The 1,153,433-nt window shown below is 44.2% G+C and overlaps 7 protein-coding genes and 1 long non-coding RNA gene across 23 annotated transcripts; 2 read left to right on the top strand and 6 right to left on the bottom strand.

Moving 5' to 3' along the window:
- Positions 1 to 28,507: 28,507 nt before the first annotated feature.
- Positions 28,508 to 41,899, bottom strand: LOC141095561 (uncharacterized). The gene is made up of 2 exons (XR_012233422.1): positions 41,639 to 41,899; positions 28,508 to 29,401 (listed from the first exon to the last, which is right to left on the bottom strand). It is a non-coding gene; the product is annotated as an uncharacterized lncRNA (long non-coding RNA).
- Positions 41,900 to 42,012: 113 nt separating this feature from the next.
- On the top strand, positions 42,013 to 124,468 carry ZMYND11 (zinc finger MYND-type containing 11). 5 transcript variants are annotated; one of them, XM_073581619.1, is made up of 16 exons: positions 42,013 to 42,215; positions 56,187 to 56,327; positions 67,959 to 68,118; positions 78,075 to 78,128; positions 80,687 to 80,848; positions 83,243 to 83,320; positions 93,341 to 93,433; positions 101,306 to 101,393; positions 101,935 to 101,990; positions 103,180 to 103,257; positions 104,092 to 104,210; positions 107,764 to 107,971; positions 109,579 to 109,644; positions 118,127 to 118,405; positions 118,968 to 119,153; positions 120,684 to 124,468. In XM_073581619.1, exons 2-16 carry the CDS (start codon positions 56,212 to 56,214, stop codon positions 120,804 to 120,806), a joined length of 1,866 nt encoding a protein of 621 aa, XP_073437720.1. In that variant the 5' UTR covers positions 42,013 to 42,215; positions 56,187 to 56,211; the 3' UTR covers positions 120,807 to 124,468. The 5 variants fall into 5 exon arrangements, with proteins under 5 accessions (XP_073437720.1, XP_073437719.1, XP_073437721.1 ...); XM_073581618.1 differs by lacking the exons at positions 118,127 to 118,405; positions 118,968 to 119,153; positions 120,684 to 124,468 and adding exons at positions 112,361 to 112,499; positions 112,586 to 112,751; positions 112,833 to 113,655 and having other exon boundaries at positions 42,070 to 42,215; XM_073581616.1 differs by lacking the exons at positions 118,127 to 118,405; positions 118,968 to 119,153; positions 120,684 to 124,468 and adding exons at positions 112,361 to 112,499; positions 112,586 to 112,751; positions 112,833 to 113,655 and having other exon boundaries at positions 42,091 to 42,215; positions 56,190 to 56,327.
- Positions 124,469 to 142,655: 18,187 nt separating this feature from the next.
- DIP2C (disco interacting protein 2 homolog C) lies at positions 142,656 to 678,425 on the bottom strand. 8 transcript variants are annotated; one of them, XM_073581622.1, is made up of 41 exons: positions 677,875 to 678,425; positions 447,078 to 447,146; positions 412,575 to 412,646; positions 396,530 to 396,640; positions 395,305 to 395,430; positions 393,166 to 393,375; positions 389,887 to 389,916; positions 388,791 to 388,928; positions 381,466 to 381,597; positions 377,356 to 377,475; positions 371,330 to 371,527; positions 358,771 to 358,862; positions 349,091 to 349,201; positions 344,721 to 344,844; positions 343,735 to 343,844; positions 342,836 to 342,938; positions 340,818 to 340,882; positions 327,045 to 327,138; positions 321,619 to 321,738; positions 311,105 to 311,219; positions 293,734 to 293,873; positions 290,650 to 290,786; positions 287,952 to 288,160; positions 275,507 to 275,621; positions 266,300 to 266,501; positions 265,564 to 265,673; positions 252,444 to 252,524; positions 249,548 to 249,671; positions 241,627 to 241,748; positions 232,332 to 232,443; positions 228,107 to 228,216; positions 225,615 to 225,745; positions 222,732 to 222,900; positions 185,895 to 186,065; positions 180,107 to 180,136; positions 168,532 to 168,593; positions 159,168 to 159,225; positions 158,940 to 159,014; positions 146,880 to 147,054; positions 146,361 to 146,484; positions 142,656 to 145,283 (listed from the first exon to the last, which is right to left on the bottom strand). In XM_073581622.1, exons 1-41 carry the CDS (start codon positions 677,957 to 677,959, stop codon positions 145,031 to 145,033), a joined length of 4,935 nt encoding a protein of 1,644 aa, XP_073437723.1. In that variant the 5' UTR covers positions 677,960 to 678,425; the 3' UTR covers positions 142,656 to 145,030. The 8 variants fall into 8 exon arrangements, with proteins under 8 accessions (XP_073437723.1, XP_073437725.1, XP_073437726.1 ...); XM_073581624.1 differs by lacking the exon at positions 447,078 to 447,146; XM_073581625.1 differs by lacking the exon at positions 412,575 to 412,646.
- LOC141095562 (uncharacterized) lies at positions 508,805 to 519,878 on the bottom strand. The gene has a single exon (XM_073581621.1). The coding sequence runs from the start codon at positions 509,757 to 509,759 to the stop codon at positions 508,812 to 508,814; it is 948 nt and encodes a 315-aa protein (XP_073437722.1). The 5' UTR covers positions 509,760 to 519,878; the 3' UTR covers positions 508,805 to 508,811.
- Positions 678,426 to 824,560: 146,135 nt separating the features above from the next.
- On the bottom strand, positions 824,561 to 912,437 carry LARP4B (La ribonucleoprotein 4B). 4 transcript variants are annotated; one of them, XM_073581632.1, is made up of 18 exons: positions 912,062 to 912,437; positions 894,325 to 894,445; positions 870,533 to 870,662; positions 859,530 to 859,677; positions 856,546 to 856,698; positions 853,292 to 853,373; positions 852,475 to 852,611; positions 852,016 to 852,119; positions 850,270 to 850,380; positions 846,472 to 846,525; positions 845,704 to 845,913; positions 845,468 to 845,574; positions 838,714 to 838,965; positions 838,502 to 838,547; positions 837,692 to 837,856; positions 828,953 to 829,077; positions 828,180 to 828,288; positions 824,561 to 828,046 (listed from the first exon to the last, which is right to left on the bottom strand). In XM_073581632.1, the coding sequence occupies exons 3-18, from the start codon at positions 870,611 to 870,613 to the stop codon at positions 827,756 to 827,758; spliced, it is 2,175 nt and encodes a 724-aa protein (XP_073437733.1). In that variant the 5' UTR covers positions 870,614 to 870,662; positions 894,325 to 894,445; positions 912,062 to 912,437; the 3' UTR covers positions 824,561 to 827,755. The 4 variants fall into 4 exon arrangements, with proteins under 4 accessions (XP_073437733.1, XP_073437734.1, XP_073437736.1 ...); XM_073581633.1 differs by lacking the exon at positions 912,062 to 912,437 and adding an exon at positions 906,136 to 906,154; XM_073581635.1 differs by lacking the exon at positions 838,714 to 838,965.
- Positions 912,438 to 964,797: 52,360 nt separating this feature from the next.
- GTPBP4 (GTP binding protein 4) lies at positions 964,798 to 985,782 on the top strand. Its single transcript, XM_073581636.1, has 17 exons — positions 964,798 to 964,956; positions 966,297 to 966,467; positions 968,250 to 968,353; positions 968,431 to 968,567; positions 968,682 to 968,782; positions 969,580 to 969,672; positions 970,500 to 970,691; positions 970,771 to 970,836; positions 971,924 to 972,013; positions 972,099 to 972,209; positions 976,410 to 976,487; positions 977,553 to 977,604; positions 977,729 to 977,829; positions 978,816 to 979,013; positions 979,157 to 979,222; positions 979,688 to 979,828; positions 985,282 to 985,782. Exons 1-17 carry the CDS (start codon positions 964,909 to 964,911, stop codon positions 985,432 to 985,434), a joined length of 1,902 nt encoding a protein of 633 aa, XP_073437737.1. The 5' UTR covers positions 964,798 to 964,908; the 3' UTR covers positions 985,435 to 985,782.
- A 19,083-nt stretch (positions 985,783 to 1,004,865) lies between these two features.
- Positions 1,004,866 to 1,041,043, bottom strand: LOC141095567 (isopentenyl-diphosphate Delta-isomerase 1-like). Of its 2 annotated transcripts, none has more exons than XM_073581638.1 (5): positions 1,040,698 to 1,041,043; positions 1,035,254 to 1,035,411; positions 1,024,960 to 1,025,052; positions 1,024,319 to 1,024,449; positions 1,004,866 to 1,005,439 (listed from the first exon to the last, which is right to left on the bottom strand). In XM_073581638.1, exons 1-5 carry the CDS (start codon positions 1,040,808 to 1,040,810, stop codon positions 1,005,122 to 1,005,124), a joined length of 813 nt encoding a protein of 270 aa, XP_073437739.1. In that variant the 5' UTR covers positions 1,040,811 to 1,041,043; the 3' UTR covers positions 1,004,866 to 1,005,121. The 2 variants fall into 2 exon arrangements, with proteins under 2 accessions (XP_073437739.1, XP_073437738.1); XM_073581637.1 differs by having other exon boundaries at positions 1,035,254 to 1,035,414.
- Positions 1,041,044 to 1,138,463: 97,420 nt separating this feature from the next.
- Positions 1,138,464 to 1,146,376, bottom strand: LOC141095875 (microtubule-associated serine/threonine-protein kinase 3-like). Its single transcript, XM_073582252.1, has 11 exons — positions 1,146,038 to 1,146,376; positions 1,145,805 to 1,145,937; positions 1,145,492 to 1,145,657; positions 1,145,260 to 1,145,361; positions 1,140,958 to 1,141,080; positions 1,140,700 to 1,140,809; positions 1,140,518 to 1,140,609; positions 1,140,081 to 1,140,166; positions 1,138,957 to 1,139,037; positions 1,138,733 to 1,138,813; positions 1,138,464 to 1,138,576 (listed from the first exon to the last, which is right to left on the bottom strand). The coding sequence occupies exons 1-11, from the start codon at positions 1,146,262 to 1,146,264 to the stop codon at positions 1,138,464 to 1,138,466; spliced, it is 1,314 nt and encodes a 437-aa protein (XP_073438353.1). The 5' UTR covers positions 1,146,265 to 1,146,376.
- Positions 1,146,377 to 1,153,433: the final 7,057 nt, after the last annotated feature.

Raw genomic sequence — 1,153,433 nt, forward strand, 5'->3', positions numbered from 1 at the left:
TAAATATACCCGGCCATACAACCAACTATAGACAGATAAATAAATATACCCGGCCATACAACCAACTGTAGACAGATAAATAAATATACCCGGCCATACAACCAACTATAGACAGATAAATAAATATACCCGGCCATACAACCAACTATAGACAGATAAATAAATATACCCGGCCATACAACCAACTATAGACAGATAAATAAATATACCCGGCCATACAACCAACTGTAGACAGATAAATAAATATACCCGGCCATACAACCAACTATAGACAGATAAATAAATATACCCGGCCATACAACCAACTATAGATAGATAAATAAATATACCCGGCCATACAACCAACTATAGATAGATAAATAAATATACCCGGCCATACAACCAGCTATAGATAGATAAATAAATATACCCAGCCATACAACCAACTATAGATAGATAAATAAATATACCCGGCCATACAACCAACTATAGATAGATAAATAAATATACCCGGCCATACAACCAACTATAGATAGATAAATAAATATACCCGGCCATACAACCAACTATAGATAGATAAATAAATATACCCAGCCATACAACCAACTATAGATAGATAAATAAATATACCCGGCCATACAACCAGCTATAGATAGATAAATAAATATACCCGGCCATACAACCAACTATAGATAGATAAATAAATATACCCGGCCATACAACCAACTATAGATAGATAAATAAATATACCCGGCCATACAACCAACTATAGATAGATAAATAAATATACCCGGCCATACAACCAACTATAGATAGATAAATAAATATACCCGGCCATACAACCAACTATAGATAGATAAATAAATATACCCGGCCATACAACCAACTATAGATAGATAAATAAATATACCCGGCCATACAACCAGCTATAGATAGATAAATAAATATACCCGGCCATACAACCAACTATAGATAGATAAATAAATATACCCGGCCATACAACCAACTATAGATAGATAAATAAATATACCCGGCCATACAACCAACTATAGATAGATAAATAAATATACCCGGCCATACAACCAACTATAGATAGATAAATAAATATACCCGGCCATACAACCAGCTATAGATAGATAAATAAATATACCCGGCCATACAACCAACTATAGATAGATAAATAAATATACCCGGCCATACAACCAACTATAGATAGATAAATAAATATACCCGGCCATACAACCAGCTATAGATAGATAAATAAATATACCCGGCCATACAACCAACTATAGATAGATAAATAAATATACCCGGCCATACAACCAACTATAGATAGATAAATAAATATACCCGGCCATACAACCAACTATAGATAGATAAATAAATATACCCGGCCATACAACCAACTATAGATAGATAAATAAATATACCCGGCCATACAACCAACTATAGATAGATAAATAAATATACCCGGCCATACAACCAACTATAGATAGATAAATAAATATACCCGGCCATACAACCAACTATAGATAGATAAATAAATATACCCGGCCATACAACCAGCTATAGATAGATAAATAAATATACCCGGCCATACAACCAACTATAGATAGATAAATAAATATACCCGGCCATACAACCAACTATAGATAGATAAATAAATATACCCGGCCATACAATTAACTAAAGATAGAGTTGCAGACTCCGATCATGCTTTGATCAAAGTGGTATAATTTTGTCTCAGAGGTGGAGAGGTGGAAAAAAAGTTTCTCCATTTTGTCAGTCTATGAAAATCGGAGAGCATGTATATGAGTGAATATATATGTGTAAATACATCTGTATTTATTTATAAATATTTAATTTATTTCTATATATAGTATGTATACATAGCGCTGTGGAATTAATGGCGCTATTTAAATGAGTAAAGTAAATGAGTTTGCAATCTGTGGTTTTGACGGATAACATTCATACCTATGATATTCTATGGGGCTGTGCAAATGGCAGATTTTTTTGCTCGGACCCAGTGCTCCATGGAAAAAAAATTGGAGAAAAGTCTGATTTTTGACCCCAGGGTCAGATCAAAATTGGCAATGCAAGTCTATAGGCCCATGAAAAATTGGACCCCACTTGGATGACATCTAAGTGTGTCTGATTTTCACACACTGACCTAATGCAGAAGGTGGAGAAACCTTTTTTGCCCCCTTTCCATGCCTGAAGAAAACTGATGCAACTCTAATCTGTGCCTGATCGGAGTCTGCAACTCTATTACCGCAGCTGCCGTTAACTCAATTCTACTCATGATATCCTGTGGTTCCAGTTGTGGTCCTCCTGGTTCCGTCGTGCTTCTACGTTCTCTGTTGTTTCTTCTCAGCCTTCTTGCTGCGCCGCCATCATCTGTCCTGTTCTTCATTACAGCAGATCATCTGAACTAGATGAGACATCACATCTATCAATACAAAAAAGAGGGTTCAATTCTATTTAAGAAATCATTCTAATACACAAGAGAGAGATGTTTTAGGGGTAAATGGTGCATTTCTAAACTTCACCACAAACACCCCACTGCTACACAATGTGTGAATGGGGTCTTACCGTTAATTGAGTAGCTACCTATTTGGACTTGTCTTCCTCAAGATGCTTCCTCTGGGAACACACAGTGGTTCAGGATAATATCTTCATACATTCTGTACCAATTGTGATGTGCAGGATGTGATGTGCCCTGTGATGTCATGTGATATCTATGGTGTCATCTGCCCTGTGATGTTTTGTGATATCTATGATGTCATGTGCCCTGTGACATCATGTGTCCTGTCGTAATAACTGCCACTGTTGTGTTATGTATCAAGTTTCCAACATCAAGAGTAGAATTAATAAAACAAAATCACAGGCCGCAAATACCCACCAGCCTCAGTTTTTATTGAGTGAAGACACATATTAAAACCTAAGCATTTGCACCTTTTTGTTCTAATCTGTATCACCTACTTTTCAATGCACTAAAGGAAAACAGAGGATGCCATACTGCAATTCCTGATTACGATAAACCATCACTTCCCGGTCACCCTTGATCCAACAGGACCAAGAGAGCTGACAATGGAGAACTGTAGCAGTCTGGAATTAAATTCGTTATGATAACGTTTTCACATTCATGGCAAAACTGCCCTAAAATGGAACCCAGTGGAGTTGTCTCACTGGCCCACCCCTTTCTATATGTTTTTATTAGAGCACCTGGGTGTCATAGAGGGCAAAACCAGCCGAATGCTGAAGGTCTTCAAGACCAGTGACAATCATGAGTTGATTGCCACCAAGTCCTCATTTAGGGAAGAGGTGGCCCAGATTGGTAACTCCTGTTAAGCTGGGCTCACACTGGCTTAATAAAGAACCCAAATGTGCAGATTTTCCTTAGAATCTGGTCAATGCAATAAGTGAAAGGATATAGGGTGCACCAAAATGTCAAAATGTCAATTTCCAATATAAACGTATAAAAGGGTGCAAAAACGTTGCATGGAATAATCCATGAAAATCGGGAGAGAACAGACCAAGCAGAAAATGGCATGCACACCAAATAAGTCTATGAGAAATCAATATACACTGTGTGCAGAAGTATTAGGCAAATGAGTATTTTGATCACATCATCCTTTTTACACATGTTGTCCTACTTAGCAAGCTGTATAGGCTTAAAAGTCAACTGCCAATTATGTAAATCAGGTGATTTGCATCTCTGTAATGAGGAGGGATGTGGTCTAATGACATCAACACCCTATATAAGGTGTGCTTAATTATTAGGCAACTTCCTTTCCTTTGGCAAAATGGGTCAGAAGAGAGATTTGATGGACTTTGAAAAGTCAAAAATTGTGAGATGTCTTGCAGAGTGATGCAGCAGTCTTGAAATAGCCAAACTTTTGAAGCACGATCACCAAACAGTCAAGCGTTTCATGGCAAATAGTCAACAGGGTCGCAAGAAGCGTGTTGATAAAAAAGGCGCAAAATAACTGCCCATGAATTGAGGAAAATCAAGCTTCAAGATGCCATTTGCCACCAGTTTTGCCATATTTCAGAGCTGCAATATTACTGGAGTATCAAAAAGCACAAGGTGTGCCATACTCAGGGACATGGCCAAGGTAAGGAAGGCTGAAAAATGACCACCTTTGAACAAGAAACATAAGATAAAACGTCAAGACTGGGCCAAGAAATATCTTAAGACTGATTTTTCTAAGGTTTTATGAACTGATGAAATGAGAGTGACTCTTGATGGGCCAGATGGACGGGCCCGAGGCTGGATCAGTAAAGGGCAGAGAGCTCCACTCTGACTCAGATGCCTGCAAGGTGGAGGTGGGGTACTGGTAAGGGCTGGTATCATCAAAGATGAACTTGTGGGACCTTTTCGGGTTGAGGATGGAGTGAAGCTCAACTCCCAGACCTACTGCTAGTTTCTGGAAGACACCTTCTTCAAGCAGTGGTACAGGAAGAAGTCGGTATCGTTCAAGAAAAACATGATTTTCATGCAGGCCAATGCTCCATTACATGCATCCAAATACTCCACAGCGTGGCTGCCCAGTAAAGGTCTAAAAGAAGAAAAAATAATGATGTGGCCGCCTTGTTCACCTGATCTGAACCCCATAGAGAACCTGTGGTCCCTCATAAAATGTGAGATCTACAAGGAGGGAAAACATTACACCTCTCGAAACATTGTCTGGGAGGCTGTGGTGGCTGCAGCACGCAATGTTGATCGCAAACAGATCAAGCAACTGACAGAATCTATGCATGGAAGGCTTTTGAGTGTCATCGTAAAGAAAGGTCACTGATTTTTTTTTTTTTGTTTTTGAATGTCAGAAATGTTTATTTCTAAATTTTGTGTTGTTATATTGGTTTACCTGGTGAAAATAAACAAGCGAGATGGGTATATATTTGGTTTTTATTAAGTTGCCTAATAATTCTGCACAGAGATAGTTACCTGAAAAAACAGATATCCTCCTAAGATAGCCAAATCTAAAAAAAACCACTCCAACTTCCAAAAATATTAAGCTTTGATATTTATGAGTCTTTTGGGTTGATTGAGAACATAGTTGTTGTTCAATAATAAAAAGAATCCTCTCAAATACAACTTGCCTAATAATTCTGCACGCAGTGTATGAAAGAATACTTTATTTGGAAATAGGACACACAGTTAAAACCAATTAAAAAGGACAAAAAATGTCCCAATAACACCCCAGCATGTAAATACCACATATAACCTAAATAGGTATAGGGGGCTTTTAAATCAGTTTAGGTTATATGTGGTATTTACATGCGGGGGTGTTATTGGGACATTTTTTGTCCTTTTTAATTGGCGTTAATTGTGTGTCCTGTTTTTCCAAATAAAGTATTCTTTCATATATTGATTTCTCATAGACTTATTTGGTGTGCATGCCATTTTCTGCTTGGTCTGTTTTCTCCCGATTTTCATAGAATCTGATCAATACCTTTTTTAATCATAGAATCATTATAACAATCACAGGACATAGGATATAGCACTTTTTGATAAGATGTTCAGGTGAATGATGCAGTTCTGAATCCCACTTCTAACCCCCCATCTATACAATTTGTGAGTGAGGTCATAAGTGAAGAGTTCCCTACCTGGACTTGTTTCCTTCAAGCTGTCAGACTCTAATGAAACAAGATGGCTCATGTGTTGCACTTTGCTCATTCTATTCCAATTGTGATGTCATATGATGTCTATGATGTTTATGTGCTTTGTGATGTCATCAGAACTGACTGTTTAACCCTTGCCCATCCAATGACATACTTTGATATTGTGAACAGGTTATTTGGATGCAACGGCGCAGACAATGAAGGGACAATGGTAATCATCCAAAACTATTTATCTTTCTACCATAGAAAGGGATTCTAACTATAGGGACACACATATACTGTATGTATGAAACCAGAAGTTTACATACACTATTTAAAATTACATCTACAGTCATCCCAAGACCTTCTTCTCTCCTCCACACTTATTCGCTCCTCACCCAACCGCCTCCAAGACTTCTCCCGAATAGCCCCTATCCTCTGGAATTCTATGCCCCAACATGTCCGACTATCAACCACATTCGGATCCTTCAGACGGAACCTGAAAAACCCACCTCTTCAAGAAAGCCTACAGCCTGCAATGACACCGCTACCTCCTCACCACTACCGGAAATTTCACCTCAACCAACACTGGAACTGCTGCAACCCACCAACCTACTGTCTCCTTCCCCACCATCCTGTAGCATGTAAGCCCGAAAGGGCAGGGTCCTCTCCCCTCTGTATCAGTCTGTCATTGTTAGTTTGTTTACTGTAAGTGATCTCTGTAATTTGTATGTAACCCCTTCTCATGTGCAGCACCATGGAATCAATGGTGCTATATAAATAAATAATAATAATAATATGCATGTTTTTCTCAAAATCTGACATGAAATCAGAATAAACTTTTCCTGTTTTAGGTCAATTAGGATTAGCACAATTATTTCCCAAATGAGAGAGAGAATGTTTTAAGGCATTTATCTAGTTTCAACTGTAGTATAATACACCCCCCATAGGCAGACTCTGTATGGAATAATGCAGCCCCATAGGCAGACTATATGGAATAATGCAGCCCCACAGGCAGACTCTGTATGGAATAATGCACCCCCATAGGCAGACTCTGTATGGAATAATGCACCCCCATAGGCAGACTCTGTATGGAATAATGCACCCCCATAGGCAGACTGCATGGAATAATGCAGCCCCACAGGCTGACTCTGTATGGAATAATGCACTCCCCATAGGCAGACTCTGTATTGAATAATGCACCCCCACAGGCAGACTCTACACTGTATAATGCACCCCCATAGGCAGATTCTATATAGTATAATGCACCCCACATAGGCAGATGCCATATTGTATAATGCACCACCCATAAGCAGTCTCTATATTGTATAATGCACTCCCCATAGGCAGACTCTATATACTGTAATGCACTCCCTATAGGCCTCTATAGGCAGATTATATATTGTATAAAGCAGCCCCCATAAGCACACTCTATAGTAATAATAATAAATAATAATAATCTTTATTTATATAGCGCCAACATATTCCGCAGCGCTTTACAGTTTAACAGTTTCAAAACACAAGTCATAAGTAACAACGCTAACAATACAATAATTAAAGCAAAATAAGACAAAATAAGACGACCCTGCTCGTGAGAGCGTACAATCTACAATGAGGTGAGGGAGATACAGAGTACAGGTGTGTATTTACAATGGTGTATTTACAATGAAGGTCCAGCCATCTTGCAGGAGTGAAGGATGGATGGAGATAGTGAATGGGCTACGCACGCACACTTACACAGAGAATGACTTTGATTAGTGAATGTGATAGGCCGCTCTGAACAGGTGTGTTTTGAGGGAGCGCCTAAAACTATGCAAATTGTGGATAGTCCTGATTTCTTGGGGTAGAGCATTCCAGAGGATAGGAGCAGCACGGGAGAAGTCTTGGAGTCAGGAGTGGGAGGTACGGATTAGTGCAGAGGTTAGTCGAAAGTCGTTTGCAGAGCGCAGCGATCGGCTAGGCCGATAGACAGAAATGAGAGAAGAGATGTAAGGGGGTGCCGCACTGTGGAGAGCTTTGTGGGTGAGAACAAGTACTTTGAATTGGATCCTATAATGAATGGGCAGCCAATGTAAGGACTGGCGAAGAGCGGACGTGTCCGAGTACCGATTACCCAGATGGACGATCCTGGCTGCTGCATTGAGTATGGACTGGAGAGGGGATAGTCGAGTGACGGGGAGGCCAATTAATAGAGCGTTGCAGTAATCCAGGCGAGAGTGGATCAATGCAACAGTGAGGGTTTTTGTTGTTTCCATAGTGAGAAAAGGGCGGATTCTAGAGATGTTCTTTAGGTGTAAGCGGCAAGAGCGGGCAAGGGATTGTATATGGGATGTAAAGGAGAGATTGGTGTCAAACATAACACCCAGACAGCGCACCTGCTGCCGGGGCGTTATTGTGGTACCACCCACGGAGAAGGAAATGTCAGATTTAGGGAGGTTAGTAGACGGCGGGAGCAGAAGAAGTTCAGTTTTGGAGAGGTTGAGTTTCAGATAGAGAGCGGACATGATATTGGAGACTGCGGACAGACAGTCACTGGCGTTCTGTAGTACAGCGGGGGTAAGGTCGGGGGAAGACGTGTATAGTTGTGTGTCATCAGCATAAAGATGGTACTGAAAGCCAAATCTGCTGATGGTCTGTCCAATTGGGGCCGTGTAGAGAGAGAAAAGAAGGGGGCCAAGGACTGAGCCCTGAGGTACCCCGACAGCAAGAGGAAGAGGAGATGACGTGGAGCCAGAGAACAAAACACTGAAGGAGCGGTCAGAGAGATAGGAAGAGAACCAGGAGAGTGCAGTGTCCTTAATGCCTAGTGACTGGAGCCTAGAGAGTAGGAGATGGTGGTCAACAGTATCGAAAGCTGCAGATAGGTCAAGAAGAATGAGCAGAGAGTGGTCACCGTTACGTTTTGCTGTCAGAAGGTCATTGGTCACTTTGATGAGTGCAGTTTCAGTCGAATGTAGGGGGTGGAAGCCGGACTGTGAAGGGTCTAGAAGGGAGTGAATGGAGAGGTAACGGGTAAGGCAGGAGTAAACTAGGCGTTCCAAAAGTTTAGAGATGAAGGGGAGATTGGAGACTGGTCTGTAGTTGTTTGTGCAGGATGGGTCGAGAGCAGGTTTCTTTAGTAGTGGAGTAACGATGGCGTGTTTGAAGGAGGATGGGAAAATGCCCGAGGAGAGGGAGAGATTAAAGATTGTAGTTAGGTGGGTTGTGACGACTGGAGAGAGAGACTGGAGGAGATGTGAGGGAATGGGGTCGGTAGTGCATGTAGTCGGACGAGAAGAAGAGAGGAGTCTGGAGACTTCTTCTTCTGTTATGGGATCAAATGTGGAGAGTGAGCCAGTGGAGATGTAGGAAGGGATGGGAGTCACAGCACTTGGTGGTTGGGAGCAGATTTCTTGACGGATATTATCTATTTCTTCTGTAAAGTGGGAGGCCAGGTCATCAGCACAAATGTCTGTGATAGGGGCTTGTGCTTTTGGCCTGAGGAGGGAGTGAAAAGTGTCAAAAAGTTTCTTGGGGTTGTTGGCTAGTGAGGAGATCATGGTGGTGAAGTAGGTCTGTTTGGCAAGGTGAAGGGCAGCGTTATAGGTTCTTAACATCAATTTGAAGTGGATGAAGTCTTCTGGTGTGCGGGTTTTTCTCCATAGGCGTTCAGCACTCCTGGAGCATCGCTGGAGAAGTTGAGTTTGCGATGTGAGCCAGGGCTCTTTTACTCTGTGTTTGGAGGTTCTGAGGGTGAGGGGAGCTACTTGGTCAAGGGTGCTTCTAAGAGTGTCATTGTAGTGATGAACAGCCAGATTAGGACAGGAAAGAGAGGAGATTGGGGACAGAGATGAGTGTAGGGAACCTGAAAGTGTCTGAGAGTTAATAGCTTGTAGATTTCTGACTGTGTGGTAGGTAGGAATGAGCTGGGGTGGGCGAGGATTTGTGAGCGTGAAGGAGAGAATGTTGTGGTCAGAGAGTGGAAGCGGTGAGTTGTTTAGGTGGGAGATTGAACAGAGCCGGCAGAAGACCAGATCAAGGGTGTTACCGTCCTTATGTGTCTCAGAGGTTGAAAGCTGTGAGAGGCCTAGAGAGGTGGTTAGTGATAGAAGCTGGGATGCAGATGTGGAATTAGGGCTGTTAATGGGGATGTTGAAGTCTCCCAGGATGAGGGTTGGTAGTTCTGAGGACATGAAGTGTGGCAGCCAGGCTGAAAAGTGGTCAAGGAAGAGGGTGGGTGAGCCTGGGGGCCGGTATATGACCACTACCCTGAGGGAGAGGGGACGGAAGAGCCTGATGGTGTGGACCTCAAAAGAAGGGAATAAGAGTGATGGGACTGGGGGGATGACCTGGAAAGTGCATTGTGGGGACAGGAGTATGCCAACTCCACCACCAGGTCTGTTTGTGGGTCTCGGGGAGTGAGAGAATTGTAAGCCACCGTAGGAAATGGCAGCAGGAGAGACAGTGTCAGAATCCTGAATCCAGGTTTCAGTGAGGGCCAACAGATTAAGAGAGTTGTTCAGAAAGTAGTTGTGTAGGAAAGGAAGCTTGTTACAAGCAGACCGTGGATTCCAGAGGGCACAATTAAAAGATTGAGATGAGGGAGTGCAAGTAATGTTAATCAGATTATTGTGGTTTCGATATGAGGTAGGGTAGGGGTCGAGGTTGGGGGATGGTGGACCAGGGTTGGGGGAGATGTCCCCTGAAATCAGTAGGAGAAGGAAGATAAAGAGCCAATAGTTGTTGGAATTGTAAGTAGTTTTTTTCTGCGATGTGTTTGGGCAAGATGGGCTGAGGTTTCTCAGGAAGGTGAGGAGTGTGTGGGAGCTGTACATGGGAGAGGGAAGTATAGAGGGGCTGATGTGTATGAGTCGTGATGGAGGGGGGATAGGGTGATGAATGTGGATGGCAAGGGAACACAGGAGGATAAAAATAAAGCACATGGTTAAAGGGGAAGGCAAGGTGTGGGTTACCTGACTCCTGCCCTGACTAACTGCCATGTATAACTGCCGTTTTGCTGGATGCTTATCTTCTGTGATGCTTTGCTTATGGGATGCTTGCGTGCTGTACCCCACACTGCGTGCTTCCCCTTAGCAACTACTACATATATAGGCCACACTACAGGGTCAGGAGAGAGGGATTGTGGGAGATGGTTGGGTATAATTTGGCAGCTGGGGCCAGCACACCAGGGGATGGTTAGATGATCAAAGGCACTAGACCAAGATGTGGCAAAATGCTATAGCACCTTCCACCTGATAAGATCTAGAAAGGCCCCAGTCACAGATCTAAAGCAGTAAGTATTACATACAGTGCAACAAATGAATTATACCAAAGCTTTAGCAAGCACATTTAAATATGCAGCAAAATGGTCAAGCAGCAGAAGTATGGAGTTGTACCATTTGGATATATTACAGCAGAGAAATAGAGGCAGCAGAGGTGGGAAGTTGTATCATTCAGGCTGCTTGCTGGCAGTGAATGGAGTAAATACATGCAGGGTGGCTCAGTTGATTACCATTTGGATATATTACAGCAGAGAAATAGAGGCAGCAGAGGTGGGAAGTTGTATCATTCAGGCTGCTTGCTGGCAGTGAATGGAGTAAATACATGCAGGGTGGCTCAGTTGATTACCATTTGGATATATTACAGCAGAGAAATAGAGGCAGCAGAGGTGGGAAGTTGTATCATTCAGGCTGCTTGCTGGCAGTGAATGGAGTAAATACATGCAGGGTGGCTCAGTTGATTACCATTTGGATATATTACAGCAGAGAAATAGAGGCAGCAGAGGTGGGAAGTTGTATCATTCAGGCTGCTTGCTGGCAGTGAATGGAGTAAATACATGCAGGGTGGCTCAGTTGATTACCATTTGGATATATTACAGCAGAGAAATAGAGGCAGCAGAGGTGGGAAGTTGTATCATTCAGGCTGCTTGCTGGCAGTGAATGGAGTAAATACATGCAGGGTGGCTCAGTTGATTACCTGTGTGAGGAGAGAAGATGAATGTTAATTCCATGCCATGTATAACTGCCGTTTTGCTGGATGCTTATCTTCTGTGATGCTTTGCTTATGGGATGCTTGCGTGCTGTACCCCACACTGCGTGGGGTACAAATAGTATAATACAAATAGTATAATGCAACCCCATAGGCAGACTCTATATTGCACAATGCATGCCCCATAGGCAGACTCTATATGGTTAATAAGCACCAGAAGACATTTATCATTGAGTTTGTATCAAAATGTGGGTGCCAATCCCTACTATATTATTAAGAAGTGTACTACCTTATATTATACCCTGATATTAGCGTGTATAACAGTACAATTGGTGGTATTGTATTTATTTCTATGTAGCTACAAAGTGGGCCCCAAGAATGATTTTCTTTGGTAGGCCCAGGGTACTCCAGTCCGATGCTTGCTGGAAGTGTAGGAAGATAGAGAAAATTTCACATGGAGGGCAGGTAAAGAGTTAAAACCCACACTACATATAGAGGGCAGGTAGAGAGTGAGAGACAGACCTGGCACTACTCAGAGGGCAGGTAGAGAGTGAGAGAACCCCGCAGTACACATGGAGGGTCAGGTAAGGACTGACAGATCCCACACTATACATGGAGGGCAGGTAGATAGTGACAGACCCCTGCACTACACATGGAAGGCAGAAAGGGAATGGCAGACCCCATAATACACATTAACGGCAGGTAGGGAGTGACAGACCCCAACCTACACTTGGAGGGCAGGTAGGGAGTGACAGACCACCGCATTATACATGGAGGGCAGGTAGGGAGTGACAGACCCCCGCACTACACATGGAGGGCAGGTAGAAAGTAACAGACCGCCGCAGTACACATAGCGGGCAGGTAGAGAGTGACAAACCGCTGCACTACACAAGGAGGGCAGGTAGAAAGTGACAGACCCCACACTATACATGGAGGGCAGGTAGATAGTGACAGACTCCTGCACTACACGTGGAAGGCAAAAAGGGAGTGACAGACCCCACAATACACATTAATGGCAGGTAGGGAGTGACAGACCCCAAACTACACTTGGAGGGCAGGTAGGGAGTGACAGACCATCGCGTCATACATGGAGGGCAGGTAGGGAGTGACAGACCACCGCATTATACATGGAGGGGAGGTAGGGAGTGACAGAACCCCACAGTACACATAGAGGTCAGGTAGGGAGTGACAGACCGCCGCACTACACATTGAGGGCAGGTAGGAAGTAACAGACTGCCGCACTACACATAGCAGGCAGGTAGAGAGTGACAGACAGCTGCACTACACAAGAAGGGCAGGTAGAGAGTGACAGAGCCCCACAGTACACATAGAGTGCAGGTAGAGAGTGACAGACCCCACACTACACATAGCGGGCAGGTAGAGAGTGACAGACCGCTGCACTACACAAGGAAGGCAGGTAGAAAGTGAAAAACCCTGCACTACACATGGAGGGTAGGTAGAGAGTGACAGATCCCGCACTACACATGGAGGGCAGGTAGGGAGTGACAGACTGCACAGTACACAGAGGGCAGGTTGAGAGTGACAGACCCCGCACTACACATGGAGGGCAGATAGAGAGTGCCAGACTCCGAACTACATATGGAGGAAAGGTAGTTACAGATCCCGCACTACAAATGGAAGGCAGGTAGAGAGTGACAGACCTCTCCAATACAGATGCAGGGCATGTAGATAGTGACAGACCCCTGCATTACACATGGAGGGCAGGTAGGGAGTGACAGAATCCTGCACTATACACAGTGGGCAGGTAGATAGTGACAGACTCCACACAGATGGCAGGTAGAGCATGACATAACCCACATGTCATGATCCAGGTTGGATTATGACGGATTTTGCACAAGTAACCTTTTTTTTCCTTTAAGCTGTTTGCTTAAAGTTAGTTTTGCCCCCGGTGGCCATTAGGGTCATTACACTGTGGTTGTTTTAGTTCTAGTTTTGCCCCCGGTGGCCGTTAGGGTCATTGCACTCTGGTTACTTTAGTTTAGTTGCCCCCCGGTGGCCGCTAGTGTTATTGCACGTTATTATGAAGCAGGTGTGATTCCCTACCTATAAAGGAGTAGCAGGCGGTCTCACTCACTGTTGGTGATATTGCTCATTTCCAACCAAGTTTGGTGAAGGAAGGAACTATAGAGAGGAGCTCCTGGCGGAAGCTGAATTCAGGTGTCGAGCTTCAGGGGTGAAGCTAAACTTTGGTGTTGTACTCTGTTGCTGGGAGCAATAGTAACAGAGCTAAGCTAAGTGGTGTTTTTCCCTGTTTATTACTTTCCTTGTGTGTGTATTAGTTCAGTGGTGGGATTAGTTTCTGCACTGTCCAATTCACTAGAAAGGGATAGGTGCAGGGCGAGCTAGGGATTTGAGGTATCCAGCTCGTCGCCAGGTGCGGAACCTGTCTAGGGATCGTTAGGAGTGTAGGGACACTGACTCAGGGGAGTGCAGGAGGTCTCCACGTCCCCTTCCCTATTGCAAGGCCTTCCATTGTAACAGCTTCCCCAGTGTTTCCCTTAACTCTGTTTAAATTCGCCCTGCTGGAGGCGGTGTATCCAGGTTCATGGGTGTTATAGAAATTCGCCCTGCTGGAGGCGGTGTATCCAGTCACACGTGACATTACACCACACTTGGTTAGGATGAGTGGTAGGGATGGTAAGCACCGGCCTAGAGTGCTTCCTCCTGCCTACCCAAGGGGTGTGCAGGCATGGAGGTGAGCGATGTCAGCCACTGACACCACTCACCCCTCTCTCTGTCCCGTGCATCGACCGCCGCTCCCTCCATGCGCTGTGTGTGCCGCATGGGACACGAGCAGAGGAACTGTCATCTCTCCTGCTCCACCAGGATCTCCAGCAAGACACAGGCCACATTTGGACTGTTCTTTGTTGGAGAAGATGCACACGCAGAGGACTCTGGATGGCGCGGCGCAGTGTCATTGCGCCATCCAATGTTCACTGCTGCATGGAGGAGACGATAGACTGGGAGCCTGGATTCTGTGAGTATGAGCTTTTTTTTAATTTTTATATCACTGTGCAGAAGGGCATAAAATGGAGGGAGGTGCTGTGCAGATGGGGGTAAAATTAGTGGAGGGGCTGTGCTGATGGGGGTGCAATAAAATGAGGTGAGGGCTGTGCTGATGTGGAAATAAAATTAGGTGAGTGGCTGTACCAATGGGGGAAATAAAATGAGGTGAGGGGCTGTGCTAATGGGGGAGAATAAAATGAGGTGAGGAGCTGTGCAGATGGGGGAATAAACTGACGGTCTGTGCAGATAAGGGAATAAAATTAGGTGCTGTGCAGATGGGAGAATCAGCTGAGGGACTGTGAAGAGGGGGTAAAACGAGGATCTGTGCAGATGGGAAAAATAAAAAGAGTGGCTATGCAGATGGGGGAAAAATGGGCTGTGCAGATGGGGCAATAAACTGAGGGGTTGTGCAGATGGGATGAATAATATGAGGCGCTGTGCAGGGATCAAGAAATGAAACATCACAAAACAGGCAGAGATGCTTATATGTTTAGGACTCAAGTCAAATGTACTAACACGATGCAGCAGACCCAAATATAGATGGTGGCTACACAGGTGCAGTAAGGCCTATGTGCACACGATGCAGATATGCAGCGTTTCCGCAGCGGATTTTACCACGCAGAAACGTTGCATATCCGCATTGTGATGTACAGTACCTTTAAAATGAATGGAAAAAAAAAAACGCTGTGCAGACGCTGCGGATTTTTCCGCGCGGTTTTCCTGCGGTACAAAATCCGCAGCATGTTACTTCTTTTGTGCGGTTTTCTATCTCCCCTGTCTCCAAATCCGCAGGGGGAAAACCGCAATGGAAAACCGCACAAAAACCGCATGAAAACCGCGTGAAAAATGGAAGAAATCCGCAGGAAAAATGCAGGTCATTTGACCTGCGGTTTTCTTCCATTCTGCACGGAAAAATCCGCAGGGCTCAAAACTCCGTCTGCACTCAGCCTTATACCGATAAGACAGCCATCCTACAATCAGGGATTGGCCATTTGGTACACCAGTGCAAACAAATATAATCTGTATGCGGCACTGTTCACACACAAAGGAGGCAGAGCATCTGGCTTACAGCCTATTAATGACGCCCTATGGCGGGCTGCCCAGTGCTAACTAAAATGCATCCTATGTGAACAGAGGCCACAGTTTACAGAGCTATCTGGGCCCAACTGCACCCCGAAAAATATAAAAAGTGCAAAAAACATATACTGTAAATACTTGTGAGCTGTGCAGGGGTGCATGAAATGAGAGGCAGTGCGGGGGCAATAAAATGAGGGGATGTCCATTTGGGTCATGAAATGAGGGGCTGTGAATGTGGGACAGCGAAGTATATATGAGTACCTGTGGAGAACATACTGTCTATGGGGCTGTGGAGGTCATCATACTGGGGGTTGTGGGGACCATACTGGATAGGGGGATGTGGGGAATATCATACTGTTTGGGGTGTTGTTTATATGCCATTATAATGTATGGTGTGTTGTGGGGATCATCTTAGTATACATGAGAGCTGTTTAGAACATCATACTATTTATGGGGGTCGGTGGTGAACATCATAGTGTATATGGGGGCAGGGGTGGTGACTGGTGATGAGCGAACGTGCTCGCCACTACTCGTTACTCGCCCAAGTATCACAGTATGGAAGTTAGGGAAATTCCAATAAGGGTTCTGGTTCTGACTCCAGGCCTCTCTTTAGCATTTAGTGAACATGGTAAAAAATGTTTTTGCAATTTCCACGCTTTTGGAATTTTGTTACCGGTTTCCAGTACATTATCTGGTAAAACCAATAGTGTTATTCAAAAGTACAACTTGTGCCACAAAAAACAAGCCCTCTTACAGTCATATTGCTGGAACAATAATAAAAAAAGTGATGGCTCGGAAGAAGGCGAGCAAAAAAGAAAACGCAAAACCGGAAAATCCCAAGGAGGTGAAGGGGTTAAATCTTAGTAATTTCAAATGACAAGTAGCTATTGGTGTGCTGCCTGTATAGGTTGTAGGCTTCTCTTGATTTTTTATCATTTATGTCCTGCACAGTAGCACTAAATCAATGGAGTTACATCACCATCTAGTGGAACAACAATGGAAAGCTAAGCACATGTTTGTGTACAAATAGACTGATAAATATTTAGGCTATGTGCCCACGTTGCGTGTTAAAACGCACAGTGAAAACCGGACTCCTTCCCAGAAATCGCGCGTTTTTTTCACTGCGATTTTGCCGCGATTTCTCAAGCACTTTCCAAGGGATTTGAAGCATCGCTTGGAAAGTGATTCACAGGTTGGTCACACTCGTCAAACATAGTGTTTGACAAGTGTGAGCAGCTTTTTACTATTGAAGCTGTCTATGCTGCATCAATAGTAAAAGATAGAATGTTAAAAATGATAAAAAAAATAAAAAATCGGGGTATATTTACCTTCCGACGTCCCGCGCTGCCATCCCGGGCATCAGCGTTCCCAGCGATGCCTTGCGAGACCTGTGATGACGTTGGTCTCGCGTTACTATAGCGATCTCGGGAGACTACGTCATCACAGGGCCTTGCCGCAAGGCATTACTGGGAACGCTTAGGCCGGGAATGCAGCGCGGGACGCCGGAAGGTAAATATACCCCGATTTTTTATTTTTTATTCTTTTTTTTACAGGGGTATGGTACCCAGGGCCTGGAGGACAGTCTCCTCTCCTCCACACCATGGGTACCAACCGCACATGAGACGCTTAACTTCCCGCATGGTGAGCATAGCCACATGCGGGAAGTAAGCGATTCTCATGCATTCCTATGGGTGCGGGATCGCGGCAATTCTTTGCGATTCCGCACAAAAGAATGATCATGCTGCGATTTTTTCCGCGATGCGATTCCACCGCGGAAAAAAGCGCAGCATTAGCATAGCATGTGCGGAATCCCATAGGAATGCATGGGGGGCGTCATGTACAAGATTTTTAAACGTTTTCGCCCCAAAAATCGCGGCAAAAACGCTTAAAAATCGCATCGTGGGCACATAGCCTCAGTCAGCCAGTATCATGACTCTTCTTAACTAATAATAAATAGATAGCACATTATACATAAACTCAAAATGTGGAGATTTTACAAGTACGGTATCTTATATCTGGTATCCATCCGAAACACTGCTTGTATTTACATACAGGAAGGATATATATCTTTTTGTTCCATGTTAGCCAGTAGATACAAAAATATTCAGAATTGAGCATCCTCAGTGGTTGATACCTTTTAATGGCTACTTGAAAAGATGGTAACACATTGCAAGCTTTCGAGACTAATCAGGCATTGACTAATACAAAATCCGATGAATCACATATTTATGCACAACACAACACAACACAGAAAGAAAGAATGCAATAGATAAGAGAAGTGACATGAAGCAGAAATTTATCATTATGGGAGAGTAATAAACAGTTGTGGCCACAAATATTGGAACAGTTAATAGATAAGGAGTGTGAATGCTTTATAGTCTGGTTCTGTGTTGCGATGCCCCCATAAGGTCTGAAGAATGGGGACATTCTACATGCTTCCCAAAATCCACAAATCTGGAAATCCAGGGAGGCCAATGATTTCATGTGTGGGCACCCTTACTGAGCAGGTATCTGGATGGGTAGAGGGTGTTCTTAAATCCCTGGTAAAGGATACACCCAGCTTCATTCAGGACACAACTGACCTATTGACTAAACTAGCAGCAATAGGTCCTCTTCCAGAAGGAACCATCCTGGCCACCATGGATGTGGAATCTTTGTACTCTAATATCCCACACCAGGATGGATTAATTGCCTCCAAAGTCTTCATGGAAAACACCAAGAATGATGCTGATTCTGTGGAGAAACTCACAAAATTCATCCTCACCAACAATTACCGTACTTAGAATTTGACAACAAGATATATCTACAGGAGACTGGCACAGCTATGGGAAGGAAAATGGCTCCACAGTATGCAAATCTTTTCATGGACAAGCTTGAAAGTGACTTTTTGTCCTCACGCCCCATCAGGCCTCTGGCCTACTACCGCTACCTTGATGATATTGTAATCATCTGGACGGAGTCTGAGCCACAGCTAAAGACGTTCCGCGAACAGTTTAATCAATTTCATCCCACCATCAACTTAACACTCAACTACTCCAGCACAGAAATTATCTTTTTGGACACCATCATTAAGCTCAACAACAATGAAATAGAGACATCCCTGTATCAGAAAGCCAATTGACCTTACAACATACCTTAAATGGGACAATTTCCATCCAAAACACATAAACTTCATTGTCTACAGCCAAGCCATCAGATACAATCATATATGTTCCACCCCCATGGATAGAGACAAACACCTTGGTCGCCTCAGAAAGACCTTTTTGAATCAGGGCTAACACCCAAGAACAATTGAAAACCAAATTACAAGAGCCACCAGAATATCAAGGAATCACCTCCTATATTACAAAGCTAAAGATGAAAATAACCGGGTGCCTCTAGTGGTCACCTACAATCCAAATCTGGAGGTGCTAAGGGGAGCTGCATGGAAATTACAAGCTTTACTACAAAAAGATGCCCGATTACAATCCGTTTTTCCAGAGTTCCCACTACTGTGTTTTAGGCAGTCCCCAAATTTAAGAAGCATCATTGTCAGAAGCTTCCTGTCCTCCCCAACAGCTGCAGGAACCTTTCCTTGCAACCAGAAAAAATGTAAAACCTGTTCATTTATAATGACCACGGACAAGATAAAGATCCCCAACTCAGATCAGGACTACGAGATCCCAGGTACTTTCAGCTGCATTACATCTAAGGTGGTGTACTTAATTATTTGTACTAAATGTCCAACTGGAGGTCTGTATGTGGGGGAGACAGGGCAAAAGCTTAGAACAAGGATGAATTCTCATCGTCACACGATAAGAGAAAAAAGAATGGATCTACTCGTGGCAAAACATTTTTGTATCCCCGGTCATAGCATGATGGACATTAAATTGTTAATTTATTAATTTCAAATCTCAGAATGACAGAAGGGTCTGGGAGTACAAACTCATGACGACCTTTGACACACTCAGTGCAGGAATGAATGTGTCGCATGGATATATGTATTTTTATATCAATTAAGGAATTGCCCCTCAGACCTTATGGGGGAATCACAACACATTACCAGACTATAAAACATTCACACTCCTTATCTATAAACTGTTCCAATATTTATAGCCACAACTGTTTAGCACTTGTTTTATTTATTGCATTCTTTCTTTCTGTGCTGTGCATAAATATGTAATTCTTCAGATTTTCCTTTATTCTATGCCTGATGAAGAGACCTGAGTAGTCTCGAAAGCTTGCAATGTGTTACCATCTTTTCAGATAGCCATTGAAAGGTATCAACCACTGAGGACTCTCAATTCTAAATATTTTGCTTGTATTTAGACACTTCTCCAAAGAGTAATTATTGAAAAAATCTCCATTTTTTATTTATTGCAATTTTTAGACTACTCCAAAAAGAAAATCATTTAAAATGGAAATTCATCAAAATTATAAAGTGTAAAAATGAAGAAAAAATGCTTTACTCCTGTGAGTCTAAAGCAACTTTCCCAGAATGTATGGCAACTTATTGAGAATAAAAAAATATATATATATTTCAACGGTGTTCCTTTCCATGCTGACAAAAAGTGGTCTTCACAGAAGAATTGTATCCAAGAAACATACGATACTTTCAACATAGATATAAGGCTAAGTGACTCAACTGCGCACAAGAATAGGAACTGGGGTGCAGAAAAAAGAGCAGCAGGTGCTCTGGACGGATAAGTGAAAGTTTGATCGCTGAAGGGCTGAAGAGCGGTAGAATAATGAGGGTCTGCAGGCTATAGTGGAGCACAGTGAAGGGTCCTTGCAAGTATGAAGCTTCATTTCATTAAATGGAGTAGGGAATTTTATCAGGATTAAGGGTATCCTCAATGCTGAGACATGAAGACAGAGCCTTATCCATCTTGTAATACAATCAGGGAGGTGTCCGATTGGCTCTAAACTTATTTAGTAGCCGGACAAGACCCTAAACAGGTAGACAATGCCATTAAGAACTATCTTCAGTGTAAAGAAGAACAAGGAGTCCTAGAAGTGATGATATGGTCCCCACAGAATCCCGATCTCAACATCATCGAGTCTGTCCGTAACTACATAAAAAAATTTGAGAAAACCTACATACAGTGGGTATGGAAAGTATTCAGAGCCCTTTACATTTTTCACTATTTGTTTCATTGCAGCCATATGGTAAATTCAAAAAAGATTATTTTTTTCTCATTAATGGACACTCTGCACCCCATATTGACTGAAAAAAACAGAAATGTAGACATTTTTGCAAATGTATTAAAAAAGAAAAACTGAAACATCACATGGTCATAAGTATTCAGACCCTTTGCTCAGACACTCATATTTAAGTCACATGCTGCCCATTTCCTTGTGATCCTCCTTGAGATGGTTCTACTCCTTCATTAGAGTCCAGGTGTGTTTAATTAAACTGATAGGGCTTGATTTGTAAAGGCACACACCTGTCTGCATAAGACAGTGCATGTCAGACCAAATGAGAATCATGAGGTCAAAGGAACTGGCCAAGGAGCTCAGAGACAGAATTGTTGCAAGGCACACATCTGGCCAAGGTTACAAAAGAATTTCTGCAGTACTCAAGGTTCCTAAGAGCACAGTGGCCTCCATAATCCCTAAATGGAAGTTTGGGACCACCAGAAGTCTTCCTAGACCTGGCTGTCCAGCCAAACTGAGCTTCACATACTGTAACCCATTTTCATTACCTTTGGAACCTTTTAAAATTGAGTTGGATATTTGTTAAAATTAATAGATGTTACGATAAGATAGACTTTATTGATCGCAATGGAAATCATGGTACAAAGAGTACTATGTACAGGAGTGTATATTGGAGCCAGTGACGTAACTAGAGTCCGATGGGCCACGGTGTGAAATTTGTACTACTCCCCTCTGCATGTGGTCAGATGTATGGGCCCTAGTAGTGTGTTAGATCCTATAAAGGACATATGTGTTCGCCCCCTCCTTCATTATGTAGTAATGTCCCCCCATGTTGATCCCCTTCCTGGAATATGTCTCCGATCCTGGTATACTATTTCTCCATCCAGGGCCCCTTCCTGGTGTGTATATATTACCCATTCTGGACCCCTTGCTGGTATATAAAGAGGGTGAATTAAGTATTAAACACGTCACCAATTACCTAAGTAAATATATTTTGAAAGGTGCTATTGCCACGAAACTCTCACCAGATCTCAGTATCTAGCCATCCAATCCTCACAGGCAAAGAAATGAAACCATAAATTCTGTGTAATAATGAGAAAAGACACTGTGAAAAAGTATCCTTCATATGATTGAAGGATAAATGGACAAATGTACCGAGACGTTCTTGATATAAATCTGCTGCCATCTACCAGAATGATGATAAAACGAGGGTGGACATTTCAGCAAGACAATGATCCCAAAAACACAGCCAAGAAAACTTTGAATTGGTTTCAGATAAAGAAAATAAAGCTGCTAGAATTGCCCTGACCTGAATTCAATAGAAAATTTTGTGGAAACAACTAAAATTCACAGATCATAGAAGGAGCCAACAGAACCTTAAGGGTGTCGAGTGTTTGTGTGAAAGATTGGGCCAAATCACACCTGAGCAATGCCTGCGACTAGTTTCTCCATGCAGTAGGCATCTTGAAGCTGTCATCACCAACAAAGGCTTATATACAAAGTATTAAATTTCAGTACGTGTGTTCAATACTTTTTCCTTGTGTCATTTCTAATTACACTTAAGTTATGGACATCTATGCTTTGATTTGCCTGTGTGGATTGGATGGGTTGTTAGTGATAAGGGTCCTTTAATGGTATATATGACCCCCATCTTGGTATACATGTCACCCTGGGCCCCTTCGTGGTACATATGTCCCCCATCTTAGGCCCCTTTTTGGCATATTTGACCCCCAACCTGGTAGACACGTCCCCCATCCTGGGCTCCTTCCTGGTATACATATTCGCATTCTGCCTCCGCATAGAAAATAAATTCACACCTTACTCCAAACACAAAATGTACTGTATCCTTTTGTAGCCAGCGGAGAGGCCAGCAGCAAACATCGGCGTGCCTTCTATGGCGTTGCATGACATCACTGCCATGTGACACCAATGCCTGGTACGTAGTCTGCCTCCAATTGGCTTGCAGTGTGTATTGCAGAGCAGTGAACCGCAAGGTCTGTGCGCTGCAATACACTTCAGCTGGATGTGCATGTTCAAAGTACATCCAGCTGAAATAGGTACTGGGGTCGGCTCCCCCCACTTCTGTATGGGCCTGGTCACACCCTATGCAACCGCAGTGCCCCTGATCGGGGAGTTAGGCAGTGCATTTTCCCCAGGTGTAGCCAGTAGGGGTGCAGTTGGGTCACTTGACATGGCAGTCCATGGCGTCTGTCTGGCGGCTGGATTTTGCTGCCCTACGAAGTGGGATTCTGTTGTTCCCTGAGGTGGCTGACATGCCAGCTTCCACCATTCAATTGTTCTTGTGTCTTTCAGATGCGTGGAAAACATCCGACTACACTCTAATGACATCTGAGTAGTCCAATTTCCACGGACCCAGAATGCAGAAATTTTCTTCTACGGCTTCTCTTCAGAGTGTGCTCCGACGCGGTCATCATAGAGAATCAATCTCACTACGTTGACACTCTGATCAAACTTGGAGCAATGTTTTATCAGAGTGTCAATAGCATAACCGACCCGATTCTTTCAGATACGAGACTCTAGTCAGGAGACCCTGCCCTTAGGACGTCACCTCAAACAAAACCCTGCAACCTAAAAGTCCTATTATGCTTCTGCAGCTGAGCTGTCGATAAAGGCTGTCGATAAAGGTTGTCGAGCTGTCGATAAAGGCCGTCTGCCAGCTGCATCTTTCCGCTCTAGCCGAGTTGATTTTTTTAGTAGAAATACAAAGAAGAGCGAATGAACACACAGAATTGCAGTTTTCTCAAAATGACCCAGAAATATTATCTAATCATTCTTTATTCAACATCAATGGTCAACTGTGTATAACTACAACATAAACCACAACTTTATTTTTTTAATTTTGTTTGCTAGAGGATAATTTTTTTTTTTTAAATCTTGAAAATAAAATTATGTATACCCAACAAAAATATCATGATTACATGAAAAAAATATATAATTACATAATTCACGCGTTTTCCAGTCTTCTCTTATCAAATTTTCCTGTAAACAAAAATATTTTATTTTCTTCTTTCGTTCTTGTAAAGAGGATGCATAAAAAAAATTTCCATTCCTGTATACATTGTTGCAACAGTGCTCAAACCAAAACAAAAAGGATGCCATCAATTTTTGTTATTTTGCAGTCAAGGTACGAGGACCCTTCCTTAGGTCACGTTCACACGCTCAGTATTTGTAAGACAATATCATGTTGGAGCAATCAGAGGAAAAGTATAATAGAAACACGTCACCACTTCTGCATTCTTCACCCACTCCCAGTTTTTGTCATCCAAATACTGATGTAAAATACTGAACGTGTCCTTACTACTCTGCTACTTTGCTTCCTATCACTGTGTACACTTTTAAATCAATTGATTAAAAAAAAATTGGACAGAACATTAAGCCCTCCACACTGTCATGGCCAAAAGTGTTGGCACCCTTCAAATTGCTTCAGAAAATGAAGCATTTCTCCCAGAAAATTTTTGGAATTACACATGTTTTGATATAGACTTATTTCCTTTGTGAGTATTGGTACACAAAAAAAAGGCAAACTGGACATAATTTCACAAAAAACTCCCAAAAATGGGACAAGAAAATTTTTACCACTCCAAAATTGTGTGTAAACAACTTTATTTCAAGCATGTGATGTTGGTTCAAACTCACCTATGGCAAGTAACAAGCGTGGGCAATATGAAAATGACACCTAAAACCAGATAAAAGGGGAGACATTGACTCAATCTTTTGCATTGTGTGCGCCACACTAAGCCTGGAGAACAGAAAGAAGAGTCTGAGGACTTGAGAGCCAAAATTGTTGAAAAATATCAACATTCTCAAGGTTACAAGTCCATCTCCAGAGATCTTGATGTTCCTCTGTCCACAGTACACAACATAATCAGGATGTTTACAACCCGTGGCACTATAGCGAATCGTAGTGAACAGCAGAGAAAAATTGAAGAAAAGTTGCAATGCAGGATAGTCCAGATGGTGGATAAGCAGCCCCAATCAAGTTCCAAAGAAACTCAAGCAGTCTTGAAGGCTCAAGGTGCAATGTCAGTGCAAACAGTCAACAGTTGAATGAAATGCTATGGCAGGAGACCCAAGATGACTTACTGCTGACAGAGACATAAAAAGGCAAGATGGCAGTTTGCCAAAATGTACGAGCGTAAGCCAAAATCCTTTTGGAAAAGCATATTGTGAATAGATGAGACCAAGAGGGTTATATGGTAAAACACATCATGGTACTGTTTACCATAATTGTAATGATGCCTTAAAAAAAAAACAAAAAAAAAAAAACAGTACCCACAGTCAAATATGGTGGCGGTTCAAAGATGTGTTGGGATTGTTTTGCTGTCTTTGGCACTGGATGCCTTGACTGTGTGCAAGGCATCAAGAAATTTAAAGATTAAAAGATTTTAGGATGCAATGTAGTACCCAGTGCCAAACAGCTGCAATAATTTTGGCAGAGAAATATTCAATTTTTTGGAACAATTTCAAGGATGCCAACACTTTCGTCCACGTTTGTGGACCAAATGATCCTTCGATTGACAGCCATCTTTCCCAACCCTCCCACCCCCCCCGTGCAGAGCACTCCTGTGTTCTCTATAAAAAATGTGGCTGCCAGACTCCTCTGTCAGTGGCTTGTGTAAAAAAAAAAAAAAAACCATTAGGCCGGATCCTTTAAAACCATTTGTCGGGGCAGAGACGTGAGGAGCCCACATACGTTATGCTAGTTTCACATTAGCGCTTCATTGACCTGCGTCAGTCTGTGCACGGCCGCCGCTAAGCTCCGCCCCCGGACACGCCTCCTCCCAGCCACTCCGCCTATGGGCACATGACGCTGCATGCGACCTGCGTACCCTATCTTTAGCATTGGGTACGAAGGCCGTGCGCAGGTATGCTTTTGCCGGCACGCAGACCTGCACCAAAAGGACGCATGCGCCGGCAAACGCATACCTGCGCACGGCCTGCATACCCAATGCTAAAGATAGGTACGCAGGTCGCATGCAGCATCATGCGCCCATTGGAGGGTGGAGCTTAGCGGCGGACATGCGCAGACAGACGCAGGTCAGTGAAACGCTAGTGTGAAACTAGACTTAGACAATCTGCAGGTTTAGCTGAATCTTCATGAATAAATGATTACAACGGCTATGTGTAGGGATGAGCGAGTACTGTAGTATTCGGACTCGCTGTACTCGTTACAAGTACCTCCTCGTAACGAGTCCAATGTAAGTCTATGGGAAATGCGATTAATGGGCGGGGACTGATGGACTGGGCGGGGACTGTGCCAGGCTATGCGGGACTGTTCCAGCCTGTGCCGGGCTTTGCAGGTACTGTGGCGGACTGTGCAGGGCTTTGCAGGTACTGTGCGGGACTGTACTGGGCTGTGTGGGACTGTGCCGTGCTGTTGAGAATATTGCGAGGCGAGTAGTGAAATATTCGCGAGGATTCGAGTACCGCATTAATCGGCGAGTACCGAATCCTCACGAGTATGCTCACTCATCCCTAGCTATGAGCACAAGTCATAATAGCACTCTGGAAATTAAACAATACCAGTTTCAAAATCTTGTTCATAAACTAAACGGAGCATTTCATCAATCATGTCCATTATAAATTAAATACTTTTAACGGTTGTTAGCCAAAATACTTTGACCCATCAAGGTTCAACTCCCTCTACCGCTGATGAAGCAGGAGCTGTGGTGAAACGTGGCAGGGGATCCTAGGCTGTGCTTTACCATTTTAATTACTGTCAGCCAGTTGCAATAAAACAGTGAACTTTTAATCCCCATATTTCTGTACCGATTCCTAATAAAATATGATTATTTCACAAACCCAAAGTAATAACCCAGACATACACTGGTAATCTGTTTTATGAGCACAAAGTGCAGATAAAAAAGTGAACCTATGCATGAATCACTTCTCTAACAGCAAATTGGCAGAAATTCCCTTCCACTAGTAGAGGAGAATGGAAATGCGAGTGTCGACCATAAAATATATGCACAAAAAGCCTGGATACTGAAATGGTTTTTGTAAGAAAGGTACATGGGTACTCGACCCTCCCTCCAATCATTTAGGTTTCGTCATGTCAGCCAAATGTGCACACTTGCAGAGCGAAACTGCAAAGGTCCATCAACTGTATAGGTGCTATTATGCATTTATATAGCGCCATTTATTCCATGGCGCTTTACATGTGAAAAGGGGAAATATAGACAAGTATAATAAACATGTGAAAGACAAGGGACACACAAGTACAGAAGGAGAGAGGACCCTGATGATCTGCAGTAGTTGTCTACATAAGCTGGTTAAGCTGTGTAGCTCTGCTACACAATTGAACGCATATGGCCGGCAACAAGATAAAGCTGATCAGCGAGGGTGCCAGGTGTCTCCCCAGCCATCTGATATTGATGACCTATCCTATAGATAGGCCTTCAATATGAAGTATTGAAAAACCCCTTTAAACTTCAGCTAGGCAAATACATTGTGCCCAGGCTCAAGTTTGGTAGAAACAGCTTGATGCTCCACATTGTTTTATAGACTGAGGACATAAAGCACAACCAGACAACTATGCATGGATGAAAAAGAAGAGGGCAAATTCTTTTAAGGCTATTTTTGCGGACTCAGAACCTGGATGTAATACAATAATTGAGGGAACTTCAAAAGGTATTAAAATACTTTACAGGAGTATATAAGGTCAGGAGGCCATGGCAACAATGTACACGAGTAAATTAACTGAATTATAGTTTTAAAAAAAGATTGAAGATTTGTCTTTTGGAAACATCAAGGCAGAGTCCTGTCCGGAGCCCTCTTCAGAAGCATGGCATGATCTGTAAAGGGTTGTGCACACAAGGAATATTGATGGGCTGAAATACAATTGTAGGGAGTAATGGTTCTCATGCTTTTTTTCTGTGCTGTGGATGTTTACCAAGTGTGTTCAACTAAAAGTTAATAAATCTACATACTGTATTTTTCGGACTATAAGGCGCACCCCAACTTTTTAGAAGGAAAATAGGGGGGAAAAAAAAATAGTGTCAAATGGGGGTCCATTTTACAGTCCTAATTCAGTTTACCAGGGAAGGGATCGGTACAGGTGGAGGAGTGGTCGCAGGGGTCGTTCCGTGGTCCAGGCTGGTGCAGTGGCCTCCGGGAAATCTCATCCCAAGCTGGTGCGGTGGCAGTGGTTCTCTGTGCTCCATGGGGAACATCGCTGCTGGGCCGGTGCATGCTCAGATTCAAATCTCAGAAAAGAGATCTGAAATCTGAGCATGTGCTGCCTCCGGCCCAGGGGCCATCTTCCCGCAGGCTATCGCAACATGGCAGCAACGGATGTGCGGGGGCCTCTGGGCTTTGACGAAATGCCGGCGGAGCCCCCCACGGAGCACAGAGAGCCGCTGCCACTGCCCCAAAGCACAGCCCGCTACCACCACACCACAGAGCCCCACCACACCAGCCTGGGAAGGGAGGCTGCATCAGGACCGCCGCCACAGGATTTTTAAGTATATTGTGACCATAAGACACACCCCCGTTTTCCCTCAAAGTTTTTTGGGGAAAAAGTGCATCTTATGGTCCGAAAAATACGGTACTTATTGACACACTCCGATCACATTTTATTAGTAATCAACTCGGAAATTCCAAGAGAGTTCATTTTCTCTTGCAGCTGTAGAAGGTAATGTGCAAATTATTAGTCCCCGATAGAAGCACCATGTACAAACGGCAAATACATAAATAAAACCCCAAATGTGACATTTTTAATGTCTATTAAAACACTTAGCACTTTTGAATCAATTCCTTTTTAAGGCAGCAGCTTTTCTCCATTACGTGTATCGCAAGATGCTTCAACTAACAAAGCTTTGTCATATCCGATGGATTAGAACTATTAGAATGATTGCGACGCAATATTTCTGAAAACGGACCCGGCAAATCAAGTGGCGACAATTGGGCTAGGTTGCTACAATGCAGGTAAAACAGGTAGGGTCGACCATTATATGCTCGTTACGTGTACCATACAGATGATGGAATGGTTCAGAAATTTCTTTTGTCGATTTTTAGGATCTTTTTGAGCTTGGTGAAGTCTTAGTTAATCACAACGTAATTTCATCAGATTACTCAATTGTCACAGTAAAGTATTCTTCCACTACTGTCTGTATGTGTCCTTCAGAAGCTATATCCGGTTCTATATTTATAGTAATAGGCTCTGATGTTACCGCGTAGCTGTGTTCAATGAAAGATGATGGTTTCCGTTTTTTAAGTCCGTTACTTTGGTCGGAATCATCTAATTCAGGTTGATCTTCACTTTCCTTACATGGCGGCAGCGGAAAAATTGTGGGAAGGGCTCCTTTTTTCAATCTACGAGAGCTATTTGTAGCATAATAGCAGTCCACGGTAAAATGTTTGGTACATATCCGATACACCCCCTGCTTACTGGACAGTATGCGTTCCAGAGTCTGGTCAATATTTAGGTTTTTGTTTGGAAGGCGACTAAGCCATTCCCTTAGTAAACGTCTGTTCCGTGGAAAGGAATGCATCATGCTGTAGGGATCGTTAGGCTTCCAACAAGTTTTACAATGTTCAACGTAACAGACTGGCATTTTTAATTTGTGAAAGAAAAAGCTCACAGCATCTGTAAAAAACAATAAAAATAAATGTTAGTTAATCTATCCAGTGACTTTTTATTGCTCATAGGAAGTGATCATTTTTAGTTACACAAAGCAGGGCTGAAGTCCTCCTATTAGTGGCACAGGCGATAGGATGATCACAGCTTCCAATCTCCCATGGAAAAAATTGAAGCTAGTCAGAAGTAGAAAAAAAAAAAAAAAATGTTTTTAAAAATATTAAAAACCATTAAAAAAAAAAAAAAAGTTTAGTCACCCCAGTTCGCCACAATCAAAATAAAACAAAAAAAAAAACAAACACACTGAGAATTGCCCGATCAATATATAATAATCCAATCGGTAAACAGTCTAACGAGAAAAGTCAAAATGCCAGAATTGTGTTTTTTTTAGCTGCGACAACATTGGCAATCAAAACATCGTATTTACACCAAAATAGTATCAATACAAATGTCAGCTCGGCGTGCAAAAAATAAGTTCTCACCCAATCCCAGATCCTGAAAAGTCCAGACGATAAGAGTCTCAGAAAATTATGCAATTTTTTAAATTTATTTTTAAAAAAAAAACAAAAACTTTTTTTCACCACTTAACCTCTTTACCCCCAGGGTGGTTTGCACATTAATGACCAGGCCAATTTGTACAATTCTGACCACTGTCCCTTTATGAGGAAATAACTCTGGAACGCTTCCATGTATCCCGGTGATTCTGACATTGTACTTCATGTTAGTGGTAAAATTTCTTTGATATGACTTGCGTTTATTTGCGGAAAAAAAACAACGGAAATTTGGCGGATGTTTTTAAAATTTCGCAGTTTTCCAAATTTGAATTTTCATGTCTTTAAACCGAGAAATATGTCACACAAAATACATAAGTAACATTTCCCACATGTCTACTTTACATCAGCACAATTTTGGAACCAACATTTTTTTATTTAGGAAGTTAAAAGTTGAACAACGATTTCTTATTTTTTACAAAACCATTTTTTTTTTTAGAGACCACATCACATTTGAAGTGAGTTTGAGGGGTCTGAATGATTGAAAATACCCAAGTGACACCATTCTAAAAAGTACACCCCTCAAGGTGCTCAAAACCACATTCAAGAAGTTTATTAACCCTTCAGGTGCTTCACATGAATTTTTGGAATGATTAAAAAAAAATAACTTTTTTTCACCAAAAAATTACTTCAGATCCAATTTGTTTTATTTTACCAAGGATAACAGGAGAAATTGGACTGCAAAAGTTGTTGCACAATTCTTCCTGAGCATGCAGGTAAACCACTGTTTGGGCGCATGGCATAGCTCAGAAGAGAAGGAGCGCTGTTTGACTTTTCAATGCAAGATTGGCTGGAATTGAGATCAGACGCCATGTCGTGTTTGGAGAGCCCCTGATGTACCTAAACAGTGGAAACCCCCCACAAGTGACACCATTTTGGAAAGTAAACCCCCTAAGAAACTTATCTAGATGTGTAGTGAGTAGAGTTGAGCGATACCGTCCGATACTTCAAAGTATCGTATCGGATGGTATCGGCCGATCTTTAAAAAAGTATCGGTATCGCCGATTCCGATACCGGAAGTCCCATTCAAGTCTATGGGACTTCCGGTATCGGAATAAGAAAAACCCTTTCCTGCCCTTGTACAGCCTCTCTGGGGTCTGTACGGGCCTTTCGGGGGGCTGTGCCGGCCTGCCAGGGGGTCTGTGCAGGCTCCGGTGGTCTGTGCCGGCCTGCCGGTGGTCTGTGCAGGCTCCGGGGGGCTGTGCCGGCCTGCCGGGGGGCTGTGTAGGCCTGCCGGGGGGCTGTGCAGGCCTGCCGGGGGGCTGTGCCGGCCTGCCGGGGGGCTGTGCAGGCCTGCCGGGGGGCTGTGCCGGCCTGCCGGGGGGCTGTGCCGGCCTGCCGGGGGGCTGTGCCGGCCTGCCGGGGGGCTGTGCCGGCCTGCCGGGGGGCTGTGCAGGCATCGTCCGATGGGACTGCAAGTCCCATCGGGCGATGCCTGCTACCATGACAGTGATTGACACATTAGCCAATGATGGGACAGTAGTAGTCCCATCATCCGGCTAATGTGTTAAATGTAAAAAAAAAAAAAAAAAAAAAAAAAAATTACATGCTACATACATACAACATGCATACTACATACATGCTACATTCATACTACATAAATACTACATGCAACATACATACTACATGCATGCTACATACATACTGCATGCTACATACATACCACATACATACTACATACATAACACATATATACTACATGCATGCTACATACATACTACATGCTACATATATACTACATGCATGCTACATACTACATGCTACATACATACTACATATATACTACATGCATGCTACATACATACTGCATGCTACATGCATGCTACATACATACTACATACATGCTACATACATACCACATACATAACACATATATACTACATGCATGCTACATACATACTACATGCTACATACATACCATATACATACTACATGCATGCTACATACATACTACATGCATGCTACATACATACTACATGCATGCTACATACATACTACATGCATGCTACATACATACTACATGCATGCTACATACTACATGCATGCTACATACATACTACATGCTACATACATACTACATGCTACATACATACTACATATATACTACATGCATGCTACATACATACTACATGCTACATACATACTACATATATACTACATACTACATGCTACATACATACTACATATATACTACATGCATGCTACATACATACTACATGCTACATACATACCACATACATACTACATATATACTACATGCATGCTACATACATACTACATATATACCACATACATGCTACATACATACTACATGCATGCTACATACATACTACATGCATGCTACATACATACTACATGCATGCTACATACATACTACATATATACTACATGCATGCTACATACATACTGCATGCTACATGCATGCTACATACATACTACATACATACTACATGCTACATACATACCACATATATACTACATACATACAATACATTCATACAATACATACATAGACATACAGTACATATAACATAGAGTAACATACTTACCAATACTTGTCACATTGTTCCCCGAAGCCATTGTCGTCTACGGAATAAATATTAACATAACAAACCACAAAAATACTCACCCACGATCCGAAGCAGTCCACGAGTGTGTCCCACGACGATCTTGGGTAGAGAACTGCAGCATCAGCTGTTGCTGCCGTTCTCTACGGGCTGCAGGAATCCAATGACGGAAGGTAGGTATCCTTCCGCACTGTATTCCTCCGCCACTTAAAAAAAAAAAGTCCCTAGTCTCACTTTATGCCATTGCTGTGTGGGAAATTCCCACGCAGCAATGGCATAAAGTGAGACTAGGGACTTTTTTTTTTTTTAAGTGGCGGAGGAATACAGTGCGGAAGGATACCTACCTTCCGTCATTGGATTCCTGCAGCCCGTAGAGAACGGCAGCATCATCTGATGCTGCAGTTCTCTACCCAAGATCGTCGTGGGACACACTCGTGGACTGCTTCGGATCGTGGGTGAGTATTTTTGTGGTTTGTTATGTTAATATTTATTCCGTAGACGACAATGGCTTCGGGGAACAATGTGACAAGTATTGGTAAGTATGTTACTCTATGTTATATGTACTGTATGTCTATGTATGTATTGTATGAATGTATTGTATGTATGTAGTATATATGTGGTATGTATGTAGCATGTAGTATGTATGTAGTATGTATGTAGCATGCATGTAGCATGTAGTATGTAGCATGCATGTAGCATATATGTAGTATGTATGTAGCATGTAGTATGTATGTAGTATGTATGTAGTATGTATGTAGTATGTATGTAGTATGTATGTGGTATGTATGTAGCATGTATGTATGTAGCATGCATGTAGTATATATGTAGTATGTATGTAGCATGTAGTATGTATGTAGTATGTATGTAGTATGTATGTAGTATGTATTGTATGTATGTAGTATATATGTGGTATGTATGTAGCATGTAGTATGTATGTAGCATGCATGTAGTATATATGTAGCATGTAGTATGTATGTAGCATGCATGTAGTATGTATGTAGTATGTAGTATGTATGTAGCATGCATGTAGTATGTATGTAGTATGTATGTAGTATGTATGTAGTATGTATGTAGTATGTATGTAGTATGTATGTAGTATGTATGTAGCATGCATGTAGTATGTATGTAGCATGTATGTAGCATGTATGTAGCATGTATGTAGCATGTATGTAGCATGTATGTAGCATGCATGTAGCATGCATGTAGCATGCATGTAGCATGCATGTAGCATGCATGTAGCATGTATGTAGCATGTATGTAGCATGCAGTATGTATGTAGCATGCAGTATGTATGTAGCATGCAGTATGTATGTAGCATGCAGTATGTATGTAGCATGCAGTATGTATGTAGCATGCAGTATGTATGTAGCATGCAGTATGTATGTAGCATGCAGTATGTATGTAGCATGCAGTATGTATGTAGCATGCAGTATGTATGTAGCATGCAGTATGTATGTAGCATGCAGTATGTATGTAGCATGCAGTATGTATGTAGCATGCATGTAGTATATATGTAGTATGTATGTAGCATGCATGTAGTATGTATGTAGCATGTATGTAGCATGTATGTAGCATGTATGTAGTATATATGTAGTATATATGTAGTATGTATGTAGCATGCATGTAGTATGTATGTAGTATTTTTTTTTTTTAACATTTAACACATTAGCCGGATGATGGGACTACTACTGTCCCATCATTGGCTAATGTGTCAATCACTGTCATGGTAGCAGGCATCGCCAGATGGGACTTGTAGTCCCATCGGACGATGCTTGCACAGACCCCCGGACATCAGCACAGCCCCCCGGCAGGCCGGCACAGCCCCCCGGCAGGCCGGTACAGACCCCCACAGGGTGCACAGACCACCGGCAGGCCGGCACAGCCCCCCCGGCAGGCCGGTACAGACCCCGGGCAGTCCACACAGCCCCCCGGCAGGCCGGCACAGCCCCCCGGCAGGCCCGAAATGACGGCGCATCATGATGCGCACACACCGCGCATCATGATGACGTCAGGCCGTCAATCAACTGAACTTCCGATTCCGATGCCGAATTCCGATATTGAAAAAATATCGGAAGTCGGTATCGGAATTCCGATACAGCAAGTATCGGCCGATACCCGATACTTGCGGTATCGGAATGCTCAACACTAGTAGTGAGCACTTTGAACCCCCAAGTGCTTCACAGAAGTTTATAATGTAGCACCGTAAAAATAAACACTTTTTCACAAAAATGATATTTTCGCCCCCAATTTTTTTTATTTTCCCAAGGGTAACAGGAGAAATTGGACCCCAAAAGTTGTTGTGCAATTTGTCCTGAGTACGCTGATACCCCATATGTGAGAGCAAACCACTGTTTGGGTGCATGGCAGAGCTCAGAAGGGAAGGAGCACCATTTGACTTTTTCAATGCAGAAGTGGCTGGAATTGAGATCAGACACATGGAAACCTCCCATTTCTATCTCCAACCCCAAAACATCCCTAACCCTTATCCCAACAGTATCCATAACACTAACCTAACCCTAACTTTAGCCCCAATACTAACCATAACTATAGCCCTAACCCCAACTATAGGGTAACTATAGCCCTAACCCTAACTACAGTTGTGGCCAAAAGTATTGACACCTCTGCAATTCTGTCAGATAATACTCAGTTTCTTCCTGAAAATGATTGCAAACACAAATTCTTTGTTATTATCTTCATTTGTCTTAAATGAAAAAACACAAAGAATTGTCCTAAAGCCAAATTGGATATAATTCTACACCACACATAAAAAAGAGGGTGGACAAAAGCATTGGCACTGTTCAAAAAATCATGTGATGCTTCACTAATTTGTGTAATTAACAGCACCTGTAACTTACCTGTGGCACCTAACAGGTCTTGGCAATAACTAAATCACACTTGCAGCCAGTTGACATGGATTAAAGTTGACTCAACCTCTGTCCTGTGTCCTTGTGTGTACCACATTGAGCACGGAGAAAGAAAGAAGACCAAAGAACTGTCTGAGGACTTGGGAAACCAAATTGTGAGGAAGCATGAGCAATCTCAAGGCTACAAGTCCATCTCCAAAGACCTGAATGTTCCTGTGTCTACCGTGCGCAGTGTCATCAAGAAGTTTAAAGCCCATGGCACTGTGGCTAACCTCCTTAGATGTGGACGGAAAAGAAAAATTGACAAGAGATTTCAGCGCAAGATTGTGCGGATGTTGGATAAGGAACCTCGACTAACATTCAAGCAAGTTCAAGCTGCCCTGCAGTCCGAGGGTACAACAGTGTCAACCCGTACTATCCGTCGGCGTCCGAATGAAAAGGGACTGTATGGTAGGAGACCCAGGAAGACCCCACTTCTTACCCCGAGACATAAAAAAGCCAGGCTGGAGTTTGCCAAAACTTACCTGAAAAAGCCTAAAACATTTTGGAAGAATGTTCTCTGGTCAGATGAGACAAAAGTAGAGCTTTTTGGGCAAAGGCATCAACATAGAGTTTACAGGAGAAAAAAAGAGGTATTCAAAGAAAAGAACACGGTCCCTACAGTCAAACATGGTGGAAGTTCCCTGATGTTTTGGGGTTGCTTTGCTGCCTCTGGCACTGGACTGCTTGACCGTGTGCATGGCATTATGAAGTCTGAAGACTGCCAACAAATTTTGCAGCATAATGTAGGGCCCAGTGTGAGAAAGCTGGGTCTCCCTCAGAGGTCATGGGTCTTCCAGCAGGACAATGACCCAAAACACACTTCAAAAAGCACTAGAAAATGGTTTGAGAGAAAGAACTGGAGACTTCTAAGGTGGCCACCAATGAGTCCAGACCTGAATCCCATAGAACACCTGTGGAGAGATCTAAAAATGGCAGTTTGGAGAAGGTACCCTTCAAATATCAGGGACCTGGAGCAGTTTGCCAAAGAAGAATGGTCTAAAATTCCAGCAGAGCATTGTAAGAAACTCATTGATGGTTACCGGAAGCGTTTGGTCGCAGTTATTTTGGCTAAAGGTTGTGCAACCAAGTATTAGGGTGCCAATACTTTTGTCTGGCCCATTTTTGGAGTTGTGTATGAAATGACCAATGTTTTGCTTCATTCTCTTTTGTGTTTTTTCATTTAAGATAAAGTAAATGAAGATAATAATACCAAAGAATTTGTGTTTGCAATCATTTTCAGGAAGAAACTGAGTATTATCTGACAGAATTGCAGGGGTGTCAATACTTTTGGCCACAACTGTCTACCCTAACGGGAAAAGGTATATACACTTTTTTATTGCATTATTTTTCCCCTAGGTGATAAAGGAGGGTTTGATTTTCTAATTATAGCTGGTTTTTTTGTCTGGCAGCTGTCACACACTAAAAGATGTTTTTTATTGCAAAAAATAGTTTATTTGCATCACCACATTTTTCATATTTCGGCCCACAGTCATGTGAGGTCTTGTTTTTTGCAGGACGAGTTGACGTTTTTATCGGTACCATTTTCGGGCACATGACATTTTTTGATCGCTTTTTATTCCAATTTTTGGGAGGCAGAATGGACAAAACACAATTTTTATACCATTCTGCGTGTGGTAAAATTGATAAAGCAGTTTTATTCTTCGGGTCAGTACGATTACAGTGATACCTCATTTATTTTTTTTCATGTTTTGACACAATAAAAACAATTTTATATAAAAAATAATTATGTTTGCATCGCTTTATTCTGAGAGCTATAACTTTTATTTTTCTGGTGATGAGCCGCCATATAGCTCCGTTTTTTGCGGTACCACGTTTATTTATATCAGTCTTTTTGATCACGGGTTATTCCACTTTTTATACGGCCATATGATGATAAAGCAAATGCTTTTTTTTTGCCTTTAATGGTGTTCACTAAAGGGGTTAACTAGTGGGACAGTTTTATAGGTCAGGTCGTTATGGACGTGGCGATACTAAATATGTGTACTTTAAATTGTTTAGATTTTTTTTAATGCAAATATTGATTTAATGATGGAATAAATATTGATTCTTTTATTATATTTTATTTTTTTAAATATTTTTACAATTATTTAATTTTTTTTTATTTCATTCTTACTTTTACACTTTGTCCCACTATGGGACACTCATTTTGTGCAGGCTGATCGCTTATATGCCATGCAGATCTGCATGCTATAGAAGCTGTCAGCGCTGCACTCTGTGCACACTGACCTCAGAGACTTCCCGATATGCACTGTGCATGACAGGAAGTCTCTGAGCTCTGGTAACCCGGATGTCATCATGACGACATCAGGTTACCATGGGAGCGATCGGGACCCCGCGTCGTGCAGCGGGGTCTCCGATCCAAAGCAGACAGCCCCTCTGCCTGCTACTGGAATGCTGATATGTTTGATCGCAGTGTTCCAGGGTTTAAAGTGCCGGAAGGTCGGAACCAAATGTGATTGGATGGAATTAAAATCACAGCATGGTGAAGGGTGGAGTGCTCAGTCAGAAAGCTAACATACAAATTACAGAAAACTGACGGCACATCTAGAATTCCATCCAATCACAATTGGTTCCGACCTTCCTATAAATACACGCTTTACCAAGTTATTAGCCAGAGGTAAGTGTTCACACTAGGCAGTTAGGTCAGGGACCCATTCAATGAGATCACCTTGACGTTGGTGAATGTGCTCATGTTTTTTGGCCAAATTTTGTGCTAAGCATCTCATGTGTTTTTCCTAAATTTCAAAAGCCATTACGCTATTCACACTTCTTGTATTTCACATTGATATGCCTTAATGCAATTGAGTGACACCATTTCCTAATTTTGATATTAAATCAGTATGACAGCGCCATTTCTTTACATCTTCTCTGGGCTCTATGAAGAAACAGGAAGTTATGAAGAAATAGGAAGTCTCTTGTCCTTGCATGAATCATTCCCCTCTTCAACTCCTGTCCCCAGCTGCTCCCCCTGGCAGGGTGTGCCAGCAGCGTCAGAATGGAGCACCTTGGGCCCACCAGAGAAAATCACTCTCTGGGCACACAATGTAGCTACATAGAAATAAATACAAGACTACCAATTGTGTGGTAAAACACACTAATATCAGGGTATAACATAAGGTAGTACGTGTCTTAATGATATAGCAGGGGTTGGGGTAGCCCACCTCATAGAATATACTGTAGCCCCTTCATAGAATATAATGCAACCCCCATAGAATATAATGCAGTCCACCTCATAGAATATGATGCAGCCCTTATATAGTATAATGCAGTCCACCTCATAGAATATGATGCAGCCCTTATATAGTATAATGCAGCCATCTCATAGAATATGATGCAGCCCTTATATAGTATAATGCAGCCATCTCATAGAATATGATGCAGCCCTTATATAGTATAATGCAGCCATCTCATAGAATATGATGCAGCCCTTATATAGTATAATGCAGCCATCTCATAGAATATGATGCAGCCCTTATATAGTATAATGCAGCCCACCTCATAGAATATGATGCAGCCCTTATATAGTATAATGCAGCCATCTCATAGAATATGATGCAGCCCTTATATAGTATAATGCAGCCATCTCATAGAATATGATGCAGCCCTTATATAGTATACTGCAGCCATCTCATAGGCTCCCCTCAGACTATAATTCAGTCCTACAGTAGTACAGCCACCACGTTGTGGATGGGGCATGTTAAGGGGACTAGTGTGATAAATTTGTATGTTCTATTCTGCCAAATATGTGTTAGTATCCTGGGGTGTTACCCATTAAGCATAAGAAATCGAGCACTTTAGTGGCAACAAATTTAGGTAGACCCTAAAGCAATTTTTAACATTAATATAATAAAATTTAAATTTTAGGGCATGAGTGTGAGCGTTTATTGGGGGTTCTCCCCAGTTTGTTAATAATTAATGCATCCTTCCAAAGCCTTTTTCTATCCTCAAATGTGGAGTTTGTCATCTAAAAAAAAAAAATCAACATGTCTCCGTGAATTCTACACAGACACACCGTCTGTGAAAATCAGAGGCATGTGAACAGCCCCATAGGCTATAATGGATTTAAAAAAAAAATGGGGACGTGTTGTACGTGCAATATGGATGTCTGTATGAGGTCTAAACACTGACACTGCAGTTCATCAAATATGCCCCCTGTGTCTGATGCCAACACAACTAAAGGAGCTGTCTGGTCAAAACACAGGGATGAGCTCTAGTCATGGGATAAGTCATCAATATTAGATTGTTGGGGGTCGGGTTCCCATGCCGACCAGCTGTTTGCAGCAATATGTAAACACTGTCCATAGAGCGGCACAGTGCGGGAGCTGCAGGCGCTGCCGGGTACTGCAGAATGGCTGCAGCTGTAATAGAGACGGCCTGCAGTACCTGCTACACATTCAATGGTACTACCACAGCAGCTACATTCATCATTATATCTGACCCAAATAACAGATCAGTTGTGTGGGGGCTGGATATGGACCCCAACAATCTCATATTGATTACTTAACCTGTGGATAGGTTATCAATCAAGTTCTGACTGTCCAACACCAATAGATTAAACAATTTCTCACATAAAAGTGAGACAGTGACACTGACACAAACATACTTTCCATTGAATCCATTGTAGTTCTGCTGTTCTGACTATAATATGGTCTGGGAGGACGGGACAAGGTTTCTTGGCCACATGTTATCTGAGGGAGGTGAAGGATTCATGGCTCCCTCCCCTCAGTCTGAGCATAGCTCTCCTCAGGGCACTGCAGTGTAGTGAGGCGCTGCCAGACACAGGAGGGGACAGGAATATACAAGGTCTCCCTATAGCAGGTCAGTGGGGAGCAGATCTGTCCGCTCTCCTACTGCTAGTGAGGCTAGTAATGGCCGCACAGGCATGGGGCTGATCTCCAGCAGTAACAGACGTCATGAAGTGAATCAGCCCATTACCACTGACCGGCAGCCTCCCTGCCTGTGCGGCCGTTAGGAGGACTCGCTAAGAAAGCAGTGGCTATAGTAGCACAAACATTTTCCTCACCGCTCCTTGGTCTGCGGCTCCCAGTTACTGCGCTGCTGGCATGATAGTGATCCTGACGTCTCCCGCACGCTCCTCTCGTGCCAGCAGTGTGAGAGAGGCCTGTCTTCAGTAGACATTTAAAGGTGCAGCATGTCTAAAGAATGAGGCAGCCCAAAAGTGCCTCTAAGAGACCGGCCCGAGAGGCAGCAAATATTCTTCCTCTTTACAGCTCGTTGCTAAAGAGAAATTAATGCTTACTAATCTCCAAACCTCTGGGGGCGTGGAGAGCAGTGAATATTCATTTCTCTTTAGCAGCGGACACAGGGGTTAGCCTCAGCAGCTGCCTCTTGTGACTTGCTGCCCCCCCCACTGGCTGTGTAGTGTGCCGCTGGGGTCCTAGGCAGCTGCCAGCCCTGTGGGCCAGTACGACCCTGGGTGCAAGGGACTTTTGCAGTGATGACTCATGCAGGGAAAATTGACCTCCTGTTTCTACATAGCGCTTAAACATGCAATGTGATAGACCTAATCGGAAAGAGAAGAATTAACTGGGTAGAAAGACAAAATGAGCAACTGTAAGTACAGAGTGCTATATAATATGAGGATCTGAATACATTAGGAGGATAAAGACTCGCGAGTGAGGGGGCACACGCCGGCCCCACAGCGCCCCGAGGGAGGGGGCGCACGCCGGCCCCACAGCGCCCCGAGGGAGGGGGCGCACGCCGGCCCCACAGCGCCCCGAGGGAGGGGGCGCACGCCGGCCCCACAGCGCCCCGAGGGAGGGGGCGCACGCCGGCCCCACAGCGCCCCGAGGGAGGGGGCGCACGCCGGCCCCACAGCGCCCCGAGGGAGGGGGCACACGCCGGCCCCACAGCGCCCCGAGGGAGGGGGCACACGCCGGCCCCACAGCGCCCCGAGGGAGGGGGCACACGCCGGCCCCACAGCGCCCCGAGGGAGGGGGCACACGCCGGCCCCACAGCGCCCCGAGGGAGGGGGCACACGCCGGCCCCACAGCGCCCCGAGGGAGGGGGCACACGCCGGCCCCACAGCGCCCCGAGGGAGGGGGCACACGCCGGCCCCACAGCGCCCCGAGGGAGGGGGCACACGCCGGCCCCACAGTGCCCCGAGGGAGGGGGCACACGCCGACCCCACAGTCTGGGGAGGAGTGAGCAGACCGACCCCACAGGACTCCAAGCACTTACAGGAAAGTCGCAGTCTCGGAGCAGGTGCCCAGCAGCCGGGATACCGCAGCTCTAGGCCATGCCCATCCGTACGTCGCACACAATTCGCCCCTTGTACACGAGGAGAAGGTGCGACATTCTGGTGAAGAGAAAAAATAAGGAACAAGCAGAGATCCGAGCTGCGTGCAGCATCTGCGACAGCGAAGAGAAAACTACAAATCCCACAATCCCTCCTGGCAAGGCATGCTGGGACAAGTAGTCCCACAACCTCCGAAGAGCCACCGTTACCTCTCCGCTACGTCTCGTCACTCAGGTGTTTCTCCACAACCGTCGCTGCTCAGAATAATTCAGCTGGTAATGGGCGTCACCCGGCTAACGACAAGCCAGCCAAACTCTCCGCCCCTCGCCGTAATGGCGACCGGCTGGAGGACGGCGCAGATTTTGCGGCCTGGCGCTGTACTGCGCAGGCGCGACACGTCATACCAGACGTCTGCGATCCACCAACCAGTGAGCGGCCAATCAGCGGGCGCCTATGGAGCAGGATTGAGCGCTCCTATTGGTGGGAGACGAGGGCCAGTCATCATCCGATCCAGCCCAGGTAAGAGAGCGGACCGGCGCTGCGTCGTTTCGGCCCCGTTTCCCTCCCTCCTTCCCCCCTCCGGTGGCTCCAACCCCCCATTATGTTGGGTGGGCCCCTATGTGGACCCACCCGTGACTACGCCCCAGACAGTGCCGTCCGTGTTTGTGTCCTGGTTATGCGAGGCTGGTTCCTGGAGTGCTGTATTGTTGTGGACACTTGTGCTGCAGGAGGATGTGCTGTGTGTGTGTCTGTGCTGCAGGAGTATATGCTGTGTATATGTGTCTGTACATGAGGATTTGCTGTATATATGTGTCTGTGCTGCAGGAGGATGTGCTGTGTGTGTGTCTGTGCTGCAGTCTGTGCAGGAGTATATGCTGTGTATGTGTCTGTACAGGAGGATGTGCTGTGTACAGGAGAAAGTGCTCTGTGTATATATGTACAGGCTGTGCAGGAGAATACATATATACAAGAGAAAGTGCTGTATGTGTGTACAGGGGAATGTTCTATGTGTATATGTACAGGCTGTGCTGGAGAATGTTCTGTGTCTGCTCTGTGTGCAGGGTGTGAGTGCTGCAGGCTGTGCAGGAGAATGTATTGTGTGTGTATGTGCAGGATGTGTTGTGTACAGGCTGTGCTGTGTGTACCAGCTGCTGGATGTGATGGGTAGTGTGCGGGCCGTGCCGTGCAGGATGGGTAGTGTGTGGGCTGTGCAGGATGGGTAGTGTGCGGGCTGTGCTGTGCAGGATGGGTAGTGTGGGGGCTGTGCCGTGCAGGATGGGTAGTGTGGGGGCTGTGCTGTGCAGGATAGGTAGTGTGCGGGCCGTGCCGTGCAGGATGGGTAGTGTGCGGGCTGTGCTGTGCAGGATGGGTAGTGTGGGGGCTGTGCTGTGCAGGATAGGTAGTGTGCGGGCCGTGCCGTGCAGGATGGGTAGTGTGCGGGCCGTGCCGTGCAGGATGGGTAGTGTGCGGGCCGTGCCGTGCAGGATGGGTAGTGTGCGGGCCGTGCCGTGCAGGATGGGTAGTGTGCGGGCCGTGCCGTGCAGGATGGGTAGTGTGCGGGCCGTGCCGTGCAGGATGGGTAGTGTGCGGGCTGTGCTGTGCAGGATGGGTAGTGTGGGGGCTCTGCCGTGCAGGATGTGTAGTGTGCCGGCCGTGCATCTGGAGTGAGCGTGGCAGCACTGTGCAGTGAGGGTACGTGTACAATATCGGCACCCATAGGATTATAGTGAGACGTACTGACACACCTGATTGTAAAGGTGCAGCTAAATACGACTGTTGTTGCCATGTACAGGCACTCGGTGCTTCACTCTGGCCCCAATCATTTATCACCTTCCCACCCATTTGTTTTCCCTGAACTCCCCCCCCGAGGCACATGACAGGAGAAAGCTTAAAGGGAATCTTTCGCCCCATTTTTGGACTATCAGCTGCCGGCACCGCCATTAGGGGCTTATCTACAGCATTCTGTAAAAGAAGAAAAATGAGTTATATTATACTCACCGGGGGGGCAATCCGGTCTTGGTCCGATGGGTGTCGCGGCCCGGCGTCTCCCATCTTGTAGCAGTGATGTCCTCTTCTTTGCTTCCCGTAGCGGCTCCGGCACAGGCATACTGCTCTGCCCTGTTGAGGGCAGAGTAAAGTACTGCAATGTGCAGGCGCTGGACCTCTCTGACCTGGTCCGGCCCCTACGCACTGCAGGACTCTGCTCTGCCCTCAACAGGGCAGAGCAGAGTGCACCTGTGCAGAAGCCATGACGGGAAGCAAAGAAGAGGACGTCACCGTTAGAAGATGGGAGGCGCCGGATCGCTACACCCATCGGACCAAAACCGGACCCGGACCGCCCCTGGGTGAGTATAATATAACTCATTTTTCTTATCTTTCAGGTTACATCGGGGGCTTATCTACTGCATTACAGAATGCTGTAGATAAGCCCCTGATGGCGGTGCCGGCAGCTGATAGTCGAAAAATGGGGTGAGAGATTCCCTTTAAAGGGGTCATTCAGGACTTAAAGATATTGATGACCCATGCTTAAAATAGGTCATCAATATCTGATCAGTGGGGTCCTATACCCCCAGCGATCAGCTGTTATGACAGCGGCTGGCCATGACCTGTATACAGCTGGAGCACACTGTCCTGAGCTATTCTTGGGTACTGCATCCCAGCTCCTATTGAAGTGAATGGAAGCTCAGCTGAAGCGAGAGTGGCCATTAATCAGTGGCTGTCAGGTTCCTCCAGACTGTGCCCTTTATATCGCAGGACTAGTGATGAGCGAGTATACTTGTTGCTCGGGTGATCTCCGAGTATTTTGGCGTGCTCAGAGATTTAGTGTTTGAGGAATGCCTATTTGTTAGGGAATCCCCACATGGATTCAGGCTGTCTAGCAGCCACAAATCATGCAGCTGCGGGGACTAGAACTAGATCTCCAAGCTCATCCAAATACTCGGAGGACACCCGAGCAACGAGTATACTCGCTCATCATTACGCTGGACTTCCAAGCAGCCGATCGCTGGAGTGGCCCATTATCCTGCTATCCGGATACTGATGACATCGCAGCTCTGGACAACTCCTTTAATTTTGACAGACTACTGCTGTGCATCTCTGAACCTTATTATTAGAGTTGAGGAAATGGATTTGCGGGGACCCTGTCAGTATTCTGTGGCCCTCAAAAAGGAGCCCTGAGATCCACCTCCCACCTAATGGCATCCCCAGCTGTTCTCATGATTAGCCGGCCTGGTACGATGACACTCGTGTGACGTTGCCCAAGGCCGGCAGATGAGAAGATCCACATCTCTTAGGGCTCTCATCCAGCGGCCACATGTTACTGACTTGGCCGCGTTCTGTAGATTGATTCCCATCAACTCTACTTACTGTAGTCCATAGGGGATCAGATTTACTATTGGTTTGGCTCCGAAATGTTGGTGCATATTAGACAAATTTAGTAATAACTTGTGTCAGAAATAACAGATGTTTGCAGAAAGGTGGATGTATAAAAGAGGGAACCGCATTGGTGACCCGTAGACTGGGCCACGTTTGTGACGGCATGCACGTGTTTTGGTACAAGATACTGGCAAAAAGTCAAAAAGGAACCAGTCTAATCTGTACAGAAGACATGCAATTCTGTATCCAGCAGCTCGCCACTGTGATTGTTCTGTTGCACTTACTGCCTCAGCTCCATTCATCACAGCTGGAGTCAATTGGCCCCATTGTGTTTGACTACAACAGCAGGTTAACAGCAGGTTGTGCCAAGATTTCGGTTAATAGGGTATTGTAATTTTCACAATTTATTTTTTGCCTGATCACTGACTTTCCACTGCATCTGTACTCCACTCTATGTGCCGCTCAGGCAGGAGCTGGGCGTTCCTGTATCCCTGAGCTGTGCGCTCCTTGTGTCCTGAGCTGTGCGCTCCTTGTGTCCTGAGCTGTGCGCTCCTTGTGTTCTGAGCCGTGCGCTCCTTGTGTCCTGAGCCGTGCGCTCCTTGTGTCCTGAGCCGTGCGCTCCTTGTGTCCTGAGCCGTGCGCTCCTTGTGTCCTGAGCCGTGCGCTCCTTGTGTCCTGAGCCGTGCGCTCCTTGTGTCCGGAGCCGTGCGCTCCTTGTGTCCGGAGCCGTGCGCTCCTTGTGTCCGGAGCCGTGCGCTCCTTGTGTCCGGAGCCGAGCGCTCTTGGGTCCTGAGCCGTGCGTGCGCTCTTGGGTCCTGAGCCGTGCGTGCGCTCTTGGGTCCTGAGCCGTGCGTGCGCTCTTGGGTCCTGAGCCGTGCGTGCGCTCTTGGGTCCTGAGCCGTGCGTGCGCTCTTGGGTCCTGAGCCGTGCGTGCGCTCTTGGGTCCTGAGCCGTGCGTGCGCTCTTGGGTCCTGAGCCGTGCGTGCGCTCTTGGGTCCTGAGCCGTGCGTTCCTGTATCCCTGAGCTGGAAAAACATCACGATTTCAGTGTCCCAGCTCCCTGGTTCTGCACACGCGGCTCACTGGCTTGTTGCTCCATCTTCTCCCAGATCTCCCTGTACACACAGTCAGGGCTTCCCTGCATCTCCCATTACATCAGCTGTCAACAGAGGTCCCTTGTTATGTCGGATCCGGTCACTGCTTCCAGTCACTGTGTCACGTGGAAAGGCCAGACAGATCCGTCTCTGAATTAATACCCTTCTAGTTTACCATGGGGAAACTTCCCAGTCCATGTATTGCAGACTAGATTGTAACACTGAGGTTTTTGTGGTTATATTGATGCTTTAAAAAAAGAAAATTTGCATTTCTTAAATTAATTCTTTTATTAGTCCTCTTAAGCCCCCCATACACTTTTTCCCATCATTTGTATATGGAAATGTATTGGATTATTAATGCAACTTCTGTCTGCGGTGCTAATAGTTGTGAGTCAAAGTATGTTGCCTAATGACAAAAAAAAAAACTAGGGGGCAGAGCCCCACTATAAGCAGCCCCTCTCCAGCAGTCTCAATAAAACTTAATTAATTTTATGAAGTTCTAATTAAAAGTTATTTTTTGAGTTACTATTTATAAAGATTATCCTTGATTTGCCTTAATTATATAGGGTAAATCAAGGATGATTTTTTTAAATAATACCCCACAAAATAATTGATTTTTAAGTACCGTAGTTCTAATTAAAAGTTATAGGGGTATTCCCATCTCCAAGATCTTATCCCAATATGTAGTAGGTGTAAGAATAATAACATTAGCAAATACCTCCAATTAGGAATGTAGTAAAATTCTTCTGATAACTTATGTTGCTTACCCCATGTGCAGGGCGTTGGAGTAGTTTAGGGATAGTGAATTAGTTAGTTGTTAGTGGTCGTAACCATGGATACCTAAGCTACTGCAATGCCCTGCACATGGGGCAAGCTACATAAGTTATCAGAAGAACTATACTACATTTCTAATTGGACGTATTTGCTAATGTTAGTATTAGACTTACTACATATTGGGTTAGGATCTTGGAGATGGGAATACCCCTATAGGTTTTATTGACCTGTTATAGAGGGGCTGCTGCTAGTGGGGCTCTGCCACCTCGTTCTCTCTTCATGGTACTAATCAGGGCTGTGGAGTCGGTAAGCCAAACCTGCAACTCCGACTCCTCAATTTCCCTTACACCGACTCCACTACTCCAACTCCCACACATACTGCTTATATCTAAGTGAAAAATTTATTGTAGTACAATGTGAACATCAGACATTTAATCATTTTTATGATCAATAATCAAGATATTTAGATAGAACATAATATATATTTATTGGAATACAACTTTAGAACACAAAAAACTTTAATAAATTGTAAATATGTAATACACTGTGTAATATGGATTACATATATACAGTACAGACCAAAAGTTTGGACACACCTTCTCATTCAAAGAGTTTTCTTATATTTCATGACTATGAAAATTGTAGATTCATTCTGAAGGCATCAAAACTATGAATTAACACATGTGGAATTATATAATTAACAACAAAAAAGTGTGAAACAACTGAAAATATGTCTTATATTCTAGGTTCTTCAAAGTAGCCACCTTTTGCTTTGATTACTGCTTTGCACACTCTTGGCATTCTCTTGATGAGCTTCAAGTGGTGGTCACCGGAAATGGTCTTCCCACAGTCTTGAAGGAGTTCCCAGAGATGCTTAGCACTTGTTGGCACTTTTGCCTTCACTCTGCGGTCCAGCTCACCCCAAACCATCTCGATAGGGTTCAGGTCTGGTGACTGTGGAGGCCAGGTCATCTGGCGTAGCACCCCATCACTCTCCTTCTTGGTCAAATAGCCCTTACACAGCCTGGTGGTGTGTTTGGGGTCATTATCCTGTTGAAAAATAAATGATGGTCCAACTAAACGCAAACCGGATGGAATAGCATGCCGCTGCAAGATGCTGTCTCAAATTTGGACTCATCAGACCAAAGCACAGATTTCCACTGGTCTAATGTCCATTCCTTGTGTTCTTTAGCCCAAACAAGTCTCTTCTGCTTGTTGCCTGTCCTTAGCAGTGGTTTCCTAGCAGAAATTTTACCATGAAGGCCTGCTGCACAAAGTCTCCTCTTAACAGTTGTTGTAGAGATGTGTCTGCTGCTAGAACTCTGTGTGGCATTGACCTGGTCTCTAATCTGAGCTGCTGTTAACCTGTGATTTCTGAGGCTGGTGACTCAGATGAACTTATCCTCCGCAGCAGAGGTGACTCTTGGTCCTTTCCTGAGGCGGTCCTCATGTGAGCCAGTTTCTTTGTAGCGCTTGATGGTTTTTGCCACTGCACTTGGGGACACTTTCAAAGTTTTCCCAATTTTTCGGACTGACTGACCTTCATTTCTTAAAGTAATGATGGCCACTCGTTTTTCTTTGCTTAGCTGCTTTTTTCTTACCATGATACAAATTCTAACAGTCTATTCAGTAGGACTATCAGCTGTGTATCCACCAGACTTCTGCACAACACAACTGATGGTCCCAACCTCATTTATAAGGCAAGAAATCTCACTTATTAAACCTGACAGGGCACACCTGTGAAGTGAAAACTATTTCCGGTGACTACCTCTTGAAGCTCATCAAGAGAATGCCAAGAGTGTGCAAAGCAGAAATCAAAGCAAAAGGTGGCTACTTTGAAGAACCTAGAATATAAGACATACAGTATTTTCAGTTGTTTCACACTTTTTTTGTTAACTATATAATTTCACATGTGTTAATTCATAGTTTTGATGACTTCAGAGTGAATCTACAATTTCCATAGTAATGAAAATAAAGAAAACTCTTTGAATGAGGTGTGTCCAAACTTTTGGTTTGTACTGTGTGTGTATATAATATATATATATATATAATATAACACTATGACTTATCTCAGCTAAGACAAAGCCTAGATCCTCAGGCTACATTCACACCATGGGCGTAGCCAGGATCAAATCTGGGGGGGGCAGAACCTCATACTGTTCCGCAGAACCTCATACTGCACACCTCAGCTGCTGCAGAACCTCATACTGCACACCCCTACACTTGAAAATAAAGCCTGCACCTTAAGAAGATGTGGTGATGAATGCAGTCTATTCCAACTATCAATTGATGTTGATGTGTTACTGAAGACTAGCAATGCCTTTCCTGGGCGTCCTTTTGGGCAGCTATGAGGTGTACCTGACTGGTGCTAAAAAAAAAAAAAGGAGTGTTAGTCTGTGTACTACCCGGTTTTCATTCTTTTTGGTACAGATACGATATGGATAGACAGATATGGATAAATGGATAGAGCAGATTTCTTATCTGCTTTTGCTATTGAAAACATTATCTATGAGCTCAAAAACCTTTCAGGTGATGCAGTTTTATAAAAAGCTGATCTGCTTTTACAGCTGAAAAACGTATCCTCAAAAAAACGCAGGAAAAACGCTGTGTGTGAATGTGGCCTTAGATCAGGAATAGAACAGCCATTTATAGGACATTTCATAACTTTCCCAAATTCCTATGAAAAAATATTCAGCACATTCTGCATTGAATTACTGTACCCAATTTATTATATATTTTAGGAGTCGGTCCATTTTATACCGACTCCAACTCCGACTCCACCAAAATGAGCACCGACTCCGACTCCACAGCCCTGGTACTAATAACAGTTCATTCTGATGAAAAGATTTCTGCTTTGTGGTCAGGAACATTAAAGGGGCAAAATTCTTATAAAGCGAGTGTTCCCAGGAACGCTTGCTCCGCAAACATCTCGCAGTCTGAACAAGTTGTCTACCGACGAACGAGCAAGACGCAAGTTCTCTATTGTGCTGCTCAAAAGTCCTTAGTTCTCGGCAGCACATAGTCCTGTGTAAATAGGAGTTGCGATACCAGGGACAATGGCAGCGTCTGCGCATTACGTGATCTATTGGATAGAAATTGGAAGCAGGGTGGGCCTGTGTAAACAGGTCATTAGGCGACCATGGATCGGCAAGCATGTTACCTGTCGGCGATGTTTCATCACTCATATTGCACAAGCCTTTACCACGTTCACATCAAAAGTAAAGTGGACCCAGTGGCCACGTTGGTACTCTATCAGCCAGATGGTAGCCGCATGGACTTCCTACTACCTCCTTCTGATTAGACGCCCCCCCCCGCTTTGTACATCATAGGCAAGCCATTACCTGGGCCAACTGACCAGGAGGGTGACGCCTAGGAGCAGTTCCTAGAGCTTTGGCCGGCTGTCGCTAAACTGGACCTGGATCCCGCAAATTGTTTTGCGCAACTTTTAGTTAAAATATTTCCCGGTGATTAGCAGTAACCACTACGACCCTAGTGGAGCGGTCATCGAGGAGAGGTGCATGGACCACAACGCCAATATACCATTCTTCACGACTAATTATTTGTCATATGATTATCTGTAGTGTAAGGAATATTTTGTGTAGCCCCTTCCTAATAAGTATTTTGCTTTTAAAAAAAAAAAATCTTTAAAGTGTACGGTAATTGTTATTTTATAAAAGTTTTTCTATATTATAGGCATTGAGTGCTCATCGGTGGTAGTCAGGTACTGAAACCCCAAACGATAACTCCAAACAGTACTCGGAAGAGCAGAGCGCGAGGTCAATAGTAAGCTTTGTGGGAATTAATGAACAGACCCATAAACTTACTATGGACCCCGTACACTGCTCTGTGCGCAGCTCGTACAGGAGCAATCGGTGGGGGTCTCAGAACTCGCTGACCACTGTAGTCTTGTGTTCGGGCCCTGTGCACACAGCTCTGTTGGTAGAAATGGGACCGTGCCATTGGGATGCCAAGTAGACCTGCACACCAAATTATGTTACCTTCTAAAAGGGTTTTTACCAAGTTTTTAAGCTGTCTCCTAATGATAGAATAAGGTCTAACTTTTAACTGAGGGTCTGGGTGCTGGGAACCCCCTAGCATTCTCTAGAACAGGGCTCTGCGATGTGGCGGTACAATGTGGCACAAAGTACAACCAATGCACTACTGTTACCACATTTTTTAGGGTGTAACGTCTTGACACCATCTTTTTAGAATTGTATCTGACCAGAAGTAAAATCCGAACCCCCGTCATGCACGGTATCAGGTGGTCCGTCCACGGAAGGTCCTCTTTTAAGTTTGTCCTTTTTAGATATCCTTACTTTATCCCTAGTTGAAGCATCTGAACCTCAGAAAATATGGTTCGCAGTTTGGGTCCCCTTCAATTAACCAAAGTAGAGAGCAATTGCTGAGGGTGGCACTAAACCTAATGGAACGGCATCAAGGGTGCATCAATGCCCAGGCGTCCAGGGAGCTGCCAGCCATAAGGTTCTGTGCACATGTTGGGTATTTGCAGATTAGACAGATGTTTTACAGCAGGACTTCCATTTCTATGTTAGTGAAAAGGGCACTGCCTCCACTCGCCACCGGACTAGTTGAACGGGTATCGGGTCCTCCATTCCTCATAGGGTGATGTACGAGTCCCTGTGTACACTGGTGGACTTTAGGTATCTCCCCTCAATTTCACAGGAAACAAAAAAATCTCTCTGCTCTCATTGTGGTCTGCGGACATGAATGCCTATTATATACCCACCCCAGTGTTAAGGACAGAGGTCTCCTGGCCCGCCAGCCATTGTTTCCATTAGGGCAGGGCTAAGCAGCGATCTGTGTCGCCCAACAGCTATTCTGAGAAAAGTAGGGTGACGCACATCCGCGCAGCTCGGCAGCCAACGCACGACTGTTTTAGAGCTCCGATTTTGCTGTAAAATGAAACGGCCGAGTTACAACCTGTCACACGTCACTTTCAACTTACATTGAAGTCTATGGCAAGTACGTTGTCTGGGACAGAAAATCCAACTCGCCTGAAAACATTTGCAGCTCTGTAATGCAGTTGCGGGTCACAGTGTAACACCGTAGGAAACCACTATTAAATGTGACGTCACATGGTGACACTGAAAGTGTAATGTCACCCAACAAATGTACAGCGGATCGCCTGTTTCTCACACTTGTATGGCCACTTCTCCTTTCATCCATCAGGATGCAGTGACCCCATTTGGATCGGAACGACCCCTATCAGACTTGCAGAAAAGCTCCCGTATTACCCTCATGTGAAACAGGCCTCCTTTTGTTGGGTTAAATGTCTCCCAGGTGATACTGTCTTGTGTTTTTCTAAAGTAGTTGTCAGGGGAGTAAATCCCAGTCGTTTTTGAACAGCTGTTACCATTCGAGTTTTTTTTTTTTTTTTTTTTTTGTGCATTCACAACATCTGAGGCTTCTTTCCTTCCTTCTTTGTGTTACTCTTGTACATTGTTTTCCATGATTCAGTATCTGATAGCAATGAGCTGCTAATGACCGGCTAGAGTCCAGATCTTGTGTCCTGGTAGGTAGCCCAGAGAGCCAGTGCATTGTGTCCTGGTAGGTAGCCCACAAAGCCAGTGCATTGTGTCCTGGTAGGTAGCCCACAGAACCGGTGCATTGTGTCCTGATACGTAGCCCACAGAGCCAGTGCATTGTGTCCTGGTAGGTAGCCCACAGAACCGGTGCATTGTGTCCTGATACGTAGCCCACAGAGCCAGTGTATTGTGTCCTGGTAGGTAGCCCACAGAGCCAGTACATTGTTTCCTGGTTGGTAGCCCACAGAGCCACTGCATTGTGTCCTGCTAGGTAGCCCTCAGAGCCGGTGCATTGTGTCCTGCTAGGTAGCCCTCAGAGCCGGTGCATTGTGTCCTGCTAGGTAGCCCACAGAGCCAGTACATTGTGTCCTGGTAGGTAGCCCACGGAGCCGGTGCATTGTGTCCTGGTAGGTAGCCCACAGAGCCAGTGCATTGTGTCCTGATACGTAGCCCACAGAGCCAGTGCACTGTGCCCTGAAAGGTAGCCCACAGAGCCGGTGCATTGTATCCTGGTTGGTAGCCCACAGAGTCGGTGCATTGTGTCATGGTAGGTAGCCCACAGAGGCGGTGCATTGTGTCCTGATACGTAGCCCACAGAGCCAGTGAACTGTGCCCTGATAGGTAGCCCACAGAGCCAGTGAACTGTGCCCTGATAGGTAGCCCACAGAGCCAGTGAACTGTGCCCTGATAGGTAGCCCACAGAGCCAGTGAACTGTGCCCTGATAGGTAGCCCACAGAGCCAGTGAACTGTGCCCTGATAGGTAGCCCACAGAGCCAGTGAACTGTGCCCTGATAGGTAGCCCACAGAGCCAGTGAACTGTGCCCTGATAGGTAGCCCACAGAGCCAGTGAACTGTGCCCTGATAGGTAGCCCACAGAGCCAGTGAACTGTGCCCTGATAGGTAGCCCACAGAGCCAGTGAACTGTGCCCTGATAGGTAGCCCACAGAGCCAGTGAACTGTGCCCTGATAGGTAGCCCACAGAGCCAGTGAACTGTGCCCTGATAGGTAGCCCACAGAGCCAGTGAACTGTGCCCTGATAGGTAGCCCACAGAGCCGGTGAACTGTGCCCTGATAGGTAGCCCACAGAGCCGGTGAACTGTGCCCTGATAGGTAGCCCACAGAGCCGGTGAACTGTGCCCTGATAGGTAGCCCACAGAGCCGGTGAACTGTGCCCTGATAGGTAGCCCACAGAGCCGGTGAACTGTGCCCTGATAGGTAGCCCACAGAGCCGGTGAACTGTGCCCTGATAGGTAGCCCACAGAGCCGGTGAACTGTGCCCTGATAGGTAGCCCACAGAGCCGGTGAACTGTGCCCTGATAGGTAGCCCACAGAGCCGGTGAACTGTGCCCTGATAGGTAGCCCACAGAGCCGGTGAACTGTGCCCTGATAGGTAGCCCACAGAGCCGGTGAACTGTGCCCTGATAGGTAGCCCACAGAGCCGGTGAACTGTGCCCTGATAGGTAGCCCACAGAGCCGGTGAACTGTGCCCTGATAGGTAGCCCACAGAGCCGGTGAACTGTGCCCTGATAGGTAGCCCACAGAGCCGGTGAACTGTGCCCTGATAGGTAGCCCACAGAGCCGGTGAACTGTGCCCTGATAGGTAGCCCACAGAGCCGGTGAACTGTGCCCTGATAGGTAGCCCACAGAGCCGGTGAACTGTGCCCTGATAGGTAGCCCACAGAGCCGGTGCATTGTGTCCTGGTAGGTAGTCCACAAAGCCGGTGCATTGTGTACTTGTACGTAGCAAACGGAGCCAGTGCATTATGTCCTGGTTGGTAGCCCACAGAGCCCCAGTGCATTGTGTCCTGGTAGGTAGCCCACAGAGCCAGTGCATTGTGTCCTGCTAGGTAGCCCACAGAGCCGATGCATTGTATCCTGGTAGGTAGTCCACAGAGCCAGTACATTGTGTCCTGATACATAGCCCACAGAGCCAGTGCACTGTTCCCTGATTGGTAGCCCACTGAGCCGGTGCATTGTGTCCTGCTAGGTAGCCCATAGAGCCGATGCATTGTGTCCTGGTAGGTAGTCCACATTGTGTCCTGGTATGTAGCCCACAGAGCCGGTGCATTGTGTCCTGGTATGTAGCCCACAGAGCCGGTGCATTGTGTCCTGGTAGGTAGCCCACAGAGCCAGTGCATTGTGTCCTGGTAGGTAGCCCACAGAACCAGTGCATTGTGATGGGAGATGGTTTTTTTGGCCTGTAATGTGTGTACTTGTTACATTTGCAGTCTGTGGGTTTGTATCATGCCTGGATGATGATTGTTCGTGTTTCTCCTGATACTCTGCACTGTGCAGACGTTGCCCCATTCCTGTTACATAAGAGGATAATGAGCCGGTGATGTATGGAGATGGTGCCGTACAATGTTCTCTGCGCTGTTTATAATTATCATGAGGCTTATTGTAATTTATTTTTTAATGGAATATTTATTAAAGGGATATTACGGCTTTAGAAAGAGAAGGTTATTCATTGTCTAATAGAAAATTATATCTTTTTCTGTTAAGCTGTCTGTATCAATTCCACATTGGTTTACAAGATTTTAAAGGGACTTTCTGGTATAATTTTCCCTATATATGAAACATATGGACCGTTCATTATTCAGCCTATAAAGCCTCACTTATAGCTGTGATCCTGATATTTAGCCGCTTCTAGGTCCCCAAAATCTACCTCCCAATACCCACACTTGTCCTCGGCGCACCCACTCTTGTCCTCGGCACACCAAGTCTGGTCCAGAGGACTGCAGTTTCCATAAATCCTAGCATTGACCTCACAGGCTGCGCTGTCATTCGTATAGTTAGGAACTGAGCTGAAGTACTTGGGAGCTGGCACTAAAAAGTGTGACTGAGCGGTGGAGTTCTGCTCCATACTCTGTTAACAGCTGGGTGCTGCCAGAACCGCTGATTGGTGGGAGTGCCCGGTGTCGGCCCCCCAATTTGATGTTGAATACCTCTTCTAAGGATGGTTTATCAATATCGTAGTACTGGAAAACCACTTTAATGGCCACGTTAAAAGGTTTTTCTAATCTTTCTCATGCGGCTCCCTGCCCTCCCAGCTTCCTTCTTCCCAGGGGCAGTGCGCTCCCGAAAATTGACTGTTTGGATTAGTGTCATCCCTGCACCACCTGTGTGCTCTCCAGTGGTGCAAGCAGAGGAAGTATTGACTCTGAAGCATCAGATAAGCGCAAGGGCACTAAAGCTGGCCAGATCCAATGACCAGTCCAGTTCAGGGCACCTCTTACAAGCTCTATAGCAAACAGCTTGCAAGTGCAATATATATGCAATAAGATATGTTTGTGCATGGGGGATGGGCTTTTTAAACATTTTTATTACCTATAAAATGGTAAGAAATGTCTTTAGGGGGCAAGCATCCCAAAACATGTGTTGACAAATGGAGTTTCTGGTTTGGCTTCTTAGCTTGAGTCCTGTAGCAATGCTCGCTAAAAGGTATATATTGGCTTGTAGGATTGCTATATCCAATAGTTGGCACTGGAGTTTAAGTCCTCTTCTCAAAAAAGTTTATTTGTATAAGTATGTGCCAATTCCCAGAGGAGAAGTACATGGCCTATAAGTCTCCTTACACTAACTTGGCACTCTCCACAAGAAGAAACGTTCTACCTTGAACACACATGCAACACTGACTAGTGGGAAAAGTGCAATTAAAGGATCCTTCAACGAATGACTTCTGTATCACTATATTGTTTAGCAGGTCAGAGAAAACGGACAAGAGCATGGCTCGTGTAACAAAGAGGCGACAGGCGGATACTAAAGTCATCCAGTACTTATGGACGGCTATCGAAGTCATCAGAAATCAGAAGCAGATTGCAAATATTGATCGAATTACTAAGTAAGTCACCTTTCCTTATGTCTTTCTCATAAGTCATCACTTCCCATTCAACAACTTGTGGGAAATCAATTCCACTTATAGAATAATGCGGAGCTGTCACGTCAAGATCCTCCCATTGTAAGGAGAGCACATTTACTCTGCTGTCTCAGAAGATAAGAATGTTTCCCATAATTACATGTGTATATGTGTGTGTGTGTATATATCTCATAGACGTCTCTCCATTACTAATCCGTTGGCTTGATGTCATCTGACAATACAAAGGTGACATCAACCCCACAAATATGAACCCTACTTGCCACCGCTACAGGGCATGTGGGAAGAGACGGGCAAAGCGCCAGAATTGGCACATCTAATTAGATGTGCCTTTTCTGGGCGGCTGCGTTTTAGGCTTTGGGGGGGGGCAATATCCATGGCCCCTTACAAGCCTGAGAATACCAGTCCCCAGCTGTCTGCTTTAACAAGGTTGGTTGTCAAAAATGAGGGGGACCCCACAACGTTTTTTAAAATTATTTATTTAAATAATTAAAAAAAAAACAGCATGTGGACCCCTCTATTCTTGAGAACCAACCTTGCTGAAGGTGACAGCTGAGGGTTGCAGCCCCCAGCTGTGAGTTTTGTCTGGCTGGTTATCAAAAATGCAGGGGAACACTCGCCGTTTTTTTTTAATATGATTTTTCTCGTTCACCTTATTGGGGGACACAGAGACCATGGGTGTATGCTGCTGCCACTAGGAGGCTGACACTATGCACAAAAAAGGTTAGCTCCTCCTCCGCCGTATACACCCCACCGACCGGCAGGAAATTCCTCAGTTTAGCTTAGTGTCAGTAGGAGGTGGACACGGGTCTTTTATTAGACCCATATCTACCTCAGTGTGTGTCGTTTCTTTGCAGGTTCCGGAGGGATACGGAGTGAACAGTCACATCCGTACTCCCACAAAGAGACTATAAGTGCGGCGTGTACTGCCACCCCGTATCCTCATAGGTCTCCGCAGCAGGACCAGGAGCCTCGCACAAGTAGGTGCCATCCGCACGGACGGTCCTTGCCCCCCGCCTCCCACCCTCTCGCCTACCAGAGCCTGAAGGTTGGATGAGGCGCGGATTTCATAGAGACAGACAGCGTGGGATTTTCAGGTACCTTTATTGTAAGGCCCCCTGCCTGGGTGAGTATGTCAGTCTTCCCCCGGCGTTTTCTCTTGGAGCGGTCGCCAGGGGGACCACGTTAGGGTCCCTGCACGCTCCGCATCCCCCCACGGTCACCGCATCCATGCAGGCCCCGGGTCTTCACGGGCCTCGTTCTGCGCTTCCCCCCCTTTTTTCCATCTCGGCAGGGGTAGCGCTGGAGTCAGGCAGTTCTGGGCAGGGACGCGGCCCGGTGTTGCGACGCGTCTTCCGCGCCGACCCCCTGCTGACAGGCGGCCGCCGCAACTAATTTAGGCCCCGGCTTGTGTTCGGGCCTACCGCAGCGTCGCGGCCACGCCCCCCGCCCCTTTCTTCTAAGCGGGCTTCTCTCCCGCTCTCCCCAGGCCCTCCCCCCACCTTTCCCTCTCCTGCCCAGCATATTATGGCTAGAGGGCAGCAATTATTAACCCTGCGAGGAGCTCCGCCCTTCCCCTTCCCCGGGACCCGCGCTTTTCTACGGGCAGGCGCCATCTTCACAGCCTGCCAGCCGGACGCAGCTGGAGACGCTCCCCAGCCCCTGAGCAGTTTCTGCAAGCAGCTTTTTGCCTCTTTGGGACGGCCAGCCGGACTTCTCCCTGATCTGCATCCCCGGACAGGTCGAGCAGCATCGCTTTTGGGGACACCGGACCGTGAGTAGCTCTGCACGGCAGACTGACCCTTCTCCGCCCTCTGTCCCCCAACCTTCCGGCACGACCTCAGGGGTCAGTCCTCTCCCCTCTGCCTGGACTGTAGCAATCCAATCCAGCCCGACGCCGCTCAGGAGCCATCCATAGCCCCAGGGGTGAGTGAGCCCCCCTTGCCGGGTTGGGCCTCCTCCCTATCACAGTCGGTGGCAGACCTCACCAAGGTGTCTCAGTCCCTAGTAGCCGTTCTGGATAAGTTGCCCTTGGGAGCTTCTGCGGGACCTAGCACGTCCCAGGACGTCCCATCTGAGCCAGCCAGTGTCAGTCGCAAGAGACCCAGGCAGGATCTCCAGGCGGAGTCCTCTCCTCGCCCTACCTCACCCCATAATCCCCAGCAGTCTCCCTCTCGGGCCTCCTCTCCCGAGTCAGGTGAAGCGCTTTCGGAATCTGAAGGGGTCTTAGAGCTGGATTCGGATCAGGATGCGAACATGAAGGTTACGGTGCAGAACCTCATTGCCGCGATTCACCATACCTTCGACATCACTGATGCCCCTGCGAAATCCTCAGATCAGGAGGTTTCGTTCAGACGGGCGGAAACACCTTTCAGGGTGTTTCCCTTTCATTCCGAGTTTGGGAAGATTTTTACCAAGGAAAGGGAAGATCCGACTAGACGCTTTCAAAGAGGAAAGCGTCTCGGCGTGCTGTATCCGTTCGCTAAAGAGCTCACGGACAACTGGGCCGCTTCTCCTTCAGTGGACCCTCCCGTATCCAGACTCTCTAATAATACTGTTCTTCCGCTGTCGGGTGTAGCGTCTCTAAAAGATTCTAATGACAGAATCATAGAATCCCGAGCAAAGTCTGCCTTCGAGGCGGCATCTGCGGCGGTATGTCCACTCTTTGCTTCATCTTGGGCAGCAAAGGCTATATCCGCTTGGGCAGAGGACCTTCGGCAGGGCATTCTGGATAAGGCACAACCGGAGCATTTGGCCGATCTCGCCAATCAGATTTCCCATGCGGGGGATTATCTGCTTTCTGCCTCCTTGGATGCCGCATCTTGCGCAGTTCAGGCGTCAAGCAACATCGTGGCAATCCGACGTACAATTTGGCTCAAGGCCTGGCAGGCGGACTTGTCCTCTAAAAAGTCTAACTAATCTGCCTTTTCAAGGAGTGCGTCTCTTTGGGTCCCAATTGGGCCAGATTATTAACGACGCTACCAGAGGTACGAGTTCTCTTCTCCCCCAATCCAAGCCTCGCAGACCTCCTCCAAGGCGTCAGTTCCGTCCCTTTCGGTCTTTCCGCCGTTTCAATGCGGCGGAAAACCCTTCCAACCAGCAAAGGCCACAAGCACGTCAGGAAAGAAAGAAGGTCTCCTTCAGGCCCACTCCGTCCTGGCGGTCCCACTCTTCCCAGGGAAGACCACCCAGATCTAGATCTGGACGGTCTACGTCCGCATGACTATCATCGGTCTTCCGTGGGTCCCTTCCAATTGGGAGGTCAACTTCTTTTCTTCAGCGACGTCTGGTTCGCCTCAGTAGAGGACGCTTGGGTCAGAGAGGTTGTATCGACAGGATACAAAATAGAGTTCGTTTCTCTTCCACAGGATCGCTTCTTCCATCCCGTCCGCCACGGGATCCTGCCTTGATCCCGGGGTTCGGTTCGGCCATCGCCTCTCTCCTCAGCTCCGGGGTGATTGTGCTCGTTCCCGAATCGGAACGATTCACAGGGTTTTATTCAAACCTGTTTGTGGTGCCGAAAAAGGACGGGGCGGTTCGACCCATCTTGGATCTCAAGTTACTCAACAAGAGAGTTCGCCTCCGCCACTTCCGGATGGAGTCGGTTCGCTCGGTGATAGCCTCCATTAAGGAGCAGGAATTCATGTGTTCCATAGACATCCAAGATTCCTATCTACACGTGCCCATATTTCCCGGACATCCGAAGTTCCTGTGGTTTGCGATTCACCACGAACATTATCAGTTCGTCACGCTCCCTTTTGGGCTCGCCACCGCTCCCAGGGTCTTCACGAAGATTATGGCGGCGTTGATGGCCTTGTTGAGGATCAGAGGTCTTGTTCTTTTTCCGTATCTCGACGATATTCTGATCAAGGCTCCCTCCTTTCATCATGCCCGCCTAAGTGTGGCGATCGTTCTAGACACCCTGTCCAGTTTTGGGTGGATCGTCAACCGGAAAAAGTCCTGTCTGATCCCTACTCAACGCCTTGTGTTTCTGGGCCTTTTCGACACTCGTCGGTCAAGGGTATTTCTCCCACAAGGCAAGATTCTTTCCCTGCAGCAGGGCGTCCGATCACTACAGATCGCACGGTTTTCATCTCTCAGGACAGCCATGAGGATTCTGGGGAAGATGGTGGCAGCAATAGAGGCAGTTCCCTTTGCCCAGTTTCACGCCAGGCCCCTCCAGCAGGCCATTTTGTCCAGGTGGAACAGGTCGGCTCTGTCTCTGGATCGTCCGGTTCGTCTTTCATGCCGGATCAAGCGGTCTCTCAACTGGTGGTTGACGTCTCCCCTCATTCTCTCGGGGCAGTCCTTTCTTCCCAGATTGGCACAAAGGACGCCAGCCTCATCGGCTGGGGTGCAGTGTTCCGCAATCACACTGTTCAGGGTCGATGGTCGACTCAGGAATCAGCTCTGCAGATCAATGTCCTAGAGATACGAGCGATCCTTCTGGCTCTCGTCCACTGGGAACGGCGCCTCAAGGGCCTGCCTGTCAGGATTCAAACAGACAATGCCACAGCGGTGGCGTATATCAACCGACAAGGGGGGACACGGAGTGTCTCAGCCCTGGCGGAAGTGTCCAGAATTCTTCAATGGGCAGAGACCTTTGTTCCAACAATTTCCGCGGTTCACATTCCCGGCGTGGACAACTGGGCCGCCGATTTTCTAAGCCGCGAGGGTCTCGCGGCAGGGGAATGGTCCCTACATCCGGAGGTGTTTCATCTGCTCTGCCGTCGGTGGGGAACCCCGGACGTAGACCTCATGGCGTCTCTCCTCAAAAGGAAGGTACCACAATTCGTGTCCAGGTCTCGGGACCCCCTGGCAGTGGGCGTCGACGCTTTGGCCGTTCCTTGGTCACAGTTCGAGCTCCCCTACCTGTTCCCTCCCCTGCCTCTTCTTCCCAAGCTGTTGAAGAAAATCAAGGCAGAAGGGATTCCAGTCGTCCTCATCGCCCCGAATTGGCCCAGAAGGTCTTGGTTCGCGGACATTGTCAACCTTCTCGCGGACGCCCCCTGGAAGCTTCCCGACAGGGCAGATCTGCTGTCGCAAGGCCCGATTTGCCACCCCAATTCTCGGTCGCTCAATTTAACGGCGTGGCTGTTGAGACCGAGGTTTTGAAACGGGCAGGATTCTCTGACCGAGTGATTCATACCATGATCCGCGCCAGAAAGCCTTCCTCTTCCAAGATCTATTACCGTACTTGGAAAGCCTGTTTCTCCTGGTGTGAGGCCATTGACATCGCGGCCATGGTTTTTTTCGCTTCCTTCTGTTCTGGCGTTTCTTCAGACAGGGCTGGATGCGGGGCTTGCTCTCAGTTCCTTGAAGGGTCAAGTTTCGGCACTGTCCATTTTATTTCAGAAGACGCTGGCCTCCCGGCCCCAGGTCAAAACCTTTCTTCAGGGTGTGGCTCACACGGTTCCTCCGTACCGAGCGCCCGTGGATCCTTGGGATCTTAATTTCGTTCTTGGGGTTCTGCAAGGTCCTCCTTTTGAACCTCTCAGGGATGTTTCCCTTGCCCTCCTTTCTTGGAAGGTGGCCTTTATGGTGGCCATTACTTCCATCCGACGTGTGTCAGAATTAGCGGCCCTTTCTTGCCGCTCTCCCTTTTTGGTACTTCATCAGGACAAGGTAGTTCTGCGGCCTCCACCCTCTTTACTTCCAAAGGTGGTATCTTCGTTTCACCTCAATGAGGACATTGTTCTGCCATCCTTCTGCCCGAGCCCAGCTCATCCTCGGGAGCGATCCTTGAACAAGCTGGACCTGGTCAGGGCATTGAGAGTCTATCTAGCCAGGACATCTTCCTTGCGGAAGTCAGACTCTCTGTTTATCATTCCAGACGGTGCAAGGAAAGGTCACTATTGCTCGCTGGATCAGATCGGCAATTTTGGAGGCATACCGGGTCAAGCATCGTGCAGCTCCTTCAGGGATCAGAGCGCATTCTACCCGGGCGGTGGGTGCCTCCTGGGCGGTGCGCCACAGAGGTTCCGCGCTGCAGCTTTGCAAAGCTGCAACGTGGTCTTCGGTTCACACTTTTGTGAAATTCTACAGGGTCCACACCTACGCTTCGGCGGACGCCAGCCTAGGTAGAAGGATTCTGCAGGCCGCGGTGGTGAGTCCACTGGCCTGATGGAAGTTTGTTTCCCACCCCAGGGACTGCTTTGGGACGTCCCATGGTCTCTGTGTCCCCCAATAAGGCGAACGAGAAAACAGGATTTTTTGGGTTGCTTACCGTAAAATCGGTTTCTCGGAGCCTTCATTGGGGGACACAGCACCCTCCCATATTCTACAACTCCTGTTCTTATGTTTGTCGATTGGTTACAGTTGAGTTGTTCGTTCTGTTTTCAATCTATTCTGTTACTTCTCCTACTGCTTTCTCACTAACTGAGGAATTTCCTGCCGGTCGGTGGGGTGTATACGGCGGAGGAGGAGCTAACCTTTTTTGTGCATAGTGTCAGCAGCATACACCCATGGTCTCTGTGTCCCCCAATGAAGGCTCCGAGAAACAGATTTTACGGTAAGCAACCCAAAAAATCCTGTTATTTGCAGCGCTGGAGCGGCTGATGAATACTCCCATCCGCTGCTCCTGCTCTCACTGATTTCCCATGCTGCCATGCACATAACTGCACAACAAACACCTTGTGTTCGGGCAGCCGATCCCCAACAGTAACAAGGACTTCCTGGTGAAGTCCGTGTTCGGTGTCCGTGCCCGTACAGTAGGTGTTTGGTACGGACACGGAACTTTACTGTTCGGGTTCACTCATCTCTAATTGTGATTTTTCAGAATTGGCTTTTCCGATAAAGATGGGGCTGGGGTCCTTGGGCTTGCATACCTGACTTTCATTCCTGTAGGCTGGGAAGTGACTGAATTCTTGGCACCCCGCCAACCTCTCATCTGCTAATTTATTGCTTATTGATTACGGTGTACACAAGGGCGCTGTTTCAACCTCATAATTGAAATATTTGTTGGGAAATGGAAGCAGGTTCATTAAAGAGAAATTCTTTGTGCTAAAAACTACTGGGAAAACAATTCCCTTTCAGTGGTGTATAGCTCTCACCGGGCCTCTAAACGGCCTTTCCAAAGCAAGTAGTTTATTATATATAGGCGGCAAAATTTAATTTCCTTCCTTCTAGGATATTTTGGATATTTTCAGAAAGCCCAAAATTAGACAACTAAATCCTATTCTGCTGCAAACATGAATTCAGGTGTAAATCTTTATTCCAGGCTGTAGGCGGAAAACTATGTTGGGAACCAATCAAGTACAGTGCGGGAAATAAGTATTTGATTTCTTGCTGATTTTGTAAGTTTTTCCACTCACAAAGACATGAACGGTCTATAATTTTAAGGGTAGGTTAATGTTAACATTGAGAGATTGAATATCAGAAATAAAATCCAGAAAATCACATTGTATAAATTTATTTGCATTTTGCAGTGAGAAATAAGCATTTGATCCCCTACCAACCATTTTTATTATTTTTATTATTTATATAGCACCATTAATTCCAATGTGCTGTACATGAGACAGGGTTACATCAAAATACGAATATCACAGTAAACAAAACTAACAATGACCCTGCCCTTGCGGGCTTACATTCTACTGGATGGTGGGGAAGGAGACAGAAGGGCGGGGGTTGCAGTAGCTCCGACGATGTTGAGGTGGCCGTGTGGTCATTACAGTTTGTATGCTTTTTTGAAGAGAAGAGATTAAGAGTTCTGGTTCCTACAGACCAGTTAGATGCTCCTAATCAACTCCTTACATGCATTAAACACAGCTGTCTTACATAGTCACCTTCATAAAAGACTTCTGTCCACAGACTCAATCAGTCAGACTCTAAAAACTACAACATGGGCAAGACCAAAGAGCTTTATAAGGATGTCAGGGACAAGATCATAGACCTGTACAAAGCTGGAATGGGCTATAAAACCATAACACGCTATGTGAGAAGGAGACAACTGTCAATGCAATAGGAAGAAATACCAAATGACTGTCAATCGAGATCGATCTGGGGCACCATGCAAAATCTCAGCTCATGGAGTATCCTTGATCATGAGGAAGGTGAGAGATCAGCCTAAGGCTATGTGCACACACAGTTTTTTGGCTCTGCGGATTTTGTAGAGAAAACCGCAGGTAAATCCGCAGGACAAAGTCCTGCGGTTTTGCCCTGCGGTTTTACACCTCATAATGGATGAGGTGTAAAACTGCAGCGTTTCTGCACCAAACAATTGACATGCTGCGTTTTGAAAACCGCAGCAAAACCGTGCGGAAAAAAACGCAGCATGTGCACAGCTTTTTTTTCTTTTCCATTGGAAATAAACGTACTGTACAACGCAGCAGAATCTGCTGCGTTTCCGCAGGGCCAAAACCGCTGCGGAAACGCAGCAGAAATCGCAAAGTGTGCACATACCCTAAAACTACACGGGGGGAATTTGTTAATGATCTCAAAGCAGCTGGGATCACAGTCAACAAGAAAACTATTGCTAACACATTACGCCGTAAAGGTTTAACATCCTGCAGTGCCCACATGGTCCTCCTGCTCAAGAAGGCACATGTGCAGGCCCATCTGAAGTTTGCCAATGAATACCTGGATAATTCTGTGAGTGATTGGGAGAAGGTGCTGTGGTCAGATGAGACAAAAATTGAGGTCTTTGGCTTTAACTCAACTCGCCGTGTTTGGAGGAAGAGAAATGCTGCCTATGATCCAAAGAACACCATCCCCACTGTCAAGCATGGAGTTGGAAACATGTTTTGGGGGTGTTTCTCTGCTAAGGGCACAGGACTACTTGACTGCAACATTGGGAGAATGGATGGAGCCATGTACCATAAAATCCTGAATGACAACCTCCTTCCCTCCGCCAGGACATTAAAAATGGATCGTGGCTGGGTCTCCCAGCAAGACAAAGACCCAAAACATACAGCCAAGGCAAGGTAATAAAGGAGTGCCTCAAAAAGGAGCACATTAAGGTCATGGAGTGGCATAGCCATTCTCCAGACCTTAATCCCATGGAAAACTTATGGAGGGAGTTGAAGCTCCGAGTTTCCAAGTGACAGCCTCAAAATCTTAATGATTTAGAGATGATCTGCAAAGAGCAGTGGACCAAAATTCCTCCTGACATGTGCGCAATCCTCATCATCACAGACGTCTGATGCTGTGCTTGCCAACAAGGGTTTTGCAACCAAGTGTTAAGTCTTGTTTTCCAGAGGGATCAAATACTTATTTCTCACTGCAAAATGCAAATAAATGTATATAATTTATACAATTTGATTTTCTGGATTTTATTTTTGATATTCTATCTCTGTGTCAAAATTAACCTCCCCTTAAAATAATAGACTGTCCATGTCTTTGTCAGTAGGCAAACTTGCAAAATCAGCAAGGGATCAAATACTTATTTCCCCCACTATATGTTATACTCCAGTCATAGTGGAAAGTCTCCTGCAGAAAGAGGGGCCGAATTTATTCAAGGGAATCTGTCAGCAGGTTTTTGCTACCTCATCTGAGAGCAGCCCAATGTAGGCAAAGAGAAGCTGAATCCAACAATGTATTACATACATTACTGGGTGCAGCTGTTCTGACACAATCAGAGTTTTTAAACTTACCATGAAGCAGTGCTGAGGAAGCTAACCCCGCCCACACCAGGCTCTGTATATACAATGTCCATAGATTGTGAGGTGCCCATCACAGAAGGGGGCGTGTCAGACTAGCATGCACTAGACTGCTGTGTCCAACAATGATAACCTACTAGTGCTAGAACACTCATTGTGAGCAAACAAAACCACTGAGCTTGATAAGAGAGACATCGCTGAAATCTGTGTTTTAACACCTACCTCATGCTGTCTTCAGATTACATAGCAAAAACCTGCTGACAGATTCCCTTTAAGAAGCGCAAGCCTGTTTATGAATTTGGCTCATATTTTGGGCCGCCCGAGCTGCAAAGTCAGAGAATGTACTCGACTTTCTGGCATAAATTTTAGTGAATTTGTTGAGCTGTGTCAGGTCGTGCCCCTCCTGCTGAACCCCAATTTTCTGGAAGAGGCACGTTGCGCAAAAATGTGCAGTTTTTATTCACAGGTTTTCTAGCACATAAGACCCAATTTGTTATTGCATTTGTGCTTTATGTTTTGTTTTTGTTGTTTTCCATCTGTTTTTCATTTGCACCTTATTTGTCAATTTTATAAGTGTTTGTCCCCCCTTTTTTCTTTTTTTTTTCATCCTCGCTATTGTGGGGTCTCCTAAGATTTCTGGCAATTAATTGTGACTTTTTTTTTTTAAAAAAAAAAACAAAAAACCTCTACTCCAGTGTCTCCCCACAAGTTTTGCGACACTTTAGCAGAAACTGTGACTTTTCTGCTTTAAAAAGGTTCAAAAAAGGTAAAAGAGAAAAATGAAAAAATTCATTTTTGGTTTGCACAAAATTCATGTTGCACGTGCGCATTTTGAAGGATTTGATGCAAAAATGTCAACGAACAGCACAAGACAAAAAAAGTGACTGATAAAATTGCAAATGATGAATCACACCTAAAGTCTTTAAAGGGGTTGTCCAGGTTGGGGGCTCAAGGCTGCAGTTACTGTGACTGCAGACTTGTGAATTCTTACAGTGTGAACAGTGTGTGCTGTCAGGATCCGCCAGGAGTGGGCAGTCATGCGATTTCCGAGTAAACGTGTCGGGCAGTCACGCACCCACCTACTCCTGGCACCTGCTCCGGAGAATCCTGACAGTGGGCACACTGCGTGTTGTGAGGATATTCACAAGTTTGCAGTCACATACAATGAATACCAAGGCTGGACAACCCCTTTAATGAATTCCTCATTTTTTATTCTACTCGTGAATAAGTAAATCTATCCACTGGTGAGATTCCCACCGATCCCTACAATGGGGGGCTTTTGTCCTCTGGATGCAATGACGGTGCTCGACCGCCATTGCACAGAACATCTTATCCTTGATCCCATAGAGAACAAGGGTTGAGCATACGCACTGCCGCTTCATCCATATAGGACAGAGTTTTGGCATTCGGTGGTGGTCTCAGCCGTCGGACCCCACTAAACTAACTATAAGTTACAAAATCCCCAGATTTATCAAATTAGAAATAAAAATTCTGACTGCTTTGTTTTTGTGCCGTGTTTCTGGTTGGCTTTGTTTTGTAAGAAAGCAGAGAAGGTTCACGAGTCAGAATCCGCCCTGAGATTTATTGTTTTCATACTCCACTGAACAGTTTCAGCTCTGCCACTAATCATTCGGGAATTGTACAAAAAGTCAATGATCTCGTGATCCCCATTATGTCCGGAGCATGTACTGATATGTGTACATGTGTCCGAGGCTTCGCGGGAACGTTCCACCACTGTCCCAAGTCATCGGACTCCTAGTCATCCATATAAGCCAAGCAGAAACCTTTACCATTTAGGAATGTTTTGTCCCGTTGCCGGATGGCCTTGTCTTCTCACTCCCTGCCCTTCATACTTCAGATTGCCCAGTGTTGGGGGGGATATAATGTACGTAATGCTCAGCTCATCTGTTCATAGTCACTGGCCACACACACCAGCTGATCTTCTTCCATGGTTTGGTAAAATAATCAGTTTAATGATTATTTCCCTTTTGTCAACCACCAGGTACATGACCCGTGTCCATGGCATGCACCCAAAGGAAATCACTCGCCAGCTCAGCCTTGCTGTTAAAGACGGCCTGATAGTGGAGACGCTGACCGTGGGGTGTAAGGGCTCCAAAGCAGGGATCGAGCAGGAGGGCTACTGGTTACCGGGGGACGAGATTGTAAGTATTACCCCTATACATGCGTCGGTGCTTTCTCACAGGTGTGTATATGGCATGGACAGATTTAGTAGTATGTTTTTTATGTTTCCCCCCCCCCCCATTCACGTCATCTTATGATATCTGTGTTGATTCCTATTTATACTTTAGGTAATGGTTTCCCAATGACCGAGCTCATATCAGTTTCCCAAAGCTTCTTTTTCTTAAAGGACTATTCTCTTAAATGCAGCTCCTACTTCAAAGATAACTGCCTTGGTGATCCGCTGATCACTGCGATCCCGGAGCTTTGAGGTATTACATACCAGATGTTCAAGTGGATCACGTAATACCAGGACGGTCCAGATCGGCCATCATCAGTCTTACTTAGTTCCTACCTACCCCGGCTCTTGTTGGGACGTCCCTATATAGTGTCCATATGCCCTGGTGGGACATATCTACAGGGGTACAATCAGATCACTGTGTCACTTTACCTTCTGCTCTCCTGATATTCCACCCGGACCATGGACTGCATCAGTCCCTCATCACCTCCTGCACACTACTCTTATGTGTTGTACTCTGGCATGCTGCTCCGTTTCGGAGAAAAACTTAAGAGCGCAGCCGGGACACAAGGTGACTAGTCCAAGAGGTGCGTCCCCAGCAGCTTCTCCCTGCCCACTCAGCTGCACTGAGAGGTCTCTCCCTGTGTGTATAGGGGGACCAGTCTAGCACTGCCAGCAGGGTCCTGCCTCTTGGACTATTCACCTTGTTCTCACGGCTATGTTGATGTGAGAATAAAAAAGCTGTGACTCTTGGAAGAAAGGAATGAAAAAAAAGAAAACTCAGAAACTAGTCGGTTGGAAGAGGTTACTCAAAATTAGCACAGCCTCTGTCTACAGACTTTGTCTGGTAATGTAGCTATGATCCATTCAAGTCAATGTCGCAGAGCTGCAATACCAGACAAAGCCTGTAGACAAATGGTGGCATTGTTTTTGGAAGAAGGCAGACATGTTTTTCTAATCCTAGACTACCTCGTTAATACTTGTACGTTAATAAAGGTTCATGTTATCACATGGTAACTGGAATCATGGGTACAACATGTGCTACAGGTTGTGAACCAAGGATTTACAGCAGGGATGTGGAGTCAGAGCCCATTTTGGTGGAGTCGGTGTCATGAAAATTGAGAGTCGGAGTCAGGTTTGGCTTACCGAGTCCACAGCCCTGATTTACAGTGTCCGCACAAATATTGTATGCGGCTACTGGAGACATAGGCACTAGTCCACTGTTGAGGACATCATTTGCATCAGTAGAGAGCCCCAACATGTAATATTGGGAGTCCAGTACTGTGTGGGTGATGGGTGCCCTTGTATTACAGCCATGAACAAGAGGTTTACTTCCAAAACGCGTCAGTGTTTGATGACCTGTGTTCAGTGGTTTTAGCACATATGGAACATACAGTAAATGCGAAGGACGGAGTGCTGGCTTCTCACTTACTGGAATGTGTTTTTTCTTTTCTTTTTTCTCTGTCTGCACCATTATAGTCTATGGCCCGTCGGCACGTACGCCTGAATCCTGTTTTGCGGGGAGTTCAGACGTAAGCCCCGACAGGACCATCGAACAGGTGCCAAAATGCAGAGCAAATGCACCCTAACGCAGAGGTCACCAAACTGTGCCTCGCCGTTGTCTGGCAGCTTTGTACCCGAACTAACAACCAGCCACATAGAGCAGGTCACAAGGTGGTGACTTGTGAATAGTCCCCCCACAGAAGAGCAGATCTGGATGCACATACACTGGCCTTGGGGATAGAGAGATGTATTCAGTATGGTATGCTAGAGACAGAATGATACCCCTCAGTTAAAGGGGCGCTTTAAGCTGGATATGATAATGTAGCAGGAGTGCTTCAAGCAATAATACTGAATGTAAGTACGGGGGACCCCTAGATGTGAGTGTTCTGCCCCGGTGTGATTTCTGTGGGAAGCTTCGGCTGGTATTATACTGATAATGAGGGCTCTGGATGTCGATACTGTGTGGAAGGGTAGCAGGGTGGAGCTGGATGTCACTACTTGGGGGATTCTGGATCTGACTTTCAACCCTCTTTCAGGGCTGAATGTGACTCTCCAGGTTAGAAAGGTTGGGGATCATTGGCCTAATATGTAGGGAGGCCTCTCGACTCTCCTCAGCAGATAGCATTGGGGGAAAAGGCTAAGGATCATTGGCCCAACGTGTAGGGAGGCCTCTCAACTCTTCCAATAGATAACATCTGGGGAAAAGCTTAAGGATCATTGGTCTAGCACAATGATCCCCAACCTTTTACCCTGACGTTATCTGTTGGGGAGAATCGAGGAGCCTCTCTACATGCTAGACCAATGATCCTTAGCTTTTTCCCCTGACATTATATGTTGGGGAGAGTCAAGGAGCCTCTCTACACGTATCTTGTAAGGAGGCTACTCGACTCTCCCCAACAGATAACGTCAGGGAAAGAGTTTGGGAATCATTGGTCTAACGTGTAGGGAGGCCCCTCAATTCCCCCTAACATAACGTCGGGGAAAAAGAAGCATTGTGCTGAAATTTAACCTCTGATCCGTCTGTTTATAGGGCAGATAAGCTGCTGCCATCAGTGTCTTTTTATTCTTTCTCCCCATACAGAGCACATGTGTACTCCGCAAACTTATTGTTATCATTTATTATTATAGCGCCATTTATTCCATGGCGCTTTACATGTGAGGAGGGGTATACATAATAAATAGGGTAGAGCTGGTCATGCAGTGGTTTGGTGGATTGGTGGTTACTGCAGGTTGTAGGCTTGTCGGAAGAGGTGAGTCTTCAGGTTCTTTTGGAAGGTTTCCATGGTAGGCGAGAGTCTGATATATTGTGGTAGAGAGTTTGAGTAGGGGGGATGCTGGGGAGAAATCTTGTATGCGATTGTGGGAAGAGGAGATAAGAGGGGAGTAGAGAAGGAGATCTTGTGAGGATCGGAGGTTGCATGCAGGTAAGTACCGGGAGACGAGGTCACAGATGTATGGAGGACTCAGGTTGTGGATGGCTTTGTATGTCATGGTTAGGGTTTTGAACTGGAGTCTTTGGGTAATGGGGAGCCAGTGCAGAGATTGACAGAGGGGAGAGGCCGGGGAATAGCGGGGGGACAGGTGGATTAGTCGGGCAGCAGAGTTTAGATTGGAGGGGTGCGAGAGGGTTAGAGAGGAGGCCACAGAGCAGGAGGTTGCAGTAGTAAAGGCGGGAGATGATGAGGGCATGGACTACGGTTTTTGCAGATTCTTGGTTGAGGAATGTACGGATCCGTGACATGTTTTTGAGTTGAAGTCGGCAGGAAGTGGAAAGGGCTTGTATATGTGGTTTGAAAGAGAGATCAGTGTCAAGGATAACCCCGAGGTAGCGAGCTTGTGGGACTGGAGAGAGTGGGCAGCCGTTTACTTTAATTCATAGGTCCGTTGGGGGGGGGGGGGTCGCGTGAGATGGGGGAAAGATGATGAATTCTGTTTTGTCCATATTAAGTTTTAGAAATCTAGCGGAGAAGAAGGATGAAATAGCAGACAGACATTGAGGGATTCTGTTTAGTAGGGCGGTGATATCTGGTCCAGAGAGGTAGATCTGTGTGTCATCAGATTAGAGGTGATGCTGAAAGCCGTGAGATTCAGTGAGCTGTCCGAGGCAGAAGGTGTAAATTGAGAAGAGCAGGCGCCCTAGGACTGAACCGTGCGGGACTCTGACGGATTGGGGGCACGGTGAGGAGGTGGTGTGCAAGTTGGAGACGCTGAATGTCCTGTCTGTTAGGTATGACGCGATCCAAGATAGGGCCAAGTCTGTGATGCCAAGAGATGAGAGGGTCTGTAGTAATAGAGAATGGGCCACTGTGTCAAAGGCAGAGGACAGGTCCAGGAAGAGGAGGACAGAGTAGTGTCGCTTGGCCTTGGCGGTTAATAGGTCATTGGTGACCTTAGTTAGGGCAGTTTCAGTGGAGTGGTGTGGCCGGAAGCCAGATTGTAAGTGGTCAAGGAGGGAGCAAGAAGAGAGGTGGGAGGACAGTTCAAGATGGACGTGTTGTTCCAGTTTTTTTGAGGGGAGATGTGATATTGGAGCGATAGCTAGATACAGAGGATGGGTCAAGAGAGGGTTTTTTGAGGATAGGTGTGATTGAGGCATGTTTAAAGCTTGAGGGGAAAACACCAGTTAGTGATAGGTTGAAGAGATGGGTTAGGGTTGGGATGAAGACTGTGGTGAGGTTTGGGATGAAGTGGGATGGGATCGGGTCAAGTGCACAGGTAGTGAGATGTGATCATGAGAGTAGAGTGGAGAGTCGATCTTCTGTAATGGTGGAGAAGTTGATTTTTGAGGATGAGGGCTGGGCAGTTAGGAGGAAGGGCTCTGGGGGTTGTTGACAAAAACTGTGTCTGATGTTATCAATCTTCTCCTTGAAAAATGAGGCAAAGTCTTCAGCTGAGATGAGTGGGGAGGGAGGAGATGCTGGGGGGGCGGAGGAGAGAATGGAAGGTGTTGAATAACTATTTAGGGTTGTGAGACAGGGAGGATATGAGAGATGAGAAGTAGGTTTGTTTTGCTGCAGCGAGTGTGTCCTTGAAAGTAGCGAAGGACTGTTTGAATGCGATGAAGTCCTCATTGGAGTGGGATCTTTTCCATCTCCTCTCAGCAGCCCTGGAAGCTCGCCTCAGTTCTTTGGTCAGGCTGGTGTGCCAGGGCTGTCTGTTGAATTTGCGAGCTTTGTTATGTGTGAGAGGGGCAACTGATTCCAAAGCTACAGCTATTGTGGTGTTATATAGAGCAGCAGCGGCATCCGCATTGTGTAGGGGACTTATGTCTTTAAGAGGAAGAAGGTATTCAGACAGTGTGTAGATAAAGGTATTTAAGATTTCTGTGAGGGTGTGCAAGTTTGTTGGGGTGGGGATTGTGGACCTGGAGAGGAGAGGGTAGAGAATGTAAGTAGGATGATGTCAGAAAGAGGAAGAGGTGAGTTAGAGATGCTAGATAGGGAGCAGAGGTGGGTGAAGATGAGGTCTAGTGTGTGGCCATCTTTGTGAGTGGCTGCAGAAGATCATTGAGTGAGGCCAAAGGATGAAGTGAGGGATAGAAGTTTAGTGGCAGCTGAGAGGGAAATGTTAATGGGGATGTGGAAGTTGCCCAAGATAATAGTGGGGATGTCAGTGGAAAGGAAATGAAGTAGCCAGGTGGTGAAGTGGTCAAAGAAGGTGGTGACTGGCCCTGGGAGGGCAGTAAATGACAGCTAGTTGGTGGGGGAGTAGATGCGCACAGAGTGCACCTCAAAGGAAGGGAGGGTAACCGGGAGTGGCAGTGGGATTGTGGTGAAGGAGCAGTTATCTGACAGGAGAAAACCAACTCTTTCACCATGCTTGCTGCTGGTGCGGGTGGTCTGGGAAAGGTGGAATCCACCATATGAGAGTGCAGCAGGAGAGGCTGTGTCAGAGGGGGTGAGCCAGGTTTCGGTGATGGCGAGGAAGGAAAGTTTGTTAGTAATAAAAAGATCATGGGTGAAGGAAAGTTTGTTGCAGACAGAGCGAGTGTTCCACAGAGCTCCTGTTAGTGGGACTGGGGAAGCGGGGGCCGGGCAAATGGTATAAGGTTGGCGAAGTAACGGAAAGTTGTGATTGAGCTTGGATGGGAGGTTGAAATGACTGTGGGAATGTGGTGAGGAGGGCCAGGATTTGGAGAGATATCGCCGACAGTGAGGAGGAGCAGAGAGAGTGTTAGCAGGAGAGGGCATTAGGGGGCTGCCTGTGTTTGGAGACAGAGGATTGTATGTTAAGAAACAGATCTGAGGAAGAGGTGAGATAGATGGGGAGGATTGAAGAAGAGATGAACAGTTCCTTGCTTGGTGTAGGGATTAGGGGGGTTAGCAGAAAGTTAAGGATTATAGGGGTCAGAGTGAAAACAAACAGAAACATTGTTTACAGTGATCCTTTCCAGTTACCTTCTGTTCCCTTCTGGTTCAATTCTGGATTAATTCATATAATCTCACACTTATATGATACACACGGCATACTTGTGCTATGCAATATATGTGCTACAAAGTGCATTCAGGTGTGAAGCTGAGAGGAGTGGTCTGGGCTCATCTTGGTCAGACAATTAAGAGTGGACCAGATGCATATGATCAAGCCAAAGTAAACAAGGTCATAAATAACACTGGGGTAAAGCAGGGGGTTAGTTGAAAGACATACCGAGTGAATATTAGGAGCAGAGGTAAGAAGTCTGTGTGGAAAGCTGTGTGACGTACCAAGTGAATACTAGGAGCAGAGGTAAGAAGTCTGTGTGGAAAGCTGGGTGACGTACCGAGTGAATATTAGGAGCAGAGGTAAGTCTGTGTGGAAAGCTGGGTGACGTACCGAGTGAATATTAGGAGAAAAGGTAAGAAGTCTGTGTGGAAAGCTGGGTGACGTACCGAGTGAATATTAGGAGCAGAGGTAAGAAGTCTGTGTGGAAAGCTGGGTGACGTACCGAGTGAATATTAGGAGCAGAGGTAAGAAGTCTGTGTGGAAAGCTGGGTGACGTACCGAGTGAATATTAGGAGCAAAGGTAAGAAGTCTGTGTGGAAAGCTGGGTGACGTACCGAGTGAATATTAGGAGCAGAGGTAAGAAGTCTGTGTGGAAAGCTGGGTGACGTACCGAGTGAATATTAGGAGCAGAGGTAAGAAGTCTGTGTGGAAAACTGGGTGATGTACCTGTAGGGAGAATAGATAAATTTAAATAAAGTTGAGCATGCATGTGTATCAGGGGGTCAGGAGAGAGTGTTTTTAGCCAGTAGCAATATGTATAGCTGCCTTAAGAATTTACAGAGTCACCACAGACTTGCAGTAGAGTTTGATCCCCTCTATAGCAGGATTGTGGGACTATTCGGTGCCATATTGCTGCCCAGTACAAGCGCTGAGTTTTTCAGTGCAGTAATTGTGACATGATCCTTTTATACAACCGTGTAGATATGTTACAACTCTACATCTCTGTGCGATACATGTTTCTTTCTTTGTATGTATATAGTTTTTTTTTTGTGTGTATGTGTAAAAACAATACAAAGTATGGTGGTGACTTTTTGTGAAAGTTCGTCATATGAATTGGCTGTACGGATGTGTTCACACTGAGGTTTTTTTTTAGGTGTTTTTGGAGCAGAAACTCTCCAAACTGTGCTCAAAACTTCTCAAAAACTTTGGATTTCTGATTAAAATAACCCTGTGAACACACCCTAAGGCTATGTGCACACAGAGTCTTTTCAGGAGTTTTTTTGGAGCAGATCTGCTTCAAAAACACCTGCAAAGTATTGCATCAGAAATACTTGAAAGACGCTTCCTATTCATTTCCATAGTGAAACCACTTTGCTGTTCATATGCTCAGCCATTTCAACCTTTCCTGGTGAGTAAAAAGAGAGTACATATCACTGTCCATTCAGAAGGCTGCAAAAAAAACACTTTAAGAAAAACCCTTCCGTGAAAAGAAAAGGCCATATGCACACACGCCTTTTAGATGCCAATGCATCCGCACCGTTTTCCCAGACGAAGCCGCTACAGGAATGTGCCGGCAGCTTTGTCCTCAGTTTTCGAACCCTGAAACGGTTGAAAGACGTGATCTAATATGGACCATGTGCACAGTTTTGTTTTTTTTTTGCTGTGCTTTGTGCTCATTTTCTGGAGTGCTTTTTTCATTCGGATTCTGGACACATTTATCTATTTTGCTTATATAGCACCATTAATTCCACAGCGCTTTGCATACATTATCATCACTTATCATCACAATCTATCGGTATTTTGGCGTGTGGGAAGAAACCAGAGAACCCGTAGGTAACCCACACAAACACGGAGCCATACGCCTCCAAAAAACTTCCCAAAGAAGGAGCGTTTCTTGAAGCCGTTTCCGCTTGAAAACTCATAGTTTTTGACCGCCAGAAAATAACCTCGGCATATAATCCTAAACGGTATGTGCACACACAGGGTTTTGTGAGGAGTCTTTCGGAGCAGGTCTTATGGAAAAATCACAAACTGCTTGAAAGGCTCCTGCTATTCCGTTCTGTTGTAAAACCATTTGTTCGTTTAGTCTTTTGAGAATTTTTTTTCTTCACTTAAAGTCACCTGGTGGGGGAAAAAAAAAGTGTTCATATAATTTTTTTTTGAAGCGAAGCCTAATTAAATCCTCCCCAAACTATGCGGTGTCCATTCAGAAGACTGAAAAAAAAAAACAAAACCGAATGAGGAAGCAAAAAATTCCTCCAAAAACTCCCAAAAGAAGTAGCGTTTCCCGAAGCAGTTTCTACTAGAAAATTTGTGAGAGTTGAACTTCTCAAAAAAACCTCCATGTGCACAAAGCCTAATGTTTCGGCAGTTCTTTTCCTATCCGGTAAGCAGGATGATACTGCCAACAGAGAAGCATTCCCATGGAAAATCATTCCCATAATTGCAGAGACATGATTAGTTGAGCTAACTAATAAGATCCCCTGCTATATATTGTATTTATATTGACCAATGAATGGTCCAAGTGATGGAACAGATTATTGCAGGCAATATTTATTAATCATATGGGTTTATATCAGTATAATTGAAATATACCATCATTGTGATTTCTGTGATCTATCATCATCAAAATGGGCTAAATGCATAAGACAAGTACAACTGTAAGATAAAAGTTTTAAAGGGAATCTGTCACCAGGTTTTTTGCCACCTATTCTGAAAGCAGCATAATGTAAAGGCAGAGATCCTGATTTCAGTGATGCGTCAACAACTGGGCTGCTTGCTGTAGTTTTAATAAAAATGCTGTTTTATCTGCTGTAGATCTATCAGCTGTTGAGTGCTGAGCTCTGTATAACCCCGCCCACACCTCTGATTGGCTGCTATGCGCAGTGTACACAGAAAGCTGCCAATCAGTGGTGTGGGCGGGGTTATACAGAATTCAGCATTCAGAGAACTGGTAGATCAGCACATAAATCAGAGACTTGATCAAAACGAAAGCAAGCACCCCAGTAAGTGACACATCGCTGGACTCAGCATCTCTGCCCCTATATTATGCTGCTCATAGATTGGGTAGCAACTACCTGGTGACAGATTCACTTTAAATGTCAAAGAGGAGCTGTTGTCATCGCTGACATGTCTATTTTAATACATATTACTAGTCCTCATGAAATCAACGTGCTGGAGCATATTTTCATAATTTATGGACGAACTGACATCTGGGCGTTACCAGTTTGGGGAGGTGTCATACACAATCTGACATTGTCCAATCGGTGTTGACAGTATTGGTTTGTGTTGGGACACACCCATTTGGCAAGGAGAATAGTTACACCCAGTTGTATATGTATAATTATTCAGGAGGAACAGCACAAAATAGATTTATAAGAGAAGGTGCTTTGGATTTGTTATAAAATGGTCAATAGAAGTATTTGGCAAAACAGACGTGTCAGGAGCGGTGATGGATCCTCCTCAGGCATCACCAGTATATAAGCCATTGTGGTTCTCTTTCTCCTGTTTCGTCCCTCTTTGGCAGTCCCCAGTACCGCTGCCTCAGGACTTTGTCTTGGTCCTGAATAGCATGCTGTATTATATCCCCCACTTAAAGGAGGTTATGAGATAAATACCCCATCCATAAGCTCGTCACAGGCCGTCCTGCTGCTTAGACCTTCTGCCGTAATCTGCAGGAAATACCAGTAGCAAAAGTTCGGTTTCCCTGCAGCGCCTCCGCAGGAGAAATAAGGCATTACATCTCCATTCATATACTGTATAGATATTAGCAGCTGTTCGCCCTCTAAAAAGAAAAGTGTCCCTTTTAAGTAGGAAACTAAAAAAACCCAACATATCTGTAATGAGTGATACACGAAAACATTTGAGCTGGGCCTCAGCGGACCTCTTGTTTTCTAGCATTCTTCTTACCTAATGTGTTCATTTATACCTGATGATTTTGCAATCCCTCTAGAATATGCCAATTCTGTTTAGCACAAACACTTTTGTAAATTATTGCAGATGAAACATCACCAAATTCACGGAAGAGAGGGAAAATCAGTGAATTCACCTGAGGTTTGTTAAAGTGCTTTTGATATCAAGCTTTGCAAGTATGTAAGCCACCACTTTCTTTTGTCATTTTCCATAGTTGAAGATGTGGGAACCCTAAATAATATGGGAGGCAAGTCTGCATTGGGGGTTAATGACCGTAAACTGCAGTTCATTATTCATGTCCCCTCACTAATGTTATAGGTGGTGAACATGTAGATTGCAGCATTGTGAAGCCCTACAGAAATGGAAGAGCCTGTAATGTGTTGCCGCTCTGCCTTGTCTTTAAATACCCCCAAAAATTTGCTAAAAAATGTGCATATATTGGATGTATGGATTACTAGAAATGTCAGGCTGCTGTCAAGGGGTTGTCGGGGTTATATAGTGTAGATGAAGCCTAGTAGACCACGTCTAGTGTTGAGCACAGTGGCCATGTTGGTAGTCCATAGCCAACGGACCACAGCCCTGCAGACCTCCTAAGTGCCGGCATCCCCAATGCCTCTTCTGATTAGTAGGCCGGCAGCAAAGTCATCGTGACAGCTGGACACATGCATACTAATCAGAAGAGGCACCAGGGATGCCAGCAGGTAGGAGGAGATCCGCAGAGCTCCGGTCTGATGGCCACGGTCTACTCACTTGGTTGTTGTACCAAACTTTTGCTCCTCTCTAGTACAGAGTGCTATTTATTTTCATTATACCTTTTGTTTAAGGTGTTGTCCACTTCCCAAAAAATTACTTCCTCGCTCACTAATTGACACATTCCTTGCCCCAATTTACTCAACGAAATTCAGGGTATGTTTACATCGAGGTTCCACAAAAGGCAACTTTTATTCTTGAAGTCGATTTTAAAATAAAAACCGCGTTTTCAAAATAATTGTGTGATTTGTGCAGAATTCATTATCGCTAAATCTGCAATATTCACCAAAGTGAAGTTTATGAAGTTTTGATTTAAACATAAAGTGAATTATTTACCCAGCTGTCCTTTGATTTCCAATGGTGCCGCTTTCTCTGAAGATTCCAGCAGTGGCGCCAGGTTTGGCATTTACACTTCTGACCCTGTGTGCGCCCTGTCGGCTCGTTGTCAGTCCTGGGTGTGAAGGGGGCTGTCTGACCTGCTTATTTCAATAGCTAAACCAGCTCCTTTCTCTGTGCATCCATCGGTCATGACAAGGAATGGTACCTAGGTATTGGAATGAACAGTCAGTAACCCTGATGACTCGCTGACTTAGAAAATTGTTTTTTGCGTTTAGTTACGGGGCCAGTAGTGAAGCTGACGAACCTGAGAACCTTACAAATACCTGCAAATAAGGGCCCTTGGAAATAAAAGTATAATTGTAAGTAGTTTAGAAACCTAAAGGTGTTTTTGAGAAAAGGACAACCCTTTTAACTTAAGCACAAGCTGACTGTCCAAACCAAGCGGGAGCATTTGGTGCACTCAAGTGTGACCTGACAGCTCAGGGCACCTTCCCTCCAACTTGTTTTTCATCTGACTCCTGTTGGGAAGGTGCCCTGAGCTGTCAGGTCACACCACACCAAGGGTGCACCGAGCGCCTGGGTTTGGGTCCACCGAGCGCCTGATTTTGGGTCCTCCGAGCGCCTGATTTTGGGTCCTCCGAGTGCCTGAGTTTGGGTCCTCCGAGCGCCTGGGTTTTGGTCCTCCGAGCGCCTGATTTTGGGTCCACCGAGCGCCTGATTTTGAGTCCTCCGAGCGCCTGAGCTTGGGTCCTCCGAGCGCCTGGGTTTGGGTCCTCCGAGCGCCTGGGTTTGGGTCCTCCGAGCGCCTGAGTTTGGGTCCTCCGAGCGCCTGAGTTTGGGTCCTCCAAGCGCCTGGGTTTGGTTTGAACAGTCATTTTGTGCTTTAATATGGTGCAGGACCTCTATTTTTTTTAGCCAGTTTACACCATTCATGTAGTTTTTTCAGTGTGGACTATTCCAAGATCCTGCTGAGGGCCATTTATAAAATAAGGAACGCTGCCTCCTTGGCTCTAGGCTGCAGTATAAGAGGCCCTGTTATAAGTATTTTTAGTTTTTATAAGACATAGTTGAAGTTGAGGAGTGCGGTATAGGAGGCAAGACACTTTTCCTTATTTTAATCAGTGCACGATCAAGAACAAGTCTGTGTTACAATATAACAGGGATGGAAGAAAACTTCCAAATCAGGACCAGCTTAGCATTCACCTAGTGGGGGATGGCTGAGATTAAATAAAAGAACTTTAATTTGATTTTTTTCTCCATCACAAACAGCGCCACCCTTGGCCATAGGATCAGCCTGGTATTGCACCTGAGCTTGAATTAGAAGCCTCGTTTGTGAAGTGCTGCCTAGCAGAGGTAGCTAACTTTTCATAAGTCAATATATGACCCGTTAACAGGTATCTTCAGATTTGCTGGAGATTTCCTACTACTATTCCTTTTTCATTGTGCAGAGGCTCAAACGCCATCCCTAGAATTGAAGAGCAACACATTGCACGCTCTTGCAGCCCTGACGGGTTATCCTCTAATGGCTAATCGACACTTTAGGTTCAGCTACTTACCTTTCCGCACACCCCGACCTGTTACCTTGCCAAATAACCATGTGTTTCTCCTAGGATTGGGAGACCGAAACTCATGACTGGTACTGTTTTGAATGTCATTCCCCCGGAGAGGTGATGATATGTGACCAGTGTTTCCGTGTGTACCACCCTAAATGTATACCTGATGATTTAAGACTCAGGGATAGCAGTAATCACTGGCAGTGCCCAGTATGCAAGGTAAGGTCATATCTGATTCCATATGTAAATGGTATTTACTAAATTAATACTTACATTCAAAAAAGTTTTTTTTTTTTTTTTTATGAATACATGAATCCCATCTTTTAGAGCCATTCTTATAATTGGATTTGCAAAAATAGCAAATTCTGAATGAGATTTTACAAATATCTCAAATGGACACTCTTCACAATAGACTGGAAGGCTACTGGATCCTGGCTGACCAAGATCCTATCCCAATGTGTAGTAGGTGTAATAATAATAATATTCGCAAATACCTCCAATTAGAAATGCCGTATAGTACTTCTGATTAGCTATGTTGCCTACCCGCATGTACAGGGCATTGCAATAGCTTAGGTATCTATGGTTACAACTGCTTATATAGTAACTGTTAGTTGCTAGTGGTTGTAACCATGGATACCTAAGCTACTGCAATGGGCCTGCACATGAGGCTAGCAACATAGATTATCAGGAGAACTACGCTACATTGCTAATTGGAGGTACTTGCTAGATCCTACATGTTGGGATAGGATCTTGGAGATGGGAAAATCCCCTTTTAGGCAAAGTGCACACAGTTTTTTAAGTTTTTTTTTATTTTTGGAGCGGGTCCACTTAAAAAACAAAAAAAACAAAAAAAAAAAAAAAAACACCTGAACAATGTTTTCACAAATTGTTGAAAGATTCTTCCTACTTATCTCTATTATAAAACAGATATGCCGGTCACGTATTCAGTCTTTTTAGCTTTTGTTTCTGATTCAGGTTTTGAAAAATGCCTGATGGGGAAAAAAAAAATACAAGTCACTTTTTTGAAACTCTGAAAAACAAAAAACTCCTCAAATAACTTCCTGAAGAAAACGCTAGTTATTTTAGTGTTTTTTTTGTTTTTTTACTTTCCAAATCTTGTCACTTCTTTTAAGTGGTTCCTGATGGGATACGCTCAGAACTATACGCTGTCCAATCGGAAGGCGGCAAAATAAGCTTCGGGGAAAATCAAACTTCCAAAATGTTTCAAATTAGCTCCAGGAAAACGAAAACTCTTCCAAAAGCTTCACGTGGTTTCCACGTAAAAAACCCATCGTTTTTGACCATCTCAAAAAAAAAAAAAAAAAAATCTCTGTGTGCACATGGCTCTATGTTGACCGGCATAATACACCCCGCCCGCAAAGTAGAAGAATTTAAGTAATCGGGAGATTGAGATGCTCAAGTCCTCTAGTAGCACTGAGAAGGTAACAAAAAGAATGTAAAGCAAAGCTTGGATCAACACATGCGTAACAGCCAGTATAACAAACACATCATCCAGCCATTAGAAAACAGAACTATGCTTGGACATCCCTCCTGAAAAATAGAATAATGTCGTAACCGAAGGGCAGCAACTAAAATCCTCATACAGTTCCATCAAGGTAAAAACGGAGGCATCGAGCAACGAATTACCGTAACTTGTATCCTAAAAGAAAAGGAAAAATAAAAAAAAAATGTATAACTGAAGTGTTATCATCTATAATGCACGTTGAACACCGTAAAATCAGTATTCTCCCCCCAAAAATAGCAGATTTGCTGTTGTTTTCTATTAATATGTTTCCTATTTTACATGGATTTCACGGTGGTGCCATTAAAAAAATTTAACGCGTCCTGTAAGAACAAGCCCCAATGTGGCTATGTCGGGGAAAAGATTTTTTTTTTTTTTTCCTTTTTTTTTAAAAATTAGTTTAAAATAAAAAGAAAAAAAAAATGACCAAATATGAAATGTGTCAATTAAAAATGTCCTAGCGATTTTGAGTGTGCAGCTCCTATGCATTGTATGTGTCTCCATGGTAACAGACCACAAAGAACCTCTGCGTAGTCTGATCTCACTCCCTTCTGTCTGTCTTCTGCTTCTTACGTTCCTACTAGTGATGAGCGAGTATACTCGTTGCTCGGGTTTTCCCGAGCATGCTCGGGTGGTCTCAAAGTATTTTGGCGTGCTCGGAGATTTAGTTTTCGTCGTCTCAGCTCCATGATTTGTGACTGCTAGATAGCTTGAATACATGTGTGGAATGTCTGTTTGTTAGGGAATTCAGACATGTATTCAGCCTGTCTACAAGTCGCAAATCATGCAGCTGAGATGACGAAAACAAAACCTCCGAGCACAACAAAATACTCGGAGACCACCCCAGCATACTCGGGAAAACCCAAGCAACAAGTATACTTGCTCATCACTAGTTCCTACCAGAGTAGCAGAAAGGGGCACGAGGTTTCCACCCCATGAGCGCGCTGTGGTTCTCTCCCCCTTCACACCCTTCATTATACAGGGGCGGCCGACGTCTTCCTATGTCTCCCGTCCCCCCGTACCCCTCCTGTAGGCGCTCACATGGCGGTGACGGCGGCTCTTGTACCTTTGACTTTTCCTTTGTTCTTTAGACTATGAAGAAGAAGAACGCCAACAAGCAGGAGATGGGTAAATACCTGCGATTCATTGTGTCCCGGATGAAGGAGCGGGTAGGTGATACTTCTAGTGAGCTCAGTGTCCTCTCCAGCACATGGTCATCGCAGGAGCAGCCATGGTTCTCACATGCATGTCTTGTGCTCATTTCTGCATTTTCTTTCCTCGCCGCCTTATTTCTTTGCAGACGTCATATTAGATTGTTACGGCCAAGCTTTCTGTCACGTCGGTGGCCGTCTAGATCATCTGTAGGGAGTGTGACTAATGTGCGTGCCGATGGGCTGCGTTGGGCCTCATTCATTTTCTCGCGGACCCTTAGACTTAGACTGCTGATCACACGTAGGAGAACGTTGGACATCGGAACAAGGCCTTACTCCATCACTAATTGCCCGATGGTCAGTAAGCCCGAGAGCTCGATGGTAAGGCTACGGTCAGACGGCCATAGGTTCTCTCATCCAGGAGAACCGGGGCAATTGTGCAAATGACGCTGGCCTCAAAATGATCGGAGCTTGACACGAGGGTCCACACGGTGGGATCTGATTCCATAGCACGCCGAGGAGAAGAACACGATTCCTCCATTCTGTGACTCATCCGAGTGCAGTGCGATGGTTTTCACACACTCAAAAGCTGGATGGCATCTGACTCCTAAGTGAAGTCACAGCACGCTGCGTTTTTTTTTCTCTGACCAGTTCTGTCATTGGAAAAACTCTTTCGTCTGCTCTGCCCCAATGGGTAACATCGGCCCAGTGCGATCTGATAAAACATTGGCTAGCACTCGTCCCACGTGTCCGCTGGTGTCGGCCAGCCCTAAAGAGCGATATCTGATATCTGATCGGACTGCCGGGCCTCCAAGCAGGGCACAGACAGACAAGACTTTCATTCCAGAAGATCACTTTACCACCGGTTTAGTCAATCATTCCTTCTTTATGGCAGCACGCAAACAACACCCGGTCAGACTGAAGGAATAGTTAATACAAAAAACATTGCTGCCTCCGTGATCCATGACAGCAAGGTTTATTTTTTTAATCCTACTACCAGAGAAATACACGAAGTGATATTAATATTATATAAATCACTATTCCACTATTAATTACACTGATGACTGGAGACATTACAGCGGATCTGTCCTCCCTCCTGTAATCACTGCAGGCACACTGACACTGGCCAATCACTGCAGACACACTGACACTGGCTAATCACTGCAGGCACACTGACACTGGCCAATCACTGCAGACACACTGACACTGGCCAATCACTGCAGACACACTGACACTGGCCAATCACTGCAGACACACTGACACTGGCCAATCACTGCAGACACACTGACACTGGCCAATCACTGCAGACACACTGACACTGGCCAATCACTACTGACACTGGCCAATTACTGCAGACACACTGGCCAATCACTACTGACACTGGCCAATCACTGCAGACACACTGTCACTGTCCAATCACTACTGTCACTGACACTGGCCAATCACTACTGTCACTGACACTGGCCAATCACTGCAGACACACTGACACTGGCCAATCACTACTGACACTGGCCAATCACTGCAGACACACTGACACTGGCCAATCACTGCAGACACACTGTCACTGGCCACTCACTGCAGACACACTGTCACTGGCCACTCACTGCAGACACACTGTTACTGGCCAATCACTACTGTCACTGACACTGGCCAATCACTACTGTCACTGGCCAATCACTGCAGACACACTGACACTGGCCAATCACTACTGACACACTGATATTGGCCAATCACTGCTGACACACTGTCACTGGCCAATCACTGCAGACACACTGTCACTGGCCACTCACTGCAGACACACTGTCACTGGCCACTCACTGCAGACACACTGTCACTGGCCACTCACTGCAGGCACACTGTCACTGGCCACTCACTGCAGACACACTGTCACTGGCCACTCACTGCAGACACACTGTCACTGGCCACTCACTGCAGACACACTGTCACTGGCCACTCACTGCAGACACACTGTCACTGGCCACTCACTGCAGACACACTGTCACTGGCCACTCACTGCAGACACACGGACACTGGCCAATCACTGCAGACACACGGACACTGGCCAATCACTACTGACACACTGACACTGGCCAATCACTGCAGACACACTGTCACTGTCCAATCACTACTGTCACTGACACTGGCCAATCACTACTGTCACTGACACTGGCCAATCACTGCAGACACACTGACACTGGCCAATCACTGCAGACACACTGACACTGGCCAATCACTGCAGACACACTGACACTGGCCAATCACTGCAGACACACTGACACTGGCCAATCACTGCAGACACACTGACACTGGCCAATCACTGCAGACACACTGACACTGGCCAATCACTGCAGACACACTGACACTGGCCAATCACTGCAGACACACTGACACTGGCCAATCACTGCAGACACACTGACACTGGCCAATCACTGCAGACACACTGACACTGGCCAATCACTGCAGACACACTGACACTGGCCAATCACTGCAGACACACTGACACTGGCCAATCACTGCAGACACACTGACACTGGCCAATCACTACTGTCACTGACACTGGCCAATCACTGCAGACACGCTGACACTGGCCAATCACTGCAGACACACTGACACTGGCCAATCACTGCAGACACACTGACACTGGCCAATCACTGCAGACACACTGACACTGGCCAATCACTGCAGACACACTGACACTGGCCAATCACTGCAGACACACTGACACTGGCCAATCACTGCAGACACACTGACACTGGCCAATCACTGCAGACACACTGACACTGGCCAATCACTGCTGACACACTGACACTGGCCAATCACTGCTGACACACTGACACTGGCCAATCACTACTGACACACTGTCACTGTCCAATCACTACTGTCACTGACACTGGCCAATCACTGCAGACACACTGACACTGGCCAATCACTACTGACACACTGATATTGGCCAATCACTGCTGACACACTGACACTGTCCAATCACTACTGTCACTGACACTGGCCAATCACTGCAGACACACTGACACTGGCCAATCACTACTGTCACTGACACTGGCCAATCACTGCAGACACACTGTCACTGGCCACTCACTGCAGACACACTGTCACTGGCCACTCACTGCAGACACACTGTCACTGGCCACTCACTGCAGACACACTGTCACTGGCCACTCACTGCAGACACACTGTCACTGGCCAATCACTGCAGACACACGGACACTGGCCAATCACTGCAGACACACGGACACTGGCCAATCACTGCAGACACACTGTCACTGGCCAATCACTGCAGACACACTGTCACTGGCCAATCACTGCAGACACACTGTCACTGGTCACTCACTGCAGACACACTGTCACTGGCCACTCACTGCAGACACACTGTCACTGGCCACTCACTGCAGACACACTGTCACTGGCCACTCACTGCAGACACACTGTCACTGGCCACTCACTGCAGACACACTGTCACTGGCCACTCACTGCAGACACACTGTCACTGGCCACTCACTGCAGACACACTGTCACTGGCCACTCACTGCAGACACACTGTCACTGGCCACTCACTGCAGACACACTGTCACTGGCCACTCACTGCAGACACACTGTCACTGGCCACTCACTGCAGACACACGGACACTGGACAATCACTGCAGACACACGGACACTGGCCAATCACTACTGACACACTGACACTGGCCAATCACTGCAGACACACTGTCACTGTCCAATCACTACTGTCACTGACACTGGCCAATCACTGCAGACACACTGACACTGGCCAATCACTACTGTCACTGACACTGGCCAATCACTGCAGACACACTGACACTGGCCAATCACTGCAGACACACTGACACTGGCCAATCACTGCAGACACACTGACACTGGCCAATCACTGCAGACACACTGACACTGGCCAATTACTGCAGACACACTGGCCAATCACTACTGAAACTGGCCAATCACTGCAGACACACTGTCACTGTCCAATCACTACTGTCACTGACACTGGCCAATCACTGCAGACACACTGACACTGGCCAATCACTACTGACACTGGCCAATCACTGCAGACACACTGACACTGGCCACTCACTGCAGACCCACTGTCACTGGCCAATCACTACTGTCACTGACACTGGCCAATCACTACTGTCACTGACACTGGCCAATCACTGCAGACACACTGACACTGGCCAATCACTGCAGACACACTGACACTGGCCAATCACTGCAGACACACTGACACTGGCCAATCACTGCAGACACACTGACACTGGCCAATCACTGCAGACACACTGACACTGGCCAATCACTGCAGACACACTGACACTGGCCAATCACTGCAGACACACTGACACTGGCCAATCACTGCAGACACACTGACACTGGCCAATCACTGCAGACACACTGACACTGGCCAATCACTGCAGACACACTGACACTGGCCAATCACTGCAGACACACTGACACTGGCCAATCACTGCAGACACACTGACACTGGCCAATCACTGCAGACACACTGACACTGGCCAATCACTACTGACACTGGCCAATCACTGCAGACACACTGACACTGGCCAATCACTGCAGACACACTGACACTGGCCAATCACTGCAGACACACTGACACTGGCCAATCACTGCAGACACACTGACACTGGCCAATCAGTACTGACACACTGTCACTGTCCAATCACTACTGTCACTGACACTGGCCAATCACTGCAGACACACTGACACTGGCCAATCACTGCAGACACACTGACACTGGCCATTCACTGCAGACACACTGACACTGGCCAATCACTGCAGACACACTGACACTGGCCAATCACTGCAGACACACTGACACTGGCCAATCACTGCAGACACACTGACACTGGCCAATCACTGCAGACACACTGACACTGGCCAATCACTACTGACACTGGCCAATCACTGCAGACACACTGACACTGGCCAATCACTGCAGACACACTGACACTGGCCAATCACTGCAGACACACTGACACTGGCCAATCACTGCAGACACACTGACACTGGCCAATCAGTACTGACACACTGTCACTGTCCAATCACTACTGTCACTGACACTGGCCAATCACTGCAGACACACTGACACTGGCCAATCACTGCAGACACACTGACACTGGCCAATCACTGCAGACACACTGACACTGGCCAATCACTGCAGACACACTGACACTGGCCAATCACTGCAGACACACTGACACTGGCCAATCACTGCAGACACACTGACACTGGCCAATCAGTACTGACACACTGTCACTGTCCAATCACTACTGTCACTGACACTGGCCAATCACTGCAGACACACTGACACTGGCCAATCACTGCAGACACACTGACACTGGCCAATCACTGCAGACACACTGACACTGGCCAATCACTGCAGACACACTGACACTGGCCAATCACTGCAGACACACTGACACTGGCCAATCACTGCAGACACACTGACACTGGCCAATCACTGCAGACACACTGACACTGGCCAATCACTGCAGACACACTGACACTGGCCAATCACTACTGACACACTGTCACTGGCCAATCACTACTGTCACTGACACTGGCCAATCACTGCAGACACACTGACACTGGCCAATCACTACTGACACACTGATATTGGCCAATCACTGCTGACACACTGACACTGTCCAATCACTACTGTCACTGACACTGGCCAATCACTGCAGACACACTGACACTGGCCAATCACTACTGACACACTGACACTGGCCAATTACTGCAGACACACTGTCCACTCACTGCAGACACACTGTCCACTCACTGCAGACACACTGTCACTGGCCACTCACTGCAGACACACTGTCACTGGCCACTCACTGCAGACACACTGTCACTGGCCAATCACTGCAGACACACTGACACTGGCCAATCACTGCAGACACACTGACACTGGCCAATCACTGCAGACACACTGACACTGGCCAATCACTGCAGACACACTGACACTGGCCAATCACTGCAGACACACTGACACTGGCCAATCACTGCAGACACACTGACACTGGCCAATCACTGCAGACACACTGACACTGGCCAATCACTACTGACACACTGACATTGGCCAATCACTGCTGACACACTGATATTGGCCAATCACTGCTGACACACTGACACTGGCCAATCACTACTGACACACTGTCACTGTCCAATCACTACTGTCACTGACACTGGCCAATCACTGCAGACACACTGACACTGGCCAATCACTACTGACACACTGATATTGGCCAATCACTGCTGACACACTGACACTGTCCAATCACTACTGTCACTGACACTGGCCAATCACTGCAGACACACTGACACTGGCCAATCACTACTGACACACTGACACTGGCCAATTACTGCAGACACACTGTCCACTCACTGCAGACACACTGTCCACTCACTGCAGACACACTGTCCACTCACTGCAGACACACTGTCACTGGCCACTCACTGCAGACACACTGTCACTGGCCAATCACTGCAGACACACTGTCACTGGCCAATCACTGCAGACACACTGACACTGGCCAATCACTGCAGACACACTGACACTGGCCAATCACTGCAGACACACTGACACTGGCCAATCACTGCAGACACACTGACACTGGCCAATCACTGCAGACACACTGACACTGGCCAATCACTGCAGACACACTGACACTGGCCAATCACTGCAGACACACTGACACTGGCCAATCACTGCAGACACACTGACACTGGCCAATCACTGCAGACACACTGACACTGGCCAATCACTGCAGACACACTGGCCAATCACTGCAGACACACTGTAACTGTCCAATCACTACTGACACACTGTCACTGTCCAATCACTACTGACACACTGACACTGGCCAATCACTGCAGACACACTGACACTGGCCAATCACTGCAGACACACTGACACTGGCCAATCACTACTGACACACTGATATTGGCCAATCACTGCTGACACACTGACACTGGCCAATCACTGCAGACACACTGACACTGGCCAATCACTGCAGACACACTGACACTGGCCAATCACTGCAGACACACTGACACTGGTCAATCACTGCAGACACACTGGCCAATCACTACTGACACACTGGCCAATCACTGCAGACACACTGTAACTGTCCAATCACTACTGACACACTGTCACTGTCCAATCACTACTGACACACTGACACTGGCCAATCACTGCAGACACACTGACACTGGCCAATCACTGCAGACACACTGACACTGGCCAATCACTGCAGACACACTGACACTGGCCAATCACTGCAGACACACTGACACTGGCCAATCACTGCAGACACACTGACACTGGCCAATCACTGCAGACACACTGACACTGGCCAATCACTGCAGACACACTGACACTGGCCAATCACTGCAGACACACTGACACTGGCCAATCACTGCAGACACACTGACACTGGCCAATCACTGCAGACACACTGACACTGGCCAATCACTAATGACACACTGACACTGGCCAATCACTAATGACACACTGACACTGGCCAATCACTAATGACACACTGACACTGGCTGCGCTTGTAGCCAGGAAGGAACAGAGCTATTGTCTTATTCGCCGTTCAACTGCGATAGTAACCAGTTGTATAGGCGCACATGACAGTTGAACGGCCAATAAGACAATAGTTCTGTTCCTTCCTGGCTACAAGCGCCTGCGTTGTAGCGCTTGGTCTCCGCCTACTCAGATAACCACTATAGCAATTGAGCTATAAACCGCTAGTGTCTAATCGGTCACATGATTGTAAGCGCCTGCGCATTAGCTTTTCTGAGTTCCTCACTTCCTCTATCTGTGACGCGTGTTCGGTCTCCCAGACGCCGACGCATGCGCAGTGGGCTATTGTAAGCGCCTGCGCAGTAGCGATATTGAGCTCCTTTACTCCTTCTGTTTGTGATTTGTTTCCGGTCGCCGACGCCTGCGCATTCAACACAATCTATTACACTCTGTGATGTCACACGCCGGCATTGTAAGCTGATAGCCACCGCTATGGACTGCTGACTAACCGCTGATTTTCAGGTGTATTCCGACATCATTCATGCTATGATAGTAAGCAGCGGCGCAGCTGTTCCCTACTCATTCATTAGGTAACCAAATTTATTGGCACAGCTGACTGGCAAGTTGTACCCCTGACGAAGCCACCTAGAGTGGCGACACGCGTCGGGTCTCTGACTCTGCCTGCTCCATTCCACTCCACTCCACAATGGGTCTTGTATTGTGCTGACTTGCATGTGTGCTTATTATTGAGGGTGGTCATAGAGAATTTCTCTGTCTATTTAACCCCCTCTAGCCCCTATTGGTTCGGCTGATCAGGTCATTTATGTTCTCTATGCCTGACTTTAGGCTGAGGCACCTTTATTTGTATATGAGGGTTATTCAGCTTGCACTACTATTTTCTCTGTGCACCTCATTCTGATCAAGCTACCTTTGGGGCTATATTATTCCATGTGCTGTTTTTTACCATTTTGGGTTAGAAATGTATGTTCCACTGTAATCATGTATTGTTGATGTTTTCGACTTATGTATGATTTATTGTGTCTACTTGTGGTCTTACATACCTTCCATTTGGGGTTATTCTGTTTATATGGACCTAGGGTCTTAGGTATCATTCCTGGTGAGAGTGCTTGTTGGTAGCAGGTGGGTTGCTCTATTATGAGCATTGTGCAATCTCTGTAGGTGTCACATGTGTGACCATTTTTTAATGTTTTTAACTTTTTCTGTGTCTGTTTGCTGTGTTTTTAAATAAAAATTATGTTGTATATGCTACTTCCTATCCAGGGTGATCCCCTGCTTGTGGCCGATTCCTTTTTCTCTTTGTTAATTACGTGTCGTGGATTTCTTTGCAGACATGTTGCATATTTGTAATCATATTTACCCATTGCATAGCACAATTCTGCTGTTGTTAATATGAAAATCTGCAGCTTATGAGTCCAATGTGGACGGACCCTAAATCTTCTTTTTTTTTTTTTTTTTTTTTATGAACTCCTAAAAGAAGTCTGTCTGCACAAAATGACTGTTCAAGTCAATCACAGGCGCTCCGTGCACCCTCGGCGTAGCCAAACAGCTCAGCACAGCTCCTTGGTTTGGTTTGAACAGTCATTTTGTACTCGCAGTCTCCCCTTAAAGTGGGTTGTCCAGGCTTGGGGTTCAAGTGTGGTGTCACTCTATGTGACCCTTCACAACGTCTTGTCAGGATTTTCTAGGAGGGGCGGGTGTGTGACCGCAAGTATGTGATTTGCATACATTTGGTTATGTGCCGACTAGACGTGAATTGAGCAAGGCCTGGACACATCTAGTTGGAATGTGGCCAGATGTATGTAATCGCATACTTGTGGTTACATGACCACACATTCCGGCATTGGAGAATCCTGACAGTGTGCAGTGCGTGCACTGTGAGGATTCACAAGTCTGCAGTCACATAGAGTGATTGCAGATTTGGACTCCAAGCCTGGACAACCCCTTTAACACTTCAAGGGGTTATTCACTTTTGCAATTTCCTGATGCATGTGACTAAAAAAAAAATTGGATATCCCTCCTTTGCAAGTATACAGAAGAGCCACAATGTATCCTATGGAAAAAATCCTACATGGATTACGGTATATCCAAAGAAAGCGTGCTTGTATTTTTTTTTCCATTTTTGCATCTGGAAAGAAGAGAAACAGCCCCTTCATCTCCATAGAAAGGCCCAATGTTATTTCAGAAGCTCCATATCTTATGACAGAACGGTGGTATAGTACTGGCCTAATACTGTCATCTGCTGCGTGTGTCAGTCACGGTGTGTTCTGCTAATAATAATAACCATTATATGGCAAGCAGTGTATGCTGACCTGTGTATGGCGCTGTGGGCTCGGGCTCGCCACCTCCACTATCACCATGGGGCCGGCGTCTCTTATTAACTGACCAATACTTTCTGATTATGTGAAAATCGGCTTTTAAACTAAAATCTATATCTTCTTTTCCAGGCAATTGAACTGAACAAGAAAGGGAAGGACAGTAAACATCCCATGTACAGACGGTTGGTGCACACCGCCATCGATGTCGCCACTATTAATGAGGTATCCACATCTGCCCTCACACATCACTCGCTCTCATTTCTGCTCTTACAAGACATTTATGTATTAAAGGGAATGTATCATCATAAAACCACCTGATCTTCAAATCAGGTTTTTATGTTTAAATGTATTTTAAGTTTAAAAAAAAAACTAAAAAAATTTCCAATTTTCTCCTTGAGGAACACGGCTACAGCCGCCTGTAGGCTGACACTAAGTGAAAAAAAAAAAGAGGTTAGCTCCTCCGCTGCCGCATACACCCTCGCCCCCATTGTGGGCGGAAACCAGTTTTTTGCTAAGTGTCTGTTGGAGGCACACGTCGGTCTGTCTAAGGCTATGTGCCCACGTAGCGTTTTTCAAGCGATTTTTTTTTTTTCTTTTTTTTTTTTTTTTTTCTCTCCAGAGCAGAAACACATGCCCTTGCCAGGGAAAATGCATGCGCTTTTTGACACGCGTTTTGACATACGTTTTTGCCCATATAATTGATGGTATGCGGAATCGCGGGCGATTCTGCAAAATGAATGAACATGCTGCGTTTTTTACCGCTAAGCGATTCTGCAGCGGTAAAAAACGCACCATTGGCACAACATGTGAGTTTTCTATTACAAATGCATGGAATGCTTGTTTTAAGCATTTCCGCTGCAGAATCGCGCGTTTAAAAAAGCTACGTGGGCACACAGCCTAAGGCTGTGTGCCCACGATGCGATTTTTAAGCGTTTTTGCCGCGATTTTCGGCGCGAAAACGCTGCGAAAAAGTTTAAAAATCGTGTACAGAACGCCCCCCATGCATTCCTATGGCATTCCGCACATGCTGTGCTCATGCCGCGCTTTTTTCCGCGGCGGAATTGCATCGCGGAAAAAATCGCAGCATGCTCATTCTTTTGTGCGGAATCGCAAAGAATTGCCGCGATTCCGCACCCATAGGAATGCATGAGAATCGCTTACTTCCCACATGTGGCTATTCCCACCATGCGGGAAGTTAAGCGTCTCATGTGCGGTTGGTACCCACGGTGTGGAGGAGAGGAGACTGTCCTCCAGGCCCTGGGTACCATACCCCTGTAAAAAAAAGAGTAAAAAAATAAAAAATCGGGGTATATTTACTTTCCGACGTCCCGCGCTGCATTCCCGGCCTAAGCGTTCCCAGTAATGCCTTGTGGCAAGGTCCTGTGATGACGTAGTCTCGCGTGACTCTAGCGGTCTCGCGAGATCGCTATAGTAACGCGAGATCAACGTCATCACAGGTCTCGCAAGGCATTACTGGGAACGCTGAGGCCCTGGATGGCAGCGCGGGACATCGGAAGGTAAATATACCCCGATTTTTTTATTTTTTTTTATCCTTTTTAACATTTTATCTTTTACTATTGATGCCGCATAGACAGCCTCAATAGTAAAAAGCTGCTCACACTTGTCAAACACTATGTTTGACGAGTGTGACCAACCTGTCAATCACTTTCCAAGCGATGCTTCAAATCGCTTGGAAAGTGCTTGAGAAAATCGCGGCAAAATCGCGAACAGAATCGCGGTGAAATCGCGCGGAAAAAAACACGCGATTTCTGGGAAGGAGTCCGTTTTTTAGTGTGCGTTTTAACACGCAACGTGGGGACATAGCCTAAGACTGATTTCTTTTTTTTTTTGCTTTTCTTTTTCCCCATGAAGATAAGACAGGGGCGACGGACCCTATTGAAAGGGTCCGATCTCCCCAAACCAACAACGGGTGAGCACGTGCGAGTGTCCCTCCACGTATCCTCTCCCGCAACAGCAATTTTTTTCCGGATGTTCCATTTTTTCACAATGAAGATGAGATAGGGGTGACGGATCTTATGAAAGGGTCCAAACTCCCCAAACCAGCAACGGGCGAGCACGTGCGAGTGTCCCTCCACGTATCCTCTTCCGCCACGTGGGATATTGTCAGACCACGGAGGTGAGATACGGGCGACGGACCCTATGGAAGGGTCCGATCTCCCCAAACCAGCAACGGAACGGGCGTGTGAGTGTCCCTCCACGTATCCTCTCCCGCACCGTAGGACATGATGCCGGACTTAGCCCTGTCCACCCTAGGGTATTTAAGCCCTAGGCTGCACAGAGGCACAAGCATAGTCCGTGCGGCGCCCGCTGTCCCACCAATGCTAAGGACTGCGGGGGGCATTGTGGCGGACGGTCCCTCTCCCCTCCCCTTAGATGGAGCTAGGGTTCCTGCACCGTCCTTATCGAATAGAGCACCCCTCCCCTCTACCTGAGGAAAACGGAGGTGGTTGTCCAGGGAGGGCTCCTGTAGCGTCCGGGGATCCGGTTTCGGCGTGATTCTGGAGGTCCGGCGGTTCCGCCTGCCCCCCCCAGGGCAGATGGAATAAATCAAGGCTGCGGCTTCACCCGGCGCTAAGCCGCGGCCGGAAGTCCCCGCCCCCGGCATCGCGTCACAGTGGCCTGGGCGGGCGCCGGAGGAAATTTAGGCCAGAACTAGGCCGCAAAGAGAAGACCGCCCCCAGGATACTTCTTTTTCTTCCAGGGGCCAGCCTGCAGATTAAAGCGACGCCTCGCACGCTGAGGACACAGGGGACATAGGACTGGGGTAAGTGCTGCCCCCCAGCCCCACGGAGAGGCCACGCTATCAGGAACAACATGTCAGGAAAATCCTAGACACATACGTTCCTATACGCTGCATGCATCTCCTGTCAGTTGGCTTTTTCGCGGGCGCAGACCAAGCAGGTATGCGAAGCCTGCGAGTCCAAATGTGCTCAGGAGCCCTCCTCTGCGACCGAGCCCAGTGTACCAAGTCCCCCGGAATGGGCGTTATCACTGTCGCAATCTATGGCGTCACTTACAAGAGCAATTGAGTCCCTTCGGGCCCCAGATAGGGGCAGGGACAGTGACTCTCCTGTCTTAGAGGGGTCCTCTACCTCACAGGAGCCTCCAGCCTGCAGGGGCCGCTCTCACTCCAGGCAGGCGCATGGGAAACGAACTCACACGGCGTCTCCCGGTCCATCCGGTGCCTTGGCATCCGTGAGCTCTGCTTCTCGCTCCCCGTCACCAGCAGTCGATAGCGAGCAAGGCTTGGACTACGACCCCCCCAAGACAATTTTTTCTTTCCCGTTTTCCCAAAGTGGATACCCGGGCAAAGGCTCTATTAGAAGCCATCGATTCGCTCAGCCACAACGGAGTTATCTTTCCAGTACCGGAAAACGAGAAGACGCAGGGCTTCTATTCCATCCTGTTTGCAGTCCCCAAAAAGGACGGGACGGTCAGGCCCGTTTTGGATCTAAAGCTCCTGAACAGATTTATCAGGATCAGACGTTTCCGGATGGAATCTCTCCGTTCAGTCATATCGGCAATGGGGCAGGGAGAGTACTTGGCCTCTATCGATATCCAGGATGCCTATGAACATATCCCCATTTTCCTTCCGCACCAAAGGTTTCTACGCTTCGTCATCAACGGTCTACATTTTCAGTTTGCAGAGCTGCCCTTCGGGCTAGCCACTGCCCCCAGAGTGTTCACAAAGGTCATGGCAGTCCCCATGGCCATCCTGCACTCCCGGGGCATAGTCGTATTCCCCTACTTAGACGACCTGTTGGTCAAGGCCCCTTCAAGGCAGGCATGCGAGGAAAGTGTCAGCATTACGCTAGATACTCTTGCCCGCTTAGGGTGGTTTGTCAATGTAAAGAAGTCATCCCTTGTTCCAGCTCAGAGAATTTCCTTTTTAGGGATGACCTTCGACATTTGCCGAGGGTTGGTAAGTCTCCCTCGAGACAAGGCCCTAGCCCTCCGGCAGGGGGTGCAAGTACTGCGCCAACCAGTGCCTCACACCATCCGTTTCGGCATGAGAATTCTGGGGAAAATGGTGGCAGCGATGGAAGCTATCTCGTTCGCCCAGTTTCATCTTCGTCCCCTGCAGCACGCCCTCTTGTCAGCCTGGGACAAGAACCCATTCACGCTCGATCAACGGTGCCGGTTGTCCTCTTACGTCAGACAGTCACTAGAGTGGTGGACAATCAGTTCCTCCCTTCTTCAGGGGAAACCCTTTCCCCCAGATCAGTGGCTGGTGGTCAACCGATGCCAGCCTTCTGGGCTGGGGAACGGTTTTTCGCCACCACACGACCTAGGGACGGTGGTCGCTGCAGGAGGCACGCCTTCCGATCAACTTGTTGGAGATACGGGCGATCCGGCTGACTCTGCATCGATTCCATCACCTTCTAGCAGGCCGCCCCGTCTGTATTCAGTCGGACAACGCCACGGCGGTGGCTTACATAAATCACCAGGGGGGCACTCGCAGCAGGGCAACCATGCGCGAAGTAGGGCACGTGCTTCGCTGGGCCGAGAGGAACCGCTCGCTGATATCGGCGGTCCACATCCCGGGGGGTAGAAAACTGGGCGGCAGACTTCCTCAGCCGGCAGGGGCTGGCGTCCGGGGAATGGTCTCTTCACCCAGAGGATTTTCAGCAGATTTGCCAACGGTGGGAAACACCGGATGTGGATCTGATGGTGTCCAGGGTGAACGCCAAGGTGTCCGTGTTCGTCGCGCGGTCCCGGGACCCGCAGGCAATCACCGTGGATGCGCTGGTTCTGCCATAGAATCAGTTTCGCCTCCCAGACCTATTTCCCCCGCTGCCTCTACTTCCGAGAGTCATCAAGAAGATCAAGGCAGAAGGGGTGCCAGTGATTCTGCTGGCCCCAGACTGGCCTCGTCGGGCATGGTACGCAGATCTAGTGCTGCTGCTCGTCAACGTGCCATGGCGACTGCCAGAGCGCCCAGATCTACTTTCTCAAGGCCCGATCTGCCACCCGAACTCAGGGGCCCCGTGTTTGACGGCTTGGCCGTTGAATCCTGGATTCTGACGCAGGCGGGGTTCGGGCGCAAGGTGGTTGCTACGATGGTTGGAGCCCGAAAGCCTACCTCGGCACGAGTTTACCACCACACCTGGAAGGTTTTCTTTGCATGTTGTCGGGGCAATGGTTGTTTGCCACTGAGATTCTCCATCCCTAATATCTTGGCTTTTCTCCAGTCTGGTTTAGACTCAGGCTTGGCCCCCAGTTCTCTCAGGAGACAGATATGGGCTTTATCCGTCCTTTTTCAGCGCAGGATTGCTACCAACTTGCAGGTTAAAACTTTCATCCAGGGGGTCTCCCACTTGGTACCTCCCTATAAGGCACCTATGGTCGCCTGGGACCTTAACCTGGTCCTAAGTGTTCTGCAGGAAGCTCCATTTGAGCCGCTACAGGATGTCTCTTTGTCATACCTTTCCTGGAAGGTGGTGTTTCTGGTAGCCATAACATCAATCAGGAGGGTGTCAGAGCTGGCAGCGTTATCTTGCCGAGCACCGTTCCTGACCTTTTACAAAGACAAGGTGGTTCTTAGACCAGCTCCTCCTTTTTTACCAAAGGTCGTTTCCTCGTTTCATATTAATGAGGATATTGTCTTGCCCTCTTTCTGTCCAGCACCGGTGCACCGTGGGGAAAATGCTCTTCATACGTTGGACCTTGTGAGAGCTCTCAGGAGGTACATGTCGCGGACGGCACCCTTTAGTCAGTCAGACGCGCTGTTCGTGGTCTCTGAGGGTCGCGGGAAGGGACTTGCTGCCTCAAAATCTACCATAGCCAGATGGATTCGTTTGGTTATTCAGGAGTCCTACCGCATCAGAGGTACGCCGATTCCATCAGGGATCAGAGCACACTCTACTCGGGCAGTGGGCGCCTCTTGGGCGCTTCGACACCAGGCTTCGGCAGAACAGGTTTGCAAGGCAGCAACCTGGTCCAGCCTGCACACGTTTGCTAAACACTACAATGTCCATACTCAGGCTTCGGCTGATGCGAGCCTGGGTAGAAGGATTCTCCAAGCAGCGGTGCGCACCTTTAGACAAGAGGTACATGTAGCTTGGATCGGTGAGTCTACTTTCCACCCAGGGACTGCTTTAGGACGTCCCACAGTACCTGTGTCCCCCAATGAGACGAAGGAGAAACATGGATTTTTGTGATAACTCACCGTAAAATCCTTTTCTCCGAGACGCTCATTGGGGGACACAGCACCCACCCTGTTAGCCAAGTTGGCTTCTGTTTATTTAAATAATATGCTTTCTGTATGAAATTAGGGTGGTTATTTTCTAGACATGTTGTTACCTGCATTAAGGTTGATGTCTGATTTTTGTTTCATCTCCTACTGCTTTTGCACCAAACTGGTTTCCGCCCGCAATCGGGGCGAGGGTGTATACGGCGGAGGAGGAGCTAACCTCTTTTTTTCACTTAGTGTCAGCCTCCAGGCGGCAGTAGCATACCCCCACAGTACCTGTGTCCCCCAATGAGCGTCTCGGAGAAAAGGATTTTACGGTGAGTTATCACAAAAATCCATGTTTCACACTGGTTACTATGGCTAATATTAGACCCACATTTCTGTTCTTTACAGATGACTCTTCAGCAGTCTCATTATCATTACTGGCAGGATCACATGACCCGTAGCTCTCCTATATACAGTAGATAACACAGGATCCACCTTTCTCAATGTGATATCACAGCTCACCTCTCCCCCCTTTCTTTCAGAATGACTTTTGCCTTGATGAGAGCATGCTTATTAAAGGACTTGTCTCAACTTATTAAAGGAGTAAAATTGCAAATTGCTTTTAAGAAAAAGACTTTGCTTAGATTGCCGTCTCAGAGGTGTCTGGTTTCCTAGGCAAGGAGCGTGCTTTTCCTACATGCTCTATGCTTCCAGCCTGCTTCCTCTGTGCTGCAGAGGCGTATCTGACTGCAGCACGGGAGAGCACATTAAGATCGACAACGCCACCATGCTGCTGCAACATCACGTTCTAGTTCTGCAAAATAGTTTCTATACACTCTTGTTATCACCGGCGTACATGCATGTGAAACTGATCCACTCCACAGTCCCCACAACCAACATGACGCAGCAGAATCTGTGGAAAACTGTGGATTTTGTTACTGATTTCGCTGCTGAAATGCTTAGGGTTTCCGCCACATGTATTCACATTTTCAGTGCTGGACACTTTGGGGCGCAATATTTTTTGCCTATTTTTCTGTTGTGCTTTATTTCTCTTTTAATTGGAGCCTTTTTTTTAAATCCTGTTTTACATGTGTTTGTTGTTTTTTTTTGTTTTTTTTTTATCTTTTTTGTTATTGCTGGCGTTTGGGGTTTCCAGATATTTTCGCTTGATTCATCAATTGCGACTTACAAAATGTTTGCACAGATGTCCTCTGGTCCCCCCTGCCCCCAGCAACGATTTTATGACGTCTAAAATTTTTGCGCAATGTTTTTGGGAAACATGCAACTTTTTTTTTACGCTGATTTTAAAGACTGAAACTTATGGAGCATTTTGGATTTTGCGCAAAATTCATGGAACAGTGGGCGCTGTTTTGAAAAACTTGGCGCATAAATAAGTTAAAGAATACCGCAAGGCAAAAAAAAATGCTGCAAATAATGAATCGGACCCTTCGTGTATCGCACACCTATACCAGCTCTTCTGCGCCTTCATTTTTACAGTCAGTGACAGACCTAGTGGTTGGACCCCTCTGATCATAAAGTGACGGCATATGCTACTGTTCCTTTTAGAAAATCCACAATTGATGATGTGTATTTGGGATTTTGCAGTGACCAGCTGTAAGGAACCCTATTATATGCCATATAGTTTTCATTTTACATCTAATTTAAAGCCGGGTATCCTTTTACAAGTTTCTTCCTCGGGATCAGACTGAGTCTGATGAAATAAGCCAGCGTATAAATCGGAGGGGTACAGGGGTGCAGTAGGGCCCCATTATGGTTCTGTGTAATATGGAGTCATAATACCAACTAAGTTTCTGGACTGACAGTACAAGGAAATGACTTCAGTTTCCTCCCGTAAATCTTTAACCTCTTAGTTATATTTCCTTTTTTTCTTCCAGAAAGTAACTGAAGGAAAGTACAAGAGTTACGAAGAGTTCAAAGCCGACGCTCAGCTGCTTCTGCACAACACCATTATTTTCTATGGAGGTGATGTGGTGTAGATTTAATACTTGTCCACGGCTAGAAATATATTGTATTCTTTCTTTCAGCAACAGCTCCCCACCAGTCTGCAGGTTGTATATGGTATTGCAGGAGTGCGTCATTGAGCTGAGCTAGAGTAACATACACCATCTGTAGACTGGGGCGGTGACAGTTTTTGAAAGAAAGCAGCCATGTTTCTAAACTCCTGCTAATTTACACGATACACCTCAGCTATAGTATTGTGCTGGGGGTCCTGCTAATGCAATGCTATAGCCAATCTGCCTTGTAGCACCTTATTGTGCCAGTGAGCCGCCATGGTTCCAGGACATGCTGGGCCCAGAGCTACACCTGTAGGTACCCCTGCAGCTCTGAGCCATGGCCCCTTGATGACTTGTGCAGACATTTTATGCTTTCTCGTAAAGTCACAATATGATTTTTCCTTCTATATGGGGCACAGTCCAGGGCTTGCAGGAGGCAGTCGTGGGGTCTTGTAACGTAACGCTGCAGGCATGATCGGATAACACGCGCTCTGTTATAATCCTTACAGATGACAGTGAGCAGGCCGACGTGGCAAAGGTTCTGTACAAGGACACTTGTCATGAGGTAAGCCGCGCCGGGTAACCCGGGAGAGGAGGAAGCCAAGGTGGCAACAGAAGTTTTAAACGTTAAGGCTACAAGTCCAGGCTGTGACGGTTAAAGGGAGCCTGTCAGCATATATTGACTTGTTCAAACCAAGCCCAGGCACTCGGTGCTTCATGGCAGGGCCACACAGGTCAGTACACCTTCCCACTTATTTGTTTCCATCTATCTCCTCCCTTTCCTGTCAATAAATGAAAAGGGGAAGATAGATGAAAACCAAATAGCTGGAAGTTGCACTGAACTGTTTCTGTTTGGCCACACCACGGTGCACCAAGAGCTTGTTCTTGGTTTGAACAGTCATTCTGTGCCGACAGACTCCCTTAAACATTTCCAAGCAGTCCAGTAGTAGAAAATAATCCACGGCAATTGCCCATCACTGAGCAGCACTGCTGCATGTCCACATCGTCCAGTTAAATGTTTGTACAACTGTGCCAGGAGGAACAATTGAGTAGCGCCAACTATCTGACTTTTTTTAAATGAACATCTTCTATGAAGTTTGTAGGCTTCCCTGGTTCACATGGGTTTTCTCTCCTCCGTTTTCCCCACACTCCCACTTTCTCCCAGTGCACACTTTTCCGAGCGGGAAATTAGATTGTGAGCCCATCTTATGGTCCAGCAAAGTAAGTAATGGCCATCTCTGGACTGCGCTGCAGAATATGTTACCACTATATCAGCAGTGTATAAAAATGATACCATTTGGTTGGCACACCGGGAATATGAAATACTGGAGAGCATGGAAGGAGATAAAGTATAGGAACCCAAAAAAGTGCAATAACGAAAAAAAATCAGTATTATATGTCAAAACTAGCAGAAAGTGGAGCAGCAAGTACCCCAATAATCTGCTCCAGGGGACTCCTCCACTTTTCTCTTGCATTGCTCTTCATGCAACTTTTGGAAAGACAAATCATAAGAACATACCCCTAAAAATGATACTTTATTAGGTTAAAAATAACCAAAGAAAAAACTTGGTTATGCACCAAAAACAAAAAGTGACAAAAATCAAAACCAAAAGTGTTCAAACAAAACCCCAATAAGGGAACAGCTAGGAATCCCTATTAGATTCTAGACCCTTGTGTAATATTCAGAGATTTTGGAAAGACAACCCTTCATGTATTTGTTCTAAGTGTAAGACGACATTATTCTCTTCTTTCAGTTGGATGAGCTGCAGTTGTGCAAAAATTGCTTCTACTTGTCGAACGCTCGGCCTGACAATTGGTTCTGCTATCCTTGCGTATGTATATGTCAGCTTTTATCTTTATTTTTTATTACCAAGGTGTTACTGTGTGTACAGGCACATGCTCTTACGAGAGTGCTCAGATATGGTGGAACAATTTCTAGCAAATTGCCTTATTTTTCAGAATATAAAATGCACTTTCTAGCCAGAAAACCTCTTGCTAAGAAGTGTGTGCATGTGATAGTCCAGAGGCAGCCTCATGAGATCGAGAACTCGGACACCGGGTTCTTCCCGATGACCAAAAGAACTGCTGTCTCTCCTCCTGCCCAACACTGATCTGTGTGATCGGTGCAGGGCACGATACAAAGCTATGGGGACCTGCACGGAGCTGCATATCCCATCAGCTGAGGAACTTCCAACCAGGCAGCTCAAGGACCTTTTAGGTCTAAAGCTGAGGTGCGTCCCATAGTCTGAAAAATACTGTACTTTCATTGTATTACGACTTATTACAGAATCCTCAATAAACCTGCCCCATGTGAACATGGCCTTAAAGGGGTTGTCCCAGCAGTAAAGCCCTGTCAGTAGGTCGTGTTAGAGGACTTTGTAAATGAGGGGAGGGGTGATACGAGCTGACCACTGCGGATCTGGCTTCTGTAAACTCCCTTAGCCCCCTGTTATGAGATGACACATGACCTGGTTCTATGTACATGGGGGGTTCCTTCCCCAAAATAAGGGATCTTGGAGTCCACATAAGAGATAAGTTATTTTATGTAGTTCCTTCTCTTCATTATGAACTGAAAGTCGACTCTTTATGTGACACCATTTACTCTTTGTTTTTCATTTCTTGGCGTTATCACAGCCGATCTAGTGATCAGTTGCATTGTATTACAGATCCCCAACCATGAGCTGGTTTGGGCTAAGATGAAGGGCTTCGGCTTCTGGCCAGCTAAGATCATGCAAAGAGATGACAATCAAGTGGACGTTCGTTTCTTTGGCCATCATCACCAAAGGTAACATTATTATTTAGGGAGAGGTGGATTTGCATTGATTTAAAATAGAAAAAAGCATAAAAATTAAGAATAGGATATACGGTATTTTTTGGATTATAAGGCGCTCTGGATTATAAGACGTACCCCAAATTTTGAGGAGAAAAATAGTAAAAAACTTATTTTTTTTTAATAAAATGGTGGTCCTTCTTATAATCCATGCGTCTGGTGCTTACCAGGGGTGGTGGCTGCGGTAAAGCGGGGTCCCAGGATCGCTGATGGAGGAGGCAGGAGTGGGGTGATGCCGCAGGCTGGGATGAGGGAGTGTTCCGAAGTGCAGAACACCGATACGGGTGTCCGATGCTGCGGCTGCTGCGCTGTGTCCGGTGCTGCGGCTGCTGCTCTGTGCCCGGTGCTGCGGCTGCTGCGCAGTGTCCGGTGCTGCGGCTGCTGCGCAGTGTCCGGTGCTGCGGCTGCTGCGCAGTGTCCGGTGCTGCGGCTGCTGCGCAGTGTCCGGTGCTGCGGCTGCTGCGCAGTGTCCGGTGCTGCGGCTGCTGCGCAGTGTCCGGTGCTGCGGCTGCTGCGCAGTGTCCGGTGCTGCGGCTGCTGCGCAGTGTCCGGTGCTGCTGCCGCTGCGCAGTGTCCGGTGCTGCTGCCACTGTGCTGTGTCCGGTGCCGCTGAGTTGTGTCCGGCGGTGCTTCGGGGGGCTCTACCGACATTTTGTGAAAGGCCAGAGCCCCCGCAGTTTCGTGGTTTCCTGTGTGGTGTACTCCGGGATTTCATCTCCTGAGATCTTGGTACTGAGATCTCCATCTGCGCATGCGCCGCCGCCCCCGGTTGCCATTTTCCCGGATTTCACCACACAGGAAACCATGGAACTTCGGGGGCTCTGGCCTTTCACAAAACATCGGCAGAGCCCCCCCCGCAGCAGCACCTGACACAGTGCAGCAGCAGCAGCTTCAGATACCTGCAGCAGCGCCAATAAGGTACCGTATATTCTCGAGTATAAACCGAGGCACCTATTTTTGCCATGGAAAACTGGGTAAGCTTATTGACTCGAGTATAAGCCGGGTATGCATTGTCCCCCCATCCCTGTCATTGTATGCATGGCTCTTGGTCTCTGTCATTGTATGCACGGCTCCCCCATTCCTGTCATTGTATGCATGGCTCCCCCATCCCTGTCGTTGTATGCATGCCTCCCCCATCCCTGCCATTGTATGCATAGCTCCCCCCCCCCCCCGTCCCTGTCATTGTATGCATGCCTCCCCGTTCCTTTCATTGTATGCACGGCTCCCCCGTCCCTGTCATTGTATGCATGCCTCCCCCGTCCCTGTCATTGTATGCATGCCCCCCCCCCCCGTCCCTGTTATTGTATGCATGGCTCCTCCATCCCTGTCATTGTATGCATGCCCCCCCCCATCCCTGTCGTTGTATGCATGCCCCCCCCCATCCCTGTCGTTGTATGCATGCCCCCCCCCCCATCCCTGTCGTTGTATGCATGCCTCCCCCGTCCCTGCCATTGTATGCATAGCTCCCCCCCCCCCCCCCCCCGTCCCTGTCATTGTATGCATGGCTCCCCCGTCCCTGTCATTGTATGCATGGCTCCCCCGTCCCTGTCATTGTATGCATGCCTCCCCCGTCCCTGTCATTGTATGCATGCCTCCCCCGTCCCCGTCATTGTATGCATGGCCCCCCCCCCGGTCCCTGTTATTGTATGCATGGCTCCTCCATCCCTGTCATTGTATGCATGGCTCCCTGGTCCCTGCACGAGTATATACGGTATATCCGCATTATAACGCACCCCTATTTCCCAAAAAAAATTTTGGGAAAAAAGTGTGTCTTATAATCCGAAAAATACAGTATAACGAGCAATGAGCGTGTATGGCAATCGTATAGGAAGCTGATGATGCGGAGGTCATGTCCTCGTGGACCTTGTATTATCTGCTCGTCCCACATGTTGGTTGTTGCTGCCATTGCTTAAACAGAGACAATCAGTAACAAATGACTTTTAAATCTCACACTGTGCAGCATATCTAAGGCTCCTGTGTTTCCTAGTATTAAGGAAGTTTTCCCAGAACTTAAACAGTAATATCTTAGACTTAGGATGGGCCATCATGGTAGGTTGGGGTCTGATCGGGGGCAGGTCTTGTGCCATACATACCAGTGTGACTGTGCTGGTAACTAGCTTTGTCCAATTAAATCCTTGCTGACGTAGGGCGTATTAGTATGTGTGAGCAGGCTCAGGTGCTGAGCCTGCACCATACCTGGCAGATGCCATTACGCAGCCAGCACTTGCCCGTAACTGCTGCTTTTTAGCCACTTAAATGTCCTTGTCAATTGCTAACAGCAGCATATAAATTATTTAAATGCACTGATTACCTGCGCGCATGCATCGGCTCTTATGGCATTCCCCCATCGCAACGCAGTCACATGGTGCCGATCAATAGTCATAGCAGCTCGGGACCTGCTGAAGACCTCAATGGCCGCTATCTTAGTCCTTCTGTGAAGCCCAGTAGCACTGCAGTATATAGAAGTGATGTAATCCCTTAGTGGGATAAAGAAGTAAAGTAAAAAAAATCCCTTTTTTTTTCAAATTTAAATACAACATAATTAAAGCACCACTCCAGTTGTGTGTTTTGTTTTTTTTATTTTATTTTACCGCTGGAGTGGTGCTACTAATCATGTTTCTTGCCCATAGTATTAGACTCCCCAGCAGCCGTCTTCATCTGTTACCGGTGCCGCTGTAGTCGATCTCCAGCGGTTTGTGACCTGTCGTATTGCTCCAGTGTTTGCTGGGCGATCTGGAAGTCACAACTTCTTGTAAGTCTATGAGAGGCAGAACGAAGGTCTCCTACACTTACACTGAGCGATTGTGATCGTTACCAAGAAGGCAATGTCGGGGACAGCTGAAGACGGCAGCTGGTGAGCAAAAGGCGAGGGTCAAGGAACTTAGATTAGAGCGCCACACCAGAGCTGACATAAAATAAAAAGGCAGGAGTGGTGCTTTAATAGTAAATTAAACTTATTTGGTATCACTGCATCTGTAAAAGTCTGATCTATGAAATTAAAAAAATGAATTAACCTGTAAATGCCAGAAAGAGAAAAAAAATCAAAACAACAGAATAGCAGGGAAGCCAGGACCTATAGCAGCTAAAAAAGCATAAAAGAACAAAATGTTTAATGAAAACAAAATGCAAAAATTAACTTGCCCCCCAAATAGATGTAATTAAGAAAAAAAGTATGTCTACGATAGTGGACAACCCACTTAAAGACTAGTACCAGATGCAGCAGCCAGTACGGACCAGCAGTCCCATGCAAACAATGAGGGGCCACAACTTTATAGACTAATATCAGTGAGGCTTAGCATGTCTGCCCAGGTCCAGGCGGCAAGCCGGATCAGTTTAGGAGAATTGCTTGCCTCTTTTATGTATATATGTAAGGAGAGTGTAAGAAATACTGCTTTCTTCATTTTTCTGGGTTTTTTTTTTTACTTGTATCAGTAAAGTGATAAGATAAAAGATAAAGATATAAAACAAGATAAAAGTGAAATATTGTAAATCTGCCATTATGTATCAGGGCCTGGATTCCATCAGAGAATATTCAGGAAATCACTGTCAATGTACATCAGCTCCATGTAAAGCGAAGCATGGGCTGGAAAAAGGCCTGTGACGAGCTGCAGCTGCACCAACGCTTCCTACGTGAGGGTCGCTTCTGGAAATCCAAAGGAGAAGATAAAGGGGAGGAAGAAGCAGAATCCAGCATCTCATCGACCAGCAATGAGCAGGTGAGCGCATTCAGCGGAGGGCATTGTAACAAGCTGCGGGCCTTCAGTCAATTTGTTCTTTTCATTTCTAGACCTAACGGTCTCTAGAAGCTGCTCGCCATGTTTGCAGCCAACTAAAAAGGACCTTTGGGCGGGAAATTGTGAAGATCGTCCTGTCAAGTGCTCTCAGCCAGTCACCATTCAGAGCTCTCCTCACCGGACTCTTCCCAAATATCCCTTTATACCTGTCATATAAGAAAAACACTATTAGCCTGCAGAAAGGTTTATTCTGCAGGTTAATAGTGTTATGATGCTTCCTGGGACCTGCACTGAGAGGCTATTGTGAGGAATAACGTTAATTTCCTCCCAGCAGCCTCGGGCTTCCAGTCATAGGGGTGCAGCCGGCGCAGCTTCATTCACCGCTCAGTGCATAGTGAGCGGCGGTTGTAGCCACACCCCCGCACTGACTGACATCTGGCTCAGCAGTAGAGCCGGCTGGGGCGTGGTTAAAGCCGCCACTCACTATGCACTGGGCAGTTACTGAAGCCGCGCCAGCTGCACCCCTATAACTGAAAGCCTGAGGCTGCCGAGAGGAATAAAGTTCATTTCCTCCTGGCAGTGGGGTTCTCGGTGTGGGCAGCAGGCAGCGTCACAATGTTATTAAACTGCAGATTAGCTCCATATCTGAGGGATAATAGCATTTTTTTTACATGACAGGTTCCCTTTAAGTTCAGTGAAAGCCACAAAGGCGATTTTATTTCAGAGTTGTGTTTTATATAAAACACCCTACAGATTGGTGGGGGTCCAGATTCTGTATACTCGCTCATCACTAATGGTGACACCAGTGCAGCGTAATCGTTCAGGGCAGATACCCAACCACCTGCTGGGCCGGAGACCACAGCTCGGCCATGATCAGGTCAGTGGGGCTGGATCATGTACCATCACAGCTCGGCGGCCAGGATCACCATGGCGCTGTAGAAGCTTCAGGCGGGGGGGGGCACAGCATTGCAACCCCTTCATTTCAGGATCGGTGGTCATCACTGAGATATTCCAGTGCTTACAAGATGGAGAAGATTGTTTGCAAATAATCTATCATTAAATACTGGTGTAATAGTAAATGTAATATATTAGTGAACGGGATACATTACATTTTCTTACAATTCTCTTTTAAAGAAACCAAAATCTAGAGTCTAGCAAAACAAAACCTTATTCCCGTTAATCTGCACACCCCACTATACATAAAACCCACAGACAGCCCAACTTCCATCCATCCATTAGCGCCTTTGATTTAGCTGCCTTCATTTTAGTTGCTTTGATTATGTCTCTTATTAATGTAATGGATGATATTTGTAAGGGAGTGACAATCACCTGGCGTACACCGGCATCCTCACACGACCTCCTCACAATGCGTCCTAGTTTCGTGCAGACATAAAGAGATATATTGTCTGGGCAACAAGACAAGTCTGCAAATTGTTTCCTACAGCTCCTCTAATTGAGACGCAGACTAGCTATAAACCGAACGTGCCCAAGCTCTGCACAATATAAAGATTATCTCCCGGCCGGAGGTTTCCGATCTGTTCAGTGTTAGCAGGATTACATTGACTTTGCATCCTTAATCTTTCAAGCAGAAGGCGACTCAGGAACCAAGAGCCAAGAAGGGGCGTCGTAACCAGAATGTAGAACCCAAGAAGGAAGTAAGTAGTATTAGTATTAACACTCTTGCAGTATTTTACAACGTTTCTTTTTAATATATTGGGTTTTTGTTTTGTTTTTTCAATGCCTGGATTTATCGGCATCAGGCATCAAAGAAGCCCTCCTCCCATCAAAGATCAAAGTTCTCATCATCTAAATATATTGCAGTCATCATATTATGCAGCACTGTGTACTTACAATTGCTCATTTTACCTTTCTACCCAGATAATTCTTCTCTTTTCTCTGCTCTATGTAGAAACAGGAAGTCTCTTGTCCCTGCATTTATTCTTCCCCTCTTCAACTCCTGACCCAGCTGCTGCTCCTCCCCCTGACAGTGACTTTTGCAGTGACTCATACAGGGAAAATTGACCTCCTAGATCTTAGAAGGATTCACTTGGTCAGTTATTAATCACATGATGTTATAGACCTAATGGAAAGGGAAGAATTAGCTGAAAGGCAAAATGAGCATTTGTAAGTACACAGTGCAATATGCAGTGTTGGCAAAAAAAAATGCTTGCATAAAAAACTTTAGATGTAGGATTTGTGTCATGATTTCACTTCTTAAAAGTGCACACAATTGGGGGAGATAATGGAGAAATGTCTAATAGCAAAACTGGCTTAGTTGCCCATAGCAACCAATCAAAGCTCAGCTTTCACTTCTCACACTGCTCTGGTAAAATGAAAGCTGCACTCTGATTGGTTGCTATGGTAAATTAGGACCGTTTTGTTATTAGACAGTTTTTGATTATATCCCCCAGTGGGTCGGAAGAAACTTAAGATGGAAGAGAAATTCCATGCTTTGACTCGGCTAGAGAAGAGGGATTCTGTAATTGCTGTGGCTAGAGGTCTGGGCGTGTCGAGACAGACAATTTATCTAGTGAAGCGGTCGGCGGGCGGGGTCATTGCCTCCTGGGATGGTACTAGTGAGGAAGCCCGGCTCTGGCGCGCCTAGGAAGGTTTCGCCATGGACTGATATGCTTTTGAAGTGTGAAGTGAGGTGAAATCCTTCTGTATCTGCCGTTGAACTCAACAACAAGTCCCCCTATGCTCCTCCAGATCGACGCAACTAGGACATTTTGTCACCACCTGCAGGAGGACGGGGGCATCCAAGTCGCCATGCCGCAAAGAAGCCCCTGCTCACAGTGGCAACGGGGACGAAAAGGCAACGTCTGTAAGAAATATCAAGGCTGGACATCTGAAAAGTGGAAGCACTTACCATGTTGGTCAGGGGAGGTTCAAAGATTGTGCGTCGTCCAGGTACCGTGTCACAATATGACCCGAAATATACGGTTAAGACTGTTAAACACCCTGACAGTGTGATGGTGTGGGGTGCACTCAGCGAAGCATGGGCCGGGCAGCTTTATACTTTCTTCCCAAGAATGTTAGTATGAAGGCAAGCAGTTACATTACTGTTTTTGAAAGAACATTTTCTTAATTTTTGGGTCATTCATCAGTGTGATTACTTCATGCATGATGGCGCCCCTGCCCACAAAGCCAAGGCCGTGACAAAGTTTCTCAAGGACCATACCATTAACTCTTTAGTGTGGCCAGGTAACCCCCCTGACCTTAACCCCAGGTTCAAGAGATACGACCCAGCGATATCAACGATCTGAAGGGGGCACTGAAGACACTGTGGGTAGCCATGGATTCCACGTACTTCACCAGCTTTGCCGAATCCATGCCTAAACGACTGCAGATTGTGATAAAATGTAAGAGTGACAAGCTGAAATACTAATTGTAACAAAGTATCCACCATAAAACACTTGAATGGTAAGATTTTGTGGTTTCGTTGAACTTGAAAGAATTTTTTTTTTCTTTTTGTCGGCACTGTAATATGATGATTGCAATATATTAAGAGACTAAAAACTTTGATGGGAGGAGGAGGGGGGCTTCTTTAAAAAAAGAAAAACATAAAGGAAGTATCTTCTCAGACTGGCATAACACAGAAATTCAACAAGGTTGGTCTTCAAATATTGGCCAAACTGAAGTGGACGAAGAGATGAGAAAATATAATGCATGGGGCCAACTGCTGGATTTTTTTTATGTAAGGGCAGAATGACAACTCACACATGATAAAATAGAAGAGCTGACACCCATATGCTTCGTTTACACTTGCCGTGTTTCGGCGGCCCGTTTTTGCGGCCCCAATAGATTTCTATGGGGCTGCAAAAAGTCGTAGGAGTGCCATACGCTGTATGGCCATGAGGGCCGTATTTACGTCCGTGAAAAAAATATCGAGCTTGCTCGATATTTTTCACGGCTTACAGACACGGCCCCCATTGAAAATGAATGGGGCCGCAAAAACAACGGAAGCTTGCCCAGTGTGTTGATTTTGCGGTACACCGTGAAGACCGTTTTTGCGGAACGCCGTATTTTTAATAGGACACTCCCCTGTACTTCCTGTTTATCACTATGAAGTTTATCACTCCATGCCTGCAGAGACACAAGATGGACCTGGAGAGAATCATCGTTCTCATTCAGGTATGTAGGGGTGCTGAAAAGCCCCACCAACCCCCCTTCTTCGTTGTAGAGGAGTGTAGGGGAGGCTGCAGTTATGGGGGACCGTGGGTACTGTTGTTTTTTGCTGTTATGGGGGCCACACAGAGATGGGAGGGGGTGTTAAACGATAGAGGGGTGGCGGATTAGTCCTGTTATCTCAGTGCTGTTTGCTTTTCCAAAATATGCTCTTGCTGATCACCCCCCCCTTTTTTGCTTCAGGATCATCCCTGCATTTGGGATTCAAGGCGTGGGAGCTATCACGACCGGGACATGAAAGAGCGGGCCTTGGAGGATGTGGCCCAATCCCTCATCCCTAACCGCTGGCAGCGTGCAGAGGTCAAGGAGCAAGACTTGATATGTAAGTACTCAGCACATGACATGATATACTTGTTGTTTACAACTTAAAAAGTGGGAAATTGAGTTATGTTTTTTCTTCCACTACAGTGAAATCCATTAAGACCAAGTGGGGATCTACCAGGGACCAATTAAAAAGAGAATTAAAGGCCAAAGTTGAGAGGGAGAGGTCTGGAGAGGCTGGTGGTAAAGAAAAGAAGCCCAACAGATTCACTAAACAGCTTCAATTTCTGCTTCCTGTCCTTGGCATGCGCGAGTAAGTATACATGCATATATATGTATCCTCCATATTGATGTTTGTTGTCTAGCTACTTAAATCGTCTGTTCTCATTTTCAGAACTGAAGAAAGTCTACCGGCAGAGTCCACACAATCACAGCAGCAGCAGCAGTCGAGCAGCAGTGGTGAAAGTACATCTTTTAAGTCAGGGGAACCCAGCATGATTGCAGAAGACAGTTCGGAATGTCCTGCAGAAAGGGTGGTCAGTATGGACACTTCATCTCAGCCAAGCACCAGTGGAAGGAGCCCTGGGAAGACGAGAGCTGCTGCTACCCTTGAAATGATGCCTCCATCTGAGACATTCCAAGAGATCCTTGACTTTTTAAGGAAAAAAAAAGCAGAAGGCCCAGAGGAGGAGCTATTAAGGAGCTTCAGCCCATATTTTCGCAATGTGCTCCCGGAAAACAAGCAGAGCTGCATTAGCATGATCGACAGTGTCATCTACATATGTTCTCACGAACCCCATCCGATTGATTTGGAGGAGGCTATTGATGGGTTTAAGCAGACAACGAGGCGTAGAGTACGCGATTCTTTTATGCAGCGTCAGGCTAGTGCAAATCTGCCACAGTCTTCTGGGGGCACATTGCAGTTTCAGGGCTCATCTAGTGTTTTTAGCACTCCTCAATCTTCAGAGCATTCTCAGACGGGGATGCTTGACCACGACATCCCCAATTTCCTCAATATGTGAATTTGGAATTGCAACATGATCCGTTTTAATAACAAATGGCATTTTTTTTTTTTTTTTTTTTTTTAGGCCATGTACAAATTATTTGGTTTTTTTTGTCTTTCAAAAATATTTCTGTACAAATTTTTCTTTTTTTTTTTTAACAAAAAAAAAAAAAAAAAAAAAAAGAATTTTGTTAAATAAAATTTAGCAAAGTAACTTTGTGAGAATGTTCTTTGATTGGTATCAATAAGTCCAGCCGTTAGTTCTGATCTTGTGTAGCTTTGTGAGACTTGATTAGTACTTTAGTTTCAGGGTGCCACACAAGAACTAACGTTAAGAGTAGATCAAATTGGATTAGTGACATGTGAACTGAGTGACATCAGTTTCCAAGTCTGTAAGCAAAAAAACACAACAAATTTGCACATGGTAGAAACACTGATTTCCATGTGTGTTATTTCAAAACATGCAGGGAAATCAGGCGCCACAACCCATGCTTTGGGTCTTAATAATCATTTGAGGAGACGGCTCCCTGGGAAGACACAGAAAGCAAGTGATCTTGGTTATTAACTTCATGTCGTCGAACAAAATTGTGTAACACCACACACGCCTTTACAATATTTGTTGCACTCTCTTGTCCTACTTCCATGCAGCTCATGAGTACACACCACTTTCCCGACAGGATCCCAAACGCACACTCAACGTACCTTCATGCTCTAGTAAGTCTATAATTAAAGATCCTCTTCCGGGAATCTAAAGGTTGTCGGTGAAATGGCCGCATTACATTTGGGAAGAGTCCAAAACCCTCCTCAGCAACCAGGACATATGGAAATTGGTGGTTAGACTCGTCCGGTAATGCAGCAGGTTCGGGGACATTTAATTGGTTGTTCTTCAAATGGTACTCAATTCGAGAGCTACTCCAGATCCTTGCATCAGATGTACTCCCATAAGCCCCAATGCTGACCATTACAAAAGTGTAATTGCTGTCAGCAATAGCCATTAGTACAATAGAAAAATAATGTTTATAATTGAAAAATTTGGATCCAGAGAAGGCCGATACAGTGTGGAAACTGTGTGTTTTTTTTGGAAGTCTACTGCTATAGCTAACCAGTCTTCCTGCTTTGGTGGAGCTAAAACAATTTCCTTTAGGTGTCCCCACAATACCATGCAGGTATGTGCACCTATCTTGGACACTGTAGTAATCCCTAACAGGAACTCAAAATGAAGTGCCGAGAAACAGTTGCCTGTTGCAAGGAATCTGTAATTTTAAAAAAAGGGGGAGGTAGACATCAGTAATCTATTATGAAACATTAAAATCCTAAATTAGCTACGGTATTTAAAATAAGGTTGTCATGACCTCAATGTCACAATAAGCCGCTGCGCTGGAGAAATGCAGCGACGCATTCTGGTATCCTTGAATGTCATCCAGGGCCGCACCTCTGACAACAGCAGATCAAGAGTTGCCACGGACATATGGCAGTATGTGATGAATTTCTCCGGGTGCTGTCGCAGGTCACTGTATATAGCGTGTGGAAATGACCCTTCCACGATCGCTGCAACAGAATTGGGTGCACCCACAGCCTCCTTGGTGCAAGTGCTGCTGCTGCTCTCCTCTCGTGCTCTAAATGCTGGTTAAGCAACCAACACAGAATCACATCATCTTTAAAATGCCTCGACATGTTCAGAATACTGAAATCCAAAGTTTGCTTCAAACAAAGGACACAGAGCTCTGCACACTGTGAAGACCAGAAGGAAATGGCACTGGAGAAAGGGCGGATTCTTTTTTTGAGGTTTTTTTTTTTTCTTTATTGTTCCTTGACAATTTCCTGTTTTGTTTTATTTATCAATTTTATTGACAACTTCCTTTTTTTTCCCCCGACTTTTCAAAAGCTATTGCAAACCAGAAAAACGGTGATCCGAGACGATTTTTGCCGTTTTTGCGGAAGACTGTTAAAATTACGGCAATACGGCACACGAAAACGAGCCGCAAAAACCACGTCAAGTGTAAAAGAAGCCTTAAGATATTGACTATAACTATGACAAGTTACTAATGCATAACTATAACGGAGGGGATACTGAATTATTGGTGAGGTCCAACTCAAAATGCAAAGTGGTGGACACAAGCAACACCAGAGACTTAGCGATGGACTGTACAGATTGCGTTTGGGGGGGTGGGGGGTGAGTATGACTATAGTTAGCTCAAAACTTTGACTCCCTATATGCAATCACTTCATGTCACCTGCACTTCATAAATATCCCCAGACATCCCCCTTTTTCCATGAAAACCACAAAACTCTCAAACTGGCCATACACATAGGATTTAGGCGATTGAATCTCTGGGTTCAGACGACTTTCTAATGTGTAGTAGGGCATCGGCCAAATGATGCTCAGGAGTTTTTAGACTGCCAATCATATTGTTCTCCATGAGATCGGCTTTCCCATAGAGAAGATAGGAGCGCTGTCAGCCAAATGATCTTTCATCCATCAGCCATCTAATATATACTGCCAGCCTTACTGTCACTCTGGTACATTCTTGTCTTAACTGCTGAAACTCACTATTAATAGGTCTTTCTCTCACTAAAGTCTCCACTTTCCAATCTTTCCTGATAGCAGCAGCTAGGCTCATGTTTCTGTCCAGCAGCTACATTGATGCCTCCACCCTGTGCCGGTCCTTGCACTGGTTGTCTAGCCACTAAACTGTGTTCCAAATTATTATGCAAAAAGAGTTTAGGAGTGATAAGGTTAGAATTTTTTTGTTTGTCATTTAAACTCATTGATGGTGATGTGTGTCAGGGCTCTTTATATCACTGAAAGCAATTGCAGATACCTGTGCAAATTAGTTTGGCAGGTGTGTCCAAATAAAGGCAAGACTACTTAAGAAGGCTGTTCCACATTATTAAGCAGCCTACATTTTTTGCCAAAATGGGAAAGAAAAAGGATGTGTCGGCTCCTGAGAAGCAACAAATTGTGGAGTATTTAGGTCAAGGCATGACTACAATCAACATTGCCAAGACACTTCATCGTGATCATCGCACAATCAAGAAGTATGTAGCTGATTCCCAGCACACACGTGTGCGTGCTGATAAGGAAAACTTGAGGACTCTTTCCAACAGGCAATTGCGTCAGGTTATAAGAGCAGCTGCAAAAATGCCTTGTCATAGCAGCAGACAAGTTTTTGAAGCTGCTGGTGCCTCCAACGTCCCCCGAACAACAAGATGCAGGGACCTTCAGAGGTTTCAGCTGTGCGTAAGCCATCCTGTCGACCACCTCTATCCACTGCACACAAGCAGAAACGGCTCCAGTGGGCCAAACGATACATGAAGACTGACTTCCAAACTGTTTTGTTCACCGATGAGTGCCGTGCAACGCTCGATGGTCCAGATGGATGGAGTGGAGGATGGCTGGTTGATGCACACCCCATGAAAACACAGCTAAGGCGCCAACAAGGAGGAGGTGGATTAATGTTTTGGGCTGGAATCATGGGGAATCAAATGTAACATCACCTAGAATAAAGGTTTGACTTGAAAACTGTTTGATTTCATTTTGTGATAAGCTGATAATGCTTATAATTTCACAATTGACCATTTTTTTGTTCAAAATAAAAATAAAAAGGTTGAAAACTCTGCTGTGCATAATAATTTGGAACATGCATTTTGAGTGTTTATTATTTTAAAAAATATACTGTTTTCATAGGCAGTTTGTTCAAAAACATTGCAATTATACTAGAATAGTAGATGACTGGAAAATAACAATGACTGCAATTCATATAGATAATTTAGAAAAAATATGAGGAAATATTTTTTGCATAATAATTTGGAACACAGTGTATAGAATACACTATAAACCCTCATCCTCAACGTTCTCCACAGTGCTGCACCAAGCTAAACCTTCTCCCTCATCTTAGCCTATCACCTGACTCATACTCTCCATTTGCTAGTGATCTAAATCTCTTTTATAATTCCATTGAGGTTTCCAACACTTTTGTCATGCTGCGTCTGTTCTCTGGAATGCGCTACCCCAAACATTCAGGTAGTTTCCAGTGTCCACAGTTTTAAGTGTGGCCCTAAAAACAAACCTCTTTAGGCAGGTCTATCACATCACCTCACTAATATTGCTGTTCTCAAGTCTCCCTTCCTACAGAACTCTCTTATTCACTCAGAAACTGGTCCCTCCTACACTCAATAGCATTGTGTGTGTGGACATAAACAGATCGTGGCCTGAATTAATTAACGCTATAATTGTGTTTAAGGTGAAAAAAAAAAAAGATCGGACCGGGATCTTGATGTTACAGGCAAAAAAAAATAGTAATGTGTGAAGCATAGTAGTAGGTAGAAAAAGTGAAGAAGATTGAGGTGTTTGACTCCTATATGGAAGGTGGAGGAAATGAGAAGATGATGGCTATTGGTAATGTGGCTGGATGGAGCGTTGGGGTCCTGAGGTCTTCTGTCAGGCATGACAGGGAATATGTCTTGGCATTGGGCTGCTGTGTGCCGAGTACAAGAATAAAGGTTATTTCCGCTCTATTTTATGAAAAGCGCTTGGTGCAGTTGTAATCACATGGCACAACATGATCCTAAGTGCTACTATACAAAAACTGCTGCGTCTGAGAAGTGTCGGTGATGGGCCAGGCCGCAATTAGTTTTGTTGTCCACATCAACTAAAATCTTATTCAATCTGTCCCCATTTATAGGACTCGGAGCCAGAACCTGAGACGGAAGCTGTGAGCTCAAGCCAAGAAATCCCTCCTCTGCCACCGCCGGTAGAGAAAGTGTCCGTCTGCACACAGACGAAGAAGCAAAGTGCCTCGTCTCCAAGAATGTCGCACCGCAGTACACAAACCAACAGTGACGGCGTGTGCCAGAACATGTGTCACGACAAGTACAGTAAGCTCTTCAATGACTTCAAAGAAAGGATGAGCACAGACAACAAGAGGGAAAGTGAGCGAGCCGTGCGAGAAGCCGTGGAAAAGGTTAGAATAAGATAATCACTCCGGTCCTTCTGCACTGAGGATACAGTCGGCTTACCTCTCAGAGATAACTGGGCTTCCTCTTTTCTTGTTGTTTTGTACTTAAGCCATTAACGACCTATGACGTGCATTTTCATCAAATGTATGAAGCCGGCTCAGGAGCTGATCCCGCTTCATAAAAGGCAGACGCCACTGTGGTACACAGCCGGCATCTGCCCCTAATTACAGCATCCAGAACTTGCTTCGATTGCTGTAGTCTAAACGATAGGCAGTAATTTTCCAATTGGTAGGGGTCTGCCTGCCATGGCCTCCACCAGTCCCAAGAATCGAGACTCTGAAGAGGTCGGAGGTCGATCATGCACACTGCCTCTCCATTCATTCTAATAGGAGCGCAAAGATCAACTGAACACTGATCCTGGCAGTGCTCCCATTAAGAATTAATGGCGGCGTAGTGCACATGATTGACCTCCGGTCCATTCAAAGCTTTGGTACATTTCTTCATTGATACATTGTGGGGGAAAAAAAGCATCTTGAGATGGCTGAGAATCTTTATTTCTCCGCACAGCTGCAAGGAGAGATGGAGGAGGAGAAGAGGCAAGCAGTTAGCAAAGCCGTGGCCAATATACAAGGCGAGATGGACAGAAAGTGCAAACAAGTGAAAGAAAAGTGCAAGGAAGAGTTTGTTGAAGAAATTAAGAAGCTGGCGGCACAACACAAGCAGCTGATATCCCAGACCAAGAAGAAGCAGTGGGTAAGAGGCCAGGCTTCCTACAGAATAGTCCAGGGCTGCAGACAGACAGCGTCAGTGAGACAGTCACAGATAGACTCCTTGTACTCAACACTCCCGCAAAAATAAAAGTACGCAGGTGCACAGATTACACAAATTTAGCTCAGTGGGTGCAGGACTGACTGACTTGTGCTTACCGGTCAGTACTCATCTTACATTTCCTGTAGCTGCTGTATGAGTGACTCTTTCCCCAATTTTTATTTTATTATTATTTTTATTTTTTTATATAAGAAGCACTCTAGAAATAAACTGAGCCAAGGTAATGGTCTTACATATTGTATCTAGGGATAGGAGAATCGATTTGCAGGACTTGGGTTCATCAGCGTGCGCTGGACCGGAGCTCTGTGAATCTCCTTCCCTGCTGACATTGACAGCTCTTCTCTTGATTATGTGTCATGTGTGCATCACACCGCAACCCAGCTAATAAACAAAAAAGAGCCTGAAATACCTGGAGGTAAGGAGATTCACAAGCCTCCCATCCACAGTCACAGATTACTGACCGGCCGATGGACTGGAGTCCTGCCAATCCTCCCATCGCGTCCTGCATCTGCACCGTCCCTCTCGGCCCTGCTCTACGTAACCCTATGACCGTTTTATGGAGTATTTTTTTTTTAAAAGTCAACTAAACTTTGAAACATTTGTTTAGTATGTTTTAGCCCTTTCTTAGTACTGTTGATTGTGGGACCCCCTACAAATCACTAAGTCAGGACGCACACAAGCAGTGTGGTGTGCGGAGCCATAGGCTTTCTGTTGAGCTCATACACCTCTCTGCTTGTACTCAAGGTTTTAGCGAGGAAGGAAGAACAGGTGCTAAAAAGGGGGGCTATCAGTTTTCAAAAAATTATTCAAAGTTAGGTGAATCTGTCAGCAGGTTTTTGATACCTCATCTGAGAGCAGCATGATGTAAGCAAAGAGACTCCAATTCCATTGATGTATCACTTAGTTTACTGGGTGCCTCAGTTGTGACACAGTCAGAGTTTTTAGGCTCTCTATGTACATTGTCTATTAGCAGTGAGCTGCTTATCACAAGAGGGGGCGGAGTCGGACTACTTGGCACAAGTCGGCTAGTCCCAGCAATGATAATGTCCTAGTGATAAAACCTTCATTTTAAGTAAACAACAGCAGTCAGCCTAATAAGTGACGCATCATTGAAGTCAGTGATTTAACTCCTTCCTCATGCTGCCATCGGATTACATAGCAAAAAACTGCTGACAGATTCCCTTTAAGGTTCACTGTTCATTACAAATTTGAAGAGACTGTCAGAGGTGGTGCCGTATTTGTGCATCTACTGAGTACGAGGAATTGAGCTGGGTCGTATTCTAAGTACCCATGACATTGTGGAAAAGTTTCTAAAAAGTACAAATGTTTCTATTAATATGTATAAAGTGAGACTTTTACATCCGACTTGTAACCAACTTTTAGTCCATTTGGTCCCTATATATTATTTTTAACTCCTTGCATTAATGTTGTGACTGTTTTTTTTTACCGCCATAGTGCTACAACTGTGAAGAGGAGGCGATGTACCACTGCTGCTGGAACACGTCTTACTGCTCCATTAAATGCCAGCAAGAGCACTGGCACGCCGAACACAAGAGAACCTGCCGCAGGAAAAGATGAATCGCTTCCCTCCCTCTTGTATCATTTCCTTGATATCTATCCTCAAACTCCGTGTTTTGTTTTTAATTTCCAAGATGCCGTACTTGCTTACTATCTGCATACCATTTTCCGAAGCAGCTCCTAATAGTTCTCTCAGTACCGGCAGGTCTGCTGCTCGCACAACTCCAGTACAGAAAACCGGGTATCTGCCCTCCGACCCCTGTGCTTAGATTCCGTCTCTGACCGGTTTGCTGCCGGCGGATCCTGCAGTGCTTTTTGTTTTTTCTTTCCAGTAAGCGCATGACCTCTGTTCTGAAAACAACCCCAGGTGAGACGCCGTTCTTTCCTGTGCTAACACATGAGAAGTCGGAAGCGCATTTTACATCCTTAATGAAATTATTGCTGAGACGCAGCAGTTTTTCGCTAGGCGGTTTTTGCATTTCAGGTTCAAGGCATTTTGTGTTTTTATAATGTTTTAACGTTTTAAATTTTTTTTTTTTTTTTTTTTAAACATACATCAGAAAAGCGGCAGGTTTTAATCCACCCCTTTAAAAGAAGAAGGTAAAATGGCACAATATTTTGGTCTGGTGGAGTAACCCCGGACCAGAAATGTAGGCGTCTAACAATGATGAATACACAGGGAGCCAAATGTGCGGTGCCGCTCACTTCTGATAGGTCTGTGAATGTATAGAAAGGGGAAGATGTGCACCCCGATAAACCTGCCGCGCTTGTGTCATTACGTTCCTTCTACTTTTGAAAGGCATTATGATATTTACTTATTCTGTACCGGGGGTTTTAAGAGTTTTTGGGAACAGGGTTCACAAAGCAAGAAATTTTTTTTGGTTCTTTTTTTTCTTGCATATTTTATTTGTAAAATATATCCCATGTTTGTTCTTTACTTATTTTCAATATATAACTTTTATAAAAAAAGAAATGAAATATATTAACTTTGATTGCATAGATTTAAATACAGGTAATCTTATCGTAGATATCATAGGTTGTTACTTTTACGATTTGCACAGTTCTTAGTCCTATGGAGGCGCACTTAAGAGACAATTCAGACCAAGAATCGACCTTGGACAACTTCTTACAGGGTTAATTAGGAATTCATCTGTGCCGTTATCGTACCTTTATTGAAATGATTGTCACCTGTTCACACTAATGCTAGGCCTGTAAAATCGTCGCCGGGGAGCGGATACGAGCGTCGCTCTGCTCCAGAAAAATCCTTGTTCGATATTCTGAATATATTTGGGGCTTCACAAGGTTTTCGTTATACAAAATGTACTTAGTTTTAGGTTTGTTGTGTTGCGGGTTTTTATTGTAACATTACACTAAGCATGCACAATGTAATTGCACCACTGCCATGTAAGCTAATACAATCAGTACGAGCGTGGGGAAATGTGTAATGGTGATAGAACAGATGATTCTGCTACAAATTACAATGTCAATTGTCCCTCGAAACCTACACATTCATTTTGATGGGCACAAGCAATTATCCGTTTATCATTGGCACTTATTTTCATTTAAGGACTTTTTGCCTAACTGTTGAAATGCATCTAAAATGGTAAATGACTCAATTTTAAATATAGTTTTATTAAAAATCTCCCATTATTTCGTGTCTACAGACCAATTTTTTTTCGCTTCCATGGTGTTAGGACGCAGTCAGACGGCCATATGAATCGGACCGAAATCAGAGCGCAGTGCATGGACCGGCCGGCGGGTCTCCCGACCCTTGCGTGACAACTTCATGTATTTCTATGCAGGTGTTACACTTGGATCGGGGGAGCCACCAGCCAGTCCGTGCGCTGTTTTCCAGTCTCTGTCTAATTTATACAGCCGTCTCATTGCGCCCTTATATTAAAATTTCTACGTAATCTACTCCTACCAACCGTCTACTACTGCCTACTGATCGACCCCCTTCGTTCCTCCATGCAAGGACTTCCCAGGATCACAGCGCTTGCATTTCTCCCTCTACGGCCGGGGTCACACTTGCGAGTGTAAAGCGAGAAACTCGCACATCAATACCCGGCACTGCCACCGGCACTCGGGACCAGAGTGTGCGGCTGCATGTATTTCTATGCAGCTGAACTCTCCAGGCGGCACTCACCCGATTTACAAAAGGAGTAAGCCACCCATACACGGGCACTACTCCACTGATGATGGTGGGTGACACGAGATAAATGAGATTTGGGATCCACATTTATCATACATTTCTTGAGTACACAGAAGATTGGGCAACCACAAATAAAGGGTCAGAATCCCTTTGCATTGAGCCGGTGGCTTGTTTTCTGACCAAGTCTCGTCTGCATCATCTTCAGTTGTCATTTTAGATGCATAGAAAAAAAATATTCTTCGACAAGATGGACAAATAGTGCCATCTATGACCTCTGGTTTGGCCAAGAGGTGCAGAACCAGGTGGCTATGGTTGTCTTTTAGTTTTACAAAATGTCCAACCTACCCGAAACTTGTAGGAATTGCCTCCATGTTAGAGTCCCTAATGTACAAAGTCGATTTTGCAAAGCGATGCTTCTTCCACAAACACTGAAGATTAATGCATGACCGTTTTCTTGTAAGATGTCCATTTTTTTTACAACTTCATAAGAGCATTATCGGCACGGATCGATGGTTTAATACTGATTTTCACCTATAAACCCTTCATGTTGCTGGGAGCTGGGTATGTTTTTAAAACCACATCGTTAGCCACTTTTTTTTTTTTTCACTATGGTTGAATTTTCCGTCATTTTATACAATTTTATGTGAAAGGAAAACCATGTTCTTTTCTTGTCTCTGTAAGTGAGGTTTCTGAGCAGGAATGTAGGAAATAAAACCTAACACGCTAGCTATTCGGAGGCAGGACGATCGAGGGAGAATTGTACATATTTATTTAGATCTTTGATATTTATTGCAAGTGATTAGAAAATGGCAGCGGAAAATGTCACTCGGAGGAGCACTTGTGAATATCAATGAATGGGCAGAATCAAAATTTTGGTTGCCGCGGGACTCGAAGCATCTATCGATCCGTCAGATTTTACATTCTGCTCCTGCAGTGTTTTTTTTTTATATCCAGCTTCATACATAAAATCCGCATGACGTTACTGCACTCGTCAGCTCTTCCTCAATCCATTCATATAAAATATACCACTCCACCGCTCTACGGGGCTACGGTACAATCCCGGCAAGAACAGATACTTTACAATATCGATCCAGACCTATGAATGAAAGTGTATCGTGAAAAGTAAAAAAAAAAAAAAAAAATACCTTGATGTAATATCATTCCAAGAAACATACAAATCTAACAGTAATCTGCATGAGATTAACACTTGTGTTATTTGGGCTTCTTTTCCTGTGTCTTTTGACATGGTTGCACATTGCAGAGTCAAAACTGTGTGGGAAAAAAAAAAAACAAGAAAAAAATCATTACGATTGTGGCCTGGTTTTGTATATGTTGTAAGTTAAAATAAAAAGTTACAAAAATGAAAAAAAAAAAAGAAAAATGTTTTGAGACGGTAACTACAAAAACTGAATTCTCTTCTGTTTCTTGAGCTGTACTAAGATGTTAAGCTTGGCCACTCTGCGCATTGTAATTATCCATTGTGGCTGGTCTAGTTCACATTCTGCCATTTTGTAAGCTGCTCTTACTAGCAATATGTGTTAACATTTGTTAATAAATGTATTTAAAATTCTATCATGTCCTTGAGAGTACTTGCCTTGCCACGTGTGCTCTTCCGTCATGAATCATGATTGTGCCACTTAAACTCCTCTGTCTGTGATTAACAACTGCATATAAGAGGTTAAACCTGAAGATATGGGGTTAAACCTGAACCTGCCCGGCACTGGCACTTAATTTCCTGCCTGCAGCGGGGGTCTAACTTTATTCCTCCTAGTAATGTTGGTGTTTGAGCCACGGGGAGCGGTGCTGGCGGGTTTGTAACCACAGCCATGGCCCTGACTGACAGCCGGCCCTAATGCTGAGCTGCTGTCAGTCAGTGCTGGAGGCGTAGTTACAGGTTACAGCCGCCACTCTCTATATACAGAGCGGTGACTGAAGCTGCATCAGCACCACCCCCATGACTGAAACCCAACAGTTACCGGGAGGAAAGAAAATAATTTCCTTTTGGCAGTAGGGGTGTAAGTGCCAGCACTGGGCAGATTCAGAATGCTATTAACCTGCAGATTAACCCCATAACTGCAAGTTAATAACGTTTTTTCATGTGACTGGTTCCCTTTAAACAATAGGAAACGGAGGTAGCTCCTGATCCCGCTCCATACACCTGGACCCAACGTACGCCATGCATGTACGGTGTATGTCTGGAGGGGTTAAAGACACGAATTGTTAAGTTTTGCCCATATTTTTGTGGCTTCTTATAAGGGAAATTTATGAAATAATTTATGCCCGATATTTAGCATAGAAGTGTTGCAAATTTTGGAGCACATTATACTTGTAGTTCATTAAGTCTGTCGCCATTGTTAAAAAGTTACCATAAATGTGTGTGTAGGTGTGACCATTTACCTACAAACATACATACAATGGTTCTTGTAAAGTATGATCTCTGTCATTTGGACTTGTTTTCCAGAAAGTCCCACAGATTCTCTATTTTTACAGAGATGTCAAAATCAAATTCACAGTGGGCCAAGATTTTAACCTTGGGCAAAGTCGCGGGCATGAGCGCATCGGCTCAGTAGCATACATTTGTCCAGCTGGCGGAGGAGGAAATGGTAGTGGTCGTTATGTGTGCGGAGATGTATGGACAAGGGCAGTGCGCGCTGATGTAGGGAGTAGAGTAGGGAACTTCTGGCTCATGGGACCCGATCAGTGAGTGTATCATAGCTGGGGAGCGCATCACAACGGGGCGAGTTGTAAACAGCCTTGTAGTAACCAGGGAGGGCCCCGGACCAGAAACGCAGGACTTGTAATATTAGCATGTGTTGCCTACTGGCGGGCCAGCCCTAGTAGACATTTGGTTACTTTGATGTCACAGTAACATCCACATAAATACCAGGACCCAAGGTTTCATTGCAGAAGACCACGCTGCCTCTTCTACCTAGTCTTCCATGGTGCACTTTGGGAGACCTCTTCACCAAGTATCCACAATATGAAAAAGAAACCTTAATTCCAGTTCTGATGCCTATGTGCCGGTTGTAGATGTTTTTGGTGGGCAGGGGTCAGTCATCCTGAGTACTTAGACCACTTTACAGCTACACATCCCAGAATGCTGTAAGCTACCATGCACTTTGTGTTTTGATCAGTTCACCATCTTTCACTTTTCAGCTGTCTTTTGGATCCCGTTTAATACTAACCATTGCATACTGGGGGACATCTCACAAAGTTTGCCATTTTGGAGACAATCCGACCCAGTTGTCTCAAACATTTAGAGTTTAACATTTACTTCAGGAAGTAGCTGGCTAATGTAGTGGCTGACCGATGCCAATGGAACAAATTATTGTATTCACTTCACATATCACTGTAGCTTAAAGAAGTCCTATCAAAGTTTTTTTATCCTCTTAATATATTGAATTCATCATATTATATAGCACTGTGTACAATTGCTCATTTTGCCTTTCTACCCAGCTAGTTCTTCTCTTTTCCATTAGGTCTATGACATCACATGATTAATAACTGACTAGCTGAATCCTTCTCCCTCTATGTAAAAACAGGAGTTCAATTTTCCCTGCATGAGTCATCATTGAAAAACTCCCTGGTAGGGGGGAGGAAGAGGAGCAGCTGGTTCAGGAGGAGAAGAGGGGAATGATACATGCAGCCATTAGACTTCCTGTTTCTACATAGAAAAGAGAAGAATTAGCAGGGTAGAAAGACAAAATGAGTAATTGTAAGTACACAGTGCTGTATAATATGAGGATTGCAATATATTAAGAGGCTAAAAACTTTGATGGGAGTGCTACTTTAAGTATATTCCAATACATTTATCAACATCTGATAACTTAGGGCTTTCTATGATAATTTCACATAAGCCAAGTTTTGAGTTTTCATACATTTTCTTTATTGATGACCTAATGGATGGAATATAAAGATATTCTAAAGGATTCGACCTACTATAGACTCTGTATATTGCCACTTCTATTGAAAGTGGTATACAAATCTAGAAAAATAAATCTCTAATTCAGAGGCTATAATAGTTTTCTCTTGCTGCAGAAACTGAATGGTTACACAGTTTCTATGTAACAGTGTACTTTGATTTGAACCTAAACTTAGAAGATCATTCAGGAGAGAAAGAGCCAAATGGTTACAACTGTTAAGATCTATGGGCGGGATATAAATCTCCAAGAATCTGCCTCTAGAGCTTATTATAAATGAAGGGGGTCTATACCACAGTGAGACGTGTAAAGACTGACAGTCTGATCTACATGTCTCACATTGGTAATAGCCCGTCATATAAAATGATCTCTGGAGGCAGAGTCTCAGGGAGATCTATGTCCGGCCCACAGATCTTAACAGCTTATTTACATGTAAAAACGTGGATTTCTCTGGAATAAGACACCTTGATACCTGCGATCCGATATCATTTTATTCAGCTTCCTATGACCTGCATGCTCATATAGACGGCTTAGAAGGGTTGTTCCTACTGACAGGCTCCCTTTGAAGATACAGTTGAATAACAGAGGTACTTCTGATATCTCCTAAAAGAAAACTTTTTTTTGTTTTCCAAATCACAAAGCCATTTTTTTTCTAAGCATTCTATCATTTCAGAATCATTTTTAAAGGACTGGAGAAAAAAAAAAAAAAATCAACAGTGACAGCAGATCCAAGGCTACTTGTAGACTGGCGGGCTGAAACTGTGCTTTGAGATTTTGCACCTAATGTTGACTTGCCTGTTGCCAAGATGTCCGTCTTCCCTTCAGCTTATTCTGCCCTAATCTCATCCCATGGGCAGATTCCTTGTTGATAAAAGTTTACAGTTCGTCCTCATCTGACACAGTCGCCTTTACATCAGTTCTACTTGAAAGAATTCTTCAAATTTGGCTTATCCAGTTGTCTCAAGTCTTAGAGGACAATGTTATGTGAACTTTTCACGCTCCCAAGCTTTAGAATTTTCCCATGTATGTGACATTATCCAATGTTACTAGAAGTGGATTAAAGAATGGTTTTGGTTAAAGTTGCTGCAAATTGATTCCCAGGATCCCATCTGTGGGCCACATCAGGGATCTGTGGCACCTGGGCGGGAGCATTGAGGAACACCTCCCGGCATCCATTCTTTTCATTATCTGGCTTGTCGTGTTGTGTTCTGTCATTGTGGCATGATACACATGACGTCTTGCCAGGCTGGATATTCAAAAGAAGATCCTCGAATGACATCAAGGACAGAGTCCGATAGCCACAGATCACTGACATGGCCCATGGTCTGGGTCCTGTGAATAGATTCACACCAACACTAGTCTTGGGCCATACCATCTAAAAATATATTTTTATTCCTTACCATTCCAATCCAGAACCTTGTTTAGGCTTAATGTGGATAAGATCCTAAAATCCTTAAAGGGAATGTGCTGTCAGAAAATAAACTATTATTTAAAATAGGATAGCCTGTTTGTTGGGCTCTCCATGCATGTGTTGTGACTGTCACACAGCTGCAAATATATAAGCCGTGGAGACACCATCACATGTTTCTCAACGCAAGCAATGACTAGCCAGGTCTTTCACCGGGAAGGAACAACCACGGGAAGGGCAGTCTCCAATGAAGGAAACCACCTATGCCAAAACATGGTATCCATCCACAGACAGCTGTTTCGGGGTATTGCCCCTCATCAGTGTGGAGTAGGAAACTGGCTAGTAGGAGCAATGCCTAGTAGCAGACTATGAAAAAAGGAGGATGATTGACCTCATGGAGATCAACATCCGACACTGCGGAGACACCATCACGTGTTTCTCAATGCAGTGATTCTAGAGCACTGCTCCCATCCCTTATGGGAAATATGTAAAACATGCAAATATATAAGCCGTGGAGACACCATCACATGTTTCTCAACGCAAGCAATGACTAGCCAGGTCTTTCACCGGGAAGGAACAACCACGGGAAGGGCAGTCTCCAATGAAGGAAACCACCTATGCCAAAACATGGTATCCATCCACAGACAGCTGTTTCAGGGTATTGCCCCTCATTAGTGTGGAGTAGGAAACTGGCTAGTAGGAGCAATGCCTAGTAGCAGACTATGAAATGACCTCCATGAGGTCAATCATCCTCCTTTTGTCACACAGCTGCGACACCTGCAGCTGACTATCGGGAGCGCTCCAGGTATCTCTGGGTTCCTGATGCAGCTATTCGGTAAGCGTTATAGCTATTCCTGTCTGAAGCTATTCAATCATCCCTATTCATAGAGTCAAAGAAGGGAGGCAACAGATGGAAACCAAGCAGGTGGGAAGGTGTATATAGATTATTGGCCCCACCATGGTGCACCGAGCGCCTGTACTTAGTTTGAATAGTCATTCTGTGCTGGCACAGTCCCTTTAAGTGCACCTTCCCACCTATTTGCTTTCCATCTATCTCCGCCCTTTGAAGGCTCTATAAAGCCATCGCGGTGGAGTTAAAGGGAAAACTATAAAGCCATCGCGATGGAAGGGAAAACAAGCAGGTGAGAAGGCGCATGTTTGGCCATGATGCACCAAGAGCCTATTCTTGGTTTGAACAGTCATTCTGTGCCAACAGATTGCCACCATTAGAAGATATTAGCCAACATCTAACCTGGAAAAGCCAAGGAGAGCAGACAAAATCATTTACGGGCTCCTAGAAATAACCCAGCCTCTTCCAGCATCAGATGAACAAAGCCTTTTAAAAAAAAAAAAAAAAGGAAACGGACTCCACAACCCGCAGCAATAAAACTTACGACATGTCGCTATGACATCTACAATGCCACAATTTCTAAAGCAAAGGCAGCTCCAATTATAAGAGGCAGCAGGTGGAGACCCCGCAATGCAAGAAATAAAGGACGCGCACGACAGATATTCAGAGCAACAAAAATAAAAGCTTTTTATTTGTTCATTTGAATATAAAACAGGCGTTATCACAGATGTACAAAGCGTACTGGTGGTGTAACATACAAGAAGGTTGCTGTCTTTTGCACATAAAAATTTTATTAATTCGTTCTCGGTTCAGCTGTGATCGGCTGAGTGAAGGACGTTTTCTCAAACCAGTCCACACTCCATGAAGTAACGCTTCTGCTAACATTCAACTGATAGACAGGGACGCTCTCTCCCTGGGGTAAAGTGTCAAGCAGAATTAAATAGATCATAAAAGAAGCACCATGAGGAATCTGTTGGACTGTGTGCGGTGTGTATGGGTTTATCTGCACTCTCCTCTCCGTCTACCCACGTAAGATTAAAAAAAAAAAGCACGAAGGTCACAAGACAGACGTTACAAGATCCCATGAATGGTTTATCTACAGTACGTAGTCTAATACAGAATCTTCCTTTATTGCTGTTTCTTACCCCTGCCAGCACCAGAGAGGACAGTCGCGTGTCCGGTACGATGGGCACAATACACAAAGATCTGAATAACTATTATTTTACATTTTCCGGTTCGCAGGCAGATAGTGCTACAAGTTTCTGTCTTTACGTCGTCGTTGGTTGACGGCCTTCCTAAGTGGATGATTGCTGCTCCTTGCTAATACCTGAGGTCAGATGCTGGCATATTGAGTCCACGCGACTCAAAAAGAGCTCGACGGGTCGGTCCTGCTTCCTTGTAAGGTGTGTTCAACAGTCACAATTACTAGAATCGTTTTACCGTCACAAACAACACAATCGTCTGTTCGTAGTTGACAAATGAAAGAAAACCCATGAATATAATGATGGCTTCAGAGCAGCAAAAGTGACCCAAGAGAAGCATCAAAGTCTCACGCAAGTCTCCCGATTATGGAATGACGAGGGGTTAATCACGCACATTTTCCTGTAAGTGTGAAGGTATAATGGCTGCCTCATATCTGGACGCAATTTCCAAATATATGGTATATATTTAGTGACCTGCAAGTCTGGCCAGAAAACTTTACAGTCCTACAGTTGCCCTAAAATTCTGCACAGCTTTGCGGATTACTACAGGAGAGATTTATAGGGTTGACTGCTTTGGGCAATCTTTACTTCTTACAATGGTCCTTTGATAATACCCTGGTAACAAAGTGTCCCCTTGCTGGGACCCTCCAGAAATCAGCTTTATTCCGTGAGTAAATTTATCAATCAGTGTTCAATTTCCTCCCAGAGCCACAACAGGAGGAAAAAAAGTTATTCCCAAAATAGTTAATTATCCCCGATCTGCAACACTTGGTCTTGACATGGTGCACATGCTTGGCCTTTGCTCCATTCATTTTCTATGGGACTGCCAGAGGAAGTAGAGCGCTCCACTAGCTCCGGCAATCCCATAGACAATTAATGGAGTGGAGGTCAATCACGTACAACTCCTGCAGAGGGATCACTGAAGGTCCGTGTGATCGGACTCCCAGCAATCATTAAGTTATATTGTCTCCAATGGGAATGTGCTGTCAGAAAATGACATTGTTTAAATTAGGTTTTTGTGTTCCTTTTTTTTATATCATGATTTGTCTTTTAAAAAATAAAAAAAGATTAGATATCTTGAAATATTCACACTGACCAATGGAGCTTTTTTAGCAGGTTCGTCATCAACAGAGGCAACATTACAATGATAGGTAAATGTAAAGCGCCATGGAATAAATGGCGCTATAACAATAAATAATAATAATAGGTAACTCAGTCTTCCTTGAAAAAAACACACTCAATTTTATCCATATGTTTAGCCATAATACAAACACAGATATCCAAACAGCTGACGCGTTTCGGAAACATTTATTTTTCATTGCTACGAATAAGGAATTTTATTTCTGAAATGCATCAGATTTGAATATCTGTGTTTTAATTATGTCTAAACACATGGATTAAATTGAGTGGGTTCTTTTTCAATGAAGTCAGAGTGCAAGATTGTTTCCAATCTGAATCTTCATGGCTTTTCTCTAGCTCCCAAGATTCATTGCAGGTGTGGTCAGCTGTTTGTTTCTTACTTTGCAATGGCAGCGAATATTTCTATACACAGCTGATAACACAGGATCCACCAATCACAGTAGGTGATGTCACAGCACTCCCCTCCCTTCATAATTACCTTTGCACACGCTCATTAGATGCTTTAATGCAAAAGATATGGTCGGAGCCTGGCCAATGTGACTAATGTATATGTGCCATATCCAGAAATAAAGTTGAGTCGGAGAAAAAAATCTCCAGTAGCCAGTGAGAAAATTGCAAGATTTCTAATTTTAATTAAGATTCTGATATGAAAAAAAAATCATTACCAACATTAAAAAAAAATACAATTAATACAAAAACCTAATTTAAAATAATTGGTCGCTTTCTGATGACACATTTCCTTTAGGCATGCAAAACATAATGGAATATACATCTGAATGCCTGTTTCTGTAGAAGGTGCAAGGATTTCTGCAAACTTAATTGGAATACTTAGGATAATTGGCCATTCGATATGTAAAATAAATTACGGTACATGTTTAGAGCTGTCTGTGATTAGAGAAAGGATCTGTTTAAATTTTCCTTAGGAGATATTGTTAGTAATATATTGTATTTGTCCCTTATTTTCCATCAATCATCTAAGGAAATTCATATTATTCCATTTTATTTTTTTTTTTATTCAGTGCACTCGAAAGTATAAAATTTATGTGAAAAACAAATGTTTTTCTTTATCTTATAGAGACTTCACTGAAAAGTCTAAAGGAGAGAAAGTAAGAATCTACAGGACCAAAGACTAATGATGGGCGAGTAGCATCATTGCTCGGGTTTTCCGAGCATGCTCAGGTGTCCTCCGAGTATTTTGGCGTGCTCGGAGATTTAGTTTTCGTGGTCTCAGCTGCATGATTTGTGACTTGTAGACAGGCTGAATACATGTGGGAATTCCCTAACAAACAGACATTCCACACATGTATTCAGGCTGTCCAGCAGTCACAAATCATGCAGCTGAGACCACGAAAACTAAATCTCCGAGCACGCCAAAATACTCGGGAGGACACCCAAGCATGCTCGGAAAACCCGAGCAACGAGTATACTCGCTCATCACTACCAAAGACCCATCCGAATCCTCTTGATACAACATGGGGCTTTATTGTAGGTAGTGCTCAAGTTTCAGAGACTAGAGGGATGAGTTTCTAATTGTGAGATGTTAAGGAATCCCTTTGTTTTACTAATCTCATGATCACCCTAGAATATCCATTGCTAAAGGCCCCTTTACATTTAGAGATGCACCAGCGATCCGACCCGGTCAGGATCGCTGGTGCATCACTAAATGATCGCTAGTGAGCTGTCACACAGGCAGACCTCAGAGCGATGCAGCAGCGACGCAGCGCACGATACTCACCTTTCACACACAGCGATCCTGACGTCCTCCCGCCCGCCTCCACGAGTCGCTCGTCGGCGCCAGCAGGAAGCGCCCGACGAGAAATGGAGCCGGACATTCTCGCGCGATCAGCGATGGACAGCGGGGGAGCCGGTCGGAGGTAAGTATCACACATAGCGATATCGCTATAACGTCACAAAATCGGTGACGTGCTAGCGATATCGCTATGTGTAAAACCCCCTTTAGGTAGCTAAACGGAAAAAGTGCAAACTATGACATAATACCGGTTTAATAGACCTAAGTAGCATCGTCCCTTTACAATAATTTACTATATAAAATATAAGTCAGAATTACAATTTATAATAATGTTCCTCTGGAGAATACTGCCAATGCCTACAAGTCTTTCCACTTTTCTATTACCTGTCTTATTCCGTGTTAAATACAATGAGCCCTTCACAAATGGAAGCATAGTCCGGAAACTCCCGGATACAGCCGCATTCAGACGTCCTTTTTCTTTGTATGCAAGAAAAAAATGAATAGTTTTCACCAGTAAGCTGGAGCCGATTTTCATCAATTTTCGGTCACCAGTGGGACAATAGCTTCTCACATTTTTTTGGATAGACTTATTCACTATGGCCGAATTTAATCCTTATCTCTGAGCAGAAAAATATTCAGGATTGAGAGTCCTCAGTAGTTGATACCTTTTAATGGCTAACTGAAAAGATGGTAACACATTGCAAGCTTTCGAGACTACTCAGGTCTCTTCATCAGGCTAGACTAATACAAAATCTGAAGTCACATATTTATGCACAATACAGCCTAGAAAAAATGCAATAGATAAGACAAGTGACGTGAAGCAGAACTATCAATATGGGAGAGGGAGAAACATAAATATAAACATTGGACCAGTTCATAGCTAAGGAGTCTGGATGTTTTATGGTCCTCTGATTGGGGTCTAGTTCTGTGTTGCCCCGCAAGGTTTTAAAAGGAAATTCCTTAATTGATGTAAAAAGACATAAATCCATGCGACACATTCATTCCAGCACTGAGAGTGTCAAAGTTCGTCATAAATTTGTACTCCCAAACTCGTCTCTCTCTCTGAGATGTGAAGTTACCTTTCAATACCAGTAATTTCATATCCATGCTGCTGTGATCAGGGATACAGAAATGTTTTGCCACAGGTAGATCCATTCTTTTTTCTCTTATTGTGTGACGATGAGAATTCATCCTTGTTCTAAGCTTTTGCCCTGTCTCTCACATACAGACCCCCAGTTGGACATTTAGTACAAATAATTAAGTACACCACATTAGATGTAATGCAGGTGAAAGTACCTGGGATCTTGTAGTCCTGATGTGAGTTGGGGATCTTTATCTTGTCCGTGGTCATTATAAATGGACAGGTTTTACATTTTTTCTGGTTGCAAGGAAAGGTTCCTGCAGCTGTTGGAGAGGACAGGGAGCTTCTGACATTGATGCTTCTTAAATTTGGGGGCTGCCTAAAACACAGCAGTGGGGGGTCTGGAAAAATGGATTTTAATCGGGCATCTTTTTGTAGTAAAGGTTGTAATTTCCGTGCAGCTCCCCTTAGCACCTCCAGATTTGGGTTGTAGGTGACTACTAGAGGCACTCGGTTATTTTCTTCTTTAGCTTTGTAATGTAGCAGGTGATTCCTTGACAATCTGGTGGCTCTTGTAATTTGGTTTTCAATTGTTCTTGGATGGTAACCCTGATTCAAAAAGGTCTTTTTGAGGCGACCAAGGTGTTTGTCTCTATCCATGGGGTTGGAACATATACGATTGTATCTGATGGCTTGGCTATAGATAATAGAGTTCTTTATGTGTTTTGGATGGAAACTGTCCCATTTAAGGTATGTTGGACGGTCGATTGGCTTCTGATACAGGGATGTCTCTATTTCATTGTTTTTTAGCTTAATGATGGTGTCCAAAAAATTAATCTCGGTACTGGAGTAGTTGAGTGTTAAATTGATGGTGGGATGAAATTGATTAAACTGTTCGTGGAACATCTTTAGCTGTTGCTCAGACTCCGTCCAGATGATTAAAATATCATCAATGAAGTTTCACAGCTGGTGAAACTTATAAAATTCATCCTCACCCACAATTACTTTGAATTTGACAACAGGATCTATCTACAGGAGACTGGCACAGCTATGGGAAGTAAAATGGCTCCACAGTATGCAAATCTTTTCATAGCCAAGCTTGAAAGCGATTTTTTGTCCTCATGCCCCATCAGGCCCCTGGCCTACTACCGCTTCATTGATGATATTTTAGATACTGAGGACTCTCAATCCTGAATATTTTTCTATCTACTCGCTAACACGGTACAAAGATATACATCTTTCCTGTATCTCTGAGCAGAAACGGACATTTTCAATTTTTTTTTATTGTGGACAATCGGTCGGAAAAAAAAAATGGACGTATATATGTGTTCCCTCCATGAAAACCACAGATAGAACACGTATGAGAATGATGGACGTCTGAACGAGGCCTGCAGTAATGATTTTCACCTCTAAACTCCAAATTTTCAAGTCACCCGGTAGACTACATACTAAAAGAGGCCATAGATCAGTGATTAAGGCAGATGCCTGGAACACAGTAAGCGCTGTGCACCGGATAGCCTGACTTTGTTTTTTTGGTGGCTTCACAGTAAGGCCGGGATCACACATGTGAGAAATTCGGCCAAGTCTCGCATGTTAATACCCAGCACTGCCGCCGGCACTCGAGAGCAGAGCGTTTGGCTCCATGTATTGCTATGTGGCCGCATGCGCCGATCCGAGTGCCGATTAACATGCGAGACTCGGCTGAGTTTCTCACATGTGTGATCCCGGCCTAAGGCACATATACACAAGCCTGTGCTACACACCTTGACACGCTACATGACGTATATATATCTGTCATGGAGCATGAAGAGAAAAAGATGTTGTACAGCTATATGAAAAAATTTTCATTCTTAAAGTTCCACTGAAGCTTCGCTGTCAGCTCCATTTCCACAATTACTTTCACAGGAGAGAGCTCCTCCCTTCTTTGTGTCAGCACATGATGCAGGGCGCTGACTAAATGGCTGATTTCAATAGGTAAACCGGGCTAGCTTAGCTATCGAAATGAGTCAGCCTGCCAGCCCCCTGCATCATGTCCATCACTACATTTGTATGACACAAGAAAATGAGGAGATGGAGCTGACAGCGGGACACTGTGGAGATTTGATAATGAAACTATATTAATTATAAAAACAGAAAAAGCTTATTATCTCGCTGAACAACCCTCTTATAAATCAGTATGAAGTAAGATCCTGGAGGAACATTTTTTACACACAACTCTATGCAGAGAATTTGGATTTCTGTATCACTAATCTGGAGCTTTTACCCACATAAGAAATGAATCAGCGTGATGTTAAAAGGTAAACCTCCAGTTTGAAAGATACTCTGTCAAAAAGGTTTTTGCTACCTCATCTAACAGCAGTAAAATGAAGGGGTATAGATCATGATTCCAGCGATGTGTAATTTACTACTGAGCTGCCTGCTTTAGTTTTGATAAAACTTTGTTTAGCAGCAGTTTATTTCTGAGAAGACTAGCAAACCTGCCGCTATGTAGTCCCTGATATTTATAAGCTCTGCCTATCCGCACATTCCACCTGCCATAGGATGGCAGCTTTCCACTCATGCACAGTGTAGACAGTAATCTACATCATTACAGTTCATCACAGAGAGGATTAGCAGATCTGCAGCTGATAAAACTGATTTTACCAAAATGACATCAAGCAGCCCAGTAGGAATGGAATCGAGATCTCGGATCCCACATTATGCTTCTATCATGTGGGACAGCGAAAAAAAAGAAGACAAGGTTGTCTTTAAGAAATCACTAACATGTCAAAAAGATGTCCAAAGCTTTTTAAAAAAAGAGGGTCACTTTAAAAGAAATATGTCAGAAGGTTTTTGCTATTTAACCTGAGGGTTGCATGAGGTAGGTGCTGAGACATGGATTTCAGCAATGTGTCACTTATTATACTTTGTGCTGTTTTAATACAATTAATGTTTTATCAGCAGGAGATTATCACTGCTGGACTGGTGCCCCTGTGAATCCTGGTGCAACTCTGCCCCCTCCTCTGATAAGCAGCTTACTGTCAATGTACACAGAAAGCTGTGATGTGGGTGGGGTCAGCTTTATCAGCTCTGCTACATACTAGATCTAAAAACTCTGATTGTGTCACAACTGTTGCACCCAGTAAATTAAGTGACACATCGCTGGAATCAGGGTATCTTTTCCTACATTATACTGTCCTCAGATGAGGCAATAAAAACCTGGTGACAGATTCCCTTTATTATTGAACAACTGAATGGTGAGTGCAAGATGGAATTCCTTATTGCCTCCTTCCAATCCAAAACACATTGTAAATTCGAGAACACATTTTGTCCCTACAGGAAAACTTTCCCTACTGTAAAATAAGAAATCAGCAGAAGCAGGAAACCTGCATGCAGAATTATGTAACATGAGGTTCCACTTTTAACTAAATTGCTTTTTATTTTACCTTCTTTCCAGATATACTATTGAATTAAAAATTCCAGGGGCCGCTCAACTTCTACCAACTACAAAATTTCATAAAACTTGTAGTCAGCATTGCTGAACAGCCGCGGGAACTCGAACATACAGTTGTGGCCAAAAGTATTGACACCCCTACAATTCTGTGAGATAATACTCAGTTTCTTCCTGAAAATTATTGCAAACACAAATTCTTTATTATCTTCATTTAATTTGTCTTAAATGAAAAAACACAAAAAGAATTGTCTTAAAGCCAAATTGGATAGAATTCCACACCAAACATAAAAAAGAGGGTGGACAAAAGTATTGGCACTGTTCGAAAAATCATGTGATGCTTCTCTAATTTGTGTAATTAACAGCACCTGTAACTTACCTGTGGCACCTAACAGGTGTTGGCAATAACTAAATCACACTTGCAGCCAGTTGACATGGATTAAAGTTGACTCAACCTCTGTCCTGTGCCCTTGTGTGTACCACATTGAGTACGGAGAAAAGAAAGAAGACCAAAGAACTGAGGACTTGAGAAACCAAATTGTGAGGAAGCATGAGCAATCTCAAGGCTACAAGTCCATCTCCAAAGACCTGAATGTTCCTGTGTCTACCGTGCACAGTGTCATCAAGAAGTTTAAAGCCCATGGCACTGTGGCTAACCTCCCTAGATGTGGATGGAAAAGAAAAATTGACAAGAGATTTCAACGCAAGATTGTGCGGATGTTGGATAAAGAACCTCGACTAACATCCAAACAAGTTCAAGCTGCCCTGCAGTCCGAGGGTACAACAGTGTTAACCCATACTATCCGTCGGCGTCTGAATGAAAAGGGACTGTATGGTAGGAGACCCAGGATGACCCCACTTCTTACCCCGAGACATAAAAAAGCCAGGCTGGAGTTTGCCAAAACTTACCTGAAAAAGCCTAAAACATTTTGGAAGAATGTTCTCTGGTCAGATGAGACAAAAGTAGAGCTTTTTGGGCAAAGGCATCAACATAGAGTTTACAGGAGAAAAAAGAGGCATTCAAAGAAAAGAACACGGTCCCTACAGTCAAACATGGCGGAGGTTCCCTGATGTTTTGGGGTTGCTTTGCTGCCTCTGGCACTGGACTGCTTGACCGTGTGCATGGCATTATGAAGTCAGAAGACTACCAACAAATTTTGCAGCATAATTTAGGGCCCAGTGTGAGAAAGCTGGGTCTCCCTCAGAGGTCATGGGTCTTCCAGCAGGACAATGACCCAAAACACACTTCAAAAAGCACTAGAAAATGGTTTGAGAGAAAGCACTGGAGACTTGTAAGGTGGCCAGCAATGAGTCCAGACCTGAATCCCATAGAACACCTGTGGAGAGATCTAAAAATGGCAGTTTGGAGAAGGCACCCTTCAAATATCAGGGACCTGGAGCAGTTTGCCAAAGAAGAATGGTCTAAAATTCCAGCAGAGCATTGTAAGAAACTCATTGATGGTTAGGCCTGTTTCACACATCAGTTTTTGTCCATCTGTCAAAATCCGCCGTTTTGCAAAAAAAACGGATCCGCCATTTTGCTTGGCGGATCCATTTTTTTCCCATTGAGTTGCATTACCGGCGGATCTTGACGGATGGCCATCCGTTGGATACGTTTTTTTGAGGTTCCGCCAAAATGTTGACGTCCGCCGACATGCCCGAACGGAGCATGTAACGTTTTTTTGGCGGCAGGACCCGCACTTCTCACTATGCATCGCTGAAAGACTTCACTCAGCCTGAAATTTAACCCTAAACTCTGTTCTGCCGGCTGGAAAAAATCTCTCTCTCTCTCTTTCCCCAGGCAGCGGTTCCTTTAAAATTCTTCTTTTCACGGATCCGTTAAAATAACGGTCTGGTGACAAACATGGTGGTCAGTTCAGAAACGGATCCGCTGTCCGCCATTTTAGCGGATTTTGACTGAACACAAAAACTGATGTGTGAAACAGGCCTTACCGGAAGCGGTTGGTCGCAGTTATTTTGGCTAAAGGTTGTGCAACCAAGTATTAGGCTGAGGGTGCCAATACTTTTGTCTGGCCCATTTTTGGAGTTTTGTGTGAAATGATCAATGTTTTTCTTTTTGCTTCATTCTCTTTTGTGTTTTTTCATTTAAGACAAATTAAATGAAGATAATAATACCAAAGAATTTGTGTTTGCAATCATTTTCAGGAAGAAACTGAATATTATCTGACAGAATTGCAGGGGTGTCAATACTTTTGGCCACAACTGTATTGCATTAAGTTACATAATTTGTTATGATATTAAAGCAAAGCAAATTTGAGTTTTCTAGCAAAAAGGAACAAAAAAAAAGAAAACATTTACTTGGCTTATGGGTGATGGGTGGCATCTGTCAGAGTAGAAAAAGGGATTAATGTCAGCAAGAAATGGGCCTAAAACATAACATTTAATATATATGATTAAAAAGTGTCTCTTTACTTGACCCACATGTCAAACAAAAGAGTGTGAAAACCAACAATGTATCTGAAAAGGTGTGAGATCAATCATCTAGGGAGGACCAAAATATTACAATAGGGATGAATGTGATCACAGTCTGTCAATAAACAGCCAAAATGGCAGCAGACTATTAAGTGAATGCCAGTCACAATAAAACATCAAAAATATATAAAATCATAAAGGTTTCATATGGAGTGATCTCACCCAGCTTGAAAGCTGATCGCTCTCGTCATTCCGTCTGATTTGTGGAGCATTGTGACATTGGTAGATTGGCTAATGGTTTTTGACAGTATCGAAAAGCCATTCAGGGGTGGAGACTGGGATAGGTCCGTTCTCCAACCAGAAACACAATGGATCTCCTTGTTAATGAACAGCTCACCCGTGTGACTAACAGACTGTGATCACATTCATCCCTATTGTAATATTTTGATCCTCCCTAGATGATTGATCTCGCACCCATTGGTAGTGTGTTTCACTTGTGGGACATATAAGGAGACCACTTATTAGGCCGGGGTCACACTTGTGAGTGCAATGCGAGAAACTCGCGAGTCTCTCGCATCAATACCTGGCACTGCCGGCGGCGGTTCGGATCGGAGCGTTCAGCTGCATAGAAAGACATGCAGCTGCACACTGTGGTCCCAAGTACCAGCGGCAGTGCCGGGTATTGATGCGCGAGTTTCTTGCATCGCACTCGCAAGTTTGACATCGGCCTTAATCCATATATATTAAATGTTAAGTTTTAGGTCCCATTTCTTGCTGAAATAAGTTGTTTAAATTCTTGTGGGATTATTGGAATCCCCCTTTTTTGGGATACTCTATTGCTACCTCTATAGAAAATAAGGGGGTATTCCAACTCCCCTCACTTCCAGAGAGCTCATCTATTGATTCGTTTCGGGCAGCGTGCGTGTTTAGCAGTTATCTTATACATGTCCTAGACATTAGACCAGGGCTCACTCAGACGTACGAGAAAAAACAACCAATTATTTTGATCAGAGTGTGGTCCAAGTGTCATCAGATTTTCTTGCATGTGAAGATGTCATCAGATTTTCTTGCATGTGAAGAAAGAAACAAAAAGCATCTTTCTCCACCTTCTCCTATGTAACATTCTGTGAAAATTGGACTGTACTTGGATGGCCAATGGTCCAATTTTTTTCACAGACCCATAGACTTGCATTGGTGATTTCGATCTGATGCTGACCTCTCGATATGAAAGTGAGAGGAGACATGCATGTTTTATTCACATGAAGCCTCTTATGGCATCTGTTGGACATGAAGCCTCCTATGGTATCTGTTGGACATGAAGCCTCTATGGTATCTGTTGGACATGAAGCCTCTTATGGTATCTGTTGGACATGAAGCCTCATATGGTATCTGTTGGACATGAAGCCTATTATGGCATCTGTTGGGCATGAAGCCTCTTATGGTATCTGTTGGACATGAAGCCTCTTATGCTATCTGTTGGACATGAAGTCTCTATGGTATCTGTTGGGCATGAAGCCTCCTATCGTATCTGTTTGACATGAAGCCTCTATGGTATCTGTTGGGCACGAAGCCTCCTATGGTATCTGTTGGGCATGAAGCCTCTTATAGTATCTGTTGGACATGAAGCCTCTATGGTATCTGTTGGGCATGAAGCCTCTTATGGTATCTGTTGGACATGAAGTCTCTATGGTATCTGTTGGACATGAAGCCTCCTATCGTATCTGTTTGACATGAAGCCTCTATGGTATCTGTTGGGCATGAAGCCTCCTATGGTATCTGTTGGGCATGAAGCCTCTTATAGTATCTGTTGGACATGAAGCCTCTATGGTATCTGTTGGGCATGAAGCCTCTTATGGTATCTGTTGGACATGAAGTCTCTATGGTATCTGTTGGACATGAAGCCTCTATGGTATCTGTTGGACATGAAGCCTCATATGGTATCTGTTGGGCATGAAGCCTCTATGGTATCTGTTGGACATGAAGCCTCTTATGGTATCTGTTGGACATGAAGCCTCCTATGGTATCTGTTGGGCATGAAGCCTCTTATAGTATCTGTTGGACATGAAGCCTCTATGGTATCTGTTGGACATGAAGCCTCTTATGATATCTGTTGGACATGAAGCCTCTTATGGAATCTGTTGGACATGTAGGGTTTTTTCCCATGTTTGTTCTGGCATAGGTTAGGCTTTGAGAACAGTCTAGGAAGGACACCTCTTTACATTTCCTTTAGGAAACGTTCCGGTATTTAGTCAGTATTTTACAGCAGTATTTGTAAACCAGGAGTGGGTGATAAATTCTGAAGTGGTGTCGTGTTTCTATTATACTTTTCCTCTGACTGTTCCACTCCTGATTCTGGCTTACAAATACTGATGTAAAATACTGACCAAATACTGAACGTGTGCAAGTGGCCTTAACGTATTTCCCAGCTCTCATTCATTTGCCCTACATGCTCTTCTATAACATCTATGGAACGAACCCTTGAGTCGGACCTCACTCGGCACAACGTAGATTAAGAAATAACTGGAGACAATACCCTTGAAAGCTTTTCTGAATTTAGTATGGCGCTGGTCCATTTAATCATAGGAAACTACATGACCTAATATTTGTAATTCCACTTTTACTCTCAAGTCAGAAGCTACAACTTCTAACATCATCAGCTGGCGGACTTCCATAGTGAGCAAGGTCCGTCAGCCGTCACAAATTCTCCGACTGATAAATGACTGGATCCAAAAGTTCTTTTTATTTGCGTTACCCTGTGAGAAGATAAAAAAAATTGCTGCATTCTCTGCATTGGATAAAATCACCCCCCCACCCTCCAAAAAAAAAAATTATAATAAAAATAAAACTTTTTTGTCACTTTTGAGAAGAGAAGTAAATAATAACACACAGGATTACAGATGAGGCAGCAATAATGCGATTTGTATTCGAAGACAAATGTACATGTGGTAAACTAATGGATGGCACCTCCATTTAACACATATTTAAACAAAAAAACATGAATTATGCCTTTTCTTATGTGTCTATTAAATTGAAATTCCCGGGGCCTGGAAATTTATAGTAGATAAAAAAAATTAGAATTTTCCTTAACTCAGATGTAGGAGACAATATTGAGTGACCACAGAAGATGTGAGGCTGCAAGTTTCTAAACAAGGATGATGATGATGATGATGATGCAACTCTGAATTTCTGAAAACGGCGTCATTCCTCAACATGATTTTTTTTTTTTTTTTTTTTTACATATTATCAAATGCATCCTCCGATCGGCACACACGTTATACAATTGTATCTACTGTTGTTTCTCTAGAAGAAGAAGAAGAAGAAAAAAAAAGAAGAAAATGATAGTGCATATCAGACATACGTTTTGTAAACCATCTAAAGGATGGTTGTTTTAAAATCCACTTGCTGGTATCTAGAGTCATCTTGTATAACGGGAACACGGGCAATCCACGATTGCAGTTTCTGAACGAAGATTGTGAAGAACACCCAGTTATATACAGTGGGAGACACCATGCAAGTGACACGTACTGCATCGTAAACATTAAAATATATCCCTTCCCGCATAACCCATTAGTGAATTTATTATTTCATATATATATATTTGATGTGATACTATCCACTCAAGATAATACAACGCTTTTTTTTTTTTATATTACCAAACATTACAAGAAATTTTCATTTTCTCGAATGCCGTTTTTTGTTTTATACTTCTAAAAGAGATCAAAATAAATTAAACAATTTTATACATAATTACATATGGAGCGTTAAACTTATTTTATCTTTTTAGTTCAGTACAAAGATACTTGCCAAAGTCCATCTAATGCATACTATGGTTTTTTTTTGTTTTTTAAAACAATCGCTAGTTATATTCCTCTCAATCTGAGATGAACAGCAATTTGTGTGCTTACTTAGGAATTGCTATGTAGACCATCTTGGGGACGCAGAAAAGAATTAGGTTAAAATACATAACCTCAATCGTTCATTCTTCAACCCCAAGAAGGCGAAAAAAACAACATTAAATAAAGACTTTTTACAGTAGTCTGTGTTGGTGGCCAGCAGACATAGTAAAGCCCACTTTATGATTTGCCAACCCATATTAATCTTTCTTTACTGTATCAGACGGAGAAATAAAAACAAAAAAAAAAAATTAAATTAAAAAATTCAACTCTGATAATAAGGGGTTAAAACACTGGACAGACTAGCAGCTTACAAACTTTGGCTTCAATCCAGTACCCAAAAAGCTAATATTGTGATGTTGATCCTTCTTTTACATGGTGTGTCATCATGATTTTTTTTCTTACATTTGTGTGTGTGTGTGTTCGTACCATTTTTCATTTGGGAAATAACAGGACTAAATCCAAATGTCTCCCCCCCGTCCTCCGACACACAGATGAGAACCCTGTAACAATTCTTTCGCTATAGAATTTTTTTTTTTTCAACCTATTTCGTTCCATTAAAAAAACTTCATAAAAGTACACAGCTACATAATGAAAAACAATGGGGTCAGCCTAGCAACAAAAAAAAACATTTTTTTTCTGTAGAAATTGGCATTTAAATAATAATAATAATAATAAAAAAGCCAAGGTATCACACAGGTCTTCGTAGAATGGAGACCTGTATAGTTCTCAGCTGGTAGAACTGAGGCAGCAAAGTACCTTTAAAAAAAAAAAAAAAAGAAAAAAAGTCTCTTGGTGCTAAAATGTAGTGGTAAAAACAAAAGCACGTTTCACATTCTGTCTGCCCAATTTTGAGAAATTGGAAAGTTAAAATGACAAAAAAAAATGGATCCATTCTGAAAAAAAAAAATTAAATCCCCTATTTGCAATGTAATTTTTTTGTGTTTTTCTTTTTTTTTTTTTGTGGACACAAAAAAATTTATACATCTATTGTGAAGTCCATGGAAGCCTTTAAAATTACAAGACTACATGTTGTAGGCCACATATATGGGGTCCAGCTGATCTGCCAAAAACCCATCTCGTAGGTGCATACGCTGTTTCTCTCCACGGGAGTTGATAGGAATGACACCAATGTCCACTACTACAACCACGCCTACAATAAGGTAATGTTCCTCCAAGATCACGTTGGTGACTAGTGGTACCAGATCCAAGGCTTCTTGTTCAGAGCCATCGAGCTCCACCACAACGACCAACAGGTTTGTCCAAGTAAACACAGCACTAATGGGAGAGAGAATGGCGAGAAAAAGTTGGATTTAGAACCCATGGAAATCTGAGATATGTCTGATTATAGTGATGCTGAAACCAGACAAATACTGGGTCATTGAAGTGACCAAATGAGTTGATAAAATTAATCTACCACATATGATACCTAAAATATACAAAGAACCACTAAGGCAATTTGCTGAATAAGCCGTCCCCTGCTGAACCCCCATAAACATGCCAGCTCAGTTCGTCCAAGGGTACATGTGTTTTCAATGTGAAAAACAGTGAGTAAACAGTAGACTTCTGTTGGTTTGCCTCTCTTGAGAATAAAGGATCAAGCATTTTAATTCGGCATGCCTGATCCTTCTTTTCACTATCATTATCTTTCAGGGTAGAGATGGCAGAACCCCATGGTCAGCCGAGCCCTCTGAAATTGGCAGGTTCGACTCATTCTTATATTTGTAAAAATTTAAAAAAAAAATGTTTGAGACGGTTGTTACACGACCGTAAGTATGAGATTGGCATACAATCACTTGCCAACTAGACAAGTTCTGCATGTTTAGTAGGAATGTGGCCAGAAGTATGCAAATTACATACTTGCAGTCACGTGACTTCGCTTTAGACACCGGCACCGAAGAATCCCAACAGCATGCAGTGCGTGCACTGTGAAAATTCAGAAGTCAGCATACATACTTTTATCACAAGCCTCGACAACCCCTTTAAAGTAAAGTATGCCTAGTGACTGAAGGATGTGTTGACCCTTCGTTTTCAAGTCTGATACTACACGCAACAAGAAAGCTGATGCTTGTTGATCTGTGTAGACTCTTGTTGACATCCTTTTCCTGACTACCCTATAAAATTTCAATTCATACTGAGATAAATTCTTATCACGGTTTATCATCATAGATTATAATTTCTTTTATGGATTTTTAGATTATCCACAGAATTTGTCACCCCATTTTTGGCCTATAAGCTTATCTACAGCATTACAGAATGCTGTAGATAAGCCCCTGATGGCGGTGTCAGCAGCTGATAGGGCTAAAATGGGGTGACAGATTCCCTTTAAATAAAGAGAAAAACAAAAGCAATTACCATTCTGTAACACTCTTGTGGGCCCTGATCACAGATGTTTCTATATCAATTGGGTGATATCTCATCCCTCGGAGCTCCATTGCTTCATCCAATGCCCCAACCACATAAAGAGCATCATGTCGTTCTGCAAGGAAGAAAATCCACTTCTCTCAGAAAAGCTTTGTAACTCATTAAGCAAAGAGGGAAAAAAACTAAATCTACACTCATAGTCACTTCTACATTTTCAGCCCTTCGAACTATCATTCTGCTCTTGTAGAAACTGATACCAGTCTAATATAATTTATTCATGTTGATGAGTATTGGAAAAAAAACATCAGGATCGTAACAGTATTCAGGAACGAGATTGAGGGAAAATGAATTACAGAAAGTCTCCATGAACCTAGCACTGGGCTCTGCATACAACATGTGGATGGTCGGACCATACAGATAGTCATATACTTACTGTGCATAGCGCTACTTCTAATACTGGAAAAAGATAAAAATCTCTACACTAATATAAGTTTCCATTTAGTTTCCTACCGCCATTTGCATCTGTTAGTTCCGTTCTTCTTAAGAATCCCAGGTATCCCGTTCTCGCCCAGACAGTTTGCGTGTCTCCGAAGCTAAGTCTGGAGCTGAAGTGATCTGACTGCAGGGACTCATCTCCATAAATTGTGAAGTAGCCACTGGCATTGTGAGCGCTATGAACCCAAATCTAAGAACAAAAATGGAAGAATTTGTCATTTATCTATATGTAAACCTTTTTGCATTGACCTAACGACTTTGCATTTACTTATGAGAAAATATGCCATCTCCCGTGGCTTCCTAAAGTAAAGAGAACCCATTACCAGGATAACACGAGGGTGATGGTTTATTATTACCAGTACACCAGTGTTATAATAGGTCAACATATTTGCTAATCGTAGCTGCTCTTTTATCCTTTCATCCTTTTATCCATACATCCGAGTTTCAAGGAGAAGTCCAGACTGGCAACAGGTCTCAAGTCTCGAAATCAACCATCTTATATATGCCAATGAGTTTGGGTTAGGAGATCCGCTGCTTTTTTGGAAGCCAGAGTCTGTCCATGGACTGCGAGATTTGGATATGTGAAATTGGCATTGGCAGGAAAGCATAACAGCTTTTATTTTAATTTATTTTACTTTCTTACTTTATATAGCGCCATTAATTCCACAGCACTTTATAGACATTATCATCGATGTCCGCATTGGGGCTCACAATCTACATTCCCTATCAGTATGTCTTTGAAGTGTTGGAGGAAACTGGAGAAAAACCCACAGAAACATGGGTTGAACAAACAAACTCCTTGCAGATATTGTCCTTGGTGGGATATGAACCTTGCACAGAGATTGAAGCTTCAGAGACTGGGAGTTCTGTGGAAACTGTTTGGGTAAGAATACAAGGACAGAACAATGGAAAGGACACCATTGTAGGCATTTACTACAGGCCGCCTGTGCAAGCTGAAGATATGGATGAACTCTTTATGCATCAAATGGCCAAGTTCTCCAAAAAATATGACATAGTTGTCATGGGAGATTTCAACTATCCAGACATTTGTTGGGAATCTCTCTCAGGCAAAACTAACAGGTCAAGGAAATTCTTATCCTCTCTTGCTGACAACTTTATCTTCCAAAAGGTAAGGGAGAAAACAAGGGGAACTGCTACCTTGGATCTAATCCTTATAAACAGGGAGGAAATGGTTGAGGAGGTAAAAGTGGCTGGGACCCTAGGAGGAAGCGACCATGCTATTTTAGAATTTTGGATAACTAGAGGCGGAAGACCTGTGAAGACTCAGACGTCAAGGTTAGATTTCAGAAAGGCAGATTTTAAGGGATTCAGAAAGAGAATTGGAGGGATCCAATGGCTGGATATCCTTAGAGACAAAAATGTCCAGGTAGGATGGGAAATCTTGAAAAATGAAATTCTCAAAGCACAGTTGTTAACAATTTCGAAAAGAGGGAAGAATAGGAAGCATTTAAGGAAACCAGGATGGATGAACACAGAACTTAAGCACATGCTAAAAAGGAAGAAAAAAATGTTTATAAAATGGAAAGAGGGAGGCATATCTAAAGAAGAATATAATGCTGTCTGCAGAACCTGCAGGGCACAAATCAGATTACTAAAGCTGAAAATGAATTGAGGCTTGCAAGAGATGTCAAAAGCAATAATAAAGGATTTTGGGGATATGTCAAAAGTAAAAGAAAAGTCAAAGATGCTATAGGTTTTTACAGGATGAAAATGATGAAATGGTAAGACAGGATGTTGAGAAGGCTGAACTTTCAAATTCCTATTTTGCATCTGTTTTCTCTCAGAAAGGAAATGTAACATCAACTGTTATTCACTGTCCTATTAAGGGAATAGAAGAATCCAGGATATCTATAAACAGAAAGATAGTGAGGAAACACTTAGCAAACCTAAATGAATTCAAGTCTCCAGGTCCAGATGAATTACACCCCAGAGTACTGAAGGAGATAGCAGAAGAAATGTTTGAACCCCTCTCCATAATCTTTGAAAATTCTTGGAGAACAGGAGAAGTGCCAGAAGACTGGAGAAGAGCAAATGTTGTTCCTATCTTCAAAAAGGGGAAGAAGGTGGACCCAGGCAACTATAGGCCGGTGAGTCTGACTTCTATACCAGGAAAGATCTTTGAACAAATTATTAAACAACATGTATGTCAATACCTGGATAAGAATGAAGTGATTAAACAGAGTCAGCATGGGTTTGTAACTAATAAGTCATGTCAGACTAACTTAATTTCCTTCTATGACGGTATCACTGATTGGGTGGATCAAGGAAATGCTGTAGATATAGTATATCTTGACTTCAGCAAAGCATTTGACAAAGTATCTCATACAATCCTTATTGAAAAAAGGACTAAGTATGGAATGGACAAGGCAACTGTTAGGTGGATTCATAACTGGCTTAGTGATCGGACCCAAAGAGTGGTCGTAAATGGCTGCACATCCAGTTGGAAGAATGTCTCAAGTGGGGTACCACAGGGCTCTGTCCTGGGCCCTGTATTGTTCAACATCTTTATCAATGATTTAGATGAAGGAATTGAGGGTAAACTGATTACATTTGCTGATGACACAAAGCTAGGAGGGATAGCTAATACTAGAGAAGAGAGAGAGAGGATTCAAAAAGATTTAAATAAACTGGAGAAGTGGGCAGCAACTAACAGAATGGTTTTTAACAGGGAGAAATGCAAAGTACTACATCTGGGCAATAAAAATGAAAAAAGCATATATAGAATGGGAGGAATAGGGCTAAGTGACAGCACATGTGAAAAAGACTTGGGTATACTAATAGATCACAGACTGAATATGAGTCAACAGTGTGATGCAGCAGCAAAAAAGGCAAATGCAATTCTAGGATGTATTAACAGAAGCATACAGTCTAGATCACGTGAAGTCATTATTTCCCTCTACTCCTCTTTGGTCAGACCTCATCTGGAATATTGTGTCCAGTTTTGGGCACCACATTTTAAAAAAGACATCAACAAACTGGAGCAAGTTCAGAAAAGAGCGACCAGAATGGTGACCGGTCTGCAAACCCTGTCTTATGAGGAAAGGTTGCAGGATTTGGGAATGGTTAGTTTGCAAAAGAGAAGACTGAGAGGAGACTTAATAGCTGTCTACAAATATCTAAAGGGCTGTCACATTGTAGAAGGATCAACTTTATTCTCATTTGCACAAGGAAAGACTAGAAGCAATGGGATGAAACTGAATGGGAGGAGACACAGATTAGATATTAGAAAAACTTTTTGACAGTTAGAGTGATCAATGAGTGGAACAGGCTGCCATGAGAAGTGGTGAGTTCTCCTTCAATGGAAGTCTTCAAACAGAGGCTGGACAGACATCTGACTGGGATGATTTAGCGAATCCTGCTTTGAGCAGGGGGTTGGACCAGATGGCCCAGGAGGTCCCTTCCAACTCTACGATTCTATGATTCTATGATTCTTTTCTTAAGCACTGATAAGCACTTTTGGGGACCATTATATCAATGATTTGGCATCTCCTACGAATGTGAAGGAAAACATGTTCATATGGTCCAAATGTCCACTTGAGAACTAAATCAGAACTGTCTTCTACAGCTCGCCAGAGTAGTTCACCGAATGCCAACATTTACACACTTATCTCCATCTGTCTTACCCTGACCAGGCAAACATGGCTGGTTCATTGGAGGAACCAACCAGATTCCATGAATAATATTATTCTGGTCCCATATGGTGTTGTTAATGGTATCTGTTACTCCATGACCCTCTTGATATGTCCTATTGTTGCATATCGGACAAGTAAGCAGGAGATAACATCAAAGACTTTTGGGTGAATTGTAGAAGAAGAAGTTGAGCCATTGGGACAGCCCCATTACCATTAATTGGTGTTGGATAAAATGGTTCTTGGGATTTCTTTTGTTTAAAGGATTTATAAAAATATATATATATATATATATATATATATATATTGTGATAAAACACTCCGGGATCGGCTTTGCTGGGGTCAAAGGTCACGTGCGTTCAGCATGAAACTCAGGCGCAGAGCTGGGATTCGGGTGTAACTGACCCTGGGTCAGGTTTATTAACGGTGAAAGCAATGCAAAAGGAAATAAAACATAAAACAAATCCTTGCCTGTCCGGCACTAACTAAACAATGGACAACCTAACTACCAACTGGCGGGCTTCTCCCGTCCAGCCAAACCACAGTTGCAGTGGGCACTGCTTTCACTCACGTGTGTCTCTCACACAGACAGGCTCTCTGTGTTCCCAGGCTGAGACACTCACACAACCACCTGGCATCCTTTTATATCCACCTCCCATTATTCATTAGCAAGCAGGTGCGATACTGACCAGACTAGGCCACATAGGAAAGGAATCTGGGCGAGATATACCTGCCCTCATCCACTATTCCCACATGATTCTCACATATCCCCCCCCTCTGCTCAGACCACTCCGGTCGAGCAATGACACCCGCCAAACAGTGCACTCGGGACAGGGCATCTGCATTTCCCATCTGTACCCCTGGGCGGCGCTCCACCGTAAAAGTGTAGGCCTGCAGGGCAAGGAACCACCGGGTCACCTGGCTATTCCGTCCCTTGTTCAAGTGCATCCACTTGAGAGGGGCATGGTCAGTGATCAGCCTGAACTTTCTGCCCACCAGGTAATATTTGAGGGCCTCTAGAGCCCACTTAATGGCAAGGCACTCTTTTTCTACGACTGCATACCTTTGCTCGTGTTTATTCAGCTTCCTGCTGAGATACAGGACTGGGTGTTCCACTCTGTCCCTCACTTGTGACAGTACGGCCCTGATACCGGTATCAGAGGCATCCGTTTGTACCACAAACTCGCTGCGGAAGTCCGGAGTCACCAGCATGGGCTGAGAGCAAAGTGCCCGTTTTAGGCTATGGAAGGCTTCTTCAGCCGCTAAACTCCATTTAATCAGGACGGAGTCTTTCCCTTTTGTAAGATCCGTCAGGGGGGTAGCGATGGCTGCAAAATTGGGTATGAACCGGCGATAATAGCCGGCGATCCCCAGGAAGGCTTGCACCTGCTTCTTGTTGACAGGTTGTGGCCAGTCCTGAACCGCCTGAATCTTATCAACCTGGGGTTTAACAACACCCCTCCCAATTACATACCCCAAATACCGGGCTTCTTCTAGCCCGATATGACATTTCTTGGGGTTCACGGTTAGACCTGCCTCCCACAGGTCGTCAATCACAGCTTGTACTTTCTGGAGATGAGTCTCCCAGTCCAAGCTGTAAATGACAATGTCGTCCAAATAGGCCGAAGCGTACTGCCTATGTGGCCTCAGGACTCGATCCATCAGTCTCTGGAAGGTCGCCGGTGCTCCGTGCAGTCCAAACGGCATATACACATACTGAAATAGACCTTCTGGGGTAGCAAATGCCGTCTTTTCTCTGGCAGCCTCCGCCAGAGGGATCTGCCAATACCCCTTTGTTAGGTCTAGGGTCGTAATATACCGGGCTTTTCCTAACCGATCTATTAACTCGTCGACCCGGGGCATAGGGTAGGCATCAAATTTTGAGACCGCATTCAGTTTCCTGAAGTCATTGCAGAACCGGATTGTGCCGTCCGGTTTAGGAATTAACACAATCGGGCTGGACCAAGCACTGTGCGATTCCTCAATGACACCTAACTCTAACATTGCCTTCACTTCTCGGGAAACGGCTTCACGGCGCGCTTCCGGGATTCGGTAGGGCTTTACGTGAACTGTGACACCAGGTTCCGTTACGATGTCATGTTTCATTAGCGTAGTCTGCCCGGGTTTTTCTGAGAAAAACTTTTGGTTGTGAAGTAGAAACTGCCTGACCTCAGTCTTTTGCCGCTCCGAGAGAGTCTCTACAACCCGTACCTCCGGTACGGTATGCGAGCAGACGGGACGGGCCAGCTCCGCTGACAAGGCAGACCGATCTTTCCAGGGTTTTATCAGATTTACATGATAAATCTGTTTAGGTTTTCGTTTACCTGCCTGGTATACTTTGTAGTTTACTTCACCAACTCTTTCCTTAATCTCTAAGGGGCCCTGCCACTTTGCCAGGAACTTACTGTCCACCGTGGGGACCAGGATCAACACCCTATCTCCGGGTGCAAACGTACGGATCTTGGCGCCCCTATCATAGATTCTTTTTTGGGCTCCCTGAGCCTGTATCATGTGTTCATTGACAATACGCATAACAGCCGCAATACGGTCCTGCATTTGTGTGACGTGATCTATCACTGTTTTAAACGGAGTGACCTGACCCTCCCAGGTTTCTTTTGCGACGTCTAACAGTCCGCGAGGACGTCGGGCGTACAATAACTTGAAAGGCGAGAATCCCGTGGAAGACTGGGGTACTTCCCTGATGGCAAAAAGCAAATACAGAAGTAAATAGTCCCAGTTCTTCCCATCCTTGTCTATCGCCTTTCTCAGCATCTGCTTCAGAGTTTTATTGAACCGTTCGACCAACCCGTCTGTTTGAGGGTGATACACGGATGTGCGTAACGGTTCGATTTGTAACAATCGGCAGAGCTCCTTCATTACCCTGGACATAAAGGGGGTCCCCTGGTCGGTGAGTATCTGTTTTGGTATACCGACCCGACTAAACACATGCACCAGTTCCTTGGCAATCTTCTTGGTGGCCGTGTTATGCAAAGGGATGGCCTCCGGGTAACGAGTGGCATAATCCAAGATGACCAGGATATGTTGGTGTCCACGTGCAGACCGTGGAAGGGGCCCAACTAAATCCATCCCAATCCTCTCAAACGGGACTTCAATAATAGGTAGGGGTACCAAAGGGCTACAGAACCGGGGCTTAGGTGCAGAGGCTTGGCAGTCAGGACAAGACTCACAATATACACGAATATCGTGATGCATGCCTGGCCAAACAAAACAGTGTAATATCCTTTCGGTGGTTTTCTGGACTCCCAGGTGACCTCCCATCACATATCCGTGGGCCAGGTCCAGCACCTGCCGCCGGTAGGGTTTTGGCACGACTAATAGTTGCACCGTATCTTCCCCCTTTTTCTCTATCTGATAGAGTAAATCATTCTCCAGAACCATGTAAGGATATGCCAGCCTAGAGCCAGGTTCTACGGGTACCCCATTTATCACTTTTACAATTGTCCTAGCCTTAGAAAGGGTAGGATTCTTTATTTGCTCGCTTTGGAAGTCATCTTTCTGAACTTCTAAATCCGGCAAACGGGGAGGTGGACGGCTGTCGGCTTCCTCCTCTTCTCTGGTCTCCTCCGTATCACCCGCCATGACTGAAAACGGGAACTGCAGGTCCTTTCCCGCAGACTCTTCCCCCGAGTCTTCCGGGGAGACCTCTTCCAGGTGTTCGGGACCCACACGCGCCCTGGGAGAAGAATCATGTACACTATTACCAGAGGGCATCAACTGATTCTCCCACAATTGCCAGAAGTGGGGAAAATCCCGGCCCAGGATAACATCATGCAATAACGCCGGGACGAGTCCCACTTTATGTTGCACAGACCCATAGGAAGTAGTAATGCATATGACCGTGGTGAGGTACGAACAGGTGTCTCCATGCACACACGTTACAGAAAATTTGTCTGATGGTCCAGTCGGGGCTGACACCAGACTGGCCTTCACCAGAGTCACCACACTTCCCGAGTCTAACAATGCCACCACATTTTTGCCATCAACAGTTAAATCACACAAGTGTTTTTCCACATCCTTTTGACCAGCATTCACACTCACTACCCGTGCAACCATAGACATGCGGTTTTTAGAGTCTGTGACATCGCACTGCATGGGTTCAGTAGTGACCGGACAGTTCGCAGCAATATGTCCCATCTCTTGGCGGCGGAAACACCTAACGGGCCCCTTGCTTAGACCATAGTTCGTTACTCTCGGCCTCGCAGTGCGGGCAGTCCCGTTTTCCTCCCCCACTGTCTTAGGGATTTTTCCATCTCCCCTACTCCCTGGAACAGTCTTACCGGTTCCACGTGGAGACGATGAAGAACGAGGTGGGGTAGCGTCATCTCGGAGTCCTTCCGCCACGGAGTAACGTTCAACCAGATCCACCAGTTGATCTGCCGTCGTAGGATTTCCATGGCTTACCCACTTCCTCAGGGCTGGCGGTAGAGCTCTCAGGTACTTGTCCATGACGACTCTCTGGATTATCTCTGGCGCTGTCAGCACCTCGGGTTGTAGCCACTTCTTCGTCACGTGGATCAGGTCGAACATCTGTGACCGCGGTGGTTTATCCGGCTGATAAGTCCATTGATGCACTCTCTGTGCACGGACAGCGGTCGTCACTCCCAGCCGGCCAAGATCTCAGCTTTCAGTTTGTCAAAGTCCTGCGCAGCTTCAGGCTCTAAGTCATAATAAGCCTTTTGGGCCTCACCGGAAAGAAACGGGGCAATCAGGCCGGCCCATCGTGCCTTCGGCCATTTTTCTCGCACCGCCGTCCGTTCAAACGTAGTCAGGTATGCCTCGACGTCATCTTCGGTCGTCATCTTCTGCCAGTACCGACTCACGTGAATCACTCTCGACTCGGCTTCCAGGTTAACCTCATGTAGGCTTGCCAGGCGCTGCGCCACCTGCTGGAGAAGCGAACGATCGGTAGCTGTCATGTCCACCAACTCCTTCAGCTGGGCCATCATCACCCGATTAGCTTCTTGCTGGACGGCGGTGGACTGTACCAGCGCTTTCACCACGTCCTCCATGCTCATGCTTGCAACGTGATGCCCGCATTCTCCACCACAATGTGATAAAACACTCCGGGATCGGCTTTGCTGGGGTCAAAGGTCACGTGCGTTCAGCATGAAACTCAGGCGCAGAGCTGGGATTCGGGTGTAACTGACCCTGGGTCAGGTTTATTAACGGTGAAAGCAATGCAAAAGGAAATAAAACATAAAACAAATCCTTGCCTGTCCGGCACTAACTAAACAATGGACAACCTAACTACCAACTGGCGGGCTTCTCCCGTCCAGCCAAACCACAGTTGCAGTGGGCACTGCTTCCACTCACGTGTGTCTCTCACACAGACAGGCTCTCTGTGTTCCCTGGCTGAGACACTCACACAACCACCTGGCATCCTTTTATATCCGCCCTCGAATTATTCATCAGCAACCAGGTGAGATACTGACCAGACTAGGCCACATAGGAAAGGAATCTGGGCGAGATATACCTGCCCTCATCCACTATTCCCACATGATTCTCACAATATATATATATATATATATATCTTACAAGCAACAGGTCGTGATGCTGGTAGTATGGGATGTGATCGCTGAGGTTTTTGGCTGCATTGTCCATGTGGTGCACTACAGACGACATGGCTCCCATCATTTAGTGGTGATACCAGCAGTATAGCTGGGGACTTCAAAATTACCTTCTTATATAGATAGTATTTCTTACCAATAAATCGCACTAACCATAGTTCACCATTACATAGTGGTGTGATGCTTTTGGCTTTATAGCTATAATCTGCAGCATGCACCATGAATATGCCCACTACAGTACATTCGCATCATAACTATGGAAAAGTGAGGGCGTTAATTATTTCAAAACTCATTATCATATTTTACACGTCAATTACAATCAATCATCCCATAAAGCTTAATATATAAATGAGATATATTGCTAGGAAAGTCAGTATCTTAATACAGAAAATGCTTCAGACACGAGTTAATCGTGTGTAATTTCACATTGGCATTTTTCTTAAGCATTCATGTCCTAAGCAAGAAAGGCGACATCGTAAACCACAGGAGCAGCTAAATCTCACTGATTAATGTTCGGTCACGATTCAGAAGCAGAATGTAATCTCTTTTATAAACAGCAATAATTTGTAAGTCTCTGGTACGGGACCCTTTGATTTCTGATTTGCAGATGCAGTAAAAATAAGATGGCAGAGGAACAGCATAATTTAAAAGATTACGAATAAAAAAAAAAAAACTAAGAACCATGACAAACACCCTAAAAAGCAAGAGTGTAAAGGATGAAGAGGCAAAAACGCCACCAACCAAAAAAAATGCCGGTTTCACAAGTCCGCGCAGCGACTTATGGGCTGGAATCAGAATATCCAGCCTGACCGCCAGGCCGGTATATATGTGGCAGATAGCCCAGGTTAGGTGGCTCGGTGGACGAGCCAGGTCTATGCACAGACTGATCTGATTGTTTCAGACATGTAAAACTAGCCTAATGCAGTAAAATATATAAATACACATTAGATGACTGTAGGCCAAACAATGCTTCAGCTGGCAGCCATGGCAGCCGACTCGCCCATACACAGAAGCACTTGCTTGACCAAGTGCTACTGTGTTCAATTGGGAACACGTCGGCCGACGGCTTATCTCCGGGAGAACAATGCGATCAGCAGTCCAAAATCATGCGTGACTGACGTCTCTATCGACCATTAAACGGCCGGAGCCCCCATACACATTATACCGTTTGCTGAACCCATTGATATCGGCGAGTTCGGCCAACGTTGAGTCTGAAGATAGATTTGCTGCAAATAGCATTTATTTTCTACGCAACCAATGAAAAAAAAAAACAGATATTGCCAAATGTTTTCATATGGGCTCCATATACATCAGGCTCCATATGCATCCCATGCACCCGGCCACTACTCACACAAATGTCACAAACAATTATAGGAAAATACCTAAATGCATTGATAACCTGGTTCTTCTTTTTTATGGCCCAGAATACCCAAAAATAAAACAATAAAGTATATTCCCCAACCATACCGATCCCCAACCATATCTCTTCTGATGCTGCCCGAGGCCCAAGCTCCTTGCAGGTCTCCACACTTTCTGCTTCCAGTTAGAACAGGAAGTTCAGAGACCGGCATGTCAGACATTGCTGTGGGCAGCGACTGGCTACACCAGTGTCACACCCGCCTGTCAGAGGAAGCACGGAGACTGGTGGGGAATGGAGGGAACTCTTAAGAGATGCTTTAGGAGATTTGTTAGGCAAGTTATTTTTTTCAGGGATATTACAATAAAATAGGTGTGGACAACCCTTTTATGATCATATTCTTTCATAGAAACAATATGTTGGAACTTCAAGGTAATCTGCCCGATTTCCCCTCAAAACTGTTCATATGCACATGTAGCTCGGGCAAAGAGAATGCTATTAATACCTTTAGCTGACCTGTCCAAACCTCTATTACTAAGAAATCAACATTTTTATCAACATGCAAATGAAGCTAAAGAGTTTCGCGTGAGGCCGAGATCACACATGCGAGAAACTCGGACAAGTCTCGCATCTTAATACCCGGCACTTCCACCAGCACTCGGGAGCGGAGCGTGCGGTTGTATAGAAATACATACAGCCGCACGTTTCGCTCCCGAGTGCCGGCGGCAGTGTCGGGTATTAAGATGCGAGACTCGTCTAAGTTTCTCGCATGTGTGATCCTGGCCTGAGACAAAGCCCTTTCCAAACCTCTGTTTCTCCAGATCTATCCTTACCTGGCGCCACCTTTACCTGATTGACTGTGATTTGGGTGGGGACTAGAGCTGGAGAGCTTGGAAAGTGCTTTGCCACGCCTAAAGCACTTCAGCCTAATTTGCATAGATTCAAATGACAATTTCTCGGTAACTGGAATAAATTAGATAACTAATAGATCAGTGTTTGCCAAACTCTGGTCCTCATGGCCCCCAGCAGATTATGTTTTCAGGATTTCCTTAGCATTGGCCTTGTAATGGAATTATTATCAAGTCGACAGAAAATGCCACAGGTTGTCTCACCTGTGTAATACTAAGGAACTCCTGAACCATGATCTGTTAGATTGCCGTGAGGACTGGAGTTTGGGAAACATTGGTATAGATGGAATACTACTAACAGTTTTCCAGGGATTAAATCCTGCTGACGGATTCCCTTTAAATAGGGCTGAGCTGCAATACCAGATACAGCCCATAGAAGAAGATGGTGTAGTTTGTAGAACAAGGAACCTTTTTTGAGTTGTATCCAATCCCTAAAATCATTTAAAGTACCGATCTAAATGCAGAACCAATTTTTCGATTCTGAATATATTAGTAAGTAATAGATCCTTTTATTTCACATTACGACCTAAAAATGAGAACCACTCATAAGAGGAATGGTCTGGGAGACTCACCTCACCAAGATGAGAGTCACCCAGTGGTCCCTTGGTTTCTGGATTTGCGATTATTATCCGAACACCTGGGAGGATCTGTCAAGAGTAGAAATGATATTTGGATCATAGGACAATAACACGTGTAATTATAACGAGGCGTTACAGAAGTCAACGGGAAGAACGGCTGCAACTGACAACTGTAGTGATGTCTGCTAATAAAGTGACGTCGCCAGGTTGTCATCCACTTACTTTTCCTGATTCCATGAGCGGCAAACTGTGTGGAGATCCTCTTTCTACCAAACGGACTCTGAAACACAAAAATGTAGGACGGCCTTAGGGTTAAAGTTTAATTTACCACGTGTCAAAGAATAACACGACCAGCTACTGCTGACAGAGCTAAAGTCGCGACTGTGACGTATCGCACATAGATATACCGTACACATGCGAACAATTATTATACAGTGTGAAAAAAGCTATTATTATGTATTGTCACTATTATTGGAGGGCGTCTTTCCTTCATCCTTAGCGTTTTTTTTGGAGGTTTTGCTAGTTTCTGATATTTCAGTCTCATCTTGTCCACTTTAGTTATGACCTGTAAGTGAACTTCACTCAAACTTTTAGCACTGCTCCATTTTTAGGTCCAACACTCTGCACTGATTACAGTAATTCCATTGTATATCTTTATATCAGTTGTAGCTTTCTTTCTCCATATATTGCTCCAGGTCCAATGCAGAGAAGTAATGATTAAAGTCTGGTGGCCGTCACTAGGGGGAGCTCAAGACTTTACTGTATACTGTCTCTGGATTCCGTTTGGTGCATAAACTGTATACAACGAGGCTCTAAACTCCATGTAGTAGTTTATTTCAATGTCTATTGTGGAGATTAACTTTATAGCGAAGCTTCACACAATCCCTGTTTGCAGTCCATTAGCGGACTATCTGGTTGCCGTGAAATGGCAGCACAGCAAGCCCAATATCAAATTACCATATTGCTCATGTAGCAATATATCGGTTATGTCATTGTATAAAGAGGACCTGTCGACATATCAAAAGTGATTGGTTTTTGTTTTTATTACATCCGCCATACAGCTAAAGAGATATTAAAAAAGATATAAATAAAAATGGGAAGATTGTGGATTGAAGCTGCGCTGCTGAATGATTCAAGGTCCAAAACATGTGGATCTATTCAACGCGTTTCATAGTACACAACTTCTACATCAGGAACACCAAAGTCTGCGCAAAATGCAACTTGTTGCATTCCCGTGCGGTCGGCAGGCATGTCAAAACGACGCATCCACATGTCCTGCGCTCCCAATGTTAAAGATAAGTAAGCAGGACGCATGCAGAAGTATGCGGAAGTAGGCGGAGCTTAAAGGAGGAAGTACGCAACCCTCCGCAGAGCCCGGAAAGCTGATGTGAACATAGTCTTAGTTATCTGAAGGGTGTGAATTGTATCCATGTAGCGAGTCATAAATCCAGGTGTTAAATTGAGTCCTAAATGTCAAAGAGTTGAACATCTTTATCAGGTTGAATTACCAAATTTTTCACTGTCGTCCATAAAATGACCTTTTAGTATGAAAAGTTTTAAAGTCCATCATACATGGTCTAGGGCCAGAGAAATGTTTTCCCACAGGCGTCTCCATTTAATTCCTGATTGTGTGTCGGTGTAGATTCATCCTTGTCTGAAGTTTTTGCTTAGTTTCCCCAATATAGATACCTCCAGGGCACCTCGTGCATTGTATCATGTACACCACGTTGGAGGATGTACATGAAAAGGAACCCTTGACCTTATAGTCCTGATTTGTGTTTGGTATGCGGACTATATTTGTGGGTAATATATGGGTATAAGTTTTGCATTTTTTATTGTTACATGGCAATGTGCCAGTCACTGAGGGTGAGGAGAGGACACTTCTGACAAGGAGAGTCCTTAAGTTAGGGGGCTGTTTGGAGGAGAGAAGAGGTAGTTCTGGGAATATTTCTTTCAATTTCAGGTCTCTGTAGAATATGGGTTTGAGATCAGCACCAATTTTCCTTAGGATGCTCAAGTGGTGGTTGTATGTAATGGATTTGTGTGTCTTGGATGAAAGCTGTTCCATCTAAGATATGCTGGATGTCCTGTGGGCTTATGGTAAATTGATGTTTGTATGGCGTTGTCTTTGATCTATATGGTTGTGTCCAGAAAATGTATTTGGGACTTTCAAAAGTTGAGGGTGAGGTGGATGGTTGGGTGGGACTTGTTGAAGTTATTGTGGATGCTATTAGCAGATCATCATTGTAGCGGAAGTATGCGAGAGGTTTAATAGAGCAAGGTGACAAAAATGTGGATTTCCAGAAATGCTACACTGTTTGGAGGTTGAAGATACAGATACTGACATACCAGAAAATATATACATTCTGAACAGTTCATAAGCCATTTTTTTTTTAAACATAGTTTTTGTATTTAAAAGAAATATAAGATTCTATGATCGAGCGATGTAATAACGTATGGAAAGAGGACGTCTGTATAAGAACGCCACAGCATTAGCAATTAATAGAAAAAACATGTTTCTAATATTTTACTGCGGACAGCCCACATACCACGATCTATTAGTGATCCATTGCTACCACTGAGCGGCCAAGTAAACGTATCCACTACTGGGAGGTGAGGATTATGTTCGGTATATAGAATATGTTTCCAGGTGCAAAAAAAAACCAGCAAAGCTGGATGTGAAATGTGCAAAGAATGTTCTTGGCGACTGTGGAGTAATTGTGGGTAAATTGCTTGCGTTTCACAACACTGCCCATGCTCGGCACATTCTGTGTCCATAATTACACATGTCAGAGTCCTGCGCTGTAGTGCGGTCAGTACGACTATGCTCTACACGACACTAAAAACTGCGTTCTCTGTGCTGGCCTCTATGGTGTTAACAAGATGCACCCTAAACCACTATATGCCGGAACACATCAGACGTGAATTGGTGAAAATAAACGCACAGAGAAGCTGAAGGAACCAAAGCAGCAGGTACGGATGAAGAAACTCGTGGCCAACTAAGTGTATTCATTAGTCATGCATTCTGTATTCCTATTCCATAGTAAGAGCCAAAAAGAGGTCAATGTTCCTTCTAGGTACATGTAACTCACAGCTTCCACTATGCAGATTTTAATGAATTTTTAACCTAGCCCCTGGATAAGTAATAACTGTGAAGCCCATCATACACATTAGACTGATGTCAGATGAACGATTGTTCGGCCGGTGCCATCTCGCCTGACTCTCCCATACAGTGCTCCCTCTGCCGAGCGCTCTGTGTCCTCTAGGACATCTCTGTCAGTGGCGGTTCTTCAGAGAACAAAAAGATCGCCAGTCCAATCATCTGTTGGGGGCCTCCATACACATTAGACTGTTAACGAACCTGTTGATATCAGCAGGTTAAACACATGTTAGCCTAATGTGTATGCGGGGCTATTGGTTGGGATCCATCTCATGGAGATGAGAAAAAATATTCAAACTACTCTAGTCTGGCGTCCAGTTTGTTCTTCTGATGAACCAGGGCTGTGTTCACTTCTGTATCGGGAATTTTCGGCCACAACCTGGACACTTCTGCCGCTTATTGACATAGTGCTTATGATGTCATGTACAATTATGCAGAAAGATCAGGAATAGGTAATATTCTTCTATAATATTCTACTGAAAGGGTCAAACTGCTCTCCAGCCCAAGTGAGCAGTAACGGTTTCACTAGGTTGATGTCACCATTGAATTTTCTTGAGCCATCTCTTCCTGCTCTCACCTGTCTCTTCCTACTATGTCTCTCAAAGTCCTAAAGGACAAAAGTACCTGTAAGGCTCAGGACATGACTGTAATCATAAGCAATTTCTTCTCTTAGACATAATTTGGACAGCCATCAGGTGGCAGCATCAGACTACGTACGTCAAGCATCAGAAAAGCAGAGCTGGCACCAAAAAAGGGACATCAGAAAATATGCTTTTTCCTTCTACCCCACTTCAAAGGAAGATATAAAAAGTTCCTCTACCTAAAATACAGCATTATTATAAAACACAGAACCCAACGGCTCCATAGGATGCACACTGCAATACAGCCAATGACGGCAGATCGTTGGGGGTACGCCGTCTGGAAACTCCCAATATAGATGATTTAGAAATGTGTTCCCTTTCCAAGCTTACCCTTCACAGCAACACTCCCAACCACCCAACTCTGCAAGAAAACAATGGTCGGCTTCAAACACTTATCAGAGTTTTCCAGGACTTTATTACTGATGGGCTATGCCTTGTGGCACAAAGAATGATATTGCAAGTTCCTACCCATACAAGTGAATGGGAAACAGACCACAGTACTATTGATGGCTTCTGCTCAGACAGAGCTGTGCTTCTTCTGGAGTGATCTGGCCCTTTCGAAAACTTATCAGTGGAGATGTTGGGAGTCAGTTTGCCACCAATCTGATGTTGTTGACCTATTCTAACAACAAATTGATGATTTATAAGTGCTGAAAAACCACAAAATTGTGGCATGGCTGCAGTTTCCTACACAGCGGGTAAGTAGCACGGGCTCTATGGCTCCTTTCGTCTCAGGATTAGGGTTCGCTCACACTAGTGTATAAAAGAAAAAAAAAAAAAAAATCGGTCCCATTCTCATCCTGTGAAGTGGGGCGATCTTCTCACTTGTCAGCCGTGTGCAGTCCGTTTCTTTACTCAGCGGTTATTAATCTATTAGAGGACCATTTATAGTTTCCCATCTTACAGAACCGTAATATAATGGGATGCCAGACTGAAGGCCCCCACGCCGAATACAGCTGAGAAAAAAATCCACAGACCTGCAAATAACATTGGTCCCAGTGCAATACGATTTTTATGCTAGTGTGAACGAACCCATAGAGAGGATCTCAAAGGTCAGATTTCAACCAATCATAAAGTGATGCCATATAAGATGTGAATAACCCTTTGATTTGTTTTTTTCAAGGATCAACATTTATTACCTATTTATTACCTATGTACAGGATAAGTAAAAGAAAGAGGAGGACATATCATTGATGCAACCTGTGCAGACCCACAGAGGGTCCGAGAGGTAAAGGGGTCACTGTCAACTCCAAAGCAGGTGAAATTGTACATCATGATGAGCTCTTGGGCTCCAAAGGGCCCTTATACTGTTCTTCCTCAGAGGCCCTCTTCTGTCTGTGTCCACCGGTGGTAAAAGGTATTTGATTACTCTGGATTTGGGGCCCCTTTGTATACCAGACCAATGCCCAAACCCCATAACCTCACTCTCCAACATCACTGAAGGGGAGCTTAATTGTCTCTTCTCCAAATCACACCTCACAACCTGTGCACTTAACCCCATTCCATCCCACCTCCTCCCCAACCTCACCACCACATTTATCCCATCCCTAACCCACCTCTTCAAGCTATCACTAACATCCGGTACCTTCCCTTCTGCTTTCAAACCTGCCACAATCACGCCTATCCTTAAAAAGCCAACCCTCGACCCAACCGCTATGTCCAGCTATCGCCCAATATCGTTGCTCCCATTCGCTTCCGAACTCCTGGAGCAGCACGTACACGCTGAACTTTCCTCCCACCTATCATCTAACTTGCTCTTTGACAATCTACAATCTGGTTTCCGCCCCCATCACTCCACTGAGACAGCCCTGACTAAAATTACTATCGAACTACTTACAGCCAAATCAAATGGACAATACTCTATACTCCTGTTTCTAGACCTGTCTTCTGCATTCGACACAGTTGACCACTGCCTCCTACTACAGATTCTCTCCTCCTTCTGCATCAAAGACCTCGCCCTATCCTGGATCTCCTAATACCTTTCCAATCGCACATTCAGCGTCTCCCACTCCCACACCACCTCCTCATCCCACCCTCTCTCTGTTGGAGTCCCCCAAGGCTCTGTTTTAGGACCCCTACTCTTCTCAATCTATACACTTGGTCTGGGGCAACTCATAAAGTCCCATGGATTCCAGTACCACCTTTATGCTGATGACACTCAGATCTACCTCTCTGGCCCAGACGTCACCTCTCTGCTGTCCAGAATCCCAGAGTGTATCAGTCATATCCTCCTTCTTCTGCTCTTGCTTCCTCAAGCTCAATGTGGACAAATCTGAACTCATCATCTTTCCTCCATCTCACAGATCTTCCTTACCCGACCTAGCTATAACAATTAATGACATCACGCTTTCCCCAGTACCGGAAGTCCACTGCCTCGGAGTAACCTTTGACTCTGCCCTGTCCTTCAAACCGCACATCCAAGCTCTTTCTACCTCCTGTCGCCTCCAGCTCAAAAATATTTCCAGAATCCGTCCTTTCCTCAACCCTCAATCTACTAAAATGCTTGTGCATGCCCTCATCATCTACTGCAACATCCTTTTCTGTGGTCTCTCTGCTAACACCCTCGCACCTCTCCAGTCCATCCTTAACTCTGCTGCCCAACTAATTCATCTCTCTCCTCGCTATTCCTCCCCTCTGCAAATCTCTTCACTGGCTCCCATTCCCTCAGTGTATCCAGTTCAAATTACTAATACTGACCTACAAGGCCATCTATAACCTGTCACCCCCATATATCTCTGAACTAATCTCCCGATACTTTCCCTCAGGTAATCTCCGGTCCTCCCAAGACCTCCTTCTCTCCTCCACACTTATTCGCTCCTCATCCAACCGCCTCCAAGACTTCTCCCGAATTGCCCCTGTCCTCTGGAATTCTTTGCCCCAACAAGTCCAACTATCAACCACATTTGGATCCTTCAGACGGAACCTGAAAACCCACCTCTTCAGGAAAGCCTACAGCCTGCAGTGACCCCGCTGCCTCCTTCTCTCTCACCACTATCGGAGATATCACCTCAACCAACACCTGAACTGCTGCAACCCACCAAGCTACTGTCTCCTTCCCCACCATCCTGTAGCATGTAAGCCCTAAAAGGGCAGGGTCCTCTCCCCTCTGTATCAGTCTGTCATTGTTAGTGTGTTTACTGTAAGTGATATCTGTAATTTGTATGTAACCCCTTCTCATGTGCAGCACCATGGAATCAATGGTGCTATATAAATAAATAATAATAATAATAATAAATGATCACAAGATGGTGGTCCCATGCTTTTTGTTTTAATGGAGCAGTGTATGCTCAATACCAAGTCTATCGGACCTTTGAAGACAGATCCATTCAAAAAGGTGATGGACCTTCTGCTGACATGATCGATGGTGGGACAGGTTCTGGCTAAATGTATCCTACTGCCTTCTGGAGATAAGGAGGAACTTTTACAAGATATACTTCACTAGCTGCAATCTGGAACAGTGTCCCAGGTCACAAATGTTCCTGCAATATAAAGTATTTCTGCAGAAAGCAGGTAATGATTAGTGCACAAGGAAAGCAAGGAGCAAAGAAACATTTGCAACAGAACAGGGAAATAATGAGACACAAGGGCAGACACAGCGCACAGTATTGAGGGCAGTCAGTGGGAAATGGGTCTCTGAAGCAATTACGGATGGTAATACACGTTGGGCAGATCTGCTCTAAATAGTGACATATTTAACAATTTGGTTCCCAGAATTACAGCGAGCCCACAAAGTACTTCCTTTAATTATGCAAAGGATACAATTGCTGCAGTAAAATAATGGGTATAACTGAGCCCCGAGCAAGAAAGCACATAAGATCCTTTATAGAAAATGTACCTTGCACTGCACAGAGTATATACAAGCCATAGAATACCAAACCAGCTCCAATCTAGAAACTGGGTGATGCACATGGCATTACATATACTTATGGCTCTTTGGGTTTTCCCATCAATGAAATGGTCACTGATGATAATGGGGGTGTCGTATTCAGTTTTGTCAAGAATGGAATGAAAGAGTTAAACGCATAATAATCATCAATGCAAAGTATGGAAACAGATTGGTTAATAAGGGCGTCAATATTATTCCATTTCAAGTCTTTTCTTCTCGGTCCTGATCTCAGCACACCATTACCTGAGGCCCAAGTGGTCCGACCCTAACAATCAGTCATTTATGGGATACACAGATTTCTTACAGTGAATGTGCAATTGGGGGCCTCTGAGCATCTGAATCAAATAAAAGGGGTCGTCCATTTTTTTATACATGTGTTGACAATATTACTTACTTACCTATTTGATCCCTTGCTAGAGTAACTGCTGCAGCCAATCACTGGCCTTAGTATTTATGTTTGCATGTGATTGGCTGTAGTATTCAGGTGATTGATAGATGTGACCAAGAGGCGCCAAAGCTGTGGGCAGTGGATTGGGCAATAAATAAGTGATGGCTATTTTATAAACTTAATGGGAGTCTGTCAGTAGACTCAACCCTCCTAAGCAGTCTATATGGACAGGTAGTTCACAAAGAGTTGAATAACATGTTACCTTGATATCTGGAATCCGATTTTTTTTATTCCAAAGAAATCCACATTTTTCTTAATATGTAAATGAGCTGTTAAGATCTATGGGCCGGACATAGATCTCCCTGAGAATCTGCCTCCAGAGCTTATTTTATATGAAAAGGGGAGATACTAATGTGAGACATGTAGCTCAGGCGATCAGAGAGTCAATCATTACATGACTCACACTGGTAACACCCCAGTCAATTAAAATAAGCTCTGGAGGTTGAATCTAAGGCAGATCTATGTCCTGCCTGTAGATCTTAACAGCTCATTAACATGCTGAGAGAAAAGTGGATTTCTCTGGAATAAGAGAGAGATTAGATCACAGATATCAAGGTAATCCTATTCAGCTTCCAATGACCTACATGCCCATATAGACGGCTTAGGAGTAGTGATGAGCGAACACGCTCGGACAAGGTGTTATCTGAGTATGCTCATGTGCTAACCAAGTGTCTTCGGCGTGCTCGAAAAATATAATTGAGTCCCCGCGGCTGCATGTCTCTCAGCTGTTTGACAGACACAACACATGCGGGGATTGCCTGTTTGTTAGACAATCCCATCATGGGTTGTGGCTGTTGAACAGCTACAAGACATGCAGCTGCGAGGACTAGAACATATTATTCAAGCACGCCGAATTCACTCGGTTAGCACCCGAGCATGTTCGGATAGCGCCTTATCCAGGGACATTAGGAGGGTTGATCCTACTGACAGATTCCCATTAACATGTAGCAACTATTAACCAGAATTTTTGAAACCCTTGAAAACACCTATAAACCCCTGTTATACTTAATGGTGTATGGTGGAATTATTTGGGGACCTGATTCTTGTAGTTTGTGAAAAATATATAACATTATTTCAGAAAGCACTGGTTATTTCATATTATTTAGGCACTATATGGACATATTATATGGTCTGCAAATGGCAGTACTAGCTTGGCAATACATGGCGGTATGATGCCAGGAAGAAGAATTGTATAAAATGCCAACTTTCCTTGTTACTTAAAACCCCAATTTCTATAAAATTTTGGCCAAAACAAATGATTTTCAGTTTATTGTAATTGCAGTCCAGTGTGTATTTTTATGGTAGAGTTCAGCTCCTGTTTACAGCTGATAGTATCCCGTCAATGGAGCTGAAGAGGGGCTGATGTGTTGGAATTCGAGGACAAACATTACAAAACAATCTGAATATAGCTCCCTGCTAAGGAGGATATTTTTAGGGGAGCTGCTACATACCTGTCATGCCGTAATGCTCTCATATCCACATACACAGTTGTTGGATCTGGTCCGGATGTTCCCTGCAATACAGTAAGTGATAATAAACATACAACGTGCACAGAGAAAACTGTAATAACATAATCGCTAGTGATGAGCGAACGTGCTCAGGATAAAGTCTTATATGAGCATGCTCGGGTGCTAACAGAGTGTCCTTGGCGTGCTCGAAAAATATGATCAAGTCCCCGCGGCTGCATGTCTCGCGGATGTTAGACAGCCGCAACGCATTCAGGGATGGTCTAACAAACAGGAAATCCCGGCATGTGTTGCGGCTGTCAGTCAGCTACGAGACATGCAGATGCAGAGACTCAAACTTATTATTGGAGCATGGCGAAGACACTCTGTTAGCACACAAGCATTTTCAGATAACTTATCCGAGCATGTTCGCTTATCCCTAGCAGTCACCTATAAAGGAAGACATTCATCAAAAAAAAAAGAGCCTCATGTGCAATAACACCTATGCAACAAGAGAACAATTCACAATATTTATTTACAAATACAAAAACCTTCATAATCCAATCTCAATGTATAAAATCTGATTCTCCTACATTCCAGCAAAAGAATTCCTTAAGGTCTCTATGATAGCGTGATAGTGTGGCAACTTCTTAAAGGCTGAAGTCATATTACTTGTCAGCTGGCATTCCTAGTATGTTATGTAACTAAGAAAAAGCCAAAACAACAAGAAAAAAAATAAAAAAAATACATTTATAAGAGTTTCAAAGAATTACAGTGGGGAAAAAACGTATGTAGTCAGCCACCAATTGTGCAAGTTCTCCCACTTATAAAGATGAGAGACCTGTAATTGACATCATAGGTAGACCACAACTATGAGAGTCAAAATGAGAAAACAAATCCAGAAAATCACCTTGTCTGATTTGGCAAGATTTAGTTTGCAAATTATGGTGGCTGACTACATTTATTTATTTTTTTACTTTTTTTCCCCACTGTACATGAAATGATTAGAGCCTAGGGTGTCATTCATATGTCAGGGTGTTTTTGTCTATCTGTGACACCTTATATTCTATGAAGCATCTCACTTTTTTTTGGTGAATTTATGTTCTGTGTAAAAAGACAGAAACATGTCCTGGTCCGGTCCGGTCTGCAGACCAAACTCGTCCATTCAAGCAAAGGAGTCCGTAAAAAAACCCAAAATGGACAGCATTAACAGGTCACTAGGAGATTTGAGATACCTACATCAGATTTATTTTTGGTAACAAAACGAACAGATGCAAAACGGACCCAAATAAGGCCTAAGGGTACGTGCACACGCTGCGGATTGCTCTGCGGATTTTGTAAAATCCGCAGGTAAATCTGCAGGTGAAAAGACCTGCGGTTTTACCTGCGGATTGCTCTGCGGTTTTTCATCTCCACAATGGAGGAGATGGCAAACCACTGCGGAATCCGCAGAAAAATCCGCACTGTCTGCACTGCAGTTTTTAATATCCATAGGATATTATGGTACTGTACACCACAGCAAAAAACTGCTGCAGATCCGCAGCGTGTGCACTCACCCTTAGAGCTAATTAAACCAATGGTATTTTCAGTAAGGGGCATAGATAGCAGTAGACTAAAACAATAAATCAAAAATAACCAGCGGGGTGGCAATATAAGGCAGAAACTAAATGAGAAAATTGGGAAAAAGGGAGAAAGTGGTTTCTTTTTGGATGAGAAGAAAATTAAATAAAAATAAGTATGGTCATGCCATAACTGGGAAAGTGCATTCTGAAGATTATCTGCAATAGAATAGAACATACTTTAGACAAAGAATGATATAAAAGGCTTCAAGTCAATCAGCAACGGGTAAAGGGCAAACCAACTTGCATTCTGAAAGGAAATAGTAAATTTTTACTATTTAATCTGGGAGCACTATGATGTAGAGGCAGATACCCTGATTCCAGTGATCTGTCACCACACCCCCACCACTGATTGGCAGCTTTCTGTCTATACACAGTGTATGATTACTCCAAGAAGACTTTTGAGGTAGTATTACTATTCTTGAGAATGACAAGGTTCTGGCCCTGACTCAGTCCTCTGCAATAATGAGACTTAAGGGGAATTTGATACATGCTGCCATAGGATAGGTGATAACTTAATTTTTGGTGGTGGTTCGACTGATCTGTCCTACACTGATAGGCAGAAACGGGAATTTTCTATTGGGCCATTTATCCCTGCTAGAATGGAGCGTCAGGTCAGATGCCCAAACGCCGTTCCGTGGAGCTGATGCAAAAAAAACAAGCGCTGCGAATGCGAGTCCCAAAGGGAAATAAGGAGGGGCATGGGTTGGGATCATTACATAATTTTTCTGTGGAGAGGACGATGGCGTACTAGATGTCATACTACAGCATCAAACTCATTCAAAAGGGGTTTTCAGTTTTTTTTAAAACCAAGGTCTAATTAAAACCCATCGAAGGCCCGACCTACACTTTCAACTATAAAGAGCGGGCTGATTTTGGACAAAGTCGCATGAAGAATGCACATGTTACTTCTTTCAACTGCTTCACAGTTTCGGAACCCTCAAGCGTTTAAAATAAGTAAAAAAAAAACTGAACGTGTGCACAGCAAAGCCGTTTTTACATTGCTGTGCATTATGTTCACTTTTTTGCTCCTGAATCTGCCTGTACAAGACATCGTGTGCCCATACCCTGACTGCAACTGTAATGGATCATCCAATCACTAAGCTTACTTTATGGCAAATATGTATATCTGAAAACCAGTAAATTCTAAATATTTTCCAATTATTCATATACTTCATCCACAAAAAAAATAATACAGCCATAAAAAACAAGGACACCTGCAGACATAGTAGCAAGGTAATTTTTTTTTTTGGAAGTTGCCCTGTACAGTCTACCATTCCCAGACAAAGTGAATAGACTACAATGTGAAGCAAACATGAAGGCTTCCAGATGGTATGGTGAGCAAACAAAAAAAAATAGTTAACACTACTTTCTGTAAAAAAAAAAAAACGGGAAATCTGTCCGCAGGTTTTTTTGTTGTTTAATATGAAAGCAGTCTAAAGCTGAGAGCCTGATTCCAGGGATGTATTACTTACTAGGCTGTGTGCTGCAGTTTCAGTACAATCCATGTTTTATCAGCAGAAGATTATCACTCACTTGCACGGCAGTCCAGGTGATCTGTATAACCCCGCCTCCACCACTGATTGGCTGACAATGCACAGTGTACACAGGAAGCGTCCAATCAGTGGTGTGGGCGGGGTTATACACAGAGCTCAGCGTTTGAGCATTTCTAAATCTACAACAGAGAAAACAGGGATTCTATCCAAACTGCAGCAAGCAGTCCAGTAAGTGACATCACTGGAATCAGGGTCTATGTCTCTACATCATGCAGGACACCAATTACATAGCAAAAACATACTGACAGATTATTTGAACATATTTTTTTTGGAGTCTGTACAATCATCAAAGATAATTTAAAGTTGTTCTTGAATTAAACTTCTATCTTTCACTGATAAGTTAGTATACAATTATATTTCTATTTCAGAACAATTCTCAGGTATCTTTTTCTTGTAACTTCAGTATAGGTATTGTACTATTCCTTTGTTATTCCTCTTGAATACTTATGAGAAACTAAACAAAGGGGTGTCACCATTCCCTTTGTCAAAGAGGCGTGGTCTTCACTGATTGGACAGTATGACAGTGTCCAGGGACAACCCCACGAGCTGTCATTTCATTGATGTATCTTGAAAAGGAATAACCGTGGAACGATTCTAAGAAAAGGGGCTTCAGAATTAATATTTCAGTAAGAATACAAGTAACTATGGACCTACACATGTCACGAGTTGTATCAGGTCCTTTTAAAAAGTATGACTCACGGACACAAATTATTTGACAAGAGGCAGGTTTAATAATAAAATGACAAAATGTCAAGCTGTGAGGTCAGATCACATACCAAGAGTCATCTATACATTAGTAATTCCTTATAGTAGCGATAATTAAGGTTGATTTCATAACCAGTTTTCTAGGCAATTAGGATATGGGCTATTATGCTCCACATTACTGTAGTCTTCTGGGGTCGTGTCAATGGTTGGGTTGTATAAGACACAGATATTATTATACGACTTGATGGAAATTCTGCATGGAGGAAGTACTGAGTTCTATGATAACGGATTGAGAAACCGGAGGAGGCCTTGAGGGTTCTGCTAAAGACATCAACCTATTTAACGATGCCTAAAACAATCAGTATAAAGTCACCATTATAGGTGACCTATAACCGATGAGGCTGCTCAAGACTCACCAACTAACCGCTGTGATGGGAATTATATCTGTGGTTTAGCCAGAGCGGAAATTTTCTCACACCTCCCCAAGGTATAAAATGGACAGCCACTGAGCTGAGCGTCCGCCACGTGACACTATATGTGTCTGCTGCATGGGGAAATTAACTCTTCTCCAACCAGCTGATTGTTGGGGGAGTATGTGGTTACTGTAGTACAGTTATATCCTAAAGATTTTATAGATCCTTATATAGTACAGATTTTTTTTCTATTTATTCTTTTTTTTATTTATATTAGTTATTATTTTCATTATTTTTTACTTTTATTTCAAATGTTATGTACGGTAATCTTTTTTTTTTTTTTCAGGATGTGACGATTCCGCTGCAGATCAGCCAGAAACCCACGTCAAAATCCCCAACAATTGGGGTCTTTTCACCAATTTTGACTTTCCCCTTTAACTAAATTGGGAAAATAAGTAACAACTCCAAAACAAGAATTGGCATGCAGAAGAGTGAAAAGAAAAAAAAAAAAAGGTCAAATCTCATCCACATCCTACTACTCTATACTGTAGTTTCTGCTTACTAATCAGGACAAAAAATCTGCAGCACTTTTCCTTACATGAACGTAGGCAAAAAGCCACACAAGCTGCAAAAGTGCACGATTACCTAATGAAGCGAGGTTACAAACGCAATTCTGTTAATGACTTCACTGTAAATGATTTTAGGATGTGAGATATTAAGAGTAAAGTATTCAGTGCAGACCTGAAAATAGCAGAAGGTTAAGGAATTTAATTTAGTGAATCCAATTCATTAACTTGAAATTACTAATTTATAACTTCAAGGTCTTGTCCGATTTTCAGAAATTAGATATTTAAGGGGAACATACCTGTTTTTCACTTTTCTGTTCCATGAAAAAAAATTATTCTGATTGCTACAATTCAGCAGAAAACTATACATACTGTATATATGTTAGGAACGGCGGAACGCACTAAATAAAAATATAAAGTGCGTTCGCCGCTCAGGGTCCACCGTGCAGTAGGCGAAATAACCGCTACTAGGTGGTGGCAGGAGCAATATGGCGGAATTGCACACGGGGTTAAACTCCACCCAGGTGTGCAGAACAATCTCAGTTAAACTCACGGAGATGCCAAAAGTACAAACACAAATAACTGAGCCTGTTGTAGTCACAGAACTCAGTAAAAAACGCACACACAGTATACGGTCACAGGAGTAGCCCAAAACGGCGGCACTACGTACGTCTAGACCTACCATGTGCGCGGTGTTGCAACTGAAAACGCAAAGGAGGCTGCTACTGCAGCGCCGCGTAGACACTGCCGCCAAACGACAAAGGCAAGGCGCAAGCGCAATGTCGGACACTAGCAGCTGTGGATGTTGCAGCAGAGGAGCGCTGGCGCTGAAACTAACTCAGTCCCTATTCACATGCGTAATATCAGAAGGAAGGGGTTTCAAATGAGTCAGTCACCAGAATCATGAATCCATCCTCATACACACAGCAGCAAGTATGACTATACTAGTGCATGGCGGAACAGCCATGCGCGCCTTTTATAGTAGCCGGGACCTTCTGCACGCTTCCAGATCTCTGAGATGGACCAATGAGAACTGGAGCGGGACCTGAGCACATGACTCCCGATCTCCAATGGGTCATCGTCCCATGAGCATGCCCAGTAAGAGGACAGAAGGACTTAGACTCAGGAGAGATTTGCTGCAAGGCAATCTGCTCTGCAATCTCCTCTGCCGTGGCAATATAGGAGGAGAGTGCAGAATGTGAGGATCTGGATCCCTGCTGAGTAAACGCAGGAATCCGACTCTTAACATTACCCCCCTCCTAGGGCCCCCCCTTCCCTGAGCCTTACGATCCACCAACTTGTGCCCATAAGAGGCATAGGCCTCAGACTCGTCCGCAGGCAAGTCTGATGTCCCGGTAGGTAACAGAGAGACCCGGGACACATGGAAGGCCTCAGGGGTGGCAAGATCGCCAGGTCTGAGAAGGGACCCATGGGAGACAGCGGGAGTGGAAGTTAAAGTGGAACGCCACCGTGTGTCGGCAGGCGTCTCCGCTCTTTGCTTAAGGAGGCTATTCCGAGCACAAAAGGCGCAGGCCCGAATATATTTTTTAACATCCCGAGCCCTATGCGGCCACCAGTAAGACTCTGCCAGGAGTTTTGTGGTCTGCATATAGCCGCAGTGACCACCCTCCTGGACGTGTGTGCCCAAGCAAGAACCTTCGGCCGAAGGTGGGGAGGAACAAGGGTCTTACCCGGCGGTACAGAATCTGGCCGTTGCGGGGCACAGTTGTTCTGAGAACCCGCGTGTTGACAAATAAGGCCGCGACTAGAGTCTTGTGCCGGACATGCCTGAAGAACGGCGCGAGACACCTCCATGGGCTCTGGAGGTGCAACCTCTGGCTCGGGTAGTTCCGTTTGGATTGAGCACGCTCCACACCGCGCTCCGAAAAACGGAGGTCGATGCGGGTGGAAATGGCAATCAGCTCTTCCAAACTGGCAGGAACCTCTCTAGTGGAGAGAGCATCTTTTACGTGCTCCGCCAAACCTCTCCAAAACACAGGGATGAGGGCTTTATCAGACCACTCCAACTCGGAAGCCAGTGTCCGAAAACGGACAGCATACTGACTAACCGAGAGAGCACCCTGAGTCAAAGCTAGAAGCTGAAGAGAGGTATCGTGCGTGACCCGTGGACCGAGGAAGACCTGCTTAATAGCTGTTAGAAAGTGAGCAGCGGTCCGGACCTCTGGGTCACCACGTTCCCATAGTGGCGTAGCCCACTCGAACGCTTTGCCCGACAGCAGGGAGACAATAAACCCCACCTTGGCCCGTTCCGTAGGGAATCGCGCAGCCAGTAACTCTAGCTGAATGGAGCACCGGCTGATGAAACCCCTACAGGAGGCTGTTGTGAGTTCATTTTCCCCTTCGTCACTGAGGTCTGGTGAACTCCCTATTCTGGTGAAGGAAGGTAATGAGCCTGATTATCAGGCACCTGAACCTGATGAGGATGACTGGCTGAGTGGAGTCACGGACTGGATATAAGGCTGCCGACGCCCTTCTGCCCTGCGGGTGATTTCTCTGTGGACTTCTAGGACACCAGTCTGATTCCTGCTCCTCTAAGCTAAGTTTTTCTGCTTTGCCTGTTTGCATTAGTGTTTTGTTTTTGTTTTCCTTGCTTTTCTGGATTCTGCCATTCCTTGCTGGGGTGAGCTGAATCTCCTTTTGCCTTTAGCTCTGTCTTCAGAATATTCCTGAGTACTGACATAACTTTTTTGAAGCCTAGCGTCTTCAGGGCCTTTTTCACTGTCAGTCTGTTGGCTCTTATTTTCATAGGGTTTTTCACGGATTGCAGACAGCAGCCTTCCTGTGCTTTTCTATCTAGCTAGATTGGGCCCCATCTTTGCTCAGTCTATCTTTCTGCCTGTGTTAGTGTTTTCATCTTGCTTCACCGTCATTATATGTTGGGGGCTGCCTATTGCTTTGGGGTCTGCTCTGGGGCAGTTTAGTTTTCCCCTTTCTTTCTTTAGGCCTAGCTATTTCTCCGGCTGTGATCGAGGGGTCTAGGGCATCGTAGGAACCCCCCACGGCTACTGCTAGTTGTGTTGATAGGTTCAGGGGTCTGCAATTCGATAGCTGCCAACTTCTCTGGTTTTCTGGACTTAGCTAGCATTTCTGTTTTTGCCTCCTACGGTGACTCAATCATAACAGGAGGCGCCATCGCCAGAAAATTTATCGGGCAACGGGAGGCGGGTAACTGTCGGCGCGGGGGAGGACGTGGACATACGGGAAACCGAGTCTGTGATTGCCTTTACAGCAGCTTCGGTGGATTGTGCAGTGGAGAGAGGCCACTCAAGAGTGGGCTGCCGGCACTTAAGCTGCTGAATACACTGTAAGAGTTGCTGCTGTTCTGCCATCACTAGTCAGACCCTGGCGCTAGCATAAAGTTAGGAACGGCGGAACGCACTAAATAAAAATATAAAGTGCGTTCGCCGCTCGGGGTCCACCGTGCATTAGGTGAAATAACCGCTGCTAGGTGGTGGCAGGAGCAATATGGCGGAATTGCACACGGGGTTAAACTCCACCCAGGTGTGCAGAGCAATCTCAGTTAAACTCACGGAAATGCCAAAAGTACAAACACAAATAACTGAGCCTGTTGTAGTCACAGAACTCAGTAAAAAACGTACACACGATATACGGTCACAGGAGTAGTCCAAGACGGCGGCACTACGTCCGTCTAGACCTACCGTGTGCGCGGCGTTGCAACTGCAAACGCAAAGGAGGCTGCTACTGCAGCGCGGCGTGGACACTGCCGCCAAACGACAAAGGCAAGGCGCAAGCGCAATGTCGGACGCTAGCAGCTGTGCGAGTTGAAGCAGAGGAGCGCTGGCGCTGAAACTAACTCAGTCCCTATTCACATGCGTAATATCAGAGGGAAGGGGTTTCAAATGAGTCAGTCACCAGAATCATGCATCCGTCCTCATACACACAGCAGCAAGTAAGTCTATACTAGCGCATGGGGGAACAGCCATGCGCGCCTTTTATAGTAGCCGGGACCTTCTGCACGCTTCCAGATCTCTGAGATGGACCAATGAGAACTGGAGTGGGACCCGAGCACATGACTCCCGATCTCCAATGGGAGATCGTCCCATGAGCATGCCCAGTAAGAGGACAGAAGGACTTAGCCTCAGGAGAGATTTGCTGCAAGGCAATCTCCTCTGCAGTGGCAAAATAGGAGGAGAGTGCAGAATGTGAGGATCTGGATCCCTGCTGAGTAAACGCAGGAATCCGACTCCTAACACACACACACACATATATATATATATATATATATATATATATAGTTAAGGTATTGCAAAGTTATGCAACAATGTATTACCTTATTTTGCCTGCTTTTATCCCAGACTGCATGATTAACAAGAATTTTCAGATCCCCAGTTCATGCTCCTTTAGAAGCTACTTTCAGTCGCTGCTTTGGAAAATCTATACTCTGCATGCAAGTAATCAGTGTTTACAGACTTCCCTTCTCTGAGTACAGGGGTAGGGTGCAAAGAGGCTCAGTATATACAGTAGATCTCCTAAGCAGCAACTGTAAGACAACAGGTCATTACACTTTTCTTGGTGAACTGGACAAAAGATGTAATAGTGACTGAAGAGCAGAATATTTTTTTTTTTATTATTTTGCTTTACCATTGCAGCAAATATTTGGTACCTAATGAGTTAACTCCAAATGGGTGTTACAAGATAGTTTTCACTGGAAAACTAGTTTTCACTCCTTTATGACACTGACCAATCATAAGAAGGCAGCAACACAGAAGTGCAAAAGGATCTGTGATCATGTCATCGGGGTCACATGACCTGCGTGCGTGCACAGGTTCTGCCATCCGGGGTGTGCAGCATAAATTTGCACTGAGGATATATCTAGCAGCACAGAGTTTCTGGAAATATTAACTGGAACTGGAGTTAATAGCTCCACACTTCTGTGTTGTGTAATATATCTTTAGAGCTTATTTAGGCTGTGCACTTCGGCTGGCAGAACCTGTGGACTCAAGTGATCTCACCCTGATGACATGATCACAGATCCTTTTGCACTTCTATGTTGCTGCGTGCTTCTGATTGGTCAGTGTCATAAAGGAGGCAGAAGTACACGCCCCCTGTGAAAACTATCTAATAACATTCCCTTAGTCTTCAGTTTAGTTAACACGTTAGGTGCCAAATATTTGTTGTAGTTATATTAGCAATCTGAGTTGAAATGAAAAAAAAAAAAGAAAAAACATTCCATTTTGCATCCAGTCGGAAACATTTGGTGAAGTGACCTCTTGAAAGGAGCTAAATAGGCCAAGTGCTCACAAAAACTTAAAAATAATAATAATTTTTATTTCTACAGCTGCCAACATATACTGCAACACTTTACATTTTTGAAGGGACTTATACAGACAATAAAGATATTACAGAATAACACATGGCAGACACCAAAATGAAGTGAAGGTCCTGCTCGCAAGCTTACAATCTATGAGGAAATAAGGGAAATACGAAAAGTAAATGGTATAAACATATGTAATGCTTAAAATTGAACTTCAGTAACAATAGAAACATCTGACTGAAAGATCTAAAAACCCTGAAGCCGCAAACTTTGAGAGAACCAAAATTTGTGTCGGTCTCTAAACTTTTGGCTACGACTCTAGCTGATGACCCAGAGTTCAGATAACTCAACTGGATAGGCTTGAATTGGGCAATGTGGTTCTATCCTATGTTTGGATTTGCACCCAAATGTTATGGATCTAAATTAAAAAAGATGATGAATAAAATAAAGCAATTTTACAAACTGTGTTTTAACGGGGTTTTTAATGATTTTAGAAAACCTGTCAAAATTAGGGAATATTCGGAAATCAAGAAATAACAACTACTTACCTGTTGAACGCCCTGATGGCGGTACTTGCCAATCCTGTAGTCTTGATGTCCAGTCCATCAGTCACCTGACCACTGCAGCCAATCACTGACCTCAGCAGGCTGTATAAGCATCACTCAGTGATTGGTTCTGGCAGTCAGTTGTCTAATAAATGGGCCATCATGACCGTTGGACCAGCAGCGAAACACAAGGGTGTGGGAACAGTTTAGGATTCAACACGTGGGTAATTGTTTATTTTAGAAAATGCTTTAATCTAGTGCAAATTATATTATTAATTCCTGGGAAACCCTGTTAATATTCTAATATTTGATATCTATACCTCCTACACAGAGTGTATGTGTCTCCAGCATGTCAATCAGGAATATTTACAATGTTGTTACCTTAGACGCATAAAAGTTCTACTTTGTGATTCAAGTTAACCCTCCTATGAGGCTTGAGGAACCTACTGTATATCAGACCGATATCCAACAATAACCTATACACCACTGTAGCACAAAAGTCTCTTTAAAGGGGGTTGGCCCACCATAAAAACATGTCAACTGTCCACAGGATAGGTGGCAAGTTGTGATCACTAAGGGTCCAACTGCTGAAGCCCCCCACCAATCCTGAAAACCATTTCTCTAATCAAAGGGCGGATTCCATAAGCCCATTCTCAATATTAGTGGAGACCCCTGTGGTCAGACCCCACCAGCAAACAGCCAATTCTGCTGATAGATTATACATTTTTATGGTCAAGGCCAACGATCTTAATCTACTTTTAATCCATTGCGAACTGCCCAGTTCAGATTCCGCTTCTACACAAGCATATAGAGAGTTCAGAACTTATGATCCATTATAGGAAGGTTATAGATGGTTTTTAGGGAATGTAAAAATCCCATACCTGTTCAGCCAGTTTCCCCAGCCTGTGTGGCTATATCAGCAAGGATTGCAAAGGGGTGAGTGAAGGTACAGTAAGGAACAGGTGAAGAAAATTAAAGGAAGGAGGTGACGTACAAAAGTCAAAACAGATATAAGAACACAGGGATGTAAGGAAAATGCCAGAAGCGGGGAGTAAAACAAAACAAAAAAAAACACAAAAAACAAATGTCAAATATAGAATCTTTATCAAATGAAAGAAAACTGTTAAAATAACAAAAGAAAATAATCTGTTAAAAGTTTACACAACTAAAAGATGAGATGTCTACAAGTTTAGTAGAGACAGTTATGAACAGTTGACGCCAAAGCAGCATTAATGACGGACACGTACCTGAGAATAGGGACCGAGCAGCAATGTAAGGCCGGGATCAAATATGCGAGAAACTCGGACGAGTCTCGCATCTTAATACCCGCCGACACTCGGGAGCGGAGTGTGCGGCTGCATAGAAATACATGCAGCCGCATGCTCCGCTCCCGAGTGCCAGGTATTAACATATGAAACTCGTCCGAGTTTCTCGCATGTGTGATCCCGGCCTAATATTTAATATGTGCGCTGATCAAACTCAAACCAAGGCAAAAAATTACTAAATTCCCAGTGCTTCATATATGTGGACCCTGCTAATTTTCCCTACATTAAACACCGCAACTGTACTCATAATACACAAATGTAACCGTGCCAAAGATTAGGTTAAAACCTGGAATTTTTCACATTTACTGGAATAGAAGAAGCATCAAGGAGTTATGTAGATTTTGGGAAATTCTACCTTGAAGATACACTTTTAGCTCTACCACAAAAAAAATGTCCGTAGGATGCTATTTACACTGCTAGTCAGTATACCCCTTTAGGAGTACACACAAACACAGGTACAGATGTGGCATTTTGTGCACACAATAAAGACAGAATAATGCTGAAAAGTTAACACTTCACAGAACAAAAGTCAGAGAACTTGCATAGTTAGGTGTTGAGTCACATTGTTCTTCATCAGGATTTCTTGCCACATCCTTGTAGTCACGCTTGGACTGGCCCACAGGAGAACAGGTAACTCCTCCGGTAGGCCCCTGTGCACGCGAGGCCTACTCATTTTCCTATATAAGCAGCAATTGGCACAATACGATTGATAGACTGTGTACAGACTGAAGCAGCATCTCACGATTCATTTACCAAACTACCTAATTTATTATTATGTAGAAGCAGAGGTAAATTTGGAAGTAGCTTAATAGTGGATCCCAAGAGTCAATTTTAGTGGTGGGCCTTGGCACTCCAGTCCGGCACTGGTTTTTGGATGTTCAATTTAAAAAATGCTACTTTTGTAGCCTTCACCAAAAGCCCATTTAGACAGCAGCTATTTTTCCCGACTTCCCTGAACACATGAATGTTCAGCTTGGCAAACAGTTTCTGTGGTTTCTATCGGAAGAGTGGAAAAGTGTACTCGCCTACTAAAGTGAATGGGCTGTAAAAACCCTGATAGCACTCGGATGCTATCCATGTGTCAACTGAATATTATATGCTTTTTTACAGTCTAGTCTGGGTTCATATTGTGTCTTAGGTCAGTGGCTCCATCGAGACTTACCGTACATCTGAAGCCATGGAAAACTGGATTTCAATATTTGCGCTGACAGCGCTATTCACTGTGTGCTCTGTTGGGCATAATTTTCGGCCATCTGTGCCTTTTTGAGGTGGGCTCCAAGACGTAAACGAGTGCATTTTTAAGCACACTTCAAACAGGCGTATATGGAGGAAAATAATACCCAAAAGAGAGCACAATGACACCATCTCTATCACTACAGTCAATGGCACAGTCAGCGCAAATGTCCGAATCCAGGTTTCCAGGGCTTCAGATGTAAGCACTGAAGGATCCACTGACTATAGGATAAAACACAACATGGACAGAGCCTAATGGGTAGGGGACAATTGGAATAATTATATATATTTTTTTGCTTACAAGAAAAACAGATGACATACTAATGGAAACACAGACCAAAAATAACTGAAAATTGGATGCTTTTTTAATCATACTCCTGATTGGTGGTGAAGAACCGTGCAGTTAGCATTTTGGCACTCTTCATTTACCGTAGATATGATGACGTTCAAGAGCAATGCACTCGGGAGCATGCAGCAGGCACTAATGTACAACTCTCAGAGGCCACACATTTTTCACTTTCAGTAACACTGCCTGGCAATTTCACCAAAAAGGAGCAGTGTACGGTATATATCATGACCAGACTGGATACCTGACATCAGGACTGGGGCCAAGTTTACAGTAAATGAGTAGAAAGCATCTTGGCACCAGACACAAATTACAGCATGTTCGCTCTCTGTCAGTGTTATAAATCAGGTTTTTCTGAGAATATTTAGGTGGTGAAACTTTGAATTTGAAAGAAAAGTAAAACCTGCTCTGACAAAATCACAGTCACCCTAAGGACTCAGTAGAAATCGTATGAGCAATAGACACATGAAATACAAGTAAAGCTAAGGGAATGTAGAATCTTAAGTAAGGACGCTGCCCCGCTCGTGAGATTTCATATAAATATTAATTCCAAAACTAGAGATCGTCATCTATCAACCGCTCTGCTGATAATCTCACAGCTCTGAGTAAATAACATCAGCAAATGGCATTATGTTCTTAAAGGGACCCTGTCACCAGGTTTGGCCGATATGAGTGATGGCCACCACCTTTCAGGGCTTATCTACAGCATTCTATATTGCTGTAGCTAAGCCCCAGATCCGGCCTGTAAGAGAAGAAAAATAAGTTTCATTACACTCACCTGCAGGACGGTCCGGTCCGATGGGTGTCGCAGGTCTTGGTCCAGTGCCTCCCCTCTTCTTGCGATGCCACCCTCCTGCTTGATTCATGGCTCCCCGGCATCGCGCTCCTGCGCAGGTGTACTTATCTGCCCTGTTGAGGGCAGAGCAAAGTCCTGCAGTGTGCAGGCGTGGGCCTCTCTGACCTTTCCTGCCACCTGCGAACTGCAGTACTTTGCTCTGCCCTCAACAGAGCAGATAAGTACGCCTGCGCAAGAGCGTGATGCCCGGGAGGCATGAAGCAAGCAGGAGGGCTGCATCACAAGAAGATGGGAGGCACCAGACCAAGAGTTGTGACACCCAAAAGACAGGACTGCCCCTGGGTGAGTATAATAAAACTTATTTTTCTTCTCTTGCAGGTCGGATCGGGGCTTATCTACAGCATTATAGAATGCTGTAGATGCGTCCTGAAAGGCAGTGGCCGTAACTCGTATCGGCCAAACCTGGTGACAGGTTCGCTTTAACGCTCGGCTACTAGAATATTGATGCAGATTTTGAACAAGACTTATAAAGATTCCAACTATTCTACTAAGAGTAAATGTTTATAGACAGAATGAGAACAGGGAGGTTATAACTCTGGTATAGAGCAAAATAGTAAAAAATAAAAATAAAGGCACACAACTTGGGCTGCAAACAACAGAGTGCGAACATTGCGCTTGCACCACAAAATTACGTTTCTTTTAGCTAGGTTCACATGTCCGATATTCAAGGTAAGAGAACGAACCTCAATGTCTGGACAGACTGCAATTCTGATGACACGAACTCAGCTACTTCATAGACGTATGTTGAGTCTGGGCCATGGTAGCCAGTGGTCAATGTGGTTGTCACATGAACAACTTATATTTTCTATTCACAGGATATGAGATTAACGTCTGATTGTTGGGGGTCCCATTCAGAGAAATTGTGAGAATAGGGGGTCACTATGTGAGCAAAACATACATGTGCCCCCTGCTTCACTCTGTTGATGGGTCTACGGGCGCAATAGCGCATGTGTGACTATCGCTCCCTGAAACAGTGCATGGAGTAGTGGTCACTCCTACCCCTCCATCTACATGGGATCCTCATTCTCGTGACAACCTGGGACCCCAGCGCATGGACCTTCAATGATCATACAGTTATGCCCTATCCTTAGACTAAGATTAGGGGTCACCGTGGAAAATCATGTGGTCAGGCAATACCACCGTAATTAAGAAGTGACTTTCAATGGATACTTAGGACTACAGACCATAGTAAGACAATTTCATGTTTGTTTGTTTGTTTTTTGCATGGAGCGGTTGGAACAGAATTTTTTAATATAGTGTTGGAAGATACGCTTTTGTTTGGTGATATTTTAGGGAAAGAATAAAAAGTTATGAATTAGGTATGCCCATTAAGGTGTTAACCGAGTAAACTAGAACCATACAGTATTTATTTGTGGCACATGATGGTAATATTTGGGAATCTACGGTATTATCATGTAGGCGTTAAATAGCAGTTTTATTTGGACACTGCATATTATTTTGAGGGCTAGATTTTGGTATTATTTGGAAACACCGCGCTTATGCACTATGGGCGCCTCCTATACCTTACATTATGTAAAAACCAATCTAAATTGTAGTGGAAAAGTTTGCAATTAAACAAGCATGGCAAGCAGTAGTAAAAGAGAAAGAAGGACTAAGAGCAGATTGGAATACCCTATAATTATACTATAAAGGTAGGAATATAATAAAATGCAGCATGTAGCAGCAGAAAAACTAGTACCTTACTTTTACAGGGTAAGAACTTTAGTACAGACAGATGAAGTCAAAATATTGTATTATCATATAAGCAAGATGTTTGAAGCCAGAACAAGACAGATGGTGAGCCGTACCCAATGCAATAAACAGCTTGTGACATATAAATGCCCCCAACATTCTAAGCCCTGGGGAACATACGTAATGACAAAACTGTCTACAAAGACCCTGCGCGTTTCACGACTATGTCCGCACCAGAAGGGATAATGTATACGTAAAACTTATAACAGCTGCACTAGATATAGAAGTATAAATATCAGGCAAAGTCACTTCCAGGGTACATTCTGCTATAGAGGTGCATCAAAGCCGTCTCGACACTTCGCTGCGGAGGAGGACAGGTTTCAGCCATTATTGTAATAGATGTTCTGGAATTCTATGGATCAGAGAATTCGAAGATATGAACTAATCTACTGTACATCTAGATGATAAAGAAAACTAGGATCTTTCCAAAAACCTACTCGATGACATTTGCTACTGTTTTACGATAGAGTAGAACACTGTCAGTCATATTTTCATCGGCGTTTTCCTATTTATCAATTTCTTGGGGGAAAGTTCTAACAGGTCAGAAGTTTAAGATTTCATATGAGCAAATTTTGGCAATTTTCCACCCATCTTCCCAGAAAATAATTTAGCTTACTTCAAAACATAAAATAGTTTCTTGGCAGAAGTGAGTGCAAGGATATTTTTAAACCATTCTCTACTTTTAATGGATATAAAGTGTAAAAAAAAAAAAAAAAAATGAAAAAACCCAATATGACTTAACGCCTGATTGATATTGTTCTTGGTTTAGCTCCACTTATGTTAGGTCATAGCTGGATCGTCATTTTTTAACATGGCACAATAAGCTGCTCACATCAGTAAACCATTTCATTTCTACAGTCAAGACAACATTATTAATATCATATCATCTATAAAAACTATCCTTCCAATTTTTCGGGAGGCAGAAAAAGCAGATATATACCATAACTCAGTTGCTCTTGAAATAGCAGATTTAGGAAAATCTAATCCAATATATCCAGTAATATCGATAGTGATGGAGGGGAAAGGTGGAAGATATTCAGAAAAGTTTTTAAGTTAGTAGTATATGCCTTATAAAGGAAAACAACAAATTAAAACAACCCTCAATATTGTGTGTGATGTTGACCATAGTGTGCAATAAGAATAAAAAAAGACTTTACCTGTAAACATATGGCTAGGTTAACTCGGCAGCCAAATGATGTGCTTACAGCCCTTGGATGCAGACCCAGGTCTTTGAACAATTTGGAGAATGATTGTGTTAAAGAGATTCGAGGTCGCTCCTCAGCTACTACCACGCATGTCCGTACTCTAGAAAGGTCCAAGCCCCTTGCCTAGAGAAAAAAATGATAATACAATATTGTCAAAATTCCCATTCTAAAGACATCCAAGAGCCCATAAATAACGAAACATTCTTTTGAATGTCTAAACCTCCCAGAGAAACCGAAAGGGAACCTTTCAGCAAGAGCTAAAATGCATTTGCATGGCGAGATAATCGTGAATGAGCCTTGTTAAAAAAGTTTGTTTTAGGCTATGTGCCCATGTTGTAGAAATGCTGCGGAAATGTCCGTAGCATTTCCGCAAGTCCCTGCCGCGAGTAAAACACAAGCGTTTTGCAAGCGTTTTTAGCTTTCAGAATGCTTGCGCTTTCTAAGCGATTTGAAGCATCGCTTGGAAAAGTGATTGACAGGTTGGTCACACTTGTCAAGCATAGCGCTTGACAAGTGTGACCACCTTTTTACTATTGATGCTGCCTATGCAGCATCAATAGTAAGAGATAGAATGTAAAAAATTAAAAAAAATTAAAAATAGTGATATACTTACCTTCTGTCGGCCCCTGGCGAAGCTGCCGGCAAGCTCCGTTGCCAGGGATGCATTGCGAGAATCACTTCAGGTGATGTAGCGGTCACGCGACCGTGACGTCATCTGGGGTGATTTGCGCAACATGTCGGCAGCGTGGCGGACAGGCGGGAGAGCTCCGGGGGCCGTCAGAAGGTGAGTATATCCTGATTTTTTATTTTAAATCTTTTTTTTTTTACAGGAATATGGTACCTAGGGCCTGGAGGGAAGTCTCCTCTCCTCCAGACCCTGGGTACCATCTGCACATGAAGCGCTCACTTTACACATGTTGGGCATAGCCACATGCGTAATGTGAGCTTTTCAATGCAATCCTATAGCTGCGGAATAGCTGCATGGGCACAACAACTGCGGAATCCCATAGGATTTCATGGAATGCGTTTTGATAGCGTTTTTTAAGCGTTTCCGCTGCGGAGAAAAATCCGCAAAAACGCTTAAAAAACACAACGTGGGCACACAGCCTTACGATTATCTTGCCATGAAAACAGGCAGATGATCACCTAATGAATGAGCAAAATACTTGTTCATCAGGTGAATTTATCTTTTATGCAGCATAAAAAAAAATCATCGTTCTCGGCTTCGTTTTTAGAGGAAAAAAAAGATGCAGCAGGATGTGAAACCCATTTATTTAATGTGATTTTCCCAAGTTTAAACCATAATGTCTTGTACTCCTTACCTGAAAATGGCTGTAGGATTAGTACAGTCTAATTGAACTAGTTATATGTGTAAACATTGGCTGACCAAGATGTGAAATTGAACAATACCTGAGAAACTCAATGGCTGACCAAGGTGTGAAATTGAACAATACCTGAGAAACTCAATGGCTGACCAAGGTGTGAAATTAAACAATACCTGACAAACTCAATGGCTGACCAATGTGGGAAAGTAAACAATGTCTGACCACCTCAATGCTCTGCCAATGTCTTAGGTAAACTATTCTTTACCAATTCAACTCTCCCTGCTGTTTTTACATTTATAATTGTGCATTTTTTCATTAATTCATTACCTTTTTTGTTACTATTCACTAGTCACTAATTTTTCAGACATAAAAACCTTTTTCCACTAAATAATTTGATCAAATTGCCCCTTTTTTGCAAAATGGTTTTATGGTTTCACATATGTCTTGCACCTTATGTTGTTCATGCTTGTATGGTGGAAGCAAAGCTGAACTTTAGCATCCTGAAAAACGCAGCAAGAAAAGCAGCAAAAAAGCCAGCAAAACATGTTTTTTTGTTTGCTCCTTTTTTACTGCCAAGAGATCAGGTTTTGGCTGCAGCAAAAAAGCAAAATGTGAACATAGCTTTAAGGAGAGTAGCTCCTAACATCCTTTAAGTACAAAAATCAAAACTATTTTTATGTGCTGCCCTAGATATTCTAGAAGTCAGAGAATTGTACCTTCGTGAATTCGGTATCGTTCTTGATAAACAGGTTTCCAATGGAGTGTTCCAGATTTAGACAATAAGCTAATTCAGTGTGTGAATACGGGTCACCGCCACCAGTAAAACTAACAATAGCAACCTGTGCCAGGCAGCTGCTGCCAAGCAAGTAAATTAATCAGAGTCATGGATGCATGTGGTACAAACATAATTTTGCCAAAATAAAAATCACTAGTCACCCCAGGTAAGGAATACAGTGTACAGCTTGAGACACCCGTGTCTAAGAAAGACATAACTAAGAACAGACAAGGCAGAGAAGGGTAACTAAAGTAAGGAAATGGGTGCACTGCATTACCAAGAAATATTATCCAGCAATGGTATATTTAGTTTAGAAGCAAAACAAGTTAAAGGGATCTAGTTACTATGTACAATTATATCAATGGAGTACACAGATCTGTCTGATGAAGTTTCATACCAAGGCTTGTGGCAATGGCAAAGGAACATTAAATATTTTTATATGCAAAACTTTGTCCACATAGAGTGATGCGATGAATGAGTTCAAAAGTTTCTGGATGTTTTTCTTAAGAATATATTACAAGTTATTCATAGTAGATGGGTCACTGATCCATGGCGTTTTCCTGACTGCCATATTTAGAGTTGGGAAGGAATTTTTACCTAAGGATGCAGTCTGTATAAATCGGACCGAGATTGGAATGCAATGCTTGGACTGTCCGGCGGCTCTCCTGACCACAGCATGACAGCTTCATGGATTTCTATGCAGCTGTCACATTGGGCCAGTAGAGCTGCCGGCCAGTCCAAGCATTGCGATCTAATCTGGATCCGATTTATACGGTTATCGGACTGCGTCCTAATACAGTGCTCCTGAAATGGCTTTTTTTTTTAATAGGTTCTTTGAATACATCTGAATCAACAGTGTTACTTGATAAACTTGCTTTAAAGGGAAGGAGTCACCTGAAAACAACTTATTGGTTCAATCAGGATCCGCCGTGTTAAATGTATCAAGAAAAAAATAATTTTCCAAATCACTATGTTTTAAAAAAACCTCACTATGTTTACACCGGCTACTAAACCAAATACTAGACTCAAACTTCCTGTACTTTGCAGCAGTCACAGTCATAGGCAGCTGTAGGCCAACTGACTCGCTGTGTCCTACAGGAGAGATGTTATTGACCTGCTCTGATCTGCACAAAGGCCATTCGGAAGGGAGGAGGAGAAAGAAAATGGTAGATCATGGATATCCAAGGTGTAACCTTTTCTGTCTGTAATGATAATGACACTGCTAAAAAGTCTTCTGTACAGAACGGGAAATCTAGTATCAAGCTTAGGGGCCTACATAAAGAATGCAACATTTTTTTTGTGTGTGTATTTTATAATTTACATATGCACCTATACATTTATAAATAAGGTATATATGTTTATATAGCTATAAAAAAAAAATCAAAATTGTTATACAGATTAATTTAACATAAAATCAGATTTAACCTGGGAGATTTTATTTTTATTTTTTTGCGCTTTCGATTTTGCCTCCCCTTCCATCAAGAGTAATAAGTTTTTATTTTTCCGCTGCAATAACCATATGAGGTCTTGTTTTTGTTTTTTTTTGCATGACATTTGAATGGTATTCATTTGACTATACAAGGTACTAGGAAATAGTAAAAAAAAATTCAAGCTGGGTGAAAATTGCTAAGAAAAAAAAAATCCTGTTTTTCCCTCTGCAGGCGCTCTTTTTAATTTAATTTGCAATTCACTCTCAGCTGGTGGGAGGAGACTTGCTGCTATGGTCATACAGAGCACACACAGGGAGGGATTCCGGCTCTTCTTCCCATTTTTAGAGCACAGAGACAAGCAGCAGCACTCTGCTCCTCACCCCTGCCCGCTCCACTGAGTATGGCGGGCTGTGTCACATGAAACCACAGCGACCTGGCGGCCCATCAAGACAGATTTGAGATGGTTTTTTTGGAGGAGGGTTTTGGAGTTGATGGTGACCTTCAGGGTGCAGAGACGAGAGGGAAGAATTGTCTTAGAATGGGGAGGGAAGCAGATTTCTCCGATGAGAAATATTGCCTTTACTATTGATTAATGCAAAATAAGTGAAAGAACAGTTGCCACTTACACAGTAGGTTAATTTAATTCACAGAATATTGTATGATGATGGCTTCTCTGCAGAACTCTACTTACACGTTTCACGGAAACAAGGAAAGAGGTAAACTGGGGGTCACATAACGTGTTCACATTTATACAAGACTATTAAAAAGGAAACAGAAAAACGGTGCCAACTGTATCCAGGATTGCTCTGTGTAATAAAACGTGTGAATGATCTGGCTTAGTGAGCAACCAGAAATCAGACAAAAGGGGAAAAACACTTCATAAAAATGACATGTTGTAGTTACATGAAAACAACGTGGTGCTTAATCCCCCCAGTAGGATTGCCAAGGAGGAGATTAGGACTAGGAGTGATACAGAATAACATAGCTGTGGCTGATCGGGAATGAGGGAGCTCTGGCCCTCCTCTAGATGAAATCCCCATAATTCATGTAAGATTGATCCTAATGAGTTCTACAGACCTCCCCACAGAGGAGCCATGGAGGTGTGCAGCTACCTCCCAAAGTCCATTCACTGCTGGATACATGGCAGGCGTCCTGAAATCATGGAAACTCAAGTGTAGAGCCTGACTGCTCCACAACTAACCGCAACTGATTTTGTCTCCTAACAGTCTCATCAGATGTCAGACAAGACATCCTAGAGAAAAAGAACGGAATCGGTTTATAAAACAAATATATATATATTTTTTACTTTATTTTTTTGTTTTCTTGGGGGGGATTTGAACCTGCAGTCGCCTGATCGCTTGTCGTTCAGCAGGTTCCCTTACCGCTTAAATGCCGCAGTCAGAGAACGACAGCAGCATTTAAGGGCTTAAAAGCAGCACATGGAGCTCAGCTCTGCTCGCTGCCGTTAGAGACACATGCGGCTTTAACGCTTGAGGCCGCATCATACATGGTGACCTGATATTGGATGTACCAGTATGTCCAATACCGGGAAGCAGATGAAGGGGTTATCCGGTCATATAATATTGATGACATATCTTTAGCACAGTAAGAGAATTTGGCACTTCTAGTGGTTTCCGATTTGTGCACACAAACGCTGAGAGTACCGCATAGCCTTTTCGCATACCTTTAGCACAGTTCATTAATGTCTTACTGGTGGGGACCCAACAGCGGGACCCCCATTCCAATAAACCGTTATTAGGTCACCAGAAGCCCAATGTAAACATTGAATGGAACCAAACAGCACAGATCAGTTCAAAGTGTAGCATTCACTGACATGTACTGCAGGTCAGCCCCAGTTTAAGAGAATATGAGCTGATGTGGTCACTACACATGGAACAGAGCTGTGCTGTACATTACATTGGGTTATTACTTTGTGTTAAAATAGAAAATGAAACCTTAGGAAAAAAAACAACTAGGGATGATGTTCTGCCGACAATGATGATTTTTATGCTGGTCGAAACGCTATGATCATCCACAGTTTACCCCATCTACTGATCTGTAATATGCGTTCTTGCGAAAACACGTTTGCTGATTGCTGACTTGGGTAAATCAACCTTTAAGTTATTGTACGTACTTTACCACTGCTACTTTATGCGCTATATTTAACTCCGTGTCACGTAACTATATATGTACAAAGACTCATACTATAAAATACTCACATTATGTATGCGCTGTTTTTCATGTTATTATACCTGCAAATATCCTCTTCAAAGAAAAGGACCCTATTGGAGAGGTGCAAAGCAAGGATTCTGATTTGACTGGGTGGAGGCCTCTAACATGGGGTTTCACCCAGCCAAATCACATCTCCTGTTTTGCGCTGATGAGGGGCAAACACCCCAAAACATGACTCTGTAAATGGGGTGCTGAATGTTTATTTATTTTTTTTACAGGAAAGTTATATTTCTTTGTACTGTGTTAGCCAGTAGATTAAAAAATATTTAGAATTGAGAGTCCTCAGTGGTTGATACCTTTTAATGGCTAACTTGAAAAAATGGTAACACATTGCAAGCTTTCGAGACTACTCAGGTCTCTTCATCAGGCATAAAATAACACAAAATCTGAAGAGTCACATATTTAATATGGAATATAAACTTATGACAACCTTTCACACTCTCAGTGCAGGAATGAATGTGTCACATGGATTTATGTCTTTCTACATCAACTAAGGAATCTGGTCCTGAGATCATCTGGGGGTATCAGGACCATAGACCAGACCTCAATCACAGGACAATAAAACTTTCACACTCCTCATCTATGAACTGTTCCAATATTTTCAGCCAGAAATGTTTATGTCTTATCTATTGCATTTTTTCTGTGCTGTGATTGCGTATAAATACTGTATGTGATTCTTTAGATGTCTAGTCTTTGCCTGATGTAGAGATCTGAGTAGTCTCGAAAGCTTGCAATTTGTTACCATCTTTTCAGTTAGCCATTAACAGGTATCAACCACTGAGGACTCTCAATTCTGAATATTTGTTTTTTTTTTAAGTCATTTGGCAAGGCTATGTGCGCCGTGTGTCATGATATCAATCGTGCACTGTGTGTTGTGATGTGCATCATGTGTCATGCTACTAGATGTCACCGTGTGTCATGTTATCAGATGTAGTAATAATAATAATCTTTATTTTTATATAGCGCCAACATGTGCACCGTGTTTTGTGTTATCAGATGTGCACTATGTGTGATGTTAATAGATGTGCACTGTGTGTGATGTTAATAGATGTGCACTGTGTGTGATGGTATTAGAGGTGCACTGTGTGTGATGGTATTAGATGTGCACTGTGTGTGATGTTAATAGATGTGCACTGTGTGTGATGTTAATAGATGTGCACTATGTGTGATGGTATTAGATGTGCACTGTGTGTGATGTTAATAGATGTGCACTGTGTGTGATGTTAATAGATGTGCACTGTGTGTGATGTTAATAGATGTGCCCTGTGTGTGATGGTATTAGATGTGAACTATATGTGATGTTAATAGATGTGCACTGTGTGTGATGTTAATAGATGTGCACTGTGTGTGATGTTAATAGATGTGCACTGTGTGTGATGGTATTAGATGTGCACTATATGTGATGTTAATAGATGTGCACTGAGTGTGATGGTATTAGATGTGCACTATGTGTGATGGTATTAGATGTGCCCTGTGTGTGATGGTATTAGATGTGCACTGTGTGTGATGTTAATAGATGTGCACTATGTGTGATGTTAATAGATGTGCACTATGTGTGATGGTATTAGATGTGCACTGTGTGTGATGGTATTAGATGTGCACTGTGTGTGATGTTAATAGATGTGCACTGTGTGTGATGTTAATAGATGTGCCCTGTGTGTGATGGTATTAGATGTGCACTATATGTGATGTTAATAGATGTGCACTGTGTGTGATGTTAATAGATGTGCACTGTGTGTGATGTTAATAGATGTGCACTGTGTGTGATGGTATTAGATGTGCACTATATGTGATGTTAATAGATGTGCACTGTGTGTGATGTTAATAGATGTGCACTATGTGTGATGTTAATAGATGTGCCCTGTGTGTGATGGTATTAGATGTGCACTGTGTGTAATGTTAATAGATGTGCACTGTGTGTGATGGTATTAGATGTGCACTATGTGTGATGTTAATAGATGTGCAGTGTGTGATGTTAATAGATGTGCACTGTGTGTGATGGTATTAGATGTGCACTGTGTGTGATGGTATTAGATGTGCACTGTGTGTGATGTTAATAGATGTGCACTGTGTGTGATGGTATTAGATGTGCACTGTGTGTGATGTTAATAGATGTGCACTGTGTGTGATGGTATTAGATGTGCACTGTGTGTGATGGTATTAGATGTGCACTGTGTGTGATGGTATTAGATGTGCACTGTGTGTGATGTTAATAGATGTGCACTGTGTGTGATGGTATTAGATGTGCCCTGTGTGTGATGTTAATAGATGTGCACTGTGTGTGATGGTATTAGATGTGCACTGTGTGTGATGTTAATAGATGTGCACTGTGTGTGATGTTAATAGATGTGCCCTGTGTGTGATGTTAATAGATGTGCACTGTGTGTGATGGTATTAGATGTGCACTATATGTGATGTTAATAGATGTGCACTGTGTGTGATGTTAATAGATGTGCACTATGTGTGATGTTAATAGATGTGCCCTGTGTGTGATGGTATTAGATGTGCACTGTGTGTAATGTTAATAGATGTGCACTGTGTGTGATGTTAATAGATGTGCACTGTGTGTGATGGTATTAGATGTGCACTGTGTGTAATGTTAATAGATGTGCACTGTGTGTGATGTTAATAGATGTGCACTGTGTGTGATGGTATTAGATGTGCACTGTGTGTAATGTTAATAGATGTGCACTGTGTGTGATGGTATTAGATGTGCACTGTGTGTAATGTTAATAGATGTGCACTGTGTGTGATGTTAATAGATGTGCACTGTGTGTGATGGTATTAGATGTGCACTGTGTGTAATGTTAATAGATGTGCACTGTGTGTGATGTTAATAGATGTGCACTGTGTGTGATGGTATTAGATGTGCACTGTGTGTAATGTTAATAGATGTGCACTGTGTGTGATGTTAATAGATGTGCACTGTGTGTGATGGTATTAGATGTGCACTGTGTGTGAGATGTTAATAGATGTGCACTGTGTGTGATGTTAATAGATGTGCACTGTGTGTGATGGTATTAGATGTGCACTGTGTGAAATGTTAATAGATGTGCACTGTGTGTGATGTTAATAGATGTGCACTGTGTGTGATGGTATTAGATGTGCACTGTGTGTGATGTTAATAGATGTGCACTGTGTGTGATGTTAATAGATGTGCACTGTGTGTGATGGTATTAGATGTGCACTGTGTGTGATGTTAATAGATGTGCACTGTGTGTGATGTTAATAGATGTGCACTGTGTGTGATGGTATTAGATGTGCACTGTGTGTAATGTTAATAGATGTGCACTGTGTGTGATGTTAATAGATGTGCCCTGTGTGTGATGTTAATAGATGTGCACTGTGTGTGATGTTAATAGATGTGCACTGTGTGTGATGTTAATAGATGTGCACTGTGTGTGATGGTATTAGATGTGCACTATGTGTGATGTTAATAGATGTGCACTGTGTGTGATGGTATTAGATGTGCACTGTGTGTGATGGTACTAGATGTGCACTGTGTGTGATGTTAATAGATGTGCACTGTGTGTGATGGTATTAGATGTGCACTGTGTGATGTTAATAGATGTGCACTGTGTGTGATGGTATTAGATGTGCACTGTGTGTGATGGTATTAGATGTGCACTGTGTGTAATGTTAATAGATGTGCACTGTGTGTGATGGTATTAGATGTGCACTGTGTGTAATGTTAATAGATGTGCACTGTGTGTGATGGTATTAGATGTGCACTGTGTGTGATGGTATTAGATGTGCACTGTGTGTGATGGTATTAGATGTGCACTGTGTGTAATGTAAATAGATGTGCACTATGTGTGATGTTAATAGATGTGCACTATGTGTGATGTTAATAGATGTGCACTGTGTGTGATGGTATTAGATGTGCACTGTGTGTAATGTTAATAGATGTGCACTGTGTGTGATGGTATTAGATGTGCACTGTGTGTGATGGTATTAGATGTGCACTGTGTGAAATGTTAATAGATGTGCCCTGTGTGTGATGGTATTAGATGTGCACTGTGTGTAATGTTAATAGATGTGCACTGTGTGTAATGTTAATAGATGTGCACTGTGTGTGATGGTATTAGATGTGCACTGTGTGTGATGGTATTAGATGTGCACTGTGTGTAATGTTAATAGATGTGCACTATGTGTGATGTTAATAGATGTGCACTGTGTGTGATGTTAATAGATGTGCACTGTGTGTGATGTTAATAGATGTGCACTATGTGTGATGTTAATAGATGTGCACTGTGTGTAATGTTAATAGATGTGCACTGTGTGTAATGTTAATAGATGTGCACTGTGTGTAATGTTAATAGATGTGCACTGTGTGTGATGGTATTAGATGTGCACTATGTGTGATGGTATTAGATGTGCACTGTGTGTGATGGTATTAGATGTGCCCTGTGTGTGATGGTATTAGATGTGCACTGTGTGTAATGTTAATAGATGTACACTATGTGTGATGTTAATAGATGTGCACTGTGTGTGATGTTAATAGATGTGCACTGTGTGTGATGTTAATAGATGTGCACTATGTGTGATGTTAATAGATGTGCAGTGTGTGTGATGGTATTAGATGTGCACTATGTGTGATGTTAATAGATGTGCACCATGTGTGATGTTAATAGATGTGCACTGTGTGTGATGGTATTAGATGTGCACTGTGTGTGATGTTAATAGATGTGCACTGTGTGTGATGGTATTAGATGTGCACTGTGTGTGATGTTAATAGATGTGCACTGTGTGTGATGGTATTAGATGTGCACTGTGTGTGATGGTATTAGATGTGCACTGTGTGTAATGTTAATAGATGTGCACTGTGTGTGATGGTATTAGATGTGCACTGTGTGTGATGGTATTAGATGTGCACTGTGTGTAATGTTAATAGATGTGCACTATGTGTAATGTTAATAGATGTGCACTATGTGTGATGGTATTAGATGTGCACTGTGTGTGATGGTATTAGATGTGCACTGTGTGTAATGTTAATAGATGTGCACTATGTGTGATGTTAATAGATGTGCACTGTGTGTGATGGTATTAGATGTGCACTGTGTGTAATGTTAATAGATGTGCCCTGTGTGTGATGTTAATAGATGTGCACTGTGTGTGATGTTAATAGATGTGCACTGTGTGTGATGGTATTAGATGTGCACTGTGTGTGATGGTATTAGATGTGCACTGTGTGATGTTAATAGATGTGCACTATGTGTGATGTTAATAGATGTGCACTATGTGTGATGTTAATAGATGTGCACTGTGTGTGATGGTATTAGATGTGCACTGTGTGTAATGTTAATAGATGTGCCCTGTGTGTGATGTTAATAGATGTGCACTGTGTGTGATGTTAATAGATGTGCACTGTGTGTGATGGTATTAGATGTGCACTGTGTGTGATGGTATTAGATGTGCACTGTGTGTAATGTTAATAGATGTGCACTATGTGTGATGTTAATAGATGTGCACTGTGTGTGATGTTAATAGATGTGCACTATGTGTGATGTTAATAGATGTGCAGTGTGTGTGATGGTATTAGATGTGCACTATGTGTGATGTTAATAGATGTGCACTATGTGTGATGTTAATAGATGTGCACTGTGTGTGATGGTATTAGATGTGCACTGTGTGTGATGTTAATAGATGTGCACTGTGTGTGATGGTATTAGATGTGCACTGTGTGTGATGTTAATAGATGTGCACTGTGTGTGATGGTATTAGATGTGCACTGTGTGTGATGGTATTAGATGTGCACTGTGTGTAATGTTAATAGATGTGCACTGTGTGTGATGGTATTAGATGTGCACTGTGTGTAATGTTAATAGATGTGCACTGTGTGTGATGGTATTAGATGTGCACTGTGTGTGATGGTATTAGATGTGCACTGTGTGTAATGTTAATAGATGTGCACTGTGTGTAATGTTAATAGATGTGCACTATGTGTGATGGTATTAGATGTGCACTGTGTGTGATGGTATTAGATGTGCACTGTGTGTAATGTTAATAGATGTGCACTATGTGTGATGTTAATAGATGTGCACTGTGTGATGGTATTAGATGTGCCCTGTGTGTGATGTTAATAGATGTGCCCTGTGTGTGATGTAAATAGATGTGCACTGTGTGTGATGTTAATAGATGTGCACTGTGTGTGATGGTATTAGATGTGCACTGTGTGTGATGGTATTAGATGTGCACTGTGTGTGATGTTAATAGATGTGCCCTGTGTGTGATGGTATTAGATGTGCACTGTGTGTGATGGTATTAGATGTGCCCTGTGTGTGATGTTAATAGATGTGCACTATGTGTGATGTTAATAGATGTGCACTATGTGTGATGTTAATAGATGTGCACTGTGTGTGATGTTAATAGATGTGCACTGTGTGTGATGGTATTAGATGTGCCCTGTGTGTGATGGTATTAGATGTGCATTGTGTGTGATGGTATTAGATGTGCACTGTGCGTAATGTTAATAGATGTGCACTATGTGTGATGTTAATAGATGTGCACTATGTGTGATGTTAATAGATGTGCACTGTGTGTGATGTTAATAGATGTGCACTGTGTGTGATGGTATTAGATGTGCACTATGTGTGATGTTAATAGATGTGCACTATGTGTGATGTTAATAGATGTGCATTGTGTGTGATGGTATTAGATATGCACTGTGCGTAATGTTAATAGATGTGCACTATGTGTGATGTTAATAGATGTGCACTATGTGTGATGTTAATAGATGTGCACTGTGTGTGATGGTATTAGATGTGCACTGTGTGTGATGGTATTAGATGTGCACTGTGTGTGATGGTATTAGATGTGCACTGTGTGTGATGGTATTAGATGTGCACTGTGTGTGATGGTATTAGATGTGCACTGTGTGTAATGTTAATAGATGTGCACTGTGTGTGATGGTATTAGATGTGCACTGTGTGTGATGGTATTAGATGTGCACTGTGTGTAATGTTAATAGATGTGCACTGTGTGTGATGGTATTAGATGTGCACTGTGTGTGATGGTATTAGATGTGCACTGTGTGTGATGGTATTAGATGTGCACTATGTGTGATGTTAATAGATGTGCACTATGTGTGATGTTAATAGATGTGCACTGTGTGTGATGGTATTAGATGTGCACTGTGTGTGATGGTATTAGATGTGCACTGTGTGTAATGTTAATAGATGTGCACTATGTGTGATGTTAATAGATGTGCACTATGTGTGATGTTAATAGATGTGCACTGTGTGTGATGGTATTAGATGTGCCCTGTGTGTGATGTTAATAGATGTGCACTGTGTGTGATGTTAATAGATGTGCACTATGTGTGATGTTAATAGATGTGCACTGTGTGTAATGGTATTAGATGTGCCCTGTGTGTGATGTTAATAGATGTGCACTGTGTGTGATGTTAATAGATGTGCACTGTGTGTGATGTTAGTAGATGTGCCCTGTGTGTGATGTTAATAGATGTGCACTGTGTGTGATGGTATTAGATGTGCACTGTGTGTGATGGTATTAGATGTGCACTGTGTGTGATGGTATTAGATGTGCACTATGTGTGATGTTAATAGATGTGCACTATGTGTGATGTTAATAGATGTGCACTGTGTGTGATGTTAATAGATGTGCACTGTGTGTGATGTTAATAGATGTGCACTGTGTGTGATGGTATTAGATGTGCCCTGTGTGTGATGTTAATAGATGTGCACTGTGTGTGATGTTAATAGATGTGCACTGTGTGTGATGGTATTAGATGTGCACTGTGTGTGATGGTATTAGATGTGCACTGTGTGTGATGGTATTAGATGTGCACTATGTGTGATGTTAATAGATGTGCACTATGTGTGATGTTAATAGATGTGCACTGTGTGTGATGTTAATAGATGTGCACTGTGTGTGATGGTATTAGATGTGCACTGTGTGTGATGGTATTAGATGTGCACTGTGTGTGATGGTATTAGATGTGCACTGTGTGTGATGGTATTAGATGTGCACTGTGTGTGATGTTAATAGATGTGCACTATGTGTGATGTTAATAGATGTGCACTGTGTGTGATGGTATTAGATGTGCACTGTGTGTGATGTTAATAGATGTGCACTGTGTGTGATGTTAATAGATGTGCCCTGTGTGTGATGGTATTAGATGTGCACTGTGTGTGATGGTATTAGATGTGCACTGTGTGTGATGTTAATAGATGTGCACTATGTGTGATGTTAATAGATGTGCACTGTGTGTGATGGTATTAGATGTGCACTGTGTGTGATGGTATTAGATGTGCACTGTGTGTAATGTTAATAGATGTGCACTATGTGTGATGTTAATAGATGTGCACTATGTGTGATGTTAATAGATGTGCACTGTGTGTGATGGTATTAGATGTGCCCTGTGTGTGATGTTAATAGATGTGCACTGTGTGTGATGTTAATAGATGTGCACTGTGTGTAATGGTATTAGATGTGCACTGTGTGTGATGTTAATAGATGTGCACTGTGTGTGATGTTAATAGATGTGCACTGTGTGTGATGTTAGTAGATGTGCCCTGTGTGTGATGGTATTAGATGTGCACTGTGTGTGATGGTATTAGATGTGCACTGTGTGTGATGTTAATAGATGTGCACTATGTGTGATGTTAATAGATGTGCACTGTGTGTGATGTTAGTAGATGTGCCCTGTGTGTGATGGTATTAGATGTGCACTGTGTGTGATGGTATTAGATGTGCACTATGTGTGATGTTAATAGATGTGCACTGTGTGTGATGGTATTAGATGTGCCCTGTGTGTGATGTTAATAGATGTGCACTATGTGTGATGGTAATAGATGTGCACTGTGTGTAATGGTATTAGATGTGCACTGTGTGTGATGTTAATAGATGTGCACTGTGTGTGATGTTAATAGATGTGCACTGTGTGTGATGTTAGTAGATGTGCCCTGTGTGTGATGGTATTAGATGTGCACTGTGTGTGATGGTATTAGATGTGCACTGTGTGTGATGTTAATAGATGTGCACTATGTGTGATGTTAATAGATGTGCACTGTGTGTGATGTTAGTAGATGTGCCCTGTGTGTGATGGTATTAGATGTGCACTGTGTGTGATGGTATTAGATGTGCACTATGTGTGATGTTAATAGATGTGCACTATGTGTGATGTTAATAGATGTGCACTGTGTGTGATGTTAATAGATGTGCACTGTGTGTGATGGTATTAGATGTGCACTATGTGTGATGTTAATAGATGTGCACTGTGTGTGATGTTAATAGATGTGCCCTGTGTGTGATGGTATTAGATGTGCACTGTGTGTGAGGTTAATAGATGTGCCCTGTGTGTGATGTTAATAGATGTGCACTATGTGTGATGTTAATAGATGTGCACTGTGTGTGATGGTATTAGATGTGCACTGTGTGTGATGGTATTAGATGTGCACTGTGTGTGAGGTTAATAGATGTGCACTGTGTGTGATGGTATTAGATGTGCACTGTGTGTGATGGTATTAGATGTGCACTGTGTGTGATGGTATTAGATGTGCACTGTGTGTGAGGTTAATAGATGTGCACTGTGTGTGATGGTATTAGATGTGCACTGTGTGTGATGGTATTAGATGTGCACTGTGTGTGATGTTAATAGATGTGCAATGTGTGTGATGTTAATAGATGTGCACTGTGTGTGATGGTATTAGATGTGCACTGTGTGATGTTAATAGATGTGCCCTGTGTGATGGTATTAGATGTGCACTATGTGTGATGTTAATAGATGTGCACTATGTGTGATGTTAATAGATGTGCAATGTGTGTGATGTTAATAGATGTGCACTGTGTGTGATGGTATTAGATGTGCCCTGTGTGTGAGGTTAATAGATGTGCACTGTGTGTGATGGTATTAGATGTGCACTGTGTGTGATGGTATTAGATGTGCACTGTGTGTGATGTTAATAGATGTGCAATGTGTGTGATGTTAATAGATGTGCACTGTGTGTGATGGTATTAGATGTGCACTATGTGTGATGTTAATAGATGTGCACTGTGTGTGATGTTAATAGATGTGCAATGTGTGTGATGTTAATAGATGTGCACTGTGTGTGATGGTATTAGATGTGCACTGTGTGATGTTAATAGATATGCACTGTGTGTGATGGTATTAGATGTGCACTGTGTGTGATGGTATTAGATGTGCACTGTGTGTGATGTTAATAGATGTGCACTGTGTGTGATGTTAACAGATGTGCACTGTGTGTGATGGTATTAGATGTGCACTATGTGTGATGTTAATAGATGTGCACTGTGTGTGATGTTAATAGATGTGCCCTGTGTGTGATGGTATTAGATGTCCACTATGTGTGATGTTAATAGATGTGCACTGTGTGTGATGGTATTAGATGTGCACTGTGTGTGATGGTATTAGATGTGCACTGTGTGTGATGGTATTAGATGTGCACTGTGTGTGAGGTTAATAGATGTGCACTGTGTGTGATGTTAATAGATGTGCACTATGTGTGATGGTATTAGATGTGCACTGTGTGTGATGTTAATAGATGTGCACTGTGTGATGTTAATAGATGTGCACTGTGTGTGATGGTATTAGATGTGCACTGTGTGATGTTAATAGATGTGCACTATGTGTGATGTTAATAGATGTGCCCTGTGTGTGATGGTATTAGATGTGCACTGTGTGTGATGTTAATAGATGTGCACTGTGTGTGATGTTAATAGATGTGCACTGTGTGTGATGGTATTAGATGTGCACTGTGTGATGTTAATAGATGTGCACTATGTGTGATGTTAATAGATGTGCCCTGTGTGTGATGGTATTAGATGTGCACTGTGTGTGATGGTATTAGATGTGCACTGTGTGATGTTAATAGATGTGCACTGTGTGTGATGTTAATAGATGTGCACTGTGTGTGATGTTAATAGATGTGCACTATGTGTGATGTTAATAGATGTGCCCTGTGTGTGATGGTATTAGATGTGCACTATGTGTGATGTTAATAGATGTGCACTGTGTGTGATGTTAATAGATGTGCACTGTGTGTGATGTTAATAGATGTGCACTGTGTGTGATGGTATTAGATGTGCACTGTGTGATGTTAATAGATGTGCACTATGTGTGATGTTAATAGATGTGCCCTGTGTGTGATGGTATTAGATGTGCACTATGTGTGATGTTAATAGAGGTGCACTGTGTGTGATGTTAATAGATGTGCACTGTGTGTGATGTTAATAGATGTGCACTGTGTGTGATGGTATTAGATGTGCACTGTGTGATGTTAATAGATGTGCACTATGTGTGATGTTAATAGATGTGCACTGTGTGTGATGGTATTAGATGTGCACTGTGTGTGATGGTATTAGATGTGCACTGTGTGATGTTAATAGATGTGCACTATGTGTGATGTTAATAGATGTGCACTGTGTGTGATGTTAATAGATGTGCACTGTGTGTGATGTTAATAGATGTGCACTATGTGTGATGGTATTAGATGTGCACTGTGTGATGTTAATAGATGTGCCCTGTGTGTGATGGTATTAGATGTGCACTATGTGTGATGTTAATAGATGTGCACTGTGTGTGATGTTAATAGATGTGCACTGTGTGTGATGTTAATAGATGTGCACTGTGTGTGATGGTATTAGATGTGCACTGTGTGTGATGTTAATAGATGTGCACTATGTGTGATGTTAATAGATGTGCCCTGTGTGTGATGGTATTAGATGTGCACTATGTGTGATGTTAATAGAGGTGCACTGTGTGTGATGGTATTAGATGTGCACTATGTGTGATGTTAATAGATGTGCACTGTGTGTGATGGTATTAGATGTGCACTGTGTGTGATGGTATTAGATGTGCACTGTGTGATGTTAATAGATGTGCACTGTGTGTGATGTTAATAGATGTGCACTATGTGTGATGTTAATAGATGTGCACTGTGTGTGATGTTAATAGATGTGCACTGTGTGTGATGTTAATAGATGTGCACTGTGTGTGATGTTAATAGATGTGCACTGTGTGTGATGGTATTAGATGTGCACTGTGTGATGTTAATAGATGTGCACTGTGTGTGATGTTAATAGATGTGCACTATGTGTGATGTTAATAGATGTGCAGTGTGTGTGATGGTATTAGATGTGCACTATGTGTGATGTTAATAGATGTGCCCTGTGTGTGATGGTATTAGATGTGCACTGTGTGTGATGGTATTAGATGTGCACTGTGTGATGTTAATAGATGTGCACTATGTGTGATGTTAATAGATGTGCACTGTGTGTGATGGTATTAGATGTGCACTGTGTGATGTTAATAGATGTGCACTATGTGTGATGTTAATAGATGTGCACTGTGTGTGATGGTATTAGATGTGCACTGTGTGTAATGTTAATAGATGTGCCCTGTATGTGATGTTAATAGATGTGCACTGTGTGTGATGTTAATAGATGTGCACTGTGTGTGATGGTATTAGATGTGCACTGTGTGTAATGTTAATAGATGTGCACTATGTGTGATGTTAATAGATGTGCACTGTGTGTGATGTTAATAGATGTGCACTGTGTGTGATGTTAATAGATGTGCACTGTGTGTGATGTTAATAGATGTGCAGTGTGTGTGATGGTATTAGATGTGCACTATGTGTGATGTTAATAGATGTGCACTATGTGTGATGTTAATAGATGTGCACTGTGTGTGATGGTATTAGATGTGCACTGTGTGTGATGTTAATAGATGTGCACTGTGTGTGATGGTATTAGATGTGCACTGTGTGTGATGTTAATAGATGTGCACTGTGTGTGATGGTATTAGATGTGCACTGTGTGTGATGGTATTAGATGTGCACTGTGTGTAATGTTAATAGATGTGCACTGTGTGTGATGGTATTAGATGTGCACTGTGTGTAATGTTAATAGATGTGCACTATGTGTGATGTTAATAGATGTGCACTGTGTGTGATGGTATTAGATGTGCACTGTGTGTAATGTTAATAGATGTGCACTGTGTGTGATGGTATTAGATGTGCACTATGTGTGATGTTAATAGATGTGCACTATGTGTGATGTTAATAGATGTGCACTGTGTGTGATGGTATTAGATGTGCACTGTGTGTGATGTTAATAGATGTGCACTGTGTGTGATGGTATTAGATGTGCACTGTGTGTGATGTTAATAGATGTGCACTGTGTGTGATGGTATTAGATGTGCACTGTGTGTGATGGTATTAGATGTGCACTGTGTGTAATGTTAATAGATGTGCACTATGTGTGATGTTAATAGATGTGCACTGTGTGTGATGGTATTAGATGTGCCCTGTGTGTGATGTTAATAGATGTGCCCTGTGTGTGATGTTAATAGATGTGCACTGTGTGTGATGGTATTAGATGTGCACTGTGTGTGATGTTAATAGATGTGCACTGTGTGTGATGGTATTAGATGTGCACTGTGTGTGATGGTATTAGATGTGCACTGTGTGTAATGTTAATAGATGTGCACTGTGTGTGATGGTATTAGATGTGCACTGTGTGTAATGTTAATAGATGTGCACTGTGTGTGATGGTATTAGATGTGCACTGTGTGTAATGTTAATAGATGTGCACTATGTGTAATGTTAATAGATGTGCACTATGTGTGATGGTATTAGATGTGCACTGTGTGTGATGGTATTAGATGTGCACTGTGTGTAATGTTAATAGATGTGCACTGTGTGTGATGTTAATAGATGTGCACTGTGTGTGATGGTATTAGATGTGCACTGTGTGTGATGGTATTAGATGTGCACTGTGTGTGATGTTAATAGATGTGCACTGTGTGTGATGGTATTAGATGTGCACTGTGTGTGATGGTATTAGATGTGCACTATGTGTGATGTTAATAGATGTGCACTATGTGTGATGTTAATAGATGTGCATTGTGTGTGATGGTATTAGATGTGCACTGTGCGTAATGTTAATAGATGTGCACTATGTGTGATGTTAATAGATGTGCACTGCGTGTGATGGTATTAGATGTGCACTGTGTGTGATGGTATTAGATGTGCACTGTGTGTGATGGTATTAGATGTGCACTGTGTGTAATGTTAATAGATGTGCACTATGTGTGATGTTAATAGATGTGCACTATGTGTGATGTTAATAGATGTGCACTGTGTGTAATGGTATTAGATGTGCCCTGTGTGTGATGTTAATAGATGTGCACTGTGTGTGATGTTAATAGATGTGCACTGTGTGTAATGGTATTAGATGTGCCCTGTGTGTGATGTTAATAGATGTGCACTGTGTGTGATGTTAATAGATGTGCACTGTGTGTGATGTTAGTAGATGTGCCCTGTGTGTGATGGTATTAGATGTGCACTGTGTGTAATGTTAATAGATGTGCACTGTGTGTGATGGTATTAGATGTGCACTGTGTGTGATGGTATTAGATGTGCACTGTGTGTAATGTTAATAGATGTGCACTATGTGTAATGTTAATAGATGTGCACTATGTGTGATGGTATTAGATGTGCACTGTGTGTGATGGTATTAGATGTGCACTGTGTGTAATGTTAATAGATGTGCACTGTGTGTGATGTTAATAGATGTGCACTGTGTGTGATGGTATTAGATGTGCACTGTGTGTGATGGTATTAGATGTGCACTGTGTGTGATGTTAATAGATGTGCCCTGTGTGTGATGGTATTAGATGTGCACTATGTGTGATGTTAATAGATGTGCACTATGTGTGATGTTAATAGATGTGCATTGTGTGTGATGGTATTAGATGTGCACTGTGCGTAATGTTAATAGATGTGCACTATGTGTGATGTTAATAGATGTGCACTGTGTGTGATGGTATTAGATGTGCACTGTGTGTGATGGTATTAGATGTGCACTGTGCGTAATGTTAATAGATGTGCACTATGTGTGATGTTAATAGATGTGCACTGTGTGTGATGGTATTAGATGTGCACTGTGTGTGATGGTATTAGATGTGCACTGTGTGTGATGGTATTAGATGTGCACTGTGTGTAATGTTAATAGATGTGCACTATGTGTGATGTTAATAGATGTGCACTATGTGTGATGTTAATAGATGTGCACTGTGTGTAATGGTATTAGATGTGCCCTGTGTGTGATGTTAATAGATGTGCACTGTGTGTGATGTTAATAGATGTGCACTGTGTGTAATGGTATTAGATGTGCCCTGTGTGTGATGTTAATAGATGTGCACTGTGTGTGATGTTAATAGATGTGCACTGTGTGTGATGTTAGTAGATGTGCCCTGTGTGTGATGGTATTAGATGTGCACTGTGTGTGATGGTATTAGATGTGCACTGTGTGTGATGTTAATAGATGTGCACTGTGTGTGATGGTATTAGATGTGCACTGTGTGTGATGGTATTAGATGTGCACTGTGTGTAATGTTAATAGATGTGCACTGTGTGTGATGGTATTAGATGTGCACTGTGTGTAATGTTAATAGATGTGCACTATGTGTGATGTTAATAGATGTGCACTGTGTGTGATGGTATTAGATGTGCACTGTGTGTGATGTTAATAGATGTGCACTATGTGTGATGTTAATAGATGTGCACTGTGTGTGATGGTATTAGATGTGCACTGTGTGTGATGTTAATAGATGTGCACTGTGTGTGATGGTATTAGATGTGCACTGTGTGTGATGTTAATAGATGTGCACTGTGTGTGATGGTATTAGATGTGCACTGTGTGTAATGTTAATAGATGTGCACTATGTGTGATGTTAATAGATGTGCACTGTGTGTGATGGTATTAGATGTGCACTATGTGTGATGTTAATAGATGTGCACTATGTGTGATGTTAATAGATGTGCACTGTGTGTGATGGTATTAGATGTGCACTGTGTGTGATGTTAATAGATGTGCACTGTGTGTGATGGTATTAGATGTGCACTATGTGTGATGTTAATAGATGTGCACTATGTGTGATGTTAATAGATGTGCCCTGTGTGTGATGGTATTAGATGTGCACTGTGTGTGATGTTAATAGATGTGCACTGTGTGTGATGGTATTAGATGTGCACTGTGTGTGATGTTAATAGATGTGCACTGTGTGTGATGGTATTAGATGTGCACTGTGTGTGATGGTATTAGATGTGCACTGTGTGTAATGTTAATAGATGTGCACTATGTGTGATGTTAATAGATGTGCACTGTGTGTGATGGTATTAGATGTGCCCTGTGTGTGATGTTAATAGATGTGCCCTGTGTGTGATGTTAATAGATGTGCACTGTGTGTGATGGTATTAGATGTGCACTGTGTGTGATGTTAATAGATGTGCACTGTGTGTGATGGTATTAGATGTGCACTGTGTGTGATGGTATTAGATGTGCACTGTGTGTAATGTTAATAGATGTGCACTGTGTGTGATGGTATTAGATGTGCACTGTGTGATGTTAATAGATGTGCACTATGTGTGATGTTAATACATGTGCACTGTGTGTGATGGTATTAGATGTGCACTGTGTGTAATGTTAATAGATGTGCCCTGTGTGTGATGTTAATAGATGTGCACTGTGTGTGATGTTAATAGATGTGCACTGTGTGTGATGGTATTAGATGTGCACTGTGTGTAATGTTAATAGATGTGCACTATGTGTGATGTTAATAGATGTGCACTGTGTGTGATGTTAATAGATGTGCACTGTGTGTGATGTTAATAGATGTGCACTGTGTGTGATGTTAATAGATGTGCAGTGTGTGTGATGGTATTAGATGTGCACTATGTGTGATGTTAATAGATGTGCACTATGTGTGATGTTAATAGATGTGCACTGTGTGTGATGGTATTAGATGTGCACTGTGTGTGATGTTAATAGATGTGCACTGTGTGTGATGGTATTAGATGTGCACTGTGTGTGATGTTAATAGATGTGCACTGTGTGTGATGGTATTAGATGTGCACTGTGTGTGATGGTATTAGATGTGCACTGTGTGTAATGTTAATAGATGTGCACTGTGTGTGATGGTATTAGATGTGCACTGTGTGTAATGTTAATAGATGTGCACTATGTGTGATGTTAATAGATGTGCACTGTGTGTGATGGTATTAGATGTGCACTGTGTGTAATGTTAATAGATGTGCACTGTGTGTGATGGTATTAGATGTGCACTATGTGTGATGTTAATAGATGTGCACTATGTGTGATGTTAATAGATGTGCACTGTGTGTGATGGTATTAGATGTGCACTGTGTGTGATGGTATTAGATGTGCACTGTGTGTGATGTTAATAGATGTGCACTATGTGTGATGTTAATAGATGTGCAGTGTGTGTGATGTTAATAGATGTGCACTGTGTGTGATGTTAATAGATGTGCACTGTGTGTGATGGTATTAGATGTGCACTGTGTGTGATGTTAATAGATGTGCACTGTGTGTGATAGTATTAGATGTGCACTGTGTGTGATGGTATTAGATGTGCACTGTGTGTAATGTTAATAGATGTGCACTATGTGTGATGTTAATAGATGTGCACTGTGTGTGATGGTATTAGATGTGCCCTGTGTGTGATGTTAATAGATGTGCCCTGTGTGTGATGTTAATAGATGTGCACTGTGTGTGATGGTATTAGATGTGCACTGTGTGTGATGTTAATAGATGTGCACTGTGTGTGATGGTATTAGATGTGCACTGTGTGTGATGGTATTAGATGTGCACTGTGTGTAATGTTAATAGATGTGCACTGTGTGTGATGGTATTAGATGTGCACTGTGTGATGTTAATAGATGTGCACTATGTGTGATGTTAATACATGTGCACTGTGTGTGATGGTATTAGATGTGCACTGTGTGTAATGTTAATAGATGTGCCCTGTGTGTGATGTTAATAGATGTGCACTGTGTGTGATGTTAATAGATGTGCACTGTGTGTGATGGTATTAGATGTGCACTGTGTGTAATGTTAATAGATGTGCACTATGTGTGATGTTAATAGATGTGCACTGTGTGTGATGTTAATAGATGTGCACTGTGTGTGATGTTAATAGATGTGCACTGTGTGTGATGTTAATAGATGTGCAGTGTGTGTGATGGTATTAGATGTGCACTATGTGTGATGTTAATAGATGTGCACTATGTGTGATGTTAATAGATGTGCACTGTGTGTGATGGTATTAGATGTGCACTGTGTGTGATGTTAATAGATGTGCACTGTGTGTGATGGTATTAGATGTGCACTGTGTGTGATGTTAATAGATGTGCACTGTGTGTGATGGTATTAGATGTGCACTGTGTGTGATGGTATTAGATGTGCACTGTGTGTAATGTTAATAGATGTGCACTGTGTGTGATGGTATTAGATGTGCACTGTGTGTAATGTTAATAGATGTGCACTATGTGTGATGTTAATAGATGTGCACTGTGTGTGATGGTATTAGATGTGCACTGTGTGTAATGTTAATAGATGTGCACTGTGTGTGATGGTATTAGATGTGCACTATGTGTGATGTTAATAGATGTGCACTATGTGTGATGTTAATAGATGTGCACTGTGTGTGATGGTATTAGATGTGCACTGTGTGTGATGGTATTAGATGTGCACTGTGTGTGATGTTAATAGATGTGCACTATGTGTGATGTTAATAGATGTGCAGTGTGTGTGATGTTAATAGATGTGCACTGTGTGTGATGTTAATAGATGTGCACTGTGTGTGATGGTATTAGATGTGCACTGTGTGTGATGTTAATAGATGTGCACTGTGTGTGATGGTATTAGATGTGCACTGTGTGTGATGGTATTAGATGTGCACTGTGTGTAATGTTAATAGATGTGCACTATGTGTGATGTTAATAGATGTGCACTGTGTGTGATGGTATTAGATGTGCCCTGTGTGTGATGTTAATAGATGTGCCCTGTGTGTGATGTTAATAGATGTGCACTGTGTGTGATGGTATTAGATGTGCACTGTGTGTGATGTTAATAGATGTGCACTGTGTGTGATGGTATTAGATGTGCACTGTGTGTGATGGTATTAGATGTGCACTGTGTGTAATGTTAATAGATGTGCACTGTGTGTGATGGTATTAGATGTGCACTGTGTGTAATGTTAATAGATGTGCACTGTGTGTGATGGTATTAGATGTGCACTGTGTGTGATGGTATTAGATGTGCACTGTGTGTAATGTTAATAGATGTGCACTATGTGTAATGTTAATAGATGTGCACTGTGTGTGATGGTATTAGATGTGCACTGTGTGTGATGGTATTAGATGTGCACTGTGTGTGATGTTAATAGATGTGCCCTGTGTGTGATGGTATTAGATGTGCACTGTGTGTGATGGTATTAGATGTGCACTGTGTGTGATGTTAATAGATGTGCCCTGTGTGTGATGGTATTAGATGTGCACTATGTGTGATGTTAATAGATGTGCACTATGTGTGATGTTAATAGATGTGCATTGTGTGTGATGGTATTAGATGTGCACTGTGCGTAATGTTAATAGATGTGCACTATGTGTGATGTTAATAGATGTGCACTGTGTGTGATGGTATTAGATGTGCACTGTGTGTAATGTTAATAGATGTGCACTATGTGTGATGTTAATAGATGTGCACTATGTGTGATGTTAATAGATGTGCACTGTGTGTAATGGTATTAGATGTGCCCTGTGTGTGATGTTAATAGATGTGCACTGTGTGTGATGTTAATAGATGTGCACTGTGTGTAATGGTATTAGATGTGCCCTGTGTGTGATGTTAATAGATGTGCACTGTGTGTGATGTTAATAGATGTGCACTGTGTGTGATGTTAGTAGATGTGCCCTGTGTGTGATGGTATTAGATGTGCACTGTGTGTGATGGTATTAGATGTGCACTGTGTGTGATGTTAATAGATGTGCACTGTGTGTGATGGTATTAGATGTGCACTGTGTGTGATGTTAATAGATGTGCACTGTGTGTGATGGTATTAGATGTGCACTGTGTGTAATGTTAATAGATGTGCACTATGTGTGATGTTAATAGATGTGCACTGTGTGTGATGGTATTAGATGTGCACTGTGTGTAATGTTAATAGATGTGCACTGTGTGTGATGGTATTAGATGTGCACTATGTGTGATGTTAATAGATGTGCACTGTGTGTGATGGTATTAGATGTGCACTGTGTGTGATGTTAATAGATGTGCACTGTGTGTGATGGTATTAGATGTGCACTGTGTGTGATGTTAATAGATGTGCACTGTGTGTGATGGTATTAGATGTGCACTGTGTGTGATGGTATTAGATGTGCACTGTGTGTGATGGTATTAGATGTGCACTGTGTGTAATGTTAATAGATGTGCACTATGTGTGATGTTAATAGATGTGCACTATGTGTGATGTTAATAGATGTGCACTGTGTGTAATGGTATTAGATGTGCCCTGTGTGTGATGTTAATAGATGTGCACTGTGTGTGATGTTAATAGATGTGCACTGTGTGTAATGGTATTAGATGTGCCCTGTGTGTGATGTTAATAGATGTGCACTGTGTGTGATGTTAATAGATGTGCACTGTGTGTGATGTTAGTAGATGTGCCCTGTGTGTGATGGTATTAGATGTGCACTGTGTGTGATGGTATTAGATGTGCACTGTGTGTGATGTTAATAGATGTGCACTGTGTGTGATGGTATTAGATGTGCACTGTGTGTGATGTTAATAGATGTGCACTGTGTGTGATGGTATTAGATGTGCACTGTGTGTAATGTTAATAGATGTGCACTATGTGTGATGTTAATAGATGTGCACTGTGTGTGATGGTATTAGATGTGCACTGTGTGTAATGTTAATAGATGTGCACTGTGTGTGATGGTATTAGATGTGCACTATGTGTGATGTTAATAGATGTGCACTGTGTGTGATGGTATTAGATGTGCACTGTGTGTGATGTTAATAGATGTGCACTGTGTGTGATGGTATTAGATGTGCACTGTGTGTGATGTTAATAGATGTGCACTGTGTGTGATGGTATTAGATGTGCACTGTGTGTGATGGTATTAGATGTGCACTGTGTGTAATGTTAATAGATGTGCACTATGTGTGATGTTAATAGATGTGCACTGTGTGTGATGGTATTAGATGTGCCCTGTGTGTGATGTTAATAGATGTGCCCTGTGTGTGATGTTAATAGATGTGCACTGTGTGTGATGTTATTAGATGTGCACTGTGTGTGATGTTAATAGATGTGCACTGTGTGTGATGGTATTAGATGTGCACTGTGTGTGATGGTATTAGATGTGCACTGTGTGTAATGTTAATAGATGTGCACTGTGTGTGATGGTATTAGATGTGCACTGTGTGTGATGGTATTAGATGTGCACTGTGTGTGATGTTAGTAGATGTGCCCTGTGTGTGATGGTATTAGATGTGCACTGTGTGTAATGTTAATAGATGTGCACTATGTGTGATGGTATTAGATGTGCACTGTGTGTAATGTTAATAGATGTGCACTATGTGTGATGGTATTAGATGTGCACTGTGTGTAATGTTAATAGATGTGCACTATGTGTAATGTTAATAGATGTGCACTATGTGTGATGGTATTAGATGTGCCCTGTGTGTGATGTTAATAGATGTGCACTGTGTGTGATGTTAGTAGATGTGCCCTGTGTGTGATGGTATTAGATGTGCACTGTGTGTGATGGTATTAGATGTGCACTGTGTGTGATGGTATTAGATGTGCCCTGTGTGTGATGTTAATAGATGTGCACTGTGTGTGATGGTATTAGATGTGCACTGTGTGTGATGGTATTAGATGTGCACTATGTGTGATGTTAATAGATGTGCACTATGTGTGATGTTAATAGATGTGCACTGTGTGAGATGGTATTAGATGTGCACTGTGTGTGATGGTATTAGATGTGCACTGTGTGTGATGGTATTAGATGTGCACTGTGTGTGATGTTAATAGATGTGCACTATGTGTGATGTTAATAGATGTGCACTGTGTGTGATGGTATTAGATGTGCACTGTGTGTGATGTTAATAGATGTGCACTGTGTGTGATGTTAATAGATGTGCACTATGTGTAATGTTAATAGATGTGCACTGTGTGTGATGTTAATAGATGTGCACTGTGTGTGATGGTATTAGATGTGCACTGTGTGTGATGGTATTAGATGTGCACTGTGTGTAATGTTAATATATGTGCACTGTGTGTGATGTTAATAGATGTGCACTATGTGTAATGTTAATAGATGTGCACTATGTGTGATGTTAATAGATGTGCACTGTGTGTGATGGTATTAGATGTGCACTGTGTGTGATGTTAATAGATGTGCACTGTGTGTGATGTTAATAGATGTGCACTATGTGTAATGTTAATAGATGTGCACTGTGTGTGATGTTAATAGATGTGCACTGTGTGTGATGGTATTAGATGTGCACTGTGTGTGATGGTATTAGATGTGCACTGTGTGTGATGTTAATAGATGTGCACTATGTGTGATGTTAATAGATGTGCACTATGTGTGATGTTAATAGATGTGCACTGTGTGTGATGTTAATAGATGTGCACTGTGTGTGATGGTATTAGATGTGCACTGTGTGTGATGGTATTAGATGTGCACTGTGTGTAATGTTAATATATGTGCACTATGTGTGATGTTAATAGATGTGCACTGTGTGTGATGGTATTAGATGTGCCCTGTGTGTGATGTTAATAGATGTGCACTGTGTGTGATGTTAATAGATGTGCACTATGTGTGATGTTAATAGATGTGCACTGTGTGTGATGTTAATAGATGTGCACTGTGTGTGATGTTAATAGATGTGCACTGTGTGTGATGTTAATAGATGTGCACTATGTGTGATGTTAATAGATGTGCACTGTGTGTGATGTTAATAGATGTGCCCTGTGTGTGATGGTATTAGATGTGCACTATGTGTGATGTTAATAGATGTGCACTGTGTGTGATGTTAATAGATGTGCAATGTGTGTGATGTTAATAGATGTGCACTGTGTGTGATGGTATTAGATGTGCACTGTGTGATGTTAATAGATGTGCACTATGTGTGATGTTAATAGATGTGCCCTGTGTGTGATGGTATTAGATGTGCACTATGTGTGATGTTAATAGATGTGCACTATGTGTGATGTTAATAGATGTGCACTGTGTGTGATGGTATTAGATGTGCACTGTGTGTGATGGTATTAGATGTGCACTGTGTGTGATGTTAATAGATGTGCACTATGTGTGATATTAATAGATGTGCACTGTGTGTGATGGTATTAGATGTGCACTATGTGTGATGTTAATAGATGTGCACTATGTGTGATGTTAATAGATGTGCACTGTGTGTGATGTTAATAGATGTGCACTGTGTGTGATGGTATTAGATGTGCACTATGTGTGATGTTAATAGATGTGCACTGTGTGTGATGTTAATAGATGTGCCCTGTGTGTGATGGTATTAGATGTCCACTATGTGTGATGTTAATAGATGTGCACTATGTGTGATGTTAATAGATGTGCACTGTGTGTGATGTTAATAGATGTGCACTGTGTGTGATGGTATTAGATGTGCACTATGTGTGATGTTAATAGATGTGCACTGTGTGTGATGTTAATAGATGTGCACTGTGTGTGATGTTAATAGATGTGCACTATGTGTGATGTTAATAGATGTGCACTGTGTGTGATGGTATTAGATGTGCACTGTGTGTGATGGTATTAGATGTGCACTGTGTGTGATGGTATTAGATGTGCACTGTGTGTGATGTTAATAGATGTGCACTGTGTGTGATGTTAATAGATGTGCACTGTGTGTGATGGTATTAGATGTGCACTGTGTGTGATGGTATTAGATGTGCACTGTGTGTGATGTTAATAGATGTGCACTGTGTGTGATGTTAATAGATGTGCACTATGTGTGATGTTAATAGATGTGCACTGTGTGTGATGTTAATAGATGTGCACTGTGTGTGATGGTATTAGATGTGCACTATGTGTGATGTTAATAGATGTGCACTGTGTGTGATGTTAATAGATGTGCACTGTGTGTGATGGTATTAGATGTGCACTGTGTGTGATGGTATTAGATGTGCACTGTGTGTGATGTTAATAGATGTGCACTGTGTGTGATGTTAATAGATGTGCACTATGTGTGATGTTAATAGATGTGCACTGTGTGTGATGTTAATAGATGTGCACTGTGTGTGATGGTATTAGATGTGCACTATGTGTGATGTTAATAGATGTGCACTATGTGTGATGTTAATAGATGTGCACTGTGTGTGATGTTAATAGATGTGCACTGTGTGTGATGGTATTAGATGTGCACTGTGTGTGATGGTATTAGATGTGCACTGTGTGTGATGTTAATAGATGTGCACTGTGTGTGAGGTTAATAGATGTGCACTGTGTGTGATGTTAATAGATGTGCACTGTGTGTGATGTTAATAGATGTGCACTGTGTGTGATGGTATTAGATGTGCACTGTGTGATGTTAATAGATGTGCACTATGTGTGATTTTAATAGATGTGCCCTGTGTGTGATGGTATTAGATGTGCACTATGTGTGATGTTAATAGATGTGCACTGTGTGTGATGGTATTAGATGTGCACTGTGTGTGATGGTATTAGATGTGCACTGTGTGTGATGGTATTAGATGTGCACTGTGTGTGATGGTATTAGATGTGCACTGTGTGTGATGTTAATAGATGTGCACTATGTGTGATATTAATAGATGTGCACTGTGTGTGATGGTATTAGATGTGCACTATGTGTGATGTTAATAGATGTGCACTATGTGTGATGTTAATAGATGTGCACTGTGTGTGATGTTAATAGATGTGCACTGTGTGTGATGGTATTAGATGTGCACTATGTGTGATGTTAATAGATGTGCACTGTGTGTGATATTAATAGATGTGCCCTGTGTGTGATGGTATTAGATGTGCACTATGTGTGATGTTAATAGATGTGCACTGTGTGTGATGTTAATAGATGTGCACTGTGTGTGATGTTAATAGATGTGCCCTGTGTGTGATGGTATTAGATGTGCACTATGTGTGATGTTAATAGATGTGCAGTGTGTGTGATTGTATTAGATGTGCACTATGTGTGATGTTAATAGATGTGCACTATGTGTGATGTTAATAGATGTGCACTGTGTGTGATGGTATTAGATGTCCACTGTGTGTGATGGTATTAGATGTGCACGGTGTGTGATGTTAATAGATGTGCACTGTGTGTGATGTTAATAGATGTGCACTGTGTGTGATGTTAATAGATATGCACTGTGTGTGATGGTATTAGATGTGCACTGTGTGTGATGTTAATAGATGTGCACTGTGTGTGATGTTAATAGATGTGCACTATGTGTGATGTTAATAGATGTGCACTATGTGTGATGTTAATAGATGTGCCCTGTGTGTGATGGTATTAGATGGGCCCTGTGTGTGATGTTAATAGATGTGCACTATGTGTGATGTTAATAGATGTGCACTATGTGTGATGTTAATAGATGTGCCCTGTGTGTGATGGTATTAGATGGGCCCTGTGTGTGATGTTAATAGATGTGCACTGTGTGTGATGGTAATAGATGTGCACTATGTGTGATGTTAATAGATGTGCACTATGTGTGATGGTATTAGTTGTGCACTATGTGTGATGTTAATAGATGTGCACTGTGTGTGATGGTATTAGATGTGCACTGTGTGTGATGGTATTAGATGTGCACTGTGTGTGATGTTAATAGATGTGCACTGTGTGTGATGGTATTAGATGTGCACTATGTGTGATGTTAATAGATGTGCACTATGTGTGATGTTAATAGATGTGCACTGTGTGTGATGTTAATAGATGTGCACTGTGTGTGATGGTATTAGATGTGCACTATGTGTGATGTTAATAGATGTGCACTGTGTGTGATGTTAATAGATGTGCCCTGTGTGTGATGGTATTAGATGTTCACTATGTGTGATGTTAATAGATGTGCACTGTGTGTGATGTTAATAGATGTGCACTGTGTGTGATGTTAATAGATGTGCACTGTGTGTGATGGTATTAGATGTGCACTGTGTGTGATGGTATTAGATGTGCACTGTGTGTGAGGTTAATAGATGTGCACTATGTGTGATGTTAATAGATGTGCACTATGTGTGATGTTAATAGATGTGCACTGTGTGTGATGTTAATAGATGTGCACTGTGTGTGATGGTATTAGATGTGCACTATGTGTGATGTTAATAGATGTGCACTGTGTGTGATGTTAATAGATGTGCACTGTGTGTGATGGTATTAGATGTGCACTGTGTGATGTTAATAGATGTGCACTATGTGTGATGTTAATAGATGTGCCCTGTGTGTGATGGTATTAGATGTGCACTATGTGTGATGTTAATAGATGTGCACTATGTGTGATGTTAATAGATGTGCACTGTGTGTGATGGTATTAGATGTGCACTGTGTGTGATGGTATTAGATGTGCACTGTGTGTGATGTTAATAGATGTGCACTGTGTGTGAGGTTAATAGATGTGCACTGTGTGTGATGTTAATAGATGTGCACTGTGTGTGATGTTAATAGATGTGCACTGTGTGTGATGGTATTAGATGTGCACTGTGTGATGTTAATAGATGTGCACTATGTGTGATTTTAATAGATGTGCCCTGTGTGTGATGGTATTAGATGTGCACTATGTGTGATGTTAATAGATGTGCACTGTGTGTGATGGTATTAGATGTGCACTATGTGTGATGTTAATAGATGTGCACTGTGTGTGATGGTATTAGATGTGCACTGTGTGTGATGTTAATAGATGTGCACTATGTGTGATATTAATAGATGTGCACTGTGTGTGATGGTATTAGATGTGCACTATGTGTGATGTTAATAGATGTGCACTATGTGTGATGTTAATAGATGTGCACTGTGTGTGATGTTAATAGATGTGCACTGTGTGTGATGGTATTAGATGTGCACTGTGTGTGATGGTATTAGATGTGCACTGTGTGTGATGTTAATAGATGTGCCCTGTGTGTGATGGTATTAGATGTCCACTATGTGTGATGTTAATAGATGTGCACTGTGTGTGATGGTATTAGATGTGCACTGTGTGTGATGGTATTAGATGTGCACTGTGTGTGATGGTATTAGATGTGCACTGTGTGTGATGTTAATAGATGTGCACTGTGTGTGAGGTTAATAGATGTGCACTGTGTGTGATGTTAATAGATGTGCACTGTGTGTGATGTTAATAGATGTGCACTGTGTGTGATGGTATTAGATGTGCACTGTGTGATGTTAATAGATGTGCCCTGTGTGTGATGGTATTAGATGTGCACTATGTGTGATGTTAATAGATGTGCACTGTGTGTGATGGTATTAGATGTGCACTGTGTGTGATGGTATTAGATGTGCACTGTGTGTGATGTTAATAGATGTGCCCTGTGTGTGATGGTATTAGATGTGCACTATGTGTGATGTTAATAGATGTGCACTGTGTGTGATGGTATTAGATGTGCACTGTGTGTGATGGTATTAGATGTGCACTGTGTGTGATGGTATTAGATGTGCACTGTGTGTGATGTTAATAGATGTGCACTGTGTGTGAGGTTAATAGATGTGCACTGTGTGTGATGTTAATAGATGTGCACTGTGTGTGATGTTAATAGATGTGCACTGTGTGTGATGGTATTAGATGTGCACTGTGTGATGTTAATAGATGTGCCCTGTGTGTGATGGTATTAGATGTGCACTATGTGTGATGTTAATAGATGTGCACTGTGTGTGATGGTATTAGATGTGCACTATGTGTGATGTTAATAGATGTGCACTGTGTGTGATGGTATTAGATGTGCACTGTGTGTGATGGTATTAGATGTGCACTGTGTGTGATGTTAATAGATGTGCACTATGTGTGATATTAATAGATGTGCACTGTGTGTGATGGTATTAGATGTGCACTATGTGTGATGTTAATAGATGTGCACTATGTGTGATGTTAATAGATGTGCACTGTGTGTGATGTTAATAGATGTGCACTGTGTGTGATGGTATTAGATGTGCACTATGTGTGATGTTAATAGATGTGCACTGTGTGTGATGTTAATAGATGTGCCCTGTGTGTGATGGTATTAGATGTGCACTATGTGTGATGTTAATAGATGTGCACTGTGTGTGATGTTAATAGATGTGCACTATGTGTGATGTTAATAGATGTGCCCTGTGTGTGATGGTATTAGATGTGCACTATGTGTGATGTTAATAGATGTGCAGTGTGTGTGATGGTATTAGATGTGCACTATGTGTGATGTTAATAGATGTGCACTATGTGTGATGTTAATAGATGTGCACTGTGTGTGATGGTATTAGATGTCCACTGTGTGTGATGGTATTAGATGTGCACGGTGTGTGATGTTAATAGATGTGCACTGTGTGTGATGTTAATAGATGTGCACTGTGTGTGATGTTAATAGATATGCACTGTGTGTGATGGTATTAGATGTGCACTGTGTGTGATGTTAATAGATGTGCACTGTGTGTGATGTTAATAGATGTGCACTATGTGTGATGTTAATAGATGTGCACTATGTGTGATGTTAATAGATGTGCCCTGTGTGTGATGGTATTAGATGGGACCTGTGTGTGATGTTAATAGATGTGCACTATGTGTGATGTTAATAGATGTGCACTATGTGTGATGTTAATAGATGTGCCCTGTGTGTGATGGTATTAGATGGGCCCTGTGTGTGATGTTAATAGATGTGCACTGTGTGTGATGGTAATAGATGTGCACTGTGTGTGATGGTATTAGTTGTGCACTATGTGTGATGTTAATAGATGTGCACTGTGTGTGATGGTATTAGATGTGCACTGTGTGTGATGGTATTAGATGTGCACTGTGTGTGATGTTAATAGATGTGCACTGTGTGTGATGGTATTAGATGTGCACTATGTGTGATGTTAATAGATGTGCACTATGTGTGATGTTAATAGATGTGCACTGTGTGTGATGTTAATAGATGTGCACTGTGTGTGATGGTATTAGATGTGCACTATGTGTGATGTTAATAGATGTGCACTGTGTGTGATGTTAATAGATGTGCCCTGTGTGTGATGTTAATAGATGTGCACTATGTGTGATGTTAATAGATGTGCCCTGTGTGTGATGGTATTAGATGGGCCCTGTGTGTGATGTTAATAGATGTGCACTATGTGTGATGTTAATAGATGTGCACTATGTGTGATGTTAATAGATGTGCCCTGTGTGTGATGGTATTAGATGGGCCCTGTGTGTGATGTTAATAGATGTGCACTGTGTGTGATGTTAATAGATGTGCACTATGTGTGATGGTATTAGTTGTGCACTATGTGTGATGTTAATAGATGTGCACTGTGTGTGATGGTATTAGATGTGCACTGTGTGTGATGGTATTAGATGTGCACTGTGTGTGATGTTAATAGATGTGCACTGTGTGTGATGGTATTAGATGTGCACTATGTGTGATGTTAATAGATGTGCACTATGTGTGATGTTAATAGATGTGCACTGTGTGTGATGTTAATAGATGTGCACTGTGTGTGATGGTATTAGATGTGCACTATGTGTGATGTTAATAGATGTGCACTGTGTGTGATGTTAATAGATGTGCCCTGTGTGTGATGGTATTAGATGTCCACTATGTGTGATGTTAATAGATGTGCACTATGTGTGATGTTAATAGATGTGCACTGTGTGTGATGTTAATAGATGTGCAATGTGTGTGATGGTATTAGATGTGCACTGTGTGTGATGGTATTAGATGTGCACTGTGTGTGAGGTTAATAGATGTGCACTATGTGTGATGTTAATAGATGTGCACTATGTGTGATGTTAATAGATGTGCACTGTGTGTGATGTTAATAGATGTGCACTGTGTGTGATGGTATTAGATGTGCACTGTGTGTGATGTTAATAGATGTGCACTGTGTGATGTTAATAGATGTGCACTATGTGTGATGTTAATAGATGTGCCCTGTGTGTGATGGTTTTAGATGTGCACTATGTGTGATGTTAATAGATGTGCAGTGTGTGTGATGGTATTAGATGTGAACTATGTGTGATGTTAATAGATGTGCACTATGTGTGATGTTAATAGATGTGCACTGTGTGTGATGGTATTAGATGTGCACGGTGTGTGATGTTAATAGATGTGCACTGTGTGTGATGTTAATAGATGTGCACTGTGTGTGATGGTTTTAGATGTGCACTATGTGTGATGTTAATAGATGTGCAGTGTGTGTGATGGTATTAGATGTGAACTATGTGTGATGTTAATAGATGTGCACTATGTGTGATGTTAATAGATGTGCACTGTGTGTGATGGTATTAGATGTGCACGGTGTGTGATGTTAATAGATGTGCACTGTGTGTGATGTTAATAGATGTGCACTGTGTGTGATGGTATTAGATGTGCACTGTGTGTGATGTTAATAGATGTGCACTGTGTGTGATGTTAATAGATGTGCACTATGTGTGATGTTAATAGATGTGCACTATGTGTGATGTTAATAGATGTGCCCTGTGTGTGATGGTATTAGATGGGCCCTGTGTGTGATGTTAATAGATGTGCACTGTGTGTGATGTTAATAGATGTGCACTGTGTGTGATGGTAATAGATGTGCACTATGTGTGATGTTAATAGATGTGCACTATGTGTGATGGTATTAGTTGTGCACTATGTGTGATGTTAATAGATGTGCACTATGTGTGATGTTAATAGATGTGCCCTGCGTGTGATGTTAATAGATGTGCACTATGTGTGATGTTAATAGATGTGCACTGTGTGTGATGGTATTAGTTGTGCACTATGTGTGATGTTATTATATGTGCACTATGTGTGATGGTATTAGTTGTGCACTTTCACTGACACTATTATTAAACCTGGTCCTTCTATGCTTTTTGATCTGCCCTTGGCATTAACTACATACTTCTATCCAAGGGATGATGAAGAACAGCAGATGTAAAATTAATGCACCATCCATAAAAATAAGACATGTTTTAATGTTTCTTTCTGAAGTCATGAAATAAACAGTATACCTCGGGGCAAAATGCATTCGTTACCTTTAGGGATTCAGTCTGCAAGCCAAGTCCCTTGGTACAAAGTTCCATTACAGAGTAGGAACAAAATGTGTCTCTCACTTTGTACTGACTCACAGCAAGAAGCCACAAGGCAGGATTGATCTCCAGCTCTGAGGGAGGAATCAGAATAGACTGGTGTCCTGAATATACGCTGTAAAGACATGAGACATATTAGCATGCGCTGGGAGTCAGGCTGCAGTATTTTATGACATGAACACTGCTGACTGTGCAAACTCCTGTGACCGGTACATGGCTAATAAACCCTCCTCACCAGTTTATGGCACTAATCTAAGATCGTTTCTTATTTCCTAGACAGGAGACTGTAATAAGCAATGCCGAATATATGAATTTGCACAAACGTCAGTTTTTTCAGGTTGGGCTTGTTTTTTTTGCTTTAGATTTGTTCTCTGAAAACACAGTTCATGATGCTGCAAAGACTTTAAAGGGAACCTGTCACCCATATTTAGTGATATCATGTAACGATATCACTAAATTGTGCGTTCCATAAGGATTCTATTCGGGCTTTTGACTCCCCCCGACCCCGCACATTTGAGGCATAAATACCTTTTTTAGCTTGTTGGTGATGCATGCAAACCGCCGCGGTCCGGTCCGATGGGCGTGGCTTAGTGGTCTTCTCCCCCCACCTCCTCGGCTTGCTTCACATAATCTTCGTCTGTGAATACCACAGACGCCGTTAGTTTCCGCGCTTGCGCAATGTAAAGGCCCCTGGCGCCTGTGCAGCATGCTTTGCCCAGCTGTGGGCAAAGCATAAAATCGCTACTGCGCATGCGCCGGTATTTTCCAGTGCGGTCTATGCCCCGGAAGTCTTCACATGCAGGACACACTTCCGGGGCATAGACCGCAAGTGTGTCCTGCATGTGAAGACTTCCGGGGCATAGACCGCGCTGGAAAATACCGGCACATGCGCAATACCGATTATATGCTTCGCCCACAGTTGGGCAAAGCATACTGCGCAGGCGTCGGGGGCCTTTACATTGCACAAGCGCGGAAACCAATGGCGTCTGTGGTATTCACAGACGAAGATTGCGTGAAGCAAGACGAGGAGGTGGGGGGGGGGAGACCACTAAGCCACGCCCATCGGACCGGACCACGGCGATTTGCATGCATCACCAACAAGCTAAAAAAGGTATTTATGCCTCAAAAGTGCGGGGTCAGGGGGAGTCAAAAGCCCGAATAGAATCCTTATGGAATACACAATTTAGTGACATCTTTAAATGATATCACTAAATATGGGTGACAGGTTCCCTTTAAAGGGGAAGGCCACTTCCAAAAATACTTTCACAATACGACTATAGAAACTTATTAGTATACTCTGCTTTTGGAAGATGCCCCAGTCTTTAGATATCAGCAATTTCACGACTGTGTCCATCTTTACCTTTCTGTCTGACTCAAGATATCCATGTTTGAGACAAGTGTCTAGAAATGACGAGTTTTGAGAAGAAAAATGTTTGTGTGTAACGTCCAACAGAGTAAAGCAAACCTTTCTTTCCTTTCTCAAAGCTTGTCAACTCCTGTCACTAAATTTGAGCAAACATTTTCGGAAGACCCTGGTCTAGTGGCCACATTGGTAGTACATTGCTGTTAGACAAGAGCCCAGCGGACCTCCTCCTAACGTATCTAGCGCCTATTCTGATTAGTGAGCCCCTGTGACATCATGTGGCTTACTAGGTAGGAGGAGGTTCGCAGTGCTCTGATCCGGTGGCCACGTAGCGCTGACAGACCTGGGAAACTTTCTGCTCAACTCTACACCCCATTTAACTGGGGATATCTTCAGTCAATAGATAAGTTGAGGCGGGACACATCTGTACATGGTAAAATTAATAAAAGGTAGGGGCTAAAGGTAAAACTACCATACTAAAGGTCTATAATTAGGTCTTGTGCAGACAACCATATTTTCAGTCCGAGTATGATCTTTATGGGGCTGCACATATTTCCAATTTTTTCCTCGGACTGGCGCTGTCCGAGGGAAAAAAATCACAACATGTAAGATTTGCATTCGATATTCGGATAACACTTGACCATGTAAGTCAATGAGTCTGTGCAAAAAATCGGATCACACTAGGATAACGTCAGAGTGTGGTCAGATTTTCACGGACTAACAGAATAGAGAAAATGGAGAAATTTTTTCTCTCATCCTGGACCACACTCTGGACCAGCATGATCGGACTGATTTTCTCAGATGAGAGATAATTCGGTCGTATGATTTTAGCTTTAGCGGGGCATCGCAGTTGTAAAGATTTATCACCCACTGGTTAAGTGATAAATGTTCAATCAGTAGGAATCTGGCCATTGGAACTTAGCCCAATTGCTGAAACTTTTCAGGAATGATACCTGACAGTGGTATCAAATTCTAGGGTTCAGCTAGGGCACCTAAAGATAGACACCCACTGATCTAACATTTATAACCTATGTGATAGAAAAAAATAGTATCTGCATTGATCTATTTTGCTACAGTTGATCTCTCACCAGATTTCCCAATATTAACTAAACACATTACTAATAAATCTCTTAGACCACATTAGGCTGGTGTACTTACTTTGAAAATCCATGTTAGAGGGGATGTATAATTTTTTTTAACTCTTACCTCTGATAGTAAAATGAGCATTTTAGGAGTCCAGGACTCATAAATAAGCTTAGTGTCAGGGTTTTACAGCTATTCTGACAGTATGATTATGCCAGCCTCATCAGGTCTAAAAGATTTATTTAGTAGTACATCAGGTAACAGATCCTATTTAAAGTCTTCATTGATAGAATTACAGATTTCAGGAAATAAAATCTAAATATAATTTAAAGCATATAGAAGGACATCTAAAAGTGGGAATGACAATAAAGGACAATACGTACCTACAGAGGCACCATAGGACAAAACCCAGTCCACAGTAGGGATCTAGACAAATCGCCACTTCTCTGGAGGGGTAGAGCTCACATTGAAGTTTAATGGATCGACAGAAGGCACTAGTGGCTGCATGGGACATCTGAAAAAGAGGAACTTGTTACAAGTACAGACCAAAACAACAAAAAGTGCAATAAAATCTTTCTCCAGAAATCAAAGTGGCATCTCTAAGCTTCGGCTTAAATTTTCCCTCAAAACCAAACCAATCCCTACACCCAATCCCCAGAAGGAATGTAAGATCCTCAGTAAGGAAGACAAATATCTGAATAGCAGCACTGGAGACCGGTAGGAATATGGGGGAGCAATACATAACCTGGCTGATCAGTCTATACAGCGTTTGTTTGTAGCCTGCTCCTATGGGGACACATAGGTTTTCATAGGAGCTGTATACTCAAAACAGTAGGATTTATGCGTTTTTATTATTTTTTTTAGCAGAAAGTTGGTTCCCTTTTTTTTTACAACGTAGATACAATAGTTGCAGTAGTCTACATACCCTTAATCCTATTTTATTAGGCGAGATGCTGTCAGAGACAGATAAGAGGACATATTGGCACCACAAGAGTTACTACTGCTACAAATTCCAAAATGGACTTAGTGATAAATCTCGACCGAGGCCTAATTTAAATGTTAAATATGCTCCTAATGAACTGAAAATGATGACTTGGCTGCAGCGTACGAGCCATTAAATCTTTATGATACACAGGGACATTTTTACTACACTGGTCGCTTGACTTGGAAATTACAGCTTGTTAGGGCAATCTGTAATGCGTTTGGATCCGTTCGCAATGGGATTTTTTCTAGTGAGTAAATACCGGCCATTTGACAAAATCACAGAGACTTCATTGTAAATCAATTTGCAGAAATTATTTTTCCAAAACTCGCAGTATTTAACAAGCATTTTAGTGTTATAGGGCCTGTCATGTATAAAAAGTGGCGGCAGACATTTCCTGATTTGAGCCAATCTTTTACTTAGGAGTCCACTGAAAATATTTAACAAAGGGACCAGGAAGCAATACCGGACAATGCTGTAATATGCTGCGTCTGATTACTTTAGCATTACACAGCAAACAGTAATTGCAAGATCTTCTCATATTTTTAACACACATAAAATTATCACTTTATGGAAGAATTTTAATCAGAACAAATAAGGATCAAAACAGAAGAAGAATCGACACCTTCAAAATGTGGTGATGGAGAAGGAGGTTATCAATACCATGGATGGCAAGAACAGCAAACAAATCAATTTTGGAACAAAATCAAGCCAGACATGTCATTAGAAGCAAAGATCATCAAGCTACGACTTGCCTACTTTGGAGACATCATACGAAGAAAGCAATCACTGTATAAGGACATCATGGTCAGAAGAATAGAAGGAACAAGTCGAAGAGTAAGACCAGCAACTCGATGACTTGATACTAACAAGATAATAGTGAACAAGACGCTGGTGGACCTATCTAGGCTTGCACAAGACCAATTTCCCACAGATTGTTCATTCATCAAGTTGCCATAGTATGAGATCGAGCTGAAGGTCAATTAAAAAAAAAAAAAAAAAAAGATTCCTTATAGACCATCAAAATCATGATGGGGGAGTTGTTGGCTTTGGCATGCATCGAGTTGGTCATGGCAAAAGTCGTTAGCATCTATGGACATGTTGAAAGTACTAAAGAAAAGAGGGTTTGCAAGAGCAACTCTGACATGTTGCAAGAGTTTAACATACTTCTTCGGGAAGGTTTGCGAGGCTCCTAGAAAAAAAGGGCACATCTCCTGGGTGTTAAGAAATCCTACTGAAACCTCCCAAAAAGCAGGCCTTGCAGAAGGTTTTTCCTCGCGGAGGGGGGTGGCACAGCTATGAGGACAATTTTTGCAGCATGCGGTGTTTTCAAAGAAGTACTTGTCTGAATGGCAGCAATTATGGGGTATAAATGGTATAAGGGCTTCCAAGCGCCGAGAAATATTAACAGGAGACAGTTGAACTCCATCTTAGGTTTTAGGTAGATAGTCCAGTTAGAATAATCTGGGGTGGCCAATGATTACTGTATATAAAAAGTAGGCCACCATCCATAGGTCAGTTCTCACCTCAGCAGCAAAGGTGGAGCACCCATCTAGCCTTTCAGTCATTGGTAAACTACCACCCAACAATTGACCATAAACAAATCCGAACGTGCAAAAGACCTTAAAGGCCACTAAGTGTTAGGATTCGAGGCTGTACAATCCCAGTCCCCAAAAAAGGATATGAAACCAAAAAAGTTAACCAGTAGCCAAAAAAAAAAAAAGAATACAAAAAAAGATAACTGGTTCTGCCATGGGTTACATGATTGACCATTAACATGAATGTCCGGCATGTAATTCAACACGTGAAATACAACAGCGACACTACAGCAACGATATTGGCAATGAATTGGAAATTAATGTGCTCACACAAACATATAATAGAAGGACGTACCTTCACCCCAGCAAGCATTCCAGTTGTAGATACACTAAAATCAAGGTAAGCCAATGTCTCTGGGTCTGAGGGTTTGTAGATTTGGGAAGGTCTTTTCTTTGGCAAATCATCTTAAAAAATTAATGACAAAGAAAACGTTATACGAGATAAGCAGGAAACATAACTTTTACTCCCATATACAAAAACTGCAGATTTTTTTTAATTTCTAGAAATTAATCAATAAAACAAATAATAAAAAAAAAATCCTATTTTATTCTTGCTATACAGCCAGTATCAAACTGTGGTCAGATATTGCGTGAGGCTGCATGTAAAGTTTCTATACTCACATGCATTTAGTCGTTAGATAAAAGGAAGGAGATTTGCTTTATGGAATAACATTGACATACATTAAATAAAAAAAGACACAAATATAGGAACATAAACCACATAGGCTAAACTCATATACTCCAATGTATGGACAATACACAAGGAGGTTCATCAGCAGTAATTCCAACACAAGCAGGTGCTGCTTCCACCATTAGCCCAGTAATAATGTGGATGGAAACCACAATTGTAAAATATAATTACACAAATGTTTAAGTTGATTTTGGAGCCTTGGTTTTTTCACCAATGTGTCTCCTGCTGATTTCTGTAAAATATGACCTACAGCCCAGGGCAGAATATCCGTTTTAGGCGATTACTACCAACTGGTGCAGTGTAATTATATTTGCAAAAATAACCAAATTATTATTGGAAATCTATAGAGGAAAGAATTAGGCCGGTTTCACATTTGCGTTAAAGGCCGCAGCATCGGCCTGCGCACGGCCGCCGCTAAGCACCGCCCCCAGCCGCGCCTCCGCCAGCAGCTCCGCCTCCGGGCGCATGACGCTGCATGCGTCCCCTATCTTTATCACTGAGGACGCAGGCCATGCGCAGTATGCGTTTTGGCGGCGCCTGCATCCTTTTGACGGTGCGCCGACCAGCGCCAAACGCAACCTGTGATAAAGATAGGGGACGCATGACGCATGCAGCATCATGCGCCCGGAGGCAGAGCTACCGGCGGAGGCGCGGCTGGGGGCGGAGCTTAGTGGCGGCCGTGCGCAGGCCGATGCTGCTGCCTTTAACGCAAATGTGAAACCGGCCTTAGTAATGTAAGTTCAATAAAGGGGTTGAGGAGGAGAAAAAAAAAGTATACAGACATTACAGCAGGGATCTCAAATAATTATTTCTTAGAGGTAAAACATTTTTTTAAAAACAGGCAGGGAGGGAAATAATTTACCTCACAAAAACAATCAGCTGTGATACCATTCTGTGCTATCTGTATACTCTTTCACTTCCTCCCCTGCCCAGGAGCTGTGGTATGATCAGACCATGTTCCTGTACTGTATGGTCAGACATTACACAGCACATAGTAGGGGCACATTTATAAGATTATGCCAGTACAGGAACATTTTATTAAGACACATCCAATAGTGGAAATTATTATTATTAAAAGATGTATTAATTGAAATAATGTTTAAAATTAACTTTGCTGGTGGGAAAACCCCTTGAAATATCTCAACAAAGCAGCGCTCCCTCCCAAAAACAACACACCATTTTGAAGCAGCTCCTCCAAAATAAGTGGAAATGAGGAGAAGCCTGGGTGGAACGGGGCACTGGTATACTGGCCTGTCAAATTCAGAAAAAGTACCTGCATTTGTTACGCCGGAAATACCACATCTGGCCCTTGTCCCTGACTGGACTAACATATCTGGAGAGGCACACATCACTAAGAAGATGCCCTGAATCCATTAAGTGGCGTGCGCCTTTTAATGAATTTGCCGTCTCGTACACCAGTGAGCCCTTCATAAAAACCGGAATGCGCAAAGTCGGGTCTTAAAGAGTAACCGTCGTTTTCATTTTTATTAGATAAATCAATAGTTCAAAAGCTTTGTAATACTGTATATCTCATCAGAGAAATCTGATAGGATTCTATGTACAGGGTGGTCCATTTATAAGGTTAGACCTGGGTGGGCCATTTATATGGATACACCTAAATTAAATGGGAATGGTTGGTGATATCAACTTCCTGTTTGTGGCACATTAGTATATGGGAGGGGGAAAACTTTTCAAGATGGGTGGTGACCATGGCGGCCATTTTGAAGTCGGGCCACCCAGGAGTATCCATATAAATGTCCCACCCTGTAGATAGGAAGGGGAATAAGGCGAGAAGAGCTCTGTCTCCAGCAACTCCATCCTTCCCTTAACACAGACTTGTATCCGTAGTAACTGCCATCTTCTGCCTCAGCAATGGGAAAATGTGTCCTCAATGAATACAGATTTTACCTCAGAACTGAGAATCTTGATAATCCATGATCAATTCTTTGAGAGAAAGAAGCAGATTTCTCTGATAAGTTATATAACAAACTTGCTTATTTTGATATGTACCATCGATTTGTGAAATAAAAATTTAAATGACGGTTAATCTTTAATGAATCGTCCCCAGAATCTTAGAGCCATACAAAAAACTGTAAAATATAAAAACTCAGAATAATTAAAATGTCTGCCTATTGTTTAATGGGAAAATAATCATGCCGATCACTGCTGTCTGATTGCACAAGACAGACACAAATATCGTCGCTTCAGCGCTTAGAACGTATGTGTTATTCATAAAGACTGAGCACCCTGCTATTTGCTATAGAAAATTGTTGTAAATCCATGCGGTTACAGATATTAAATATTAATTAGAAAACAAAAAGTCTCAACAACTTTACATTACAAAACCATTATTATCAAGGTTATCAGCAAGGCCGCTAATGTATAACTACACAGCGTCCAAAGCCCCCTGCTCAGAACGGCACTGGGGCTTATTCATATAGGGAATACAGACAAGTATACAGTGGGTACGGAAAGTATTCAGACCCCTTTACATTTTTCAAAAAAAAAAAAAAAAAGTTCATTTTTTTCTCAATATCTCATTAATGTACACTCTGCACCCCATCGTGACTGAAAAAAACAAACAAATGTAGACATGTTTGCAAATTTATTAAAAAAGAAAAACTGAAATATCACATGGTCATAAGTATTCAGACCCTTTGCTCAGACACTCATATTTAAGTCATATGCTGTCCATTTCCTTGTGATTCTCCTTGAGATGGTTCTGCTCCTTCATTGGATTCCAGCTGTGCTTAATTAAACTGATAGGGCTTGACTTGGAAAGGCACACACATCTATATAAGATTATTATTACGGTATATTTCCCCTTGAGAAAGCACATCCGCGAAACGCATGTCGGAGCATCTGTGGTGTGGCGGACGGGCGGTTTACAGCATAATGGGCAAGATATATGCTTTATTTGTTCCCATGTGGTCTGTTTAATGTGGGTTGGTACTGCATGCACTTGCTTATTATTCTTTATACCCATGGCCATATGGACTTAGTTTACTACCACTACCATTATCTACAGCCTGATTCCTTTCTGCTTCACCACCTATGCTGACTTGAGTATTCCCTCTATTTTTGGATTCCTCTTGACATGTATTATGTTTATCTGTGATTCGTGTTTTTTTATCATATATGTTATTTTATTAATAAAAATTTTGATTATTTTATGATATATCATTATTCTTTTTCTTGAGTGGTGTTCTGTGGATAATCGTTATCCTTCCTTTGGTGTTATATGTTTGTAAAGCACCCGCTTAACTCTTTTTTTGATTATGATGGGGATACTGATTTCTTTATTCCAAAAACCCCTTTACATTTGAGATATGTTGTTGAATACTTTTTTGCTTACAGAAACAATAATGTAGAATAATGGAGGATTCATCTAGAATCTTTTTGATCTTATAGAAACAATAATGTCAAATAATGGAGGATTCATCTAGATAATGGAGGATTCATTTAGAATCTAGAATCTTTTAGATCTTATAGAAACAATAATGTCAAATAATGGAGGATTCATTTATCTAGAATCTAATAGAAACAATAATGTAGAGTAATGAAGGATTCATGTAGATAATGGAGGATTCATCTAGAATCTTTTAGATCTTATAGAAACAATAATGGAATATTCCTCTAGTATCTTCATCTAGAATCTTTTATAATGAATGTTTCACCAACGTACAACATAGAAACAATGATGGAGAATTCATTTAATTTTTTTTAAGCTGGCGCACTACATCCAATTATTATTACCAGCGGACAATCTTGTGGACTGAAGTACACTTTACACATCCCTAAAAAATGATTTAGTAGAGAACATTCTCACCAGTATCCAGGATCGGAGGCCACGTTCTAATATCGACGGCTGCTGCTGCTTCCCTTGACCGTAACAGCTTACAAATGAGTTGCGTAGTCATTAAGCAGGCAGAACGGCTCACCTGGGAGACAAGGAGGAAGAGAATGAGGAAATAATTATGTCTGCTTCCAACAAATGTAGAAAAATTCTACTCTCCTTGGGGGTGTCTGAAACCAGAATATTATTCCAAAACAAAAGTTCATTGAATTCCATGTATTAAAATTTTGTCTTTTGAGTAATAAACACTATGTTGTGGAAGTCTGGAATCGCTATCACAGCTTAGTGTGCCAGAAATTGGCAAAAAATGGAAATAACATCAAGCCAAAGCAAACTAATACTCATTCACAAGAGCCAGAAAATGTGTAGGGCAGTAAAATGCCTTTTGTCAGATGACAACTTCAATGCAGGGAACACCAATATTACAAAAAAAAACAATAAACTTCCCTGAATGATTTAAGATTTTATTCTATGACTGAATTTGTACATAGCCAGTTTTAGAGACCAGTGAACTGGGCAACTGATTAAGGGACTGGGAAGGAATCCTGAAAGCATCCTATAGCTTAGTAAAATGTAGTGTTATGTGGGGACATTATTGGCCGACTATCTTGCAAGGAGAAGAAAGAAAAACTCAACTACAGGAATTATATTCTACATTTCAACATCCATTTGTTCTCATGGAATACAGGCTTCCGCCAGAGGTGTGCGTTAGCGGCCTTGATCCATGCTCTCTATTGAGAAGAAACACATCATGTGGTTTATGGTCACCTCAACCGACCAGTTATGGGTATGATAAGAGCTTCCCACTAACAACTTAAAGTAAGAGAATAGTATATCGCTAGGCATGCGTGATATAAAATAAATAAAATATTACTTTAAAAGAACCTGTCATTAGGATGTTGTACCCAAACTAAGGACATGTATATAAAGGTGCTTTAATGCGGAGTAAATCTTTACTTGTCTTGTAGAAATCCATGTTGCAGCTTTAGAGAAATCCTTAGTTGAAATTGAATGCTAATTGAATTGCAAGTGCAGGGGGCGGGGGCTGCACTTACAGCTCTCCAGCCTCTCTGTCTTTTGCCTGCCGGATGCCAGAGTTCCAGAGTTCTACATTTCAACATCCATTTGTTGATGTTTGGATGTTTCAACATCCATTTGTTCCAGCATCCGAATCCAGCCCCGTTTGTGACTCTGTGTCAGTATATGTTCTGCCAGAGGATGCAGAACCTGTGCAGTCTGAACAGAGTCTGTAGCCTGTCTTGCCAAGTTACTCTGAGCCCAGTCTGTGTCAGAGTACCTGACCTTTGGGGTTATCAGCTGCAGTATTGGGGACTACCTAGGAGTGGTACCTGGCAGCTACCTGCAGTTCAAGTCTGACTCCGCCATCAGAAGCTCCAGTGAACACCAGGTAGCTGCTTAGCTACGCCCCCTCATAGGCAAGCCTGTCCCCCGTGGGTCCACAAACCACATGCGCCACCAACGAGAGTGACAGTAACCATGGCCCCGATTCATGAAGAATGATCTTTTGAAGGACAGTCTTTATAAAAGGAGCGCTACAGTAGATGCACCAAATTAATTAAGAAAGAGGCGCCTCCTATTGAATTTGACGCATCTTCGGTGAATTTGAAGCATCTTACAAGCGCATATCACCTCTGCCAGAAATGTTACTCTAGTCAGGGGCAGGTGTCCATTTCTGGTATACAATACAACTATTGTTTTAAAAATAGTACTCAAGAAAATAAACTTTGTAATATATCTTATTAGAGAAAGCCGCTTCTTTTTCCTTCTGAATTGATCATTCATTCTCAAAATTCTCAATTCCTGGGTACAATAAGTCTTCAGTGAATACAGACTTCCTCATTAATGAGATAATTACTCTTTAAAGTATATGTAATCTAACAATGACAAAAAATGTAGAGCGTGAAAGAATATCGGGTGAGAAGAGGTGAGATTGTGTGAGGCACGACAATATGACATATAACCTATACGTATTCTCAGGAGTAGGCTATTAGTGTTTGTCTGAATGTTTGCCAAGGACAAAACTGCTATGACAGATGATCATTTATGATTTGCTTAGAGGATTACTATGGCATGAAATCAAACTTCACTGCAAGCATTCATCGATCGGAGGTTCTGCTGTCATTGCCTTATTACTGAGCTATAATGCATTACTCCGTGGAGTGAGCACTGCCCTGATGGACATCATCTCACTCTCGATGGCACTAATGTCAAATATTAATGTCATAAGCTTTACCAAGCATGTTGGATTAAAGGAATGGGACACATTTATTTTTTGTTAAAAGTTTTAAAGTGCCCTAAAAGGGTCCTGCAGAGTGTAGACAGATGATGTGGCAGCAGCCACCTATAGCAAACAACTGCACCATTCATTGAGGTTTCTGTAAGACCATTTTCAATATAGACCCCAAAAAGATCTGCTATGAGCCATGCATGGCTTTATAGCTGAAAAAATGGATAATTGTTAATATGCATACAAGGTCAACTGGTACGGAGATTGGGACAAATTTACTAATGAGTTTACAACCCTTAACTTTGGTGGCAAATGTAACTAATTGAGCTATTTATGTGTCTTAGACTCTTTTTGCAGTAATAAGGGGTCTGGCTTAAGTAAAAACGGGGATCTTCAAGAAAAAGAATGTGACTTGGAATGCGATAAGATACAAAATATTGTACGAAAAGTATAGGCACTAAAGTAAGCCAACCAAGAAGAGGCTCATTTTCAGACTGTCTAGTTAGAGTTTACATTGTCTAAATAGTGAACAATATTAGCAAATTTGCCCCATTGTGTCTACTAATACATCTCAACTGACAATGTCCTGAGAATGCAGTGTGATTATCCTTCTCTCTACATTTTCCTAAATAGATTAATATGTTAAAGGACTACAGACAGAGGATAAACAGGGAGGAAATGGTTGAGGAGGTAAAAGTGGCTGGGACCCTAGGAGGTAGCGACCATGCTATTTTAGAATTTTGGATAACTAGAGGAGGAAGACCTGTGAAGACTCAGACGTCAAGGTTAGATTTCAGAAAGGCAGATTTTAAGGGATCCAGAAAGAGAATTGGAGGGATCCAATGGCTGGATATCCTTAAAGACAAAAATGTCCAGGAAGGATGGGAAATCTTGAAAAATGAAATTCTCAAAGCACAATTGTTAACAATTCCAAAAAGAGGGAAGAATAGGAAGCATTTAAGGAAACCAGGATGGATGAACACAGAACTTAAGCACATGCTAAAAAGGAAGAAAGAAATGTTTATAAAATGGAAAGAGGGAGGCATATCTAAAGAAGAATATAATGCTGTCTGCAGAACCTGCAGGGCACAAATCAGATTATCTAAAGCGGACAATGAATTGAGGCTTGCAAAAGATGTCAAAAGCAATAATAAAGGATTTTGGGGATATGTCAAAAGTAAAGGAAAAGTCAAAGATGCTATAGGATTTTTACAGGATGAAAATGATGAAATGGTAAGACAGGATGTTGAGAAGGCTGAACTTTTAAATTCCTATTTTGCATCTGTTTTTACTCGGAAAGGAAATGTAACATCAGCTGTTCTTCACTGTCCTATTAAGGGAATAGAAGAATCCAGGATATCTATAAACAGAAATATAGTGAGGAAACACTTAGCTAACCTAAATGAATTCAAGTCTCCAGGCCCAGATGAATTACACCCCTCTCCATATTCTTTGAAAATTCTTGGAGAACAGGAGAAGTCCCAGAAGACTGGAGAAGAGCAAATGTTGTTCCTATCTTCAAAAAGGGAAAGGTGGACCCTGGCAACTATAGGCCGGTGAGTCTGACTTCTATATCAGAAAAGATCTTTGAACAAATTATTAAACAACATGTATGTCAGTACCTGGATAAGAATGAAGTCATGTCAGACTAACTTATTTTCCTTCTATGATGGAATCACTGATTGGTTGGATCAGGGAAATGCTGTAGATATAGTATATCTTGACTTCAGCAAAGCATTTGACAAAGTATCTCACACAATCCTTATTGAAAAAATGACTAAGTATGGAATGGACAAGGCAACTGTTAGGTGGATTCATAACTGGCTTAGTGATCGGACCCAAAGAGTGGTCGTAAATGGCTGCACATCCAGTTGGAAGAATGTCTCAAGTGGGGTACCACAGGGCTCTGTCCTGGGCCCTGTATTGTTCAACATCTTTATCAATGATTTATATGAAGGAATTGAGGGTAAACTGATTAAATTTGCTGATGACACAAAGCTAGGAGGGATAGCTAATACTAGAGAAGAGAGAGAGAGGATTCAAAAAGATATAAATAAACTGGAGCAGTGGGCAGCAACTAACAGAATGGTTTTTAACAGGGAAAAATGCAAAGTACTACATCTGGGCAATAAAAATGAAAAAAGCATATATATACAGAATGGGAGGAATAGGGCTAAGCAACAGCACATGTGAAAAAGACTTGGGTATACTAATAGATCACAGACTGAATATGAGTCAACAGTGTGATGCAGCAGCAAAAAAGGCAAATACAATTCTAGGATGTATTAACAGAAGCATACAGTCTAGATCACGTGAAGTCATTATTGCCCTCTACTCCTCTTTGGTCAGACCTCATCTGGAATACTGTGTCCAGTTTTGGGCGCCACATTTTAAAAAAGACATCAGCAAACTGGAGCAAGTTCAGAAAAGAGCGACCAGAATGGTGACCGGTCTGCAAACCCTGTCTTATGAGGAAAGGTTGCAGGATTTGGGAATGTTTAGCTTGCAGAAGAGAAGACGGAGGGAGACTTAATAGCCGTCTACAAATATCTCAAGGGCTGTCACATTGTAGAAGGATCATCTTTATTCTCATTTGCACAAGAAAAGACTAGAAGCAATGGGATGAAACTGAATGGGAGGAGACACAGATTAGATATTAGAAAAAACTTTTTGACAGAGTGATCAATGAGTGGAACAGGCTGCCACGAGAAGTGGTGAGTTCTCCTTCAATGGAAGTCTTCAAGCAGAGGCTGGACAGACATCTGTCTGGGATGATTTAGCGAATCCTGCTTTGAGCAGGGGGTTGGACCAGATGGCCCAGGAGGTCCCTTCCAACTCTACGATTCAATGATTCTATGATGAGATGGCCCAGTGACAGGCCCAAAACATCACTGCTCTAGAGGAGATCTGCATGGAGGAATGGGCCAACATACCACCAACAGTGTGTGCCATCCTTGTGAAGACTCACAGAAAACATTTGACCTCTGTCATTGCCAACAAAGGATATATAACAAAATATTGAGATAAACTTTTGTTAATGACCAAATACTTATTTTCCACCATAATTTGCAAAATAAATCTTGCCAAATCAAGACAAGGTGATTTTCTGGATTTGTTTTCTCATTTTGACTCTCATAGTTGTGGTCTACCTATGATGTCAGTTACAGGCCTCTCATCTTTTTAAGTGGGAGAACTTGCACAATTGGTGGCTGACTAAATACTTTTTTCCCCACTCTATGTAAGATAGTCCAACCAAACAACCACAGATTGTGTGCAGCCAGTATCCTCTCATGGATGATAGTCCATCCAAATATCAGTACACTGTTCCATAAAAATGACTTTGATCTTTATTTACAGCATATACATACACTTAATGCTTTACAAACATGTTACAACATCTTTTTTTCCTTCTATCTGAATGTTTTTAGTGCATTTTATGCATATTCTAAAAAATAAAGATCAAAGTAATTTTTAGGAAGCAACGTGGTGGCGTTTGGTTGGATTATCTGTGTTTGTATGTAACGGAAGTGAAATGAATGGAGTTTAATCTGAGTGTAGAATCAAATGCCCCTAAGTGTAAATTATTTAGGATGCTAGAAGTCACCTTGAAATTAAAGATCCTCATATTCAGCAATCTGGAGATGTAGACTACGGTTTACAGGAGCGTTTATAGGTATCAGAGGCCTGCTCTTCAGGTAAAAGAACACTTACCGCATTGTCACCTGCTGATAAGAAAATGCAGGCTACATTTATCAACTAGGTGGGAGATCTCGGAATTTGCATACAGCAAATACTTAGGAGAACGGAAACAAATTAAATGGCTATAATTAATATGCAGTTTCCCACCACCACATTTTTGATGTGCGTAATTGAAGCCTGTACAATTAACAAGCATGACATCTGAGAACCATATGGAAATCAATTTCACCCAAAATTTATGGATTAATTGGTCCCATTACTTAAAAAAGCAATTAAGATCAATTTAATCTAATGTGTGTAGATAATGAACACAATGCACTAGTTCGACACCCCGCACCTGCTTACGAAAGGAGCGCTGCCAGCCCGGAGGAGTCTGTGATAGGACACTTTTGAGAGTAAATTTGCACCCGCTAATCAGCAACAGAGGTGTGCTCCATGGCCAATAACCAATGTGGATAGATCTGTGCATTTATCGCAAATTACAGCACTTGTTAAGTCACTCAACTTGTACAGGTTAAAGGAAATCTGTGACCAGAGATTTTGCCACGTATTCTGAGAGCAGCATGATGTAGAGATAGAGGCCCTGATTCCAGCGATGTGTCACTTACTTGGCTGCTTGCTGTAGTTTTGATAAAATCGCTGTATTATCAGCATGAGATTATCACTAGAGGACTGGTAAACCTGCTGCCATGTAGTTCTCTATAATCATGAGCTCTGTATAAATCGCACCACCGATTGTTAGCTTTCTGCCTATGCGCAGTGCACAAAGAAAGATGCCAATCAGTGATGTGGGCAGGGTTATACAGGGCTCAGCATTTAGAGAACTGCTATATCTGCTGCAGATAAAACAGGGATTTTATCAAAACTGCAGCAAGCAGCCCAATAAGTGACACATTGCTGGTATCAGGGTCTGTCCCTACATCATGCTGCTCTCAGATGGGGTAGCAAATACCCGGTGACAGATTCTCTTTAAATAAGGCATTTCAGCTTGAGTCTCAATTGGCCTCATGGCAATCTACCCAGCATGTAAGAATACACCAAGTCTTAGCTCTAATTATCTCATATGACCAGGACACAAATATTAGATAATGAACAAATGACCATTGAAGACAAACTAAAATAGGGAAAAACTCGACACTCAGAGGTTGAGCAGTAGAATAGTGACAATTTTACGTAAGCAATCCAATTGTAATAAAGTATATATTTGACGTTTCGGTCCTAGATTCTGGATCTTCATCAGAAAGCAACAGATTGCCCTGGATGGGGTAGTTTCTAGAGAAGAAGCGCAAAGGAACTGACAGTCGCAAGCGCCTCGAAACATGCTACTAAGACGCAATTCCTTTGCGATTCTGCTCCTGAAAAATAACTGTGTTTTCACAAAACATGAATATTTCAGCCAGAAAAATCCATGTAAAAAATCTGTGTATGAACAAAGCCTTACGGTTTGTGTGTGTTGCAATGTAGATCAAGTAAACATTTGATGTCCTGCAAAATCCAAATGCAGACACCCCAATGTCAGAAAAAAGTGGAGTATCACCTCTTCCTTCAGTGGTCTTGCTACATAAAGACAGGTACCTTTATGATGTTCATCTGCTTGACAAAGAATATGAAGGGGAGAAGGAAAATTAATAAATCTCAGGACCTACTGTGCCCAGGATGCGGTGACCTAAGGGGGAAAGTTTCTCTTGATCAGAGCATCAAAGATGGCATAAGGAGACTTACTGGCCAGTACCCTGAAAAATTAAATTGCAAATAGCCTTTATATAGAGGAAAAGAACAGGGTCTCTCCTGCCACCAATTGGAAGTTCCAATCCTATAAGTCAATGTCAACTTTTTACAAAACCTTGCTCCATGACATAGGATATAATGCGAAACCAGAATCTGCATACCGCTGTTTCAGTGCTATTGTCCCTCATCAGTGCAAAGCAGGAACACTAGATGGCAGGGTGTGAATACTTTGTCAGATTGTCAAAGGGGTAAAATTTCTGTTTGTGGACAGCGCCAAGCTGGCGTAGGGAAACTTGTATGCCGTGCGGAGAAGCATGTTGTTGGAAGAAGTAGCACCAGGCACGAGTTTATTTTTTTTTTTTTCTAATGGCATCCTCATATTCACAAAGTAATTTATCAAGGGCGAATGGATCTGGGCTCTTGTTTTCACGGAACAGTTAAAATAATCATCCTACATACTATACATTACTGTCATCATAAAGTGATATTTAATGTCCTGTCTTAATGATGGCAGAGGAAATCTTCCTTGATTTCTGCACTAGGAGCTTCTACAAGCTTCTAATTATGGGAGAAATGGCAGCAAAAAAATAAATAAATAAAGAGCTGAATACATTAATTTTAATAGCAAACGTCTTTCTTATTATACTACAATATATTCCGGCTAAACAAAATTTCGTTGTCAAAATATGGAGCTGTATATCTTATGCAAAGAAATGAGGTTCTTACGCTGAGGGAAAATTTCAAACGTGTTTCTTTTCAGAACTCTTAAAGACGACCTCACACTGGATTTTTTAAGTCTAACATGAGTACCTCTTGTAAGGCTGTGTTCAGATAGGGTTTGTCTTGCACTTTCTTCGGGGCTTACATCCACACCCTCTCAAAATGGGTTTCGGAGTAAGTGATGATGGGGCCATTGGCTATAATTAACGGTGGTCAACTAGGCATATACGGACAAAAATGATGCATCATTATAATCAATGGACCAGACAGCTCATATGCTCGAATTCCTTTTTTTTGCAGAAGTTCGGACGTAAGCCCTGACGGAACCACTGTGGCAAACGCTATATTAACCCAGCCTAATAGGTACTGATCTGGAAACAGTTTTTATTTTTCTTCTTTGACCCTCTGTATCAAAGTTATGCACCCTGGAAATAAAGATGCAAATTTTCCCTAAAACCAACTGGGCGTGTACCACACAACTTCTCTGTGGGCGTTTTGCCTTTTCTCCACTGATTCTGGCCAATCAAAACACAGCCATGCCTACAGACAAGTTCTGTAGTATACGCCCAGTTGGTTAAAGAGGATATGTGCACGGGAGGCATAAGTTTGCCAAGAAGGGGCACAGAATGAAAAGTAAAACGGGTCCAGAATCCATGGTACAGCAGGAATTGGAATAAATAATCAGTTTAAAATAAAAAATCCAGCAAAAGTTTTCATTAAGGCTGGAGCTTAGTATAGGAGCTGGCCCCAACATGAAGGAGAATGACCTAGGAATGTTGTTATATATCGCCCATATGTTGACCAGCCCCTTATGAAATCATTATCATGTCATAAAATACCTGCTCACTTTATGACGGATGATTTATACCTTACCTCCACAATCATCTTCACCGTAGGCAGCGTCGTTGCGATGTTCTGTGGGTGAGGAGGTCGCACTGTTATTGGCACACAACCAGCGTACAGACAGCCATAAAATGCTGCAATCAGATCTATTCCTGCAAAACCGAATCAGAAAGCCTCATCAGTAAAAAAAAAAAAATACAAATTTAAAGGGAACATTTCATGTAAGAAAACACTATTAACCTGAAGATACGTGGATGATCTGCATGTTAACAGCATTCTGAAGCTGCCTGCACTGAGGCCCCTGCTGCCGGGAGGAAATGAACTTTATTTCTCCAAGCATTCTTGGGCTTTCAGGGGTGGTGCCGAGGCAGCTTTTGTCACCATGCAGTGCAGCGGTGGCTGTAATTGTGCCCCGGCACTGGCAGCTGGATCAGCATTACAATACCAAGTGGTAATTAAAATTGCGCTGGCCCACCCCTCTTATGAGGAATAAAGCTTATTTCATCCCGGCAGCGGGGCTCTCAGTGCCGATGCTGCGCAGCTTCCGAACATTATTAACCTGCTGATTAACTCCATATCTGCAGCTTAATAGTGTTTTTTTTAATGACAGGTTCCCTTTAATAGGGTAATTTTTATTAACATGTTTTTTTACCAAATCCCTATATATTGTAGTTATGGTCGCAAAATAAAGATGACACACTAAACCAATTACCTGCATGAATTCTATGGACTTGGCACATGCACAAGAAGGTGCGTATTCAAAGAAGTTTTCTGCCATTTTCTTTAAGTTTACATCTGAAATAAGAAAAGCCATAAACTGACCCATAAATCCCCCACCACTTCTCCAGTCTCCTTTCCTTCTCTTTGGGCAAGTGACTGCTGCATCCCATCAGTGGCTGCAGTGATTGAATGTAGTTACCCAGAAAAGAATGAGAAGAGTTTGATGGAGGATAGATGAGAGAGTATATGTTATTTTGACACTGGGGTTATACGTAAATTTAAAGAAAGTGGCGGAGAACCCATCTAACCCATTATCAATTACCCTATTAGGAAATTTGAAGAAAATCTAAGGAGACCCCCAGTCGACTATCAACCATAATGCTATTTCACTTGGAGGACTTTGATCAGTACAGCAGACAGGTATAAATCCTTCTTTCAGTTGCCAGTGGCAAATGAACAGCGGCACGCAGCCTCTAGCACTTGTGACATGGCCATCATGCAGAGTCTTGGGGGGACAGGTGGATTATGCTTGAACAGAATAATGTATTACATTGCCAACATGGATAATTCAGTGGGAATTATCTTAAGGAAATACCAGTCACTATTAGAATTAGTACCGCCAAAATACCCTGTAAAGAAAATGGGAATGGTGTATATTATAATAAGACCCAATGGAAAACAGGATTTTGGTTGCTTACCTTAAAATCAGCTTCTCAGAGTCTTCAATGGGGGACACAGGAACCGTGGGTGTATGCTGCTGTCACTAGGAGGTTGACACTATGCATGAAAAAAAACTCCGCCTCCGCAGTATACACCCCTCCGACCGGCTGTAGGACAATCAGTGAAAAAGCAGTATGAGGAGACATTATCATGTAAGTCATCATATAATCATTACACGTAATAAAATCATGGGAGGGTGCTGTGTCCCCCAGTGAAGACTCTGAGAAACAGATTTTACGGTAAGCAACCAAAATCCTGTTTTCTCTTTCGCCTCATTGGGGGACACAGGAACCGTGGGACGTCCAAAAGCAGTCCCTGGGGTGGGAAAAGACAGAAACTTCCTTCAGGTCAGAGAACTCACCACTGCCGCCTGCAAGATTCTTCTGCCTAGGCTGGCGTCCGCTGAAGCATAGGTATGGACCTTATAGAACCATGAAAAGGTATGCACGGACGACCATGTGGCAGCCTTGCACAACTGCATTGCTGATGCCCTGTTGTGTACTGCCCAGGAGGCGCCCACCGCCCGGATTGAATGGGCCTTCACACCCTGTCCTTTACCCGGTAGGCTTCCAGAATTGCCATTCTGATCCAACGGGCAATTGTTGCCTTAGAGGCTGGCAGGCCTCTTCTCACCCCATTGGGGATAACAAAGAGCGAGTCCGCCTTCCTGAAATGAGCGGTCCTGGGCAGATAGATCCTTATTGCCCTGACCAGGTCTAGCTTATTCAAAGAACGCTCCAGAGGATTATATCCTCGTTCAGGTGGAAGGCCGTTACCACCATGGGAAGAAAGTTAGGAGGAGGCCGCAAAACAACCTTGTCCTGGTGCATAATTAGGAATGGAGGACGCCTGACAATGCCGCTAATTCTGAAACCCACCTAATAGAGGTGATGGCTACAAGAAATACCACCTTCCAGGACAAAAAAGACATGGGAGCTTCCTGTAGGGGTTCAAAGGGTGAACCTGTCAAGGCTTCTAAGACCAAGTTAAGATCCCATGGAGCCACAGGGGATCTGTAAGGAGGGGCCGCATGTGCCACTCCTTGCAGAAAGGTCTTAACCTGTAAGCGGGAGGCCAAATTCTTTTGAAAAAGAATAGAGGGCAGATACCTGGCCTTTCAAGGAACTTAGGGCCAGACCGCCATCTAACCCTGCCTGGAGAAAAGCTAGAACAGCTGGCAGGGAACAGGGCATAGGTGTGACGTGATTAGACTCACACCAGCCAAAATAGGCCTTCCAGGCTTGATAATAGACCCTGAAAGAGGAAGGCTTCCTAGCCTGGATCACTGCATTAATGACTCGGTCCGAAAAACCCGCTGCTCTCAGTATTGTGGTTTCAACGGCCATGCCGTCAAATTGAACAACCGAGAATTCGGGTGGTAAAACAGCCCCTGAGCCAGGAGATCTGGTCTGTCGGGGAGTCTCCAGGGGGTGCCTGTGGGAAGATTGATAATCTCTGCGAACCAGGCCCTCCTGAGCCAGTACAGGGCGATCAATATGAACGGCACCCCTTCCGCCTTGATCTTCTTTAGCAGCCTGGGCAGGAGAGGAAGGGGAGGGAACAGGTAAGGGAGTCTGAACTGTGTCCAGTGCGTCGACCCCTATTGCTAGAGGATCACGGTATCTTGAGACAAACTGTTGAACCCTTCTGTTCTGTCGCGATGCCAGGAGGTCCACATCTGGAGTCCCGCATAGCTGGCATATCTGACGGAACACTTCCTGGTGTAAGGACCATTCCCCTGCCGCGAGCCCCTCCCGACTGAGGAAGTCGGCGGCCGTGTTGTCTGTGCCGGGAATGTAAACTGCCGAAATTGCCAGAATTGTGGTTTCTGCCCAGTTGAAGATTCTGGATACCTCGGCCAGTGCCCGGGGACTTCTGGTTCCCCCTTGGTGATTGATGTATGCCACCGCCGTGGCATTGTCCATTTGAATCTGGACTGGATGGTTGTTGAGGTATCTTTTCCCAATGTTGAAGTGCTAGAAAGACCGCCCTCAGTTCTAGAATGTTGATTGATAGTGAGGATTCTTGCCTCGACCATCGTCCCTGGACAGTCAGGTGGCAGAATACCGCACCCCAGCCCAAGGAGACTTGCATCTGTAGTTACTACCTGCCAGTGGACAAGGGGAAAAGGCCGTCCCAGATGAACAAGGGGGGAGGTCAGCCACCACTTGAGGGACTCTCTGGTCTGAATGGAAGGAAGGAAGGGGTGATCCAGAGAAGAGATGGACCTGTCCCACTGAAGGAGGATGTTCCTCTGCAGTATCCTGGAATGGAACAGGGCAAAGGGTATTGCCTCTGAAGCTGCCACCATTCTTCACAGGACTCTCATGGCAGCGTGAAAGGATAGAAGCCGGAATTTCAACAGAGAGCGAATTCCCTGCTGGAGGGTAATCTACTTTCTTTCTGGGAGAAAGATCCTTGAGCGGCGGGTGTCGATTACCATTCCTAAGAATTCTAGGCGTTGTGTTGGCGTTAGGTGGGATTTCTCCCTGTTTATGATCCAACCAAACCGGGAGAGCGTGTTTAAAACTACCGCTAGATTTTCCTGGGCCTGAGCGCAGGAGGGCGCCTTGACGAGAATATCGTCGAGATATGGTACCAATATTATGCCTCTGACCCTTAATATAGTTACCATCGCTGCCATAATCTTTGTAAAAATTCTGGGAGCTGTTGCCAGCCCAAATGGCATTGCCACAAACTGGAAATGCTGGTTTTGGACAGCAAAACGCAGAAACCTCTGATGTCCCTGAAAAATGGGGACGTGTAGGTAGGCGTCCCGGATATCTATGGAACATAGGAATTTCTGATCCTCCATAGACGTAATTACCGACCGAACCGATTCCATCTTGAAATGGCGTAAGCGGACCCATCTGTTTAGCCTTTTGAGGTCTAGTATGGGACGAACTGAGCCATCCTTTTTTGGTAACACAAACAGGTTTGAGTAAAAGCCGGTAAAACGTTCCTGCTCGGGAACGGGGACGATTACTCCTGCGTTGAGGAGAGAGTCGATTGCCGCAAAAAAACCTAGAGCGATAGTAGCGTCTTTTGGTGGCTGCGATAGAAAGAAGCGAACTCGAGGAAGCGTGTTGAAGTCTATCTTGCATCCTGTTGATACTGCCTCCTTTACCCAGATATCCTCTACTGAATTCTGCCAGACATCTCTGAAGAGGAGAAGGCAGCCTCCTAGTCTGGGAGAGGTACTGGGAAGGGAGTTGGACTCCCTGCTGGCGTCAGGCTGACGTGGCTTTGCCCGGCCCTGACCTGGTAGCTCTGCTGTTGGAACTGCGGGAATGCCATGACGGGGTGGCCCGAAATGATACCTTCCTCCTATCTCTCGGTGCTTGCGACTTTTGCGGGCCCTGAGCATAAGTGCCTGTCGCTGGGGTACGGCGAAAGGGTTGAAATGGCTGAGCCCTACGTTTGAAAACATATCGATGAGGTTTGGCCTGAGGGAGAAGGGAGCTTGTACCCCCCGTTGCATCCTTAATGATTTGACCTAACATTGACCCAAAGAGCCGGGTGCCCTGAAACGGCAGATTGGTCAGTGATTTCTTTGAGGACAAATCAGCCTGCCAAGCCTCTAGCCGGACAGCTACCATGTTACTGGATGTTTGAGCTGTGCAAGACGCAGCATCCAGGGCTGCTGATACCATATACCTCCCGGCATGAGAGATTTGATCTGCGAACTCCGCCAGATCCGCTGGTGGTGCCCCGGCCAATATACCCTGTCTAAGCTGTTTTGCCCACTCTGTAACAGACTTAGCTACCCAGGCTGAGGCGAAGGCTGGACACAATGTAGCGGCTGCTGCCTCAAAGGCGGATTTTGCCAGGGATTCTATCCTCCTATCATTGGGATCTTTTAGGGCTGCCCCACTGGGAGGACTGTATTGGTAGCGAGTCTGGACACTGGTGGGTCCACCGAAGGGGAGGCGGTCCAGTTGGCGGTGAGATCTGGAGGGAAGGGATATAGAATACCAAAACGATTCCCTCTCTGAAAATGCCTGGTTGGGTTTTCCCTTTCCCTGGCCAACACTTCCTCAAAATCCTTGTGGGAGGCGAAGACTCTAGAGGGGGACCTATGACGCTTAAATGAAAAACCTGCTCATTAGGTTTTGATGTGGTGTCCCCAATGTTAAAAGTCTCATTGACTGCGGCAATGAGGCCCTGAACCATATCCTTGACCTGGGACTGTTCTGGCCCATACTCAGAACCCTCCTCTGAGTGTGTCTCTGATAATGCCTCGCCTGATTCCAGGGATGAGGACCGGGAGGAGGCTGACTAAACCTTTTACGGTCTCTAGAAGGCCCAAAAGGAGGCTCCTTTGGTGCTACTGTGTCCACTGGAGTCTGAAGTGGCAATCTGTTAAGCACCATTACCAAGGTCTGTGATAACTTGGTAAGGTCGGCCACGGACTTAGATAAGGAAGATGCCCATCCTGGACACTCGCTGTCTCCCGTGGCGATGGATGGCCCCTGGGCGGTAGGCAAGGTGGCTACCTCCTGCTCCAGGGGTAATGTGGGAGCTCTGACAGGAAAAGCGGGGGGGGCTGCACCTGCTCTCTAGCGTAGGTGACACTGTAGGTCTGCTGCAATCTGAGCAGAGTGGCGAGGACTGACCTGAAGAAAGCCTGACATTGCATTTGGTACATACAAAATATTTGACCAAGGTCACTGAAGCGGATGAGGAGGAGGAGCGGGACTGCTCTCCCTTGGGCATACTGACAGGTTTTACCTGGTGCCGACCGTCGGGGGTAGAGAATGGAGTGAGGGAGCAACCTGTAGTGCAGTACTCACATACCCACGACCTGTGTCCCCGCCGCAGCTGCCGCTCGAAGGCTGGTGAGAGAGAGCGAGGTGAACAGCCCTGCCGCTGCCTAGAAGCCTTATGAAATCCCTGCCCGGAAGTGGTGGGCGGGGCCCTGCTATGGCCTCCTGGAGCACCAAGATGGTGCGGGTACTGGAAGAGGAATCCGGGGGCGGAGCCTGCCGGGAGGCGGAATCTGGCGTCGGCCGTGCTGGGCTCCTGCTGGAGCCCAGGGCCATAACGCTGCCACGGGAGGAGGCTGGAACCGCGCTGCACCGTGTGCTTGAAAGTAAGTGTTGGTTCTTAAATTAAGTATAGAGGCATGGGCTGCAAGCCCGAGTGCTGATTACAGCGGTCACATTCAGCCAGAGTGGCTGGTGAGCAGATCATACAACGCTGCAGCCTCTTACCTCCAGTTCACCCTGTAACAGGGGTCGGTTTACCTGCATGAAAAGATTGCTGTCCCAAACCTTTTCTGCAGGGCGTCTCTCTCGATCATCAGGCTCTGGTGGGCGACTGATGGGAGACGAAGGTCAGGACCAGGAGCTGCCACCTGAACACGAGTCCTGTGTTAGGGGACAGGGTCCTGCCCGCGGGATTCCTGAGGATACGGGGTGGCAGTACACGCCGTACTCATAATCCCGGTGTGGGAATACAGATGTAGCATATCTACTCTGCATGCCTCCATGGTTACCTGAAAAGGAACGACGCACATTGAGGTAGGCATGGGTCTGTGAGAGACCTCTGTCCACCTTCTGCTGACAATAACCAAAACTAATTGTCCTAAAGCCGGTCAGAGGGGTGTATACTGCGGAGGCGGAGTTAACTTTTTTCATGCATAGTGTCAACCTCCTAGTGACAGCAGCACACACCCACGGTTCCTGTGTCCCCCAATGAGACGAAAGAGAAAAGAGAATTGCAGAGAAATTTTAGAGGTGGAGAGAAATTTTAGAGAGGGTCCCTGAACTTTCAATTGCAATGCACACGGACTGTCACCCTTGTATCTACTACATCGCGTTTAAAAAATCAATTTCTGTATCTTATAGAATAAAGAGAGGCTCTTTTGTGTCCTAGATATAAATCTCCATCCGCAGATCTGCTCAACATGATGTGGGCCTTTACAGACATTGAAGGGTTTTGGAAGGGAGTAGCAGATAATTAATAGTGATGAGCGAGTATACTCGTTACTCGAGATTTCGCGAGCAGGCTCGGTTGATCGCCAACTATTTTGGCGTGCTCAAAGATTTAGTCTGTGTCACCGCAGCTGCATAATTTGCGGCTGCTAGATAGCCTGAATACACGTGGGGACTGCCTGTTTGTTAGGAAATCCCCACATGTATTCAGGCTGTCTAGCAGCCGCAAATCATGCAGCTGCGGTGACACAAACTAAATCTCCGACGCCAAAATACTTGGAGATCACTCGAGCATGCTCGGGAAATCTTGCGTTACGAGAATACTCGCTCATCACTAATAATTAACAATGTCTATTTTGTAAACGAGACCATGAGATTGCAGAAGCCAGAATCCATATTGCAGCAAATTGTTGAGGGTTCCAGAAATCAAACACCATGTAACATAACATCGAGGGACTCTACTAACAAAATAGAAAATAGGATTGCTAAAAAAAAACCACAACTCCTTTCTTTGAAAAATGCTAATTCTACAGTTAAAAATGCCGTATATTGAGACAAACGCAATATATATATACCTGGAGGATACACAAGAGCCACATGATCTCCATCTTGTAAGTGTCCTCTTTCCATTAACATCACTGCTATTTTCTCAGCCCGCTTATGTAACTGGCTGCACGTCAGAGAATTGGCAATAGTTCCCTGTAGGTAAAAATACAGTTAGATTAGTCATATCAGTGACGTTGTTTTGTGTCGTGCTACTGGAATCAGGGATCCATCACTGAGCGGTGATGTGAGTAGTATGGCACATGGCAGCTGTAGCTGCTGATGGGCTGCAATGGAAGCATGCTGCCCTTACGGAAATAAGGAACAGGTGCACTGGAGGAGAACTCAGCTATGAAACTCTTCAGGTCTTAAGCACAGAAATCCTTCCTATCCAACCTTTGTACAAACAGCAGAATATTCATGGCATCAGGCAGGATTACCACAGAAATAAAATGATGGAAGGAATTATAATAAAATATTGTTGTGCTCCAACACAGCTCCACCTCTATGGACAAAGTGTGTCCCATACTAGGTTAAGTAAGGGGAACTTAAAGGGGTTTTCCCCACAAACAAACTTAATTTGAATCAACATTTTAATGAATAGATCTTGGAATAATAATAAGTTCCACAATTGAATGTGTCTAAAAAAGATGCTCCTGTGCTAAGATAATCTTATAAATGTGCCCCTGCTGTGTACTGTGTAATGGCCGTGTCTCACCGAACAGGGACATGGTCTGATCATACCACATCTCCTGGGCAGGGGAGGAAGCACAAACGAGTATACAGACATTACTGCAGGGGATCATAGCTGATTCTTTCTTTCAGGTTAAATATTGCTTAAAAATAGGCAATGAAATGTTTTACCTGACAAAAAGAATCAGCTGTGATCCCGTGCTGTAATGTCTGTATACTCTTTTGCTTCCACCCCCCGAGGTATGATCAGACTATAGGCCCCATCACACTAAGCGATATCGCTAGCAATATCGCTACAGCGTCACCGATTTTGTGCCGCAGCAGCGATGTTGCTAGCGATATCGCTTAGTGTGATACTTACCTCCGACCGGCTCCCCCGCTGGTTATCTCTGATCGCGCGAGAACGTCCTGGGCCGTTTCTCGTTGGCCGCTTCCTGCTGGGCTTCCTGTGGTGCCGACGAGCAACGCGTGGCCGCGGGCGGGAGGATGTCTTCATCACCGCGTCTGACAGGTAAGTAATGACCGCTGCTGCGTCGCTACATCGCTAGTGAGATCTGCCTCATATACACAACATTAGTATCATAACTATGATGGAAGGAAAGATTGTATATCATAGTCCTTGTTCAACCCCTTCGGCGCCAGGGTATTATTATTCTTTTCATTTTTACTTATATCAACTTTTTGATATGTAACCTTATTCAGTGGCTTACCATATTCTCTCCTGCAGAGAGACGGCCCTCTGTGCCTCCTCATATATCGGTATGTAATCTAGGTTCTACACATTTTTTCCACACAGTGCACTTTGAGTCCTACAAACAATACCTTTTCTCTATAGGATTTCTAGTTCTATGCCCAGCTTAATTTGAGCTCACAGTACAACCTTACGGTATGTGTCACTCTTTTTACTCAGCCGATCTTGGTTCTCATCATAATTCCCTGTGACTGTACACATATGTGCACTAATGTTTTTGATGTCTCTGCATATGACCATGTTTGACTTTGATTCAGTTACCCAGTTTCTTTGTATATACTTTATTTATATTCTTGTTTATCTTATTTTTGTATTTATTTTACGTTTCCTGCCCACAGTACACTGATGAAGGTCATAAGACCGAAACGTCTGTATGTATGTACTGTATTTTATTAAACAAAAAAACGTTTTTGCATTAGAATTCACAAGTGTGTGCCAAGTTTTTGTATACAACTAGTTACGGATTGGGATCCTACTTGTGCACCACCAAAACACTATAGGGTTGTGCCAACGGTTTTGTCCTGTTATGAACAGAGCCCTGACCTCAACTCCATCGAGCACCTTTGAGATGCAGTAGAACAAGGATTTCAAGACGCATTCTTGTCCAACATCAGTGCTTGATTTCACAAATACGTTTTGACTGAATGGGCACAAATGCCACAGATACACTTCAAAATCTTTCATAAACTCTACCAGAAGTGTGGAGGCTGCTTTACTTCTAAATAGGGCCCAAATCCACATTAACACCTGTGGTTTTGAGGTTCAACAAGCTCACGTATGCATGATGGTAAGGTGTCCTCACATTTTTGGCCACATGGTGTATGTGTCACAATGAAGGTCATGAATGTGAAACTGGACCCAACTACCATCTGTGGCTTGGATCAATGTTCTCCAACTTCAGTCCTCAAGGCCCACCAACAGATCATCTTTTCAGGATTTTCTTAGTATTGTACAGGTGATAATTCCATTACTTGTGCAATACTAGGGAAGTCTTGAAAACGTGATCTGTTGGTGGGCCTTGAGGACTGGAGTTGGGGAATATGAGATAGACCTCAGCGGAGGAAGGAATTCATATATTGGGGGCAGTAAGAAATATCTATGGCTGGAATTTATTTATTTTTTTACACCTGTGTCCAGGAGTCCTGTTCGCAGCATAAACAACCATAGGGCAATGAAGAAGAGCATGTCATACAGTATTTCATGGGCTCTATATATTTTCCTATTAATAACTCAGTGTAGTACAAGGCTTGCTACATACCGTAATTATGCAAAATGTCAAATTTTATGGAAGGTCAAACCAACAAATTTTATGTAACTGCTACAAACAATGTATGAACCAAAACAAAAGAAAAAAAAATCTCATAGATGGTATAACTTTATATTACCAAGCCATATTTGTTCCATTCATTACATGTTTGACCCTCCATAGTATAACTTTCACACAAGACAATTATGACGCAAGGCGATAGGGCTGAATGTCTTACCCTTGAGTTTAGTAATGTATAAAGCACGTGATCAGGTGTTGTCTGGGCTCTCCATTGTAAAACTTCAGACAAGAATAAGAACTAAAAGGTAAAAAAACAAAACAAATTCATATTATATATAGCGCAATACAATGATAAATAAATCCTATAATTAAAAAAAGAAGACGTGTCTAGTACAATTGACAAAAAATGCAGCAAAAATCCAACGATCTGGCAACAATCACATCAGATAACAAAATATTCCTTTGATCCATCATTATTATACGTCACTGTGAATGAAGAGTAGCTTGACTCTCTTAAATATCCCATAGTAGTGTATCGACAAAGCTGCAGTGTTCCACCGCACCATTTAAACTTGTGGAACACTGCACTGTCACTAGATAAAGCCAGCAAATATCAGACATTTATGGCATATCCTATGTTAATAACCCTTTGAAGATACTTCACAATATTAAAGATAAAATATTTTAGAGAAATTATGATCATTTTTCCCATTTTACCATTGTAGTAGTACCCAGGTGCAACCCCCTAAAAGATGCAACGGAGCTGTAGTGTTCTACTGGTCTATACTCTACGGATTGGTCATCAGTATGTTAGTCCCAGACAATCCCAATCTAAGCAGTCACATAACTGTAAAACAATATGTCCACAAATGTGTATACTAACCACCAACATCTTGGCTAGTAAAACAGGCAAAGTTTGACACCTGGCCGCAGAACCACCCACTGAATGATACTCACTTTCGGATGGGGTTTTTGTAAACCTTACTCCTTTTCCAACCAGAACATACCCGAATTTGTTAGGATTGTTTAAAAAAATTTAAAGGCTCCCAAGACTGGCGGAAACTACATATGTGAACAGACTTGTTGCTCATCTATCTCAGCACCAACATAGGCCCATGCTCCCTTCTTCTATGGCAGTCTTCTTTTGCTGTAGTCCAAGTAACCCAACAAACAAACTCCTTCAACATCCCCACCCAAAAGTATTTTAAGGTCGCACGAGTATTCATTGAGTTTTGCACTGAGTTACCAAATGCATTTCTGGAAAATTCCTCCACGTGCATTTCTATCAGCTGGCTAATCATCTCTTGCTTGTTTACCATCTGTCTGCATTTACTTTCTTGCTCAGTCCTGCTGATTAAACCTTCGTCTGCTGTAAGCATATCTAACTTTTCTCTAGTCCTGTACACAATACAGAGTTGCTGCAACAGTGTGTTATCCTCTCTGCAAGCAAGTTTCAGTTTTCCGATTTATCACTGCAGCCTGCGGTTAACCATTTCTTTGCTGGTTGCCTACTTCCCTGCCAAAGGGCATTTGTTGGCATATAGCGTAACAACAGTGTCATTAACCATATGTTTGCTGCAACTCACGTACTACCTATACGTCTTTAGTTCCTGTGCTATCTACACTCCTGGCTCAGTGTCTACTGTCCTGCATACCCTGCTATCCTGGTCCTCGCTGGTCCATGTGCCCATTGTGCAGTCACCTTCAGTCCTTGTTGCTAACCCTGACCTACATCTTAGGAAACTCACTTCATCAAGTGAGTCTGTAACAAACTGTATCACATACTATAACAGATGATAGCTACAGCCCAATTATCATTCTTACAAAACGGAAGTGAAACCAGCTCTACTCATTGGGGAGGATTATTATATATTTTGGTTAATCACATATTCGTGATCAAGTTCTTGCATATTGTAGGGATTCAACTCGCTCAGGAGCCACGGGAATCAATCAGAAGGCACGTTCCTTTTAAAGTTCATAGGGTTTATTGCTCCATAACCCATAAACAAGCACATAACATAAGGAATAGCCTTTAGCTCAGGCGAAAACAAGTATAAGTGTATAAGAGTCAATTATTCAGGCTCAGTCCTGGAGCCTCAGCAAACACAGGAGGCTTATCCGTCCTCACATACAGCCAATATCCACAGGCCTCACTGGGTCAGCAGCCTCAACGCGTGGTCTTCAGGAAGGTAGCACACCTTCCTCCACATAGGCTTGCCGGGACCATCCACATGGTTCAATCAAATCCATGCGCTCTCTCTCATGTGACCAGACCTCAGGTACCTTATATGGTCCATAACCACAACCACAGGTGATCACATGGCTATGATCTCACTAAAGGACCTATTACACACAGCCACACATATACTTTATTATGACACTCTTAAACACACCCCTGGGTGGGTTTGTAGGTAACCAGGCCAGTCCATCTCTCTAGTTACCTGGAGACTTCTCCCTGACACATTGAAACACATCAGCAATATCATTGCTGATCAACACATAAGTCTCCACCTCAAAGCCACCCACTTTGAGATACATAACGGCCATTCAGTATTCTGCCATTCATCCTTTCTCCTGGGACATCCACACAGCGCCCCCTAGCGGACTCTGTGGTTACTACACCACATACCTCCCCCCTCTGTTCAAACTTGTGGGGTTGAACACACATTACACCAGGGTCTCGCGACCGGGCACTCACTACACCTTGCCCCACAGGTCGAGAGAACCGTCTCCAACTGTCATACGGCCTTGTTCCTACGTTAGACCTCCCCGCCTCCAGCGGTCAGAATATCGGTCATTGGCTTTGACCCTCCAGTCACGGCCTGTCTGCGTCGTCAGACACTGGATAGTCACCATCCTTTCTCTATCTAAGCGTCTTGTAACAAATGGTACCCCACCATATCTAAGTTTACTTTTCAGTGCATTAACCTCACAGTTCTTTGCATCTGCTGTCTCTGTAGCAACCTCCAGTTCACACTGTAATGTACGGTGCAACGTATTGGCACGTTGAACCTCTTTCTCTGCTTCTTCCACCTGGTGTTTCAACTGTTTCAGACGCACATCATTTCCCTCCGCCAGGTCTTGGTACTGCTCAGAATTACGCCTTTCATCATCCATTTGCCTTAGTACATCCTTCAGTTTTTTCTCCGTACGACGTACTTGTTTGCTAGCAGGTTGTCGCACTTTAATTTCTGCATCAAGCTGTTCCTCCAGTAGTGCAACCTTTGCTTCTAAGTCCTTATTCTGGCGAACTAATTGCTGACGGGCATTCTCATTCTTCTGCGCATTACTACGTTCTGTCTTCAGATCAGCATCCATCTGGTCAACCTGAAGTGTAGCCTTTCTCAGCTTGTCATTGGCTAATTCAACGTTGCCGTGTTCTTCCTCCACTTCTTCTTCAAGCTGAACAATGCGAGACTCTAACCGCCTCTTTTTTTCCAAAGCCAGAGCACCTTCACCTCTGTTGTTGGCAATCACATCAGCCAGTTCATCTTTTTCCTGCTGTGCTTGTCTTTTAGCACACTCTGCAGCAGCAAGCTCCATCTGCAAACGAATCACCTCTGCTTCCATACTTTTCAGTTTCTTTTTGTCTTCACACTGTTCCTTACTCAGGTCTGGCCGCTGTAAGTCTTCATCCCACTTCTCCCGCAGAAGACCTCTTACAGTTTCTGTTGGTACTCCTACCTCTTCTCTGAGGGACTTATTCCGACCTTGCCATGATGCCAGGTGACCTTTGAGCTCGAAGACTTCTTTCTCTAGCTCATCCAGTCTGTGCTCCCTTTCTCTCTCAGAGCCACAGTCACCCATAGAGTCTGAGTCATGCCGATCATCCGAGTCAACCCTCCAGTTACCCTCTGACCGTGTGTCCACTCCAGTCACCTCATCTCCCAGCCCACCATCTGTCTTGTCACGAGACGTCAGGTCCGTCAGTTGAGTAGATGTACTTCTTTTCCCAGTCAGTTTTACTTCTGACCTGTGCAGTTTAGGATGCGTCACCGTCTCAGCGTCCGCTGGCCCCACAGTCGCCATGTCTCCAACCTACTGTAATATGTCATCAAATGCGACAAAGTCCCGGCCCCTCTCCAAGGCACAGACCAAGTCCCGGGGTATCCCGCTCCCTTGGCACGCACCACCTATGGGCTCCTCAAATATCACTCTGTGAAGGGGGCGGTGACCCAAATTGGGGTGGTAACCCAAAAAGAAGTGGAGTCCCAGAGAGGGGCGGTGACCCAAATTGGGGTGGTAACCCAAAAAAAGGTGGAGTCCCAGAGGGGGCGGTGACCCAAATTGGGGTGGTTCAGGAAATGGCAGCACTGGTTGACTCAGTGGGTATGTCTGGAGAACCGCAGTGTGCCTGTATGAGTTTTGAGGAGTGCGGCATATATTTTACGGATAATGACGGGCCACAGGTGTGTACCGTAATGCTGCACCGAGAAGGAGTCTCGGGGCGGCTGGGCTCAGTGTCAGGTGATTCTGACAGGGTCTCCTCTCACTTTCTGTCTGACCGATAGAATGGTCCACGTTCGCTATAAACACGGGGGCACGGTGAACTATGCCCCCGTGTCTCCTCCTGAGACTGCCCAACACTCACGCCTCACCAGGTCCAAGGTCATACCACGTGCTCCAGGGAGACGATTCTTCTCCTAGAACCTCCCAACACTGACCTTGCTCACTGAACCCTCCAGGAACACAGTCTTTATCACTGACCCTGGTCAGTACAACACGGATTCCTGTCCGTTACCTGCTGGTGTCAGCCACACAGGTTCTCGGGTACCTCTTATCCGCAGAGGCACCCTAGCACAATTCACAGTCTCTTTCTCACTGACCCCGGTCAGCATACCACAGACTCCCGTCTGTTACCTGTTGGTGATGGCCACACAGGTTCCTGGACGCCTCCTCTCCTCAGAGGTATCCCACAAATATCAACACAGTCACTTTCTCTGACCTCGGTCAGTATTACTCACGATTTTGCATGGCCGTCTGCTCTCATGGCTCAGAGCCGCCAGTACGGCAACATGTGCTTCTTGGAACCGCTGCCTGCATTCTCCACCAATTATAGGGATTCAACTCGCTTAGGTGTGACGGGAGACAACCAGGAGGCACGTTCCTTTAAAAGTTCATAGGGCTTATTGCTCCATAACCCATAAACCAGCACATAACATAAGGAATAGCCTTTAGCTCAGGCGAAAACAAGTATAAGTGTCCATTATTCAGGCTCAGTCCTGGAGCCTCAGCAAACACAGGAGGCTTATCCGTCCTCACATACAGCCAATATCCACAGGCCTCACTGGGTCAGCAGCCTCAACACGTGGTCTTCAGGAAGGTAGCACACCTTCCTCCACATAGGCTTGCCGGGACCTTCCACATGGCTCAAGCAAATCCATGCGCTCTTTCTCATGTGATCAGACCTCAGGTACCTTATATGGTCCATAACCACACCCACAGGTGATCACATGGCTATGACCTCACTAAAGGTCCTATTACACACAGCCACACATATACTTTATTATGACACTCTTAAACACACCCCTGGGTGGGTTTGTAGGTAACCAGGCCCGTCCATCTCTCTAGTTACCTGGAGACTTCTCCCTGACACATTGAAACATCAGCAATATCATTGCTGATCAACACATAAGTCTCCATCTCAAAGCCACCCACTTTGAGATACATAATGGCCATTCAGTATTCTGCCATTCATCCTTTCTCCTGGGACATCCACACAGCGCCCCCCAGCGGACTCACTGGTTACTACACCACAATATAAAGTTTAATTGCACACATCATATCCACAATGAATGCAGATATGGAGATTATTGCATCTACTTTAGACATGGGCTTCTTCTCAGAGTCGCTGTGTCATATGACAGGCAGCGATTGAGTAACTTGTGAGTGTTCATCGAGGCCTGGAATTGGCCTTTGTTTCTTCCTTTTGTACGTTTTAGGAGTCACCACCAAATACTGCCAAAACATCGCAATCTGCAAATGCTGAACAGTCTAAGAACTTCACCTTGGGCTCCTCGTGTGACTGCGTGATTAATGCCTATGCAGAACGCATTAAATTAGGTCACAGCAGCTCATCTACCTTGCTGTGGATTGAGCCCACGTTATATCATTGTCACCCTAATTTATAATTACACGATAGAAGTCGTTATGAATGACAGAAGACTCAGCAGAAAAGCCACTTGTTGGCACCTCACAGAATCACATTCATGATATTTGTAGCTGCTAAAACGATGTAGTCGTTGTGGGAGAAGCACCAGGTGCGTTGGTACGGTTGCTGAGGCAACCACATATGGCCGTAGTTATTTCTGCAGAGCTACGTCTGGCGCTGAAGGACAGATTTAGAAAAATTGACTGAAATAAAAGTTTTTTTTAATTGTCTATAGCAACCAATTACAGCACAGCTTTCATATTTCAAAAGCGGAATACCAAATGAATGCCCCAATGTGATTGGTTGCTATAGGCAACAGATTTTCTTTTAGGCAGTTTTCACTTATCTCCTTCTTTAGCGCTGATTATTATGGCGGGAAATGCAGTTTTTTTTTTCATGGCAAATGTGCAATGCTTCATTTTTACTAACATTTGCTACTTTGCAGGGAGAGTACCGAAAACTGGGACACAAAAGAACAGGAAGGCCACCAAATGTAAATTCCAAAGTGAGCATTTTTGGAGCTTTCCTGGCCTTTTTGGGATGCCTAAAGCAGTATTCACAACAGGGCTGTCCAGTGAAACAGTAAAAACAAATTATCACCTATACCCGCACCAATTGGCAGACCTGGGAATTTTTATCCCTGACAGAGAACTTTTATGTCTAGTCCAATAGTGCAAAAAGAATGTGAAATCCCAAAAAATGGATCCTTAAAAAATGCAGATTTTATTGAAAAGCCATTAAACCCCAATCCAATGCCATATAAAACTGCAGACGAGTTTCTGACACCGTCTTTACTCATTGCTTAAAAACATATGGTGTTTATATGGTGTCTGAAACCCGTTTGCGGTTGTGTTTGATTGGATTTTATGGTGTTTGATTGGATTTTGATGGCTTTTCAGTAAAATCTAAATTTTTAAGTACCTATCTTAATGGATTTCACGTTGGTTTTGCTCTATTGAACTTGGGATACTACGAGGTTTCTGTGCAAAGTGGACCTTTTGACTCTGGTGAGCAGACTTTTTTTTTTTCGACTAACTTTTATCTCTGCTACAAAACAGAGCAGCAGGTCACACACCAGGCCGCCATTCCCTTCATTACCTATGAGTGAACGGAGTGGTGGTCAAGCACGGCACTACCCTAGACTCTATTCTAAAAAGAGAAAGTCCCTATTGTGCCAATCGTTGCAGGTCCCAGCAGACTGAACTGCATGTCATGTGAGAATAAGAACAGTACCCGACAGTGACCAACAAGCAATTTACGGGGCTGCTGTACCCCACTGTACATGGCTTCAGGTTCTGGCTGCTATCAGAGTGGATTTTCAAACCCTTTAAGCTAATTAGATACGACTACATGATTGTCATGAGTCCTTTCCAGTCACTGCAAATGTCATTCAGGACCCTAATTAGTGTATTGGCCCCAGTAAGTATTTTAGTGCTGAAGGATTATAAATGGAATTTTCGGATTATTAATAAAAATAGATTTATTACCGTAGCTTGATTTTTCTATTTGATCCACTGAAATGTCTAACAGAAAGATAAGGACTAAACCCCTTGTATGGACGGGGCTATGGTACATGCTATATTGGGAAAATCGCACAGATGAAGTCTCGCCAGCCTGGCTAATCATAAGGCCAGCCTAGGAAGGGTTCGGAAATTCAAGCAGCAAGTGTCCATTGCCAGGGACTACTGATCTGGACCATGTACCGGGGGGCGCGTGACGCGATCCGCTCGTCTCTAGTAATGAGAGAAGATGAATGGTAACACCCCAATCACCCCTGAATCTATTTGCAAATATTCAGGAGGAATAACAGAGGAACGACATAATTCAAAGCTATAGGATATGGAATACGACAATTTTACTACACCAAACAAATGAGTATAGTCAACCGATTATCTTTAAAGCTGGTCTGATATAAAGACATTATATTACTTTGGATTTCGACTGAATTATGGTGATCTACTGTATGTTTCGGTCAGGGTATTTGGGTCTTCTGGTTGTATTATAGCCATATTAATCTGGCCTAATCAAGATTTGTACAGTTTAAATTCTAAATGTTTTTGGTCCAGCATAGGACCTTCATCAGAGAATCTCTTAAAGATTACTGTATGGAATACACATAAACAAAATCATAATTAGAAATATTGTAAACAGACAAGTGAACAAAACAATAATAATTACTCTCCACTGATGCCCAAGGATCAAGGAAAGGTTAGGGATAAGACAAAAATCATCATGTCAATCAAATTCTCTAATTAAAAAAACAGACATAAAAGTGATCGTTCCACGAAGGAGTGGCCAATAGAAGTGTCTCATAGAGGTGTCCATTTCAAACATTCAGAGATCATGTCAGGAAAAAATCAGTGGAGAGTAATTATTATTGTTTTGTTCACTAGTCTGTTTACAATATTTCTAATTATGATTTTGTTTATGTGTATTCCATACAGTAATCTTTAAGAGATTCTCTGATGAAGGTCCTATGCTGGACCAAAAACGTTTAGAATTTAAACTTCACGTGGATGCAAAATAAAAATGAAATTTATTTTCAACAAATATTGAGTGCCAAGTTCATTATCGTTTTTGGAACGGGCTGGATACCCTACTTGTGCACCTACAAGAGACTATATATTTGAGTGCCTTGCTGTTTCTACCACTTTCAAGATTTGTACAGGAAATCCAAACAAATCAGGTGTTGCAGTCATTTTGGCTGTTTTTGCTTGCAATTATAAAAACCTTGTGGTCATTTAAAAACAGGGTAGAACACATTTTCAGTGTAATAAATAACAATACAACAATTTTTCTGATTGATGGCTCACTGGTCAGAAACTTGCGTGACAGTAGAAAGGCCCTAAATTATATATATGCCTCAGTAATGGCTTCCCTCTCTAATGATATCACAGTGTAGTGAAACTACGGGGTTAATATGAGCCAACAAGGAGTAAGAGCGCCCTGACATTCGGAGCAATGTGAGAAATTAATCTTCGCTGGAGGCTGCATCTAGTTATTATTATTTATTTTACATGGATCAATATTAACACGTTTATAAGAGGACTAGATGGTGGCCCGATTCTAATGCATCGGGTATTCTAGAATATGTATGTAGTTTATTTATGAAGTTTTAATAATAATGCACCACCCAATCCTGATATGCATAGCCCTATCACCCCCCAATCCTCATATGCATGGTACCCCTCCCCCCCTATACCGGTATGCATGGTCCCCTCACCCCCCAATCCTGGAATGCATGGACCTCTCACCCTCCAATCCTGGTATGCATGGTCCTCTCACCCCTATTTCCTGGTAAGCATGGTCCCCTCACCCCCCTTTTCTGGTATGCATGGTCCCCCTCACCCCCCTTTCGAGGTATGCATGGTCCCCTCATGCCCCAATCCTGATATGCATGGTCTCCTCACCCCCAATCCTGGAATGCATGGTCCTCCCACCCCCCAATCCTGGTATGCATGGTCCTCTCACCCCCCTTTCCTGGTATGCATGGTCCCGTCACCCCCCTTTTATGGTATGCATGGTCCTCTCACCCCCCTTTCCTGGTATGCATGGTCCTCTCACCCCCCAATCCTGGTATGTATGGTCACCCTTCCCCCCCCTTTCTTGGTATGCATGGTCACCCTCACCCCCCTTTCCTGGTATGCGTGGTCTCTGTTAAAAAAAAAAAATCGTTATATACTCACCTTCCGAAAGCCTTCGATCTTCATTCCACGTGCCCGGCCTCGCGGTCCCAGTAATGCATTGCGCGAAACACCGCTGATGACGTCGCGCTATCGCGAGAGTGACGTCATCTCCGGTCTAAGGCGCAAGGCATTACTGGGACCGCGAGGCCGGGCGCGTGGAAAGAAGATCGGAGGCTGTTGGAAGGTGAGAATAAAATTTTTTTTATTTTAACTCTCTTTTTTACAGCTCAAGGCATGCCGCCCCATTGAGCGCTGCGCCCGCCGCAACAAATAAGCGGCAGGCGCAGCTATACCGTTACAAACAGCTGCGCCTGTCACTGAATGGTCAGCGAATCGCGATTTCAGTTACTGACAGACATGATAAGACGATTATATATATATATATATATATAGATAGATAGGCTGAATATAAACCATAGGTCATAATACAAAGAGCAGCACAGTCTTTCCAAAACTAGATTACATTGACACTGTGCATTACTCCACAACGGGAAAACAGTACTTTTTTTTTTTAAACAAAGTAATAACAAGCGAACGTCAGATTAGAAGCAGACTTCATCACTCGACTTTACGCTTAGGGCGTGTGCACACGCTGCAGATTCTGCTGCGGATCCGGCCGCTGCGGATCTGCAGCAGTTTCTTCTGAGGTGTATAGTACCACTATAACCTATGGAAATAAAAAACCGCCGTGCAGACGGTGCGGTTTTTTCCGCGCGGATTTGCTGCGGTTGCTAAACCGCAGAAAGAATTGACATGTCACTTCTTTCTGCGGATTCCGCAGCGGTTTACCATCTCCTCCATTATAGAGATGATAAACTGCAGGGAAAAACCGCAGGCTAATCCGCAGATAAACCACAGGTCTTTTGACCTGCAGATTTACCTGCGGATTTTGCAAAATCCGCGCTGATCAATCCGCAGCAGAATCTGCAGCGTGTGCACACACCCTTAAGGTTGTTATTCAGGGTCAACAAGTTGAGGGTCTAGACCTAAGGTAAATCTGTCACCAGGTTCTTGCCAGTTAATCTAAGAGCAGCATAAAGTAGAAATAGAAACCCTGATTCCAGTGATGTGTCACTTACTGTGCTGCTCACTGTTTTATCAGCAGATTATCACTAGAGCAGGGTTCCCCAACTCCAGTCCTCAAGGCCCATCAACAGATCATGATTTCAGGATTTCCTTTGTATTGCACAGGTGAAGCAATTATCACCTGAGCAATACTAAGGAATTCCTGAAAACATGATCTGTTGGTGGGCCTTGATGACTGGAGTTGGGGAACCCTGCACTAGAGGACTGGTAAACCTGCTGCCAGCTAGTCCTCCATCTCCAGGAGCTCTCTATAACCCTCGCCTCCACCACTGATTGGCAGTTTTCTGTGTGCACTGTGCATAGGCAGAAAGCTGCCAGTCAGTGGTGGGGGCGGAGTTATACAGAGCTCAGCATTCAGAGAATTGCCAGATCTGCAGCAGAGAAAACAGTGATTTTATTAAAATTGCAGCAAGAAGCTCAGTAAGTGACACATCACTGGAGTCAAGGTTCCTGCCCCTACATCATGTCGTTCTGAGATGTGGTAGTAAAAACCTGGCGATAGATTCTCTTTAAAATAGTAAATCAAACTTCCATCAGTAGGAGACCAATCCCAAAGAATTCCCAGAATGCACAGGCACAACACTGTCATGAAGGTGTGAACATGCGCAGCGCTGCAGATCAGTTTCTTATTTGAATAGAGAAAATAGACAACCCCATTAAGAAGGGACCCTCAAATTCAGGCTGCGTTCACACGTTGCGTTTTTTTCGCGGCGATTTTCCTCTGCAAAATCGCTAAGAAAATGCATCCCATACAATCCTATGGGATTCCGCATTGCTGTGCTAATGCTGCGGATTTTACCTCTGTGCATTTTACCGCTGCGGAATTGCATTGCGGTAAAATCCGCAGCATGCTCATTCTTTTTGCGGAATCGCGGCGATTCCGCACCCATAGGAATGCATTGATCCGCTTACTTTCCGCATGTAGCTGTGCCCACCATGCGCAAAGTAAGCGGATCATGTGCGGATGGTACCCAGTGCCTGGAGGAGAGGAGACTGTCCTACAGGCCCTGGGTACCATAATCCTGTAAAAAATAGAATAAAAAGAAATAATAGAGATATACTCACCCTCCGGCAGCCCCCGGAGGCCTCTCACCACACTCCCGGCATCTTCCGGTCCCAGTAATGCTTTGATCGACTGACAGCTGATGACGTCGCGCTCTCGCGAGCGTGACATCATCTCAAGTCCTTCGCACAAAGCATTACTGGGACCGGAAGATGCTGGGAGCACCGCAGAGGAGATCGGGGGCCGCCGGAAGGTGAGAATAAGAATATTTTTATTATTTTAACATCCTACTTATCACATTCAAAGCGATGCGCCGCAAGCAGAAAACGCTTGCAAAATGCTTGTTTTCCGCGGGAAAACACATGCGAATTCGCATGCGTTTTACTCATGGCGGGAGTGCGGAAATGTTGCGGACATTTCCGCAGCATTTCTGCAACGTGTGCACATAGCCTCAGGCTTTATATGTGCTGCAGATGATTTTTTTCTCCTAACTTATATTTGAATTACTTGTAGTTCATAATAATTATTTCCTAGTTGTAAAAGAAAACAGCATCAACTTCCCGCTGAGCAGCCGGTGGACTTCTGCTGTTATACAGTAGCCAGCCTGGATAAGCAGCGCTGCAGAATCATCTGGTCAGAAATGAAACCACAGCAGCACTGCAGACTCCATTAAACAAATAAAACTGGGAACAAGGGAACCGGTCACGTCAAAAAATGCTATCAAATGGATTAATCTGCAGAGAAATAGCGTTCTAAAGCTGCCCGGCCGCCACACTGAAAGCCCGGCTATTGGGAGGAAATGACCTTTATTCGTTCCGACAGTATTGGGCAATCAGTCGTAGAGGCGCGGCCGCTGCGGCTCCAGTCACCACTCAGTATATGGTGAAAGGCAGCTGTAACCGCTCCCCCAGGACTGACTGACAGCCGGCTCTGTACTGATAAACTGCTGAGCCGGCTCACAGTCAGTGCCGGGGAGCAGTTACAGCCGCCGCTTACTATGTATTGAGCCACTGAAGTCATGCCGGCCGCCCCTCCATGACTGTCTGAAGGAATAAAGTTAATTTCCTCCCAGTAGCCGGGCTGTCAGAGCGGCGGCCGCATGGCTTTAGAGTGCTATGAACCTGTAGATTAACCAAGTTATATTTTTGAGTTGACAGATTCCCTTTAAGCCCCTCATACACAATAAATGGGAATTCAGACCGTATTTACTCATCCATGTTTCTCAGTCCTCAATGCACGGACCGGCCGGGGGTCTCCTGTCCTGAACTTGACATTCTAGGCATATAGGAGGTTGTCGAGGTCAGCTCAGGAGACCCATGGCCAGTTCCAGCATCGTAGTTTGTACTTAGATCACAAATCACAGATGCGTCAATCCAACTTAAAGATATGTGTGAACGTGGATAAATTGTACCTTTCTGGCCTGATCATTGTCTTCTAGCTGTCCCAGATCCCTTCCACTTGCCTGTGCGATCCTCTTACCAGAGACCAGGTTCCCCACCATCACAGAGGCAGGGCCAATTTCTACACAGGAAAAATATGAAGTTTCTTAATGAAAGTTTATAGAAACTTTACTCCAAAATATCCAATTTAGCATAACTAGTTTGTTTAAGCATGATAAGCTTGCTGTAGTTTCAATACCGTCAAGTGTTTTATCAGCAGGAGATTATCACTGCAAGACTAGGTGTCTCGTGCTAGGCAGTCCAGATAATCTGTAACCCCGCCCCCACCACTGATTGATAGCTTGTTAATCATGCACAGTGTACAGAGGAATCTGCCAATCAGTGGTGTGGGTGGAGTTATGCACAGCTCAGCATTTATAGCACTGCCACATTTACAACAGAGAATACAGGGATTTTATCAAAATTGCACCCAGCAGCCCAGGAAGTGACACACTGCTGGAATCTGACTCTCTGCCCCTACACCATGCTTCTCTCAGATTCCAAAGTAAAAACTTTCTTTAAAATTTATATTTGGATTAGTTCTCGCTAACCGCACTATATGAACACCAACTTTTAACATAAAAAACAATATATTTTACATACAAGCCTATGATATATTTATTAAATTGCCTAAACAGGAGAAAAGATTTAAAAAAAAATATATATATATATATACTGTATATAAAATCTGAAAGTCAGATGTCTCACCTGGCTGTTTTTGTCTTGGTTTAGGGAGGTTCGTCACACACGTGTGAGGACACATGAGTACATTACATGGGTGGAGTGACCCCTCGAGGAACAGTTGCTTGGTCTCTGACAGGTGAATGCCACCTAATGGGGTTTTGGGGAGCGTGTTTGCTGGTACTAGAGCTAGACAGTAAACTCCAACTTGATGTATACTGTCAATTGCCTACAGGAAATACAAGAACAATAGGAGCCGTTACCACATTATATGCAGGTCTTCATACTAAGGCAGGTGGCCCAGATCAGCTGCTACCAAACCTCATGAATTATGCAAGAATTAAACCCATAAGGTGTAAAACATGTTCTTGTAAAAAGGGTCTTCTCTTATTAATCTGGTAAAAATGCTATACGTTTTGCAGGAAGTCAGGTTATCACCCACATGAACACCATTACGTCTCCAACTGGGGTTGTCACCTCGTGTACATATATTGTAGGGAGACAGAGAGAAACAATGAGTCGTGCTGTAGTCTGTAGCACGAAAATTCTACAGAAAGGAGCTCTACCGGGGTGTTCCCACCTCTAATATCCTATCCCAATATGTAGTAGGTGTAATAATAATAATACTAGTTGTAATAAACGAGGAATATGATGGTTCATAGTCAGCGCTGCCCAAGGTCCAGAGATACAATAATACACGAAGGTGAAGTATCAATGTGGTTTATCGTCAACGCGTTTCAAGGTTTACCACCCTCTTCAACAGGACCAAACCACAATGGATAATACTACTAGTAAATGCCTGCTGATAACCTATGCTGCTAACCCCATGTGCAGGCCATTCCATGGATACCTAAGCTACTGCAATGCCCTGCACATAGGGTAATCGACACAGCAAATCAGAAGAACTATAATTTTTTTTTAATTGGCAGCATTTGTAATATTATTACACGTACTACATACTGGGATAGGATCTGGGGTGATGGAAATATATATATTTCATATAGATCTCACTTGCCTATATACTCATATATACACTATAATCAATTGCTTAGAGCGACCCCGTGACCCAGACCAGGGCAAACCAGACAACTCCTTGGTACTTGCCAGACATCAAAACAGGAACCAACACCAGATGTCCAGATTTTTGCTGAATAGCAGGAAAAGGCGACAGTTAATCATGAATTGCTAAATCCGCCCTGCTGCTCTGCCTTAACCAGAATTCTGCATATATTCCAACAGCCAATAACATAGAAATTTCCATAACACTGGTCCGCTGTCGAGAGAGAGGCATGTCGGTGGACGCCAACATTTTGGCGGATCCGCAAAAAAACGGATCCAATGGATGGCCATCCGTCAAGATCCGCCGGTAATGCAACTCAATGGGAAAAAAAACGGATCCGCCAAGCAAAATGGCGGATCCATTTTTTTTTACAAAACGGCGGATTTTGACTGATGGTAACATACGGATGTGTGAAACAGGCCTTAGGGTGGAGTCGCACTGCATTTTCAGCATAGGATGGAAGAATACATCGACAGGATTTTCTTCCATATATTTTGTTCTAATGGATTCCACCATATAGCTATACTGTGGCAATAATCGCCTTCAGACTTACCAAAAAAAATGCATGTGTTTTGAGTTCCCATTGGATATAAAAGCAACTATACTTTTTGAACCATCAAAAAAAGCCTGACAGAAGACGACAGTACACAGTCCGGAGAATCGGGGCCAAAAGATGCACTTACTGTATGCGCCAGGAGCTTTTTCAGCACAAACATGAAAACTACAAATGCAGTGTGGAACCAGTAGACTTTTTGATTTAGCGCCTATCCACACATCCATCAACTTCCCCGTCCATACATTTCACCACACTTGATGCTAATAAAAGTGCAGCGGGCAGAGCTATTCTTTATGTCAAAATGACCGGTGTCACGGTGGAACCTGACGGACCTCATTATTAGTAGTGTTATGTCATATGAAGAAACAGACAGTCCATTATTTTTGCTCACTCTTTTCAAAAGTATGAACAGAGCCTAAGGGGAAATAAATTCCAAAGACAACACATCATACTACATCAGTATGTGCTGGAGATGTCAGGCAGGACAAAAAAATGCCTCTAAATTCAAATTCAAAGAAGCTTTATTGGCAGGACTGAATACACATTCGTTTTGCCAAAGCAAGTGTACAAAAGGGAATGGGGACAGGGACTGTAGGGATGTTGGGTAGGGGCTGTAGGAAAGGTGGATGGGGGCAGATCCAGGATGGGGCTATAGAACTCCATGGATAATAGCTCTAAAAAAAACATTAATACTGATACATGGGTCTGGTAGAAATCTTTTTGGGCAGCATGGTGGCTCAGTGGTTAGCACCAGGGAAAACCAGGGGAAGAGTCTTGAGGAGATCATTTGCATATTCCCAGTGCCTTCTGGGATAAGTGAAGCGTCTCCGCGAGCTCAGCGATCACTGGGTTTTGGCCGTTGCAGCTGAAAAGAGGACATCGGAAAACCAGGGGAAGAGTCTTGAGGAGATCATTTGCATATTCCCAGTGCCTTCTGGGATAAGTGAAGAGTCTCCGCGAGCTCAACGATCACTGGGTTTTGGCCGTTGCAGCTAAAAAGAGGAAATCGGAAAACCAGGGGAAGAGTCTTGAGGAGATCATTTGCATATTCCCAGTGCCTTCTGGGATAAGTGAAGAGTCTCCGCGAGCTCAACGATCACTGGGTTTTGGCCGTTGCAGCTGAAAAGAGGAAATCGGAAAACCAGGGGAAGAGTCTTGAGGAGATCATTTGCATATTCCCAGTGCCTTCTGGGATAAGTGAAGAGTCTCCGCGAGCTCAACGATCACTGGGTTTTGGCCGTTGCAGCTGAAAAGAGGAAATCGGAAAACCAGGGGAAGAGTCTTGAGGAGATCATTTGCATATTCCCAGTGCCTTCTGGGATAAGTGAAGAGTCTCCGCGAGCTCAACGATCACTGGGTTTTGGCCGTTGCAGCTGAAAAGAGGAAATCGGAAAAACCGCGCGCCTATCGGCGTGCGAATTTTGGCTCATCTTTCATCGTTTTTAAGAAATCTCAAGATGGCCAGGAGCCATTTGGTGAGCTGCATTTCTTGCTATATGTTCACAGATTTACCAGTGGAAAAGCCAAACTTCACATGCCACAAATGCAAGCTTGTGTCCCTGTTGGAGGAAAAGTTGCAAAATCTCGAAGAGAGGTTAGCTACGTTGAAGATCATTAAGGAAGGTGAAGAGTTCTTAGACAGAGCAGAATTATCTCTTCATGTTACAGAAAGAGAAGAAATTCGAAGTGCACCTGAAGAAACAGAGGAATGGAGACATGTGACCCAGAGAAGCAGGAGGATCAGGAGGCAGTCAGCACCCATACTGCTCAGAAACCAGTACCAGGCTCTCACGCAGGAAAACAATGAAGAAATACATCAGGATAAGACTTTGCCAACAAACAGCAACCTTGTACGCCTTCAGAGTCCTCCTGGATGGAGAAAGAAAAATGTTGTGAAGAAGAAGCGGAGAGTGGTGGTCATGGGGGATTCACTGTTGAGAGGAACAGAGGCCGCTATCTGCAGACCGGATATAACTTCAAGAGAAATGTGCTGTCTTCCAGATGCAAAAATTAAAGATGTGTCTGACAGGATATCAGGACTCTTCAGACCTACAGATGACTACCCATTCCTGCTACTACATGTGGGGACAAATTACACCGCAAGAAACGACCTGGAAACCATCTGCAGAGACTTTGAAGACTTAGGCAAGAAAGTGAAAGAACTGGGAGCACAAGTGGTCTTCTCTTCCATCCTCCCAGTGGATGGCCATGGAACAAGGAGGTGGAATAAGATTCTGCAGGTGAACAACTGGCTACTTCGATGGTGCCGTCAGCAACGATTTGGATTTCTGGATCACGGAGTGAACTACTTATACGATGGACTACTTGCTAGAGATGGGGTGCACCTTACGAAGACTGGAAAGCATGTATTTGGAAGTCGCCTTGCTACACTTGTAAGGAGAGCTTTAAACTAGAACAACATGGGAAGGGAAGCAAAAGACCAGAAAAAGCCATACACCTGACAAATACTATTGAGAACTCTGCTATTAGAAGTGGAAAGGAAGAACAAAGACGAAAGAATCTAATCAATAAAAATATTGGAGAAAGAGAAACCAATCACAAACTAAAATGTTTCTATACTAATGCACAAAGCATGGGCAACAAACAAGGAGAGTTGGAACTACTAACACAGGAAAATAAATATGATGTCATTGGAATCACTGAAACTTGGTGGGACGATACACATGATTGGAATACATGACTAGAAGGATACAACTTATTTGCAAGAAACAGACTTGATAAACGAGGAGGGGGTGTCGCATTGTATGTTAGAAACGCGTATATCTGCACAGAGATTGAAGCTTCAGAGACGGGGAGTCCTGTGGAAACTGTTTGGGTAAGAATACAAGGACAGAACAATGGAAAGGACACCATTGTAGGCATTTACTACAGGCCGCCTGTGCAAGCTGAAGACATGGATGAACTCTTTATGCATCAAATGGCCAAGTTCTCCAAAAAATATAACATAGTTGTCATGGGAGATTTCAACTATCCAGAAATTTGTTGGGAATCTCTCTCAGGCAAAACTAACAGGTCAAGGAAATTCTTATCCCCTCTTGCTGACAACTTTATCTTCCAAAAGGTAAGGGAGAAAACAAGGGGAACTGCTACCTTGGATCTAATCCTTATAAACAGGGAGGAAATGGTTGAGGAGGTAAAAGTGGCTGGGACCCTAGGAGGTAGCGACCATGCTATTTTAGAATTTTGGATAACTAGAGGCGGAAGACCTGTGAAGACTCAGACGTCAAGGTTAGATTTCAGAAAGGCAAATTTTAAGGGATTCAGAAAGAGAATTGGAGGGATCCAATGGCTGGATATCCTTAAAGACAAAAATGTCCAGGAAGGATGGGAAATCTTGAAAAATGAAATTTTCAAAGCACAGTTGTTAACAATTCCGAAAAGAGGGAAGAATAGGAAGCATTTGAGGAAACCAGGATGGATGAACACAGAACTTAAGCACATGCTAAAAAGGAAGAAAAAAATGTTTATAAAATGGAAAGAGGGAGGCATATCTAAAGAAGAATATAATGCAGTCTGCAGAACCTGCAGAGCACAAATCAGATTAGCTAAAGCTGAAAATGAATTGAGGCTTGCAAGAGATGTCAAAAGCAATAATAAAGGATTTTGGGGATATGTCAAAAGTAAAAGAAAAGTCAAAGATGCTATAGGATTTTTACAGGATGAAAATGATGAAATGGTAAGACACGATGTTGAGAAGGCTGAACTTTTAAATTCCTATTTTGCATCTGTTTTCTCTCAGAAAGGAAATGTAACATCAACTGTTATTCACTGTCCTATTAAGGGAATAGAAGAATCCAGGATATCTATAAACAGAAAGATAATGAGGAAACACTTAGCTAACCTAAATGAATTCAAGTCTCCAGGTCCAGATGAATTACACCCCAGAGTACTGAAGGAGATAGCAGAAGAAATTTTTGAACCCCTCTCCATAATCTTTGAAAATTCTTGGAGAACAGGAGAAGTGCCAGAAGACTGGAGAAGAGCAAATGTTGTTCCTATCTTCAAAAAGGGGAAGAAGGTGGACCCAAGCAACTATAGGCCGGTGAGTCTGACTTCTATACCAGGAAAGATCTTTGAACAAATTATTAAACAACATGTATGTCAATACCTGGATAAGAATGAAGTGATTAAACAGAGTCAGCATGGGTTTGTAACTAATAAGTCATGTCAGACTAACTTAATTTCCTTCTATGACGGTATCACTGATTGGGTGGATCAAGGAAATGCTGTAGATATAGTATATCTTGACTTCAGCAACGCATTTGACAAAGTCTCTCATACAATCCTTATTGAAAAAATGACTAAGTATGGAATGGACAAGGCAACTGTTAGGTGGATTCATAACTGGCTTAGTGATCGGACCCAAAGAGTGGTCGTAAATGGCTGCACATCCAGTTGGAAGAATGTCTCAAGTGAGGTACCACAGGGCTCTGTCCTGGGCCCTGTATTGTTCAACATCTTTATCAATGATTTAGATGAAGGAATTGAGGGTAAACTGATTAAATTTGCTGATGACACAAAGCTAGGAGGGATAGCTAATACTAGAGAAGAGAGAGCGAGGATTCAAAAAGATTTAAATAAACTGGAGAAGTGGGCAGCAACTAACACAATGGTTTTTAACAGGGAGAAATGCAAAGTACTACATCTGGGCAATAAAAATGAAAAAAGCATATATAGAATGGGAGGAATAGGGCTAAGTGACAGCACATGTGAAAAAGACTTGGGTATACTAATAGATCACAGACTGAATATGAGTCAACACTGTGATGCAGCAGCAAAAAAGGCAAATGCAATTCTAGGATGTATTAACAGAAGCATACAGTCTAGATCACGTGAAGTCATTATTTCCCTCTACTCCTCTTTGGTCAGACCTCATCTGGAATATTGTGTCCAGTTTTGGGCACCACATTTTAAAAAAGACATCAACAAACTGGAGCAAGTTCAGAAAAGAGCGACCAGAATGGTGACCGGTCTGCAAACCCTGTCTTATGAGGAAAGGTTGCAGGATTTGGGAATGTTTAGTTTGCAAAAGAGAAGACTGAGAGGAGACTTAACAGCTGTCTACAAATATCTAAAGGGCTGTCACATTGTAGAAGGATCAACTTTATTCTCATTTGCACAAGGAAAGACTAGAAGCAATGGGATGAAACTGAATGGGAGGAGACACAGATTAGATATTAGAAAAAACTTTTTGACAGTTAGAGTGATCAATGAGTGGAACAGGCTGCCACAAGAAGTGGTGAGTTCTCCTTCAATGGAAGTCTTCAAACAGAGGCTGGACAGACATCTGACTGGGATGATTTAGCGAATCCTGCTTTGAGCAGGGCGTTGGACCAGATGGCCCAGGAGGTCCCTTCCAACTCTACGATTCTATGATTCTATGATTCACTGCAGCCTTGCAGCGCTGTAGTCCTGGGTTCAAATCCCACCAAGGACAACATCTCTAAGGAGTTTGTATGTTCTCGCCGTGTTTGCGTGGGTTTCCTCCAGGTTCTCCGGTTTCCTCCCACATTCCAAAGACATACTGATAGGGAATTTAGATTGTGAGCCCCAATGGGGACAGTGATGATAATGTGTGCAAACTGTAAAGCGCTGTGGAATATGTTGGCGCTATCTAATATATAAAGCTGAATGTGTGTGTGTGTGTATGTCCGGGATTGGCATCTGCACCGTCGCAGCTACAGCCACAAAATTTTGCACAGTCACACGTCTGGACCCCAAGAGCGTCATAGGCTATGTTGTGAGGCGAAATTTTAACCCCGCGCGTTCCAATTCACCAAACAATTTTTCCCCTAGGTACATAATGGTGAAAAAGTGTATGTATGTACAGTATGTGTGTATGTCCGGGATTGGCATCTGCACCGTCGCAGCTACAGCCATAAAATTTTTGACAGTCACACATCTGGGCCCCGAGAGCGTCATAGGCTATGTTGTGAGGCAAAATTTTAACCCCGTGTGTTCCAATTCACCAAAGAATTTAGCCTATTATTCTTATCTCTATGGTGTTATCGTCCTTCTGTAAAGCTGGAAATAACACAATTTATTACCGTGCCAACACAGACCACCCTCTTACACAGACTGCAGGGGGAGCCCAGTATCACACAGCATAGGATTAGATGCACGGCTCAGCAGTCAGTATTACACAGGATAGGATTCAATACACAGCTCAGCAGTCAGTATCACACAGGAGAGGATTAGACACATGGCTCAGCAGTCAGTATCACACAGGATAGGATTAGATACACAGCTCAGCAGTCAGTATCACACAGGATAGGAATAGATACACGGCTCAGCAGACAGTATCACACAGGATTGGATTAGATACACAGCTCAGCACACAGTATCACACAGAATAGTATTAGATACACGGCTCAGCAGTCAGTCACACAGGATAGGATTAGATACATGGCTGAGCAGTCAGTAACACAAGATAGGATTAGGTACACGGCTCAGCAGTCAGTATCACACAGGATAGGGTTAGATACATGGCTCAGCAGACGGTATCACACAGGATAGGATTAGATACACAGCTCAGCAGTCAGTATCACACAGGATAGGAATAGATACACAGCTCAGCAGACAGTATCACACAGGATAGGATTAGATACACAGCTCAGCACACAGTATCACACAGGATAGGAATAGATACACGGCTCAGCAGACCGTATCACACAGAATGGGATTAGATACACGGCTCTGCAGTCAGTATCACACAGGATAGGATTAGATACACGGCTCAGAAGTCAGTATCACACAGGATAGGATTAGGTACACGGCTCAGCAGTCAGTATCACACAGGATAGGATTATATACACGGCTGATCATTCAGTAACACACTATAGGATTAGATACACAGCTCAGCAGAAAGTATCACACAGGAGAAGATTAGGTACACAGCTCAGCAGACATTATCACACAGATACACAGCTCAGAAACAGGATGTGCCAAAGGAGAGGACATTATCATTTCAAGAATTCCACTCATTCCATCTGATTTGTTTTTTTGATTTTAAACGTCTCCCGTTTCCAGTTCAACTGCTATTTGCAATGTCCATTAACAATGCTCGGGACAGTCCTTGAAAGTAGTAGGGATCGATTTGCAATCTCCATGCTTTTCTCATGGTCATCTTTACGTGGTCTGTTCAAGAGTTGGAACTGCCAAAAATCTGTTCATCTTTGCACCGAAAGGAAAAACCAAAAATCTTGAATGAGTTGAAAATAAAATACTATCAATACTTGGGTAATCGTTTAGTTAATTTGTGTTGCAAATCTGTAGTGTTGAATATATGATGTGAAATGTTTTTATGTGCAATATAATCATTATAATTTGTTATAACTAACCACAGTTGGTTACTATGCCCAGGCAATAAAGATTATTATTTTAGCGTCACAGGAGAGGATCTCATATACTTGACTGATCATGAAGCCCATTCATCACAAGATGATACAACAGTTCTTTATATTTTTAATATTTAAACAATATTTTAGATGACGTTACGGACAGTTTCCTCCATCCTTTTCCACCATCTATTATAAACTCTACTTTTGCACAAACTTTTCAAATGCACAATTCACCACTTGACGAATAATGCCTTTACCTGTAGGACTCGGCTCATCCATTGGAAGCTATCCTCTTCTGTGGAGTCCGGCCGCTGCTCTGCAACAATAACTATCCTCTCATCATGCAGGACATTCACGGAAAAGACTGCTATCCTGCAAAAAGATTAACAAGCGCCAAAGTTATATGACGTACAAGTCGCTTACAGGAACGTTGGAAGTAACAAAGGGGAAAGGTAAAGGGGAGAGGTAGCAATGACATATCATTTTCTAGTACTAATATTCACATGAACACAACTTCATAGAGGATTGAATACAAACAATGCAAAATGTAAGTATCAATAATATCCATAAGATGCATTGCGTTAATAAAACCCCATTAGTCCAGGATGATCATCGCCACAATAGTCATTATTTTGTGATTCGTTTCAAAATTATCTTGCTTCATTCTTGCAGTTCAAATAAAGGAATAAAACTGAGAACCTACAGACCACATTTTATTATAAGAGAACATGTTATTTTAATGGCTATACACCTGTGGCTTGCGGTTGTCCGCCAGCTGGGTGCGTTAGCACCAGGTCTAGCGACTACAGTGGCTTGTAAAAGTTTGGGCACCCAGGTCAAAATTACGGTTAGGCTAAGTGCACACGTAGCAGAAAATTTCTGCTCAAAAACCTGACTCCCTTCCCAGAAACCGCGCTTTTTTTCTGCGCGTTTTCGATGCTTTTTTTCCCCCTTATTTTTTGGCAAACCCGCTAAAAATACCGCTAAAAAAACGCTGTGCGTGAACACAGCCTTATTGTGAACAGTTAAGCAAGTTGAAGATGTAGTGATCTCTAAATGGCCTAAAGTTAAAGATCACACATTTCCTTTGTATTTAAGCACGAAAACAAATGACCATATATACTCACATTTTAAAAATTACAATAAGAAAAATGGGCTGATTCAAAAGTTTGGGCACCCTTGGGAGATTTGTGTGCTCAGATAACTTTGATCAAGGCTTCAGACCTTAATTACCCTGCTAGTGTTATGGCTTGTTCACTATCATTGTTGGGAAAGGCCAGATGATGCAAACTTCCCAGCTTTATAAAAACCCAGCCTCCTCTAACCTTGTGCCAAAAAACAGCAGCCATGGGTTCTTCTAAGCAGCTGCCTAGCACTCTGAAAATGAAAATGGTGAAGATGCGCAAAGTAGCAGAAGGCTATAAGAAGATAGCAAAGCGTTTTCAAGTTACCATTTCCATAGTTCGAAATGTAATTAAGAAATGGCAGATAACAGGAACAGTGGAGGTCAAGAGAAGGTCTGGGAATAGGAACCCTCGGATGCAAGTACACTGCCTGTATGGGAGAGGTGCACAAGATCTAAGTGTGCTTTCTGTGGGGAAGCAATGGTTATCACCACACCATAATGGTGGGTTCAGAGTGGTGGGTATGGGGGACTGGATGTGGCTCGCGACCATTGCTTCGTGTTCAATGCGGCTCTCAAGGTATAAAAAAAAATTAGGGGCATGCTGCACAAGAGACTTATGATGGACAAAGAAAAATTACAAACCAAGATCATTTGCCGCTGCCCACAATGTAGACAGATATAATCTAATAAATATAGTTATCCAAAAGTTACTCAGTACATGACAACAACCAAAAAATTCCAACAGAGCAGAAGTTGAAAAGATATTCATGCCAAATGACCGAATCACATGAATAGAAGCTCAATGAGGCCGCAGATCATGGCAGCAATCAATCAATGATTTGCCTTTTTAAAGGAGTACTGCCATCTCCAACATCTTGTCCCAATATGTAGTAGGTGAAAGTAATAATAGTAGTAGCTAATACCTTCAATTAGAATAGCTTAGTTACTCACCGATAACGGTGTTTCTCGGAACCCATGACAGCACCACGGAGAGAGGGGATCCGCCCTTCAGGGACAGGAACCTACAGATAAAAAGGGCTGTACCTCTCCTCCGCCTTCAGTTGGTTACAGAGCATCAGAGGGTCTCCAGGTTAGTTAGACAACAGAAATATATACACCATATTATAACACTGCTTACTTATCAAAACACCGTTCCTAAACGGAAACACTCTACTAACAGTAAAAACGTGCTCACCATACTCGTGAAGGGGAGGGGAATAAGCGGGTGCTGTCATGGGTTCCGAGAAACACTGTTATCGGTGAGTAACTAAGCTATTCTCTCTCACCCATGACAGCACCATGGAGAGAATTTCAGAGATTTGTAGCTTAGGGAGGGACCACCGCCTGAAGGACCCTTCTCCCGAAGGTCAGGTCAGATGTAGAGGCTAGATCTAATCTATAGTGCCTAAAAAAGGTCGAAGGTGATGACCAGGTGGCCGCCTTACAGATTTGTTCTATTGATACCTCAGATTTTTCAGCCCATGAGGTCGCCATTGCCCTTGTGGAATGAGCTCTCAGCCCCTCTGGGATGGTATTCCCGCTGGATGAATATGCCAGGGCAATCGCATCCCTTATCCACCTTGCCAGGGTACTCTTGGATGCTTTGAGCCCCTTCAGAGGACCCTGGAAACACACAAGGAGAGAGCCTTCCTTCCTACACTTTTTGGTGGCCTCTAAGTACTGTACTAGGCACCTTTTAACATCTAAAGTGTGGAACTTTTCTTCCCCCTTATTTTTTGGATTTGGGCAGAAGGAAGGAAGGACTACCTCCTGGGACCTGTGGAAATGTGATGACACTTTAGGTAAATAGGCTGGGTCAGGTTTTAGGATGACTCTATCCTCTAGAATTTTTGTAAAAGGAGGTCCTGCTGACAAGGCTTGAATATCGCTCACTCTTCGGGCTGATGTTAGTGCCACCAGAAGCACAGTTTTAAGAGATAGGATTTTTAGGGGTGCCGAGTGAATTGGTTCAAACGGAGGGCCTGTCAGTGTTAAAAGTACAAGATTCAGGTCCCATGACGGTAATCTTTGACTGACTATTGGCCTAGATCTGGTTGCGGCTTTAATAAACCGTGCTACCCAGGGGTCACCTGCCACATCATGGTTATTGAGGGCACCTAATGCCGCTATTTGTACTTTTAACGTGTTGACCGCCAGACCCTGTTCTAGGCCCTTTTGTAGAAATTCTAGGATCTTATCAATCTGAACCCCGTCCTGAACCTTTGCCCTAGAGGTGGATAGAAATTTTTTTCCATGTTCTGCCATAAGCTCTCATGGTAACCAGCTTCCTACTTTTTTGTAGTGTAGTTATCAGGTTCTCTGAAAATCCCCTGTCCCTCATCAGTGCCCTTTCAAATTCCATGCTGTTAAATGGAGGTTCAGTGCCTGAGAATGTAGCACTGGGCCCTGCGATAGCAGGTCCGGGAGATCCGGTAGGACCCATGGGTCGGTTACTGAGAGCATTCTTAGCCAGGAAAACCAGGTTCTTTTGGGCCAGAAGGGGGCTATCAGTATCATTCTTGCCCTGTCCTCCCTGACTTTCTTTAGGACCGCTGGAATGAGCATGATTGGGGGAAAGGCATATGTTAGACTCTGTGTCCATGATTCCCCCTGGGATCTAGGGAGCAGAAGGCGTCTACTTTTTTGAAGTCGGCAAACAGATCTATGTCTGGGGTCCCCCACATTTTTACAATCTGCCGAAAAATGGACTGCTTTAGTACCCATTCCCCCTGTCGTAACTGGGTGCGGCTCAGAAAGTCTGCCCTTTGATTCTCTGTACCGCGGATGTGTAGGGCTGTCAGAGATAGCAGGTTTGCCTCCGCCGGTTTGAGGATTTTGGCGGATGTATCCATTAGGGCTCGGGACCTGGTTCCCCCCTGGTGATTTATATAGGCCACTGTGACTCGATTGTCCGAAAGAATGCGGACATGGTGATTCTGGAGTAGGGGTAGGAAGTGTGTTAGGGCATAGCCTACTGCTAGAAGCTCTTTTTGATTTGAGGAGGCTTTTAGTTCTTGATTTCCCCATACGCTCTGAGTCACCTCGTTGTTCATGTGCGCTCCCCATCCTGTGGGACTGGCATCCGTTGTCACTATGTGTGTTATCTTTGATACCCAGGGGATCCCTTTGGACAGATTCTCCTGGTTTCCCCACCAAGCTAGGGAATGAATAGTGTTTGAATTTAGGGTAATGCGACCCTCTAGGTGTCCCCCTATTACTGCCTGGTTGGCCAATACGTCCCACTGGAGATCTCTTGTGTGTAACTGAGCCCATTGAACTGCTGGCAGGCAGGCGGATAGGGAACCCAACAGTGACATGGCCTTCCTTAGTGTCATGGAGGGATTTTGAATTGCTCTTGCTGTAATTTGAGCGATCTTCTCCTTTATGTGGTCTGGGAGGTGACACTCTTGAATGTTTGAGTCTAGTGTTAAGCCCCCGTTACACACTGCGATATCGCTAGCAATATCGCTGTAAAGTCACAAATTTTGTGACGTAACAGCGATATTGCTAGCGATATCGCTGCATGTGATACTTACCTCCGACCGGCTCCCCCGCTGGTTATCGCTGATCGCGCGAGAAGCTGCTGGACCATTCCTCGTCGTCCACTTCCTGCGGCGCTTCCTGCTGTGACGACGAGCGACGGGTGGAGCCGGGCGGGAGGAGGCAGGATCGCCGCGTCTGACAGGTAAGTAGTGATCCCCGTCCCCAGCGATGTCGCTGGTGAGATCTGCCTGAGTGGCAGCTCACTAGCGACCACCCAGCGATTCACCAGCGATCCTGACCGCGTCATATCGCTGTTCGGGATCGCTGGTGAGTCGCTAGGTGTAACGGTACCCTTAGGCCCAAGAATTTTTGTACCCTGCTGGGCTCCAATCTTGATTTTTTTAGATTTAGAAGCCAGCCCAGGTCTTGCAGAGTGTTCATCACCCTGTCTCTCTGTTCCCTGCATTTTTGAGCTGAGCTGCCTGCTATTAGAAAATCGTCTAGATACGGGATTATTATTATATCTTGTTCCCTTATATGAGCCATCATTTCCGCTACTATTTTGGTGAATACTCGTGGGGCTATCGATATTCCGAACGGCAGGGCTCTGTACCGGAATTCTTTCACCTTGCCCTTTATTGAGACGGCTAACCTTAGATATTTCCTGGAGTCTTTGTGGATAGGGACGTGATAATAAGCGTTGCTGAGGTCCAACACCGTCATGTAGCAGTTTGGGAACAGGACTTTGGTGGTAGATTTGAGCGACTCCATTTTGAAGCTCTGATTCTTGACGTATTTGTTTAGCTTCCTCAGATTTATAATTGTACGAAAGGTGCCGTCCGGTTTGGTCACTAGGAAAAGGGGGGAGTAGAACCCTCTGCCCATATCCTGCAGAGGAACCTCCTGGAGGACTCCTTTTTTTACCAGGCCTAGGACCTCGCTTTCTAGCGCTTCCTGTTCTCGCATACTGGATCTCAGCGGCGTTGTTACATATTTTTGAGGCGGGAGAGAAAGTCTATTCTTAGGCCCTCCTGGATTAGGTTTATTATCCATGGGTTTGTTGAAATTCTCCTCCAGGCTGGAAGGAAAAAGGATAACCTCCCCCCCACTCTGGGCGTACTGTCACTTGGAGGGCTTTTTGTCCCGGGGAGAGTTATTAAAGAAGAAGCCTCTATCTCTTCTTTTGTCATCCCACTTTTGTTCCCTTGGTGGTCTTCTCTGAAAAAACCTCCTATTCCGAAAGGGTCTCTTAAATGCCGCTGGCCCTAAATTTGGGAATCCTTTTTTCTTGAACCCTGCTTTCTGGGGGATGTCATCTAACGTTTCCCCAAAAAGGAATTTTCCTTCACAGGGGATTGAGCATAATTTCATTTTGGTCTGTAGGTCTCCTGGCCAACTTTTAAGCCATAGTGTCCTTCGGGCCGCGTTTGAAAGTGCTGCTGTTTTGGACGATAGCCTGACTGAATCGGCCGATGAGTCCGCTAGGAATGCAGCCGCTCCCCTTATTACTGGGACAGAATCTAAGATTTTATCTCTAGGTGTCCCTTCCCTCAGCTGTTTCTCAAGTTGGTCCACCCATACCATTAGGGCTCTTGAGGTACATGTCGCCGCTATCGCTGGCCTGAGGTTACCGCCTGCCGACTCCCAAGCCCCCTTTAGAAAGGTATCCGCCTTTTTATCTAGGGGGTCCCTGAGGGTGCCCATGTCCTCAAAGGGAAGGGCGAATTTCTTTGAGGCCTTAGCGACTGCTACATCGAGTTTCAGGGCTCTATCCCAAGACGTAGATGCCTCCTCAAAGGGATATTTCCTTTTAAGGGAAGGGACCGTAGTATTTTTCCTATCTGGCTTATCCCATTCTTTTTTGATTAGACCCTTGACAATTTCGTTAAGCAGAAATACTCTCCGTTTTTTCTGGCCTAGTCCCCCGAACATTATGTCCTGGACTGTTTTATCCGGTCTCAGGTCCAATACCCCCATGGTAGACCTTACAGCTTTTACTAGTTTGTCTACCTCTTCTAGGGGAAAACAATGGCGTCCTCCTGTTTCCTCGTCTGAGGATGAGGAGCCGGATTCTGAGGATTTAGACGAGATTTCTCCCGATGTGGAAGAGTCTGACTGGGAGGTTTGTACCGTGTCTTTTTTCCTCGTTTTATCCTTATGTTTAAGGGATTCGAGGGCGCTCTGGACCTCTGATTTAATTGCGGCCCTTAGGTCAGATGCAAAATCCGGAGTCTCCTGACAAACAATTTCTTTTGTACAGGACTCGCATAGTTTTTTCTCCCATGATACAGGTAGGGGTTTAGTGCAAGTGGGACATTCCCTGTTCTTCTTTTTTGCCTTCTTCTTTCCCTAATAAGGGAGAGGGATTGCATTACAAGGGTGACATTCAAGAAGATCACTTACCCCAAAAAGGTGCGCGGCTGCAGGTACCGGTTCGGGAGACGGAGTCAGGTCCTGTATAGGCTGATCTCCTGGTGGCGTTTTGCTCCTTGCCGCTGACGTACTACGCCGCGTGGAGTGACTGCTGGAACGGCGCTCTGTGTTTCGTTCCTTTTGTCGGTGGTGGTGTTGGTGGTGCTGCTGCTGCTTCAGCTGCTGCCTCTGCTCCTGTTGCTGGTCGCTATCCTCCATTATCAGGATCGCTTCCAGCCAGGAGTTTCTGCGCCTCACCCTTTTTAAATTTACCGCCCCGTAACGTCACCGCTCCCCCTGCACGCGCTGGTTGGGGAGCGCGCTCCTGCGCATGCGCCCGGTTCCGGGACCCGGAAGTCGCTGCTCTACTTCCGGGGCAGCGGCCATCTTGGTACTCTCCGTACCATTGCGCTGCCCATGCTCCACCGGGTCCCGCTGAGCCCCGATCTCCTTTCCGGAGTGGCGACTCCGGCGTCTCTCCCCCCCGCTCACCCGGCAGACCGCATCGGCCCCGGCGGTGGCGGCTTCGGGCACCGCACCTGCCGCGACAGGGGCCTCCCCGCTGCCGATTACCAAACAGGCCGGCCCAGGACTCCTTGGATGCACAGGTACCGTACTGTGGGTCCCTCCATCAGGGACAGGAACCCAACTGAAGGTGGAGGAGAGGTACCGCCCTTTTATCTGTAGGTTCCTGTCTCTGAAGGGCGGATCCCCTCTCTCCGTGGTGCTGTCAAGGGTGAGAGAGAAATGTAGTATAGCTTTTCTGATTTGCTGTCTCTTTCCTCATGTGCAGGCATTGCGGGACCTTAGGTATCCATGGCTATGACCACTAGCAACTAGCTAACTGTCACTATATCAGTGGTCGTAACCATGGATACCTAAGGTCCTGCAATGCCTGCACATGAGGAAAACTATATACTACAGAAAAACTATATACTACATTTCTAATTAGAGGTGTTTGCTAATATTATTATTATACCTTCTACAGATTGAGATAGGATTTTGGAGATGGGAATACCCCTTTAACTTATAGCTTCACATTTTGATGGCCCAATCACAGGGTGTGAGGCTGCATGGATCCCCAGTGATCAGAAGAAAATTTGGGGGGAACCTATTAACAAGAGTTCAATTCCTTGCAGTATCTTTACAGCAGAGACCGAGTACTACAGCATCCATTGACATGAATATGATATTGTGTAATGCCCTGATGTGCCTGGTCTTTCAGGCTTTTTATAGTCATTCTCTGCTCTGTCTAATTGATGAGGGTGCTGAGCAGTAAAGTTTTCGCTATAAAATTCGGATCTAAGGAGTAACATTTCTCCTTGTGGAAAGTGACTATCCAAGCCTGGCATGTCAGAGTGAGATGACTTATGAGCCATGCATGCTCCTCTGGGAAATTAAATATGCAAATTGTCTCTTAAGAGAGGAAGAGGGCTTGAACTCTAGCACCACCTATTGGAAGCAGTGATCTTAAAAGTCAATATGGACTCTTTAACGAACCTTGCAATATGACTTAGGATAAAAGCCAAACCAGAATTTCAATTTGCAGACACTGTGTTTCGGGGGTGTTTAAATTACTGCAAGCTTCTCTGGTAATTTAAATATGCAGAGTACAGTTCTAGTACTCTTCCTCTCTGAAAAGAAAATTTGCCTCTATAAAATTAAAATCCAAAATGGTTTGCTAACAAATAAAACTGAGACAATGATTTTGATTTTTTTTTTTTTCAAATACTAAGTTCAGGTGAAAAAATATTCACAGCTCAGCGGAGCTATGAGCTCTTATTAGAGACCCAACTCTGTGTGAATCCATATTTTCAAGGCAATATTCCATAGGAATGTAATGCCATGGATGTGTCTCTGGTTTGGCTGATATGAGTTACTCTGATATCACGGAGCACTACCTGGAAAATAAGTCTCCAAACTGAGTTAGGTCTCTTTAATGAGACTGCCTGACCTGTATCTAAGGTATTGCATGTACTGATGAAGGCAAAAACAGTCTACTGGTTGGTATGAGTTACTTTGTAAAAAATGTTTCACCAGATTCATCCACAGAGTAACACCAGATCCACATGAGGACACCAAAGACTAAATCTAGATTCCAAGGACAAGATCCTATCCCAATATGTAGTAGGTGTGATAATAATAATAATAATAATAATAATAATAATAAATCTCTCCAATTAGAAATATTGCATAGTTTTTCTGATTTGCTGTCTCTTTCCTCATGTGCAGGCATTGCAGGACCTTAGGTATCCATGGTTATGACCACTAGCAACTAGCTGTCACTTCATCAGTGGACGTAACCATGGATACCTAAGGTCCTGCAATGCCTGCACATGAGGAAATAGACATAGCGATTCAGAAGAACTATACTACATTTCTAATTGGAGGTATTTGCTAATATTATTATTACACCTGCTACATATTGAGATAGGATTTTGGAGATGGGAATACCCCTTTAAATAGCAACATAATATTTTGTAGCAATGAATGATGAAGACACTATGGACACATTTGTATGTGAAGATTTCAGATATGGTCACAGCATGTAGCCCGAACATGACAGACATAGGCTGGGATGAGTTTTCTCTGGTAATTAAAGCCTGAAGCCGCGTGAGTTGTCAACAGCACTCAGGAAATCTGATCATTTCTTCACCCAGAAAAGCAGCAATTCATTTTATGTCATGTTTGTGTCAATAAAATAAACTCTACATCATGACATTAACACTGCAAGACCCAAATATACCCAGAAAAATCATATACTCAGAACAAAACAATCATATACTCAGGAAATGAGTGTTTAGTCATGAACATGGCCAGCTACAATCCAAAGCAAGTAATTCGAATTATTATGCAACCTTGGAGAGAAGCCAAAGTGCCCATCCTGCAGCAATGTGCAGAGCCGTAAGATCACAGGATGGATGGACAGATAGATGGACACATAGCTGTTGCAGGTCCGTTCTCTATCTGCTTTGGTATCATGATTTCTGATTTTACATGGGCTCTTATATCATCCTATATAGCAAAGACTTTAAAAAGAATGAGAAATTGATATGAAATATAATTACATAGGAGTAAAGCAAAAAGTACATTTCCGCAAAAGAAAAGATATTGCCAACTTTGTAATAGCGTAAAGGTGACACCTGATTCATGCTGCCCAGACCGCATGGTGCTCTGGTGTTTCAAAGAAGATAAGTTATCAAGATCTGGCCGGTGAAGTCTTCTAGGCAAGGAATGAACAAATTGGCGACAAGTTACAAATGTCTTTTTCCATTCTTCAAGAATGACTTCTTTTAGAGCCTGGGTGCTGGATGGAGAGTGATGACATCTTGTCTCTTCAGAATTCCCCAGAGGTGTTAGGTCTGATTCAGATCATGAGACACTTGGTCACTGAATCACTTTCACCCTGCTCTTCTTCAGAAACACAACAGTGGCCTTATATGTAGGCTTTGGATCATTGTCATATTGGAAAAGTGCACGTCCACCAAGGGCACAGAGTGATGGTAGCATATTCTCTTTCAATATAGAGCAGTACATCTGTGAATTCAGGATACCATGAATGAAATGTAGCTCCACAACACCAGCAGAAATCATGCAGCCCCACATGAGGTCACTGCACCATCATGTTTCACTGTAGGCACCATGAATTTTTCTACATTCATTTTTCTAAATGCATGATGCCTAGAGTGAAACATGGTGGTGGCAGATGCAATTTAGTGACCTCATCGCATCTGCTCTCTCAGTTGCACACAATGATTGGTGATAGAAGGAGCCGGTGGCTCAGTCCTCCTCCAATGTATTCATCACTACCTGCATCTTGAAGATACAGATAGCGGTGACATTGAGATGCGGGCGGCAGCGGTGGGCATGGTTTGGTTTGTGGGCCACTGTTTTCAGCCTCTCAGCTGTCTTGGTCCATGGGCCTGACTGGGACAGGCAGACGAGGCCCCCAAGCTGCACTTTACCCAGGTCTGCTCCAGACCAGAGGACAATGACTTCATAATACAGTGTCCAAAAGGGCATTACTCTGGCCCCTATTTTATGGCTTTATACGGCATGAGTAGTATCGTACTATACTTCTTGTGTGCATGTGGGATTATTGTATTAATAAAATAAATAACGTATATTAGTTTTTACCATCTTCATCTTTACCTACACAAATCAAATTCTCTGAATAGCTCAAAACTTTACTTTTTTTGCCATGTCTCCTCAAAGCCAAAAACTTTTTTCTTGAAGAAGAACCAGATAAGGAATTAATCTACATTGCGGCAAGAACAGCTATTATCGTTACAGCCCTAGACATTTGCTAGACTATTTGAGCTTTTAGTGGGACATGTTTAGAAATTCATTATCACATTATTGTAAAATCACAGAGAATTGGTTTTCAGTATACACCCTGTTAGGCCATTGATGTCCTCTGAGGCTATAACTATAATAGTTTGATGTGAATCCTAAAAAGCCTTTAAGACAAGAAAGATGGTGACATGGTTTGCATAAAATTGCGTTTTTCTTGGAGGTATTGTGAAAGGCTTGTAAATGGCTTAACTATCAAAGGGAATTATACCAACCGCACCGACTGCCCGGAATACTAATGATTTACGGTATGAAATCAGACCACAATAAAACATTTACAAAAGCTAATTCTTAATAAATTGCACCCTACTACAAAATTGTATATAAAATATGAAACCGAAAAGAGCTGGGAGACTGCAGACATATTGAAGTAACAGAGTCAATAGGTGACTGGCTTCTTCAGCCAAAGGCTGTGACAGAGAACTGGGAACAAGGACTAGTAGACAATTGTGTAGGTGGCCCCATTTTAAGATGATTTAACATATATAAGAAGTATGTATTAAAAGTACATTTCTTTCTTTCCCAATATGTCAGGAACTTGATTTTATAGGAAATTTCATATTAAATAATAGAAATTTGGTAATACAGAAGTCCATAGAGCAACTTACCTTTTCATGTGATACTCTGATGAATGGGCTGAACATTGACGGACCCACACGTATCTTCTGATAGGCGTTTCCTGTAGACTTCTCCTATGCTCAGGCCCCAGCAGGGATTGTCATGACCTGACCATACATGAGACATTTTCTCAACAGGCTTCCGGGTAGGACATAACTACTGGCTAGTACCCAAGCATAAAGGTAGGCTGCATTAGTGATGTCCAAAAGATTACGATGGATCCTATGATTGGTGGAGACCACATAAGTGAGACTTCCCACTCGGGGCAATAGATGTATCTTTTACTTTTTACCTGGAGTATCCTTTTAACCCGTTTAAATCCATTTTTGGCCCCTCATTTATCTGAGAAAAGAGAACCCATTTTCATGCTGCTTGAAATGGATAGGATCTTCTGATGCTCCAACAGCACGATGGCAGGACACACCATCGGGATCTTCTCCTTCGCCTCTGGTATTGTTGGCGGGTGACTGCTGCAGCTAATCACTTTCCCAAGGGTCATGCATTGACAATCCCAGATGAGAAGGAGAGGAGACTGGAGGAGGACCAGGCCAGCATGAGCAGAGGAGTGTCAGGGGAAAAGGCAGACGAGTAGCTGCTGTTAAATAGGTTTATAGTATCGTTTTGTCGTAACCAAAAATAAAGTAATGGGTGTGGTAAACCTCTTTAAATACCTATTTGGAGAAAATACTTTTGGATTTTTTTTTACAAACCTTCCTCTGTAGACGAATTTCATTGGTTCCACTGCTAGTGCTGTTGCTACTATGTCATCAGCATTGTGTCTCCGTCCACTCACAACCATCAGGCCATCCATCTTTCCCACAACAAAGACCAGCCCAGCTGGTCCAATAAATCCTAGAAGGCCAGTCCTTATGAATGGATATTCACTTATCGGGGCTCCTGAGCTTGTCATTGGAAAAACCTATAAAACAACATGATGAGAAACCAAGCACAATCTCATAACTTACCCAATGGGAAATCCCGCTATACGATTTATACTCTGGTGATATATTTCTCATTTATGTTAAGGCTATGTTTACATGTCCAGTAATCATCCATTACAACGGATCCAGCAGCAATACGTTGGAAAAAAATGTGTGGACACAACTTTTTGTCTGTTTTTAAAAAACTTATTTCAGCGTGATCCGTTTTTTTAATATTGAAGTCTATGAAAAACGAATGTCAGTGCCCTGAGATTAAAGGGAATCTGTCACCCTATTTTTTGCCTGCCGGCGCCGCTATCAGGGGCTTATCTACAGCATTCTGTAATGCTGTAGATAAGCCCCAGATGTAACCTGAAAGAAGAAAATGGAGTTAGATTATACTCACCCGGGGGCGGTCCGGTCTTGGTCCGATGGGTGTTGCGGTCCGGCGCCTCCCATCTTCATATGATGCCGTCCTTTCTTTCCTGTCGTGGCTCCGGTGCAGGTGCACTCCTCTGCCCAGTTGAGGGCAAAGCAGAATACTGCAGTGCGCAGGCGCCGGACCTCTCCCGCAGCCTACGCACTGCAGGACTCTGCTCTGCCCTCAACAGGGCAGAGCAGTGCACCTGCGCAGTAGTCACGACAGGAAGGAAAGATGAGGACGGCATCGTATGAAGATGGGAGGCTCTGGACCGGATGGCAACACCCATCGGACCAAGACCGGACCGCCGTGGTGAGTATAATCTTACTCTTTTTTCTTATCTTTCGGGTTATATCGGGGGCTTATCTACAGAATTACAGAATGTTGTAGATAAGCCCCTGATGGTGGTGCCGGCAGCTCATATTCGAAAAAGGGGTGAGAGATTCCCTTTAAAGCTGCAAGAAGTGTTTGTAATGACACACAGTTCTGCACTACTCCCCTCCCACTGACTGAGGAGAGATAAAAGCTGCAACAGGCGTTAGTAATGAAACACACAGCTCTGCTGTTCAGTACCCAGAAGGTGCAGAGATCAGTGAGGAGAGCAGAGCTGTGTGTCATACACTGGCTCCCATGTTCAAAAACACATATTTTACAGTTTTACAAATTTTTTTCCCGGAGAGCACAGAATTGTATGGAGCTGTATAACTTAAGGCAATTCAAGAAAAGTAGACACCTCTGTACGTACTACCACAATTTATAATGGCTGCAGTGTATATTAAAAATCCGCGCTATCTGGATTACTATGCCCCGAGGACACATTATTTTATTCAATTCTTTATTGTTTTTACTTGTGTCCACAGCATTAGAATTCATATTAGGCTGCAATAACTTTGCAGCAAAGCATTAAAATTGAAATACCGCACAGAGTTTGCAAATTCTCACCGGTTTTGCCTTCCAAGCGCGCCACAAGAACACTCTACTCAATTATTAACATTCACTACAGACAAATGCCTTTAACGGGGAGCGCTCAGCATGCTGACAACAGTCTCCTGCTCAACAGACATGGTTCGACCTTCACTGTGCAACTTACTGCGAGCGGCACAACATTATTTCCAACAGAAGAGATTACAGATAAACAGAGGGGAGAACGCTGGAACGTGCACATCTTATGTCTTGTCCAAATGTTAGAGATCTGACACTAGGAGGTGTGCATGAAAAACCTGGACCCAAGTAACTGCGTGCAATTATTGCCTAACGTACATTGCTACAGGCTAGGTGGAGAAAATGTGACATGTCCTAATTACTGCCTCCATTCTGCAGAAAATTACGTTTAATCAAATATGCTAATTAGGGTGCTAAGTGCACCCTAGGTGTGGCCAAGATACACACTGAACTACTCCAAGATACACACTGAACTACTAGATTTGCATGTTACCGCCTCCATCACTAGTGATTGACAGAACTGACTTGTTAGAGGCCTCTGCAGGCAATGCTCGCTCTAGGTACACCAGTGCTGACAATCATCAGTGACAAAGGCGGGGGCATGGAAAAACAATCAATGTAATGGTGCACTGAGCGTGCTGGCCCACACCCAGGGTGCGCCAAGCTACCTAATTAACATATTTCATTAAACTTAAAGTTTCTGTAGAACGGAGGCAGTGATAACACCACAAAAAGTCCAATTTCTATAGGGACTATATCCCCTACGAGCTGTGTGATTAGTTTATACTGTCAATTTGGGCTCACAGATTCAAGTTAACATTACATTAAAGCACAGAGCTGGCTGCACGGTCATTTCACGAACTATCTAAATGTCAAAAAGTCGGCCTCAATAAACCAGCTGTGGTCATTTTAATGTAGCATGTAAAATGAAGTGGCGAAAAGAATGCAAAGTTTCCATTTTCTTCTACATGAAATGTTGAGAAGACGTCAACCAATGATGACGATCTCAAAAAAGTTCTATCCACAGAAACAAGATGTCTAATAAAGGTCAACTGTAATTCAGAATATGGAAATTCGTGACTGCAAAAGTGATGTCAATCCGTTATATTACAAGCTGCCACTAACCTCAAAGGTGTTCTTGGTCATACCGGACAGACCATAGTAGGATGTGCCTGTAGCGAGCGCACACACACACAGCTCTCCTATCTCATCCGTCCGACATAGCTGTGGAATCCCATCTGGTTTCACCGAGCACATAATAGCTGAAATAGAGGGAATGGACGGTAACCATAAAACTACTGTTCTTGCAAGCGCATTTTTAGCTTTTCTTTAAATGTGTTTTCCTGTTCATTATAGTCATACAATATCCAAAATTCTGAGTTAGTATAGAGGGGCCCCTAATTACGTCTCCTTAGAAGAATGGTAAGAGACTTCAGAGAGCCTTGTACAAGTCTGTATACCCCATCTACAGGGCTTTTAAGGGCAATATGTAAAGTTTAAAGACTTGTTTCACCACTATGATATTACCTACCCTTAGGACAGAATGTCAAATCTGTGGGGGTTGAACACCCGGCACCCCCAGTAAGCAGCTGTTCACTGCTCCTGCAGTGGCCGAATATACATAGTAATGGAGCTGGACAGCACAACTCTGTACAATGTGTAGTGGCCGTTATTGAGTACTGCAGATCAGCTCCCAATCAAATGTTGATACAATAAAAATATATCTGTGATAGCCATTAGAAAAATTAAAAAAAATTTAAGACTTCTCAGTGGTTCATACCTTTTAATGGATAACTGAAAATATGGTAACAAACAGCAAGCTTTCATGACTCCTCAGGTCCCTTCTTCAGGCACTGTGCCTGATGAAGAGACCTGAGAAGTTTCAAAAGTTTGCAATTTGATACCATCTTTTCAGTCCATCATTAAAGGGAATCTGTAACCCCATTTTAGCCCTATCAGCTGCCAGCACCGCCATCAGTGGCTTATCTACAGCATTCTGTAATGCTGTAGATAAGCCCCCGATGTAACCTGAAAGAGAAGAAAAACAAGTTAGATTATACTTACCGGGGGGCGGGGGTGGTGGATGTCGCGGTCCGGTCAGGCGCCTCCCATCTTCATACGATGCCGTCCTTCTTACTTCTGCCACAGCTCCTGCGCAGGCGTACTTTCTCTGCCCTGTTGAGGATAGAGTAAAGTACTGCAGTGCGCAGGCGACGGGAAAGGTCAGAGAGGTCCGGCGCCTGCGCACTGCAGTACTTTACTCTGCCCTCAACAGGGCAGAGAAAGTACGCCTGCGCCAGAGCCACGTCAGAAGTAAGAAGGAGGACGGCATCGTATGAAGATGGGAGGCGTCGGACCGGACCTGCGACACCCATCAGACTGGACCGGGCGCCAGGGTGAGTATAATCTAACAAGTTTTTCTTATCTTTCAGGTTACACCGGGGGCTTATCTACAGCATTACAGAATGCTGTAGATAAGCCCCTGATGGTGGTGCCGGCAGCTGAAAGGGCTAAAAATAGGTGACAGATTCCCTTTAAAAGGTATCAACCACTGAGGACTCTCAAATATTTTTCAAACAAATGTTGCTCTTTGTTCATCTGTAGGAGAAGGTCAGGTGGACACCATGCATGTTAGATGGTCCAGCAGTAATGAGAGATAGGTGAGTTAGGCTGACTCTGTGTACAGGAGCATTTCGGCTGTTAAACTAGATGTAAGCAAAAGCCAAAGTTCTACTAAATCCAGAAATATTTCTGCGTTTAAGTGGTGCTGTTATTAGTTCAGGCACGTTGCCCTCATGTATCTACTGCGTTCTTAGGCACTTCATTTATATATGTTTATACCGATAAGTACAGCTACATAGTAAGATACACAAATGCGCCATGTTTATTTAATTGTACGTCTCGTATGTCAAGAAGCATTACAAGCAAATGAGGTAAACAATTCTGGTTTTGTTATTTCAGATTTACAAAAGGAAAAACTAAAGGAGATGTTGTCCTCCCGCTGGCAGCAAATGAGTGCGGAGCGGAGAGCAGCTGCAAGCAATCTTGTGTAACGGCATCTTTCACATGTTCCACTTTTCCTTTTTTCGAGAGACCGCCTCAAACAATGCGGTTAGCTCAGCTGTAGATATTATCCCTTTGGCGCACCCAGTCTCTGGCCTTAGATGGCCAGAGGGAATCATCATTGTAAGCGTACCTTTTCTATAAGAAGAACAAACATGTTCGTAAGATTCCCATCCAGTCTTCCCTGGGTTATGAACGCATAGGAAGACAGTTTATTACTCTTACATGAAATGTAAGAAATAAAACATTTAGCCAAGATAAGCATCGCGATTCGCGCTACCTTGGTCTGGCTTCCAGTCCGGTCCTACATGGCAGCCGGTCTTCACTTCTGTGCCTGGCATCCTTTGGATAGGTCATCGGTATCATATCATTGGGGGGTATGTGACAGCCGTACACCCGGCATGTAGACCGGCACATCAACTCCTGCCCAGTGCTGCTGAAACTAATACCAGCTGATCGTGGTGGTGGCAGGTTCATATTGTTATTTTTCTACACTTGGCTGATATTGACCAAAATGTCACAGATTTTTAGCCTATTTTACGGCTACCATATAGGATTAATCAAGGGATTGCTCTTGTGCCTTGGATACATTTCTTTGTGGATAATTTGGCAACAAGTGGTAAGTTGCTCCAAGGAAGCACAGTCAGTGGTGTGGTCCATGGGAGAACAATCTGAAATAATGGGAGTGCCACGTTTCCGACTCCTACCCTAAGGATGCATCATCAATATAACCTTCTAGATACCCAGACAAATACTTTAAAGCACCACTCCAATGTATTTTAATGCACCTCTGGAGTGGCGCTTTAAATGTTAGTCCCCTGCCCCCTTTCTGATACTCGCCTTCCGACATTTTCATTGGTTGGTCTCCCGTCTGTCACCTGTGTTTCATGAAGCGACACGGAGGTCACTTTTCAATACAAGTCTATGAGACCCTCGTTCTGGTTTTGTTCTGACTCACATAGACTTGTATTGTGAGCTTGTGATGTATCTCCTAACTTCTGGACAGTCAGAAGCTACTGTCACAGATGGTTTACATTTAGAGCGCCACCTTCAGCGCTGACCCCCCCCACCACCACCACCATGCTGGAGTGGTGCTTTACGCACTAGGCAACATTAAGGGGAAATGTCTACTTAATTTCTACTCACCACCAGGCATCACTGTCCCAACATCTTGTACGGTGAGTACTGATAGTTTTTCTTCTGAGTCCACTCTAATGACCCCATGGGTGAGCCCCTGCATGGACAATACCCCCCTCCCAGGAGGCTGGTTGCTGTCATCAGTCGGCCTGTCAGGAATGCACAAAGCCAAGAAGAATGAATAAAGAGAATACTTCTGCATTTCTTTTTTTTTTTTCATTTCATTAACATTTTAGGCACTGCTTATGTTATTATAGAAACACACAGAACTGCATAAGAGCTACATTTGCCAATTTGCGTAATTCCTCAATTTCGGTGATGCTTCTTTTTATGCCACAGTTTTCCAAACTCAATGCAATACCAAAACGCATTATATTTTTTAGAAAATTACAGCAAAGACTCATAGATTTTGCTGCAAATTCAGAAAATTAAAAAAAAGAACCGTGGTTCCAAAATGTGATCCATGCCTTGCTCATACAAAAAAGCCCTGATACACTGTGACAGGCCATGCACCTCTGCAATCAGACCACTTTCAGGACAGGTGAATCACAAACTATGTTAGAGGGTTGCGTAACATTTCATTACACAATGATTTAATGCACGAAACCGCTCCAAGATCTTAAAATCTTTGATCCGTGGTTCCTGATTCTTTTTTTCCACTTAATACTGAACCCATACTGGCATTTACATGGCTTTAAATAATTTACACTATAATGCACTTAAAGGGGTATTCTCATCTCCAAGATCCTATCCCAACATGTAGTAGGTAATAATAATAGCAAATACCTCCAATTAGTAATGTAGTATAGTTCTTCTGATTCACTATGTCACTTACCCCATGTGCAGGGCATTCTAGTAGCTTGAGTATCCATGGTTACGACCACAAACAACTAACTGTCACCATGAGTGGTCGTAACCATGGATACCTAAGTTACTGCAATGCTCTGCACATGGGGTAAGCGACATAGCGAGTCAGAAGAACTATACTACATTTCTAATTGTAGGTATTTGCTAATAATATTATTATTATTACATCTACTACATATTGGGATAGGATCTTGGAGCTGGGAATACTCCTTTAATATAGTTTTCCTGTGTTGTAAAAATAAAGTCCTGATATTATAGTAATGATGTGTAACACCCTGTATCACTATTTATATCACAAAGGCATTTCCTCCCCCCGATGATTCCGCACTGTTGCCCCCCATAGTTAGAGAAAAAGTTCCAAAACGTGTGGGAGGCAAAATATAACAAAAAAAAAAAAAAGAACTACAAGGTTTTATTGTACTGAATCACACGTGCTGATGAACAGGCGGACCTCGTGCTTGTTTACCTATTGTTTGGGCTTCCTTCTCTCTTTTTCCAGAAATACAACTGCCAAATGTAATTTATGGAGACTATGACTCATATTTTCACTACGGAGATTACTGCATGAAACTCCCTATATTCAGATATCACCTTTATCGTGGTCTCATTACAGTATTTTGTTGGACTCCAGAACAGGACAATTCCTTCTGCGCGTGTAAAACTCAAAATATAGCATCGGAGACGAGACACTTTACGCAGAACTTCACTTGGTCTCGGAGACTAACCCCTGCAGCATGGAGGTGGCGGGCTGATGCCGGTCCACTAACTGTATAGAGGATACTGAGCCGACGTCTAATATTGGGTGTTAGCACGGGCCGTGGAGTCAATGTCACACTACAACGTCACGCAGTCACACGAGTGGGGCAGCTGTCGTAACATTTGATGATTTATAAAATATAAGGGCTGATTACTAGGGATGAGCTTTCCGATATTGAAATATCGGAAATCGGCCCGATATTTGCGATATCGGAATTCCGATTCCGATATTTTTTTCACATCAGAAATCGGAAATCCCTACTAACCATAAGCATAACCCTAAACCCTAACCCTACTAATCCTAACCCCTAACCGTAACCCCTAACCCTACTAACCCTAACCGTAACCCTACTAACTATAAGCATAACCCTACTAACCCTAAACCCTAACCCTACTAACCCTAACCCTACTAACCATAACCCTAACCCCTATCCGTGACCCTACTAACTATAAGCATAACCCTAACTGTAAACCCTGACTCTACTAACCTTAACCCCCTAACCCTTACCCTAACCCTTACCCTAACTAACCCTACTAACTATAAGCATAACCCTAACCGTAAACCCTTACTCTACTAACCCTACCTAACCCTTACCCTAACTCTACTAACCCTAACCCTTACTCTAAGAACCATAAACCCTAACCCTACCCCAACTAATCCTAGCCCAAAGAAAAAACACCGCTGTTAAGAAGATGGCGACCAGTTTTCCTGCTATTGCTTTTTTGCTACTCTGCCTCTGCAAACTCCTTCCCCATTATCCTGAGGTGTTTCCCCTCCATTTTATCCATTATATAGCATTGTAGTGGTCATTTTGTAATTCTGATTTTTTTCTCCCATTGACTTGCATTGATATCGGAAATCGGAAATTCCGATATCCGATATTTTTTCAATATCGGAAATCGGAATTCCGATACGATATCGGGCAATATCGCTCATCCCTACTGATTACAGTTCATCAGTCTCCAACATTTTATAAAATGAGATCCACCATTTCCAGGGTATGTTTTAAAAAGATGTACATGGATGTTAATTCCTATGGAGGAGTGAAGAGGAATATCAGACAAATACTCTCAAAGTGGCTTATCTAGAGAGTGAAATAATAGGATTGGCCATTAAAGGGAATCTTTCGACAGTTTGCGATTTAATCTGAGAGCTGCATGATGTAACAGCTGATATACAGATTTCAGTGACATTTCACTTACTAGGCTGTGTGCTGCTGTTTCCATACCATGAACTTATCACTGCCTGGACTACAGTGCAAGTGAGTCCTGGTCTGAGCACGCCTCCTCCTCTAATAAGCAGCTCACTGTCAATATACAATGCACATAGAGAGCCTCGTGTGGGCAGGGATAGCTTTATGAGCTCTGCTACAAGCTGCATCTAAAAACTCTGATTGTATCACAACTGCCGCACCTAGTAAACTAAGTGACATATCACTGCAATCAGGGTCTCTTTTCCTACATCATGCTGCTGTCAGATTAGGTAGCAAAAACCTGGTGACAGATTCCCTTTAAATTCAACCATCAGTAAGTAATTTACACTCCTTGCAGTCACCATACACATTCTGGCATATTTATCAAGCAAGTCATGAAAGATGGTTTTAAACATTCGGCAAATTTAGCAAGATAGACCTTCCCATTATGACATATAGATCTTTGTTATACTTGCAAATTCTTTCCGGATCATTTTGACCCTTAATACTTCCATGCCTTGACATCCCCCCGAGGAAGCTATCCTTTTCTCTCTCTGTCCCCTCCCGATCGAGGGATTTCTCCTCCCATCTTCAGCTCTGAGGGGCGGTTTAGAGCTGGAATCTCAGGCGAGGTGTTTTGGGTATAACAAATGTTTTCTTGCTGTTTTGACTCCTTTCATATCTACACTATATGTCCAGCACGTCTCGTAGGTGAGACGTGGACATACTCTTTGAGCGGTATAACTACTTACGGGGGAGATCAAGTGAGTAACAGCACAGTATGGCTGCATCACCATGTGCCATAATGTCATCATCCTTCATTTTTGTGACAGATTTCACAGAATCTATAATAAAAATGACATTTTACTGAGCTTAAATGTGAATTCTTGCAATAAGAATGTATTGCTTATCTACAAAATAGATAACTTCCATATCAGTGGGGGTCTGACCTCAGAGACCCCCACTGATCAACAGAACATTACTATTTTGCCAGGCACGCCACTGCTCCATTTATTCTCTATTGGTACAAGATATTTGAGCATAGCACTCCCAAAGAGAATGAATGGAACAGCGGGCAAGTGAGTGCACTGCCACTCCACTCAACATGAGGACAAAACTGCTCCATACTAGCGATTGTTGGTGGTCCTAGTGGTTGGACTTCACCACCAATCTAGAAGTTATCACCTACTCTGTGGATAAGCAATAACCTTTTGTCACTGGAATACACCTTTATGAAACAAACCATTGCAAAATAATACCTGCAACTCACAATCTTCCAATTACATTTATTGTTAGGGGCTGCACTTCTAAAGGGAATCTGTCAATAGGATTCAACCCTCCTAAGCCGTCTATATGGGCATGCAGGTCACAGAAAGTTGAATATAGTGATACCATGATATTTGCGATCCAATGTCTTATTCCAGAGAAATCCATATTTTATTAACGTGTAAATTAACTGTTAAGATCTATGGGCTGGACATAGATCTCCCTGAGAATCTGTCTCCAGAGATCATTTTAAATGAAAGGGGCATTACCAGTGTCATACATGAAGATAAAGAGAGGAGACGGTCAGTGATTACATGTCTCACACTAGTAAAGCCTCTCATTTATAAGCAAGTCTGGAGGCAGATTCTCTGGGAGATCTATGCCCGGCCCATAGATCTTAAAAGCTCATTTACATATTGAGAAAAATGTGAATTTCTCTGGAATAAGACATTGGATTGCAGATGTGAAAGCATCATTTTATTCAGCTTTCTATGACCTATATGCCCATATAGACTGCTTAAGAGGGTTAATCCTACTGACAGATTCACTTTAAGAGCTGATCCCAATGAATTTGTAACCATTCATATTAGCTCTATTGCTTTGCTGTGAGAATCTTACTAATAAGTATTTGCATCCGGCCTGTCCGTTTTCTGCAGTCCTCAGTACAAATTGTCATAAAGTAGGAATATAGTATATATCCATAGGAACGCAGCCTATGTCATATACCCTACTGGATCACTGAAGCAGTCAGCTCAGCCAGACAGAAATGTGACAGCGATTTTCAAGGATGAGATGAGACACCACTCCATCCGGCTTCACTCCGAGACGCAAATAGGAAGATAATGCAATTCAGTCTGGGTTATGAATGACAATTACATGCAAAACATATCAAGTTACTTAAATAGCCCAGGCAAATGTAGCAGGAAAAAGCATTCAGCATCTCTGCAGGTCTCCCGAGGATCTACTGTGTAATTTTTATCCTGCGAGCCAGGCGCTTCCATTCAGGACTAATTATTTGCGCTCTTCTAACAGGTCATATGACACAAGCTAATTTGGTAAAGCAATACGGTCTCATGCAAAGCTTTTCTTGAAAATCTGCAGTGATAAATCTCAATTAAAGGTTAATGCACAGAGCCGACTCTGAAACGGCAGAGATCTCGGAAACTGAAAGCCTTCGGGCATCAATAGAACAAGACAATATGAAGAAATGTGAGAGACGGATCGTGTAGTGATGACATCTGTGCTGACAGGCCGAGACGGTAAAACTGGAATGGAGGGAGCGCCAAGAAAACGTACAAGAGGAATTCTACTCCGGAGAAAGATTGTGTTCTAGATCAAGAAAACACCTCATCTCACGGGGACAGACACAGCCATGTTCTTCCTCCACATATCTGGGCTTAAAACGGAGTGCTGCATTCCCATCGATGGGACTAATGGGATCCTTCAACCATAAAATAGCTACTAGATTGCCTGTGTCTTCACAGTGGTTCCTCTATAAAGTTTCTACCCCTGGGACGAGCACTGTATCTTCAGCACAACAGACTCCTCGTAATGACAGTAATATTTAGGGACTCCAACACCATAACCAACCCCAGCATTAAAGGGAAAAGATTAACAGGGAACAAAAACAGGGGGAACATTAAAGAGGACGTCTAATTAAGAGAAACCACTTTCATGGACCCTTAAGGGTCTGTGCACATGTTGCCTTTTTCCAGCAGATTCTGACTGAAATACACCCAAAAAAGCACTTAAAGGAAGTCTATCAGCACAGAATGACTGATGAAACCAAGGAAAGACACTTGGTGCACCCTTGCTGTGGCCAAACATTGACGAGCACCTTCTTATCCACTTGTTTTCCCTCTATCTTCACCCTCCTCCTCTTTAATTTACAGCTCTGGCTTGACAGAGATACAGAAGGGCAGAGATAAATTGAAAACAAGTCAGTGGGATGATGCACCTAAACTTTTGGCCACACCAAGGGTACACCGAGCGCCTGTGCTTGGTTTCGACAGTCATTCTGTCCTGACAGACTCCCTTAAAGATGCTAAAAAAAAAATATTTGCACTGCAATGTAAAAATGACTTGCTGTGTGTATCTTATGTCTTTTTTAACTTATTTTAACTGCTTCAGGCTCTGAAAGTCGTGAAGAGGCTAAAAGAAGTGACCAGTCTTTTTTTTTGGCGGATTCTATTTCGAAGCTGCTCGTCAGTTTTCGACTAAAGAGTCGCCAAAGAAGACAATGCTCCAGGAAAAACACCGCCAACATTTTCCTAAAGCATCTTTAGCTTGAAAAACTCAGAGGGTATGCATGCCAGCGACTAAAAGACTCTGTGCGCTCACCCTAATAGGGAATTCTGCTTTTAAAAGGTTGTGAAATGAAGAAAATTTACCCACAACCCAAGGATATGTGATAGCTGATAGATCGGTGGGGGACCGACTGCTGGAACCTCCACACATCGGAAGAATAAAGAATTAACCCTTTCGCGCCTGAGCCTGTTTTTGCCTTCGTGACCAGGCCAATTTTTTCAATTCTGACCAGTGTCACTTTATGAGGCCATAACTCTAGAACGCTTCAACGGATCCTGCTGATTCTGACATTGTTTTCTCATGACATATTGTACTTCAGGATAGTGGTAAAATTTCTTAGATATGAACTGCGCTTATATGTTAAAAAAATCGAAATTAGGCAAAAATTTTGAAAATTTTGCAATTTTCAAACTTTTAATTTTTATGCCCTTAAATCAGAGAGTGATATCGCACAAAATAGTTAATAAATAACATTTCCCACATGTCTACTTTACATCTGCACGATTTTGGAAACATAATTTTTTTTTTTTTGGAAGTTATAAGGGTTAAAAGTTGACCAGCGATTTCTCATTTTTACAACAAAATTTACAACACCATTTTTTTTAGGGACCACCTCACATTTGAAGTGAGTTTGGGGGGTCAATATGACAGAAAATACCCAAAAGTGACACCATTCTAAAAACTGCACCTCTCAATGTACTCAAAACCACATTCAAGAAGTTTATTAACCCTTCAGGTGCTTCACATGAATGAATGGAATGTGGAAGGAAAAAATAAACATTTAACTTTTTTTCACAAACATTTTACTTCAGAACCATTTTTTTTATTTTCACAAGTGTAAAAACAGAAAATGAACCACAAAATTTTTTGTGCAATTTCTCCCAAATACGCCGATACCCCGTATGTGGGGCTAAACCACTGTTTGAGCACACGGCAGAGCTCAGAAAGGAAGGAGTGCCGTTTGACTTTTTCAATGTAGAATTGGCTGGAATTGAGATAGGACGCCATGTCGCATTTGGAGAGCCCCTAATGTGCCTAAACAGTGGAAACCCCCACAAGTGACCCCATTTTGGAAACTAGACCCCTTAAAGAACTTATCTAGATGTGTCGTGAGCACTTTGAACCCCCAAGTGCTTCACAGAAGTTTATAACGTAGAGCCATGAAAATAAAAAATAATTTTTGTTCCACAAACATGATCTTTTAGCCCCCAATTTTTTATTTTCACAAGGGTAACAGGAGAAATTGGACCCCAAAAGTTGTTGTCCAATTTGTCCTGAGTACGCTGGTACCCCATATGTGGAAGAAAACTACTGTTTGGGCACACGGTGGGGATTGGAAGGGAAGTAGTGACGTTTTGGAATGCAGACTTTGATGGAATGGTCTGCGGGTGTCATGTCGCGTTTGCAGAGCCCCTGATGTGCCTAAACAGTGGAAATCCTCCACAAGTGACCCCTTTTTGGAAACTAAACCCCCCCAAGGAACTTATCTAGATGTGTGGTGAGCACTTTGAACCCCCAAGTGTTTCACTAAAGTTTATAATGTAGAGCCGTGAAAATAAAAAAATCATTTTTTTTCCACAAAAATGATCTTTTAGCTCCCAATTTTTATTTTCACAAGGGTAACAGGAGAAATTGGACCCTAAGAGTTGTTGTCCAATTTGTCCTGAGTACGCTGGTACCCCACATGTGGGGGGGGACCACTGTTTGGGCACACGGTGGGGCTCGGAAGGGAAGTAGTGACGTTCTGGAATGCAGACTTTGATGGAATGGTCTGCGGGCGTCATATTGCATTTACAGAGCCCCTGATGTACCTAAACAGTGGAAACCCCCAATTCGAATTCCAACCCTAACCCCAACACACCCCTAACTCTAGCCCTAACCCTAGCCCTAACCCTAACCCTAACCCTAGCCCTAACCCTAGCCCTAACCCTAACCCCAGCCCTAACCCTAACCCTAGACATAGCCCTAGCCTGCCTACCTGCTTTTTTTTTCTTTACCTTTTTTTTTATTTTTGTGCTTTTTATTTTTTGTATTTTTGACTCATAGTAACGCCACTTCTCCTCTGATCTCACACTGGCAGATGATCAGAGGAGAAGCAGCGTTACTATGTGACAAGATCGCTGCCCGGCACATAGTAACGCCACTTCTCCTCTGATCTCACACTGACAGATGATCAGAGGAGAAGCAGCGTTACTGTGTGACAAGATCGCTGCCTGACACAGCTGTGCCAGGCAGCGATCAGCTGTGCCAGGCAGCGATCTAGTCACACTGTAACGCTGCTTCACCTCTGCTCATCTGTCAGCATGAGCTCAGAGGAGAAGTCGCGTTATAATGAGGGAGATCGCCGGGAAACAAGCAGCTTTCCCAGCGAGCTCTCTCATTGGCTGCTGTGACGCAACGTCATCAGGACCTGAACCAATCAGGTCTCGATGACGTCGGAGGTCCCAGCATGCATTGTGCACCGGGATCCCCGCGTTATAAGGTATGAGGGGGTCCCGGGGGGGCACAAAACCGCCGACAGTAGATAAACGTCGGCGCTGCACAAAGCCCAGCAAGCGCCAACGTTTATCTACTGTGGGCGGTCGCGAAGAGGTTAATATCTTCGTTACCTCCACCTAAGATGGAGCGGCAGTGTGTATGACTGACCGCCACTCCACCCATCCTCAAATGTAGCAGCCGGGAAAAGCCAAATGCAGCACTTGCCAGCCCCAAGGGAATGAACAGACATGCGCACCTCCGCTCCATATTAAATATGAATAACGGGGATAAACGAGCCCTGCTATACTGATCAGCGCACGTTCCAGCGGTTCCACAACCACTAATCTTGAAGTTATCATCTATCCTAGTCTCATAAATAAATGCAAGCAGCGATTTTTGGTCTGTGTGTATAAACGTTAATGGGAACCAACACGTTGATTAGCATTGGTCTGTGTGTGGTTCAGTTTTCACATGGACAGCACTGACCGACAACACGTTCGTCATCACACGCCAGAATTGTTCATCAGGTATTTCTAAAAACACCGAGAAAACTCAATTGAAAAGGCAACTCCCCCATGTTTTGGATCCACTCCTGATTTTGATGTAATCACTGCTGTGTGGTGTGAACAAGGCCTAACAATTTTGAGTTATCAAAAGCAGACATGTTCTTCAATCTGGGAAAGTCAGGCAACCCCTAATTGCTACTGCTAACAGTATGCGGAGTGTTACAAATCACAATAATGACAAATCGGCAGATTCTCTTAATTTCAGTCTTCTAGATGCTCCCTGCCCTAAATAGCTAGTAATGCCGACTCCATCGTTTCCCAAAACTACAAGTGATGTAATTAAAACACAGTAAGGTGAAAATAATGACTGAGAGGTCATTATTCCAATATCAGAGTAAATGGAGAAATTATTAGTGACCACCGACATCTGTCATCATGGTCGGTATGTGGTCATCCATATTGCAGCCCATCATTCCCGACCCCATGAATACATGTAAAAGACAGAGTACTCTGAGGACCCTCCTCACTCGCATCTGCTAGAGACTTGACCTTTTTTTAAGTAAAAAAAAAACTCAACCCATAAACCATTCAATTCATTCTACGCCTCCAACTCTGAAGTGGAAAACTGCTTTACAATAATCACTTTATGATTATTGCCTCGCTGCCTCTTAAGTGGTTGCCATTGTCATCTCTGGATAAAACACTTCCATTATTCTGTAAAACGCTAAGGAACATTTCCGCAACCATTGTAGTTGTTCAGGGTAGTGAGTCTACTTCTTTATGTTAATTAAGTTAGAAAAAAATTGAAGTTTTTTTATGGAGTTCAACAAAATGAGAACTTTGTATTTTTAGTCTAACTTTAAGATTTTATTTGTGCTCTCAAAAAATGCTAGTAATGCAACCACAATTGTGAACAGATAGGCAATATAGGATACTGGAAGAGTAGTCATTATCATTGCCAAAATAATCCTCATCAAACCAATGCTTCAGCCTCATTTCAAGGCGGAAATACAGTACGTACTGTAATGGGGATAATTTTTAGACCCTAAATCCTCACAGGGCCAAAAACAGGGATTTTTGTGTGTACTCACCATAAAATCCTTTTCTCCGAGCCAATCAATGGGGGACACAGGACCATGGGTGTTATGCTGCTGCCACTAGGAGGATACTAAGTAAACATAGAAGAAATTAATTCCTCCTCTGCAGTATACACCCTCCTATTGGCTCTAAATGAACCAGTTCGGTGACAAAGCAGTAGGAGCTCAGAAGTATGAAACAGAAGGCTAATATGCCAAACTAAGGAACCAAAAAAACAAACCAAACCAGGTTGGGTGCTGTGTCCCCCAATGATTGGCTCAAAGAAAAGGATTTTACGGTAAGTACATACAAAAATCCCTGTTTCTCCTTTGCCTCATTGGGGGACACAGGACCATGGGACGTCCTAAATCCGTCCCTGGGTAGGAAAAAGCATGACAGCTGAAACCTCATGAACCGGCAGGCTACATTTGCGCTACAGAAGCGATACTGCCGATTGCAGAATCCATCTGCTAAGGGCGGCATCTGCAGAAGACTGAGCATGAATATTGTAGTGTTTCACAAATGTGTGCAAGCTGGACCATTTCGCAGCCTTGCAGTGCCGACACCTAGTGCCGGATGGCCAAGGAAGCCCCCATTGACCGAGTGAAGTGTGCCTTAATCCCCGCTGGGATAGTCCTGCCTCTGATATTGTAAGCTTACTGGATCACCGAGCAGATCCACCAGACTATTGTAGCCTTAGAGGCAGGTAGACCCTTTCTGTGTCCCTCCGGAAGCACAAAGAGAACATCTGACTTGCGAAAAGGCGCCGTCCGGGAGACATACTTCCTAAGTGCTCTCACCGGAACTATGACTCCATCTTTGCAGAGTGCATTTATGGCTCGGTAGAACGGTGCTGCTCGTGCTTCTGCCTTGGGGGGTGAGACAGGAAAATCCGTGCTGGAGGGGAGGAGAAGAAAACTATTTTGTATCCGGAGGTCACCAGATCTCTGACCAACTGATCGTGAACGTCCGCAATCCAGGCTTGACGGAACAAGAGCAGATGGCCTCCTACCTTGTTGATGGCCACCGGATACAGCAATGAATCATTGCGCAGAGAATCTATGGGATCTGGATCCTTTGGATCCAGACTGTCTGAGCCTGCTTTTCCATGAATGAGTGGGTTTGTACGAATCCTGGGAACCCCTGTCTCTATGCGGGGGGCGAGCCGAGCCGGCGGAAGCGGTCGTAGAGGACCAACTTGCGGTGCCACGAAAGGGCCGAAACCGAACCTGGTGTTGATTACAAAAAGGCCGACTGGTCCTTTGTTGGGCAAGGAATTTGCTCTTCCCTCCAGTAGCATCAGAGATAAGTTGATCCAGTTTATCTCCGAACAAGCGCCCGCTCTGGGTAGGCAGAGATTTTTTTTGAAGCAGAATCCGCTTGCCACTCTCTGAGCCATAATGCTCTCCTGATAGTGATGGCATTTACGACTGTTAGTGCGGCACAGTTGGCTGCATCTACTGAGTCATATACAATGTAATCCCCAGCCCGTGTGATCTGGTAGGCCAGACTCACTGCCTCAGAAGGCACTGTCATGACTGATTTTGGCCAGAGCCTCCGCTGTCATGAATGGGTCACCGAGGAGGATAGCAGGAACAGGCTAAGCCACCAGAAGACAAGAGAGATTGGTAACTAAGCGGATTGCAGACCCCTGATCCTATCAACACAACTAGCAGTAGCCGTGGAGCGTTCCTACGATGCCCTAGACGCTTCGTCACAGCCAGAGAACTAACTAAGCCTAAAGACAGAAAGGTGAAATCTAAACTCCCCCGGAGCAGATCCCCAAAGGAATAGACAGCCCCCAAACATATAATGTCGGTGAGATAAGATGAGACACAAACACAGACAGAAAACAGACTGAGCAAACGGTGGGGCCCAAGCTGTCTAGACAGGACAGGACAGAAAAGATACTGTCTGCAATCACGCACAAAACCCTAAAAAAGTCCAACACTTCTGATATACAAAAAACCTGAGGCCACACATCTTCACCCCCGCTAGATCAGCACTCTGGTATAAACTGGAAGCAAAGCAAAAAGATACTAACATAACAGGGGACTGAACAAGCAGTGACATATGAAGCAGGGCCCAGCGCTGCCCCCAGCAGGGAGCACGGTGAACCCTAGCAACAAAGCAGAAAGCAAAAAAACGGCACAACCAGATTAGATGCAAAGGATTAGCAAAAGAATCACTTAACTGAACCATGCAGATCAGGCAGGGGACAAAAGAACTCCAAATGCACAAGGAGGAAAATCACCAGCAACCTTCAAGAGCAGCCAGCACCATTATATGCTCCCAGCCAGTAATCCCAGGTTCCCAATTATGGTTGTCAGGTGGAGAACTTCCATCAACCTGGCCAGCTCCACTACTCTCAGTAACCACCAGAGGTAGCAGAGGGAGCTTCGGCTCAAAAATCCAAGCAAGGGAGTTCACAACACTCCGCCCAAGCTACCATGGCATTAGCCACTCATGTTGCGGCGAAGGATGGAGAATGTGCTGAGCCAGAGGCTTCAAAAACTGACCGAGCGAGATTATCAATCTGTCGGTCAGTGGGGCTCTTAATTGAGGAGCCGTCAGACAAAGATAGGAGTGTTTTAGAAGCGAGACGTGATATGGGGGGATCCACCGAGGGAGACTCAGTCCACTCCTTCTTCAGATTCGAAGTGAAGGGATATCGTGTCTCAAGAGGCTTTTGCCCTGTGAATCGTTTGTCCGGGCGACTCCTGTGCCTCTGAATAATGTCTGTAAACTCGGGGTGGTTAGCAAACACCCTACGAGGACGTTTAATTCTCTTAAAGGACACTGTGGGATCTGGACTAGTTGCAGGGTCCACGTCCATCCTCAGAGCCTTATTGACTGCTTCAATGAAGGAATCTAGTGACTCCTGGTACTCCTGCGAGTCAGGTCCATGGACACATCAGACTCGTATTCTGAGTCGTGTTCGCTGCGAATCCCTGGTGAGGGGAGTGGGAAACAGAAGTCGCGGATGCCGAAGCACAAGAGAGCCCGGGGACGGATTCGCCTCCTAGAAATTTGCATATCCATTGTTGCAGGACGATCCTTGAGGACGGCTTCTGCGTAGCTGGGGGACTTCCCACGCCAGACAAACAGATGCCCTGGCTTGAGGAGGAATCATGGAAGGATTCTATTGCTTTAGCCAGAGAAGCCATGGATTGTGCTAGGGACGTGGACCACTCAGAGGGGTTAGGTTTACTAGGGTTGGCCGTAGCGGAGGACTCCAGTGCGCATGCAGGGTCGCAGGTCATGCAGAATGGAGTACTGTAGCCCCGAGGCAATAGAGTATTACATGTGGTACATGACGCCAAAGCTACTGTGTGTGTTTTGGTGGCCTTCTTAGTAGACTTTGGTTAGGACATATTGACCCTATAGAGCTGCTCAGAGGTATAGAGGCTTCTATACTGCAGGGAAGGGGTTAAGCTCCGTTTGCAGCTTACCCAGGTCCTGTGTCCTGTGCCCCCAGGGATGGTGTCCTGCTTCTGTCAACCTCGCAGTGGGTCTGCCAGCGCCCATCGCAGAAGATCTGCTTTGCTTGCAGGAACAGGTGCCTGTCTGCGGTCAGCGCAGAGAAAATGGCCGCTCAGGTTAACAGTGGCGCTTCTCGTTAGGAACGAGAAGCGCCCGAAGATGTGGTGGGGCCAGCCCAGTGGGCGGGATTACAGCTGTGGTGCTTCTCATCTAGAGCGAGAAGAGCCTGAAACATGGGCGAAGTTATGACGGCATGGGGCCTAGTCCAGCCAGAAACCGGGGACTAAATTTGCGGTGGCGGCTAGGACGCGCGATCACTGGTAGACTGTCAGGACACGCATCCCTTCCCAGGGGTCAGGACCTATCGTCTAAGGAGCCCTCCTGCCATCCTTGGGCGCTGTCGGCCAGGACCCCTCTTGTACTCACTGATGTTGGCGCGGATGTAGCAGAGCTGGATCCGCAGGTACTGGTCATGTAGTTTGCCCTCAATCCACCATCCCTTTGACAGGGAGGTGGAGAGGGACCATCTGCTTTCTATTAGAGGTGATGTAGTGGGGGCTGCACGGACTCTGCTGGGGCTTCTGTGCATCCCGTGGGTTCAATCACTTGGGATGGAACAGGGTCATCGACCGGCTGTAGGCCTGGCTCCAGAAGGGGATATGTGGGGGCGACACCCCATGTTTCCATCTGTTGGTGATGTGGGGAGACCGGGGCCCTGGAGGGACCCATCGCCCCTGAAATGAGCCCAGGCATCGTAGCATTGCAGGAGGGGGTACGGTGAGGCAACACTCTGAGTTCCCGCCTGTTGAAGATTCAGGGAGATCGGGACCTTGAAAGGACCCGTCACCCCTTTAATCCATGGAAAAAATGAAAAATAACAATAATAAAGTTGGGGTCTGAATCCCAGACCCAAGTGCCTCCTACAGACACTAAGCAAGAACTGGTTCACTTAGAGCCGGTAGGAGGGTGTATACTGCAGAGGAGGAGTTAATTTCTTCTATGTTTACTTAGTGTCCTCCTAGTGGCAGCAGTATAACACCCATGGTCCTGTATCCCCCAATGAGGCGAAGGAGAAAAGTCCCTCTTTTCTGAAGTTGAGGATCAGTACTATAATCTCACAATACCTTCCAAACGTAATCTCGTGACTTTCCAAGACCACCTTCTCTCCTCCACACTTCTACTTTTCTCACCCAATCGCCTCCAAGACATCTCCCGAGTTTCCGTCATCCACTGGAATTCTGTGCCCCAACACGTCCGATTATCCACCACATTTGGAACTTTCAGACGGAACTTGAAAACCCATCTCTTCAAGAAACCTTACAGCCTGCAATGACCCCGCTGCCATCTCACCACCACCGGAGCTGCCACCACCCCCCAACCTACTGTTTCTTTCCGCATTACCCTGTAGAATGTAAGCCCGGAAGGGCAGGACCCTCTCCGCTCTGTACCAGTCTGACATTATTAGTTTGTTCATTGTAATTAACACCTGTATTTGGTATGTAACCCTCTTTCATGTACAGCACCAGGGAATCAATGGTTCTCTAAAAATAAATAATAATAAAAATAATAATAGACAATTGTTGGATCTGATAGGGTTTTTAAAGGAGCTTTAAAAAATATATATTTTCACGTAAATATAACAAACTTTGCAATATATCTTTTTAGCTAAATCCACCTTCTTTCCTCCTCATGGACTGATCATTCATTCTCAAAATTCTCAATTCATGTATAAAATCTTCAGTGAGCACAGATTTACTCATTACTGAGATAGGAGACGACAGTTGATGTTCATAAAGTTCTATGGAGAACTGGAACTGTTGCTTCAGGAGAACTTGCAGCAGAACATATGTGTTTGCCTTCTAACTCCCCTCCCCCTTACACAGAATTTTAAAAGCACCAACTGTCATTTCAAGTCTCAGTAATGAAAAAATCTGTCCTCACTTTAGCCATGATTTGAGAGTGAAAGATAAATCCAAGAGAAGAAAGAAGCAAATTTCTATTATCATTATAAAGCTGCAGATTTTCATGTGTAGTATTAATTTATAAAAGAAAAATAAAAAAATGATCACTCTATAAATTATGCTTTAGAGTTCCAATCATACGCCTAATATTGAAATGGTAGTTAACCTACAGAAAATCCTGAAAAGAGATTAGAATGTTACAGATTAATAAAGTAGGCATACCCGCCTTGCTGATCTCCTGCCTCTTTGACTGATCCTTCCAGTTTCCTTTGTCACTGGTCTCTATGGATTGACTCAGCTTATCATAAGACCGCTGCAACCAATCACTGGTTAAAATACAGTGCTCGTGGTTAATAAGCATATAATCATCTTTAGGGCAGTACAAAGTGACTGGCCACAAAACCACTGCAGCCAATCAGTGATAGGCTGCAATGATGACATAGCTAGACGCAACAGGATCAGGAGTGGTGGGTGATCAGATGGCATCACAACCAGAATGCTTGGGATTGGCAAAGTGAATATTTTTGTTCTATTACATTCTAAGGCTGGTTTCACATTTGCGTACTGGGGGCTTTGTAGAGGGCTGCGTACTTCCTCCGTTAAGCCCCGCCTACTTCTACATATTTTGCAATGTGTCCTGTGTACTTATATTTAACATTGGGTACGCAGGACATGCGGATGTATGCAGATGCGTCCGCATGCGTCGTTTTGACGTGCAGCTGAACGCAGCATGTTGCATTTTTGTGCGGACGGCGGGCACGTCAAAACGACGCATGCGGACGCATCCGCATCCATCCGCATGTCCTGCGTATCCAATGTTAGAGATAGGTACACAGGACGCATGCAGAAGTATGCGGAAGTAGGTGGGGCTTAACGGAGGAAGTACGCCGCCCTCCGCAAAGCCTCGGTAAGCAAATGTGAACTTAACCTAAACTGTTTTCATGTGCTGGTTTTAAAATTTAGTTGAATACTTTGTACAAATCTCAGAACGAGCGTCCCTGATTCTGCCACTCTTATCCGTTTTGCTCTGCATTACTCTATTGTTGAAATATTTATATTTGTTTCTTCTGGAGCGCAGTATGTGAAATCTCTTGTAGCCCAACTGTGCTTTTCTTCAGAGTCTTCTCTGGGGTGGGGGGTGCTTTCACCCCTCCCACCCAGACACCGCCAATCACAGCTCAGCAGCATATGAAATTGCAAGAATAGCTGCTGAGCTGTGATTGGCAGCATCTGGGAGGGAGGGATAAAGGTGCCCGCCACCGAGAGAAGACTCTGAAGAGACGTTGGACTGCAAAGCAGAGATTTCACATAGTGCACTCCAAAAGAAACAAATATGAATATATCTGTAATGTAGTGATGCACAGCTAAATGGAGGAGTGCAGAGGAATCAGTGGAGCTCATGGATTTTTACAAAGTATTTAACTCAATTTTTTTAGCACATGACAGGTCGTCTTGATATTCCATTAATACTTTTTATAAACAGTACCTCCTTATAGCAACAGTAAGAGCCTCTGGTGAACTGGCACAAGGACAAATGACTTCTTGCCGCAGGCCTTTACTTTGGAAGACATTGAGGAAAGCGTCACAAGAAGAAATGGACCCTGGGGAGAGAGCACAAGAAGAGGATGTGATAACAAACGTGCAGGAAATACAGCGTTTGGACAAGATGATTTAGGACATTCACAAAAAAGCCAACAATACTTCTTGCTTCATTCTGCCGTTAGAAGGACAAAATACAAAGCTTGGAAAAAAACAAAACATGGCACATTAACAGACATTAAAATTAATGAGACATTAAGATATAGCTCCAAATGAAAAGTCATGCTCGTTTCAAGGAAATGTATCAGTATAATGCATATTGTTTCTATGTTTTCCATATGGCTCCATAACCAAAAGAGACTGGAGTCTTGCAACGGCCATAAATAGAAAAATTCTCAAAAAGGTACGTCACATAGTCATACAGTGGGACATAGGCTGGTTTCACACTAGCGTTTTATCGCGCAGCGCATCGTGCGCTATTGGGCGCACGCGCAATGTTCCCCTATCTGTAACATGGTGGTCGCAGGGTCTTGCGATTGCACACGCTCATCAGCGTTTAGTGTGCGCTGCGCATTTTGAAGGTGTGCGCCCAGACGCGCCGTACACTACATGTTGCATTTTTTGTTCCTCCTACATAGTTAAAAAAAATCGCACGCGCATGTGTGCGCCCAAAAATAGCATTACAGTCTATGGGGTTGCTGGCGTGCGCTTGGATGCGCGCACGTCAGCGCTTTGTGCGCACACGCGATTGAAGTAAACAATGTCTAGACAGTTGTTTAAACTTCCCCCTAAACAAGCAATATTGTTTGGGAGAAGTTTTGATAAATGAAGGTGTCTTCAGGGACACACCACTAGAGCCTTGAAGATAAGAGCAGCTACAGAGAGCAGGAGAAGAGCAGCTACAGACAGCCTTGAATATAAGACCAGACAAGAAGAGCCTTGGATTCAAGCTTCAGCAGCCAAAATGTGAGTATTCTTCAACATAATGTGTGTGTGTCCTGTACAAAAACCAGGGGAAGAGTCTTGAGGAGATCATTTGCATATTCCCAGTGCCTTCTGGGATAAGTGAAGAGTCTCCGCGAGCTCAACGATCACTGGGTTTTGGCCGTTGCAGCTGAAAAGAGGAAATCGGAAAACCAGGGGAAGAGTCTTGAGGAGATCATTTGCATATTCCCAGTGCCTTCTGGGATAAGTGAAGAGTCTCCGCGAGCTCAACGATCACTGGGTTTTGGCCGTTGCAGCTGAAAAGAGGAAATCGGAAAACCAGGGGAAGAGTCTTGAGGAGATCATTTGCATATTCCCAGTGCCTTCTGGGATAAATGAAGAGTCTCCGCGAGCTCAACGATCAATTTTGGCTCACCTTTCATCGTTTTTAAGAAATCTCAAGATGGAAGAGGCCAGGAGCCATTTGGTGAGCTGCATTTCTTGCTACATGTTCACAGATTTACCAGTGGAAAAGCCAAACTTCACATGCCACAAATGCAAGCTTGTGACTCTGTTGGAGGAAAAGTTGCAAAATCTCGAAGAGAGGTTAGCTACGATGAAGATCATTAAGGAAGGTGAAGAGTTCTTGGACAGAGCAGAATTATCTCTTGATGTTACAGAAAGAGAAGAAATTCGAAGTGCACCTGAAGAAACAGAGGAATGGAGACTTGTGACCCAGAGAAGCAGGAGGATCAGGAGGCAGTCAGCACCCATACTGCTCAGAAACCAGTACCAGGCTCTCACGCAGGAAAATGATGAAGAAATACATCAGGATAAGTCTTTGCCAACAAACAGCAACCTTGTACGCCTTCAGAGTCCTCCTGGATGGAGAAAGAAAATTGTTGTGAAGAAGAAACGGAGAGTGGTGGTCATGGGGGATTCCCTGTTGAGAGGAACAGAGGCCGCTATCTGCAGACCGGATATAACTTCAAGAGAAATGTGCTGTCTTCCAGGTGCAAAAATTAAAGATGTGTCTGACAGGATATCAGGACTCTTCAGACCTACAGATGACTACCCATTCCTGCTACTACATGTGGGGACAAATGACACCGCAAGAAACGACCTGGAAACCATCTGCAGAGACTTTGAAGACTTAGGCAAGAAAGTGAAAGAACTGGGAGCGCAGGTGGTCTTCTCTTCCATCCTCCCAGTGGCTGGCCATGGAACAAGGAGGTGGAATAAGATTCTGCAGGTGAACAACTGGCTACGTCGATGGTGCCGTCAGCAACGATTTGGATTTCTGGATCACGGAGTGAACTACTTATACGATGGACTACTTGCTAGAGATGGGGTGCACCTTACGAAGACTGGAAAGCAGGTATTTGGAAGTCGCCTTGCTACACTTGTAAGGAGAGCTTTAAACTAAAACAACATGGGAAGGGAAGCAAAAGACCAGAAAAAGCCATACACCTGACAAATGCTATTGAGAACTCTGCTATAAGAAGTGGAAAGGAAGAACAAAGACGAAAGAATCTAATTAATAAAAATATTGGAGAAAGTGAAACCAATCACAAACTAAAATGTTTCTATACTAATGCACAAAGCATGGGCAACCAACAAGGAGAATTGGAACTACTAACACAGGAAAAGAAATATGATGTCATTGGAATCACTGAAACTTGGTGGGACAATACACATGATTGGAATACAAGACTAGAAGGATACAACTTATTTGCAAGAAACAGACTTGATAAACGAGGAGGAGGTGTCGCATTGTATGTTAGAAATGCGTATATCTGCACAGAGATTGAAGCTTCAGAGACTGGGAGTTCTGTGGAAACTGTTTGGGTAAGAATACAAGGACAGAACAATGGAAAGGACACCATTGTAGGCATTTACTACAGGCCGCCTGTGCAAGCTGAAGATATGGATGAACTCTTTATGCATCAAATGGCCAAGTTCTCCAAAAAATCTGACATAGTTGTCATGGGAGATTTCAACTATCCAGACATTTGTTGGGAATCTCTCTCAGGCAAAACTAACAGGTCAAGGAAATTCTTATCCTCTCTTGCTGACAACTTTATCTTCCAAAAGGTAAAGGAGAAAACAAGGGGAACTGCTACCTTGGATCTAATCCTTATAAACAGGGAGGAAATGGTTGAGGAGGTAAAAGTGGCTGGGACCCTAGGAGGTAGCGACCATGCTATTTTAGAATTTTGGATAACTAGAGGCGGTAGACCTGTGAAGACTCAGACGTCAAGGTTAGATTTCAGAAGGCAGATTTTAAGGGATTCAGAAAGAGAATTGGAGGGATCCAATGGCTGGATATCCTTAAAGACAAAAATGTCCAGGAAGGATGGGAAATCTTGAAAAATGAAATTCTCAAAGCACAGTTGTTAACAATTCCGAAAAGAGGGAAGAATAGGAAGCATTTAAGGAAACCAGGATGGATGAACACAGAACTTAAGCACATGCTAAAAAGGAAGAAAAAAATGTTTATAAAATGGAAAGAGGGAGGCATATCTAAAGAAGAATATAATGCTGTCTGCAGAACCTGCAGGGCACAAATCAGATTATCTAAAGCTGAAAATGAATTGAGGCTTGCAAGAGATGTCAAAAGCAATAATAAAGGATTTTGGGGATATGTCAAAAGTAAAAGAAAAGTCAAAGATGCTATAGGATTTTTACAGGATGAAAATGATGAAATGGTAAGACAGGATGTTGAGAAGGCTGAACTTTTAAATTCCTATTTTGCATCTGTTTTCTCTCAGAAAGGAAATGTAACATCAACTGTTATTCACTGTCCTATTAAGGGAATAGAAGAATCCAGGATATCTATAAACAGAAAGATAGTGAGGAAACACTTAGCTAACCTAAATGAATTCAAGTCTCCAGGTCCAGATGAATTACACCCCAGAGTACTGAAGGAGATAGCAGAAGAAATTTTTGAACCCCTCTCCATAATGTTTGAAAATTCTTGGAGAACAGGAGAAGTGCCAAAAGACTGGAGAAGAGCAAATGTTGTTCCTATCTTCAAAAAGGGGAAGAAGGTGGACCCAGGCAACTATAGGCCGGTGAGTCTGACTTCTATACCAGGAAAGATCTTTGAACAAATTATTAAACAACATGTACGTCAATACCTGGATAAGAATGAAGTGATTAAACAGAGTCAGCATGGGTTTGTAACTAATAAGTCATGTCAGACTAATTTAATTTCCTTCTATGACGGTATTACTGATTGGGTGGATCAAGGAAATGCTGTAGATATAGTATATCTTGACTTCAGCAAAGCATTTGACAAAGTCTCTCATACAATCCTTATTGAAAAAATGACTAAGTATGGAATGGACAAGGCAACTGTTAGGTGGATTCATAACTGGCTTAGTGATCGGACCCAAAGAGTGGTCGTAAATGGCTGCACATCCAGTTGGAAGAATGTCTCAAGTGGGGTACCACAGGGCTCTGTCCTGGGCCCTGTATTGTTCAACATCTTTATCAACGATTTAGATGAAGGAATTGAGGGTAAACTGATTAAATTTGCTGATGACACAAAGCTAGGAGGGATAGCTAATACTAGAGAAGAGAGAGAGAGGATTCAAAAAGATTTAAATAAACTGGAGAAGTGGGCAGCAACTAACAGAATGGTTTTTAACAGGGAGAAATGCAAAGTACTACAATAAAAATGAAAAAAGCATATACAGAATGGGAGGAATAGGGCTAAGCAACAGCACATGTGAAAAAGACTTGGGTATACTAATAGATCACAGACTGAATATGAGTCAACAGTGTGATGCAGCAGCAAAAAAGGCAAATGCAATTCTAGGATGTATTAACAGAAGCATACAGTCTAGATCACGTGAAGTCATTATTTCCCTCTACTCCTCTTTGGTCAGACCTCATCTGGAATATTGTGTCCAGTTTTGGGCACCACATTTTAAAAAAGACATCAACAAACTGGAGCAAGTTCAGAAAAGAGCGACCAGAATGGTGACCGGTCTGCAAACCCTGTCTTATGAGGAAAGGTTGCAGGATTTGGGAATGTTTAGTTTGCAAAAGAGAAGACTGAGAGGAGACTTAATAGCTGTCTACAAATATCTAAAGGGCTGTCACATTGTAGAAGGATCAACTTTATTCTCATTTGCACAAGGAAAGACTAGAAGCAATGGGATGAAGCTGAATGGGAGGAGACACAGATTAGATATTAGAAAAAACTTTTTGACAGTTAGAGTGATCAATGAGTGGAACAGGCTGCCACGAGAAGTGGTGAGTTCTCCTTCAATGGAAGTCTTCAAACAGAGGCTGGACAGACATCTAACTGGTATGATTTAGCGAATCCTGCTTTGAGCAGGGGGTTGGACCAGATGGCCCAGGAGGTCCCTTCCAACTCTACGATTCTATGATTCTATGATTCTATGATTCTATGAATTTATTATGTACTAACGTATTTTTTGTTTAAATTTCAGCATGTCTTCTTCTGGATCGGTCTATTCGCCATCTCGGTAAGAACTGGCCCAAGCTGATCGTGAGGTGAGGATATTGCGGCCTTTGGGTAAGTTTAGCTGCTGCCTCTAGAAATGTGTAATAATTTTTTTTTTCTTTAAAGACATCGGACACGGCCAGTGAAGGTAAAGTGCAGGAGCAGTCTGAGCGGGAGCAGCGTAGCCAAGTCGTGGCGAGGAGACGCAATGTTAGTATATAGTCTTTCCTTTTTTTATCTGTCTTTATTTTCATCTTCTTCTCTGTTTATTTTTCTATCTTTTTCATTCTCCAAAATTACAAAGATTCTAATTTTTTTTTTTTCTAGGTTCCACAACGGGATGACGGAGAATTTTACATCGACAACGAGCACCTAATTCGCCTTGTTGAGGAGCGTATCCTGTTGTGGGACAGCCGTGACCAGCAGTACAAAGACAAAGTGGTGACACGGCAGCTCTGGAATGAGGTGGCCGCAGCGATGATGGATGGCTGGGACAGCGCCTCTCCTACTTCAAAAAAGGTGTTCAGTAAGTATAAAGCTGCTCTGTGATGCTGCATTGACTCTTGTTCTTGAAGGTACTGGTGTGTTTGTTGCAAGATATATTCTTGCATCAAACACATCAGTCCCCTCATGATCAACAGTGATTGCTTTGTGTATTGAACTGCTGCCTTGAAGCTGCATTGATTTTTGGTCCTGATGGTACAGGTGTGTTTGAGGCAAGATATATTCGAACAGGTTCGCAGTGGTTCAGCGGCAAGGCGCAGAAGAAAGTACCGCTATCATCGCGAGTAGGCTTTCCTGAGACCGGTCCTTGCCAGCAGAGCGTAAGTATTTTTTTTTTTTTTTTTTTTTTTTTTTTATTACCATGTGCTTTTCTATTCCACAGCTGATGCTTCTTGTTAATGCATGATAGTAATGTTTTCCCTTTCTTTCCACAGCACTTGGATCAGCACCCTGCAACCTGTCCCTGGAGCGGTCCTTCATTGGTCGACCTCGGACCCGTCCCAGCCATCTGACAGCCAGAAAGCGTCTTGCAGGTCAGCAACACAGACAGCTGGTGACCAGGAAGCTGGCCAATTAGGTGTTCCCCTGTCCCAGGTCTCTGCCACTGGTTATGCGGGCACTACCCGCCAGCGGCAGAGGGCCTTGGACAGGCCTGTCATGCCCGAGTTCATGCACTTGAGCGAGGCCTTTCAGGCCAGCCTCAAGGCGCTGTCCGGCAGAGTGGAAAGCGTTTTTTCCCTGATGGAACGCGGTTTTAACCACTCTGTTGACCACCACCGCCACTGCACCACCTGCTTGGAGCAACACCACCACAGAACCTGCTTGGGCCACCGACACCACCAGTCAACATCATCAAAGGAGCACCGCCAGCACTCCTCATCAAAGGAGCACCGCCAGCACTCCTCATCAAAGGAGCACCGCCAGCACTCCTCATCAAAGGAGCACCGCCAGCACTCCTCATCAAAGGAGCACCGCCAGCACTCCTCATCAAAGGCGCACCGCCAGCACTCCTCATCAAAGGCGCACCGCCAGCACTCCTCATCAAAGGCGCACCGCCACTAAATCTCCTCCTAGGAGTCCCGTCAGAACTTCTCCTGCTCGGATCACCGACACGCAGCCTCCTTCTAGGAGCACCGACACGACTTTTCTCCAAGGATCACCGCCACCGCCACTTCTTTGAGCACCGACACGAGTTTGTCTCCTCGTATCACCTCCACCGCCTCCACTTCTATGAGCACCGACACAACTTTGTCTCCTTCTAGGAGCACCGCCACCGCCACCACAGAGCAGCAGAGTGGTGACCAACATTCCATCTTTTACAGGTCAACGCCACGGTCCACCATCTCCAAGCGGTCGAGCAAAGTAAGGCGGTCACACGGTGGAAGTCGGGCCAGGCAGGATACTCCTGCGCCAAAGGAAAAAACAAAAAAGTTGTTTGTCCATCCACCCTCAATGTGTCTCAACCTGCCTCCATGTCCATTCCAGAGCTCCCTTCCACCAGTACTTTCGTCGCCCCTTCGCCTAGAACCCCTTCCTCAACCTCCAGTCGTTCCTCGTCTCTCCACACCCCCAAAGTATCCCAATCTTCCCCCAAACGTCATTCCTAATAAAATCTTTTTTTTTTTTTTTTTTTTCGTGGAAAAATAAATATGCAATTCTGTTTTCAAAAAATTTGGATTGATTACTGTGTCAATCGCCGACTACACACACTGCGCCGTATACTTAGCGTTTTTGACACCAGATATCTCCATTACTGAGACATGTTTCTTGTGTCAGTCTTGGAGATATGTGTTGTCAAAAAAAACAATCTATGACTTGTATTTTCCACACCAGTCTCTACATTCTTCTAATATTGCACAGACTGGATCCAGCATGGTTCCCCAAATCCAGTCCTCAAGGTCCACCAACAGATCATGTTGTAAGGAATTCTGTTTTTTTGCTCATGTGAAGCAGTTATCAACGGAGCAATGGAATTACTTACAACATTATCTGTTGGTGGTCCTTGAGGACTGGAGTTGGGGAACCCGGCTGAATTCAGTCTGTGCAATATTACAAGAATGTAGAGACTGGTGTGGAAAATACAAGTCATATAGATTATTGTTTTTGACACCAGATATCTCCATTACTAAGACATGTTTCTTGTGTCAGTTTTGGAGATATGTGTTGTCAAAAAAACCACTGGTACACCTGGCGAGTTGATAATACTATTGGGAGTGTAAAAATACAAAATGCACTCAGTACAGGTATCAAAACATTGTTTTATTAACCCAACAACAAGAATTTTTTTTTTTACACCATTTGATCTTGCCATTCCACCCTGCCTACATCCGAGATGAAGTAGGCCGCAAATTGGTCCCTCATTTGGCCAACTTCAACCGATGACGTGAGAGGGTGCTGAGTAAATTCAGGCAATCGGTTAGGAGCAACATCATCAAGATCTACTGTAAGTTTGGATGCTCTCTAGCCATGACAAAATTATGTAGAACCACACAGGCCTTCACCACCTCATCCACTGTTTCCAGTTTTAGATTAATGGCTGTGGCGAGAATGCGCCATCTGGATACAAGAATACCGAAGGCACAATCAACACTTCTTCTGGCCCTTGTCAGCCTGTAATTAAAAATTCTTTTTGTGTGGTCCAAGTCCCGGCTGGAGTATGTTTTGGCACATCTGGAATGCCTCATCCCAACCATCCCCAACCTTTACAAAGGGCTGTGGCGGAGCTTCGGTGTTGGGAAGAGGCCGTGGCATGGGAAAATTAAATTGGTTGCCATACAATCTCCGGCCCATGGCCGAGTTCTTAAAGGCCTGGGAGTCATTTCCACGGCCAAATGCCCCAATGTCCACTGCTACAAACATACATTCTGCATCCGAAATGGCCATGAGTACTGTAGAAAAGTACTTTTTATAGTTGTAGTACTCCGATCCAGTTCTTTTTGTCTTGATAATCCGGATGTGTTTCCCATCCACCGCTCCCAAACAGTTAGGGAAATTGCAGACTGTCCAGAATTTTTCGGCGATTTCCAACCACTTTTTTGCGGTGGGCAGGGGCATGAATTCTGGACAGAGAACATTCCACAAAGCCCGGCAGGTGTCCGCTACAATTCCAGACAACATGGAGATTCCAATACGGTACTGGAAGTGGGGTGAAGAGAGTGTTTCTCCAGTTGCCAGGAATCTGGGAAACAAAGCAAAAACAACAAATATTACTTCTGTATATGGATTTTAAAAACACCAACAATAAACTTAAAAAAAAGTTTATAAAAATACATCTGCAGCCTTTTGTTCATTACATGCCATAAAAAAAAAACCGCAGCTTTTTGTCAAATACATGGCAGAACTATAATTCTGCCAGATTAGTAATAGTACATGTCACAACAAAGAAAATTCTGCAGGCATTGGTTTTGCAATACTACGTACCGTAATGTAACCAGTAGCCGTTCCTCAGGAGAAATCGCACGCCGGAGCTGTGTGTCCTGTCTCCGGATGGCTTCTTGGACCCGACCAAGCAAATCTTTAAAGCTTTGTTAGGACATCCGGGTATAATCTGTAAATTTCTCCAGGTTTGCCTGTAGCTCGCTGTAGAGGGTGTGGTACACTCCACGGCTCTCCCGGAGTTCAATAATGGGATGTATCCACAAACGCCGCCGCTGCCGCCTTCGCTGCCTCTCTCTCTCCCTCTGTTCATGGCAAGCAACTGCATAAGCCTGAGCAATCCTCATGTCCAGATCCAAGTCAAAGTAAAAACTCTTCCAGCGCAGATTCATGTTTCACAAGGCAAATGCAAGCAAATGTGAAGAATTCAACTGTAAACAGGGTCTATATAAAGAATTTCCATAAGACACGCCCACTGCTGTCCCATTGGTGGAGTGTGTTGCAAGAATTTTTCAAGGATTTTTTCTCCTGTGAAGTGACACCATTGCGCATAAAAAATGCAAACGCATGAAAAAACGCTTACAAACGCTGCAATTTTTGTCGTAATGCGCACAATAATGCTACAAAAAAAGCAGCGTTTACAAACGTTTGCATGCGCTTTTGACATGCGTTTCATGTGCGCTCGATACGCTGCGCAAAAAGGCGCAAGTGTGAAAGTAGCCAGACCGCTAATATACTCCCATTGTAATAAACGTGTTTTACTATATACTTTTATGTGGTCTCTTATGCCATGTAAGTGAATAGAAAAGCATTACGTTGCGTGAATGGGACCCTGTGGATACATTCTGGCGTATAGCACACAACGTGCATGCAAAACAACAAGGCTCTGAATTTGATGTGAGCTGAGAATTAGATACGGAATTTTGGATACGTTTTGGGATAATAATAAAAATAAAACATAATATATTATCCAACTAGTCCTCTATTATTGAACATTACAAGGAAACCAGGAATATATTGTATGGGAAATTAAAATAAATTAATCTATGAACTATACAACTGCATACTATACTATACTATAGATTCTGACCTCGCTCTCCTCATTTACTACTAACTATAAATTTATTGCAAATCACCATACATTATTTTCTCTGACAACCCGACCCCCGGATTGTACTTACAAGGATTTGCTCCATCAGCCACAATCAACATGCGTAACGAGGAGAGGTTAATGTCTCTCTGATCCCGATGTGCAACCAGGGCCCAGTGCATGTCTCTGGACTTCACACATGCAACTTTTGCTTTAAAGGAAGAAAAAAAAAAAAAAAAAAAAAGATTAACAAGGCTAAGTATGAAATATGTGTGCAGATAAAAGAGAAATGCAGAATTGCTAAAGAGTAACCTTAAATACATGACCATTTATTTGAATGAGTCACTGGAGACACTGATATGGATCAATGAGAATGGAGAGTGCTGCATAGAAAATTTCTATAAAAACTATGTAACCGCTCCTTTATAGGGAGAGACCTATCACTCAAGGGCTGTATAGGGAGAGACCTATCACTCAAGGGCTGTATAGGGAGAAACCTATCACTCAAGGGCTGTATAGGGAGAGACCTATCACTGAAGGGCTGTATAGGGAGAGACCTATCACTCAAGGGCTGTATAGGGAGAGACTTATCACTCAAGGGCTGTATAGGGAGAGACCTATCACTCAAGGGTTGTATAGGGAGAGACCTATCACTGAAAGGCTATATGAGAAGAGACCTGCCCCTCAAGGGCTGTATAGGGAGGGACCTATCACTCAAGGGCTGTATATGGAGAGACCTGCCCCTCAAGGGCTGATAGGGAGAGACCTGCCCCTCAAGGGCTGTATAGGGAGAGACCTATCACTCAAGGGCTGTATAGGGAGAGACCTATCACTCAAGGGCTGTATAGGGAGAGACCTATCACTCAAGGGCTGTATAGGGAGAGACCTATCACTCAAGGGCTGTATAGGGAGAGACTTATCACTCAAGGGCTGTATAGGGAGAGACCTATCACTCAAGGGTTGTATAGGGAGAGACCTATCACTGAAAGGCTATATGAGAAGAGACCTGCCCCTCAAGGGCTGTATAGGGAGGGACCTATCACTCAAGGGCTGTATATGGAGAGACCTGCCCCTCAAGGGCTGATAGGGAGAGACCTGCCCCTCAAGGGCTGTATAGGGAGAGACCTATCACTCAAGGGCTGTATAGGGAGAGACCTATCACTCAAGGGCTGTATAGGGAGAGACCTATCACTCAAGGGCTGTATAGGGAGAGACCTATCACTCAAGGGCTGTATAGGGAGAGACCTATCACTCAAGGGCTGTATAGGGAGAGACCTATCACTCAAGGGTTGTATAGGGAGAGACCTATCACTGAAAGGCTATATGAGAAGAGACCTGCCCCTCAAGGGCTGTATAGGGAGAGACCTATCACTGAAAGGCTATATGAGAAGAGACCTGCCCCTCAAGGGCTGTATAGGGAGAGACCTATCACTCAAGGGCTGTATATGGAGAGACCTGCCCCTCAAGGGCTGATAGGGAGAGACCTGCCCCTCAAGGGCTGTATAGGGAGAGACCTATCACTCAAGGGCTGTATAGGGAGAGACCTATCACTCAAGGGCTGTATAGGGAGAGACCTATCACTCAAGCGCTGTATAGGGAGAGACCTATCACTCAAGGGCTGTATAGGGAGAGACCTATCACTCAAGGGCTGTATAGGGAGAGACCTGCCCCTCAAGGGCTGTATTTGGAGAGACCTATCACTCAAGCGCTGTATAGGGAGAGAACTATCACTCAAGGGCTGTATAGGGAGAGACCTATCACTCAAGGGCTGTATAGGGAGAGACCTGCCCCTCAAGGGCTGTATTTGGAGAGACCTATCACTCAAGGGCTGTATAGGGAGAGACCTATCACTCAAGGGCTGTATAGGGAGAGACCTGCCCCTCAAGGGCTGTATAGGGAGAGACCTATCACTCAAGGGCTGTATAGGGAGAGACCTATCACTGAAAGGCTATATGAGAAGAGACCTGCCCCTCAAGGGCTGTATAGGGAGAGACCTATCACTCAAGGGCTGTATATGGAGAGACCTGCTCTTCAAGGGCTGATAGGGAGAGACCTATCACTCAAGGGCTGTATATGGAGAGACCTGCCCCTCAAGGGCTGTATAGGGAGAGACCTGCCCCTCAAGGGCTGTATAGGGAGAGACCTATCACTCAAGGGCTGTATAGGGAGAGACCTATCACTCAAGGGCTGTATAGGGAGAGACCTATCACTCAAGGGCTGTATAGGGAGAGACCTATCACTCAAGGGCTGTATAGGGAGAGACCTATCACTCAAGGGCTGTATAGGGAGAGACCTATCACTCAAGGGCTGTATAGGGAGAGACCTATCACTCAAGGGCTGTATAGGGAGAGACCTGCCCTTCAAGGGCTGTATATGGAGAGACCTATCACTCAAGGGCTGTATAGGGAGAGACCTATCACTCAAGGGTTGTATAGGGAGAGACCTATCACTGAAAGGCTATATGAGAAGAGACCTGCCCCTCAAGGGCTGTATAGGGAGGGACCTATCACTCAAGGGCTGTATATGGAGAGACCTGCCCCTCAAGGGCTGATAGGGAGAGACCTGCCCCTCAAGGGCTGTATAGGGAGAGACCTATCACTCAAGGGCTGTATAGGGAGAGACCTATCACTCAAGGGCTGTATAGGGAGAGACCTATCACTCAAGGGCTGTATAGGGAGAGACCTATCACTCAAGGGCTGTATAGGGAGAGACCTATCACTCAAGGGTTGTATAGGGAGAGACCTATCACTGAAAGGCTATATGAGAAGAGACCTGCCCCTCAAGGGCTGTATAGGGAGAGACCTATCACTGAAAGGCTATATGAGAAGAGACCTGCCCCTCAAGGGCTGTATAGGGAGAGACCTATCACTCAAGGGCTGTATATGGAGAGACCTGCCCCTCAAGGGCTGATAGGGAGAGACCTGCCCCTCAAGGGCTGTATAGGGAGAGACCTATCACTCAAGGGCTGTATAGGGAGAGACCTATCACTCAAGGGCTGTATAGGGAGAGACCTATCACTCAAGCGCTGTATAGGGAGAGACCTATCACTCAAGGGCTGTATAGGGAGAGACCTATCACTCAAGGGCTGTATAGGGAGAGACCTGCCCCTCAAGGGCTGTATTTGGAGAGACCTATCACTCAAGCGCTGTATAGGGAGAGAACTATCACTCAAGGGCTGTATAGGGAGAGACCTATCACTCAAGGGCTGTATAGGGAGAGACCTGCCCCTCAAGGGCTGTATTTGGAGAGACCTATCACTCAAGGGCTGTATAGGGAGAGACCTATCACTCAAGGGCTGTATAGGGAGAGACCTGCCCCTCAAGGGCTGTATAGGGAGAGACCTATCACTCAAGGGCTGTATAGGGAGAGACCTATCACTGAAAGGCTATATGAGAAGAGACCTGCCCCTCAAGGGCTGTATAGGGAGAGACCTATCACTCAAGGGCTGTATATGGAGAGACCTGCTCTTCAAGGGCTGATAGGGAGAGACCTATCACTCAAGGGCTGTATATGGAGAGACCTGCCCCTCAAGGGCTGTATAGGGAGAGACCTGCCCCTCAAGGGCTGTATAGGGAGAGACCTATCACTCAAGGGCTGTATAGGGAGAGACCTATCACTCAAGGGCTGTATAGGGAGAGACCTATCACTCAATGGCTGTATATGGAGAGACCTATCACTCAAGGGCTGTATAGGGAGAGACCTATCACTCAAGGGCTGTATAGGGAGAGACCTATCACTCAAGGGCTGTATAGGGAGAGACCTATCACTCAAGGGCTGTATAGGGAGAGACCTGCCCTTCAAGGGCTGTATATGGAGAGACCTATCACTCAAGGGCTGTATAGGGAGAGACCTATCACTCAAGGGTTGTATAGGGAGAGACCTATCACTGAAAGGCTATATGAGAAGAGACCTGCCCCTCAAGGGCTGTATAGGGAGGGACCTATCACTCAAGGGCTGTATATGGAGAGACCTGCCCCTCAAGGGCTGATAGGGAGAGACCTGCCCCTCAAGGGCTGTATAGGGAGAGACCTATCACTCAAGGGCTGTATAGGGAGAGACCTATCACTCAAGGGCTGTATAGGGAGAGACCTATCACTCAAGGGCTGTATAGGGAGAGACCTATCACTCAAGGGCTGTATAGGGAGAGACCTATCACTCAAGGGTTGTATAGGGAGAGACCTATCACTCAAGGGCTGTATAGGGAGAGACCTATCACTGAAAGGCTATATGAGAAGAGACCTGCCCCTCAAGGGCTGTATAGGGAGAGACCTATCACTGAAAGGCTATATGAGAAGAGACCTGCCCCTCAAGGGCTGTATAGGGAGAGACCTATCACTCAAGGGCTGTATATGGAGAGACCTGCCCCTCAAGGGCTGATAGGGAGAGACCTGCCCCTCAAGGGCTGTATAGGGAGAGACCTATCACTTAAGGGCTGTATAGGGAGAGACCTATCACTCAAGGGCTGTATAGGGAGAGACCTATCACTCAAGCGCTGTATAGGGAGAGACCTATCACTCAAGCGCTGTATAGGGAGAGACCTATCACTCAAGGGCTGTATAGGGAGAGACCTGCCCCTCAAGGGCTGTATTTGGAGAGACCTATCACTCAAGCGCTGTATAGGGAGAGAACTATCACTCAAGGGCTGTATAGGGAGAGACCTATCACTCAAGGGCTGTATAGGGAGAGACCTGCCCCTCAAGGGCTGTATTTGGAGAGACCTATCACTCAAGGGCTGTATAGGGAGAGACCTATCACTCAAGGGCTGTATAGGGAGAGACCTGCCCCTCAAGGGCTGTATAGGGAGAGACCTATCACTCAAGGGCTGTATAGGGAGAGACCTATCACTGAAAGGCTATATGAGAAGAGACCTGCCCCTCAAGGGCTGTATAGGGAGAGACCTATCACTCAAGGGCTGTATATGGAGAGACCTGCTCTTCAAGGGCTGATAGGGAGAGACCTATCACTCAAGGGCTGTATATGGAGAGACCTGCCCCTCAAGGGCTGTATAGGGAGAGACCTGCCCCTCAAGGGCTGTATAGGGAGAGACCTATCACTCAAGGGCTGTATAGGGAGAGACCTATCACTCAAGGGCTGTATAGGGAGAGACCTATCACTCAATGGCTGTATATGGAGAGACCTATCACTCAAGGGCTGTATAGGGAGAGACCTATCACTCAAGGGCTGTATAGGGAGAGACCTATCACTCAAGGGCTGTATAGGGAGAGACCTGCCCTTCAAGGGCTGTATATGGAGAGACCTATCACTCAAGGGCTGTATAGGGAGAGACCTATCACTCAAGGGCTGTATAGGGAGAGACCTATCACTCAAGGGCTGTATAGGGAGAGACCTATGTTTGATAGATCAGGCTGTTTGTATCAGCCACACATGAAATAGAATAATAAATTGGGTGCAACCAAAACTAAGGCATGAAACAAGACAAAAATTATGCACAAAAGTGAATCAGGACCTTACTGTTTCATAACTTTAGAAAAGTTGAAAACCAAAGTTCATCTTTACCTTTGTACTGGCAAACTTTCTGTATCCACGACAAGGGATTGACTTTCATGAGAGAGTACGGGATGCTGATCACATGCATCATGTTCATGACACTCTGGAATCAAAACACAGTGATCCTTGATTATAGAAGGAGGAAAACGAGAATTGAAAGATCTTCCAGGATAATTAATCCGCACAGAACCGCAGCAGCACTAATTAACTAATTTAATTTTTGCCTTCTCTAGGCATTTTCACGAGTACACTTAAAGTTAATGTTCATAATAATTTAGAAACATGAACATTTTACACTGCTGTAAAGAGCTCTGCACACAATCTGCAAAAATATATGATACCGCGCCGTCATCAGCAACGTCCTTGTAATGCAGAAGCAGCAGACCCCGCTAGATGTTTATGGAGGGACACAGAGAAAGTCCGACAATCTTACATTCCTAACAGTTGAGACATTACCACGTATATAGCACCTATACAGTCAACAGATTATCCAAGAATATCAGTGAAATGAATGAAGGATAACAATTTCTGCTGCATGGTGTGTAATGTCTACAATTTAAGGACAGTGAACTACAGCTCTGAAGTGAGGTCATGCTGCATAGTCCAGCGCTGGAAGAAAATATAGTTCAGTTTACCTAAAACACTTTTCACCCCACTCTCTATCCTCATAAAATAGTTTTTGCAAAGAGGTATTGGAAGGTATCGCTAAAGGGAATTTGCAGGTTTTGCTACGTAATCTGAGAGCAGAACAATGTAGGTGCAGAAACCCTGATTCCAGCGATGTGTCACTTACTGGGCTGCTTGGTGCACTTCTGCTAAAATCCCTGTTTTCGCTGTTGTAATTGTAGCAGTGGTCAGAATGCTGAGCTCTTTATAACCCCGCACCCACACCGCTGATTGGCAGCTTCCTGTATACACTGTACATTGTCAGCAAGCTGCCAATCAATGGTGGGGGCGGGGTTACACAGATTAGCCTGACTTGCCTGCACATGAGACCTAGTTCTCTAGTGATAATCTCCTGCTGATAAAACACTGATTTTATCAAAAGTACATTGAGAAGCACAGTAAGTGACACATTGCTGGAATGGGGGTCTCTGACTCTACATCATGCTGCTCTCAGATTAGGTAGCAAAAACCTGCTGACAGATTGCCTTTAAAACAGTACTGTACTTTGAATAAACGTTGAATAATCAATAGTACAGGCAGGCTGTTATAAGAAATCAGCTTCCTTACTTACTTATCAGAAACTCCTTACCTTCACCCCTGTGTCCTGAACTCACTATCCACTGTAAAAAAAAAAACAAAAAAAACCCCGCAGTGTTCTCTTACAGAAACGTGTCTGGTGGCGGCTTATCTCCGGGAGAACAAAACAATCAGCAGTCCAAAATCAGACATGCCTGATTGACATCTTCCCCAATGATCAGATGTCCACGGCCCCCATACACATTAGACTTTCAGCCAACATTAGTTTAATGTGTATGGAGGCCTTAAAGAAGCCCTCCTCCTCCCATCAAAGTTTTTATCCTCTTAATATATTGCAATCATCATATTATACAGCGCTGTGTACTTACAATTGCCCATTTTTACAAATCTAGCGATAGAGAATGTACCGGTGGACTCCACAGCACTGATCACTACTGAGCAAGTGCATAAAGTGCAACACAGATTCATCTCATCTATGACCCCACAACACTGGTCACTACTGAGCATGTGCATAAAGTGAAGCACAGATTCATCTCAACTACGACTCCACAGCACTGGTCACTACTGAGCATGTGCATAAAGTGCAGCACAGATTCATCTCAACTACGACTCCACAGCACTGGTCACTATTGAGCATGTACATAAAGTGCAGCACAGATTCATCTCAACTACGACTCCACAGCACTGGTCACTACTGAGCATGTGCATAAAGTGCAGCACAGATTCATCTCAACTACGACTCCACAGCACTGGTCACTATTGAGCATGTACATAAAGTGCAGCACAGATTCATCTCAACTATGACTCCACAGCACTGGTCACTACTGAGCATGTGCATAAAGCGCAGCACAGATTCATCTCATCTATGACTCCACAGCACTGGTCACTACTGAGCATGTGCATAAAGTGCAGCACAGATTCATCTCACATATGACTCCACAGCACTGGTCACTACTGAGCATGTGCATAAAGTGCAGCACAGATTCATCTCAACTACGACTCCACAGCACTGGTCACTATTGAGCATGTACATAAAGTGCAGCACAGATTCATCTCAACTATGACTCCACAGCACTGGTCACTACTGAGCATGTGCATAAAGCGCAGCACAGATTCATCTCATCTATGATCCCACAGCACTGGTCACTACTGAGCATGTGCATAAAGTGCAGCACAGATTAATCTCATCTACGGCTCCACAGCACTGGTCACTATTGAGCATGTACATAAAGTGCAGCACAGATTCATCTCATCTATGACCCCACAGCACTGGTCACTACTGAGCATGTATATAAAGTGCAGCACAGATTCATCTCATCTATGACTCCACAGCACTGGTCACTACTGAGCATGTGCATAAAGTGCAGCACAGATTCATCTCATCTACGACCCCACAGCACTGGTCACTACTGAGCATGTGCATAAAGTGCAGCACCGAGTCATCTCAACTAAAAGCCAAGATCCTTACATCAGGAACAGAACAGACATTTTTAGGACATTTCATAACTTTCCCAAATTCATATAGAAACATTTACAGCACATCCTGCATTGTACTACTGCACCCAATGTACTATATATTTTAGGAGTCGGAGACGGTCCATTTTATACAGACGCTATCATCAAATGGACACCGACTCTGACTCCACAGCCCTGGTCGCTACAGATCACTAAAGCAAGCTGAAAAGGGCCAAAACTAATCCACAAGTAAGATTTATCGACAAAAAGAAATTATAAGAAACATCTGTTCTGCTTCAAATACATCAAAAATCTGACTCCTCACTTGTAAAATTAAGTATCCATAGGAGGAGTGCTTTCCTAAAAAAATAAGTAAAAAAAAAATCTAACCAAATCTGAGTGTACTCATCAGATGCAGCCATAGCTCCCTTGGGTCCTCACATGAAACTCACTGAATAATAACTAAGCTATTGTCTATCATAAAGCGGCCATAGACATTGCAGGGAACACAGCCAGCTAACGGACTAATGGCCGCTCTTGGAGCCATTTGCTCTACAGACATTATCATAAATGCAGTCACCTAAGACTGAAACATGCATGCTCATTTTTACTAATCATCCCTTGGGGACCGGACTCTCACGAACAGCCAATAGTCAACAAAAACACAAAGAATGTAAAAAAGCAAACCTAAACATATTTACTAGCCTTGGATCAAGTACTGTTCTAAGGAGAAAACAGATTTAAGCCCCCCATACACAAGAGACTAACGGCGTGTTAAAGGGGTTGTCCAATGTTAAGCTACAAGTCTGTAGTCACTCCATGTGAATACTCACGTTGCACGTCGTGTTCATTCTCCGATGCCTGCGCCGGGAGTGGCGGGAGTGCTTGACCGCAAGAATGTGATTTGCATACAGGCGGTCACGTGAAGACTTTACGAACGTAGTCTTGCTCTAGCCTCACGTGGCCGGACACAGTCTAGTCTGATTGTGGCTGGAAGTATGCAAATCGAATCATTATGATCACATGACCGTCCGCTCCTGGCGGCGGCACAGGAGAATCCACGCTGAGCGCAGTGCACGTGATGTGAAGATTCACAAGTCTGCAGTCACATAGATTGACTGAAGACTTGCAGCCGGACAGGCCGTTTAAAGGTCTGGCATGTTTAATTTCAGACTGCTGAGTCATATATTTTGTTTGGCGGTGGTGTCCTCATAGAGAACACAGAAGCTCTCGGCAGAGTGAGCGCTGCTGTTTATGGATCAAGAGAGATAGTTGATGGAGGTACGATCAGCTGAACCATTGTTCGACAGATATCCAAGGTGAGTAGGGAGCTTTAGTCTCATCCATTTATTGCAATTTCCAGTATTTGTTTTCCAGTGATACAAGATGCAGGGCTATATGAGGATAACTTATATTTTTAGATTTTAATTCTCACTTTGTGGCATTCACCAGCTCTGTTTCAATTCAAAAATCAATTTTTTTCAATAACACTAACAAATCCATTAATATCAAGTGAAATATTACCCAAAGCAATGCCGACCCCCTATCAAAAACAACGACTCAACCTTTGTTCCTGCAGATCACAAGCCCAGCGCCCTCCTGGGGATCCAACATCCGAGTCACCTTGACACATCTACTAGGAAGGGAATACATTTCCAAACACAAATTAGATGGAAATGTGAGATGCACAAATCAAGCCGATGCTCGAAAAGGGCAAAGTAATGGAAAAAGGAAGAGCAGGTGGTGGATTTAAGAGCAGGGCTCCTCGGTCTGTCCGATCTGACTTCATCATTACTGACAGAACGTTATCATATAGGCACGCCAGAACAGATCAGAAAACAGATGAAAGGACTTTATCTGTAAACAGATGGCCCCTCTCACACCTACACCCCAGCTTTGGAAATTAGCAATTACATGTATTGGAAACCTCAAAGTTATCGACGACCACTTAGAGTTATAGCAACTAAAACAATAGAAATTCACTTGAAAATAACGAGTGAAAATTTTTAAGGGAAGAGAAAAGTAAAATCCTGGATGATTGGTAAATATGAAACCAAGCCAGAAAAAAAAGAGCGCGACTTAATGATCTCATATTCACTTTAAATTATAGAAAAAAATATTCTTAAACTACATTACATTTCTACTATTTTACAGACGTGTTATTGGGAAATAACTGAAAAAAAAATATCATTTTTAACTCATTCGATACACAAATATTTAGCACTTTTTTCACTTTTGTTTTTTCTTCCTCACATTCCAAAGGCCATAACTTATTTTTCCATTGACATAGCAGATTGTGGCTTTGTGTGACACCATTCATTTTACCATTTGATGTATTGAAAAATGGCAAAAAGATTCCAACTGGATTGGTACTGCAGTCTGTTGTATAATTATCGGTCTCCGAAGAAGCTTAGACACAGGCTGGGCTTCATAGAGGGGCTAATAAAGAGACTTAGTGATCAGGGCAGATGAGTGTGGGGTCCATGGGTGGCAGAAGTGACTAAAGGCCCCGTTACACGCAATGATATTGTGAACGATATCGTTGCAACGTCACCAGTTTGGTGACGTTGCAGCGATGTCGAAACGACATCGTTGCGCATGACACAGTTGGCTGATCGTTAATCGTTGCCTAATGGTCTGGGCCATAAATCTATCGTTGGTCTCCCGCTGGGCAGCACACATCGCTGCGTGTGACAGCGAGAGACTAACGATCAGCGAGCTCCCAGCGCCATACAGCAGACGCTGGGAGCTGGTATCCAGGGTAAACATCGGGTAACTAAGAGCCACGCGGCTCTTAGATACCCGCTGTTTACCCTGGATACCAGCGTGCTCACTGGTCCTGATCGCTGGTGAGTCTGCCTATGTGACGGCTCACCAGCAATCAGCTAACTATGTCCCAGCGACCCCATCCACGTCGGATCGTTGGTGGGATCGATGGGACATTGAAGTGTGTAACGGGGTCCTAAGATTCGCCTTTTGTGATCTTTTCAATGCCACAATTGACAGTGTTATCTAAGAGGTGACTGCCAGCTGTAAAACACAGTCAACACTGTTGTTGTATGGAGGAATGGGGAGAAGCGCCTAAGTCTGCCACATAAAGTAGGTGAGCACGACTACAGCATGAAAGTAAGACGGATGTCACCAAACAGTAAAAGCCAGTACTACTTAAAAGGGTTGCCCACTACATACTTCCTTTAAAATGGACACATGATGATTTTAATGCAAAAAAAAAACAACACATCCTCGACTACCTCGCTGCCCCTCTGTACTGGTTCTCTAATCACATCCTATCTGAGCGGGAAGAAATCATCGCCTGCAGCCAATCAGTGAACAATGATTAGCTGCAGCGGTCACCCGACATCCCCCGCAGGAAGAGGCAGCAGGAGATGAAACCCAGGAGTGGGTGATATACAGAAGTGGTGACGTGTTTCTATTATACTTTTCCTCTGATTGTTCCTCTCCTGACTTTGGCTTACAAATACTGATATAAAATACTGACCAAATATCAAACGTGGCCAAATAGTAGTCGGTCGTGGAGTCTTATTTTTAGGCATGACAAACCCTGTTTATAAGCTTTATTAGGGCATATGTGATTCAGAAAATGGCTACCGGGATGACATATAGTGCAAGTGCTGCAAGACAGGTCTTCCGCATATTTTTGGGGGTGATCCGGACAAACCCCTTTAAGGAGGACCTTCTACTTTAATAAATCCTTGGCGCCTTTCCCATCCCTCTTGTCCTGTAGCCCTTAATATTAGCCATAGTCAAGAATTGTAATCATACTGAAATTCTGCAATGACGGCCATTACGGAGCCTTAACAAAAGTTCTTTTCATGAAGAGTTGTCTATTTAAGTGAAGAGGAGACGAAAATGATCCCAGGCGGAAACATGAGATGCTGGAAAGCCGAGGCTATAAATGCAGGTGATAATACAGAGACGAAGCAATCCTTAAATGAATCACAGGGGCCATTGGCGCACAGCTATTGTCAGACCATAGAGCAAGCAAACGCACTGATGTAATCGGAAATGAAGGATTATTGTCATCTTTATGGGCTTAAATGGCCCTTTGTGACATGCAAAGATGGAAGTACACAGTCACAGAACAGGTGCTACAGTGAGTACAGCGCACAAAACGAGCCTCCGCTGCGAGGCTCCAAATGGTTTTTTTCAATGAAAGACCCTCCGCGGACGGCTCATTCTGCAGCAGGACATAACGCACAGCTTCATGACATTATAATAAAGCCAAAAACATCTGTACTATGGTCTGATGTTGTGAGGTGGGGACAGTAGAACAACCCACAATCGGCAAGTACGTTACTGCAAAGAACAAGGAAACCACGTCGAAAAAGTAGATGGAAAACCTTTGGTGCTAGAGATAAAACCACCACGAAGAACCCAATGTCATAAATAAAAGGGTAGAGAAGAGTCATTCATGAGCCTGTACGCCTTTCTTCAGGCAGCAAATGGCCGTCACGGCATAGAGGAATCATCCCATCATTTTAGCATTCTCTGGGCCCCCATATATCGGGGGCAGTACGTTCTTGCATAGACTTTATATAAACAGCTGCTGTGATATCACCCAATGTCGCCCATCTGGCGGCCTGGAAAAGGCAAATTCATACAGTGCAGCAATAATCATATACGGGTCCCCTTGCTTCTGCCCAATCAGAAAGCACCGAACACTCTTTTTGTTCCTTTTACGGAGGCATTTTGGGAACTGTCCTTTTCAAAAAGTTGCATTTTGTGACTAATGTAGGCATGAGCTTTTTTTTTTTATATATATACCCATGGCCATGTGCCATCCAAATCATCATATGGTGCTTGAAAAAATATTCATACCCCGTGAGCTTTTCCACATTTTTTTACGTTACACCCACAAACTTAAATGGATTTTATTTGGATTATATATGATATATTAACATATATTAGCAACAAATATTTGTGAAGTGTAAAGGAAATGATATTTGGTTTTCTAAAAATTGTAAAAATATAAATCTGTACATTATGACGTGCAGTATTCAACCCCCCCAGATGCAGCACTTTGTAGGACCAGTTTTGCTGCAGTCTTTTGGGGTATGTCTCTACCAGCTTTGCACATCTAGAGGCTGAAATCTTTGCCCATTATTCTTTACACACTTCCTCTAGCTCAGCGAGATTGGATGGAGTCGTCTATGAACAGGAATTTTCACATCTTGCCACAGAATCTCAATAGTATTTAAGTCTGGATTGTGACTGGGTCATTCACACACACATACACTGCCTTGCAAAAGTATTCGGCCCCCTGGAACTTTTCAACCTTTTCCCACATATCATGCTTCAAAACATAAAGATACCAAATGTAAATTTTTGGTGAACAATCAACAACAAGTGGGACACAATTGTGAAGTTGAACGAAATTTATTGGTTATTTTAAATTTTTGTGGAAATTCAAAAACTGAAAAGTGAGGTGTGCAATATTATTCAGCCCCTTTACTTTCAGTGCAGCAAACTCACTCCAGAAGTTCATTGTGGATCTCTGAATGATCCAACTTTGTCCTAAATGACTAATGATGATAAATATTATCCACCTGTGTGTAATCAAGTCTCCGTATAAATGCACCTGCTCTGTGATGCGCTCTGTGCTTCAAACAGAACCCTGAGACTATCATGAAGACCAAGGAACACAACAGGCAGGTCTGTGATACTATTGTGGAGAAGTTTAAAGCTGGATTTGGATACAAAATGATTTCCAAAACTTTAAACATGCTAAGGAGCACTGTGCAAGCGATCATATTGAAATGGAAGGTGTTGTGAACTCATTTTCTGGTTTACCTCTGGCTTCTGGTGAGGGTGGTGGAGCTGGCTGTGTTGACAGAGGAGTCGTGAGTTCTCCATCCGGGCTCCCTCTAGTGGTGACAGTAGGTAATGAAGCTGATCTAAATTGCAGAGACCTGCCACCTGAGGAGGACGACTGTGAGTGGACATCAGGAATCTCTCACTGTATTTAAGACAGCCGACTCGCTAATTTTGTGCTGGTGATTTTTTCCTGCCCTGAGGTTCTGGTTTCCAGCTCTGTTCCTGCCTTCTCAAGCTAAGTGCGCTCTGCTATTCTTTCACATGAGATTTGGTCTGGTTTACTCAGTTTTTGTGGTCAGCCAGCCCCTGCTGGGGCTGTGCTGAATTTCCATTCTTATGTCTCTGTTTATGCCAGTTTGCTTTTTGTCCCTGATCAGATTGGTCTCTTTTTGCTCTGTCTTCAGAATATACCAGAGTGCTGATATAGGGAATTGAAGTCTAGCGACTTCAGGGTTTTTTGTTATCAGAAAGTGTTGGACATTTTTTGGCAGGGTTTCGTGCGTGATTGCAGACAGCATCTTTCCTTTCCTGTCCTTTCTAGTTAGTGTGGGCCCCATCATTTGCTCAGCCTATTTTTCTATCTGTGTTTGTGTTTTCATCTTGTCTCACCGACAATACATGTTTGGGGGCTGTCTATTGCTTTGGGGTCTGCTCTGGGGCAGTTTAGATTTCCCCTATTCTTGCTTTAGGCTTATTTAGTTCTCCGGCTGTGACGAGGCGTCTAGGATCATCGTAGGTACGCTCCACGGCTACTGCTAGTTGTGTGGATAGGATCAGGGGTCTGCAATCCGCTTAGTTACTGACCTCTCTGGTTTTCTGTGGCTTAGCTTCTTTTTGTTTCTCCTCCTCGGTGACTCAATCATAACAGGAAGGAGTATCATATCACTGCAAATCTACCAAGACCCGGCCGTCCCTCTAAACTTTCATCTCAAAACTGATCAGAGATGCAGCCAAGAGACCCATGATCACTCTGGATGAACTGCAGAGATCTACAGCTGAGGTGGGACAGTCTGTCCAAAGGACAACAATCAGTCGTACACTGCACAAATCTGGCCTTTATGGAAGAGTGGCAAAGAAGAAAGCCATTTCTCAAAGATATCCATAAATAGTGTTGTTTAAAGTTTGCAACAAGCCACCTGGGAGACATACCAAGCATGTAGAAGAAGGTGCTCTGGTCAGATGAAACTAAAATCGAACTTTTTGGCAACAATGCCAAACGATATGTTTGGCGTAAAGGCAACACAGCTCATCACCCTGAACACACCACCCCCACTGTCAAACATGGTGGTGGCAGCATCATGGTTTGGGCCTGCTTTTCTTCAGCAGGGACAGGGAAGATGGTTAAAATTGATGGGAAAATGGATGGAGCCAAATACAGTACCATTCTTGAAGAAAACCTGTTGGAGTCTGCAAAAGACCTGAGACTGGGACGGAGATTTGTCTTCCAACAAGACAATGATCACAAACATAAAGCAAAATCTACAATGGAATGGTTCACAAATAAACGTATCCAGGTGTTAGAATGGCCAAGTCAAAGTCCGTGGAAAGAGATGAAAACTGCTGTTCACAAACGATCTCCATCAAACCTCACTGAGCTCGAGCTGTTTGCCAAGGAAGAATGGGCAAGAATTTCAGTCTCTCGATATATAAAACTGATAGAGACATACCCCAAGCGACTTGCAGCTGTAATCGCAGCAAAAGGTGGGGCAACAAAGTATTAAGTTAAAGGGGCCGAATAATATTGCACGCCCCACTTTTCAGTTTTTGAATTTCCACAAAATTTAAAATAACCAATAAATTCCGTTCAACTTCACAATTGTGTCTCACTTGTTGTTGATTCTTCACCAAAATTTACATTTGGTATCTTTATGTTTGAAGCATGATATGTGGGAAAAGGGTGAAAAGTTCCAGGGGGCCGAATACTTTCGCAAGGCACTGTAAATTTGCTTTGATCTAAACCCTTCCATTGTAGCTCTGGATGTACACTTGAGGTCGATGTCCTGCTGGAAGGTGAATCTACACCACAATCTCAAGTCTTTTGTAAACTCCAACAGGTTTTCCTCCTGGATTGCATTATATTTACTTCCATCTTCCCATCAACTGTGACTATCTTCCTTGTCCCAGCTGAAGAAAAGCCTCCCCACAGCATGACGCTGCTACCACCATGTTTGATAGTGGGGATGATGTTTTCAGGTGTTATGCAGTGCCAGCTTTCCTCCACACAGTCCTTTGGTCTCATCTTACCAGTGCACCTTCTTCCACATGCTAGCTGTGTCCACTACATGGCTTTTTTTTTGCAAACTGCAATCGAGACTTCTTATGGCGTGCTTTAAAAATGACATTTTTATTGCTATTCTTCCCTAAACATCTCAGATTTAGTGGGAGATTTAGGGTGGTAGAGATTTAGTATGTGTTTATTTTTACTGTCTGTGGGGGGCGGATTTACTGTATGTGGTGGGAGAGATTTACTGCATGTGGTGGGGGAGATTTAATGTATGTGGTGGAGATACTGTGTGAGGGGGAGATTTACTGTGTGTGTGGGTATTTATTGGGTGCGTGGGGGGAGATTTACTTTATATGTGGGGGGATTTACTGTGTGAGGGAGATTTACTATAATGGGGTAGGGGAGATTTAGTGTGACGGGGAGAAGATTTGAGGACACAAGCAAGGAAGGGACAGGTGCAGACACAATATGGGGAGAAATTTAAAGACACAATATGAGAAACAAGAAGGGAGATTGGGGAATTTATGAGGAAACAATATGGGGGGATGAGTATGGTGAGTGGAGAGATGGGTGCGGACACAGTATGATGAGGGTAGGGGTGCAGACACAGTATGAGGAGCAAGGGGAAAATGTATGTGGACAGAGTATGGGGAGTTAGGGTGATGGGATGGGTGTGGACACAGTATGGGGAGTCGGGGGATGTGTGAGGAGGCAGTATGGAGAGGGTAAATGCATGAGGGAGAGGGAAACGTTTGAGGAGACTATTGAGGGGAATAGTGCGAAGAAACAGTATGGGGGAAGAAAAGTGTGAGTGAGCACAGAATAAAGGTTGAGTAGTGTGAAGGGGGAATATCATTGGTGGACAGTGTAAGGGCACAGACAGGAAGGGATAGTAAGCCAAGGAGGGGAAAGTGTGGTGAGGGGGTACAGTATAGAGACTGGGCCATATAGGGGGGACACCGTGTGAGAGTATAGCGTGAAGAGGGGGCCCATTATGGAAAGGAGTGTGGAAGTCATATTTTGTGCAGGGAACATAGTGAGGGGAAATTATTGATTCAGGGGCTCAGCATAGGGAGGATATTTTTATTCCGGAGCATTATAATGACACTGCCATCATTAAGGGCATTGCGTCGGGACGTGCTGCAGAAGACCAGAGAAGATGGAAATCTGCAGAGATGAGCTGTGGAAGAGAAAAGACATCATGGCGTCTGAACAAAACGAGAAGAAAAGAAAGAGATTGACTCCAAAGACAACGTCATCTATAAGATACCTGGATGTAAATGGTTTGCAGTCACATGGACCATGAAGTCATTCTAAGTTTGTGATGCGCATGAAGTCATTCAATGTGACTGCAAACTTCTGAATTCTCACAGTGCATACTGCATGCTGTCAGGATTCTCTTGTGCCGACGATTTGCATACATGCTATCACAAGCAGGCATGCGTGTGGACATCTCTAGTCGGAATGTGGCCAGAAGTATACAAATCACATACTTGTGCACGGGAGAATCCTAAAAGTGTGTAGTCCATGCACTGTGAGAATTCAGAAACCTGCAGTCCCATAGAGTGACTGCAGACTTTCATCTGAAACCTGGACAAGCCCTTTAATTTAAAAATGAAGCCATATAGCATACCAATTCTAACAGCGTGTAATATACTCACTGTCAGGATTCAGCTCTGCTTACAGGTTCCAGCAGTCATTACATGGCCACTTTCCTCATATGCGATTTTCAGCTTCTCTTCCTGCTTCTCTCAGTTTTTCACTGAACATTGAGAAAATTAAGAAGAGCAGCTCGTCAGCACATGTCTAAGTGTGCTAATCGCATATGAGCTTGGGGAGGAGGGATGCCAAACTGAATTTTTTTCTCGGGTGCCAAAAAACCTACATACATCTCTGTTAATAGCTTTGCCATTATTTATTTTTTTTTTTAAATAGCCTAACCCTGCTTTACTCTTCTCCACAACTTTATCCTTGACCTGTCTGGTGTGTCTCTTGGTTTTCATGATGCTGTTTGATCCATAATGTTCTTAAACAAACCTCTATGGCCTTCACAGAATAGCTGTAGTTAGACTGGGAATAAATGGTCGATTCAATGTACTAATTATGTGACATCTGGAGGCAATTGGTCACTCAGGATTTTATTTAGAGATATTAGACTACAGGGGCTGAATACAAATGAATTTCACAATTTTCAGATTCATAGTTTTGAAATAATTTAAAAACCATGTATAATTTCCTTTACAATTTACAAATACTTGTTACTTAGTGTTGGTGTATCACAGAAAATCCAAATAAAACACATTTAAGATTCTGGGTGTAATGTGAAAAAAATGTGGAAAAGTTAATGGGGTATGAATACTTTTTCAAGGCACTGTATCATGTCAAACTGGCTATCACTAGTATAAATGGCAAAATAGAGTTTCTTATTTTAAGAGAAACCATCCTTTTCATTGTTTTTTTTTTTTCATAAACTTTAAAAAAAAAAAAAATATTTTGTAATTAGTGATGCGAACAAATGCTCGTTACTCGAGTTTGCCTAGGGTGCTCGGTTATGCACCAGGTATCGCGGGTGCTCGAGTGACATGTCCAAGTACCCGTGGCCTAACTGTAACATATCTTATTATAGAAATCTGCTTCTTTTTCCTCCTGGACTCATCATTCATTCTCAAAATTCTTAATTCTGGGGTAAAATCTGTCTTAAGTGACTACACAATTCACCCATTGCTGAGATAAGAGATGACAGCTGGTGCTCATAAAGTTCTACGGACAACTGTAAGTCATTTCAGGATAACTTGTCTGTGTCCACCTCTAGTTCCTGCATAGAATTTTAAAAACACCAATTGTCATCTCTTATCTCGGAATAAAAAATAATAATGCTAAAACTTTATGAGAGAACATTAAGTAGAATAGATGTGCGGGGGAGCGCTGCGTCCTGCATCCAGACCGTTAAAGTGAACAACTCAACATGCACTCGTGAGCATAGTGGGAAAAACCTTTTAATGAAAACACTTGACGCGACATTAAATAATAGTGAGAAAAACAAGTGGAATAATTTGATATCGTACCGTCAGGATCCCATGCCACAGCCCCACATCTTTCTTGAAATCCAAAACATTCACAATGGTTTCCGCTGTGAAAGGAAAATGACATCTCAGTGCAAGAAAACATTGTACTGTATATAAAAAGGAAGAAAAAAAACAATAAAACAATGCAGTATACAATAAAAATTCCCTGATTGTTTTTTTGCAAATCCGCTTTAAAAAACTGAACTGTTACAGTGATCCCCTATCCACAGAGGAGGAAATATCTTGCCGGTTGGTGAAGGTCCAAATGCTGGAACACCCCAGTGATCCTGAGGATGGGACTCTGTCTGTAAAATTTTTTTGGGACTAGAGATTACAGTGCTCCGATATTTCTGGTAGTCCCCCTTACACTTAATGAAGGAGAGGCAAAGTATGCGGCTCCTCCGCTCCATTCAAGACCGGGCTCTGCAGAGCCGCATTCACAGGATCCCTGAAGGATTCACAGCCCTCGGAAAGTGGATTACCAAGTTGTTAAGATATCACATGGACAGAGGATAATTTGCAAATTTGGGAAGATTCCTTTTACTGAGAATAAACAGTTACAAAAACCACTTACTGAAAAACATTGTACTCTGCCCTCCAATATCTCTCATACTCACATACCATCATACTGGCATCTGGAAAGTAACACAATAATAATCTACCCAATTGTCTCTTCAAGGAGAATTCCACTAAAGAGAAACCATTTCTGACATGACCTTGGACGCATCGCTGGAGTGAAGATCCATGAGTTGATTTCCAACTTAAAGGAGCTCGGCAATAATTGAGCTTTCAACACAATATTGAATGGGAGGTTGTAAGGAGAGATATCGGTGTAACATCAGTAAGCTTTTTCACAAATGTCCAAATGGGAAATTGTCCCGTCCAAGTTAATGAAACCTACAGATATCAACATTTACAGTTGCTTCCACTTTTTTTTTCTTTTAGCTATCGTCAGGGGTTTTAGCATCACAAATAGGGCCACCTCATTAGAACAAAAAAAACATAGCAATCAGCAATTAGTAATGAGCAAACATGCACAGATAACGTCTTATCCAAGCACGCTTGGTTGCTATCGGAGTATCTTGGGCATGCTCGCATATTATGTTCGAGTCCCTGCAGCTGCATTATTTGCGGCTGTTAGACAATCCCTGCATGCGTTGTGGCTGTCGAACAGCCGTGAGACATACAGCCGTGGAGACTCAAAGATACTTTTTGAGCACACCACAGACAGACACTCTATTAGCACACAAGCATGCTTGGATAAACCTTAAGCCCCCGTCACACATAGCGACGCACCAGCGATCCCAACAACGATATGACCTGGTCAGGATCGCTGGTGTGTCGCTACATGATCGCTGGTGACCTGTCAAACAGGCAGATCTCACCAACGATCAGGACCAGCGACGACGCGGGATCAAGCGCGCTCGTCGCTTAGTTACCCGCTGTGTACCTTGGATACCAGCGTGCTCACGCTGGGAGCTGGTATCCCAGGTAAACAGCGGGTAACTAACCGCACGCGGCGCTTAGAAACCCGCTGTTTACCTTGGACACCACTTCCCAGCGCGAGGACGCTGGTATCCAAGGTACACAGCGGGTAACTAAGCGACGCGCGCGCTTAGTTACCCGCAGTTTACCTTGGATACCAGCTCCCAGCGTCTGCTTACAGCGCTGGGAGCTCGCTGATCGTCGGTCTCCCGCTGCCACACGCAGCGATGCGTGCTGGCCAGCGGGAGACCAACGATCAAAAAATGGCCCAGGACATTAGCGCACAATCAGCGATACCCGGCAGTGGAGGCGGTCGCTGATACGTGTCACACACAGCAAGATCGCTGGTGAGATCGCTGTTGCGTCACAAAACTTGTGACGCAGCAGCGATCTCGCTTAGTGTGACGGGGGCTTTGCCGAGCACACTTACTCATCACTAATCTTGATGCAACCGGGAGAAAAAAAAATCAAATTCTAGTAATCAAAAGTTTTCTTTATCATTTGAAGATATCATTAAAAGGAGAATTCCGTACCTTCCGTGTATCCACAGGCTTGTGTGAGCGCTTGGCAATGGGTAAGGAGCGCTATCCTCGTCACCGTCACTCCTAGCACGCTGCCATCTTTACACGTTTTATACTGAAGGGCAAGATACATACAATCAGAAGAAATGCACAACACGGACAATACACAAGAGTCTCTGAATCATTTTACAATGAAAAGTCATCTGGTTTTCTACTACATATTGCGTTTCGTGGACATTTGCTGTGAATGAAAGAATGAATGAATGACAGCCCTCCCGGGCTTGCTATGGTTTGCTACAATGCATCATCAGTGTTGGTAACGGCTAAAAGCCGGAAGGTAACGAACAAGATAATCTTTTGTCACAAGAAGCTAATGAGAGTTGGATGGAAAGAGCCACCGACAGATAAAGCTTTCCGCACCTCGACATCCAACTCTAAGAGATAATCTATGACTCAGAACTTAAAGAGGTTAGAAAAACTGTAAAGGTCGCCTTTGCTTTTTGGGCCACCATTGTCCATAGGCTGTGCCTGGTACCACAGCTCAGTAGTAGTCACATAGATGGGTAAGACACAGGTGGCTCAGTGGTTAGGCTCTGGAGCCTAACAGCGCTGGGGTCCTGGGTCTAAAGCCCCCCAAGGACAACATCTGCAAGGATTTTGCATGTTCTCCCCGTGTTTGCGTGGGTTTCCTCCGGGTTCTCCGGTTTCCTCCCATACTCTAAAGACATACCGATGTGGAATCTAGATTGTGAGCCCTAATGGGGACAGTGATGATGATGTCTGTAAAGAGCTGTGGAATATGATGGCGCTATATAAGTGAGTAAAATAAATTGATAACACCAGACCTAATTTATAGACTGTGGTGATTGCACCCACTTTGAGGTCCAAAGGTTTATTTGGCTTATACGTACCTCTATATATGCAGTGTCATTATTTGCATCCTTGATATGTGGAAACCAATCACGAGGCGGTTTGGATAGGTGTTTTGATTCTGTGACAAACCAAAGCAACTTTGGCCAACCTTAGAGAAAAAAAAAAAAAAAAAGTAAAAAAAAAAAAAATTAAAAAAAAAAAGCGTTCTCTCGATTAAAAAAAAAAAATAATAATAATGTTATCCTAATAAAAAGTTCATGATTCAGTATTCTAGTTTATGCAGCAAGACTATGGGAACAATGTCTATGCAGATAAAATCTGCGAAGAGGCACATTAGTTGGAGACACAAATCTTAGGTATAAACCAATACTTCTAAAAATGGTATTTTGTTATACTGTTAGCAGGAAGTACACAAAAGGGAAATTATATATTACTAGTGGACCTGTATCCAAGAAACGCGCCAATGTCCTTACACTGTGCTATAACATTTTGGAATTTTGTGTACAACTACTATACTTAGAAGATCATCATAAAAATAATGCAAATTAAAAGGTAAAAAGGCTACTATAGTAATAAAGACCTTGGCTTCATTGTTCTTTACACTAGAAAAGTGAAACCTGCAGTATGACTGCATGGTAATGCAAACACATCCACCATACATGTTAGGAATGTTGGCCATAATATTCAGACATATTACTAATGTTAGGATCCATTCTAAGGATCTTCTGATGGCTCAATTATAAATCAATGAGATCGATTAGGATTAGTCACATTTACCTATAATAAAGAAAGCCATAATGCCAAAGCAAATGGAGACTTCTCTTGTGATGGATTATGGCTGCTATCTGGCTCATAGTGTAAGCTGGGGCTACTCCTTCATATCAATGTACTAGACCTGTCGTCCTATAGAAAACTACTACGTTGTTCCACATGAAAAGCCTTTTAACAAAACATCTATCATTTAATTTCTTTTTTTGACAAAAAGCATAAAACATTCACCAATCAAGTTCTTCTAGATCCTCACCTTTAAATTGTGGTATCTCCCCCGTAGGACTCTTTGGCAGTCCTTTATGACAGGCATCACTAGTCAAGGCCACAGTAACCCCACAGCTTCCTAATAAAAAACCAATCTGCTGGCTACCTGCATCCTGGGGAAAAGAAAACAAAGAGCATCAAGAAACAAGAGTTCATATCAAGTGTCCAAAGGTGTCAAGAACCAAAGAGCTGCATGGTTAGTTGACTTCAGCTGCAATATCAAGGGTCATGTAAAACTTGCTTTTGTTAACCACACTCAGAGAATGTTGAAATTTCTGTGTTTTTATGTTGCTGTACATAATACTTGGCATGGGGATGGTATGTTATAAGCATAACGGGTTGTCATTTATGTATTGGGTCCTCTAAGCCCAGTGGTGGAGTTACACGGATTAGCTGGACTGCCTGGCATGAGACACCTAGTCCTTAAGTGATAATCTCCTGCTCATAAAACACTGATTGTATTGAAATCAGAGCAAGTTGATGAGCAAGTGACACATCCCTGGAACCAAGCTTCCCGCCCCTATATTATGCTGCTATCGGATTAAATAGCAAAAATCTACCAACAGATTTCCTTTTGAAGACATGATTGGACCATTCTTCGGGTGCCTCCTGCTCAAAAGACGCTCTTTGCTTTAAAACGGAAGTCAATGCGAAGGCTCAAAAGACGCTTGGCATCTTTTTGAGTGTTTTGCCATTGTTTTAGCTACAAAAATATCGCCAGCGGTTTCTTCATTATTCAATGGAGAATAAAAAAAAAGGAAAAAAAAAAAAAAAAAAAAAAACCGCCAGTAACCCCCCCTCCCCCCCCAAAAAAAAACCGCTGGAAAAAAGTTGGTGACCAAAAACATTGAAAACTAAAAAAAACTAAAAAAATATACAAAAGTTGCTTCATGGAAAAAAGGAGGCAAAACAAAAGAAATGAGCTTAAGCATATGTTTGCAGATGTGCAAAATGTAAGAGCACGTTCACACTATGGCTATTCCACAGACAGATCCCAAGAAAAGTCACATTGAGCATATATGCTGTAGTAAGTAAATAGTAATGGTCCAAAAGCATAAAAGCCATCCCACTGCGACATGGCGCACCCAGTCAGTACAATCCTAGCCTGTCTCTAGTAATAAAGAATTAGCTTGTGTCAGCTGACCTCAACGTGAATAAGTGCAGAGCAGGACAGGGCCCCCGACTGTCCATGGGAAACCATATAGATAAACATCTAGTTCAGAAAAGGGGGCCATGCCCCTGTTGGTGCAAAGTACAAAAAACTACAGCAAAACCAAAGAAATGAGCCGGAGCGTAAATTGGTACACATGCAAAATGTAAGCGCACATTCACATCGAGACTTCTGTCCTGCTCTGCCCTTATTCACATTGAGGTCAGCTGTAAGGTTGTAATACTAGAGACAGGATAGGACTGTCCCGATTGGGTACACCTTGTCGCGGTGAAATGGTTTTAATGCTTTTTTGGTCAAAGTGAAGTAACTTGGTGGACGGTGTTATGTACATGTAGCATTAATATTTACTTACTATATGGTATACGCTCAATTTGGTTTTTTTTCATGAAAAAAGGAAGCTGGCGTTTCCTGAAGTGGCCTACTCTTGGAAGGCCTGGCAGCTTCGCCCACCTGAAAAAGAGGTTGTGTGCACATGCCCTTACGGACATTTCCCAAGTTTAGGATATTGATGACCTATTCTTAGACTAGCTCATCAATATCAGATCAGTGGGATCTGGCACCAGCACCGATCAGCAGTTTTCAGCCCCGCCAGCAGTCGGATCAGCACAGCTCTTTTCCCTGTGCAGCAGTGGCCGGTGCTGAAGACTGCAGCGCCTACTGAACTCAATGGCAGCTGATCTGAAGCACCCGTGAACGACAACTACACAGTGAATGGAGCGGTGTTGATCTGGACTTGTTCAAAGTATACATCTGAACATTAATGGAGCTGAGAACACCTGATGGATAGTGGGGCAAGAGTCGACTCTTATATTGATGAACTATCCAAGGAATAGGAGAGCTATAATAACACTTTAAAAAGTTTTCCTTGATTCTTAATACTGATTGCATTAATACACAGCACGTGTATCAGCCATCCTTCTTCACTTAGACCCCAGTCAAATCTAATAGGCGGGCACTGCGTCATATATCAGGTCATCCTATAGTCAATCTCTGGGCCAGGAGACAATATCCAAAGTAAAAACATTATCTAATACAAAATTAGCTGCATAATTTACATTGGAGAAGAAGAGGAATAAAAAACATGACAAATGTGATGTGTTTCTCTGCTGCAAGATGCATATTTTAGGATAATCTCGCCGTTCGCCATCTTCTCTGCCGCGGGCTACATGTCCATGTGAACACTCACAGACTTCTATCAGCCCCGCAGCACCAAACTGAGCCGGGAAGACTGAAGCTAATTCTTCATCTATGTAATGCACAGTGACTTTGTGAATATGTGACATTAAAAGAGAAGCAAATTCATCTCAGATCAGTTTTTCTGGATTAATTTAAAATTGTGTTTGAGGCGCAAACACTTCTTCAAGTCAAATTTCCAAAATCACATAGGTTTGAAATAAATAAAAGGGAACATGAAGATTCAGATGGGAATGAAAATAAAACAGAATAATCAGGTTTAAATGGATTATCTGGGATTGTACAAATTGTCACCAATCTATAAGATAGCTGTACGATTCAGATCTCTGTCTGCCACTCATTCATCTCTCCCAATTCCCCCATACACTATATGGTTGCATGTTGAAATTCAAAGTCCCCAATCTTTCTCTGTTAGGAAGACTTGGGGAGGCCTCCATACAAATTATATGGTGGACCAGTAACGCCACAATTGGATGGATCGGATTACTTTTCTCTTTAATGTTTATGGGGACCATCAATTTTAGAGCTCTGTGTCCAATTGAATGGGGAAAAGGCTGTAATACCGCAAACCGCCACTACTAAAAGTACAGCGCTGTGTCTGCCAGAATGGTCCCATCAATCAGTTGGATCATTCAGAGTAGGACCACCAAAGGATAGGTCATTTCACAGTCCTTAAAACTCTCTTACACCTTTTTCTTCTAGTTTTTATAATGACCACTAATCTTAGACTGTAGGAAGCCAAAATAAATGGTGTTTGGTGGCAAATTAAACCTGGTGATCACTTATGAATTACTACCTATTGAGTAAATAAAAAGTTAACTTCTTAAAAGGAACATTCCAAGACTGATGGGAACTTTTATAGGTTAGGGAATCATAAAAGACCAAAAACAGAATCCTTGGGTCCTCTACCGTCCATGAGGTCCTACAGTAGGCATGGGACAGAGTATTAGTTATCAAAGTAGTGCTCCTTTTAGAGTTAATGTCCCATGGATTTCAATGCATCTTCTGTGTTAAAACCATGTGAATAGTGCCGATAAACCACCTCCCATTAGTTTGGATGGGAGATCAGTGCAGGTTCGTAGGACCTTGGATTTTTCCCATGTGGTTTTCAAAACGTCGACAGACCTCTACAGTACTCTTGTCATGATCCAGTCCAGAGTTTGTTTTCTGCCATCTTCTCTTTGGACTGGTCATGCGGGGGGGTTAATCCCCTCTGCCTTGTTCTGGAGCTAGCTGGGCTATTTCAGTCCTCTGCGGGCCAGCATCAGCTATACTGCAAGCTTTCAAGCTAGTGCCTCTGACCTGTATTCCTTTAGTGTTCCTTCTGCCCCTGATTACCTGGACTTGTCTAGGACTTGGCTTGATCTCTGGACTCTGCTTCTGGTTTTTCCATTTCTGATACCACGCTTTCCGACTGGCTTTTGACCCTCTGGCTTGTACCCTGACCACGTCTTGCGTTTCTGATACCACGTTCCCAGTAGGTCCTGACTATGCAATTCTTACTGTCTCCCTTGGTGCTTCTGCTCCTGACAGTTGCTGCCTTCGGCTAGTCTGACCACTCTTTCGTTACCTGTGACACCTGTGCTGTTGCTCTGTGTTACTACGCTGTGTGTGTGCAACCTCTCTTCCCTCACCAGCACCCCCTGATGGAGGTTGCACTGTACAGCACTACGTTACAACTCTACCTCGTATATTCGATTTTGTGCTCACAAAATGTTGTATTTGTGCTATATAGCCACCAAAATAGCACATGGTAGAGATGGAAGCAGTTATGAAAAGAGATATTTTTTTCTATTAAATGCGACATATCTGAAGATAATGATACGATTGCTCCCAATATTATACCAACGCCTATGAAAGTTAGTGGTTCTTTCATACAGACCTTCTGACCACCAGAATTGAGTTTGGAAATCTCTTACAGTATATAACACGGCACTATTATTAACAGTATTAACTACATAGCGGCATTCACTAATGGGGTCACAGCACCTCACCTTCCTTGTAAGTGGCACTTCAATGGGAACGGGAACAACTTCAGCTAATAGACAGCCATAAAACGCTACCATAAACGCAGCAGGATCATTATTTGGAAAAACGAGGGCCACCTACAAGAACAAATAGGTAGTTAAACGAGGAGTGGAGGCAATTAAACAAGTCTGAGTGGGTCATGGTGTATGTGGTGCAGAGTAAGGAAAGGGCAATGCATCAAAAAAGGATTAAAGTTGGAGTATATGACATGAGAACACTTCCTTGGGTCTTTGCCACTATCAGAAATTGTTCATTTACGACCAGCAGCAAGTTAGGCAATGGATGGGAGCTGCAATGCGGAAATCACATTCTCTGCAAGAGGTCTACTTGAAGTTTTCAGAAATAGTTTGTGGAACTCCACACCTTATCAATGGAGACAGGACACTGGGAACTTGGGGCGACCATGACGCCATTTCTTTTCTGGAACGTATGGACTTACCCCTGATGATGCTACTCACAGCGGCGTTTCCATTCAAGCACCAATCTGGTATTTGTTACGGCACATTTATGACTACAGCAATAAACACTGATACAAAGTATTTTTCTACAACATTTCTTTATACAGAAAACTTTAAATAGTTGCAGTGCACATATATGATCCATCACCAACCGTCCCGAATTGAAGTCAGTCCATAAGACCTGTGGAGATATTTTGTGGACCTTCCGTTTAGTAATAGGCGCAGATGGCAGTTTCTGCGGAACATGGCTGAAAAGGAGCCGTGAATACTTCTTATGGATGACTTCACTTCGGAGAGATTGGTGACGGATCTTTTTTGGATAATATATTTGTACTGCAACTTTTTGAAGTGGGGATTATGGTTGGATTACATATTACGGCATAGAGAGACTATCTCTGGTACATTGTTAAATGAGGCATTCCATATACTGTTAATAGAAAATTTTTGCTATGCAATTTGAGAGCAGCATGATGTAGGGCCAGAGACATTGATTCCAGCGATGTGTCACTTACTGGACTGTGTTTTGCTGTTTCAATAAAATCAGTGTTTTATCAGCAGGAAATGATCACTACAGGACTAGGTGTCTGGTGCCTCCAGGTCCAACCCTGCACCACCAACGATTGTCAGCTCTCTGTCAATGTTCAGTGTACACAGAAAGCTGCCAATCAGTGGTGTGGGTGGGGATATACAGGCTCAGCATTCTGAGCACTGCTAGACTTGCAGCAGAGAAAACTGTGATTGTATCAAAAATTACAGCATGCAGACCAGCAAGTGACACATCGCTGGAATCATGGTCTCTGCCTCTACATCATGCTGCTCTCAGATTATATACCAAAAATGTGCAGACAGATTCCATTTAAGAAGGGTCAAAAGTCCTGAAGATCTACGACTACGCCAGAGCAGTGACAGTTTTTGACAAATATTATCATTCAGTTGCTGTCATGAAATGCATCCAACTGACAGTAAGACATTGCATTGTTCTACAAGGGAGGAGGCCAAGAAAAAACCAAAGAGCTCTGAACTCCAAGCTGCCAAGCAAGAGCTCATCCATAAGGCTGTGTTATTATAACTCAGATTTTTTCAAACGGAATCAAGAAAACTTTGCTCACAAAAAAACTTTGTTAAACGGTTTGTCTGCTGTGAAAGGACAAGATCTGATATGAGCCTCAAACTCTTAATCTACAGCTCACACACCAAGCCAAAAAATGACTATGTGCACAAAGCTGAAATGCTGGGGGCACAGCTAGACGGGGTGCGGCGGTTACTGTCATACCTTGGGGCTGAGAGGCTCTGTCAGCTCTCCTAACATTTCTATGTTAGGGTGTGTTCACACGTTGCGGTATTTGCTGCGTTTTTTTTCCGCAGAGAAACCGCAAGGTGAAATATTCCTGCGGATTACTAGTCTTTGCTGAGCGGAATTGATACAGGTTCTTGTGCGTTTTGGCAGTGTGGGTTGGGAGAGGGAGAGAGAGAGAGAGAGAGAAGCAAAAACCGCAACGTGTGCACACACCCTCAGAATCTAACATTGTGCAATATCTTTGATATTATTTTGGAAATCTATCATTGACAACCAGGTGTTACCAGGTGCGAGGAGGTGTCCCTGAACACTATTAGGCTAGGGTCACAAAACCGCTTTTCTCTCATTGTTTCTGATTGTGCTAATCACACTCTGATCCGAGTGAGATGCAATCCGAGTGAGATCCGAGTGTGATTCAGAGTGTGATCCAGTGTGTGATCCAGTGTGTGATCCAGAGTGTGATTCAGAGTGTGATATCACAGTGTGATCCAGAGTGAGATCAGAGTGTGATCCAGAGTGAGATCATAGTGTGATCCAGAGTGAGATCAGAGTGAGATCCAGAGTGTGATCCAGAGTGTGATTCAGAGTGTGATTCAGAGTGTGATTCAGAGTGTGATTCAGAGTGTGATATCACAGTGTGATCCAGAGTGAGATCAGAGTGTGATCCAGAGTGAGATCAGAGTGTGATCCAGAGTGAGATCAGAGTGTGATCCAGAGTGAGATCAGAGTGTGATTCAGAGTGTGATTTAGGGTGGAATCAGAGTGTGGATCAGAGTGTGATCATATTGTGATCCAGAGTGTGATCCAGAGTGTGATCCGGAGTGTGATCCGGAGTGTGATCCGGAGTGTGATCCGGAGTGTGATCAGAGTGTGATCCAGAGTGTGATCAGAGTGTGATCCGGAGTGAGATCAGAGTGTGATCTAGAGTGTGATCAGAGTGTGATCCGGAGTGAGATCCAGAGTGTGATCCAGAGTGTGATCCAGAGTGAGATCCAGAGTGAGATCCAGAGTGAGATCAGAGTGTGATCCAGAGTGTGATCCAGAGTGTGATCCAGAGTGAGATCAGAGTGTGATCCGGAGTGTGATCCGGAGTGTGATCCGGAGTGTGATCCGGAGTGTGATCAGAGTGAGATCAGAGTGTGATCCGGAGTGAGATCAGAGTGTGATCCGGAGTGAGATCAGAGTGTGATCCAGAGTGTGATCCAGAGTGTGATCCAGAGTGTGATCCAGAGTGTGATCCAGAGTGTGATCCGAGTGAGATCAGAGTGTGATCCAGAGTGTGATCCAGAGTGTGATCCGGAGTGTGATCCGGAGTGTGATCCGGAGTGTGATCCGGAGTGAGATCAGAGTGTGATCCAGAGTGTGATCAGAGTGTGATCCGGAGTGAGATCCGGAGTGAGATCAGAGTGTGATCCAGAGTGTGATCAGAGTGTGATCCGGAGTGTGATCCGGAGTGAGATCAGAGTGTGATCCGGAGTGTGATCCGGAGTGTGATCCGGAGTGTGATCCGGAGTGTGATCAGAGTGAGATCAGAGTGTGATCCGGAGTGAGATCAGAGTGTGATCCGGAGTGAGATCAGAGTGTGATCCGGAGTGAGATCAGAGTGTGATCCAGAGTGTGATCCAGAGTGTGATCCGAGTGAGATCAGAATGTGATCCAGAGTGTGATCCAGAGTGTGATCCGGAGTGAGATCAGAGTGTGATCCAGAGTGTGATCAGAGTGTGATCCGGAGTGAGATCAGAGTGTGATCCAGAGTGTGATCCAGAGTGTGATCCGGAGTGTGATCCGGAGTGTGATCAGAGTGAGATCAGAGTGTGATCCGGAGTGAGATCAGAGTGTGATCCGGAGTGAGATCAGAGTGTGATCCAGAGTGTGATCCGGAGTGAGATCCGGAGTGTGATCCGGAGTGTGATCCGGAGTGTGATCCGGAGTGAGATCCGGAGTGAGATCCGGAGTGAGATCCAGAGTGTGATCCAGAGTGTGATCCGGAGTGTGATCCGGAGTGTGATCCGGAGTGTGATCCGGAGAGTGATCCGGAGAGTGATCCGGAGTGTGATCCGGAGTGAGATCCGGAGTGAGATCCGGAGTGAGATCAGAGTGTGATCCAGAGTGAGATCAGAGCGTGATCCAGAGTGTGATCCAGAGTGTGATCCAGAGTGAGATCCAGAGTGAGATCCGGAGTGAGATCAGAGTGTGATCCGGAGTGAGATCAGAGTGTGATCCAGAGTGTGATCCGGAGTGAGATCCGGAGTGTGATCCGGAGTGTGATCCGGAGTGTGATCCGGAGTGAGATCCGGAGTGAGATCCGGAGTGAGATCCAGAGTGTGATCCGGAGTGTGATCCGGAGTGTGATCCGGAGTGTGATCCGGAGTGTGATCCAGAGAGTGATCCGGAGAGTGATCCGGAGTGTGATCCGGAGTGAGATCCGGAGTGAGATCCGGAGTGAGATCAGAGTGTGATCCAGAGTGAGATCAGAGCGTGATCCAGAGTGTGATCCAGAGTGTGATCCAGAGTGAGATCCAGAGTGAGATCCGGAGTGAGATCAGAGTGTGATCCGGAGTGAGATCAGAGTGTGATCCAGAGTGTGATCCGGAGTGAGATCCGGAGTGTGATCCGGAGTGTGATCCGGAGTGTGATCCGGAGTGAGATCCGGAGTGAGATCCAGAGTGTGATCCAGAGTGTGATCCGGAGTGTGATCCGGAGTGTGATCCGGAGTGTGATCCGGAGTGTGATCCGGAGAGTGATCCGGAGAGTGATCCGGAGTGTGATCCGGAGTGAGATCCGGAGTGAGATCCGGAGTGAGATCAGAGTGTGATCCAGAGTGAGATCAGAGCGTGATCCAGAGTGTGATCCAGAGTGAGATCCAGAGTGAGATCCGGAGTGAGATCCGGAGTGAGATCCGGAGTGAGATCCGGAGTGAGATCAGAGTGAGATCCGGAGTGAGATCAGAGTGTGATCCAGAGTGTGATCCAGAGTGAGATCAGAGTGTGATCCAGAGTGTGATCCAGAGTGTGATCCGGAGTGAGATCAGAGTGTGATCCGTAGTGTGATCCGGAGTGTGATCCAGTGTCAGATCAGAATGTGATTCAGACTGTGATTCAGAGTGTGATTCAGAGTGTGATTCATAGTGTGATCCAGAGTGTGTTCCAGAATGAGATCAGAATGTGATTCAGAGTGTGATTTAGGGTGGAATCAGAGTGTGGATCAGAGTGTGATCAGATGGTGATTCAGAGTGTGATTCAGAGTGTGATTCATAGTGTGATCCAGAGTGTGTTCCAGAATGAGATCAGAATGTGATTCAGAGTGTGATTTAGGGTGGAATCAGAGTGTGGATCAGAGTGTGATCAGATGGTGATTCAGAGTGTGATTCAGAGTGTGATCCAGAGTGTGATCCGAGTGAGATCAGAGTGTGATCCAGAGTGTGATCCAGAGTGTGATCCGGAGTGCGATCCGGAGTGTGATCAGAGTGAGATCAGAGTGTGATCCGGAGTGAGATCAGAGTGTGATCCGGAGTGAGATCAGAGTGTGATCCAGAGTGTGATCTAGAGTGTGATCCAGAGTGTGATCCGGAGTGTGATCCGGAGTGTGATCCGGAGTGTGATCAGAGTGAGATCAGAGTGTGATCCGGAGTGAGATCAGAGTGTGATCCGGAGTGAGATCAGAGTGTGATCCGGAGTGAGATCCGGAGTGTGATCCGGAGTGAGATCCGGAGTGAGATCCGGAGTGAGATCCAGAGTGTGATCCGGAGTGTGATCCGGAGTGTGATCCGGAGTGTGATCCGGAGTGTGATCCGGAGTGAGATCCGGAGTGAGATCCGGAGTGAGATCAGATGGTGATTCAGAGTGTGATTCAGAGTGTGATTCATAGTGTGATCCAGAGTGTGTTCCAGAATGAGATCAGAATGTGATTCAGAGTGTGATTTAGGGTGGAATCAGAGTGTGGATCAGAGTGTGATCAGATGGTGATTCAGAGTGTGATTCAGAGTGTGATTCAGAGTGTGATTCAGAGTGAGATCCGGAGTGAGATCCGGAGTGAGATCCGGAGTGAGATCCGGAGTGAGATCAGAGTGAGATCAGAGTGAGATCCGGAGTGAGATCAGAGTGTGATTCAGAGTGTGATCAGAGTGAGATCAGAGTGTGATCAGTGAGATCAGAGAGTAATCAGAGTGTAATCAGAGTGAGATCTGATTTTCTTGGAGGTGGAGAAAAATAAGGTTTCTCCACCTTCTCTATATTGTCAGTCCATGAAAATCAAATCACAATCAGAATTTATCCGAGTGTGGTCCGACTTTTTCTACGGACGAGTAGAGTTGAATGGACGAGTGACATAAGATTTTCAGAGGCAAATCGGACATGTGCACAGCTCCATAGAACAACATAGCACTCGTCTGATTTTTATGGTCGTGGACTTGTGTGCACGAGCCCTTACACTGTCCAAATAGTAACTGTCCAATTGCTGACAATGCCAGACTGTGTAAGGACCCATTGATAAGGTAAAATGTTGACACTGAGTTGTCAATCAATTTATTCATACAATTTCAGGAGGAATAGCAGAGGAACAGCACCAAGCAGAAAACCAAGGAAAAGGGCTGGGGATTGTTATTTTATAAGGCATACCCTTATTTACCAACATGCACATGTCATGTTACGCCTATTAAGTAAAAAATTCCTGGTTTCAGATAAAAAAAAAAATGTGTAAAGAAAAAGGAAAATATCAAATTATTCCACTTCAACCTTGTATTTTCACATGGTAAAACAAAAACCTTCCGTCTTTTTGCTGTTAAATAGACAGAAGCCGGTACTTTGTAATTGTGGCCCCAGAAATATGAGAGCTTTGTAGTTACACGAGCCGTAATTAAAACGCCGTCTTTGGAATTGTATTTTCAGAAGGAAATTAAAGGTTTAGGCCGGTCTCACTCCCACAATGGGTGGGAAACAACAGAAAAAGTCGTTTAACGGCTGGAGTGTATTTATTCTACAGAGACCGAGCAATGTGTTTGCCTGGATTCCATCTGCACTGTAAGTCCTCGCTAAATCTGCCCTTTCTGGGAACAGAGCTGTGAAATTACTACGTGTTAAAACGTAATTATGCCTTTACAGTGCAGTGACAATTCGTAGCAAGTGAAGAGAAGCGGAGCAGAGACCTCTGTGTCATCTTCTCATTTAAAGATTTTCAAGATTTTAAGGGTTTTTTAGCGTCATCAATGAAAGTCTTAAAAATCTATCATTACGAAGTGAGAAAGTCTACGGCCATGTGATATATTTAAAGGGAGCGTCCGGTCTTATGTGCGGAGTATTACTAATTCAATGCTTGAAAAAGTGTCGATTCAGAATGAATAAAAGGACAATAAAAAGGACTATAAAAAGAGAAATTCTGTCCTCCGAGAACTGAAGCCACAGATACAAATATTATTTGGTGCCTGAATACGAAATATCAAAGCCAGAAGCTTGTTACTCTTCCGTCCTGCCCAATAGTAGGACAGGAGCTTTGTCAGAACTATTGCTCCCAATTTGTCAGAATTCTGGCGTAAAAAGCTTTGAAAAGTCTCCAAATTTTGGCAACTCTTACTCCCAACTGCGGAAGATTGCCGGTCATGATGAATCGGGGCCTTGGGCTTTAATTCTTCACCGCTTTAGGAGATCTACTTGCTGTCAGTGAATTAAAATATATTTTTTTTAATTTCAAGTGCTTGTAAAATTATATCTCCAAGGCCTGCTTCACACTGCGATTTTCCCATTTTTTCTTTTTTTTTTCTAATAGCCTCAAATTTTTAGATCATAGCAAAAAAATAACATTTGATCCATTGTAAAACTAATGCAAATAGAGGGGCATTCCAAAGCAAATATATCTGTCTTGTTTCTAACATACACGTTGCACCCATTTTCATCTTTTTTAATTTTAAACAGAGATGAGGTTTTTTGCTTGTTTTTTTTAAACGACAAGGGGGCGGGGTGTTAGGATATCACGTGAATTGTTTTCTGGGAAGAAAGAAAAAAAACAAAATCTGTTTGCATCATCTTACATAGACTGTGACGTTCTAAAAAAATCAAAAGGAAAAAATAGAGTAGCCGCAAACCACCAATTAATTTAAAAACCATTTATTGAAACAATACACGTAACATAATTACTGTCAATATATAAAAGTGTCAAATAAGGACGAATAATAATGGAGAGCAAGAAATAGATCCAGCATATAAAACAACTCACACCTATATAATCAAGCTCATATATAATAAAGAGTACGATAGCCATAAGTATAAAGTGAGACAAGAGAGATAGGTCGTGTATAAAATTGCTGAGGGAGGATCAACACTAGACCTCCAACACTGCCCCGACGCGCGTTTCACGTGTAGTTTTCTCAAGGGGAGGTGTATAAGGAACATTGTGTGTTGTTTTATATGTTGGATCTATTTCTTGCTCTCCATCATTAGTCCTCCTTATTTGACACCTTTCTATATTGATGGTAATTATGTTATGTGTATTGTTCCAATATATGTTTTTTCAATTTATTGGTGGTTTGCTGCTCCTCCCTTTTTTACCGTTTGATTATAATGTTTGGAACACTCCATTGCTTGATCATGCGGTACTGATTTATTGTGTAGGAGGACGCTAAACCCTTGTCCTTTTCCTTGATAATGTTTTTGTGCCATATGAATTTTTCTCATTGAGGTTATAAAAAAAAAAAAAGTTTATTTTTTTTGATTTTTGCTTAAGGGATGAAAAAGTGCAGCAGACCATTTCTTTGCAGAAAAAAACAGACCAAAATGAATACTGTATGTACACACACGGATTTTCATATGACATTCATTTTTTCCCATTGTAATCTATGTAAAGACAAATGTATTCATTTCAATGTTTTTTTTACAGTAGAAATGAATCCGTCAAGTACCCCACAAAAAACATGGTGTGAAACCGGCCTGACACATGCCATAAATGTAAGTGGCCACAAATGTATTCATTATATGGAATCTGTGAGCTAAAATAGCCAGAACTGCAGATGGTTGGTGTAAAGCTCACAGAGGATTTTTAGCTGGTCGGATACAGTCTCTATCAGGGCTCGTGGGCATGACCGGACTTTCGGTCCGAATGCAGTACGACAAAACACTGGATCACACTCAGACCAATGTTATTCTATAAGTACATGCGCATGTCCGATTTTTTTTTTCCTTAGGCCGAGCCTGTCCGATTAAAAAAAAAAAAATCACAGCATGCATGATTTGCACCAGATATTTGGATTGCAAGCGGCCATGCAAGTCAATGTGACTGAGGAAACTATTAAACTGCAATCGGATGACATCTGAGTGCAGTTCGATTTCCATAGGATGACAGAATGGAGAAAGTGGAGACTTTTTTTACCTCCATGTTCACCTCAGAAAAAATCGGACCACACACACTGTCCACACACTCAGATCGGTGTGATTAGCATAATCAGACCAATTTTCGCAGATTAGATACTATACGCTCATGTGACCCCAGCCTTAGAAGGATGGATTTTCAGGATTTAGCAAACATTAATGGGGAAGTATAACATTTTTAATTGAAGCTCATAATGTGCATAATTTTACATCCACTACCACTGAAAGAGTTTTCTGGGACTTTGATATTGATGACCTCCGAGCTGCCGAATCATCAAAAATGTGAGGAAAAATCTGCTGCAAATACTCAACATAGCCTTATAGTTCTCAAAAACCCTTCTGAGAAACAGTTATCCAGTTTACATAGTTTTTGGAGAAAATAGAGGATGATCTTGTGCTTACAAGCTTCCTATCCTCTAATGAACGTATAGTGAATAGAAGTAAAAAAAAAAAATATCCACACACATACAAAAAAAAAAGGCACAAAATCGAGTGGTCCCCAACGCAGTACATAAAGACTCAGTACACAGCATTACCCTATCTCCAGGCCTGACCATCGGCTCCTGCTTGGTTCCCAGTTTATGTAGTATATTGTAGGCAACCTTCATACTTCTAGTCCATAGCTTTCCTGTTAAAAAAAAACAAAAAAAAAACATGTAACAATTAAAATTCAAGGGTAAAAACGAATGATGACAATAATTCCCACCCGGACAATGCTAATGACTGTACACCAATTATTAATTCTGGGCAGTGTCTAATGTCAGACAGCTCCATCTTTGGAGTGACGTCGACTTCTCCGACTTTGTTACAGCATCACCTCCTGCGCGGACTCGGGATAAACATTGTCGTATAGTTATTATCACTCTAAAATGCGATTCTCATCTCTAATAAGTCAGAAATGGAAGAGATTAAAACAGAAGGAAAAGTGGCAGTCAGTATTCAATCTAAAGAAAAAAAAAAAAAGGATTGAATATTTATTTCTGGTGCCTATTTAGTAACACATATTCCACGGCGCGGTACAACGTGTCATCACTTGCATCGGTCTGTGCCCCCCATAGGACACCCTATTATTTGGCCATCTCAGACACACATGGAGCAGCCATTTGATTTTATGTATGTTTTTAATTTTTAAGACTGGAACGAGAATCATGCAAAAAAAAAAAAAGAAAATGCAAATTTCATGCAAACATCGTCTTTGGTTAAATTCACACCTCAGACCCCAGTAATGCGAGAGTGCAGCTACTAGTGCCCAAAAAAGAGAGCGCCAAGGACGAGAGGTCTAACATCTAGTGCAGTGTTTCCCAAGGGTTCCTGGGGTAAATGGACATAAGATGTCACGTAGGCGTAAACGGAGAAGGATGCAATAAAAAAAATAGTCTACAAAGAGTAGCATGCATACCGGGTATGCTGGCTATTAAAGAACCTTGTACCAAACAGCAGCTCTAAAAAAAAGCATAAAATTCAGTACAAATGAGTAAAGTTTAATTTCTTGCCCTTTCCCTTTAAATTTTGAAACTTCTGCTTGTACAAAAGAAATACTGGTTTGAGATAAAAAATAAATAAAACCAATCTGTAAAGGACGACTCTCACGAGCACATAGAAATGTTTATTACACGGAACACGGGTCCGCTTCAGAGAAAGTAGAAAATAAAACTCAAAAATATACAAGAATAATCAGCAACTTCCAATACAGCAAAAAATAAATAAAAAGAAGAAGAAATGCAACAAGATTTAACAGATTCTTCATTTCCAGATATTACTGTTACATGTCAGGCTGGAAGAACATTAAGCCTAGGTCTGGATGTAATCCACCGACAGGTCAAAGCAATAAACAACTCTGAAAAGGAACGCAACATTTCTGAAATGAGAGGTCTTCAGCCGACGGCCAGGAAATAAAAAATGGGGAGAGATTTGGGGAAAAAGGCCAGAATAGAATAAATAGATTCTTGACGGGAAGTGTATAAATAATTATAGATTAGATTTATTCCTAAACTCTTAAATGTGCTCTTCATCCAAAAAAAAAAAAGTCTCAAGTTAGATAACTTACTAATGGATTCCCAATGGTCCAAGAGCTACAACAGCCCCCCTTCTCCACTGTACAAGCAGAAAAGGGGGCTGGTTTATGGATTTAAATGACCAACCAACCCCTATAAAGGGAGCTTGTCATCTGATTTATGTTGCCAGAACCACGGGCAGAATTAATCAGGCCCTGCCAAAATTGTTGAAGTGCACGTCTTAGGTCACGTTCACACATTGAGTATTCAGTCAGTATTTTATATCAGTATTTGTAACACAAAACCAGGAGTGGGACAATCAGACGAAAAGTGTAATAGAAACATGTCACCACTTCTGTATTTATTACCCACTCCTGGTTTTGGCTTACAAATACTGATGTAAAATACTGACCAAATACTGACCGTGTGAACGTGACCTTCCTCTGAAAACATACCATACTTATAAAAGCTGGCCAGGGATTCTGCATCTTGGATGATTAGTCCATGGGTGGTTTCCGGTAGCTTCTCTTTGCCTGATCGGCCTCTCTTTACACACACACATTGGGAGAGATCTGTCAGTTAAGGGGAGCAGAATGAGGAGAAGATGCCAGGGATCTGCCACTGAGGAGTCATACGAGAAGAATAGTCTCCAGCCGCCTATTCTTAGTATGTTTTCTCTGAAACACTGTACAGCTTCACAGTCGACCATATACAACACCGAATAAGACAGATGGCATCTGGTTCGGGCACCATGAATCTCATGACGGGTTCCATTCACTCTCTGTGGAACTGCTGGAGACAATCAGTAGTTGGGAAGACGATCAGAGTGGGAGACACATTGCAGAAGGTGGCATATATACAGCTGACTGGAACATGGGTGAGTGTCTCCTTTCCAATAAGTTAGAGAGTTTGAAAACTCCCGTTTAGAGAAAAAAGATGACTTGGAGATTGTCTAAATTTGAAGTGAGAACTTAAAGTTGTTGTATCTAGAAGGTCCCAACTCAAAGAGTGGAACCACCACGGATCTCCACAATGGAGGTGCAGACAGACAGACATGCATGGCCCCTCTTATCTGTCATGGTGGCCAAGTCAAAACAAGATTAGAGAACCCAAGTTTTGGAGATAGGTGCAGGTTCCAAAGTTGGGACCCACATCTTTTAGACATTTATGGTATGTCTCCTGGATACGCCATTCATTTCTGATCGCGGGACATTTGCTGGTTATGGAGGAAAGGTAATATCATGCGAGAGGACAGTGGCCTCCACAGATGTTAAAAGGAAATAATAAGCAGGTAAAGAGCTATTCTGAAAACTAGAAGGAAGCCAGCTGCTGACCCCTCTGATGATCCCCTGAACGGAGCACGATTTAGGTAAAAATTACGTAACTCTTGGTTTCTCCAACATATCATATGTAAGTAAAGCTCACGTCAGGTCTATTTTAGTAAATCCTTACATTTTTCATGACATTCTGGAGCATCATTTCTTATAAATCCACACGGAGTTGATCATCGGTAAGGCCACATTCACACATCAGTATTTCACATCACTATTTCTAAGTGAAAACCAGAAGTGGACAATCAGAGGATAAGTAGAATAGAAACACATCACCACTTTTGCATTTTTCACTCTCTCCTGGTTTTCGCTTACAAATACTGATGTAAAATACTGACCGTGGCCTAATATTTATTGATAAATTGTCAAAGAGGTGTCTGAGTACACAGACTGACAATGGCGTCACTAATTACTGTAGATCACATCCAACTGCAGGGATACAACCCGAAGCCATAATACCCAGATGTCAATTTAAGGTACGGTCACACTTAGCGATGCACCAGCGATCCCGACCAGCGATATGACGCGGTCAGGATCGCTGGTACATCGCTAAGTGGTCGCTAGTGAGCTGCCACATAGGCAGATCTCACCAGCGACATCGCTGGGGACGGGGGTCGCTACTTACCTGTCACACTAGGCAATCCTGACGTCCTCCCACCCGCGTCCACACGTCGCTCGTCTCCACAGCAGGAAGTTGACGACGAGAAACGGTCCAGGACGTTCTCGTGCGATCAGCTATAACCAGCGGGGGAGCGGGTCGGAGGTAAGTATCACACATAGCGATACCGCTAGCAATATTGCTATAACGTCACAAAAACCGGTGACATTATAGTGATATCGCTAGCAATATCGCTTAGTGTGACGGGGCCTTTATTCATAGATACGGTAATTAGGAAAAATAACAGATGAACAGAAAAATTTAAGTCCTAAGTAAAGGAGAATCTAAAATATATATGTCAGACAACTCATGAGTGATAACCCCTTTTAATCACTTGGCCCTTTATGATGTGTATATTCACCATGAGTACATGTCACTTTGGGCTCCATGATGGATACATCTATTTATGCCGGTCACATGGTATATCTTCTGTGGCGGTGCAATCTGCTGCAAGAGCCCAACTGACGTACTCAGCCAGACCCCTACTGATCCCTGCCAATATCGGTGTTCTCACCAATCTCTCATATGCCTTAGGCTAGTTTCACATTTGCGTCTTTGTGCGCAGCGCATCGTGCGCAAGTAGAAACGCGTGCAAAAAAGCGCATGCGTTTTTGCATGCTTTTGCGCTTTTTACGCGCATGCGTTATAAATGGAGAAAAAAGTACAGTCAGACATTAAGTTTTTATACTCACATTTCAAACAACGTTTCTTTGTGTAGGGGGTGGTTTAAACCAGTGTCTAGACATGTTTACTCTTAAAACGCATGCGCAGGCAAACGCGTGTCCATGTGCACGCCTGCATTCCCATAGACTGTAATGCGTTGTTTTGACAAATTCCGTGCGCAAGCGTACGCATGCGGTTTTTTTACGCCTTCGGGCGGACCCAAAAATGCTACATGTTGCGTCCAGCACGTCTAGACGCACACCTGGAAAAAACGCATGCAAACGCAAGACCATGCGTACGCCATGTTAAACATAGGTACGCATGACCCATGCACATGGATGCGCAGCACACAAAAACGCTAATGTGAAATCAGCCTGGGTCAACAGAGAGGCATATAAGGAGTAGAGAGGCACGTGAAGAGTATGACAGAGGGAGAGTGCTCCCTCTGTCAACCCATCGACTGCTGCTTGCCAGTGGGTTGTTATAGCAGCTGGATGCCTAAATAATAACCTCAGTGTCTTTCATACACCACAGCCTTTCAGAACCCACTGCTTTCCCATTTTGTCTGACCCCAGCTGGAAGACATAGTGCTTCTTGGGGCACCAATCTGGCAGGTGAGCACGGATATTTAACATTTTTATGCCTCACCCTGGGTTCATTCATAAGGGGTCGTCCGCCACTGGATAACCCAGGCAACTTCAATGGGGGTTTTACCAATATGCATTCAGTAAGCCCCCCATTCATAACTATAGGCAGCCAGAGTAACTGTATGGGGGTATTAAGGGAGTGAGGGGATTTGGAGAGTATGCAAGTATGCAGATTAGCGCTCTGATGGCTCTCTCTAGTGATACCGACTATTGGAAGTAGTTGCCCTAAAAGTCAAAGATCGATCCTTTAAAAGGCATTACAATAAGAGTAAAGATTTATCCCAAAGTCTTCTCCAAAAGGAAGAGGCCCCCCATCATCACACAGCTGTTCTGATTCTAGGGGGTACTGTTACTTCCTGTGGCCTATGGGTAAAAAGTACGCAAATTAGCAGCGTCCCAGTTATCTATAGCTTTGATTACTCTATTACATATTCTTTTATAATTTCATGCAAACATCTTTTATGATTCTTAAGGGAAAACTAAACTAACTGGGGAAAAAAAATGGGAAAGGGAAAAGAAAGTAAAATATTTTCCCCACATCTTCTTTCCAGCTCTAACCATCACTTACCAGGCTTTGATTGTAAGGATACCATTAAAATATGAATGACATGTAGAAAACGTAAAATGGTGAATTATTTGCTAACCCTGGCTGTTCCGTAAATAACATTACTATAGTTACAATCATTACTGACGTTGAATATTCAATCTGGGCAATTTCTGGAGAACGTTTTTTTAATGGTTAATATGTGACTACAGCCAGGACTTCAGGACAAAATTAATCTACTCTTTCATTATTTTTTTTTATACCAGAAAGGAAGTTGGAGTGTGAGACTTGCTAATACGATTTGCCTTTTCCCATCTAACGTAAACATTGAGGTCAAGCGAATCAACGTCTTCAAAGTTCCTTTGCCAAAGATTTATTATGGCAGAACCCGAAAAAACATTCCAACCAAACACTCAAGACTCAAGAAAATGTAAAACAAAATTTGAAAACTTTACCCCGAGTTTACGCTCTCCTAATCCTAAAGGGAAAAAAAATCTTGCATATATTTTTACAAGTATTTTATCATGTTTTATTCATTAGTGTTCCTATGAGAAAAATGCCACATGAAAGGTAACACCTAAGACACGATGCAGTTTTTGAAAAACTGAGGCAAGCTCAAAGCCTCCCATCATCACAGCCAACCTCTGTCTGCTAAAGGTTTTACCAAAAAACATCAATGAACGGCAAAAGCACTTTAAATCCAGCTTACAGCATTTTGTAGAGGTTTGTGTTACTTTGAAAGGAATGTCACCAGGTTTTTTTCTATCCCATCTGAGAGCAGCATGATGGAGGGGCAGAGACCCTGATTCCAGCAACGTATCCCTCACTGGGCTGCTTCCTGCAGTTTTGATAAAATCAGTGTTTTATCTTCTGCAGATCTACCATTCTCTGAAAGCTGAGCTCTATATACCCCGCCCACACACTAATTTGTCAGCATTCTGTACACACTGTGCATAGGCAGAAAGATGCCAGAGATGGGGGCGTGGTTAGACTACATGGCAACGGTTTACTACTCCTATAGTGATAATTTCTAACTGATAAAACTGTGATTTTACTTTTTTCAAAACTACCGCAATGGGTCACAATAAGTGACACATCACTGGAATCTGCGTCTGTGTCTCCGCATTATGCAGTCTCTTAGATTAGGTGGCAACTACCTGCTGATGGATTTCCTTTAACTATAACTGTCATACACATCTACCAATGATATGATATGGATCTCAAGAAAAACTTTTTGAGCAGCCAAGGAAGCAACACAATCTAAAATATCTCCTATGTGATCTGTATGAAAGAGATTGTGAAGGCTTAAATAAAATAAGATTCTAAAAAGTATAGATCACAATTAAGGCCCAATTAGATGGGACATATAAACAGGCTGGCAGAACACTGCACAAAACCGCAAAACTCTTGCTCATTAAGTGCGATAATTTTAGACGAGCTTAAAAATTATCACTCTTGATGGCATATTGTCCTGTGTAAACAAGAGATGTGCTGGCAATTATATGACACTGTATGAGCACAGAATGATCGCATTAACAATAGTTCTGTGTTTATAAATTGAGGTCAGCCAATGTAAACAAGGCAATAAATGAACGCCGATCGGCTTACATGTAGCCGATCAGCGGTCATTTAAATGTTGTGGTCGGCATATGCAAATGTACCATTAGAGGGGTTGTCCCGTGAACAACAATTACCAATATTGCAGGTGATAAATGTATGATGTTGAGGGTCTGACCATTGGAAACCCTATTATTCAAGAAAGGGGTTTCCATGTCCATCTTGGGAATAAAGCAGTAGTGTCCAAGTTCATGACCATTCACGGTTTCTGAAAGTGGTGGTGACACATATAAAAAAAACTACTCTAGTCATATTGGACTGTGGTTGCCCGTTCTAAGGCTGGGTTCACACGTAGCAGAACTCCCGGAAGTTCCCGCGAGAATTCCGGAATTCCATTCCACGGGAAATCGCATTTTAAACTCCCGCAATTTTCCCGCGGAAAAACTAGCGATTTGCAAGCGTAATTAGCTTGCAGAATGCTAGCATTTTCCAAGCGATCTGTAGCATCGCTTGGAGAATGGATTGACAGGTTGGTCACACTCGTCAAACACAGTGTTTGAAGAGTGTGACCAACTTTTTACTATTGAGGCTGTCTATGCAGCATCAGTAGTAAAATGATCTAATGTTAAAAATAAAAAAAATAAAAAAATCGTGTTATATTCACCTTCTGATGTCCCTCACAGCGTCCCCAGGCTTTAGCGATACACGCGGCAGCTCCCGTTCCCAGTGATGCATTCCGGCAATGACCTTTGATGACGTCGCAGTCTCGCGAGACCGCTACAGTATCGCGAAACCGTGACGTCATCAAAGGTCATTATCGAAATGCATTACTGGGAACGGGAGCTGCCGCGTGTATCGCTGAAGCCTGGGGACGCTGTGAGGAACATCGGAGGGTGAATATAACCCGATTTTTTATTTTAATTCTATTTTTTACAGGGATATGATACCCAAAGCCCGGAGGACAGTCTCCTCTCCTCCGGACCGTGGGTACCATCCGCAAATGTTGTGCTTACTTTTCACATGGTGTGCACAGCCACATGCGGAAAGTAAGCAGAACAATGCATTCCTATGTGGGTGGAATTGCCGCGATTCCGCAAAATAATGAGCATGCTGCGGATTTTTCTGCGATGAGATTCCGCCGCGGGAAAATCTGCAGCATTAGCACAGCATTGCGGAATCCCATAGGATTGCATGGGATGCTGTTTTTTTGCGTTTTCGCGGCAAAATCTCGCGTTAAAAACCGCCACGAAAATGCGAAAAAACCGCAACGTGTGAACGCAGCCTTAGAGTTGGTGGGAGGTCCAGGGGCTAGTCCCCCACTCCTTAATCGCGTGGATAGTAAAAATGGCACAAATAAAAAACTATACAAAAAAAGCAATAATAAAACAAGCTAAATGTGTTCAGACTCCGGTTGTTGGAGACATCTATGGGAGGATGATCAGGAGAAGCCCAAGGAAAGCGGCACCAACATTGTCCCAGGAGGCGGACACCGGCAGACCAACATGTCGTGTCCTGAAAACACTTCACCGGATTTCCAGTCGTCAGCAGTGAAGGAGGCAGAAAAACAGAAATACAAAAGCTACAGCACAAGGTGGCGGACGGCCATTCCCGCCTGTTATTCCATATAAGCCACACAAGGGAAGGCTTCAGGGATTCACAGAAACAACCGCTAACATGTGCAGTATAAGCCGTGACTTCGGATTTGCTTGGAATCGTTCATCCATTATTACATAAAATAAAACCTGCAGCGAGGAGAAACGTATTGATCTAGGAAAGCCGCACATGACTCAGACGTACAGGAGGCCGCAAATACTAATTCCAAAAGAATAGAACCATCGGCACCACGAGTAGAGAGAAAATGACTGTGATTGCTCAGTAGCCGCCATCGCAGTCAGTGAATTTATCACTGCCAGGAAAAATCGCATTTCAGGTCACGTTCCGGGTGTTTGCACTGTCTGATCGCACAACAAATCACGGGAGCAATTTTTTAGAAATCATCATCTGCAGACAGCCAGACTGGATCATGGTGTCGGCCATTAAGTGCTCCAATTTAGAACCAATTTACTAAGAGCTTTTTCCGGCTCAGTAACAAACACAATGAAGGATTTCTAGTGAGTGTCCGTCTAAAGCAACTAGTGCCAATTCTGCTGGTTTATTCTGTATGTCAGGGCAAATGCAGAAATCATCAGGCCCATAGCAATCCCCCAAAATCCACCCAACACGCCACTGACTTTCCTGCCGAAAGTGCGCTCATTTTTTCATTTATTTTTTTTTTTCAATTAATTCCTATAGTAATTTATAAATGTTTATGATGATCAGACAGATATATGGTATTATTCTCGCTGCAGCTTCTATTGGTTGGAGCAAACAGTATATTCATTTATACAGTGATTACTACACTCAAATTACCAATTGGGAGGTGTAGCCTAGGTCTGCATGCTATGAGCGCCACCTAGCTGTAACTATGCAAGAAAAATAATGAGTAAATAGACCCCTTAGGGGCAGTGTTACCAATGGACAGTTTGTAAACATTGAATATTTGTCTAGTATCTGTAAAAGAAACATTTTTGGAATGAGACCGCGTCCTTAAGAAAATGCTGTAAGCACATGTTAGATGGATAGCCCCTTTAAATATTAAAGAGGTTGTCCACTACCTTAGGATAGGTCATCAATGTCTGATCAGCCAGGGTCTTACACCCGGCACCCCTGCCAACTAGCTGTTATCGGTGCCAGCAGTGGCCTGCCGGAAGTACTCACTGGCGGAGCTGGTAGTGGTCGGGGTCTTGGTACTGTACATTCACCTCCTATTCAAATCAATGAGAGGAGGATGTGTGGTACCCTGTGTGTACTCCGTAAGGGAGTACTTTCGACTAGGGGCCCCTGACTTGGGCCAGTTGATCGGCGATGGAACCGGGTGTCAGACACCAGTCAATCAGTCATTGATCAAAAAGTAGTGGACAATCTCACTAAGCATGATCTGTAGCGGGATTACCCCTTAAAGGGAAGGTACGGCGTTTGTAGATCATTAATAAATCAGTGTAATGTGGCATAACATGCTGTTATAACCAAGTTTTGATTGCATTTGAAACACATTTTGTCTGTTATAGGAGTTTAAAGAAGGTACTGGGGGCTGACATCTTGCTTTTACAGTAGCAGCACGACACTTTCAGGGTCATAATACGGCGCCCCATGGTCACAGGAGATAACAGACAGACGCCGACCCTATCTATTATAATGGAGATGTCCCTGTGGGCTGCACAATTCACAGTAGCGGGAGTGTTCTGCTGCCATTTTCATGGAGCCCTTGGATCTGCTGACATAAGCAGTACTGCTTCCAGCAGAACAGATCCTAGGTTGACAGGAGTAAAATGTGGAAGAAAAGCGCAGGCAGAGTAGCAGAGACTGCAAAGACATCAATGAGGAACAGCGTACCATCAGCATTATGGGAGCAGGAGCTGTGGGCAGGAGCTGTGATTCATTCCTCTGTAAGAAAAGGAGCTGCAGGTCTGCAGTGAATGGCCAGACATTGTGGAGGGGGGTGAGAGATGCATGTAAGGCTAGTTTCACACTAGCGTTTTGGAGCGCAGTGACGGCCTGCGCACGGCCGCCGCTAAGCCCCGCCCCCTGCCACGCCACGCCGGTAGCTCCGCCCACCAGCGCATGACGCTGCATGCGCCCTGCGTCCCCTATCTTTATCACAGGGGGCGCAGGCCGTGCGCAGTATGCGTTTGGCGGCGCAAGCGCCTTTTTGACGGTGCGCCGACGCAACCAAACTGCAGCAGGTTGCGTTTGGCGCAGGTCGGCGCACCGTCAAAAGGACGCATGCGCCGCCAAACGCATACTGCGCATGGCCTGCGCCCCCTGTGATAAAGATAGGGGACGCAGGGCGCATGCAGCGTCATGCGCCGGTGGGCGGAGCTACCGGCGGGGGTGCGGAAGGGGGCGGGGCTTAGCGGCGGCCGTGCGCAGGCCGTCGCTGCGCTCCAAAACGCTAGTGTGAAACTAGCCTTATCTGGGTGAGAGAGACATATGAAGACTGATGGGAGAGAGAGAGAGACAGTAACTGCTGGTGACAGCAGGCACCCTCAAAATGGCGCTGCCCTGTGATGCTGCTCTTCATTCTGCCCCAGGGGTACTAGAACACCCAAAAGGGAGGGAAATGGTGATGTCAGCAGTCACTGCCCCAATTTTCCAGCTAGCCGTAAAGCTGGTAAGTCTTACTATACTTGCTTGAGCTCTAAAACGGAAAATGCTCCCCCTAGTGGTAATTATATATATTTGTAAAAAAAAATATATATTTTTCATATAGAAATGTTTGAAAACAGTGCAAACATTGCATTAATACATTTTAATTACTATTTTAAGCTTAATTTCACAAAAATACAGGAACTGGTGGCACCTTCCCTTTAAGAACCAAGAGATCATCCGATTTTTGTCAGAGGCAGATGATGACTGAATACATCAGCCATTATCTGCCTTGAAAGATGCAGGCTCGGCTTGGGAGTCCACATCAACAGCAGGGAGACAACTTATGACGGACATAGTGTGTCATAAGAGTTAAAGTGTTAAAGCCATTGTCTCATTTCACAAATCTTCATACCATGTGCTGAGTTAGTTATAAAAAAACAAAACTGGCGATTACTTACCCCACCCAGGTACAGCGCTGTAGCCAATAAGATCGTGTCATCTACACAGGCAGAACCATTGAGCTTAGTGATTGTCTGCAGTGCTGTAAATGTGATGTCACCAATGCAGCTAAATAACAAAAACTAGGGCAGCCTTTTGGAGAGCCGGAGCCGAAGGTGTAATAATAATGATATTAGCAAACACCTTCAATTATAAATGTATTGTAGTTCTGATTAGCCATGTTGCTTACTCCATGGGCAAAGCATTGCAGTTGGTTAGGTATCCATGGTTACGACCACTTATATATAGTGACAGTTAGCTGTTAGTGGTCATAACCATAGATACCTAAGCTACTGCAATGCCCTGCACATGGGGTAAACAACATAGTGAATCAGAAGAACTACACTACATTTCTAATTGGAAGTATTTGCTAACATTATTACACCTACTACATATCGGGATAGGATATTGGAGATAGGAATATCCTTTTAAGTGTATGGGCAGATAATAATAATAATGCTGGCACTTACATGGATTATAATACTCAAGTTATTGCATTCCAGTGGGAGAGAGTGGAAAAAAAAAACTAAAAATGGTTAAAACCCAAAACTCTAAATCATAAATAACACAATTGAAGCATGGCTCCCTCCTCTCCTGACCAGCCAGATGACCTGTGCGGAAGAGCTGCATATTACAGCCATAGACACATATTAGTAACAGAAATACATTTACATATTAATTCCATTCCTTGAACTGTAAAGTAATGAATGTCAGAACATCTATGGCAGCAACTGCAGTAAAGCCATTAATCAAAGTGACGTTACCTTCATTATATTCACTTTAACGGATTAATTTGGGTGTAAAAGTCGAATCCACAACTTCACTGGCCTTTACTTAAGACCGGCCTTAGGCGCTCACCTCATCTGCGCATCTGTTCTTCGCTTTAATTCGCTCAGAAGACACAGAACGCTTCATCTGGTTTCATAACACTCAGCGTAAGTGCGGTCAATGACGGTAAAGACACCTTGATGATTTCTTTTGCCCTACGTCAGCCAACACAAATCCAGATTCTTACCATATGTCAATATGTAGAGTGGTTTTCCATTGGTATCCATAGTGGTAAGGCAGGGCGCTTTAGGTGATATGGTTCCCCATCGCTGTAGTGCAGCTTCTAATGAAGGCGGCCAATTTGTGACTACTCCCAACTGCTCCCCTCGCATGGCTAACATCTGGGCTCCCTCAGGCTTTGGCTGGTTTGGGTCTGGCTGTTGGACTTTAGACAAAAAAATAACGTCAGATTTGATGTCAATACAACATGTACGAATTGTCCTAGGGAACAAGAAGATTAGCCATCCCTTTATATTGGAGATGTGAAACATTCCTGGGGAGATCAGTGGATCGCTTCCGTTCCGCTCTGAGGCCCTGTCAAACAGCTGAGCTTCTCCCAGCTAAGCCAAGATGGGTGGAAGTTGGGTGGAACAGGAGCGCAGCGGGGCGTGACGCCACACCTCATCTAATTCATGACGCTACCAACACCAGGCGCTACCAACACCAGAAATCTCACTCCAATTCCTGGCATGAAGCTCTTCATGAAACAGGAGAATCTGACTCCACCATGTCCTCTCATCAAGATCAGCGAGAAAATCTTGGGTCTTACTGAATCGGGGGCTAAATGTTCAGTAACTTTGTAACCATGTTATACAACTTATCTTGTATTAATCCTGACTCACAGCCTGTGTTATACTCCAGAGCTGCATTCCTAAAGCAGCACTGACAATTTTCTTCTATAGCTGTACCACCACCTCATTCTTTATCAATCTCTGCACTTCTCTTAGATACTGTGCATTTATTTCAACATAATTCAACCTATTTTCTTCCCTTCAGCCTCCATCTTGATTTCTAACTTTCATTCTGCATGTTATTCCTCATTACTCTACTATAAATTCTACTATGTGTCAGTACAGCATCTAGAGCCAGTCTCTACCTGCTGGGAAGACACTTGACTAGGCCTTTCTCTATATTTTCCTTAATAAGCTAATATATTATAAATATACAGTCAGGAAGCTGAACATCTTCTAGATTATAACTGTGTAACTGGCACTGTGCAGTAATCATCATTATCTTTGCTATAAACTTCTGTTCCTCATCTGTGGAAAACTTACTGTGAAACAATCCATCCAATTACATCACTCAGGCAGTATTGATGACTAACATGGTGACCCCACAGAAGACAACAAAAACCCATTTAAGGCTATGTGCCCACGATGCGATTTTTAAGCGTTTTTGCTGTGATTTTCGGCGCCAAAACGTTTAATAATCGTGTACAGAACGCCCCCCATGCATTCCTATGGCATTCTGCACATGCTGTGCTAATGCTGCGCTTTTTTCAGCGGCGGAATCGCATCGCAGAAAAAATCGCAGCATGCTCATTCTTTTGTGCGGAATCGCAAAGAATTGCCGCGATTCCGCACCCATAGGAATGCATAAGAACCGCTTACTTCCCGCATGTGGCTATGCCCACCATGCGCAAAGTTAAGCGTCTCATGTGCGGTTGGTACCCACAGTGTGGAGGAGAGGAGACTGTCCTCCAGGCCCTGGGTACCATACCCCTGTAAAAAAAAGAATAAAAAATAAAAAATCGGGGTATATTTACCTTCCGACGTCCCGCGCTGCATTCCCGGGCCTCAGCGTTCCCAGTAAGGCCTCTTTCACACATCAGTTTTTTGCCTTCAGGCACGATCCGGCTTTTTTTGGAAAAAACGGATCCGGCAAAATGCAATGCCGGATCCGTTTTTTCCCCATTGACTTGCATTAGCGCCGGATCGTGCCGGATGGCATTGCGTTTCATCCGTTTTTTGCCGGATCCGGCAACTTGTCTCATTCCGGCGTCTTGAAAAAACGTCTACTGTAACGTTTTTTGTCTCCGGCGAAAAAGCCGGAAGCGCCGGATCCGGCGCTTCCAGCTTTTTGCTACAATGAAAGTCTATGGGCGCCGGAATGCGCCGGATCCAGAAAAAGACGGATCCAGCAACCGGATCCGGTTTTTTTAAGTCTGCGCATGCTCAGATCCAATTGGCCAGCCGCCAGGAACAGAGACGGATCCAGCAAAAAAACGGATCCGTTTCTACAGTTCTCCAAAATTTATGCCGGATCCGTTTTTTCTAAAAAAAGCCAGATCCTGCCTGACGGCAAAAAACTGATGTGTGAAAGTAGCCTAATGCCTTGCGGCAAGGCCCTGTAATGACGTAGTCTCTCGTGAGATCGCTATAGCAACGCGAGACCAACGTCATCACAGGTCTCGCAAGGCATCGCTGGGAACGGGAGCGTTGCTGAGGCTGCACGGGATGTCGGAAGGTAAATATACCCCGATTTTTTATTTTTTTATCATTTTTAACATTCTTTCTTTTACTATTGATGCCGCATAGACAGCCTCAATAGTAAAAAGCTGGTCACACTTGTCAAACACTATGTTTGACGAGTGTGACCAACCTGTCACTTTCCAAGCAATGCTTCAAATCGCTTGGAAAGTGCTTCAATATAGCACGCGAAAATCGCGGCAAAATCGCGAACATAATCGCGGTAAAATCACGGTAAAATTTTCCGTGCGATTTCTGGGAAGGAGTCTGGTTCTCAGTGTCCGGATTTAAACGCAACGTGGGCACATAGCCTAAGTCTCAGTGGGTTACCATGTGATAACATGACTGAGCATAAATGATAAAAAGAACTACATTTATATGTATGGGGGGACTGTTGACTAAACAATTTACGAAAATTCAAAAAAACTCGAGCACAGTTATAATTGAGTAGGCTACAAAAAAATATCTGCCCACATTGCTGTTTAGACCACTAATATAGAAACAAAAGGGGGACGGGGGGCTACAATAAACCTGTCTTTGACTATTTGTACAGATGACAAAAACTATAAATAGAGGTCTAGACTATAAGAACAAATTTCAAAAACTGACCGTCACATCCAAGCATAAGCATAGTGTGAACAGGTGCTTTACCCAGAGTCACCAACTCATATACATTCAAGGAAAAAAGGAAGCACACTGTAGCGCCAAACCATGCAAACATGAAAAATGAATAATGAATTGCATTACTGCATCAGAAGTATGAAAAATTGAGAAAGTTTAGCGCATAAAATGGCCAAGTTATGTGTACCTGGAAGCCACGTTAAGGCATTTCTCGTTTTCCAGGTCCCTGCCTATGCCAATCCTCACTAAGACTGTAGTCTCCATCTGAATGGGAGCCTATGAAAAATCCTCTGTTAGGACTGGTGTCTATATCTCTGTGGAGGGGAAAAGGCCCTGGTTTGATTAAAAACGCCTGCAGCTAACAGGTGGAGTGCTCAGTCAGAAGGTAAATGAATACAAATTTCAAAAACTGACCGTCACATCCAAGCATAAGCATAGTGTGAACAGGCGCTTAACCTAGAGTCAGCAACTCGTATACATTCAAGCAAAAAAGGAAGCACACGGTAGCGCACTGTAGACTATAAGAACAGACTGTAACTCAGAACTATGAAATGATAAAGAAAACATTAGGGTAAATATAATTAAAAGCATTGTCCACCTACCAGACAATCCATTTTTAATTACTTTAGTGTCTATCATAAAATTGAAGGAAAGAAAAGAAATAACCACCACACTTTCAAACTGCAACGATCACCTCCCCATAATTAGCTGCAGCAATCACATGACAACACCAACATTGCAGGAGTATATGGTATTTTATTATGGACACTGTAAGATTTAAGAAAGGGTTGTAATAGACAACCCCTTAAACTCAGAGGCCTTTCTGCCAGTTTTTCTGATACATATAAATTGGTGATAAAGAGTGGGCAGTTCTTAAATCAGTCGTTGATGTAAAGTTCTTCAACTTCTTCAATGTAGCAGAAAATAAGCTCAGGTCAGACTGTCATGAGGAAGAGGGACCTCAAACTGTCCCTGGAAGTGGAACCCTAACTATCCCTGTCCTGGGGGTACTCTTGAAGGTAGAGAGGCCCGAATCTCCAGGCCTTACTATGCACCTGTTAAACCCTGATCTGTCCCTACCCCTACACCCATGAGACACAGGACAGAAATGTAAAGTAAACAAAACACAAAGACAAAACAGGGATAACACAAAACCTCAATCATACAAAAGCACTAACCGACGATAGGGAGGAGGATAGGGACAGGGAGGAACACATTTAATGGGATCGGGGACCAGGAGATAAACACGCACGTACTACAGCAAACCACAGAACACCTCTACAAAAACTCTGCTCCAACCACTTTGTTTTAGCACACAGCACAGAAAGACAAATCTTTCACCTGCAAGGACAAGCAGTTCTGACCAGTTTTTATAGGAAGAGGTAATGACCAGATCAGAAGCAGCAGAAACGGAGCTGCATGCTTCCGACCAGCATAGAAAAGGTTAACCTCTTCAGCTCCATAGGAAACCAATATGGGACACAACTCACACCATCTCTAAAGAAGACCTGCGATTCATTACCCAACGTTACCGTCTAGCTCCAGGTGTTCCAGGGGGACGTGACAGAGACCTAATGCAGGCCGGACCATCCTTTTGATGAATTTGGCTAATTATGCAATGCTGAGAAGTTCTAATAAATCTGTGCCAATGGATTTACAAAGTTGATACATTCTGAAGATTAATTTATGTATAAACTGCAGAATGATGTTAAACATTTGCATCATAAAAGAAAACCTCTACACATTCCTGCCATAAAACATGTAAATGTTTCCTTCTTTCTTTTAAATATAGAAACTCACTGATATACACACAATAGATGTGGACTCCCAACACTCAGGATGTTACTGTGGTGTTTTTCTCTGCTCTATAATTAAGCCAAACTATTGGGAAAAAGGAGATTATTATGATATTAGTCTTCTGCCAGATTCTAAATAGTATTTATTGGCTTTGGGCACCTCTCACGCTTCAGCACAAATGAAAGTTGACAAATTGATCAGATGCAATTAGCGGATACGTGACAGCGTGCCAATTCTAGTGGAGTCAGGTGTGTAGCGCTCATTAATACTCTCCAAAGAAAGAAGACCGAGCGGGGAGTTTGGGCGATGCTGCATGGAGAGATCACCTACTGCTCATACTGAATGTCCTGTCTACGGATATCAGGGAGGACGGCTATTAAAGCTGTGTGTTTTATTACACATAACATTATGGCTCGCGCACATGGTGGCCATATTATCAATCTTTTTTACATTGAGCTGTAATAGGGCAGCTCTTTATTACAATAACTGGAAATCCTCCATTGGACTTGAAGGAGCCCTGAGAACTGCCTCTATTAGACAGAATTCTAGGCTTCTCTTTTCACAACTAGCCAGACCAAAAAAATCAAAGGAAAAGTCACGGATGCTGGCAAGTGGGAGTCAGTTCGCAGGGCTGCATCGGTTCCAGAATACTGACATGGCCGGTTGATCGGCTATGCTAAATTGATTTGCACCATCTTTAGTGATAACTTTTAAACTTTAATCCATTAAAATTGAACAACAGTGTGCATACTCCATTGCCAACCAATAATTGTCTTTGGAACTGCCGACGCAATATTCGGATTTCTAAGGGAGGTCCATAGAGAATGAATGGTGTGTCATTGCTGCTCCATTCTAATGGGATAAAAGTGATAACAATTACGGCATTATGATGATTGCTGGAGATCCAAGTCGTTGGACCAAAAACAATCTAAAAGCTATCACCTATCCTGTGCATAGGTGATACGTTTTTCAACCCTAGAATACACCAATAGATAATTTCCAAAGACAATGGGGCCAATTCACCACTTTGAAAAGTCACAATATAATTTATAACAAAGCCTACTCCTTGCTAAATTTTGAAAAAGTTATTTAACTGAAGTTCCAAGACTTGTTATTTTCATCCATCAGTTCTCAGCAGGTTTTCAAAGCTCTTATTCCAATAGTGCAGGCATTACTAAAATATTCTAATTAACAGAGAATCAGAATCCTTGATTAGAAAAGTATCATTGAGTCGGTGGTATAGACGTAATTTTCCAACCGAACTTCCCCGTTTCCCAAATTTCCAGCAATTTGCACTGGAAGAATAAACAACAATTAAGCATCTCACCTTCCAATAACTCCTCAAAATCGTCCACAAAGAACTCCCGTAACGGAGGCCGCTTGGGTCTTTTTAAGGTGTTGACCAGTTGCTGGATCTTCGCAGACACTCTACTGCTTACGGGGACTCCTATGAAAGCATAAATAAGCAGAATGATCAATGATACACCAGGAATTCAGACTAAAAACTGACATTATGGTGGTCTGAATGGCCAGTTATATATTTAAAAATAACTATTTCAGTTTTCACTTGACTATAGCAACTATGGGGACAAAGAAAAATTCTAGTACCCACATATTAGCCAGATCACTACATCTACCAAGGATGAAGCAATCCATCCAGACTTTCCCATTGATTCTCAGATGGGCAGAGGAGACCTTCACTGATCATGAGGATGAGGTCCTGATTTCTGTGTTACTACTCACTGCGGTTGGGATTGAATGGAGCCATCATGTGCACTAAGACTCTTCCACATCTATGGGGTAGGACCACTCTGGTCTTGGTTCATCCCATACACTTACATGTATTAGCAACAGTCATGGGTGTGAAGGTGAAGTGGAGACCAGGGCTAGAGAACTGATTCACAGGACTCGGTGCATCGGCCACTTGAGTGATCTGTGGCTGCTTGATGGCAGTCTGGCAAAAATACCTACTAGCATTCGCGGCTCTTCTTTTGATTAGCTGGACTGGCATGTTATCACGTATGACGTGTCACGCCACAATAATGACATTGTGCCAGGCTGACTAATCAAAAGAAGGGGATGTCATCATTTACATGGCAGTTAACAGTGCCACTGGACCGTGACCTGCAAATTAATTTGCGCTCTCTCTCTTTAGGCCCACTGTTCTCTCAATCTGTCGGGGTCCTAATGGTGGACCTCCCAACAAGCAGACATCTTTTTGCCTATATTATGGGGGGGATGATAGATGTATTTCGTTGAAAAATCTTTTTAAGGAACCCGTACAGCATCGACTGCTATGGATAGGTATTCTTTTAGGTTCCTCATACACATGCACACTTGGCAGAGTGTGCATGTGTCCTGACTGGGGAGAGGAAGGGGGTAAGCTGAATCTAGACCTAGCTAGTATAGGCTTCTCTCCCGGTAAACACAAAAATCCCAGGCATTAAAATTTAACATACAGAATCTTTCTCTTCCCTGACATCATCTATTGTGGAAGTTCCAACATGGTCAACCCCTCGCCATGAAACATCCATGTTCGTCCCTCTTTGCTTTAACATCTAAGTGATGAATTCAAGAACTATTCTATCTGATGGTTCTTATTACAAAAAAAATGCCTAATGCTATGAGTCACCCCTTCTTCTTCACAGATGTGTCAGATCCTAAGATCATTGATGGCCTCGTGACGCCTAATCATTGCCACATTGCAGTTCTCTAGTAGCACATTAACTCTTCCAGGAGTTAAAAAGTAAAAAAAAAATCAGCAGCCATCGCTGCCAAAGGCAATATCCATTATTGCGGAAGCGGCTGTTCTGCAGTGTTGAGGAATGCAGTAACTTGTAATTATTTTCTCACAATTTTAAATGACTGTTCACAAAATAATTAACATCGGCCCCAATAAACTGTGCCGACTGTTTCCACCAAATCAGCTCTCTTCTCCAACACCGCAATTCTAAGAGTTTGGTTTTAATATTGGGACGAATTGATAAAGAAAACCAATTAAAAGCTGTTAAAGAATAACCGGTTCTAACATCCAGATAAATGTCATGGTATTTTTAGTGTTAACTATCTTAAACAATAATCTCATTAAAAACTTAATTATATTTAGAAGTTTCCTGATTAAACGTCTGTATATTGCAACACGGGAACAATCTATGCATTATTTTAACTACAAATACCCAATATTAATACAATCGATAAGTCAGAGGTGAGTTTGAAGCAATGCAATATAAAGCCGAGCAAAGAAATAACTTTGCACAAAAAGGAGCCTGGAAGGAATTGTTAACAAATAACATTGAGGCTAAGTGCACACGTAGCAGAAAATTTCTGCTGAAAAACCTGACTCGCTTCGCAGAAACCGCACGTTTTTTTCTGTGCGTTTTCCGAGCGGAAACTGCGCAGTAAACGCGCGGTTTTTATGCGTTTTTTCCCGCGCGTTTTCAAAACGCATAGAACTAGCCAGAAACGCGGAAAAATCAGTGAAATTAATGAGCATGCTGCGTTTTTTACCGCGGTGCGGTATTTTCGCGGTAAAAAAAACCCATCAATATGCACAAAAAGTGCAAAATGCATAGAAATGAATGCGGTTTTATAGCAGTTTTATTGGAAAAACCGCTAAAAATACCGCTATAAAATGCTGTGTGTGAACACAGCCTACAGGGAACCAGTCACCTCAATTTTGAGCTATGAGCTGTGGCCATTGCCTTTCGGGGCTTATCTACAGCATTACCTTTTCTAACCTGAAAGATAAGAAAAACAAGTTTTATTATACTCACCCTTAGGGGTGGGTCTGATGTAGTCTGTTCCGATGGGCATCGCAGGTCCGGGTCCGGCGCCTCCAATCTTCTTGCAATGTCGTCGTCTTCCTTGCTTCGTGTTGTGGCTCCTGCGGAGGTGTATTGATCTGCCCTGTTGAGTGCAGAGCAGTGTACTGCAGTGCGCAGGGCCTCTCTGACCTTTCTCGGCGCCTGCGCACTGCAGTACTGTGCTCTGCCTGCAACAGGGCAGATCAGTACACCTGCGCAGGAGCCACAACACCGCAAGAAGATGGGAGGTGCCGGACCCGGACCTGCGACACCCATCGGACCGGAATTCTAGAATGCTGTAGATAAGCCCCGAAAGGCAGTGGCCATAGCTCAGAAATGAGGTGACAGGTTCCCTTTAAAACTCCTTTTCTCAACATCTACACCACAGCTATGGGACATACAGGTAAGACTGGTTTAACCAATCAATTACCTATATGCCCATAGAAATAGCTTAAATTCGTCCAGGGGGTGACAGATTCCCTTTAAATAAGAAAAAAACGTTAGTCAATATATATCATTCCCATCAAGCTTCTGTTCAGATCATCTTTTTTACAAGTTTTTTTATCATCATCTCCGGGTTCATATGTCCAGCATATGCACCAGGAGTACCTCTTCCAGTATACATGTGTCACACTTCACAATATTTGCATTCACATTTGCATTTTAAAGTATAACTAGCTTTTTTTTTTTTAAGACTTGTTGTTCTTTAGTTACACATTCGTTAAACTGGAAAGGATCTGGGTTATAAGACCCCAAAGTGATTGCTCATAAAATGATCTTAAGCGGAATGGTCAAATAGGAGTTGAGATCTTTTACCTGCTGCTCTGATGAGTACCATGCTTTAAAGGGAATATGATTTATTAATGAGAAATCCACATTTTTCTTATATGTAAATGAGCTGTTAAGATCTAAGGACAGAACATTGATCTGCTTGAGAGTCTGCTTCCAGAGGTTAATATTTTAAATGAAAGAAGAGTTACCAATGTGAGACATGTGACTAACACAAAAGTAGAACTGAACTTTGTCTTCTTACAAAAACGTTAGCAGCTGCAGCTCTCACAGCTCTGCTATATTGCAAGACTGGCTGCCTGTGAGATGGAAATTGAAGCTGAGAGGAACCTGCAGATGTGTCAGGTGTAATCACACACAGCTTTGCAATGAAATTTGTAAGAGCAGAGAGCGGCCATTACACATCACACTGGTAACGCCTCCTTCTATTTATAATAATCTCTGGAAGCAGATTCACAGAGAAATCTACAGTGGGTGCAGAAAGTTTTCAGACCTCTATAAATTTTTCACTCTTTGTTTCATTGCAGCCATTTGGTAAATTCAAAAAAGTTCATTTTTTTTTCTCATTAATGTGCACTCTGCACCGCATCTTGACTAAAAAAAAAACAAAACACAGAAATGTAGAAATTTATGCAAATTTATTAAAAAAGAAAAACTGAAATATCACATGATCATAAGTATTCAGCCCTTTGAGTAGAAGCCCCTACTTAATACAGGGAATTCATCACAGGGATTTCAACTACAACTGTAGAATTTGACAAACACTACAATTATAGAATAAGGTAATAAAATCAGATTTTGCATGGTATTAAATTCTCTATTTGGCGATCCCAACTGGTACTTACCATCTCCTGTTTCCATAAGTTCGGCATTGCCATATTTCGAGGTGGCCCTTGATGTGGATCCCTGTGGTCTTTCTACTTGTATGGAGTGCTCTGAGGTGTACGTGGTAACATCTGGAGGGGCTGAATGGTTTTCTGTAAAAACACTGTATGACTTAGCTATAGGGAAGACAGAGACTGAAGTCTACAAACATTGAACAGCACCAGAACCTAAATCCTGAAGAGCAGACTATATGATTCAAACAGAGCAAAACAGATAGCATTACCAACACATACAACTAATAAACTTTTACATCAAGCGGCCAGAACAGATGTACTGGAGACATTAATTATATATAAAAAAAAATACAAGAAATCGCTGAAGCTTCTGCAAACAAAAGGAAAACCGGGAGAGGGTAAACGGAAATTGGACCATTGGCTAGTCCAGATTTCTGAGAGGGACACAGGCACTTTTCACAGACATCTCAGGTAAGTACAGGAGCTGCGATCAAGCATTTCTTACAAAAGAACAATATAATCGCTTGTAAACATCATATACGCCTGATATACAATGTTTAGAAAGACTCTGATCAAGAAGTAATGGAACTTGTTTTTTCTTGGATAACACGTTGCTCATGTTTAATGACTGATGCTTCATATTTTTCAATATATTTGCATGTGGACATAATTCATTTCAGAAACCATTGCTACCTTAATGGAAAAAGCATGAACTAAAAAAAAACAAAAAAACCAAAACATTTCCATACATAAATTGCTCTGGTTTCTTCATAATTGAAAATGAATTATAACAAATAACGCTGTCCAGTGCTGCTTTCCAGAAGCGTGGTTTTGTGAATTTATTAGGACTTTGCACAGATAAAGTATCAGAATGTGATAAGTACGAGGTTATAACGATATAGACAAGGAAAAGGGGATAGAAAAATATTGGAAATTTGGAAAATCATTGTTCACTATCGGCCTTGGTGAATTTTGTATATATGTAAAAAAAAAATAAAAAAAAAGTGCATGTGCAAGTGACAGCACCAGCAATTATATGTCCAAGTAAATAAAACATAAAACAAATGAAACTACTGTCTGGTACCCTGCATTTTATTTTGTCAAATGCAATTTCAGAAGTAACTTGCCTAAGGCTCTGAGCACACATCTGTCCAAGCATTCAATTTGTCTATACTGATTTAAAGGATTTGTCCAGGACTTTAACATTGATGGCCTATCTTTAGGATAGTTATGCAATGAAAGAAGAGGGGACGCGTTGATTATTAGGGGGATCTATTAAAAAGGAAAATTAAAGTTCTAAAAAACAGAACCCAGACAAACCCTATAATAAATAATGGGACCCCTCTCTTTTCATTAGTATAACTGATGCGGCGGGTCACTTATTCTATTTACTTGTTCTTAAAACAAGACAGACACAATGTCCGTACGGACAGGTGCTCAGAGCCGGAGTCTCTTGTAGGTATTACATCTTTGCAGTAGTCTGTATGGTCAGTGAGTAGAGCCATCATAAGGCAGCTCCTACGGGTCCATAGCGCAAAGTTCTCCCCAGGCCGTGTGCATAAGGCTCGATCATCACCCCCACCTTAATTAAAGTCTTCACCAGTTTTCTTAAAATTAAATTTCGATCCATGGGATTTTTTAGCAATCATCATATAAACCACGACTTAAAGGGGTTGTCTCAACATCATGGGTGGTGGAAAGATGCAATGGCAATTTGCCTCTTTTTAAGAATGCTCTCAGTTATTAGGTTCTGAGAGATTTTTTAATTTTACTGCTTCTGCCTGGGTTACCAGCCACTCCTGCAGTATATCAGAGGTGGATGGTCACCCAGGCAAGGAGTGCTGCTCTGAAGTTGGGAGGATTCTGCCAGCTTCAGGACCCTTATCCTCAGCTCAAGGCAGGAGAAGCTTTCTTCCATAGCCTGTAGTATGGAAGAGCACACAGTTCTGGCCATCGGCTCAACCAAGTCACTGTGCGGAACGGTCAGCCGGCGTGCACCGACCGCCCAGCGAAGCAAGAAGGCGACAGGCAGGAGGCACTATATTGACACTACCCCTTTAAGTGTCTATTGAATCCACTATAAACGATTCCTCAGAATTAGGCTAACCCAGTGGCAGCACATGGTTCTAACACATTAATATTTTAGGAAAGAGTTTGCAACAGTATCTAAAAAATGATCCTCCTAATATGTTGGAATTTTGCAGCTCGTGATCAACTGCTTCTCCTACGACAAGTATTCTGAAGCAGCATCAGTGTTTTATTCACCCCTCCCAAACACATAGCGATCTTGTATCAAATAGCATCAGCTAGGAAATAATTTGGATGTACTGACCCGAGTCAAGTTAACCTTTCATCATACATCAAACGCTAAATACTCCATTAATGTCTCACAACGACAAGAAACACTGCAAGCCCATGCTGGGGTTTTGTCTTATTGCTTAACGAACGCCACGAGAAAAACAAGAAACGGAACAGGGAATAGATCCGAACAATGACACAACTGCTTATATGGTTACATTTTTCTCTGGGGCAACGAGGGTAGTGGGAGAGTGACCACAAACACCACAAAGGGGAAACCAAGAACGGAGACAAACATAACCCAATGCAGTAAGTAAAAGACATTTCTGATCAATTCGGAATACTGGTGATTCTTTTGTTAGGCCGCGTTCACATGTCATGCTTGTTCCAGCTTTTCCTACCATTTACAAAAAAAAAATCCATTGCCAACCATAAAAAGGAAAAGGCCGCTCACCAGTCCAGCTCTTCCACCACCACCACCACCACATTTTCCACTGGATTTCCAGATAGCCCATTGGATTACCCAGGCAAACCATATCAATACGAAGAAATGCGGGAACTTCCAACTAAAATATAATTTCCTTTCATTTTAAGACACCAACACATTTCCTTAACACGTTTTGACCGTTTGGTCTTAGTTGTAACATGACGTAATTATGACCAAGACCATAAGGTCGAAACGCGTCAGGAAAATGTTACTATCCTGCTATGATGATGATTTAATGGATTTTTTAATAAAGGAAATTTTGTTTTCGATCGGTAGTTCCAGGCTTTCTTCTTATGGATGTAGTACCAAACACAGCTGACCACAGCGTAAAGTTCTTGAGAGATGGAGGAGGCATCTGCATCCATTTAGTGGTCACTTACTCAACTTATTGGGATCTGTGCACTTACCAGAAGACGGTATACATTGATAAGATGTGCTGTTGCAGATCACTAACGAAAAGACTCAAACATTTGCCACTGGACAGGGTCCAATGTAGGTTACAATGGATCCCGAGAACGAAGCCTAGGGCTCCAAACCAGTGTGCATGACCTTTTCTGGTCTCAATGGCTCCTGTTGTGAGTTTATTCTCTGGTTCACCAGTTGTGAGTTCTCCTTCCAGACTCCCTCTGGTGGTAACAGGAGGTAGTGAGGCTGATTTGATCGGTGGAGATCTGCCACCTGAGAATGAGGATGACGATTGGACCTCAGGAGTCTCAGATTGGATTTAAGACAGCCGACGCCCTATTCAGTTGCTGGTGATTCCTTCTGGCTTGTCAGCTCTTGGTTTTCAGCTCTGTTCCAGTCATCTAAAGCTAAGTTTCTTTTCTGTTATGAATGGGTCACCAAGGAGAAAAAAGCAAAACAAGCTAAGTCACAGAAAACCAGAGAGGTTGGTAACTATGCAGATTGCAGATCCCTGATCCTACCACACAACTAGCAGCAGCCGTGGAGCGTACCTACGATGTTCCTAGACGGTTCGTCACAGCCAGAGGACTAAATAAGCCTTAAGCATGAAAAGGGGAAAACTAACTGCCCCAGAGCAGACCCAAAAGGAATAGATAGCCCCCACACATGTATTGACAGTGAAACAAGATGAAGGCACAAACACAGGCAGGAAAATAGGCTGAGCAAACGATGGGGCCCGAACTAACTAGAAAGGAAAGGAAAGACACTGTCTGCAACCTGCAAAAAACCCTACAAAAATAATGTCCAACACTTCTGATAGCAAAATTAACCCTGAAGTCACTAGACTTCTCCCACTATATCAGCACTCTGAAATATTCTGAGACAGAGCAAAAAGAGACCAAACTAGTAAGGGACAAAAAGCAAATTGGCAAAATACTGATAAATAAGAGTGGAAATTCAGCACAGCCCCCCAGCCGGGGCTGACTGACCACACAAAAAAACTGAATAGACCAACAAAATCAAGTGTGAACATTAGCAGAAAAACTTAGCTTTAGATGACTGGAACAGAGCTGAAAACCAAGAGCTGACAAGCCAGAAGGAATCACCAGCAACTGAATAGGGCGTCGGCTGTCTTAAATCCAATCTGAGACACCTGAGGTCCAATCGTCATCCTCATTCTCAGGTGGCAGATCTCCACCGATCAAATCAGCCTCACTACCTCCTGTTACCACCAGAGGGAGTCTGGAAGGAGAACTCACAACTGGTGAACCAGAGAATGAACTCACAACAGGCTCAACTTGCTACTTATGCCGGACATTTTAGAAAATAAGTGAATCAGAATGGGGACATCTAGGACTCATGTGAGCCAACTGGGTAAGTAAGGAGAGCAGAGACGGGCTCATGCGCCCTCTTTTATTTGAACACTTTAGCAGACCACCTGGAGGATCGGGAGGCTGTGGGGGCAGATGCATCACCCATCTCCACTCCACTAGAGCTACTTAGTAATGTGCTGAAATAAGGAGTCCTGCCAGGTAACGGATGTGGCATATACACACGATTAACTCTAAAGGTATGTCTTACACATGAGTCTTGATGAGCGTACAGCCTAATGCTATTTAAAGGAAATCTGTCAGCAGGTTTTAACTCTGGAATCTCAGAGCACCATGATGTAGGGGCAGAGAGCATGATTCCAGTTATGTGTCACTTACTGGATTGTGCTTTGTTGCTTCAATAAAATCAGCAGGAGATTATCACTAAAGAACTAGGTGTCTCTCAAATCCCTTCCGAGTCTAACCACACCGCTCTTTGTCACCATACAATATACACAGAAAGCTGCCAATCACTGATTTGGGAGGGGTTATTTGCAGCTGAGCATTTGAGCTCTGCTGAGAGAGAATTGACTGTATGACAACTGCTCTCAATAAACTAAGTGACACATCACTGGAATCAGGGTCTCTTTCCCTACATCATGCTGCTTTCAGATTAAAATCCTGCCTTCAGATTCCCTTTAATCTCAGGGAAAAGAGGAGGAGGAGTAACAATATTGTCCATGAAACACAAACTACTTCTACATTCAAAATTGTTCAAACTTTTGGATTTCCTCCTTCCATTTGCCAACTGATATCAGAATACTTACTATATCCTAAGTAGTCCAGGCCCCATGTAATTTATCAAGAAACCACCGATCTCTCACTGACTACTAAATATTCTACTGATCACACTGCCTACAGGTAATTCCTTAATCTGCAAGGTGCAAATTCTCAAGACAAAACAACATAATACAGGTGATATAGAACATCGTTTTACATTCCTGAATTACAGCCTGTATGCTACTTCAGAGCTGAAATAACTATTCTGCAAGATTGAGAGCTGGAATCACCCATCAACCTTGTCTAGTCCAACAGTTTATTTTATGCATTTTCTGGCCCAGTTCTGTTTTTATAATATCCACTAACCTGCAAAAACTAATTGCCCCCTCCTCCTGCACTTTAGGGGGTTAACTAAAATACTTGTGAATTGTTTCTAATGAAATCCAGCATTTAGAATGAAGCTCTGGATTATAATACAGGCTATAATTTACTATAGGTGCACGATAAGGAGCGTCATGTTATTTACAAATTGACTTCAAGGGAACCTGTCAGTAGGTTATTATCACTACACCGCCATCAGCAGCTGTCACAATAGCTCATTTGCTTTCTGAAGATGCGATGGTGTGTAATATTAGCAGCAGGATTTCGTGTAAAGTAAGCGGTTTAGTCGCTTCGTGCACTGTATGCAAATTACAAGTCAAAGAGAAAAAGTCACTTGGCAAAAGAGTTAAAAGGTGCCGAGCCCTAAACCTACAAAAGGACGGCGTACAAGTCAAAAGGATGCCGCGTGTCATCTCTAGCCCATCCAAAAGCTTCATCTAAAAGGCTGGCAGCTTCAAAGGCATATGAAGAGCACTGGTGAACCTGGAGAAAGTATACCAAGAGCACCGCCATGTGCTGGAACCAAAAAACAAACAAGGGCCTCGGAGACATAAATAAAGTCATACCAGTCGGGTTTGGGGCATGGCCATCTTGACTCCTTTACCACATAGCTCTACCTGCCTACCTATCAAAGTCATACTGGGTGGGTTAAGGGCATAGAAAGCTTGACTCCTTTACCATGTGACTCTGCTTGCTTACCCATCAATAAAGTCATACTGGGTGGGTTTTGGGTTTGGCCAGCTTGACTCCTTTGCCATATAGCTCCACTTGCTTACCTATCAATAAAGTCATACTGGGCAGGTTTGGGTCATGACCGGTGTGCCTCCTTTGCCATATAGCTCCATCTGCTTGCCCATCAATAACCTCATACTGGGTGGGTTTGAGGCATGGCCAGCTTGACTCCTTTGCCATGTAGTTCTAATTGCTTGCCTATCAATAAAGTCGTAATGGGTGGAATTTGGGCATGGCCAGTTAGACTCCTTTCCCTTATGGCTCCACCTGCTTGACTCTAAGAAGATATTTTAGACACAACACGTTCAGCTCATTTTACAAAATCTTGCCCCCAATATTACATTGAAGGTCACGTTTAGAAAGCAAAAAAGTTACTGATGGCAGTTCAGTGGTAACACATCTACTGACAGACTCCCTTTAATTTTGTATACAGATTATAATCAGTAATATAAAAGGTGGGTTATAGCAGTAGGGGCAAACTTCCTGTGGGTATATTTTTGTCTTTATGCGGTGTCCTTTTCATGGTTATTAAAGACATAATTACTGTGGTATACTCATCTCAGACACTTCCGGCATGTCCACAAAATGCAAGTTCGGCAATTTACTGAACTTCCATATAAGAGAAAGAAGAAAACCGCAGTCACCTTGCCATTCCCAAAGGTACAAGATTGGGACTTTTTCTTGAGATAGGACCTACATCTATCAGACATTTTTAGCATATCTTGTGGATGTCATAAATGTCCAAGAAGTGATGACTCCTAAATTCGCTATAACAAGTTCCTCGAAAATAGGTCTAACAGAGTAGCACAATCTTTCTGGTTTCTGACCAGCTCTGGGTTATCCATTCCAAGGGGTACAACATTACACCAAAGACATGGCTACAAAACGGGATAAAGTGATGTGAGGGAGGAGCAAGGAGTTTGTGAAACTGTACTCACCATTTTTTGGTGTGCTTTGCCAATGGCAAGAAGCACCTTTAGCGCTCGCCTGATTCTGTCCGTTTGACGTTAAGAAAAAGCCGCGACCGCTTGTGTCACATGACTCATTTTGAAAGTGTTCCTTGATGGAATGCACAACTGTCAGTGAAGGTAAAACACACCAAGACGTGAGGATCGCCTTTCAGCGCAGCAGTGAAGGAGTTAATGTGCAACAAACGTTCATAATCAAAGAGGTCTTATAACAGAACTCACAGATTACAAACAGATGTGAAAAAAATAAAATAAATCAATCTACACATGTCTACCCATTCTCTCTATGAATCCATCTGACACACTGAAAGTACCTACCACCTTGAAAATGCTATTTACGAGTAGATATAGAGTTAATCTGTACGTCAATAGACTTACAATGCTGCCTGGCTGACTTACTGAAAGGAGAAAATTAACTTATTTCCTGCCGGTAGCCGCCGGCTTTCAGTCATGGGGGCGGTGCATGCAGCAATTACAGTTACTGCTCACTGTACTGGGAGCCGAAGCGGTAAGCAAACCCTGGCACTTTGAATGATAGCTAGCCTCGCAGTGCCACTGTGCAGAACGAGCTGTAAATCAATCTGTCAGGGTGTGATTGCAGCAGCCGCTCCCAGTTTAGTGAACGGTGACTGTAATCACTCTATGCACCGCCCCATGACTGAAAGCCGAAGTCTCCAGAGTTTAAACAAGTTCATTTTCTCCTGACAGCTGAACTTTCATTATGGCGGTCCGGCCGCATTGGAACTCTATTCTCCTGCAGGTAACTAGCATCTTCCAAGGTAACAGGTTCTCTTTAACATCATGGAAGGAAGTTCTAGTTTCCAACTTGGCAGCATTATTGCCCAATACCACCCACTAGTTAAAAGTATGAACCCATCTGTAAAGCACCCCAAAAATAAACCCTTTTATTAATGACATTCAATGCTTGTGGATTTTATGTAACATGAACGGGGAAATAAGCAAATTGCCAAACTAGGGAAAGGGACAAGTCAACATAACAAGGAAGAAGCTTGGGCAGCTAGCACTGGAGAGCAAAATCAAGGTGTAAAAAGTCAGCTATACATACTGTGATACTGTCCATCTGTCCTCCTATTCCCTTCAGGAAAGAAAAGCAATTGTAAGCCAAGATAGCAAAGGCTCAATGAACTTTCTTGTAAGATAAAATACATAAGATGCCGTAGATGTAGAGTAGCCTTAGCCACACACATCACAGGGGACATAGCATAGACTGAACAGTCATGAGAGCGTGGACCATCAACTCACTAAATACAGATTTTTACATTTTATCAGTCTCCAACTCCTTGCTATGTAATTCTCAGAAATATTGTTTCGGCCCGTAAAATGGTGATTATTGCTGGTCGTTCTTTATTAATGACTTATCAGAACTTGTTGAAGTCATAAAGCCATTTTAAAGAAGTGTTTTCGTCATTGTTTGTTTCATGCTCAACAAGTTGAGGTGGAAATCTGTTAATTGACACTGATCCATGTAGGGTAAGCTGGGTGCGAATACCCTTTAAAGTCCGGAGTGCTCACTATTTCGTCATAAAATTATTTTAACAGTTTAAATATTAAAATGTAGTATACTTAATAAAAACAGTATATACTGAATCTAAAAAAAATGGTTAAAAATTAAAAGAACCAGGTTTCTACTCTAAAAGATTGTAGGAGAACTTTCTCCTATTATTCAGAATTGAAGGGGTTTTGGGGAAAAAAAATAATGGCCGATACTGTCCACAGGAAGACAAAGGAGCCGTGATGTCCTAGTAGAGGGGTCATATGTATTGGGTAGAGTGTCCGTACCAAGCATGGATTTATGTATGGACAAGCCACAAGGTATGGTTAAAAATTAAGAGTTCATACATCCAACAATAACACAGTGATAGCCTATCCTAGGGTTAAGTAATCAACAAATATTAAGAGCAGTGAGACTATGGAACTCTCTGCCATAGGATGTTGTAATGAGTGATTCCCTAATAAAATTTAAGAAGGGACTGGATGCCAAGTATAATATTACAGGGTATATACACTAGTTTCCTTAATATTGCGTTGATCCAGGGAGCTAGTCTGATTGCCGTATGTGGAGTCGGGAAGGAATTTTTTTCCCCAATGTGAAGCTTCCTCTGGATCAACATGTTAGGGCAAGTTAGGATAGGATATGGGTTGAACTAGATGGACTTAAAGTCTTCCTTCAACCTTAATAACTATGTTACTATGTATTGCCAGAAAACCCCCTTAAGGTGTCCATTTGTGCTTGTTTTGCTCTTTCAGATAATACAGAATATACAACTAGGAAATCATAAGAATGTAGATTAGTTCTTTATCAAACATTTCCATTGCTCTTAGCAAAGTACAACCATTATGTGACACATTGTCTTTAAAAGGAGTAGGAGGCAAAGTTTCTTCTTCAGGAGTTGGCCAGACTGGCATAGAGGATCTTATAGGCCAAGCATTGCTCCATGGAAAGAGGTATGTCAACAGCCTCCTCAACGAGGAAGAGAACATGATCTCTAGTGCCATCTATTAGAAGTAGCAATCCTAGAAGTCGATATTGATATTTTAAAGAGCTTTGCCACAAGATTTAGAATGAAAAGACAAACTAAAATGTTCTCCAAAAGGAAAATGAACTCCATTTGAAGTCAGCTGTTTTGGATGACACTTAAGACCATGTTCTCTTCCTCTTTGAAGAGGCTATTTGCATACATTTTTCCCAAGGAGCACTGCCTGGCCTTACAAGTCTCCATATGTCAGGTTGGTGGTCAACTCAAGAAAAACTTCACCACCTAGACCACTATCAAGAACAACCCCCCAAATAATTGTCTACAAATGGCGTTATGGCGTTCTTTTCCCTCTTGGTCTTTTGGTTAAGATCAAGTGCAGCATCTTTTGAGTCAGTGACTAGGCTGAGCCGCTGGTATAGACTGATAAACTAATGCCCACTAGGTGTAACTTTCGGGGTATAAGCCAACTGGCTCATAAAGCGATCTAATTAGGGGACCTCAAACCCCAGGATGGAAGCCATGACGTTGAGTTGAGCTTGAAAGCCCAAGGTGGACCCTCAACTGTTTATGGCATATTTGCAAAGTACTTCTTTTTCTCACTTTTTAAGTAAAACCCTTATTCTGGGTCTTTTGGCTAGGAGAAAGACTTTATACATTTCTAGGTGGAACGTCCATACAGTATTTGCACTGTAAACGGAATCAATATTTAAAGGCAATCTGTCACCCCTTTTTTGAGATATCATATAATGATATCATTCAATTGTGTGTCACATAAGGATTCTATTAGTACTTTTGCTTCCCCCTGACCCCGCACCTTTCTTACATAAATACCTTGTTTATATCGGTTCAGATGTATGTAAACTGCCACGGTCCCGTCCGCTGGGAGCGGCTAATTCACCTGCTCCCCCTCCCTGTCTTACTCTACACAAGAAGAAATGCATAGAGCAAGACAGGGAGGGGGGGAGCAGTTGAATAAGCCCCGCCCATCGGACCGGACCGTGGCAGTTTACATACATCTGAACCGATATAAAAAAGGTATTTATGTAAGAAAGGTGCGGGGTCAGGGGGAAGCAAAAGTACTAAGAGAATCCTTATGTGACACACAATTGAATGATATCATTATATGATATCTCTAAAAAGGGGTGACAGATTCCCTTTAATTGTTCAATGTGTGCCACTTTTTTCACGTGTCCATCATAAGGACTTCTTCAGGAAGCAATTCCTCTATGGGATCCCTTCCGACCGGTCTAGAGGGAGAGTGTGTGGCTTCTTTAAGCCCCTAGATCTCTTCTAGGAGCTGACCTAGAATTTGCTTCTAGTTTCAGGAACGTGGCAGCCCAGGTGGATGCTTGGAGTGACAACGGCTCTCCCAAAGCTTCAGTGAAGGGAAGTCACTAATGCCTATCCTTTGCTATGGCCTTTTGGTCTGGAGGGATGGGAATCATTTATTGGGGGCCTGCCTGTGATAGACTGCATTCTTGTGCAGTTTTCTTTTATGCGGCACCAGTCACATTTTTTCAGATTACTTGATTGGAGAACATGATCTTGGACTTTCAAAAACTTTTCCTTTTGAAGATATGTCAGATTTGGCTTCCTAACCCAAGTCACGTGAGCAAGGCCCTTTATAGGATCAATACTGACAACTAGAACTGCTAACTCCAATAGGTGTCCTGGAGACCCTGCTCTCTTCCTCTTTGCAGAGATTATTTGCATTGTCTTACCAAAAAGATTATTTGGCAAAAGTGATATTCTTCTGTTTCTGTCAAGAACATTGATAAATACCTATTGACGTGTTCTGACAAGAAAAGAAATTATTGCATAAAGCCAGCAGTTTGGTTATTACCTACCTATGTGCGTCTGGGCCATGACATCTGCTAATCTGTGTGCGGCACTGCTGCCCCCACTCTGTGTTGACGAGGAAGAAGTGGTTGATGTGGTTGATCCATGGATGGCTTGACTAATCCAGTGCTCCATGTTTATACTTCCTTGGCTTGAGGTTGGAGTTCCCTGTGAGTCCCCTTGTACTGAACCTTCATCCTCTGACCCTGAAGAGGTATCTGCCAAAAATACAAACATATGTAATGTACCTAGGCACAAAAAAAGTCTCTTTAAAATCCACCACCAACTAACGGGGTTGGTCAATACCTTTTTTTTCCTTTAGACAGACCATCAATATCTGATCTGTGAGGGTCCGACACCCAGCACCAGTGCCGATCAACTGTTACCGGTGCAGCACGGAAGTTCTTGGATAGTGGCAACAGGAGATTCACGCTCTATTCAAATTAACATGGAGTGGCCGTACAGTGCCCTGCCATGGCCAATATGGTCTCGGAAGAGCTGCTGTGTTCCAGCAGCATCCAGAGGATGTGTTAACGAAACGTGCGTTGGGGCGGCGGGGACAGCTTGTTACTACCACACTGCCATGTCTTTACTAGTAAGTTTATCCTCTTAATCTTGGATTTTGCAAATAGATTCCCCCCTAGTGCTATCCTACTTACAGGTCACATCCATTTCATTGTTGACTAGCGCTCTGCACTTTATGTTTACACTGCTATTGATGCTGCTATATAAGTGGACCTATTCTGCATTGCTTTGCACATATTCATATGCTATGGATATATGAGATGCTTTTATGCATATATATTTATCAAATTTAAACATATGTTATGGAGGTTTGCACATTGCACTTTTTTATGAGGGCTGCCACTTGCAAAAGTTTTTGAGGTTATACTATCAATTTATTCACGCACGGCTTAACTCCAGACTGTGCGGCTGATGTGGTAACACCCTGTCCCTGTATACATGGTGTCCAGTAGTTTTTTCTGATTTGTTGTTATCATATATCTATTTAATAAAGATTTTAAGGATTTTAAGGATTATACTCTTTGGTGGTGGCTCATTCACCTACTCCTGATAGTGTTATACTGAATTTTGAGTTTTTGTCCTCTTTACATGAATTGGAACCTCTGGTGACAATGAAAGATGATACAGTCTTCATTATTAAACGATCGATAATTCTTCAGTGTAAATAGTCATTAAAATTTCCCTGGTGTAGAAAGAGTCCTTTCACTAAGTAAACGTTTAATTTGCCTGCAGCGCCACCACAGGGGAAATGAAGCATTAAGGCCCCGTTACACATAACGATGTCCCAGCGATCCCACCAACGATCCGACATGGATGGGATCGCTGGGACATCGTTAGGCTGATCGCTGGAGAGCTGTCACATAGACAGCCCCTCCAGCGATCAGGACCAGCGAGCAAGCTGGTATCTAAGATAAACAGCGGGTTTCTAAGAGCCGCGCGGCTCTTAGAAACCCGCTGTTTACCTTAGATACCAGGGTGCAAGCTGGTTTCCAGGGTAAACAGCGGGTATCCAAGAGCCGTGCGGCTCTTAGAAACCCGCTGTTTACCTTAGATACCAGTGTGCAGCGTCTCTGATTGTTCGTCTCCCGCTGCCACACGCAGCGATGCGTGCTGGCCAGCGGGAGACCAACGATCAAAAATGGCCCAGGACATTCCTGCACGATCAGCGATACCCGGCGGGGGGTTCGGTCGCTGATGTGTGTCACACACAACGATGTCGCTGACGAGATCGCTGTGACGTCACAAAATCAGTGATCTCGCTAGCGATCTAGCTCTGTGTGACGGGGCCTTTACAGTGTTCATTCAAATTAATGGACAGGACATGACCTCCAGAAGGAGAAGTATTTGTCACTGCTCTCCGTTCCAGCCAAGAGATGGTACAGGTCTGTCAGGGTGTAGGAGTACAGGTTTATCAACTTAAACCGTCTTTAAAAAAAAAAACAACTATTCAATGAGACATAATAATATAAATCTTATTGGGTATTTCAGGTTCTTCAAGGATTCTTGCAATTAGAAACCATGAAAAACATTAGAAAACATAGGTAATGTGAAAAATAAAAAAACTCTTGAATAATTATGTTGTTTTAAATAAAAATTATAAAAGTAATTCTTTACTATATTACCTGGGGGAGTATATGCATCCATTGATGTTTGCACCACAAGGGAGCGTCGTTTCGATGGCATGGGTACAGCCATTTTCCTTTCTTTATGTTTAGCAAGGGCCGCCTGGACTGCTTCTGTATGTACATCTGCAAAACAACAAATCAATAGTTCTCATTGATGTGCTAAAGCGATTTACAAACCTATAGTTTTAAGAGGTCACGGTCGATACAATAAACTCTGCATAAATCAATAGTACAAGCAAATATAGGAAACTTTGTGATATATCTTATCAGATTAATCTGGTTCTTTCTTCACTACTTCTCTTAATCCCCCCCATATCCTCCTGAATTCATCAATTTCTCTGAGAAACAGCTAAAATCCATCTGGCTCAGAGACACAACAGCATGCTAGGTCAAAGATGGATCAGATTAAGCCAACTATTTAAGAGAATGTAGAATAGTGGGAAAAGGAGGCACTGAGAGACGGACGGAGATTGAGCTGCAGCCTTCTAGTAAGTGGACTCACAGCTACACTGCTTAATACTTTTTTTATAATGTTCTACATGCTGTTGTTACTGCTGCTACATAGTGACAGGAGAGGAGAAATCGATTTCGCTCTGTGCGTGTTGTCTGTGGGAGACATCAAAACAGCTAGTTTTCACCCACTAGCTCAGATACAACTAAAATAGTGATAGAGCATGTAGAGGTGAAACTGCGGGAAAAACACTTGTCCATATATATATGTATTTCACATAAAGACAACTTATTCTGAAAAGTTTATTTATTGGACTAACCATAAAATAGGGGAGGAGAGGACTTTTTTTTCATTAAAAGGGACATTTAAAAAAAAAAAAAGTTTTCCTCACTCCACCCCCATTTTATTGTTAGTCCAATGGACAAAGTGAAATAACACAGTGAGATGGAAAAAAATAAAGCATAGCTTACAACCTCTGCATACTAGCTACGTTTACTTATACACGTCAGCCTTTGCACAGATTGTTACTCTGTCTTTCTTCTATACTTTACACTACAGCTTTGCCAATTCATATCAGCCAGCTTGCTCCATAGGCCAAAGTTGCATTCATATTCACCCCAAATTCTGTTGATTGGTCAAGGTCTACCAAACAAAGCTTGTTGCAATAATTTGCATCATGGCCATGTATAATTTTAACACTGTATGTTTTACAGTAATCGGACATTTTCCTACGACTTTTTTTTTTCTTCAAAGATTTTCATCAGATCTTACCAGATCGATAGCGTTCATCTCTTGAGCCTGAGGAGCGCCGGCGATGATATCTAGAGGAGGAGGAAGGGGTGACAGGAGTTCTACGTTCCGGTGGTAGGACTTGATCCACCCCTGCAAATAAGATTTAATTATTTTTTTTTAATTTAATATACATTTAAAGTACCGTACATCATTTAAAAAAAAAAATGTGACCAGTATTACAAAGGAGCAAATAAAAGAAGTAAAGGGGTTTTCTAGAAGTAAAATAGTGAAATCAGCTTTGGAATGTCAGCACGTTACCGATAGCAGCGGGGCACCGGATGTAAGAAAACTAGATGAGTAAGTAATTTAACATTTTCAGCTAATTTTGCCCTTACCCCCACAACCTTACAGGAAAAAATCCTTATCTGATGGTCCAATTCAATTAATTTTTCTAATTAAATATACTACTTGGCATTTAAAAATTGCGAATAAACATATTGAATAAAAAAAACACAAAAACTATTACGGTAAATACCATGTCAGAGTAATAGAAGAGATGGAATTAAAGTCATTTTATAACTTTTCCTGCTTACTTTTTGCAATGAGGATTGAAATGAAGGTAATTAAAAGAAAGGATCACCCTTTGATCAATTGGATGGAGGACGAGGTGTCCCTTTCCACAAAGGATTTATTGATTTTTATGAGGGAAACAAAACAGACGCCACACTCGGAATTCTAATGGAGGTAGTTGGGAAATGTCAAGTCTACGAATTAACTGGGTGAAATCAGTTCTGTGGCCTTAATCCAGGAAGAAAAATAGAAAATACTCCAGTATTGAGAAATAAAGGAATGAAAAATATCTCAGAATACAATTTACAGTGAACCCGAACAGATCTGTGGAGACAAATATACAGTAGATCTTCTACTGAAAAGAATACAACAGAGAATGAGAATATGGAGGAAATTGCCCCTTTCAATGGCAGATTGCTTGGGCCTAGCTGAAATGGGATTAAACATATTACCGCAAGTGTTGAATGTCTTGAATTGTGCTCCTGTATGAATAGGGAAAAGTATATTTAAAAAGATAGCTACAAGCTGCTGTGGAATAGGAAAAGAGCACATCAAGAATTCTTGGAATTCTTTGCCCCAACACGTCCGACTATCAACCACATTTGGATCCTTCAGACGGAACCTGAAAATCCACCTCTTCAAGAAGGCCTACAGCCTGCAATGACCCCGCTACCTCCTTCTCTCTCACCACTACCGGTGATATCACCTCAACCAATACCGGAACTGCTGAAACCCACCAACCTACTGTCTCTCCGTCACCATCCTGTGGCATGTAAGCCCAAAAGGGCAGGGTCCTCTCCCCTCTGTATCAGTCTGTCATTGTTAGTTTGTTTACTGTAAGTGATCTCTGTAATTTGTATGTAACCCCCTCTCAAGTACAGCACCATGGAATCAATGGTGCTATATAAATTAATAATAATAATAATAATAATAATCATCAAGGAACGGGGTGACGAGTCTACTAGAGAAGAGCGTTGCATTTGATGTAAAAAATATACTTGGTCATAGACATAATGCTAAAAGGGATGAAAATCCACAAAGCCGTCTCTTCAGAAGGGACGTATCACCCTCATAATGGGGGCGAAGCATGGCTTAATTATGAATTGACGGAAACAAGAACTTGCACTTTTTTCCATTCCCTATTAAGCTCTGACCTCCTGCTGGGAACAGGTAAGAGGTTTTCTGACGAAGAACAGCCATGAAGTCTGGGCTCAGAGTATACAGGAGGCTGAGAAGTGACAAATCTATCACCTCCTGAGGAGATCACCTTCTCTTCTGATTAGTAGGTCCGGTATGACATCATGGGTGCGTAATCCCACAACAATGATGCTATGCCGGGCCTAAACATCAGGAGGTAGGAGGGTGTTCGCAAGTTCAAAACTAGCAACCACTGAACCAAGTCCCGGCGAATTGATTAGTTTATCTTTAGTTGGAAATAAAAAATACCTTATGCTCCTGGAAACAGGATCAATTAAATTCTTGCCAATGTTTAGAAACAGGTTTCTACTGGATTTTTTTGTCAAAATTCAGAAAACGCTTACTAAAAGAGTATAGGTTTGAGTAAGACAATATATACGGTATATAGAGATTTTAATAAGGGTAACTTAACCGCTTAATGACTAGACCTTAAAGTGGTTTTCTGGTTTAGGAAAGCCTATGCACCCTGGTGCAGCTTGTGTTAAAAAAAAAAACAAGGCTTTTTTTGCTTGGTTTTCAAAGGAATTTTAGCATACATTGTGGAGCCGAATTCCAGTTATGAATATTGTTTTTTTGTGAACGGTATAAATTCTATTTTTTCAGCTTTGAGGCAAACATAACACAGTTATGTTACATCACTGGGCATTAATTAATATCAGAGATATGGGTAACGATATTTATGCCATGTATCCCATCTACAGAAAGCTAAAATCAGGGTAGAAATATGGCATTAATGTCTCCCGCCTGGGACCTACAGGTAGGGAAATTTTCTGAAAATCATGGATCCCATAATTGTTGGGACCTACCTGCATTGACCAGCCCTAATCTGAGGACATCCAATGAAGCTACTGGGATTGACTTTTATCATAAATACAGATTTTGACATATAATCATTATCCACCCAGGAAGACACAGCTCACTGTAGTTCTGTACCAATTTCCTACAATTTCCTAAAAGGAGTGCTTCTCTCCATGAAGATCTGCGCCATTTACGCGATACATGTTTAGTCCTTTTTTTTGCTATTCCTTTTTATGTGAAGTAATTGTATATACTGTATTGCTTTGTCCCCTTTTGTAATATGTTATGAATATTTTTATAAATACTGCCTACATTTAGGATTAAATATAAAAAATCCTAAATGCTCTATGAACTGCACTCCTGAAGCCATACCTTACCTGAAACGGGTGTCCAATTGGCTTGTATAAATGATTGTAGGTGGCAAATAGATTTCTTGGGAAATTGCGGAGATTGGCCGTACCTCAGAACCGTACCTGATGGTCCTGAGGTACAGTCACTACAATCTCCACAATTACCCAAGAAATCTAGCTGCCACCACCAATCATTTATACAAGCCAATAGGACACCCTTTACAGGTAGGGTATGGCTTCAGGGGTGAGGTTCATAGAGCAAGAGGAACTAAACTATTAGTTTGTCATAAACAGCACACACACACACACATTTTATATATATTATATATATATATATATATATACTGTGGTGTAGTTACCACTATGTCAGCTAGGGGGCGCTGTGTGGGTGTCCCAGGACGGGTGTACAGGCACATTCAGTGTGGTAACAGGAGCAGGGTCCTAAATGACCATTATGGGTCTCAAGGTGGGTGGCCTTGGGATGCAGGCTCCAGGGGGCATTGATCAGCAGAGGTACTGCTGATCTTTCTGTTACACTCTGTCAGGGAAGCCTGTGTGTGTCTATACAACCTTTAGTGATGTCATAGCCATGTGATCACCTGTGGGTGTGGTTACAGGGCTATGTAATTGAGGTGTTTGGCACATGTGAGAGAGTGTGAGAGTGAGTCTGAGTGTGGACAGACTTCCATGTGTCCAGGTGGGACACTACAGAGAGTGTATATGGGGAGGACTACAGCTCCCAGCATGTGCTGAGACTCTCAGTCCGAGTCTGAAGCCACGGACATTTCTGTTCCTTTGCCTGAAGTGAAGGTTACATTTCAGTGTTATGCTGTCTATGGTTTATGGAGTAATAAACCTGGTGAAATTTTAAAGGAACGTGCCTCATGTTTGTCTCCCGCTGCACCTAAGCGAGTCGAATCCCTACAATACACACACACACACACACACACACACACACACACACACACACACACACACATATACATATTTTTCATGTGTTGGAATGTGATGCTTATGTACAATGCATTCAATGTGAGTTCCCCAATAACTGGTCTAGTAGCGAAAGCAGCTGTGGTCTTGTCCATCAATCGTCAGTCAATTGTGTAAATGTCCAGACAATTAGAGGCATCGGAGTGCTGTTAATGACAAATTGGTGGCCGTGGTGGGATATCTGCGAGATCTACCAGCTGTTCTCCTGACAAATTTGATTATTTGGCAGAAAAGTAAGCTACTATAATGTAATGAAGTAGACATCACTATCTGATCAATCAGGTGGAGGACGATATGGGGAAGGCTGCACAAGAGTTCAAAGAGTATCCAACAGCATCAGTAGTCTATGGTCGACAGATGGGAGCCTTGGAACCTCCTCTAACCTGCTGGCATTGCCAAACGTCTCTTCTGATTAGTAGGTCCAGCATGACATCATGGGTGCGTAATTCTCTGAGTACTTAAATAGGCCTCAAATGAACTGGGGAAGAGATAGGGTCCAGCTCACTCTATGGTAATTAAAAAAAAAAACTAAGCAATCCTGTAGTAGTAAATTAATGTACAGGTACACATATGGTCAATGTACAGGCATATTAACAAACACTATGTAACAGCAATCTGACACTATAAATATTGTACATGAATTAGGGAATGTAAGAGTAACTGTCGTATTAATCTTTTTTCATAAATCAATTGTACAGTGAAAATAGGATACTTTGTAGTATATGTTATCAGATAGATGTGCTTCTTTCTACTCCATGACTGATTTTTCACCCTGTAAACTCCGTATTCAGTGGTGAATCTGTATTCCAATAACGGAGATCGGAAATGACAGTTGCTGCTTATTAAAGTCTATGGAGATGGAAGGGGGAGGAGTGAGGAGTTGGGGGCAGACACAGACATTCTGCTGCACGTTCTCCTGAACGGACAGTGACACTTTAAACTTTTAGGCTGTGTGCACACGCTACGGATTCTGCTGCGGTTCCGCAGTGGATTTGGCCGCTGCGGTTCTGCAGCAGTTTTTTGCTGCGGTGTACAGTACCATAATATCCTATGGATATTAAAAACCGCAGTGCAGACGGTGTGGATTTTTCCGCGCGGTTTTCCTGCGGTTTCTAAACTGCAGAAAGAATTGACATGTCAATTCTTTCTGCGGATTCCGCTGCGGTTTGCCATCTCCTCCATTGTGGAGATGAAAAACCGCAGGCCAATCCGCAGGTCTTTTGACCTGCAGATTTACCTGCGGATTTTACAAAATCCGCAGAGCAATCCGCAGCGTGTGCACGTACCCTTATAACGCACCACTCTCATCTCCTATGTCACTAATGGGGAAATCTGTCTTCTCTGACTCCAGATTTTATCCCTGACTTGCGAAGAAAAGATCAGTCCAGGAGGAGGAGAAAGAAGAAAATTTCTCTATTAAACTATGATACAAAGTTGCTTATGTTCATGTGTGCTATCGATTTATTATATACAAATTAAATCAACAATTCCTCTTGAAGGAAAAATTTGCAAATTAATTTGCCAGAGGTATTTTTGGAGATCTAAGTAAAATAAAAGGAGAAAGATAAATGAAGGAGGTGCTAATTAAAATGTTAGTCGTAGCCAGACTACTAATAGCAAGGCATTGGGATTCAGTACAAATTCTAACTTTGGAAGAGCGAGTAAATATAATAGGGCACAACATAAATATGTAGAATATAGTTTGGATACAAGCTAGCAATGATCAAAAAGAAGGACATATTGGGAAATGTGAGTTCAACAAAAAAAAAATCACACATGAGTGCAAGGACAATCTGTATGGGTGTTTTTTTTTTTTTTGTTTTTTACATCTCCCCCTTGAGGTCTGGATGATGAGGGACAGGAGGAGGGACACACACACACACACACACACACACACACACACACACACACACACACACACTAATAGTGGAAGTAAAGGTAAGTCATCCCTGGTCAAAATTACTGTTATTGTGAACAGTTAAGCAACTTGAAGATTAAATGATCTCTAAAAGGCCTAAAGTTAAAACATTTCCTTTGCATTTGAGGCAAAACAAAAAAGCATATTTCATCTTTTACATTTCAAATAATTCCTACAAGTAAAATGGGCTTATGCAAAAGTTAGGGCACTCTGCATAGGTAGTACCTAGTAGTACCCACCTTTGCAAGTATCACAGCTTGTAAATGCTTTTTGTAGCCAGCCCAAGAGTCTTTCAAACTCTTGTTTGAGGGATTTTCATCAATTCTTCCTTGGAAAATTATTCCAGTTCTGTTAGATTCCTGGGTCATCTTACATGCACTGCTATTTTGAGGTCTGTCCACAGATTTTCAATGATGTTCAGATCAGAGAACTGTGAGGGCCATTGTAAAACCTTCAGCTTTTGCCACTTGCGGTAGTCTATTGTGGACTTTGATACATTATCCATTTGTAAAAGCCATCCTCTCTTCAACTTCAGCTTTTTTACAGATGGTGTTATGTTTTCATCAAGAATTTGTTGAAATTTCGTTGAATCCATTCTTCCCTCCACCCGTGAAATGTTCCCTGTGTCATTGGCTGCAACAAAACCCCAAAGCATTACTGATCCCCCCATGCTTAATGGTTGGCGAGACGTTCTTTTCCTGAAATTCTGTACCCTTTTTACTCCACACATACCTTTGATCATTGTGGCCAAAGAGTTCTATTTTAACCTCATCGTTCCACAGAACTTGTTTCCAAAATGCATCAGACTTGTTTAGATGTTCTTTTGCATACTTCTAATGCTGAATTTTATGGTGAGGACGCAGGAGAGATTTTCTTCTGATGAGTTTTCCATGATGGTGTGACACTAGTTACTACTTATGACCTAGCAGTGAGGCAGAGTGGTCAATAAATCCAAGTTTGAAAGCCAGGAAAGTATCAAACACAAGGGAGAGAAAAAGGCCTAGTCAGGTAACGTTCTGAGGTCAGAATACCGAGAGGATAGCAGATCAGAGCAGAAGGGGTTAAACAGACGGATGTTCAGAAGAAGTTCCAGGTGAAGAATCTAAAAATGTACAAATAGAAAGCAAAGCACAGAGGAACAAACTGCACAGTAGCCGGACGTATGTCTGGCAGAAACCTGGAAGTAACAGCCGAGTTAAGTAGCCTGGTAATCACCTGGGACAATGAACACCTGGAGACATCCAGCGCCTCCCAGTCACAGATTGGATGGCCGAGCTGTCAAGCAACACACTGACAGCTCAGCATGTCTCTGAACCAGACAGGATGACTACGCTGTCAATCCAAGTACCAAATTGCACAGCTGAGCTGTCCCAGACACACTGACAGGTGAAACCATGACAGAAGGTCATATTTGTGCAGGTGACTCAGAAAGTAAAACAATGTACCACAACTCTAGTCTCTGCTAAATCTTTCTGAAGGTCTTTTACAGTCAAGTGGGGGTTCTTATTTGCAATCTTATGAGCAGCTCTCATTGAAATTTTGCTTGGTCTTCCAGACCTTATCTTGACCTCTAATGTTCATGTTAACTACCATTTCTTAAATCACATTTCAAACTGAAGATAGGGCAACTTGAAAACGCTTTGCTATCTTCTTATGGTTTTTGCCTTTATGGGCCTCCACCATTTTCATTTTCAAAGTGTTAGGCAGCTGCTTAGAAAAAAACATAGTTGCTGTTTTTAGGCACAAGTTTAGAGGCGGCTGGGTTTTCGTTAAGCTGGGGAATTTGCATCACTTAACCGTTCATGATAGTGAACAAGCCATAATCCTAACAGGCTAACTAAGGTCTGAAACCGTGGTCAAAGTTATCTGAGCACACAAATATCCAAAGTTTTGCATCAGTCAATTTTCCTTTTTGTAATTATTTTTATAAATGTCAATTTTTTTTTGCCTAAAATTAAAAGGAAATGTGTCATCTTTAACTTTAGGCCTTTTAGAGATCATTTAATCTTCAACTTGCTCAACTGTTCACTATACCAGCGGTGCCCAAACTTTTACATGTCATTGTACATATATTTATGTACACACACACTATATACATATAAACACACACATACAGTATATACATATGCACATCCACATACAGTATATACACACACAATATATACTGTGCATATATATATATATTATATACAGTGGGGAAAAAAAGTATTTAGTCAGTCAGCAATAGTGCAAGTTCCACCACTTAAAAAGATGAGAGGCGTCTGTAATTTACATCATAGGTAGACCTCAACTATGGGAGACAAACTGAGAAAAAAAAATCCAGAAAATCACATTGTCTGTTTTTTTTTCATTTTATTTGCATATTATGGTGGAAAATAAGTATTTGGTCAGAAACAAAATTTCATCTCAATACTTTGTGATATATCCTTTGTTGGCAATGACAGAGGTCAAACGTTTTCTGTAAGTCTTCACAAGGTTGCCACACACTGTTGTTGGTATGTCGGCCCATTCCTCCATACAGATCTCCTCTAGAGCAGTGATGTTTTTGGCTTTTCGCTTGGCAACATGGACTTTCAACTCCCTCCAAAGGTTTTCTATAGGGTTGAGATCTGGAGACTGGCTAGGCCACTCCAGGACCTTGAAATGCTTCTTACGAAGCCACTCCTTCGTTGCCCTGGCGGTGTGCTTTGGATCATTGTCATGTTGAAAGACCCAGCCACATTTCATCTTCAATGCCCTTGCTGATGGAAGGAGGTTTGCACTCAAAATCTCACGATACATGGCCCCATTCATTCTTTCATGTACCCGGATCAGTCGTCCTGGCCCCTTTGCAGAGAAACAGCCCCAAAGCATGATGTTTCCACCACCATGCTTTACAGTAGGTATGGTGTTTGATGGATGCAACTCAGTATTCTTTTTCCTCCAAACACGACAAGTTGTGTTTCTACCAAACAGTTCCAGTTTGGTTTCATCAGACCATAGGACATTCTCCCAAAACTCCTCTGGATCATCCAAATGCTCTCTAGCAAACTTCAGACGGGCCCGGACATGTACAGGCTTAAGCAGTGGGACACGTCTGGCACTGCAGGATCTGAGTCCATGGTGGCGTAGTGTGTTACTTATGGTAGGCCTTGTTACATTGGTCCCAGCTCTCTGCAGTTCATTCACTAGGTCCCCCCGCGTGGTTCTGGGATTTTTGCTCACCGTTCTTGTGATCATTCTGACCCCACGGGGTGGGATTTTGCGTGGAGCACCAGATCGAGGGAGATTATCAGTGGTCTTGTATGTCTTCCATGTTCTAATTATTGCTCCCACAGTTGATTTCTTCACTCCAAGCTGGTTGGCTATTGCAGATTCAGTCTTCCCAGCCTGGTGCAGGGCTACAATTTTGTTTCTGGTGTCCTTTGACAGCTCTTTGGTCTTCCCCATAGTGGAGTTTGGAGTCAGACTGTTTGAGGGTGTGCACAGGTGTCTTTTTATACTGATAACAAGTTTAAACAGGTGCCATTACTACAGGTAATGAGTGGAGGAAAGAGGAGACTCTTAAAGAAGTTACAGGTCTGTGAGAGCCAGAAATCTTGATTGCTTGTTTCTGACCAAATACTTATTTTCCACCATAATATGCAAATAAAATGAAAAAAAAACAGACAATGTGATTTTCTGGATTTTTTTTTCTCAGTTTGTCTCCCATAGTTGAGGTCTACCTATGATGTAAATTACAGACGCCTCTCATCTTTTTAAGTGGTGGAACTTGCACTATTGCTGACTGACTAAATACTTTTTTTCCCCACTGTATATATATACATACAAACACACACACACTTTTGGATTATTATATGCTATACAAACTGTCATTTCTTTTTTTTTATTCTGCAAAAATAATGAGAAACTTGCACAGTGTAATGCACTATGTGCCTTGTTCAGGTGACTAACAGGAATTGGATTACTCAATGTGATACGCATAAGGCAGCTGTCTGGTATTGAACATAAATTATAACCCAATTTACATCCTGGCGTGAGACTGGAATCTGCGTAATGTACTATGAGATTATACGAGGACTTTTATAGGACTTGTACTTCTCATCCTTCCAAAGAGGAACAGCATGCATCTACAGTTATATATTTACAAGAAAATCAAAGGGCACAAAAAAGTAAAACTAGTGCACGCTTAAAAAGTATATACAGCACAAAAGCTTAAAGAGTAACCATCGTTTTAATTTGTGTTTAATAAATTAAAATGAGCAACTTTGTAATATACCGTATCTTATCAGAGAAATCTGCTTCTTTATCTGCCAGGACTGATCCTTTGTTTACAAAATGCTTTATTTCTTTAGCTTAATTTTGTAGTGTCATTAATTCCACAGCAATTAAAAGACATTGTCATCACTGTCCCCCATTGGGGCTCACAATCTAAATTGACAATCATTATGTGTTAGGAACGGCGGAACGCAATAAATAAAAATAATAAAGTTTGTTCGCCGCTCAGGGTCCACTGTGCAGTAGATGATATGACTGCTGCAAAGTGGTGGCAGGCAAGCAATATGGCGGAAATGCGCACGTGGGTTAAACGTCACCCAGGCGCGCAGAGCAATCTCTGTTAAGTCACAGAGGTGCCAACAAAGGCAAATATAATAAGGCTGAGCCTGTTGGAGTCACAGTACTCAGAGTAAATGCACACACGGTATCTGGTCACAGGAGAGGAGCCAAAGACAGCGGAACTGCGTCCGTCTAGACCTACCGTGCGTGCGACGTCGCAACTGTGGATGCCAAGGAGGCCCGCAACTCCAGCGAGGCGTAGGACACTGCCGCTAGACGACAAGGCTAGTACGCAAGCGCAATGTCGGACGCTAGCAACTGTGGATGATATAGTAGTGGTGCGCTGGCGCTGACTCTAAGCTTAGTCCCTGTCCACATACGTAATATCAGAGGGAGGGGGTTTCAAATGAGTCATTCACCAGAATCATACATCCATCATCATTCACACAGTAGCAACTATAGTCTATACGAGCGCATGGCGGAACGGCCATGCGTGCTTTTTATAGCAGCCGGGACCTTCCGGAAGCTTCCAGATCTCTGAGATGGACCAATGAGATCTGGAGCAAGCCCTGAGCACATGACTCCCGATCTCTAATGGGAAATCGTCTCATGAGCATGCTCAGTAGGAGGACAGAGGCACGGCCCTGAGAGATTTGCTGCAAGGCAATCTCCTCTGCAGTAGATAAACAGCAAGAGACCGCAGAATGTAAGGGTCTGGATTCCTGCAGAGCAGACGCAGAAACCTGACGCCTAACATTAACCCCCCTCCTAGGGCCCCCTCCTCCCTGAGCCTTCCAATCCACCACCTTGTGCCCATCAGGGGCATAGGCCTCAGACCCATCCGAAGGCAAGTCTGATGTCCCGGTAGGCGACAAGGAAAACCGGGACACGTGGAAGGCATCAGAGGCGGCAAGGTCGCCAGGTTTGAGAAGGGACGCGTGGGAGACAACGGGGGCGGCAAAATCGTCAGGAGCAGAAGCTAAAGTGGAACGCCGCAGTGTGTCGGCTGGCGTCTCCACTCTCTGTTTAAGGAAGCTATTCCGAGCACAAAAGGCGCAGGCCCGAATATACTTTTTAACATCCCGAGCCCTGTGTGGCCACCAATACGACCCCGCCAGGAGTTTTGTGGTCTGCATGTAGCCACAGTGACCACCCCTCCTGGAGGCGTGTGCCCATGCAAGAACCCTTGGCCGAAGGCGGGGAGGGACAAAGGTCTTGCCCGGCGGCACAGAGTTTGGCCATTGCGGGGCACTGTTGTCCTGAGAAACAGCGTGTTGACAATGGTAACCGCAAATGGAGTTTTGTGCCGGACGCGCCTCGAGAACGGCGCAAGACACCTCCATGGGCTCTGGGAGTGGAGTCTCTGGCTCGGGTGGTTCCAGAGGATCAAAAAAGTTGGGAGCCGAGGTAACCTTCCGTTTGGATTGAGCTCGCTCCAGGCCGCGCTCCGAAAAACGGAGATCAATGCGGGTGGAAATGGCAATCAGCTCTTCCAAACTTGCAGGAACCTCTCTGGTAGAGAGAGCATCCTTAGCATGCTCTGCCAAACCTCTCCAAAACACAGGGATGAGGTCTTTGTCAGACCACTCCAGCTCGGAAGCCAGTGTCCGAAAACTAACGGCATACTGACTAACCGAGAGGGATCCCTGAGTCAAAGCAAGTAGCTGAAGAGAGGTGTTGTGCGTGACCCGTGGTCCCAGGAAGAGCTGCTTAATAGCTGTTAAAAGCTGAGCAGCGGTCCGAACCTCTGGGTCACCACGCTCCCATAGTGGTGTAGCCCACTCCAACGCCTTGCATGACAGAAGGGAAACAATAAACCCCACCTTGGCCCGTTCCGTAGGGAATCGCGCAGCCAGTAACTCCAGCTGGATAGAGCACTGACTGACGAAATCCCTACAGGAGGCGCCATCGCCAGAAAATTTATTGGGCAACGGGAGGCGGGTAACTGTCGGCGTGTGGGAGGACGTGGACATACGTGAAACCAGGTCTGCGATTGCCTGTACAGCAGCTTCAGCGGATTTTGCAGCTGAGATAGCACTCAAGAGTAGCCAACCGACCCTCCAGCTGCCGAATATACTGTAAGAGTTGCTGCTGTTCTGCCATCACTAGCCAGACCCTGGCGCTAGTATAATGTTAGGAACGGCGGAACGCACTAAATAAAAATAATAATAAAGTGCGTTCGCCGCTCGGGGTCCACCGTGCAGTAGATGATATGACTGCTGCAGAGTGGTGGCAGGCAAGCAATATGGCAGAAATGCGCACGTGGGTTAAACGTCACCCAGGTGCGCAGAGCAATCTCTGTTAAGTCACAGAGGTGCCAACAAAGACAAATATAATAAGGCTGAGCCTGTTGGAGTCACAGTACTCAGAGTAAATGCACACACGGTATCTGGTCACAGGAGCAGAGCCAAAGACAGCACAACTGCGGACGCCAAGGAGGGCTGCAACTGCAGCGCGGCGTAGGACACTGCCGCTAGACGACAAAGCTAGTACGCAAGCGCAATGTCGGATGCTAGCAACTGTGGATGATGTAGTAGTGCCGCGCTGGCGCTGACTCTAAGCTTAGTCCCTGTCCACATACGTAATATCAGACGGAAGGGGTTTCAAATGAGTCATTCACCAGAATCATACAACCATCATCATTCACACAGTAGCAACTATAGAATATACTAGCGCATGGCGGAACATAAGCAAGTTTGCAATTGACTTGCTTTTTCTGCTGTTATTCTCCTGCACTACTTTTATCTCACATAGTATACAGCTGGTTTCCTAGGATCTTTCAAGTATTGCGACAAATCTGCATTGAAAAACACTCAGCTAAAATGCAGCAAAAAATGCAAAGTTTGCACACAGCCTTTCAGTTCAACTAATACTACAGCTCTGCTACTCACCAGAACTGTCACTCAAGAGGGAGAATCCACCCCCGAGAAACCAGGAAGTGAAAGAGAGAATGGGAAGCTGTGCGCTGCTCAAAAGACAACTTGAGAAAACCCCTTCAAGACTTGTGCACCACATACAAATGTATGATGCACCAGTATCTTACCAAGTGCAGCGTGCTCCAGACTAATTAACAGAGCATGTGTTCAGGTACATAGGGGACATAAATCTGTTTATCTGGTACATAAGCTAGTGTAAATTATTCATAAATCTAACCAATGGTACCATAATCCCCCAACAGATGCCATTTTTATGTATAGATAATGCACAATTGCGACATCTCATTCTGAAAATTATTTGCGCCAAAACATGTACACATACTATAGTTCATGATGAAAATATCACAAGTAAAACACCTATGGTTCTCATTATCTATGGCATCGAAAACTCATAACGGACCTCTGATCAAGGTTGCAATCAATTATACTGCTTGCATGCCTTTCCCTGCATTATTGTCGGTTAGTTTCACTGTGCCACTCCATGTATTCGCCATGTTACCCAACTTACTCACCATGTTCACCAAGTTACCCAACTTATTCACCATGTTACCCCACTTATTCAACGTGTTCCCCAATTTATTCACCATGGTTTCCAGCTTATCTACTAAGTTTACCAACTTAACCCACTTACTCACCATCTTACGCCATTTATTCACCATGTAAGGCTGGTTTCACATTTGCGTTTTTTAGCGCTGGAAAAAAACGCACACCTGCGCATGCGTTTTTTCCCCTATATTTAACATGGGTGCGCATACCTGCGCACTGGTCAGCGCATGTATGCGATTTTCATGCGCTGCGTTTTTTTGGGGTGTGCGTTGGGATTTTCCAGACGCAGCATGTTGCATTTTTTGGCCCTGCAAAAAAGCGCATGCGCACATATGCGCACGTTTTGCGCTAAAAATGGCCATTATAGCCTATGGATGCGCATATGTGCGCACTGGCATGCTCATGTATGCGTTTTTTTGCATATGCGTTTTTTTTTTTAAACCATGGAATTTAGGGGTTTGGGTTAGAGTTAGGGTTAGTTAAGGGGGTTTAGGGTTAGGGTTATGGTCAGGGTCAGGGTTAGGGTTAGGGTCAGGGTTAGGGTTAAGTATGGTTTTGTTAAGGATTAGGGTCATGGTTAGGGTCAGGATTAGGGTTAAGTATGGTTTTGTTAAGGGTTAGGGTCAGGGTTAGGGTTAGGGTTAGGGTCAGGGTTAGGGTTAGGGTTAGGGTTAGGGTCAGGGTTAGGGTCAGGATTAGGGTTAAGTATGGTTTTGTTAAGGATTAGGGTCGGGGTTAGGGTCAGGATTAGGGTTAAGTATGGTTTTGTTAAGGGTTAGGGTCAGGGTTAGGGTTAGGGTTAGGGTCAGGGTTAGGGTTAGGGTTAGGGTTAGGGTCAGGGTTAGGGTCAGGATTAGGGTTAAGTATGGTTTTGTTAAGGATTAGGGTCAGGGTTAGGGTCAGGATTAGGGTTAAGTATGGTTTTGTTAAGGGTTAGGGTCAGGGTTAGGGTTAGGGTTAGGGTCAGGGTTAGGGTCAGGATTAGGGTTAAGTATGGTTTGGTTAAGGGTTAGGGTCAGGGTTAGGGTTAGGGTTAGGGTTAGGGTCAGGGTTAGGGTTAAGTATGGTTTTGTTAAGGGTTAGGGTCAGGGTTAGGGTTAGGGTTAGGGTCAGGGTTAGGGTTAGGGTTAGGGTTAGGGTTAGTTAGGGTTTAGGGTTTGGGTTAGGGTTAAGTATGATTTGGTTAAGGGTTAGGGTCAGGGTTAGGGTTAGGGTTAGGGTCAGGGTTAGGGTTAGTAAAGTCATGGTTTGGGTAGTGTGAGGGGCCACCTAAAAATGTTGGAAAAAAACGCAAACGCGGTAAAAACGCGCTAAAAACGCATACAAACGCATAAAAACGCTGCGTTTTTTTCATGCATGCTCATAAAAATGCTTGAAAAAAACGCAGCAGTTGTATGCTTATGTATGCGTTTTTTCAATGCGTTTTTTTGCGGGAAAAACGCGCTGCAAAAAAAAGCAAGTGTGAAACTAGCCTTATCCCACTTATTCACTGTGTTACCCAACTATTTAATTGCTTTTAGCACCATGTTTTCAGATAAACTGTCTAATCTTGAATCGCGTAATTAAAGTTAAAGTTATTATCATAAGTGCAATATATGCAAAATACCTCCAACCAGTTATTTTGGCAGTGCCGTCCCTTGACCGATGTCCTAACAGTGCCCAATATGACAGAATCGCTCCTGAAATAGCGGTCATAGGGGAACCCGTCATGTCCTCAAATGCTATTAACCTGTAGATACATGGTTAATCTGCAGATTAATAGAGTTACAATGCTGGCCGTCCGCCTTACTGAAAACGTGGATACTGGGAGGAAATTAACTTTATTTCTCCTGGGAGCTGCCAGCTTTCAGTCATAGAGGTGTGGCGGTGTGGCTGAAGTCACTGCTCACAGAATTATGAGCGGCGGCTGTAAGCACTCTGACATTTCGCTCTGATGTGTACCTGTGTTTTAGGAATGATTCTGTGACATTCAACCCTCCATGTGACATGGGTTACACCACTGTGGGCATGATTACAGACCGCACTGCATGACTAGTTTCAGGACCGGGACCGGCCAGATGACTATCAGAAGAAGGTAGTTTGCATGCACCACCCACATGGTTATATATTAATTATATTATTTAATATTAGTTAATAAAATAACAGCGTTATAAGAAAGCTTTGCTATAATGTATATTTTAGGAGGACTTAAGCTTCCTCTTCAACTACTGCAGTTAAAATGTGTTTACAAGCCTTGTCCATACCTTGTAGCTGAGGCAGATAGGCTCCTATTAATTTCGATCTTTTCTTTTCATAACCTTTCTGTGTGATGTCACCTGCCAAAAATAAGTGAAATGGATGAGAAAGGGAACTTATTTTTCATGGCTTCTATTTTTGTGAAATTGCACCAACGTTACATCAGACATCGGGGAAACATAAGCCAAGAGACGGGTCAGCAGAACACAAGCCACAACAGCCATATCCATTGCCAAAGCAACAAAGACAAGGAAACACAGTCACTAACAGATATTCCCACCACATGTGTTTCCCAGTAAAATCCAGAGCTTTATTGAAGACCTCGCTTTCAGTTACTTATTTATAGGATAGATGTTCAGAAATTATATTGTCACTGAAAATATTCATGAATCACACCCGCGTATGCAGGATTATATGAGAGAATACACAACAGGGGACATGTACCAAAGCCCTTCTGAAAAACAATTCCAAATGGCATCTTTATCATTACATCATTCTATTTAAGTGCCATATAAAGCGTATACAAGGCTGCACCATATTTCACAAGTCCATCGTGACATTTTACGGCAGCCTGGAGAGCGTGCACTATTAAACAGTTGTCTGAGAAAGGCTTTGCTATGTATAATTTTACATTTCCTACCACTCCGTGTCATAAACAATGGGTGCACGATGATTAGGCAAGTGAGTATTTTGACCATATCATCGTTTTTATGCAGATTTTCCAACTACAAGCTGTATAAACCTTAATGCTTATTGGATGAAGCAGATCAGCTGATGTGCATTTGTGTAATGAGGGAGGGTGAGGCCTAAGGATGCGACATCCTTTATCAAGGTGTGCAGAAATAACAGGCCAAAAATAATTTTTAACTGATTGAAAAGTAAAAATTTGCTACAAGTCTTACGGAAGGATGCAGCACCCTTGAAATTGCTAAGACATTGGGGCATTATCAGAGAACCATCAAAAGTTTGGTTGCAAAAAGTCAACAGGGTCACAAAAAACGAGTTGAGAAAAAAGATGAACATTGGTTCTTCTCAAACCTTTGGCAGTCAAACGTGAAGCGACCAGGAAGCCATTATCTACCTGTGCTGTCATATTCCAGAGCTGTAAGCACCCAGGAGGCCCAGAAGTTTAAGGTGCTCAGTGGTCAGAGACACGGCCAAGGTAAGGAAGACTGAAACCCAACCACCATGGAATAGAGCACGAAAGGCGAAACAACAATCATGGGCCAAGAAATATCTGAAGGCAGATTTTTTTTCAAAGATTTTATGAAGTGATGAGAAGAGAATGACACTTGATGGACCATTTGGCTCAAGGCTGGATAAGTAATGGGCACAGACCTCCACTTCCACTCAGATGACAGCAAGGTGGAGGTGGGCTCTACTATAGGCTGGCATTTTTACTATATAAGCTAGTTAAACCTTTCAGATTAAACATGGCTAAAAATCAACTCCCAAACCTACTGCCCGTTTTAAGAAGACACTTTCGTTAAGCAATGGTAAAGGAAAAAGACTGCAGCTTCCAAGAAAATCACGATTTTTATTGCAGGACACTGATCCATCGCAGCATCGAAGTCCCCACTGCTCGGCTGCCAGTAAAGGCCTTAAAGATGAGAGAATAATCACATGGCACCTTCCTCTCCTGATCTAAAACCTATTGAGAACTTGTGGGCCTTAAATGGAAGATTCTCTCTGACCAGTGTCCGGGCGGCTGTGGTTGGTTTTGCCAAAAAAGCTGATCATCAACAGACTAAGAAACTGACAAACTCCATGGACAAAGCTTATGACTGCTATTGAAAAGAAGTGTTGCTTTACTATTAACTGATTATATATATTATATACCGGCATATTTATTTATTTTACTCACTTATATAGAGCTATTAATTCCACAGTGCTTTACAGACGTTATCGCCTATTTGCCAATAAATATATATACATATACATATATATATATATATATATATATATATATATATATATATATATATATGTGTGTGTGTGTGTGTGTGTGTGTGTGTGTGTATGTAATTTTGCCACGAAAAACTGGGTAAACTTATTGACTCAAGTATAAGCCGGGTATGCATTGTCACCTCATCCCTGTCCTGGTATGCATGGCTCCCCTGTCCCTGTATGCATGGCTCCCCCGTCCCTGTATGCATGGCTCCCCTGTCCATGTATGCATGGCTCCCCCGTCCATGTATGCATTGCTCCTTATCCCCTATCCTTGTATGCATGGCTACCCCGTCCCTGTCCTTGTATGCATGACTCCCCGGTCCCTGTCCTTGTATGCATGGTTCCCCCATCGCTCCCCTATCCTTGTATGCATGGTTCCCCCATCCCTGTCCTTGTATGCATGGCTCCTTATCCCTTATCCCTGTATGCATGGCTCCCCCGTCACTGTCCTTGTATGCATGGTTCCCCTATCGCTGTCCTTGTATGCATGGCTCCTTATCCCCTATCCTTGTATGCATGGCTCCCCCGTCACTGTCCTTGTATGCATGGTTCCCCCATCCCTGTCCTGGTATGCATGGCTCCTTATCCCCTATCCTTGTATGCATGGATCCCCCATCCCTGTCCTGGTATGCATGGTTCCCCCATCGCTGTCCTTGTATGCATGGCTCCTTATCCCCTATCCTTGTATGCATGGTTCCCCCATCGCTGACCTTGTATGCATGGCTCCTTAACCCTTATCCCTGTATACATGGCTCCCCCGTCACTGTCCTTGTATGCATGGTTCCCCCATCGCTGTCCTTGTATGCATGGCTCCTTATCCCCTATCCTTGTATGCATGGCTCCCCCGTCACTGTCCTTGTGTGCATGGTTCCCCCATCCCTATCCTGGTATGCATGGCTCCTTATCCCCTATCCTTGTATGCATGTTTCCTATAAAAAAAAAAACAAACCTCCTACTCACCGTCCTGCGTGCCCTCGCTGCATCTCATTCCGGAGCCAGCAGCTCTTCCTGCTGAGGGATCATGAGTGATTAAGGTAATGAATATTCACTCCACGCCTATGGGAGTGGAGAGGCGTGCATATTCATTACCTTGATGAGCGGGGCCACGCGATCGCTTGGACGGAAATGCTGCTGGCGCTGGAACGAGATGCAATTGACTCGTGTATAAGCCGAGGGGGAGAGAGATTATGTGAGAGACTGAAAGAATAATGGAGAGACTGAGAAACGGAAAAAGAGAAGATACATAAGAGAAAGAAGGAAAATAAAAGAGAATGGATAAGAAAGAGTAGAAAAAGAGATGGACAGAGAGAGTCAATGGAAAATGCAGGAGGGAGAGAGTGTAGAGAGTAACGGATAGAGAGAAGGAAAGAGATAGTCAAGAAAATGAGAAAGATATGGAGTTCTAATGCTTGGCTCCTATGGTGTGACCACAGCTGGGGTGCGGCAGGTTACTTACCCCTGATCTACAGTATAAGTAATCTGTCCACCCCAGGACTAAGATACACTGACATTCACAGCACATGGATGGAAACCTTTATTTATCAGGATTATATAATAGCGGCAAATCAAAGTCAAGGTCATTTGTACCAGATTTCCGCAACCGTATGTGCACATACAGAATAGGGCTTCTCCCTGTCTTTAGCATAGGGTGTAATGTCACTCATCCATCTTTCAGTCTAACAATAACCTACAACGCTCATACAGCAGTCTTGGCCATAATCGCAATCCTTATTATGAATAATGCAGGGCGGTTTTCACGGTACCGCACATTAACGCTGCGTATAGAAGGCCACAATACGTCACAAGAGATGATGAAAGCCACGTGAGGCATCCCTCACATGAACACATTTAGATCTAAAGTAATCACTGCCTTTACTACAAAATAAATAAAAAATAAGAAGCCTTTAAAGATAGACCTGCATGATGTGAATCAATGCAATAACTCTTACCACCAGAGCAAGGAAGGAACATAAGGGAATGAAAGAGGATGAAGACAGGACGATAATGGAAAATAAACAGGGGTTGGAACATCTAGTTATACATGAAAGTCAAATTTGTGCCTAATGCACTTCCCACCCCCAAGCGTCATCACCATGCTACAATAATCAGGCCACAGACACAGGTTTGACAATTTAGAGGCTTTGACACTTTTAGTGGAATTGATGAGAGCGGAGCCTGGGAGAACGCTGGCACATCTGCAGCCACATCCTCCTGGGACTATGGAGTCTGACACGGTGAGTATTTAGAGACAAAGCCTATGGAGAGGTCTAACGGATCCACTGTAGATGAACACCGATGGCTGGTGTCACAAGTAGCATCATTACATTAGCACCAACCCACAGAATCGATGATAACTTGCTGATTGCCGGATGTTCTACTGGTGGGACACCCACTGATCTCAAGAACGGAGCTCTGAAATGCCTCTTTGTAGTGGAGTGGAGACCACACAGGTAGACCGCCACTCCATCTATTGTCTATGGGACTACCTGAGATTAAGGAGTACATAGCTGGGCTATATCCAGCAATCACAGTCATAGACAATGAATGAAGCAGTGGCCCGCATGTGGGGTTACTGCTGCACTCCAAGATGCCGTTTCAAAGATTGGGGTCCTGATGTGTTGAGAATAATCCTTTAGGTCATTTTCTGATTATATATTTCCTTTATTGCTTAGAACAAGTTTTAATGTAAAATGTATTTACAGGGAACTTGCCTGTTGGAGAACAACACTAACCTGCAGATATAGGGTTAATCTGCAGGTTAATAGCGCAAGGAAGGTGCCCGACCAACGTACTGAAAGTGCAGCACCTGGGAAAAAAATTACTTAATTCATCCCAGGAGCTGCCGGCTTTCAGCCATATAGGTGCGCCAGCGCAGCTGCTTACAATGCTCACAGCACTGAGAACAACAACTGTAAGCACGCCCCGGCACTTTGATTGACAGCCGACTCTGTATTGCTGCACCGCAAACTTATAACACGGACAACTAGGCCCAATGGTAGACTCACACTTCACATTCTAAACATGAGACTATTCAGTAACTCATTATCATCATTAACAAGATTACAGTGATAGGCAACACCTCTATATACAGTAGATAAAGCAGGATCCCCTGTTCACAATCAATGATGTTGCAGCACACCTCCTCCCCCTTCCTTCACAATGACCTTTGCAAGACGGCAGAGTGAAATGTTTAGAAGCTCAAACATAGTCAGTCATGAGTAAGTAAGTCTATAGCTGGTAACGTCATGTGCCCAAAGGAAATAGGCATTATATAACAAGCTTCCCTTTCTTAGAATTTTGGGTGCTTGTTTAATGGGTGCTCTTAAAGGTGAACTTGTCATATCCAGAAACACTAATCAACTGTAGACATAAGAGTCAATCTGCAAGCAGGGCCGGAGTTAGGAGCAGGCAGACTAGGTATCTGCGTATGACCCCTGCTCCCACATGGGCCCCAAGCCAGTGGCGTGCTGCTCTTCGTGGCACACTACATGGCCAGTATGGGGCTCGGGAGACAGGAGGCCTGGCGCCAGCTTCAGCCCCCTGCATTCAACTGTATCAGCATTATAGATGCAGAATGCAGGACTATGGGGAGTGTATTATACTATATAGAGGCCTATGGGGAGTGCATTATACTATATGCAGGACTATGGGGAGTGTATTATACTGTATGGAGGCCTATGGGGAGTGTATTATACTATACAGAGGCCTATGGGGAGTGTATTATACTACATGGAGGGCTATGGGGAGTGTATTATACTACATGGAGGGCTATGGGGAGTGTATTATACTACATGGAGGGCTATGGGGAGTGTATTATACTTTATGGAGGGCTATGGGGAGTGTATCATACTATATGGAGGGCTATGGGGAGTGTATCATACTATATGGAGGGCTATGGGGAGTGTATTACACTATATAGAGGGCTATGGGGAGTGCATTATACTATATGCAGGACTATGGGGAGTGTATTATACTGTATGGAGGCCTATGGGGAGTGTATTATACTATACAGAGGCCTATGGGGAGTGTATTATACTACATGGAGGGCTATGGGGAGTGTATTATACTACATGGAGGGCTATGGGGAGTGTATTATACTTTATGGAGGGCTATGGGGAGTGTATCATACTATATGGAGGGCTATGGGGAGTGTATTATACTACATGGAGGGCTATGGGGAGTGTATTATACTTTATGGAGGGCTATGGGGAGTGTACCATACTATATGGAGGGCTATGGGGAGTGTATTACACTATATAGAGGGCTATGGGGAGTGTATCACACTACATGAAGGGTTATAGGGTATGCATTATACTATGTGGAGGACTATGGGGTATACTGCACTAAACAAGCAAAAGGCTGCTTATTCATTGTTTATGCCGGAACAAAAATCATTGTTCTTAGTAGCACATTGCCTGGTGAAAGCTGCAGATATGCTGCTGATAACATGATATTGTATGGGGATAGAAAGAACCAATCACTACTACTAGATCAATCCCCATCACTGATCCTCATCCCATGTAACAAGGCCTGGAATCAAGCATCAAACAACCTCAATATTGTCAATCACGCTCTTCTAGGTCCTGTACACACGGTGCGGATTTGCCGCTGCGGATCTGCAGCAGAACTGCATGTGATGTACAGTACCATTAAAGCCTATGTAAAAAAAAAAAAACGCTGTGCACATGCTGCGGTTTTCTTCGCGCGGCTTTCGTGCGGAAAAAAAAAAAAGCAGCATGTGACGACTTTTGTGCGGTTTTGCTGCAGTTTTCCACCCGCTCCATTCTACAAATCCGCAGGTGGAAAACCGCAGTGGAAAACCGCACAAAAAAAAAAAAAAGGAAGAAATCTGCAGGAAAAAATGTAGGTCATTTGACCTGCGGATTTAGTAAAATCCGCGCGGAAAAATCCGCGGGAGGATCTGCACTGTGTGCACATAGCCTTAGCGTCCTGAACTCAGTGCACGTAAATACCACAGAAATGTTTGTGTGTGATGGTGCAATATTTGTTGGGGGCCCCACTTTAAATTTTTGCACAGTGCCACACTTTGTCTAAAACTGTCCCCATCTGCAGGTAAAAATCTTGTTTAAACCCTGTGCAGCCAGCTTATTGGAGCAGCGGCTACAGGGAGAAAATTAAGTTACAGGCTTCCCTGTAACAGCTGACTTCCAGCACTTTTATTGACAGCCTGATCTGAACACACACCCTACCCTAAAGGGGTCTGTCTGGTGATAGGTTTAAGGTGTTCAATGGAACTTCTTTTACTGTAAATATAAAATGTTACAGACATGTAAAATATCAGAAAGCAAAAAATAAGTGTAGTATTATGGGTGATCTACCTGTGACCGATATTGTACATATGGTATATTCGGTTATAAAATAAATTATCACCTTCTTGTGCTGACTCCCCAGTTATTTATCTAGAGAATACAAGGCTATAACGATACGGCACTGGAGCCTGATGGACACCCCTGATGGAGGAGTAATTGACAATCTGCAGGTATGAAACGCATTTCACAGAATAGTGAGATAGAAACACTTTCATCCCGATTTCCTTTAAATAAATCCGTTTATGAAGCTGGTGACACATTTGCACTAAAGATGCCGATCTCACCCGCAGCACATGCACCGAATGCAAAATGCTGAGAATTCGGCTGTACATGATCCACGCACCCATCAGTGTGTAATCCATTGTATTTGTTGCGGCCGGTGTGCAAGAGCGTCACATCGACCTGCTGCGACAAATAAGGTGGATTACAGCCTGACGGATAGCTCATCACTGGCCTCATTCCAACTTTACTATTGATTTCAGGCTGCCGGGGAAAATGTGGACATTGGCATTCGATTTTAAGAAAATAAATAGAAATAAATGTTTGGATAAATCAAGAAGGTTACAGAGAAGGAATAACAAAGATCCCAGCTCACAAACCATTAAAGCTGCATTGCTGTACCATGGATGTAATGGAGGAAAGACTTTTATAATATATACATACACACATACCTGCCCCCATATACATTAGAGAGTCAGCCAAACGAGTCAATATTGGCGGGATTGGCCAACGTTAATCTACTGTTCATGGGGTCTTAATGGGAATCTGTCACTAGTTTTTTGTCACTACCTAATCTGAGAGCAGCATAATGTAGAGACAGAGACCCTGATGTCAGCAGTGTGTCACTTACTGAGCTGCTTAGTGTAGTTTTCATAAAAATCACCGTTTTACCAGCAGGAGATTATCACTAGAGAGACTAGTGAACCTGCCGCCATGAAGTCCTCTATATTCATGAGCTCTATATAACCCCGCCTCCACTGATTGGCGGATTTCTGCGTACACTGTACATGGACAGAAAGCTGCCTATCGGTAGTGTGTGCGGCTTATACAAAGCTCAGCATCCAGAGGAATGCTAGATCTGCAGCAAAGAGGGATTTTATCAAAATGACAGCAAGCATTTCAGTAAATGACACATCGCTGGAATCAGGGTCTCTGCCTGTACATCATGCTGATCTCAGATGGAGTAGCAAAAACATGGTGACAACATTCCATTTAACTTTCCCTGTGGCAACTTCACTGCAGACTTTTTGTAGCGATATCCACAGTGGCACATAATGCCGCAAATATAACTACAACTACGCCTCCTGATGAAGATAAAGCGAAACGCGCGTAGGGGCGGCAGGCTGCGGTCCTACTAAGCACATCATACCAGAAAGTTTTAGCCCTTCTTATGCACTTTAGCCCACTTGTGACTGTGGCTTTGCACTACTTGCACCATTTAGCACTACTTACCTTAGTCCGACTTCGGCAGTATGATTCTGTTTATTTATTAAATTTATTTGTAGTATTTTACATCAATAAAATTTAGTATCTGGTACAAGATTCTCTCTTCCCTTTTGCTATAATTAACTGGTTGGGGTTGTGGGTAACAAATATAACTGCAAGCAGTGGAGCTAGACTTTTCATTTGCAGCTCTTATCAATGTGCGCTGCGGATATACCTCACAGCACAATAATAAGTGAAAAGAACTTACGGCACTCACCAAGCTGCACAAAAAATGTTTCTTTTATTTCCAAAATAAGTGTACATCACGGGAGAGAGCGATCTGATCTGAGGGCCAGAAGAAGCACAAGTCAATGCGAAACGCCTGTTGCCCAGTCCCACACCATGTAACTCTCTCCTGTGAAATGAACTTATTTTGGAAATAAAATAAGGCACTGTAAGAAAAAAAGCAAGAAGCAGCAAGTGACGTACTGCAAGAAGCAAATAGGCCGTTGAAAACACACTGTGTGAACTTGGCCAATAAGTCAGTGTATGACACATAAGGCCATGAACATGACAATGAATATTAGTCAAACTAGGGGAAGTTCTTTCTTTTCCAGAGCAGCTACTTTGCACACTTTTACCTATGAAATATTGCCTCAGTGACTCCATAAACTTGCTCGATCTCCAAATGAGAACCAACATCCTCCTCCGCCATGAAGGCGCTTTCCATAGTGTGTCTTACATAGCCTGAAAACTGCTGACAAATTCATGACATTTATCCAATCAGACACAGTGTAGCTCGGATAAACATTCTGATCTTGTACTCGGAATTTTCATTCCATTCACAGCAATAAAACATCCAAATATCTGTTCGTTCGGAATCTTTCCTTGCTCTTTGTGGTTAAAAAAACTCAGTTCGACTTAAGAAGTTCATCCGGTGGTGACATTACTCAGACTAGACAAGGGAGAGACTCGGGGCACGTGTGGGACACAAGCACAGCTCCAACAGTGATGAGAATGCAAACAAACCCAAGTTTTCTTGGCTCCCTCCCAGCCGAGAGAAAAGAGAAAGGCATCCAAAGATTAAACACGCGGGAGCTGTCCAAGAAATCCGCTCGGTGGCCGCATCTTGTCCACTACTAGGGTAGTCTGCGCAGACAACATCTTTCACCGATGAATTCCGCCTGGAAGCCGTCTGAAAAAGCTCTATAAAAACGCCAAAAAATCATGAGCATATGCACAGCAATGTCAAAACGGCTTGCTGTGCATATGTTCAGTCTTTTTGAGATTCTTTTAAAGGGTTTGTCCAGGACTATTTTATCATTTTTTTTTTTATTATGGGTCTACTACCAGGCACAAGTACTGTTACAGAAGCAAGTCCCTGCTTTTTAAACCTTGTACCAGCTAAGAACAGCTACTAATTACCTACCTTTTGTGCCCGGCGCTGGTCTCTGCCGGCATAGAGTAGTCACAGACCACTCAGGCCAGTGATTCAGCGGCTTCAGCTGCTCCACGTCAACAGAGAAGCTCTTCTTCTGGCCTGCACTGCTGATGGGGCGTGACTGCAGACGTCATGCTGATTGACAGCCAGCTCCCTACAGCTTGGCAGCGGAGAGCCAGCTGTCAATCAGCATGACGCCAGCAGTCACTCCCCGTCAACAGATCATCTTCTTCTTCTTCCGGCCTGTGCTGTTGATGGGGCGTGACTGCAGACGCCATGATGACTGACAGCCGGCTCCCCACAGCTTGGCAGCAGGAAGCCAGCTATCAGCATGACGCCAGCAGTCACTCCCCGTCAACAGATCAGCTTCTTCTTCCGGCCTGTGCTGTTGATGGGGCGTGACTGCAGATGCCATGATGACTGACAGCCGGCTCCCCACAGCTTGGCAGCAGGAAGCCAGCTATCAGCATGACGCCAGCAGTCACTCCCCGTCAACAGATCAGCTTCTTCTTCCGGCCTGTGCTGTTGATGGGGCGTGACTGCAGACGCCATGATGACTGACAGCCGGCTCCCCACAGCTTGGCAGCAGGAAGCCAGCTATCAGCATGACGCCAGCAGTCACTCCCCGTCAACAGATCAGCTTCTTCTTCCGGCCTGTGCTGTTGATGGGGCGTGACTGCAGACGCCATGATGACTGACAGCCGGCTCCCCACAGCTTGGCAGCAGGAAGCCAGCTATCAGCATGACGCCAGCAGTCACTCCCCGTCAACAGATCAGCTTCTTCTTCCGGCCTGTGCTGTTGATGGGGCGTGACTGCAGATGCCATGATGACTGACAGCCGGCTCCCCACAGCTTGGCAGCAGGAAGCCAGCTATCAGCATGACGCCAGCAGTCACTCCCCGTCAACAGATCAGCTTCTTCTTCCGGCCTGTGCTGTTGATGGGGCGTGACTGCAGACGCCATGATGACTGACAGCCGGCTCCCCACAGCTTGGCAGCAGGAAGCCAGCTATCAGCATGACGCCAGCAGTCACTCCCCGTCAACAGATCAGCTTCTTCTTCCGGCCTGTGCTGTTGATGGGGCGTGACTGCAGACGCCATGATGACTGACAGCCGGCTCCCCACAGCTTGGCAGCAGGAAGCCAGCTATCAGCATGACGCCAGCAGTCACTCCCCGTCAACAGATCAGCTTCTTCTTCCGGCCTGTGCTGTTGATGGGGCGTGACTGCAGATGTCATGCTGATTGTCAGCCAGTTCCCCACAGCTTTGCAGCGGGAAGGCAGCTGTCCATCAGCATGATGCCAGCAGTCACGCCTCGTCAACAGAGCAGAAGAGAAGCCACAGTTTTGTCGATGTTATGTCAGCAGAAACTGCTGAAATGCCAGCAGGAGCCTGTGTGAGTCTGTGACCAGTCTGTGCTGGCAGAGAGCGGCAACTACCTGCCTGTTAGTTCTAAGGTACATAGTAAAAAAAAATGATATGCTGTACTTTAGTCTTGGATAACTCCTTTAATCGCTTCAGTCTTCGAAAGCCGCAAAGCCGCTAAAAGAAGTGATCTGAACATTCTTCTGGTGGCTTCCACTTGGAAGCATCCACTATCTTTTTTATGAAACTTAAAACAAAAAAACCTTTTTAAAAACATAAAAGACATCAAAGAAGATACTTCAGGAAAAACACATCTAAAAGACGCCGTGTGCACATACCCCAAGGAAGGTCATCGCCACTGACATGAGAAGAGAACGTGGTAAAGTCGTTTGGATGGAGCTAGTGACGTGGTAACATGCTTATGGAGACAATATTAAGATACGTTGTGGAAAACCTTCCGCAGCAAATTTTCAAAAAGCCACACAGAAATCCATAGCACCAATAAGCAAAAAGTAAAGTACGCAGATTTTCTTACCACTTTTGATTGGGGTAAAATGTTCTTTACTTTCCAATCTCCTGGCGCTCCCACAGAAATGCCTGCCTGGTCCTCAGCAGTTCATTTTATTCTGGCAACGCAAGACCGCTGCAGCAAATCACAGACTGCAGCGGTCACCATCGACATGTCTGGAGACCAGAATATAGAAACCGGCAAGAATGACCACAGAAGCAGCAGAAGAGGATGGAGGAACAGTGCAAAGGGTTTTTAAAATGATTTTAAACCAGTATCCAAAGTTGTAGATTTTGCAATCGATTTGCATTTAATGCGCAAGAAAATCTGTAACTTCAGTGTAGAATTCTTTATTCTCGTTGAATCCAATATAGAAAAATTAGAAATGTAAAAATCCCGGCTGCAGGTATATTCTCATGCAGAATACTTCCCATTTTCCCAATGTCGTCTCACCTTGTCACATTTGAATGTACATTTGCACGGGGAACGGCTTAAATTAAATCTCACACATCATCATCATCATCATCATTATCATCATCTCATCTCAATCCATTTCCCTCTTTTTTTTGCAATAAAATGGTAAGATTAATTTATTGTTGATAAATATATGAAAAATGCAGATTATTGATATTCCAAATCCATAGACAAAATTAATAAATGACATACTTAAAATTACTTTAACATAGGTGGAAAGAAAAAAAAAAAAAGAATATTGCAAATTCAGAGTCTGACCATTCAAGGATTACAGCATGCCGTCTCAGAATCATCAGAAAGCAGAATTTCAAATACGATGTGGAAGAGGACAGGGCAAAATTTGGGAGGTCTACCATAGTCATAGTCATGATGAAGCTATTTCTGTACATCCCCCCTAATTATTGGGGCTGACTCCTCTTCTATCTGTTAATCGTCTGCTATTCTGCAATCCAATCCTAGGAGCACCCGGCCATCGTGAGACCCGGCGGATCACAATGTCACACCGCTGCTTTGCATATGACAATCTGGTCTTGCTGCATCCAGGGCCGGTTTGGACCAGGCAGACCAGGCAGATGCCTGGGGCCCCCACCTACAAAGGGGGCCCCCTGCATCTGCAGTCCATTTATCAAGCGCCCAGAGGGTATACAGCAGTGAATAATGCTGTGCATTGCTCTGAAGTCTTGGAGTGTCTCTCGCAAAGCCCCTTGAGCCCCCCTGTCTCTTTCTCCCTGCAGTCAGGTTAAAACTTGAGAGTGAGGGGGAGGGGCCGATTACAGCACAGTGACAGCGCAGGAAGATGCCTGAAGCTCTGTGTGTCTCCTCCTGAGTCCTGATCATGGCTGCTCCTAGCACTGTGCTGAGAATGGATATGCCTAAGTGAAGTCACAGAACCTGGTAAGAGCAGCAATAACAGGTCAGAGTGCAGTGATTTTCTCACTGTGGTCCGGAGCTCTGTGCCGATTGCTGCAGGATCAGGATTCACAGCCACATACAGCAGCAATCAGCATCAGCTCTGACCACAGTCACTAATCACTGCTTGCAATGTGACAGGGCGACCTCCTGTCACTGCTGTCCGGATGACACAAGACAGGGATATGGTCTGCTGAATCAGGGGATTTATGACATAGAAATAAACGAATTCCCATGTGAAATAACAAGGGTAAACCATACACATATATATAGTAGAGGGGTGCATAGGAATCAGCGTTTTTGGTGGGTTTTTTTGCTGCTCTCTTGGCAGTAAAAACACTGCTTTAAAAACGCCCATTTTTTAGGGTATGTGCAGACGATCCGGAAATGGCAGCACTGTGGACGCAGCAGACATGTGCTCTGTCTAAAGCGCTGCCATCTTTTGAACGCCGGTGATTCCGCGTGTGGTCATTGAACCGTGCGGAATCACCGCATCCAATACATTGTACAGGTGACATTTCTCTTGCGGAGAATCACATCTATGCAAGGTAAATAGACATGCTGCGGTGTGGAGAGTCGTGCTGCATGTCCGTCTCTGCGGGTGAGACGCAGGCGTATGTGCACGCGTAGTGGACATGGAATTTCTAGAAATCCCATCCACTGTGCTGTAACATCTGGACGCTGTGGATGAACGCAGCATCCAGAGTTTACTGATTGCGGACACACAGACCCTTAGAGCTTTTGCTGTTTTTTTTTTTTTTTGTATAGTATGCATTTTGTCTACAGTACATGTTTAATAAAGTTAGTTTTATTCACCAAAAACACAGCGAAAAACAGCGTTGCGACATTTGCAGCTTTTCTAAAACTTTTTCATTGCTTTCTATGGGTGAAAAGAATTGCTGAAAGAAGCGACACGCTGCAGATTTCAGAAACGCAGCAGTTATGAAATTCAGTCAGGAGACAATAAAAGGGTGTGCAGATTTCTGAAAATCTCAGTCTTTGCTTGTGCTATAAACTACTGTAAACTTCTTATTTACAGAAGAAAAAGCTGCAGAAATTCTGCATATGAACACGGCCAAGTGCGGCTTTTTAAAGTGCCAGCAAAACATATGAGATTTCCGAAATCTCCTGCATGCGCTTGTTTTTTTTCTGACTGAGTTTCAGAACTGTAGCGCTTTTTAAATCTGCAGCGTCTCTTCTTTCAGTGTGTTTTCACCCGTAGAAAGCAATAAAAGAATATAAGAAAGAAAGCTGCAGTTATTGCAACGGCATTTTTCGCTGCAATTTTTTAAGTGGTTTTGGTGAACTAAACTATTAAGTCTCGTTCACACGTTCAGTATTTGGTCAGGATTTCACATCAGGATTTGTAATGCAGAAACAGCAGTGGAACAATCAGAGGAAAAGTATAGTAGAAACACGTCACCACTTCTGGATTTATCACCCTCCTGGTTTTGACTTGCACATACTGATGTGAAATACTGACCGAATACTCAACGTGCGAACGTGGCCTTAAACATACAGTAGACAAAGCAAACATCCTCACTTTAAAAAAAGCTGAAAAAAGTGTAAAGAACACCAGAAAACAAGCTGAAAACAGGTATTTTGAACGCAACATTTTTACTGCCAATAGAACAGGTTTTGGCTACTGAAAAAAATGCAAGTGAACATAGCCATAGCGTTTCAGAGTAAGGCCGGTTTCACATTAGCGCTTTTTAAGCGCACGCACGGCCGGGGGTAGCTCCGCCCCCGAGCCGGCTCTCTGCCCGGCGTGCCCGCCCCTTGCTTGTATCGCCGCCTACTAGCGGACAGCGGCGCCTGCGATCGGCGCACCCTATCTTTAGCATAGGGTGCGCAGATCGTGCGCAGGCCGTGCGCTAGTTGCGCTTTGACCTGCGCTGCGCACTTTTGACGGTGCGCCGTGCGCGCCAAAATCCGAAAAGTTTGATTTTGGCGCGCACGGCGCACCGTCAAAAGTGCGCAGCGCAGGTCAAAGCGCAACTAGCGCACGGCCTGCGCACGATCTGCGCACCCTATGCTAAAGATAGGGTGCGCCGATCGCAGGCGCCGCTGTCCGCTAGTAGGCGGCGATACAAGCAAGGGGCGGGCACGCCGGGCAGAGAGCCGACTCGGGGGCGGAGCTACCCCCGGCCGTGCGTGCGCTTAAAAAGCGCTAATGTGAAACCGGCCTAAGATTATCTGTAGTGTTACATAGGACTGCAGGTGACATCTACTACATTATCTGTTCTCCGAGAGTTATTACTGCTAACTGTGGTGTTACATAGGATGAGGTCACAGTCATGTGACTGGTCACGTGAGCCGGGAAGGCTTCTGTTCTGCAGTGTGCTGTGCATAGAGGGAATTGTATGGCGATCGGTACACAGCCCCTTCTGAAATGACAGGTGGGCGTGGTGGCTGATTTGCAATGCGGGAAAACTACAATCCCGGCTGGGATAGCGGGTGGGAATGTCAAAATCTGGACTGTCCCGCTGGATTCAGGACAGTTGGGATCCCTGCTTTGTTATCTGCAGTGTTAAAAAAAATTAAGAGGGGGTTGGGTTACAACTCTTTGTCTTGGGGCTTGGGCCCCCCAATCTTTTCTGACCCTAGCAACGCTCCTGTGTAATGCTAATAGTGGCAGACCCGTTGGCTGATATAAGGCCCCTGAATATGGGGGCCACAGTGCCAGCACAGGCCCCTCTGCCACCTGTATCCGCATCCTGCTCATGTAATGTAACCTAAATGTGTGATTTTACAATGTTAGCATTTGGGGCCCCACTTCTTTTGCCTAGGGTCCCACTTTGTCTAAAACCGGCCCTGGCTGCATCTAATGACATGATGCAACCATGGCACAACTATTGTCAAAAATCCAAACCTGCTGCATTTTTTGGTCATGTGCTACTGCACATGGGGTATGAAACGTAGCTAATCAGAAGAAATATGCTACATTTCTAACTGGAGGTTTTGGCTATAATTATTATTTGTACACCCACTATATATTCGGATAAGATCTTGGAGATGAGAGTAATCCCTGCAAGAAAAATTAACTCATTAGATGCCAAATACTTTGTTTGCTAATATCTCCACAACGGAGAGAGGCGAAATTAAAAAAAATGTATTCCGCTCTGCAGCCTCTATTACACTGGGTGTCCAGCTCAATGTGAAAACTTTGGTGTAAGGTTGTCTTTAAACCACCTCTGGGCCCAGAGCGCGAGACCTGGTTAGATATTAACCAGAAAAAAGAGAAAAAACTAATTACAAGGATTAGATACATTATAAGATAAAAATTCCTTGTGAAATATTTCTCTCGCTCTCTTATTTTTAGATCCATATTTCCCCCTAAGAAATAATTTTCTCACAGTTGTTTACCGATGACTCAAGTTTGGTGTCAGCCGCTTGGCAGCGGAGATTACGGAGAAATAAAGCTGTTTGTGCAGCATTTCATGAGTCATATTTTATACCGTCTTTACCAATCCAGGCATTTCAGACTGAGTATGGATTTATGCTCTAAGGACCTTTTTATTCAGTCTCAGAAATGGGAAAAAGTTACCAATTAAAGCGAAAACATGAAATAATCCTCACTGAGCCGTCCACAAGAAATCTACAATCTCATGACCCATCTGGACACTCCGCAGCGATGGGATTTCTATATATCCTGAAAATATCCCGGAAATGGCATTAAAAAAAAAAAAAAACGCTAAAGGTTTCATTCGTAATGAACCGTCCTCAGTCTCATCTGATTAGTGACACGGATGTCCGCGCCTAGAGCCGCCGCTAATCAGAATGTTCTCATTAAAGGGGTTCTTCAGGACTTCGTAAATTTTAAAGTACTATGCCAGCAGGACATGAGATCAAATAATAAAAAAAAATAACCACTACCTGTTACATTTCTCTATGATCTCCGCCGGTTTCTTTATTTGGCTGCAGTGATGATGTGTTGACCGCTGCAGCCAATCACTGGCTTCAGCTGTGACGCTCACATGTACAGTGTGAAAATACTGAGGTCAGTGATTGGTTAAATCAAAGAGCCGTGGGCATCAGTGGTGGAGCAGATGGGGATATTTCGCTTTTTATCACATTGCCTCCGGCTCAATATTGTGGCGGAAACAGTAATGTACATAGAATGGGAAAGTATGCTACACCATATGCATTGGGGGGCAAAAACACTGTCTAATTAAAGCTTAAAGGGATTTTTTTCCCCCATTTTTAGATATACCCTGTACCCAGGCACAGTGTGTTTAAAAAACAAAAACAAACAAATTGTGCTTTATTCACCCTCCCCGGGTCCGGCTACAAATCTCCACGGTGGGTCTTTGTGTCTGATATTATCTGCTGCGCGCATGTCACATTGACAGAGCTGCAGCCAATCAGTGAGATCATCAGTCATTTCCATCGCACGTTCCATCAGGTGCCATAAGGAGATGATGCCCCCCGTAGAGCATTCTAGACAGTATTATATGGATGCACCATTTCTAGCACACAAATGGGGAATTTTTCAAGGCCTTCTGTATATTTTTATGATTTCACTTCACTCTTGACACCAGGTACAGATTGGGACTAAAATTCAGCCCTGGCATTTGACATCACACAGGCCCATGCTGTCCCACCTCCCAATCCCCAAGCTCCAGATGCGGATATATTACTAATAATACCCTGGAGGGAAGAAAGGATGACTTCTCCAACTTCTCTATTCTGTCAGTGAGCATAAAACGGACTGCACTCAGATGTCATCCAAGTGCAGTCCGATGATTCACACAGAGTCAGTGACATGCATGGCCGAGTGTGATCTGATTATTGGATACAACTCGAACATGCTGTGATTTTTTCCTTCAACCAGCTCAAAGTCTGAGGGGAAAAAAATATATATATATATATACACACACACTATATATACATCCCCACATATATCTCACAGACAGTGCATTCATACATGTTCTACACAATAATGGTCTGGTAATGGAACGCAGCAGTGTCAGCGCTCAGCCCTCCAGTGTGACCGCGGTCCAGGGATGGACACATCTGCTGACAATATTCCGGCACATTGGGATGAAGACTACGCTTTGCTCCATGCTCCGCTCTAGGCAGCGAATTCTCCAGGCGCTGGCCCGCAGCCAGTGGTGTGAATACCCAGCTAGAGACGTAAATAGTATAAAGCCAGAGAATTGTGTGGTCGGCCAGGATTTCCCAGAACTCCCTGGGAGAAGAAGACGCGAGCGGTGCTGCTTTTATGGACTGGCTTACTGTAAAAGTAAACACTGGCTGTCTCTACAATGAGTTTTCCATATCTAGTGTCAGAATATTGCAGGATTTTAAAAGTTACAGCGGACACTTTGTATCGAGGACACAGTCATTTCCATTTTAGGAATTTTACGGGCATTAGAACCTAGTAAAATATTTGCTTTCTTCTGCTTCTGCTTTATATGGCATAATGTCCGCAAAAACTCTGTGTTTTATTTGATGGAAACCAGTCTATTTCTGCCAGATATCTATGTATTGCAAACATAATGCTTCGCAGCGCTGGGATCCTGGGTTCAAAAATCCCACCAAGGACCACATCTGCCAGGAGTTTGTAGGTTCTCCCCGTGTGTGATTGGGTTTCCTCCGGGTACTCCGGTTTCATCCCACATTCCAAAGACATCCTGATAGGGAATCTAGATTGTGAGCCCCAATGGGGACAGTGATGAGGTCTGTAAAGTGCTGTGGAAAGTAAAGGTGCAATATAAGAAAGCATGAAAAATAAATAAAATACATATTTTGTGCTTATGCAACACCTTTAATGTCCACAATGCTGTTTAGACACACACACACATATATATATATCTCTCAAAATTTGGGTGCGTCTTTTAATCCGGAGCATCTTATAATCCAAAAAAATATGGTGTATATGTGTGTGTATATATATATATATATATATATATATATACACACACACACACACATATATATATACATATACACATTGGAATTCCATTGTAAAGAGAATGAAATGCTCTCAACATCAGAAGTGGACACAGACAGAGAAGGGCCCCTGTGCAGGAACAATATATGGGCCATTTGCAGACCAACATCTAATGATAGTGCACAATACCACCTGCTTTGGAGTGTGGAGGTAGATATGGGCCCCCACACCTCGTGGGCCTTAATGTTATGTCTGCCCCTGCTCGACATCATTCATGAGCAGAGATAACTAATGAGAAGCCTCCTATGACTTTCTTTCCTGCTGCCTTTTTGGCTTTTATCTTAGATGTAAAGGTAGTTAGTCAGGACAAAATGACTGTTCAAACCAAGCACAGGCGCTCGGTGCATTTTTGGCGTGGCAAGCAGTTCCTCCGATTGACTTGTTTTTCATCCATCTCCGCCCTCCTCTTCCTTGAAAGAGAACACTGGATTTACAGGAGCCAGAAAAGGGCAGAGATGGAAGGGAAAGCTGTAGGTGGCCAGGTGCACGGCCATGCCACCGATGCTCCGAGCACCTGCGCGATATTGCAAAAGAATGACTTCTTTCTGTTAAAAATGGTGCCACATTGGTATGAAGCTCATCCGTAGAGCCTCAGTACAGCTAAACTGCCGACGAAACCTATGGACAGTTGTGGCGTTGTTTCTGGGGAAAGAAGAACTTCACCCATCAGGACAAGCCCTTCTAGGGCGGCTGGAAATCACGGATGGGGTCGTCAGCTCAAGACCCACTTGAGCTGAGGACTAAAAGGTGAACGCAGGCCTTCTGTATATTCTAGAGCTATATCCCTGCCTTGATATATGACATTCCTGCTGTGGAAATGATCAGCCAAGATATAATCAGCTGTTTGCCATGCTGCTTGGGAATGACGGGAGTCAGAGACACTGTCCGGCATTGGACAGCACCTATAACATCTACTCTGCTTTGACCAACTGAGAATGCAGAACATTGCAAATCTAAAAATCTTTTACAAGTGGGATCAAAGCAAATCAATATTCTATTACCCAACAATCCACAATATCTAAATCTGTGTCCACATCGGTGATGATGGAAAAAAAGAAATGGTTTTGCAGGGTTGGATTTATTATATCGTGTCCAAGGGTCTCCGCCAAAGTCACGCAGTCCAGTACTATGATTACACAATAGGCCAGGCTACAATTGATGAGTGAACGTGCTGGGATAAGGTGTTATCCAAGCATGCTCGGGTGCTAACCGAGTCACTTTGACATGCTCGAACAATATGTTCGAGTCCTCGCAGCTGCATGTTTCGCGGCTGTTCAACAGCCACAACATATGCGGGGATTACTTAACAAATAGACAGACAATCCCTGCATGTGTTGCTGCTGTCAAACTGCCACGAGACATGCAGTTGTGGGGACTCGGACATAGTATTCGAGCACGCTGAAGACACTCTGTTAGCACCCAAGCATGCTCAGATAACACCTTATCTGAGCACGGTCGCTCATCACTACAGGCTACCTGTAAGGAGTCCAGAGCGCAGTCCCCGTATGATTAAGAGTCATGTAGTCCTTTGGTATTAGTGAGGCGAAGTGTGTTGGTCTCGGCTTCATCTGCCCGGTAGCACCTGGATTGCATGACTCTCAAAAGAAACAGGGACTGCCTTCTTGACTCTCTACCAATTGCTACATTTTGTAACTTTATTTTTTCCTCTTCGTTTTCACCCATCTCAGAAAGGGGAATTATTAGAAAGCTGTAACCACTACAACACTATGGTCATGGTTTAGGGACGGTGTATTTGATGGGTGGTTCCCTTTCCAAAATGATCTGCATGTTGCAAATCATAGCAACTTCAGCAATGTATGTTTTGGATAATGCTTCAGCACATTCCACGATGGATAATATTAACAATATGCGTTTCCCGGACACGGCAGAAAGCGTATGTCACCCAGCTTAGAAGAACATAAGGGAGTAATAAAAATGTATCTCGCAGATATCCAGCGGGTCACCCTTTTTTTTCTGGAGATGGAATGCTGGCAGCGCTGGAGTCAGACCACATGGATATAATGACTTCAAGCATCCCTCTACGATCCAGTACAGGAATTCTAATTGTGAGGCTCAACCGACAGCTGCGCTTTGCCAAAAATTCACTAGAGCCGACCCCCATAGTCCCAGTCCTCCTGCAAATAATTGCTTTTAAGTGATCAATACAGCTTGTTCCGAAATTCTTCCCCTCCGCTTAAGCATCTCCGTAATCTGAAGTGAACAATGTCAGACATTTATACCAGTGGTGATAAGCCAACAGAACAACAAGTGCCAAGCCAAGCACGCGGTCTCGGGATATGAAGTGTTCCATTCACTCGCTGTTTTCGCGACAGCATCAAGGCGAACAAATATACAATCTTATACTATTATAGGCGAATTCAGAACAAGCAACTTAAATATTTTTCTAACAAAACTACCTGAAGGAACTCTACGGCAGAAACAAGAATTCGCTCAATACTGATTGGTTGGAGAGGGTTCCATCCACCTAAAATATAGATACATCCATCTAACGTCAACTGTGAGAGACATTATCTAAAAATAAAGTCTAGAAAACCACATTGAATGATGTTTAAATAATCAAATTGCATTTTATTGCATGAAATAAGTATGTGATCACCTACCAACAAGCACGAATTCTGGCTCTCACAGACCGGTCAGTTTTTCTTTAAGAAGCCCTCCTACTCTCCACTCATTACCTGTATTAATTTCATCTGTTTGAACTCATTACCTGAATAAAAGACACCTGTCCACACAATCACCCGCCAACTTCTCCACCATGGCCAAAACCAAAGAGCTGTCTAAGGACAACATGGACAAAATTGTAGACCTGGGATGGGCTACAGGACAATAGGCAATCAGCTTAGTGAGAAGGCAACAACTGTTGGCGCAATAATTAGAAAATGGAAGAAACACAAGATGATCATCAATTTTCCTCGATCTGGGGCTCCATGCAAGATATCGCCTCATTGAGTAAGGATGATTGTGAGAAAGGTCAGTAATCAGCTCAGAACTACACGGGAGGACCTGTTCAGTGACCTGAAGAGAGCTGAGACCACAGTCTCAAATATTACCGATAGTAACACACAATGCCGTCATGGATTAAAATGGATTAAAATCCTACAGGGTACACAAGGTCCCTCTGCTCACGCCAGCACATGTCCAGGTCCGTTTGAAGTTGACAAATGACCATCTGGATGATCCAAAGGAGGCATATAAGAAGGTCATGTGGTCAGATGAGACAAAAATAGAACTTTTTGGTATCAACTTCACTCACCGTGTTTGAAGGAAGAAGGATGAGTACAACCCCAATAACACCGCACCAACCATGAAGCATGGTGGGGCAAACTGTTACACCCGGTCCCCGTCCTGGCGATGCGCCCAGGTCGGCCACAGTTACACCTGGCCCCCGTCCTGGCGCTGCATCCAGGCCTGCCGCTGCTCTCCGTTCTGGGCACTCACCTCGAGCCTCTCATGCTGCTGCTCAGCGTTCTGTCCTCCCTCCTGCCTCCTCCTCCTGGCGTCCTGTGAGATCTGTAGCTAAGACTATTAGGGCACGCCCGCCCGCTCTCTTGCCTTCTTAAAGAGGCGGCGTGCATTATTCAAAAGTGCAATTAACCAATGGCAGCTCACTGGCTGCTATTTCTGGCCTCTCCTCCATAGGGAGAGCGCCGGAGCAACGAGTATCTATCATTGCTACATCCGGTTCTCATGCTCACCTGTCTGCGCTGCATCTGCAGTCTGTGCATTGTCCAATGCTCTCTGTTTCCACAGCATATCAGTATCCTGTGTTACCTGGTTATATCAGCAACCATCTGGGCCTAAGCCATCCCGTTCCGCCTACAGCCATCCGAGTCCAAGGACTGTGTGAAGGTCACTGGAACCGACTCCTTACCAACTAACCGGATCCAGGACCCAGCGCATTACAGACTCTGCTGTAACTTTTGTTATCCCTTTTGGTCCCGCTGGGACAGCTGCCACGTGTTCGGGGTCTAACTGGAGGTAGCACCTGTGTCCTCCGGGTATTCCATTCTGGCCCTGCCTGAGGGGCTTTACTACGGGTGCCCGGAGCTCACTAGTCACGCCCCCTTCGGAGCCCCCCGGACCGTGGTCCCGAGGTTCCACTTAAAAAATAAAAACGAATGTGAACTTCACCATCTCTGCCTCCGCTTCCATTCGTTACACAAACATTATACTTTGGAGGCGCTTTTCTGCCAAGGGGATAGGACAACTGCACCGTAATGAAGGGAGGATGGATGGGGTCATGTATATCGAGATTTTGGTTAAAAACCTCCTTCAAAGAGCATTGAAGATGGGTCGTGCCTGGGTCTTCCAGCATGACAATGACCCGAAACACACAGCCAGGGCAACCAAGGAGTGGCTCCAGAAGAAGCATTTCAAGGTCCTGGAGTGGCCTACTCAGTCTCCAGACCTGAACCCAAAAGAAAATCTTAGGAGGGAGCTGAAACTCAATATTGCTCAGCGACAGCACAGAAACTTGAAAGATCTGGAGAAGATCTGTACGGAGGAGTGGGCCAAAATCCCTGCTGCAGTGTGTGCAAACTTGCGCAAGAATCAAAGGAAAAGTCTGACCTCTGTAATTGCAAACAAAGGTTTCTGTAGCAAATATTAAGTTCTGTTTTTCCACTGTATCAAATACTTATTTCATGCAACAAAATGCAAACTATTTATGTAAAAATCATATGTCATTTTCAGGATTTTCTTTTTTAAGACTGTCTCTTACAGTTGAAGTGTACCTATAATAAAAATTACAGACCTCTCCATTCTCTGTAAGGTAGAAAACCGGCAGTGTATCAAATACTTATTTTCCCCACTGTATGTCTCATAGCTGCCAACATTTCTAGGAACACTTAAATTTCATCCCAACCTTGCCCTCCTGATAACATTCTGGCCTGCACCAGAAATTTGACTTTTTGGTGGGGTTTACATGACTCCTTTTGTCCCAATAGTCCCTGGAAATACAGAACAGTTGTAACTATGAGTGCCCCCTGTTACGGCAGCCCGACTGTACCCTACCGTCCGCACACAGTAGTCTGGACAGAACGACTTGAAGAATCTCTCTTATCTGCCTTATCATGTATAGTTGCCATTAGTTTGCAGGTCACTTTTTTCATTAATAAACTGGATGAGAAGTTAGTACTTCTAACTAGAAATCACCTAAAATGCATCTCTCCTACGCTAAAAAAAATGGTGCAATGTTTGTTGTTTGTTCAGTTTGGAGTTCCTCTGAAACCATTTTAGTGCCTCTAATATCTTCAGAAACTTCACAAGCTTTTCTTGTGATGAACGGTAGACCATGATGAGGTCAGAGCATCCTGCTCTCCAGCAAATGGCTCACTGTGAAACGAATACCGAGATCAGTTTAATCATGGGCGGTAGAAACGACTAACGCTTGAGAAGCTCGGCTCCTGCTGCTTTGCAGGAGAAGGCCATGCAATTTCTTAATGTCTGCATGCTGTCCCCTTCCAATTGTGAACATTCAGAGCAAGGTCTTGTTTTCTCTTTACAAGTTGTTTTCGCTTAGTTAGGTCCTGTACAGAAAAGTATTTACCAGCGATTAATATGTATAAATATATATATATAATGAAGTTTTTGGAGCGTTATGTTTTTTGTGTTTTTATTTTTAAGTGATATACCTTGTCTTTTTTTCTTTTTTACAATCCCTTCTCATGTGCAGTTTAAGACATTTGTAATTAACTGGGACTGGGTGAGCTCGTCTATTTATCACTACATTTATACTCATAATAAAAACAAAAAGAGAGACCTCCAAAGTGTATCCTTCAACTTTTGAGGATAGTCATTATGAAAAAGTGAGGTCCTAAAAGGACAAACCCTTTAAGATCCATTAGAGAAAACTAGATTCATACTGGTAGAGGGGGAACCTCATCTAAAAAAAGGAGAATATTCTGACCCAGACATCACCGACATTAACTCTCATGCGCAAGCAAATCCTGCACAATTAGTTTTCAGAAACGGCCTAATCTACAGCTACCTTTGATGGGATAGACTAAGTTAATTTTGCTTTTGCACTCGCTACAAGCAGAGAGCTACAATAGCCTATAGCTTTGCGGCCTGTCCACCTGCGGGTTGCAGCGAGTAGGAATCCAGAGTAGACTTCAAAAAAGCTATTGGTGGACTGGAGGCAAGAAGCAGCTTGCCCGTTACACCGGTTGGCAGTAGTCAGATACACTATCTAAGTAGAAGGTTAGGGAGGTCCATCCAACCTAAAAGGAAAAAATTAAAGGCGGTCCAACCAACTTAACGAAAAGCTTAAGAATGTCCACTCAACCTACAAAGAAACTTAAGGATGACTCGCCCTAAGGAAAAGCTTATGGCCGTCCACCCAGTTTGCTTGGCCAAGTGTCTAGAGGGGGGAGATTCAGCTGGTTGTCACAGGAGCAGACATGAAATCTATCGATAAATGCGTCATTACACCGCGATTATACAGATTTTTCTGTTATGTAAACTCCCCAAATTACTCAACCATGGTGTCAGACAGAGGTCATCTACCTACAGACAGTATCTGTAGTGCTTTGATTTGATGACATTGGTGATGTAAGTCATGGCACATGAACCCTATGAATTAAGGAAAGCACCGATGGACAATGTTACCAGGAGTTTGTATCGGTTGTTCGCAGATTTCAGTATGTACAGTAGTGAATATACAGAAAACATTGTGCAGGAAACCCATTCATAGGCCCTTCAGAAGGTGAAGAGAACTGTGCAGAGGCCAAATCCCTCAGATGGAGAATGAGATGCAAGAGCAGCTGGAATGGACGGGGTTAAGCAGCAGCATCGCTCACGTACGTCAGCAGCGAATCCCTGTTGTTACTCCTGGTTACACATCGTGATTACTAAGCAAGTCTATTAATAGTCCAAGTCCCAGTCTCCTCCTCATTGGAGCAGCGATCAGCTCCACATTATGTCAAGGACATCATTCCGCACGCAGGTAAAATACAGTTCACATCCAGCAGCTTCTATTTAGAGAAAATTCCGCAAGGATGACTAATGTAACCAAAAACAAGAATCTGCACCGTAGGCTAGATGGCATCTCCTACCTGTCACCTTGAGGGAGAAGATATTCTGGAGCAAATGTTTCTCTCGTAGATATAGAAAGATGGTTTAGTATAAAATTAATAGAGGAAAGGAGGCTCTGGCTCCGTTCACATGTTCAGTTTTAGGAACAGTCAAATTGAGGCTATGTGCCCACGTTAGCGTTTTTAAACACTCAGGAAACTGATCCCCTTCCCGTCTTTTTTCCGCACGTTTCTTGCGCATTTTTTTGCACAAAAGACGCGCAATTTCTGGGAACATTGGGGAAGGCTAAAAACGCTCAGCAATGCGGAAATTAATGAGCATGCTGCGTTTTTAGCCGCTAAGCGATTCCTGAGCGTTTAACAACGCATGCATTGGCACAAAAAGCCAAAAACGCATGCTAATTAATGTGAAGCTTCTTTTAAGCGTTTCTGCGGCATCTGAGCCGACACAAACGCTGCGGAGACGCTTAAAAAAATGCAACGTGGGCACACAGCCTAAAGGTTTTCTTTTTTAGAATGGAGGAATAAGTTTTGCAAGTATTTTTTTTTTCTGATCTAAACAATGAACATGAAAGAGACCCCATAATAATCAATTGGGGCCCCTGATGCATCAGATCACTTATTCCGTTTGTTGATTCCAGCGACGGAACAGACAAACAGAATGTCCTTGTGGTGCGGCCAGAGACTTAACCTGGTCACAAACTACCAGGCAGGGGAGTGGGAAACATGTTTTACTTTTAGGAAGAGGTGAATATGGGTGGAAGTGGGGGATAGGGGTGGGAGTCCGGTGAGGGATAGGGGTGGGAGTCCGGTGAGGGATAGGGGTGGGAGTCCGGTGAGGGATAGGGGTGGGAGTCCGGTGAGGGATAGGGGTGGGAGTGAGCGGGTAAAGACTTTACGAAAATGCATTAAAGCACATTATTGTGAAGTTAGTGTGCAGTGTGAGACTGGATCTCAAACCAAAATGTCAGTCCACATTATTAAATAAATATTACAAATACATAACGCAGATAAAGATTACAGCCAATGATGTCGCAATTTTTATCGTACAGGGATTTCTTATTGCAAAGGACACAATATAAACCAAATCAAGGCTTCGAGAGTCAGAGAAAGTCGCTAGCTGAAAGAAGTCGTAAAGTTAAAGAAGTAATACGACAAACCAATCTTTTCCCAATGCGCTAACCCTTAACTGAAACAACCAGCAAAAGATATTCAAGTGACTGGGATGATGCCTCCATATCTGGCACCAACTCTACCAAGAATACCAACCAGCCGGCAAACAGATCACCGAGTCCTCAAACTGTGGATCTGCTGCACATTGACAGCTAATCATATAGTAGTAAATTTTGGTAAAATCATTACATTTCCTACTTCTGGCCATTTGTGAAGATGGTGTCTTTGGGTATGTTTGCAAGTGTTGGATTTGCATATTACAAATCTGACAAATGTACATTTTTCCTATTATTCCATCTAAAGTATGCAGTGAAGAATAATGGAATAATTTGATTGACAACCCAAATAATCAAAACCTCTGCCGAGTTATTCATTTAATCGGCATGATCTTGTTGCGTTGAGAGGGGTCAGCTCCCTAACCTTTGTGAAGAATAGAGAAATCTCTAGATCATAAACCAACTCAATCATTTGCGCCAGAATATTTTTTTCTTTTTAGCAGAAATTTCAGAAATTATATAAAGAGCTTCATAAAATAACAAATGCTTGACAGTCAGTGAAAGCAAGCTACTATTCTCTGCTAATAGCCAAAATAAGTAAATGATGACTAAAGAGACTGACTGCTGTGTCCATAATGGGATTACTGGCATGAAAACTGCTTTATGCAAAACAACAATATCTTCTATTCTCCGTATATATTCGTGTATAAGTCGAGCTGAGTATAAGCCGAGGCACCTAATTTTGCTACGAAAAACTGGGAAAACTTATTGACTCGAGTATAAGCCGGGTATGCATTGTCTCCTCATCCCTATCCTGGTATGCATGGCTTCTTATTCCCATCCTTGCCTGCATGGCTTCTTATTCCCATCCTTGCCTGCATGGCTCCTTATTCCTATCCTTGTCTGCATAGCTCCTTATTCCCATCCTTGCCTGCATGGCTTCTTATTCCCATCCTTGCCTGCATGGCTTCTTATTCCCATCCTTGCCTGCATGGCTCCTTATTCCTCTCCTTGTCTGCATGGCTCCTTATTCCTATCCTTGTCTGCATGGCTTCTTATTCCCATCCTTGCCTGCATGGCTTCTTATTCCCATCCTTGCCTGCATGGCTCCTTATTCCTATCCTTGCCTGCATAGCTCCTTATTCCCATCCTTGCCTGCATGGCTTCTTATTCCCATCCCTGCCTGCATGGCTTCTTATTCCCATCCTTGCCTGCACGGCTTCTTATTCCCATCCTTGCCTGCATGGCTTCTTATTCCCATCCTTGCCTGCATGGCTTCTTATTCCCATCCTTGCCTGCATGGCTCCTTATTCCTATCCTTGTCTGCATGGCTCCTTATTCCTATCCTTGTCTGCATGGCTTCTTATTCCCATCCTTGTCTGCATGGCTCCTTATTCCCATCCTTGCCTGCATGGCTCCTTATTCCTATCCTTGTCTGTATGGCTCCTTATTCCCATCCTTGTCTGCATGGCTTCTTATTCCCATCCTTGTCTGCATGGCTCCTTATTCCTATCCTTGTCTGCATGGCTCCTTATTCCTATCCTTGTCTGCATGGCTTCTTATTCCCATCCTTGTCTGCATGGCTTCTTATTCCCATCCTTGTCTGCATGGCTCCTTATTCCCATCCTTGTCTGCATGGCTCCTTATTCCCATCCTTGTCTGCATGGCTCCTTATTCCCATCCTTGTCTGCATGGCTCCTTATTCCCATCCTTGTCTGCATGGCTCCTTATTCACATCCTTGCCTGCATGGCTTCTTATTCCCATCCTTGCCTGCATGGCTTCTTATTCCCATCCTTGCCTGCACGGCTTCTTATTCCCATCCTTGTCCGCATGGCTCCTTATTCCCATCCTTGTCTGCATGGCTTCTTATTCCCATCCTTGCCTGCATGGCTCCTTATTCCCATCCTTGTCTGCATGGCTCCTTATTCCCATCCTTGTCTGCATGGCTCCTTATTCCCATCCTTGTCTGCATGGCTCCTTATTCCCATCCTTGTCTGCATGGCTTCTTATTCCCATCCTTGCCTGCATGGCTTCTTATTCCCATCCTTGCCTCCATGGCTCCTTATTCCTATCCTTGTCTGCATGGCTTCTTATTCCCATCCTTGCCTGCATGGCTTCTTATTCCCATCCTTGTCCACATGGCTCCTTATTCCCATCCTTGTCTGTATGGCTTCTTATTCCCATCCTTGTCTGCATGGCTTCTTATTCCCATCCTTGCCTGCATGGCTTCTTATTCCCATCCTTGTCTGCATGGATTTTATTCCTATCCTTGCCTGCATGGCTTCTTATTCCCATCCTTGTCTGCATGGCTTTTTATTCCCATCCTTGCCTGCATGGCTTCTTATTCCCATCCTTGTCTGCATGGCTTCTTATTCCCATCCTTGCCTGCATGGCTCCTTATCCCCATCCTTGTCTGCACGGCTTCTTATTCCCATCCTTGTCTGCATGGCTCCTTAACCCTTATCCTTGCATGCATGGTTCCTCATCCCCATCCTTGTATTATGGCTCCCTTGAGAAAAGCATAAAAAAAAAATCCTACTTGCCTTCCCAGCGCGCCCTCGCAGCATCTTGTTCCGGTGACAGCAGCTCCTGTAGCCGGGTGATCACGTGTCCCCGCTCATTAAGGGAATGAATATTCATCTATCTCCACACCTATGGGAGTGGAGAGAGGTGAATATTCATTACCTTAATGAGCGGGCACCCGTGATAGCCCGGCAGCTGCTGGAAGCCGGCGGCTGTGGCTGTAACTGCGCGTGCTATAAGAGAAATTAATGTTCATTACCAGTGCAGTGAATATTTATTTCTCTTTAGCCGTGGGCACAGGCTTTAGCCGCAGGCGCCGGCTCCTGCCTCTGTGACCTGCTGCTCCGCAGCTCCCCCGCCATCTTTTGTCGAAATGACTCATGTATAAGCGGGGGGGAGGGAAGGGGGGTGTTTTCAGCACAAAAAATGTGCTGAACAACTCGGCTTATGCACAAGTATCTACGGTATTTATTTTCTTAATTGATTTTTTTAACCAGTTATACTGAATGGGGTTTTCCAAATTTATGTAAACAGACTTTCCTCATTCTAGACTGAAAACTTTCTGTAAGATTCTACAATCATTTGTGATTCTATTATATACCATATTCAAGGTTTTTTTGATCTGTTAGTGAATATAGACATTATTATTAATAGCACATCCACTTATGTAGACAATGGGATATAAGGCAATAAGCAACAGTATTGGTTAATCATCCCATTGGGTAAATCTTCCCATCCTTAAAGAGTTATTCTCAAATTGTCTCTTGAGCAGCTCAGAGCGATGCGGTCTCCTTAGTTAATTGTTTCTGGTAGGGCGGACTCTCCTCCTTGAGTGACAGTTTTGGTGAATAGCAGAACTGTAGTATTCATAGAACTATAAAGCTCAGCACAAGCTATACTGCACCACATTCAGAAACAAACACTGATGGCTGAATCTACACTGATATCATTACATTTACACATATAGAGAATAGGGCATTAGAAGAAGCACATAGGTCAGTGAGTGCAGTGAGTAGGAGACCTGCTCTGAAAGTTGCAGATTGTGGGGGCTTGTGATTTTGTGAGGATTCTAACAGTAGCTTGTCAGGAGAGGCAGGTGAACAGCTAGCTAACTGCTGTATTGAATTCAATGGGTTGGCGAGAGCTGATTGGTATGTTAGAAGTCAACACATTTCTTGGAATGTAAGGTGCACACTCGTTCCATGGAAACAAGCTGTACACTATGTAAGATAAAAGCACTCCTATAAGGTAATGACAGCAGATAGAAAAAGCAAGTCAATTGCAAACTTGCATATTTTTATGTTGTCAATGAGTAAAGCAATTTAATAACATGAGAATACACATTTCAGGCCCTTATCAGAGCATAATAAGGATATATTGGTGTCAAATCTACAAGATTATAACTGCATCTCTTAGAGAGAGCAATTCGTTTTCTGAAAAAAAAAAAAAAAAAATTATCATGGTACCAAAAGTTTAAACTTCTTTTCACATCAAAAATATAAGGCCTGCAGTCAGGTTCAGATTTCCAGTTGTAATATGAAAATTACTAAGATTTGAGAGTCCTCAGTGGTTGATACCTTTTAATGGCTAACTGAAAAGATGGTAACAAATTGCAAGCTTTCGAGACAACTCAGGTGTCTTCATCAGACCAAAGAATCCTGATGAAGGAATTTGAGTGGTCTCGTAAGCTTGCAATTTGTTACCATCTTTTCAGTTAGCCATTAAAAGGTATCAACCACCGAGGACTCTCAAATCTTAACATTTTTGTATCTACTGGCTAACACGGTACAAAGATTTAAATCTTTCCTGTATCAGTTGTAATAGGTTAAGCTGGCCTAATCACTGGGGAAAGAAGTTTATATACTGACGTTAAAGAAGTTCTCGGCCAAACTTTTGATCAAATATGCAAGAAAGGATAGGCCTGGCCTGTTACGTTCTTTCTCCATCAACATGTCCCTAGGAACCAGCCCAGATTTGAGCTGAAGTGTACCTGTCATCTCAGGTAAGTTTTCAGAATGAGCTGTCATGCGTGTATATACACTATTTCTAGCCATTTTCACTCGTTTTCCCCTTTGCAGGCACTGTTACTTTCTAATTTATCTCTAAACTAATGGGTGGAGAGTAGAGAGACTAGCTGCTATGATGTCTCCCATACACGGCACACACAGAGATGGATCTCTAATAGTGATGAGCAAACATGCCTGGATAATGTCTTATCCGAGCATGCTTGTGTGTTAACTGAGTGTTTTCGGCATGCTCAAATAATATGTTCGAAACCCCGCGGCTGCATGTCTCATGACTGTTAGACCACCGCAACACAAGCAGGGAGTGCCTGACAAACCAGCAATCCGTGCATGTGTTGTGGCTGTCCAATAGCTGCAATACATGCAGCCGCAGGGTCTCGAACATGTTATTCAAGCAAGCCGAAGACATTCGGTTAGCACCCAAGCATGCACGGATAAGACTTTATCTAATTACGTTCACTCATCACTAATCAATAATCTTCATTCTCTGTAGCACACTGAGAAGGAGCAGCAACTTGGAGACCATTATACAGGAGCACTAAGCAGTGTGGCTGTGAATCCAGCACTAATGTAAAATAAATTAGATACAAGCTGCAACGGGATCTCTTACTGTACTGAGTGCTCCTCACTTCTCCTCCAAATTATCCTTGTTATACATTTCTATTTGTTCTGAAACACATTTTTTTCCACAGTAAATGACAAGTTCAGGAGGCAGGAAGTCAAGGGATGTGAAGGATAAAAAAAAAAAATTCTATGGTAATTTATCTGATAAGATACAATACAAAATCTCTTATTCTTGCATTATAGATTTTTTGCAACGTTTGTTGAAACAACTGTGATCATTTAAGGGGGCTGTCCGGTCCAAATCGATAAGAATGCAGTCACACTGTGTGACTGCAGACGTATGAATCTCCCAGCACCTGCACTGTTGCTGCGGGGATTCATTGGTGTCTGATCCGGTATCGGAGGAGGGTATGTATGAGTTAAACATAACCCTGGCCAGTGGGCGCAGCCAAGCTCCATACGCTTGTTTTGAGCCGAGGCTGCACCACCGACTGGTGACAAGACCGTCTAGTGGGCGTGGTTCAGTAGATGGCGTGGCCTCGCTCTATACAAGTGTATGGAGAGCCAGAGTGCTCCCACTGGCCGGGAGTATGCATAATGCAGATATGCCCTCTGGCCCCGTGTGTGCGGGGTCATAAGTCTGTGGGCACAGAGAGTGACTGCAGACTTATCAATTTGCATCTGACAACCCCTTTAAGGGCAGACTAGAATGTAGGAGTCTAGGTACTACTCAAAACAAACATTTCTCTGTATCATTCTGCCATAGTAATTAGATTTTTCCAAAATCAAATTATGTCAGGTATTCCAAGATTTATAATTATATAAATCGGGTAATAACTGATGATCATTGATGAGCGGATGTCCTTGGATAACGCCTTATCCGAGTCTGCTCGGGTGTTATCATGTTTTGCGGCTGTTAAACGGTTAGACAATCCCTGCATGTGTTCAGGCTGTATAACAGCAGCACAACATGCAGCTGCAGGGACTCGAACATAATATACGAGCACGCCCAAGATACTCAAATAACACGTTATCTGAGCACGTCCGCTCATCACTAGTAATAACCCCAGCTTATATTTACTGTTCACAATTATCGCCTAATAATACACCATACCACTGATTATCCGGACAGCATTCTCATCTTCAGAAAATGTACAGGAACGTAGTTATAATTTACTGCAGACTTCAGATTTCTGAGCAGAAGTACTCAAGTATGAAGCCACATTGACTGCTTGGGCTCTCTATAAAATGTAATTTTCACATTTACAATGTGATCGGGTTAAATAAAACTAGCAATTTGAAATTTTCCCAAAGTTTTAGAGTTACGGTAATTTACCCCCACACTGAGGCCTGCATAAATTGTCCAGCAATTTCAAGAGACAGAACCAAAAAACACCTAATAAACCTAACAAATGGTGTGTTTATTTCTCCATTTCATTTGTGGATCGTCTTGTCATTCATTGGGACACAGCGCTTTAAATTGGGCGTAAATTTAGAATTTGACGCGGAATGCTATATAAGTATCACATAGCATTACACACGACAGTCAGATCAATGGCTAATCAACAAGTGAGATGACACGCCATACAGACTGCCATTTCATGTCATGGGAATTAGCGGAAGAGAACGGGCGGCTCTCCACTCTCTTGGAGCCTAATTTCTCATTGTCGCCATGAAGGCGCTCCTGATTGGTACACTCCCAGAAGCACAACATTGCATGATTGCAGAAATAAATCACAGGAATCACAGTGGCGAGGAGACGTCGAAACACGGCACAAACACAATCAAATGTTGAAAATATGTATGAATCCTTCTTACATAATGCTGCTGTTTTCCAAGACCTCCCATGCCATCTCATTGCAGAGGGACCCGAGATACATGGATGACCTGGAAAACAGTTATTTTGGAAGAGACAGCTAGTGAAATTAATCATTGCAGGCAAGACATATTCAATTCATCATAACGGCCCTTTCATACAGAAATATTCCCGACCTTCAGCAAAAGTTTAATTTGTTGTACATTTCCCCCATGGAATCGAAACATTACCTAGAAAGATAAGGCTATGTTCACACAACGTTTTTTTTTTGTTTGTTTTTTTTTTGAGGCCTACAAAAATTAAGAGTTTTACAAGCTGACTTTTCTTCAGAAAGCACTTCTTTTTGGGGGGGGGAGTTTTTCGCTTTGTGAACACAGAGTTCTTAAAAAAAAGTTTCTGGAGCAGAAACATTGCAAATCCTATTCCAAATCTCAAAACTCCTCAAAAGCCTGGAGTTTCTGCTTTTGAGGAGGTTTTTTTCACAGATATTTTTTTTTCGGAAGGGTTTTACGCAGCCTTTGATTTCATGGTTAATAGTTTGGAGCAGTTAGAATCAGGATCCACTGGAAAGAAGTTTACATGCACTTCTTTTCCCATTAGTCATTTTTCAAAAACTCTTCAAGGAGAAAAAAACCTCCTCATATGGATAGAGAGAGTTTTCCAAGGATTTTGTAGCAGATTTACGCCAATAACTCCTCGAAAAAATAAATCAGTGTCAACATAGCCCCAGACCCCCAATTGTCCAGTTAGGCGATCAGAATTTTAAGGGTATGTTCACACGTTATGTTTTTGCTGCGGTTTTTTTTTTCTGCAGGTAAAACCTGCTCTCTTGGCAGTAAAAAAGCTGCTTACAAAAAGAAGGTTTTGCTACATTTTTTTTTGTCCATAAATTATGTGTAATAATGAGAAATGACACAGGGAAAAAGTATTGAAAGTCATAACACCAGCTGAAATCTATCATAATAATAATCTTAATAATAACAATACGGTAATCTTTATTTATATAGCGCCAACATATTCCGCAGCGCTTTACAGATTAACAGTTTCAAAACATAAGTCATAAGTAACAACACTAGCAATACAATAATTAAAGCAAAATAAGACGACCCTGCTCGTGAGAGCTTACAATCTACAATGAGGTGGGGGAGATACAGAGTACAGGTGTGTATTTACAATGGTGTATTTACAATGATGGTCCAGCCATCTTGAGGGAGTGAGGGATGGATGGAGATAGTGAATGGGCTACACACGCACACTTACACATAGAATGACTGTGATTAGCGAACGTGATAGGCCGCTCTGAACAAAAGTGTTTTGAGGGAGCACCTGAAACTATGCAAATTGTGGATAGTCCTAATTTCTTGGGATAGAGCATTCCAGAGGGTTGGCGCAGCACGGGAGAAGTCTTGGAGTCGGGAGTGGGAGGGATTAGTGCAGAGGTTAGTCGAAAGTCGTTTGCAGAGCGCAGCGGTCGGTTAGACTGATAGACAGAAATGAGAGAGGAGATTTAGGGGGTGCTGCACTGTGGAGAGCTTTGTGGGTGAGAACAAGTACTTTGAATTGGATCCTATAATGAATGGGCAGCCAATGTAAGGACTGGCGAAGAGCGTACAAGTCTGAGTACCGATTAGCCAGATAGATGACCCTGGCTGCTGCATTAAGGCCGGGTTCCCACTGCGCTATGGCAGTCCGTTTAACGGACTGCGTTACACCGCGGTATAACGCGGTGTAACGCAGTCCGTTAACGCTGCCACAGCCTCCCATTAACTAGCGCATCGCGACATATGCAGTAAAGCAGCACACGTTCGCGATGTGCCGTTAAGCACTGACGGAGCCTCGGACACGGGCTGCAGCGTCTGAGGCTCCGTCACAGCTAGCGCTGATGATTCATCAGCGCTAGCGGTATAGCATAACGCATATCGCGTTATGCTATAGCATTAACGCAGCCCGTCAACGCTATGCGTTGATAGGGCTGGTTAACGCTATGTGAACCTGGCCTAAGTATGGACTGGAGAGGGGATAGTCGAGTAACAGGGATGCCATTTAATAGAACGTTTCAGTAGTCCAGGCGGGAGTGGCTCAATGCTACAGTGAGCGGGCAAGAGATTGTATATGGGATGTGAAGGAGAGATTGGTGTCAAACATAACACCCAGACAGCGTGCCTGCTGCCGGGGTTTTATTGTGGTGCCACCCACGGAGAGGGAAATGTCAGATTTAGGGAGGTTAGTAGACGGCAGGAGCAGAAGTAGTTCAGTTTTGGAGAGGTTGAGTTTCAGATAGAGAGCGGACATGATGTTGGAGACTGCAGACAGGCAGTCACTGGCGTTCTGTAGTATAGTGGGGGTAAGGTTGGGGAATGACGTATATAGTTGTGTGTCATCAACATAAAGATGATCCTGAAAGCCAAATCTGCTGATGGTCTGTCCAATTGGGGCTGTGTAGAGAGAGAAGAGAAGGGGGCCAAGGACTGAGCCCTGAGGTACCCCAACAGCGAGAGGAAGAGGAGATGACGTGGAACCAGAGAACAAAACACTGAAGGAGTGGTCAGAAAGATAGGAAGAGAACCAGGAGAGAGCAGGGTCATTACTTAGAAAGCAATCCTGCCACTTAGTGAAAAATATCAGCTGGTTCAACTGATGGACTATAAAAAGGTGTCTCATTATCAAGGTGCCACACAAGAAAAATCTCATGATGGGTAACACCAGTGAGCAGTCTCAAGGCCTTCACAACCTTATTGTTGCAAAACATACTAATGGCATTGGTTACTGAAGAATTACTAAACAACTGATGGCCCCAGTCAGCACTGTTGGGGCCATAATCCAGAAGCGGATTTCACTACCATTCACTACCATTTCACTATAAACAGGCTACAACCAGGTGCTCCCTGCAAGATTTCACAAAGAGGATAGAAAAGAATCATTAGAGCTATACAAGAGTCAAAGACCACCTGTGGAAAGCTAAAGAAAGACCTGGAGTCAGCAGGTATAATTGTTTTAAAGAAAACATTAAGTGATGCATTCAACCTCCATGACCTGTATGCACGCTCACCCACACAACCTCCCATGGCCTGTATGCACGCTCACCACGCAAGACTCCATTGCTGAACAAAAAGCATGTCCCCAAGTGCATTTAAATGTTCAAAAACAAGTCTGTGAAATACTGGGATAATACATATACCCATTATCCTAAGTCAAAAAGGCAGCAGTCACTTCAATAAACATATCTCAACCAAAAAGTCGTCACGGAAGGTACCGTGAAGACTCAAGAAGTGAAAAACAATAATGTTGATAAAAATATAATTTTTATTAATTATCAATTAAAAATAACATAATTGTATTAAAAAGACAGGATTAATTGGTCTCCAACATAGGGGGTAAGGATAGCCAGCAAGGAGAGTGTATGATATCTCCACAGTGTGCAAATTATCTATTTCAAATATATCCAAAAAAACAAAGAGAGTCCCTCCAAAGCAAAAGAAATACAATATATTTAAGGCCTGTATTCCAACGGCAGTTACAAAAACTTGCAAAAATAAAGCGCTATGAGCACTAAAGGAAAGATTGGCCTATTCAGTATGAAAAATGGCTAGGGAAGGAATTGCACTTCAGGGAGATATATCCAAAAAAGCAGGGCACAGCAAAAAAAGGGGTTCCATAAATGGATAAGGTGCAAGGCAATTTTAAAGAAAGATTTTTACCTGTGGCTGGCCACTGGGAGAAAGAAAGCCAATGGAAAGGCTAAATGCTGGAAAACCTTTTCCCCACCGCCGCCCGACAGCACTGTTTCACATGAGTTGCTTCTTCCCGGGGCGTTCTGACAGGTAGTGGTGTTCCTGAATCCTTTATAGTTACTATGGGCCCATGTGAACGGTCACGTGACCAAAGTTATATACATTAGCTTCCGGTAAAATACCGGATAGGGAATAGGACCTGTGAATAGCGCACGCGGCTAGTTCCGCCCCCTTAGGCAAAAGGGACTTCCCAGGACCGCGCTCTGTGACCCGCAGTGGAACGCACTGCGGTCACATATGCGAGCGCTCCCGGAAGTCAGAGCAGGCCGCCAAACCAGGCGCGTGCGCATAGGTCACCAAATAAACAATGGGCCAGTGTCAGCAGCATCTATATGGATAGTGATCATAATATAGAGAAAAGAGACTTCTCTGCAGGGATTGATACATGGGAATGGAAGGATCATACAAAAGGGAAGTAAAAATAGATCAATTGATACTCACATAGAATAAGGGCTATGAAAAAAAAAGGAATACAGGAATGCTGTATACTAAAGAGATAGTGATGGTGCAAAAATGGTGATAAAAAATATGTAGAAGTAGAATAGTGGCTAGGAGGAGTCGTAATTTGAAGGATTTATTGGTTCATAGCCATTATGATCCAACTACCAAACCTGGATGTAACCTTTCTAGACCTGGTTTTTTCCCTTGTGGCATTTGTAAAGCGTGTATCAACACAAAAAAAGCACAGCTATTTACCAACCATAATGGATCTAGGACCTTTGAAATCCGCAAACATTTAACTTGTTCATCTCAGGGCATCATATACCATGCAACATGTCCCTGTAACCTTATTTACATAGGGTTAACCACTCGGGAATTCAAAATTCGTATACGTGAACATGTTCGCGATATTCAAAAAGCCCAAACCATTGAGGATAATTCCCTTTTAAAAACTCTTCCACGCCATTTTAAATCTCACCATAATTGCAATTCCAAGGGTCTTCTATTTAAAGCTATTGATCAAATTGAACTGGGCATACGAGGAGGGGATTTGAGTAAAACTTTAGCACAACTTGAAAGCAAATGGATTTACCGTTTAGGGACCATTACCCCTTATGGTCTCAATGAAAATTTTGGTTTCAATTCCTTCCTCTAACTGCACATCTTGAGTCAGGTTGTTTTAGGTGTTCGTTGTATTATATACTGTGGTTTTTATGTTTTTTATTTATATTTTACTAAAAAAAGGAAGAAGGAGAGAGAGAGGAGAAAGGAAGGAAAAAAGAAGGGAAAAAATTTTTTTTTTTTTTTTTCTCCCCTGGCTCCAGTTTTTTTAAAATTTAGAAAAAAAATTTATTCTTCCAGGTATATTAATGTTATTGAAGTTACCCTGTGGCTCACAATCAGCACATGATGGAAAATTTCTATCTTTTGATCGCACGACTGTCTGACCTTCTTTTTGGATTGAAAAAACGTATAGAAGAAGAAATGGATCAAGAATTCACTTTTATCATGCTTTTGGGACTTATGAATACTCTCAGATAATATTAATGTTCATCAATTTAAAATGATTTTTGTATTATGTCTTAAGGTATATTTCTTTTCCCCTTTTTTTTTTTCCCCTTCTCCCCCTCTCCCCCCCCCCTTTGTATAAGGATTACCACTGCTCTCACCTTTTGCGTTAATAAGTACAGCCCTCATCTATTCATACACATTTCCCTTCACTATTGCCCACGGAGTTCCTTTTATTATTTATTGTTTATTGCCATAAATATATTATTTCAGCCGTCACCTCGTATAGGCTTATAAAATGATTTTTAGATTCTAGATTTATGCTTCTCCTCCCCCCCTTGCTATGATTCACCCCTTTTTTATTCTACTTCTACATATTTTTTATCACCATTTTTGCACCATCACTATCTCTTTAGTATACAGCATTCCTGTATTCCTTTTTTTTTCATAGCCCTTATACTATGTGAGTATCAATTGATCTATTTTTACTTCCCTTTTGTATGATCCTTCCATTCCCATGTATCAATCCCTGCAGAGAAGTCTCTTTTCTCTATATTATGATCACTATCCATATAGATGCTGCTGACACTGGCCCATTGTTTATTTGGTGACCTATGCGCACGCGCCTGGTTTGGCGGCCTGCTCTGACTTCCGGGAGCGCTCGCATATGTGACCGCAGTGAGTTCCACTGCGGGTCACAGAGCGCGGTCCTGGGAAGTCCCTTTTGCCTAAGGGGGCGGAACTAGCCGCGTGCGCTATTCACAGGTCCTATTCCCTATCCGGTATTTTACCGGAAGCTAATGTATATAACTTTGGTCACGTGACCGTTCACATGGGCCCATGGTAACTATAGAGGATTCAGGAACACCACTACCTGTCAGAACGCCCCGGGAAGAAGCAACTCATGCGAAACAGTGCTGTCGGGCGGCGGTGGGGAAAAGGTTTTCCAGCAGTTAGCCTTTCCATTGGCTTTCTTTCTCCCAGTGGCCAGCCACAGGTAAAAATCTCTCTTTAAAATTGCCTTGCACCTTATCCATTTATGGAACCCCTTTTTTTGCTGTGCCCTGCTTTTTTGGATATATCTCCCTTAAGTGCAATTCCTTCCCTAGCCATTTTTCATACTGAATAGGCCAATCTTTCCTTTAGTGCTCATAGCGCTTTATTTTTGCAAGTTTTTGTAACTGCCGTTGGAATACAGGCCTTAAATATATTGTATTTCTTTTGCTTTGGAGGGACTCTTTTTGTTTTTTTGGATATATTTGAAATAGATAATTTGCACACTGTGGAGATATCATACACTCTCCTTGCTGGCTATCCTTACCCCCTATGTTGGAGACCAATTAATCCTGTCTTTTTAATACAATTATGTTATTTTTAATTGATAATTAATAAAAATTATATTTTTATCAACATTATTGTTTTTCACTTCTTGAGTCTTCACGGTACCTTCCGTGACGACTTTTTGGTTGAGACTGGGATAATACAGTCTGGTCAGATGAGGCCAAAATTGAAATCTTTGGATGCCATAATACACATCATGTTTAGAGGCCAAAAGCCACCAATAGGGAAGTTTGGAGGTGGGAACATCATGGTGTGGGGCTGTTTTTCATCATACAGCACTGGTAACCTTCATATAATTGAAGGAAGGATGAATGGACAAACGTACCGAAACATACCTGATTAAAATCTGGTGCAATCTATCAGGATCATGGAGATGAAACAAGGGTGTAAGTCAATGATCTCAAACACACAACTAAGGAAACTTTCAACTGGTTTCAGAAAAATAAATTAAAGCTGCTACATTGGCCCAGCCAATCACCTAACCTGAATTCAATAAAAAATTTATGAAAAGAACTAAAGCTCAGAATTAATAAAAGGAGCCCACAGAAACTTCAGGAGTTGAAGAGTGTGTGAAAGAATGGGCCAACTCACACCTGAGCAATGTATGTGACTAGTTTCTCCATACAGGAGGCGTCTTGAAGCTGTCATCACCAACAAAGGCTTTTGTACGAAATATTAAATAAATGTCAGTAAGCGTGTGCAACACTTTTTCCCTGTGTCATTTCCTATTGTTACACAACTTAATTTCTGGACATCTATGGTATGATTTCTTTGCCGGTGTGGATTGGATGGGTTGTTACCAACATCTGGTGAAAATGTAATGTCTTCATGTCAATAGCACCTTAAAAATATATTTACTTAGAAAATTGGTAACGTGTTTAATATTGACTTCACCTGGTATTATAATATATATATATATACATGCACACACAAACACACACACATATTTTGTATTTACTTGGGTATATGAATTCAGTTCTTTAAAACTAAGAGGACACCGCAGTAAGGGTTGCTCATCTTAGAGTACCAGACATATATTGCATATTCTATATAAAACCAAAAACCTGAGCCCAAACCCAGGACATATGAGGAACGCTCCCTGATGAAGCAGGGTGAAACAAGTGTTGGGGTGAAGGGAAATGTGATGCAAATGGCAGTTAAATATGTTACTTTCTTTGTAAATTTGGCCTGCAATTATCATCTATGGTTGCCCCAATATCATGGTGGTTTAATATACTTAGGATATATCTGTACACAATTTGGGGCTAAATAGTTACATTGCCAAAATATATTACATCATAATAGTTATTCATTTCTACTACTACTGCCGCTATACGTCCCATGTTTAGAGCAACTTTGACATTCTGTGTCATACTTTTATTTTGATATAGTCTTAATAAAATTTACATTAGATTTTATTAAACATAGGGATCTTTTTCATGTTTGCGTTCAGGTTTTTGATGTATATTGTATCATTTGAGTGGTCCCAGTTACCTTAAATGTGGATCTTGTCGTTTGAGGGTATTGTGTTTGATATATTGCATAACCTATGGATATGCCATAAATGTGGAAGATGAGAATGAAAACATATAAGGCTAGTTTCACACTAGCGCTTGGAGGCGCAGCGCACGCGCAGCGTGATGGTCCGCCCCCTGACGCGCTTCCTCCGGTCAGCTCCGCCTATGGGCGCATGACCCTGCATACCCTATCTTTAGCATTGGGTACGCAGGCCGTGCACAGGTATGCTTTTGCCAGCGCATGCGTCCTTTTGATGCTGCGCCGACCAGCGCCAAACGCACCGTGTTGTGTTTTGGTGCGCCAGGCGCAGCGTCAAAAGGACGCATGCGCCGGCAAAAGCATACCTGTGCACGGCCTGCATACCCAATGCTAAAGATAGGGTACGCAGCTCGCATGCAGCATCATGCGCCCATAGGCGGAGCTGACCGGAGGAGGCGCGGCAGGGGGCGGACCATCACGCTGAGCGTGCGCTGCGCCTCCAAACGCTAGTGTGAAACTAGTCTAATAAGCCACTCATTAAAAGCACTATATAAGGGTTGTCTTATCTTGACAACCCATGACTATATGCTCTCACAGTATCATTCCAGACGACCCTTCTATGAGATAGTGGTAGAGCACCTAAGAAGCGGTCTGATTCTGTAAGACCCGGTCCATCCACATATTACATGCATAGCCTTGTATTTGAATATTACAGAGAATATGAGCAAAAGGTGGCAACTTTCCCTGCAAATTCTGTTACTTGCTGGAGGTGGCGGGAGCGGATTTTATACTCTGTGATGAGAGATCTCCTTTAATTAGCTGGATATGTTGATACATGCATATATACTGCCCAAACTATGAATGTAAAAGCCATAAACTTATGATGTTGAACACCAAGACCATGCACAGTGTCAGAAGCATAAGGCCACATTCACACGTTCAGTATTTGGTCAGTATTTTACCTCAGGAGTGGAACAATCAGAGGAAAAGTATAATAGAAACAAATCACCACTTCTGGTTTTGACTTACAAATATGGATGTAAAATACTGAACGTGTGAACGTGGCCTAAAAAAGACCTGTCATTTTCCATAATCATGTATTTTTGTATTTTTTTTTATTCTCTGTGAATGTTGCGGTTCTCCCGTATCTGGCGTTGTGTTGTTTTAGCGCCTCTGCCTTTTGGAGAGTTGGCCTCCTTCTTCTATGTAAATGTAGCCTTTTTTTTACTAAGTGGGCATGGTCTTCAACTGTTCTCTTTTTGTGGACCACACCCGGTTGGCCCAAAAAAAAAAAAAGATTTATTTGTAGAGAAGATTTAAAAAATATCTGAGGAATGGAGAGGCGTAGGAACAAATTAAAAACAATGCCAGATTCAGGAGAACAGAGGCATTTACAATAGAAAAAAATACATATTTATGGCAAATCACAGGTTCTCTTTTTATTCATATTATTGTAAAAGTTTCAGTGCGTTTTGCTCGGCGAAAGTTTGCATCCTCCAGGAAGAGGACACAAGACCTTTACCCCTATTGTATACTCTATGGAGATTTCCAAAAGGGAAACATTTTCAGGGTGCTGTTGAAATACACAAAATATATATTAATAAAAATGAAAAAAAAAATAAAAAAATGGCACTTTGTCCAATAGGTAAATTAAATAAGATCATGTCCTTCGAGGAGGTAGAACCATATTCATTCACATCTTTTAGTAGTTAACTTATGTATTATGAGATAAAAATATTTCTAAAATTGAATTTAATTGAAATATTTTCACTGTTTTACTTCTGGAGCTTTCATATATTAAAATACACTAAAACACACACACACAAAAAAAAAAAACAATATTCGAGTGCGGGGTCAAAATGCCACAAAAGTATATTATTCATTGTATCTAAATACTCATGGAAGCTAAAGGAAAAGAATTGAAGAACTTATAAAAAAACAAAAATAAAAACATAGGTAACCAACAATAAACAGTCACAAGTATAAAAACATATTCCACCAGGTAGTAGCTAATAACCAGGAGTTCAGAAAAAAAATGGGTTTTGTCAATAGGTGTTTCATTTTGGTATCAGTAGCTATACTCAGGTATAAGGAACAACTAGACACATTTGCTAAAAAAAAAAAAAAAACTTTAATGAGTAGGGCAGAGAGCTGAAGAAATCCTAAAACCCCTTGAAGCAAGAAAATACCCCCTGACAAAGCAAAAAAAATAGATTTTATAGAAATTTTGACCAGCATTTAATAATACTTTCTTTGATGGATATTGGATGGCTCTGTACATGTTTATTCTCATTGATGTTTTTACAATTACTCCTGCTTCTTGTCAGATGAGCTTCCACCCCTTCATGCTCCTCTCCTGAATGAACATCTAAGCTCAAATCAAACCAGGTTTGAGCTTAAATTAATGTTCCGACAGGAGGAAGGCAATGGGAAGAAGCGATGTAAAGCAATAACTCAGTACTGGGAATGAACAGAATTGAGCAGCTTGCAGTGTATTGTAATGCATGCATGCAGTAGAAGTCAAATGATCAAAGAGGCTCAGTTTTTAAATTTCTAGAGTTCATTACCCTTTGCATAATTAAAATGGGAATCTGATCGCTTTCTATGAAAACGTTCATTCAGATATATTGGACACAGTCATATAAATTTCAGAAAAAAACCTTCAACAATAAAGCAAACCGGGGTATATAAAATCCTTGAACACGCAGTAAGCTGATCCCAGGTTATAAGTTATCTATATAAATGAACAGTGTAACATAAACAAAGCCTTTAAAACTTCATTTTGTGATCTTCATTTAGGCAGATTTTATTTGACTAAATCCGCTCTTTTCTTTTATAGTTCCATTATGTAGTACTTTTTTGCCACAGATGGGAATTGCTAGGTGCAATTAGCAATTTATCTTGCAGAAAACATTTAATTCTTAAGCATATCGGAATAATGCCTTTAGAGGAAAAACAGGGGAGGGGGACCAATTAGCCTGTATCCACATCTGCTTTTGTATTCAGCATAAGCAGTAAAAACTTTTAATACATAACTTGAGAAAAACCTTAAAATTAATCTGAAGCTGGCAGATCTGTGAAATGTGGATGTGTTATCTTCTAGGTATGCCAGGGAATGGAGCTATGCTGGGGTGATTGATGGATCTGATAATTGATTAAATTCATTTTTCCAACAGAACTTGAGATGTAAGCATCAGAATTTGAAAAAAAAAGAGAGAATTTATGAATCTTACACTATCTAAGAAGACGGTTTCATAAACTTAAACTCAGGGCTATGGAGTCGGAGTCGTGGAGTCGGAGCTCATTTTGGTGGAGTTGGAGTCGGTATAAAATGGACCGACTTCTAAAATATATAATAAATTGGGTACAGTAATTCAATGCAGAATGTGCTGAATATTTTTTCATAGGAATTTGGGAAAGTTATGAAATGTCCTATAAATGGCTGTTCTATTCCTGATCTAAGGCCACATTCACACACAGCGTTTTTCCTGCGTTTTTTGAGAATAAGTTTTTCAGCTGCAAAAGCCGATCAGCTTTTTAAAAAACTGCATCACCTGAAAGGTTTTTGACCTCATAGATAATGTTTTCAATAGCAAAAGCAGATTAGAAATCTGCTCTATCCATTTATCCATATCGGTCTATCCATATCTTATCTGTACCAAAAAGAATGAAAGCCAGGTAGCACACAGACTAACACTCCTTATTAGCACCAGTCAGGTACACCTCATAGCTGCCCAAAAGGACGCCCAGGACAGGCATTGCTCGTCTTCAGTAACACATCAACATCAATTGATAGTTGGAATAAATAGACTGCATTCACCACCACATCTTCTTAAGGTGCAGGCTTTATTTTCAAGTGTAGGGGTGTGCAGTATGAGGTTCTGCAGCAGCTGAGGTGTGCAGCATGAGGTTCTGCCCCCCCCAGGTTTGATCCTGGCTACGCCCATGGTGTGAATGTAGCCTGAGGATCTAGGCTTTGTCTTAGCGGAGATAAGTCATAGCGTTATATATATATATATATATATATATATATATACACTCACACAGTACAGACCAAAAGTTTGGACACACCTCATTCAAAGAGTTTTATTTATTTTCATTACTATGAAAATTGTAGATTCACTCTGAAGTCATCAAAACTATGAATTAGCACATGTGGAATTATATAATTAACAAAAAAGTGTGAAACAACTGAAAATACTGTATATCTTATATTCTAGGTTCTTCAAAGTAGCCACCTTTTGCTTGATTACTACTTTGCACACTCTTGGCATTCTCTTGATGAGCTTCAAGAGGTAGTCACCGGAAATGGTTTTCACTTCACAGGTGTGCCCTGTCAGGTTTAATAAGTGTGATTTCTTGCTTTATAAATGGGGTTGGGACCAGCAGTTGTGTTGTGCAGAAGTCTGGTGGATACACAGCTGATAGTCGTACTGAATAGACTGTTAGAATTTGTATTACGGCAAGAAAAAAGCAGCTGAGTAAAGAAAAACGAGTGGCCATCATTACTTTAAGAAATGAAGGTCAGTCAGTCCGAAAAATTGGGAAAACGTTTAAAGTGTCCCCAAGTGCAGTGGCAAAAACCATCAAGCGCTACAAAGAAACTGGCTCACATGAGGACCTCCCCAGGAAAGGAAGACCAAGAGTCACCTCTGCTGCGGAGGATAAGTTCATCCGAGTCACCAGCCTCAGAAATCACAGGTTAACAGCAGCTCAGATTAGAGACCAGGTCAATGCACAGAGTTCTAGCAGCAGACACATCTCTACAACAACTGTTAAGAGGAGACTTTGTGCAGCAGGCCTTCATGGTATAATAGTTGCTAGGAAACCACTGCTAAGGACAGGCAACAAGCAGAAGAGACTTGTTTGGGCTAAAGAACACAAGGAATGGACATTAGACCAGTGTAAATCTGTGCTTTGGTCTGATGAGTCCAAATTTGAGATCTTTGGTTCCAACCTTTGTGCGACGCAGAAAAGGTGAACGGATGGACTCTACATGCCTGGTTCCCACCGTGAAGCATGGAGGAGGACGTGTGATGGTGTGGGGGTGCTTTGCTGGTGACACTGTTGGGGATTTATTCAAAATTGAAGGCATACTGAACCAGCATGGCTACCACAGCATCTTGCAGCGGCATGCTATTCCATCCGGTTTGCGTTTAGTTGGATCATCATTTATTTTTCAACAGGACAATGACCCCAAACACACCTCCAGGCTGTGTAAGGGCTATTTAACCAAGAAGGAGAGTGATGGGGTGCTACGCCAGATGACCTGGCCTCCACAGTCACCAGACCTGAACCATATCGAGATGGTTTGGGGTAAGCTGGACCGCAGAGTGAAGGCAAAAGGGCCAACAAGTGCTAAGCATCTCTGGGAACTCCTTCAAGACTGTTGGAAAACCATTTCCGGTGATTACCTCTTGAAGCTCATCAAGAGAATGCCAAGAGTGTGCAAAGCAGTAATCAAAGCAAAAGGTGGCTTCTTTGAAGAACCTAGAATATAAGACATATTTTCAGTTTCACACTTTTTTGTTAATTATATAATTCCATATGTGCAAATTCATAGTTTTGATGCCTTCAGAATGAATCTACAATTTTCATAGTCATGAAATAAAAGAAAAAACTCTTTGAATGAGAAGGTGTGTCCAAACTTTTGGTCTGTACTGTATATATGTAATCGATATTACATAGCGTATTACATATTTACAATTTATTACAGTTTTTTGTGTTCTAAAGTTGCATTCCAATAAATATATATTCTGTTCTACCTAAATATCTTGATTATTGGATCATAGAAATGATTAAATGTCTGATGTTCACATTGTACTACAATAAATTTTTCACTTAAATATAAGCAATATATGTGGGAGTCGAAGTCGGAGTCGGAGTTGGAGTCGGTGTAAGGGAAATTGAGGAGTCGGAGTCGCAGGTTTGGCTTACCGACTCCACAGCCCTGCTTAAACTGCTCTGCGCCCCTAAGATGGTTACATCTAGCAAGTATACACTTGATGCAAACAATGCGTATGTGTAACGTGGTTACCGCGACAGAGAGAAACCAGAAGGCCGCAGCGTCTGACTGCTCATTCTCCTGAGCTGAAAAGAAGCACTTTACCTCCTTATTAAGCGATGTAAATTTATTTTGTCAGTACGGGGGTTAATCGGCCCAGCTCTGGGAGTCTGGGCTCTCAGCTGAGCACGTAAGCTACTCCTATCCCCTGTATAATCTGGGTCCTGACTGACACACATCGTCAGAGCTAGCTTATGCTGCATGGCTTGGAAGATCGTTTTTGGTAGTTATTGGAGGAGGTGTTTGTTGGATTTATCTGTGACTGTTGCCTGGTTTTGTGAGTGTGAATATCCCCTTTCTTCACCTACTTTGGTTTTACCCCATCCTCCGCTCCCCAGTGCATACCTCTATTATATGTAATCGTATATTTATATGCCTGGTATTTTCTATTTCTCATATTCGTGTTACTTTGTTAGTCTGTTTGGTGAATTACAGTGCCCTACTACTCACCTCTTCCCTGTGGGGGGGGGAGGGTACAGACGGAGGGCAGATTCAGGAGATAAGGAAAGGTACGTGGCCCCAGCATCTTCACCTTCAGAAGTAACCAGGAGAGCAGGGCAAGCTAGGTCGCCCACTAGCGTTAGGGGCAGGGAAGGAGCCTTATCTTTACTATAAGTACTGTAAGTGACTAGGCTGTATACATGCAATACGACAGCCATTCTCGATGCATAAATGGCTGACAGAAGTATAAAGAAAGGTTCACACGTGGTAGAATTGTTGTGGATTTGTGGTGTGAATTTTGGCTCATAAATCCATAGAATTTAACAGTCCAATACATGAGAATGGACTTTTTAAAACCAATCAACGGTAGAATGATTTCTCCCAGTCGGAACTTAATCGAAAGGACAGTGATCAATGTCATAGTCCTGAATAAACCCTTCAATTCAGGCAGGACTCACATTGTTCCTATACATGATTTTTTTTAGTTGACATCTATGATATCATAGATCATTTGGAAACAGAGGCACCCGAAACCGCAAGGAACTCACACATTTTTGATAATTTGTCGGGGCTCTGGATTATAGAGACACTAAAAAACTTGATGCTATGAAATACACATATCAAGATATGGGCACGTAAAGGTATTTATGAAGATATTGGAGCAAATTCTACAAAACCCCCACATCAACACATTCTTTAGATACTTTTTAAATAACATTATTGATGAAAAAAGAGAAAAAGTCTATAGTGCACATTTTCAGCAAGCAAAAAGAAGCAACAAGTCAATTCTTGAGGCCTGAAAGATGTATCAAAAGTTGATTACTAAATGAAACGATGAGAAGCAACAAAAAAAAAAAAAAATGCCCTCTGTACAAAAAAAAACACAAAACAGTTTTTTGGGGATTTTTTTTTCATGTAATTTTCTTACATGGATTTACCAGCCAGAAACCCTCACAGGAATCTTTATATATAAAAATGAATGTATGTGTATGTATGTGTGTATCACCACCAATCAGGAAGCATCTTTCATTTCACCAGAGCTGTTCAAAAGAAGCTGAGCTGTGATTGGTTGCTATGAACAATAGTTTTCCTTGCAACCAATCACTAAGCATCTCTCATTTCACCAGAGCTGGTTAAAAGTAGCTGAGCTGTGATTGGTTGCTATGAGCAAGTTTTCCCACTTAACACCACCTCAGCGGACACTGACATGGTGGGAGAAATCTAGCATCCCCGGGAACATAAGCTCCCAGCCATTGTCTGCCCCCCAGAGAGGAGCACATGACAGAAATGAATCCCCCCTCCTCCCGTGGATCAATGATATGCAAGTTTGGGCAAATCCACTCAGCGTTTTGGTACTCACCCCAGGCCTTTCTTAAAGGGATCTCCGGTATGGAAGGCAGGGCAAATCCATCCAGTGCTTTGGTTCTGACCCCAGGCTCTCTTAAAGGGATCTCCTGTATGAAAGTTAGGGCAAATCACTCAGCACTCTGATTCTGACCCCAGGGTTCTATTAAAGGGATCATTGGTATGGAAGTCAGGGCAAATCCACTCAGCACTCTGGTTCTGATCCCAGGCTTTCGTAAAGGGATCCCCGGTATGGAAGTCAGGGAAAATCCACTCTGCAGTGTCTGTTCACATGGCATGCATTTTGATAGCGCTGGGCAGCCCGCCTGATCTAATAAAAGGGTGTCACTACTAGGCTGTTAACCTGGATGCTGTGCATTGCCATAGCATGAACAGCGCCACATACAAGTTTTTATTGTGCATCAATATACCAAGCAACCGATAGAGATATAGATATAATCATTATAATTTGTTATAACTAACCGTAGATAGTTACTATGCCCAGGCAGCGCCGGGCTCTTCAGCTAGTCCCTAATATAGAGCAGACAGTAACAATCACCTTCTGATGGAAGCCTAAAATGAGCTGTCTGTTGTCCAACTTGACAAACTCTTTTGGGGAAAGTTCACATATGGCATTTTTGCCACTTTTTTGTAGCATTTTACTGTCCCAGCATAAGAAATTATATTTCTTAAATTAGCAGTTTAAAATCTGAAGCACATCAATAATTTCAGCGTTTTTGCAGTGTTTTTCAAACATTTTAGTGAATGGGAAAAATTAAAAAAAAAAAGCAAGCAAAAAATTGCAGAAACGAGTATTGTTTATGCTGCATTTTTTCAGCCAAGAGACAAGTTTTTTTTGATGCAGCAAATACTTAGTGGGTGCACATACACTCACATAGATTTTTGGCTCTGCTCCTATCTGGCTCGCGAGGTGGTCACGTTGGTAACATCGCATCAACTGATACCTACCAGAGGCGCACCATACCTGCCGATCACCACGCTACCCAGCAGGAATCAGTAGACATGACGCCAACGGCCCTATCATCTCCCGATGCAGAAGAGAGAGGAGCCGGAATACCACTTGAAGATTAGTTAGGCAACAGTTCTCTACATTTGCACATTGTTTTCTCTCCAGCTTCTTAGCTCCTTTTTCTGAGCTAAAAAGAAAACAATACAAATTGCGTCCAAAAGAGGGGATTAGTTTTTTGGAAACAAAAAAAAAAAAAAAAACCACTACAGCTACTAAAGACAGCTACTCTAATTACTGCCTCACAACAACATTAATCGCCAGTCAGCACTTTAATGATCATTCATCACTATCACCATTCATGGCGTGCCTTACATCAGGTGCTATCAATGCTGGCTTCACAGCTATTACTGACAGCGCAGATTCGCTGCTGCCTCCTATCTCTGACAGCTAATAACTCCATTTCTGTCACATCACTTGTAGCCCATCTCTTTTTTTTTTCCATTAGCGTACATGGGCAACTGGCATCTTTTCTTCTCAGTGAAACAAAAACTAGTGCCGACATGAATCAGTTTATGGATTTCTGGATGCTTCCATTTTAGGTGACATTGTTTCTCTAAATCTCAAAATGAACTTCTTCCTAATTACTTAATCAAGTTCATTTAGGAAGCAAATATTTGAGATATGAAACCATTGTAGATAGTGTCATCAATGTCTGATCGGTGGGGGTGAAGTCGGCGTGCCCAGAACTGCACAGCTCAATTGACTGTAAAGTGGCCACAACCAGGAACTGCACATCCTCCAAATCAATAGGGCGGGGAAGTGCAGTACCTCAATAGGGCGGGGAAGTGCAGTACCTCAATAGGGCGGGGAAGTACAGCACCTCAATAGGAAGGGGAAGTGCCGCGGACAATATTCCATAAACTGAGCTGTGCAGTTCTGGTCAACACCGAGAATAGCTGATCGGTGGAGGTGCTGTGTGTTGCACCCCCACCGTCCCGGACAATCTCTAACTTGGAAAACCCAAGTAATACAAAGAACTTTCTTTGGCTTCTTGTGGACAAGTAGCTGCATGATCTTATGGTGCTCAGCTTGTCAGAAAGACAAGTTTGTCATTAGGCATAAACTAATACACTACACAATGAGACACAAAAATAGATTATATGTAGAGTTGAGCGATACCGTCCGATACTTCAAAGTATCGGATCGGAATGGATCGGCCGATCTTAAAAAAAAGTATCGGTATCGCCGATTCCGATACCGAAAGTCCCATTCAAGTCTATGGGACTTCCGGTATCGGAATAAGAAAAACCCTGTTTTTGCCTTGTACAGCCTCTCTGGGGTCTGTACGGGCCTTTCGGGGGGCTGTGCCGGCCTGCCAGGGGGTCTGTGCAGGCTCCGGTGGTCTGTGCCGGCCTGCCGGGGGGCTGTGCCGGCCTGCCGGTGGTCTGTGCAGGCTCCGGGGGGCTGTGCAGGCTTCGGGGGTCTGTGCAGGCATCGTCCGATGGGACTACAAGTCCCATCAGGCGATGCCTGCTACCATGACAGTGATTGACACATTAGCCAATGATGGGACAGTAGTAGTCCCATCATCCGGCTAATGTGTTGAATGTAAAAAAAAAAAAAAATTACATGCTACATACATGCTACATACATACAACATGCATACTACATACATGCTACATTCATACTACATACATGCTACATTCATACTACATATATACTACATGCAACATACATACTACATGTATACTACATGCATGCAACATGCATACTACATATATACTACATGCAACATACATACTACATGTATACTACATGCATGCAACATGCATACTACATATATACTACATGCTACATACATACTACATATATGCTACATATATACTACATGCATGCTAGATACATACTGCATGCTACATACATACTACATGCTACATACATACTACATATATGCTACATACATACTACATATATACTACATGCATGCTACATACATACTGCATGCTACATACATACTACATGCTACATACATACCACATATATACTACATACATACTACATGCATGCTACATACATACCACATACATACTACATACATACTACATGCATGCTACATGCTACATACATAACACATATATACTACATGCATGCTACATACATACTACATGCTACATACATACCACATACATACTACATACATACTACATACATACTACATGCATACTACATACATACATGCTACATACATACTACATATATACTACATGCATGCTACATACATACTACATGCTACATACATACTACATATATACTACATACATACTACATGCATGCTACATACATACTACATGCTACATACATACCACATACATACTACATACATACTACATATATACTACATGCATGCTACATACATACTGCATGCTACATGCATGCTACATACATACTACATACATACTACATGCTACATACATACCACATATATACTACATACATACTACATACAATACATTCAAACAATACATACATAGACATACAGTACATATAACATAGAGTAACATACTTACCAATACTTGTCACATTGTTCCCCGAAGCCATTGTCTTTTACGGAATAAATATTAACATAACAAACCACAAAAATACTCACCCACGATCCGAAGCAGTCCACGAGTGTGTCCCACGACGATCTTGGGTAGAGAACTGCAGCATCAGCTGATGCTGCCATTCTCTACGGGCTGCAGGAATCCAATGACGGAAGGTAGGTATCCTTCCGCACTGTATTCCTCCGCCATTTAAAAAAAAAAAAGTCCCTAGTCTCACTTTATGCCATTGCTGTGTGGGAATTTCCCACGCAGCAATGGCATAAAGTGAGACTAGGGACTTTTTTTTTTTTTTTTAAGTGGCGGAAGGATACCTACCTTCCGTCATTGGATTCCTGCAGCCCGTAGAGAACGGCAGCATCAGCTGATGCTGCAGTTCTCTACCCAAGATCGTCGTGGGACACACTCGTGGACTGCTTCGGATCGTGGGTGAGTATTTTTGTGGTTTGTTATGTTAATATTTATTCCGTAAAAGACAATGGCTTCGGGGAACAATGTGACAAGTATTGGTAAGTATGTTACTCTATGTTATATGTACTGTATGTCTATGTATGTATTGTATGAATGTATTGTATGTAGTATGTATGTAGTATATATGTGGTATGTATGTAGCATGTAGTATGTATGTAGTATGTATGTAGCATGCATGTAGCATGCAGTATGTATGTAGCATGCATGTAGTATATATGTAGTATGTATGTAGCATGTAGTATGTATGTAGTATGTATGTGGTATGTATGTAGCATGTAGTATGTATGTAGCATGCATGTAGTATGTATGTAGTATATATGTAGTATGTATGTAGCATGTAGTATGTATGTAGCATGCATGTAGTATATATGTAGTATGTATGTAGCATGTAGTATGTATGTAGCATGCATGTAGTATGTATGTAGTATGTATGTGGTATGTATGTGGTATGTATGTAGCATGTAGTATGTATGTAGCATGCATGTAGTATATATGTGTTATGTATGTAGCATGTATGTAGTATGTATGTGGTATGTATGTAGCATGCATGTAGTATGTATGTAGTATATATGTGGTATGTATGTAGTATGTATGTAGTATGTATGTAGTATGTATGTAGCATGCAGTATGTATGTAGCATGTATGTAGTATGTATGTAGCATGTATGTAGTATATATGTAGTATGTATGTAGTATGTATGTAGCATGCATGTAGTATATATGTAGTATGTATGTAGCATGTAGTATGTATGTAGCATGCATGTAGTATGTATGTAGTATATATGTGGTATGTATGTAGTATGTATGTGGTATGTATGTAGCATGTAGTATGTATGTAGTATGTATGTAGTATATATGTAGTATGTATGTAGTATATATGTAGTATGTATGTAGTATATATGTAGTATGTATGTAGCATGTAGTATGTATGTAGCATGCATGTAGTATGTATGTAGTATGTATGTGGTATGTATGTAGCATGTAGTATGTATGTAGCATGCATGTAGTATATATGTGTTATGTATGTAGCATGTATGTAGTATGTATGTAGTATGTATGTGGTATGTATGTAGCATGCATGTAGTATGTATGTAGTATATATGTGGTATGTATGTAGTATGTATGTAGTATGTATGTAGTATGTATGTAGCATGCAGTATGTATGTAGCATGTATGTAGTATGTATGTAGTATATATGTAGTATGTATGTAGTATGTATGTAGCATGTAGTATGTATGTAGCATGTAGTATATATGTAGTATGTATGTAGCATGTAGTATGTATGTAGCATGCATGTAGTATGTATGTAGTATATATGTGGTATGTATGTAGTATGTATGTGGTATGTATGTAGCATGTAGTATGTATGTAGCATGCATGTAGTATATATGTAGTATGTATGTAGCATGTAGTATGTATGTAGCATGCATGTAGTATGTATGTAGTATGTATGTAGTATTTTTTTTTTTTTTTTTTTTAACATTTAACACATTAGCCGGATGATGGGACTACTACTGTCCCATCATTGGCTAATGTGTCAATCACTGTCATGGTAGCAGGCATCGCCAGATGGGACTTATAGTCCCATCGGACGATGCTTGCACAGACCCCCGGACATCAGCACAGCCCCCCGGCAGGCCGGCACAGCCCCCCGGCAGGCCGGTACAGACCCCCACAGGGTGCACAGACCACCGGCAGGCCGGCACAGCCCCCCGGCAGGCCGGTACAGACCCCCACAGGGTGCACAGACCACCGGCAGGCCGGCACAGCCCCCCGGCAGGCCGGTACAGACCCCGGGCAGTCCACACAGCCCCCCGGCAGGCCGGCAGAGACCCCCGGAAGGCCCGAAATGACGGCGCATCATGATGCGCACACACCGCGCATCATGATGACGTCATTTCGGCTGTCAATCAACTTTGAACTTCAACTTCCGATTCCGATGCCGACTTCCGATATTGAAAAAATATCGGAAGTCGGTATCGGAATTCCGATACAGCAAGTATCGGCCGATAACCGATACTTGCGGTATCGGAATGCTCAACACTAATTATAAGTCATTCTAATTAAACTTTCAATATGCAATTATTATGGCTTGGCATTATTGTTTGCCTTTTTTTTCTATTTCATAGCTTTTTGTGTCTTAACCCATATTATAAAACAACCTCAGTAAAAATTTAAAGCAATTTAATTTAAAACATTTTACATTTACTTACTCATAGAATCATAGAATCGTAGAGTTGGAAGAGATCTCCTGGGCCATCTGGTCCAACCCCCTGCTCAAAGCAGGATTTGCTAAATCATCCCAGACAGATGTCTGTCCAGCCTCTGTTTGAAGACTTCCATTGCAGGAGAACTCACCAATTCTCGTGGCAGCCTGTTCCACTCATTGATCACTCTGTCAAAAAGTTTTTTCTAATATCTAATCTGTGTCTCCTCCCATTCAGTTTCATCCCATTGCTTCTAGTCTTTCCTTGTGCAAATGAGAATAAAGATGATCCTTCTACAATGTGACAGCCCTTGAGATATTTGTAGACAGCTATTAAGTCTCCTCTCAGTCTTCTCTTTTGCAAGCTAAACATTCCCAAATCCTGCAACCTTTCCTCATAAGACAGAGTTTACAGACCGGTCACCATTCTGGTCTCTCTTTTCTGAACTTGCTCCAGTTTGTTGATGTCTTTTTATAAAATGTGGCGCCCAAAACTGGACACAGTATTACAGATGAGGTCTGACCAAACAGGAGTAGAGGGCAATAATGACTTCACGTGATCAAGACTGTATGCTTCTGTTAATACATCCTAGAATTGCATTTGCCTTTTTTGCTGCTGCATCACACTGTTGACTCATATTCAGTCTGTGATCTATTAGTATACCCAAGTCTTTTTCACATGAGCTGTTGCTTCGCCCTATTCCTCCCATTCTGTATATGCTTTTTTCATTTTTATTGCCCAGATGTCGTACTTAGCATTTTTCCATTAAAAACCATTCTGTTAGTTGCTGCCCACTGCTCCAGTTTATTTATATCTTTTTGAATCCTCTCTCTCTCTTCTCTAGTATTAGCTATCCCTCCTAGCTTTGTGTCATCAGCAAATATAATCAGTTTACCCTCAATTCCTTCATCTAAATCGTTTATAAAGATGTTGAACAATACAGGGCCCAGGACAGAGCCCTGTGGTACCCCACTTGAGACATTCTTCCAACTAGATGTGCAGCCATTTACGACCACTCTTTGAGTCCGATCACTAAGCCAGTTATGGGTCCGATCACTAAGCAAGTTATGAATCCACCTAACAGTTGCCTTGTCCGTTCCATACTTAGCCATTTTTTCAATAAGGATTGTGTGAGATACATTGTCAAATGCTTTGCTGAAGTCAAGATATACTATATCTACAACATTTCCCTGATCCACCCAATCAGTGATTCCGTCATAGAAGGAAATTAAGTTAGTCTGACATGACTTATTAGTTACAAACCCATGCAGACTCTGTTTAATCACTTCATTCTTATCCAGGTACTGACATACATGTTGTTTAATAATTTGTTCAAAGATCTTTCTTGGTATAGTTGCCTGGGTCCACCTTCTTCCCCTTTTTGAAGATAGGAACAACATTTGCTCTTCTCCAGTCTTCTGGGACTTCTCCTGTTCTCCAAGAATTTTCAAAGATTATGGAGAGGGGTTCAAAAATTTCTTCTGCTATCTCCTTCAGTACTCTGGGGTGTAATTCATCTGGACCTGGAGACTTGAATTCACTTAGGTTAGCTAAGTGTTTCCTCACTATGTTTCTGTTTATAGATATCCTGAATTCTTCTATTCCCTTAATAGGACAGTGAAGAACAGTTTATGTTACATTTCCTTTGTGAGAGAAAACAGATGCAAGTTCGGCCTTCTCAACATCCTGTCGTACCATTTCATCATTTTCATCCTGTAAAAATCCTATAGCATCTTTGACTTTTCTTTTACTTTTGACATATCCCCAAAATCCTTTATTATTGCTTTTGACGTCTCTTGCAAGCCTCAATTCATTGTCAGCTTTAGATAATCTGATTCGTGCCCTGCAGGTTCTGCAGACAGCATTATATTCTTCTTTAGATATGCCTCCCTCTTTCCATTTTATAAACATTTATTTCTTCCTTTTTAGCATGTGCTTAAGTTCTGTGTTCATCCATCCTGGTTTCCTTAAATGCTTCCTATTCTTCCCTCTTTTCGGAATTGTTAACAATTGTGCTTTGAGAATTTCATTTTTCAAGATTTCCCATCCTTCCTGGACTTTTTTGTCTTTAAGGATATCCAGCCATTGGATCTACTCACCCTTCTAGACGTCCAAATATTTAATCTATACCACACAATGAGGAATTCTTGCTCCAGCCCCTGAAGCAACATGGAATAAAATGAGGCCATGGACTTGTTTTGTTCCAAGTGTGACAGAGTGGGAAAAAAATAATGACAATAACCATGAAGCATGTAAAAGGAACAGAAAGGCAAACAAGTCAAGAACTTGTTTGTAGACAGAGAGGTCACCGATGATGTCGAATGTAAGCAGACATTCACAAACAACACCTCCACGTTACCAACCAGCTGGACAGAAATATGTCATCTATAATCTCCGCTCTACATCTGTAGGAATAATTTCACAACCTAGTAAATTTGGGGATCAATGACTGCTTATGAAAACCAGCTGAGTGTGGAGACTTATTGGAAATGCTCAATGGGAAAACAAAGTATGCAAATTAAATCTCTCCAAAGGAGAGAAATTATCTCACTACAGCCACCAAGGGAAGAGTTAATTTATTAAAAGTCTAGTGGTATACAGTCATGGCCAAAAGTTTTGAGAATGACACAAATATTAATTTTTACAAAATCTACTGCTTCATTTTTTCTAATGGCAATTTGCATATACTCCAGAATGTTATAAAGAGTGATCAGCTTAACAGCAATTACTTGCAAAGTCAATATTTGCCTAGAAAATGAACTTTATCCCCCAAAACACATTTCAACATCATTGCAGCCCTGCCTTAAAAGGACCAGCTAACATCGTTTCAGTGATTGCTCCATTAACACAGGTGTGGGTGTTGATGAGGACAGGGCTGGAGATCAATCTGTCATGATTACCGTATATACTCGAGTATAAGTCGATCCGAGTATAAGTCAACCCCCCTAATTTTGCCACAAAAAACTAGGAGAACTTATTGACTCGAGTATAAGTCTAGGGTGGGAAATGCTCCATAGATTATTCCCCCATATGCTGCCCCCATAAGAAGCTCCTTAGATTATGCCCCCCATATGCTGCCCCCATAAGAAGCTCCTTAGATTATGCCCCCCATATGCTGCCCCATAAGAAGCTCCTTAGATTATGCCCCCCATATGCTGCCCCCATAAGAAGCTCCATAGATGATTCCCCCATATGCTGCCCCCATGCTGCTGCTGTATGTAAAAATAAAAAAATGACATACTCACCTCTCCGTCGCTGGGTGTCAGATTCTCACCTGTCCTGCGTCCATGGCTGCTCCCCGCTATCTGCCACGTCATCAGTCAGTGACGTTCAGACTGCAGGGGGCGCAGCGCGCACTAACCACGTCACCGCACCCTCTGCTGTCTGAAGTCACTGACCGATGACAGACACAGACAGCAGCAAGCAGCCATGGACGCAGGACAGGTGAGTATCGATATACTTACCCGTCCTGACGCTGTGTCTTGAGCCCCCAGCTTCTCCGCGCTCTCTCTTCCTGCCTTCAGCGGTCACGTGGTGCCGCTCATTAAAACTCATGAATATGCGCATATTCATGAGTTTTAATGAGCGGCACCACGTGACCGCTGAAGGCAGGAAGAGAGAGCACGGGGAGAAGCTGGGGGCTCAAGACACAGCGTCAGGACGGGTAAGTATGACCTGACACCCCCGCCCCCCCTCCCCCTCCGACCCCCCGGTGTATATGACTCGAATATAAGACGAGAGGGGGACTTTCAGCCCAATTTTTTGGGCTGAAAATCTCGACTTATATTCGAGTATATACGGTAAGTAAGAATGACACCACTGGACACTTTAAAAGGAGGCTGGTGCTTGGCATCATTGTTTCTCTTCTGTTAACCATGGTTATCTCTAAAGAAACACGTGCAGTCATCATTGCACTGCACAAAAATGGCCTAACAGGGAAGAGTATTGCAGCTAGAAAGATTCCACCTCAGTCAACAATCTATCGCATCATCAATAACTTCAAGGAGAGAGGTTCCCTTGTTGCCAAAAAGGCTCCAGGGCGCCCAAGAAAGACCAGCAAGCGCCAGGACCGTCTCTTAAAAGTGTTTCAGCTGCGGGATCGGGCTACCAGCAGTGCAGAGCTTGCTCAGGAATGGCAGCAGGCAGGTGTGAGTGCATCTGCACGCACTGTGAGGCGGAGACTCTTGGAGCAAGGCCTGGTCTCAAGGAGGGCAGCAAAGAAGCCACTTCTCTCCAGGAAAAACATCATGGACAGACGGATATTCTGCAAGAGGTACAGGGAGTGGACTGCTGAGGACTGGGGTAAAGTCATTTTCTCTGATGAATCCCCTTTTCGATTGTTTGGGACCTCTGGAAAACGGTTTATTTGGAGAAGACCAGGTGAGTGCTACCACCAGACTTGTCTCATGCCAACTGTCAAGCATCCTGAAACCATTCATGTGTGGGGTTGCTTCTCAGCCAAGGGAATGGGCTCTCTCTCAGTCTTGCCTAAAAACACAGCCATGAATAAAGAATGGTACCAGAATGTCCTCCAAGAGCAACTTCTCCCAACCGTCCAAGAGCAGTTTGGCGATCAACAATGCCTTTTTCAACATGATGGAGCACCTTGCCATAAAGCAAAGGTGATAACTAAATGGCTCAGGGAACAAAACATAGAGATTTTGGGACCATGGCCTGGAAACTCCCCAGATCTTAATCCCATTGAGAACTTGTGGTCAATCATCAAGAGACGGGTGGACAAACAAAAACCTTCAAATTCAGACAAAATAAAAGCATTGATTTTGCAAGAATGGACTGCTATCAGTCAGGATTTGATCCAGAAGTTGATTGAGAGCATGCCAGGGAGAATTGCTGAGGTCCTGAAGAAGAAGGGTCAACACTGCAAATATTGACTTGCTGCATTAACTCATTCTAACTGTTAATATAACCTTTTGCTACTCATAATATGATTGCAATTATATTTCTGTATGTGATAAAAACATCTGACAAACACACATAAAAACCAGAGGCCAGCAGATCATGTGAAAATATAATATTTGTGTCATTCTCAAAACTTTTGGCCATGACTGTACATCAAATAGTGTCGTGATTTACCTAATTTACTATTTATTTCAGTATTTTTTTCTTTTTTTTTTTTAAATAATGCATCAAAAACGTCTTTCCTGTCAAAATGGCAGCCAGTGGGCAGTATTAGATACTGGGACAGGGAGTGCGATTCCAGGGATGTATCACTTATTTGGCTACTTGCTGCAGTTTTCATAAAATCACTGTTTTATCTGCTGCAGATCTAGCACTGCTCTGAATGCTGAGCCCTGTATAACCCTGCCCACATCACTGATTGGCAGCTTTCTGTGTACCCTGTGCATTGGCAGAAAGCTGCCAATCACTGTGTGGGGGCGGGGTTAAACACAGCTCATGAATATGAAGGACTATCTGGCAGGAAATTTACTAGTCCTCTAATGATAAAACCATTTTTTTCTTATCAGAAGGAAATTATCAAAACTACAGCAAACACTGTAAAAAAATCAGAGTCTCTGTATCTATTAGGCTATGTGCACACGGTGCGGATTCTGCTGCATTTCCGCAGCGGTTTTGGCCCTGCGGAAACGCAGCAGTTCCGCAGACCAAGTACAGTACAATGAAACCCTATGGGTTTTCAAAAACGTTGTGCTGACGGTGCGGTTTTTTCCGCGCGGTTTTGCTGTGGTTTACAAACCGCAGCATGTCAATTGTTTGGGCGGTTTCCGCAGTGGTTTCACACCTTTCGCATAGTATAGGTGTGAAACCGCAGGGCAAAACCGCAGACCAAACCGCAGGAAAACCGCAGGTCACTTTACCTGCGGTTTTACCTGCGGTTCCGCGCGGAAAAAAACGCAGGTGAATCTGCAACGTGTGCACATAGCCTTATCTATCTCTGAAGCTATCAGATTAGGTGACGAAAATCTGCTGCCACCTTTCTTTTCCTGATTTTTCTATGGCTTGCAGATCACTGAATATCTAACTTGGAAACATTGTATAATGATTCCAAAACATTTTTGATAAATAATTCATAATTGCAAGGACTTGACAGTTATAAAAAAAGAGGAAACTGAAAACACCATATCATTAAACAAGTCTTTTTTTTATGGTCAGAGTGCTGGAGTTGGATTGCTAACATTTTGGTGATCAAACCATATGAGAAGAGTATTTCAACTTTGTAAAACTAATCATGCATGAGAAAGCAACCATCCACCGGACAATAAAAAGTAACAATAACTCCATAATTGATAGTTAAAATATCTAAAGTCCTTCTGTTTTAATCTTCCCCTATTCCCAGTAATATATTCAGATGTCTAAAATATCTGGCAGATTCCTCTGTATACACTGTAATTTAGAAGTCTGAGACGCGCCGATGGGCCCCTTACTGTGGGATAGTCCATCAAAGTGCAAACGTGAGATCTCCTGTGCACTTTTTTTGGGGAGCGTACGCCTACAGGAGGTGGACACTCAGACACAGTCTAGTACGTCTGAGTGTACGCCTCCAGTAGGCATACATTCTTGAAAAACGTGCTCAGGTTTGCTCTGCCGTCACCATTGAAGTCTATGGCCTCGTCATCCGGACCCCATTTTGCGGGGGATTTTGGACGTATGCCCCAACAGGGACACAGAACACAATGTGAAATTACCCTTAGGCTACAACGAGCAAACTATTCTTTGTTAGGCCGGGATCACACATGCTAGATGTCATGATCCAGCATGGATCTGACAGATTAAATGGATAAGTGAACTTTTTTCCCTTTGGCTGTGTGCGAAAGTGTGATGTGATTGCCCCCGGTGGCCATTAGAATTATTACACGTGGTGTCGTTCATTCTAAGTTGCCCCGGTGGTGGTGAGTGGTATCACACCTTAGTTTTAGGGTTAATGTGCACGCAATTACAAATCAGGTGTTAGGCTCTTTAAAAGGGAGCCAGGTGTGTTCAATCACTGTTGGTGATATTGTGTGTTAGTCATTCACAAGGAAGCCTGGGTGAATGAAGGAGCTGAACATGAGTCCTGCGCAGCCCAGCCAGAGGGGACGAGTGGCAGCTAGGTGGTCTGCAAGAAGGGCTGGCATGGCGTGGTGGAGTCACAGTTTATGGTGTCGGCAGGAGGTGTTTGCATGGCTTGGTGGAGTGGCGACGATGGTGAGAGTTGCACTCACCATGCTGGACCTGGTTGCTGAGAGCTGGACTCAAGCATGCTGGACTTTTTGGGCAGGAGCTGAACTCATCTTTGGGACTCTGTTACTGGACAGCTGCAACTGGTGGTGGACTCTGCTCTAAGGCTGCAGTATGGTGAAGGATCCAGTTATGGTGATGGATCCGGGTGGAGGAGAAGATGCACACAGGTGGTGGGCTCTGTTGCTAGGAGCGTACGCAACAGAGCAAAGCTAAGTGGTGTTTCCCCTGTTTTGTCATCTTTCCTCATGTGTGTTTTAGTGCAGTGGTGGGATTAGTTTCCGCACCGACCAATTCCCTAGTGAGGGTTTAGGTCAGGGCGAGCTAGGGTTTTTAGGTTCCTGTTGCGCGCCCGGTGCGGAACCGGCATAGGGAATGTTAGGAGTGCAGGGACAATGGCTCAGGGGAGCTCAGAAGGTCTCCACTTCCCTATTCCCTATTGCAGGGCCCACCATTGTTAATGTTTCCAAGGTTTCCCTTATTGTTTAAATTCGCCTTACTGGAGGCGGGGTTTCCAGACTTGTATATACGTGTAATGTCTAAATTCGCCAGTTGGAGGCGGTGTATCCAGCTGCACGTGTTTATTATTTAAATTTGCCCCACTGGAGGCGGTGTATCCAGGGTCACGTGCGTCACATGGGTTCGCCTTGCGGTACTCGCTGCGTCAGACACACGTGATCGTGACACTAGAAACTCGGAAGATTCTTGCATCTTAATACCCGGCACTGCCATCGGCACTCGGGAGCGCAGCGTGCAGCTGCATGTATTGCTATGCAGTGCTGGGTATTAAGATGCGAGACCCCAGCTTTACTCTGAGACACTCACCCCCCACCCACTCTTCAATGGACGTTCCCCCAGGACAGCGGGAGTGTCTCGGACCGCCAAAGCACAATGTAGATTGAGAATGCTGAAAATAATTTTACATATATGAATAGAGGACTTGGACTCTCAGAGCAAGTGCCAGAAGTAATGAAAAGGTGAGAACCAGATATTTTAATTATGCATTTGTTGAGAATTTTTTATTGTGCTGTGGAGGGTTGCTTTAATTAAAAATAAAACATCTGTCATGAAACTGTATATGAATGTCTGCTTATTTGGTGTATACAGGTGATGTTTTTTTTTCAATCACACAAAAACCACTTTGCCATTTTAACACTTTTTTCGGCCTAGTTTTCACCGTTCCTTCTGAATGAGTGAACAAAGTGATGAACATTTCACTTTCCATTTTTTGTCTTTAAGGACAATTACAGACATAATACCAGCTACTTCTCCCCTGCAAATCACATGATTATATTCTCAAAAAAAAAAAAAAAGAACATTTTTACCGTAATTTAAAATTCTTCAAATGGAAAGCAGGCAGGTTAAGACTTTCAGCGCTTATTGTGAAAGAAAACAAAAAAAAAAATACAAATAATTTTTTTCTATGTTCTCCTAAAAAGTGCCGCCATTACTTTGTTTTTAGCTGTCTTAAAATGACAAGCAAATTGATTTGCGCAGATTGCCACACAATTATTTGTCTGTAAAAAGCATTTCTTGTCTAGGGAAAATGTGGCTTATGGCTCCGAAGAGAGAGGGAGTGCCTTCTGTCCTTCTCCTAGAAAGACATTTTATTTCAGAGCACAGTACCTGCTCCTCATACAGATGAGCCAATTGTCTCCTAGGCGGTGTATACTAGTGGGCTCCAACCTGCCACTTTCCAGCCGAAAGGCCACAAGTGCCACAAACATGAGTTAAAGGAGTTTTCCATCTCTAACTAGAGCTTGGTCTGCATAAAAATAACAAAGGCAGCCATACTTACCGTATACCATTCCTACGCTGTCTCTCTGCCGCTCACTGCCAGTCTTTGCTGACTGGGATGCAGGAGTGACATCGCAACAACATGTTACCACTGCAGCTAATCACTAGGTTCAGCAGTGTTTTCTCATAAGCATTTCCGCTGAGTCCAGTGATTGGCTGCAGCAGTCATTGCTGCACCCATATCCACAAAGAACAGTGGTCAGGGTCTGAGAAGCAGTGCTAGAATGGCAGGGAGAATGTTAAGTGGACTTTGATTTTTCATGTTTTTTTGCATCGTTTTTTTCACTGCCCATTGTTTTCAATGGGTGAAAAATGCTGCAAAAACACCAAAAGAAGTGACATGCTGCATTTTGCTTAAACGCAGCTCTTTGAGAAAACGGTCAGAGAAAAGAAAAAAAAACAATGTGTGTGCAGGAGATTTCTGAAACCTCAGACGTCGCGGGCACTGTGAAACACAGCTGAAAATTTGCATTTAAAAAACAGCCAAAAAAAAAAAAAAAAAGCTGCAACGTGTTCACGCTGGGTATAAAGGCCACATTGGTAGTCTTGGTGTCTGATGGGCACTGTCATAGGATGACTCCACCATTGTTTAGGCTTTCATTATATAAACGGAAGCCAAATTGATAGCGTGGACAGAGACTAGCTCATTGTTGGTGACTGCATTATTTAAGTGACCGAAAAAAGAAAAGTTTAAAAAAAAAAAAAAAAACACACAGACATAGGCCGGATTCTCACAGCCATATTTTAGGGACAACAACGCCCGGACTGACAACGGAAATCCTGACCTGAACTTGTACCCTTGTGTAAAGCGGCATGGAATAAATGGTGCTATAATATTAGTAATACATAATAATCTTCTCATGTATGCTTATAAAAGGCCTGGCAGATCCATGCAGGAGAATCAAGGCAGCGCAGTCCACATATGACCGTGTGAACTCCGCCATAGACAACACAGGAAACAGCTAAAGCAAAAACTAATCTATATACTAATCTATATACCGTATCTAAACACATTTTTTTATTCAGCTCCATCCAGCATGTACAGCCACGTGGCTGTTATAGGGATCGACCCGTGCGCCTCAGACAGAAGGGAATAAATCGTTTTTTTAATCTCCAGGAAATGGTGTTTTTCCATTTGTGACTACTAATACATGTTGCCCAGGAATACACACCGTTTCCCTATGTGCCTTTCATTCACAAGCAGGGAATAGTTGCCCGGCCGGGCCCTGCAGATCTGAGGTAAAGTCAGAGCCCAGGGTTACTATGGCGACGGCTGATTTACCGCGACCATCTTTCTTCCTTTCCCCGCCTGAGTCTGAAGCTGATCAGGATATAAAGTCGGTTTGACGCTGTGATTTAGTTGTCATCTTACTACGGCTCCCTGGTTACCTTTTCCCTGAAATAAAAGCATGTGGCAATTTAATACGTCAGAAAACAAATTTGCCACTTGCTGACAGTTAATCGGATTTTAAAGGCGACCTGTCACCATGAATTACCATTTTATCATTCAAAAGTCCGTCAGATATTACCCACATAATCTTAATAACACACATCTAAGCACAGATTTCAAAGGGCAGGGCCAACTTTGCGTGCACGTGGTCTTCTATGAGTCCTAAATTGAATTTTCACCCACCACCATTTTGTTTTTCTTTTAATCTAAATATTAGGGTCGGTGCGAATAGATTCACAAATCAGTCCATCGGCCGCTATAGTGGACTGTATAGGAGAACAAATACTGCCAAAAGGCTCATTCACACGTCAGTGTTTGGTCAGTATTTTGCATCAGTGTTTATACACCAAAGCCAGGAATGGAACTTACCGAGAAAAAAATATAATTGAAAGACTGACTCCTGTTCCTTATTTTGGAGACATTCCTGGTTTTGGCATACAACTACTGATGAAATACTGATCAAAAATACTGATGTGTGAAAGAGGCCAAACACAGATTTTAAGGCTATGTGCCCATGTAGCGATTTTTAAGCGTCTTTGCCGCGATTTTCGGCGCGAAAACGTTTAAAAATCGTGTACAGAACGCCCCCCATGCATTCCTATGGGATTCCGCACATGCTGTGCTAATGCTGCGCTTTTTTCTGCGGCGGAATCGCATCGCGGAAAAAATCGCAGCATGCTCATTCTTTTGTGCGGAATCGCAAAGAATTGCCGCGATTCCGCACCCATAGGAATGCATGAGAATCGCTTACTTCCCGCATGTGGCTATGCCCACCATGCGGGAAGTTAAGCGTCTCATGTGCGGTTGGTACCCACGGTGTGGAGGAGAGGAGACCGTCCTCCAGGCCCTGGGTACCATACCCCTGTAAAAAAAAAAATAAAAAATCGGGGTATATTTACCTTCCGATGTCACGCGCTGCATTCCCGGCCTAAGCGTTCCCAGTAATGCCTTGCGGCAAGGCCCTGTAATGACGTGGTCTCGCGAGATCGCTATAGCAACGCGAGACTACGTCATCACAGGTCTCACAAGGCATTACTGGGAACGCTGAGGCCCAGGAATGCAGCTCGGGACGCCGGAAGGTAAATATACCCCGATTTTTTTTATTTTTTTTTATCCTTTTTAACATTCTATCTTTTACTATTGATGCCGCATAGGCGGCCTCAATAGTAAAAACCTGGTCACACTTGTCAAACACTATGTTTGACGAGTGTGACCAACCTGTCAATCACTTTCCAAGCGATGCTTCAAATCGCTTGGAAAGTGGTTGAATATCGCACGCGAAAATCGCGGCAAAATTGCGATCATAATCGCGGTAAAATCGCGGTGAAATTGCGCGGAAAAAACAGCGCGATTTCTGGGAAGGAGTCCGGTTTTTAGTGAGCGTTTTAAAACGCTACGTGGGCACATAGCCTAAAGCATACTTTTTGGATGCCATCATGTGGGTGTGACTGTCCAAACCTTATAACCTTTTCCTTCCCATTCTTCCCGGCGGAAAGAAACACTCTTTTAAACCTGATTAGAGAAAAAAACACCTTCTTTTATTGGAGAGTAACCCTTTAACAACCACTCTCTTCTTTTAAATAACACCCATTGTTGGAGGGGTATGGTCGCAGCTCTCATATTAACCATCGGAAGATTGTGGGGTTATGTCAATGGACTCCCGCCACATGTTACCCAGTCTTGCTCTTCCGCCGATGCTGCGACTTTTAACACATAACCATTCAAACCAATCCCTAAGGCCTGTTTCACACTTCAGTTTTTTTTCTTGTCAAAATGGCGGAAAGCGGATCCGTTGATAACTGAAGTTAACGGATGACAGCGGACCGGTTTATTGACGGATCCGTTGGTTTTAAAGGAACTGCAGTCCGGGGACGAGAGAGAGAGAGAAAGAGAGAGGGAGAGAGAGAATTTAATTCAAGTCAATGGGGAAAAAAAACGGACCCGACAAACAAAATGGCGGATCCGTTTTTTTTTTAGGAAAACGGCGAATTTTGACTGATGGAAAAAAACTGAAGTGTGAAACAGGCCTAAAGTACCAAACAAAGGGAGGGCTGGTGGGCCGCTCTTGGAAACTTGGGTCAAAGAGGCTGAAAGACCTCCGACCCCACAATTTATAACCGCTCTGGGCCCGCCCACAGTACCGGAAGGCGTTGCCAGCCAATGAAAACACCCGACCCTTTCAAGTAAGAACCTGTTAACCCTTTTTGTTTGCCCCAGGAAAAATTAGAAGGAAAAGACCCCAAGCTTCACCTAGTTGCCCAATCAAAGCCGCCCCCTCCCCCCCCGCATATAATGCCGGGTTCCTTCAATAGGAGGAATAATAATATTTCTGGACATTATTGGGCAAATTTATCAAAATGGTCTGAGCAAAAAAAAAAAAAAGTCTACGTTGTCTATAGCGGCCAAGCAAGATCAGCGCTCAGTAACTCGTGCAGAAATGGAGTTGTGGACACATTTTTTTTTTGTATGTATTTATGCCAGAAAATTATATTTAATCATTATAATGTACGGTATATTGAGGACGATTATGTCATAATGACTGATGTTTATATGTCATAAAAAACATCACTATAACACAATTCAATGATTCAAGAAGAAAACGTTTAGATTTCAAGCCCAGGACTGCGTGGTGTGTTATAATGCTGATAAATGACATATCATCTACAGTAATACTGAAGAACCCATCAGACTAATGCTGCTAACAGGCAGCACGGTGGTGCATGGAAAACATGGAACAAAGAATGCAAAGGTCATAAAGAAAATCAATGCAAGCAAAGATTAGAGAGTCCGAGACATGGCGACATCACAAAAGCTTGTTTTCTAAATGAGAAAAGATTCCATTGTGTCATTCTGCCATTACTTGATAAATTATGTTAAAATTGCAAATCTGATACTTAATCGTGGAAGAAACCTGAGGATGACACTCAGATCTTTGCAATGGATTTGCTGAGGGTGATGCAGCAGATCCACATGAGAAGTAGCTCCAATGTCATTACAATTGGCTTTTCCATGCAGCAAATAGGAGTAAAATTTTCCTTTATCAGGGTCAAAAATCTACATAAACATTTTTTGGATGATGCTGAGGTCCAAAGGGTTGCAGAAACCCCATTTATTGGATTTTTGTCTGGATTTGTGCACCAAATCTGTTCCAAAATCCATGTGAATTGGGGGAAATGTGACCACAGTCTATTGTACAAATAATCATGTTATCACACACGTCATGAGACACTCGTGTCAGACGTTTATGTAATTACACACTCGCGTCATCACACACTGTCATCACACACTCGCGTCATCACACACTCTGTCATCACACACTCTGTCATCACACACTCTGTCATCACACACTCTGTCATCACACACTCTGTCATCACACACTCTGTCATCACACACTCGCGTCATCACACACTCTGTCATCACACACTCTGTCATCACACACTCGTGTCATCACACATCATCAGTGTTTTTCATGGATGGCTAAATAAATTACAAAGCTTCTTCTATCCTCTGAAGCGCTAAATATGAACAGGACACGGATGGCACACAAATGCAATCTGTGTGCTGTCCTCTTTTATCACGTACTAAGGGCACTTTTCATCCGACAGACGGTCTGTGAAAAGCCCGGACATGGGACTGGCACCATAGACTATAATGGGTACATGTTCTATCCTTGAATGAATAGAACTCATACATGCAACATGGACATCTTAGGTCAGGTTCAGTCTGTTATATTTCATGGCCTGCAAAAGAACCACAATGCTGGCAAGGCTCACATGACACTACATGTACCAGTCAGCAGATTCGCAGTCAGTCATGCATGGCATTATGGTTCATGTACGGACCATGAAATGCAACTGTCCAAACCTGACTTTAAAGGGTTATTCCCCAATTAGTAAGTTATCCCCTATCCATAACTTGCTGATTGCTGGGGATTTGACCGCTGTAAACGCCAGGAGGGGGGCTTTATAGCTGCGTGTTGAATGGAGCGGAGCTGTGCATGTGCGAGCTCGGCGCTATTAATCGCCTGTGGCACTGCCAAGTGTAGCACTTGGCTTTTAGACAGTGACTGGAGTGGAGACTGTGCATTGGCACCTACGCACTATTGCGGATGGAGCTGCAGAGCCCAATTCTCGGGATCTCAACAGTCAGTCACCCAGCGATCAGCAAATTAACACTTATCTCAATTTTTTTTGGAATACCCTACATGAACCATTTTTTTATTAGCGTAGCCAGATTTGACATCTACATCTATACTATAACAAATCATCAATGTTCCCCCATTACAGTTCCTAATTTAAGTATTTTTGGGCTGGACAGTTGGCAGTGGCAATGTCTATTTCCTCCTAATCTTTGGAAGTGATTGCTGTTGGCACCGGAGTTAATGAGCGTCATTTCAAACAATGCACATATTTTCTGACATTGGAATAAATCTGTTTGGCACGGATTTTTCTGGTTGGATCCAAAATTATACACACTTGTCTCTTAAAAAGAATGCAATGGTCTGCTCGTCATTTACGAATGAGACTAGTGCTTATAACATCATAAACATATAAAAAACTAGTGCAGAGAGAAAAGTGAAAGGAAGCTCATTAAAGTGAATCTGTTGGTCAGATCAACCATCCTAAGCCGTCTGTATGGGCATGTAGGTCACTGGATGCTGAATAAAATAATACCTGGTTACCTTTGATCCGATGTCTTACTCCATTGAAATTCATGTTTTTCTCAAATAGTAAATGAGCTGCTAAGATCTATGGGCAGGATATAGATCTCCCTGAAAATCTGCCTCCAGAGCTTATTTTAAATGGAAGGAGGCGTTACCACTGTGAGACATGTAGATCAGGAGAGCTGACAGTCAGTCATTACAGGTCTCACACTGGTAACGCCTCCTTTCATTTAAGATAAGCTCTGGCGGCAGATTCTCGGGGAGATCTATATCCGGCCCATAGGTCTTAACAGCTCATTTACATATTAAGAAAAATGTGAAATATTCTGGGATAAAACCCCGGATTGCAGATATCAAAGTATCATTTTTTTCAACATTCTATGACTTGCATGCCCATATAGATGGCCTAAGAGGGTTGAACATACTGACACGTTCCCTTTAAAGCCAAAGCCTACTGTAGTATTTATACATGAAGCCAACAGTGAATATATCATAATGAAGAAATCGTTCAGTCAGATTATATTGATGACCTATGAAATCAAAAGCCCTATAATCATCATATGACGTATGGAGGAAGGAAAATTCAACCTCCAATGTCAGAGAAAAGCATAAGCTCAACAATAAATGAATACCAGGAGGAGACAGAGAGTATGCAATAAAAATTATATCAAATTTTATTCAAGTAAAGTACTACAAACAACATGTGTGTAATAGTGTACATTTTAAGGACAAAAACAGACAGTATCCACCCATGATGCCCCAAACCTCCGTATAGATGGAGAATAATCCCAGACTAGGTCCCCGGGGAGTGCTTAAACCCCACAAACAAGGTTGATGTACAATGCCCAGGCAAAATGGCCAAAAGATAATTGTAATAGGGTAGAGGGCGTCATTATAGTAAAATAAACCGCAGGTGTAAAGCTGCGGTATGAGAGTGGGGGAATGTAAACTCCAGGGGCACTTACCGGGAATGGAGGCAAGGGGGAACCAGGCTGTACCACCCCGACGCGCTTTTCGCGGCGTCTCAGGCCGCTTTGAGAAAGCGGCCTGAGACGCCGCGAAACGCTCGTTGAGGGTGGTACAGCCTGGTTCCCCCTTGCCTCCATTCCCGGTAAGTGCCCCTGGAGTTTACATTCCCCCACTCTCATACCGCAGCTTTACACCTGCGGTTTATTTTACTATAATGACGCCCTCTACCCTATTACAATTATCTTTTGGCCATTTTGCCTGGGCATTATACATCAACCTTGTTTGTGGGGTTTAAGCACTCCCCGGGGACCTAGTCTGGGATTATTCTCCATCTATACGGAGGTTTGGGGCATCATGGGTGGATACTGTCTGTTTTTGTCCTTAAAATGTACACTATTACACACATGTTGTTTGTAGTACTTTACTTGAATAAAATTTGATATAATTTTTATATTGATGACCTAGCCAGAGGAATAGGTCATCGATATCGTCTGACATGATCAACCCCTTTAAACAAACACTCATTGCATCTGTGATAACGGACAACATGGAAAAACTCACTCTTTATACAAGCATTAGAAATTGTATACTTTATATAACATAGATAAGTGCGTACCTATATTGGGTGTAGGGCTTGCTGAAGTCAAGTAGGACCCAAAAGGTCCTTTTGGCCTATACGAGAAGAACAATACTATTAAAGATCCACAACTTTGAGGAGCAAGATTGTATACTACTGATAAAAGATCGAACTATTTGGGGAGCTAAAAGTGAAAAATGTAATGATTTCTCAGATGTAAAGATCATGTCACAAAGTGTCTAGCCCTGTGTGACATGACCCAGCAAGCGGTCGGTCACTAAACAGCAAAAAAACAAACAAGGGAACATCGGGGATATAACAGTGGGCCCTGTGATAGGGCACAGGGAAATGGACACCTCCTGCACTCTCCTGAGGCAGTGCCCTGGTCTATCCTGACGTCCCTATACGGCTTCTTTCAAGCCATCGCCGAGCAGGATACCTTAGCCCTCACTTGCCCTGCACCTATCCCTCAGTAGGGTATTGGCAAGTGTGGACACTGGTCCCACCGCTGCACTAATACAACACCAAGGGAAAATATAACAAACAAGGTAAGACAAACAACACTTGGCTTTCTTTGCTGCAATGCACCGCACAGCAGAGTAAGGCACCCGATCACAGCATTCAGCTGAAGCACTACTGCACCAGAAAGCTCCTTTCTTCAGCGCCGTTGGTTTCCTAAAGGACCTGTATAACCAACAGTCAGCTGATGCACCAGGTGACCTTTTAAAGGAGTGTGGGAGTGGTCAACACCTGCATCAGCAAACTGACCAGCCATGTAATTACACCAGCGGCCACCGGGGGGAAGGACTGATATTAACCCCCGATGGCCTGAAAGGAAAAAAGTTTTAATGTGAGAATCCAGATCTGACACAGGTCCAAAAATGGATCGTGACAGATCACACATGTGTCCTGCCTCTCCATTCAATGTCTTAGGAGCAAAAATAGCCAAGTGCTGTTCTATTCTTTCTTCATCAGTGCCAAAGACTTGAATGATTGATGCGTCAGGGAAGAATAATGGTCACAAGTCCCCTGAGTCTATCAATGGCTGATAACCCCCGTAGAATTATCATCTATCCAGTGGATAGGCGATGACTTGCTTCAACAACAACACAGAGTATATTAGTAATTGTGTAACTTTTCCTTATAGAATACGCTTTATCTTCAGAAAACCGTATAAAACCCCTTTGTTATTCATCTTTGAGAAAGGAGGTGCTGATGGAAAAATGTTAGGTAGGCCGAGACTCCATTCCTGCTAATGTGATACTCCTGGCTGCTGCCAATAATGACAATATTTAGAAAAAATTTTTTTTTTTCTTTTTACAGAGCTTATTTTCTGGCATGACCATCTAGACTAAGACAATGCCGTGCATAGCAATTGCAGTCAGTGACTGGAACAGTTTCTCCTGCTCCATTCTTGAGGTGGTGAAGGTTTCGGCAACATGAGGGTCAACGCTATTTGTCAAATATGACAATTCAGTGGCGAATACAAACAAACAAGTCAGAGGTTGAGAGCAACAAGTCTTGGCTCATGGTTATACGTCAAGTACGCAATAGCTAGAACTTCTGAAAGGCTGCTTAAAAAAAAATAAGAATGTGTTGTGATACAGAAAATAAATGAAATAGTGGTCTACATAACTAAAAAGTGAGATGACCAACCTGACGAAAGTCAGGCAAGTGCTCAATTTCTTCTTTCTAATTCCTCCATATCGCCTTCCACTAGGCTTTGATTGATGTCTCCGCTGCTCTCAGCAGCACTGGAATATTACACATGAGCGCAAGCTGCATGCAAGATATTCCTGTTGCTGTGAGATACAACTTTAGGGCGCAGTCAACTCAGACGAGCATCACTTCGCAATGCTTGGACTGGCCATCAGGTCTCCCCACCCGAGCATATATTTGTATGCAGCTGTTATGTCAGGAGAGCAGACGGCCAAGTCTGTGCACTGCGTTGCGATCCTCGTCCAAGTTATATGGTTATCTGGCTTCTTCCTTACATTTGGTGCATCCCTGTTAGACTTCTGTCCACTGGTTATTGGGCCCTTCACAGAGAAAAAGTACCATCAACCCCAAGCACCATTATCCTGATTGCCACATCACCAGGGCAATCGGGAAGAGCTAGGCAAAGAGCCAGAATTGCATTTCATGTGATGTCCCACTTCTGGGGAAGCTGCGGGCTGGTATTTTTAGGCTGGGAAGAGCCCAACAACCAAGGACCTTCCCAGCCTGATAATATCAGCTCTTAGCTGTCTGCTTTACCTTTGCTGGTTTCCTAAAATAGGGGGGGGGGACCCAAAGTCAACTTTTAGGCTATGTGCACACACCGCGGATTGGTCTGCAGACTTTTTTATCTGCAGAACCACAGGTAAAACCACAGGTAAAATTACCTGCGGATTGGCCTGCGGTTTATCACCTCTACAATGGAGGAGATGGTAAACCGCAGCAGAATCCGCAGAAAAGAAGTGACATGTCATTTCTTTCTGCGGATTCAAAACCGCAGCTTTTCCGCAGTTAAAAATCCGCAGCATGTGCACAGAAAATCGTAAATGCCATAGTATAACATGCCACTGTACACTGTCTGCAGAACTGCTGCGGCCAAAACCGCAGCGTGTGCACATAGCCTTACATTTATTTAATTGTAAAAATCTGTCCAATAAGATCCACAGGGTTGTGCAATTGTATGTCTATCTCTATTATCTACATCTATAGCATTCATTGCGGTCTAAAAACGCAAGCAAAAACATTACAAAATGCAGAAAATCTGCAATCATTTTTATACCCATGTTTTTATAGTTTTTGACTAAGTACGCTGAAGTTAATGGGTAAAAAAAAAAAAACGATGATAGAACTGACATGCTGAGGATCTGAATCACATATAAGCAACGTGTGATTGACACTTCAGGTTTCTCATTCACTTTGCTGGCAACGGGAACCACTTCAAGTTTTGTGACAGGTCCATGAGGCAGAAACACCACGTGTAGACACAGCCTAAGGGTATGTGCACACGTTGAGCATTTGTTTGCAGAAATTTCTGCATGGTTTCTGCATATCTCGGCAGAAAAAACGTTGTAGAAAAACGGTGACAAAGAAAAAAAAAACACAAAAAGTTGACATGCCACAGATCTAAATACCCAGCAAATCCTGAAATGAAAAATACTGATCAGGTGCACAACACTTCAGGATTCTCATTGACTTTGCTGGCATAAGGATTCCATAGCGTTTTTGGACCAATTTTGCATGGAATTAAGCTCCGCAAAAAAGCACTGTGTGCACACAGCCTGAGAGTCAGACCACCTTTAAATTATTTAGAAAAAATGTACCGTAACTCTTTTAGGTTTGATGGACCAATTACTGAATACTCCCGAATTTTTTATACGGTGGAGCACAGATTTGTGCATTTTTCACATGGCAAGTGCTTAAACGCAGCCACAGCTACAGAACTGCTGGGTGTATAAATGCTGCCCATTCCATCTGTACTTAACAACCGTCAGAATCTGTTTTGTAATGGAACTGTCTTTTTCCCGATTCCTTTGAAAGTCAATTGGAAGCTAAATTTGTGCCGGCCATCCGGAATTCAGCAATTTTCAAAACGAATATTCTTTGAGGCACATAAAAAGAAAAATATATCTTTTCCTCCAATTCAAAACATCTTCCCGGAATAATCTCTGCATGACAAATGAATATGATTGATACAGAGATATAACTCACTCAGAGCTTTTACAGAAATTGCTCAATCTTTACTACCAGCTGTTTGTTCCTCTATTAAAGGAAAATTCCATTTGCAATATTACTTATGCTTATTCTCAAGTATTCTTACCCAGGCACGATGGTTACCTATTCCGGAGGGTCCGCAGTGAATTCACACGATGTGGAATTTATGGTCTTCGCTAATGGGGAGTGGCACTTAGATCCTCAGGGGCGTGTCTTTAGGCTAATTACCCTATGATCAGCACTCCTTTGGTAAAGACCATAAAAAACATCACTACATTAAAAGGCCAATATCTCTATGACGGGTTTAAATAAAACAAAAGAGAATACTCATCAGGTAAGAAGTAATAAATAATTAACAACTGAGCGCTACAATATGTATAAAAAAAAAATATGGGTATCAGAGGGCATCACTGACACATGACATAACCATAGTATTATAACCCATTTCATTTTGCCGCAGTGCGCTGGTTGAGTGGCTCTGTGTTGTGCCATTACTTGCGAATACACCTAACCTTGCTGTAATCTGCCATTCTCTTTCCATACGTACCGTATTTACAGTTACAGCTCACCGGCTGACTTTGAAAAGAAGATGCCACTTTGGTAGGACAGCCATACTTAAAATGTACTGTCTATTCAAAATGTAATAAAAAAAAAATATATAAAATAAGAGACAGGATTAATATAACACAAAGCTGAAGGTTTTGACAAATTGTAAGCACCTAAAATCCAGCTACAGCAAACAGATAAACCCAATAATATCGGAAAACTGCAGAGCACAACGTAAATCATCGCGACGTAACACGACCAAGCCGGTGATGTTTCGCCTCCGACAACAGCATGTGGCGCTCCGAGCACGAGATGTTAATGGGGACAATATTTTCATTGGATGCAACCAAATCCCTGCAGTGCCAGCAGGAATGACATGGAAGTCACACACGGCTCTCACATACATGATGGAACTTCCTAACACTTATTATTCGTTTCTCACTTTAGATGTCTTGTCTTTTTTTCCTCTCTTTTTTTGTGCGAAACAACGTGAAAAAAAACTAAAACATTATAAAAAGTGTCCTATTTTTACAGATTGTCCATGAATTTCTGAATGAGTGGCAACCCTGGTCGGGAAGTTATTCTTTATCCAGAACTGTTTAACTCGGCACAAACCCTTTCAGGCAATTCATATTTAAGGCAACCCAGCAAAGAGGAATGTTTTGTCATTTTGTTTAAATCAGGTTTTTATGCTTTTTTTTTTTTTAAATGTTTAGTGAAGAGAAAATAATAATACTATGTATGAAAAATTTGAACAATAGAACTGCAATTTCCGCACTGGATACTAGGTCTCATACTTGACTCTCACTTCTTATAGAAGATTTTCTGTATAGAAAGCAGTCTTATTATCATTACGGCGAGGATTACATGGAAGGTTAATACTGCTGTATGCAGTAGATTACACAGGAACCACCTCATAAAAAGTTATGTTACAGCTCACCTCCTCCCCCTTCCTTCATCTTAAAGGGAACCTGTGTCCATGAAAATGGGGTCCAATTTGCAGTAACCATGTTAAAAAGCAGAGAGGGAGCTGAGTAGATTGATATACAGACTTGTGAGAAAAGACTGAGTGTGTCCTAGGCTATGATCAGTATTTGGTCAGTATTTTACATCAGTATTTATAAGGCCAGTTTCACACGTCAGTGTCTCCGGTACGTGTAGTGACAGTTTTCTCACATACCGGAGACACTGACACACGTGGACACATTCGAATGAATGTGTCTAAGCAGATGTCAGCTTGTTTTCACGGACCGTGTGTCTGTGTGCAAAACACGCTGACATTTCTGTTTTTGTGCAACAGCACGGATCACACGGATCCATACAAGTCAATGGGTCCGTGTAAACACGTACCGAACAGGGATGCTGTCCGTGTGCGTTTTTAAAAGTCAAAGGGTTAACATTAAAAATAAATTTTCAAAAACACGGACAGCACATGGACACACGGACACGGATAGCTCTGGTACCGGTTTTTCCGGTACCGGAATTATCTGGACGTGTGAAACTGCCCTAAGCCAAATCCAGAAGTGGGGACGTGTTTCTGTTATACTTTTCCTCTGAATGTCCCACTCCTGGTTTTGGCTTACAAATACTGATATAAAATACTGACCAAATACTGACCGTGTGATCGTGACCTTAATCATTTCAACCTCCAGTGGGTGTTCCTATCAGTGACGGACAGCTCTCTGTGTCCGTGTGAAACAGAGATGCACTGGACCGAAAATCCTATGGATGGGTCGGCCATGTTCTTTTAATTACTGGGTAGAGAAACTTACCAGACCATGATTATCTGCTTATCACACCAAACAAAACCATGACATCAGTGTGAACAGAGCCAAATATTATATAAAAGGAAAAGTGTCCAGAGAAAATACTTCTGTGGCAATTTAGGTGACAACCCAAACTGTAACGGTAATCACTTTGGGGTCATCCAGCTTTTCTAGACATGCCAAGTAACAAAAATTAAAAGGTTATTCTCATGTTAATAAATACAATTGCAAAATTGTTGTAAAAACAAGGAACTTTGCAATTTACATCCTATTATACATCCTCTCTATTCTCAAAAGCAGGGGGATTCTAAAGGTATGTGCACACGTTGTGGATTAGCCTGCGGAATTTTCTGCAGAGAATCTGCATGTCTTGGCAGAAAACGTAGGGTAAACTGCTTGCGGCTTTCCTGTGGAACTGATGCGGATTCCTTGCGGTTTTCCTGTGGAACTGATGCGGATTCCTTGCGGTTTTCCTGTGGAACTGATGCGGATTCCTTGCGGCTTTCCTGTGGAACTGATGCGGATTCCTTGCGGCTTTCCTGTGGAACTGATGCGGATTCCTTGCGGTTTTCCTGCGGAACTGATGCGGATTCCTTGCGGCTTTCCTGTGGAACTGATGCGGATTCCTTGCAGCTTTCCTGTGGAACTGATGCGGATTCCTTGCGGTTTTCCTGCGGAATTGATGCGGATTCCTTGCGGCTTTCCTGTGGAACTGATGCGGATTCCTTGCGGTTTTCCTGCGGAATTGATGCGGATTCCATTGCGTTTTTGCTGTGTGGATTTGGTTTGTGAACCTTGTGGCTCTGAAGGAGAGAGAGATATTCCGCAAAAAAGAATTGACGTGCTGCAGAAAATAAACCGCTGCGATTCTGCATGGAATTTTCCGCAGCATGCGCACAGCGTTTTTGCATTTCCCATTCGTTAACATTGTGTGCACTCTGCACTGCGGATTTGAGGCAATTCTGAGCATCCAAAAACGCTGCAGAAACGCATCAAAATCCGCAACGTGTGCACATACCCTTAATGTTTACTGCGCCATTTGCTGTACAGCATGAAAGCGCCGCTATGAAGCTGGCTGGATTTTTGGATCCTGCCGGCCTCAGTGCCCCTGCGCTGCTTTGATGCTGCAGAAGCGCAGCTGCCTCTTGTTCTGCCCCCTTCACACTGCCCTTTTAATGTGCTCCTAAAGATAGGCATTGAGACAACTCTTTAAAGGGGTTGTCCGGTCCAAATCGATAAGTCTGCAGTCACTCTAACCGGACAGACTTATGAATCCCCCCCAGTACGGTGATTCACCAGTTTCTAACCCAGGACCGGAGGGTATGAATGACTTATACATAAGGGGCAGCTGTGCTTCTGTAGCATCAGAGGAGCGCAGGGGCACCGAGGCCGGCAGGAGCCAACAATCCAGTCCGCATCATAGCGGCGCTTTCCTGCTGTTCAGCAAACGGCTTGCAATCACGCACTTCTTGCCTAATGGACCGGCCACCACTGCAGACCTAACGATTTTGACCAGGAAAACCCCTTTAGCTATTAAAGAGCAAAAATACTAATGCTACAGAAGACAATGGTGTGTACAAGGCCGAACCACAAGTATCAGGGCAGATCTGGGGCAGTTTTCGTTTTTTTGTTTTTTTTTATTCTCAATCAGAAAAAAAAAAAAAAAAAAATTATATATATATATTTACTAAGATGGCCGCCGGATGGGTCCTTCAGAGGAGATATGCATCATTACACTTGGTAGCTTAGGTGATGTGATCTCGCAGAAAGCCTGCTACAGCACATAAAGTGCGGAGAGAGTTATTAGGCCATTCCAGGGCCGGGATTTACAAGCAGTCAAAAGAGATGGGTGGAAATTACTGCTCACATATCCCACCTCCAGGGGCAAGGTTTGGCTAATAAAATGGAGGCCAAATGCCTCATTCAGTGTCTGGGTCTGGAGATGTGTGGATCTCCTGTGTGTTGGTCTGTGTTAGGCTTAGGGTATGTGCACATGCTGCAGATTCTGCTGCGGATCCGCAGCGGATTTGGCCCTGCGGATCCGCAGCAGATCCGCAAGCAATGTACAGTACCATGTTAGCCAATGGGATTTCAAAACCGCAGTGCCCACGGTGCGGATTTTTCCGCGTGGATTTGCTGCGGTTTTCAATCTGCAGCATGTCAATTCTTTCTGCGGATTCCGCAGCGGTTTGACACCTGTTCCATTGTCCAGGTGTCAAACCGCAGGGGAAAACTGCTGGCAAATCCCCAGGAAAACAGCAGGTCACTTTACCTGCAAATCCACGCGGAAAAATCCACAGGTGAATCCGCACTGTGTGCACTCACCCTAAAAGCACCAGTCACTATCCTGAGCGGGTGGATCAGCGATATTGTATGGACTTTTTACTCTGTGTTTTCACTTTGTGCCGTAAAAGGCTGTCCTTTGTGTTTGGTTCCCTGAGCGGTTTTATGCAGTCTTAATAAACCTGGACATTTTTATGAAACTGCTTCCCGTTCCTATCATAATAGGAATGAGGATTAAGTCTCTTTATTTATATATTTTTGCCATTTATTTTATTTTTTTCCATAAAAATGTAAAATGGGTTGAAATACAATATTTTTGAGTATTTCTAATGCGGAGTCCTGAAGGACATAAATATATGGCAACATAGGAATGTTACAAAAATAAAACCCACCCTCCACCTAGTAGAAGGAAGAGCATGATGCATCCTTTGGCTATGCCACATCATTATTTTTATTTTTGAAGCCATCAGGGGGGATGCAGTCCCTTAACAGGGTTATTATTCCTCGTAGAGTTATATGTGAGTGAGAATGACTCAGCCTCTGCTGCCTCTTAAAAATAAATGCGTGCCTTTGTTTTGTGGCAGCGGTGATGCCTGCAGGTATGATACCTGTAATTACTGCTGAAATCCCCGGCTCACTGAACCCTGAGACCCTCCTGCTCCATTGTACCGCAACTAAAAATAGGCTGAGCCTCTGGCACAAACTGGCTCTCAGGCTAATCAATTAGGTCCCTTCATTAGTCCGGACTTGCTGAATGGCACAAGGCAAAACACTCATTTATGGCCATTCTCTGGAATTATAAAGGACAAGCAGAGGGCAGACAGACCCTCGTCAGAGATCCAATAAGGTCGATTTCATGCACCACAATCCTGAAGGCCAGATACCAAATGGCAGTATAGCATGAATTTAAGATTGTAGTTTTATTTTATCTTGTGGGATTTGAAGTGAAGCTCCAACATTTGGAGTCAGTTCAGTAACTATGTAGTATGTTAGCGACCTCAAATCATCCTTGTGTGATGCAAGAACTGTGCGGTGTGCCCTGAGCCAATCCTCCTTCCCAATGCTTGATAAACTAGGTGAAACTGCAGCCACATCTTCCTCCTACCCTTCATTAGCTGAATCTGCAGCTGCATCTCCCCTCCTTCCTTTCTCTAGGTGAAGTTGCAGCTGCATTTGATTCATCCCCTTCACTAGGTAAAACTGCAGCTGCATACCCCCTTCTTCCTTTCACTAGGTGAAACTGCAACTGCATCCTCTTCGTCTCTATAACTGGGTGAAACTACAGCTGCATCATCCTTCTCCCCATAACTAGGTGAAACTGCAGCTGCATCATCCTTCTCCCCATAACTAAGTGAATGGCAGCTGCATCCCCCTCCCTCCCTTTAACTAGGTGAGATTGCAACTGAATCCCCCTCCTCCCCTTCATTACATGAAACTGCAGCTACATCCCGTTCACGAAGTGAAACTGCAACTACATCCCCCAGCTCACTTTCACTGCATGAAACTGCAGATGCAGCCTCCTTATCCAGTTTAGCATGTGAAACTGCAGCTACATCCCCCTCCTGCCCTTTAGTAAGTGAAACTGCAGCTACATCCCTCTCCTGCCCTTTAGTAAGTGAAACTGCAGCTACATCCCCCTCCTGCCCTTTAGTAAGTGAAACTGCAGCTACATCCCCCTCCTGCCCTTTAGTAAGTGAAACTGCAACTACATCCCCCTCCTGCCCTTCAGTAAGTGAAACTGCAGCTACATCCCCCTCTTGCCCTTTAGTAAGTGAAACTGCAGCTACATCCCCCTCTTGCCCTTTAGTAAGTGAAACCGCAGCTACATCCCCCGCTTGTCCTTTAGTAAGTGAAACTGCAGCTACATCCCCCTCTTGCCCTTTAGTAAGTGAAACTGCAGCTACATCCCCCTCCTGCCCTTTAGTAAGTGAAACTGCAGCTACATCCCCCTCCTGCCCTTCAGTAAGTGAAACTGCAGCTACATCCCCCTCCTGCCCTTTAGTAAGTGAAACTGCAGCTACATTCCCCTCCTGCCCTTTAGTAAGTGAAACTGCAGCTACATCCCCCTCCTGCCCTTCAGTAAGTGAAACTGCAGCTACATCCCCCTCTTGCCCTTTAGTAAGTGAAACTGCAGCTACATCTCCCTCTTGCCCTTTAGTAAGTGAAACCACAGCTACATCCCCCGCTTGTCCTTTAGTAAGTGAAACTGCAGCTACATCCCCCTCTTGCCCTTTAGTAAGTGAAACTGCAGCTACATCCCCCTCCCTCCCTTTCACTAGGTGAGATTGCAACTGAATCCCCCTCCTCCCCTTCATTACATGAAACTGCAGCTACTGTACATCCTGTTCACGAAGTGAAACTGCAACTACATCCCCCAGCTCACTTTCACTGCATGAAACTGCAGATGCAGCCTCCTCATCCAGTTTAGCATGTGAAACTGCAGCTACATCCCCCTCCTGCCCTTTAGTAAGTGAAACTGCAGCTACAGCCCCCTCCTGCCCTTTAGTAAGTGAAACTGCAGCTACATCCCCCTCCTGCCCTTTAGTAAGTGAAACTGCAGCTACATCCCCCTCCTGCCCTTTAGTAAGTGAAACTGCAGCTACATCCCCCTCCTGCCCTTTAGTAAGTGAAACTGCAGCTACATCCCCCTCCTGCCCTTTAGTAAGTGAAACTGCAGCTACATCCCCCTCCTGCCCTTTAGTAAGTGAAACTGCAGCTACATCCCTCTCCTGCCCTTTAGTAAGTGAAACTGCAGCTACATCCCCCTCCTGCCCTTCACTAGGTGAAGCTGCATTTCCCCCGATGCCCTTCTTATATAAATGTTTTACACTTGACATATATTTGAGGTGGTTTTTGAAATTTGACATAAAGGAAGAACTAATAATTCTAAAATAAACCTCTTCTACCTAATAACACATATTAGAAAGATTCCCATACTGACATGTACATGCACTGCCACAAAAGAATAGCTGTACACTGTGTTAGGATAAACTAAAGAACGTTTTCTTACAGCGGTGAAAATCTACAATGTCTGCAAATACCCAATATACAGGAATTCGAGGAATATTGGCCTTTTCTTCACATTTACTTGCCCAATCATCTGTCATGAGAAACATTTGGATCTACAATGAGTGAATGAGTCCCCACGATACACAAATCTATGCCGCACTTTGCCGCATATTAACATCTGTCTGGACAGCAGACTTGGGTCAATAAGACCTTAAAATACGCCGTCTCGGAGGAGGAAGTCTCCGAAGAAACAGCTTGTTTGAACGATACAGTTGGGAGCAGTTTATTCAAGGACAAATCCCGGGCACATGATCTGCTACATGACGCTCCGTTAACGAATCCCGGAGAGGCCACGACAGTATATCAGATTATCTTACAGATTAATAGAAAAAAAAAAAAATCACAATTACAGTATAGTGATTCTATCATTGCCACATTTAAAGGGAACCTGACCTGTCAAAAAATATTATTAACCTGCAGATATGGGGTTAATCTGCAGGTTAATAGCATTTTGAAGCCGTGCAAGCACCTGCACTGGAGATTCACTTTATTCCTCGAAGGAGCCTCATCAGTACATAGTGAGTTGTAACCATGTCCTGGCACTGACTGACAGCAGGCACTGCAGGGCATCAGTAACAAGTCGCCTGTCAGTCAGTGCTGATTTGAATGGTAAAGGGAATCTGTCAGCAGATTTTGCTACCTCATCTGAGAACAGCATAATGTAGGAAAAGAGACCCTGATTCCAGCAATGTATCACTTAGTTTACCGGGTGCAGTTGTTGTGACACAATCAGAGTTCTTAGAGGCAGCGTGAAGCAGAGCAGAGAAAGCTAATCCTGCCCACACCAGGCCCTGTATATATATTATCTATTGACAATTAGCTATTTATCACAGGAAGGGGTGGAGTCAGACCAAGAGGTACATGTTGTGAGTTCATTTTCCCCTTCACTACTGAGGCCCGAGGAACTCCCTCTTCTGGTGAAGAAAGGTAGTGAGCCTGATTGTCAAACACCTGGGGCTGATGATGATGACCGGCTGAGTGGAGTTAATGACTGGATATAAGGCTGCCGACGCCCTTCTGGCCTGCGGGTGATTTCTCTGTGGACTTCTAGGAAACCAGTCTGATTCCTGCTCATCTAAAGCTAAGATTTCTGCTTTGCCTTTTTGCATTAGTGTTTTGTTTTCCTTGTTTTTCTGGATTCTGCCATTCCCTGCTGGGGTGAGCTGAATCTCCTTTTGCCTGTTGCTCTGTCTTCAGAATATTCCTGAGTACTGACATAGCCTTTTTTGAAGCCTAGCGTCTTCAGGGCCTTTTTTACTGTCAGTTGTTGGCTCTTATTTTCATAGGGTTTTTCACTGATTGCAGACAGCAGCCTTCCTGTCCTTTCCTATCTAAGCTAGCTGGGGCCCATCTTTGCTCAGTCTATCTTTCTGTGTTTTGTTCTTTCTTCTTGCTTCACCGTCATTATATGTGGGGGGCTGCCTTTTGCTTTGGGGTCTGCTCTGGGGCAGTTTAGATTTCCCTTTCTGTCTTTAGGCTATGTAGTCCTCCGGCTGTGATCGAGGGGCCTAGGGCATCGTAGGAGCCCCCCACGGCTACTGCTAGTTGTGTTGATAGGTTCAGGGGTCTGCAATCCGATAGCTGCCAACTTCTCTGGTTTTCTGGACTTAGCCAGCATTTCTATTTTTGCCTCCTACAGTGACTCAATCATAACAGAATCACCCGCCATACCGCAGATCCTAGGGTACTCAATTGCAGGAAAGAATTGTATAAAAAAAAAAAAGTGTGTATATTTTTTCCTCTATATCTCTGAGGCCGTAGGGGGAATTTTTTTTTCTCTCAATGGAGATCGTGTGGAGCAGCTCGCTGCGGAAGTGCGGGGAATTTCCACCTACCTTGCTCATTCACATGCTGCTGAACCAAAGATTCCTACACCTGATGTATTTTTTGGGGATCGGTCTAAATTTTTGAATTTCAAAAATAATTGTAAATTATTTTTTGCCTTGAAGCCTAACTCGTCAGGGAGCTCCGCGCAGCAGGTTAAAACTGTCATCTCTTTGCTGCGTGGCGATCCCCAGGATTGGGCGTTTTCTTTGAAACCAGATGATCCTATTCTGACTAATGTGAACGCATTTTTTCAGGCCTTGGGGTTGTTGTATGACGAACCTAATGCCATTGATCAGGCTGAAAAGACCCTGCTGGCATTGAACCAGGGTCGTGATTCTGCAGAATTGTACTGTCAAAAATTCCGAAAGTGGGCAGTACTTACTACCTGGAATGATAATGCCTTGGCTGCTCTCTTTCGGAAGGGGTTGTCAGAAGCCGTAAAAGATACTATGGTGGGATTTCCTGTTCCCTCTGGTCTTGACGATTCTATGTCTTTAGCCATTCAGGTTGATCGGCGTTTGCGCGAACGCAGAGCTGCACGAGAGGTGTTGCCACCTGTTGAACAGATGTCTGAACCTATGCAATGTGATAGAGTTTTTTCCAGAGAGCAGCGTCAGGAGTTCAGAAGGCGTAATAAGTTGTGTTTTTTCTGTGGAGATGCCTCGCATATTATTTCTGTCTGTCCTAAATGTGAGAAACGCCTTGCACACACGTTTTCTGTTGGTGGTGTTCAACCTAAGTTTCTTCTGGCTATTACTCTGATCTGCTCCCTGTCCACATTTTCCGCCAAGGCTTTTGTGGATTCGGGAGCAGCTCTAAACCTAATGGACTTGGATTTTGCTAAACGTTGTGGATTTCCGATGACACCTCTGCAGATGCCTATCCCTTTGAGGGGGATTGATGCTACTCCTTTGGCTAAAAATAAACCTCAGTTTTTGACCCAGGTGGTAATGCGGGTCGCCCCAGACCATCAAGAAAATTGCAGGTTTTTGGTGTTACATAATCTGCATGATACTATTGTTCTGGGGTTTCCCTGGTTACAAATTCATAATCCAGTTTTGGATTGGAAATCTGTGTCTGTGGTGAGTTGGGGTTGTCGGTGTGCCTTTAGTGAGGCTCCGGTGTTTTCCACCTCTCCTCAGTCGCATGATGTTCCTGATTATTTGGTGGACTTTTATGATGTATTTAGTGAGAATGAGTCTGTGTCTCTGCCTCCTCATAGGAGTTATGACTGTGCAATTGAACTGAGCCCGGGGTGTAAATTTCCCAAGGGTCGGCTCTTCAATTTATCTGTACCCGAGCACGAGGCTATGCGATCCTATATTAAGGAGGCGTTGGAGAATGGTCATATTAGACCATCCTCGTCACCCTTAGGTGCCGATTTTTTTTTTTTTTGTAGCCAAAAAGGATGGATCATTAGACCTTGTATTGATTATCGTGCTCTCAACAAAATTACTGTTAAATATCAGTATCCGTTACCCCTGATTTCTGATCTATTCTCCAGAGTTAAAGGTGCTTGCTGGTTTACCAAGCTTGACCTCAGGGGGGCGTATAATCTTATTCGCATTAAGCATGGGGATGAATGGAAGACTGCGTTTAATACTCCGGAGGGACATATTGAGTACCTGGTGATGCCTTTTGGGCTCACTAATGCCCCTTCTGTCTTCCAGTGCTTCATGAACGATATTTTCCGAGATTTTGTGGATAAATTTTTGATTATCTATCTAGATGATATTTTGATCTTCTCCAAGGATTGGGATTCTCATGTGGAACATATTCGGACTGTGTTCCGGATCTTGAGGGAGAATTCCCTGTATGTCAAAGGATCTAAATGCCTTTTTGGAGTACAGAGGATTTCTTTTTTGGGATTTATTTTGTCCCCGTCAACTATTGAAATGGACCCGGCCAAGGTACAGGCCATTTACGATTGGGTTCAGCCCACTTCTTTGAAGGCCCTCCAGAAGTTTTTGGGTTTTGCTAATTTTTATCGGAAATTTATAGCAAAATTTTCTAGTATTGCCAAGCCATTGACTGATTTGACTAAGAAGGGTGCAGATGTGTTAAATTGGTCTCCGGAGGCTGTTTCTTCCTTTCAGGAGCTGAAGCGAAGATTCACCTCCGCCCCGGTTTTGCGGCAACCTGACGTCTCACTTCCGTTCCAGGTAGAGGTGGATGCTTCTGAGATTGGTGCAGGAGCTGTTTTGTCCCAAAAGGATCCTGTAACATCTAAAATGAATCCCTGTGCTTTCTTTTCCCGAAAGTTCTCTCCATCTGAACGTAACTATGATGTGGGGAATCGGGAACTGTTAGCCATGAAATGGGCATTTGAGGAGTGGAGACATTGGTTGGAGGGAGCTAAGCATCAAGTCGTGGTCCTCACTGACCACAAGAATTTGATTTACCTAGAGTCGGCTAAGCGCTTGAACCCTAGACAGGCTAGGTGGGCCTTGTTTTTTTACACGTTTTGATTTTGTGGTTTCTTTTCTTCCTGGAACTAAGAATGTCAAGGCAGACGCCCTCTCTAGGAGTTTCTTTGCTGATTCTCCTGTGGTGACCAAGCCTGCTACCATCTTAGGCGAAGGGGTAGTTCTTTCTGCCATCTCGCCCGATTTGAGACGTGCTCTGGAAGAGTTCCAGGAGGACAAACCTGAGCGTTGTCCCAGTGGAAAGTTGTATGTTCCTGACCAGTGGAAGAAGAGAGTGATGTCTGAAGTTCATTGCTCTGCTTTGGCTGGTCATCCAGGTGTTTTTGGTACTAGAGATCTGGTGAGTCGGTCTTTTTGGTGGCCCTCCTTGTCTCGTGATGTCAGGAATTTTGTGCAGTCCTGTGGGACGTGCTCCCGGTCTAAATCGTGTTCTCGCTCTAGTGGGTTGTTGATGCCTTTGCCTGGCCCCAAGAGGCCATGGACCCATATTTCAATGGATTTCATCTCTGATATGCCTGTCTCTCAAAGGATGACTGTTATTTGGGTGATTTGTGATAGGTTCTCTAAGATGGTTCATCTTGTACCACTCCCTAAGTTGCCGTCTTCCTCTGAATTGGTGCCCCTGTTTTTACAACAGGTGGTTCGCTTGCACGGGATTCCTGAGAACATTGTATCTGACAGAGGAGTCCAGTTTGTGTCTAGATTTTGGAGAACTTTATGTTCCAAGCTGGGAATTCAGTTGTCCTTCTCCTCTGCTTTTCACCCTCAGACCAATGGGCAGACAGAGAGAACAAACCAGACCTTGGAGTCATATTTGAGATGTTTTATTTCTGCTGATCAGGATGATTGGGTTTCATTTTTGCCCTTGGCCGAATTTGCTTTAAATAATAGAGCTAGTTCTGCCACTTTGATGTCACCTTTTTTTTGTAACTTTGGGTTTCATCCTCGATTTTCTTCAGGGCAGGTGGAGCCCTCTGCCTGCCCAGGTGTTGACACTGTGGTGGAGAGAATGCACCAGATCTGGGACCAAGTGGTGGATAAGTTATCTCTCTCCCAGGAAAAGGCCCAGCGGTTTTCCAACCGATATAGGACCATTGGTCCCCAGTTTAAGGTTGGTGATATGGTGTGGTTATCATCAAAAAATATTGCTATGAAGGTGGCTTCTCCTAAGTTTAAGCCTAGATTTATTGGACCTTACAAGATTTTGGAGATTATTAATCCGGTCTCTTTTCGTTTGGCTCTTCCTGTCACATTTAAAATCCATAATGTGTTCCATAAATCTTTGTTAAACAGGTTTGTTGAACCTGTTGTTCCGGGGGTTGCACCTCCAGACCCTGTATTGGTTGAAGGTAACATGGAATATGAGGTAGAGAAAGTACTGGATTCCCGTCTGGCTAGACGGAGACTCCAGTATTTGGTTAAGTGGAAGGGTTATGGTCCGGAGGATAATTCCTGGGTCTCTGCCTCTGATATTCATGCCAAAAGATTGGTGCGTGCCTTTCATCGGGCTCACCCTGATCGCCCTGGTGGCGTGGTTGAGGGTTCGGTGACCCCTCCTCAAGGGGGAGGTACTGTTGTGAGTTCATTTTCCCCTTCACTACTGAGGCCCGAGGAACTCCCTCTTCTGGTGAAGAAAGGTAGTGAGCCTGATTGTCAAACACCTGGGGCTGATGATGATGACTGGCTGAGTGGAGTTAATGACTGGATATAAGGCTGCCGACGCCCTTCTGGCCTGTGGGTGATTTCTCTGTGGACTTCTAGGAAACCAGTCTGATTCCTGCTCATCTAAAGCTAAGATTTCTGCTTTGCCTTTTTGTATTAGTGTTTTGTTTTCCTTGCTTTTCTGGATTCTGCCATTCCCTGCTGGGGTGAGCTGAATCTCCTTTTGCCTGTTGCTCGGTCTTCAGAATATTCCTGAGTACTGACATAGCCTTTTTTGAAGCCTAGCGTCTTCAGGGCCTTTTTTACTGTCAGTTGTTGGCTCTTATTTTCATAGGGTTTTTCACTGATTGCAGACAGCAGCTTTCCTGTCCTTTCCTATCTAAGCTAGCTGGGGCCCCATCTTTGCTCAGTATCTTTCTGTCTGTGTTTTGTTCTTTCTTCTTGCTTCACCGTCATATGTGGGGGCTGCCTTTTGCTTTGGGGTCTGCTCTGGGGCAGTTTAGATTTCCTTTTCTGTCTTTAGGCTATGTAGTCCTCCGGCTGTGATCGAGGGGCCTAGGGCATCATAGGAGCCCCCCACGGCTACTGCTAGTTGTGTTGATAGGTTCAGGGGTCTGCAATCCGATAGCTGCCAACTTCTCTGGTTTTCTGGACTTAGCTAGCATTTCTATTTTTGCCTCCTACGGTGACTCAATCATAACAGGTACATATGCCAGCTAATCACAGCAATGATAATATCCTACTGATAAAACCTTCATTATAAGTAAACAACAGCACACAGCTTGATAAATGACACATCATTGATTTCAGTGTTTTAACCCCTACCTCCTGCTGCCCTCAGAGTACATAGCAAAAACATGCTGACAGATTCCTTTTACGAGTTAACCAGTTCCCTAGAATATAATTACTGGGCAAACTTAGTTGTGGTTTGAAGACCGATCTCCATGAGCTGTACACTATAAAAGATAAAAGCTCTCATTGCAGGACAATGACTGCAGATAGAAAAAGCAAGTCAATAGCCAACTTGCTTATTTTCATGGTGACTAATTAAAGCAATTAAAAAGGGACTGAATTCTCTTCAAAGAATAGCGAGTGCAGATTTTCTCTTCATTTATTATTGCGATGCGCATGGTATAAGTTGGATGAGATAGCCGCCAGTCAAATGATTGGTCGAACAACCAACTATTTTCTTGCCCTTGGCTCTCGGTTTATTTGCACATAGGTCCAGTGTTATTTTTGCATCACTAATAAGTTAACACAGTGTCGGACACAGACAAAAAGGGCCCCTATGCAATAACAGTATAAGGGTCCTTTGCAGTCCATCATAATGCACCATTCCACAGTCTGCTTTAGAGGTGGCGATCGCCCCCTTGCCTCTTGGACCCCTGTGCAGTTGCATAGGTTGCACCATTGGTATGTCCAGCACTGAGTTACCACAAACAGATCAGCATTACAATATAAAGGATGTGTGGATTTCTCAAATTCCAGGCAGATCTAATATGAGCAAAGACTCGCTGTGTACACTTCAGTCTTATGAAGCACACACTCGACATCAATTACCAACATTACACTGCAATCACAAATGCGCCGAGGAGACTGATCGCAGCAGGACCCCCTCCACTCTCTGCAGGGCGGCGGCAGGGAACACATGACCGAGATCGTCAGCCCGTCCAATTATTGTATTGTTACACAGACAAAGATCTCAGGAAGCGCTGAGAGCAAACACTAACCAAGATTTCATTTCAAAAATTAAACCGATATGACGAGAATAAAAAACAAATAAAAGCTTACTAATTAGCAGACAATACTTTAATTATGGCACATGAGTTCTATTACATAGAATTAACCCATCCTTTCCCAAACAATAATTCAGGGGGGGGGGACAGACGGACTAGAATTTAGAAGATGAGATGAAGAAGATTCTTTCCCATTAAGTAAAAGGGGAGGAATTTGATGTCATAATCGAAAGCAGATGATTGCTGGTTCTGCATGGCATCAGCTGCCCGCGAGAATGGGCCGCCGCCGCCGCTGCACTTAATTACGCTCTCATCACGTGTTGTGCTGCTCGTTCAATGTGTAACGACAACGCCGTCCCCAAAAACCTCAGAGGAGGCAGAGATGTCTAAATATTAATACAAAAACCACCTTCTCATCATTCATGTCTGGGTCATCCAGAAGACATCCCATTGAACGCATGCAAGTACAAAGTTCCTTTTTTTTGGTTTTTTTTTTCTTCTTGCCTTTTTTTGCGCCAAAAGTCTTGAAAATGGCGCACGAGCTGCATGAATTTTGCGTCAGATTAAAAAAAATGCACTTTTTTTTGCACGTGACCCATTTGTCAAAATGGTGGAAAAGTTGAATCAAAATAACTGGCATTGATAAAATCAATCTAGAAAAGACTGGAGAACATTTCCACCAAGACTTACAACTTTAATGTAATTTAAAAAGTCACATTTGATAAATCAGTCTACGGCTGTGTTCACACACAGCGTTTTTTTAGCGGTTTTTACCAGTCATTTCTATGCATTTTGCACTTTTTGTGCACATTGATGCGTTTTTACCGCGAAAAAAACGCATCACGGTAAAAAACGCAGCATGCTCATTAATTTTTGTGGATTTTTCCGCGGTTTTGGCTTCTTCCATGTGGTTTGAAACCGCTGCGGAAAAAAACGCATCAAAAACGCATCAAAACCACACAAAAAAAAAGCGCAAAAACCGCTGCGGAAAAATAGGTGCGGTTTCTGGGAAGGGATTCAGGTTTTTGAGCAGAAATTTTCTGCAACGTGTGCACTTAGCCTAAAACATCTGGAAGAGGCACATCGACGTAAAAATCATAAAATTAACTAAAACAACATTAATAGTGTGATTTCATGTGTCACGACACAATAAGTCACTAACTGAGAGGTAGTCATGCCGAAAACTTGGGTGAATTGGGTTCTAAATTTGTAAAGGTCACATTTTAGGAGCCTCTGCAGAAATTAATTTACATTTAAAAAAAAACACAAAAAAAATTCCATACACTGCAAACTTATCCTATAATGAGGTCTCATTAAAAAAATATTTAAGGGGAATTTGTCACCAGTATGAAGTAGGGCTGAGACTCTGATTCCAGTAATGTGTCACTTATTTGTCTGTTTGCTATCGTTTTAATACAATCATTGTTTTCTCTGCTGCCGATCTAGCAATGCGAGCCCCGCCCACACACCCCTGATTAGCAGCTTTCTGTGTACACTGTATATTGACATAAAGCTGCTAATCAGGGGTGGGGGCAGGATTACCCAAATCAGTTGACTAGAAGGCACAAGATACCTAGTCCTGTAGTGATAATCTGATAAAACACTGATTTTATTGAAACATCAACACAGAGCCTAATAAGTGACATGTCAATGGAATCAGGCTCTAAGGCATCGCATCATGCTGCTCTCAGATTACATAGCAAAAACCTGCTGATAGATTCCCTTTTAAAGGGATTTTCTGCGATTGCCAGAATGATGGTATAGGCCATAAAAATATGATTGAACAAGGTCTGACACTAGGAACTGCCACTGATTAAGCTGCTAGACAAGGCAGCGGCATTTGGACAAGCACACGCAGATAGAAGACGCAACGTAGCATATAAGACCACCCCGCTGCACTGCAGCTGATGAGCGGTGGTGCTGTGCCAGACCCTCACCAATCAGATATCATTGCCCATAAATATATGGTGCCCCCTGAAGACCCCTTTAGGTCCAGTTCTGCATCATCACACATATACTGTAGGTTTCTGAAATGCAACAAGAAGGCAAAAGTAAGAGAATTTACTGTGATGAGAACAGGTCCTCGGGTGCTGATTACTAGTAATTACTCACCGTAGTAATTTACAGCTCATTATATCAAGGCAATATCTCATGGGCTAAGACGGCCTCAGAATAACATTGGCCTTATTGCCCTTAAAGCAGGGAAAATCCAGGCTTTGTTTTCTAAAATAAATGGCTATAAGGGTCCTATATGTTATGTAGAATCAAGATACTCATACATTAGTATATTTCATCACACCCTCATACTCCAAAAAGGCAAGTGCCACAAAAGTAAGATCAGATATTTTTGCTATATTCTGAGAAATATTTTTATGGTATTTTTCAAAATACCTTTCAAATCTAAGGGTACGTGCACACGCTGCGGATTCTGCTGTGGATTGATCCGCGCGGATTTTGCAAAATCTGCAGGTAAATCCGCAGGTCAAAAGACCTGCGGTTTATCTGCAGATAAGCCTGTGGATTTGCCCTGCGGTTTATCATCTCTACAATGGAGGAGATGGTAAACCGCAGCGGAATCTGCAGAAAGAATTGACATGTCAATTCTTTCTGCGGATTAGAAACCGCAGAAAAATCTGGACTGTCTGCACTGCGGTTTCCATTTCCTATAGGATATTATGGTACTGTATCCGCAGGACCAAAACCGCTGCAGAATCCGCAGCGTGTGCACACACCCTGATGGTTCTGACAAATATGATGAAACATACTAAAAAAAGAAAAAAAAAGCACAGCCTAGTAAAAATAAGCATAAAGTTGCTTTTCCTGTCCAAAAAGTTTTCCATTGGAGCAGCTGAATATGGGAAGAACTACACACCATGCAATACTATGTTATATGTTATGCTCCCGTCCTGTGCAGGGTGATTGAAGGGAACCTGTCACTTTGTACAGAATGACAAAGGTTTGTTGGAAAAGATTCAGTGTAACTTGTATTTTATTCACTGAAATTCCTCCTTTTTGTATGGACGAGTCCAGTGGGCGGTCCTACTAGTGATTGACAGCTATTTCTGCTTGTAAAGTCATACATACATAGATAGGACCGCCCACTAGACTCATGTGCATACAAACACCAATGACTGAAATACAAGTTTAACTGAAATAGTTCCCACAGAAATGTACATCGATCTGATCCGCTCCTGTTCTGTAACATCCCGTCTTCACATCAGACACCATTTTCAACATGACAGTTTCCATACTGGTTGCCATCCTTCCACAAAAATATTCTCAAAGTAGGAAAAAGTGACATTTTCCACACTTTGATTTCATAGCCTTTAATACTTTGCTCCTGTACTGTATGATTTTTGTTGTTGCATACATCATCCTCCGAAAAGCCTACAAATACAGTGTAATCCTTGTAGATATGGACTGGGGGCAAGTCCTACTGGCTATACTGTTCGTACCGCATATGTTTAGTGAAATGTAGAGCCGATAAGCAGTCGATACTGAAAACTAATCAGGGAACAACTGTGAAATGCATGAATACATTTTTCTTAATTAAATTTAAAAATAGCATTGCCATATAAGAACCTGCACGGCCGCAAGCGAATGCGGAGTATGCAGCCAAGCGATCCATTCATTCATGTTATCTCCTCTCATGCTCCCATTAGGAAGGAAGCATTAATAAATCTCTGACACTTTCCTCTGTTGCCCACTCAATTCAGCTATTTCAGGACGTCTAAACACAATACCAGCAGTTCAATACTAGATGCACAGGTCAAATGTTCCGAGAGTCCTTTTATCTCTACCAAATGCTCTAGGAGTCCTTCCATCTTTACCAAATGCTCTAGGAGTCCTTCTATCTCTACCAAATGCTCTAGGAATCCTTCCATCTCTACCAAATGCTTGCAGAGTCCCTATCTCTACCAAATGCTGTAGGAGTCCTTCCATCTCTACCAAATGCTCTAGGAATCCTTCCATCTCTACCAAATGCTCGCAGAGTCCCTCTCTCTACCAAATGCTCTAGGAGTCCTTCTATCTCTACCAAATGCTCTAGGAATCCTTCCATCTCTACCAAATGCTCTAGGAATCCTTCCATCTCTACCAAATGCTCTAGGAATCCTTCCATCTCTACCAAATGCTCTAGAAATCCTTCCAGCTCTACCAAATGCTCTAGGAGTCCTTCTATCTCTACCAAATGCTCTAGGAGTCCTTCCATCTCTACCAAATGCTCGCAGAGTCCTTTTATCTCTACCAAATGCTCTAGGAGTCCTAGCTTTACAAAATGCTTTAGGAGTCCTTCCATCTCTACCAAATGCTCTAGGAATCCTTCCATCTCTACCAAATGCTCTAGGAGTCCTTCTATCTCTACCAAATGCTCTAGGAGTCCTTCCATCTCTGCCAAATGCTCGCAGAGTCCTTGTATCTCTACCAAATGCTCTAGGAGTCCTAGCTTTACCAAATGCTTTAGGAATCCTTCCATCTCTACCAAATGCTCTAGGAGTCCTTCCATCTCTGCCAAATGCTCGCAGAGTCCTTCCATCTCTACCAAATGCTCTAGGAGTCCTTCTATCTCTACCAAATGCTCTAGGAGTCCTTCCATCTCTACCAAATGCTCTAGAAATCCTTCCAGCTCTACCAAATGCTCTAGGAGTCCTTCCATCTCTACCAAATGCTCGCAGAGTCCTTTTATCTCTACCAAATGCTCTAGGAGTCCTTCCATCTCTACCAAATGCTCGCAGAGTCCTTTTATCTCTACCAAATGCTCTAGGAGTCCTTCCATCTCTGCCAATTGCTCGCAGAGTCCTTCCATCTCTACCAAATGCTCTAGGAGTCCTTCCATCTCTACCAAATGCTTGCAGAGTGCTTGTACTTCTACCAAATGCTTGCAGAGTTCTTCTATCTCAAACAAATGCTCAGAGTCCTTCTTTCTCTCCCAAATGGTTTCTCTGTCTAAAATTCTCGCCGAATCCTTCCAAATGCTCTCTGACGCTTTCTATCTCTCCCAAATGCTCTCCGAGTCCTTCCAGCTCTCCTAAATTATCTTCAAGTGCTTCTATCTCTCTCCAAAATGCTTTCAGAGTACTTCTCTTGCTCCCAAATGCCCTCAGAGTTCTATCATTCCTAAATGCCCTTTGAGTTCTTCTCTCTCTCCCACAATTGCTCTTCGACGACTTCAATCTCTCTCCCAAATGCGATGGAAATTATGTGGATTTCATAAATTCTATCCCTCGCAAATGGTCTGGGAGTCATAATAGGTCTCCAAAATGCTCTCTGCGTCCGTCTATCTGTCCCAAATGCTCTTCCAGCTCTCCTAGCCAGACCCAAATAAGCACTGTTCCTGACCAAAGCCTTGATTTCCATAGGCAAGGTCATTGCAGGAAGAACAAAGGTCACTATTTTAATAGTAAGCTTTGAATAAACCATAAACTTTCTTCCAATTTTCTTAATTTTGTTCATTTAATCCCAGTAATGCTTCAACATAATTAGATGGTAACGGATTGCACAGAATATCCATATCTCTTATTGGTTTACTATAAAAGTTTCCTTTTAAACAGGATTCATTCTGACGGCTATAAATTCAAAGCTGGACGTCAATTAATCCTCTGAGAAACAGCTGCACAAAGCTCAATGCATCCAGAATAAACAGACGTATATTATCTTTATGCTTTATGTACACAGGAGGTTTGTTCGGACGGAGCTTCTGTTCATCACACAGAGCCGACACAATCGCAGCTCACCAGAAGAGAGATGGACGCTGCACTAGACGCTGGATGGTCCCATTAACCCAGCAGGATAATACAAAGGTGCATAAAAAAATAAAAGGATACATATAAAAAAAAGAACAATTTTATTGTACAAATAAGGTCATCACCATGGGTGCGTCATTATTAAATACTAGATGGTGGCCCGATTCTAACGCATCGGGTATTCTAGAATATGGCCAGCGGGAGACCGACGTTCAAAAGATGGTCCAGGACGATCCACCACGATCGGCGATCTCACAGCGGTGGCCTGGTCGCTGCTGCATGTCACACTGAGGCAAGTACCCATGTTGCAGAAAGGCTGCTAAAATTTCCGCAGCATTTCCGCAACTCCTGCCGTGGGAAAAACACCTGCGAATTCGCATGCGGTTTCCCGCGGAAAACAAGCGTTTTTCACACGATTTTCGCGTGCGGAATTCAAGCGCATTTCAAACGATTTGAAGCATCGCTTGGAATGTGATTGACAGGTTGGTCACACACAAGCATAGTGCTTGACAAGTGTGACCAACTTTTTACTATTGATGCAGCATCAATAATAAAAGTATGCAAAAAATAATTTTAAAAAAATTTAAAAAAAAGGTTATTCTCACCTTCTGACGGCCTCCGATCTCCTCTCCACACTCCCGGCATCTTCCAATCCCAGTAATGCTTAGCGTGAAGGACCGGAGATGACGTCACTCTCGCGAGAGCACAACGTCATTAGTGGTCTTTCGTGCAAAGCATTACTGGGACCTAAAGATGCCAGGAGCGTGGTGAGAGTAGGGGAAGAGTCCGGGGGCCGTCGGAAGGTGAGAATATCACTATTTTTTATTTTGATTCTATTTTTTACAGGTTTATCGTACCCAGGGCCTGGAAGAGAGTCTCCTCTCCTCCGGACCCTGGGTACTGGCTAGCGCCGGTCATCTCCCGGCTGCGTCGCCGCTGACCTCCGTGCGGCAGGAGACGACCCGCGGCAACCATCGGGAGATCAGCGGCTAGCGTCACAGATCTCCCGACGGTGGCGTGCGTCGTTCGAATTCCGCGCCAATTTGTGGCCGGACTGCGCCTGTCGCTGATTGGTCGCGCCCGGCCGGGCGCGACCAATCAGCGACATGGGATTTCCGTTACAAACAGACAGAATTAGACGATTATATAGTAGATTCTAATATACCATTTTTTTGTGGGACTATAAAACGCACCGGACCATAAGATGTACCCCAAATTTTGGAGAGGAAAATAGGGAAAAAATATTTTTTATAAGATGGGAGTCTGCCTTATAGTCCAAATTTAAGGTATCTTACATGGGAGGCGGTGGCGGTAGAGCAGGGTCACAGGAAGCATGGTCCCGTCTTCAGGTAGCTGATGGCGGCAAAAGTGGGGCAACGCTTCGGGCCATGGGTGGGAGAAGTGGATGCCCCGGCGATGCAATGCTGTGGGCCCAGATTTTTCTGTGCGGATCCACAGGTAAAACCGCAGGTAAATTGACCTGCGGTTTATCTGCGGATTGGCCAGCGGTTTTCCCCTGCAGTTTGACACCTGGACAATGGAATAGGTGGCAAACCGCAGCGGAATTAGCAGAAAGAATTGACATGTCAATTCTTTCTGCGGATTCAAAACTGCAGCTTTTCCGCAGTGAAAAAACGCAGCATGTGCACTGCGGATTGTAAATCCCATAGACTTACATGGTACTGTACACTGTATCCGCAGTGGCCAAATCCGCAGCGTGTGCACATACCCTAAACATTCCGATCGCTTCATATATGACCTAAACTTGTGCAAAAACAACACAGTAGTAACATTGTGATCGCATAAATGAAAATTGCTTGCCGACTGGTTCTTTTTTTTTTCCTTTTAACCCAAGGTTTCCTTTTCCTTTATTTTTCTGTCTAACATGAACTCAACCAGCATTAGAATCCCCAGTATTCCCCAATGCCCCCTGCCACTCATCTCCTAATATAGAAAGAAATACTACGGGAATTTTCTTAGAAATTTGACTTCAGTCCAAACCACGATGTATAACATGAACGCACTGTAAACAATGGCTGTGGACACAAGACGGCAGCTAATTGCTGCGGGTGACGACAGCCGTCATTTACACATGCTAAATACTCGTTTAAAAGACAAAAAAGCCTCCGTAGTGATACTGACTGCTAGGACAAACATGGCGGGGCCCTGACAATGTGCGGCAAGAAGGAAGACTATGGAAATGATAAAATATATTGTACACTCAGTAACCAGCTCCGTTACAGGGGTCCCAGGCGCCCCATGGTGCCCACTGCGGCGCTCCTGCATATCTCTGTACCGCAACATTCATCTAATTCCGTCAACATAAATAAAACAGAAACGGAAAATGCTCCATAAAAGAATAAACTGGACCATCTCTAATATAGCGTTCTTCTGTGCTGCCACATATAGCACAGAACAACAACAGAGCATAGCAAGCGTCCCTATTCTTGCTATGTGGATGAACACATTAATTATCACAAAGTAATTTACAATATCTCACATTTTTAGGGGTATACAGGTAATTAAGTTATTATCAATATTGAACTGGAGACGTGAGCAGACCTATAGACCCAGTTAGACCACTCCAATGGGGCATTTCTGGTGACCCAACAATAAAAAAAAAAGAAAAAAAAGCATTTGCATATATTAAAAATATTGTAAATCAATTTAAAAGGCACAACCCTGGCTCTCATTTTTTTTTTTCTGATCCTACATTAAAATTTTCAGCTTTGGATGGATTTCAACTTGATCTTTTCTTCCTCCTCCAAAGTTTATATACATTCTTGAATTCACTATTACTACAGAGCGAGAAGTTTATCCCACATTATTTAGCTTTTACTGTCTGCAATGCCACCATCAACATTTCTTAAAGGGAATCTGATAGCAGTTTTATTGTAGTTTAATCTGAGAGCAGCATATTGTCTAGAGCAAGTCAGCCTGATTCCGGGGATGTGTCACTTATTAGGCTGTGTGTTCTAAAGCGCAGGCTGGCGCAGCTTGAGTGTCGTTGGATTGTGAGAGATTGGGCATCATGACACCTTTGGGCTTAAATGAAAAAAGATGAGCTTTTCGTCTTTTTTATATATTTATTTGATGAACTTGTGAGCCTGGCAGCGATACACTCTAATTAATGCCTTGGAATATTTTTAATTTTTATTTTTAATGGTGTGTTTGTGTTTTATGTCTTTTTAACAGCGGACTTTTTTTCAGCATGGGATTTCTTGCCTTTGTCAAACTTCATTATAAATATCTCTAGGACGTTATTCCATCTATCGATCATGAAGTGGCTTTACCAATAGCTGTGGACATTATCATCAGGAGTGCTTTCAGGATGTTTCATCTATCTACAAAAGAAGTGGCCCTTTTATTAATTATGGCTGTATTAATTAATGTGGCTATTTATTATTACTAACATTTTGTTATGGATTCTATGTGTCAGGCGGTGTTCACACACAGCGTTTTTTAGCGGTATTTTTAGCGGTTTTGCCTATAAAACCACTAAAAATAAGCTTCCCATTAATTTCTATGCATTTTACACATATTGATGCGCTTTTTTTACCGCAAAGAAAACGCATCGCGGTAAAAAAAAAAAACGCAGCATGCTCATTAATTTCGCTGATTTTTCCGCGTTTCTGGCTAGTTCAATGCGTTTTGAAAACGCGCCGGAAAAAACGCGCAAAAAACGCGACGAAAACACGAAGACAAAAAAGGTGCGGTTTCTGGGAAGGGAGTCAGGTTTTTGAGCAGAAATTTTCTGCACATGTGCACTTAGCCTCATTGTTATATTTATATATTATACTTATTGTGATTAGTTTTGCTGACTATCTATTGTATATGAATTTCATTATTATTTACAGTTGATTTTTGCGTTGGCCCCTTCCTTTTGAAGGGGTTTTGGTCTATTATATTTGTTCAGAGAAGAAAGATTAATTTTTTTTAATGTGACATCCTGTAGAAGGTCTTCCTTCAGCCGCGGGTAGCGCACGTGAGAGGTGCTTCCTCTTTCTTGCGTTCCATGGGGTGTTGTCTGTATGAAGCTGTGCGTTCCACTGATGTCAGACAGGAACACTTGTTCCCAGAACGCGCTGCTTCTGTGACGCGCGTGGTGGTGGAGGCCCTGCCCCCATGCTCTCGCTTGACGCGGCTAGATGGATTTCCTCCCACTGCCACTATTGGTCGGCGTTGACGGTGGAGGGATATTTAACAGGCACGATACATACATTTTGCGTTGCCCTCCGAGAAAGAGGCATCGAAACGTGCGTCAGGGCACCAGCGCATTGGTTTGGCACATCTGTCATGGGTAAGAGGCGGCTTTTCTATTTTGTTTAGCTGTATTTGGACATTATTTGGCGCATCATTTTGTGTCACGAGATGGATATAATTGGCCTTCTTGTCCAAACTATTTGATATCTTTTCTTTTTTGAAACTTATTCACATGCTTGCCAAATTTTGTAAACCGCTTCCATATTCTATGACCTAGGAATGGGAGGAAGTGCCATGATATACAACCAATATATGGCTGATAATTAATATGGGATTTAGTGATATTTATTGATTGGGGTACTTGGTCTCTCCTATCCTGGATACCATAGTGTTTACATTGCTGTTCACCTGTCCATTTTTAATTTGTATACTATTTTGTATGGGTATTAGAATTAATATTGTCTGGTTGTTGCATTGATATGGTGGTCTAATAAAGATCATTTTCTATATACTTTGATGAACTAGTTTTTAATTGAGATGCATTATTGGGCATATTCATACATTTTGATGGGATATTTAAACTCTCGCAGGTTTCTATGTATTTCAAATTATTAGGCTGTATGTTGTAGTTTCAATACAATCAGTCTTTTATCAGCAGGAGATTACCACTGCCTGACTAGGTCTCACCTGCCAAGCAGTCAGTCTAATGTGTGTAACCACACCCCCACCACTGATTGGCAGCTTACTGACTGAAAATGTACACAAGAAGTTAGCAATCAGGGGTATGGGCGGGGTTATACAGAGCTCAGCATTCTGAGCACGGGTACATCTATGACAGATAAAACACAGATTCTATCAAAACTGCACCAAGCAGCCAAGTAAGCGACACATCGCTGGAATCAGGCCCTCTTGCTCTATATTATGCTGCTCTCAAATTGTATAGAAAACCTGCTGACAGATTGATTCCCTTTAAGAATTTACTACTAAATATTGACACCTTCCGTAACAGAAATAGCGGGTCCTAGAAAACAGCTACCAGTAATACTACAGTTCTGCAGATAAAGGACACTTCTCATTTTATCTACATTGAGATAGCCCAGAAGTATTATGTGTCTCAAAGACGGCAAAAGAGGCCTTGCAAGAGAGAAATGGGTTTATAGGTTGTCTCCACGAGACAGCATTGTTTTCCTAAGTGGTAGGTAGTGCGGCCTTCATCTGATATCACTTGGGAAAGGGAATTCAAGGTAAAAAAAAAAAAAAAAGATTTACATGTTGACCACTCAAATGTCTATTCATGTAATGGATGCAATGGCCAGTAAAGTGTGGAGGTTCTCTGCGCCGCCATACATGGGTGGGAACGTCCTAGTGGGAAAACTCCAACCTTTGACATCCATATGTTTTAGCAGAGCAGATGGAAAGAAGTTGTCTATAGGAAACCAACCAATTAAGAAATGTCCGCCTTAGTCCCTGTAAATAAGATTCCGGCTAAGTCCAACCTTACTCCAGGCGGGCGGAGATCAAAGCCGTCATGGTGTCTTGACGTGCGTCGTTGACCTCTCGCGCAACTGCACAAAACCCTCCTGGGCACAATGACGCCCAGAAGTCTTGCACAGCGTGAGAACCGAAGATTGAAAGGCGAGTGGTGGGGACCAGAAGACAAGGCACCGGACGGGTGGCGGCGAGTAGCAGAGGGGCCAGAGGGATGAGCAGAGGAGGAGTATAACGATTTTTGATTACTTTTATCTATTACATTTATTATACTCTGACAACTGGAAAGACCCAAGAGCATAATAAGGGCCATTACATTTGAGGAAAATAACTTTTCCGTAAATCGAATCTACTAGGAAAAAAAAGCACGCACTGGCAAATTCAAATTTTGCCTGATCTGCTTATCTCTACTACTTGGGACTCTTCTGAGCATTGGCCAATTTGCGTATTGTGCCTGGATGTAAAGGCTTTACATGTAATTCACACACCAGCCATAAGAACAGGAGAAGCCCTGTCTGAGCACAACGTCCGGTCACTGTCTCGGACAACATTGATCCCATTTTCTCTACCTCTATGCAGCAAATATTCCATAATACACTAATGTGGAAAGTGCAATTAATCCGCACCTGGACAACCCCCAACCCTATCTAACATGTCAAAAGTAGGACTGCTTACAGCAATTCATGTCATATCCTGCAAATGTCTGTCCCCTTCTAGTTCTACACATGTCCGAAGTGTAAGAAAGAGAAAATATACATTGAGTATGAGAGTGTATTAGAGCCAGCCAGGCCCTGCTAGACAAATTTAGTCTCATTAATTATAGAATGGAAGCAAAACATGAAATAAATATGCTTCCCAGGAACAAGCGTGCATTTCAGAGCCCAGAAGTCCATTAGCAGAGTTACCGGATGCAGCCGAACAGCCAGAAGGTCCTGATAATTGAAGCCGGCCTTCAAATATTTAGATATCCTGTATCTGTCACTAATCTGCAGTGACATTTATTTGTGCAAAATAACATGTTTCTGTTCAAAATCAAATGGCCCAAATTGTGATAATGTCACCGGAAGGAGTATAAAACTAACAGAATAGGCAAGTCAGCAAAAAGTTAAATGGAATCTCTCACCAGGTTTTTGCCACCTAAGTTGAGAGCAGCGTAATGTAGAGCCAGAGACCCTGATTCCAGCAATGTGTCACTTACTGGGCTGGCTGCTGTAGTTTTGTTAGAAGTACTGTTTTATCAGCAGGAGATTATCAGAGCACTAGTAATACTCCACATGCATAAGCTCTGTATAATCCCACCTCCAATACTGACTGGCAGATTTATGCCTATGCACAGTGTACAGTTCACAGCGAACTTTTATTTAACGATTCACACACCCTTTAGTGTCTGCAGTTGCCAACTAGTGACCAATGCTCTCTGATAAAGCAACCCCTTTCAACAAGCAAACACCAGGGTGATCAGCTGATTCCAGCAGCAGGAATTCAGGGATAATTTTGCCCATTATTATTTCCCCTGAATCAAACACTCAGCTGAGATTCCCAGTGATCAGCTAAAATCTGTGGAGAAACATGGTAGTAAGTGTTCAACTTTTCCAGCAGCGCCACGGCAAAAATCAAGCATTGCACAGTGCCCATGAAATCAATGGATTGTCTGAGAAAGAGTCACACTGCCATGGTCTGGTATCCAGTACGGTTCTCCGAGACAGCAGGCCAGTCTACTCTTCTGCATCGGACATCTATGGCTCAGCCTCCTGAGAACCTCATGTAACCACTAAGTGTCATGTCATGATTTTAATGATGCCATAAGATCATAGAATCATAGTGTTAAGAGTTCGACGGGACCTCCAGGGTCATCGTGTCCAACCCCCTGCTCAATGCAGGAATCACTAAATCATCTCAGACTGATGACTGTCCAGCCTCTGTTTGAAGACTTCCTTTGAAGGAGAACTCACCACTTCTCGTGGCAGCCTGTTCCACTCATTGATCACCCTCACTGTCAAAAAGTTTTTTCTAATATCTAATCTGTATCTTCCCCCATTCAGTTTCATTCCATTGCTTCTCATGTTTCCATGTGCAAATGAGAATAAGGATGATCCCTCTACACTGTGACAGCCCTCAAGATATTTGTAGACAGCTATGAAGTCTCCTCTTAGCCTTCTTTTTTGCAAACTTAACATTCCAGATCCTTTAACCGTTCCTCCTAGGACATAGTTTGCAGTCCGCTCACCATCCTGGTAGCTCTTCTTTGAATGTCTTTTTAAAGTGGTGCCAAAAACCGGATAACAAGACTTTGTGGGTTCCAGAGATGGCCAAGAAGTTGGGTGCAGAGTGAGGACTGCTCTTGTCCAGCTGCAACAAAGTACTAAGGAAGAACAAATCTAGACATCATCTTGCACGTTCCGGTAATCATGAGCACGTTTAGTCGTCAGATCCTAGATCGAATAGTAAACTGCACTTAAAGGAATCTGGTTTATTGTACTACTTGCAAGTGGCCACCTTAAATACCTTTTCTCATGATTTGATACACCTGGCTATGAAGTTCAAAGCTCAATGAGGTTACAAAACCAATTTAGTGCTTCAGGAAGTCAGTAAAAAGTAGTTAGGAGTGTTCAAATCAAGAAAATGATAAGGGTGCCCATACTTTTGCACCGGTCAAATTTTGTTAAAATGCAGATTGCACATTTTCTGTTAGTACAATAAACCTCATTTGAATCCAGAAATATAACTGAGTCCATCAGTTATTAGATATATGAAACTGAAATAGCTGTTGCAAAAACCAAAATTGTTAAAGAAAAAAGGTTAACATTAATAGGGGTGCCCAAACTTTTACATATGACTGTATGTAAGTGATACAGAGACAGCTGTCAGTCACTGATAGGATATATATCGATCTACTCTGCTCTCCCAATCTATAACATGCTGCCTGCAGACTGGACTGCATTTTCATTTTGACCGGTTCCCTTTAAGATTATCCAAATTATTTTCCACAGATATCCAGCAGAACAAATAGAACAATACAGAAATTTGACACAGACTTTCAAAATAATAACTTGGTCTTCTTTCCCGGAAATATGAAATTTCTGATATTGATAACACAATGAGAAACAGGAAAAGCTATGAGCATTAGATAACTGCCTGACGAATCCAGAAGATAAGCAGAAGGTTTGCTTTCTCATTCTCGGTGATGTCGCTGGCCTTTCTTCTACTGCTTTTACAGATGTGAGATTTTCAGTTATTGTTTTTGAAGGTTACAGCATTCCTTAATTCTAACTTTTCATGTGAAGGCCAGAATCAGAAGGCCATGGTTTAGGTTATAGGATAAGTACAAGGAAGACACTCCTAAGGCCCCCTGATCTTGATGTAGAGGAAACACTCCTATTTTGTCCTTTTTCATGGTATAACCATACCTACTTTTACAAAACCCTAAGGCCTCATGACATCGAGGTCAAAAGAATAGAAAGAACACGATGTAGGAAGACCAGCAACCTGATGGCTTGATACAGTCAAGATAACGGCGGAGAAGACCCTGGTGGCCCTATCTAGGCTTGTACAGGATTGATCTTCATACAGAGCAGAGCGTTCATCCATCAAGTTTCCATGGCTTGAGATTGAGCTAAAGGCCATTAAATAAAATAATAATGGTCTCATGCTCGAAATATCACTTAAAGCGGGTCTGTCAGTCCTCTTGACTTGTTTTAGTAAATGCTTGCTTTAAAAATTACTATTCTGAAACATCTTATAGTTTAGCATGGGGACGTTCCTCTGTTATTTCTCCTAAAAATTCACTACTAAATGGACAACTTTGTGTTCCCATTCCCCCTTGATAAAAGGATATGTCTCCACACAGACACTAGCAGCACTGATTGGACAATGCCAAAATGTGTTGGGCCACATCTCCAACCGATAACACGGAACTCCGCTTATTTATACAATTCTAGGAGGAATAATAAAGGGATGGCACAGCACAAAGTTTTAAGAATATATGCTTAAAGGGAATCTGTAAGCTGGTTTTTGCTAAGTTATCTGAGGGCAGCATGAGGTAGGGGTTGAAACACTAAATAAAACGATGTGTCACTTATCAAGCTGTGTGCTGCTGTTTACTTAAAATGAACATTTTAGCACAAGGATATTGTCAGTGCTAGGACTTCAGTAGAGAGTAGCCCTGGTCTGACCACAGCCCCTCCTCTGATAAGCAGTTCATTGTTAATAGACAATGTATACAGAGAGCCTGATATGGGCGGGGGAATTCTTCTAAGCTCTGCTGCATTCTACATCAAAGAACTCTGCGTCACAACTGCTGCACCCAGTAAACTAAGTGATACATTGTTGGAATCAGTGTCTCGTTTCCTACATTATGCTGCTCTCCGATGAGGTAGCCAAAACCTGGTGGCCGAGTCCCTTTAAGAATTTTTAGATTTTGGATTAGTAATATAAATGATTCACCAAACAGGTTAGGTGTGCGGAGTTCTTTTTTTCATACAAATACTAGTTTTCTCTGGCTTAGACAAGAATGTTTTACTGCCGTCCTGTGGTCTTCAAAGGCTAAGAAATAGACTCAGAAGCTGCATGCCATCAGGTGTTTTAGTTCATATATAATTTCCCAGATGTGAAATATATGCCACGTCAACCAATAACTAAAAAGAGGCAGCTAAAATCTCCTACTAAGCTTGAACAGAGACTGATTTAAAGAAGCACTCCTCCCTTCCAGCAAAATTGTTATCCTCTTAATATATTGCAATCATCATATTATCTAGCACTGTGTATTTACAATTGCTCATTTTGTCTTTCTACCCAGCTAATTCTTCTCTTTTCCATTAGGTCTATGACATCACGTGATTAATAACTGACTAGCTGAATCCTTTTAAGCTCTATGTAGAAACAGGAGCTCAATTTTTCCTGGATGAGTCATTAGTCAATGCAAACATCCCTGTCAGGGGGAGGAGGGAGAAAATGGGTTAGGAGAGGGGAATAATTTCTGCAAGGAAAAAAAAGAGTCTTCCTGTTTCTACAGAGCAGAGAAAAGAAAAGATTTTATTAGGTAGAAAGGCAAAATGAGCAATTGTAAGTACACAGTGCTGTATAATATGATGACTGCAATATATTAAAAAAATAAAAACATTGATGGGAGGAGCTGGAGGAGTCCTTCTTTTAGACTTAAAGGGGTTGTCAGGCTTGGGCCTCAAGTCTGCAATCACTTCATGTAACTGCAGACTTGTGAATCTTCACAGCAGGCACTGTCAGGATTCTCTCATGCTGGGATCGGGCGTGCGCATAAGATTTTAACCTTTTGTCGTATGCACACCTGTATTACAGCTCCATGTAAATGCAACACCTATACAGGTCATCAACCCTATACAGTACCTGACATGTCTCTGAATGTACCATATGAGGATATGTGCCCACGAACCGGAGTTTCTGAGGGTTTGACGTGTATTTACGCAGCGTCAAACCCGCAGCAGCCAGATGTTAAAGTATAGTGGATGGGATGTCAAGAAATCCCATGTTCACTATGCGTCCATAGTCGCCTCTTGATCACCCGCGGACACTGACATGCGGCGCATCTTTCCAGACCGCAGCATGTCAATTTCTTGCGAGTCTCCGCGTGAATATTTCTATAGAAGCATCATAGAGTGGTCTAAGGAGGGCTTACGGCTTTGCATTGTGGAGCTGTGGAGGCTCCCACAGAATAGCTCAGCTGCGTATTAGTATCTAATAAAAACTCAGAAGGAATAATATAGGAACATTATCAAATAGCTACTACTCAGGTTTCTAATAAAAATGTAAATAAAAAAAAGGATTCTGGTACAATTTTTATACATTCTGGTACAAACATATACACATCTAATATATACTTACCGTGTAATGTCTTCACATCCTGTTCCATCCAGATGTGTCCGGATCCCCGAATTCCAAGCGGCGGAAGTTCACCGACCGCCATACTGGGACACCCAAGTGATGGGTGTCTCAATATGGAAACTGCTGGTGGTACCAGCCTCTTGCGCAGTACCACCAGCGGAACACCGTTGCACCACACACACTCTGTATACATCCTCTTGCGTGGTACCACCAGAGGAACACCGTCGCGAACACGCCGCCGCCAGGATCAACCGAATGAGCCACTGACTTCCGCCATCTTTGTACAGGAGGAGAGCATGCGCAGTTTTAATGTGACCGCCGCTATCTGTCTGCACAAAGTTGGCGTTGGTCTGATTTACTGCATCTGCGCGAATTCTGTGCAGGCGCAGTGCATCATCCCGGTGGCAGATGAGGGGAGAACACAGCAAAGGAAGGAGAGAGACAGCAGACAAGGGGGATAGCACATGGGGTAGACAGGTCAAAGAAGAGAGCACAGACGGGAGAAGTCAGCACATGGGGAAAGAGTGGATAGGTGGGTGAGCACATGGGGAGGGGGGGAGAGATTCAAAGCTGCAAAGCCTGCCCCCATCATGACATTACCGCATTATAGCATCGGGCCTCCATCTAGTTTATATATAATTACAATTACATCCTACCTTAAAATGGTGCACGTAAAAATTAAAAGCCAGCCCGTATCCATAAAACAGTCGAACAGTCAAATATTTTAGTTGGTTCTGTGCAAAAATGTAATTTGTTCATTTCTTCTTGATAAAAAACATCAAGTACAATCATTGCGGAACAAATCAAATCCCGCTTACGGCTCAGTCACCAATAGGCCGCTCAGGTTATTGGGGAAAAAGCCAAGTGTAGCACTTCATATAATTGGGAAAACATTTTTTCTAATACGACTCAGCTGCTAAGAATTTAGAACAGTTTGACGGCGTTATGAGACATGGATCTCACTGCTGTGGCATATCAATTTTTCACATTCCTTTTAAAAGAAGCATTTTTTTTTTAAAAAAAAAGACAGATATAAAAGGCCAGGTCAAAAGGTTACATGGAAGAAATTGTGACTCTGAGAAGGGTAGAGGTCTATGCCATATGCATTAAATGAAAATAAAAACACAAACGTAGGCCTCATTTATCAAATCAGTTATATAAAAACTGGCAGTACGTCTGCAGCCAATCAGAGTTGAGGCCCTGGATTCCAGCAATGCGTCACTTACTGGTCTATATGCTGTTATTTTGATAAAATCACAGTTTTCTCTGCTGCTGCTGATCCAGCAGAGTGCTCAGAATGCTGAACCCTGTATAACCTCTCCTACACCAATGATTGGCAGCTTGCAATCCGTGTTGGGTGCGTGGTTACACAGAGAAGTTGACTAGGAGGTATGAGACACCTAGTCCTGTACTGATAATCTCCGGTTGATAAAAAGAGATTTTATTGAAATATTGAAATAGCAAAACACAGCCTAGTAAGTGACATATCCCTGGAATCAGGCTCCCATATTACAAGGCAAAAACCTGAAGACAGATTTCCTTTAAAGACAAAATGCAGACTAAGATTTTTCCATTTAAAGGAACCTGCAATTGTATTACCATTGAGCCGTTGTATTATATGCACATTGTTTTCTGTCATATGGTCTCATGTTACAATAAAGTGAAGCAATCTCTGTGCGGAATATGTTGGCACTATAGAAATCTATCAAATTTTAAAGGAAACAGCTGACAAGAAGCTTAGTCAAATGTTTACAATGACCCCCCCCCCCCATCAGAACGGTGATTACAGCTCTGGGATATTTTAAAGGATCAATATAAGTAAAGCAATTGTCACAGAGATATCGTGACAAAGAGGTGCCAGAAGATTGCTGCGTCTGGTTACACAAACTCTTGCACTTATTAGAACTGCTTCACCATCCTATTAAACAATGCAGGTTTCCTTGCTCTGTCATTGAAAGGGTTAATTAGCTCAGTTGATCTCCTGGAGCTCTCCATCAGAATTGTCTCAGCTGTTCTGTGTTGGCCACTCCCCTCTGGTATATATGGTCGCCACTGGCATTTGGGAGTTGCCAGGGACAGTTCACACTTCTTGGTGAAAGAGAAAGTTCAATGTTTGGAGTTTGCGGTTGGAGAGTTTTTATGGAGATTGCTGGGCTGAGTTGATCTGCGCGCTTTTCCTTATCCTCTCACATTTGGTTTCACCTTCCTATACCTCCTTTGCTTCCCACTCTGCTGTTTTGTGAGTGTATTTGTATGACTGTAGTTTTCTTTTATCCCTGTCTGATTACCCCTCTCTGTCTGGGGTTTTCCTTTACACTTAGGTCCCCGTCACACACAGCGAGATCGCTTATTTTGTGACGCATCAGCGATCTCTCCAGCGAGATCGCTGTGTGTGATGGGGATCAGGGACCGGCCCCCTGCTGGGTATCGCTGATCGTGCACGATCGTCCTGGGCCATTTTTTGATCTCTGGACGCTGGTTTCCAACGTAAACATCGGGTATCCAAGAGCCGCGCGGCTCTTAGATACCCGCTGTTTACATTGGAAACCAGCTTGCTCGCTGGTCCTGATCGCTGGAGGGGCTGTCTTGTGACAGCTCACCAGCGATCAGCCTAACGATGTCCCAGCGCTCCCATCCATGTCGGATCATTGGTGGGATCGCTGGGACATCGTTATGTGTAACGGGGCCTTTAGGCCTCACACCTCCCCAGGTGGGGGAGGGAACAGATAAGGGTTAAGTTAGTAGCATAGATAGGTACGAGACCGCGGTGTCTCCACCGTCTCCATCTCCTGTGCGCCATGCACATAGAAGCCGTCTCCTACAGAATGTCCACTTCGGACATTACCTGTCTGGATCCTGCTCATATAGGTACTATACACATGATCAGGTTTTTAAATACATAATTTAGGGACTGCTCTGATGGGGTTACCTTGACGTTTGGTAGAGCGGCTTAGTAAACATTTTTTGCAAAAAACGTATCAAACAAATACCCTGTTTTGTTATCTTTTTACCAGCACTTTACTGTTACTTTTTTTACAGCAGAGTATTTTGATACGTTTGTTTTACTGTGCTTTTCTGTGTTTCAGGCGTCTCCACCATCCAGGGTCATCCGGGGGACAGGTATAGCCTAGGGCGCCCCTAGGGATAGGTACGTGCCCAAAATCTACGTGATAGCAATACTGTCATATTATTTGGTGAGATTTTTTATTAAATAAAGACACACTATTTAGGGTTGTATATTATAGCTCAATTTTTTTTTACATTAGGACTTGGATATGTGTCAGCAAACATTTTAGGAGTTATATTTACAATTGCTTTAGTACAATATTTAGATATCTCTTTTTTAAAATTGTACATTCCAATAAATAAAAACTATTTTAATCCACGGGAGTTAATAAAATCCTACGTACAACAAACCATTTGCCTTTTAAATATCCCCAAGGATCTGTCAGTTTTTGGAATACAGTCATGCTCAATAAAGCTTTTATACTGAAGCTCACTCAATTTCAGGGTAATGTGACAGCCGGACATAAACCCCAGCACCCATCTATTGCTCAGAACGCTATACATTTACACCGATCCGAACAACAAATCTGTACATGGAGAGAAAAAAAATCCTACAATCCGGCATCAATAGAACTGGACATGAGTCAGATTATGAAACATTAGATTAAAGACAAGCTGGAATTTACAAATGCCACTATCCCATGACACTGATGGCCGATGGCTATAACAGGGGAACTCCAGACACATTCTATATAAATGAAGATGTTACATTAGTCCTCAGACATGCTGTTCGTTTAGGCTAGTTTCACATTTGCGCTTTATAGCACAGCGACGGCCAGCGCACGGCCGCCGCTAGGCCCCGCCCCCCGGCTCTCTGCCCGCCCCATCCGGTCATCGCCGCCTACTAGCGCACATGGGCGCTTGCGAACTGCGCACCCTATCTTTAGCATAGGGTGCGCAGATCGTGCGCTAGCAGGATTTTGCCGTGCGCTCCGCACTTTTGAGGGTGCGCCCGTGTGCGCCGAACGCAGCATGTTGCATTTCGGCGCGCACGGCGCACCTTCAAAAGTGCGCAGCGCACGGCAAAATCCTGCTAGCGCACGATCTGCGCACCCTATGCTAAAGATAGGGTGCGCAGTTCGCAAGCGCCCATGTGCGCTAGTAGGCGGCGATGACCGGATGGGGCGGGCAGAGAGCCGGGAGGGGGCGGGGCCTAGTGGCGGCCGTGCGCAGGCCGTCGCTGTGCTATAAAGCGCAAATGTGAAACTAGCCTTAGTAAGCTTGTACATAAAGAGATTTTAAACAAAGCTGCTCCACTGTTCAACATTGAAGTAAAATTTTCAGCAGCTTTTTTTCTTTTTAGGCTAAGAGCAGCATGATGTAGGGGCAAAGAGCCTGATTCCATGGATCACTTGCTCAGCAGCTTGCTGTAGTTTCAATACAATCAGTGTTTTATCAGCAGGAGATTTTTACTGCTGGACTAGGTGGCACGTGCCAGGCAGTCCAGCTAATCTGGGTAACCCCGCCCCCACCACTGATTGGCTGTCTCATGTGTACAAACTGCCTATAAGGAGTATGGGTGGAGTTATAGACAGTCCCGCAGTCATATCACTGACTCCAGCATGGCCCATCATCAAGACTGGAGTGAAAAACAGATGGTCTTGATGAACCAAAGCTTAAACCGTTAGAAAAATCCCTCTAACGACATGGCTGATCAATGTATATAAACCACTTACACACAGGATATAAACAAAAACATAGATTTGTATTATTTAACCACAATAGCCAATCATGTTATAATATATTATTATCCATCAATCATTTGCGATTATTACTACGGTATTTGTAAGAGATTAGATTAAAAAATAATAATAATAATAATAATACTACAAATTAAACTTTTTTTTTACAAACTTATATTAGAATTTATGAATGAAACCTTTATAAAATCGGCAAGCTGAAAAAAAAAAAAAAAAAAAAAGAAACATACTATATAGTATTTTCATTCAGAACAGGAGCCACTTATCTTTACAAAACAGATGTCCTGGGAACATTGCAAAAAGGACAAAAATATCATAAGTTAAAAAAAATAAATAAATACAGCAGTTATCAACCAAAATCTAATTTAATGACCACAGATGCAGAAAGAGAACCCTGAACAGTTTAACATCTTAATAGCGCAGGATTGGACTTTTTGGAATGATGGTCCCTGTGAAGATACTGATTAGGAAAGTCGTGCTTATTACTTTTTTTTACATAATTATATTCGGAGCTCACAATATCACAATGACTTTGGAGCAGGAAGATTAGGTTTTACATGCTGGATTTCAAAGCGAGAGCATTGTAAAGGGCTAAGTGGCAAACTTAATCAAACCTCACAGCACGATGGGTATGTTAAACACACAGCTGGCCTCGGAAGAGAATTACTTTTATTCAAAACTACTCTTTATTTTTTTATTTTTGGAATAAAAATGTCTCAAATATTACAATACAAAATGTTATCTAGCAAGATTAATCCACCAAAGCAGATTTATTAATATGAAGTCATATCTAATTTTATATTGGGAAAGCAAAAAGAATGAGAAAATAATCTCAAACAAATAGAAAGAAGGTTTATTTTTTGCTGTTATCTCGAATTTTTTTGCCCAAGATCAAGATTTCCCTCACCGGGCGTGTATAACAACGCATGCACATTGGACGGCTGCCATTTTAATTTGGGTACAGTCATGCTATAATAGGATTCAATGTCTTTCGAAGAATGAAAACCCATATTATAATCAACCATGTTGGATTTTTACAGCCTATTATTGGTCCCGAAACTTGAAAGAGGCATCTGCCATGTCCCCTCCCAACTCATATGCATGTTGATTTGCAAAGATCATATAAGAGCAATGAAAGGATTAGTCTTGTTGTCCAAATCAACGTCCAGCTACCTGCTAAAGGAATGTAGGAAATCTGTATCAAGAACATACTAGATGATAAAAAGGGCTCGTTCACGAAATACATGGCCAGGTAGATGCATAGATCCTCATAACTTTATAGATATAAATATATACCATCCACATATTTTATAGGATAACTAAAAAACCTTCACCTAAAACAGTTGGTGCACCATCAGCACCCCACTATTAAAATTACATGTTGGCCCCCAAACCTTTTGGACTAAGAAATGTTTTTTTTGCGTGTGTGTTCGGTCACATAGAGCTTCCATGTCAGATAGATGATTAGCACAGAGCTCAAGAGCAAGGAAGGGTTAACAGCGTTGTCCAGGCTTGAGGTTCAAGTTTGCAGTCACTTTATGTGACTCCAGACTTGTGAATCCTCACAGCATGCAGCGTGTGGTCAGGATTGGCTGGTGCGTGACTGCAAGTATGTGATCTAAATATATGCGGTCACGTGCTGACTAGACGTGCACGTCCTGGCTCAAAACAAGTGAATTGGGTGTGGCCAGGAACGTCTAGTCGGAATGTGGCCAGAGGTATGCACTGGATCGCCAGCTCCCAGGGAATCCTGACAGTGCACACTGTAAACATTCACGAGTCTGCAGTCACATGGAGTTTGTACACCAAGCCTGAACAACCCCTTTAAAGATCTCATACACACTAGATTAAAATTGGTCGAACCCTCCAGTCTCGGCCAACAATATATTGTGCCAACTCACCCCGAGAGAGAGATAATGTCAGGGAACGATATTCAATACTAAGGGCCAACCCTTTTTTCCTCTCTGGATTTGTCGCTGTAAGAGGAGTCTGGTAGAGGAACACAAGAGCCCTCATCCGAGTATTTGTGTATGGGGGAGTCTGGAGAGATTGATGTTGGTGAACGATAATTTGGCTAACAGCCATCTAATGTACATGTGGGCCTTAAGCATTAATGGTGAACCGTGTGGCCATCTATGGGCCCCCTTCTATTAGGAGAACAAGGTCTCTTGACCCCTTGTGAAAGTCATTAGAGAGGTAGTCGTCTACGTATGCGGCTCTTTCCATTGTAGTTTATGGAAGTTGTGAAACGCCAGGCGGTTACCCATAACCTATGAGCTGCATACATTGTCTTCTACTCTCTCTGTGAGAAAGGGACACCCATTTTTCCCAAAAGATGGGAGTTCTGGTTATACTTACACTTTTTTTTTTGTGGGGGGGGTTCAATATGGCAAGATGGTCATCCGACCAGAAACAAACTTCCCATAATAAGATGGGCACTTACAATACTTGATATGACCCTCCCTATACCAACATTTTGGAAAACTGTCTAATCAAAACCTTGTAAGTCACTTTCCTACATTAGATACCCCATAAAGCTAAAGCCAAGCGCCTTGGTTATCTTTACTTGGATCCTTTTATGCTTTACTGTTGCTACATTTTACAGAAAGCTAATGAGGCAAAATCCACAACCGAATCTCAAATAAATCAAAATTGATTATTGCTGTACCCAGGTTATATCACTTCTCTGAGCTAAAGCCTTACTAAAATGTGCAGGCTTTCTCTCAGCACATTGATCTTGGGCAGACTGCTGAAAATGCACATTTTTAAAAGTTTCTTCAACTTTCTTGGTATCCTGTAAATCTGTATTTGCTGTAAGACTGATTTGCTGCACGATTGGCTCACTGACATTTCAAATCCTAGAAAATCAAGGTCTTTGGTTATCTGCAGGAGCTGACGCGTTCCTCTAATCCGACTTACGCTCTCCGATCGGCAGGTGAGGCTCAGATGACAGTCCTGCTCCATGTTTTTCTGCATCATCTCAGCTGACATTTTAGCTTCACTGCTTCTATGTAGTTTTAACCTTCCGAGCGAAAGACATCTCCCCACGTTTTTCAAGCGCAGGCTTAAAGATTCTTTCCACAACCCAGCAATTCACCTTGATCGCTGCAAACTGGATATGAAATATATCAAACTGTCAAAGACAGTGGCACCAACAGGAGATTTATCAGAATAGATTATACCGACACAAGGGGGAAAAAGAACATCAAACGGAAGAAGGTTCTGCTGGAAAAATGAGCTGTAATTCAGAGATTCTCCGAGAATAAAAAGGAGCATCAGTCGTAACTTAAAAGATAACATGTATTACATCTTTTACATCATTTTACAAGCTCCGGTCCACGATGAAATCTCAAAATTCTAGGAAAAAAAAAAAAAAAAAACACTGGTCGCATTCGGCATAAAAAACACTGGTCGCATTCGGCATATACACACAATGCTACATCCATCAAACATGATATTAAATGAGTGAAAAGAATAACTTACTAATGAAAAGGCAGATACATAAGGTGAAGCGCCATTCTCTAGAAAGGTGAGGGTCCCATTCACCCTGATATTTATGACACATCCTAGGAATATGGAAAAACTATCCGAGATGGGACTGCTCTATTAATGTGCAGTCAACTGATAGAAGCAATGAAAAAAAAAAGTCAGAATTACTGGTTTATCAGAATCCAAACTAGAAAATTTCACAGTATCAAAGGGTTAATCCGGCCTTAGACTACAAGTCTGCAGATACTCTATGTGACTGCAGACTTGTAAATCCTCTCATCGCACGCACTGTACGCTGTTAGGATTCTCTGATGAAAGTATGAGATTTGCATACGTGTGGTCACGTGCCAACTAGACGTGCGCAACCTTGTCCCACAGAAGTGAATTGAGTGAGGCCGGACAAGTCTAGTCGGATTGTGGCCGGGAATATTCAAATCGCATTCTCTCCTGACACGCACTGCAGAATCCTAGCAGCGGGCAGAGCGCATGATGTGAGGATTCACAAGTCTGCAGTCAAATAGAGTGACTGCATGCTTGTAGCCTACTGCTGGAAAACCCCTCTAATACTGTGAAATTTTTTAGTTTGGAATATGATAAATCATCAATTCTGACAACCCCTTTAATAAACTGTTAGTACTTCGAAAAAGTAGAAAATCCAATATTTGTAGGCACTTCCACAGAGAAATAAAGAATCACAATGGGCCCTTTTTTAATTCAGTCACTAATATGGACACCATTAAAATGAATGACCAGGCTGAAATGAAAAGTCTGCAGTCACTCTATTTGACTGAAGGCTGCTGAATTGTGACAGTGAGACGATTTACCTGTATTCCACATGTGGTTGGGCAGTCATATGACCGCATGTCTACAATTTGCATATTTAGGATCACGTGTTGACTAATCTTATCTACCCTTTCTCAATAAAAAAGAATGATGATAAGTGCAGGAGACTAGTTGGCACATTATTGCACGTAGGCAAATCACATATATGGTCACATAACGGCCCACCCGCACAGGGAATTCACACAGCACACGATATCCTCCGGTTCATAGCCGGGCAATATATCCTCTGGATTACAGTCACTAAACATGCCAGTCCTCCTTTGACCTGTTGCTGTGAGTGACTGCACCGCCATGTTAATGTGCTACTCACAGCATTACATAGTACACGATAACCTCCCGATCGCAGCCGGGAACCATATCCTTCAGTTTACAGTCACTAAACACACCAGTCCACCTTCGAGCACAGGACAGTCTACCTCCAGTTCACCAGTTTCTGTGGGCGATTGCACCGCTGTGGGTGCCAGGCCCTTGAGCTGCCTTGGCTCCACTTGCCTGTGTTGCCTCACAAAGATGGAGCACTGCAGAGCCGACTGCTCTGCCCTCTAGCACATACCAGACTGACACTCAACCTGACACACCCAAACCCTATACTGCAGGGTTTTTAACTAGACACCTGTGGCCTTGGGCCACATGGAAAACCCGGGCAGGAATGAAACAGATTGCAACACTACCATCTACAGTTTGTTGCAAAACCCCAAAACCCAGAGCAGGTTTTCCCTAAAACTGCCTTGGATAACCAGCATGATAAAGTCATAAAAAAGAACACTAAAATCTACCATTCAATAAAGTAGGGGGTTTCTTGGATTTTATATAATTTGGCTCGATGATAGGAATGTCATAAAATAAATAACCGTTACGTACTGCTTGAGACCCCTAGTTCTCCAGCACTCTTGGTGCTGGAACTGATGATCTCCTGACCATCAGTCACCTGACTGTTGCGACCAATCAATGGGCACGTACAGTACATGCAAATCTCACCAATAAGGCCATTGATTAGAGCAGTCAGGTTACTGATGGACATGATATCATTACTTCTGGTACCTGTAGAAAGCACTGGAAAAAAGGTGCTAAAGTGGCAAATAAATAGGTAGACAATTATCATCGCATTTTATAAAATTCCCTATTGTAACCCCTGTCTCCCTCAAAAAAGTAAAATAACTAAATAAATAAAAATGTAATATCCTTAGTCCAATCAGGGATTTTAACATACAAAAAAAATGAAAATTATCCCCATATTTTGGTTCCGCAGTGACCTTCGTATGGCCTGTAAGGAGGTTACATGCATACTATTAACCCCAAGGCCTGGAGAATATTCTCATCATATGATACCATCCGAAAAAGAAAGCGTCCATTGTTGGATTTGCCGAAGTCTAGTCATCAGTAATGGAACATGCATCCTTGACTACAAATTGCTAATACGCTGACCTTTCAGAAGAAAGGATGCTTTAGAATGTTCGAATATTATAAAAGAATGTGCGAAATCAGGTCGTAATAAAGGAGTTTACCATACAACAGCAGGCTATAACAAAAGACACAAAGCCCGAGAAAAACACCGATAACGCAACGAAACCGTAGCAGGTACCAGCAATATTCTACCCGAAAAATAGAAAATGCTCTGGCTCGAAAAAACAATCAGCAATGTCACAGCGTAGGCAAAACCAGACAGACAAAACACCGTGGCTTCAATCTATAGGGCTACGTTCACACGATGAGTTTGTGGCGAGTTTATGTCGCTGCTTATTTAATAAAAGCTCCATCTAAAGTGAAACCCTGATAGAAAGTTAGAGTGCAGCCTAATAGACAATTAAAGGGATTGTCCATCTGTCATTTCTTTAATATTCTATAGACTTCCGGTAAGTAAAAATTAAAAAAAGACAGCTGTACTTGCCCCCCTGCTGCTCCACCTCTCCTGCTCCTGATCTTTGATGATATGGACGCAGAGGTGACGTAACATCACATGACCACTACAGCCAAACCACGTGATGCAGTGAGGTCAATGCTGCGGTCATATCAAAAAAGGGCAGCAGCAGACAACCCGGGCTAGAGCGGTGATTATGTGCTTGTTTTTTTTTGTTTTGTTTTTTTTTTTAAATCATCCATAGGTTTCCATTGTATTGTAATTTCTCAAAGACAGATATTTCTAAAATTATCTTCTGTGGTGCCGTTAAAGGGAATCTGTCACAAAGCTAATATGAGAGCAGCACAGTGTAGAGACAGAGGCCCTGATACCAGCGATGTGTCACTTACTGGCCTGCTTGCTGTAGTTTTAGTAATACCACTGTTTCATCAGCAGGAGATCAGGCTGCCAATCAGTGGTGTGGACAGGGTTATACAAAGCTCAGCATTCATTGAACTTGTAGATCTGCAGCAGAGAAAACAGTGACTATCAAAACTGCAGCAAGCGGCTCAGTAAATGATACATCGCTGGAATCAGGTTCCCTGCCCCTACATCATGCTGCTCTCTGAAGTGGAAGAAAAATCTGGTAACAGATCCCTTTAACAGTATTTGGAGACATGCTTAATAGCAGTCACATAAACGGTAGTTAAAGGAAATCAGTCAGCAGGTTTTTGCTATATCATCTGATAGTAGCATGTGGCAGGGACTGAGACCCTGATTCCAGCGATATATCACTTAGCTTGCTGCTTAACAGCTTTAATGTAAATTGACAGAAAGATGCTAGTTAGTGATGGGGGCTGGGTTGGACTAGGAGGCGCTGTTAGCAGCTTGTTCTGAAGTGATAATTCTTGTTGATAAAACGCTGATTGTGTTGAAATAGCAAATCACAGGCCAGTAAGTGATATAGCTGGAATCAGGATCTCTGCGCCTACATTTTTCTATTATCAGATTCCAGAGAAAAAAAATGCTGCGCGATTCCCCGTAAAGACGAAAGACTGAAGATGCTGATTGACTTCTACAGAAGGGTCTTGTGGGCAGGTTTTGTGACAGAAGTAGTAATGCGAGGAGGGGGAGGAGGTGAGCTGTGGCAATCACTATTTGTGAATGTTGGGATCTGTGTTATCTAGTCGGCTGTGAGTTAATTGCCTTTTCGCCATATTATGCAGTCCCTAAATGTACTATAACAATCATTGTTGGCCGTTCAGATCACATTTCTAATCATTGCTTACATAAAACTGCAGAACTGCAAAAACATTTTTGGAGCGGAGGAAGGACACTTCACTTGCATACTGATTAGATCCATAGGGATGCATGCCAGTGTCCAGTGTGTACAAATATATATTAATTACAAATTAGTGAGATAGACAGCCTCCATGGAATTCTAGCCATGATCTGGAATACGGACTCTCAATTAGAGCCAGGGCCCTACTTAGAGCATTGTCAATGGTCATCAACACCGCTAACACAAGCAGGAAAAGTGCAGCCAGACACTATTCCCGGATTATAAAAGGGCGTCTCCACGTCTATAAAACAGACGGCCTGTCCTTGGAGCGATCATTTACATGTCACAATCACACGTACTATAATATTTTTATGTAAACATGATCCATTCCACTAACAGCAAACTATACTGCATTGGACAACTATTACTACATGTACTATAGAATTGTCTAATTCTGTCTGTCTGTCTGTAATGGAAATCCCACTTCGCTGATTGGTCGCGGCAGTTAGGCTGCGACCAATCAGTGACAGTTGCTTAGTCGTCGTGGCAACACGGCCGCATCGCTTATTGTACAGGCACATTACAGCCATTAAAGGCATCACTGCTGCGTTGCTCATTACACAGGCACAGTCCTGTACATATTCTGGAGTACAATACATTAGGTAATTAGGTAACAGTAGAACAGTGACTGCAGCTCTGGGTGTAACTTGCGTACAATACATTAGGTGACAGCAGAAAAGTGAATGCAGCTCTGGGTGTAACTGGAGTACAATACATTAGGTAAGAGCAGAACAGTGACTACAGCTCTGGGTGTAACTGGACTACAATACATTAGGTAAAAGCAGAACAGTGACTGCAGCTCTGGGATTAACTGAAGTACAATATATTAGATAACAGCAGAACAGTGACAGCAGCTCTGGGTGTAACTGGAGTACAATACATTAGGTAACAGCCGAACAGTGGCTGCAGCTCTGGCTGTAACTGGAGTACAATACATTAGGTAACCGCAGAACAGTGACAGCAGCTCCGGGTGTAACAGGAGTATAATACACTAGATGGTGGCCCGATTCTATCGCATCGGGTATTCTAGAGTTTCTGTTAAAATAAAAAATAGTTATATACTCACCATCCGACGACCCCTGGACTCAGTCCCTCCTCTCACCACGCTCCCGGCATCTTCCGGTCCCAGTAATGCCTAGTGAGAAGGGCCGGAGATGACGTCACTCTCGCGAGAGCGCGACATCATCAGTGGTGTTTCGCGCTAAGCATTACTGGGACCGGAAGATGCCAGGAGCGTGGTGAGAAGAGAGAAAGAGTCCGGGGGCCGTTGGGAGGTGAGTATATCACTATTTTTTATTTTAACAGACTCTAGAATACCCGATGCGATAGAATCGGGCCACCATCTAGTATCTGTATAAGTACAGAGGCCGATACCATAATTGCCTTCCAGTCCTGGGATCTATGGGCCAAAGCTGACCAGATCCAGCTATTGCGCATGTGTGCTTTCTGACATAAGAAAGTTATGTGTTGTGAATTCACTTTCTGGTCTACCTCTGGTTGCTGGTGAGGGTGGTCTAGCTGGTTGTATTGACAGGAGTCGTGAGTTCTCTTTCCGGGCTCCCTCTGGTGGTTGCAGGAGGTAATGAAGCTGATCTAATTAACAGAGACCTGCCACCTGATAATGAGGACAACGATTGGACATCTGGAGTCTCTGACTGGATTTAAGACAGCCGACTCCCTCTCTCTCTGCTGGTGATTTTTCCTGCCTCCTGAGGTCTTAGTTTCCAGTTCAGTCCCTGCATTCTAAAGCTAAATGTTCTTTGCTATTGTTCACATTTGATTTGGTTTTGTCCATTCAGTTTTGTGTGTTCAGCCAGCCCCGGCTGGGGCTGTGCTTAATTTCCATCCTTATGTTACTGTTTGTGCCAGTTTGCTTTTTGTCCCTTATTAGATTGGCCTCTTTTTGCTCTGTTTTCAGAATATGCCAGAGTGCTGATATAGTGAGTGAAGTCTAGTGACTTGTTTTTTTTTGCTATCAGAAGTATTGGACAGTTTTGTAGGGTTTTTTCGCGTGATTGCAGACAATATCTTTCCTTTCCTGTCCTTTCTAGTTAGTGTGGGCCCCATCGTTTGCTCAGCCTATTTTCCTACCTGTGTTTGTGTTTTCATCTTGTCTCACCGACAATATATGTTTGGGGGCTATCTATTCCTTTGGGGTCTGCTCTGGGGCAGTTTAGGCTTCCCCTTTTTTTTGCTTTAGGCTTATTTAGTCCTCCGGCTGTGTCGATGAGTCTAGAATCATCGTAGGTACGCTCCACGGCTACTGATAGCTGTGTGGATAGGATAAGGCGTCTGCAATCCGCTTAGTTACCAACCACTCTGGTTTTCTGTGGCTTAGCTTGGTCTTGTTTTCCTCCTCGGTGACTCAATCATAACAGTTATGTGTAGAGGCAGATGAGAAAGATTTAAAGGTTATCTGTCAGCAGGTTTTTGCCATCTCATCTGAGAGCAGCATAACGTAGGCAAAGGGAAGCTGAATCCAATGACGTATCACTTAGATTACTGGGTGCAGCCGTTCTGACACAATCATAGTTTTTAGGTTTAGCAATGAAGCAGAGCTGTGGAAGCTAACCCCGCCCACACCAGGCTCTCTGTATACAAAGTCCATAGACAAAGAGGGGCCTATCACAGAAGGGGGCGTGCCATACCAGGGCTCACATGACCAGCTTGTCACAACAATTTAAAGTACCTAGTGTTAAAACAATTATTGTAAGCAAAGAAAATCAGGGAGCTTGATAAGAGAGGCATCGCTGAAATCTGTGTTTTAACCCCTATCTCATGCTGTATTCAGATTACCTAGCAAAAACCTGCTGACAGATTCCATTTAAGAGCATATTATAAGTGCTAGGCAGTGTCGGACTGGGGTGTCTTTCACTACAGATGTAGCAAATGTGGTCATGACTCCATACACCATTCTGATAACTTAGCATAGTACGAGCCATTGATTGATCTCAATTTAGTTGGCAAATTACACTTTTTTTGTGTCGCGATATCCCATTGTCCGGTAGTGTCTTAGTCAATTTAACCTTTGCTAAATTTGTACATAGATGTTACTTTTACATTGCAGGATCTTGGTAAAGCAGATACGTCGGTAATCAGCAGCTGCCAGACTACAGCCTGCAAAACTCCTTTAAAACACCTTAATGACCGCCAATACGTCTTTTTACTGACCTGAGATATAAGAGAATAGCCTCCCCATACAGGTGACAATCCAGCAGCTGTCGGCAGTACACTATAGCTGACAACTTGCTGCATCAGCCACGATCAGTGTTTGCTTCGTCGATATCTGTTTAACCCCTTAGATGCTTCTGTCAAAAGTGACTACATCATATAAATGGTTAACAGAGTGGGTCTCCCTCTTTAACCCCATTGGCACCCTGAGATCATGAGTGTGTGCTCCTGATGTTTGCCACAGCAATCCAGGACCAAATAGCGGCCTTAGAGTCTCCCGGCTATAGCGGCCTGTTCAGAAGTTACCGACATATAGGTGGCAAAAATTCACTTTTTCATTCCTGTCATGTCGTTTGCATTAATTCCTGAACAGCACCTGAAGGGTTAATAAAGTACCTGACAGCAGTTTTCAATAGGTCAGGGGGTGCTGTTTTTAAAATGGTATCAGTTTGGGGGGTTCACAATATATAGGACCACCAAAGTCAGTTCAACCATGGATAGGTCCCTAAGAAAATAAATTTTGTAAAATTTCCTTGAAAAAAATGAAAAATTACTACTACATTTTTAAACCTCCTAAAATGCTAACAAAATAAAAGGAAATTTTACAAATGGTGCTGATGTAAAGAAGACATTAGAAAAATGTTATTTATTAAGGTTTTTTCAGTGGTATGACTATCTGGAATAAAGGGATAATCATTCAAAGTTTGAAAATTGCAAATTTGTTAACATTTTTCTCAAATTTCTGATATTTTTTGTAAATAAAGACAAAACATATCAACCTAAATTTACCATTATCATAAAGTATAATTTGCCACCAAAAAAAACAATCTAAAAATCATTGAGATTTGTTGAAGCGTTTCAGAGTTACCAAATAAAATGACACTGGACAGATTTAAAAAATTTGGCCTGGTCACTAAGCGGTTATACTACTGACTACGGATGTAGCTGCTCATACAGGGTCCTCAAAATCTTTTTTGCTCAAATCTAAAGTATAGGTAATATCTATATACAAATCTAACAAAGGTTAAATTGACTAAGATACTAGCGGACAATGGGCTCCTCTTCACTCTATATACTACCCCTATTGGACAAACATTAGCAGATTTGGTTTCCAGCATTATCTCTGTGCTGATGACCCCCAAGTAAACACATCTTCTTTTGACATCACTCCCACCTTAATACAAAATACTAGGGATTGTCTGTCCGCTAACCTCAAGTTCTCACTCTATCGGAAGCTGAATCTCTCCAAAACTGAATTCTCGTGTTTCCTCCCTATACTAACCAATCTATATCCAATATTGCAATTGCCTTGGATGGTTTAACCATAACTCACAAGCAGCACGCTCGCTGTCTTGAGGTTATAGTTGACACAAAACTTTACTTTATTCCCGAAATCCAATCGCTCATGTTACCTGCTTCTTATAAATATCTCCAGAATCCGACCTTTTGAAACTGCAAAAACGGTTACTGTCGCTCTTATTCATTCTCGTCGGGACTTCTGTAACTCTCTACTGATCGGTCTCCCTCTTATCTAACTTTCTCCTCTCCTATCCATCCCAAATGCGGCAGCTAGGTTGTATTTCTGTCCAGCGGCTACACTGATGTTTCTACCCTGTGCCAGTCATTACACTGGTTGTCCATTCGCTACAGAATAGAATACAAACTTCCCAGTTCTACAGTACCCTATATCTCATCCCTCATCTCTCGATCACTCTACCAGTGCTCTTCGCTCAGCAACCAATCTAAGACTAACATCATACATAATCTGAACCTCCCACCTCCGTCTTCACGACTTCTCTTGTGCTGCGCCAGTTTTCTGGAATATACTACCCAGGATAATCCGACTAATACCTAGTCCCCACATTTTTAAAAGTGCTTTAAAACCACATCTCTTTAGACAGGCCCATCGCTTTAATTCACCAACCTAACTCTCCCCTGTTCCCTCTTTCTAAATGATGCAGCTTATTTACAATGTCTTAGTTATTATAATGATGGCTGGACTGTACATAACAGCACGTTATACCCAATGTCCCTCCCTATTTCTTAATGGAATGTAAACTTGGGAGGAGGACCACCACTCCTCCTGCAACTGTTGAACTGTGTTACTTCGAGATGTCTTTATTGTTTGAACAGGTCCCCACTAATTATAAAGTGCTACAGAATTTGTTGGCGCCATATAAATAAATTTATTTGTTCTATTAACTCCTCTATTTATTTTTAGGCTAACACGATAAAAAAGTTTACTAGTAGTTCCATCCTAAGCATGTATGGTATATACACTCACTGGCCACTTTATTAGGTACACCTGTCCAACTGTGTGTTAAGACTTAATTTCTAATCAGCCAATCACATGGCGGCAACTCAGTGCATTTAGGCATGTAGACATGGTCAAGACAATCTCCTGCAGTTCAAACCGAGCATCAGTATGGGGAAGAAAGGTGATTTGAGTGCCTTTGAACGTGGCATGATTGTTGGTGCCAGAAGGGCTGGTCTGAAAATTTCAGAAACTGCTGATCTACTGGGATTTTCACGCACAACCATCTCTAGGGTTTACAGAGAATGGTCCGAAAAAGAAAAAAAATCCAGTGAGCGGCAGTTCTGTGGCCGGAAATGCCTTGTTGATGCCAGAGGTCAGAGGAGAATGGGCAGACTGGTTCGAGCTGATAGAAAGGCAACAGTGACTCAAATTGCCACCCGTTACAACCAAGGTAGGCAGAAGAGCATCTCTGAACGCACAGTGCGTCGAACTTTGAGGCAGATGGGCTACAGCAGCAGAAGACCACACTGGGTACCACTCCTCTCAGCTAAGAACAGGAAACTGAGGCTACAATTTGCACAAGCTCATCGAAATTGGACAGTAGAAGATTGGAAAAACGTTGCCTGGTCTGATGAGTCTCGATTTCTGCTGCGACATTCGGATGGTAGGGTCAGAATTTGGCGTAAACAACATGAAAGCATGGATCCATCCTGCCTTGTATCAACGGTTCAGGCTGGTGGTGGTGGTGTCATGGTGTGGGGAATTTTTTCTTGGCACTCTTTGGGCCCCTTGGTACCAATTGAGCATCGTTGCAACGCCACAGCCTACCTGAGTATTGTTGCTGACCATGTCCATCCCTTTATGACCACAATGTACCCAACATCTGATGGCTACTTTCAGCAGGATAATGCGCCATGTCATAAAGCTCGAATCATCTCAGATTGGTTTCTTGAACATGACAATGAGTTCACTGTACTCAAATGGCCTCCTCAGTCACCAGATCTCAATCCAATAGAGCATCTTTGGGATGTGGTGGAACGGGAGATTCGCATCAGGGATGTGCAGCCGACAAATCTGCGCCAACTGTGTGATGCCATCATGTCAATATGGTCCAAAATCTCTGAGGAATGCTTCCAGCACCTTGTTGAATCTCTGCCACGAAGAATTGAGGCAGTTCTGAAGGCAAAAGGGGGTCCAACCCCTTACTAGCATGGTGTACCTAATAAAGTGGCCAGTGAGTGTATATATCTACATGATATGCAATAAATGCGGTACTTAGTCCCAGAGGTGGAGCTTGTATAAAAAAGCAAAAAAACATTAGTTTCCTCCGACCCATAGATCGACCCACTGAAGTGTTTGGAGAATGGGAAAGCCAGGATTTAGCAAACCTGTGTCAGGGGATGGTGTGAATATGCCATAAATGCCTTAGGGGGATTACTTGTGATGTACAATCTAGCTTTGGTTTCTAAACTGTTAAGAAACACTACAGCACCCAGCATGTCCTGAAAGCCTGCAGATGTTTGGGCAGGCTGGAAAAGGCACCTTGTAATGACAGCAGGGTTAGTCAATATACTTACCGATTTCCAAACTGCTTATTCTTCAAATTCAAAGCACTTTATTAGTGTGAATGCATAAGAGACTAGGATGGCAGTGCCACGGAGTAGATAATATGTACATGTAAGAGAAACCGAGAAAATAAGGGGTCTACCTGGAGATTTACCAACTCCCCTGTGGGCCAGTCCTCGCCTGGTGCAAGAGTAGAAGCCACACTTGGGGTTGGCACCATAGGAGGTCATCAATGCCGACCCGCCAGCATATCAGAGGTCTGTGGAGGCAAATGACTGCACAGACATATTCCGGACCATGGTAGCATCTACCTTGAGCTTTACAGCCATCCTAAACGTATCCTGCCAGATTGATAACGAAAGATCTCGGAGCTTTTCACCATTTACTGTGGAGGAAGATCTTCCTGGATCTTGTGGGTAAATGAAGCCTCTCCTGACGTAGCAGCGGATGTGGCTGAATGATAGAGATGGCATATTTAATAGCTTTACTTTCTCCCGATAACGATTCAAGGAAATGGTTACTGTTAAGTGCATCACAAAACCGGGCTTCCCAGAATTAGCCACGATGAGATTAATCTACTGTGTCGTAGTAATAAGACTGTGGCTGCTGGTCATTGTTCTAGCTTCATGTGATTGGCATATCCAATATGCTCATGCCCATATCCACAAAGCTTACGCCTGCATACAAGGAACAAAGATGCTGAGGAAATACCTAACCAGAACGCGCTGTGTGGACAAAAGTCATAGAATTTCCGTCAGCTCCATAGAGAATGAATGGCAGGTGCAATGCGGCTCTATCCTAACAGGCATACATGTTCCCCAATCCACTGATCGGCGCAGGACCCACCAATCAGCAAGTTATCACCTATCCTTGCTCACTTCACTAGCAAAGCCAGCCCCCTTCTCTGCCATGACTGATGCACAATGGCAAAAATGGAAGCTGGCACGTGTAGGCGGGCTGCTCTGCGGGAATGAAGGGGCTTGGGATTCCAAAACAGTTTCTTATTAACACCAACGCGTTTCTGCGCCGGACCGCTGCCATTCTCAAGGTATAAAAACCAAGTCAATGACTGAGGCACAGACGGAGGGAGGGCAAAGCTAACGAACGGAGCCTTACAGCCAGCCCCCTTCATGATATGAAGACACACAAGGGGGATTCTGAGGGCTGTGGTGGCACAAATGCAAAAATAAAGGTTTTCTGGACCCAAAAAAAGAGGGTTTAAAATCTGACCAACGAGACAGCATTCAGCATTAAAACGTATATAAAAGTTTTATTTTACAATTTTGACAACAAGTAAAAGAACTTATTATTATCTCGCCGGAAAACTCTTTAACTCTATGACCGTGCAGGGGACTTGGTGTTCGGTATCGGATGCACAGTATTTTATGATTGCCCACTGAACTCATCCATACAAACACCTGGGATGTCAGTGAATAAAGTCCAAGTACTTCTCCTTCCCTCCACTGATCAGGCGGCAGGTGACAGATTCTCTAGGATTCCTGCATTAGCTATATAGAACATGCAGAGAATAATGTCGATCATGTAAATGTAATGTTTTAACAAGATGAAAATTGCAACTTCCAGAGATGTATACATAACAGCAAACCCCAATCAATATATCGAAAGAAAGCAAAATATCCCGTGCAATACTTCAATCAATGTAATGTAACCATCGGGGCGGAAATCTAATTAGTGGTAAAGTGCTATTAGTATAAGATGTTCAATTAGCATGGGCACGGATTAGCACTATGTACAATGACAGATTAACAATCAAGGATGGATTAAATGATGTCTATAATCCTCCAACACAAAAGAGGTCTGCTCATATTTATTGGTGGGTCATATGTGCAGTACCTTATGAAACCAGTGTGTGGCGACGTCATGTTTCTCCTTTCCACTAATAGGGGTATTTGCAGGTCTGAGGAATCAGCTTTATGTCAGATAACGGACCGGTATAAGAACTGCCTCAAGTAGGATTATAAACCACCATTGCATGTAGCAGAAATGATCATCTATGGGTAACAGTTAGACCCAACCACATAAAATACAAGAACACGTCCCAAAACAGATGGGATAATTTTGCATGTTACACCCTAGTACTTTATTAATTCTTCTGTCATTAATGAAACGATGGATTTACTCTTTTAAAGGCGAATCTGTCACCAGGTTTTGCTTCAAAGCAAAAAGATAGAGACAGAGACCCTGAATCCAATGATATGTCATTTATTGGGCTGCTTGATGCAGTTTTGATAAAAACATGATCTAATGCTGAGCTCTGTATAACCCCACCCACACCACAGATTGGCAGATCTTTGTGTACAATGTGCATAGGCAGAAAGCTGCCAATCAGTGCTGAGGGCGGGATTATACAGAATTCATGAATATTGAGGATTACCTGGCAGCTTATTTATTCTTCCTCTAGTAATCATCTCCTCCTGATAAAACTGTGATTTTATCAAAATTACAGCAGGCAGCCCTATAAGTAAAATAATGCTCAGGGTATCTGTCCCAACATCATGCTACTCTCAGATTGAAATGTCAGAAACCTGGCGACCGAATCTGTTAAAGAGAACCAGTCAGTAAGACTTAAGCTAAGAAATCGGAGGCAGCGCAGGACAGCGTAGGGTGAAACATTTCCAACAATACACATTTCGCCGTCCACTAGTGCTGTGTTACACCGAAATTTGTCTTTTATTCATATACAAATAGCTTTGCAAGTGTACAGGCGAGCACTCGCCTACTCACCGACAACACCCCCGCCTCTTGTTTGACAGTGCAGCACAGGTTCGGCAGCACAACATCACTTCTGTTCTCCACGATCAATCAAGAAGTGGGGTCGGTGTTGGCAGGGAGGAGTGAAGAGGAGGTGAGGACTACAAGGACATCAATACTCCCACCAGTTCACTCGCAAATCTAATTTGAATATGAATAAAATCCTAAATTCCATGCAACGTAGCACTGGACAATGATGAGATGGGTATCGTTGGAGACGTTTCGCCCTACATCCTGCTTCTCCTCAGGTTCTTAGTAAAAATCTTGTTTACTGATCCCATTTAAAAGAATTCTTCTAATTTGGTAAAGACTAGGAAGAACAAACCCCATAACATCCGAGTTACATATTTTATATATTTATACTGTAATATTATATATAGCTTGATATTATACCGTTTACATTTTTCAAGTTTTACAGACTGTTTTTCTACGGTCACATTTTTTATGATCTTAAAAGAGCAGCTAAAATGGATTTCTCTAAAAGGGCTTAAAAATGTCCCACGAACGTGAGTTAAAATGATAGGAGTTACGCTCTTAGGTTGCCTAAAAATGTGCACAGAGAAGCATAACGAAGGGAGGAAACAATGCTATGACTGCGGTCCAACCGCTCATCCGTGTAATAAACAGGGAAGGGAGTAGAGTCTACAAGTGTTATTAGTGGTAAAATATTCTTGGTATGAAATGAAGAAATAGGAGTACGGTAACATTTAACATTTTATTCATTTTTTTCATACATTGTCTTCTATATATCCCCTTTTAAATTATTTCAATTGTTGTAACCGTGTTTTTATTATGTCCGTGTAATTGTCCTTTCCTTCATTTTACCCTAATCATGCTTTTTACTGAATTATTTTTAACGATTGCACCTTAATTGCTATTGGCTGTCAGTCCCTTTATATGTTCCCTTTTCCCCACTTCCTGTACATGCCACCTGATGAAGACTGAGGTTATCCGTCGAAACGCGTAGTGGAACTTAGTAAAAGAAGAAATCTACCAAGTATACCATCCTCCTTCTTATCCTTTGCGTTTCCCTGCGACCGGGCTTTCTCTGCTGTCCGCAATCTATAGTGCACGACCCAGTCCATCAGCTATAACAGTAGTCTGTGGCCGTAGAACAGGAGCCTCTTAACTGAAGACATCTGAGGATTTTCTTTTGGTTAGACCCTTGGCTCGACATCACATGTGCATCACACTGCAACAATGATGTCCCGCCAGAACAGCTAATCGAAAGGAGAGCCGTGGAGGTCTTTAGGTAGTAGGAGGATCTCACAGCGCCCATCCTACTGCCACGGATTACGGTCATGCCCAATTAACACCTTCAATGATATGGAAGAAAACTTTCCACTCAGTAGATTAAATTACATAAATGATTTAATAAGCAATCTAACAATAAAGGTTCACAAACGTTTTTCTCTGCATTAGACCTTCCTCAGTGTGCCTATTGTCCAACTGAAAAGATATCAGATTACGCTTTATCCCCTGGATTTGTTAGGAAGTGCTGACGAGGTGTCGATCGCTGGTTCAAATGTGATCATAGAATCGTAGAGTTGGAAGGGACCTCCTGGGCCATCTGGTTCAACCTCCTGCTCAAAGCAGGATTCGCTAAATCATCCCAGTCAGATGTCTGTCCAGCCTCTGTTTGAAGACTTCTATTGAAGGAGAACTCACCACCTCTCGTGGCAGCCTGTTCCACTCATTGATCACTCTAACTGTCAAAAAGTTTTTCCTAATATCTCATTTGTGTCTCCTCCCATTCAGTTTCATCCCATTGCTTCTAGTCTCTCCTTGTGCAAGTGAGAATAAAGATGATCCTTCTACAATGTGACAGCCCTTGAGATATTTGTAGAGAGCTATTAAGTCTCCTCTCAGTCTTCTCTTCTGCAAGCTAAACATTCCCAAATCCTGCAACCTTTCCTCATAAGACAGGGTTTGCAGACCGGTCACCATTCTGGTCGCTCTTTTCTGAACTTGCTCCAGTTTGTTCATGTCTTTTTTAAAATGTGGCGACACAACTTTATCCTTGACCTGTCTGGTGTGTTCCTTGGTTTTCATGATGTTGTTTGATCCCTAATTCTCAAACAAAACTCTGAAGCCTTCACAGAACGGCTGTAGTTATACTGAGGATAAGGCTAAGTGCACACGTTGCAGAAAATTTCTGATCAAAAACCTGACTCCCTTCCCAGAAACCGCACCTATTTTTCCACAGCGGTTTTTGCACGGATTTGATGCGTTTTTTTCCGCAGCGGTTTCAAAACGCATGGAAGAAGCCAAAAACGCTGAAAAATCCGCAAAATTAATGAGCATGCTGCGTTTTTTACAGCGATGCGGTTTCTTCGCGGTAAAAAACGAATCAATGTGCACAAAAAGTGCAAAATGCATAGAAATGACTGAGCTTATTTTTAGCGGTTTTATAGCGGTTTTATAGTGAAAACCGCTAAAAAAATGCTAAAAAAACGCTGTGTGTGAACACAGCCTAAGGCTATGTGCCCACGTAGCGTTTTATTCCGGACACTAAAAACCGGACTCCTTCCCAGAAATCGAGCGGTTTTTTCAGCGCGATTTTACCGCGATTATGTTCGCGATTTTGCCGCGATTTTCGCGTGCGATATTCAAGCACTTTCCAAGCGATTTGAAGCATCGCTTGGAAAGTGATTGACAGGTTGGTCACACTCGTCAAACATAGTGTTTGACAAGTGTGACCAGGTTTTTACTATTGAGGCCGCCTATGCGGCATCAATAGTAAAAGATAGAATGTTAAAATGCTAAAAAAAATTAAAAAAAATCGGGGTATATTTACCTTCCGGCGTCCTGCGCTGCCATCCCGGGCCTCAGCGTTCCCAGTAATGCCTTGCGAGACCTGTGATAACGTTGGTCTCGCGTTGCTATAGCGATCTCGCGAGACCGCTAGAGTCACGCGAGACTACGTCATCACAGGACCTTGCCTCAAGGCATTACTGGGAACGCTGAGGCCGGGAATGCAGCGCGGGACGCCGGAAGGTAAATATACCCCGATTTTTTATTTTTTATTCTTTTTTTTTACAGGGGTATGGTACCCAGGGCCTGGAGGACAGTCTCCTCTCCTCCACACCGTGGGTACCAACCGCACATGAGACGCTTAACTTCCCGCATGGTGAGCATAGCCACATGCGGGAAGTAAGCGATTCTCATGCATTCCTATGGGTGCGGGATCGCGGCAATTCTTTGCGATTCCGCACAAAAGAATGACCATGCTGCGATTTTTTTCCGCGATGCGATTCCGCCACGGAAAAAAGCGCAGCATTAGCACAGCATGTGCGGAATCCCATAGGAATGCATGGGGGGCGTTCTGTACACGATTTTTAAACGTTTTCGCAGCGTTTTCGTGCCGAAAATCGCGGCAAAAACGCTTAAAAATCGCTACGTGGGCACACAGCCTAAAAGTTACACACTGGAGGACACAATTTCCTAATTATGTGTCCTCTGGAGACAATTGCAAAATGCAAGGTGCAATTGTGGGCGCACTCAGCTGTGCATGAAAGCAACATCAATGATATGGCCGGGTGCCGCAGCAGTGGAAAAATGACAATAAGAAAAAAAAGGAGAGAAAGCACCACTGCAGAAAAAGCGCACACTGCACCTATTATAATTAAGACTGGAATAAGTAATTTTTATTGATACAAAAGAGTTATACATAATAAAAACATGATAAAATCACAAAACTATGGCATCGATAGTACCCATAATACATGTCAGCACACAAATATCATACATATAAGCACATATAATGTGAGCATTTAATCCAGCGACACTGTGGCACTATGGCCTTATCCCTCCAGGCATGAGTCCTAGGCTCATGAGGACTATATAACCCTAGATAAAGCCCAGCCCATAAATGCAATGGAGCAACCACACACAAAAATCCATGTTATATAATATTCATGCCAGGACCCTAATAAGCCCAGATTGCAAGAAAGGGGGGAAAAAGTTAAATCCTCCACATATCAGTGGTGCCAGAGCACATAGTAGGGCAAAACAATATCAAAAACTGCCATAAGGACGATCAATAGCCGCTATGAAAATACGGATGCCATACCCAGGACCATTACCCCACGCGTATCGCCGTAACCTGTACGGCTTCGTCAGGGGAAGTGACACTCAGTGATCCATGGGCCTTTAAATACCTTGCAGAAATCAGTCGGGGCGTTACCACGTTCTGTGAACATCCCCTCTATGAGTCAGCCAAAGCAGGAAGTGTATAGACCGGCGTCCCGGTCATGTGAACAGGGGCCATGGCAACCACACATGCGCTATATAAGCACAAAGCAAGTACAAGCCGGCGGTCTTGCTGCAGCGTGCATGTATTATAGAAGCCCCTAAGGGCCAAGAATATCAGCCCCATCGCGCCTGCGTCCAGTGGAATGCAGGCTAGCATGTCTGGGGCACACTGAACCGGCGCGCATATTACCACCACCAGTGTGAATTACTAAGAGTACATAAATGAATGCGCGCGCCACTCCCGGGAGTACAGACACACACAAAAACCCGACATACTTTTTTTTTTTCCCCCTTCCCTTTTCCTTTCTCCCCACCTCTCTGATCCTAGCGTCTTGATACGAATGGCCTTTTTGGCATTTACGGTACTTTTGGAATTCTTTGTGCTGTGATATACCTCTATGATAAATTTTTCTTTTTTGGTCTTTGTCAGCATTGGTCAATAATTGCCGTTATTTAAATACCGTTATTTAGACATTGGGTTGTTTTTTTTTTGTGTGTGTCGGATTAGAAGCAAAATGGATTCCAGATTAACTATTGAGGGCTCCTCCTTAAAGAGTGTCCTGATCACCGGTTATGATATCACCTAGTAAGGTGAAGTTTTTTTATATTTGTTATGTCCTGCGTTCCCATCCACCCTCATGTCTATTGTATTGTTTGGTGTCAATGTATGTCGGGTTTTTGTGTGTGTCTGTACTCCCGGGAGTGGCGCGCGCGTTCATTTATGTACTCTTAGTAATTCACGCTGGTGATGGTAATATGCGCGCAGGTTCAGTGTGCCCCAGACACGCTAGCCTGCGTTCCTGTCATGATCCAGTGTGGATCTGACAGTTTAAATGGATAAGTGAACTTTTTTCCCTTTGGCTAGATGCCAAAGTGGGTTGATTGCCTCCGGTGGCCATTAGAATTATTACACGTGGTGTTGCATTCTAAGGTGCCCGGTGGTGGTGAGTGGTATCGCACCTTAGTTTTAGGGTTAATGTGCACGTAATTACAAATCAGGTGTTAGGCTCTATAAAAGGGAGCCAGGTGGGTTCAAATCACTGTTGGTGATATTGATTGTGTGTTATTCATTCACAAGGAAGCCTGGGTGAAAGAAGGAGCTGAACATGAGTCCTGCGCAGCCCAGCCAGAGGGGACGAGTGGCAGCTAGGTGGTCTGCAAGAAGGGCTGGCATGGCGTGGTGGAGTCACAGTTTATGGTGTTGGCAGTAAGTGTTTGCATGGCTTGGTGGAGTGACGACTATGGAGAGAGAGTTGCACTCAGCATGCGGGACTTGGTTGCTGAGAGCTGGACTCAAGCATGCTGGACTTTTTGGGCAGGAGCTGAACTCATCTTTGGGACTCTGTTACTGGACAGCTGCAACTGGTGGTGGACTCTGCTCCAAGGCTGCACTATGGTGAAGGATCCAGTTATGGTGATGGATCCGGGTGGAGGAGAAGATGCACACCGGTGGTGGGCTGTTGCTAGGAGCGTACACAACAGAGCAAAGCTAAGTGGTGTTTCCCCTGTTTTGTCATCTTTCCTCATGTGTGTTTTAGTGCAGTGGTGGGATTAGTTTCCGCACCGACCAATTCCCTAGTGAGGGTTTAGGTCAGGACGAGCTATGGTTTTTAGGTTCCTGTTGCGCGCCCAGTGCGGAACCGGCATAGGGAACGTTAGGAGTGCAGGGACACTGGCTCAAGGGAGCTCAGGAGGTCTCCACTTCCCTATTCCCTATCGCAGGGCCCACCATTGTTAATGTTTCCCAGGTTTCCCTTATTGTTTAAATTCGCCTTACTGGAGGCGGGGTTTCCAGACTTGTATATACGTGTAATGTCTAAATTCGCCAGTTGGAGGCGGTGTATCCAGCTGCACGTGTTTATTATTTAAATTCGCCCCACTGGAGGCGGTGTTATCCAGTGTCACGTGCGTCACATGGGTTCGCCTTGCGGTACTCGCTGCGTCCAGACACACGTAACCGTGACAGTTCCACTGGGGCTGATATTCTTGGCCCTTAGGGGCTTCTATAATACATGCGCGCTGCAGCAAGACCGCCGGCTTGTACTTGCTTTGTGCTTATATAGAGTATGTGTGGTTGCCATGGCCCCTGTTCACATGACCGGGACGCCGGTCTATACACTTCCTGCTTTGGCTGACTCATAGAGGGGATGTTCACAGAACGTGGTAACGCCCCGACTGATTTCTGCAAGGTATTTAAAGGCCCATGGATCACTGTATGTCACTTCCCCTGACGAAGCCGTACAGGTTACGGCGATACGCGTGGGGTAATGGTCCTGGGTATGGCATCCGTGTATCCGTATTTTCATAGCGGCTATTGATCGTCCTTATGGCAGTTTTTGATATTGTTTTGCCCTACTATGTGCTCTGGCACCACTGATATGTGGAGGATTTAACTTTTTTCCCCCCTTTCTTGCCATCTGGGCTTATTAGGGTCCTGGCATGAATATTATATAACATGGATTTTTGTGTGTGGTTGCTCCATTGTATTTATGGGCTGGGCTTTATCTAGGGTTATATAGTCCTCATCAGCCTAGGAATAGGGAGGGATAAGGCCATAGTGCCACAGTGTCGCTGGATTATATGCTCACATTATATGTGCTTATATATAAATGATATTTGTGTGCTGACATGTATTATGGGTACTATCGATGCCATAGTTTTGTGATTTTTATCATGTTTTTATTATGTATAACTCTTTTGTATCAATAAAAATTACTTATTCCAGTCTTAATTATAATTGGTGCAGTGTGCGCTTTTTCGGCAGTGGCGCTTTCTCTCCTTTTTTTCCTCTGGAGACAATTGGTCACTTAGGATTTTATTTAGGGGTACCTGACTACAGATAAGTGAATACAAATTCACGTCAACTTTCAGATTTACATTTTTAAAATAAACTAGAGAACCATGTATCATTTTCTTTATAATTCACAAATACTTGCTACTTTGTGTTGGTATACCACATAAATTCCTAATAAAATGCATTTAAGTTTCTGGGCGTAACGTGAAAAAATACTATAATATTATATATAATTTGATTTTTTTTGTGCTTTAACAAAAAGGTAAAATAAATGATCTTTTGTGAAGTACAATCCGAGTGTGGGCTGGGATGAACCATCCTTGGGAAATCTATCAGTTTTGGCTGGCAGACCGGCAGTGAGTAAACCTAAACGCGCGTTCTGCACATCCTCACAGTGTGCATTAATTATACCTTTAGTCATCTCCTCGCCTCACATGGTTCAGTAAGATGTCTGCTAATAGCATGGTTTTACTTCAACAAAATGGCAGATCTGCAATTGCATTTGTCAACATCTATGTAACCGAGAAGGATTATATTAATTTCACCACTAACAAAAAAAAACAAAAAAAAAAAAAAACAACACAACAACAAAGAAAAAAAAGGGGGGAAAAAATAACTAGTTACATTGATCACAGACGACATAACGAGCAGTTTCCCAGCAACGATATTACACTTTCCATTATTCCCAGTGAACGCTGATTTGTTTATTAGATCCAATATGACTTTTTACGCTCTGGGGGGGAAAGGATCCATGACTTTCCTTCTCACGCAGACTGTACATGGCGTGATGTAGGAGCTGCTGCAAGAACACCATTATTTATTTCATATGTTGCCAGCACTTTGGATGGAGGGACAGGGAATAAAACTCTATTCCGATGCCTCTGGAGTTGGTAGGTAGCATAGAAGTAAAAGTAGTAGATAATTGAGTTAGCAGCAGGTTATAATATATGTCCGTTTAGATGCAGTGGGGCGATGCCGTGCGGAGATTGCATCAACAGAAACCAATGGATTTCGAGTAGACGACATTACTCCTTAGGTCTGAGCTCGCAATGCTCAGCAAATTGAGGTAAGCGCAATAACGCTGACCTGTATTTTGGGAACTTGTCATGGGAATAGGACATTCACACGACCTGACGGCATTGCCTCGTGCAGGTAACCGTGAGCCATTAATTCAAAAAGTAGGATGAAATAGAATGAAACTGAAAGGGATTAGATATTCAAAAAAAAAAAAAATGTTGACAGTGAGGGTGATTAATGAATGGAACAGGCTGTCACGAGAGGTGGTGAGTTCTCCTTCAATGGAAGTCTTCAAAGGATGGACAGACATCTGTCTGAGATGGTTTAGTGAATCCTGTGTTGAGCAGGGGGTTGGACACGATGACCCTGGAGGTCCTTTCCAAATCTAACATTCTATGATGGCATATCGGGAATAGATTGGTGGAGACCCTAGGACCCCAATCCCACCTATGGGGTTCTGAAGATTCAGAGTTATAAATGTGTCCAACCACAACTATGAGGCCGGGGTCATACAGCCGTCGATTCTCTCGTTCGAGAGAATCGGATTGATTATGCTAATGACACACTTCTCAAACTCTGTCAGAGTTGGTTCCAAGTGTCATCTTGCTATGATCTGATTCTCTTGCATGCGAGATTCATATCACAGATGCGGAGAGCACGGACAACTTAATTTCTACATCTTATCCATTGTCTGAGTCCGCGGATGACATCAGAGTGCAGTCCGATGTGTCACAAACACCCATAGACTTGTATGGGTGCGCGTGATCCCAATTCCGGAGTCACTTGCAGCATGCTGCAATTTTGTTTCTCATTGACATTTAAAGATGAAAAGAGGTCTACAGTCAGTTTGGGGGATTCTGTTATCTCCCCTTAACGCTCTATATTGGTTTGTAAATTTTGTACACTATGCCACTTTACAACTCGACGCAATAATTTATAATATTCTTCTACTATGTACCTTCCCATTACTTGAGGCACTGTATGGCTGTTTTGATAGGAGTGGATCACATATGACGAATCATTTATAGAAAATTTTGAGAACTGGGTAACTGTCTTTAATAAGGAGGCACTGGCACAGATATATGCACACAATTCAGTGAGCTTCTTGAGAGTTGACTATGATCTCCATACATTCTCATTTATCCTGCAGCGAACATATTCCTGCGAGTGTCGGATGGATTAGTCACACAAGGGCTTACTGTAATTACTACAGTGGATTCTGGGCAACGAGCCACCGTAACAGGTGCACTGAAGTTACACCACGAGGAACACAAGTGGTCCTAGATTCTACTGTGCGCACCACCAGACGCGCTGCACCCCAAGAACATCTCTACTTCTTTCTTTACATCGGTGTCTATCAAAATATCACTAATAACATTTATCATATAGCGATAGCATATGTGTACCATAAAACATGAGCAGGAAAAAGTCAACATTTATAATATTTTCTCCATTTTTCATTTATTGGGATTTTCCCGATCAACCACATTATTGGGTGATCCTTGATACAGGACGTCAATGTTTGATCGACTGGGGTCCGATCTCTAGCATCAGGAGAACGAAGGGACCTAAAAGTGAGCATGACTAGCAGCAGCTCCAAGAACAACTGATCATGAAGGGCCCCCCCCGTTCTGACTTATAGAATGACGTGTGTGATTAAAGGATATCCTCAAGCAAAATATCCCCCCCCATTTGGGACGTCAGCCTTTTACATGGGTTTAATCTAAATCAACACTTTAATCACCTATCCATCGGAAAGGTGATAAGTGCCTAATTGCAGCGGTCCCATTGCCAGGACCACAGGCGTTCATAAATAATGGGGTCCAGAGTCCTGTGGTTGAGTAGATGTGCCACCACACAGTTCATAGTCCACAGGATTGATGGAGATTCCCGAGCACTGACCTCGGCCGGCCTCAGAGATTTTGAAGACAGCAGAAGGGCGCATGTTCTACTGATACTCTATTCAACGGGGGGATACGGCCACCCCACTGTTCTTACAATCCAATGGATATACCACTACAGTGCAAATGTGTTATTAGTTTGAGCATGCACAGTTGTGAAGAAGGACTTGACAATTGATGTGATATCAATAAAGACAGCATAGCATATTCTCACTTGCACGGAATCTGAGTCAGGGACGGAAGTGTATTGATTGGGTTTCGTGTCAGGAATCAGAAGCTTAGCGGTGGAAGGCAATTGTGAAGGGTTGTACTTTTCAAAGTTGCTTAGTGTTGCACGAAGATGGACTTTTACAATGAAAAGCTCTGTAATGAAGGTCTCTTTGATAATGCTGTACTTAGGCATATAAACGAACACTGTGAAAAACATCTGCAGAACAGAACAAAGATGTAAGGTCAGTCTGGTATTCCTACTGCCCATGTGTAAATCTAAAAAAGTGCCACTTTATTCAGCCTCCACTGTAAATTACGTTTCTTAGCAAAACGTACAAACTTTCTGCTGTTTGAAGTAAACAAAGGAAGCAAGACAACTAATATATATTATCCATTTATAAGGGTATGTGCACACGTTGCAGAAAATTTCTGCACAAAAACCTGAATCCCTTCCCAGAAACCGCACCTATTTTTCCGCGGCGGTTTTTGCGCGTTTTTTGGGCGGTTTTGATGCGTTTTTGATGCGTTTTTTACCGCAGCGGTTTCTAAAAGCATGGGAGAAGCCTAAACCGCGGAAAGAACCGCAAAATTAATGTGCATGCTGCGGTTTTTACCGCAATGCGTTTTTTTCGTGGTAAAAAACGCATCAATGTGCACACAAAGTGCAAAATGCATAGAAATGACTGTGCAGCTTATTTTTAGCGGTTTTATAGTGAAAACCGCGGTAAAAACTGCTAAAAAAACGCTGTGTGTGAACACAGCCTAAAGCACCATTGATTCCATGGTGCTGTACATGAGAAGGGGTTACATACGAATTACAGATATCACTTACAGTAAACAAACTAACAATCACCGACTGATACAGAGGGGAGAGGACCCTGCCCTTTTGGGCTTACATGCTACAGGATGGGGGGGGGGGAAGGAGACAGTAGGTTGGGGGTTGCAGCAGCTCCAGTGATGGTGAGGCGGTAGCTCCAGTAGTGGTGAGGAGGCAGCGGGGATCATTGCAGGCTGTAGGCTTTCCTGAAGAGGTGGGTTTTCAGGTTCCGTCTGAAGGATCCAAGTGTGGATGATAGCCAGACATTTTGGGGCAGGGAATTCCAGAGGATAGGGGCTATTCGGGAGAAGTCTTGGAGGCGGTTGGGTGAGGAGCGAATAAGTGTGGAGGAGAGAAGGAGGTCTTGGGAGGACCGGAGATTACGTGAGGGAAGGTATCTGGAGATTAGTTCAGAGATGTATGGAGAAGACAGGTTGTAGATGGCCTTGTAGGTCAGTATTAGTCATTTGAATTGGATACGCTGAGGGATTGGGAGCCAGTGAAGAGATTTGCAGAGGGGAGAAGCGGAGGAGTAGCGAGGAGAGAGATGAATTAGTCAGGCGGCAGAGTTGAGGATGGACTGGAGAGGTGCAAGGGTGTTAGCAGGGAGGCCACAGAAAAGGTTGTTGCAGTAGTCGAGGCGGGAGATGATGAGGGCATGCACAAGTAGTTTAGTAGATTGAGGGTTGAGGAAGGGACGGATTCTGGAGATATTTTTGAGCTGGAGGCGACAGGAGGTCGAGAGAGCTTGGATGTGCGGTTTGAAGGACAGGGCAGAGTCAAGGGTTACTCCGAGGTAGCAGACCTCCGTTACGGGGGAAAGCGTGATGTCGTCAATTGTTATAGAAAGGTTGGGTAAGGAAGATCTGCGGGATGGGGGAAAGATGATTAGTTCAGATTTGTCCACATTGAGTTTGAGGAAGCGAGAGGAGAAGGATATGGCTGATAGACCCTCTGGGATTCTGGAGAGCAGAGAGGTGACGTCTGGGCCAGAGAGGTAGATCGGAGTATCATCGGCATAAAGGTGGTACTGGAATCCATGGGACTTTATGAGTTGCCCCAGGCCAAGTGTATAGATTGAGAAGAGTAGGGGTCCTAGAAAAGAGCCTTGGGGGACTCCAAAAGAGAGAGAGTGGGATGAGGAGGTAGTGTGGGAGTGGGAGACGCTGAATGTGCGTATAATAAGTGGTTTCTTCAAATTCTTCATGTCTATCATCTTTAGTACTTCATAGAGACACTCTGGCTTTTATGACCTGCTAGGAAAATGATGCATAGTCAGACTCCAGATTCTGGCAGCATTCATGAGAAACCTTAGATCATTCTCCATGGGAAATGGCCTTCAGATCACTTATATTCTTGAATTGCTAAGAGAGTGGTCCAAAAAGTTAAGAGACAGAGGAGACAATTGCCTTACACAAAAAAAGGAAAAGTATACAAAAAGATGACTTCCATATCTGTAGCAAGATTCCATACCACTGTTATCACTAGTGCCACCAGAGCCCTGAGGAAGCAAAAGGTCAAAAACTCTGGAGTGACTGCAAAAGAGCGCCAGAAAGATTTGGAGCAGTAGGCGCTGAGGTTTCAGTTTGCACATTAAGGTGCACGCTACATACAGAAGGTCTCCATGCCTGAAATCCAAGATGTCCAGCTTTACTGACCCAAAAATATAAGCTGACAACCATGTAATTACAGTTAGGTCCATATATATTTGGACAAAGAACATTTTTCTAATTTTGGTTCTAGACGTTATCACAATGAATTTTAAACAAAACAATTCAGATGCAGTTGAAGCTCAGACTTTCAGCTTTCATTTGAGGGTATCCACATTAAAACTGGATGAAGGGTTTAGGAGTTTCAGCTCCTTAACATGTGCCACCTTGTTTTTAAAGCGACCAAAAGTAATTGGACAATTGACTCCAAGGCTATTTCATAGACAGGTGTGGGCAGTCCCTTCGTTATGTCATTCTCAATTAAGCAGATAAAAGGCCTGGAGTTGATTTGGGGTGTGGTGCTTGCATTTGGAAGGTTTTGCTATGAAGGAAACATGCGGTCAAAGGAGCTCTCCATGCAGGTGAAACAAGCCATCCTTAAGCTGCAAAAACAGAAAAAACTCATCCGACAAATTGCTACAACATTAGGAGTGGCAAAATCTACAGTTTGGCACATCCTGAGAAAGAAAGCACTGGTGAACTCATCAATGCAAAAAGACCTGGGCACCCAAGGAAGACAACAGTGGTGGATGATCGCAGAATAATCTCCATGGTGAAGAGAAACCCCTTCACAACAGTCAACCAAGTGAATAACACTCTCCAGAAGGTAGGCGTATCAATATCCAAATCTACCATAAAGAGAAGACTGCATGAAAGTAAATACAGAGGGTTCACTGCACGGTGCAAGCCACTCATAAGCATCAAGAATAAAAAGGCTAGACTGGACTTTGCTAAAAAACATCTAAAAAAGCCAGCACAGTTCTGGAAGAACATTCTTTGGACAGATGAAACCAAGATCAACCTCTACCAGAATGATGGAAAGAGGAAAGTATGGCGAAGGCGTGGTACAGCTCATGAGCCAAAGCGTACTACATCATCTGTAACACACGGCGGAGGCAGTGTGATGGCTTGGGCATGCATGGCTGCCAGTGGCACTGGGTCACTAGTGTTTATTGATGATATGACACAGGACAGATGCAGCCGAATGAATTCTGAGGTATTCAGAGCCATACTGTGTGCTCAGATCCAGCCAAATGCAGCCAAACTGATTGGTCGTCGTTTCATACTACAGATGGACAATGACCCAAAACATAAAGCCAAAGCAACCCAGGAGTTTATTAAAGCAAAGAAGTGGAATATTCTTGAATGGCCAAGTCAGTCACCTGATCTCAACCCAATTGAGCATGCATTTCACTTGTTAAAGACTAAACTTCAGACAGAAAGGCCCACAAACAAACAGCAACTGAAAACCACCACAGTGAAGGCCTGGCAGAGCATCAAAAAAGAGGAAACACAGCGTCTGGTGATGTCCATGAGTTCAAGACTTCAGGCAGTCATTGCCAACAAAGGGTTTTCAACCAAGTACTAGAAATGAACATTTTATTTACAATTATTCTGTCCAATTACTTTTGGTCCCTTAAAAAATAGGGTGGCACATGTTAAGGAGCTGAAACGCCTAAACCCTTCATCCAATTTTAATGTGGATACCCTCACATGAAAGCTGAAAGTCTGAACTTCAACTGCATCTGAATTGTTTTGTTTAAAATTCATTGTGGTAATGTCTAGAACCAAAACTAGAAAAATGTTGTCTCTGTCCAAATATATATGGACTTAACTGTAAGGCACTGGAGTATAAGGATTCTGTTTTTTGGGGTTCTGTAGAGCGATTAAACAAAACTGGAATTTTTCAGGCCTATGATTCAGCAGTATATCAGGAGAAGGAAGAAGTAGGCATTTACTAAAAATACCCCACCTACAGTGAAGCATGGCAGTGGCTTATGATGCTATGGAGCTGCTTTGCTTCTTCTGGCACTAGAAACCAAAGAGAAAACATCAGGCAGTTTGCAGCACAGAAACCAAGAATATTAGTGACCTGGAGGCCACTGCCGATGAGCCAAGATTCCACAGGAACGCTGCCAGAATCTGGTGTCTGGCTATGCATCATGTCTGCAGCAGGTCATAACAGCCAGACGTGTGCCACTAAGTACTAAAGATGCTTGTCAAAAAGGGGGTGAATAATTCGGAGACTGCAGTACTTATTAAAAGTGACATTTTGTCCTTAATTTGATTAAAACACATTATATTAGTTGTGTTAAGATATTTAAATTGTTCTTGCTTCATTGGTTTATTGCAAACTGCATACATTTTGGAAATGCTGTGACTAAACCTCATTTGTAATTGGGTGGCGTAATTTCGAGTGCAACTGTATATTGTACCTAGATGTATAACAGTTAGAACTGGTGGTCACCCAGACAGGAAGTTGTTGCTAGGTAACCTTAACTCCCCCGCAAAAGGTAGACAATACTAATTATACAATCAGCCTGTCATTACGATGGTGAATATAGACGTCAACATGACACCAAGAGACCGATGGAAAGCACAAATCCTTCTCCTACAAACAATCAATGATCAAATAATGAAATCATGGAGTAAGACAATGAGTGTGTTTAGAAGACGGCTTATCATTTCATTCACTTTGCTGTATATTTCGAAGAATTAAAAAAAAACAAAACAGTTATAACAAAAGATGATGGCACTTCAGATCAGCGGCAAAACAAACAGCCAGGCGACAGATGGTCGATCCAACATTTAGTGGTCCAGCTCATTAAACAATTGTAAGTAATGCCCTGCCTGCTAGTCGTCTCGCTGCGCTCTACAGAATCACGCTCAAGTCCTTCTCTGTGTCAGCCATAGACAACTCATCGTGAAGTCAAACTATTAGTGATAAGGCCATCACCATAGGAAGACAATGAGAGGAGGCAGGTAGCGATGAGCAGATATTACAAACCTCTAGGCCATAAAGGGGTTGTCCACTACTCCATCCCATAAGCAGGAGCGCTCGCTTGGTCCCCATACACATTAGGCTGTCAGCCAAACCTGTCGATATTGGCAGGTTCCTCCATAGTTATTCCGATGTGTGTTGAGGGCGTAAAGGAGTTGACCACTACTCTGACAAGCCTTTCTCAAGTACTACATACACAGGGAAAAAAATAAACATTAATGGGATTGTCCACTACTAAGACAACCCCTTTAAAAACAAAATCTTTGGGCCCGATAAAACAATAATACCTACAGTCACCTCCGTTCCGGCACCGTCCCCGTGTTGTCGGCATTCACTCTCCCCGTGGCTGTGACACGGGACATCGGCGCTCAATCAGTGCTGGCATTACTGTCCCCCCCGCCTTCATAAGAACTGAACATGAAGAGGACGTCCGCACTGCAGCTGAGCCCGGATTTCCGATTCATGTTCAGTATGTCCGAATGTGCAAAAAGTGATGCCAGCGCTGGGCCGGGCAACACGTGACATTCCACCGCATCACAGCCCTGGGACCGCGAGTGCTGACACCGTGGGAACAAAGCCGGCACGGGAGGAGAGTACAGGCTTTATTATTTTATTGGGGCCGAACATTTAATTTAGGAAGGGGTTGTCCCAGTAGTGGAGAACCCCTCTAAGCACCATTAAAAAAAAAATGATTTCTATTGTCCCGGTTTTTGTGATTTTAGTTTAGTGGAGACATTTTACTGAACTCTTTTCTGCTTGAGGAATCTAAAAATAAACCCTGCTTGAGTAAATGATTCCTGAAAGCTGAAAATAGCCGGAATTAGTGTCAAAACGGCAAACTAACCGCAGGCAAAAGAGCACGGAATAACACAAATAATGTACCATTCAGAACAGGGCATATCCTGTATATCAGATGTATCACCGCAGTGCTCATATACTGTTATATAGCACAGAACGCTAAGTGGTTGTATTACAATCGGTGTCTCACTCCATCCAATAAGCAGGACCAACGGCCGCTCTCCAGAGGAAAATCTCCATGTGAAAGCAGATCTGTTGTGTGAGTTTCACCTATTGATGTCAATAGGGTAGTGACCGTCCCAATCACAAGCTTCCCGTCACATCAGTTCTGGAAATGAAATACAGATGGAATTCAAAGAGGATAAAACGCAACAAAATCTGCTACAAAATCAGTATGACTTAGTGCAGATTTTCTGGTGCGGATTTGCTGCAGAATCATCCACAAAAATACAATCTGGGTAAACATGTTCTTTATGCTTATCTACACATGAGGACTTACTACTGCGGCTTTAGCCCCAATCATTACACCTGGATAATCAATGGCTGGGCCATCACCTTCAGAACCCAGGGGGCCAAACCTTCACCGATCACACATTGACTGCCTATCCTAAACCATGGGCCACCATCAGTCAAACATCTTGGAAATCATCTTTAAAAAAAGATCAGCATTATCCAGGCAATACATTTCAGCATAAAAGTAGAGATAAATGAAATGATAAATCCTTGGCAATAATTATTTAAAAAAAAACAAAACACTACTTTTTAAGTTTTATTTGCTGGACTTTAAGTAGAAGAACATTAACAGTTAGTACATTCATGTAAAATTGGCATGTGTGACCAAGGAGCATTTTAGTGAAGGATTTAGAAAATGATTTTTATCTCCCTTTACGACCTAAGGGTATGTGCACACGGTGCAGATTCTGCTGTGGAATTTTCTGCGCAGAGTTTGCTAAATCCGCAGGTAAAATGACCTGCATTTTACCTGCGGATTTAGTGCAGATTTGCTGCAGATTTTCTGCAGTTTTTGTGCAGATTTCCCCTGCGGATTTCTATAATAGAAGAGGTGTAAAACTGCTGCGGAATCCGCATAAAAGAAGAGACATGCTGCAGTTTTAAATCCGCAGCAAATCTGCGAGGAAAAATCCACAGCATGCGCACTGCGTTTTTTGTTTTACATAGCTTTAAATGGTACTGTGCATCACTTGCAGTTCTGCTGCAGATCCGCAGGGCCAAATCCGCAGCTGAATCCACAGCGTGTGCACACACCCTAATCAACACTAGAAGTGACAAAGTGACACGTTCAACTCTCATTTTAAAAGGGGGAACAATAAACAAACTCATTCTCCTCGGGTAACACTTGTGTCTCTGGACGACCTCATTCACACTCAGTATTTTGCATTAGTATTTTGATGTCAAAGCCAGGAGTGTCTTTAAAAAAAAAAAAAAAAGAACAGGTATCAATCTTTCAATTATAGCTTTTCTCTGTAAGGCGATGTGCACACGCTGCGGAATGCTCTGCGGATTTGGCCGCGCGGATTTTGTAAAATCCGCAGGTAAATCTGCAGGTCAAAAGACCTGCGGTTTTACCTGCGGATTAGCCTGCGGTTTTGCCCTGCGGTTTATCATCTCTACAATGGAGGAGATGGTAAACCGCAGCGGAATCCGCAGAAAGAATTGACATGTCAATTCTTTTTGCGGTTTAGAAACAGCAGCAAATCCGCGCGGAAAAATCTGCACCGTCTGCACTGCGGTTTTTAATATCCAAAGGATATTATGGTACTGTACACCGCAGCAGAAACTGCTGCAGATCCACAGCGGCCAAATCCACTGCGGATCCGCAGCAGAATCCGCAGCGTGTGCACACACCCTAAGTTCCACTCCTTGTTTTGACCTGTGGGAAGTTAAAAAGTAAACGTAACATGTCAATTCTTTCACAAGTTTTACTTTTTTTTCCGCTATTAAAATATCTAACACTGAGTAGCTAAAAAAAAAAAAATATACAAGAAAAAAAAAAAAAAAAAAAATGGGTAAAAAACCCTCCAGAAAAAGATAAAATGTGAACATATCCCAACTTTTCACGTACCGTAGGGGATATCAGTGATTGTAGAAGCACGGAAATCTATTGAATAGTAATAGATACCAATCCGTGACCCTGTTTACAGCGTTCTATAGAAGGACAGCACACGATGACGTATCACCAACACAATGTGCGACCATAATTATACGCAACGCACACAAACGATATCATTACAATGAAACCTATTTATAGAGGTGAGATGAGCAAGTGCGAAACAGCTGCGCCGTTTTTTTGTTTTTTCATTCTTATGACAGCAGACGACTAGAATGAACTTATTGCGAGCACCGTGTGAACCATTAAGTGGTGGAATACTTCACAGATTTACATGATCAAAAGGGGCGGGAGCGAGGATTAATGAAACTGCAGAAATAATGTAAGAAAACAGATTGTTAAATAAAATACTTGGAACTATGCAAATATATATTAAGCAAAAGCCGAAAAATAATTGTATATATGTAATACACATATATAATCATATATACCACACATACACACAGGAAAATTTTTGTTCCCATGCTGACGATCAAGAAATTAAATTATTAAGTGCACAGAGTTCTGTTTCTATGGAAACCAACATGTCTCCCAGGTTTCATTCATTGCCAAGATATTTTCAGAAAAGGAAAAGTGAGAAAATGAATTCTACAGGTAAGTGGGTGTAACTACGGGTCGCCCGCAGAGAAATAATAAAATACAGCATGGTAAGGAGAATAATAATGGAATAAAGCAGTTCCAAATAAAAAATTAGAGAAAAAAAGTCAAATTAGAAACAAAATGTAGTCACAGTTTTGCGATTTGAAAATACTTTTTTTTTTTTTAGAAATAAATATGTGGATTCACCTATTACCAAAATAACAAAAAAGAAGCATTTGGAAATTATAAATGATAATAAATAAATGTTCATTAGAATGGTTTCCCCTAAATAAAGAAGAAAAAAAAAGCAGAAAAAAAAACATGCCCCAAATGCAGAAAAAGAATACACAGGGTTGCATTTGATGAATAAGCATGCAGATCCGTCAACAGCACGATATTAATTATTCCTCATAGTCTGCCACCCACATATAATGCAGTGCCATAAAACAGCCTACCGTTTGCTGATGGACCTGCACCTTAAAGGGAACCTGTCAGCATATGTGACTGCACTGGTATGGCCACGCAGATACCTTTCAAAGCAAACTTTTTACTAGGTCTTTACATATGGAACTAGTGATATACTGTAGCTGTGTAGGCGCCTGCGCAGCACATACTTTTTTTTTGTACAGATCCAATGTACCAGTAATGAGAAATCAAGTGTAGAAGTCATATGCAAATCAGGTATGAAGTGCACTGGGGGTGTGACTGTGCACCTGGAAGAAGCAGACCAAATGTTCTGACACGCCCCCAGTGCACTTTCAGCCTGATTGTCATGTGACTTCTACATTAGATTTCTTATGCTCAAGTATCATATTTATTGGGGGGGTCAAGTGCCTACACAGTCATACCAATACTTCCGTACGTAAAAACGTGCTGATAGGTTCCCTTTAAAACAAGAACGATCCTGAACCATTAAAGTGAACTCCAAATATCAAATTCTTCTGAAATTGAAAGTATTTGTCTATCAAATTATAAAGGAATATTCACCATAAATTCAATGTTGCGCCTGCCCCAATGCTTCCCCCGGCCCCCCACCAGTCTCGGTTTACTGAGAAAAAACAGCATTGATGTGGGTGTCAATACAGAGCCAATCACTCGCTATAGCGGTGATATGTCCACGCAAGTAAGGTCACTTCTGCGACCACTCAGATTTACTCCCATTGTAAATGGTTTGTAAAAAATGTCACGGGGTCGAACAACACCTTTAAAAACATGGATGAACTTGACAGGATGAATGCATTTATGAGCCAACAAAAATGGCCTAAATTGCAGAATATCTGACAAAGTACATACACTTGGCGCAACGTACTAGATAAGCTTTGCACACCCTACATTGCTAACTGCAGTGGAACAATGCTCCTCCTGCCTGACTTCTGGTGACGTCAGAAACTCTGACACATTGAGTGCGTCTCCAATGCTCCTGCGCGGCTCTCTAGTTTTATGCAAACCTGTAAGTGGGTAGAAGAAGATGCGGAGTCAAGAAGAAGCTTTGTGGTATAATATGAATACTAATGTTTTACAGTTATGTGCTTTTCCTGGAGGTTCTACCTCAAGGCCGTTCCCGGGGATTTGGGAGGCCTGTCCATAGGGGAACCATTACAAGGCATAGGGATATAGTTGCAGCAGTTTGGGTAAGGTATATTTAACATTTGGGATTAGCCCACACATGGGGAGGGGTTAGTCCGGATAAAAAGGGGACGCACTTCATAGTTAGAGAAGGGAGTTCAGTTAGGTTCAGTCAATGTCTCAGACAGTGTCAAGTTCAAGTACAATGTTATGAATGAGTCACCGTAGGAGGCAAAAGCAGAAATACAAGCTAAGTCCAGAAAACCAGAGAAGTTGGCAACTATTCAGATTGCAGACCCCTGAACCTATCAACACAACTAGCAGTAGCCGTGGGGGGTTCCTACGATGCCCTAGACCCCTCGATCACAGCCGGAGAATTACATAGGCCTAAAGAAAGAAAGGGGAAATCTAAACTGCCCCAGAGCAGACCCCAAAGCAATAGGCAGCCCCGCACATATAATGACAGTGAAGCAAGATGAAAACACTAACACAGACAGAAAGATAGACTGAGCAAAGACGGGGCCCAAAACTACCTAGATAGGAAAGGACAGGAAAGCTGCTGTCTGCAATCTGCCAAAACCCTATCAAAGACATAAGCCAACAAGCTGATATGAAAAAGGCCCTGAAGCAGCTAGGCTTCAAAAACTAAATCAGCACTCAGGTATTTTCAGAAGACAGAGCTAAAAGAATTCAGCACACCCCAGAAGGGAATGGCAGAAATCCAGAAAAACAAAGCAAAACAAAGTCAAAGCACAAAAGCAAAAGGCTGAGCAGCAAACTTAGCTTTGGAGGAGCAGGAATTCAGACTGGTCTCCAAGGATCCCACAGAGAAATCACCCACAGGGCAGAAGGGCGTCGGCAGCCTTATATCCAGTCCGTAACTCCACTCAGCCAGTCATCATCATCAGCCTCAGGTGTTTGACAATCAGGCTCACTACCTTTCTTTACCAGAAGAGGGAGTTCCTCGGGCCTCAGTAATGAAGGGGAAAATGAACTCACAACAGTACAAGCTGCGATGGGCCCTAACAGTACCAAGTGTCACGGGTGTGTCAGGTGTGACAGACAGTCATCCTGGATCCGGCTGTAGAAGGTCATTGCGCTTAGCTCTACAAGCACCTTCTTGATTTTTGCATCTCTGTTATGAAGTGATTTCCTCTAGGACCCAACAGTTACCACCACCATCTGCAGCTAACTAACACACCCTTGCTGAAGATTTAATTATCTTCAGTCTCTTCATCAAGGTGCTGGTGTTAGCTCAAGTTCCCTCTGTCTGGCTGGAAGAGCTAGCAGTCGGCTAGTGTCTTCTTGGAGTACTCTTGGAGGATTGCTGGCGTGATATCTCGGTGGTCTTCTCAAGCTAAGTGTATCCCCTTGTTTGTCCACTATCTGTCTTTAGTTGTAGTGCGGGCTGACTAAGTTCAGGTAGGGATTGGGTTCCTGCTTGGCGATAGGTGCGGAACCTATTTAGGGATGTTTAGGGCAGACAGGGTGTTGTTAGATCTGCCTAGGGGTCTCCACTCCTCCCTTTCCCTAGTGTTTGGGTTTTCCCACCATCTCCCTGTTGTTGTGCACCTTGCTTCTCCCTCACCAAGCGTGACACTAAGCTTCCAAACACCAGGAAAAAGCACCGAGAGTCTAGCATAGATCTCTGGACGGCCCAGGACCTATGGTCCAGAGGAGGCATTGGAGTTTTTGTCTCACTCTCTCCAAATAGGAAGACGCCAGTCGGGGAAGATCAATAGGAAACGGTGGCGGGCCTCAGGAAGCCTGTGTTGCTAGACAGAGAGTCCCTATTGCCAACAGGAGCTGTTGAGATGGCAACAGTTTGGACAGACAGGAGGGAAGACCTAGAAACATATTGTGAAACGGGAACAACAAACGAAGGGGGCTGTGTGCCGCAGCCAAACGTACCTGAACTGTACAGTGACACTGAACCTGTAGAACTGGACCCAAGGTCTCCTGGTGTGTGAGTTACTAATCCCGGGCCCAAGGACACAGATTTACCAGAGGCTTCCAGCCCACAAGTGAGTACAGAACACATCCTACAGTAGAACACACATCAGATTCCTGTTTAGAAGTGGGGTTTCAGGGTGAAGAGAACTCAGCACCAAGCCGTGGCCCCCTCTTCAAACCCACCACTGTTGGTCCCTAACACTGGATCCCTTTTTGATATGACACATACTCTCTTTATGATTTTGAAGCCAAATAAAATGCATCAGAAGACGGGTTTTTAGTGGGAGTGATAAACTTAAGTACTTCCCTTGTCAGGGAAAGGGTCAATGGAGGGTAGTGCTGCGGTAGTATGGTTTAGATATTTGACCCTCACCTGAATTTAGATTTTTTGCGAATAATGAACACAAGATGGGATAAAATCTAGCCATTCTGAAATGAATAAATCATCTGAAAAATGGAAACGGACGTTTACATAATATACCAAAAACACATCTTTATTTACTTAGATCATTTTGGAATGAGCACGGTTATGTCTTTGAGTTTAATGCTAATATTGCAAAACATTCTCTGATTTACGAGGTATTAATGTCCTCATTCTGACTGGGAGGCCTCCAATTTTTGCTCACCGGATAATGTCCACAAGCTTTTATCTGTGTGGGGCTAGATTAGGTTATTAGCTTTGATGCATGCCCTCTATTATTAATACTATGGATTGAAGGGCCCCCGCAGACGAGCATATGAGAAGTCGTCCAAATTTCATCCTGAAAAATCAGACATTTTTTTCTAATTTTCATCCGCATGTCCATTTTCTACATCCGTGTGCGATCTGTTTTCATACATTTACACTAAGAAGAAAGTAATGCTCGCTGCAATTTTTTTCACTCGGACTGAGAGGAAAATCGTTCCTCTGAACAGCCCTATTGAATAAAATAGGTCAGTGTGCTGTCCAATCAAAAATCAGATAGCACATGTCCGATTCATACGTTCATCTGCATGAGCCCTTAACTTAATTTTCTCCTTGTATTGGTCTTCTCATATATTAAGAATCATGTGACTTCTTGGTCACCATAGAGGTGATGTATATCTATTGTGTCCACTCATACTTTACACTGCAGCTCGGTTTTATTAGATTGCCTCTTGAGGACCTGTCAATCAGGCAAGGTAAAGGCATACTAAGGAGCTGTGCAACAGGTTAAATCGAGAGAGCTTTATCCACCCTCCCTGCCTCATTGACAGCAGCAGCTTGTGCTGAGCATGGCAAGATCTCAGCAGCAGCAGGGAGAAGGGACACTGAGGAGTTGTCAGTCATGTTAAGTGGAGATAGCACTGCCCAGCCACCAAGTCTGACTGACAGCTGCAGCTTGTTCTGAGCTGGGCAAGATCACAGCAGCAGCAGGGAGGAGGGACACTGAGGAGCTGTCAGTCATGTTAAGTGGAGAGAGCTCTGCCAAACCACAAAGCCTGACTTACAGCTGCAGCTCATTCTGAGCAAAACAAGATCTCAGCAGCAGCAGGGAGGAGCGACACTGAGGAGTTGGGAGTCATGTTAAGTGGAGAGAGCTCTGCCAAACCACAAAGCCTGACTTACAGCTGCAGCTTATTCTGAGCAAGGCAAAATATCAGCAGCGAGGAGAGACACTGAGGAGCTGTCAGTCATTTTAAGTGGAGATAGCTCTGCCCAGCCACCAAGCCTGACTGACAACTGCAGCTTGTTCTGAGCTGGGCAAGATCTCAGCAGCAGCAGGGAGGAATGACATTAAATAAATATCAATCAAGTTAAGTGGAGATAGTTCTGTCGAGCCACCAAGCCTGACTCACAGCTGCAGCGTGTTCTGAGCAGGGCAAGATCTCAGCAGCAGCAAGGAGGAGGGACACTGAGGATCTGTCAATCAGGATAGCTGGGTTGACATTGCATTAAACTTACATAAAAGATTGTACAGTCATTCTGATGTAGAACAGCCTCATCAGGTCTATGATCTATTAGTAAAGTATGCAGTTTTTTAATGTGAAATTTGGTGACAGATCTACTTTAGAAATAGAAGAGCAAGGATTTAAAACATTTGCACAAGATTTTTCTGAAAGTGGCACCTCCAAGCTGACATGGATCTACAGCAACTTGTGGTGATGACAATGGCAAACACAGATGTGCCTAGGCAGATACTATTCTCAAAAGTGAAATAACCATACTTACTCTATAAAAAAAAGAAGAAAAAAAATCTATTTTAGGCTCTTATCATTCGATGCAGACTCTCTGGAGCTTTATAAAAATTCTTCCATGAATTATGCAGCGAGAAATTGTTGCATAAAACATTGGTTGTACCTTACGAGAGAGATGTGCTGGCATACGCTGGGGTTTTAAGCAAAAACTGGATTAGCTACACAGTCATTGCAATCCAAGTGCTACTATTAACAGACAGATTTTCAAAATGATCTTTCCCCTCTTGGATTTTTTTTTTTTTTTCACAGCTCCTGTAACAGATGCAAAACGAGAGAGATAAAACCCTGGCACCCAAATCAAAACGTATTACAGAAGCAAAGTCCTAACGACCTGCTAATGAGGGAGGGTGATTAGACGCGCCAGGGACTCGCAGGTGACATCAGACCTACAAGGAAATATGTTGCTTGAAAGCTTTCAAGTCTCTCCCTGGCAGCAGAAAACACTGTGTAACTATCCCATTTATAGCTGAAGGGGGTCCTTCCAGGACCACCACATACAACGATTTTACAAGCATGACTGGAAAACAGTTTACCATGGCAACTAGGGCGCAAAGAGACAGACACCATTACCTCGTTAGGAGACTAAAGGAAATTCACCGCATTTCTCAGCACAAACTGATAGTAAGTAACGGTTAATACTGAAGCTTTTAGGATACATGAGTGACCGTCATGTTAATTTTCAATTCGTAAATCAATAGTACACCTGATAATAAGTAAATTTGTAATATATCTTAGAGAAATCGGCTTCTTTCTCCTTCTGGACTAATCTTTCATTCTCAAAATTCTAAATTCTGAATTCAGTGAAAACAAAATGTTACATTACAGATATAGGAGATGACAGTTGGTGCTGATAAGATTCTATGTAGCGGGAAAGAGGTGGAAGGAGCAAAAGACAGAGCTCCTCCCTCCAGTCTACATAGCATCTTAAAAGTTGACAGTTTTTTTTATAACATTCTGTGTACAAGTGAGAGGAGTGGAGGAAGGAGGATCTGTCTTTTGCTCTTTTCAACTCCTCCCCTATACATAAGATCTTATAAGTACCAACCATCATCACCTATGTAGAGGGGAGGAGGTGGGACGAGCAAAAGACAGCTTCTCTATCCGCCTTTCACTCTTGGCGCTCTTGGCCAAGTGGGAATGTGTATGGAGAAGGCGGGAGAGACAGCCATTGGCCAACCACTCTAAGATCAACATCACATACATCAATTTCAATAATGAAAAAAACATGATAGAAATTATATTTCTCATTAGTATTGGTGCAATCATGAACTAAGTGGTCATTAAATACTAGTAGATGTAAGGTTGGTGCGATCATGAACTAAGTGGTCATTAAATACTAGTAGATGTAAGGTTCGTGCAATCATGAACTAGGCGGTTATTAAATACAGTAATCAAGTAACTTTTCAAAGTGGTTCATGACCCATGTAGGCCTGCACACTTGTTTATCTGCTAAATACATTTATTGTGTCCTGCTGTCCTAACTTAGTTTGATTGATTGCTAATGAGTAAGGAGAGAAAAAAAAAAAAAGGAAGATCTTAGAACTGGCCTTCTATAAATTCAGAGCTAGCCTTGGGATGCATTTATGCAGGGGGGCATTTATGTACATGTAATCGAACAGTGTGATGCAGCAGCAAAAAAGGAAAATACAATTCTAGGATGTATTAACAGAAGCATACAGTCTAGATCACGTGAAGTCATTATTTCCTTCTACTCCTCTTTGGTCAGACCTCATCTGGAATATTGTGTCCAGCTCTAGGCGCCACATTTTAAAAAAAAGACATCAACAAACTGGAGCAAGTTCAGAAAAGAGCGACCAGAATGGTGACCGGTCTGCAAACCCTGTCTTAGGAGGAAAGGTTGCAGGATTTGGGAATGTTTAGTTTGCAAAAGAGAAGACTGAGAAGAGACTTAATAGCTGTCTACAAATATCTAAAGGGCTGTCACATTGTAGCAGGATCAACTTTATTCTCATTTGCACAAGGAAAGACTAGAAGCAATGGGATGAAACTGAATGGGAGGTGACACAGATTAGATATTAAAAAACTTTTTGACAGTTAGAGTGATCAATGAGTGGAACAGGCTGCCACGAGAAGTGGTGAGTTCTCCTTCAATGGAAGTCTTCAAACAGAGGCTGCACAGACATCTGACTGGGATGATTTAGCGAATCCTGCTTTGAGCAGGGGGTTGGACCAGATGACCAAGGAGGTCCCTTCCAACTCTACGATTCTATGATTGAAAGTACGCTGGCAGTTATAACATGGCAGTTAGACAGGGCAGGAGACAGGTAAGACAAATAAATAAATCTATTCCCTGTACATTTGGGCTACCGCAAATATTTACCATATGCATTTGTATAATTTATATCCTGGCCGCTGCATTTACACACATCCACCGCCCTGGCACTACCTCTCTACACTCCGTCCATATTGGCCCCTCACTCCTTTCCTCTCCTATGTATAGCACTCACGCTCTTTTCACATTGCTAAACAGCACTGATCCATTCAGTCCCACCATTCAACATCAGAGACGCTCTCACAAATCACTTAACCATCTGCTCGCTCTTTCTATCCTCCTTCTCCTAGTCGCAGGAGACATTGCTCCCAACCCTGGTCCCCTATGTTATAGAAAGTCAAACCCCCCAACTGCTACACTCAGAAACCCCTCTAATCTTATTAATATTCCCTGCCTGCCATCTGTCTCTCTTAATTGTGCCCTTTGGAATTCTCGCTCAGTGTGTAACAAACTCTCCTTCATTCATGACTTTTTCCTTTCTAATTCTCTTAACCTTCTGGCTCTTACTGAAACCTGGATCCAGCAGTCAGACACTACCGCTGCTGCAGCTCTTTCATATGGTGGACTACACTTCTCTCATACCCCAAGATTAGACAATAGAGCAGGTTGAGGCATTGGTCTGTTCCTATCACCAAAATGTACCTTTCAGGTTATCCCTCAAGTACCCTCACTTGTCTTCCCTTCTTTTGAGGTCCATGCCGTCAGACTCTACACCCCCTTCTCCATGCGAGTGGCGGTGGTATATCGTCCTCCGGCCCCTCCCATCAGTTCCTGGATCATTTTTCCACTTGGCTTCCACATTTTCTCTCCTGTGAGATCCCTACCCTCATCATGGGCGATTTCAACATCCCCATTGCTCTTCCCCTTTCCCCATCTGCTACTCACCTTTTATCTCTAACCTCCTCGTTTGGCCTTTTGCAGCTTACTAATTCTCCAACGCATGAAGACGGAAACTCCCTCGACTTGGTCTTCTCTCGGCTTTATGCAGTGGATGATTTTGCAAACTCCCCTCTCCCGCTCTCTGACCACAACCTTCTTTCATTCTCTATCAAGAACTGCCAGGCTGCTCAGGTCACCCCCACTGTCCATATTTATAGAAACAAACATACAGGCCATTTACACCCAGAAACTTATGAAGAACTTGCAGTCTTCATTGGCCCCTTTCTCCTCCCTCTCAAGTCCTGATTCTGCATTGAAGCATTACAATGAAACACTTCAAAGTGCCCTGGATGAATTTGCACCTCCTACACATAGAACACCACAACACAGACGGCGACAACCCTGGCACACCCTGCAAACACATTTCCTGCAGCGGTGCTCCAGGTGCGCCGAACGTCTGTGGAGAAAATCCAACCTACCCGAAGATTTCATCCATTATAAGCTTATGCTTCGAACATACAACACTGCCCTTCATGTTATGATGAGTCACCGAAGGAGGAAAAAACAAAATACTAGCTAAGTCCAGAAAAACCAGAGAGGTTGGCAGCTATCGGATTGCAGACCCCTGAACCTATCCACAACAACTAGCAGTAGCCGTGGGGGGTTCCTACGGTGCCCTAGACCCCTCGATCACAGCCGGAGAACTACATAGCCTAAAGACAGAAAGGGGAAAAACTAAACTGCCCCAGAGCAGACCCCAAAGCAATAGGCAGCCCCCAACATATAATGACGGTGAAGCAAGATGAAAACACTAACACAGATAGAAAGATAGGTTGAGCAAATGATGGGGCCCAAGTTAACTAAATAGGACAGGATAGGAAAGCTGCTGTCTGCCATCCGCAAAAACCCTATCCAAAATGAGCCAACCGACTGATAGCAAAAACAGGCCCTGAAGTCGCTAGGCTTCAAAAGACTATATCAGCACTCAGGTATATTCTGAAGACAGAGCAAAAGATCAACAGATCAGAGACAAAAATGGAATTCAGCTCACCCCCGGCCGGGGATGGCAGAACTCCCAAAACACAAGGCAAAAAATAAACAAAACTGAAGAGTACAAAGCAGAGCAGAAAAACTTAGCTTTGAGACGCAGGAATCAGACTGGTCTCCAAGAATCCAGCAGGGTCACCAGCAAGGCAGAAGGGCGTCGGCTGCCTTATATCCAGTCCTCAATTCCAGCCACCCAGTCATCATCTAGCTCCCCAGGTGTTTGGTAATCAGCCTCACTACCTTCCTTCACCAGAGGAGGGAGTTCATCAGACCTCAATGGTGAAGGGAAAAATGAACTCACAACACCTTCACCTCTCAAAATAAACCTATTTCAACACCCTCATCACCTCACTGTCCAATAACCCTAAACGTCTCTTTGACACTTTTCATTCTCTACTCAACCCAAGAGTACAGGTCCCAACCACGGAGCTTCGAGCTGACGATCTGGCCAATTACTTCAAAGAAAAAATTGACCAGATCCGATAGGAAATTATCTCCCAATTACCTCATACCATGCACTGTCCTCCCTCCCTCACTGCATTTAGCTCACTCTCTGATTTTGAACCAGTCACAAAAGAAGCAGGCTCCTTGCATCTTCTCGCCCAACCACTTGCACCAGTGACCCATTTCCGTCACATCTACTCCAGCCCCTTTCCCTTGCTGTCACCCCTCACCTAACTAAAATATTTAACCTCTCTCTCTCTTCTGGTATCTTTCCCTCCTCAGCTAAGCATGCCGTCATACATCCACTACTTAAAAAACCATCCCTCGACCAAAACTGTGCCGCTAACTATAGACCTGTCTCTAATCTTCCCTTCATCTCTAAACTCCCCTGGAACGCCTGGTCCACTCCCGTCTTATCCGCTATCTCTTTGATAACTCTTCTCGACCTTCTCCAATCCGGTTTCCGCTCTTTACACTCTACTGAAAAACTGCCCTCACTACAGTCTCTAATGATCTACTAACAGCTAAATCAAATGGTCATTACTCCATGCTAATTCTCTTGGATCTCTCTGCAGCATTCGACACTGTGGATTATCAGCTCCTCCTCAGTATGCTCCATTCCATTGGCCTCAAGGACACCGCTCTTTCCTGGTTCTCCTATCTCTCTGACCGCTCCTTTACTGCATCTTTTGCTGGCTCCTCCTCCTCTCATCTTCCCCTTACTGTTGGGGTTCCTCAAGGATCAGTCCTAGGCCCCGTCCTCTTCTCTTTGTACACTGCCCCTATTGGTCAAACAATCAGTAGATTTGGTTTCCAGTACCATCTCTATGCTGATGACACCCAATTATATGCTTCTTCTCCTAACATCACGCCAGCCTTTCTAGAAAACACCAGCGATTGTCTAAATGCTGTGTCTAACATCATGTCCTCACTATATCTGAAAATGAACCTGTCAAAGACTGAACTCCTTGTGTTTCCTCCCGCTACTAATGTACCTATACCCGAAATTGCCATTTCCGTGTGTGGTTCCACTATTACTCCCCAGCAACATGCCCCGTCTTGGGGTCATGCTTGACTCCGAGCTTTCCTTTGTCCCCCACATACGATCACTGGCTCGCTCTTGTTATCTGCACCTCAAAAACATTTCTAGAATTCGACCTTTTCTTACTTTTGACTCCGCAAAAACTCTTACTGTTTCTCTTATTCATTCTCGTCTCAACTATTGTAACGCTCTTCTAATCGGTCTCCCTCTTACCAAACTCTCCCCCCTCCTAACTGTCTTGAATGCTGCTGCCAGGATCATATTCCTTGCCAATTGTTACACCGATGCCTCTACCTTGTGCCAGTCATTACACTGGCTACCCATCCACTCCAGAATCCAGTACAAACTTATTACCCTCACCCACAAAGCTCTTCATGGCTCAGCACTACCCTACATCTCCTCCTTTGTTTCAGTATACCATCCTACCCACGCCCTCCGTTCTGCTGATGACCTGAGGTTAGCATCCTCAATAATCAGAACCTCCCACTCCCGCTTCCAAGACTATACACGTGCTGCGCCAATTCTTTGGAATGTACTTCCCAGGTCAATACGATTAGTCGCCAATCCCCACAATTTTAAGCGTGCCCTGAAAACTCATTTATTCAGACTGACCTACCGCCTCAACACATTAACCTAATCTATCCCTATGTGGCACAGCCAAAAGTTTTTACCATAACCAGGTTCCCCGCATCATGTTCCCACATGCTTTATACATCCATTAGCCCTCTGCGTCTGTACTGTTACACACTTAACATTATGGCTGGTCCATACAATCAGGGCAACTGTTACCACCCACCTTTCATGTCTCCCCTTTTTTCCTCATAGATTGTAAGCTTGCGAGCAGGGCCCTCACTCCTCTTGGTATCTGTTATGATCTATGTGATTATTGTTATGCTGTAATGTCTATTGTCTGTACAAGTCCCCTCTGAAATGTAAAGTGCTGCGGAATATGTCGGCGCTATAGAAATAAAATGTATTATTATTATTACTAGAGAAAACAAAAAGCAAAAAACACAAATATCCTGAACTAAAAAGTAAAAAATATACTGCAAATAATGCATAAAGGTAGTAATAATAATAAGGGTATTTAGTAAACATAATTTTGATCAAAATAATGCACAAGCCATCCCGCCACGTCACGGCAACCCTTGTGGGACAGTCCCTACTCTAGTATTTAAAACCTTTTCACTTGCCAAGTGACGTAAATGTGAATAAGGATCGAGCGGCTGAACCACTAGTAACAGCTTAGGCCTAAGCTGTTACTAGTGGTTCAGCCGCTCGATCCTTATTCACATTTACGTCACTTGGCAAGTGAAAAGGTTTTAAATACTAGAGTAGGGACTGTCCCACAAGGGTTGCCGTGACGTGGCGGGATGGCTTGTGCATTATTTTGATCAAAATTATGTTTACTAAATACCCTTATTATTATTACTACCTTTATGCATTATTTGCAGTATATTTTTTACTTTTTAGTTCAGGATATTTGTGTTTTTTGCTTTTTGTTTTCTCTGGTTAATGGTCATGTGTTAATATGCACTTACATTGTGCATACACATTAGCTTACTTTCTCAGTTCAGATTTGTTTTTTATTATTATTACTAGTAGATGTAAGATTGGTGCGATCATGAACTAAGTGGTCATTAAATACTAGTAGATGTAAGGTTGGTGCGATCATGAACTAGGTGGTCATTAAATACTAGTAGTTGTAAGACTGGTGCGATCATGAACTAGGTGGTAATTAAATAATAGTAAATGTAAGACTGGTGCGATCATGAACTAGGTGGTCATTTCACTTAGAAATGTGAGGTTGACAACTAACATTTTAGAATTTCCAATCCAGTAAAATAAAACAGGCTCCAAAATTTTTACAGGAAATCAATGCCTCAAACTTGGGAAGGTTCCTAAATCTTAACAACGTTTTCAAAACAATTTTTGGTTATTCAAGTGGTGGTGGGAAGCTCTGGGTGATTTTTGAGTTTTATTTTTGGGCAGATAGAAGTGGGACTGTTATATTTACCTGTTTTTATCTTAAATTGCAGCTTTACAATGTTAGAACCTCTACTGCCAGACTTCATAAAAAGTGACGGCAAGAATCTGTGTATTGAGAAATTTCAAACCAATTACATTGTGACTTCAGGGCTTTATATCAATTTCTGATTAATAGCAGCTTTCCACTTGAGAAAAAAATGAACATATTAAAAAATGAATGTTGCTGTAATAAAGCCATCGTCATCTTCCGCATTTGAACGACTGCTGCCACTTAAAAGTTAAGTCTTCTACAAATCTTTATTCCCCTTTTTTGTATAACCGCCTTACTGAAGCAGGTTATGCAAATGTGTTTCTGTTATGCAAAATCAGGGTCATAGTAAATTTAATTAGTACAATTATCAGGAATCAATGGGCTTGCCTTAAAGTGTAGATCTGTCACCAGATTTTAAAATACACACTGTATACATTAATAAACAGATCTCTTAGACCTGATGAGGCTAGTGTATTTACTTTGAAAATCCCTGTCTGAATGGCTCTATAATCCTGATAACAAGATGAACAGTTTATTGGTACTGTCACACTTAAGGGCCTGTCACACTGAGGCCGGTTTCACATTAGCGCTTTTTAAGCGCACGCACGGCCGGGGGTAGCTCCGCCCCCGAGCCGGCTCTCTGCCCGGCGTGCCCGCCCCTTGCTTGTAGCGCCGCCTACTAGCGGACAGCGGCGCCTGCGATCGGCGCACCCTATCTTTAGCATAGGGTGCGCAGATCGTGTGCAGGCCGTGCGCTAGTTGCGCTTTGACCTGCGCTGCGCACTTTTGACGGTGCGCCGTGCGCGCCAAAATCCGAAAAGTTTGATTTTGGCAAAAGTGCGCAGCACAGGTCAAAGCGCAACTAGCGCACGGCCTGCGCACGATCTGCGCACCCTATGCTAAAGATAGGGTGCGCCGATCGCAGGCGCCGCTGTCCGCTAGTAGGCGGCGCTACAAGCAAGGGGCGGGCACGCCGGGCAGAGAGCCGGCTCGGGGGCGGAGCTACCCCCGGCCGTGCGTGCGCTTAAAAAGCGCTAATGTGAAACCGGCCTTAGCGATATCGCTAGCAATATCGCTAACACGTCACTGGTTTTGTGACGTTATAGCGATATTGCTAGCGATATCGCTATGTCTGATACTTACCTCCGACCGGCTCCCCACTGGCTATCGCTGATCGCGCGAGAAAGTCCTGGGCTGTTTCTCGTTGTCAGCTTCCTGCTGGCGCCGACGAGCGACGCGTGGACGCGGGCGGGAGGACGTCAGGATCGCCTCGTCTGACAGGTAAGTAATGACCCCCGACCGCTGCTATGTCGCTGGTGAGATCTGCCTGTGTGGCAGCTCACTAGCGACCACTTAGCGATGTACCAGCGTTCCTGAGTGTGTCATATCGCTGGTCGAGATCGCTGGTGCATCGCTAAGTGGTCGCTAGTGAGCTGCCACACAGGCAGATCTCACCAGCGACATAGCAGGGTCGGGGGTCGCTACTTACCTGTTAGACGAGGCGATCCTGACGTCCTCCCGCCCACGTCCACGCGTCGCTCATCGTCACAGCAGGAAGCCCAGCAGGAAGCTGACGAAGAGAAACGGCCCAGGCCGTGCTCGCGCGATCAGCGATAACCAGCGGGGGAGCCGGTCGGAGGTAAGTATCAGACATAGCGATATCGCTACGTGTAACGGGCCCTTAAGAGTCCAGCTAGAAAGTGAGAGCTCATGAATCAATTGTATGTAGTCTCCTCCTTCCCAGGCTGATGGACAACTGCAGCTTGTACTGAGCAGGTGCAGATCCCAACAGCAGAAGAGACGTTTAGGAGATGTCAATCAGACTGGGCAGAGACTGAGTTTACACTTTCAAAAAAAGAGTTTAAAACCATTTTGACATGGAATTATTTTTAGGTACGGTAACTACACCAGTCTCATCAGGTCTAAAAGATCTATTTCATAAAGCATGAACTTTGTATCTTAAAATCTGGTAACAGAGACTGTCTGCCCATGGATGCCACTTATTGTATCCAAATAGGTTTCAAATTCTGTGACAATTATTAAAGTATATCTTTATAGGTCTTGTACGTTTTCTCCAGCTGACATCAGTCCATTAGGAAAATAGGGCACAATTTTACTTCAAAAACCTGCAGTCATGAAAAATCCAGCAGTTAAACAGTGATTAACACTTGTCCTGAGGTATAGTGGAATTAATGCTACAAAAAGCCAAAATATGCAAAAAATAAAGTGGATTAATATTCAGCAGTGTAGAGCAGCAGCTAAGTATAATGTACAGTATCAGGGACTTGGGTAGAAAAGCTTTTTCAATTGTAATAAAATGATTTGCCAGCTGCCCACAAGTATAACGTTCTCTCCACATAAATCCAGGCCAGAAATTCACTTAAAAACCAAATCGCCGAGTACCTGTACAAATTCTCTGGAGAACTTACAGCTTCACATCAATGCAATGAGCTTTTCTCTACTTGGATGATCACCCGCTTTCAGTACAATGAAAAGCTTCAAGTCACCAATCTACGGAATGTAGATCTTTAATTTTAGCAGAAACCGACAGTTTCTCTCGGAATTACTACCTGTAGTACTATCCAGTCTGGCAGGGTGGGTGTTTTCAGTCCACCTGGAGTAATCAGTTCCCTACTATGGGTAATGTGACAGCACCACACCCTATTTATACTCCCTACTTACTGCTAGATGCTGCCAGATGTAATTGCCTTACAGTTTAGTCCCTGCGCTATCTGCTCCTGATCGCTTGTTATATTCCTTTTGTCTGAGCACATCCCATTTTCTGATCATTCTCTTGCCTTCCGATTTTGTATCTTCACTGTCCTTCTAGTTGTGACCCGACTACCTGAGTACGCCTGCCAGCCCATGCACCGGCGGCCGGCAACTGAGTCTGTGGTCCCAACCCAGTGACCCCCGGGGTAAGTCAATACCGATCTGCAAGGGTTATGAAAATAAAGAGGAGGACTAACCCTGGGATCTGGTAACGGAATGGCTTGCAATAAGCCGGTCGTGGTAGCCATCTACAGCTGTCATGCGACCATTGAGAAGCCTACGTGACAGTGTCATTTAGTACTTTACTACAGTAAACAGATATTACAAATTAGTCTTCGGGAATTTATGGCATGCATAAAGTTTAATGAAAAATCGCATTACATAGTTATGTAAGTTTCTTTGGACTGGGGTCTCCATCCATCCAGTATCTATACCCTAACTCCGGGTCTGGGTTCGAGAGAGAGAAAGAGAGAGAGAGAGAGAGAAAGTGTGTGACTTGGCTCTATGAGAGACAGAGCGCAAGAGATACATATATATATTTTTCTTAGCAGTTTGGGTATCCATTATTTTTCATGGGGTTCAGATAGTGCTCTGCTACCAGAATAGAACTTTCTAAAAAGTTTGGGTCAGGTACCAGACCCCGAACTTCCACTGGTTGTAACGAATGGAAGCGGAGGCAGAGATGGTGAAGTTCACATTCGTTTTTATCTTTTAAGTGGAACCTCGGGACCACGGTCCGGAGGGCTCCGAAGGGGGCGTGACTAGTGAGCCCCGGGCACCCGTAGTAAAGCCCCTCAGGCAGGGCCAGAATGGAATACCCGGAGGACACAGGTGCTACCTCCAGTTAGACCCCAGACACGTGGAAGCTGTCCCAGCGGGACTAAAAGGGATAACTAAAGTTATAGCAGAGTCTGTAATGCGCTGGGTCCTGGATCCGGTTAGTTGGTAAGGAGTCGGTTCCAGTGACCTTCACACAGTCCTTGGACTCGGATGGCTGTAGGCGGAACGGGATGGCTTAGGCCCAGATGGTTGCTGATATAACCAGGTAACACAGGATACTGATATGCTGTGGAAACAGAGAGCATTGGACAATGCACAGAGACTGCAGATGCAGCGCAGACAGGTGAGCATGAGAACCGGATGTAGCAATGATAGATACTCGCTGCTCCGGCGCTCTCCCTATGGAGGAGAGGCCAGAAATAGCAGCCAGTGCGCTGCCATTGGTTAATTGTATTTTTTTAATAATGCGCGCCGCCCCTTTAAGAAGGCAAAAGAGCGGGCGTGCGTGCCCTAATAGTCTTAGCTACAGATCTCCTCACAGGACGCCAGGAGGAGGAGGCAGGAGGGAGGACAGAACGCTGAGCAGCAGCATGAGAGGCTCGAGGTGAGTGCCCAGAACGGAAAGCAGCGGCAGGCCTGGATGCAGCGCCAGGACGGGGACCGGGTGTAACAGTGACAGACCTGGGCGCAGCGCCAGGACGGGGACCGGGTGTATCACCGGTCCACCCATCACAACTCCTAATGCCCCAAAAGGGGTGGTATAATTACCCTGCATTCTACAGACCAGGCTCCGAATAGGACGTACATTTGCTAAGTGCTGGTTTATTACTCTATTATGCTTAAATTTTCTTTACCAGTTTCTTTAGATCTGTCCTTTATTCCGGCATGCAGTGTATAATTTTAAAGGTCATGGACTTGAGCTGCCAAGTAATCCCTCCACCACTTCAAGGGCTCTCGCACTTTCACCTTCAGGATTTATTGATTATTATGATTATGCTTTATGTTTTCTACTGTCTTGCTTTGGAGACTGTGGCTTTAAATAAGCTCTGATTACCGTAGTCATTGACAAAGATCTGTTACTACTGACTGACTGCTAGACAGCTGCGAGGACACAGTATAACACAATGGACATTTTTTTACGCTGACATCTGCCATCAGGGGAGAGCAGCTCGTATCCATGTAAAATTGTTGGCTGATCCTTCTAAAGCAGGATTGGTTAACTCTTCCTTTATGTGTATGGGCAGCGTAAAAGAGGTCACCAGGTCAAAAATGTACAGGTTTCGTCCCTATTTTCTTAGCTGCACCCAGGTATACCATTTTCTGTTTTCAATCTGCAAAAGGGACCCCGAAATATGGGCCTTCTTATGGAAATTCAGGGGAGAAAAACTGGCCACTTTTGAGCTTGTGACTGGCCCTCTAAGTGAGCCGCTGACACGAATACTGGCCCTATTCTGATGTAACTGTAATTTCTTAGGGTATTCTTTAAGAACCACCAATCCCTATTTACTTAATAATAATAAATCTAAGATTGGTGTGGGATTTAAAGCTGGGATCCCCGCCAGAACAAGGGATTCTAGATCCTCCATTCCACTCAAGCTCCAAAGCTAAAGTCAGAAGTGGTTAGAATGGAGAGGTGGTCGAGCATGCCACATGACGGTCAATTTAAAGTCTAAAGAACTGAAAGAAATAGCCACGCGGTGTAGTTAACTGTTTCCATCAGTTTGACAGATCTCAATGAAGTGCCATGGTGATTGCTCGATCACTATTTGATCTACTCTTTGGGCCAATAGGACAGGAAGTTCAATCACTCTTGGGATTAAGTGGGGATCTTAGAGGTCAAACACCAATAGATCTAGCATTAACCCAGTAGACTGGTGATAACCTTTTGGATTGATTACTTCTTTAAACTGAGTGGTCCAAAATACAAATTAATTTTCATCCTAAATCCCTATCTATTTGATGCAATTATATAAACTATTTTCTAATATAGATTAATTAAAATGTTCCTATCTTTCACTAAGCACACTATCCCATTTCTTTTTTGATGATGCTCGGTTTTGAGAATCCTTGTGCATGATGGGATACTCAAAGTGTCATGAGGGGGTAGAGGCTGCAGTCATTCTTACAGCATCTACCCCCTCCCTGAGGCGAAGCGTAAACAGTGATCTTCAGGAGCTGGGCTAGTCCCTGAAGGGCTAGTCCCTGCGCGATGAACACTGTGCACAAGGACAGCGCCCTCTCTCACCAGCTCAGATCAGCAGTGACAAGCCAGCAACAAAGAGAACTGTAAGTATGTGTTGTAACACGAATACCCGGCGTACAGAGAGCAGCGCTATTTTTTAATATATAGGCATTTAGGAAAAATAATTACGGTAATTTGCATTTTGGACCATCCTTTTAATGTACAGGTGATCACTTGACTACTTTGTACAACTGTTGTACGTGTACTCTGTATAAGATATACGCTCAGTTTTGTGGCAGAAAGGTAGACGATTTTGAGCATAATTCCAATTTTCAATCAAGTTTTCAAAGCAAATTTGCAAATTTCTCACTAGCAAATCTTTCAATAGGATTTCAATAAACATTTAATCACAGAAACAGGAAAAAAATGAATGCAAAAGATCAAAATGCAGAATATTTTAATTCCAACTTTTTTCTTTTGGTAAATTAAAGCTTTAGCTAAAGGGGATACCTGGGTCTTTAAAAAAAAGGCATGTACTGTAGTTGCTAACAAAGGCAACTACCTGCTTGTTTTATCTGGCGCCGGTCATTGACCGCTCCTGCCAGAGATTCAGCTACTCCCTTAAACCATAGCAGCAGTTTTGCTTCCTGTTGATGGGGCGGGACTACTGATGTCAAGCTGATTGACAAGCCAGCTTCCTCCAATTAGGCAGCAGGAGTCAGTTATCAATCAGCATGACACCAGTACTCCCACCCTGACAACAGGAAGCAAAACTTCGGCTGTGTTAATAGGGAGCAGCTGAATCTCTGACAGGAGCGGTCAATGACCGGCGCCCGTACAACAGACAGGTAGCTAACTCTGTTAGCAACTACATGCTTTTTTTCTAAAGTCTTGGATATTCTCTTTAATAACATTCCATTACTCCATAACCTCCTGTCGCTACAAATAGTCATAAAAACACATCCATTAGCAACACTGCGGATCTAGATTAAAGAATAACAAACGTAAAAAAAGAAAAAAAAAAAAAGTATAAAAGAGATACAAATGGCTTAAAAATAACCTGGGAATCCAACTGCGTGCCCTGCATCTGTGTCCATAACTCCTGTCGAGAAGTAAGCAGATATTGTACAAAGCCTTAATTGACTGCCCACATACGTACACAGTCACCAGCTGACACTTGCAGGCTATAGAAATGATGACTGGTTGTTAAGTTACTTTCCTTTGATCGAGAAGGAAAATGCAATGCAATGTTCAATCACCATCGCCTCTGTGATGCGGAGGAGACCAGCCCTTATAGCTGAGAAGGTTTATCTCCCACTGATATGAAATAAAAAAAAAAAATCTAAGTGCCGCGCATTAGTCGATAAATGGTCCTTTGCATTAAACATGCGAAAACTAGATTTTAATAGGTGGTTAAAAACAAATTGCAAGCGTGGGACAATTCATAACACAGAAGTCATTGCATTAATATAGAAAGGTGTTGAGCTACACTTTTCTGAATCAGGATCTCTATCTCCATTTAGACACTTTTGTCACTTTAACCTCTTCATATTCTGTGACATTACCTCACAGATACAGTGCAGGTATATAGAGCAGGCTCAGGAGCCGAGCCTGCTCCACACGAGGTAGATTCCGGCTGTCTTACACAGAGAGCATCTGCCTCTAATAGCAGCGGCCGGAAAGAGCTGTGATCACTGCTGTTAATCTTTCAAATGCCACTGTTAATTGATAACAGCGGCATTTAGCGCAATCCGGCCTAGACATTATTTCTGGGCTTCCATCGACCCCCCCCCCGCCTTCCCATGATGCAGGATGCCACAACAGCCAGGAGCATGCCGAAATCCCTTGTTGCTGCCATGTTGGCACTCCTGTGAAGCCCAGCCTGTAGCTGATGATTAGGACTAAACACAGTGTGCGCATTTTGACCACATCATTCTTTTTATGAAAATTTTTCACCCCCAACCTGTATAAACTTGAATGCCTATTGGGTGAAACAGATCAGGTAATGTGTATGTGTGTAATGAGGGATGGTGGGACCTAAGGATACAACATCCTTCATCAAGGTGTGCAGAATTATTAGGCAGCTTCTTTTCCTCAAACTGAGCCATTGCTAACATACAGGGGGTGTGATCACAAAACCATCAAAAGTTTTTTTGCAAACATTCAACAGGATCAGAAAAAAAAGAGACCTTTACATTAATGGTCACATTTTTGAGAAGAATCAAATATGAAGCGACCAGAAAGCCATTATCCTCCAGTGCTGTCATATTCCTGATCAGCAACCTCCCTGGAGGCCCCGAAGCACAATGTGTTCAGTGCTCAGAAACACAGCCGAGGTAAGGAAGGCTGAAGCCCGACCAACACGGAGGACGCAGAAGTGGAAACGTTAAGCCTGGGCTAAGCAATATTTGAAGACAACCTTTTCAAAAGGTTTTATGGACTGATGAGACGAGAATGACTCTTGATGGACCAGATGGATGGGCCATGGCTGGATCAGTAATGGGCACAGACCTCCACTTCGACGCCAGCAAGGTGGGCTACTTCTATGGGCTGCTATTATTAAAGATGAGCTACTTGGACCTTTTTGGTTGAATATGGACTCAAAATCAACCACCAGAGCTACTGCCTTTTTTTAGAAGACACTTTCTTTCTAGTGGTACAAGTCTGAATCAAGAAAACCATGATTTTTATTAAGGACATTGCGCCATCGCAGCATCGAAGTCTCCACTACTCGGCTGCCAGTAAAGGCCTTAAAGGGAACCTGTCAGCGCCATTTATCTGCTGATACAGGGTTATAAACTGCAGGTTAATACCATTATGAAGGTGCGGGCCGCTTCCTCATATGACCTAAACTTTGTTGAGACCTGAGAGATTTACGATGACGGAAACCAGCCACCTCTCTGATCGGGGTCTGGGCGGTTGTGGTTGGTGATGACCGAAAGATCGCCAACAGATTAAGAAACGGACAGACTCCATGGACCAAATTTCTGACTGGTATTGAATAGAAGGGGGCTATATTGGGCACTGACATTTTCTTTGAAATTTATTTTTGTACATTTTGAGTTGTTGGGTTATTATTATTCTCACTTTAATAGATGAAAACAATTCAGATGGGAAAATTTACGTTTTTCATTTAGTTGCCCAATAACTCTGCACAGAGAGGATATTCTTCTAAGAAAGACAAAACCTCACATTTAGCTTTCTTAAATATTCAGGATTTTTTGACATGTACTGTATGCAACACACTGATATATGAAGAGATGTTCTGAGACGTACCAATACTGTCTGACCCTTGACCTGTATGTTTTAGTTTATATGTTTTGAAAACCCAATAAAAAGGATTTAAAAAAAAAAAATAATTCAGGATTATTAACCTTTTGGATTGACAGACAGCACTGCAGTTGCTCAGTAATAAAATGAATAATCAAAAATACAAATTGCCTATAAATTGTGCACACGGCTTATATTGCAGTATATTAGCTTTATTCGGCCACCCCAAGCACAATGGGTATTTCATTCCAATGGGACCCCCATGTTGGTGATTGAAATCAATTCTTTGCACAAATTCCCTTTACAAAGTGGTGTTGTGACAGTGAGAAAAGCAAGGCAATTAAAGGGGTTTTTTTTTTTTTTTGCAGAAAAAAAATTAAAACGCTTTACAAATATGTTTTCTGATGTACCATTAGCTGTATATAATAATAATAAAAAATGGTTTAGAGACAACATTATGGTTTTATAAAGAAAAAAATATATATTACAACTAAAACATCTACTATAGACCCCACCAGCAATCACTAGAATGTGATACTCCCATTCATTGCAGAGTGGTTAGATAACAGGAAGCCATACATGGCCATATCCTATGTAGTATGACTGTCAGTGGTTGGAATGGAACGCCCCTTTAAGGCTCTGGTCACATGTCCGATCCTACATTCCAAATGACTTATATAGTTTGTCTGCTCCTGTTTTACGGAACCAAAGAAAAGGTTTTGCATGCAGGATATTTTTTGTAATGCCTTCTAAAAATTGGACACCAATCAGTAATCACTCAGGTCCCTCTGCTCCTGTTTGCATGACTGACCGCAGCTAAATAAGAGTCTGTTTGCATGACTGAACACAGGTAAATAAGAGAGTGTCAGAGTGGACATGTGAACGGCGCCTAAAACACATTTTCGTCATCGTGATCACTTTTTCATTCTAAATACCTTCAGATCAGATTTATTTTCCTAAGGTTAATATCATCCCGATGGCTTGAAACAATCAAAATAATAAGGGAGAAGACCCTGGTGGACCTATCTAGACTCGCACAAGATCAATCTTCCTACAGAGCCATTCATCCATCAAGTTGTTATAGCTCGAGATCGAATCAAAAGCCAATGAAAAAAAAAATGTTCTTTGCTTGCAGAAAAAAATGATATAAAACAAAAATAATGATAAATATAATAAAAGTACAACTTTGTTAAATTTTTTATTTTACAACTAACCAAATAAAAAAAGTTTATAAAATCCTACATAGCAGACGTCTAGGCAAGTCAGTGCTCCTGATTAGCATCCATGTATTCTATAGCATGAAATCCAGCCTTCGCACAGTGTGTAGGCGGCACTGCCAGGAGACAGGTCAGAGAAGGATATGGCGCGGACAGCTTCAATGACGCACTCATCTCTCTTTAGGAAACAAGTCAGGTGTACAGTCCTCCCCATATGAGGCTTTTGGTAAGGATTTAGTCCTGCCCTGACACTGAGAAATTCCACTAAGAGGAGATGAAACAACACTGGCAGGAAGTTACGACTTCATTATACAGCTCCATATGTGATCACCTGTGACCTGCTCCAGTGGTTTTACTGCAAGATTTCACAGAAAAGTCACAGCTACCCAACGGAGTGTGGACAATGTATGTAAATGACAGAATTTGGCTTCATAAAAGACCGAGTCTCAGGTTAATGAGAATTTGAAAGTTCTCTCTTTTTTATTTCTTAAAAGGATATTTTATATCGCTTGTATATCAATAAAAATGTTGCACCATTTTCTTTCTATAGCCTTTGTTTTGCCTCGTCTATTGGCATCTACAGAATGAGTTAACTGAGAATCCATCAGCAAGCTTTTCTTTAGGGCGCGGTTATAACTTTTGTCTTCCTTCTTCGGAGCTCCTCTCAGCTGATAAAAGTTGTCAATTTACGGTATGTATACAGCTCCTGAGGAATAAAAGAGAAGTGGCACAATGCGGAGTTCTGTAAAATGATACATACAGCGGCTGAAATAAACATTGAACACCTCACCTATTTCCTAAGTAAATATATTTCTAAAGGTACTATTGACATGAAATTCTCACCAGATCTCGGTAACAACCCATCCAATACACACAGGCTGTAATAATGAAAAACGTCACAGAAATTTTTTTTTAAAAAAAGCCTTTGTTGGTGACGACAGTTTTAAGACGCCTCCTGTATGGAGAAACTAGTCGCAGGCATTGCTCAGGTGTGATTTTGAGCCCATTCTTCCACACAAACACTCTTCACATCCTAATGGTCATGTGGGCTCCTTCTATGAACTCTGAGCTTTAGTTCTTGATAGTTCTCATTATTACACAACTTAACTTATGGACATCTATGGTTTGATTTCTTTGCCTGTGTGGATTGGACGGTTTGTTATCGACATCCAGTTAGAATTTAATGTCAATGGCACCTTTAGAAATATATTTACCGTACTTAAAAAAAAAAAATTGGTGACGTGTTCAATACTTATTTCACCTGCTGTACATGCCTATAGAAAAATGATAATGCTTTGTAAATATATTACATTAATTTTTGCAGACCGATTTTGAGGGCATTTTATAGGACATAATTATCCAGCAAAACAAAAACATTTCATCGTGGTCCAGAAAAAAACTAAAAATGTGTGCAGCAACTGCGCAGTACCGGCTATTCATTATCAAAGGAAGCAGCGGGAAAAACAAAAACTCAAAAGTGGTCACACTTCTGGAACCTCCACTGATCACCAGGGTCTAGCACTTGAATCCATGTTCTCTCTGGTCACCAGAGCATGGCCGGGAGGAGGTGAGCTGGGCGGCAGGTCACCTATGTGGCCTGCGATCCTCGTCAGTGCTTTAGTCTTGAGTGAAGACACAGGGCACAAACACAACCTGCAGCTCCATTAAACTCCCCAAGGCAGCGACACAAGTTCCCCAAGTACTGGCAATGGTTGGGACTCTCTATTGGAGAGGTAATTATTTTCTCAGACCGGATTAACCATTTACCAGCTTAGTTTAGCTTACCGCCCAACACCAAGCAGGGCAATTGGCATTTGCCAGATAACACCAAGATTGGCAGATTGGACACTGGCGCCCTGTGCTCTACACAGATGAGAGCAGGTTCACACTGAGCACATGTACAGGCGTGACAGAGTCTGAAGACGCCGTGGAGAACGTTCTGCTGCCTGCAACATCCTCCAGTATGAACGGTTTGGCAGTGGGTCAGTAATGGTGTGGGGTGGCATTTCTTTGGAAGGCCAAGGCGACACAGTCCTCCATGTGCTCACCAGAGGTAGCCTGACTGCCATTAGGTACTGGGATGAGATCCTCAGACCCATTGTGAGACCATATGCTTGAGCAGTGGGCCCTGGCATCCTTCTGATGCATGACATGTGGCTGAAGTGTTCCACCACAATGCACCACAGGAGTTGAATGATACTTTAATCCAGGTCTGGGAGAAGATTCCTCAGGAGAACATCCGCCACTGCACCGGGAGCAGGCTCATGCGTTGTAGAGAGGTCATACCGGCACATGGAGGCCACACACACTACTGAGCATCATTTCCTTGTTTTGAGGCATTTCCATTGAAGTCAGATGAGCCTGCAATTTGATTTTCAACTTTGATTTTGAGTATCATTCCAAATCCAGACCTCCATGGGATATTAATTTTGATTTGCATTGATCATTTTCATGATTTATTGTTCTCAACACACTCCACTATGTAATGAATAAAGATTTGCAGCTAGAATATTTCATTCAGTGATATCTAGGATGTGGGATGTTGGCGTTCCCTTTATTTTTTGAGCAGTGTATATAAATTGTATAATAGTGTCCAGATGACGACGTATGGTACGTTTACCTCTAAAATCAGCTGGGATTCAGTTATGAAGTTTGAATATTTTTCCCTCTTTTTAATCACTAAACAAAGAGACAAAACATGCCACTTTCCTATTATCATGTAACATTTATCAAAGTGCTGTCATTTTATTGCGGTCTTAGGGCTGTCTGGCTAATCAAGCGCATCCTTGTAAGAAGTAGAACGGTGCAAGGAAAGATAAAGAAAAACAGGATTTTGAAGGGGAAAAAAAAAAAGGATGTGTGGTCGGGTATCTGAGCCAATTTGTGATGAAGAGAAAAATGTTCTTCCTGTGACTGATGAGACATAAGGATGTGAACACTTTCACTGACCTCCACATTGCGCCTTTGATGTGCATCAACAAGTGAAGTTTAGAAGTTACAGTCTCATGCTAAGAAAATAAAAGCAGCCATGTACAGTACGGTGCAAAAGTTTTAGCCAAGTGCAGAAAAAAAACATTAAAAGTAAAGAACGCTTTCAATTACCAAAATGCAAAGTGAATGAGAGAAACTGATCAGCCTTTGCAGGCACAGAAGGGAGAGCTCACCTCTTAGACTAGTCACCTTAGTTGCATAACCCCCCGGTCAGGTTTTAAAAGGAATCTGTCACCAGATTTTTGCCATGTTAAAGGGTAAAGAGACCCTGATTCTCGGGATGTGTCACTTACTGAGCTGCTTGCTGCAGTTTTGTCTTCTTTGCTGCACATCCAGCAGTGGTCAGAATGCTGGACTCTGCATGACCCCGCCCACACCACTGATTGGCAGCTCTCTGTGTACTCTGTGCATAGGTGTAAAGGTGACGATCAGTGGTGGGAGCGGGGGTTACACAGAGCTAATCAATATGGAGGAAAACATAGCACAAGGCAAGTAGTCCTTATTGATAATCTCCTGCTGATAAAACACTGATTTTATAGAAACTACAAGAGAAGCCGAGTAAGTGACATCTCTGAAATCAGGGTCTCTGCCCTTACATCATGCTGCTCTCAGATTACATTGCAAAAACCAGGAGATAGATTCCCTTTAAAATGCTACCGCATTTCAAAATAAGACCTGTGTCTTCAGTAAATAAACTGTTTTTTGATTCACTATGTCTGTTTTTATTTTAACGGGGCCAAAAATGAGGAATGAAAAGGAGCCGTCCTAGTAGTGGACAACCCCTTTAAGGTTCATGTAGACGCCCCTGTACATTGGTCAGAGCATGGACCGCCAAAGCACGGACTGGCTGCCGCTCTCCTGACCCAAGCGGGACAGCCTCATAGAAACACATGAAGTTGTCACACCATGGTGAGGAAAGCCGTGACCTGTCTGTGCACTGCGGACCGAAATTGTACGGAAATCCACGGACATCTGAATAAGCCGTAATACTGCGCAAATCAGAGCGGTCAGTATCAGACTGTGTGGGGACACACCGCTTCAGACAAAGGGAATGTAGGCTCGATGCTGTCCAATTATTCATACCTTTCTAGCAGAATATTAGAGGAACCGCACGATGCAGAGGTTTAACAATGCTCGGGACGTACGTGGGGAGAAGAAGCGTTTAATAAAAGCGACATGTGAGACGTAGCGGTGGATCCTCTCCAGCGCAGGAGGCTGGTGTACAGACTATGACCTGTACACACCAAGGACGACAGGATAAGGCAGGAGGAATGCCCGCTCTTATTTAGTCTGTACAAACATCATGTCATTGTACCAGCCGACATTTTTTGGTTATATGCGGTAACTTATTAACAATTTATTAATTATGCCATATTGTATCTCTCCCGTTATCTGTTACTTAATACCGCGGACTGATCACTTCTGCAACTAAAGCAAATTTGAACAGGTGCAACGCAAACACAGATTACACGGGATGATACCGCTAAGCACCCGCTACACGGGTACAACCGCAACTTCAGAAAGTTTAAGTGTTAATAAAACGGATTTCTAACCGTGACCAACTACTAAAGTGACCAAGCGGGGAAAGGGACCAATATTTTTCTCAGGGGTCGTCCTGGTTGCTTCAGTTTTTTTTTGTTTCTCGTCCCTTTTTTTCTCCCCACAGTAACAGGCCAGGTCGTCTGAACCTTTTCTTATCTATTGACTCTGAACAATGGATCAATTAAAAACGGATTAAGCTAGGATGGAATACTGAGGAACAAAGTCTGTCTTCCATGTTTCATCCGGATCTCAAGGATCCCCATAGACCTTAATGGCCAAGTCTGATCCGTAAAACCGGTGAGAATAGGCCACGCTATGAGTCCTACAGATCAATGGTGTGTGGATCAATGAAACTCTATGGCTCATTGTGCTGTCCGAGAAACAAAACAGACAACACAAGGATGTGCCAGACAGATGTGTGAACGTAGCATAAAAAAAAATAAATCATAAATTACCCATTACATTTCCGGCTACTCCAGTGATTGGCTGCAGTGGTCAAGAGTGTCGACAAGATGTCAGAGCATCAAGGAACACTGACATGGTGGAGGATGTAACAAGTAAGTAAGGCAGCTTATGGTTGATTCCCGGAAACTACTTCAAGGGTAAATATATCAGATTTCACCATTTAAACTGCATACATTACTAGATAGATCTCAGACCTGATGAGGCCAGTGTATTTACTTTTATCATCAATATCAACGCAAGAACGGCTTAATAAACCTTTGTGAAAAATGTTTTGCCTATTATTAAAATGAGCATATTTATTAATCCAGCTCTTGTAGCAGTCGTGTTCGGGTCAGGACAATCGAGGTTGGTCCGTGAACCAGGGTGCGTACTTGGGGCCATGACTTGCAGATGGGTGCATTCAGCGCCATCTTGAATGTTTCCATAGCTATCCTTGCACCCAATTTATGTCAAAATAGTGTCCTTTTGGCAAACATTGACCCAGTATGCGTCGCTTTGTAATTTTTCCCCCTTTTCAGGATGCAGAGTCTTACACTTTCCTATGCACTTTACATATTAAGAGCGAATGGCCACTATAGCCTGAAGATTCCGTCGGAGGTGCAATTCATATTAGGAAACACTGTTAATGTACAACTATGATGATGCCAAAAAACGAGATGTCAATATAGCCTTAGGCCCCGTTCACATGTCTGATTATCACATACATGTTAATACATCCGCTAATTAATTTATGTCTATATTTTGGGGATTGTGAGGGGGATAGAACACTACACTCATTATACTCTATGGCCTATTGGAAATGTTCATTATTTTGTGAATTAATGGGTCCATTAAATTAAAAAAAAAAAATATCCAATTTGTCCAACTTGCAGCCCAAATGCCAAAATTCTAATGGTAAGGACGTGTTTCAAACAGATGCGTCATGGATGGCATCAGTGCGTGGTCTATTCAAAACGTGGATGTGTGAATTTGGCCTTTCTTGGAAGATTTTGGATCTTCATCTCACACAGTAAATGTACACAAAACACAAAGAATTGTAACCAGTGTGATTTTTTTTCCACCTGGTTGTTGTGATCGTGGGACTTTGCTGGCCTCGATGAGACCCCACTCGCTTACACTAAGGTCTGATGTAGCAGCGGCACAGAGTAGTCTTTGGCCACGCGACCAGTGTTGAAGCTAAAGCCGTAGTGTAGATCCAAGCCAGGGGACTGACGCATGTCGTAATTATTCAGCAATAAGTCTACAAATCTGATTGCAGAAGAGGGAATCCCGCTCTTTACCACTTAGTGCTTGTTGAAATTGCCATCACGAGGCAAGAAAAACTACATTGCCTTCACAAGGCCGTGCCATCAATCAGTGGTTGGGAAATTCATGGACCTGTCAGGCTCTTTCACCAGTTACTTGAAGCATTGTCCTCTACAGAATTGTTAGATCGAGGTTCCGGACGCGGGATAACAAAATTGCAGAACAGAAGAAAAAAAAAAAAAGAGCAGCAAAATGGGAGAGTATCTGACGGTAAATAAGACTTCGATCCATCGCCTGCCATTGTTATCCCGTCCAACCGCGAGGGGGATACACGCTGCACCCAACCATACAATGAACATGCCAAGAGCGGAGCGATCTCTCGGTCACTCCTCAAACGCACGGCACGGGCCACACTGCTGTAACATCCAAACCAAACTGAGCATTAGATACCGTCTCTGTCTCCCTGATGTCCTAGTCTGCAGAGCTGAACTCATTGACCGCTGCAGCCAATCACTGAGCTCAGCGGTTTTTCCCATGTAGACAGCTGCTGAAGCACACCGATTGGCTGCAGCGCTATTCACATGTGCTGCGGACAAACAACAGAGACTAGGACTGCGGCGGAGAGTCGCCGCTGGATTTAGGGAGGGTAAGTAATACTACGTGTGTTTGTTTTTATAACAAGTGCAGTTTACAGCAGATATTCAGAAAGGGGACAACCGCTTCAAGACCCCAGCCCGCCCCCATTATCTGACACAGCCCTATTGCTGAATGTTCATGATGCTCTTCACACCCCCAAAACAAAATGTTCATTTTTGAGTTAAAACCACTTTTGGTGTGAGGCCCCTCATAGTTATGTAGGTCTAATACGGGGAGGCGTCTCTTCCCCCAGACATCCGTCATATGTATTGGTACAATAAAAGAGGGACCCAACAGTCTAGTGAGCCAACACTAGTCAGCTAGACACTCCAAAACAGAGCAGAAAACAAAATAGGGAGTAGAGATGATACATTGGTAAAAAATGACAAAGGGAACAGTGCAGCCATCATTTCAGACCTATCTGTTTAGTAAATACTTGTATTCCCTATAATTTAATTATTTTTTTAATTATCGTTCCCTAGAGGTCCGTGTAGTACGGCCGTTCCTCTGCGATTCTTCCTAAAAGTGGATGAATTAATAATTGGGTGTCCCTACGCACATTGACATTGTCCAGTCAGTGCTGCCAGTGTCAGACCTGCCGCTATGATAGAAAAACTGACAATAACCAGTTGCTAATCTATTCAGGAAGGAATAGCAGAGGAACGGGCCAATGCAAAGACGAGATGCTCCGGAATCGTTATTTCATGGAGATACGAAGAACAGGTGGCACTCCCCGTCCCTTTAAAAGTCCTTTATTCTACGTCTTTAAAACATGACAGTGAAAGAATAGAATGGACACTTGAAGGACGACGGCCGTTTTGCACCTCCTGCACTTCAATGGGTCCTGTGCTTAGGGGGAAGTGACGAGGATCTTGAAACAGGTGTGTGGACCCCCTCTTTGAGCTAGGCATTCATCTACATAGCGTCCCATAGGCAGGTGTCAGAACGGTCAAGCTTGGTCTGTCCCATCTATATTGAGGTCAGCTGACACAAGGTGAGGTTATAATACTAAAGGTAGGATCGTCCCAGTTGGGTACACCGTGTTACGGTGGGATGGAGTTTATGCTTTTTCGATCAAATAGTATCAACTACGGTAAGTACCCTACATTATTTACCTGTACTATTTATTTACTACAGGGTCTCCAAAGTTCTGTATGCTCATTTGGTGTATTTTGGGGGGGGGATTTTGTCTGATTTTTGGCCACAGTGTGACCATGCTCCGCCCCTACACATTGCACGGATTTTATTTTATAGTACCAGCATAATCAAATAATTTTTTTAAGCGCGTTTTAAGCATGTCGATTCTTTCAGCGTTTCTGCAGCACTTTTCATCCATTCAAATGAATGTGTAAAAAAAAAAAAAAAGCAAGTAAAAATGCTGCATAAAAACCACATGGATAAATGAGACAAACATGCACATATTCTACGCAGGTGTGAACATACCCTTAGTCACAGTTTAGGAGGGGTAGGGTAGCTACCAGATTACTTCTAAAAATAAGCCACCTGCCTAATGACAAGGAGGACCGTGTATTTCCAGGCAATCCACAACAATCTCACATTTATGTGGATCTCTGATTATGCCAGGACTTCTTCCATTAGGGAACACAGATTGGCTGGATTTTCCACTGTTTGTTCCCTCGTTTCCCTTTTTTAGTGACCATTAGATGAGCTGTCATCATCGGACACATCACAGCCATGACTCAAGTCCTGAAATCTCCAGCAAACAATGTTCAGAAAAGTCACAGAACTTTTCCCCAGGCAGATGTCATCACCGGGATCACTGTTCTGCGCAGAAGAATCTCATTTGATTGCATATTTGTATTTATTAGTGTATGTGGGATAATCTCGGCTGCCAGAATGACATATGAGCCGCAGACTCGGCAGCCATTGCGGCAGACATTATCCTGCCATACTGAATGACAGATAAAAGTACTTGAATTTCCAAGCAATTTCTTGAAGAAAAACCTCTCCCGACCAAGCAAGTAATCTTGTTATATTCAATATTTCAGGACACTGATCCCCCGAGCCCCGATGCCGTGACCTTTGGTGATAGACAGCCAGGCATTTATACAAATACATTTCATTTTATATTATGATAAGACAAAAAAAAGGAAAAAAAAAAAAAACTAGGGTGAAGTAAGCCTTAAATATTTTTTGGTAATGGAATTCGGAATCCACGCTGTTTACTGGACGTTGCTGCTGAAAGACCCAATGTACGATGCTCCGATTGTGACTGCAGAGCGCGGCGGGTCAGGAATGTGGCGCAGGGGGATCTCTACCCGGTTCTGCTAGATCACAGGAGGTGACATCATCTCATTCCAGCTCTGAAAGCAACTGGCTGGAAATGATTAAGGTCACAAGTGCTAATTTGTAACCCTTTACTTACTCACTGAGCCAATTGTAGGAGCCCAAATCGAAACTACAAATAGGTCATTACTGAGAAAATCATTCAGCTCGGATCGGTTTCCCAATTATTTCTTATTTAGCACTGGAAAAGACTCATAACACTGGAATGAGGAGCGGTAAACAATCTGCTTCATACGGGATAAAAAAAGATAAAAGACCAGGAAGAATACAGAAAAGGGGACCTAGGGGGTGGTCAAAGGGACAAATAGATCGATCGATAGATAATGAGAGCTACAGATAAAGGTCAAGTTCTAGATAGATAGAGAAGTAACACATTTCCTTTGTATTTGAGGCAAGAAATTGTAATTCTTTACATTTTATAAATTACAAAAAGGACAATTTTTCAGTGCAAAAGTTTCAGCACCCTTGAAGATTTTTGTGCCGAGATAACTTTGACCAAGGTTTCAGACCTTAATTAGCCTGTTAGGGTTATGGCTTGTTCACCACCATCATTAGGAAAGGCCAGGTGATGCAAATTTCCCAGCTTTATAAAAACCCAGCCTCCTCTAACCCTGTTCCAGAAAACAGCAGCCATGGAATCTTCTAAGCAGCTGCCTAGCGATCTGAAAATGAAAATGGTGGAGGCCCACAAAGCAGGAGAAGGCTATAAGAAGATAGCAAAGTGTTTTCAAGTTGCCCTTTCCTCAGACTGAAATGCAATTGAGAAATGGCAGTTTACAGGAACTGTGGAGGTCAAGATAAGGTCTGGGAGATCAAGCAAAGTTTCAGCAAGAGCTGCTCGTAGGATTGCTAGAGAGGCAAATCAGAGGCCCTGCTATACTGAAAAAGACCTTCAGAAAGATTTAGCAGACTCTCTGGTGTTGTGATACCTTATTCTACTGTTCAGAGACACGTGCACATATATGGCCTTCATGGAAGAAACTTCAAAAGAAAATCTCTCCATAAAATTCAGCGTCAGAAGTATGCAAAATAACATCTAAAAAAAGACTGATACATCTTAGAAACAAGTCCTGTGGATCGACGAAGTTAAAATAGAATTCTTTGGCCACAATGATCAAAGGTATGTGTGAAGAATAAAAGGGTACAGAATTCCACGAAAAGAATATCTCACCAACCATTAACCATGGGGGTTGTCTCAATCATGCTTTGGGGTTGTGTTACAGCCAATGGCACATGGAAAATTTCACGAGTGGAGGGAAGAAAGGATTCAATGAAATTTCAACAAATCCTTGATGCAAACATAACACCATCTGTAAAAAAGCTGAAGTAGAAAAGAGGATGGCTTCTACAAATGTATAATGATCCTAAACACATGGCAAAATCTACAATAGACTACCACAAAAGGCAGAAGCTGAAGGTTTTACAATGGCCCTCACAGTTCCCTGATCTGAACATCATTGAAAATCTGTGGCTAGACCTCAAAATAGCAGCGCATCCCAGACAACCCAGGAATCTCACAGAACTGGAAGAATTCCCCAAAAAAAGAATGGATGAAAATCCTTCAAACAAGAACTGAAAGACCCTTGACTGGCTACAAAAAGTGTTTACAAGCTGTGGTACTTGCAAAAGGGGGTGCTACCAGGTACTAACCATACAACTAAACTTTTGCATTGACCCATTTTCCTTTTTGAAATTTTTAAAATGTAAGATGCCAATTAGTGATGAAAGAACGTGCTGGGAGGAGGTGTTATCTGAGCATGCTTGCGTGCTAATCGAGTGTCTTCGGCGTGCTTGAAAAATATGTTCTGAGTGCCCGCGACCGCATGTCTAGAGGCAATCCCTGCATGTGTCGTGTCTGTCAAACAAACAATAATTTAGACAAGGGGGTGCCCAAACTTTTACATGCCACTGGAGATAGACACAGATACAGAAAGACAGAGAGAAATAGACAGATAGATATAGATAGAAATAGAGTGATCTAGAATGAATGATAGACAAGTAGATAGCCAACATCAGACATCATTTATGACCCAGTCAAGAGGATATCCGCATAATGTAGAGTTTGTGAAAGGGTAAATTGCTAGAAGACGGAACCAAGCGCCACGTGTAGCAGAAACCATGAGGATATGATTAATATGGCATAAAATCTAAAAAATAGGCATATAACAATTTAAACAACCAAAAATAAAGTAGTCCCAGATGAATCCATTTGAAGGGAGTTTGTCAGCACAAAACGACTGTTCAAACAAAGCACAGGATCGATGGAAATAAATGTAAAACAAGTAGGTGGGACATTAAACTGAACGGTTTGGCCATGCGAAGGGTGCACCCACCGCCAGTGCTTAGTTTGAACAGTCATTTTGTGCAGACGTACCCCTAAACATTATAACATAAATACCACAATAAGCAAACAGTGTGCATACACCCCAGAAACATGGGGCAAACACAAGCAAGCAAAGTACGAGAACTCAGGTGTAGAATCCCGGCGATACAAATGGTACAATAAATATATAAAATTAATACTCAATCACAATATTTGATTTATTGCCAGATAAATCCAGATTGCTCATGAGACCATTCAACTAAATAACATATTGCATTGCAAAACAAGACCATGCAAAAAAGAGATTTCATGGGTGGGCCTCGAAGTTTTCAGGCGCCCCTCGTCTAAACTCTAGTTACATGTGACAAATGGGGTCCAATGGCTTAAATGGATAAAATGGAGCATTATGGGTCGACCATATACTAAAGCTGATATGTGGAGCATTCCCAAATGGGAATTCCCCCCCCCCTCAGATAACGCTGCTCAGCAGTGATGCTTCACTTCCCACAATCCTAATATAAGACACTAGAAGATAAAAATACTCATTATATCATGCAGGAAAGCTGTGATATCGGGGTCAGCTGGATGGATGGCGCACAGTCTGCTGCAGCTCAGACGACTTTCCATGACAGTATATACATCGCACACCTGGATTTTCTAGCACCACATAATGGATATGATAAAATCCGATGTATTTACACAGGTGCTGTTCCGCTCGCCGTGTATTTTCCTAAGCAAACCTGTGACACAGATTCCTGGCAAGATTAGGAAATCGCTGCCGGGGGTCAATAAATGTAATAAATTAAAAATTCAATAAAAAATGTTCAATTTTATACCTGGAAATTGAAAAAAAGGTTACAGGAAATTTGCAGAAAACTAAGGTGAATCCACGGTGAGTGTTACATTTGCCTAGGATTTCACCCTCTGCTCTGGATTTTCCAATCGGAAATCCAAAATACGCTATGCATGCTTTTAACCAAAGAGAGGCCGGGAGTTTTGAAAAGAACCTGTCATTTACCTTAAATATGTATAAAAAAAAACCAAACAATTCCTGGTATAAATGGCGCTGTTCTCCTGAATCTGACTGTCCGGCCGGGGTCACATTTGCGAGTGCAATGCAAGAAACTCACGCGAGTCTCTCACATCAATACCCGGCACCGCCACCGGCCCTCGGACCGGAGCGTTCAGCTGCATAGAAATACTTGCATCCGCACACGCCGGTCCCGAGTGCCGGCGGCAGTGTCGGGTATTGATGTACGAGTTTCTCGCATCACACTCACAAGTGTGATCCCGGCCTCACAATTCCACTCTTCAGTGTGTCTGGGATGCAGTTACTGCAGCCATTCAATATGGTACAGGGGCATGCTGAAGCTGTTGGTACTTTGGTTGACAGCTCAGTCGTCCCTTCTGGTGCAGGGATGTGCTGAGCGGCTAGTGTTTTGACTGATAGCTCAGCCGTTCAATCTGAGACTGGGAGATGCTGGCTGTCTCCAGGTGTTCATTGTCCCAGGTGATTGCCCAGCTACTCCCAGACCTCTGGCAGATGTACATTGAGCTGTTGTGCGGTTTGTCTCAATGTACCTTGTGTTCAGTCTGTTGATCTTTCGTTGCCTGACCTTGGACAGTTGCCTGACCTTGGACCTCGTTCTCACCATCCGTCTGTTTAACCCTTTTGTTCTGATCCACCATCTTCCTAGCATTTTGACCTCGGGAACATTACCTGACTACGCCTTAGTCTCTTCTTTCTGTTTATAACATACCCTCCTGGCTTTTGACCTCGAACTACTTGACTATCCTGACTCATGGGTTGTCAGTGAGATGTGACTCTGCATCACATTTACACAGTTGTTCCTGCCCCTCTCTGTTCCAGGGATATAGCCCCCTCTTCCCAAGAGATGGCCCCCTCATCCCGAGATATCAATTCATTTTTTTAGCCAAGCCGACGTGACAGATATGCGATTTTTAACCCCTTACTGCCATTGGAAGGAATAGTACGTCCAATGGTAGTACCCCTGCTTTGATGAGGGCTCCGGCGGTGAGTCTGCATCAAAGCCGGGACATGTCGGCTGTTTTGAACAGCTGACATGTACCCGCAATAGGCTCGGGTGGAATCGCGATCGACCCACGCCTATTAACTAGTTAAGTGCCGCTGTCAAACGCAGACAGCGACATTTAATGCACACTTCCGGCCATCGGGTCGGAAATACGAGCACCGCTGACCCCCGTCACGTGATCGGGGGTCATCGGTGCATCGGCATACCAACCAGAGACCTCCTTGAGACCTCTATTGTTGTTGACGCCGGATTTCTATGAGCGCCACCCTGTGGTCAGCGGTCATAGCAATGCAGTAATTCTACTACATACAGACGATCTGAGCATTGCCTGTATGTAGCAGAGAAGATCAAGCTATGGCAGCTTCTAGCTTCCCATGGAGGCTATTGAAGCATACCAAGAGTAAAAAAAAAATAGTTTTAAAAATATACAAAAAAACAAAACAAAAAAAAATTATCTAAAAGTTTAAATCACCCCCCTTTCGCCAAATTAAAAAAAACAAACAAACAAACAAAAAAAAACCACACACACATTAGATATCGCCATGTGTAGAATCGCCAGATCTATCAATAAAAAAAAGGGTTAACCTGATCGCTAAACGGCGTAGCGAGAAACAAAATCGAAACACCAGAATTACGTTTTTTTGGTTGCTGCGACATTACATTAAAATGCAATAAAGGGCAATCAAAAGATTGCATCTGCACAAATGTGGTATCATTGAAATATCAGCTCGGCACGCAAAATATAAGCCTTCACCCAAAAAAATGGAGATGCTACGGGTCTCGGAAAATGTTGCAACTTTTTTTTTTTTTAAGCAAACTTTGGAATTTTTTTTCACCACTTAGATAAAAAAGAACCTAGAAACGATTGGTGTCTATGACTCGTAATGACCTGGAGAATCATAATGGCAGGTCAGTTTTAGCATTTAGTGAACTTAGCAAAAAAAAGCCAAACAAAGAAATAGTGTGGGATTGCACTTTTTTGCAATTTCACAGCACTTGAAATTTCTTTCCCGTTTTCTAGTACACGACATGGTAAAACCAATGGTGTCATTCAAGTACTACTCGTCCCGCAAAAAAATAAGTCCTGTCCCGGAAATCCCTCCGCCTCTTTCTTACATTGCAGCGTCATCATTGGAATCATCAGGTCAGCCATTATTGCCGTGGCATCGCATCCTCCCCTTTAAAAGGGGAGGGATTTCCAGGAGTGGGAGAGCCGCATATAACTACTGCGCATGCCCGAGATTCCCAGCCCCGCAGTGTGAATAAACCATAAGCGACTGCAGGGCGGGATCTCTGGCTGCGCATCCATGCAGGCGCGATAGGAAGGCCAGGAAGTCATGAGAGAGCACGGGCAGTGCTAACTGCGCATGCCCAAGAATACATAGTACAGCGCAGGCGCCAGGATTTGAAAAGAACGATGTGGAGGCGGAGCAAACAATGCAGGAAGACATAAGTGACGGATGTGAGGCGTCGGTGTCAGAGGGGGAAAGACCTGCCCGTCTGTCAAAACATCAGGTATGTCTGACCAATTTTAAAAACGATTATTTCTGCGGTGGAAGGTCCCTAAGTAAAAGAGCCACCTTGACAGAATGCAGCATTAGTGTTGCACAAGGTGGCTCTTTTACTTAAAAACGCCTGGGGGGGGGGTGACAGGCTCCCAATCTATCAAGCAAGTTTTGCCACCTAATCTGAGAACAGCATTATACGGAGACAGAGTTCCTGATTCCAGTGAAGTGTCAATGACGGCTGCGCTGCTTACAGTTTTATCAGCAGGAGATTATCAATACAGGACTAGTAAACCTGCTGCCAGGTAGTCCTCTATATTCATGAGATCGGTGTAACCCCCTCCACTGATTGGCGACTTTCTGCCTATGTACAGTGTACATAAAAATCGTCAATTGGTGGTGTGGGCGGGGTTATACAGGGTTTAGCATTTATAGAACTGCTAGATCAGCAGCAGAGAAAACAAAACTGCAGCAAGCAGCCCAGTAAGTGATACATCGCTGCATCTCTTCCCTACATCATGCTGACCTCAGATGAGGTAGCAGCAATCTTGTGACAGATTCCCTATAAATAACGAAATATGCAATACTAATCCTTCAATAAGTTAGCCAAATACGCTCTCTCACATGTGATTTCCCCATAACCTTATTCAATATGAACATCACCCTATTTTTCCACTAAAAGCTTATGCTGAGAAAAGTCATCGCAATGCCTAAGCATAGAAGAACCCAGCATGTGATCAGCGCACACACTACACTCCCACACAAAATACTATTATAAGCAAAAACATAGAAACGCGGCATTGTTTTTAGACAAAAATAGATGCCTTATGAGTACTATTATATTAGCAGCTGGTTTCTTTGGCTCCTTACCTTAGATTTAGTGCCCCTTTAAATAGTTGTATCAGATAGGTTTTCAATAAATCTATAATTTATGGAATAACAACGTAGCCCTATATCTGATGTATGGCCCTGTATATATCTTTATAGGACTATACACTGGACATAAGGCTATATCTGTCCACGCAGCAAATATATGTGTGCCCCAGAGCCCACCAGGGCCCACCAGGGACCACCAGAGCCCACCAGGGCATGCAGTCAAGAAAACATGTCCTAAGGGGAGTAACGGAATGAGGGGATCTGTAGCATTAGAGAATAGTGTGTGAATGGTTACTTATTAGTCACTGATGCAGAGTCCGTCCTACCACACCGAGAACCGGGGTGCACTACAGCAAGATTCTTCACCTTTCCAGCAACCCAATTATTAATAAGAAAAGGAGCTGCCAATACTTACTCCGTTTTCCAATACACAATAATACTATTACCATTGTCTAAATACGCTCAAGTATTACGGCATCTCGTAAAACTGCACTTATGTGAACAATGACTAATGACAAACACGGGAGTCACTGAAAAAACGGACCAACATTGATTGGGCTACCAACAAAGCACACCATTAAACTGGGTGCCAGGTGTGGAGATGTTTTGTTTTTTACACAATTGGCCTTTAAAGAGGAATTTAATCAGAAGGTTTTTGCTATTTAATCTGAGAGCAGAAGGAAGTAGGGACAGAGAGCCAGATTCCAGAGAGGCGTCACTTGCACAGCAGCTTAGCAGTACAGTCAGTATTTTATCAGCAGGAGATTATCACTGCAGGACTAGGTCTCCTGTGCCAGGCAGTCCAGCTAGTCTATGTAACCACGCCCCCCACCACTGACTGGCAGCTTTCTGCATACACTGTGCAATCAGTGGTGTGGGCGGGGTTATACACAGCTACATACACTGCTACAGCAGAGAAGGCAGTGATTCTATGAAAACTGTACTAAGCAGTCTCGCAAGTGATATATAGCTGGAATCAGGGTATCTGCCCCTATATCATGTAGCTCTTAGATTATATAACAACAACCTGATGCCAGATTCTCTTTAATGGTTGGTGATGGAAAGAGATACGAGAAAGATGCATACAGCTCCAGCATGTCACCAATATCCGTTATCCAAGAAGTATCATTTCTCCTTGCGGAGAATGACATGCTAAGCATGCCGAGATGAAGAGACTTAAAGCCGCAATGCTCCTCTGGGAAATATGCTAATTGTCTCTTCAGAGACGAAAAGGACTACAACTCTAGTACCACCTATAGGAAGGAGCGTTCCTAAAAGCCAATGTCGACCCTTTAACGAGCCTTAGTTACATGACTTAGGATAAAAACCAAACTAGAATCTCAATTTGCAGACACCGTGTTTCGGGGTACAGTCGCTCATCAGTGCAGTCTCCTCATCTCGGCATGCTTGGCATGTCATTCTCCACAAGGAAAAATGATACTTCTTGGATATCGGTCAGACGCCTCTCACACAGCCAAACCAGATCTCATACTTTGCACTGACGAGGGGCAGTGCACCGAAACACAGTGTCTGCAAATTGAGATTCTGGTTTGGTTTTTATCCTAAGTCATGTAACTAAGGCTCGTTAAAGGGTCGACGTTGACTTTTAGGATTGCTACTTCCTATAGGTGGCACTAGAGTTCTAGTCCTCTTCCTCTCTGAAGAGGCTATTTACCAATATCCGTGACGCTCGTGTCCTACTTGAGTATGTTCGGCACGCTAGAAGTAAATGCAGTTCGACAGCCACAAGACATGTTGGGTTACAGTGAAAATACTTGGTTAGGACAAGAGCATGCTCGGATAACACCTCATTCGAGCAATCTCGCTCATCACTATTACTTATCCCTCTGGATCCACCGGCTCATCTGATGGTCTCCATTGGAACCAGAAATGATGATGTTCCCTCCATACTTAGAGCAGAATAGCAGCACACAAATCCACAAGGCTAAAAAGTTTAAATTTCCCTTTGATGCCACATCCTCCCGCACATTGCAGATCCATAAGCAAGAGGCTTTATCGCACAACACTCCATACATTAATGTATCACAAGAAAGATTTATCTAATATGAAACATGGAAAAAGAAATAGCGTAAAATTACAGATAGATCGGATATCATCATTGGACTAGGAGTGGCCCGCCAGCGGCACAAAGAAATATTTTTCCCTAAAGCAACTGATTATACAGAACGGAATTTTACACAGTTATCTTGAACATATCCCAAAATAAGATGGGTCAGGAGGTAGAATATTGGTGATCACACAGCAGATTATGGATGAAGTTTTACAGCTTGATTTCCTCCCTTCAGATTTCCATTAACGGTAATTACAAATGCAGCCGCGAAATCTTCATCTGTCGGCCGCCCGTATCAATCAGAACAAAGCTTTTGAAGTGAGCTCCGGCAGGCGATCCAGCGCCTCGTCAGCAGATGGTACACTTGCCACTCAAGTTTAGAAGGTCTGGACTGTCCCGCTAATGAGATTTAATCAAAGTCGTGTATTCTGGCCTCGAGGTATTTCACTAAACCTGATGATGCCCCACAATTAGAACTCTCCTACTGGTAAAGCTGAGCAAAGCATAAAAGAAGTCAGGAGGAGGCCATTCTTTACCAATACCACAGCTCGACGGGATGAAAAACGTGCCGGGCCATATGGTGCCTGCCGAAAATACATGACTCATTCACTATTAAAGATGAAAAATAAATTACTTAAATCAAACAAGACAATTGTGGTATATTTAGAGGGGAAGAACTCTGCTGCAGGCGACTAAAAGCCAAATCCGCTCTTGTTTTTGGTACAAATCACAAACTTTATGGGGACAAAACAATTGGTAAAAGGGTGATTCCAATAATAGGACGTTGTCCCCCATTCATAGGGCGGGAGATCACTTATGGATCATGAAAACGGGGCTATGGATCCAGGTCACTGACCTCAGCACAGTCGGTCTTGAACGGAGTGGAGGGCCGAATGCTCAACCTCCTCTCCATTTATTGTCTATGGTACTGCCGCAAAAAGTGCTGCATTAAGCTTCCTCTGACCGTCACATAGACACTTCATATTTTGGAAGTAACCCTTTCACACTATCGTTCTGTCCCGTGGTGTCGGCAGTAAATACTCTGTTAACATGGGGCAATGTGCTCTCGACAACGATAATTTTTATGTCACCATAAACAGTTCTATCAGCTCACGAACTGTGAACTAAAACTGTCCACTTAGGAAGCAACACTGATTGACAATCAGTTTCACATGCTGTTGTGCAAATGGAATAGACAACAGATGGAAATTATTGGCAATTATCAAGACACACTCTATAAAGGAGTGGTTCTGCAGGTGGGGACCACAGACCACATCTCGGTACCAATGCTTTCTGGCTGAGGTTTTGGTCACTTTTGAATGTTGGCTGTTCTTTCACACTCGTGGTAGCATGAGACGGACACTACAAATCACACAAGTGGCTCAGGTAGTGCAGCTCATCCAGGATGGCACATCAATGCGAGCTGTGGCAAGAAGGTTTGCTGTGTCTGTCAGCGTAGTGTCCAGAGGCTGGAGGCGCTACCAGGAGACGTGGAGGGCAACAACCCAGTCCTTTTGTCCTACAGTCTTTAGTAAGTGGCTGTATCCTCACGGTATGCATTACAGTTCGGAGTAGAGTTGAGAGAATTTTTCAAAATTTGGTTCCGATTACGATATTGCGTCCACAGGTTATGTGTGATAGCGCACTCAATTCCCATTAATTTCAATGGATGCTGGCCTGCAATACCAGACACAATCTATGGGTAGATGTGGTGCTGGTTCTCAAAGAAAGTAGAACTTTTTTTTTTTTTCTTTTTTAATAAATTTCTCTATGGAGTTACACATTGCATAGATTATATGGCTTCCTGATATCTTCATAAGGAATCAAAAAATATACAGTACTTATGTATCCAAATATATAAGATCCTATCTTTATGTAATAAGGGACTCTTTCCCCGTATAGTGCACACAGCCACACGCACCCGAGAATTTATGTAGAGGCAATTCCTCCGGCTAAACGCCATACAAATATCCGTCCTTCACAATAGACCTGCAGTCATCCCTCAGTGCGGTGAGCACTTGGCAGCTCAATTTTTATCAGGACACAGGTCAAGGTTGATAAGTTATAGAGAAACCCATTTCCAGAGTAATCTAAGGCTATGTTCACACTTTGCAGTTTTGCTGCGTTTTTTTTCTTTCTGCAGGCAAAACTTGCTCTCTTGGCAGTATAGAAGCTGCTTACAAAATTCAGGTTTTACTGTGTTTTTATCAGATACATCTGTCTCTTGTGCATGCTGATGACATTTAGTGTCACCCCGCCACCACCTCCCAAAAAAAAACAAAAAAAACCCATGATGCAATTTCTTGAGTTTTCTGCACCAAAAACCGGATACCTGCGCTTTTGCTGCATTTTTCATCTTACTCATTGCTGTCTATGGGTGAAAAAAAAAACACTGCAAAAACACTGAAAGAAGTGACGTGCTGCAATTTGCCAAAACGCGGCAGTTTACCAATTCAGCCAAGACAAAAAAAACAAAAAAAAAAACAACATGTGTGCATGAGAGGTGTGAAAGCTCATAGCTTTTGCTGGTACTGTGAGGATATGTTTCCACGCTGCGTAGTAGCAGCGCTGTGGACGCAGCGGAAAGCCCACTCCGCCCAAATCGTCGCCCCCTGTTGTACACGCGGTGATACCCCATGTGCTCATTGAACACATGCGGAATCACCGCATCCTATCCATAGACTGGGCTATTTATCTTGCGGAGACAGAGCGTCTGCTCAAAATAAATTGCGGTCTATAAAGACGCGCCTCATGTCTGGTTTCGTGGGTTTGACACCCGCGCCTTTGTACGCATAGTGGAGACGCGATTTTACAAAATCCCCTGCACTATGCTGTACGCAGCGTTCAATCCGCCGCAAATCCTGGTGTATTACGCCACGTGGAAACATACCCTAAAACTTGCATAGCAAAAAAAAACAAACAAACCAAAAAGTGTGAACAGAGCCAAAACAAGAGGAAAAAAACCGAGCTGGCGTTGTAAGTGTTAACTTCCATCTATCCAGAATGCCTGTGCAAGGGTTGATTTTACACATGCTTGGGAAAAAAAAAAGAAGAACAGCTGCTGCTTGTCAAAGCCCAAACCAAACCTTCCAGAATACGCCCTTCCCAAACACGTCCGGCCGTTTCACACCCGACTGCTGCCATGCCACATCGGCCCTGGGCGCTCACAAAACCAATGTGTCTTCTGCAGGGAGGGCGACAACATTATCAGTCACCTGGTCGGACATAGGGTTACACAACTGTTTCCTTTCCATCTGAGAAAATCAATCTAATTATGCTAATCAGACTCTATTCAGAGTTTGACCGAGAAGGATATGATTTTCTCCGAGGTGGAGAGAATGAGAAAAAAAAAAAAAAAGTTTCTCCACCTTCACTATTTTGTCAGTCCGTGAAAATCAGACTGCACTCAGGTGTCATCCGAGTGCAGTCTGATTTTTTTCCACATGAAATCATTGAAATCGTACATACTGCGAATGTTTTCTTCGGACCATTCAGTCCAAGGAAAAAAAAAAAAAATCAGACATGTGTACAGGCCCACAGGATAACATGAGGGCATGTGTAATCCATAAAAAAAACCACAGGTAGTACTAGTCAGATTTATATGGTCGATGAGCCCTAATGGAATTCAATTGAACCCCAAAATAATTGTTTTCATCTGCTTCTGCATGAATCAGTTAGGCCGCTTTCACACTTCAGGCTTTCGGTATCCGGCATGGTGCGGCGAAAAACCGGACTACCGGATCCGGCGCCTGTTACGACCAGATCCAGCTTTTTCCCCGTGCTGTTTCATTGGTGCCGCATTGCCCTGGATGGCAATGCGGTGCGTCCGTTTTTTTCCGGATCCAGAGAAAATAGCCGGTCCGGCGTCTGGAAAAAACGTTGCATGCAACGTTTTTTCCCAACGCCGGACCGGTTTTTCGCACTGCGCATGCCCGGAAACCTTCTCTGCCAGGAATATATCCGGCAGAAAGAAGGATCCGGTGTCTGCGTTTGCGGCCAGATCCGGTAGTCCGGTTTTTCGCCACACCATGACGGATACCGAAAGTCTGAAGTGTGAAAGAGGCCTTAGGGAAATTACATGTTTTTTTACTTTACTCCATTATTCAAAACGGAAGATTAGTAGTAGTGATGAGCGGTAGCTTAATCCGAGCATGTTCGGGTGTTAACTGAGTATTTTGGGCGTGCTCGTATATTATGTTCTAGTCCCTGCGGCTGCATGACTTGTTGCTGTTAGACAGCCTGAACACATGTGGGGATCCCCTAACAAACAGGCAATCCCTGCAGGTGCTGAGCCTGTCTAACAGCCACAAATCATGCAGCCGCAGGGACTCGGACATAATATACAAGCACAACCGAGATACTGATAACTCCGGAGCGTGCTCGGATAAGACGTTATCCACGTATGTCCGCTCATCATTAATCAGCAGCTATCACTCCAGTTTGGCACAACTTTACATTTGGTGATACAGTGCAGCAAACTTCAGAAGAATTATTTGCGCAGCACTGAGAACAATTGCATCTAATCTTCTGCTTTCATTCCTAAAGTCGTCCAATGTCTGGTCCATGTGTACATAAAACACACACGCCGCTGCAAAGCCCCAAATACGAAAATTACCCCTGGCTTGACTTCATTAACAGATGCCCTAAGCTAACTATGGCCTGTCTGTTCTCCTAACAGATCGATCTTATTGAAGAGAGATTGTCAGCAGGATTTCTTCCCCCAAAATATTTATATGGACATGTAGGTTTTTCAAAGACAAGACCAGCAATATATGTACCTGGCCAGTCCGATCCTCCATTAGTGAGAAATCAGCGTTTCAATTAACAAGCAAACGAGGCTGAAGGACTATGGTAGATCTGAAGCCTCTGTCACACCAGCTCTACTCCCCGCCTCCTTAAATACATGTTCCTGAATTGATATTTCATGAATAATATACGGTACCTATTCTTATACATTTGTGATGTGACGTTCCACTGTTATTCCACCTAGAAGATTGTGAATAATGTGACAACTGGATGTTATCAGCTGAGGGTTCACCCTCTGACAAAGAAAATGGCAATACGCAGAATTTTTCATAAATATTGAGATGAGGAAACGGCAGAACATAGAGATATAGAAATAAAAAAAAATGGGGATACAAATATTTACTAAAATAGTTGTCAAAAGTGGTCATCCAGAAAATGATTCGTCACCATGAAGAATCTGTCAGCAGGTTTTTGCTACCTAATCTGAGAGCATCATAATGTAGGGGCAGTGACCCTGATTCTATCCATTGTCACATACTGGGCTACATGTTGTATTTTGCTAAAATTATTGTTTTATCAGCAAAAGATTATCACTAGAGGACTAATAAACCTTGTGCCATGCAATCCAATCCCGCCCCCCCACCAATTGACAGTTTTCTGCCTATGCACAGTGTACAATTTAAGGCTGCCAATCAGTGGTGGGGGTGGAGTTATCCAGAGAACTGAAAGCTGTGCAGCAGATAAAACACATTTTAATCAAAGCATGAAGCAGCCCAGTAAAGTGACACATCAGTGGCATCAGGGTCTCTGCCCTTACATCAGGCTGCACTCATATGGCTGGAGACAGACTCCCTTTATTAAAGATTAATTTTTTTTTTTGTTTTTTTAACACAAAATTTCAAGAAAAATGTATTTTTGTGAAATGGTTATTAGTGGCACGGATCCATGCAGAGTCGGCACTGCACACGAATCACATGTTAATCTTTATTTCCGTAGCTTTTAGGCCATCATTATCTTCCTGTTGGGATTACAAGGCCTGTGCATTAAAGTTCAGTCAGACGTAATCTTTTCATAACCAGTATGTATTTTCAGCTCTAAACTGTCAGCGTGCGTCCAACGTGGAGATATTTATAGCTCAGGAACCGAAATCCATGATTTATAAGCCCAGTCTCCCCTACAGTACCCCTGCGAGCTCTATGACGCAGAGCAAGCACAGCGCTACCTGCCAATGCCAGCTAAAAGCGAAACGCGCCAGAGCCAATACTGAAACCCAACGTTTTCGGAGATCTTGGTCGCTGGCTAAAACTGCCCGGCCAGCATCTGTCTTTTTCAGTCAAATTAACACACCAACCCTGTCCTGTGACTAATCTACCCTGGAAAATAGATCCACTCTCAGGCATGTCAAAATGGAATGAAAGGCAGGGCTCGCTAGAGAGAGCCGTCATGTAACATTACCAAACCACTTGCTTGCATTTGGCTAAATAGCATTAACTGTTCAACGCCTGTACGGGACGGAAATATGGGGCAGAAGCAAACCCTGCACTTACAAGGGGAGGACAGAAAAACAGGTTACATCTGCCAACTACGGGACCCGATGGCTAGGCTGGGCTTACACTACAGGGTCTGCAGTCGAAAACGGCCACTGATCGGCTACATGTGCACAGAACTGTCAGTAAGGCCGGGATCACTCATGCGAGAAACACGGCCGAGTCTCGCATGTTAATACCCAGCACTGCCGCCGGCACTCGGGAGCAGAGCGCTTGGCTCCATGTATTGCTATGCGGCCGCATGCTCCGATCCGAGTGCCGGCGGCAGTGCCAGGTATTAACATGCGAGACTCGGCCGTGTTTCTCACATGTGTGATCCCGGCCTAATAGATCGTTCTGTGAGCATAGACTGCCATTGTTCTCTGCGGCACTAGTCATGTTTACACAGGGACTATAATAGGGACTAGGATACAACCCAAATTATCAACCAGAAGTATAGAAGTTACAACTTTCACAGCAGTGACCTTCCAATTATTAGACCCAAAAATTCTCACCTAAAGGGCTCGTGCATACAACCGATTTTCTCATACTCTTAATATCTGTGATATTCACAGATCAGCATTCATACCTATGATATTCTATGGGGTTGTGCACATGTCAAATTTTTTCCTCTGATCAAAAACTGACATGCGTCAGATATTTTCCCAAGTGTCGGATCAAAATTGAGAGTGCAGATATATAGGCCCCATTTTCATGGACTGATAGAAATGCACATCCCCCCGACGCGCGTTTCTATCAGTCCATGAAAATGGGGCCTATAGACTTGCATTGCCAATTTTGATCTGACATTTTGATGGGTTACTTGACATTGTACTTCCTTTAGGTAATGTTATGCATATTGGTATCTTTGCTTTATGGACATGTTTGTGCATTTTTTATATATGTAATAGGAACTCTATGATGAACATGAGGGTTACATTGATATTATCTTTTTACTCATTAATTTGGATGAAAGGCATACTATTATTTTTGCATATTATTTTTCTATTTGATACTCATATGCATACCTCTATATGTATGCTGAAACATTTATGCCCGTACTCACTATTTAATTAATATCTATACTGCCTACTAGGGTAATGAATAAATACAAATTTGACTATTGTCTGATACGTGTACCCCTCTGCGCCTCATAGGCTTCTTTTGGAGTATTAATTTATAATGGCATCTTCTTGCCTGCGTGACTGTAGGCAGTTCGTTCTTGATATAGCGTTCAAGGGCTGGTTACCTGTTTCCATTTATATTCTTTTATTTTGTCCAGGATTACTCACCAATTGCCTCATCTGAGTTTTTTTGTCCATTTTTAACCATATATTCTGATTTTACAGCGCTTAAAATTTTGCTATTTTTTCACGGCCTTCATTTATTGCTTTAATTTGGTGTTTGTTGTCTGGTCAAACTCATCAGACCATTTTTCTATGGAGAAAATGGTTGTGTGACCTCACCCTTACTAAAAGTTCACCTTCATGTTATAAAATTCACATTTTATCCTTCATAAACTTCTGTAAACAGGAACGTTTACTCAGTCGAGCGCTCCTATATTCTCCACAAGAAAGCTGTTGCTATCTCCGGGAGACAGTCATTCAGCAGTCTGAAATCAGACATGCCCGATCGACATCTGACCTTCGATCAGTTGACTGGCACCCCCATCCACATGAGACTGTCAGACAAACAAGTCGACATCAGGGGGCCTCAAGTATGGGAGCGTTTTGTTCCATGCCCCTAAAGAGATTTCTATGTTGAATCTGTGCCAAAACCTGCATGCAATCCAGAGACAATCCATATCTCATACATGTGAATGGAGTTCTGCAACGCCGTTCAATGCAAAGGAACATTTCTGCACAGACAAAGATCGGCAAGAATAAGTAACCTTTTTGCCCTAGTGGCCATAAGGGGGTCTCCATACCCATACCCCACCAACCAAACTTCTGGAGGTCACAATTACACTGCCTGCTTTTCTCATGACTCAAACGATGGAGTGACCCCAAGACAATTCAATGGAGCGGAGGAGATGACCCACTGCCCGGAAAAAAAAATAGAAGTGGGCACCAAAAATCCAACCTGACTAATTATACAAGAAGGGTCTTTGACCTCACACTGACACTAAATTGCGGCAGATAAAAAAAAATATCTAATGTTTCTGCAGTTTACAATCGTGGTCTTCTGAGATTCTGGATTATAACAAAGTCTCGTTCTAAAAAACGACAGTTTTACTGTACTACTGTAATAACTTTCCTCCAAATAAACGGCCACTTTCTACTCCATCCTTCGCCATACAAGAAAAGCCATGTACTGTAGTTTCCTTACGGGAAAAATTGAAATTGAGAACGCTGAACCTGCTTATTTTGGGCTCTATTTTTGCCACGTCATTTCTAGAATACTTATTCTTAGACATGAGTCAAAATCAGACCACTTTCTTGGGCACCACGTGGCTGAACGCTCCACTGCAATACTTTTAATATACAAGCGTACGTCTCCCATACTGGCGTACCTACTTACAGCCTTGGTACCAGCACACCCTAGAAACTAAGCAAGTTGTGCCAATCAAACCCATTCCCAATCAAAAAAAAAAGCATAAAGTGCATTGAAATAATCCTCTAGTTATGTCTGACAGTTCATGTATCCAGCACATAGAATGCATACAGCAACGTTCCCTAGCCAGTGGCTCAGGAGGAGTCACATATGGCTCTTAGGAAGCCTCTATGTGGATCCCCATATATTGGTCTCTGTGCATACTACGTTTAGAGAAGGTCATACCATTAGAAGAAGTTTGGACTAGGTGTATACACTTTCTCCTTGTGCCAAATGCCAGTGGAAGTACGGAAGCCAAACGCCACACTTAAATAAAAAGGTATCCAAGTTAGCTCTCCAGAAGACCGAAAGTTGTCTCTCTAGTGTCACCTATTGAAGGTTGCTACACCAAAGTCCATGTCTGACCCTTTAACAAGCTTTTGACTAAGGATACAAGCCAAATAAGTGTCTCCACAAAACTAGGGCACACAGCTGCTTCGTGGGTTCTTGCCCCTCGTCTATGCAGGATACTTGTTGTCAGGCCTAAAAGACACTACCTGCAATAGAGGGCACTAGACAAGGAGCCTTCTACTAAAAGAGAGCTAATTTGCACTTCAAGAACTTGGCACTAGGCTAAAACCATACCAGTGGATACTAACTAGTTATATCCTTGTTATATTGCTAAGTATTTAAAAATGTAATATTCATAGATGTAAAGCAACATTTTTCTCATTTTAAAGTAGATAGAAACTTTGTGGACCTCTTTGAGGAACCATTTGATGTCTGCACCAGTTATCTGAAAAACATCTATATGAGGTCTGCGGTTCCTTCTCTGGTAAGAATTGAGCCGATAAGTAAAATTATAGTGCCATGTAAAGAAGGCTTTATGTATGGATGCCTATAGCTACAAATGGGTCGAGAATAATACAAAGAGGAAAAATTCAGTATTTTTAACATGGCAAAACACGGTATGTTGACTTCCCATCTGTTGGTGGAGACAGAACCATGCGAATTAAAAGCAGACCAAGAATTAACATAGATGCAGTCACGAGTTGATTTGCCAATTGTACTGGATTTCCCAAAAGACCTCGTCCAAAAAGGGGTGGAAATTGCAGAAACCTCACCCAAAAGGTGGGTTGTCCTAGAAAGTCAGAGGCCATTCTCAGAAGACACAAGACATTCTAGGGAGGGCTGGGGTCTGAGGAGAGACTTAAACATCGCCAGAAAAATTGCCAACTATGCTCTTGTCTTTTGGGTCACTCGGTCAGTCAGGTCGATCTTTGACAACTGTATTGACACAGGACCACTTAGTTTTCTAATATCGGATATGGATTGCTGAATACGATCTGTTGAATGCGATTGTTAATAAAATTATATAAATACATGGTGGCGTATGTGGGAACTAAAAGTCTGATGTGTGAACAGAAGCTTGTGTAATGAGTGAACGTGACGTGTTACCGCTTTAGATTATAAATATATTTAATGGTTTTCTGAGGGGTGTTAACAGCATTCCCTTTCCAGGCACACTCGACACTCACCCAAGGGATAGAGTTTTAGCAATGATGCTCCACTCATTCCGGAAAGAGACGCAAAATGGTTTTAACTCCAAATTTAAGCATGGTGAATCATACCATTATGTACTGCCTGAATAGTCAGCTTTTTTTCTCTGACCGCCACCCATAGAGATTCCTTGCAAGATTTTCTTGTTGGGCTATGTGCACACAGCGCCCTTTATTGGCCGGCACAGCCGCTGACTTTTTCTAGGTAAAACATCTTCAGGAAAACACTGGCAGTCGTTTTCCTTAAGCGGCTTCATCAGCGGTTTTGCTGTCGTTATTGCGGCGGCTCCTCCACCAGTACGTTTTTCTTTAAACGGAGGACTCGCCTAAAAGGTGCCCAGTAAAATTAACATAATGCATAGCTATGTCAAAAAGACTTTGCTGCGCACACGCTCAGTCTTATGTCACTTCCTTTATCCGCTTTGGGTGGCTACTATGTGATAATGTGCCTAACGTGATTTTGCTGAGTTTATGGAGCAAAAACACTATAAAAACCCGAGTGTTAACAATCAGGCTGACAGTTTACAATAGCAATCAGCAGAAGGGAAAATGCAACTCTTGGATAGGAGCAAAAAAAATAAAAAAAAAATCACTCAATGAGATACGGTAATTAATACACAAAATGCTTAGAAGAGTAGAAGAAACTGAAAAATTACTTTGAAAAATTAGAGCGACTCACTAAATAATCACACTTGTATAATTATAATCACCGTTTATCCAAGTATTATCCACAAAGGTGACAAACTATCAGCTGCGCTCGGTTTTCTGTTCTTATGACAGCACAGAAAGAGAAACAGAAAACCAACAATAATGGTAAAGCCGAATCCATTACAAGCCACACCTACAGCAGCCATTAGGCCTTCATGCTCACCATACACATTACATAATTGTTCATCTGACAGCCTTGTTTTCTATACACATTTTCCCTCAGCTTGGCCAGGCTCACTGCTTTTCTCTATTGGAGACCCACTTCTGGCAATGGCTTGCCAAACCAATCATGTGGCATTGGCTTGCCAAACCAATCATGTGGCATTGGCTTGCCAAACCAATCATGTGGCATTGGCTTGCCAAACCAATCATGTGGCAGTGGCTTGCCAAACCAATCATGTGGCAGTGGCTTGCCAAACAATCATGTGGCAGTGGCTTGCCAAACCAATCATGTGGCATTGGCTTGCCAAACCAATCATGTGACACTGGCTTGCCAAACCAGACATGTGGCATTGGCTTGCCAAACCAATCCTGTGGCAGTGGCTTGCCAAACAATCATGTGGCAGTGGCTTGCCAAACAATCATGTGGCAGTGGCTTGCCAAAACAATCATGTGGCAGTGGCTTGCCAAAACAATCATGTGGCAGTGGCTTGCCAAAACAATCATGTGGCAGTGGCTTGCCAAACAATCATGTGGCAGTGGCTTGCCAAACAATCATGTGGCAGTGGCTTGCCAAACAATCATGTGGCAGTGGCTTGACAAACAATCATGTGGCAGTGGCTTGCCAAGCAATCATGTGGCAGTGGCTTGCCAAACAATCATGTGGCAGCGGCTTGACAAACAATCATGTGGCAGTGGCTTGACAAACAATCATGTGGCAGTGGCTTGACAAACAATCATGTGGCAGTGGCTTTTCTTTCCACTCAACAATAGTTTTTGACAACTGAATGTCAACCGCCTGACCATTATGCAATCAGTCCGGAGAAAGTCAGCAGGCAGCCATACATAAAAGATGGGTGACCAATCCCATCGGGTTTGCCTGACTTTAATCTAATGTGTATTGTGGCCTTTACTGTCTGTGAACAGAATCCATCAGATTTCATTCATGGTCTCCACCATTTTACAAACTCTGTGATGGAGACCGCTAACACTTCCTCCGGCACACACACGGTATAAAAATGGCTATTCTGGCAAGTTAAAGATCGGCTCTATGCTTTCCAGAAACTTTCATTTTACCTTAGTTACTTTGCATGCCCCACAGTTATCGATTATTTTAAGCCTGAAAGAGAACATGAGAACATTGTAATGACATGCTCCTACATGGTGACCTTCTGGATTGCAAGAGAAGATTTGGAACAGATTATAGAGCTCGCAAAAGAGCGAAAATCATATTTGCTGGCTTTGCATACAAAATGTTTAAATGCATATATAACCCAGTTTCCGTTTTATATGCAAATCACGCTAAATTAATCTTCTAGTCGATGCCCACATGCATCCAATAAAGTGGTTGTCCAGGACTGAACAAATCTGTCGGATAAGTCAAAGATGGAATTGGTGGGGAGCCGACATCCATCAAAACCAATGGCAACTGCCGAAACTAAGCGATGTACAGAGAAGGACACAGCAGTCCCAGACATTGCTTTGTGGCTGCTGCCGAATAATGCACTCCATTCAAGTCAAAGCAGATTTTAAGTCCTGAATAAGTCCTGGACAACCCCTTTAAGAAGTTATGAAGGGCCAAGGGGAAATTAATATTTATTTAAATTCATTCACATATATACTCTGCATTAAGAAGAAAAAATAAAAAATGAGCAAATTGAAATCACATGACCCTGGTCAGTAAGTACTCCATGGCCGCAAGACGGGAGCCCTGCAAACTGCCCCCTTCCTTCTGGTATCGGCAACTACTCTTTTGATTAGCTGGCATGGTGCAAAGTCATGATTTCTGCAAAATACAAACACGACATCATGCCAGGTTGGCTAATCAGAGGAGGATCCACAAATGCCTAAAGGTTCGAGGTGGTTCGCAGGGCTCCCATCCTATGGTTTCGAAAAACCGACCTTTTCGCTGGACCAGACTCCTGCTAATTTTTTTTGTTCATCTCTATCTAAAAACAGCCTTATTAGAGATTTTACATCAGGATTCAGACGTGTCCCCGATGGAACTATCGTTAAGGAATAGGAAATATAAACCTCTGGATTCCATTTGACTTCCTTTTTGGAAGAGTCAGACTTTTCCTTCTAAAGACAGTAGTATTGTGGTGATTGATGGAGGTCTACCAGTAAGAACCTAACCAGTCAGAGTTTTATCTCCTATCCTGTGGATGAGAAGAACATTACTTTAAAGATATTGCTTAGGGAAAAAATTAAAAATACATTTGGTAGTTTTCAACAAACTTTTTTTTTAGTGTTTCCTACCAAGCTCCTTGGATCCTTGCCACAGATCCAACAAGGAGTAATATGCAATTGTAGAATCTTGAAATAAAAGGGGATTTTTTATACCAAGGATAGGGCCACACATTGCTTTAAGCAAGCCCTGGCTGTCATGACCTTGGGGAAACAGATCAAGAACCATGAAACCTTGAAATGTGGAAATCCATATTTGCATAAAATGTAGGAGAGGCATGTGACAATAAAAAAGGGTGGATATTCCTATAAAAAAATAATAGTAAAATACGAAAAAAAACAAAAACAATATACACTACCGTTCAAAAGTTTAGGGTCACTTACAAATTTCATTATTTTTTAAAGAAAGGCATAGTTTTTTTCCAATGAAGCTAACATTAAATGATTCAGAAATACATTCTATACATTGTTAATGTGGTAAATGACTATTCTAGCTGCAAATGTCTGGTTTGTAATGCATTATCTTCATAGGTGTATAGAGGCCCATTTCCAACAACCATCACTCCAGTGTTCTTATGGTACTTTGTGTTTGCTACCTGTGTAAGAAGGCTAATGGATGTCAGAATACCCTTGAAAACCCTTGTGCAAGTATGTTAGCACAGCTGAAAACAGTTTGGCTGATTAGAGAAGCTATAAACCTGACCTTCCTAGTTGAGAATCTGGAGCATTACTTTTGTTGGTTCAATTAAACTCTCAAAATGGCCAGAGATAAAGAACTTTCATGTGAAATTCGACAGCCTATTCTTGTTCTTAGAAATGAAGGCTATTCCATGCAAGAAATAGCCAAGAAACTGAAGATTTCCTACAACAGTGTGTACTACTCCCTTCAGAGGAGAGCACAAACAGGCTCTAACTAGAGTAGAAAGAAGTGGGAGGCCCTGCTGCACAACTGAGCAACAAGACAAGTACATTAAAGTCTGTAGTTTGAGAAATCGACGCCTCACAGGTCCTCAACTGACAGCTTCATTAAATAGTACACGCAAAACGCCAGTGTCAAAGTCCACAGTGAAGTGGCGATTCTAGGAAGCTGGCTTCAGGGCAGAGTGGCAAAAAAAAGCCATATCTGAGAATGGCTAATAAAAGGAAAAGATTAATATGGGCAAAGCACGCCTCCAAATTATGCAAGAACTATTTAGGGAAGAAGCAGGCAGCTGGTATTCTATCTGTAATGGAGTGGCCAGTGCAGTCACCAGATCTCAACCCGTTAGCGTGGGTGGTCAGGAGCCGGAATCTCCAGGAGTGAACCCTCTGGACCGTGGCACCGAGGGGCCCCGGGTGAGCTGCCAGGTGGAACCGACCCCTATACAGGGACCGTTAGGAGCAGGCCCAGGGGTTCAAGTACCATGGTAGCCGGTACCGAGAGGGGCGGCTCAGAATGGACTGGAGTAGGAGTGCGGGACTGGAGCGTAGACTGTAAGGCTGGTATATGGAGAGATGGCTGGAGCGGAACACAGGAGACAGGACTAAAGTAGGACTGTAGGAGTATGGATAACTGGATGGAGCATGGACTGGAGTAGGATGGAACAGGAACGCTGGTGCAGGACTGGAGTACGATGGAACTGGAACACAGGAACAGGACTGGAGTAGGATGGAACAGGAACATGGGAACAGGACTGGAGTAGGATGGAACAGGAACACGGGAACAGGACTGGAGTAGGATGGAACAGGAACGCTGGAGCAGGACTGGAGTAGGATGGAATGGAACACAGGAACAGGACAGGAGTAGGAAGGAACAGGAACGCTGGAGCAGGACTGGAGTATAATGGAACTGGAACACAGGAACAGGACTGGAGGCTGCTGCAGGAAACACCACAGACGGAACCGAGAGGCTGCAGAGAGCACAGGAGGAAGCAGGGCCCAGTGTGCAAGGTAACACAACGATCAGGCGCCTCCCTCAGGCGGAAGCAGCCTGATATGGCACCGTCTGGTCTGCCATTGGTCCAAAGGTGCTTCCGGGTCAGGGCACAGCCGGAGCACAAGAAGCAGAAGGGAGGCGTGGCCGCGGCCTATGGTGTATTGCATGCAGGGATGGCGTCGGCCGCGAGCCCGTCAGAGGTGACTGGCGTGGCCATCGGGTGGAGAGAGGCTGCGGCGTGGGAGTGGAGGGCGGCTGCGGCGTGGGAGCGGAGGCCGGGTGAGTATGACGGAGCGGTGTAACAACCCCATTGAGTTGTTGTGGGAGCAGCTTGATTGTATGGTACACAAAAAGTGCCCATCAAGCCAAACCAATCTGTGGGAGGGGCTTCTGGAAGCATGGGGTGAAATTTCTCCAGATTACCTCAGCAAATTAACTGCTAGAATGCCAAAGGTCTGCAAAGCTGGAATTGCTGAAAAGGGAGCATTCATTGATGAAAGCAAAGTTTGAAGGAGAAAATTATTATTTCAAATAAAAATCTTTTTTCGAACCTTGTCAATGTCTGGACTAGATTTTCAATTCATTTGGCAACTCTTTTGATTAATAAAAGTATGAGTTTTCATGGAAAACACAAAATTGTCTGGGTGACCCCAAACTTTTGAACGGTAGTGTATATAAAAGTAATCAAACAAAAAAAATCCTGATCATCACTACATGAGACCAGGGGTGGGATTCAAATTTTTAACAACAGGTTCTGTGTTTGTGTGCAGGAAACCCACACCTATTTTTAAGCCACACACATTTACACACACCTTTATCCTATAATATCTTATCCTATAATACCGTATACTGTCCGGTGATGTCACATTACATTCTATAATACTGTATACCATGCGGTGAAGTCACATCCCATACTATAATACTGTATACTGTAGGCAGGTAAATGTCCCCAATAGGCAGCATGGGTCTCCAATAATCAGCATAGGTCCCCAATAGCCCCAATAGGCAGGTAAATGTTCCCAATAGGCAGCACAGGTCCCCAAAAGGCAGCATTGGTCCCCAATAGGCAGCACAGGTCCCCAATAGGCAGGCACAGGTCCCCAATAGGCAGGCACATACTGACCTGGCATTGGAGTACAGACAGTACACAGTGACAGGCTGCGACGCGTCTGAAGTAAGCGAGTCCCTCGGTTGACCAGGCCTCCTGGATGGCCTCCAGGCCCCGCACCGCCCGTCCCGCTCCTCTGGGTTTGCACACACACACACACACACACACACACACAGGCAGCAAACCACCGGACGGTCCGCACCGGTGACCGGGCCGGGTGATAGAAATTCTGGCAAACAGGCAGGCCACAGACGAGTCCAGTCCAGTGCAGGCTCAGCTGACACTGGGCAGCGGCGCGCGGTGACTCCTCCAGCTCCAGTTACCCGCCAATAGCCGCACTGCACTGCCGCAGGAATCAGTGCACGGGGGCCGCCGGGGTGTGGTCAGTCCCAGTAGTCAGACAGAGCACGTATCAGTGTGCGGTATCCGGCGGGCGGGGCTAGGAAGCAGAGCAAGGGTTCTCCTCTGCTCCGGCAACATCAAAGTACCGGATTGCGGCTCTGGATCTCCCCGGTTCGGGGAACCGGCTGCTTTTTTAACAACTGGTTCCACCCCTGCATGAGACTGACTACTATACAATGGAATTATATAAGGCATCTTAATATAGAGTTAAAAAAGATAAAGGTCATCCCTAGGCAAAACATTGGCTAAGCAAACTACAGTTTCTTCAGAGTAATTCTCCTACATAGAAAGCTGTTCCACTAATAAACTAACATGACAGGAAGGTGTCTGGCCATTCCCTCAACCCCCTGAAAATAAAGCGCTCACAAGTTGTCGTGCGAATCGACTAACACGCTGTTTATCTGGAAAACTCCGCTCATAGAGCCACTTGTAAAACAGATTTATTAGGCACATTTGTTTCTCAGAAGAACATTTTTTCAGTTCGGGGTTTATTTAATCCAAGATCAGTGGAACATGAATGAAATCTGATTGACATCCAGAAACAAAATCAGGAAGCCGCAGTTAAGACGAGGACTTCTTACACATTGTAAAACATTCATGAAAACTCACAGATATGGAGCCTACAGCATGAAAGTAGGAGAGAAAATATACTATATGGAAGCACAAAATGTCACGCTCTCTGACCTTTGACCATCACTTTTTGTGACCCTTTTTATTTGGGCCAGTAACCGCTGAGTGAACATTCCCAACCATTGGAGATTGCAAAAATGAGAATGATCCACCAACAAATGCCCTAAAAAACATAATTATTGGTAACACGTCTCCGCGTGCAACCAGAGGATGTGCTGCGACTAGAGTTGGTGCAAATCAATTTACAAGACGAAATCCAGAGGAAACATCAGTAATCTCTGGCTGCTGGAAAAGAGACCAGAGAATGGTTTCGTACCTCCCGGGAATCCTTGGCTCTTTTATAGATTAGCCTGCCTTGTGTGACGTTGTGCAAGGTAATCAAAAGAAGTAATGGCCGTTTCTCAGGGCTCCCATCCAGCTAACATGATAGATTGCAAGGGTCCTACGAATAAATTCACACCAACTTTACTGTTACCCTACGCAAACTTTATGGGGGCTGAACAGTCGCGCTGAAGACCGTTTTAAATCGGCCTGTGTGAAAGGGCTCTAAACAAACATCAATTTAGAATATTGTTGACCTTGTTGTAAACCTTGAATCTTGAAAGCCACAATGTAAAATAGCCAACATTCTTTTATAGTACTGATCTTTTTAGGTGGGCCAAAATGATCCTTTGGGCCTCCAAGGTTCAAGGACCTCAACTGTAATCCTTCTAAGCACTATAGTTACACCCCAGAATATGCCTCAAGATTTAAGGACCACCACCACTGCTTATACTATAAGAATCAAACTTGATTAGTCGTCATACTTATTTACTACCCAAACCAAAATTTTTTCAAAGCTAGTTCAGAAGGTGGCACTGAGAAAAATGATATTATAGATATTCTAGAATGGAAATGTAAACCAATAATATTGGAACATATCCTTACCCGGACCCATTAAGGCCTAGTAATGACTTAGCTCCCCACTTCTACGTTTTGCTCCCTCTGCCATCCTGTATATATCTCACTCTGCAAAATTGAATTATTTCCCTAAGTGGCGATGATGTGGAAACATCTACATTTTCTATATTTTGCTCACCCGGGCTTGCATTGCTAAGAGCACATACCACAAAATGTTCAGACACAGCTGTTGTCTCATACGAATCTTTCCACTTCATAGCCTCGACCAATTTTCTTGGAATGTCCCTGGTGAATTTTACCTGCACCGCCCTTTGGATTATTCTCACCCAGCCTATAAGAAAAACCTTGGCAGCCAGACATAGTGTTAATTATATTTTTTTTTTCTTCAGGTTAATCACACGGACGTGCAAAAAACACAGAAATCACAAAATAACTGTTTAGTGACGCTGCTCTTACCAAAAAAAGCCCAAGAGGCTAAGGCCATGATCACATATTGTGTTTTCGAGTTTTTTTTGGTGTATTTTATGTGTCAAGATTTTCCAAAATAAGCAGTAAAAAAATTAAGCCATTTTTCAGCATTTTTAAAAAAATCATGGCAAAAAAATAGCATCAGCAAAGCAACGTATAAACATGGCCTAAGGCTACGCGGCTACATAAATTTTTTGCGTGAAAAATCTACTGCATTTAATAACAAGGCCGTGGAGTCGGAAAGCCAAACCACCGACTCCAACTCCGACTCCATAGCCCTGTTTAATAGTTCAAGCAAAGTGGATTTGATTTCATGAAAAATCATGCCCACTGTGCGCTTGAAGACACTGTTGAACTGTGTGTTTTTTTTGTTGTGTTTTTTTTTCTCCATAGATTTCTATGGGGAGCCTGAAGGAATGCATGTAAAAGACGCAGGTGTGTTTTCAAGTACAGAATCTATACTTGAAAAACTCAACCAAACAATGCTGCTTCAAAAGCTGCACTAAACAACGCCAAAAAAAAAAAAAAAAAATCCACATCAAAAACACAATAGTCAGAACAGATTGTTACTGCGTAATTTGGTGCAGACACCAGGAGAAGAGAAGCAGAGAAAAAATCTCAGGTTTGCAGCTTTTGCTTTGAACATAAAGGCTACCCGTAACTATGCTTTCACAATATCAAATCTGTGGTTGATAAACATCGCTGGCTATTTTGTAGCTGACACGCCACTGCTACTAGTAGTTGACCCGCCACCGCTACTAGTAGTTGACCCGCCACCGCTACTAGTAGTTGACCCGCCACCTCTACTAGTAGCTCACCCGCCACCTCTACTGGTAGCTCACCCGCCATAGCTACTGGTAGCTCACCCGCCATAGCTACTGGTAGTGGACACACCAGCATTACTGGTAGTTGACACACCAGCATTACTGGTAGTTGACCTGCTACTGCTATTCGTTGTTGACACGCCACCGCTACTAGTAGTTGACCCACCACCTCTACTGGTAGCTGACCCGCCATAGCTACTGGTAGTTGACACACCAGCATTACTGATAGTTGACCTGCTACTGCTATTCGTAGTTGACACGCCACCGCTACTTGTAGTTGACACGCCACCATTACATGTACTTGACCCCACCACCATTACTTGTAGGCAACCTGCCACCATTAATTGTAGCTGACCCGCCACCACAACCGTCATACTGGTAAAGACACAAAACACCACTTAAATCCTACACCCATTTGATCCTTAAAAAAAAAAACAAAAAACACAACACGTCCTAAAATGGGTCTTTGAGGTTATGATCCACCTTGTCCGGATTTTGTTGACAGTTTCAGGTACTGGAAATACTTTTGTTCCTAGAGTTTCTAATGTCTAGATCCAGTGATCTACAGTGCTGCACTATTACAGATGTAAAAGGGAATGCATCCTCAGAAAAATTCAAAATCTTACAGATTTTAAGCTTTTCACTATACCCAATACTAGACTCTTACAACCTGTTCTTTTCAGTAGCCACATGGATATTAGCAGAGATAGACGGGTTGTGACTCTTGTGAGGCAGTGACCCCTGTTACAGCTAGCGGGCGCTGTATGGGCTCCTCAGGATACTCTTGGAGGAGTAGCCGTGATGGGGAGACACTGACCGATGTCGTGATGAATGGCCGGTATGCATCACAGAGGTGATGGAAGCCTGGGCGTGTTTTGCTCAGCGGATCTACTGCTGAGGGATTTGCTTTATATTGGGAGGCTTCCAGGTGACTTGGAGAGTTTGGTGGGTCAGTCACCTACATACCCACCCAAGGGGGGGGTGTCTGAACATCCAAGATGAAGCCTGTGTGTGGTTGTGTGTTTGAGGACCTGCGGTGATGTCACGATCACCTGACTAGCCATGTGATAGGTACCTGGGTGTGGTTACAACTACGTAATGGAGGTGTGATTGGCACATGGCAGTGAGTGTTTGGGAGTCTGGACAGATTTCCATGTGTCCAGGAGGTGGTCTGTGTGCAGTGAAGAAGTCTCCCTGCGTGTGTGGCTCCAGACCAAACCTGCTTGCTGGACATCACACAGCCTGGGGAAGGCGTGCCGGCTAGCCTGAGCCAGAGGAAGGAGGTCTGTGAGATACCTCCGGAGTGGACAGTCTGACAACTGCGAGTGATACTGACTGGGGTCAGTGAGAGGCTGTGTTTATGGGATAACTGAGGATAAGAGGCACCCGGGAACCTGTGTGACCGACACCAACAGGTAACGGCCAGGAATCCGTGTTATGCTGACCGGGGTCAGTAAGAGACTGCTTTCCTATAAAGCTGAATGTTTAACGGACATTGTGCTTGCGCCTGCATACTACTTGGCTCCTGAGCAGGGGTTTATGCTGTTTACTAATAAACCAAAGCGACCTTTTTTTTTTTTAACCCTTTGTGTACCAGGGTATGCCTCAGCGACCAGCAAAGTGAGTGTCCCCCAACGCACTCAGTAAGCGCTGCAATACACCCTATTTCTCTATAGATATATCATCTGAGCAGGCTCTAATCTAAGCAAGGAAAAATAACAGTAAAATTTAAAAAGAGATAAAGTAAATATCTGATGTATAATTGTATTCTGTGAGAAGAAGCATCCCACGGAGTAAAGAATATGAAAACCCCTGATCATCACTACAAGAGGCTGGTTAGCATGCAGTGGCATCAAATAGGGCATGGTAATAACCGAGTTATAAAAATAAATAAGTTAGGTTAACCTTAAGCAAAACATTTATTAATGTACCGGTAAGTGTTTTTTAAGAAAATCTTGATCCCCAGCTGCAATTTGTTATATAAAAGAAAACCCAACCCCTTCTTTCCTCACCAACCCTGGGTCCAGCGCTCAGTCTGTGCTGCTCCCAGTCTCTGGCATTGGCTGACAGCTAATAGGTGAGCGGAGATGCTACAATGAGCAGCTGAGCTCATCAATTGGCTGTAGCGCTTCGAATGTGATTTCAGCCCCTCAGCCAACACGGGTTACCGGGAGCAGCAATTGAGATTTAGTGTCACAGATTGACTGACCAGTGTGACACGACCCAACGGGTGGTCCGTCACCAATCGGCACAACACACAGCACCCATGGAATAAGGGAGAGGAAGGGCCTGACAATAGGGAATCAGGGACGGTCACCTCCTGAGCTCCACCGTGAGCCTGTCCCTGTTCTTACCTAAAACCCTAGGCAGGTCCTTCCCCCTGCCGACGTCAGGATACCTCGTCCCTATTTGTCACCGAGATCTGCCCTGGCTAGTGCACTGGCCGGCAAGGAGCTCTAGCCTCACCTCTGCAGATGAAACAGGGGGAAGTGACAGACACCAAAGGGACAAGGTAACAAAAATACAACACTTAGCTTGTGCACACCGCACAGCAACAGGACTCCAAAGAGCTGCTTCTGCAAAGGTTGGTCTCCAAAGAGGAACTGTATCACCAACAGTCAGCTGATGCATCAGGTGACCTTTTAAAAGATGTGGGAGTGGTCAACAGCAACAAGAGCTGACCCCGCAGCATTGCAGTAACACCAGCTCGCCAGCGGGGGGAACCCCTTGGAAGATGTGTAGCAAGGTGGAACAGGTGAGCTGTAACCATGACATATTCAGAATATTGGGTCCTGTGCTATTTGCTATATACATAATATATGTTATACAGTTGGGTCGCCCTCCCAGGGCTGTGGGGTACTCGGCACCGGGCCCGTTGATCTCAATGGGAGTTGTCACGGAAACTGTGACCTGGTCCGTGGCCCTGGAGCTCTATTGCAAAAGGGGGTGAAAGAACAATGAAATAGAATTGATGAATAGTTTGTGACGCCACCTGTGGTGTTTGGCAAGGGAGATGTTAAGCCGACGCTGCATGCAGATCCTTTAGGACTGGTGGTGTGTTGCAGCCAAGATGGTGAAGCTCCCCACAGGTGGAGCTGTAGTCCCAGGGCAGTGTAGATGTAGGGGGTAGCTGAGAGGCGCAGGCAGTGTAGTAGCTGGTACTCGGATGTAGCAGTGCTGGGTGTGTGGGCGCAAGAATCAATGGAGGACACCAGGCCTTGTAGTTCCAAAGCTTTACTCACAGTCTGTAGTACACACAGGTGCCTGCCTCTGTACTGTGCTCTATGGGTTAGAGGCTCAATCAACCTCCAGGTCAGATGGAATGCTCCCTTCCAACACTCCGCCAACATGTACCTTTATGAACGTCTCCTCTTATAGCGCCTTTAAGTGAGAAATACTCCCAGTACTGAGTTACACTGGAGTGCCTCCTGACAGATGTTCCCAAGAACTCTACTTGTACGGCAGACAGCTGTAGCCTGCTTCGGGGACTCCTTACTCCTCAGCCCCGGCTCACTATCCAAGTTGCTGTTGTGCCCCCAAGTCTTAGATGGGAGTAGTGCATTTACAGCCCACTACTCCACCGGTGTCTGCTGCAGGACCATTAGCATCCATACAACCTCGGGGACCGGGCCCCAGGCTTGCTCTTAGAACTTCTAGGCAGGGTTCTCTCCTAACCCACGTCCTCTGTTCCCTTTTACTCCTTCGTTCCGTACTAATCTCTTCTTCTTTTGGAAGATCAGGTTTTAGTTCAATGTCTTTCTCCTTCCTTCCTTTCCCGTGCCAGCAGACCCAGGTCACTGAGGCCTGCTGCAGCACCTCCTTCCTCCATCCCTCTCCCAGGGATCTTCTTCCCTCACTCCTCTCTGAGTGACTTCCTCTCCAGACTGACCTGTAATCCTAACCCTTCCCGCTCTCTTATGTATTCTAAACTCCACCCGCCTTCCAGCACGTTTCGTGTTCCAAGCAGGGAGCCACAAAAGGTGCTCTGCTACACTCCAAGCAGGGAGCCGCAATGTGGCTTTGCTGAACTACTGTATTGTGTGGGATGCGAGTGTTGGAGCATGGTCAGGAGCCTCCAACTTACCTGGATGGTGGGGCACCACACCTCAGGAGGAGGTGCAGTACCTCTGTGGCGGCCGAACCTCAGGGGCGCCACACGCACACATACCACACACTTTCATTATAATTCTGTCTGTGATGATAGTGAGACTGTTGAAAAGTATGAGTTTCGGCCTAGTGGTCAATGTGAAACTAGCAAGATTTCAGATTTGTTCTTTTAATATATACAGTAAAATTGAGAATTAAAGAAACAGTATCAAACATTCTTACAGCTTTACAAAATAAGTCATTTCCCGATGTCACATTCCTTTAGGTATAAACACAGATGGAGGTAGGTATTAGCACAGCAATTTCTTCATTTTGGGTATGTTACATTGCTAGATTTAAGTTATTGTACTCACTTATATAGCGCCGTTAATTCCACAGCGCTTTACAGACATCATCACTGCCCCCATTAGGGCTCACAATCTAGATTTAATATCAGTATGTCTTTGGAGAGTGGGAGGAAACCAGAGTACCGGGAATCTCTCTCAGGCAAAACTAACAGGTCAAGGAAATTCTTACCCTTTCTTGCTGACAACTTTATCTTCCAAAAGGTAGGGGAGAAAACAAGGGGCACTGCTACCTTGGATCTAATCCTTATAAACAAGGAGGAAATGGTTGAGGAGGTAAAAGTGGCTGGGACCCTAGGAGGTAGCGACCATGCTATTTTAGAATTTTGGATAACTAGAGGAGGAAGACCTGTGAAGACTCAGACGTCAAGGTTAGATTTCAGAAAGGCAGATTTTAAGGGATTCAGAAAGAGAATTGGAGGGATCCAATGGCTGGATATCCTTAAGGACAAAAATGTCCAGGAAGGATGGGAAATCTTGAAAAATGAAATTCTCAAAGCACAATCGTTAACAATTCCGAAAAGAGGGAAGAATGGGAAGCATTTAAGGAAACCAGGATGGATGAACACAGAACTTAAGCACATGCTAAAAAGGAAGAAAGAAATGTTTATAAAATGGAAAGAGAGAGGCATATCTAAAGTAGAATATAATGCTGTCTGCAGAACCTGCAGGGCACAAATCAGATTATCTAAAGCTGACAATGAATTGAGGCTTGCAAGAGACGTCAAAAGCAATAATAAAGGATTTTGGGGATATGTCATAAGTAAAAGAAAAGTCAAAGATGCTATAGGATTTTTACAGGATGAAAATGATGAAATGGTAAGACAGGATGTTGAGAAGGCCGAACTTTTAAATTCCTATTTTGCATCTGTTTTCTCTCAGAAAGGAAATGTAACATCAACTATTCTTCACTGTCCTATTAAGGGAATAGAAGAATCCAGGATATCTATAAAAAGGCATATAGTAAGGAAACACTTAGCTAACCTAAATGAATTCAAGTCTCCAGGTCCAGATGAATTACACCACAGAGTATTGAAGGAGATAGCAGAAGAAATTTTTGAACCGCGCTCCATAATCTTTGAAAATTCGTGGAGAACAGGAGAAGTGCCAGAAGACTGAAGAAGAGCAAATGTTGTTCCTATCTTCAAAAAGGGGAAGAAGGTGGACCCAGGCAACTATAGGCCGGTGAGTTTGACTTCTATACCAGGAAAGATCTTTGAACAAATTATTAAACAACATGTATGTCAGTACCTGGATAAGAATGAAGTGATTAAACAGAGTCAGCATGGGTTTGTAACTAATAAGTCATGTCAGACTAACTTAATTTCCTTCCATGACAGAATCACTGATTGGGTGGATAAGGGAAATGCTGTAGATATAGTATATCTTGACTTCAGCAAAACATTTGACAAAGTATCTCACACAATCCTTATTGAAAAAATGACTAAGTATGGAATGGACAAGGCAACTGTTAGGTGGATTCTTAACTGGCTTAGTGATCGAACCCAAAGAGTGGTCGTAAATGGCTGCACATCCAGTTGGAAGAATGCCTCAAGTGGGGTACCACAGGGCTCTGTCCTGGGCCCTGTATTGTTCAACATCTTTATCAACGATTTAGATGAAGGAATTGAGGGTAAACTGATTAAATTTGCTGATGACACAAAGCTAGGAGGGATAGCTAATACTAGAGAAGAGAGAGAGAGAGGATTCAAAAAGATATAAATAAACTGGAGCAGTGGACAGCAACTAACAGAATGGTTTTTAACAGGGAAAAATGCTAAGTACGACATCTGGGCAATAAAAATGAAAAAGCATATACAGAATGGGAGGAATAGGGCAAGAACAGCATATGTGAAAAAGACTTGGGTATACTAATAGATCACAGACTGAATATGAGTCAACAGTGTGATGCAGCAGCAAAAAAGGCAAATGCAATTCTAGGATGTATTAACAGAAGCATACAGTCTAGATCACGTGAAGTCATTATTGCCCTCTACTCCTCTTTGGTCAGACCTCATTTGGAATATTGTATCCAGTTTTGGGCGCCACATTTTAAAAAAGACATCAACAAACTGGAGCAAGTTCAGAAAAGAGCAACCAGAATGGTGACCGGTCTGCAAACCCTGTCTTATGAGGAAAGGTTGCAGGATTTGGGATTGTTTAGCTTGCAAAAGAGAAGACTGAGAGGAGACTTAATAGCTGTCTACAAATATCTCAAGGGCTGTCACATTGCAGAAGGATCATCTTTATTCTCATTTGCACAAAGAAAGACTAGAAGCAATGGGATGAAACTGAATGGGAGGAGACACAGATTAGATATTAGAAAAAAACTTTTTGACAGTTAGAGTGATCAATGAGTGGAACAGGCTGCCATGAGAGGTGGTGAGTTCTCCTTCCATGGAAGTCTTCAGAGGCTGGACAGATATCTGTCTGGGATGATTTAGCGAATCCTGCTTTGAGCAGGGGGTTGGACCAGATGGCCCAGGAGGTCCCTTCCAACTCTACGATTCTATGATTCTATGAAACCCACGCAATCACGGGGAGAACATACAAACTCCTTAAAAGATGTTGTCCTTGGTGGGATCTGAACCCAGGACCCCAGTGCTGCAAGGCAGCAGTGCTAACCACTGAGCCACCGTACAGTGCTAAGCACTGAGCCACCGCGCTGCCTCTGTATGATTTTTACATTATTTCTATTCATACTAAGTATTGGACGCCTTTCACTTATGATGACTGAGGATATGGGGATTCACGTCATGTAGTTCATTCCTAAATGCCCCAGCAGCAAAGACCAGATGTTAATGACATAAGTTACAAAAATAAAAGTTAGTAACTTCCTAATTTGCTTTTTGTACAACTGTAAAGAACAAAAACAAAAAAAAACAAACTATTTTGCATGGCAAAATATAGCAATTGCCTGCAATGTCTTGCAGGTAGAAGAACTAGTGCTGTGGTTTAATTTTGCATATCACAGAGGCTCCAATGTTTCCCCTGGTTCAGATAAACTTGGAGAAGTATAATTATGGGCAGTAATTGCCACTTGAAGCATTAATGTTCAGAGTAGGAGAACATTATATCCGCTCCAGCGCAGATAAACATGCCCCAGAACTGAATCAAGCTCTGATGTAAGCCGCCGTACTAGGCCTCTCAATAGCGGATCCACATATATGAACACAAACAGCGTGGCCAATCATTTATCATTTGACATCGTGTTTTTTAGTTGTTCTGTAATTTAGGGCACTCCACGACAACGCAGCCGTCACAGCAAGCGATCAGGTCTCCATAGATCATGTTCAACACGGGTACCGACATGGGCCTCCGCCGCTTTTCTCTTTCGATGGATACCATTGATTTAATGTTAGATATGTGCCGTTTAGCTTTGTATTCCTGAATCAGGAAACGATGGGTATTATGTTATTGCCCTAGGGCCAATCCTCTTCAGGCAGTTCTTTTATGGAACGAACTCTATACAAAAAGCAGATTTATTTTCTCCTTTGCATAAAATTAGTTTGCACCTACCTACAGACAGGGTAGCGGCCTTAGATGACAAAGGAGGCAGGGCCGGACTGGCCATTTGGCAATTCTGGCAAATGCCAGAAGGGCCTGTCTGGTCATGGGCCGCCTTGTCTGCTACATTGTTAGCAGAATCGGTGTTCTCAAGACACCCTTACTGTTAAGAGTTGTGATGGAGCACAAAGTCGCTGACTCCGTCACTTACCAGTAGGCCACGAGTATCATTAGAAATATTGGTCTTGTAGTAAATCTTGCTTTCCTCCAAAAAGGGTAATATTAGTAATATATCCCATCTGGTGCTTGGGGATGGGTTCAAGATGGGCCTGTGTGACTTCAAATGCCAGGGCTGAATTTCAGCCCCAGTCCGTACCTGAAAGGAAGAGCAAGGAGAAACTAAAAAAAGCTATAATGCACCATTGTACAGGAAGGCTGCTTTCCCAAGTGACAACCCCAGAGGGAGCTTTATTGGTTAAGCTTGTCGTCCCCTTGACAATGCATTACAACCAGGGTAACCTAGCCTATATTAGAATACAAGGCGACAACCCCTTGTTAACCTAGCAAGCTTCCATTTTAATGTGACCTACACTAGATTGACAAAAGTATTGAGACACCCAGAGATTACAACTACAGGAGCTTTTATGCCTTCCCATTCTATATCCACCGGCATTAAAGAGGTTGTCCACTTCTTTATCAGTGAAGAGGTCATCGATGTCTGGTCAGCCAGGGCTGTTCTTGGCATCGTCCGCCAACACTCAACTGAGAAGCTGCTCCATCTTCTGATAGTGGCCGTGGTTGGGTACTGCACATCTGTCTTCTATTGATGTGAATAGGGGGAGGATATGCAGTACCAAGCCAAGGCCACAATCGGAAGACCGAGCAGCTTGGCAAGTGAGGGCCGGTGGCCGCCAAAGGCAGCTGTTCAGCGGGGGGAGTGCCAGGTGTCGGACCTCAACTGATCAGACATTGATGACCTTTCCTAAGGATAGGTCATCAATGATAAAGTAGCAGATAACCTCTTTAATGTCGAGTTCAGGAGAAAACATGTCATTGGTGCAACATGTGCAGCCACGCCACACCGCACAGAGAACCAAGAGGTAAGTGGGTCCACGTCTACCTTCAATTCAGCAAGTGGCTTCTGTCATAAACAACGAGGGGCCCATGTACTGTTCTTGCAGAGGGGACCTCTTCCATCTGTTTCAGACACTGTCTGAGTTGGCTCCTTTGTAGCTCCTCCAGCCTCTACTCTTCGGGGAAGATCTACTGCAAGATTTTTGGAGGGGGTCTGTGGGAATATTTGCCCATTTATTCCGAAGAGCATTTATGAGGTTGGATGCTGATGTTAAATGTTGCCCTGTTTTGCAATCTCCATTCTAGTTCATCCCAGAGGAGCTGGAGGGGGTTGAGTTCCAGGCTCTGTGTTCTTCCTCACTAAACTCCCCAAACCATGCCAGTATGGATATCACTTTGTGCACTGGGGCACAATCATGTTGGAAAAGAAGAGGACCTTCCCCAAACTTTTCCCACAATACTGTAAGCATAAAATTGTCCAAAATATTTTGTCATTCTGAAACATGAAGATTTATCTTCACTGGAACTTGGCATATAGGCCAACCGGAGAAAGACAACCCCATAGCATTATACATCCTCTACCCAACTTTACAAATGGCAAAATGAAGTCGTGGCACTTAGAAAACCCGAACTCGTCCATCAGACAGGTGGGTGAGTGTGATCCATCAGTTCATAGAACACATTTTCACTGCTTTACACCATTCAAGCCAATACTTGGCATTGTGCTTAGTGATGTAAGGCTTGCATGAATCTACTATCAGGCCATGAAAACCCTTGCCATGAAGCTATGAAGCTTCCAGCAGTTTTTATGCTGATGTTAATACCAGAGGAGGTTTGGTCTCTGCAGTTATGGAGTAAGTAGTCGGTGACTATCATGCACTACGAACCTCAGTACTCGGTGACCCCGCCCTGCTACTTTATGTGGCCTCCATTTTGTGGTCGAGTTCCTGTGGTTTCTAAATGCTTCCATTTTTCAATAAAACCACTAACAGGTGATGGTGGAATATTTAGGAGGAAAAAAATGTAATGAAATGATTGGTTGCACCGGTGATGTCTTATTGCAGGACCACACTCGAATTCAGTAAGGTCCGATACAATGAGCCATTTTTTTAATTTTGTTTTAGAAATGTTCGTAAAGGCAGCCTGCAAGACGAGGGGTTAGATTTTACAGACCTCTGAAGGTGACTGAGAAACCTGAATTCAATAATTAAGACATGTCCTAATAATTTTGTCCTTACAGCGTAACTCCTAAAGATAGGCTTCACTAGGAAAACCACTATCCACAAACCCTGAAGATCCCCCTCTATGAGCGATAATGAAGAGCCGCTATGTAAAAGAACCTCTCTTTCCTCAAATCTGAGGAGTCTGTGAATTTCATGGGCATTCATCTGAACGGACGGGAAATGTATGGCCAGACAGATATCCAGGCGACACCAGCTTGTGGCCCGCGGGAAGAGGGGCCAAACTCACGTTGATCAGATGATCAGCCAAGGTCAATATCAGAAGATATCAGACCAGTAATTGTCTTCCTAAATACAACTACTTTAAATCTCACATTAATCTTTGCTCACCCCATGTTATATAACACTATGGGTCTGTAATTGTATCCCAAATTTCTCCTTGCGCTTAATTAGGAGTCTGGCCATCAATCTGAAGGATTAATACAAGGTACAGGCCATCAAATTTCTAGGACTTTAATTTGAAAAATTAAGATTATTGTTTTGACAAAAGCTACTGAGTGTGATCAATTAGCATCCAGATCTGTACTTTCTATGTCTTTGGTGTCGCTCTTCATGATACATGCAAAAAAAGGTAGCAGAATTATTATATTAATTATACTCTGGTGTCACAAGGATAAAAATGAGACCTCTGCCTGGGATATTTCCCTACAAATAAAAAAACCTAACCAGACCCAATTCATACTCTGATCATTCCCCCCCCAGTCCAATCAACATTCCATGCTCCTCCCCCTTAGCTTTATTGACAGCGCTCACATACCCAGCATGAATATTGACGGAATTGAAGTATTGGCCATGCATGTCCGCACAGACATTGCAGGAGCTTGACAGGCGTGCGCACAGCGTTAGTGTGGATGCGCTATCACCTTTTTTTTCCTGTTTTTAGCTCCTGCTCACTGAACAAAGGATCTCTCAGTAGCAAGTGGTAGCTGCAGACTTGGGGAAAAGATGAGAGCACACCCATAATGACACGTTGCGCGAGTTCAGCTCCTGCAGTGTCACTGAGGACATGCAGAGCAGGGGAATCATTTCAGAGAGCACTTACGCTGGGCAAGCGAGCGCTGTCACACAAGCTAAGGGGAGGTGTACCGGCATGTTGATCAAGCCTCGCAAGGGGGGAGCACGGTCACTGAGCCCTTGGTCACACTAAGGTGCACCAAGGTTCCCTCATTTGCCTATGAAATCAGTTTTTCTGTCCAACTAAAGTAATAAAATCTGACAACAGATATTATAGTTTTATAGGGGCCAAGTCCCTTAGGACTGTATAAGTACCGTTGTTAAAAGTGGTTGTCCACTACTAGGACAACCCCTTCTCATTCGGAATGTTTGCCCCCGTTAAAATAAAACACTTAGGCTGGGACACGAGTCTCTCGCATCAACACCCAGTACTGCCGCTGCATGTATTTCTATGCAGCGGCAGCTCCGGTCTTGAGTGCCGGGGGTAGCGCCGGGAGTTGATATGAAAGACTCGTGAGTTTCTCGTGATCCCAGCCTTATACTCATCTCTCATGGCAGCCAGCCGCAGCCCTCTCTTCCTCTTGATTACTTGTACATCTGAAGGCAGCGACAGTGACGCCAACGCTGAGTGGGCACAGGGCTCACGTGGCGCAACAAATGCAAGTGAGCCCCGGGACCGCGAGTGCCGGCACAGGAGGTGAGTATAGGTGTTTTTAGTAAAAAGGGGACAAATATCAGAAATGAGAAAAATGTGGTCCTAGTAGCTGGCAACCACTTTAAATCATGTTTTGGGGGTGACAGATTTGCTTTAAAAAGAGGAAAAGTATATATGAAAGATCAACACAAAAGTACATTTAGAAAAAAAACAACTACATTTTCTTGTGCAGAGCGTGACATATTATTATTATGCATTTTCTCTGCTTTGTTCAGTGATCAAATTTGGAGCGGTTTGCCTCAAGGTTTGAGATGTTGCATCTTTTTCTACACTTTAAATAACAGCACCATCTGCACATTTTTTTCTCATTGACATCAATAGGAAGTTTACTCTGAGTATTACAGAACAGTTTTTAATGTAGATTTTCAAGCAGAATGCATAGCAAAAAACATGTGAAAAAAATATGTAAACATGACCTCAGGATTTTCCTTTTTTTTCCTATCACTTCCTAGGGTACAAACAACAGCATCAAATTCAGTTTCATACAAACTCCATAAAATAAAAACAACTACATTTGAAGCATTGTTCATCTTTCTAGAAGATTACTTGATGTTTATTTGTTCATTGATAGTTGCCATGCTTCCCTTATCTCCCAAGTCTCCCCAAAAAATAAGGGGACAGGTTTTATTTAAAGTGAACTTACCACCTGTTTTGGCCGCTATAAGCTGCAGCCACCGCCTTTTAGAGCTTATCTACAGCATTCTACTGTATAATGCTGTAGATAAGCCCCTGATCCGACCTGCAAGATAAAAAAAAATGTTTTCTTATACTCACCCAGGGGGGCGGTCTGGTTCGATGGGTGTTGCAGGTCCAGGTCCGGCGCCTCCCGTCTTCTTGCGATGCCGCCCTCCTGCTTGCTTCCTTGCTCCCGGCATTGCACTTCTGTGCAGGCGTACTTATCTGCCCTGTTGAGAGCAGAGCAAAGTACTGCAGTGCACACTCGCTGGGAAAGGTCAGAGAGGCCCAGCGCCTGCAGTACTTTGGTCTGCCCTCAACAGGGCAGATAAGTACGCCTGCACAGAAGTGCAATGCCGGGAGCGATGAAGCAAGCAGGAGGGCGGCGTCACAAGAAGATGGGAGGCGCCGGACCTGGACCTGCAACACCCATCGAACCTGAATGCCCCCCCCAGGCGAGTATAATAAAAGTTATTTTCTCATCTTGCAGGTCGTATCCGGAGCTTATCTACAGCATTATAGTATGCTGTAGATAAGCCCTGAAAGGCAGTGGCCACATCTTATAGCTGCCAAAACAGCTGACAGGTGCACTTTAACACCAGTTAGTTCATGGGCGTTCCCAAGAGTGAGGTTGACTTAGGTTTCACTCAGACGTCTGATTTTTTTTGGCATATGAGAAACTCCGATCAGAGTGTGGTATAGGCATCACTCGATTTTCTTGTACGTGGAAAAATTTAAAAAAAAATCTCCACCTTCTCTATTCTGACAGTCCTAGAGTGCAGTCCGATTATTTTTTTCCACAGACCCATCGACTTGCATTGCTGATTTTAATCCAATCCTTGGATCAAAATTGGACAGGTATACAATAACATCATTTGGCCCGTGGAAAGAAAAATCAGACTCGTGAATGGCCCTATAGACTATCACAGTTATGAGTGATATCCGCGAAAAACACGCTAGCACTCGTATGAGACAATCGCACCTCTGAACAAGGCCTTAAATGTCACCAGAATGTTTTCAACTATGACAACTGGCTTCAACTTACAAATAGACTTTTTTATTAATAAGAGATTATTGAACTGTCTAATATTCTACGGTATGGTAAAAAAAGTGACAAGTCTATTATTGGTCAAAAACTAAACTGCATTGACAGTGAAGGAAAGAAAAGAGGACCAAAATTCCTCCTGACATGTGCGCAAACCTCATTATCAACTACAAAAAACGTCTGACTGCTGGACTTGCCAACAAGGGTTTTGCCACCACATATAAAGTCTTGTTTGCCAGAGGGATCAAATACTTATTTCTCACTGTAAAATGCAAATAAATTTATATAATTTATACAATGTGATTTTCTGGATTTTATTTTTTGATAATGTTAAAATTAACCTGCCCTTAAAATTATAGACTGCTCATGTCTTTGTCAGCGGGAAAACTTACACAATCAGCAGGGGATCAAATACTTATTTCCCCCGCTGTACAAGCATAGGTTACTTGTGGATGCTAAAGGGAAGAAAAAAAAAAAAAAAGGAAAACAACAACTGATCTGCAAGAATTTCTAATTTAGGAAAGGAATGTGATTCAAAACATGGACATACACTTGTGACCCCCTGCCCCACCTCAAATCCTCACTAGGCCTTCCCTGATCTCTGAGCTGGGAGACGTACAGGAAAAAGTCCAAACCAAAAATCAATTCAACTATAGTAGAGAATATCTATGGATGAGGTCTCATGTACATCGCATAATCTATCTCCATACAACCTGGAAATTTTACTGATAGGACATACACAATCTACAGAAATGTGTGGCCCCCAAGATAACTGTTTTACATTTCAATAGGCAGGCATGGTGAGATTTGAAAAAAAAAAAAAAGTTTCCTGCTCCATCAGGTGCCGTTTAGCTGTGTACATAGAGCACTTGGTAGAGAATAGTAAGGGACCCAGAATTTAAAGACTATAAGGCGCATAGGACAAGGTCCTTAGGCTATGTTCACACAAAGGTTTTTTGAGGATTTCAAAAATAAGAAAAAAAAACTGGGGGGGAGGGGGGGTGATTTAGAAGAGTTTTTCTTTTTTCCTTAAGCGTTTTCTGACTAAAGTATTCTCCAAAGCCTTTTCATTTGGCAGCACCTAGTTTGGAGAGGTTTCCTTCAGAAGGATCTACGTCAAAGAAGTGACAAGTACTTTCCAACAGGTGTTTTTTCCAAACTTCACCAGATGGAAAAAACAAACAAATCTCAAATTGTGCGGAGCAACATAGTGGATTGTAAGGACATGAACGTATTGCCCTGTTCCCCCTTGAAGACATAAGTGATATGTATAATGTAAAGTTTAGTGTGTATAATGCCATGCATTATCGTGATGTGGTGTATTGTAATATTTTGCACTGTACTGTGAGGAAGCAGAGTTCTACCCAGCAACAAACAGTGCATTGGGTAAGATAGCGTTAAGTGTTGGGACTAGCCCATAGTGGGAGAGGCTAAGGTCTAGTAACAGAAACCATTTCCTTATATAAGCTCAGACAGGGCCTAGCTTGCAGCTAGAGCAGACATTTGGTCTGACTCTGAGTACTCAGCAGGGCCACATGTATTGGGTGTTTTGTGGCAAGAGAGAAAGGAGAACGAGTCAAAGATAGCATGATCCTGAGCAACAGACCGAGACAGAGAATTACAGAGAAGCAGATAGAGAAGGACAGTGCCAGCTCAGAGGACTGACTGGAGAGCAGAGTGACCAATGAGAGGTTTCCGGAAAAAGTATGCCTAGCAGAATGCACCCTCCCGCCCCCGAGTAGCTAACAGCTCTTAATGGTAACAGGCCAGGATGAAATAGAATGTGAGAAGAAGTGCATGTCCCGGGTGGGAGTTCCCCAAGTGTCAGATAGCTTGAAGTGGAGTCTGGCCATACTGGCAAACCCTCTCCTCTATGAGGAGAATCAGACAAGGAATGAGGGAATGACTTTCACGGGTTGTACTGTGGTGCTAAAATGGGTGGAGGTGAAGGAAATGAGACGAGCGGACGCAGGAAACTGTGAGGCCAAGGAAGTAACGAGACTGTGTATGGAGATGCTCTGTATTAATGAAGAAATAAGCAAGAAGTTGTGTACCCACAATGCTAGGAAAGCATTGTTTGTTAAGAACAGGTGGTCTCCTTTCATAAACTTTTTAAACATCAGGTCCTGGCCGGAAAAAGTCAACGGCATCATGCAGCCTACCAAGGTGAATCGCCTTCATGACGCCCAGCCAGGACCCCTTCTTTCATGTAACATGCTGTGGTGTAAGGCTATGTGCACACGCTGCGGATTCACCTGCGGGTTTTTCCGCGCGGAACCGCAGGTAAAGTGACCTGCGGTTTTCCCCTGCGGTTTCACACCTTTACTATGTTAAAGGTGAGAAACCGCAGCGGAATCCGCAGAAACAATTGACAGGCTGCAGTTTATAAACCACAGCAAAACCGCGCGGAAAAAACTGCAGCGTGAGCACAGCGGTTTTTAAAACCCATAGGGTAACATGGTACTGTAGCATGTCTGTGGAACTGCTGCAGTTCCGCAGGGCCAAAAACGCTGTGGAACCGCAGCAGAATCCGCAGCGTGTGCACATAGCCTAAGAAACGCAGACCTTGCCCATGGCTACTGCCCCACGCTACAGGATTTCCTAGATAAATGAATAGGAAGAATTCTACAATCGGTTTTTAACTGTGTTCTGAGAAATAAAATATTTTGAAGCTCGTTGGGTCGAGAAAAAGTAAAAAGCAAAAGTGTGAAGATAGCTTTAAAAAAAAAAACAAACAAAAAAACTGAATTCATACAAAGTTGTTTCACGGTCTGTATATAAACCCAATACCCATACTGACTGGGTTTCTCATGACCCAAATTAACAGCCTCAAATATGCAACATATGCCGGTTAGGGGTCCAGCAATTAGTACCAGCATAGCAGTCAGTATATAGATAAAGAGAAATAGATTCGGCACCGCTGCGCCACCATTGTCTCACATAAAAATCCACGGAGACAACTCACACACAATATACATAATGAACGCCTGTTATACCCACAGGGAACAGGTGCTCTATCCTGAAGAAATGTACAAAATGCAATTGTGCAAAAAGAGAAAGAAGGATGGCACTCACCGTTACCGAAAGTGGAAATCTTTATTCACGGATGAAAAAGCATGGGTTCGGGCGCAATGTGAAGAGTGTGGACAACAGCCATTACGCGCTCCTGCGCTTCAACAGGTCCTAGACCCGTTGAAGCGCAGGAGCGCGAAACGGCCGTTGTCCACACTCTTCACATTGCTCCCGAACCCATGCTTTTTCATCCGTGAATAAAGATTTCCACTTTCGGTAACGGTGAGTGCCATCCTTCTTTCTCTTTTTGCACAGTCTATAGATAATAATTACAGTAAATATTAGATAAGTCATTACAGTGATGGTGTCACAAAGACAATTATTATTTCAGTATATGGGTGTATATGAATGACTGGCTCCAGTTCTGGTGGTACTGGTTCATTTATGAAGCACAAAATCAGTAATATTACATTTGACAAAATAAAATGTGAAAAAAAAATGCTTGTTCTAGAAGGGACACATCCTGGTGTATATGGCTAGGTTTAGCCGGCTGTAAACACTGATGGGAAGTGATGTTCTTGAGTTACAGACCATTTTTTATGCCACTTTTAACTCGAGAATTTAGAACTTTTATTGATGAAGTTTGCGAGGAACTGAAATTTAACGCCTTCTCCAACGAGTCAACCTTTGCATGGACTTATAATAGACAAGAAAAGAAAAAAGAAGCCAGCGTTGCCAAGGTCAGAACGCATAACATAAAGTGCATTTGCACATAACATCTAACTTTATTCAAAATGAGATATTTAGCAAAAAAATTGATCAATTCAATTGAGCCACCCCGCCGCGCCAAGGCAATCTCATGTGGGGGGTCCTACTCTACGTTTTTAATAAACACTGTGCCATTACGGCCTCCTAGATACATTAAAAGCAAAACCACTTTAAATGCAAACCGTACCTGAGCATTTCTGGATCGCTCCCATGATGCAAGAAAAGGCAAGTGCGGATGAAGGCCAACCAGGTCTGAATACAGACGTGTCAGGTTTTAGCCTCCACACATCCGCACTTGCCTTTTCTGGCATCATGGGAGCGATCCAGAAATGCTCAGGTACGGATTGCATTTAAAGTGGTCTTGCTTTTAATGTATCTAGGAGGCCGTAATGGCACAGTATTTATTAAAAACGTAGAGTAGGACCCCCCACATGAGATTGCCTTGGCGCGGCGGGGTGGCTCAATTGAATTGATCAATTTTTTTGCTAAATATCTCATTTTGAATACAGTTAGATGTTATGTGCAAATGCACTTTATGTTATGCGTTCTGACCTTGGCAACGCTGGCTTCTCTTCTCTTTTTTTATAATAGACAAGGACACTATACAGTATATACCCTGAATAGTCACAGTGCAGAAAGGATGGATCCAGAAAACATCCCTCCTGTCCAAGTTACAATTTCAAATAACTAATAGACTCGGCATCGTACAGCAGTGTCATGGCGGAGACAGAGAATTGGGCGCATCAAATGTTGTTCACGATAAAGGAAAACCAAGCATTTTAATGGAGAGAACAGATTGAGGTCATTCAGTTGTTATCTCAGCATTTACCTACTTGCGGATGAAACGCAACTCCCTTATGAGCTGGCAAATCCTGGCGGCCTCCCTGCTGTTCCTTAGCCGGCCACTTTGCAGCGAGTCTTCATTCCCTTGGGTGTTCTTCTCAGTGTGACTTTCCATAGTGACACGTCTGGTACTTCACGACTCAACAAACACCATTCCTCTAGCTATGTATAGTGCAGCACAATATGATTAATCTACCTTTATCTGAGTAGCGAGAAACCGAACTAGAGAATAACTCATTCAGTGCTACTGTAGGTAAAGACTATCCTCCAAGAAGTCACGGTGTGGCCTGATCTGCAAATATATATCACTCACCTATCTAGACATTAGTGGATGCTGAAACAGATTAACACATCCAGACATCAGGCTCCGATGTGGACTAATCATTTGCTGCAGATGATTTACACTGTCAAAAAATACATTTAGAATTCAAAGACTGTGTACAAAAAGGCAGGATCAGTTGTGGGCACCACCACGGAGAGTAAATAATATATAATTTATTTGGTTAAAAAAAAAAAAAAAAAACACAACGCGTTTCAGAACCTGGTCCTTCCTCAAATACAAATAACAGCAGAGTTATCAGGTTTCCATAGTACATTGCATCCAAACTGAACTCTGTGCATTATGTAAACCCAATTTCTCGGCTATATCTTGTACCTGAGGAAAGAGATTGGTTCCGAAACGCGTTTTTTTTTTCTCACCATATTAAATGTTGTATTTTTTTCAAGAATATGTTTATTTTTTACTCTCCGTGGTGGCGCCCGTACCGTTCCTGCCTTCTTGTGCACCGTTCATACTAGAATTTCATTGGAGCGCTGATTGTTTTCCAACCATTGCCTAACTCTAACGTGTAAGTGTGTGGCATAACCCTTTCATTGCATCGTTGTTCGACAGTTTTACACTGAGCAGCGACTTTCCTACTTTTTTCTTCAACAAATACAATTATTTAGGTTTCTTATGAGCATGTAAAATATCAAATATATTACGGATAGATCCATACCAGTTGAGCTCCAATCATAATGATTCCATAAGTGAGATTTATTTTTATTTTATTTTTTTAAAATAATTTCTTTTTTTTTTTCTTGCAATATTCGCTGATGGTTTTTGAGCCAAGTTTATCAAAATGGCGAATGTAGTTCACAAATTTGGTGAGCCCCAGTTGAGAACAACCCATTACAAGGAGGACTTATCTGGGGTCCTCCAAGTCTCTAATAAGGTGGGTAGAAGAGCAGAGGCTGGTGTAGTCCAGTTGACTGACGTGTTATGAAGCACCAACTGTCCAGGACCACCCTACTCCTCATTTGCTGCTCAGCTCCATTCTAGTAAGTTACCAGGAAAATATAAAAGGTAGATAGAACATCTTTATCAGAGTCCGATTTTCTTCCTGAACAACGTCATTTGATGATACGAAAAGTTGATCGAAGCTCCCTTAAAGGCCTTTTTACTAGTGCTAATGCAAAATATATAGGAGAGAATAGTAGTTATTTAGATTGACCAGTCCCCATACATAGTGTTGGCAGCATGCCCCTGTTTGCATAAGGAGATGTACCGTTGATAGATTATTATTACGTCTAGGACAGCGCAAAAGATGTGACATGCCGACAAATCAGAGTTTATTTTGTGTATGAGCGTTCTTATGTTCAGTATTACACTAGACCTTAGGGTGGCCAAACACTTTAAATGCCAGTCACTTGAATATTCATTTGCATGACAGCTACCTCTCTCGACCCCCTCATTCACATTCACTTGCACCCCTGACTTGGCGAAACATGCATGTGTTCTGTATGGTAAGTGGGGATTGTGCCGATGCCAGACAGCTCAGAGGCATCTTACCTCTCATAAGATGAAAACAGCTGGGCACTCCGAAACCAAGGAGGCTCATCGCCAAAATCAGCAGTTTCATCTGACATTATTCTATTACGTGTGGCCAGCTTAAGGCCACGTTCACATGTTCAGTATCTGTAAGCCAAAACCATTAGTGGGTGATAAATACAGCAGTGGTGACGTGTTTATATTCTACACGTTGATGGTCACTGGACCAAAAGCCCAGTGAACCGCCTACTACCAGCGGCATCTAGGCGATCTGAAGTGCTGTGGTCCGGTCGTGTCAGATTTTTTTATTTTTTTTTTTTATTATAAGCAGCTACTTTAAATTGTCTGTCTATCCTTAAGGCCCCGTCACACTAAACGACTCACCAGCAATCCCGACACCGATATGAAGGTGTCAGGATCGCTGGTAAGTCGCTATGTGATCGCTGGTGAGCTGTCACACAGACAGCTTCACCAGCGATCAGCACAGCGATGCCGAGCGCCCGGCATCGCTGGCTATCGCTGTAGAAAATAGTATCAAAATAAAAAATATAGTTATTCTCACCTTCCGACGTCGCGTTCAGCCATCCTGCCTCTCTCCACGCTCCGGTCCCAGTGATCCTTTGCACGAATGACCGCGAGATGTCACGGTCTCACGGGATAACAAAGTCTCGCGGTCATTCATGCAAAGGATCACTGGGACCGGAGCGTGGAGAGAGGCAGGATGGCTGAACGGGACATCGGAAGGTGAGAATAACTATATTTATTTTTTTTTATTATTTTTTTACACCAGATCGCTGGTCTCCCGCCTGTCACACGCAGCGATGCGTGCTGGCCAGCGGGAGACCAGCAACCAAAGAAATGTCCAGAGGTTTCTTCCAGCGATCAGCGATACGGCAGGGGGGCCGCTCGCTGATCGCTGTCACACACAGCGATCTCGCTGGTGAGATCGCTGTTACGTCACAAAAGTTGTGACTCAGCAGCGATCTCGCTACCGAGATTGCTTAGTGAGACGGGGCCTTTAGGATAGGTCATCAATGTGTGATCAGTGTGGATGCAACATCTGGCACCTCCGCCAATCAGCTGCTCCTTGTGTCAGCCACAACGGTTCCGTTACGGAGTTGCACAGCACAGCCCCATCGACGGCATGCTGGCTCCGGCCCGGAAACTGCACATCCGTCTCTTATTCCAATCAATAGGAGGTGGATGTGCAGCATCCGTCCATGGCCACCATTCTGTCGATGCATGTGAGCTATGCAGCTCCGCAATGGAGCACTTCCAGTTCCAGACACCACCAACACCGGAAACAGCTGATCGGCGGGGGTGCCACGTGTCGCACCCCCACCAATTAGACTGATGACCTATCCTAAGGATAGGCCATCAACGTTAAAGTCCTGGACAATCCTGTTAAGCTTGGAAGGGTGAAGCTTTTCTTCTTCCATGAGACATGACGTCCAGAAAAATGCCTCATCGTTTCGATCATAAATATCTCCAGTGCCGAAAACCTCCATACATGTGTAAATGGTTTAGGCCAGGGTTCCCCAACTCCAGTGATCAAGGCCCACCAACAGATCATGTTTTCAGGATTTCCTTAGCATTGCTCAGGTTGTAATTGCATGAAAACATGATCTGTTGGTGGGCCTTGAGGACAGGAGTTGGGGAACCCTGGTTTAGGTAGCCCATCTACCGGCTTAGGCTCTGGTAACACTTTATTTTCCTCCCTTTTGTTATGGTTCAGGTGTTTTGCCCACATGGACAAAGTAGTTTGTAGCATCAAAAATGATGGAACTTCAATGGAAACCTGACAGATCTAATTACAAACCGTAACCTGTCTTAAGAACAAAAAGTCATAACCGTAGTGTTCATTTTAAGATTTTAAATTAAGGGCCTCTAAACATTTGTTGTCCATTTTATTTTAAGGTTTCTCCCATATTAGGTGACCTCTAACCTCTCTTTATGTATTACCAAGAGCTCACCCATTGCTGGGAATCCTACGGTCACAGCAGATGCATATCCATAGGTCACTACTAGATGCTTTATTGGTGGATACAGGAAAGCTTTAAGTCTTTTTTTTCCCTTTATTATTTTTTTTCCTTTCCAAACTGAACAATACAGCTTATGTCATGGAAAAACAATTTCTGATGAACCCGGGCAAAAGAAGACATGATTTCAGCGACGTCATCAAATGAGAAACAGATTTAAGGAATATTTATTAATTAATTCTTTGCAGTCTGTTTCTCAGGTCATTCAGGGAGTCAAAAGGTTAAAAAGAACATTTCCAAATAACTCGCATATTTCTCCCCCTTCATGGAACAATTCCAGATTGAATCCAGTGTCGGATTTACCATCTCTTTTTAATTATATGGCTGGTATGGAAGAAAAAAAAAAAAAAAAAGACAGAGTGCGAGACCTGCGTGAATGATTCAGGGAATGAGAGAGCGAGAGAGAGAGATCTACGTGAATGATTCAGGGAATGAGAGAGAGAGAGAGACACCTGCGTGAATGATTCAGGGAAAGAGTGAGACCTGGGTGAATGATTCAGGGAAAAAGAGAGACCTGCGTGAATGATTCAGGGCATGAGAGAGCGAGCGCGAGAGAGACCTGCGTAAATGATTCAGGGAAAGAGAGAGACCTGGGTGAATGATTCAGGGAAAGAGAGAGAGACCTGCGTGAATGATTCAGGGAATGAGAGAGAGAGAGAGACCTGCATGAATGATTCAGGGAATGAGAGAGAGACCTGCGTGAATGATTCAGGGAATGAGAGAGAGAGACCTGCATGAATGATTCAGGGAATGAGAGAGAGAGAGAGACCTGTGTGAATGATTCAGGGAATGAGAGCGAGAGAGAGACCTGCGTGAATGATTCAGGGAATGAGAGAGAGAGAGACCTGCATGAATGATTCAGGGAATGAGAGAGAGAGAGAGAGACCTGTGTGAATGATTCAGGGAATGAGAGCGAGAGAGAGACCTGCGTGAATGATTCAGGGAATGAGAGCGAGAGAGAGACCTGCGTGAATGATTCAGGGAATGAGAGAGAGAGACCTGCGTGAATGATTCAGGGAATAATAATAATAATAATAAATTTTATTTTTATAGCGCCGACATATTCCGCAGCACTTTACATTTCAGAGGGGATTTGTACAGACAATAGACATTACAGCATAACAATAATCACATACAGTAGATTATAACAAATACCAAGAGGAATGAGGGCCCTGCTCGCAAGCTTACAGTCTATGAGGAAAGAGGTAGACACGAAAGGTGGGTGGTAACAGTTGCCCTGATTGTATGGACCAGCCATAATGTTAAGTGTGTAACAGTACAGACAGAGGGCTAATGGATGCATAAAGCATGTGGGAACATGATGCTGGGAACCTGGTTATGGTAAAACTTTTGGCTCTGCCACACAGGGATAGGTTAGGTTAATGTGTTGAGGCGATAGGCCAGTCTGAATAAATGCGTTTTCAGGACACGCTTAAAATTGTGGGGATTGGGGACTAATCGTATTGACCTGGGAAGTGCATTCCAAAGAATTGGCGCGGCACGTGTAAAGTCTTGGAGACGGGAGTGGGAGGTTCTGACTATTGAGGATACTAACCTCAGGTCATCAGCAGAACGGAGGGCGCGGGTAGGGTGGTATACTGAAACAAGGGAGGAGATGTAGGGTGGTGCTGAGCCATGGAGGGCTTTGTGGGTGAGGGTAATAAGTTAATACTGAATTCTGGAGTGGATGGGTAGCCAGTGTAATGACTGGCACAAGGTAGAGGCATCGGTGTAACGATTGGAAGAGAGAGAGCGCGCTGCGTGAATGATTCAGAGAATTACAATGAGAAGCAAACTGCATTCTGGATCCATGCAAATTCTATAGTCTCAGAAATATGGTCTTGAGGTTGAATATTACCAGTGATGGAGAGTATATTAACTAAGTCCTTACTGCTGCAATCCATGTCAAGTCATTTTAAGAATTGTCTCTAGTTGCAAAAAAAAATCAAAAAAAAAAAATCAAAGACCTGACAAATTCCAGATAGGTGGCAAACTTTCTTGTGCAATGTTTATCTCTGTGTTCAAGACCTTCCCTGACTCATTGGCAAATACTGAATTTTGATTAAAAAAATTGTGGGGGTTCAATTAATTGATTTGCTCCTTTTTTAACGTTATCTTTAGTTGTTTATTTGCTTTCCTAACTTTTATCTTACATGTGGTTTTTCCAGATTGCGACTTTTAGGAGTCAGTCGAAAACAATCTTTGGCACAAATGTACTCCAGTTCCCCTTGAGCGATTTTCTGTACGCAAGCCATTTTAGTGCAAATTTTCAAAACGTGCAACGTTTTATGCTAAAAAGATCGTAAAGCGAGTCAAAAACAAAAGAGCATTTTTTACTTTGCACAAAATTCATGAAGAATATGCAACATTTTGTAAATATGGAGCAAACAAAACTGCAACGAAGACAAAAAAAAGAAAGGGGACCTTGGGAAAAAAAAAAACCAGAAAACGATGAATCTGGCTCACAGTTTCTTCATCTGGTTCAAATATACCCAAACTCTATAACTATCTGGATGCATTCATAAAATTCCAATACTCACCTTCTTCCAATGGACTTCGGTGCTCTCTTGAGTTGAATGAACTGATTCGTAGGACATGGGACCAGAGGGCATGTACTTTAAAGCAGCCTAAGGCATTCCGAAATAATATACAGTATTCCCTGGAACACCCCGCTAGATATCTCCCTTGAATTCTTCACTCAGCCCATCATCCAAGTTTAGTTTACTGATATAACTTTTTTTTCTTTCAGAAAACAGAACGGCCATTTTGAACTCCAACACACGATCTTTATTTTCCCTACAATCTGCAACTGAAACCTTACAATTCGGACTGTAGATCCAGAAAAAATTGCCAGGAATTGCTGACACTAATGTCTATAGGCTGCTTAGCCTTACCAGAAGGTCGAGCTCAAAAAAGTATAGCCATTGACCATAGCTGAGACTGAGAAGCCATTAGCGGTAAAGAGTCAAAAAAAAAATCTTTGAAAATCAAAATCTCAACAATATATTTAAATGTTAAATAAAAAAAGCAAGGGCTGTGTGTCCAAGGTATTATTCTACTTTACATCAACCAAGAGATGACTGTGATGAAGATTAGAAACCTGAAATATAATGCAATTTAAGAGCCATTTTTGCATTGATACAATATTTTTTAAGGATATTTCCGTGTCTAAAGTCAGTCATCTGAAACGCTACTGAAAAAAATTCCTCATTATATATTACCGTATACAGTGTAATAATGTAAGTCGTTACAAAAGTGTAATGAAAAAAATCAATAGGTATTGGACTGAAATATTAGACTATCATAATGTTATTTCTACCTTTCCGAGACTTTTTTGTTTAAATAAAGGTAATATCACGACTAGAGAATAAACAGTCACTGTCAGTGATGTAAGATGTTCCCAGCTATGGCACTATTACCAGTTATCAGTCGCAGTACTATGCTGTGCACAGGGGACCAAACACTAATGCTCCACTTGCACCTGTGACGTCTGCCTCAGCCACCAGGCGCTGCGTATTTATTCTATGGGCAGTGCTGGTGATGGAGACGAGGTCATATCCTGAATCTCTGGGTGGCACAGGCTCTGTTCTACTTTAAATCACACATACTGCTTGGAGTTGCCAGTTATAATTTATACTTGCTCTGGTTCATTCTGGTTCTTCACCTTTTGTTTCACCCGTTTGACACAAGTTTCTGATCTTGGCCTTTATTTTTAGACTATGCTTCTGCCTGACAATTTTGTTCCTGTCCCTGACCTCCTTGTATTGACAAGGTTTCCTGACCACTGTCTACCTGCTGACTATAAACCCAACTCAGAAGACCCTGTGTAAAGCCCCCTTCTCACATAGAGAGATCGCTAGCGAGATCGCTGAAGCGTCATCGATTTTGTGACGCGCCAGCCATCTCGCTACATGTGACACACAGCAGCAACCGGCCACCCCGCTGGATATCGCTGATCGTGCTCGAATGTCCTGGGCCATTTTTTCGTCGTCGAGCGACCTCGTTGGCGACACAGAACTCAGGGACGCAAGCGGGAATAGTTTGAAAAGCTGCTGTGTGACAAGGTACCAACGACCGCCGAGGTCGTTACACGGATCGCCGGATTGTTGCTGCTTCGCTGAAGAGATCTGCCTGTTTGGCAGCTTACTAGCGACCATTTAGAGACGCACCAGCAATCCTTTCCAGGTCGTATCGCTGTCGGAATCGCTGGTGCGTCGCTAAGTGAAACGGGACCCTAAGTCAATATCCCTGTACAGAGTTTAAAGGGTGAAGGCTAGGGCACCTCCAGAGATATGGTGGATTTTTTTTTTCTACACACTTATAGACTTGCATTGGCGAGTTTGATCCATGAACTAGACACATCTGAGTTTTTTTTGTGGACAACCCATTCTGAAAAAGGCATGGACATGTGGACAGCCTCATAGGACCATCATTGGTACGAGTTATATCCGTACAAAATACGGTTAGAACTTGTACATGAAGAGCCGACATCTAAATGAGCCCTAAAGAGCACAATGCTGGCTAAAGTTCATGACATAACATAAATTGGGCGGAAAGGATAGGAAAATGCCAATGCGTCAAACTTGGATATTTTAATAAAAGAATTTGTTTTTCTACAATCCCATAAAATGTAAACTTGGTAATAAAGTCAACGCTTTTCTCGAATGTTTTCTGTTCCTACAGCTCATACTGCGTGATGCGGAAGAATTCTCCAGAGAGTAGATAGCCTTTCCTTTACAACCCACAGTCTTCTGGAATCTCCCATCTCTCTACTAGTGACTGTATTTCAAAGAAATGTTAAGAACAATGGAACTATTATTTTATCGCATGTTGGAGGTCAAGCAATGCAGGGGACAAGTCCGAGCCCCCTGAGAAGCAATGAGTTATGAGTTGGGCCTCTCAGAGGTTCGGGTGAATAGCGAATGTCAATATAAAAGCAGAAAAACACATTTTATTAGTCAGAACCTACGTACACAATTCAGAACATTCTGTATTATTGACAAATATGGAAAGGATCCAGAAAGCCATTAAGGTCATCAAAAATCTTACAATAAATTCTTTGGGAGAAATTTTCAGGCAATAAACGTAATCTCAAAGACTTTTAGATTCACATTTTTTTAAGACTTTTTTTTTTAATTCACTGTTAATATTGTTCTTGTTGGCTTTAGATGTCTTCCACACTTAGACACTTTAGTCAACATCAACAGCTTATACAAAATCCCTCTATGTGTCAAAGGACAAGTCTTTCTCGAAAGAGCAGCCTCAATGTCACCTTCCAGAGAATGACACCTTGAATAGACTTTGTCTGGGTAAAGTCGCCTTCTGAGATGTCACTGCCGTGTGGCGTCCTACAGAGAGCTACGAATCACATCGGGAAGAAGCAATTGAGTAGGTGCCAGACTAATTTGCACAAACCATTTACCGAGTGGAACTGCAATATGCACAGCAATGGCCTAAAAGTAACAGCAATTTACTTGTTTATATACTGTGCCAAAAGGAACTGAAGAGCATAATTCAATCATAGAACAAAATATGTGAGATTCTCCCCCCCCCCAACCAAGTAAATACCTGGTACCGGTAATTATTTTATAGAAGGTCATTAGTGGCAAATGAGAAAAATGGCTTTATGATATTGGCGAAGACGTTGGATGACAACAAGGTAAACGGCAGATTTTTGATAATGTAAGAGCATCTCCAAGATAAGACCAAGGTTTTATAATTTTGGACAGATGACAAGGCCTTAGTTTCTAGGAAAAAACAAACAAACGGGTTTTAGCTGAGAAAGACTGCAAGAAGCATGGAGAGAATTACAAACATCATGAGCTCATCAATGAGAAGTCAAGAGACCAAAAAGAAGATGACGAAAAATTCTTTACAGAGACTACTCGTTAGGTTAAATGATAGGAGAAATAGACTGAGCAGTGATACCCAACCTTAGGCACATGCTCCATTTTTCAGAAAAGTCACGTTTTTCACGGCATTTTTAGGCTAACAATGCTGCAAATAGTATTTTTTTTAAGTCTCAAAATAAAGGTTTTTTTTTTTTTAAACTTCAGTGGCATTTTATGGTCTGTGGCTTTTTGTTTTTCATATGATAAACTATTCTTTAAAGTATGACCTATTTTGCTGCCATTTTTCCATAGTGGTTTAACACCACAAAAAGACAGCTATATGCACACAAAAAAAAAGGTGAAAACCTTGGAAAAAAAAAAAAAAAACACTTAAACAAAATGTGCACAAAAGTGAAAAAAAAAAAAAAAAAAACAACACGTGAAGGATATTAGGGATATTACCATGAGTTAATAAGTGTATAAAAAAATAATTACTGTAATTCACAAAGAAAAAGAAACCCCCCCGTGTAGCATTGAGGACCCACTAGCTTCTTTTGGCCTCTATGACCTCATGGCCAATACCTATGGATGTCCAGAAGAATGAGGACTTGTGGGGTCATCTTACATCTGTGTCTTTTCTTCTACCCAGCGACCCAAATATTCGTGTCCATAACCATATGGGTTTAATTGTCTACAGATCCAAAGTAGCTGACAGAGACCACTATAAGTGACTGGAAATACTTGGCAATTCCTCGCAATGCAGCAAACATCAGCAAAAATACTCTGCAAAAGAAGCCAAGAAGAATGGATTACGTTAGTCAATTAGAAGGCTGTAATATTATTTATGCTGATGGATGGGACCACGGTGCCACACTGATTTCAATTCATTTGCCTAAATAGCATTTTTTTTTTTTTTTTAATACAGCACTTAGGCCTTTCTTAGAAAAAGCCTTTATACCGATATTTTGATCTCTGCTGTCAAAATTCTGAACTTGAAGCTCATAAAAATTCAGTAAAATCTCAACAGGTCACGATTTACCATGCACATCTGGAGAACAATACGTGCGGATGTAGGAGCTTTGTGATCATTGCTCCATTGCGGATCAGAGAAGACAGATCGAGACAATAGTAAGACCTGCATCTTCCTACGTAGTGATCAGATCCATAAGTGTAGGTCTATACTGATAATATATAGGACGGGTCTGGTGACGTCAGTGGAATATAATGGCGTTTTATCGACATAATATTCTTTAAATTTCTTTGCTCAACTAAATATGCAAACTAAAGCGCTGTGGATCTAATTAACAGACAGAAATGGACCCGAAATAGACATGAAGCACGGAACAGTTACAAAAATATAAACTTCGGCCTAAACTAAAAGACTAATGGTTGACCCCACAGACTACAATGCACAAAATACTGAAGTGTCTGTTCCATTTGCTACCCTTTTTTTTTTTTTGGGGGGGGGGGGTTGTAAAAAATAAGGATAACAGATGGAAGTACGGCAAACAAGCAATATTTTAGAATATTAAAAAGCCATTAAATGAATGGGTAATGTACGGTATGTTTTTGTTTTTTCCATTTTACTACTCCCATGATGGATCTGAATAAACACGCTGATGTGAACGCAGCCCAAGACCAGTCCTAGGTGCCACTTCTCCATATGCCCAAAATTGCAAAGCAGGCAAAAAAAAAAAAATGCATATTTTAACCTTTACAACAAGCTCATTTTGTCTATTATATTAGTACATTTTGCAATAGGCGGACTACAACTTAGGACTCATCCAGACGTCAATTTTTCGCGTACGTATTCCATCTTTGGTTTTCATGGATAGAGCTCGTACACATTACAGTTTCTGGGACTGTTCACGTGTTCGTGTATTTTCACAAACTGAGTGATCCACATAACATCAGGGCGACATGTCCGTTTTTGATCCGAGGCTCGAATCAATCGTCAAGACAAATATATGGGTCCAAATAATAAAGAAAAATTAGACATTGCATGCCATCCGTGTGCTGTCTGTTTCTCATGTATGTTTGATAAGAGAAGCTTGAGAAACCTCCATCGGTTGTTTTCATTCAAGAAAAAACAAATGAAACTCTGACCAAACTGATTGTAAAAACGGACACTGACCAAAGACCAAACTCCGATGACACTGATCGAAACACTGATGAAACGTGAACTCTTTTTCTTTTTTGCGTCTTTGAAAAATCATTAACATGTGAAGGAGCCTTAAATACTTTTATACTTTTAAGAGAGGAGCATTTTTTTTTCTTACGGAGCTAAGAACTTACAGGCAAGTTATCTGCTAATTACCTGCCTGTTGTGTCCAGCGCCACCGACTTCCGACACAGAGCGGTTACAGAGCGCTCCTGCGGCTTCTGACGACTTCACTTAAGGCCCCCTTTACATTTAGCGATGCACCAGTGATCCCGACCACGATACGACCCGGTCAGGATCGCTGGTGCATCGCTAAATGGTCGCTAGTGAGCTGCCAAACAGGCAGATCTCACAGCGATGCAGCAGCGTTCATTCCTTACCTTTCAGACGCGGCGATGATGACGTCCCCCCGCCCGCGTCCACGCGTCACTCATCACTGCCAGCAGGAAGCAGCTGACGAGAAGTGGACGATCTCACGCGATCAGCGATAGCCAGAGGGGGAGGCGGTCAGAGGTAAGTATCACATGTAGCGATATCGCTGCTGCGTCACAAAATCGGTGACGCTTTAGCGATATTGCTAGCGATATCGCTATGTGTAAAGCCCCCTTAAGAGTAGCTACTTCTCTTTCGCTCTACTCTGATGATGCGGCGTGACTGCCGATCTCATACTGATTGACAGGCTTTCCAATCCATACCTGCGTGGAGCCGGCTGTCAATCAGCATGACGTCGACAGTCATGCCCAATTGACAGAGCAGCCCGGAAGAAGAAGAGCTGCTCCGTTCACATGCAGAAACAGGATCACCAGCAGGAGCGGTCCGTGATCGGTTGGAGGTGGCACTGGGCAGAACACGAAGGTAGTTAACAAATACCTGCCTTCTAGTTCTCAGGCCCATAGTAAAAAAAATTAAATAGTGAAAAATTACATACAATTTTATGCTCAGTTCACACAACTGGCCAAATAGTCAAAATGGGAAGAAAGGTTTAGAAAAAAAAACCAATTGCTGTTTGGAGAGAAACTTACACAGCTCTGCTAGAACCCATCCAGTGGGCAACCGGCTACTGCATATGCTTTATAACCAAGGGAACAAATGAGGGAGGCTCAGGATAGAAACAATCCTTGTCTTTCATGTAAAGTCTATTTCCCCCAAATAGCAACCTCATTACCTTTCTCAATGACAAAGTCAACAAATGCAGACAGCGCCTGAGGAGGAGGATCCTCTGAAAAGCCGAGTCAATAGATGCAGTGGACCTATTCAAATACACCCTGGCTCTTTCATTAGACTGTGTTTGCTCTTTGTATATCATTGTTCCTGCTGCTTAATCTGACAATCTCCCTGTAGCCGCTTTCTGCTTCTGCCTGTGAGCCATCACACGATACAGAGAATTCATGGTGCTGAAGACGCACCTTCACTTCTCCAAGACGCGCCTCAGCCGTCTACCGACATTCGAAAGGAGAGGCCCTACATCCACTAAACCAAGATAAAGGCTGCAAAACATTCAAGGGAAAATCTACAGAAATGTCCCAAACTCAATTCCAGTTTGGTCAAGGTCATTAATTACTCAGATACTTTACTTCTCTGGACTTTTTCTGTAATATCCAGCCCCTCAATCACACACAACCTGGTAATACCATGCAATGACTAATCTGCGGTCTATTATGAGCCCTCGATTTAGGCTAAACTTCTGAAAAGGCACACAAGACACTAAAAAAAAGAAAGAAAAACAAAACAAAACATGGAAAGGTCTCAAAAAGTCATTCCCCTATAGTAGTGGCATAGCATGGGTTGCCAGGAGTAAAAATAACCCTAGAAAAAAAATAATTCACCTCCCACCCAGAGTGTCCTCTTAAAGCAAGTATTGCCCCCTGAATGCCCTCTCCAAAATTAAGGTGAAAAAAAAAAAAAAAAAAAATTTATATCCTCCACTGGTAGCCAAAAATATAGTTTATTAATCACATTAAAATCTGTAGTAGCAGGTCACCAACTAGATGAAGACTGCTAATCAAAGTTTGGTGCGCTGACTATTCCTGTACCCAATATTTCCATCTGTTTTCTAAGTATTGGCCTCCAAAATTAATACCACTTTTCTACCCATTCCCCACAAGAAAAAAGTTCTCTTCTCAACTGCGAGACCGGCACATACGATGCAAGGCAGTGACGTCACTGCTCCTACTGACGGGAAGTGCTGGGGCAAGATACCAATGGCGCCTTGTTCTACCCCAGGATACAACTGTATTGGGGTCATGTTGAAGTCTATACAGTTAACAATGGCACTTGACTGGAGATCTGGGGCGCCTGGCCAGAAGTCCAGGGAATGTGCACTGCCCTGCATATTCAGCACCTGACACGACAATTCACCTGGGCGAAATTTAAGATGTTTTTTTAAATTTTTCTTCCATGGAAAAACTCCCCTCACGCTACACCACTGCCGATAGTCAACATTATTGAATGACTGGCTTCTTTGGAACTTGTTATTTTATACTGTATCGACTTAGACTCCTCAGATGATGTCCCACGCAGCCTGATAGGACTATCCTATAATTGTAATTTGTGGCCTATACTAAGCCGTTGATTTAGGTTGGTTAAAATAAAAAACCCCTAGCAATAAACAAAGTTGTGTCCAACATTCAGACAAGCACAGGGCAGAAAACAGAGAAAAAGACGAACTCTTTGTGGCACAGGGGCCCACCAGGGGATTGTACTGTTCTTCTGTGGGCCAGTCCAAGCCTGCTTGGGGGCTCTAGATGTCTTGCCTAGTTTGGTTCCCCTTCAAAATCGGCTCTGTATTTCGGCTGAGGAAAGGCTGATGATATGGAATGGCTTAAGATAAGTTGGATAATATTTAGAAGTGCCAAACATGACTTACTTTAGAAGAAAGTGTGAGGTCCCTTTAACAACTCGGAGGAATGCAGGATTTGGGACCCAGCTGTCCGTGAAGAACAGCTTCCAGCACAGATCTATTAGCACAATTTGCCCTCTATATGAGCTTCTTTAGAAACTCCGTCAGCGAGTACTGATCTCTCTTTGCCAAACATCAGTCCACGTGGGTGAACGCAGCATCTCGGTCTTCAAAAACACAGTGGTGACCATTGTTGAGCAACGCTGCCTAAGCCTGCCAGCCGCATGGACCCCCGCTATTGTCCCAACCAAGGTCATTTCCCATATACAATGAGGATAATGCAGTGACACTGAGAAGCCAAAAAAAAAAGGAATGAACTGTGTCCCTCACTGGAGCAGAACCTCTGCCAAGATGAGAAATGACATGATGCTGCCAGTCTGACTTGTGTTACATTAACACTCATGTGGCACGGACACTGCCATCAAACGACAAGATGGTCAAATCCGTAATAAGGTTACTAACATGCAAATTCCCAATCCTTTTAGGAGTGAAGAAAGGACCTCACTGTCCTTAGAGAGCGTTACACAATATACACATGGGTTGCCAGCGCCCGGGCAAGATAAGTATTCAACACCTCTTAACCAGTGGGCCGTTCCTCTCACCAGTCCGGAACGCAACTCCTAATCCCCTATGCACATGTATTGCATTTTTGGAAAATATTGAAATAACTAACTATAGTTTCCCCCATTAGTCCTCTAGTTTTCTTGCTGTTCTCTGAAATCTGGATTTAAAACTTTAAAATTAAATAGTTATACATTGTTATAATAATATTTTTTCCACCTTTATTTTTTTATGAATTGCGCTTTTTTAAATGCAACTATTTTATTACCTACCTATACCCCAACTCTATTACCTATATATCTAACCCTAAGAATGCTGCCTATGCAGAGCAATGCAACCGATGACAAAAACTCATCTTTACTGCTGCGTTCACATGTAGTAAATGGCAGTAGTGACCAGGATTATAAAGCAGCCACTGACAACCTTACTCATTCAGCTTGCCAGCCGCCGGGCTGACATTTATTGCCCCAGTGTGCCACTGCCAGAAGAAGTCACAATGGGGGCACAGTGAGGGATTTTACAGCCCCCACAGAACGTGGCATTAAATGCAACTGTGCTATGCCCCTGCCTTAAAAGGAATCTCTCTGCACATTTTTGCATAAGGAATATACAGTAGTCTGGCTGTATAGGTACTTGTCCCCCCCAAAAAAAAAAAATAATTATACTTTTTTTTGCAGAGCTCCAATGTGCCAGTAATGAGAAATCTAGTATCCAAGTCATATGCTAATCAGAGTGGAAGCGCACTAGGGGCGTGTCAATGCACTTGGATTCCTCCCAAGTGCACTTCCAGCTCAATTTGCTGTGGCTTTTACACAAGATTTCCTAGATTACTCATGATTGGCACATCGGATTGAAAAAAAAGGACATCCTATTACACAAGGGTAGCAGTTGACTAGAAGGCACCTAGTCCTGTAGTAACAATCTCCTACAGATTTTAATAAAACAACATCCCAAAGAATGCAACAACTGTTCCTGATTAGAGGTTACTGCACAATTAGCGTAAATGTTTTTGTTCATTAGCCATTCACAACCCTTCCCGGGGCCACAGCAGAGGGTCAAAAGAGTAGTGTGGCAAAGAGCATCCGCCTGCATGTCCTTGATATGCTTATTAAAAGGGAACCTGTCAGTGGGTTTTTGCTATGTAATCTGCAAATAGAATGAGGTAGGGGTTAAAACACAGATTTCAGGGATGCCTCCCTTACCAAGATTGGTGGTTTTGTTTGTTTGCAATGATTGTCCTAGCAACAGTAGGTTATCATTGCTGGGACACAGCAGCTCATCCATGCTAGTCTGACACGCCCCCTTCTGTGATAGGCACCTTACTGTCTATGGACATTGTGTATGCAGAGCCTGGTGTGGGTGGGGTTAGCTTTTTCAGCTCTGCCCTATTGCGAAGTGTAAAAATTCCAATTGTGCCAGAACGGCTGCACCTAGTAATCTAAGTGATACATCGTTGGATTCAGCTTCTCCTTCCCTACAACAGGCTACTCGCAGATGAGGTAGCAAAAACCTGCAGACAGACTCCCTTTAAGGCGTATCATGACTATTGCTAAAATCCCAGTAAATTAGTCAGGCTGCTCGAGTGCTGAATATATAGCCCAGGGATGGGCAAATTACCATGTATCCAGAAAGAGCTCGATTTAGCAATTTTGCACAGAGAATGTCTTTAACTAAGGAGACTCATGAGGCCGTAGTCTCTTCTCTATTATTCTTCAAAGCGGATCAGACGACTACAGAGAGTGGCATGCACATTGCATCAGCCCATGGAAGCCTCAGCTGATCAGCTGCCCAGTTAGTGGAAAAAAACTCTCAGACAATTTCAGGAAACACCATGGCAAGCTCCATCTAGCTGCAACCACAGACAGAACCTTCCCTCTTGAAAACCATCCATCGAAAGTATTTTCCATTAACACCCTTTTCATAATTTACCAAATGCAAAACCAAAATGGTATTTGTGCAGCTGCTTCTTCCATCCATCAAATGGAATGTCTAGGTCTGATTCTTTTTTTTTTTTTTTCTTTTTAATATTACAATATATTATTTCATTTAGGGCTTTTTTTTTTCAGTACGAAATACAAATTTATTTAAACGGACAAAGGCAATAAAACCTCACGAGGGGCTAAATAGTGTGTTTGACCAATGTAAAGGCCTGTAGGAATCGCACAGATGTGTTTTTTGTTGTCGTACATTTTGTACTCAATTTAAAATCACTACTTAATGCCATTTTTACCATATTAAGGTACATACATTAAAATAATGTTTTCCTATGTTAATTAGATATTTGATTATGTACCCATTGGGTTCTATGGGCAAGTCTAATAATGAAAAAAAAAAATAGAAGATACTACTATACGTAAAGGTTTTTGTTTTGTTTTTTTTCCTAATGTTCATTTAGATAACCTGTCTGCTAAACTAGCCCAATCATTTACAAAAAAAAATGCAAAACCATGGTTGGTCCATGAACTATCCAAAAATATAGTCACCTCCAGCCACAGCTTGTGAAAAAAGCAGAGTACATACAAAATAGAAAGTTATGAGTCTGTACGCCTCTTGTTGCGTGTGCTCAGGCAGTTGTCGCACTCTTGAGTTTCACACGTTTGAGAAGTCTTTTGACTGATTGTTGGGGGTCTCAGGACCTGGACCCCCACTGATATGCAGAGAATTTAAAAAGGGTATTCCCATCTCTGAGATCCTATCCCAATATATAGTAGGTGTAGTAATAATAATAATAATAATAATAATAATAATAATAATATTAGCAAATACCTCCAATTAAAAATGTAGTGCAGTTCTTCTGATTCGCTATGTCGCTTCCACCATGTGACGGGCATTGCAGTTTATCCATGATCACTAGCTGTCACTATATGAGTAGTTATAAGCGACACAGTGAATCAGAAGAACTATACTACATTTCTAATTGGAGGCATTTTCTAATATTATTAACATTACTATATCTACTTATTAGGAAAAGATCTTTCAGATGGGAACACCCCTTTAACAGCATACAAAACATGGTCCAAAATTTAGTCACACTTTCAATAGGGCTCCACTCAGGCCATCAACAGGGCTCCACTCACGCCACAGGCCATCAACAGGGCTCCACTCACGCCACCGGCCACCAACAGGGCTCCACTCACGCCACCGGCCACCAACAGGGCTCCACTCACGCCACCGGCCACCAACAGGGCTCCACTCACGCCACCGGCCACCAACAGGGCTCCACTCACGCCACCGGCCACCAACAGGGCTCCACTCACGCCACCGGCCACCAACAGGGCTCCACTCACGCCACCGGCCACCAACAGGGCTCCACTCCCGCCACCGGCCACCAACAGGGCTCCACTCACGCCACCGGCCACCAACAGGGCTCCACTCACGCCACCGGCCACCAACAGGGCTCCACTCACGCCACCGGCCACCAACAGGGCTCCACTCACGCCACCGGCCACCAACAGGGCTCCACTCACGCCACCGGCCACCAACAGGGCTCCAATCAGGCCAAAGGCCATCAACCGGGCTCCAATCAGGCCAAAGGCCATCAATACGGCCCAATCATTCATAGGCCATCAATAATGTCCAATCATCCATAGGCTATCAATAGAGCTCCAGTCAGGCCAGTAAGTCTTTTTTTCTGCTGAATAGGAGAGTGCAAGAAACTGCACTTTGCTAAACAGTGGCAATTGTCAAAATATTCCATGTCAATTGACGACATATGCCACTGTTCTAAGAATAGGTTCTAAATCTTTTCCAATTTATGAAAAACACAAGTATGTATTAAAATAGACAATAAATCACAGAAAACTACCACTAATTGCAGGAAAAAAAAGGAGTAAATATCTGTAATTCATTTGGCACTGACACTCGTGCTACAAAGGCTTCACATGATAAAGAATTGCATCAGTCAATGAAGCCAATGTCATTGTGAAATTCCTGCGCAAGCTTCAGACTCAGAAACTCACACAGATCCTCAGCTGCTGAATGACGGCCATACTCCCTCTTTATATTCTGTCCACGTTACCAGGGAGAGACGACTTCATTGGTGGCGGTGGAGCAAGGTCCTTCAAGGAGATGGCATGAATGGGCAAAAAAAAAAAAAAGAACAAACGACTAAAACTGCAAAGGATACACATAGTATCCAGCAATAGTTTCTCGACAGCGTGAACACAGAAAAAGAAAGCATAGGAGGAGTCCTGTATTTGCACTATTTATACATCAGAAAATACAATGCAACAGATTTATCATTGCACTGCACCATTTTGTGCCCAAAACAAAAAGGCTGGGCTTTCTAACAATAATCACTGGCATGGAGTCTCATCTATGACACAGGCTGCCTGTTGTTACGGTTGCAGTAGCAAAGAGTAATGTAGGCAACCCGGAAGTGGACCCTCTGGGTCACGGCTCCAGAGCCCCCGAGGGCGAGCGCCCAGGTGAGGACCACCCCCTATACAGGGAGTGTTAGGGGCAGACCCCCAGGGGATAGAACCGCGACAGCCGGAACCAAAGGGGCGACTGGGTTTTAGACAGGAGAGAAGGCACAGGCGAATCCGTACAGGGAAACACAGAGCGTGGAGAATAGCCTGTGCGCAGGACCGGAGCGCAGCGGGTGGCAAAACAGGAGGCTGCAATAAAGAGGAAGCACAGATATAACACAAAGCGGGAGGCAAGGCAGACAAGCAGGGAAGGTCAGAGGAACGGACGAGAAGATGGAAGGAGCAGGACAGGGAAGGACAGGTATGGATGGAGAGCAGAGGGAGAGCTGTCAGACAGCGCAGGTGGAAGCAAGGGAAACTGAGGATACAGAACACAGAGCAGGCTGAGGCAAGGAACTAAAGACTAGGAACCCAGTACAGACAGAGGAAGGCAAGAGGGGCCTGTAACACAGAGAATGCTGCTATGAAACAGCGTCACCGCATTCGTAGAACAGGCATCTTACCAGTCCAGACGCCGAGCCTAAGTAGCGATGGGCGCCGCCATGTTGGAGGCGGGGCCAGCGCGTCATACTACCCAGGGGGCTGCGCGCCAGGAGGAAGGCAGCGCGCAGGCGCCTGACGCCGAGGGAGCCAGAGGCCGGGCACGGGGACGCGCCGGAGAGAAGGAACGCGCCGGGAGGTGCGCGCAGCAAGGTAGGTGGAGCCCGGGGCCGTGACAGTATCCCCCCTTTATGCCCCCTTCTCCTAACGCTGGAGAGAAATCGTCTCATAATGCGCGGAGCATCAATATTCTCCTGGGGTTCCCATGATCTCTCCTCAGGGCCGAAACCCTTCCAATCCACTACAAACAGAGTCTTTCCCTTAAATGTCTTCATAGCCAATATATCCCGTACTTCAAAGGTGTTATCCGAGCTACAAGGTTGGGAGGTTTCGGAAGGCACTGAGTGGAATTGGTTAAATACTGCAGGTTTGAGGAGAGATACATGAAAGGCATTGGGAATCTTCAAAGAGGTGGGCAATCTCAATTAGTAGGCCACGTCGTTGATGCGACTTAAGACCAATGTAACGTGGACCTAATTTGCAGGAGGGAATCTTCAACCTGATATGCCGAGAAGATAACCAAACTCTATCCCCTGGGTGATACGGAGGAGCGTCTAGTCATTTTTTGTCGGCATACCTCTTCATCCTGAGGCTGGCACTCTCGAGGGCTAGTTTGGTCTCGCTCCAAATCCGAGAGAAGTCTACAGACAAGGAGTCCGCTGCCGGTACACCTGAGATAGGGGACACAGGAAGGGGAATCCCGGGGTGTTGACCAAAAACCACAAAAAAGGGAGATTTAGAGGAGGCTTCACTTGGATGGTTGTTATAGGCGAACTCTGCCCAGGGAAGAAGCGAGACCCAATCATCTTGGTGCGCATTGGAAAAATGCCAAAGGTAGGATGTCAGTGACTGGTTGACTCGCTCGACTTGACCATTAGACTGGGGGTGGTAGGCTGAGGAAAATTCGAAAGTTATCTTCAGCAATCCGCAGAGAGCTCGCCAAAAGCGGGAGGTAAACTGGACTCCACGATCCGAGACAATATGCTGAGGGAAACCATGGAGGCGAAAGACATGAAGCAGGAAGATCTTTGCCAACTCGGGAGCGGTAGGCAGACCAGGCAGAGCGATGAAGTGTGCCATTTTGGAAAATCGATCCACGACCACCAATATAACCGTACATCTAGAAGAAGGAGGCAAATCGGTGACGAAATCCATAGCAATATGAGTCCATGGATTGGCAGGCACAGGTAATGGATGTAGGAGTCCCGAAGGACGATGTCGAGGAACCTTGTTCTGGGCACAAGAAGGGCAGGAGGCGATGAAATCCTGGACGTCTCTGCGAAGCGAAGGACACCAATAATGGCGGGAGGCGAGCGAGTCTATTTAACTCCTGAATGTCCCGAAAACTTTGACGAATGGCTCCAACGTAGAACCTTCAGTCTATCTCCACTCCGAACAAAGGTTTTACCAGATGGTGGGAGGACCAGGCTTAGTGGAGCCATGGTAAGGATTTTGGCAGGGGTCGATGAGATGTGCTGGACCCTCTTCCTTATCCACTGACAAGAATGACCGAGATAGGGCATCCGCCTTGATGTTCTTATCCCCGGGTCGGAAGTGGAATTCAAAGTCAAAGCGTTCGAAAAACAATGACCATCTGGCCTGCCGTGGGTTGAGCCTTTGGGCGGACTGAAGGTAGGCCAAATTTTTGTGATCCGTAAAAATGATGAACGGATGGAGGGCACCCTCAAGAAGATGGCGCCACTCCGCGAGAGCCATTTTTATGGCCAAGAGTTCTCTATCACCAACAGCATAGTTGCGTTCGGGAGCGGAGAAAGCCTTAGAGAAGAATCCGCAGGTGAGAGTACGGCCAGAAGAGGATTTCTGCAGAAGAACAGCTCCTGCTCCCACCGAGGAAGCGTCAACCTCAAGAATGAATGGTCTGCTGGTATCCGGGCGATGGAGTACAGGAGACTTTGCGAACTCTTGTTTCAGAGCTTCAAAGGCAGCTTCAGCATCAGAGGACCAATGCTTGGGATTGGCTCCTTTGCAGACAAGGGCCGAGATGGGTTTAGTCAATGAAGAGAAGTGGGGGATAAATTGCCTATAATAATTGGCAAAACCCAAAAACCGCTGAATAGCCTTTACTCCGAGGGGACGTGGCCAATTGAGAACTGCCGAGACTTTCTCAGGATCCATCTCTAACCCTGAGTCAGAGACGATGTAACCAAGAAAAGGCAATTAAGTCTGTTCAAAGAGGCACTTTTCCAATTTGGCAAAAAGGTGGTTCTCTCTGAGACGTTGGAGGACTTGGCGACCGTCTCAGCGATGTGTGGCCAGGTCAGGAGAGAAGACTAAGATGTCGTCAAGGTAGACTACAACACAGGAGTAGAGGAGATCTCGAAAGACATCATTAACGAGTTCCTGGAATACTACAGGTGCGTTGCAAAGCCCAAACGGCATAACCAAATACTCGTAGTGCCCGTCTCGCATGTTGAACACCTTCTTCCACTCGTCTCCAGAACGTATGCGAACCAGATTATAGGCCCCTCGTAAATCAAGCTTAGTAAACACACGTGCCCCTTTCAGACGATCAAAGAGCTCAGAGATGAGTGGCAGTGGATATTTGTTCTTCACTGTGATGCGATTCAGTCCACGATAATCGATGCAGGGACGCAGCGACCCATCTTTCTTCTTTACGAAAAAGAAGCCTGCTCCTGCAGGGGACGAAGATTTCCGAATGAAACCTCTGGCCAGGTTGTCTTGAATGTATTCAGACATGGCTTGAGTCTCTGCCGAGGAGAGAGGATAAATCCTACCACGAGGAGGAGTGGTACCTGGAACGAGCCTAATGGGGCAGTCGTAGGGTCGGTGCGGCGGTAGAGTCTCAGCCTCTTTTTTATCAGAAACATCCACAAAGGCACTGTAAGCCGACGGAGGGAACAGGGGAAGGACGGGGGGTACCTACGAGACGCACCGGCAGCAAACACCGAGCCCGACAAGACTCCCCCCAGCACAAGACGTTGCCGCTACGCCAATCTAAGGTGGGCTCGTGGAGCCACAGCCAAGGAAGACCGAGTAGGATTGGATGGGAAATACCTGCCAAGACATAAACCGTAATTTTCTCCTTGTGCAGAGCCCCTACCTGCAACTCTACCTCATGAGTGACAAGAGTAACTGTCTCTAGCAGGGGTCAACCATCTATGGAAGCGAGAACTTGAGGGTTCTCTAAGGCCCTCACGGGAACAGAAAATTTGTTGACTTCCTCAAGCCTAATAAAATTTCCGGCAGCACCCGAGTCCACATAGGCCATCAGAGAAGCCCGCTTCCCACCAACATGCAAGAGGACAGACAAAGTGAGGGGTAGAGAGGTATCACAAACGCCCAGGAAGGCATCTCTTACCTGGCCTAGGTGGAGGAGTTTTCCGGACGATCAGGACAAGTTCGGAGCAAGTGGAAGCCGCTACCGCAGTAGAAACAAAGTCCCTGGAGGCTTCTCTCCCTACGACGCTGGTCAGAGAGTTTCAGGCGGTCCACCTACATGGGTTCGGGTGCAGAGGAGGGGATCCTGGGTTGGGGACTGGGTGGTCTGCAAACAGAAGATAATGGACGAGAAACCCTTCTCTCCCTGGCCCGTTCCTGAAACCGGAGATCTATCCAGGAGGCTAGGGAAATCAAATCCTCCAGGGCTGTAGGAGTATCACGACCAGCCAGCTCATCTTTAATACGACTCGAGAGACCTCGCCAAAAGGCGCCCACCAACGCCTCGTTATTCCAACCTAAGTCGGCGGACAGGGTCCTAAACTGTATGGCGTACTGGCCCACGGTTAGAGAACCTTGGCAAAGGCTAAACAAAGCCTCAGTGGTGGAGGCTAAACGACCTGGTTCGTCAAAAACCCGACGGAAAATGTCCAGAAAAATGGATAAGTGAGTAACCACTGGGTCATCACGTTCCCAGAGGGGATTGACCCAAGCCAGAGCATCCCCCTCTAGGTGAGAGATGATGAAAGCCACTTTGGCACAGTCTGTGGGGTACTGCTGAGGCAGTAGTTCAAAATGAAGGCGGCACTGGTTGAGAAAACCCAGGCATAATTTGGTGTCACCGCTATACCAGGGTGGTTTGGCCAACGGCGGAGGAGGATGGGAACCCGCAGCAGGGGGAGCAGAGGCGGCCGAGTGCAAGGAAAGCAACCGACCGTCTACTGAAGCCATGTAGCTGAGGATATGTGACTGGGTGTCATGCTGCTGCGCCAATTGTTGTTGTAAGCTAGCCAACTGGGCGGCGTTACCAGGGTCTGAGGATTGGAGAGCGGACAGACACGAGTCCAAAGTTTTCATAAAGGACATCATGCGCGTCTGGTTCTCCCGAAGGAAAACCAACTCTTTTTGGGCAGCCGTGGCTCCAGCGGGGTCCATGGCCTGTTCTAACTGTTACGGTTGCAGTAGCGGAATGTAGGAAACCCGGAAGTGGACCCTCTGGGTCACGGCTCCAGAGCCCCCGAGGGCGAGCGCCCAGGTGAGGACCACCCCCTATACAGGGAGTGTTAGGGGCAGACCCCCAGGGGATAGAACCACGACAGCCGGAACCAAAGGGGCGACTGGGCTTTAGAGAGGAGATGAGGCACAGGCGAATCCATACAGGGAAACACAGAGGGCGTGGAGAATAGCCTGTGCGCAGGACCGGAGCGCAGCGGGTGGCAAAACAGGAGGCTGCAATAAAGAGGAAGCACAGATATAACACAAAGCGGGAGGCAAGGCAGACAAGCAGGGAAGGTCAGAGGAACGGATGAGAAGATGGAAGGAGCAGGATAGGGAAGGTATAGGGACCAAAGGAGGACACGGTATGGAGGGAGAGCTGTCAGAGACAGTGCAGGCGGAGGCAAGGGAAACTGAGGATACAGAACACAGAGCAGGCTGAGGCAAGGAACTAAAGAGAGAACACAGAGAACGCTGCTATGAAACAGCGTCACCGCATTCGTAGAACAGGCGTTTTACCAGTCCAGACGCCGAGCCTAAGTAGCGATGGGCGCCGCCATGTTGGAGGCGGGGCTAGCACGTCATACTACCCAGGGGGCTGTGCGCCAGGAGGAAGGCAGTGCGCAGGCGCCTGATGCCGAGGGAGCCGGAGGCCGGGTGCGAGGATGCGCCGGAGAGCAGGAATGCGCCGGGAGGTGCGCGCAGCAAGGTAGGTGGAGCCCGGGGCCGTGACACCTGTATTATTATAACTCCTTTAGGGTGGGTTCGCATGTTGGGCATTTTGGATGGATTTCTAAACCAAAATCAGCAGCATTTTGGTATCTGAAATCCGTGCTTACTTTTTGTACTTATTCATGCAATTTTTATGTGTATTTTTTGTAGCAGAGAGGCAGGCGACAGGTGCAGGGTAAGTGCTGCGCCGCAGCAATTCTCTAAAAACTTGCACGACGAAAACATTTGTGCGACTAGACTATTTTTAATCTTTGATTTACAGCAAAATCAAAACAGTAAAATTGCAGACAAGTCGCATGTCACATACGACCTACACTGAACTCCATGGCAAGGTGTGAACCTAGCCTGAAGCAATAGATTCTGCACAGATTTAACTAAATGTTGAAATCACAAGGCTAAAGAAAAAAAAAAGTGGAGAGCTATCCTGACCACAGGCAAAGAGCTGCAATCCCCACCCTTTGTGTGTTAAATAAGGATCACAATGTCAACGTCTTACGCTCCTCCTTGCTGCTGCTGACGGGGTTGGCATTAGCCGAATTTGTCTTCTTGGCATACAGCCCTCTAAAACGGTTATAACAGGGGGACGAACAACACTCAAATGTGATCTAGATTCCTTTTCTCTTAGAGCAAACAGAATCCCTTTGACCCAGGGTGTCAGGGGGTCTATTTATGGTAAGGGAGGGGGGGTTTAAGTCAAAGTCAAATGTTTGAATAGACAACTATCTACAGAATAGAGGTCGCTTCCAGCCTCTTGTTAAGGATTGGACATGATTTAAAAGTTAAGCTGAGAATTATTCTCAGATGCAAGAAACTGAACCTCGGCTACATAGAAACTGCTTCCCGAACACTGACAGCTGATGATCCTATAAACGTAAGCCTCTCACACTGTTCAGCTGGTGAAGACCCATCACCCAGAGAGGCCCCCAACTCCTCATAGTATCACATATTCTACTACAAATAACTGCTCCATGTACAAACTTTCTTCTTTTTTTTTCACTTACCTCATTCAGCTTATGGGTTTTTTTTAAACACTTTTTTTCCCCATAAATGAATTATTAAAATGGATACAGTTATATAATGGATTATTATAGATTATATATTTATATATTAACATATATGATAGACATTTTAGCAATTATGTAAAAATCTGGAAAAGTTGGAAATGGCAACAAACTATATCACCATCTGTGTATCGGATGCAACTGTATCTATAAAAGTTGTTATATGCTTGCAACAAATAAGTTTTTAAATGTGTTCATATTAGTATGATATTATAGAAACTTACTAATTATTTTCAAAGGTGACCAGATCTTTAGCTTTTTCAGTCTTCGTCCTGGGTTTAGGAGCTCCAGATCTGACCCTGGATGGCGTGTCCTTGTGTTGGCACATCAGAGCTCTGTATGAAGGGGGCTGGCTGACTTAATTACCATAGTTAAGTTGGCTCTCTTTTCTTTTCTACCTATGCATCAATCATAAGAGAGAAGACGGCTGGCTTAGCTAATGAAATAAAGCAGTTAGCCAGCCCCTTTCATTCACAGTTTTGATGACGTGTCAAAACATGAAAATGTCAAAGAGTGGGGGGCCAAAGGGGCCAAGAGTGGGGGGCCAAAGGGGCCAAGAGTGGGGGGCCAAAGGGGCCAAGAGTGGGGGGCCAAAGGGGCCAAGAGTGGAGGGCCAAAGGGGCCAAGACTGGAGGGCCAAAGGGGCCAAGAGTGGAGGGCCAAAGGGGCCAAGAGTGGAGGACCAAGAGTGGAGGGCCAAAGGGGCCAAGAGTGGAGGATCAAAGGGGCCAAGAGTGGAGCCGCTTGGCCAAGGGTGAGAACTGAAGATAAAGGCACCCATGGAAATAAAAGTATATTATTAATTTGTTCATCACACTGTAAATGCTAAAAGTAATTTTTCAGAACTTGACAATCCCTTCAAGACTAGAAAATGTAGCTTAAAGAGGTTGTCTGAACCGACTGTCCCCTTTGCACTAGACAGTTCAGCTATAAACTAAGCATAACAGTCCTGATGATGGGACTTTTTAACAAATCAGCTACAATCTACAAAAAGAAGGTAGCAACACGTGTAATATCCCTGCAGCACCACCACAGGTGAAATAAAGCATTGCATATATGTTTATTCAAATCAATGGGCTAAATGGGTAATGCACAGATGCAAAACCCCATAACAACCCCCTCAAAAGAATTATCTGGTGCATCTTACCCGCGCATTACGAGGCACAAACTGCTGGAAGTAGGAGTTCGGAGTTATTGACTCCAAACCAGCAGAGCTTCTCACATCGCGCTAGGTGACCCTTTCACGTTTCGAGCATACTGTACATGTGGATTCATGTCATTTTATGTTTCAGTAATAAACATGGTTGCCATTATTATAGCTCTTTGGATTTCACCAATTAGGAGCAATGGATTTCCTGTGGTACGACTATGGGAATAATATGGTGAAAAGCAGCTCTATCGAATGGACACGAGTCTGGCCAGGATTAGGGCGCTCTCTTCCAGCGTCTCAAATGTTGTGCAATAGGGAATACACTGTGGACAGGGATCTATTTGATGTTTTTCAGGAAAACATGCTGTTCATAAAGGCATAGAGGAATGTGTATACAAAAAACAACATATATACATGGCACAATATGTCAGGCTTGACAGTGTCTGTATCATGTTAGGAGAAAATAAAAATTACCGACCACAGGAATTTTCATTAAATGGATTGAAAAAAAATATTCATGTGAAAAGTTTGCATGACAGATAACCTATTTTTGAAGCGATTACCAGGAGTATAAGGAATAACCTAAAAAAAAGGGCATTAACAAAATCCAAAATCATGGATCACATGGTGAATCTTTTGTCGATTCATTGCCTACGCTTTGGTGGTCTCCGCTACTCTGTTTTCCTACAGCAATGAAGTGTCGTACATCGACGTGACCGCTGCAGTCAGTCTTGTTCTGTACACATTAGTGTCACTTCTGAGCCATTGATTGGCTGCAGCAGTCACATATGGATGGATGTGATGTCATCATTAGGGCGGCACGGTGGCTCAGTGGTTAGCGCTGCAGCCTTGCAGCGCTGGGGTCCTGGGTTCAAATCCCACCAAGGACAACATCTGCAAGGAGTTTGTATGTTCTCCCCGTGTTTGCGTGGGTTTCCTCCGGGCACTCCGGTTTCCTCCCACATTCTAAAGACATACTAATAGGGAATTTAGATTGTGAGCCCCATCGGGGACAGTGGTGATGATGCGTGCAAAATGTAAAGCGCTGCGGAATATGTTAGCGCTACATAAAAATAAAGATTATTATTATTATTATTATCATTGCAGGAAAAAAAAAAAAAAAAAAAGAGGGCAGGGACCACTGGAGCATTGGTGCTAGAGTTCCAGGGGAGTGTATAGGTGTGTAATGATTGTTTCATATTGATGGTCAGCAATGTAATGCAAAGTACATGCAACTGGCCCACTAGAGCTCCTACAAAGCAACATTTTTTAGTCTTAAATCAATGATGGCTCACTTCTCCTGGCTTACAAAAAAAAAAAGACAGCTATAGGGATTAAAAATTAAATTTGACATGCACGGCGACTTTGGCGGGGAGTCACAGGCATCAGGATAGATAGAGCGGCTCTCAAACAAAGAACATCCCCACTTTTCATCTTCTCACACCTCTCAGACCCACAGCTGAAGGTGTATCTAAATCTCACATTTCTATATAGCATACGATAATTTCTTCCATCTTATCATAACCGTATACCAACAGGCGGCCGCCTTTTCCTAGGTATAAATAGAAGGGTCATCAATGTCATCTGACAGAAAAAACAATATAGAAAGAATGGGCTGGAGAACTTTGCCCGTGACAGTTCATCACATACACCAGGTAGTAAAGGGAAGGTGACGTGTTTGCACAGACAGCAGAGATAATACCGCACAGCGTGAATGTCTTATCCGCTAACCTATAATCTGTGCTCAGCTCTCCACACCTGTATACAACAGGAGCGGCCATTTTGAGGCCTGGAAAGAACTTAGACAAATGAGACCTTTCACTAACAGGAAGACAGCGATCTCTTTTCAATTCTCTTTTTAGAAGGCAATTTTTTACATTAAAGAACATCCTCTATAAAAGTATGAACATCATCTGGAAAATACATTGGCCAGACATATCTATATTTATGAACTATATATATGTAACGAAACCCAATGGAAGCCAGTCTACACCATTATCCACACTAAATCAAATGGTCATTACTCCATGCTAATTCTCTTGGATCTCTCTGCAGCATTCGACACTGTGGATCATCAGCTCCTCCTCACTATGCTCCGTACCATTGGCCTCAAGGACACCGTTCTCTCCTGGTTCTCCTCCTCTCTGACCGCTCCTTTACTGTATCTTTTGCCGGTTCCTCCTCCTCTCATCTTCCCCTTACTGTTGGGGTTCCTCAAGGATCAGTCCTAGGCCCCCTCCTCTTCTCTTTGTACACTGCCCCTATAGGTCAAACAATCAGTAGATTTGGTTTCCAGTACCATCTCTATGCTGATGACACCCAATTATACGCTTCTTCTCCTGACTTCACACCAGCCTTTCTAGAAAACGCCGGCGATCATGTCCTCACTATATCTGAAACTGAACCTGTCAAAGACTGAACTCCTGGTGTTTCCTCCCTCTACTTATGCACCTATACCAGACATTGCCATTTCTGTGTGTGGTTCCACTATTACTCCCCAGCAACATGCCCGCTGTCTTGGGGTCATACTTGATTCCGAGCTTTCCTTTGCCCCCCACATACGATCACTGGCTCGCTCTTGTTATCTGCACCTCAAAAACATTTCTAGAATTCGAGCTTTTCTTACTTTTCACTCTGCAAAAACTCTTACTGTTTCTCTTATTCATTCTCGTCTCGACTATTGTAACTCTTCTAATCGGTCTCCCTCTTACCAAACTCTCCCCCCTCCAATCTGTCTTGAATGCTGCAGCCAGGACCATATTCCTCACCAGTCGTTACACCGATGCCTCTACCTTGTGCCAGTCATTACACTGGCTACCCATCCACTCCAGAATCCAGTACAAACATATTACCCTCACCCACAAAGCCCTCCATGGCTCAGCACCACCCTACATCTCCTCCCTTGTTTCAGTATACCATCCTACCCACGCCCCCCGTTCTGCTGATGACCTGAGGTTAGCATCCTCAATAATCAGAACCTCCCACTCCCGTCTCCAAGACTTTACACGTGCTGCGCCAATTCTTTGGAATGCATTTCCCAGGTCAATACGATTAATCCCCAATCCCCACAAGTTTAAGCGTGCCCTGAAAACGCATTTATTCAGACTGGCCTATCGCCTCAACACATTAACCTAAACTATCCCTATGTGGCACAGTCAAAAGTTTTACCATAACCAGGTTCCCCGCATCATGTTCCCACATGCTTTATGCCTCCATTAGCCCTCTGTGTCTGTACTGTTACACACTTAACATTATGGCTGGTCCAAACAATCAAGGCAACTGTTACCACCCACCTTTCGTGTCTCCCCTTTTTCCTCATTATTATTATTATTATTATTTATTGTTATAGCGCCATTTATTCCATGGCGCTTTACATGTGAGGAGGGGTATACATAAAAACAAGTACAATAATCTTAAACAATACAAGTCATAACTGGTACAGGAGGAGAGAGGACCCTGCCCGCGAGGGCTCACAATCTTCAAGGGATGGGTGATAATACAGTAGGCGAGGGTAGAGCTGGTCGTGCAGCGGTTTGGTCGATCGGTGGTTACTGCAGGTTATAGGCTTGTCGGAAGAGGTGGGTCTTCAGGCTCTTTTTGAAGGTTTCGATGGTAGGTGAGAGTCTGATATGTTGTGGTAGAGAGTTCCAGAGTAGGGGTGATGCGCGAGAGAAATCTTGTATGCGATTGTGGGAAGAGGAGATAAGAGGGGAGTAAAGAAGGAGATCTTGTGAGGATCGGAGGTTGCGTGCAGGAAAGTACCGGGAGACGAGGTCACAGATGTATGGAGGAGACAGGTTGTGGATTGCTTTGTATGTCATGGTTAGGGTTTTGTAATGGAGTCTCTGGGCAATTGGGAGCCAGTGAAGGGATTGACAGAGGGGAGAAGCTGGGGAATAGCGGGGGGACAGGTGGATTAGTCGGGCAGATTAGTCGGGCAGTCCTCATAGATTGTAAGCTTGCGAGCAGGGCCCTCATTCCTCCTGGTATCTGTTATGATCTATGTGATTATTGTTATGCTGTAATGTCTATTGTCTGTACAAGTCCCCTCTGAAATGTAAAGTGCTGCAGAATATGTCGGCGCTATAGAAATAAAATTTATTATTATTATCCTCTTTATATGGGGACAATAAAATACCTGACTCTGTCATAAGTATAGAATGTTCTATTGCTCAAAATTTCTCCCCACAAATCAATTTATATCAGCAAGTACAAGTGGTCTTCTAACACAGGCCTACTTATTGCTATAAAATGTACTGTGGATATGTCCCTCAGAATACTGAATCATTGGTTTTGGTGCCAAAAAAAAAAAAAAAGGATCACTGAATATTGAAATAAACCTGACAGAACGAGCAATGAGGGGGTAGAGGCCAAGAAAAGATCACATATGTTGTAATATGTCTGATAACATTTTATGAGCTAAGAGTTGGAAGGGACCTCCAGGGTCATCATGTCCAACCCCCTGCTCAATGCAGGATTCAGTCAACCATCTCAGACAGATGTCTGTCCAGCCTCTGTTTGAAGACTTCCATTGATGGAGAACTCACCTCTCGTGGCAGCCTGTTCCACTCATTAATCACTCAGACTGTCAAAGAGTTTTACCTATTATTTAATCTGTATTTTCTTGTGTTTCAATGTGCAAATGAGAATAACGATGATCCCTCTACACTGAGACATCCCTTCTGATATTTGTATACATTAAGTCTCCTAGCCTTATTTTTTTGCAAGCTAAACATTCCCAAATACTCTAACCGATCCTCATAGGACATACTTTGTAGTCCGCTCACCATCCTGGCAGTTCTTCTCTGAATTTGCTCCAGTTTTTCAATGTATTTTTTAAACAGTGGCGCTCAGAACTGGACACAGTAGTCAAGATGAGGCCTGACCAAGGAGAAGTAGAGGGGGATAGATGCTGTAACTTAGCCATCTCGGCCCAGCTACAACAGGTCACGACAGCCGTGCAATTTGAAGCTTGTGGACCCCTAATAGAAAATCTTAGGGCCCCAACTATCATGGGACTTTAACAGTAATGCTGTTTTCATATGGGTCAAAATAGATCTTTGGGCCTCTGTAGGCTCCAGGGCGTCTGTGCAACTGCAACCCCTTACACCCACTGTAGTTAGGTTCCTCGGTTAGGACTAATGGGCTGACTAAAGAAAAACACACCACACAGGGATAGAACAAGAATGGTCAACATGACTAGATTTTAGATTTTCATCTGACTGACAACTGGTTTGGATAGCAATTGATGCATCAAATTTGAAGCGGATTCTTGGAGGAAACCTCCTCAGAGAAGTGACATGCACTTCCATTTTCAATCCACCAGGTATTTTTCAAAACCAGAAGAAACAAAAACAATCCTAAAAAAAAAAAAAACAAAAACACCCCAGACAATATAAACAAACCAAAAATGATTAACAGTAAAATATAGGAAAAGTCTTTCAAGTGTTTTTGAAGCAAATCTTTCAAAAAAAAAAACAAAAAAAAAAAACAACTCATAACCCCCCAACCTACGGTAATCCCAAACACAACCTAAAAGCTCGATGGTTTCCATCAGATTTCTCACACTCCGGAATAGTAAATTTGCTTTCTGCACCAATATGAGGCATTTGATGCTGCATAGTAGGCAGATGTGCATTCAGGACTTCTGCAAGAACTGGCACCCATACTGGTATCCATGAAATCACTAAGGGACAACTAAATAGGATTGTTATCACCGTGACAGAGGAGGAGGAGGACAACTCAAGGACTTGGATTTACAATTGCCTTTTGGAGAACATTTTTGCCATTATATCATTTTACATAAATACTGGATGTGATCATTGTAGAAAATTTACTGACATACTCAAAAATGCACAAATCATCTGACATATACTCTACGCCATAAACACTATGACCAAAAAAAAAACCAAAAAACACAAAAAAATAGCACTTCATCAAGCCATATGATTTTGTAGCCTAATTGGCTAAGTCGGGCACATGCTGCCACAGAGGTCTAATCCACTTTTCCGTTATAAAAGCATGGCGGCATTATGTATGCGGTGAAGAGCCCACTAGGCCCGAAGCCCTGAACGTTCACTGAAATTCCATTAGTATTGTGACAATGAAAAATAATCTGTATTGAAAAAAAAAAAAAAAGGAACGGTTATTTCTCATGACCAAACCTGCTGGATATTTAGAACAAAATCCTATTACAAAAAAAAAAAAAATAAAAAAATTTTCTTTTTATTAAAAAAAAAAAAGCAAACATTTCATCATTTCTAATACCGTCCTCCAACAAATCATAAAAGGGCTCATTCAAAAATCGAATATAAAATAAAATTGACAGACAATTCTAAAAACCCTTTGAAAAATGTTCACCTCCAAAATTTACCAGTCTGGAAAAAAAAAAAAAAAAAAAAAAAAAAGGGGCACAAGCCAAGTGTACACCCTAAACAGGTTGGTGTTGGGACTATTTAAAGATGGCTTCTCTCTAAATGGGGTTGCCATGGTGATGCCAGCAATACTTTCACTGCTTTGCTTTAGAATGTTGTAAATTGAGATCTGATTCCAGACAATAAACTAATGTGACTCCGGGAGATATTTTTTTTTTTAATCTATATTGGAGGGATTTTAATGGAGATTTTTATTTAGGTGATTGGATATTAATCCCCCGCTAATACCAACCTTACCGAGACAAATAAGGGCACTAAGGAGTGGGGGGGGGGGGGGGGGAATCAGGAAAAAAAAAAGGATTGAAATATTTTCCTCTTTGTGTATAAAAGAAGGCAACACACCAACAAAAAGAAACACAATAAAGATGCACTGATACATAATGTCTGCCTGGCACCAGCCCATACACAGGGGGCAGCAGGTCGGCGCCGGGCAGGACGCAGCCTACTGACATTGGACATCATATTCTCGGGACATGTAGGATGCGAGGCAGTAATATTCTCCACCTCCATTATCTCTGCAACATTTCAACAAACGTACAAAAGAGAAAACAACAACCACTGGGCATTACTAGTCCAGAGGCCATCTATCACCCCCTGGCATACTGCTCCTGCATGACAGCAGCATTAACCCTTCACCAACCCAACAAGGAGAGGGATCTGGCCCTGAGTGACAGCAGCAGGCGTCCAATCCTCCACACTGCAAGGGGTTAATGGGCATGGAGGATCAGCAGGAGGGCACACGAGGGGTTAAGCAGTGCCTTCCCAGCAACAGAGGATGGATGCTATGGAGGGATCTGCAGTAACATGGGAGGGAAGGAAGGCTGCAGTCATCCCCAGATCAGGGGCTGCCCAGGCTCCTTACCTTCAGACAGCTCCAGCTCCAGCTCTGCCAGCCTGGCTCTCACCTCCAGGGGAAGGGACACACTGTCCAGGCTGCGGTCAGCCATTCTCCAGCGTTATATTGGGGTTCAGGCACAGCAGTCAGTCTCCCCCAGCTCTGTCTTTGTCAGGCTCTCCTCAGCCAGGCATGGGAAGGAGGGGGGAGGTTGCTGCAGAGGAAATGCACTGATTTGCTCCCTCCTTGCTGGTGTCTTTTGCCAGTGATGAAGGTGCTGAGGCTTCGGGGCTGTCACTTCTCCCCAGGCAGGAGATCGGGGCTGCAGTGCATCAGGCCAGCTCCTATTTGCATGGAGCACACAAAGCAGCAGACGGGCAACCCACCCTGGCAGCTCTGCAGATCATTCCAGTGAGGAGGAGGGAGGGGCTCCCAGCCCTGCACACATACAGACAGTGCACCTTAAAGACGCAGTGCCATGCACTCAGTGTGCCTTCAGAGCTGCACTCTGTGCCCCCCTGCTGCAGGCTGCCTCATCCTCCCCATATGTGCAGCTCTCCATTGGTGCTGCTCCCACGTGGATAAGCAGTCATGTGACCCAGATTTGACATCACAAGTGTGAAACAAGTGGAAATGTCAGATTTATAGTTTCCCTTTTATTTTTATTTATTTATTTTTTTGCTGATTAAATCTCAGAAATGAGACATGGATTCACACACATTTACTACTACATTCTTCTTTTTTGTACATTAACCCCTTCATGAATCCATCTATATATATGGATCCTTGAAAGGATTAATGTACAAAAAAAGATGTAGTAGTAATATATACTGTATATATCATTTTATTTTATTTTTTTTTACCTCCTCCCAAAAATACTACTTTTTTTTACTTTTCTGTCTGCATCCCCTCAGCAGGGCTTGTTTTCGAAGGACGAGTTGTAGTTTTGAATGGCACATTTTTCCATAAAAGTGCAAAACAATCAAAGTTCCCTGAAATCGCAAAATAAAAACAAGCAAAAAAAAAAAACTATAAAATTCCGCCATTGCTGTATATGTGTCGTTTTTACGGCATATATCGTGCAGTAAAAATGTTCTTGCAACCTGATTGTCCGAGTCAGAACAAATAAGGCGATACCAAACTTGTATTGCTGTTTTTTTTGTTTACTTTTTTACTCAATCCGTGGCTTAAAAAAATTGATTTGTGTCACGGTTTTGTGATACCCGTAATGTTTTTATTTTTCCTTTCAGTCTTTGTGAGGGCTTGTTTTTTTTCCTTTGTCTAGTCGACATTTTTTTTTATAGATACCATTTCGGCATATGGACCACATTTTGATCGCTTTGTATTGCGTTTTTGGGCAGGTTACTGTAATTCTTACATTTCATAGAATCATAGAATCGTAGAGTTGGAAGGGACCTCCTGGGCCATCTGGTCCAACCCCCTGCTCAAAGCAGGATTCGCTAAATCATCCCAGTCAGATGTCTGTCCAGCCTCTGTTTGAAGACTTCCATTGAAGGAGAACTCACCACTTCTCGTGGCAGCTTGTTCCACTCTTTGATCACCCTCACTGTCAAAAAGTTTTTTCTAATATCTAATCTGTGTCTCCTCCCATTCAGTTTCATCCCATTGCTTCTAGTCTTTCCTTATGCAAATGAGAATAAAGTTGATCCTTCTACAATGTGACAGCCCTTTAGATATTTGTAGACAGTTATTAAGTCTCCTCTCAGTCTTCTCTTTTGCAAACTAAACATTCCCAAATCCTGCAACCTTTCCTCATAAGACAGGGTTTGCAGACCGGTCACCATTCTGGTCGCTCTTTTCTGAACTTGCTCCAGTTTGTTGTTGTCTTTTTTAAAATGTGGAGCCCAAAACTGGACACAATATTCCAGATGAGGACTGACCAAAGAGGAGTAGAGGGAAATAATGACTTCACGTGATCTAGACTGTATGCTTCTGTTAATACATCCTAGAATTGCATTTGCCTTTTTTGCTGCTGCATCACACTGTTGACTCATATTCAGTCTGTGATCTATTAGTATACCCAAGTCTTTTTCACATGTGCTGTCACTTAGCCCTATTCCTCCCATTCTGTATATGCTTTTTTCATTTTTATTGCCCAGATGTAGTACTTTGCATTTTTCCCTGTTAAAAACAATTCTATTAGTTGCTGCCCACTTCTCCAGTTTATTTATATCTTTTTGAATCCTCTCTCTCTTCTCTAGTATTAGCTATCCCTCATCGCCTTAGGCTTGTTTCACACTTACGCTAAGTCTGTCAGTTGCAATCCCTGAAAAAGGCGGAGAACGGATCCGTGTCCGTTGAGATATTAACGGGCGCCACCGGACCGTTGTTTTGACGGATCCGCCAAAGTCTGCATTTTAAAGGAACCGCAGCCTGGGGAAAAAGGAGAGAGAGCGAGAGAGCGAGACAATTTTCGCTGCTCCCCGGATCGGCATTTCATAGTTAAAATGCTTCCCCGGCGGGAAGCTTCTGGGCATGCGCACAGCAAAATAGCGGACCGTCAAAGAAAAAAAACGTTGCAGTGTCCGTCCCATCCGCCCGGGAGCTGCTGAAATCTTTGCGGATCCGTCAAAAAGCAGGTGGGACGGACAAACGTCAGTCAAGATCCGCCACTAATGTAAGTCTATGGGGGAAAAAACGGATCCACCCCTTTTTTGGCGGATCCGTTTTTTAAAAAAATTGGCGGATTTTGACTGACGTCAAAAAGCGGAAGTGTTAAACAGGCCTTATGGGTTTAATAGTTTTACATTTGGATGGATCGGACTTTTATGGACACGATGATAACAAATATTATTTTTTATTAATTTTTTTGAATAGGGAAAAAGCTGGTGATTTAAAGTTGTTATATTTTTATTTTACATTTGAAATATCTTTAAAAAGAGTTTGTTTTCTTAACTTTTCTCTGTATTTGTTATTCCACCTAGTGACTTGAATTTGTGATTGCGATCCTTTGATCGCTTGTATTATACACTGAAATACTTGAATATTGCACTATATAGAAAAAAAACACGGTCTGCTATGAATCCCTACCTGTACCCAACCTGCGACAAAAAAAAAATATGTCACAGGTTGTTAAAGTCTATAGTAAAATATTAAATGCACTACATACCAAATAAATTATGTATTTTTTTGTAGTGTTAGTAATAGTCAGAAAACGTCCAAGAAGTGCTGTTGGCACAGAAGTATAGCCATCTACTTGGGTACGCCACAGTTTCATACACATTGCCCCATATACGTCTGTGGGTATCATGACACTTGTAACCCCAAAGTTCCACTGAATCTAAGTCTGATCTCTGTAAAGTTCTATTGTATCGAAGTGTGATCTATCTGTCCAACCACAATGTTGGCAAAAATTGGGTTCAGATCTCAGGAAAATCACATACCATACAGATGCAGCCTTTCCAAAACCCTGTCTAATGAACAAATGCACTACTAGCAGGCAGGGCCGGTTTTAGGCAAAGTGGGGCCCTAGGCAAAGATTAAAATGGGGCCCCAAAAGCTAACATATTGCACATCACACAGAAGCATTTCGGTTGTATTTATATGCGCTGAGTTCAGGCCGCTAAATGAGTGTGATCGACAATATTGAAGTCGTTCAACACTTGTTTCCCGGCCTCTTTCCACCGTCTGAGAAAGAATGATGGGGACAGAACAATCACTAATGGATCACTAACAAATCACCATACAGTATCATGTTATCAGCAGCACATCTACAGTTTACACCCCATAGTCCTCCATATAATATAATGTGCCCCATAGTCCTCCATATAGTATAATAAACTCCTCAGTTTTCCATATTGCATAATTCACTCCCCATAGTCCTCCATATTTTATAATACACTCCCTATAGTCCTCCATATAATATAATGTACTCCATAGTCCTCCATATAGTATAATACACTCCTCAGTCCTCCATATAGTATAATACACTCCCCATAGTCCTCAATATAGTATAATACACTCCCCATAGTCCTCCATATATTAAAATACACTGCTCAGTCCACCATATAGTATAATACACTCCTCATAGTGCTCCATATAGTATAATGCACCGCCATAGTCATCCATGTAGTACAATTCACTTCCCATAGTATAATGCACACCATAGTTCATCATATAATGTATTCCCCATAGTCCTCAATACAGTATAATGCAGCCCACATAGAGCATAATGCAGCCACCCCACAGATTATAATGCAGCCCCGCCATACAATATAATGTAATCCCCATAGAATATAATGCAGCCCCCCTCTTATAGTATAATGCAGCCACCCCTTAGAGCATAATGCAGCTACCCCTCAGAGTATAATGCAGCTATTCCACAGAATATAATGTAACCCCCCACAGAATATAATGCAGCCCCTCCATAGAATATATGGCAACCCCCTCATAGAGTATAATGCAGCCCCTTATATAGTATAATGTAGCCCTTCTCATATAGTACAATGCAGCCCCCATAGAATATAATAAAGCCCCCATACAAAATAATCTAGCCCCCACAGATAATGCTGCCCCCCCATAGAATACAATGTAGCCTCCTCATATAGTATAATGTAGCCCCCTCATAGAGTATGATGCAATCACCGCCCATAGAATATAATAAATATAATACAGCCCCCCATAGAATATAATGTAGCCCCAAATAGAATAAAATACTGCCCACCTCCCCATAGAATATAATGTAAGCCCCCATATTATATAACACAGCCTCCCCCATAGATTATAATGTAAAATGTACCCCCTTGGTATATAACTCAGCTGCATAGTATAAAGCAGAGCACCACCATGGTATATAGAACAGCCCACCATGGTATATAGCACAGTACCACATGGTATATAGCACAGCCCACCATGGTATATAGCCCAGCATGGTATGTAGCCCAGCACCACATGGTATATAGCCCATCATGGTATATAGCCCAGCACCACATGGTATATAGCCCAGCACAGTATACAGCCCAGCATAGTATACAGCCCAGCACAGTATACAGCCCAGCATAGTATATAGCCCAGCACAGTATAGAGCCCAGCATAGTATAGAGCCCAGCATAGTATACAGCCCAGCATAGTATATAGCCCAGCATAGTATAGAGCCCAGCACAGTATATAGCCCAGCACAGTATATAGCCCAGCATAGTATACAGCCCAGCATAGTATATAGCCCAGCACAGTATACAGCCCAGCACAGTATACAGCCCAGTATAGTATATAGCCCAGCACAGTATACAGCTCAGCATGGTATATAGCCCAGCACAGTATACAGCCCAGCATTGTATATAGCCCAGCATAGTATATAGCCCACCATAGTATACAGCCCAGCATGGTATATAGCCCACCATAGTATACAGTCCAGCATGGTATACAGCCCAGCACAGTATACAGCCCAGCATGGTATATAGCCCAGCATAGTATGCAGCCTACCATAGTTTATAGCCCAGCATGGTATATAGCCCACCAATGCCACAATAGTATATAACCCAGCACAGTATACAGCCCAGCATGGTATAAAGCCCACCAATGCCACCATAGTATATAGTCCAGCACAGAGTATAGCCCAGCATAGCATATAGCCGCTCCCCCCCAGAATGGCCCCACAGTCCAGTACTCACACTGATATATTAAAAAAAAAAAAAAAACTATTCTCACCTTCTCCTTGTGCCCGCGCTGCTGGCTGCTCCTGTCTCCTGCTCTGCCGGCACACAGTGAGAGTGCGATGATGTCATCGCGCACCCGCTGTGTCAGAGGCAGAGCGGGGAATGATGGGAGAGGGAGCGTTGGCTGACGCTCTCTCCTCCATTATTGCTTTGAACTGTACTGGCAGTCGCCGGTATAGTTCAATGCGGTGGCGGGGGGAGTCGGCACTGGGGGAAAGCGGGCCCCCTGCTTCAAGGGGCCCTATAGCAGCTGTGTGATGTGCCACTAGCTGGGGGCCCCTGGGGGAGCGGAGCGGGGGCCCTAGGCAGCTGCCTGGTCTGCCTGCCCCTAACGCCGGCCCTGCTAGCAGAATGCAGCAGGCCTCCACTAATAAAGGCAAGGGACATTACAGGTGCAAGCTACTGATAAAAACAGCCACCCCACACCTACCAGATTATGGAGGGGTTGGCTGCCTAGTAGAAAACAATGCACACTAATAATGCGTGCATAGGACGCTGTTCACACAGATAAGTGTGATGCAATGTGTCTGGTTCACAGGCTATTTAATGACGCCCATAGTTTTATCAGGCGGGCTGTCCAGCGCTATAATATGCACCACACAGTGACAGACGCCCTATTAAACCAAGCCAACAGAAAGAGGCCTAGCTGCAAGTATGAGGACCCATATCGTGGGTTGCGAGCTTATCTATTTTGGCCAAAATATTAACCAATACCTCATTTAATGTATTTATCATAAAGTATGCATTAATTTTTGGCACTTTTTATCATATCGCTTTCCAGGATGCAGCTAGGCCTCTTTCTGTTGGCTTGGTTTAATAGGGCCTCCGTCACTGTTTGGTGCATATTATAGTGCTGGACAGCCCACCTGAAAAAACTACAGTTGTGGCCAAAAGTATTGAACCCCTGCAATTATAATAATAATAATAATAATAATAATAAATTTTATTTTTATAGCGCCGACATATTCCGCAGCACTTTACATTTCAGAGGGGATTTGTACAGACAATAGACATTACAGCATAACAATAATCACATACAGTAGATTATAACAAATAACAAGAGGAGTGAGGGCCCTGCTCGCAAGCTTACAGTCTATGAGGAAAGAGGTAGACACGAAAGGTGGGTGGTAACAGTTGCTCTGATTGTATGGACCAGCCATAATGTTAAGTGTGTAACAGTACAGACACAGAGGGCTAATGGATGCATAAAGCATGTGGGAACATGATGCTGGGAACCTGGTTATGGTAAAACTTTTGGCTCTGGCACACAGGGATAGGTTAGGTTAATGTGTTGAGGCGATAGGCCAGTCTGAATAAATGCGTTTTCAGGACACGCTTAAAATTGTGGGGATTGGGGACTAATCGTATTGACCTGGGAAGTGCATTCCAAAGAATTGGCGCGGCACGTGTAAAGTCTTGGAGACGGGAGTGGGAGGTTCTGACTATTGAGGATACTACCCTCAGGTCATCAGCAGAACGGAGGGCGCGGGTAGGGTGGTATACTGAAACAAGGGAGGAGATGTAGGGTGGTGCTGAGCCATGGAGGGCTTTGTGGGTGAGGGTAATAAGTTTATACTGAATTCTGGAGTGGATGGGTAGCCAGTGTAATGACTGGCACAAGGTAGAGGCATCGGTGTAACGATTGGTGAGGAATATGATCCTGGCTGCAGCATTCAAGACAGATTGGAGAGGGGAGAGTTTGGTAAGAGGGAGACCGATTAGAAGAGAGTTACAATAGTCGAGACGAGAATGAATAAGAGAAACAGTAAGAGTTTTTGCAGAGTCAAAAGTAAGAAAAGGTCGAATTCTAGAAATGTTTTTGAGGTGCAGATGACAAGAGCGAGCCAGTGATCGAATGTGGGGGGCAAAGGAAAGCTCGGAATCAAGTATGACCCCAAGACAGCGGGCATGTTGCTGGGGAGTAATAGTGGAACCACACACAGAAATAGCAATGTCGGGTATAGGTGCATTAGTAGCTGGAGGAAACACCAGGAGTTCAGTCTTTGACAGGTTCAGTTTCAGATATAGTGAGGACATGATATTAGACACAGCGTTTAGACAATCGCCAGTGTTTTCTAGAAAGGCTGGCGTGATGTCAGGAGAAGAAGCGTATAATTGGGTGTCATCAGCATAGAGATGGTACTGGAAACCAAATCTACTGATTGTTTGACCAATAGGGGCAGTGTACAAGGAGAAGAGGAGGGGGCCTAGAACCGATCCTTGAGGAACCCCAACAGTAAGGGGAAGGTGAGAGGAGGAGGAACCGGCAAAAGAAACAGTAAAGGAGCGGTCGGAGAGATAGGAGGAGAACCAGGAGAGAACGGTGTCCTTGAGGCCAATGGAATGGAGCATAGTGAGGAGGAGCTGATGATCCACAGTGTCGAATGCTGCAGAGAGATCCAAGAGAATTAGCATGGAGTAATGACCATTTGATTTAGCTGTTAGCAGATCATTAGAGACTTTAGTGAGGGCAGTTTCAGTGGAGTGTAAAGAGCGGAAACCGGATTGGAGAGGGTCGAGAAGAGAGTTTTCTGAGAGATAGCGGATAAGACGGGAGTGGACCAGGCGTTCCAGGAGTTTAGAGATGAAGGGAAGATTAGAGACAGGTCTATAGTTAGCGGCACAGTTTTGGTCGAGGGATGGTTTTTTAAGTAGTGGATGTATGATGGCATGCTTAAATGAGGAGGGAAAAATACCAGAAGAGAGAGAGAGGTTAAATATTTTAGTTAGGTGAGGGGTGACAGCAGGGGAAAGGGACTGGAGGAGATGTGACGGAAATGGGTCACTGGTGCAAGTAGTTGGGCGAGAAGATGCAAGGAGCCTGCTTACTTCTTCTTCTGTGACTGGTTCAAAATCAGAGAGTGAGTTAGATGCAGTGGGGGAGGGAGGACAGTGCATGGTATGAGGGGATTTGGTGATAATTTCCTGTCGGATCTGGTCAATTTTTTCTTTGAAGTAATTGGCCAGATTGTCAGCTCGGAGCTCCGTGGTTGGGGCCTGTACTCTTGGATTGAGTAGAGAATGAAAAGTGTCAAAGAGACGTTTCGGGTTATTGGACAGTGAGGTGATGAGGGTGTTGAAATAGGTTTGTTTGGAGAGGTGAAGGGCAGTGTTGTATGTTCTAAGCATAAACTTAAAATGGATGAAATCTTCGTGTAGCTGGGATTTTCTCCACAGACGTTCGGCGCACCTGGAGCACCGCTGCAGGAAACGTGTTTGCACCGTGTGCCAGGGTTGTCGCCGTCTGTGTTGTGGTGTTCTATTTATAGGGGGTGCAAATTCATCCAGGGCAGTTTGAAGTGTTTCATTGTAATGCTTCAATGCAGAATCAGGACATGAGAGGGAGGAGATAGGGGCCAATGAAGACTGCAAGTTCTTCAGAAGTTTCTGGGTGTTAATGGCCTGTATGTTTCTATAAGTCTGGACAGTGGGGGTGACCTGAGCAGCCTGGCAGTTCTTTATAGAGAATGAAAGAAGATTGTGGTCAGAGAGCGGGAGAGGGGAGTTTGCAAAATCATCCACTGCACAAAGCCGAGAGAAGACCAAGTCGAGGGAGTTTCCGTCTTCATGCGTTGGAGAATTAGTAAGCTGCGAAAGGCCAAATGAGGAGGTTAGAGATAAAAGGTGAGTAGCAGATGGGGAGAGGGGAAGAGCAATGGGGATGTTGAAATCTCCCATGATGAGGGTAGGGATGTCACAGGAGAGAAAATGTGGAAGCCAAGTGGCAAAATGATCCAGGAACTGATGGGAGGGGCCGGGAGGACGATACACCACCGCCACTTGCATGGAGAAGGGGGTGTAGAGTCTGACGGCATGGACCTCAAAAGAAGGGAAGACAAGTGAGGGTACTTGAGGGATAACCTGAAAGGTACATTTTGGTGATAGGAGCAGACCAACGCCTCCACCAGCTCTATTGTCTGATCTTGGGGTATGAGAGAAGTGTAGCCCCCCGTATGAAAGAGCAGCAGCAGCGGTAGTATCTGACTGCTGGATCCAGGTTTCAGTAAGAGCCAGGAGGTTAAGAGAATTAGAAAGGAAGAAGTCATGAATGAAGGAGAGTTTGTTACACACTGAGCGAGAATTCCAAAGTGCACAATTAAGAGAGACAGATGGCATGCAGGGAATATTAATAAGATTAGAGGGGTTTCTGAGTGTAGCAGTGGAGGGGTTTGACTTTCTATAACATGGGGGACCAGGGTTGGGAGCAATGTCTCCTGCGACTAGGAGAAGGAGGATAGAAAGAGTGAGCAGATGGTTAAGTGATTTGTGAGAGCGTCTCTGGTGTTGAATGGTGGGACTGCCTGGATCTGTGCAATTTAACAATGTGAAAAGAGCGTGAGTGCTATACATAGGAGAGGAAAGAAGCGAGGGGCCAATATGGATGGAGTGTGGAGAGTTAATGCCAGGGCGGTGGATGTGTGTGAATGCACCGGCCAGGATATAAATTACACAAATGCATATGGTATATATTTCTTGTACTCCAAATGTACGGGGAGTAGATGTATATAAATGTCTTACCTGTCTCCTGCCCTTTCTAACTGCCATGTTATAACTGCCAGAAGTACTTTGATACATGTACTTCGATTACATGTGCATAAATGCCACCCCTGCATAAATGCTCCCCCTAGCTATGTCTGAATATATAGGAGGTTAAGGCTAAGGTTTTTTTTTTTTTTTGGCTCTCTCTTCTCGTTAATCAATCACACTAACTTGAGACACCAGGACCCAATAAAATGTTGTGGTCAAATAAACACATGTCCAGCACTACATGGATCATAACGCACTTTGAAAAGTTTCTTGACCTCACAACATAAGGGGACAAGCAGAGTAAGTTGAAAAAAACTATATACCAGATATAAGTTTGCAGAGTTGAAAACACATAGATAGCATTCAGGATTAACTGCTTGCTGACATTGAATGGAGACACAGGAGTGGATTCAGAGCAGAGATTGGAAAAGCTGGTTACCAGATATAAGTTTGCAGAGTTAAAAACACATAGATAGCATTCAGGATTAACTGCTTGCTGACATTGAATGGAGACACAGGAGTGGATTCAGAGCAGAGATTGGAAAAGCTGGTTACCAGATATAAGTTTGCAGAGTTGAAAACACATAGATAGCATTCAGGATTAACTGCTTGCTGACATTGAATGGAGACACAGGAGTGGATTCAGAGCAGAGATTGGAAAAGCTGGTTACCTGTATGAAGAGAATAGAGATGCGTGTCACATTCATCCATGTTATAACTGCCAGAAGTACTTTGATACATGTACTTCGATTACATTTGCATAAATGCCACCCCTGCAATTCTGTCAGATAATACTCAGTTTCTTCCTGAAAATGATTGCAAACACAAATTCTTTGGTATTATTATCTTCATTTAATTTGTCTTAAATTTGTCCTAAAGCCAAATTGGATATAATTCCACACCAAACATAAAAAAGAGAGTGGACAAAAGTATTGGCACTGTTTGAAAAATCATGTGATGCTTCTCTAATTTGTCAGCACCTGTAACTTACCTGTGGCACCTAACAGGTGTTGGCAATAACTAAATCACACTTGCAGCCAGTTGACATGGATTAAAGTTGACTCAACCTCTGTCCTGTGTCCTTGTGTGTACCACATTGAGCATGGAGAAAAGAAAGAAGACCAAAGAACTGTCTGAGGACTTGAGAAACCAAATTGTGAGGAAGCATGAGCAATCTCAAGGCTACAAGTCCATCTCCAAAGACCTGAATGTTCCTGTGTCTACCGTGCGCAGTGTCATCAAGAAGTTTAAAGCCCATGGCACTGTGGCTAACCTCCCTGGACGGAAAAGAAAAATTGACAAGAGATTTCAACGCAAGATTGTGCGGATGTTAGATAAAGAACCTCGACTAACATCCAAACAAGTTCAAGCTGCCCTGCAGTGCGAGGGTACAACAGTGTCAACCCGTACTATCCGTCGGCGTCTGAATGAAAAGGGACTGTATGGTAGGAGACCCAGGAAGACCCCACTTCTTACCCCGAGACATAAAAAAGCCAGGCTGGAGTTTGCCAAAACTTACCTGAAAAAGCTTAAAACGTTTTGGAAGAATGTTCTCTGGTCAGATGAGACAAAAGTAGAGCTTTTAGGGCAAAGGCATCAACAGGAGAAAAAAGAGGCATTCAAAGAAAAAAACACGGTCCCTACAGTCAAACATGGCAGAGGTTCCCTGATGTTTTGGGGTTGCTTTGCTGCCTCTGGCACTGGACTGCTTGACTGTGTGCATGGCATTAAGAAGTCAGAAGACTACCAACAAATTTTGCAGCATAATGTAGGTCCCAGTGTGAGAAAGCTGGGTCTCCCTCAGAGGTCATGGGTCTTCCAGCAGGACAATGACCCAAAACACACTTCAAAAAGCAATAGAAAATGGTTTGCGAGAAAGCACTGGATACTTCTTAGGTGGCCAGCAATGAGTCCAGACCTGAATCCCATAGAACACCTGTGGAGAGATCTAAAAATGGCAGTTTGGAGAAGGTACCCTTCAAATATCAGGGACCTGGAGCAGTTTGCCAAAGAAGAATGGTCTAAAATTCCAGCAGAGCATTGTAAGAAACTCATTGATGGTTACTGGAAGCGGTTGGTCGCAGTTGTTTTGGCTAAAGGTTTTGCAACCAAGTATTAGGCTGAGGGTGCCAATACTTTTGTCTGGCCCATTTTTGGAGTTTAGTGTGAAATAATCAATGTTTTGCGTTTTGCTTCATTCTCTTTTGTGTTTTTTTTTTATTTAAGACAGATTAAATGAAGATAATACCAAAGAATTTGTGTTTGCAATCATTTTCAGGAAGAAACTGAGTATTATCTGACAGAATTGCAGGGGTGTCAATACTTTTGGCCACAACTGTATGGGCGTCCTTAATAGGCTGTGAACCAGACACATTGCATCGCACTTATCTGTGTGAACGGCGTCCTATGCAAGCCTTATTAGTGTGAATTTTTTCTACTAGGCAGCCAACCCCTCCATAATCTGGTAGGTGTGGGGTTTCTGTTTTTATCAGTAGCTTGCACCTGTGCTGCCCCTTGCCTTTATTAGTGGAGGCCTGCTGCATCCTTCTAGTAGTGCATTTGTTCGTGAGACAGGGTTTTGGAAAGGCCGCATCTGTATAGTATGTGTTTGTTTTTTTTTTTTTAATTTTTATGTTAGCAACTTCAGAGCTCAGGGTCTGTGCTCCAAAGTCTGGCGTCTCTCCCAATATATACAGTTGTGTTAAAAAGTGTTTGCCCCCTTCCCGATTTCCTATTCTTTTGCATGTTTGTCACACTTAAATGTTTCAGATAACCAAACAAATTTAAATATTAGACAAAGATAACACAAGTAATCACAGCATGCAAAATCCAAACCTACAGGGTCCTATGTGAAAAGGAAATTGCCCCCTAAACCTAATAACTCGCTGAACCACCCTTAACAGCAAAAACTGCAATCAAGCATTTATGATAGCTGGCAATGAGTCTTTTACAATGCTCTGGAGGAATTTTGGCCCACTCATCTTTGCAGAATTGTTGTAATTCAGCCACATTGGAGGGTTTCTGAGCATGAACCGCCTTTTTACCGTCATGCCACGTCATCTCAATCAGATTAAGGTCAGGACTTCGACTAGGCCACTCCAAAGTCATAATTTAGTTTTTCTTAAGTCATTCAGAGGTGGACTTGCTGGTGTGTTGTTACACCACTTTAACAACCACTGATTGGCTTCTTGTTTGCTGAACAGCGGTCATATAGTAGCCTGTTTAGATAGTCCGTATTTAATATGTTTAATATGTGCACTGAACAATCAGTAATTGAGTGCTCAGTTCTCATAGCTGTTCTTGTTCTCGGCAGTGCAAGTCCGGTTTACACGGGACCATGTGCTGCTGAGAACAATGATCTTTTAAGGAAACCAAAAAATGATTTCACTCGGTAAACAAGTGTTTTGCTCGTTTATCAGGTAATTGTCAGCCTGTTTACACTGTGTGATTATAGGGAAACGGGCATTCCATAGAACCTTGATTCCTGCTCCTGATAATCAGCCAGTGTAAATGCACCTGAAGTCTGTAAGTCCATGGGATGAGGGATAAATGTATTTGTGTTTGTGTACGTGCAAGCTGATACTTATTATTCTTTCCTCATTTGTTCCTCAGTTGGTTGGCAAAGTGCAATAAAGGACATGTAGTGTGATACTGTTTTTAAGCGACAATTGACACTTAGATATTATTGTTAAAAGGGTTGTCCAGGCTTATCACAAAAGCTGTGAGGGTTCTCCAGTGTCAGCAGAGAGACCGAGCAGTCATAGATATGAATATTCATGGCCACATTCTGACTAGACATGAGCTGCCTCGCTCAATACAAGTGCTGTGAACATCTAGTCAGAATGTGGCTGGGATAATACGTATTGCATACTTGTGATCACATGACCACTCAGTCTTGCTATCGACACCTAATAATCCTCACAACGCATGCTCATTGTGACGTGAAGATTCAGAAGTCTGCAGTCACATAGAGTGACTGCAGACTTTTGTGATAAGCCTGGACAACTCCTTTAATTCATCCCATGCTATAAAAAAAATCAATTACGTACAACACTATCAACAGTGATAACAGTGATTGGCTGCAGCAGTCATATGCTTGTCTAACATTACTGTGACAAAATTAGCAGGAACCACCAAAGTGGTGGCGCTCGTAGCTGCAGGGGAATTCAACAGGTCAATAGTGGTAATTTATGTATCCTAGCACAAGATAACTGATAGCTTATTTATTGGTGGGGGTGCGGCCTCTGGAACCTGCATCGATCAGCAGAGCAGGAAACTTATCCCCATTAGAATAGAGCGGCAGTGCGCATGTGTGACCACTACTTCATTAATTTCCTTTGAGATTGGCAAGTGCTGCTATTGGATTTTTCAGCATCGACATAGAGAATGAATGGAGCTGCAGTTGGGCATTTGATCTGCTTTACATTTTGTACTGGGATTAAAAGTGCGACTGGTGCAGGTGCCAGTGCTCGGACCCCCACCCTTCAGTAAGTTAACACATACGGGTGCTTCTTATAAAATTATAATATCATCAAAAAGTTAATTTATTTCAGTTCTTCAATACAAAAATTGAAACTCATATATTATATAGTCATTACAAACAGAGTGATATATTTCATGTGTTTATTTCTGTTAATGTTGATGATTATGGCATTATGGCTTAAAGTCAATGAAAACCCAAAAGTCATTATCTCAGTTAATTAGAATAATTAACAAAAAACACCTGCAAAGGCTTCCTAAGCATTTTACAAGGTCCCTTAGTCTGTTTCAGTAGGCTCCACAATCATGGGGAAGACTGCTGACTTGACAGAAGTCCAGAAGGCAGTCATTGACACACACCGCAAGGAGTGTAAGCCACAAAAGGTCATTGCTAAAGAAGCTGGCTGTTCACAGAGTGCTTTATCCAAGCATATTAATGGAAAGTTGAGTGGAAGATAAAACTGTAGTAGAAAAAGGTGCACAAGCAATCGGGTTAACCGCAGCCTTAAAAGGATTGTTAAGAAAAGGCCATTAAAAAATTTGGGAGAGATTTACAAGGAGTGGACTGCTGCTGGAGTCATTGCATCAAGAGCCACCACACACAGACGTATCCAGGACATGGGCTACAAGTGTCACATTTCTTGTGTCAAGCCACTCATGACCAATAGACAACGCCAGAAGTGTCTTACCTGGGCCAAGGATAAAAAGAATGGGACTGTTGTCAGTGGTCCAAGGTGTTTTCAGATGAAAGTAAATTTTGCTTTTCATTTGGAAATCAAGGTCCCACAGTCTGGAGGAAGAGTGGAGAGGTCACAATCCAAGCTGCTGGAGGTCTAGTGTGAAGTTTCCACAATCAGTGATGGTTTTGGGAGCCATGTCATCTGCTGGTGTAGGTCCACTGTGTTTTATCAAGACCAAAGTCAGCGCAGCCGTCTACCAGGACATTTTAGAGCAGTTCATGTTTTCCTCTGCTGACAAGCTTTTTGGAGATGGAAATTTCATTCTCCAGCAGGACTTGGCACCTGTCCACACTGCCAAAAGTACCAATACCTGGTTTACAAGCAACAGTATCACTGTGCTTGATTGGCCAGCAAACTTGCCTGAACTTAACCCTATGGGCTGTTGTTGTAACAAGGGCACCAGGGGGAGGAGGGTAGTTGTGGCCGGGTTAGTGAAAGATGCAGTACATTAGCAGAGTCCACTGAGAGCACTGTCATTGAGCACCCCCGGTCCCTTGCACATAGACAGACGGGACCAACACAGTTCCTTCCCCACAGATTACCTTCTCCTCTGGTCACAGCGGTCCAGACAAATAAGGGTCCAGAAGACCGCCAATGTCCAACAGGGAGAATAACTTTTTATTGAACAGAGATTAAGAAGTAAGGCATGAGTACAGCACTGGTTTTCCTACTCTCTCCTTGTCATGCTTTCCAACCGCACCCACAGCAGTTGCAGCAGCCAAGGGTTAGTGGAATTCCACATGCCGGGGATCACCCCTTCAGAAGCAGGGTCCCTTTCAGAATCCTGAGGCCCATGTTACAGTCCTTAGCCTTGTAGTTTTTGGGACCCCTCCTGAGTCCCTGGAATCCTTGAAGTTTGGGGCAACAGACCTCTCCCATCTGGGGTGGTCTGTCAGTGCCCCGTCTGTGAAACACGTCTGCCCTGTCCAACATACCAGGGGGTTTTGAGGAAGCAGCACCTTCCTCTCTCCTTGTGGCTGCAAATCCAGCCTCTCTGTTGCTGCTTGGCCAGCACCTATTTTTAACTGTTGCTTGCCCTAAGCTAACAACAGTAATACATATGGAACATTACAGACATAGCACAAGGTTACAGGGCAAACACAGCACAGCATATTACATCAGGAACAATGCAAATGTAAAGGGGTTAAGTAAGATGTTCAATGTTGTATTTATTACCCATTGCTAAATGGTACTGCTACATGTTCACATGTATTACCACACATATGGAATGGTACTGCTACTCCTTTCTGGGTATTACCATTGTTTGTCTTTATGTTTTATTGTTATTGTTGCTTTTATTTGCACATAGTTGTGATAATGTTTACTGCATTTCAAGGTTTGCCATTTACAGAAAAGGGAAAGTGTAGTGCTCCCTTTGGACACTAGAGGGGGCACTCTAGTATATAGAGCTCTTAGTAGGATAGGGTTAAGTGTAGGAGGTAGGAGGGGCTGCCGGGAGTTAAGGTTAGATGAGAAGGAAGTTAGTTCAGAGGGGGCCAGGGGGCCCGAAGTTTCCACATGGGCTATAGGCCCAGGACGGCTCGGCAGCCATGCAACGTTAAAAAGTATCAGTCCAATTTATCCACATCCATTGGCAATCAGTTTAGTGGACCAAAGCAGAAGAGAAGATGTGGTGACTGATAGCCTGGGGGACGCTCTTAGGGTGGGAGTTGGATGGAGTGAGGAACAGAAGGATGCTGTAGCTTCACAGGGAGTGGTACAGATGAGTCGAATGATTTTTCAGAGGCAACCAAACCAGGTGGCGGATGATTTCAAGTCTGGGGTGAAACAGGCGGAAGTAATTGTCATCATGGCAAAGTTAGGCCAGGAAGAAGCTGGGAAGCAGTCTAAGACAGTCTGATCCGGGCACGTGCAGTATAGAGGCGTCAGCAAAGTAGGGAGAGCTGAGGAAGCAAGTAAAGACGAATGTGTTATCTACGATGTGCCAACTGTGGATATATTGTGTAAATAAACCATACAAGTTACCATGGACTGTGTCTCAGTTACTGGGAGTCGCCTCAGAGAGGGGCCAACGCCTCTTGGGAAGTGCCCAGGGGGACCCGAACCTGAAGACGCCGGTACGCCGTACAGTGGATTGCAATTTTCTATGAGGGCAAAAAGAGAGATAAACGGGCACCATCCACAGTATCAGTTTAGGTGGGATCACCTTGTGCATATAAATAAATTTACATAGAAGCACATGGAGAAAAAAGTATATGCACACAAATAGGGATCACCACAAAATAATGTAGTCAAAAATATCAATTTTATTGTAATGAACACAACAGGCAGACACTTTGTTTAAAAACAGTTAAAAAGTCTGAACAAACAGACACACATAGCAAAACAAAGACAATGGGTCAGTCCTGACCTTGAGAAAGACACATCACTGTGTCGATACGCGTGGGTTTGGGGGTCCCATGCAATTTAGCCGTTGGCCTGCTTATCCTGAGAAACCAGGTGATATCATGCTAGGGAAAGGGGTTATGCTGTTCATACCTTCTGAATCTGGTTTGTTGGCAACATGCTGATATTATGATGCTTACTTATGGCATATTATTTGTCTGTATTTTTTATGTAACCACAGCATTTATCCATAGGATTTGATATCCAAATATCCTGGTATAGTTGCAAACAGCATTATGATATCATGATTATGATTATGACTGTGACTGCAATTGTTGTGATAGACCCTAGGCTATGAAAACCAGCAGATATCTGTTACTTGATTGAACGGTTAATTTTGGGGCCCAGAGTATTTAACTATTCATTAATATGACCCATTGTCTTTGTTTTGCTATGTGTGTCTGTTTGTTCAGACTTTTTAACTGTTTTTAAACAAAGTGTCTGCCTGTTGTGTTCATTACAATAAAATTTATATTTTTGACTACATTATTTTGTGGTGATCCCTATTTGTGTGCATATACTTTTTTCTCCATGTGCTTCTATGTAAATTTTCTATGACGGAAGACTGGGACACAGATGCTTTAGTGTCACTGGCCACGACTATAGTCCTGGCAGACCCTTAAACAAAAATCGCATAAACACATATTAAACATTACATTACATAAACATTACAATACAAATACAGCGTAATGATACATAAAACATACAGGTACCCAACATATGTACATGAAGTGCACGGGGGCCACACAGAAGGAGGAGAGGGCGCAAATGAGGGAACCTGCCACCTCATTACATTATCCAGTGGAAGATGAGAGACACCAGACCCCACAATGCAGATGAGCTGAAAGCTGCTATGAAAGCAACCTGGGCTTCCATAACCCCTCAGCAGTGCCACAGGCTGATCGCCTCCATGCCACGCCGCATTGATGCAGTAATTAATACAAAATAAGCCCCGACCAAGTATTGAGTGCATTTACTGAACATACATTTCAGTAGGCCAACATTTCAAATTTAAAAATCATTTTTCAAGCTGATGTTATAAAGTATTCTAATTTACTGAGATAATGACTTTTGGGTTTTCATTGGCTGTAAGCCATAATCATCAACATTAACAGAAATAAACACTTGAAATAGATCACTCTGTAATGATTCTATATAATATATGAGTTTCACTTTTTGTATTGAAAAACTGAAATAAATTAACTTTTTGATGATATTCTAGTTTTGTGAGATGTACCTGTATGTCAATAGATGAGAACCTGTTTTAGCCAGATAATCCCTGTATAATGTAATAGTTGTTTTAATTTTCATTTATTAAATCAGTAGTATGTGTGAAAATAAGAAACTTTGCAATATGTCTTATCAGAGAAATATGTTTCTTTCTCATCCTGGACTAATCATTCTTAAAATTTTCAATTCACGGGTAAAATCGGTATTGAGTGAAGACAGATTGTTGCATTACTGAAATAAGGGATGACAATTTCCACTGATAAGATTCTATGTAGAGGACAGAGAGGAGCAAAAGGGAAGAACTTGAGGCTGAGTTTATCCTTCCTCTTCCCCTCTCCCATCTACATAGAATCTTATCAGCACCAGCTGTCATCTCCTATCTCAGTAAGGTAACATTCTGTCTTCACCGACTATAGATCTTACCCCTGAATTGAGAATTTTGTGTATGAATGATCAACTCTGGTGGAGAAGGAAGTGAATTTCTCTGCTAAAGTACATTTAAAAGTTTCTTATTTTCACGCGTAGTATTGATTTACGAGATAAAAATTAAAATGACGGTTACTCTTTTAAGTGTCCAAGATTTTATTGGCTTCAATCAATAGTTCCTGCCTTTGTGAGCCCTCTGATCCATGGCTGCTATGTTGTTCCTTTGCCTCACACCACCATCTGCTGCTGACTATTGACACCTTTCAAATCAGATCTATTTGCTTTTCTTGCCTTCATGAAGAGCGTTGCCTGAAAGACCTAATTCTATCATGAAAGGATTGGATGGTAATGCCTGCTGAGATAATTAAGCATCCAAGGTCTCAAAAAAGTACATATTTAGCTTTCATTTATTCATACTGTTCTTAACAAGTAAGGGTACCGTTACACTAAGAGATGCACCAGCGATCCCGACAACGATATGGATCGCTGGTACATCGCTAAGTGGTCGCTAGTGAGCTGCCACACAGGCAGATCTCACCAGCGACATAGCAGCGGTCGGGGGTCGCTACTTACCTGTCAGACGAGGCGATCCTGACGTCCTCCCGCCCGCGTCCACGCGTCGCTCGTCGGCGCCACAGGAAGCCCAGCAGGAAGCGCCCGACGAGAAATGGTCCAGGACGTTCTTGCGTGATCAGCGACAGACAGCGGGGGAGCCGGTCGGAGGTAAGTATCACATGTAGCGATATCGCTAGCAATATCATTGCTACGTCACAAAACCAGTGACGTTACAGCGATATTGCTAGCGATTTCGCTATGTGTAACGGGCCCTGTAGTCGCACTATAGACACACGACAATGTGATATCATTGAAAAAGTAATTCATTTGCCAAAAAACATTTTGGTTTGGGAAAACACAGACAAAAGAGTGAACCAAGTACAGTACATATTGACATGAAATTCCCATTAAATGTCGCTAGCAACCCATCCAATCCACACAGGCAAAGAAATCAAACCATAGATGTCCATAAATTAACTTATGTGTAATAATGAGAAATAACACAGGGAAAAAGTATTGAACACATGAAGAAATTGAGATACAAAAACGCTATGGAAAGTCATGACACCAACTGAAATCTATCAGTAATTAGAAAGCAATCATTCCAATTAGAGAAAAATATTATCAGCTGTTGGCTTATAAAAAAGTTGTCTCATTACCAAGGTGCCACACAAAAAAAAAATGTCATGATGGGTAAAACCAGTAAGCTGTCTCAAGATCTTTGCAACCTTATTGTTGCAAAACATACTTATTGCATTGGATACAGAAGAATTTCTGAACTACTGAAGGTTCCAGTGACCACTGTTGGGGCCATAATCGGGAAGTGGAAAGAACATAATTTTATCATAAAATAGCCATGACTAGGTGCGCTCTGCAAAATTTCAAAGTAAGAAGTGAAAAGAATTATCAGAAGAGTTGTCAAAGAGCTAATACATGCCTGTGGAGAGCTACAGAAAGATTTGGAATCAGCAGGTACACTTGTTTGAAAGAAAACTATACGTAACGCACTCAACCTTCATGGCATGTATGCACGCTCACCACACGAGACTCCATTTCTGAAAAAAAAAGCATGTTCAAGTGCGTCTAAAGTTTGCTCAACAACATTAGCACAAGTTGTGAAATACTGGGAGAATACAGTCTGGTCAGTTAAGACCAAAATTGAACTTTTTAGATGGCATAATGCACACCATGTTTGGAGGCCAAAAGGTACTGCATATCACCCCGAAAACATCATAACAACAGTGAAGCTTGAAGGTGGGAACATCATGGTGGGGGGCAGTTTTTCAGCATATGGCACTGGAAAACTTCATGTAATTGAAGGAAGGATGAATGGACAAATGTATCGAGACATACCTGATAAAAATCTGCTGCCATCTACCAGGATGAAAAAAATGAAACGAGTGAGGACATTTCAGCAAGACGATGATCCCAAACACTAAACCAAAGCAACTCTGAATTTGTTTCAGAGAAAGAAAATAAAGCTGCTAGAATGGCCCATCCAATCACCTGACCTGAATCCAATAGATTTATGGAAGCAACTTTTGTAATGTTTAAAAAAGTGTATACAATTGTATTATTTGCAAATGTTTTAAATTGTTTAGTGAAAAAAAAACTCTTATTTAAATCCTAATTTACTTTATTTATTTTTCTTACTTATGTAGCGCCATCATATTCGAAAGCGCTTTACAGACATTATTTATCTGCACTGTCCCCACTGGGGCTCACAATCTAGATTCCAAATCTGTTTGTCTTTGAGAGTGTGGGAAGAAACTAGAGAACCCAGGGGAACCCACACAAACACGGGGAGAACATACAAACTCCTTGCAGATGTTGTGCTTGGTGGGATTTGAACTCAGAATGTCACATAGCTGCAAGGCTGCAGTGCTAACCACTGATCCACCGTGCTGCCCAAAATATAAGCATATTGCAATTTACTGATAAATAGAACTGTATCTCCAAGTACCAATACAATATGCCTGTAAAGAAGAAGTCTATTTAGATCTTTAGGTTGAAAAAAAATCCACCTTTACTTAGCAGCCTGTTGTTCACTGCAAAACATTATGTCTGCCTAGAAGTTGTGAGTTTGAATCCCAGTAAAAACTACATTATTAATTTATGATATAAAGGATATCTACTGAGCACAGACAGATTGGGAACGTCCTGATTTGGAATAGGAGAATCTAAACAGAGAGACATTAGACTGAACACAGTAGTGCAACAGTTCTTCCTCGCTCAACTGAAGTGGTTGCAAATGTGGTCTGCCCTTGACCTATTTTTGATTAGGTGGCAAGTATCAACTTTAGGACAACCCCCTTAACTCAGGAAACTAATTTTTTATACACCTGGTTGCATCATCTATATATTGATTTATATTTCATAGCCCTGAATTTTAAATAAATTTGCCCGGAATTTACCTTAATATAGACCCTTACAATATACGGTAATTTTTAAAAATGTCCTCCCCAATATCGTACCAAGATGTTCTCCCCACTGCTCTCAGTTTAGTGGGTGACAAAGGTAGATAGGGAAGTCATTATGTAATTAGCATTTTATTGCAATGCACTCTGGCGATAGATAGGAGCAATATAATACATGGACTTTAAGCACTCTTGCTGATATGCAATGTAGCGCTTCTCTGTGTTCTCCAAAATACAGTTTTCCAAGATAAAATTGCTTTGCTTGATATTCACATAAGAACTCACATGTAATTGCTTTCATATTTTACGGATAATTCAGCTAAAGCTGTTTATAGTTTGCTTAAAAAGTTAATTCTTTACAAAACAGAATTCATGTAATAGAAGAATAATATTTCAGACGGCTCGGTTTATTTAAGTTTTAATTGGTAATATATGGCCTTTATAGTGGTGCGAGCAATGGCTGTGATGAAACTTATTTCTATCATATCTTTTATAACAAAACTAATTAAATGGGATTATTTTTATCTTTTATTAGATGTTTCCTTTGCTCAAGTTTCCAGAACTTTAAGCTTAAAACTTGAGACACATAAATGGCTGCCTTATATACAGTACATCTTCAATATATTGTTGAATTATAGGTTAAGTTGAAGGAAAAGATTCACTCTCCCAGTCTCCAGGCTGGTCCTCCGCGACAGCTGAGCCAGGGCTGTCTTCAGTTCTGCACCCATCATCCTTGCCTATTTTGCTTCCTTGGCCCAGAGACGTCATAATGTCACATCACAAAGGACGGGGCTGGATGGCGGTGCAGGGAAGTGTAAGTATTTTTGCACTAATGCCGTTAAACAGGGGTGCACATACCATTGGAGCAACCTGTGCAGCCGCACATGGGCCAAAAGGTAGGGGGTCCCACTTCCACCTCCAAGCCAGCAAACAGCTTCCGAAACAGAAACTATATTGGACTGCAGAGGCTCCATGTACAGTTCTTGCACAGGGGACCTCTTCTGTCTGTCTGACCCTGCCTTTGCCATATTGGCCAAACCTGACTTCACCGGAGCTGCATTAACTAAGACTGCCTAATGGGCAGGAGTATGCTGTTTTTGCTAAATCATCATTATCCATATTTTTTTTTTATCTCTGGAGTCCCCTACATATCAAATTTATAAATGTGGATATGACCTTTTTGATCCTTTTTTTTTTTTACTAAAGATTTAGTGGTGAGGTAGAGTATGTCACAGAGTCCTATGCAGAATGGATAAGTAGTATAGCAGAGCCCAGTGATGAAGCAGAACTGGTTATGTAAAGTGGCTCAATGTAATGATGATCAGCAGAATTGCAGAAAGTAGCACAGTTCTGTAACATAGCAGAGCTGGGTATTACAGTTGGGTTATGTAGTGATGATCAGCAGAGTTGAGCGGCCGAGGCGCACTCAGCGATTTGGCAGAGCTGGGCTTGAGCAGTTGGTTCCATGGAGTGATGACCAGCAAAGATGAGAGATGAGCCCAATGATATAGCAGAGCTGGGTATGTCAGCTGGCTTGATATACTGTAATGATGATAGGCAGTAAAATAGTCCTGATTAGTAATGGTGAGAATGCCAACTACTTGAATACTCAGCGTGCCGCTGCCTGAGCTGGTCTGAGAATGAGACTTCAGATGGGCTCACCAGATTCCCATGGTAATCCAAGGCACAGAGGAGATGCAGAGAAGTCGGTGCTGGGATAAGTGAGTAACACGAACAAAGACCCTTACACCAATTTATGCTTTAATGGATTAGGAATTACCAATAATGTCCAAATAGAAATAGAAAAATAATAAATATTTATTTATATAAGATTAAATCTTGTGACTCCCATTTATAATGGACTCATATTATAAGCAGCATATGTAACAATGTTTAACAATGTACAATATAGATCATGAATAGTATAATGACATAAAAAAATGGCATGGTTAAAATAACCTGCATCATATAAAGAAGGGGAAAGAAAGCAAAGTATATAGTGTACATTGACACAATTTGTTCCTCAGCAAGTTTCAATGTTTAAACATCGGTCATGAGTTAACTGGTAAAGATGTAAATGACAAGACATAGTGGAAATCAGGTGTGATGTCCCCTCACCCCGACGCGCGTTTCTGCTAGCTTCTTCCTGGGTATCACAGGATTTAATCTTATATAACTATATGTATTATTTTTCTATTTTCCTCATTAGACTATTTTTCATGACATATGGTTCATTTTATTCTTTCCCTATGGTCAGGTTTTCTTGGTGTCCCCTTTATTAACTCATTCCCTTTAAGCAATATTTTTTATTGTTTTTATATATGTTAAATAAAGATTTCTTGATTTTAATACTCGATTGATCTCTTCATTCTTTTAATGGATTATGGTCTGTCACATCATTTATTAGTAATCCTCTTAAAATAAACCAGATAACTTTTTATCAGAGGTTTGCAAGTAAAGCAAGTAGCCCAACATCTGATAGTCGAAGAACCATAATGAGATTAACCTACCAGTGTTTACTTCAACAACCATAAGCTTTATAGAATTACAGGTAAAATTATCCCTTATCCCCATGTTTTTTAACCTACCTCAAAATAAAGATAGACTAACAGTGACAATAACATGAATCAAATATTAAGGTGAATGAGAGGACAAGGTATGAGAGGAAAAGAGGACCATTCCCTATAGCACCAGACTATCTCAGATTTGGGAAGTGACATATGCTGATTTCAACTGTGTCTGTATCCTCTGGACAGAAATACAGGTGAATATAATGGTGGAGCAATGAGCTGTCAGCTCCCTGCTCCACCTTTGCAGGTATCATTATGTGACCAGATTGGAGCTCTGAAATAGTCTCATCACAGACTGGAACAGACCTATAGATGTGCTGCACTAATCTTGGGAACTGGGCTATATGAGTATTTTTTTTATTTGTCAGTGCACTATTCTGAGAGGGGTGGTGGCAGACTGGCAAAAATATGTGGGAAAGGGGCACCTTGGTGCGTCATATTGTGTGTAAGGCACCTTTAAAGTATGTGGGGGTACTTTGGGGCATTATACTGTGTGTGGCACTGTGGAGACATCATATTATGTGTTGGGGCAATGCAGGAACATTGTTTTGTGGGGGCATTATACTGTGTGTGGTGTTTGCAACTTTTGGAGACACATCTTTCTGACATCATACTTTGTGTAGGGGCATTGTGGGGGCATCAAACTGCATTGTCACAATTCCACCCATCAGTGTGTCTGGGATGCAGTTACTGATGGCTCAGCCATCCAATCTGGTACAGGGGCGTGCTGAAACTGTGTGTACTTTCATTGACAGATCATTATCCAGTCTGGTGCAGGGGTGTGCTGAGCTGTCTGTGTTTTGATTCACAGCTTGGCTGTCCAATCTGAGACCAGGAGTTACTGGCTGTCTCCAAGCGTTCATTGTCCCAGGTGGTTGCTCGGCTACTTAGCTGGGCTGTTAGTCCCAGACCTCTGACAGATGTAGCTTCAGGTAAGTGTGGTTGGTTTTCTCTGTGCTTTGTGCTTTTCTTGTTACTCTCACATTACCTGACCTTGCACTTCATTTTGAACATCCATCTGTTTAACCCCTTTGTTCTAATCTGCTTTCTTCCTGGTGTTTTGACCTCGGACCGTTACCTGACTACGACTTTGTCTCTCCCCTCTGTTTATAATGTACCCTCCTGGCTTTTGACTTCGGACTCTATGACTATCCCAACTCGCAGCTTGTCCATGAGAAGTGACTCAACGTCACGTGCTTAAGGAGTCATCATATTGTATGGGGCCCATATGGTACTCTGTGGGAACATTAAGGGACTTCACTTAGGGCACTATTTCTATATAGGTGCACAAAATGGATGGGCGTGTTTGTATAACATGTCCCTCTTTACTGTCTATCAGAGTTCGATTAACCCCTTCCTGACCTGTCCGTATAGTCAGAGAGTGCCGAGTGATGCTGACGCCAAAGTCAGGCTGACATTGTCATAAATATTTGCTAAAAAAAAAGAAAAAATTACTAGCAAGTTTTCTGCTTCTAGATATGACTTGTTTTTTAAAAAAAAAAATATATATCCTATTAAAACTAATAGAGACTCTTCTCAGACATCCTCACTCTATTAGCGCAAGTCATTAGCTGTGTTTAGCATAGATCTCAGACTCAAGGATGGAAAGCAAAGCATTGCACGAACATCCATTGATTTCAATGACCCGTCATCCTTCCCTTTTCCTTCCTTGTAGCTATGCCGCAGGCAAATGAGCAAAGAAATAGTGGTTTTGGTCGCTGTCACAAAAAAAGAAAAAAAAATTAGCAATAATAATTGGGATATAGGGCTCTCTAAATAAACTGTTATGCATTTCTTTAAATGATTGATATTGCCATGATGCTACCAAGCAGCCTTTGTAATCTAATTATCACCAGCCTAGCTAGATGAGAGCATATCCTCCGTTATATTATCTTAAATTAATGTTAAGATTTGACACATTTCATGAGCTTTACGTAGCAACATCTTAATGAGAATGTTACGTTATGCAACGTGGTGCCAGGACGCAGCGAGCCGTTCGGTTTATTATGTTTCCGACATTCATTGTGGTCACATGCTTACCATGAGATTTCATTATCATATGCCAAACATTTCATGCATGCCCCGATTGCTCTGCGTTGTGTTATCCCATCTTGTTGACAACTGCTGGGAGAAATACATTTTTCCTTCTCAATGTCACTCAAGGTTGCGTCTTGCCAGACTGTCCCATCAAATATCTGGTGGATTAACACAGACATTTTCACTCACGTATCGATTATATGATGGGATTTCTTGTTACAGATGGTGTTTCCCAGGATTGAAAACATTTCAGGACTTTTAGGGGCAATTTATCACAACAACCCAATGTAATAACGGCATAATTATTTATTAGACTAAAGTAGTTGTATTTAAAGTGGAACAGTCTTTTCCATTATTTGTTTCAGTAGCTTTAATCTTCCCTAGTAATGTATGTGCATGTACATTGCCTTGAAAAAGTATTCATACCCTGTGAACCTTTTCACCTTTTTTTCACCCACAAACTTAAATATATTTTATTGGGATTTTATGTGATATACCGGAAATTTTTGCCCATGTTTCTTTGCAATCATGCTCAGTTAGATTGGATGCAGAGAATCTCAAGACAGAAGTTTTCACACCAAGGCAATGTTCACTCATTGCGTTTTGCAGAATTATTTTGCTTTGTTTTTTTTGTTTTTTTAATGCAGATTAAAAGCTTCTTTTTACAGTAACAGTGAAAGATTTGAGATTTCAGTAATCTCATGCACACACTTTTTTTTTTTACCCTGACTGAATTGGAAAACTGCATATCAATTCTTTTAGTGTTTTAGCAGCTTTTTTTCCACTTATGGAAAGCAATGAGAAAGTGTAAAAATGCTGCAAAAAAAGCAACCGTGCGTTTTTGCGGCTTTTTTGGTGAATAAAACAAACTGTATTAAACTTGTACAGTAGACGAATGGTACACATAATGCGCACCAAAAAATACAGCTAAAAAAAACGCCGCAAAAATGCAACAAAACAAAAGATGCACAAATGCAGCAAAACATTCTTTTTTTATAAGCAGCTTCTTTACTGCCAAGAGTGCAGGTTTTGCCTGCGGAATAAAACACGGCAAAAATGCAACGTGTCAACATAGCACAAGAGGAAATAACATGCCAGCGGCAACTGTATGATGTAATTTACTGGGGAAGCAGGTAGCAGTGCAGCCGGGTCAGTAAAGGCCATTGTTATGTTGACCAAGTATCGTCAAAAGTCACTTATTTCCGAATCATAATAGAGATTGGCCAGTATGAATAGAGAAAAAGGTAAGTGATTACCAATAAACCTATTGTTTACGGTTAGTTTTAATTTATTACTTTGCTTTAACAATTATTTGGTACTTGCAGAACAATCTGTAAATGTAAATGCTGCTCATACTGACATCTACAATAGGCATTACTGTGTGACTGCCATCATTAGGTATCCTTGCCTCTAGTAGCCTGGCCAGCTCATCAGTGTCAAGATTCAATATTCCCGATCCTTATTTTATTTGCCGTAATCATATGTGATAAAAAGTTATTGATAAGCTCATGACGTATGTTTTAAGTGGCATCCGTCACCTGACTATTATTGTCACAAGGGTGTCACATCCCCATGGAAGACCTAGAGTCAGACGATCACGTCGGGTAATGAATCGCAGATCTTTTTTAGAGATGGTGTTATTTGTGTCCCATATTAAATTGATTTAGTTTCTTCTGGTGCTGAAGAGGTTAATGACGCATTGTACAGTGATCAGAAACATGTAGCTCCATTTCAGTTGCTTCTGATCTGGTCATTACCTCTTCCTATTTAAACTGATCAGACCTTCTTTACCCTGCCGATGAAAGATTCATCTTCCTTTGTTGTGTGCTATAGCTAAGTGGTTGAAATGAAGTTGTAGTAATGTTCTGTATTTTGAGTATTTATCTCCTGGTCCCTGTTCCTGCTTAGGTTATTCCTCCCTGTCCCTATCCTCCTTCCTATTGTTGGTTAGTACTTTTGTATGATAGGGGTTTTCTGTTATCCCTTTTTTTTCTTTTGTGTCTTGTTCATATTACATTTCTGTCCCATGCCTCATGGGTTGGGGCAGGGGACAGATCACAGTTTAATACGAGCATAGTGAGGTTGAAGACTCGGGCCTCTTTACCTTCAAGAGTAATCCCGGGACAGGAATAGTTAGTGTTCCAGTTCCATGGACAGTTTGAGGCCGTCACATTGTGAAAATTATATCATCCATGTAACACCTACTTTTTTCACATGTATGAACTAGTGTAGTATGCAACACTATTCTGTACTTTTTTGGGAGATGTACTGTGGCCAAAAGGACATTCTTTTGGTTGCTGTTGGACAAATGTAGCCTTATGGACATGGATCGCATATATGCCCCAAGTCTTCCTGTCAACACAATGGAGCAAAAATCAATTGTGAACTTTGCCTCCAATAGTCAGTAAATTGTGGCAAAATTTGTACATTTTTCTTAACTTCCCTTCTGCCGACACATTCAATTAGTCTGTCTACAAGTAAATGTGCAAGAAAGCATAAAATATCAAAACTACGTCCTTCAAGTCCTTCTGTTAGATGGCAGGTAGATTTGGCCCCATTGGTTGTTTGGCACTTTAGCATTTGCTACACAGCTGTGGTGTACTACTCTTGCTTCTTTCTACGTTTGATTGAAGGGAATTAGTACAGAGATACTAGGTACAGACCCCAGGTGATCTTCAGTACATAGTCCTTAGATTCACCCTAACAGTGAATGGAATAAGTAAAGGCATAATACAATGTTTTTCAGCAGAATGGCCTTTGGCTTGGTCTGTAGTACAACCTGTACCGCTTCATCATGATGACTAAAGGCTACAGGATGTGTGGGCAGATGGCGTGTGTGCATTAGTCTCGTGGATGCATCATCCTTTGTTCTACTATCAAATTCTTTTTAAAACTTCCCTAGTCAATTTTATAACTTCTTATAACTTATTTCTGCAATACAATGTTTCCTCGTACAGATTTGTATCCTTCTATTCCATAAGCACAAAGCCAAGTAAAGAATAGCAAATTCTCTGATAAGATTACAAGTGTGTAGGATGAAGCGATCTAACGCTGATGCGACGTCATTGCCTTGTGATGTTTGCTACATTCAATTATTGACCTGCTCTATGAGACAAAGGAGAGAACGTAGGAGTCATGTAGATATTGTCTGTAGATGACAATTATTTCACAAACTCATATTTAAAACTACTGTATGTTGTCGTCATAAAAAGGTCTTTTTTTCTTTTTCTTTTTTAGATTGCTCTTTTGATCTTCAAAGGAGAAGGTTTTTTTTTTCTATTGTTTTAGATTTTGCAGGTCTTTGGGGGTCAATTTAATTATCTCTAATATAATGTAAGTGAATCAAAAATTACCTGGTTTTTTTTTAAATTGGAATATTGGATTTTATTGCAACCACTAACTCAAATTTGATATTTATTCAGAGACGTAGCTAGGGGTTTAGCTCAGGGGGGGCAAAACATCTGAGTGGACCCCTACCTAGGTAACCCTGATTACAACTATAGTGCACACTCTAACTGTGTGCATAGAGGAACCTCAGCGGATGACCGTGGTATTACTGTCTGAAAATAAATCTCTCTAAAAAACCCCCGACACTGATATTACCGCCAAATGGTGCGGTAGATACCAGTACTGCAGATCATATATGAAATTACAGTACAGTTATAGATGTGACTTACAGCTGACGTTCTTTCTGATGGAGTCGTTCACTTTTCTTGTCTTTTCCATTTGGCCCAGACCGACACGACAACTTCTCCAGCCAGGACTCGGCTGCAGAGATTACAACAAAGACTCAGCTGACTTCTCACATTTCAGGCACCATCCGCATCTATCCCCAACCTGCACAAACTCCTTATCCTGTTGTCACCACAATACTGAACCCCCTCTGCTGTGTTTGTCCCATATATCTGCACCTGCTATGTGGTACAAAAACAGGGCTCCTGAAACTGCCCCACATAGTAATGCCACCTCTGTGACCCTTACATAGTAATAATGCCTCCTTTGTGACTTATAGCTGGTAAAATTCCCTTCTAGAAAATATTAATGCCCTGTGCAAGTACCCTAGAAACCAGTGTCCACATTTAATCCCTAGGAAGTAAAAATGTCCCATGTGCACTTTTGACTGTTGTGAGGCAGCGACCGGAGTCATATGTGAGGGTCCCTATGTGTCCCCCAGAATGTGCTCAGAAGCGTATTAGATCCGCTGGAGTGCCCTGTCATCACAGCAGTGTGCCTGTGACTCACAGGGCAGAATAAAAGTGAGTTTAAGCCTGGTCAAGTTATTTGGACCAAGGAGTTTATTCAGGAAAACCCAGTATGGGCTTTTATTTTTGAAACGGACTGCAGGAAGGTAGTGGGGTCCGGTCCGTTTCCTCCAGCCCAGGTCTTATAAGTGGCCTATGGCCACAGATTGGAGAAAGGAAAAAAAAACCCTGCAGAAAGGGTTTTAGGTGTGTCAGTTCTTACTTGCACAGACACAGAGCAGTGGTCTGCAGAGCTCCCTGTGTGAGGCAACACAGGGCCAAACTGAGCCAAGGTCTGGCACCCCTCGCATACCCGGGCAGCGTGGTCGCTTATGGCAACTGGCCACGGACTGTTTTGTTGCTTCCCGGCTGCGATCCGGAGGATACAGCGTGTTGTGCACTGTGAGTGTTTTTGGTGGACATTAAACACATTTTTTTGTTTGAACTTGCTAGGTCACTGCCTCATCTCTGCACACTGTGGACGCTGCTGCTTTACACTTGGTTGGAGAATGTGGGCAGTGTGAACTAAGGCATACCCAAAGCGTGCTGCATGTTGTATATTAGGCATGCAACACTGCACTTTAAGTTGACTGATAAGATGGAGGAATTACTGAGACAGTTGGCCGCCTCGCAGGTGCGACAGCAGAAGCTGCAAGAGGAGCAGCAGCATCAGCTACATGAGCAGCAACAGACCTACAATTTAATTCTGCAGCAGATTGCGGCTCTGCAAGAGGCAGATTCCCCAGCCACCACATACCGATCGGAAGCGCAATACAAGGTCCGCTCAACGCTGAGGAAGATGGCACCTGAGGACAACATGGAGGCATTTCTCACCATTTTTGAATGCACTGCAGAGCGGGAGAACTTGCCGGTGGCTCAGTGGGCTGAGGTGGTGTCCAACTTCTTGACGGGAGATGCCCAAAAGGCCTATCTGGACCTCAGTCGGGACGATGCCCTGGACTATGGGAAGCTGAAAGGTGAGATCCTTGCCCGACTGAGGGTTAATACATATGTGCGGGCCCAACGGGTGTTCCAGTGGTCCTTTTCTGAGACTCGCCCTGCCCGGTCTCAAGCCTATGAATTACTGCAACTGGTTAAAAAATGGCTACAGCCTGAGACTTTAACCCCGATCCAGATGGTAGAGAGGGTGGTGGTCGACCGGCTGGTGAGGGCCCTGCCAGTCGCCATACAACGTTGGGTGGGGCAAGGGGACCCGGGCACTCTGGACCAGGTGGTAGGACTGGTTGAGCGGTATATAGCCTCTCAAGACTTTATATGGGAAACTGCCCCACTTCGGTTGTCACGTAAGGCCCCATCAGCTCAGGAGCCTGGGAAAAGTCTACAACCCTCCATCAAGGCCAATACGGGGATATCTCGGAAGGAGAGTGTCAACCGCCCCGTGTCCCCTAGTGTAGCCCCAAGGTTCCTTCGGGCCCCAGTCCTTAAGTGTTGGCGGTGCCAAGAGCCTGGACATGCGATTGTTAACTGCCCCCTAACACCCGATCCCATGGACTGCGGGTATACCTGCCGTGTATCTATGTATGCCCAGCCAGTCTGCACTGCCACTACAGACCCTGCCAGTACCAATCCTCAGTCCCTTGGACTCAGGGAGTTTGGTGACCCTGATACACGGGTCCCTGGTTGCCTGGGATAGACCTAATGGACGGAAGGTGGGGGTAGTTTGCATACATGGGGACCTCCGTGAGTACCCGACTGAGGAGGTCACGTTCTCTACCCCGTGTAGGGAGATAAAACATGTGGTGGGAGTGGTAAAGACTCTTCCGTATGGGACTGTATTAGGAAGAGACTTTCCCCTGTTCTGGTCTCTATGGGAGACCAGGGTTAACCCTCTCAGGATAAAAAGTATTCTGGGCGCTGAACCTGAAGATCCCGAGTCAGGGATTCTAGCCGTAGGGGTCACCAATGTAGGGACAGAGTGTAACCCTGACAGGTTTCTCCTAAAGGTGTTGGCAGGAGAAGTTGAGGAGAACTCACCGATTCCTGAGCTGGAGGTGTCACCTGGTAAGTTCGGGACTGCCCAGCTCCAGGACCCCACTTTGACCCAGGCCAGGGAAATAGTAATCGTGGTAAATGGGGTGGCTCAACAACCTGGTGCAGAGAGGGAGTTTTCCCGGATTGAGATCAACCAAGAGTAAGGGTACCGTTATACTTAGCGATGCACCAGCGATCCCGACCACGATATGACCCTTTCAGGAACGCTGGTGCATTGCTAAGTGGTCGCTAGTGAGCTGCCAAACAGGCAGATCTCACCAGCGACATAGCAGCGGTCGGGGGATCACTACTTACCTGTCAGACAAGGCGATCCTGACGTCCTGCTGCTCGCGTCCACGCGTCGCTCGTCGCCACAGCAGGAAGTGGCCGACGAGAAACGGCCCAGGACGTTCTCGCGCGATCAGCGATAATCAGCGAGGGAGCCAGTCGGAGGTAAGTATCACACATAGCGATATCGCTAGCAATATCGCTGCTACGTTACAAAAACAGTGACGTTACAGCGATATTGCTAGCGATATCGCTTAGTGTAATGGGCCCTTTACTGTACAGGGTTGATAAAATCAGGGATGAGATGGTAGAACTGCTGGTGGTACCTCAACCCTATCATCGGGAGGTGCTCAATATGACTCACTCTCACATGCTGGGAGGGCATTTGGGGGCCAAAAGACGCTAGAGCGCATATTGCAACGGTTTTTCTGGCTTGGGGTCTATGTTGAGGTCAAAAGGTATTGCGACACATGTCCGGAGTGCCAACCAACCTCACCCACCAAGAACTACCGGAGTCCTTTGGTGCCTCTGCCCATTATAGAGGTACCTTTTGAGCAGATTGCGATGGATCTGGTAGGGCCATTAGTAAAGTCCGCCCGGAGCCACCAGCACATATTAGTAGTTGTAGATTACGCCACCCGATACCCAGAGGCGATACCACTCCGCCACACTTTGGCTAAACTAATAGCCCGTGAACTGTTCGCCATGTTCTTTTGCTTAGGGCTACCCAAGGAAATCCTTACCGATCAAGGTACTCCATTTATGTCTAAGGTGACCACGGAGCTGTGTAAGCTACTCCAAATCAAACAGCTACGCACATCGGTGTACCATCCACAAACCGACGGGTTGATGGAGAGGTTTAATAAGACCCTCAAAGCCATGCTTTGCCTCATTTTTCAAAGCCATGCTTTTTCAAAGCCATGCTTTGCCTCATTTTTCAAGCAGAAAATTGATAACATCAGGGACAGTTTTGGTCAACAACCCCCAGAGCCCTTCCTCCCGACTTCCCAGCCCTCCACCTTCAAAACCAACTTCTCCACCATTACAGAAGATCGACTCTCCACTCTACTCTCAAGATCACATCTCACCACCTGTGCACCCCGATCCCATCCCACTTCATCCCAAACCTCACCACAGTCTTCATCCCAACCCTAACCCATCTCTTCAACCTATCACTAACAACTGGTGTTTTCCCCTCAAGCTTTAAACATGCCTCCATCACACCTATCCTCAAAAAGCCCTCTCTTGACCCATCCTCTGTATCTAGCTATCGCCCTATATCACTTCTCCCATACGCCTCCAAGCTACTGGAACAACACGTCTACCTTGAACTGTCCTCCCATCTCTCTTCTTGCTCCCTCTTCGACCGCTTACAATCTGGCTTCCGGTCACACCACTCCACTGAAACTGCCCTTACTAAGGTCACCAATGACCTCTTAACTGCCAAGAGCAAGCGACACTACTCTGTCCTCCTCCTCCTGGACCTGTCGGCTGCCTTTGACACAGTGGACCATTCCCTATTATTACAGACCCTCTCATCCCTCGGCATCACAGACTTGGCCCTCTCCTGGATCTCATCATACCTAACAGACCGGACATTCAGCGTCTCCCACTCACACACCACCTCCTCACCTCGCCCCCTATCTGTCGGAGTCCCACAAGGTTCAGTCCTAGGGCCCCTGCTGTTCTCTATTTACACCTTTGGCCTGGGACAGCTCATAGAATCTCATGGCTTTCAGTATCATCTTTATGCTGATGACACACAGATCTACATCTCTGGACCAGATATCACCTCCCTACTAACCAGAATCCCTCAATGTCTGTCCACTATTTCATCCTTCTTCTCCACTAGATATCTGAAACTCAACATGGACAAAACAGAATTCATCATCTTTCCCCCATCTCACGTGACCCCCCCTACGAACCTATCAATTACAGTAAATGACTGCCCACTCTCCCCAGTCCCACAAGCCCGCTGCCTCGGAGTAATCCTTGATGCTGATCTCTCCTTCAAACCACATATCCAAACCCTTTCCACTTCCTGCCGACTTCAACTCAAAAATATTTCACGCATCCGTTCATTCCTCACCCAAGAATCTGCAAAAACCCTAGTCCATGCCCTCATCATCTCTCGCCTTGACTACTGCAACCTCATGCTCTGCGGCCTCCCCTCAAACACTCTCGCACCCCTCCAATCTATTCTAAACTCTGCTGCCCGACTAATCCACCTGTCCCCCCGCTATTCCCCAGCTTCTCCCCTCTGTCAATCCCTTCACTGGCTCCCAATTGCCCAGAGACTCCATTACAAAACCCTAACCATGACATACAAAGCCATCCACAACTTGTCTCCTCCATACATCTGTGACCTCGTCTCCCGGTACTTTCCTGCACGCAACCTCCGATCCTCACAAGATCTCCTTCTCTACTCCCCTCTTATCTCCTCTTCCCACAATCGCATACAAGATTTCTCTCGCGCATCACCCCTACTCTGGAACTCTCTACCACAACATATCAGACTCTCACCTACCATCGAAACCTTCAAAAAGAGCCTGAAGACCCACCTCTTCCGACAAGCCTATAACCTGCAGTAACCACCGATCGACCAAACCGCTGCACGACCAGCTCTACCCTCGCCTACTGTATTATCACCCATCCCTTGAAGATTGTGAGCCCTCGCGGGCAGGGTCCTCTCTCCTCCTGTACCAGTTATGACTTGTATTGTTTAAGATTATTGTACTTGTTTTTATGTATACCCCCCTCACATGTAAAGCGCCATGGAATAAATGGCGCTATAACAATAAATAATAATAATAATAATAATAATGCTAAAAAAGGTAATCGCCAAGGATGGGAGGGATTGGGACGTGTTACTGCCCTATCTAATGTTCGCCATTTGCGAGGTACCGTAGGCGTCAACAGGGTTCTCCCCGTTTGAGCTATTGTATGGCAGGCACCCAAGAGAATTGCTAGATATAGCCAAAGAGCCATGGGAACAGGAGCCCACTCCCCATAAGGTTGTCATTGAGTATGTGACAAAAATGCAGGATCGGATTGCCATCGTATGACCCATAGTAAAGGAGCATCTGTTGGATGCCCAGGCTGCTCAGAGTCGCACGTATAATAAAAGGGCCACGGTCAGGACCTTTAAAGAAGGAGAACGGGTGTTGGTACTAGTACCCACCCCAGAGAGTAAACTCATGGCCAAGTGGCAAGGACCTTATGAGATACGGGGAAAAGTGGGGGAAGTGAATTATAAGGTGTACCAACCTGGGAAAAGGAAACCCGAGCAGCTGTACCATGTAAACCTGCTAAAGGTCTGGAAGGACCGAGAATGTTTGGTTACAGAGGGGACTCCGGTCATACAAACGGGGGTCCCTCTCGCTATGGCCAAGGACCCGGCTGGGTGTAAGGTAAAAGTAAATGACGCCCTCACAAAACAGCATCGACGGGAGGCTCGAGCTTTAGTGCAGCAGAATATGGATGTATTCTCAGAACTGTCTGGACGAACCTCAGTGATACAGAATGACATTATCACGGAGCCCCAGGTTAGGGTACGGATCAAACCATACCGACTGCCAGAAGCCAGGAGGCAAGCGATAGCGGCTGAAGTGAAGCAAATGCTTCAATTGGGTGTCATTGAAGAGTCCCGGAGTGAGTGGGCTAGCCCCATTGTGCTAATACCGAAACCGGACGGGTCGTTGCGCTTCTGTAATGACTTCAGGAAGTTAAATGAGATGTCAAAATTTGACCTCTACCCAATGCCTCAGGTGGACGAGCTAATTGAAAGACTGGGAAAGGCCCAGTACTTCACCACACTCGACCTCACTAAAGGGTACTGGCAGGTTCCCCTAACAGAATTGGCTAAAGAGAAGACCGCATTTATCACGCCAGAGGGTCTGCTTCACTATGTTGTCTTACCCTTTGGGTTACCTGGGTTTCCGGCCACATTCCAGAGGCTGATGGACATAGTATTAGAACCTCATCGGAAATACGCATCGGCCTATTTAGAGGACAGTCATCTTTAGTACCAACTGGGAGACCCACCTGTCCCAGGTGCAAGCCGTGTTAGACTCGCTCCAACTCGCGGGGTTAACAGCAAACCCAAAGAAATGTGCGATAGGGCTCACGGAAGCTCGGTACTAGGGTTACATGATCGGTCGCGGGGTGATCAAACCCCAAGTAAATAAGATTGAGGCCATCCAAAACTGGCCCAAGCCCTTAAGTACTAAGCAGGTGAGGGAATTCCTTGGCATCATTGGTTACTACCGCTGGTTTATACCCAATTTTGCAGGGGAATCAGGACCCCTAACGGACCTCTTAAACGGAAAAAGGACCATGATGGTCCAATGGAATCCTCAGGAGGAAAAAGCATTCGAATCCCTAAAGCCAGCGTTGTGTGGACAGCCGGTCCTCATCAGCCCCGACTTCAAAAAGACCTTTATTGTACAAACCGATGCCTCTGAGGTAGGGGCGGTGCTGTCGCAAGAGGTGAACGGGGATGAGCATCCAGTCACCTACTTGAGCAGGAAACTGACCCCGGCAGAGAAAAATTATAGCGTAGTGGAGAAGGAGTGCTTGTCGATTAAATGGGCCTTGGAGTCCCTATGCTATTATTTGCTCGGGCGTCAGTTTTGTTTGGTAACAGACCATTCCCCCCTCATTTGGATGAGAAACGCAAAAGAGAGGAATGCCCGAGTCACCAGATGGTTCCTGTCCCTACCAAACTTCAGTTTCTCAGTGGAACATAGGGCGAGGAAGGCACAGGGAAATTCGGATGCCCTGTCACGGGCCCCCTGGGGGGTATGTGAGGCAGCGACCGGAGTCATATGTGAAGGTCGCTATGTGTCCCCCGGAATGCGCTCAGAAGCGTATTAGATCCGTTGGAGTGCCCTGTCATCACAGCAGTGTGCCTGTGACTCACAGGGCAGAATAAAAGTGAGTTTAAGCCTGGTCAAGTTATTTGGACCAAAGAGTTTATTCAGGAAAACGCGGTATGGGCTTTTATTTTTGAAACGGACTGCAGGAAGGTAGTGGGGTCTGGTCTGTTTCCTCCAGCCCTGGTCTTATAAGTGGCCAATGGCCACAGATTGAAGACAGGAAAAAAAAAACCCTGCAGAAAGGGTTTTGGGTGTGTCAGTTCTGACATGCAAAGACACAGAGCAGTGATCTGCAGAGCTCCCTGTGTGAGGCAACACAGGGCGAAACTGAACCAAGGTCTGGCATCCTTCGCATACCCGGGCAGTGTGGTCGCTCACGGCAACTGGCTACGGACTGTTTTGTTGCTTCCCGGCTGCGATCCGGAGGATACAGCGTGTTGTGCACTGTGAGTGTTTTTGGCGGACATTAAACACATTTTTTTTATTTGAACTTGCTGGGTTAGTGCCTCATCTCTGCACAGCATGGACGCTGCTGCTTTACACTGTCAAAACTCTGAGTTCCCCTATAACAATAATGCTTCTTAAGTCCCCACTTAACATCTAATAATGTCTCCTGAGTACATCCATGTACAGCTCCCCTATTACAGTATGAGGAAATCACAGCTCCACTATACACAGTATACTGACCCACAGCTCCCCTATACACAGTGTGAGGGGCCCACAGCTTCCCTATATACAGTGTGGTGGTCCCACAGCTTCCTTATACAGATATACAATGTATGATGGGTCCACAGTTCATCTATGCACAGTTACAGGGGCCCACAGCTGCCCTATACACAGTATGATGGGCCCACTCCTCCCTCAAAATACAATATAATGACTCCCACAGTAACACCTACACTATATAATGGCCCCCACATTGTATAATTGCTCCTACAGTAGACCTAATACTATGTAATGGCATTCACACTTTATATTAGCCTCCACAGTAGTCTCCACACTGTATGATGGCATTTAAACTGAATAATTGGCTTTCACATTCATTCTCACACTGTATAATGGCTCCAGAGTAATCCTCATATTTTATATTGGCTTTCACATTGTATGAGGGCCCCTCAAAGTAGTCCCCACACTGTATGATGGCCCCCAAGCTCTATAATGGCCCTCTCATTAGCTTCCACACTGTATAATAAACCCAACTCTAGTCCCCACACTGTACAATGGCTCCTACATTAATTCTTATGCTGTATAATTGCCCCTACACTTTAATAGGACCCCACACCATATTAAGGCCCCCTACAACAGATCCTACAATGTACGTGGGTCCCGCCATACTTTAACATGCCCTCACAGTCACACTACAAGTTTTAATTAAAATAAAAACAATCATATGTTGACTGTGAAGAATATAAGTGTATTTAATGGCAGATTACAATTCTCCCTCAGCATGTGTATCTGTAAGAGGACACCTGGCTCAGCAGGTGGTCCAGCCTCCTCAGCTTCAAAGTGAAAACCCACACCCCCAACAGCTTAGCTAGTATCCAGGTTCATGATAGGATGACCCTCTGTGGAGCCCATGTTTGATGGCCGGGTCTTGCGTTGTCTGGTGGATACTGGGTTTCAAGTGACAACTATGCTGGAAGAATATTTCTGTCGGCACTTCCCAGAGACTCTCAGGCCTGAGTGGGGCCTGGTAGTAAAACTGACGGCAGCACATCGCCTGCCCCTCCCAGTCGCAGCGGTGGTGTGGATGCAGGTCTCCTTGTGCGGGAAGGATCTTGGACGGAGGGGTATTGTGCTGACCCAGGGAGAGACTGGCCATAGTCATATCGTTACACTGGGGATGAATATCTTGAAAGAATTCGGAAAATTGCGTGATAAGCCATCTCACTTGTCTTTAACCCAGTGGAGTCCAAACACCCCCCAGCGGTGGGTGTTCCAACAGTTAATCCGTACAGCTCGGGTGCAGGAAGTCTCTAGTCAAGGGGAAACAATAGGAAAAGTGGTTGTGCCGACCTCCACCCAACTCATCCTACCACCAGGACAGACTGTACTAACCCTGCCCATCCGGGCACATGCCCCACTGGATGGGGTGGAGGTCCAATTGGAACCTTCGGTAGTGGAACAACTGCCTGCAGGACTCTTAGTGGCCCAAACGCTGGCCGTGGTACGAGAAGGGACGTGCTTGTACGCTGCATGAATTTGACAGACCACGAGATTGTCGTACCCCGCAGGGGTGAAGTCGCGCAGGTATTGGGCATGCCTGAAGAAGTCATACCGCCCCAGGTCATATAGCTGGTGGTAAATCCGGAGGACCCGTGGTTGGCAAAAGTCACTACTTCTCCGACAGCCAAACCTCACTACATCCAAGAGGGTCGGCGCATTCTGGAACAGATGCTGAACTGTCTGAACTCACGCCACCCAAGTGCACCAAGTAGAAGCGCTACTGGGTCAATATCCGTCTGTTTTTGCGAATCATTAAAATGACTTCGGCTGCACCTCGGCGATCACTCACAAGATACCAATGGGAGATACAGCACCCATCCAAGAGCGTTACTGGCAGATTCCCCCCCCAGTTATATCAGGAAGTGAGAGAAATGCTCGGTCAGCTGCTTCAGGCGGGTGTCATTAGGGAGAGCCAGAGTCCATGGGCAGCTCCCATTGTGCTGGTGTGGAAGAAGAATAGGTCACTGTGGTTCTATGTAGACTACCGCAAGCTTAATTCCTGTACCATACAGGATTCATACCCTCTGCCCCAGATTGAGGAATCTCTGTCCATGTTGGGAAAGGCCAAATTCTTCTTGATGCTGGATCTCGCCAGTGGCTAGTAGTCGGAAAAGGATAGGGTGAAAACGGCCTTTATACTTCCCATGGGCCTCTTTGAATTTAACAGGATGCCGTTCGGCCTAGCCAATGCCCCCGGTACGTTCCAATGACTGATGGAGAGGTGTCTACGTGATTTGAACTTTGAGGCCACGCTAAACTATCTGGATGACATCATCATATATGCTGCCTCGCTTGAAGAGCATCTGCGGAGACTAGAGCAAGTGTTGAGCCGTTTGCAGAAGTATGAGCTAAAAGTGAAACCCCAAAAATATCACTTGTTCTGGACTGAGATTGAGTACCTAGGCCATGTCATTTTTGCTGAGGAAGTAAAGCCATCACAGGAAAAAATTATGGTGATTCGAGATTGGCCGACCACGGAGAACGTAAAGGATGTCCAGGCGTTCCTAGGATTGACGGGGTACTACCGTCGCTTCGTGAAGAATTTTGCCCGGGTGGTGCAACTGTTACTCAAACTCATAAAAGGGGTACCCCCAAATGCCAATGGTCGACCCATCCGTTGGGAGGAGAGGCAAGAGAAGGCGTTTTGTGACTTGAAGAAGGTGCTGACCGAAGCTCCGGTACTGACTTATGCGGACTTTTCTATACTGTTCATTCTCCACACAGCTTGCACGGACTTGCTGCTGTGTTGTCGCAGGTGCAGGACAGAAGAGAAAGGGTGATCGTTTACGCTAGCTGGTCCCTTCACGATTCTGAATGCAACCCGGATAACTACAGTTCCTTCAAACTGGAGTTGCTGGCGTTGGTGTGGGCCATGACGGAGATAATCGCAAAATACCTGTCCGCCCTGGAGGTGCTGGTGCACACTGATAACAAACCGTTAGAGCATCTGGAGAATGCCAATATAGGGTCCTTGGAGCAATGCTGGGGGGCTCGGATGGCGAAGTTTCGATACAGAATCGCCTATAAAAGGTTGGCGGAGAACACCCACGTCGACGCCCTATCCAGAGCAAGACATGCACCGCCAGGAAAGAGTAAGGATGAGATGCTAGAGGAAGAGGAGGTTCCTCGGTTTCGAAAGACCGGTGGGATGGTGGCGGCTATGCTGGATCAAGTACAGACCCTCAGCATGAAGGAGTGTTGGGAAGAGTGCGTTCGATTGCAGCAGAAAGATTGTGAACTTGCTTTGTTCAGACAGTGGGTGACACTGAAGAAGCTCCCTAGTTAGGAACAGCGGAGTGCTCTGACGCCAGAAGCATTGAAGATGCTCCGGCAGTGGGAGCGACTCTAGATGAGAAACGGACTGTTATATCGGAAGGTTCAACTACAGAGGGAACTTGGGACTTCCTGGCAGGTAGTGAATCCAGAGACGGTGCTGTCTACCATGGCCACTGAAGCTCACGAAAGAGGGGCTCACTTCGGTCTTGAAAAAACTTTCTATTGGCTACAGCGGTTCATTTACCATCCACAGCTAAGAGCAGCGGTCGAGAAGGCTTGTAGACTCTGTCGGGCCTGTGAGTTGGCCAAGTCCCCAGAACAAAGAGCCCCTACTCAGACGATAGTAACCTCAGCTCCCCTGGAACTGTTGACCATTGACTATTTGACCATCGGGCCTGCTCACCAAGTGTATGACCATTGTCTAGTGATGGTAGATCATTTCACAAAGTTTGCGTTAGCGACGCCCACCCGGGACCAAACGGCTGCGTCCACTGCGTACGCCATATGTTAACATTTTATCCAGGTGTATGGATGCCCACAGCGGATCCATTTGGATTAAGGTGCTTGTTTCCTGGAAAAAGTAATGGATGAGTTACAGCGGATCTATCAGTTCGACAGGTCACACACCACACCGTACCAACCTCAGGGAAACAGGGCCTGTCAGCGATTCAACCGTACTCTAATCCAGATGCTGAGGAACTTGGAAGACGATAGGAACGCCAGGTGGCCAGAGTATGTCTCTGAACTCGTGTGGATCTACAACAATCGAGTCCATCAAACCACTGGTTACACACCTTACTCCTAGGTGTTCGGCCGAACGGGAAAAGAAGTCACGGAGCTGGAACTGGATACAGGAGAAGACTATCCACAGTAGGGGGTGTCTACCTGGGTCCGAGAACATCGCCACCATCTACAGACCTTGCATCATTTAGTTCAGACACGGCTCCGGGAATTGGAGCACCCTGAGAAGCTTCCTCTGCGGGGGACAGATCTTCAGCTTGTTGATCGAGTGTTGGTATGGGAGAAATGTCCACGTGACAAGCTGGAAAATTGGTGGGAGAGTAGGCAATACAGAGTGAAGCGTAAGGTCGGTACGGAAGGGCCCGTATACAAGATCTACCCAGAAGGGGAAGTGAATCCACCCATGAGAGTGGTCCACAGGAGTATGCTCTGGCCACGCCTCTCCGAGGACCCCATGCATAGGGAAGAAACCCCTGAGGTTCCCGAAGAGGTGCCTTCCTTGGCCGTGGAGGATGAAGAGGAAGAAAGTTTCAAACAGCCATGTGAAAATTCGTCTGTAGATCAGGGCCCTAAGACCCCGGAAGAAAGACTCAGCTTTGCCTACATTGGAGGACTCCACTATTCCTTCCAATCTACATCGCTCCGAACGCACAACGGTTGGACAACCTCCCAATTGTTACAATCAAGATCAGTTTATTTGGCGGCAAACTGCTAGGACAAGTGAAAAACTCCCTAACAATGCTCAGGATGCCTCGCTCGTGGAATGGCGAGTGAAACAGAGGGGTGGTGTAAGAAGATGAGCTGAGACGGAGTCAGCGGTATCCGGTGCCCTTTAGTGCCGAAACTATCGGGTCTGTCACCACTGTTGCCGGGGGAGGTTTCTTCTGGGAGGGAAGGACCTTCACGCTGGACAGCAGGGGGCGCGGGGAATATAAGGAGGACTGAGCATGGGAACAGGTCAGACTTGGCGGGAAAGCAACAGGACAACTCCACGCCACTCATCCTCAGAGTGCTGACCCTACGATTGACTTTGACGCTATTAAGTTATCATCTGACCCTGTTCTTTTAGACAGCCCTGTCCTGTCTGTGGTAACAGATAAACTGACTTGCTCCGTTCCTAGATTACTCCAGAGGACCGCCCGCTGCCGCGGTCTGTGAGCGTGCCCACGGCTCGCGCTCAGCGCTATCCCTGAGGAATCTACACAAAGAAATGTTTCTACATTCCAGCGCACTCCAACCGAACAGGACCGGATCCATCAGCACCGTCGGAAGACAGTGCTTCTCGTTCCTCCGTAATAGAACCAGAGACTTTGTCCACGATTTGCGACGATGTCGGGAGATTTTCCAGCCTTTCCCCTGCAAGAACTGCAAGCGATAAGTTACCTTGTTCTTGCATATCTTTCTCTCGTGCATTGTGTGCGCAATTTCCGTAGTTGCTGTTATTAGTCTTGCTTCCCTGCGTGGAGTATTCCTTGTTTTTCTGCCTGTACAGTAAATTCTGTTAACCCCTTCTCTCTCTCCGGCTCTCCACTGCATCCAATGAACCTCTTCCTTTTACACAGTTACTGACAGCTCAAGAGTACAGGGGCATGCTGAAGCTGTCCTAACTGAGACCAGGAGGTTCTGGGCTGCCATCAGGTTTTCCTTGTCCCAGGAGATTGCCCAGCTACTTAGCTGAGCTTTCAGTTCCAGACCTCTGCCAGACGTAGATTCAGCTCTGTGTTTTTTTTTGTTTCTCTGTGCCTTGTGCTTTGCTTGTGGATCTTTTTGCTGTCTGAACTTGGGAGCTGGTAACCAAGGTAAACAGCGGGTTTCTAAGTGCCGCGTGGCACTTAGAAACCCGCTGTTTACCTTGGTTACCAGCTCCCTGCACCAACACGTTGGTATCTAAGGTACTCAGTGACGCGAGCGCTCGTCGTCGCTGGTGCTGATCGCTGGTGAAGCTGCCTGTTTGGCAGCTCACCAGCGATCATGTAGCGACACACCAGCGATCCTGACAAGTTCATATCGTTGTCTGGATCGCTGGTGAGTCCTTTATCTGACCCGTTACCTTCCTAGTAATCTCACCTCGAGCCATTACCTGACTACGCCTTTGTCTCTTCCCTTTGTTTATGATGTGCCTTCCTGGCTCCTGACCTCAGACTCCATGAGTACCCTGACTCATGGCTTGTCTGTGAGAAATGACTCAGCATTAGAGATGAGCAAATTTTATCGAGTCAGGGCTTATTCGGCAAGCTGTAGCGCTTGCCGAATAAGCTGCAGAGGGAACCTAGCTTCCTGGATCACGCTGGCTGATCAGCTGCTTGGCTCCGCAGCTGCATGTGTTGTGGCTGTGTGACAGTCACGACACATACATGGGCAGCCTATTTGTTAGGCTTTCCATGCATGTGTTGTGATTGTCACACACGTGCAACTGCAGAATCGAACAGCTGATCAGTAGGCGTGATCCAGGTGGCCGGGTTCCCTCTGCAGCTTATTTGGCAAGCGCTGTAGCTTGCCCAATAAGGAGGGACCCGAGCAAATCTCTACTCAGCATCACACCCGGTATATGGAAAAACAATGATGAAGGATGACACCAGCTACACTACTTCTTAATGTAGAGCTTGTTTTAGATTGCAGCGCTGGGATCCTTGGTTCAAATCTGTCAGACAACATCTGCAAAAAGTTTGTATGTTCTGCGTGAGTTTCCTCCGGGTTCTCCGGTTTCCTCCCACATTCCAAAGACATACTGATAGGGAATTTAGATTGTGAGCCCCTTTGGGGACAGTGATGAGATCTGTAAAGTGCTGTGGAATTAATGGCGTTATATAAATTAGAAAAATAAATAAATAATGTAGATAGTTTTTAATTTTCTTTTCATGTCACTATGTTTAATATGAAAACTTTATTTCAATGATAAGTCATTTCCCAACAACAAACCAGTGTACTTGGAAAAATCCCCATAGCAAGCAGAACATAATACATGTGTAAAACAATGAAATTACCAGACTTGAAAAAAATGTATTTTCTTCTGCAGTACAGACCATTGCCTCATCTATAGCTTATTTTCTGCAAAGCAACGTCGCGTCATCTGAGACATCATGCCACATAATGCAGCCAATCATGGAGGTGATATAACGGGGCTGAGCCTTGATCAGTAACTTAATGGACATATTGTCACTCTTCGGAGGGCTGAAAGTTGTGAAGTCAGCAGGTCATGGAATAATAAAATGAATTTATACAAAACTGGGAATATAAATATATTTTGTATGTCCTGTAATGTAAAAGGGTTTTCCAAAATCCAACACTGTCACCAGTCTCTTTGCATCCAGGACCTCTACAAAAAGCCCAACTGTTGTAGTGTTATAATTGCATTAATAATAGTAGATTATATCATTACAATATTAATAGCTTGGACTGTACGAAATTTTCGCACATTGGTCGTAAGGGGCGCAGGCAATTTCAGAAAAAGCAAGCTGGTCAAATGTAAATGTATTTCATGAGATGATGAACACAGACAGGTATTTATATATGTAGATTGGTAATATAATAAATAGTTTTGATAAGTAGAGGCCAAAAAATGTTTTCCGTTTGAGGTGCCACCTGCAGGTCATTGTTTCTTCTGCAGGTTTATGAAAATTAATGTTTAAACTGTGTTTAGTGATAAAATTGTGAATGTGTGGTTTGTTTGGCTGTTTTCTTGCTGAAGAGAGCAAGTTTACCTTTCAAATGGTGTATCTTGTGTGTGTGGGGAGAAGTAATCAGCAAAAAAGCAGTGCATGTATACAAATGTGTTGGTAGTGTGCTTTGGGGTACTGTGGTGCCACCTGCAGGTCATTTTTCCTTACTGCAGGTTTATGAAAATTAATGTTTAGACTGTATTTTGTGATCAAATCGTGAATGTGTGGTTTGTTTGGCTATTTTCTTGCTGAAGGGGCAAGTTTACCTTTCAAATGGTGTATCATTTGTGTGTGTGGGTGCAGTATGAACGGGGATACAAAGAAATCACCGAAAAACAGTGTTCAGAAATAATAGAATAGATTGTATCAACTACCGGTAATCCACTGCCCCTTTTAATTCCTGATTATAGGAAGGAGAGCTAAAATAAAACTTCTGTTATAAAAAAAAAAGAAGAAAAAAGTCACAGCTCTAAATGGGGTATCTGGCCCTAGACTTCATAATGAAAACAGCATATCTTGCTAAATAGATCTCTTAGACCTGATGATGCTGGTGTATTTAATTTAAAGATCCAGGTCAGAATGGCTGTAAATTCTTTTAATTTCTTTAGTCTCATATTATAATGAGCTCTTCCAGGAATTGAGCTCAAAAACATAATTTTAACATCAAGATTTTATAGCCATTCTGATATATATTTTCATAGTAAATACACCAGCTTCATCAGATCTAAATGTTTTTTATCCCCAATAATGTATATAGTTTGTATTGTGAAATCTGATGACAGATTTGCTTTAATGCATTTATGTCAAGTAACTAAGCTTTATTGCAGCATCTCACCGAGGCTTGAGCTGTGACCCGGTTTACAGAATTGTCCAGATTATAAAACAAGCCTACATTACTAAACATTCTAGTTTACTTGGCCAATTTATTGAAAACTTGATGCTATACTTAGGGCAAACATATTACTTTGAACCCATTGTCTGTAAAAGGTATTTTAAAATCTCCCACCACAGAGCAGAGAAGATTACTACTTATCTGCTACCGAGAGGACAATGTCTTCAGGGAATCACTCACCACATCTCTATTCAGCTTCTTACTTTCTCTTTGATGTTGTGTTTGACTAATGACATGACTACAATATATTAGCAGTAGGAAAACCCGGTAAAAATGGGCGCCTTAGGATTAAAAAAAATAATAATCACAAAAAATGAGATTCTCTGTGTCTAAACTGGAGCGGCTACACATTTTGGACTGATCAGATGTAGTGTGTAAGGAGCAGAAACAACAGATAAAAACACACAAAATGATGGAAAAGTTAAAAAAACAATAATTGAGTGTTAGAAATCCAAGCGATCAGTCCCCTTTGTAAAATAATCTAATTTATTATGGAATCATACCCAAGTATAGATGAGAGAACACGAACTGTAAAGTTTGGAGCTCGCACCAAGTGTTCAGTACTGAACTCCAAACATGAACTTCTCCTGGAAGTTTGCTTTACAGTTTGGAAGTCCGGGGAGCAGAGAGATAGAGAGAGAGATTTTCCAGCTCCAAATTTCGGATCTCCATTGATTTCTATGAGGTTTGGTTTCTGGTTCAAGTTTGGGAAAAGTTCTGGTACCCAAGCCAAACTTTGGACTTAAGTATGGTCGAACCCAATGAACCCGAAATATCACGGGTCCGCTCATCCCTATACATAGGTAATATGGAAATTAGGACGTAAATAGCATAAATAAGTAATAATAAACCTTGGGATTTTAACATTCAGCATAGGGTATAATAAAATAAAGATACAGTGTTAGCTTCTCAAAAAGTATATGAACATTTTATACTACGGGTGCATCCAGGGGCAGATAACTTCTGCTTACACACTAAAAGTTTGAGCAGCTCCCGAAAAGCTTCTTGTAAGTGAGTAAAGGCACAAGGGAGCAGGGGCTGTCAGGAGTCATATTCGAACCCCATTTAGCAATAATCATCCACTTATCTGGGAGAGGAGCATGTCAAGGAGGTCATTTTCAGCCCAGAAATAGTATAGGAATTACTTATAGTGGGGTCTTCAGGGTTTGCATTATTTGGATGGGAGAAATAATGCTGCATGCATTACTGGTCTTCCAGTCAGATCTGCCAAGCTGTCACGCTCATTAGATAAATGTCAATGGGTCATTCCTATTTCAGCAGGATTTGGAAAGAGCTTATCTCCCTACTAGCTGCTGGCCCGATTCTAAAGCATCGGGTACTCTAGAATATGGCCAGCAGCAGATTAAAATAAAAAATGTGATATACTTACCATCCGACGGCCCCCGGACTCTGTCCCTCCTCTTCACGCTGACGGCATCTTCCGTTCCTAGTACTGCTTTGCGCCAAAGACCGCTGCTGACGTCACTCTCGCGAGAGCGCGACGTCATCAGCGGTATTTCGCGCAAAGCATTACTGGGAACGGAAGATGCCGGCAGCGTGGAGAGGAGGGACAGAGTCCGGGGGCCGTCGGAAGGTGAGTATGTTTGTGTTTTTGTTACCCATGGCCACCTTCCGACGGCCTCCGATGTCCTTCCCACGCTCCCGGCCTCTCGTTCCCAGTAAAGCTTTGCGGCTTATACCGCTGATAACGTCGCGCTCTCGCGAGATTGACGTCATCGCGGGTCTAAGTCGCAAAGCCTTCCTGGGACCACGAGGCCGGGCGGGTGGAAAGGACATCGGAGGCTGTCGGTGATACTAATTTTTTTAAAATCTTTTTACTAATAATCCCTGCGGCTGATTGAGCGCTGCCCCCGACTGCGCTGGCCGCTGATTGCTTACCGTTACAAACAGTTGCGCCTGTTGCTGATTGGTTGCGGTCTGGCAGGGGCCTGGCGGCCGCGACCCATCAGCGGCCCGCGATTTCGGTTACAGACAGACACGATAAGGCGTTTATATATATAGATTAAGATAAACATGTATGCTGAGCCTATCTGTGCAACTATGGTTATGGAGAGTTGGGAGATAGAAATTAAGCTGCAACTAATTTCTTCTTCTAAATTGTATGAAGTTGTTGCATATAAATGTGTGCTGCAAAATTGCAAAAAAATTATATTTTATACCACGCCGGTCAGTTGTATATAAGGCCGGGGACACTCTGTGTTATGGCAGTCCGTTAGAAGGACTGCATTACACCGTGGCATAACGCGGTGTAACGCAGTCCGTTAACGCTGCCATTGAACCCCATTGTCGGGCGCATCGCGAAGCATGCCGTAAAGCGGTACGCGTTCGTGATGTGCCGTCATTCAGTGACAGAGCCTCGGACGCGGGCTGCAGCGTCTGAAGCTCCGTCACTGCTAGCGCAGAAGAATCATCTGCGCTAGCGGGTATAGTATAACACAATCGCGTTATGCTATACTGTTAACCAGCCCGTCAACGCTATGAGTTGAACGGGCTGGTTAAACGCAATGTGAACCTGGCCTTAAGTGGACTTGATCTTTTTATCCCTTTCACCCCCCAAGCCTGTTTGCACCTTCATAACGAGGCCAAATTTTTGCAAATCTGACCAGCATCACTTTATGTGGAAATAACTCTGGAACACTTCAACAGATGCCACTGATTCTGAGATTACTTTTTTGGCGTCATATGATAGTGGTAAAATTTCTTCGATATGACCTGTATTTATTTGTGGAAAAAAAAATTGGGAAATTTTGCAATTTTCAAACTTTTAATTTTTATGACCTTAAATCAGAGAGTTATGTCACAGAAAATAGTTAATAAATAACATTTCCCACATGTCTACTCTCCATCAGCACAATTTTGCAAACATAATTTTTTTTATAGGAAGTTATAAGGGTTAAAAGTTGACCAGCGATTTCTAATTTTTACAACAAATTTTACAAAACCATTTTTTAAGGCCCACATCACATTTGAAGTGATTTTCAGGGGCCTATATGATAGAAACTACCCCAAAGTGACACCAGTCTAAAAACTGCACCCCTCAACATGCGCAAAACCACATTCAAGAAGTTTATTATCCCTTCAGGTGCTTCACAGAAACTGAAGCAATGTGGAAGGAAAAAAATGAACAATTAATTTTTTTTCACAAAAATTTGTATTTATACTAACAGGAAAAAATTGATCCCAAGATTTGTAGTGCAATTTCTCCTGAACATGCTGATTCCCAAAATGTGGGGGAAATCCACTGTTTGGGCGCACTGCAGAGCTCAGAAGGGAGGGAGCGCCATTTGACTTTTTGAATACAAAATTTGCTGGAATAATTAGCGGTCAGCAGGTTGGAGACACCCTGATGTGCCTAAACAGTGGAACACCCCTACAAGTGACCCCATTTTGGAAACTAGACCCCTCAAAGAACTTATCTAGATGTGTAGTGAGCACTTTCAACCCACAAGTACTTCACAGAAGTTTATAACGTAGAGCCGTGAAAATAAAAAATTATATTTTTACGGCAAAAATGATCTTTTAGCCCCAAACTTTTAATTTGATTTTTCATTTTCACAAGGGTAACATGAGAAATTGGACCCCAAAAGCTGTTGTGCAATTAAAAAATCTAAATTGTGCTGCATTAATGATATGACATATCAATATGCCCAAGATTCTTAAGTACCAGGCGACCTGGACGTGTTACTTCCAAGGTCGTAAAGGGGTTAAACATGCCATGGTCTCAATGTTTCTGCAGAATATTTTAAGACAGTAAATTATGCATTAATGTTGATTGTATTTGCTGGCTTTAAGGGCTCACACAGACAAATGTATAAATCGGACATTTGCCATCTGATTTTTGATCGGGCAGCACACTGACCCATGCTATTCAATAGCTCTGTTCAGATGAATGGTTTTTTTTCTGTCCAAGTGTCTGTGGGAAAAAAATTTCAGCTTGCTCTACTTTCTTCTGAGTCTCAGATGAGACTCACACTTTTAAATTTATGGGTGCGAGAAAAAAAATCGGATCCCAAACGGACAGATTCGCACCCGATTTTTACTGATAGTTTTATTATAAACCTAAGAAACTGTCTGTGATCATGTAAATGTTTTAATATGAAAATGGTTTGCACACAGACATAAAAATGGACACATGAATGGCACAACACCCTAACAGGATTCTGTAATCAGAAAATGGAGTATTGTTTAAATCAGGATTTTATATTATTATTATTTTTAAGCTTTCAAAATATTTTTTTCCTTCATTATCAAAATTTGCAGTATTTACACTGGTAATTCTGGATTTTTTAATCATGCACAATGTGCAAAGGTCATTGGAAGGAAGTGGAGCCGGGTCAGCTGTGACATCTGCAAAGGAAGCAGAGCCGGGTCAGCTGTGACACCTATGAAGGAAGTGGAGCTGGGTCAGCTGTGACATCTGTGAAGGAAGCAGAGCCGGGTCAGCTGTGACACCTATGAAGGAAGTGGAGCTGGGTCAGCTGTGACATCTGTGAAGGAAGCAGAGCCGGGTCAGCTGTGACACCTATGAAGGAAGTGGAGCTGGGTCAGCTGTGACATCTGTGAAGGAAATGGAGCCAGGTCAGCTGTGACATCTGCGAAGGAAGCAGAGCCGGGTCAGCTGTGACACCTATGAAGGAAGTGGAGCTGGGTCAGCTGTGACATCTGTGAAGGAAATGGAGCCAGGTCAGCTGTGACATCTGTGAAGGAAATGGAGCCGGGTCAGCTGTGACATCTGTGAAGGAATGGAGCCAGGTCAGCTGTGACATCTGTGAAGGAAATGGAGCCGAGTCAGCTGTGACATCGGTGAAGGAATGGAGCCAGGTCAGCTGTGACATCTGTGAAGGAAGTGGAGCCGGGTCAGCTGTGACATCTGTGAAGGAAGTGGAGCCAGGTCAGCTGTGACATCTTTGAAGGAAGTGGAGCTGGGTCAGCTGTGAAATCTGTGAAGGAAGTGGAGCCAGGTCAGCTGTGACATCTTTGAAGGAAGTGGAGCTGGGTCAGCTGTGAAATCTGTGAAGGAAGTGGAGCCAGGTCAGCTGTGACATCTGTGAAGGAAGTGGAGCTGGGTCAGCTGTCACATCTGTGAAGGAAGTGGAGCCGGGTCAGCTGTGAATTTTATTCTAGAACCAGCATCTTAGTAAATCTACCCAATAGTGTTTTTTTGCATTTTGTTCCAAAAAGTTTCCCTCTTACAGAGCTACAGAGGACTTCTTTTTTGTGAAAAAGCAATTATACAGATAGAGATGTTGCATACGTGCATTATATAAATGATCACTATCTGTACTTTGTTAATTAAGAAGTAGTTAAAGTTTTAAAAGCCCTTTAATTATAGACCTTACTGTTTAGGTAAAAATGCAGGAGAAAGAAAATACATTCCCGGTTCACTGTGGATCTTCAATAAAATCATTAAATTAAATGTAATATAAAATACTTATCTATAAATCGTAACTCCATCGTTCAGGACGGACAGAAATTTTCATCATCCATCCCCTGGGTCTGCTAAATCCTGTGGCAAATCTATGATAAATGATATTTTCGTGAAATATAATTTCAGTGATAATGTTTTGTTTTGTTCAGATGGAGAAAAGTTTAGGTGTTATCTACATGGCAGTGCCGTGTGCACAGAGCCTTATGGTGGTTTCTCTGTGATGCTACACTACAGTTGTGTACAGATAGGAGGGAGATAGAAACGATCAAAATAGGGTCCCATTATGACTTCTGTTTTTTTTTTTTAACTATAGCAGGACAGACTTCTGTTAGTTTTCCCTTTAAGACTTGAACCAGTTTTCCACCTTCTTGCAATGCGGTTCCTTTAGAATTTTGAAATCTGCATAAGATTGTAAAGGGGACAGGTCTAACCAAGGCTGGGACTCCACTCCCCAAGATCCCCATTACAGCTGCAAAGTCTGACTACGGTCGTACTCAAAAGTTTACATACCTCGGCCGAATTTTTTGCTTTCTTGTCCCTTTTCAGAGATTATGAATGATAACACCAAAACTTTTTCCCCACTCATGGTTAGTGGTTGGGTGAAGTCATTTATTGTCAAACTACTGTGATTTCTCTTTTTAAATCATAATGACAACCCAAAACATCCAAATGTCCCTGATCAAAAGTTCACATACCCTCGTGATTTTGGCCTGATAACATGCACAGAAGTTGAAACAAATGGGTTTGAATGGCTACTAAAGGTAACATCCTCACCTGTGACCTGTTTGCTTGTCATCAGTGTGTGCATAAAAGCTGAGTGAATTTCTGGGATCGAGACAGACTCTTGCATCTTTTATCCAGCCACTGACATTTCTGGATTGTGAGTCATGGGGAAAGTAAAAGAATTGTCAATGGATCTATGAGAAAAGGTAGTTGAACTGTATAAAAAAGGGAAAGGATACAAAAAATATCCAAGGAATTAATAATGCCAGTCAGCAGCATTGAAACTGTGAGGTAGACCAACAAAAATATTGTCCACAACTGCCAGGAAAATTGTTCGGGATGCACAGAAAAACCCACAAATATCAGCTGAAATACTGGACTTTCTGAAAACTAGCGGTGTGGCTGTTTCAAGATGCACAAGAAGGTGGCACTTGAAGAAAAATAGGCCGCATGGTCGAGTCACCAGAAGAAAGCCATTACTGCGCAAATGCCACAAAGTATCTCGCCTACAATACGCAAAACAGCACAGAGACAAGCCTCAAAACTTCTGTAACAAGGTAATTTGCAGTGATGAGTCAAAAATTGAACTTTTTGGCCACAACCATAAACGTTATATTTGGAGAGAGGTGAACAAGGCCTATGATGAAAGGAACACCATTCCTACTGTAAAGCACAGAAGTGGATTGTTGATGTTTTGGGGATGTGTGAGCTACAAAGACACAGGAAACTAGGTCAAAGTTGAGGGAAAGATGAATGCAGCACATTATCAGCCAATATTGGAGGCAAATTTGCACTCTTCAGCCCAGAAGCTGCGCATGGGACGTACTTGGACGTTCCAACATGACAACGATCCAAAACACAAGGCCAAGACGACCTGTCATTAGCTACAGCAGAACAAAGTGAAGGTTCTTGAGTGGCCATCTCATTCTCCTGACCTCAATATCATTGAGCCACTCTGGGAAGATCTCAAGCGCGCAGTTCATGCTAGACAGACCAGAAATTTACAGGAACTGCAGGATAAATGCACTTGCACTTTACAAATCAGCTATTGGGGTCTCTTTTTGATGTCTTTGTACCTGTGTTCCTAACATGGCCTTATTCAAACCAAAAGAATATACATTTCTCTTTGCCTTCTGAGATATATAAAAAATAATTTAGTGCACCATTAATGATGATATACTTATACATTCTATCTACTTAAATTTCTACTGTAATTACTTTTAAATATTGTTCATTCAAAATTAAATTTTTAATATCATTTTGCAATGTATCCTCCTTTCTACTCAAAGTTTACATTTTAAGGGACGTGTTTAAATACTCCAGAATACTTGTACAATTCTTCCAGAACACATCATTAATATGCTATCTGATAACTTCATGCTTACCAAGGGACAACAGTCTCGATTTTGCCAGGCCAGTCCCATGACTTGAACCCAAAGGGACGGAGCTTAGCAGAAACATGATGAAAAGTGGGCAGTTTGCGGGCACATCTGAGATATTCCTATGGAAAAGACTTAAATACCCCAAATTTTGCTTTGTAAATGTTAATAAGTATGTGAATATGAATCATTTATAATAACAACGCCAGCAGGAAAAACACCTCTCTATGACTTAGTATGAAGTCAGTGACATTTGGAAGTACAGTAGGGGCACATTTTATTTCTTCTGATGTCATACTCATACGATTGCCATATTCAACATGAAGGATGTGCAAACATGTTAAATGGTTTTTGCATAAATCCTAAAATACATAATTGTAGAGATGAATGAGAACCTGTCATGTGAAAGAACACAATTAACAGGCAGATATGGGGTTCATCTGCAGGTTAACAGCGTTCTGAAACTGTGCAGCCGCCGCACTGAGAGCCTGGCCATTGGGAAGAAATTAACTTTATTCCTCTTGCCTGCCTTTGGCTTTCTGTCATAGAGATGAGGCTGGTGCGACTTCAGACACCGCGCAGTACATAGTGAGTGGTGACTGTAACTGCTCCGGGGCACTGACTGACAGCTCAGCAGTGCATCAGTACAGAGCCGGCTGTCAGTCAGCGGTTACAGCTGATGCTCACCATGTACTGAGTGGTGACTGAAACCGTGCCTCTATGGCTGGGGTCACACTAGAGAGGAATACGGACGAGTGAGAGGCATTAAAAGCACGCATTACACACGGACCAATGATTCTCTATGGGTTTGCTCCCAACAGCCGTATATTTCTCGTCCGTATTCTATGGTCCGTGCCAATCGCAGCATGCTGCGATTGTCAGCGTACTACGCCCGTAATACGCCAATGCAAGTCTATGGGTGCGCAAAAAATACGGATTGCACACGGACCACACGTGTGACTTGCGAGAAATACACAGGTGTTTTGGCAGGAGACAGGAAATGGTCCAATCCATCATCAGGAAGCCTAGACATGCAAATGAGCTCAAAAAGCGCTCCAGACATCCAGGAAGTACGCCTCCACGGAGTACAGCAGCGTCTGGCGCCATATTTCCTGAATGTGGAGATGCTCATTGTACTGGTGCAGGAGCGGCCAGAACTCTGGGACCAACGTGATGCCCATTATGCGAACCGGGCAAGAAAGGAGGCGTCATGGAGGCGCATATGTCGCCAGATGTTCCATGATTTTGGTGATCGGCCATGTGGGGAGCAGCAGAAACTGAGTAAGTACAAGCCAAAAAATGATTAAAATTACCTCACATCAAAAAAAGCATATAGAATAAGCCCCCCACCCTTCCTGTGCTTGTACTTTTTTCCTCATGAGGCGGGTAGATTTTGATGTGACACATGGTTTGACACTGCCATAATTTGGCCCAGGCCACAAGCTCCTCATCCTCCTACTCAACCAAGTTATTTTAAGTGTAGTTACTTGATACATGAACTATTGTGACCCTGTGTATCTGGCCTGGATGCCCCAATTAGATATGCCACCCTAGGTAGAAAGCACACCCCAGAAGGCCACATGCCTAGACTACTGGTAGCAAATTTGCCCGATCAAATATGTTAAATTGAGAATATTTCCTGTCACATTGCAGTGGAAGATGTGATGAGACGCTGGCGCAGCATCCGCGATCAGTACAGGCGGGAACGTCAGCAGCGGTCCAGGAGTGGTGATGCGGGCCTCGTCAAGCGAAAATACATCTATTATGACCGCCTCTCCTTCCTCGCCCCTATTCTGGATCTGAGACCGTAAGTAGATACCTCACACCACATTACACCGATACTTTACAGGGCCAAAAATATTGATTTATTTTTGGCTCTGTTCTATTTCATAACAGAACTCAGTCCAACCTTACGGCTAGAGGAACGGGCTCAGATACAGAGCCCATCATTGATTCTGTAGGGGATGAGGTGGCTGGCCCATCTTCTCCCCCTACAAGAAGCATGGGTGAAGAATCCTCTCAGGAGAACCCAGTGCCTGCGCCTCAAACCCCACCACCAGGACCGTCTGCTGCTGCACCATCAGCCCTACTGGAGGAGCAGGGCAACATGAGCAGCAGCCCAACTGCCCAGATCCGAGGCTCCCCACAGCCTGCTGGAACATCCCGGCGAGGACGAAGAAGGTGCCAGATCCCTGCCCAAGATACCTGGACCAATGTGGACACAGGGGTCCTCAACTATCTGGCTAGAGTCAATACAGATGATGGCGAGGAGGCATACTCACGTAGCCTGGCCCTTTATCTTCGTTCCCTTTCCCGTGACGTGAGGCTCCGTATTCGAGGATGTTTTCAAATCCTGCTTGATGAAAGCACACCCCCCAATACCCCATATGAGCTGTTTGAATATCTGGAGAGGTGGCAGCTTTCACCCAGAAATCTAATGCGCCTTAGGCAACCCACACAGATGCTTGCTCAAGCAGGCTCTGAGGATCCTCAAATACGTGGGCCTACACCTCACCCCCTTCCTCCCCCTACCCAACCTTTACAACACCAGCAACATATGTCTGCCTCTAGCCAACCCCACCAATATGGCCACTTTTTCCCACCCAGTGTTGGAGGCTGGTCCCAACCTGGTTGGGGACGACATGGCTATATTGGTGGGTATGAGACACGGGCCTACCCGAGCCAACAAGATGCCCCTCTTCCTTATTACTCTGGCCAGTACCCCCAACAATCCCAGGAGGAAGGACACTACCCACATCATGGGCAACAGTATGCCCCCACACAGGGCGATGTTGGGCAAAGTAGCCAGCAGCAACCACAGGCTGGTCTTCCGCCTTCTCCTTCCCCAAATTACCAAAATTTATAAGAGCATAAAAACATGAACATTCTTTACGCCTACCGTACATCAGTGTCCATAAGCGGTCTGATGCCATGAGATGTCCAGTGTGGTTCAACTGGTGCTCTAAATCCCAATCCAAAGGAAAAAAGAGGGTGTCTCCATCACCAAAATTATAGAAAAAAGATAAAACTCACATTTATTAGTAATGTCTTCAAATCATATTAATAAGCCACCATGACAAGCAAGGCTACCTTACGCGTTTTTGACACATATTACATGTCTGTAAAAAAGACAATATTTCACAGCGCTATACTGGGAAAGTAAAATGATGAAAATAGACTACTCACTTGATAATACATAGAGAGAGCGTGATATTCTTGAGGCTGTTCGCCTTGATTTGTGAATATAGTTAGCTGCCAAAAAAGTGACTAATTGAAGAAGGACAGCACGCCTTTTCTATGCATTATCAAGTGAGTAGTCTATTTTCATCCTTTGACTTTCCCAGTATAGCGCGGTGAAATTTTTTTTTTTTTTTACAGACATGTAATATGTGTCTGAAACGCGTAAGGTAGCCTTGCCTGTCATGGTGGCTTATTAATATGATTTGAAAACCTTACTAATAACTGTGATTTTTATCATTTTTCTATAATTTTGTTGCTGGAGACCACCTATTTTTTCCTTTGTATTCAAAATGTCTAATGTAGCAATTTTGTTATTGCATTATGTTCTTTTTTGATATGTGTGAAAATTGTATTTTTCAAAAATGTTCACATCTGCAAAAAGGCCAATTTGGCCCAGTGCCCCAGTTATCATATGGCACTAATATGTTTGAGTTTAAAAAAAAACACACACAAAAAAAGACAAAAGTAAAAATTTGTCTACTGCAGTTTACGTCTCTGTCTCAATTCTCAAAAACCGTGTCAGCATACTAACATACGCTTACCAATGCAATTAAACAGTCATACAATCATAAGGGTTAGAAATATATATATTTAGACACACATAAAACCAAAAATTATAACATAGACACAGCATGCTCTTGCCAAGAAGTTTCCCCCTCAGGTGACATAAAGTGATTAGTGAAAATATCACGCACTTTGAGTCCAGAGAGCGTTCTATGTTGAGGGTTGATAGGTGGTCTCACCCTACGCACATTGTCCGGCCTACGCACAACACCAGCAGAGGAGGAACAATCATGTATCCTGGTGAAGTTATGAAGAACCACACAGGCTTTCACTACTTCATTAACATTTTGTTCACTCAGCTGAATGGCAGACTGGAGTACCCGCCATTTGGCACAAAGGATGCCAAAGGAACACTCCACCAGTCGCCGAGCACGTGATAGGCGCAAGTTAAAAATTCTGTGCCTGTGGTCAAGGTTGCGCCGGGGATATGGCCTCATGACATTGCGTGTTAACTGAAACGCCTCATCTGCCAGAAGGACATAAGGGACTGATTCTTGAGGGGAGCCTGGTAGCTGGCGTGGTGGTGGTAGATCCAACTGGTTGGTGCGTAGCCGCCGAGACATAATGGAAGTATTGAAGACTCTAGAGTCTCCCGTCCTTCCATAGGCCCCAATGCCAACAATTATAAACTTGTATTGAGGGTCGGCCAGAGCCAACAATACAACAGAAAAGTATTGTTTATAATTGAAGAATTGGGAGCCAGAGTTCGGCGGCTTACGCACCAGGATATGTTTGCCATCAAGGGCCCCAATACAATTAGGAAACTGGCAGTCCTCCTCAAAGTCCCTTGATATCCTCAACCAGTCTTCCATCCTGGGCTCAGGCATGACGACTTGATGTGGTCTTGTCCAGATTTCAATACATGTCGACCTGACTATGCCAGAAATGGTAGATCTTCCAATGAGAAACTCATGGTGGAGGGCGGCATAAGACAGGCCAGTGGACAGGAAGCTGAAGAACAACAGAAAAGGAACATTTTAGAATGCAAACATTCGAAAAAAACCAGGTACATACATACCAAACGTATTAGGAATTCAGATCGACTAACACACACATATTTGGTTGCACAATGACTAAGTGATATTCAGTACATATTACACATAACATTCTGGTCTGTAAGTTGAAACATATATGGACTAAGATGAGGATATTAAACTTAGTCCAAGAAGCCAACAATACATACTTTGGGCAACACATCATGAACATAGAGAATGTGGTTGTGTAGTATATACCATAATGTGAGTAGAAGTCGCTCCTCTGCAGATATAGCTTTGCGCATTCTTGTGTCCTGAAAGCTTGTCCCAGGGCGCACTGTCTCCAAGAGTCGCTCAAATGTTGCAAGGCTCATGCGACAGTATTGGTAGAATTTAACAGGATGCTCACGCATAGAAGAATAGAGGCGGCGAAAATGACCTCTTGTGAGTCGTTGCCTCAAAAGTGGATGGACCCACATGCGTCTCCTCCTTCGCGGATCCACTATCACTGGGTATGGTTGGCCAAAGCGGCGTGACAAAAGCCAGTTGAAGAGAACCTGCTCAGTTGTGTTGAAACTCAGACTGTCTGCCATGTTGCACATACAACACCAACACACCTAGTGAAGGCAAGGTCACAAATGGACAGAATGGAGGCAGCCACCTGTTCCTGAGGCAATAAATAGGGTGCAGGCTAATGATTTAAATAGTTTGTAGGCCTCAAAACTGTTAAATGTCCATTTTGCAAGGCTGCGAGAGAATCTCGACATACGGATGCCATACGGATTACATACAGATGCTGACATATGCAAAATACGCGACCACACCTTGCTTACGGATGACATACGGAGCATTATTTAGGGGTAATTCATCCGTATTACGCATGTAAACTACGGACCGTATTTTGCGTCGGTTAGTGTGACCCCGGCCTAAGACTGAAAGCTGAAGACTGCCGGGAAGTATAAAGTTAATTTCCTCCCGGTGGCCGGGTTTTCAGTGCAGCTGCCGCACAGCTTCAGAACAATATTAACCTGCAAATTAACCCCATATCTGCAGATTAATAGCATTTTTTCACATGACAGGTTCCCTTTAAAGATATTGTTCATAAAGCTTAGGTGTTTCTAGAAATTAGCAATAAATTGATCTGGATATACATTTGCCGGCGCATGCACACTTCTGTTTTTTGGCTTTGCCTGCAGTTGAGCAAGGCATACTGCGCAGGCGCGAGACTCCATATTTCTGCATGGGAAATGCAGGAGGCGTCATCCACGTCAATACAAGAAGGAGAACGGTGAGCAGCAGCCGCGGGGAGGGATAGAGAGACTCGAAGCCATGTCCATCGGACTGAAAAGATTACCATACAGCCCGGGAGAAATTAGAAAGCTTTTTCGGGGTTATACGGGAGGTCAGAGGGTTATCTAAGGATTTTGGGAATGCAGCGCTGACACTGAAAAAGGTGATATATCACAAAACTGGTGACAAGTTCCCTTTAAGTTCCATGTGTCTGCAAATCTGTAAGCATTTTAGGGATGGCTGAAGTGATTTGCGTGTTGTTTTTTAAAGTCTGTTCAAGAACTTTGAAATTCTAAAATGGTGGATTAATATACTCATAGCTATTAAAGCCAGAAGAGTGGTATGCCCCAGTACGGCTGAAGATCAATACACTTATAATAATAATAATAAATTTTATTTCTATAGCGCCGACATATTCCGCAGCACTTTACATTATAGAGGGGACTTGTACAGACAATAGACATTACAGCATAACAAAAATCACATAGCTCATAACAGATACCAAGAGGAGTGAGGGCCCTGCTCACAAGCTTACAGTCTAGGAGGAAAGAGGTAGACACGAAAGGTGGGTGGTAACAGTTGCCCTGATTGTATGGACCAGCCATAATGTTAAGTGTGTAACAGTACAGACACAGAAGGCTAATAGATGCATAAAGCATGTGGGAACATGATGCAGGGAACCTGGTTATGGTAAAACTTTTGACTGTGCCACCCAGAGATAGATTAGGTTAATGTGTTGAGGCGATAGGCCAGTCTGAATAAATGAGTTTTCAGGGCACGCTTAAAATTGTGGGGATTGGGGGACTAATCGTATTGACCTGGGAAGTGCATTCCAAAGAATTGGCGCAGCACGTGTATAGTCTTGGAGACGGGAGTGGGAGGTTCTGATTATTGTGGATGCTAACCTCAGGTCATCAGCAAAACGGAGGGCGTGGGTAGGGTGGTACACTGAAACAAGGGAGGAGATGTAGGGTGGTGCTGAGCCATGAAAAGCTTTGTGGGTGAGGGTAATAAGAGATAATGTTTGAGAATAAAGATTGATATGGCTCTCTGTTGGACTGACTGAAGATCAATATTCCCATCGCGAGTAGAAGCCTGACGAGTGTTATGACTAACCCAAGGAATGGCTGACTATATTCTTCCTATTTGATCACAACCTTAAAAGGGAAGCCATTATCAAAAAATACATATGGTTTAAAACAGGTTTTTATTTTCCATGTATTTCTAAATAACTTGTGGCTATATGTTTTTTTTTATATCATAATCTTTTTTAAAAACAAGTCAACAAAACAAAATGTGCCCTTTTCATATTGTTTTTTTTAACCCATTCACCACGTTGAGATTTTCCATTTCTGCGCTTTCGTTTTTCGCTCCTCTTCTTCCGAGAGCCTTAACTTTTATATTTTTCTGTAAATATAGCCGTATGAGGGCTTGTTTTTTGCGGGATGAGTTGTAGTTTTGAATGGCACCATTGGTTTTACCATATCGTGCGTTAGAAAATGGGGCAAAAAATTCCAAGTGCGATGAAAATGCAAAAAAAAAGTGCAATTCAATAATTGTTTTATGGGTTTTCATTTACCATGTTCACTAAATGCTAAAACTGACCTGCCGTTATGATTCTCCGGGTCATTACGAGTTCACAGATACCAAACAGGTATAGGTTCTTTTTTATTTAAGCGGTGAAAAATAAATCTGAAATTTATAAAACAAAAAAAAAATCAATAAATGGTGCCATATTCTGAGACTCGTAGCGTCAGGATCCGGGGCTGGGTGATGCCTTATTTTTTTGTACCCTGAGCTGACGTTTTTCTTGATAACATTTTGGGATAGATACGATGTTTTGATCGCCTGTTATTGCATTTTATGCAATGTTGCTGCTGCTAACAAAAATGTTCTTTTTTTTTTTTCTCATTACTCCATTTACCTATCAGATTAATTTACTTTATAATTTGGTAGATCGAACATTTCTGAACGCAGCGGTACCAAATATGTGTATTTTTTTCTTATTGTTTTATTTTAAATCGGACCAAAGGGGGGTGGTTTGAACTTTTGTGTTCTTCTATTTTTTTTTTTTACACTTTTTACTTGCTTCAATAGTCCTATTAGGAGACTTGACTTGAAGCTGTGATCGTCTGATCGCCTTTGCTATGCATAGCAGTGCTTATGCCCTGTTATGTGTAGACAAAATCATCATCTCCTATGAACGCCAACCATGAGCCGGCATTCATAGAAGATTTACAATGACAGGCACGTGTGTCTTCTGCAGACCCCCAACTGTCAAGACGACCCATCAGCGCCCGTGATCACATGACAAGGGCGCCAGTAGGTGGATCTTCCACTGGGCGCGTGTTAACTGTCGTTGTCAGAGATTAGCAGGAGCATTTAACTTGTCCAAGGTCGTAAAGGGGTTAAAACTCATACATTCTGTCTTTTCAGGAATAGTTTTCAGCAAGGTACCTTATCACCAGAAGTAGGATTACAATGACAGGTAACACCTCAATACACAGCTGACCACCAATCACAATAGATGATGTCACAGCTCACCCTGCTTCCTTCCCTTCACAATATCCTTTGCACATGCTCATTAGGGTCCCGTCACACCAAAAGATGCACCAGCGATCCCGACAACGATACAACCTGGTCAGGATCGCTGGTGCATCGCTACATGATCGCTGGTGAGCTGTCAAACAGGCAGACACAGCAGCGATCAGGACCAGCGAGGACGCTAGTATCCAGGGTAAATAGCAGGTAACTAAGTGTGCGGCACTTAGTTACCCGCTGTGTACCTTGGATACCAGCGTGCTCGTGCTGAGAGCTGGTATCCAAGGTAAATATCGGGTAACTAAGCGCGCGGCACTTAGTTACCCGCTGTGTACCTTGGATACCAGCTCCCAGCGTGAGCACGCTGGTATCCAAGGTACACAGCGGGTAACTAAGCGACGTGTGCGCCTAGTTACCCGATATTTACCTTGGATACCAGCTCCCAGCGTCTGCTTACAGCGCTGGGAGCTCGCTGATCGTTGGTCTCGATGCGTACTAGCCAGCTGGAGACTAACAATCAAAAAATGGCCCAGGACATTCCTGCACGATCAGCGATACCCGGCGGGGGGGCGGTCGCTGATGCGTGTCACACTATGTGTGACGGGTCCCTTAGATGCTTCATTACAAAAGATCGGGTCAGAGTCTGTTCTTTGTGGCTAATGTACATGTGTTGTTTTCTGAAACTGCAGGAAATTAGAGTCTAAAAAATACCCCAATATAGTGGCCAATATGAGAGTTTCAAGATTTCTATATTTTATTTGTAATACAGATTGTGATATGGAAAGAATAAAAAACTGCAAAAAGTAAAATAAGTTATAATACAATTGACACAAAAGCCTGATTTGTTTTTAAAAAGGGTCATTTTCTTATAATAGTTCCCTTTAAAGGTGTTTATAGTTTAGTTGCTTCCCATCATGTTCACATCAGCCGCACGTAGCTCCCAATTCATAAGAAATTTGAAGAAAACCGTACCCCACCCTCAAGATAGAGATTTGTTGCATTCATACATCTGTTTGTAGTTAAACAATCCCTTTAGAATTGCATACTTCTACATAAGTCAAGTGACAATTGATAAATGAGAACGAAAAGAGGAAAATGAGCTTTCAGATGTCTTGATAGGGAAAAAAACCCCAAATAAAATAGAAGCTTCTATTGTGCGACTCACAAACGGTGTCCAGATGCTCCATTGTGAGACCGTGCGTATCTCTGTGATGAAGGAACAATGGTGACATATGTGATCATCATAATAACATCTTAATCTGTAAACTGCACAGAGCCGTCTGCATGGCCGAATGCAAAAATAATAGCAATTATAATTCTGATAGACTGTTACCGATGAATAGAATCATGAGCGGAATGCAGATGTCTCCATGTATTGGCCTCCGCAGATCATTCTTCTCTGCTTCCTCCTAACCCTCTTGATGCCAGCGCTGCCTTAGGGTTCATTTGCAAACATGTAAAATTTGTGCCGTTGGTAACAGTTATGCAAATCAAGAGCTAATGCAGCTGCTGGTACATTAGTGACACGTCTGTAACTACTTGCATCAGTTTTTAAGCTGTACGTCACGCTGAGCTTGCAGCTTCCCCATGTAAATGACCAAGATACCGGCTGTGAACATGCAGATTTGGAAATGTCTATGCTAGAACACAGAAATGAGAAATTCAAGTAGGTGTGGATTATGTCTGCAGCGTTATTTCACATGAAGACTTGCTTTTGTATACAGTTGTGTGAAAAAGTATTTGCCCCCTTCCTAGTTTCCTATTTTTCTGCATGTGTGTCACACTTAAATGTTTCCTATCACCACACAAATGGAAATATTAGATAAAGATAACACAAGTAATCACAAAATGCAGTTTTTAAATGAAGGTCTTTATTATTAAAGGAAAAAGAAATCCAAACCTACAGGGTCCTGTGTGAAAAAGTGTTTGCCGCCTTCCTGATTTCCTATTCTTTTTGCACTTAAATGTTTCTTATCACCAAACAAATGGAAATATTAGATAAAGATAATCACAAAATGCAGTATTTAAATGAAGGTCTTTAAATGAAGGTCTTTATTATTAAAGGAAAAAGAAATCCAAACCTACAGGGTCCTGCGTGACAAAAGTGTTTGCCGCCTTCCTGATTTTCCTATTCTTTTGCATATGTGTCAGACTTAAATGTTTCTGATCACCAAACATATTTAAATGTTAGATAAAGATAACACAAGTAATCACAAAATGCAGTGAATCAATTTGCATTTTTGTTAAAAACTCAAACAGGAGTAGATTTAAATAAATCCACTTATGGAAAAAAACAAAAGTGATATTATAAATCCACTGCATGAACCTGGTAGTAATAAATGCACATAGTATAAGGGTATGTTCACACGTAGTATTTTTTTTCTGTGCATTTTTTTGTACAGTAAAATTAATAACATTTCTAAAATCTCATTCACGTGGCCCCTTTTTTTCCCTTACATTTTAAGAGCTGCAGTGTTTTGTTTTTTGGTGTTTTTTAAACTGCAGCGTGTTAATTCTTTCAGCATTTTGGCAGTGTTTTTCAACCATTCACAAAAAATGAGCAAAAACAATAAGTCAAATCGCAGTAAAAGCTCATGTATAAACTCGTGAAAAATACTTAAAAATTGTGAGTATTGTATGCAGCTTTTTTCCTATCAACACTCAGGTTTTTGGCAAAAAAAACAAAAACAAATCTGTTGCAATTATACCATTTGTGAACAGACTCTTAAGTGTATATAGTTAAACATATAAATACATTTTTATAGTCAGGGGTTTAATGATCGCGGTTGTAAAGGGTAATACCACGACTGGGCCAGTGCGGAAGGGGGGCCTGGCGATTTCAGCTGGATGTGTGTCCGAGGACGAGTATTCAGCTGAAGTGTATTGAAGCGCAGAGACCCGCCGGGGCCCTGCACTGTAGTTCATGTCGTCAAGGGCAGCAGCTGACGTTGGCATGCCTGTGACTGAGATCGCATGACTGAGAGCGCATGACAGTGACATCAGGCGATGCCCATCTCTTGCACACTGAAGTCAGCTGCCTACTACAGAAAAGGACTTTGTGCTGTGTGGGAACAGGGGGCAAGGTGAGTAGAATCGTTTATTTTATGTGTTAAAGAATGATGGAAAACTGGAGAATGGGGATCATATATTCCAGGATGGGGAAAATACTGTATATACTAGGAAGGGGAACATATGTACCAGGATGGGGCCAGGATTGGAGACATACAGTATACACCAGGATGAGGAACATATATACCAGGAAGAGGCCAGGATGGGGACATATATACCAGGAGGGAGCCGAGGCTGGGGGACATATATACCAGGAAGGGATCAAGGATGGGGAACATATGTACCAGGATGGGGCCAGGATTGGAGACATACAGTATACACCAGGATGAGGAACATATATACCAGGAAGAGGCCAGGATGGGGACATATATACCAGGAGGGAGCCGAGGCTGGGGGACATATATACCAGGAAGGGATCAAGGATGGGGTACATATATACCAGGAAGGGGCTAAAGGTGGGGGGCATACATACCAGAATGGGATACATATATACCAGGATGGGCCCAGGATGGAGGGGTGTTACTAGATAATGGGGGCAACACATATGTCCTTATTTGTAGGATCTATACTGCTACAAGGTCCCATGCATCTTAGTGCCCCGTTACACGCTTCAATGTCCCAGCGATCCCACCAACGATCCGACGTGGATGGAATCGCTGGGACATAGTTAGCTGTTCGCTGGTGATCTGTCACATAGGCAGACTCCCCAACGATCAGGACCAGCGAGCACGCTGGTATCCAAGGTAACCAGTGGGTAACTAAGCACCGTGCGGCGCTTAGTTACCCGTTGTTTATCCTGGATACACGATCAGGACCAGCGAGCACGCTGGTATCCAGGGTAAACAGCGGGTAACTAAGAGCCACGCGGCGCCTAGTTACCAGCTGTTTACCTTGGATACCAGCTCCCAGCGTCATCTGTATGGCGCTGGGAGCTCGCTGATTGTTAGTCTCTCGCTGTCACATGCAGTGATGTGTGCTGCCCAGTGGGATACCAATGATAGATTTATGGCCCAGACCATTAGGCAATGATTAATGATCAGCCAACTGATCGTTGATCGATGCTACGTGTCACACGCAACTATGTCGTTTCGACATCGCTGCAACGTCACCAAACTGGTGACGTTGCAACGATATCGTTCACAATATCGTTGCGTGTAGCGGGGCCATTACCAACATGCCGGAGGGGGTTCACATTTTTCACCAGGACCCATTGGACTCTAGTGATGCTATGGTATTCAGTTGTGATATCCATCAGTGTGGTTGCATAGTAAGCACAGACTGACTCCTAAGGCTATGTGCACACGGTGCGGATTCTCCCGCGGATTTTTCCCCGCGGATTTTACTAAATCCGCAGGTCAAATGACCTGCATTTTTCCTGCGGATTTAGGGTATGTGCACACTTTGCGGTTTCTGCTGCGTTTCCGCAGCGTTTTTGGCTCTGCAGAAACGCTGCAGATTTTGCTGCGTTGTACAGTACCTTTATTTCCTATGGAAATAAAAAAAAGCTGTGCACATGCTGCGTTTTTTTCCGCGCGGTTTTGCTGCGGTTTACAATCCGCAGCATGTCAATTGTTTGGTGCAGAAACGCTGCGGTTTTACACCTCATCCATTATGAGGTGTAAAACCGCAAGGCAAAACCGCAGAAAAAACGCAGATAATCCGCAGAAAAACCGCAGCACTTTGTCCTGCGGATTTCCTGTGGTTTTCTCTACAAAATCCGCAGAGACTAAAAACTACGTGGGAACATACCGCATTTTTTGTGCAGTTTTACTGCCCTTTATGTGCAGTTTTCCACCTGCGGATTTGTAGAATGGAGCAGGTGGAAAACTGCAGCACAACCAAAGTGACATGCTGCTTTTTTTATTCCGCACGAAATCCGCGCGGAAAAATCCGCAGCATGTGCACAGTGTTTTTTTTTTTACATAGGCTATAATGGTACCGTACATCACCTACAGTTCTGCTGCGGATCCACAGCAGAATCCGCACCGTGTGCACAGAGCCTAAAGCTCCGCTGTTCTGTCCTCGCAGGCAGACATTCAGACCTGTGTGAAAAAAGAGAAAAGGTCATTAAATGACACAGTGATTATTGACCCCAATCTCTGCAGAGCTATTTAAAGGTAATAATGAAATAACTGATTAAGTAGAGGATGGCTTATCTAATAGACACAGAAGCCAAGAATTGGAAACAAATTGTCCAGATCTTTATCATCAGAAGCTGCAGCTCTTTGTCTGCCAGGAGGGCGTCAAGAAATCAACAAAGTCTGTGGATTCGGCTTATTCCTTGTAGAAATGCTGTGATAGCTGTGAATGATGTTCTGTTGTTCTCCCACAACAGCTTCATCTTATGTTTTGGATGAGCACCTGGTCTCCTTACAACTTCCAGTACACACTTCTAAGACTCGGCCTTTATGTGAACCTCAGTCATGAGTAGAATTTAAAAATGCTCATTTTATTTTCACAACTCAAGACTGACGGAGCTTCGGAAAAAGAAAACTGAATTTATTTTTCATGGCATTTCACAGTCCTGTATAGTGCATGTTTACGGGTCACATTTTTGTATTGCATTATGTGTTCTTTTTTTTAGTTTTGTTTGATCCTATTATTCACATAGGTGTAGAGTGGCTATATAGCTACCAGTATTAATGTAAAAAAGACCCCAAGACAAAAGTGCCTATTGTGTTTCTTATTACTGTACTGTGACATCACTGTGTTCATTACCCCTGTACTGTGACATCAATGTGTTTATTATCCCTGTACTGTGACATCACTGTGTGTGTATATTATCCCTGTACTGTGACATCACTGTGTTTATTATTCCTGTACTGTGACATCACTGTGTGTGTATATTATCCCTGTACTGTGACATCACTGTGTTTATTATCCCTGTACTGTGACATAGCTGTGTTTATTATCTCTGTACTGTGACATCACTGTGTATATTATCCCTGTACTGTGACATCACTGTGTTCATTATCGCTGTACTGTGACATCATTGTGTTTATTATCCCTGTACTGTGACATCACTGTGTATATTATCCCTGTACTGTGACATCACTGTGTTCATTATCGCTGTACTGTGACATCATTGTGTTTATTATCCCTGTACTGTGACATCACTGTGTTTATTATCCCTGTACTGTGACATCACTGTGTTCATTATCGCTGTACTGTGACATCATTGTGTTTATTATCCCTGTACTGTGACATCACTGTGTTCATTATCACTGTACTTTGACATCACTGTGTTCATTATCACTGTACTGTGACATCACTGTGTTCATTATCACTGTACTGTGACATCACTGTGTTCATTATCCCTGTACTGTGACATCCTTATGTTCATTATCCCTGCACTGTGACATCACTGTGTTCATTATCCCTGTAGTGTGACATCACTGTGTTCATTATCGCTGTACTGTGACATCACTGTGTTCATTATCCCTGTACTGTGACATCACTGTGTGTGTATATTATCCATGTACTGTGACATCACTGTGTTTATTATCCCTGTACTGTGACATCACTGTGTTCATTATCGCTGTACTGTGACATTACTGTGTTCATTATCGCTGTACTGTGACATCACTGTGTTCATTATCCCTGTACTGTGACATCACTGTATTTATTATCGCTGTACTGTGACATCACTGTGTATATTATCCCTGTACTGTGACATCACTGTGCTTATTATCCCTGTACTGTGACATCACTGTGTTCATTATCGCTGTACTGTGACATCACTGTGTTCATTATCGCTGTACTGTGACATCACTGTGTTCATTATCGCTGTACTGTGACATCACTGTGTTTATTATCTCTGTACTGTGACATCACTGTGTATATTATCCTTGTACTGTGACACCATAGTGTTTATTATCTCTGTACTTTAAGATTACTGTGTTTATTATCCCTGTACTGTGACATCATTGTGTTTATTATCCCTGTACTGTGACATCACTGTGTTTATTATCCCTATACTGTGACATCATTGTGTATATTATCCCTGTACTGTGACATCACTTTGTATATTATCCCTGTACTGTGACATCACTGTGCTTGTTACCCTGTACTATGATATCACTGTGTTTATTATCCCTGTACTGTGACACCATTTTGTTTGCTTATTAGTCTCATATATTAGGTGCAGAGGTTATCATTGCTTTATAGGGGCCCCTAACATTTTTGTAGAATTTATCTCTTTATCTAGGCAAAATAAAAATTATAATAACTAGTTTAATTTTTGTCCTTTCTACATTTCTCTTGAATGGTTATTTCTTTGTACCTGTAAAGCTGACATTGTTTTGTTAGTGGAGACCCGATGTAACCCTTAGTGAAGGGGCCAATTTTTTAAATTCCGACAAATGTCACTTTATGTGGTGATAACTCTGGAACGCTTCAACAAATCCCATTGATTTTGAGACTGTTTTTTTTTGTGGCACATTATAATTTATGATAATGGTAAATTTAGGTTGATATGTTTTGTGTTTTTTTTTTATAAAAAACTAGCTGAAGAGCCCGGCGCTGCCCGGGCATAGCAACTAACTGTGGTTAGTTATAGCAAATTATAATTATCCTCCATCCCAAAGTCCCATGCCCATATACCCATCATACATATCCACCATCCCATAGTCTAGTGCCCATATACCCATCACACATCCTCCATCCCATAGTCCCATGCCCATATACTGTACCCATCATACATATTCGCCATCCCATAGTCACATGCCCATATACCCATCATACATATCCTCCATCCCATAGTCCCATGCCCATATACCCATCATACATATTCGCCATCCCATAGTCGAGTGCCCATATACCCATCACACATCCTCCATCCCATAGTCCCATGCCCATATACCCATCATACATATCCTCCATCCCATAGTCCCATGCCCATATACCCATCATACATATCCGCCATCCCATAGTCCATTGCCCATATACCCATCATACATATCCTCCATCCCATAGTCCCATGCCCATATACCCATCATACATATTCGCCATCCCATAGTCGAGTGCCCATATACCCATCACACATCCTCCATCCCATAGTCCCATGCCCATATACCCATCATACATATCCTCCATCCCATAGTCCCATGCCCATATACCCATCATACATATCCGCCATCCCATAGTCCATTGCCCATATACCCATCACACATCCTCCATCCCTTAGTCCCGTGCCCATATACCCATCATACATCCTCCATCCCATAGTCAACCATTATGACATCATAATGAGGGGCGGGGCTTGATACACGCACACACTTTTTCCCCGTTATGTAGGTAGGGGAAAATTGTTTGGTGAATTGGAACGCGCGAGGTTAAAATTTCACCTCACAACATAGCCACCAAGCTACTGTCTCCTTCCCCACCATCCTGTAGCATGTAAGCCTGAAAGGGCAGAGTCCTCTCCCCTCTGTATCAGTCTGTCATTGTTAGTGTGTTTACTGTAAGTGATATCTGTAATTTGTATGTAACCCCTTCTCATGTGCAGCACCATGGAATCAATGACGCTCTCGGGGTCCAGACGTGTGACTGTGCCAATTTTTGTGGCTGTAGCTGCGACGGTGCGGATGCCTATTCCGGACATACATACATACACACATACATACACACACACACATACATACACACATACATACACACATACATACACACACACACATACATACACACATACATACACACATACATACACACACACACATACAGTACATACATACATACACACACTTGAGCTTTATATATTAGATATCAGAAACGTGACAAAAATGTAAAACAAATTGCAATTTTTCAAATTTTGAATGATTATCCCTTTAATCCAGATTGTCATACCAAACAAAAACATTAATAAATAACATTTCCCTCATGTCGGCTTTACATCAGCACCATTTTTAAAACGCTATTTTATTTTGTTAGCCTTTTAGGAGGTTTAAAAATGTAGCAGTAATTTTTCATTTTTTCAAGGAAATTTTCAAAATTTATTTTTTTGAGGGACCTATCCAGATTTAAAGTGCCTTTGGGGGTCCTAGATACTGGAAAACCCTAAACGTGATACCATTTTAAAAACAGCACCCCCTGACATATTGAAAGCTGTTGTCAGATAGTTTATTAACCCTTTAGGTGATTTTCAGGAATTAATGCAAAGTGGCATAGCAGGAATGAAAAAGTGCTTGTCTACCACCTAAATGTCGCTAACTTCTAAACTGGCCGCTATAGCCGGGAGACTCTAAGGCCGCTATTTGGCCATGAACCGCTATGGCAAACATCTGGACCACACAATCATGATCTCGGTGTGTCAATTAAATTAAAGCGGAAGCCCCCATAATCTATTAACCATTTATTTGATGTAGTAACTTTTGACAGCAGCAACTAAAGGGTTAAACAGATATGGACGACGCCAACGCTGATCGTTTGTGATACAGAAAGTTGTCAGCTATAGTGTACAGCCGACAGCTGCTGGATTGTCACCTGTATGGGGAGGCTATTCTCTTATATCTCAGGTCAGTAAAAAGGCGTATTGGCGGTCATTAAGGGGTTGAAGACAGCTTGCTGAGTATTATATTATTTATACTTAATACCTATCTATAGCATGATTTATTACTGACGAATATAGAAAACTAATAGCCTCCTAAATGGATCTAGGAAAGGCTGGAGTGCTTGTAAATCTCATAGTGACGGAGGAGCATGGGAGAACACCTTTCACAATCCTGAATCAATATCACTTTACTCCACACCTACTGCGACTCCCACAAAAACATTAGGAGGAAAGAGATATCGGCGCTCTCACATGGCCTTAGATGGAACTTTTGTGACTGACGATAACACAGGGAATGCTATGGGGGAAATAAACCTTACATTTTCTGCTGACAAGTTTCATGACAGCACAAGTAGAAGACACTGACCAGATGGCTCCCCCTACTGCTGCCACGGTAGTATCACAGGCATCTTGGAAAAAGTTATACCAGGTCAGAAAATAGTTATGGGCAGCCTGGCTGGCTCCATTTGGTGAACTGGATCATTTGGCTAATCTCATTAAAAAAAAAAAGAGCCAGCTCTTTTGTATCCCAAATGGATCCCTATAAAATGTGCTTTCAAAATCAGGTGAATGCAATATCTACTGTATGTTAAAATATTGCAATTGAAACTTTGCCCAAATGCAGGAAGCCTATGGCAAAGCATTTTTCGAGGTGCATACTAAAGGTTTTGGTGATAATGGCAGTCAGACTGTGGTGCTCAGTGGTGTGCTGCCCTCGTCCTTCACATAAAGGAGCTGGATGTGTGTCATGGCTCATTTGAGCCAACAGCTATCTCTTCCAATGGACATACACAAGTGTAGTGCTGGTAAAGAGAGGAATGATGGTGGCTTCTCATCCAGTAGAGAAATCGTTGTATGGATAAAGCCTTATTAGAGGTGAGAAACCAAGGTGTTTACCCCTACATTGACTTCTCTACTGGAAAAGGCACCAACCATCATTCCTCTTTTTACCTCGTCACTTCACTTGCAACTGAATTCCGAGATGGACCGTCAGTGAGGAGCAGTCAGGAAGCCATCCATCCATCCATTCATGTATATCCCTCTATAGATGTTATGCTCCTAGTATTATGTATGAGTATGCATTTGTGTTAATAAAAATATGTTTCTATGGTTCATCAGGCGCTCACATCCTATATGTATTGGTTAAGCTCCTAGTATAACGCTAACAGGTGAAAGTCTTTGAACTCCATCTTTATACCTTACTGATTCTAAACAGTTGTGCCTTATGAAGCACTTTCTCCTTTTCATCTTTTTTACTGTATTACTCAATATCTATACACAAACTTGCTCATCTGGGTCACTGGGAACAAAGGATAAGGCATTAAACACGCCTAATACTTTTGTAATCCAACATCAATCGGGAGTGTTGGTAAGTCCCCATACCCGTCAACAAGATCGACCATCATTATTCGAATATGTTTGGCCAGGTTTAGGCAAGGTCTACATATATATTGGGTTTTCCCTCTTTTTTAAAGGGAATCTGTCACCTCATTTTTCGAGTATCAGCTGCCAGCACCGCCATCAGGGGTTTATCTACAGCATTCTGTAATGCTGTAGATAAGCCCCCGATGTAACCTGAAAGATAAGAAAAAAAAGAGTTAAATTATACTTACCCGGGGATCCGGTCCGGTCCGATGGGTGTCGCGGTCCAGTCCGGCACCTCCCATCTTCTAACGGTGACGTCCTCTTCTTTGCTGCATGTTGTGGCTCCGGCGTAGGTGCACTGCTCTGCCCTGTTGAGGGCAGAGCAGAATACTGCAGTGCACAGACGCTGCATCTCCCCCGGCGCCTCCGCACTGCAGGACTCTACTCTGCCCTCAACAGGGCAGAGCAGTGCGCCTGCGCAGGAGCCATGACAGGCAGCAAAGAAAAGGATGTCACCCTTAGAAGATGGGAGGCGCTGGACCGGACCATCAGAATGCTGTTGATCAGCCCCTGATGGCAGTACCGGCAGCGGATACTCGAAAAATGGGGTGACATATTCCCTTTAAGAGTTGAGGGTTTTTGGCGGGCTCTGGCTAAATGTCTGCAGCTACTCTATATGATTGCAGATTGCTAAATCCTGACAGTGTGCATTGTGCACACTGCCAGGATTCCGCTCTGCTGCCTTCATGAGCAGTTGTCACGAGACCACAAGAATGTGATTTGCAAATTGTATTCTTGCGGTCAAATGACAACTGCTCAACCAGGCAAAAGAGTGTGCACTGTCAGGAGTCAGCAATCTGCAGTGACTGCAGAAATGTACAGTATCTGAAGCCCTGAAAAACACTTAAGCTGTTAAAAAAAACCAATATATACACATAAACTTAGTCTAATTCTGGCCAAACAAACTTAGTCACATTAAGTGCCTATCAAAATTTAGCAGAAGCAAAGAAAACCTTTGACGCAAACTGATTGTTAAACTCATGAAAAACAAATAGACTTTTTCATTTTATTGCATTTATTTATTAATTTTTAGTAAAATGCAGTTGCCTGTAAACGAGTTTCATACTTTCATGTGTACTATTGATTTACATTATGAGATAAAAATTAAAGTGACATCTAGAAGAGATGCTAAAGATATCTTACGTCTTAATCTGGATTTAAATAAGAACTGGGCGCTAAACAGTAAGGTAAGCTCATCCGTAGATAAAAGTATCCATTGCTCTTCCGTCCAGATGCAATGAACAAGACCGCTGGTAGCTTCCATAGTAGAGGTCAGGACCGGGGGGAATTTGGATTGTAGATAAGATGCATCCAAAATCTTGACAATCTATTTAAGGGTAAATATTGAAAAGATCGGAAGGTCCTAGAAAAGATGATTAAATGGGTGATATATAGTCAAAGTTAGATAATTAGGAATGGCTATCAAGAAACAAGTGAAATCCCACTACATGCTGAACAATGTACAAAGGTAATAAGCCAAGAACAGTGACAGGAAGCTTTAATTAGGTATTTGTTTATATGTGATAAAGACTTATACCTGCAGCCAGCACCTATAAAATGTAATGTAACTTACATACTGGTATACCGTATGTAAATATAGTACTGCTATACTACTCACTAATATTGTTCCACTATATGATACATGCACAAATACATTGCTTACACACATACATACATGCACATATTATACATATATGTATGCAAATTAAACACACGCACATATTGAAAATACACACCTACAAATTGCACAACTGAAACACATATTCTGTCAGGCAGATGGTGGTCTTACTAGGAGGGTTCTGGCACCTTGGATACCGATGGGTGTCGGCGGCTCCCCAGCCCTCAAGGGTGTGCATAAGCGTCCAATGAAGGCTTCGAGAAACAAATTTTACGGTAAACGACCAAAAATCCTGTTTTTTTCGTTTTTGGAGGAATTTTATTCCTTTTTCTGTGGCTTTGCTTTTAAATTTTAGTTTTAGGACTCGCAAGTGTGAGGACCCTTGACGTGGGTTGCGAGCTTGCATATCTTGGGCAGGGTCCTCTCTCCTCCTCTACGAGTCATGACTTGTATTGTTTAAGATTACTGCACTTATTTTTTATGTTCAATCTATTTTATTGAGCATTTTACAAACAAAGAATATATTATATGTAAACAGATAATATATAGAATCATAGAAAATATCTAGCATTCAAAAATGAGAATACAACCATCTATCAGTAAATCAAACATACCATGGTAGACAATAACAGTAACCATATGGCGAACGCCAACAAGGTATTCAAGAGAGGAAGTATCCTCTATATTATGCAGAGGACAGACATAGGGTAAAAAAAGCGGAAAAGACAGACAAGGGAAGAGGGGGAAAAAGGAAAAAAAAAAAAGGTTATGGATAAAGCAGTCCTTAAAATCATGTATATATTAATGTGCAAATTCCTATGTAACTGAAACATTCAGCGGAACAAATTATGGAAATCAGGTGAGTCCTGAAACAAAATCCATCCACTCCAAATCCTTCTAAATTTATCGTTTGTACCATTGCAGTCTGCAGACAGCACTGTACTTATTTTTTATTATGTATACCCTTTTCACATGTAAAGAGCCAAGAAACAAATGGCGATATAATAATAAATGATAATAATAATAAGCGTGACCGCTGACGGCAAGTGTGTCTGGCATGCCGCTGTCGCTGGCCTTCAGTCTGGTCCTCTGATCACTACTCGATTGTCACATAATAAGTAGTGATGAGAGGACCGGACTGAAGACCAGCAACAGCAGTATGCCAGACACACTTGGTGCCAGCTGTCACACTTATGAGCACCTTGAAGGACAGGGATACTCTAGAGGAGGACATTTTCAGAGCCCTTCGCAGGTGCTAATAGCGGGGTGGTTAGGCACACTGGCCACAGTTGGGTCAAACACCCCAATAAACTTACACACATGACACAGGTTTATGCATACACAATACACACTGCACACATACATACACCATATGTACACGTTATACATACTGTATGTGCAATGCATACATATTACCCGCCTCCACACCTCTATGTACTATGTGCAGGGCACAGATGGTAAAAAATGTCTAACTTGGGACAGCTTAATTGTCTAGATAATGATACAGTCATGGTCTTAATAGGGTTCAGTAGCCCATTGAATACATTGTTGTGCTCGTTGAAGATGTTCTAAGTGGTCAAGTCTTTACGTAGCTCATTAATGGGTAAAAGTGTAAAAAAAAAAATTAGATTGTTGGAATATTGCTGGTTAGTTTTTTGGAGTTTTGGAGAGAATATATTTTAAGAAATATTTTACAGTAGAATGCTTTATATTAAATTCTTTTCACCTTCTGTCTTCTTTGTGAAATGTCCCTTACCAGGTGTTATATGTCTTCATACGTAGAACAATGGCGCTTAATAAAATTCAGCTCCTTGACGTGATTCCTGATAACTGGATGCGAGCACCAGCTGGATGTGCTTACATGTCCTATAATCTGCACTTGCTGCATTATCACAATCCCCGGGAATTACAGGTGTTGGCTTCACGTCTCCACTAATACATTGTCGCTGGCACAGACACTAAATAATCCTGTCTGCACAAACACTTTGAACTTGCCACCTCCTATCTTACAGTCTTTGGCATGAATTATTGTATCCAGATGGCTGCTTTGGAAAAGCTAAAATGAACTTGAATTTTACAGGACAGAAGCTTCTCCTCATCCACCTGAAGCCACGTGTAGGTGAAAAGGGCAGCGGGACCCTGAATGCAGGAATGTGAGAGGTATTAGCGATGAATAATCCAATCTGACAATTAATTAAAGAATTGCCTTCGGCCTCCTGATCACGGCTCTTGGACATTTATAGTGACAGTCACATTTTAGTAAAGTTCTGTCTTACTGGATTCTGTCTACGAATCTGGAGCACAAAAACTAAATTGCGGAGCGAAGAATCTGTTATAAATATATTGCCTTGAATCAATATTTTTTTTTGTTTTCACAACAGAAACTGGAAAAAATGAGGTCACTGACTTGATTGTTTCTTTGATACCTTCATGCAGAAAGAAGAGGACTTGAATGAACTCCCATTGTGGATGTGACAATCTTAAAAGTCAATGTTGATCCTTTAACAATCCTTGCTACATGGATTAGGATAAGAAGCCGAACCAGACGTTCCATTTGCAGACACGTGTTTCGGGATATTTACCCCTCATAAGTGCAAAGCAAGAGATCTAATTTGGATGGTTGAGAGTCCTCTGGCTACGAATTTATAGGGGAACATTTTTTCCATGTGGAGGGTAGAGTGCCAAACTGACATAAGAGTAGACTTATAGACTAGGCAATGCTCCTCTGTGGAAATGTTAGGATTGCTATATCGAATAGGTGGAGCTAGAGTTCCAGTTCTCTTCCTCTATGAAGAGGCTATCTGCACGTTTAGATTCTCAGGGAAACATGACATGGCCTATAAGTCACCCTATGCCAGCTTGGCACTCATCACAAGGTGAAATGTTTCTCTTTTGATACCTTTAAAACGCTATATGCCATGAAGGGGGGAAAGAAGAAGCAAAAAATCATCATAAGGTCCAAAAAAATGGTTGAATATAATAACACTTTTATTAAATAATACAACAGGCATAGGGAGATGTGGACATGTAACACATGAAAAAACATACACAGGGTGTATGCAAGGGACACTCAGGATTCAGTGAGTGGACATATCCCACAGTACTGAAATTAGGATGGTAAAACATAAACTGAGACAGTAGGTAATATAACCAAACCCTGCAATGTGGTGTCAGGTACAGAACATAGAAATAGGTATCCAGACATTTGAGTCCAGGGTAATGCCAAATGTAATAGTGTAATTGATGATAGATCGCAGTACCTGAAAGGTAAACACCAGCAGGGGTTCACAGGAGCTGTGTGTCTGCCCCGACACGCGTTTTGTATGCAAATCTTAGTCAGGGGGCATGATGATGTTCATGTAACGTGCCGGGGCATATGAGACGAGTACTTCGTCCATGTCAACCGCCCAGCGTCATTTACTGAGGCAACATAGGTATAAATACTAATGAGACAATCAGGTACCCAACAAATGAATAAATGAAAAATTAAGCTTTGCAATGGCCATCTGGAAAAGTTGAGTTTGGCAAGGCACAAATATTTGTAACTAGCCATTCTGGATTACATCAAGGCTTCAATGGTAACATAAAATGCCTGTTTTTTTAAGGTATGACCATATGTCAGTCATACAGTTGTGAAAACAAGCCATAATCATCAACATTAACAGAAATAAACACTTGACATAGATCACTCTGTTTGTAATGATTCTATATAATATAGGAGTTTCACTTTTTGTATTGAAGAACTAAAATAAATTCACTATTTGATGATATTCTAATTTAGTCAGAAACACTTGTATATATGTTCCTCAACCTGGTATATATGTCCCCCATCCTAGGCACATCCTGGTATAGAGTCCTCCTCATCGTTATTGGCACCCATGAAGCTTAAGTACATAATGTGGAATATCTCCTGAAAAAATGGATCAAGTGAAACAGTTTTGTTGTATAGAGCACTTGTGTTAAATACAAAAGAGCAAATGATAAACAATAATGTAAAACAAAAAACAATTGGAGGGAAAAATAGAAAAACTTACAGCTTGCTGTGACATTGGTCTTGGCACACTTTACATTTAATTAGTATGGAAACACATTTTGACTCGCCTGTGGTAAATCACAAATGAGAATCACTTGTGACTAATTGTCGGTGCCCATGTGACATGAATTAGCCAATGAATGATTACTTCAGTGTTTTAAAAAGTCACATGGTTGGCCAAGATCCTTTGTCACAATGGTGTAGACAAAGTAGCTGTCTGAGGACATCAGAACTGCTATTAGCCAACATAAGACTTCCAAAGGGTATAAGGCAATCTCTAAAAACCTTGGCATCCCAGTTTCCACAGTGTGCAATGTTATTAAGAAGTTTGCCAAGCATGGAACCATCAAGAACCTCCCTGGATGTGGGGGAAAGAGGAAAATTGACAAGAGATGTCTTTGAAGGATGGGGCGAATGATGGAAAAAACACCACGTCAAACATCCAATGGCCTGAAGGCCAACCTGGAATAGTCTGGGGTCATGGTTTCCACAAGTACCATACGCAGCACACTAAATCAAGCAGAGCTTTATGGGTGAAGGCCATGGAAAAATCCATTGGTGAAGAAAAGACATAAAAGGAAGAGACTGATCTTTGCCAAAGAGTACCTTGAAAAACCACAATCCTTCTGAAAAAATGTTTTGTGGATAGATGAAACAAAAATAGGACTATTTGGCAATACAAAGCAACAGTTTGTTTACAGACCGCGCAATGAAGTGTATAAGGAAAAGATCACCCTACCAACAGTTAAGCATGGTGGAGGATCCATAGTGCTGTGTGGTTGCTTTGCTGTGTATGGTACTGGAGGCCTTGACCATATCACAGGAATCATGAAATCAGAGAATTATCGAGAGATTTTAGAGCAAAATGTCCTACCCAGTGTAAGAAAACTTGGTTTGAGTTGAAGATCATGGGTCCTCGAGAAAGACAATGACCCAAAGCATACATCTAAAAGTACATAGGAATGGTTAAAAAAAAGAAAAAAATGGACTGTTTTAAAATAGCCATCAATGAGTCCTGACCTCAATCCCATTGAAAATATTTGATGTGAGCTGAAATCTGCAAAGGAAGAATGGGATAAAATACCAGCCGAGAAGTGGAAGAAGCTTATAGATCAGCGGTTCTCAACCTGTGGGTCGCGACCCCGGTGGGGGTCGAACGACCAAAACACAGGGGTCACCTAAAGCACTCGCAGTTTACTCACTCGCAGTTTCTGCATCCCTGTCGGCGTGCCAGCTTCACCTAGCACTGAGCGGTCACGAGGTACTGCTCATTCAAGGTCATCAATATGGATGCCACTCCTCTCCCATAGGCGTGGCGTCCATATTCATGACCTTAAATGAGTGGTACCACGTGACCGCTCCACACAGGAAGAAGCTGACGCGCCAGGATAGAGATGCAGGGAAGTTCAGCAGCGACAGTGTGAGGGTAAGTATGATGGGGGAGAAGATGGGGGAGGACGGGGGAGTCCAGCCATGCATACAAGAATGGGAGCGGAGCCATGTATACAGGATGGGGGCAGAGTCATGTATACAGGATGGGAGACTGGGAGTGCAGCCATGTATACAGGATGGGAGAGTGGGAGCAGAGCCATGTATACAGGATGGGATAGTGGGAGCAGAGCCATGTATACAAGGATGGGAGAGTGGGAGCGGAGCAATGTATACAGGATGGGAGAGTGGGAGCAGAGCCATGTATACAGGATGGGAGAGTGGGAGCAGAGCCATGTATACAGGATGGGAGTGGGAGCGGAGCAATGTATACAGGATGGGAGAGTGGGAGCGGAGCCATGTATACAGGATGGGAGAGTGGGAGCAGAGCCATGTATACAGGATGGGAGAGTGGGAGCAGAGCCATGTATACAGGATGGGAGAGTGGGAGCAGAGCCATGTATACAGGATGGGAGAGTGGGAGCAGAGCCATGTATACAGGATGGGAGAGTGGGAGCGGAGCCATGTATACAGGATGGGAGACTGGGAGCGGAGCCATGTATACAGGATGGGAGAGTGGGAGCGGAGCAATGTATACAGGATGGGAGAGTGGGAGCAGAGCCATGTATACAGGATGGGAGAGTGGGAGCAGAGCCATGTATACAGGATGGGAGAGTGGGAGCGGAGCCATGTATACAGGATGGGAGAGTGGGAGCAGAGCCATGTATACAGGATGGGAGAGTGGGAGCAGAGCCATGTATACAGGATGGGAGAGTGGGAGCAGAGCCATGTATACAGGATGGGAGAGTGGGAGCGGAGCCATGTATACAGGATGGGAGACTGGGAGCGGAGCCATGTATACAGGATGGGAGAGTGGGAGCAGAGCCATGTATACAGGATGGTGAGAGTGGGAGCAGAGCCATGTATACAGGATGGGAGACTGGGAGCAGAGTCATGTATACAGGATGGGAAAGTGGGAGCAGAGCCATGCATACAGGATGGGAGAGTGGGAGCAGAGTCATGTATACAGGATGGGAGAGTGGGAGCAGATCCATGTATACAGGATGGGAGAGTGGGAGCAGAACCATGTATACAGGATGGGAGCAGAGCCATGTATACAGGATGGGAGCAGAACCATGTATACAGGATGGGAGCAGAACCATGTATACAGGATGGGAGCAGAGCCATGCATACAGGATGGGAAAGTGGGAGCAGAGCCATGTATACAGGATGGGAAAGTGGGAGCAGAGTCATGTATACAGGATGGGAAAGTGGGAGCAGAGCCATGCATACAGGATGGGAGAGTGGGAGCAGAGTCATGTATACAGGATGGGAGAGTGGGAGCAGAGCCATGCATACAGGATGGGAGAGTGGGAGCAGAGTCAAGTATACAGGATGGGAGAGTGGGAGCAGAGCCATGTATACAGGATGGGAGAGTGGGAGCAGAGTCATATATACAGGATGGGAGAGTGGGAGCAGAGCCATGTATACAGGATGGGAGAGTGGGAGCAGAGCCATGTATACAGGATGGGAGAGTGGGAGCGGAGCCATGTATACAGGATGGGAGAGTGGGAGCAGAGCCATGTATACAGGATGGGAGAGTGGGAGCAGAGCCATGTATACAGGATGGGAGAGTGGGAGCAGAGCCATGTATACAGGATGGGAGAGTGGGAGCAGAGTCATGTATACAGGATGGGAAAGTGGGAGCAGAGCCATGCATACAGGATGGGAGAGTGGGAGCAGAGTCATGTATACAGGATGGGAGAGTGGGAGCAGAGCCATGTATACAGGATGGGAAAGTGGGAGCAGAGTCATGTATACAGGATGGGAAAGTGGGAGCAGAGCCATGCATACAGGATGGGAGAGTGGGAGCAGAGTCATGTATACAGGATGGGAGAGTGGGAGCAGAGCCATGCATACAGGATGGGAGAGTGGGAGCAGAGCCATGTATACAGGATGGGAGCAGAGCCATGCATACAGGATGGTAAAGTGGGAGCAGATCCATGTATACAGGATGGGAGAGTGGGAGCAGAGCCATGCATACAGGATGGGAGAGTGGGAGCAGAGTCATGTATACAGGATGGGAGAGTGGGAGCAGAGCCATGTATACAGGATGGGAGAGTGGGAGCAGAGTCATGTATACAGGATGGCAGAGTGAGAGCAGAGCCACGTATACAGGATGGGAGAGTGGGAGCAGATCCATGTATACAGGATGGGAGCAGGGCCGCCATCAGGGCATGACAGCCCTTACAAGTGTATGGGGCCCCGGTGATTGGGGGGCCCGCCCGGCGCCGGAGCACACTGGCAGCCCCAGCTGTGCGCACAGGACCTGTGATGAGGTCACAGGAGGGGAGGAGTCAGGGGTCACATGATCGGGGCCTGGACGTATACAGGACACTGCTGTGCTGCTGGCTGTCCTGTACTGCTGGATCAGGTAAAGTTTCTGTGCGGGAACGCCGGTGATTAGGGGGGCCCGGCGCCCGAGCACACTGGCAGCCCGGTCCGCGATCGGCCCCTGGCCCCCCTACATTTTGTTCAGGCTTCTCTAGCTCCGTCTGCTGTGTGCGCATAGGACCTGTGATGAGGTCACAGGAGGGGAGTAGTCAGGGGTCACATGATCAGGGGTCTCATGTATGCAGGACTCTGCTGTGCTGGTTGTCATGGTGCTGGATGAGGTAAAGTTTCTATGTGGGGTCAGGAGGGGTTTACAGGGTGGATGTAGTAGAGCCGTGTGTGTACTTTGTGTACGGAGCAGAGCCTCATGTGTACTTTGTGTATGGAGCGGAGCCGCGCGTGTACGAGGTGTACGGAGCGGAGCCCTGCGTGTACGAGGTGTACGGAGCGGAGCCGCTCGTGTACGAGGTGTACGGAGCGGAGCCGCGCGTGTACGAGGTGTACGGAGCGGAGCCGCGCGTGTGTACGAGGTGTACGGAGAGGAACCTTGCGTGTACGAGGTGTACGGAGAGGAGCCGTGCGTGTACGAGGTGTACGGAGAGGAGCCGTGCGTGTACGAGGTGTACGGAGCGGAGCCGCGCGTGTACGAGGTGTACGGAGCGGAGCCGCGCGTGTGTACGAGGTGTACGGAGAGGAGCAGCGCGTGTGTACGAGGTGTACGGAGAGGAGCCGTGCGTGTACGAGGTGTACGGAGAGGAGCCGTGCGTGTACGAGGTGTACGGAGCGGAGCCGTGCGTGTACGAGGTGTACGGAGAGGAGCCGTGCGTGTGTACGAGGTGTACGGAGAGGAGCCGTGCGAGTACGAGGTGTACGGAGAGGAGCCGTGCGTGTACGAGGTGTACGGAGCGGAGCCGTGTGTGTACGAGGTGTACGGAGAGGAGCCGTGCGTGTACGAGGTGTACGGAGAGGAGCCGTGCGTGTACGAGGTGTACGGAGAGGAGCCGTGCGTGTACGAGGTGTACAGAGAGGAGCCGTGCGTGTACGAGGTGTACAGAGAGGAGCCGTGCGTGTACGAGGTGTACAGAGAGGAGCCGTGCGTGTACGAGGTGTACAGAGAGGAGCCGTGCGTGTACGAGGTGTACGGAGAGGAGCCGTGCGTGTACGAGGTGTACGGAGCGGAGCCGTGCGTGTACGAGGTGTACGGAGAGGAGCCGTGCGTGTACGAGGTGTACGGAGAGGAGCCGTGCGTGTACGAGGTGTACAGAGAGGAGCCGTGCGTGTACGAGGTGTACAGAGAGGAGCCGTGCGTGTACGAGGTGTACAGAGAGGAGCCGTGCGTGTACGAGGTGTACAGAGAGGAGCCGTGCGTGTACGAGGTGTACAGAGAGGAGCCGTGCGTGTACGAGGTGTACAGAGAGGAGCCGTGCGTGTACGAGGTGTACAGAGAGGAGCCGCGTGTACGAGGTGTACAGAGCGGAGCCGCGTGTACGAGGTGTACGGAGCGGAGCCATGCGTGTACGAGGTGTACGGAGAGGAGCCGCGTGTACGAGGTGGACTGAGAGGAGCCCCGCGTGTACGAGGTGTACGGAGAGGAGCCGCGTGTACGAGGTGTACGGAGAGGAGCCTTGTGTGTACGAGGTGTACGGAGAGGAGCCGCGTGTACGAGGTGTACAGAGCGGAGCCGTGCGTGTACGAGGTGTACGGAGCGGAGCCTTGTGTGTACGAGGTGTACAGAGCCGCTCGTGTATTTTGGCATTGAGGGGCCCCATTAAAAAGTTATTAAGTAACGTCGGCGGCGGGCGCTTATGGCCGTGTAAAGGGGATAAGGGAAACCACGCTTCAGATAGGACTTCTGCAGCAGCTGCGATATGACTGCGGCTCTCATGCTGGGAGTGCACGGCTCTGTGAGGCAGCGGCTCCATCCAGCTCAATAAACCTGTTTCCCTCTGAGGGGCTGCAGTGCCATTGTGGGACGGGGAGCCTTAGGGTAAATCCCCGTGTTGTACCCCACAGGGGCATACTCCCACCCACCTGCCCTATATTCTGTGCTGCAGAGCCGGCTCTTGCCCACTTACCCCACTGTTACAGATTGCCCTATGTGCATGAGATGTCATCTTCTAGGGGGTCTTTCACTTGTCCCCAGATGACTCCCAATGCAGTAAACAAAGCCCCCCAGTCCTCTCCCTCCCCTGCTCTAGCTGCAGGGCTCAGACATAGGGGAGGGGGTAATATTATCTAGTCTTTTCTTTCCTCAAGGATTTTTTGGGGTCACCTTTTGACAACTCTTATGAAGTCACCTGCTCTATTCTCAATGTGCAAGGCAGTGGAGAAGTCTGCTTTGGTTTGACCTCATGCGAACTTGTTCCTCCCCCCCATAAAAGCTTCACACTTCTCATATGTTAGATTAGATTAGATTAGATTAGATAAACTTTATTGATCCCGGAGGAAATTACAGTATTACAGCAGCAGAACAAAGATCAAGAACATTACAAGAACAATACACACTTTACAAAATAAGTCTATATGGACAGCAGATGCGGATAGACTGGTACTTGTAACTCACCAATTCCCCCCCATACACTATGTTGGTGTTTTTGCAGTGTAAAATTGACTGGGGGCTTTATAGCTCCACTGGTTCTCAGTCCGTTCTGTCTGTGCCATTTTTAGGGTCAGGGCTCTTTTGTGGGGTTTTGACAGAACAGATTTGTGATGGTAATGTAACATAAAGCGCAGTCCTGGAACCATTAGATACTTATACTGTAGATACGCATTGATATTTCTCCAGGAAATGTGTGAGTAAATACAAACGAGTGGTAGATTCCCACTCAAATGCGCATTTTAAAATCCACAGTGTGTCACTTGTATGTGACAAGATCCACACGTGTGACATGATTTTGTTGAGGAAAGTCCACATTGAATGTGCTGCTTGTGCGCATACTCTTAGAGCTGACCCTCACTACAGGTCGAGTGCTGAACATTGGGGATTTTCTAGTTTCTGATTAGAGCACAAAGAAATCCCCTATGTCAATGTCATGCAGGTAAATTCATATGATTGGCAGTTCACTATCAGATCTGTAGCAGTGGGGGGGACATATTAGTCAGGGACATGGCAGCCCCTCCATTCTCAGCTTGTCATCTTTGACCGCTGGGACCTCGGATACAAGTGTCAGCGCTGATCATTGGCGATTTGCTAGCACAGTCCGTGTCTACAGAAGCATGTCTGGTCTGAAGTGCTGATGTCTGCGATCTCTCATGTTTTGGGGTGCACATACACCTTACATAGATGGCAGCCAAAAGCCCTTTTCTGGGGTCCTAAAGCGATGTTTGAATGGAGCATGAGGGATTTTGTGTGACCATCGCCCATAGGCTGTGCCAGCGCGCCACATGGTGGGACCGGGCTGAGAGCAGAAAATGGTGACCGTGGACGGCAGCGGGACTGCGAGGCGCAGATGGCAGGCACTGGGAGACCAGCCACGAGGCGGTGTCAGTGAGCGAGCAGGGTGATTAGACTGTCTGTCTGTCTCTGACTCTCTCCGACGTCTCTGTGGCTCTGTCTCCGGTGGCATGGCGGCGGTGCCCAAAGAGCCATGACGGGGGGAACAGAATCTGGGGGTCTCATGGGGTACAATTACATTGACTTAATATGTGACCAACCTAATATAAGGTGTGAAAAATGAGGATGATTGACCTCATGGAGATCAACATCCAACACTGCGGAGACACCATCACGTGTTTCTCAACGCAGTGATTCTAGAGCACTGCCCCCATCCCTTATGGGAAATATGCAAAACATGCAAAACAGAAGCCGCGGAGACACCATCACATGTTTCTCAACGCAAGCAATGACTAGCCAGGTCTTTCACCGGGAAGGAACAACCACGGGAAGGGCAGTCTCCAATGAAGGAAACCACCTATGCCAAAACATGGTATCCATCCACAGACAGCTGTTTCGGGGTATTTGCCCCTCATCAGTGTGGAGTAGGAAACCTAATATAAGGGACTGCTTGCTGGAGTAGGTTAGAGTTAGACGGGCACTGACGGTATCATCTGGTCATTGTCTGAAGATGGATGCACAATAATGGTTAAAAAAGTTACCAAATGTTTAATAGGTTAGAGTAGAGTAGGGCCCTGTCAATAGAGTCTACCTTGTCATGGTGGCAGGCTTAAAAAATCTTTTGGGCAAAACTAAAGCTGATGGCTATGTATGTGATATGGTGTTAATGTGAGATTGGTGAGGGCGTGATGTAGAAGTGAAGTTTTTCCAAGAAAGGGCGGAGGGATTTTGGAAGGTTCAAGGTGGTGGAGGAGGAGCTAGGGTGGAGGCGGAACTGGGGGTGGAGCCTGGGCGGAGTCTCAAGGGGGGCCCCATAAATTTTGCCAGTATGGGGCCCCAAAATTCCTAGTGGCAGCCCTGGATGGGAGAGTGGGAGCAGAGCCATGTATACAGGATGGGAGAGTGGGAGCAGAGCCATGTATACAGGATGGGAGCAGAGCCATGCATACAGGATGGGAAAGTGGGAGCAGAGCCATGTATTCAGGATGGGAGCAGAGCCATGTATACAGGATGGGATTACAAGTGTGGGGCCATCATATATATGGGGGATTACATGTGTGGGGCCATCTTGCTATACATGGGAGTATTATATGTGTGGGCCCATCTTTCTTTACATGGGGGATTATATGTGTGGTACACCTTTTGAATTTTTGTCAAATATGGGACCATCTTGTTGCAGGAAAACAAGCCCGGTGTTCCCACTGATACAGGGAAACAAGCCCGGTGCTCCCACTCATTCAAAACCTATGGTGAGTTGAGTCACATTCACATTATAAAAGATGCCATGCTGTGCAGAAACTGCAGTGTATCCTATGACGTAGTTCACACTGTTCTATATAGAAAACTTGCCACTAATCTGGAAAAAAACAGATCCATTAGTTAAGCATGTGAATATGGCCCCCTGGTCATAGTAGCAGGTGTGTACTAGAAAACAACACAGGGAATAGTAAATAATAGGAAACTTTAACCCCTTCCTGACATCAGACGTACTATCCCGTCCATGGGACCCGGGCCCCTATGCCCATGGACGGGATAGTACGTCTAGCGCGATCAGCGGCGCCCACGTGGTGAGCGCCGCTGATCGCGGCCGAGTGTCAGCTGATTATCACAGCTGACACCCGGCACTATGTGTCAGGGGCGGTCACGGACCGCCCCCGACACGTTAACCCCTTGCACACCGCGATCAAACATGATCGCGGTGTACCGGGAGTTAAAGGGAAGCATCGGCAGGGAGGGGGCTCCCTCCGTGCTTCCCTGAGCCCCCCACGGCAGCACAATGTGCAGCCGCGTCCGTAACGACCCGCCCTATAAAACTGTCCCATTAGTTAACCCCTTTAGCGAACCCCTTAAAAAATAAAAATAAAAAACAAAGCAAAAAATAAAGATTTATTATCATACCGCCAAACAAAAAGTGTAATAACGCGCGATCAAAAAGACGCATATAAATATCCATGGTACCGCTGAAAACGTCATCTTGTCCCGCAAAAAACGAGCTGCCACACAGCATCATCAGCGAAAAAATAAAAAAGTTATAGCTCGCAGAATAAAGCGATGCAAAAATAATTATTTTTTATATAAAATAGTTTTCATTGCATAAAACCGACAAAACATAAAAAAAGACCTAAATGAGGTATCGCTGTAACCGTACTGACCCGAAGAATAAAACCGCTTTATCAATTTTACCGCACGCGGAACGGTGTAAACGCACTCCCCCAAAAGAAATTCATGAAACGCTGGTTTTTGTTCATTCTGCGTCACAAAAATCGGAATAAAAAGCGATCAAAAAATGTCACGTGCCCGAAAATGGTACCAATAAAAACGTCAACTCGTCCCGCAAAAAATAAGACCTCACATGACTCGGTGGGTCAAAATACGGAAAAATTATAGCTCTCAATATGTGGTGATGCAAAAACTATTTTTACAATAAAAAGCGTCTTTTAGCGTGCGACAGCTGCCAAAAATAAAAACCGCCATAAATAGTAAATCAAACCCCCCGTTATCACCCCCTTAGTTAGGGAAAAATAATAAAATTAAAAAAATGTATTTATTTCCATTTTTCCATTAGGGCTAGGGTTAGGGCTAGGGTTAGGGTTAGGGTTAGGGCTAGGGTTAGGGCTAGGGTTAGGGTTAGGGCTAGGGTTAGGGTTAGGGCTAGGGTTAGGGCTTGGGTTAGGGCTGAGATTAGGGTTATGGGTGTGTTGGGGTTCGGGTTGGAGTTAGAATTGGGGGTTTCCACTGTTTGGGCACATCAGGGGCTCTCCAAATGCAACATTGCGTCTGATCTCAATTCCAGCCAATTCTGAGTTGAAAAAGTCATATGGTGCTCCTTCCCTTCCAAGCTCTGCCATGCGCCCAAACAGTGTTTTACCCCCACATGTAGGGTATCAGCCTACTCAGGACAAATTGCAAAACAATTTTTGGGGTCCAGTTTTCTCCTGTTACCCTTAGGAAAATAAAAAATTGGGGACAAAAATATCATTTTTGTGGAAAAAAATGATTTTTTTATTTTCACGTCCGAGCGTTATAAACTTCTGTGAAGCACTTGGGGGTTCAAAGTGCTCACCACACATCTAGATAAGTTCCGTGGGGGGGTCTAGTGTCCAAAATGGGGTCACTTGTTGGGCGTTTCAATAGTTTAGGTACATCAGGGGCTCTCCAAACGCACATGACACCCGCAGACCATTCCATCAAAGTCTGCATTCCAAAATGGCACTGCTTCCCTTCCGAGCCCCGACGTGTGTCCATACAGTAGTTTTCTCCCACATATGGGGTGTCAGCATACTCAGGACAAATTGGACAACAACTTTTGCGGTCCAATTTCTCCTGTTACCCTTGGGAAAATGAAAAAATTGGGGACTAATTGATCATGTTTGTGGAAAAAATACGATTTTTTTATTTTCATGCCCGGGCATTATAAACTTCTGTGAAGCCCTTGGGGGTTCAAAGTGCTCACCACACATCTAGATAAGTTCCTTAGGGGTTCTCGTTTCCAAAATGGGGTCATTTATGGGTGTTTACACTGTTTAGGTACATTAGGGGCTCTCCAAAGGCAACATGACACCCGCAGACCATTCCATCAAAGTCTGCATTCCAAAACGTCACTACTTCCCTTCCGAGCCCTGACGTGTGTCCATACAGTAGTTTTCTCCCACATATGGGGTGTCAGCGTACTCAGGACAAATTGGACAACAACTTTTGGGGTTCAATTTCTCCTGTTACCCTTGGGAAAATAAAAAATTGGGGACTAATTGATCATGTTTGTGGAAAAAATACGATTTTTTTATTTTCATGCCCTGGCATTATAAACTTCTGTGAAGCCCTTGGGGGTTCAAAGTGCTCACCTCACATCTAGATAAGTTCCTTAGGGGGTCTAGTTTTCAAAATGGGGTCATTTGTGGGGGGTTTCCACTGTTTAGGTACATTAGGGGCTCTCCAAAGGCAACATGACACCCGCAGACCATTCCATCAATGTCTGCATTCCAAAACGTCACTACTTCCCTTCCGAGCCCTGACGTGTGTCCATACAGTAGTTTTCTCCCACATATGGGGTGTCAGCTTACTCAGGACAAATTGGACAACAACTTTTGGGGTTCAATTTCTCCTGTTACCCTTGGGAAAATAAAAAAATTGGGGACTAATTGATCATGTTTGTGGAAAAAATATGATTTTTTTTATTTTCATGCCCTGGCATTATAAACTTCTGTGAAGCCCTTGGGGGTTCAAAGTGCTCACCTCACATCTAGATAAGTTCCTTAGGGGGTCTAGTTTTCAAAATGGGGTCAATTGTGGGGAGTTTCCACTGTTTAGGCACATTAGGGGCTCTCCAAAGTCAACATCACACCCGCAGACCATTCCATCAATGTCTGCATTCCAAAACGTCACTACTTCCCTTCCGATCCCCGACGTGTTCCCATACAGTAGCTTTCTCCCACATATGGGGTATCAGCATACTCAGGACAAATTGGACAACAACTTTTGGGGTTCAATTTCTCCTGTTACCCTTGGGAAAATAAAAAATTGGGGACTAATTGATCATGTTTGTGGAAAAAATACGATTTTTTTATTTTCATGCCCTGGCATTATAAACTTCTGTGAAGCACTGGGGGGTTCAAAGTGCTCACCACACATCTAGATAAGTTCCTTGGGGGGTCTAGTTTCCAAAATGGTGTCATTTGTGGGGGGTTTCCACTGTTTAGGTACATCAGGGGTTTTCCAATCGCGACATGGTGTCCGATCTCAATTCCAGCCAAAAACGTCAAATGGCGCTGCTTCCCTTCCGAGCTCTGCCATGCGCCCAAATAGTGGTTTACCCCCACATGTGGGGTATCAGCGTACTCAGGACAAATTGCACAATAACCTTTAGGGTGTTGTTACCCTTGGAAAAATAAGAATTGAGGGTGAAAAGATCATTTTTGTGGAAAAAATATGATTTTTTAATTGTACGGCTTTATGTTATAAACTTCTGTGAAGCCCTTGGGGGTTCAAAGTTCTCACCACACATCTAGATAAGTTCCTTAGGGGGTCTAGTTTCCAAAATGGTGTCATTTGTGGGGGGTTTCCACTGTTTAGGTACATCAGGGGTTTTCCAATCGCGACATGGTGTCCGATCTCAATTCCAGCCAAAAACGTCAAATGGCGTTGCTTCCCTTCCGAGCTCTGCCATGCGCCCAAATAGTGGTTTACCCCCACATGTGGGGTATCAGCATAATCAGGACAAATTGCACAATAACTTTTAGGTTGCTGTTACCCTTGGGAAAATAAAAATTGGGGTGAAAAGATCATTTTTGTGGAAAAAATATGATTTTTTAATTGTACCGCTGTACGTTATAAACTTCTGTAAAGCCCTTGTGGGTTCAAAGTTCTCACCACATATCTTTATAAGTTCCTTGGGGGGTCTAGTTTCCAAAATGGGGTCACTTGTAGGGGGTTTCCACTGTTTAGGTACATCAGGGACTCTCCAAACGTGACATGGCGTCCGATCTGAATTCCAGCCAATTTTGCATTGAAAAAGTCAAACGGCTGTCCTTCCATTCTGAGCTCTGCCATGCGCCGAAACAGTCGTTCCCCCCCACAAATCAGGTATCAGCGTACTCAGGACAAATTGCACAATAACTTTTGCAGTCCAATTTCTCCTGTTACCCTTGGTAAAATAAAAAAAATTGAACCTGAAGTATTTTTTTTGTGAAAAAAGTTAGATGTTCATTTTTTTTTAAAATATTCAAAAAAATTCCTGTGACGCACCTAAAGGGTTAATAAACTTCTTGAATGTGGTTTTGAGCACCTTAAGGGGTGCAGTTTTTAGAATGGTGTCACTTTTGGGTATTTTCTATCATATAGACCCCTCAAAGTGGCTTCAAATGTGATGTGGTCCTAAAAATAAAATGGTGTTGTAAAAATGAGAAATCGCTGGTCAACTTTTAACCCTTATAACTTCCTAACAAAAAAAAATTTTGGTTCCAAAATTGTGCTGATGTAAAGTAAACATGTGGGAAATGTTAGTTATCAAGTTTTTTGTGTGCCGTATCTCTGTGATTTAAGGGCATAAAAATTCAAAGTTGGAAAATTGCGAAATTTTCTAAATTTTTGCCAAATTTCCATTTTTTTCACAAATAAACGCAAGTTATTTGAATGAAATTTTACCACTAACATGAAGTACAATATGTCACGAGAAAACAATGTCAGAATCACCGGGATCCATGGAAGCGTTCCAGAGTTATAACCTCATAAAGGGACAGTGGTCAGAATTGTAAAAATTGGCCCGGTCATGAACGTGCAAACCACCCTTGGGGGTGAAGGGGTTAACAAACTCTTTAGGCCTCTTTGACACATCCGGTTGTCTCCATCAGTCAAAATCCGCCGTTTTGCAAAAAAAACGGATCCGCCATATTTCTTGACGGATCCGTTTTTTTTCCCATTGACTTGCATTATCGGCGGATCTTGACGGATGGTCATCCGTTGGATCCGTTTTTTTACGGATCCGCCAAAATTTTGGCATCCGCTGACATGACTGGACGGACCCTGAAACGTTTTTTTGCCTGGCCGGATCCGCATTTTTCACAGCGCATGCCCGGAAGAATTACCTTTGGCAGAAATTTAACCCTAAACCCGGTTCTGGCGGCTGAAAAAAAAAGTTCTCTCTCTCTCTTTATTCCAGACACGGTTCCTTTAAAATTCTTCCTTACACGGATCCGTCAAAACAACGGTCCGGTGCCACCCGTTTTTTTCAATCCGCCTACGGATCCGTTTTCCGCCATTTTGGCGGATTTCGACTGAGCAGAAAAACGGATGTGTGAAACAGACCTTAGACGCGACCATCTTTTATTTTTTCTTTAGCAAACCGTCTCATGACAATGGATCGTGTAGACAAGAATATTAGGAAAAGAAAATAGCCACCAAAATTATTTTGGTGTATTGTGGGGTCATGGCATTAGAAAGGTTGAGAACCACTGTTATAGATGGTGTGAAGACACAGGGGGGTCGGCGCGCATCCAGGTCCGCTAGCCTGTAACCACATGGACCAGTGACCGAACGCCCGCTCTCCCCTTATCGTGGGCATAAGGCTACTCAGACAACACAGGGTGAGGGTAAAACAGTGTGGCAATGCTTTATTGAACCATGAAACAGGCAAATAACACATAGAACAGTCCCAGCACAGTACCCAACTTGGTGCACATTACAGAGTCTCACCTTTCTGCTCACCCACCAGGAAGTTATTCGCTTATCCAAACATCTCCACGAAGCCAGGCGACCAGCAGGTCCCAATCCTAACTTTCTCCAAACGTATCCATGGTTCAGTGATGGTCAATGGAGCAGATATGTATTCTTCCAAGCGTAGCCGAAAACTCCTAGGTTGTTTCCTGTAAAGTGATACATCCGTGTCCCTCATGATGGTGCCATGACATTGGCTGCTGTCCTGTCTCTGGTCCTTTGGATGTATATGTCTTGGCAGAATCTCTGGCTGTCTCTCTCTATCCAATCACTCTGTCTCTGAGTCTCTTTATACAGAGGCCGGTAACCTATTTTTAGATTTTACGAGTGTCCTTCAATCCAGCATCCAGATAAAGGAAACAATGGTGATGAGATCAAGTAGCATTACTTGATTATTTAATCTATTTTCATAGTTTTTCCCTCTCTGCTTTCGAAGTCAACAAACTGCTCCATAATGCAAAACGTAAATAGCATATCACTAAACATCACTAGTCATCAAAGATAAGTGCATACTACGCTATATGAAATATCAGCTTACAAGTCACTGTTAGGGTACTGTTACACTACGTGACGCACCAGCGATCCCGACAATGATACGACCTGTAAGGATCGCTGGTGCGTCGCTAAATGGTCTCTAGTAAGCTGTCAAACAGGCAGATCTACTCAACGACGCAGCAACGATCCGGCGATCCGTATAACGACCTCGGCGGTCGTTGGGACCTTGTCACACAGCAGCTATTCTGATGACTCATGCCTGCGTCCCTGAGTTCTGCGTCGCCAACGAGGTCGCTCATCAGTGTCAAACACAGTGATACATGCTGGCCAGCGGGACACCAGCAATCAGAAAATGGCCTGGGACATTCGAGCACAATCAGCGATATCCAGTGGGGGGGGGCGGTCGCCACTATGTGTCACACGTAGCAAGATCGCTGGCGAGATCGTTGTTGCGTCACAAAATCGGTGACGCAACAGCAATCTCGCTAACAATCTCGTTATGTGAGACGGGGTCTTTACAGACTAATGGTACTGTCACACTTAGCGATGTACCAGCGATCCCGACCAGCGATATGACGCGGTCAGGATCGCTGGTACATTGCTAAGTGGTCGCTAGTGAGCTGCCACACAGGCAGATCTCACCAGCGACATAGCAGGGGTCGGGGGTCGCTACTTACCTGTCAGATGAGGCGATGAAGACGTCCTCCCGCCCGCGTCCACGCGTCGCTAATCGTCACAGCAGGAAGCACAGCAGGAAGCTGATGACGAGAAACGGTCCAGGACGTTCTTGCGCGATCAGCGATAACCAGCGAGGGAGAGGTAAGTATCAGACATAGCGATGTCACTAGCAATATCGCTATAACGTCACAAAAACCAGTGACGTTATAGCGATATTGCTAGCGATATCGCTTAGTGTGACAAGCCCTTTACACAAGCAAAAGTATAGATAACAGACTATTGGTTTGCTAAAAATAGTTCTCTAGGTAATTAAGATATAATCCGGTTTCTTCACAGATGGCTACAAGAAATGTTTGGAGGCTGTCATCAATACCAAAGGGTGTGCAACCAAGTATTAGTTAGGGGTGCCTTTATTGCTGGACATGTTGATTATTCTTTTTCTTCTTTGAAATTGCAGCACGTAAGTTGAAAAACAATGTTTTATTGTTGTATTACTTTGGACCACTAATTAAAAAATCCTGCGGATTTAACTTTGGTACTTTTCCATTTATTTCTGAAGATATTGCAGTCTATGAAAAAAATGAAGGGGTGCCAATAATGGTGAGCAGCACTGTATATCTACCCCATCACTCCCTCACAATACCTGTGTGGTTGGATCCTACAGATATGGTCCTTGTAAATTAGTAAGAATATCAGTTATGGAAGGGAGTGTGGTTGTAGAATCAGATGACACACAGCTGGTTTGCAGTCTATTATCATGGAGACACATACCGTACATCTGCTGAGGTGCTGCAGGCACACAACTGTAGGATAATTGACTACTTGCAAATTTGCTTAATGTTTATTTTACATGCGGTACATAAATCCTAACGATGGCAAGTACTGGTCATTCTATTATTTCACAACTCTTTCACAAGTGAACAGTGCTATACAGCAGAAACAACGGAAGACTTAACCTGCAGCCCTGATGATCAAAGAGCTGATCGATAGTCAGGTTGCTGTGCAGTAATGCAATAATATTGTGGATCACCTGCGCTGAACTGCAGCCTGACAAGTGACAGGTTGTTAATGTAATCAGATCCAAGCAAATCCAATAATTATATTGCCCATTCAGGTAAAGGTCTTTGCTCAACTCCGAGTCAAATAGTGTTGGATGTCACTGAGGACTGATTAAACTGGACAATTCAATCAATAACTGGAATGTGTTTCCATTAGAAGTGAACATTTTGTTTAAAGGGAATCTGTCTGCAGGACTTCATCCTCCAAACTAGTTATATGTGCTTGCAGATCTTTCAAAGACATGTCCAGTAGCACCGTTACATGTGTTGCATGTACGCCACTCAGTATATGAAGACAACACAAAGGAACATGGGTTATTTTGGAATCTTGGGGAAATATTACTCAGGGCAACCATTAATTAGAATCCTCAGTAGAAGTGAGGTAACAGCTTACAGGCACACATCTATGACCTGGTTCTGAGCTGAAGTTGATGACAGAGGTTTTATTCAATCTTCTTTTCATCACAAAGAATCACTTTTTCATGCAATGCTTCATCAACATATATGAAAGTTTCTTTAGAGATAATTTCTCTTCAAACACTGTCTTAACCTATAGCAGAAATGTACCTTTAGTATACCATGAGGTGGAGGAGGGGAAGTGGGATGAGTCCGGTGCTGTGGCTCTCTTATTTCTTATCTTGAGGCAATAAAGATGCTCCTGGCTGTCCTGACTGCTTCTATGATTACAGCAATCACTTCCCTGAAAGAACTGGTCTATACAGCTTATCTGAGTTCAGTCATCTCCATAACACTGCTTTCTCTTGGAGATCCTGGACACAATAACAACTTTCTCAGTATCCCATGGAGCTGAGCTAACCACTCCTTGTCTCCAATAACCATTTTAACCCCTTTAATTGCTGTATGATTCTAAATCATCAGTGCGGCTTCTACCTGTCACACTCTTCCCTACTAATTAGGCCTCTTTCACACATCAGGTTTTCTGCTTCAGGCGCGATCCGGCGCTTTTGACTAAAACCGGATCCGTCGAAATGCAATGCCGGATCTGGTTTCCCCCCCATTGACTTGCATTAGAGCCGGATCGAGCCGGATGGCCATGCGTTTCATCCGATTTTTGCCGGATCCGGCAATGTGACGCGATCCGGCGTCTGGAAAAAACGGTGACTGTAACGTTTTTTGTATCCGTCGAAAAAGGCGGACACGCCGGATCCGGCGTGTCCGGCTTTTTCATACAATGAAAGCCTATGAGCGCCGCAATGCGCCGGATCCGGCAACAGCCGGATCCGCCGGCCGGATCCGGTTTCTTTGGTCTGAGCATGCTCAGTAGCTCTGCCCACAGGACATATATAAAAGCAAGACAATGGGACCCTCAGCCACACCCAACATGCCATCCAAGCCAAGAACCAGGAGCAGGAGAAGGCAGCAGACATCTGCAGCAGCAGCACCATCAGCACCACCCCAAATGGAGCAGCATGCTGAACAGTGGGAGGGGAGTCCAGCAGCAGATGAGAGACGGTAATTATCAAATCCCCCATTCCTCCAAACTAGGGCTATGGAATATCAAGATATTCATTGGCCCTTTGTTTCTCTTTATTCAACAGCCGCCCAATAGATGCAGCAGCAGCAGCAGCAGCAGCAGCAGCAATGGAAGCAGCAGAAACACCACCCACAGCCATGGAGTCTGGCCATGAGGAAGACAGCACATCTTCAGGGAGCCCTCCCTCGCATCGTCAGCGTTTGACGGTAAGTTTTTATTTCCAAAATCCATCATCTCTGTAATATATGTGTATTCATTGCCTTTTATTTCAAAACAGGAATCACAAGATGAAGAGGAGCTCCCAGCAGAAGAAGAAGGAAGGGGTGGACAGACACCTGGAGTGGGCTCACAATTGGTAAGTTTTTTGCATCAAACGCAGAAACACAACATCACACTACACACAACACATAGAAAACAATGTTCTGCAGACCACACACAGCAAACAAATGCCTACATCCAAAGACATAACATTTTTTGTTTTCTTCTCTAGTCTTCCCAATCTGGTGCTCGGCCAAGAGGTCCTCGCAGTGCCTCCCAGGGTCGTCGGCGACAGCAACGCGGCGGTCACCAGCGTGTAAGTATAAATATTTTTGCTTTGTTTTTTTTGCACTTTTTATTTGGAGGCTAATTATGTTATTTTTGTCTTTTTCTTTAACAGCCTTCACAGTGTGCTCCCGACTCTGACGGTGAGGATGGAGGAATCGATGTGGACCACCTCATCGATCTCGTCAGAGAAAGGGAGCCGCTCTGGAATATGGCTGACAGACGCCACGCTGACCTGATTGTTACCCGACGACTCTGGGAGGAAATCTGTTCGCTCCTTGTGGACCGCTGGGAGGACCTCGAAGCTCGGGCCCAGATTAAAGAGCGTAAGTATATACAGTACCGGTTGCTTGATTTAAACCAGTGTTTCCCGAACTCCAGTCCTAGTGGTCCCCACGGATCATGTGTTCAGGATTTCTATTTACTTTGGAAATCCTGAAAAAATGACCCCTGGGGACCATGAGGACTGGAGTTTGGGAAACACTGATGTTGTATACTAACCACTTTGTCCTTTCTCGTTTCAGGGGAGAGAATTGTGAATCGGTGGCGGTCTGTGAGGGATCGTTTCAAGAAGGAGTTCAATAAAGAGATGCGGGCCCGAGTGGATCTGGAGGACGCAGGAGCAAGTACAAGTACGCACGAGCCCTGTCGTTCCTCCGGGAGACAATGCTCACCAGAAGGTAAATATTACACACCACATGTGACAAAAAAATGTTTAGATGTAACTTTTTTTTTTCAGCCAGGGCCATACCATGTCACTATTTTAATTGTTTTTTTTTCTCTTTATTCCACAGCACGGTGAGCAGCACTCGGGAGCCTGCACGATTGGACCCTTCTGAGGCGATCCCTGAGGAGACCGGCACCGAGGGACACTTCGACCGCCCCGGTACATCTGCACCTTCCCAGCCTTCCCACACATTCGACCCATCTGTCCCATCCACCAGCACAGGAGCATCGTGGCCGCCTACATTACATGAAGCTGCTGGTGAGGAGATCGCTTTCCCTTTACCCCACCCTTCTGCCCCTGCCACCTCTAGTACACCTGCGGGTACTGGGCGGCAGCGGCAGAGGGGTCAGGAAAAGACTTATGCGCCAGAGTTCTTGCATCTGAATGCATCTTTCCAGAACTGTCTAAAAGTCTTGTCAGAGCAAATCTCCTCAGGCTTTCAGCAGATCAACTCCAGCATTCTGGAGGTGAAGACACTTCTGCAAACCATGCATTCAGAAGCAAGATCTTCGCCAAACCACACCTTTTTCAGGTCTGTTGTGGAGCGCATGGAAACGCTCTCTCCTGCCCAGCAGATGCATGTAATGCATTCATGCCACGCTGCTCTCCAGCAAGTTACCTCCCAACCTCCTCCTCCCACCACAGTAGTTCCTCCACCTGCACCCCCTCCAGCCACTTTCCATCCTCCCCCTCCTATTACATCTACACCCCCTCCAGCCACTTTCCATCCTCCCCCTCCTATTACATCTACACCCCCTCCAGCCACTTTCCATCCTCCCCCTCCTATCACATACCATCCACCTCCCCAGCACCATCCACCTCCCCAGCACCAGCAACCTCCCCAGTACCAGCAACCTCCCCAGTACCAGCAACCTCCCCAGTACCAGCAACCTCCCCAGTACCAGCAAACTCCCCAGTACCCGCAAACTCCCCAGTACCAGCAACCTCCCCAGTACCAGACATCTCCCCACTTCCAGCAACCTGCCCCGTACCAGACATCTCCCCACTTCCAGCAACCTGCCCCATACCAAACTCCTTCCCCATACAACTTGCCATCAACATCATCTGCTCCTACAGTCCCTGCCCAACCCTCCACTCCACCACCCACCACCTCTTCTGCTTCCCACATGTCCACCCATTCTGTAGTTTTTTCCACACCTTCACCTCTAACTGTTCCTTCCCCACCACGATCCCAGTCCTCTCTCCACACTCCCAGTGTCGAAGTGTCCCGCAGCCCCTCCAGCAGTATTTCCACCACACACTACACAGATTTATGATGTGTGTATTTAAATAAAAATGACCAGTTTTATGGTTTCAAAGCTTTATTAAACAAGTTTATTAAAATTGTAAAAAAGTTTACTAAAAAAAACATTTTTCAATAAAAGTTAAATTATTTTACACTGGTTGTCTGTCATTTCTTTCTGCGGCGAAAAAGGTTAAATACAGGGTATTTAAAAGGTGAAATGGTATTCAAAACTAGGTATATAACTGTGGGTAAATTTTAGCTTTTTGCCACAGTTGTGTTCCTGGTTGTGTTTGAAGCAAAGTATTTCACCTAAAAAGTTGTGTTTATTGTTGGTGATTTCCTAACAATGTACACAACTTTTGTTAAAAGGTGAAATACTTTGCATAAAACACAACCAGGTACACACCTGTGGCCTAAAGCTAAAAATAGAGACCATGACAAGATAGCCAACTTTGGTTGGCAAAGGTATATACTGTTGGTACAGAAGGTACACAAGTTTGGTTAGGGCACAAATCTTTCACACTCTGTCATCCTGCCAGTGTACTCTGCCTTGAGGTGACATAAAGTATAGTGCAAAATTGTCCCTCATTACTGATACCGTCACAGAACTTCTAGTGGTAATGTCCTGGTAATCTTGCAAGGTGGTTTCTTCAGAGGTGTCCGCAATGGAAATGGGTTCCTTGCAGATAACAAAATTGTGGAGTACCACGCACGCTTTGATCACCTCGTCCACAGTTTCTGTCTTGAGGTTGATCGCAGTCAATAGGACCCGCCATTTGGCTGTCAGAATACCAAAGGTACATTCAACCATTCTTCTTGCTCTTGTGAGGCGGTAATTAAAAATGCGTTTTGGTCTTGTCAATCCTCTGCTAGAGTACGGTTTCAAAAGGTGTTCTGACAGCTGGAAGGCTTCATCCCCTACACAGACAAATGGCATAGGTGGACCAGATGTTTGCGGCAGCGGTCTAGGTGGTGGGAACTGGAAGGTGTTTCCATACAGTTTACGCCCCATGGCAGACAGTTTGAAAACTTGAGAGTCATTGGAGCGGCCATAGGCCCCAATATCAACCGCAATAAATTTGTATTCCGCGTCAGCGATGGCCATGAGGACAATTGAAAAATATTTCTTGTAATTGAAATATTCCGATCCCGATCCAGCTGGCTTTACAATGCGGATATGTTTCCCGTCCACAGCGCCCAAGCAGTTGGGAAACTGACATATCTGTTGAAACTTGTCAGCAATTTCAATCCACCTCTCTGTTGTGGGCTCTGGTAAAAACTCTTCAGCTAAGGAGTCCCACAGTGCACGGCATGTGTACTTCACTATTCCAGATATGGTGGAAATCCCGAGTCTGTACTGGAAATGCAGTGACGAAAGGGATTCTCCAGTTGCAAGAAATCTGTGGGGAATTAAAAAACAATAAATTAGTTTTAAATCACAGCATTACATACCAAAACTGAGCTATAACACTTGGAGATACAAACTACCACCAACAAGATTGCAGTGAAAGTGTGCTCTGATGCGATCACATCCAATAAATGTGGCTTACCTTAAAGTCACCATCAGACGCTCTGCGGGTGAAACAGAGAAGCGGCAATAGGTGTCCGCTTTTCTTATGAGGTGTGCAATGCGCTCCACCAAGTAATCAAAATTCTCCATTTTCATCCTAACATATCCAAAAAATTTATCCGGGTTTCGTCGAAGGTCCATGCAGAGTGTAGAATAGACCCCACGCGTCATTCTCTTGGCTGTGATGGGGTGGATCCACAAACGTCGTCTACTATGCCTGATGCGCTGCTGTCTCGCTCTCTCCTTCTCCAGAACAATCACCCTCAAATGATTCGCCTCCGCTATAAAATCCGCCAAATTCTTCAAAATATTTCCAATGACAACATCCATCTTCGCCAGTAACTTGCTCTTCTCTCCAACTGCACTTTCTCCTCTACAACCTGTCAAAGAAGGGCTGTAGGAACACGCTATATATAGTTTTCCAGTAGCCAATCCCGTTCGGAAGGCCACAAGGGTCAATTTTAAAAACCGGATCCGGCGTAATCCGTCGAAAAACGGATAGAAAAACGGATGAACCGGATGAGACGGATCCGGTTTTGTCTGTCAAGAAAACCGGATCCGTCACATCCGGTTTTACTAAACATTTGCCGGATCCGGCGTTCCGGCACGACGCCGGATCGCGCCTGACGCCGAAAACCTGAAGTGTGAAAGTAGCCTAAATTTAATGTCGTCCCCGTCATTCGTCTTCTTTCTAGTTGGTCTAACCCAGAGGCGTATCTAGGCTTCCTGGCACCCGGGGCAAGAATTTGGTTCGGCGCCCCCCCACACCAAGTACATATGCGACTTGCACACTTAACCATGTACCCACGAGCTGCTCTCCCTAATGCTCTCAATGTTCAGTAAAAAACTGAAAGCAGGAAGAGAAGCTCGTTGTCAAGTATGAAAATCGCATATGAGTGAAGTGTCCGTGTGATGACCACTGGAACCTGCAGAGCTGAATCCTGACATTGTAGCTTCTGAATTCTCACAACTAATGCACTGCACACTTTTAGGATTCTCCCTTGCTGATGTACAGTCATGTCAGCAGAGGTATGTGATTTATATACTTCTGGCCACATTCCGACTAGACGTGCCCGGCCTCACTCCGTTCATTTTCATTGAGTGAGGCCACCCATGTCTAGTCAGCATGTGACCGCATGTATGTAAATTACCGGCACGAGAGAATCCTGACAGCGTTCAGTGAGCACTGTGAGAATTCAGAAGTCTGCAGTCACATAGAATGACTGCAGACTCGGCACAAACCTGGACAACCCCTTTAATGTTCCTAACAAATAAAAACATGAGAATTAGTAGCACAAATAATATTTACATCCAGGTACCTGATAGATGATGTCTCTGGAGTCGTTCTCCTTTTCTTCTTCTTGTCCAGACCCCATGATGAGTTTTCTCATCCACAGCCGTCCCTGCAGACTTCCTTCTTCTCCGGTCTTCTGCAGCACATCTCCACACGATGCAATTAAAGATAGCAGTGTCATTATAATGCTCCTGAATAAAAATGTCTGCAATATACTGTCGCCTCACACTATTCCCCTCCCTCCTCTAACATCCCTCTGTTCACCATACTGTCTCATCAGATATTTACCCCCTCACTCTCTATACTGTCTGCTCACACAAACCCCTGACTCCCCATACTGTGTCCACATACATTAAACCGTTCGCTCCCCAACCGTTCGCTGCACCCAACCCCCATACTGTTTCCTCAAATATACTCTGTGTCCTCAAATCTCCCCACACACATTAAATCCCCCCATCCCCACTCCAAATCTTTCACACACATTAAATAATCCCACATCCACACTCCAAATCCCTCAGACACATTATATACCCCCCCATCCACACTCCAAAATCCCTCACACACATTAAGTAACCCCCCATCCACACTCCAAATCCCTCACACATTAAATAACCCCCCATTCCCACTCCCAAATCCCTCACACACATTATGTACCCCCCACTCCAAATCCCCCACACATTAACTCCATCCCCACTCATTAACCCCCCAAACAATAACCCCATATACCCACTCATTAATTCCATCCCCACTCATTAACCTCCTGTCTCTACTACCAAATCCCCCAACACATTATGTACCCCCCACTCCAAATCCCCACACATTAACCCCCATCCCCACTCATTAACCCCCCCACACATTAATTCCATCCCCACTCATTAACCCCCCACTCAATAACCCGCATCCCCACTCATTAACCCCCCACTCAATAACCCCCATCCCCACTCATTAACCCGCCACACATTAACTCCCATCCCCACTCATTAACCCCCCACACATTAACCCCCATCCCCACTCATTAACCCCCCACACATTAACCCCCATCCCCACACATTAACCCCCCCACACATTAACCCCCATCCCCACTCTAACCCCCCACACATTAACCCCATCCCCACTCTTTAACCCCCCCACACATTAACCCCATCCCCACTCATTAACCCCACTACACATTAACCCCATCCCCACACATTAACCCCCCACACATTAACCCCCATCCCCACTCATTAACCCCCCACACATTAACCCCATCCCCACTCTTTAACCCCCCCACACATTAACCCCATCCCCACTCTTTAACCCCCCACATTAACCCAATCCCCACTCATTAACCCCACTACACATTAACCCCATCCCCACACATTAACCCCCCACACATTAACCCCCATCCCCACTCATTAACCCCCCACACATTAACCCCATCCCCACACATTAACCCCCCACACATTAACCCCCATCCCCACTCATTAACCCCCCACACATTAACCCCATCCCCACTCATTAACCCCACTACACATTAACCCCATCCCCACTCATTAACCCCCATCCCCACACATTAACACCACCCTATCTCCCATCTTCGGTGGTTTTTTCAGCTCCACATTGGAGCACACTTACCACCAGCGCTGAGCGTTTGCTCTGGGCGCTGGGGAGTGACGTCAGCAGCATGATCACATGACATGTCACGCTGCTAACGTCGCTCTGGCCTGGTGGTCAGAGCTGCAATTGTACTGGCGTCTATACAGACGCCAGTACAATTGTTCCCTGGGAGCTGGCACGCGCACCTTCTCTTCGCCAGCTGTCAGCTTGACAGCTGACACAGAGAACCGCTGACTCTCAGGCCGGGGGGGTGGCAGAACGCAGCCGCCATGGAGGGCACTGCGGACTGCTGCATTAGGCGGCCCGGACTGCGTCCCCTGCCGGCTGCGCCCGGGGCAACTGCCCCGGCTGCCCCCCCATAGATACGCCCCTGGTCTAACCAACCCTTACGAGCTGTTCTTCCTTAGTTGTCCAAGGTCAATACCTCTAGTTTTTGCTCCTAGTTGTGGGATATCTCCCACACCCAAGGTTCCAGGATCACTGGTACACTGACAACTGTTTTGCCATTGCTGCACTTTTGGAAAAGGTGGTGAAAGTTGTGTAACACGGTGTATATGTTAAACATTGTTCATTTAGCATTCAATTTTAAAACATTAACAACAACCTTATCCTAACTAAGTCTTGCCTGTAGGTCTCCTGCAAGAAATAAAATCACTTAAACAATCAGCATCTCTTCAGCTAGAGCTTTTCATCTGTCTTCAACCAGCTAAGGTTATCTAGTCTTAAGTACTTTTACAATTCTTTGTTATTACAGTCTTTTAGTTTTAGTTACAGAAAAGAGTCTATTCACTCAGGTAAAGTCTTTTGTAAAATACATTGCTGGTAGATAACTCTCAGGTTGGCTTACAATACCTGTTTCAACTCAACAGTCCTTGGTACCTCACTCAGTTCACTGAGTGTATCATAGGTCAGCATCACTGGTCTTATCACTTTTTGATTCAAAGTGCTCCTGCTGGGTTGTTCCCCTGATACTACGGATTCTTCCGTTTCTGTGACTTCTTCTTCCTCATTCATTTCCAGTACTTCCTCCGATGTCCTTGGAACTACTTCTGTAGACTATGCTCTTCTGTCAAATCATTCATTTCTGTACAGTCTGGTGATTTCTCTATTAATCGGTTCCTATAGATATCTTCGGCAACCGATGTTGGAGTGTCAGATTGGAAATTAACTTTGGTTGTGTTTCTCGGAACAAACGCTGGAGCTTCAGGGCTTTGTTCACTTTCAGGAGGATTGTAGATATCACTTCTTGTCGATATACGAAGTACAAAAGTATGATCTTCTTCATCTGAACTCTCAAGCTCACTGTCCATCTCAGAAGCTTCGGTTTGTGGTATTCTCTTAGTTGGTCTTAGTCGACGTTGATCCACTTCAGGAATGTCTTGTGGTGGAAGGTATTCACAGGGTAGTAGCAAATTCTGATGTCCTATTCTTGTTTTATTGTCTCCTGTTTCCAGTCTGATTTCATAAACTGAGCTGTCGGACTTCCTCTTAAATACCACATACTCAATGTCTTCCTAGTATGAACAAAGTTTTCCTGGACCACCTTTCTCACGTACGTTCTTGACTAACACGCGACTCCCAGGTGTTAATTCCGCTCCATGACATTTACGATCATAGTATCTTTTGTTTTTGTTTTGCCCTTCTGTGACTGCTTTGGACACCATATTGTAAGCCTCTGGCCTACGTTCTTCCTATTTCCGAACATATTCAGGGCACATCTAGTAAGTCTCTGAAACTGGACTATTGAGCATTATATCGATTTGTTATTTTGGAGATTCACCAAACAACAACCCCTTGCTTTGTTATTGGTACAACTGTAGGCATGCACCACTTTTGATACAGAACTCTTCCAATCGTTCTTCTCATCAGCTGGCAAAGTTCTCAACATTGACAGTAACGTACGGTTGAAACGTTCCACTTGTCCATTGCCTTTGGGTTGATGGGGTGTGAGACCTCTGGATCCTACAGTATTTCCCCAATTTGGAAAAGAGCTGGTTCTCAAATTCTCTTCCCTGGTCATGATGTAATCTCGTTGGGATTCCAAACTTCAGAGCAAAATCATTGAAGATATCCCCACACTGTATAATGGCCCCCACAGTATCTTTCAAACTGTATAATGGCCTCCAAATTTGCTTCCACACTGTATAATGGTCCCTGCATTACCTGTGCACCCTTTGTCCCTGGTAGATAGTTACTGAGCCTAACCCTTTACACTTAGAATAAACCTTGAGCTGCAGTGATAAACACATCACATGAACAAGAGTAGCGGCATTTTTGAAGTAAACAGTCATATATTGATAACCTGAACTTTCAGTGAGGCTTACATCATGACTATGGTACACCATATTTTTCCAACAACCCAGGAAACTCACAGTCTTAAGCCTCATTCAGACATCCATTTTTTTCACACCCTCAATTCATCATTAATTGCTTTCCTCCACCCTCAATTCATCACCAATTCCTCTCCCCACCCCCACCTTCAAATCATCATTTGCTGTCCCCTGCTCCCCACCTTTAATTCATCATTTGCTCTCTTCTACCCCAATTCATCATTATTTGCACTTCTCCACTCTCAATACATCATTTGCTGTCCCTGGTCACCCACCCTCAATTCATCATCATTTGCTTCCCCCCACACCACTTTAATTCATTTTATTTAAAAGAAAAAAAAAGTTTTTCATACTTACCTCTCATATGATCCCCTGCAGCTCCACGTCTGGTATCTAGCGCGTGTACATGCCAATGCCTGCGCAATGATGTAAACGCATTAGTGCCGTCACCAGCACATCACAAAAAAAGGTGGAGGGGGTCCCCTGGAGCTGTGCTGACGTTATTTTTTGATGGCCATGGAGCTCCAGGAAAGCTCACTTCGCCGAGATTTGAGACACCATCATTATAATCTACCTATGGGCTCAAGCAACCACTACCCCTGGGGCCTGATGTGCAGAAGCTTCTGCTCACAGGGCCCCATACACCAGTAAGGGTAGTAATGCCCCGATGGCAGCCCTGGCACTGGTTGCTGTGTTTAACAAAGTCAATAGAGATACTTAGTTTTTGCTCTTAGCTCCTAGGTGCCGGTTGTTTACTAATGCAACCTGTGGGCTCCGGCAGCAGAGTTGTTGGAGCAAGCTGAGGGAAAATCGGAAACAGTCCAGGGTGAATCAGTAACAAGAGAAAATAGTTTCCGAAATTACAGTCAAGGATGGATGATTCAAAGTCCATGAGATCGGGCACAATATACTGGCAAACAGTGGTCAGGTAGTCCATGGTCAAACAAGGGGTTAAATCTGAAAAAATGGTCAGAGAAGAAGCTGAATCAGAACATTATTATAATGTCCAATCATATGTATGTGACCCCTGCACTCTTTGGTCACATGTTGACAGTGCTACAGTCTTTGCCTAGGATATTGATTGTATTCATTGACTTCAGTGGTCACATATGGATGGTTGGCATGTCATCGTTAGAAAGTAAATAAAGACTGTCAGGGACCTGTGGAAGCTCCAGAAAGTAGAGGATACTTCATTATTTTATACCATTTCTTTCCTATGGGCAAGTTTTTTAAAGACTTTAATTTTCTTCAAATAATAATTACAGGTCTGGAGCAGTGATCACATTTGTTTGCACAGTACAAGCTGTGGGTCGTGTGCCTCCTGGTGGTTCAAATTGTAATGCTGAGTAGATCTGAAGCTCCAGAATTTGTGGAACTCCTGGTGTCATGTGTAGATTTGATCTTGTCAGATTTTCATATATTTAGGAAAATACTGAGGAGCAAAAACCACAATAGGGTCTTATCCTATGATAGAGGACAATAAAGCGCAGGACATTGCTGACCTGGTAAAGTTGTGTATCAGACAGCAAGGATCAATCATAAATTTGTCAGCTGCTGCAGTCCCACGGGATAAAAGACCAGACGAGAAACTATAGGAGGGTCATCTGTGCTGCTGCTGGAGATCCGAAAGAATGGTCCAGGATGCAAAGTAGACTTGATGTGGGTTTATAATCAACGCGTTTCAAAGTCTTTTGACATCTTCATCAGGATATAACCACATACCTATATATACATACATACCAGGTATGTGGTTACATCCTGATGAAGATGTCTGAAGACTCCAAAACATGTTGATAATAAAAACACATCAAGCCTACTTTGTATCCTGAATCATTCTTTTGGAGCTCCATCAGCTCATAATAATAATAATAATAATAATAATAATAATAATAAATTATTTTCAATGCTATGTCTTTTTTTCATAAGAAATAGACTTACATTCTGTATAAAACCTTGGAAAGTATAAATAATTGTTCTCACGCACGCAATTACGCAATTGTGTTACGTACTCAGGTGGCATACGTGGCTCATGAACCAACTGAGCCACAGGGCCGGGCTTACCTAGGAGGGGTTTAGCAAAGCAGTTTTCACTGGAGCTCCTGATGGTGCAGTCAGGCTTGAGCTGGAGGTAGCCGCCAGGCACCACTCCTAGGCAGTCGCCGATACTGCAGCTGATGACCCCAGGGGTCAGCCTGAGAGACACAGACTGGTCTTGGAGTAACTGGCAGGAGAGAGTTTGGACTCTGTTCAGACTACACAGGTTCTGATCCTTGGGCAGAAGGGGATACTGACACAGAGTCACAGAAAAGGCTGAATTCGGATACTGGAACACTAACCAGGACAGACACAGATGGAGGTTCTAGAACAGTTACAGGGTTTGGTTACCACTGGTGCAGTTTCAGGGTTCAGGTGCAGCTTCAGTGTTTAGGTACCACTGGTGCGGCTTCAGGGTTCAGGTACTACCAGTGTGACTTTAGGGTTCAGGTACCACTGATGCGGCTTCAGACTTAAGGGACCTCCAGGTGCGGTTTCGGTGTAGGGGTGGCGGGGAAAGGGTAACTTAGGTGGTGCTGCTGATGCTGATAGGCAGGGAAGGTGTGCTGTGCTTAGGTGGTGCTGATCCAACAGGCTGGGGGGGTGACCCACCTCTTGACGCAGACAGACTGGAGACTGAGGAAAGTGTATTCAACAGGTCCGTATTTTATTCACCATCTCCTTTAACAACCTCCACAGACCATGACAGGACTTTTGGGAATTGCTTCTCACACAGACCCGGGTACCTTTACTTCTTCTGTGTGTCACCTTCGTGGTGTCCCCTGTGGTTCTCTTTGCTGTGGCTGCCCTAGGCACCTTCACCACGGCGCTTCACCACCCAGAGTACACCGTTGTCCTCACCCTCAGGGTGTCACTGTCTGCTGCCACCGTCTATTGGGTCACCCCCCGTGACCGTCTTCACTGTCAGGCTCTCTCTGAGGGCTCTCTGCTGCCTCTCTCCTAACAGCAGACCCTCCTTTCTTGTGAGCTCCACTGGCTGACTGAAGCTTCTAGAAGCCTTACTCAGTCTTTATACTCACAGCCTAGGTAGCCCCGCCCACTGTCACCTGACAGTCACCTCTGACCAATGAGAGTGACCTCGACCTCTGGCAGTTACATAACCTCTCTCATGGCAGTTATATAACTACCCTTTACAAGCTCCCCACTGCCCTCTAATGGTCACTCTCAATATGGCACCCTCTTTCTTGATCTGAGTGCCTCTGTCAGGTCAACCTCCCCACATCAGGTTTAGGCCCTGGCCATACAAGGAACAGGAGATCTGGTTCACGTTCGACTTCACAGGATAATAGGATGGGGGACCTGGCAACATACAGTTGCACACACACTATACAAGGAACTACAGGAGTTTTGGGAGCCCCTCCCTACTGGGGAGAATGCCTTTTATACAATATGCCTCCCAGCTATTGGCTGCAGGCATTTTTAATCTAGTCGCCCCACCGGGAAGCCTGTGAGGATGTGGGAGAGAGGGTCCCCATCGAGTGTCCGGGTCGGAACCAAGGGGACGGTCACCTGGGTTCCGGGGGAAACTGTTTCCGGGGGACAGAGTTCAGGGATGGACCGTGGAGACTGACAGGTGAACTGGGGGAGGAGCCAATATAAAAGGGGCGGGGAGCGCGAGTCACGGTGAGTCAGCAGAACGAGACAGAAGGAGCAGGAGATCGTGGCAGTGACTGAGAGCGAGAGCGACTCACCCGAGCCAGGAAGGAGGCCAGAGACAGGAGAGATACTTCCCCTGGACATCAGTGGGACGGCACCGAGACGACTGTCCGAGAACCGCTGCCCAGCGATGACCAGCGGTCGCCGCTGCCCTCCTCCTGCCCGCGGCTGAGGCCTGCCCGTGGTCACCAGCGGCCGTTGCTGCCTCGCTCCTGCCCGTGGCTGCGGCCTACCCACAGTCCCCAGCGGCTGCTGCCGCCTCGCTCCAGCCCGCGACTGTGGCCTGTCTCCCGCCGCCCGCAGCCGTTCTGCCCTCACCCGTGGTTGCGGCAAGTCCAGTGCCGTCGGCGGCCACCACTGTCCCGCTCGGGTCCGAGGCAGGGGCCGAGCCTCTGCTTGCCGCGGATTCCCCGTCGCAGCTGTTAGCTGCGCAGGTGGCCTGCCCCTCGCCACCCCACATCGCTGCCGCTTGCCCCAGTCCAGGGGCTGCGGCCCATCCGTCCAAGGACTCCGCCGGGGCCTGTGGTGCTCCAGTGTCATCAGAGCGCCGGAGCACTCGAAGACTTTGTCAATGCTTCAGTAACTGGGCCCAGCGACTGCTACGCCGAAAGACCACCACCCCGAATGGCGAGGGACGTCTGGACGGCTAAGTTGACTATATAATTAAGGACACATAGTCGGCCATACCGCGGACCTATAGTGACCGGCTATTGCTGGACGTAGTCATGTTCTACCCTGTTTGTGTTTGCTTGTATAGAGCCCCTGCGAGGGCAACCCTTGTTACCCCTTTTTGTTGGTCAGGCTGTGACTGAGGAAAGTTACCTCTAGGCCTATAAACGTTATCATTAAAAGCACCAAACCGTCTCGCGACTTGTCACTGCATCCTGCGTACCTGCAAGTACCACAAGGAGTGAACAGGAAGAAGGGGAGCAAGAGACATGGAGGTCACTACGCGGCAGGGGCGGTGAGTATGTCGGCATCCCTACATGGAGGGGGAAGGGGAACCAGGCATTGATTAATTAAAAAGTTAATTATTTCTTAAAGTAGTGGCATAGAAAAGGTTACAGATGAGCAGTGGCCACTAATTGGCTACAGCGGTCACAAAACATAGCGATATCACATGACAGCTGAGAGACACAGTGGGGAGATAGCAGGCGTGACGATGCTTTACAAGGTAAGTATGCGTTTTTTATTATTTTGTGTGGTAGACTATAGCTATCAATAAGGGTTCTTCACAATTGAACCTCCACTTTACGAATAGTTTGAATTGTTTACAGTTTCAACTGTCTCACAAGAGGCAACAACTTGACTTGACTTGAGGTAGACATGTGGTATCTCCACCATCACCAATAACAGGATCCTTCATAAGTTACATAATGTTGGGGTTCTAGTTGCAACAGTCCATTTTTTTTGTAAGATTTTGTCAGACTCATTTTCAACCTTCTTACAGGCACATTTTTTTATATATTCTTTAAGTAATTACTTGCTATAGATTTAAAGGTGTTATCAAGGAAATTTTTTTTTCTTTTTTACAAACCGCTGCCACATCTGCCCATGCCCTATTTTTGGTATTGTAGCTCTTTAATACTGAAACAAAAAAGACTGATCGGCAATCATCTGGACTGTTTTCCTGTAAGCATTTTACATGTATTATGGAAAAGGACACATAATCTTCTCGCTCATCTCTGCACGCTTACAGTATGCCACCATCATCATCATCGTTCAAAAATCCCAGGTCATATTTTTGTAAAAATAACTTTAATATGTCACTTTCTTAGAAAAGGAGTTTGAACGCTATGAACACTGTGTCTGACGCAGAAAGGATGATTCACGCCGAGCTTGATGCAGCTCATTAACTATGTCAAGAACTTCTCTTCACAAACTGACTACAGATTCACAAAGAACATACAATGTGATGGCTCAGAACAGATAACAATCGTCATTATCTATAACCTTGTATGGAATATTATTAATGGGGCCTGTGAATGTAGAAACTTGCGTTTGAGTCTCAATTTTTGGGACTTCTATCTGTCAAATATATAAAGGTGCTGTCCAGTCAAATAAAAGTTTGTTTAAATATGTTTGGAATACGAACTTTAAAATGTACTAATTAGAGATGAGTGAATATTTTAAAATTCACTACTTTCATCAAATTTGTCCCAAAATTCATTTTTTCAATTGGCCTGAAACAATGTGTGTAACACTCTGTAGACTCCTACAGCTGTATACAACCCCTTGCAAGCTCTTTAATGCAAACACAGCCTTAGCAATGTTCAAAAGACATCACCATATTTGATAATGGGTAATTGGATGATATCTGGTTGGAACTAACACATTGAACTGACAGACTTTTTCCGCTTTCTAAAATGTAAAAATGGTTAAAAAAATTATCCCTTTTGAATAGCAGATAACTGCTGTGCTAGTGCTTAGACACAGGTGGTACAAACAGAACAAGCAAGCAGTGGTCCAAAAATTATCCTTTTTGGGAGCAACAATAGGTTTGCTTTTTGGACTGAGAAGTAATGTATTTTTTTCAAGGGTGTCCCAAAACTATCCCTGTTATGTGGTCAACAGCAGGTTTGGCTGTAAAATGGAAAAGCAATGGCTTTTTCAGAAACCATCCAAAAATTATCCCTTTTTTATAGGAGAGGTAAAAGGTTTGCTGTTTTGAAAGTGAAGAAATAATAGCAACATAGAAAAATGACTCAGTTATGAGAAGAGTTTTTAATTGCAAAACTGGCACAGCAAGATAACAGAGTTGACAGCAATGTAGCAGAGCTGAGTTTGCAATGTCCAGGGTCTAAGCTGGCACACAGATAAACCAGCAATGACTGACAGATGTATAGAGCTGGGTTTGCAGCAGTGGTGCATAACAATCATGTGAAGTTGTGAGAATAACAACTACCTGAATGTGCAGATTGTGCCCTATTAGTTGAAGGACGCTGCACCCAGTGCCAGATCAATGACAGGTGAGTAAGGCTAGTTTCACACTTGCGCCTTTTTGCGCAGCGTTTCGAGCACACAGGAAACGCATGCAAAAAACGCTTACAAACGCTAGTAAACGCTGCGTTTTTTCGTCGCATCATCGTGCACATTACGACAAAAAACGCTGCGTTTTAATGCGTTTTTATGCGTTTGCATTTTTTATGTGCATGGAGGAAAATCCTTGAAAAATTCTTGCAACAGACTCCACCAATGGGACAGCAGTGGGCTTGTGTTATGGAAATTCTTTATATAGACCCAGTTTACAGCTGAATTCTAAACATTTGCTTGGATTTTCTCTTGACTACATGGATCTGCGCTGAAAGAGTTTTCACTTCAACTTGGATCTGGACATCAGGATGGCTCAGGCTTATGCAGTTGCTTGCCATCAACAAAGGGAGAGAGAGAGACAGCGAAGACGGCAGCGTCTGCGTTTGTGGATACATCCGATTATTGAACTCCGGGAGAGCCGTGGAGCGTACCACACCCTCTACAGCGAGCTCCAGGCAAACCCGGATAAATTTACTGATTACACACGGATGTCCCATCAAACCTTCAGGTATTTGCTTGGTCGTGTCCAAGATGCTATCCGGAAACAGGACACACAGCTCCGTTGTGCAATTCCTCCCGAGGAACGGCTCCTGGTCACATTACGTTACATAGTATTGCAAAAAAAATGCCTGCATAATTTTCTTTGTTCTCACATGGTATATTCCAAAGCAGACAGAATTATTGTTCTGCCATGTAGTTAACCAAAGACTGCAGTAATTTTTTTTTTATGTCATTTAGTAAAGAAAAGGCTGCATATATATTTGTATGCCTTTGTTTTTTTCTTGTGTTATGTATTTTTTGTGGTTGTAAACAATCCATATTCACAAATATTAATTTTTGTTGTTTCTCGGTCTCACAGATTCCTGGCTACTGGCGAGAGCCTCTCTTCACTGCACTTCCAGTACCGTATTGGAATATCAACCTTGTCTGGAACAGTTGCGGACACCTGCCAGGCTTTGTGGGACGTTCTCTGTCCCGAATTTATGCCTCTGCCCACCGTGGAAAAGTGGTTTGAAATTGCTGAAAGGGAAATTGCAGACTGTCCAGAATCTAACTGTTTGGGTGCTGTTGATGGGAAACACATCCGTATTATAAAACCAAAAAGAACAGGCTCTGAGTACTATAACTATAAAAAGTACTTTTCTACAGTACTCTTGGCCATTTCGGATGCAGACTGTATGTTTGTTGCATAGAACATTGGGGCATTTGGCTGTGGGAATGACTCCCAGGCTTTTAAGAACTCTGACATGGGCTGGAGGTTGTATGGCAACCAGTTCAATTTCCCCAGGCCACGGCCTCTTCCCAACACCGAAGGTCCGCCACAGCCATTTGTAATGGTTGGGAAGGAGGCATTCAAGATGTGCCAAAACCTGCTCAAACCCTACTCCAGCAGGGACTTGGACCACACTAAAAGAATTTTTAATTACAGGCTGACCAGGGCCAGAAGAACTGCTGAGTGTGCCTTTGGTATACTTGTCTCCAGATGGCGCATTCTCAGCATAGCCATTAATCTGAAACTGGAAACAGTGGATGAGGTGGTGAAGGCCTGTGTGGTTCTACATAATTTTGTCTTGGTTAGAGAGCACCCGAACTTTGAACTCGATGATGCAGCTCCTAACCCATTGCCTGAATTTACTCAGCACCCTCTCAGGTCATCTGTTGAAGTTGGCCAAATGAGGGACCAATTTGCGGCCTACTTCAACTCAGATGAAGTAGGAGCAAGTTCAGAAAAGAGCGACCAGAATGGTGACCGGTCTGCAAACCCTGTCTTATGAGGAAAGGTTGCAGGATTTGGGAATGTTTAGTTTGCAAAAGAGAAGACTGAGAGGAGACTTAATAGTTGTCTACAAATATCTAAAGGGCTGTCACATTGTAGAAGGATCAACTTTTTTCTCACTTGCACAAGGAAAGACTAGAAGCAATGGGATGAAACTGAATGGGAGGAGACACAGATTAGATATTAGAAAAAACTTTTTGACAGTTAGAGTGATCAATGAGTGGAACAAGCTGCCACGAGAAGTGGTGAGTTCTCCTTCAATGGAAGTCTTCAACAGAGGCTGGACAGACATCTGACTGGGATGATTTAGCGAATCCTGGTTTCAGCAGGGGGTTGGACCAGATGGCCCAGGAGGTCCCTTCCAACTCTACGATTCTTTGATTCAGATGTGGGACGGGTGGAATGGCAAGATCAAATGGTGTAACAAAGTTTTCTTTTGTGTGTATGTTAATAAAAAACCTGTGTTGATACTTGTACCGAGTGCACTCTGTCTTCTTAAACTTCAATACAATAATCATCTGGCCCAGTGTACCAGTGAATTAATAATGCCGTGTTTTGTGCATCATGAATTTACTAGTACTCCTGACCAGGTGACTATACATACACACAAGATGTATGATCTTTATCATCTCTACACTTTGAGTTCAATTTGCTGCGACGGTGGAGATAATACAAATAATTTTTGTGTCACCTGGCATGATGTTAACAATAGTGATTTGTGACTGCAGTAGCATCCCTAACTATCGATGAGACCTAACGCTGTGACTATTAATATTATTTGTTGTATCATCACTGTGGCTTCAGTTTGAACGCAGACAGTAGACATAACAACGTTTATGCAACTAATACAATACCCAGGCCTGGTGTCATGCTGAAGTGAGGACGCCAAAAGTAACGCATCCAGACTTCAGAAGGTTATCACACATGGGCAGGATAATACACATAAGAGGTAAACTGCAGCATCGCTACAGTCTGATAGAAATATATGCAGACTGAAGCGACGCTACAGGTGAAAACTCATGTGTATTCACCTGGCCAGGTGTGATAGTTATGATACAAGAGCAGGGTATTGTACATATGGCGTGTCTTTTCCCCGTCATCTCCTCAGTTTCTCAACACACACTGAATAGAGGATGTGGTTAATTACACGGTCTATCTAGAATCACCTTGCCTTGTATCACAAAAAGTTAAATGACGATGGTAAAAACATACCATAGTCAATTAACTTTTGATGATGCCTGGCAAGGAAACAATACATACGCCTTGCACTCAACAACATCCTCTATTTAGTATGTGTAATATTAGCTGACTCAAGAGACTGGTGGGGAAAATACAAGTCGCATAAATTTGTGTTTTTGACTACACATATCTCCAAGAATGACACAAGAAACATGTGGCAGTAATGGAGCTATGTGGTGACAAAAACGCTAAGTGTACGGTGCAGTGTGTTTACGGCGCAGTGTGTGTAGGTGGCTAAAGACACATTAATGAAACAGTATTTTGTGAAAGCAGCATTGCACATTTATTTTTTCCAAAAAAAAATAAAAAAATTTATTTTGAAGGACGTTTGGGGGAAGAGTGGGATACTTTGGGGGTGTGGAGAGACGAGGAATGGCTGGAAGTTGAGGAAAGGGTTCTAGGTGAAGGGGCGACTAAAGTAATGGGGGAAGGGAGCTCAGGGATGGAAATGGAGGCAGGATGAGAAACATTAGAAGGAGAGGGGGGACTGACAAACAAAGTCTTTTGTTTTTTGGTCTTCTTTGGGGCAGTAGTCACCTGCCTGGACTGACTACCACCGTGAGACCGCCTTACATTTCTTGCCTGCCTTGAGATGGTGGACCGTGTCCGTGATGAGAAAAAGAGGGAATGTGGGTCACCCCTCTGCTGCTCGGTGGTGGCGGTGCTCCTTGAAGGAGAATATGTGGTGTCGGTGCTCCTAGAAGGAGAAGTATTCTCGGTGCTTCTTGTTGGAGAAGTGGCGGTGCTCCTACGAGGAGAACTGGTGGCGGTGCTCATAGTAGAAGTTGTGGCAGTGCTCCTAGTAGGCGAAGTGGTGGCGATGCTCCTAGTAGAAGTTGTGGCGGTGCTCCTAGTAGGCGAAGTGGTGGCGATGCTCCTACGATGAGGAGTGGTGGCGGTTCTCCTATGAGGCGAAGTGGTGGCGGTGCTCCTATGATGAGGAGTGGTCTTGCTCCTGGAATGATGAGTGGTGGCGGTGCTCCCATGCTGATGCTGAGTGGTGGCGGTGCTCCTAGACAGCGATGTTGTGCCGGTGCTCTGACCAGGAGAATAGGTGGTGGTGGCCCAAGCTGATTGTGCGGTGGCGGAGCGCCAAGATGGTGGAACGGTGGCGGTAGTGGTGCTCTAGACAGAGCAGCGCTTGCCATGCTGGTGACAGGGGTGGAGTGTCCAGCAGCATTCGGCATTGGTGTGGTGTATTGTTGTGCGGCTTGGCTAGAAATGCAGGTGGCTGTGCAGTGGTATGCAGCAGAAGTCGGTACTGTGGTGAAGCGAGTCAGTGGTGGCATAGGTGGGAATGACACCACTGAGTACTGCACGTACTGATTCTGCTGCATAGCCTGTAAGAAAGCAGTGTTGCAGGCCTGTAACACATTCAGCTGTTGCTCAGGACTAAAGTGTTCCGCCATGCCCTGTTCAATTTTACTAAAGAAATGGTGTGCTGGTCTGTTGAGGTCGGCCTCCAGCCGGTCAAGGCGCTGGTCGACAGAGTGGAAGCGGTGTACCATGTGGGTAAAACCGCGTTCCATGAGTAAAAAACCGCTTTCCACTCTGTCGCACAGCGACTTGAGGCTGGCATGAAAGGCCTCGCTCAAGTGCATGAACTCGGGCAAGACAGGCCTCTCCGAGGCCCTCTGCCGCTGGCGGGTAGTGCCCGCATAACCAGTGGCAGAGACCTGGGACAGGGGAACACCTGATGGACCAGCTTCCTGGTCACCAGCTATCCGTGTTGCTGACCTGCAAGTTGCTTCCTGGCTGTCGGATGGCTGGGACAGGTCAAAGGTCGATCCATGAAAGAACGCTCCAGGGACAGGTTGCAGGGTACTGCTCCAGGTGCTGTGGAAAGAAAAGTAAAACATTACTATCATGCATTTACTAGAAGCATCAGCTGTGGAATAGAAAAGCACAGGTTATTAAAAAAAAAAATACTTACGCTCTAGTGGCAAGGACCGGTCTCAGGAAAGCCAACTTGCGATGATAGCGGTACTTTGTTCTGGTCCTTGCAGCTGAACTACTGCGAACCTGTCCCTCAGCACGAACATCAGTGTTGAAGCGGTCCTTCATCGAGCGCCAACGTGTGTGGACTTTGTTTACTGTAGAAAAAACAAAGAAAAAATGTTATACAATGCACTGATGGAAACATCTGTATCATCACACACACCTGAGTGAATGTGGCAAACATTCAATGCGGCATCACAAAAGAATTCAATACACAATGTATTCACTGTTGATCCTGAGGTCTCTGGTGTGTTTAATGCAAGAATATATCTTGCAAGAAACACACCAGTATCAACAGCATCAAGAGTGAAAGCATGATCAATACAGCATTACAATACACAATGCATTCACTGTTGATCCTGAGGACACTGGTGTGTTTACTGCAAGAATATATTCTTGCAGTAAACACACCAGTGTCCTCAGGATCAACAGTGAATGCATTGTGTATTGTAATGCTGTATTGATCATGCTTTCACTCTTGATGCTGTTGATACTGGTGTGTTTCTTGCAAGTTATATTCTTGCAGTAAACACACCAATGTCATCAGGATCAACAGAGAATGCATTGTGTATTGTAATGCTGTATTCAGCATCAAGAGTTAAAGCATGATCAATACAGCATTACAATATACAATGCAGTCACTGTTGTTCCTGAGGACACTGTTATGTTCCCTGATAGAGTATACAACAGTATCCTCAGGAACAAGAGTCATTGCGGCATCAAACAGCAGGGAAATACTTACTAAACGCCTTTTTTTAAGCTGCAGAGGCGCTGTCCCAGCCCTCCATCAACGCTGCGGCCACCTCATTCCAGAGCTGCCTGGTCACCACAATGTCTTTGTACTGCTGGTCACGGCTGTCCCACAACGGGACATTCCTGGACAAGGTGTATCAGGTGCTCGTTGTCGAGATAGATGTCTTCATCCCGTTGTGGAGCCTAGAAAAAAAAAATATAATCTTGGAAATTGATGAGAATCACATTGAAAAAAAAAGGAAACAGAAAAGAAGAAAGACATAGAAGATGAAAAACAGGACAGAAAAAAAGGAATAGAAATTTTTTTTTTTTAAAAAAGGGACCTTAAAAGACTTGATACTTACATTGCATCTCCTCGCCGTGACTTGGCTAGGCTGCTCCCGCTGTTCCGCCTCACTTGCCGGTTCCGATGCTGAGGTCTGTAAAAGAACACAAATTATTACCCATTTGTAGAGGCAGCTATACTTACACAAAGGCAGCAAAATCCTCACCTCCCGGTCAGCTTGGGCCAGTTCTTTTTGGGATGGCGAATATTTGGATCCAGAAGACATGCTGGAATAAAAAAAAAAAAAAAACATTAGTACATAATATATTTTTAAGGACAGGCACACATATATAGATTTTATAATACTCACATTTTAGCTGCTGAAGCTGTAATCCAAACTTGAATCTTGTCTCTTGCTGGGTGGGTGTATTGTCTCTTGCAGGGCTTCTCATCTCTTGCAGACTGTCTGTAGAGTGTGGTCTGGCACTAAAGACCCCTTCTTTTATGTACACTCCTCCAAAACAATGTTGCTTGTTTAGGGTGTGGATTAAACAAGTGTCTAGACATTGTTTACTCTGAAATCACGCGCGGTCACAAAGCGCCGACGTGCGCACTTCACTGCGCATGTCAGTGACCCCATAGACTCTAATGCCATTTTTTTGCGCATTGCGTGCACACATGCGAATTTTTAACGATGTCGGGCGGAACAAAAAATGCAACATGTAGCGTCTGGTCGCACACCTGGAAAATGCGCAGCGCACAAAAACGCTGAGGCACGTGTGCAATCGCTAGACACTGCGCCCACCATTTTAAAGATAGGGGACAATTGCGCGTGCGACCAATAGCGCATGATGCGCTGCGCGATAAAACGCTAGTGTGAAACCAGCCTTAGAGGGTGGCACAGTACTGGTATTGCAGCCTTACCAATCAGAGTTCTTATTTCCCTTTTTTAAAAGATTATTCCAGCACTGATGACATCAAAACTACATATGCCTGACAGGACGCATGCATGATCTGCAGATATTGCGCCTGTCTTATTCACAAGAATAAGACAGGTACATGATAACTGCCATTTATGCACCCTTCCCGGGAAGTATCTGTAGACCTGATGTCATCGGTGCTGAAATAACCCCGTTATGATCTCCAGCTTAAGTACAAATTTTCTTGTTTATTTATGAGGAAGTTAGCAGAGCCAGAATAACACTTTAGCAACCAAAACCTTCCATGCAACTTAAAAAGCTTTATTCAGTGTGTGGCGCCCCTGAGGGTTCAGTCTCCAGAGAGGTACTGCACCTCCTCCTCAGGAAAGGTGGAGACACCTGACCACACTCCAACACCTGCATCCCACACAACATAGTAGTGTGGCAAAGCACCTTTGGTGGCTCCCTGCTTGGAACACGAAGAGTGCTGGGAGGCGGGTGGAGTTTAGTCTGCACTAAAAGAGCGGGAAGAGTGTAGGAATTGGTCAGTTTGTCACAGGAGTCTGACGAGTGCTGTCTGTGAAAGGAGATCCCCGGAGTGGGATGGATGAAGGAAGTGCTGCAGCCGACCTCAGTGAACTGGGTTCGCTGGCACAGGAAAGGAACATTAATAGAAAGCCTGACTCTCCATAAGAAGGAAGAATTAGTACGGAACGTGAGGAGAAGAAGAGAACCAAGGATTAGGGTTAGAGGAGAACCCTTCCCAAGTTCTAAGCGCAAGGCCGGGGTCCGGTCCCCAAGGTTGTACGGATACTAATGGTCCTGCAGCAGACACCAGAGGAATAGAAGTTGTCACCACTTTATTCCCACACAAGACTTGGGGTCACAACAGCAACGATAGTGAGCCGGGATTTAATAGCAAGGAGTCCCCGAAGCAGGCTACAGCTGTCTGCCGTACAAGTAGAGTTCATAGGAACATCTGACAGGAGGAACTCCAGTGTAACTCAGTACTGTAAGTACTTCACTACGAGCGCTAAGGAGGGAGACGTTCAGAAAAGGCACATATGTTGGTGGAGTGTTGGAAAGGAGTACTTCATCTTGCCTGGAAGTGGGCTGAGCTCCTGACCCGGAGGACACGGCACGGATGCGGGCTCTGGTGCCACAACAGACTGTGAGTAAAGCTTTGGAACTACATGCCCCGGTGTCCTCCACTTATTCCTGCGTCAACCTGCCCAGCCCTGCTACATCCCCTGCGCCCGATACTACACCATCTAAGTGTCACTTCACCTACTCTGCCCTGGGACTACAGCCCTGCCTGTGGAGGGCTATAACATCATTGCTGCACTACGCCATCTGTCCCAGAGGATCTGTCTGCAGCGTCAGCTTACATCTCTATTGCCGAACACCACAGGTGGCATCACGACTAGTGTTGAGCATTCCGATACCGCAAGTATCGGGTATCGGCCGATACTTGCTGTATCGGAATTCCGATACCGACTTCCGATATTTTATCAATATCGGAATTCGGCATCGGAATCGGAAGTTCAAAGTTGATTGACAGACTGACGTCATCATGATGCGCGGTGTGTGCGCATCATGATGCGCCGTCATTTCGGGCCTTCCGGGGGTCTCTGCCGGCCTGCCGGGGGGCTGTGTCGGCCTGCCGGGGGGGCTGTGTGGACTGCCCGGGGTCTGTACCGGCCTGCCGGGGGGCTGTGCCGGCCTGCCGGTGGTCTGTGCACCCTGTGGGGGTCTGTGCCGGCCTGCCGGGGGGCTGTGCCGGCCTGCCGGGGGGCTGTGCAGGCTCCGGGGGGCTGTGCCGGCCTGCCGGTGGTCTGTGCAGGCTCCGGGGGGCTGTGCCGGCCTGCCGGGGGGCTGTGCCGGCCTGCCGGTGGTCTGTACAGGCTTCGGGGGTCTGTGCAGGCATCGTCCGATGGGACTACAAGTCCCATCGGGCGATGCCTGCTACCATGACAGTGATTGACACATTAGCCAATGATGGGACAGTAGTAGTCCCATCATCCGGCTAATGTGTTAAATGTTAAAAAAAAAAAAAAAAAAAAAAAAAAAATACTACATACATACTACATGCATGCTACATACATACTACATGCTACATACATACTACATATATACTACATACATACTACATACATGCTACATACATACTACATATATACTACATACATACTACATACATGCTACATACATACTGCATGCTACATACATACTACATACATACTACATGCATGCTACATACATACTACATGCATGCTACATGCATACTACATGCATGCTACATGCATGCTACATACATACTACATGCTACATACATACCACATACATACTACATATATACTACATGCATGCTACATACATACTACATGCTACATACATACCACATACATACTACATACATGCTACATACTACATACATACTACATACATACTACATGCATGCTACATACATACTACATACATACTACATGCATGCTACATACATACTACATGCATGCTACATACATACTACATGCATACTACATGCATGCTACATACATACTACATGCTACATACATACCACATACATACTACATACATACTACATATATACTACATGCATGCTACATACATACTACATGCATGCTACATACATACTACATGCATGCTACATACATACTACATGCTACATACATACTACATACATACTACATACTACATACATACTACATATATACTACATGCATGCTACATACATACTACATGCTACATACATACCACATACATACTACATACATGCTACATATATACTACATGCATGCTACATACATACTACATACATACTACATGCATGCTACATACATACTACATGCATGCTACATGCTACATACATACCACATACATACTACATATATACTACATGCATGCTACATACATACTACATGCTACATACATACCACATACATACTACATACATGCTACATACATACTACATATATACTACATGCATGCTACATACATACTACATATATACTACATGCATGCTACATACATACTGCATGCTACATACATACTACATACATACTACATGCTACATACATACTACATACATACTACATGCTACATAAATACCACATATATACTACATACATACAATACATTCATACAATACATACATAGACATACAGTACATATAACATAGAGTAACATACTTACCAATACTTGTCACATTGTTCCCCGAAGCCATTGTCTTTTCCGGAATAAATATTAACATAACAAACCACAAAAATACTCACCCACGATCCGAAGCAGTCCACGAGTGTGTCCCACGACGATCTTGGGTAGAGAACTGCAGCATCAGATGATGCTGCCGTTCTCTACGGGCTGCAGGAATCCAATGACGGAAGGTAGGTATCCTTCCGCACTGTATTCCTCCGCCACTTAAAAAAAAAAAAAGTCCCTAGTCTCACTTTATGCCATTGCTGTGTGGGAAATTCCCACACAGCAATGGCATAAAGTGAGACTAGGGACTTTTTTTTTTTAAGTGGCGGAGGAATACAGTGCGGAAGGATACCTACCTTCCGTCATTGGATTCCTGCAGCCCGTAGAGAACGGCAGCATCAGCTGATGCTGCAGTTCTCTACCCAAGATCGTCGTGGGACACACTCGTGGACTGCTTCGGATCGTGGGTGAGTATTTTTGTGGTTTGTTATGTTAATATTTATTCCGGAAAAGACAATGGCTTCGGGGAACAATGTGACAAGTATTGGTAAGTATGTTACTCTATGTTATATGTACTGTATGTCTATGTATGTATTGTATGAATGTATTGTATGTATGTAGTATATATGTGGTATGTATGTAGTATGTATGTAGTATGTATGTAGCATGCATGTAGCATGCAGTATGTATGTAGCATGCATGTAGTATATATGTAGTATGTATGTAGCATGCATGTAGTATATATGTAGTATGTATGTAGCATGTAGCATGCATGTAGTATGTATGTGGTATGTATGTAGCATGTAGTATGTATGTAGCATGCATGTAGTATATATGTAGTATGTATGTAGCATGTAGCATGCATGTAGTATGTATGTGGTATGTATGTAGCATGTAGTATGTATGTAGCATGCATGTAGTATATATGTAGTATGTATGTAGCATGTAGTATGTATGTAGCATGCATGTAGTATATATGTAGTATGTATGTAGCATGCATGTAGTATGTATGTAGTATGTAGCATGTAGTATGTATGTAGCATGCATGTAGTATGTATGTAGTATGTAGCATGTAGTATGTATGTAGCATGCATGTAGTATATATGTAGTATGTATGTAGCATGCAGTATGTATGTAGCATGCATGTAGTATATATGTAGTATGTATGTAGCATGTAGTATGTAGCATGTAGTATGTATGTAGCATGCATGTAGTATATATGTAGTATGTATGTAGTATATATGTAGTATGTATGTTGCATGTAGTATTTATGTAGTATGAATGTAGCATGTATGTAGTATGTAGTGTGAATGTAGCATGTATGTAGTATGCATGTTGTATGTATGTAGCATGTAATTTTTTTTTTTTTTTTTTTTTTTTTTACATTTAACACATTAGCCGGATGATGGGACTACTACTGTCCCATCATTGGCTAATGTGTCAATCACTGTCATGGTAGCAGGCATCGCCCGATGGGACTTGTAGTCCCATCGGACGATGCCTGCACAGACCCCCGAAGCCTGCACAGACCACCGGCAGGCCGGCACAGCCCCCCGGAGCCTGCACAGACCACCGGCAGGCCGGCACAGCCCCCCGGCAGGCCGGCACAGCCCCCCGGAGCCTGCACAGCCCCCCGGCAGGCCGGCACAGCCCCCCGGCAGGCCGGCACAGCCCACCGGAGCCTGCACAGACCACCGGCAGGCCGGCACAGCCCCCCGGCAGGCCGGCACAGACCACCGGAGCCTGCACAGACCCCCTGGCAGGCCGGCACAGCCCCCCGAAAGGCCCGTACAGACCCCAGAGAGGCTGTACAAGGGCAGGAAAGGGTTTTTCTTATTCCGATACCGGAAGTCCCATAGACTTGAATGTGACTTCCGGTATCGGAATCGGCGATACCGATACTTTTTTTAAAGATCGGCCGATACCATCCGATACGATACTTTGAAGTATCGGACGGTATCGCTCAACTCTAATCACGACTCATTCATTCATAAACTCTAATCATCATAAGCACACTGAACATTCCCCCCTTTTACAATGGGCGCCCAGGGCCACGGGCTGGGTCCCAGCTGCCGTGACATCTCCCATTGAAGCTCATCGGGCCCGGTACCGAGTACCCCACAGCCCTGGGAGGGCGACCCAAGTGCCTCTCACTTCCACATTGAGATGTACATGTGCTGCTCAGTTAAAGGGAATCGGTCAGCAGGTTATAATGCATTTGAGAGCAGCTTAATGTAGGGGCATAGACACTGATTCCAGGTGTCACTTGCTTGTCTGCATGCTGTCATTTTGATACTATCACTGTTTTCTTGGTTGCCGATCTAGCAGAGCTCAGAACTTTGAGCCCTGTATAACCCTGCCCACACCACTAATTGACAGCTTTCTGTGTACACAGAAAGAATGCTGAAAATCAGTGGTAGTGGTAGGGTTACATAGAGCAGCTGTCTAGGAGGCACAAGACACCTAGTCCTGTAGTGATAATCTCCTGCTGATAAAATACTGATTTTACTGATCAATACGCAGCCTAGTAAGTGACGCGCTGCTTTCAGATTACATAGCTACAACCTGCTGACAGATTTCCTTTAATGACTGCTTGCTAGTTCCCGTGCACAACCTGTAAGTTTTATATGGGTCCTAATTAATGGAATTGTGGCACATTTATCCTCAATCTGTCCTGGTTTCAGACACAGTGGGAAGGGGATTTGGGCTTCTCTCTATGAAGCGATCAAAGGAGGCCAATTTTGTCTTTAATGCATAAAGCGTTGATCTGTTCTCATTTTCATGAGGCCAGTTATAAATTTTTATTTCGATGGTATAGAGTCCCGACTCGATTACTCTCTATTTTCCCTGAGGCTAACCCCACGTGTTGGCGATGCGACGACGAGGAAGGTGATCTACTACACAGTTTTTGGTCCCTTCTTGGGACAAAGAAGGACGAGTGATACGAAGGTGCATTGATCTTGTGACTGACCTGACTCCTGCTCTTGTCCTTCTCCTTCACTGCAACATGCAGGCACCCTATACTGAGGCACCCAATTGTGACGCCTCAGGCATGCATCCCCCTAGTCTGGAATAAAGATACAGCTCCGACAATCTCCATCTGGTTCTCTAAAATAAATGTAGTGAAGTTGATGGGGGAACTGATCATTACAGCTAATAACTCTTACCACCGTTTTTATAAAGTTTGTTTTTTACTGGCTCGATTTTAGACCCGCTGTAGAATATCGGGCATATATCAAGGATCACTGAACATAGGACCAGTACGGGCTAGACAAACAGCCGTATTTCTCATGTGAGCATCGCATTGCAATCCTCGGACTGACCATTGGCTCTTCTGATTTGAGCATGACAGCTGCATAGAAATACACCACTCTTTCACGCCAGCCAGTCCGTGCACTGTGATGCGATCATCGCACGGCCGGCTGTCTGCCCCCTTAGTCTGATTACCCCCTCCCCTCCACTACCCGCCTTTCTTACCTCGTGTCACCTCTACTGTTCTCTTTCTCTTTTCTTCAATATGCTTCTCTCTTGGCTTGAATCATATATTTGTTTGATGTTATAAAGAAACTTTACGTTATGTTGTTTTATTGAATAATTTTTTGCTAAGAATTTAGTATGACTGATGATCTCGATGACAAGATGCTACGTCACATTCCTTACGACAATCTGTAAGGACTTTGTACTGTTACTTGCTGTTAGTTACGAATATGGCACACCTACTGCCTTAGGCCTTTGTTGTTTCTACTGCAATCTAATAAGTAAAGAAAGAAATAAAAAGCCAAAAACAAAAATAGGATAACTGATGGGGGAGCGTGAGACCTGCAAATGCCTTACAGCCAGACGCCATTGCTGTATCAACAGCACCTCGCACCTAACATGAGCAACTCAGTGGTGCCAGAGAGCCGCTTTAGGCCGGGGTCACACTTGCGTATGGCGTGCGACGCGAGCGCATCGGATGCGATATGCTAATGACCCGCGGCTCTTGCTCTGCTGCGAGCAGGAGCCGAGTGTCATGCATCTGTGCTCCGAGCCTATCGCACAGAGCGGATCGGAGCACAGCTGCGGAGGAGGCGGAGAAATTAATTTCTCCATCTCCTCCATTGCCGGGGTCAGCGTTTATCGCACATCACTAGGATGATATCCGAGTGATGTGCATTGTCTCACTTGCACCCATAGGCTTATATGGGTACGAGTGAGCCGAGAAAAAAAACGCTGATGGGAGCTGCTGCCCCATAGATGAATACTGGTCCGAGTACTATGCAATGTTTGATCGCATAGCACCCAGCCTTACAAAGAGCATAAAAACTATAGAGGAACTATAAAGTGGTTAAAAGAGGTGATAAAAGAAATAACATAGGCACTGCAAGTCGTTTTGACATTACTGTCCATGTCTTCATTCTTTATGGTGTTATTTCAGTGCTTTTAATCAGCGGATCAGAGGCAGAATCTGCCTGAAAAACATGTTGTGTGCACATACACTTAGACTATGTTCACATGTTCAGTATTTAGTGAGTTTTTTACCTCAGTATTTGTAAGTCAAAACCAGGAATGAACAATCAGAGGAAAAGTATAATAGAAACACGTCACCACTTCTGTATTTATCACCCAGTCCTGGTTTTGGCTTACAAATACTGATGTGAAATACTGTCCAAAATACCGCCGTGTGAACGAGGCCTTAGGCCGGGGTCACACTAACCTGCGCAAAATACGGTCCGTATTTTACATGCGTAATACGGATGAATGGCCCCTAAATAGTTCTCCGTATGTTATCTGTAAGCAAGGTGTGGTCGCGTATTTTGCGCATGTCAGCATCCGTATGTAATCCGTATGGCATCCGTATGGCGAGATTTTCTCGCAGGCTTGCAAAATGGACATTTAACGGTTTTGAGGCCTACAAACTATTTAAATCATTAGCCTGCACCCTATTTATTGGCTCAGGAACAGGTGGCTGCCTCCATTCTGGCCATTTGTGACCTTGCCTTCACTAGGTGTGTTGGTGTTGTATGTGTAACATGGCAGACAGTCTGAGTTTCAACACAACTAAGCAGGTTCTCTTCAACTGGCTTTTGTCACGCCGCTTTGGTCAACCATACCCAGTGATAGTGGATCCGCGGAGGAGGAGACGCATGTGGGTCCATCCACTTTTGAGGCAACGACTCACAAGAGGTCATTTTCACCGCCTCTATTCTTCTCTGCGGGAGCATCCTGAAAAATTCTACCAATACTGTCGCTTGAGCCTTGCAACATTTGATCGCCTCTTGGAGACAGTGCACCCTGGGATAACCTTTCAGGACACAAGGATGCGCAAAGCTATATCTGCAGAGGAGCGACTTCTACTCACATTATGGTATATACTACACAACCACATTCTCTATGTTCATGATGTGTGGGCCAAAGTATGTATTTTTTGCTTTTTGGACTAAGTTTAATGCCCTCATCTTATTCCAGATATGTAGAAACTTACAGACCAGAATGTTATCTGTAATATGTACTGAATATCACTTAGTCATTGTGCGACCAAATATATGTGTGTTAGTAGATCTGAATCGCTAACAAGTTTTGCATGTATGTACCTGGTCTTTTGTTAATTTGTACATTCTAAAATGTTCCATTTCTGTTGTTCTTCAGCTTCCTGTCCACTGGCCTGTCTTATGCCGCCCTCCACCATGAGTTTCTCATTGGAAGATCGACCATTTCAGGCATAGTCAGGTCGACATTTAGTGAAATATGGTCAAGACTACATCAACTCGTCATGCCCGAGCCCAGGATGGAAGACTGGTTAAGGATATCAAGGGACTTTGAGGAGGACTGCCAGTTTCCAAATTGTATTGGGGCCCTTGATGGCAAACATATCAGGGTGCGTAAGCCGCCGAACTCAGGCTCCCAATTCTTCAATTATAAACAATACTTTTCTGTTGTATTGTTGGCTCTGGTCGACCCTCAATACAAGTTTAAAATTGTTGACATTGGGGCCTATGGAAGGACGGGAGACTCTCGAGACTTCAATACTTCCATTATGGCTTGGCGGCTATGCACCAACCAGTTGGATCTACCACTACGCCAGCAACCAGGCTCCACTGAAGAATCAGTCCCTTATGTCCTTGTGGTAGATGAGGCGTTTCAGTTAACGCGCAATGTCATGAAGACATATCCCCGGCGCAACCTGGATCACCGGCACAGAATTTTTAACTTGCGCCTATCACGTGCTCGGCGACTGGTGGAGTGTTCCTTTGGCATCCTTTGTGCCAAATGGCGGGTACTCCAGTCTGCCATTCAGTTGAGTGAACAAAATGTTAATGAAGTTGTGAAAGCCCGTGTGGTTCTTCATAACTTCACCAGGATACATGATTGTTCCTCCTCGGCTGGTGTTGTGCGTAGGCCGGACAATGTGCGTAGGGAGAGACTACCTATCAACCCTCAACGTAGAACACTCTCTGGGCTCAAAGTGCGTGATATTTTCACAAATTACTTTATGTCACCTGAGGGGGGAAACGTCTTGGCAAGAGCATGCTGTGTCTATGTTAGAATTTTTTGCTTTATGTGTGTCTAAATACAGTGGGGAAAAAAAGTATTTAGTCAGTCAGCAATAGTGCAAGTTCCACCACTTAAAAAGATGAGAGGCGTCTGTAATTTACATCATAGGTAGACCTCAACTATGGGAGACAAACTGAGAAAAAAAAATCCAGAAAATCACATTATTTGTTTAATTTTCATTATATTTGCATATTATGGTGGAAAATAAGTATTTGGTCAGAAACAAGCAATCAAGATTTCTGGCTCTCACAGACCTGTAACTTCTTCTTTAAGAGTTTCCTCTTTCCTCCACTCATTACCTGTAGTAATGGCACCTGTTTAAACTTGTTATCAGTATAAAAAGACACCTGTGCACACCCTCAAACAGTCTGACTCCAAACTCCACTATGGTGAAGACCAAAGAGCTGTCAAAGGACACCAGAAACAAAATTGTAGCCCTGCACCAGGCTGGGAAGACTGAATCTGCAATAGCCAACCAGCTTGGAGTGAAGAAATCAACTGTGGGAGCAATAATTAGAAAATGGAAGACATACAAGACCACTGATAATCTCCCTCGATCTGGTGCTCCACGCAAAATCCCACCCCGTGGGGTCAGAATGATCACAAGAACGGTGAGCAAAAATCCCAGAACCACGCGGGGGGACCTAGTGAATGAACTGCAGAGAGCTGGGACCAATGTAACAAGGCCTACCATAAGTAACACACTACGCCACCATGGACTCAGATCCTGCAGTGCCAGACGTGTCCCACTGCTTAAGCCTGTACATGTCCGGGCCCGTCTGAAGTTTGCTAGAGAGCATTTGGATGATCCACAGGAGTTTTGGGAGAATGTCCTATGGTCTGATGAAACCAAACTGGAACTGTTTGGTAGAAACACAACTTGTCGTGTTTGGAGGAAAAAGAATACTGAGTTGCATCCATCAAACACCCTACCTACTGTAAAGCATGGTGGTGGAAACATCATGCTTTGGGGCTGTTTCTCTGCAAAGGGGCCAGGACGACTGATCCGGGTACATGAAAGAATGAATGGGGCCATGTATCGTGAGATTTTGAGTGCAAACCTCCTTCCATCAGCAAGGGCATTGAAGATGAAACGTGGCTGGGTCTTTCAACATGACAATGATCCAAAGCACACCGCCAGGGCAACGAAGGAGTGGCTTCGTAAGAAGCATTTCAAGGTCCTGGAGTGGCCTAGCCAGTCTCCAGATCTCAACCCTATAGAAAACCTTTGGAGGGAGATGAAAGTCCGTGTTGCCAAGCGAAAAGCCAAAAACATCACTGCTCTAGAGGAGATCTGCATGGAGGAATGGGCCAACATACCAGCAACAGTGTGTGGCAACCTTGTGAAGACTTACAGAAAACGTTTGACCTCTGTCATTGCCAACAAAGGATATATCACAAAGTATTGAGATGAAATTTTGTTTCTGACCAAATACTTATTTTCCACCATAATATGCAAATAAAATGAAAAAAAAACAGACAATGTGATTTTCTGGATTTTTTTTTCTCAGTTTGTCTCCCATAGTTGAGGTCTACCTATGATGTAAATTACAGACGCCTCTCATCTTTTTAAGTGGTGGAACTTGCACTATTGCTGACTGACTAAATACTTTTTTTCCCCACTGTATATATATTTAAACCCCTTATGATTCTATGACTGTTTAATTGCATTGGTAAGCATATGTTAGTATGCTGACACCTTTTTTTAGAATTGAGACAGAGACGTAAAATGTAGTAGACAAATGTTTACTTTTGCCTTTTTTTTTTAAGAAAAACATATTATTGCCATATGATAAATGTGGCAATGGGCCAAATTGGTTTTTGTGCAGATGTGAAAATTGGGTACAAATAACATTTTCGGACAAACAAAACAACCACATAACCATTAGGCAATACCAAAATGGCAACATTATAAATTTTGGTAGGTCGGGGGAGGAGAAGGCGGAAGACCAGCCTGTGTTTGCTGCTGGCTACTTTGCCCAACTTGGCCATCGCCCTGTGTAGGGGCATACTGTTGCCCATGATGTGGGTAGTGTACTGCCTCCTGTGATTGTGCTTGGTACTGGCCAGAGTGATACTGGAGAGGGGACTCTTGTTGGGGCTGGTAGGCCCGTGTCTCATACCCACCAAAATAGCCATGTCGTCCCCAACCAGGTTGGGACCAGCCTCCAACACTGGGTGGCACCCATAGACTTGCATTGGCGTACTACAGGCGTAGTACGCTGACAATCGCAGCATGCTGCGATTGGCACGGACCGTAGACTACAGATGAGAAATATACGGCTGATGGGAGCTACCCCATAATCATTTGTCCATGTGTAATGCATGCTTTTAACGCCTCTCACTCGTCCGTATTCCTCTCTAGTGTGACCCCGGCCTTAGAGTAATATTTTGGCGTTGATCCGCTAGAAAAAAAACACCTGAAAAAACCACGCTGAAATTACATTTGAAAGGTTTATTCTATTCACTTCTTTTGAGCGTCTTTTAACAGCTTCATGTTTTCAGAGACGCCAAGGGGTTAAAAGAAGTGACTCGATTCTTCCTTAGGCATTTTCCGCACTGAAGCCGATCCATACTTTACAATAGAAGTCAATGGAAAGGCTACAAAATCGGCAGGGCGTTTTTCTTTGTAGATTTTTTAAGTGTTTTCAAGGTGTCTTTACCTCATAAAATACGTGTATTTTGCTCATTCTTTAATGAACGTCAAAAAATGTTAAAAAAATCGACCACAAAAAAAAAAGCTTACAAAAATGTTATCACGTTCAGAGAAAATATTTCAGGAAATCGTGACAAAACTCAAGAATATAACAGAAGGAAGTTTACTGAAGAACTTTCCACTTGAAAATGTCATACCTTTTCAACCGTCTCAGGAAAACTTAGTGTGCATATAGCCTTAGTCAGTGACTGCCATATTGACACACACAGGCCAGTGCTGTGAATAACCAGGGCTGCTTCCTGGTGTTATCAGGTTCCCTTTGCTATGGAAAAGATGACTTGTTAATCATGTTTTTTAAGACAAATCCGATTAGCCCCAACACCTAAGTTGACGTGTTCTGTTAGGAAGTCCTGAGAATGGAGCTCCACACAGGACGACGGGAGGATGTTTGCTTCCGGTGTTTTCGCATCATCCGTCAATGTTAGAAGCCGGTGGAAAATATAGATAAACCTGCTGACGTCGCTGTGTGGTGTGTGCCAATCTCAGGTTACTGCAGAAGATTAATCAGCAGCACACCTCGGCCCCGTGTCCACCCACATCTCTACCTGGTGCCCAAGGTAAAAACATGTTTGCTTTGCAGAGAGCACCAGACTTTCTTTCATACGGTTATCAAATTTGAAGACATGGTCTCAGCTGGCCATACCCATCCGGTGCTCACCAGTAGGTCACACCTGTTTCAGTGTGAAAATACAGATGTCAGTCAGTCATTGGGCACCAATTACATCATTTTGGCCAGTGTTACTAACTCCTAAAAACACCCAATGTATGTCATGAAAAATGTCCTTTACTATTGTAAGGAGGTGGACCGGACCGTGGGTACCTGCATGCCTGTCTGGAACTGAAAGGGCTGCAACCTCTGTTTCCGGGGGGAGGCCTGAGGGAGGCGGACCTTCCCCTGCTGCAGGAGGAAAGGAGAAGAGAGATGGAGTTTCCTTCTCACAGGAGGGGGTGGGGAGAGCATTCTGACACAGGGGGAGAGGAAGAAAAAGCGCGCGCTGCAGGAGAGTTTGGCGCCAAGTAAGTGCAGCGTGAAGATCAGAGAAGAGCGCGCTCTGTTTCCCCGTCCCGGGTGTGCTGGTCCTGTGACAGGTTGTGCTGCTGCTGTCCCGGATAGAAGCTGTGGTGCTGGGGGGATTAGCCGTGCCAGTAGTGGAGAGCAGATCGTGCAAAGCGGTGTCAGCAGAGTGGAGTGAGCGAAGTAAAGCCAGGTGCCGCACCCGCTCTGCTCAAGAGTGACCGCATACTCAAAAGAGCCCTCCTGCTGAGGACTGAGACAGGCAGACAGTATGCGGTGACCCGCCAGCCTCCGTGACCAGAGGAGACTCCCCTGACAGTCTGAGACAGACGCTAGTGCCTGCAGTCCCGGCATGCGCAGTGACAGATCTGAGCCCGAGAGTAGTAGCTGGACTGACCAAGGAGCGCAGCATCATTCCTGCGGTGACATGTTCTGAGTGTGGATTTGTGACTAAGAATGGTGAAATCAGGGCCCCCTCTCATCGCCCAGCATCCTGTTGTTTTCCCCCAGAGGCCGTTTCTTCATCGTGGACAGACTTGAGAGACTGCATGTGCCGCTGTTGTCGGTGCCACCGTTGGATCCCCACCTATCAGAGACTGGATCAAGACGAACCCTGAACTTCCTCGCAACAGAAGACTGCAGTCCGATAAGTTTAACCTCTTTATTACTGAACTCTCGTTCGTCCCTCACCTATCCTGCCAATTTTCCAGTTCTGCCCCATTCCTCGCCGTCAACCTACAATCCCTCACTCCCTGCGTGGAGCACATCACCCTGTAAATAAACCTGATTAACCCTCGTTCTGCCTCCCCGCGTGACTGCATCCCGCATTCCTGATGGTTATTACACCATCACTGTGGAACCTGTCCTTCACCTGTTTTACATGCACCAAAGGCCTCATCCACGCAAGAGTAATTCAGGTCTTTAATACCGTAATTGTGTTTGAAAGGTCCTTAGTATAAGGTGCTCATCCACATCGCCTACTACTGCACTCATTGTACTGGGTCCTTAAAAGTCAACAAATTTAGTGCATTTTCCGATTTCGTCTGTTTGGAAAGTCGCTGGTGTGCCCTTGCCCAAAGGTTATTATTGGTGTGCTGTTCGTTGCACACATAGACTGCATACTAATCGAAAATATAGACATCTGAACGTGTCTGTAGTCTCAGGTTATTAAATTGCTTTAATTAGTCATTCTCCTGCAATGGAAGCTTTTATATTTCATAGTGTACAGCTGGTTTCCTTATAATTTGACCATAAGTGCCTAACCAGTCCCTGGCCCAGTAGTTACATTCCAGGAGAGGAGTTAACTCCTAACATACCAGTCAGCTCTCTCTAGCCCTTTGATTTGTATAAAGCAGTTACCTACTCAGTTCCCTCCCCTCAGATCTTATAAATTCTGTACAATTACAAGCCCCAGTGCCTAGCATCACGGCTCTCACTGTCTGAAGAGTTGTGCTTGTCAAATACATGTTTATTGGTTATCTTTACATGGAAAAACAGTGATAGCTGTCTACACTCCAGAACAACACTGACGGCGGAAAATGTTACAGCAGAACTTGTTCTGAGCTTTATAGTTATTCTGATACTATAGTTCTACTATTTATTTACTGTACTCACTTATACATCCCCATTAATTCCACAGCGCTTTGCATCACTGTCCCCATTAGGTCTCACAATCTATCGATACGTCTTTGGAGTGTTGGAGGAAATCAGGGAACCTGGGGGAAAACCCATGCAAACATGGGAAAACCGTACAAACTCACAAACTCCTTGCAGATGTTCTTCTTGGTGGGATCTGAACTCAGGACCCCAGTGCCCTAAAGCAATAGTGCTAACCAGTGAGCCACCGTGCTCCCCTACTATCATCAGAGTGGTCACTCAAAGAGTGTCCACCATGCCAGAAACCAGGACTAAAGATGAGCAAACCTTTTAAGGCTTGGTTTGGTTCGGTGAACGCCCTGATGTTCTCCGAACTGTTTGTCCAACACACCCAAACCCCAATGGATTCTATGGGAGGCAAAATCAAATGCATAAACAACTTTTATGGAGGCCAAAAAGCAGCCAAAACAGCTCAAATTAGGGTCAGACACCAGGAAAAGTGGCATCAATTGATCCAAGGTATACATAGTATAATGAAGCAGCATGGATGCATGGGACAGGACTTGGACTAGCATTTATAGCTAAAACGTTAATCAATAACAGGTGGATGCCTGGTGCTCTGAGAGCCATGACAAATTCAAGCCCCACACATGAAGAAGACCCAACTCAGAGTCGAAACATTTCCAAAAATTAGGGGAAGACAGCAATAAAAGTGGCATCAATTGACCAACAGTAGAAATTTTATAATAGCAGAGCAGCAGTCAGGCATGGGCCATTTACGAAGCAGGATCTGGGCCAGCATTTACAGCTTTGAATTTAAGTTCAAATCAAGAGGTGGGTGAGGGACCGTTGTAGGCCTGCTGTGCTGGGAGCCCTGATACCTCATGCAACCGCTCAAACTGAAATTTTGCTCAGCCACTCAGGTACCCCAAATATCAATTTCATAGACAATTGGCAAAAAAAATAAATTCAAGAACAGTAACACAGATAGTTGACTGATCAATTTACCCACAATAGACATTTGATAATGGTACAGCAGCAGCAGCCAGCCATGGGCCATGCACAAGGTATCAGGGTTTGGGCCAGCATTTACAGCTTTCAATTTGTTTAAATTAAGACAAGGTAGGGGGAAGGATCGTTGTAAGCCTGCTGTGCTGGGAGCTCTGATACCTCATGCAACAACTCAACCTGCTTTTCTGCTCAGCCACACTCAGGTGGCACAAATATCAGCTTCATAGACTACTATTGTTATAAACATTTAAGGATAGTAACACAGGTAGCTGACTGAAAGTAATTGCAGGTCTGCCGGTCTGGGAGCCATACTGCTACAAACAACACACATGAAGGCGACCCAACTTGGTGTCTACACATTTTCAAAACTTGTTGGCACACACCACTAAAGTGGCATCAATTTCCACAGAGTAGAAATAGTATAATAGGGCGCAAACACGCCTTCCACTACAAACACCCCAGCAAATGGAGACCCAACTCTTGGAGACTCCACATTTCAAAAAAATGTTTGTAACATCAGTAGCAGTAGCAACAGTAGGCACAGAAGCAATGTCAAAGGGGGCACAGACTGCAATAATGCGAGATCAATGCAGCACACTTTAAACTACACCATCCACTAGTCTGCACAGTCTGCGACTGGAGTGCAAAAGTCATTGGAGATCCATGACTTGTTCATCTTATTGAAAATTAGGTGGTCTACACTTTCACAAGACTGTCGGATGCACATATCCGACAGAACACCGCCAGCAGCGCTGAAGACACATTCTGAGAATGCTGGCTGCCGAGCATGACAAATCCTCCAAGGCATGTCAGGCGAGCTCAGGCCACTCATCCATTTGTAAAGAAAATGCAAAAGGATCCAAACCACCCATGATGACATTGATATTGAGCTCAAGATACTCCTGCACCATCCTCTCCAGTCATTCACATGTCAGAATTGTACTCTGTTCTGCTGGTGCACGGGCTGGTCTAAAAAAAAGTGTGAAATGACTCTCAGAATTTCTTCTGCCACTTACACTGCTGCTGCTAATGTTTTTATGTTGACGACTCAAAGTCTATAACTGTGATGCACACTGTGTACCTCACTGCTCTCTTTGAGAAAACCATTCTCAAGATAGTCTACAAGCATGTTTCGATACTCCAGCATGTACGCGTCCCTTTCTAGGGGGGAAGCATCTGGCAAAATTTGCTCTTGTACCGTGGCTCTAACAGAGTGGCAACCCAGTAGTCTGCACTATTTCTAATCCTAACAATACGGGCATCATGTTGCAGATAGTGTAGCAAGAAGGTGCTCGTGTTTCGGGCGCTTCCATAAGGTCCAAGTCCTTGGTGTGCTGGTGGAGGGGTAACACTCACACTTGCTTCCTCTGTCCCTACCCACCAACCACGAACATAGAGGGGGATCATTATCCTCTTCCTCTACTGACTGTTGTGCAACCATCACTTCTTCACTTGTTCCTTGGCTCCTGCACCTTAACTAAGTTTGTCTGGTAGCATGAACCCCCTCGATTGCTGCAATCCACCCTCCAATGGCGCCCGCTTGTGCGGCGCCAGTCCAGAACTTAGAGATATTATCGTTTGCACAACCTCCTCTGCTTCCAACTCTTCCTCTGGGACCACCACCTCCTCCTGCAGACTATTTAAAGCATGCTCCAGCATGTAGCTGACCGGTATAGTGATGTCGACGATGGCATCGTCAGTGTTAACCATCTTTGTAGCCATTTCAAAGCTGTGCAGAGGTCCTTCATCTGAGCCCACTTCGCAAGCGTGATTTGCACATGTGTACTACTTTGGTTTGCCCAGGCTATGCAAAAGGACATACTGCACCAGTGCTTGTCACTGCTGCCACATTTGCTGCAACATGTGGAGAGTGGAATTCCGTGTTGGAATGCAAGCTGTAGCGATGCAAGCCGATGACCTGCAGGGTCTGAATAGCGGAAGTGAACACACAGTGACAGTACTTTCTGCAGCAGCAGGGGTGTTATTTAGGCCCACACAGGTTGTATCTGCATTTATATTCCTGTTTGATAAGTCAAGCACTGAGCATATTTATGTTGCCATCTTGTTGTGATTCTGTGTGACTATGCACATATGCTTACGCTCTTAATTGTGTTATGGAACATTCCTTTTCCGCTCTAGTGTGAGTGCATACATCTGTGCCTATTCACACTTTAGATATTTAAGTGCCTGTTGCCCGAATTAGGGATATCTGTGCACGTATTTACCTGTACCTTCCATCGTTTAAGAAATGCATTGTTTTGAGTCATTTGGCAGTGAATTATGGCATATTCTTATCTATACTCTGGATTTAACACCAGCTATGTATATTCTGAGTGGATCCTACCTCTGTCTGACGTTCCCCATTTTTAATTGGTTTTATTTGTATTATTTCTTTGTTCATTCAATAAAAATGCATGTGTTACTTGGGGGCGTTACTCCAATTTTGTATAGGGTTTATAGTAGTCTTTCTTTTTGGGACTACGAGCTGTCAATTGTTAAATATTTCCTGAAATTATGAGATATTGGGAGAGCCCTTGGGCTAAGAAACAGCGCTGTAGAGTAGCCATCGGGCTGACCAGTCCTAGAAAGCTGCACCACTTCTACCCACAGGCTGTGACTGGTAGTGCAGCTCATCTCTCACCCCGAGTGGGGCTGTAATACAATAATAAACAGTTTTTAGAAACAAGGGGGAAAAAAAAGGATACTTTTACACTTTAAAATAATAGTATTAAAATTGTCTTTTTATTAAATATTGAATACAATTCAGAAAAAAAACCCTTTATATAGTTTTCACCCTGGTGTTTAAACCCTGGATAATAAGTTTGCATTTTCTATTTCAGTAGCTCACATGTAAGTTTTGCTGTGTAGATTGGAGCACATCAGCGGAGCCAACTCATCATTCGAGGGAGAATTTAATTAAAGGGATCCTGTCAGTAGATGACCCTTCCTAAACAGTCTATATAGCCATAGAGGAAGCTGAATAACTGGATGCCTAAATAACATCTTAATCCAGAGTAAGCAATATTTTCTTAGTATGTAAAGGAGCTGAAATCTATGGGAGGAAGTAGATCTCCCCGAGAATCCACCTCCAGGGCTTATTTTATATGAAAGGTGTTACCAGTGTGAGACATATAATGGCTGACAGCGGAGATTACTAAATACGCCAGAATACTCTTGCAACATGCTGTGTTATAAACCCTTTCTGAATCTTGTAGGACAAGGGTGCATGGTTTAGGGGGGGTGTGCCTCATCACGCAAGTACAGCTAAATTTTGGGTCATATTTCAAGCACAAGGTAAGACAACATATGGGTGGTGTAAACTAAAGACCCCTCACCCACATTGCACTAATGTCCACCAAACCTGCTGCTATCGTGTCTTCCCCCCCCCCGACAGATTTCAGGGGAGAGGATTCGGCCTGTAAAATTTTGGACTACCAATCCTTTTGTTCTTGGGGGACATAAGTTGGAGCCAGGAGTCTGTCAGTGAATCGCTCATACAGAACACAAGGGTTTGGCAGAGCGAGAGCTCTTCTAGAGAGCTGGGAGGGATAACTGCCGGCAAAACCATCATTCAGCCCGAAGCCTTCTATTATGTATGGGGCCTCCTAGTCTAAATATTCAACAAATCTATCAATCTACTCTAACACCATAAACGAGTGATACATTTTAGGCTTATCTAGTTTAAGTCTGCACTGGACAGAAGGAAAGCAATCACACACAGATTAGATTGTTGTAAGCTAAGTAATGCTTAGGCCGATCAACCATTTCTGCCGTGTTCCCCATGCACTGGTCCAGCCAAGCCCTCATGTTCTCTATGCGAAAGCCACCACTTTTTTCTCAGAACAAAGCAATCAACATCTCCCGCTACAATCAGTTGTCTTCCTCCCCGATAAAGTGTTGGCCAAACCTACTGATATTGGCAGGTCTGCCAACATTAGTCTAATATATATTTGGGGGGGTTAAGACAACATTGATCACATGCTCCAATGTTCTTGGCTGATGAAATTCTGGCCCAAAACATTCAATATGGACTTCTTATGCTGGACCACACATGCGCCATTTATAGCCAGTGAAAATTAAAAAAATGCAGCATGCGCTCGTGTCTGCAATAGAAGTCTCTTCCTGCACCTGTCTACAATACAAACAAGCGCTTGCAGCCATTCACACCTGCAATTTGTGGACGTGACTGGCCCAATTTTCCATATAGTCGTTGAACCCAACCTCAGGGAATGAATTACTCCTGCATTGCCCAATGCAAGGAATCAATCACTGGCCAAGAGGTTGTATTCTGACCCGCTGACACAAAAGTGATACAATTGTCTATGGTAGACTACAGAATAATACAAAAAATGTCTTGTTCCCCCCGAGGCTTCGCTAGTAAAGTCTATGGCAATCAGTTAAAAACAAGAGACATAAACCTTGATTCATCATGGTGTTTTCACTACAGTTGTAAAGTTTAAAACACCTAGAAAGGTTGCAAAATTTTTGCATTTTCTGGCATTTTTATGCCACTTCCATCCAGCTCCACAAACGGTGGGTAGCGAAACGGGGTGGAAGTAAAAAAAAAAAAAAACAAACAAACAAAACACAAAAACACCCGGCCAGATAGATAATTTACATTACTGAGGTTGCAAAAAAAAAAAAAAAAAAAAATTGCGCAAGAAATGAATGCCAGCCCCCGGGTTGAGTAACATTTGTGGCAGACACACCAAGGTATTTGTAAGATGCAATTATTTCACTAAGGTGCATCACTCATTAATTTACTAAGAACACCAATCAAAAATACTTTGTACGGCAGTTTTCCATCCATTTTAACTGTTAAGAAAAACAAGGTGGTAAGAGTCAATGGATTTAAAAAAAAAAAAAAAAAAAAAGGTTCGGTTTACCATATTTTCAGTTTTTAAAAAGTGATAATATACAAGAATAGCAGTCTGCTTCTCACAAATGTAAAAAGTGAAATGGATGTGTGCAGGTAGAATATATGAACCGAATATTACATGTCTAAAAGAGCCGTAAATAAGGGCAACCCAGCGTCACTAGTAGGAATGAAATCAAAGATCATCAAGGCTCTTTACAGAACTTCTCAAAGATTAAGGGTTCATGCAGGCTGAAACAATGTTGGACATGTTACTAAACCAGAAAAAAATTATTATTCACAGTTGTGGCCAAAAGTATTGACACCCCTGCAATTCTGTCAGATAATACTCAGTTTCTTCCTGAAAATGATTGCAAACACAAATTCTTTGGTATTATCTTTATTTAATTTGTCTTAAATGAAAAAACACAAAAGAGAATGAAGCAAAAAGCAAAACATTGATGATTTCACACAAAACTCCAAAAATGGGCCAGACAAAAGTATTGGCACCCTCAGCCTAATACTTGGTTGCACAACCTTTAGCCAAAATAACTGCGACCAACCGCTTCCGGTAACCATCAATGAGTTTCTTACAATGCTCTGCTGGAATTTTAGACCATTCTTCTTTGGCAAACTGCTCCAGGTCCCTGATATTTGAAGGGTGCCTTCTCCAAACTGCCATTTTTAGATCTCTCCACAGGTGTTCTATGGGATTCAGGTCTGGACTCATTGCTGGCCACCTTAGAAGTCGCCAGTGCTTTCTCTCAAACCATTTTCTAGTGCTTTTTGAAGTGTGTTTTGGGTCATTGTCCTACTGGAAGACCCATGACCTCTGAGGGAGACCCAGCTTTCTCACACTGGGCCCTACATTATGCTGCAAAATTTGTTGGTAGTCTTCAGACTTCATAATGTCATGCACACGGCCAAGCAGTCCAGTGCCAGAGGCAGCAAAGCAACCCCAAAACATCAGGGAACCTCTGCCATGTTTGACTGTAGGGACCGTGTTTTTTTTCTTTGAATGCCTCTTTTTTTCTCCTGTAAACTCTATGTTGATGCCTTTGCCCAAAAAGCTCTACTTTTGTCTCATCTGACCAGAGAACATTCTTCCAAAACGTTTTAGGCTTTTTCAGGTAAGTTTTGGCAAACTCCAGCCTGGCTTTTTTATGTCTCGGGGTAAGAAGTGGGGTCTTCCTGGGTCTCCTACCATACAGTCCCTTTTCATTCAGACGCCGACATAGTACGGGTTGACACTGTTGTACCCTCGGACTGCAGGGCAGCTTGAACTTGTTTGGATGTTAGTCGAGGTTCTTTATCCAACATCCGCACAATCTTGCGTTGAAATCTCTTGTCAATTTTTCTTTTCCGTCCACATCTAGGGAGGTTAGCCACAGTGCCATGGGCTTTAAACTTCTTGATGACACTGCGCACGGTAGACACAGGAACATTCAGGTCTTTGGAGATGGACTTGTAGCCTTGAGATTGCTCATGCTTCCTCACAATTCGGTTTCTCAAGTCCTCAGACAGTTCTTTGGACTTCTTTCTTTTCTCCATGCTCAATGTGGTGGACACAAGGACACAGGTTGAGTCAACTTTAATCCATGTCAACTGGCTGCAAGTGTGATTTAGTTATTGCCAACACCTGTTAGGTGCCACAGGTAAGTTACAGGTGCTGTTAATTACACAAATTAGAGAAGCATCACATGATTTTTCGAACAGTGCCAATACTTTTGTCCACCCTCTTTTTTATGTTTGGTGTGGAATTATATCCAATTTGGCTTTAGGACAATTCTTTGTGTTTTTTCATTTAAGACAAATTAAATGAAGATAATAACAAAGAATTTGTGTTTGCAATCATTTTCAGGAAGACACTGAGTATTATCTGACAAAATTGCAGGGGTGTCAATACTTTTGGCCACAACTGTATATAGCACCATTAATTGAAAATTAACTACAGTACAAGTTAGCGTGCATGCAAATTAGGAGCATGTTCACACTGACCATAAAACAGACAAAAGCCAAGACAAACAGAATGAACAAAGACCCTACTGTAAGCAAAATCAACAGTGCATATCAATAACATATGGTAGTTAGGAAACGCAGTTTTTGATTTATAAAAAAAAAAAAATGCATCAAAGCCATAGCACTAGCACCAAGGTTTATCTAAAGTTCGGGATGCTCCTAACCTCGGTGTTTCCTAAGTACCCAATGTTGCTTTTACTTTCAGCAGTACAGTATTTGTTCATTTTGTTTGTCTTTTCTTTTGTCTGTTTAGTGGTAGGTGTGAACATACTCCTATTTTGCATGCACCCTTTAATCTGAAAAAAAATGAACTGAGTACGCTTCAGGTTTCTGCATTTAGTGCAGGTAAGGGTGCGGCCTCCCTTCCTTTGAGCTGGATACTACATTTAAAAAGCTACTCATTAGCTGTGTGTCCATGTCTGGAACCCGGCCCCGCTCAGTCCTTATTCACATGGGATGTCTCTATGACGCATGGTAAGGTTTTAATACGAGAGGTTAGCACCATCCCAAACTTGGGTACAAACATTAGACATATACACAGCCCCATAGAATATTGGCCAGAGTGCAGGCCGACAAAACATCAGAACGCACTCAGAATAATTTCGGTCTATGGGCCCGTGCACCTGTACAATTTATTCCTCAGATCAATCTGTCCAGGATGCTCAATTTGTATCTGTAAATCGGAACATACTCAGCCATGCAAGTCAATGGGTCCGATTTTCACGGACTGACAATAGAGAAGATGGAGACATTTTCTTTCTCCACATCCAAGAAAATCAGATCCGAGTGTGTTCAGCATAATCAGCCTGATTTTCTCAGATGAGAGAATGCAAGACATTTGTGTGTTGTCTTCTTCCCCCTTCCCTCACCTTAGACCTTTACAGAGTTTAGCTGTAATATGATCCCTCAGTGATTTGCCATTTTGACAGTGAAGGATTATTGCAGAAGACAGGAAGAGAAAAAGCATCTTTATTTTAACTACTGACTTCCTGGCTTTCGAAGAAAGTCTGTAGTCTCTATGTGACTACATATGTCTGAATCTTTACAACATGTAGAGATTCTTCAGTGTCGAGAGCAGGTGGTTATGTGACAGAAAATAAGCCATTTGCCTACATCTGGCCACAATCCAAATAGACGTGCTCAGCCTTGCGTAATTCACTTGTATTGAATGAGCCCGAGAGCAAGTCTAGTCGGCATGTGACCTCCCGAATCCTGAACATAGAAATTTGGTAAAAGTGAATCCTAAATTAAATTATCTATTAACATTTGTTGTAAAAATTGCTTGTGTCATGTAAAAAGTACAACTTGAGCAACCTGGAATATGGAGAGGGAATAAAGAATTTTAACAATTTCATCCCAAGTATATACAAACATATGACTATTAGTGATGAGCGAGTACACTCGTTGCTCGAGTGGTCTCCGAGTATTTTGGCGTTCTCGGAGATTCAGTTTTCGTGGTCTCAGATGCATGATTTGTGACTGCTAGACAGCCTGAATACATGTGTGGAATGCCTGTTTGTTAGGGAATCCCCCCACATGTATTCAGCCTGTCTACAAGTCACAAATCATGCAGCTGAGACTATGAAAACTAGATCTCCGAGCACGCCAAAATACTCGGAGGACACCCGAGCAATGATGCTACTCGCCCATCACTAATGACTGTAGATTTGGAGATTTTTTTTGTGCTACCAGAATACCACTTTAGCACATCATACATTTCATAACAGTTAGGTGAGAAGTGAGAAGATGCAGAATATTGGTATTCACCAAGAAAGGTCATAAACGAAAACAAAGCTTTATTAAAGGGGGGGAAAAAAAAAGAAAACATAACAGTGCCTAAATCTTTATTTTTTCATAACCTACATTGTTTTTTTTTTTTTCAAATTAGACATTTTTAAATTTTTACATTGTATGTCACAAAAAAAAATTAAATTACCAATACTTTACAGTTATGCTTGATTCCAGTCTTAATGGAAGAAATAGGACAAAAGTGAAAAACCCTCAAGATGTTTCTATTTCATGTAAATACAGTTGCACAGATTCAAGTGAACGTCCTGCAGCTGTCAGTGTGAAAAGGTTCACAACGCAAATTGCTGAAGAGCGGGAGGCAGAACGGATAGGTAGCACTTTTCGCTCAGCTGTCGCTACAAACACCTGAAAACCAAACGATGATCATCGTAATGCAATACAGTGGCCGTCTGCAAAGAAACAAAATGCAGGCTCTGCATTGTATTAGGGCTTAAAATGCACATTAAAATATATGACAAGGAAGAAAATAAAAAATGATCACAAGCTGAAAATAATGTTTAAATTAAAACTTTTGCCGATGACAAAAGCGATTTTCTTCGAAATTACTGCATTCAGTAAACTCTTGGGAGTGTAAGCAAAAAAAAAAAAAAAAAAAAGCATGTCATCCCCTTACCGAAGGAGAATGTATACCCAGATTTCCCCTCTTGCTTATGAAGAAGCCATTTCAACCATAAAAAGAGCACTTTTGCAACAGCGAAATATTAATTAGGGTATAGAACTTAGTGTTGCAATTATAGGGGGGGGGCGCACATACATAATACTATATATTTTTGAAGCTACAACTTTGTGAAGCACTGCCCTCCCCTGTATAAAAACAAACTTTGAACCATTTCGGGGGGAAAATCGACCAAGAGTCAATCCAGTTTAGCAAAACGTCTCCTCGGTAAACTCTGCAGGAGTGGAGGGGGACGAAAAATAAAATATACCGTACATATAAGAAATCTGGAAATGGTTTGTGCACAGGTCACCATTTGTAGTGTGTGAAAGTGTTATGTACACCAGACACGCTCCTGGACGATGTGTCACGACTGGCACAACCTAAACACTTAACTATCTCGGTGATTGCTGCTTATTTATTAACATTAAGGAGTGAGGAAAAACAAAAAAAGTGAAAAATTCACGTGGTAACAAGGATGATAAACCAATATTTAATACACCGTTATTATTGGTTCTGAGTATCTGTGTGGTTCGTCAGGTTCATTTTTTGCAGGATAAAAAAAAAAAAAAAAAAAGAACAGGATTCAGACTTTCTGGATCTACTAGAGGGTTATGCAATCACAAGATACAAAACGGTTAATGGTGGTGAAGATGAATAATGAAATAGATGAGGGTTTTACTTTCAAGATAAGACTCTAGCAATCTCCCTTTTTGCAGTGAATAGGCAAAGTCAGTTCAACACACCCAGTTAGAAGAAAAGAAAAAAAAAAAAAAAAAAGAAAAAAAATTAGATGAAAAAAATGCAAACCACAACATTTAGTTTATCTACATCCAGCTTAACAGCAACATTTATAATATATCAACAATAATTTTTTAGCATTTTTTTTTCGTAGGGTACCTTTTTTTTTTTTTTTTTTTTTTAAATGTTCTGATTATTTACAACTGTACAAGCAAAGCACACACTTCCAAGTGCACATATTTAATACAGTATTGACTATTTGCATTTACATTTCAACAAATTTGGAAAAAAAAAAAATTAAAGGAAAAAAAAAAAAAAAAAAAAAGAAAGAAAAAGATCAAATGTTCGAGATCCTGAAGGTATATTACAAAACTGTTGCTAGTTCCTGTACAACAGTGTTATTACTCAGGTCAGTCATTACAGAGGTACACACTGAAACCAAGTAATTTTTTTTTTTTTTTTGTATATCACTCAAGCTAACCCAGGAGGGGTCAGACTTAATTAAATCTAAGCTGTCTTATACAAAAGTTAAGGCAAAGTCATTTTCAAGTTTAAATAAAATTCAAGTCTTTAAATATTGGATGGAAATATTAAAAAAAAAAAAAAATAAAAAAAAAAAATAAAGGAAAATAAGCGGTTTAATTCATCTTACTGCCTGAGCTCTATCTTGCAAGCTCTTCTGGCAGCAATTAAGAAAAAGGAGCAGTTAGGGGGGAGAAAAAAAAAAAAAAAAAAGGAAAACACACGCCTGGAATAAACTGTACCCTACAGCGTAAACTTCACTGCTCTGAATACTTTTTAAACTTTACATATGTCAAAACTAAAATAATTTAGATTCTTCTTTATTAGAAACGTGCTAAATTTAGTGCATCCTTGTCCTTCAAAAAGTATTTGTACAACCTGCAATAGACTTTTATTCCCAAGGTGGTTATGACATCTCCCACGGTTGTATATAGATATATATTTGTGTATATATATATATATATATATATATATATATATATATATATATATATATATATATATATATATATATATATATATATATATATGTAAGTAGATATATAGAAAACAAAACTTCTAGTACATCATTCACCACCCTTGTTATTTTCATCAAAAAACGGAAAAAAAGTTCATGGCAACTGGGAGATGTCATTAAGTAGTTACCCCTGATGCAGCATGGCAATAAAGGGTTTGTGGGGCAAAAAAAGAAATAATAATAAAAAAAAAATTATATATAAAAAAGGAGCAATATAAATTGCAAAGGTTAAAGGGCAAATGAAAACCTACATGGAGCAGAGATATAAAGCAGTAGGTGCTTGAACTCTGTTCTCTCATTTCTTAAGAACAATGTGCTTTGAAACATCTGACTACGTAACTTTGTGTTCTGTAAATGTGTAGCTGGATAAGCATTAGTATCGCGGTTAAACAATCAAAAATCTGCATCTACGGAAACCTAAACGTGTAAAAGGAAAAAGGTATATTAAAAAAAAAAAAAAAAGGATTTCAGTCGCCATTTCTTTTTGGTAGCACTTGATGCTAATTCTAAAAAAGGGCAAAAATAAGGTATGTCCGCTACACAGACAAAAGACAAAAATGAGGGAGAAGAGAAAAAAAAAAAATCACTTGAACGTCAATATCCAATGTCGAGTGGTACATACTGGCATTACTTGATCAAAGGTTAAGAACATATATAAACGTCGTCTCACAAGTGTCTGTAACTACACAGCCTTATCCAGCGACTCATTCAGTAATACATGGGTGTGGCGTGACAGCTAATGTGTGATGTGTAGGTCTCCCTTTGGCCTTCATCCCTTCTACTGAGGAGATTTTAGTGGGCTTCCAGGCTCCTTATTTACACGTTTCCCAATAGCCAGAGGAGGTGGAGGTGATCTACGCCCTGATAGTCTCCTCTGGTCTTTGGGCCGCCCTGGGTTTGATTTTGCAGGAGGGGTGTCTCTGGCTTTTTCTACCGATGTGTCATTCACCTTCCTTTCTTCTTTGACACAAACAGTAGAGTTTTGCTTCTGTTCTTTCGAGGGCTGTAATGTTGGCCCGTCCTTGCTTGTTCTCTGGCAAATCTCTGCGTAACTTGGCTTTCTTAATTCCTAGTGAAGGGTATATATATATGGAAAAAAAAAAAAAAAAAGAATACAATCAAGTATTGAAGATAATAGATGGGGAACTAGATATAAGTAGCGTGCCCCCACTGCATTTAATCATAGCAGGTTTAGTACTCACTGTAGCAGCTCCGTTGACCTGAATGGATTTACTAGCGGTACTGAGAGTGTTGGAAATCCTTTCGAAAGTTGGAGACTCCCTCTGCTGAACGTCAACTATTTTAGATTCACTGAAAACGGGATAAGTAAAAAAGAAAAAACACAAATAAATAAAATATCAAAACCCCTAAACCCTCTAATACACACCAAAGCCAGTATTGGTATAAATATGGTCAACGCAGATGAGATTTTATGTGTTTTTACTTTTGTTTTTCATAATAAAATAAGGTTATTTTTGTGTCGCTCATATTGGCACCCACGGATTTCTAATTTTTACATCAATATAACCACATAAAGCCTAACCCAGTAAGATTCTGCCAGTGTGGCAAAGTGTAAGGCTCTGGGCTGACCGAGTGAAAATATATGGCGCTCACGTGGCATCACTGCACCACCCGTGCTGCAGCCTACCCGTGTTTGGCCACTGCTGCTAGACAACAGTGGTTACAGAGATCGTAACTTTGACGGGGTAAGATGTCCCATGACAAAAAATGTGCCAGTAAGTGCGCTGTAAACTAGGCAACAAGTAATATATGGAAAAAAAAAAATTATCAGGAGAGGTCGGATTTTCACAAATCGTAAACTGGAAAGTTGCTTTTTCTTCACAAATATCTTCCAATGTGAAGATGAAGTAATGCCACCCCGCCTACAGCTTCACTGTATTTAGAATGCCAAAATGTCTGTAATTTTTCAGAAAATTTATACACAATTTACTCAATATAAGTTATAACAACTTACTCTGGAGAATGTGATGGGGAGGGAGGACTCTGGTAGGTCACTGGCAGAACTGTAGGGATTGGCAGCAATGGTTCCCGTGGGATTCCAGAGGGGACAGTATTTGTACTTGCATCCACATTAATATTCTGAAGAAAGAAAGAAAAATTAAAAAAAAAAAAAAAGCATAACTTATAAGTCCATAAAGTAAATGTCCAATACTTGAGTTTTAAACATAGTGGAGGTAAAAAAAAAATACATAAAAAAGAAACCATAAATGAACTACAAAACTAAAGTAAAGCTCATACACACACAACTGTTCACAGTCCTACATGATGTCAGTCATAAAGGAGATTTCTCATCAGTAATGGCCCTAAGGCCACTGTGTCAGCCTGGAATCCCATTATTTTCAACTTCACAGCAGATGTACAGAAGACAGACTAAAGATTGTCATACACTCTAAAGGACTTGTGCAAAGATTGGAAGTACCCACGAACCACTTGATAGGGGTTAATTTCTGATCACTGGGACCTACAGGCCCGGCGTGCGAACCTCTACTCCATTCATTCTCAATGGGACATGCTCTTGGCGGTCTCAGGCACACCTACTGAGAATGACTGGAGGCGCGCATATACTCCAATTTTCCATTTTTTTTTTTTTAAGTAAAAGCAGCCCCAGACTGATGGCCTCTCTCAATATCGAACAACAAAACCACTCAGAAGGGTCTCTAGTGTCCACAAAATGCTGAAGCAGCACGACTTTCAAAGAAAAATCTGGCCCAAACTTTCAGGTTGTTGTCTCCTTGCATGCAGACCCCACAGAACGCTCAATACATTTCTTTCCCGCCAGAGAATGTGAACACATCACACCCCCTTCATGCACTCCACATAATTTAGTAACATCAAGGTTGATGAAACATGTACAGTTGTGCTCAAAAGTTTACATACCCCGGCAGAAGTTTTGCTTTCTTGTCCTTTATTTCAGAGAATATGAATAATAATTTTCTCTCCACTCATGGCTAGAGGTTGGGTGACAACCCAAACATCCAAATGACCCTGATCAAAAGTTTACATACCTCATTTCTTAATACTGTGTATTGCCCCCTCTAACATTAATGACAGCTTGAAGTCTATTTTCTCAGATGGTAAAGCTGCCCACTCTTCTTGGCAAAAACAGGATTTTTTGGGTTGCTTACCGTAAAATCTGTTTCTCGGAGCCTTCATTGGGGGACACAGAGACCATGGGTGTATGCTGCTGCCACTAGGAGGCTGACACTATGCACAAAAAAAGGTTAGCTCCTCCTCCGCAGTGTACACCCCACCGACCGGCAGGAAGTTCCTCAGTTAGTGAGAAAGCAGTAGGAGAAGTAACAGAATAGATTGAAAACAGAACAACTCAACTGTAACAAACCGACAAACATAAGAACAGGAGTTGTAGAACATGGGAGGGTGCTGTGTCCCCCAATGAAGGCTCCGAGAAACAGATCCTGTTTTCTCGTTCGCCTTATTGGGGGACACAGAGACCATGGGACGTCCCAAAGCAGTCCCTGGGGTGGGAAACAAACTTCCATCAGGCCAGTGGACTCGCCACCGCAGCCTGCAGAATCCTTCTACCTAGGCTGGCGTCCGCCGAAGCGTAGGTGTGGACCCTGTAGAATTTCACAAAGGTGTGAACCGATGACCACGTTGCAGCCTTGCAAAGCTGCAGCGCGGAAGCTCTGTGGCGCACCGCCCAGGAGGCACCCACCGCTCGGGTAGAGTGCGCTCTGATCCCTGGAGGGGCCACTCGATGCTTGACCCGGTATGCCTCCAAAATTGCCGATCTGATCCAGCGCGCAATAGTGGCCTTTGAGGCTGGGTGATGAACAGAGAGTCTGACTTCCTCAAGGAAGTCGTCCGGGCTAGATAGACTCTCAATGCCCTGACTAGGTCCAGCTTGTTCAAAGACCGCTCCCGAGGGTGAGCTGGGCTCGGGCAGAAGGATGGAAGAACAATGTCCTTATTGAGGTGAAACGAAGATACCACCTTCGGAAGAAAAGAGGGCGGAGGCCGCAGAACTACCTTGTCCTGATGAAGGACCAAAAAAGGAGAGCGGCAAGAAAGTACCGCTGATTCCGACACGCGCCGGATGGAGGTAATGGCCACCAGAAAGGCCACTTTCCAAGAAAGAAGGGAAAGGGAAACGTCCCTGAGAGGTTCAAAAGGAGGACCCTGCAGAACCTGAAGAACCAAATTAAGATCCCAAGGATCCACGGGAGCTCGGTACGGAGGAACCGTGTGAGCCACACCCTGGAGGAAGGTTTTGACCTGGGGCCGGGAGGCCAGCGTTTTCTGAAATAAAATGGACAGTGCCGAAACTTGACCCTTCAAGGAACTGAGAGCAAGCCCCGCATCCAGCCCTGCCTGAAGAAACGCCAGAATAGAAGGGAGCGAAAAAACCAAGGGCGCGAAAAAACCAAGGGCGCGATGTCATTGGCCTCACACCAGGAGAAATAGGCTTTCCAAGTACGGTAATAGATCTTCGAAGAAGGCGGCTTTCTGGCGCGGATCATGGTATGAATTACCCGATCAGAGAATCCTGCCCGTCTCAAAACCTCGGTCTCAACAGCCACGCCGTTAAATTGAGCGACCGAGAATTGGGGTGGCAAATCGGGCCTTGAGACAGCAGATCTGCCCGTCGGGAAGCTTCCAGGGGGCGTCCGCGAGAAGGTTGACAATGTCTGCGAATCAAGACCTTCTGGGCCAATTCGGGGCGATGAGGATGACTGGAATCCCCTCTGCTGTGATTTTCTTCAACAACTTGGGAAGAAGAGGCAGAGGAGGGAACAGGTAAGGGAGCACGAACTGTGACCAAGGGACGGCCAGAGCATCGGCGCCCACTGCCAGAGGGTCCCGAGACCTGGACACGAATTGTGGGACTTTCCTGTTGAGGCGAGATGCCATGAGGTCTACATCCGGGGTTCCCCACAGACGGCAGAGCAGATGAAACACCTCCGGATGTAGGGACCATTCCCCTGCCGCGAGACCCTCGCGGCTGAAGAAATCGGCGGCCCAGTTGTCCACGCCGGGAATGTGAACCGCGGAAATCGTTGGAACAAAGGTCTCTGCCCATTGAAGAATTCTGGACACTTCCGCCAGGGCTGAGACACTCCGTGTCCCCCCTTGGCGGTTGATATACGCCACCGCTGTGGCATTGTCTGTCTGAATCCTGACAGGCAGGCCCTTGAGGCGCCTTTCCCAGTGGACGAGAGCTAGATGGATCGCCCGTATCTCTAGTACATTGATCTGCAGAGCTGATTCCTGAGTCGACCATCGACCCGGAACAGTGTGATTGCAGAACACTGCACCCCAGCCGATGAGGCTGGCGTCCGTAGTGACAATCTGCCAGTGAACGGGAAGAGAAGACCACCCCAAGAGAATGAGGGGAGACGTCAACCACCAGTTGAGAGACCGCCTGATCCGGCAGGAAAGGCGAACCGGACGATCCAGAAACAGAGCCGACCTGTTCCACCTGGACAAAATGGCCTGCTGGAGTGGCCTGGCGTGAAATTGGGCAAAGGGAACTGCCTCTATCGCCGCCACCATCTTCCCCAGGACCCTCATGGCTGTCCTGAGTGATGGAAATCGTGTGATCTGTAATGATCGCACGCCCTGCTGCAGGGAAAGAATCTTGTCTTGTGGGAGAAATACCCTTGACCGACGAGTGTCGAACAGAAGGCCCAGGAACACAAGGCGTTGAGTAGGGACCAGACAGGACTTTTCCCGGTTGACGATCCACCCAAAACTGGACAGGGTGTCTAGAACGATCGCCACACTTAGGCGGGCTTGTTGAAAGGAGGGGGCCTTGATCAGGATATCGTCGAGGTACGGAAAAAGAACGAGACCTCTGATCCTCAACAGGGCCATCAACGCCGCCATAATCTTCGTGAAGACTCTGGGAGCGGTGGCGAGCCCGAAAGGAAGAACGACGAACTGGTAATGTCCGTGAAGAATCGCAAACCGCAGGAACTTCTGATGTCTGGGAAATATGGGCACATGTAGATAGGCATCTTGGATGTCTATGGAACCCATGAATTCCTGCTCCTCCATGGAAGCAATTACCGAGCGAACTGACTCCATCCGGAAGTGGCGAAGGCGAACTCTCTTGTTGAGTAACTTGAGATCCAAGATGGGTCAAACGGTCCCGTCCTTTTTCGGCACCACAAACAGGTTTGAATAAAACCCTGTGAAGCGTTCCGATTCGGGAACGGGCACAATCACCCCGGAACTGAGGAGAGGCGATGGCCGAACCGAACCCCGGGACCAAGGCCGGATCCCTCGGCGGACGGGATTGTAAGAAACGATCCCGTGGAAGAGAAATGAACTCTATTTTGTATCCTGTTGATACAACCTCTCTGACCCAAGCGTTCTCTACTGAGGCGAGCCAGACGTCGCTGAAGAAGAGAAGTCGACCTCCCAATTGGAAGGGACCCACGGGAGACCGATGGTAGTCATGCGGACGTAGACCGTCCAGATGAAGATCTGGACGGTCTTCCCTGGGAAGAGTGGGACCGCCAGGACGGAGTGGGCCTGAAGGAAACCTTCTTTCTTTCCTGACGTGCCTGTGGCCTTTGCTGGTTGGAAGGGTTTTCCGCCGTATTGAAACGGCGGAAAGTCCGAAAGGGACGAAACTGACGCCTTGGAGGAGGTCTGCGAGGCTTGGAGGGGAGAAGAGAACTCGTACCTCCGGTAGCGTCCTTAATAATCTGATCCAATTGTGATCCGAAGAGACGCACTCCCTGAAAAGGCAGATTGGTCAGAGACTTTTTAGAGGACAAGTCCGCCTGCCAGGCCTTGAGCCAAATTGTACGTCGGATTGCCACGATGTTACTTGACGCCTGAACTGCGCAAGATGCGGCATCCAAGGAGGCAGAAAGCAGATAATCCCCCGCATAGGAAATCTGATTGGCGAGATCGGCCAAATGCTCTGGTCGTGCCTTATCCAGAATGCCCTGCCGAAGGTCATCTGCCCAAGTGGATATGGCCTTTGCTGCCCAAGAAGAAACAAAGACTGAACATACCGCTGCTGATGCCGCTTCGAAGGCAGATTTTGCTAGAGATTCTATGATCCTATCATTAGAATCTTTTAGTGACGCCACACCTGACAGCGGAAGGACCATATTATTAGAAAGTCTGGACACGGGAGGGTCCACCGAGGGAGAAGCGGCCCAGTAGTCCGTGAGCTCTTTAGCAAACGGGTACAGCACACCGAGACGCTTTCCTCTTTGAAAGCGTCTGATCGGATCTTCTCTCTCCTTTGTAAAAATCTTTCCAAACTCAGAATGGAAGGGAAACACCCTGGATGGTGTTTACGCCCGTCTGGACGAAACCTCCTGATCTGAGGATTTCGCAGGGGCGTCAGCGATGTCAAAGGTATGGTGAATCGCGGCAATGAGGTTTTGCACCGTAACCTTCATGTTCGCATCCTGGTCCGAATCCAGCTCTAAGACCCCTTCCGATTCCAAAAGCGCTTCGCCTGACTCGGGGGAGGAGGCCCGAGAGGGAGACTGCTGGGGACTATGGGGTGAGGTAGGACGAGGGGAGGACTCCGCCTGGAGGTCCTGCCTGGGCCTCTTGCGACTGCCGCTGGCTGGCTCAGATGGGACGTCCTGAGACGTGCTGGGTCCCGCCGAAGCTCCCAAGGGCAACTTGTCCAGAACGGCTACTAGGGACTGAGACACCTTGATGAGGTCTGCCACTGACTGTGATTGAGAGGAGGCCCAACCCGGCATGGGGGGCTCACTCGCCCCTGGGGCTACGGATGGCTCCTGAGCGGCATCGGGCTGGACGCAGAGCGGGTACGATCAGACTTAGCGTTGGACATAGTGAAAAGAGAGGCAGTGCCGGCCGGTTGGGGGACAGAAGGCAGAGAAGGGTGTCAGTCTGCAGGTGCAGAGCTACTCACGGTCCGGTGTCCCCAAGGGCGACGCTCTCTGATCTGGCTGCAGGATGAGGCCAGGCCAATCCGGCTGAAAAAAAGGCCCAGCGACCGAAAACCGGCAGGGAATGAGGTCCGGCTGGCAGGCTGAGAAGATGGCGACCACCAGGGAAAGGGCGCGCTGCCAGAGGGAGAAGAAGGGCAGAGCTCGCCGCAGAGATCCCCTTAGCACCGCCCGCTGTCCAATAGCAGGCTGGTGTGAGGCAAGGGGGCTGGGAAGGCCTAGGACGGGCGGGAGAGAAGCCCGCTTAGAAGAAAGGGGCAGGGGGCGTGGCCGCGACGCAGCGGTAGGCCCGAGAAGAAGCCGGGGCCTAAATTAATAGCGCCGGCCGCCTGTCAGCAGGGGGTCGGCGCGGAAGACGCGCCGCAACCCCGGGCCGCGTCCCTGCTTCCCACAGCCCGACCCCTGTATACCCCTGCAGGGATGAAGAAAAAAACGGAAGGGGGGGGGGGGGCGCAGAACAAGGCCCGAAAGAACAGGGGCCTTCATGGATGCGGCGACCGTGGGGAGAAGCGGGCGCGCAGGTCCTACCGTGGTCCCCTGGCGACCGCCTTAGGATGAAGACGCCGGGGGACCGCTAGACCGCATACTCACCCAGGCCGGGGGCCACAATAAAGGTACCTGAGAATCCCACGCTGTCTGTCGTCTTTATGGAATCCATGCCTCGTCCAACCGTCAGGCTCTGGTAGGCGAGATGGTGGGAGGCGGGGGGCAAGGACCGTCCGTATAGCTGGCACGCACCTGTGCGAGGCTCCTGGTCCTGCCGCGGAGACCTATGAGGATACGGGGTGGCAGTACACGCCGTACTCATAGTCTCTTTGTGGGAGTACGGATGTGACTGTTCACTCCGTATCCCTCCGAAACCTGTAAAGGAACGACGCACACTGAGGTAGATATGGGTCTAATAAAAGACCCGTGTCCACCTCCTACTGACACTAAGCTAAACTAAGGAACTTCCTGCCGGTCGGTGGGGTGTACACTGCGGAGGAGGAGCTAACCTTTTTTTGTGCATAGTGTCAGCCTCCTAGTGGCAGCAGCATACACCCATGGTCTCTGTTTCCCCCAATAAGGCGAACGAGAAAAGACTCCAGTTCCTGTAAGATCCTGGCTGTCTAGCATGAACTGCGCGCGCTTGAGATGTCAATTGAGTGGCTCAATGATATTGAGGTCAGGAGACTGAGATGGCCACTCCAGAACTTTGTTCTGCTATAGCCAATGAAAGGTCGACTTAGCCTTGTGTTTTGGATCGTTGTCATGTTGGAACATCCAAGTACGTCCCATGGGCAGCTTCCAGGCTGATGATTGCAAATATGCCTCCAGTATTTGCTGATAATGTGCTGCATTCATCTTTCCATCAACTTTGACCAAGTTTACTGTGCCTTTGTAGCCGACACATCCCCAAAACATCAACAATCCACTTCTGTGCTTTACAGTAGGAATGGTGTTCCTTTCATCATAGGCCTTGTTGACCTCTCTCCAAATATAAAGTTTATGGCTGCGGCCAAAAAGTTCAGTTTTGGTCTCATCACTCCAAGTTACCTTGCTCCAGAAGTTTTGAGGATTGTCTCTGCGCTGTTTTGCGTATTGTAGGTGTGATACTTTGTGGCATTTGCACAGTAATGGCTTTCTTCTGGCGACTCGACCATGCAGAGCATTTTTCCTCAAGTGCCTCCTTATTGTGCATCTTGAAACAGCCACAATGCTAGTTTTCAGAGAGTCCTGTATTTCAGCTGATATTTGTGGGTTTTTCTGTGCATCCCGAACAATTTTCCTGGCAGTTGTGGACAATATTTTTGTTGGTCTACCTCACAGTTTGAATGCTGCTGACTGGCATTATCAATTCCTTGATTGTATTTTTTGTAACCTTTTCCTTTTTTTATACAGTTCAACTACCTTTTCCCGTAGATCCATTGACCATTCTTTTACTTTCCCCATGACTCACAATCCAGAAACATCAATGGCTAGATGAAACATGCAAGAGTCTGTCTGGATCCCAGAAACTCACTCAGTTTTTATGCGCACATACACACTGATCACAAGCAAACAGGTCACAGGTGAGGATGTTACCTTTAGTAGCCAATTAAACCCATGTGTGTAAACTTCTGTGCATGTTATCAGGCCCAAATTACCAGGGTAAGTCCACTCTGCCAAGCAGTGGACAACGTCTTTAAGCCTTTCTTTGAAAACCCTTAAATGTTCCCGCTATGACCGGCTCCTGAGGTCAGCGGTTCCACTAATTAAATAGTTTTCATGATAACAAAAAAAGCCTCATATCCTCGAGATAGAATTTTTCTTTCGCCAGTTGGGGAGAGTGCCCTCTCGTCTTTTGAGGAGGTTCAAAAGCAGATTGAGTGCAAGAACTGTAAAACACGTAAACTACACTGGCTGTTCTTCCCCATTAGCAGAAATGCTCCACCTTAGGGTATTGTCCACAGTTAAGATACAAAAATCAAGCATTGTTCTCAAGAGAAATTGGTCTTTTTAACAAAGGTTTCCAGATCTCAGACAATGTGCATGCGGAGTGTTTTAGCTACGTTTTGAGATTTGGAGAGTTTCCGCTCAGATTGTGCTCCAAAAAACTCCTTATGCACATAGCCCAACACGTGTTTTGAAGCAGTGTTTGATGTAGTTGCCCTTTTACCCCACACACTTTTTTGCAGCCTTCTGACTTGACAGTGTAAAGTTTTGGCTAGGTTTCCAAAACTTCACTGGAAGAAAAAAACAAAACAAAAACAAAACAACTCAGCACATCCGAATCATTTTGCCAGCACAGAAGCGTATCTTACCTTATCTTTTGATGTGCTTATTACCAAATTAGACAATCTGCTCTCAAAGAAGTCTTCAGGCTTTAAATTGCCAGCAGCACCAGGTAAAGGAGGGAAACTCGACAGCCCTAATTCAAAGCTAGGAGAAGGAGGCTTAATGGGTGGAGGCGACTGTGTCTGACCTCTCTGGAGGAAAATGGAAAAACCAAAAAAAGACAAAATTTACTTATGTACATCGGTTGCAGACACACTTTGCCTTGCCCAAACTACAAAAAGAGGACTACAGCTCTGTGGAACACATATCAGAATCCATGGCACGTCTCTATTAGTAGGCCTGGTTCAACATCATTATTGCAGTGCAACATCACGTCAACTCATCAGAAGAGTTGCCGGGGATGCTGTTAAGTACAAGGTGGATCGCAGGGCTCAGATCTGGCAGCCAAGTGATACCAACACATGGCCAATATATCAGGGTACTGCAAATTTTTTTGTTCATCTCAATGTATTTAGGAACATAACCTATAAAACAAAATCTTGCAGATTACGCCCTGCAAACATACACAACAGTCTGATATAAAAAGGGTATACTACTTCAGTTCTGCATTTATTGTTGATGAGCGCTGCCAACGTTACATCAATGCCGCCTGCCAGGTATCAGCAGCTTTCTGGCACGTCCACAGACGTAAGAAATTACCTAGAAGAGGGCATATGCACTACGCCCATGAAGTGGCAGTCAACACAACGTAAGCAGTTCCTCTCATCTCCCAATGACGATACGAGACGCTTCAAATAAACTCTCAAACTTCCAAAAGGTACAAAGCAGCAACTCACCACAAACTTGTCATCCCTTTTCTTTCTGTATCCGTAAGAATTTTTCCTAGGAAAATGAAAGGGGAAACTAATTATCAATGAAGTTATATTGAAGTTTCTACAGAATTACCGTAATACAAAATCCGTTACAAATGTGTCAGTTCCTAGTTAAAGGCAAAAAAAAATCCTTTATACGCTTACGACAGCTGTGGTCTCAGCGCAAGCAAACTCACCTCCCCCTCCCAAGACCAGGGGAGGTTTCAATAGTGGTCGGCTCCACTCGCCCAGTACCGACATCCCTCTTGACAAAAGTTGCCGTATTTGGCATTCTTGTTCTAGTCTGTCCTGGCTGACGTGCTGGTGGCCCTCGCACACCATTGATTAATCTATCAGTAGTAAAGTTGAAGATAGTTGGACCGTCAAGAAGTGCCGTACCCCTATCAGTACTAGGTATTGTATGTCGAAGATGAGACTTGCCAGGATTCCTAGAGAATTATTAAATACAGAAGTTGCAAGTAAAGAGAAGATAAAGGCGCGGCTGGTAGAACACAGCATTTATGTACACAATATGCCCATTCTCATCAAGTATCACAGGTATGGTATCTAACAAGATGAACATCTGCCATCGTCACCGCTGGTGACACAACAGACTAGCAGCTCATTGACACCAATAGACTAGCAGCTCGTCCGTTCTCCAGTTGCTGCTTTAATGTGACGCTTCAAAAAGGGGAGGAAACTGCAACTACCTAACAATTACACCCATACTTAAAATCAGAAATATGACATTATCATATGTTGGGTTGGACACATCCCATAGACCCAATGAGGCTGTAATTTTGGGTGATGGCCACAAACTAGTATATTTAGATATTTTTTAATTTCCTCAATCACACAGTCTGCCTGCAATATTCAACCACAAAAGGGGGCTTCCAGACATTAAAAGAAGCTAAATTACACAACTTATGCCCCAAATCTGAGACATCACTGCAAGGTCCAAATCGGCATCTCCACATCCGGCCCTGTGCTTCATCAAGGATAGCATTTCTTTTTTTTTTTTTATCTGGACAATCCAGTTTATGTTAGGTTTGGGTCACATTTGAGCTCAATGTCCAGAGTACATACACTATGAAAACTTCCCCTTTTAGATGAATGTAAGCTGTCAAAATGTAATTCCTAGAATACCCATTGACGGTTTCATTGTGGCGAGTAATGTTTATATTCTATTAGTTATTAACAATACTTTCTTGTATGATTTCTAACAGAAGATATGTGCAACTGTACAAGCAAGCAGTCACCTACATCTGGGCTTAATCTATCAACATCCACTTAGAAAGTAGCAATGATTGTAGTCATGCTGTTAGTGAAATGAGACAAAACCTGCTCCAAAATATCTGCAGCATCAAGATACCTGCCAGCACCCACACGATAGGTCCGTATCTCATAATCACAAAGTGTCAATCAGGAAGAAATGATCGGCGTCCTCATCTCGTCACACCGAAACAAAAGTGTACGTAGGAGTGAGAATGAAGAGCGGTACAAAGAAACAGCTGGTCACAGGAAGATCGTTAAGGGTATTCCCATCTCCAAGGCCCTACCGAATATGTAGTAGGTGTAATACCGTATATACTCGAGTATAAGCCGACCCCCCTAATTTTGCCACAAAAAACTGGGAAAACTTATTGACTCGTGTATAAGCCTAGGGTGGGAAATGCTCCATAGATTATTCCCCCATATGCTGCCCTCATAAGAAGCTCCATAGATTGTTCCCCCATATGCTGCCCCCATTAGAAGCTCCATATTGTTCCCCCAGATACTGCCCCCATTAGAAGCTCCATATACTGCCCCCATTAGAAGCTCCATATTGTTCCCCCATATGCTGCCCCCATTAGAAGCTCCATATTGTGCCCCCATATACTGCCCCCATTAGAAGCTCCATATTGTTCCCCCATATACTGCCCCCATTAGAAGCTCCATATACTGCCCCCATTAGAAGCTCCATATTGTTCCCCCATATACTGCCCCCATTAGAAGCTCCATATTATTCCCCCATATGCTGCCCCCATTAGAAGCTTCTTAAGATTATTCCCCCATATGCTGCCGCTGCTGCTGCATGTAAAAATAAAAAAAATGACATACTCACCTCTCCGTCGCTGGGTGTCAGATTCTCACCTGTCCTGCGTCCATGGCTGCTCACCGCTATCTGCCACGTCATCAGTCAGTGACGTTCAGACTGCAGGGGGAGCGGCGCGCACTAATCACGTCACCGCGCCCTCTGCTGTCTGAAGTCACTGACCGATGACAGACAGCAGCAAGCAGCCATGGACGCAGGACAGGTGAGTATCGCTATACTTACCCGTCCTGACGCTGTGTCTTGAGCCCCCAGCTTCTCCGCGCTCTCTCTTCCTGCCTTCAGCGGTCACGTGGTGCCGCTCATTAAAACTCATGAATATGCGCATATTCATGAGTTTTAATGAGCGGCACCACGTGACCGCTGAAGGCAGGAAGAGAGAGCACGGAGAGAAGCTGGGGGCTCAAGACAGCGTCAGGACGGGTAAGTATGACCTGACACCCCCGCCCCCCTCCCCCTCTGACCCCCCGGTGTATATGACTCGAATATAAGCCGAGAGGGGGACTTTCAGCCCAAAAAAACGGGCTGAAAATCTCGGCTTATATTCGAGAATATACGGAATATTAGAAAATACTCCCAGTTAGAAATGTAGTATAGTTCTTCTGATTCGCCATGTTATTTATAATTTGTGTAAGGAAAGCAAATAAGAAGAACTATACTACATTTCTAATTGGAGGTATTTTTGATTATTATTAGTATACCTACTACACATTGGGATGTGATCTAGGAGATGGGAATACCCCTTTAAATGTAACTATAATTGGCTTTGATAAATAAAAACAAGTCCCACTGAAGCGATACTTCATCGCAAAATAGAAGCAGATAACCATTATTTTAACATATTCACTTTACCTTCCAACTTGTAAAATGCTCATACAGAACTTTTACCAACTACTGTAATCTAAATCAAGAATATAGTATAGTAGTACAGGGAATTGGGGCAGAATTAAAAAAAAAAATGTAGTAGCATGCTGGTCACACCACATTCTGTGAAAATGTACAGTCTTTTTTTGCACCTTCACAGTCCAGCGACTCATTGCCTAGACTCTTAAAAGTGGCTACATTATTTTGGGGACGTAACAGTACAGACTAAAAGTTTGGACACACCTTCTCATTCAATGAGTTTTCTTTATTTTCACAACTATGAAAATTGTAGATTCACTCTGAAGGCATCAAAACTATGAATTAACACATGTGGAATTATATAATTAACAAAAAAGTGTGAAACAACTGAAAATATGTCTTATATTCTAGGTTCTTCAAAGTAGCCACCTTTTGCTTTGATTACTGCTTTGCACACTCTTGGCATTCTCTTGATGAGCTTCAAGAGGTGGTCACCTGAAATGGTCTTCCAACAGTCTTGAAGGAGTTCCCAGAGATGCTTCGCACTTGTTGGCCCTTTTGCCTTCACTCTGCGGTCCAGTTCACCCCAAACCATCTCGATTGGGTTCAGGTCTGGTGACTGTGGAGGCCAGGTCATCTGGCGTAGCACCCTATCACTCTCCTTCTTGGTGAAATAGCCCTAAGGGCCCCGTCACACATTGCGACGCACCAGCGATCCCGACAACGATATGACCTTGTCAGGATCTCTGCTGTGTTGCTACATGATCACTGGTGAGCTGTCAAACAGGCAGCTTCACCAGCAACACGGGGGTAACAAGCGACACACGTCGCTAAGGCTGCTTTCACACATCTGGCTTTTTGAATCTGGCACAATGCGGCGAAAAGTGTGAAAACAGGATCCAGAATTGGATCCGGTTTTGGCACATAGAATTTAATGATCGCCGCATCGTGTCGGAAGGACATGCGGCGCCTCCGTTTTAAGCCGGAAACGGCAAACCTGCGCCGTCTGGCGTCAGCAAAAAACGTTACCTGCAACGTTTTTTTGCAGCGCCGGAATGGCTTTTTCTACAGCGCATGCGCGGACACTGAGGTTTAACCCACAAGTGCCCGGCGCGTGCGCGTATCTCTCTCTCCCCCCCCCCCGCGTGGCTCCTTTAAATGCTTTCCAAGCCAGATCAGGCGCCGCATCTGCATCCGGTGTCACCGCAGCAGGCCTGATCCGGCGGTCCGGCTTTCCACCGCACGCCGCCGAAACAAAACCACCAGATGTGTGAAAGCAGCCTTAGTTACCCACTGTGTACCTTAGTTGCCAGCGCGCTGGTAACCAAGGTACACATTGGGTTTCTAAGCGGCGCGCGGCACTTAGAAACCCGATGTGTACCTTGGTTACCAGCTCCCTGCACCAGCACGCTGGTAACTAAGGTACACATCGGGTTTCTAAGCGCTACACGCCGCTTCGAGACCCTGTGTTTACCTTAGTTACCAGCGCCAGATCGCTTATCGCTGGTCTCCCACCTGTCACACACAGCGATGCGTGCTGGCCAGCGGGAGACCAGCAATCAAAAAAATGTCCTGGCCATTCCAGGACGATCAGCGACAACCGGCAGGGGGGCCGGTCGCTGGTCAGTGTCACACACAGAGATCTCGCTGGTGAGATAGCTGTTGTGTCACAAAACTTGTGACTCAGCAGCGATCTCACTAGCGAGACCGCTATGTGTGATGGGGGCTTTACACAGCCTGGAGGTGTGTTTGGGGTCATTGTCCTGTTGAAAAATAAATGATGGTCCAACTAAACGCAAACCGGATGGAATAGCATGCTGCTTGCAAGATGCTGTGATAGTCATGCTGGTTCAGTATGCCTACAATTTTGAATAAATCCCCAACAGTGTCACCAGCAAAGCACCTCCACACCATCACACCTCCTCCTCCATGCTTCACGGTGGGAACCAGGCATGTAGAGTCCATCCGTTCACCTTTTCTGCGTCGCACAAAGACATGGTGGCTGAAACCAAAGATCTCAAATTTGGACTCATCAGACCAAAGCACAGATTTCCACTGGTCTAATGTCCATTCCTTGTTCTTTAGCCCAAAGTTGCCTGTCCTTAGCAGTGGTTTCCTAGCAGCTATTTTACCATGAAGGCCTGCTGCACAAAGTCTCCTCTTAACAGTTGTTGTAGAAATGGGTCTGCTGCCAGAACTCTGTGTGGCATTGACCTGGTCTCTAATGTAAGCTGCTGTCAACCTGTGATTTCTGAGGCTGGTAACTCGGATGAACTTATCCTCCACAGCAGAGGTGACTTGGTCTTCCTTTCCTGGGGAGGTCCTCATGTGAGCCAGTTTCTTTGTAGCGCGTGATGGTTTTTGCCACTGCACTTGGGAGACACTTTCAAAGTTTTCCCAATTTTTCGGACTGACCTTCATTTCTTAAAGTAATGATGGCCTCTCGTTTTTCTTTACTTAGCTTTTTTCTTGCCATAATACAAATTCTAACAGTCTATTCAGTAAGACTATCAGCTGTGTATCCACCAGACTTCTGCACAACACAACTGATGGTCCCAACCCCATTTATAAGGCAAGAAATCCCACTTAAACTTGACAGGGCACACCTGTGAAGTGAAAACCATTTCCGGTGTCTACCTCTTGAAGCTCATCAAGAAAATGCCAAGAGTGTGCAAAGCAGTAATCAAAGCAAAAGGTGGCTACTTTGAAGAACCTAGAATATAAGACATATTTTCAGTCGTATCACACTTTTTTGCTAATTATATAATTCCACATGTGTTAATTCATAGTTTTGATGCCTTTAGAGTGAATCTACAATTTTCATAGTCGTGAAAATAAAGAAAACTCTTTGAATGAGAAGGTGTGTCCAAACATTTGGTCTGTGCTGTATATCTTAGTAAAACGCGCCGGCCAAAAACTGCTGTAACAAAGTGAAACGTTTCTTCTACTTTTAGGAAGTTGCACCAAATTTATGATAAAACACAAATCGCTGTGATAAATTTGGCAATGTTGGTGGACGTCTCATTTAATTATCTGTCTAAACTTAAAGAATAAATCTTCCCATGGGTCTACTTTGATCTACACAGATAACCAAGATGACCCATATATAAAATGGAGTAATATTAATGACCTATTCTTAAATCTGTAATCAATATGATGTCAGTGAGGGCCCGACACCTGCTGCTCGCGCCGATCGGTTGGATGTAAACAGTGTGGGAGGCAGAAATGCACAACTTTAAGCGATCTAGCGGCTGTTCTCCGGGACTACAACTCATTTACTATTATTAACGTATAAATTGGACCCCCACTGTTTAGATCAAAGGAGACGTCAACAATATATAAGTAGCAGAGAATCCCTCCAAGTTTAAAAGAGGGCCTGTCACCAGGTTAAGTGTGGGCAATTTATTTCCACTGTTGCAGAGTAATCTGATATAGTTCCAGAGATATGGGCCTATGTCAGACTTTTTGTTTAGTGCCAAGCTCTATGGTCTTGAAAAGGGGTCGTGGCTCACCAGATTCTCTGGCGGCGTGGCTTTAGACTGCTGGGAGTACCACCCCTTTGGAAAAAAAATTATAGTAAAAGGAAAAAAAAAAAAAGTCAGACTGTGCAACGGATAGGAAAAAAAAAAAAAATCACAGCAAAAAGTGGCCATTTCTGACCAGGTGACAGGTCCGCTTTAATACGGTCAGGAAATGACTGTGCGCTATTTCGGTCTCTAGATCTAAGAGCTGAACAAATTCACTGCAGTCCTCTGTCAGTAGCGATACCTCGATTGAAGATGACACCCAAACAAATCAGAGTTTTAAAATAATTAAAAAAAGAAAATAATTAAAAAAAGAAATAAATAAAAAAGGTATTATTTGAGACCCTTGAATATTATTGTGGGTGATTTTAGTTGAAAATGTTAAAAACAGGCATCTACTTTATCATAATGCTCCAGATATCTCGGTACACAATGGGTTAAGTCCATGTACATCAAGACATCAAATTTTAGCAAGAAATACATTTCACTTGCCTGTTCCTTGGCGTGTAAGGTCGAAGAGATGCCAAAGGTGATGCTGTTGGCTTGAAGGTTGGAGATGTAAACCCATTAATGAATCCAGTATTAGGAAAAGGTGTCACCTAAAGACAAAAAATAAAAATTAAATAAAAGGAAGACCATTAATAATTTGTAGTATGATTTAAGTTTCTTACTGCAGGCCTATAAAATTGCAAAATGCATTACCAGAAGTTGGGGAAAAGACAACCTACCAAAGAAGGGTCAAGGTAGCTGTGTGCAGTAGACCAGCTCGGCGGAGTAATGAGGCTGTAGAGTGGGAACTGCTGCTGCGGACTATACACCGGAGGTAAATAAAAAGACGTCGTATAGCGCTGCTGTGTGTAAAGATTCATGTCCAGAGGTCGGTAACCGTTCTTTGGCAAAAAGGTGTTTATCGCGATTGCCTTTGCCTTTATTCTTGCCTGAATAACAGACAAAAATCAGATCAATCAACAGTTATACATGTATGAGAAATATACACGTTATTAAAGGGGTTGTCCAGTCATGAGATACTGACAATTTGTCCTGGTGGATATGTCCTCAATATCAAATCTGTGGGGGTCTGACACCTGGCACCCTAACTGCTCAGCTGTTATAAGCAGTGGCCAAATGGAAACACAGAAAGGAATGCACTGACCAGCTCAATTCATGTGTAGTCGTCACTGCTGGATACTGCAGAATAGCTCCTATTCAAGAGTTTCTAACAGCTTATCAACGGGAGTCAATATCTGGTGACCGGACAACCCTTTCAGAAAAGTTTGTCCATAGATGGAAAAACATGGCCGCTTTCTTTCTATATAAATCCGAGCCACACCTGTCTGCAGCATTTGCATGTTATAGCAACAAAGCTGCACTGAAGTGAATGGCGCTAGGCTGCAATTCCACACAAATCTATGAACAGGGGTGGCGCTGTGTTGAGAAGAAAGCAGCCATGTTTTTCTCATCTTGGACAACAGTTTTGAAGTACTCTGTCATCTAACCTTAATTGGCTTTCCTTGGAACATCTTCACTTCTTCTCTTAGATACCTATAAGCCTGAAGAACAATAGACAGAAAATAAACATTTTTTTTTTTAGTAACAATTTAATCAGGATATAAGCAGGGGGATGTCAAAAACTAGAAAAATGATGCAGAGCATACTCAGCTTTGGAACAATAAAAACCCTCCAAAAATATTGGAAGTTTGTCAGCCGCTCTGATTACTTAGTCACCAAGTAGAGATACGCAAATTTTTGGTAAATTGTTTCACGATTGTAGAATTTAGTGAATAAATAAAATTGCCCATTATTTTAGAGAAGCAATTGTGAACTGCAGCAAATTAATTAGCCCAATACAAACAGATAGTTGGTGAATCAAGTGTCAAAAAGAAAAATACGGTATGTTGATCTCCGTTACATCAGACAATAATAACCTAGTATATGTATACAGAGGAGGCATTTTCATGCAAGACGGATATTCAGCTAGTATGTAATGCTGTACTCCATACTTATATGGTGCACCTCTTAGTACACTGCTCAAAAAATAAAGGGAACACTTAAACAGAATATAACTCCAAGTAAATCAAACTTCTGTGAAATCAAACTGTTCACTTAGGAAGCAACACTGATTGACAATCAGTTTCACATGCTTTTGTGCAAATGGAATAGACAACAGATGGAAATTATTGGCAATTATCAAGACACCCTCAATAGTGGTTCTGCAGGTGGGGACCACAGACCACATCTCGGCACCAATGCTTTCTGGCTGAGGTTTTGATCACTTTTGAATGTTGGTTGTGCCTTCACACTCGTGGTAGCATGAGACGGACTCTACAACCCACACAAGTGGCTCAGGTAGTGCAGCTCATCCAGGATGGCACATCAATGCGAGCTGTGGCAAGGTGGTTTGCTGTGTCTGTCAGCGTAGTGTCCAGAGGCTGGAGGCGCTACCAGGAGACGTGAAGGGATCCGTAGGAGGGCAACAACCCAGCAGCAGGACCGCTACCTCAGCCTTTGTGCAAGGAGGAACAGGAGGAGCACTGCCAGAGTCCTGTAAAATGACCTCCAGCAGGCCACAAATGTGCATGTGTCTGCATAAACGGTTAGAAACCGACTCCATGAGGATGGTCTGACTTCCCGACGTCCACAGATGGGGGTTGTGCTCACAGCCCAACACCGTGCGACCCTCCAAAGAAATGCCACCCCACACCATTACTGACCCACTGCCAAACCAGTCATGCTGAAGGATGTTGCAGGCAGATCGCTCTCCATGGCATCTCCAGACTCTGTTACGTCTGTCACATGTGCTCAGTGTGAACCTGCTTTCATCTGTGAAGAGCACAGGGCGCCAGTGGGCGAATTTGCCAATCCTGGTGTTCTGTGGCAAATGCCAAGCGTCCTGCACAGTGTTGGGCTGTGAGCACAACACCCATCTGTAGCCGTCGGGCCCTCAAACCATCCTCATGGAGTCGGTTTCTAACCGTTTGTGCAGACACATGCACATTTGTGGCATGCTGGAGGTAATTTCGCAGGGCTCTGGCCGTGCTCCTGTTACTAATTGCACAAAGGCCGACGTAGCGGTCCTGCTGCTGGGTTGTTGTCCTACTACAGCCCCCTCCACGTCTCCTGGTGTACTGGCCTGTCTCCTGGTAGCACCTCCAGCCTCTGGACACTACGCTGACAGAAACAGCAAACCTTCTTGCCACAGCTCGCATTGATGTGCCATCCTGGATGAGCTGCACTACCTGAGCCACTTGTGTGATTTGTAGTGTCCGTCTCATGCTACCACGAGTATTAAAGCACAACCAACATTCAAAAGTGACCAAAACATCAGCCAGAAAGCATTGGTACTGAGATGTGGTCTGTGGTCAACACCTGCAGAATCACTCCTTTATTGAGGGTATCCTGATAATTGCCAATAATTTCCATCTGTTGTCTATTCCATTTGCACAACAGCATGTGAAAATGATTGTCTATCAGTGTTGCTTCCTAAGTGGACAGTTTGATTTCACAGAAGTTTGATTTACTTGGAGTTATAGTCTGTTGTTTAAGTGTTGCCTTTATTTTTTTTGAGCAGAGTAAATTTGATGCCTTTCAGCCCATCTCAAAGTGGTGTAAATTGTAACTGTCATTTCAGGCGATTACAGAAAAAGCTGTCATGAGTGAGTACATGAGGAATACCACCATTTGTAGCCCATTATATGAAAGATACCCTGTATTTTTCACCACCGCACTACAGGCTCTTATATTCAGTTCTTTCTGAGCTGGTGGGTGAAGACTCGCTGCTAGGATGTCCCGCATACACAGCGAAACATGAGGGACTCTATGCAACACATGCTCAGAAACAGGAGCAGCATATATATGTAACAAAGTTGCTTGAAATTCTGATTGACGAAAATTTGTTGAAAGGACACTGACCATTCAAAAGGGGATGTAGGTGCGAGTTGCGGACACATACAAAAAAAAAAAAAAAAGGTTGTTCTCATCATGATCAGGACTGTGGAGTCGGTATAAAATGGACCGACTCCTGAGGTAAATAATACATTGGGTACAATGGTACAATGCAGGATGTGCTGTAAATGTTTTCATAATATGAGAAAGTTATAAAATATCCTATAAATTTCTGTTCCGTTCCTTTTGTAAGGATCTGGGCTTTTAATTGAGATGAATCTGTGCTGCACTTCATGTACATGCTCAGTAGTGCCCCCGACAAAGGTGCCACCAGAAACACGTGTAGGGGCGGACAAGCAGACCCTGTGAGCCCCTGCTAGTGTTATTCCCTAGGTATTAACCCTTTGACTTTGTATCCTCTTGCCCGATTCCTCCATATATGTTGTTGCACTTTACCATGGAATAGGGTTTTGCTATATAGTTAACCTCAGTATGTGGTCTCTATCTACACCAGAATACAGGGATTATATAGCTCCGTAGTCTAAAGTCCCATTGATCTAATGTGTAATTTCATATATCTAAATTCTACGGGATTTATTTAAATGTTTCATATCTACTATTATTATATGAGTGAACTGCCTAATATGCTGTTCATTCGCGTTTTGCAAGTACTCTGCAAGTAATTTTATGTTTCATATTGTTGTGGCTCCCCCATGCCTTGTATATAATAAAGATGTTATTTTTTGCACTACAATGCTGGACTTTTGATTGATGTTTCCTCTCTTTTTTCTCTTCATGCTCAGTAGTGGGCCAGTGCTGTGAGGTCGGGGTAGAAAAAAATCTGTCCTGCACTTTACGTACATGCTCAGTAGTGAGCCATTGCTGTGGGGTCGGAGTCAGGAAGGAATCAGAGGTTTGGCTTACAGACGACACAGCCCTGATCATGATAAGTGGTTAAACTTACAAATGGCTTGTAAAAAGAAGCAAAATTAAAAATTACTTGTCCTCTCAGTTCTCAAGAGTAGAGGGATTTTTAATGTTAGTTACTTACTGCTCAATGCTAGGTTACCAGCCACCCCTGCAGTTCCTCAGTGATGGCTTGTCTCCTAACCAGAGAGTGCAACATATACAAGTTCTTTACAATAGCGTTTATAAGTGTTTCACTGCACCCCTAAGATGCTGCAGAGGCAAAACCGGCTTTGCTTTCAGCATCAGAGAGAACTAATGGGACAGCAGCCCAACAAGTAAGCAGAGAGCTGGGAGGCAGAGGAGCGGTGTGCTCCCAAAGACCAATGTTAAGAATGATCGTTTAAATGGTGTGAAAACACCACAAACTAACACTAGTTACAGAAAAATGAGTGAAAAGGTACAAGACTCCCAATGCGTCTGACAAAGAGAAATGAACCAATTACCTGTTGTGCGTCCGCTTCGGACTCAAATGTGATGAACCAATTGTCATTATAGGCAAATTCACAATTGATAAACTTCGGCAAGTTCTCTCCCTTGAACAGGGCTTCTACCTCCTAATAAAGAGAGATCAGTAAAGATGGAGAAAAAAAGATAACCTTTCTACCATTTAAACCATAAACCTACACAAGAACCATTAAACTGTAATTGTATTTTCAGAGCCATCAAGGGGTCTGAGAGCGGAGAATAAAAATATAGGGGCGGAGACAGCTAGTAGCCAAGACCCACTTTCCTTGGACATGTCTTGGGAGACTGACTCAGTGGTCAGCTTACAAGACTGTGAACCTTGAAGCAAGGTAAGGCTGCGTTCACACGTTGCAGCTGCAGTGAAGTGTGTTTGTTTTTTCTTTTACAGCCATCAGGCTATAGTCAGTTGTAGATATCCAAGAACTGCTCTAGACAATCTGTCAGTCCCTTAGACATGGTGTTGGCTATGAGAATGTGAGACTGGTTATCCACTTATGAATTCCCTCGTGCCCGCACTGCGGGGATTAGCAGATTTCTGAACCAGGAACTGAGGGTATGTATGAGTTATACATATCCCTGGCCTGTGGGCACGGCCTCGCCCCATACACTTGTATTGAAAGATGCCACACCCCCTAGTGGGTGACAAGTGTATGGAGAGAGGCCACGCATAATAGACGAGCTCTGGCAGGGTGTATGTATCACTCATACATACCCTCCAGTCTTTACTCAGAAACTAGCGAATACTCAAGGCGCACAGTGCGTGTACTATAGGGATTCATAAGTCTGCAGTCACACAGAGTGACTGCAGACTTATCAATTTGGATGGGATAACCCCTTTAACCAATCTAGTAGTCATCACCTACTCTAAAGATAGGCATCACTTACTCTAAGGATAGGCAACACCTGTAATACTACTGTGAAGACAAATGGTAATAAATATAAGTTTACCAGATGCCTAACAAAAAAATAAAAATAAAAAAAAGGTAACCGCACAGCTAACACTCTCCTAACATGCGGATTCAATAATTGTATATTCGCCATGAGTTTACAGTACAACTTCTGTCTTGTACAGGCAATATGGAGGAAATAGTAGTCCAATTTTAAAATTTTTGCATAGACGTGAAATGAGCTGCCATGACCGGTGACATCATTATCCTGAGTCTACCTGTCTGTATGCTTCCTTAGGAAACCAAAAAGAGGAAGCCACAGGGATAAGAAGGATGGTGTCACTATTCCTCCACTAAGTGATTGTTTTGCTTCCTATGGAAATTGGGTCATGCTGAGTTGTCAGTGTTTTGATTGACAACTCGGATGTCCAATCTTGTGATGGGCACGCTGAGCTGTAGGGTGCTTTGATTGGACAGCTCAGATGTAGTATATGCTTCCGGGTGAGTGTTTGCCTGATTATGTTCTGAGTTCTCAGCTGCCTGACTCTTTGCCATGTTCTGACTATCCCTTTGTCTAGTCCTTTTGCCTTTATCAGCCATCTCATGGTATTTTGACCATGGACTGTGACATGACTTAAGCATTTGCCTTTTCCCTTGGTTTTCTACATGTTTGTTTTCTAAGTGATCTCTTGATACTGACCCTGGAACAGCTGACTTCTCTGCCCAGCAGTTTGTCGGTGTGACAAGCATCACATTTGGAACTTAATTTTTTAATGAATAAGAGACTACACTACGTCTCAGGACAGGCAAAATAGGTTATCCAGACTCCGTTCTTACCTCTATTGGAGTCGATTCAGGAACTTCACGCAATATAACAATGCAACGATTCTGATTCGGTCTGACTTTTTCTCCTCTCTCATCCACTTGGACTAAAGGCAAAGCTGAAATGAAAAGGTATCGGAGCTCAAATACATGGATATTAGAAACCAACTGTCTAAGAAAAAGATTAAAGATAACGCATAGGGTCAAAGAAAAAGACTTGCGTAATGATCTTGTGTAATTTTAAAAAAGTCACTTTTTTTTTATTTAATTTTTTTTTAGAATAACTAAAAGGAGAACGGCCATTAAAAAGCCTCATTAACAGGACATCTATTTATCATGTGTTCTAGCGGCATCACCAGAGACTGTGGAGTGCTGCTGCTAGATTCTTTCACAACTTTTTGGGATAGCCTTAGTTATGTGGATCTTGCATGACCAGCAGATTAAATAACAAGCAACCCCAAATCCAATACTTACATCTCAATACATCAACTATTAAATCCATGTCAGTGCTGAGCTTCTTGACATGGTCAAGATTTGCTACCGTCAAAATTGGCACATATTGATCACTGTCCATTTGTGATATAAGGTACATGTCGCTAGCGAGATTCTCTCTGTAAAATAAACATAGGATTTTTCAGGAAAAATATTGTAAATAGCATGCACAAACTAAAACAAAGCACAAAAACAGGCAATTTACACAAAACATTTTTTAATTCCTCAACTGGACGCTAGACAGAGTTAGAAGCTAGTGTGTTCCTGGTGTAAAAATGAGGAAAGAAAGATCTGGTAAAAGATGATTGATGGCTGTTCTGGGTGTTAAACCCCCACTGTTTAGATATAACTTTTGTTATAGTGAAATTATTAGTGTAATATAAACTATATAAGGACATCTTTTGTGGACAAAATGGCAATTCAGACATTAATATATAGGAAAGGATTCTCTACAGTTAGTGTAGTTAAAATATGAAATACCCCGGACCCCAAGAGTTAGCAATGGCTAAATCTTTATATAAAATGATAAAAGTGTCATTTAGCAAAGATACACGGTATATAAGCAAACCGATTCAGGGAACCTGTCCAATTGCAATGAGACTATCAGAGAGGAAAGCTAAATGCAAATCTCCTGACCAACAGTTTATCTGAGAAAGTTTGGACAAGGTTTTTTTTTTTTTTTTTTTTTTAACCCTAGCACCTGTGATGTGACCCTATATAATTCTCATAGTACAAATATTGTCAGAAACAACGTCGCACAACAATTCAAGACAATCCTGTTACTACAAAGTGAACGCACCGAGATAAGCAAAATTCCAGTGTTTTCTTAAGCACATCTCGGAGGTCTTCTTGACCTTCTGGCTGTGGTAAATCAACTGCCCCTAAAGTTTTAGAAAATAAAGAACATTAAAACTTTTACATTTAAATGGTTCAATTAAGTAATTAGAAGTCAAATAATGATACAATCAATGCATTAAAGGGAATCTTTCAGCAGATTTTTCTATATAAGCTGAGAGTAGCATGATGTAGGCGCAGAGACCCTACTTAGGGGGTGCTGCAAAATTTTTTTTTATTCTTTACAGTATATATTTTGTAGGTGGTGACGCCCTCTTAGGGTATGTGCACAACAGTGTTTTTCCTTAACCCCTTAATGTCCAATAACGGACACAGTCTGTCATTAGACATCTCCCCTGCTTTGATGAGGGCTCCGGCGCTGAGCCCGCATCAAAGCCGGGACAACTCTGCTGTTTTGAACAGCTGACATGTTCCCGCAATAGGCGCGAGCGGAATCGCCGCCCGCGCCTATTAACTAGTTAAATCACGCTGTCAAAGCTGACAGCGGGCATTTAAATAGCACTTCTGGCCGCCGGGCCGGAAGTGAGCTCATCACCGACCCACGTCACCTGATCGGGGGTCGGCGTCATGTTGCCTGGACAACCAGAGGTCTCATAGAGACCTCTATGGTTGTTCCAGGCTGATGGCTTTCAGTGCCGCCCGATGGTCGGCGCTGAAAGCACAGGAGTAAATCTGCTACATATGGACGATCTGCTCATCGCCCATATGTAGCAGAGCCGATCGAGTTGTGCATGCTTCAAGCCTCCTATGGAAGCTATTGAAGCATGCCAAAAGTTTAAAAAAAAAAAAAAAAAAAATAAACGTAAAAGTTCAAATCACCCCCCTTTCGCCCCAATCAAAATAAAACAGTAAAAAAAAAAAAAAATACCACATACACATTAGGTATCGTCGCGTTCAGAATCGCCCGAGCAATAAAAAAAAAAAAGCATTAACCCGATCGCTAAACGGCGTACCGAGAAAAAAAAAGTAAAAACCCCAGAATTACGTTTTTTTGATCTCTGTGACCATGCATTAAAATGCAGTAACGGGCGATCAAAAGAACGTGTCTGCGTAAAAGTGGTATCACTAAAAACGTCAGCTCGGCACGCAAAAAATAAGCCCTCACCCGACCCCAGATCACGAAAAATGGAGACGCTACGGGTCTCGGAAAATGGTGTTTTTTGTTTGTTTTTTTAGCAAACTTTGGATTTTTTTTTCCACCACTTAGATAAAAAAGAACCTAGACAAGTTTGGTGTCTATGAACTCGTAATGACCTGGCGAATCATAACGGTGGGTCAGTTTTAGCATTTAGTGAACCTAGCAAAAAAGCCAAGCAAAAAATAAGTGTGGGATTGCACTTTTGCAATTTCACCGCACTTGGAATTTTTTTCCCGTTTTGTAGTACACGACATGGTAAAATCAATGGTGTTGTTCAAAAGTACAACTCGTCCTGCAAACAATAAGCCCTCACATGGCCATATTGACAGAAAAATAAGTTATGGCTCTGGGAAGAAAGGGAGTGAAAAACAAACGCAAAAACGAAAATAACCCCGGTCCTTAAGGGGTTAAGAGTCTATTTTGGTGTTTTGCTTGCTGCCATCTGCGTTTTTGGTTAAAAGACGCTCAAGAAGCCTGGATAATATGTGTAGCAAGTAGTTTTTACATCGCAGTGCATTTGTTCATTATTTCAGCATTTTCTTTAAACGTTTTTTCAAGGTGGGTTTCAGAGAAAGCATGCCTGAAAAAAACAAAAAAATGTAGGATGCACATAGCCTTAGTTGGCTGAGCTCCACCCATCAGTCTACGACTGATTTTAATTACTCTTGGATCCAACATGCCATTTACATTTCTAGGCTTGTCGCCCAAGAGAAATACATCGCACAGAAATGGTTAGGTCCCTCCAAAGAAAGGTCACCTTACTGTGGCTGGTGAACACACAAATAAGTTTTATTTGAGGAGTATTTTTTATTTAGCAATAACGCAGTCTAAATTTCACATACATCTTCATGATTACAGTGTGCGGCCCAGAGCCGCCGCGTCGTGGGGACAGGCCGGTCGGCCCAGAGCCGCCTCGTCGTGGGGACAGGCCGGTCGGGCCAGAGCCGCCTCGTCGTGGGGACAGGCCGGTCGGCCCAGAGCCGCCTCGTCGTGGGGACAGGCCGGTCGGCCCAGAGCCGCCTCGTCGTGGGGACAGGCCGGTCGGCCCAGAGCCGCCTCGTCGTGGGGACAGGCCGGTCGGCCCAGAGCCGCCTCGTCGTGGGGACAGGCCGGTCGGCCCAGAGCCGCCTCGTCGTGGGGACAGGCCGGTCGGCCCAGAGCCGCCTCGTCGTGGGGACAGGCCGGACGGCCCAGAGCCGCCTCGTCGTGGGGACAGGCCGGACGGCCCAGAGCCGCCTCGTCGTGGGGACAGGCCGGACGGCCCAGAGCCGCCTCGTCGTGGGGACAGGCCGGACGGCCCAGAGCCGCCTCGTCGTGGGGACAGGCCGGACGGCCCAGAGCCGCCTCGTCGTGGGGACAGGCCGGACGGCCCAGAGCCGCCTCGTCGTGGGGACAGGCCGGACGGCCCAGAGCCGCCTCGTCGTGGGGACAGGCCGGACGGCCCAGAGCCGCCTCGTCGTGGGGACAGGCCGGACGGCCCAGAGCCGCCTCGTCGTGGGGACAGGCCGGACGGCCCAGAGCCGCCTCGTCGTGGGGACAGGCCGGACGGCCCAGAGCCGCCTCGTCGTGGGGACAGGCCGGACGGCCCAGAGCCGCCTCGTCGTGGGGACAGGCCGGACGGCCCAGAGCCGCCTCGTCGTGGGGACAGGCCGGTCGGCCCAGAGCCGCCTCGTCGTGGGGACAGGCCGGTCGGCCCAGAGCCGCCTCGTCGTGGGGACAGGCCGGTCGGCCCAGAGCCGCCTCGTCGTGGGGACAGGCCGGTCGGCCCAGAGCCGCCTCGTCGTGGGGACAGGCCGGTCGGCCCAGAGCCATTATTTTACACGTATGGTTTCATTTTAGAAACCAAAAAAATTATAAATTTTGTTCCTAGAGTTTTATACTTGCCAAAAGTTGCCAAAGCAGCATACTTTTAGTATAAAAGGCAGCGGTTCAAATTTTTAGAGGTGGAAACTGCATCTATCAGACATTTATGGCCATCAATGTCAATGTTGGGAATACCCCTTTAACCAATTCAAACTTTATTAATGTTCATAAAATATTACTGCATGTGTTTAACGTACCTGAATGGGTGGTTTCATGCATAGATTCATATTCTGAGTTTCCCAGAGATATCGTCGTCATATCTGTTTGGTCTGATACAGAAACAGATGGAGACTGGTCCTGCATTAGCACAGCATTATGTTGTTTCTGCTCATCACCATTGTTTTCCAGCACTAAAAGGCAAAAATAAAAAAACATTATCAATGATAATTTTTGGGTGGAAAAAAAGATCTGAAAAAGAAAGTGTTTGAATAAATATGCACATAAATACTTTGTTCAAGCACCCTTTGAATTTAGGACAACATTCAGTCTTTTTGGGTAGGAGTCTATCAGCATGGCACATCTAGAACTGACAATTTTCCCACTCTTTCTTGCAGTAGGACGCTCCCTCTGTCATGTTACAAGGGAATCTCCTGTGAACGGCTACAGATTTTCAATTAAATTCAGGTTTGGGCCATTACAAAACTTTGATCTTCTTGGTAAGCCGTTTTTTGTTGATTTTGAGGTATCCCTTAAGAGTTGTTGTTGCATTGAAAGATGGCAATCCTCTTTATCTACAGATTTTGAGCAAAGGCTTGAAGGTTGTTGCAAAATTGACTGATATTTTCAACTGTTCTTAATTCACATCACAAGGACTAATGCCCCAGATACAGCTGCAGAAAAAACACCCCAAAGCATAATGCTGCCTCCACCATGCCTCAATGTGTGTGGTGTTCTTTTGGTGACGTGCAGTTTTTGGCTTTGCGCCAAATATAACATTTGGTATTATGTCCAGATCAGAATCCGTTATCCCACATATTTTTGGCAGGCTTGATGAAGGTTTTGGTAAAACATGTAGGGCCTTAGAGGATATTCTTCGTAAGAAAAGGCTTCTGCCTTTCACGCTATCCCAAAGGCCAGAAATATGAAGGAAACAAGATTGCTTTCACATGCAGTACACAACCAGTACTTGAAAAATTCCTGGAGCTCCATTTTCGAGGCACGGATGGTTCACAGTGCTCCATGGTAAACCTAATGCATTGGAAACATTTTGTAACCTTCTCCTTATCGAAAACATTCAACAATGAGATCCCTTTGCTGTGTTGTAAGGTGTTTATGGACCATGATTCTTGCTGTAAGGTGAAGCTACAAAATGTCAAGAAAATCCTCCTAGAACACCTAAACTTTATGTGGTTAATCACAGTCGGTGTAAGGCCTCTTTCACACTTCAGTTTTTTTGCATCAGTTCAAATCCGCCAAAAAGTCAGACAAGCGGATCCGTTCTTAACGGATGGCACAGGATCCGTTTTCAGACGGATCCTGAAAATGAGGAAATTTAAAGGAAAAGAGAGAGAGAGAGAGAGAGAGAGAGAGAGAGAGAGAGAGAGAGAGAGAGAGAGAGAGAGAGAGAGAGAGAGAGAGAGAGAGAGAGAGAGAGATTGATTTTTGTCCAGCACCCAGAAAGAATTTCGGGTCAAAACAGTGTGTGGAGGATCCGCCAGAGGAAAAAAAAACGTTACAAGCTCCGTTTTGAAATCTTTGAGGATGGTGACGGACAGCAACTTTTGGCGGATCCTCAAAAAAAACGGATGCAACGGACGGCAATCCGTCACAGTCCGCCATTAATGCAAGTCAATGGGGAAAAAAAAACGGATCCTCAAAAAAAATTGAGGATCCGTTTTTTTTCAAAACCTGGCGGATTGTGACTGATTGTAAAAAACTGAACTGTGAAAGAGGCCTAAGTGATAGCAGTTGTGTACTGACTACCACATAACATGAGAAAATCCGGTTGGCCAATTCGGAACAGAACCACATCTCCAATTATAGGAGGGTGTTCACACTTCGAAAACCCCATTATTTTAGCTTTGCTATTTTTATTTCCCCGCTCTCAAAATTATTTTAGTTTGTTCAATAGATTTGTACAGATTATGGGCAACATTAAAAAGATGGACACAGGTCTTAAAATGATTACTCTAGGTATGAATTTTTCTTACATGACAAAAATATGGTACTTTAAAAAAAGGGAGAGTGAAGTGGGAGAAATACGTTACATCCAGTGTGTGCGTGATTACTGCACATTGACTTATCACTAATGGGCATGGATTTTGAGACCCCTAGTGATCCACTATTACTGCTAGGTAAAGCTGTTGGCAGGCCCATATTTCTGCAGCTGAAAATGTGGTAATGCACACCAGCCAGTCAAATTAACAGATGACCACATAGTAAAACCTGCCAGAGGAAGAGTAGCATTATTCATCACATCTCTGCACTTTCTGACAAGAGTCTGTATGCTAAGCAGGGAAACCACTTCTATATGCAATCATAGGATTGTTCTGTAAGGACAATACAATCCCAATAAAATTATAAAAGGAAAGCTGGAGGTTAAATTGACAGAAAGTTCTGCAAAGAAAAAAAAAAAAAAAAAAAAAAAAAAAAAAAAAAAAAATCACAACATGCATGGTGTGCTGCCGATGTGGAAATCTAAATTTAACATATGCATGTATATTTTTAGAAGAAAAAAAAAATCCTCCTGAATGCAGACAGGCATAACAGTTTACCCCAAAAGGAGACAGGGCCTTGCCTAAATGATCGTACAATGTAATGGGATTGGGGAAGGAGATAAGAGGAGGGGGGTAGTACAAGCTGAATATAGGATCGGATGACGTAGGACTGAAGCGATGGTTACGGCAGATTATATGCTCGTAGATGGCTTTAATGTTCTCCCTCTGTGAACAGTATGTATGGGTGTAGGAAAATGGGAATAATCATGAAAGATAAAAGTCAACCATGTGCATTTCGGAGGCAACACTTAAGCCGGTTTAACAGATGTGCTCAGATTGGAATCCCTGTCCCCAGAGCTGGGTCACCTGAGTCCAAAGCCTCCTATGTGCCTATGAACACCTTAGGTCGGTTCATGTGATCAGTTCATGTGATCAGGCTGGGTATCCCAAACACCTAATTCTAGAATGAAGCACATTACCACTACATGGCACAGCTTAAATCCCCAAGTAGGGGAAGGTCATACCTTCTTTGGAGGAATCAGGAGGTTCATCAGGCAGCTCTTCCCAGGATTGGCCAACTGTTCCGTCAGCAGCTCCACCCGCTTCCACATGCAGCATGTGATTCCCCCATACTTTAGCATTGGGGTTTAATTCAGAAACCTTTGCTGATTCCTACAAAACAAGAAAAAAAATTATATATATTTTATATATATATATATATATATATATATATATATATATATATATATATATATATATATATATATATATATATATATAACACTAAAATGACTGGAAAAGAACTAAAATCTAACATTCAAGCAATTACATGCAAACGCAATTTACGATACCCACAACCCAAAATACAGAGTTTTCTGCATGTAGACTGCAGCTTCCATCTAAGATAAATCAACAATTCTCATGGGGAACCTCATTCAGAAAAATAGGTTTGTCAGAGATTTAAAACTCCCTCAAGTCCACATGCCCTTTACGTGTTTGATTCTCATGTCAATTTTGGCCTTGAAGACATGAGCATGTTTTACTTTATTTTTCTATTTTGCAGTTCAGTTTTTTGTATGCATTACAGCAAATACAATTCTCCTTATTAAATGGTTAAAAGTACTAACGTCTATGTGAATCCCTTACATCAAAGTGTAGGAGCGTGGGGGTGATCAAAACTGGTGTAAAGGAAAAGTGGACTAGTTTCCCAAACCAAGCAGATTCCTCCTCCCATTCCACAGACTAAAGCTCGGTGAAATTGTCTATCGACAGGTTCAGCAGATCGTCTAATGTGCACGAGGGCACCGACTGACATACGGTTTGGGGATATGTTGATCGTGCATGTTAGTTTTCGGACTCTGATGGATTCGGAGTGCTCGTGTACGAGAGAGTTGGCTGCAAAGCCTGTCGGACGAATGATAGGCCAAAAGTATAATTTGTCCGACCACCATTTAATGTGGACCTCCTAAATCGGATTGATTTCCATTTACAGTTACTCCACTTTTCCCTTAGTACTCACTGAGGCATATTAATCAAGCTAAATGAGCCATATTTATTATGAGTTTTGGATGCCTTATGTTCCTTGTCTGATGAAGCATGGCTTAATGTGCAACACTGTGCGCGAAGAAAAAAAGAAGAAAAATAAAAAAAAAAGTGTTCCACAATTTTGGCATATCCGGCAAAAAGTAGGCCAACTACTTGTATAAACTTAGACTATATGGTCTTAAAGGGAACCTGTCAACTGATTCATGCTGCCAAACTGGTGGCAGCAAAAACATGTCCTGGCTGGACAATTGCAGCCAGGCATACTTTTCTTTGAAACCTCTGGCATTTCAGAGAAAATACACTTTATAAAGATCTAGCCAGGGACCATAGCTGGAGAAAAGTAGTGTTTCTCCGCTTCCTTCTGAGTCTTCCCCTCACCACTAGAGACTGACATGTCTCTCCCGTGTGTGTGCATAGGTAGAGACCTGTCAATGATCTGCAGTGGTGCTGGGAATAGGTGGCCAACTTGGCCAGGGGAGTCTCCGGACTAATCAGGCCTCTGGATATGGTCCCAGGCCGGGTACTTAAAGCATATGGTCACTAAAACGACAGAGTGGTTTGAGGAAAAGAATAACTTGCTGCAATCTTGCAGCCAAGATTTGATTTTCTGCTACAAGTGGTTTGGGTACGATGAATCAGCTAACAGGATCCTTTTAAAATACACCAGATTTATCAAACCACAGGTTCCACCATGATCAATCTGGTGTATTTTACCACTTTCTAGGTTGCAGAATTAAAATGGTTAGGGTTTACATAGCCTAAAAAAACCCAGACACCTTTATCGTGACTATATAACAATGTAATCGTGAGACAGTGACTCTGGAAAGGTCTCTTTAGGCCTAAAATCAGAGGATCAAGTTCATAAAAAGGGGAGAAAAATCGATAAATCACAAAATAGGAGGGGTTAAACTATATATATATATATATATATATTTTTTTTTTTTTTTTTCAATCAAGTAGTATATATTATATAATATGGTTTGCAAATATGAAGCGACTGATGGTTACAGAAACAAAAGAGATCCACCTGACAACACAACAGCTGTAAATGCATCATCCGCCATCATGACAATGGAAGTTACAGGGTACACCTTCGCAGTATCATTATCCTAATGAGCTTTGTCTCAAAGTCACTACCACAGCTTGTCTCACCAGTATTTGCAATCACTACCTACAAGTGGGGCCTAGGACGCATCACAGAGCAAGATTCGCCATCATTCTAAACTGCTGAAAATAAAAGAATGAATTATTTGTCCACCTATAGAGTAAATTCTCTGTGCACTCTCTGAACATTGTAAAGAAACAAAGCAACAACTTACAGATTCACAGTGAATCTCGGGCCAACCCCAAATGCTTCTGCTTTCCGGAACCAGTAGCTGAAAGGAATAATTCTCTGAGTTGATGTCTGAAACCTCCACGTTTTCATCCAGGCACTGGTATTGGTTACACGGCTGGTCTGATGTGGAATTATACCACAAGTAATCCACTTTGTACTCAGGCATGGCCAAGAAATGATTACCTGATAATACACAGGATAAGGGCAAATCCTTGGTTTTACCCTGAGACTCTCTAAAGAGATCTTGCATCAGATCTAGTACACACTCTTCATTACAAGGGTCTTTGCCATCTGTCAAGCCAGCAGGTAGTGGGTGAATTTCATATGATGGAGTAGCCGCGTATTGATCAATCTGGTTCTCTTCAAAATTGGATCTGTTGCCATGAAGACCACTCATTTTACCCAATTCTGAGAAACCGGCTTCATCTTGGTACGTATCTGCACCACTACCTTCCTCAAAACAACCATCGGCGGCATCTGGCATGGAAAAGTCTCCGTTATTTTGAATGTCAAGATCGGCATTGTCGTCAAGTGTTTCAGCTGCAATGTCACCAACCACACTATTTTCCAAGCAAGTGTCATAAATTAATTCAACATTAGTGGTGTTAAAGACGGGGCTGGTTTGCATCTTGTGATCTATGTCCTTATGGTCAGAGAACGTCTTTGGTTCATGAAAATCATCCTTTGAAGAGATGTCAAAATATTCAACGACAGGGGACCCACCACTCTTAGGACTAGTATTTGGAGAAATGTTTTTCACATCCCTATTAATTAACAGTTTTGCACAAGGACCTGAAATAAGATCATCTACTGCAGAAGATTTTACAACTTGCAACATGCTAAAGGAGCCATTACCTTTATTTTCTATAGTAGGTGTACAATTTTTGAGATGGAAAGTCAAGTTTGCATCGTATTCACTAAACTGAGTCAAAGCCGAGAACTTTTTGACAAATCCAATGACATCTGATTGCTCATGATCGATAAGACTCCCCGAAAAACTTCTGTCTCTAGTAACAGCCTCCTTTTGGTATAAACCTTTGGTCTCAGTTGGAGAGTGTTCATTAATGGAGTAATCAGTGTCACTTTGTTTCTCAAGATTTGTGTCATGAACATCTTCATTATATTGTTCAGTCACATCACTATTTAAACAATTGGGTTCCTCTAAGGCAGGCGGTTCATCTGTGCCACTTTGTGTTTCCCATAAATCTTCTACAATACCATTTTTGTGATACACAGGAAAGTTTTCTCCTTTGTCCTTACTAGAGGCTTCATCAATAAAGTGATCACTCACCTGTTCTTCCAAGAGAGGAACTTCTGGACTTGGATCCAAGGATTTATTACAATTTATATCCGGAGTGCAACATGTGCTTTTAAAATAAGATTCAGTGGTCCCATCATCTTTTTTGTTTGAGAAATCAGGCGTTGGGTCCGATTCAAGCAGCAGTGCATCAGTAGAAGGCAGCTGAACTTGCTCATGATTGGGTTGTTTCTTTATTCCATCTAGTAGAAGCACAGAGGAATTATCAACCATGGTTTCGGGTAGACATTGGCCATGATTAGTCAGAAAATCAAGGCTTAATTCTTGCGTTTGGCAATTTGTTAACACACAATCCGTGGCGTCTCCTAGAGAATTTAGGGGTTCTGGACAACCCATTTTGAGAAGACAGTCACTATATTCAGTAAATTCTTTGGTTGGAAGACCAAAGGTGAGCACATCTGATGAAACAGTCTGAGGCAAAACTTCTGCAGTGGTCATATGATTTGGACCAAGAAATACCTTTTCAATTCCAATATTCTGAGAACTTGAAATGTCGTAGATACTTTCTGCAGCAGCTGAATCCTTACTGGGCATAGTATCATATTGCTTTATTGAATGAGATTCCTCCAAAAGATCGTCAATTATATCATAGTCATCTACTAAACAAATGCTGTAGAAGGTGTTTGTCCTCGTATCTTGCCTCACCTCTGCATTGCTTTGAGGAGGTACGTTCTCATTTATTTGATTTGTTGCCGAACAGAAATCCAATATGCTTCTATTCTTGGTATTCTCAGCATTTTTCTCTTCTTCTCTGTGAGTTAATGAGCTCTGCCATGCGGTCTGGCTGCCGTCCAAGTAGTTTGCTTTTAAGGAAAGAACTTCCTGCGAGTTCTGCTCTGAAGTCAGTGACACTTGAGCCTGTGAAGCATGGTCATGCACAGGCCATGGGTCTACAACTGCGGTGTTGGAGACCGTATAACTCCCTATGTTCGCTGTAATTGGGCTTGGACAGTCTTCGTCGTCTATTTCCATCTCTTTTTGCAACTGTTCATATTTGGACAGAGCATTTATTGCACTATTTATTGGACGCAGCAAGTTCACTGACCTGGTTTTGCTAGATCTCGACACTGGTCCAATATTCTCGGTGTTATCCATGCTGTTGTACGAGGGGAACCGTGAAGCCTTAAACAATCCATTACTCGTCATCCCTGACTTTACTCTATTAAAAGTGGAGCTTTCCAACCCAGAGACTGGGAAGGGCACTTGAGCCAAAAAGTTTTCTCCCGGGAAGTTTTCTCCCGGGTCCGGATCTTGAATGTCACTTTGCTTCGTATGAATCTTCTCTAAATCTTCACATGATGTTGACTGGAACAAGCTGGCCCTTTCAAGGTTTCTACGTGGGCATAATTCTTTGCTAAAACAGCAGCCCATTGTAAAACCATGCTCCGCTTGTGCCTAGGCTGATGCTTTAATGAATCTACTATCGCAATGGGTACAGCTGGGTATAGGCCACTGCCCACAAGTCAAAAATAGTAACTTGAGGCAGACAAATCAAAACACATGCCATTGTCACTCAAATCACAATCCAAGACACTAAGGCCTCTGTATTGCGGAGATCTGCCAAGGCGCAGGGCGACAGCTGCCAAAAGCTGAAGGCTACTTGTTTAACTCCTACTAGTCACAGTTAAAGTGGGGGTTGGGGGACACAAAAAAAAAAAAGAAGCAGGTAATTAAATAGATTTCAGACTGTTAAGCGTATAAGAACCCTTTAGAAAGTTTACATGTATGTCAATAGAGTGAAGGGTTGCAAGGGTGCACACATATGCAAAAAGCTGCAAGAGCCATTTCAGCAAAACACCCCTTTAAGAGTGTAATATTGGACTGATGTGTGTGTTGGTCACGTTAGATCAAGGTTACGCTTTCATTGAGAAATTGCACCAAGGACATTATTTATGGCACTTACTGGACAAGTACATTTTTTCTTATCAAGGTGGAAGGTCGCTCAATGCAGAATAGAGGTAATGCCAGAGAAAAGTTGCAGAGCTTCATCTGAGAAACCAATGGTAGAGAGATTGAGTTTAACAAAAATAATCTATGGTACTGGCTAGTAGGGTTAATAGGGCACTGAGAATTCCCCCCCCTCCCCTCCAAGAAAACTGCAGCACTCCGCTATTTACCAGACTTTTCTATATGCCATGCGAGCACAATTGGTGCATATCATGCACCCCTCCTATTAGAATAGGACAAGCGCACAATACCTTTCTACTTTACATGCATCCTGGGTGCTACTTAAATCTTGAGATAAAAGTGTTTCCTTCAAAGGTCACCCATGTACAGAAGCAATTCCATGCTCCCGACATTGCAAGGACCTAAGCTGTCAACATTTACATAAAGGATGCTAGGCCGCATTGGAGCCAGAGGAATAAAATGGATCGTCCTAGATGGCAATATCACTGACAGTATCAGGCGCGCGCACCCATCTCCTGCTTCAATGACGGACAGTTGGCATGCTGCTAGTAGAGGTAGTTTCGCCTCTGCAGCATCAGGGGCTCTGAAGTGGATCTGGAGAGCTTCAATGCAGTATTTGCAAGCTCTATAGCGAAAAGCTTGGAGCAGCGTTCATTGCCTAGGAGACCAACCTAGACGAGTGCAGCTGAGAGTACAATTAAAAACTTCTCTGTTTTTGAGAATATAGATCTTTAATAGAGGTGAATCGAAAAGTTTCTAGTTTTGATATGCACTTGGGTATTTTACCCATTTAATGCTAATTTAGGAGACTGTTCTGGGAACTAAAATTTGGTAGTTATCAAGTTTAATATGTTAAACAGCAAGCCCCTTTTCCCATGAGTGCAGTAACTACAGTAAGGTGTGAATGCATTCAGCACAGGCACTCTGTGACGATGAAATATAAGGAATGGCATAACATTGCATCGGTGTGACCGCCATTATAAAAGGAGCTCTCTTTTAGGAAGAACAAGTTGATAAATTATTCACCTAAACTAAATATACAACAAAAGAAGCTGTTATAAAGCAAACACTGGGGATTGTACATTTAATTTTCCATTCACTAAGATTAAAAACTACCCGGGAGCAGCTATAAACTGTAGATAGAGAGATCGCATTATCTGCGAGCGGCTAATCTATGTCCATTAAGCAAACTGCTGAATTCCAGAGAACAAACCAGGTAACAGCAATAGTGGGGAGCGCAGAGACCCTGCAGCTGTCAGTTTCCATGTTGTAAAGGGGGACGGTGAGGGGACGTCATTCCAAAACTGTATCTTGTGAACGAGGTGAACACAGGAGTTCGAGCTAGGCTGTGACCTTTCACAGAACAGAGGCAACACACGCGTGCTCTGTGTGCCCAGCAAAAAGCGCAGCTGTCATCAGGCCAAAAGTGGCCAGCTTTACCCTCATAATATTCCTACTGCTCCCTCGAGTGCTCTGCTTGGTTTTGTTTTTTGATTTTAAATCTGCCATATGGTTCCAGATGTATGGGACTTTATATGAAGTGATACTTTTTATGAGTTTTTACAAAGAGGCGTGGCTCAAGGGGTTCTTTGGGGGCATTGCTGCTGACACTGAATTATTATTACCCCGCTAGTCACGCCCCCTTAGAAAAGACAAAAATTAGCACTAAATAAAAAAGCCCATATCGCTGAAACAATATGGAGGGTTCAGCATAAACAAATACCCGAAAACTAAGGGGAGAAGCAAGAGTAAAATAAGAAGAACAAAAAGGAGGCAAATTTTGACCCGGTGATGTTTTCTTACAAGTGGGATGTCTGGATTAGCGCTCATTCTACATCTGTAGGGTTTCTGAATGCAAAATGGATATCCACAGACCAATGATAGTCACCTGTGTGTTATTACACACAAAGCAATGGTGAGCATTTTTATTTTATAAATCGCACCATGCACGACTAATCATATTTTTATGCAATTTTTTTTTCTTTTAAGCATTCATTTCAATTAACATTGTATTAAGCGTTTGATTATACATAGAAATCTGTTGATGTGTAAAACAGACGCCATACATAAAATTAAAAAAAAAAAAAAAAAAAAAAAGAGAAAAACTGACATACAGAAATGCCACACGCATGAAAAAGTATTTCTGGATGATAAAGGGACAATTTACACAAGTACATCTGAATATGGCTTAGGCTGTGTGCACACGATGGAGATTTGCAGCGGATCCGCAGCGGATTTTACCGCACAGAAACATTGCATATCCGCATTGTGATGTACAGTAGCCTTAAAATCAATGAAAGAAAAAACCACTGTGCAGATGATGCGGATTTTTCCGCGCGGTTTTCCTGCGGTACAAAATCCGCAACATGTTACTTCTTTTGTGCGGTTTTCCACCTCCCCTGTCACCAAATCCGCAGGGGGAAAACCGCAGTGGAAAAACGCACAAACACCACAATAAAACCGCAGGAAAAAATGGAAGAAATCCGCAGGAAAAATGCAGGTCATTTGACCTGCGGATTTCTTCCATTTTGCGCGGAAAAATCCGCAGGGCTAAAAAGTCCGTCTGCACTCAGCCTTAAACTTTTTTTTTTTCCCTATAAAACATAATTTTTTTATTAATATCTTTTCTTACTGCCAGATTTCCCCACAAAATACAGCAGACTTCTGTGGATGCATGTGGTGGGGTGCCCCGATCACATTATTTTAGGAAAACTGCATTAAAAAAAGGCTCCCGTAAAATGTGAACCATCCATTATAATCTGCATTTTCTCTGGACCCCATTAAAATATCAGAATTTACGGGAAATAACAGAAATTCTGCTAACCACAGTAATCTACATGTTCAGTTTCTCAGATATTAAATGTATTAATTCTATTTTGCTATTTAAGTTCTTAATATCTACGTAAACTGTGAGATACGGAAGAGATACATTCATATGCTGAGTGGTCATACTGTATAGTACCAATGTTATGTGTAACCCATGGTGGCATACGGGACAGTAGAAGAATATGGTCAGATTACACTGACAGTCACCCGAATTGCACCTGTCGTACGCACTATTTCTATCGGTGCAGAGCTCTGCTGCGCTGAACGATAGATAGTCATCCCCATAAATAGGCTTCTAGATAACATACTGGGGGAAAAAAGAAGGTTCCTCAACCAGATGCCCTATAATATAGCAACATTCAGCAAGTTATCCAACATTCATAAAGTAACTACCAATAGCTCTAAAAGAGAAAGAAAAAAAGAGAAAGAAAAAAAGAGAAAGGGGGGGGGGGGGGGAGAGAGAAGATGACTGTCATGAAGTTTGAGCAATTAACTGAACTAGTTGCCAATTTGAATAAAAAACAAACAATAAATTAAAAAAAAACAACACATTATATATATATATATATATATATATATATATATATATATATATATATATATATATATATATCTTATCGTGTCTGTCACCGAAATCGCGGGCCGCTGATGGTTTACGGCCAGGCGGGGGCCTGGCGGCCGCGACCAATCAGCGGCAGGCGCAGGCCTTAATCTGTAAAAAAAAAAAAGAGAATTAAAATTAAAAACAAAAAAAAGTTATTCTCACCTTCCGACGGCCTCCTGTCTTCTTTCCACGCGCCTGGCCTCACATTCCCAGTAATGCTTTGCGGCTTAGACCGCTGATGACGTCACTCTCGCGAGAGCAAGTAAGAAGACCGACGTCATCAGCGGTCTAAGCCGCAAAGCATTACTGGGAACGCGAGGCCGGGCGCGTGGAAAGACAGGAGGCCGCCGGAAGGTGAGAATAACTTTAATATTTTTGTACAGGGCCGAGGCAGTGATTGGTCGTGGACAGAGGGCCGCAACGCTGATTGGTCGCGGCTACACGGAAAGGGTGGTGAGGGAACCATGCATACCAGGATTGGGGGGGTGAGGGGACCATGCATACCAGGATTGGGGGGGGGGGTGAGGGGACCATGCATACCAGGATTGGTTGGGGGGGGGGGTGTGAGGGGACCATGCATACCAGGATTGGGGGGTGGGGTGAGGGGACTATGCATACCAGGATTGGGGGGGGGGGGGTGAGGGGACCATGCATACCAAGAAAGGGGCATTGAGGGGTCCATGCATACCAAGAAAGGGGGGTAAGGGGACCATGCATACCAGGATTGGGGTGTGAGAGGACCATGCATACCAGCAAAGGGGGGTGAGGGGACCATGCATACCAAGAAAGGGGGATGAGGGGACCATGCATACCAAGAAAGGGGGGTGAGGGGACCATGCATTCCAGGATTGGGGGGTGAGGGGACCATGCATACCCCGAAAGTAAGAAAGACAATGCATACCAGGAAAAAGGTGAGAGGACCATGCATTCCAGGATTAGGGGGTTGATGGGTAGCATGCATACCAGGATAGGGGGTGAGAGAAGCATGCATATCAGGATTGGGGGTGAGAGAACCATACATATCAGGATTGGGGGTGAGAGAACCATACATATCAGGATTGGGGGTGAGAGAACCATACATATCAGGATTGGGGGGTGCATTATTGCATTATTATTAAATCTTCAAAATTAAACTGCATATATATTCTAGAATATCCGATGCGTTAGAATTGGGCCACCATCTAGTAGAAAATAACAAGGAGGAGAACCTGTGAGCAGGTTTTTGCTAGCAGCATGACATAGGGGCAGAAACCCATATTCCAGCGATGCGTCACTTGCTGCAAAAAGCCAGGAACAAGATTCCCTTTAACACACATCCACCCTCCTCCTAGAACACATTTTTGGACTATTGACTGTAGCTGAAACATTGAGGTTTTTTTATTACATACACGTCATACTGGTGAGGTTTTTTTTTCCAATCCACACTGATTGTTTGGAAATTTTTATTAGCAGTGCCTGGTTTAAATGGCACCTAGTCTACAAGTGGTAGCTGTAGGCAGAAAGTACCATCAGAAGGTTTAAGATTGAAGCCCATTAGAAGAGAGAAATCACGGGAGAATCATGAGTAGGTCATAGCAGACAATCTGGTGCAGAAGCGCTGTGCAGTACATTGATTAAGGATTGGTTACCCTTATCCGGGCACCACCGTAATTTGAGGAGTGACGTGTCATTATATTTTGTTCTGTATTGCTGGGCATCTTAGCAGCTTGATCCCCCACAATCATACATTTATGGGTGATGTTTGGATAGCCCCTTTAGGCCTCATTCACATTCAGAGATTTTATACTGCGTACAGCCCTAAGCATGGTGAACCACTGATGGCAAAAATCTGCCGCACTAACCAAAAAGCACCAACACTAAGAAAATCAGTCTATTCCTTTGCGTACGGGAACCGTGACTTATGTCTGAATGAGGCATTAATGGAATTCTTCATCATAAACCAGAACAGCAAACAAAACGGGGATCATTTATGCACAAACACGGTACTTACAAGATGTGAACTATCTTTGGCTTCTTGGACTTGCTGTACCTGCGGTTCAGCCACAACTTTAGTATCCTGATCTGAAGTCATGAGCCGTCTGCTTCTAGGCTCCTCAGAGAAAACGAGTCAGCCCAGAAAGCTGGGGGGGTGGGGAGAAAGAATAATATACAAAATTAGAAGATTATCGCCATATTACGGAAAAGCAATCAGACAACAATGGATTTCTGTATAATGAGTGAATGAAAGCAATGGTGATACATAATAGTTTGGGAAATATGAACAGAAAAACTTTGCAGATCCAATTAAGGCAGGAATAACTCAAAGGAAGAGGACTTTTTTTATCACTATTTCTAAGCCTCTCAGACCAAGGTGGGAAACATCTACACCCCTATTAGGGCTCTACACCAAGATTTGATGGCCCGTGAGACACAGGAGTCCATAACGGCATCCCTGCGGCTCATTACTAAGACTCATATGAAACCTAAGTGTTTGGTTGGAAATCTTGTATCGTCTCACGTTGCCAGTGGCTTCTTTGTTCATAGATTAACATAAGAGGAACATCCAGGTCTTGGTAGGTCACGAGGCAAGCCAGTTTTGCAAGTGTGCCCAAACCCAAGAGGATGATCACGTGAGGCTTTTGTTATGAATATTTTGGGGGCAGAAACTGATGAAATGCAGACCATGTTTGTTTTTGTTTTTTTTATAAAAAAAGGCCTTTTTTCTTCTTTTAATTGGTTTAATAGCCAAATCTGCAGCTTTGATCCAATGTAGAAAAAGTGATGAGCTGACAAGATGTCTCACACCAATCTCAAAAAATTGTAAGCTCGTTTTCAGCTTTTGCAGCGTGGTTTTTGGTCCAGAGGACCGTCAACATTTCCCAAAAATAAAACTTACTGGCCAGTTTCCACAGACTCCTTCCAATTACCATCTCTATATAAAAACCTAATTTCCTGTTCTTATTTCTACTAAAGTCCATTTCCTTTATGAAATACTCAATACACAATTTCTCAGCCGAGAGCATGCTTTTGTCCGCCTGGCTTCATCAGGAAACTCCTGTTTTCATTACTTAATGATGAGAATACATACTGTGCATGTTGAGAATGGTGTCTGACCTACAGGCACCATGTTATAGAGCAGGAGGCACTGATCAGATTCATATATATTTTTGTGGGAAAAGATTCAGTAAAAAAAAAAAAGTATTTTATTCATTGAAATACAGGTTCTTATAAGGATACTAGTCCAGTGGGCGGTCCTATGACTGATCAGGAACGCCCACTGGACACCTGCATACAAACACCAGGGATTACAATGAATAAAATACAAGTGAGTCTTTTCTCACCAGCCTATAAATCATTTGCTCAGCTTCTTCTCTTTATTACTAAGCTGCCCACAGATCGGACTGCATGTATGTGCCAGGTTCCCTTTAATGAAGGAGGCACCAGGACTTGCAGACAGTGAGAGACAGGGAAGTAGCACTATCTGGGTATACATCTTAGGCCTTGCATGTTAGAGGTGTACCGTCTGTACAGGCTTGAGAGTCTCCTGATTTAAACACAAGAGCCCAATATATGCCTATGTGGCTGTTTGGTTTGCGTGAGTAGATCTGCTGTCAATCTGGAAAGTGCGGCCCTTTAAGGTTTTTCCTGTAAGATGAACACTGGGAAAAAAAAAAAAAAAAGAAGAAGGTTGTCCACTACTGGACAGCCCCTACGTAATCATTTCAGTGCCCCATACAGGATAAAAACAATGTATAAAACACATCCTGCCATGGCACCATGCCTGCTAGGATGCCTCTGATAATATTGGCAAGTCTTGAGACATCTGAACACTCAGGGCTGTGGAGTCGGAGTCGTGGAGTCGGAGTTAGTTTTGGTTGGAGTCGGTAGAAATGTACCGACTCCAGCTTTAAAAAAAAATGTATTAATAATTCATAATTGAACTTTCATATGAATTTTATAAATGTTACTCAAATATATATGTTCTATCAAACTATGAACAACAGTGATAAGCGGTTCTGCTGGAGATAGAGACATTTCTTACTTCTTGTGTGTCACTGTTCTCCACTGCCCTTATCTAATCTTATACTTGGTTAACCTCATGCTGCCCCAACCCCCCTACTTACAATGTATGAAACTGAAAGTGAAAATGTGTTGCAAATTCTTAGTAGTAAAGCTCCTCCTCTAGACTAGATCATACTAGGTGTGCGTCTTCCAAGCATCTCACAGCTGCCTGCTACTCAGAAGAGGAAGACTGTAAGAAGTATTATCCTTTCAACAAACTTTGCATCAGTTAACTGTGAGTACATGAGGAATAATAACAGTATTACTGACCACTATATCAGTTGTACGACCTGGCAATAATTTTGTACAATTGTTTTTAGGAAAAACAATTGTCATTTGGATTGTGAATGCAGAATTAAAAACCTGAGAATGTCAAAGAAGCATCACATTAAATCAGCTGTATTTGAACATTTCACCATCACTCAAGATAGAAAACATTATGTCTGTCAGTGTATGACAAATATCCAGACGAAAACAAATGCTGTGAAGCCAAGATGAGTGCATATTCAGGCAAAGATAAAAATGCTCCTACCAGAGCTTCTAATCTAAAGAGACATTTACAGCGCTTTCATCCAGAAGTACTGAAAGCAGTGGATGAGAAAGACTGCATCCAAACCAATGAACCAGTGCCCAGCTCTTCCAGCCAAACAAAGGAGCAGAGAACTTTGCAGCCATCAGTTGCAAGATATTTTGTCAGTGACAAAGTTACTGTGACAATGACAGTAGATACATTTAAAAAACAGATCATAGAGCTTGTTGTAAAGGATAGTGTGCCTATTTCATTATTTTCACGACCAGCTTTTATGTGTCTGAATGGGGAAATGGCCCGCAAGCTTGGTGTTTCTCTGGAGAGAGAGAGTATTAGAAAATTAGTAATCGAAGAAGCTTTTAAACAAAAGGAAGAACTTAAAAAAACTCTCAAGGGACGCTTTCTGTTTCTTAAAATGGATGCCTGCACACATCACAGAGTGAACTATTTTGCCATCAATGTCCGATTTGTTTGTGACAAAAATGAAATAGTTACCAAGACATTGGCAGTAAAAGACACCAAAGCTCATCACACCAGTGAGTTTCTCCAGGTCTTGGTGGAAAATGTTCTGCAAGACTATGAACTTAAAAAAGAGCAAGTTCTTTCTGTCATAACTGACAATGCTTCAAATATGATAAGTACTTTTAAGCTAATGAATGAGAGTAATGATGGTGACCAGCAGCTAGAAGAACATTCTGGGTCCACAGACACAGAAATGTTTGAAATAGAGGAACACAGTATTGTAACTGAGGAGCAAACTGAAGTTGCTTCAGATGAACAGCAACATGATAGTTTAGATGATCTTGTTGAAACTGTGTCAATATGTTCTTTCATTCATCACATGCGCTGTGTTGTGCATACGCTACAGCTGGCTATAAGAGACAGTCTGCAAGAAGGACATGCTGCTGCACTGATTGGCAAGGTGAGAAAATTGGCTACTGTTGCCAGAACCCCTAAAGTTGACTCAATTTTGAAGAGACGTGCTGGAAAAGGGGCAATTATTGATCAAGCCACACGATGGGGCAGTACTTACTTAATAATTCAGAGCTTGGTTGAACTGAAAACCTTTCTTGTAGACATGGCTAACCCTCAACTGACGCTAAATGAAAGTCAGTGGAATCAGGTGACTGAGCTGGAAAAATTGCTAGAGCACCCATTTACAGTGACTAAAAAATTACAAGCAGAGGACTTAACTCCAGGTATTTTCTTAAAGGAGTGGAAGAATCAGATGTTTCGCCTGTCCCAAAGAGGAGGGTTAATTGCAAGTGGCATTGCTACATCAATGAAACGGAGAGAGGAGCTACTATTACAAAATAACATTCTTTTGGCAGCCGTTTATGTAGACCCAATGCATCGGATTCTTCTAGATGATCAACAGCTAAGGAAAAGAAGCTCTGTTTGAAATAGCAGTAAGGATGAAAGGGTTGCAGAACAGTCAGGAGGAACAAGAAGAATTTGGTCGTCCTGCCACATCTTCACCCTCATCATCAACTGATGAATTTAATTTCGAAAAATATTTGGATCACAAGGACCGTGCAAAGCGTTCCCGCATAGAAGAGGAGTCATCCCCATCAAGGAACACAGCCAGTACATTTCAGCAGAATTTTTCATGTGCACTAAAAGAAATTGAGAAATTTGACCGTTCATCAAAAATAACAGTGCAACAAGCGATTCCTCTGTATCCTGACATTGTCAGAGATGTTGCCCGAGTGGTTACTGCTTTGCCACCAACACAAGTTAGTGTAGAGAGGTTGTTCTCTGCTCTCAAAATAATTAGATCAGACTTGAGGGCATCCATGAAGGAGGATCTGACAGAGGCAATACTTTTTCTGAGGACAAATTTATAGATTTGTTCTTATTAACTGCATAAAAGTGTTTATTGCATATTTACTTACAGTTTAGAAAAGTTAATAAAAGTTATTTGCTATATTCTAATTGTATTCTAATAAATGTAGTTTTTGCTCTAAGTGGTCTGATTACTTATATGATGGTGAGAAACTGAATAAGCACGATGTTTAATATTTTACAACAGTAAATTTGTTGTTATGAATTGGCCATTTATGAAGGAGTCGGAGCCTGATAAAATCCAGGAGTCGGAGTCGCAACTGTGGCTTACCGACTCCACAGCCCTGTGAACACTGCAGTCAATCAGCATCCGGCGATCGACACTAGCCTTTAATACTGAAGACCTGACATTAGAGTGGATGTCTGCTCTGCTGGAATACTGAAGGACTGCAGCCGATCGGGAGACGCTCGTTGGCTGTAGCGGTCATGTGATTCAATATCAAGCGACCAGCTGAGAAAAGCAGCAAGGGCATCGCAGGAACTGTGCCATAGCCAGAGGGGATTACACTTTTTTTTTTTTTTACATTATACAGGGCACTTAAGAGATTAAGTAGGGTTTTATCCAGTAGTGGATAACTCTTAAAATTGGTTGCACAAGAATAAAGCAGTCATGTTTTTCTTGCAACCCCTTTAACACACATTGATGGTGGTCACATATTAGATGGGCTTTTGTCAGCCATTTCTGTAGAGGAAACAGGATAAAAAAAAAATAAGTGCATTTAGTAATTTACTAGAATTAACAGGAAAAAAAAATCTCACGCTTTCCTATAGAGTATGATGCATTACTTAAGGAAATGGACACCTTAAGCTAAAATGCTCTTTAGTCTATAATGCCTATAAATAAAAGCTTTAAGGTAAACCACATCAAAGCTAATTAACCCATGCTTATAGTGAACAGCTACAGACTGTTGATTTAAAGGGAGTGTCACCATCAAAACGCATATTAAACTAGGTGCCGAGTAATTTAGGGACGTTTGCCCCTATAAAAATCATATTAACAGGGAAACTCTGCTGAGCTTTGCCGTTTGTATAGCCGGTGAACTGCGGTACCCTTACTGACATTAGCAATGTGAGAAATTTCTGTGTGCGTTTATTAATGGGGGTGTCTTATAGACACCTTTACATTTCTAACCCCTGGGCTTTATGTCAGCGGACAATCCACAGCTGACAACCACCTTCAAATATTACCCCGCTTGCCAACGCGCCAGAGCAAGTGGGAACAGCCAGGCAAAGCGTCAGAATTGGTGCAGCTAATGGACGCACCTTTTCTGGTTGCTGCTAATTTAAGGCTGGGGAGGGCCAAATATCTATGGCTCTTCCCAGCCCCTAGATGTCTTTTATCTGTGAATGCTATCAAAAATAGAGGGGACCATTTTTTATTTATTTATTTTTACATATTGCGCCAGCCAATCACAGCCTTTCCAATACTTGGCATGGCTGTGATGGAGCCAGAAGTGCCCACACCGGAAAAGCTTGTTGATTAGCTATGCTGCAGCCTTTCAACAAGCTTAGTCTGGGCTGCTGAACCCTAACAGTAAAACAGACTTCCCGGAGAATTCCTTGTTTGGGGTCCATGCATGGACGCTAGGTGTCCAATACCGTGGTAAGAACCTCAATCTTTACCGTTAAGGTTTGCCCATCTTTACAGGCAATCACACTAGCAGTGTACCTGCAGGACACCACCACACTAGCACTGTACCTGCAGGCCACCACCACACTAGCACTGTACCTGCAGGCCACCACCACACTAGCACTGTACCTGCAGGCTACGACACTAGCACTGTAGTGGCCATCATACTAGCACTGTACCTGCAGGCCACCACATTAGCACTACCTGCAGGCCATCACACTAGCACTGTACCTGCAGGCCAACACACTAGCACTGTAGTGGCCATCATACTAGCACTGTACCTGCAGGCCACCACACTAGCACTGTACCTGCAGGCCACCACCACACTAGCACTGTACCTGCAGGCCACAACACTAGCACTGTAGTGGCCATCACACTAGCACTGTACCTGCAGGCCAACACACTAGCACTGTAGTGGCCATCATACTAGCACTGTACCTGCAGGCCAACACACTAGCACTGTACCTGCAGGCCATCACACTAGCACTGTACCTGCAGGCCACCACCACACTAGCACTGTACCTGCAGGCCACCACACTAGCACTGTAGTGGCCATCACACTAGCACTGTACCTGCAGGCTACCACACTAGCACTGCAGTGGCCATCATACTAGCACTGTACCTGCAGGCCACCACATTAGCACTACCTGCAGGCCATCACACTAGCACTACCTGCAGGCCATCACACTAGCACTGTACCTGCAGGCCAACACACTAGCACTGTAGTGGCCATCATACTAGCACTGTACCTGCAGGCCACCACCACACAAGCACTGTACCTGCAGGCCACCACACTAGCACTGTAGTGGCCATCACACTAGCACTGTACCTGCAGGCCACCACACTAGCACTGTAGTGGCCATCATACTAGCACTGTACCTGCAGGCCATCACACTAGCACTGTACCTGCAGGCCATCACACTAGCACTGTACCTGCAGGCCATCACACTAGCACTGTACCTGCAGGCCATCACACTAGCACTGTAGTGGCCATCACACTAGCACTGTAGTGGCCATCACACTAGCACTGTACCTGCAGGCCATCACACTAGCACTGTACCTGCAGGCCACCACACTAGCACTGTAGTGGCCATCACACTAGCACTGTACCTGCAGGCCAACACACTAGCACTGTACCTGCAGGCCACCACACTAGCACTGTACCTGCAGGCCACCACACTAGCACTGTACCTGCAGGCCACCACACTAGCACTGTAGTGGCCATCACACTAGCACTGTACCTGCAGGCCATCACACTAGCACTGTACCTGCAGGCCACCACACTAGCACTGTAGTGGCCATCACACTAGCACTGTACCTTCAGGCCATCACACTAGCACTGTGCCTGCAGGCCACCACACTAGCACTGTACCTGCAGGCCACCACACTAGCACTGTACCTGCAGGCCACCACACTAGCACTGTACCTGCAGGCCACCACACTAGCACTGTAGTGGCCATCACACTAGCACTGTACCTGCAGGCCACCACACTAGCACTGTACCTGCAGGCCACCACACTAGCACTGTACCTGCAGGCCACCACACTAGCACTGTAGTGGCCATCACACTAGCACTGTACCTGCAGGCCATCACACTAGCACTGTGCCTGCAGGCCACCACACTAGCACTGTACCTGCAGGCCACCACACTAGCACTGTACCTGCAGGCCACCACACTAGCACTGTACCTGCAGGCCACCACACTAGCACTGTACCTGCAGGCCACCACACTAGCACTGTAGTGGCCATCACACTAGCACTGTACCTGCAGGCCACCACACTAGCACTGTAGTGGCCATCACACTAGCACTGTACCTGCAGGCCACCACACTAGCACTGTACCTGCAGGCCACCACACTAGCACTGTAGTGGCCATCACACTAGCACTGTACCTGCAGGCCATCACACTAGCACTGTACCTGCAGGCCACCACACTAGCACTGTACCTGCAGGCCACCACACTAGCACTGTACCTGCAGGCCACCACACTAGCACTGTACCTGCAGGCCACCACACTAGCACTGTACCTGCAGGCCACCACACTAGCACTGTACCTGCAGGCCACCACACTAGCACTGTACCTGCAGACCACCACACTAGCACTGTACCTGCAGGCCACCACACTAGCACTGTACCTGCAGGCCACCACACTAGCACTGTACCTGCAGGCCATCACACTAGCACTGTACCTGCAGGCCATCACACTAGCACTGTAGTGGCCATCACACTAGCACTGTACCTGCAGGCCACCACACTAGCACTGTACCTGCAGGCCATCACACTAGCACTGGTTTAAAGTCAGAAACACAGAAAATCTATCCTATTTTGTTGGAAGAAGATGGAGAGGTCATTCATTTTTAATCGCACTGGAATAAAGTACTATTTTATTGCCTGGTTTTTCGGCTGATGAGTTTTGCTACTGGATCTATATAGCACTGAATCCATGTCTGAGAAATTTACATTTAATTCTAATGTAAATGAGGGGGCTTCAGTGAACCCATGGAGTGAGTGGCCAGGGGTTCAATGCACCGTCACACCCCATTAATTTTCAATTTTGTAGATTATGACTCTGGGCATAGGAAGAGACTAGGCCTGAGCATAGCTATGTGCAAACACTGCCAGTGCGTTGCACTCTTCTGTCTGCGACTGCAGCTCGCTATAGATGGAAGTACAGCGAGCAGCTTCACAGAGGAGCCAGGGAGATGAACCAACCCACATCAGGCAGTATCTGTGCGCACACGCAGACATATGGGCTGAGTTCAGAAAGTACTCTGAACGAGCAGGCAGATGCGGGGTGAGTGCTCAAAATTCAAGTTAAATTAAGTGCACAGAGCTCCTGGCCGCTCCAAGGATCTCCCGAATGTGCCACATTTCCATTTATGTTAGAAGCAATATGCACAGTACTAGTATGATTTTCATAGCATCTAAGTCCCCTATTTCACTGTACAGCCAGCTTGAAGGGAATCTGTCAGCAGGTTTTTGCTATGTAATTCGAAGACAGCATGACGTAGCGGCTGACAAACTTCAGGGATGTGTCACTTATTAGGCTGTGTGCCAATTCCATACAATGAATGCTTTATCACCACGCAATGATCATTACCTGGATTGATGCTCACGCGAACCCTGGTCCGATCAATCCCCCTTCTCTGATAATCAGCTCACTTTCAATACACTATGTACACAGAAACCTGTGGTGTAGGCCGAGTTAGATGTAAGCTATGCTACATCTATAAACTGTCACAACAACTGCACCCAGTAAACTAAGTGATCCATTGCTGGAATCAGGGTCTCTTTTCTTACATTATGCTGCTCTCAGATAAGGTAGCAAAAACCTGGTGGCAAGAATCCCTTTACCAAGCATTTGGGGGTGGGTGACAGCCTCCCTTTAATGCCCTCATACATAACAGACATTATTAAACATAAATGTGTGTGAGTAAAGGAACACAACATTGCTAAACCCCAACTATTAGGCAGATATATTACATAATGTGGACTAACAACAAAGCTGCAAAAACAAGCACTGGTGACCCTAGCCGAACACTGGGATGATACAAGCCATCGCCGAGCAGGAAACACCTTGCAGGGGATTTGGGGGGGCAGCAAATAGTGAAACATCCTCCCAGCGCAAGAGATGGATGGAAGCATAACAAGCTACTAAAAGTAATAGCGCAGAGCTGATGACGCATCACCGGTATATACGATTACTGGTATATAACATCTTATTACTTCTGGGGAGGTTGGGAGAAGCACACACAGGACACTTACCTGTGTCTACTAGGATAGGTTTTTACATAGGTCACCCAATGCTGAAAAGGTTTCTCACTTAATTTGTTGGGCATTTTTTTTTAAAATTTCACCATTGCCACTTTGTCAATCGTGAGACGGGGGTACTGTCTCCCACGGTGTTTATTTACCGATCTCTGCTCACACTGGCTATTGCCAGACATTTCTGCACCTTTCTTCTAACACTTTATTTCAACAGATAAAAGCTGAACTTATCACAAGATGCCAAATGGGCACAAAGAAAAGGAACTGCGCCGAGGAGTAAACAAGGACGTCCTGGTGGGATTACTGGCCACATCGATTCTCAGCTCACCCACGGGCCATCTAAATGTGGATTATAGAGAACAGACTGTAGTCAAACTATGGAATATTTATAGTTTATACCTAGGTAAAATGGGAATGAGAGTTTACTGATTTAGTCTCTTGGTGGATCAAGCTTCACTCCTTATGGCCAATGACATAAGAAAAACAGGCATTAATGGAGCAGGCTTAGGGTACCGTTACACCTAGCGACTCACCAGCGATCCCGACCAGCGATATGACGCGATCAGGATCGCTGGTGAATCGCTGGGCGGTCGCTAGTGAGCTGCCACACAGGCAGATCTCACCAGCGACATCGCTGGGGACGGGGATCGCTACTTGTCAGACGCGGCGATCCTGCGTCCAACCGCCCGGCTCCACACGTCACTCGTCGTCACAGCAGGAAGCGCCGCAGGAAGTGGATGACGAGGAATGATCCAGCAGCTTCTCGCGCGATCAGCGATAACCAGCGGGGGAGCCAGTCGGAGGTAAGTATCACATGCAGCGATATCGCTGCTACGTCACAAAATCGGTGACTTTACAGCGATATTGCTAGCGATATTGCAGTGTGTAACGGGGGCTTTAGGAGCAGAGCTCGCTCCATGCAGCGGGGGGGGGGGGGGGGGGGGAGAGCTGGCTTAATTACACAGTTAGCACCAGCCTATAACATTAGCTTGGAGCCATTTTTGATCGGGATTGGTTTTTTAAAAAATTTTTTGTAGCTGTCCTGGTAAAAAAGGGACTGCGGCCACAAAGCCTTCATCCAAAAAGGCAAGGGCTCATCTTATTGCCCTAACCCCAACCAACTACCACCACTGACTGTCAGGGTTTAATCAGAAACCCTGCACAGGAGCAGTAAAGCTTATTCTACCAGCGATCAAGTGATATACTTTAGTCACCACTGCAAAAAAATAAAATATTAAAAAGCTTTATGCATGGCAAAATGTAATTTTTTTTGCAGGGTAAACCGTGGTCACAAGTCTTTACAGAGCTCCTCTGACAAAAGAAAAAAAGTTTCAAATCTCAAAACAAAAGTTACAATTTTCTTTTTTATCTACTTAAAAAAACAAATTGAAACAAAAAACACAATTCTTATGTTGCAGCAACTGTACTGACCCGCAGAATGAAGTCAATATGTCGTCATTTTACGGTGTAGTGAACGCCATAGACGAACCTGCAGCATCTCCAGATTTGTCTCCCATTGAACACATCTGGGACGTCATTGGTCAGCAATTGAAAAGGGAGCTGCCAGCAAAGGACCTTGATGAGTTGCCCAAGTGCATTCAGTGTGGTAGAGTATTCAATCACTGATAACAGCCCACCACAACTCACTGATAATGGCCAAGGCATGAAAGTGCGTACCGTTACACTAAGTGATGCACCAGCGATCCCGACAACGATATGGATCTCTGGTGCATCGCTAAGTGGTCGCTAGTGAGCTGCCACACAGGCAGATCTCACCAGTGACATAGCAGGGGTCTGGGGTCGCTACTTACCTGTCAGACACGGCGATCCCAACGTCCTCCCGCCCGCGTCCACGCGTCGCCCGACGAGAAATGGTCCAGGACCTTCTCGCGCGATCAGCGATAACCAGCGAGGGAGCCGGTTGCAGGTAAGTATCAGACATAGCGATATCGCTGCTGCGTCACAAAACCAGTGCGTTTCAGCGATATTGCTAGCGATCTCGCTGTGTGTAACGGGGGCTTTACTCATTAGTGAAGCTTCGCTAAACTTTGTTTCCATGCCAGCATCATTTGCATATCATTAAGTCCATCAATCTTGTGATTTTCATAACTCCAAGACGTTTCCTTCACGATGATGCAATTTCAGTGTTGAGGAGTGTAGCTAGTTCATGACATTCTGGGACATTACCTGAGGAGTGTAGTAAAACTTGTACACATTACTGCTGCTCTACCTGGTGATTGAGTCGCTCGGTCTTTTATATGCTCTGTGCTGGGATAATGCAGAACAGGTCATACAAGATGAAAAACTTATGACACATGGCTTGGCTTCTAAATGCATTTGTGTCAACTCCAGTGATCTGGAGGGAGAGGTTAGTTTCAGCTTGAGAAATTGGCTTGCGTTGCCATCAGCAAATGCCATTGAGTAGACCATGATGTCACTAAAAAGGCAACTGACTGCTACAATGCTTCCAGCAGTACAGGGAACCGAAAATGTAGATCAGGTCTGAAGACGGCGCAAACTATAAAACACATCAGAGTCTTTATAAAAGTTATAATACAGTATTAATTGCTACATGCAAGTCCACATGCTACAATCAGTCCTATCGTAATGTGTATTAATCAGTAGCAGCGAGTCAGATAAATGCGACTAATAAAAATATTTAATCTAAATATAACATAACTAGTTGAAGACCAGGCCATTTTCCTTCCTTGACTGGCATAGTTTTGAGGTTATTTTTCCATACATTCTTGTTCGGACAGTCAAACAATTTTTGCATCTTTATTTCGCAGTAAGACAAGCCTAATTTTCTTACTTTGAGGATATCAGGTGACGGGGGGGGGGGGGAGTAAAAAATGCACTTGCTTTACAATTTTGTCTTCTTTCTGACCACGATGCACGACTAAAATACATAGTAATTTTTTTGTTCTCTTTTCCGTAACAATTAATTTTATATAAAACATACAATTTTGTATTTTTTTTTAAGTTGGTAAATCAGACTGAGACCGGGGTCAGACTTGCGAGAAACTGACGAGTCTTGCACGCCAATAACTGGCACTGCCGCCAGGACTCAGGACCGGAGCACTCAGCTGCATAGAAATACATGCAGCTGAACGCTCCGGTCTGAGTACCGGAAGCAGTGACGGGTGTTGACGTGCGAGTTTCTTGCACGTCTGACCCCGGCCTTACAGTGACCATTTTTTTTTTATCACTTTCTAATTATTTCACTTAAGAGCTTTGGGGCAGGGAATTTTAACACTTTATTTTAAATAGGATTTCCACTGTAACTGGGGCTGATAAATTAGTTCCAGTTACAGAGCAAATTCAATCTCCTGTCTCCTCATTCACACATTAGTACATTTGATCAGTGTTTCATCAGTGCCAATATCAGGAGCGTCTCCAAAATACAGAACAGGTGTCAATCTTTCAACTATTAGTTTTTCTCTGTAAGCTCCACTCCAGGCTTTGGCAAACATTGATGCAAAAAAAAAACCTGACGTGTGAATGAGGCCTAACAGACATGATCAGGGTCTGTTAGGCTGGGTTCATACTGCGCTATGGCAGTCTGTTAGACGGACTGCGTTACACCTATTGAACAAAAAAAACCAGACTCATTGTATGTTGCGCACAAATTTACTGTGCCTTAGCAAAAACATTAACTCCACTGTTAATTCGTATGAAAACCAGAGGACTACAGGAGTTTTTTTTAAAAACTTTTGTAATTTTTATTAGCATATCAAAATACAAACAAAACACAGATAAAAATGGATGTGCTCAGTCAGACACCAAAACAAGGGAACTATGGGCCACAATGCAAGATACAGATCTCAATAATTCGTATTTTTCATACTGATAAATATCTCTGGGTTAAAAGAACCCCCCCCCCCGCAAAAAAATATACGAAAATTGTACAACAATAGATCTTATGATGAATCCCAAAGCACCATAACAATAATGGGGCCACTGTAAAGTAACAGAGGGTCATATATTTATAATTAGCTCTCCTTTCTGTCCAATACTACGTTTATCCATCATGAAACACCAGATCCTAATGCTAATTAAAGCCCAGATCAACCACAGAGCATTCAATGGTAAAAACACTTTCATTGGTTCACATATAGAATGTAAAAAGACTTTTTGTCTGCAAAAAAGGTGCAAGAAAAAGAAAAACATAAGGCTCCCATTAATATGAATTTTGCTGCATGTCTCTGGACCATATGACCACAATTCATGAAAAAATACCATCCAAGATAACAATGGTTAAACAGACTAATATGTAATGGTGCACACAATGATTAACTATGGCTACAACCGCCAAATTTTCCAAAAAAAGGGGGCACCAGACACTACTGTAACCATTCAGGCTGTGAGCACCCACTACAAGCTAGCAGCTACCACTAATTAGCTACAGTTGTGGCCAAAAGTATTGACACCCCTGCAATTTTGTCAGATAATACTCAGTTTCTTCCTGAAAATGATTGCAATCACAAATTCTTTGGTATTATCTTCATTTAATTTGTCTTAAATGAAAAAACACAAGAGAATGAAGCAAAAAGCAAAACATTGATCATTTCACACAAAACTCCAAAAATGGGCCAGACAAAAGTATTGGAACCCTCAGCCTAATACTTGGTTGCACAACCTTTAGCCAAAATAACTGCAACCAACCGCTTCCGGTAACCATCAATGAGTTTCTTACAATGCTCTGCTGGAATTTTAGACCATTCTTCTTTGGCAAACTGCTCCAGGTCCCTGATATTAGAAGGGTGCCTTCTCCAAACTGCCATTTTTAGTTCTCTCCACAGGTGTTCTATGGGATTCAGGTCTGGACTCATTGCTGGCCACCTTAGAAGTCTCTTTAGTCTCTCAAACCATTTTCTAGTGCTTTTTGAAGTGTGTTTTGGGTCATTGTCCTGCTGGAAGACCCATGACCTCGGAGGGAGACCCAGCTTTCTCACACTGGGCCCTACATTATGCTGCAAAATTTGTTGGTAGTCTTCAGACTTCATAATGCCATGCACACGGTCAAGCAGTCCAGTGCCAGAGGCAGCAAAGCAACCCCAAAACATCAGGGAACCTCTGCCATGTTTGACTCTAGGGACCGTGTTTTTTTCTTTGAATGCCTCTTTTTTTCTCCTGTAAACTCTATGTTGATGCCTTTGCCCAAAAAGCTCTACTTTTGTCTCATCTGACCAGAGAACATTCTTCCAAAACGTTTTAGGCTTTTTCAGGTAAGTTTTGGCAAACTCCAGCCTGGCTTTTTTATGTCTCGGGGTAAGAAGTGGGGTCTTCTTGGGTCTCCTACCATACTGTCCCTTTTCATTCAGACGCTGACGGATAGTACGGGTTGACACTGCAGGGCAGCTTGAACTTGTTTGGATGTTAGTCGAGGTTCTTTATCCAACATCCGCAAAATCTTGCGTTGAAATCTCTTGTCAATTTTTCTTTTCCGTCCACATCTAGGGAGGTTAGCCACAGTGCCATGGGCTTTAAACTTCTTGCTGACACTGCGCACGGTAGACACAGGAACATTCAGGTCTTTGGAGATGGACTTGTAGCCTTGAGATTGCTCATGCTTCCTCAAGTCCTCAGACAGTTCTTTGGTCTTTTTTCTCCATGCTCAATGTGGTACACACAAGGACACAGGACAGAGGTTTAGTCAACTTTAATCCATGTCAACTGGCTGCAAGTGTGATTTAGTTATTGCCAACACCTGTTAGGTGCCACAGGTAAGTTACAGGTGTTGTTAATTACACAAATTAGAGAAGCATCACATGATTTTTCGATCAGTGCCAATACTTTTGTCCACCCTCTTTTTTATGTTTGGTGTGGAATTATATCCAATTTGGCTTTAGGACAATTCTTTGTGTTTTTTCATTTAAGACAAATTAAATGAAGATAATAACAAAGAATTTGTGTTTGCAATAATTTTCAGGAAGAAACTGAGTATTATCTGACAGAATTGCAGGGGTGTCAATACTTTTGGCCACAACTGTACTTTTGGCCACAACTGTATAGTATACGACAAAAAGTTCCAAGGGCTGCATATTTGTAAGGAATGCTATCCTATTCGCCCCCCGAGGAAGCAAGGCGAAACATGAACGTCGGGGCTGAAGGACGGGGCTCCCACTGCATATACAATAAACGCTGCTACGATCCAGGTAATGGCCCCTGTGGGCTCCATTCATGATTTATATAGATTTCCCCCTGTCAGGCTGTTTGGGTTAGCATTCCTTACAAATATGCAGCCCTTGGAACTTTTTGTCGTATACTATAGCTAATTAGTGGTAGCTGCTAGTTTGTAGTGGGTGCTCACAGCCTGAATGGTTACAGTAGTGTCTGGTGCCCCCTTTTTTTGGTATATTTATTTGGCGGTTGTAGCCATAGTTAATCATTGTGTGCACCATTACATATTAGTGTGTTTAGCCATTGTTATCTTGGATGGTATTTTTTCATGAATTGTGGTCATATGGTCCAGAGACATGCAGCAAAATTCATATTAATGGGAGCCTTATGTTTTTCTTTTTCTTGCACCTTTTTTGCAGACAAAAAGTCTTTTTACATTCTATATGTGAAGCAATAAAAGTGTTTTTACCATTGAATGCTCTGTGGTTGATCTGGACTTTAGCATTAGGATCTGGTGTTTCATTGTTGATTGTAGGAGGAGTATAGTGCATTGTTGATTTGTGGCAAATTTGGGAGTGTTTATCCGTCATATTAAATTCATCTTGCTCGGACATAATAGGGAGGAAAAAAAAAGGGGGGGGGGGAAGAAAAATTACATAATCCGTATTACCCAGTGTTCAAAGCCCGGTCCCAATGCACCCCGGCGCGCGTTTCGTGCCATTGCTACCGCTTTCTCAAGGGGAGGTGTTAACGCTGCCATTAACCCCTATTGTCGGGCGCATCGCCAACGCATGCCATAAATCGGCATGCGCTAGCGATATTCCGTCATCCAGTGACGGAGCCTCGGACGCGGGCTGCAGCGTCTGAGGCTCCATCACCTCTAGCACAGATGAATCATATGCGCTAGCGGTATATAGCATAATGTGATCGCATTATGCTATCGCGCTAACACAGCCCGTCCAACACGGCCTGCTTTAACGCAGTATGAACCTGGCCTTAGGATCCAGCAGCTCCTGCTTCTTCACGGTAGCTGGTGATCACATGATTGCGGGGTCCACTGTCAGCCCTTCCTTCACCATTTACAGAGCGCTCGTTAAAAACGGGGCTAACAGCGATCGTGACGATGGAGATGGTTTCACAACCATCTCTGCCTTGTCTACGAGGAGAGGAGTGACTGGCAGTCGGCTCCCCTCTCCTGCAGTCATACGATCTTGTGCACCTGCTATACTATGCACTGTAATTCTAAAATGTAATTGCATAGCTATACGCAGACAACCCTGGACATTTCAAGTCTATGGGCAGTCCGGAAACCGTTATTAATGAGAAATAAAATTATATATACAGTGCCTACAAGTAGTATTCAACCCCCTGCAGATTTAGCAAGTTTACACATTCGGAATTAACTTGGCATTGTGACATTTGGACTGTAGATCAGCCTGGAAGTGTGAAATGCACTTCAGCAAAAAAGAATGTTATTTCTTTGTTTAATTTTTTTTTAAATTGTGAAAAGTTTATTCAGAGGGTCATTTATTATTCAACCCCTCAAACCACCAGAATTCTGTTTGGTTCCCCTAAAGTATTAAGAAGTATTTCAGGCACAAAGAACAATGAGCTTCACATGTTTGGATTAATTATCTCTTTTTCCAGCCTTTTCTGACTATTTAAGACCCTCCCCAAACTTGTGAACAGCACTCATACATGGTCAACATGGGAAAGACAAAGGAGCATTCCAAGGCCATCAGAGACAAGATCGTGGAGGGTCACAAGGCTGGCAAGGGGTACAAAACCCTTTCCAAGGAGTTGGGCCTACCTGTCTCCACTGTTGGGAGCATCATCCGGAAGTGGAAGGCTTATGGAACTACTGTTAGCCTTCCACGGCCTGGACAGCCTTTGAAAGTTTCCTCCCGTGCCGAGGCCAGGCTTGTCCGAAGAGTCAAGGCTAACCCAAGGACAACAAGTAAGGAGCTCCGGGAAGATCTCATGGCAGTGGGGACATTGGTTTCAGTCAATACCATAAGTAACGTACTCCACCGCAATGGTCTCCGTTACAGACGAGCCCGTAAGGTATCTTTACTTTCAAAGCGTCATGTCAAGGCTCGTCTACAGTTTGCTCATGATCACTTGGAGGACTCTGAGACAGACTGGTTCAAGGTTCTCTGGTCTGATGAGACCAAGATCGAGATCTTTGGTGCCAACCACACACGTGACGTTTGGAGACTGGATGGCACTGCATACGACCCCAAGAATACCATCCCTACAGTCAAGCATGGTGGTGGCAGCATCATGCTGTGGGGCTGTTTCTCAGCCAAGGGGCCTGGCCATCTGGCCCGCATCCATGGGAAGATGGATAGCACGGCCTACCTGGAGATTTTGGCCAAGAACCTCCGCTCCTCCATCAAGGATCTTAAGATGGGTCGTCATTTCATCTTCCAACAAGACAACGACCCAAAGCACACAGCCAAGAAAACCAAGGCCTGGTTCAAGAGGCAAAAAATCAAGGTGTTGGAGTGGCCTAGTCAGTCTCCTGACCTTAACCCAATTGAAAACTTGTGGAAGGAGCTCAAGATTAAAGTCCACATGAGACACCCAAAGAACCTAGATAACTTGGAGAAGATCTGCATGGAGGAGTGGGCCAAGATAACTCCAGAGACCTGTGCCGGCCTGATCAGGTCTTGTAAAAGACGATTATTAGCTGTAATTGCAAACAAGGGTTATTCCACAAAATATTAAACCTAGGGGTTGAATAATAATTGACCCACACTTTTATGTTCAAAATTTATTAAAATTTAACTGAGCAACATAACTTTTTGGTTTGTAAGATTTATGCATCTGTTAATAAATCCTGCTCTTGTGTGAAGTTTGAAGGCTCTAACTTATTTGCATCTTATCAAACCTGCTAAATCTGCAGGGGGTTGAATACTACTTGTAGGCACTGTATTTATATATATATATATATATATATATATATATATATATATATATATATATATATATATATATACATATACACACACACACACACACACGTATATATACAGTACAGACCAAAAGTTTGGACACACCTTCTCAAAGAGTTTTCTTTATTTTCATGACTATGAAAATTGTAGATTCACTCAAACGCTGCTAGTGCATAAATATGTGACTCTTCAGATTTTGTATTAGTCAAGCCTGAAGAAGAGACCTGAGTAGTCTCGAAAGCTTGCAATGTGTTACCATCTTTTCAGTTAGCCATTAAAAGGTATCAACCACTGAGGACTCTCAATTCTGAATATTTTTTTAGATTCACTCAAGGCATCTAAACTATTAACACATGTAGAATTATATAATTAATAAAAAAGTGTGAAACAACTGAAAATATGTCTTATATTCTAGGTTCTTCAAAGTAGCCACCTTTTGCTTTGATTACTGCTTTGCACACTCTTGGCATTCTCTTGATGAGCTTCAAGAGGTAGTCATATACACACACACACCGTATATATTAAAAGTACTACAATACTGCAGTGTTTTTTATTGCCTCCTTTATTAGCCATAAGTTTTGTATGAACAGTGCAGGTTTTAAATACCGTACTTACACTTCGCTGTCTTCAGTTTCCAGCGCTGCTCTGATCCCTCTCTTGCATCACGTGACCAGAGTTCTTTCTTGCCAGCTCACACCGCAGACCATTAGATCCTTTTTTAATGTACCGTAAGTCTACGACCGCATCATTTAGAGTCTAACATACTTACATTGAGAAAGTGACTTCCAGTCCACAATGAAGTGCAGATGTGAGATGGCAAGTCAGAACTGCAGCCTCATGATGGAGGAAAAGTACCGAAGCCGCGCTGGAAACTGAAGAAGACCGCGACCTGCAAGTACGGTAGGTAGTTAATACCTGCACATCTATTACTAATGGCTTATATAGGAGGCAAAAAAAAAAAACCAACAGTGGACTTTACTTTTTTAATTTAATATAAATATTTTAATTAACATTTCATTTTCATTATGAACATACATTACAGATAGCTAACAGATGGTGAAATAAAAAAAGAAAAAACATTGGGAGCGATACTTGAAAATTGAGCAGATTTACTTTCCTGCCTTTCACAAAAGTCACGGTATCTCATGTGATCCAACAGGAAAGTTTGCCCACCCCTGCCTTATTGGTATTACTGTAAACAAAGAGCAAAGAGGAACTGATGGAGAATCTGCAATGGATTGTCAGGGGATAAAGGAGGCGAGTGTCTTTTTTTATCATATACAGTGCCATGTAAAAGTTACTGCTATTGTGAACAGTTGCGCAAGTTGAAGACGTTTGGGAACCCTTGGAGCTTTTCATGACAAAGATGTGGGGACTCGAACATATTATTTGAGCACACCGAAGACACGGTTAATACACAAGCACGCTCGGATAACACCTTATCAGAGAATGTTCGCTCATAACTAATAATGATCCTAAACAAATATCAAAATCCACTATAGACGACCTGAAAATGCAAAAGCTGAAGGTTTTACAATGGCCCTCACAGTCCCTTAATCTGATCATCATTGAAAATCTGTGGCTAGATCTCAAAATAGCAGTGCATGCAAGATGATTAAAGAATCTCATAGAACTGGGAGAATTTTCCAAGGAAGAATGGATGAAAATCCCTCAAACAATAATTGAAAGACTCTTGTCTTGCTGAAAAGAGTGTTTACAAGCTGGAATACTTTCAAAAGGGGGTGGTACTAGCCATGCAAGGTGACCAAATGTTTGAACAGGTCTATTTTCCTTTTTTTGTCTTTTTCAAAATGTAAAAAAATAAAAAAAAAATTTTATTTGCCTAAAATACAAAGGAAATGTGTCAATTTTAACTTTAGGCCTTTTAGAGATCATTTCATCTTCAACTGGCTTAATATCTAAATCAGAACCAAAAAAATCATGAAGATTGCATCCGAAATGCCACGTTTGCCTGATCTCAACAAATCGTACAGAAAATTTACACTCCAGAAGTAACCTAACTACATATTAATAGGAGAAAACAAAATATGATTCAATCAAATAAGATTGTGACTTGTAGGATTGCTACTACCAACAGGTGGCGCTATAGAGTTCAAGTCCTCTTTTTCTTTTTCTCTGAAGAGGCAATTTGCATATTATTTTCCCAGAGGAGCATTGTGAATAAGCCTCCTTACCTTGACAAGCCAGAGCTGGCATGTCACTCTCCACAAGGAGAAACCTTACCCCGTAGACCTCAATCAAATAAGATGAAACTAATATTCTAGGAAAGAGATCCTGCATTATTCTCCAAAAGGCAAGGCCCTGAAAACCTTGATCCTTCAAAGCAAAATGAAACAGACAATATTTTGTGAGAAGCAACTGAGAATTACTAAGGCCGGATTCACACACCGAGTATGGAGCGTGATGCACAGAAAGGCCGTCAGTATCCCGTACAAAATGTCACGGCCTCATAAGGTGCCTATGGGGCTGTGGAGTTCAACTTGGGAGATCTTGGCTCATACTTTAATCTTGTGCATGAGAATGCAGGAAGGGCTACCAATCACTCTCTCCTTATATCATGGAGCACGTTCCCCTTTTTGGCTTTTACCCATCAGGTTTTATATAAATTATTGCGCCATTCACAAGAGGGAAACCTTCACAAAGATCTCTCATATACACTGGGTCTAGTACTATCTGGTAAAAGATCACTACGTGCAGGGAATTATAACAGTGCATGTAAACTGGGCCTGAGATACTAATCAATATTTGTATGACTAATTACAAGGCAATAATGGTTGGTGTTTTTATAATTACTTGCGACAAAGTCACTATTGACTTAACTCCTTAAAGGGATTGTCTAGACATAGGTCATCAATAACTGACTGATGGAGGTCCAGCACAGCACCCCCACCGATTAGCTGGAATGGCTTAGCGGCTATTCTGAATAACAGGAACTGGAGCTAAAAAAGCTGATTGATAGGAATCTAACCCCCAGGACCTCCACCAGTCTGATATTGATAGTCTATGGCTTTGAGTCAGTTAACACTTCGATCGCATCAGTTTGTGACCACCGTATGATCAAAGGGGACTTCAGAGACTGAGGACACCTCTGCTGTCATGCATGGGGACACAGAAAAGATCCCAGGGTTGTCTGATCAGTAAACGTGTTTTTAGGTCACAAGAGCCATCAATGAGACACAAGCAATCCATCTTCAGGAGTGCCCGCTAACCAATCTCTCCGCTTCTTGTTTGCCATGAATATAGTGATCCTGATTGACAGTTTGGACAAGGAGCTCTATAGCATAGGGCTTGAAGGAGCTGCGCTCCATGCCTAGCAGACCAATCACCTCTGATAGTCTTCAGTGGTGGCTGGTAAGCAATGCTAGCAACAGCAAACAGACTTATGAATCCCTCTGATTTGACACTTATTTGGGCTCTCTATGCACCACGAAATAAAAAAATCTCTATCAGCTATTGGCTGACAGAGTTATACTATAATTTGTGCCAATTTCTGTAGTAAAATAGATTTTTTTTTTGCGAGGTGGGTGGGCACTTTTGGCCTCTTGCTAAGCTACAGCCACCACTTAGAAAGCATTGCGGCCAGTCCAAAAAAAAAAAAAAAAGTGTAGATTTCCCTGCAAATTTAACTTGAGCAGAAGTTGCCAATTGCTTTACACAAGAAAACTGGCAAATATTCAAATTATAAAATTCAGTTAGTATTGATTAAAATACTCATTAAGTATAAAACCATTAAGACATTTTTTAGAAATAGTTCATCCTCTCATCCTACAATGGTCAAATCACAAGTGTGCAGAGCAGTGGCCAACACTGACAGATAAGGTCCCTGTGCAGTATATGGGCCCTTTCCAGTCCAATAGTTCTTTTACAGAAGCTGCTCACTGCTTTGGAGGTGGTAGTGGCCCCCTTAAAGGGAACCTGTCCCCCCCCCCCCAGGCGTTTTTAAGTAAAAGAGCCACCTTGTGCAGCACTAATGCTGCATTCTGTCAAGGTGGCTCTGTTACTTAGCTTCCGTTTCACCGCAGAAATAATAGTTTATAAAATTGTTCAAAAATACCTGAATTTTGACAGGGGGCAGGTCTTTCCCCCTCTGACAGACGCCTCGCATCCATCACTCATTTCGTATTTGGCGATGCCTCCTTAGTTTTCTTTTGAAATGCGGCGCCTGCGCTGTACTATATCTTCTTGGGCATGTGCAGTCAGCGCTGCCCGTGCTCTCAGATCACATCCCGGCCTTCATATCGTGTGGCCACAGATCCCGCCCCGCCGTCGCTAATGATTTATTCACACTGCGGGGCAGGGAGTCTCAGGCATGAGAGCCGCAGATAACTACTGCGCATTCCCGAGACTCCCTGCCCCGCAGTGTGAATAAATCATAAGCGGCGGGGCGGGATCTGTGACCGCGCGATATGAAGGCCAGGATGTGATCTGAGAGCACGGGAAGCACTGACTGCGCATGCCCAAGAAGATATAGTACAGCGCAGGCGCCGCTTTTCAAAAGAAAACTGAGGAGGCGGCGCCAAATACAAAATGAGTGATGGTTGCCAGGCGTCTGTCAGAGGGGGAAAGACCTGCCCCCTGTCAAAATTCAGGTATTTTTGAACAATTTTATAAACGATTATTTCTGCGGTGGAACGGAAGCTAAGTAACAGAGCCACCTTGACAGAATGCAGCATTAGGGCTGCACAAGGTGGCTCTTTTACTTAAAAATGCCTGGGGGAGGTGACAGGTTCCCTTTAACCTCTTGGGCCCCAGTGCAGTTGCACCAATGACTGATATGTAAGCCCCTGTGCAAACAAGATATATTGCAGCTTTGTGGTCAATGACTCGGTGACCCTTGCAGTAACAGAGCCCACGGTGCGGGGACATACCTTGCTCTTCAGCTGTATACGGATTTACAGCTGCTACAAGTGTTCCAGTAGATGCACTAAACAGATGTAAAGTCCAGAAGCGCACATGCGTCACAAGTCAGACATCCGGCAATCAAGCAACCTGCAAAACATAATAGGACACCGTATTATAATAATATAATCACATATAGGGTAATATATAGAATACTATGATGACCAAACTTTTTTTTTTTTTTTTTTTAAACTCAGACTAGCCTAAACTCTCTTAGGAAAAGTTTAACAAGTGACATCATCCAACAGAGTTGACGCCTGCGACTCTTTAGGCTCAGCTCCGTCACCAGCAATCAGCGAAACTCTGCACATTCCTTCAGCATGGAGAAACTCACATGAATGCAAGAAAAAAAAAAAAATTCAAAAGTGGAATTTTTTTTTTTGCTCAGTCATCTGTGTGCAGTCTGTATACAATGGGGTTTTTAATGCCGCAGATAATCATTTACAAGACCATAAACTTCCCTATGTTGCAGAACTGCAATGAATCCATAAAAATCGGATACTATACTCTCACTCCATATGGCATGTGATCTTTTTTATTTCCTTGCACATCCATAGACTTGAATTGCAGAAACTCATCTGATTTACGGAAGAAACTAGTGCATGCTTCAATTATTTTTTTTTCCCACACGCAGATTTGGTCAACATAAAAAAAAAAAAAAAATTTTCATCTCCACTGCCCCACTGAATAACATTAGTTTAGGTGATTTTACGTCAAAGGGATCAGTTTCAAAGATAAATTAAAAAGACACAACACCACCGAGAACAAAGTCTTACATTAGATATATCAAATTTTTAACTTAGTTTCTTTATGGTTCACCGGGACTATTATAGTATCCAAGCTCACACACAGGGTGACAGTTATCATTCAAAGTTTGCAGCAGGAAGGATACAAGTGTAACCAGTGTTTGCCTAGTGAAGCTGATGCCTCACTCTAAGCTGCAAAAACAAAGAAAAAGGTTCAGTGGACTAAGCTCACAGCAGCAATGGAGAATTCACACAGCCAAGTAAATACCTTTTCATGGAAATTAAGCTGCCAACTTGTTGCAGTCTGGCCAGAAGTCCCTGGGCATTGCCTAGTCACTGCTGCAGGATGCTACAGGCACACAATGCTGCATTACAGAGGAAAAACATTGTGTGTGGTCCCAACTAGTGGCTTTAAAGGAGTAATTCAGCCTCAGAAAAAAAACAAATAAATAAGCGGACAATCTGTAATACTAGATCAGGAGAGGATTGGTTGTCTACTCCTCCGTTGATCGGCTTTTTGAAGGAGCTGCAGTTCTTGTGCCTTCCTCATCAGACTCCGGCCACCTCAGCCATGCACAGTTCTTCTATGTAGACAAAAAAACATGAGGGGCGTTCCAGCTGATAACATTTCTTGCTTTATTGGAAAAAATTAAAATGGTAGAGCGGCTTACTCCTCAAGAATGGATGGATGTGCTGTGAGGCACTGGAATAACAGCTACGCGTTTCGACCCTACATGGGTCTTTATCACAGATAATGACCCATGAAGGGTCGAAACGCGTAGCTGTTATTCCAGTGCCTCACAGCACATCCATCCCTTCTTGAGGAGTAAGCCGCTCTACCATTTTAATTTTTTCCAATAAAGCAAGAAATTTTATCAGCTGGAACACCCCTCATGTTTTTTTGTCTACTATCAACTATCGTTTGGTCCAGACGAGGTTCCGTGCTGTGGCTGTGGTTGGTGAGCTGGCTAGGGCTTCTTTTAGCCCATTTTTTTCTATTTGTACAGTTCTTCTATGGCAGACTTGTACCATACAAGTAATTTGGACAATGTTATAACATCCTGCAAAAGAGCAATGTAAGTGAACCAGATCTGATATAAAATATGGAAAATGGTGACGGTACTTTCAGGAGATCCACGAGTACTTTCAACAGCCCAAAAAAAAATTCAGTCGACAAGTTTTGCACCCAAATGGATGTGATTTTGGTTGCCCACACGGAGAATAAGCCTTCAGTCTACAAGGGCTGGATAACCTTTCACCGTAATCAGAAGCAGCCACTTGCTTGTTTCTCTATATCAGCAATGGAATGAGAAGTTTATGCAATAGATCCATTAGTACAAACCTAGATTAGCAGAGATTTGCTGTTAATTTCAGCACTACTAAAGAATGGGAAGAGTCCTAGATTTAAAACTTATTAAACCAAGATCAAGAGCTCAAAATACTCAGCATATTTAAGATCTGTACATCACTTTAGACATTAATGCTAATGGGATGAGTGAAAGGCAGTAATCCAAAAGCTGGAAAACCCTTGTCATCCGCTCCCGAGATGTGACCTCATGCTCTTGTTATTCCACGAATTCTCCATCTCCTTGGCTCATGGAGGAGCAGCCATAGGATCCTGAACTTACATAGAACAAACAGCAGGTGTGACCTGCTCTCCTCATACACCTCAGATAGGAATCTATAATTTCTTTTAGCTATGTTTTTATTCTAATGAAGGACCAATCATCCAGAGTAACAGCACAAGAATCAAGTCTAAGAAGGCCAAAATTACCCATGCCAGCTCGGTAAGGGGTTTCACAGGTGCACAAAACATCCTATACTATGAATTAGCATAGGTGAAAAGGGGAGTTTTGTGACTCCCATCTAGGAGCCAGAACAGAGAAACCTCATCCATCCATGTATTACAGGATTCACCATTCATATTATTGGTCACCATGTAAGGTCACATCTGCATCAAGAGACTTCCACATTATATCAGACGGAAGAAAATTAGTGTTTGGTGGCTTTTAGGCTCTTTGCATCAGAGGTTTTCAGGACCCTCAAACATTAGTAGAATGCCACTAAACCTACTGTTTCAGCCAACCATATATATAATGCTTATGGAGGCCTCCTGACTCTTCCCTGATTATGTCTGAGTTAAGGATCTGGCCATTGGATTTCAACAGCAGATGCTTTCCTGCAGTGAGAAAATAAGTCACTGTAAGTGGAGTCAGAAACCAGCTCTCAGTATAGCCGAGGGTGCCCGTGTATGGTGCAATCAGGAGCAACCGAGGGTGCCCGTGTATGGTGCAATCAGGAGCAGCCGAGGGTGCCCGTGTATGGTGCAATCAGGAGCAGCCGAGGGTGCCCGTGTATGGTGCAATCAGGAGCAGCCGAGGGTGCCCGTGTATGGTGCAATCAGGAGCAGCCGAGGGTGCCCGTGTATGGTGCAATCAGGAGCAGCCGAGGGTGCCCGTGTATGGTGCAATCAGGGGAGGTAGCCAAAGGTTGACAGTCCGGTCAACCAATAATGTGGATGGCCATCAGAGGGGCTAAGCATGGGGTGTGAGAAGGTGCTGTCCAAGTAGTGGACAATGTCTTTAAATAGTATTCAAGGCGGCAAACAACTAAGATGCCATGTAAGGCTATGTTCACACGTTGCGATTTTTTGCTGCAAGCAAAACCTGCTACAATAAAAACTAAGTTTTGCTGCGTTTTTCGTGTCTCTTGTGCATCCTGATAAAGTTTAGTTACTCCTCCCCAAAGTAGGGAAAAAAAAAAATAAAAATCACAATGCAACTTCCTTAGGGTTGTGTTTGTCTGAGATTTCTGAAATCTCATAGGCTTTGCTGATACTGTAAAACGCAGCTTTCTATTTGCATTAAAAAACATGCAGCAAAAATGCAACGTATGAGCATATCCTAAACCAATTCCTGGCCTTTCCTTGTCAGCAGAGAAATTATATAGTGCCTTAAGACAAGGTTCAGACAGCAGCACGGAGTGATTCCCACAGAATACAGTCATTCTAAAAGCTCTTCATGCCAAGAAAAAAAAAAAAAATCATGTACAAGTCCTAACATCAGCCTAAGACACATACACTGCGCTCATCAGTATTTGTATGTCAGAATCATTAGTGTAGGTGTTATTACTAACCGTCTATGAACATCACCCTGCAGAGCATCTCTAGCCTGACAGACTATTACAGAGGGGCCCGACAAACCCAATAACCAAATCTAGCAGGCAGCATCCAGCTCAGATATATTACAGTCAGAGGATAAAGTTGGTGAAGTTCGTAGCTGGCAGCAGCACACTGGAAGCAGCAGACGCAGTGCAGGCCCTGCAGGAGCTGACACAGCTCACCATCCGTCTGACAGCACAATTATACACAATGTGGGGATGGCGGCCTTTTGTTCACTGTGTGCAGTTACTTTTTGGGGCCAATACTGCTTCCTTGTTGGCCCAATATTCCCTGCACACAAGCAGCTACATTGGATGTGTGCATGGCTAGAAGGGATCCATACAATCACACATCTACACAGGACTCATCTGCTGTATAAAGGGATGCACTCAGGATTTACAGCAGATTTCACTCATTGTAGTGCAAGGGGTAAAATCTGCAATGATCACACGCTGACATACTGCAATAGTCTGAACGGTGACATGCATTTTGCAGCAGAACTCGTGACATTAAGGTTATGTGCCCACGTTGCCGAAATGCTGCGGAAATGTGCGCATTTCTGCAACTCCCTGCTGCGGGTAAATCGCATGCGGAATTCGCATGCGTTTTCTCGCAAAACACCACCGTTTTGCAAGCATTCTTCGCTTGCAGAATGCTTGCGCTTTCCCAAGCGCTTTCCGCTTGCAGAATGCTTGCGCTTTTCCAAGCGATTTGAAGCATCGCTTGGAAAAGTGATTGACAGGTTGGTCACACTTGTCAAGCATAGTACTTGACAAGTGTGACCAACTTTTTATGCTGCCTATGCAGCATCAATAGCAAAAGAATGTTAAAAAAAAAAAAAAAAAAAAAAAATATAGGGATATACTTACCTTCTGTCGGCCCCCGGAGTCGTACCGGCCCTCATTGGCGCTGGCGGCAAGTTCCGTTCCCAGGGATGCATTGCACAAATGACCTCTGCTGACATATGGTCTCATGCGACCGTTACATCATCAGAGGTCATTGTCGCAAGGTATCCCTTAGAACGGAACATGCCGCCAGCGAAAATGAGGGCCGGGACGACTCCGGGGGCCGACAGAGGGTAAGTATATCCCTATATTTTATATTAATTATATTTTTTACATGGATATGATACCCAGGGCATTCCTATCCTCCATACCCTGGGTACCATCTGCACATGAAGCACTCACTTTATGCATGGTGGGCATAGCCACATGTGTAAAATGAGCGTTTCAATGCAATCTTATGGCGGCGGCATCGCCGTGATTCCGCAGAAATAATGGACATGTTGCGGATTTTACCGCTATGCGATTCCTCAGCGGTTAAATCCGCAGCATTGACACAGCAACTGCGGAATCCCATAGGATTGCATAGGGATGCGTTTTAAAGAGTTTCCGCGGCTGCAAAAACAATGCAACATGGGTACACAGTCTAAAGCACCACTCCAGCTTTTGCTTTATTTCAGCGATGGAGTGGTGACACTAATGCACTAGTGTTAGACTTACCAGCTGCAGTCTTCAGCTCTTCCCAGCACTGTTACGGTCACACAGTTCCTGACTGAGCAGAAGTTAGAGATGGTCACAAGTGCTCAGTGTAAATCTATGAGGCCTTTGTTCTGGCTTTCTAGACGTACAGGTGCATCTCACAAAATTAGATCATCAAAAAGTTAACGATTATGGCTTAAAGCCAATGAAAACCCAAAAGTCATCATCTCAGTACATTAGAATACTTTATAACACCAGCTTGAAAAAATGATTTTAAAATCCGAAATGTTGGCCTACTGAAAGGTATATTCAGTAAATGCAATCAATACTTGGTCGGGGCTCCTTTTGCATCAATAACTGCATCAATGCAGCGTGGCATGGAAGCGATCAGCCTGTGGAACAGCTGAGGTGTTAGGGTATGTGTCCACGGGGCGTTTTGGGTGCAGCGGATACCCGTCTCCGCCCAAAGAGCTGCCCCCTTTTGCACGTGCGGTGATACCGCATGTGTTCATTGAATCACCACGTCCTATACATAGAATGTGGTATCTATCTTGAAGAGACTGAGCGCCTCCGCAAGATAAATAGACATGCTGGGGTCTGGAAAGACGCGCCGCATGTCCGGTTACGCAGTTCTGCCGCCTGCATGTTTGTACGCATAGTGGAGACAGGATTTCAAAAAATCCCCTTCACTATGCTGTAACATCTGGACGCTGTGGATTGGACACTATGGTTGCACGCATTGCCCAATCCGCAGCAAATACTGAAGGAATACGCCCTGTGGAAACATACCCTTATGGAAGCCCAGGTTGCTTTGATAGATAGCAGAACTCAGCTGCATTGTGGGGTCTGGTGTCTCATCTTCCTCTTGACAATACCCCATAGATTCAGTATGGGGTTAAGGTCAGGTGAGTTTTCTGGGCAATCAAGCACAGTGATACTGTTGTTTTTAAACCAGGTATTAGTATATTTGGCAGTGTGGACAGGTGCGAAGTCCTGCTAGAGTATGAAATTTCTATCTCCAAAAAGCTTGTCAGCAGAGGGAAGCATGAAGTGCTCTAAAATTTCCTGATAGACGCTGCGCTGACTTTGGTTTTAATAAAACATAATGTACCTACACCAGCAGATGATATGGCTCCCAAAACCATCATTGATTGTGGATACTACACACAGTGATCAGAATCAGTGTTGTGGGTGGGTTTATATAGAGGCTCAGCATTCAGAGAACTGCTAGATCTACAGCAGATAAAGTGATTTAATCAAAATGCCAGCAAGCAGCCAAGTACATCACATTGCCGGAATCAGGGTTTCTGCCCCTGGATCCTGTTGCTCTCAAATGGAGTAGTAAAAACCTGGTGACTGATTCCCTTCAAAAAGGTTGCAAAGAAATAATCTATATTTCATCCTACAACTGTAGATGTAGAGAATAAACACTTTGTTATTATACTCACTCCAAGATCACAACTACCAAACGGGATCGCTGCAGCTAATCATTAAGCTCAAAATTAATGTCCAAGAAGAGGAGATGAGCTGTTAAGCTCAGTGATTGACTGCAGTAGTCACATTCCCTTTTGTCATGGCATCACCGCTTCGTACTGTTAAAGACAAAGGCAGTGGTGGAGAGGCAGTACTGGATAGGGTGAGGTTAGGAAGCTGCTATGTTTGCTGTTTTCTTAGTCTGCATGCCTATGTGGAAATACAAATGAATCTTGGACAAGCCCTTTAAATCTGAACGGTGTTGATTTTGTTGTTGAAATTCTGTGGATCTCATTCATATTGCATCCTCTGCATTGCAAAATGGCAAATTTGCAGCACCTGCCAACTTAAGACTTCTGCGGATTTTCTCTGCAAAGTGGAGAGGTTTAAAAGGTAAAAAAAAAATAATAATAATTTCAAACATTAACCACAATATAGCTACTATGAAACACAGCATATATGACCCAGAAGTACATACCCAAAATAAGCATCCACATTGGGTAAAGTGGGGGCTGATTGCTCGGATAAGCCACCCCAATATGAATGGGGAGGGTCCAGCCTCTGGGACAACCAACACTGAAAAATGAAATGCCGGTATTGTATGTATCACACCCATGTCTTCTGTGAGACAAGCCCTCTAAGGAATCTGTAAGGTATGTGCCCGCGGCATCTTTTTTTCAAGCGGATTCCCCATGGAACAGCACCCAGACGTTAGAAAATTACGCTCCGTCCTTTTTAACCACCTTGGGCTTTGAAAGCTGCGAAGAGGTTAAAAAGTGACCTGACCATTGCAAAATTAAAAAAAAAAAAGTTTAAAACCACACTTCTGGGAAAGTTGGTAAAAAAAAAAAAAAACACATCAGGAAAACCACCACTAGCGGTTTGTTCTCCTGAAGTGTCTTCTGCTTCAAAACCTATTTGGATACGCCGGCGTCTATAGAACGACAGGTGCACATACCCTTAAAGAGCTTTCCAGGGCTAAAAAATAAACATGGCCACTTATTTCCAGTAACCTCTGGACAAAGGTGGCACCGTTTTTGGAAGCACACAGCCATGTTTTCCTTTTCATTTTCAACAAAATAAATTACTGACATTTATGCTCTATAAGGAGTAATTGGTGATAAATTAGGAGTGGCCATTTGCTTACAATCCTTCCGACGGAGAGACTTTTGTGCTGCGTTATCAGTGGGTGTCAGCCCCGGCAGGCGCTCGGCCACTGATGTCATCACGCTGCTACTTAAATAATGCAATAAGGTGATATTGAAGAGTAAATAAGGACAGGTCGGGATAACCAGAGCGGCTCCTAATGAATATGTATATTGTGTGTGACAAACATTGTGACACAATAGCCAAGAATAGAAATAAAGCCGGCCGATGCGGTCAGATGGATGGACGCTGCACTTCACGTGGTTGCAGCAATGAAGGTGGACCGCTCCCATCATGAACGTCTTTCTACAATAACCGTTTTACAGTTTTGCAATTTTCCATTAAGAAATGTAAATACGAAAAATGCCAGAGGAGAAAAAGGAAAAGCAATTGTGAAATTTCTACACAAATCACACATGCTAAACCACGAACTGTAGCCACCCGATACACAGCGCCACATTTCCACAGTGGAATCTATCTGGGCGTTAACTGGGAACATCTCGGGGAGACGCTGCCGATCATTTACGCTTGGTTTCAGTATAGGAATTGATGATGCCTTAGACTATGGCTGGCCTTATTACACATTGGACTGTTCACCATCTGCGTTATGTCTTCTGTTCATGACAGAAGCCAGGATGCAGCGAGTGCTGGGTACCAGCCATCATTTACACAGGGGTCAGATGGAATTTATCACAGGGTCTTTCATTTCTTGATCTATGGCTGTATACACACAGGCATATAATGGATCCATAACACAATACATCACTAAGACCATTATGGGATACTAGCGTTCCTATGCACTTTTCATATGAAGGCATACAAGAGAATCTGCCACCAGATTATTGTTATGTAATCCGAAAGCAAAATAATGTAGGGGAAGAGACCCTGATTACACCGTTAACTTAGTGTACTGCTTGTTGCAATTTGATAAAAAAAATAAAACTTCTCGGCTGCAGATCTAGCTGTTCTCTGAATGCTGAGCCCTGTATAATCCCGCCCACAACACTGATTAGCAGCTGTGTACACTGTGCATAGGCAGAAGGATGACAAATGGTTGGGGGGGGTATGCAGAGCAGAAGTACTATGACATGAGACAACTAGTACTCTAGTGATAATCAACTAATGAGAATATACTGATTTTATTGAAACAATAAGCAACATAGTAAATGATACATCACTAGAAACATGGTCTCTGCCCCTACATCATGCTGATCTTGAATTACATATAAAAGAACTGCTGACAGATTCCCTTTAAGCTTGCCCACCAACAATCATCCCTCCAGAATTACCCATACACAAAAAAAAAAAAAAAATATTTGGAAGAGGGAGGAAAGCCACTGCCAGTCTTCTGTGCCCACCAAACACCTCCGGCAGCGGCGTCTCCTCAAAAACAAATGGATCGCACGTTGAACTTTCTAATTTTTCGATTATCTTTCCCAACTGTTGGGGAGTATAAAAGGAGTACACAGCAAATCTGTCACAGCAGCGGTATCTTTGTGCTAAATGCTTCAGATCTGAATAGGATTCAATTGTTCAGATTTATCAATTTGTAACAACAATATCATCTTCGGTAAGAGGCTGCTGAACACTGCGGTCGATGACGTGGAGCACAGAGCTGCTCATAAACATGTAAAGCTGCGCTCAGATTTATCACAGATCAGCAGCCTCATAACTTCTTCCGATCGTTGATGACAACCAAGTGTTCACTGATAAGAATTATACTTAACGGGAATGATTTATAGCGTGTGATCAATGAATAAGTGACTGCTCAATGGGCCTCGGAGAAATACGATTAACCACCATCGCACAAGACTCCAGATAAGATTTTTACAGGTACTAAGGCTTAAAAATGGTAAAAAAAAAAAAAATTCCGCAAACATATCTCTTGTAAGTACAGTGCCGATGAGGAGCCCCCAACGTAAGGTCACTAGACGGCACATCATTGCTGCGAAATCATGGGATACCCCTGTGATATGTGACATACGCTGTATCAACTCGCCCTGTGAGAGGTCAGGAAATAATTCCGTTTATAATGGGACATTGTGTATTAGTTATAGGGATATGAAATATTCATCCACGTCTGAAGAGGCCATTTGGGGTTTGCCTTTTTTTCGGGTGTGGGAGGAGAGTATTGAAATGTTATTTTTAAATGAATAGGAAAACCTTAATATTTTCCATATGATTAATCAGATTATTTTTAGTAGCGGGGCTGTGAAGGGTGAACCTTTTACATTGTGACGCTGCTTCAGAAACACCTACTACATCAGACACCACAAGTCAAACTTTTTTTGCAGCGTTTTTAAGTGTGTGATGCTATTAACCACACAACCACCTCGCGCGCTCAACATCTGTGAATTTAGTGGAGCACATAAGCAACATGTGTCAGACCCAGGCTATATATAGGGTAGGAGACTTTTAAAGCAAATGATACCAGTCAAGTTAAAGTGGTCGTCCAGCAGACAATAAATATGTTCCACTATGTCTGAAGTGATATTTGAAAAATAAACAATATTACTGTCATAAAGTCTGCCTTGATGTCCTAGTTTCAGCACCACTTTCACAATCCTGCCCACTCCACTTCTGCATGGGGCACAATACAGTAAGTGAGCCTAGTCTCCATGTATGAAGGAGATCTGCCAAACGTGTTGGCATTACAGGAATAAAAACTACTACTAAATTATTATGGATGCTTGGCTCGTTTCAGTAGCCGATGCATAAACAGAAAAGGAGCGGACTGGCGCAGTTAAAGGGAATCTACCACCAGTTTTTTTGCTTTGTAATCTGAGAGCAGCCTGATGTAGGTGCAGAGACCCCGATTCCAGCGATGTACCACTTACTGGGCTGCTTGCAGCAATTTTAATAAAATCACTGTAATCTTCCACAGACTGCTTCTAGCAGTTTTCAGAATGCCGAGCCCTGTATAACTCTGCCCACATCACTGATAGTGTACACAGAAAGCTGCCAATCAGTGGTGGTGGCGGCGTTGGACTACAAGTCCTCTAGCTACAATCTCCTGCTGATAAAACTATTATTTTTTTTAAGCTAAAGCAAGCAGGATAAGTAGTGATACATCACTGGAATCAAGGTCTCAGTCTCTACATCTCTAAGATTAGGTAGCAAAAAAACAGGTGAAATTACCTTTAAATATCCAATAAGCAGATTTAAAAGGGCTGGCTTGCTCACTTCAGTAGCCAATGTGGCTCATCTCTCCATCAATGAATCAAGGTTAGCCAACAAGCATAGTCCTTCAAACACATCATTGGTCACATGTAGGCACAAATCTTTCCAGAGTAGGAGTTCAATATGGATTTTGAGATGGCAAGAATGAGCATTGCAACTAGGACACATTTAGAAACAAACGCTTGTTAGTAAGTGACATATATATATGTATATTATCATTGTAAACACAAACATATTTTTACTTGACTATTCAACTGGCATGAGCTATTAATCTGTGCCAGGAATGGTGCAATATGAATATGTCCCAACTCTTTTAGTAAGCCAAGGTTAATATCAAATAATCGTTAGAAAGTCAAAGACCCGTGGCAGCTGTAAAGCGACAACTCTGTACTCTACACTGGGACTACAGATCAATAAAAAGAGAGCAAACAGTGCTGTCCACACAGGCAGCCATGACACCCGGCGATGCATTTCCAGGCCAGGAGTACAGGCTGAGCCCGCATGCTGCTGATTGCACTGGATCTTCAGGTTATTATGAAATCTCTTGTAGCTTTTATAACTTCTTATCAGGGAAATTCTGTTCATGTAACTCACCGTTCCAATCTTTAAAGTGAATCTGTCAGCACCTCCGACCCTATAGCTAGGGCTAGCCATTTTTTAATTTCCTAACCTGCAGTACACAGGAGAAGTGAGCTTTATCGTCAGATTTAGAGCCAATGTAAATTATAGTTGCAGGCGTCCTCAGCTAACAGGAACTTCCAGCATTCCCCACTTGACTCCTGACAAATAGGGACCACAGATCATCACTGGATTTGCTAAAAAGCGTCACGTGTCCTGTCCATGATACAAATTAAAAAATTAATTTAGGGTTTCTTTTTTCCCTACACATTTTGACAGACTACAACCAATAGTGAGGCACAGGTCATCGTAGAGAAAGATTGCTAGGCAGAGCCCTAACATGCCATCAATGTACCTGTATGGCCAGAACATCGAGGTGGTCTCCCACACAGGACCCCCATTATTATCCACGTTAGAGGACCTCTTGCTCTGCAAGAGTCAGCAAGTCCACATATATTAAACAGATATAGATTCATATCTACATATCTCCAGCTGCAGTATAATTGTCTAGCATTGGGTGCAGAATAAAATAAACACTGCACTTACCCCCCGAACTGACGGAGTTCCTCCGATTTCAGAGTCGTGGCCCCAACAATCACAGAGCTGTGTTAGCTCTGATGGGATACAACTGTGAAGGCTGCAATGGTCATGTGACATTGTATCAGGTGAACAGTGGTGGACAGTGCTGAGAGCGAATGAATGGCAACTGTCCAGGAGGTAATTATAGCACTTTTTTTTATGTTGCACTCAAGGACTTTTAATAAAGGGGCTAACCAGAACTGGCCAGGTAGGGTGGGAGATGCATCAACGTAGCACTGAGACCAGTAACTGGCTGCAGCAATCATAGCTAGAGCCACATAAACAAGGTCCAGAGGGGGCGTCATGGCAGGGAATAGGTTTTATCATTTCACTTTTTGTCACACATGCAAACCTCTTTAAAGGGTGCAGCGCAATAAACCACATTGGGGCACCTTCATTTAAAAAAAGCCAGCACATAGGAACAGTATATCCAATCCAACAATTACCTACAGTAGTCTATCAGGGGTACCACAAGTCAAAGAATGGCTAAGAAAAATATTCTTAAAACTTAACCTTTACTGATTACCCTTAAAAGGTCAATATATACCTAGATCAAACAGACATAAAATCACAAAAAATATCACAAACAATAGGTGCTCGTGTTTAACAGAGCTCAAGTAAAAGATGGTTCGATCTCACCAGCATATATTCTCATTCACTCCCTCCATAACTTGTCCGTTAAAAAGGAGGATCCAGCGCAGGGGGGAGAGGGGGAAGGAATTACAGCAATAACATAGTCCCTATAATACTCCTTGCCGTGCCTCTGCTTATCTCCCGCTCTGACAAGGGCAGTACCCAAATGTGAGCCTATTTACAAATGCCCATAAAATATATAGCCTCCCAACGAGTTTCTTCCCCTGTTTAGGGGGTTCATCAGGGGAGAAAAGAAGCTAGGTGGGTGCTTGCAGTGGCAAGTCAGACCCAGCTAACTGGCTAATGGTGTCACTGCCTCTATCTGGCAATATTCTTCATATACCAAAAACGGCTGTCATTAATAATTGTGATTTAGGATATCAGCAGATACAATTGTTTATCTAATCCTAGTAAAATCAATGAAAAAAAGAATCATCCGCCAAAAAATTCAGCCAGCAGCAGCGATACAACTCTTAGGCTGTGTGCACACGCTGCAGATTTTGCTGCGGTTCCGCAGCGGTTTTGGCCGCTGCGGACCCGCAGCAGTTTTTGCTGCGGTGTACAGTACCATGATTCCCTATGGGAATCAAAAACCGCAGTGCAGACGGTGCGGAATTTTCCGCGCGGATTATCTGCGGTTTTCAATCCGCAGAAAGAATTGACATGTCAATTCTTTCTTCGGATTCCCCTGCGGTTTGCCATCTCCTCCATTGAGGAGATGAAAAACCGCAGAGCAATCCGCAGGTCTTTTGACCTGCGGTTTCACCTGCGGATTTTACAGAATCTGCACCTAATCCGCAGAGTGTGCACACAGCCTTACAAGGTCACAGCTTGTGTTCTGTAATTCTATCGCATATTGCAGATAAAAATAAACAATTTTCTATTTCTACAAAGTAAAAACATAACATAACAAATGCAACACCTGCAGCAGACAGGCGCCCGGCCGTACAGCTGCAACACCTGCAGCAGACAGGCGCCCGGCCGTACAGCTGCAACACCTGCAGCAGACAGGCGCCCGGCCGTACAGCTGCAACACCTGCAGCAGACAGGCGCCCGGCCGTACAGCTGCAACACCTGCAGCAGACAGGAGCCCGGCCGTACAGCTGCAGCAGACAGGAGCCCGGCCGTACAGCTGCAGCACACAGGAGCCCGGCCGTACAGCTGCAGCACACAGGAGCCCGGCCGTACAGCTGCAGCACACAGGAGCCCGGCCGTACAGCTGCAGCACACAGGAGCCCGGCCGTACAGCTGCAGCACACAGGAGCCCGGCCGTACAGCTGCAGCACACAGGAGCCCGGCCGTACAGCTGCAGCACACAGGAGCCCGGCCGTACAGCTGCAACACACAGGAGCCCGGCCGTACAGCTGCAACACACAGGAGCCCGGCCGTACAGCTGCAACACACAGGAGCCCGGCCGTACAGCTGCAACACACAGGAGCCCGGCCGTACAGCTGCAACACACAGGAGCCCGGCCGTACAGCTGCAACACACAGGAGCCCGGCCGTACAGCTGCAACACACAGGAGCCCGGCCGTACAGCTGCAGCAGACAGGCGCCCGGCCGTACAGCTGCAACACCTGCAGCAGACAGGCGCCCGGCCGTACAGCTGCAACACCTGCAGCAGACAGGAGCCCGGCCGTACAGCTGCAGCACACAGGAGCCCGGCCGTACAGCTGCAGCACACAGGAGCCCGGCCGTACAGCTGCAGCACACAGGAGCCCGGCCGTACAGCTGCAGCACACAGGAGCCCGGCCGTACAGCTGCAGCACACAGGAGCCCGGCCGTACAGCTGCAGCACACAGGAGCCCGGCCGTACAGCTGCAGCACACAGGAGCCCGGCCGTACAGCTGCAGCACACAGGAGCCCGGCCGTACAGCTGCAACACACAGGAGCCCGGCCGTACAGCTGCAACACACAGGAGCCCGGCCGTACAGCTGCAACACACAGGAGCCCGGCCGTACAGCTGCAACACACAGGAGCCCGGCCGTACAGCTGCAACACACAGGAGCCCGGCCGTACAGCTGCAACACACAGGAGCCCGGCCGTACAGCTGCAACACACAGGAGCCCGGCCGTACAGCTGCAACACACAGGAGCCCGGCCGTACAGCTGCAACACACAGGAGCCCGGCCGTACAGCTGCAACACACAGGAGCCCGGCCGTACAGCTGCAACACACAGGAGCCCGGCCGTACAGCTGCAGCAGACAGGCGCCCGGCCGTACAGCTGCAACACCTGCAGCAGACAGGCGCCCGGCCGTACAGCTGCAACACCTGCAGCAGACAGGAGCCCGGCCGTACAGCTGCAGCACACAGGAGCCCGGCCGTACAGCTGCAGCACACAGGAGCCCGGCCGTACAGCTGCAGCACACAGGAGCCCGGCCGTACAGCTGCAGCAGACAGGAGCCCGGCCGTACAGCTGCAGCACACAGGAGCCCGGCCGTACAGCTGCAGCACACAGGAGCCCGGCCGTACAGCTGCAGCACACAGGAGCCCGGCCGTACAGCTGCAGCACACAGGAGCCCGGCCGTACAGCTGCAGCACACAGGAGCCCGGCCGTACAGCTGCAACACCTGCAGCAGACAGGAGCCCGGCCGTACAGCTGCAACACCTGCAGCAGACAGGAGCCCGGCCGTACAGCTGCAACACCTGCAGCAGACAGGAGCCCGGCCGTACAGCTGCAACACCTGCAGCAGACAGGAGCCCGGCCGTACAGCTGCAACACCTGCAGCAGACAGGAGCCCGGCCGTACAGCTGCAACACCTGCAGCAGACAGGAGCCCGGCCGTACAGCTGCAACACCTGCAGCAGACAGGAGCCCGGCCGTACAGCTGCAACACCTGCAGCAGACAGGAGCCCGGCCGTACAGCTGCAACACCTGCAGCAGACAGGAGCCCGGCCGTACAGCTGCAACACCTGCAGCAGACAGGAGCCCGGCCGTACAGCTGCAACACCTGCAGCAGACAGGAGCCCGGCCGTACAGCTGCAACACCTGCAGCAGACAGGAGCCCGGCCGTACAGCTGCAACACCTGCAGCAGACAGGAGCCCGGCCGTACAGCTGCAACACCTGCAGCAGACAGGAGCCCGGCCGTACAGCTGCAACACCTGCAGCAGACAGGAGCCCGGCCGTACAGCTGCAACACCTGCAGCAGACAGGAGCCCGGCCGTACAGCTGCAACACCTGCAGCAGACAGGAGCCCGGCCGTACAGCTGCAACACCTGCAGCAGACAGGAGCCCGGCCGTACAGCTGCAACACCTGCAGCAGACAGGAGCCCGGCCGTACAGCTGCAACACCTGCAGCAGACAGGAGCCCGGCCGTACAGCTGCAACACCTGCAGCAGACAGGAGCCCGGCCGTACAGCTGCAACACCTGCAGCAGACAGGAGCCCGGCCGTACAGCTGCAACACCTGCAGCAGACAGGAGCCCGGCCGTACAGCTGCAACACCTGCAGCAGACAGGAGCCCGGCCGTACAGCTGCAACACCTGCAGCAGACAGGAGCCCGGCCGTACAGCTGCAACACCTGCAGCAGACAGGAGCCCGGCCGTACAGCTGCAACACCTGCAGCAGACAGGAGCCCGGCCGTACAGCTGCAACACCTGCAGCAGACAGGAGCCCGGCCGTACAGCTGCAACACCTGCAGCAGACAGGAGCCCGGCCGTACAGCTGCAACACCTGCAGCAGACAGGAGCCCGGCCGTACAGCTGCAACACCTGCAGCAGACAGGAGCCCGGCCGTACAGCTGCAACACCTGCAGCAGACAGGAGCCCGGCCGTACAGCTGCAACACCTGCAGCAGACAGGAGCCCGGCCGTACAGCTGCAACACCTGCAGCAGACAGGAGCCCGGCCGTACAGCTGCAACACCTGCAGCAGACAGGAGCCCGGCCGTACAGCTGCAACACCTGCAGCAGACAGGAGCCCGGCCGTACAGCTGCAACACCTGCAGCAGACAGGAGCCCGGCCGTACAGCTGCAACACCTGCAGCAGACAGGAGCCCGGCCGTACAGCGGCAACACCTGCAGCAGACAGGAGCCCGGCTGTACAGCTGCAACACCTGCAGCAGACAGGAGCCCGGCCGTACAGCTGCAACATCTGCAGCAGACAGCAGCCCGGCCGTACAGCGGTAACACCTGCAGCAGACAGGAGCCCGGCCGTACAGCGGCAACACCTGCAGCAGACAGGAGCCCGGCCGTACAGCGGCAACACCTGCAGCAGACAGGAGCCCGGCCGTACAGCGGTAACATCTGCAGCAGACAGGAGCCCGGCTGTACAGCTGTAACACCTGCAGCAGACAGGAGCCCGGCCGTACAGCGGTAACATCTGCAGCAGACAGGAGCCCGGCCGTACAGCGGTAACATCTGCAGCAGACAGGAGCCCGGCCGTACAGCGGTAACATCTGCAGCAGACAGGAGCCCGGCTGCATCGCTGACTGGAGGCGCCAAGAGGAGGATGAGAGTTGTAGCGGTCTCTGGAGCATATGATGCCAGGTGACGTCCAGGCCCATGGATGTCATGTGTTACTGCCGTGTGTCCTGTCCCCATGTGAGGCAGCATATGGTGAGGTGTGTGCTATTGTCCTCTGTTGTCAGCCATCAGTGGGGCTCTGCAGTGCGGGCGGTGCCGGGAGTATGGAGGACGGTGCTGGGGGTGCGGGGCCGTGAGGGGACGGGGCGGCTGCCGTGGGCCGCTCTCACCTGCTCGCCGTCAGGTCTCGGCCTGCTGGTCTCGCAGTCTCCGGCCTCCTCCTCTCTCGGACTCTTCCCCTCGGCTGCTCGGGTAGGCGGGCGGCTGTCAGGCGGGAGAGGAGGAAGAAGAAGGAATACTTCGGTCCGTTACGACGGGAATAGGAACCAGAGCACACGCCGCGCTCTGCCCGCAGGGGACCAGCCGAGGACGCACTGAGGGAGTGGCGGGCAGCGGTGAAGGCGCTGGTGGCTGGCGGCAGCGGCGGGACGCCCGCAGTTATCACTACAATTTCTCTATCCCGTGAAAAGGAGGAGGACGTAAAAAAAAAATCCCGAGACAGTGTAACTTCCTGCGCCTGCCGGAAGTCCCGCCTCCGTTGTCTCCACCTATTGGCCTTTGTGAAGGGGGCGGGGAGAACGCCGCGGCCTGGAGCGCACTGCGCCTGACGCAGGGAACCGCCGTTGACGTCACGGGGAAGTCCGGCGGCGCAGAAGAGGCGGAGTCAGGATCTCCTCCCTCTCCAGCCAATCCTCCTAGCAACAAGTGACGCGGAGGGAAGCGATTTATTCATAGGTGGATGCGGAATAATGGCTTCCTGCTCCCTGTAGCTGCTGCCCATCACCGGGCTCATCTCAGTCACCCGTCAGGCTGAAGTGTCACTGTCAATCCAGGAGAACTTGCAGCAGAATGGCTGTGTCTGCCCCCAGCATCTCCCCTCCTTTCTCCATAGAGTTTCATAAGCACCAACTGTCATCTCTTGCCTCAGGAATGGGAAAAGCTGTCTTCTCCAACTACAGATTTTTACCCCTGAATTGAGGAAGCAGATTTCTCTGACATATTATAAAGTTTCTTCTTTCCATGTGTATATTGAGCACGGTCTCAGGGGCTCGTGTCAGTGCAGCACTGACAGCTGTCAACCATTGCAATGGGTTATAACTGCGATCAGGCAGCTGAAAGGCTGTGTGCACACGATGCGGATATCCAGCGGATCCGCAGCGGATTTTACCGCGCAGAAACGTTGCATATCCGCATTGTGATGTACAGTAGCCTTAAAATCAATGGAAAAAACCGCTGTGCAGACGCTGCGGATTTTTCCGTGCGATTTTCCTGCGGTACAAAATCTGCAGCATGTTACTTCTCTTCTGTGGTTTTCCACCTCCCCTGTCTCCAAATCCGCAGGGGGAAAGCCGCAAGAAAACCGCATTAAAAATGGAAGAAATCCACAGGAAAAATGCAGGTCATTTGACCTGCGGATTTCTTCTATTCTGCACGGAAAAATCCGCCGGGCCAAAAAGTCCGTCTGCACTCAGCCAAAGTGAACGCCCCATTGTGGGACGAAGTAAGAAAGGAGAAAAAAAAAAATTGTACAAATGTTAAAAAAAATCATAAAATAATAAAAATAATAAAAAGTATATATTGCACTAATAAATTTGTATTTTTATGTAAAAAAATAAACAAAAAAAAACACGTACACCTTTAGTATCGCCACAACCCACCCGATAAAACGGTCCCACTAGTTAACCCCTTCAGTGAACATGGGGGGAAAAAAATCAGGATGCTTTTTCATCGTATTGCTGAACAAAAAGTTGAATAAAACGCGATCAAAAAGACGACTGTAGACAAGAATGGCATCTCTGAAAGCATTATCTCGCCCCGCGATAAAACAGGCAGCCATACAGCTCCGTAAAAAAGATATAGCGCCCAGAATAAAGTGATGCAAGAAGAATTATTCTTTCTACAAAATAGATTTTATTGTGTAAAAGTGCCAAAACATTAAAAAAAAATATATAAATGAGGTATAACAGTAAGGCTGTGTGCCCACGTAAGCGTTTTTCTCGCATTTTTTAAGCGTTTTTACTGGCAAAAACGCTTAAAAATCGCTCAAAAGAAGCATCCCATTCATTTAAATGCATTTTGCCATTTTTGTGCATATTGATGCGTTTTTTCCGTAAAAAAAAACGCTTTGCGGTAAAAAACGTAGCATGCTCATTAATTTTGCGGAAAAGTCAGCGTTTTTAGCTATTTTCTATGGGTCTGGGGACGTGCGGAAAAAAAACGCAAAAACACGTGGAAAAAAAGCACGCGTTTTCTGGGAAGGAGTCCGGTTTCATGCAGAAATTTTCTGCATACGTGGGCACATAGCCTAATCGTACTGACCCAAAGAATAAAGCTGCCTAATCAATTTTACTACATGCGGAACGGTATTAAAAAAAAAATATTTTTGGTTTTGTCTCCCAAAAGTGAGAATAGACAGCTATCAAATAACGTTATGTGACCAATAAATGGTAGCAATAAAAACGTCAGCTTGTCCCACGAAAAACAAACCCTCACATGACTATATAGGACGAAATATGGAAAAATTATAGCTCTCAAAATATGGTGCTGCTAAAACTTGTTTTTGCAATAAAAAGTTTCTTTTAGAGTGTGACAGCAGCCAAACATAAAAACCTGATATAAAACTGGTATCGCTGTAATCACACCGACCCGAAGAATAAAGTCGCCTAATCACTTATATCGCACGAGGAATGGCATAAAAAATAAAACCAATTCTTCACCTGCCGTTGATTTTTGCATTTTGCCTCCCAAAGATCTCAGTAAGGCTCGGCGCACATTTATCCTGCGCTCTCCGTTGAGCGCTTACACCGGGGTTTCCGTGTAAATCTAAATAAAATATGGGAATAATGAGGCAGATGGATGCACTGTGGATGCCATAGCACCTGTGATCTGGCAGTGTCTGTTTTTTTAGGATGGCATAAAAGTGCTGTTGGCCACAGTTTTATGCACTTCTGAAAATGACAGACGGAGTCATTATAGTGAATGGATCCCTCAGGGGTTTCATCTGAATCACGTCATTCAGAGATTTAGATGGAATCCCTAAAGTAAGTGGTCAGCGTAGAGCGCCGGATAACTGTGATCCCAAATCGTTATGTAAAATATTCCCAATAAAAGCTACCACTCAATCCACAAAAAAGCAAGCCCTCACTCAGATCTGTCATCTGTTAATAGAAATATAGGGGGCTTCCACGTTACTGGTAGTACAAAGGCTCTGGAAAAGCAAAATGGCTCCTCACCGCCAAAACAAATTCAGCAAATTCTCCGCTCCCAAATCCAAATGCCGCCTCCCTCCCTTGTGAGCCCCAGTGTGCCTAAACCACATTTAGTGTCCATATGTTTGGCATTTCTGTAGCAGTGAGAGCCCGCCTAACTTAAGGGTGCGCATGTCTCTAGAAGCATAAGCTGGGCACTACAACGTACTGGTGACTATAATGTACTGGTCACTACAAAGGCAGTTTGCAATTTACTAAGTTACATCCACTGCTGCTTGTTTCTGGAAAACACCCATGGAGTGAAAATCGTCACTACACTTGTAGATAAATTCCCAAAGGGGTAGAATTTCCAATATGGGGTCACTTGAGGGGGGATTCTGCTCTTCTAGCACTTAGAGGCTTTGTATATGGAATCCACAAACTATTCTAGGAAAATCTGCTCTCCAGGAGGTAAATAGCGCTCCATCCCTTCCGAATCACTCAGTATGGCTAAGCAGTACTGTACTGCCACATATGGGGTGCTTATACATTTAGCAGATATTGTTGGACAAATTTTGGTGACATTTTTACTCATTTCTCCTTGTGAAAATTTAAAATCTGGGGCTAAAACAATTTTTTTGTGGTAAAAATATAATTATTTTTTTCTTCACAGATTAATGGTATAAAATTCTGTGACATACCCGTGGTGTCAATATAATCACTAGACCCCTAGATTAATTCAAAAGAGGTGTATTTTGTAAAATGGGGTCACTTATGAGCAGTTCTTCTGGCACCTCAGGGGCTCTCCCAGTGGGCTGTGGCACCTGCAAACCATAACAGTAAAATCTGCACTATAATATGGCTCTCCTTCCCTTCTGAGCTTTGCACTGCGCCTCAAAAGTATTTCCCGTTTACATGTGGGGTATTGGCGTACTCAGGAAAAAATTTTTACGACAAACTAAAGCCCATTTTTTCCTATTAACCCTTAGAAAAAATAAAAACTTGGGGCTTAAATAACATTTTAGTGGTAAATATGAAATTATTCTTTCTTCACCGCCCAATAGTATAAAAATCTGTGAGGCACAGGCAGTGTCAATATGATCACTGCACCCCTAGATGAATTCATTCGGGAGCGTAGTTTGTAAAATGAGGTCATATATGAGGGATTCTGCTGTTCCTGGCACCTCAGGGGCTCTGCCAATGTGACATGGCACTCTTAAACCATTCCAGCAAAATCTGAACTCCAATATCGCGCTTCTTCCCTTCTCAGCTTTGCACTGTGCCACAAAAGTAGTTTTCGACGACATATGGGGCATCGGTTTACTCAGGAGATAATGCACAACAAATTTTTGGGGCCATTTTCTCATGTTATTCTTGTAAAAATGAGAACATTTGGGGCTAAAACAACAGAATTGTGGAGAAAAAAATGTTTTTTCATTTTCACAAATTAAGGTTGCGAAATTTTGTGAAGCACCTGTAGGTTCAAGGTGCTCACCACTCATCTAGATAAATTCCTTGAGGGGTCTAGTTTCCAGTATGGGGTCACTTGTGGGGGTTTTCCACTGTTTAGGCACATAAGGGGCTCTCAAAACACGACATGACACCTGCACGCAATTCCATCAAAGTCTGCATTCCAAAACATCATTCCTTCCTTTTTGAGCTCTGCCCTGCGCCCAAACAGTAGTTTTCCCCCACATATGGGCTATTTGGTGTACAGAGGAGACAATGCACAACATTTTGTATGGCAAAATTTCTCCTGTTACCCTTGTGAAAATAAAGAATTGGGGCTAAAATAACATTTTTGTGGGAAAAATTTGATTTCAGATGGCTTGAATTTGCCATAAAGGGATCCAATTGTTCAGTCCCCAATCTTCTCCACTTTATTCTGTCAAGTTTTGTATTTCTTCCATTCTTCCTTATTCTATATTCTTATCACTTACCATTCGCAGAGTAGGCTGTTATCATTTGTAATTGTGGTATTTCCTCTCTACGTAGGTTGTCAAGTCCTGTATCTGCCTACTAGTGATAAAGCATTGTCCGAGCACGCTTGTGTGCTAACAGATTGACTTCGGCGTGCTCAAATAATATATTCGAGTCCCCACGTCTGCATGTTGAACAGCTGAACATATTTTTCAAGCACGCCGAAAACACTCGGTTAGCAACACGAGCATGCTCAGATAACACCTTATCCATGGACATTCGCTCATCACTACTGCCTACGCCTCATGTATCTCTCCACATGATCCTCTGAACGTTCTTGTGCTTCATGTTAGGCTTTGCATGTGGCCCGACATGCTCCTCTGTGATCGTCTGCCTAGGTTTATGTGGCGCCCCTGAGGCCTCAGTCGCCACAGAGGCACTGCACCTTCTCCTAAGGTGTACTGCCCCACCATCCAGGTAAGGTGGGAACTCCTGACCACACTCCACACTTGCATTCCACACACAGGATAGTTCAGTGGGGCCACCCAACAGCTTCAAGCTGGGGGTTAGCAGAGCACCCCTCGTGGAACCCTGCTTCGTAACACGAGATGTGCTGGGAGGCGGGTGGAGTGAGATCAGGGCCGGACTGGGACTAAAATTCAGCCCTGGCATTTGAAGTTACACAGGCCCACTAGTCACATGGTGACTATATAATATCTTTGTACACTTGTAGTTTACAAGAAGTGAGAGGAGATTAACACGACTATATAACATGTAGTCAGAGCTGTGCCCAGTATTTCAGCTCAGTCCTATTTATTGCTTTTAGGTACAGTACTCCTCCCAAATCTCTGTCCCCTTTTGTATGCACGGTGACAGAATTCCTGGCAGAACTGCTCTCTATTGGGCAACCAGACCCCCTGGTCATAGCCGCCCCTATCATACCTCCCAACTTTTGAAGAAGGGAAAGACGGACAAAGACCGCGCCGCTGCAAATTTTGGCCACGCCCAGCCACACCCATGTCAATTATAGTCACACCCATGTCCACACCTAATCGCACCCATTTAGCACTGCTGATCACACTGACTGGTACTGAGGGCACAGTGGCTGGCATTAAGGAAGAGAGAAAACAGAGAGAGAGAGAAAAAAGAAAACAGAGAGAGCGAGAAAGAAAGGGGAAAGAAAGAAAGAACAGTGAGAGACAAAGAAAGAACAGTGAGAGACAGAGAAAGAGGGGAAAGAAAGAAAGAACAGAGAGACAGAGAAAGAACAGGGAGAGAAAGAAAGAAGTAAAGAAAAGAAAGAAAGAACAGAGAGAAAGAGAGGAAAGAAAAAGAAAGAAAGAAAGAAAGAAAGAACAGAGAGAGAAAGAAAGAACAGAGAGAGAAAGAAAAAGAGAGAAAGAAAGATTCTACAAAGATACTATAGCAGCCCGGCTCCCATTGTAGTGCCCACCTGAGCCTCCCGGTGCAGGACCTATCATGATCCGCTCACATGGCCGGCATCCCCGATTCCAAGGCGATCCTGCTGTCTGCGCTGTCGGAGGAGGACACGGTGATGGATCTGAAGCATTCCTGGTTCCGTCACAATCTCCTCAAGAAATTATCTCATTTCCGGTCAGCTTCCAGCACATCACTTCAGGTGGAACATCATGTGTGTGTTTTAAAATGCTCCTCGGGGCTCCGCCGTATACTCCTGTGTCTGTGGGAAAAGCACGCTTTGTATGCTTTGTACACACTTGGCTCTGCTCCGTACATCCCGTACACATATGGCTCCACTCCATACACACACGGCTCCACTCTGTCCACCTCGTACACGCGTGGCTCCTCTCCGTACATCTCGTACACACGGCTTCTCTCCGTACACCTCGTACACCTGCGGCTCCTCTCCGTACACCTCGTACACGCGCGGCTCCTCTCCGTACACCTCGTACACGCGCGGCTCCTCTCCGTACACCTCGTACACGCGCGGCTCCTCTCCGTACACCTCGTACACGCGCGGCTCCTCTCCGTACACCTCGTACACGCGCGGCTCCTCTCCGTACACCTGCGGCTCCTCTCCGTACACCTCGTACACCTGCGGCTCCTCTCCGTACACCTCGTACACGCGCGGCTCCTCTCCGTACACCTGCGGCTCCTCTCCGTACACCTCGTACACCTGCGGCTCCTCTCCGTACACCTCGTACACGCGCGGCTCCTCTCCGTACACCTGCGGCTCCTCTCCGTACACCTCGTACACCTGCGGCTCCTCTCCGTACACCTCGTACACACACGGCTCCGCTCCGTACACCTTGTACACACGGCTCCGCTCCGTACACCTCTTACACACACGGCTCCACTCCGTACACCTCGTACACACACGGCTCCGCTCCGTACACCTTGTACACACGGCTCCGCTCCGTACACCTTGTACACACACGGCACCGCTCCATACACCTCATACACACACGGCTCTGCTCCGTACACCTCGCACACACGCGGCTCCGCTCCGTACACCTCATACACACACGGCTCCGCTCTGTACACCTCATACACACAGGGCTCCGCTCTGTACACCTCATACACACACGGCTCCGCTCTGTACACCTCATACACACACGGCTCCGCTCTGTACACCTCGTACACACGCGGCTCCGCTCTGTACACCTCATACACACACGGCTCCGCTCCGTACACCTCGTACACACACGGCTCCGCTCCGTACACCTTGTACACACGGCTCCGCTCCGTACACCTCTTACACACACGGCTCCACTCCGTACACCTCGTACACACACGGCTCCGCTCTGTACACCTCATACACACACGGCTCCGCTCCGTACACCTCTTACACACACGGCTCCACTCCGTACACCTCGTACACACACAGCTCCGCTCCGTACACCTTGTACACACGGCTCCGCTCCGTACACCTCGTACACACGGCTCCGCTCCGTACACCTTGTACACACACGGCACCGCTCCATACACCTCATACACACACGGCTCTGCTCCGTACACCTCGCACACACGCGGCTCCGCTCCGTACACCTCATACACACACAGCTCTGCTACATCCACACTGTAAATCCTGACCCCACACATACTTACCTCAACCAGCACCATGACAACAGCAAAGCAGAGTCTTGCAGTCGCAGACGGTAGAGGCAAGGCTGAGCGCACAGGACCTGTGATGAGGTCACAGGAGGGGCGGAGTCAGGGGTGACATGTTTGGGGGTCTGGACAAAGGCTCCTGATCATGTGACCCCCTGACTCCTCCCCTCCTGTGACCTCATCACAGGTCCTGCGAACAGAGCGAGCAGGCAAGCGAGTGCGACGCTGTGAGTGGCTGCGGGGGGGGAGGGGGTCTCATGCTAAGGCGAGGATGGGGTGCGTGGGGGGGCGTGGCGGCTTATCTCCCTGCAGTGCGGGAGGAACTTGAATCTATCACCGCCATGCCCGCAGAGGGCCGGCGGCAGGAGCAACAGTGGCCGCAGCAGCTGGCAAGCGGCCAGATGATCGGGCGCTGCCGCCCGCGGCCCAGGTGACAGCGGCCCAGCGGGAAAATGCCCGGTTGGTTATATTGCCAATCCGGGCCTGAGTGAGATGATATAAAAGAGTGGGAAGAGTGAGAGTTAGTTGGTTAGTTGGAGAGAGAAGAGAGAAAATGAGTGTCTGCAGGACGTGCTGCAGCAGGTCCCAGTGATCTGGGCTGCTGGCACGAGAAAGACCAGAGAAAGATAAGATAATATTGATAACCTAACCTTCCATAAGAGAGATAGAACAGATCGGAATGAATTAGAATAGAAGGACGGTGGGAAGCTGGTTGAAGAAAGATAGAGAACCCTTCCAGTCCAGAGCGCAAAGGTCGGGGCTTGGTCCCCGAGGTTGATTGGATCTTTATGTCCGGCAACAGACACCGGAGGAGTAGTGAGCCGCTAACGCCTTGCTCCCATCATAGACTTGGGACACAACAGCAACTGAATAGAGAGCCGGGACGCAGTGAGGAGTCCCCGAAGCAGGCTGCAGCTGTCTGTCATACAAGTAGAGACTAGAAACACCTAGAGAGAGGCATTCCAGGGTAATGGAGGTTGGCTGGAGCCCTGACCTGGAGAACACAGTACGGAGGCAGGCGTGTGTGTGAACTGCAAACAGTGAGTAAAGCCTTGGAACCGCACACCCTGGAGTCCTCCAGTTATTCCAGCACCGCTACACAGGGCCGGACTGGGACTAAAATTCAGCCCTGGCATTTGAAGTTACACAGGCCCACTAGTCACATGGTGACTATATAATATCTTTGTACACTTGTAGTTTACAAGAAGTGAGAGGAGATTAACACGACTATATAACATGTAGTCATAGCTGTGCCCAGGATTTCAGCTCAGTCCTATTTATTGCTTTTAGGTACAGTACTCCTCCCAAATCTCTGTCCCCTTTTGTATGCATGATTACAGAATTCCTGGCAGAACTGCTCTCTATTGGGCAAACAGACCCCCTGGTCATAGCCGCCCCTATCATACCTCCCAACTTTTGAAGAAGGGAAAGATGGACAAAGACTGCGGCGCGCGCAAATTTTGGCCACGCCCAGCCACACCCATTTCACAAATAGTCACATCCATGTCCACGCCTAATCGCACCCATTTAGCACTGCTGATCACACTGACTGGTACTGAGGGCACAGTGGCTGGCATTATGGGCACACTGACTGGCACTAAGGAAGAGAGAAAACAGAGAGAGAGAAAAAAGAAAACAGAGAGAGCGAGAAAGAAAGGGGAAAGAAAGAAAGAACAGTGAGAGACAAAGAAAGAACAGAGAGAGAAAGAAAGAGGGGAAAGAAAGAAAGAACAGAGAGAGACAGAGAGAACAGAGAGAGAAAGAAAGAAGTAAAGAAAAGAAAGAAAGAACAGAGAGAAAGAGAGGAAAGAAAAAGAAAGAAAGAGGGGAAGAAAGAACAGAGAGAGAAAAAAGAAAGAACAGAGAGAGAAAGAAAGAACAGAGAGAGAAAGAAAATGAGGGAAAGACAGAACAGAGAATGAAAGAACAGAAAGAAAGAAAAAGAGAGAAAGAAATAAAGAAAGATTCTACAAAAGATACTATAGCAGCCCGGCTCCCATTGTAGTGCCCACCTGAGCCTCCCGGTGCAGGACCTATCATGATCCGCTCACATGGCTGGCATCCCCGATTCCAAGGCGATCCTGCTGTCTGCGCTGTCGGAGGAGGACACGGTGATGGATCTGAAGCATTCCTGGTTCCGTCACAATCTCCTCAAGAAATTATCTCATTTCCGGTCAGCTTCCAGCACATCACTTCAGGTGGAACATCATGTGTGTGTTTTAAAATGCTCCTTGGGGCTCCGCCGTGTACTCCTGTGTCCGTGGGAAAAGCCCGCTTTATATGCTTTGTACACACACGGCTCCGCTCCGTACACCTCGTACACACTGCTCCGCTCCGTACACCTCGTACACCCACGGCTCCGCTCCGTACACCTCGTACACACACGGCTACTCTCCGTACACCTCGTACACGCGCGGCTCCTCTCCGTACACCTCGTACACACTGCTCCGCTCCGTACACCTCGTACACCCACGGCTCCGCTCCGTACACCTCGTACACACGGCTCCTCTCCGTACACCTCGTACACGCGCGGCTCCGCTCCGTACACCTCGTACACACGGCTCCTCTCCGTACACCTCGTACACGCGCGGCGCCGCTCCGTACACCTCGTACACACTGCTCCGCTCCGTACACCTCGTACATGCGGCTCCGCTCCGTACACCTCGTACACACACGGCTCCGCTCCGTACACCTCGTACACGCGGCTCCGCTCCGTACACCTCGTACACACACGGCTCCGCTCCGTACACCTCGTACACACACGGCTCCGCTCCGTACACCTCGTACACACACGGCTCTGCTCCGTACACCTCGTACACACACAGCTCTGCTACATCCACACTGTAAATCCTGACCCAACACATACTTACCTCAACCAGCACCATGACAACAGCAAAGTAGCAGAGTCTTGCAGACGGTAGAGGCAAGGCTGAGCGCACAGGACCTGTGATGAGGTCACAGGAGGGGCGGAGTCAGGGGTGACATGATCGGGGGGTCTGGACAAAGGCTCCTGATCATGTGACCCCCCTGACTCCTCCAATCCTGTAACCTCATCACAGGTCCTGCGAACAGAGCGAGCAGGCAAGCGAGTGCGACGCTGTGAGTGGCTGCGGGGGGGGGGTCTCATGCTAAGGCGAGGATGGGGTGCGAGGATGGGGTGCGAGGGGGGGGCGTGGCGGCTTATCTCCCTGCAGTGCGGGAGGAACTTGAAACTATCACCGCCGTGCCCGCAGAGGGCCAGCGGTAGGAGCAACAGTGGCCGCAGCAGCTGGCAAGCGGCCAGATGATCGGGCGCTGCGGCCCACGTAACAGCGGCCCAGCGGGAAAATGCCCGGTTGGTTATATTGCCAATCCGGGCCTGCCGCTACACCTGGGTAACAACATCTATACCATTCTGCGCCTCTCCTCATCCATTGCACTTACACTGCCCTGGGTCTACAGCTCCACCTGTGGGGAGCTATACCATCTTTGCTGCACCACACCATCAGTCCCAGCGGATCTGCCTGCAGCGTTGGCTCAACATCTTACTTGCCAAACACCACGGGTGGCATCACAAACTATCCATATAAACTATATTACAACATCACCGCCATTGATATTGGGCGCCCAGGGCCACGGACCGGGTCACCGCTGCTGTAACACGCATTCCCCTGACACCGGCCCGGTACCGAGTACCCCGCTGCCCTGGGCGAGACGGGGCGACCCACTTATATAAGGCTCGCCAGGATGCACACCTGTGCCAATCTGATGAAACTGTGATAAAAACACTGATAAAAATCGGTCCGTACTTGAAAATAACTTGATGTCTGAACGAGCCCTAAGAAAGTGCTAAACAGAATATGTATCACTTGCTTAAAAATGTTAAATTATTAACTTACATTTACAAATAATTTTCACTGCTACATATTTCACATTGTTTCCAAACTAAATGAATCTATTTTATGTATTATAACGCCCTGATTTGTTAAAGGGGTTAAACAAGACTTTGATTGTTTTTGTGTATAGGGCTAAGAACTAACAGGCAGGTAGTTGCTAATTACCTAACTGTTCTGCAAGGAGACGATCTCTGCCGTCTCAGATAGTGATTGCCCTGCTCTCGACAACAGAGCAGCTCCTTCTCTTCCAGGCTTCTCTGTCGATGGGGCGTCACTGCTGACATCATGCTGATTGACAGCCGGCTCTCTGCAGTTCACCAGCGGGGAGCTGGCTGTCAATCAGCATGACAGTGGCAGTAACGGCCTCCAATAGAGCAGAGCAGAAGAGAAGCTACTCTGTTGATTTGACATCAGCGGAAGCTGCATAATCGCCAGCAGGAGCCATCCATGAGCGGGCAGAGAGCGGCACAGGACACAACAGGCAGATATTTAGCTAGTACCTGCCTGTTTGTTCTTAGCCCTATAGGGAACGTTAATAAAATTCCCAGATAAGTCCTTTAAAGATATATTTATAGCCACTAAGATCTAGTGTACCTTTGTGTAAGTGCTCAGCTTACTGCCATTCTGCAAGTGTTATAAGATGGAAAACAAGAAGAACCAGGTAATGTAGGAGGAGCTGTAAATCCATCCTATATGTTTTATTTCACAATATTGCGCTTAAGATTGTATACATTCTCTCCTTATTATTCATCACCAACTCCCATCTGAAGCAGTGAGGACCTTCCCGGCAGATATTCCACCCAGCCGTTCCTCCTCCCTACTCTATTTTACTAGCTATGTTCTAAGTCATCTCAGTATTGATGGCCACTTATGTAACACCGGTTAGATCATTGCACACCTGTGGTATGACAGTCATTTCAATTACACCAAGAATTTATTACTGACGTTTTTTCTGTTTACAACTTTTGAGATCTGACTTTCTATGGAACAGGTTATTATTTTTATCCCTCCTAGATTCCCTACAAATCTGTTATTAAAAACCTTTTTGTTTAGCTTTGCATACTTAACCTTTTTACGATCAATGACGGAACTAGCACTCACTCAATCTGACGGACCGATCACAGCATGATCGCGCAGGAGGTGCTGAAATATCATGATGCCAGTATCGCCCATGGCTATTTGACTCCCTAAATACTGTGATCGAGAGTGATTGCAACACTAAGTAGCCAGGGAGATGGAGGGAGCTCCCTGTCCCTTCAGATCGGTGGGGGCCCGTTCATTGCCATGGGGAACCACCAGGTGAGCAGTGATGATCCCCGGGATAAGCTACAGAAAGTTTCTTAGACCATGCTCAAAGCATGGTCTAAGATGCTTCTGTATAGGTATAATGCATTGCAATGTTGGTGTATTGCAATGCATTATACCTGCAATCAAAGTTAAAAAAAAGTCCCATAGAGGGAATAAGTAAAAAAAAAAATAATTAAAAAAAAAAATACAAATACAAATATAATGAGAATGGTATCACTAAAAATGTTATCTTGTCCCACAAAAAAAAACAAGCCGCCATACAGCTCCATAAGCAAAAAAGTTAAAAAGTTAAAGTTCGCAGAATAAAGCGATGCAAAAATAATTATTTTTTCTATAAAAAATTTTGTGTAAAAGCGCCAAAACATAAAAAATTATATAAATGTGATATCGCTGGAATCGTTCTGACCCAAAGAATAAAGCTGCCTCATCAATTTTACCACATGCAAAACAGCATAACCCCCCCCCCCAAAAAAAAAAAAAATTCCTGAATTGGTGGTTTCTGTTCATTCTGCCTCTCAAAAATCAGAATAGAAAGTGATCAAAAAATGTCATGTGACCGAAAATGGTACCAAAAGAAAAGTAAACTCGTCCCGCAAAAAAACAAGACATCACATTACTGTTGGCAGAAGTATGGAAAAATTATAGTTCTCAAAATATGGCGATGCAAAAACTACTTTTAGCAAAAAAAAGTCTTTTAGTGTGTGACAGCTGCGAAGCGTAAAAACCCGATATGAATCTGGTATCGCTGTAATCGCACTGACCTGAAGAATAAAGGTGTCTAATGACTTATACCACAGGAGGAACGGTGTAAAAAAATAAAATAAAACCAATTCTTCACCTGCTGTTGATTTTTTTCATTTTGCCTCCCAAAGATCGCAGTAAGGCTCAGCCCACATTTATACTGCACTCTACGCTGAGCACTTACACTCGGGTTTCCATGTAAATCTCTGAAATACGTGATTCAGATGGAATCCCAGGCGGAAGATTCCCTATAATAAGGCAGATGGAGGCATTGTGGACACCATAAGACCTGTGATCCGGCGGTGTCCATCATTTTAGGATTGCATAAAAGTGCCATCAGCCACAGTTTTGCTCTTTGGAATAAATTTTTTGGACTTTAAGTGCGCTGCCAGACAAATTCCATATCCAAATCAGATTGATGAATTAACCCTTTATTCCCAACACGTTTCGAAGTTCTTAATACTTCTTCCTCAGGGGATGACATCTGGCAGCGCACTTAGAGTCCAAAAAATTTATTCCAAAGAATTTATGTGGCGGTCACCGCATTGTGGACCATTGGATGTACAGCAGGCTGACATATTGATTCTACGTGCTTGACTCTCTCCTGGGAAGGGTGAGTATATACTCTAATAATCCTTATAAGATTGCCCGGATAAGACCCTATTGCGCTCTTATTTTACCTATAGTGTGAACAAGTATTAGCCACAGTTTTGTGCACTTATGAATGGAAGGACAACGCGGAACAGAGGCCAGACAGAGTCCAGAATTACTCTGTTGCCTCATTATTATAAGTGCCTCCCTCAGGGGTTTCATCTGAATCATGTCATTGGGAGATTTAGATGTAGACCCCGATGTAAGTGCTCACCATAGAGTGCTGGATAAATGTGATCCCAAATGTTATGTTAAATGTTAACATCAAAACCTTCAACGCTATACAAAGGACTCAGGTCTGTCATCTATCAATGGAAATATAGGAGGCTTCCACATTACTGGTAGTACAAAGGCTCTGGAAGAGCGTTATGCCCACCCACCCCCCACAAGAAATTCAGCAAATTCTGCTATCCCAAATCCCAATGTCCCCCCTCCCTTCTGAGACCCAGTGTGCCTAAACAACATATAGCATCCACATGCTTGTCAGAGTTATAATTTCCCAAATGGAGTCACTTGAGGGGCGTTTCTGCTCTTTTAGCACTCAGGGGCTTAATATATGGAGTCCGCAATCTATTCTAGGAAAATCTGTGCACCAGGAGGCAAATAGCGCTCTGCCCCCCCCCTCCGAGTCTCACCGTATAGCTAAGCAGTACTATACAGCCACATATGGCATATTTCCAAGTTCAGCTGAGATTTTGTGACAGATTTTGGTGTAACTTTTACCCATTTCCCTGTGTGAAGATGTAAAATCTGGGGCTAAAACTACATTTTGGTGGTAAAAATGTAATTCTTTTTTCTTCACAACCCAATGGTATAAATTCTGTGACATACCTGTGGTGTCAATATGATCACTCCACCCCTAGATGAATTTATTCAAGGGTTTAGTTTGTAAAATGGGGTCACTAATGGGAGGTTCTTCTGTTCTGACACCTCAGTGGCTTTTTCAGTGGGTCATGGCACTGGCAAACCATAAGGCTGGAGTCACACACAACGTATAAAAATACGGTCCGTTTTTTACAGACATAATACACAGAAATGTTCCCTAATCAATGATCCGTAAGTAATCTTGGCAATTGGCAATGCGAAGATGCGTTTTTTTGCGCATGTAAGCATCCGTATGACATCCGTATAGCATCCGTATAGCGTTTTTTTCTCGCAACGTTGCAAAATAGACATTTAACAGTTTTGAGGTCTGCAAATAATTTAAATCATAATCAGCAACCCTATTTCTTGCCTCTACAACAGGTGGAAGCCTCCAATCTGGCAATTTTGGTTCCGTGCTTGTGTTGGTGTATTTGTGGTTTGTGTGCAAAATGTCAGACAGGGCCCCGTCACACCTAGCGACACACCAGCGATCCCGACAACGATATGACCTTGTCAGGATCGCTGGTGTGTCGCTACATGATCGCTGGTGAGCTGCCAAACAGGTAGCTTCACCAGTGATCAGCACCAGCGACACGGGGTTAACAAGCTACGCACGTCGCTTAGTTACCCACTGTTTACCTTAGTTACCAGCGCCAGAATGCTGATTACTGGTCTCCCGCCTGTCACACGCAGCGATGCGTGCTGCCAGCGGGAGATCAGCGATCAAAAAAATGTCCTGGCCATTCCAGGACGATCAGCGATACCCGGCAGTGGGGCTGGTCGCTGGTAAGAGTCACACACAGCGATCTCGCTGGTGAGATCGCTGTTGCGTCACAAAACTTGTGACTCAGCAGCGATCTCGCTGCTATGTGTCACGGGGGCTTTAGTTTTACCCCAACTGAGCAGGTGCTTTTCAACTGGGTTTTGTCACGCTGCTTTGGCGAGCCATACCCAGTGATTGTGGATCCGAGGAGGAAGAGACGAATGTGGGTCCATATGCTTTTGAGGCAACGCCTCACTAAAGGCCATTTCCACCGTCTCTATGCATCTCTGCGGACCCATCCCGAAATGTTTTACCAATATTGTCGCATGATCCTTGCCACCTTTGATCTTTTGTTGAAGACAGTGCACCCTGGGATCACCTTTCAGGACACCAGGATGCGCAAATGTATATCTCCTGAGGAGCGCCTTCTCCTTACGTTACGGTATGTATTCCTCCTACTCCTACTCTATGTTGATGATGTTTCTAAATGTAGTAGATATATCTTTTCAAACTTTTGTTAACAATTTTTAGGCTTTAAATTCAAAAATACAAACTCATTAATTACTAATATTTATTTGTTTTTAAAATCACATAGCCATTGGAACTCTTTTAATGTTGTTCTGGCATGGCTTTTTAGGTAGACACTGTAACTTTGATTATTGTAATTTTGTTATAACCTTGAAAATGTTATTTTATGTTTTGTTTTGTTTTTTTGTCTTTTAGCTTCCTCAGAACTGGTATTTCATATGCGGCACTACATCATGAATTTTTAATCGGGAAATCCACAATATCAGGCATAGTCCGCTCTACCTGTTCGGAAATATGGTCCCGACTTCATCAAGTCGTCATGCCTGAGCCAAAGATGGAAGACTGGTTGCGAATTGCCTGTGGATTTGAGGAGACCTGCCAGTTTCCAAATTGTATTGGAGCCCTGGATGGAAAGCACATCCATATGCGTGAGCCGCAAACTCAGGGTCCCAATTCTATAATTATGAACAATATTTTTCTATAGTTTTGTTGGCCCTGGTCGGCAGTCACTACAGGTTTATAATTGTAGATATTGGGGCCTATGGAAGAACTGGAGACTCTAGAGTCTTCAATTCTTCCATTATGGGTCGGCGGCTGCGCAATAACCAGTTAGACCTACCACCACCATGTCAGCTTCCAGGCTCCAATCAAGATTCTGTGCCTTATGTACTTGTTGCAGATGAGCCTTTCAATTGACCCGTCACGTAATAAGGCCCTATCCCCGTAGAAACATGGACCACCGGCGCAGAATCTTTAACTTGCTCCTATTCCGCGCATGACGACTGGTGGAGTGCACCTTTGGCATTCTTTGTGCCAATTGGTGTGTCCTCCAGTCAGCCATGCAGCTGAGTGAAGCTAACGTTAATGAGGTCATTAAAGCATGTGTGATCCTATGTGGCGCCCCTGAGGTTCAGTCGCCACAGAGGTACTGCACCTTCTCCTAAGGTGTAGTGCCCCACCGCCTAGGTAAGTTGGGAACTCCTTTCCACACTCCAACATCTGCATCCCACACACAGGATAGTTCAGTAGGTCCCGCCTAGCAGCATCAGGCTGGGGGTAGCAGAGCACCCTTCGTGGAACCCTGCTTCGGAACACGAGATGTGCTGGGAGGTGGGTGGAGTTAGTATAAAAGATGGGGAAAGTAGAGAATTGTAGGTCAGTCTGACAGAAGGTCAGTCTGGGGTGAGTCCCAGAGAAGTTCAGTTCTGAAGTTAGTTTTGAGTTCAGTTTGAGTTCACTTTAGAAAGAGTGCTGCAGCTGCCTCAGTGATCTGAGCCAGCTGGCACTGGAAAGAGAAGAGAAGGAGAAGGACGCAGACCTGTAACCTCAGCTTCCATAAGAGAGAGAAGGAACAGGGCGGAACGAAGGAGTAGGAGAACAGAGAGGAGTTGTGGGTTGGAAGAGGAACCCTGCCTATAGGTTCTCAGCGCAAGGCCGGGGCCCGGTCCTCGAGGTTGTATGGACACTTATGGTTCTGCAGCAGACACCGGTGGAGTAGTTGGCTGTAAAAGAATACTCCCATCAAAGACTTGGGACACAGCAGCAACTGGATAGAGAGCCAGGACTTCTGAGAAGGGAGTCCCCGATAGAGGCTACAGCTGTCTGTCATACAAGTAAGGCTCTAGGAACATCTGACAGGAGGAATTCCAGAGAACTTTGGTACTGGAGTTCTTCACACTAAAATGCGCAATAGAGGAGTCGTTGAGGAAAGGCACATGTTGGCGGAGTGTTGGAGAGGAGAACCCTGACTTGCCCGGGAGGTTGATTGAGTCTCTACCCCGGAGGACACGGCATGGAGGAAGGCACCAGTGGGTACCACGAACTGAGAGTAAAGTTTTGAAACTGCAAGCCCTGGTGTCCTCCATTCATTCGCCGTAACACCTTTAGCACCGCTACATCTGGGTACCAGCATCTATACCATTCTGTGCCTCTCCTCATCCATTGCACCTACACTGCCCTGGGACCACAGCTCCGCCTGTGGGGAGCTATACCATCTTTGCTGCACACACCATCAGTCCCAGCGGATCTGCATGCAGCATTGGCTAACCATCTCCCTTGCCAAACACCACGGGTGGCGTCACGAACTATTCAAATAAACTTTAACACCATTAACATCACCGCCATTGATATTGGGCGCCCAGGGCCACGGACCGGGTCACTGCTGCTGTGACATCTTCCCCCTGACACCGGCCCGGTACCGGGTACCCCGCTGCCCTGGGTGTGAGGGCGACCCACCTACATAACTTCACCCGAATACATGATTGCTCCTCATCTGATGGTGCTGAAGTTGTGTTTGGAAATGTGGTTAGCCCTATTCCACATGAGATACCTCCCCGTCGTCCGGCCTCTGGAATCAAAGTATGTGATGTGTTCACTAATTATTTTGTTTCACCTCAGGGAGCAACTCCATGGCAAGAGAATGCTATATCTATGTTGTAGTTATCCTTTATGTTGTTAATTAAAGCCTGTTTGTTGTTGAAGTTTGTGTGTGCTTTCCCTTACATTGTGTCAAACGTGGAAAGATTAAGATGACCAAGTTCTGAATTAAATAACACACAAATGTCATATGGTTTTAACTTTTTATAAAGCCAAAATATATATTTGGAACAAAAAAAAAAACATATTTTACTCATATGGCTTTTGTGCCCATACAAATTTCGGCAAAAATTATGTTTCACATTTGTAAAACCAAAATTGTAGAATACAGAACTTTGCATTAGCAAAATACCAAAAAAAAACAAATTATAAATTCTGGTAGGTTGATGGTGGGGATGGCAGGAGTCCAGCTTGAGTTTTGTGCTGGGTTTGAGGCCCAACTTGGACGTCACCCTGTGTGGGTACATATTCTGGCCCAGGATGGGTGAGGTGGCCAGGATCCTGGTGCTGACTATAGAAGTGGGATGAGGGATATTTGAGTGGATACTCCTTTGGATTTTGGTAGCCACGTGATTCATACCCCCCAATATGGCCATGTTGACCAAAGCCAGGTTGGGTCCAAACTCCAACACTGGGTCTGATCAAGTGGCCATATTGGGCAGGTGGATTGTAGGCTGCCATTTGTGCCTGTGGAGGCCAATGTTGAGTTTGTGGTGGATTGGAATGTGGTGTAGGCACCCATGTAGGAGGTGGCTCAGATCCTGATTGTGCCTGCACTTCTGGTATTGAGGACAGTCTGAGCTGGTTACAGGGTGACAGCTGCCAGCGCTCCAAAAACTCAAAAACCTCATATGGGTTATTGGGGGGTGTGCAGGCATCAATCAGGATTTGAATTGATCCTTGCACACACAGTCTGATCTCCAGGGGTAGTGGACGGAGGTACCGGGTCAGGCTGCGGGCATAGGCCTCCTCACCATCATCCTGGGCAGCCCTGGACAAAAAAATTATCACCGCTGTATCAATATGCCTCCTTGTGTCAGAGGCAGGGATGTCTCTCCTTCATCGGCCACGGCGGAGTATGACAGCAGGCTGGGGTGAGGTCTCAAGAGGCACAGTAGGTCTGCTGTTATTTCCCTGGTCCTCCTGTTGCGCTACATCCAGGCTGCATGATGCCACTGCTGGTGCTGGGGCTTGTGCTGGGGCTGGTGCTGGGGCTGGTGCTGGGGCTGGTGGAGGTTGTGGGATGCAGCTGGACGGTTTAGATGGGCCAGCCACCTCTTCACCTCCCCCGACTGGGTCAATAATGGCGTCCGAATCAGACCCTGTCTCCCTCTCAGTGAGGTTGGACTGAGTTCTGTTTTTAAAAATTGTAGATATGACCCTAAACAGCATATGTGAAATGTGGTGTTGTTACGGTGTTACAGGGGCTAAAGAGGAAAATAAAGATTTACCCGAAAATGGACCCTCTGGGTCACGGCTCCAGAGCCCCCGGGGGCGAGTGCCCAGGTGAGGACCACCCACTATACAGGGAGTGTTAGGGACAGACCTCCAGGGGATGGAGCCGCAACAGCCGGAACCAAAGGGACGACTGGGGCAATAGAGGGTAAGAAGGCACAGATGTGTCCGATAAGCAGGGCACCGGGCAACACAGAGACCAAGTGGGGAATTGGACCGGAGAGCCGGAGGAGAACAGAACTGGAGGCTGTAAAGGAAAAGAAGCACGATGATGTACTAGGCGTAGGAAGGCAACAACAGGGAAGGAGACGGAGACCGGAGAGCAGGGGGCAGGACAAGGAACACAGGGAGTGCAGAGTACAGGAGAGGCTGACCGAGACGAAGCAGGCAGAGGACAAGGGAGAACCAAGAGGCACAAAATACAGCACGGACAAAGGACAGGAGGGGGCTTGAGAACACAGTGGACGCTGCACCAGAGAGCGTCACCGCATATGATAGCCAGGCGTCTTACCTGAGCAGGCGCCGAGCATATGTAGCGGAGGGCACCGCCATGTTGGGGGCAGGGCCAGCACGTCACACTACCCAGGAGGCTGTGTGCTGTGTGCACGTACCCGATGCCGAGGGAGCCGGAGGCCGGGCGCGGGATGCGCCGAGAAGCAGGAGCGTGTCGGGCAGAGTGCACAGGGAGGTCAACAGCCAGGAAGGACCGTGAGAGAGCATCCGCCTTGATGTTCTTCTCCCCGGGTCGGAAGTGGAGTTCGAAGTCAAATCTTTCGAAAAACAGTGACCATCTGGCCTGTCGAGGGTTGAGCCTCTGGGCGGACTGAAGATAGGCCAAATTCTTGTGATCCGTGAAAATGATGAACGGATGGAGAGCACCCTCGAGAAGATGGCACCACTCCTCAAGAGCCATCTTTATAGCCAAGAGTTCTCTATCTCCAACAGCATAATTATGTTCGGGAGCGGAGAAAGCCTTGGAAAAGAATCCGGAGGTAAGAGTGCGGCCCGAGGAGGAAAATAAAGATTTACCCGAAAGTGGACCCTCTGGGTCACGGCTCCAGCGCCCCCGGGGGCGAGTGCCCAGGCAAGGACCACCCCCTATACAGGGAGTGTTAGGGACAGACCTCCAGGGGATGGAGCCGCAACAGCCGGAAGCAAAGGGACGACTGGGGCAATAGAGGATAAGAAGGCACAGACATGTCTGATAAGCAGGGCACCGGGCAACACACAGACCAAGTGGGGTACTGGACCGGAGAGCCGGAGGAGAACAGAAATGGAGGCTGTAAAGGAAAAGAAGCACGATGATGTACTAGGCGTAGGAAGGCAACAACAGGGAAGGAGACGGAGACCGGAGAGCAGGAGGCAGGACAGAGGAGGGAAGGCACAAGGGAGACAGGGAGTGCAGAGTACAGGAGAGGCTGACCGAGACGAAGCAGGCAGAGGACAAGGGAGAACCAAGAGGCGCAAAACACAGCACGGACAAAGGACAGGAGGGGGCCTGAGAACACAGTGGACGCTGCACCAGACAGCGTCACTGCATATGATAACCAGGCGTCTTACCTGAGCAGGCGCCGAGCATATGTAGCTGTGGGCGACGCCATGTTGGGGGCGGGGCCAGCGCGTCACACTACCCAGGAGGCTGTGTGCTGTGTGCACGTACCCGACGCCGAGGGAGCCGGTGGCCGGGCGCGGGGACGCGCCGAGAAGCAGGAGCGCGCCGGGCAGAGTGCGCAGGGAGGTGAGCAGGAGCCGTGAAAGGTGTGATGTATGTACTTACGATCTGAGATCCAGAATGGGAGCCAGAAAAAACAGCCGGTCATAATAAATATATTTTCTCTTTGTCGGTGCTGCATCCCCATTCCTGGCCAACTGCTGACGTTCTCGCCTGTATTGGTCTCGGATTCTGTGCCAGCGTCTCATGACATCTTCCACTGCAATGTCACACAATAATTAATTATGACATTGCCCAAATTTCTGAACAGTTAAACATATATTTTACAATGTCATGTGGCCTAGTAAGGTGTCATTTAAACATCGGATATATTACACAGAATGGGCAAAACCTACACATATTATTTTAGAGTCTAATGGGAAAACGTGCACATTAATATGACTTTTAATAAAGGATAGAACTTACTAATTTGATGCTGGCTCTCACGGGGTCTGTCCTCATAATCATGAAACATCTGGCCACATATCCTCCTCCATGCCGCCTCTTTTCAGGCCCGGTCTGCATAATGTGCGTCCCTCTGATCCCACAGTTCTGGCCTCTCTTGGACCAGAACTATCAGCATTTCCACGTTGATGTATGTGGACATGATGTTGGACTCCGTGGAGGCGTTCTTCCGGGATGTCTGGAGCGCTTTCTCAGCTAGTTAGCATGTCAAAGTTTTCTGATAATGGCTGAGTCCATTTCCTGTCACCTGGAGAAGTCTTGCATATTTCTCGCAAGTCACACGTATGGTCCATGTGTAATCCGTATTTTTCTTGTGTGGCGCCCCTGAGGGTTCAGTCGCCACAGAGGTACTGCACCTCCTCCTGAGGTGTGGTGCCCCACTATCCAGGTAAGGTGGAGACACCTGACCACACTCCAACACCTGCACCCCACACCACAAAGTAGTGTAGCAAAGCACCTTCGGCGGCTCCCTGCTTGGAGTGTAGCATAGCACCCCTTGGTGGCTCCCTGCTTGGAACACGAAACGTGCTGGGAGGTGGGTGGAGTTTAGTTTACCTTAAAGAGCGGGAAGAGTTGAGTGAATCAGTCAGTCATTCAGTCAGTGAGTGAGGATGTAAAAGGACAGAGAGAGACAGAGAAGATTCCCGGGAGAGGGATGGAAGAAGGAAGTGCTGCAGCAGGCCACAGTGATCTGGGTCTGCTGGCACAGGAAAGAGACAGAGGAAACAAGCTTGATTCTCCATTGGGAAGAAGGATTAGCACTGAACGTAAAGAGAATAAGAGAACAAGGACCAGGGTTAGAGGAGAACCCTTTTCAAGTTCTAAGCGCAAGGCCGGGATCCGGTCCCCGAGGTTGTACGGATACTAATGGTCCTGCAGCAGACACCGGAGGAATAGAAGTAGTGACCACTTTATTCCCACACAAGACTTGGGGGCACAACAGCAACATATTAGTGAGCCGGGACTTTGTAGCAAGGAGTCCCCGAAGCAGGCTACAGCTGTCTGCCGTACAAGTAGAGTTCATAGGAACATCTGACAGGAGGAACTCCAGTGTAACTCAGTACTAGGAGTACTTCATTCAAAGGCGCTATAAGAGGAGACGTTCAGAAAAGGCACATATGTTGGCGGAGTGTTGGAAAGGAGTACTTCATCTTGCCTGGAAGTTGGCTGAGCTCCTGACCCGGAGGACACGGCACGGATGCGGCACCTGTACCTGCAACAGACTGTGAGTAAAGCTTTGGAACTACATGCTCTGGTGTCCTCCACTTATTCCTGCGCCAGCCTGCCCAGCACTGCTACATCCTTTGCGTCCGACACTACACCATCTAAGTGTCACTTCACCTACTCTGCCCTGGGACTACAGCTCTGCCTGTGGAGGGCTATAACATCATTGCTGCACCACACCACCTGCCCCAGAGGATCTGTCTGCAGCATCGGCTTACATCTCTATTGCCGAACACCACAGATGGCGTCACAAATCACTTATAAACTTTCATCACCATAAGCACACTGCAACAACCCCTTTTACAATGGGCGCCCAGGGCCACGGGCCGGGTTCCAGCTGCCGTGACATCTCCCATTGAAGCTCATCGGGCCCGGTACCGAGTACCCCACAGCCCTGGGAGGGCGACCCACTTGCACCCATAGACTTGCATTGGCATTTTACGGGCATAATACGCTGACAATCGCAGCATGCTGCGATTTTCTGAGCCCGCATAATATGGGTAATACAAAAAGGGATAAAGGAAAATACCAATCATACAAATATACTAACACAAACAACAGAATTAAACACCGGGGAGTGGAGAATGGGGTAAAACCAAAGTAAGAGAAGGAGGGGAATTAGCACACACCCAAAACCTAGCCAAAGTCTCAGATAAATCCATCAAACGCCTTCTCAAACAACAACCACAAACCACCATCTCCTATCCATGTAGCCTAAGCTAGTTCTGGTAATGAGTGCTAACCAGGGCCCAGATTATATAGAAGCTATGAAAGCCTTAATGCAGGAAAGCTTCAAAGAGCTCTCATCTGAGCAGATTAACCCCTGCACTGCTAAAAGTTACTGCACCATTTAATATGAAGGTGAAGTGCTTCTAAACAATGCAAGAGTAGGAGAAATCAGACGCTGCGGTCTTATGCCTCTACTCTGTCACAGTTAACCCGTGACAGGTGTACTCAGTGGTGAGAAATACCGGCAGATACTTATCTATCATGTAATACTATCAATAAGGCATCTGATTGGCTCCAAATTTATTCTGCAGCAGGACAACCTCACATATACAACCAATGTTGTGGAAGGAGTTATGGAAGTGATGATTATGGCCACAGAGCCTTGATCTCAACATCAGCTAGTCCTTCTGAGATCACATGAAGAGACAGAAGGATTTGCTCAAGCCTACATGCAAAGAAGATTTGAGGTTAATTCTCCAAGGTGTTTGGTAAGCTCCCTACCAAGTTGCTGCAAAAGCAAGTATAGCTAAAACAATTGATGCTGTTTTTAAGGCAAAGGGTGGTCATGCCAAATATTTGTAGTCACACCACCATTTTTATAACCGTTCTTTGCATAATTTTTTCCAACCCCGCCTAAACTTTTGTACAGTACTGTATATACTAACACTACTTATTGATTCCTGATTTCTGATCAAAGGCGAGTACTAAGTTTAGAAGAACCCCACAGAGATCACCTACAGTACATGTAGCCCTTGATTGCAGCTGTACTTAGTGGTATTATGGCAATTTATACGGTAGGTCCGGTGACATATTGATTGAGGATAGAATAAGATCACATCATTTTCTTCACTTCCACAGTCCCAGTATCTGCAGTACTTGTATTGTACAGCTTGCAGGAACACCATAGCTCCTGGATGATGCCGCAGATTTGTGAGTCAGCCAATAAGTTTTAATGCCACTTAATAAGCAATGAAATGTGTACACTGGGAACCTTTTAATATTTCCTAAAAATAAACTAATCCTTTCAAATAAAGACGTCAAAAGGATTGTCGCCAATGACTAACAAGTAAATCCTGGGCGCCTTAAAAAATGGAGAATTTTGCAAGACCATGGCAAATCATCACATAAGGATAAACTAAGCCTCAGCATCGTGCGGCATTGTGTCTGTGAATGTATGGCTTGTTTTATCTGTGATCTTATATTTATAATAGTAAATTGTTCATTGACAATGCACATCCATATACAGAATTTCATGCCTCAATCCCTGTTTAAACCAGTTCAAGTGATCCATTTTCTTCTGTTAGACATTTTTTTATGACCTTTAATAAAAAGTTTATAAATATTTTTTTGCCTGGTTATTCAAGTATTGGATATTCATGTTTTCCTCTTTATTTTGTGATATATTGGGCCTAATTTTTATCATTTTTATGTGTGTGTTGTTATTTTTTGGTAGAAAACTTTAAAAAAACTTACATATGAAAGGCAGACTCACCAAATCCTGACTGATGCACTAGCAGGATGCAGCAGGCCTCAATTGATAAAGGCTTAGGGCAGCACAGGTGCAACCCACTGATGAAGACAGCCAGTAGCCAAAAGAAAAAAGAGGAGCTGGCTGCCTAGCGGGAAAATGCACACAGATAAGGCTTGCATAGGACATCAGTCCTTGACGTTTGGATTGCGAGCTTATCTGTCTTGGCCAAAATAGTAACTAGTACCCCATGTATTTTTATCTTTTTGCACTTTTTATCATTTTTGCAGGATGCAGCAGGGCCTCTTTATGTTGGCTTGGTTTTTTTCTGTGTGATGCATGTATATAGTGTAGAACAGCCCGCCTGCTAATACTATGGGTGTGATCAAAAGGCTGTTCAGACACTTTGCACCACACCGTGTGACTGATGTCCTATGCAAGCCTTATCTGTGTGCATTTTTCCCACTAGGCAGCCAGCTCCTCTGTTTTCTTTTGGATACTGGCTGTCTTCATCAGTGGGTTGCACCTGTGCTGCCCTAAGCCTTTATCAATGGAGGCCTGCTGCATCCTGCTAGTGCATCAGTCAGAATTTGGTGAGAGAGAGAGAGGAGCCAGAAGACTGTAGCGTCTGATTTCACCTACTCCTTCACTGATTACAAGCACTTCACCTTCATATTAAACTGTAGGTATCTTTTAGAAGTGCAGGGGTGAATGTGCTCAGTTAAGAGCTCTTGGTAGGTTTCCTGCCTTAAAGCTTAGCTGTGCACTGTTAACCACTCCCATCTCCTATATAATCTGGGCCCTGGTAAGCACTCTGTCAGAGCTAGCGTTTGCTGCATGGCTGGAGGTTGTTGTTGGTTGTTATTTGAGAATGTGTTTGGTGGATTTATCTGTGATTGTTGCTATGTTTTGGGTGTGTGGTAATGCTCCTCCATCTCCTGCTTTGGTTTAACCCCATCCTCCACTCCCCAATGCATTCCTTTGTTGTTTATGTGAGTATATTTGTATGATTGGTATTTTTCGTTATCCCTGTTCGTATTACCTTGTTAGTCTGGTTGGTGTATTACAGAGCACTACTACTCCCCTAGATTCAGGAGCTAAGGGAAGGTATGTGGCCCCTGCAACTTAACCATCAGAAGTAATACGGGGAACAGGAATAGCTAGGGCGCCCCTAGTGTTAAAGACAGGGAAGGAATCTCTGGTCGTGACAGTTTCCCTTTCCACAACATATATTTTTTGTGTCCAGTGATTAGAATACGAATCAATTTATGCTGGAAATGTTTTTTTCTTCCATTTTTTCTTCCTTATTTATGTCTTTATTTTTGTCATTTGTTTTACCCATTCTGCCCCCATATGGTCATAAAAAGACCTTTAGAGGGAATTTCAACATTTAAAGGGAACCTGTCACCAGGTTTGGCCAATATGAGATGCGGCCACTACCTTTCAGGGCTGATATACAGCATTCTATAATGCTGTAATAGAAAAAAACTTTCTTTATACTCATTTGTGGGGCGGTCCCGTCCGCCGGGTGTTGATGTTCTTGGTCTGGTGCCTCCCAGCTTCTTAACATCTCCGCCCTTTTTCCTGCTTTATGTGGATGACATGTCCCTACGTCATCCACACAGCCTCCCCGGCATCGCGTTTCTGCGCAGGCGTACTTCTCTGCCCTACTGATGGCAAAGTAAAGTACTGCAGTGTGCATGCGTCGGGTCTCTTTGACCTTTCCCAGCACCTGCGCACTGCAGTACTTTGCTCTGCAGAAAACTACACCTGCACAGGCACACAATGCCATGGAGACTGTTGCAGGGACACGTCATCCACATGAAGAAAGAAGGAGGACGGAGATTATAAAAAGACGGGAGGCGCTGGACCAAATCCAGCAACACGCTTCTGATTTGACCATCCCGCAATTGAGTATAACAAAAGTTATTTTTCTTCTTTTCTTCTCTTACAAGTTGGGTTGGGGGCTTATATACAGCATTACAGAATGCTGTATATCAGCTCGGAAAGGTGATGATCGTATCTCATATCGATCAAACCTGGTGACAGGTTTGCTTTAAATACAACTTTATTATTGGCGATTTCCCCAGTAACTGCGGATGACATATTAGGCCCAGTTACAGGGGAAATTAAACCCCCGGAATTCAATGCAAAAAAGATCTGGATCTAGTACAAACTGCAATTCCCTTCTGATATCCAGTGATCATATGATCTCGCAAGAACGGGAAGAAGCCCTGTTAATGCTTACTAAACTATACATAGGGCTTGTAAACATATTTCTGTAAATTTGGGAAAAAAATTAATATGCTGCATGCGCCTCCCATTCTTTCTTGTATTTTCAGTTTTGTATTGCTAAACCCTTTTCCTGGTAAGTGTGTGCTCCACTTACAAATTATTCTGTTGTTACTCACCTGACCCAACTCCCGCATCATCCAGCCCTTCATGTCAGTCACCTCCGCTGTTACTCAGCAAAAGGTGCTGTAAGGTAGTGTGGCGCCCCCCCAGGAGTACAGTCGCCACAGTGGCATTACCTTCCTCCTAGGGAGTGTGATGTCATGCTTGGAAGCAATAAAGGGTCTCTCTGTCAGTTAATCACAACACACAGCATAGTGCCCACTCCAGGCCAGCAGAGGGAGCTCTGAACCAAAACTGGGGGAAGAGCTGCTCTCTGGGGGCCAGGAAGGGGAAATTAGTTAGTTTGTGTGAGGAGGGCAACGTGTGTGGACGTGAGGAGAGGAGCTGGAAGATTGAGCAGAGTTCAGAGCTCACTTCTAGCTATAGCGCATGATCTGGAGTCCGGTCTAAAAGGTTGTATGGATACTGATGTTCCTGCAACAGAAACCGGAGGAATAGGAAGCTGTAAATGCTCTATTCCCATATAAGACTCGGAGGCACAACAGCAACGGGTGAGCCAGAAGAAGAAGAAGGCTACAGCTGTCTGCCATACGAGGGAGTAAATGAGAACAAGCAAGTGGAACTTCAGAGTAACACAGTACTGCAAGTACCTAAGATAAGCGCTAGAAAGGAGACTACACAACCCATCTGATAGAGAGATTCCTAAGTTGCTTCCAGGCCAGCCAGCGTCTGTTCCATCTGTAATCTGGAATTCTGGACTGCATTTACCAAGCAAAGTAAAGGTAAAAGAAACTGCACCCTGTTGTGTCCTTGCCTTCTTCCTGCAAACTCTCCAGCACTCCTACATCTCTGTGTCAGACACTACACCCTCTTCCTCAACACCTATCCTCTTCATCTACTCTGCCCTGGGACTACAGCCCTGCCTGTGGAGGGCTACACCATCATTGCTGCACCACACCATCTGTCCCAGAGGATCTGTCTGCAGCGTCGGCTTAACACCTTCATTGCCGAACACCACAGGTGATGTCACGAATCATCGACTTATAAACTTTAACCAGCCACTCTTAACCCGTTTTACATGGGCACCCAGGGCCACGGACCGGGTCACCGCTACTGTGACACTTCCCTCTGAGATACCGGCCCGGTACTGAGTACCCCACTGCCCTGGCGGGCGACCCAGTAGTGCTTGTCATTCAGGTAGGGGATACGCGCTAGGCAGCCGATAAATTAGGTCCGGCACAGGTTTCTCAACATAACTCAGTCCATTCGGTTTATTATGCAGCATAAACCATCAAGAGCACCAGAAAGTTAATATCCAAACAGCATAACGTCCATGACAGATCTCCACTCTGTTAACCCTGTGGTCACACAGGCTTTGTTATGTCCGCTACGCAGGCTCTCTAGCCTCACAGTTATTTCCCCTGTCCGGGTTACCTCATAGCTGCTTCTCAGTCCTGATGTTCATTCCCTCTCCTGGGAACTCTCAGACAAATGCACTCAGGAAGGCACACTAATCTTCCTGGCAGTCAGACGAGACCTTCCATACGGACCAACTGGGTCCAAGCATTCCCTCATGTGACCTACCCTTATATGGTCCGTAGCCACGCCCACCAGATCACATGTCTATGACCTCATCGCAGGTCCTACAACCATTCACATACATACACTTTACTATGCAAAAAAAACCCTGTTTGGGAGAGAAGAGACAAATTGTGGCGCCCTACGTGCGTAAATACAATATTGTAGTCTTTAAAGGGTGCACAATTTTATGCACTCACCTGATAGAAGACTAATATAGCTTTAGATTGTGTATCCTCAAGAATCCTTCCTTTTGGGATACTTCTCAGTAGACAGGGCTTGCAGCTTGCCTGGGGTGGATCCAAGTGAAAGAGCCAGGTTCAGGCTCACACAGGATGAGTAAATCAAGAAAGGCACATCCAGCCTTTGGTGTTGCAAATAGGAATGCTCCTTTAAAGAAACATTTTGGATATATCGTCTGGGAACATTATATCCAAATGGATTGAATGATATAGAGAGAGTTTGAACGTTCCTTTTTTTTTTTTTTTTTCTTTCTGGGTTTTTTTTTTTCCTCCTTGCATCTATGTTGTCAAGGTTGGATCAATCAGTGGGTGTGTTCCTGAACTTGGTCCACACCCTAAATCAAGTTTCTGAGACTGGGATAAAAGGTTGCTACTATATGTAAGTGTAACTGAATTTCATACTATTAGGATTTGTACTGTGTTTTTATGATACCAGATGAAGGATATACACTGTATCCGAAACGCGTTGCATCTCTTTTTTAACCTATGAAATAAATGTGAAATATCATCTTTGGATGTGAGTTCTGGGAAGCGCTGCCGCTTATGGGCTGGATGTGCCTTTCTTGATATACACTTTACTATGGCGTTCTAGATCCACGCCCCTGGGTGGGTTTGTAGGTGATTGATCCCACCTGTCTAACCAATAACCTGAAGGCTTCTCCCTAACACATTGAAACAGAACATCAGCAGTAGCTCTGCTGATCAGCACATAATCAAGCCTTCATCCCAAGGCCACCCACCTTGGGATACATAACGGTCCTTTAGCACCCTACTCCTGTTACCACACTGGATGTGCCTGTACACCCGTCCTGGGACACCCACATAGCGCCCCCTAGCGGACACAGTGGTCACTACACCACAGTGCAAATGCTAGAAGTCATTGCTGGGCAGTGGCCATACAGCTTAGTCTGTTCCCCCCTATGCATACAGTACTTACATTTGACTTCTATAATTTCTTGCTTTCCTTCTGATATTGTCTTTGATTATGTCAAAGACAATGAAGGTGGTCTAAGTGTAATCTGTTTTTCTCGTACTTGTAGAAAAAAAAGATTCCCCCCCCCCTTCTCCTATGTGACAGCGTGTGAAGATTGGACTGGACTCAGATGGCATCTTTCTTCACAGACAAATAGACTTGCATTGTTGATTTTGATCTGACCCTTGGATCAAAATCAGACATGTCTCCCAGATTTTCAGTGGACCACTCGGTCCTCGAAATATCATTAGCATGTGAATGCCCCATAGATTATCACAGGTATGGGTGCTATCCATAAAAAAAGTATAGCACTATTATGCGAAAAACTGAAGTAAAATGAAACCTAACTAAAGTTTTCAAAATAGAAAACCCATTTTTAAATACCTCATATTAGGACAATTATGGGCTGTTTTTCAGGATCAACTGTACATCAATTACCCATGGTAACATTGAGTGTTTTTCTGGTAAATCCCATACATTATTTGGTTGGCCCATACGTTTCATTATGCACCATGTAATGCTTCATTTTCCCTGCAGGTGCCATGTAATTAATTAATATTTTCTGACAGATTCCCCACATGTTATACCTGTCCAGCAAGAAAACCCACAGGATATACTGTTATTAATTTTTTTTTTAGGGAAAACATTTTCCACAAAAAGTCTAAAAATATGGAAATTAAGTTAAAAGAATACATATATTATGGAGGTTTCAGCAGTCTGGTCGTTGCTTGGACACACACAGGCACCGAGTTTTAATATCAGAACAATATAAAGTTTATTGTTTTTCATAAACTTTTCAGGTCAAAAATGAAAACAATTAACAAAAAACAGTCCCTTCTTTGGGTAATGCAAAATAAATTATTATTATTTATTTATATAGCACCATTGATTCCATGGTGCTGTACATAGGAAGGGGTTACATAGAAATTATAGGTATACAGTAAACAAACTACAATAACAGACTGGTACAGAGGGGAGAGGACCCTGCCCATGCGGGCTTACATTCTACAGGACGGTGGGGAAGGAGACAGTAGGTCGGGGGTTGCAGCAGCTCTGGTGTTGGTGAGTTGGTAGCTCCGGTAGTGGTGAGGAGGCAGCGGGATCGTTGCAGGCTGTAGGCTTTCCTCATAGCAGATAGGTGGATTCAGTCCGGAATTTAAAAAGGAAGAGAGATATACAGTATATATACAATGATAATACTTTTGCGAGTTTTGGAGAGATCAGAAACAAATACAATTTGCTTTCTTCAGATTTTATGTTCTTTTTAATCCTAAAGGATCATACTCAAAAATTACTTCTAAATAGAACTCCAAAAGCAGAGATAATTTCTTTGCTACTCAGTAACATAGACCATAAAACATTTTGGAGCATAAAAAATATATATAGTCACTAGCTGAAGAGCCCGGCGTTGCCTGGGCATAGTAAATAACTGCCATCCCGCTCTATCCCTCCCAAGCCCAGCTCTACACCCGCCGTCCCGCATTCTCACTCCGCAGCCCCTGACTCCACTGGCCATCCCGCTGTCTCTCTCCGCAGCCCAGCTCTCCAGAAAATGGACCCCAAAATTTGCTGTGCAATTTCTCCTGAGTTCACTGATAGCTCATATGTCGTCGAAAACTACTTTTGAGCCACAGTGCAAAGCTCAGAAAGGAAGAAACGCCATATTGAAGTGCAGATTTTGCTGCACTTGTTTGAGGGTGCCATGTTACATTGGCAGAGCCCCTGAGGTGCCAACACAGCAGAAACCCCATATGTGACCGTACTACTTAGCCATACGGATAGACACGGGAGGGATGGAACGCTATTTGCCTCCCGGAATGCAGCTTTTCCTAGAATAGTTTCCATATAAAGAGCCAATAAGTGCTAGAAAAGCAGAATCCTCCCCCTCAAGTGGCCCCATTTTGGAAATTATATCCCTTTGGGAATTTATCTACGGATGTAGTGATAGTGACGATTTTGACTCCATGGGAATTTTCCAGAAACAGGCAGCAGTGAATGTTGCTGAGTGAAAATTGCAAACTGCCGTTTTAGTGACCAGTACATTATGCCCAGCTCATGCTTCTGGAGACATGCACCTGAAAATTAGACAGGTTCTCATCGCTGCAGAAATGCCAAACATATGGACACTAAATGTAGTTTAGGCACCCTGGGGTTCAGAAGTGAGGGGGCATTTAGATTTGGGAGTGGGGAATTTACTGAATTTTTTTTGGGGGGGCGAGGAGCCATTTAGCTTTTCCAGAGCCTTTGTTCTACCAGTAACGTGGAAGCCCTATATTTCCGTTAACAGATGACAGACCTGAGTGAGGGCTTGTTTTTTTTTGTGGATTGTTGAAGAGCTTTTATTGGGAACATTTTACATAGCATTTATGATCACATTTATTTGGCACTCTATGCTGAGCACTTACATCAGGGTTTTTATTTTTTATTTATTTTACTCATTTTTATAGCGCCACCAATTCCACAGCGCCCCTCAGACACCACTGGCAACGTCCCCGATAAGGCCCACAATCCAAGCTCCCCACCAGCATGTCCCCGGAATATGGGAGGAAACCAGAGCTTCTCACAATAAAGCGATGCGATTTCTCTGTAAAATACAATATTTTTCGCTTTATAAGACGCTCCAGATTATAAGACGCACCCCAAATTTTGAGGAGAAAAATAGGAAAAAACTTTTAAAAAAAATGGTGGTGCTTCTTATAATCCAGGCGTCTTATTGCTTACCGGGGGTGGTGGGAAGTGGGGTCCCAGGGTTGCGGCTGGAAGAGGCAGGAGTGGAACGTTGCTGCTAGGATGAGGGGGCATTTTGATGTTCGGCTAGCCGCTGCTGGTGTCCGATGCTGCCGCTGTGCTATGTCCCCGCGCTTTGTACCTTGTGCTGCCGCCCGCTCTGTCTGCCGGGTGCTGCCGCCCGCTCTGTCCCCCAGTGCTACCACCCACACTGTCCCCGGTGCTGCCACCCGCTCTGTCCCCCCGGTGCTGCCGCCCGCTCTGTCCCCCAGTGCTGCCGCCCGCTCTGTCCCCGGTGCTGCCACCCGCTCTGTCCCCCCGGTGCTGCCGCCTGCTCTGTCTGCCGGGTGCTGCCGCCCGCTCTGTCTGCCGGGTGCTGCTGCCCGCTCTGTCCCCCGGTGCTGCCGCCGCGCTCTGTACCTGGTGCTGCTGCCCGCTCTGTCTGCCGGGTGCTGCTGCCCGCTCTGTCCCCCGGTGCTGCCGCTGTGCTATGTCCCCGCACTTTGTACCTTGTGCTGCCGCCTGCTCTGTCTGCCAGGTGCTGCTGCCCACTCTGTCCCCCGGTGCTGCCGCCGTGTTCTGTACCTGGTGCTGCCGCCCACTCTGTCTGCCGGGTGCTGCCAGGTTCTGCTGCCCGCTCTGTCCCCCGATGCTGCCGCCGCGCTCTGTACCTGGTGCTGCCGCCCGCTCTGTCTGCTGGGTGCTGCCAGGTGCTGCTGCCCGCTCTGTCCCCTGGTGCTGCTGCCACGCTCTGTACCTGGTGCTGCCACCCGCTCTGTCCTCCGGTGCTGCCAGGTGCTGCCGCCCGCTCTGTCCTCCGGTGCTGCCTCCACTCAGGTCCGTCATCTGTTAACAAAAATATATTGGGCTTCCACTTTACTGGCAGTACAAAGGCTCTGGAAAAACGAAATGGTTCCATAACCCGCCAATAGAAATTCAGTAAATTCTGTGCTCCCAAATCCAAATGCCCACTTCACTTCTGAGCCCCACATATAGCGTCCATGTTTGGCATTTCTGAAATGATGAGAGTCCACCTAACTTACGGGTGCACGCCTCCAGAAGCACAGGATGGGCATAATGTACTGGTGATTGCAACGTACTGGTCACTACAATCCAGACAGGCCTAAATGCAGGTTTTCATGTTAGAGTAGGACTGGCAAGTGTATGGAACTTTGACGCAGTTTGCCAGCTTCCGTATTAAGGCCTTAATATCAACCAATACCTTACATATATTGATATGTTTTTTGTGCACTTTTTATATTTCTTTCAGGGTGCAGTTGGGCCCAAATGGTTCTGCAAACTTGTGGCCTCTGTTCACACGGGATGCATTCTAGCTGGCACTGGGCAGCCCCCCTATATGGTGTTACTAAGAGGTTGTGAACCAGAAGCCCTGCATTCTCTGTGTGAACACTGCCACATGTGGATTATTTCTTCTGCACTGGTGTACCACACGGCCAATCCCTGATTGTAGGCTGGATGTTTCATTTGGTATTTATGCACCTGTGCAGCTGCCATTTTACTTGGGTCCGCTGCACCTTGGATTAGTGCAGATGCATTTAGGCCTGTCTGGTTTGTATCTGAATTTTTTGGAGGATTTTTTGCTCTTTTTGAGGTTTTCATGTACTGGTCACTACAGCGGCATTTCCAATTTTCACTTGGCAACATTCAATGCTGCTTGTTTCTGGAAAATGCCCATGGAGTCAAAATCAGTACTACACCTGTAGATAAATTCCCAAAGGGGTATAATTTCCAAAATGGGGTCATTTACAGGGGGGTCTGCTGTTCTGACACCTCATGGGCTCTCCCAGTGGGTCATGGTACCTGCAAACCATAACAGTAAAATCCGACGCTCTTTTCCTTCTGAGCTTTGCACTGTGCCTGAAAAATATTGACAAATATATCCCGATTGCATGTAGGGTATTGCCGCACTCAGGAAAAAATAGACCTCAGTTTGCTGTCAGAAAAAAATTCCTATTCACCCTTAGAAAAATTAAAAACTTGGGGCTAAAACAACATTTTTGTGAGGAAAATGTGATTTTATTATTTTCATGGCTCAACGTTATAAACTTATGTGAAGCTCCTGGGGGTTCAAGATGCTCACCACGCAGCTAAATACATTTCTTGAGGGGTCCAATTTCCAAAATGGGGTCACTTGTGGGGGGGGGGGACACATCAGAGGCTCTCCACATGGTACATGATGTCCGCTAATGATTCCAGGAAATGTAACATTCAAAAAGTCAGATGAAGCTCCTTCCATTCCGAACCCTGCCATGCGTCCAAACAGTAGATTTCCCCCTCATATGCGGTATCGGCGTACTCAGGAGAAATTGCACAACAAATTGTCTGGTGCAATTTCTCCTGTTACCCTTGAAAATTTAATATTTTGTGCTGAAAACATATTTGTGGGGAAATGTATTTTTATTTTTACGGCTTAACGTTATAAACTTCTGTGAAGCACTTGGGGGTTCACACATCTAGATCAGTTCCCTGAAGGGTCTAGTTTCCAAAATGATATCACTTGTGGAGGATTTTCACTATTTAGGCACATCAGAGTCTCTCCAAATGCGACATAGCGTCCGCCAATTGTTCCAGCAAATTTTGCATTCAAAAAGTCAAATGAAGTTCCTTCCCTTCCAAACTCTGCCATGCACTCAAACAGTAGTTTTCTCAATCGTATGGGGTATCGGCATGCTCAGGAGAAGTTACACAACAAACTTTGAGGTCCATTTTTTCCTGTTACCCTTGTCAAAATAAAAAAATGGATCTGAAGTCAACTTTTTGTGAAAAAAAGTTTAATGTTTTTGGTTCCAAAATTATGGTGATGTAAAGTAGACATGTGGGAATTGTTATTTATTAACTATTTTGTGTTACATATCTCTGGGGCATGAAAATTCAAAGTTTAAAAATTGTGAAATATTCCAAATTTTCACCAAATTTCAGTTTTTTTTTCACAAATAAATGCCGTCATACCGAAGAAATTTTACCACTATCATGAAGTACAATATGTCACAAAAAACACGCTCAGAATTACCGGGATCTGTTGAAGCGTTCCAGGATTGTAACCTCATAAAGTGACAGTGGTCAGGATTGTAAAAATTAGCCCAGTCATTAACGCACAAACCACCCTCGGAGGTAAAACCACTTAAAGGGAAAATGTCAGCAGGATTTCATATGGCAAACTATTTATATGGTCATTTGGATCTTATAAAGACAAGTTCAACATTATCTTTACATGGACAGACTGTTCCTCCATTACTGAGAATTGAGGCTGAAGGGCTATTTGTAGATGTGAAGCCTCTGTCACTCCAGGTCTATTCCCCGCCCAGCGCCACCTCCTCTTGCTAGACTTACAGCCTTTATGCCTTGTGACTTCAGGTAAAGGAGTTTTTCACTTAATGAGATGAGAATCTCAAATAATTCCTATAATGTAAAATAATAAAGCCGTATGGTATTTCACTACCCCGCTCCAGCGCTGGCTCCCTGCCACTCCTCCAGTCTCTGAGTTTTGGCTACAGCAGTGATGTCTTGTTGACAGCTCACATCACAGCTACATTCAATCATGGACTTACATCTGCCGATGTAGATGGCACAATCTGCTGAGCTCAGTGATTGGCTGCAGTGGTGATGCGAACGTTCAGTCAATATGTGACTGCTGCAGCCAAAACAAAGACCTGAGCAGCAGTAGGGAGGTGGCGCTGGATTGTTTCCACTTTCTAAAAGTGGGAAATCCCTTTAAGTTTACTTTACTGTAACGGTAACCCTTCCTGGTGAAATTAATTTATTTTCTTTAATAAATAATTAATATGATTTTGGTATTTCCACCACAGAAATGCAAGGCTGATATTTGGATTTCTACTGTGGATTTGCTATATATAACATTGAGGATTAGCCCCATTCTCATACAATAAAGCTAATAATTTGCTTTTCTGTAAATAATCAACTGAACTAATTACATTATTGTTTCCACATTAAAGGAAACTGCTTTAATAAATATGTGCATGATTTTGCATCTACCCAAATGTGAACACCAGTGGCGCAGTGTGTGTTGCTTTCGGTCAGGACGAGCAAAGTACTGCATTCCCTAATCCATTAATAATAACCCAAGTGCGGCTTTAAAACGTAATGATTCCTCCTGAGTTCCACCATCAAATGCAAAAATTCTTCCATTGCTAAAAACATCTTGCAAAACAATTAGCTCCTTTTCACATTGTGTTTGTCACGGGGTCAACGCGACAGTGTGGAGCCAGAAGACCGCAGTGTCATGCCGGCGCCCGCTGTCATGCCGGCTCCCGCTGCCACCACTCCTGGGCCCTCTTCACTGCTCTCGATCACCGCTCCATGCTGCTATACCGACCTGCCATCCTGCCGCCCGGGGGATCCAGCGTGGTGTCTCCTCTCCCTCGTCCTACCGGCCTGTTTCAGCCCCGTGAATGCTCCTTAGGTCCCGGGCTCGTGCTCCTCTCCCTTCTTAACCCTCTCTACACCTTCCCAGAGGTGTTAGCGCTCCAATCAGGTACCAGCACAGGGTATATCAGGTGGCTCCTCCATATTGGAGGCGCCTGATTACCGTGTGCATACTGTACACTAATTCTGGCCCTTCTCCTGACTACCTGCTCCGTCCTGACTACCTTCTTCATCCTGACTACCTGCTCCATGCTGATTACCTGCTCCGTCCGGTCTGTCTGCTCTGTCCTGATCTCTCTGTCCCGTCCTGTTACCTGAGCCTTTGCTTCCGTCCGGGTCATCCGTCTTGGTGGCCCGTCTCCCAAGCCCCAGCCGGGTTCAGTCAATCCCCTCTCCTTAGTCCTGCCTGTGGTGCTTCTCATCCCCTCTTGAGCTGCCCCTCTTGGTGCCAGCTGTCGCTGTACTTGACTCCCTCGGGTCTGCCCCTAACGATCCCTGTATAGGGGTCGGCTCCACCTGGTCCGTTCGCTCGTGAGAGCTCAGTGCCGCGATCCAGAGGGTTCACTTCCGTAGCACGTCATTCCCTAGAAGTCACACGCAGCATCCGATTACTCCTACTCCGGCACTGAGAAGCAATTTTCCTTCATTTTAAATGTTTATTTCTTCTGGCAGAACAGAGGTTAATCAGCATGTTGGTAATCCCTGTGCTCACAGCTGAGCTCGGTTAGCCACTCCCTTCGCCTTTATAATCTGGGCTGTTACAAATCGTTGTCAGAGCTAGCATTTGCTGCATGGCTAACAGTGGGAGAGTACATATGAGGAGAGTTGAAGGAGTTATTTGTGACTGTTGCTTGGTGTCAGGAACACCGCACTGCACTTGCTCACTGAGCCAGTGCGCGTGTCCTGAGTACAAAAACAGTGCTTAAAGATACCTGTGGAGCGGGATAGCAGCGGTGACCATGCGTGCTTCAGACTATCAGGACCTGAAGCACGTGACTGCTGGGGGCGTGACCTAAGCTCCACAGAGCTAGGAGCTGCAGGGAAACTCCTAGAAAGGTAACTACGGGACAAGTTACCAAGGGGCATAGACAGAGACAGAAACCAGATCAATCCGGGGTCAAAGCACGAGATAGCAGGACAGTACCAAAGGATTAGACAGAGCGAATAATCAGGACGTAGCAATAGATCAGAAAACCAGAACGGGCAATGGACGGTACAATAGGGACTAACTGTAACGGAGTAACAATAGCCAAGCCAGGAGGTCAGAACCGGAGAAGACAATAGTACCAAAACGAGAGACGGAGTTCAGAGTGAGGAAACAGACCGGGTCATACACAGGAAGCAAACAAGCAATGCCTATACACGCACACCAGGGGGGTCAGACACACAGCCAGAATAACAGTATAGCTGACAGTGGTTCCTAGTCTGGAGTGAGTATAAATACCCCTCCCAGATCCAAAGAGAGGCCGGCAAAAGTTAACCCTGTGAGAACAGGAATTTAACAATGTCCTAACCATGACACTTGGTTTGTATGCGTGGTAATTCCTTATCCTTCTCTGTTTTTGTTTATTCCCCTACCTTCACACCCAGATGCATTCCTCTATTACATGTGAGTGAATATTTTGTATGCCTGGAGTTTTCTGTTAACCCTTGTTTGTATCCAATGAGAGGAAAGAATAGCATAGCACGAAATGGCCGTCGTCAGACATTGCTCACTCCTCCCTCCAGCCTCCCGGCCATGAAGTTTTAATGTGGATTGCTAAATAAAGCAGACTTTTTCACCTGGATCAGTGAGTGCTATGCTATTCTTTCCTCACATTGGATTCATACATTGTGTTTTCTGCACTAGCACCCGAGATCTCGGGGTTCAGCCTCCATGAGCAGTATGGGCATGACAGTCTCACATCGGCAGTAGTATTGGCAGTGCCGACTTGCCTTTTCTTTACACGTTAACCCTTGTTTGTGTTGCCTTGTCGGGGTGGTGCATTATGGTGCACAGTAACGTCCCCTCTTCCTTTGATGGGGGAAGAGAACAGCCAGAGGGCTAACTCAAGAGCTAAGGCAACGGTGGAGGCCCTGGCAACTTCGCCATCTTAAATATCCCAGGGAGCAGGGAGAACTAGGGCACCCCCTAGTGTTAGGGACAGGGAAGGAGCCCCTGGTTCTGTTTCACCCGACAGCTGTGACATGACAGTGTTCATACAAACATTCAGCGGTCCCATCGGGGCTTGCTTCCCAACTCCCTCCAAAACAGGATTCGAGCGTATGTGCTGTAAAGTGGCTACTTAACACGTAGTTGATGGGAGGTATGTATCACCAAGATAGTTGTCCTCTGTGATGTAAACCTGGATTAATGCTCTAGTGCACATAGCACTAAGAGGCTTGTTTTGTGCATGTGGGTTAGGTTTACGGGCAGTCTGAGAAATGGCTGGGTCTGACTGCCCACATACCCACCCCTGCTGTGCCTTTCTGTACCAGTGAAACCTTTTCTCCAGGTCATTTTAGCTTCCTGCCCCTTTGGGGGTCAACTGCCATGTGACTGAAGTCCGTCCTGGTAAAACACCTTGTGTCCATCTGGAGCCAAGTCTAACCACACCACCAGGGGGCTCTGGAGAAGAGTTAGGTGTTCAACTAGTTACGCCCCACCAGGCTCTTCTCGTACCATGGCACAGTGGTTCCACCACTCCCATTACAAAAATAATACCAGCTAGTTCAACTGCTGGAATATATAAAGGTGTCTCATTCCTAACGTGCCACACAAGAAACCTCACATGATTTCTAAAACTAGTGAGCTGTCTCAAGACCTTTACAACCTTAATGTTGTAAAACATAATGATTGGTTACAGAAGAATTTCTAAACTATTTAAAGTTTCAGTGAGCACTGTTGGGGCCATAATCCATAAATGGAACAAAAAAATCATCATTTCAGCATAAACCTGCCACGACCAGATTCTCTCCACAAAGATTTTAGACAGAGTAGTGAAAACAATTATCTGTAGAGTTGTCAAAGAGCCAAGGACCACATATGGAGAGCTACAGAAAGACCTGGAATCAGCAGGTACATTTCTTTCAAAGAAAGCAATAAGTAATGCACCCCACCGCAATGGCCTATATGCACGCTCACCATGCAAGACTCCATTGTTGAATAAAAAGCATGTCCAAGAGTATTTAATGTATGATGAACAACATTTAGACAAGCCTGTGAAATACTTGGAGACTATGGTCTGGACAGATGAGACCAAAATTTAACTTTTTAGCTGCCGTAAGACACACCATGTTTGGAAGCCAAAAGGCACTGCATATCACCCCAAAAACATTACAGAGTTGTAGAGTGTGTAGAAGAATGGGCCAACTCACACCTGAGCAATGCATGCAACTAGTTCATCCATACAGGAGGCGTCTTTAAGCTGTCATAACCAACAAAGGATTTTGTAAGAAGTATTAACTAAATTTCAGTAAGCGTGTGCAACACTTTTTTTCCTGTGTCATTTCTCATTGTTACAGATAACTTAATTTATGGACATCTATGGTTTGATTTATTTGCCTGTGTGGATTGGATGGGTTGTTGCCAACATCTGGTGAAAATTTCATGTCAATAACATCTTAAGAAATATATTTACTTAGGAAATAGGTGACGTGTTCAATACTTATTTCACTCGCTGTATATACATAGTAACAATCCATTTGTCCATCCAGTTCAGCCTATATTCCGTCAGAATAAATCCCCAGATCTACATCCTTCTAAAGAACCTAACAATAACTGTAAGATACAATATTGTTACGCTCCACGAAGACATCCAGGCCTCTCTTGAACCCCTCAACTGAGTTCACCATCACCACCTCCTCAGGCAAGGAATTCCAGATTTTCACTGCCCTAACAGTAAAGAATCCTCTTCTATGTTGGTGGAAAAACCTTTTCTCCTCCAGATGCAGAGAATGCCCCCTTGTGACCATCACCTTCCTTGGTATAATCAGATCCTCAGAGAGATATTTGTATTGTCCCCTTATATACTTATACATGGTTATTAGATCGCCCCTCAGTCATCTTTTTTCTACACTAACTAATCCTAGCTTTTCTAGTCTCTCTGGGTTTTGTAGTTCCCTCATACCCGTTATTAATTTTGCTGCCCTCCTTTGTACTCGCTCTAGTTCTATTATATCCTTCCTGAGCACCAATGCCCAAAACTGTACACAGTACTCCATGTGCGGTCTAACCAGGGATTTGTACAGAGGCAGTATAATGCTCTCATCATGTGTATCCAGACCTCTTTTAATGCACCCTGTTGTGAGTTCATTTTCCCCTTCATTACTGAGGCCTGGGGAACTCCCTCTTCTGGTAAAGAAAGGTAGTGAGCCTGATTATCGAACACCTGAGGCTGATGATGATGACTGGCTGAGTGGAGTTGCTGACTGGATATAAGGCTGCCGACGCCCTTCTGCCCTGCGGGTGATTTCTCTGTGAGATCCTTGGAGACCAGTCTGAATTCCTGCTCCCCTAAAGCTAAGTTTGCTGCTCGGCCTTTTGCTTTGTGCTTTGACTTTGTTTTGCTTTGTTTTTCTGGATTTCTGCCATTCCCTGCTGGGGTGTGCTGAATTCATTTAGCTCTGTCTTCTGAAAATACCTGAGTGCTGATTTAGTTTTTGAAGCCTAGCTGCTTCAGGGCCTTTTTCATATCAGCTTGTTGGCTTATGTCTTTGATAGGGTTTTGGCAGATTGCAGACAGCAGCCTTCCTGTCCTTTCCTATCTAGGTAGTTTCGGGCCCCGTCTTTGCTCAGTCTATCTTTCTGTCTGTGTTAGTATTTTCATCTTGCTTCACCGTCATTATATGTTGGGGGCTGCCTATTGCTTTGGGGTCTGCTCTGGGGCAGTTTAGATTTCCCCTTTCTTTCTTTAGGCCTATGTAATTCTCCGGCTGTGATCGAGGGGTCTAGGGCATCGTAGGAACCCCCCACGGCTACTGCTAGTTGTGTTGATAGGTTCAGGGGTCTGCAATCTGATAGTTGCCAACTTCTCTGGTTTTCTGGACTTAGCTTGTATTTCTGCTTTTGCCTCCTACGGTGACTCATTCATAACAGCACCCCATGATCCTGTTTGCCTTGGCAGCCGCTGCCTGGCACTGGCTGCTCCAGGTAAGTTTATCATTAACTAGGATCCCCAAGTCCTTCTCCATGTCAGATTTACCCAGTGGTTTCCCGCTCAGTGTGTAATGGTGACATTGATTCTTTCTTTCCCATGTGTATAACCTTACATTTACCATTGTTAAACTGCATCTGCCACCTTTCGGCCCAAGTTCCCAACTTATCCAGATCCATCTGTAGCAGAATACTATACATCACAAGGTAAGTGCCGTGTTATACAATGGACACTCGCCTCTAAGGCTATGTGTCCACTGAGTATTTTCTTTGAGGCAGTCAAAAAATGACAAGTTTTACAGAGGAAACAACTTGCAGAAACACTCCTTCTTTGTGGAGTTTTTTTTGCTTCCTGGAGAAGTTAGGAAGAGTTTTTTTTTCCTTAACCATTTTTTACACTTTCTTTTTTCCCACCAGGCATTTTTGAAAACTTGAAAATGCTCAAAACACTGAACAGATGAGCAACAAAGTGGTTTTACCAAATAATTAATATTAAGAGTCTTTCAAGTGTTTTTGAGCAATTAGGAGCGGCCATGCTCCAAAAAACTCTGTGCACATAGCCAAAAAAAAGCCACGTTCACACATTATAGTATTTCATATCAGTATTTGTAGGCCAAAATCAGGAGTGGAACAATCAGAAGAAAAGTATATTAGAAACACGTCACCCCTTCTGTATTTATCACCCACTGCTGGTTTTGGCTAACAAATACTGATGTAAAATCCTGAACAAATACTGAACATGTGAATATGGCCTAATAGCAACAATTGGAGATTGTTTCAGTCACTGCTGTTTAAATATTTAGATGCAAAAATCAATATCTGACAGGTTTAAACTTTTATTATTTTTGTGTATGGGTCTAAGAAATAACAGGCAGGTACTTGCTAACCACCAGACTGTTCTGCATGGGGACGATGTCTGACAACTGAGCCAGCGATCCCCGCTTGATTTCACAACTCTGCAGCAGAGCGGCATCTTCTCTTCCACTCTGCTTTGTCGATGGTGGGGCACTGCCGATGTCATGCTGATTGACAGCCGGCTCATGCAGTCAGGCAGTGAGGAGCAGGCTGTCAGTCAGCATGGCATGGGCAGTGACACCCTGTCGACTGAGCAGAACAGAAGCAGCTACTCTGTTAATGTGACTTCACAGGAAGCTGCACCAAGAGACAACCACCTGGCTGACCACCCTGAGTCAGCAAAGATCAGCACAGGGCAGATCAGTCAGGTAGTTAGTGGGTCGCCCTCCCAGGGCTGTGGGGTACTCAGTACCGGGCCGGTCTCTCAGAGGGGATTGTCACAGCAGCGGTGACCCAGTCCATGGCCCTGGGCGCCCAAGTAAAAGGGGTTGAGTTGGGAATAAAGTTTATAAGTGATTCGTGACGCCACCTGTGGTGTTCGGCAATGAAGATGTAAGCCGACGCTGCAGACAGATCCTCTGGGACAGAAGGTGTGGTGCAGCAGTGATGTTATAGCCCTCCACAGGCAGGGCTGGAGTCCCAGGGCAGTGTAGGTGAAGTGACACGTAGATGGTGTAGTGTCAGGCGCAGAGGTGGCGGCTGGGCTAGGCAGGATGGCACAGGGAATAAGTGGAGGACACCAGGGCATGTAGTTCCAAAGCTTTACTCACAGTCTGCTGTACAAACAGGTGCCCGCATCTGTACCGTGTCCTCCAAGTCAGGGACCCAGTCAACCTCCAGGCCAGATGGAATACTCCTTTCCAACACTCCGCCAACATGTGCCTTTCTGAACGTCTCCTCTTATAGCGCCTTTGAATGAAGTACTGCTAGTACTGAGTTACACTGGAGTTCCTCCTGTCAGATGTTCCTATGTACTCTACTTGTACGGTAGCCTGCTTCGGGGACTTCTTGCTACTAAGTCCCGGCTCACTATCCAGTTGCTGTTGTGCCCCCAAGTCTTGTGTGGGAATAAAGTGGTCACTACTTCTATTCTTCCGGTGCCTGCTGCAGGACCATTAGTATCCATCCAACCTCGGGGACCGGGCCCCGGCCTTGCGCTTGGGACTTCTAGGAAGGGTTATTTTCTAACCCACATCCTCTGTTCCCTTTTACTCCTCACGTTCCGTACTAATCTTTCTTTCTATGAAGAATCAGGCTTTCAGTCTATGTTGCTCTCTCTCTCTCTTCCTTTCCCATGCCAGCAGACCCAGGTCACTGGGATCTGCTGCAGCACTTCCATCCATCTTTCCCTCTCTCCAGGGATTTTCTTCTCTCCAACTCCCAAACCAACTGACCTCTAATCCTAAACTCTTCCCGCTCCTTGTAATGTAAGCTAACACCACCCACCTCCTAGCACATTTCATGTTCCAAGCAGGGAGCCACCAATGGCTGCTTTGCTACACTCCAAGCAGGGAGCCGCAGAAGGTGCTTTGCTACACTAATTTGTGGTGTGGGGTGCGGGTGTTGGAGTGTGGTCAGGAGTCTCCACCTTACCTGGATGGTGGGATACCACACCTCAGGAGGAGGTGCAGTACCTCTGTGGCGACTGAGCATCAGGGGCACCACATACCCCCCCGTTAAACACAGCACGTCCGCGGGCTGCAAGGCAAACACAGTTGACAATACAGGAACATGCAAATTTTTATATTGCATAATGAACATGACTTATACTAAACTTCCCAATGTGGGAGGCACTGTTTCTTGAACGTTGCAAACAATTTAACTGTCTATCTATATTGAAAGTTATGCTGCCTAATTTAAAGTGCTATGGAAGCAAATTCACTTTCAGAACACATCGTCTAGCAACACATTTCTTTTCTGTTATCTGTTACACTTTCTACTTCCTTAATGAGTGACAACCGTCAGCACCTGGTTCGTCACCTGCATACTTTTATTCAATTCTCACATCTTTATTCACGTAGTATAAAACATTCACTATATTTCTTTCTCAATCAAACCCTATAAAATCTGTCATTAATATTGTTACTACATATTACCACTTTCTAGTTTCTTGTTCAAAAATACTAAGCATTATTAATAAGTGCAAAGAGTAGACACTGGATCGGCCATCATGTCTGGAAATGTCCTTATAACGAGGTAGTCCTTTTTCCAAGGTGAGGTTCCTATGTAAAACCAAGAGTGAGCACCTAAAGAGATGCAAACTATTTACATTAGCAGTTCCGGATCACTCAGTGTCCATGATCTACACAGTTCAAAGGTAATAGAAGAACGCTGCCAACAAAACTGGGCAACAACGGGATCAACAAATAAACATCATAATCAAAAATAGAAAAAAATAGAAAAGCTGGAAACTTGCTAATACCCTCCTGGGCAACAAAAGTTAGTTCAAATCAACATTATAGGTAGTTATCCCCTCCGGGGTTTCTGGAAGCTGGTTGCTTGGGCTGCTTCCAGCGGAGATGCTCTGGGTGTCCACCAGATGCAATTGCAGTGGTTGAATATGCTGCCTGAGGTACAGCAGCGGTGGGGGCTTCAACAGTTGCTGGTGGCGTCTCGGCTGCCAGTGATTCAGTAGGACTAGTAGCTGGTACTAAGGAATACCGTTCCTCGTTGATGGGTTGTGCTGTCGCCCCGATCCTCGGTCTAACATCGGGGGAGGCCGAGGCCTGTTGGCATTGGTAGGAGGCCATGAGGGGGTTTTGTGGCCAAAGGATCCCATGATGCGTTTCAATGTCCAAAAGCGGCCTAGACTCTCCCAAGCCCTGAAGGTGTCGTATGGTGCGCGCCTGTTCCAATCGCACCCTCCTCAGCAGGGATTTCTTCCATTTCCCCATCTCCGTCAGCCTAGGGCCCGTGGATGACTCGTCCAGCACCCCTATTTCAAGCCCTAGCAGGCCAGCCTCCGACAGTGAGAATTCAGGGGGTAGCCCGTTAGGAGGGCCAGCATCTATACCTGGTGCCTTCCGGTGGTGCAGTCCCGGTTCCGGTGCTAGCACGGTGCGGGTCCGTGTGGCAGCGGTGGTAGTTATGGTTGTCCGGTCTCCGGGGGTCTCCGGTGGGACCTGCGCGGCCGCGTCAGGTCCAGGCGGGAGCTCCGCTTCAGCTCCCAGCGCCTCACACAGCGGCGGTGGTAACGGAAAGATTGCAGGGGATGCTGCCGGTGGTATTGCAGCTGTTGCAGGCTCTACAGGGTTTGCCTGGGGGAGATCCGGTGCAGCGATGGCGGGTACCGGTGACTGGGGTACCGCGGGTGTAGGCCCCTCCAGGGCGGGCTGCAACTTCTTCCTCCAGAGCGCCTCCAGCTTCAGCCGCAGTTCGTGAGTCAACAGGGCAATCTCCTGCTCCAGCTGTTGACAGTCCATTCTGGAAGCCGGGTCAGAACCTTCAGCCATTGCGCCGGGGAGATTCAGCTCAACCTCCTCGCGCTCCGAAGGTCTCCTCCCTTCTCCTTCCAATATGGCGTTCTTCCTCCTTCCTGGGCTCTTTTCCCGCCACTGGCTTCCGCTCCTCCTTCTGAGGGCGGCGTCTTCTTCTTACTCCTCCATACCAAGCCAGTATACGAACCCCTCGGGGGGTGGGCCATGCTGCTGTCGCATAGAAGTTCAGACAGAGGAGGCCCAGGATAGTCCGCGCTCTTTTCTTAGGACCACCCAGGATGTCACTCCCTTCTTCACCGCACCGGCGGCCATTTTTAGCATTCATTTCACAGTCTATTAAATTAGGTCTTCTGCACATTTCCAAAAGTTTTAAATCCAACAAATCTCAGGCACACAGAACCCGATGGCATCGGGTCTCATCATCCTGTTCGTGACCCCAAAATTGGTCACCCTCCCAGGGCTGTGGGGTACTCGGTACCGGGCCAATCTCTCAGAGGGGATTGTCACAGCAGCGGTGACCCAGTCCGTGGCCCTGGGCGCCCATGTAAAAGGGGTTGAGTTGGGAATAAAGTTTATAAGTGATTTGTGACGCCACCTGTGGTGTTCGGCAATGAAGATGTAAGCCGACGCTGCAGACAGATCCTCTGGGACAGAAGGTGTGGTGCAGCAGTGATGTTATAGCCCTCCACAGTCATTTCATATCAGTATTTGTAGGCCAAAATCAGGAGTGGAACAATCAAAGGAAAAGTATATTAGAAACAGGTCACCACTTCTGTATTTATCACCCGCTGCTGGTTTTGGCTAACAAATACTGATGTAAAATCCTGAACAAATACTGAACATGTGAATATGGCCTGATAGCAACAATTGGAGATTGCTTCAGTCACTGCTGTTTAACTATTTAGATGCAAAAATCAATATCTGACAGGTTTAAACTTTTATTATTTTTGTGTATGGGTCTAAGAAATAACAGGCAGGTACTTGCTAACCACCAGACTGTTCTGCACGGGGACGATGTCTGACAACTGAGCCGGCGATCCCCGCTTGATTTCACCTCTCGGCAGCAGAGCGGCATCTTCTCTTCCACTCTGCTTTGTCGATGGTGGGGCACTGCCGATGTCATGCTGATTGACAGCCGGCTCATACAGTCAGGCAGTGAGGAGCAGGCTGTCAGTCAGCATGGCATGGGCAGTGACACCCTGTCGACTGAGCAGAACAGAAGCAGCTACTCTGTTAATGTGACTTCACAGGAAGCTGCACCAAGAGACAACCACCTGGCTGACCACCCTGAGCCAGCAAAGATCAGCACAGGGCAGATCAGTCAGGTAGATAGTGGGTCGCCCTCCCAGGGCTGTGGGGTACTCGGTACCAGGCCAGTCTCTCAGAGAGGATTGTCACAGCAGCGGTGACCCAGTCCATGGCCCTGGGCGCCCAAGTAAAAGGGGTTGAGTTGGGAATAAAGTTTATAAGTGATTCGTGACGCCACCTGTGGTGTTCAGCAATGAAGATGTAAGCCGACGCTGCTAACAGATCCTCTGGGACAGAAGGTGTGGTGCAGCAGTGATGTTATAGCCCTCCACAGGCAGGGCTGGAGTCCCAGGGCAGTGTAGGTGAAGTGACACGTAGATGGTGTAGTGTCAGGCGCAGAGATGGCGGCTGGGCTAGGCGGGATGGCGCAGGGAATAAGTGGAGGACACCAGGGCATGTAGTTCCAAAGCTTTACTCACAGGTTGCTGTACAAACAGGTGCCCGCATCCGTACCGTGTCCTCCGGGTCAGGGACCCAGTCAACCTCCAGGCCAGATGGAATACTCCTTTCCAACACTCCGCCAACATGTGCCTTTCCGAACGTCTCCTCTTATAGCGCCTCTGAATGAAGTACTCCTAGTACTGAGTTACACTGGAGTTCCTCCTGTCCGATGTTCCTATGAACTCTACTTGTACGGCAGACAGCTGTAGCCTGCTTCAGGGACTTCTTGCTACTAAGTCCCGGCTCATTATCCAGTTGCTGTTGTGTTGTTCCCCCAAGTCTTGTGTGGGAATAAAGTGGTCACTACTTCTATTCCTCCGGTGTCTGCTGCAGGACCATTAGTAACCATCCAACCTCAGGGACCGGGCCCCGGCCTTGCGCTTGGGACTTCTAGGAAGGGTTCTCTTCTAACCCACGTCCTCTGTTCCCCTTTACTCCTCACATTCCGTACTAATCTTTCTTTCTATGAAGAATCAGGCTTTCAGTCTATGGTGCTCGCTCTCTCTTCCTTTCCCGTGCCAGCAGACCCAGGTCACTGGGATCTGCTGCAGCACTTCCATCCATCTTTCCCTCTCTCCAGGGATCTTCTTCTCTCCAACTCCCAAACCAACTGACCTCTAATCCTAAACTCTTCCCGCTCCTTGTAATGTAATCTAACTCCACACACCTCCCAGCACGTTTCGTGTTCCAAGCAGGGAGCCGCCGAAGGTGCTTTGCTACACTACTTTGTGGTGTGGGGTGCGGGTGTTGGAGTGTGGTTAGGAGTCTCCACCTTACCTGGATGGTGGGATACCACACCTCAGGAGGAGGTGCAGTACCTCTGTGGTGACTGAGCCTCAGGGGCGCAACATTAGCATACAATATGAGCGATCAAATGATCACAGATTAAAGTCCCTTGGGAAGAGTAAAAAGTAAAGTGAAAATGTATAAAAACAGTAAAAAAAAAAAAAAAAAGTCTGCAAGAAGATTGTATGTTCTCCCCGTGTTTGTGTCGATTTTCTCCAGTTTCCTTCCACACTCCAACGACATACTGATAAGGAATTAAGACTAAAGGGGGTTTTACACATGGCGATATCGCTATAACGTCACCAATTTTGTGACATTATAGCGATATCGTTAGCGCTATCGCTGTGTGTGATACCTCCGACCGGCTCCCCCGCTGTCCATCGCTGATCGCGCGAGAATGTCTGGCTCCATTTCTCGTCGGACGCTTCCTGCTGGCGCCGACGAGCGACGCGTGGATGCGGGCGGAAGGACGTCAGGATCGCTGTGTGTGAAAGGTGAGTATCGTGCGCTGCGTCGCTGCTGCATCGTTGTGAGGTCTGCCTGTGTGACAGCTCACTAGCGATCATTTAGCGATGCACCAGCGATCCTGACCGGGTCGGATCGCTGCTGCATCGCTAAATGTAAAGGGGCCTTTAAGGCCCCGTCACACACAGCGATCTCGCTGCTGAGTCACAAGTTTTGTGACGCAACAGCGATCTCACCAGCGAGATCGCTGTGTGTGACAGCTATCAGCGACTGGCCCCCCTGCCGGGTATCGCTGATCGTTGTTGAAACGTCAGGACATTTTTGGGGTCACTGGTCTCCTGCTGGCCAGCATGCATCGCTGCGTGTGACAGGCGGGAGACCAGTGAGCAGGAGCTGGTAACCAAGGTAAACATCAGGTTTCTAAGTGCCACACGCCCCTTAGAAACCTGATGTGTACCTTGGTTACCAGCTCCCTGCATCAGCGCGCTGGTAACTAAGATACACTGCGGGTAACTAAGCGACGTGCGTCGCTTGTTACCCGCGTGTCGCTGGTGCGGATCGCTGGTGAAGCTACCTGTTTGGCAGCTCACCAGCGATCATGTAGCGACACACCAGCGGTTCTGACAAGGTGATATCGTTGTCGGGATCGCTGGTGAGTCGCTATGTGTGACGGGGCCCTAAGATTGTGACCCCAATTGGGACAGCGATGCTGATTATTGTAAAGCATGGTGGAAATTAATTAAGTTCAAATAATTGTACTAAATTATTAAAAATATAACAATTTAATTCTCCTCCTCCTCCCAAATGAAAAATGAAGAAAAAAAATGAGCACATTTGGTGTTGCGGCTTCAGTAGAAGTGTGATCAAAATATAAAATTAGTTATCTCATAAAATAAAAGCCTACAAAAAATTAGAAAGCCAGAATTGGCATTTTTTAGTCTCCTCACTTCACCCTCAAAATGCAAAAAAATCTATGAAAACACAGTATACCCTCCAAAACTGTACGAGTAAAAGCTGCGGCCATAACGCCCTGGCCAGGAGGACTGTACCACTGGCTCATTTTTACCACACAGTGAACCCTGTAAAAAACAAACCCCAAAATACAATGATGCAATTCTATTCTTCCACATTTTCCATGCATTTGGATGTTTTTTTTCCAGTTTTTCAGTACATTCTATGATGACATAAATGGCGTCATTCAAAAGAACAATTCATGCTGCAAAATAAAAGACTTACATGGCCATGTAGATGGGAAAATCAAAGTGTTACAGCTCTTGGCCTAAAGGGAGGAAAAAATGAAAGTACAAAAAGCAGTAAAACGTCTGCTCCCATAGGGGTAAACCGGTTACAGAAAACAGCTGCCCCCAATGCAGTTTAGAAAAAACGGACTGCGCTTTACTCCCCCTCCCCGGGTCCAGTCATGAGATTCCTCTGTCTCAGCATCCGCTATTGTCTGTCGTGCTGATATCATGTGAACAGCGCTGCAGTCAGTCAGTCAGCGCTGCTGCTCTGACAGCTTGTGAAGTCTACTCTGAGGTGACTGACCGCAGCGCTGTCCATATGTCAGTACTGCAGACAGATACCGAGAGCAGCAGAGGAGACAGTGCCGGACCTGGGGAGGAGGAGTAAAGACGTTTTGTTTGCTTTTTACAATTGCAGGCCTTCAAGGGCTGAGGTTTGGACCAAAATCTCTTCAAAAGAGTTTAGATTGAAGAGGTTCTGCTCCAAAAACCCCACCAAAAACGGATCCCGAGTGACCGCACCTACACCAGGGCACAGTCTGTTGCTGCTAATAACCTACAGGCATGTGCGCCCAGAACGTCACTCCATATTGACTATGGGCAAAGTTGCCCTCATCCATGATGGCGGACCAGGGTTTCCGCTTCCGTCCCTTCGCACGTGTTCGCTTCCTGTCTTTTCCACTCTGTCCTGACCGGGGCAGGACGGGCCGCAGACATGGCGCTGTATAACTTCAAGAAGATCACGGTGGTGCCGACCGCCAAGGTATGTGAGCCGAGACCGGGAGGTCTGCTGTGTGTACAGCCGGCGTCGTGTCAGGGGGCTGCGGCCCGACTGGTGGAAAGTGACCCGCAGGAGAGACACGTGGAGGGGCGGCCGCATGGTGCACGGTCCTGGCCGTGCTGCTGTGTGGTCATGTGACCTGGAGGGGACGCCAATAATGCCCCCAGTACCGGGATGGTGGCAGCAGCTCTGCCGGTACACTCCCCGGGGAGCCCTCCGGTGCCACTTCCCCCAATCTCCCAGTTCTGATGTCCTCAGTGCCAGCTTCACCCTAATTAATGGTGGTGACCTCCTTGATGCCCTCATGGTGCCATCTGACATGCCACCTTTCTCCCCCATTGCTGCTCCTCCCCCAAATCTCTTGAATCCAGTTGCGCGCTGCCCTCTCCTCCTGCTGCCAGCGACGTGGTGTCTAGTCCGGACACACCGGGGGGTGACTGTCGTGGTCTTTCTCAGCCTTCGAGCCCCAATCATCAAAACTTCTTTCACTCCAGTGTTCTAATAAACAGCTCAGAAAAGTTGCAAAACTTTGAGCCTTCAGTAAAGTCTTTGCGCCCTTTGCCGTTTTCACGCCAGGTGCTCGCGTCCCCATAAATCTCACTTCAGCTCTGACCGCCGCTCCCCCCCCCCTCCATCGGACGCTGACTCCCTCTCCGTCCTCAGGCGTCCCTGATTCTGTGAGACCCATGCTCTTCTCTCGGACCCTCACACTTTGCCTCCTCTCCAACGTTAGGGTCGCCGAGCTTGATGACTCTGGCTCAAACTTTTTATAACCGGCGCAAAAACATCGTTTTGTGGGAAACCATTTTGGCGTGACGTGCGACATTTCTGACTCCATTTCTTCACATCTCAAAAAGGTGACATTCTGCGCCGGCCATCAGTTTTTTTTTTGAAAGGAGTAAAGTAACTTGTGGCGACCATCTTTTATCATGTATAAAAAGTGGCAATTTGCACAAAATTCCCAATTAACGGGCAACATTTGCCACGTTGGTCTCCTGAAGTGTCCAGGGACAAGTCACAACATTCGGGGACACTGGCCCTGGAGTAAGATTAGGGGAGGTGTTACACTTCCACAGGTCCGTTGCCAGGATTTGCTCCATATTCGGTACACCCGGGATTCGGCGCATATTCTGCCATATTTGGTAAATGAGGCCATTATCTGATGATTGGATTTTGGTCGCCGTGGTCGTGTACGACGGGAAATCGGCCATTTTTAGACTATTTTTTTTTACGTCGCCAGGCTTCTGTCTTGAGTTGCGTGTGTGTGATGTCTGCCGGGAGTTAATGTCGTACGATTAACCCTTTGTGCCTGTGTCTTGCAGGACTTCATAGACCTCACGTTGTCCAAGACCCAAAGAAAGACGCCGACGGTTGTCCACAAACATTATCAGATCAACCGGATCCGGCATTTTTACATGAGAAAAGTGAAGTTCACCCAGCAAAATTACCACGACCGCCTCTCTCAGATTCTCACAGATTTCCCAAAATTGGATGTAAGTCTATTGTTTTAGGGGTTTTCTGTCTGTTGGTATGTGAGCAGGCACACAGGGCCGTATACAGGACGGTATGTTGTGCGCGTAACTGCGCACCGCTCAGTAATGATTGGATGGGTGGTCACATGATCAGGGTTTTCACAGACCTTCACCGGCTGATGTGTTCAGCGTATGATATCAGCGCCCTAGACTCAGACGATTTCCACAAATTGTGACCCTTTATGAGATCTGTCGAGGGCGCATCTATTAGCCAGAGCCCACCTAAGGTCCTAAATGGGTGAGAAAAAAGTATATGGTTGTTGTTGGTCCCTCTTTCTGGACCCCCAAGGATTAAAAGAGCTGTGGTCCCATTCCCGTTTTAGCCTTTTCCCTACATAAGTACATGTATGTTCTACATGCGGGTGCATGAATCGGGCTCGGGAGCCGTATTATTAGTGCTGGCTTCAGTAGTTTTTTTCACCGCTGCATATTTTTGTGTTCCTAAAACGCAGCGTAGTACTTTTCCAGGAAAGTGAAAGGGATTTATAGAATTCTCCTGCCCACTGTGAGGTTTTTTTTTAAAATTTTTTTCTTTTCTTTTTTTTTTTTTTTTTACACGTTGCCCCCTGCGGTGCGATTTTGAAATCCGCAGCATGTCAAGTCCTCTTGCGGTAAACTTGTGTTTTTATTTTTGGATTTTCCACATAGACTTAAATGAAATGTAGAAAATCTGCATATGAAAGAATGCACACTACACGGTAGACGTGTAGTAAAGACGCATGTAATCCTCACGTGACTGTATCAATTAAGGGTTGTCTAAGCCAAACATCAGGAAGTTTTCAAAACAAAGTACGAAGTATTCTTATTTATAGTTTGAAATAACAAAAAAAAAAAAAAACAAGTTTATGTAGCTAATTGGTTCGTAAATACTGGAGAAGTTCTGCAACATGAAAAACACACGCTAATGCTCATGGTCTCCATCCCGTCTCTGCACAGCGCCATCTTGGTGCTCCCGTGATGTTGAGCCTATGGCGGGCTGCACAGGAGACTGACAATCCTGAATTATATTACAGTATGGGGCACAAGTGATCAAACAATCTCAAATACGAGTGCCCCCCAGGGAGCCTAAAAAAAGAGAATTCAACAAAGATGAAAAAATAATAACTGTAAGACTGAATTGCCCTCATATGGCCATGGTGGCAATAAAACATAATCGTTATGTCTCTTGGAAGAAGGAGAGAAAAAAAATCTAAATCCTTCTTGGGAAGAGGATAATGGCAGGACTGTGGACTCTGTAAGCCAAACCTCCGACTCCTAAACTAAATTTCCAAAGCTCCGACTCCACAGCCCTGGTTAATGGAATGATGGATGGCCGTGCTTGGCGCCGCTCCGTTTAAAATCAGTGAGGGTCAGGACATAACCCCTCTAATGTCCCCTGTGTGCTTGATTAGTTTGTTCCCCATAATTTGCAGTCATTTGCTGAGGCTCCCACAATACGAGGTCATCTGATCACTGGGACTATAACTAAAGGGTGTCTGCAAAGCGGAGCAAGTCAATGAAGCTAGGTCTGGGGACTGCATGGATTTTTTTTATTTGTTAAACTGCCATTTATTATGACTCCATCTTCCATACACATGCATGCTCGGTTCCATCGAGCGTGCATGTGTCCTCGTTAGGAAGGCCAGATTACTGCAGCACGTGATGACCCCCCCCCCCCCCTTCTGTTTCGTACCTAAGCTAAAGGGAGTGAGGAGAGTGATGTTTGCCGACGTCCTGAATGCATCGGTGTCTTTTTCTCCCTAGGACGTACATCCGTTCTATGCAGATTTAATGAACATCCTTTACGATAAGGATCACTACAAGCTGGCACTGGGGCAAATAAACATCGCCAAGAACCTGGTGGACAAGTAAGGCCTGTCACTTGCCTTGACACTTGCATCCTGCGTTGTATTCCTTGAGCTCTTCTGACTTTATATTGTCTTAGTGTGGCCAAGGATTACGTGAGACTGATGAAATATGGAGACTCCTTGTACCGCTGTAAGCAGCTGAAGCGGGCGGCCCTGGGGCGCATGTGCACCATCATCAAGAGGCAGAAGCAGAGCTTGGAATACCTGGAGCAAGGTAACTCCGCCATACAGATGTTTCTGGAGACGCGAGATGATAATTCAAATGTTTTGGTCTCTTCCATACAGAGAAGTAACTTGGATTCGTAAACTTTTTTTTTACTCTTCACAGTGCGTCAACATCTCTCTCGTTTGCCAAGCATTGACCCCAACACTCGTACCCTGCTTCTATGCGGCTACCCAAATGTCGGGAAATCCAGCTTCATCAATAAGGTTAATAATCTTGTTTTTTTTTTTTTTAATTTGGGGATTATTTGATTATGAAGCTGATAAAAAAAAAAAAAAAATACCGCCAAGTAGTGATTTTCTTGACTGCTTTGCTTTTACATACAGCAAAGCTATATGGTGCCTCCTTGAGGTCCACTATACTGTCATAAAGCATGCTACAGTTAAAAGGATTTTAGCGCCTTTCTTGTATTTTACACATGGACCAAGTGATCTATAAAAATATTTAGTAACAGATACTTGCCTATCATTCCCCCATTGCTGCATAATTCTACAGGTCGGGTCCCCCCCATCCACAGATCTCCTCTCCTACTCTTCCAGCAATGTCCATGTAAGACCACTGTAGTTAACCAGTGGCTTCAACTTCGCCTACAGCAGAAGAGTAGGAGACCGGGCGAGTGGTTAGGCAGACTGGATCGATGGGTTAGTATCTGCTATTTAAGAGTAGCTGCACTTTTCACTAACATGAAGCAGCTTCAAAATAATTATTCTCGGAAGCACATTGTCCGGCGTAGACAGGATACTTGCTGCCAAGAACAATGATATTCTATGTGCACAGAACCTTCGTACTGGCGATCGTTCTGTGCGGTCGGCTTGTGTAAACAGGCTAGTAAGTGACAGTTGTCATATTCCATGTTGCTGAACCCCAGTGGTTCACTCGTATCCCAGCTCTGGATTCATCGTGTCTGTCACGACGTTACGATGCCCTCCGATGTGGGAACACAAACTTGGCTACACACAAGTGACTATTAAGAGAAAACGTCTTAATGATTTGTGTTTTTCAGGTGACGAGGGCAGATGTAGAGGTCCAGCCTTACGCCTTTACTACCAAGTCCTTGTTTGTCGGGCACATGGATTACAAGTACCTCCGCTGGCAGGTAAAGATCCGGGGGGGTGTGGGCAGAATGTAATATTTCCATTTACCATCTCCATGTTTCCACATTTCCACCACGTGATTTGTCTTACAATGCAGCTAATGTCAGGAGTGAATGTATAGCTGAGATCTCCATTCTGCTGCAGGGAGTTCTAGTAGAACAGTCTTAGCGCATAGAGTAGTGACTACTGCAGCTTTATCGCCTTGATGGCTAGCTGGGAGCTGTGTGATCATGATTAACAGGTCGGACCAGTGGTATGATTAAGACGCTGGCTTGATCTGTGTTCTCTGATGCAAGTGGAGGTCGGCTTTACCTTAGCAGCATTGGAGGAGTACAAGGGTGCTGAAAATGGCTGTATCCAGCTATAAGTGTTGCTTACAAGCTCCTCTCCACCTGCGGCTGTTAATTCACATGATTGCTGTCTAAGGGAGGAACACGACATGATGTAAGCTTGTCATGTCGTGAAGGGGTTAACGTGCTGCTTGCAGAACAGATACGGTTTTCAACCTGACAGGTTCCCTTTAAATGTCACTTTTAGAAAGTCCCGTATAAATGGGAGCAATCAATCAGAGCTAGTTCAGCACAGCGGGCGCCTGCCCTGTACTGACCCTGCGCCATACACCCGCACTCTCAACGTGTGATAGACATGGCCTTCACATTTCAGGAAGGCATTAATTTAAAGGTAGAAATGAACCGCTTTCCATAAAATGTAATTTATTTTTAGATGCTGATTTGTATCAGTACATTTATAACCTAGTTCACATGCGACTTCTTGGAAAATATCATTGCTACTGTGAAATGACTGACACTTGTCATGGGGCACATTTCAGGTAGTGGACACCCCTGGGATTCTGGATCATCCCCTGGAGGACAGGAACACCATCGAGATGCAGGCAATCACTGCCCTGGCTCACCTCCGGGCTGCCGTCCTGTACGTCATGGATGTGTCGGAGCAGTGTGGACACACTATAGAGCAGCAGCTGGAGCTCTTCAGCAACATCCGTCCTCTGTTCTCCAATAAGGTGAGTCCCGTCATCAGATGCTGGAGACTGGCGGTAACACGGTAAAGCAAAACTTACCATCTTTATTTTTCCCTCGTAGCCTCTCATTATCGTTCTGAATAAGTGTGACGTGAAGCGCGTCTCTGAGCTCGAAGAACAACAACAGGTAAGAACATGTGACTCCTCGAAAATACTGTATCGCAAAACGAAGGACCGCCGAAGTCATAGCTATGATGGTGCGGAATGAAAAGCATCAGTGAGGTGGATCATAAAGATCGGCACTAGAAATGACATCACTGGCGAATCGTGTCCTCGTTAAATCTGCAAACATTTAGGCTATGTGCACACGTAGATTTCGGTCCTGCGGATATTTCCGCGTGGATTTGGAAAAATCTGCAGGTAAATTCTCAGGTCAAAAGACCTGCAGATTAGCCTGCGGTTTCACACCTCTACAATGGAGGTGTGAAACCGCAGTGGAATCCGCACAAAGAATTGACATGCTGCGGATTTGAACTCGCAGCAAATCCGCACGGAAAAATCCGCAGCATGCACACAGCGTTTTCCAGTTTACCATTGAAAACAATGGTACTGTACAGCGCACCTAAATCTGCTGCGGACCCGCAGAGCCTGAAACGCTGCGGATCCGCAGCAGAATCTGCACCGTGTGCACATGGCCTTATAAACAAGCTGTCGAGAGATCTGGTCTTTGTAAATGTATTCCCTGAGCAAACGTTCATTTGTGGCTTGATCTCCTCTTTTAGGTGGATATTAAAGAACTTATCAGTTTTTGAGGACAATTTTTTTTTTTTTTTTTTTTATATATAGATGTAATTCAGACTAAAAATCCTTTTTGTAATTTGGTTTCATGTTGCATCGTTTGCCTTCTATAAGTCTCTGTGTTGCACTGTCTAGTGCTGCAGAATGAGCTACCTGTGAATCCATCTGTCGGCCGGGAAGTTTGTACATATTACCTGTCTGTACGTTTCAGAACTGGTAGTTCTCTAGATGTCTTATGTGCTCACTTGGCTCTCCGATTGCACAGAATTTAGTGTAAGGACGGAATCGTGCAGCATATCGTCCTGATTCTGGAGAAGTTTCATGATATCCCAGCACCAAAGAGGCAAATTTTCTGCAGTTTCAGAATCTTAAGAAATGAGCAATTATAAGGAACATTCTGAGATCTGTGCTTGTGTATAACCCATTGCCTGCACTTTATGAAAAGTAACATGTTGGTCTTTCTTTTTTTTTTGCAGAAAATCTTTAAGGACTTTGAGAATGAGGGCCTGCCGATAATCGAGACCAGCACCCTCACAGAGGAAGGCGTCATCCAAGTCAAGACTGAGGTTTGCTGACCTTGTAATCGTGGCTGCGAGCAGTCTTCTCAGGGCTGTGGAATATAATGACTGTTTTCCTCTCTTCTGATCTCAGGCGTGTGACAGACTGCTGGCTTATAGAGTGGAAACCAAGATGAAGGGGAACAAAGTAAATGATGTCCTGAACAGGCTGCACCTGGCGGTACCAAATAAGCGGGATGAGAAGGTGAGAGCGCAGAGGACATTTACTAACTGGATGTAATAAGACGGGTCACTTACATTAAATGGGTTCTTCTGTCCCCACAATGGGTGATAACTTACCATCTGACCACTCTGAGCTTTTATCTTCTAGAGTGGAGCGGCAATGCGAATTGGGCTCTGTTTGTTCCTTATGGGGCTGCCAAGTTCTTCACTCCGCTTTTTTCCGGTAACCCCATAGAGAAAGATTGGTGTCGCAGTCAGGACGTCTGACCTGTTGCAAAATTTTCTAATGGGGTCCAAAATTCTCCATTGTGCCGAGTTTCCAGCTGAGGGATATCCACCAATCAGCAAGTTGTCACCCATCAAGGTGATAACTTTTTTTTTTTTTTTTTTCTTTTCACCAGACCCTTTAAGTATGAGGGTATAATGATTGACTTATTACTGTACTGACCATAAAGAGAGAGGTTTTTTTTTTTTGTTTTTTTTTTATACGTTAACCATTCAGTTAAACCATTTTTAATCTTCCACTTGTTGGACTGTCAATATACAGAAAAACTTGTAAACTTGGTCCACTAAGAAGAGTAAGGGTACATTTGCAATTGGTGTATTTGCCTGGCTTGTACATCAAATGTATTCTTGGGCCCATGTTCACCCAAAAAACAACCATGATAAGCTGTAAGGAAAAACATATACAAAGGCGTCTGTCAGGAAATCCTCCGATGAGAACGCACCTCTCAATTGCGTTCAGTTCTCAGGACAGTGTGTTACCTGTGGGACATTGACCCTATATTGACTCTTTATTCGTATTAGAAATGTATCAGGATTCGTCTTGCTTTTGACATCTGAAGATTGTTCTATTAACCATCTGCTCACTCTTTCTATCCTCCTTCTAGTCGCAGGAGACATTGCTCCCAACCCTGGTCCCCCATGTTATAGAAAGTCAAACCCCCCAACTGCTACACTTAGAAACCCCTCTAATCTGATTAATATTCCCTGCCTGCCATCTGTCTCTCTTAATTGTGCACTTTGGAATTCTCGCTCAGTGTGTAACAAACTCTCCTTCATCCATGACTACTTCCTTTCTAATTCTCTTAACCTCCTGGCTCTTACTGAAACCTGGATCCAGCAGTCAGACACTACCGCTGCTGCTGCTCTTTCATACGGGGGGCTACACTTCTCTCATACCCCAAGATTAGACAATAGAGCAGGTGGCGGCGTTGGTCTGCTCCTATCATCAAAATGTACATTTCAGGTTATCCCTCAAGTACCCTCACTTGTCTTCCCTTCTTTTGAGGTCCATGCTGTCAGACTCTACACCCCCTTCTCCATGCGAGTGGCGGTGGTGTATCGTCCTCCCGGCCCCTCCCATCAGTTCCTGGATCATTTTGCCACTTGGCTTCCACATTTTCTCTCCTGTGACATCCCTACCCTCATCATGGGAGATTTCAACATCCCCATTGCTCTTCCCCTCTTACCATCTGCTACTCACCTTTTATCTCTAACCTCCTCATTTGGCCTTTCGCAGCTTACTAATTCTCCAACGCATGAAGACGGAAACTCACTCGACTTGGTCTTCTCTCAGCTTTGTGCAGTGGATGATTTTGCAAACTCCCCTCTCCCGCTCTCTGACCACAATCTTCTTTCATTCTCTATCAAGAACTGCCAGGCTGCTCAGGTCACCCCCACTGTCCATATTTATAGAAACATACAGGCCATTAACACCCAGAAACTTATGAAGAACTTGCAGTCTTCATTGGCCCCTATCTCCTCCCTCTCTTGTCCTGATTCTGCATTGAAGCATTACAATGAAACACTTCAGTGCCCTGGATGAATTTGTACCTCCTACACATAGAACACCACAACACAGACGGCGACAACCCTGGCACACGGTGCAAACACGTTTCCTGCAGCGGTGCTCCAGGTGCGCCGAACGTCTGTGGAGAAAATCCAATCTACACAAAGATTTCATCCATTTTAAGTTTATGCTTAGAACATACAACACTGCCCTTCACCTCTCCAAACAAACCTATTTCAACACCCTCATCACCTCACTGTCAAATAACCCGAAACGTCTCTTTGACACTTTTCATTCTCTACTCAATCCAAGAGTACAGGCCCCAACCACGGAGCTCAGAGCTGACGATCTGGCCAATTACTTCAAAGAAAAAATTGACCAGATTCGACAGGAAATTATCTCCCAATCACCTCATACCATGCACTGTCCTCCCTCCCCCACCGCATCTAGCTCACTCTCTGATTTTGAACCAGTCACAGAAGAAGTAAGCAGGCTCCTTGCATCTTCTCGCCCAACTACTTGCACCAGTGACCCATTTCCGTCACATCTCCTCCAGTCCCTTTCCCCTGCTGTCACCCCTCACCTAACTAAAATATTTAACCTCTCTCTCTCTTCTGGTATTTTTCCCTCCTCATTTAAGCATGCCATCATACATCCACTACTTAAAAAACCATCCCTCGACCAAAACTGTGCCGCTAACTATAGACCTGTCTCTAATCTTCCCTTCATCTCTAAACTCCTGGAACGCCTGGTCCACTCCCGTCTTATCCGCTATCTCTCAGAAAACTCTGTTCTCGACCCTCTCCAATCCGGTTTCCGCTCTTTACACTCCACTGAAACTGCCCTCACTAAAGTCTCTAATGATCTGCTAACAGCTAAATCAAATGGTCATTACTCCATGCTAATTCTCTTGGATCTCTCTGCAGCATTCGACACTGTGGATCATCAGCTCCTCCTCACTATGCTCCGTTCCATTGGCCTCAAGGACACCGTTCTCTCCTGGTTCTCCTCCTATCTCTCTGACCGCTCCTTTTACTGTATCTTTTGCCGTTTCCTCCTCCTCTCACCTTCCCCTTACTGTTGGGGTCCCCCAAGGATCGGTTCTAGGCCCCCTCCTCTTCTCCTTTTACACTGCCCCTATTGGTCAAACAATCAGTTGATTTGATTTCCAGTACCATCTCTATGCTGATGACACCCAATTATACGCTTCTTCTCCTGACATCACGCCAGCCTTTCTACAAAACACCGGCGATTGTCTAAACGCTGTGTCTAACATCATGTCCTCACTATATCTGAAACTGAACCTGTCAAAGACTGAACTCCTGGTGTTTCCTCCCTCTACTAATGTACCTATACCCGGCATTGCTATTTCTGTGTGTGGCTCCACTATTACTCCCCAGCAACAGGCCCTCTGTCTTGGGGTCATACTTGATTCCGAGCTTTCCTTTGCCCCCCACATTCGATCACTGGCTCGCTCTTGTCATCTGCACCTCAAAAACATTTCTAGAATTCGACCTTTTCTTACTTTTGACTCTGCAAAAACTCTTACTGTTTCTCTTATTCATTCTCGTCTCGACTATTGTAACTCTCTTCTAATCGGTCTCCCTCTTACCAAACTCTCCCCTCTCCAATCTGTTTTGAATGCTGCAGCCAGGATCATATTCCTCACCAATCGTTACACCGATGCCTCTACCTTGTGCCAGTCATTACACTGGCTACCCATCCACTCCAGAATTCAGTATAAACTTATTACCCTCACCCACAAAGCCCTCCATGGCTCAGCACCACCCTACATCTCCTCCCTTGTTTCAGTATACCATCCTACCCGCGCCCTCCGTTCTGCTGATGACCTGAGGTTAGCATCCTCAATAGTCAGAACCTCCCACTCCCGTCTCCAAGACTTTACACGTGCCGCGCCAATTCTTTGGAATGCACTTCCCAGGTCAATATGATTAGTCCCCAATCCCCACAATTTTAAGCGTGCCCTGAAAACGCATTTATTCAGACTGGCCTATCGCCTCAACACATTAACCTAATCTATCCCTGTGTGGCACAGCCAAAAGTTTTACCATAACCAGATTTCCCGCATCATGTTCCCACATGCTTTATGCATCTATTAGCCCTCTGTGTCTGTACTGTCACACACTTAACATTATGGCTGGTCCATACAATCAGGGCAACTGTTACCACCCACCTTTCGTGTCTACCTCTTTCCTCATAGACTGTAAGCTTGCGAGCAGGGCCCTCATTCCTCTTGGTACTTGTTATAATCTACTGTATGTGATTATTGTTATGCTGTAATGTCTATTGTCTGTACAATTCCCCTCTGAAATGTAAAGTGCTGCGGAATATGTCGGCGCTATAAAAATAAAATTTATTATTATTATTAAGGGGCGCTACCCTAATGTAATATGGCTAATTTTGTTTCAGGAAAGGCCGCCATTTATACCAGAGGGAGCAGCATTAAGAAGGAAACGTATGGATACTGAAGCTCCTAAGAAAAGATTGGTTAGTGGTTTTTCCTTTCTCCTCAGTGTTTGTGTCGCATGCTAAGGCTATGTGCACACGCTGCGGTTTTTGCTGCGGTTCCGCTGCGGTTTTGGCCCTGCGGAACTGCAGCAGTTCCGCAGACATGGTACAGTACCATGTAACCCTATGGGTTTTAAAAAGCGCTGTGCTCACGCTGCTGTTTTTTCCGCGCGGTTTATAAACTGCAGCCTGTCAATTGTTTGCGGATTCCGCTGCGGTTTCACACCTTTAACATTGTACAGGTGTGAAACCGCAGGGCAAAACCGCAGGTCACTTTACCTGCGGTTTTACCTGCGGTTCCGCACAGAAAAACCCACAGGTGAATCCGCAGCGCGTGCACATAGCCTAAGGCTGTTTTTACACAGCAGAGATTTTGCCATAGGCCATATCCATTACTTGCTGTTTCTCTTTAGAAATAGAAATCCAAGACTAAAAAACAGCTTATGTGCATGCAGATTTCACCCCATTTTAAAGGTGTGCACAGAGCGGCTATTGTCACCCCTTGCTATACACTTAGTGGCGGCTGTATACACACCCCGGCACTGTGACGGCCATCTCTGCGGTGTATCTGTGCAGAGTGAGCGGTCAGTGCTGGGGTGTGTATACAGCTGCCACTAACTGTATAGTGAGGGGTGACTGTATCGGCTTCTTCCTTTCCCCCCATGATTGTAAGTCGGCGGCTCCTGGGAGGGAACATTCATTTTCTCCTAGTACTTGCACTTTCAGAAAGGTGTAACCCTATGTACATGTAGATTAACCCTAACCCTATGCCTGCAAGTAAACAGGGTTTGCCAAAATGACATTTTCCAATGAATTAAAGTGGCTATATCATGCAGAATCTGAAACCATACTTAATGACTTTAACAATCCATGCCATTTCCATTTTTTTGCAATGAGGGATAAAGTATTCCATTTCCTTTCATTAGCTGCTGAATATCAGTAGTGTCTGTCAGGACTTTGTCACTGGATCTGCCCCTAAATCCTGATAAAATCCTGAAGAGGTTTCGTTTCCTAATGTGTGGGGTTTTTTTTTGTGACTTTTAGGAGAAAGACCTTGAAATGGAGTTGGGCGATGACTATATCCTGGATCTGCAGAGTAAGTATCAGCGCTGAGATGATCTAGTCCCAAACAGAAGTGTGTGAATTTTTGGGATGTTTTTAGTTCTGCGTATTCACAAATTAGAAACGGTTTTAACATTTAGTTTTGCTTTCCTTTCAAGAATACTGGGATCTTATGAACCCATCAGAGAAATACGACCGTATCCCAGAAGTGTGGCAAGGACATAACATTGCCGATTACATAGATCCTGAAATTATGAAGGTAAGTTTAGGTAAATCGTCATGTCAGTAGTCGAAGTGGCTATTGCTTTTTCTAGTTACCAGTTGGTAGTAGAAACCTTTTACCTTACCTAAAGGAGTATTCCGGTCTAAGCAAGTTACCACATGTCCACTGGATAAGTGATAACTGTTGGGGACCACTGCTGGGACCTTCATCCAATTCATCTAGGCTATAGCCTTGGGTCCAGGGGAGCAATTAGACACAAGTTCTGGAGATTCTGATCTCAGAGGTGGTACCCATAGTGATCACTAGAGTTTGATGGAAATCGTTTTGCAGGATCCAGTCCAGCGGCTGGGTCAGGGATGTTACTGTCGAACACAAGCCCTGAGAACTGCCTCCTACCCATCAGCATCTGCAGCTCCTTCGGTTTATTACCTGGCCTGGTGCGACTTCACATGCATCACGCCACAACAATGACTTTGCGCCAGGCTGGCTATTCAGAAGAAAAGCCACATATTTTGGGGAGTAAGACGCAGTCCCCAAGGCTCCTGTCCTGACCGCCACAGATTACTGACCTGGCTGCTGGATCGGGGTCCTAGGAATCGGTTTGCACAAATTCTAATGATCTCCTATCCTTAAGTAAAATCAGCAATTCAGTGTAAGGATCCTGCAAACTGAAGCATAGAATGGCTTAAACTATTCTGGATGATTTGGGAGAAGAGGGAGATTTTAAGGATGTTAGTGGAACTTTGCTTTACAGGAAAGTTAGTGAACTAGCGCCAAGTCTTGCAATGGTTATCTAGTGAACCTCTACAAATGCTTTACCACTTACAGCTCTTTTAAAGAGGTTGAAATAGTATAGGAAAAGGGTTAGCTCCCCTCCCCCATTGAAACAGACCCACTACTTCCCATGGGCTTTCTGCAGTTCACCAACATTGACTGCAATGGAGCAGTGTGGTTCCTGGACATGGTGAGCAAGTGATGTTTATCAATTAATTGTCTCATCTCCATCATGTTTTTTTTGGCAGAAATTAGAAGAGTTGGAAAAAGAGGAAGAGCTGAAGGAAAGAGCTGGTGAATATGACAGTGATCTTGAAAGCGAGGATGAAGAAATGGCAGAAATTCGCCAGCTAGCCAAGCAAATTCGTAACAAGAAAAAACTAAAAGTTCTAGAGTCAAAAGAAAAAGATATTCACGGTCCACGACTCCCAAGAACTGCGAAAAAGGTAAGAGCCTCCCCATCGAGGTTTACCCAGTCATGGATGAAATCATGTGCAGGTTGTAGAATCTGCCGCAGAAATCTGTGTTATGGCATTTATGCTAAAAAAAAAAAAAAAAGCATGGTAACTTTTATTCATTTTTTTTTCAGGTGCAACGCAAGACATTAGAGAAGGAGATGAGTGATCTTGGGCTCGATATGACTGAGAAAGATGAGGTAAGAAAACAGTGAATCCTGGTATCCAATAATTGATTATTGCTTCATTCTATCATTTTTTGGAGTCATATATGGAGCTAACGTCACAAGATCACCCCGCTCTGACCAGAAAGAGTGCTGATAACTGAGACAAGATCACCGTGACATCTTACTGCTTGAACGCTGCCAACCAGGAATAGTTTCAGCGCTGTTTTCATTCAGATGCGTGATATCTTGCCCTGTATCACTTCGGATTATAGGATGGTATATAAATGGAGACGCATAGATTGGAGACATAGGACTGCTGTGGTTTTCTGTCCCATAGTAGCTTCGGGATAGTCATGACGTGCTAGGTTTATACAATTGTGACACATTCATTTAAAACAATTTGTGCTGCAAATATTATAAATCTTTTAGAAAAGCTGTAGAAAATAAATCTCTAAATCCTATTACTATTAATGGGATTATTTATGGTGTTACTTTCAGACCCATTATGCAACACAAGCAAGATCCAGGAGTGTGCAAAGGAAACGAAAACGCGACGAATCTGAACCTCCAACGTCTGTCACCCGCAGCAGGAGCAACTCAAAACCCCCACGAGATCAGTCTGGGGTTCGTGATGCAAAGGTTGGTGCCCCCCCTTATTACTACTGATTGTCGTAACAAGTTATCCCCAGACAGTCCCAGCATCACTGCAGCATATTGATTGAGGGAGAATCTGTCATTTGCCAAAAATGTTACGTTCTTCCTGCTGTTCTCTTCAATCTGTGCCCATCTTTCCTTTATTTATTTTTTTGCTCCTTGTATATAAATCTAGTTTTATTAGCCATGGGAGTATGATCCTAATGTCTTCTTGAGGATCACACCATCTTGTATGTTTACATAGAAGGAAGAGGGGGTCATACCAAAGGAACAGAAGAAAAACCATTCCAGATTCAGGATATATTTATAGAAAGTGATGAGTGAACGTGCTTGGATAAGGCGATAACTGAGCATGCTCGTGTGCTAACCGGGCGTCTTCTGCATGCTCGAAAAATTTGCTAACAAACAGGCAATCGCCCCGTGTTGTGACTGTCTTAACAGCTGCAGCGACTAGAGCATTTTTTTTTTTTCAAGCAGGCCAAAAATACTGTATTAACCTGTTCCCGACCTGTGACACAGCGTATGCGTCATGAAAGTCGGTGCCAATCCGACCTATGACGCATACCCTGTGTCATGAATTCAAAGCCCCCCTGCGGGTCGGGTGACCGGGGTCAATGAAAGGTCACCTGACCCGCAGATACAGGGGCTTTGTAATTCACCACAGGGGGCGTGGCTTTGCCCCCACGTGGCTACGATCGCTCTGATTGGCTGTTAAAAGTGAAGCAGCCAATCAGAGCGATAGTAATATTTCATCAATGAAAATTGATGAAATTCTACAATCCAGCCATGGCCGATGCTGCAGTAGCATCGGACATGGCTGGAGACACTGATTCGATCAAAACCCCGCTGTCATCATCTGACCCCCCCCCCCCCCCATTCCCTTCGCTCCCCGCCATCTTCCGATAACCCCCTCACCCACTCTCACCGCCCCCGGCACCTTCTAAGTCCCCCCCCGTCGCTCCCGGTGTCCGGCGGGTCCGGTTCATGGGCGCCGCCATCTTTGAAAATGGCGGGCGCATGCGCAGTGCGCCCGCCCGAATCTGCCGGCTGCAGATTCCATTATTTCATTTTGATCACTCTCACAGTGATCAAAATGAAATAAAAAGTAAATGAACCCCCCGATTATCACCCCCATAGGTAGGCATAACTAATAAAATAAAGAAAATATTTTTATTTTTTTTTTCCATTAGGGTTAGGGTTGGAAAGAGGGTTAGGGTTGGAAAGAGGGTTAGGGTTGGAAAGAGGGTTAGGGTTGGAAAGAGGGTTAGGGTTGGAAAGAGGGTTAGGGTTGGAAAGAGGGTTAGGGTTGGAAAGAGGGTTAGGGTTGGAAAGAGGGTTAGGGTTGGAAAGAGGGTTAGGGTTGGAAAGAGGGTTAGGGTTGGAAAGAGGGTTAGGGTTGGAAAGAGGGTTAGGGTTGGAAAGAGGGTTAGGGTTGGAAAGAGGGTTAGGGTTGGAAAGAGGGTTAGGGTTAGAATTAGGGTTAAGGTTGGAGTTAGGGTTGGAGTTAGGGTTAGGGTTGGAGTTAGGGTTAGGGTTGGAGTTAGGGTTAGGGTTGGAGTTAGGGTTAAGGTTGGAGTTAGGGTTAAGGTTGGAGTTAGGGTTAAGGTTGGAGTTAGGGTTAAGGTTGGAGTTAGGGTTAAGGTTGGAGTTAGGGTTAAGGTTGGAGTTAGGGTTAAGGTTGGAGTTAGGGTTAAGGTTGGAGTTAGGGTTAAGGTTGGAGTTAGGGTTAAGGTTGGAGTTAGGGTTAAGGTTGGAGTTAGGGTTAAGGTTGGAGTTAGGGTTAAGGTTGGAGTTAGGGTTAAGGTTGGAGTTAGGGTTAAGGTTGGAGTTAGGGTTAAGGTTGGAGTTAGGGTTAAGGTTGGAGTTAGGGTTAAGGTTGGAGTTAGAATTAGGGTTAGGCTTGTGGTTAGGGTTAAGGTTGGAGTTAGAATTAGGGTTAGGCTTGTGGTTAGGGTTATGGATAGGGTTGGGATTGGGGTCAGGGATGTGTTGGGGTTAGGGTTGAAGTTAGAATTGTGGGGTTTCCACTGTTTAGGCACATCAGGGGGTCTCCAAACGCGACATGGTGCAACCATTGATTCCAGCCAATTTTGCGTTCAAAAAGTCAAACAGTGATCCCTCCCTTCCAAGCCCCGACGTGTGCCCAAACAGTGGTTTACCCCCACATATGGGGTATCGGCGTACTCAGGAAAAATTGCACAACAACTTTTGGGGACTAATTTCTCCTATTACCCTTGGGAAAATAAAAAAATTGGGGGCTAAAAAATTATTTTTGTGGAAAAAAATGTTTTTTTCATTTTCACGTCTCTGCATTATAAACTTCTGTGAAGCACTTGGGGGTTGAAAGTGCTCACCATACATCTACATAAGTTCCTTGGAAGGTCTAGTTTCCAAAATGGGGTCACTTGTGGGGGGTTTCCACTGTTTAGGCACATCAGGGGCTCTGCAAACGTAATGACGACCGCAGACTATTCCATCAAAGTCTGCATTTCAAAACGTCACTACTTCCATTCCGAGCCCTGATGTGTGCCCAAACAATGGTCCCTCCCCACATATTGGGTACCAGCGTACTCAGGACAAACTGGACAACAACTTTTGGGGTCCAATTTCTCCTGTTACCATTGTGAAAATAAAAAATTGCGGGCTAAAAAATTATTTTTTGAGAAAAAAAAGATTTTTTATTTTCACGGTTCTGCGTTATAAACTTCTGTGAAGCACTTGGGGGTTCAAAGTGTTGCTCACCACACATCTAGATAAATTCCTTGGGTGGTCTAGTTTCCAAAATGGGGTCACTTGTGGGGGGTTTCCACTGTTTAGGCACATCAGAGGCTCTGCAAACGTAACATGATGCCCGCAGACCATTCGATCAAGTCGGTATTTCAAAACGTCACTACTTCCCTTCCGATCCCCGACGTGTGCCCAAACAGTGGTCCCTCCCCACATATGGGGTATCAGAGTACTCAGGACAAACTGGACAACAACTTTTGGGGTCCAATTTCTCCTGTTACCCTTGTGAAAATAAAAAATTGCGAGCTAAAAATTAATTTTTTGAGGAAAAAAAAAGATTTTTTATTTTTATGGCTCTGCGTTACAATTTTCTGTGAAGCACTTCGGGGTTCTAGGTGCTCACCATACATCTAGGCAAGTTCCTTATGGGGTCTAGTTTCCAAAATGGGGTCACTTGTGGGGGGTTTCCACAGTTTAGGTAAATCAAGGGCTCTGCAAATGTAACATGATGCCCGCAGACCATTCCATCAAAGTCTGCATACCAAAACGTCACTACTTCCCTTTCGAGCCCTGACGTGTGCCCATACAGTGGTCATCCCGCACATATGGGGTATCAGCGTACTCGGGACAAACTGGACAACAACTTTTGGGGTCCAATTTATCCTAGTACCCTTGTGAAAATAAATTGCCAACTAAAAAAAATTTTTTTTAGGAAAAAAAAAAGATTTTTTATTTTTACTGCTCTGCATTATAAACTTCTGTGAATCACCTGGGGGTTCAAAGTGCTCACTATGCATCTAGATAAGTTCCTTAGGGGGTCTAGTTTCCAAAATGGGGTCATTTGTGGGGGAGCTCCAAAGTTTAGGCACACAGGGTCTCTCCAAACACGACATGGTGTCCGCTAACGATTGGAGCTAATTTTCATTTCAAAAAGTCAAATGGCGCTCATTCCCTTCTGCGCCCTGCCGTGCACCCAAACGGTGAGCCCCCCCCCCCCACATATGGGGTACCAGCGTACTCAGGACAATCTGGACAACAACTTTTGTGGTCCAATTTCTCTTGTTACCCTTGTGAAAATAAAAAAATAGCGTGCTAAAAAATCATTTTTGAGGAAAAAAAAATGATTTTTTATTTTCACTGCTCTATGTTCTAAACTTTTGTGAAGCACTTGGGGGTTCAAAGTGCTCACTACACATCTAGATAAGTTCCTTAAGGGGTCTAGTTTCCAAAATGGTGTCACTTGTGGGGGAGCTCCAATGTTTAGGCACACAGGGGCTCTCCAAACGCGACATGGTGTCCGATAACGATTGGAGCTAATTTTCCATTCAAAAAGTCAAATGGTGCTCCTTCCCTTCCGGGCCCTGCCGTGCACCCAAACAGTGGTTTATGACCACATATGAGGTATCGGTGTACTCAGGAGAAATTGCCCAACAAATTTTAGGATCCATTTTATCCTGTTGCCCATGTGAAAATGAAAAAACTGAGGCTAAAAGATAATTTTTGTGAAAAAAAGTACTTTTTTTTTTTTTACGGATCAATTTGAGAAGCACCTGGAGGTTCAAAGTGATCACTATGCATCTAGATAAGTTCCTCAGGGGGTCTAGTTTCCAAAATGGGGTCACTTGTGGGGGAGCTCCAGTGTTTAGGCGCACAGGGGCTCTCCAAACACGACATGGCAAGCGCCAAATATTCCAGCATATTTTCCATTCAAAAAGTCAAATGGCGCTCCTTACCTTCTGAGCTCTGCCATGTGCCCAAACAGTGGTTTATGACCACATATGAGGTATCGGTGTACTCAGGGGAAATTGCCCAACAAATTTTAGGATCCATTTTATCCTGTTACCCATGTGAAAATGAAAAAATTGATGCTGAAAGAAAATTTGTGTTGGAAAAATTAAAATGTCCATTTTTTTCCTTCCACATTGCTTTAGCTGCTGTGAAACACCTGAAGGGTTAATAATCTTCTTGAATGTGGTTTTGAGTAGCTTGAGGCGTTCAGTTTTTAGAATAGTGTCACTTTTGGGTATTTTCTGCCATATAGACCCCTCAAAGTGACTTCAAATGTGAGGTGGTCCCTAAAAAAAAATGGTTTTGCAAATTTTGTTGTAAAAATGAGAAATCACTGGTCAACTTTTAACCCTTATAACTTACTAACAAAAAAATATTTTGCTTCCAAAATTGTGCTGATGTAAAGTAGATATGTGGGAAATGTTTAGTAACTATTTTGTGTCACATAACTCTCTAGTTTAACAGAATAAAAATTCAAAATTTTCACTAAATTTCTGATTTTTTCACAAAAACGCAAAAATTATCGACCTAAATTTACCACTAACATGAAGCCCAATATGTCACGAATAAATCTCAGAATCGCTAGGATGCGTTGAAGCGTTCCAGAGTTATTACCTCATAAAGAGACACTGGTCAGAATTGCAAAAAATGGCCTGGTCATTAAGGTCAAAATAGGCTGGGTCATGGAGGGGTTAAGTCATGAGCATGCTCAAATGACACCGTATCCGAGCACGCTCGCTCATCACTAGTCTTGGAGCTTTTTTTTTTTTTTTTCTACATTGCAATTATAACAGGGGCGATGGTTGGCCTCCTGGTAATAAGTGACTTCTTATGCAGGGTGCCTTGTGTACCTTGAGTCATGTTCTGTTCACAACTTCTTGTAACGACATCATACATTTTGTGTTTACCCTCTTGTTTCTTAGATGGCCAAGAAAGCAAAGACAATCATGAAGAAATCTCAGAGGAAAATGAATAGAATGGGCAAGAAGGGAGAATCTGACAGACACGTGTATGATCTGAAGCCCAAACACTTACTGGTTGGCAAGAGGAAATCTGGTTCCACAGACCGAAGATAATGGTGTTCACATGCGCAGCCTCCATCATGATCTGCTGCAGAAAGAACATTGTACAAGGAGTGAGTGCCATCCTCATAGACTTCTCCTACCACAATGTGTCTGCCCTATAGACCTTCAGCACATTGGCTTCACGGATCAGACTCTGTTCTGGACTTCACCACCCATCAGACTAGGCCTTGTATTTCTAAAAATGAAGTCTGGAACATCTGATATTTATTCATTAGTTTTTCTTTCAGAGTTATTTTTAATCGGTATCTGGAAATCGCCATTTGCAGCCTTATTTCACAGAAGTAGAGAATATTCCAGCGTCTCTTTGCTCAAGACAATGAAATAAAACTTTTGTGCCGACTTGTGGACTTCTTATATGTTTGTCTGCATTATTATAGGACTGATTTAAAGGTTTAATGAAAGAAAAGATCCTTTCAGAGAACAGGTGGTAAACCTTTGCCAATAGAGATTTGTTTTCCCTCTGTTGGGATCCATTAATATTTTGTAGAAAATGTCATCTTTATGCTAGAAGTACCACTTCAGTAGGTGAGGTGTAAAGCATCTCTTGCAGGAGTATACGACAGTGGCTTTCAAAAGTATTTCTCCTACGCCTCATTGGGGGACAGAGACCGTGGGTGTTATGCTGCTGGCCACTAGGAGGACACTAAGTAAACCAGAAAAAAAAAAAGTTAGCTCCTCCCCTCCAATTCTTACTTAGTGTCTGTAGGAGGCACTTGGATGTGGTTTCAAACCCCACCGTTTTTATTTTATTTTTTTAATGGAGTGAAGGGGGCGACTGTTCCTTTCTACGGCCCGTTCTCCCCCAAACCAATAACAGGCAAGCATGTGGAGTAACCCTTAACGTACACTTTCCTGCGACGAATGGGGCGGATTCCTCTGACGATGGTTTCCTTATGGTCGGTACTCCACGGATACGAGGGCAAGCGCAACAGGACGTAGCACAGGAGTGCATGGAACAGACCTGAACAGCGCTTTTTCGGATGCGCTGAATCAGCCCCAAAGCTCTCCTTACCCCTACCCAGAGGGTGGATTTATTGAGCAATACCCCCCCTGTAAAACCTCATCCAGCTCTCCTACATCACCTGGAGGATGAGACTGAAAGACCCTGCACAGCGACGACCTAACTGAGTACAGGAGTGGAGGTATGGGGTCGGGTCCTTGTCCCCGGGAGAAGCGCTGACTTAGCATCAGCGGAGGTACACTGGCGCACGGTCGCGGCCCCCCCCCCCTGCCCGGCGCTTACCGCGGGGAGGCCAGAAATTTAGCCCCCGGCTTTTTTGGCCTGCTAGGCTGCAATTTAAATAGTGCCGCCCTTGATAGTGCCCCTCCTCACCCCCGGCGCCTACTGCGGGTAGGCCAAAAATTTAGTCCCTGGTTTTTCCGGCCTACTAGGCCGCAATTTGAATAGTGCCGCCCGCGCTGTCGTCACTGCCCCCTCCTCTTGGCGCCTCATTCCAAGCGAGACGCGCAATTCTAATCTCGGGGGCCATGTCTGTTACCTCTGCTAGTTAACCCTTTCAGACGCAGCCGAATTCCGGGTGATGCCACAGGGCCACAGTTTTCCTTCCGGGGGACTTAACACAGGACCGTGGGTAAGCTGCATTTGCCCACAGATTAAAGCTTAACCTTTTCCCGGCACATTCCCTGCAGTCACTCTGCCGTTTATGGAGCATTATGCCTCACTCCCAGGAGGCTAAACGGGCCGCTAAGAACCACACTGCGCTTTTCTACCGTGTGTACTACCTGCAAGTCGGCCTTACCACAGTGAGCATGACTCTCGAGTGCTCAAGCTAATTCGTTATGCACAGACCGTGACCCAGCCTGCGCTCCAACGCCCCTCGCAGCCGCTGCTGATGGGCCTCCTGCGTCTGGTACCCCCGAGTGGGCTGCGCCCGTCACGGTCGGTGGAGCCTCTGACCAAGGCTATATTCCCCCTCCGGGAGGACTGTCTGCCAAAGCGGGCTCATGGCGCGTCGCGTTTGCGTCTCCTGTCTCTCGCTCGCCCTCTCCTGAGGTTCACAGCGAGCATAACTCTGATTTTGTATCTGTCACGTTAGCCCCTCAGAATCCCCCAACTGATCAAGAGTCGCTTGATTCTCTTATAGAATCAGTCAACAGGATTCTGAGGTTGAATGAGGAAAATATTCCCTCTCCAGCACTCCTCATTTAATTAATAAGCGTGTGCGCGCTGGTTATTTTCCAGCCGTCCAGTATTATAGGGATCAGCCATAAGTGGTTCACTGGGAAAAAGATTACTCTGGCTAAATACCCTTTTGATCCAGACCTAATGAGGGATCGATTACAGATCCCGCCGATGGACCTTCCTGTACCGCGTCTTGCTTCCACAACGCTCCTATCTGTTTGAGGGTTCCTCGGTCAGAAACCCCTCCGATCATCAAATTAACTACCTTGCCCGTTCAATTTTTTTGGAAGCTTCAGGAGCGGCGTTTGTTCCATCCTTCGCCGCAGTTTAGGTCACTAAGGCATGCCCGCTTGGGCAGAAGTCCTGATTACTGCCTTCCAGGGCACCAATCTTCCCCCGGAGACAACCTCTGTCGCCAGCCAGATGATTCACGCAGCGAACTTCGTAGTAGACTTTTTTTTTTAGGCCGCCAATTGCGTGCCTCATACTGCCGCTAATGCGATCTCCATTAGAAGACCCCCAGGGCTCCGCGGCTGGTGGGCGGATGCCACATCTAAAAGTTTGTTGACTTCTCCACCCTTTTCATGCGGGTCATCTTTTTGGAGAGAATATGAACATAAGGATGAGTGACCTCATGGAGATCAACATCCAACACTGCGGAGACACCATCACATGTTTCTCAACGCAGTGATCTAGAGCAATGCCCCCATCCCTTATGGGAAATATGCAAAAGCATGTAAATCAACAGCCGCGGAGACACCATCACATGTTTCTCAACGCAAGCAATGACTAGCCAGGTCTTTCCCCGGGAAGGAACAACCACGGGAAGGGCAGTCTCCAATGAAGGAAACCACCTATGCCAAAACATGGTATCCATCCACAGACAGCTGTTTCGGGGTATTGCCCCTCATCAGTGTGGAGTAGGAAACTGGCTAGTAGGAGCAATGCCTAGTGAAAGGCTATGAACATAAGGATGAGTGACCTCATGGAGATCAACATCCAACACTGCGGAGACACCATCACATGTTTCTCAACGCAGTGATCTAGAGCAATGCCCCCATCCCTTATGGGAAATATGCAAAAGCATGTAAATCAACAGCCGCGGAGACACCATCACATGTTTCTCAACGCAAGCAATGACTAGCCAGGTCTTTCCCCGGGAAGGAACAACCACGGGAAGGGCAGTCTCCAATGAAGGAAACCACCTATGCCAAAACATGGTATCCATCCACAGACAGCTGTTTCGGGGTATTGCCCCTCATCAGTGTGGAGTAGGAAACTGGCTAGTAGGAGCAATGCCTAGTGAAAGGCTATGAACATAAGGATGAGTGACCTCATGGAGATCAACATCCAACACTGCGGAGACACCATCACATGTTTCTCAATGCAGTGATCTAGAGCAATGCCCCCATCCCTTATGGGAAATATGCAAAAGCATGTAAATCAACAGCCGCGGAGACACCATCACATGTTTCTCAACGCAAGCAATGACTAGCCAGGTCTTTCCCCGGGAAGGAACAACCACGGGAAGGGCAGTCTCCAATGAAGGAAACCACCTATGCCAAAACATGGTATCCATCCACAGACAGCTGTTTCGGGGTATTGCCCCTCATCAGTGTGGAGTAGGAAACTGGCTAGTAGGAGCAATGCCTAGTGAAAGGCTATGAACATAAGGATGAGTGACCTCATGGAGATCAACATCCAACACTGCGGAGACACCATCACATGTTTCTCAACGCAGTGATCTAGAGCAATGCCCCCATCCCTTATGGGAAATATGCAAAAGCATGTAAATCAACAGCCGCGGAGACACCATCACATGTTTCTCAACGCAAGCAATGACTAGCCAGGTCTTTCCCCGGGAAGGAACAACCACGGGAAGGGCAGTCTCCAATGAAGGAAACCACCTATGCCAAAACATGGTATCCATCCACAGACAGCTGTTTCGGGGTATAGCCCCTCATCAGTGTGGAGTAGGAAACTGGCTAGTAGGAGCAATGCCTAGTGAAAGGCTATGAACATAAGGATGAGTGACCTCATGGAGATCAACATCCAACACTGCGGAGACACCATCACATGTTTCTCAACGCAGTGATCTAGAGCAATGCCCCCATCCCTTATGGGAAATATGCAAAAGCATGTAAATCAACAGCCGCGGAGACACCATCACATGTTTCTCAACGCAAGCAATGACTAGCCAGGTCTTTCCCCGGGAAGGAACAACCACGGGAAGGGCAGTCTCCAATGAAGGAAACCACCTATGCCAAAACATGGTATCCATCCACAGACAGCTGTTTCGGGGTATTGCCCCTCATCAGTGTGGAGTAGGAAACTGGCTAGTAGGAGCAATGCCTAGTGAAAGGCTATGAACATAAGGATGAGTGACCTCATGGAGATCAACATCCAACACTGCGGAGACACCATCACATGTTTCTCAACGCAGTGATCTAGAGCAATGCCCCCATCCCTTATGGGAAATATGCAAAAGCATGTAAATCAACAGCCGCGGAGACACCATCACATGTTTCTCAACGCAAGCAATGACTAGCCAGGTCTTTCCCCGGGAAGGAACAACCACGGGAAGGGCAGTCTCCAATGAAGGAAACCACCTATGCCAAAACATGGTATCCATCCACAGACAGCTGTTTCGGGGTATTGCCCCTCATCATCTTTTTGGAGAGAGACTGGACCAGCTCATTTCTGATACTACCGGGGGAGAAGACAAGTAAATTCCTTACTGAATCAAAGGGCTGTTTTCGCTCCAACAGCCGACGTGTTTCGATTTTCTTGCAACAATTCCAGTTGGTCCTCCTCTACCTTCTCTTTTGGATCAGGTCTGTCCCTGCGCGGAGACAGAGGCTCCCAGATCTCATACAGATCTAACTGTTCTTGGAAACACAGGCCTAGAGCTTCTGTGTCTAGGGGAGCCAGATCTCATAGATCTACCTAATGACGACAAATCGGTCAGGAAGCTGGTATTCTTCGGATATAATATACAATTTCTTCCCACCCTCCAACTTGAGTTTTCCTTTCCTCTTCCTCCAAGAGAAAGACAAGAGCCTTCCTTCGGGCTGTTCAGGCTCTTCTAAGGGACGGAGTCATCATTCCGGTCCCCCTTCACAAAGGGTTCAGGAGATTTTATTCAGTCCTTCTTTTATGGTTCTAAAAGAGGACGGGTCCATGTGACCCATCTCTGGATCTCAATTGTTAATCACCTTGTCATGGTATGGCGATTCCAAATGTAAACTCTCCAATCAGTTGTCGCTTCCATGGAAAAGGGACCGTTCCTAGCATCCATCAACGTCAAGAACGCTTGCCTTCACATTCCAATCTGCCCGTCCCTCCAGTAGTTCATGCATTTTGCAACCCACGAGGAACACTTCCAGTTCGTGGCCTTGCTCCTCAGACTCGCCACCACTCCCAGGGTCTTTACCAAGGTCATGGCGGCTGTCATGCCCATTCTTCACCATCGGGGAGTGGTACTGTTACCGTATCTGGACGACCTGCTCATCAAGGGTCCGTCCCTTCCAGTCTGCAAGGAATCTATGGATAACAGTAAATACTCTTTCCCGCCTAGGGCGGAAGATAGACTGAAAAAGTCTCGCCAAGGACCGGCTCACACTTCCCGCGGATTCACCACTCTCCCTCCAGGAGAGACCCAAGCCTTAAAACAAGCAGAGCGGCCTCTTTCTCGACCAGTTTCTCTCTCCATTGGTTTCAGCATGAGAGTTCTCAGAAGGATGGTGGCAGCGATGGAAGCAGTTCCATTTGCACAGTTCCACCTCCGTCCCTTACAACATGCTTTGCTGTTAGCTTGGGACAAGAACCCGTTCTCCCTGGACCGTTGGATTCCTCCGTCCCTGCGGGACAGGCAAGCCCTCAGGGAGTAGACACCGAGGTCCTCCCTGAATCAAGGGAGGTCTTTTTAGCCACAGTAAGATGGTTGGTAGTAACCTCTGATGCAAGTCTCCTCAGTTGGGGTGCGGTCCCTCGTCACCTCACGGCAGAAGGTAATTGGTCAACCCGAGTCACGTCTCCCCATTAACTTTGGGAGATAACAACAACCAGATTAGCTCTAACGAGTTTCCACCATCTCTTTGCAGGTCTCAATCAGACAACGCCACGGCTGTAGCGTATATCAACCGTCAGGGAGGTTTTCGGGGCAGGATGGCCATGCACGAAGTGAGTTTCATCTTCCATAGGGCAAAGACCAACCATTCGCCCATCTCAGCAAGCCACATCCCGGGCTTGGAAAATTAGAAGATAGATTCATCCGGAACTCTTTCTGCAGATTTGTCATCGTTGGAGGACTCCGGATGTGGATCTCATGGCCTCAAGACTAAACAACAAGGTTCCTTGGTTCATTTTCCAATCTCGCGATCCTTGCGCCATCGGAGCAGCCGCTCTAGTTCCTCCATAGCTCCGGTTCCTGTACATCTCCTCCCCCCCCCCTTCCCTTGTTTCCGAGGGTCATCAAGAGGATCCTAGTCGCGCCAGACTGGCCGTGCCGAGCATGGTATGCAGAACTAATACAACTAGTCGCCGACGTCTCCTGGCGACTTTCATATCATATGGATCTACTCTCACAGGGCCCGATTTACCACCCTGGTTTCCCTCACGACGTGATATCCACCATGATTAGTACCAGGAAGCCTGTGTTCATGCGCATCTATCACCGCACCTAGACAACCTTCCTTTGTTTGTAGTGCAAGGTTCATGGTCGATCACCTTCGGTATTTTCCATTCTGGCCATATTAGAATTCCTTCAATCCGGATTAATATCAGGCCTTGCGCTTAGCTCTCTCAACGGCAAAACTTCGGCCTTGTCAGTGCTTTTCCAACACAAATTGCCACCAAGCTTCAGCTCAAGATGTTCATTCAAGGAGTTTCCCATGTGGCATCTCCTTATAGAAGACCATTTGACTCATGGGGCCTTAACCCGGTTCTCGGGGCCTTTCAGGAGGTTGCTTTTCGGGCTGCTGCAGGACGTGTCACTGACCGTCCTCTCTTGGAAGGTGGTCTCTCTAGTGGCAACTACGTCAATCAGATGAGTTTTGGAATTGGCAGCCCTTTCCTGTCCGCAGTTTCTGAATTTATCAGAAAAAGGTAGTTCTCAGGACGTTCCCATCCTTCTTGGACAAGGTCCTCTCCTCTTGCCATATCAACGGGGAAATTGTTTTGCCTTCCCTTTGTTCTGGCACCAGTCTATTGCATTGAGAAGGCCCTCCACACCCTGGATGTGGTTAGGACGCTGAGATGGTACATCTCGCAGATGGCTCCTTTCCACAAGTCATGCCCTGTTCATACTTCCAGACGGGCATAGGAAGGGTCTAGCCAGGTTGATTCGCTTGGCAATTCAGGTATCCTACCGTGTCGGGAACGCACCTGTCCCAGCGGGGATTAAGGTGCGCTCTACCCGGTCAGTGAACGCCTCTTCGATCTTTCAGCACCAGGCCTCGGCAGAACAGGTCTGCAAGGCTGCAACTTCGTCCAGTCTGCATACTTTTGCAAAAAGTTACAAAATTCATTCTCAGGCCTCTCCGCAAGGCTGCGACTTAGTCCAGCTTGCGTACCTTTACAAACATTGCCTAATTCATTCTCAGGCTTCTGCGGATGCAGCTCTCGGCAGACACTGCCTGCAATCGGCATTACCACGGTGTTCACTCAGTGGTACATGGGGTATTAGCATATGTATGCTCCCCACCCAGGGACTGCTTTAGGAAGTCCCTCGGTCTGTGTCCCCAATGAGGCGTAGGAGAAATAGGGATTTTTGTGTACTCACCGTAAAATCCTTTTCTCCGAGCCAATCATTGGGGGACACAGCACCCACCCTTTTTAGCCTATTGGCTCACTGTAGCATTCTTAGGCGTTGATATTGTTAACTGTTTATGCTCCTACTGCTTTTTTTCACCGAACTGGAGAATCTCAGCCAGTGAGATGGTGTATACTCCAGGGGAGGAGCTAACTTTTTTTTTTCTGGTTTACTTAGTGTCCTCCTAGTGGCCAGCAGCATAACACCCACGGTCTCTGTGTCCCCCACTGATTGGCTCTGAGAAAAGGATTTTACGGTGAGTACACAAAAATCCCTATTTTACCCCAACCCTTGGTTTTCTACACATTGTTACATTAAAACCTGTTAAAAAATATATTTCAAATAACTAAAAATTGTTGTGCATAAGTATTCAACCTCCTCTCCTTAAGTCAGTACTTTGAAAAGCCTCCTTTTGTGGTAATTTCAGCTGCAAGTTGCTTTGGATAAGTCTGAGCTTTCCACATCTTGCCATTGGGTTTTTTGCCCATTCCTCAAGGCAAAACTCCTCCAGCTCCTTCAAGTTACACGTTTCCTCTGGTGATCAGCAATCTCAAGTCTAACCACAGAATCTCAATTGGATTAAGGTCTAGGCTTTGATTAGGCTACTCCAAAACATTTACACTTTTCCCCTTAAACCTCTAGTGTTGCTTTAGCAGTATATTTTGGGTTGTTGGCAGGTGAACCTCCATCCCAGTCTCAAATTACTCACAACTGAAACAGGTTTTGCTCAGGAATATCCCAGTATTTTGCACCATCTTCTCCTTGACTTAAACCATTTTACCTGTCACCAAAAAACATCCCCACTGCATGATGCTGCCAAAACATTTCACTGAGGGGATGGTGTTCTTGGTGTGTTGATTTGAGACCAGACAGAGCTAGAGCTGAGCGAACATAGTCGGCTCCCTCCTTTTTCGGATCTCAAGTGGCTCAACCGCTATGCAAGAGTTCTACATTTCCAGATGGATTCTTTCAGGTCAGTCACTGAAGCAAGCAGAATTTGTCATCCATAGAAATTTAGGATACTTGTCCTGAAATCCTCATCTTCCATTTAGTTAACATTTGCCATTGGAACACACTGCTAATTTATTGCCCACCCTTCGGTCTGACAACTGCCCAATGGATATTCATGAATCTTGGCCTATGTGATAGAGGTTCTCTTTTCCTTGGATGTTGTAAACATGTCATACCTGGACACCATCACGAGAGAGCACAATTTGGAGAGCTTGCACTGCCTTGGACACCCTGTACTTCTTCAGTATAATCAACTATTTAAAATTGTCGCCCTTGAAAAGTTTACGCTATGTGCACACGTTGCAGATTTTTGCAGCAAAAACGCTTGCACAACGCACCCTAATTGAATTCAATGGGATTCCGCAATGCTGTGCTAATGATGCGGATTTTTCTGCGGAAAAATACGCAGCATGCTCATTCTTTTTGTGGAATTGCGGGGATTCTGCACACATAGGAATACATTACCCACCATGCAGAAAATGTGCGGATGGTACCCAGGGTTTGGAGGAGAGGAGACTCCTCCAGGCCCTGGGTACCATATCCCTGTTAAAGAATTAAAATAAAAATCGTGATTTTCTCACCTTCCAGCGGCCCCTGCAGCCTTCCCGATGCTCCCGGCAGCTCCCGTTCCCAGCGATACCTTGCGACAATGACCTGTGATGACGTAGAGGTCTCACGTGATGCTACGTCATCTGGGGTCATTGTCGCAAGGCATCACTGGGAACGGGACCTGCAGGAGCCGCTGGAAGGTGAGTATATCACGATATCTTTTATTATTTTTAAGATTATATCTTTTTACTATTGATGCCACATAGGCAGCCTCAATAGTAAAAAGTTGGTCACACTTGTCAAACACTTTGTTTGAGAGGTTGGTCACACTTGTCAATCAGTTTTCCAAGCGATGCTACAGATCGCTTAGAAACCGCTAGCATTCTACAAGCTAATTACGCTTGCAAAGCGCCAGTTTTACACGGGAATTCCGCATGCGGATTTTGCATAGCAGGGAGTTGCGGAATTGCCGCAATTCCGCACGTGTGCACATAGCCTTAACTTGTTTGAGCATGCTCTTGCACACCACTCAAGCCGTGATGGTTTTTTCTACCGCAAGAAAAATTTCAGACACTTGAAGAGTCATCACTTCAAGGACATATCAATCTAGCATTGCATGCAAGTCTTGGGCCGCGTGATTTCATCCATGGAAGCGAGAATCGCTTCTATAGATTAATTTCATACTCGCCCTCTCCATTGAGCCATGCTGACAAGGTGGAAGAAATCTACGGCTCAGAAAATACTTTATTAAGAGCCTGTCAATTCGGTGTCTCCATCATTCTTTCCTTGGATTACCCTTCTTACCGCTTTTCTAGCTCGTCATCGCATCAGACGCCAGTCTGCACTGCTTGGCAGGAATTCTTCAAGATCAAACAATCCAAGAAACTTGCTGCCCTCAAGCCTAATCATCCATCATATGTGTTTCAATACAAAGCCACACCTCTCTGAGTGTGTAAAGTCGACATTGGGTCATTGCTTTACACATCTGACACATTTTACAAGGTTTCAATACCTTCTTCTGCTGATGCTTCCTTAAGACGTAAACTCCTGTACACATTAGCTCAATAGATAAACACCTTCTCCATTATTGCCTGACCCGTAAGGACAGCTTTGAAATGTCCTCTGTCCCAGAATGGCACAAATAATAAAAAAAATTACTTTTGGTCCTTACCTGTAAGAGTCTTTTCTCAGATCATCCATTAGGTGAGTCACTTTTCCCACCCACTTAGAGTGATCGAAAGCCTTTAGAAAATGATCAATCATTCTGGGCTGAGGGAAGTAGGACACACAAACTTATACTCAAGAGCAAAAGAATAGCTAAAACCTTCTCTTCCCTGACAGTCGAGTCCCCCCCACCCTCTATACACATCAGATCATTGTCCAGTCCCACGTTCCGGTCCACTTTATTCTAAGACTAGAATCATGACTTAAATCAAAGCTTAAAGTTTAAGAACCATCATATTAACCAAAGCGGACAAAAAAATCAAAACTGCCCTCCCATTGTAGTTAATGGTGTTTATCTGGCGTCCTTCTTGGCCAGCTTGAGGCTGTGTTCACACGTAGCATTTTTTTGTGTTTTCGCAGCGATTTTAAATGTGCGCTTTTGCCGTGAAAACGCAAAAAAAACAGGATTTTTGGGTTACTTACCGTAAAATCTTTTTCTCGGAGCCTTCATTGGGGGACACAGAGACCATGGGTGTATGCTGCTGCCACTAGGACGCTGACACTATGCACAGAAAAAGGTTAGCTCCTCCTCCGCAGTATACACCCCACCGACCGGCACTAATTTCCTCAGTGAGAAAGCAGTAGGAGAAGCAACAAAATAGATTGAAACAGAACAGACAACTCAACTGTAAGTAACAAACCACATAAGAACAGTTGTAGAACATGGGAGGGTGCCGTGTCCCCCAATGAAGGCTCCGAGAAACAGATTTTACGGTAAGTAACCCAAAAATCCTGTTTTCTCTATCGCTTCATTAGCGGACACAGAGACAATGGGACGTCCCAAAGCAGTCCCTGCGGAGGGAGAAGCAAACTTCCATTAGGTCTGAGAACTCACCACTGCTGTCTGCAAGATCCTTCTGCCTAGGCTGGCATCCGCCGAAGCATAGGTGTGGACCTTGTAAAATTTGGTAAACGTGTGGATGGAAGACCATGTTGCAGCCTTGCAAAGCTGCAGCACGGAGGCTCTGTGGCGCACCGCCCAGGAGGCACCCACCGCCCAGGTAGAGTGAGCTCTGACTCCAGGAGGGGCCACTCGATGCTTGACCCGGTAGGCCTCCAAAATTGCCGATCTGATCCAGCGAGCATTAGTAGCCTTGGATGCCGGCTGACCTTTCCGAGCACCATCTGGAATGATGAAGAGAGAGTCTGTCTTCCGCAAGGGAGACGTCCTAGCCAGGTAGACCTTCATTGCTCTGACCAGGTCTAGCTTGTTCAAGGAGCGCTCAAGAGGGCGAGTTGGACCCGGACAAAAGGATGGGAGAACAATGTCCTCACTCACATGGAAAGTGGACACTACTTTAGGAAGGAAGGCGGAGGCTGCAGGACCACCTTATCTTGGTGGAGCACCAAGAGAGGGGGGCGACAAGAAAGGGACGCCAATTCCGGCTCACGCCGAATGGAGGTGATGGCCACAAGGAAGGCTACTTTCCAGGAGAGAAGGGATAGGGAAACTTCTCTGAGAGGTTCAAAGGGTGGACCCTGTAAAACCTCGAGAACCAGATTAAGATCCCATGGATCCACAGGCGCACGGTACGGAGGTGCCGTATGAGCCACTCCCTGAAGAAAGGTCTTGACCTGCGGACAAGAGGCCAACGTCTTCTGGAACAGAATGGAAAGCGCCGAGACTTGACCGTTTAAAGAGCTGAGGGCAAGGCCCACGTCAAGGCCTGTCTGGAGAAACGCCAAGACAGAAGGGAGTGAAAAGGACATGGGCGGAATGTCATTGGCCTCGCACCAAGTGAAACAGGCCTTTCATGTACGATATTAAATCTTGGAAGACGATGGCTTTTTAGCCCGGATCATGGTGTGAATAACCCGATCCGAAAAACCTGATCGTTTCAGAACCGCGGTCTCAACAGCCACGCCATTAAATTGAGCGGGCGAGAATTGGGATGGGAAATCGGACCCTGAGACAGCAGATCTGCCCTGTCTGGAAGCTTCCAGGGGGTGTCCGCGAGAAGGTTGACGATGTCTGCGAACCAAGACCTTCTGGGCCAATCCGGAGTGATGAGGATGACTGGAACCCCTTCCGCTTTAATTTTCTTTAACAGCTTGGGAAGAAGAGGAAGGGGAGGGAACAGGTAGGGTAACCTGAACTGAGACCAGGGAATGGTCAGAGCGTCGGCGCCCACTGAGAGAGGATCTCGAGCCCTGGATATGAATTGAGGGACCTTTCTGTTCAGGCGAGACGCCAGCAGATCTACGTCCGGAGTCCCCCAACGACGGCAAAGCTGATGAAAGATGTAAGGACCACTCTACCGCTGCGAGACCCTCGCGGCTGAGAAAATCAGCGGCTCAGTTGTCCACGCCGGGAATGTGCACCGCGGATATTGCTGGGACTAAAACTTCTGCCCAGCGAAAAATTTTGGACATTTCCGCTAGAGCTGAAGAACTCAGTGTCCCCCCTTGGTGGTTGACATATGCCACCGCTGTGGCATTGTCTGTCTGAATCCGGATCGGTAGGTCCTTGAGAAGCCTCTCCCAGTGAATGAGAGACAGATAGATCGCCTGTATCTCGAGGACGTTGATCGGCAGAGCTGTCTCGAGTCGACCACTGACCCTGAACAGTCTGACTGCGGAACACTGCCCCCCAGCCGAGGAGGCTGGCGTCCATTGTCACAATCTGCCAGTGAATTGGAAGGAATGACCGGCCCAGAGAGATGAGGGGAGACGTCAGCCACCAATTGAGGGACTGCTTGACCCGGTAGGAAAGGCGAATTGGACGATCCAGGGAAAGAACAGACCTGTTCCACCGAGACAGGATGGCCTGTTGGAGCGGTCTGGAGTGGAATTGGGCAAAGGGAACCGCTTCGGTCGTTGCCACCATCTTTCCTAGGACTTTCATGGCTGCCCGGAGAGATGGAAGCCGTGAGCTCTGCAGCGATTGTACATCTCGCTGCAGAGAGATTATTTTGTCTACTGGGAGAAAAACCCTCGATCGACGTGTGTCGAACAATAGGCCTAGAAACACAAGACGTTGTGTTGGAACCAGGCAGGAGTTTTTGTTGACGAGCCACCCGAAATTGGACACGGTGTCGAGAACGATGGTAAGACTTTGGCGAGTTTAGTGAAAAGACGGAGCTTTGATTAGAATGTCGTCGAGGTACGGAAAGAGGACGAGACCTCTGATCCTCAACAAGGCCATCAACGCCACCAAGATCTTTGTAAATACTCTGCGCGCGGTGGCGAGATCGAACGGCAGGGCAACAAACTGGTAATGGACCTGGTGAATCGCAAAACGTAGGAATTTCTGATGCCCGGGAAAGATAGGAACATGCAGATAGGCATCTTGAATGTCTACTGAGCACATGAATTTCTGCACCTCCATGGAAGCGATTACCGAAGAGACTCCATCCTGAAATGTCGTAGGCGGACCCTCTTGTTCAGTAACTTGAGGTCCAGGATGGGTCGAACTGCACCGCCTTTTTTCGGCACTACAAACAGGTTTGAATTAAACCCTGTGAATCGTTCTGATTCGGGAATGGGCACAATCACCCCGGAACTGAGGAGAGAGTCGATGGATGCAAAGAAACCCGGAACTAAGGCAGGGTCTTTTGGATGTCGGGACTCGAAGAAACGATCTCTATCTTGTATCCTGAGGATACAACTTCCCTGACCCAAGCATCTTCTACTGAGGCAAGCCAGACGTCTCTGAAGAAAAAGGAGTCGACCGCCTAGTTGGCAAGGCGCCTCGAGATTTCGTTGATAGTCATACTGATGTGGACCGTCCAGTTCTGGACCTGGAGGATCTGCCCTGGGAGGAGTGAGATAGCCAGGAGGGAGTGGGTCTAAAGGAGACCTTCTTCCTATCCTGGCGTGCTTGCGGCCTTTGTTGGTTGGAAAAGGTTTCTGCCGTTGCAAAGCGGCGGAAAGACCGAAAGGGCTGAAACTGACGCATTGGATGAGGTCTACGAGGCTTGGACTGAGGGAGAAGAGAGCTTGTGCCTCTAGTGGCGTCCTTAATAATCTGGTCCAGCTGGGATCCAAAGAGACGCGCTCCCTGAAAAGGCAGATTGGTAAGGGACTTTTTTGAAGACAAATCCGCCTGCCAAGCCTTGAGCCAAATTGTACGCCGGATTGCAACTACGTTGCTGGACGCCTGAGCTGCGCAAGACGCGGCATCCAAGGAGGCAGAAACCAGATAACCCCCTGCATGGGAGATCTGGTTGGCCAATCGCTCTGGTGGGGCTCTATCTAGAATGCCCTGGTGGAGATCTTCCACCCAAGTAGCTATGGCCTTTGCTACCCAAGTTGAAGCGAAGGCCGGGCTTAGCACCATCGCAGCCGCTTCGAATGCTGACTTTGCTAAGGATTCTATGATCCTATCATTAGAATCCTTCAGGGACGCCACACCTGAAATCGGAAGGACTGTGTTGTTAGATAATCTGGACACGGGAGCGTCTACAGAGGGGGAAGCCAACCAGTTGTCGGTGAGCTCTTTAGGAAATGGATACAGCACGCAGAGGCGCTTCCCTCTTTGAAAGCGCCTGGTCGGATTTTCTCTTTCCCTGGTAAGCAGCTTGCCAAACTCAGAGTGGGAGGCGAAGACTCTGGAAGGTGCTTCTGCCCGTCTGAACGAAACCTCCTGAATTGAGGGTTTCGCATGGGAGTCTGAGATTTCGAAAGTGTGGTTAATCGCAGCAATGAGGTTCTGTACCGTAACCTTCATGTCCGCGTCATGGTCCAAATCCAGCTCTAAAATCTCTTCGGATGGCGCATCCGAGAAGGCTTCGCCTGACTCGGGTGAGGAGGCACGGGAAGGAGACTGCTGGGAAGGACTATGTGGTGAGATGGGGCGAGGATTCCGGCCGGAGATCCTGTCTGGGCCTTTTGCGGCTTATGCTGGCTGGCTCAGATGGAACCTCTTGAGACCTGCTGGACCCTGCAGAAGTGTCCAGGGGCAACTTATCAAGAACGGCCACTAGGGACGGAGACACCCTGGTGAGGTCTGCCACTGATTGTGATAGAGAAGAAGCCAAGCCAGGAATGGGGGGGTTCACTCTCACGTGGAGCAATAGATGGCTCCTGGGCGGCGTCGGGCTGAATGGGATTGCTGCAATCTAGGCAGAGGGGAGTGGACTGACCTGAGGGAAGTTTGCGATTGCAAGAAGAACAAGCAAAGAACTTGACTAAGGTGCCAGTGGGAGCCGGAGGACGGGCACGATCAGGCTTAGTTAGGCATAATGAAGGAAAGTCACTGAAGCAGTGCCGGAAGGTTGAGGGACCGAGGCAGAGGAGGGTGTCAGTCTGCAGCTGCAGAGCTACTCACGGTCCGGTGTCCTGTAGATACTACCAGAAAGCGAACTCTGCAAAAAGGGAAGGAAGAGGGAGGACTGGCCGCACCAAGTCCATGGGTCTATTTCTTGGCAGTACAGGGCCAGCATGTCAGGGGGTGGAGAGCTCGATTGTGGAGGAGCAGCTCACCGGGTGCTGGTACATGTGACGGGGAGACGCCCACTTATCCAGGGTCTAGAAGATGGTACCTTTAAGAAACTGGGAGCACCATATCCTACCATAGGCATGATTCAGAAGGTATGGGACACCATTAAAAGGATCAGAGGGGTGGATGAGCTGACTAGGTACTCACCGGTATGGGACAATGAGCATCTGCCAGAACTTAATAAGCTGCGCAAATGGTCAATTGGAAGGCGAAAGGAGTGAGATGTGTGCCAGCTGCAGAGTGGAACGGACCTGAAGACCTTTGAGACATTGAGAGAGGAATTTGATTTGCCTTCAGTATGAGGGTTTCAATACTATATGCTTCGACATGCTTGGAGGGCACAGTGTAGATTGGGAGCCATGACGGTTGAGGGCGACATTGTACTAGACTTTGTGTGTATGAAGGGAGGGACGAGGGGAGTTATATCGAGCATATATCATGATCTACTACACTCTTATCTGGGGGACAATCACCTCACTGCAAAGAGTAAATGGGAAAGGGAGGTGGGTACCCTCACAAACAGAACAATGGGAGGCTATTCTTGAATATGTCCCGAAGATCTCTCTAAGCGAGCAAGCACGGCTCTCCCAATTATATGTAATACATAGAACATACAAAACACCGCTGCTCCTATTCAAGGCGGGCTTGAGGGGAGACTCTAGCTGCCCTAGATGTGGCACAGACCAGGCCAGACTGTTACATATGTTATGGTCGTGTCCGCGGCTGGTGGCATACTGGCTGGTCGTTATCAACAAAATTGAGAGAGCTTATGCATGTACGCTCGACAGGAATCCAGTGCTGTGTGTTTTGGGGGAGGTGGATGGGATACCTGTCTCAGAACATTACAAGGTGGCAATAGTGACGTTGCTGTATGTGGCACGCAAACTAATAGCACGAAAATGGAAGGATTCGGAACCCCCCACTAGGAGGGAATTTATTGCTCAGACACGTACGGTAATGCATTTAGAGGAAAGCATTTACAGGCGAAAGCATGGTGAAAGAACTTTCGAAAAAATATGGTCCGCCTGGATAGCGGTGATATGATTGCTAAGACTCAAGTATACCCGGCATAAGGAGTATTGGGGGAGGGGGGGGGATGGCTTTGATTGTATTATTACAAGATATGTGAATTGTTACATGTATATTGATATCCACTGTTTATTGTTTAAAATCTTTTGAAACCTAAATAAAAATAACTGGTTTAAAAAAAAAGATACTACCAGAAAGCGATGCTACACGGTGTACGGCTGACAGGCTGAGAAGATGGCGGCAGCTTGAGAGGAGCAGAGGATGGAACACGCGCTTTCAGTGAAGATGGGCGGAGCTAGCCGCCAAACTGAAGAAGGCACCGCCCGCTGGGAAACAGGCTAGGGTCCATGAGAGAGGTGGTGGGCGGGCCTAGAATGGGCAGGAGAAAAGCCCGCCTAGGAAAGAGGGCGGGGGCGTGACCACAACGCTGATGTCTGCTGGGCGGGAGAAGCTGCCTAAGAATGAAGGCGGGGGCGAAGTGTAGAACAAGGCCCACACTGAAGCCGGGGCCTGGAGTAAATGCGGCGCCCGCCGGGAGGCGCGGACGGCGCAGAGACCTTGCAATACTGCTGCAGCGACCGCTGTGAAGGACCTTGACACCGCTGAGGACGCGACTCGTGGCCCCATACTTACCTCTGTTTCTGCCGTCAATTAACGTACCTGTCGTTATCCAACGCTGTCTGATCCGTCTTCTGTTGTGTCCGCACCTCATCCAAACCGACAGGCTCTGGTAGGCGAGTGGGTGGGAGACGAGGGGGGGGGGGACCATCTGGATCGCTGGCACGCACCCGTGCTAAGCTCTTGGTTCTGCTGGGGAGAGCTATGAGGATACGGGGTGGCAGTATACGCCGTACTCAGTCTCTTTGTGGGAGTACAGTTGTGACTGTTCACACTGTATCCCTCCGGAAACCTGAAAAGAAACAACGCAAACCGAGGTAGATAAGGGTCTAATGAAAGACCCGTGTCCACCTCCTACTGACACTAAGCTAAACTGAGGAAATTAGTGCCGGTCGGTGGGGTGTATACTGCGGAGGAGGAGCTAATCTTTTTCTGTGCATAGTGTCAGCCTCCTAGTGGCAGCAGCATACACCCATGGTCTCTGTGTCCCCCAATGAAGCGATAGGATTGCATGGGATGCTGTTTTTCTCTATGGCATTCCGCAACGCTGTGCTAATGCTGCGGGTTTACCCGCGGCAGAATTGCATGGCGGAAAAATACACAGCATGCGCATTAATTTTGCGGAATCGCGGTGATTCTGCACCCATAGGATTGCATTGTTCTGCTTACTTTCCTCATGTGGCTGTGCCCACCGTGCGAAAAGTAAGCAGAACATTTGCGGATGGTACCCACGGTCTGGAGGTGAAGAGACTGTCCTCCGGGCTCTGGGTACCATATCCCTGTAAAAAAATAGTTAAAATAAAAAAAATCATATTCTCACCTTCTGATATCCCTCGCAGCGTCACTAGGCTTCAGTGATGCTGCTGTCAGGTCCCGTTCCCAGTGATGCATTGCGGCAATGACCTTTGATGACATCACGGTCTCGCAAGACCGCAACGTCAAAGGTTATTGCCGCAATGCATCACTGGGAACAGGACTTGCCGGGAGCATTGCGAGGACCGGGAACGCTGCGCGGGACGTCGGAAGGTGAGAAAAAACACCATTTTTTATTTTATTATTTTTAACATTAGATCTTTTTACTACTGATGCTGCATAGGCAGCCTCAATAGTAAAAAGTTGGTCACACTAGTCAAACACTATGTTTGACGAGTGTGACCAACCTGTCAATCAGTTCTCCAAGCGATGCTACAGATCGCTTGGAAAACAAGTGTTCTGCAAGCTAATTACGCTTGCAAATCGCTAGTTTTTCAGCGGGAATTTAAAATGCGGTTTTCCCGTGGAACGGAATTCCCGCGGTAACTTCCACGGGAAATCCGTAACATGTGCACATAGCCTGAGATGCGAGTGTTCTGTTTTTACATTCTTGTAACAAAATAAAATAAAATAAAAAAAAAAAAATACTCCGCACTCAAATGTGAACCATTTTGTCAGTATTTTTAAGAAGAAAGCTGTAGTGCTTGAGAAATGCAGAAGTAGCGTACTAGTTTCTATTATATTTTTGTAGTGATTTTGGCTTACAAATACTGATGTAACATACTGCCCAAATATTGACCGTGTGAATATGGCCATAATCAGTAGACATTTCCATGTCTTGGACACTGTGTATTTTGTTTTTAATTAGGACTTTCTTTTGGAAAACAATGGTTCAATTCCAGAAAATAAGTTAATTTGCTTCAGCTAGTTTTTGTTTAGCTAGATGGACAGCAAAGCAGAAGGTATTTTTTTTTCCTATTTTGCACTGAATTTTAGTATTCGCCTGTTTTACTCCATATGCATAATTAGTAAACCACAGCAGGGTCGGCATCGCACCCAGCACATGGACCGTCACACTTAAATTTCCTCCTTGCACCGTTCACATTCTATGAATTTTATCGTGATCCTCAAATGATTTTAGGTTCTCCAGGTTGTCCCACCACTTATATAGAAAAGTGTCTGCGATGAGATGGAACCAAGGGGTGATCTTCACCTCGCCCCGCTTGGCCCTCTCTAATAACTGTGTCAGCTCTTCTTTTGACACGTAGCAATGGCTTTGGATTTCATTGGGATCAGGATCGACATTGACTTCCTTCTGTACAAACAGGATGTAATCTATCTCGTGTTCTCCCCAGATGCCATCTGACTGAGCTTTGTAGTGAATCCTGGTTAGATACCGAAGTTCATCGGGTTTTACCTGGAAGTACATACAGTAAATGGCTATCAATGTGCAACCAACCATCAAGTGCACTGGAAAATACAATGACTACCGAGCTAAATGGGTTGTCCATAGACATAAGAAATCATGAATTCCCCCCCCCACTGGTCAGTCATTGCTACAGAGTTGAAGAAAAAGGTTTGCAGGACTTTGGTCTTGGTAGTCTATAGCCACTGGAGCAGAGCGCCAAGACTTTGCTAGCTGAGGCATCCCAGGCATTTCTTCTAAATATTAGACCCCCTGCACAGCCATATGTGAGTGCACAACATGAGAAGAGAAGTCTGAGATGCTGCAGGTAGAAGTAAGTCCACACTGCTCTGGTGACAACTGGCGTGGCCACTGGTCCAGGGTCCTGCTAATCTTTTTGCTCAAGTCTAGGCAGCAGTTACATAGTCACTCGTGTCTTCTCCTTGCTCCATCCCGTTCTGTAAGAAATCAGTGCACGCGCAAACAAACTCAACAGGATCTCCATAGAAAACCATGGCGAGTGGCATAAATGTAAAAATTGACAGGCAGCAGTCGTTACATGGCTGACCTGTGGGCTGGAAGGGGCAAGCGCAGGTGTAGGCGATCGCTCATGTACGTACACAACACAGACAAACGTGGTCAACCTTAAACAGTTTACTGGAAATCATGAGAATTCTGCCTCATTGCATATGATATATGTCACAAAAAATGCCCAATTATTGTGTAAATTTTACCCTAAAAACTGGTGATACCCCACAGAACATAAATTAGACAGTTGTGGTTACCAAGATATATACCAAATAGAACTAAGTACCTCGCAATGGTGTATCAATAATAAAATGTCATACTTTGAGATTTGTAAAAACAAAATGTACAAGAAAGATACTGGAAAAGTCGTAGTTACTCACCGGGTTAACGGTATTTTTCGGAGTCCATGACAGCACCACCTGAGAGAGGGGATCCGCCATTCAGGAACAGGAAATCCTACAGATACATAAGGGCGGCACCTCTCCCACGCATCAGTTGGTTTACAGAGCACAAGAGGACCACCAAGGTTAATAGCATAATTTATGTACAATACTTTACACGACTACTAATTACATATAAGAGGAAGAAGTGCACACCCAAACTAAACTAAAGGGAGGGAATATACGGGTGCTGTCATGGACTCTGAAAAATACCGTTGAGTAACTACGACTTTATTCGGTCGTCCACGACAGCACCACCTGAGAGAATTACAGAGAGTAAAAACTACTTTAGGGATGGACTACAGCCTGCAGAACCCTGACACCAAAGGAGAGGTCTGAGGAAGCACCCAGGTCCAGTCTATGGTTATAAAAGGTGCTCAGAGAGGACCAGGTAGCTGCCTTACATATTTGGTCGATCGAGACCTCCGATCTCTCTCTGCCCACGAGGTTGCCATGGCCCTGGTGGAATGCGCCCTCAGCTTGCCCAGAGCCGATTTGCCCTTTGAGGTGTATGCTAATGAAATGGCCTCCCTAATCCACCTCGCTAGCGAGCTTTTTGAAGCCCTAAAGGGCTTGTCACACTAAGCAATATCGCTATAACGTCACTGGTTTTTGTGACGTTATAGCGATATTGCTAGCGATATCGCTATGTCTGATACTTACCTCCGACCGCTCCCCCGCTGGTTATCGCTGATCGCGCTAGAACGTCCTGGACCGTTTCTCGTCGTCAGCTTCCTGCTGTGGAGACAAGCGACGAGGGCGGGAGGACGTCAGGATCACCTCGTCTGACAGGTAAGTAGCGACCCCCAACCCCTGCGATGTCGCTGGTGAGATCTGCCCGTGTGGCAGCTCACTAGCGACCACTTAGCGATGCACCAGCGATCCTGACCGCGTCATATCGCTGGTCGGGATCGCTGGTGCATCGCTAAGTGTGACAGTACCTTAAGGCCCTTCCTAGTGCCCTGATAGGAGATAAACAAGGCATTATCTTTTTTCCAGGGGTCAGTAACTGCCAGGTACTCTAGGAGACATCTAACGTCTAGAGTGTGTAGTTTCCTTTCCTTATCGTTCGTGGGATTAGGGAGGAAGGATGGAAGGACTATCTCCTGCGTTCTATGGAAACTGGAGGCTACTTTAGGCAGGTATGCTGGATCGGGTGCAAGAATTACCCTGTCGTCCCTGAATTGTATGTAAGGAGGAAGTCTACACAACGCCTGGATGTCACTTACTCTACGGGCTGATGTCAACGCTACCAGAAGAGCCACTTTAAGAGAGAGTTTTTTTGCGGAAGCTGATGAGATAGGCTCAAACGGGGCCTCTGTCATGGCCGTGAGGACTAGGTTTAGATCCCATGGCATGAATTTATTTCTCACTACCGGTCTGGACCTGCCTGTTGCTTTAATAAACCTATTGATCCAATAGTTACTGGCCATGCTGCAGTTAAAAAGCGCCCCTAAAGCAGACACCTGTACTTTAAGGGTGCTTGTGGAGAGTCCCATGTCCAGGCCTCTTTGTAAGAACTCTAGGATCTGTGCTATAGGAGTGGACTGCCCAGCTACTACCCCTGAACCTTGAAGGAATCTTTTCCAGATCCTAATGTAGATTTTGGCTGTAATAGGTTTTCTGCTTTTGAGCAGGGTGTTAATTAGGGCTGGGGAGAAACTTTTTTCCTTTAGTAGTGCCCGTTCAAAATCCACACCGTCAGATGTAGGCCAGCTACCTGAGGATGGTAAACTGGGCCCTGGGATAGGAGGTCTGGCATGTCTGGTAGGACCCAAGGGTCGAACACCCACATGGTCCTGAGGCACGAGAACCATGCCCTCCTGGGCTAAAACGGGGCGATCACTATAATCCTCGCCTTGTCCTTCCTGACTTTCCTCATCACCAGGGGTAGTAGAGACAGGGGAGGGAAGGCGTATGTTAGCCCGAAGTCCCATCTGATCAGAAGAGCATCTACTGCCAGAGGGCTCTCTGGGATTTAGAGAGCAGAACTGAGGCACCTTCCTGTTCTCTCTGGTGGCGAAGAGGTACACTTCTGGCTGCCCCATTTTTGTACGATCAGGTCAAAGATGGACTTTTTAAGGACCATTCCCCTTGCTTTAGAATGTTGCGGCTTAGGAAGTCTGCTGTGGTGTTTTCTTTTCCTTTTATGTGCAGAGCTGTTAAAGATAGATGTTGCTCTGCCCATTGGAACAGCCGCTCTGCTACCTCCATCAGGGGCCTGGAACGAGTCCCACCTTGGTGGTTGATATAAGCCACGGTGAGCCGATTGTCGGAGAATATTCGAACATGGTGACCCTGTAGATAAAAACCTTCTTGTGTTCTTGTCTTCTTAACGGCTGTTAGTTCTTTCAGGTTGGAGGACATTTCCAACTGATGGTATTCCCATAGGTCCTGGATCAATACCTCCCCCCTGTGGGCCCCCCAACCCGTAGGGCTTGCGTCTGTGGTGACTACTCCGGTTACGTTACATTCCCAGGGCACCCCTCTGGCTAGATTGTTTTCGTCTAGCCACCACTCAAAGGATTTCAAAGTATGTTCGGACAAAGTCAACTGGCCTTCTAGATAACTGCCCAGGATTTTTTGATGGCGTAAAACCTCGCCCTGTAGCACCCTTGTATGGAACTGGGCCCACCGGACCGTGGGGTTGCAGGATGAGAGAGAACCCAGGAGGGACATTGCCTTCCTAAGAGACATGGTAGGGCTATTGGAGGCGTTCAAGACCTGCTGATGTAGGCGAACTAATTTTTCGGGTGGAAGAACAAACTCCTGATTCTGCGAATCTAGGGTTAAGCCCAAGAACTGCTGAACTTTCACGGGCTGTAGACGGGACTTCTTAATGTTTAGTAGCCACCCTAACTATTCCAGAGCCGATTCTGCTTTTTGCAATTGATCCAGACAATGTTCTGCTGTTCTGCCTACAATAAGGAAGTCATCCAAGTAGGGGATTACTAGGATGTCTGCCTCTCGTAGATGGGCCATAACTTCCGCTATAACTTTAGTGAACACCCGGCGGGCGACTACTATACCAAAGGGAAGGGCGACATATTGAAAATGCTGTAACGACCCCTCCAAATGGACCACCACTCTAAGGAAATGCTGATGAGACGCATGGATGGGTATATGGTAATAGGCGTCTTAAATCTACCACCACCATAAAGCAGTTTTCAAACAATAACTTTATTGTGGAATTGATCGTTTCCATTTTGAATGGCCGAATGACCAGGTATCTGTTGAGTGCCTTCAGGTTGATTATGGTCCTGTAGGAATGATCTGGTTTACAGACCAAAAATAGGGGGGAGTAGAAGCCATCGCCCTTCTCCGCCTCTGGTACCTTTATCAGTACTCTTATGGCATAGGTCATGAATTTCGGTCTCTAGGGCAGCCTGTTCCGCCAGGGAAGACCTGAGCAGGGTGACCTTAAAACTGTTCCGGGGGGCACAGGCAAATTCTAGCCTTAGGCCTGAGGCTACCAACCCCAGGATCCAGTCACTTTTAGATCCGTGACCAGGCTTGGTAGAAGGCCGATAGTCTACCTCCCACCGGGGCCGCTAGTCATTGGGGAGGTTTCTTGGTGTCACGGGATGCCTCCTGGCGTCCCCCTCCAAACATAAACCCGGTACCTTTTCTTTTTATCTTCCCATCTGCCCCGATCTCTGGATGATCTCCTACGGAAAAATCTCTTCCTAGTAAAGGGACGTCTATAGGAAGGGGTGGGCAGGGAAGGGAATTTCTTCATATCATCGCCAGCTTTCTCCAGGAGTTCATCTAGGACTGGACCGAATAGATAATCCCCCTCACACGGGATGGCGCAAAGCCGGGATCTGGCCTGGATATCCCCGGGCCAGCATTTCAGTCATATAGCCCATCGGGCTGCATTTGATAGTCCTGCGGCTTTGGCCACCATTCTTGCGGAATCTGCCGAAGTGTCGGCTGAAAAGGCTGCCGCATTCTGGATGGTAGGTAGGGTCTTCAAGATAGATTCCCTCGAGGCTCTGTCCTCTAACTGTGATTCCAGCTGGTCCAGCCAGACCATCATAAATCTGGCTGTGCAGGTAGCTGCTACTGTCGGTCTCAGGGCGCCAGCTGACATTTCCCATGTCCCTTTCAGGTAGGAGTCTGCCTTTTTATCTAGTGGATCTTTTAAAGAAACCATGTCGTCAAAGGGGATAGCGGATTTTTTGGACGCTTTAGCCACTGCTGCGTCCAATTTCGGGGCTTTGTCCCATTTGTTCACCACGGGGTCCTCAAAGGGATAACGCTGCTTAAAAGCTGGTGGTAGGGAGCTTTTCTGGTTTCTTCCATTCCCTATTGATCAGATTTTGGACCTTGTCATTTAACGGAAACGACTTACGTTTCCTGGGGTCTAAACCACCGAACATTAGGTCCTGTGCTGACCGTTCTGGTTTTGTGTCTGTTACCCTCATGGTAGCCCTAACCGCCTTGACTAGTTTGTCCACTTGTTCCAGACCCAGGCAGAAAAGACTGGCGTCTTCCTCTGAAGAGGACGCCGACGAGGAGGTGGAGGGCTCTGAGGAGTCTTCATTTCCTCTAGGGTTAGCTGAAGAGCCCGACCCTGAGAAACTTGCTTTCTTTCTTTTCCTAGACGACTTCCACTGGGATACGGACTTTAGGGATTTTACTTCCGTCCTGATAATTTCCCTTAGACTTGTAGCGAAGTCAGGGGTTTCTTCCGCCACCTACAGGAGGGGGGACAGGGTAAGGAAGCATGTATGGTAACTTTTTGGGACTACTCCCTCTTTTTTTTTTTACTGTCTACATGACTGGCATAGTTTTTTAGGGTGGGCGTCCGGCAAGGGGCATTTGCAAAGGGCGCGCTCCCTATTTTTTGCTTTGTCAGCGCACTTCTTCCCCTATAGGAGGAAAACATAAAGGGGAACACTGCATCAGGGCACATTCTTGAAGATCTCTTACCCGGAGCAGAAGGCGTAGGTACCAGATCACCATGGGGGGGGGGGGGGGCGAGCTGGATCCTTCGGCCTGGAGGAACTTCTATGGCCGGATTGTCCAGTTCGCTTTTTCTTTTGCTGGGAGCTGGCTTGGGACCTCTCTGAGGTACGTTGCTGCTCTCGATCCAGCTGGGTCACAGGAGCTTCTGGCTCGTCCATTTCTGCACCTGAGCTAAAGCCGCTCTGCAGCATTTCTGTGCCCTTTTATCTTCCCCACCGGGCAACCCGGGTTCGCAGGTGTTCTGGCCAGGGGCTAATTTCCCCCCTCTCCCGACGTCCATGGACACTCCTCCCTGCGTATCGCTCCCTCCCCGCCCCTGCCGCTATGCCGGTGCTTGCGCCGCTGCGCTCGGCGATGCATAGAGGAAAAAAGCCAGCCGGCATCCGACTTCCGGCCCCGCCCCCGCGTCACTTCCGGTCCTCGTGAACGCGCGGGGGCGCGCAAGCCGGCAGCACCAGACCCCGCACAGCGCTCCCCGCACGCCACCGAGGCACAGCTGCTGGCCCACGACCGCGACCCGGACTGAAGGGAGGACGCACCAGGAGGACCGGGGGGATCCATACTCACCTGCCGGCGCCGGCCCTGGAGACGGGCATCCGACGGACCCCGCTCCCACCTGCTCCGCACACTGTCGTGGAGCCCTGCCCAGGCCCACCGTGGCGCTTCCAGGGGACCCCGCACTGCCCGAGGTAGGAGACCCTCCCGCTGAGTCGGACAGCCGGCCTGGGAATTCCTCCATGATGGTACGATCTGTAGGGAATCCTGTCCTCCAGGAACAGGAAACCAACTGATGCGTGGGAGAGGTGCCGCCCTTATGTATCTGTAGGATTTCCTGTTCCTGAAGGGCGGATACCCTCTCTCAGGTGGTGCTGTCATGGACGACGGAATAAATAAGGAGGGACTATAAACCATGGAACCTCCTACCACAACATGTCTAATGCAATCCATATAACAGTGGTATTAACTCTACAAATAACATAGGGCAAGCAAGAATCCACCAAATGAATCCAGAAATAGAACATGTGCCCTCACGGGGATACATAAAAACCAGTGAATTTGTAAAGTGTATGATGGACTAACTCTAGCCCACACAAGGCGTTACCCTCAGCTAAATTAGCAGACAAAGTAAAGATTTATGCGTGGTTACATACCAGTATGTGCTGGTGGGGGAGCCCCGGCCGTCACCTCTGCCCCGACGTGCGTTTCGCACAGCTTCCTCGGGAGGCGTGTCAGGGCAGGGGGCGATCCGGTTTAAATAGAGGTCTCGCTAACGCGATCACTAAATGATTGCTTAAACCTGTGTGAATGTTACGCTGGATTCAGCTAGTGTCAGCGCCTGCGCGAAGCAAATGGAAGGTCCTGTTCATGAACGAAGTAAGTGGCACTCATGGCGCATGTGCTGAATCACGAGTCCTGCCATTAAAATTGGAATGCAAGTCGGCGGTCATGTGATCTGGAACGCCAGGTCTTCAAAGGAATCCGTGGGCTCCTGAATCACTACTGACCGCTTCATGCATACCGGCAGCTCAGAATACCCCGCATGCGCACAACCACATAAAGGGGAGGACTAAATGTAAAAAATGTGAAGGAAATACAATGTGAAACTGTGTATACTTATTATTGTTTTGACAGCATTGATACTGTCAAGTCGGTTGACATGGAGCCAGAAGCGACCATACTGGGTAAAAGTCTACAGGCAGGCCGGGAGGATGTAGACAATTATTTTAAGGAGTGTGAAACCTGTGATGAGGTGCATACACTAAGCACAAAATCATTAGAGTATAAACTCATGAATTTGGCTGAGAGATTAAATTGTTCTGGACAAACAACTCGTTAAAATCATACAGTGACTGTGGACGAGTCCCACGAGGATTGCGAGTAATGAAGGATATTTCTAACTTCAGTGATAATGTGTCGTTTCACATGAAATGGGAGAAGATTTTACTCAAATGCTCACAAAATCTATTACAGCTGGTCTTGACAACTAATTTACAAAATTATGATGCAGTGAAGAATGATTTATTGAAATCGCAGGAGGAATTAAAATCCAGGCCAACTGAAAACCAATGGTTGCAATTTAATAAAAAGATGGACAGTAAACTTTTACCTAGTCAGGCAGAGATAAAAATCAAGAAAACGTGATTAATTTTTGCGAGATAAGAACGATTTTGCTAATGGCCAGATTTTTAACTGGAGTAAACAACGATCTAGTCTTAGTACTAATTTTGGTCAGTCGAGAAAAAAAATAGACGTACTGGCAATAAACAGAAACAGACTTTAGTTAGAAACGATTATTTGACCACGGATTCCGATTCTAGTGCAGGTGAAAGAATTAACAGCGCTTCTACCTCGCCTGTTCAGCAATCAGTGTATAATGAAATTGCAGCTGGACCCAGTGTCCCTTTAGGCGGAGAATCAGAAGAGGAGGGAGGAAGATACGGCGGCCGATATCGCAAGAGGAAGCAGGTCTCATGGAGACAGAAATATTGACAGACTCGCAACTATTTTCAGTAGTTAACTTAACAGGACATGTTTTAGATAAAGCACATTTGGCTTTATTATCTAAAGGTCTTAATTTCTGTATACCACAGGCTTTTGATATGACAGAATTCAAAACTGATTTAAGTCAGTAAGGAAAATCCATTTGCATATGCACCTTTATGTCTAAACCCTCTAATAGTACTATGTTGTCAGGAGAAACACAATGCAAAGTTGAGCCTCTAGGTTTTATGGCTGGGACAGGAGCATTGGCAGATATACGACAAGATGCGGCTTTGCTACTTAGTATTACAGATTCAGAAGAGGTAGTCAGTAGTGATGCTCAGTTGGCATGTGCACCATTTATAGGAGGGGTTCCCTCACAATATATGCCTCCTATATCTCCAGGTAATCGCAGTGACGTGTTTGAAACGCAAGTTATAAAAGACAGTCTGCAATATACCCGACAGTGCCCCCTAACTTGACAGTGGTTGAAAGGAGAGCTATGAAAGAAATAAAATAATGGTCCGACACTATTGTGAGGCCTTCTGATAAAGGAGGCAACACAGTTTGGTTACCTAGGGAGATGTACTTTTCTGAAGCATATCGTCAGTTGTCTGATTCAGTAACATATACTAAATTGAAAGCTGATCCTACATTTAGATACATTAGGGATCTGAGATCATTCCTTAGGAAATATGTCATGATGAAGGTCATCTCTCAAAACAAGGCGGAGAAATTGCTGCCGGAGTTTCCCACGCGTCCCCACTGGTACCACATACCAAAAATCCACAAATCTGCTTCTTGTCCTCCAGGACGCCCAATCGTATCTGGGATAGGATCTGTCAAGGAACCCCTGTCCCAATATATTGATTGGTTATTACGTCCGTTGTTGGTAAATATCCCGTCTTATATAAAGGATACTAATGCCTTTTTGCATGTGATTCAAGATTTTGTCTGGCAACCAGGCTTTATGCTGATATCCATAGACGTGGAGAGCTTGTACACCAGAATTCCCCAGAAATTGAGTGTCAATATTATTAGAGAAATTCTTGACACAACAGGAAAAGAGCAGAGTTTTGTTAATTTTGTTTGTGAAGCCATGGATTTTATATTAACACATAACGCTTTCACTTTTGATGCAACTTGGTACCTTCAGAATGTGGGGACTGCGATGGGTACTCCGGCAGCATGCACCTTTGCTAATTTTTAGGTGCTTTGAAGGAAAAATACGTTTACAATACCAACAAATTTCTCCAACATATTAAATTGTACCTGAAGTACGTGGATGGCGTGTTAATCGTGTGGGATGGCTCTAGAGAAATTTTTGAAGAACTTATTATGTATCTGAATGATGTCAATCAGATGACTATGCTATTTACATACAATTTTGGAGGCACGCGGTTAGAGTTTCTTGATGTTTTATTAGAAATTAAAGATGATGAAATATGTACGTCAGTTTACAGGAAACCTTTAGCAACTAATTCTATATTGCATTATGATAGCTTTCATCCCATACATACCATTAATTCATTACCATATAGCCAACTCTTAAGAGTTCGCCGTTTGAACAACACTACAGAGGGTTTTGAGACACAATCCAAAGATCTATATAATAGGCTTAGACAAAGAGGATGCCCTAGTATTTTATTAGATACTACACTGGAAAAAGTTAAATCTCAAGACAAGAGTAAGACCAAGAGAAACATATTTAATTATAACAGGAAAATTAAGAATGAGAAAAGGTTCGCCTTTTGTTTCCGTTATAGTTCTATGGATGGTCAGATCCGCTTGGCAATCAGAAAGAACTGGCATATTTTGGAGCAAGATAGAGATTTGAGTGATATTGTATCAAGAGGGCCCCTCATTTCATGTAAACGTAGTACAAGAATTCGAGACATCCTGGTGAAGAACCGGATAGTTACAGAACGAGAGACCTGGTTGAGTAAAGGGACTCCCAAGGGTAATTTCAAGTGCGTTCATTGTCCGTATTGCAGGTTCCACTGTATTGACCGCACCATACGTATAGGTGCTATTACGCATACGGTTTCTGACTTCATCACATGTAAGACAGATCATGTCGTGTATGCGATTTTTTTGCCCATGCCGTTTTTTCTATATAGTGAAAACCATACGCCCCCTATATGTCCGTTTTAGGGAACATTTTAAATCTATTAAAACAGGAAAAGGGGTCCCACATTTAATTAGCCATGTTAAAGATATTCATGGGAGTGATCCGAATGTCCTCTCCTTTGTAGGAATTGAAAAGGTAGCTTTACCTCCTCAAGGAGGGAATTTAAATAGAATCCTTTTAAGACGAGAATCTAGATGGATAATGAATACTAATGCGACAGTTCCGACAGGATTTAATGATAGAATAGACATGGCTACTTTTCTGTGAGGAATCAGTAGTTAGGGTCAATATGTTAGTATTAAAATGCTCATAGATTTATCTTCAATTAATAGGAGAGCAATATATATATATATATATATATATATATATATATATATATATATATATATATATATATATATATATATATATATATATATATATATATATATATATATATAAAAAAGAGGGATTTTGGGTTCTTACCATAAAATCTCTTTCTTGGAGCCTTCATTGGGGGACACAGATGACCATGGGTGTATGCTGCTGCTGCTAGGAGGCTGACACTATGCAAAACAAGAAACTTAGCTCCTCCCCGGCAGTATACACCCACTGACAGGCACCAAGCACCTCAGTTGGTGAAAAAAGCAGTAGGAGAAGCAACCAAAACCATAAACATATGTACCAACTCAACAAGGGACTCTCAGACCCAACACGGTACTACTTAAACAGGGCGGGTGCTGTGTCCCCCAATGAAGGCTCCAAGAAAGAGATTTTACGGTAAGAACCCAAAATCCTTCTTTCTTTATCGCCTTATTGGGGGACACAGATGACCATGGGACGTTCCAAAGCAGTCCCGAGGGTGGGAACAGCAATAAAGGAACGAAATAAGGAAGGGCTTAGGTCGGTCGGTCGATGCGCCACCGCCGCCTGCAGAACCTTCCTACCAAGAGCTGCATCAGACGAGGCCTGGGTATGAACCCTGTAGAACCTCGCGAAGGTGTGCAAAGATGACCAGGTCGCGGCTCTGCAAAGTTGTAAGGCCGAAGCCTGGTGTCGCACAGCCCAAGAAGCCCCTACAGCTCGGGTGGAGTGGGCTTTCACCCCCGGAGGGGGCAGTTTCTCCTGAAGACGATAGGCTTCCAGGATGGTAGACCGAATCCAACGAGCAATTGTGGACTTGGAGGCCGGAAGACCTTTCCGGCGACCCTCAGAAATGACCAGCAAGGAATCAGATTGGCGAAAGGAAGCGGTCCTGGCAAGGTAAACACGCAAGACTCTCACTACATCCAGTTTGTGGAGCGACTTTTCCAGAGGATGAGCAGGCGCAGGACAAAATGATGGAAGGACGATATCTTCGTTAATGTGAAAGGGGGAAACCACTTTCGGAAGGAAAGAAGGAACTGGCCTGAGAACAACCTTATCCTGGTGGAGGATAAGGTAAGGAGAACGACAGGATAAGGCCGCCAGCTCAGAAACTCTCCTGATGGATGTAATGGCGATCAGGAAAGCCACCTTCCATGAAAGAAGAGACAGAGGGATATCCTGAATCGGCTCGAACGGCGCCTTCTGGAGAGCGCCAAGAACAAGATTGAGATCCCATGGATCTATCGGAGAACGATGAGGAGGAGCCACATGGGCGACTCCTTGGAGAAAAGTCTTCACTTGCGGTAAGGAAGCCAGATCCGTCTGAAAGAGGATTGCTAGGGCAGATACCTGGCCTTTGAGAGTACTGAGGGATAGGCCCGCATCCAAGCCGGATTGGAGGAAACCAAGAATGGAAGGAATTGATAACGATAGTGGAAAAACATAGTTTTCGTCACACCAACGAAAAAAGGCCTTCCAGTACCTATGGTAAATGCGGGAAGAAGCAGGCTTCTGAGCCTTAATCAAGGTCTGAATGACCCGGTTGGAAAACCCTGATTCCTTCAGAATCGCGGCCTCAACGGCCATGCCGTTAAACTCAGAGACTGAGAACTCTGGTGGTAAAGGGGGCCTTGCGAGAGAAGATCTGGACGGTCTGGAAGCCTCCAGGGGACGTCCGTGAGCATGTTCACCAGCTCCGCGTACCAAGGTCGTCTCGGCCAGTCTGGAGCCACTAAGATGACCGGGATGCCCTCTGACTTTATCTTTTTGACCACTCTTGGGATTAGGGCAAGCGGAGGGAACAGGTAAGGTAGGTGGAACTGGGACCACGGGATTACTAGGGCGTCGTAACCGACGGCTAATGGATCCCTGGACCTGGCTACAAAGTGAGGAACCTTGTTGTTCATCCGCGAGGCCATGAGATCGACGTCCGGGGTTCCCCAGCGCTGGCATATCTGACTGAAGACTGTGGGATGAAGGGACCATTCGCCTGACGCTAGCCCTTGGCGACTCAAGAAGTCGGCTGCCCAGTTTTCCACCCCTGGAATGTGAACGGCGGAAATCGCCGGCACGTGACGCTCTGCCCAACGAAGTATCCTTGCCACTTCCGACATTACCTGCCTGCTGCGAGTACCGCCCTGGTGGTTTATGTACTCCACGGCCGTGGCGTTGTCTGACTGAATGCGGATCGGCTTGCCTACTAGAAGATGCTGCCAACGAAGGAGAGCGAGGAAGATTGCCCTGATCTCTAGAAGGTTGATGGGCAGAAGAGTCTCCTGGGCGTTCCAACGCCCTTGGGCCGTTCTCTGACAGTAGACCGCCCCCCATCCTAGGAGACTGGCATCGGTGGTGATGACCTGCCACCGAGGCGGGAGAAAGGATCTTCCGCGGAGAAATGACGTCGACAACGTCCACCAAGTTAGCGATTGTTTGACTCTGAGCGGAAGAAGAATGGGGCGATCCAGAGAAAAAGAGGTCTTGTCCCAGACTGACAGGAGGAACAGCTGGAGAGGGCGAGAGTGGAATTGTGCAAATGGCACTGCTTCCATAGAGGCCACCATCCTCCCCAGGACTCTCATGCAGGACCGAAGGGACATGACCCTCGAGCGCCGAAGGGACTGTATCCCCTTGCGAAGGGTTGAAAACTTGTCCCTCGGTAAGAACACTCGGGCCAGATTCGTATCGAACTCCATGCCCAAAAAGGTCAGTCGCTGGGTAGGACACAGAGTGGACTTGTCCTTGTTGACTATCCATCCCAGGCGTCCGAGGGCATCCAAGGTTATGTGAAGGCTGTGAAGACAGTCTTGTCGGGACAAGCCCTTGATCAGATGATCGTCCAGGTAAGGGATGATAAGGATCCCTCTGGATCGAAGAATGGCCATGACTGTTGCCATCACCTTCGTGAAGACACGAGGGGCGGAGGCTAGGCCGAAGGGAAGGGCCGCGAACTGATAATGGTTGTTCTGAATCGCAAAGCGGAGGTATCTCTGATGCTGGCGAGAAATGGGGATGTGGAGGTAGGCATCCTGTATATCCACCGAGCAGAGAAACTCTCCGGGCTCCATTGAGGCTATTACCGAACGCAGAGACTCCATCTTGAAATGGCGGATCTTCACGTGGCGATTGAGCCGTTTGAGGTCCAAAATTGGGCGAAGTGAGCCGTCCTTTTTTGGGACTACAAAGAGATTCGAGTAGAACCCTAAAAACCGCTCGTTTGTAGGAACGGGAACGATGACCCCGGCGGAAAGGAGAGAGGAGACGGCCTGAAGGAACCTTGGAACCTGTGATCGCTGTTTTGGGGATCGGGACAGACAGAAACGACTGTTTGGGAGGGAAGAAAACTCGATTTTGTATCCGGACGTGATGATTTCCCTGACCCAAGCGTCGTCGACAACGGATAGCCACGCGTCCTTGAAAAAGGAAAGTCTGCCTCCCACCCTGGAAAGCTTTCCAGGTGGAGGTGACCCGTCACTTAGATGAAAACCTTCCGGATCGAGCGCCTGAGGACCTGGAAGGCTGACCCCTGGATCTCCAGCGAGGGGCTGGCTTATACGATGGCTTTCTCCGGTCATTGGAAGCAGTGTTACGGTCCTGCTGGGATGAACCGTCTGTGGGAGAGAAGGGGCGAAAGGACCTAAAAGGCCGAGAAGCCCTCTTGTTAAAGAACCTCCTAGGACGGGACTGAGGAAGGGAAGTGCTCTTTCCACCCGTGGCATCCGAGATTAACTGATCCAGCTTGGCGCCAAAGAGCCTAGTGCCGTGAAATGCCAGGTTGGTGAGTGACTTCTTTGAGGTAGTATCCGCATTCCAAGACTTCAACCAAAGAATGCGGCGTATTGCCACAATGTTGCCGTTAGCTCTAGCAACGCACCCTGCCGCGTCCAAGGAGGCGGCCAGAAGGTACTTGCCTGCGTGATTAATTTGGTCTGCTAAATCTGCCAGCTCGTCTTGAGGAGCTGCCGCTGAAACGCCCCTGCGCAGAATTTTTGCCCAAGCCGAAATGGCTTTCGCCACCCAAGCGGAAGCGAAGATAGGGCATAGGGATGCACCGGAAGCCTCAAAGATAGACTTAGCCAACGACTCTATTTGCCTGTCTGATGGGTCCTTGAGAGAAGCTCCGTCCGGAAGGGAAAGGACCGTCTTAGAGGAAATACGAGAAACTGGTGGATCTACCTCGGGAGCTTTGGTCCATTTCGTGACTAGCTCCGCATCAAAGGGATAAAGTACATCTAAGTACTTGCGGCCTGAGAAACGTTTCTCAGGATGTTGCCAGTGGTTGGCTAAGGAAGTGTCGAAATCCTTATTAGGGAAGGTTCGAGATGGAGGCCTTGCCTTCTTAAGGGAAACAGAGCATTCCTGAGGGGGGGCCTTATCCTCCTTAAATCTTGAGTGTTTGGTATATAGCCAATATGAGACTACCATCTCCCGAGTTCTAGCTATGTCGTCCGCCTCTGAGTCTGATCAGATAGTGAATCCTCGTCTGACCCCGGATCGTCTGCCGATGAGGGGGACGAGGAGCGTAGCCTGAGAGAAGCAGAGGGACCCTGCGAACCGGAGGAAGAGCCAGACAGGACCCGCTTCCTAGAGCCCCGACTTGGTCTGTCCGTCTGAGGGCCACGGTCCGGTGCTGGCGACTCACCATGCGAGGCGGTCGGTGCACAGGTGACAGCAGATAACTGAGGTAACCGCTCTAAGACCTGGACCAGCGATTGAGACACCTTTGTCAGCTCAGAAACTGACTGAGACATCGCCACGGCCCACTCCGGGGGTGGGGTGGTCTCCGCCCGGGGTTCGGAGTGCTCCTGAGGGGCCGACATGGTGGAAGGGCTGCAGGAGAGGCAGAGGGGAGACGACTGACCCGAAGCCCACTTCTTTTTACAGCGCGTGCAGGCGTAGTGAGTAGCGGTGGGTCTGGAGCAAAAGGCCCTTGCGGGGTTGTGCATAAGTCTCAGTGGCAGAAAAAACACAGCCTGAGGAAACTGCGGGGGGGGGGGGGGGGGAGCTAAGTTAGGTGCCAGGGATAGTCAGCGTCTAGCCTACCGAGGATCAGAAGCGATGTGTCCCCCAGGCGAGGTCCGGAGAGAAGGAGGAAGAAGATCGGCAATCCAGGAAGAAACGCTGGCGGTGGGCGGGGCTAAGCCACTGCACGGCGCGATTGGCTGAGACCCCAGAGGGGAGGGGGACGGCCAAAGACAGTGACAGGGCTGAAGTGAAAGCAGCCCTGAGATAGGCTGAAAAAGCGCGCGGGGAAGGCGCGCGCAGGGAGAGGGAGGAACTTTTGAAAATGAAAGTGCTCCCTCACTTTCACTAGCGACGGCGCGCCCGGGCTTGAAAGCGCTCCCTCCCTGTAGCTGATGAGGACGGGGAGCGCTGATGGAGGGAGCGCTGACGGAGGAAGCGCGCCCCCCCCCCCCCCCCCGCGACAAGAGGGACGCGCGCCTGTCAGAGCGCTGGTTCAGGGGCGGGAAATTCAAAAGGAGGAGAGGTACTCTGCTGTCCTAGACTGGCATGTGAGCACAGGGCTGCAGGGAACATTCAGAAAAAAACATACCTGATGTCCCTGAAGAGGCTGACCACAGGGGCCCGCGATAGAACGCAGGTCGCTGGGAGAGGTGATCCTCCGTACCCGCACCGCCATATGGTGCAGAAGACGGCTCCAATCCCCGTATCAGGGAAACGTCACCGCTGGCGACCGCCGTCTTCCTCTCAGCCCTGTCCTGGGAGAGGGGTGAGGAGGGGAATCGGCTAGGACCGTCCATCCATGGCCCCTAGTACCCGAGGGTGATAGGGGAATGTCCTGCCTGCGGGCCTGAGAGTTGCGATGTGGGCGATACCACATTGCTCGCTCAGCCGCATTAATAGGAAAAGCAGGATGAACTCACATCCCGTTTCCTGAGCTGTATCTGAAAAAGAAAGGGGAAATCATTAAAAAAACACAACAAAAACCTGAAAAGAAAAGGATTAAATGCGGATCTGGGGAGATCCCGGTCCGCCTCCTACAGACACTAAGCACAAACTGAGGTGCTTGGTGCCTGTCAGTGGGTGTATACTGCCGGGGAGGAGCTAAGTTTCTTGCTTTGCATAGTGTCAGCCTCCTAGCAGCATACACCCATGGTCATCTGTGTCCCCCAATAAGGCGATAAATAAATAAATATATATATATATATATATATATATATATATATATATATATATATATATATATATATATATATATTGTATTTTTTTATTGTCTTAGTTGCCGTACCATCTAGGTGGGACTTTCCATCAGCAGAATCTCGCATAATTAATATTTTGTATTTATGGGATGTGTGTACAATTGCCCTAAGGGTTATTTCTATATAGATTTTACGACTTCTCTGCTTTCTCTGGGTTAGAATCCCTCCCCTTAAATATATTGTTTTTTCCATATAGGTAGGGGGGTGTGTGTGTATATATATATATATATATATATATATATATATATATATATATATATATATACACACACACACACACGAGTAGTTGATAAGTCAGATCGAATTGATTGATGTTGTTCAGTAGTCTCACAAATGATGAATATCTTAATAGTGAGAAATGACTGTAGTCACTGTATGTATATGGTTGTTAGATCTTGTAGTTTTATGAATATTTATGACAATAATTTGCCTCTCTCTGTAACTAATTTGTCTGTACGAGGTCTGTGTTTAAATTGGTGCTTAATGTTTGTTCATATGCATCTCTACATGTTTTTAATTCACTAATGTCATTTAGACAGCAGCTGTGGAAGGAGGCTTTGTGAGACGTGATTTCTATATGAACTCGTCACTTCCTTCCACTATTTGACCCGTTGAAGCGCTCGAGTAGCGCGAAATGGCCATGGTCAGCCTTTTTGCACTCCTTATGTCACTCCCCCGGGCCGACATGTGATGTACATGTCAATAAACGTGATCCCGCGCATGCGCCATGAGTGCCACTTACTTCATTCAGGAACAGGACCTTCCATTTGCATCGCGCAGGCGCTGACACTAGCTGAATCCAGCGTAACATTCACACAGGTTTAAGCAATCATTTAGTAATTGTATTAGCGAGACCTCTATTTAAACCGGATCGCCCACTGCCCTTACATGCCTCCTGAGGAAGCTGTGCAAAACGCGCGTCGGGGCAGAGGTGACGGCCGGGGCTTCCCCACCAGCACATACTGGTATGTAACCATGCATAAATCTTTACTTTGTCTGCTAATTTAGCTGAGGGTAACGCCTTGTGTGGGCTAGTTAGTCCATCATACACTTTACAAATTCACTGGTTTTTATGTATCCCCGTGAGGGCACATGTTCTATTTATGGATTCATTTGGTGGATTCTTGCTTGCCCTATGTTATTTGTAGAGTTAATACCACTGTTATGTGGATTGCATTAGACATATTGTGCTGCATTGTGGTAGGAGGTTTCATGGTTTATAGTCCCTCCTTATTTTCCAGTATCTTTCTTGTACATTTTGTTTTTACAAATCTCAATAAAGTATGACATTTTATTATTGATACACCATTGTGTTGTACTTGGTCCCATTTGGTATATATCTTGGTAACCACAACTGTCTAATCATTGCATATGATATCTGTCGATGATGGTATAGCCATTGCGTTTTTGAAGCGAAAGATACTTCGGGAAAATGTCAATGGTGATTTTCTTGGGAGAATCTGCTATTTGGTCATTTTTGCAGATTTTTTTTTCTTTTTACCTATACATAAACTAATGAATGGCTTTTAAACTGAAGATGCCAGAAGAATAGAGTGGTCACTTCTTTCAGACGCTTTATGGTTTTCAAAGCTTGAAGCAGTTAAAAGAAGCTCAAAACGACGGAACATACGAACTATCAAAATATGACCGACTCGACTGCCAAACAGTCGTGTTCTCGCACTACATGAGAAAGCACGAGCCAAGATATAGAGCCCATAGGTGACAATTCAACAATGTTCACAGTGACACACAGTACACTACAACACGGTCACCGTACCTGCTCCATTGGAATTCCTAATTCGGCCTTCAGTCGTCTCTGGGCAGCTCGTCGCACCCCTATTGAATTTTCTTCCTCAATTTCTGTGGGGGTATTGAGGGGGTGACTGCAGCAGGTGTTGGTATAACAGCCTAGGCCATGATAAAGGAATTAATATAGAAGATCTCCACAATCAGCGTTCACCGTATACAGGCGTTACCTGTAATACTACAATACATTGTGAAACCCCAACCCCATTAGCCAAGTACTTCGATATAAGGGTACCCGCTAAACAGTACCAAAAACAACCAACTGGAAAATTCAACATGTATTTGTCATGTGGTTTATAGACAAGAAGCTTGTGGCCGTCTAAAATCTTAGTCCTATACCGCTGAGCACCCATGGTATAACGCCAATGACGTATCATTAGGTTGTGTCTTAACAGTAAGATCATGGGGATCCGACCTATCTGAAAATTACAAGAATTGGTAGGAATCCTAGAGCAAGAGCCCCACAGATCAACAAGAGTAGGCATGCCCGAGTGATTGCTATAAGAACAACCTGATGTCTCAGGTCAGTAATTCATTGCCCTTTACTCTTGGCTAAAAGGAAAAAATACAATTTTATCTCCAGCCTTCTGGTCTTTATATAGAAATACAAACCCGGGAAGGTGATCTTAGCCTCCGATCTTTGCTGTAACAAGAGTTTATTTTCCTTATTAAACAAGAAGACGCTGAAGGCTCTGTGCAGCAAACCTGGGAGAAATAAAGAATATTTGAAAAAATTGCAGATAATATATCACACATACAAAAACACAAGACTATGCATCTAAAGTCCTAAAGCACAAGAACCAAGGGGAACAGGCTGCTTCCAAAATTATGGAACGTACACATGGGAACCATCATGTTCCTATTGCAAATTTTTAGTTATTAGTGGTGAGCAAACGTGCTTGGACAAGGTGTTATCTGAGCACGCTCATGTGCTAAACGAGTTTCTTCCGTGTGCTCGAATAATGTGTTTGAGTCCCCGTGGCTGTTTGACAGCTACAACACATGGAAGGATTACCTGAGGCTATGGGCCCACATTGCGTGTTAAAACGCACACTAAAAACCGGACTCCTTCCCCGAAATCGCGTGTTTTTTTTCAGCGCGATTTCACCGCGATTCTGTTAGCGATTTTCTCAAGCACTTTCCAAGCATCGCTTGGAAAGTGATTGACAGGTTGGTCACACTCGTCAAACATAGTGTTTGACAAGTGTGACCAGCTTTTTACTATTGAGGCCGCCTATGTGTATATTTACCTTCCGACGTCCCGCGCTGCCATCCCGGGCCTCAGCGTTCCCAGTAATGCCTTGCGAGACCTGTGATGATGTTGGTCTCGCGTTAGGCTAGTTTCACACTAGCGCTTTTGAGCGCAGCGACGGCCTGTGCACGGCCGCCGCTAAGCCCCACCCCCTACCGCGCCTCCGCCGGTAGCTCCGCCTACCGGTGCATGACGCTGCATGCGTCCTGCGTCCCCTATCACTGGGGGCGCAGGCCATGCGCAGTATGCGTTTGGCGGCGCATGCGTCCTTTTGACGGTGCGCCGACCTGCGCCAAACGCAACCTGCTGCAGTTTGGTTGCGCCGGCGCACCGTCAAAAAGGTGCATGCGCCGCCAAACGCATACTGCGCACGGCCTGCGCCCCCAGTGATAAAGATAGGGGACGCAGGACGCATGCAGCGTCATGTGCCGGTAGGCGGAGCTACCGACGGAGGCGTGGCAGGGGGCGGGGCTTAGCGGCGGCTGTGCGCAGGCCGTCGCTGCGCTCAAAAGCGCTAGTGTGAAACTAGCCTTACTATAATGATCTCGCGAGACAACTAGAGTCACGCGAGACTACGTCATCACAGGACTTTGCCGCAAGGCATTACTGGGAACGCTTAGGCCGGGAATGCAGCGCGGGACGTCGGAAGGAAAATATACCCCGATTTTTTATTTTTATTCTTTTTTTTTTACAGGGGTATGGTACCCAGGGCCTGAAGGACAGTCTCCTCTCCTCCACACCGTGGGTACCAACCTTACATGAGACGATTAACTTCCCGCATGGTGGGCATAGCCACATGCGGGAAGTAAGCGATTCTCATGCATTCATATGGGTGCGGAATCGCGGCAATTCTTTGCGATTCCGTACAAAAGAATGAGCATGCTGCGATTTTTTCCGCGATGCGATTCCACCACGGAAAAAAGCGCAGCATTAGCACAGCATATGAGGAATGCATGGGGGGCGTTCTGTACACGATTTTTAAACGTTTTCGCAGTGTTTTCGTGCTGAAAATCGCGGCAAAAACGCTTAAAAAAAAAAATCGCATCGTGGGCACACAGCCTGAAACAGGAAAGCCGGGAAACATGCAGCTGCAGGGACTCGAACATATTTTTCGATCATGCTGATGACACTCGGTTAGCACCCGAGCATGCTCAGATAACACCTTATCCCAGCGCCTTCTCTCTTCACTATTAGTTACCTAATTATAAATGATCTGCACAGTATGAGGCACGTAGGCTCCCATTATCAAAAGGAGATGCCTGACATGGCATGTGACTAGGGGTTGTTCTAAGCAGAAAACCTTTTTAAAAAAGGGACTGTCCGTACAAAATGTCTGGTCAAACCAAGCACAGGTGCTCAGCGTACCCTTGCGGTGGCTAAACATTTACAGGGAACCTGTCACCAGGTTTGGCTGATATGTGATACGGCCATCACCTTTCCGGTGCCTCCCATCTTCTTTCAACGCCGTCCTCCTTGTGGATGATGCGTCCCTACATCATCCACACCATCTCCCAAACATTGCGCTCCTGCACAAGCGTACTTCCACCCCTGATGAGGGCAGAGCAAAGTTCTGCAGTACTGGGGAAGGCAAAAGAGCCCAGCGGATGCACACTGGAGTACACATGCTACATATCAGGTTGGAAAGGTGGTGGTCGTATCGCATATCGGTCAAAACTGGCGACAGGTTCCCTTTAAGTGCTCCTTCCTACCCATTTGTTTTCCCTCTATTTTGATTGACAGCTCTGGCTTTGTACAGAGAAGGGTGGAGATAAATGGAAACCAAGCAGGTGGGAAGGTGCACTTTATGATTGGCTGCATCATGGAGCTCCGAGCGCTTGTGCTTGGTTTGATCAGTCATATTTGCGATCTCTTTAGAAGAGTTTTCTAGTTTTTAACATGTAAAGCCTTAAAAATGTGAACATTATGATGACTTGACACAACAATCAGAAAAAAAGCCACATGGCACGTGATTTATACAGTTTCCATTCATTCTGGATTCTGAACTTGGAAAACGCAGCATTAAAAAAAAAAAAAAAAAAAAAAAAAAAAAAAAATACATAGCACTCAGAACGCACCAAATACTCTTCGTGGGAGATTAACCTTAAAGGGGTTGTTCAGCCTTGAGGTATAAGTCCAGGTTCACATTGTGTATGGCTGGTCTGTGTAAGGCACTCCGCCTACTTCCCCATCCCTGAGTACGCAATGGTAAAGATAGGTACGCAGGACGCATGCGCATCTATGCGGATCTGAAGGGAAGAAGTACGCAGCCCTACGCAGAGCACCCAAATGCAAGTGTGAACCCAGCCTAAGTCCGCACACTGCGCATACTGTATGCTGTCAAGATTCTCCGGAAGCGATTTGCATACTCCTGGCCACATTCACACTAGACGTGTATGGCCCATAGCAGCTCAATACGCTTGCATTGAGCGAGGCTGCACACGTCTAGTCTGGCAGGTGAGCATATGTTTGCAAGTCACATACTTGCAGTCGTGTGCCTGCCGCTCCCAGTACCGGAAAAACACGATTTTTGGGTTGCTTACCGTAAAATCTGTTTCTCGGAGCCTTCATTGGGGGACACAGAGACCATGGGTGTACGCTCCTGCCACTAGGAGGCTGATACTATGCACAAAAAAGGTTAGCTCCTCCTCCGCAGTGTACACCCCACCGACCGGCAGGAAATTCCTCAGTTAGTGAGAAAGCAGTAGGAGAAGTAACAGAATAGACTGAAAAACAGAACAGACAACTCAACTGTAAATTACCAACAAACATAAGAACAGGAGTTGCAGAACATGGGAGGGTGCTGTGTCCCCAATGAAGGCTCCGAGAAACAGATTTTACGGTAAGCAACCCAAAAATCCAGTTTTCTCTATCGCTTCATTGGGGGACACAGAGACCATGGGACGTCCCAAAGCAGTCCCTGGGGCGGGAAAGCAAACTTCCATCAGGCCTGCGAACTCACCACCGCTGCCTGCAGGATCCTTCTACGTAGGCTGGCATCCACCGAAGCGTAGGTGTGGACCTTGTAGAATTTCACAAATGCGTGAACCGATGACCAGGTTGCAGCTTTGCAAAGCTGCAGCGCGGAAGCTCTGTGGCGCACCGCCCAGGAGGCACCCACTGCCCGGGTAGAGTGAGCTCTAATTCCCGGAGGGGCCAATCTATGTTTAACCCGGTAGGCCTCCAAAATTGCCGATCTGATCCAGCGAGCAATAGTAGCTTTGGAGGCCGGCTGACCTTTCCGCACCCCATCTGGAATGATGAAGAGAGAGTCTGTCTTCCGCAAAGAAGTCGTCCTAGCTAGGTAGACCTTCATCGCCCTGACCAAGTCCAGCTTGTTCAAGGAGCGCTCCCGAGGACGAGTTGGACCCGGACAAAAGGACGGGAGAACAATATCCTCATTCAGGTGGAAAGTGGACACCACTTTAAGAAGGAAAGAGGGCGGAGGCCGCAGAACTACCTTGTCCTGGAGTAGTACCAAGAAAGGAGAGCGGCAAGAGAGGGCCGCCAATTCAGACACGCGCCGGATGGAGGTGATGGCCACTAGGAAGACTACTTCCCATGAAAGGAGGTATAGGGAAACTTCCCGGAGAGGTTCAAAGGGAGGACCTTGCAGAGCCTCAAGAACCAGATTAAGATCCCAAGGATCTACGGGCGCTCTGTACGGAGGAGCCGTATGAGCCACTCCTTGAAGGAAGGTTTTGACCTGAGGACGGGAAGCAAACGTCTTCTGAAATAAAATGGACAGCGCCGAAACTTGACCTTTTAAAGAGCTGAGGGCAAGGCCTGCATCAAGCCCTGCCTGAAGAAACGCCAAGACAGAAGGGAGTGAAAAATGCATGGGCGGAATGTCGGTGGACTCGCACCAAGTGAAATAGGCCTTCCAGGTACGGTAATAAATTTTGGAAGACAATGGCTTTCTGGCCCGGATCATAGTATGAATAACTCGATCCGAAAAGCCTGATAGTTTCAAAACCTTGGTTTCAACAGCCACGCCGTTAAATTGAGCGGCCGAGAATTGGGGTGGCAAATCGGACCTTGAGACAGCAGATCTGCCCTGTCTGGAAGCTTCCAGGGGGCATCCACGAGAAGGTTGACGATGTCCACGAACCAAGACCTTCTGGGCCAATTCGGGGCGATGAGAATGACTGGAATTCCTTCCGCCTTGATTTTCTTCAACAGCCTGGGAAGAAGAGGCAGGGGAGGGAATAGGTAGGGGAGCTTGAACTGCGACCAAGGAATGGCCAGAGCGTCGGCTCCCACTGCGAGAGGATCTCGAGCCTTGGATTCAAACTGTGGGACTTTCCTGTTGAGGCGAGAAGCTAGCAGGTCTACGTCCGGGGTTCTCCAACGACGGCAAAGCTGAAGAAATACCTCCGGACGTAGGGACCACTCTCCCACCGCGAGACCCTCGTGGCTGAGAAAATCGGCGGCCCAGTTGTCCACGCCGGGAATGTGCACCGCGGATATTGCCGGGACTGAAAGCTCTGCCCAATGGAGAATCTTGGACACTTCTGCCAGGGCTGAGACACTCCGTGTCCCCCCCGGCGGTTGACATATGCCACCGCTGTGGCATGGTCTGTCTGAATCCGGATAGGCAGGCCCTTGAGAAGCATCTCCCAGTGAACAAGAGACAGATAAATCGCTCGTATCTCAAGGACGTGATCGGCAGAGCTGACTCCTGAATCGACCATCGACCCTGAACAGTGTGACTGCGGAACACTGCCCCCCCAGCCGAGGAGGCTGGCATCCGTTGTCACAATTTGCCAGTGAATGGGAAGGAATGACCGTCCTAGGGAGATGAGAGGAGACGTCAGCCACCAATTGAGGGACTGCTTGTCCCGGTATGAAAGACGAAATGGGCGGTCCAGGGAAAGAACAGACCTGTTCCACCGAGACAGTATGGCGTGTTGGAGAGGTCTGGAGTGAAATTGGGCAAAGGGAACTGCCTCTGTCGCCGCCACCATCTTTCCCAGGACTTTCATGGTTGTCCGGAGAGATGGAAGTCGTAAGATCTGCAGTGCTCGTACATCCCGCTGCAGGGAGCAAATCTTTTCTTGTGGGAGAAAAACCTTCGATCGACGAGTGTCGAACAATAGACCCAGAAACACAAGACGTTGTGTCGGAAAAAGGCAGGACTTCTTTTTGTTGATGAGCCACCCGAAATTGGACAGGGTGTCGAGGACAATTGTAAGACTTTGGCGAGCTTGATGAAAGGATGGAGCTTTGATCAGAATGTCGTCGAGGTACGGAAAAAGAACGAGACCTTTGATTCTCAACAAGGCCATCAACGCTGCCATGATCTTCGTAACTACTCTGGGTGCGGTGGCGAGACCGAACGGCAGTGCAACGAATTGGTAATGTTCCTGGCGAATCGCGAAACGCAGGAATTTCTGATGGCCGGAGAATATGGGAACATGTAGATAGGCATCTTGAATGTCTAATGAACACATGAACTCCTGCGTCTCCATGGAAGCGATTACCGACCGAAGAGACTCCATTCGGATATGACGCAGTCGGACTGTCTTGTTGAGTAACTTGAGGTCCAAGATGGGGCGAATTGTACCGCCTTTTTTCGGTACCACAAACAGGTTTCAGTAAACCCTTCTGACTCGGGGACGGGCACGATCACTCCGGAACTGAGTAGAGAGGCGATGGACGCAAAGAACACCGGAACTAAGGCAGGATCTTTGGAGGTTGGGATCCCAGGGATGAGAAATTAACTCTATCTTGTATCCTGATGATACCACCTCCCTGACCCAAGCGTCCTCTACTGAGGCAAGCCAGACGTCTCTGAAGAAAAGAAGTCGACCTCCCAATTGGGAAGGACCCTCGGGGATTCGTTGATAGTCATGCTGATGTGGACTGTCCAGATCTGGAGGATCTGCCCTGGGAGGAGTGAGATCGCCAGGAGGGAGTGGGTCTGAAAGACGCCTTTTTTCTATCCTGGCGTGCCTGCGTTCTCTGTTGGTTAGAGAAGTTGTCTGCTGTATTGAAACGGCGCAAAGTCCGAAAGGGCCGAAACTGACGTTTTAGCGGAGGTCTGCGAGGTTTGGACTGAGGGAGGAGGGAACTCGTGCCTCCAGTGGCGTCCTTAATAATCTGATCCAGCTGGGATCCGAAGAGACGCGCTCCCTGAAAAGGCAGATTGGTAAGAGACTTATTTGAATTCAATTCCGCCTGCCAAGCCTTGAACCAAATTGTACGTCGGATTGCCACAACGTTGCTTGACGCCTGAACTGCGCAAGACGCGGCATCCAAGGAGGCAGAGAGCAGATAATCCCCTGCATGGGAGATCTGGTTGGCCAGTTCGGCCAATTGTTCTGGTTGGGCCTTACCTAGGATGCCCTTGCGGAGATCCTCTGCCCAAGTGGCTATGGCCTTCGCTACCCAAGGGGAAGCGAAGGCTGGGCTTAACACCGCTGCAGCTGCTTCGAATGCTGACTTTGCTAAGGATTCTATAATCCTATCATTCGATTCCTTTAGTGACGCCACACCTGAAATCGGGAGGACCGTGTTGTTAGACAGTCTGGACACGGGTGCGTCTACCGAGGGGGAAGCGGACCAGTTGTCGGTGAGCTACTTGGCAAACGGGTACAGCACGCCGAGGCGCTTCCCTCTTTGAAAGCGCCTGGTCGGATTTTCTCTTTCCCTGGTAAGGATCTTGCCAAACTCAGAGTGGGAGGCGAAGACCCTGGAAGGTGTTTCTGCCCGTCTGAACGAAACCTCCTGTTCTGAGGGTTTCGCAGGGGAGTCTGAGATTTTGAAGGTGTGGTTAATCGCAGCAATGAGGTTCTGTACCGAAACCTTCATGTCCGCGTCCTGGTCCGAGTCCAGCTCTAAGATCCCTTCGGATGACACATCCGAGAACGCTTCACCTGACTCGGGTGAGGAGGCACGGGAGGGCGACTGCTGGGAAGGACTATGTGGGGATGTGAGGCAAGGAGGGGATCCCGGCCGGAAATCCTGTCTGGGCCTTTGCGGCTTCTCCTGCTGGACCCTGCAGAAGTGTCCAGGGGCAACTTATCAAGGACGGCTACTAGGGACTGAGACACCTTGGTGAGGTCTGCCACAGATTGTGAAAGAGACGAGGCCCAACCAGGAATGGGGGGTTCGCTTTCAAGTGGCACAATAGGTGGCTCCTGGACGGGGTCATTGCAAGAGGAGCATGCGAAGAACTGCACTAGAGAGCCCGTGGGGGCAGGCGGATGGCCACGCTCAGCCTTAGAGTTAAGCATAATGAAGGAGAAAAGAAGAAACCTGCGGAAATGCCGGAAGGTTGGAGGACAGAAGGCAGAGAAGGGTGTCAGTCTGCAGTTGCAGAGCTACTCATGATGCGGTGTCCCCAAAGGTGCTGATACACGGCTTGTCTGAAGATGCAGGGCCCCAGCAGAGGAGAACGTGGAATTCTTCTGTGTCCGGCTGACAGGCTGATAAAATGGCGGCAGCCTGAGGGAACCAGGATAAACGCGCGCTTTCAAACGAAGAAGATGGGCGGAGCTAGCCGCTGAGGCAAAGAGGGTACCGCCCGCTGCACACCACAGGCTCTGAGAGGCGGTGGGTGGTCCTAGAACGGGCGGGAGAGAAGCCCGCCTATGAGAGAGAGTGGGGGGCGTGGCCGCGACGTCAGAGAAGGCCCGAAATGAAACCGGGGACTAAATTAATGGCGGCGGCCGCCTGTCAGCGCGGGGCGGAGGTCTCGCAGCGTCGCTGCGGCCACCTCCCTACCTATCACCTGGATCCCCTGCCGAACGCCGAAGAAAGAAGGAGGTGGAGAAGCATAGAACAAGGCCCGCGCAACAGCCGGGGCCCGTATGAATGCGGCGGCCGCCGGGAGGCGCAGGCGGCGCAGAGACTCCACAGTACTCCCTCGGCGACCGCTCCCAAGAATCCCGAAACCGCCAGGGGGCCGCATCTTGGACTGCATACTCACCTCTGTTTGCAATAAAGGTACCTGATATATCCCACGCTGTCTGCGTCTTTGTGGTATCCGCGCCTCATCCGACCGACAGGCTCTGGTAGGCGAGTGGGTGGAAGGCGGGGGATGAGGACTCTCCGGATCTCTGGCACGCACCCGTGCTAAGCTGTGGTCCCGCCACTGAGAGCTATGAAGATACGGGGTGGCAGTACACGCCGTACTCATAGTCTCTTGTGGGAGTACAGTTATGACCATTCACACTGTATCCCTCCGGAAACCTGAAAAGGAACGACGCACATCGAGATAGATAAGGGTCTAATGAAAGACCTGTGTCCACCTCCTACTGACACTAAGCTAAACTGAGGAATTTCCTGCCGGTCGGTGGGGTGTACACTGCAGAGGAGGAGCTAACCTTTTTTTGTGCATAGTGTCAGCCTCCTAGTGGCAGCAGCGTACACCCATGGTCTCTGTGTCCCCCAATGAAGCGATAGAGAAAACCTCACAGTGCAGGCCATGTGAGGATTCACAACTCTGCAGTCACATATTATACCAGTAGGTGGGTATAATAAAGGTCTTTTTTGTGTTATGCTGAGCGAATTGGGGACAAAGTCATTGCCAAAAATGTTGGCACTCTTGAAATTGTGCCATAAAATGAATTATTTCTCCTAAAAAATTATTGCAATTACACATTTTGTTAAACATATTTGTTTATTTCCTAACACAAAGAAAAAAAGGCAAATTGGACATAATTTCACACCACAACACCCCAAAAATGAGCGGGATAAAATGGTCGGCTCCTTTCCAAAATTTGGGGCAAACCACTTGTCTCAAGCATGTGATTCTTGTTCAAACTCACCTGTGGCAAGTAACAAAATGTGGGCAATATAAAAATCACACCCGAAACTAAAGAAAAAGGGGAGAAGTTGACACAACGTTTGCATTGTCTGTATGTGCCACACTAAGCATGGAGAACAGTAAGAGGAGAGAGAACTGTCTGAGGACACGAGAACCAAAATTGTTGAACAATATCAACCATCATGTTCCTTTGTCCACGGTGTGCAACAAAATCAAGAAGTTTACAACTTGAGGGTGCTAACAATTTTGTCCTGCCCATTTTTGGGGGCTTTGTGTGAAATTATGTCCAACTTAACTTTGTGCCGTCCATGTTTTAAATAATGGATTAGCAGAAAAATAGGGATGAAAGAAAGGTATCAGGCAAAAAAACCACATTGTTGTCAGATCAACGCGTTTCGACTTTGCAGTCCGTCAAGATCTTGACGAAGACTGCAAAGTCAAAACGCGTTGATCTGACAATGTGTTTTTTTGCCTGACAACTTTGTGCCGTCCATGTTTTAAATAATTGATTAAAAGTTACGGTATTTTTTAGACTGCTACTTTCTCGCTGGATCCTTTTCTCCTGTTGTTACATATGTTTGCTTCAATGGAACCGTGCTGAGTGCCAGCTGTCTAACGAGGAGTCTACACAGTAGTGAGCTGACTTTACAGTCCTTTTTTTACTATTTTTCTGTTGTTCCAATACACACAAAGGAAATAAACGTGTGTGCATCAAAACATGTCTAACGGCAATAATTTTCTTGGAGAAATACTTAATTCTCTGGGACAAATTCATGGGCACCAACACTTTTGGCCATGACTGTGCAGCATTTTAGAATGCTGTGTGTGAGGGCTGATAGGTGCTGACCCTATTCTACATGTAGCCTTCCCAGCACTCGCTTTACCTTTGCTGATATTTTCATTGAGGTGACAGTTCTTCTTGGTGTCTGCTCCAATCTTCTTGTCGTTCTCATCGATCAGAATGCACATCTCCGAGAGCAACTGCACCTGCTTCTCATCCAGGGCGTCAGTGTCCACCTCAGGCATGGCTGCTCTGTACGTCCTGCTGCGGAAACAGCGGGCTCATGTTTAGCAAGAAGCACAAAAAGAACAGAACAATCGCCGCTGAAACTAAAATAATCTGCACTAATGAAAGTATCATTAAAGCCGGTGTAACATCATCAGTCTTTCACGGTCAAAGTACGGACAGTCATGACCAGGCCGGCTGCAGGTGCCCCGACCCAAACGCAACAGTCTCACATGTGATCACGAGTCTGTTGAGGTCAAGAGATCGCATCCTGTACACTGTGAAAGTTGGATGGGTGAAACTTAAAAGAGACCCTAAACTCAGAATTGAGTTTACACGTCAAGCCCCCTAAAGGGCCTGTCACACTAAGAGATATCGCTAGCAATATCACTATAACTAGTGACGTTATAGCGATATCGCTGTGTCTGATACTTACCAGCGACCCGCTCCCCCGCTGGTTATCGCTGATCGCGCAAGAACGTTCAGGACTGTTTCTCGTCGTCAGCTTCCTGCGGCGCTTCCTGCTGTGACGACGAGCGACGCGTGGAGCCGGGCGGGAGGACACAGGATCGCCTGGTGTGACAGGTAAGTAGCGACCCCCGTCCCCAGCGATGTCGCTAGTGAGATCTGCCTGTGTGGCAGCTCACTAGCGACCACTTAGCGATGTACCAGCGATCCTGACCGCGTCATATCGCTGGTCGGGATCGCTGGTACATCGCTAAGTGTGACAGTACCTTAAATGGGACAGAGAAGCTTCCAAGCAGCACCAGCAGTTCAGACACATTAGGCCGTGTTCACATCACGTTTTAGCCACACGTGACTGCCCGGTTGGGGCTTAATCTGAAGTCCTGAAAAATGGGATTCAGGTGCGAGAACCTGACAAATCTTCATTAAAGTCAATGGCCCCATTGGCTGCTGCTGTGGATCCACTCTGTACACAGCCCCTATTCATGGTAATGGGAACAATACACTGGGATCTATACACAGCAGCGATGGAACAGAAGACGCACAATCAATGGGTAAACGTGCCAAACCCAACCAAGGATACAAGACCCTCTGACAAGTGACTCTTGCGGCCATTAGTGGTGAAACCGCACTGCGAGTCTCGTGCTGTCGTACGCGCCAAGCAGTTTTCAGCAAGTTGCACAAATTTTGGGGATGTATAAACTAGTCTGAGAACTAAGGTCACGTCACAGGAAGACACAGGGTATGTGCAGGCGATCAGTAATCGCTGCGTAGTTCTGCAGCGTCCAGATGTCACAGCATGGCATTTCAAGAATCTCACAGACGCCCGCGGTTCACCCATGGAGATGGACATGTGGCGCATCTTTCCAGACTGCAGCTTGCCTAATTATCTTGCGGAGACACGGGTCTCTGCAAGATAAGTTTCACCCATACAATGTCTTGAACCCTGTGATTCTGCACGGTTCAGTGAGCACAGAGGAGACACCTGCGTTCAAAAGCCGGCAGCGCTTTAGACACAGGGTACATGCGCTGCCACTTTCGGATCATCTCATTCACACTGGAGTATGACATGGCAGAGCACCATCTGATAACTTCAGATCCAGTGTTATACTATGGGGCAGCGCAGATCTGCATTTTTTTCTCATGCCTGTTCTGCACATAAAAGCAATCAGCATGCTGCAGGTGGCTGCAAGAGTCAGCTTAGGCCTGTTTCACACTTCAGTTTTTTGGAGTCAGTCAAAATCCGCCCCTTTTTCGGCAGATCCGTTTTTTTCCCCCATAGACTTGCATTAGCGGCAGATTTTGACGGATCTGTTTGAATTGTAGCATCTCCCGGGTGGAGCAGACGGACTATATACCGTTTTTTTTTTTAGCGGCTGACAGATTTTTTCAAGTGCGCATGCCTGGAAGATTTGCTCTGACAAGCTTTGTAACCCTCAATAGCGTTATGGAAGCGGCGTTAAAAATCTGTCCCCCCCCCCCTTTCCCAGAGTCGTGTTGCTTTAAATTTCGGCTGAAACGGATCCGTCTAAGAAACGGATCCACTGCCATCCGTTTGTGCCGCAACGGAAACGGATCCGTTTTTTCACACTCTGGCGGATATTGACTGATAACAAATAACTGAAGTGTGGAAAACTTACATACACCCATACAAGTCTATGGGTGTGTGTGAAACATCAGACTGCACTCGGATGTCATAGGTTACCGCAGACCATCGTCTCCTCACCCGTGATCCCTTTCTCTCGGAGCGCCGAGACTTGGATCAGACTCTGATCCGATAGAGAATCGGGGCCGATTGTGCAGATACTCACATGAGAGAACATACGGCTCATGTGACCCCGGCCTAAGGCTAAGTGCACACGTACCGGAACTCTCGCGGAATTACCGCGAGAATTCCGGAATTCCATTCCGCAGGAAAATCGCATTTTAAATTCCCGCGGAAAAACTAGCATTTCGCTTGCAGCGTATTTAGCTTGCAAAATGCTAGCGTTTTGCAAGTGATCTGTAGCATCGCTTGGAGAACTGATTGACAGGTTGGTCACACTCGTCAAACATAGTGTTTGACGAGTGTGACCAACTTTTTACTACTGAGGCCGCCTATGCGGCCTCAGTAGTAAAAGATAGAATGTAAAAAAAAATAAAAAATACTGTTATTCTCACCTTCCGACGTCCCGTGCATCCGTTCCCAGTAATCCTTTGCGAAAATGCCCGCGATGACGTCAGTTCTTGCGGGATCGCGATGTCTCGCGGTAATTCGTGATGACGTCGCGCGAATGACCGCGAGACTTCGCGATCCCGCGAGAACGGACGCCATCGCGGGCATTTTCGCAAAGGCTTACTGGGACCGGGAGCGTGGAGAGAGGCGGGAAAGCTGCGCGGGACGCCGGAAGGTAAGAATAACAATATTTTTTATTTGAAATTCTATTTTTTACAGGGATATGGTACCCAAAGCCTGGAGGACAGTCTCCTCTCCTCCGGACCGTGGGTACCATCCGCAATTGTTCTGCTTACTTTCCGCATGGTGTGCACAGCCACATGCAGGAAGTAAGCGGAACAATGCATTCCTATGGGTGCAGGATCGCCGCGATTCCGCAAATTAATGAGCATGCTGCGGTTTTTACCGCAAAGCGATTCCGCCGTGGTAAAAACCGCAGCATTAGCACAGCATTGCGGAATCTAATAGGAATGCATGGGATGCTTATTTTTCGCGGCAAAATCGCGCGGTTAAAACCGCCGCGGAAACGCGAAAGAAACGCCACGTGTGAACTCAGCCTAACGCTCCGTTCTCAAAGTGAAAGTGTTCCAGGAGACACTTTAGTTTTTCTTTCCCTGCAGGGGTTATGAAGAGGTTTGTTTTGCCATCTTCTGATTGGACAGAGCCTAGTTTGGAGGATTTTCCATCAGTTTCTGCTTTAAGCACAGGCACTTTTTCAGAAAACCCTCTGGAAATACTAAAAAAACAAAAACAAAAAAAAAACAAAAAACTTCCCATATGAGCAGCAAAGTGAATGTCCCATAGACACAAACAGGAGGAGCTCCCCCAAAAACCTCCAGGTGTGAATGGCGCCGTCTGCTGTGCCAGCTGCCGGCCCACTGTCATATATATGTGCCCCTGATGACAGCGCTCACATGGCCATGTAAAAATAGATGATTGGCATGCAGCCATTAAAGGGAACCTGTCACCCCCCCCAGGCGTTTTTAAGTAAAAGAGCCACCTTGTGCAGCACTAATGCTACATTCTGTTGAGGTGGCTCTGTTACTTAGCTTCCATTCCACCGCAGAAATAATCGTTTATAAAATTGTTCAAAAATACCTGAATTCTGACAGGGGGCAGGTCTTTCCCCCTCTGACAGGCGCCTCGCATCCATCACTCATTTCGTATTTGGCGCCGCCTCCTCAGTTTTCCTTTGAAATGGGGCGCCTGCGCTGTACTATAGTTTCGTGGGCATGCGTAGTTAGAAATGACGAAATGACTAATGGATGCGAGGCGTCTATCAGAGGGGGAAAGACCTACCCCCCGTCAGAATTCAGGTATTTTTTAACAATTTTATTAACAATTATTTCTGCGGTGGAAGGGAAGCTAAGTAACAGACAGAATGCAGCATTAGTGCTGCACAAGGTGGCACTTTTACTTAAAAACGCCTGGGGGGGGTGACAGGTTCCCTTTAGGCTGTGTGCCCACGCTGCGCTTTTGGAAGCGTTTCCACAGTGTTTGAGCCGGATCAGACGCTGCAGAAACGCTTAACAGAAGCTCCCCATTAAATTTAATGCATTTTTGGCTTTTTGTGCCAATGCATGCGTTTTTTCCGCTCAGAAAACGCTTAGCGGCTAGAAACGCAGCATGCTTATTAATTTCAGCATAGCGCCGCGTTTTCAGCTGTTTCCAATGTTCCCAGAAAACGCGCGGAAAATACGCACGTTTTTTGTGCAAAAATGCACAGAAATAAACTGCGCGTTTCCTGGGAAGGAGTCCGGTTTTCTGAGCGTTTAAAAACGCTAGTGTGGGCACATCGCCTTAAGTTTGTGTGCCCACGTTGCTTTTTTTAAGCGTTTCCGCGGCGCTTTTAGACGTGCGTTTCTGCTGCAGAAACGCTTAATCCAATGTAATCATAATGGAATCCGCACATGTTGTGCTAATGGTGCATTTTTTTCCGCTGCGGAAACACTTAGCAGAAAAAACGCAGCATGTTCATTAATTTTGCGGAAACGCATAGGAAAACGCTTAACAAAAGTATCAAAAACGCTTAGGGTGGTTTCACATTAGCGTTTCAGACCGCAGCGTCAGCCTGCGCTAAGCCCCGCCTCCTCCGGCAGCTCCACCTATGGGCGCATGACGCTGCATGCATCCTGTGTCCCCTATCTTTAGCACTGGGGACGCAGGCCGTGCGCAGGTATGTGTTTGGCGGCGCCTGCGTCCTTTTGACAGTGCGGCGACCAGCGCCAAACGCAACCTGTTGCAATTTGGTGCGCTCGGTGCACCGTCAAATGGACGCATGCGCCGCCAAACGCAATACTGCGCACGGCCTGCGACCTGAAACGCTAATGTGAAACCACCGATACAAAAGCGCTTCATAAAACGTATGTGTTTTACTGGGAAGAGGGTGTGCCTTTCCGCTCAGGAATATTCTGCTTCAATAAAGCAACGTGGGCACATAGCCTAAACGGGCGGCTCCTCAGCACGCCCAGCTCCTAGTGTTCTGCAGCACCCGGGAGAGGACAGCAGGGCTGTGATTGGCTGCCACCACTGGGTGCAGTAGATCCCCTCCCAGGTGTAACAAACCCACTCTTGCACGCCACAGGCGGCCTACGGACCGTCCGTGCGCACTACCGCCCCATAACGCACTGCGCGGCGCTCACCTGCTGCACACCGCACTCCTCGCGTCCTGCCGCAGAACTGCTCGCAGCCCGGAGCGGCCGCTGCCAAGACCCGACAAGACACGGGCACCGCCTACAATCCCCGCCCACAACATCTCTCAGCCAATCAGGACTCCGAACCACCGCGTCCCACCATCTGGTGATCCGCTGCACATTAACACGACACCGCCCGCCCGCAGCGCTGCTCTGGCCGCTCCTCGTCACCGTGCGCTGCACAGAGCCTCCTACTCTAACGTCTACACCAAGCACAAACGGCGTCAGCTACACGGAGCGGATTCCGGTCCTCGCGTTCCACCAGGAAGCGGGAACATGACCACGCCCACTGCTCCGTCATACGTCACGCGTGTGTTGGAAGACACGCCCTCTGGAGCAACGGAGACCAGATAGTCCCGCCCCCCGCTGCCATCACACTGATGCGATGAGACACCTGTCCATCAAAATATGCTATGGAGGAGGGGGGAAAGGAGCGTCACGTGGTGCCGACATTCCTATACTAGAAATCAGTCAGAAAAAAACACACACTGTCCTCTGTTGCCCATAGCAACCAATCACAGCGAGGCTTTCAGCTTAACCCCTTATGGACACAGACAATTTTTGCTTTGAAAATTTGTTTTTACTTCTCCCCTGAATTGTAAATTTTTTTTTGTTTTTCCCTCGGCCTTTTTTTTTTTTAACCTTAAGTCAAGTTGTAGTGTTTGAAGGCACCGACCGATCAGTGTGCCTTGGAAAGTAATGAAGAGCATGAAAAAAATCCAAATGAGGTAAAATGCCCCCAAGTTTTGTGTGGGAATAAAGTGGTGACAACTTCTATTCCTCCGGTGTCTGCTGCAGGACCATTAGTATCCATACAACCTCGGGGACCGGACCCCGGCCATGCGCTTAGAACTTGAGGAAGGGCTCTGCTCTCACCCTAGTCCTTAGCTCTCTTCTTCTCCTTACGTTCCGTACTAATCTTTCTTCCTTATGGAGAATCAGGCTTTCTATATCTTTCCAGTGCCAGCAGCTCCAGGTCACAGGAGTCTGCTGCAGCACCTCCTTCCATTCATCCCACTCAGGGGATCTTCTCTCACAGACTGACCTTTTCCTAATAATCTCCCGCTCTCTTGTGCAACTCAGCTCCACCCACCTCCCAGCACTCTTCGTGTTCCAAGCAGGGAGCCACCAAAGGTGCTTTGCTACACTACTATGTGGTGTGGGATGCAGGTGTTGGAGTGTGGTCAGGTGTCTCCACCTTACCTGAATGGTGGGGCACCACACCTCAGGAGGAGGTACAGTACCTCTGTGGCGACTGAATCCTCAGAGGCACCACATTTCCCCGCAGTACAATATATAATACAATATATAATACTGCATTGAATACAGTATATAGTGTAAATCACGTTCTAATAAGTACATGTGACTCTGTCATGTGGGAAAGGGGGCGATGGGTGCCTGAGCAGACCCCTCAACTGGATCACAATACTTAAAGGGGTTGTTCCCTTTCAGTAAATGAATGTCTCCGGCTGCAGGTTTGTTAAAAAGAAACAAACCGCACTGCGCTCACAAGCCTCGGGTTCACTGGTGAGTCTCCGCCATTGGTGTCAGGCTTTATTTATGGCACTGACATCACGTTGACCGGGTACCAGTCAATCGGTCCGCTCCCTGGCTGTGATTGGTGCTTTCTGCCTACACCGGCAGAACCGCTAACCCTCTGATTGGCTGTCGATGTGACATCATCAACACTGAAGCTGATGCCATGTACCGCGAGCAGCAGCGGAGACTCACTGATGCGCTGGAGCCGATGCCAGGTATTACGAGCATCAGTGGAGACTCACCAGTGCGCTGGAGCTGATGCCAGGGATCGGGAGCAGCAGCAAAGACTCACTGGTGCGCTTTTGCCGATACCTGTTACGGCGAGCAGCAGTGGAGACTCACCGGTGAACTGGAGCCGATGCTAGGTACCACGAGCAGCAGCGGAGACTCACTGGTGCACTGGAGCCAATGCCAGGTACCGGGAGCAACAACGGAGACTCACCGGTGCGCTGGAGCCGATACAGGCATTTTGAGCAGCAGCAGCGACTCAGCGGTGCGCTGGAGACAATGCTAGGTACCTCAAGCAGAAACAGAGACTCACTGGTGCGTTGGAGCTGATGCCAGGTACCGGGAGAAGCAACGAAGACTCACCGGTGCGCTGGAGCTGATATAGGTATTGTGAGCAGCAGTGGAGACTCACCGGTGCGCTGGATCTGATGTCAGGTACTGGGAGGAGCAGCGGAGACTCACTGGGTTTCTGTCTGACTCTCATATTTTAGAGATTTACATGGAAACCCAGGTGTAAGCAATTAGCGCAGAGCACAGGATAAATGTGTGCCAAGACTTACTGCGATCTTTGGGAGGCAGAATGAAAAATCAGCAGCAGATGAAGAATTGGTTTTATTTATTTTTTTATGTCGTTCCTTGTGCGGTATAAGTGATTAAGCGACTTTATTCTTTGGGTCGGTGCGATTACAGCGATTCCAGATTTATATACAGCAGTTTATTTTTCTGTTCGGCTGCTGTAACACATTAAAATACGTTTATCTTTGCCATATTTTGATAGCAATAATTTTTCCATATTTTTGCTGACAGAGTCATGTTAGGGCTTGTTTTTTGATTTAATGTTTATTATTGGTACCATTTTGGAGCACATTTTTGGGAGTCAGAATTAACAAAAAAAACAGCAATTCAGGAAAATTTTTCTTTTTATGTTGTTCTACTTGTGGTAAAATTTATATCTCTTTTTGTCTTTGGCACATTTACACAATAAAAAATATTTTATTGAAAAAATAATTATATTTGCATCGCTTTATTCTGAGAGCTATAACTTTTTTAATTTTTTCGCTGATAAAACTGTACGGCGGCTTTTTTTTGTGGGACGTTTTTTCAGAGATACCATTTTTATTTACTGTAGCTTAATAGGTAGAGTTCTGTAACACTCACCCAGTGAAGCTTGTCATCCGATACCGTTTTTTTGAGGCGGAGGCACAGCATGAGACGAAGATTTCACAGATTTCCTGCTTTCGCTCTTTTCCGTGGAGTCACCCTCCCAGGAATGTCCACTGCTGCTTCTGCCTTTACTGTGCACCTGCACCTTTCCCTCCTGGGGGGTGCGCTATAGAGTCTCCTGGGGAGGACATCTTGGCACACTGGCCCAGCTCCGCAATACTCTTTTTATAGTTCTCGCTGGCGCACAGCCTCCCCCCAGGAAGTCATCCTCCCTACTTCCAGGTCAGGAGCACGCTCTCTTTTTTTTCTTTGTTCATGCGCGGTCACCATCCAAGCCTCATGCCAACTCCACCGCCTCCTCCGGCTCCCTCGGAAGTTCTCCAGCCACTTCCGAGGCAGGAGCGCTTGCCGGCCTACTCCACACACGCGGCCTGGCTTCCCTGGTGCCACTCCGACCTCGGCCTAGTGGAGGAGCCGGGTGGCCGATGCCCGCATCCCGCTCCTCCCAGATGAGTGCTCCCATCACACCGCGCTCCCACGTGATCCAGGACCCCAGCCTCATGCCATCCATCACCAGACAAGGGGGGAGCTGCCCAGCAAGACTCCCCCGATGCTCCTGGCGCTGCAGCTCCTGCTGTTCCCACAGACAGCGCACAGGCAGCTTCACAGCCCAGGTATTCTCTTCTTCTTGCAGGTTTCTGTAGGAACAGGAAACCAACTGAGGGGGCGAGGGGGACTGCCCCTTTTATTTCTGTAGGTTTCATGTTCCTAGGGGCGGATCCCCTCTTTCAGTGGGTGCTGTCGTGGCGAGGAGAAAAAAATGTGAATATCACCGGCAATTCCCTAAACATACTGGGAATCTATAAACACCCAGGTCCAGATGTGTTAATTAGAGTCAGAGGGAGATTGCCACTGGGTCCAAAAGTCTGAAGGATTAAGAAGACATCTGCAATGCCAAATGCAGAAACCTTCTGCAGCCAGAAGCAGAGCGACTGTCTGTAGCATCTGACACACCCGTGACCGTACCCCCCTTCTACAAGAGGCCTCCGGATACTCGGGACCAGGTTTCTCAGGATAAGTGGTGTGGAATCAACAAACAACCTGGGGGCATTTACATCTGATGCTGAAAACCTCATCCTTTCCTCTTGGCCATAAACCTTCCAGTGCACCAAGTATTGTAGGGAATGACGTTGGAGGCAAGAATCTACAATCCTCAAAATTTGAAACTCTAGATTTACATCAACCATTATTGGGGGTGGCAATAGGGGTGAGAACTCAAGAGGTTCCACATATTTCTTGAGCAGAGACCTGTGAAAGACATTGTGGATCTTAAGGGCCTGGGATAGCTCAAAACGAAATACTGCTGGGTTAACGATGGCGGTTATTTTAAAGGGGCCAATAAATCTAGGACCCAACTTCCAGTAAGAAACTTTCAACCTGATATTCCTGGTAGACAACCACACAAAGTCATTCACATTCAGGTCCGGATCTGGCCATCATTTTCTCTCAGCCATACGTTTGTACATGTCTCCCATGATCTTCAAATTACTCAGAACACCCCCCCCCGCCACGTCAAAGAGAGTGACAAAGCAAAACATTTCTCCTCAGGAACTCCCGAAGCCCCTCCCCTGCTAAAAGTACCAAGCTGTGGATGGTAACAGTGACTTGTCGGTAGACTCCTGACGACAGTTGCGTAGTTACCGGGGAGTAGAGGGGGCCATCGCCCCGGGCCCCGCTACTGAAGCTCTAACGGTGTCCAAATGGACGCAAATTGAGTGCAATAATGCGGAGGTCTAATTTAGAGAGGACACGAGTGTGAAATTCCACACCGGGAAATAAAAATGGTTATTCAATCAGACATATTTGAGATCTCGGTTAGTGCTCATAGAATTGATGTATAGAGCAACCAACTCCTCACTGAAAGTAATGCACACAGACCTTATACAGCCAGTAGGTAAAGTATACTAGAAGGTACAATTTACAATGCTCAAAGATTCCAAATGAAGTTAATGGCAGTAAATAGCATCTGGGATGAGTCCCATAGTATCAAGAGTATACATAGTGCTAAGGTGCATGGTGCCACTATAAGTGCTAGCTGGTTAGGTAAATGGAAAGGGAGAGAGGAAAGCTCTTAGAAACAAAAGGTATACATGACCTGGTTGCAGAGTAGCGCCCCTACATGCGTGTCACGTTAGCTTCTTCCTTTGGGGGTCAGTGGCTGTGACCATGCACCTTAGTACTATGTACACTCTTGATATGTATACTCACGCCCCCAGAAGAAGCTGGATGCGAAACGTGCGTTGAGGTGAGGAGGGACGCTGTCTGCAGGACATAATTTCTTGTAACATGCAGCATTTAAGTTTTATGTGATTATGTATATGGCTAGCCTTTATCCATTTGTCCCCAAAGGTAAAAGTCTAAGGAGGTCAGATTGGGAGACCTTGGTGGCCATTCAACTGGCCCACGACGACCAATCCACATTCCAGGAAACTGTTCATGTAGGCCTGCACCTACATGATGGTGCACCACCACATTATGGGTGTCAGGTCCGAGCATTCCCACATGAACAGTTTCCTGGAAAGTGGATTGGTCGTCGTGGTCCAGTTGAATGGCCACCGAGGTCTCCCGATCTGACCCCCGTAGACTTTTATTTTTGGGGTCATCTGAAGGCAATTGTCTATTCTGTGAAGATACGAGATGTGCAGCATCTGAAACAACGGATACTGGAAGCCTGTGCTAGCATTTCTTCTGTGCTGTTGCTATCTTTGTGTCAAGAGTGGGAGAAGAGGGTTGCAGTGACAATCCAACACAATGGCAGCACTTTGAACCATTTTCTAAGTGGTCATAAACTTGTAAATATCTCATGAAAGAATAAAGTTACGTTAAAACCAAGCACACCATTGATTTTCTTGTGAAATTCTCAATAAGTTTGATGTGTCACATGACCCTCCTACCATTGGAAAAAATAAAGTTGGATCCAAAAAGGCCGACTTCAAAATGGCCGCCATGGTCACCACCCATCTTGAAAAATTTTCCCCCTCCCCTATACTAATGTGCCACAATCAGGCAGTTGATATCACCAACCATACCCATTTTATTTAGGTGTAGCCATATAAATGGCCCACCCTGTATATGTATGACACTTGTGTATAGGCAGCTATTTGCTGTACCATATAAATTTTGGCTGTATGTACTTATATATGTTTAGTTACTTGTCTTCTACAGTTTAACTCTAGCTTATTGATTCATATATTTGATGTATGTCTGCCTTTGACATGAGCCTTAATTGTGCATAATATAGACCACCACTTTGTGCCCTTCCCGGTTAGGGCGCTCTTGTATCTTATTTTTAACTGAGTGTTTTATATTTGGAATATCTATAAAGCAATGCAATTTTTATTTAATCGTCCTCTGGATCTCTTCATTCGGCAATTTGTTATGCAAGTCCGAATAGTGTGTTCATGTGATTTGAAGTGCCAGTCTTTAGTACTTTTTGGACATTTATGGATTTGTTTGTGTATAATTGGAGTATCGCCTATATAATGTATACAGAATGCTGTATATGCAATATATAGGAAACACTGTACAGTATCACCTATATAATGTATAGAGAGCAGTATCACCTATATAATGTATAGAGAGCAGTATCACCTATATAATGTATAGAGAGCAGTATCACCTATATAATGTATAGAGAGCAGTATCACCTATATAATGTATAGAGAGCAGTATCACCTGCATAATGTATAGAGAGCAGTATCACCTATATAATGTATAGAGAGCAGTATCACCTATATAATGTATAGAGAGCAGTATCACCTATATAATGTATAGAGAGCAGTATCACCTATATAATGTATAGAGAGCAGTATCACCTGCATAATGTATAGAGAGCAGTATCACCTATATAATGTATAGAGAGCAGTATCACCTATATAATGTATAGAGAGCAGTATCACCTGCATAATGTATAGAGAGCAGTATCACCTATATAATGTATAGAGAGCAGTATCACCTATATAATGTATAGAGAGCAGTATCACCTGCATAATGTATAGAGAGCAGTCTGTATACATCATATAAGTGATACTGCAATGGTTATACTGTATATACACAATATATAGGCGATACTGCAATGATATAAATCAGCAGCAGTATCACCTACATATTGTATACAGACTGCTCTATAGACAATATATAGGTGACACTGCTACTGCTACACTATATAGGTTGCACTGCTACTACAGCATCAGCTACATAACATATGTGCAGCACGAGCAGTATTACATAAAGTAGCTACATGGACACATTGATCTTCGCTGGGACTTACCCAGATCCTTGTGCTGAGGAGGGAAAGCAATAAGGAGCTGCGGCGCGTGCAGCTTCGGACATGCAGAGGAGAGGAGGCTGGAGCGGATCCTGAAGTTTGCCGGTGAGCAGGAAAAAAACCTTTTACATAAAGCCCCTATATGCACCATCCCCGCTGAGTGCCATGCCATCGCCGCCGCCGTGCACGCAGCACGACAAGTGCCACCACAGCTGCTGTACGTACGTCATCAACAGGGGCCGCCGCGGTGCATGCTTTAGTAAGGGCCGCCGTGCAGCTTTATTAGCACGTGCACTCGAGACAGCGCACGCTGACCAGCTTTTTCAAAAGTTTTAACCCCTTTCTAACATTGGATGTAATATTCCATCCATGTGCCCTGGGACTTCATGCCCATGGACGGAATAATACGTCATACGCGATCAGCCGCGCTCTCGGGAGGAGCGCAGCTGATAGCGGCCGTGTGTCAGCTGATTCTCACAGCTGACAGCCGGCACTAAGTGCCAGGAGCGGCCACGGACCACTCCCAGCACTTTAACCCCAGAACACTGCGATCAAACATGATCACAGCATTCCGGGAGCAAGCAGAGGGGCTGTCCAGCTCTGACAGCCACTCTGCCTTTGGATCGGAGACCCCGCGGCTTGACGCGGGGTCCCAATCTCTGCCATGGTAACCCGATGTCGTCATGACTACATCTGGGTTACCAGAGCTCAGAGACTTCCTGTTATGCACAGTGCATGTCAGGAAGCCTCTGATGTCGGTGTGCACGCCTTATAAGAGATCAGCCTGCACCAAATAAGTGTCCCATAGTGGGACAGGGTATAAAGATAAGAATTAAATATAACATTTTTTTACATAATTGTAAAAATATAAAAAAAATAAATCAATATTTAGTGTAACATTAATTCAATATTTGAATAAAAAAATGTAAGCAATAAAAGTACACATATTTTGTATCGCCGCGTCCGTAACAACCCGACCTATAAAACTGTCCCACTAGTTAACCCCTTTAAGGAACACTATTAAAAAAACAAAACAATGCATTAGCATCATACTGCCGATCAAAAAGTGGAATAACACGCGATCAAAAAGACGGATATAAATAAGCGTTGTACCACTGAAAACGTCATCTTGTCCCGCAAAAAACGAGGAGCCATATAGGTCAATCACCGAAAAAATAATAAAGTTATAGCTTTCAGAATAAAGCGATGCAAAAATAATTTTTTTCTATAGAATAATTTTTATTGTATAAAAGCACCAAAACATAAAAAAATATAAATAAAATTGCTTTATCAATTTTACCACATGCGGAAGGGTGTAAACACCTTCCCCAAAAGAAATTCATGAATTGCTGTTTTTGTTTATTCTGCCTCCCAAAAATTGGAATAAAAAGCGATCAAAAAATGTCACGTGCCCGAAAATGGTACCAATTAAAATGACAACTCGTCCTGCAAGACCTCACATGACTCTGTGGGCCAAAATATGGAAAAATTATAGCTCTCAAAATGTGGTGATACAAAAACTATTTTTTGCAATAAAAAGCGCTTTTTAGCGTGTGACAGCTACCAAACATAAAAACCCGCTATAAATAGTAAATCAAACCCCTTTATCACCCCCTTAGTTAGGGAAAAATACTAAAATAAAAATTTATTTATTTCCATTTTCGCATTAGGGTTAGGTTTAGGGTCGGGATTAGGGTTAGGGGTGTGTTGGGGTTAGGGTTGGAGTTAGAATTGGGGGGTTTCCATTATTTAGGCACATCAGGGGCTCTTCAAACGTGACATGGCGTCCGATCTCACTTCCAGCCAATTTTGCATTGAAAAGTCAAACTGCGTTCCTTCCCTTCAGAGCTCTGCCGTGCACCCAAACAGTGGTTTACTTGAATATTTGGGGTAGCAGCGTACTCAGGACAAATTGTACAACAACTTTTGCAGTCCAATTTCTCCTGTTACACTTGGTAAAACAAAACAAATTGGATCTGAAGTAAATTTTTTGTGAAAAAAAGTTAAATGTTAATTTTTGTTAAAAATTCCAAAAATTCCTGTGAAGCACCTGAAGGGTTAATAAACTTCTTGAATGTGGTTTTGAGCACCTTGAGGGGTGCAGTATTTAGAATGGTGTCACTTTTGGGTATATTCTATCATATAGACCCCTCAAAGTGACTTCAAATGTAATGTGGTCCCTAAAAAAAAAAATGGTGTTGTAAAAATGAGAAATCGCTGGTCAACTTTTAACCCTTATAACTTCCTAACAAAAAAAACCTTTGGTTCCAAAATTGTGCTGATGTAAAGTAGACATGTAGGAAATGTTAGTTATTAACTATTTTGTGTGACATATTTCTCTGTTTTAAGGGCAATTTTCAAAATTTTCACCAAATTTCCATTTTTTTCACACATAAACGCAAGTCATATCAAAGAAATTTTACCACTAACATGAAGTACAATATGTCACGAGAAAACAATGTCATAATCACCGGGATCCATGGAAGCGTTCCAGATTTATTACCTCATAAAGGGACAGTGATCAGAATTGTAGAAATTGGCCCGGTCCTTAACGTGCAAACCACCCTGGGGGTAAAGGGATTAAAGGGCCCGCGGCCACTTTGCAATTCAGAGCCTGCCAACTGTGGTAAAGGCAGGTACGTGGGATACAGTGATGAGACGAGAGATGGATTGAACTTTAGGTAGTAACTTTTATATAATAAGTGCCGATAGGGCTATCCTAAGCAAACCAAACAAGATAACAGCAATTGTCCTCACAGGGACCAAATACAAGAAAACACTGATAATGAGAACACGACTACTCTGGCAAAGGCCGGTCACTATAGGGCCGCGGTATGGCTGACTACGGGTCATTAGTAACTATGTGTTACTTAGCCGTTCTGACGTCCAACGGCGAGCTGCTCGATGATGTCTCGGCATCGCAGCCGCTGGGCCCAGCTGCTGAGGATCTGGCGAAGACTTCGGGCGTTCCTACGCCCAGGCGAGGCAGGGGCACAACAGGCCCTAAGGGAGTTCTTTGATGGAATGTCCCCCAGCCGAGGCAGCGGGATACCGCCTGAGAGTGGGAGAGTGAAGGCCGCAGCCTCCGAACAGGGACGGGCAGCGGTGATGCTGAGTGGCGGCTGGAAGGCCACTGGCGTTGCCAAAGCCCGTACTAGAAGACGCGAGGATGGCATCGGGCAGACCCCTGCTGCGGACTGGAGCGGGACTGTGGTGGCTGCAGGCGGCAACAGACAGGCCGCAGCCGTGGGTTGGAGTGGAGCGGCAACGGGCAGGCTGCAGCCGCGGGCTGGAGTGAAGCGGCGACAGCCGCGGGCGGCAGCAGGCAGGCCACAGCCACTAGCTGGAGTGCAGTGGTGGCTCTCTGTCGGTCGGCTCGGTGCCGTCTCCCTGTGGTCCACCGAGAGTCTCTCTCCTGTCGCTGTCCTCCTCTCAGGTTGCTACTGGAGGCTCTGGCTCCCTGGCGCCCTCTTGGTCTCCTGCACCTTCTCTCCCGATCTGCTGACTCACTCTGACTCACGTCCTCCACCCCTTTTTATAGTAGCTCCTCCCCCAACCTTCCCCAAAGTCTCTGCGGTCCGTCCCCTAATTGTGTCCCCCAGAAACAGTCTCCCTAGGAACCTTGGTGACTGCCCCCTTGGTTCCGGCCTGGATACAGAACGGGGACTCCTCCTCCTACACAACTATCCTCAACCGCTATGCAGTATGAATAACGGGGATCACTGGCACCACACCTCCAAGCGCTCTGCCTTTAAAGCTAACACACACTGGAGCAATTCAAGTTTACTGCTCTCCAGGTAGTATATCTCACAGAGGGCAGTTCATGCTGTAAGCTCTCACCTCTCTGACTTAACATGTCCCTTTTCACCATCCGTCAGGGTCGCAAGCAGCACGCAGCAGCTAAATTGTAAGTGCTGCGAGTAATGTGCAGTGGCTAAATTGTAGGTGCTGCGCGTAGTTTGCAGTGGCTAAGTTGTAGGTCCTGCAAGTAGCGTGCAGTGGCTAAATTGTAGGTGCTGCAAATAGCAGAGCACATATGCCACCCTCTCTGCACAGCAGCTGCCTGCCGCCTGAGGCAATATGCTCAACTTGCCTTATTATAGGTGCGCCCCTGTACACAGGTACAAAATACTGATGAGACAACCACTCACAGCCTGCCAATTCATGGAGGGGTTGATGGCATTGTGTTGAATTACCCAAAAGTGGCTTGTATAGGGCGCTGGTCAGACACACAGATAATGCACAGTGTCTGGCTTACAGCTTATTAGTGACGCCCATACTATTACATTAGAAGGGCTGCCCAGCACTAAGTGCACTCCATGAGGACAGACACCCTAGTTTACAAGGCCAACAATGATAGGCCCAGCTGCAACCTGAAAAATAAAGTGCAAAATGTGTGTTGCCACCATCCTTACCATATGGGTTTGCTGCATCTTGATAGTACATTAGTTCTGAGACCTGGGTAGGTAAATGCTGCTGCCTTTTTTGCTGTGTCAATTCAGTAAAGAGCATGTAATAAAAGGCAAATAATAATACAGCAAATAATAATACAGCAAATGGTGGACATGTAAAAGACAGCTCAGTACATATAGTACAGATAGAAATTGACACATTAAAGGGGCTGTCCATTCAAAACAGGTAAATCTGCAGCCATTCTGGGTGACTGCAGACTTATGAATCCCCTCAGTACACGCACTGTGCAGTGGTTCGGCATTGCTCTCCATGCACTTGTATGGAGCGAGGCCGTGCCTTCTAGCTGGCCATGTCCACTGTACCGGCACATCACTAGAAGGGGCGCGGCGTTGCTCAGTACAAATGTCCACACCCACTGGACGGGAGTATGGATAAAGTTGGGGTCACACTTGCGTGTGGAATACGAGAAACTCATTCTCATAGAAATACATGCGGCCGCACACTCCGGTCCTGAGTGTCGGAGGCAGTGCCTGGTATTGATGTGAGTGACTCGCATTCCACACGCAAATGTGACTCCGGCCTAACTCATACATACTCTCAGGTCCTCGATCTAGAATCCCTGTAGCGCTCAATGCGCATCCTGGGGAGATTCATATGTCTGCAGTCATAATAAAAAATATATTCAATATAAAGCTCAAAGTGTGTATGTATGTGTGTGTGTGTGTATGTCCGGGATAGGCATCCGCACCGTCGCAGCTACAGCCACAAAATTTGGCACAGTCACACGTCTGGACCCCGAGAGTGTCCTAAGCTATGTTGTGAGGCGAAATTTTAACCCCGTGCGTTCCAATTCACCAAACAATTTTGCCCCTATCTACATAATGGGGAAAAAGTGTGTGCGTGTCAAGCCCCGCCCCTCATTGTGATGTCATAATGCCCCTATTTGCATACTGGGGAAACAGTGTGTGCGTATCAAGCCCCGCCCCTCATTATGATGTCACAATGGTTGCCATGGCGACGCTGATGTCATCATTGGTTGCAAGCCCCGCCGCCACTCATTATGATGTCATAATGGTTGACTATGGGATGGAGGATGTGTGATGGGTATATGGGCACTGGACTATGGGATGGCGGATATGTATGACGGGTATATGGGCACGGGACTATGGGATGGCGGATATGTATGATGGGTATATGGCCACGGGACTATGGGATGGAGGATATGTATGATTTGTATATAGGCACGGGACTATGGGATGGAGGATATGTATGATGGGTACATGGGCACAGGACTATGAGATGAAGGATGTATGATGGGTAAATGGACAGTCGACTAAGGGATGGAGGATATGCATGACGGGTATATGGGCACGGGACTATGGGATGGCGGATATGTATGATGGGTATATGGGCACGGGACTATGGGATGGAGGATATGTATGATGGGTATATAGGCACGGGACTATGGGATGGAGGATATGTATGATGGGTATATGGGCATGGGACTATGAGATGAAGGATGTATGATGGGTATATGGGCACTCGACTATGGAATGGGGGATATGTATGATAAGTATATGGGCACAGGCCTATGGGATCGTGGATATGTATGATGGGTATATGGGCACGGGACTATGGGATGGAGGATGTGTGATGGGTATATGGGCACTGGACTATGGTATGGAGGATATGTACAGTATGACGGGTATATGGGCACGGGAGTATGGGATGGCGGATATGTATGATGGGTATATGGGCACTGGACTATGGGATGGAGGATATGTACAGTATGACGGGTATATGGGCACGGGCCTATGGGATGGTGGATATGTATGATGGGTATATGGGCACGGGACTATGGGATGGAGGATAATTATAATTTGCTATAACTAACCACAGTGAGTTACTATGCCCGGGCAGCGCCGGGCTCTTCAGCTAGTATTCAATAAATTAAAATGTGTTCATTACATAAAACATTCGAAAGAAAATAGAATTCCTGGTATTTTTCAAGAAAATAGACTGAGACAAGAAAAGGTTCTTCTTTTTATTTTGGAAAAAAGACAGCGCCGGCTACAGGCCGCTGTATTTGGGTGGCGTGTACAGGTCTAATAATGGACTACTACAACAAAGCAGTGTGCAAAAAAAATGAATAGTCTTGATTTCAGGATTCTTCCTTACTAGCAAAATTAGGACAGAGAGTATTAAAATGTCCTCCTGGTTTGCAATCGTTGCAATACACATAAAGGGAATAAACATGTGTATAACAAACACATGTGTAATTGCTATAATTTTCTGGGAGAAATACTTCATTTTCTGGAAAAATTTCAAGGGTGTCAACACTTTTGGCCATGACTGTAGGTATGCTCTTCATAGGGCCTTTTCATTGAGTTCCTTTTACTCATCCTCTACTCAGTATGTACGAGCCCTTCTGATACGATGGTCATCTGACTGCCACATTGGGATATTCTATTTTTTCATGAGTCGTGCATGAGTGCACTGGGTCCTTTAGTGGTCTGATGTCATGCCATCAGCGGTTCATAAGATTGGCTGCTGCTCATTGGAGTGCTGGCGTCTGTGGTAGATCATGTATGTCTCCATTATACGTGAGGTAACTATTATATGTCTGCAGTCTCCAACATCATGTCTGCTCTCTATCTGAAACTCAACCTCTCCAAAACTGAACTTCTTCTGCTCCCACCATCTACTAACCTCCCTAAATCTGACATTTCCCTCTCTGTGGGTGGCACCATAATAACACCCCGACAGCAGGTGCGCTGTCTGGGTGTTATGTTCGACTCCGATCTCTCCTTCACCTCCCATATACAATCTCTTGCCCGCTCATGCCGCTTACACCTAAAGAACATCTCTAGAATCCGCCCTTTTCTCACCATGGAAACAACAAAAACTCTCACTGTCGCCCTGATCCACTCCCGCCTAGACTACTGTAATGCTCTATTAATTGGCCTCCCTCTCACTCGACTCTCCCCTCTCCAGTCTATCCTTAATGCAGCAGCCAGGGTTGTCCATCTGGCTAATCGTTTCTCAGACGCGTCCGCTCTTCGCCAGTCGTTACACTGGCTGCCAATTCATTACAGGGTACAATTCAAAGTACTTGTTCTCACCCACAAAGCTCTCCACAGTGCGGCACCCCCTTACATCTCCTCCCTCATTTCTGTCTATCGGCCTAACCGACCGCTGCGCTCTGCAAATGACTTTCGACTAACCTCTGCCCTAATCCGTACCTCCCACTCCCGACTCCAAGACTTCTCCCGTGCTGCGCCAATCCTTTGGAATGCTCTACCCCAAAATATTAGGACCATCCACAATTTGCATAGTTTTAGGCGCTCGCTCAAAACACATTTGTTCAGAGTGGCCTATCACATTCAGTAATCAAAGTCATGTTTGTGTGTGTGTAGCCCATTCACTATCTCCATCTAACCCCCACCCCCTGAAGATGGCTGGACCGTCATTGTAAATACATCATTGTAAATACAAACCTGTGCTTTGTATCCCCCCCACCTCATTGTAGATTGTAAGCTCCACGAGCAGGGTCGTCTTATTTCGCTTTAATTATTGTATTGTTAACGTTGTTACTTATGACTGTTGTGTTTGAAACTGTTCAACTGTAAAGCGCTGCGGAATATGTTGGCGCTATATAAATAAAGATTATTATTATTATTATTATACACTTACTCATATGTTGCTTTATGCTTATGCATATGCTGATTGGTCACTGACACTTTAAATACCTAGCCCACAGTCCCACAAACCACCCCTGGTGAAGCATTTGTGAAACGCGCGTCGGGTGTTTGGTAGGCGCTTTGAGCTTTATGTTATGTGAGTTTTGTATGTTTTATATATCTGTACAGGTCCTCCTTTTGTTTTTTGTTATGCCATGTAAGTATTGGTGCCTTTGTACTATTGGGGCTTCTTCACTGGCTCACCCACCAATTTGTCCTTTTGTCTGTATTGTTGGACATCTATACCTCTTTTTTTTAATAAATATTCATCACTAGCTGAAGAGCCCGGCATTGCCCGGGCATAGTAACCAACTACGGTTAGTTATAACAAATTATAATGATTATATCTATATATATAAAGCTGAGTGTAGAACCCCGCCCACTCCGCATAGCCACATTCACTATAATATCCCACATCATCCCGTCAGCCAGAGCTACCAGACTAAATCCCACATCGTCCCGTCAGTCAGAGCCACCGGACTACTACCGCTAATATCCCACATCGTTCCGTCAGAGCCACTGAACTACTACCCCTAATATCCCACATCATCCTGTCAGTCAGAGCCACCGGACTAAATCCCACATCGTCCCGTCAGTCAGAGCCACCGGACTACTACCGCTAATATCCCACATCGTTCCGTCAGAGCCACTGAACTACTACCCCTAATATCCCACATGATCCTGTCAGCCAGAGCCACCAGACTACTACCCCTAATATCCCACATCATCCCGTCAGCCAGAGCCAGTGGACTACTACCCCTAATATCCCACATCATCCCGTCAGCCAGAGCCAGTGGACTACTACCCCTAATATCCCACATCATCCCGTCAGCCTGGAATCAGTACCAAAGTGCAGAGTGGATTTGCCCTTCTGTAGCGGGGATCTCTTTAAGAGACCCTGGGGTCAGAACCTCAGAGCTGAGTTGAACGGTCCTAACTTCCATATCGGGGATAACTTTAAGAGAGGCCTGGGGTAAAAACCAAAGCGCTGGATGGATTAGCCCTAACTTCCATACTGGAGATCCCTTTAAGAGGGAAGCTGTGCCTATGGGATGGAGGATGTGTGATCGGGATATGGGCACGGGAGGGGGGATTCATTTCTTTCATGTGCTCTCTGCTGCTTTCTGGGGGGCAGACAATGGCTGGGAGCTTATGTTGCCGGGGATGCTAGATATCTCCCACCTGGTCAGTGTCTGCTGAGGTGTTGTCGAGTGGGAAAACTGTTGTTCATAGCAACCAATCACAGCTCAGCTTCTTTTAAACAGCTCTGGTGAAATGAAAGATGCTTGTGATTGGTTGCAAGGAAAACTGTTGCTCATAGCAACCAATCAGAGCTCAGCTTCATTTAAAATGTTCTGATGAAATTAAAGATGCTTCGTGATTTGTTGGTGATACACACATACATTCAACTTTATATACATAGATAGTCCTAACACACATTTGTCTAATAACAGCATGATTTAGGGGCTGAGAGTCTGATTCTCACAATGTATAATTTTCTGAGATATGAGTTAGGCTATGTGACCACGTATGGAGAAATTTCCTGAGCAAAACCTGATTCCTTCCCAGGAAATCCGCATTTTTATTTTTCGCGTTTTTGCGCATTTTTTTCCGGACCATCCACATTCTCATTGAATATAGTTGGGAATGTGTTTTTTCCGCAAAATGAATGAACATGCTGCGTTTTTTTACGCAATGTGTTTTTTATGCGGAAAAAAGCGCATCATGTGCACAAAAATTGCAGAATGCATTATAAGAATGGGATGCTTAATGTATGTGCTTTTTAAGCGTTTTTGCATGGAAAAAATGCTTACGTGGGCACACAGCCTTATACTTTCAATAAAGACACTGTATTATCAGCATGAGAAGATCACTATAGAGAGGACTAATTGTCTCATTTATATTTTTCTCGAAATTGCTCCGGCATTGGAGGCAGAACTGGACTATTCTCATCTCTGGCTATATTCCCCAACTAGCTCTTCTAACTACAAATAAATATATACTACTAGCTGAAGAGCCCGGCGCTGCCGGGACATAGTAACTAACTGTGGTTAGTTATAGCAAATTATAATTATCCTCCATCCCATAGTCCCGTGCCCATATACCCATCATACATATCCTCCATCCCATAGTCCAGTGCCCATATACCCATCATACATATCCGCCATCCCATACTCCCGTGCCCATATACCTGTCATACTGTACATATCCTCCATACCATAGTCCAGTGCCCATATACCCATCATACATATCCACGATCCCATAGGCCCGTGCCCATATACCCATCATACATATCCCCCATTCCATAGTCCAGTGCCCATATACCCATCATACATCCTTCATCTCATAGTCCCATGCCCATATACCCATCATACATATCCTCCATCCCATAGTCCCGTGCCCATATACCCATCATACATATCCGCCATCCCATAGTCCCGTGCCCATATACCCATCATGCATATCCTCCATCCCTTAGTCGACTGTCCATTTACCCATCATACATCCTTCATCTCATAGTCCCATGCCCATGTACCCATCATACATATCCTCCATCCCATAGTCCCGTGGCCATATACCCATCATACATATCCGCCATCCCATAGTCCCGTGCCCATATACCCGTCATACATATCCGCCATCCCATAGTCCAGTGCCCAGTATGTAGATAGGGGCAAAATTGTTTGCTGAATTGGAACGCACGGGGTTAAAATTTCGCCTCACAACATAGCTTATGACGCTCTTGGGGGCCAGACGTGTGACTGTGCCAAATTTTGTGGCTGTAGCTGCGACGGTGCGGATGCCTATCCCGGACATACACACACACACACATACATACACACTTTGAGCTTTATATATTAGATTGTGCATGTGGCACATCCACCTGTTAGACGTCGGGTTCCTGTCACTGCACAGCAGGAATCCCGAGCCTTGCCTTCGGCCGCAGAGGAGGCTGCTCGGCAGACTTGTTGATCCCGGCGCTCTACTTAGACTAGCACTGTGGGTTTGGTTGCTGCTGCCACCTCTAGTCCAGCTATAGCAACGCATGCTGGTCAGCAACGAGCTACTCCAGGGACTAAGTCCTCCTTTCAGTCTACTGAGCATGCCCGTGGGACGATCTTTCATTGGAGATCAGAGGTAACATGCTCAGGTCCTATTGGTGCTCCCATTGGATCACTAGGAAGGTCCCGGAAGGTCGCTGCTATAAAAGAGTTGCATGGCCGCACGGCCATGCGCTAATATAGACAGTGATGTGTGTGATGATGGATGCTTGTGAACCACTGAATGACTCATTATGAAACCCCTTCCCTTTGATACGCATGTTGGTAGGGTTTAGAGTCCTGAGTTAGCACCAAGCGGTGGCAATGCATAGCACCACAGTGCTTCCAGCTTCTCTCACACGTTATGCCAGAGAGTGTCATCTACACGAGACACCTCTGTACAGCATATGCCGCAGTGTCCGTCTCAACGGTGCCGTGCGCTAAGCTTAGGCTGGCTAGTGGCATCCGCCAGGGCGACACTGTACGCCCGCAGTGCGGTAACACAACTGTCAGCTGCACCCTGTGACGGCTAACAGGGCACAGCTTTCTCTAGGGTTAATCCCCGGCGCCGCAGTAGCGGTTCCCTAAGCCGTAGTCTGTGAGGTAACAGGCTTTGGTGTCTCTTTCTGCGGCTCTGTGCTGTAACAGAATTTGCTCCTGCGCTCACCGGGTCAGCGGTTACTCCGCCGGTGTTCAGCTAGTGTCTGCCATTACCGAGCAGCAGTTTACCATCTCTGCACGGTAGACTCCGGGTTGCGATTGCACTTTATTATATTTTATATTTAGTGCGATCCGCAACCCTAACACCACACATATATATGCTGTATATATATACTGTATATATTTATATATATATAGTATCTATGCTAAGTATTTAGTATTTGTTTCCACATATACATTTAGTCACTTTCTTGGCTAACCATATTGATATACCATACTCGTAGTGTCTTTACGTAAAATTACATTTGTACTTACTTGATACCATTCATATATTTCCAATACACTGTTGACAGCGTTATGCAGCACGTCTCCCTACCTAACCTTGACATACGTCACTTTTACTAAATACAACTATGTTATGCGCCTTTTTCTTATATTTGTGTTTCTCCCACACCTTTTATACTTGACAAATGTAATATAATTTTTATATTTTCATACATTGTTCTATTGACTTTTTTTTATCACTTCTCTGGTGTTTTGCTCCGTTTAATGCTCAGATTAGTCTTTCTTCTGAATTCATAGCCTAGACGTTTGCACACACATACTTCCTGTATTTATACAATTACATAATTTATAACCTTGTGTACCTATGTGCATATATATTCATCTAGTCCCCTGCGACTCCTCTTAATTTATGTAATTATATATGTTCAAACCCTCTTATAAGTCGCGAGGGGTCATATAAGAAGACATGTACTTTGGAGCTGAGCCCCTAATCTTTTAGGACCCTAGCAACACCTCTGGTCTGTAGTGTAGTGTGTGTTAATATATTCACCTAGCACCGAGTTCTCTGGTATCTAGCGCTGTTAGCTCCTCTTCTGAGTGATGTCACCGCTCTCCAGACAGACCGGGTCACACTGCGCTCTATGTAACCCGGATGTGGCTTTAACAGTGTAAGCCTATGGAGCGTCAGAACATGGCCCCATAGGCTCCCATTATAGAAGAGACTTGTGGCTCACACCGAGAGCATAAAGTGAGCCGAAGAGTCTGAAGAGTGATGACAGGTGATTCCGACAGCTAAATAGGAAAGGGTTATTTACAGTTAGAGCAGTCACACTGTGGAATGCCCAACTACAAGAACTAGTAATAGCAGACACTACAACAGCTTTTAACCAGGGCTGGATGATTTCCTCAATACACATAACATTGTGTGTTATATTTAATTTAGTGACAAAATGGACAATTGGTGGAGAAAGGTTAAACTTGATGGACCTAGGTCTTTTTTCAACCTATGTATGTAGCTATGACATCACACAAAACAGGAGCCGGACAGAGCTTGATCCCAGAGAAGACGGCAGTAGGGAAGTATATTACCCCACCACACTACAGTACATACATGTTTAGTGAAAAGACAAAACTTCATGAGGGTACTTCAAACATGTACGATGTACAGTATTGGTATGCCATATATTTCAGAAATATTCTATTACAAAGGAATATTAATTAATTCAGAATTTTTATTTATCAATATGTCTTTGGAGTGTGGGAGGAAACCGGAGTACCCGGAGGAAACCCACGCAAACACGGGGAGAACATACAAACTCCTTGCAGATGTTTTCCTTAGTGACATTTAAACCCAGGATCCCAGTGCTGCAAACTAACAGTGCTAACCACTGAGCCACCGTGCTGCCCAAGTACAGCTTTGATGATGGACTTGTACTAGATGTCTATGGTGCCCTAATGACAGATTGGACAAATGCATCTTCTGATGCTGCGAGCGGCCCTGGATAATCCACGCCGACAGGATGATATAATCCGGCGGAAGAGGGATCCTAGGAGAAGAGATATAAAACTAATTTAAGTAATGGGACTCCATATTAGAGGATACTGCTTTGGTGTCATTGTGGCAGGACGGTAGAGAAATCTTATCTGTGCAGAGGAACAGGATCATTGTCAGTCATCATACATGTGACAATCCCACCACTGACAGATAACATCTTCTCCACCTGAATTATTCTCACTGGCCAACATCAAACAACATAGACTTTATTATCACACTTACGTCTTCTAGGTTCTCGCTCTTCTACTATTTTGGCATTTTGCTCTCCTAGTAGTTTTATTGCAGACTGATTTTTCTTCTCAACTAGAAATTCATGTAAAAAGTAAAAAAAAACAAGTCAATGATCATTGTCCGTCATCATACGGGCAGAGACACACTGGCGTATTTCGTGTTCGATAATTGCATTGCACTGAACGAACTGGCCGGCACCTCTCCTGACCTGAGCATGACAGTATGATGGATTACTATGCAGCTGTCAAGCTCAGGTCAGGAGAGCAGTCAGCCAGTGCGAGTTTTACTATGCGATTCTCGGACGAAAAATACGGCAGTGTGTCTCTGCCCTACATATGACAATCGTACCACTGGGAGTTAACATCAGACCACATAGACCTTATTGTTACACTTACCTCTACTAGGTTCTGTCTCTGCTATTTCTGGGTTTTGCTCTTCTCCCAGTTTTATTGCAGATGTATTTTTCATCTCAACTGGAAATTCATATAAAAAAGTAAGAAAAACAAGTAAATGATCATTGTCAGTCATAGATGTGAAAATCCCACCATTGACATATAACATCTCTTCCTCTTGAATTATTCTCAGTCGCCGACATCAGACAACAAAGACCTTATTGTCACACTTACCTCTGCTAGGCTTTGTCTCTGCTACTATTTCTGGGTCTTGATCTTCTCCCAGTTTTAATGCAAATGTAGTTTTTGTCTCAACTGGAAATTCATGTAAAAATGTAAGAAAAACAAGTCAATGATCATTGTCAGTCATAGATGTGAAAATCCCACCATTGACATATAATATATCCTCCTCGTCAATTATTCTTAGTCGCCGACATCAGACCATATAGACCTTATTGTCACACTTACCTCTGCTAGGTTCTGTCTCTGCTATTTCTGGGTTTTGCTCTTCTCCCAGTTTTATTGCAGATGTATTTTTCATCTCAACTGGAAATTCATATAAAAAAGTAAGAAAACAAGTCAATGAGCATAGTTAGTCATAGATGTGAAAATCCCACCATTGACATATAACATCTCTTCCTCCTGAATTATTCTCAGTCGCCGACATCAGACAACATAGACCTTATTGTCTTACTTACCTCTGCTAGGTTCTGTCTCTGCTACTATTTCTGGGTCTTGATCGTCTCCCAGTTTTAATGCAGATGTATTTTTTGTCTCAACTGGAAATTCATGTAAAAATGTAAGAAAAACAAGTCAATGAGCATTGTCAGTCATAGATGTGAAAATCCCACCATTGACATATAACATCTCCTCCTCGTCAATTATTCTCAGTTGCCGTTGTGGGAAGAAGGGCCCCCGCCGAGTGTCCGGGCCGGAACCAAGGAGACCATCACCTAGGTTCCGGGGGAGACTGTTCCCGGGGGACAGAGTTCAGGGACGGACCGTTGAGATGGACAGATGGGCTGGGGGAGGTGCCAGTATAAAAGGGGCGGGGAACGCTAGTCACGGTGAGTCAGCAGACCAGGACAGAAGCAGCAGGAGACCGTGGGAGCGACTGAGAACCAAAGCGACTTACCAGAGCCAGGAGAGATGTTCACCTAGGACATCAGAGGGACGGCGCCCAGACAACCGTCCGAGAGCCGCTGCCCCGCTTCAACTCGCGACCACTGCCGCCTCACCCCAGCCCACAGCTGTGGCCTGCCCGCGGTCGCTCACGGCTGCTGCCGCCTCACCCCAGCCCGCGGCTGCGGCCTGCCCGCGGCCGTTGCTGCCTCACTCCAGCCCGCGGCTGCGGCCTGTCTCCCGCCACCCACAGCCGCCCTGCTCTCACCTGAGGCCGCAGCAAGTCCAGTGCTGTCGGCAGCCACCACTGTCCCGCTCCGGTCCACAGCAAGGGCTGGGCCGTTGCTCGCCGCGGATTCCCCGTCGCAGCTGTTAGCTGCACAGGTGGCCTGCCAATCTCCACCCCGCATCGTTGCTGCTTGCCCCAGTCCGGGGGCTGCGACCCATCCGTCCAAGGACTCCTCCGGGGCCTGTGGTGCCCCGGTGTCACCGGAGGGTCGGAACACTCGAAAACTACGTCAACTCTTCAGCAGCTGGGCCCAGCGGCTGCTACGCCGAAGAGCCACCGTTCACAATGCCGAGGGACGTCAGGACGGCTAAGTTGATTATATCGTTAAGGACCCATAGTGGGCCATACCCGCGGCCTTATAGTGACCGGCTTTCACCGGACGTAGTCGTGTTCTACTCTGTTCGTGTTTGCTTGTATTGAGCCCCTGCGAGGGCAACTCTTGTTGCCCCTTTGGTTGGTCAGGCTACGACTGAGGACAGTTACCTCTAGGCCTATAAACGTTATTACTAAAAGCACTAAACCGTCTCGCGCCTCGTCACTGCGTCCTGCGTACCTGCTAGTATCACACCGACATAATACAACATAGACCTTAATCGTCACACTTACCTCTGCTAGGTTCTGTCTCTGCTACTATTTCTGGGTTTTTCTCTTCTCCCAGGTTTAATGCAGATTTATTTTTCTTCTCAACTGGAAAATCATAAAAAAAGTAGGAAAAACAAGTCAATAATAAACTCCTTCACTATTAGATTCATATCAAGTCATAAGACTAGAGTCATATCTTTATCCAGTAGAGTTATTTTATTTTTGTACCTTATAGTACTGGGATTCTGGCATTGCACCATAAGACTATGTTCACATGCAGAATTGTTGCACGTAAATTATAAGCAGTGATAGCAAAAGCTAAGAGAGGTCAGAAATCTGATGCCGAAACTTGTTTTTTTTCCTAGCTGAATCTGAGAACTACAGTGTTTTTGAAATCTGCATCATGTCAGTTCTTTCAGCATTTTTGCAGTGTTTTTTCAACCACAGAAAGCAATGCGCATACATGAGGAAGGACCAAAGAGCACCGGCGCATGCGCACTGCAGTATTTTGTTCTGCCTTCAGCAGGGCAGAGGGCAGTGTGCCTGTGCAGGAACGTGATGGGGGAACACTGTGTGGAAGGTATAGGATGCATCATCCACACGAAGCAGAGAAGAACGGCATCGCAAGAAGAGAGGAGGCTCCGATCAAGAACAGTGACACCCATCAGTCCGGACTGCGCCATCGATGAGTATAATAAAATGTCTTTTTTTGTTTTTTTGAAGGGTGGCTTGGAGACTTATATATAGGAATTCCAGAATGCTGTAACACAGAGCTGAAAGGTGGTGGTCTTAGGTTATATGGGAAAAATCTGGTGACAGGTTCCTTTCAATATGACATTATTTGAGGCAGTGTTATCATATAATCCATTACTTAAAATATCTGTGTCACATTAAGGGTATATATAGGGTTAGTTTGAGGCCTGATCGAGCCATGGGCACAGTATTCGTGATCAGTATCAGGCACCAGCCTGTATGGCCCCTTATACCTTTAATGCGCAGCACAAAAGAGTGAGAATTTTATACATTAATGTGTTAGATTGTTGTTTATTTTAAAGGCACAAAAAAGCAGTGATTTTCTGAGCCCTCCTGTAACATTTACATTACACCTTTTGATCAGTGACGACAACAAGATGTCCTATAGACCTGCACATACCTGACAATATGGGAGAGGGTGACTTGCTTTCAGTAGTGAAGCACTGGTTATCACCATCATTTCTAGTAGGAGAAGATTCTGTCTGCCTGTTTGGTAGAAGAAAAAGAAATAAATTACAAGTGAAAGCAATTAAAAATAAAAAGACTCCTTTTTTATGGGCAATTAGGACACTTGGACAAAATGGAGGGGATACCTTGCACAGGACTGCCTTCTATCAGCAAGAATGAAGAATAACTAGTAATAAAGGGCTTTAATTAATGAAATGGAAATGAAAGGCTGGTCACAATGATCAACTGTTATCACCAGCGTTATCACAAGCCAGACCCTACAGTGATGATCAATCATGGGGCGGTGGGTTCTGGATTTAGTATTGTGTCATACGCATCTTGTATTTGGTATTCTGAAGATATGTCAGTACTATACCCTGTAATAATCTACTCACACGTCTGAGTGCTTTGTGCTGGTCTCTAGAGCACAATCTGGAGATGGCTCATGATCTTCATCTCTCATCATCCTGGTATTGGGGTCATATAGCTAAAATACACAGAGTAAAATTAAATATATATATACATATATAGAGAGAGAGTATTTGAATACTATTTTTAGTTATAGTTTTCTGGATTTACTGATTACATACTTACCTTAGAAAGTTTTTGAGAAGATGATACATAGTTTAGGCTTTCTGGCCAATCACGGACTTCATCTGTGTCACCCTCATCTGAATCCATATGTTTGGGTCTCCTAATGCCAGCTACAAAGTACAAGAATTATCAGAGATTATTAATATAATCACAGACAGTCACCATGTTATTACTAATAGTGATGGGAACATATTGTCACATGAAATGAAAGACAAGACAAACGACAGCTTTAACCAGATGACATCTCATTCTACTTACTGTGAAAGTAGCGGGTGTCCTCCTCTGACTTAAGATTTGGCCTAAACCGTGGCTTCTGATTTTGAAGGTTCTCAAAATCTAACTTTCTCAAGAATGGATAACGCTTGATTTCATTTGCTCCTCCTGGAAATTGAAGACAAGAAAAAAGTGATCCAGACAATGTTAGGAAGACTGTACATTTTATGTTAATCTAAACTGAAGACATAGCAGAGCCAAAATATACTGTAAGTCATGGAATGAAGAATGGGGAATGGACAAGAAGATAATGCAGAGACCTCAGTGCTGATCCTCATGGAAATGATCTATTTGTCAGGTCACAGAGGAGTTATAAGTAATTATTAATACTACTATATACATCACCTGTCCCGAGTCTACGTTTTGGACTTTTTCTGAGCAGCTGAGTAATGATGCTTTGAGCATCGGGATGATGAAGAGCACAATGTTGAAATTTCAAAGTGACGTCATCTGTTATATAAAAAGTAAATATTACAGAAAAGTAAGTCTCTACATTTACTATCATTTAAAAAAATATAAAAAAAATGAGTAACTAAACCAAAGAATGAACATAACAACTGAACTAAATTACTATGGCATCACAAAGCATTCAGATTATTTTACTTACCTGTGGTGATACTGTTGAAAAGATCATATTTGCGTCTTCCTTTAAATGGCACATCGCCGGTAAGAAATTCATACATGATGATCCCTAGTGACCACCAGTCAATAGGCCTTCCGTAGCCCACCCCTAAGATGACTTCTGGGGCTAAATAATGCAAGGTGCCAGTCGTCTGGAAACCAACAGAACAATGAGAATAATAATGAAAAGTTTTTTATGTGAGAAAATATCAGAGAAGCAGAAATAGATCAGATCTGTAAAGAATAAGTTTTTTATGTATAACTAACCCCATCAGCAGGAAACTCTCTGGTGATGTGTTTAGATCGAGCCTTGTAAATGTCTGACGTTGGTCTCATGAGTCCGAGTTTTGAAAGCCCAAAATCGGTGACTTTGATATGTCCAGTTGATGATATCATGAGGCTGTAAAAGAAAAGATATTGTCAGCCCTAAGTAATAACACATAGACTGTATACCAAACTATAAGACTGTGTGCCCGCGCTTTTGCCGCAGCGGAAATGCTTAAAAAATGCTAATAAAACGCACTCCCATGCAATCTTATGGGATTCCGCAGTTGCTGTGCCCAAGCTGCGGATTTTACCGCTACGGAATAGCATAGCGGTAAAATCCGCAGCATCTTCATTATTTCTGTGGAATCGTGGCAATTCCGCCGCCATAAGATTGCATTGAGACGCTCACTTTACGCATCTGGCTATGTCCACCATGCGTAAAGTGAGCGCTTAATGTGCGGATGGTACCCTGGGTCTGGAGGAGAGGAGACTCCACTATGCCCTGGGCACCATAATACTGTTAAAAATAGAATTAAAATAAAAAATAGGAATATACTCACCTTACGTCGGCCCTGGTGCCCTCCCGCCTGTCAGCCACGCTGCCAGCATCTTCTGTTCCCAGGGATGCATTGCGCGAATCACCTGAGAAGATGTTGCAGTCTCGCAAGTGTGACATCACAAAGGTCCTTCGCGCAAAGCATTCCTGGGAACGTAACGTACCGGGAGCGCCGCCTAGGAGATCGGGGGGCCATCAGAAGGTGAGAATAACCATATTTTTTATTTTTTTTTTATTTTTATCATTCTTTTACTACTGATGCTGCATAGGCAGCATCAATAGTAAAAAGTTGGTCACACTTGTCGAGCACTATGCTTGACAAGTGCGACCAACCTGTCAATCACTGCAGGCTGTAAGCTAAAAACACTTGTGTTTTGCGGGAAAACCCATGCAAATTCCGCATGCATTTTACCCACGGCAGGGAGTTGCGGAAATGCTGCGGACATTTCCGCAGCATTTCTGCAACATGGGCACTTAGCCTAACTGTCTGTCCCTTTATTATACTGCAGCGTTCACTTACTTTCCAGGCTTCAGGTCTCGGTGAACCACACCAAAGCTGTGCAGATATTCCACAGCAAGAACTGTTTCTGCAATGTACAAGCGGGCCAAGGCGAGGGGTAAACGACCATAAAACTTTAAGAGACTGCCACAGTCTCCTCCTAGAGCAGAAAGCAAATATGACAGGTGAGGGTTTGTTACAATGTAAATTACACATGATGAGTGTGAATGAGAAATAAGCTGAGACATTGGGGCAGGGAGTCAATCATAGAGATACACTGTGTGATGTAGAGCGTATACTGTATACTGCAGAGTAATCCTATACAAAAAGAGAGCTGAGATCTGCCCCCTGCTGGTAAACTCTTACACTGCACTGTCAATCTCTGACAGCGGCATTTACAGCAGGTGACCTGGAGGCGAGCTGCTCTAAGCACTCATCGCCCCCATTCCATGTCAGTGGTTTGCTATGGCTGCTGAGTGTCTGCAGAAGACTACTATCCTTGCCATTATGGTGCTTCTGTGAAGGTCAGTGTGTAGCTCGGCTTCATAGGGGACCAAGATTTTCACCATATTCTGCAATGCCCATATTGCAGTACATAGTAATTACGATTATATTATCGCAAGTTCAGGTCCCTTATGGAGACTAAAAAATAAAATAATAAAAAAATTATTTGGGGAAAGAAAATCTAAAATATAAAGCTCAAGTGTGTGTGTGTGTATGTCCGCACCGTCGCAGCTACAGCCACAAAATTTGGCACAGTCACACGTCTGGACCCCGAGAGCGTCCTAAGCTATGTTGTGAGGCGAAATTTTAACCCCGCGAGTTCCAATTCACCAAACAATTTTGCCCCTATCTACATACTGGGGAAAAAGTGTGTGCATATCAAGCCCCACCCTTCATTATGATGTCATAATGGTTGACTATGGGATGGAGGATGTGTGATGGGTATATGGGCACTGGACTATGGGATGGAGGATATGTATGATGGGTATATGGGCACTGGACTATGGGATGGAGGATATGTATGATGGGTATATGGGCACAGGACTATGGGATGGAGGATATGTATGATGGGTATATGGGCACTGGACTATGGGATGGCGGATATGTATGATGGGTATATGGGCACTGGACTATGGGATGGAGGATATGTATGACGGGTATATGGGCACTCGACTATGGGATGGAGGATATGTATGATGGGTATATGGGCACAGGACTATGGGATGGAGGATATGTGTGACGGGTATATGGGCACTGGACTATGGGATGGAGGATATGTATGATGGGTATATGGGCACGGACCTATGGGATGGTGGATATGTATGATGGGTATATGGGCACTGGACTATGGGATGGAGGATATGTATGACGGGTATATGGGCACTCGACTATGGGATGGAGGATATGTATGATGGGTATATGGGCACGGGACTATGAGATGAAGGATAATTATAATTTGCTATAACTAACCACAGTTAGTTACTATGCCCGGGCAGCGCCGGGCTCTTCAGCTAGTTAAATATAAAAATCACTTTTTCTCCATTCAAAAAAAATAATAAAAAAACAAATAAACTCAGGTGGAATAGCAGTGTTTTTGTTGCCCCAAGATCAGAAAAAATGCAATAAGAAGCAATGAAAATTATTATCTGTCAGAAAGATGTAACCTTCCTAAACTGTTCTTCTGAGCATGTAGAATAATGAGATATAAATACATTGGTAGCTTTATATATTTAAGCAGATATGGGCTGAATATAGCTACAATGGATATGTCTTACCTGCTTCAAAGTCCATGACCATACACAGATGTTGTTTAGTTGGGAAGGAACAAAGCGTGGAGACAACAAAGGGACAATCAGCGAATATTGCGATGTCCCTTTCCTGATAGGCCATTTCAAGATCGAATGGATAATGCAGGTTACTCCGGTCTTGTTTCTTCATGGCGAATACCTTGTTTGTGTCTTTATGACGCACTAAGTGGACGGCCCTGTAGAGGAGAAAAATCCATAATTTATACAGAATTCTTACTAACAGTCTGTCTATATGTCAAATCATCTTCTGTAGTAATAGTTAATAGTGATGAGCGAGTATGCTCGTTACTCGAGTTTTCCGAGCATGCTCGGGTGTTCTCTGAGTAGTTTGGGTGTGCGCGGAGATTTAGTTTGTGTCACCGCAGCTGCATGATTTGCGACTGCTAGACAGCCTGAATACACGTGAGGAGGAATGCCTGTTTGTTAGGAAACAGCCCTCACATGTATTCAGGCTGTCTAGGAGCCGCAAATCATGCAGCTGCAGCGACACAAGCTAAATCTCCAACCACACCCAAACTACTCGGAGAACACCCGAGCTTAATCGGAAATCTCGAGTAACAAATATTCTCGCTAATCACTAACAGTTAATATGTATGGCCGTCACTAGAAATTAATGTCTGAAAATATACAAAATAACTCAGCATAAATGATCACTTATGGGCGGTTTCCATCCATATCACATGATAACTGAGCTGAATCGTGACAAATAGATGTGGACTAGATGACTAGATGTAGATTAGATCTAGAATAAAGTGGTACCGATAACAACAGCTCGACACTAGTGATGAGCGAGTGTACTCGTTGCTCGGGTGATCTCCGAGTATTTTGGCATGCTCAGAGATTTAGATTTCGTCTTCTCAGCTGCATGTGTAGCGCCCCTGAGGGTTCAGTCACCACAGAGGTACTGCACCTCCTCCTGAGGTGTGGTACCCCACCATCCAGGTAAAGTGGAGACACCTGACCACACTCCAACATCTGTATCCCACACAACATAGTACTGTAGCAAAGCACCTTTGGTGGCTCCCTGCTTGGAACACGAAGAGTGCTGGGAGGTGGGTAGAGCTTGGTCTGCACCAAAAGATTGGGAAGAGTTTAGGATTGGGTCAGTCTGTCAGAGAAAGTCTGAGGAGATCCCCGGAGTGGGATGGAGGAAGGAAGTGCTGCAGCAGACCTCAGTGACCTGGGTCTGCTGGCACAGGAAAGGGACATTTATAGAAAGCCTGAATCTCCTTAAGAAGGAAGGAATTGTACGGAACGTAAGGAGGAGAGAACTAACGATTAGGGTTAGAGGAGAACCCTTCCCCAAGTTCTAAGCGCAAGGCCGGGGTCCGGTCCCCGAGGTTGTAGCGATACTAATGGTCCTGCAGCAGACACCGGAGGAATAGAAGTTGTCACCACTTTATTCCCACACCAAACTTGGGGGCACAACAGTATCGTGAGTGAGCCGGGACTTGGTAGCAAGGAGTCCCCAAAGCAGGCTACAGCTGTCTGCCGTACAAGTAGAGTTCATAGGAACATCAGAAAGGAGGCACTCCAGTGTAACTCAGTACTGTGAGTACTTCATCTAGGCGCTAAGAGGGGGACGTTCAGAAAAGGCACATGTTGGCGGAGTGTTGGAACGGAGTACTTCATCTTGCCTGGAAGTTGACTGAGCATCTGACCCGGAGGACACGGCACGGATGCGGGCACCTGTACGCACAACAGACTGTGAGTAAAGCTTTGGAACTACATGCCCTAGTGTCCTCCAGTTATTCCGGCACCAACACACTCAGCACTGCTACATCTCTGTGCCTGGCACTGCACCATATACGTCTCTTCTCTACCTTTCCATTTACACTGCCCTGGGACTACAGCCCTACCTGTGGAGGGCCACAACATCATTGCTGCACCACACCATCTGTCCCAAAGGATCTGTCTGCAGCGTCGGCTTAACATCTTCATTGCCGAACACCACAGGTGCGCGTCACGAATCATTTACTCATAAACTTTAATCATCATTGGCACACTCAACATCCCCCTTTTACAATGGACGCCCAGGGCCACGGACCGGTTCGCAGCTGCCGTGACATCTCCCAATGAAACCAACGGGCCCGGTACCGAGTACCCCACCAGCCCTGGGAGGGCGGTCCAACTGATTTGTGACTTGTAGACAGGTTGAATACATGTGGGAATTCGCTAATTAACAGGCATTCCACACATGTATTCAAACTGTCTAGCAGTCGCAAATCATGCAACTGAGACGATGAAATCTAAATCTCTGAGCATGCCAAAATACTCTGAGGACACCCAAGCATGCTCTGGAAAACCCGAGCAACGAGTATACTCGCTCATCACTACTCGATACACAACAAAAAACAAGTCCTTACAAAGCTCTGTGGGATAGAAAAAATAAAAATGTTGCAGATCTTGGAATATAGTAAAATTTAGATGTGGACTCATATACAGGAATTTCCATAAGGCAGGACATATAGACTGAGGCATCATCATAAGGAGTTTGGGAAAAATGAAGATTATACATAACGCTCACCCAAAAGATCCACTGCTGATCTCTTTGATCTGGGTATAGTCGCTCTTACTTGGTTTTCTCATAGGGGTCAATGATCTGATCACGGCCTAGAAGAATAAGAAATGACAATGAGACATAAAAGTTGCAGGAAAATAAAAGTTGCAGATGCAGGAACTTCTCTACATTCTCTCCCTGCTGATTACACTGCAGCAGATGTAGAGGACATGATACCAGCAGGATGCTCCCCAGACACTATTATAGGGATATCCTCCATACACATGTATCATTGTATGGAGGGGATGGTAAGGGACATCACACAGAGGAGACAGGAATAATAATAATAGGTCCAATCTACATTAAGAATAGAGTTAACCCACTGTACTCTGGGGTGTAACATGTGATGTGTAATTCATACCCCGTTATCTGATGATATACAGATGTTTTCTCTGATACTTACACTGGCAGATTCGGGGATCTCTGGTGTCTCAGATATTCCACCGTCAGCAGTTGCCGGCTCAGTTGTCTCTAAGATAATGATAAAATAATGAGACATGATATCAGAACTGAATATATAACACATCGATATAAGGAAGGAAAGACAAGTGAATGGTATAATACTAGTTCTATGGATATTCTGCACATACTGTATATACTTATGGCACATCCATAGATAGATATACTCTACCATAAATGTGTGATTGTTCGGGATCTGACAGTGACTTGGATGGGGACCCTGTGAGGTCCTCTGTGCATTTTGGGGCTGAGAAGATCCCAGAAGAGAGAACCAGAGGGGTTTTCAGAATTGTATGAGCCCTCTCCATTACAGTCTATAGGAGGTTCAGGAGCCGTCACCGGCCTCATACAGAGGATGAAGAGTAAATTTATAGATTCTCTGGTGTCTCCATAATATTAATATTTGTAGGAATGCGAGATGATCAGCTTACCTTCAATCAGATCACTTTTTAGCCCTGGCTCACTGGTATTGGGGTCAGCGATATTTCCGTGTTGTCCCTCTTTGGACTCATCATCCGGTGTTTCCTGATGGATATAATATGTGCAATTAATATAACAATTCACAAATACTAAATTACAGTACACAAAAGACTAAACCTGGATTTACATAATTGCGGGGAATATACACGGCCGCTCCGTCCAGTAAATCCACATTAATATATAAGGAGCTTGTATATACAACAGTTCTCCAATCACTTCTATTACCATAACTGCAGCATTTACAAGAAGGAAGATTGTGAAGATAAAGCGAGACCGATGTGATATGAAAGGTCCGCACCACTGAGCACAGTACAGACTGTCACCACAGAGGATGGAGCAGAGACAGGCTGCCATAAAAGATCCTGTATCTGCCTGGAGCGGACAGGGGGCTTCTAAAATGAGAAATATGACAATCTGCTATATGACTAGTAATCTGGAGAAGATCAGACAAGAAAGACATGAGATATAGAAGATGATGGATTCTTACCAAATGCTTCAGTGAGCGGGCCGTATACTCTAGTACATACAGGACTTCTTGGGCCAATTGTTTAAAAGAGGCCAAATCTCCATATTGGGATCTTTCTTCAGCCTATAAAAATGGAAATAAACAAAAAAGTAAAATCATGAGAGAAAGTAGAGAATATAGGACGCTATTTATGTCACTATTTTACTCATGCAATCTACAGCTACAATTAATACATATATGGATATTTCTTATAAGCTATAAATTATATCGCTCTTGGCGAAAATGCATATTTCATGTAAATAAACTTTTACTTTATAAATAGTATTCATTATTGTTTCATGTGCTTTGAATCATTATTATTATATGCTTTGCCCAGATTGTCTGTTACCTGTTGTACTGATGTCCTGATGTTCATCTATAAATGCTCAAGATATTCTGAGCTTATACGACCTCGGTGGTATTTGGTCAGGCAGTCGCTCACTAGCCTGACCAAATACCACCGAGGTCGTATAAGCTCAGAATATCTTGAAGCTGAGGACGCCATCGGGTATTGGTAGCACATGGGCAGGGGCATAAGAATCCCCTGGAGTAGTGCCAACTCCTCAAGTTTATCTAAAGAAATTCCAGACATTTTAAACAAATCCAAGCGCAGTCAGTATATCACCAGCTTCATAGCCAATCACTAACAACAATGACACCTGGGCAGTAAGCACTTGGAGTCCCCTAAGGCTCTGTCCTGGGGCCCCTACTTTTTTCCACTTATACTCTTGGCCTAGGACAACTCATAAAGTCCCATGGCTTCCAGTACCACCTGTATGCAGATGACACTCAAATCTACCTCTCTGGCCCAGATGTCACCTCTCTGCTGTCCAGAATCCCGGAGGGTCTATCAGCCATATCCTCCTTTTTCACCCCTCGCTTCCTAAAATCTACTAAAGCTCTTGTACATGCCCTCATCATCTCCTGCCTTGACCATTGCAACACTCTCCTCTGTGGCCCCCCTGCTAACTCTCTTGCACCACTCCAGTCTGTACTCAATTCTGCTGCCTGATTAATCCACCTCTCTCCTCGCTACACCCCTGTCTCTCCCCTCTGCAAATCCCTCCATTGGCTCCCAATTCCTCATGAATCCAGTTCAAACTACTAACACTGACCTACAAAGCCATCCACAACCTTTCCCCTCCCTATATCTCTGAACTAATCTCCCAATATCTTCCCTCACTAATCTTCGATCCTCCCACGACCTCCTACTCTCCTCCACACTTATTCGTTCCTCACACAACTGCTTCCAAGATTTCTGCCGAATATCCCCTGTCCTCTGGAATGCCATGCCTCAACACGTCTGATTACCCACCACCCTCGGATCCTTCAAACGGAACCTGAAAACCAATCTTTTCAGGAAAGCTTACAGCCTGAAAAGACCATTCTGCCACCTCACCACCGGCTGAGCTGACGCCTCATCACCCCCAGAGCTGCTGCCCCGCCCGACCTTCTGTCTCTTCCCCACTATCCCGTAGAATGTAAGTCCGCAAGGACAGGATCCTCTACCCTCTATACCAGTCAGTCATTGTAAATTTGTCTACTGTTAACGATATCTATAACTGTATGTAACCCCCCTTCTCATGTACAGCACCATGGAATTAATGGCGCTATATAAATAAATAATAATAATAGTGGCGGTGCATTATGATGTCATAATGGAATCTTGTGGTGGAATGTTAACATGTCATCAGTGATGTCATCATGGAATCCGGGGATGGAATCTTAACCCAGTTACAACTTTGAAAGTATAGGTATGTCCACGGTTGTGTCCCTGTCTTTTTTAGGCAGCGCCAGAGTCCGCATCTCTACCCGCGCATGACAGTTGATGATGTGATTAGCTGTTATGTCCTGCAAATAGATGCAGATGGATTTCGCCCATCAACCGTTTAAAATGCTGCTGTTAATCACTAACAACGGCATTTAAGACACGCTGACTGAAACCGTGTCACAAGTCTCGCTCATCAGCGCCCTTGTCACATGATTCTGGGGTTGCGATGGGTTGTCTTGACTGCCGGGGGTCTGCAGAAGACCAGTGTGCCTGTCCATTGATCATCTTTTATGAACACCGACTCATGGCCGGCGTTCAGATTTTTTTTCCCACCACTTAAGTAAAAAAAGGACCTATATATTTTTGGTATCTGCAATCTAGTACTGACCTGCAGAATCATATTACCAGGTCAGTATTAGCATTTAGTGAACATTATAAATTAAAAAAATTGTGGAATTGCACTTTTTTGCAATTTCACAGCACTTGAAATTTTTTTCCCAGTTTCAAGTACAATATATGTAATCTATGGTGTCATTTAAAACTACAACTTGGCCTGCAAAAAACAAGCCCTCATAGGCTATATTGATGGTAAAAAAATGTTATGGCTTTGAGAAGGGGAGCAAAACAACGAAAGCACAAAAATGGAAAATCGCAAGGTGCTGAAGGGGTTAAAGGGGCATCTCACCATAAAGGGAAGTTGCAACATTCTAGTAACAATTAAGGTGGCAACATTATGGGTTGAGTGTCAGAACCAGAATCAGGGAAAGAGGGAAAACCATGGCTTTGCTCTTCTGATCAGGCTTTTGTATCTGTCTTTCCCCTCAAAAATTATTTTAACCAGGTTTTGGATGCTGAATATTCTTTACATATGTAAACATTTACTTTTTTTTACATATTGTCACCAGGGTAGACTGGGAGTAAAATTCAGCCCTGGCATTGTAGAGCACGCGGGCCCACGCTATCACCGCCCCCCTCCCCAGCTTGTATTTTATGAATATTATCCATTATTGTTTTATATGCTTTGCCCAGATTGTTTGTTACTTACCTGTTGTACTGATGTCTTGATGTTCATCTGTAAATGCTCAAGATATTCTGAGCTTATACGACCTCGGTGGTATTTGGTCAGGCAGTCTCTCACTAGCTTTACAACCAGCCGGTAAGTGAAGCTGAGGACGCCATCGGGTATTGGTAGCACATGGGCAGGGGCATAGGTGGTAAGAATCCCCTGGAGTTGTGCCAACATCTCAAGTTTATCTGAAGAAACTCCAGACATTTCCAACAAATCCAAGCGCAGTCAGTATATCACCAGCTTCGCAGCCAATCACTGACAATAATGACACCTGGGCAGTAAGCACTTGGTTAAGTAGTGGCGGTGCATTATGATGTCATAATGGAATCTTGTGGTGGAATGTTAACTTGTCATCAGTGATGTCATAATGGAATCTGGTGATGGAATCTTAAAGGGGCATCTCACCATAAAGGGAGGTTGCCTAGCAATAATTAACATGTCAACACCATAGGCTGAGCATCAGTTTCAAACTCAGGCATGGAGGGAAGAATGATGGGTTTAATCAATGAAGCAGAATTTTACATCTCTCTTTTCTCCCCATAAATTATGGTAAACAGAGTTTGGACGCTAAGGCTATGTGCCCAAGTAGCGTTTTTAAAACGCTCAGGAAACGGGTTCTCCTTCCCAGAAAACGCGCGGTTTTGCAGCGATTTTTTGATGCGTTTTTTTCCGCGCGTCTTTTGGACTATAGGAAATAGCCAAAAACGCGGACCTAAGCGGAAATTAATGAACATGCTGCGTTTTTTACCGCTAAGCGCTTCCTTAGCGGTAAAAAACGCATCCATTGGCACAAAAAGGCCCAAATGCATGTAAATGAATGGGATGCTTCTTTTAAGCGTTTTTGATGCGGTTTGACCCCGAAAAACGCATCAAAAACGCTTAAAAAAAGCTACGTGGGCACACAGCCTCAATGTTCTTCACATGTGTAAACATTTACTTTTTCTGGATATTGTGACTTTGGATGGACTGGGACTAAAATACAGTCCTGGTATTCCTAAACCATGCTGACGCCGTCCCTTTCCCTAGATTGAGGTCTCTAATACTAATTTTATCCTTCCTGGAGGAAATCAATAATTTACTATTATCTGTATTTCCAATATAAGATTTCATAGTAATAATATTGCAATATATAGTTAAGTTCTCACATTGAATATTTTCACTGCATAGAAAACGCATCTTCTTACAGGCCCCACAAAGTGGATGGGATTTATAGAAATCTCATGCCCACTGTGATTTTTTATACCCTGTATAAAATGACCTGCGGTGCGTGTGTGTTTGAAATCCACAATATACAGGATAAATTTTTCTTGCTTTTACGCTGAGATTTATATGCAGAATTTATCCATAGAATTGCATTAGATGAGGAAAATACGCAGGTAAAAAACACAAAATGCATAAAATCTACACATGACTCTATCAATAAAGTTTTGTTAAAGCCGAGTACCAGGAAGTATCAAAAATAAAGCAGATTTATTCAACACATAACATAGCAAATAAACAAAAAAAAGGCAGTCAAAAAGATACAAAAATAGGTGGAAAAATGCAGCAGATAATCTGCGACATCAAGAACTCACCAACTGCTCTTCATGGGAACTTAGCCTACCAAACAAATAGCACCAGAGCAGATCATGTCACGTTTGGAGAGCCCCTGATGTGCCTAAACAGTGGAAAATCCCCACAAGTGACCCCATTTTGGAAACTAGACCCCCCAAGGAACTTATCTAGATATGTGGTGAGAACTTTAAACCCACAAGGGCTTCACAGAAGTTTATAACGTGCAGCGGTACCATTAAAAAATCATATTTTTTCCACAAAAATGATCTTTTCACCCCAATTTTTATTTTCCCCAGGGTAACAGGACCCTAAAAGTTATTGTGCAATTTGTCCCGAGTACGCTGATTCCCCATATGTGGGTGTAAATGACTATTTGGGCATATGGCAGAGCTCGGAAGGGAAGCAGCGCCATTTGACTTTTATGGCTGGAATTGAGATCGGACGCTCTGTCACGTTTGGAAAACTCCTGATGTGCCAAAACAGTGGAAACCCCCCACAAATGACACCAATTTGGAAACTAGACCCCTTAATGAACTTAACTAGATGTGTGGTGAGCACTTTGAACCCCCAAGGGCTTCACAGAAGTTTATAACGCCCGGGTGTGAAAATAAAAAAATCATATTTTTTCAACAAGCATCTTTTAGTCCCCAATTTTTTTATTTTCCCAAGGGTAACACGAGAAATTGGACCCCAAAAGTTGTTGTCCAATTTGTCCTGAGTACGCTGATACCCCATATGTGGGAGAAAACTACTGTATGGACACACGTCGGGGCTCGGAAGGGAAGTAGTGACGTTTTGGAATGCAGACTTTGATGGAATGGTCTGCGGGTGTCATGTTGCCTTTGGAGAGCCCCTGATGTACCTAAACAGTGGAAACCTCACACAAGTGACCCCATTTTGGAACCTAGACCCCCCAAGGAACTTATCTAGATGTGTGGTGAGCACTTTGAACCCCCAAGGGCTTCACAGAAGTTTATGACGCCCAGGTGTAAAAATAAAAAAATCAAATTTTTTCCACAAGCATGATCTTTTAGTCCCCAATTTTTTTATTTTCCCAAGGGTAACAGGAGAAATTGGACCCCAAAAGTTGTTGACCAATTTGTCCTGAGCACGCTTATACCCCATATGTGGGAGAAAACTACTGTATGGGCACACGTCGGGGCTCGGAAGGGAAGTAGTGACGTTTTGGAATGCAGACTTTGATGGAATGGTCTGCGGGAGTCATGTCGCGTTTAGAAAGCCTCTGATGTGCCTAAACTGTTGAAACTTCCCACAAGTGAGCCCATTTTGTAAACTAGACCCCCCAAGGAACTTATATAGATGTGTGGTGAGCACTTTGAACCCCCAAGTGGTTCACAGAAGTTTATAACGCCTGGGCATGAAAATAAAAAAAATCATATTTTTTTCATAGAATCATAGAATCATAGAATCGTAGAGTTGGAAGGGACCTCCTGGGCCATCTGGTCCAACCCCCTGCTCAAAGCAGGATTCGCTAAATCATCCCAGTCAGATGTCTGTCCAGCCTCTGTTTGAAGACTTCCATTGAAGGAGAACTCACCACTTCTCGTGGCAGCCTGTTCCACTCATTGATCACTCTAACTGTCAAAAAGTTTTTTCTAATATCTAATCTGTGTCTCCTCCCATTCAGTTTCATCCCATTGCTTCTAGTCTTTCCTTGTGCAAATGAGAATAAAGTTGATCCTTCTACAATGTGACAGCCCTTTAGATATTTGTAGACAGCTATTAAGTCTCCTCTCAGTCTTCTCTTTTGCAAACTAAACATTCCCAAATCCTGCAACCTTTCCTCATAAGACAGGGTTTGCAGACCGGTCACCATTCTGGTCGCTCTTTTCTGAACTTGCTCCAGTTTGTTGATGTCTTTTTTAAAATGTGGTGCCCAAAACTGGACACAATATTCCAGATGAGGTCTGACCAAAGAGGAGTAGAGGGAAATAATGACTTCACGTGATCTAGACTGTATGCTTCTGTTAATACATCCTAGAATTGCATTTGCCTTTTTTGCTGCTGCATCACACTGTTGACTCATATTCAGTCTGTGATCTATTAGTATACCCAAGTCTTTTTCACATGTGCTGTCACTTAGCCCTATTCCTCCCATTCTATATCTGCTTTTTTCATTTTTATTGCCCAGATGTAGTACTTTGCATTTCTCCCTGTTAAAAACCATTCTGTTTGTTGCTGCCCACTTCTCCAGTTTATTTAAATCTTTTTGAATCCTCTCTCTCTCTTCTCTAGTATTAGCTATCCCTCCTAGCTTTGTGTCATCAGCAAATTTAATCAGTTTACCCTCAATTCCTTCATCTAAATCGTTGATAAAGATGTTGAACAATACAGGGCCCAGGACAGAGCCCTGTGGTACCCCACTTGAGACATTCTTCCAACTGGATGTGCAGCCATTTACGACCACTCTTTGGGTCCGATCACTAAGCCAGTTATGAATCCACCTAACAGTTGCCTTGTCCATTCCATACTTAGTCATTTTTTCAATAAGGATTGTATGAGAGACTTTGTCAAATGCTTTGCTGAAGTCAAGATATACTATATCTACAGCATTTCCTTGATCCACCCAATCAGTGATTCCATTTTTTTTTCAACAAAAATGATGTTTTTGCCCCCAATTTTTTATTTTCCTAAGGGTAACAGGAGAAATTGGACCCCAAAAGTTGTTTTGCAATTTGTCCTGAGTAGGCTGATACCCCATATGTGGGGGTAAAACACTGTTTGGGCGCATAGCAGAGCTTGGAAGGGAAGGAGCACCATTTGACTTTTTCAATGCAGAATTGGCTGGAATTGAGATCAGATGCCATGTTGCGTTTGGAGAGCACCAGATGTGCCCAAAAAGTGGAAACCCCCCAATTCTATCTCCAACCCGAACCCCAACACACTCCTAACCCTAATGTCAGTCCTCACCCTAGCCCTAGCCCTTACCCTAACCCTAATGGGAAAATGGAAATAAATACATTTTTTTAATTTTATTATTTTTCCCTAACTAAGGGGGTGATAACGGGGGGTTTGATTTACTATTTATGGCGGTTTTTATGTTTGTCAGTTGTCGCACGCTAAAAGACGCTTTTTATTTAAAAATAGTTCATGCATCACCACATTTTGAGAGCTATAATATTTCCATATTTTGACCCACTGAGTCATGTGAGGTCTTATTTTTTGCGGGACGAATTGACGTTTTTATTGGTACCATTTTCGGGCAAGTGACATTTTTGATCGCTTTCTATTCCGGTTTTTGGGACGCAGAATGAACAAAAACCAGCGTTTTATGAATTTCTTTTGGGGGGTGCGTTTACACCGTTCCACGTGCGGTAAAATTGATAAGGCAGTTTTATTCTTCGGGTCGGTACGGTTACAGTGATACCTCATTTAAGTTTTTTTTTATGTTTTGGCGCTTTTATGCAATGAAAACAATTTTATATAAAAAAATAATTAATTTTGCATTGCTTTATTCTGCGAGCTATAACTTTTTTATTTTTTCACTGATGATGCTGTATGGCAGCTCGTTTTTTGCGGGACAATGTAGGATTGTGCATTATTGCACTTTTTGTTCGGCGGTATGATAATAAAGCATTATTTTTTGGTTTGTTTTTTATTTTTATTTTTTAAGGGGTTTGCTAAAGGGGTTAACTAATGGGACAGTTTTATAGGGTGGGTCGTTACAGACGCGGCGATACCAAATATGTGTACTTTTATTGTTTTGTTTTTTTTTATTTCCAAAAAATGAATTTATTAGGTAATATTTTTTTTTTATAAATTATTTTTACACTTTTTTTTTTACTTTATTACAATGTCCAAGGGGGCACATAACTGTCATGTGACAGATCGCTGTGACAGATCAGCGATCTGTCACAGGCAGTGCTGCAGGCTTCCTTTGCAGGCATGAGGAGGCCGCCTCCCTGCAGGCCCCCGAAGGTCCCCGCCGCCATTTTGGATCCGTGGACCTGCAGTGAAGGAGGCGCTGCTGCGGGGGTCTCAGGGAAGCACGAAGGGAGCCCGTCTGGCAAGACGGACTGTAGAGCTAAAGTCAAATCTTGGCTTCTAGGCCTCTTTCACATTTCAGTTTTTTGCCATCAGTCACAATCCATCAAATTTTGAAAAAAACAGATCCGGCGACTGAGGCCGCCGGATCCGTTTTTTTTCTCATAAACTTGTATTAGTGACAGATTCCGACTGATGGCCGCACGTTTTATCCGTCGTTTGCTGGACCCGTTGGAAATTGTTTATCTGGTGGCCAGAGACGACGGACAAAGTAACGTTTTTTGTCTCCGTCGAAAAGTTGGACAGCGACGGATCCGGCGCCATCTGTCGGTTGCTATAATGGAAGCCTATGAGCGATGGATTCCATTTTTTTTATACTGAGCATGCTCCAATATCCACTACCCCAAATGTGTATAAACCTGCCAGGTAGGGCAGTCGGATCCGGCAAAAAAACGGATCCGTTGCATCAGTTTTTCACAATCTGTGACGGATCCGTCGAGCCGACGGATTGTGACTGACGTAAAAAAACTGAAGTGTGAAAGCAGCCTTAGTCAGATGGAGCGGATGTTTGGAGATGGTGGAGTGACTGTGACCATGCTTATTAAACGCACCAAATTGTGGTGGAACAGAGCATTTTTTGCGAAGTATAAAACATGTAAAATTATTCCCAGGAGTCTTAGGGTATGTGCACACGCTGCGGATTCCGCTGCGTTTCCGCAGCGGTTTTGGCCGCTGCGGACCCGCAGCAGTTTTAGCTGCGGTGTACAGTACCATTCAAATGAATGGTCAAAAAAAACCGCTGTGTAGATGTAGCGGAAAAATCCGCGCGGATTTGCTGCGGTTTTGAAACCGCAGAAAGAATTGACATGTCAATTCTTTCTGCGGAATCCGCAGCGGGTTTCTATCTCCACCATTGTGGAGATGGTGAATCCGCAGGACCAAACCGCAGGCAAAACCGCAGATAATCCGCAGGTCTTTTGACCTGCGGTTTATCTGCGGTTTTTGCAAAATCCGTGCGGATTAATCCGCAGCGGATTCCGCAGCGTGTGCACGTACCCTTAGAGTTCGAGTTATCCCTAGCTTTCCGGTTGAAGATGAAATCTTTATTTCCAATTGGGGGGAAGCGTTTGGCAACTGTTCTTACTCACTGATGCGGCTACTGATCAATTTGAATTCTGGAACTATCTGTGATTTGGATAAATCTATTGATACTATACAGAATGAGTTAAGGGCGGGGTGTCCTAGTAATAAAATTCAGAGTTTTGACTTGGAACTTGAGAAAATGTTAGATACAACTGTGAAGAAGATTCAAGAGACACAGGTGTCTAAGTTTAATCGTGATATGAGGGACTAGCAGAATAAAAATGTCTACATGTGGAAAATTAAGAATAATCAAAATATTCCACGCGTTCCTTCTACTACATCTATTTAATCACTTAATGAGCAATCCGATAATTCGTCAACATCTGTGACTAACCGGTCAGTGACAAGTAGGCTACGGGACCACATGTCATGATCCAGTGTTGGATCTGGCGGTATTAAAAGCTCAAAGTGAACTTTTTTTTACTTTGGAAAGTTCCAAGGTGTCTTGACTGTCCCCGGTGGTGGTGAGTGGTATTGCACTTTAGGGTTTTTTGCACTTAATTATGGATCAGGTGTGACACCCTATAAAGGTGTGCTCAGGGGGTTCACTCACTGCCTGTGATATTGTGAGTTTGTGTTCACTCTGTTTTTGGAGAGCCTGGATGAAGAATGGAGCTGGTGAGGAGTCCTGCGCAGCTTAACCAGGGGGGAAGAGTGTCAGCTATGGTGTCTGGACGAAGGGCTGGCATGGCGTGGTGGAGTCACAGTGATGGTGTCAGCGGGAAGTGTCTGCATGGGCTGGTGGAGTGGCGACTATGGAGAGTGGCACTCACCATGTGGGACTTGGCCGCTGAGCTGGACTCAAGCATGCTCGACTTCGTGTCAGCAGCTGAACTCATCCTTGGGACTCTGGTTCTAAGCAGCTGCAACTGGTGTTGGACTCTGCTCCAAGGTTGCACTAAGGTGAAGGATCCTGTTATGGTGATGGATCCGGGTGGAGGAGAAGATGCACTCAGGTGGAGGGCTCTGTTGCTAGGAGCGCACGCAACAGAGCAAAGCTAAGTGGTGTTTCCCCTGTATTGTCTCTTTCCTCATGTGTGTTATTAGTGCAGTGGTGGGATTAGTCTCCGCACCGACCCATTCCCTAGTGAGGGTTTAGGGTCAGGGTGAGCAAGGGCGTTAAGGTACGCGTGCGGCGCCCGGTGCGAAACCGGCATAGGGAATGTTAGGAGTGCAGGGACACTGGCTCAGGAGGTCTCCAATTCCCTTTTCCCTATAGCAGGGCCCACCATTGTTAATGTTTCCCAGGTTCCCCCCTTTATTATTTAAATGCGCCTTACTGGAGGCGGTGTTTCCAGATATTGTATGTATAACGTGTAATACCTAAATTAGCCAGGTGGAGGCGGCGTATCCACCTGCACGTTTTTATTATTTAAATGCGCCCCACTGGAGGCGGTGTATCCAGGGTCACGTGTGTTATGGGTCCGCCTTGCGGTAACATCTGTGTCCTGACACACGTGATCATGACATTATCACAGGCCATACAGTTTTTTTTTTCTGATGAGCTTTGGCCATGTGGAGACCACTGAGTAATTGCTGCCGGGCCTCACTGATGTGAGTGGGGAGCAGCAAGGTGTTTAGAGCCGCTGCAGCAGCAGTTATCACGGTCTGGGGCCTCTGCACAGATAACCAGAGAAAAAAGAAAAAAAAAAAAAAATGGCGGCTGTGGTCTGGCAAAAGCCCCTAGAGTCGCTGCTGGGGAGCGGGACTTGCTCTCGCACGGGGAGGTACCCAGGCAGGTGGGAGGAATGGTGCCCCACGGAGCTGCCTGGTATTCCCCGAGGTGAAGGGGTACATCCCTGTGGTGAGCAGACTAGGTGTGTAGTCGCTGCTGGGGAGCGGGACTTGCTCTTACAGGGGACGCACCCAGGCAGGTGGGAGGAATGGTGCCCCACGGAGCTGCCTGGTATTCCCCGAGGTGAAGGGGTACGTCCCTGTAGTGAGCAGATTGGTGTATAGTCCGCGGGGCTCATGCCAAATCTTCAATGCCGCCCCTCCTGGTCGTGTGGAGGCGACCAGCGAGTATATATATTTTCCTCCATATTCCTGCGGCATGGTACTAAAACCCCCTAGAGTCGCTGCTGGGGAGCGGGACTGGTTCATGCATGCGGGCGCACCCAGGCAGGTGGGAGGAATGGTGCCCCACGGAGCTGCCTGGTATTCCCCGAGGTGAAGGGGTACGCCCCTGTGGTGAGCTGACTGGTGTGATAGTCCGCGGGGTTTACGCCATATCTTCTATGCCATCGAAGAAGCCGCCCTCCTGGTCGTGTGGAGGCGACCAGCGAGAGTATATTTCCTCCATTTCCCGGTCCCCTTCTCCCCCTGGTGTGTGCTGCGGGGGAGTAGGGACAAATCTCTACCCTCGCCATTAACCAACCCTGGGAGGCGCAGACCTCATGGTGAAGAGGGTTGGAGGGTGGTGATCCCTTGGTGAATAGCGGGGGTGTGTGTGGTGACACAGGGGGACGCCTCAGTGATCAGGTCCTGAATGAGTTCACCAATTTTTTGACAAACGAATGTGTGTAATAAACGTTCAGGTCCGGACCTGTGTGAACAAGCGTGTATGTGTGCCACCAAATAACATCTTGTGGAAGTGTGTTGTGGAGCCTGATCAGCTCATAACAAATAAACACATACATAAACTCATTCCCCAGGTCGGCGCTGTGGAGATGAGTGGTGCCTCCAAAATGAACTTTATTGCCAATACCAGTGGTGCGTTTGTCATAAACCTGAAGTGTCAGGGAATGGTGGGGTGAACTCAGGGTCTGGGCGTCCCCGCTGTAGGTGTTTTCCTAATGAGGGGTGGTCTTGAGGGTCCAGAGGCCCCTCATTAAGGAGGGGGTACTGTCATGATCCAGTGTTGGATCTGGCGGTATTAAAAGCACAAAGTGAACTTTTTTTACTTTGGAAAGTTCCAAAGTGTCTTGACTATCCCCGGTGGTGGTGAGTGGTATTGCACTTTAGGGTTTTTTGCACTTAATTATGGATCAGGTGTGACACCCTATAAAGGTGTGCTCAGGGTGTTCACTCACTGCCTGTGATATTGTGAGTTTGTGTTCACTCTGTTTTTGGAGAGCCTGGATGAAGAATGGAGCTGGTGAGGAGTCCTGCGCAGCTTAGCCAGGGGGGAAGAGTGTCAGCTATGGTGTCTGGACGAAGGGCTGGCATGGCGTGGTGGAGTCACAGTGATGGTGTCAGCGGGAAGTGTCTGCATGGGCTGGTGGAGTGGCGACTATGGAGAGTGGCACTCACCATGTGGGACTTGGCCGCTGAGCTGGACTCAAGCATGCTCGACTTCGTGTCAGCAGCTGAACTCATCCTTGGGACTCTGGTTCTAAGCAGCTGCAACTGGTGTTGGACTCTGCTCCAAGGTTGCACTAAGGTGAAGGATCCTGTTATGGTGATGGATCCGGGTGGAGGAGAAGATGCACTCAGGTGGAGGGCTCTGTTGCTAGGAGCGCACGCAACAGAGCAAAGCTAAGTGGTGTTTCCCCTGTATTGTCTCTTTCCTCATGTGTGTTATTAGTGCAGTGGTGGGATTAGTCTCCGCACCGACCCATTCCCTAGTGAGGGTTTAGGGTCAGGGTGAGCAAGGGCGTTAAGTACGCGTGCGGCGCCCGGTGCGAAACCGGCATAGGGAATGTTAGGAGTGCAGGGACACTGGCTCAGGGGAGCTCAGGAGGTCTCCAATTCCCTTTTCCCTATAGCAGGGCCCACCATTGTTAATGTTTCCCAGGTTCCCCCCTTTATTATTTAAATGCGCCTTACTGGAGGCGGTGTTTCCAGATATTGTATGTATAACGTGTAATACCTAAATTAGCCAGGTGGAGGCGGCGTATCCACCTGCACGTTTTTATTATTTAAATGCGCCCCACTGGAGGCGGTGTATCCAGGGTCACGTGTGTTATGGGTCCGCCTTGCGGTAACATCTGTGTCCTGACACACGGGATCATGGCACCACAGTTTTCATCCATACAAAAGACGTGATGTCGGTTCACCAAAGTTTAACATGAAAGACAATAAGGTAATCATTCTTAGGCTCCGTTCACACGTTCAGATTTTTTTGCGTTTTTACCGCGTGATTTTACAGCGAAAATGCAAAAAAAGCATCCTATGGGATTCCGCATGCTCATTAATTTGCAGAATCACGGCGATTCTGCACCCATAGGAATGCATTGTTCTGCTTATTTTCTGCATGTGGCTGTGCCCACCATGCGAATAGTAAGCAGAACATTTGCGGATGGTACCCACGGTCTGGAGGAGAGGAGACTGTCCTCTGGGCTGTGGGTACCATATCCCTGTAAAAAATAGAATTAAAATTAAAAAATTGGGTTATATTCACCTTCCACCACCCCGCGCAGCGTCCCCAGGCTTCAGCGATACACCGCCACCTCCCGTTCCCAGTGATGAAATGCGATGACCTTTGCTGACGTCATGTCTCACGATGCTGTAGCGGTCTTGCGAGACCGCAACGTCATCAAAGGTCATTGCCGCAATGCATCACTGGGAACGGGACCTGCCGAAGCATCGCGGAGGCCTGGGGATGCTGCGAGGGACATCGGAAGGTGAACACCATTTTTTATTTTTTAAATTATTTTTAACATTAGATCATTTTACTACTGATGCTGCATAGGCGGCCTCAATAGTAAAAAGTTGGTCACACTCGTCAAACACTATGCTTGACGAGTGTGACTAAACTGTCAATCAGTTCTCCAAGCGATGCAACAGATCGCTTGGAAAACGTTAGCATTCTGCAAGCCGGTTACGCTTGCAAATCGATAGTTTTTCCGCAGGAAAATCATGGGAATTTAAAATGCGATTTTTCCCGTGGAATGGAATTCTGGAATTCTCGCGGTATCTTCCGTGGGAATTCCGCTACGTGTGAACCCAGCCTTAGTCTGCATCAATTGTCACAAGCTGATGTTTCCCTTTTAAGTAAGGGTCTATCGTTTTCACCCACCTGTGGCTTCAATCCTTTCATAGCTGTGAATGATATGCATATATTTGCCAGGTCGTTGTTATTTAGGCGACATTTTTTCAATGATACTAACAAATTGTTTACCACAGCGGAGGAACAAATGGCATTGAAAACTCTTGAAGACTTGGCAGCTGAATCAGATTATGAAGGAGGTAAGATCCCTTCCTGTATTCTTCCTCATTCCAAGAAGTTTCCTCCCCTATCATCATGCTCAAATATTGATATATTTGTCCAGGTGGTTACCAATGAGTTGTTAAAAATTCCCGGATTTATGTCCGGTGATACTTTATCTAGGGAGAAGCGTGCGCGTCTTACTCTTTTGAAAAATCTGCCGGATGTGGTGCTGAAGCCTGCCAATAAAGGGGGTAATATTGTACTCTGACCAAAGAAGATGTATGAGGATGAAGCCATTCGCCAGCTGAACAATAGTACCAACTATAGGAAATTGGCATATAATCCTCTTGTAGCCAACTGGAGATTGTACTTAAAAAGGTAGTTGACAAAGAGGTAATTTCTAAGGACCTAGCTTCAGCACTCAGTTAGTGAGCCGACTATATTGGCGTTGTACCTCCTCCCAAAGATACATAAAAGCATCAGGGTCCCACCTGGTCGACCGATATCGGGTAGAAGTAACTACTTGGAACATGTAAATTGGTGGATCGATTAAAATGTACAACCGTTAGTTGAGAACCTTCCATCGTTCTTGAAGGATACAGGAGAACCTCTCCGTAAGGTGGATGGCCTTTACTTGGAGAAAGATACTATACTCGTTTCCAATGATATCGTATCGCTCTATACGAATATCAAACATGTCGATGGGATAAGGGCGGTTCAATATTTTTTGAACACCTCTAATTTGTCAGCTGGTCTCAAGGAACTTTTACTTGAACTCCTGGAGTTCACACTCACTCATAAATTTTTTATCTTCAAGGGGTCCTTTTTCCTAAAGCTCCAGAGTACAGCCATGGGAGCGGCCTTTGCGCCGGCCCATGCTAATCTGTTCCTGGGGCTGTGGGAGAGGGACCTTTACCTGTCAGACCAATTGGCGTCTATGGACCGTGTCCTCTTTTGGATGCGCTGCATCCACAACATATTTTTGGTCTGTCAGGGTACTACTCTGGAACTTCAGGAGTCTATTGGTCGCCTGAATAGCAACGACTTGAATATACATTAAACATTCACATGCGATGCTGATAAGATTGAGTTCCTCGATGTCATTGTTTAAAAGGATACTGATGGTCTGGGGCAGACCAATATTTTTAGGAAGATGACTTCTACTAATATGTTGTTACATGCTTCGTTGTGTCATCCTGATCACATGGTCAGGTTTGTTCCCATTGGTCAGTTCCTCCAACTTCACTGGAATTGCTCTACCAATGAGGATTTTGAGAGAAGAGCGGAGGAGTTGAAAATGAGATTCTTGGAACGTGACTATAGTCGGCGTCTACTCAAGTGAGCCTATAACAGGGCTAAATATTATTCCCAAAATGGCCTACTGTACAATAGGGAATTGGCTAGGAAGATGGAGGGAAACTGGAAGGTCAGGCAGGCTTTGTGTAAAGCATGTCCTATATTGAAAATTGAGCCAATAATTGGCAAATTTATTTTGGATATACCAGCCATTACATTTAGGCGTGCTAAGAATCTGCGCGATCACCTCACCTTTAGTCACTATACAAGTGAGAGAATGGATACGTTTTTGGATATTTTCACACATAGTAGTGTGTTGTGAGTTCATTTTCCCCTTCGTCACTGAGGTCTGGTGAACTCCCTATTCTGGTAAAGGAAGGTAATGAGCCTGATTATCAGGCACCTGAGACTAATGAGGATGACTGGCTGAGTGGAGTCACTGACTGGATATAAGGCTGCCGACGCCCTTCTGCCCTGCGGGTGATTTCTCTGTGGACTTCTAGGACACCAGTCTGATTCCTGCTTCCCTAAAGCTAAGTTTTCTGCTTTGCCTGTTTGCATTTGTTTTCTTTTTGTTTTCCTTGCTTTTCTGGATTCTGCCATTCCCTGCTGGAATGAGCTGAATCTCCTTTTGCCGGTTGCTCGGTCTTCAGAATATTCCTGAGTACTGACATAGCTTTTTTGAAGCCTAGCGTCTTCAGGGCCTTTTTCACTGTCAGTCTGTTGGCTCTTATTTTCATAGGGTTTTTCACGGATTGCAGACAGCAGCCTTCCTGTCCTTTCCTATCTAGGTAGTTTGGGCCCCGTCTTTGCTCAGTCTATCTTTCTGTCTGTGTTAGTGTTTTCATCTTGCTTCACCGTCATTATATATTGGGGGCTGCCTATTGCTTTGGCGTCTGCTCTGGGGCAGTTTAGATTTCCCCTTTCTTTCTTTAGGCCTATTTAATTCTCCGGCTGTGATCGAGGGGTCTAGGGCATCGTAGGAACCCCCCACGGCTACTGTTAGATGTTGTGATAGGATCAGGGGTCTGCAATGCGATAGCTGCCAACCTCTCTGGTTTTCTGGACTTAGCTAGCAGTTCTGTTTTTGCCTCCTACGGTGACTCAATCATAACAGTAGTGGGTGTGTTCCGTGTGGACAGTGCGTTACCTGTCCCAACATTGAAAAGTGTGATTCTTTTTCTGATTCAGGTGGCGTTAAAAATTTTAAGATCAATAAATACATTAATTGTGCTACGAGATGTTATTTATTACGCTACCTGAGTTTCATTCAGTTCCTGTGACCACCTTACTGTTCCAGGTGGACATTGGGTGGATCTAATCCCTGCTATTTATTGTTTTTATTGTATTTTTAATTGTGCATTTTTCATGCATTAGGTATTTTTCTGATATTTTGTGGATCTATGAAGATTTTTAGGCGGAGTCCAGGATGGACTAATTTCTACTGTTTTCTATGTCCATCCTATACCTTTGTTTGAAGAAGATCTTTTGACGAGGTTGAAGATGAGGCAGGGGGTTTTCTTGTGGATATCTTTATTTTGTTTGTTTTATTTATTTTTCTATTTTTTTCAATGATATATAATTAGGACTGTATGATATTATCTCATATGATCATATCTTGGTAATGCTGTTCTATATATTTTGTGGGCAATAATTAAATATAATATTATATCTTTCTTTGTGATATGATTGTATATCAATTTTGATATTGCTTGAAAATTGTGAATATAATATGAATTCTTATCTAGTTTTATATTATCTATCAAAAAATATATATGGTATTCCCCTTTAAATATTCTGCAGTGAAGAGTATGTGTCTATTTCTATTATAAAAACTTGTGGGATACATATAGGGTGTTTTTTGATTGTTGGCACTGCTGCATGTTCGGTGGTGCTGCTTATTATGTATTTGTACTATTCTGTATTACTGTTTTCTATTGTATTATGTTGCCCTTCTGCGTCTCTTGTGTCGGCGGTGCATCCCACGCCAGACCTCAGGGACCTCGTCGTTCGGGTGCGGGCTGCCATGTCTTGTACATATATTTCACCTCCCTGGTGGCGCGTCACTTGTTCCCACCCCCCCTCCTCTGCCCATGCGCCGCCTTCTTGGTTCATCGCGTCGGTCCCCGGCGAATGGTGCCTCCGGCGTCTGGTCACATGATGATGTGCTTCCGGCGCTGGGGGTTCCCGTGTCAGATGCCGGCATCTTGGACACCATGGCGATGCACCGCCTCTTCCCTTATTAGGTATTACATTATTTCCGGCCTCCACCCTTTATAACGTCACTTAGCTCAACCTTTACCATGCCCCCTGATGAAGGAGTAATCCGAAACGTGCGTAGGTGGAAGGCGGGCTGGCCTCTTGTACACGCTGCTGCCATCCATCACCACTTATCACCAACGGGTAATTGTTGTAAGACTTTATGCACTTTATTATATATATGTTGGACATTTGTTCATGTATACATTCTGATGTTTGCGCCCATATACTTCTGTGTATAGACGTGAAAGTGATGGGTATACATGTATGCAGTGGCTGCTTTACCTCTATGGCTGATATAATTCTGAAAAGAGGGAAGAATAGGAAGCAAGGATAAGAATGAAGTGATTAAACAGAGTCAGCATGGGTTTGTAACTAATAAGTCATGTCAGACTAACTTAATTTCCTTCTATGACGGAATCACTGATTGGGTGGATCAAGGAAATGCTGTAGATATAGTATATCTTGACTTCAGCAAAGCATTTGACAAAGTATCTCATACAATCCTTATTGAAAAAATGACTAAGTATGGAATGGACAAGGCAACTGTTAGGTGGATTCATAACTGGCTTAGTGATCGGACCCAAAGAGTGGTCGTAAATGGCTGCACATCCAGTTGGAAGAATGTCTCAAGTGGGGTACCACAGGGCTCTGTCCTGGGCCCTGTATTGTTCAACATCTTTATCAATGATTTAGATGAAGGAATTGAGGGTAAACTGATTAAATTTGCTGAGGACACAAATCTAGGAGGGATAGCTAATACTAGAGAAGAGAGAGAGAGGATTCAAAAAGATATAAATAAACTGGAGCAGTGGGCAGCAACTAGCAGAATGATTTTTAACAGGGAAAAATGCAAAGTACTACATCTGGGCAATAAAAATGAAAAAAGCATATACAGAATGGGAGGAATAGGGCTAAGCAACAGCACATGTGAAAAAGACTTGGGTATACTAATAGATCACAGACTGAATATGAGTCAACAGTGTGATGCAGCAGCAAAAAAGGCAAATGCAATTCTAGGATGTATTAACAGAAGCATACAGTCTAGATCACGTGACGTCATTATTTCCCTCTACTCCTCTTTGGTCAGCCCTCATCTGGAATATTGTGTCCAGTTTTGGGCACCACATTTTAAAAAAGACATCAACAAACTGGAGCAAGTTCAGAAAAGAGCAACCAGAATGGTGACCGGTCTGCAAACCCTGTCTTATGAGGAAAGGTTGCAGGATTTGGGAGTGTTTAGTTTGCAAAAGAGAAGGCTGAGATGAGACTTAATAGCTGTCTACAAATATCTAAAGGGCTGTCACATTGTAGAAGGATCAACTTTATTCTCATTTGCACAAGGAAAGACTAGAAGCAATGGGATGAAACTGAATGGGAGGAGACACAGATTAGATATTAGAAAAACTTTTTGACAGTTAGAGTGATCAATGAGTGGAACAGGCTGCCATGAGAAGTGGTGAGTTCTCCTTCAATGGAAGTCTTCAAACAGAGGCTGGACAGACATCTGACTGGGATGATTTAGCGAATCCTGCTTTGAGCAGGGGGTTGGACCAGATGGCCCAGGAGGTCCCTTCCAACTCTACGATTCTATGATATAGCCGGGCACTGTGCAATATGAATCAGGGCTCATGTGGGGCCTGTCCCACCCTATGCAGTGCAGGGTGTTATATCCACTGATGTTTTTAACTCCTTCTATCCTTGTCTGCTCATCTTGACTAATAAAAATTATATATTTAGTGCATTATATGGACTCTTGTGATTGCAATTTTTGTTGGTTTCCTTCCCTCCTTTGTATGATTATTGGCAATCTGTCCTTACCAGTCCTATACATTGTTTGGGGATCTATTGCCAGTCATATTTATATGATTGTGTGAGATTTATATATAATATATACATTTGGATATTATCCATTCGTATATTCCTTTTGGGTCATTGTTACCCCAGACATTCTAATGTCTTTCATATATTTCCTTCTATCTAAGTACAGCAGCATATAGAAATAATGCCCCCATGCCTCCTTATAACAATTCTGCTTCACCCTGTATAATAATAATATTGACCCCGTACCTTCTTACCCCTGTGATTGCTTATAATAATATTTCTCCTGTTCTCTCCCTGTAATGATACTGATTTTGCAGTCTGCCTCCTGATGGTAATGCCCCTGAGCAGGAGCATACGTAGAAATCACAGGAACGCCAAACCAAAAGTCTTATTATTATTTATTATTATTATAGCGACATTTATTCCATGGCGCTTTACATGTCAGGAGGGGTGTACATAATAAAAGACAAGTACAGTAATCTTTTTTTTTTTTTTTTTAACCGCTTAGTGACGGAGCCAATTTGCAGCTTACTGACCAGGCCAATTTTTACAATTCTGACGATTGTCACTTTGAGGTTATAACTTTGGAACACTTTAATGTATCCCGCTGATTCTGAGACTGTTTTTTCATGACATATTTTACTTCATGTTAGTGGTAAAATTTCTTCGAAATGACTTGCGTTTATTTATGAAAAAAAGGGAAATATGGCAAATTTTTTAAAAATTTTGCAATTTTCAAACTTTTAATTTTTATGCCCTTAAATCAGAGATATGTCACACAAAATACTTAATAAATAACATTTCCCATATGTCTGCTTTACATCAGCATAATTTTGGAACCCAAATTTTTTTTGTTACGAAGTTACCGTATTTTTCGGACCATAAGACGCACTTTTTTTCCCCCCAAATTCTGGGGGAAAGTGGGGGGTGCGTCTTATGGTCGCAATATACTCACCTGGTGCGGCGTGGCTCTGTGGTGTGGTGGTGGCGGCGGCGGGCTGTGCTCCGGTGCAGGGGCAGTGGCTCTCTGTTCTCCATGGGGGGGCTCCACCGGCACTGGCATTTCCTCAAAGCCTGGAGGCCCCCGCACATCCGTTGCTGCCATGTTGCAGTTGCCTCCGGGAACATGGACGCCAGGAAGATGACCGCCAGTCCTGGTACAGCGCATGCTCAGGTACAGATCTCGTCCCGAGATCTCAGGAGATGAGATTCAAATCTGGGCAGCGAGATCTCGTCCTGAGATCTCATCTCCCGAGATCTCGGGACGAGATCTGAACCTGAGCATGCGCAGTCCCCGGACCGGTGGCCATCTTCCCGGCGTCCATGTTCCCGAAGGCCACCGCAACATGGCAGCAAAGGATGTGCGGGGGTCTCCAGGCTTTGAGGAAATGCCGGCGGTGCCTCCGCCCCTGCATCTGAGCACAGCGCCCCGGCACCTGAGCACAGAACAGCGCCCATGCACAGTTGCACAGCGCCCCAGCACAAGCACTGTGCCCACAGCACTGTGCCCCCAGCACTGTGCCCCCAGCACAAGCACAGTGCCCCCAGCACTGTGCCCCCAGCACAAGCACAGTGCCCCCAGCACTGTGCCCCCAGCACAAGCACAGTGCCCCCAGCACTGTGCCCCCAGCACAGCACAGTGCCCCCAGCACAGTGCCCCCAGCACAGCACAGTGCCCCAGCACAGCCCCCCTTCCCCAGAACCCCTGCCCCAGCACAGAGCCGCCACCGCGCCAGCTTGGGATGGGATTTCCTAGAGGCCACCGCACCAGCCTGGAGCACCGAACGACCCCCGTGACCACTTCTCCACCTGTGCTGGATCCCTTCCCTGGTAAGCTGAATTTGGACTGTAAGACCGACCCCCATTTGACACATTCTTATTTTTTTCTCTATTTTCCTTCTGAAAATTTGGGGTGCGTCTTATGGTCCGGTGCATCTTATAGTCCGAAAAATACGGTATAAGGGTTAAAAGTTGACCAGCAATTTCACATTTTACAACAAAAGCCCCCGAACATATATTGCCGGTGAGACAAGATGAGGCACAAACACAAGCAGAAAATAGTGTAAGCAAATGATGGGGCCCAAACTGTCTAGATAGAATAGGACAGGAAAGGATACTGTCTGCAATCACGTAAAATGAAAATAAATATATTTTCTTTATTTCATTATTTTTCCCCACCTATGGGGGTGATAAAGTGGGGGTTTATTTACTATTTTTTTAATTTGATCAGTGACCAAAATGAACCAATAGGAAAAATCTTCCTATTGTTGCCGGGTACCGGCTGGCAGATCTCAGCGGGCGCACTGCGCATGCGCCCACTATTTTCTTCCCAGAAGAAGATGGCGGCGCCCATGGAGGGGAGCCACGAGGGCCGAGGACCACCGGGAGGTACTGGGGGTGATTGGGGACCCTATTTATCTCTTTTCTCTGATGTGCGATCACATCATAGGAGAGAGAAATTGAATGGCACATTGGTCTTTTTTTTGCAGACGCCATTATACGGTTAATAACGGCGATCGCAAAAGCGGAGTCCGTAAAAACCCACCCGAGTCATGTTCTCTGTACTCTCGGTTACCCCCGGCAGCTGAGACCTCTGAGAAAATCTGACTCTGGGGGTTGCTATACACTTTATCCACAGCGCCGTTTATTAACGGCGATGTGGTTTAAGTACCCTTAACTACCGCCGTTAAAAGGCGTATTGGTGGTCGTTAAGGGGTTAAACTGTTTATTTTTGAAATATTTTCTATTTTCTTGCACAAATAACATCATAAACACAAGTGTAGTTGTAGCAAAATTATGCAAAACAATGCAAAACATTTTGGAAGTTTCTTCCAGTGGTACAGTACTCAGCACTTCTGCTCCTACTAACATTAGGTCAAACATCTAATACATCATCTAAGAGTAGGTGTGGTACAGGCAAGACTTAGGAAAAAAGTCAGGGAGGGGGGAAAGAAAAGAAGCACGTAACATTAATTGGTTAGCTTAGTTACATAGTCATCTCATGGATTCCAGATGCGATTAAACAAATCAAGTTCATTATTAATACAGGCCGTAAAAATCTCCATACATCTTCATTTCTTTAATCTTCATGCTGAGTTTTTTCATGGAAGGAGCTGATCTTTTCTTCCAGTATGAGGCTATTAGACACTTTGATGTTAGGATATGGAGGAGCAGCCTGGCAGGACCCTTTCTTATAGATACGGTTGGAACATTAAGTAAATAAGCAACAGGATCCAGAGGTATCTCTACATCCAACACCTAAGAAATATACCCCTGTACTCTCTTCCAGAAAGGGGATTTATTATGTAAAACCTCCTGCGTATAACAATGCATCAGTATCTTGTACTGATTTTCCTTCTGTATTGTGCATGGTGATGATTTAGCTGCCTTAGACCATATGACCTGCCAGATAGGAAGCGGAAGTTCCCTCCCCAGTACAGTGTCCATTTTAGGACATGATCATATATCAAAATCAAACATCAGAAATACTCTGTCTGATATCTGATGTCTGATAACTGATGCCTGATGTCTGAGACTTAATTACTATCAAAAATCAGACATCAAAATGCTTTTCAGATACAGTACTTGAGTGGATCATTTCATAAGGGAAGAAAAAGGATCCTTAAACATCCTATAGAGCTGTTGGCTGACTGGTTAAGCAACTGGTTTATGGAATAGGAAATTGTTGGTTCTAATCGAACATCAGATTTTTATTTATTTATATATATATTTTTTAACTAGCAGATTATCACACAAAATTCTATCGTGCTTCAATTTTAGTATCTGACATTCTTACTATCTTCCTCTCGTAATAAAATAATCTCTAGTCTAAGGGTGAACCATCTGCATTCCACTTTTAATATCTGACATTCTTATTATCCTCCTGATTTCTAGTTAAATAATCTTCTATAGCTTAAGGGTGAAGTATCTGCATGAAACATAGTTTTGGTTTAAAATAAGAAAAATTATAAAAATAAAAAAATGTTCCACTACTAGGATTTGAACTCACAACCCCTTGTTTACAATCCTATACACAGTAGATTACCACTACACTATGGTGACAACTGCATAGTTGTTGAAAATGAGACTGATACTTGACTTAATTCATTCAAACATCAAACATCGAAATTTTTTCATTTGATACCTGATACTTGATACTTTATCAAACATCAAAATGTTTTTGTCTGAGACCTGACACTTGACCAGTCAAAGATCAAAATCAAAATGTTTTTCAGATACACCTCACTACGGTACTTGCATGGTTCATCTCATAAGGGAAGAAAAAGCACTCTCTCACAGCCTGTTAAGCTTTTGGCTGAGTGGCTAAGCAACTGGTTTATGCAATGGGAAACATGGGTTCGTATCCCACGTGCTGTTTTTTTTAAATAGCAGATTACCACACAAAATCCAATCGTGCTTCACTTTTAACATCTGACATTCTTATTATCTTCCTGATGTGTTAGTAAAGAGTTTCGGACATGCTGTGTCTAGTGATCAAATTACTTCATAGAATTTTTTTCTTTGCATTCACCCAAGAACTGGCTACAAACTCATGAGCACTAGGGGGTGTCACTAATCCACTGTGTACAAGGCATGGTCCTCCTGTAGCAGCAAAAAACGGAGCTATGGGTGTGTCCTACACTGCCTGGTTCTGCAGGGGACGTGCGTCTGTTCATTGCCATCTCACAGATCTGCGGAGCATCGTTTCTCTCTGTACGGCCAGCGTCACACAATACCATAGAATACGGCCGAGTGCTATGCGAGAAAACATCGGCCCAGTGTTAATCTATGGGGCAGCTCCCATCAGCGTTTATTTTATCAGGCGTATTCAGCGTGCGTGTAAAATCACAGCAGTCTGCGATTGGCACCGAGATTCGGATGAGACTCGCCAATGCAAGTCTATGGGTGCGAGAAAAAAATCACACAGCACTCGCACCGTGCAAGTCCTGTCCAATTTCTAGGCACCAGTGTCCTTTGAAAAAACAGCAATTCATGTGCTGCATACAGTAAAATCACACTGACGGGTTACAATAGAAAAGATGGAAAAGATATATAAAATTGTCAGTGACACAAACATATATGTGTGTATGTGTATATACACTCACTGGCCACTTTATTAGGTACACCTGTCCAACTGTGTTAAGACTTAATTTCTAATCAGCCAATCACATGGCGGCAACTCAGTGCATTTAGGCATGTAGACATGGTCAAGACAATCTCCTGCAGTTCAAACCGAGCATCAGTATGGGGAAGAAAGGTGATTTGAGTGCCTTTGAACGTGGCATGATTGTTGGTGCCAGAAGGGCTGGTCTGAGTATTTCAGAAACTGCTGATCTACTGGGATTTTCACGCACAACCATCTCTAGGGTTTACAGAGAATGGTCCGAAAAAGAAAAAAAATCCAGTGAGCGGCAGTTCTGTGGCCGGAAATGCCTTGTTGATGCCAGAGGTCAGAGGAGAATGGGCAGACTGGTTCGAGCTGATAGAAAGGCAACAGTGACTCAAATTGCCACCCGTTACAACCAAGGTAGGCAGAAGAGCATCTCTGAACGCACAGTGCGTCGAACTTTGAGGCAGATGGGCTACAGCAGCAGAAGACCACACTGGGTACCACTCCTCTCAGCTAAGAACAGGCATCTGATGGCTACTTTGAGCAGGATAATGTGCCATGTCATAAAGCTCGAATCATCTCAGATTGGTTTCTTGAACATGACAATGAGTTCACTGTACTCAAATGGCCTCCTCAGTCACCAGATCTCAATCCAATAGAGCATCTTTGGGATGTGGTGGAACGGGAGATTCGCATCAGGGATGTGCAGCCGACAAATCTGCGCCAACTGTGTGATTCCATCATGTCAATATGGTCCAAAATCTCTGAGGAATGCTTCCAGCACCTTGTTGAATCTCTGCCACGAAGAATTGAGGCAGTTCTGAAGGCAAAAGGGGGTCCAACCCGTTACTAGCATGGTGTACCTAATAAAGTGGCCAGTGAGTGTGTGTGTGTGTATATATATATATATATATATATATATATATAAATACGCTTGCAAAATGCTAGTTTTTCCGCGGGAAAATCGCGGGAATTTAAAATGCGATTTTTTTTTTTTTTTTTTTTTTTTTTTTCCCCCCGCGGACTGGAATTCCGGAACTCTCGCGGTAATTTCCGCGAGAGTTCCGGTACGTGTGCACTTAGCCTAATTCAGCAGTCACGGCAGTGTGACATCACAGCAGGAGCCGCCAGGATAGAAGAGATGGATTACATACAGTAAATACACACAGAATAGGCAGATATATGGATGCATGTGACATATACAATTAGTACAGTGTGTGTGCAGCTTACTGTACTTGTTTTTAATTAATAAAAGATTATTTTTCTAGCAAAAGTGTCGTGAGCTCCCATGCAATTTTTGTAACCAGCAGAAGGAAAGCTGATGACTGAGGGCTGTTTTTTATAGCCTGTCAGTGATCTGACATTACATAGTGATGTCCCATACTGGGACAATGTAAAAATACAAAAAAAAAAAAATTACAATGTGTAAAAATATTTTTTTAAAAATCCCTAAATAAAGAAAAAAGTTTCCATTAAATACATTTATGTAAATAATAAAAAAATTAAATGTACACATATTTGATATCACCACGTCCGTAACAATCCGCTCTATAAAACTGTCCCACTAGATAACCCCTTAAATGCACACCGTAAAAAATTAAATAAAAAACAATGCTTTGTCATCATACCGCCAAACATAAAGTGCAATAAAAAGCGATTAAAAGGACAGATGTAAAAAAAAATGGTACCGCTGAAAACATCATCTTGTCCTGCAAAAGACAAGCCGCCATACAGCTCCATCAGCAGAAAAATATTAAAGTTATAGCTTTCAGAATAAAGTGATGCAAAAATAATAATTTTTCCTATAAATTTGTTTTTATTGTGTAAAAGCACCAAAACATAAAAAACATAAATGAGTTATCGCTGTAATCGCACTGACCTGAAGATTAAAGCTGTCTTACCAATTATACTACATGTGGAATGGTTTAAAAAAACAAAAACAAAACGCAATTCCTGAATTGCTGGTTTTTGTTCATTCTGTCTCTCAAAAATCAGAATATAAAGTGATCAAAAAATGTCATGTGCCCGAAAATGGTACCAATAAAAACATCAGCTCGTCCTGCAAAAAACAAGACCTCAAACGATTCTGTCAGTCGAAATACGAAAAAATTATGGCTCTCAAAATATAGTGATGCAAAAAATATTTTTTGCAAAAAGCGTCTTTTAGTGTGCGACAGCAGCCAAACATAAAAACCCAATATAAATCTGGCATCGCTGTAGTCGCACCGACCTGAAGAATAAAGTTGACTAATCACTTATACCGCTCGAGGAACGGCGTAAAAAGTAAATAAAACCAATTCTTCACCTACTGTTGATTTTTTTTCATTCTGCCTCCCAAAGATCACAGTAAGGCTCGGTGCACATTTATACTGCGCTCTGTGCTGAGCGCTTACACCGAGGTTTCAATGTAAATCTCTGAAATAAGTGATTCAGACAGAACCCCCAGTGGAAAATTCCCTATAATGAGGCAGATGTAGACACCATAGGACCAGTGATCCGGGGGTGTCCGTCTTTTTAGGATTGCAAAGTTTTGTGCACTTCTAAAAAGGACACCGCTGAACAAAGGCCAGACAGAGTCCAGAGTAACTCTGATGCCTCATTATAGTGAATAGATTAATTAGGGGTTTCATCTGAATCACGTCACTCAGAGATTTAGATGGAAACCTCAAAGTGCTCAGCGTAGAGCGCCAGGTAAAAGTGATCCCAAATGTTATGTAAAATGTTCCCAATAAAAGCTTCCACTCAATCCACAAAAAAATCAAGTCCCCACTCAGGTACATCGTCTGTAAACAGAAATATAGGGGGCTTCCAGGTTACTGGAACAGCTGCTTGTATGTATGTGTGTGTGTGTATGTATGTATATATATATATGTATATGTATGTGTATATATATATATATATATATATATATATGAAACACACAGTACGAGCACAGCCCCCTGAGGAAGCCAACGCAAAATGCGCGTTGGGGCTGCTGTGTGCATGGTATACTGGGACTTATATGGGTAAGAACTCCCCCTTTTGATGGCACTTTATTGATTTGGAGTGATTTATATTGTTTACATTTGGTTAAGTTACCAATGGTGACCTCTACTTAATGTGTTACATTTAACTGATAGAGTCCTTATTAATTTTTTTACGGTGTGCAGTTAGGAGGTTATCTAGTGGGACTGTTTTATAGAGTGGATTGTTACGGATGTGGCGATACCAAATATGTGCACTTTTATTTACTTTTTATTATTTACATAAATAAATGTATTTATTGGAAACTTTTTTCTTTATTTAGGCTGTGTGTTCATGATGCGATTTTTAAGCGTTTCCGCGGCGTTTTTAAAAGTGCGATTCTGCCGCGGAAACACTTAAAAAAAGCATTACATGCATTTGTAATAGAAAACGCACATGTTGTGCCAATGGATGCGTTTTTTACCGCTGCAGAATCGCTTAGCGGTAAAAAACGCATCATGTTGATTTTTGCGGAATCGCCCGCGATTCCGCATACCATCAATTATACGGGCAAGAACGCATGGGAAAACGCATGTCAAAACACTTGACAATCGCGTCAAAAACGCGTGTCAAAAAGCGCATTCATTTTCCCTGGCAAGGGCATGCATTTCTGCTCAGGAAAAAATCGCATGAAAAACCCTACGTGGGCACATAGCCTTAAGGATTTTTTTTAAAAAAATTTTATGCTTTGTAATTTTTTTTAACTTTTTTACATTGTCCCAGTGTGGGACATCACTATGTAATGTCAGATCACTGACAGGCTATAAAAAAACAGCCCTCAGTCATCAGCTTTCCTTCTGCTGGTTGCAAAAATTGCACGGGAGCTCACGGCACTTTTGCTAGTAAAATAATCTTTTATTAATTAAAAACAAGTACAGTAAGCTGCACACACACTGTACTAATTGTATGTCACATGCATCCATATATCTGCCTATTCTGTGTGTATTTACTGTATGTAATCCATCTCTTCTATCCTGGCGGCTCCTGCTGTGATGTCACACTGCCGTGACTGCTGAATTAGGCTAAGTGCACACGTACCAGAACTCTCGCGGAAATTACCGCGAGAGTTCCGGAATTCCAGTCCGCGGGAAAAATCGCATTTTAAATTCCCGCGATTTTCCCGCGGAAAAACTAGCACTTTGCAAGCGTATTTAGCTTGCAAAATGCTAGTGTTTTCCAAGCGATCTGTAGCATCGCTTGGAGAACTGATTGACAGGTTGGTCACACTCGTCAAACATAGTGTTTGACAAGTGTGACCAACTTTTTACTACTGAGGCCGCCTATGCAGCATCAGTAGTAAAAGATAGAATGTAAAAAAAATAAAAAATGGTGTTATTCTCACCTTCCGACGTCCCGCGCATCCGTTCCCAGTAATCCTTTGCGAAAATGCCCGCGATGACGTCCGTTCTTGCGGGATCACGCTGTCTCGCGGTAATTCGCGATGACGTCGCGCGAAGTACAGTAAGCTGCACACACTGTACTAATTGTATATGTCACATACATCCATATATTTGCCTACTCTGTGTATTTACTGTATGTAATCCATCTCTTCTATCCTGGCGGCTCCTGCTGTGATGTCACACTGCCGTGACTGCTGAATTACCGGCTTTTCTTCTATATCTATCTATCTATCATGCGGCACATGAATTGCTGTTTTTTCAAAGGACACTGGTGCCTAGAAATCAGACAGGACTTGCACGGTGCGAGTGCTGTGTGATTTTTTTTTTTTTTTTTTTTTTTTTTTTTTTTTTTTTTCTCGCACCCATAGACTTGCATTGGCGAATCTCATCCGAATCTCGGTGCCAATCGCACACTGCTGTGATTTTACACGCACGCTGAATACGCCTGATAAAATAAACGCTGATGGGAGCTGCCCCATAGATTAACACTGGGCCGATGTTTTCTCACATAGCACTCGGCCGTATTCTACGGTATTGTGTGCCGCCGGCCTTATAGAGAGAAACGATGCTCCGCAGATCTGTGAAATGGCAATGAACAGATGCACGTCCCCTGCAGAACCAGGCAGTGTAGGACACACCCATAGCTCCGTTTTTTGCTGCTACAGGAGGACCATGCCTTGTACACAGGGGATTAGTGACACCACCTAGTGCTCATGAGTTTGTAGCTAGTTCTTGGGTGAATGCAAAGAAAAAAATTCTATGAAGTAATTTGATCATTAGACACAGCATGTCCGAAACTCTTTACTAACACATCAGGAAGATAATAAGAATGTCAGATGTTAAAAGTGAAGCACGATTGGATTTTGTGTGGTAATCTGCTGTATAAAAACAAAAAAACATGTGGGATTCAAACCCATGTTTCCTATTCCATAAACCAGTTGCTTAACCACTCAGCCAAAAGCTTAACAGGCTGTGAGAGTGCTTTTTCTTCCCTTATGAGATGAACCATGCAAGTACCGTAGTGAGGTGTATCTGAAAAACATTTTGATTTTGATCTTTGACTGGTCAAGTGTCAGGTCTCAGACAAAAACATTTTGATGTTTGATAAAGTATCAGGTATCAAACGAAAAAATTTCGATGTTTCATGTTTGAATGAATTAAGTCAAGTATCAGACTCATTCGCAAAAACTATGCAGTTGTCACTATAGTGTAGTGATAATGTACTGTGTATAGGATTATAAGCAAGGGGTTGTGAGTTCAAATCCTAGTGGTTTCATGCAGATACTTCACCCTTAGGCTATAGAAGATTATTTAACTGGAAATCGGGAGGATAATAAGAATGTCAGATATTAAAAGTGGAATGCAGATCGTTCACCCTTAGACTAGAGATTATTTTATTACAAGAGAGGAAGATAGTAAGAATGTCAGATATTAAAAGTGAAGCACGATAGGATTTTGTGTGATAATCTGCTAGTTAAAAAAAAAAATATTTATATAAATAATTAAAAACCTGAAGTGCAATTAGAACCAACAATTTCCTATTCCATAAACCAGTTGCATAACCAGTCAGCCAACAGCTCTATAGGATGTTTAAGGATCCTTTTTCTTCCCTTATGAAATGATCCACTAAAGTACTGTATCTGAAAAGCATTTTGATGTTTGATTTTTGATAGTAATCAAGTCTCAGACATCAGACATGAGAATCAGGTATCAGGTATGAGAATAAGGTATCAGACAGAGTATTTCTGATGTTTGATTTTTGATATATGATCATATCCTAAAATCTAAAATGGACACTGTACTCATGACATCCAGAGGCTCCTGACATATCCCTGCTGCTCATTGGTGACCAATGTTGGCTGCACTGTTGTCTCCTGCACCACCCTACATAGGCAGGCAGTGGTGGCACCAATGCAGGCGGGCAGAGATCACCCCAGGCAGGCAGTGGTGACACCCCACCACCCCTCTCAGGTAGGCAGAGATCGCCCCATGCAGGCGGGCAGAGATCACCCTGCGCAGGTAGGCAGTGGTGACACCAGTGCAGGCGGGCAGAGATCACCCCGCACAGGCAGTGGTGCCCCTTCTGCGCAGGTGGGGAGAGATCACCCCATGCAAGCAGACAGTGGTGACCCCCTGTATAGGCGGGTGGTGATGGCCTCAACAATCTGGGAGAAATGATCATATCATTGCTTCTCATCTTCATATTTTTTTTTTGGTGTCATATACCTTTTGAGCCAAATTAATCACAAATAATTTTTGGTGATGTGGCGCAAATTCAAAGATTTTTTTTAGTTTGTTTGCAGCCAACATTTTGTGACACGCTGACACGTGATGATTTAGTCTGTGGCTTCTGGATTGGATCTGACAGATCTCTGAGTATCTCTGTACACATGTGAGTAATACCCAGAGTTGAAGCCCATTTGGTTAATTTACAACCCTGTCCTAAACGGTGTTCACACATAGCATTGTCGCTGCTTTTTTTTCTGTAGTGTTAACCCCTTTACCCCCAGAGTAGTTTGCAGCTTAATGACCAGGCCAATTTGTACTATTCTGACCACTGTCCCTTTATGAGGTAATAGCTCTGGAACGCTTCCATGGATCCTGGTGATTCTGACGTTGTTTTTTCGTGACATATTGTACTTCACTTTAGTGGTAAAATTTCTTCGGTATGACTTGTGTTTATTTGTGTAAAAAAAAAAATGGAAATTTGGCGAATATTTGGAAACTTTTGCAATTCTTTGAATTTTCATGCCCTTAAATAGAGAAATATGTGACAGAAAATAGTTAATAAATAACATTTCCCACATGTCTGCTTTACATCAGCACCATTTTGGAAACAATTTTTTTTTGTTTGGAAGCTATAAGGGTTAAAAAATGACCATCTGTTTCTCATTTTTACAACAAAATGTACAAAACCATTTTTTTAGGGACCACCTCACATTTGAAGTCACCTTGAGGGGTCAATATGGCAGCAAATACCCAAAAGTGACATCATTCTAAAAACTCCACCCCTCAAGGTGCTCAAAATCACGTTCAAGAAGTTTTCTAACCCTTCAGGTGTTTTACAGGAGCAGAAAGCAACGTGGAAAGAAAAAATGAACATTTAACTCGGAAGGGAAGGAGCGCCGTTTGACTATTTCAAGCTAAAATTGGCTGGAATTGAGATCAGGGGCTCATCAAACACGACATGGCGCCCGATGTGTCTGAATAGTGAAACCCCCCACAAGTGACCCCATTTGGGAAACTAGACCATCTAAGGAAGTTATCTAGGTGTGTGGTGAGCACCTTGAAGCCCCAAATGTTTCAATAAAGTTTATAATGCCTAGGCGTGAAAAAATCCTTTTTTTCCCCACAAAAATGATCTTTTAGTTCACAATTGTTAATTTTCCCAAGGGTAACAGGAGAAATTGGACCCCAAGAGTTGTCCTATGTGTCCTGAGTATGCTGATATCCCATATGTGGGGGAAAACTACTGCTCTTACAGCACCCATCCAGGCAGGTATCGGCAGGGCACAGCTCTGTAACACCGCTGCTGTTCCCTGCTATTGGCGCGATAGATGTGATCGTCGATCGCACCAATCCGAGGGGGTTTATCAGTACTTGATCCTAGCCTGGGACCTCACTGTTTCAGCCAATGAGAGGCTGTGATTGGCTGTTAAGAATTGAACAGCCAATCACAGCGATCGGGAGGCCGGATGGGGGAGGACGCAGCCCGGGATGCCGACACCATTTTCCCACAGGTAAGATGGCATCGGAATTTTAATGCCATCACCGCAACTTAAGTCGCAGTGTCGCATTAAAGGGTGTGAAGTACTATCCCGTCCATGGGAATTAAGTCCTAGGTCACGTGGACTAAATAGTACGTCGGATGGCAATGAGGGGTTAAAAATGGATGTAATTTTGTGAAAGCGTCTGTGTGCTGTTGAAGGGCAGTTTCACATGTCAGTGTCTCCGGTACGTGTAGTGACAGTTTTCTCACGTACCGGAGACACTGACACACGTAGACACAATCGAATGAATGTGTCTAAGCAGATGTCAGCTTGTTTTCACGGACCGTGTGTCCGTGTGCAAAACACGCTGACATGTCCGTTTTTGTGCAACAGCACGGATCACACGGATTCTGTAATGCTGTAGATAAGCCTCCAATGTAACCTGAAAGATAAGAAAAACACTTTACATTATACTCACCGGGGTGGGCGGTCCGGTCCGACGCCTCCCTTCATGCGATGACGTCCTCTTCTCCTCTCCTGTAATGGCTGCGGCGCAAGCGCACTGAAGAGGATGTCATCACATGAAGGGAGGCGTCGGACCAGACCGCAACGCCCACCGGACAGGACCGCTCACCCCGGTGAGTATAATATAACATGTTTTTCTTATCTTTCAGGTTACATCGGAGACTTATCTATAGCATTACAGAATGCTGTAGATAAGCCCACGATGTCTATGCCGGCAGCTGCAAGCCGAAAAAAAGGTGACAGATTCCCTTTAAGTGAGAAATCAAAGCTTTTCTGTACTAAAAAGATGCATAAAAAATCCACAGCTTCAGATCTGCAGTGAAAATGGATCAATTAAAGGGGAACATGCAGAAAAAACCCCGCGACGGTCGGAGAAGATTGTTATTGCATGGTTTGGTGCGGGCACCTGCAGATTAATAAGCGGCCCTTTTGTTACGTGTGAGCATAGCCTTATGTTTCCAGCCACTAGATCGTGTGTTGAAGATTATGTTTAATTACGAGTCTTTTTTTTTCTTTTTTAAATTGTATAGAAGCTGATATTTGTGCCATACATCCCTCAGGGCGTGATAACACATAGCGGACGCGCTGCAGATTTCACATCCAGATACACTGGGGATTTTCCTCTCCGAATATTACAGTACTAGGAAAGGGGATGAGGTTTTACCAAATCTCGTTTACACCATGCATAAAATAATCTGCCCAAAATTGGCCGGAGGCGCACCATCACCAATTACAGAGTGTCAATTCATATTGTGTAAATTTTCACAAAATCTGCAACAAAATCCAGAGCAAATTGTGCCGCAGGTTTTTTTCCTTTGGGTTCAGGAGACCTTCGGTTGGTCTGTAAAGGACAATCTGCCTCGGACCGTGATATCCGGACACCTAAATTCAGCTTCTGTATAATGGCGTGTTCCCATACGGAGCCAATGTTTTTTTTGCTGCACTGTGGTTACCACACCTTTGACGCTGTTAGACTCTAGTGCACATTGCAGTCACATTTCTTTCTTTTTTTTTTTTTTTTTTATCTTCTCTCTCGATTTTGCCGTTGTTTTAGCCAAAATTGCAGCGAAATTTCTGAAACTTAATGACTCCATCATCTGAATACCCCACTAGTGACCATGTTGGCAGGCATCCAGATTAGTGAGAGATACCGGAACAGAATTTTTAAGTAATGACTCTACAGAAGAAGAGAACTGATGGACACCGGGGATACTTTAATTTTAGGAGAAATAATGGTTTATTCTCCTGATGTCTGCCTGTAGAGGATCTGAGCTCTAACGTATAGCTGGGACTTCTAAGTGAGCATCAAAGTTAAAAAAAAAATAAATACAAAAGAAAAATTCAGATTTGTAATGGCATTTAAGCCTTTTTGTTGCATAATTAGTCATTAGTGGATTAATTAAAGGGAATTTGTCACCAGCTTTTTGCTACCTCATCTGAGAGCAGCATAATGTAGGGAAAGTGACCCTGAGTCCAGCGATGTGTCACTTAGATTACTGGGTGCAGCTGTCCTGACGCAATCAGAGTTCCTAGATATAGCAGTACAGCAGAGCTGATAAAGCTAACCCCGCCCACACCAGGCCCTGTATGTACATTGTCTATAAGCAGTGAGCTGCTTATCACAGGAGGGGGTGGAGACAGACTGACATGCACGTGCAGCAATGATGATCACCATGTGATATGACCTTCATTGTAAGTTAACACAGCCCGATAAGTGACACATCGGTGAAATCTGTGTTTTATCCATTACTTCATGCTGGTTTCGGGTTACACAGCAAAAACCTGCTGACGGATGCCCTTTTAAGTGGGATAAATAATGTATTCTGTGCATTGTCAGGGAATGCGTATGATGAGAGTTCTGGGCCGGATGTGAGTAATGTTTGAGCCCTTTTCACACTGGAATTAAAAGACCATCCACCTAATTGTGGCCTGATATTATGTATAGATGGGTACATGACTTGTTGTATGCTTCTTCTTGGAAGTATGAGGCAGAGAACTTGTTTTTTTTCCATTGCTCTCTATGGAGAACAGAATTATATCCAGTGTGCAAAATGCATCGTCCGTCACTGGGGTGATGCGGAGTCGGTTTACAGTGTCGCCCCTTCAGCACTCTCTGACGGGCTTCGGCACTATCTTTGAGGACGTTCTCACTGTGTGTATGTGATTGCTGTACTTGTAAGTCTTTAGCAAAGCACTGAATGGCCGACTTACAGTGTTTTTGGTATTATTGTTTTTTCTAGTGTTTAAATGAAGACTGCTTTGTGCGTATTTTTATTTTTTTAAGGCTGTCTCATTGGCTTTTCTATAAAGATTAATTCACAAAACTATGCGGCAGGTCTTAATGGTTTTGCAGATACAAGTAAGTAATTAAGGAGCAGTTAAGACCACACTGTCTGATTTGCTGGTTAATCAGTTAATTTAAAGTCTTAGACAGTCCGACATTAGGAAAACTAACGTTTCTGGTTAATGGCCGGTGTGAATGCATCAGAATCTCGGTAAGATCAACCCCCTCCAGCTGGTTGTAGATGTAGCGACTTCATGATACTGGGCGGTACAGAGGCACCAGGCGGTGGTACGTGGAGTGACTTCATAATACAGGGCGGTATGGAGACACCAGGTGGTGGTACATGGGGTGACTCCATAATACAGGGCGGTTTGTCTGATGGTCCAGTCGGGGCTGACACCAGACTGGCCTTCACCAGAGTCACCACACTTCCCGAGTGTAACAATGCCACCATATTTTTTCCATCAACAGTTAAATCACACAAGTGTTTCTCCACATCCTTTTGACCGGCATTCACACTCACTACCCGTGCAACCATAGACAGGCTGTTTTTAGAGTCTGTGACGTCGCACTGCACGAGTTCAGTAGTGACCGGACAGTTCAAAGCAATGTGTCCCATCTCTTGGCAGCGGAAACACCTAACGGGCCCCTTGCTTAGACCATAGTTCGTTACTCTTGGCCTCGCAGTGCGGGCAGTCCCGTTTTCCTCCCCCACTGTCTTAGGAATTTTTCCTTCTCCCATACTCCCTGGAACAGTCTTACCGGTTCCACGTGGAGATGATGAAGAACGAGGTGGGGTAGCGTCGTCTCGGAGTCCTTCCGCCACGGAGTAACGTTCAACCAGATCCACAAGTTGATCTGCCGTCGTAGGATTTCCATGGCTTACCCAATTCCTCAGGGTAGGCGGTAGAGCTGGAAAGATCGGTCTGCCTGGTCAGCGGAGCTAGCCCGTCCCGCCTGCTCGCATACTGTACCGGAGGTACGGGTTGCTGAGACTCTATCGGAGCGGCAAAAGACTGAGGTCAGGCAGTTTCTACTGCACAACCAAAAGTTTTTCTCAGAAAAACCCGGGCAGACTACGCTAATGAAACATGACATCGTAACGGAACCTGGTGTCACAGTTCACGTAAAACCCTACTGAATCCCGGAAGCGCGCCGTGAAGCCGTTTCCCGAGAAGTGAAGGCAATGTTAGAGTTAGGAGTCATTGAGGAATCGCACAGTGCTTGGTCCAGCCCGATTGTGCCAATTCCTAAACCGGACGGCACCATCCGGTTCTGCAATGACTTCAGGAAACTGAATGCTGTCTCAAAATTTGATGCCTATCCTATGCCCCGGGTCGACGAGTTAATAGATCGGTTAGGAAAAGCCCGGTATATTACGACCCTAGACTTAACAATGGGGTATTGGCAGATCCCTCTGGCGGAGGCTGCCAGAGAAAAGACGGCATTTGCTACGCCGGAAAGTCTATTTCAGTATGTGTATATGCCGTTTGGACTGCACGGAGCACCGGCGACCTTCCAGAGACTGATGGATCGAGTCCTGAGGCCACATAGGCAGTACACTTCGGCCTATTTGGATGACATTGTCATTTACAGCTTGGACTGGGAGACTCATCTCCAGAAGGTGCAAACTGTGATTGACGACCTGTGGGATGCAGGTCTAACCGCGAACCCCAAGAAATGTCACATCGGGCTAGAAGAAGCCCGGTATTTGGGGTATGTAATTGGGAGGGGTATTGTTAAACCCCAGCTTGATAAGATTCAGGCGGTTCAGGACTGGCCGCAACCTGTCAACAAGAAGCAGGTGCAAGCCTTCCTGAGGATCGCCGGCTATTATCGCCGGTTCATACCCAATTTTGCAGCCATCGCTACCCCCCTGACGGATCTTACAAAAGGGAAAGACTCCGTCATGATTAAATGGAGTTTAGCGGCTGAAGAAGCCTTCCATAGCCTAAAACGGGCACTTTGCTCTCAACCCGTACTGGTGACTCCGGACTTCTGCAGCGAGTTTGTGGTACAAACGGATGCCTCTGATACCGGTATCGGGGCCGTACTCTCACAAGTGAGGGACGGAGTGGAACACCCAGTCCTCTATCTCAGCAGGAAGCTGAATAAACATGAGCAAAGGTATGCAGTCGTAGAAAGAGTGCCTAGCCATTAAGTGGGCTCTAGAGGCCCTCAAATATTACCTGGTGGGCTGAAAGTTCAGGCTGATCACTGACCATGCCCCTCTCAAGTGGATGCACTTACACAAGGAACGGAATAGCCGGGTGACCCGGTGGTTCCTTGCCCTGCAGGCCTACACTTTTACGGTGGAGCACCGCCCAGGGGCACAGATGGGGAATGCAGATGCCCTGTCCCGGGTGCATTGTTTGGCGGGTGTCATTGCTCGACCGGAGTGGTCTGAGCAGAGGGGGGGATATGTGAGAATCATGTGGGAATAGTGGATGAGGGCAGGTATATCTCACCCAGATACCTTTCCTATGTGGCCTAGTCTAGTTAGTATCTCACCTGGTTGCTGATGAATAATGGGAGGGCGGATATAAAAGGATGCCAGGTGGTTGTGTGAGTGTCTCAGCCTGGGAACACTGAGAGCCTGTCTGTGTGAGAGACACAAGTGAGTGAAAGCAGTACCCACTGCAACTGTGGTTTGGCTGGACGGGAGAAGCCCGCCAGTTGGTAGTTAGGTTGTACCTTGTTTAGTTAGTGCCGGACAGGCAAGGATTTGTTTTATGTTTTATTTCCTTTATGCATTGCTTTCACCTTTAATAAACCTGACCCAGTGTCAGTTACACCCGGACCCCGACTGTGCACCTGAGTTTCTTGCTGAACGCACGTGACCTTTGACCCCAGCAAAGGCAATCCCGGAGTGTTTTATCACACTCCATAATACAGGGCGGTATGGAGGCACCAAGTGGTGTTACATGGAGTGACTCCATAATATAGGGCGGTATGGAGGCACCAAGTGGTGGTACATGGGGTGACTGCAGTCTTGGGCTTGAGGTCTTAGTTATCAGACCAGCACCACCTTAGTCTTGCAGGGATAGCGGTTAATATGGTCTGGAGGGGTGAGGGTTGGAAGCGAAATCTTCAATCCAAAAAGTGATGTCAGTTTTATAGGCCTCTCCTCCGTAGTGTGACGACTGGCCTCAGTATACCAGAGAATCTTCTCTCTCGCTGTGGTTGGTTCTGTTCTGTACGTCTGTTTATAACAGAAGCCATTATGCTCCGTAGAAAAAGATTGCTGGATTGTGGTGTTTGTCGGGTTCTGAAGAGACGTCCCAGCTTGTGATGGGAGAAATAGAAGTGCATGTAGTGCAGCACATAGCACGAGGCGATTGTACTGACTGGCTGTCGCTGCACAATGTAGCAAATCGAACTGCAGTGTAAAGCAGGGAGGGGAGCAGCAGCCTGAGCCTCTGATGAGACAAATGACCGGGTGACTTAGGTTTACTCAAGAAAGTAAAAAAAAATAAATAAATATCACCTTCATATTTTCATCTTTGATCCACAAACTGCAGAGAATTTCTGTGTGCACACAGGAGTTTTCTTTTGTGCAGATTTTGTTCTTTGCAAAGGGTGACATTTGCAGTGAGAATCTGCAGGGAGCTGACGTCCTCCGGATTTCTGCAGCGTGCAGATGAGATTGTATACGCATCATGTGCATTATGCTGCAAAATATTAGCCAATTAGTTTTCCCAAGAACATCCAGATGGTAAATTATGCGGAGCATTCGACTCTATTGAATGTATCCACCAGGTTTTGTTTTCCCCTGTAATCTGAGAACGTAATATAGGGGCAGAGATCATGATTCCAGTGACGTGTCACATACTGGTCTTCATGATGTGATAATTTTACAATCGCTGTTTTCTCTGCTGCAGATCTCTTCTCTGAACGTGGAGCCCTGTATAACCCTGCCCGCACCACTGATCGGCAGCTTTCTGCTTATACATTCAGTGGTGGTGGGGGTGTTAGGCCAGAGCAGATGGCCAGGAGGCACAACACCACTAGTCCTGTAGTGCTAATCTGCTGATATAACAAGATTTTACTGAAACAGGGGCACACAGCCCATTAAGTGACACATCGCTAGCATCAGTTCTCAGCCCCTACACAATGCTGCTCTCAGACTACATAGGAGAAAAACTTCTGACAAATTCCCTTTAAGGCAGAGTTTTTATGCCAGTTCTCCACCAACTTCTTTCTTTCCACACATAGCTGAAAACAAATCAGCAACATTCTTGGTGCTAGGTATTTGTAGCATATAATGCGTGCTCAGGTCGTGCTGGAATTTTTAGATTTTAGATTTCTTCTAGATTTTTTTTTTTTCTTACCCTCTGCTGTTTTGCGAGCTTTGCAAGTTCTGAAAAATGTCTTCTGCCGTAAAAAAAAAAGAGGAAGAAATGTAAACAATTAAAGGGGTTCTCCAGGTTTGGCACAAAAGCCTGCGGTCACATGTCGACTAGATGTGATCAGCCTTGCTTGATTCATAAAAACAGAATCGTAGAGTTGGAAGGGACCTCCTGGGCCATCTGGTCCAACCCCCTGCTCAAAGCAGGATTCGCTAAATCATCCCAGTCAGATGTCTGTCCAGCCTCTGTTTGAAGACTTCCATTGAAGGAGAACTCACCACTTCTCGTGGCAGCTTGTTCCACTCATTGATTACTCTAACTGTCAAAAAGTTTTTTCTAATATCTAATCTGTGTCTCCTCCCATTCAGTTTCATCCCATTGCTTCTAGTCTTTCCTTGTGCAAATGAGAATAAAGTTGATCCTTCTACAATGTGACAGCCCTTTAGATATTTGTAGACAGTTATTAAGTCTCCTCTCAGTCTTCGCTTTTGCAAACTAAACAATCCCAAATCCTGCAACCTTTCCTCATAAGACAGGGTTTGCAGACCGGTCACCATTCTGGTTGCTCTTTTCTGAACTTGCTCCAGTTTGATGTCTTTTTTAAAATGTGGTGCCCAAAACTGGACACAATATTCCAGATGAGGTCTGACCAAAGAGGAGTAGAAGGAAATAATGACTTCACGTGATCTAGACTGTATGCTTCTGTTAATACATCCTAGAATTGCATTTGCCTTTTTTGCTGCTGCATCACACTGTTGACTCATATTCAGTCTGTGATCTATTAGTATATCCAAATCTTTTTCAAATGTGCTGTTGCTTAGGCCTATTCCTCCCATTCTGTATGTGCTTTTTTCATTTTTATTGCCCAGATGTAGTACTTTGCATTTTTCCCTGTTAAAAATCATTCTGTTAGTTGCTGCCCACTGCTCCAGTTTATTTATATCTTTTTGAATCCTCTCTCTCTCTTCTCTAGTATTAGCTATCCCTCCTAGCTTTGTGTCATCAGCAAATTTAATCAGTGCCCCCTCAATTCCTTCATTTAAATCGTTGATAAAGATGTTGAACAATACAGGGCCCAGGACAGAGCCCTGTGGTACCCCGCTTGAGACATTCTTCCAACTGGATGTGCAGCCATTTACGACCACTCTTTGGGTCCGATCACTAAGCCAGTTATGAATCCACCTAACAGTTGCCTTGTCCATTCCATACTTAGTCATTTTTTCAATAAGGATTGTATGAGATACTTTGTCAAATGCTTTGCTGAAGTCAAGATATACTATATCTACAGCATTTCCTTGATCCACCCAATCAGTGATTCCGTCATAGAAGGAAATTAAGTTAGTCTGACATGACTTATTAGTTACAAACCCATGCTGACTCCGTTTAATCACTTCATTCTTATGCAGGTTCTGACATACATGTTGTTTAATAATTTGTTCAAAGATCTTTCCTGGTATAGAAGTCAGACTCACCGGCCTATAGTTGCCTGGGTCCACCTTCTTCCCCTTTTTGAAGATAGGAACAACATTTGCTCTTCTCCAGTCTTCTGGGACTTCTCCTGTTCTCCAAGAATTTTCAAAGATTATGGAGAGGGGTTCAAAAATTTCTTCTGCTATGTCCTTCAGTACTCTGGGGTGTAATTCATCTGGACCTGGAGACTTGAATTCATTTAGGTAAGCTAAGTGTTTCCTCACTGTCTTTCTGTTTATAGATATCCTGGATTCTTGTATTCTAGTGAAGAACAGTTGATGTTACATTTCCTTTCTGAGAGAAAACAGATGCAAAATAGGAATTTAAAAGTTTGGCCTTCTCAACATCCTGTCTTACAATTTCATCATTTTCATCCTGTAAAAATCCTATAGCATCTTTGACTTTTCTTTTACTTTTGACATATCCCCAAAATCCTTTATTATTGCTTTTGACATCTCTTGCAAGCCTCAATTCATTGTCAGCTTTAGATAATCTGATTTGTGCCCTTCAGGTTCTGCAGACAGCATTATATTCTTCTTTAGATATGCCTCCTTCTTTCCATTTTATAAACATTTTTTTCTTCCTTTTTAACATGTGCTTAAGTTCTGTGTTCATCCATCCTGGTTTCCTTAAATGCTTCCTATTCTTCCCTCTTTTCGGAATTGTTAACAATTGGGCTTTGAGAATTTCATTTTTCAAGATTTCCCATCCTTCCTGGACATTCGTTTGTATTGAGCTAGGCTGAGCTTGTCTAGTTGGAATGTGGCTGTGAGTGTGCACATCACATGACCCCCCACGCTGCCGGCACCAGAGAATCCTGACTGCACATGCTTTGCATGATGTGACAACTCACAAGCTTTCATGTCAACCCCGGGGAATCTCTTTAACGTATCCATTCTTTCCTCTTTTTTTATGATAGATGAAACAGATTTTCGAAAGATGACTTTTGTGCCAAACCGTGACAACCCCTTTAAAGAGAGAGCTTACTTCTGACTGTGTGACAAGTGCTGGATCTGGTAGTACCACAGGATGAGGTTGATGACGGTACCGGTGAGATCAGGGTGCCGCCATTTCTGGCTGAGTAACAGGGAGCAGTTTGGGAGCAATGTTGCACGGCTGATGTAACTTGCACCTGGCAGTGACGGTTCTGGAGGAAGCCAGCAGCATCTGTCATAGAGCCATCATCTGTGCCGGTCGCTGTATGAAGGAGCCGTGATCCCAGTCCTCCTCTACTCTGTAGATTATTCCTAGATTTCTAATTTAAACCCTAAATGTGTTTTGGGCGAGACCTGATCTCGATTAGAGCGATAACACGTTGTTTCCCCTCTCGCCCGTCCCACACTGTGCCGTGCCCTGCTATTTTCGCTCTTCTGATGGAGGTCATTGAAAGTTCTCGCCTGCCAGAGTCACAGAGCCAGCGTCATGCACCCGTAGGCGGAGCTACTGGCGGAGGCACAGCAGGGGGCGGGGCTTAGCAGCGGCTGTGCACAGGCAGACGCTGCGGCCTTAAACGCAAATGTGAAACCACCCTTAGAAACTTTTCCTTCCCAGTGACGCAGTGTTTCCATGGGTGGCAGCGGCTCGTGCTGCGACAGACGGGACTGTGATAACAGCAGCTGTAAGGACCCTTCTTATTACAGCAGTGTTGTAGACCCACACACAGGCTTGGACTGGCCCACGGGGGTGCAGGAGAATCCTCCGGTGGGCCCCTGTGAAGGCGTGCTAATGAGTAGTACTATTACACTAGGTTTACAATTTGCAGAAACAAAAAGTCTAATAATTTATTAAACAAGCTAGACAAATTAATATTACACAAACACAAAAGTAAATTTGTGTACTAGAGAGGTTATTTTTGCATGTAACTGAACAGTGGGCCCAAAGAATCAGTGTTACCAGTCCGTGCCCTCACCCTCCCCTCGTCATCATGACTATTTCCGGTTTCATACTGTAGGCTTAGTCCTTGATCTTGGGATAGGATGTTCCATGTAATATTACCTGCTCCCTTTTTTGGTTTTGCTCCGCCCTGCTTATCTACTATTTTAGGGTCCCAGCTTCCTCAGCCCAACTTGACGTTCTCGGTTACCAATGTCACTTTTCTCAAAATGGCCAATTCCACTTTTTTTTTCTCATTGGTGCAGTTTTCACTTTGCTTGACAAGGCTGCTTATGGCACTATGGTTGTCCGCCTCTTCCCCAAAATGTAGGATAGCACAGGGTGGATGGTCACTGGTGCTGCAGACGGCGCCTTCCTTTCCCGTAAGGCCTCATTCAGACGTACGGGTTTTACACGGATTGAAGTCGCACTTGTTATAATCTATGCGACTCGTCACATCTGTGTTTCTTTGAGGACGGAGTTCCTGGAAAAAATGGAGACGTGTCTGTTTTTGATCCAAATCACTGATCAAACTCGCCCATTCAAATAAATGGGTGAAGTGAAAAATGTCCGTGTCCGTGTCTGTTTCTTTTTCTTTTTTTCTGTTTAATGCATAGATTTTTTTTTTTCACATTTTAAAAACGAATGCCACTGTGACCAAAAGTGGTGGAAAAAACTGGATCCAGAAAAAAATCAGACATGATTGAGACTGTAGAGAGAGATTCTCCATAATACGGCGTGTGTTGAAGCCGGTTACAATTCTGTCCCTGTAGACTTGAGGCGCTGTCTGTAGGGCTGCAGTTTGGGCTTGTGATCAGATCCTGTAAAGTTGGCAACGTCTCCGCACTGTGCTGTCCAGACCCGACCATACATATTGGTGCCTCAGGCTACAGTCGGCTTTTATTTTATTTCTTTTATTTGCCTGTGTAGCAGACATTGGCATCACTGTCCCCATCGGGGCTCAAAATCTAAATTCCTGATCAGTATGTCTTTGAAGCGTGGGAGGAAACCCGCTAAAACACGGGGAGGAGATACAAATTCCTGGTACGATGTTGTCCTTGGTCGTCTTTGAACCTTGGTCCCCAGCGCTGCGAGGCTACAGTGCTAACCACTGAGCCACCGTGCTGCCCCAATTTCTCTGAATATTACAGTGTCGGAGGCGACCTAGAAGCCTGTGCAGCGGCGTCTGCTGAGCCAGGAAATAATTTCTTGAAAGCTGCTTTGTGCTTTGGCCCTGTGCACATTTGTTTTGGGAGCTGCGACGTGATCAGCATAAAGTTTAGTCATTTGGAGGAGCATAAAATAAATCCTGTTTCTCCAGATGGATGACTCTAATTATTAAAGGAAACCCAAGACGTTGTACACGCAGAGCTACCTACGGGCGGTAGGAACTGATTGATCTATAGGTTTGTAGGGAAAGGTTGTGCCGGAGGCTGCAGGTCCACATCCTTGTCACCCGAGTTGCATTTGTTTTTTGATCCCGTTTTTGTGACTGGCACAGATTAGGTATGACCCATTGACTCTTATCCGTGGATCCGTTAAATAGATGGAGCTCCGATGTAGAAGGAAGGGTTCAGATGAGCGGAATAAAAATCGTCTGACTTTCTTTGGTTTTGTCACCGTGTGTCCGTTTTTACATCCGTGTGACATCCGTATTTATAAGTCTACAGCATAAAATGTACAAAATTCAGTCTCCCGTGTAAAAAATTGCAATGTAGCCATAAAAATCAGCTGCTATATGGTTTTTATTTGCTCATCCATACGCTTGCATAGATTATTCTCACTCGAAATGCAAAAGAGAATAGTTCATGCTGCTTTCTTTTTCCCATCTGTACGGATACGTGAAAAAAATTGCCATCTTTAATTTTATTCATTGAGATCACTCCTTATTCTGGACCTAGGAGTCCAGTGGGTGGTCCTAACCAGTGATCCAGTCTTCCCTGTATACACACCCACTAGGTAGGACCGCCCACTGGACTCATAAGGAGACTTTGAAATCAAAAAGGTCCAATAAATGTTTATGGAAGCAGACAGCCTACACCCAATACAGCCACCAAAGTGAGGAGACTGTACCCTACACTAATGGCTTACCTTTTATTGATAATTTAACTAATGGACAACCCCTTTTAATATAACTTGATATGCTTGTTCTGACATTTTTCTTAATTTTAGGAAATTTGCTCCCTCTATCAGACATTGTGAAACCCTAATGGGCCAGGAGGACAGCTCTGCTTAAAACCGGTGAGTGCGTCGTTCCTCTAGTGGGAATATAACATGGTATCTGATATGTCCACATGGGCTATAGGCCCGGACAGCTCAGCAGCCACGTAGCGTTAAGTCGTTATTGCCCACGTTACCCACGGCCACTGTGTGTCTTAGCAGTGGGCCAGAACAGGAAAGGAAAGATGTGGCGTCTCATCGCCTGGTCCAATGCTTATAGGGCAGAAATTGGCTGAACTAAGGAGATGAAGGAAGTTGGAGCTTCGACAAGATCGGTACAGACGGGTCGGATGCTTCACCAGGGGCCACCCAACGTAGTGACTGATGAATTTGTGTCTGGGGCGAGACAGGCTGAAGGAAATGTTATTATAGCGAGGTCAGGCCAGGAGGGAGCTGGGAAGCAGTCTAAGATGGTCCGGTCCGGGCGTGTACTGCAGAGAAGTGACAGCAAGCAAGGGAAAGATGAGGAAGCAAGCAAATGTTATAATGAACCAACTGTGGATGTAACTTGCAAAATCCTAAGTAAAGAAAGTGTTACAGGTGATTCTTACTGTGTCTCCATTGATAGGGGTCGCCTAGAAAAGGACAGTTGTGGCCTGGGAAGTGCCTGAGTGAAGCTGAATCTGGAGATGCAGGTATGCCGAGGAAAAGAGTATTGTTTCATGTAGGGGAAGGACTGTACACAGCGGATACAGTAATACAGGTCACAACTACAGTCCTGTCCTTCCCTTATACCACATCCTCACGTACATTATGGGGTAATGGCGCCTTAGGCGGTACCACAGCATTCTCCCTGTTCTGACTTCATATGCTTGGGGATTCTCTGGCCTTTTTCACCCCGGTCCTGAGAGCATTGGCCCATGCAACTATCTGCCACATGCTGAACAATCTGCGCCCTGTCCTGTACTTTTCCAGACCGCTTCCTTTCTCCAGCTGTGAACTGATGCAATCCTGTTGCTTGACACCATACTTCTGTCTTATAGACTCTGAATGGCTAAGCTTCTCTTCTTAAACGTTACGTGGCTGCTGCGGTGTTCTGGGCCTAGAGCCCATGTGGACGGCTCGGGCACCCTGGCCTCGACTAACTACCTAAGAGAATGTTCCTAGCTTACCACACAGCAGCCCCTCCTATTCACTGGCTGAAAGCTCTGTACACTATAATGCCCCCATCTAGTGGCCAATCCAATAACTACACTTACCCTATACATGGTATCATTACAACAGTTTAACATTATACATATATACATTCATGATGCATACAAAAACGCCCAGTACTCTATAGCAAAACATATGCGGTAACCATAATAAATCAACCGCCATTACATATAAAATTCCACTCCATAAATCTTATGAGCAAAAAGGAGAAAGAAAGGAGTAATGGATTAAATAGTAATTAGAAAAGTACAAAAATGTATTAATTTACACATGCACAGTAGACTAATGAGTAGAAACTCAAAATTACTCAGTTACATACAATCAGACACAAACAGGGCAGACCTGAGCAGGAACTACAACATAACAACCTGTGCTTCACAGTATATCAGCACAGAAGATTTAAATAATACGTACAGGGTTAACCATGACCATATACAAATTTTCAAATAGTCAGACATGACATAATGCCCTGCATAGATAAACTAAAGTGCTACATGATAATAGAGATAAGCAAAAAAAACCTGCCAACATGACCAAAATGGCCCCAGAGTTGGAGTGTGTAGATATAGAGTAGGGGCAGGTTGCTTACCAAAAGGCACGGGAGACCAGGGCCAAGGCGGCAACCCCCGACACGCGTTTCGCACCTACTGCGGGCGCTTTCTCAAGGGAGTGTAGGCTGTGTGTGGACCGGACCCTTTTATATCTTACTACCACACTCATACACACGGTCACATGGTGTAGGTGGGAGTATACAAATGCAACCACGGCGCATGTGCCGTGTAATGCCCAATTCTTCCAAACAGGAAGTGACCACAAGTGTGGTCACATGTAGAGGGACAAGTCGTACACGCGGTCACGTGATGTGAGTGGGCGTGTTTAAGGCCGCGTTAGCGGCACATGCGCAATGCAGCGCCCACATCTTCTCATTGGAAAGTGATCGCACATGTAATTTTAAAGGGGATAAGCCAAAACCACGATAGCGGCGCATGCGCCGTGTAGCACCCCGGTCCTCTGACAGTGGAAGGGATGTCATGCATCAGAGAACCTCCCTGCGCCCGAGGCTGAAAGATGTCCGCACCCATGCAGAGACACCGGGGGAACACAGACCATGCGCACCGTGGCAGAATGTAATATAGCCTACACGAAAAATTATTATATTAAATGTCTGTGAGCACAATGATAGAATCCTCATATGGGCATGGACCACATAGGCCGCAAGCAATACATATAGCAACATCCATATCGAAAAATACCGAGTATTAATAATATAAGTACAAGAGTACAATCATGTCAATATATAAAAAGCATTTATAAAGATTTATACAAATAGAGATCAATATAATATGCAAGATCGATAAGGGCAAATATATGGCTTGCAGTCAAGTTTATCAAGTCCATGTAAGTACACCATAATACAAGACATATAATAAAGGACACATATTAAGACAAAAATTGTCCATAGACGACAGTCCAAAGGGATACAGATGTCAGGATTCTTCACACTGTGATCGTATATATTAGGCAAAAGGTAGTGGTAAATCCCCTTCCCTTATCCAAGGGATGATGGCAGCATCAACACGTCCCAGATCCAAAATATAAAAAGGGTACTGTGATGTCCACAGAGAACCAACACAGAATAAAAAATTTTTTTTTCTAAAATAAAGACAAACAAAAAAAAGGTTAAAAACATAAAACATTGCCGACAGGAACTGCAATATAAACAGTGGTGGATGCAGCGGAGACAGTATGGACTACAAAAATGAAGCGAAGCTCAGACTCGTTGAGACCCTTCGGGGTCATTGTGTCTAAGGCAACAATCCACTTAGCCTCTCTTTGGGCCAATGTCTTTTTGTAGTTGCCAGCCCGAATGCCCAGATGGATACAATCAATAGACCTTACCATAAAGGCCTCTGGGTCACAATTGTGAAAGGACCTGAAATGGCGGGGAAAGGTCTTAAGAATAGAAGGATCAACCACTGTCTTGGACTCCCGAATGTCCCTGACATGCTCACGCACCCTCACATGTAGTTACCTGGACGTCAGACCAACATATATCATGGGGCACCCGCATGTCACGTAGTAGATAATGTTAGTGCTACCACATGATATATGCTGTCTGATCTGGAAGGTTTTAGTTCCGTCAGAGGACTGGAACGTAGAGCAGCGTAGGACATTGGGGCAGGCAACACAGTGGCCACACGGGAAACATCCCAAAGTTGGGCCTCTGGATCCAAAAGGATTGGCAACTACCGGGGTGTAGTGGTTCTTTATCAACAGATCCCTAAGATTCTTGGATCTCCTCGAAGTCATCATAGGATGATCACCGATAACTGAGTTCAAAGAAGGTTCAGAGCTCAAGCCCGCCCAATGTTTGGAAAGTATTCTCATGTGGTCCCACTCGTGATTGAAGGTCGACATGAAACAGATGGGATTAGACCCATCCTTCCCTCTACCTCTGCCAATAACGTCACATCTTGGGTATAGCAGGTTCTTACGGGCAGTAGTCCTAGCCCTGTCATAGCCCCTCCCTATACACCTTTGCTGTATCCTCGGTCGCGGAAACGAGTCCGCAAATCTCCGGCACGTCTTTCGAATCTCTTCGGTGGAGCAGATCCGCCTCATGTTGAGAAATTGACCGACAGGAACGGCCTGGAGGGTAGAAATATTGTGTGAAGACTCGGCGTGGAGTAAGGAGTTCACAGAAGTAGGCTTCCTATAGACGTCAGTCTGGATGCGACGTGAGTCATCTATTTCCAGAGTGACGTCCAGGAAGTCAATAGTTCTGCGATCGTGCTTGAATGTAAGTCTGATATTATAAGTATTAACGTTAAGCCACACCATAAAATCCCCGAGCTGCTGCACTGTCCCATCCCAAAAAAACAAAACATCATCAACATAGTGGTGCCAACACAGCACATGGGTAGCGGCCGGTGCGCCCCTGTCGCCAAAAATGAATCTCTCCCAGGAACCCAGAAAGAGATTAGCGTACAAAGGCGCACAGGCCGCGCCCATGGCCGTACCGCACCGCTGAAGGTAAGACTGATCCTTGAAAACAAAAAAATTATGGGTAAGGACAAATTGCAGCAGCTCGAGGATCAAATCACACATCCAAGTTGGACATCCCCAGGAAGAGGCGGACTGCATTCAAACCGAGAGTATGGTCAATACAGGTGTATAGGGATTCGACGTCTGCAGTCACCAAGATGGTGTGAGTATCCACAAGGACGCCGTCGACCCGTGTAAGGACGTCCGTCGTGTCTTTAATAGATGATGGTAACAACTCAACCAGTGGCTTGAGATAATAATCCAGAAATTTGCACACTGGATCACAAAGTCCTTCAATACCAGACACGATCGGCCGACCAGGGGGGCTCGGCGGCGTCCTTGTGGATCTTAGGCAAGAAGTAGAGGGTAGGTGTTTTAGGTGTCTTGACCATCAACCCCTCAAAGACCACATTAGTGATAATACCCTCATCTAATGCTCGAGCAAGAATACGTTGGAGTGAGAAGGAGGCAGTCGGGTTGAAGGATAATTTCTCATAGGTGTCGCGATTTTTTAATTGCCTATAGGCCTCACGTTCGTACATATCTGTGGGCCAGACCAAGATATTCCCCCCCCTTGTCCGCCGGCTTAAAAATCACCCCCGGAATAGATTGCAATTCGGAAATGGCTTGCCGCTGTTTACGTGTAAGGTTATCAAACCTTCACCAGGAACCTAGTTTTTTAAAATCCTCCGTAACAAGTTTCGTAAAGATGTCTATAGCAGGGCTTAGCGACAAGGGGGGGAATCTCGTGGATCTTGGTATAATATGAGGGGGGAACTTACTCTTAGTAGGCGGTGTCTGTTCCTCAAGAAGATCCTCCAAAGCCTGAAGTGCCTCCCTCTCACTCTCAGTCATTGGTTCTCTAGACAAATTTTTATGATGTAACTTTCGTAATAATAACTTTTACTCTTTGCCACGACAGCACCCACTTGGAGAGAGGGATCCGCCCATAGGAACAGGAAACCTACAGAGATAAAAGAGGGCGGTCCGCCTCTCCCCCTCAGTTGGTTTCCTGTTCCTAAGGGGAACCGCAGGATACGCTACAGTCTTACCTGGGCCAAGGAACCGCCTGTGCAGTGTCTGCGAGAACGGCAGGGGTTCCGGTCCAGAGGCAGCGACGGGGGAGTGCTGGAATCCGGCTCCCTCCTCGGCTGGTATGGACGGACGGAGCAGAAACACCGGTTCCGGGTGGCGCCGACCGGGTGTTCTTCTGATAATGACATGACACCGGCGGGAGGATCCATTCCGGTCCATGTGGGGGCGCAGGAACCGGAGAAACGGCAACCTCCGGCGTTCCGAAGGGCTTCAGCGTCCAGGAGGTCGCACAGGCAGCGCGGCAGGAAGTGGTAAGGAGGAACTTCCGGGTTACCGGAGGTTCCTCGGCTCACAGCGCACGCGCAGCTGGGCGGCACCGCAAGCGTAGAGGCGCTCCCCGCCCCCTCCAGAGGGGGAAGAGAGAAAAAAAAAAGATTTAACCTGCAGAGCGCGGGCGGCTAGATTCAGCGCTGAAGCGCATACTAATGAGCCACAAATAGGCGCACCTGGAGGGGGAGGTACCAGGTATGAAGGGGCTTACAAAAGGTCTGGGGCAAAGGGATACGGCGTGCAATCATATCTTCACCAAGGCAGGACACGCATCCCCAGGCAGGCGATGCATCAGCAGCCAAGGACCACGCAAGATGAGGTTCCTCGGATCGTAGCCACAGAAGCCACGCCAACAAGCCTCCTTCTCAGCCTCCTGAGCCGGTACCTACAGCTTCTCTGGGTGAGTGGACGACGCTCTGCCTATCAAGCTGATAAAAAATCTCTCTCTCTCTCTCTCTCCCTCTCCCCTCCGTCATGATGTCTCTATCTCAGACTAAGAGGAAGGAAAAATCAAAAAATAAAGAATGTGCCCTGTGTACACGTCTGCTACCGGACTCTTACACAAAAAGGCTATGCAAAAGATGCATTAACGAAACAGCAAAACAGGCATCAACATCAGCCGCAGATATAAGGGCCATAATTAGTGAAGAACTACAGGCTTTAAACCAATCTAGCAGGCCTACTAATATCGAAACTACTAAGCCAGCAGGGGCCGTAGACACCGATGAGGGCGAAGTAGCCTCAGATAGTTTCAATGCATCCACTTCAGCATCCTCCTCAGATATGGAGGGCCGTTGCTGTTTTCCTTTCGATCATATGGACAATTTAGTTAAATCCGTGAGGAATACAATGGGATGCACAGACACAAAGGAGCCGCAAACGACTCAAGAAATTATGTTTGCGGGTCTGACAGACAGAAAGAGGAGAGTTTTTCCGGTTATCCCAGCGATAAAAGCTCTGGTTAAGAAGGAATGGGAGAGACAGGACCAGAGAGGGTATCTTCCCTCAACCTCAAAGAGAAGGTACCCCTTTAGCGACGAAGAGTTGTCGACATGGATTAAGGTCCCGAAGGTAGACACGGCAGTGGCCTCCGCCTCAAAGCAAACGATCTTACCAGTGGAGGACACAGGGGTCCTAAAAGACCCTCTTGACTGCAAAGCTGACGCCTCATTGAAGAGGGTATGGGAGGCAGCTACCGGCACGTTTAAACCGGCAATAGCTAGTACATGCACAGCTCGTTCTATGCTGGTCTGGATCGAACAACTAGACCAGCAAATAGACCAGAAGATCTCCAGAGACAAGCTACGAGCCGCCATACCACTAATCCGGGGTGCAGCAGCATATATAGCAGATGCTTCTGCCGATTCCTTACGCATGGCAGCCAGAACAGCGGGGTTGGCTAATAACGCCAGACGTAGCCTTTGGCTTAAAAGCTAGAGAGGTGACACCCAGTCCAAAGCAAAGCTGTGTACCATTCCTTGCGAGGGTGAGTTCTTATTTGGGAAAGCCTTAGATGAAATCCTTACGAAGGCAAAAGAAAGGAAGAAAGGATTCCCTAACCCTCCTCTCCCATTTTATAGGAGGGCGTTTAGGAGAAGACCATTTGGCCGGGGAAGACCAGCAGAAAATCAAAACCGCTGGGCCACAAAGGAAGGAAAGGGCAAAGGTGCCATGTTCAGGGGATCCTCCTTCCTCAGGGACAGGAACTGAGGAGCCAGTCCCTCCAGTAGGAGGGAGACTAAAATATTTTTTTCGAGAATGGGAGAAAATTACGGCTAGCCCTTGGGTCCTGAGCATTATTAAAGAAGGGTTAAAGATAGAATTCCATCATGTACCCCGTAATTCGTTAATCATAACATCCTTCAGCTCACCAATCCAACAGCAGGCCCTGGAGGCTGAGATTTGGAACCTACTGGACAAAAAAGTTTTGGTCCATGTGCCTAAAGGGCAGGAAGGGAGAGGATTTTACTCCCCTCTCTTTCTGATATCTAAACCAGACGGATCATTCCGGACGATAATCAACTTGAAGAAATTAAATTCATTTATAATAAATCATAAATTTAAAATGGAATCCATAAGATCCACGATTAAGCTCCTCTTCCCCAATTGTATGATGGCAGGCTTGGATCTGAAGGATGCGTATTATCATATTCCCATCCATTGCAGATATCAGAGATACCTCAGAGTGGCGGTCCTCCTCGATGGCAAGATACAGCATCTCCAGTTCACAGCCATGCCATTCGGCATTTCCATCGCACCACGAGTATTTACAAAGGTGATGCTGGAAGTGATGGCTTTTTTTACGCCAGAAGGACACACTAATAATACCCTATCTGGATGATTTTTTGATAGTAGGGAATTCAATTGGGCAATGTAATGAGCGAGTTGCTGATACAATCTTGTCCCTACAGGCCCTAGGGTGGATAATAAACTTCAAGAAGTCCAGAATCGAGCCGCAGTCTGTTCAGTCCTTCCTGGGTCTCGAGCTAGACTCCATATACCAAAAATGTCTGCTGTCACAGGTAAAAATTTCAGCAATTAAAAAGGTTAGGATAGCAATAGATCGGACACACATATCTTTAAGGGAAGCAATGTCCCTCCTGGGATCCCTTACTGCCTGCATCCCGGCAGTTCGGTGGACCCAGTTCCACACAAGGGAGCTTCAACACCAAATTCTCTTAGGAGTCCCGTGACCGGGGGAATCTGACAAAGAAAATCACACTATCCCAGGAGGTCCTAACCTCCCTCGCATGGTGGCTAAGGGACGATAACCTAGCGGGAGGAGTACCTTGGGTTATTACACCCTCCCGTATAATTATCACGGACGCTAGCCCCACAGGATGGGGAGCCCATATGGGGAATATTTTTGCCCAAGGCCTATGGGGTATAGGCGAAGATAAGGATTCGTCAAATTTAAAAGAACTAAAAGCAGTCTATCATGCATTATGTCATTTTCTTCTACAGTTACAAGGGGAAAACGTGAGAATCCTTTCGGACAACACCACAGTAGTCGCATATCTGAACAGACAAGGCGGAACTCGATCAGTCACCTTAATGTCTTCCGCAAGAAGGATTTTATCCCTAGCCGAAAAACATTTTTTGTCTCTCTCGGCCCTCCACATAAGGGGAAGAGACAATTTGGAGGCAGATTTTCTAAGCCGCCATACACTGCGGCAAGGAGAGTGGTGTCTAAGCCGGGGGATATTCACACGCATCGTGTCACTATGGGGTCTTCCCCAAATAGATCTCTTAGCCACCAGAGAAAACAGGCAGGTGCGAAGGTTCGCCTCTCTAAATATGACAGACAATCCGGAAATTCTGGATGCCCTCCAGGCCCCGTGGCAATTCAAACTGGCATATGCTTTTCCACCAATCATACTACTACCGCAGGTGATCAGGAAAATCAGAGCAGACGAAGCACGAGTAATCTTAATAGCGCCATTCTGGCCCAGGAGGCCATGGTTTTTGTGCCTGAAGCAATGTCAGTGACAGACCCGTGGGTGCTTCCTTCAACTCCCAGGCTCCTCTCACAGGGGCCATTCTTCCATCCTCAAGTGGACAATCTCCACTTGACGGCCTGGAACTTGAAAGGGAAATGTTGAGATCAAGAGGATTCTCGGAGGGATTAGTCAATACACTCCTACAAAGTCAAAGTGGCAACGACAAAAATTTACACCAGAGTATGGAGAAAATTCCTAGAGTCCCACACAGGCCCTGATTCTGGAGAAATTCCGATTACCGCGATCCTAGCGTTCCTACAGAAAGGAAAAGAATTAGGGCTGTCTGTTAACACATTAAAGGTCCAGGTGTCGGCCCTTTTGGGGCCCTCTATAGTTATAACGTGGCAGGCAATAGATGGATAGGCAGATCTCGGCCTGTGAGCGGAGCGAGGCGGTGCACATACCTAGAGTTCCTCCTTGGGACTTAAACCTGGTTCTGGAGGCTCTAACACGTCCTCCTTTTGAACCTTTAGATTCAATATCCCTTAAACACCTATCCTTCAAAACAGTACTGTTAGTTGCACTAACCTCAGCCAGAAGAGTTTGCGACATACAAGCACTTTCAATAGAACCCCCTTTTTCTGTTGACATTCCAGGATCAGCTAATATTAAAACCAGATCCCTCGTACCTACCAAAAGTAGCAGGGAAGTTTCATAGATCACAAGAGATTCACCTCCATTTTTTAGAAACCCTTCTACTCCAGAGGAAGAAAAGTTCCATACACTAGACGTTAGAAGAGCTGTATTACAATACATCGAGAGGTCTAGCAGCTGGAGGAAGAGTAGGGCTCTATTTGTTTCCTTCCAGGGCCAAAAGAAGGGATATGAAATCACAAGGGGTACTTTGTCTCGGTGGATCAGAGACGCGATTGGGCTGGCATGCTCCGAGAGCAATGAAAATCCTCCGGAGGGTATCAGAGCACATTCCGCCACAGCTATGGCTTCCTCTTGGGCAGAGAGGGGAGATTTCGCAATCGAGTCTATATGTAAGGCGGCAACCTGGTCTACACCCTCTACCTTTTATAATCACTATAGGCTTGATTTATCATGCTCATCTGACCTAGCCTTTGGTAGAGCGGTCCTCAGCACGGTGGTCCCTCCCAGGTGAAGGTCTCTGAAAGTCTCTCCAAGTGGGTGCTGTCGTGGCGAAGAGTAAAAAGCCGGATTACTTACCGGTAATGCTCTTTTAATGAGTCCACGACAGCACCCGTTCACTAACCCTCCCTAGGAGTTAACATAATGTATATACACCTTCTTAGTTGTAAAGTTAATAAATTTAGAATATTGGATAATATAATGGCCTAATAATTGGCGGTCCTCCTGGTACTCTGAAATCCAACTGAGGGGGAGAGGCGGACCGCCCTCTTTTATCTCTGTAGGTTTCCTGTTCCTATGGGCGGATCCCTCTCTCCAAGTGGGTGCTGTCTTGGACTCATTAAAAGAGCATTACCGGTAAGTAATCTGGCTTTTCTCGAGAAGAGATGAAGGTCCTTTAGTGCTACAAAGAAATCAAAAGGCTTAGTGGGGGAGAAGGTCAGTCCACGACTCAAAACCTCCAATTGAGGTTGAGTGAGAACACATGAGGAGAGGTTAATTACCTGGAGACCACCAGCAGGGTTCCCAGAATAATTGCGCCCTATGTTAGTCTTCTTTTTAGCTGACTGGCGCGTAACGACACGTCTAGACAAAGAATCAGAGGTGGAAGTACCACCAGAATGAGATGGCTGTGTGGATACATCATCATCCATAGAAAAATTGGATTTAATAGAGGTGGATCTAGACCTAGATCGCGACATATTCCTGTATGGTTGTTTCGATCTGTCAGAGGGGTTACGCCATCTATACACTCTAGAGGTTAACTTGTCTTGTATATCCTTTTTGGTAAGCAACCTGCCCCTACTCTACATCTACACACTCCAACTCTGGGGCCATTTTGGTCATGTTGGCAGGTTTTTTTTGCTTATCTCTATTATCATGTAGCACTTTAGTTTATCTATGCAGGGCATCATGTCATGTCTGACTACTTGAAAATTTGTATATGGTCATGGTTAACCCTGTATGTATTATTTAAATCTTTTGTGCTGATATACTGTGAATCACGGGTTGTTATGTTGTAGTCCTTGTTCAGGTCTGCCATGTTTGTGTCTGATTTTATGTAACTCTGAGTAATTTTGAGTTTCTACTCATTACTCTACTGTGCATGTGTAAATTAATAAATTTTGTACTTTTCTAATTACTATTGAATCCATTACGCCTTTTTTTCTCCTTTTTGCTCACATATACATTCAGCAGGAAACGGTAATACAGATAAGTGTAGCAGTACCATTATATAAGAGTGGTAATACACCAAGTCGTGTAGCAGTGCCATCATATATTGCAAATATATATATTTTGTAGGGATTCAACTCGCTTAGGTGCGACGGGAGACAACCAGGAGGCACGTTCCTTTAAAAGTTCATAGGGTTTATTGCTCCATAACCCATAAACCAGCACATACAGTCATATGTTAAAGTTTGGGCACCCCTATTAATGTTAACCTTTTTTCTTTATAACAATTTTGGTTTTTGCAACAGCTATTTCAGTCTCATATATCCAATAACTGATGGACTCAGTTATATTTCTGGATTCAAATGAGGTTTATTGTACTAACAGAAAATGTGCAATCTGCATTTAAACAAAATTTGACCGGTGCAAAAGTATGGGCACCTCAACATAAAAGTGACATTAATATTTCGTAGATCCACGCAAATTTTTATTTAAACACAGCAAAAAGACACAGAAAAAGTTAAAAACATTAAAAAATGGTCACACATGTGACACCTACAGAGATTGCACAATGCTCATAATAGAGCAACCCACCTGCTACCAACAAGCACTCTCACCGGGAATGATACCTAAGACCCTAGGTCCATATAAACAGAATAACCCCAAATGGGAGATATATAGAGCACAAATAGACACATAAAATCATATGTGAGTCAAAGGCATCAATAATATATGGTTACATGCCTGCTCCATCTCACTCCACTCCATATGGGTCTTGTACTGTGCTGACTTGCATGTGTGCTTATTATTGAGGGTGGTTATGGAGAACTCTTTTGTCTACCTAACCCCCTCTAGCCCTTAATGGTTTGGGTTATCTGGTCATTTATGCTTCTTATGCCTGACTCTAGGCTGTGGCACTTTTATTTATGTATGAGGTCTATCTAGCCTGCACTATCATTATTATTATATTTGTGCGCCTCATTTTTGATCAGGATACCCTTGGGGCTTTATTATTCCATGTGCTGTGCCTTATTTTCTACCATTCAGGTCTGAAATCCATTTTTATCTGTAACCATATATTATTGATGCCTTTGACTCACATATGATTGTGTCTATTTGTGCTCTATATATCTCCCATTTGGGGTTATTCTGTTTATATGGACCTAGGGTCTTGGGTATCATTCCTGGTGAGAGTGCTTTTTGGTAGCAGGTGGGTTGCTCTATTATGAGCATTGTGCAATCTCTGTAGGTGTCACATGTGTGACCATTTTTTAATGTTTTTAGATTTTTCTGTGTCTTTTTGCTGTGTTTAAATAAAAATTGTATTGTATATGCTATTTCCTATCCAGGGCGATCCCTTGTTTGTGGCCTATTCGTTCTTCTTTTGTTAATGATATGTGGTTTTTTGGTCTAGGTTGGATCCCCTGAAATATTTTGGTGGTGCCCCCGCTTCTGTTCTTTATAAACACCAATGCGTGCACACACCCTAACAGTACACAGTATGTATGTCACGGGGTTACCGCGACAGTGTGGAGCCAGAAGACCACAGCATCTGATTGTGCTCCTATTGCGGCGCTGAGAAGAAGCACCTCTCCTTCATTTTAAATGTGCTACAGTATTTATAGATTACTAGCTGAAGAGCCCGGCGCTGCCCGGGCATAGTAACTAACTGTGGTTAGTTATAACAAATTATAATTATCCGCCATCCCATAGTCCCGTGCCCATATACCCATCATACATATTGTTCATCCCATAGTCCCGTGCCCATATACCCATCATACATATCCACCATCCCATAGTCCAGTGCACATATACCCATCATACATATCCACCATCCCATAGTCCAGTGCCCATATACCCATCACACATCCTCCATCCCATAGTCAACCATTATGACATCATAATGAGCGGCGGGGCTTGCAACCTATGATGAATCAGCGTCGCCATGGCAACCATTATGACATCATAATGAGGGGCGGGGCTTGATACGCACACGGCTGTTTCCCCATTATGTAGATAGGGACAAAATTGTTTGGTGAATTGGAACACGCGGGGTTAAAATTTCGCCTCACAACATAGCTTAGGACGCTCTCGGGGTCCAGATGTGTGACTGTGCCAAATTTTGTGGCTGTAGCTGCGACGGTGCGGATGCCTATCCCGTACATACACACATTCATACATACATACATACATACATACATACATACATACATACTTTGAGCTTTATATATTAGATATTATTATATATTCCGTTTATTATTCACTTCTATTTAAATTGATGTATCTTATGTATGATAGACTGAATTAATCACATGCACATGCAATAAAACTTTTTTCTGCACTTGGACTCTTAGTGATGCCTCAATTCTTTGCCTTTTTTACATTTTCTTATTTTTATGCATTTTATTATTTTTGGACTAATAAAAATGTGGCGCCCCTGAGGGTTCAGTCACCACAGAGGTACTTCACCTCCTCCTGAGCTGTGGTACCCCACTATCCAGGTAAGGTGGAGACACCTGACCACACTCCAACACCTGCATCCCACACCACATAGTAGTGTAGCAAAGCACCTTTGGTGGCTCCCTGCTTGGAACACGAAGAGTGCTGGGAGGCGGGTGGAGCTTAGACTGCACCAGAGAGCAGGAGAATATTAGGAAAAGGTCAGTCTGAGAGAAGATCCCCTGAGATGGATGGAGTGAAGGAAGTGCTGCAGCAGACTCCTGTGACCTGGAGCTGCTGGCACAGGAAAGAGCCATAGAAAGCCTGATTCTTCAGAAGGAAGATAGTTCTTTTCTTCTCCTTACGTTCCGTACTAAACTAACTAAGGACTAGGGTGAGAGCAGAGCCCTTCCTCAAGTCCTAAGCGCATGGCCGGGGTCCGGTCCCCGAGGTTGTATGGATACTGATGGTCCTGCAGCAGACACCGGAGGAATAGAAGCTGTCACCAATTTATTCCCACACAAGACTTGGGGGCACAACAGCAACGTGAGTGAGCCGGGACTTGATAGCAAAGAGTCCCCGAAGCAGGCTACAGCTGTCTGCCGTACAAGTAGAGTTCTAAGTAACATCAAGAAGGAGGAACTTGAGTTTAATACACAACTACAAGTACTTCAGATTAGGCGCTAGTGTGGAGACGTTTAGAGAAGGCACATGTTGGAGGAGTGCTGGAAAGGTGTACTTTACCTTGCCTGGGAGTTTGCTAAGCCCCTGACCTGGAGGACACGGCACCGAAGTGGGCACCTGTATGGGCAACAGACTGTGAGTAAAGCTTTGGAACTACATGCCCTGGTGTCCTCCACTTATTTCTGCGCCTTGCACCTGGCCCTGCTACATCTGCTTCTTTACAATATCCCCTCATCTACATCATCTACACCAACCTCATCTACTCTGCCCTGGGACTACAGCCCTACCTGTGGAGGGCTACAACATCATTGCTGCACACACCATCTGTCCCAGAGAAGCAACCCTGCAGCGCTGGTCAAACTGACCAGAGAACCACTGGTGGTGCCACGAATCATCTCAACAACTTCATCCCCATCACTCTACCCCTTTTTACATTGACCGCCTGAGGCCATGGACCAGGTCACTGCCACTGACATCTCCCGTTGTAATCAACGGGCCCAGCACTGAGTACCCCACGGCCTCTGGGGGCAAGTCAAAAATATATTCAATAAATTAAAATGAGCCCATTACATAAAACATTCGAAAGAAAATAGAATTCCTGGTATTTTTCAAGAAAATAGACTGAGACAAGAAAAGGTTCTTCTTTGTGCTTTGGAAAAAAGACAGCGCCGGCTACAGGCCGCTGTATTTGGGTGGCGTGTACAGGTCCAATAATGGACTGCTACAACAAAGCAGTGTGCAAAAAAAAATGAATAGTCTTGATTTCAGGATTCTTCCTTACTAGCAAAATTAGGACAGAGTATTAAAATGTCCTCCTGGTTTGCAGTCGTTGCAATACACATAAAGGGAATAAACGTGTATAACAAACCATGTGTAATTGCAATAATTTTCTGGGAGCAATACTTCATTTTCTGGAATAATTTCAAGGATGCCAACACTTTTGGCCATGACTGTAGGTATGCTCTACATAGGGCCTTTTCATTGAGTTCCATTGACTCATCCTCTACTCAGTATGTACGAGCCATTCTGATACGATGGTCATCTGACTGCCGCTTTGGGATATTCTATTTTTTCATGAGTCGTAAATGAGTGCACTGGGCCCTTAAGTGGTCTGATGTCATGCCATCAGTGGCTCATATGATTGGCTGCTGCTCATTGGAGTGCTGGCGTCTGTGGTAGATCATGTGTGTCTCCATTATATGTGAGGTAACTACTATACACTTACTCATATGTTGCTTTATGTTTATGCACGTTAAATACCTAGCCCACAGTCCCACACACCACCCCTGGTGAAGCATTTGTGAAACGAGCGTCGGGTGTTTGGTAGGCACTTTGAGCTTTATGTTATGTGACTTTTGTATGCTTTATATACCTGTACGGGTCCTCCTTTTGTATTTTGTTATGCCATATAAATATTGGTGCCTTTGTACTATTGGGGCTCCTTCACTGGCTCACCCACTAATTTGTCCTTTTTGTATTGTTGGACATCTATACCTGTTTTTTTTAATAAATATTCATCATAGTCCTGAAGCACATTTGTCTAATAAGAGCATGATTTATGAGATGAGAGTCTGATTCTCACAATGTATCATTTTCTGAGATGTGAGTTGTAGTTTCAATAAAGTCACTGTATTATCAGCACGAGAATATCACTATAGAGATGACAAGTTGTCTCATTTATATTTTTCTCGGAAATGCTGCGGCGCTGGAGGCAGAACTGGACTAGTCTCATCTATGTCCCCCGACTAGATCATCTAACTAACTACAAAAAATATATACTATTGTGCATGTGGCACATCCACCTATATATGTATGTACAAACCCTCTTATAAGTCGCGAGGGGTCATATAAGAAGACATGTACTTTGGAGCTGAGCCCCTAATCTTTTAGGACCCTAGCAACACCTCTGGTCTGTAGTGTAGTGTGTGTTAATATATTCACCTAGCACCGAGTTCTCTGGTATCTAGCGCTGTTATCTCCTCTTCTGAGTGATGTCACCGCTCTCCAGACAGACCGGGTCACACTGCGCTCTATGTAACCCGGATGTGGCTTTAACAGTGTAAGCCTATGGAGCGTCAGAACATGGCCCCATAGGCTCCCATTATAGAAGAGACTTGTGGCTCACACCGAGAGCATAAAGTGAGCCGAAGAGTCTGAAGAGCGATGACAGGTGATTCCGACAGCTAAATAGGAAAGGGTTATTTACAGTTAGAGCAGTCACACTGTGGAATGCCCAACTACAAGAACTAGTAATAGCAGACACTACAACAGCTTTTAACCAGGGCTGGATGATTTCCTCAATACACATAACATTGTGGGTTATATTTAATGTAGTGACAAAATGGACAATTGGTGAAAAAAGGTTAAACTTGATGGACTTAGGTCTTTTTTCAACCTATGTATGTAGCAATGACATCACACAAAACAGGAGCCGGACAGAGCTTGATCCCAGAGAAGACAGCAGTAGGGAAGTATATTACCCCACCACACTACAGTACATACATGTTTAGTGAAAAGACAAAACTTCATGAGGATTCTTCAAACCTGTACGACGTACAGTATTGGTATGACATGTTTCAGAAAAATTCTATTACAAAGGAACATTAATTAATTCAGAATTTTTATTTATCAATATGTCTTTGGAGTGTGGGAGGAAACCGGAGTACCCGGAGGAAACCCACGCAAACACGGGGAGAACATACAAACTCCTTGCAGATGTTTTCCTTAGTGACATTTAAACCCAGGATCCCAGTGCTGCAAACTAACAGTGCTAACCACTGAGCCACCGTGCTGCCCAAGTACAGCTTTGATGATGGACTTGCTGTACTAGATGTCTATGGTGCCCTAATCACAGATTGGACAAATGCATCTTCTGATGCTGTGAGCGGCCCTGGATAATCCACGCCGACAGGATGATATAATCCGGGGGAAGAGGGATCCTAGGAGAAGAGATATAAAACTAATGTAAGTACTGGGACTCCATATTAGAGGATACTGCTTTGGTGTCATTGTGGCAGGACGGTAGAGAAATCTTATCCGTGCAGAGGAACAGGATCATTGTCACTCATCATACATGTGACAATCCCACCACTGACAGATAACATCTTCTCCACATGAATTATTCTCACTGGCCATCATCAAACAACATAGACCTTATTATCACACTTACGTCTTCTAGGTTCTCGCTCTTCTACTATTTTGGCATTTTGCTTTTCTACCAGTTTTATTGCAGAGTTATTTTTCTTCTCAACTAGAAATTCATATAAAAAGTAAAAAAAACAAGTCAGTGATCATTGTCAGTCATACATATGACAATCGTACCCACTGGGAGTTAACATCTCCTCCTCGTGACTAATTCTCAATCGCCGACATCAGACAACATAGACCTTATTGTCACACTTACCTCTGCTAGGTTCTGTCTCTGGGACTATTTCTGGGTCTTGATCTTCTCCCAGTCTTAGTGCAGATGTATTTTTTGTCTCAACTGGAAATTCATGTAAAAAAGAAAAACAAGTCAATGATCATTGTCAGTCATAGATGTGAAAATCCCACCAATGACATATAGTGAGGAGCGAGTGTGCTCGTTACTCGAGTTTTCCGAGCATGCTCCGGTGTTCTCCAAGCATTTTGAGTGTGCTTGTGAATTAATTTGTAGTCCCCGCAGCTGCATGATTTGAGGCTCCTAGACAGCCTGTGTACATGTAGGGATTGCCTGTTGTTTTTAGGAAATCCCCACATGTATTCAGGCTGTCTAGGAGCTGCAAATCATGCAGCTCTGGGGACTAAAACTTAATTCACGAACACGCTCAAAATACTCAGGGAACACCCGAGCATGCTCGGAAAACTTGAGTAACAAGCACACTCGCTCATCACTAAATATAATATATCCTCCTCATGAATTATGTCGCTGATATCAGACCACATAAACCTTATTGTCACACTTACCTCTGCTAGGCTCTGTCTCTGCAACTATTTCTTGGTCTTGCTCTTCTCCCAGGTTTAATCCAGATGAGATGAAAAATACAACTGGAAATTCATATAAAAAAAAATTAAGAAAAACATGTCAATGATCATTGTCAGTCATAGATGTGAAAATCCAACCATTGATATATAATATATCCTCCTCGTGAATTATTCTCAGTCGCCGACATCAGACAATATAGACCTTATTGTCACACTTACCTCTGCTAGGTTCTGTCTCTGGGACTATTTCTGGGTCTTGATCGTCTCCCAGTTTTATTGCAGATGTATTTTTCGTCTCAACTGGAAATTCATGTAAGAAAAACAAGTCAATGATCATTGTCAGTCATAGATGTGAAAATCCCACCTTTGACATATAATATATCGTCCTCGTGAATTATTCTCTCACCGACATCAGACAACATAGACCTTATCGTCACACTTACCTCTGCTAGGTTCTGTCTCTGGTACTATTTCTGGGTTTTTCTCTTCTCCCAGGTTTAATGCAGATTTATTTTTCTTCTCAACTGGAAAATCACATTAAAAAGGAAGAAAAACAAGTCAATGATAAACTCTTATAAGATTAGATTCATATCAAGTCATAAGATTAGAGTCATATCTTTATCTAGTAGAGTTATTTTACTTTTGTACCTTATAGTACTGGGATTCTGGCATTGCACCATAAGGCTATGTTCACATGCAGAATTTTTGCACTTATAAGCAGTGATAGCAAAAGCTAAGAGAGGTCAGAAATCTCTTGCCAAAACTAGTTTTTTTTTCCTAGCTGGATCTAGCTGCAGTGTTTTTGAAATCTGCATCATGTCAGTTCTTTCAGCATTTTTGCAGTGTTTTTTCAACCACAGAAAGCAATGCGCATACATGAGAAAGGGCCAAAGAGCACCGGCGCATGCGCACTGCAGTATTTTGATCTGCCTTCAGCAGGGCAGAGGGCAGTGTGCCTGTGCAGGAATGTGATGGGGCAACACTGTGTGGAAGGCATAGGATGCATCTTCCACATGAAGCAGAGAAGAACGGCATTGCAAGAAGAGAGGAGGCTCCGGATCAATAACAGTGACGCCCATCAGCCTGGACTGCGCCATCGGTGAGTATAATAAAATGTCCTTTTTTGTTTTTTTTAAGGGCGGCTTGGAGACTTATATACAGAAATTCCAGACTGCTGTAACACAGAGCTGAAAGGTGGTGGTCTTAGGTTATATGGGAAAAATCTGGTGACAGGTTTAAATTCAATATGACATTAGCTGAGGCAGTGTTATCATATAATCCATTACTTAAAACTTCTGTGTCAGATTAAGGGTATATATAGGGTTAGTTGGGGCCTGTTCGAGCCATGAGCAGAGTATTCGTGATCAGTATCAGGCACCAGACTGTATGGCCCCTTATACCTTTAATGCGCAGCACAAAAGAGTGAGAATTTTATACATTAAAGTGTTGGATTGTTGTTTATTTTAAAGGCACAAAAAAGCAGTGATTTTCTGAGCCCTCCTGTAACATTTACATTACACCTTTTGATCAGTGGCGACAACAAGATGTCCTATAGACCTGCACATACCTGACAATATGGGAGAGGGTGACTTGTTTTCAGTATTGAAGCACTGGTTATCACCATCATTTCTAGTAGGAGAAGATTCTTTCTGCCTGTTTGGTAGAAGAAAAAGAAATAAATAACAAGTGAAGCAATTAAAAATAAAAAGACTTCTGTATGGGCAAATAGGACACTTGGACAAAATGGAGGGGATACCTTGCACAGGACTGCCTTCTATCAGCAAGAATGAAGAATAACTAGTAATAAAGGGCTTTAATGAAATGGAAATGAAAGGCTGGTCACAATGATCAACTGTTATCACCAGCGTTATCACAAGCCAGACCCTACAGTGATGATCAATCATGGGGCAGTGGGTTCTGGATTTTGTATTGTGCCATACGCATCTTGTATTTAGTATTCTGAAGATATATCAGTACTATACCCCATAATAATAATCTACTCACACTTCTGAGTGTTGTGTGCTGGTCTCTAGAAAACAATCTGGAGATGGCTCATGATCTTCATTGCTCATCATCCTGGTCTTGGTTGCATATAGCTAAAATTCACAGAGTAAAATTATATGGAGTATTTTAATATTATTTGTAGTTATAGTTTTGTGGATTTACTGATCACATACAGTACTTACCTTAGAAAGTCTTTGAGAAGATGATACATAGTTTAGGCTTTCTGGCCAATCACTGACTTCACTTGTGTCACCCTCATCTGAATCAGTATGTTTGGGTCTCTCAATGCCAGCTACAAAGTACAAGTATTATCAGAGATTAATAATATAATCACAGACAGTCACCATGTTATTACTAATAATGATAGGAACATATTGTCACATAAAATGAAAGACAAGACAAATGGCAGCTTTAACCACATGACGTCTCATTCTACTTACTGGGAAAGTAGCGGGTGTCCTCCTGTGACATAAGAATTGGCCTAAACTCTGGCTCGTGATTTTCAAGATTCTCAAAATCTAACTCACTCAGGAATGGATGACTCTTGATTTCATTTGCTCCTCCTGGAAACGGAAGACAAGAAAAAAGTGATCCAGACGATGTTAGGAAGACTGTACATTTTATGTTAATCTAAACTAAAGACAGAGCAGATCCAAAATATACTGTAAGTCATGGCATGAAGAATGGGGAATGGACAAGAAGTTAATGCAGAGACCTCAGTGCTGATGCTCATGGAAATTATCTATTTGTCAGGTCACAGAGGAGCTATAAGTCATTAATACTTATATATATATATACTAGCTGAAGAGCCCGGCGCTGCCCGGGCATAGTAACTAACTGGTTAGTTATAGCAAATTATAATTATCCTCCATCCCATAGTCCCATGCCCATATACCCATCACACATCCTCCATCCCATAGTCCCATGCCCATATACCCATCATACATATCCTCCATCCCATAGTCCCGTGCCCATATACCAATCATACATATCCGCCATCCCATAGTCAAGTGCCCATATACCCATCATACATATCCATCCCATAGTCCCATGCCCATATACCCATCATACATATCCTCCATCCCATAGTCCCATGCCCATATACCCATCATACATATCCGCCATCCCATAGTCCCGTGCCCATATACCCATCATACATATCCTCCATCCCATAGTCGAGTGCCCATATACCCATCATACTTTTCCTCCATCTCATAGTCCCATGCCCATATACCCATCATACATATCCTCCATCCCATAATCCCATGCCCATATACCCATCATACATATCCACGATCCCTTAGTCGAGTGCCCATATACCCATCACACATCCCTCATCTCATAGTCCCATGCCCATATACCCATCACAGCCTCCATCCCATAGGCCCGTGCCCATATACCCCTCATACATATCCTCCATCCCATAGTCCCGTGTCCATATCCCCGTCATACATATCCTCCATGCCATAGTCCCATGCCCATATACCCATAATACATATCCTCCATCCCATAGTCCAGTGCCCATATACCCATCATACATATCCGTCAACCCATAGTCCCGTGCCCATATACCCGTCATACATATCATCCATCCCATAGTCCAGTGCCCATATACCCATCACACATCCTCCCTCCCATAGTCAACCATTATGACATCATAGTGAGCGGCAGGGCTTGCAACCTATGATGACATCAGCATCGCCATGGCAACCATTATGACATAATGAGGGGCGGGGCTTGACACACACACTGTTTCCCCATTATGTAGATGGGGCAAAATTGTTTGGTGAATTGGAACGCGTGGGGTTAAGATTTAGCCTCACAACATAGCTTAGGACTCTCTCGGGGTCCAGACGTGTGACTGTGCCAAATTTTGTGGCTGTAGCTGCGACGGTGCGGATGCCTATCCCGGACATACACACACACACACACATACATACATACATGCACACATTGAGCTTTATACATTAGACTAGCTGAAGAGCCCTGTGCTGCCCGGGCATACTAACTAACTGTGGTTAGTTATAGAAAATTATAATTAACCTCCATCCCATAGTCCCGTTCCCATATACCCATCATACATATCCACGATCCCATAGGCCCGTGCCCATATACCCATCATACATATCCTCCATCCCATAGTCCCATGCCCATATACCCATCACACATCCTTCATCCCATAGTCCCATGCCCATATACCCATCATACATATCCACGATCCCATAGGCCCGTGCCCATATACCCATCACACATCCTCCATCCCATAGTCCCATGCCCATATACCCATCACACATCCTTCATCCCATAGTCCCATGCCCATATACCCATCATACATATTCGCAATCCCATAGTCTAGTGCCCATATACCTATCACACATCCTTCATCTCATAGTCCCATGCCTATATACCCATCATACATATCCTCCATCCCAAGTCCAGTGCCCATGTACCCATCATACATATCCGCCATGCCATAGTCCCGTGCCCATATACCCGTCATACATATCCTCCATCCCATAGTCCAGTGCCCATATACCCATCACACATCCTCCATCCCATAGTCCCATGCCCATATACCCATCACACATCCTCCATCCCATAGTCCCATGCCCATATACCCATCATACATGTTCGCAATCCCATAGTGTAGGGCCCATATACCCATCACACATCCTTCATCTCAGTCCCATGCCTATATACCCATCATACATATTCTCCATCCCATAGTCCCATGCCCATATACCCGTCATATACAGTGGGGAAAAAAAGTATTTAGTCAGTCAGCAATAGTGCAAGTTCCACCACTTAAAAAGATGAGAGGCGTCTGTAATTTACATCATAGGTAGACCTCAACTATGGGAGACAAACTGAGAAAAAAAAATCTAGAAAATCACATTGTCTGTTTTTTTCATTTTATTTGCATATTATGGTGGAAAATAAGTATTTGGTCAGAAACAAGCAATCAAGATTTCTGGCTCTCACAGACCAGTAACTTCTTCTTTAAGAGTCTCCTCTTTCCTCCACTCATTACCTGTAGTAATGGCACCTGTTTAAACTTGTTATCAGTATAAAAAGACACCTGTGCACACCCTCAAACAGTCTGACTCCAAACTCCACTATGGTGAAGACCAAAGAGCTGTCAAAGGACACCAGAAACAAAATTGTAGCCCTGCACCAGGCTGGGAAGACTGAATCTGCAATAGCCAACCAGCTTGGAGTGAAGAAATCAACTGTGGGAGCAATAATTAGAAAATGGAAGACATACAAGACCACTGATAATCTCCCTCGATCTGGTGCTCCACGCAAAATCCCACCCCGTGGGGTCAGAATGATCACAAGAACGGTGAGCAAAAATCCCAGAACCACGCGGGGGGACCTAGTGAATGAACTGCAGAGAGCTGGGACCAATGTAACAAGGCCTACCATAAGTAACACACTATGCCACCATGGACTCAGATCCTGCAGTGCCAGACGTGTCCCACTGCTTAAGCCTGTACATGTCCAGGTCCGTCTGAAGTTTGCTAGAGAGCATTTGGATGATCCAGAGGAGTTTTGGGAGAATGTCCTATGGTCTGATGAAACCAAACTGGAACTGTTTGGTAGAAACACAACTTGTCGTGTTTGGAGGAAAAAGAATACTGAGTTGCATCCATCAAACACCATACCTACTGTAAAGCATGGTGGTGGAAACATCATGCTTTGGGGCTGTTTCTCTGCAAAGGGGCCAGGACGACTGATCCGGGTACATGAAAGAATGAATGGGGCCATGTATCGTGAGATTTTGAGTGCAAACCTCCTTCCATCAGCAAGGGCATTGAAGATGAAACGTGGCTGGGTCTTTCAACATGACAATGATCCAAAGCACACCGCCAGGGCAACGAAGGAGTGGCTTCGTAAGAAGCATTTCAAGGTCCTGGAGTGGCCTAGCCAGTCTCCAGATCTCAACCCTATAGAAAACCTTTGGAGGGAGTTGAAAGTCCGTGTTGCCAAGCGAAAAGCCAAAAACATCACTGCTCTAGAGGAGATCTGCATGGAGGAATGGGCCAACATACCAACAACAGTGTGTGGCAACCTTGTGAAGACTTACAGAAAACGTTTGACCTCTGTCATTGCCAACAAAGGATATATCACAAAGTATTGAGATGAAATTTTGTTTCTGACCAAATACTTATTTTCCACCATAATATGCAAATAAAATGAAAAAAAACAGACAATGTGATTTTCTGGATTTTTTTTTCTCAGTTTGTCTCCCATAGTTGAGGTCTACCTATGATGTAAATTACAGACGCCTCTCATCTTTTTAAGTGGTGGAACTTGCACTATTGCTGACTGACTAAATACTTTTTTTCCCCACTGTATATCCTCCATCCCATAGTCCAGTGCCCATATACCCATCACACATCCTCCATCCCATAGTCAACCATTATGACATCAATGTGTGGCGGGGCTTGCAACCTATGATGACATCAGCGTCGCCATGGCAACCATTGTGACATCATATGAGGGGCGGGGCTTGACACGCATACACTCTTTCCCCATTATGTAGATAGGGGCAAAATTGTTTGGTGAATTGGAACGCGCAGGGTTAAACTTTCGGCCCACAACATAGCTTAGGACTCTCTCGGGGTCCAGACGTGTGACTGTGCCAAATTTTGTGGCTGTAGCTGCGACGGTGCAGATGCCTATTCCGGATATACACACACATACATACATTCACACATTGAGCTTTATATATATATTACCTGTCCCGAGTCTCTGTGTTGGATCTTTTATGAGTAGCTGAGTAATGATGCTTTGAGCATGGGGATGAAGAGCACGCTTTTGTAATTTCAAAGTGATGTCATCTGTTATATAAAAAGTAAATATTACAGAAAAAATCTCATCAAAAACAACAAGTAACTAAACCAAAGAATGAACCTAACAACTGAATCAAATTACTGTGGCATCACACAGCATTCAGATTATTTTACTTACCCGTGGTGATACTGTTGAAAAGATCACTTGTGCATCCTCCTTTAAATGGCACATGGCCAGTAAGAAATTTATATATGATGATCCCTAGTGACCACCAGTCAACAGGCCTTCCATAGCCCTTCCGTAAGATGACTTCTGGGGCTGTATAATACAAGGTGCCACTAGTCTGGAAACCAACAGAACAATGAGAAGATGATCAATGAAAATAACTGTGACAAGTAATATCAGTGGAAAAGTTTTCTATGTGAGAAAATATCAGAGAAGTAGAAATAGATCAGATCTGTAAAGAATAAGTTTTTTATGTATAGCTAACCCCATCATCAGGAAACTCTCTGGTGATGTCTTCAGTTCGAGCCTTATAAATGTCTGATGTTGGTCTCATGAGTCCGAGTTTTGAAAGCCCAAAATCGGTGACTTTGATATGTCCAGTTGATGATATCATGAGGCTGTAAAAGAAAAGATATTGTCAGCCCTAAGTATTACCCCACAGACTGTATACCAAACTATAACTGTCTGTCCCTTTATTATACTGCAGCGTTCACTTACTTTCCAGGCTTCAGGTCTCGGTGAACCACACCAAAGCTGTGCAGATATTCCACAGCAACAACCGTTTCTGCAATGTACAAGCGGGCCAAGGCGAGGGGTAAACGACCATATAACTTTACGAGACTGCCACAGTCTCCTCCTAGAGCAGAAAGCAAATATGACAGGTGAGGGTTTGTTACAATGTAAATTACACATGATGAGTGTGAATGAGAAATAAGCTGAGACATTGGGGCAGGGAGTCAATCATAGAGATACACTGTGTGATGTAGAGCGTATACTGTATACTGCAGAGTAATCCTATACAAAAAGAGAGCTGAGATCTGCCCCCTGCTGGTAAACTCTTACATTGCACTGTCAATCTCTGACAGCGGCATTTCCAGCAGGTGACCTGTAGGCGAGCTGCTCTAAGCACTCACCGCCCCCATTCCATGTCAGTGGTTTGCTATGGCTGCTGAGTGTCTGCAGAAGACTACTATCCTTGCCATTATGGTGCTTCTGTGAAGGTCAGTGTGTAGCTCGGCTTCATAGGAGACCAAGATTTTCACCATATTCTGCAATGCCCATATTGCAGTACATAGTAATTACGATTATATTATCGCAAGTTCAGGTCCCTTATGGAGACTAAAAAATAAAATAGCAAAAATATTTGGGGAAAGAAAATTAAATATAAAAATCACTTTTTCTCCATTCATAATAAATAATCAAAAAATAAACTCAGATGGAATTGCAGTGTTTTTGTTGCCCCAAGATCAGAAAAAAATGCAATAAGAAGCAATGAAAATTATTATCTGTCAGAAAGATGTAACCTTCCTAAACTGTTCTTCTGAGCATGTAGAATAATGAGATATAAATACATTGGTAGCTTTATATATTTAAGCAGATATGGGCTGAATATAGCTACAATGGATATGTCTTACCTGCTTCAAAGTCCATGACCATACACAGATGGTGTTTAGTTAGGAAGGAACAAAGCGTGGAGACAACAAAGGGACAATCAGCGAATATTGCGATGTCCCTTTCCTGATAGGCCAGTTTAAGATCGAATGGATAATGCAGGTTACTCCTTGCTTGTTTCTTCATGGCGAATACCTTGTTTGTGTCTTTATGACGCACTAAGTGGACGGCCCTGTAGAGGAGAAAAATCCATAATTTATACAGAATTCTTACTAACAGTCTGTCTATATGTCAAATCATCTTCTGTAGTAATAGTTAATAGTAATGAGCGAGTATGCTCGTTACTCGAGTTTTCTGAGCATGCTCGGGTGTTCTCTGAGTAGTTTGGCGTGCTCGGAGATTTAGTTTGTGTCGCTGCAGCTGCATGATTTGTGGCTGCTAGACAGCCTGAATACACGTGAGGAGGAATGCCTGTTTGTTAGGAAATCCTCACATGTATTCAGGCTGTCTAGGAGCCGCAAATCATGCAGCTACGGCGACACAAGCTAAATCTCCAACCACACCCAAACTACTCGGAGAACACCCGAGCATGCTCAGAAAACTCGAGTAACGAGTATACTCGCTCATCACTAATAGTTAATACTAGATGTATGGCCGTCACTAGAAATTAATGTCTGAAAATACACAAAATAGCTCATCATAAATGATCACTTAAGGCTCATACTCACTTACGAGAGACTCGCATGATTCTCGTGCTAGTCTATCGCATGAAAACCCAGCACTGCAGCCGGCACTGGGGCCGGAGCGTGCGGCTGCATAGAGATACATGTAGCCGCACACTCCAGTCCCAGTGCCGGCGGCTGTGCCAGGTTTCCATGTGAGACTGGCACCAGAATTGTGCGAGTCTCTCGCAAGTGCGTCTGAGCCCTTATAGGAGGTTTTCATACATATCACATCATAACTGAGCTGCATCGGGACAAATAGATGTGGAGTAGATGACTAGATGTAGATTAGATCTATTGCAAAGTGGTACCGATACCAACAGCTCGACACACCAAAAACAAGTCCTTACAAAGCTCTATGGGATGAGAAAATAAAAATGTTACAGATCTTGGAATACAGTAACATTTAGATATAGACTCATATACAGGAATTTCCATAAGGCAGGACATATAGACTGAGGCATCATCATAAGGAGTTTGGGAAAAATGTAGATTATACATAACGCTCACCCATAAGATCCACTGCTGATCTCTTTGATCTGGGTATAGTCGCTCTTACTTGGTTTTCTCATAGGGGTCAATGATCTGATCACGGTCTAGAAGAATAAGAAATGACAATAAGACATATAAGTTGCAGGAAAATAAAAGCTGCAGATGCAGGAACTTCCCTACATTCTGTTCACACTGATTACACTGCAGCAGATGTAGAGGACATGATACCAGCAGGACGCTCCCCAGACACTGTTATATTATAGGGATATTCTCCATACACATGTATCATTGTATGGAGGGGATGGTAAGGGACATCACACAGAGGAGACAGGAATAATAATAATAGGTCCAATCTACATTAAGAATAGAGTTAACCCACTGTACTCTGGGGTGTAACATGTGATGTGTAATTCATACCCCATTATCTGATGATATGCAGATGTTTTCTCTGATACTTACACTGGCAGATTCGGGGATCTCTGGTGTCTCAGATATTCCACCTTCAGCAGTTGCCGGCTCAGTTGTCTCTAATATAATGATAAAATAATGAGACATCATGTATTAGACGATAGCAGTACTGAATATATAACACATCGATATAAGGAAGGAAAGACAAGTAAATGGTATAATACTAGTTCTATGGATATTCTGCACATACTGTATATACTTATGGCACATCCATAGATAGATATACTCTACCATAAATGTGTGATTGTTCGGGACCTGACAATGACTTGGATGGGGACCTTGTTAGGTCCTCTGTGCATTTTGGGGCTGAGAAGATCCCAGAAGAGAGAACCAGAGGGGTTTTCAGAATTGCATGAGCCCTCTCCATTACAGTCTATAGGAGGCTCAGGAGCCGTCACCGGCCTCATACAGAGGATGAAGAGTAAATTTATATATTCTCTGGTGTCTCCATAATATTAATATTTGTAGGAATGCGAGATGATCAGCTTACCTTCAATCAGATCACTTTTTAGCCCTGGCTCACTGGTATTGGGGTCAGCGATATTTCGGTGTTGCCCCTCTTTGGAGTCACCGGCCGGTGTTTCCTGATGGATATAATATGTGCAATTAATATAACAATTCACAAATACTAAATTACAGTACACAAAAGACAGAACAGACTAAACCTGGATTTACATAATGGCGGGGAATATACACGGCCGCTCCGTCCAGTAAATCCACATTAATATATAAGGAGCTTGTATATACAACAGTTCTCCAATCACTTCTATTACCATAACTGCAGCATTTACAAGAAGGAAGATTGTGAAGATAAAGCGAGACCGATGTGATATAAAAGGTCCGCACCACTGAGCACAGTACAGACTGTCACCACAGAGGATGGAGCAGAGACAGGCTGCCATAAAAGATCCTGTATCTGCCTGGAGCGGACAGGGGGCTTCTAAAATGAGAAATATGACAATCTGCTATATGACTAGTAATCTGGAGAAGATCAGAGAAGAAAGACCTGAGATATAGAAGATGACGGATTCTTACCAAATGCTTCAGTGGGCGGGCAATAAACTCTAGTACATACAGGAAATGTTGGGCCAATTGTTTAAAAAAGGCCAAATCTCCACATTGGGATCTTTCTTCAGCCTATAAAAATGGAAATAAACAAAAAAGGAAAATCATGAGAGAAAGTAGAGAATATAGGATGCTATTTCTGTCACCATTTTACTCCTGCAATCTACAGCTACAAGTAATACATATATGGATATTTCTTATAAGCTATAAATTATATCGCTCTCTGCCAAAATACATATTTCATGTAAATAAACTTGTATTTTATAAATATTATTCATTATTCTTTCATGTGCTGTGAATATTATTCATTATTATTGTTATATGCTTTGCCCAGATTGTCTGTTGCCTGTTGTACTAATGTCCTGATGTTCATATATAAATGCTCAAGATATTCTGAGCTTATACGACCTTGTTGGTGTTTGGTCAGGCAGTCGCTCACTAGCTTCATAACCAGCCCGTAAGTGAAGCTGAGGACGCCATCGGGTAGTGGTAGCACATGGGCAGGGGCATAGATGGTAAGAATCCCCTGGAGTAGTGCCAACTCCTCAAGATTATCTGAAGAAATTCCAGACATTTCAAACAAATCCAAGCGCAGTCAGTATATCACTAGCTTCATAGCCAATCACTGACAACAATGACACCTGGGCAGTAAGCACTTGGGTAGGTAGTGGTGGTGCATTGTGATGTCATAGTGGAATCTTGTGGTGGAATGTTAACATGTCATCAGTGATGTCATCATGGAATCCGGGGATGGAATCTTAACCCAGTTACAACTTTAAAAGTATAGTTACATCCAAGGTTGTGTCCCTGTCTTTTTTAGGCAGCACCAGAGCCCGCATCTCTACCCGCACATGACAGTTGATGATGTGATCAGCTGTCATGTCCCGTAAATAGATGCAGATGGATTTCGGCTGTCAACCACTTAAATGCTGCTGTCAATCACTGACAACTGCATATCACACGTGCTGACTGAAACCGTGTCACAAGTCTCGCTCATTAGCGCCCTTGTCACATATTCTGGGGTTGCGATGGGTTGTCATGACAGCCGGGGGTCGGCAGAAGACCAGTGTGTCTGTCCATTGATCTTTTATGAACACCGACTCATGGCCGGCGTTCAGATGTTTTTCCCACCACTTAATTAAAAAAAAGGACCTATACATGTTTGGTATCTGCATTCGCATACTGTCCTGTAATATCATATTACCAGGTCAGGTTTAGCATTTAGTGAACATTTTAAATTAAAAAAAAAAATATGGAATTGCACTTTTTTGCAATTTTACCACACTTGAATTTTTTTCCCCGTTTTCAAGTACAATATATGTAATCTATGGTGTAATTTAAAACTACAACTCGGCCTGCAATAAACAAGCCCTCATAGGCTATATTGATGGTAAAAAAATGTTATGGCTCTGAGAAGAAGGGGAGCAAAACAACGAAAGCACAAAAACGGAAAATCGCAAGGTGCTGAAGGGGTTAAAGGGGTAGTTTACCATAAAGAGAAGTTGCCTAGCAACATTCTAGTAACAATTAAGGTGGTAACATTATGGGTTGAGCATGAGAACCAGAATCAGAGAACGAGGGAAAAGCATGGCTTTGCTCTTCTGATCAGGCTTTTATATCCGTCTTTCCCCAAAAATTATTTTAACCAGGTTTTGGATGCTAAATATTCTTTACATGTGTAAACATTTAGTTTTTTTACATATTGTCACCAGGGTAGACTGGGAGTAAAATTCAGCCCTGGCATTGTAGAGCACGCGGGCCCACGCTATCACTGCCCCCCTCCCCAGCTTGTATTTTATGAATATTATCCATTATTGTTTTATATGCTTTGCCCAGATTGTTTGTTACTTACCTGTTGTACTGATGTCCTGATGTTCATCTGTAAATGCTCAAGATATTCTGAGCTTATACGACCTTGTTGGTGTTTGGTCAGGCAGTCTCTCACTAGCTTCATAACCAGCCGGTAAGTGAAGCTGAGGACGCCATCGGGTATTGGTAGCACATTGTCAGGGGCATAGATGGTAAGAATCCCCTGGAGTAGTGCCAACTCCTCAAGTTTATCTGAAGAAATGTCAGACATTTCAAGCAAATCCAAGCGCAGTCAGTATATCACCAGCTTCGCAGCCAATCACTGACAACAATGACACCTGGGCAGTAAGCACTTGGTTAAGTAGTGGTGGAGCATTATGATGTCATAATGGAATCTTGGAGTGGAATGTTGACTTGTCATCAGTGATGTCATAATGGAATCTGGTGATGGAATCTTAAAGGGGCATCTCACCATAAAGGGAGGTTGCCTAGCAACAATTAACATGGCAACACCATAGGCTGAGCATCAGTTTCAAACTCAGGCATGGAGGGAAGAACCAGATTTCATAATAATAATATTGCAATATATAGTTAAGTTCTCACACTGAATATTTTCACTGCATAGAAAACGCATCTTCTTACAGTCCCCACAAAGTGGATGGGATTTATAGAAATCTCATGCCCACTGTGATTTTTACGCTGAGATTTATATGCAGATTTTATCCATAGAATTGCATTAGATGAGGAAAATACGCAGGTAAAAAACACAAAATGCATAAAATCCACACATGACTCTATCAATAAAGCTTTGTTAAAGCCGAGTACCAGGAAGTATCAAAATTAAAGCAGATTTATTCAACACATAACATAGCAAATAAACAAAAAAAAACGCAGAGTCAAAACGATACAAAAATGTAATATAAACGCAAGTAGCTTAATTTACCTAATAGGTGGAAAAATGCAGCAGAAAATCTGTGACATCAAAAACTCATCAACTACTCATCACGGGAACTTAGCCTACCTAACAAATAGCACCAGAGCAGATCAAAATATTACCAGCATGTACAGTAGTGATAATACCGCCATACGGATCATTAGCTAAAACCAATGTACTAGTACTGATATCACCACCATACAGTGTCCATATAATGGTACTATCAGTTTTACACAAGTGCACTGCAGACCATATATGTGTGTACTGTGCAGGTTCTCACCAAAGACGTTCTCAATAATCACAGTCATTCATTTTTCCTTTCATTTTCCATTTGGCCCAAAACAGCATGATCACTTCTTCAATCCATAACTCATCCCTGCACAATGTAACACAGACAGGGGCTGGCTGGCACTTTTAGCCCCTTAACCCCCAAGAGTGGTTTGCACGTTCATGAGCGGGCCAATTTTTACAATTCTGACCACTGTCCCTTTATGAGGTAATAACTCTGAAATGCTTCCATGGATCCCGGTGATTCTGACAATGTTTTCTCGTGACATATTGTACTTCATGTTAGTTGTAAAATTTAATTCAAATAACTTGCGTTTATTTGTGAAAAAAACGGAAATTTGGTGAAAATTTTGCAATTTTCCAACTTTGAATTTTTATGCCCTTAAATCACAGAGATATGGCACACAAAAAACTTAATAAATAACATTTCCCACTTGTTTACTTTACATCAGCGCAATTTTGGAACCAAAATTTTTTTTTTGTTAGGAAGTTATAAGGGTTAAAATTTGACTAGCGATTTCTCATTTTTGCAACACCATTTTATTTTTAGGGACCACATCACATTTGAAGTCACTTTGAGGGGTCTATGTTAGAGATGAGAGACTTTGCCTTTTTTCGGGTAAACATTCTCAAAAGTCGGATCCAACACAATCGTCCGATTATCGTGAAAAGTCGAAGGCCGACTGAAACACGAAACCCAATGCAAGTCAATGGGGAACCAAGG

This window comes from Dendrobates tinctorius, unplaced genomic scaffold, assembly GCF_039654945.1.
Source record: "Dendrobates tinctorius isolate UK_male_01 unplaced genomic scaffold, ASM3965494v1 ptg000070l, whole genome shotgun sequence".
NCBI classification, from domain to species: domain Eukaryota; kingdom Metazoa; phylum Chordata; class Amphibia; order Anura; family Dendrobatidae; genus Dendrobates; species Dendrobates tinctorius.

What these genes read in the sequence shown, in the direction of transcription:
- ZMYND11 (XM_073581618.1), top strand. Translation starts at nt 56,212, where the DNA reads ATGGCTCGTGTAACAAAGAGGCGACAGGCGGATACTAAAGTCATCCAG. An exon ending in AATCAGTGAATTCACCTGAG is followed by an intron (nt 78,129 to 80,686) that starts GTTTGTTAAAGT and finishes TGTTTCTCCTAG; the next exon opens with GATTGGGAGACCGAAACTCA. An exon ending in ATGTCGCCACTATTAATGAG is followed by an intron (nt 93,434 to 101,305) that starts GTATCCACATCT and finishes TTTTTCTTCCAG; the next exon opens with AAAGTAACTGAAGGAAAGTA.
- LOC141095562 (XM_073581621.1), bottom strand. Translation starts at nt 509,759, where the DNA reads ATGGAAGGACTCCTAGAGCATTTGGTAGAGATGGAAGGACTCTGCGAG.
- DIP2C (XM_073581622.1), bottom strand. Translation starts at nt 677,959, where the DNA reads ATGGCTGACCGCAGCCTGGACAGTGTGTCCCTTCCCCTGGAGGTGAGA. An exon ending in GGATGCATATACTCCCCCAG is followed by an intron (nt 393,376 to 395,304) that starts GTAATATAGTAA and finishes TATTTTTGGCAG; the next exon opens with ATACCTCTTCAGGGTCAGAG. An exon ending in GGAGATACCACAATTTAAAG is followed by an intron (nt 343,845 to 344,720) that starts GTGAGGATCTAG and finishes TTTTTCTCTAAG; the next exon opens with GTTGGCCAAAGTTGCTTTGG.
- LARP4B (XM_073581632.1), bottom strand. Translation starts at nt 870,613, where the DNA reads ATGACTTCAGATCAGGATACTAAAGTTGTGGCTGAACCGCAGGTACAG. An exon ending in CCAAAGATAGTTCACATCTT is followed by an intron (nt 859,678 to 870,532) that starts GTAAGTACCGTG and finishes CTTGTTTTGTAG; the next exon opens with GAATCAGCAAAGGTTTCTGA. An exon ending in GCATGAAACCACCCATTCAG is followed by an intron (nt 853,374 to 856,545) that starts GTACGTTAAACA and finishes CTAAAACTTTAG; the next exon opens with GGGCAGTTGATTTACCACAG.
- GTPBP4 (XM_073581636.1), top strand. Translation starts at nt 964,909, where the DNA reads ATGGCGCTGTATAACTTCAAGAAGATCACGGTGGTGCCGACCGCCAAG. An exon ending in AGCTCGAAGAACAACAACAG is followed by an intron (nt 970,837 to 971,923) that starts GTAAGAACATGT and finishes TTTTTTTTGCAG; the next exon opens with AAAATCTTTAAGGACTTTGA. An exon ending in TCATCCAAGTCAAGACTGAG is followed by an intron (nt 972,014 to 972,098) that starts GTTTGCTGACCT and finishes TTCTGATCTCAG; the next exon opens with GCGTGTGACAGACTGCTGGC.
- LOC141095567 (XM_073581637.1), bottom strand. Translation starts at nt 1,040,810, where the DNA reads ATGTTGTGGGCGGGGATTGTAGGCGGTGCCCGTGTCTTGTCGGGTCTT. An exon ending in AGGAGTGCGGTGTGCAGCAG is followed by an intron (nt 1,035,415 to 1,040,697) that starts GTGAGCGCCGCG and finishes CTGTTTCCGCAG; the next exon opens with CAGGACGTACAGAGCAGCCA. An exon ending in TAGGAATTCCAATGGAGCAG is followed by an intron (nt 1,005,440 to 1,024,318) that starts GTACGGTGACCG and finishes ATGTACTTCCAG; the next exon opens with GTAAAACCCGATGAACTTCG.
- LOC141095875 (XM_073582252.1), bottom strand. Translation starts at nt 1,146,264, where the DNA reads ATGTCTCAGCTTATTTCTCATTCACACTCATCATGTGTAATTTACATT. An exon ending in CGAGACCTGAAGCCTGGAAA is followed by an intron (nt 1,145,938 to 1,146,037) that starts GTAAGTGAACGC and finishes TTTCTTTTACAG; the next exon opens with CCTCATGATATCATCAACTG. An exon ending in GAGAGTTTCCTGATGATGGG is followed by an intron (nt 1,145,658 to 1,145,804) that starts GTTAGCTATACA and finishes GTTGGTTTCCAG; the next exon opens with ACTAGTGGCACCTTGTATTA.